At 40.6% G+C, this 1,136,968-nt stretch overlaps 15 protein-coding genes across 34 annotated transcripts; 9 read left to right on the top strand and 6 right to left on the bottom strand.

Annotated features, from left to right (window-relative positions):
• The first annotated feature begins 22,032 nt into the window (after positions 1–22,032).
• On the top strand, positions 22,033–207,655 carry atp8b4 (ATPase phospholipid transporting 8B4). Of its 8 annotated transcripts, none has more exons than XM_067971470.1 (30): positions 22,033–22,085; positions 26,919–27,002; positions 28,447–28,513; positions 86,802–86,867; positions 115,449–115,507; positions 124,237–124,350; positions 125,875–125,973; positions 127,075–127,136; positions 135,955–136,027; positions 137,837–137,907; positions 141,386–141,468; positions 158,582–158,740; positions 159,338–159,426; positions 160,110–160,306; positions 160,610–160,818; positions 162,033–162,076; positions 165,541–165,706; positions 167,352–167,540; positions 167,713–167,828; positions 174,133–174,297; positions 174,800–174,911; positions 183,953–184,058; positions 187,621–187,762; positions 190,245–190,428; positions 191,091–191,314; positions 192,219–192,302; positions 192,703–192,948; positions 201,566–201,704; positions 202,268–202,398; positions 204,109–207,655. In XM_067971470.1, the coding sequence occupies exons 4-30, from the start codon at positions 86,840–86,842 to the stop codon at positions 204,385–204,387; spliced, it is 3,570 nt and encodes a 1,189-aa protein (XP_067827571.1). In that variant the 5' UTR covers positions 22,033–22,085; positions 26,919–27,002; positions 28,447–28,513; positions 86,802–86,839; the 3' UTR covers positions 204,388–207,655. The 8 variants fall into 8 exon arrangements, with proteins under 8 accessions (XP_067827571.1, XP_067827569.1, XP_067827572.1 ...); XM_067971468.1 differs by lacking the exon at positions 22,033–22,085 and adding an exon at positions 22,282–22,668; XM_067971469.1 differs by lacking the exon at positions 22,033–22,085 and adding an exon at positions 22,827–23,070.
• A 5,217-nt stretch (positions 207,656–212,872) lies between these two features.
• LOC137301822 (NAD(P) transhydrogenase, mitochondrial-like) lies at positions 212,873–285,778 on the top strand. The gene is made up of 22 exons (XM_067971475.1): positions 212,873–213,079; positions 217,788–217,979; positions 228,651–228,880; positions 234,064–234,281; positions 237,898–237,985; positions 240,647–240,735; positions 241,207–241,394; positions 244,767–244,900; positions 245,027–245,218; positions 246,709–246,862; positions 247,581–247,742; positions 248,720–248,830; positions 249,888–250,033; positions 251,710–251,905; positions 264,892–265,125; positions 266,968–267,128; positions 268,299–268,478; positions 269,390–269,549; positions 270,930–271,011; positions 273,808–273,926; positions 280,237–280,352; positions 285,507–285,778. Exons 2-22 carry the CDS (start codon positions 217,841–217,843, stop codon positions 285,657–285,659), a joined length of 3,252 nt encoding a protein of 1,083 aa, XP_067827576.1. The 5' UTR covers positions 212,873–213,079; positions 217,788–217,840; the 3' UTR covers positions 285,660–285,778.
• A 15,763-nt stretch (positions 285,779–301,541) lies between these two features.
• Positions 301,542–309,623, bottom strand: dtwd1 (DTW domain containing 1). 3 transcript variants are annotated; one of them, XM_067971165.1, is made up of 5 exons: positions 309,528–309,623; positions 307,676–307,989; positions 305,610–305,753; positions 304,923–305,247; positions 301,542–302,047 (listed from the first exon to the last, which is right to left on the bottom strand). In XM_067971165.1, exons 2-5 carry the CDS (start codon positions 307,961–307,963, stop codon positions 301,815–301,817), a joined length of 990 nt encoding a protein of 329 aa, XP_067827266.1. In that variant the 5' UTR covers positions 307,964–307,989; positions 309,528–309,623; the 3' UTR covers positions 301,542–301,814. The 3 variants fall into 3 exon arrangements, with proteins under 3 accessions (XP_067827266.1, XP_067827265.1, XP_067827264.1); XM_067971164.1 differs by having other exon boundaries at positions 309,523–309,623; XM_067971163.1 differs by having other exon boundaries at positions 309,294–309,623.
• A 54-nt stretch (positions 309,624–309,677) lies between these two features.
• On the top strand, positions 309,678–487,676 carry LOC137301584 (protein FAM227B-like). Its single transcript, XM_067971137.1, has 18 exons — positions 309,678–309,745; positions 311,322–311,375; positions 314,667–314,919; positions 319,796–319,851; positions 324,801–324,854; positions 329,286–329,390; positions 330,762–330,860; positions 336,789–336,890; positions 341,607–341,733; positions 345,685–345,804; positions 471,612–471,724; positions 476,210–476,370; positions 480,877–480,954; positions 481,216–481,290; positions 483,778–483,847; positions 484,647–484,751; positions 485,451–485,552; positions 487,563–487,676. Exons 2-18 carry the CDS (start codon positions 311,325–311,327, stop codon positions 487,674–487,676), a joined length of 1,785 nt encoding a protein of 594 aa, XP_067827238.1. The 5' UTR covers positions 309,678–309,745; positions 311,322–311,324.
• Positions 378,985–432,446, bottom strand: fgf7 (fibroblast growth factor 7). Its single transcript, XM_067971166.1, has 3 exons — positions 431,961–432,446; positions 383,424–383,527; positions 378,985–379,871 (listed from the first exon to the last, which is right to left on the bottom strand). Exons 1-3 carry the CDS (start codon positions 432,247–432,249, stop codon positions 379,677–379,679), a joined length of 588 nt encoding a protein of 195 aa, XP_067827267.1. The 5' UTR covers positions 432,250–432,446; the 3' UTR covers positions 378,985–379,676.
• Positions 487,677–490,585: 2,909 nt separating the features above from the next.
• Positions 490,586–596,234, bottom strand: galk2 (galactokinase 2). Of its 3 annotated transcripts, XM_067971476.1 has the most exons (10): positions 595,867–596,233; positions 592,688–592,776; positions 580,763–580,886; positions 573,274–573,364; positions 560,428–560,574; positions 537,472–537,570; positions 533,859–534,011; positions 519,853–520,063; positions 502,912–503,113; positions 490,586–491,412 (listed from the first exon to the last, which is right to left on the bottom strand). In XM_067971476.1, exons 1-10 carry the CDS (start codon positions 595,920–595,922, stop codon positions 491,205–491,207), a joined length of 1,380 nt encoding a protein of 459 aa, XP_067827577.1. In that variant the 5' UTR covers positions 595,923–596,233; the 3' UTR covers positions 490,586–491,204. The 3 variants fall into 3 exon arrangements, with proteins under 3 accessions (XP_067827577.1, XP_067827578.1, XP_067827579.1); XM_067971477.1 differs by lacking the exon at positions 560,428–560,574 and having other exon boundaries at positions 595,867–596,234; XM_067971478.1 differs by lacking the exon at positions 592,688–592,776 and having other exon boundaries at positions 595,867–596,231.
• A 170-nt stretch (positions 596,235–596,404) lies between these two features.
• cops2 (COP9 signalosome subunit 2) lies at positions 596,405–623,768 on the top strand. 3 transcript variants are annotated; one of them, XM_067971479.1, is made up of 14 exons: positions 596,405–596,481; positions 599,170–599,283; positions 602,553–602,630; positions 602,941–603,066; positions 607,250–607,339; positions 608,541–608,630; positions 608,756–608,833; positions 612,538–612,712; positions 614,268–614,446; positions 614,530–614,582; positions 618,406–618,503; positions 621,305–621,387; positions 622,188–622,246; positions 622,556–623,768. In XM_067971479.1, exons 1-14 carry the CDS (start codon positions 596,428–596,430, stop codon positions 622,698–622,700), a joined length of 1,422 nt encoding a protein of 473 aa, XP_067827580.1. In that variant the 5' UTR covers positions 596,405–596,427; the 3' UTR covers positions 622,701–623,768. The 3 variants fall into 3 exon arrangements, with proteins under 3 accessions (XP_067827580.1, XP_067827581.1, XP_067827582.1); XM_067971480.1 differs by having other exon boundaries at positions 607,253–607,339; XM_067971481.1 differs by lacking the exon at positions 607,250–607,339.
• Positions 623,769–653,802: 30,034 nt separating this feature from the next.
• secisbp2l (SECIS binding protein 2-like) lies at positions 653,803–713,647 on the top strand. Of its 3 annotated transcripts, XM_067971484.1 has the most exons (19): positions 653,803–653,993; positions 668,538–668,631; positions 677,453–677,625; positions 681,415–681,733; positions 683,567–683,684; positions 685,505–685,734; positions 686,803–686,827; positions 691,963–692,075; positions 694,176–694,334; positions 694,930–695,052; positions 695,296–695,463; positions 696,939–697,080; positions 698,336–698,505; positions 699,222–699,360; positions 701,829–701,991; positions 705,077–705,297; positions 705,391–705,545; positions 708,399–708,615; positions 709,445–713,647. In XM_067971484.1, the coding sequence occupies exons 3-19, from the start codon at positions 677,522–677,524 to the stop codon at positions 710,071–710,073; spliced, it is 3,195 nt and encodes a 1,064-aa protein (XP_067827585.1). In that variant the 5' UTR covers positions 653,803–653,993; positions 668,538–668,631; positions 677,453–677,521; the 3' UTR covers positions 710,074–713,647. The 3 variants fall into 3 exon arrangements, with proteins under 3 accessions (XP_067827585.1, XP_067827583.1, XP_067827584.1); XM_067971482.1 differs by lacking the exon at positions 668,538–668,631; XM_067971483.1 differs by lacking the exon at positions 668,538–668,631 and having other exon boundaries at positions 696,942–697,080.
• Positions 713,648–718,849: 5,202 nt separating this feature from the next.
• On the bottom strand, positions 718,850–735,194 carry LOC137301621 (regulator of G-protein signaling 7-binding protein-like). The gene is made up of 6 exons (XM_067971167.1): positions 735,084–735,194; positions 734,625–734,791; positions 728,841–728,971; positions 724,667–724,826; positions 723,347–723,417; positions 718,850–719,256 (listed from the first exon to the last, which is right to left on the bottom strand). The coding sequence occupies exons 1-6, from the start codon at positions 735,114–735,116 to the stop codon at positions 719,171–719,173; spliced, it is 648 nt and encodes a 215-aa protein (XP_067827268.1). The 5' UTR covers positions 735,117–735,194; the 3' UTR covers positions 718,850–719,170.
• Positions 735,195–762,959: 27,765 nt separating this feature from the next.
• Positions 762,960–853,072, top strand: LOC137301828 (SHC-transforming protein 1-like). 4 transcript variants are annotated; one of them, XM_067971487.1, is made up of 13 exons: positions 762,960–763,046; positions 785,989–786,150; positions 804,143–804,213; positions 827,662–827,725; positions 829,049–829,168; positions 833,659–833,712; positions 837,199–837,250; positions 837,852–837,978; positions 838,186–838,357; positions 839,347–839,419; positions 841,685–841,873; positions 845,074–845,339; positions 851,561–853,072. In XM_067971487.1, exons 2-13 carry the CDS (start codon positions 786,019–786,021, stop codon positions 851,675–851,677), a joined length of 1,437 nt encoding a protein of 478 aa, XP_067827588.1. In that variant the 5' UTR covers positions 762,960–763,046; positions 785,989–786,018; the 3' UTR covers positions 851,678–853,072. The 4 variants fall into 4 exon arrangements, with proteins under 4 accessions (XP_067827588.1, XP_067827587.1, XP_067827589.1 ...); XM_067971486.1 differs by lacking the exon at positions 762,960–763,046 and adding an exon at positions 766,805–766,933; XM_067971488.1 differs by lacking the exons at positions 762,960–763,046; positions 785,989–786,150 and adding an exon at positions 766,805–766,933.
• Positions 853,073–859,824: 6,752 nt separating this feature from the next.
• Positions 859,825–922,734, top strand: cep152 (centrosomal protein 152). The gene is made up of 28 exons (XM_067971489.1): positions 859,825–859,980; positions 861,877–861,988; positions 866,694–866,797; positions 869,888–870,002; positions 871,853–872,251; positions 876,667–876,838; positions 881,022–881,162; positions 881,462–881,601; positions 885,224–885,424; positions 885,849–885,996; positions 886,390–886,481; positions 887,113–887,276; positions 888,342–888,552; positions 889,889–890,017; positions 890,133–890,263; positions 890,509–890,637; positions 893,335–893,470; positions 895,339–895,530; positions 897,431–897,721; positions 900,392–900,523; positions 902,731–903,378; positions 905,343–905,523; positions 907,229–907,408; positions 913,480–913,579; positions 915,649–915,752; positions 918,603–918,759; positions 919,841–919,947; positions 920,949–922,734. Exons 2-28 carry the CDS (start codon positions 861,902–861,904, stop codon positions 922,133–922,135), a joined length of 5,778 nt encoding a protein of 1,925 aa, XP_067827590.1. The 5' UTR covers positions 859,825–859,980; positions 861,877–861,901; the 3' UTR covers positions 922,136–922,734.
• Positions 922,735–931,098: 8,364 nt separating this feature from the next.
• LOC137301622 (probable G-protein coupled receptor 150) lies at positions 931,099–932,344 on the top strand. The gene has a single exon (XM_067971168.1). It carries the CDS (start codon positions 931,099–931,101, stop codon positions 932,275–932,277), a length of 1,179 nt encoding a protein of 392 aa, XP_067827269.1. The 3' UTR covers positions 932,278–932,344.
• Positions 932,345–958,079: 25,735 nt separating this feature from the next.
• Positions 958,080–994,362, bottom strand: LOC137301830 (protein FAM81A-like). The gene is made up of 9 exons (XM_067971490.1): positions 993,187–994,362; positions 989,924–989,985; positions 980,153–980,393; positions 969,983–970,101; positions 968,729–968,858; positions 961,007–961,113; positions 960,134–960,269; positions 959,214–959,409; positions 958,080–958,481 (listed from the first exon to the last, which is right to left on the bottom strand). The coding sequence occupies exons 2-9, from the start codon at positions 989,968–989,970 to the stop codon at positions 958,342–958,344; spliced, it is 1,116 nt and encodes a 371-aa protein (XP_067827591.1). The 5' UTR covers positions 989,971–989,985; positions 993,187–994,362; the 3' UTR covers positions 958,080–958,341.
• A 671-nt stretch (positions 994,363–995,033) lies between these two features.
• myo1ea (myosin IEa) lies at positions 995,034–1,108,415 on the top strand. Of its 2 annotated transcripts, XM_067971491.1 has the most exons (29): positions 995,034–995,350; positions 1,033,326–1,033,469; positions 1,039,559–1,039,648; positions 1,041,142–1,041,236; positions 1,045,405–1,045,492; positions 1,046,050–1,046,139; positions 1,054,465–1,054,596; positions 1,057,301–1,057,435; positions 1,057,988–1,058,120; positions 1,064,450–1,064,646; positions 1,067,323–1,067,403; positions 1,067,869–1,067,955; positions 1,069,146–1,069,232; positions 1,074,003–1,074,170; positions 1,076,574–1,076,659; positions 1,076,770–1,076,851; positions 1,078,106–1,078,212; positions 1,080,355–1,080,453; positions 1,084,728–1,084,872; positions 1,088,145–1,088,259; positions 1,092,079–1,092,248; positions 1,094,241–1,094,386; positions 1,096,519–1,096,665; positions 1,097,317–1,097,474; positions 1,098,476–1,098,571; positions 1,099,690–1,099,897; positions 1,101,284–1,101,319; positions 1,103,753–1,103,922; positions 1,107,335–1,108,415. In XM_067971491.1, exons 1-29 carry the CDS (start codon positions 995,348–995,350, stop codon positions 1,107,409–1,107,411), a joined length of 3,372 nt encoding a protein of 1,123 aa, XP_067827592.1. In that variant the 5' UTR covers positions 995,034–995,347; the 3' UTR covers positions 1,107,412–1,108,415. The 2 variants fall into 2 exon arrangements, with proteins under 2 accessions (XP_067827592.1, XP_067827593.1); XM_067971492.1 differs by lacking the exon at positions 1,101,284–1,101,319 and having other exon boundaries at positions 995,035–995,350.
• A 2,291-nt stretch (positions 1,108,416–1,110,706) lies between these two features.
• On the bottom strand, positions 1,110,707–1,120,412 carry ccnb2 (cyclin B2). The gene is made up of 9 exons (XM_067971493.1): positions 1,119,509–1,120,412; positions 1,116,113–1,116,232; positions 1,115,888–1,116,034; positions 1,115,610–1,115,780; positions 1,114,750–1,114,908; positions 1,113,205–1,113,441; positions 1,112,854–1,112,994; positions 1,112,189–1,112,299; positions 1,110,707–1,112,104 (listed from the first exon to the last, which is right to left on the bottom strand). Exons 1-9 carry the CDS (start codon positions 1,119,530–1,119,532, stop codon positions 1,112,003–1,112,005), a joined length of 1,212 nt encoding a protein of 403 aa, XP_067827594.1. The 5' UTR covers positions 1,119,533–1,120,412; the 3' UTR covers positions 1,110,707–1,112,002.
• Positions 1,120,413–1,136,968: the final 16,556 nt, after the last annotated feature.

Below are 1,136,968 nucleotides of genomic sequence, written 5' to 3' on the forward strand. Positions count from 1 at the left end.
CTACCTGCATCTGACTGGCTTAAAAGCACCAGCCTTCCCTCTCGGGGGAAATCGGTGAGGACGTGCAGCTATTAATGAACCCACTGACTCAGCTAACCCATGAGGATGCTCAGGTGGTTGGAGAGCTACTTGTCAATTGCCCTCAAGACATTTGGAAAGTCTTTAGTTACCAGAGGCAAACCATGTGAGATTGACACCTGATACCAGCTGTGCACTCTGTTGATGTCTAAAAAATACCAAAAGTAAAGAGCTTCCTTTCCGCTGGTGTCGTGTTTACATGAACAGGCTGCGTGTGAGTCCTAGCCGTCATAGGCAACTCAAGTTCTAAAAGGTTCAGCACCTGATCATTAAGTCAGTACCTCAATTGTCTTTTATATCAACAACAACTCAATTCATATCGAGACTATTATGTAAAAAATGCCCCAAAGTTCTTCACAGAGCAGAAATGGACACTGAGCAGTAATAAAAGAGAATGTTATGCTGTGAAAGTGAGCAAGAGGGAGTGGGGGTAATTTTAACTTTTGGCGACAGTGTAAACGGGGTGATATCAGATCAGCGGCCCGTTGTACACATCTCCTGATTTTCGTTTCCATTGAAATCGGGAGAGGTATAAAACGGGCGACCAATTCGATATCACCCATTTTACACTATAGCTAATAGTTAAAATGACCCCCAGTGAGTGAGAGAGAGTAAATGAGATGTGTAGAGAGGCCTCAGTATGACCAGCTGCTAGTACATCTTGGCCATTTTTAATACATTTTTTTGTGCAATCACACACTCACTGTTATAGTAAGGTGAAGATCCTCCATAATGGACACTTTGTGTAGCACTGCTGGTTTGGAACAGGCTTTATCAAAACCTTTAACTTCACACAAAAAGTACATGGAATTGAGTAAAATAAAACTCTATTTAAAACATAACTGTTGCCATTTGAATGGCAGTTGCGCTATGTTTCGGGAACATGGCAAGAAATTCAATCTTTATTAGCACAAGAAAATAAAAGTGTTTAGCCAGGTGGTGAAGTAACTTACTTGCAGGTTAATAACTTTTCATTGCCAAAACCACTAATTATTGTGACTGAGCGATCCTCTCCAACCATCCCCTCCTTCCATTCAATTACAAGCAATAGCTTGCCATGGAAAGTTCCTAAAGCTTTAAGAAGAGCTACCTGTTGATTACAAGCAGCAACACTATCTAATGTGGCCTTTATCGTGATGGTAAGATTGCATGGCTGATAACCTTTGGGCACTGTGGATTTGGGAGCATAGCAGAACTCTACACATCAAACGCATGTCTCAAGCATTATTTATTAGCCACATGTTTTATGGTGAATCTACGACTGATGAAGAAGAGCTGACAAGACGGCCAACTACTTTTAATCAATAGAAGATAGGAAGGTTAAAAGGCAGACTTTGCATCGAGTGCATTTATACTGTGGCTGCTGTGATGCAAAACAAACATGATATGGTCTCTGAGCTGTTTTCATTTACATCAGTAATACTCAGGTCAGACCAGCAGCACTACACTGCACACTTGGCACCAATACAATGAAAATCTCAGTGCAGAACCAGCATCGAAATGAAGTATTGTTTCAACCGACAGATCCCTTGAATGGCTGTCTTTCAGTTACAAGTAGTCACGGCTAAGTACCATCTGATTCAAACTCAAAAAGCACACACTAACTGAGGGTTACATTTTCTACCAACACTAAACTATAAGCAGCAAAAGATTGAGACTTGAATTTATATAACACCTTATCACCTCTCTCAGAAACATCTCAAAGCAAATACATTAAATCACTTTGAAGTGCAGTCACTATCGTAACAGCCATTTTGCACAGTGAGGACTAATAGACTGGGGAAGGAGGATAAGCAGAAGATGATCTGAGATATCTATTATGGGGGGGGGGGGTCACAAACAAGAACAACTCAGGGGATCACCAACACCCCATCATCACCACAAAGGACCCCAGCTCCCACTTTGTGCCACCCTTACCCTAAAAGCCTCTCCTGATTCAACCAAAGAGAATATAAAATTGTCTTGCACCAAACTACTTTCCAGAGCACCATACAAGAGAAAGAAATCACCTATCGACTGGGGAGAGTGAAAATAACATGTGAATGTCTATTGTTGGTGGCTATGGATTTAGGTATGTCATGTAGCAAGGAACAATGAGCAGATACATGAGGGATAGAGGCTGCATCAAGAATTGAGAACCACAAAAATGGTCCTAATCTCTTGTCAATATGATCACATTCCCCTTCCCCACCATCACTGCCTCATGGAACAGAGAGTTTTATCTCTTCATCTGTTCAGATGGGCACTCCTCTGGCTGTGTCGTGCAGCACACCATGATAAATCTGCCCATTGTAGGTAGTCCATTTTACAGAGCATACCACCCCCCACCTTGGTGCACCTGGTTAGTTTCACAAGATGAAAAGTGCCAAAATCATGACCCATAAAGTTGCATATGCATATGGTATTTGATAGTTGGCTAATCATGTTATTGGCTATAGTTTCAATGTATAGTGTCCTTGTCTCTCAAATCATAAATCATCTTACTTAAATAACCAAGGAGCCCTTGACTAGTTTTGAATGAACATATATATTAACCTGAAGAATTTGCCATTGATTGGGAGAAAATTTGCACATCATCGAAGAAGGGAAGCCCATATAGTTGATATGTGCCACCAGATTATCACTATGCCCATGCCTCCACATAGGAACAGCTTATCACACTCAGGAAACCTGGGAAAAACCTTACACTGTCTGGCTAGCTGTCTCACTGGAATCCTGACAAGATGGAATAGTAAGTCAATCACCTGCTGAATGTAAGTGGGCATGGAAGTCTCTCACAGATGGCAGTGAGATCAAACAGGAAATGGATTGTTGCAGTCAATGTCACAGTCACAGAGAACAGCAGGAGTCACTAAGGACCACTCCAAATCAGGTGAAGTCAGTTGATGCAATTCTCTTTGGTGGGACCGAAGTGTCTGGCACACTGCTGCTCTAGCACTTGCAAGTGATTGAGAGGGGTTTGTGGGTACCTTCTCCATGGTCCCGGCTCTGCTCCTCCAATGATCCACACCTCCTGAGACATATCCATTCCTGCAATGTGTGATATTGTTTCATCTATTTGCTCACTTTCCTCCTACATTAAACCTTGGTTCAGAATATGGTTCATTGCAGTCAAGGCATCCGTCTTTTATAAGAGACTTAAATGTTGCGTTACTTCAGTTATTTGGACCTATCCCTAATAATTGACTCAGTTGCTGCTTTTAGTCTAAAAGCTATCAAATTGTGGATTAAACCCATCTCAGAAAACAGGCATTAACAGCACTTTTACACCAAGCTAGTTTTCAAACGGTGCTAAATTGCTGGAAAGTTTACAGACATTAGCCCCTATAATTGCTGAATGCAGGCTGTTACGATTGTAAGTGATTTCTATAATTCTTTGTTGATTTTCCCATGTAACGCATGAACGATTTAGATTTACAAGAATAGCTCTTATCTATTAATTTACTTACCTCCTCAAAGCATTCCATCAGATACAGGAGGCATGAGTGATTGCTTCTAAAACCACACTGGTTAAGGTTGCTGTTTAGTGCAACATTAATAGCACACTATAAAATGCTCTGTGCATTATGCCCAATACCAGGGAATCTACAATTCAGTGATTCACATCTCACTCCTATTTTGAATATCTGCACTACATGAGCCAGTTCCAGAGTCGACAAACTCATGAGTTCCAAAGTATGCGGAAATCTTTTTAAATGCTTATCCTTCACGTGGGAAATTCAGACATAGTTTTCTACATGCTTTAATCTGTCATGAGGTGTAGGTATTCAAAAAACACCCACAAGTCATGCGACTCCCAAATGTTGGCAACCTTGCAGTTCTCAACGTTGGCCTTGTAATTGTGGAGTTCCTTTATTGACCAAAGGCTCTCCAAGTTCCTCACTTGGAGAGTTGGGATGTATCCTAAATGATCCAGGTACCACAGAACCATGGGAGTTTTCAGCACAGGCCTTTGGTCCATATTCATACCTAAGCGTTCTGATAGTTAAATTAAAGCCGATTAAATCTGATAATCACCCTTTGAAAAATAACTTACAAAATTAGGGTTAAACCTGAAAAAAATCCTGAAGTGTCAACTTGATGAATGCAGCTGCTGTCCATTTGATACCTGGAGCATTTCATCTTCTCTCCATGGTGAAGGGTCATACTGACGGGTGACTCGTGTTACCTACAGACAAATAAGTGAAGGTTCATGGGGGAAAAGATACTGAGCATACAATTAATGATACAATCGACTCCTTTATCCACATACTTTGTCAAGACTACTATTGGCATTTACCGAAAAATCTTTGCTCAGAGTTGACTTCGCATGATTTTTTGACCCGAATTGAGATGGAAGTAAAGACTAAAAAATCAGAATCACATACATATACTTTACGTGTGTTGATTAATCTGACGCCCACAATTTTAGATTTACAGCCTTGGCAGGAGATTACTGGAAAACAGATTAATTGATGTATGGCTGCTGGGAAACACTAAACTCTGGATATCCGCATCTGTCTGTTTATATCTATATCTATATATATATTTATATACGTAAACTCCTCATATGATAGAGGTTTAAAACTGTAGTTTGTGACTTCAGAGAATTACCCACACAAAATATTTGCTGTCACTGAAGTTTCACTATTATTACAAATTTAAATTTAACGTGGCTATCCATCAGTAAAATTAATTTTGCTGAAAAGTGCTGGCAGCACAGACTGCCTGAAATATTCTTTGCATTAATATTTCCCATTTTACAGGGACTCACATTGCACAGGGATAACAATAGACTGCACTCTCGGGATTTAAAGGACGAGATTCTAATATTCACAAGCGGACAATAAGGCCTTATGATTGTCTGTAGATATTTTATTGGATGTTGCATTCTCACAGCATGCCAACAGTTTGCAATACTACTGTGGTCTCAGCTGGATGACGGAGGCACTGTGCAGGGACAAGATAATTTGATCACCAAGCATCTCCGTAATCCCATGTTCCCGGACTACCTTTTTTGTAATGGATAAAAGTAAAAGGTACGTGTGCCGTTGTTTTGTAGATTTTGAGAGTGTCAGGAACAATTGAGACCTGCTTCTAAATGGAGTTGTGTAAGGTAGCTCTGTTGAAGTCCCAGTGAGTTTACCTGGTGAATAGCTGAGCCACGCAAACCGAGACTAGGAAAATTGTATAGCGAGGCCTACTACCTCATCCCTGCCCTGACCTTGGATTTTCTCTCCACTGCTGCTGGCTGTCCCTTCAATGCTTGCTGCACGTAAATGATGCTGGGGAAGCAGGGCCTGGCAAGTCACCTTGCTATCACTGATACTGCCAATCCCAGAGACTGCCTGGAGAGGGGTGGCAGTAGTCCCTGGAGTAGCGGTGGTGGCAAGTCCCCTATTTTGTTGGTTGAAGGGAAAGTGCCTAGTGGCCATCTCTCCTTCCATAATGGCCCCAAACACTAACCTGTTGAAGACTCCTTTAATCATGGCTCCCACCTCTTCTGGATATCCCGCTGCAGCACTGGCACATTTTCCTCTTTGGCTCCCTCTTAGTGGTGCAAACCCCATCAGGAGCACGCCTGTATATTTGATGAGCATAAAGTGGGGTGATCGCTTCTGGTGGGTGAAGGAAAATCCAGGCCATGCTTTTTTGTAGGCCAAGATTTCCCTCTCAAACTCATCTAGACAACCAGCTATTGTACATATCTTAACTTTGTAGTTTACAGATGTATAGTTAAACTGTTGAGTGACTTATACTGAGTACATGGGCCACAAAGCATATTATGGTCCTCCCCCTAATTGAACCCTTAGTGCCCTACTGTATTACTGAAGTAACAGGAACCCTCTCCCATCACACATCAATATACATGTTCAACAGTGATATACAACACTAGCTGGAGAGGCGGGCCCAAATTTACCACCGGCAATCTCGAGTACATGGGATATTTAATTGCAGTCATGTCGCCATTCACCCGCCTTCAGGCAGGAGAAGATTACTGTTCCCCTCCATTCAAATGGTGTGCAATCACCAGCAAAAAATGGTGCAAGTTTGTGCTTGTTTTCTGGGGAATGCTCACGATGCAGATGCAAAATCATCATATGTTCCAGCATGGAAACAAGCCATTTAGCATATCAAGTGTGAGCCAGTGTTTTTCTCCATATGAGCCACTCAGTCTAATCCCACTCTCCTGCTCATTTCCCCATACTTTTTGATATTCCTCTTTTTCAAGTAGTTCAATAAAACCAATCATAGCAACCCAACTGCCGTCACAAATTCGATCAGCTGATTTGGTTCAGGCCTGGAATCAATTCTGTGGTCTGTATCGCTCAAGTGCACTTTTACCCATTAGGCCATCAGGAGAGCTCAGGAAGAAGTTCCCTTGAGGGAATCTAGGGCTCTCCAGCTGTTCAAGGAAAAAACAAAATGAAAATTTGGCTCCTGGTACACTTGGGTTATCAGCCCAAATGTGACAATTAGTACTTCTATGGAATCCCCAGGCCACATTAGAAAAGCCTACAATCACATGTATTTGTGAGGCAGAAATATAATAGACCAGGATATGTGGGCTCATAAAATGTTTCCAACATTTGGTGGTACCTTGCAGTGTGACCCAGTGCGTTGGCAGAATAATTGTCCTGTAATGAATGCTGCACGTTATCGTATTGCTATTGAAACATTCATGCACTGCAGCAAGGCTGGCCCCAAGGAGAGAATGACAGAGAACATGGGCTCCCTACAGTCCACCTACTCAGCGGCACAAGTGCAATGCTCACTTCTTTTCCCTGAGGCCTGCACATGGAAACAGAAAGTCGGAAACCTTCTGAATACATTTGAGCTCAAATTGCTTTTAGGCTTATTTTTGGGCACAACACTAAGTACTTCTTTGTTTCCCATTGTTACGTGCAAGATAAATTTGTTTCACACAAGAAAAATACTGACTGCATCCTTTATAATATTCAACATTTACTTTTTATTAACGTATGACTGCCCAGCTCCATAGCACATTTCTCTTTTCTCTGACACCATCTACAATAACCTGAAGGGCCTCATCAGTGAGGCAGAAATGATCCCTCCCTCCATCAACACTCCATTTCTGCATTGTTCAGCTAGATTGACACGCTGGTCAGGGTTTATCACCTCCGCACTCAGCAGCCCACGATTTTCTGCCCGTTCGATTTAATGAGCAAAAAAATCACGAGCTAGCTAACCTGGCTTCTCGGTGTTATTTAAAGCACTTACGTGCCTATTAAGAAGGTTAACAGGTGATTTGGCATTGTTCTCGTAGGTATTTCCTGACTGCCTGCTCAGCTATGCATTAGTAACATCTCCTAGTTCTATGAATGAGCTCTGAGTAAGCCTGTGAGTGCACTAAAAATGGATTTTAAAAATAAGCCTTATTTAATGCCAAGCGCAAATCAAATCCTTTAAAGTGAGAGTTCCCATGTCTGAACCCCTCTTAAAATCAGTTAGCAGCTTACAATTCATCTGAACCCCCTTTGTTTATTTTGCTGTTGAAAAAATATTTCAACAGTGATTGCTGATAACATGTTCAGGCACATTGGTTTGGAAGTAGCTGAGCCCAATAATGTGAAGAAGCCAAATTAACAAGCACAACTCAAATTACACAATTGCGGAACTACCCAGGGTTAATTATTGTGTCTGACTAAGTTAATTCAGCTTTTTCATACTGTCAGACTCATGAACCCCTCCCAGCTAGTTCCCTGATTATGTCTTACTCATTCTCTATTGAAAACAAATTTAAAAATCCAAAATGGGAACAAGCTTAAAGGATATTGACTTTAACAATGATGCTTTCCAACTGATAGTGATACACGTTATCCATATCCCAAGCTTCATGGGTTCCCTTTGTAGACAATCCCAAATGAATGGATGAATCATTAAGAAAATGTTCATTACCAAGTCTTCAGGCAGAACTAACAATAAAGCTGGCTCTTGAGGGACAGCGTATGTCAAATCCTGTAAGGACCAAGCTGAGCATGTGTTCCTTCTGACTCTTCAATGACATAACTGATGGCAGGCAATGAGTTAGCACTCAGAGCAGCTATGCTTAAAAATAAATCATTTTATTTTTTTTCAAAAGCAGCAAGCCATAGCTCGCCTGGTGTAAGGCAAATGTGAGGCAGAACAAAATAGATTAATGAGTTGCTCATATTGTAGAACTGCTTGATGATCTCGAATATTGTCCCAGGCCCCTGATGCAATGGAAGTGCCCTGTTTACTTTGCAGAGTGCATTCCACAGCTCTGAAACAATTGATAAACAATTGTACTTACGCATGTTTGAACGAGTGTGGTTGTTTTGAAGTCACTGATTCAATCGCTAGCAGAGTTGGTGGTGGTAGGGACATTTCAATAGACATCCCTGGGCAAGGGAGGGGAAAGTCATCGAAGATTTGCCCCTTGATCGCTACGCAGTGACCCACACTGATGAAAGTGTGTCCATCAGGTGAGGGCTGGATTGGGCTCAGCTAGGATCCCCTCCCAGTCAAGTAACCTGCAATACTCAGTGCCTGGGTTCACACATGAAGAATGACCATTTAGACAAGAGCCTGGAGGTACCTCTCACAGAACTACATGTCACCATAAGTCAGCACTTTCAGGAGCAGGGCAGAAATTTAGGATGACAAAATGCAGTTTTAATTTCTGCTGGAGACTGTATAAGAAGTATTGCCACCCTTCACTGTGCTCTCTCTTGTTAAAACACATGCAAGGATCCAGATATGTGCAGACAATTGGGAATTGATCTTTGATGTATATATTGCCTCTTCCTTTTTGCCTGAGTAGAGAGTAAGCACTTCAGTCCAAATTATGTATAAGTACACATAAGTGGTTTCAAAGTTTGCTTTTTTAAAGTTTGCTGATTACTCCAACCTGCATTGGTATAATTGTCAAAGAATACTATAAAATGACTTCAGAGTTTTTAAATCTCAGAATGCATGCCAACTATTGGTGAAATATGTATGTACGGAATCAGAAAATACATATGCCCAATACATATGTAATTCTGGTATGAAGTAACTCAAGAAAATCCTGTGGCATATTAACTCATTCAATTGTTTTGCTGTGAGAATAAACAAGCAGCTGTGATCCAAAGAGAAAATATTTGCTATTGTTGATTTCCTCAATGACTTGGGTTTCATAGATTGCAGCTGCAAACCCATCCACACACTTGGTGACAATCGACACTTAACATGATGGGATAGAGTGTCATTCTACTTGATGTCAAGATGATCATCACAGATGTCTGTGCCAATATTGACAACTCAGTTATCCTGGCTAAATCTGGACAAGGCAGGAAAACATTTATAGTGATATTTGACTGGTGAATGAGAAAGAATGTTAACCTGTAGCCAATTCATGTTTGTGTCTTATTTATATGAAATATTTTATGAGCACCAGCAACTCCAGATGAACTGACTAAATAAAGTTACTGAGATTAACATTAAGAGGTCACAGAATTAATACAAATAGCTAAACAGAAATATCCTTGATTAATCATAGCTGGCCAGATTGTGCACTTGAATAAGGTGATTTGATTGTAATTCAGTATGATTACTCTGGCTTTATTGCCAATATGGTATTTCAATGCAGCAGTCGTATCATTGACAATACATGAGCAATCTATTCAAATAGAAGTTGCAACAAAACCAATCAATGAATTCACTGGATTGGAACTGAGCCACTTCACCTTCATAAATGAGTCAAGTGGTGTTAACATTGGTGGTAACATTTGTAAATCTGAAGGCTCCAAAAAGTCTACAAAACAGTGCCTCAGGGAAAGTGAAGTGGAGATAATTGTTGATGAAGTGAAACTGTATTGTATTTGGGATGAAGGCCAATCCACCAAATCTGCAATCCATTTGGGAACAATTTGAGAATTTGGCATCTGCAGACTTCCCTGTTTAAAGGAGCTGCGATAACCAAGGGATGTTTCAACAACATTAGAAGTTAGTGAAGGAAAAGATGGTATCTGGAGACAATTTCCAGGTCTGATGGGTCGTAACCCTTGCTGAGGAAAGGTTGATACAACTGTTCATCATAGATACCACTGAGAAGGTTGGAGAAGTGTAATTAGAGAGTGACACCTCTGATTCTGATACGTCTTGCTAGTTCGACATATGCACTGCATATTAAACACCTTGCAACCTTTGTAGAGCGTTCTATAATGCACTTTTCCACAATCCTACAATACTTTCAGTTTGAGGTTAAAATTATAAGCAATGCAGCTTTTTTTCTCAGTCCGCAGGATTTTCATCACAAATCCTATTAAAAATCCGTATTGATGCACTATGATCACTCAGGCTGTCAGCACCCTCACAGACTGTTCACACACGACGCCATTTCAAAGGGCATTGATGAGAACCAGCCACAGAATGCACCAGCATATTTGAACTCAGCTATTTCCAGGAAACAAATGCCAGCACTGCAGCTTGTTGATCTCACATCCACTATAGATATCTTAAATCTAGAATAAGTAGTGATCATGGAGGTTTCAGTCTGTTCAGTGTGTTACAGTTAGTAAGAACTCTGGGGTCGGTGTCCTGACCAATATATCAAGGAACCAAATGCATCTCTAACCCCCTTTACCTTAACTCCTCACTAAGGAACCGTCTGAGATTTCCTAGGAGTGAATGATGCCCAAGTTTGACGTGCCGAGCTGTCTCACATCACCCAGTTCGGTTTGAATTTGAGTTTTCTCACCAACCCTCGATTAGGATACTCAGAGGCTACTGGGTGAATGAATTAACCCTTTTGTGCCAAATCATCAAAGAAGATGTCAGACAACAAGTCAAGCACTAACAACTATTTATTAACTTCAAAATCATGATCATCACTACATGAATTTAAATATTCAGTATACAAATAATTAGAAGACATAAACAGTGGCAGATAGGGTCACCTAGCAATTTGAATAACAACTAGTTAAAAGATAGAGTTACTTCACAAAATGAATAACAGAGGTTATAAAGGCAGTTCAGTGTATCACTGCAATTAAGCAGGATTGCTGATTATTAAATTGTACTTGAAATCAATGTCTGAGATTACTGTAAATTAGTGAGATTAGTCCATGAATGAATCCTTGGATAGCTGACAATTTAACAGCATCAGATAGCCAGTCTGTTGGATAAATTAGAGTCTATGTGCTGGTGGGAAGCAATATTTCCAGAGCTTATACGATCTTGTCCTTATGAGCTTCATGGTTGAGCTGGTTGCTCGCATTTCCCTGGGACAAGGTTCTGGAACGTCAGGATGATATACCTCTTCCTGTTGAGTTATTATCTGTTCTTCCTGTATCCTTGGTCCCCTGGGTAAATCCACCTTATGCACTTGCAATGATATCCAGACTAACTGGCTCAATCTCACCTTCCCTGATCTCAAGCAAACTTGCACATTTAAGTGACACACTTATCTCTGCCCGTAATTGGCAGATACAGCCATATAATTTGACGTCTTTAGCCTCTTATTCTCTGTTCTGGATATATTTGGTAAGTATAAAGTTACCATTCTACATTTGCTAGGTAAAGATTATTTCAGAAAATGACTTGAGAAAGCGAAGAGTCTTCTTCTAACTAAACAAAGAGAATTTAATGAAAATAAAGTCTGAGCGAATCTACCAAAAAGTGTGCCAAGTACCCTCATATACCTTACATTCAAAGGAAAAACCATTTCCCATTCAATTGACCAATCTGAGCGACACGTGTCAGAACATTTAATCATCAATCTCAAACAGCCATGTTGCTGGCAACCTCAGGACCTGACATGTCAGGTGGTAATTCACCCCTTTAACCTCTATGTCTCCAACAGAACAAAGAACTGGTGTTCAAGAAAGGAGGGAGAGAGAAAACAGGGAACTACAGGCCAGTTAGCCTGACATCAGTTGTCAGGGAAATGTTGGAATCCAATGATTAAGGATGAGGTAACAGGGCAATTAGAAAATCATAATACGATTAGGCAGACAACATGGTTTTATGAATGGGAAATCGTGTTTGACAAATCTATTAGAGTTTTTTGAGGATGTAACTAGTAGGGTAGATAAAGGGGAACCAGTGGATGTAGTATATTTGGATTTTCAGAAGGCATTCGATAAGGTGCCACACAAAAGGTTGTTACACAAGGTAATAGCTCATGGGGTTGGGGGTAATATATTAGCATGGATAGAGGGTTGGTTAATGGACAGAAAACAGAGAGTAGGAATAAATGGGTCATTTTCAGGTTGGCAAGCTGTTACTAATGGGGTGCTGCCAGGATCAGTGCTGGGGCCTCAGCTATCTACAATCTACATTAATGACTTACATGAAGGGACCAAGTGTAATGTATCCAAGTTTGCTGATGATACAAAGCTTGGTGGGAAATTAAGCTGTGAGGAGGACACAAAGAGTCTGCAAAGGGATATAGACAGGATAAGTGAGAGGGCAAGAAGATGGCAGATGGAGTATAATGTGGGGAAATGTGAGGTTATTCACTTTGGTAGGAAGAATAGAAAAACAGAATATTTTTTAAATGGTAAGAAACAATTAAATGTTGGTGTTCAGAGGGATTTGGGTGTCCTTGTACATGAAACACAGAAAGTTAACATGCAGGTACAGCAAGCAATTAGGAAGGCAAATGATATGTTGGCCTTTACTGCAAGGGGGTTGGAGCACAAGAGTAAGCAAGTCTTGTTGCAATTGTACAGGGCTTTGGTGAGACCACACCTGGAGTACTGTGTACAGTTTTGGTCTCCTTACCTAAGGAAGGATATACTTGCCTTAGAGGCGGTGCAACGAAGGATCACTAGATTGATTGCTGGATGAGAGGGTTGCCATTTGAGGAGAGATTGAGTAGAATGGGCCTGTACTCTTTGGAGTTTAGAAGAATGAGAGGTGATCTCATTGAATCATATAAGATTTGTAAAAGGCAAATCGTGTTTAACTAACCTGATAGAGTTTTTTGATGAGGTAACAGAGAGAGTAGATGAGGGCAATATAGTTGATGTGGTGTATATGGACTTTCAAAAGGCATTTGATAAAGTGCTGCATGGTAGGCTCATCATCAAGATTGCAGCCCATGGAATAAAGGGGGCAGTAGCAACAAGGATACAGAATTGGCTAAGGGACAGGGATCACAGAGTAGTGGTGAACGGTTGTTTTTCGGACTGAAGGGAGGTGTACAGTGGTGTTCCCCAGAGGTCAGTGCTGGGACCACTGTTTTTCTTGATATATATTAATGACTTGGACTTGGATGTACAGGGCACAATTTCAAAATTTGCATATGACACAAAACTTGGAAGGGTAGTGAACAGTGAGGAGGATAGTGATAGACTTCAAGACAATATAGACAGGCTGGTGGAATGGGCGGACACGTGGCAGATGAAATTTAATGCAGAAAAATGCGAAGTGATACATTTCGGTAGGAAGAACGAGGAGAGGCAATATAAACTAGAGGGCACAACTCTAAAAGGGGTACAGGAACAGAGAGATCTGGGGGTATATGTACACAAATTGTTGAAGATGGCAGGGCAGGTTGAGAAAGCGGTTAAAAAAGCTTAAGGGATCCTGGGCTTTATAAGTAGAGGCATAGAGTATAAAAGAATGGAAGTCATGATGAACCTTTATAAAACACTGGTTTGGCCACAACTGGAGTATTGTGTCCAGTTCTGGGCACCACACTTTAGGAAAGATGTGAAGGCCTTCGAGAGGGTGCAGAAGAGATTTACTAGAATGTTTCCAGGGATGAGGGACTTTAGTTACGTGGATAGTCTGGAGAAGCTGGGGTTGTTCTCCTTGGAACAGAGACGGTTACGAGGAGATTTGATAGAGGTATTCAAAATCATGAAGGGTCTAGACAGAGTAGATAGAGAGAAACTGTTCCCATTGGCGGAAGGGCCAACGACCAGAGGACATAGATTTAAGGTGATTGGCAAAAGAACCAAAGGAACATGAGGAAAAACCTTTTTACACAGCGGTTAGGATCTGGAATGCAGGGGGTGGTGGAGGCAGATTCAATCATGGCCTTCAAAAGGGAACTGGATAAGTACTTGAAAGGAAAAAAATTGCAGGGCTACGGGGATAGGGCGGGGGAGTGGGACTAGCTGGATTGTTCTTGCATAGAGCCAGCGTGGACTCGATGGGCTGAATGGCCTCCTTCCGTGCTATAACCTTTCTATGATTCTATGATTCTGAGAGGCCTTGAGAGGGTAGATGCTCAGAGGCTGTTTCCCCTAGCTGTAAAGTCTAGAACTAGGGGGCATAGTCTCAGGATAAGGGGTCGACCATTTCGACTGAGATGAGGAGAAATTTCTTCACTCAGAGGGTTGTGAATCTTTGGAATTCTTCACCCAGAGGGCTGTGGACACTCAGTCATTGAGTATATTCAGGGCTGAAATCAATAGATTTTTGGACTTTAAGGGAATCAAGTGATATGGGGATCGGGCAGGAAAGTGGAGTTGAGGTCGAAGATCAGCCATGGTCTTATTGAATGGCGGAGTGGGCTCGAGGGGCCGTACAACCTACTCCTGCTCCTATTTCTCGTGTTCTTATATCCTTATTTGTCAGTTACGGAGTTATAAGTTTCATTCCTTCTACTGAGCTATCTCTGACTTGTATCCTTGATGTTGTGTTTCCCACTGATGTGTAAATAATGCCTCGTTCTCACAGGCATTGTTAGCCATTTAGTATCTCATAATTCAACCTGGCTTCAGACCCAATTTTATTGGACACCTTTAAGATGAGACTCCATCATAAAACATACTTTAGGTGAATTAGAGGGTAATTTCCTTACAAGTTTGCCAGGTAGTGCCAGGTAGACTGGCATGACAACCTAAATGGATCTTTGTAGACTAATATGGCAAAAGCATAGGATGACACAGAATGCTTAAAGGACAGCAAGTGAATTGGTATGTCTGAACTATAGGATGGCACCCAGGCTGACTACACTTAGATAGATAATAAACAGCAGTTATTACACAGTTATGCAAGCTGGTTTGAAACAATTTTTTTTTATTCGTTCATTTATTGCCCATCCCTAATTGCCCTTGAGAAGGTGGTGGTGAGCCGCCTTCTTGAACCGCTGCAGTCCGTGTGGTGAAGGTTCTCCCACAATGCTGTTAGGAAGGGAGTTTCAGGATTTCGACCTAGCGACGATGAAGGGACGGCGATATATTTCCAAGTTGGGATGGTGTGTGACTTGGAGGGGAACGTGCAGGTGGTTTTGTTCTCATGTGCCTGCTGCTCTTGTCCTTCTAGGTGGTAGAGGTCGCGGGTTTGGGAGGTGCTGTCGAAGAAGCCTTGGCGAATTGCTGCAGTGCATCCTGTGGATGGTACACACTGCAGCCACAGTATGCCGGTGGTGAAGGGAGTGAATGTATAGGGTGGTGGATGGAGTGCCAGTGAAGCGGGCTGCTTTGTCCTGGATGGTGTCGAGCTTCTTGAGTGTTGTTGGAGCTGCACTCATCCAGGCAAGTGGAGAGTATTCCATCACACTCCTGACTTGTGCCTTGTAGATGGTGGAAAGGCTTTGGGGAGTCAGGAGGTGCTTGATGTGGTCCAGCTAGATCTGGTGAATAGTGGTCAAGCCAGTTGTCCACCAAAACTCGCCACAGAATACCCAGCCTCTGACCTGCTCTTGTAGCCACAGTATTTATATGGCTGGTCCAGTTAAGTTTCTGGTCAATGGTGACCCCCAGGATGTTGATTGTGGAGGATTCGGTGATGGTAATGCCATTGAATGTCAAGGGGAGGTGGTTAGACTCTCTTGTTGGAGATGGTCATTGCATGGCACTTGTCTGGTGCGAATGTTACTTGCCACTTATCAGCCCAAGCCTGGACGTTGTCCAGGTCTTGCTGCTTGCTTCATTATTTGAGGGGTTGCAAATGGAACTGAACACTGTGCAATCATCAGCGAACATCCCCATTTCTGACCTTATGATGGAGGGAAGGTTATTGATGAAGCAGCTGAAGATGGTTGGGCCTAGGACACTGCCCTGAGGAACTCCTGCAGCAATGTCCTGGGGCTGAGATGATTGGCCTCCAACAACCACTGCCATCTTCCTTTGTGCTAGGTATGATTCCAGCCACTGGAGAGTTTTCCCCCTGATTCCCATTGACTTCAATTTTACTAGGGCTCCTTGGTGCCACACTCGGTCAAATGCTGCCTTGATGTCAAGGGCAGTCACTCTCACCTCACCTCTGGAATTCAGCTCTTTTGTCCATGTTTGGACCAAGGCTGTAATGAGGTCTGGAGCCAAATGTTCCTAGCAGAACCCAAACTGAGCATCGGTGAGCAGGTTATTGGTGAGTAAGTGCCGCTTAATAGCACTGTTGGCGACACCTTCCATCAATTTTGCTGATGATTGAGAGTAGGCTGATGGGGCGGTAATTGGCCGGATTGGATTTGTCCTGCTGTTTGTGGGCAGGACATACCTGGGCAATTTTCCACATTGTCGGGTAGATGCCAGTTTTGTAGCTGTACTGGAACAGCTTGGTTAGAGGCGTGGCTAGTTCTGGAGCACAAGTCTTCAGCACTACAGCCGGGATGCTGTTTGGGCCCGTAGCCTTTGCTGTATCCAGTGCACTCATCTGTTTCTTGATATCATGTGGAGTGAATCGAATTGGCTGAAGACTAGCTTCTGTGATGGTGGGGATATCGGGAGGAGGCCGAGATCGATCATTCACTTGGCACTTCTGGCTGAAGATGATTGCAAACGCTTCAGCCTTGTCTTTTGCACTCACGTGCTGGACTCTGCCATCATTGAGGATGGGGATGTTTACAGACCCTCCTGCGCCCGTTAGTTGTTTAATTTTCCAGCACCATTCATGACTGGATGTGGCAGGACTGCAGAGCTTTGATCAGATCCGTTGGTTGTGGAATCGCTTAGCTCTGTCTGTAGCATGTTGCTTCCACTGTTTAGCATGCATGTAGTCCTGAGTTGTAGCTTCACCAGGTTGGCACCTCATTTTTAGGTACGCCTGGTGCTGCTCCTGGCATGCTCTTCGACACTCCTCATTGAACCAGGGTTGAACCCCTGGCTTGTTGGTAATGGTAGAGTGAGGAATATACCGGGCCATGAGGTTACAGATTGTACTGGAATACAATTCTGCTGCTGCTGATGGCCCACAGCACCTCATGGATGCCCAGTTTTGAGCTGCTCGATCTGTCCTGAATCTATTCCATTTAGCACAGTGATAGTGCCACACAACACGTTGGATGGTGTCCTCAGTGCGAAGACAGGACTTCATCTCCATGAGGACTGATATGCGGTGGTCACTCCTACCAATACTGTCATGGACAGATGCATCTGCGACAGGTAGATTGGTGAGGACGAGGTCAAGTAGGTTTATCCCTCGTATTGGTTCGCTCACCACCTGCCACAGGCCCAGTCTGGCAGCTATGTCCTTCAGGACTCGGCCAGCAGTGGTGCTACCGAGCCACTCTTGGTGATGGACATTGAAGTCCCCCACCCAGAGTACATTCTGTGCCCTTGCTACCCTCAGTGCTTCCTCCAAGTGGTGCTCAACGTGAAGGAGGACTGATTCATCAGCTGAGGGAGGATGGTAGGTGGTAATCAGCAGGAGGTTTCCTTGCCCATGTTTGGCCTGATGCCATGAGATTTCATGGGGTCCAGAATCAATGTTGAGGAGTCCCAGGGCCACTCCCTCCTTACTGTATGTCACTGTACCGCCACCTCTGGTTGGTCTGTCCTGCCAGTGGGACAGGACATACCCAGGGATGGTGATTGCATTGGAGGCAGGCTTAATGAATAGGCTCCTTTGGAAAATGTTTCAAACTGTACAATCCCATTTACTCCATTCAGGAATGATACCAAACAGATCTCACCTAAGATGGAAGCTGGCTAAACTACAGAGAATATCATGTGTACTTCTAATCTTGTAGCAGTAAATCTAAAAGACACACAGGCAATCTGGTGAATGGGTTCCTCCTGTAATCACGACCCATAATCTAACATTACATAGCAGTGATTTTATTTTGTCGACAGTGGGGAAGTTCATGTTCTACAGTCTACTCTTGATGCAAAGTTGCTTCATTCAAATTATCTGATAATTCAATTTTTAGCATCATATTCCTATCCTCCTGTCTTATTTACATTTCTTAATTCAAATTAGTGTATAGTTCAAAATTTTTAGTGAAGCACCTTAGGACATTCTTCTATGTTAAAGGTACTTTTGATTTGTAAGTTGTTGTTCCTGTTAGCAGGCTAAATAAAACTTTTCTGACCAGTGATTTCTCTAAACTTGGCTGGTATTAATTTAAGGAGAACAGACCCGATGTGTAACTCCTTTACCAGCTCGTTCAAACTGACTCTAAACTGGGTGTTCCCATGTCCTTTGTTCCCAAGCTGGACAGAAAACCAATGCCTTGACCTCTGACCTTCTCCCAGCTCTCTGTGTCCAGAAATTGATCAATAGGGCTGCCAATTAAAGCAGCTACCATTGCATGGGTGGGTATTCCTAGAAACGACCTCCTGCTGTACACAAATGAATCAATCATTCTAACATAATGAGTTTGGATGGTCCACAAGAAAGTTAGATGACTTCCATTATCTCAAATTAAAGTGGTATACCAGAAGAACCATTTATCCAAACTGTTTTATCTCGTTCTAATACACACCTCTGAATACATGGCTACTCAGTGAATTTCATCCTTCGAGAGCTAAGTTTAACATAATAGTAACATTTTAATACAAATTAGGCCAAAATTATTCAACGGTATAAATAGTCAGTAATCCTGAATTGTGACATGGAACAAGTTTATTTTTAGAGGTTTAGAGAGCAGAAGGTTTCTGGTTCAGGGAGGAGGTTACTTGAGGTCACAGAAATGAGCATGACAGCTGTCATCAAACTGAAATGTGGGGTAAAGGGGGAGAAAAGCATGAGACTGTGTTAGGGACGAAGAAACATTAGAAGTGAGATTTATTACCAGCAAAAGTGTCGCAGTTTGTAAACCCATTTCAGCTGTGTTTTAAAGTAACGTACATTAGAATGGTCAAATGAGTGACAATTGGGGCAGTGTGCCAGTAGAACACAATGAAGGTAGAAACCCAGAGTGTGCAAAATGGAAATGTAAGAAGAAAAACTAATTCAGGGAGAAGGAATAAGATAACAGCATCAACAGGAGTTATAGGCAGAAATTGTACAAAACCATATATGGGCACACAGCACCTTGTGAAATAAAAGATTGAAAAACCTAGATCCAGAAAAAAAATGACCAAAAAAACACCTGCAGAATGAATCTGACCTACTGTTCAACAGATTGATGAAGTTTTCGCTTTTTTGAGATTTTATTCTAATCAGTAATCTCACAGATAATTGTGAAGGCCCCTGGATTATTTTAAATACTGAAAACTAACATAATGAACATATACGTACAATGAATGATAGCTGAACATTTTATTCAACTATAATAACGAATAAGTATATACAAAAACAGATAGGTGTAATTGCTCAATAGTGCAATCATGTGTCGTTGATTCATGTTAAATTTCTGATCTTAGCCTTTCTGCTAAAGGGAGATACTGAGTATCTTGAATGTTTGACACTATCATGGGGAATAAATAAATGAATGGGATGGGAAATAAATAAATGAATGGATGGTGAGTCATCCTGGACTGCTATTTTGTACCTCACAGAAGCCAGATCAAGAGTGACAAAGATAGTGGCTTGAGGACTGGTGAGCCTGCCTGATATCCTGAATGGTGCACAGTAAATTAGCAGCAGTAATCGAAAAGGCTATTGCAATATGTTAAAGGAATGCTGCTATGGCTGTAACCCTAAATAACACACATAATTTCGTACCAAAATCTTTTTCTCCTTGCTGCGGATATAAACAATCATTTTTATTTCTATACTGGTTGTTGTTATCATGCCCTGCTTTGTGCCATTTCACCACCCCATATTGATTTTCAGTGTGAGTGTGACATGTGATGGCATATTCGTGCTCAAATGCTGTACCCTTTGTTTTTGCAGATAGTGTCAAACATTCAAGAAAGAAATTAGATATTTAGCAGAAAAAGTGATTTTTGGGGTATAAGAACCAGCCCAATGGAATGTAATGGTCTCTTGCAGTCTTGTACATTCCTATATTGACCCTTTGTGAGGATCCTTGCTCAATATGAGGATTTTAGATAACCTAAAATACTGAATATGTTGGTCTTTAGGATTTTTTATGATGGTGGGAAGCCTCAGAGTATAATTCCCTTCCCCATGTTTATATTTTTAAAATCTGAAGGATGTTAATATTGGGGATTGGATACTTTTTCCACTTTTGTCACCCAGTGTAACGATCAAGCCTATAGCACAGTTATCTATAGAATAAAACTCTCTTTAACCTACCCCAACAATGTACCTTAATCCTATCAGAAAAGCTACCTCTACTCCACAATCCACATCAGCCATCCTTATGGTCTCTGACTGAGATTGCCAAATTTGTATCAACTAGAAGTCGTTTTATGCTACATTCTTATGCACATAAGGAGTTGAGGTTCATTTCAAGCTAACGGTAATGTAATGGTTATGGTTCTACGGTAGTCATGAACTCATGTCCCTCCATGGCAAATTGTGAAATTGAATTCAATAAATCTGGTAATTTGTTGGTTGGTATCAGGAAAGAAACATGACAATGAAAACTGCTGGACTGCCATAAATATCCAACTGGTTTATTAATGTCCTTCAGAAAACACAACTTCCCACCCCTATCTTGTCTGGCCTACGGGTGACTCAAATCCCACACGATGAGGTTGACTCTTAATTGCTCTGAAGTGACCAGCAAACAACCCAGTTATAAAACAATTGCTGTAACTATAGCTGGTCAATAAATGCAACTTTGCCCAAGACCAAATAAAAAAAAAGAGGACCTTACAGCAAGCAGAGAGGGGAGACTTTCATCTCATCAGATTTTCAGACCCACTTCCCAAAACTACAAAAGCAACGAGCTGACCCACAGCACAAAGAAATTTAAAAAAACTAGCATTTATATAGCACCTTTCACGACCTCATGATGCCCCAAAGCACTTCACAGTCAATGAGGTATTTTTGAAGTGTAGTCATTTTTGCTATGTGTAGCATCTAGCTAGCACATAGCAAGGTCCCATAACAACAATGAGGTAAATGACCAGATATTCTATTTTAGTAGTATTGGTTGAAAGATAAATGTTAGTCAGGTCACCAGGAGAATTCTCTTGCCCTTCTTTGAATAGTGCCATGGGATCTTTTACATCCAGCTGAACAGACAGATGGGGCTGTGATTTGATGTCTCATCCAAACGACAGCATCTCTGACACTGCAGCACTCCCTCAGTGCTTCATTGAAGTGTTAGCTTACATTATGGGCTTAAGTCACTGGAGTAAGTCTCAGAACCAACAACCTTCTAATTAAGAAGTGAGAGTGCTCCCACTGAGGTAAGGCGGACACACAAAGCCAATCACCCAGTTACCCCAATAAATGTTTCTTTTTAAAAAAGGATTTTTTTTTTTTAGTTAAAAATTCACTGTTATGGGCAAAGCTGCTACCCAACTCCAAAAAAAATTAGGGGATTTCACTAAACCTGCACATCTCGGTTTTGCCAGTGTTGTTTTCAAGATCACAAAACACAATGAGAAAAACCGTTCAACCCATCCAACTGACACTGCCATGACCACTGATATTCTAATTGTCTGGAGTGGGAAGGAGCATCCCTTCTAGTATTATTCAAGCATGTTTCCAATTAAGTTGATTAAGGAGGGGGGACTGATGGTGTCCATGGAGATATCCTGAGTTAAATAATTCCGCCTCGTCTCGAAAGGAGAATAACTGATTTTTGAAAAAGAAATTGGGCGAGAGGGAGAAACAAGAGTATAAAATGTCAAAAAATTGGAGGGGTGGGACTGAATGTCTAAATTTGGGCATGGTATCTATTCTTAGTCACAATATAAACCGCACCCACATTAAATGTGAACAGCGAATCGTAACACCACCAACATTTAGAAAGCCAGGAATAAACAAAACTGTACGATGGAATTGTGATGTGAACAAAGGTTTCAAAATATTTTACATGTCCGACTATATTATGCAGTGTTTTTATCTTTTGAGATCAAACCGACTTCCTATGGGTGTAATCACTAGTGTAACACGTCAGTGCTCTCCTCGGTGGTATATCAGACTGAGTGTCCGCGTGTAAATGGTTGTTGAAGTGTACTTTAAAAAACGAACGGTTCAAGCGCTAGAGTGCAACTTGTGGCCATGGTCGGTGTGCATTAGGAGGTGCGGGCAGCCTTTAGCGTGTCTCTAATCCTTTTATCGGCTAAAGTGTGTCTCTGCCTCCGTCCTCTCTTCCTGGCAGTGTCTATCTCCCTGTATGTCAGTGTTTCCATCTATCTCCCTGTATGTCAGTGTTTCCATCTATCTCCCTGTATGTCAGTGTTTCCATCTATCTCATCTTTTTTGTTCTCTCAGCCAGTCTCTGTCTTTCCAAACAATCTGTCTACCTCCACTGGTCTTCCTGTACCAGCCAGAGTTTCTCTCTCTCTCAACCCAGGGCTGAGCCCAGCCCACAGCAGTCAGATTCCGGCTTCATTTCTGCACCAAGTTGGTGTATGTGTGACAGGAGACGGGATCCCGGTGAGTAGTGAACCGAGGTGATGTAAGAGGAAGGAGGGCGCGGGTCTACCTCCAAACATTCCCTTCCTGAGGGTTTATAATGGGGGCGGGGGGCAGGAAATTCTTTTAACATAATTGGAAGCAGAGTACTGACTTCCTCATTCGAGTGGTTGTGTCTCTCAAAGTATCTTTTGCAATAAATGAACGACGGCGACTGGTTGGGGGGGTTTACTGGGATATTTAACCCGTAGGAAGCACTTGGTTGCTGTGTACCTCGGTGTAGAGTGGCAGGAGCCTGGAGCCAGGAGTCTGAAATAGGAGCATTTAATGTTTTCTATGAGTGGTTACTTAAGGGTGGAAGACCCTGAAGTTCAATAAGAACACAGACAAAAAGGTTTTCAGTGTTTGAACGGCAGCTTGCTGGTAAATATGTAAATAATTCTTAGAACTTGCTCATCTCTACTTATCTGTATCCGCTTACTGTTGTGGGTTATGATAGTTATACTTGTCACCTATAATCAACCAGTAAAATAACTATTCAGATCGCTTGGAGTTTTTTGGAACTTCAACGCATTGCCACTTTTTCAAATCCCAGTGTACACGTGACAACAGCCTTAGGGAAAGGTAAATACATCCTTAGAATGGTTAATAACAGGAATGTAGTCGTGTGCAGTGATGAGCACCTCCTTTGTATTGGAGCTGTAGAAAAGATGCAAGGTAGATTTACCAGTGGTGATAGTTTTGAGTGACTTGGAAAAGCTAGGGTTACACTCATTGGAGGAGTGAGGATTAGAAGGCTTTCAAATCGTGTATATCGTCAAAGATTATTTCCGTTGGCTGGTAACATGGTAAGAAAGGGGCATGAATTTAGGATTGGCAGATAGGGGCATATCAGAAGAAATTTTTGCAATCGATTATTAGAATACAAAATGCATTACTACAAGTGACTATTGAAGTCGAGTCAATCATGGCATTTAAAAGGGAGCTAGCTACATATTTGATGAGAAAATATATAAAGGTTGAGCGGAAAGAACAGATAAACTGGATTAGAGTAGCTGACACTGATATGGTTTTAGCATGAACACAATGGACTAATTGGTGTCTTTCTGTGCTGAAATTTCTATGTACTGAAATGTTTATGAACACAATCTATAATGTGTTACAAGACAGAATTTATAGAGGGGTTCAAATAGCAATATGAACAACATGAGTTGAGCTTGAATGCTCTGTCAATGTGATCTCAACTCCCAGATGGGTTACTGGCTTGCAATACACACCAGAGTAAATTGTTCTCTGTAACATACAAATCTTTGTTTCTCTCTTTTCCTGTGTGTTTTGGCAGACAGGGATATTGTGGGCATTGGCTCGAATGTTATCAAATTGTGCAGCTTGTTCAAAAGTGATACTATTGAGATTTATTTTTACTGCATGTTACAGGGAAGATTTTAGTTTTTATAGATTATAAATATGTGCATATATAGTGATCCAAATAAATATATGTGGAGAGGCTGCAATAGTATTCCAAGGCAGCAGTAGATCTCGGGGTTGAGATGACCCGAATAAACTGCTCTCGCTTAGCTCCTGTGGTTTTGTGATGTTACCACATCTCATACTGTGTGTTACCTCCTATGACCATACAGATAGGCATTGTTTGCCCAGACTCCCAGATGCTTGTAGGAGTCTGCGGCTATGAGTAATATGGGTGGGATTTTTCAGATGCTTTACGTCTGTTATTGGTTTGTTTTGCTGGTTGTTCACCGGTGGTGCTGCTGTTTGGCTGTGGGAAGTGCATCGTCTTCAAGCATTCGAAAGTTCAACTATTATTGGTGGTTTATACATGGTCTGAATTCTTTTACTGATGGAGATTCAGCTTAGGATCAAGGTAAAAGCCCATCTTAGCCGACTTCAGAATAAAGTGTTGTAAAGAGGTTGAGCTGCATAGCAGTACACAATGTATCACAAAATTTCTTGTCTTTTGTCCAGTGTATAGTTTATGAAAACATTCCCACTTACTGTTGCCTCACAGTAAAACACAGCTGCCAATTTTTCTTGGGTAGTGTTTTGAGTGGATTGTGAAAATTAAACTGAAAGCTGTGTGTAATTTATGTAGATTCATAAAGACTGTTGCATATTTCTTCAGTATTGTTGTGATCAGATGACTGAAAATCATGTTAACTTTGGTGTAATAGACACAGCTAATAGTTTATTACTTAAAAAATTGCCTTATTGTATCTCAGACATTCACTTCGTCGAATTTGACATTTACAGTAGAAATTGACACATAACTGAAGATTGCAACATGTTACAATCTTATTTGCATTGCACAATAAGTGATGAAATCTATCTTTCATTATACATTTTGTAAATATAATATGTGGATGTAGGGTATATTAGCACTGAATTGCAAATTGTCTATAAATACAAAATTACATACAAAATTCAGAAGGTGTAACAAGGCTTCTCAGACATTGCAGCCTCAAGGTGATGCCATAAATTGCAGGACCGCAGTTTCATTGGTTTATAAATGTCATCTCGGCCCTGGGATGTGTTATTGTCCGAGAACATTCTCCAGAGTGAGGGGTTAAATATACAGCAATTTCGTGCCATCTTTCCATCGTCAATTTATTGTATTTTTGCTGGAGGGATATTGTGACTAATTGGAACAGATGGTCAGCCTGTACACCTTGTGTTAGCGGTAGAAGTGATATTGAACTTTATTTTGCTGGGTGAAGTGAAATATGGTATAATCTTGTGTACCAGTTTGTAGAGTGAGTTTTAAAATATTTTTTCTACTCTGGCACCGACTGTCAGCATCGAGTGTAGCTCCGTCACTTGTAAAGTTCCTGTAGTCTGAACTAACGGGGAATCTTTCCTCTGCGCGTTGTGTGTCACAAACTGTAAATCTGTTTTTAAAAAGTAAACAGTTGGGTGGGAAATCTTCTCCCTCAGCACCTAAATGTGTAACCTTGCAAAAACATTGCTTTTGCTGTAGTCTGAAGAATTTCATTTCTCACTAGCCCCTTTTGGTCCCAGAGTGGTATTGCTAAGTTGTCAATTGTTTTGTCTGTTTAATTTGTGCCCATTAATAAAACGTCTCAACTGTTTTATTCTCACTGACCTTTATTCATAGGAACAGGAGTAGGCCATTCAGCCCCTTGAGCCTGTTCCATCATTGAATTAGATCATGGCTGATCTGTACCTCAACCCCCATTTACCCACCTTTGTTCTATATCCCTTGAAACCCTTTGCTAACAAAAATCTACCAATCTCAATCTGGAAAATTTCAATTGACCCAGCATCTATAGTCATTTGGGGGAGTATGTTCCAAATTTCCACTACCCTTTGTGTGGAAAAAGTGCCTCCTGATTTCATTCCTAAATAGCCTAGCTCTAATTTTAAGATTATGGCTACCTGTCCTCGTATATTTTAACCTTTTAAGCCCTGGTATCATTCTGGTGAATTTGCACAGAACCCCTTCCAAGGCCAATATATCTTTCGTGAGGTTCAGTGCACTTTTGAATTCCTTTGTTGAATTTTTGAATTCATCCTTGTACCATACTGTAAACCTTGGTCTTTTCACTTAAGTTTCTTATTGAAAGAGAGCTCATTTTGCATTAGGCTTGGATGAATTCTTACCCAGGTCAAAGTACAATGTGCTAACGGACAGTGCCAACTCATTTTCCCCCCCGCCCCCAGATGAAGGTTTTTAATTGTTAGCAGTACAGGTTACTTGAATACATGTGCTAAGTGGAATGAATCGTTTGCAATGTGTGCTGATTCCAGTATAAACATACTTGGGGTGATTCAGGGTCAATCAGTTCCTTAACACTGCACTGTAACAGCAGTGTCAGGTTTAAAAGACTGACTTATTCTGTTATACTAGATGTAATGCTGTAATGCGCCAAGGATGAACTCTCTGGTTGCTTATGGCTCTTTTAACTAATGTCTGATCTTTTTTTCCTTTTTTTCTTTAATAACTTTGAACAAAACAAAGGGAAACTTATTAAATGACAATATTATTTCCGGTGTCCTCAAGGACTGGAGTGTTTTTGTGATGCCTACCGGTCGTGGAAGGCCTCAAGTGTACCAGCGGACACTGCGTGCGCTCTCTCCAGGGCCACCAGACGTACTATTTAAGACATACTTTGAAGAGATACTATTTAAATCCAAACAATGCAGGCATATGGTTATCTCCAAAATATACATTTAAGTTCTTAGAAAAAAAAGACTGATTTCTGCTGTTTCACAGATTTACTTTTTCTCCCACGCAGCAACGAAGCTAGGAGCCACTTCTGTTCAGTGCCTTTCTGTGGCTATTGGCATGTCATCATTGCAAAGTTATATCCTCTATTCAGGTAAGTTCCAGAGCTTGGCATGTTTTCAACCCATTTAATAGTGATGGAAATCCCCAATATTTAAATACAATGATTCAAGCATGAAGGGCACACTTAGGGATTGTGCTGCATAAAGTTGCTGAATGTGGTTTTCACAACTTGTGAACATTTCTCTAAATTCAGATGATAGCTCTCATTAGTTGGACCACTTTTTATGGTGAAGATTATACACTGGTGTTCAGTGATGAAGGCTGAACAATTACCATAATCAGATATTTTCATGCAATTATGGAGAATAAAACTGTGGTCAGCCCACGTTTCAAGTGTAAATTTTTGGTCAGCGAGGCATGAGGGAAAACATTCATGCCGGAGGCAGAACAGAGAAGAGCCATAAGGAGGATTGGGTCACAAGTAAAGACTGGAGAAACTGGGACTCTTGAAGGAGGTAACTGAGGAGGGACTTTATAGAAGTATGCAAGAGTATAGATGGATGCAATAGATCGGGATCACAACTACAGGGTAGGCCAAGGGTGAGGGGGACAGCTAAAACGGGTAAAGAAAACAATTTAGGATAAAGGTTGTGCAAAAACATTTGGAATTGTTTACCAGTTATGTTAGTAGAATGAAAACCTTAGATTCATTCAAGGTATAGTTAGATGATATGATGGGCTTGTTTTTTGGATGCTAAGATGGGCCACATGAGATCCCGTATCTGTCTCTTTGACCTTTGTCTACTAGCCTGCAACCAGTAACTGAAAAGTGCAGTTGGCAAAACCACAGTTATGCTTTGGGCTGCAATTTGCCTCCTTGCATATTCGACTCAGTGAATCTAGTGTGAGACAACCTCCTGGAAGAAGTCTTGCACCACTTGACTTTAGTGTGCATAAGAGTCAGATTGTGACCTGACTCCTGAGTTATACTGTCACATTCACGTTGATATAAAAACTCCCTTCATCAAAGGGAAACATAAGAACATAAGAAAGTGGCAGTACAATTGTAGTCTAACTGACAATTCTGTTCAAGGCATAGTTTTGCAGTAATATACATTTTAAAGATTGTGTTGATTTTAATTTCATGCTTGAGACACACAGCTTTTATCACGTGGCAGTGAAAATCTGAGTTTGTAACTATCTGTATGTTAAAGTTACCTATTAAACCAGTATGCAGGCTGCATGGTTGAATCTATCTCAAGATGTCTTCATAATAAGTCATTGATTCAGACTTCGTTGTGCATTTTTAACTTCGCAAACATCGTCACTGATAGTGCATTGTAGGTTTGGAGCTGTTTAATGTAATTACATTAAGGCTTTGCCCTCTCAACTGATTAGTCATTTGGAAATGTTGTAGTGAAAGCAATAAACGAGCTGTGTGTCTGACTGGAAGAGCTAAAACAATCTTTTAGTTTACTGGATATCATGAACTGAGAGACTGGTAAACTCCAGCTGCAAACCAACTTGTTTTACAGTCTTCTGGTGGAACTCCCAGATATCTACTACTTAAACAAGAAATGCAAAGACTTTTATGTTAATGAGGTAAGAAAGGATCACCTAAGGTAACAAAGCTCATACTAAAAACATGAAATACTGATGTGGAAATTAAAATGTTGACTTTGTTGTTTACATAGGGTTAATACATGAGACTGAACTTCTATCATTGAAGTACAGTATTATGAATGCTTATCATTGGTAGCTGTATTATGGGATGGAGGCCAACCATTCAATGCATAACATGGAAATGTACATATTTTGTCACGAGTACAAAATTGTCACTTTAAAACCATTTAAAGCCGGTCATATTTGGCACATAGAATTAGATGAGATTAGTTCTTTTCCTTCAAACATGTACTGATTTAGACACTTAAGTTGACTGAGAAACCTGAACCTCTGCTTGTAGCCCCCGTGAGCAGGGGTAGCCAAATTGTGGCCCCAAGCTCTGGCAGTTCAGCCCTCTGAACCCGGATGACTCAGTCCTACTTGTGCATGTGTTTCTTACAAGCTGGTTTGTTTAGTTTTGAATTTCGTGGAGCTGGAGCTTTGTAATAGGCTGGTTTTAGTAATGTTGCCTCATTGGTGGATCAATCAAAACACACAAAATTGCTACTATCAGCAACTTGAGCCATATGGAAATTAATGGGAACATTGATTTAAACTTTTCATGTGCCCCCCCCAAGCCTCTATGGTATTCACCATGTTGCCCACAAGGGCAAAAAAGCTTAGACACCCTTACCCTCGTGTAGCTTTTTTTAACGTTTCTGTAGTTTCTCTTTTCACTGGGATGCCTTAACCACTAATTTACTGAGATTTTGCAGAACCCCCTCCACCCCCTCCGCCCATCCACCTACTGAAAGAAGTTTTGTGTAAATCTATCTTTTCTTTTTTTGCTGTTGAGTTCTAGAACTCCTCTAAACAGATATAAAGTGATTGATAGGATTTAAGTAGCTTCTTAAACATTTTTCAGCTCCAATAAACGAATCCTGGGAGAAATGGCTTTATGATCTGTAACAGTTTTTCTTTATTGAGTATGTAAAATTGCCCTCCATCTTGCTATTTAATTTGTCCTTCAGGATCATTTTATTACTATGCTGACAAAGCTGCATTATAAATTCTTTCAAATATGTTCTAGTTAAATGTTTGAATTACAAGATGCATGTGCTGAAAGATGTGGAGGACATGTTTTTAATGTACAGCTTGTGTGTATCAGCTGTCTGATTTTCTATTTGTTTTGAAGAGACCAATTAGTTGAAGTATTAAGATTTTTTGGGTTGTTTTGTGATGATTAAAATTATTCACAAGTGCGAGCTTTTCTTCCACCCCCACCCAACTGTCCTTATTTTCTATTGTCTCTACTGAAAATTGTCCAATTAGATGTTTTTCACTGAAGTTGAAAATTAAACAAATTTAAAATAAACTGGGAAAGTTGATGAGAATACTTCCAGTAGAAAATCATTTCAACCACGAGACAACGCAGTAATGGGGTATGGGTTTCCTTTTAATTGGGCAGAATATAATTATGGTTTTCACAGTCCATCTATTTTACCTCATTTTGTTGAGACTTTTTTTGTTTTAAATCTAATATTGGAAATAACCTCCACTCACTGAAGTCATTGGATTCCTCATATAAGGTTGTTGATCGCTTTGACATATTTCACAATTATCCTTTAATGGAGCAAACTTAAGACACAAACCTTAAAAAGAAAAAATGATCCAGATTTTCTTGTAGACTTGCGACATTGTAATGACGCATCTATGTCATAGGGACCCTTGAATGGCACAAAAGAAAGAGGAAATTGTGAAGTAAGTGACTTAAGCCATTAATTATTCCACTCCATATTTTCCTGGGATTTTTGTGCATCTCTGCAATGAGGCTAATGGAAAACAGGTGATTGAAAACAGTTAGACGGTCGTTATCACAGCTCTGCTTGCGTCCACGATGAGATCGGCATGCTAGACGGTGAGATTTATGGTGTACGTCACCATTCTTGTTGTGGGAAAATCTGGCCCAATGTTATAAGTACATAAGGGGCATTTTCGCTTAGTTTGGCAAGTTTTCAAGAAGATTGTGCTTGGTGTCTTTGAAAGCTCAGTAGTTTTGGAGACTGGGGAATGTACATGCTAATGGATATGTTTTTCTTTAGATCATGTAAAAGTTAAAATATTCATCAAGTATCATGTGTTATCTTGCCCATTTCCAGTTCGATAAACCTGTTGCTATTGTAAGAATCTTCCCAAATGCCAATCCCCTTTTAAAAGCATTATTATGAAATAGCTCACTGAATTTTGGAAATTACCATCTTATGCCAAAGTAATCCTAGTATTTTGGCTGTAGCTGGAGATCCATATAAGGATATAATCATTGTAAAGCCCCAGGGGAACTTTACATGTGGTTGTCTGACAGGAATATCTACGATGTGGAGATGCCGGTGATGGACTGGGGTTGACAATTGTAAACAATTTTACAACACCAAGTTATAGTCCAACAAATTTATTTTAAATTTCACAAGCTTTCGGAGGCTTCCTCCTTCCTCAGGTGAATGTTGTGGAAATGAAATCTTCGAATCCTACGCATTTATAAATCACAGAACAATGCCTGGTGATTACTGCCCGTTGCCAAGGCAATCACAGTGAGCAGACAGAGAGGTGTCACCTACTAGGCCACCGAATATACAAACCCCCTCCCCCAAAAAAGAGAGAGAGATAGGCAGAGACATAGAGACATCCGGAAGGAAGACAGCAAATGACCCGTTATATTAAAAACAGATAACATTTGTTCGCTGGTGGGGTTACGTGTAGCGTGACATGAACCCAAGATCCCGGTTGAGGCCGTCCTCATGGGTGCGGAACTTGGCTATCAATTTCTGCTCGATGATTTTGCGTTGTCGTGTATCTCGAAGGCCGCCTTGGAGTATGCTTACCCGAAGGTCGGTGGCTGAATGTCCTTGACTGCTGAAGTGTTCCCCGACTGGGAGGGAACCCTCCTGTCTGGCGATTGTTGCGCGGTGTCCGTTCATCCGTTGTCGCAGCATCTGCATGGTCTCGCCAATGTACCATGCTCTGGGGCATCCTTTTCTGCAACGTATGAGGTAGACAACGTTGGCCGAGTCACAGGAGTATGAACCGTGCACCTGGTGGGTGGTGTCCTCTCGTGTGATGGTGGTATCTGTGTCGATGATCTGGCATGTCTTGCAGAGGTTACCGTGGCAGGGTTGTGTGGTGTCGTGGACGCTGTTCTCCTGAAGGCTGGGTAATTTGCTGCGAACGATGGTTTGTTTGAGGTTGGGTGGCTGTTTAAAGGCGAGTAGTGGAGGTGTGGGGATGGCCATAGCGAGGTGTTCGTCGTCATTGATGACATGTTGAAGGCTGCGGAGAACATGGCATAGTTTCTCCGCTCCGGGGAAGTACTGGACGACGAAGGGTACTCTGTTGGTTGCGTCCCGTGTTAGTCTTCTGAGGAGGTCTACGCGATTTTTCACTGTGGCCCGTCGGAACTGTCGATCGATGAGTCGAGCGTCATATCCCATTCTTACTAGGGCGTCTTTCAGCGTCTGTAGGTGTCCATCGCGTTCCTCCTCGTCTGAGCAGACCCTGTGTATTCGCAGGGCCTGTCCATAGGGGATGGCCTCTTTGACGTGGTTAGGGTGGAAGCTGGAAAAGTGGAGCATCGTGAGCTTGCGGTAGAGTGAGGTGCTGAGGTGCCCGTCTTTGATGGAGATTCGTGTGTCCAAGAAAGAAACTGATTCTGAGGAGTTAGTCCATGGTGAGCTTGATGGTGGGATGGAACTTGTTGATGTTATCGTGTAGTCTCTTTAGTGATTCCTCACCGTGGGTCCATAGAAAGAAAATGTCGATGTATCTGGTGTATAGTGTTGGTTGGAGGTCCTGTGCAGTGAAGAAGTCCTGCTCGAACTTGTGCATGAAAATGTTGGCGTATTGGGGTGCGAATTTGGTACCCATGGCTGTTCCGTGTGTTTGGGTAAAGAACTGGTTGTCGAAGGTGAAGACATTGTGATCCAGGATGAAGCGGATGAGTTGTAGGATGGCGTCTGGAGATTGGCTGTTGGTGTTGAGTATTGATGCTGTCGCAGCGATGCCGTCATCGTGGGGGATACTGGTGTAGAGTGCCGAGACGTCCATCGTGGTGAGAAGTGTTCCTGGAATATCTACCCCATTATTGGTGCTACTTATACTATCTACTTTTGTAATTTTTTTTTAATGTAGCATAAATCATCCTTCTTTTAGATGCCGCCTCTTGTATACAAAAGATAGCGCAGAACCTCATCATTACAAATCTCATACTTTGCATGGTTACAGTGGAAATACCATTGCAATCAGTAAAGAGACTGTTTTTGAAGAAATAAACCATTTATTGTAACAACTAATTCTACTAATTTTTAAAAGTCTAATGAGTCTCAACAGAATTTGCTTTCTTAACACTTTGTGTTGGACATTGCATCACAGTACCAGTATATCATGGTTTTTGCTATATAGCAAGATCTGAAGCAATACAATGATAAGCAATGAGCATTTTCAATCAGTGTTGGTAAATGGCAAAATGTAATTTTCACTGCGCTAGAATGTTTTACCCAACTGTTCTTCTACAGAGTGCTAGGGTTATTTTATCATGATCACGCTGAATTTTAAGTACTGCACTTTTTCTCAAGTGTATATTAGACTGCCAAGGGAGGTAATGGGGGCTGATCTTATCAGCAAATTCCAGTGAGTTGGATAAGTACCTGTCAAAAAGTTTGATGAGCGGCATGCCTGGTATTATGCGATTACGGGATTTCCCAGACATTGTGACTAGCCAGATGGCAATAGTCTTTTTCAGTCCTGTATGTTCCTAATGTGTTTTTGATATTTACTAAATATTAACTTTGTTAATCTGACTCTTGACATGGAGGCTTTGGATTATTAAAATTATAAGACCTATTGACCTAAGTGAATGAACTCAGCCATAGAATCTTTTGGCTAACCAGGAGCAAATATAAAATTTCACAAACAACCCAGAGATGAGGGGGTCTCCAAACAACTGTATAACCTGTCGGGATTTTGACACTACAAAGTTACACATACAAGTGGACGTTATACAAGGTCAGATCAAATGTATTTCCACATCTAAAAGTCAAAAATATTCCAGTCCCAAGTACAGTTCTGTCACTCCCACTCTCCTAAGGTATCTCTGTACCATCATCACTAGCTGTACTGCCTTCTCACTTCTTCAAAACAAGCTGAAAGGAAATTACCCCACTTCAGAATTAATTTGCCTGGCTTTATTATTACTAGTATATTGTTAGTAATTAAGTCCTGCTGCTCCCCTTCCCTACCCATGTGACTTGGATCAAAGCAATTATGCAATCCTACCTGAACCATTTCAATTCCACTGCTATCTGCACCACTGTTACCATGATTAGCATTGTCCTTAGACCCCCCAACCAGTGCCTCAAAAGCCACTACAACTGCAATGCAATTAAAACAATGCTGAATGAAAGGAGAAATAATCACAACTCCTAATTTTACCATAGATTGTGATGAAAAAGCTGAATGTTCACATTGTGAAACCAGTATTCATAGAGGCTTTAGAAAACATTGAAAAACCAGTATGTTAATGCAGCACCTAGAACTTTCTGCAGTGTTGTGGTGCAACACTGATGAAAATGAATATAAAATGGCATAAAAAAGAGCAAGTGCTGGTCAGGTTGGCAGAAACACCCAGAGGTTATGTGTGGGAGGCAATTTTAATCTTCGCATGGGGGGAAATAGATGAAGGGTTCCAGAGGTTGATTACTTGTTTCAAACGTCAGAATTTCACTCCCAAGGCAGCAGAGATGGCTTAATGCACTTCACCACTGAACTAGCCTTGGGCCTAATGCACTAAAACAAAAAAGCAAGATACTGGAAATCTGAAATAAAAACAGAAAATGCTGGAAACACTCAGCAGGTCAGGCAGCATCTCTGGAGAGAGAAACAGAGTTAACGTTTCAGTTTGATGACCCTTCATCAGAACTGGATGAAGTTAGAGATTCAACCGTTTACAAGCAAGTACAAAGCCAGGGAAAAGTGGGGGTGGGGGGGGGGAAGGAGGAGGTGAATAAGGAAGAGGACAAAGGGGAAGGTCTGTGATCGGGTAGAGGGCAGGAGTGATTAAATGACTCCTATCCAAACCTACTTGGTCACTTTCAGTGGAGGTCGACAAGGTCTGTGGACAGATTGGAATATGTATGGCAAGGCCTTTTCCTTGTTCTCCTCATCCCTCATGTATGCAAATTACCCTGGCCAATGCTCCTCTGCAGAAGCTGTGAAGAGCAGCATGAGGTCATTTTCCCTAACTCCTAATGAGGTATCCACTCTTCTTATCAAAGCATAAAAGGCTTTGCAAATGAACTCAATTTAGTTCAACATAAAATTTGCACTAGGCATATGACCATCAAAAGCCAGCAAGTAATACCACTGGTATTAATATAATCTGTCTTCATTTTCACTTCTGTTAAAAAAAAAATCATGAGAAAAACTTACTTCACAAAGCACACCAAACTGAGAGGATAAGAAACGGGAGATTATTGTAGATAGAAATTCAAATTTCTATCATGCTGGTGAAGAGCTCAGACGGATAGTGCATGTTCGGTTAAGAAGTGGATTGTATGTTGATTGCAGTTAGTAAGTCTGGAGGAAAGAGATTTGATTATACAGCTGAACCTAAGGCTGTTGACCTGGGATGTTTCCAGTCAAGATTTGTTCATTTGACTCTGTTCCTGGTAAGAGTGCAAGTTAATTCACTTTATGTAAGCATATGTATAATCTGGGACAACTGCAAATCATCTTGTTGCGTCTAAAATTAGAGCCACTTGAAAATTATAGTAACATTAGACCATTCTATTTGAGATCTTGAAGGAACTTCAATAATTCCTGTGTGGTTTGTTACATTTTTCCTTGCCCTCTTGTTTTTTTTTCACCATCTGTCTTACAACTGGCTGTGTTGTTTATCTGCTGAGCTGACTCTGCTCTCCCCACCCTAATGCTTTTCAAGTGACTGCACGTAGAACCACTAATTAATGAAAGCACCTGAGAGCACTAGTCATGCGGATTGGTATTTTTTTATTCCAAACAGATTAACGTTTGAAAGTGGAGAGGTAATGTGTAAGGTTGCTGTTACACTGCAGGTACCTGTCTCTCAACAGTTCTACAGAGTAATGTGTAGCAACTGACCTGAGTTATACTGCTGGTTGTATGTCAGACTGAGCTTGATCAACGAGCCCCCTCTTTGTATTTGTAGACATTTGCAGAGGTCTGTTTAAAAGGTGATTTTTTAAAAAAAGTCTTATTTACTTTCTCCTAACGTTATAAATGCTGATTTTTAAAATTCCCAGCAGGCCCAGTGGCCCATCTGTGCACTTTTTAAAACCTGGCTTTGCACTGGGCTGGAGTTATAGTACACCCTGTGCGAATGCCAGGACACTTTCATAACTCTTGAGGGTAACGTGTTTGGGAGTCAGACTGCTAGCTTGACTCCTGAGCTATACTGAAATAAATACAGAAAATGCTGGAAATGCACAGCATCTGGAAGATAAAAGACAAGTTAATGTTTTGTGTGTACCAGCCATCAGAATTCCCAAGTTGTACTGCTGCTTTTGTATCAGAAACGGCCTTGCATCAATGTGACCAGATATAACGGCAGATTATAAAACACATTTGATATAAGGAGCTATTTCAGTCTTGTGCATTTTCATGCATGTCCAAATCCAAATAACACAAAATAGGTTTACTTAACTCATGTGAAATCAAAATATGTTAGATAGCAATTTGAAATATTTGCTTATAGAAAGCTGAAAAGCATTATAGTTCCTTAGCGTGCATTCTTTGGACTGACCAGAAACATTAACTAAAAGGTAAGTGATCATACAACTTTCTTCCAACAAAAGCAGTCATAGTAAACCTGTTCTGCTTTGAGCAGAATGTTTTTAGTGCTGACCTAGAGCTGGAGAATTGGCCATTACATTTCCATATCCAGGAGCGTAAACAATAGTCCTTTTCTCCAAGCAACCTTTTCTTGCCTGGATGTCTGCGATTACATTAATGAATGTTTGCCAGCAATGGAAATCACACATTACCCATACTCTGCTTGTCTTAAAAGAAGTATAACAGAACAATTTAATGGTTAGTTAAATACAATGTGTATCCATTGAATGAAGGGTGTCATTACATTTCAAATTAACAAGTTCAGGTAACTGTTACAAATCCCCTCTCCCAAAAAAAAATTCTTGGCCCTGTTTTCCATTCTACATGGCCGTTAGCTGGGTTGGAAATCCACATCACCAGATCCCTGTTTATTTTACATGACCTTTTAGGCCATTCTAAAGTGCACTCATGCAAAACGTGCAACAGCTTGCAAATGTCTGTATAATGAGCACAAGCACAATTCCCCAATCTCAGTGCACCGTGCCCTGCATGAAGTTCACCCACATTTAATGGGCAATGAGGGTCAGGCTAGTTCTAGGTAGATGGGAGGTAACTGATCAAAGGAGGACCAGCTGTATTTTTCCTATGATCATATGCTTGAATGGTAGATGCTGTTTGTTTTTGGACAATTTATATTTTGCATGTTTTTGGTTGGATTTTTAGTAGCGACATTTTTTCAATTCAGCACTTCAAAAATGGAATATAGGATTTTGTTTTGGGATTCCTTTTTTTGTGTTTTTTGAAGAAGGGACAAAGGGATGTAGAGGGTCATCAATTTGTGCTTGAGCTAGCTGCGGTTGGAGAGCTTTGTGAAATATTGGGCGGGTAGCCATCAGGTGGTGCTGGTTCTTGGCAGGGGGGGAAGAGTTACCTATAAAAACAAAAGTGTGACATAAGTTCGAATGCTGGGTTAAAAGAGCCAGTAAAATGTCCTAAGGCACTTCACAGAAGTATAATCAGACAAAAATTGACACCGAGCCAAAGAAGGAGACTTTAGGACAGGCGCTCAAGCTTGTTCAAAGGGGTAGGTTTTATGTAGCCTTTTAAAGGAGGAGAAAGATGCAGGGAGGTTTAGGGAGGGAATTCCAGAGCTTAAGTCCTAGATGGCTGAAGGCACGGCTGCCAATCGTGGGGAAATGGAAGTGAGGGATGCACAAGAGGCTAGAGTTGGAGGAACTCCGAGTTGTAGGGCTGGAGCAGGTTACTGAGATGGGGAGGAGCAAGGTCATGGAGGGATTTGAACACGATGAGAATTTTAAAATCGAGGCATTAGTAGACCGGGAGCCAATGCCAGTCAGTGAGCACAGGGCAGATGGGTCAATGGAACTTTGTGCGAGTTAGGATACGGGCAGCAGAGTTTTGGATGAACATGTGGAAGATAGGAGGCCGGTCAGGGGCGCATTAGAATAATCTAGTCTGGAGATAACAAAAGCGTGGATGAGTGTTTTAGCAGCAGATGGGCTGAAATGAAGATGGACAACATTACGGAGGTGGAAGTAGGTGGTCTTGGTGATGCAGAGAATATGTGGCTGGATGCTCGGCTCAAATAGGACACCAAGGTTGCAAGCAGTCTGGTTCAGCCTGAGACAGTGGCTGGGGATGGAGATGGAATCGGTAGCTAGGGAATGGAGTTTGTCGTGGGAACCGAAGACAATGGCTTCAGTCTTCCCAATGTTTAATTGGAGGAAATTTCGGCTCATCCAGGAATGGATATCTGACAAGAGGTAGTGGAGGGATCGAGAGTGGTGCTCGATTGAAGTAGAGCTGGGTGTCGTCAGCATATGTGACCTGACGTTGTGATTTTTTGATGATGTCGTCGAGGGGCGGCCTGTAGATGAGAAATAGTCCAAAGCTAAAGCCAGAGGTCCCATGGTAGGATGAAGTTGAGCTTGTAGAAAGGGTGGAATCAGCTTGGAGCACCGACTAACTGATGTCCAATTTGGAGACAGGTGTGGAGGGCGAGTGAGTCCAGGAGCTGTTTGAGGGGCAAGGTATCAGAGGGCACACTGCTAGTGGTATTTCTGTGGAAAATGGAGAGCCAAGGAGCTGAGGGGACTCAACCAGGGGTCCAGCATAGGTGCGTTGTGACCTCGGTGATGCACACCCAATGGATCCAGTATACCAGCAGAAGGATGAATAGAGTCGGCGATAATGGGAAGCAGATAAAATGCAAATAATAAACAACTGAGGTAGGAGTTTGGACCTGTGGGGTATTTTACAAAAGCATCACTCAAACCATTGTTTCTGCCCATAAAACCTGCACCACTCATAACTCTGTCTCTGACTTTATTGAATTCTGAATTAATAAGTAGTGTTGGTTGTAGCTGATGTATTGAGTCTTGCTGCTTCTTCCCCAGGGCTTGTGATTTATTACAGTATGGGTAAATTGAACATTTCACAGATTTCTTCTTCTTTCCCCTCTCTCCAGTAATATGCCAGATAAATTGGTTTGAAAATGTAATGGTTATTATTTATTCCTTAAACTCCCCAAATCTTCATTGTTCTTTTTATAGCAACTTTTCACTTCCGCAGAAATCCTTCCTTCAAATGTAAAGGTCGTGTAAACGACTAGCCAGCAGTAAGGTTCAGCACAGGACCAACCTGTTTCTCTCAAAAGGTGGGATGTCCTAAAAGCCTGAAAAGGGGAGATCCAATTTCGGAACAGCCTGCTGCACGAAGCTACCATTAACCATCCTGGAGAGTGGTTTAAGCTCTGCTGCCCAATAGATACTTTTTTTTTTAAATTGAATATTTGCAGTTAGTAATATAACATCATTTAGACCCCGATGATATCATCCCATAAACCTTCTTTGTAAACGGTAAATTGTTCTGCGAGACTTTAATGCAACATGGCAATTTGGATTTAGTCCAAATTACCAACTTTATCAAATCTTAAATGGTATAAGCAGACAGGTATTTACTAATTATGATAAATTACTGCTTATGTGGTTAAATAGCATGATTAATTTTGAAAATGTTGTATAATTTTTATCTTTTTCACATTTCTTTTTTTCTGATTAAAGATTAAAATCTTAATGGTTAACAGCTCAGATTAGTACAAAGTATCAAATATACCAGGTTCAGCTCAGTTGCACTCAATTTTATTTCTCTTGATATATTTAGAGAATCATTGATCAGGAGCAGGCCAATTCAAATAATGAAGCGTTGGAGCAACTGCAGCTTTCCCTGAAGTACAAGGGAATAAGAACACAGGCTCTACCAGCTGCAGTCTGAACTATCGGTGTTTAATCATTAATGGTTTTAAAATTCTCTTTGTTGTTTCATCTTCATTATTTTAGTGAGCTGGTGCTGCATTCCTGTATAATCATGATTCCTCCAGCGTTATAGATCATGATTTCCCTTCTGTTTCCTCCTCCTTTTCCTCGAATATGCTGGAAAATTTTATAAATTGCTTCAAGGGAATACTTAATTGTCTGCATTTTAAATGCACACTAGAATTTAACCATTATTGTACAAAAATAAAATTCCATGAGTGGCTAGCATTTAGAAGAGTAAAAAAAAATCTGGTAACTGGTACATTACTCTAATGCAATAATTATATGACAATTCCAATATCCTCCCAACTCTCTGGTTCTCTGCAAATTGATGTACCCTTTTCAAGTCTAAAATAAAAGATGTGGTTGATGCATTAGTTTTTTTAATTTATTAATCTGAACTTCAGATTGCCGGTTCACAAATGAAACAGAATGTTCTTCCAATTGTCATAAAGAAGTCATGATATGTTTCATTGGAAGGACACTATGCAGAGTAAACATTAGTTTCCTGAATCACATGGATTTTTGTTTTGTAGTCCAATTTTTATTTAAGTTTGCTCAACCAACGTTGAACAGGCAGAATGCACAATTTTGTTTGTGGTTAAATCTGAACACGCATATGTACCATGATCAAACATCTGATACAAAACCTAGTAAAGGGGGCTGGACCCCACTTCACCCCTTTTCTCCCCCTCCCCCAAAGATAAGCGCACACTCGTGACACAAACTTGCTCATCAATCAAAATGAGGGCAATCAAGTTTTCATGCTACACTTAAAGGCAATAAAAGAAAGAACTTGGATTTATTTAGCGCCTTTCATGATCGCCGTACGCCCCAAAGCACTTAACAGCCAATGAAGTACTTTTTGAAATGTTGTGATGTTGGAAACATGGCAGCCAATTTGCGCACAGCAAGGTCCCACAAACATCAATGTGATAATGACCAGATAATCTGTTTTACTGATGTCGATTGGGAGATAAATATTAGCCAGGGCACTGAGAGAACTCCCCTGCTCTTCGAATATCACCACGGGATATTTTACATCCACCTGAGGGCAGACGCAGCCTTGGTTTAACGTCTCATCTGAAAGATGGCACCTCCAACAGTGCCGCACTCCCTCAGTGCTGCACTGAAGTGTCGGCCTAGAATTTGTGCACAAGCCTCTGATGTGAGACTTGAACCCACAAATTTCTGACTCGGGCGCAAGTGCTACCAACTGAGTCACAGCTGATACTTGTGACTCCTGGGGAGAAGGAAAGCCTCTTGGCTCCCATCTCTGTCATCAGAGGCCATAACAAATAATAAAAGAATCGTGTGATTTTTATAAGAAAACAAATGATTTAATGTTGGTGAATACTGCTTGGAATTAAAAATGATCATTATTAATACATGTAGATTTATTGAGAACAACTGAAGCAAGCAGGATGTGAGTCAGTTTCCAGAAACTGCATTATGGTGCATCACGAGAAGAGGAAGTTCTCTGACATTGTTGAATTGTAAACAATTTTACAACACCAAGTTATAGTCCAGCAATTTTATTTTAAATTCACAAGCTTTCGGAGGCTACCTCCTTCGTCAGGTAAACGATGTGAAAATCGTTCACCTGACGAAGGAGGTAGCCTCCGAAAGCTTGTGAATTTAAAATAAAATTGCTGGACTATAACTTGGTGTTGTAAAATTGTTTACAATTGTCAACCCCAGTCCATCACCGGCATCTCCACATCATTGTTGAATTGATAGGAGTTAAAGGGATTTCAATGATTTTGCTTATTAAAGGAGAAGCAAGTGTTGGACTATTTTCCAGGGAAAGTGTTTCCAGTCCCCCTCCTCAACCTGCATTCAAAAGTCAAAGTATCTTTTACACGGTAGGAGGTATTTGTCTCTTCATATTGTATATTTTACCATTCTGCTTCCTCACTCTGCTAACCTGAGGTCTTCACATGCAGTGGGGATTTGGGCTACTGGCCCAGCAATATAACCCATTGGTTAGGAGCTCTATTGGAATTCTTGCAGATTGGCTCCCAGGCTGGTTATAGGTTTGGATGTTCTGCCACTAGTGACTCCTAACACCATCAGTGTGTACTCTGATCAGCAACAGAGGGCAAATAGAAAGATTAATTGTGGCATCCCAGTGGAGATCTATTTATTTTCTTAGCTGAAGTCAAAAGTACATAGTGCTCTTCTTTAATAAAAAAAAAATCACATCAGTCACCTTGTGTATGGGTGTCCATGCTTTAGTCCTCAAAACTTGTGTGTTGTATTATAAGTATATAATAAGGTGAAGTTTAAACTAATTTGGGAGAGGGAGGGGCACCAAGATGAAGCATTAGAGAGGTGATACAAGGTGCACAGAGGACTGAGAGACAAACAGCATTAGAATTAAAAAGTAGTTCAGAAATAGGAGGGATGAGGCAGACTAAGATGGGCTTGGAGTGCATGTGTATAAATGCACTGAGCGTGGTAAATAAGGTTGGTGAGCTGCAGACACCAGTAGCCACAGGCGATTATGATATAGTGGCAATATCGAAGACCTGACTCAAACAAGGGGAGGAATTGGCACTTAATTTTCCTGGCTACAATGTATTCAGGAACGATAGGGAAGAAAAAAAGGAGGGGTGGGGGGGGTGGCAGAATTGATGGAAGATACTGTTACAGCACTAAAAAGGGATGATGTTCTTGAGGGGTCAAAGTCAGAATCTATTTGGTTGGAATTAAGGAATAATAGAGGAGCTATTATGCTGCTGGGTGTATACTATAGACCACCAAATAGTGGGAAGGAGTTAGAGGAGCAAACTTAAGGCAACTTACAGAAAGATGCAAGAACTATAAGAGTAGTGATAATGGGGGACTTCAATTATCCTAATAGACTGGAAAAATAACAGTGTAAAGGGCAAAGAGGGGGAGGAATTCCTGAAATGTGTACAAGAGAACTTTATTGATCAGTATGCTTCCAGCCCAATGAGGAAGGAAGCACTGCTGGATCTAGTTCTGGGGAATGAAGTCGAGCGTGTTTCAGTAGGTGAGCATTTGGGAAACAGTAATCGCGATATCATTAGATTTAACGTAGTTATGGAAAAGGACAAGGAAAAATCGAATGTGAAAATACTCAACTGGAGGATGGCTAATTTCAGTGAGTTGAAAAGGGATCTGGCCCAGGAGGATTGAAATAAAAAAATTGGCAGGTAAACCAGTAAATGAGCAATTGGAGGCCTGCAAAGAGGAGATAGTTGAGGTACAGACTAGATACATTCCCAGGAGGTGGAAAGGAAGAGCATCCATAGCAGGAGCTCCTTGAATGACTAAAGATATAGAGATTCAAATGAAACAGAAAAAGGAGGTTTGTGATAAATGTCCAGTTCATAATTCAGTAGAGGACAAAGCTGAAGACAAAAAATAGAGGAGAACGGAAAAAGGAAATGAGGGGCGATGAGAGTGTACGAGAATAGATTAGTGGGTAACATAAAAGTGAACCCAAAAGTTTTTTTATAAACATGTCAAATGAAGGGTGGGGCCAATTAAGGACCAAAAAAATCATCTTGTAGATGCAGAGGGTATGGTTGAAGTATTAAATTAATACTTTGCATTTTTCTTCACTAGAGAAGAGGATGCTACCAATGTCACAGTAAAGGAAGAGGTAGTAGAGAAATTGGACAGGATAACAATAGTTAACGACGAGGTACTCAAAAGATTGGCAGTGTTCACTGTAGAAAAGTCACCCGGGCCGGATGGGATGCAACCGACATTGCTGAGGGAAGTAAGGAATGGAAATTCCTGAGGCTCTGGCCACAATCTTCCAATCCTCCTTAGATATGGGAGTGGTGCCAGAGGACTGGAGGATTGCAAATGTTGCATCCCTATTCAAAAAAGGGGAGCTCGATAAACCCGGAAACTACAGGCCAGTCAACCAAACATCAATGGTGGGGAAACCTTTAGAGACAATAATCAGGGACAAAATTAATTGGCACTTGGAAAAATATGGGTTAATAAATGAAAGCCAGCATGGATTTGTTAAATGCAAATCGTGATTGGCTAACTTGGTTGAGTTCTTTGATGAACTAACAGTGAGGGTTGATGAGGGTAGTGCGGTTGATGTGTGTGTATGAGGATTTTTAAAAGGCTTTTGGTAAAGTACCACATAATAGACTTGTTAGCAAAATTGAAGCCCATGGGATTAAAGGGGCAGTGGCTGCGTGGATACCAAATTGGCTAAGGGACAGAAAGCAGAGAGTAGTGATGAACAGTTGTTTTTCAGACTGGAGGGAAATGTGCAGTAATGTCTCCCAGCGATCAATGTTGGGACCACTGCTCTTTTTGATGTATATTAATGACCTGGACTTGGTAATACAGGGCACAACTTCAAAATTTGCAGATGACATGAAATGTTGTAAACTATGAGAAGGATAGTAACAAACTTAAGGAGGACATTGACAGACCGGGGAAATGGGCAGACACATGGCAGATGAAATTTAACACAAGTGTGAAGTGATTCATTTTGATAGTTTATATTGCCTCTCCTCATTCGTCCTAAGTGGTACAATTTTAAAGTGCAGGAACAAAGACCTGGGGTGTGTACGTACACTAGTCTTTGAAGGTGGTAGGATGAGTTGAGAAGGTTGTTAAAAAGGCATATGGGATCCTTGGCTTTATAAATAGAGGCATAGAGTACAAAAGCAAGGAAGTTATGCTAAATCTTTATAAAACACTGGTTAGGACCCAGCTGGAGTATTGTGGCCAATTCTGTGCACCCCACTTTAAAAAGGATGTCGAGGCCTTAGGGAAGATGAAGAGATGTACTAGAATGATATCAGGGATGTGAGACATCAGTTACATGGAGGTACTGGAGAAACTGGGGTTTCTCTCCTTGGAGCAGAGCAGGTCAAGGAGAGATTTGATCGAGATGTTCAAAATCATGAAGGGCATTCTGATAAAGTAAATAGGGAGAAACTGTTTCCAGTGGCAGTAACGTCGGTAACCAGAGAACACAGATTTAAGGATAATTGGCAAAAGACCCAGAGGCGACGTGAGGAGAAAAAAAAAAATTATGCAGCGAGTTATGGTCTGGAATGTACTGTCTGACTGGGTGGGCGAAGCAGATTCAATAATAACTTTTAAAAGGGAATTGGATAAATACTTGAAGGGGAAAAATTTGCAGGGCTATGGAGAAAGAGGAGTGGAGTGGGACAAATTGGATAGCTCCTTTAAAGAGGTGGCTAGTCACGATGAGCCGAATGGCCTCCTTCCTTGCTGTATCATTCTATGATTCTGTAATTTTTTTTTGTGCTGTTAGTTGAGGGATAGTTGTCGACCAGGACACAGAGTATTTCCTGCTCTTCTTTGAATAGTACCATGGGATGTTTTGCATCCAGCTGAGACGACAGATGGAGCCTCTGTTTAATGTCTCATTTGAAAGACAGCATCTCTGACAATACAGCACTCCCTCAGTACGGCACTGAAAATCATGTACAGATTATGTCCTGGAATGGGGCTTGGGGCTTGTACCCACAATCTTTGGAGCACAGCGTGAGTGCTACCACTGAGGGAAATTGAAATGGGGAACGGAGTTAAGTTGTAGAATAGTTACAGCACAGAAGGAGGCCGCTCGGCCCATGGAGCCTGTGCCGGCTCTTTGTAGGAGCAATCCCATTCCCCCACTTTTTCCCTGTAGCCCTGGAATTTTTTTCTCCAAGTTTTTATCCAATTCCTTTTTGAAAGCCACAATTGAACCTGCTTCCATCCCCCTTCGGCACGATGGGCCGAACGAGCAGGCAAGGTGGCCAATCGTTCTATGCGTCAATGATTCTAAAGACAATTATAGATTATACAAGTTTAGAGCAGCTGTAAAAATAAAATAGATAACAAAACACCAAGCTGGTTACTTCTGAAAATCTTTTTTTATCTCTACAATTTTTAGTTGCTAATATGGAAGAGGGTGCAGAATGAAACTGAAGTGAAGAACAAATCCTAACTAACCAGATACACTTCTTACTGTTCAGTAAGATTAATGGCAAAAGAAGTCATAACGGTCACAAGTGAACATCAGCAGACAATTATTCACGTCCCAGTTTCACATCTTGAAAAGGCTCTGTTGGTTGCTCAAGGAGTTGTGTTGGGCCAGGGACAGGAAATGACAATTATAATTCAACATGAGAACATTACAGGATATTGCCAAATATGAAAAGCAAATGTACTTTATTTAACTTCCATCCAAATTATTACGAATGATCTGGAATTCACTGCCTGAAAGGGTGGTGGGAGCAGATTCAATAGCAACTTTCAAAAGGGAATTGGATAAATACTTGTAGGGGAAAAAATTGCTGTGGGGAAAGAGCAGGGGAGTGGGACTAATTGGATAGCTCTTTTAAAGAGTTGGCACAGGCACAATGGGCCGAATGGCCACCTTCTATGCTGTATCATTCTATGAAGTAGGGTTTCTTTTTAAATGCTGTTTTTCATCAAATACTGTACTTTCAAAATTTCTGCTAATGTGTGTTTCGAAGATACTGAGACAGTATTTTATAGGAATCAACAGGGGAATTGATGTTTGCATTGTAATCTGGTCATTATCACATTGCTGTTTGCGGGAGCTTGCTGTGCGCAAATTGGCTGCCTACTTTCCTACATTATAACGATGACCGCACTTCAAAAGTATTTAATTGGCTGTTAGGCGCTTTGAGATGTCCTGAGATCGTGAAATGCACTCTATAAATGCAAGTCTTTTCTTTATTGAATTGTCAGCATTAAACTGGAAGATTATTAGTTCGATTGTGATGTAAACATGCATTTGTTGAAAGTTTTAACTTGTCATTTATTCACACTGGACTTTCTTTTGCTCAGTGTAATACTGATTTTAAAAGTTTATCTATTAGTCGTAATTTGGATGGAAGTTAAATAAAGTGCATTTGCTTTTTATATTTGGAAATATCCTATAACGTTGATGTAAATTGAAATTTCCTGACCCTCGCCCAACACAACTCCTTGAGCAACCAGCAGAGCTCTTTCAAGATGTGAAACTGGAACATGTGGATAATTGTTTGATGATGTTCACCTTGAGATTGTTATGACTACTTTAGCCATTTATGTTACTGGACAGGAAGATATGTATCGAGTTTGTTAGGATTTGTTCTTCACTTCAGATTCATTTTGCATCCTCTTCCATATTATCTCTACAATTTTTAGTTGCTTTAAAAAAAAGATTTTCGGAAGTAACCTTGTTGTTTTGTTACCTTGTTTATTTTTACAGCTGCTCCAACCTTGTATAATTTATAACAATGTCTTTAGAATCATTGAATCGTAGAATGATACAGCACAGAAGGAGGCCATTGAGCCCATCGTGCCCATGCCAGCTCTTTGAAAGAGCTATCCAATTAGTCCTACTCCCCTGCTCTTTCCCCATAGCCCTGCAAATATTTCCCCTTCAACTATTCATCCAATTCCATTTTTAAAAGCTACTATTGAATCTGCTTCCACCACCCTTTCAGACAGTGTATTCCAGATCATAAAAACTCGCTGCATAAATTTTTTGTTCCTTTTGTCGCCTCTGGTTCTTTTGCCAATTACCATAAATCTATGTCCTTCGGTTACCAATCCTACTGGAAACAGTTTTGCCTTATTTACTCTATCAGAACCCTTCATGATTCTGCACAACTCTATCAAACCTCCCCTTAACCTACCCTGCTCTAAGGAGAACAACCCCAGTTTCTCTAATCTCTCCATGAAACTGAAGCCTTTCATCCCTGGTACCATTCTAGTCAATCTCCTCTGCACCCTCTCTAAGGCCTTGACATCCTTCCTAAAGTGTGGTGCCCAGGATTAGCCACAGTACTCCAGCTGGGTCCTAACCAGTGTTTTATAAAGATTTAGCATAATGTCCTTGCTTTTGTACTCTATGCCCCTATTCATAAAGCCTAGGATCTTGCATGCCTTTTTAACAGCCTTCTCAACTTGTCCTGCCACCTTCAAAGACTTGTGTACATACACTCCCAGATCTCTGTTCCTGCACTTCCTTTGAAATTGTACCATTTAGTTTATATTGCCTCCTCAATCTTCCTACTAAAATGAATCACTTCACACTTCTCCGCATTAAATTTCATCTGCCACGTGTCTGCCCATTTCCCCAGTCTGGTACTACCCTCTTCACTGTTTACAACATTTCCCATTTTCGTCTCATCTGTAAACTTTGAAATAATGCCCTGTGTATCCAAGTCCAGGTCATTAATATACATCAAAAAGAGCAGTGGTCCCAACACTGACCTCTGGGGGACACCACTGCATACTTCCCTCCTGTCTGTAAAACAACCGTTCACTACTATTCTCTGCTTTCTGTCCCATAATCAATTTTGTACTGCCCCTTTAATCCCATGGGCATCAATTTTGCAAACAAGTCTATTATGTGGTACTTTCATCAAAATTACCTGCAAATTTTTCACCTTCAATTATTTATCCAATTCCCTTTTGAAAGTTGTTCTTGAATCTCCTTCCACCATATTTGAAAGATTAGCCAGTTGACTGTATTGTTGCTCACAAGGGCTGAGCATGGTGGTGATGTTCACTTGTGAATATGTAACTGTCCCTTTTTAAGGCCATCGTTCAAGAACTTGTGGAGAAGTGATCTAAATAATTACAACTGAAGTCGACCATAGGCTAGTTGCTGAGGGAAGTTTCTGTAGATTGGTCGCTGCTTGTAAATCCCTGATACTGCCCTTGGGGGAGGTAGGGAAAGGCCAGGTTATCAATATCAGTAAAACCAGCAGAAAATGACTGGCTTCCTCATATCTCTCTTTGAAGTTTTGAAGCATGACAGATGGGTGGCATATATTAGCTAATTTGTGTGCTTATCTGGCCTGTCCCTTTAAGAGCACAAAATCTAATTGCTAAAAGTCAACACAACCTGGAGTCAATTAGAGTTTAATTGCCACTTGGTGAGTGACATTGGTAAATTGGAAGGTGTTTGTATATTTCTGGCTCGAGGTCAAAGTAGCAGCATGAAATGACTGCCTCTTTTTTTTGAAGTGTGATACCTCAACTACAGGTCTATAGATATGCTGTTGGTGTAAAGTTTCACTTACTCAGTAGTGTAGGTTTTTAACTCTGTTTATAAACTCTACCTGTAGCAGAAGTAAACTGGACCTTTCTAATTCTGTGTTTGCTATTTAAACAGTTTGTACAATACTGTTGAGAATCCTGATTTAGTGTCGGAAACTTTAATTTCAGCCTGGTAACTCAAAACAATTAAGTTATAAAGGAGGGTTACAAAAGTAATTTTACCCTTGAGCCATAGAATCATGGTATAATTTCTGCGAGGAATGGGGCCTGTTAACACATGTGAAAAAATGATCCCCTCAGGATCCTGAATAAGATGCTTATTTAACCAAACCCAGATAACAAATTGTGATCCTTCAGCATTTTACAAACTGCAGCGAAGTACCATATTTACTCTCGTACAAGTCGTAATTTTTATAAAGAAAAATCACTAAGTTGAGCATGCAGCATACGAGTCCTTCCCTGTTTGGGAAGTGGCTCAAGTTTGGGATGTGGATTATATGCAAGGGAGGCTGATCTGTGCATGAACACATTAATGAACCTGCACAAGGTGACTAAGGTAGCCATGGAGTACTGCCATTAAGACTGTCTTATACATATGTCATACAGAAATGCTATAGCATTCTTGTAGTTTACAAATGTTCCTAATTTAGTAAAATAAATGTGTTTCCAACTTAAATCATGAAATCTTTTTTTTTAATCAACCCTAATACAGCATAGGCTATGGGGTCCCGACAACATCCTGGCTGTAGTGGCTGAAGACTTGTGCTCCAGAACTAGCCGTGTCTCTAGCCAAACTGTTCCGGTACAGCTACAACACGACAATGTGGAAAATTGCCCAGGTATGTCCTGTCCACAAAAAGCAGGACAAATCCAATCCAGCCAATTACCACCCCATCAGTCTACTCTCGATCATCAGCAAAGTGATGGAAGGTGTCGTTGGCAATGCTATCAAGCGGCACTTACTCACCAATAACCTGCTCACCGATGCATGGTTTGGGTTCCGCCTGGACCACTCGGCTCCAGACCTCATTACAGCCTTGGTCCAAACATGGACAAAAGAGCTGAATTCCAGAGGTGAGGTGAGAGTGACTGTCCTTGACATCAAGGCAGCATTTGACCGAGTGTGGCACCAAGGAGCCCTAGTAAAATTGAAGTCAATGGGAATCAGGGGGAAAACTCTCCAGTGGCTGGTGTCAGACCTAGCACAAAGGAAAATGGTAGTGGTTGTTGGAGCCCCAGGACATTGCTGCATGAGTTCCTCAGGGCAGTGTCCTAGGCCCAACCATCTTCAGCTGCTTCATCAATGACCTTCCCTCCGTCATAAGGTCAGAAATGGGGATGTTTGCTGATGACTGCACAGTGTTCAGTTCCATTCGCAACCCCTCAGATAATGAAGCAGTCTGTGCCCGCGTGCAGCAAGACCTGGACAACATCCAGGCTTGGGCTGATAAGTGGCAAGTAACATTTGTGCCACACAAGTGCCAGGCAATGACCATCTCCAGCAAGAGAGAGTCTAACCACCTCCCCTTGACATTCAATGGCATTACCATTGCCGAATCCCCCACCATCAACATCCTTGGGATCACCATTGACCAGAAACTTAACTGGACCAGCCATTATAAAAACTGTGGCTACAAGAGCAGGTCAGAGGCTTGGTATTCTGCAGCGAGCGACTGACCTACTGACTCCCCAAAGCCTTTCCACCATCTACAAGGCACAAGTCAGGAGTGTGATGGAATACTCTCCACTTGCCTGGATGACTGCAGTTCCAACAACACTCAAGAAGCTCGACACCATCCAGGACAAAGCAACCCGCTTGATTGGCACTCCATCCACCACCCTAAACATTCACTCCCTTCACCACCGGCGCACTGTGGCTCCAGTGTGTACCATCCACAAGATGCACTGCAGCAACTCGCCAAGGCTTCTTCGACAGCACCACAAAAACCTACGACCTCTACCACCTAGAAGGACAAGGGCAGCAGGCATATGGGAACAACACCACCTACACGTTACTCTCCAAGTCATACACCAATCCCGGCTTGGAAATATATTGCCGTTCCTTCATCATCGCTGGATCAAAATCCTGGAACTCCTTACCTAACAGCACTGTGGGAGAATCTTCACCACACGGACTACAGCGGTTCAAGAAAGCGGCTCACCACCACCTTCTCGAGGGCAATTAGGGGTGGGCAGATAATGCTGGCCTCGCCGGCGACGTCCACATGCCATGAACAAATTTTTAATAAAAACCTGCATTTATACCAGTGTTTAATGTGAATAATGTCCCAAGGCACTCCATAGGCATAGGAAATTAAAGGGGGAGGAGTTGGTGGGGGGGGGGTGGTGGTGACCCAAAGCTTGGTCAAAGAGATGGAGGTTTTTAAAGGAGGAGAAAAAGGTGGAGAGGGAAAGGGTTTAGGCAAGGAATTGCTGAGAATGAAGTTTCATGAACTATTGAACTGCTGCTCATCCCAGTAAATAAGTCACCTAGTCGAATATATTAAGTTGCACGTAGAACCAATATTTCTGGTTAAGTGGAGGGTGGCTGGTTGTTTGCCAAAATGTTCTGCCTTTTCTGAACGATTACTGGAAATTACTGACAATAGGAACATCGTACCACCCGTCTAAAAGTGAAGAATGGGGGACTTGCAAAGTCATAATACCGTGGTTTCTAATTAATCAACACACCCAAATTAACCTATTAATAGCAAAGTTTTTCCTTTTTTCCAGCTGTTCATATATTCCATGCATTTTTTAAAAATAGGAACAGCTTGATGTCATCAGTTTTTTTGAACATTCACGTATGTTCTGTGAACACACATGAATTAACTTATGTCTATACTGGTTGAAAAAACAATTATTTGATGCACAAGTGGAATATTTGTGTACATTGAATGTTTTCTAGATTTATCAAACTTTGAATCAATGTACGCAATCATAGGTTCAAATAGATGATTAAATTCTCAAACCTCAAAACAAAAGAGAAACAAGGACTACAAATGAAAGACTAATCTTAAAATGGACTTATATTAGTTTGTCTTCATGTTTACATCACTGGGATGCAGTGTCTCTTTTGCAGTGATTCAAAAAAATGGCAGTATAACTCTGAAATAGGTCAATAATCTGACTTTGTAGTGCACAAATGAAATAGGAATGGCCCTGGGAACTGTGGACTTTTTTCCAATTTGCAAGCAGCAGTGTAGAATCTTGATCTGCCAGCATTTCAGTGTATAACAGGGTGTAAAATGAATACACTGCATTGATATGTGGTGACATTTGGGCTGCAGTAAACAGTGCCCTGTAAAGTTTTTTTTTATTCGTTCATGGGATGTGGGCATCGCTGGCAAGGCCAGCATTTACTGCCCCTCCCTAATTGCCCTTGAGAAGGTGGTGGTGAGCCGCCTTCTTGAACCGCTGCAGTCTGTGTGGTGAAGGGTCTCCCACAGTGCTGTTAGGAAGGGAGTTCCAGGATTTTGACCCAGCGATGATGAAGGAACGACGATATATTTCCAAGTCGCATGGTTTGTGACTTGGAGGGGAACGTGCAGTTGGTGTTGTTCCCATGTGCCTGCTGCCCTTGTCCTTCTACATGGTAGAGGTCATGGGTTTTGGAGGTGCAGTCAAAGAAGCTTTGGAGAGTTGCTGCAGTGCATCCTGTAGATGGTACACCCTACAGCCACGGTGCGCCGGTGGTGAAGGGAGTGAATGTTTAGGGTGGTGAATGAGGTACCAATCAAGCGGGCTGCTTTGTCCTGGATGGTGTCGAGCTTCTCGAGTGTTGTTGGAGCTGCACTCATCCAGGCAAGTGGAGAGTATTCTATCACGCTCCTGACTTGTGCCTTGTGGATGGTGGAAAGGCTTTGGGGAGTCAGGAGGTGAGTCACTCACTGCAGAATACCCAGCCTCTGACTTGCTCTTGTAGCCACAGTATTTATGTGGCTGGTCCAATTAAGTTTCTGGTCAATGGTGATCCCCAGGATGTTGGTGGAGGATTCGGTGATGGTAATGCTGTTGAATGTCAAAGCGAGTGGTTAGATGCTCTTGTTGGAGATGGTCGTTGCCTGGCACTTGTGTGGCACAAATGTTACTTGCCACTTATCAGCCCAAGCCTGGATGTTGTCCAGGTCTTGCTGCATGTGGACACGGACTGCTTCATTATCTGAGGGGTTGCGAATGGAACTGAACACTGTGCAATCATCAGCGAACATCCCCATTTCTGACCTTATGATGGAGGGAAGGTCATTGATGCAGCAGCTGAAGATGGTTGGGCCTAGGACACTGCCCTGAGGAGCTCCTGCAGCCATGTCCTGGGGCTGAGATGATTGGCCTCCAACAACCACTACCATCTTCCTTTGTGCTAGGTATGACACCAGCCACTGGAGAGTTTTCCCCCTGATTCCCATTGACTTCAATTTTACTGGGGCTCCTTGGTGCCACACTCGGTCAAATGCTACCTTGATGTCAAGGGCAGTCACTCTCACCTCACCTCTGGAATTCAGCTCTTTTGTCCATGTTTGGACCAAGGCTGTAATGAGGTCTGGAGCCAAGTGTTCCTGGCGGAACCCAAACTGAGCATCGGTGAGCAGGTTATTGGTGAGTAAGTGCCGCTTGATAGCACTGTCGACGACACCTTCCATCACTTTGCTGATGATTGAGAGTAGACTGATGGGGCGGTAATTGGCCGGATTGGATTTGTCCTGCTTTTTGTGGACAGGACATACCTGGGCAATTTTTCACATTGTCATTTAGATGCCAGTGTTGTAGCTGTACTGGAACAGCTTGGCTAGAGGCGCGGCTAGTTCTTGGGCACAAGTCTTCAGCACTACAGCCAGGATGTTGTCGGGGCCCATAGTCTTTGCTGTATCCAGTGTACTCAGCTGTTTCTTGATATCACGTGGAGTGAATCGAATTGGCTGAAGACTGGCTCCTGTGATGGTGGGGATATCGGGAAGAGGCTGAGATGGATCATCCACTTGGCACTTTTGGCTGAAGAAGGTTGCAAACGCTTCAGCCTTGTCTTGCACTCACGTGCTGGACTCCGCCATTATTGAAGATGGGGATGTTTGCAGAGCCTCCTCCCTTTAGTTGTTTATTGTCCACCACCATTCACGACTGGATGTGGGAGGACTGCAGAGCTTTGATCTGATCCGTTGGTTGTGGAATTGCTTAGCTCTGTCTATAGCATGTTGCTTCTGCTGTTTAGCATGCATGTAGTCTTGTGTTGTAGCTTCACCTGGTTGGCACCTCATTTTTAGGTATGCATGGGGCTGCTCCTGGCGTGCTCTTCTACACTTCTCATTGAACCAGGGTTGATCCCTTGGCTTGTTGGTAATGGTAGAATGAGGAATATGCCGGGCCGTGAGGTTACAGTGCAGTTGTTTGAACTGATAGCTCTATATATATTCAACAAAAGATTGTTCCTTTAAGTTTTCACTTTCAATGCTTGTTTTAGTATGATTTTGTGTGTACTAAAAGCGAGTGTGATATCATGTTACATTCATAGTATATGCTATTGGGGATTGGCTTTGAAATCACTTAAAAATTCCAAAAATCATAGTGGCAGCTGAACTTGATTCTTTGCAAGCCCTGCACACTTGAAGGTGAACTGGTCTTTGATCAGGGTGCCATATAACTGCAGCCTTATATTTTCATAGCTTTGTTTAAATAGTTTGATTTCAAGCTATGGTTTGTAACCATATTGCCTCATATTTTCTGTTTATATACTTAATACATTTTGTTTGTAGTGTTAAAAAAAAAATAATAGGGCTCCCTCAGAATTTTAAGTCGTGATTAGGGAACACTTCAAAATTTGCAACGGAGTTTGGTTTGGGAATGCTGGCTATGAATTAATTATTGACTGGCGCCCAGAGATGACATGGTAACACCTTTTGTTGATTTGTTTCATTTATTTCAAAGCTGTCAAATTAAACTTGCCCAGTCTTGCATAGGCCTACTCAAAGTTTAGCATTCAAGTGAAGTCAATGGAGGTGCTCCAAAATCTCCCATTTTTTTAAATGTCTGATAGAATATTCCGAAGGAGACATGCTTCAGAACATTAAGCACAGTTAATTTTTCAATGTTTCACTGATTTACAAAATCCTGTATCTTTACTGCCCATTTCATATTTAGTCTACATGTGGAAGTGAGACCGTTTGAAGTAGATATTTTTGGGGTTGTATTCTCTGGAGTTTCGAAGGTTAAGGGGTGATCTGTTCGAAGTTTATAAGATATTAAGGGGAACGGATAGGGTGGATAGAGAGAATCTATTTCTGCTGGTTGGGGATATTAGGAGTAGGGGACAGAGTCCAAAAAATTAGAGCCAGACCTTTCAGGAACGAGATTAGAAAACGTTTCTACACACAAAGGGTGGTAGAAGTTTGGAACTCTCTTCCGCAAACGGCAATTGATACTAGCTCAATTGCTAAATTTAAATGAGATAGATAGCTTTTTGGCAACCAAAGTTATTAAGGGATATGGGCCAAAGGCAGGTATATGGAGTTAGATCACTGATCAGCCATGATCTTATCAAATGGCGGAGCAGGCATGAGGGGCTGAATGGCCTACTCCTGTTCCTATGTCCCTATATTCTGTATCCAGCTCAAATGGTGGTGATCGTTAGATATCCTGAAAGAGCGGGGTAAATCCTGTGTCCATTGTTGGTAATTTATATAGCTCCTTAGAAAATTGTCAGGGCACTTCACATACCATGAATTACTTTAAAGTGCAGTGCCTGTTTTTGTGGAGGCAGCCATTTTCATACAAATCACAAACCCAGGCAATGTGTACATGTGTTACAGCTGGAAATAATTTTACAACTGTAATACTCCACAGTTTGATTAATTTTAATAGCGTTTCTCAAAATAACCTTAATCTGGAAATGATTAGTATCCAGTTCCTGTACTGCCCTAGTAATGATACAGTTCTTAAAATGGCAACCTTATCATCATACATCATCCTGCTCACTTATCCAGACCTTACTATACAGTAAACTTTTACTCTCACTCAAATATGACCCTCATTATATTTGGGACCCTTAATCTCAAAGCCACAAATTAACAATTATGAACAAATGTGAGCAATGAACAAATTCTGAATTAGCTGAACTAAGCCAATTAGGGTTAGTTAAACTAGAATTGGGCCAATTCTGATCGTTAACTTTTGGTTTGATTTGTCCTTTATAAAACATAGTGAAGCTGTGCACAGGGATCAAAATGTTTCATTATGTATGTGGTCATACATTTTCATAGTGACAAAATTATGTTTTGTTTTTCTTTGTTATAAAAAAAAGCAGTTATTTTGCAGATGGTTGTGTAACTTGAGTGATGGATATGGACACCATCTCGGGTAATTGTGCATGATGAAAATATTGTTTGATTCCCTGGTGGTAGGTAACCATGTGATCTTGATGCTTCCCAGTGCCTGTATGAAACTACTTAATATGGTTTTCACCTCTGATGAGGATTTGGTGAAAGCTGCCTGGTCATTGATATAAACAAACAGCATAAAAATATTACATATAAAATTCCGTTGAAGATGCAGCAATGATATGACAATTGTGCCAGTTTACAGCATACTCACAATTATGAAGGTTATTTTAGCAACGGGCTAGTTCAGGGAAGCCTTTTGAAACTCAAGACTCTAATGTCAACAAACATTTAGAATTGGATTCTGTACTTTGGGGGCAGCTTGTGCACTTTGTTACTAGATAACATTGTAAGTCTGGAACAGATGTGCTCAATACCTTTTTCTGTATATTGAGCAGCATAATGGGTACAAGAGGAGATTATTATCATGAGGGCTGCAGTTAAATCTCAAAGTTGATTTTGATTCCTGTTGAGACCACTAAAGGACTTGGTGAATTTGTTTTGGTGCCAATATGGAAGTCCGGAGCACTTCAGTGGCTGAATAATACTAATCCTAGTCGACGATTGTTGAATTTCTCTATATCTGGGTCAGAGTTTCAGTGACCAGTACTGTCTGGGATAAGGTTAAGGAGGGAGAGAAAATTTGCCACTGATACTTGGATGCTTTAGAGACAAATATTGAAATGCAGCTGCAATAGTGATTCTGTTCTTGGTCCAGATAGGAGTTCAGACCTCCGTAGCATCTTTCACTGTTTGGTCATTGTCATCTTACTGGAATAATAACTTGGTCGTATGTGTTGAACATTGCAGAGGTTGGTTTATGGCATGCAGTTGACCATTAGTTCAGTGGTTTAAATGGATTTGGACACTATGCAGTCGAGCAGCAGGAGATGGGCTCTCTGTCCAGGCTGCCAAAATTCTATTGCTGGGTGCTCACAGGATTTGATGATTTTGCTAGCAGGGCTGAGCTTAGCTTTCTTGAGTGGTTATCCTTCCAGCAACTTTTCAAACAATTGTCACCATCTGTTTGCTCCACCATAGTTTAGGTGTAAGTACTCGGACAAACAGCTGGACCTTTTAAAGCAGAGACTCTGATACCCCTACAGGCAACATCAACATCTATCCAATAGCGATCATAACATGATCGAGTTCAATGTAGTGTTTGAAAGGGAAAAAAGTGGGTCAGCTGCTAAGATTCTAGACTTGGGTAAGGCCAACTTCAAAGGGATGAGACTGAGACTGTCCACAGTAAACTGGGCAAATCTGTTAATGGGTAAAACGACTGATGATCAGTGGGAAATGTTTAAAGAAACATTTAACGTGCTGCAGAATTGGTTTATACCTCTGAGGGGCAAGAACTCTACTTGCCAAAAAAAACAGCCATGGACAACTAAAGAGGTAAGGGACAGTATAAGATATATGGAAAGGGCATACAAAAAGGCAAAAAATGGCACAGATCCTGGCGAATGGGAAAGATACAAAGGGTCACAAAACAGATGGTAAGAGCTACAAAAAGAGAGTATGAAAAGAAACTTGCAAGGGATATCAAAACCAATACGAAGAACTTTTATAGTTACATTAGGAAAAAGAAGGTGGTCAGGAGCAGTGTTGGCCCCTTAAAAACTGAAAGTGGGGATATTGTCATTGACAATGGGGAAATGGCGGACATGTTGAACAATTACTTTGCGTCAGTATTTACAGTAGAAAAAGAGGATAGCATGTTGGAAATCCCAAGAAAACTAATATTGAATCGGGGACAGGGACTCGATAAAATTAACATAAGTAAAGCAACAGTAATGAAGAAAATAATAGCACTAAAGAGTGACAAATCCCCAGGACCAGATGGTTTCCATCCCAGGGTTTTAAAGGAAGTAGGTGAGCACATTGCAGATGTCCTAACTATAATCTTTCAAAGTTCTCTAGATTCAGGAACTGTCCCTCTGGATTGGAAAATTGCACATGTCACTCCGCTTTTTAAGAAAGGAGAGAGAGGGAAACCAGGGAATTATAGAGCAGTTAGCCTAACATCTGTTGTGGGGAAAATGCTGGAGTCTATAATTAAGGATAGGGTGACTGAACACCTCGAGAATTTCCAGTTAATGAGAGAGCCAGCATGGATTTGTGAAAGGCAGGTCGTGCCTGACAAACCTGATTGAATTTTTTAAAGGGATGACTAAAGTAGTGGACAGGGGAATGTCAATAGATGTTATTTATATGGACTTCCAGAAGGCATTTGATAAAGTCCCACATAAGAGACTGTTAGCTAAGATAGAAGCCCATGGAATCGAGGGAAAAGTACGGACTTGGTTAGGAAGTTGGCTGAGCGAAAGGCGACTGAGAGTAGGGTTAATGGGTAGGTACTCACATTGGCAGGATGTGACTAGTGGAGTCCCGCAGGGATCTGTCTTGGGGCCTCAATTATTCACAATATTTATTAATGACTTAGATGAAGGCATAGAAAGTCTCATATCTAAGTTTGCCAATGACTCAAAGATTGGTGGCATTGTAAACAGTGTAGATGAGAACATAAAACTACTAAGCGATATTGATAGATAAGGTGAATGGGCAAAACTGTGGCAAATGGAATTCAATGTAGACAAATGTGAGGTCATCCACTTTGGATCAAAAAAGGATAGAACAAGGTACTTTCTAAATGGTAAAAAGTTAAAAACAGTGGATGTCCAAAGGGACTTAAGGGTTCAGGTACATAGATCATTGAAGTGTCATGAACAGGTGCAAAAAATAATCAAGAAGGCTAATGGAATGCTGGCCTTTATATCGAGAGGACTAGAGTACAAGGGGGCAGAAGTTATGCTGCAGCTATACTAAACCCTGGTTAGACCGCACCTGGAGTACTGTGAGCAGTTCTGGGCACCGCACCTTCGGAAGGACATATTGGCTTTGGAGGGAGTGCAGCGTAGGTTTACTAGAATGATACCCGGACTCCCAGGGTTAAGTTACGAGGAGAGATTACACAAATTGGGGTTGTATTCTCTGGAGTTTCGAAGGTTAAGGGGTGATCTGATCGAAGTTTATAAGATATTAAGGGGAACGGATAGGGTGGATAGAGAGAAACTATTTCCGCTGGTTGGGGATTCTAGGAGTAGGGGGCAGTGTCTAAAAATTAGAGCCAGACCTTTCAGGAGCGAGATTAGGAAACATTTCTACACACAAAGGGTGGTAGAAGTTTGGAACTCTCTTCTGCAAATGGCAATTGATACGAGCTCAATTGCTAAATTTAAATCTGAGATAGATAGCTTTTTGGTAATCAAGGGTATTAAGGGATATGGGCCAAAGGCGGGTATATGGAGTTAGATCACAGATCAGCCATGATCTTATCAAATGGCGGAGCAGGCACGAGGGGCTGAATGGCCTACTCCTGTTCCTATGTTCCTATAATTCGCAACAGTTATTAATTTGGTTATTTTAGTGCTGAAGATGACTAGTTGCTTGTCAATCCTCTTTTGTTTCTGACCACATCGTGGCTGTTCTTTTAGATGGCGAATTAACCAAGCTGAAGAGAATAATTTTGTCAGCAAAATGATGATGGCCAGCAAGTCCTTAATGAGAATGAGAAACGAGTGGGGTCAATGGCACTTCTTTGATTCAAGGATGGTGTCGTTGATCACAACCCAATGTTTTGTCTTCTGTAGAAGTCGAATATGAAATTTAATAGTTGCTTAGATACATAAGCAGTGCTTAGTTTTACAGTAAGAACGGGATGCTTTTTTTTGGAAGGCTGCCACTTTGATTTAATGCTGAGCAGCCCAGAAATTTCTGTATTCCTGCATCATGACATTGAAATTATTGACTATTGCTAGTTAACCGGTTTGCTTTTAAACCAAATTGCTGACTGGGTTGCATTTGAGATGGTTGCAAAAGCTTCTCGATCTTTCATTCTGTATGCTTTCCATAACCATTGATGCATTCAGCAATGGGGACACTGGCCTAAGAGTATGTCAGGTTTTGATCCCTTTTGGTGGACAGGCATATTGTTTCCTTCCCACTTAAATGGGATGGTAAAACAGAAGAGCCAAGGGAGCAACTAGTTGTTCCATATTAGCTTCAAGAAACCAAGTTTTTATCCCAGCTTGGCCAGTAATTTTTCCAAGAAAGAAGCTTTTGATTAAGATGGTTCAGCTTTTGTGTGAATGAACTTGATTTGGCTGATTGGTGTGCCTCAAGATGGAATGTTTGTGCTGGCCTCAGATTTTAGCTGATATTTCATCAAATATGGTGTTCAATGTCTCTAATAAGCTATGGTGCATTACTCTGTCCTCCTTGTGACTGAAAGCAGAGTTGGGGCCAATATTGGGAGTAGATTTGACCAACTTCCACCAATCCTTGAATCTTGTCTTACAATTGTGCAAATTAAAGATTTTGGATTTATACTTCTGACCCCCAGTTTTCAGCTTTCCTTGTGACTGCTTGATCTCCCAAAATATTTCTGTTTGTAGGTTGTTAAAACCTGTTATGGACATTCTGCTATAAAACTGTGGTAACTTATGTTGGTTTTAAATGATCCAATCCACTTATTAAAAATCTTGCACAGCATGTGTACCTGCTCTCGCTGAACCTTATTTCCTGTTGTCATAAGTTTTGGTAATGCCTTTGGTCAACATTGAGCATTGTAAATGGAGTGAGGAATATTGATGCAGCAATTTTGTAATGTCAAATGCCACACTGTAAATGCAGGCTTTGGCCACTAGAAGGCTCTGTGGAATGAGTTTCTGAAGTTTTGCACCCGACTCAGGTGCCATCTTTGTGTGTATATTTAGTTGCCATCTTGTGCATGCGTGTGAGACAGCCAACAAGCCCTTGACGAAAGGGTTGAAACATTTTTATTTCAAGTTATACAAATAAATTGTTTGTGGCTTTGCCCACAGTCAGTTGATGGATACAAAATATATATATACTTTTAAAAATAATAAAACCACGCAACTTGGTTTTCTGAGAACTATGAATTTTGTTTTTAAAAAACTGACTGTGGGTAAAGCCACAAGCTATTTACTAGTATAATTTAAAATTTAAATGTTTCAACATTGTGTGTATCCAAGAGTGACAAAAGGGTCAATGATCAGTATCATCCCCAAAGAAATACTATACATCATAAAATGTTGTGACCATATATATATATATATATATATATATATATATATATATATATATATGTGTATATACACCTCTGAATGGAGAGAGAGGGAATTCTGTCAATTATGATGTGACATACCTAACTCTCTCCTTGACAATGGATTCAAAATTGTAGTTTGATAGCAAAGAAGGTTCATTAGTAAAATAAAAATTTGTTGTTTGCTAAAAGTAGAATTGCCATATTAATAATTCCAACAGGAAACCATTTTCACTGGCTTTATTTTTTTATGTACTTGTTGTGGTAATAAGGTATGCCCAATAACAACAACAACTTGCATTTATATAGCACCTTTAACATAGTAAAATGTCTCAAGGCACTTCACAGCCACGATATCAAACAAAATGTGACACCGAGCCACATAAGGAGATATTAGGACAGGTGACCAAAAGCGTGGTCAAAGAGGTAGGTTTTAAGGAGCGTCTTAAAGGAGGAGAGAGAGGTAGAGGCAGACAGGTTTAGGGAGGGAATTCCAGAGCTTAGGACCTCAGCAGCTGAAGGCACTGCGGCCAATGGTGGAGTGATTAAAATCGGGGATGCAAGAGAGGCCAGAATTGGAGGAGCTCAGAGATCTCGGAAGGTTGTAGGGCTGGAGGAGGTTACAGAAATAGGGAGGGGCAAGGTCATGGAGGGATTTGAAAACAAGGATGAGAATTTAAAAATCGAGGCGTTGCTGGACCGAGAACCAATGTAGGTCAGCGAGCACAGGGGTGATGGGTGAACGGGACTTGGTGTGAGTTAGGATACGGACAGCAGAGTTTCTATTGGGGGAGAGGGGAAGAACTGCAGGTCACGTTTTGTTGTGCACAAAAATTGCTGACGTTTTTGTAGTGACATGGAAGTTTGCCAAACACTTCTTATTAAAATCTCTTCAGACATAATACAAGTGTCAGCTTTTACTCAGCGGAGGCACACTCGCCTTTGGAGTGGGGCTTGAACCCACAACATTCTGACTCCGAGGTTTGAGCACATAATCAAGGCGTACACTTCAATGCAATTCTGAGGTCTTGCACTGGCAGAAGGTACCGTCTTTCAGATGAGATGTTAAAGTGAGGGGCTGTCTGCTCTCTAGGGTGGATGTAAAAGATCCCATGGCTTTTCAAATAAAAGCAGGGGAGTTGTCCTGGTGTCCTGCCCAGTATTTATCCCTCAAATGACATCACTAAAAGCAGATTATCTGGTCATTCATCTCGTTGCTGTTTTTAGGACCTTGCTGTGCGCAGATTGGCTGCCGAGTTTTCTGACATTACAGAAGTGACTACACTTCAAAAGTATTTAATTGGCTATGAAGTGCTTTGGAACATCATGAGACTGTGAAAGGCGCTATATAAATACAAATTATTTCTTTAAACCTACAAGACACTTGACCAGACAACAATATATCTTTTTTTAAAAATGAGTTCATGTTTCCATTACTTTAGACACAGCTGTCTGACTATTGACATTCCCATACAAAGTTTTCAGGAATAGTTGGGTGGAACAATGATGACTGTGCCATATTGCTGAAAGTTGTGGCTGCAAGTGAGACATCAAAATTCCTTTCCCAACAAAGCACTTTAACTTGTTTCAGGCATTGTACAAACTGCATTTGAACAATGCGACCTTCTGACTCGGACATCTGATTCCAAATCTTAAAACAACATTATGAAAGCTGCAATGTGCACTTGTTTCTTTTGATATGATATCAACAACAACTTGCATTTATATAGCAAATATTTAAAAGTAGTAAAACGTCCCAAGGCGCTTCACAGGAGTGTTATCGGACAATATTTGACACTGAGCTGAAGAAGTAGACATTAGGACAGGTGTCAGAGGTAGGTTTTTAAAGAGTGTCTTAGGGAGGGAATTTCATAACTTTGGGGCCTAGGCAGCTGAAGGCTGCACTTGTTTCCTAGAAGAGATTGATTTCCAAGAAGAAAATAAGTTTTCTTTCTCCCTGTCTTCCTATTGAAATCAGTGGGCAACTACATCTAATTTGCAATCCTATAATGGAATCAGTAAATTGTTAAAACTTTCGAAACATGCAGCCACTGCCTAAGCTGGTCTGTGCATTGATGTCAATGAATTAATGAACTGTCAACTGCTTCCTTCCGACAAGCATAATTTTCCCTTCAAGATGCTCTTTTTAAAAAAAAAAGCCCATCTGCAACCCTTCCTTTTGGCTTTTAACGACATGTACATCTCTAACTTCTCCATTGCTGAGGTCCTTAAACACGTCATTACTAAACTCCATTATCATTCTCATGAAATCCCTTCAGTCTGGCTTTTGCCTTGGCCACAACATTAAGATTACTCTGGTTAAAGGCACTAAAAATACTCTGTGTGACTGCAACCATGTTATGATATTCCTCCTTGTAGTTCTCATCCTCGACCGTTCCCTGGCCTTAGATATGGTTGCTCATTTACCCTCGTCCACCACTGCTTCTCCATGGTCCGCCTCTATAGTTATACTACGTGATGGTTTCCATTCCTGCCCATCCCAAGTTAACCACATTCACCTCGTGCCCCGACAGTCACCTCTGACTTGCTGACCCCCTCCTACTCTTCAACTACATGTTGCCCCTCAACAACGTTATCCTTGAACAGAGGGTCAGTTTCTATTAATGATACCCAGCCTTACCTATCTGTTGCCCACAGCTCCATGAATATTACCATTTGATGTGAAGTTGTGAAAAAATCTAGAATTTTTTTTTACACCTCAACACTGGCCAGATTAAAACCATTCTCTTTAACTCCTATCAGAGACTTTGCACCACAGCCTCCAATTCCATCTTCCTTCTCAGCTTCAGGGTAAACCCAACAGTGCACAACCTTGGGGTCCTGTTTGACCCTGAGCTGAGTTTCAAACTCCACATCCAATCCAACGCCAACATTATCTACTTCCCATCTTTGCAATATTAACCATCTCCATTCTAATCTCTCCTTCGCTGAAATGCTCATTGGTACCTTCTTCATTCCATTGCTTAACTGTCCATGCTGGCCTTCTGCGCTCCAAACTCCACACGTTCAGAGGTGTGCCATCTGCATCCTGTCCCATACCAAGTTCTGCTTGCCATTCACACCTGTCCTTCCTGACTTCCATTGGCTCCCTATTCCCCATGGCATTGGTTTCAAACTCTCTGTCCTTGTTTACCCATCCCTCGTCTGTCTGTGTTCTGCCCTATCTCTGCAACTTGATCCAACCCGACACCCTAGGTTACATCCCCTGTCTTCTGTCCCCTCCATATTCAGCCATCATCAAGCTTTACACTAGAATTCTTTCCCATACACTGCGACACCCCCTACTCATCATCAAAATCATCCCATCAAAAATTCCTTTGGTCACCCCTCCCTAATTCTATTGCCAAATCCTGCCCAGTGTTTCTTCCTTCTGTTTCTTCCCCTGCCTTCTGCCTAAGTGTGAAGCACCTTGGCATGCTTCTCCACATTAAAGGCACTATATAAGTTGCAGATGTACTACCAAGGGCTGTTAGTTCAGTCGGGCCAATTTGTGATTAAACATAAGACTTGACATGTTTCACATTGGTTATATTACCAGTAAATCTGATTTCTTCATAGAAATTGTAAAAATATTAGAATGTCTGAGGAGACACTTGTATGATGTGGCAGCAATTTTCTTAGATCTCAGTTGGAATCGAGCATGTGTTAATGCACTCTGGGCTTTAGGTTCGTCATGTTTTAATATTCTGGTTCAGTCTTTTCCTGCCATACGTGGGCAGAGTGCTGTGCTCATCCAAAACAACACTCACTTAGTAGATGTGGTGGTAGGGGGAGTGAGGGAGGGAGGAGGGAGATTGTTATCCATCCCTCTTCTCCCTTCCTTTAAAATAAAAGGTCAGGGAACCTCCACTGTAGATTGCTATACAGTGTTACATGATGCGTTTTATGCTAGGCCTCAATTTGCATGGGGGACGGGGACATTTGGGGCCATAGCAGCCTCCAGGTAATTCAGCGGAAAGTTAATGGGACGTAATAATAGTTTAGTTGCAATAAATTATTGACTTGCTCATTCCTTGTTTACAGTGAAAAATCTTAATTACCAAAAGCCTTTGGTCATGTTAATCATCAATGACGTCAGTTATACATTCAGTTCTCTTATCAGAAGAGACAACGTTTCATGCAGTTTCTCCAAAAATCCACATTCTGTCCATGGACTTTTATAAATGTTAAACATTTCCTTGAGAATGATTTGAAAATGTGAATTTCAATTAGGTGCTGATTTCCTCAGTTACAGAGAAACGACTCAGGTAGTGGCCCTATTGTACCATTTCCATACATGGGCTATAAATAGGAATTTGCCAAATGAGGGCACTGTGATCTGATACTGTATGGGCAGTGCTGCAATTTAATTCATAAGAAAGTAAGCACGAGAAGTTAAACGATGGCAGCACCCTTGCTATTGGAACTCAGCTGCTTCTAAATCGTCAAGTTTTAAAATTTGTAAGGAAGAATTTTGAATTTGAAATTTCCTCAGTTACGCATGACCCTGTAATCTACTTGATTCAATGAAAGCATTTCCTAAGCTCAACTGGGTGGGCTCAGTAACCCATCGTAACAGTGGCTATAACACCATACTACTGGACTGTGTGGGATACTCCTCCTATACCTCTATGACAGTATCTATACTAATGGATTTTTTGATTAAAAGTTAGCTAAAGAACTTCTTTATATATGAGTTCTGTCTTCTATGATCACCAGAGAGCTTCAGGTGAGAAATAGAATTCAGCCAACCCTTATCAATCCAGAAAAAATCAATAATCTTTCTCCTTGCCCTCCCCCCAACACTCTGCTCTGTCACAGCATCCGTCTCTTAAATTATGTGAGGTTTTGCTTTCATTCTAGATGCCGATTTGCATGAAGAAGATTTGAGCAGGTGGAATGTGGGTTTGGTCACTGGATAGTGATCAATAATAGGAAACCTGGCTGTAATTTTTTTTTTACTCTTAGCCTGATATTTTCCTTCGGCAGCACCTCCCAAACCCGTGAGCTCCACCACCTAGAAGGACAAGGGCAGCAGGTGCATGGGAACACCACCACCCAAGTTTTCCTCCAAATCACACACCATCCTGACTTGGACATACATCGCCGTTCCTTGATTGTCGCTGGGTCAAAATCCTGGAACTGCCTCCCTAACGGCACTGTAGGAATACGTTCACCACATGGACTGCAACAGTTCAAGAAGGTGGTCCTCCATCACTTTCTCAAGGAAAACTAGGGATGGGCAATGAATGCCAGCTTTGCCAGTTATTCCCATATCTCGAGAATAAATATATTTTTTAAATTGAGGCCAATTGTAGAATCATTACTGCTGACCTGGCTGAAATTAGTCAACATAATACAGACCAATTTTTTTTTTTTAAAAAGGATTAATGGCAGAAGTCTGATGTATGGGTCAGTGTTTTTTTTCTCTTTCATTTTAAGAGGAGGAATATTTTTTTTTCAAAACTGTGTGTTCCTCTACTGATGAAGGAAAGAAGTGATGCTTGGCACAAAATAATTCCTATACCCTTTTGGATCCAAGAATGACTGAAATATTTTGTGAGACGTGCATTGTGTTTTTGTTATGCCAACTTCTAAGTATTTGGCACTGATTGTCTAAGTCCTTGTAGAAATTTTTCTGAAGGGAAAATTTTTTAAAACAAAATCAAATTTTGAAAGGGAAAATATCAACAGCTCTGCAAAAACTTGTGGCGAAGGCTGAATGAGGTGTTGTTGCTAATTGTCATCAGTGTTGAGCTATCAACTATGGATCCTGCCATCCCAGTGCACAAATTCATACTTTTAAAGAAGATTAAATATACTTCCCATTGGAACTTATCAGGATCCAAAGAATGCTCTAAAAATAGCCCACTGCAAAGATCATGAGAAACTTCTATTCTACCACCATCTTGTATACTGGTGAGTGGGTGGATGCCAGAACGTTGCCAATAGCAACAACTTAGGCTGCTGTAAATTACCACAATCCTGTATCCTCCTTTATTCCCCAGATTGATGACACAAACTTTTTGTTTTAATGTAAGATTTCTGGTTGTAGAACTGTAGCCGATACTGGCTTTGAATTTGAAATTGTTGTAAGATGTTGAAAGATTTATTGTGTATTGATATACAAGAGCTCAATACTTCAGTGGCAAACTTCAAAATGACACTGTGTACTGCACTAGCATGGGTCATGTGATCTCTGTACAGTAAGGAAGTCATAATAGGTTGAGAGTGGGTTGGCAGTTGGCGTATTGTGCTCAGGCTGCTGGCAAATTGTGCAGCCTTCACAGTCAGTTCCTGTCTTAAGATCAGATTCTCTGCCACTATGTTTATGTTTTATGTGCTTAATGTGTATTATAAAGGTAGGAGTAGATACCGGAGAATGACTTCAAGGCAATAACATAATTAAGGGGCTGAGATTATATGAAATATGATAGCAAAGCTTCATAAAATTAATTAATTTGAACTCCAAGATCTTTAAATTGCTCCCTGCCATGGATTATATATTAATTAGTGTGTGTGTGTGTGTGTGTGTGTGTGTGTTGTGTGTGTGCGAGAGTGTGGGTGGGAAAGAGGAAAAAGAGAAATGACTTAAAGTTTTGATCCAGTATTGTCTATCATTGCAGATACTGATTGTCAGTGCACTCCATGTTTATGTGATAATGTGCACATTGGAAGATTAATAAGGTCACTTTACTACTGCAAGTCTATTAAGGTATCATTTGTAGATGATTATTGAGAAATGTTATGACCAGTATAAAATATATAAGAATCTGAGTGTAGCACAATTGGATGACATTCATGAACTGTTGGAGCTTTTTGTTGGTTTATCATTTAGAATTCTTTGAGCTATATCCTGTAGCATATTCATAAGTATTTATTATTGCTAATTTGTTAGTCATAGCCTCTGTTTCCTTGGAGCTAATTATTGGAAAACACATCATTGATATGGAGTAGGTCGAGTTCTCTGCACAATGGTGACTTAATGTTTTAAAATATATTTGATGTTTCTGCTTTATCACAATTTTTAAATAAAATGTTTAAGACACAGTTTAATGCTCTGCTGACTGTCATTTTTCAATCCAATTAAACCCCATTAATGTTCTCTAGAACCTCCTGTATTATTTTTTGTGTTTTCTCTTAACTTTGATTCTCTTTCCTCTTTGTGGATTATTTGCAAATCACCACGTGCAGCTCTTGAGGTGGAGCAGATAGTCCACGTTGTGGCCTTTCCCATATTGTTTTATAATGCTCCAAAATTGTGCAATAGGCTGCAAACTTTTGATATGGTATTTAGTGAATGGTATTTGGGTAACAGTTGTGTGAGGGCAAAAAAAACATAGGGTTAGAGAAAGTCATTTGCAACGAGTTATCGTGGTTCACATAGTTTAGATGATGGTGAGGTATTCATAATTTTTTTTATATATGAATTAATGATTGGATGCAGTTATTTATCATTTCAAAAGCTGATTTTTCATATTTTGCAAACAGATTTCTTTAGTTAAACTCATACTAAAGTTGCTTGCCCTTGTTTCCATCTGTGCTTTTGAGTCTTAAGCCATATCCCTAACTCACAGTCTGTGGGTTACCACAATGTAGGAAAGATAATGGAATCTTTATTCAAAGACATGGTAAGAAAAATAATGGAATCATTCCTCTAAGATATAATAGAAAAATATCTAGATTTCAAAAGGGAAAGTCATGCTTGACCAACCTTATGGAATTCTTTGACGAACTAACAAAGAGTAGACGAGGATAAGGCAGTAAATGTAATATAAGGTCCAGCGTAGTACACTCATGAATAAGGTCAGAGTATGTGGAGTCGGGACAGGTAGCAGAATGGATAGCAAGCTGACTACAAAACAGAAAACAGAGTTCCGATTAAGGGTAGCTACTCAGACTGGCAAAAGGTGGGAGGTGGTGTTCCACAGGGTTGGCGCTGAGAGCACTATTGTTCACAATTTATATTAACGATTTTGACCCTGGAATTGGAAGTACAATTTCAAAATTTGCGGACAACACCAAATTGGGGGGGGTGTAGTTAATACAAGGGAAGAATGTGACAAAATAAAAGATAATACGCTTGCAATTGGCAAATGAATTTCAATATAGATAAGTGTGAGGTGGTACATTTTGGTCGGAAGAATAAGGAGGCCACGTACTGCTTGGATAATAAGAGTCTAAATGGGGTGGAGGAGCAAAGGGATCTCGGAATACAGATACACAAATCACTAAAAGTAGTGATGCAGGTTAATAAGGCCATAAAAAAGGCAAACCAAGCACTGGGGTTCATTTTTGGAGGGATAGAATTGAAAAGCAAAGAAGTTAGACCACACTTGAAGTATTGTGCACAGTTCTGGTCTCCATATTATAAAAAGGATATATCATAGAATCATAGAAAATAGGAGGAAGAGTAGGCCATTCGGCCCCTCAGGCCTGCTCCGCCATTCAAAATGATCATGGCTGATCGTCTAACTCAGTTCCCGCTTTTTCCCCATATCCCTTGATCCCTTTAGCATTAAGAAATATATCTATCTCCTTCTTGAATATATTTAATGAGGCATTGGAAAAGGTACAAAAAAGATTCACAAAACTGAGAGGATATATTTATCAGGAAAGGCTGAACAGGCTGGGGCTCTTTTCTCTAGAAAAGAAATGTCTGAGGGGTGACCTGATAGAGGCCTTAAAGATAATGAAAGGGTTTGATAGAGTTGAGGAAGAGAAAATATTTCCACTTATCGGGGGAGTCCAAAACTAGAGGTCATAAATATAAGATAGGAACATGGGAACAGGTGTAGGCCATTCAGCCCCTTGTGCCTGCTCCGCCAGTTGATAAGATCATGGCTGATCTGTGATCTAACTCCATATACCTGCCTTTGGCCCATATCCCTTAATACCTTTGGTTGCCAAAAAGCTATCTATCTCAGATTTAAATTTAGCAATTGAGCTAGTATCAATTGCCGTTTGCGGAAGAGAGTTCCAAACTTCTACAACCCTTTGTGTGTAGAAATGTTTTCTAGTCTTGCTCCTGAAAGGTCTGGCTCTAATTTTTAGACATTGCCCCCTACTCCTAGAATCCCCAACCAGCGGAAATAGTTTCTCTCTATCCACCCGATCTGCTCCCCTTAATATCTTTTAAACTTCGATCCGATCACCCCTTAACCTTCTAAACTCTAGAGAATGCAACCCCAATTTGTGTAATCTCTCCTCGTAACTTAACCCTTGAAGTCACCAATAAATCCAATAGGGAATTCAGGAAAAACTTCTTCACCCAAAGAGTGGTAAGAATGTGGAACACACTACCACAAAGAGTAGTTGAGACAAATAGCATAAATGCATTTAAGCTAGATAAGCATAGAAGGGTATTCTGATAGGGTTAGATGAGGAGGCTCGTGTGGAGCATAAACGCCAGCATAGACCAGTTGGGTCGAATGGCCTGTTTTTGTGCTGTTGACTCAATGTAAATTATGTGACGTTAATATATCTGAATTGTTGTGAACATTGGAGAGAAATATCAGTGCAGGCCACACTGAATTATTAAGGGACAAAAAAACCCTCCATATTACTGTTACAAGTGGTGTCTTCAGAAGTAGCAAAAACTACTGCAGTGAACGGTTATATTACAACACAAAGCAGGGCTGGCAATGCAGCAACAGTTGGAATAGATTGCAAATTAAACCATTGCCTCGGGAATCTAGTTACCAGTCAGCGCTATTTAAGAATTAACTGTTGTGCAAGTTTTTACAGAGTCAGACATGAAATACCTGTTGGTTTTGGTTTAAGGATGAAAGTAACAGAAACTAAGAGCTAAAACGTAGCAAATAGGATTAGTATGGTGATTTCTATTGTGTAATTGTGAAGTACAATTTTATTTTACTGACTAGGACTTTCTTTGCGCCTAAGTATTTCAATTACTTCAGTGTCATTCTATGCTTTGATACTGTGATCCCTGACTTAAAATAAGGGCGGAATTCTGTTGGAGGCATCTGTCAACAAGGATGCTACTGCAGTATGTTTTGCAGTGCCTCGAGACACACTTAACTGTTCTATTTGTCGTGTAAAGCCGTACCACGACGCAAGTATAAATATCCCTTGAGGTGCATTGCCAGTGTATTTCTACATGGGCATGCCAAAGGCCCATCCTTTACTGGAAGAAGAAATAGCCTTGAATGGCAGAGCACAGATACTGAGACGATCTCCTCTGATGGATCGAGAATGGAACTGAATCACTGATAAAGCCATGTATATTATAATGTTGCTGCTGACGGCAATTCTACTGGAGGAGGCAAGTGTACCTCAGTGGCTGGTTTCCTGTGCCTTCTCCAGAGGCACTGCTGCTGGCATACGTCAACTTCCACAGCACACTGCCATTTTTTAAGGATGCTGCCTGTCAACCTATCCATATGTGCCAGCAATAAGGCTTTTATATTGCTGGCCCATATGAAACTTCCCTGACACTAAAGTCTGCAGCTGGAAGCTAAAACTTGGAAACATCTGCACATGTGCATTTGTGTATCCATACAGTTGTTTCTCCATTTCTGACTGTGCTGTGAATTCTGGCCTATAGTGTAAATGGTGTGAATTCAGAGCTCAGGGTGCCAACACATTATAGCAGTGTGGAGTCCCAATATAAATGGGGGAGAGAGAAAGTAAGATTTTGTGTGTAATGAAATTGTAAACCTTATAAAGAAAGGATTTATAATGGCGCACAGAGGACACTCAAATTCTGACAACTATGGATTTTGCAGTGTCTCGACAGACTTTGTGCTCACTCCTGCAGTTCGATGGCAATTTCTTCTTGAATTAATACCTCTGTTGTAGTGATGCCTGTACTGAAAAACTAATTAGTTCACCTTTACCCAGAGTGGAATCAAAAGCAAGGTTGTTAAGCTTAAGATGTATAGTGAAAAAACAAAAATGGGTTCCATCAGAGCACCCAAGTCAGATCTCCTCGTGGTTTGCTGTGGAGCAGTGGTGATGACAGCTGAGGGACAGGTCTACAGCCAGATCAACCTTGGCAAAGGTGCTTGATAAATATTTTGACTTTTTTTTAAATGTTGAAAGTAGAAGTATGGCATTGCCTAAGGAAGGTGTGGAATAGCCAAGATAAGTTACTACATAAGGGATTTGTTAAGAGATAAATATCCAAAAGAAAATTATATTAAATAAATTAATAGGACTAAAAGTAGAAAAAATAGTAGGCCAGATGGTTGGCACCCCTGTTAAAGAAACAGGAAATTCTGGACTAGCTAGTCTTACCCCAGTTATGGGTAAACTTTTATAACCTGAGATGAAATTGGCAAAGGCTAACCAGCAATAGTCAGTGTGGATTTGTAAGGGGTAGGTCATGATTGATTAATCAAAGTGAATTTTTTTGCAAAAAATCAGAGTTCACAAATCGAGAATGTGGTGAAATTGTTTGAAAACTAAGGCACGTGGTATGAAAAGAATGTCTCCACATGGATATGGGAGGCAGGCAGCAAAGAGTACGGTAAATGGATGTGTTTCTGATTGGCAGGACATGGATATTGATATCCCCTGGGATCTGTGCTTGGGCCTCTTTTCCATTTAATAATATTGGGCAAGGGCTACGATGAAGTTTTCTGATCGCAAATGAGGGGAGCATGATGAACTGAGAGAGAATGCATGAGGGCACAACTGGGTTAGAGTGGGGAGGTAAGTGACAGATACAGTTCAATATTGAGAAATATAAATGTTTTGGAATAAATAAGTGAAAGGAATTTGACTGTAAATGGAGGAAGGACAGCGGAATAGAATTACAGTAGAACCTGAAGTTCAAGAGCTAGTATCGATACTGATGATGGATTGAATTGAAACCTTCTCTGCTGCAATTTCTGATTCTTATGATCAGGAGTTCACATCTGTACAGTGTTCTTCCTTTCCGCAGCACAGCACATTGAAGCAGTAGTGGAAGAGCGTTCATTGCGGTTTCAACGTTTGTGGTAAGCAGAAATGTAGGTTATGTATCAGCAGCACAACATGAGAAAACTGCTAGTGTGTGGGTGTGAATCTGTGGATACTTGATCTGCACTACATGTTGCAGAAAATTCCGGAACATTTTAAGAGCTGCCCAGAGAACTTGAGGTGACATTATGGTCTGGCACAGTTTCTCCCCTCTCTTTAGGAAGTGGTTATGGGCAATCTGCATGAGGGGGAGGGACAATCTAATTTAGACCTACTCCTGTAAAATAGCTTTTAAGGTGCATGAAATTTTAGTTAATCTCACTCGCTTTTTGACACAAGTTTTTTGAGAACTATCTATCGCTTTGTTTTCATTAAGTGAAATAGTCTTTGTTTTAATTTTGTCCTCCGGATATGCCAGCATTTATTGCCTTTCCGTAGTTGATCTGAGAAGGTGGTGAGGCTCCCTTCTTAAAGCACTGCAGCCCTCATGTTGATAAGGTACTCCTGCAATTGGAAGTTTGTATAACCAACCACTTCAGAGAACATTAAGAATCAACCGCATTATATAGACTAAAGTTATTGTTGGCCAGGATGGGTAGGGAAGGCAGTTTCCCGTCCCTGAAGGACACACGAACCAGTTTAGTTTTTATAACAATCCGGCAGCTTTAATAGTCATTTTCTTCCCCTGGTACTAGCCCACAAATTACCAGATTTATTGAATTCATTTTCACAAAATGCCATGGTAGAATTTGAACTCTGTGGGCTGCTAGTGCAGCACCAAAATCCATTGTATTACCTACAGCGCATCTGACCTATGGAAGTGGACATTGCTTCAGAAATCCCATAGACTAGCCTTCAGACCACTTGATAATCCTCTGCGTTGCTACATCCAGGAGCTGTAATGAAGAGGATTGCTGTTTTATTGGCTGGTGTGGTGAGGAGATTATGTAGAAAGCCATCCTGTCCAGCAAACTGGTATTATCTGATGCAATATTGTCATGTCGTTTGGTTTCACCCATATACACAACAAAGCTTTGAAGATATTTAAACCCCTGCAGGATTGGCTCAATGATTTCTTCCCACGTACTGTGGATTTAGGAGGAGGAGTGATGAAGGGCTAGGAGCTATCGACTATAGCTGTTGAATTGCTATCTTTCACCAACAATGTCAGCTTGTGTGGCACAATCCAGAGGTGCCACAGTGTAGGATCTTTTTATAATGGTGTGAAGTGGCACTACTGGTTGATGACACAACCCCCATAGTGGCTCTAGGGTCTATGCGATGTATTCTGCCTTGCCAGCTGCACCATCAGTATGGTGGTCACCTTCCCTGCCTCTGAAATTTCACTGGGAAGTTTTCAGCAATAGAATTGGAAGATACGAATGTGGGAGGAACATCTGTGGAAATATGAAAGAAGGTTCATTATTTATTGACTTTGGACTGGATTAAGTTGAGAAGCTTTTTGCAGTTGGGTTGTCCAGAAGCCACCCAGTTACTTTATTCCCTCTAACTGGTTATAGACAATGAGCATCATATTTATGGTTTTGCTTTTTTTTTCTTAAATGTGCATTTTTCTGTTTTTCAGTGAGGGCTGTCAATAAAGAGAAACTAAACATTTTCCCACCTGTGTGTAAAGCCAGATAAAGAGTAAAGCTCCTTGTACTCTGCCCCAACAATGTACTTTAACCCAATCTCAGCATATTGTCAGCATATCACCAGGGTGATATTTTCATTCCCTGTCTTTCTGGTCCCGATGTGCAAAACCGCTCCTTTAGCTTGTTTGTGGTAAGTCGGGCATGGTTTTGTGCAGTAGGCCTGCACTCAATAGGAACTGGATGAAGTCTGTCCAAATTCACCTCACAAGGGGTGAGCCAGCAAGAGAGATCCTGATCCCAATCCTAACCCCAATCCAAGAAACCCAGGTCACAGAGGTCAAAGCACAGTGTGCTAATCTACATCAGCCATCCACCTTCATTAACAAGTTCCATGATAGCAGTATCAAAAGGCTACCATCGCTCTTGGTAACCAGTTACTGTGTGTGCTGCAAGTATGTGTGTGAGAGACAGAGGGGGACAGAAAATCAAATGGTAGCAAGAGGCTGATTTTTTTTTCTCTCTGCTAACAGCCTGCAGTGTCCAAGTACTATACAAACTCCCTACAGTCTCTTACTCTTCTATTCTCTCTTTCTCTTTCTCCAACCCCACCCCCCACCCCGGCAACACAAACATTCTAAGATTCCAGGACCCCTGACCCCCAGTCCATGCCCAGCCAACTGAGCAACGCAGCACTCATTATAAAAATAACAAAAATTATTTCCTGGTGCTTTAATGGGGTTTTATGTCACTAACCAGAATGTTGGATTAATTGTGGCAGGAAAACAAACCATGCTCTTTTGGGTGATATGTCATTGCCTTTATTGCTATTTTAAAAAAAATAGCAATGGACATATTCATACTTGCAGTATGTTTTAGGTCATTTTATATGCTTCCTGCGGTGTTCTGCATTATAAACAAGCTTGATTGATTTTATGGGCAATAACAGTTCTGACCTTTTGACAAGCCTCTATTATGAGCATTTTTGATGTTCAGCCAGCATAGAAGTGTTTTTGCTTAACGGTACAGGGTCTTCAACCTCTTTATATTAAAAAAATGTTTGGCAAACCATGTTGATTCACAAACAAAAGCAACACTCTAAATCATGTCAAAATATTTGGTGTGTTGCTTACACACAACATTTTGAGGAAAATGGGACATGTTCTTCCACAGCTTCAATCCAAGAAGGGATTTGCAAATTGTTTTTTTATGAAGGCTGTCCCTTTAACATATTCTCTCACTAGGTTTCAGATTCACTGGTCTGACTGGAGTGCCTTGTGGTCGCCATTTTGTATTTACCACCAGAGGATTATAAACCAGGCAGACTTTCAACGTTAAGTGACTCATTTTCAGTTGTCAAATAGAATCATTTCAACTAACTGGTCACGGTGTGGTTCAATCTCAGGTCAGCAATAAATTGGGACACAGTGGATTGGAAAATTGCCTTTTTTTTTTCTTCTTTGACAGTTGACGCCCAAAGTTTCTTAAAAGTGGTCAGTGTGAAAATAGTGCCCAGTATTGTAAAGTAAAATGCACAAAAAGTAACAATTTAAAAATACTGTTCCTAATTTCCTTTAACGTTTTGTGTTGCATTGAAGACTCTCTTTGTAGGGCATTCAGGAATCTGTTTTCAAGGTGTGAAGTGCTGTTCCACCTAATATTGGTTAAAATTGGTATGTGGCATCGTTGCGTGATTTTTACACTGCCGTGCTGTGCAGCACTGAAGTGTTTTATCAGAGAAAGCAATGATGTGACAAACTCCCTTTTGGTAAACCCTGTGCTGTCATCCCAATTTATTATTCATATGTTTTTTGCTGAGAAATCACTGACTCCCAGCATTAAGGAACTTCTGCACCTGGGACTCCTGGAGATTTGTGGGCTTTCTCAAAATATTTTGGCGGATGATGAAAGATGTACCTTAATTCTGATATAGGTGACTGTTTAGTTGGTGGCTCTGCTCACATTCTTTGTCCCTTCCTGTTGAGGGCAGTTCAGAAATAACTAGCAATCATATAATAGCTAACAACTGAGTTCAATTGTGAAGAAAAGAATAAGTACAATTGTGGGAAATGTGAAAAAATGTTAAAAATACACAGCAGGTTTGGCAGCATCTATACGAGGGTTATTAATCTATTCCCTTTCCAATGCTAACAGTCCCACTGTCCATTTCCAGCATTTTCTGCATGAGTCCTGAATTGGCCCAATGACTCAATGTGCTCCCCCTCACCCTCCAAAAAAAAGTACTGTTCCCCCCCCCCTAATAATTGTTGCCATCTGTTCTGTTGTGAAGTCAGTTTCTATGACAAGAACAGACAATTGCAACATTGAGCTGACATTGCAAGAAACAGGGAATTCTGTTCAGTTGTGTGCAGAGAGTTAGGTACTCACTGCAGTAGTGAATTATTACGATAGCTCTTTTCTTTAACAGTAAAGGATACCTTGTGATGAATTATGGTAGTTAGTGTCCCAGTGTGAAAGACACATAACTCAGTCATCCCTGCAGCACTTGAGAATTATGACGACCTTTCATGCATGTTACAGAATGGTAGCAACTTGCAGCCATTGCTGAGGAAAGTCTATGGATTTATGAGTCTTGGTACCAACTGAAGGGTGTCTTCAACTCTGGAAGTCCATATAATGCTGAATAGCCACTGAATGACATTTCACATGTATGAATAATTGCTTTTGATTTTGACTAAACAATTGATCTTTGTGGGGAGTGAAATTATCTATAACACATTTACTGTATGGTAATCTGCCGCACCAATGTTTGTGGACTGCATGCAGTTACATAAATATGTATGAAATGCGGTTTCATTGTTTTCTGTATTAAATATAACTTAGCTGACCAGAAAAACATAATGTAATTGATGCTAAAATTCAGGACTGCAAAAGCATGTGATTTTGGAGCTCATTATCTCAATTCCCTTTAGAACTGATGGAAAACAAGTTGGGGAAAATAAGTGGATGGGATCATTTTCACTGTGTGTATTGGAAGTTGTAGGAACATATGTCACTTTTTAAAAAAAAAATTGGTATCTTTGTATAATGAGAAGGTAAATAAGTTTTTGTCCCCTGAATTTTGCCTTGGGTTACATACTGGTGTTTATACTTTGCTTACATGTCTTTGCACTCATGCTTGCTCTCTCTCACACACACTCTCTTTCTCTCTCGTCTGGCTCACTCGCTCTGGGAGCCTACACAATAAGCAGGCTGCTTGTGTGGGAAGATCATAACCAAACCTAATCTGATCCTGTTTTTTGTCCAGTGCCCCCACATACATATTTTCCTGATTTTTTTTTTCTTCCTGCTCGGCACTCCCACCATCAATGCTAACAAACTTAGTACTGACATGGGGTTGAACTTGGAACCTTCCTGATCTTCGCATTTATGCACTGAAACATTATTGAATTTGCTAGTCATTGTTATAAATAAATGCTTTCCTCCCTACTCATGAGAACCAGATAACGAAGTTAAGATCACAGATGTGAAGTGGGTTCTAAATTGCAGAACTTTGTGGACATTCATGCAAAAAAAGTTCTGTGGGAATGTCTTAAATTCATCCTCATTTGATCAGCAACCACGTACAATTTAAAATAAAATTGCTGGACTATAACTTGGTGTTGTAAAATTGTTTACACACGTACAAATAGGTAGGCCATTTAGGTGGGGTGGGAACCACTGGATGGTAAGTAAAGGATACTGCAATATTTGTGTACTGTATGGTTTAATTCATGAGTGAAAAATCCACAATTCACTGATGGTTGCATGGAAAGAAGATAATTGAGATTTTATTTGAGAAACACTGGGCAGTATTTTTGGCGTGGCAGGGCTTTGTTACCAAGATTTGTTTTTGCACGTACTTGGGGTGATATTTCTTTTACTTCCTGTTCCCTATTAATGTCTGTGCTTGGAAACAAAACATTTTCATTTATGTGGGAAGGTGAGAGTTCACTTTTTGTTTTGGGTTATTCAAATAGCTCCAAATGAATGAAGGGTCAATATTAAAATGAGACCTGGTTTCAGTGCAATGCAGAAGTTGTGTAATTCACTTGTTCTGGTTCCTGAATAAAGGAGTGATTGAAGAATCAGTGTAGATTATTTTCCAATTCATGTGGCGTGTCTACTTTTTGCTGTGGGTCCAGCATCCAAACGTGGATCTGAGCCACAGAGGGCAGGAAGGTCTTAGTTCATCATCGGTCTATGCTGAGTTAACTGCTCTTGGCTGAGGTGGTAACCAGGGCTACCAGTAGTCTCCGTATCACTAAGCAAGGCAAGAGAACAACCAACCATGATTCCTGCTCATGAAAATGATCAAGTGACTCCTGCTGGAAAGTGTCAGTGTTGTCTGCAATACCCTTCATAGTCAAATATCACACAAGCATCTGTTGTCCAGGGATTGTTCTAGGGCAAGTCCTTGGAATGGAACCCCAAGTACTATTTTTAGAGCATTTGTTAATACTTTTATATCTAATTCCTGTGTATACTATTTTAATAAAGTTGTTATTCTATCTAAAATAAATGGGTTAACAGCTTTTGTTAAAATAGCACCCAAAAAAATTGACCCAAACACAATTACGTTACTTTCTAAATATTCTGGTTTAAAGTGGAGTTTCAACCCCAAGAATCAGTGCTTTCAGGAGGGAAAGAGGAAAAAGGTGGTAGCCAGCACTTTGCTGTGGACGAAGAAATAGTTTCTGAAGGCCAGCACAAATGCTGGGGAGTTGTATTGCATCGTATTGAAGTTGTTACTAATGTACATGAAGTGGAAAGTTGTGCCTAACATACAAGATTGGATTATGTCACCGGGACGCAAAACTGCTGCCCTGCCAAACCCTCTGTTCGAGCTGCAAATGTAAAAGCAGCTGGAAATTCTAGTTCAATTTAGAGCAGAAGCACCAACTGCAGTCTTGACTGGTTTAGTCCACACATATAGTAAATTCTAAAAGTCTGTGGAGAATACGAGCAGCAAGTGGCACTTACAAACCCCCAACTGCATTTAGCTGTGCAGCTGTGTCCACCCCGTTGTTGTCTGGAGCTCTCTCTTGGTGTGTGATTCACAGTTTTTCATCACTCGCTGAGCCAGATCTGTGGGAACGTGCATTAGGAGATAGGAAATCTCTGACTTGCCTGTTGACTGCCCAGCACAACCAGGGTCAAATCTGTGTTTGTTAGCTCACTGTGGCTGAAATCTACTGGCTTTTTAAAAAAAACAGTTGGAAAAATAGCTAGAAAGATTTAACAGATGTCTAGTGTGCCTCTGCTTCAGTTCACCTAATTGATTAATTTCTAGTTAATGCTTGAGAAATGAGGATCCCCCCCGCATCCTCTTGACTTGTTTACACCATTAGTGTCCCCTCACAATCCAGTGCTTCCAAATCCCATCTCCTTGTGATGTCCCTACCTGCTCCGTCCAACCTCCCACTCCTGCTGTTATTGTGTGCTGCTCACTCACTCTGGCTGCATACCAGGCAGGAGGGCATTGTGGTTGGCGGGAGCAAGATGTCAAATGGGAAATGGAAGCAGGAGGCAAGTGAGACCAGGTTTACTGGCAGTGGTAGTTTGTAATGTAAAAATGTCATTGATTGTTGCCAAGTTGGTGATTTTGTAGGAGGTCATTCAATATCTAAAGCAAATGTTTGAATAGTGCTTAAATAGCACTGATTCATTAGAGCTTGACTCTTACCTCTCAATGCATTGGAATGAGATGTATGTCCCTAGAATGCTACTTCTGCACAGGCGGAATTCTTGTGTAGACTATTTGGAAAGTGGCTTCTCTCACTGTCCTGTTTTGCCATAGTAAAACCTTTTTGGATCTGATTTTTCACTGATCAGAAAATGTTTGACCCAAAAAGGGAACTTGTGTACGTGTCCAAGCATCTGTTTGAAACTCAGAATAAAATGCTTCCCCATTTCAGCTGGATCTGTGAAACCACTTCAGTAATAGTGACTCAAGTAAAACACCTCCCTCTGCTCTATACAGAGATTAACAGTTCACTGCAAAGGCTATTGGCCTACTTAATTCCTAGGGGTTTAGAGCCAAGATGCAGTAGGCTCGCTCCATCATCAGATTTTCTTGTAATCTAAATTTAGAAGTTTCTTAAGCAGTTCACTTACCTCCAGTAGGTGAAAATTTCCATCAGATTTAATTGTCCGTTCTTTTGCAATATGACAGTGAGGATGGGCCGCTGAAAGTTGCCTTTTAGGCAGCGTGACATGTTTTGAATAAATGGAGGTATCATGGTAAATTTTTATTCTCCTTTTTTAGGTTTTATTTTGGCCATTCCTAAAATCTGAATTGACTGGTGCTCCGTCTCAATCGTCCTTTCATGCCTCACAGAGAATGTAAAGATAGACAAGGCTCCACTGTTACAAGTGAGACTGGACCCAACAAAAACTCTTCCCTTTTAATGAGGGGGAGGGGTAGGGAGGGAAAACCTGATTTTGTTTTTCTTTTTGCTGGAAAAGTTCAAATTGGAGGAAGTAGGAGAAAACCTCCATGGTAATTCCACAGTTTCAGCAAAATGTGATTGGAAGCAGATTTACCCTACTGCCTCTGGTATTCCTGTAGACTTGAGTAAAAAGAGCAGTAATGGGATTTGCATATTTTTCTAGTGTTCAGATGATGTATGCAGCTGTGACTGGAAATGGGTCAGGTAAAACCACCTTCAGTCACCACATTATTATTATTAAGAGAAAAGTATATTTAGACTCGCCCAGAGGAAATTTATCTCAATCATTCAGCAGTCAGCGTGGGACATTGTTCAGTTTGAAGTGGGCTGAAAGGTAATTGTTTGCAAATTGCACTAAATTTTAACTTAAATTTATTTCTGGTGATTTTTAAAATTTCTTATTTTTACAGTTCGCCACAATATTTCATTGGGGGAAGAAAACACTCCAGTCTTTGTAAAGATGTTGTGCTGATTAGACTGGAGTAAGCTGCATTATGGCCAATGTTAACGGCTGGACCCATTAAGTACCCGAGAAATTCACTTGCTCTGTGAGGGCATGGCATTTCATTTCACTGAAATTGACACATTGCAGTGTTGTTTGCAGATGAAACATACTTCATTTTGTATGTTTTTCCCACTTTGAAGCTACATCATTTAAGAGAAACCAAAAGAATTTATTTTATACATGATTGTTATGCATTACAATGTAAAATAAGCAAATCAATTGTCATTTGGGAATCAAAATTCTCTGGTTCCAAGGTATGTTATAAAATGGTTATGCAAGCAAGAGAATAGCAATGCGAGAAGCATGTAGTTGATTTCTGAAATTGTATGTGGTGTAATGATGCACAGTACAGAATGTGACCAAAACGTGACTTTGATTTAAGATGGAGGTTGCTCCTTCAATAAATATCAAAATAGAAGGAGGAAGGAACTCCGTGTGTGTAAATTGAGCAGGAATCTAGTTAAGGTACAAGTGCTTTGATCTGGGTGGTAATTGAAATGGATACTCAGGTTCTTGGCATCCACACAATGGAGGTGAAATTGATCAATGCTAGTAGTGCAAAACAGGCACATAGTGAATTAGCAGCTTGTTTTACACTGCCCCTGATTTACTTTTCCAATGAAATCAACTGGGCATGGTGTAAAACAGGCTGCCAATTCACTGAGCCCATTTTGCACTAAAGGCAAAGACCTATTTCACCCTCAGTTGTGCTTTACTTTTTATTACTATTCCATGGGATCATCTTCATCACTCGTGATAGTACGATTTGCAAAGGAATTAAACGGTATAAGATGGGAAATTTTGGTCGTCTTTTCTGGTGAATCACTGTCTGTGATTCCGTATTCTACACAGCTGCGCATCTACAAAGACTATGGACATTATAAGAAGGAAACATAGTTATCTCATCCCAAAGGAACTGTTACATTTCAAGGTATTGTAGAGTCGGCACTCTGAAAAAAAGTCCTATTGTGGACTAATTCCACTTCAAAATATTGAGCTGTTTAGTAATTTGCCTTTTATTTTGCTTTGATGTCTTTTACTTCAATTTTTTAAAATTCCCCAGCTTGTATTTAAATCCTTTCCTGGCCTCATCCCTCCCATCTCTGTAACCTCCTCCAGCCCTACAAACTCCCTCTCTCAAATTCTCCATTCCTTTGACTCGCCTCTTGTGCGGCTCCCCTCCCATTACCCCGCAAGTGGCAACCTTGCCTTAAGCCAACTGGGCCCCAGGCTCTGGAATTTCTTCGATAAACCACAACGCCTCTCCAGCACCTCCTTCTCCTGTCAGACCCTGCTTAAAACTCACCTCTTTGCCCAAGCTTTGGGTTGCCCCTGCTAATATCTCCTCCTTTGGCTCAATGTCCATTTTTTTTAATTACACCTCTGAAGTGCCAGGATATTTTTCTGCACTGAAGGCTCTATATAAATGTAAGTAGTTTGTAGTTTATGATGGTATTGGTTAAGTGGCCACTTTGTGACTAAACTACTGTTTCAAATAACATTTTGGGGTGCAGTAAATGAGTAATTTGAGATGTGACATATAGTAATTGTAGCATGCTTGGGAAGAACTGGTGACTTTGGACATATGGGTCCCAATTTTAGGAGGGAGGCGGGATGCCAGCGGGGGGTCGACTGGGTGCGTGGGTAACCCGCCCAGTAAAATCGGTGGGTTCCCCACACGATCGTAAGTAAATTGAAGCCACTTACCTTGGCTTCCGGGTTTCACGCTGGAAAGCTGCGCAGCAGGCGGACTGCGCACCCGCATCATAGGCTGTCAGCTGGAGGAGCCCTATGTAAAGGGGCAGTCCTCCACTGACTGATGCTGCAGAAAGGAGCCAAAATTACAGCATGGAGCGGCCCGGGGCAAGGCGGCCCCCAGGTTTAATGATGCCTCACTCCAGGTCCTACTGGATGGGGTGAGGAGGAGGGGGAGGACAGAGATCTTCTCCCCGGCAGACGGGAGGAAGTGGCCTACCTCTGCCACCACGAAGGCCTGGCTCGAGGTGGCAGAGGAAGTCACCAGCACCACCAACCTATCACGCAGCTGCATACAGTGCAGGAGGCGCTTCAATGACCTAAGTAGGTCAGCCGAAGTGAGTAAACTTACTTCTTCCCCTACACTCCATCTGCCACATCACCACCCCCACCCCACATCTCCTTCTGCACTGCCATCACTACTCTGTCACATCACTCCTCACACCCACTCAAAGCTCATCCTCATCTTACCTGCACTTACTCACCTTGCCAGTACTCATCCCGCCACTACCACTCAACCCAATCCTCATACAATTTCATGGCTCTATCTCATACTCACCCTCTCATGCATCTCTTTCATGGTCAGCCTCACCCAACCTGCTACTACCTGTGCTGCAAACACAGGGCATGCATCACATATGTGCAGTAGGAAGCGTAAGGCAAACGTGTCGTGAGCATGAAGGGGATGCACAGGGTGTTTGAGGGTTTGTCATAGTTTTTACTTATATTTGATTTCTGATCAACTCACATTACATATTACATTGTCACCACTACTGCCACGTCTTGTCCATTTGTAACTGGCTTGTGTAATAATTGCCTTTCATGAGGTTCTCCATCAATACCCTTGATGTCACCCATTGGGTCACCCTACAGTGGGTGTATGTGTAGTTGCACGACTACTTTGTGCAGGTGCCTGTGGCGCAGCACTGTGTTGTGTAGCTCCACGTGGTGGAGGTGGACGGCATGCCTGGCGAGGCTAGTGATGTTGGTTGTTCTCCAATGGAGTGATGAATGCAGCAATGGAACCACTTCCCCACCTCCCCCCCCCCCCCCCTCCCCGGCCATCCTGACGGTGTGAGTGTGAGGGGGTCCACAAAGCAGGTAAATGTGTTTGGACAGCAGAGTTTAGGGTATGATTTAATAATTTGGAGTGTGGAGACAACAGTGTGGCAGGCAAAACTTTGTCTGAGGTGACAGAGTGCCCTGCTGCAATGAATGAGGGTTCACCCTGCACCTGTTAAATGGACCTTTGCAGCTGCCACTGGCTGCTGGCTGCAACACATCTGCTTAAGCAGGGAGTGTTTCCCCCAGCATGGGAAACACGCTCTGGGCAGTCCAAAATCCAAAACCTCCTAAAAGCTCCAACTAACGAGGTCGCTCCGAAAATTGACCCCATGGTTCCCAAAACTCCACCACTGGGGTATTCCTCACATTAGGGTCTGTTGTAGACTGATTGATAGAGATTAATTGCGATGATTAGTCAACAACTTCATTATCATCGTATCATGCAATTACCATGATGGTAGAAGGTGAACTCGATGGACCTTGGTCTTTTTTCATCCAGCAATTTCTATGTTCCTTATGGTACTTTATCACCTGAGGTAATTGAAGACATAGTGAGCATCCTTAAGTATTTCATCGCAATTTATCATGCGTGTGCTAACTCTTTTTTCCTAGGCTTTACTAATCCAAACAAGGTTTCAGTTAATCTAGCCGTTGACATCAGCAAAATGTGTTTTTGGGGTGGCAATGTCTTCAAGTGCGGTGCTTAAGAAAATAAAAAAAAATGAAGAGTAGAATATACAGGAAGCTTCTTATACGGTTACTCTGTTGGTAAGAAAACAAGTGACATTTTTCTCCTGGACAGTCAAGTGCTGGAGGTGTTTTGTGTATTCTTGTGGCGTAATTACCACTGAAATAAGTGGCCACTCTCCCCTATCAATGCGCTGATCATAATGAATATTTTCACTTTCCATTTAATTCCAGCATCATTATACCCAACCTTTTGGGTGCTTCAGACATTCTATGCATGGGCAGTGTGTAACTAGTGTACCCAACAAGCAACTAACTATCTTCATTTGTTTGTATGTTGTGCATTAACTTGTTGTGGATTCTTGCCTTGCAGTGCACAGGAGTGTAGTTCTTGCAATTTACCCTCCTTGAGACCTTTTGTTCATTTGAAGTTTAAATCTGTCTAACTTTTCAAATTAGCTGAGAAAGAAGGTGGCTTAGTAGGTTTCTGATACCTTTAGCCTGGCTCATTGAGAGGTATTTTTCTGCTCCCCAGTGCTAACCCCGTTTTATCATTACTAAACGGGCAGATGGGGATTGCAAGATTGGTACAGATTTCAAATAATAGCCGTCAGAGTATTTCCTAGAAGTCTTCTCTTGCCTTGAGGACTTAACTGTACATTCTACATTAATATGAAGTATGTTTTCCATCTCACCAACGCAAGTGAAACAGTTTTGCCAAATGTTACCCATGTTGTATAGACTGGATGTGTGTCTCCTGCTGTGAGACCAGGTGGGGGAGGTGGTCTCTCACTTGGGGTTTTGCACTGGTCCTAGTTTAACTGTAACTGGTGTCCAACCAGATTCTGAAACTTTTCAGGTGGTCTTCTGACTGTCCTTCAAATGCCATTATTATGGGCTAGATTGTCTGCCCCCTCAAAGTCAATAGGCAGAAAAAGTTTATTAAGAAGTGTTCACAGTAAAAATTTCAGCAATAGTTGGAGGCTGGTGGGCTATTGTGCTCATAGATTTAAGTACGCTTGCACCAAGTGATGTATGTAGGCTGTAGAACAGCACGTTGTCTGCTCACATCACTGTAAAAATGGTACGACGCAGCATAACTGTGCTATCACTGTCAATAGGCAGTCATAAACATGGGAACTTAGGCCAATGGAAGCTTGGGTGAAACAAAATACTCAGCCTGTGACTTCCAAAAGTAAGCTTTTTATTGTTGGAATGTCAAAATTCCATTAAAAATCCTCTAATATATCAGCATAGAGGGGCTACTATTTTTTTTAAAATACTTTGTAAATGTAGAATTTAGGATTCATGTCTAAAAATTGATAAAAGCCAAGGAATTCTAATACATTTGTCTTGCAGTCCTATTATCAAATCAGGTGTTAGCTTAAATAACTTGACCAGTTTTATTTTAGTGTGAGGTAACTTTTAAATGTTCCTTCTGGAAAGTTGAAGTAAAGCTGTTGATACAATTGGTTATAATTAGACTCCACTTGTGAGCTGTATATTATCAAAGTTATTGTGTTACTTAATGTCATTGTGACTTGCTGACACTATCCCTTTTGCTGTTTTTCTCCATAGGCCATCATTTGGGCCCAAATCAAAGGTAACCTGATGCTATGAAGCTCTGTGGGAATAAATTAACAGGTGAGTAAATCTCCTCCTATTGAAATAAAAATAGCACGCTGGTCATGATGATCTGTTTCTCTCAATTGTTATGATAAGCATTTGCCTCTAGTAAACATTATTGTATGAACAAGAACACTGTGCGAGTGATAGAAGCTGTAACAACTTGCCAAGGCTTTTTATCTCTCTCGGACTGAGCACAGTGTGACTGAGGATCCATTATGGAGTAGACAGGCTGCTTTTAACTGCACAACATGCTGGTGGGGAGAGATAAAGTGGATCATACGTTTTGCTATAAAGATTATTGTTCCGTGGAGTAATTGGAGATGTGTGTAACTCTTTCCAGCTCATCGTCAGGTCTCTATACAACATTACGTCGCCCTGGCTGCCTTAATGTTTCACTTCAATGAACCGTAAAGCGACCTAAGACCAGTCTCCTTGAGGTTTCATAGCAACCTTTTTCATTTGTTGTTTGTAGTTGTAGAAATCTTCGGTAGAGACGCTTGCTTTTGAAAATACGGGGCTTTTGTTGTTTTACCTATGTGTATCCTAAGAGTTCGGGTGGAGCCTGCAGGTAGAATGCTTTTTCATTCAAATATGTTGTCTGCTGTTACTTGGTAGCAGAATTAATTTGCATGTTCAGTGGATTGTACAATTGTGCTTGTTTAAGACTTATCATATTGCTTGATGCGTTACACCTGACATAAAAAATGAAAACCTAGCTTGTGCAGAGCCAGTGATCTTGTTTTGCTGTAGAGCAGTCAGTTCTGTGCTCATGCCTAGAATTGTTTGGTGCACAAATAGTAAATAATTCGAGTGCTATGAATTGCACATTTTCGGTGTCGCTTTGCCTCAATAGTTTTAACAATTAAAACTGGATCCTTTCTTTTCATTGCTGTTTTTGTGTAACATTTGTTAACAAGGACTTTTGAGTATTGAAGCTAGTTTTAAAAATCAGTTTAGAAGAAGGCCATTTGTGCTGGCTCCCAGCTGTAACTATCTACTCTAATCCCATAGCTCAAAGTACCAAAGAAATGTATTAAAGTTGATCAGGAATTTAACAGTCTCGCTCTAAAATACTTTTAGCAGTGCGATCTTCAAAGCCTAGTGTTGTCCAACAATGATATTTATGAAATTGTGATGAGCTTGATCTGCTCTAGCTGCCAGATGGAATATTTCTTTTTGGCCTCTACGACATTATAGATCCCCATCAGCTCAGCCAGGAGAGGTACTAGCATCAAAAACTGACGATTTAAGGTGTAATTTGAATAAACTATAGCCCGAGGCTCAAATGCAGACTTTGTGAACCTTCCTTTTATGCGCCACTTCCTATCCTTTGTGTCAGCATAAAAAATACATGCCAACAAGCAACTGATGCCCTTGATTGACTTTCCCTACCACTGCCAACATGACAAATTAATTTTTTGTCCCATTGCATATATTATTGTATGCCTTGTTACACCCAATCTGAAGGAGATAAGCAGTCGTGTTCGGGAGGAAAATGTGTGAAAAAGAAAGCCATTTCCCATGCATTGGCACGCTACCTCGTGAGCTCAGAAACTAAATTTTATGGGGAAAAGAAAATTGAGAATGTGAGAGAAGGGGAAATTCAATTACTTTTTACTTTTGAATACTAAATGCTCTAGTTAAATAATGAAATACTTCAGGACGAAGTCCTATAATGGTGTTATGCCAGTGTATTCATCTGGAAAAAGTGTATTCTCCCCATAGGGTGGTTGCCCTGTTGATTGTGGCCCTCCATCACATTGATGGTTTTTTCTGAGACTCACCTCCAAATGTGGTTATAGTTAAAGATTTCTCGGTTCTTTTGCTTGTTAACAGTATTGGCTTAGCTTAGTTGCCTCAGTCCAGATCACTTTGAACAATAGACATATGATAGTGAGCTTAAAATATAGTCAGTGCTGTCTCAACCAAAATGGCCGTCAGTTCAATTAACCAGGTTACATTTTAGGTTGATTCTCTAGGGTAGAAATTCTGATTGGTAAAGAACACTTAGAAACCTTAATGCATGTGCAAGTGCTATTTTTACACCATTGAATGGGCTAGCTGCGAGTAAACAATAATGCATGCAGGAATCTAGTAAGGGTCATTAAGTATTCAAATATTGCTGAATGGAATTTCTTCGCTAGTTTCGCTGAACCACTAATCAACTGCATTTGAGAGGGAGGACATGTGATCTGCTTCTTGGTCACCATCGACATAGCCATTAGGTGGGAATGCACCTTGTGCCTTTGCACAACAAGGCAGCTGAGATTTGGAACTCGCTAGTTTGGGCAGATTAAAGCCGCAGACATTGATCCATCATTAATGATCGTTAAAGACATTGATGCCTAGATAAATCGTAGTCATACTGTCTGAAATAATTCACCATTTCCTGTCCCAGTTGTTCTTTAAGCGAGTTGCCTATTTAATGTATCCCATGCACTTCTTTAGAGATCTATGGGTTTTGCCCATTATTGACTCTTGCTGACGACCACTGTGGCCAGTAACAGCACTTAAGTAAGTCAGAGTATCTTGAGCAGTGACAATTAGAACTGTTTAGCATTTTTTATTACTGATAATTACTTCAGCTCTTTTTAATGAGGTGTCACTATTTCAAAACACCTTCTGAAAATTTGTACATGCTGTTAAATGATTTTAAAACATTCAAACTATTCATTTTGTAGGTTCCAAATTTTTCCTTGATTATAAGTGCTGCTTTCTGTACATGTAATTAAATTGATTTATTTTTCAGACTAGGGATTGTTGGATGCTTAATGCATTTGTGAAATTCCTTTGTCTGGTATTTTAAGAGGCCTTAACCTATTTAAAATATTCAGGAGTGGAGTTTATATTGGCAAATTGAAGTTTGATTTAAGTTCCTTTTTGTTTCTGAACTCCAGTTACTAATTAATATAAGTGGGCAACTGAAGTCCAAGCAGTAAGATTTTGAAAATGAAACACTGCTTGAGAAAATGAACTGTTGAATATTGTTAACTGGTGGATCTTTCCATTTACAATGCTATCCTATTTGTCTGCTCTTGGAATGATTTCTGTATCTCTCTTAATTGGGGATTATGTGTTTTTTTTTCCCTTGCCCATTATTTTTTAAATCAGTTTCTCTCCTTTTCTTCCTTCTTCTGCTTGTGCTGATGCTTGCTGAAATATGGCTCCATTGGGCACTCCCCAGTATCCTGCGAAAGTTGCAGACACTCACCCCACTGGAATTGATGAATAGTAGGAATCCACGCTAATTGTGTCCCAACAGTTAAGGCAGCACAGACTTGGAATCAAACCTTATGCTCCCTATGCCTCAGTACTACACTAGACAGTACCCTAAGCCATAGGGGGACTGTTTTCACCTAGCTTTACTCTTCTATAGAAATGATGTTTCTGTTGTAAAAGGTTTATATTATTTGATAGCTCAGGTGCAGCTCGACATAAATGCCGCGGAAAAATGTGTGTCCAACTGCAAAAGTGAAAGCAGATTTTTATACGAGACTCTGGACCTGACTCAACATAAGCAATATATAAAAGCAGAAAGGTGGTGAAAAAAGAAGTATTCAGAGCCTCAGTTGACTGGCAGGAGCGACAGGTGAGCTGCTCAGTAGAAACTCCCTGTTTAATTTTCCTTCTCTTTCCTCTCCCACTGCAAAAATAAAGCAACTCCGGCCTTCACTCAGCATCTTTCATAACAAAGCTGTGATCAGAAACTCAGTGGAGTGGAGGACAGAACCTGCATCCCTTCACACAACGGCCTCATGTAGCACAACTGTGCTGCTTATGATGGAGCCTGTTGTAATTCATCAGTGATTTTCACTTAAAGGAATACAAGATGCTTGTAATGGATACTGCTATTTTTTTTAAAAAGATTTGCATTTATATAGCGTCTTTCATAACCTCAGGAAGTCCCAAAGTGCTTTACAGCCAATAAAGTACTTTTGAAGTGTAGTCACTCTTGTAATGTCCCACATACAGCAATGTGACAATGATCAGATAATCTGTTTGTGATGTTGGTTGAGGGATAAATAGTGGCCAGGATATTTCTATTAAATAATAGAATTTCCATAATTTTTCTATCAACGTACAGATGTCGAAATCTAGAGGTCATTAATTTCGCTATTGGTAGCAATGTAACATTTACTCTGAGTAAAATTGGATTGGTTGATAGCTCTTGTAATGTATTTTGACCCATTCATTTTTTTTTAAAAGGTGTTTTGCAGTAATGTCTATTGTTTTCAAATTGATGCAGATCAAGATTGTGTGTGATAAATGAAATTTGCTGTAAATTCAAGTGATTGTGGTAAAAAGGAACCAATTTTGTTTTTCTTTTAAAAGAGCTCATTCCCCAACAATCTCCGCACCCCCCAGAGTTGATCTGTAGTAACAATTCCTTCCTGTGGATTTTAATAAATTTGCAATAATAATTAATCCTATAACAAGAAGCTGTGCGCATAATGAAATAAGTTAGCTTGGAAACATTTTCCCCTACTGGTTTAATGAATGAAGGAGCTATTTAATTAGAAGTGGATTTTGAAGAGTATTGACATGTATTGTGACAGAATATACTGTAAAGCAGGCATACTGCATTCAGATTAACAATAAAAGTCTGTAGCGCTGAAGTATCCAAGGAAATTTCGGACATTTATGGTTCATCAGCCTTAAGGTTCAACTTTTGTATTAAAAATTGCCCGTCACTTTGTGCTGAACATGTAGTTCTGTTTCCTGCCAATAACTAGTTGGAAAGAAAGTCTTTCTTTGACATAAGTACCCTACAGAGAGTACCATTTGAACTTGCTATAAGATCAGTACATTTGAAAATACATATTATGCAGGATTCTGTTGGGCCAATCATTTTATAAAGGTGCTAAATGTAGAGGAGCAAGGTCAAATGGTAAAATAACAAGATAAAACTGAAATAAATACTTTTTTTCTGCAACAATTTGCAAGTGCTGGTTTCCTGTACTTGACCCATAATGAATGTTGGAGCTTGGATGCTGACTGTCAACAGAATCATAGAATTGTTACAGCACAGAAGGAGACCATTCAGTCCATCGAGTCTGTGCCGGCTCTTTGTAGTCCATTTTCCCCGCTCTTTCCCCGTGGACCTGCAAATTTTTTCCCTTCAAATATTTTCCAATTCCTTTTTGAAAGCCACAATTGAATCAGTATCCACCAACCTTTCAGGCAGCTCATTCCAGATCATAACTACTCGCTGCGTAAAAAGGTTTTTCCTCACGTCGTCTTTGGCAGGTGGAGGGCCATGCAGTCAATTCCGATCCTAACCATACAGGCCCACAACATCCAATCATGAGTGCGAGTCCTGGCCAGTTGCTTTTTTCCCCTCCCTTTCCTTATTGAAGTGTGCCGAGGGCAACTGCCCAGTTCCCCCTGTTAGCATCGCATAGACATTGGGTCCTTAATCAGTTCTTGTAAGAACAGTTCAAAAGTCCATTTAACATCTATTTATGAATCACATCACTAAGGTATGGGTCCTTTCCAATTATTACAGGGTAACTTGTAGTTAATCAGGAATTCGGTAGCTAAATGAATCCAGATGATGAGTCTGGTTGATATATAGTTAATTGTCCACAAAACAAGAAAGTTGCCTCATATTCTTCCTCTTACTCCTGGGGTGGTACTGTGCTGGTTTCAAAATCTCTGGTCCCAGGAGTGCAATGGAATGAGATCACAATAATTGCTGTCTTTGATCATTGCCCACATGTTAGCTTCAATAGGACTGAACTCTGATGTTAATAAGTCACCTGGGAAATGGCTGAGCTGTTCCTCCATAATCAATTTGTGGAGGTAAGCTCAGCAGTGTTTGAATACTACTTACAGGTCACTGACTTGCCTTAAAACCTAGAACACGCCTGTATGAAGCAGGTGAAGCATTTCTTTAAGATACAGAAATGCTTAGCTTATATCCCATGAGAAGAAAGGCAATCTGAAGTAAATTGTGCAGCAGAAAGGATAAGCAAACATGTAGAAAGAGCAGTTGTGTTAGTCTGATCTAATAAATTAACCTATTTATAGAAGCAGTGTTCTAATGTCTGTCACCCTCAATGTTTCCTAATCTTAGCCAGTCCAGCTTTTCCTCATTTTATGGTATCCAGGTGCTGCATATGGTGAATGTCAACAACATTTCTGGTAAAGCTGTCTGCAGATGAGATGGGCGAAGTATTGGGATGTCTGCTGCTCAAATCTCCCAGCTCTCAAGCTAACAACTGAAGTTTCTATATCTATAAATGACATTAGCACTGTAACTACCATTACTGCTGGTCCTACTGATCTGTTTTGATTCCTTTTTAGCTTCGTTTTCATTGCGGTATTATAGATGAAAATGACAAAACTCAGATTTGCAATGAAAAGCAGCAGGAATTCCAGTACTAGCGAGTTATGATTCTAGTGCCAGCCTTTGTGGTATTGGTTGTGCATTGATGCCTGTAGCTCATGTTTCTCTGAAAGTTTCCTGCAAGGTTGTGTAGCTGGCTAGCTTGTGTATGAATGTCCACTGTCTTGCACATAAGGTAGGGCAGCAAACTATTTGAATCTCTGGAACAATCGTAGATACATAAGCACTCAACATCTAAGTACAGATATCATGTTCCAGTACTGCAAAGCATTTTTCTTCTCAATGTCCCAATGGATTCTTGATTCCACTTAATTTTTCAAAGGCAGTGTTAACTTGGAAAAACTCAAGTTTATCACAATGTACTTTTGACTGTAAATTGCAAACTTTTCCTACCTGCTGGTGATATCTGTAGTACAGATGAAAAGCTGCATTGTTGAGGTGAAATGCATAGTACTTGGAAGAAATTAGCACTCTTGAATGTTTTATATGCAAGAGACGCTGTGAGTTGCTATTGTGCAGGTTTTCAACTGTTCAGGAAGGAATACTTGGATTGTTTGTACATGCGCCAATAAGTAGGTGGCTGTTGGGAACTGTAGTTCTTGGCACATAGAATGGCACAGCAGAGCAAAAAACCTCTTCCATTGTTTCTTTCTCGGTTGCCTTAACTCCAGTTTCACTGTGTGACAGCTTCTCTACTAATTTTATTTCCAGCTGAGCATAATTCCATTCTCTAGCTTTAGTCCTCTAACATAACTCTATCTGGAAACTTTGATTGTACCTCCTTGTGTAGTGTTCCTACCTTTGTACCTGCTTTCACAGAACTTCAGATAATTTTGTTCTTCATCTCGTCCCTTTGATTCATTTGTGTAGCTTTCCAAACTCTTTTGGAAGTTTAATAAACTACATTTTAGTTTATTTTGTGTTGGTTTTTTTTCAGCTTTTTGAAGCCTGACTCCTTGTTAAACTTTGTACTTGTACCAGAGGAGGAAGCAGGAAATCTATGCCTGTCCCAGAATATTTTACATTTTCTGGACAGTCAGATGGGTAGTTATGTACATTTAAGTAATAGCTTAGAAACATTTCTAAAATGGATGAATTATTCCAGGCAAGATCAGAGTTATGTATCTTGCAGAGGATTTGTCCTCTGTATTGTTTCAGAAAGCCCTAATTACAGACAACACAAGTTTTTTTTTCTCCATATTCATTTAAATGTATATATGAGCATTCAGTTATTTTGTCTGGCTGTACTCAGAATTACTAAACTGTTTATAATAGTTCTAAGGCGCTTTCAGCAGCTGTGCATGAAGTTTACTATTGGGAAATTTTCTTGGAAGAGCTCAGCTTGAATATGTTGTATAGGATAATACTGGTTTGAGTGTGTTTCAAGGACTTGATGTATCTTGAGATGAGATAAAGTTGATAAACTGCTCAAGCTTTGATTAGGTGTCATTCCAACCCTTTGTGGAGCTGGCTTGTAATAAATTCCAGTCTGTACGCTATCTTTTATTTCTCCGTGGAAATTGTCAGTTCATTGAACAACCTAGTGGTTCTACATCAGCTGCAAAGGTATGGGATTAAAAGCACAGAGTTGATACCCCTGTAGGGTCTTGCAAACAGAATGCTAATCAAAGTAATTTATGTGCAGTGACCTTGTGTATTGTCCTGCTATTAATCAGTTTCTAGCAGAAGCTATGGGTTCTATATATTTGTATTTAATAATCAATGAGTTATTTACCTATTGCAGTATTAGTTATTTACCTATTGCAGTAAAGGCCATGTATGTCATTTGTCACATTTTTAGCATATCGGCATTTGTTTTTGTATGAGTCAGGAGACCATGCTGTGGGGAGCAACAAGAGAAGGGAGATCAATGTTTTAGGGGAAATGGAGGAATGTCTTATATTTTGGCTCTCCTTCCATAATGTTTCTTTCAAATTTTCTTATTGAGTTATTCTTGAGCCAACAGAAGAGTTGAGAAGAGAATTGAAGAAACATGTGTAAAGGGATGGGAGAGCACTGGGGGAGAAGGACCCGAGGGTCAGTGAGACGAGTGCGCTGATCGGGATGCCGAGGAACTTCTTGGATATTGCTCTCCTTACAGTTGATTTTACATCAAAGATGTTGTCCACTCAAAGAATAACTCCGCAACAATTTTGAAAAGAAACTGAATGTAAGGACAGCCATATACAAGAGGCCTTTGCAATCCCCTGACCAGCACTTCATTGCAGTGGGATCTTAATTATCCACTGAGAGGGGATGGATCCCCCATCTTACAGGAGACAATTAAGGTTCCACCCGAACTGTAATGAGTCCTTATTTTTTTCTCTCTAGTAATGCTATGTATCCTACATCCAATTAGCAGGACAGAACAGCTTATGAATTTATCACCAGAACATAAGTATGAAATGGGAAAACACCAGTTAGTCTGTGAAGCCCGCTATTTCCACAAACCATGTGCAGTTGGTTTTAACATAGTTACTCGTAAACGGTAAAGGGATCAGTTGATAAAGACAGACTCTTACTTAGAATATGATTGGGGAAACTGGGCATCAGCCTCTGAAATAAGACTTCTGATATTTTGAGAGACTCAAACACTTTAGAACAAGATCATCTTTTGACTTAGACTTAAATATTTCATGAATTAAAACTCAACTTAACACAGCTGATTTGAGGAGTGGTAGGACTGTGAACCGATCTTGTACATGTTGCACGACACAGCTGGGGTGAACTATAACATGTATGAAGAACACCACAGCAGAAAATGTGCAGGCCTAAATCTTGTTTCCAACTACATTTTCAAGAGTTTATATAGAGACACATTTTGTGAAACCATTGTGCATTTTGATAGCACAGCATGTGTGGAAGGATATATTGATGCATTAGATTTATTGGCGTGGCTGTTCAAACACTGGGAGCAATGAGTGTTTAACAGATGAGGCAGTTCATTTGGTTCTGGCTCCTGTGATTTGTTTGGGCTGATGGGACGGCTGGGTTGAGAACGATTAGGGGCCCTTAAGGGTGGAAAATTTCATGAAAAATTTGCAAAAGTTACAGGATATTGGGAGCGCAAACTGAATAGAACCACGACAAAGCTCAAATTGGTTGTTCAAAATGATTTGGCATATTCCAAGTTGAAATATTCTAGTGTTGGCTCCTAATAATATACATGCAAATTACTTCTGGGACTATTTTTCCAGCCAATTCCCCCAGCTGAAAATGAGCTTTTCAGTAGAAATGTGGGTTGTGGGAACTTTTTGACTGTTCTGAAGAATTACAACCATTTTTAGTTTAATTTAGTTTAGTTTATGCACATTGTTGAAAACAGTTAATGTAGCCTGTTACTAAAGGCTGAATCCAATCTCCTTTAGATTCTTATCGATCATTCTTCACTAATGTGGATTCATATCGCTCCTACTTTACAACATCATCACAGGCAGAATTTAGACTAGGTTTCAATCTTGTCTTCATTTTAAAATATGCTTTTATTTTGAATTCTGTTAATAATGGTGGGATCATCAGCTCATTTTCATTTTATGATTTGGATGTGCACAGAGGTAAATAATTTAGAGTGAATTAATAAGTTGCTGGCTGACTTCGATAAGTTGGGGAAACGAGTCTGCATGTAGCAGATGTCTTTCAACATGGACAAATGCATTGTCATACATTTGGGGAGGGGGAACTCCAAGTATGCTTCTACCACACGGTACCCATTAAAAGTTACTGATCAAGAGAGAGAGAGAGCTGGGTTAATAGTTGACAACTCTCACGCAGTGTGAGGTGGCCAAAGGGAAGGCTAATAGAGTTTTAGGGTGTATTGTGAGGGCTATCTGATTGTAATACAAACAGCACTACACTTGGGATATACAAGCTTTGGTACATCCACACTTGGAGTATTGTGTCCAGTTTTGGTCCCCCCAACATGGTGAAGGATATCAAGGCTCTGGGGAAAGTCAGCAGAGAGAGACTGATTTTCCTGGATGTCAGCAGTGTTGTGGCTTAATTGAAGTTACGTTCACTACATGCCCTTTCACCTTAAAACAAACCGATGGAGATCAATGAATTCCTTTTGTAAACTTTCAAAAGTACTGATACATAAATTAATCCATCACTTTGTAAATAAACTTTGTAATTAAATTGTGAAGTATGTCTTTTTGAGGTTTTTTTAAAATTTGGAAAGTTACTCTAATTTAATTGCATTAATATACCACCCATTTTTTGAAATGTTACACTCTGGAAAACAGTAACTGTTTTAATATTGGTAAACTTTTTTTGAATTCAATAAATCAGACCAGTTGTACTGAGATTTCTGCAAGGTCACAGGAGGGTCTTTTGCATTGCAGAACAGTTGCTGTTTGATAATGTCACGTGGTCCTGCTTGTTTAGTAAGACCATGAAACCCTATAAATGTTTATATTTACATTCTAGCAGAGAATTTCCATGTCCCGGGCCAAAAGTTTCTCTCAATGTTCACATGGGAAATTAAACTGACTGTACCCTACAATTAAGATGTACATAAACTTAAAAATAGTACATGTATCTTCAATTTGATTTTCAAAACAGCTGCTCTCTTGGGTGAATTTTGTGCTTTTTAATGCTGGGGAATGGAACATAATTCAATTTTGGACAGCCAGTGCCAGTATTAAGAATTTTTGGGTCAAGTCATAAGTGCTATGCAGAGTAAAGCTCTTTCTACTCTGCTTTAACCACAATCTCAGAAGAGCATCTTTCACTGTATACGTGACATTTCTTATTTCTCACATCTGCCATCCTTGTGCCCTTTCTAACTGATCACTCAATTTAGAGCCAGTTTTGTGCTATGCCCAGTAGAAAGTGGCTTGAGAATATCCAATCAAAACTGCTTTTCAAAAGAAATTCAACCAAGCCCATTTGCTTGGCCGTCTCCAATAGTGAATTGCCATTAAGCTCAGATTCTGTGCAATATTCAGTTGTATGGATAGAAAAAAAATGAATCTGCTCCTAACTCTTGTTCTGTGTTCGCCTGATGGGGAAATAAAGCAGCTTAACAATTCGTCTTGAGTCTCCTCTTACCCTGTGTTTGCTAGGTCCACCTACAGAGACTGGAGAAGCTCGTGTGAAAGACGAGGGTATCCAGTCCAAATCACAAGGGGCTGCTAATGCTATTCTATCAAATAAATATAGGGCAGTGTGAGTCAAATCCCAAAAAAGTAAGATACTTACTCCGCTTGAGGGAATGACCGGTGACACTGAACCCGAGGAGGTAGCTATGGCAGACTTGGTCTGTAATACAAGCTAAACAGCGTTAAGGGGACTTTTATTGGCCATCAAACACCAGAAAGGCTTTGGGAGAAAACAGTGTTTGGTATTATGTTTAAAATTGTTCGGCCAATTTTTTTTTTGTGTTTTAAGAAAGGGAAAAAAGTTATGGCCAAGAAGAAAGCTAATATTTCCATTATGAAATTTCAAATGAGGTTATATCAGACATTGGGACATCACGTAACTCGAGAGAATTCCAAGAGTTTATATAACAGTGGATGTTCAGTTAGGTCGCCAGTTTACCAAGATATTCACAGTCAAATAGCAAAGCAGAGAATGTTGCAAAGGCACTCCTAGAAAAAGCGCACAAGGCCAGCCAGCACTGACCCTTACCTTGCCCCTGTTGGCTGGAATAACATACCAAGTGAGATACTGAACAGCTCAAAGATTATTTGGCAGACAAACCAAGACATTCCTCCTTGCAGAAAGCCAATTTCTGAAACCGAGAATATTAAATCATGTAAAAGAGAAACTATATACCTACGATAGTCAAACTGGCTTGGCTTGGCTTTACAACAACTATCTAAAAACTTAAGCTTCAAGAAGGGAAAGTTATTAAAATTCTACCAACTGAGATGGGGGAATGGATACTAGCCAAGGTGCATCAGCAAGTGGATGTCAGATTCTGCCAAATAAAGTTGTTAAGGATTAATGTTGGACACTATTCTAACTACAATACAGTGATTTATATACCAGTCATTTTGTGATTGTTTGAACCATTATGACTTTATAATTTTTGGTATTCTTTGTGTAAAGTTTTTATTTGAGAAGGGAGATTTATCGATATTGAATTGAAATTTTTCATCAGTACTGAACAATACGGAGTTCCTTTTTCTATGACTTAACAACTGCAGTGTAGAATTAAGATGGCTGCAGAGCAAAGAGCACATTTATTTAAGCTCAAGTCTTTGTCATTTCTTACCAACTGACACGTAATAACAAGTGTTCTAATGCTGTAGTCCAGAGTTGTTGCTTTTGTCCTAATGCTCCACATCTTTTACTTTGTCCTGCACCATAAATATCTATTGCGCTTGGAGGAGGATGAGCATAACCGTGTATTGTCAGCCTTGGCTCAGTGAAAGCACTCCTGTCTGAGTCAGATAGTTTTGGGTTCAAGCCCCACGCCAGACACTTGAACACGTAATCTAGGCTGACACTTCAGTGCAATACTAACGGGATGCTGCACTGTCACAGGTGCTGCCTCTCAGATAAGAGGTCCTGTCTGCCCTCACATGGGAACGTAGGAACAGGAGTAGGCCATTCAGCCCCTTGAGCCTGTTCCGCCATTTAGTGAGATCATGGCTGATCTGTATCCTTACTCCATTACTGCCTTGGCTCCATGTTTCTTAATACCCTTGGTTAGCAAAAATCTATCTATCTCTGATTAAAAATTATTAATTGAGCAACAGCTACTGCTTTTTGTGGGAGAGTGTTCCACACTTCTACCACCCTTTGTGTGAAGAAGTGTTTCCTACCTTCTCTCCTGAATGGCCTGGCTCTGATTTTAAGGTTATGTCACCTTGTCCTGGACTCCCCAAAAGTTTCTCTCTATCTACCCTATCAATTCCTTTCAAAATCCTAAAAACCTCAATCAAATCACCCCAGAACCTTTCATATTCCAGGGAATGCGAGCATGGTTTATGTAATCGCTCCTCATAATTTAACCCTTGGAACCCTGGTAACATTCTGGTGAACACTCTCAATTGAACATAAAAGATCCCATGGTACTATTGAATGAAAAACAGGGCAGTTCTCCTGTTGTCCTAGTAAACATTTATTCTTCAATAAACATCACTTCAAAAAAAAATTGGTCATTATCTCACTGTTGTTGGTATGACCTTGCTCCATTTCTCTACGTTATAACAGTGACCACATTTCAAAAGTACTTCATTGGCTGCAAAGCACTTTGGGATGTCCTGAAGTCATGAAAAGCACTATATAAATGTAAGTATTTTCTTTTCTCCCCTTCTGTTCATCTTCCTCTCTTTTTAAAAAAAAATTCTAGCAAAAAGAGTGGCCTCCACTGCACCCAATGGAACTGGAGTAAAATGATGGATTTGAATTTAATTGGTGCAATTTGCCATTATGCAGAAGTGCTTTCCTTAATGTGTTTAATGTCCTCTGGTAGTGCATTGGTTAAAATGTGTGTATCAAATTCCCTTGCAGGGTATTCAAGCACAGTTTAAAATAATGCTCAAAGGAATTTAATGTGAACACATGAACCAATGTGCTACCAGGGGAAATTAAGCCCCCTAATTGTTAGGTTCCTGTAAAAGCCTACTACTGCAGCTCCATACCATCCATTTGGATCTTCAAAGCTGCCATCCTCCTCCTTCCTTTCCATTATCTGTAGCAGTGATGAGTACCTGGGGAATTGTGTCAAATCTGTACTGTCATTGCTTTGGATTTGTTGCACGCTACCTCAGTGCCCAGTGAACCAATTGCATATTCAAAAATTGCATGCTTCTCCATTCTTTCCATCATCTGTAGGATTGAGTGTACTTGAGGGTTTATACAAAAACTTGAATTGATTACATGCCTTTCCACAAGATTTCTTCCCTTGACTAGCTCCGCTTGTGGCCCTTACTTGCTCAAACCACTTGCATTTGCATCTCATCCAATTTACAATATTAAATTGAAGTGAGAGAAAGCATTGTACTTTTTTTTTGGAATTAAGATTTTTTTTTTAAATTACCACATTTTATATGCTTTATCTGAATTGACAAAATATGGGCTTGGTGGAAAGAAGAGGGAGAACTAAATAAAGACTTGATTGGAAATTATTTTTTTTCCCTCCTCATTTTGTCTCCTTCTCTCCTTAGGGTGTTGACCTCTTACTCTTGACCTGTAGCTAAGCCCAAATCTTGTACTTGTCCAATGGATATAAACACGAGTCACTTTTATGCTGTTGCTGTTTTATAATTGGGGTTCTGGCAAATTGGCATTAGTGAGCTGGCTCCTGGCACCGTGACTGTTAAATCTGACTCCCTTATCCCAGCCGCAGACCCTGTGTCTTGTGTGTCTGAGTCTTCTGTTGTGATAATGGGACTGGATTTATCAGTGTAAACCCTGGGAGCCAGCTCATGGTTGCCAGTCTCCCATAGTCCAAATGGCAGCAGTATGAAAGTGGCCATATACATATATGTCTATGTGTGTGTGTACATACATAAACACGCACACATTGCTGAATAGTGATAAAGAGCAAGATTCCTCTGTCACCTAAGATGCTAAGCCAAATTGAGCAACCTGCCACCACCCTGAATGAGATTAGCTAACTCAGCACAGACCAGAGATTGAACCTGGGACTTTCCTGATCCATGTGGCTGAACTATTCACTGTCTTCATCAGCTACGCAATTGGGCTAACCAAGTATGTTATGCCTCCTCATTTATCAGAAATGGCATGGTTTAAAGAATCATGATTATAGATAAATGATTCACTGAAATATTCTAACTACAGCAATCCGAATCTGTCTTTAATTATTTATAATAAAAAATCAACTTTGTAACTTCTACAGTACTGGCTGGGATGGTGGTCTATTTTTTAACACTACCTAATGCCAATGAAATACAGACATGCAATCCAGGAAAGATATGAAGAAAAGTAGTGATAGGTCTGGCCACTGCAGATGAAGAACTGGCAGTAATGAATGCCAATGAGACGGTGTGAGAGATATATATAAATATTAGAGAGAGAGAGAGAGATAGCGGCAGAAAGGAATCATAAAAGAGATAAGAGGCGGAAAAATAGGAGCAAAGAAATAATGTGGTGATAACTACATTTTTATCAAGTGGAGTCAGACTGCAGTATTCAAATTGAGCAGCAGATAAATGCTGCTGACTTTATTTCACTCCATATTTCCTGCCACAGTGTCGGAAATGAACTGTCAACGCAGACTTCAAGCTTTCTTTTATTCAGAATAATGAGCTACAGAGCTTGTGGCTAAGGAAAGGTATTAATGGTGAGTGCAGCTTAACCTTCCTTTTCCTCCCGCTCCCCCCCCCCCCCACCACCCCAGTCATTGCTGATAGGTGGTGAAATGACAAATTGATCCATTTTCCGCAGCTTCTGTGGGGTGGTGGTTGGGATCTGGGGAGAAGTGGAAAGGAGAGAGAAGGAAATGAAGACCAAGAAACAAGGGAACAAAAATTTGTATTTATGAGGACTGTTTCTTGACAAGTATGTGGTAATGAATGATGACATGTCCTTTATGAAAAGGAGGAAGCATGATAAATTGAGACATCCTAGATCACCTGACAACTATGACAACAACTTGCACTCTGAAAGTATCTTTTAACATCGCAAACTACCCAAGGCAGATCACAAAGCAAGTGGGAGCTGCGGAAAGAAGTAAGGGAGGTGACTTCGGGTGTGGTTAGGTTTTGAAGAGGATTTTGAAGATGGAGTGTGATGTTTCGAGATGTAATGGTTGATCAAGGCAATGTCAGAGGGCAGGGAAATGAGAGCTGAAGGCTTTGGCACCCATGAAGGAGGAGGGGGGACATGCAGTAGGCCAGGCTCTAGAGAGGGGAAGCGTGAACTGTGGTATAGGGCTGGAGGAGGTGTGGAGATAGTGGTGCAAGGCCTTGGAGGGGTTTATAGAATGAGGACCAGAATTTAGAAATCAACATGCTGGGGGACAGGGAAATCAGTGAGGACAGGGACCATAGGTAAACGGGCTGTAGTATGGGATAAGGTGCAAACAGAAGATTTCTGGATGAGCTGGTTTGTGTAGGATGGAGCTGGGAGGTTGAGGGCAGAGGTATTGGAGATGTCAAGCCTCGAGGTGATGAAGAGATGGATGAGGCAACAGTGGGATAAGGTAAGGATTGAGCCCAGGGCTTGAAGTTCATTTTAGGGTCGAATGGAACATCGAGGTTGTGTATTGTCCAATTCAGCCTGAGAATGCAGCTGGGAAGGGGAATGTAATGAGAAGTGGGAAGAGCTAATTTGGATAATTTCTGGCAAAAGCTGAACAAGATGGTTTCAGTCTTGTCAATGTTGAGCTGGAGAAAGTTCCATTCGGTTAATGATGGACAACACTATGACAGTCGAAGGTAGAAAGTTGAAAATTGATGTCATTATATAAAATAAAGCTAACCTTGCACTTACAGATATTGCTGAGAAACAGCATATAGACTGGGAAAACAAGGGGACATGGATGCAAACTTGGAGCACACTGGAATAGACCTTTTTGAGGACTGAAGAACCCTCCATGGTCACTCAGGGTGGAAAACAAAGTGCACTTTTTTTTCTAGTGCAGAGAGATTTAAAAAAATGTTTTACCTCCATACAGCTGCAAGTTGCATAGTGAAACACCGTGATTTACATTTGTGGTCTTTCACCTTTCCTTGAATGAGGTAAAGGTCCTCCAATATAATACCATATTTAAACAAAAATACAGTTAACAGTCTCTTTAAATCACTTGTGTAAAAAAAAATGCCTTTCCTTTTCTTGGGTGGTCACTGGCTTCCGGCCAAGCAGGACAGTTCTGGGAGTTTCTGCAGTTCTTCCTGTTGCGGTTTGCTTGTACAGTGCTGATGGAACTCGGCACTAAACTTAAATGAGGAACAACAGTCCATCGTGCCTTTGGTCTATCGAGCATTTTAAAACTAAACTATAATGAGGACAATAGTATTCGTGGTCAATTCCTTTTTCGATTAAGAAATGCACCAATATCTTGGAGCTTGATTTATTTTAACTGATGGGAATTAAATGAACTGATGCATGAAACATTCTGGAACTGTTTTAAAAGGTTGTATTGTCATTTTGGATAGTTTTCCTAGAAGGCTTTGTTCCTCATATAGCCAAGAACATTATGTGCTGTAAAGTCAGCATATTTGTCTCTTGGGACACCATTTACAGCAGCAAGTAAAATCTGCCATGCCAGTTGCTATGCTTCTCTCTGCAGTTTTGTAAAATTGACTTAATTCTATTAAAATTTCAGATGTTCTGAGCGTTGTGTTAAGTCTGTACCAGTGATAAATGATATGTATGGCTACATCTGTTTCATCTTTGTGTTAGACCTGTGTTTATAAATGAGCCTCGCCTTACAAGAAGACACAGCTGCCGTATCTCAAACATGTTGACATGGCTTTAAAGCACGCATATTATCCAAGTTTTTAAACTGGAGAAATATAATTTCTGATGTTTAAAAATGTATTTGAGCTCCCTGAATGGCTTAGTGGATTAATGTACTGTGTGGGGCTGCACCAAACCAAACGGAGCAGGAAATTCCCAGACTGGATGACTACAGACTTCGGATGGGGTACCGATGGAGGCATGACTATTGACTTCAGTGTCTTGAGACTAAGGATGGGAAAAATCAACTGGGATTCCTGCTCCAGACTGATTGATTCCTCAAAGGGGACAAGTGTAGATACTGGATGAGAAAAGGATCATGTTTGGGTGTGATGGCCTTATGAACAGATAACTTGCTGATGCCCAATGCATGAAGAATTAGTACATGAGGTAGCCAATGGCCGCTGCCCATATAGTCATACCTCCGGGTAGGCTCCTCAAGTCATGAGAGGAGGGGAAAGGAGAGAAAAATATAAATTACCTCTAATCCAATCTTAATGGTACTACAAAATATATTGTTTTGCATAACTTGTCCACAGCTAAGGCTTAGTATTAGTGTTTTCATCATGGTGACCAAATCAAAGTCAAAACAATACTAGAACTTACTTGTTAACCAGATCAATCTGGCATGTACTTGGGTACTAATTTGCCACACTCCATGTACCCAACAGGAAAGAAGCAGCCTTTTATGGACAGATTTCATGTTTGTCACTGGAGTGCAACAGTGGAATGCGAGCTGGTTTTGGTGTGAAACAGCTGTCGACATTGTGGTGTCTTTATGCTTTTTATAGGCCTATAAAAATATGAAATAATTACAAAATGATTCTCTTTCCCTTGCTCCAATTAAATGGATCATTTCAACTACAAATAATGAATTTGTACATATATTTATACCTTTCTCACTCTTGCTGCACTTCACTGACATGGTGGACTGTTACACAGATGAGATATAATCCTGTAGCTTCCTGGGCAGTAAAACTGATCGAGATTGGGATTTTCATTTTATTTGCAATTGTACTCGTCCCCCTCACCCAAATGTCCATATTCACACTAACAGGAGCGTGGGACAGGCCAACCTGCAGATATCTCGATGAAGCTGCTTAGTCAATCTCTCAGGATTCTAAGATAGGTAAACTGCAGGGAAAGCCTCGGTGTTTATTTCAGCGAAGGTTAACATTCGCCTTTTTTTCTCACTTTCCCAGTTTTCTGCCCTTTTCTATCCTTCTCTGAAAGTGGTGCCTTCTGCTGAGGTGCAGCTCCATAAGTGCTGGCTGCTCTCCAGCATCTCATCTAAATGGCCATTCTTAACATGGAAATCCATACAGAGTGTGTCACCCAAGCTATTTAGCTGTAGGGGATACCACAACCAAACATATTCCTGTCCTCCAACATGTCCACAAGTGCCTCTGCAGAAAAGGTCAATCAAAAGCACCATAGCTGGCTGTTTGGCCTAGTTTGATGATTGTGAAGACAATTGCAGCACACCCACCTAGGCCTCAGCTATCATTATGCAACTCTACATAGAATACAGATAGAACCTCTGACCCACCTGTGTAGTGCACGTAGCCTATGAGCCCTTGTGTGAGCTGAATATTTGGGAATCCACTGTTCTAGCATTATATTGAGATAACCCACTCACTGGGCCAGAAATTGCTCCTGAAATAACGGAGGTGCTCAACAGCGTGCTCAGTTTTTAGTGGTGAATTGAAGGAGCAAGTTTCCTGTGTTTGCACATGTGCAGTGAAACGCGGAAATCCGGAACATGCTCCTAGTGGTTCGCAGGTGATATGACAGCTTCGAATTAAAGGGCCACCGCACACTGCAATCAGAGAAATCATTGAAAAAAGCACCAACTTGCTTATCTGCCCAGCTGGAAAGTAACTAATTACGCCACTAAACAAGTATGCTTAAAAATACCAGGTCTAAACTAAATTTTAGCAGCGCAGTTAGTCTTAATGACTGCCAAACAACTAAAAATTAACTTTTAAAAATGTGGAGTCTCATATTACTCATTTTAATAGTTTTTTAGAATTAAAAAAAATAATTTTTTAATGCTTTTCCCTTCTGTCTCTTTAATTTAATGCAATTATTTCTTTGGCTTTTTATTAAAAAATTTAATTTTTTTTTACAATGACATACAGAATACTAACTTTAAATGAATGAAGTCTGCTTGTCTGCTAGAGCAATGCAGCCTGAATCTGTGGGCATGACTTCTCCTCACACACTTTTCCAGCCACGTGGTAACTCATGCTGCTCAGAGGATGGGTTGATAGCACACATTTTGTTTCAAGTTCAAGCAATTCGACGCCACAGAGCCCGCAATAAGTATTTTCGTTAATTTAGTTCCCAGGAGCTGCGGTGAGCGTTGCCTCTCTGCTCTGCGCGATTTCTGGCCCATTATCTTTTTCATGGTCTAGCCAGTGATTATTGTAAACTTAAGAGTAAAATGTCGACTAATAGTTTCTATATTTTAAAAAAATTGAAACTTTTTTTTCATCTCAGTGATATATTTACAGCCCGATTTCTGGACTGGCCATAAATGCCACACTGATGATTGGGTTGTGTCATGTAATCAAGAGTGAACCAGTGGAATTACCAGCCAGATAGCTCTCAATTTTTCCACTTCATGGATGTGATGGAATCCCTATCTATCACCTCCAAGCTATTTCTGTGTGTTTCCTTTTTCTTCTGATATGCTTTTCTACCTGGGTGGAGTCCTTCCTCAGTGGGCCACGATTCCAGCTCATTTTTTAAATTTTGATGGGGGTTGGGGGTGTGGGTGAGTAAGAAACAGCAACAAAGGGAGGGCACCAGTTGGCCAACCTTTTGAACTAAAATAAGCTATTTTCAATAAGGTGTGGGTTCCACGGCTGGGAAGGATGTGAGTCAGAAGATGAGCAGATCTCTGGACCATTGTTGCTGAACACTTTTATGTAGCCAAAATCTGGCTGACATTGCATGATACCATGGGGTTACCAGGAACCAATGGAGAGAGGTTCCAAAGCCAATGATGAGAGATTTCACGGTCATTTGGTTCCCACAGGCCAATTGTTCCTTTTAGAAAGTGGTCGGGAGAGTAGTATCAATCGGCTCTGTAGAAGGGAACACAGTCTTATGAACGTACAAAATAGACTGGCAGGAAAACAGCAGCAGGTCCATAAAGCCTGCCCCACACTTCATGATGGCTGGAGCATCGTGACCAGACACATCACCCACCTCCCCTGCAGCCATGTAATCTCCAGGGAGAAGCGAGGAAAAGCCCAAAGCCAATAAGGAAAAAAATACCCTGGAAAATGCCTCTCCGAACTCCTCAGCCGACCGAAACCAGGAGATCACATGGACCAAGTGTATCTCTAAAGACACTTGCCTTCTATATGATGCGATCCCTGCCCCAGTCAAGAACCGGTCCAGCTCCCTCTTGAAGGCAGAGAGTCAGCACCCACCACACCAGCTGGCAATGCATTCCAGAGGTTCACCAGTCTCTCGGAAAAGAGCTACCGAGCGTCCAATCTGTTCCTACTGTTACATAGTTTAAACTCATGTCCTCTGGTCCTCCCCAATCTGTTAAACTGGAATAATCGCTCAATAGGCATGCTGGTCAGCCCTGTATTTTATAGACCCCTAAAATATGAATGGAAAGATTTGGAGCAACTTTTGCATATTGTTTACTTCTCTAGTATTTTTGTTAAAACAATTAGTGCTGATTTTTTCCTTGGGGTGCTTTGGGCAATATTCTTCCTTTAACTAACAATAATAAAAACAGATTAGCTGGCTTTTTGTTTGCTATCTGCGGGACCTTGCTAGGTACAAATGGCTGTCATGTTTGTCTACATAAGTGACTGCACTTCAAAAGAAATCCATTGGCTGATCAAGTGCTTTGAGGCATCCTGAGGACCTGCTAAGGCATTACCTAAAGTCAATTTCTATTTCTTTCTTTTGAGGTGAGGAATAATTGAAGTTGACAATGAGAGACAAGCAAATTAACGTCGGTGGAGATGTGTAATTAAGCAGTGCTTCAGTGACTCTTTGAATAGTGGCTGTTAATTTCATTCCCAGATTATGTTCTCAACACCACCACTTCAACAAAAATATTTCCTCCTAGATCAGCCAAAAAAGTACTGTTGGAAGTCAATTATAATATTTCATTGATGTTGCATCTTATCAACAACAACAATAACTTGCATTTATATAGTGCCTTTACCGTGGTACAACATCCCAAGGCACTTCATAGGAGTGCTAGCAAACAAAATTTCACACCGAGCCACATGAGATACTAGGACAGGTGACCAAAAGCTTGGTCAAAAATGTAGGTTTTAAGGAGCGTCTTGAAGGAGGAGAGAGACGGAAAGGTTTAGGGAGGGAATTCCAGAGCTTAGGGCCTAGGCAGCTGAAGGCACGGCCACCAATGGTGGAGCGTTGAAAATCGAGGATGCGGAAGAGAACAGAATTGGAGAAGGGCAGAGATCTCAGAGGGTTGTGGGGCTGGAGAAGGTTACATATATAGGGAGGGGTGAGGCCATGAAAGCGTTTGAAACCAAGGATGAGAATTTTAAAATTGAGTTGTTGCTGGATCAGGTGCCAATGTCGGTTAGTGAAAACAGGGGTTGAAACCTCTTCAAAGTGCTTCATAATCGTGAAATATGTTGAAGTGTACTGACTGTTGTTATGTAGGCAATTATAATTCTTTGTTGTAGTATGATATATTTTTTAAAGGGAGAGTAATGGCAAGACTTCAACTTTAAATTTTCATCACGAGCTATCATCTCTGTTCTCTATTGCACTGCTGCGGTTACTCATGTCACCAGGCAATGAGCTGAATGTATAGAGCATGACAGATTTTGTTGGGTGACAGGAGATCAGGAGCCGCAAGAACATAGTCAACCGGATAATTACGTCGAACATCACTTTCATTTTGAGCTGCTTTTTTTTTTCGAACGATATTGTAGTGTTAATGCAAAGTGTCAATCAGCAGCATGAAACTTTAAATGCTTCTCAACAATCCAATATAGATGATAACAGCCCAGTGAAATATCTTAAGTTCTACAATAAAAACTTAAGTTTCCATTTTTGATTGAAATTGCTTATTATGGTTTTAATAAAGGTTCCATTAACTGTCATAACTTACCTTTTGCTTCTTAGCATGGTATTCACTGAACGGTTATATTTGGGCCTGACGTTGAAGATATTGACATGCCAATAAACACAACACTAAACTTAATCCAAAAATATATATAGAAATGCAATGAGCTGCTTTTCTTTCGACATTATTTTACACAAACTGAATACCTGCAATTCTGCACATCTCATTGTATTTCTTTTTAAGTGTCCCACCTATGGGAAAATATTCTGTTGTCCATAAATAAGCAGATTCATCCAGTTTGCATGTTCTGTGCTCCTTGGTTGGAGTTTGTAAGCCCCAAGTATCTGGTGTCACTCTGGGCATCTTTCTAAAATTCAGCCTGTATATTCAGTGACAACTGTTGAATAATCCCATGGTACTAGATATACCTGAGACACTAGCAGAAAACCTTTTTGATTTTTGAGGGTTTTTCCTTCAAACCTTGGCAGTTGTGTTTTTTATGATTTTCTTGCGGTTGCTCGAAGAAAAAGAATTTGCATTCATATAATGCTTTGCACGACCTCAACGCATCCCAAAGTGCTTCACAGCCAATGAAATACTTTTGAAGCCTAGTTACTGTTATAATGTGGCAGTCAATTTGCATACAGCAAGGTCCCACAGTCAACAATGAGATACTTGACCAGATATCTCTTTTTGGCCGTGTCAGTTGAGGGATGTTGGCCAGGACACTGGAAGATCTCCCTGTGCCTCTTTGAATAGTGCTATGGGATCTAGCCATCCTAAATGCTCCAATATTTTGTGCACACTTTGTATAATTGTATAGTAAATGTACCTGGTTATAAATGGGAGGAGTGAAACACCCTCCTTTTCAACTAGCACTAGCACTATGTATCTACTGATCTACATCAAACATGACTCAAACTGATTCTGTACATGTACAGAAATAAATAAAATTAACCACAGACTCTTGGGCCTATTCCAAACCCTCCCATCTCACATTTCTCATTTGATCATCAGAGGTCACCATCCTTTCCACCTGACCTCTTAAAAATACTTCAAAATCCCTCATGTTGCCTTAAATTGCTTGTATGACATTGAAGTCTGTTAGGCTTGCTGATTCATGCAATCAAGAATTGTTCTCCCACTTAAATCTTGGAAGTTTTCCAATTGTGAGGATAATATAAAACAAGTTTGAACTACCGGTGTGCCGAGACAACCAATTTCCCCCATTTTTAAATTTAGCTCTCTGATACAGACCAGTGCTACTCTCTGGAGGTTGAAGGAAGACGTAGAGGCATTGTTGTAGGGCAAGACATTTTGAAGAAAAATCAGCAAGTCATTTCTCAGAAGGGGAAATGAGTAATCGTCCAGTATGCCGAGGTGTGTGTATAGGTTTGCAGCAAAAATGTTGCTTGAGTTCTATGATTTTGTACTGAAGTCGTGGATCCAGTGATAGGAATCTAGTGTGTACACTAGTCTGTTGAAGTACATGATTAATACCATATTAATTTGCATTGGGTCTCACACACAAACACTTCGGTTTTGCTTTCATTCATGATTGGGAAATTTACATTCTGTAAGCCTCTTCTGATGGTATTTCTAGATCTTCTGTCCTAGGTGCATGTCCGTTGTTTTTAGCCCTAAGAAAATACCTGCCCTGGTCTCCAATATCGATATCTCTGGTAAAGAATTAGTGCTGAGATTATATTGACGCAGAGTTTCTACACTACGTAGCCTGCAGAATAAGCCCCATCAGAGCCTCACCTCCCCTGTGGGACCATGACAAGATTGTAAAGAGCGATCAGGCTTCCAAAAAAACTGTTTAGTTTCAACAATGACCCATCTGTTCTTTTCAAAAAGGTGTGTGCTTTGAAGTCTGCTTAAGATTACATGCCTCTTAACATTTCTGTGTTCAAGAGCCTAAAAAAGAAATTCAAAGATGGATGAGGCAAATGGCCTTTTCTCCTCTCCTACTCTGTCTCTCCCATTGCAGAATCCAGCAGCATTCTGAATATTCTTGATGGTTTCTCTTACTGCTGATTATTCCAAGCATTTATCACAGTTTGAGTAAAGCAGTTCCTCCTAATATCTTTTCACAAACTTAAATTGATGTCACGCAAGTAATAACTCCTCATCTCATCTAAATAACTTCAAAATATTATGTTAGATTTTCACCAAACATAATGACTTATTTCTTGTCTCTCCTTCCCGCTCCCCCCCGCCCCTGGCAAACTCACCAAGCCTGGTTCTGTCTCAGCCCAACAGAAACAGAATTGTGAGCAATTGTGCCAATTAATAAAAATCATCTCACACCGATGGATATTTTTCTTTTTGGTGACCAAACTGAAATTTCAGTTTATTTATAAATAAGTACCATGCACCTGTTGCCCTTCTCCTTCCAGGTGGCGGAGGTCACGGGTTTGGGAGGTGCTCGCAAAGAAGCCTTGACGCATTGCTGCAGAGCATGCTGTAATACACGCTGCAGCCATGGTACGCCAGTGGTAGAGTTGGTGGACGTTTAGGCTAGTAGACTAAGTGTTGATCAAGCGGATTGCTTTGTCCTGGATGGTGTTGAGCTGCTTGAGTGTTGTTGGAGCTACACCAATCCAGGCAAGTGGAGAGTATTTCATCGCACTCCTGACTTGTGCCTTGCAGGTGGTGGAGAGACATTGGGGAGTCTGGAGGTGAGCCACTCACCTCAGAATATCCAGCCCCTGACCTGCTCAAGTAGCTATGGCACTTATGTGGCTGGTCCAATTGAGTTTCTGGTCAATGGTGACCCCCCAGGATGTTGATGGTGGGGGAGTCAGCGGTGGTAATGCCACTAAACGTCATGGGGAGTTGGTTTGGCGCTCTCGTTGGAGATGGTCATTGCCTGGTACTCGTGTGGCACATGTATTATTTGCATTTAATCAGCTCAAGCCTGGATGTTGTCCAAGTTTTGCTGTATGCAGGCATGGACTGCTTCATTATCTGAGGAATTACAAATGGAGCTGAACACTGCAATCTCCAGCGAACAACCCCACTTCTGACCTTATGATGGAGGGAAGGTCGTTGATGGAGCAGCTGAAGTTAGTAGGACCTAGGATGCCACCTTGAGGAACTCCTACAGTAATGTCCTCGGGCCAAGATGATTGGCCTCTAGCAACCACTACCATCTTTCTTTGTGCCAGGCATGATTCCAGCCGCTGGAGAGTTTTCCCCCTGATTCCCATTGACTTCAGTTTGACTAGAGCTCCTTGGTACCACATTTGGTCAAATACTGCCTTGATGACCAGGATAGTCACTCTCATCTCACTTCTTAAATTAATCATCACTAAGGGTGTCCTTAGTGTGAGGACAGGCCTTAGTCTCCACAAGGATTAGATGGTCTTTGGCAATATTGTGTGTCCCAAGAATGAAATGACCCTTCAGAGCATCTCTATTCTGTGAAACTATTTCCTCTCCAGTGTTCCAACATAATCCCAATGTCCCAACGTAAGCATCTTTGAAATACATTTGAAATGTCTAATTATTGTCGACAGCTCTAACCTGCTCTTTACTCCAGAACTCTCCTGGAACGTTGACACAAAGTTTCTGCATTAGTGCTGGGTCCAAACAGTTCAAGTCCAATATAGGACTCCTAGTTAAGATTTTAAATATTGTTAAAGGGTGTGAAAACGATGAGACTTTCTGTCCAAGTGTCCATTTTATGCCAAAGCTATTGTCATTCTATAGAAACATCCAGTAATTGGTCTGAATTTTCTCAAAAAACTTTAGAAAATATGTTCATGTTATTGATGTCATAAACAGCACAACTGGAGAGATATGTCTTTATTATTATTGCTATTCATTGAACCCAGTCCCTTTTATGGGGTGGAGGACTTGTAATGTGTGCAGTCGTGTGTTTATTCTCAAGTCGAGGCTGCAGTGTCTGTTGAATTGGCCCCTCATTATCTCAGCAGCTGCAGCCATTGAAATCCCAGTAATATTCTGGCATTGATTTTTCCTTATCCTTCTAAGTAATTATTGTGATATTACCTCGATAGAGATACTTAAGGACAACTGAAAACTGGGCATTTTTCAGAAAAGCCTTTTATTGGTGTTAATTTGTGACTGAGTCTTTTGTTGTTGGACTAGATTTTTCCTGTACACACGTTAATGTTAAAGGAAATGGCCCGTAACTGTTTTCAGCTCTTATTGTCTTGGAACGGAAATGTGGCTCTTTCCAGTTTACAGCTGGAAAGAGCTAAGAGATAACCAGTGAGGCAACAGGATAAAACAGGAGGGACATGTTTTTAGAAGGTACAGCTGTTTCATTGTCAACAGGATGGTTTGTAGCTAAACATAGTTGTCACCATTTGCTTAGAAATCCTATTTTGTTGTGGCTTTATTTCTACCTAGACAATTCTTAAAAGACAATAGTTTTTCTCTAGTAAATCAAGCAAAATAGTAAATTTACAAGGTTTAAAATAGACTATCATAACTGCCCAAGTTAACTATCTGAAGGCAGATTTTTTGAATGTGCATAATTAACTAGGGATTTAATTCCTTTTTGTAGTGCATTGGTTAACGTATTGTAAAATTTCAGTGTATGCTATCTTAACTGTCATTAATCTCATTTTAAATAGTTTAACAATTGCTCATTTGAATTAAAATGTACAAAGAAATTTTATGCTACTCAAGAGAGTGCCCTATTATTAATTCCTAGGTGTCCTATTATTAATTCACATGTCAGCTTTACTTGACCATGTGTTTAATGTAAAAATTTTCTTTCTATGGTTTCTGCTTGTACAGAGGTGAACTCTCACTGTTACAAGCCTACATTTAGCTTTGAACAAAGTGCCTTCCTGATGACTCTTTGTTCAGAGCTATATTAGGAATATGGTTTTGGTTTTTTTTTGGCAGCTTTCTCATGACTTCACAATAAATTTTACATTGTTTCCATAAAGTTGGTACTAGTGAATGTTTGGCTAATGCTGCACTATTCCGGATGGTGGATAGCAAGGTAAAACTTTGTAAAATCCCTGGTGTGGATGCAAATGCTAACTTTGTGCTGCTACTAAATGGGAATGGCCTGTTCCTTCAGGTCAAATAGTATTTGTGCTGTGAGACCCAGAAGAAAAATCATCTCCTGGTCTAACAACAGACTAGAGGTGAGCCCTGAACCTGAAATCCTCACTTAAAGTGATCTAAAATTAACCGTATCTCATTAATTAGGAAAATCACAAATTTAGATTATTTTAGTTGGACTTCAGAGGCTAAATAAAACTGGAGCAGAATGTACGAAGTGGACAAATGTCCATCTGTAACTGTTGCTCCTACTCTTGAGTTATGAAGGCATTTTCGCATCAGTGTGTACCCAAAGCAACTTTGTGTCAACACAAAAATGGCAATGTAACTGCATTATTAATACTTCTATTTGGAATGAAAAAGTGGGTCCAATAGTAAAGCTGCCCTTCCGAACTATTAAATTGACTCATAGGTACATTGGTGCTCAGTTTCTGAACATTAATCATGCTATTTGCTTGAAGCAATTGTAGGCATATGGCAGCCAAGAATATATGTTTGTGCAGACACTTTGTGATGAATATCCCCACACGCAAATAAAAATGTCCTTTTCCAAACATGTTGAAAATATACTTTTGGCAATGAAGAACCTTTATTATGAGGATTCTAATGGAAGTGTCCCAAATTCTCTTCAACTGGATGATCTGATTGCAACACTTCTCCGCATGCTAACGCTGTACAGGCTACATTGAGTGACTGTGTAGTTTTGAATTAACTCATTTAATTTTTTTTTGTCTTTCAGAGGAGGAGCGGAGGGTGAAAGCAAACAACCGGGAATATAATGAAAAGTTTCAGTATGCCGTAAGTGACTATTTCATCTTTGTAAATATTACAAGGTCCATAATCTGCACATAATCATTTAGTGGCTGATATTGGTGATATAGCTATCTGATGAACTACGAAGATACCTTCTTTTGTATTGAACCACTTTTCTGCTGTGTACGTTTGTTAGGGAGTGGATGTTCTTATAAGTTATTCCACAAGATAATAGAGTTCAAAGGCATTTATCAGCTTTCATGGGAATTAAGCATACAATGATAACTATTATTACCAATAACCACACATATACTATGATAACTATTATTAATAATAATTACACGTATACTTGAGACACTTCTGGTAATTCGTTTTACCACAGAATTCAGATGTTACAGGTTTCGAGCTTGAGGGAAATGGTTGGCTAAGCCTTGAATTCTCTGAGTATTCTTGAAGTATCTATTTTAACACCCCTCTTTTTTTTATACCTTTCTTTCACACTGGCATTTGGTTGCCAAACCTCCAGAATTGCCCTGGAGTCTCCAGGACTTAAAGACTAATCCCCAGGTCACTGCTGCAACCAATCTATTGGAAAAATCATAGCATTAAAAAAATTGTGCTTTTAAAAAAAATTTTCTTCGAACACTTTTGTTCGCTAATTATAAAAATATCAGACATGGTGGTGGAGGGTGGGTGGGGAACAGCTGTTTGACTGACAGTCAAGAATCATCCAATCGGTTAATGAATCTATTCACATTCCGATTGGCGTACGAAGGTGGTGCACCATGAGAATGGACATGACAGATGACCAATGACAGGAGCGTGGGGGTGGGGCACTTGGAGGCAGGAGGTCATGTGATGATACCTCCAGGAATACGTCCAACCAGAGTTGACAACCCTACTCCGGCTATATGAGACTCCGTATGATTTTACGTTACTTCATCTAATTAGCTGCAATAACCAGTTTTAACAAGAATCACTCCCCAAGCCTTCATCTTGTCAATCAACTCATTCAACTGGAGGGACGTTACACAGCTGTCCTCTGAGGAGTCACTATCTAAAGCCATAGGTTCTCGACTTGATGGTCAAAACATGTCCGTGGATATCTCACTGCTGAGAGATCTATGGAAGCTCTCGAGTCCAAGCGAACAAATACAGTTTGTGACCTCTGCTGCCCTGTCTTTGTTTTTCATTTCACTGGAAATGCAACTGGAACCAACATTTCCAGCCCTCTAACAGAAGCTTGTTCAATAGTCAAAAACTAAAGTTAATATAAAGAATTAACCATCTCGTTACACTTTCTCGAAATAAGATGAGTGGCACAATGGGTTATTGTGTTATCCTTTCACCACTGGGACCTTTGTTGAAATCCAACCAAGACCGAAGGGGCAAATGCTTACCACCAGCTGAAAGGATTCCAGGTGATATTAGTTTGTGTTCCCAACTTAGTTTCTAATCTACTGGATAAAATTGCATGCAATTCGGTAAAGGTTGATGGTAAATGGGTAATATTGTAAAAACTCATATTGGGATCAATAGCCTTTTTTGCAGCCACAACTGGCAGTCCCAAATAGTTTATTGCCTTCTGAGTGGGTGGAGAAGATTCTGGGAAGAAAGGGTGAGCAGCCTGAACTCATGGTTCACCTTAGAACCAATAACATAGAGAAGAACAGATGGCGATCTTGCTAAAAGAGTTTGAAGTAATTAGGTGCTTAAAAGTCAGGACCTTTTGAGGTAGCAATCTTAGGATTACTTCTGGTCCCACATGCTAAACCAGCGAGAGACAAAGAGATTAGACACATCACCATGAGTCTTAAACACAATGTAGAAGGGAGGGCTTCAGATTTCTAGATTGTTGAGAGTTCTAGAGCAAGAGAGCTCAACAATGGGATGGGCCATTCTAACTGGTAATAATGCCCTCACACAGGGTAAACGGAGCAGTGAGAGAAGATATAAACTCTCAAGGCAAGGGAGATGGAGGAAGTGTTAAAGGGTATAGAAAATGGGGAAAGCAGTCTAAAATCGTAAGGAGAAGGAAGGTGAAGAAAAAATAAGGGGGCAAATGTTCCTGAGGAATACAAATGTGTCACAATTGCAGTGTTCATACACACATGTACAAACTGTTTTAAATAAAGTCAGGGAACTAGATACAATAATTAGAATTGAAGGACATGATCTAGCCTTGATGGAAATTTGCCTTTAGCTGAAATGGCACTGTGAACTAAGTATTCCTGGCTATAAAGTTTTCAGGAGAGATAAAGAAAAAGGAGTAGGAGGGATGGTAAAGGTGCAATTACACCCATCGAAAGGAAAGTGTTTGGTGCTTGGAAAGTGTCTGTAGAGTTCAGAAGTAATAAGGGAGCTGTTACGATGTTCAAAGTATATTAGACCACCTAATAGTGAGGAAGTTGAGGATGACATTTCTCGACAAATAGAGAGGTTTGAAGCGTAACGGTTATTTTGGTGGATTCATGGCTACGCTAAAGTAGACTGGGATAGTGGGGAGGGGGCCTTAGAATGCATCCAAGTCTGTTAATCAGCATGTTGCACATCTAACGATGAAGGATGCAGAGTTTAATCTGATTCTAGATACAAAGGTTGGTTATGTCAGTGACCTGAAAGTAATACAGCACTTGGGAAATACTGATCATAACCTAATAAACTGAGGTTGAAAATAGATAAAGATAAAGATGTGCGTCACATTTTGGTTAAGAAGCCAATTATAAGTGGTGTGCATTTCAACATAATTGGAACCAGTGATTTTATGTGAAATTATGAATCTCACAGAATTGTTACATGCCTGCTCACTTACCAGGGATAATAGTGGATAGAGCTGGAAACTTGAAAATGTGATGGTACCAAATGAAAATAGAAGACAATGGTTATTGCTGCAATCATTAAATTAAACATTTTGAAGTCGAGATTGTCAGCAAATTCAGCTCTAGTTTTCAGTCAGATTATGAATGTTTAATTGAAGGATTATAACACTTCTTAGCTCTGAGAAATTACATTGAGCCCTGTATCATGATTGCCTAAGGCTGAAATTATGCCGTTGATCATGTCTGCTGCTACTAATTTCTTTTTGCCTTTTTAATTAAATTAAGGCCAAAATATTTTTTTCTTTCCTGTCTACTTTCCTGAAGGCTACTTGCTGGGATCCAGTTCTACAGCAGCCAGTCACCTTCCCTTTTCTCTCTCAGAACTCCGTCTAAAGTAAAATGTACATAATAATTTAAATATGAAACTATACGCCCAGCACATTTTCAAATCATAGAATTTTACAGTACAGAAGGAGGCCATTTGGCCTATCAGCTCTGTGGCAGCTTGCTGAAAGAGCTTTCCATTTGGTCCCATGCACCTGGCCTTTTCCCATTTCCCCTTTAAGTTTTTCTTCAAATATTTATCCATTTCCCTTTTAAAAGCTATTATGGATTCAGTTAACACCCGAGTTTCTAGTAAGTCATTTCATATCCTAATGACCCATTGTGCAAAAATGTTACGCCAACCTTTCCCTTGGTGATGAGTGTAAATTTATCCTCTCATAGATCTGTGGAAATGATTTTTTTCCTGGAACGAAAATAGAAAATGTTGGAAACACAGAGCAGATCAGTCAGTATCTGTGGAGAGAAAAAAAGCTATGTTAATTGTATCTAGGTGGTTTATATCAATTAGTGTTAATTACATTCAATTGGGGACTTTTTAAATCCAATTATAGGAGGGAGCTTATCTAGGGGGTGCACAATGTGTAAGGGTGATCTCTGTCAATAAAGGATTGGAAGCAACTGAAGACCAGGCTCTAGTATTCTATCCTTTACCACCTGGCTATCTGACTTTTTACAGGCTGTATAGCCCAAATAGAGAAGCTGCAGTGCATCATGGAAGATAAATTACAACCAGGCTTCTCAGCGACAAAAGATTAATGAAGGCACTCAAAGACAGAATTTTTTTTTTAATATTGTGAAGTATGTTATTTTTTATTTTATTTTGAACCTGTAGTCAGAAGACTGAGGGGAGAAATGGCAGCCAAAGAATTTTATAAAAACTATTTGATTTAATTTGTTTACCTTCTCCTTGTTGATAAATTTTCATATAATTAGCCTATGCCAAGGTTGATGGCTAAATTGTGAAAGTCTATAAAATGACTAGTGGACTTCCATCGGCGTTGCTTATGTTGAGTCAGAGGATATGCTGTTTTATGTTCACAGGGGTAGTATTCCATGTAACTGGCAATACGTTATCAGGACTACTGATCAGGGTAACTAAATCAAGTTGTATTTTTATTATATGGCATAATGAAATTTTTTGTGGTATTTTCAGAATCAAATTCTGTCTGTTTTTCCATGAAAGGGATAAATCGGTGGCCTATATGATTTTATATTTTTGTTTACATACGTACTCAATTTGATTTTGCCTTTTTTTTAAGGCCACAAGCTGTATGCAACAAGATGGTATGCAACATGTACCAGACTGGAGGAAGGTACCTGGCATTCAGAAAGGGTGGAGAGTTGGGTTTAGCAGCAAGGAGGGCCTTGGTCCTTTTGGTGCGCTAAGGTAGGGGTTCTGAAATTGGCAGCACCAGATGGGAGTTCTGAGGTATTTTAGCATGGAGGGGATGTTCAAGGGGTGGGGTTCCTGGGGTTGGACTGCACTGAGAGCCAGACCCTTGGGTTTGAGGGGAAGGGTCCTGGCATTTTTCAGCACTGCAAGGTTTGGGAAAACTGAGGGGTAGAATATGAGGTTTCACTTACTGTGGAATCTGAAGATCTGTCAGCACGGGCAGGGGTCGGAGAGTGCCTGGGGTCTAACAGCACTGAATGGGGGTTCCAGGATCAGTCAGTACAGAGAGGAGAACAAAAAGGTCAAATAAGGTTATAGTCTCTCTCTCCCTCTGTGTTTCTGTCTCTGGAACAGTAAATAAACACATGACTACATAGTGAATAAATTTTAAAAATTCCTAATATCGCCACAGTTCGAAAGTTCATGCTTTACGATGTTTTCCTGTTTTGAAACAAGTGGTTTACTTTTAAGCCTTAAAAATGCATTGCTCTCAGCACTTTTGTGTCACTGAGCAAGTGAGTGGGGTGGGTCTTCCTCTGTGACTGAGCAGTCTTGCTGTGATTCATTTTTTAAAAAAATCTAAAATTTACCTCAGAAAAGATTATTTGTATGCCTGAAAAGTCCTGAAATTCATGTTTTAGTTGTTTAAGTTAATTTTTTTTAAAAATCAATTATCACACACTTGTATGCGTTTTCACTTGACTGCAATGGGGGAGATCTTATCAACATCAAGTCCTCTGATGACCAGTCTTGCTGTTAGTCATAAATTCCGCTATTTACTTCAAGAAAGATCATTTATGTCAGTGAAAAGCATATTGAAAATATACCATCCAGTGACATAAGGGCCAAGACTACTAACCTGACTTCCATAGGCTGCATCAGAGGTATTTCTCATATATTGCCCACTTCCCACTGTCTCCTTTTATATATCATGGCACAAATCCATTTTTAAAGTCCTAATTTCAAAATGTGTTTTTAAAAAATGCATTGACTCCATCTGGTGGGCATTGTGCATTAGTGGTTACATTTATTGGCATCATATTTGACCTCTTGAAACATTCTTTTCGAATTGTAACATATGTATGTATATTTCTTTAATTAAGTTCACGGCGCCATGTTATCATTTATCCATCTGTTGGGTAGAAGTTTTTTCCTGTACTAGGATGTAGGATTCTGCTTCTACATTTTAATATTTTTCTTTGCCTTTTAGTTGGTTAAGAATTCAATCATATTGTTGGAGTGATTGTTGTGATTATAAATGTTTATAAATTGGCACTGTTCTGAATAATGAACAACATACATCTGAGAGGAGGAGAGAGAGTTTAGTGCATTATTCTTATCTTCTATTGTCCATTGCAGTAAATTAAACTGCTTTTCTGCACATCTTTTCCTCTTTGGTATGATAAGCATTCAAAAACATTTATTTGCTGTTGTATTAACTGAATATGCAATAATTAGGTTTTGTTTTTACTGTTCTGACTTCAGTTTGCAGCACTTCACTGATACATCCTAAAAAAAATTGATCAAGTTCTTTTTTTAGTTGGAGTGAAATCAAAATTGGTATTTAAATTGGTCACATTTTCCAAAGCAAACAATATTTTTCTTGGGTTCAGTGATTTAGCCCTCTCTCCTTATGGCCTGGAGTGTGACTTACTTTCCCAATTTCTAGCGTGACCAGGGATTGAACAGAAAACCCTTGATATTGTATTTTGGCTTACTTGTTATAATATTTTTCTTAATTTTGGAAGGCACTTGATCATGGCTTCGGCGGATGTATTAACAGTAAATGGATGAGTGAACAGTAGCAATGACACACTGTGGATTATATAAAACAAAATACTACATGACACAAACAGCTTTCCATACTCCGTAGTTCACTGGGCTTTAGCAGGCATTCTACAACATGCTACAGCAAAGGGGAATGGGACTAACTAGATTGCTCTTACAAAGAACTGGTACAGGTACGATGGGCCAAATGGCCTCCTGTGTTGTAACCATTCTATGAACATGACCACCCAACTGGGAAGGGTGAGGGCACCAGGAACAGCTAGTTGGAGTGTCACCCACCAGACCCTGCATGTTGAGTCTTCCCCGAACCATTCCTTGCACGGTTGTTAGTAATTCACCTTGCAATCATCCGTGCTGCACTCTGTCCTCTCCCAAGTTCATAAAAGTGTCATATCAGGGATTCTGTTAGAGTGTAGTTTAATTCCAAGCTCAGCTAAAATTTAAAACTAGTCAAGCATTTGTGATGCAATCTGCACAACTTCATTACACTTATTCCTGGAAAGTATACCCTGTAACTATAGGAAAGTTCTAATTTGAACTTGTTAACATGAAATGAAAAGGAATAACTTTACATTGAAAAAAAAATTACATACAACAGCTCAGTCTTTGCTACCAGAATTCCATTTCCATTGTTTTGGTTAGGCCACCTGTATCAAACTGATTTGCCTAATTCACACATTGTTGCATATTGATTAAGGGAATGTCTCTGAATTGTATACACAAACGGCTGTGAAATACTGACACTTACTGCAATAAAGCAATATCTATAAATGCCCATTGTAACTCAGTACAGCGGTGATGCAATAAATGCACAGTGCAGTTAAATGTAAGTACAGTTAAAGCTTGACCTTTGCAATGTTCAGGTTTGATAAGAGTTTGACCCTAGTGCATAAAATTTGCCAAGTAGTAGTATAAGGGAGTAATATTAGCTATATCTTCAAAACAGATTCCAACGGTGGTAGACCTAATCTGAGTGGACAATGTTTCCTTTCAAAATAGAATAAACAAGATGAAAATTCGAATGTTCGTTACCTATTTCCCCCTCCTTATTACTTGGTGTGTTCCGTGCCCCCGAGAGTCCAACTGCCAGAACGGTGAAGAAGAAAAATATCTTAGTTCAGGTCAATGCAGCAGATGCACAAGATGATGGGATTTGTTTTTGCTGTGTGTTGAATTGGTGTGAAAGTATATAAAACAGTAACGGTTATCAGCACTTGCTGCCAGTAAAATAAAATGTATGTGACCATAGAAGTTACAATACATTGTAAGTAACAGTAATGAGAACTATAGCTGCCATTTGTAGGCTTCATAGTTAATGTGCTTGTAAGTATTTCCACTCTGCTCATGTTGTTACAGTAGTTATTCTTTGCTTGTCATCATATAGTTGCGATCGAAGCTTTGCGAATGACATATTGTTTGCAAGATTCATAGAGGGTGAAACTGGGCCTCTTTGCGCCCATTTTCCAGGTAGGAAAACAAGTGCAAAGAGGTCCAATTTAGAGGGCCAAACCTCCTGCGCCTGAACAGCATCAGGAGCATTTCTGACACTATATTGGCTCGGGCGCTATAGAGGTGACCCTGGCAGGTGTTAGGCCCCTTGAATATGCTAACAATGAGCCTAAAGCCTGTTTTAGAACTCAAACCCGAAATTGGTTTGCCCCGAGTCTGCTACATTCAGGATTACCTGTTGGCCTAAACAGCGGCCCTTAAAGGGATCACTGGAGGCCACCACCAAAAAGGTAAGTTTAAAAAAAATCTTGCCTTAATGTGGAGGCAAAAGGAGCAGGAGATTCCCTCCTGGTTCCACATTTAAACTGCGGGCCACAGCCATCCACCGCTTAATGCTCCCCTCCCCATGACCTGTATGGTATTAATTAGGACGACGGGCCCAGCCCACTATGGCCCAGAAATTGGAAACCGGGATGTAATCCGCGAGCAGACTGTGCTGCAAGAGCTTAACGAAGCCGGCAGCAGGACCCAGGCTTGTCGGCATACATGTGGAAACTGACGCCATGTCTTGAGATGATGTCACCAAGGGGCCAAGAATTGATCTTTGGGGGACTCGATAAATGGTGCAATGGCGGAAAGAGAAGCCATTGCCATTAGAAAAGACTTATCACAATGATCAACTACATTATTGATATTAAAATGTCCCCTGAGACATTTAAACTTGTAGATGCGATAAAGTCTGGAGCAAAATGTATTTTAGAAACGTCATGATGGAAGGCATTAACATTGGCATTAAAAGCTGAACCAGTGCATGCCAACCATTTATATTTTTAATGTTGTTATAGATGCCCTGTGGTCAAAGGGTGCTTATCGGCACTAACTTGCTATTCATTTACAATTTAATATTAATCAGAAAATTCTGCAGTAATTGTTAATTATGTTTGAATATCATGGAATAATTGTGTTTTATGTTCTTTCAGAATAACCGCATCAAAACCTCCAAATACAACGTTGTCACATTTTTGCCTATTAACTTGTTTGAGCAGTTCCAGCGGGTTGCCAATGCGTACTTTTTGTTCCTGTTGATTTTACAGGTATGTATTTTAAAATAAAGTACAAAAGAACAGGAGTGAAACACATTTGTGATTGGCATCAAGTGGCAGTAGTTACACACAACCTGGAGCTTACCCTACATTTCCTTGACAACGTGGGGGTGAAGTATTCAATAAAACTTTTATTAAATATCAGAAGTGAAATAATTCCATTTAATGGAGCAAGCTCTTGATTGTGTTAACATCAGTTTTAGTGATTTCTAGAGTTTATAGCGTGTTTGTGATTCCTACAGTTTATATATAGTGTGTTAAATTGAACTTGACAAATAATTACACTTTACCTTTTGGGATTAGCATGCCCACCATCCCTTGTGAAATAAGTGGCTTAGCATGTGAGGTGATTAATTATCATTGAGCCTGATCTTAGAGTCCATTTATATGTGCTCAGCCTTCAATGGGCACTTGACATGTGAGCAGTACTCTCTCCACTTTCGGCCAGTTTGCACTGAAGCTTAGTTTTTGAAGGTATATAGGAATGTAAATTATCCAGAATAAAGCAATTAAATTGGATTTTAAAAAAAGAACAGGGAACGCACCATTTTTATTCTCTACATTACAAATTACCCCCAATTTGTTTTCAGCGGTCCCTGTGCACCAACCTAGGGAGTGCAGAAACCAGGTGCTGAAAAGGGCAGAAATTGAAATGAAGGTGGGGGGGTAATAGTGACAGTTTTAACTGGCTGGATTTCAGGAGTGGAGCCTCCATGCACACTTAATATCTAGGACTCTGAATTGGTTTGAGTGGGCCTTGTTCTATTCAGAGTTCAAGGTCATCAGCATGTGAACTTGGTATGTTTTTCAAAGACTGAACGTGGCATCAATTTTAGGGAAATATTGAAGACAAAGTTGGAAAATATATATGTATATATATGAGTTAAAAGAACAAATTTAAGAAGATATATTTTTGCAACTTTGGATTAATAAGTGAAAAGTGTAATGTCATTTCTATTTGTTCATAAGAGTTTAAAAATTCACAAGCTGTAATTTTTTTCTAAGTTCAATTTTCATTTCACCAGTTTCAAGTTTCCCTTCTGTTACTTGATTGTAGTCACTTTTCGTTTGCTAAAATTACAGTCTAGTCTTAGTTTGGAGTCACTTCAAATTATTAGCTATTTTATTTTTTAAGCACAAAAAACCTTTGAATTATCTGGTGGGACTATATTTGGCATTGACTAAATTAACATTTTATATTCAGGATAATGATCTTGAGCGCTAACATTCAGGAGTAGTGAAAATGTACTGCTGTTCAAAATATGTGTTGTAAAAATATGTATGCACTACTGTTCAGTCACTTAATTCAGAATATTGGATAATTAATTTTTTAATACTTAACAAAAAAAATCTGTGCTGTTATTTGCATTGCTTAATTCAAATCACTAGATTTTTTTTTGTGTAAGAAATGACTGAATCATCAGGAGTAAGTTGAGCTAAATTTCCTAAGTATACGCTTGTGAATTGTTTAACTTAATTCTCATTGACGAAATCTTGAATTGTTTTTTGTTTCAGCTGATCCCTCATATCTCCTCCCTGTCCTGGTTTACCACTATAGTGCCTTTAGTGTTGGTGTTAACTATCACTGCAGTCAAAGATGCTACAGATGACTTTGTAAGTACTAAGTTAATTTTAGACCTGGTAATTGAACAGAATTAGGAGGTACAGTTACGCTAGTTTATATTTGCAGCTGGCGACACCCGAGGTTAGAGACACCCAGAGAAACACTCTCCAGGACGAGCTTTTTGCCCATTGGCACCAGCACCAGTTTGTTTACTTCACTTCTGCTCTGAGTTAATCTTATCAACTAAATGGGATATGAAATGATTTGATGATACAAGGGCATCATACACTCTTCTGTTTTATGAATGATATGAAACAGAAATGGCCAACCTTTCAGAGCATAAGAGCCAGGAAAAAAAATGAATGCGCCAAGAGCTCAAGTGTTTGAGCCCATTTAGGTTACAGCTCAGGTTCTGGGAGAGCCGACAGTGGGGTTTGCGAAGAGGCTGCTGCAATTTTGAGGCCCCAGCCTCAATTCAGCAGGCGAGCTGCGGAGCACCAAACAGGCATCCTGATGCAGCACGCTAGATTGTAGCCTGAAACACTTGCCTTTAACTGTCTTCCGTTCCATCGCCTGCACAGGCTTCAACCAGTTCTGGCCAAAAATGGCAATCGGGGTCCTATTTGCATCATAGGACCCTGATATCCATATTCAATGGGCCTATTGCCTGAAACAGGCAAGCGCTTCAGACACCTGGTGGTCGGCCCCTTTCAAATTAAGCTGGCCGCATTGCCGGTGTAAGGCTACTGACCCCATGTTGAGGCCGTTGACCCCAGACGAAGTCAGTGAAAATCAATCCCAATGAGTCTCCATTGCCACTGGATGTACAGATGGCACAGTAACCTAGTGGTTACAGTAGTGGACTAGCAGCTGAGAGTTCAGATCCATCTACAGCAAGTTGGGGAATTGAATTCAATAAATCTGCTAATTTGTAGGCTAATACGTTGACAACACTCACCGGCAGAAAGTGAGGTGATTGGACGGCTGCAAGAAAATAACTTACCTTAATTAGTAAACCATTCAACAAAGGCCTGGTAATGAAAATTTAGCAATGGGAAATTTTTAAAAAAGAAATCCCTGTTCTTATCAAAAAAAACTCTCACACAAAAGCTGTTAGTGGACATTTACAATTATTCTTTTTTACTTTTTAGTTTCGCTATAAGAGTGATAATCAGGTCAACAACCGACAGTCTCAGGTGCTCATCGGTGGCAAGTAAGTGCAATATAAATTTTCAACGTACGAAGCTCATTATGGGCTGAATGGCTTCCTCCTGTACTGAGGTTTCTATGATAGGTTGCTATTTGAAATTTCCAAAGCTAGTATTGTATATGCATTTTTAAAATATGGGAATGTAAAGTTAACTTGCTTTGCTTAAGGTTCTGTCTTTCCATTTGACTATTGTGACAGTTAATAATTTTGTTTGAAGATGTGAATGAAACAATGAGAAACCTTCAGCAAGGCTGAAACATTTTTTTCCTTCCCATCAAAAAATAATCAACATCACACTGATTAACTTTCAGATAGCCTTATGGTTAAACACATAACTTCCATGTTAATAGGATATATTTGATAAGGCTGTATATGATTATATCCTGTCATTAAAGCACTTAAAGGACAATATTGGCATATAGAGACCAATAAGTACACTAATTGCAGAAAACTGGGAACCAATGCCAAGTGACTAGATTCCAGAAGACACTCTGCCTGCTGTGTATACCACATTGCCCAGTGGCTTATGCTGTTTTTGACTAGTTTTGGATCAGGTCCCAAGCTGGGCCAAAATTCTAGCCCATATTGAATTGAAAGGAGCTGTTCCCTGATGCACATTGTGCCTCCCTATAATCTCACAATAATGGAGCAATTCACATGGGAATGAGTCTGGAATTGGCAGTTCTCCATTGAGAAGAAAACTGGACAATATATTTTAAAGAATAACAAGCAGATATGTTACCATCATTTTTCCATATGGACATTAGGGAAGTGCTACCCTTTCACTTACAAGCAAAAGAAAATGTAAGCTAATTTATTCACTGACCAAATAATATCACTGATGGGTCCCTACCCCTTGCATTCCTTTGTCTTTGGCATCTATGTACTTTTTCCATCAAAGTGCAGTTTTTAAGATAATTTACAAGGCTCCTGAGCCCAAGAAACATCTATATCTGGCAGTTGCTATAAACAAGACGTACAAGGGTGATGTGATAAAGGACAGCCCTCGTTTGACATCTGCTTCACACAAGTGGAATGGAATGGAATCTGTTTACTGGCCTTGTGGGCACTCTTTCGAACCAAGTTTTGTTTGTTTCTCAAGTGCCTGTTAAGTTTAGGTAAACATCAGTTGTATTAAATAGACATTTACCAAGTTATTTCCCATTCCCATTTTTGCTGCACTGGTGATTGTTTGCTTTCTATTTATGTATCATTGCAGTTTAATTATTTTTCCCCCAATGCATTTCAAGTAATTTTAACATAGGTGTTCTTGATTAAAGGAGGGCAGGTAATTGGAATATTTTCACCTACAATCATGGAATTTAGAGCACAGAGGGAGGCTGTTCAGCCCATTGTGCTATCTAGTCTAATCCCATTTCTCCTGCCTTTTCCCTATATACTTTCATATTTTTGCAAATACCTATTCAATTCCCTTTTAAATTATGTAGTCTCTGACTCAAAAGCCGCTTATGTTAAAGCATAACTCTGTTTGATTCTTCTAATTCCCCCATTTGTAATAATCGTGACTCTATGCCACAGTGTATTCACCCTCTTCTATCTTCTAATTAGAGCTTTATGTTTTTCAAATGCTGCATTTTTTCTTGCATGGTCCCCGATGGGCGATTTCTGAAACTGCTACTTAATTTGTACAGAAAGTGTTAGAAATACACAGCACTTCAGTCAATATCTCAGAAAAAGAGGGGTCAACATTTTGGTATAATCCCTCATCGGTGAGTTCTGATGAAAGGTCCCACCTGAACTTCTTTCAGACACTGGCTGACCCTCCCTGGTGTATTTCCTGTTACTAGTGTCACACAGCACTTCCCTGAATCATCACGGTAGCAACAGATTTACAGATTAGATACATTAGAAAACCATTGGAATCCAAAAAGGAACATTTGAGGTTGAGCCCCATTAAAAACACAACATTGATTGTAAATTTTGCAGCATTTTAGTTTTACCAAGGCAAATATTACGACACAGTCATCACAAAACAAATTCGTCAGTTGGAGGTTATAAATTAATACTGCCAAAAATTGATGGATCAAGATTGGAATCGAGGCCATTGCAGCTAAAAATATATATATGTCACAAATGCGATTGGCCGCCATGAGGGCAGGTTAAATTTGGTCTCTACTTGATCAAGCTTTCTCTACACAGAAATAAACTTTCCTTTCAGAGGCTTAGTATTGCAATAGTGGATTCAGTTGCTTTTGTGCACTGTTTTTAGCACACCAACTAACATTTCCTGTTTATCACAACTGGTGTAAAAGATAACACAACAGAAGATACAATCAAACATCTTAATAAAAACATGTAGCTGTAATAGAAATAATGCACTCGACAGATGTTCATTTATCACTGTGAAATCCCAGTTAATACTTGACTTTTCCTCTCTCAAAGTGTGCTCCAGTGCAGCAAAATCCACACTTAATGTTCACCACCTCGTTTGTCACAGATTATTTTTGACATCATTAGAGTTTCCAGCTACCTAGAAGAGATCTGTTCAATGGAAAATAAATTTGATTTAGCCACATATTATGACCTTTCAACCACACAAAGCTAGAAAGACAACAGTAAATTAATAGAAAATATTGCTGGAAGATGACAATTTGTCACTGTGACCAGCCCAGGATACAGTAAAATATATATCATACTGTATTTTTGTCCTTTGTGAGAAACTTCTTGTAGAGAAAGGTGAATTGTATGTTTTTTATATCAAGGACCATAATATGTTGTATTATTTTGTGTTCATGGGATGTGGGCAACACTGATATCCTTAGTTGCCCTGAGAGTATTAAGAATCAACCATGCAGTGTGGGACTGGAGTCACATGTAGATGAGACCAGATAGGGCAAATAAGTCTCTCCTTGAAGGACATTAGTGACACAGTTGTTTTTTTTTAAACAACCATCTGGCAACTTTCATGGTTACTTTTCTGGTGCTAAATTAGGAGATTTATTGAATTCTAATTCTCAATTTAGAATGGTGGGATTTGAAATCATGACCGCTGATCCAGTATCATAATCAATAGGCTGAGGTACTCCATAAAGGACAATACCACTGGAGAGTTTGCTTTATTTTCTGGTTTAAAAAAGTGAGTCACGAACACTCTTAATCTTTCATACAGAAAATGTTATGTTTTTATATTTCCATTAAACACCATGGGGGAAAAATTGGATAAGGGCCGTTTTTGGGCGTGAGTAGCGAGATGTGCTATCACCCCACGCCCAATGACCCCTGCGCAGGCAGAATGCAAGTTTCGGCCAGCAGGAGGACTCCCCTGCATTCAGCATTCCATTCTGGGCCTTGCATGTGGAATCAATGCAATTTGCAATTTGCACCACTAGGGGAGCTCAATCTCTTAAAGGAAGGCTGTTTCTTCGAAATCTCTTAAAGGTAGCTGGTATCTGTTATTTGCTGAAAATAACTGTCTGCATGGAATCTGAATGGAGATCAGACATCACACACATAAAACACAGTTGCAGGCCCCATTCTTATGTTTACACACTGAGTTATGTTAAAATATTGAATAAAGGTTGCACACTACTAAATTCCATATTCTCCAATCTGCACGCCAGACCTCACCAATCTGCTGTTCTGAGTTGGTACCAGGCCTGCGAGAGTGTGTACAGCAAGGTTCTCTGCTGATGCACTAGAGACCTTGGTGCAAGAGGTAGACAGAAGGAGGGACATCCTATATCTACAGCGGGAGGGGCGGGGTGGGGAAACAAGAGGCCCTCCAGACATATATCCAAAAGGCAGTGGGGGACAAAGTCAACGCCAGGCACACAGCATCACGAACATGGATGCAGCGCAGGAAGAAGTTCAATGTTTTGACATGAGTGGTCAAGTTGTGTGAGGTCAACTGTCAAATGGCGTCTCCTACCAACTGCACCACGCACTACACACCCCCCATCACCCACATACCAACAAACTCTTTCCATCTGTACTCAACTCTTCCAACCAGATGCTTCCTCTCACCCTTACACAGTACCACTGTTTCAAGCCGCCCACCAACAACTCAGGCCACACACACTAGCTATTCAACCATGACAGGCACATCACCCAGACACACGTCCCTCTTTCTTGCAGGAGAAGGTGGTGCATATCAGGAGGCAGCAAGTGGCAGTGGCATTTAGGCCCTCGAGCCTGTTCCACCATTCAGTGGTGGACCTGTGACCTAATTCAATGTACCTGACTTAGCCCCATATCCCTTAATACCCTTGGTTCACAGAAATCTATCCATCTCAGATTTAACATGCACAAGTGAGCTAGCATTAACTGCCATCTGCAGAAGAGCGTTCCAAATGTCTCCCACCCTTTGCGTGTAGAAGCATTTCCTAACTTCACTCCTGCACATCCTGGCTCTAAATGTTAGGCTATGTCCCCACATCCTAGTATTCAAGTCTAGGAGACCTCCAAAAACAGTTACAAATGTCTCGGCAGCCAGAGGCAATAATCCAGCCACTAACCTGTAAATCCTGCATGGTCCCTTTCAATAGCGCTGGTTGGGGTCCTCCAGGCACTCTAAGATATGTTCAGATGGTCAGGGTTAAGACTGTGTGTAGAGTTGAGTGTTAAGTCCCAAAATGGTGTCCATCACTTTAAATCAGCATTGCACACTGAAGCCATTTTCTCCCTACTTTACATGATTCCAGCACTCGTTATCTGCACCTGCGTTAACTCCTATACCAAGATGGTGTCCGGCGCATGTCGCACTGGAAACGTACGTGCACATCCAAGACACCATCTTGGATGTCAGAAAGGCCGTGTTGCGCCAAAACAACGGGCGCTACGCGGCCCAATTAACGTCCCATATTTTGTAAAGATGACATCATCTAAATTCTATCCTGGGTTATATAGGGACAACAGCGTAATGGTTATGGACTAGTTATCCAAAGGCCTAGACTAATAATCCAGACAACATGAGTTGAAATCCCACCATGGCAGTTTGAGAATTTGAGTTCAGTTTAAACAATCCGGAAATAAAAAGCTGTCGAATTGTCTTAAAAACCTAACTGGTTCATTAATGTCCTTTAGGGAAGGAAATCTGCTGTCCTTACCCAGTCTGGCCTACATGTGAGTCCCAGTCCCGCACCGATGTGGTTGATTCTTAACTGCCCTCTGAAGTGGCCTAGCAAGCAACTCTGTTGTATCACTACCTTCTCAGGGCAACTAGGGATGGGCAATAAATGCTGGCCTTGCTGGTGACACCCACATCCCAAGAATGACATTGACTGTAAATCATAAGTGACTGTTATCAGGTCAGAATATTTCTAGGTTGTGCACCTTGTTCTTTTTGTGTTGACTTTACGCTGCTTTCAAATTTAAGGTCAGCGGAATTCCACCAAAGGTTTAACCTTTGAAATTTGGTAGGTTGATTAGAACTCTTAGCAAAATGCAATCAGATATTTACAGGGTTAGTTCTGGGTAAACAAGAAAGACAGACTTGTATACTCCATGGGTGGAAACAGCTGAATAAATACTTAAATCTAATTGTTGAAAGTGCAGCTGTTGAGGGACTAGGGTTTGTGAAGCATAAGGATCCCAAAAGTACAGCAGAATTTCAGGTATGTTATAGTATTCAAAGTTATCATCCTAACCTCCAAGGATATGGTTTAATTGGGACTAGTTTGGGATACAGTTATACCAATGCTATGCATCTGCTATTCTGGTCCCATAGCTCTGGATAAAAGTTTAGCTATCTGGCAACTTTCAGAATTAGAGTGGTGGAATTGTAGGCCACTAGGAACCTTGAGTAGGTAATCTATGATACAATGATTAAGCAAACCTAATTCCACAGAGAGGGAGACTCAATTACAAATTTCATAGGAGTATTAATTGCGTTTCTGTGTGTCCACCCACATATTTGACAATGAATCTTAAAACGTTATAATATAGTGCAGAGTTATTATTTGTTTAATTATGTTGGACACTTGAGAGAGAATGTGCCTTTTCAGAATTGCACGTTAATTTGCTCTGACATTTCAAGCAGAGATTTGATTGCATCAGTTTGTGACCTTCTCATGAATTACACTGATGAAGAATCAATGAGATTATTAGGTTTGAGTGGTCTCGCTTCAACTGTAGTTGGTACAGGTTCAAGGCAAAGAACTGCCCATGTTTTAGCACTAATTGGCACTAAAATTGTCAGTGTCACTCAGGCCAAAACGATGACTTGTGTAGTAGGTAGAAATCCAGATTAAGGGACTGGGTGGCACAGTGGTTAGTGCACCGGCCTTTCATCTCTGGAATCTACGTTCAAATCCAGCCCACATTGTTGGGATGAAGTACCTTGTTTGTTTGCTGATTGTAAGGAAATGAGTTTGGACGTCTCAATCCATTTCCTACTGGGGATGATCCCACAGTACAAAACTGCTGCTAATTTGGCACTAACTTGGCAATCACACTCTGAGTGGGTACAGGATTGTTTGTGTTGGAAATAGAATAAATGTCACTGATCCAGCAGGGATTTTTTTTTTGGAGGTTTTGGGCCTGGGGTGTGCAGTTAGATCAGAGCATGGGGAGTTTTACCCAGTCTGGCTTGGCGCTGACATTGGATGTTTGAAATAGCAAGTATTCCATTTCCCAGTACTAATGAGCACAAATATGTACACAGTCATTTTTTAAAAAGAAGCAAAGGACAGACCAGTGCAGTAAGTGGTTCTCTTCAGAATGTAAAGCTGTATAGGCTCTATCACCAAGGCCGCCTACTTCCACGTCCATAACATCGCCCGTCTCCACCCTGCCTCAGCTCATCTGCTGCTGAAACCCTCATCCATGCCTTTGTTACCTCTGGACTTGACTATTCCATTGCTCTCCTGGCTGGCTTCCTATCTCCCTCCTCCCATCCTCCATAAACTTGAGCTCATCCAAAGCTCTGCTGCCTGTATCCAAACTTGCACCAAGTCCTGTTCACCCAACACCCCTGTGCTCACTGATCTACATTGGCTCCCGGTCCGGGAATGCCTCGATTTTAAAATTCTCATCCTTGTTTCCAAATCCCTCCAGGGCCTCGCCCCTCCCTATCTCTGTAACCTCCTCCAACCCCACAACCCTCCGAGATCTCTGTGCTCCTTCAGTTCTTGCCTCTTGCACATTGCTGATTTTAATCGCTCCACCAATGGCGGTTACGCCTTCAGCTGCCTAAGCCCTAAGCTCTGGAATTCCCTCTCTAAACTTCTCCGCCTCTCTACTGCTCTCTCTTCCTTTAAGACAGTCCTTAAACCTAGCTCTTTGACAAATCTTTTGGTCACCGGTCCTAATATCTCCTTATGTGACTCAGTGTCAAATTTTGTTTGATAACGGTGCTGTAAAATGCCTTGGGACGTTTTATGATGTTAAAGGTGCTATATAAATGCAAGTTGTTGTTATTGTGGAGCTTTACCCTGCATATGGGCTTGTTGAATTGGGACTGTTAGTTGTTGAAACTGGGTGCAAGAAATAGAAAAAAATCAGTTTCCTAGCACCCAACTTTCTTACTTTAATTAACATAAAACCAAGAGAATACATTTTATGTATAGGTGTGTGGAATGTGTACTTTCGAACACAGTTGGATACTTCCATGATTACAAAACTTGATATGAGACATAATTACTCTGCTCTCGTCCCGGTTCTTTGCTTGGGTTTAACTCAACAGCAGGGTCCATGCAAATACCACAAGCCACGATCTTTAAACTGGCATTGCTAACATCCTTGCCTGCATTGCTTCGAATGTCAAGCTGTGCAGTACACTCCCCTTTATAATGGCCTTTTCAGACCAGGCAAAAGATGTGGTATATGGGGGCCACAAAAAGAAAAAGAAAATGCCAGAAATAAAACCAGAATACACTGGAAATGCAGAACACACGCATCAGCATCTGAAGAGTAGGTTCAGCACCTGATGGGCCTGCTGTGTATTTCCATCACTTGCTGTTATGGCTTGAAGAGGATAATTTAGAAAGCTCTCTGTTTAAAGAGGGAGACACACTTAGTGTTGTAGTGAAGGCCACGGTATGCAAGAGAGCTTCTACTGTGTAAGTTTTCAAAGTGGCTTCATGGACCCTCAATGGTTGAAGAAGTGACGCCATTGAGTCTTCGGGGTTATCCGATTTCTGCCCTTCTGAGCCTGGCCATACCATAAGTGCGGGCTCTCGAATTCTGTGCACTGCATTTTTTGACTTGTTAACGTTATTTCTGTTGCTCCGTACAAATAAAAAAATCTTTTCTGTTATAAAATGATTTTCCTTTGGGCAACTGACACTGTGTTTTGGAAGTTTGGACAAGAGGTCCCAGCAGTGTGTTGATATTTGCAGTCACTCCCATAAACGGGTTCAAAATCACTACTGTAAAGGGATTACACAGAACTTCTAACATCCTGTCCATCAATGATCCCTAAACAATACAACTTTATAATTTACTCCAATCATCTGCAATGTTGCTGCTAACTACAACCAATATAAATTGTTTGTTCCCTTCTCTTCACACTCGAGTGATTCTGTACCCCGTTAGACTTCAGTACACCGACTACTTTGAAATCCAATAGGAAAGGAGAAAAAAATGCCAAAAAGTAATTAAAGGAATTTTAATTTTTTGCAGTGGTTTTTGCCTTTCAGAAGCATTCTTGTTGTGCCTGTTTGGTCCTTACTTCAGTAATGCTGTGCAATGGAAAACGGGTGACATTTATTTACATGACTGAATTGTTTGTATCTGTGTACGCTTAGAAAGGTCTAGTTTGTTTTTATTTTGAAGAACTACATTATCTGCATTATGATTGAAAGTGGGACAGGCCATCTATAATCACTGTGTCTCTAAAGAATTAATGATTATTCTTGCCCAGGCTACAGAATGAAAAATGGATGAATGTTCGAGTAGGAGACGTAATCAAATTGGAAAACAATCAGTTTGTGGCTGTAAGTACTTGTCGAGAACTTAATTATTTTTAAATTTGTTCTCCGGATGTGGGCAAGGCTGGCATTTATTGCCCATCTCTACTTGCACTGAGAAAGTGGTGGTGGGCCGTTCTCCATGAACCACTGCAGTCTAATTGATAGTTGTGCCCCTGATGATGATTTTAAAAAATATATTGGACCGGGAATTGCTCTGAGCAGCGAACCAGCAGTGCTCGCCGCTCATTAGATTTAAAGTCCCTGAAGATACAGGAATTAAACTCTGATTCAGCTCTGCCTCTTGTTTATTTAAATATTAGTTTATGATTTTAAATGGTGTTTAATTTAAGGCAGTCTAATCTAAAGCTAACCCAACCATTTCAGATCAATTGATCTTGTAGCCTTCAGTAGCAGAATTAAACTTTCTGTTCTGTATGGTATAATGACCCTGTCCTTATACTATTAGCAGATTGCCTTTATATTAAAAATGGTATATTCGTGCAGATGCCATGCTTTAACACTGATTAAAACAATCTTTAAAATGCTAGGTGTTTCTGAGCTGTAACCTGAAACGGATGAGCACATTCCAATTTTCAAAGTTCCTGATCAAATAACAACTAAACTCTTAAGTGGCCCATACAGCAATGAGACTTTCTGGCCTTAAAGGGACAGGCCAGCTTAAACAGAGCTCCACTCTAACAGAAGAGTAGAGTAATACATTGGTAAATATTCCTGTCATTATAAAACAGTGGATCATCAAATTCACTTGCTTTCTCTCGCACTTACCTAATGTGTATACAGTTTCTATGTTTAGCTGCATTTCTTCTACTTACCTCTGGCTTATCACTCCCATGGTCATCCTAGCACTATACTACACCTACTTTCTGTGTCTCTCCAGTCTAGCAAAGTAAATTTTAAAACAATTATTTTTGTACTGCATCCTGCTTGGCCTCTTCCAGCCCCATACTGCCTTCAGATTGTGCATCTTGCCTTCAGCCTTTTTGTCAGTCTCCTGGCACTATGACCTTCACCCCATTCTCTCAGTCCTCAAGACCACGCCCCCCACCCCCATATGCCAGAATTCCTTATCCCCTACTCAAAATCTTAATACTCTCACCACATTCCAACCAAGCTCCACCACTCTCTGCACTTCTAACAAACCTAGATACAAACCAGTCATTCCAAACTTCACAACCTCCCCATGTTCCCCTTCCGCAATAGAAGTACAGAACTGCTAATTAAATCAAGAAAGGAGAAATATTTTCATGAAAATAAACTCAATTAAATCTTTTAAGTAAATGGGATAAGCAGCTTAAAGATTTCTATATTTTATCAACGGTGAATTGAAGAGGAAAAAAGCATTTTCTTCCAATTACCTTCGTAGTTTCCTGTTTCAACATTCTCCCTCCATCTTGGATTATTGTCAGTAATTTTTTAATTATGTTTTGCCTTTGTCTGTAGTTCACACTCACTCGATCACTCAATTCAGGCCCTGCACCCACCCCCGCCTCCGTGGGTATAAACATCGGTAGAGCTCTCCGTTTTTGAGTTCAATCTTTGAAATACTTCCACGTTTTAAAGCTGCTCAGGTAATGCCTCACGCTTCCATGCAAGATTATACTCCCAAATGGCAGAGAGCTCCCTCAGCAGATGTTACAACTTTATATTCGTTGTTGCCACTCAGTCCCAGGAGTCCACTGTTCATTTTGATAGATGAACCCTAATTGTAGAAGAGCAGTGTTGCAGTTTCGGAATGCTAATCGACTTTTTTTTAATGAAATTTGATTTCAATTGATTTTTTTTTTAACCTTTGACTTTCATATTTACTTTCAGGCTGATCTGTTGTTACTGTCTAGCAGTGAACCTCATGGACTCAGTTATGTCGAGACAGCTGAACTTGATGGGTAAGAGTCGAAGGTGCTGTGTGTAAGCCTACAGAATCAAGTTAACTTACTAATAAATGGGGTGTTGAATTGAGGTGAAGCTTTTAAGTAGAGATGACAAGTAATTTAATGGCCAGTGGAATCAATAAAATTTGTTCCAGTCCTGTAACAGGTAAATATTCCAGAGCTTTTATGGTGGTACATTTTTATCCTTTAACAAACCAACTGGTCTAGTTGCAGGGTTAGGTGAGGGGAGGGGGGAGAGTTAACTCTCTCCCTTCCCAGAGCCCATCCTTCTTTATCACTTTGTGGCACTTGTCATGGGGGTATCGAGATTTCCTCAGTGCAGCAGTTATAGTAAAGTTGTAAACCCCTTTTTAAAAAAAGCATTTACAATTCTGTCACACCTGCACAGAGGAAATTCCACCCAATTTCCAACAAGTTCTCCTCCAGCTGGGACTTTGGTATGGTCTAGGCCTCAGGCTTGTTTGTGGTCAGCAATGAGTTATGAATGGCCATTAAGAAGTGCATTCGGGTGATATCGGGTCTGATCATTTTGTTTTTATTTCTTTCACGAAGTGCTTGCTCTATCTGGCATTGTATTTAGTGGCTCCACCACCAGCTGACAAATCCTACCCAATACGGGCAAGTGAGCAGAAATGACAGTCTGTGCTTCAAATTTGTGTTCTCCTGCTTTGTACCCAAATGTTCCTAGTGCCCTTGTTACCAAGCCCCAAATCACTTCTGTTAATGAATTTTCTCAGTCTATTTCTTTCTGCTCATCAGTCGCGTTCCCCCCAATCTCAACCCCACTTCCCCCCCGACACAGAGTATTTCTGGAATATCTACCAGTTACAGGACTGGATTAAATTTAATTGATTCCACTAGCCATTAAATTACTTAATGCCATCTCTACTTAAAAGGTTCACTTCAATTCAGGTGTCAGCTGTGGCTTAGTGGCAGCACTCTCGCTTCTGAGTCAGAGGGTTGTGGGTTCAAGTCCCACTCCAGAGCATTGAGCACAAAATCTAGTACTGAGGGAGTGCTGCACTGTCGGAGGTGTGCCGTCTTTCAAATGAGACCGGTTAAACCGAGGCCCTGTCTGCTTCTCAGGTGGACTAGAAGAGCAAGGGAGTTATCCCCGGAGTCCGACCAATATTTATCCTTCAACCAACATCACTAAAACAGATTAACTATCACATTGCTGTTTGTGAGACCTTGTGTGTAAATTGGTTGCCGCATTTCCTATATTACAACAGTAACAACACTTCAAAAGTACTTAATTGGCTGTAAGGTGCGATGGGACTTCTTGAGGTCATGGTAGGCGCTGTATAAATGCAAATTTTTTTTATACTTCACTGAGGAATTGAGAAAATTCTCAGGGTAAACTATAATTTAATTGGAAAATCAATGCAACAAAATGTACAATGAGACATTTACAATAAACTCTGTGTAAATGTTGCCTTTATGAATCATATGAATTATAATTAGGAGTTGATGAACGTGACAAAATATGTAACTAGGACTGGAACTAGTAATTTTGCAAAATTAATTGTATTCCGTGTATAAAGTGAGGATAGAGAGAAAGTAATTTGAATATTTAATTTCTCAATTAAAAGGGATAGTCTGATTTTTACTGCAGAGGGAAAAACTGCACCAACTTGTTGAATATGTGGAAAATTCCTACTCTGGGGTTTATTGCACAAGTTCATTTCTTATCCTTTCATTGATGCAATCTTCATAGTACATTAATATAGACTAAAATGCAGCTTTTTTTCCAGCACTAAATGTGTGATGGTTGCTCCTGCTGACTGGAATTGTCATTCCATATGTTGCAAGTCCCTTTCTCCAAAAAAAAATTAATTCTTCTTTTGCAATACTTGAAGACATCATTATTTTAAGTGCTTCAAGCTATGCAGAATTAATTTGATATTCCCCACCCTGTTTTGTAAAACTCCTCAGCCTGAACCACACCTTAATTTTTTTCTCTCTCATTACCAACAGTTTGCACTATTGCCTTTGTAACAATCATTATAGAAGATTGTTAGTGATCTGTCTTGACAAAGATCCCTAAATAACACTGGGCAGTTGCAGGGATAGTGGTTAGAATTGTTGGTAGTTGCAGGGAATACTTTTCTTGCAGGTCTTTCTCCCTTCAATGGCATTTCAGTTTTAATCAGCTGCATGTTTTAAAGTATCAGTGTTCTACCCTTTTTGCCCTGCTTAACAGCAAAGCCAAATGTACAACTGGCCATTGTAACAGCTGATCTTATTGTCTTTGAAAGTCACCAGCTCCATGGTCCAGACTCATATTTTAACAAGTACCAATCAGCTCAGCATCTGTAAAGTGCAGCTACCTGGCGACTGTAACCAGTTGTTAGTCATCAGGTAGAAATTTCCTTTACTGTTAGGTGGCTGAGAGAGAGTCAGATCGCTCACACTTCAAAACAAGCTGCTGATTAAAGCACTGATGGGGAAAGAAAGAAAACTTGCATTTATATAGCACCTATCATGTCCTCAAGACGTCCCAAAGCACCTTACAGCCAATGAAGTGCTTTTGAAGTGTAGTCTCTGTTGTAATGTAGGAAATGTGGCAGTCAGTTTGCGCACAGCAAGGTCCCACAAACAGCAATGAGATAATGACCAAATAATCTGTTTTCGTAATGATGTAGATTGAAGGATAAATATTGGCCAGGAGAGAACTCCCCTGCTTTTCGGAATAGTGCCATTGGATCTTTAGCGTCCACCTGAGAAGAGAGACGTGGCCTTGATTTTAACATCTCATCCGAAAGACCGCACCTCTGACAGTGCAGTACTCCCTCAGTACTGCACTTGTCAGCCTTGATTTTGTGCACAAGTCTTTGGAGTGGGACTTGAACCTATATCCTTCTGCCTCAGGCAAGAGTTCTACCACTAAGCTACAGCTGGCACTGGAGTCAGTTGGACACCTAATTAATCTCTGTAAAGCTTTCAGCTAAATGGAACTTGATCCAGTTTGAAGTATGCTCTTTATTGTGTTAAACTTTGATTTAGGAAGTCAGATTATGGAGGAGTTTTCTGCAGAATTGTGTAATCTGGAGTTTTCTTTCTGTAATTTTAATCTTTCATGGACAATGGTATTCTGTACTAAAATAAAAGTATCACTAGCAGCTGGTTTCGGAGTCTTTTCAATAAACGTGTCATAAATGAGGTATAATATAGTTCTTTATCTGTGTATAAAACTTTTAATGGCTATTAAAAATTGCTTGATTTGAAAGCAACAAAATTGACTCAATGCTTAGAAGAATTTAATATAGGAAGATAGAGCTTGCCTTTATATGGTGCCTTTCTCATCCTTGGGATGTCCCAAACCCTGCAATTCTGAATAAATATGTAACTTTTTTTGGAAGTATGAATTCTTTGCAACATGTGTACCTGATTCATTCGAACATTGAAATCAATTTAAGCTTCTGTTTTATGCAAGATAAAAATGCTATTTTTCTCTGACTTGTTCTAACAGAGAAACCAATTTAAAAGTTCGACAAGCACTGACAGTAACTTCAGAACTTGGTACAGATATGTGTAGATTGGCAGAATTTGATGGTAAGTCTAACTTAGTCTATTAAATTGATTGACTATATAAGGGGTAAGTTCAGAATTCCCAGCAGAGGATTGGGCTATGACACTGGGAGCACAAAATGCACCCTATGAAGTAAGTTCAAGAATAATGGTGGATCCAGACCAGAAATTAAGTCAAGTTCAATCAATTTCAACATAGACTGAACAACAACATTTTCTAGGTCCTGCTTCAACATGCCAAGTTCATCCCATAGTCTTCTCCATGTTTATACTTGCCACTTTGCACAGTTATGCACTTAAGTCATTAAATCATCATGAACATCATTATGCTCCCACACAAGACCTGCCAAATATGTATGTGTAGGCTTTGAAATAATGTAATAGGTGCCTGCAGTGAAACTGTACTGTAAATGAATGGGGAAGGTGGTGATGAAGTTAGAGAGTTGTGTTAATCTCATTCATTGCGAGGCCTCATTTATACTTAAAACGTGCAGCTCTGCCATTTTATTTTGCACCTGGCCTATAACAATATAGAACACAGTGCAATGGATGGTGAAGTCCAGGGATATTCAGATATGCACATGCAAAACAATGAATCAATTTGATACAGTGTATTCTTAGTGCCACTGATACAAATGCTGGTTTACACTGAGAATAGGGCCCTAAATTATATGAGTTTAGTAAGGTCTTGTTCGATTCAAAGTGGACTTTAGTCATTGGCAGAAAGCTGCCTATAATTTGGCATTAACTGCCACAAAACTAAGGATGGCTAATATAGGACATGGAAAGTTGATAGTGTCTCAGAATATCACCCCTTGAACACCACTGAGATTGGGATTGCTTCACTCTGAATTTACCTATGCTGCACTTAGTACGATGCTCCATACCCTAAAAGTGAGATCAGTCACTGAGCACAGAAATTCAGCAAGCACCCTTACATTATAGATTTAGATTCAATATTGTTCAGAATTTGCAAATAGATATTGCTCTTTATACTAAGCAAAAAGATCAATCAGGCAGTGTTCTACTCAAAGGAAAATGGTGAGTTGCTACTAAGCAGGTAAAAACAGGACTCGTTTTCCATGAAGGTATATGGGAAGTTAACAGGCCATAGTTCTCGAACTGTGAACACTGCATAAAAGATTGTTTCCACTAAAGTAAATCCCCAGTGTACCACATCTGCAAATTCACATCAGGTGCCTGTTTGCAAAGGATCTTCTTTTAATTTCTTTAGCATAAACACAGGACATAAAGCGAATCGATAGTTAACATGAGGCCCATTGCTGCAACAATGTTTAATTCAATGGTTTCAAACTTTTCTGTGACGGGGACCCCCTGCAAATATTGACCCTCGAGGACCCCTTGTCTTAACTGCCAAAAGACCATGTGAGCCACCTAAAGGAAACTATTATCACTGCAGAAAATGTTTTAGTGTACAGCAAAAGAAATAACTTGCTAGTAAGTCAGCAAATACAGAGAAGTGTAGGAAAAATATCGAATACCATATTCTTGAGACACTGCGCTCACAGCATTCAGTTGGATAGAAATCTGATGGCCTCATGAACTCCCCATGATCCATGGATCCCAGTTTGAAAAATGATGGTTTCATTCAGTCTCTGGCTGTATAAACTCTAAGCACACTCCCCAAATCAAATTGAAAATTTGCACACTAGAGACTAGAACTATCACATTGACATGTGGTATAATAATGTCAATATTTCTAGTAATGTAGCAATAGTGGTTGAATAAAACTGGGCCAATACCAGTCCAACTATTGCGTATTGTCTTGCCAGACTTGTACTGGCAGCACAGATAGAGCTCCGGTGTCCGACCATGTGGTTTAGACCCAAGACGTACAGATTCCCACAGTATTTCTAAGTTTTACAATAGATTTTTGTAGTTCTGGTACTGCATTGATAGGTTTCAATACTGGATTATCCTTTATAAACTAACTCTGAAATTTATGTCAGTGCAATTTGGATTTGTAACAAATGCAAATCAACATGCAACAGTCTTGACTGTTTCCAATCAGATACACATGTCTTTAGCCAATGTGCATTTGATTTTACAGCAGTCTTGATTTGGTTTGGGTTATCTTGAAAACCCAGTAATGTGGAAGTATGGAATTCAGAGTTACGTTGCCACTTTGCAAAATAGTCACTTAAATAAAGAAGAAACCACCACCGTGATCTGCAGGAACTGGGTGGGACAGACTGTTGTGTTCCCCATTAAAAGCAGGACACAGGAACAGCAGTTCTGGTTGGAAAGTCTAACTATTTCAGGCAAATGGAACTGTTCTGAATCCAAAAGGGGGGAAGTTGATTGTAAATTGAGATTAATGGTTCATTTATATTGCAAGTTTACTGTCTGTCCAAAATTTAGATTCTGCCATCCTTGGGAGCTCAAAATTTAAATTTCTAATTTTGGGGAGACAGCTATGTTCATGTGCAGAGCTCTCTCCCAAACAGGGCAGTTAAAGTTTCAGTCAGACAGGAGCTATGCCAGGTTTTACCTGACTGGAATATGAACTGCAGCTGTTGGCTGGTAGCTACAGTGTAAACGTGTCCCAACATAATCCTTATCAGAAGCCCAAGATTATATTAGTGCTTGAAATCACTCCCAGGTATCTGTTGTAACAATTTATTTTGGATTGGAAATGAAAGGTTTTGCTTGATTTTCTATGAGGAGGAAATGGTGTAAAGCAACTGTGTGTTGTCCATGTTCTTGATGAATCATGATGGTCACACAACTCTATTGATGATTTGTAACACCACTACCTCAATGGACCTAGGTTGGGCAAGTGAAGTGCAATTTGTGTAATGCTTCTTCACAACACAGTACTTTGGATCTTTTTTCCTTTTGCTCATCCCACCCCCTTCTCCCCCCACCATCAGAAGACTGAAGATAAGATGGGATTTAACCACAAGTAGTACTGTAACTGAGGAATAGGTAGTCAATATAGTACCTTAATGGATCTGTGAAACAGGCTATTTGTCATTTTGAACAGGGCTAATGGTATCAAGTGTACTGTACCTTGAATTTTGTTCTTATCAATTGCTCTGTAGCAACAGCCTTGAGTCTTAACATCTCTGCATCTCCAGACCCCCTCATCACCTCACCACATCTCACCTCTGCCAGACCATTTATTAATGGTGGAGTTGTTGGATACTGAAATTGAATTTTTGGAAGCTGGTACTAACATGACTGTGCGAAGGATGGTATTAAGCAGTTCTGTATTAGGACAGATTCAGAAGAACTGCCGTCTGTAAAAGTTATTGCTAATCTAGTTGAAAGTTGAGCAGTTGTTTGAATCGCTGGTGCGTTTTTTTAAAATGCCAAATGAAAAACCGTGCACTTTAAAGGATGGTGTGTGGTCACAGAGCCTTGCAGCAAGTAGACCAGAACTGTGAGTTGCCATGGGATCATTATTGAGCCAAGTTTAAAAGCTGCTGATCTTTTATTTCTTATAAATGAAGCATTTTACCCACAACATGAACAATTGGGTTGCAATAGCCTGTTTCCTGCAGTATTTTTTCATGCAATACTTGACTTTTTATGCAGCTTTTAAAGTCACACAAAGAATTGAATCACTTACTCTGTGAAAATAAATTTTGTAAATTATTTTGGTTTTGCTGTGAGGATACCATCTGGGGGAGATGGCTTCCTGTCATCATTTTATATATCAATTCATACTCTGCCTATAATATCTGTACAAGGAATCCTATTGGAATTGTTGAATCCAGTCGGTTTTGTAGCCATGAGAAAGGAAAGAGCTCATCTAAAATGTCCATACGCTTATGTTGGAACTTATCATCCCATAACAGCTGGCTTAAACGTTTTCTTGATAATACAAGTGGAGAACCAGGCTGAATATAGAAAGTTCAGAGGGTAAGTGAAAAAGGAAATCAGAGGGACAAAGAGAGAGTATGAGAACAGATTGGCAGCTAACATAAAAGGGAATCCAAAAGTCTTCTACAGGCATGTAAACAGTAAACGGGTAGAAAGAGGAGGGGTGGGACTGATTAGGGACCAAAAAGGAGATCTATGCATGGAGGCAGAGGGCATGGCTGAGGTACTAAATGAGTACTTTGCATCTGTTTTTACCAAGGAAGAAGATGCTGCCAAAGAAGAGGTAGTTAAGATACTTGATGGGCTAAAAATTGATAGAGGAGACACTAGAAAGGCTGGCTGTACTTAAAGTAGATAAATCACCCAGTCCGGATGGGATGCATGCCAGGTTGCTGAGGGAAGTAAGGGTGGAAATTGTAAAGGTACTGGCTATAATCTTCCAATCAGCCTTAGATACAGGGGTGGTGCCAGAGGACTGGAGAATTACAAATGTTTACACTCTTGTTCAAAAAAGGGTGTAAGGATAAACCCAGCAACTACAGGCCAGTCAGTTTAACCTCGGTGGTGGAGAAACTTTTAGAAACGATAATCCGGGACAAAATTAACAGTCGCTAGGACAAATGTGGATTAATTAAGGAAAGCCAGTGTGGATTTGTTAAAAGCAAATCGTGTTTAACTAACTTGATACAGTTTTTTTTTTAACAGAGAGGGTCGATGAGGGCAATGCGGTTGATGTGGTATATATGGACTTCCAAAAAGCATTTGATAAAGTGCCGCATAATAGGCATGTCAGCAAAGTTGAAGCCCATGGAATAAAAGGGGCAATGGCAGCATGGATATGAAATTGGCTAAGTGACAGGAAACAGAGAGTAGTGATGAACAGTTGTTTTTTGGACTGGAGGGAGGTGTACAGTAGTTGGTACTAGGACCACTGCTTTTCTTGATATATATTAATGACTTAGACTTGGGTGTACAGGGCACAATTTCAAAATTTGCAGATGACACAACACTTGGAAGTGTAGTGAACAGTGAGGAGGATAGTGATAGACTTCAAGAGGACATAGACAGGCTGGTGGCATGGGCGGACACATGGCAGATGAAATTTAACGCAGAGAAGTGCAAAGTGATGCATTTTGGTCGGAAGAATGAGGAGAGGCAATATAAATGGTACAATTCTAAAAGGGGTACAGGAACAGTGTGATCTGGGGGTATATGTGCACAAATCGTTGACGTTGGCAGGGCAGGTTGAGAAAATGGTTAAAAAAGCATATGGGATCCTGAGCTTTATAAATAGAGGTATGGGGTTTAAAAGCAAGTTATGATGAACCTTTATAAAACACTGGTTCGGCCACAGCTGAAGTATTGTGTCCAATTCTGGGCACCGCACTTTAGGAAGGATGTGAAGGCCTTCCTATCCAAGAGAGGTTGGAGAAGAGATTTATTAGAATGGTTCCAGGGATAAAGGACTTCAGTTATGTGGATAGACTGGAGTAGCTGAGCTTGTTCTCCTTAGAGCAGAGAAGGTTGAGAGAAGATTTGATAGAGGTATTCAAAATCATGAAGGGTCTAAACAGAGTAGATAGAGAGAAACTGTTCCCATTGGCAGAAGGGTCAAGAACCAGAGGACATCGATTTAAGGTGATTGGCAAAAGAACCAAAGGTGACACGAGGAAAAACTTTTTTACTCAGCTAGTGGTTAGAATCTGGAATGCACTGCCTGAGGGGATGGTGGAGGCAGATTCAATCGTGGCTTTCAAAAGGGAATTGCATAAGTACTTGAAGGGAAAAAATTTGCAGGGCTGCGAGGAAAGGGTGAGGGAATGGGACTAGCTGGATTGCTCTTGCAGAGAGCTGGCACAGACTTGACAGGCTGAATGGCCTCCTTCCATGCTGTAACCATTCTATGATGCACTCGGGACCCACTAATAAGGTACACGTTGTTTGATAACCATTAGGGTTGAAATACTGGCCAATTGCGGTTGTACCAGTTGTTAATACAATATCTTGTGGTTGTAAAGATGAATATAATTACAAAGTGTGGATTCCAGGTTCAGCATGATCTTCCTTACCCCACCATGATGCAATTTAAAATATTAATGGTTGATTTTACTGGAAAATAGTCAAATGCCTAGAGTTAGAGCAGCAGCCTCAGAAAGGAGGATGTAGGAAAACTGTCATTTACTATGAGCAGTGCGTAAAATAATTTACAAACAGAGCAATATAAGCTCGAAATGCTGGTGTTTTTGGTTCAGTCTCAGTCCAGTCTTGTCCTAGAGATGAAATCTATAAGTGATGAGGAGTCTATCATGATTTCATAAATTCTTCAATACACTGGGTCAGCTTGTGATGGATTTACCAGCATTGATGTCCTGATTTGATTTTTTTCTTTGCTTTTATGACATATTATGTGCTCAATGTTCAAATTGACTTGTACACACAGCTGATCAATGAGAAACTCCTACTTCTGTGTTAGCGAAAATGTCAAATGAAAGCAGAGCACTTTCATTTAACTAGCTCCTTATCACATTCTCAGTATACTAATGGATTACTTTTGAAGTACAGTCACTGTTGCTATGCAGGCAAATGTGCACAGAATGGTTCCACAGACAGCAAATAAATGAATGACTGGATAATCTGTTTCTGGTGATTTTGGTGGAGGGAAGAATGTTGATCAGGGCACCAGGAAAATTCCCTGCTTCTCTTCAAATAATGTCATGGTATTTTTTTATATCCACCTGGGCGGGCAGATGGGGCCTCTGTTTATAATGCCATCCAAAAGACCACACCTCCGACAATGCAACACCTCCTTTGAAGCCCTGTTGAGGTTTCAGCTGTAAATTGTGCTTTAAGCTGTATACTGCACTTTAATTATGCATGCGAGGTAATCAAAGGGCTGTAAGGTTGGAGGTGTACTGCCCTCAACAAGAGTGTATGTGGGCCTCAACCTCCCCAATGGGTTGACGGGTGCCAGAGTTTCTTGTGAGGATGGACAGGTGGTTCTGAGATGGTCCAGAGATGAACCAGAGGTGGCACTTGGGACTGCTTGACCTAGGCAAAATGAGATGTCCTCTCTTTAACTCCAGATAAACTGGTGGGCTGGAAGGCACAGTTGTAGCAATAACCACCAGGATCACAGCCCGAGCAATTTCAGGGTCTCTGTTCTTAAGTGCAAAATGCAAATAAATGATTTCAACCAATTAAAAGATGTTATATTGAGGCTCATTAAAATGCATAATGTTCAGTTCACTTGTGATTTGTCATTTTTTTAATATATGTAAACCTTGGGGATTGTTTGCTGCTTTGCACAGTTTTTATTCTCGTCTGTGGTCTGCCTGTTATTTTTTATTCTGCGAAGAATACATGCAGATTCTGAGTGCAGACTGCCACCAATAAGCATGAAGGTCCATCGGGCATCAAGTATTTTTAGTTCATAAGAAATAGGAGCAGGAGAATACGGCCCCTCTAACATGCTCTGCCATTCAATCAGGTCATGGTCGATCTTCGACCTCAACTCCACTTTCCCGCCCAATCCCCATATCCCTTGATTTCCCCAGAGTCCAAAAATCTATCTATCTATCTCAGCCTTGAATATATTCAATGACTCAGCATCCACAGCCCTCTGGGGTAGAGAATTCCAAAGATTCACAACCCTCTGCATGAAGAAATTCCTCCTCATCTCAGTCTTAAATGGCCGACCCCATATCCTGTGATTATGCCCCCTAGTTCTAGACTCCCTAACCAGGGGAAACAATCTCTCAGCATTTACCCTGTCAAGCCCCCTCATAATCTTATATGTTTCAATGAGATCACCTCTCATTCTTCTACACTCCAGAGAGTATAGGCCCATTCTACTCGATCTCTCCTCATAGGACAAGCCTATCATTCCAGGAATTAGTCTAGTGAACCTTTGTTGCACCACCTCTAAGGCAAGTATATCCTTCCTCAGATAAGGAGACCAAAACTATACACAGTTCTCCAGGTGTGGTGTCACCAAAGCCATGTATAACTGTGATGTGGAGATGCCGGTGATGGACTGGCGAAGGAGATAATCACCTGACGAAGGAGATAATCTCCGAAAGCTTGTGATTTTCAAATAAAACTGTTGGACTATAACCTGGTGTTGTAAGATTCCTTACATGTATAACTGTAGTAAGACTTCCTTACTCTTGTACTCTAACCCCCTTGCAATAAAGGCCAACATGCCATTTGCCTTCCTAATTGCCTGCTGTACTTACACTTTCTGTGCTTCTTGTGCGAGGACACCCAAGCCTCTCAACACCAACATTTAATAGTTTCTCACCATTCCAAAAATATTCTGCTTTTCTATTCTTCCTACCAAAGTAAGGAATCTTACAACACCAGGTTATAGTCCAACAAATTTATTTTAAAATCACAAGCTTTCGGAGATTATCTCCTTCGTCAGATGATTGAATGAAAAGGTTCTCAAATCGCATATCTTATACGATGTTGGGACAGCATCACACCAATCAAAAGGTGTCGTTGTTATTCAAACAGGCCAGTCACGGAGAACAGCACGTCCCAGTACACTCGATATACATTGTGTCTTTTACACAGGCAGGCAGAAAGAAACTTAAAATGGCAGAGAGAGAGAGAGAGAGAATTTTAAAAAACATATAAATTTTTTCCCCCTTTTTGCTGGTGGGGTTACGTGTAGCGTGACATGAACCCAAGATCCCGGTTGAGGCCGTCCTCATGGGTGCGGAACTTGGCTATCAACTTCTGCTCGACGATTTTGCGTTGTCGTGTGTCTCAAAGGCCGCCTTGGAGAACGCTTACCCGAAGATCGGTGGCTGAATGTCCTTGACTGCTAAAGTGTTCCCCGACTGGGAGGGAACCCTCCTGTTTGGCGATTGTTGCGCGGTGTCCGTTCATCCGTTGTCGCAGCGTCTGCATGGTCTCGCCAATGTACCATGCTCCGGGGCATCCTTTCCTGCAACGTATGAGGTAAACAACGTTGGCCGAGTCACAGGAGTATGAACCATGTACCTGGTGGGTGGTGTCCTCTCGTGTGATGGTGGTATCCGTGTCGATGATCTGGCATGTCTTGCAGAGGTTGCCGTGGCAGGGTTGTGTGGTGTCGTGGACGCTGTTCTCCTGAAAACTGGGTAACTTGCTGCGAACGATGGTCTGTTTGAGGTTGGGTGGCTGTTTAAAGGCGAGCAGTGGAGGCGTGGGGATGGCCTTAGCGAGGTGTTCGTCGTCATCGATGACATGTTGAAGGCTGCGGAGAACATGGTGTAGTTTCTCCGCTCCAGGGAAGTACTGGACGACGAAGGGTACTCTGTTGGTTGCGTCCCGTGTTTGTCTTCTGAGGAGGTCTATGCGATTCTTCGCTGTGGCCCGTCGGAACTGTCGATCGACAAGTCGAGCGTCATATCCCGTTCTTACGAGGGCGTCTTTCAGCGTCTGTAGGTGTCCATCGCGTTCCTCCTCGTCTGAGCAGATCCTGTGTATTCGTAGGGCCTGTCCATAGGGGATGGCCTCTTTGACGTGGTTGGGGTGGAAGCTGGAAAGGTGGAGCATCGTGAGGTTGTCCGTGGGCTTGCGGTAGAGTGAGGTGCTGAGGTGCCCGTCTTTGATGGAGATTTGTGTGTCCAAGAAAGAAACCGATTCTGAGGAGTAGTCCATGGTGAGTTTGATGGTGGGATGGAACTTGTTGATGTTATCGTGTAGTCTCTTCAGTGATTCTTCGCCGTGGGTCCATAGGAAGAAAATGTCGTCGATGTATCTGGTGTATAGTGTTGGTTGGAGGTCCTGTGCAGTGAAGAAGTCGTGCTCGAACTTGTGCATGAAAATGTTGGCGTATTGGGGTGCGAATTTGGTCCCCATGGCTGTTCCGTGTGTTTGGGTAAAGAACTGGTTATTGAAGGTGAAGACATTGTGATCCAGGATGAAGCGGATGAGTTGTAGGATGGCGTCTGGAGATTGGCTGTTGTTGGTGTTGAGTACTGAGGCTGTTGCAGCGATGCCGTCATCGTGGGGGATACTGGTGTATAGTGCCGAGACGTCCATCGTGGTGAGAAGTGTTCCTGGTTCAACTGGTCCGTGGGTGCTGAGTTTTTGTAGGAAGTCTGTAGTGTCGCAACGCCATCAACGCTCTCAAGACCAACCGAAACATCGTCATCAAACCAGCGGACAAAGGAGGAGCCATTGTCATACAGAACAGAACGGACTATTGCAAAGAAGCATACCGACAACTGGACAACCAGGAACACTACAGACGGTTACCCGCAGATCCGACCAAAGAACACACCCACCAGCTCAACAAACTGATCAAGACCTTCGATCCAGACCTTCAAAGCATCCTACGCACTCTCATCCCACGTACTCCCCGCGTGGGTGACTTCTACTGCCTCCCAAAGATACACAAAGCCAACACACCCGGACGTCCTATCGTATCAGGCAATGGAACCCTGTGTGAGAACCTCTCTGGATACGTCGAGGGCATCCTGAAACCCATTGTACAGGGAACCCCCAGCTTCTGTCGCGACACTACAGACTTCCTACAAAAACTCAGCACCCACGGACCAGTTGAACCAGGAACACTTCTCACCACGATGGACGTCTCGGCACTATACACCAGTATCCCCCACGATGACGGCATCGCTGCAACAGCCTCAGTACTCAACACCAACAACAGCCAATCTCCAGACGCCATCCTACAACTCATCCGCTTCATCCTGGATCACAATGTCTTCACCTTCAATAACCAGTTCTTTACCCAAACACACGGAACAGCCATGGGGACCAAATTCGCACCCCAATACGCCAACATTTTCATGCACAAGTTCGAGCACGACTTCTTCACTGCACAGGACCTCCAACCAACACTATACACCAGATACATCGACGACATTTTCTTCCTATGGACCCACGGCGAAGAATCACTGAAGAGACTACACGATATCATCAACAAGTTCCATCCCACCATCAAACTCACCATGGACTACTCCTCAGAATCGGTTTCTTTCTTGGACACACAAATCTCCATCAAAGACGGGCACCTCAGCACCTCACTCTACCGCAAGCCCACGGACAACCTCACGATGCTCCACTTTTCCAGCTTCCACCCCAACCACGTCAAAGAGGCCATCCCCTATGGACAGGCCCTACGAATACACAGGATCTGCTCAGACGAGGAGGAACGCGATGGACACCTACAGACGCTGAAAGACGCCCTCGTAAGAACGGGATATGACGCTCGACTTGTCGATCGACAGTTCCGACGGGCCACAGCGAAGAATCGCATAGACCTCCTCAGAAGACAAACACGGGACGCAACCAACAGAGTACCCTTCGTCGTCCAGTACTTCCCTGGAGCGGAGAAACTACACCATGTTCTCCGCAGCCTTCAACATGTCATCGATGACGACGAACACCTCGCTAAGGCCATCCCCACGCCTCCACTGCTCGCCTTTAAACAGCCACCCAACCTCAAACAGACCATCGTTCGCAGCAAGTTACCCAGTTTTCAGGAGAACAGCGTCCACGACACCACACAACCCTGCCACGGCAACCTCTGCAAGACATGCCAGATCATCGACACGGATACCACCATCACACGAGAGGACACCACCCACCAGGTACATGGTTCATACTCCTGTGACTCGGCCAACGTTGTTTACCTCATACGTTGCAGGAAAGGATGCCCCGGAGCATGGTACATTGGCGAGACCATGCAGACGCTGCGACAACGGATGAACGGACACCGCGCAACAATCGCCAAACAGGAGGGTTCCCTCCCAGTCGGGGAACACTTTAGCAGTCAAGGACATTCAGCCACCGATCTTCGGGTAAGCGTTCTCCAAGGCGGCCTTTGAGACACACGACAACGCAAAATCGTCGAGCAGAAGTTGATAGCCAAGTTCCGCACCCATGAGGATGGCCTCAACCGGGATCTTGGGTTCATGTCACGCTACACGTAACCCCACCAGCAAAAAGGGGGAAAAAATTTATATGTTTTTTAAAATTCTCTCTCTCTCTCTCTCTGCCATTTTAAGTTTCTTTCTGCCTGCCTGTGTAAAAGACACAATGTATATCGAGTGTACTGGGACGTGCTGTTCTCCGTGACTGGCCTGTTTGAATAACAACGACACCTTTTGATTGGTGTGATGCTGTCCCAACATCGTATAAGATATGCGATTTGAGAACCTTTTCATTCAATCATCTGACGAAGGAGATAATCTCCGAAAGCTTGTGATTTTAAAATAAATTTGTTGGACTATAACCTGGTGTTGTAAGATTCCTTACATTTGTCCACCCCAGTCCATCACCGGCATCTCCACATCATCCTACCAAAGTGAATAACCTCACATTTCCCCACATCATACTCCATCTCCCACCTTCTTGCCCACTCACTTAACCTGTCTATATCCCTTTGCAGACCTTTGTGTCCTCCTCACAGCTTGCTCTTCTCTTGACTATTGAACCTTAACCTGGTTACCATTGCAATTGCCTTGCTTTGGGTGGCTCAGTTTGGTACCAACAAATAAGCTAGGATTTGACAAACTAATTCAGCAAGTGAAACTTGCTTTGTAGCTACAGCCCTTTACATAGCTTCAGCAGCACATTGAAATTCTGTCTCTGCACTTGAGCACTCCCACTGGGTAACCAGGATATTGTCTTGCATATTTAATTAACCCCAAACCTAGGCATCCAGGTGCAATAAATTATGCAGGGGGCCTGCTGCCCACCATTCCTGTTGACATTGTGTCTATCCTTACAAGTGAAGAGATGGTTTGTGAAATGACTCCATGTTAAAATTTCAATATAGTCAGACTGGATAGAATTAACAAGGAGAACAGATAACAGACAGGCGTATTTAGCTCCCATCACTATAACAGGAGGATAAGTTGTAATTGTGAATTATTACTTGATTTGACAGCAATTCCTGCACAATAATAGTTTAATTCAACATGTCAGATTTGTTGATGGCACAAAAATCTTCTTTTGATTTGTACAGTTATATTTAATGTCCTTTGACAGGAAGCTCACACTGTGCAATTTAAAAGCAAAAATCAAGAGAATTTTCCTTTCATGGATATTCAAAGTAATTTTCAAGATGACTGTTGCTGAATGAGTAATGCATTGCATTTTTAACAAGTTTCATTTTTACTTGAAAATCAGAAATGGAAGATTGCCCATTTTTCTCCATAATTAATGATCCATTAACAAAATTGCAGGAACACACAGCTTTGAACAGTGCAATGTTTAAGATTTTATTAGCTGGCTGTTAAATGTGGATAAAATCCATGTTTCACCAAGAGGAATTCCACCCCATATGTTCCATTAGGTTAAATCTAATACCTATTTTCTGATCTTTTTCTAAGTTACTTATGGATTGACTTGTATGGGCACTTAGCTGCAATAAATCGAAGTGTTTTTTTGGTTTCTATTACTAAGTAAGTTAATGTTCTTTTAAACAATTTCTATATATGGTCGTTTGCACATCTACACGCATGTGTTAGACTTTTGTTTATTAGATTTTATAAACAAAGTGATTTTTTTTTTACGTCACTGTTGGCTTTTGGTTTACAAGGGGGCCAGATGTACATATCAGCTAATCCTCATTTTAAATACTCTAGTATCTCTTTTGAAAAATACCTAGGTTGTAATTTAGTACTGTTCCATAACAAATAAACAAATGTTGTTCTAAATAATCTAAGCTTCTGAAGAGGGAAAAGAAAATTTCCTAATTCAGTCATCAGTTTTTTTTTCTGGTTGTACTCGAAGCAGTTTGGCTTTGAATTGAAGTTGATTTTTCCCTCCTATAATGGCAGTGCAAATGTTGCCAAATAGATATCCAGAAAGGTGTGAAATTGGATTTATTCCTCCAGATTGGCTGTTCTTGTGCCAGCTAGGACTTGTATTGGTTCTCATAACAATAGTCCTGCCCAACTGTAACGTGGTTTAACTCATTTTTGATCTCATGGGTTTGACTCTGATAGCTGCTAGGCATGTAGATAGACTGAGATAAATTGTATTGGGTACCATTGGGCAAGTCCCAAATTTCTCATCGTTTAATGCTTTTTTTAATAACCTGCAAGTTATGGTTTAATATGCATTTTCATTTTTACCCATGGGGAACAGAGTTCTAACCTAGTACATTATTTTGTTCAGAATTCCACAGGTAGGGGAGAAAAGGAATAACAGTGTATGCTTGCAACATTTTGTGGAGTGTGGGCTGGTTAGGTATGACTGGTTTGGTTATGATGTTTGGTTGGTTGCCTAATGGACTCCATAGTCTTTCATGAAATCAGCTAGAGAGTTCTCCCTCTTTTTTTGCCTACCCAAGTGTTGGGGGAGGAGGGAGGCTAGTGCACAAGGTTGCATCTTCTAGTGGACAGAGGAAGCATTGATTTGCCTGACTGTCTTTTCTTGCTCCTCTTTTCGTATATGTGACTTTTTTTAATTGGCGTTTTACAGGACTGATGCAGGATGTTGAAGTGTAACTGCAACAGGTCTTCTGTTCCTGGCATAAATGTGGGCAGAATTATGTAGAGGCCTGGAAACAGACCACATCTCCGATGTCGACTCTGGCATGGATTAGGTCATCCTCATCCCACCACTAGTCTGTGCTACTTTGGGCTTTGAGGAGTCCAGAACCAAAAGATGGGTTTTGTCTGTGTTGAAATGGGTTGCAATAGGCCATTACTGGGTGAACATAAGCTTTGTAGAACATAGACGGTGATGAGCAGGGCTGAGTTTATCTCTGAATTCTTAACTGAAAATTGAGGACTTTCTTTGAATTTCTCAACACATGTAAGGAACTTTTAGAGAAGTCAAGTGAATGAGATGTAAATGATGTACTGATCTAATTTTAATGGCTCAGTACTCTTTGCTTCAGAGGGCACATTGCAGTATGATGTTGGGAACAGAAACAGGTGGCAGGCAGTATAAACAGTGTTTTCCACTTGCTGATTGAACAGTATGTTCACAATGACAAAGAATACTTGGGGACTACGTCAAATCCAGAAAATGGAGATGGAAAGACATTGTCTGATTTCTGAAATCTCTCGTTCAAAGGCTGTTGAAAATAGAAACATAGGAATTACAGTCCATGAGGCTCATCCTAAAATCTGGAAAATATCAAAAGCCACTCTGTCTCTCATACCCATCAATCAAGCATTTACATGGTTTGAGACAGACCAGATAAATGGTCTCTTAAATGTTTCATGAACATGTACAATTGACTCAACTGCTTACGGCGAGAACAATCTATTTGCCACAAGAGGGTGTGGACAGAGTCGAGTTGGATTTGTGGGCCCTAGTTTTAAATGCATTTATCCACTTACTCATTTGTGTCTGAAAGTCGGTGTTTGCAATGTCTTTGTTTGGGCACATTTCTATTGTGGTGGAAATGGATGATCTTGTTCCCACCCAGTTGTGGCTATCCCAAACAAAGGATGTAGTCAGTTGCTCCTGACATAGGAGAGCAACAACCAGCCATCCAATTTTGAAAAGTCTCTTGCATCTATCCAAAATTGACTTGCTCCTCAGCTGTTCATGAGCAAAAATTCAAACAAGCTTATGCAAAGAGAATTGAGCAAGTATATAGTTTGATTGAGTCAGCACATTTCTTATTTTTCACTTATTTGTTAATTCACCAAATGGCATCAGGATGCTTGCAAACCTTAACTGAAGAAATTCATGTATCTTGGGAAATTATAGAGCCTGGAAAGAAATTTGATCGTGCTCTCTAACAGTCTGTCTGATCAATTGAAAAATGAAGCCTCAATACATTGCACTGACTTTACTTGTCAAAATTCTACACTTCACTCCCAAACTGTCCCCTTGTACATTTGTTTTGACGAGTGCATGAATGCATTGTTTGTAAAAGCAAGAATAAAATATTACATCAGTCATTTCAAGTTGAAAATAAAATGCAGTTATTTGTATTTGAATTGACATTCTGGGCCTGTTAAATCAGAGGCACCTGATTATCATGGAATCATCTATCACAGAAGGAGGCCATTCAGCCCATCGTGCCTGTGCCGGCTGTTTGAAAGATTAATCCCACTCCCCTGATCTTTCCCCATAGCCCTGCAATTTTTTTTCCTTTTCAAGTATATATCCAGTTCCCTTTTTAAAAATTAGTATTGAATCTGCTTCCACCATTCTTTCAGGCAGTGCATTCCAGATCATAACAACTCGCTGCATTCAAAAAAATTCTCCTTATCTTTCCCCCCCCATCCCCCACTGTTTTTTTTTAGTTAATTATCTTAAATCTGTGTCCTTTGGTTACTGACCCTCTTGCCAATAGAAACTGTTTCTCCCTATCTACTCTATCAAAACCCTTGATAATTTTGAACACCTATTAAATCTAAATCTATTATATTAAAGGGGTAATAGTTCATGAATTCTGTATGTTCAGATGGTGGGAATTGTTGTTTTCATCTAGGCCTCTATTAAATTACAAACACCAACTCTGCTTAGGTGGGACTTTTCCAGATTTAAACTTCTGTCAGTCTAAACTCATGATAATTTGCATTGCCTATCCAGGTAGAAAATAATATTTGGATCAATTTTCAATTTAACAATTTTCAGATACCTACGTATCCAATGTGCATTTTTGGACCAGTGTGTGAATCATTAAAACAGAGTTTAAGCACAATTTGTAAAAAGAAAAAAAACGCAGCTTCCCATACAACTGGCGTCAGCTCACAGAACAAAACTGTCTGAAATTATTGGGCATCTCCAATTGAAATTATCCACTTTAAAAAGCCATAAAGATGGCTGGTACAGATAGTGAAAGAATCTATTGGTGCAGTAAGGGCCATTCTTCTGAGGTTAAGGCGCATTCCTCGGGCAGAGTAAGGGGAGTAGTTCGCAGCTGGCTGCATTATATTGGGCCTAAGAATGCATGATATTAACATTAGTTAGAGAGAAGTGCAAGAGTGCCCCATTTCACACTCATGGTATCGATCTTTAATATAAACTTAATCAAAAGATCTATGTTGTTGAGTTTGTGTATTTTATTCAGAAAATCTCTTGTAAAATTTTTATGCTTAAACTAGAAAATAAAGATCATGTTGCTAAGAGAATAGTTATGTTAATGACAGTTGAAATGCAATTGTGTGATGTGTAAACACTGAATGGGTTTGTGATGGTGAAATTGTTACCATTATTACTGAATTAGAAAAATATCAGTGAAATGAATGAAGCAAATAAAATTTCCAAGAATATGTTTGAATTGTTATAATTTTGACTGTCGTTGAGTGAATCTCCTGAGTTGTATTGATGCATTTACCTTCTTTTGCTGTGGCAGGGGAAATCATTTGTGAAACTCCAAATAATAAATTGGACAAATTCAAAGGGACGCTATTTTGGAAGGATAAGAAATATTCACTGGATAATGAAAAGATGCTGCTTCGAGGTTGTGTGCTGCGGAACACTGAGTGGTGCTTTGGAATGGTGATCTTTGCAGGTAATTCACAGATCAGCACAGACTGAATCATAAAGGAAGACTTGTGGTAGGCCTGGAAAGCTGCATAAATCTTTGATACAAAAGAATAAAGAAAGACTTGCATTAATATAGCATCTTTCACGACCTCAGGACGTCCCAAAGCACTTCACAGCCAATAAAGTACTTTTGAAGTGTAGTCAAAGTTGTAATGCAAACGTGGCAGCCAATTTGTGCACAGCAAGGTCCTACAAACAGCAATGTGATAATGACCAGTTAAGCTGTTCTAGTGATGTTGGTTGAGGGGTAAATATTGGTCAGGACACTGGGGAGAACTCCCCTGTTCTTTGAATAGAGGCATTAGGATCTTTTATGTCACCTCAGAGGGCAGATGGGGTCTCTGTTTAACATCTCATCTGAAAGGCAGACCCGCCAACAGTGCAGCACTCCCTCAGTACTGCACTGGAATGATAGCCTAGATTTTGTGTTCAAGTCTCTGAAGTGGGATTTGAACTCTCAACCTTCTGACTAATAGGCAAGAGTGCTATCACTGAGCCAAAGCTAGTACCTAATAATTTTATTCAATAATATAGAAAGCACATCCTTGCCTTTATATTCTAGGGCCTGATACCAAGCTAATGCAGAACAGTGGCCGCACCAAATTCAAACGAACGAGTATAGACCGACTGATGAATACTTTGGTGCTGTGGGTAAGTCATTAAATCCTTTAAAAGGTGTTTACCTGGTCACCCACAGGTATAAAGCACCTTTGCAGTTGCACACTAGAAATCTGATGTTGTATGGATCACTCAGATAGTATTGTTGAGTATCTACAATATCCATTATTGGGATCTCTGTTACTGAGATTGGATCACTAATAGAGTGATATTTCCTTACTTTACAGAAACTACAATTGCCTTCCAATTCTGTCAGTCCTATCATTACTAGAAGCTCTATCTATCATGACTGTGGAAACACAATCGAAATTGAGCACTGGAACATTTGCAATATCATGTAGATAGTTAATCAGTTTTCATTATGGTTAATAAGCCATTAGCTTTATTTAAATATAAAATAACTGCTACTAAACATTTGATATATTTTTGCTTTTTGGTTTATTACTTTACACACCTTTCCTTATTCGTTGCCTTCTTGGCTAGGGGAATGGGACAATCTTGGATGCATACCAGTGTGCAGCACTGCTAATGATGCTTGACTAAACAGTAGATAGGATAGTAGATAGTCTTCTGTGGAGCAGGACTGATGCGGCTACATTCAGAGTCCAGTGCTCTGCTGCAAAAAATGCTGGGCCACACACACAATGGTACTTCAAAAAAGGAAAGGCTGCTCTCATTGCTCTTCTCTTCTGTGGTAACAATAATTCTCTCTTCAGATCTTCGGCTTTCTTGTGTGTATGGGAACCATATTAGCGATTGGAAATTCCATTTGGGAAAATGAAGTTGGTTTTCATTTCCACATTTACCTGCCCTGGGACGAGTGGATGAAAAATGCTATTTTTTCTGGATTTCTAAGTTTTTGGTCATACATAATTATCCTGAACACAGTTGTGCCGATCTCGCTGTATGTCAGGTGAGCTATTGTTATCAGAGAATTTTCAATAGGGAAGTTTTACTGAGGTTTTCTCTCGTGCCATTGCTTTTCATATAAAAATTTGTCGTTTGATGTTGATGCCAGAGAACATTCATACACATTTGAACATTTCTTACTGCTGTTTTTATGGTGTTGATAATAGTTTAACATATTTAAATTCAAAAATATTGCATTTTCCTGTTTTGATGTACAGTTTTTGTTTTCAGTTGTTGCTTGTTGCAAATATTGTATTATTTTCTTTTTCTTGATATCAATTTCTTTTTGACTTTGTGTTCATTTAAGTGTTGAAGTAATTCGACTTGGACATAGCTACTTCATAAACTGGGACCGGAAGATGTTTTATGCTAAGAAAAACACATCTGCTGAGGCACGAACCACAACGCTCAATGAAGAGCTAGGGCAAATAGAGTATATATTTTCTGACAAAACAGGAACACTTACTCAAAACATAATGATTTTCAACAAATGCTCAATTAATGGAAAAGCCTACGGTAAGTACTATACAGTTCTTAAATAATTTGCACTTTATCCTCATGGTTATTGGTTGCATTTAAAGGGAACGACAAGTCCAGGGGAGCCTTACTTATTCAGAAATTCCACTCCAACTCCACCCCTCCCCCAAAAAAAACCCAGCCATAATATTTTTCATGACCAAATGGAGATCCTTGAGTTGCGCCATCTTCTCTGCAAGGCATACTGCCAGTAGGGGTCACTGTAGAGCAACCCAGAGCAGGAACCCTGGCTGAAGATTGCTGCTGCCAATTCAGATCAGCGAACTCAGCACAGACTGCGGATTGAACCTTGGTCCTTCCTGGTCTGTATGGTTCAGAGTTAGACTCTTTACCTCGAAGCCTCTGGGGAGCCATGTTAATTATGTACAGGATATCTGATGGGAAAGTTTCAAATAACTACTTCTGTGCTTCACTGGTGAGGATCATCTTGCAATATAAATAGTCATGGTCACATGTGGGTTGTTCTGGTCATTCAGATATGTGGGTATTTGCACATTTATCCAATCCTTGGATGTACCTGTGATGTCAGAAATAGTCAGCTGTGGGAACAAAGACTATTCTTGACTGTCAGGCATCACAAGTAAAATTTTGCCACTACAGGTCAATGTCAGATGCTGTAATAAATAGAAGTCTTAATCCCAAATATAACTTGACTTGATTAAGCACAAGCCATAGAGTTTAGCGAGTGTCTCTAAATCTGACTGAAATAGTAAAGTGCCCTCCAAACTCTCAATAGTTTTTATTAGCAATTGAATAAAATTCAATGTCAATTTATTTTTTTTAAATTGAATAAAATAATCGACTGTGACGCAATCTGATTAATGAATAGATTGACTATTTTTCCCTCTTGTGGATTATAATTTGCTCATGGGACTTTCCTATCACATAGCAAATTATTTACTATCAACCATACATTTCACTGCAAAAAATATTCCCATCTGGTATAAATCCTGACCCTTCCCCTCATGAGAACATCACCACAGCTAGACATACTTGTGGGATGCTGCTTACCACAGTTTAAATTTCCCAAACTCCAAACCATAACAGTTACTAAAACAAAACTGAAATTTTAGTTTATTCAATATCTGTTTCCTTTTTGAATAAAACTTCATTTACATCAAACATAAATTTTATTAAGCTGATTACATCAATGAGCAGAAATTTTAATGAAGATTTTTAAAATTCTTATTTAGGAGACGCTTATGATGAGCTGGGACATAAAACCGAAATATCTGAGGTAGGAGTACAATAAAGAAAATGCTTGAACTTGAGTGGAGTCATTTGGATGCAATGTTGAATAGAATTTTCCAGATGTTTGTAGACTGTGAAATGCAATAATGTCGTCATATCATTAATCATATCTGCTGAAAAATCATTTTCCCATTGCCCAGCCTTAGCCTAAACTGTGATCTGACCTGGAACCTTCTCCCTGTTGCCCCTTCATACCCTGACTTTCATACCCACATCCATCCCAACCAGACCTCAACCTAAAACTCTGCTTCAGCTTCGATGTCAGCCTTGACCTGCACTCTCCACCCCGAAATGCCATCCCTACATCAAGCCGAGGTATTCTCCCGTGGTTTGGGTTCATCCTGATCCACCATCCCATACCAACCGAGGGGATTTAACTTCACAGTTTATATATTTACATTTGTTGTAACAAATAATACAATATTTATACTCGTGTAGATTTATATTCCATATATTTATAATTATACAGACACTGGTTAGTGGATACTTCAAGCTGATTCCACCCTGTCCACAAGTCAACGTCTTCCCTCAACAGGACCGTAGACTTATAACTTTGGACGTTTTCATATTGTCTCCTCCCTGACCCTGTTTCTGACCAGGACATGCCTATATAACCTTTGTGTTCATTCGCATGTGCGTTGTGGCTGCTGCTTCAGACCCAAGCCCATTACTTCCATCTCCCTTTTTTTTTCCTTCTAGGGCCTTCCTGTCCTGACTCCACCCCTTCCGTTCATACCACCTTTTCTTTCTCACCTCTTGGGTACTTTGCTCACCTTCATCCCTATCTAATTCATTACTACTCCTCTGCCTTCCTATTCACCTGCCTCCAACATAGGCGCGGATCCCCTTTTAATAAGTCCACAGCTACGCTCCATACCTCACAGAAACTGCAACTGCCTCATTTTTCTCCCTCACCGACCACCTTGTCCAGTGTTAATCTCACCAACTTCCTTCCCATCCTGCTCACCCCACCCACGCAGTTGTTAACCCACTCAAAATAAACTGATTAACAACTATATTAAATTGGTGTGGACAGGAATGAGAATGTGTTAACTAAAAATAACTCCAAACATTAGACCCAGTTGTGTTTTAATGTTTACACTAACAATCCATTGTTAGAAAATGCTGATTGTAGTAAATAGACTTTCTTTGGCACTCTTGTATTGAATTTTTGTGTTCAGCAGTTGGGGAATGTTAGTTCATGAGAGTGTAAAACTTTTGATTTTGGGCACCCATTGTCAATATCAAACACTCCGAGTCAAGTATAGCATGATTAAAGCTCGCTCTGTTCTGCCCCAATAATGTATCTCCACCTCAGCCTCAGAAGAGTACTTCCGCCTGCACCAAGATGATGTTTTTCCATTTCGCACTCCAAGTCTCATGAGTGAGATTGCTCCAGTTCCTCACTAATTAGCAGTTTTGTGCTGTGGGTCTGTACAAACCAGGAACTGGACTCAGACAAGCTAAGAATTTCACATAGGATCCTTACAGCCACCAGACAGGAGGAGGTTTTATCATCTTATCAGTCTGGACTGGATTTGAACCCAGGTCACCTACTGTACTACCCAGTCTCCCAGTAGACCGTGTACCAATGTTACTAATGTGTATCAGCTATTTAAAAAATAAAGTAATATTACATGACTAATATTGTTGATGTAATATGTGGTGGTCGATATATCATTTAATTGATATGTTTTTAGATCAGAAGTTACTCAGTATCACATTACCAATGGTCACGCTTTGCTTCTGTGATTTGTGGAAGTTTTGTTAACATTCATAACTTGTGTAGGAAATATCAACGCTGCTTCCTATAGACTTAAATTTCCCAAGTGAAGCATTAAACAACTTCTACTAATTGCAGAACTTGTGAGTGAAGTTTAAGTGTTGGCAACTCTGATTAATGCAAGTACAATATAAAAGAAGGGTGCACAGATCCGTGTAATGTTTTGATACACAGAACACACCAAAACGGCCTGATGTTTGCTGACTGAGATTTGGTCACCTGTTCTGGTAACACAATAGAAATTTCAAATGAAAGTCAGCATTATTAAAACATACAAATATTAATAAATTGTAAAATGCTTTATTTACAAACTGGGATAAGTGTGTGAATAGGATAATTTAGTCATTGCTATAGTTTTGATTAATGTAAATTTTAACAGTCCATGTAACAGTGATGCATTATTAATGTTTGTTTATGTAATTATAGTGTATTAAATGCACAATTCTCAAGGTCAAAAACTGGTAATACAAATTCATCAAATAAAAGCCTCAAGGAACCTTAATACATTCACATGTACCTTGTGTAGTCCGAATGAATAACTAGCAGCAAATCCAGTTTATATTTAATTCAGGGATAGCCTGAGTGATCATAGTGCATGTAACCTAATCAAAATGTAATCTAAAATTTACCTTAATTCATTCTGTCCATATTATTGGTTAAATTGTTTTCTTTGATGCAAATGTCCCTTTGGGAATAATTGCCATAAGTTGTTTGAGCCCAATTCCGTGGGCTCAAAAGTTGATTTTAATGAATAAGGTTTTAATTTGAACTTTATTAGCAAAAAAACTGTGATTAAAACGTGTGTTTTCAATATTGAAGTTTTAATCATTTCTGTCCTGTAATAATGTTGGAATTTTTCATGTTATTGTAAATAACATGGAAGAATATTTGTCATAATAGTTTGGTTGATAAGTGAGCCATACAGACCAAGAAGAAAAAAATTGCATTTATATAGAGCTATTCACATCCTCAGAATGTCCCAAAGTGTGTCACAGCCAATAAATTACTTTTGAAGTGTAGTCACTTGTTAAGGCAAACACGGCAGCCAATTTGCGCACAGCACAGTCCCACAATGAGACAAATGACCAGTTAATCTGTTTTGGTGGTGGCGTTTGAAGGATAAATGTTGGTCAGGACACTAGGAGAACTCAGGAAGATTCCAAGTTCAATCTTTGGGCTATGATGAGTTAGCTGATGCCATTCAGATGGGATTATGTAAACTGGCTCATTTGGAGAAAAAGATCAGTGCAGACTTTATAGGCTAAATGGTCTTTTTCTGTGCTGTAACATATAAAGCACACAACCTTAACATATCCAATGTAAAGTTACCAGCACCATATTAAATGACTCTTCACTCTGATGTCTTTGCTGTTGATGGTCACATTTTTTATCATTTAAGATTAATGTTGTAGATAACAATTTTTGGAACATGTACTTTAGGTTTGTGATTAACTGAAACCCAAACAAGTTGAGAAATGCTAAGTTCAACTTTGGATATAAAGAGGAATGTCTCAGACCAACGACAAACTCAAAGTACAAACCCCTGACCAGCTTAAAATAAGATTTTAGGGACTTGCTGTCATTCAAAAATGTAGAGCAGGTGTGGTGATGTGTTAATTTTACTCTCTTATTTTTGTAGCCTCACTTGTTTTCTCTTTAATTTATAGAAAACTCTCCCTGTGGATTTTTCATTCAACACTTTAGCAGATAAGAAGTTCAAGTTTTACGATGCCAGTCTGGTGGAAGCTATAAAACTGGGTGATCCATCAGTGCACGAGTTTTTCAGGTTGCTTTCACTCTGCCATACGGTCATGTCAGAGGAAAAGAACGAAGGTAACATTAAAAACTGCAAGCAGGAAAACAAAGCCAGCTTTCCTTAGAGTGTGCAACATCTGTAAAAGATAGTTTTTGCTTTAATGGTCGTGCAACATCACCATAGCATGTGTAGTTTGAACTTCTTGGCATGAACAAAAAAAATTTTGAGATTCAGGCCCGAGGTAAACTAGGTGAGATTTGACAATAACCATTCTACAGCTAAAATGGAAAAATCTATTTAACTGCGTGTGCACAAAATTTATGCAGTTTTTTTTCACAGTATGAAATACTAAATTGTGGGATGACCTTTTATTTGAATATCTTCTACTGCTTTGCCAGAAATAAATGAATGTATATCTGACACAAGTCTGCAGTCATGGTTTTCATTAGCTGGCACTGTATGAGATTTAAGCTCAGGGGCCCAGATTTAATGAGGATGAGCTGTGTTGCATTACTGCAACTGATTCTGTTTTAATGGCTTTTGCCAATTTAAGACAGCTGAGCACTGATTACAATCCAGCCCCAGCGAGCTGTGCTGCTGGACTATTAGCATGCTGAATTTTGCAAAACTGTTTTAACTCCATGGTGACCCAGTGACACGAGACCATGCATCTCCTGACTGAAGGTCTAAGTCTCGAGACCCCCGGGCTGCTTCTCCCTCAGAAATGCTTAACTCACGTTTTCGGCCTGGCCATCGGATGGAAAGCTAATCTAGTTCTGTTCATGCTACTTGCTGTGCTTCCTGCTTACACATGGTGTATTACAAATGGTCACAGAGAGGGGCTCAGCCTGGACTGTCCTCCTTTTTATTAGGTATGTGGTGATACTAGGCCTGAGGGATAGGGGAAATCAAAGTTTTAAAAAAAAAATTGAAGTAGCCTATTTGCTCCATTTATCTTGCACTGGGTTTATCTTTGAACCACTTCATTATCACCAATGTGATTACAGTTTACGATATGAGAAGATTCTAAAGCTTGAGGATAATTGCTCATGATGTTATAATGATCATACTGATCACCTTTACATAAACCTCACATCATGGTTCAAAAATATAGTCCACCCAGAATTCTAGGTGACAGTAATAGCAAGTGAGCACTTAATGTATTCATAAGGCATTTGTCTGCCTGCTGTTTTATTACAGACTATAACCCCTTTATTTTAAATGGGTTAATGCCGCTGCTAAAATGGTGGACAAAGGATTGTTTTATGATTATGTGAAGCATTCATCTGATATTACCACCTAGAATTTTATGTGGTTTATTCTTTTAAAATGTGATAGGTTTATATAAAAATGAGCAGTATGAAGATTATAGAATCATAGAAAGTTACAGCACGGAAGGAGGTCATTCCGCCCATCGAGTTGGATAAACTGGTAGCACTATAAACAATTATTCACAATCTTTAGACCTCAACAATCTATTCATTCCACAACATCCATTCTACTCTTGCATCAAAGTTGCCATCTGATGATTCAATATTTTTAGCACGAAATTCCCATTTTGTATTATTGACTTCCTTAATTCAAATTATTGGATAATTTAATTTTGTGTTAACAATGACTTAAAATTCTCAGGAGTAGACTGTCTAAATAAACCATTGTTTTTTGTTTAAAATGACAGTCCAATGTGAAGCATAGATAACCAGCTCTTGATTTTGTTTCCAGGTGAACTTCTTTACCTAGCCCAGTCACCTGACGAAGGAGCGTTAGTCACAGCTGCAAGAAACTTTGGTTTTGTTTTTCGGTCCCGTACCCCAGAGACCATCACCGTGCATGAAATGGGCAAACCTGTCGTGTATCAATTGCTGGCCATTTTGGATTTTAACAATGTGCGAAAGAGGATGTCAGTGATAGGTGTGTTGAGCACATAAACAAATTATAATCTCTTGTACATTCATTTGTTCCGTTTCAATTTCATCTTTTAGAACAACAGAAGTGATTTGAATGAAATTTAAGTTTGCCTGTGTTTATTTTTTTTTAAACATTGAAATTTTTACTGGTGACTTGAAATTGTCTTGTGTTTTAGTTAGAAATCCTGAAGGACAAATAAGACTTTACTCAAAGGGAGCAGATACCATTTTGTTTGAAAGACTGCATCCATCTAATGAAGAGTTGATGTATGTGACCACAGACCAACTCAGTGTAAGTGCCTCTTTTGTTCTTTATATGTCTTTATTAGTTATCGGGTTAGGTTAATGAAAAACATGATTATGATCAACCATGACCTGATAAGACATTGTCGCAATAAAACCAATGTTGTTTAATGTTCTTGGATTCTGCATTCATTTATAGCCTACTTTTTTTTTAAACTAATAATTCTACGTAGAAACTCCTTTGTAATATACAGGATTTGGGAACGATAGGGCCTATGTTCGTTAGCGCCCTGTAGGGGGTGGTGGTGTGTGTCAGCTTCACCTCTGACTTCTGAGCGGTTCGAATCGCTCCCACTCCCTGGGTTCTAGACCTTGGACTTATTTGGGGGTTGTGACAAAGTGCAGCAGACAACCGGTTTTGGTGTAAGAAAAACTGGGTTTATTGAAGTCACAAATGAACTTATAACATTAGGATTACACTGAGATTATACAGACCTACAAAAGTACACTTAGTTAAGAATGGGGAACACACGGCATAACGAGGGAAAATCACACTACTAATCCCCTTACCCTTGTCCCACCCCCAAAACCTAACTAAATTGAACTAGGAGAGGTCAGGGATCATGCTCACCAACCAGGGTTCCTTGACAGTTCGAAATCCAGCCAGGTAAGCCGGTTGCAGTTTTGGGGTACGCTCTTTGTGTCCTTTGGGGCCTGCCGTCCCCACGTGGTCCTGGTCTGTGGAATCTGCGAAGGTTCTTCAGTTGGGTGGAGTCCGCTGATGCGGTAAGGCGCGGTTGTGGGTGGTCGATCTTCATGGAGGGCTGTGGTTGCTGCCTTGTTGTCTTCGGTTGAGACTGCCACACCATGCCCCTCGCCGTGATGTTGCCTGCGGGCCTGCAAACCTCCGGATCTCCTTCCTCCGCTTAGCTCAGCTATCTCTCCCTGCTTAAACTCTGCTTCAACTGCTTAAAACCTGCCCCCTTTGTAACTGGTGGCCCAGTTATACTGTTTTTTTCAAATTTCTTATATGAGCGCCAAATCAAGGTTAGTTCTTTGTCTGATTTAGGTGGGCTTCTTCAGCTGATTATAGTTTTTCGCCTTAACTGGTTTTGGGGTGGTTGTCTCGTTGTTTTTAATGGGCTTGCATAATTTTTATCTTTGCCTTCCTGCCCCTGTAACCAGTCTTGAACTGAAAGCCATTGTATATGTGAAGTCTTGATGGCTTGCATAATTACTTGATTGCTGCCTTCCTGCCTTAGTAGTGATTATTTATGCAAGGTTTTGATGGGCTTTAGTTTCATGTAAGATGAAGTCTTTCTCTGGGTTGATTGTTTTAAAGGGAAGAATGCGTATTCTGTCTCCTCTAGTTGTCTGATTTCAGGCAACAATCCACACTGCACCCAACAAGCCCGGGCATGTCAAGTCCCAGGCCCTCATGGGCCTAACCTCCTGTCTGCAGGGTTCTACATTTAACCCAGCAGTTGGGTCCTCTGCCATAAAAGTCCAAAAGTCATATGTCCTTGTTGATGATATGTAAAATGTGGGAATTTTGAGAACCCTTCAGCCCCAAACCGGGCACGATTCTGGCAGTGACACGTGCCAGAATGGAAAGGCCCAAGGATCGTACTAAATTTGTCCTCGGCCCTTTCCATTCTGGCACACCGTCGCTGCCAGAAATGCGCCCGGTTTGTGCCGCTAACGAATTTAGACCATGTCGGGGCCTAACAAATTTCGGACGGCGCAGAGGCCCACAGGTAAGTTCAGGGGGAGTGGAGGTAATTGGGAAGTGAGGGCATGCCAGCCAGAGAGTCAAACTCTCACGCAAAGCAGCTACCGTGAGTGTTTGGGTGAGTGTTTGACTTTATGGACAATCTTTACTTTGTTCTGAATTGCAGGACCTTATGGAAACAAAGGAGCAAATGTTACTGTTGAGTGGAACCATGGTAAATGGGTCTCCGAGCAATAACAAATCACGTCAACTAGCATTCTTAGTGTTGCTCCTTAGAATTGTTTTACTGATCACAACGCAGCATAGGATTCCTAAGGTTTTATTGCTGTTTTGTCCGTTATTATTATTGCTGCTGTGAGTTTGGAGGAAATGACCCTCATTAAAACTTTATGCCCCATTTGTTTCCTAGAGCCTATCATACTGTGTTCCGGAGATGAGCTTTTTAAAAATAAAAATATTAAAATGGCAGTACTAATCTTCATGTCATCACCGAAATAAAATATTTTGCACTAAGAATTTCACTGGGCATCAACCAGTAGAAATAATCCAAATAACATTTTGCAGGAGGAGTGATTGTGGGGGATGGTGGAGGGATTGGTGTTTCGATCATCCAACTCTTACCAGATGATCATGGAGTATCTTTTTTAAAAAAAAAATCTGAACAGCTTTAGTGATTCTTGTAAAATATGATTTTAGATTGTCTGGCAGCATTCTCGACAAGTAACCTGGAAGAGAATGCCATTCAATTTTTTTTTTAAATTGTTGAACTATTCACAACATTTGGTGTGTGAGGGGAGGGAGGCTGTATTATGAGGCCTGTCTGCACATCAGTTAATGCTAAATAAGGTTTAAGTTAATAATCATTTCATTAGGGTGGGTACCTAATAACCTTAGCCAAGGCCTGGGAATAAGCCAGTCTTTACACAATGCAAGGAGGATCAAAATCAGACCCCAATAACTACAAACCAGTACCTCTATCTCTATCTCCAATCATATCAGAGGTCACCACAGTGAATGAGAAACTGTTAGAACATGCTATCTGGCTTTGCAGCAAATTGATCAGCCTCTGTCTCTTACAGTATGGAACAAAGTGATCTTCTCAAGCCCCAACATGAAATCAGTCACCTTCGATATTTCTGGACTCTCTGATAGGGCACTGTCTTGGGTTATTAAGTTGGCCCCATCAGCATGTTTGATGAGCTGCTTAACTGGGCATATCACATACTCAAAGATTGCCACCATTCGGCTATTATGATTGGACATTTGTCATCTTATTGGAACACCTACATGGGTCATCAAGGAGATGTGTCTGACCAAACACCCTACTCTTCAAAATTTTCAATGAAATGCACCAGGTTGTTAATGCCTTTGCTGATAAAGTTGCTGTCTACAGATTGGCAGGAAGTGAATCAATGTAGGCAGATATAGACAGGCTGTAGGTATATGAATGGTGTGTTAGATTCAGTGCTGAGAAGACAAGTCAATAACTGTCAGGAAAGATTGACAGTGATGTTATCTACCCACCTCAACTCTACAAGCAGAACACATTCTCTTCAGTTACAAACTACTTTCTTGGTAATTGCATCTGAACTATACTCAGGTGAGGAAATGGAGATTACTAACTAGAAAAACTGGTAGCTAAGTGAGAATCGTTGACAAATTTTCTACTTTTTGTCACTTTTGATAACTTTATATGTTCTGCAAGACCTATACCCTTATTGGATAATATTGCACCGTTTTAGTGGGCTGCAGAGAAAACACATTACTTCTTGTCTGTGACTCAGTACAGTCCAAAGCTTCAGAGACCAGTGGATCTGATGAGATGATCTACTCCATGATGGAGTCAACCTTGCACAACATTGGCGAGAGATCCATCTTCTACAGAATCACAAGTGGAACAGAATACAAGAATTGTTTATGCTTATGCTTATCCCAGACCCCCAGTGTTTGTGGTAGCGAGACAAGAGATGCTGCAGCTGGACCTGAAGATTCTACATCAGAGGGTTGCGAATCTTTGGAATTCTCTACCCCAGAGGACTGTGGATGCTGAGTCATTGAGTATATTTAAGGCTGAGATTGATAGATTTTTGGAGTCTAGGGGAATCAAGGGATATGGGGATCAGGCAGAAAAGTGGAGTTGAGGCCAAAGATCATCCATGATTTTGTTGAATGGCGAAGCGGGCTCAGGGGGCCATATGGCCTACTCCTGCTCCTATTTCCTATGTTCTTATCAATTCAACAAGTTCCCACAGCAAGACGTTGAGAGACTTTGCAACCCATCACACCAGCCTATGGACCTCCCACACACTGTTACTTTGATCCAGAAGTTAGCTATTGCTTCTGGATTCAGGTTTATTGGGGCAAGTGTTATGCAATGGAAAATCTGCAACTTCCCAATTTGTACCTCGATATGATTCTCCAATTCATACAGCAGTGTGTGAATTGTCAATGCCTTCTCCTTGGTGCTTGTCTTAGCATTTTACTGAACAATGTTAGTGCCGTTCTCGTATCAGGAATTGCATATTTTTTCAAAGTTGAGTTTGTTTTGAACATCATAAAACAATATTAAACACTGTAGGTGATTTATAAATAGCTGCTGCAACATACACACATACATATATACACACCAAGATCCCCCAATTACTATAGTAAGTTCATAGCAGGCTTGATTTGCTACCGTGTTTTTAATATTAACACAAATGCAATATACGATCTGTTTGAAATTACTGTTTGCTCTGAGCAATGCAACTGCTTTAAGATATTTTGGTAATGTGGCATTCGCTGAGCAATGACTGTGCAATTGTTGATAATGGCTTTTGCTTTTCATGAACAAAATTGATTACAATATGTTCTAGCAGGTTGATAAGGTATGATTTGAGTATTAGACACTAAATAATCTTTACTTTCCTGCATTATTAGAACAAATATATTTATCCCTAAAGGCAATAAAAGTACTCCAAAGATGATTCACATGAACTAGTATAAAATGGCCCAAACAGAATTAGATTAATATTCTCTTTACATTGATTGAATTCACATTTTATGACGGATGTAATGTCATTTCCATTATATTCTCAAGATAATTTGTGATCTCTAATGTAATTGGAATCCAATACAGCAGTATATTTTACAAACTAATTAAAGGAAGCTTGAATTATACTGAATTACCTTGTAATCCTTAACTGATACAAAGACTGATTTCTGTGCAGTTACTGGTGTCTGTGTCACTTCTTCTGACCACGTGTTATGCTGTGGTAGTGCTGTTCAGAGGCACCCTGGGAGCAGTCTTTCTGTGCAGTTCACTCTCTGATGGGTCTCATGAAATGAATATTTTGACCCGCAGGCACAAATACATTTACTAGCTCCTTTAAACTGTGCTCTTGTTACTTCAATATGGCACCCATCCATCAGTACATAATATTTCTGACATTTTATTAGAAGGGACTTGAAATCTCATGGGATTTCACACTTTTGCATTGCCTCTGGTAGGGCAAAGCAGATGCTTAGGAGAAAAAGGGGTGACATCAGTGGTATATGTTTTTTCACAGTTTCGTGCTGTCATGAGGGAATCCTAATGTTATAAAACATGGAAGATCCATTCATTGCACTAACAAGTAACTTATTAAATTAGAACATGAATTTACTTATTATTCAGAATCCATCTTTGTGAAACATGAATGGTGTATCAGTTGCGTTAGTATGAGACTGTTCAAATCTCTAACACTCTCTTCCTTTGCTGATGCCAAAGGACCAGTTCATACATATTAATTTTCTGCCGGCGGTATTCATTTATTGCTGAGACCTAAATATGGTCTACTGCAGACAGGGGAGAGTTATCCATGCCAATATGAAGCAAGGGCCCAAGTGCAATTGCCAGTAATTTGGAGGACATCATTTAAACCAACCTCAAGGGAAGAATTTTAATTCACTGATGTGGTGAAAAGGGCTATTTTCTTTTCTATTGTTGATGCACTCCAAAGGTGTGCTCTGAGTTAACAAGTCATCCTTGATGGGCAGCAGGAAGTAGTTTGGCTGTTCCTTGGTTAATCTGTGATAAATCTTTTACAGCTCTATAGGAACTTCTCTCTCCTGTGCAATCATTTTCAGAGATGTCATCTTAGGACTGAGATATTAAACCAAGGCCCTATGTCCCTGTTCCAAATGGTTCTAGGTAGAAGTTAAAGGTCGGCATGCTTCAAAGTAAGGTAGAGAGTTCTCCCTGTGTACAAGCCAACATTCTCAACCAAAAGCAGATTAACTGGTCACTTATCCCTTGCTGTTTGTGGGATCTTGCTGTGGACAAAATGGTTTCTGTGTTTTCCTGCATAATGATAGTCATTGCACTTCATTGTATATGAAGCACTTGAAGCCTTTCCTGAAAGATGCAAAAGAGCATTACATAAATGTTTTCCTTTCCTTTCTCCTCTCTCCTCTCTGCTGTGCTTTCCCATCCCACCAATTCTCAACCCATTCCTCTCCCCTCCCTGGAATTCAAACTCAATTCTCCCAGTTGTAAATGCAGCAGTCTAAAATTAACTACCAGCTGCCCCATAAAGTATAATGAATTCATTCTGCTTTTAAGAGAATGCTGAATTAATTCTTAACGTGGTATTTTGCACAGGAATTTGCAGGGGAAGGGCTGCGAACATTAGTGCTTGCCTACAAAGATCTGGATGAAGCTTACTTTGATAAGTGGCAAAAGATGCACCATCATGCCAGCACTTCTCTTGATAACAGAGATGAACAACTTGCTGCAGTGTATGAAGAAATTGAACAGGACATGATGGTACGACCATGTAGAAGGTTAATTTGTCACATTCCAGTTAACTACAACACCTGAATTATGCATGATGATTGTGATTTACGAAATTTAAGCCAGACATTTTATATAAGTGACCACACTCATATCACAATACAGTGCTTATCACATTGTTTTGACAATTGTCTTCCACAATGATTCTGTTTACTACAATTTAAGTGACACTTTTGGGTAAAATTTTCAAAATTTTAAGAGCACTTGATCTTCAATTTTATGCTAGATTTCTTAAGAAAGCAAACAATATTTTACAATGCAGATAGTTTGAAGATACTTTATAATTAATTACAAAGTGTGAACCTTTCCATTCATTCATTTTGGAAAATAACATAGAAGAAACTTTGAAACTGCAAAACATCTAATCATCTTGAAGTCTGTAAAATACTAATCAGTATTCTCTCTGCAAAAGTTTCATAGAAATGCAATATTAATTTGTAACTTTTTCATTAATTGTGTACGTAACTCTGTTTAGTTATTAGGTGCCACTGCAATAGAAGACAAATTACAGGAAGGAGTTTCTGAAACAATTGCCAACCTGACCCTAGCCAATATTAAGATTTGGGTCCTTACTGGAGACAAGCAAGGTATCGTAAATGGTGAACTCTTCATTTTACGAAAGATTATTTTAATTTTTGCTTTCTACACAACGAAGCCTATTGCATTTAATCGGTTTTTATTCTCCAAGGTAATTACGGTTTACAAGAAGTATGTAAATCAGAAATGGATGGGGTAAAATGAAGTGGTTGGTTAAGCAAAGGCTTCTCCACTTGCATTTGATTTTTAGGACCCAACAAAATATCTTTTGCTGGTTGACTGATTATCAATTAACGTTTGGAAGACAGGTGCTTAGAATCCTTTCATCATTTGCAAATGCACTACTTCAGTTCAGAAAGCTCATATAAAAAAGCTGCTATTTTTTAATATTAAAATATTCAGTGGTCTTTGAAATGACACAAAATCCGCTTGAGCTATATTTACAATACGCAGGTTTTCAGTTTTACAAGATAGTTTGAGATTCTGCTATCAAGGACAAGACTGAATAACTGATTTTGCGTTACTTTACCCATATCCTTACGAACAAGTGAACAATAACGGAGAGGAAAAGACCCTCTGGGTCCATCCAGCCTGTCCCCCACAATCTTGATACCTTGTGTATCACAATAATATACACTCCCCACCCCACATCATGTGATCTGGGAGAGGCGAAAAACCAGATTAAAAACCCAGGCCAATTTTGGGGGGGAAAAGTCTGGGAAATTCCTCTTTGAGCCCTTTGACGATCAAAACTAATCCAGGAGATCACTCAGGCCCTGATAATTCTATGCATTACATTACATTACATTACCTACCTTTTGTAAGAGGTGATCTCCGCCCCAGGCAGAAACAGGTCCAGCTCTCACTTGAAGGAATTCAATGAATTGGTGTCCACCGCACGAGCCAGCAGTGTGTTCCAGAGGTCAACTATTCTCTGGGAAAAGAACCACCTCCTGACATCTAACCTTGATCTGGCCTTAGTCAACTTAAAATTGTGAACCCTGGTCCTCCCTAACATAATTAACTTATCCTCTAGTTTCTTCTCCTATCTCTCCTCATGCTGTCTCTGAGTTCATCTTGTCCATGAGACCCACTTCCTGCTCTCATGACCCAGTACCCACTAAACTTCCCTTCCTGGCTCTCGTGCTAGCTGACATTGTAAATGGTTTCCTCTCCTCAGATACTGTCCCCGTCTCTTTCAAAACAGCCGTCATCAACTCCCTCCTCGAAAGAACTCGCCCTCAACCCCTCTGCCCTTGCAAACTACTGCCCAATCTTCAACCCTCCCTTACTTCTCAAGCCCGTGAACATGTTATCGCCTCTCAAATCTGGACCCATCGTTCCTGCAGCTCCATGTTTGAACCTTTCCAATCAAATTTTCGCCCCACCACAGCATTGAAATGGCCCTAATCAAAGTCATTCTCTGTGACTATGACCATGGTGCACTTGTCCTTTTCCACCTCTCTGCAGCCTTTGGCATGGCCAACCTCACCATCCTTATCCAATGCCTCTCCTCCATAGTCCAGCTGAGTGGGACTGCCCTCGCCTAATTCCACTTTTACCAATCCAATCACAGCCAGAGCATCTCCAGCAATGGATTCTTTTCTCATCCCCATACCATTACCTCCTGGAGTCTCCCAAGGATCTATCCTTGGCCACTTCCTATTTCTCATATACGTGCTGCCCCTTGACGACATCATCCGCAGACCAGGCATCAGGTTCCACATGTACGCTGACAACACCCAGCTCTACGTCTCCACCATCTTTTCTCAGCCTCTCCGCTACCTCTGTGACGTCAGTTAGCTTGTCCTACGTGAGCTGCAATTTCCTTCAGTTAAGCATTGGGAAGATCAAAGCCATTATCTTTGCGCCCTACTTTAAATGGCCTATATAAATGCACATCATTGTTGTTGTACCTTATTTGTCAAAGAAATTATCATGCAAAACTTAAACTCAAGAATAGCAAATTAATGCAAATGAGAAGTAAAACAGAAATTGCTGGAAATGCACAGCAGGTCTGTCGAGATCTGAAAAGAGAAACAGCAGGTTAATATTTCCAGAGTAGACCCTTTGTCAGAACAGAAAATTGGAGGATAAGCCATTTAATAAGGCTGAACGAGAAAGATGGGGGGGGGAGGGGGGGAGAGCTAAACAAGTGGAAGATGATTTGGTAATGCTGACTCCTGCCACAGAGAGACGTTTAATGGCCAGCAAACAGATACTTGAAAAGACTAGTGAGGCAATGAAAAGTCATTAAATAATGAGCAGGAAAAGGGAGAGGAAATGAGCGAAATGTGCAAGAAAATGGAGGAGAGCACTAAGGTCTGAAGTTCCTGGTCTGTGTTCAAGCCAGTAGGCTAGAGTGTCCAGGACAAAGGTGAGGTTGTATTCTTGAAATTTGCCTGTGTCTGGTTGGAACAGTATTAGAGTCCTAAGAAAGTCAAGGTTTTAATGAATGAGCCACAAGGAGATCAGGAACACATCGCAGCATGGAATGGAGATGTTCAGCAAAGTGGTCCCTTCAATATGCACTTGTTCACCTCAATGTAGAGAAGATTGTATTGTACCAGAGAATATGGCATACCAGATGAGAGAAGTATAAGTTTGTGCCTCACATGAAAGGATTGTTTGGAGCCCTGGATAATGGCGTGGGAGGAGGTAAATGAACAAATGTTGTATTTGCTATGGTTGCTAGAAGTCAAGGTAATGGAAGAATCCACATGGAGGGAACAGTCTCTCTGGAAATCAGGAAGGCGGATGGGAAGGTGTTCTTGGTGATGGGATCATGATGATCTGGTGAATGCAGAGGCTAGTGAGAAGCGGTGAGTACAGGGGGACCTTGTCATTATGAGATGGATGAGAGTGGAGTCTTGGGAAATGGGGTTGGCACAGTCCCTCAGCTGAGGAAAGAAGGAATATGTTTGAGAAGCTCTGGTGTGGAAAGAGAAATCGTCAGAGAGATACAATGATGGCGTCTTTACATGAGGCGAGTGGGAAGAAGCATGATGAAAACATTTGAAAAGTGAGCCTCAGGCAAGGAGGGGGAAGGCTGAGTGGCTGGAATATGCCACTGTAAATTAAGTGATTGTAGAGCTGGCAGCTGGTATGAGTGATATGGGCTGGTGACCACTGTGACTTAATGACAGCAGCAGGAAAATGGGTAACTCAAAGCAGGACAAATACACAAGAACATCAGAGTAACCTAATCAGCTAATCAGTCTGCTGGGATATTGAAAACTGCTGCACTGATTTAAAGGCATAGGAAACAATGGCAAAATGTGAAGAAAATTCATCTGCTTCCTTAGAAAAATAGACCAAATAAATCAATATTTGGCAAGGAAATGTATAATTCAACTAAATGAATTCCAATATATTTTATATTTCACAGATACTGAGCTATTTTGTTCTTCTAACATCTCTATGGTGAGCAAAACTGATTTTTTTTTGCAGTTTATGCTTTCTATTGAAGCTAATTTTTCAAAAGTAATTCTTTGTTTAGCCTTCACCATGATTTATGAACCTATCTTATCCTCTTGTTTACTTTCTTCAAGCTCTGAAGTGCCCTGCACTATAGGCCTCAGACCTTGATCTTGGCTTATCAAAAAAAAAAGTTGCTCAAACAAATTGATGTAATAGGATTGTCAAGCCACTGCGATCATAAATGAGGTGTGAAAATCCCAGAATGGAGTGTCCAATTCCATACTGCTCCCAACTTTGTTGCTTCCACTGAAACTGCAGCTGGTGGTCTGGAGCGGGAGTAGTTTAGTTGGGCCCAGTATAATCCATCGTGCTTTGCGACTTAGTTAGTCACTTTGATGCTGCAGTTTGTCCACACCAGAATGAGCCTGACTCTGGTCGAGCAATGATGCATTGGTAAATCAATATAACATTTTCTGATCTGCTTATACTGCCAGCACACGGCGGGTGCTCTGGCATCTTCTGAATGCCCAGTTGCACAAGCCTTACATCATTGTCTGTCCTTGGGCAGTGGTGTTGGTAATATCGGAGGAAACTCAGTATGCGTGGTGTGGCCACTACAATTGAGTCACATTGAGTGATGTCACCCTGAGGACTCGGAGCTTGAAGCTTTAATGGGGCCATGAACTTGATGTAATCTTCCAATACGAACAATTGTTGAAGCACACATGCAATCTCGTAGTGAGAGTGTAATACAGTATTACCTTATGTAGATGGTTTATGTGTGAAATAAATTGGATTTACGACCATAATACAGCATATTGAAGTGTGACAGCTTTCTTAATATGTGTTAACCAAACTGGAAGATTGGATTGTCACTGTATGCACTTTTCAGGGTAGTACATGACTTTTGTGACCTAGAGGCTAGACACATTAGATTTATCACATGTTACATACAGAAGCAATACCTTTTCCCCTGACAATTGATGTATTGATTGTCCCTCAGGAAAATGACACTATTGTTGATTACCTAATTCTAGAAAAAGCTAAGTACAGTTAGATTCAGAATAAAACCTTGAAACATTATAAAATACATTTACCCTTTCCATGACCCCTCGAAAACCAATGTAACCAAACAGATCTTTTCTTTAAGCTTTCTTTGCCGTTATGTCGTACTACTTTTCAAAGAACTGGCCGTGTTCCCCTTTTTACAGCTAATACATGTCCAACGATGTAATATGAATCGAATAATGACGCTTGTTTGCTTTTGTTGATCAGTGAGAAAGGAACCAATCATTATAAAATTAGATTATTGAGGCAGGAGCTCCAATGCTCGTGGATTGACTGACATTTAAATTCGTTCACCTTCACTGGGAAGTTTCAGTTAGCGATTGGTGAGGCCTGTTTGATCAAACACTGCGTGAAAACAAGAATGTTAAAGGTTCATCCCAGTGGGAAAATTCTGTGAGTTCTTCATATAAACTCTTACCCTAAACAGATGGACAGGAAAGGTAAATAACTGCTACCCCCATGTTAGATGTAGAGATGGATTATTTGTTGAACTACAATGGGTAAAGAAAACAACTTTATTTTCCAGGAGTTGATTTAGAAATGCAGCACCAACTCTGAAGAGATCACTTAAAAACTTGGTTTCCCCCAAGTTTTTTCAGTTGAGATGTAATCTCCTCTCTAGCAACTCCTCCCGCCATACGTTTGAAACCTCTGACTCATCATGGGCAATGCCACAGGGATGTCTGCTTGTGTGGGTGAGCGGGCGTGACCGAAAATCTGCAGGTCACGATTGAGGTTGTTACGTCAAGACTTTGCCTGCCGAAGTTTGCAGGGTCAGTAGAACGAACGGGCCGGTTCAATCGGCATTTTGGACCATCTCTGACACGCACGTGCCAGTGGCAGCTGGAAATTCTGGCATCTGCCTGCCCTTGCAGGGGCGGAGGGAGTGTTGCCTTGGTCCCCTCACCCCGGTCATAGTCTCCTTGGCTCCCTGTGTTAGGGAACAAATTATCTTTTTTGTTAACATTAAGAAAAATAAATTTGGGGGCTTTTTCCCAGAGTTCAGGCCAATATCCTGGTTTGAACCCCACTGATAAGTCCCTGTCCTTATACAACAGTGTATAAACTGACTTATTTAAACTGGATCAGCAGATTCCTCACCTGTATGATGGTAATAATGAGATCCATCTTAATTGGGAAGTTCACACCAATAGTGATCTATAGGTGCGATGGACTTCTGGTAGGAAAGTGGAGGCAAAAACTCTGGAACCATAAAAAAAAAGTTACCTGCTGCAATTTGGGGGCTGTAGCTTCTTTCTGGATGGATGCACTAAGGTGGGCCGAATGGGTTTGCATTAATCTTGTGTTTATCTTCAACTGTTCTTGAGGTTTATACTGACAAGAAGGTGGATCCCTCTTGTAACTTGCCCTGCAGATTAGGAGTTAATCATTTGTAAATTCCTCAGTTTAGGTCAGTAGTTGATATTCTCCACAACTGTACACCTAGCTTTTATTTCAGTATTTTTGCAGGATGAAGAGATCAATCATTAAACCATTCCGCCGTACCCTAGCGTGATATTTTGTCTGTCTTAAATTCATTTTAGTAACATTTTCTCTTTTTCCCCTACTAAGTTAGTACTGCCACATCCACACTGCCTGGTCAGCTAGGTAATCCAGACATCAGTGAAGAGAAAATGGGTTTGTGGGTTATCCTATTGTACATCCCCAGGAGTGTGAGCTTTGAGAAACGTTCTTTAGTGAATGAAGGAAAATGGAATCACTAACATTTGTTCTGATTTATCATGATGTTCATTCCTGAGTGTAGATGGTTGAAGTAAGTGCTTAGAAAAGTAAAATTTACTCTCTCGACCAACGTGGTAGTGAGTAATCCAAAGCAGGAGGGTCCCAGGTTGGATGATCGCAGGCACTGCAGTAGTTGGGCTGCTGAAACTGGTGTTAACACCCCTGGGTTATTAAGGGCTAAAAACATTGAAGATTCCTGCTCCTGATCGTCCAGTGACCCATGCTGGAAAGTGTGAAAGGCTGGTTGTTGGATGAGAAACAGATTATGTTCAGCTGTGATGCCCTCCACTGTTGAACAGCCTGCTAACACTCACGATTTAGGGTCACAAGTGAAGGATAGTCACTTGGGTGAGGTATTGAGGAACCTAACCCCATTTAATACTTTCAGGAGGGAAAACTAGGAGTGGAAATAAAAATAAAAATATGGGAGTGGGGATGGGTGCAGCCATTTGCTGCTCAGTTCACATTTCAGAATTTAGAGATAAATAATATCCAGGGATAAGATTATTTTCAATATTAAATTTCCATTAAATACTGTAATGCTGTTTCTGAATTAGTGACTGATGTATTAGTTTTTCATTTCATTTTTGTGTTTCTAGCTTCCTGCAATATGTTCTGTACCCTCTTCATATTGTAACAAAAGCATATACTAGTAATTTCAGTTTTGTTTGCTTTCATACATATTTTTCCACAGTGGCTAAGATTGCCAAGGTAAAAAAAAAGTTTTCCCTTTCACTTACGGTGGTAGATAACGGCAAAGAAGCACGGTCTTTCATTAAAATGCTGAATCTTTTATGAAAAGAAATAAATTGAAATTGATGTTTTTTTTCCACAGAGCCACAACACATTTTATTTGTCTGCCTTGCAACCTTTTAAAATGGTGTGCAGGATGGTGGGAATTTATCAGCTTATTGATTTCTTATCCAACCTGTCATCAACCCTTCTCATTGCGACAACATTGTAACCTCACTCACATTGCTCAAATAAAAAGTATCCACTTCTAAGCAACATACAGTCAGAAAATTAACACTAGGTTTTTGTCTCCCATCATTATAATTTTGATGCCCATAATAATGAGCAATTTGATCCACTGCACCTGTACCGACAGTGCCACCAACAGGCAGGATTGTGGGGCTGGTCGGTAGCAGCACAGTAGGTGGGACTCGAGAATGAGCAAGAGTGGGGCAATGCTGGAGAGCACACATGAAATACTGGGAGAAGCTCTAATTGCTCGCTTAAACTTTTAATCAAGTATTGCAAAAAACCCAAAGGGTCAAATTGATAGACTCCTAATAACAAGAGCAACTGAGTCAGGTAAAATCCTTCGAGAGTTGGAACGTCAGACCAGTGCATTGCAGCTCACTTTAGCCACTGAATAAGCTGCACCACCCAATACCCTCTCCTGCCAATCAGTGACTGTTTTCCATTCTAGACAGAATGACAAATGACCGTTCTAGCCAAATATCTAGCTCCCCTGTAATTCTCTACCACTTACTTGCCTGTGTTCTGCATTTAGCATGTCTGTTGGTGAGAGGGTGTACAGGTCAGGTATAAAGCTATTTGTGTACACCTCCAAAATTTTTTTAAAAACGTGTTCATGTTGGGATTCAATTTATCAATGTGTTAATAAATTTCTCATACCGTAAATGGCTTTCCATTCTGATGTGTATTCTGTCATCACCTGTTGTCTGAAGTCTGGCAGAGGCTTCCACACACGTCTGTGGGAGAGTGATGCATTGTACAGGGTACCCAAGGTGCAGTGAAAAATAAGCTAGAGGACTTTTTTGTGGAAAATGTAAAAAGTCAAAACCAGATAATGCAGCTGAATCCTGGTGAAATGGATAATTGATTTGCTTTGCATGCTATTAGATGATTATTGTAGATTAGCTTGTCATTTATTAATTAACTGGCTTTTCATCAATTATTATAACAGATTCAGTGACCATTTGTTTTACTGCTGTTTGTAAGTTGTTGTGGTGTGCAAATCGGCTGCTGTGTTTGCCTACATAACATTGACTGCACTTCAAAAGTAATTTGTGTGAAATGCTTTGAGATGTTTCTCAGACATGATGGGGCGCAATTATAAATGCAAGTCTCTTGTTAGAAATATATTTAATTTAGATTCCTGCAGTTTTGGACTCCACATTATAGGAAAAGTGCTGAGGCAATAGAAAGGGTACTGTGCAGATTTACTAGGATGCTGCCTGATATGAGAAAATACAAAGAGCAAGAGAAACTTTTTTTATACATGGAGGGTTGTGAGGCTGTGTAATGCACTACTGGAGTTAATGATTTGAAGCAGACACCATATCAACATGGGTTAGATAGATGACTGATGGAAAAAGAGATGAAGGGATATGGAAAGAGGGCAGGCATAGAATTAGGGTTACTGCTCGTGTGGAGGACACTGGAGAGGTTCGGTCGAATGGCCTGTTTCCGTGTTGTAATTTCAATGTAATTCTACACTCCAAATAGACTGTCCTGCATGCTCTCTTTTGACTTACATCCCTACTGTGTTAAAATCAAGAATCATCGCACAGTCTGCTCTAATTAATTTCTTCTCAAGACTCAAAATTTGGAATAACTCGCCTCCTTCAGTCTTTCCTTCTTCTAAACACATTCTTCTATTTACCGATTTACCTTGTCTTTTTAAAAATTCATTCTGGGGATATGGGCGTCACTAGCAAGGGCAGCATTTATTGCCCATCCCTAGTCTTTACGACCTTGGTGGTGTCTTGGAATATGGGCCGTTTTTTTAATGGAGAAGCATTAGGAGGCTTGTAGATTGTTGAAAATAAGGCTGCAGAATTAATCTTGGCCTATCTGATTCTTCACATTTGACTTTCCTGTTTCCTCACAGAGACGGCAGTGAATATTGGTTACTCATGTAACATGCTGACAGATGACATGAATGAGATTTTCATAGTGGCTGGCCACACAGTTCTTGAAGTGCGTGAACAACTCAGGTAAACAACTCATTAACGTTTTTGCATGTCGTAAATCATTCAAATTTATTTATGTAGCCAATTTTTAAAAAGTTATGTAAAGGCATACTTCCATAGAATGTTGTCATGTTTCCGGTTTCCTTTTATCATTTTTCCACAAAAAGGATTACTTTTAATGTTTCTTCTAAGCAAAATGTATCCCCACAAGTTTTAAACAAAGGGCATTTAGACAAAAGATGGTTGATATGCTAAATGGAAATTGTTTTGCTCAGAATCTGAACAAGCAATTTGTTAGCTTGTCTAAGTAATCACACACCTCATATTCATTATGTGGAGATGCCGGTGATGGACTGGGGTTGACAATTGTAAACAATTTTACAACACCAAGTTATAGTCCAGCAATTTTATTTTAAATTCACAAGCTTTCGGAGATTTTCTCCTTCCTCAGGCAAATGTTTCAAGAGCTCCTTGAAGCCTACGCATTTATACATATTGAACAATACATGGTGTTTACAGACTGCCCCTGCAACTGCCCGTTGCCAAGGCAATCACCGTGTTCAGACAGAGAGGTGTCACCTGCAGAACCCCCGAATACACATTCAACAAAAAAACAAACAGGGAAAAAAAACAGAGAAAAAAAAACACAGAGAGAGGCAGAAACATCCGGAAGGCAGAGAGAGCCAGCAAATGACCCATTATATTAAAAACAGATAACATTTGTTCGCTGGTGGGGTAACGTGTAGCGTGACATGAACCCAAGATCCCGGTTGAGGCCGTCCTCATGGGTGCGGAACTTGGCTATCAATTTCTGCTCGACGATTTTGCGTTGTCGTGTGTCTCGAAGGCCGCCTTGGAGTACGCTTACCCGAAGGTCGGTGGATGAATGTCCATGACTGCTGAAGTGTTCCCCGACTGGGAGGGAACCCTCCTGTTTGGCGATTGTTGCGCGGTGTCCGTTCATCCGTTGTCGCAGCGTCTGCATGGTCTCGCCAATGTACCATGCTCTGGGGCATCCTTTCCTGCAACGTATGAGGTAGACAACGTTGGCCGAGTCACAGGAGTATGAACCATGCACCTGGTGGGTGGTGTCATCTCGTGTGATGGTGGTATCTGTGTCGATGATCTGGCATGTCTTGCAGAGGTTACCGTGGCAGGGTTGTGTGGCGTCGTGGACGCTGTTCTCTTGAAAGCTAGGTAGTTTGCTGCGAACGATGGTCTGTTTGAGGTTGGGTGGCTGTTTAAAGGCGAGTAGTGGAGGTGTGGGGATGGCCATAGCGAGGTGTTTGTCCTCATTGATGACATGTTGAAGGCTGCGGAGAACATGGCGTAGTTTCTCCGCTCCGGGGAAGTACTGGACGACAAAGGGTACTCTGTTGGTTGCGTCCCGTGTTAGTCTCCTGAGGAGGTCTATGCGATTTTTTGCTGTGGCCCGTCGGAACTGTCGATCGATGAGTCGAGCGTCATATCCCGTTCTTACTAGGGCGTCTTTCAGCGTCTGTAGGTGTCCATCGCGTTCCTCCTCGTCTGAGCAGACCCTGTGTATTCGCAGGGCCTGTCCATAGGGGATGGCCTCTTTGACGTGGTTAGGGTGGAAGCTGGAAAAGTGGAGCATCGTGAGGTTGTCCGTGGGCTTGCGGTAGAGTGAGGTGCTGAGGTGCCCGTCTTTGATGGAGATTCGTGTGTCCAAGAAAGAAACTGATTCTGAGGAGTAGTCCATGGTGAGCTTGATGGTGGGATGGAACTTGTTGATGTTATCGTGTAGTCTCTTTAGTGATTCCTTGCCGTGGGTCCATAGAAAGAAAATGTCGTCGATGTATCTGGTGTATAGTGTTGGTTGGAGGTCTTGTGCAGTGAAGAAGTCCTGCTCGAACTTGTGCATGAAAATGTTGGCGTATTGGGGTGCGAATTTGGTCCCCATGGCTGTTCCGTGTGTTTGGGTAATGATGAGGACCCATGAGGACGGCCTCAACCGGGATCTTGGGTTCATGTCACGCTACACGTTACCCCACCAGCGAACAAATGTTATCTGTTTTTAATATAATGGGTCATTTGCTGGCTCTCTCTGCCTTCCGGATGTTTCTGCCTCTCTCTGTGTTTTTTTTTCTCTGTTTTTTTTCCCTGTTTGTTTTTTTGTTGAATGTGTATTCGGGGGTTCTGCAGGTGACACCTCTCTGTCTGAACACGGTGATTGCCTTGGCAACGGGCAGTTGCAGGGGCAGTCTGTAAACACCATGTATTGTTCAATATGTATAAATGCGTAGGCTTCAAGGAGCTCTTGAAACATTTGCCTGAGGAAGGAGAAAATCTCCGAAAGCTCATATTCATTGTGTTGGAAAAACCTTTGATCTCTAAGGCAATGTGAGTCAACTCCCATAAAAAGTAAGATGCTCAGACCACTTATGGAAGCGACTGATGCCACTGAAGCCGAGAAGGTATCTACAGCAGAATTTGTAACAAATGTATTGTGTACGGAAGTGGTTTTCCACCCTAAACAGATGGTTAAAGAGGTAAACGGATTTGCACTTGCAACATACCAACTGTCTCTGACCCTGATGATGGATACTTTCTTTGTTGGCTGACCCTAGACCAAAGGTGTGTGAACTATAGTAGTTTACCACACTGAAGGAGGTCACATGGTCCATCATGTTTGTGTCAGCTTTTTGCTAAAGTGTTCCAAAACTAATCCCATTGCCCCACTCTCTCATAACTCTAACTTCCTCTGATCCAAATATTTATCTACTTTTCCCTTAAAAAATGCAATGGTCTCTGCATGAAAAAATTTTTTTTTAATCTCTTCCCCCCACTCACTCAATTAAAACTTTAAATTGACCTTTCATCACTTTTTCCCACTGAAAAAAAATCGTCTTTCCTACTTACCATATAAAAACACTATCATTTCCCCCCTCCCTCTACCTCTGGCACTCGTTACAGCCTGGCTCATGTGTAATTTACATATGCCTTCGCCTGAAATTTACTTGAAGTTCTAGAAATTACAGCCCACTTTTGCCTCATTTGGAAAGAAGGGGAAAAAATTGTACACAACAAATTCTCATTGTGCTCAGCTATCCTGATGGGAAGAGTTCTATATTATACAATCCAAATATTTGCAAAAGTTTTTTTTTAAAAACCAGAATAGACATGTACAGTGTGTAACAAGATAATGGCACTCCTAGAAATTCAGCTTATGTCACAAACACTGAGACCAACACCTTAATTGTTTACAGAGGTTCACTGAAATACATGGGTGGTAATAGTTGATTGACAGAGAAAGAAAACATGACTGTGTCAGTTGGCTCCTGTTGAAGTTATGTGAAGTTTTTTTTCCACAGTTTGTGAAGTTAGAAGAATGACAAACTCCCTTTCTTGAGGGAAAGAATCATTTCCCAGGAGGGTTCCTGTCTTGTTTTAAAAGTACTGGAGCTTAGAATTTCCAATTGACATTATTTTAATGCTGATAATCCATTCATTTTAAAGTGGTTAACGTTGGCACTAAAATAGCATTGATTGGAATATCTAGATCATTGTGTGCTTCGAGTTTTATGTAAAATTGCAAAGTCCTTAAAAGATTTGTTTTGTATTCTAGGAAAACAAAAGAGCGAATGATGGGGACAACTGTTTGCAATGGACACGTTTTCTCTGAAAAGAATGTGACTTCAATGTTAGACTCGGTGATTGAAGAAACTGTTATGGGAGACTATGCACTGGTTATTAATGGACACAGCTTAGTAAGTGTGAATATTAAAAGTGGTCATAAGGGTTTTTGTGCAAGTCCCTTTACAGCTCAGCAAATTATCCAGTGAGTAACTGAGCCAAGGAGACCAGGAAGGCGTTAGGGTCATTCCCCAATCACGTTGCGTTCATCTCAGCTGGGGTAACAGTAAGGATGCCATTGTTGGCCTCAGCTCTTTGATTAAGGAGGAGAAAACTGCCTAGGTTTCCCATTCCTGGTTGCTGTTCATTGCTGCCTGCTAGAAGTGCAGGTGTATGGATTTGAGTAACAGCAAGACCATGCTAGCTGTAATTAGCCCCATAACTTTTCCTGTGGTTTTATAGCATGCTGATGCCAACTGGCAAGGTGCACACAAGGGAAAGTGGGTATTTGGGCAAGGTACAGGAGGGTGAACGACACCTGAGACAGCTATAACCCTGTCAGATATCGACACCTTCAGGAGAGAAAGAAGAGAGAAATTTGGTTATGAAAAATACTAGTGTCCACAAACAAAAGAACTGCATTTAAAATACACTTTGGTCCACAATGTTGTCAATATGCATGAGGACAATTCTGTTTTAATTTGAATTGTACTATAAATCAAATTAGCGATGAGTTTAATTTAGGACCTGTTTGAGAAATTGTCTAAAACTATTGTGTGCAATATTGTAATTGCTTTCAAAGAAAGTAAAAGTTGTGGTTAATTTATCATCTAAGGTAAATTGAGCATTGAAAAGATATCAAAATTATGAATGGATATAAATGGGAATTGCACACATTAATAACACTTATTGAAAGTATTTTTTTAAAAAGAGGGCTGAATTTCTTCTATATGCAATTTGCTGTGTCATGGCCCAAAAATCTATTGGTGTGGTGCAATACCCAGTTCTAGTGAACTAAATTGCTCTCAGCTCATGTTTCTCCTCCATTTTTTACCCCTTTCCTCTTCTCGTCTGGTTGGTAATTCATGTAAGGGGTGTCAGCAGCCACCCTTAATCAATTGATTATTGTTCACGTATTAGCCTGGACTATTTGTGGATTATTCATCAGCCAAGGTTGAACCTGTCCTCCCCCAATATCCATATTTAGGCTCTTCTAGCAGGGGTTGCGAGTTATTAATTACTACTATGAAACTTAGCTGATTGCCCTTTCCTTAGCTTAGGAATGCTGAGAACAGGGTTAGGAGCTTCAATTTTTCCTGGTCAGTTTGACTCAGTACCACGAAGTATAGTGCATTTACCCACTGAGCTGAGGGACTAATAGCTCATTTCTGGACGACTTTCTTGTGCTGAATAAGTGAACTCAGATGTAGTGGAGTTCTTAAAGTGGCAAAATTAAGAGCTTCCCCAGTAGCTCAGCTAGCTCAGTCAGTGAATAGTTGATGTCAGTCAGGGCAGTGATGGGGGTGCTCCAATTGGCCTTAATACCCCCAGGATAGGGAAGTGAAAATTGGCTATGGTTCCTGTTCCTGACCGCTATCCAGCAAGCCCTATGTGAAGGCTTTATGTGTGGGTGTCTGGTGAGGACAGGATGGGGCTCAAATGTGATGCCTCCCTCCACCCCCCACCCCCCCAATATGGTCGCATAAACTGCTGATACTTAGAATGGGCACTTGGGTAAAATACTGCTGTATCTCTGTGATACTTCCTGAACCAGCAATCTTTGTGGCTGAAATTGCTGTTTTATTAAAATTAAGGTTTATTTTATTTGTGGAGCCAAAATGTGACTTGGGTACACGTCTCGTCCAGACTGATGGGATTGAAGTCTCCTGTGTCTGCTGGCTTCAAAGGTCCCATGTGAAATGATTTTGAGCATTCTGAATCATAGTTCCCATAGGCATTGGGCCTGCACAACTAAACTGTCCCTAATTTGGCATTATTGGCAGTCTCATTCGGAGACCACAGGATGACTGGTGTGGGCAATGGAAAAAGTGTCAGACTGGTGCAGTAGGGGGTGGTCTTCTATGTTGGCAATGAGACACATTGAGCAGAGGGAGTTCAGCTTTGCATCTGGCTGTCACATACCTGGCTTGCATGTTCTTGATGTTGACGTTGACATTGGAAGAGTTCCATTCTCCATCACTAACATCCCTCACCTAGATAAGAACAAAAGAATTAATAAGCAATAAAATAAATTGACTCTCGGTAAAGACACTGCATGTAAAAACTTTCTGGGTAGACATGTTACAGAACTTTACCTGCAGGGTTACCTGTGTTTGTTGACCGCCTTAAAAGTTTGAATGGTTGGGTGGGGTCCATGATTGAACAAATTGTACATGGCCTCTGGAGGGAATGTATCTTTCATAATATTTAAGTTTTCTTGTTGTGAAAACATATAGTACAGAGGAGTCCCTTCGGCCCATCGTGTCTATGCCAGCTCTTCGAAATGGAATTCCTCCAGCTATAGGGAACACTGTGATTTTGTGTATGTGTAGGATTATTTCTTTCTGGTTAAACATTGAATGGCTTATCTTCATTTCTTGTGTTTCTGTTATACAGGCCCATGCGCTAGAAGCAGACATGGAGCGAGAGTTCCTGGAATTGGCTAGCTTGTGCAGAACTGTTATTTGCTGTAGAGTCACACCATTACAGAAGGCCCAAGTGGTTGAGCTTATCAAAAATTACAAGAAAGCTGTCACGCTGGCTATAGGCGATGGAGCAAATGATGTCAGCATGATTAAAAGTAAGACAAGTCTCCAGCCAAATCGAAATGTTACATCAGAAATACTGAGAATTTTTTGTATACATTTCACGGCTGTGAGTTTTTTGGAATGCTTAAAAGTTATTTCCTCCAGTCAAATAACTAAGGTTGCGACACAAAGTAAAGCACACTAAGAGGACGTCACCTGACAGTTTGCTGTGCACAGCATGAATTTCTTAAATGGACAGTGTCCCTAGGCAAGACTCCCTCCTGTCCCTCATTACTATTCTTACTTGTATGTGGCAATTAAACCAAAGGATGAGGAGGACCAGGCCTTTTGTGGTAGGCAATCTAACAATTCCCCTACACTGACTTTCACCTGAGGTTAAAAAAAAAATCTGATCGAAGTAATTTTTTTATGTCGGATTAAATTGTGCCTACACCAAAATGTAAATGAGTATTTATTCAATATTCTTTATGGGTAACTTGGTGTGGTTTTCTTTCAATGGCAGGTTTGAAATATATTAAAATGTAATATGCTGATACTAAGGTGATAATGATCGAGTATCATGTTTAATAAGTTAGCTTGTCAATTTTGTACCAGAGCTTTTGTTTATCTTTTTCAACAAAGTTCAGTTTTGGAACAAATCTACTAGTCGATGCTTTAATGCACAAGGTACTTATTGTGGTTGCTTTACCCCCAGCTGCACACATAGGCGTTGGGATCAGTGGTCAGGAAGGCATGCAAGCAGTTCTGGCTAGTGACTATTCAATTGGACAATTCAGATACCTTCAGCGACTTATGTTAGTCCATGGGAGATGGTCCTATCTGAGGATGTGCAAGTTCCTCTATTACTTTTTCTACAAGAACTTTGCATTCACTCTTGTGCATTTCTGGTTTGGTTTCTTCTGTGGATTCTCTGCACAGGTTAGTAGTTTCTCTGAAGAAGAGATTATTTGTTTTGAATAGATCACAGAGTCAATGCATCAACACCTAATGAGATGCAGGAGCAGAGTCAATTGCTGGGGTGGAGTTCCAGGTTTTGGCATGTTCAGTTGATATGGTTAATTTTAGATGAGTTCTAAATTGTGTGAAGTTTATTGTGTCATTTTTAACTACAATCCACAGTTTTTCATGTGTAATATTGTGAACCATAAAGTGAGGCAATAATTTCCTGTCACATCACAATATAAATAAAATTAATATTCTTGACTCTGCATTTTACACTTTCCAATGTAACACCAAATGTACTTGCATCTAAAGTTAGACTTTTTTATTTGAATGAACTACCCTTAAAATCTGTAAGTCTTCACAATTTCAAAATACTGTAAAGGTTATTAATATTAAATAACTTTATTCTAAAACCAAAGCCCAATGGAATTTGCTTTAAAGACCTGGTACATTCAAATGGAAATTAAGTGCCGTTACATATTAGAAAGAAACCTGTCCGATAATGAAAAGTTATTTTAGAAATAATTCTGTTTACTTAAGAAAATTTGTTGCAATTTTTGAGCTTTATGAACCTGAGACTATAGAAATTAATCTCTAGTAAAATCTGTCTGACAATGTTGGAATTCAGTAGCTCTGAATATTGTGATATTTTCCCATTTACTGCATGCACGTTGGAATGATATTTATCAAGTATTGTAACTAACTTCCGATTTAGTATTTTTTAAACTCTTCTTTCTAGTTATATTGCACACTTCCAGTTCAGCAGCCTTTTTAATACTGTAAAATAGATATATTTATTTTGAAGATTATGAACTTGACTTGGCATAAATATGATACATTGATGGTTTCAGATGATTTTCACAACCCTTTGTTTTTGCAGACTGTTTATGACCAGTGGTTTATTACTTTATACAACATAGTTTACACTTCTCTTCCTGTTCTGGCTATGGGGATATTTGATCAGGTAAAGTAATCTTTGAATGAATTTAAATCTGTTAGGAATGATGATGTTTTATTTGCTTTTATTACTATGGAACTTTGCTGATAATAGGAACCTGTGTGTATACAAATTCTCCTAGTATAGCCTACCAGAAAATTCAGCTTTTTAAATATCCCAGCTTTATTGCAATTATAAGTATGTTCGTTGCTCATTAAGGTGAAGGATTTCTGTGTTAACCTCTCCCAGTTCAGCTGTAGCATGGGCCAGATGTGGATTAAAGCCCCCTTTACTCTGCTCCAAAGATGTGCTTCAACACTCAGCTTTAGATGAGCATTAATTATTTCACTAATGTGACATTTTCCAGAACAATTTTGTGGATGATTCGTTGCTGAGATTTTTTCCTAATTTTATTATTTCTCCGCAGGATGTCAATGAACAGAGAAGCATGGAATACACGAGATTATATGAACCTGGACAACTTAACCTGCTGTTCAATAAGCGAGAGTTCTTTATCTGCATAATACAAGGAGTCTACACCTCTGTGGTCCTTTTTTTTGTCCCATATGGTGCATTTTGTGACACTACAAGAGATGATGGGACACATCTTTCTGATTATCAGTCATTTGCTGTGACTGTGGCAACTTCTCTGGTGATTGTGGTCAGTGTGCAGGTAAGTTCTGATTTTAAAAAGTCTATGTAGGGTACAGTTTTCTTCAGGGTGACACCAATACTGGTATTTTGTTTGATAGAATTCACACTACTGGTCACAAATCATATTTGTTACAATTTTTATAAAATAAAACAATAACTTGCATTTATGTAGCGTCTTTAATAAATAAAATAACGCCCTTTCACACGGACGTGGTGAGAAACAGATGACAAGCCGAAGAAGGCACAGTTAGAAGAGGTGATCAAAGTCTTGGCTGGAAAGATGGGTCTTAAGGAGAACCTTGGTGGTGGGGAGGAGGAGAGGTGGTGAGGCAGAGGGGTTAGGGGAGGGAATTCCAGAGAAGAAGGCCCAGGCAACTGAAAGCTTGACAACCAGTGATGGGGTAGAGGGACAGGGGATGCTCAAGAGGCCAGAGTCAAAGGAACAGACAGCTCGGGGAATTAAATCTTCAAATCTCGGAGTCACATGCTGTATCTGGTTCTGAGAGCACATCAGTAATTCTAGAAATATAAACAGAAGATGCTGGAAACACTCGAGGTCAGGCAGCATCTGTGGAGAAGGAAATCGAGTTAACGTTTGAGGTCGATGACCTTCCAGTTCTGATGAAAGATGTTCGAGATGAACAACTTTTAAGCAAATATAGAGCCAGCGAAAAGGAGGGGGCAGGAAAATAATAAAGGGGAATGTCTGTGAGAGGGTGAAGGGCAGGAGTGATTAAATGGCAGAAGGGATGATGGCGCAAGGCGAATGGGACAAGTAAGATGGGTCCAGAGGAGGTGTAAATGGTTACAGCAGAATAGCAGAGGGGGAGGGAAGCATGGAAAATCTGGCAAAGAGGGAAGGCTCCCATGGCCCGGGAATGTGGCAGAAGGAAGGCAGCATTGTCGTCCTTCAGTGGCTGGAGTCCCAGGCTTCTGTCAGTGCTGCTTGGAGTGTGAGGAAATCACAAAGTCTAAAAGATCAACTGCTTAAGTTTGGACACAGAATTGGTGAAAACTACTCCCATTTACCTCCAACTCTAAAACTGTGGCCCAGGAAATGAATAGTTGTGTCATTATTGCCATTTTAAAAAAAAAGTAGTTGTACTTCAACAAAAGTCTGATGGCACCATAAGCATCTCCTTCATGAAATATAAAATCACAATTCAATTAATTCTGAATAAATGCATACCTGAATATAATTCTCAGAAGTTTAGGTTTTCAAATTAGCACGGCCTCGAGGCAGTTGATCTTCAATAAAGGAACAAAGTTATTCAATTAATTCTGAATAAATGCAAACATTTAATTCCCATCCACCATTCCAATTATGTCAGAGTGCCATACAATCCTGATCAAATTAATACTCGCCTGGAAAATTTGCTGTATGTTTCATATGTGCTAAAAAGTACTAATTTCCAGCTTTTTCCCCCTGTGAGCGAAACTAAAAGCTGAGAGGATGTAACGTAGTTGCGAGAATGTTCCGCGTGGAACAGTTCCGGCTACAAGGAGTTCATGTCATCCATTTGCTGGGTGTATATTTGAATGCCAACAGACAATTTATCCACTAGTTAGCCTTGAAGAGTGTTTATTCCTTTTAGAGCAATGTCATTTACTGACCAATTTAAGCAGGCCACATTGCCATTAAAGTTGGGCTGTATTGCATATTGTTTCTCAATTTGCTTCTGACAGGATGTTTATGGTAGTGGCAGTGGTAAGTAGAAAAAGAGATTGTAAAAGGAATTTATGATCCGTATGTAAATGATGTAATGTGCTGCTACTTTTTCAATCAGAAATGTAGTCCCCAGGGTTCAGTATTAGGACCACTGTTCTTTTTGAGATATTAACGACCTGGACATGAGTATAGAGGGTATAATTTCAAAGTTTGCAGATGACATGAAACTCGGAAATGTAGTAAACAATGTGAAGGATAGTAACAGACTTCAGGAAGACGTAGACAGACTGGTGAAATGGGCAGACACATGGCAGATGAAATTTAACGCGGGGAAGTGTGAAGTGATGCATTTTGGTAGGAAGAATGAGGAGAGGCAATATGAACTAAATGGTACAATTTTAAAGGGGGTGTAGGAACAGCAAGACCTGGGGGGTACACATACACAAATCTTTGAAGGTGGTAGGACAAGTTGAGAAGGCTGTTAAAAAAGCATATAGGATCCTGGGCTTTATTAATAGAGGCATAGAGTACAAAAGTAAGGAAGTTATGCCAGACCTTTATAAAACACTGGTTGGGTCTCAGCTGGAGTATTGTGTTCAATTCTGGGCACCACACTTTAGGAAGGAAGTCAAGGTCTTGGAGAAGGTGCAGAAGAGATTTACTAGAATGGTGCCAGAGATGAGGGAGTTCAGTTATGTGGAGACACTGGAGAAGCTGGGGTTGTTCTCCTTAGAACAGAGAAGGTTAAGGGGAGATTTGGTAGAGGTGTTCAAAATCATGAATGGTTTTGATAAAGTGAATAAGGAGAAACTATTTCCAGTGGCAGAAGGGTCGGTAACCAAAGGACCAGAGGACACAGAATTAAGGTGATTGGCAAAAGAGCCAGAGGCGACATGAGGAAACATTTTTTTACAGTGAGTTGTAATGATCTGGAATGCACTGCCTGAAAGGGTGGTGGAATCAGATTCAATAGTAACTTTCAAAAGGGAATTGGATAAATACATGAAGGGAAAAATTTACAGGGCTGTGGGAAAAGAGCTGGGAATGGGACTAATTGGAAAACTCTTTGAGAGCCGACACAGGCATGATGGACAGAATGGCGGCCTCCTGTGCTGTACCTACTATGATACTATGTGTATTGTGAGGTTAACAAACACACAGATTTGAATCTTGCAGAGGGAAAACTACTGCAAAAACAAGCATCTTCTGAGGGTATCATGTGATAGGGCTAACAGTCCTCAAATGAGTTTCAATATATTAGCATTCAGGTAGTTGGAGTATTGTATTATGAAAGGCAGTCATTAAGTTAGTCATAAGTGTATATTAAAACACAAATTGGGAATCAAGACTTGTAGAATGAAAACCTGCTGTCACCTGGCAGTAGGAGTCCTGGCTGAAGTGAGTTTGGGCCTTTTTTTTTCTAATTTGTCTGTTAATCCATTGTGAGAGATGCTGAAACATGGAATTTTTTGTCCAGATTTGTCAACCAGTATTTGCATTAAGCAGCACTTGGTCAGATATAGCATCAGCCAGTCAAAAGTACAAACTTGTGTTTTAATAGGATTACTCGACTGTGTTAAATGAATTGGATAAATTACAGATTCAGTCAAATTAGTTCAGGAATCTATAACCTGTACAAGTGATTAAATATGTATTGTGAAAGAAATTGAGAGATTAAATGTTTACAGAGCATCTGAACCAACAACAACTACTTGCATTTATATAGCACCTTTTAAAGTAGTAAAATGTCCCAAGGCACTTCACAGGAGTAATTTTCAACCAACTGGAATGCACTGTGCAATTTTAAAAGACATTGAAGCACCAGTTAATTTTAGGAGCCATTTATATAAAGGGGCTAAGGAATGATAGATTGCTTTTTAACAGCTAGCAGTGAAGTGCTAAATGGGCAACATAAAACATATAAATGAGAGGTCCTTCTTTGAAATGGGCCTATAAGGTTTGACATTTGGTCAAATACAGGGATGCATTTTGTAAACATTTCATTTTAAATTGAAGAATCTATGAAAGTAGCTGGGCTGGACTGAATAGTGTGGTATCTAAAGCTGAACAGATATCCTGGAATTGATTAACTTCATGGCAGGGGGGGGAGGTGCTCACTGAGATGTTTGGTCGAGTATTTATCTTCTTGGAGATCTTGCCTGTAATTCAGTCACTTCCTTCAGGAAACTGAGTGGACAAATCTATTTAATCCCCACTGTGCATGATCTGTAGGAGTAGTAGTTTTGTGGGGAGGGTAAATCCATACCCGTGTTCTTATGAAGTCATTAACATTATAAGTGGGACAATTTTGATATCTGTTGGTAAGCTGAATTCTGAGATTCAAGCATAACTGCAGTTCTGAGTATTGAGAATTTGTTCTGAGTGTTAATTAAATTGCTGTCTCTGGATAGGTTCACAAAGTGGTTCTAATGATAATCTGGGTACTTTGTGAGTCAACGAACTAACACCTCAGTTATAATGGCCCTAAACTGCAACACTAGAAGATTAACTTTGTTCATAAGTTACAGGAAACTCCTAGCAAGACAGTTGGTACAACTTTTCATGGGTTGGCTGCCAGTATTATATTATATGTATACAGTAGGATAATGGCCTTAAAGGGGAAGGCCCTCAATTTGCATGAATTTTCTAAGTAAGACAGATTTGGCCTAATATATTTTATAGTTAAAAGGCTATTAAAGGGTTAACAGAAATAGAACTGGAAGGACTTATAAATGCACAGCAATGTGTCTTGAAGAGGATAACAAAGGCTATTACCCTTGTAGGAAAGTGTGCTATTTTTACCACATATATACATAAGAACGTAAGAAATAGGAGCAGGAGTAGGCCACACGGCCCCTCAAGCCTGCTCCGCCATTCAATAAGACCATGGTTGATCTTCGACCTCAACTCCACTTTCCCGCCCGGTCCCCATAGCCCTTGATTCCCTTGAGTCCAAAAATCTATCGATCTCAGTCTTAAATATACTTAACGACTGAGCATCCACAGTCCTCTGGGGTAGAGAATTCCAAAGATTCACAACCCTCTGAGTGATGAAATTCCTCCTCATCTCAGTCCTAAATGGCCGACCCCTTATCCTGAGACTATGCCCCTAGTTCTAGGCTCTCCAGCTTTCATTGATGGTCCTTTTATTGTAACATTATCAAAAATTGGAAGGCCATTTTTAGCTATCGCCATTTATTTTACAATGTAAACAGAATTTAGTTTAACCTGCTTAAATGCTGTGAATCTCGTGGCCTTGAATTGAATTCCTTAGTGCAGAAATGAGACAGAAATATTCTATGTCAAAAGTGCAAGATTTTGAGAATTTCTAAATTTTCTGATTTTTATTATAAACTTACACCTATTTTTGAAAAGTAATTCTTGAATAATATAGAAAATGTTAGTTTTACACTGAGCCTAAAATAACATTTAGTTGTCGGTGTCCATACTCATTATGGCTGCCTCTGCGTGGCAGGTTTTGAACAGTATGGCAATGGAAAGAAACCCAAGTCAGTTAATATTAGAGCAGCACCTAGTGGTTCCTATAAAGTCCGACAGATCATGTGTAATCTTCATTTATTTTTTAGAGTTAGAAAAAAGTCCTTGTTGTCTTCCAAGTGTGTTAAAGTCAATAGTAAACCCTGGCACTGATACATTATACGCATGTTAACTATTGATGCAACAATTTCTTTTAGTTGGATTATGTAGGATTATCTCCTCCTCATCCCAGGCTGAGCTACTTTACGTATCACGGTATATATCAATATAAATACCTGCTAATTCCTGATCCTGTTATTCTTATAGCACTCCGTTGATACTATGTTTTATGCATGAAGAATTAACAGGGCATTGTCTTCGTGTACAAGTATTTGTCTCTGGTAGCAGTTTTAAGTGTACATCTCTATTAGTCCAGCATACACAACTGTACGTGTCATTATCCTACAACCCTCCCCATCTGATTTTACCTCCCATCTTACTTTTTGGAACACTGACAGTTTGTCCATCCTGCAATTAATTTATACAAAAATATATTTAAAAATCTCCTGTTATGTTGCTGATAATTTTAGAGGATTTAAGCCTCCATTTTAACCTAACCTGCCTAGCAGGAACTTCGGTGAAGCGTAAAATTGGGCAGGGTGTAAAACATGAACCCACCCGTTCCCAAGCGGGTTAGGTTAAAATCGTGGCTATAGTGATTGATTTTGTTCATGGTAAGTGATGAGATATGGAGGGCAAATTTCTGCTAGGATTCTCCTGTTCATCCACTGTAACTTGGGTGCTTGAATCGCGGAGACCCCGGAAAAACATTGTTAGCTCCATTTTCCCAGGTTTTCGCAGCTCTGCGGAAATTCAACGCTATGGTGTTTGGGAGGGGCTGTTGGTTTTGTGACCACATAGGAGTACTCTGGTAAGAACAGTATTGAGCGTTTGGGGTGTTAGCGTAGTTTGGAGTAGAGTAGTAATTAATGACGAGGTAATGAGTGGTTGAGGGGTAGGAGTTACTGGAGGTAGTGAGTATTCAGGGGATTGAGGTTGCTGGTCATTGAGGGGGAATGACAAGTTTAGGTCGTGGGTATTGGGAAATCGTGGGTAGGTTACAAGTTAGTGGGGGTGGTGGATAGTTTAGAGATGGCGGTACGTATCTGGGGTGGTCATGGGTATTGCGGAGTAAGGAACTTGTGAAGGTAGAGTGCAGATGGGTTCATTTTGAAATTAAAATAAATGAGAGTAAACTTAGATAGAGGAATAATATGGAGGGATAGCAGGACTTAAGAGGACAGGGAGAACCATGGTGGAGTGCAGAGGGAGGGGCTGAAACAGACAGGCAGCCATAGGGCAGTGGAGAGAGGGGACTGAAATGAGCAGAGGGAGCCATGGAGGAGCAAAAAGATAACAGGAATTAAGGGAACAGATGTGTGACAACTGGAATTGTGCATTGATGTAAGATTTAATATCCAGCAGATCTCCTGTGACATTACAGGAATTAAGGGAACAGATGTGTGACAACTGGAATTGTGCATTGATGTAAGATTTAATATCCAGCAGATCTCCTGTGACATTACTCAGTGACATTTACCTGAGGAAGGAGGAAGCCTCCGAAAGCTTGTGAATTTAAAATAAAATTGCTGGACTATAACTTGGTGTTGTAAAATTGTTTACAATTGTCAACCCCAGTCCATCACCGGCATCTCCACATCATTACTCAGTGAGGCAGAGGATATGCTGTTTTATAACAATGGGCGTGTTATCAACAAAGTGTGATGGAAAGGTGTTACAGGAAGTGTCATTAAAACAGACTGTCTGATCATTTATCTCATTGCTGTTTGTGGGACCTTGCTGTGTGCAAACTGGCTGCCGCGTTGCCTACATTACAACAGTGACACTTCAAAGGTACTTCATTGGTTGTAAAGTGCTTTGGGATGTCCTGAGATCGTGAAAGGTGCTATATAAATGCAAGTTTTTTTCTTCCTCTTTGGCATAGGAAATGTGCATTAAATGCAAGTCTTTAATATATTTCTTTTAAAATCACTGTTGTAGCAGAACTCTGATCTAAATGTGATTTCTATAAACTGATACTATAGTACAACCTGTATACTTCAACTCCACCTATTGGACAAATGGTGCCATTCTCTAATAGAATTTACAACAGAGGCTTGCAATTATATAGCACCTTTAAAGTACATTACATTAACAATCATGAATCCTTGTTTCACCAACAGGCATAATTCAGCTGAAGTTTAGAAAAACAATGAACATAATGTAGCTCAGTTATTTGTTCCCTTTCTCCCCTACACCGCCCCCCAGCCCAAAGACCTCCACTGCTCACTAATCCAATACTGCAGTGTGTTATGCATGACTGCACATTGGGACAGTGTGCAATATACTCAGTGTTGAATAGTGGTGGTAGAATATGAAAAGAAGAATAAATGCATGAAACAGTACTCATTTGTGCTTTTGAATTTGTCAATGAATGCACGTTGGTAAGAATTCAGTACAAAATGTTAAATAACACGGGAGAAATCCAATCAGGCGAGGTTTGTGACACTAATGGACAGCGCTTTATGTGGAGTACCGTGCAAGAGCACTGTATCAAATTAACAATCCACCAAATTGCCATGACGGCTAGATATTACTGCTCTTATTACACCTGAATTTCAAATACAGTGATTCATTCACAGACAAATGAACAAGGCCTTGTGCCAGTGAGTCTGTTTAGGACTTATTAAAACTAGTCATGTGGAGGAAATCCTATTTAAAAAAAACTTCATTTAATAACTCTGATGTAGAAATATCAAGCAATAATACTTCAATTATAAATGTGCATTACCATTATCTATTATTTGTAACAAATTATATGTTACCTTGTTTATACAGCAAGATTAACATATCCTACAATTGTTACTTTTCTAATAGACCTGCATTACTGATTCATTAACCCTTAGACTGATATTTTATAGATCTGCTAAATTTTCTAGTTTCTAATCCTTTAGTTTTCTGATGAGCCACACAGAGTGTATAATGAAAATGCTGCCAGTGCATAAAAGAAACTAACCAAGAACATGAGTTCAAATCCTACCATGGCAGTTTGAGAATTTGAATTCAGTATATAAACAAAAAGATGGAAATTTAAAAAAAGCTGATATCAGTAAAAGTGACCATGAAGCTTTTGGATTGTTGTAAAAACCTAACTGGTTCACCAATGTTCTTTAGGGAAAAAAACCTGCTGTCCTTACCCGTTCTGGCTTATATGTGACTCCAGTCACACACCAACATGGTAGACTCTTAACTACCCTCTGAAATGGCCTAGCAATCCACTTTCATCACACAGACTGCAGCGGCTCAAAAACAAGGCTTCTCAAGGCAACTCGGGATGCACAATAAATTCCAGCCTTGCCAGCGACACTCATATCCCTCGCATGAATATTTTTTTAAAAGCTTGATTTTTTTTTTCTGATTCTATTTACAGATTGGGCTTGACACCAGCTATTGGACAGCAGTCAATCACTTCTTCATATGGGGTAGTGTGGCCGTCTATTTCTCCATCTTGTTTGCAATGCACAGTAATGGCTTGTTTGCAATATTTCCAAGCCAATTTCCTTTTGTAGGTAAGTCTCTCGAATCTTAACTTAATGTGGCCTTGTTGCAGCAATGCATGAACCAGTTAATCTGACTAGGAGCTGTCTGACATATTTTGTCGTCATCTGTGCTTATTGAGCTCTGAAACTTAATGAATTAGACAACTCACTGCCTAAAACACCATCTCGAGATACACATTTTCCTACATTTGGATTTTGTAGTAAATAAAATCCCATTTAGTTCTGTAATTGATGTGTTTAGTTTGGAGCCAGTTTAGATAGTATTGTTAATCAGTTCAAAATTGAAATTGGTAACTTTAAATGATTTGGTTTTTAGGCATGGGTTCTATTAAACAGATCTTCTTTTATGCTCTTTTTCAAAGATGGAATATAAGAAACATTAAAATAGTGGCTAAATCTTCATGGAAATATATTTACATTGATGTGATGCCTTCAGATTGCTTCTGCTACTTACAACAAATTAATACGGAATAATTTTACAATTTTATTATAAATATCGAACAAAATTCAGATACAACACTTCAGATATTTAGGCATGTTGTAGAATATTTTAAAATATTTGTGCCTCCCAGGAAATGCTCGGAATTCCCTGATCCATCTTACGGTGTGGCTAGTCATAATTGTGACCACGGTGCTATGCATCATGCCGGTGGTGGCATTCAGGTTCCTGATGGTAGATTTGAAACCAACCTTGAGTGATAAGGTGCGTATTCAGTTCTTTATCTTGGCTTGTCTTTCATCTGTGCTGTAAAACACAGACCCTTGCTTGTCTGTTGTAACACCATCTAACTGAGCTTTTTCTAGCCTTGAGGCCTGACTCTCCTGTTATTACTCTAAGAACAGCTGTAATATTTTTGCCTTTGTTACCTCACTTGGCAGATTATTCCAAACATTTAACACTTTGAACAAAGAAATTCTTCCTAATAACTGTTGAAATTATTTCTCACCAATTCAAATTTTTGCCCTCTATTCCTACACTTTTGGTTTAATTTGGATTAATCTTCTGGGTTTACCATTTAATATTTTGTACAGTTCAATGATGTCCTCTCCCCACCCCATTAACTGCTTTCTTTCTAGACTTAAGAGCTTAAACTTCTCTAACTTTTCTCATAGCTCATCTCCTTTACATTTGTTGTCCTTTATATCCTATCCAATGCATGTAAACTTCATTTTTGTGTTGTATTGACCAAAGCTGAACTAAATACCCCAAAGTATTCACTAGTACATTGTAAAGGTTTAGCATAACTTCTGTAGACTTGTATTTGACTGTTCTGGCTACTTATCCTAGCATTCTATTACCTTTTTAAAAATTGCTTCATCACATCATCTACACGCTGAAAATGACATGTGTGCCATGACTCCCAGGTCCCTTTCTCTGTTAATTCAATTCCTTTCATTAGACCCTTTTCAAACAATATATATGAGTTTGTATTTATCAGTGTAAAATTTAATTTGCCATTTGTCTGCCCAATTGTACTGCCAATCTAAATCCTTCAGCAAATCTACCAATGAGGGAGCAGCACAGAAACCTGAAGCTTTGGAGGCAGTGGGGCCCACCAAACTCAATCAAATAAGAGTGCGATAGCACTGAAGTTTACATGCATTGGATAGGATATAAAGGACAACAAATGTAAAGGAGATGAGCTATGAGAAAAGTTAGAGAAGTTTAAGCTCTTAAGTCTAGAAAGAAAGCAGTTAATGGGGTGGGGAGAGGACATCATTGAACTGTACAAAATATTAAATGGTAAACCCAGAAGACTGTACAAACTCTCGGTTTGATTGTTCTGCTTGTTTATCAGGATTTGTGGAAAGCTGAAGACAAGTAATCTTGATGTATCAAAGTCTCCACTTTAAGTGACGAGCTGTGTCAATTTACTGATCCTTTACCATCTCACCATTTGAAGTGCAAATCCACATAACTACAGCACATATAGAGCTGACTTTTAAAACATGGTTTATAAAGTAGTCAAAAAGTATACAGTGCTGCCTTCAAATTTGTTCCGTTGATTTTTTTTTAATGTTTCAGATTTCACCAGTGATCATTGAATGATTAAAGCTGTGTGTATGCATTTTAGTATTCATGTGTGGAGCTTAACTTTCCCCCATTTGCAACTGGTGCAAATGGACAGTGCAATAGCAGCCTCTTGATTGTACCACTCTCAGTAGTGCCCCAAATGCTGCATTGTTTCATTGTGTACCAGAAGCATTATTCATGATGTATTTTTCTGGAAAATTTTCTTTCCAAATTTTAAGAAGTTCCATTTGAAAAAAAATCTTAAGCCAGCAGGTTTATTGACAATTACCCAGAAATTCACTCAAACTCATGAAAAGCCCTCATAAAAATGGTTTGAAAATGTAAAGCATCTTTTTTTAATTGTGTATTTCTAAGAATTATGATGTGTTTTGTTTTCAGGTACGATATGTGCAACGTGCCAGAAGAAAACATAAGCCAGTGCAGCACCGTATGCGACGTGTAAACCGCACCAGCTCAAGAAGATCAGGTTATGCGTTTGCTCATCAAGAGGGCTTTGGTGAGCTTATTACCTCTGGAAGGAACATGCGTGTCAACAATCCATCACCAGTGGTAACCGGGAAGTCGATGCTGAGCAGCACCAGTTGGATTGAAACTTTACGGAAGAAAACAACCGAGACAGTCAGTAGCTTTGGCAGTGAGAAAAATATTAAACTGTAGATCAACAGTTATTTGAAGGGAAAGATGCTTTTCCACACTTCAAACTTGGCCATAGTTTGCACTGTGCTGTACGTCCACAAAGCTTGAAATCACTACTTACTGAAGAGTCACAGAGTAATGAACTCTCGTTTCTGAGCTGTTGCATATCAATTTTGTAATGCTGGACATCCATTATGCCACATGGTGGACTCTTTGCTGCCAGGTAGCAAATGTTAACAAGAGAACGCCAACTTAGAATGTCTGTAAACTTGGCAAAGATGTCTGTTTAACCGGAGTTGAGCGTTTTGAGCAATTATCATTATAGCTCCTGACGTCCCTGTTAAAATACAAGTTTGTATTTCTGAGCTGTAAATATTTTTTAACCTTTGGAAACATTTTCATAATGCAAAAGTGCAACAGTCGCATTGTTTAATGCTGCTCATTTTAAATTGACATATTCAAACAAGATTACAGAACTACAGTGGCAGAGCTTTTAAATACAGAGGATTTACTTTCCAGCTGTATACAATATAGTTCATTTTTTTCACTTGAGGGACCCAATTATATTGTATTCTGTCTAAGAATGTTACATTGTGGTCCTGTAGCTATGACCTCATTCGAGGAATTAGTGCCTTTGAGTTTTCCTTTCACAAGGGAACAACCGATTTTTATTTGAATGTATGTTTTTGAAAACCATACTCCATATTTACAAATACTTTCTGCTTTAATGGTTCTGTGTAACTTCAATTTCTGATTGGCTTTCTCTGCTGAAATACAACAGCTAACCTTGTATGAATTGTTATGTGTGTAATATGTTTTCTCCAAAATAATTGCTCTTCATTCACTAATTCTTCATATAGCAGTAGATTAGGACCATTTTTCCATGGGGGAAATCAGGGGGACAAGGTCTGTTTTAAGACTTCTGGACACAGTAAACTCGTCACTTGATTTCTTCCCTGTTCGAATGTGTCTTTAGGACCATGCTACTAGGCACTTCTTGGTTCTTTTTTCCTGCTAACTGCCAGCGATGTTTCACTGTTTCTTTCTCATGAAAGAATATCTTGCTGAATACAAATGTTTTCTTTTGTTCTGTTCTCCGAATTCTATTTTTAAAATAATTTTTCTTGTAAGTTCTGTGTTTGGTACGTTGAGTCGCTGTTATATTTTCATGCATCAAATTTTGTCTTATTGTGGATTTGTTACTGGAATGGTTTGTCATTGTACTTCAGTCAATTTCACTACTATTTGGGTTGCTATCCCCATTTGATTTCACATTCCTTGATATTAATTAAATGACTTTTCCAGTAGCTGATGCCCACGACTGGTGCTTTGGCTGCTGGTCTACCAGGCATGAGCTCCAAGACTGTGAGAATGGTCTGAATTTTTCTTGAAGTGGGCTTGCTTTAAAGAACCAACTTGAAATGCTGGAAGAACATCTTCAATTTCAACAGCCCCGCACTATTCAATTTGAGAATCATACTGAGTGCCTTGGTGAGCTAATACCTTGGAATATAGGGGATAACTTCAACTCAAAGTGGGAAAAACCATACCAAAAGTAGGCAATCTAATGATTTCGTGATCTGATGTCAGAATGTGCACTAAGAAACAAAAACTAGCTTTGATCCTCAGATCTCTCCTGAGAGAGATCCAGGTGTAGTCAGTGTTGCAATGGATAGAAATATGGCAACCAATGGTACACAGCAAGATCCCAGTAATAGTAATGAGAGACTAGTCAGATAATCTGTTTTTGGTAGTATTGGTTGAGAGATAATTGTTGGCCAGGACACTGGAAGAAGTTCCTGCTCTTCTTTGAATAGGACCAAGGAATCTTTTATGTCCACCTGCAAGAGCAGACGAGACCTTGGTTCAACGTCTCATCTGAAAGATGGCATCTCACAGTGCAGCATTCCCTCAGTTCTGCACTCAAGTATCAGCCTAAATTCTGTGCTTAAATCTCTGGAGTGAGGCTTGAAGTCACAACCTTCTGACTCAAGTGTTGCTACTAAATCAAGGCTGACACCTGCTCATATGATAAGTAACTAAGTTTTTTCCCATGTATCCTGGACATTAGTATACATTCAGTTACATCATGGCTGCATAAATACAGGTCAGACTGCAATTTCAAACTGACTACAAAAGAGGCAGGAATGTCACATCCATGTCTAAAGGTAAATAATTGTGGGCAATTGAATAACATGGTGTCCTGTCAGCGCTCAATTGCCTGGGTTCTAACTTAGCACAATTAGAAAGGGACAAAAGTCTTCTCTCTTCAACAGAAGTTAAGGGCTCAAAATTAACTCAATCTCTCTTGTGCTCTCTCTCACTTGCACTGTCTCTCTCTCTCTCTAAAAGGCACAATAATTAGCACTAGTTTTACATAAATATTTAATGTTATCCATCTCTCTCGACAAGCACAAAATATTATTGCATTTAACTATTCATGTATAGAAATAATTCATATGTCAACATTCGCTGTTCATGTATCTGTCACGATTGTTACTGAAAAAAGCATGAGAATGTATACATTCTAATTTATAAAAAGATTAATTTTTATTTTCAATATTTAAGTAGATTGCTTTTGTCTTTCCTCTTGTAGCATGTACATCAGAAAAATACTTTTGATGTCAGGAATGCAGCTAATTAAGAAGCCAAAGTTTGACTTCTATTGTGAAAATCCATGCTTCTACAAAATATTAGATCTTAATCAAAGCAAATAGTTAAGAATTGTCTCTCTGCAATAATAAAGTGTACATTGTATAAAGGTGCATGTTTGAATACCAAAGAGTTTTAGCTCTTTATTTGTAAAAGGGGGAAAAATAGTGTTTACATCTGTAATGTATAATTCCATCATTATACATTTGTTTATTGGGAAAAAAATGAAGCATCAATGCAGTTTATAAACTTTTTTCTTGCCACTTGTGTCGTCTGCTGTAAATATATTTGACTATTTTTAAAAAATCAAATATGAAAGGGATGTACATTTTTGGATGGCTAAATAGTTGGTTGTCTGGTTTTGATAACAAACTGAACTTTCAAATTCTACAGCATATTTGAAATCTTATGGTTGTCCCCACCGCTCCTCATCTATATTAAAGAAGAAATTCCTTCCTCCTCCATCTGATTAATTTTAAGGTATTTTCCCCAAGCATTTCAGCTCCTTGAAACTCCAACATGCAGTATAATGTGTAGCAGAAGACAACAATTTGAAGCACGTACTTTTTGATGATTCCTTTGCAGCCAAATGATTTGTGAAGTTAATGTTTGTGAAATAAAGTTTCATTTTTAATTATTTGTTATTTTGGAATGCTATTATATACCAAATGTACTGAAGAAAAAAAACAGGGATAGGAAATGGCTATTTGGCATACCAAAGCTCAATATCCTGTCATAGCATCCAAATGTACTTTGAGTATCTCCAGAGTTGTTGTCTCCACTAGCTATCTGCTTGGATGAATATTACAAAACATTATTGCTCTTTCAGTTAAGAGATCCCACATTAACTGCTCTCTTTGGTGAAGCTTAAGCATTTGTAATCTTCCCTCCTAGTATTTTTATAGTTGTGGTCAATTTTGTTGCTCTTCTCTGTGACCTGTCTGCTGCATGTATTTGCTTCTCATGGCATACTGACCAAATCTGAAGGCACTAAGGTCCCTTTCTAAATCATCATATGTTCATTCTATTGCATTTGTTGTATACATATGACTCATATTTTAGACCTAATTGCATCATTTAATATTTATCATCTGCTATTTGCCTGTCCAATTGTATAACCGATATAAGTCTTTGCAAATCTTTAACTACATCCCTTATCTCTATTGCTCTTTTAATGTAGCTAGTATTTTGACAAGTTTATAGTTGACTTCAGTATCCAGATCATTTATGTAAATTCGACACAATGGGAGAACAACCACTGATCTCGGCAGCATTCCAATCAGTGCCATCCCTCAGTCTGAAATTACAACTGCCACAAGTGCTGTCTGTTTTATTTTTGTTACTTAGTTTCTTATCTAATCCTATGTTCTACCTTGAATTTCTGTGGCTTTTAGTTTGATTAAAAGTTTCTCATGTAAAATCTTGTCAGACCTTCTGTAAGTCTAAAACTATAATCATTGGAAAGGCATTAATTCCTATAAATATAAGTACAAGTACAGTCCAAAATAAAGAGATAAAAAGACCTTTTCAAGCTGTGCACAATGAAACGACGCTTCTGATGAATCGCTGAAGAAAAACTGACTGGCAGCAGCTCACACTCTGTCTTTACTGTGCTACTTTTTCCTTTATCTCAACTTAGATTCACTTAAGATTTGTTAAAAGGGTCAAGATTTCATGCAATGTAAACCAGCACCGTCTTTTTATTTTTAAAAAAAGTTTGTAATATTTCCCTCCTTCAGTTTTCTGCCCTGAAGGTACTGGCTCATGTTGGGATACAGTTCCCTCTACTAACATACATGCACACATACATCGACATATCCTTTCTAGCAAGAGATACGGGATAACATTTTTCTCCACCTGGTCCCAAGGCACTTTTTAGCACCCGAGAAGGTGGAAGGATGAGGTGATCAAGGTCTTCAAGATTATGAATTGTGATGGATCATTTCCACTGGTCAGTGAGAGGATAACAAAAGAGCACTCATTTAAGATAATCACAAAAAGAATTAAATGGGAGGTTAGAAAAAAAATTCCATACATAGAGGGTAGCTACAATGTGGAATGAAAAAGAGTCCATGAATTCTTTTTAAAGAGACTTGAATGCTTGAAAAAGAGGAATAATAGAGTACAGTGAGCAAGTGGGATTAGATTAGGTGGTTTGTAGAGAAAAACCAGTACAGACTTGATGCATCAAATAGCCTGTTTCTGTACTGTTACAGTCTATGATTCTATGACTCATAACCACATCTCAGTAGCTGTGTAAGAGTAGGCCAGTTGACCCACCTACTAATTTCTCAAAGCTGGAAAGATGTACAGAGTTCCAAAGTGAGCAAAGTGCTAGTTAAATGAGCAGTGAATTTGAGATAGCTATCCAATTTTAGCAAAAAAAAACTTTAGGAACTCTTAGCCCAGGTCTTGGTTGTTAAACTTCATCACAAAATTATCAGTCTCACTCAGAGCGGCCACAAAGGTGGCTTTTGTGGTGCGGTAAGCATTGCTCTTTTTGAGGTTGAGGTTCAAACACGTTGGGTCACTTCGCAATCGTACCTGAGCTGGGAGTGCCAGAAGCAGAAAGTGTTCCATTCACCAGCTCTCCCCATGATGTGCTTAAATTTAATCTGAACCAAAAATCTACAAGGGATGATTTATCTCGCTGCTGGACCTGGCGAGGATCTTGTGAATGGAGGTTGTGAAATCAGCCGAGTAGGCCTTAGACCTGGTTCTTTTTCTCTCATTGTCCAGCTGGCCGGATTGTTGGCTCAAGTGCGCAAGAGCCTCATTAGAACAAAGCATGTATTTTAAAAATATTTAAATCAGCAACTAATGCTATTTCATGGTTGTCTGCTGGGATCATTTTACAATATAAGTCTGGGTTACAATGCTTGCTTTCATCATTGGAAGCAAAAACTGTAACCTGGACTTAAATTGTTTCTATTTGTTTTTTTAAATGTAATGCTGTGAAAATGCCACCATTTCTAATCATGTCTAATCATGTTTGTCATATAAGCTGATCAGTAAAGAGATACTATTGTTACATTTTAAAAGCTGTGGGCCCACTTGTGTACTGCACTTATGAGCTTGTGCTCTGAGATAGACCACTGGGGTTTTATGGTGACTGAATAGTCCAAATTCATGGGCAATTTCAGTAATCAACTCATCAACCTTTATTTTAAAAATTTTACCTGTGATTTATGTTGAAATGCATGAAATAAGTAGACATTAATTGATCTGTCAGCTCATAGAGTCATAGAGTTATACAGCACGGATAGAGGCCCTTCGGCCCATTGTGTCCGTGCCGGCCATCAAGCCCTGTCTACTCTAATCCCATATTCCAGCATTTGGTCCGTAGCCTTGTATGCTATGGCATTTCAAGTGCTCATCCAAATGCTTCTTGAATGTTGTGAGGGTTCCTGCCTCTACAACCCTTTCAGGCAGTGAGTTCCAGACTCCAACCACCCTCTGGGTGAAAAAGTTCTTTCTCAAATCCCCTCTAAACCTCCCGCCTTTTACCTTGAATCTATGTCCCCTTGTTATAGAACCCTCAACGAAGGGAAAAAGCTCCTTCGTATCCATCCTATCTGTGCCCCTCATAATTTTGTACACCTCAATCATATCCCCCCTCAGCCTCCTCTGCTCCAAGGAAAACAAACCCAATCTTCCCAGTCTCTCTTCATAGCTGAAGCGCTCCAGCTCTGGTAACATCTTGGTGAATCTCCTCTGCACCCTCTCCAAAGCGATCACATCCTTCCTGTAGTGTGGCGACCAGAACTGCACACAGTACTCCAGCTGTGGCCTAACCAGTGTTTTATACAGCTCCATCATAACCTCCTTGCTCTTATATTCTATGCCTCGGCTAATAAAGGCAAGTATCCCATATGCCTTCTTTACCACCTTATCTACCTGTTCTGCCGCCTTCAGGGATCTGTGAACTTGCACACCAAGATCCCTCTGACCCTCTGTCTTGCCTAGGGTCCTCCCATTCATTGTGTATTCCCTTGCCTTGTTAGTCCCTCCAAAGTGCATCACCTCGCACTTTTCCGGGTTAAATTCCATTTGCCACTGTTCCGCCCATCTGACCAACCCATCTATATCGTCCTGCAGACTGAGGCTATCCTCCTCGCTATTTACCACCCTACCAATCTTTGTATCATCAGCGAACTTACTGATCATACCTTTTACATTCATATCCAAGTCATTAATGTAGACCACAAACAACAAGGGACCCAGAACCGATCCCTGTGGTACCCCACTGGCCACAGGCTTCCAGTCACAAAAACAACCTTCGACCATCACCCTCTGCCTTCTGCCACTAAGCCAGTTTTGTATCCAAAGTGCCAAGGCACCCTGGATTCCATGGGCTCGTACCTTCTTGACCAGTCTCCTGTGGGGGACTTTATCGAAGGCCTTACTGAAATCCATGTATACCACATCCACTGCGTTACCCTCATCCACACGCCTAGTCACCCCCTCAAAAAATTCAATCAAATTAGTCAGACATGATCTTCCCTTGACAAAGCCATGTTGACTATCCCTGATTAATCCTTGCTTCTCCAAGTGGAGACTAATTTTGTCCTTCAGAATTTTTTCCAATAATTTTCCTACCACTGATGTTAGGCTCACTGGCCTGTAGTTCCCCGGTTTTTCCCTACTCCCCTTCTTGAATAATGGTACTACATTAGTGGTTCTCCAGTCCTCTGGCACATCCCCTGTGGCCAGAGAGGTTCTGAATATATGTGTTATGTGTTATGAAAGAAAAATGCTGCAATGGCTCAGCTACTGTAAATTAATCAGCATGCATTTTAACATGATCAGAACATGATAATGAAATGATTAACCCACAGCAAAGCAGACTCTGCCATGCAGTAAGATGCAATTTAAAGCATGCATGGGGGGAGGAGGAGGAGGAGGATAAAAGAATTCCCATGACTACCTATTTCTATGGATTTTTCTAGGACTTAAGAATAGCAACAATGCTATTTTGAAGTCTTTCAGAGAAAATATGCAATTTTGCACATATTTTCTGAAAATCTCAATGGCCATTTTATGAATGTGCATAGTATGCACTCGATTAGTGATGGACAATGGAATTTAGCCATTAAGCCTGTAGTTATACCATGCTCGCAGGCTGAAACAAGTAGCTGCCATAAGTGATTTGCGGTTGGCATTATCCCTTTTATACGATGGGCTGCGAATCTGCACTTTTTTCCACCATTGAAAAGAATTCTGTGCTTACCAGCCATAGAATTCTAAATGGTTCAAGACTGCACGTGTTGGTGTGGCTTGCTCAAGCATTTTTTTAAAAAAAACTCCGCTTCACTTTGCAAAGTGTTTAAACGGTTGAAGGGAAACTTGGTCATATTTTAATACTGGCTTGACAGTACTCTTACCTGGTATCAGACCCAAGTGATATGAGCTAGCTACCTGGGGGAGGCAGCCTTGCATTGTTCGACTTTGGATCAGAATCTGGAGTTACAGTCACTTCTGCATTGCTACAGACTGACTCCTAAGAGGAAAATAAATACATACAAAGTGAGGATGTGAAAGAGAGCAAGCATACAGGGAAAAAAACCCCCACAAAACTAAAGAGAAAATAAGGGGCTCTCGTTTCACTGAATTACTGTCTTTCACTCATTCCCTCCTTCTGTCCAGCTTATTTTGACATTGAGAAGCAAGAACATTGCTGTGAAAGTAAATCAGAAAGCAGTTTAAGCATTTGGGAAACTGCACACCTTGAGTGCAGCCTGGCGAATATGTAAAGAGCAGGAGCCCAGATATGAGCGATTGAGCATGGGGACTGCAGTAACGGATTAGCTGCTTGGAGTCACTGGCTGAGGTCCCAGATTGCTGGCAGTGCCGGGTTCCGCCGCCAACTCCGATCCTTCTTCCTGCCGCGGAATCACATGAGGGTTATTTCTGGAAAGGAAAGGGGCGACCGGTGTCTGACGTGAGTGAAGGTCACAGACAGTGCGGTGGAAAACCTCTCTTTCGTACTGAGCTCGCTGGAGGCTTCGGGTTCCGCTTCCTACCTCTGCCCGGCCTAGTCACAGTCAGCTGCAAAATTCAGGTTTGCTTTTTTTTCTTAAAAAAAAATACAAAATAGATGAGGTGGGGCTGAGGGGGTGAGGGGACGTGTAGTTGGTGTGAGAGGCCGGACCGGCTGCAATTAGTGGTCCGATTACCAGGATCGATCTGAAAGGAAATGTGAAGGTTATTGAGTCCGATTGCAGAGGAGTTTTGCTTGAAGATCAGTTATAGTTTTGGTGTCTGTGGTTTGTCCAGTTGTCTTAGTTCTTTTTTTTAGCATATTGCAAAGCATGAGATTTGAATAATCAAAGTGATACTCCGTTTCTTTCGGCCTGTGTTGGCTCTTTGTTTTCCTTTAATGCGGCCCCTTTCATTTTCTTGTGTGTGTGTGTGTGGTGTGTGTAAATATATCTACCGCATAATGGTGACTTCAGCCCAAAACAACAGTTCCTGATCAGTGGAGATTGGGGTTGAAATGTTTTTTGACACGTGGAACGAGAATGAACCGTTACTGCCCTGGTTTTCTTTTCTCCATTTGCCCTTCCCTCTGTCCTTTGGTCACCTTGGTCTCTTGTTTGACCAGAACTGTGTATTGTGACCAAGTTATATCCTGTTCTAGTCAGGATAATTTAAACACTTGGCAATGCCTGAATTAGGGAATGATCATCTGCAAAGCAATGAAAAAAGCTCCTTTATTCATATATGACCTGACTAGATTTTCGTCCATATATTGCCCACAGCTGGAAAATCTAGCTGTATCTAAATTCTCTATTTATAAAAATAAAACGTTTTATTTTCCATAGGGATTGTGGCCCTGTGGAGCAGATTCCCAAAAAAGGGAGTTCATTTGGAATCAATTGACACCATTTGAAATGGAGCTGAATTGACATCTGTTGAGAAGAGGGTTTGGGGTTAATAGCACTGTCCCCCCCCCCCTCCCCTCCCCAGATTTTGTTATTTAGGTGCAAGAAAAAGGCCTTTAAAGAACATTATCAAGGGTGGTGGGATATAGTGTAAAGCCCACAATAGAATAATCACACATGGACTCTGGATAGAACATACTTGTTGGGCCAGATAATCATCTCACTGCAGACATTTTTATGTATTCTAGTGTATTGCAACAAAGCTTTCAAATCAATCACTTTTGTTTGTTTAGTATGTTTATAGGCTACAGCATCAGAATGAATAGTAATAAAATTCTACTTGTTTAAAAATGTGCACATACACTAATTTCTGTAAACTCTAGAAGCACATGGTATTAAAGGGATGGTGGTAACTTGGGTACGTAGTTGGCTAAGAGATAGGAGGCGTGAAGTAGTGGTGAATGGATGTTTTTCTGTCTGGAGATAAGTATGCAGTGGGGTCCCCCAGGGGTCAATATTAAGACCATTGCTTTTCTTGTTATATGTAACTGACCTGGACTTGGCTAAACATAAGAACATAAGAAATAGGAGCAGGAGTAGGCCAATCGACCCCTCGAGCCTGCTCCGCCATTCAATAAGATCATGGCTGATCTGATCCTAACCTCAAATCTAAATTCATGTCCAATTTCCTGCTCGCTCCCCGTAACCCTTAATTCCCTTTACTTCTAGGAAACTGTCTATTTCTGTTTTAAATTTCAAAGTTTGTGAATGATACAAAACTTGGCAACACAGAAAATAGTGAGCAGGATTGTAGCAGACTTCAGGAGGATATAGACAGACTGGTGAAATGGGTAGAAACATGGCAGATGCAATTTAATGTAGATAAGTGTGAAGTGATGCATTTTGGGAGGAACAACATGGAGAGCATCTAAATGGTACTATTTTGAGAGGGTGTGCAAGAGCAAAGGGACCTGGGGGTGCATATTCATAAATCTTCGAAGGTGGCAGGGCAAGTTGATAAGGCAGTTAAGAAAGCATATGGGGTATTGGCCTTGTAATAAGGGACATTGAATACAAAAACAAGGAAGTCATACTAAACCTTTTACAAATCGCTGGTAGGACCTCAACTGGAGTATTGTGTACAGTTCTGGGTTCCACACTTTAGAAAGGATGTCAAGGCCTTGGAGAGGGTACAGAGAAGGTTTACCAGGACAATATCAGGATTGAGGGACTTCAGTTATGTGGAGAGATTGGAGAAGCTGGAATTGTTCTCCTTGGAGCAGAGAAGGTTAAGGGGAGACCTAATAGAGGCATTCAGAATGATGAGGGGTTTTGATGGAGCAAGTAGGGAGAAACTGTTTCCTCTGGCAAGTGGGTCAGTAACCAGAGGTCATAGATTTAAAATAATTGGCAAAAGAACTACAGGGGAAATTAGAATTTTTTTCACACAGAGGGTTAAGATGTGGAACACACTACCTGAAAGGGTGGTGGAATCAGATTCCATAGGAACTTTCAAAAGGCAATTGGATGTGTACTTGAAGAGGACTAATTTGCAGGATTATGGGGAGAAAGCTGGGTGTGGGACTAAATTGGACAGCTCTTTTAAAGAGCTGGCACAGGCACAATGGGCCGAATGGCCGCCTTCTGTGCTGTAACATTCTATGATTCTATAATTCAAACTATTAATTTCAACTCTAAATTTTCAGATGTCCATTTTCTTCCACAAATCTTAGACACCTGGGTATTTTATGGTCACTCTGGTTTTTCTTGTTATGATTGTCAGAATTTGTTATAGATCCTTTCTGTGGTATTGTGCATTCTTACAATCAGCGTTACATGTGGAGTAACAATCAACTGATTTTTAATAACATGCAGATGAGACTGTTCTACTCCCAAGCAGTTCTATGCCTGGCTGCTCCTAACTCCCTGTTATTTGAAGCAAAGCAGTCCCTCTACTTTCTGGTGCCCCTAAAGCTGCAAAATATATCAGCATTGCCCTGGAACCTGAATAATCACCTCTGCACGCTGATCAACTGCTGTTCGTTCTTCCCTTTGACCTTCCCAAACTCTCGTACATCCCTGATCTTGTTTTTGCCTCAAAATGCTTGAAACTAAGACTTCCAAAGTGGGAAAGTGGGAAAATGGGAAAATGTTGCATTCTCTGGCACTGACATCTATCATATTGACGGACTTACTAAGAACTGAGCTGAGACTGCCCAAGCTCATTTCATGTAAAAGCATTATTGATATCAATAAGACTTATTTTTAAAACTTGTCTGAATTCAAACCCAGGCCCCAGAGATGAAAGAACCATGTTCTAAACATGTATAACAAAAACTGGGTCATATTTTCTCCCCCTTTTGCTAGCAGGTTTCATATTTTGTACTCCTAGATTTTTCACAGACATTAGCATTAGAGGATAATATATGCCAGTGAACTGTAAGTATATTTATATGTACAGTTTAGTTTGGTTGATCATTTTCTTCAGCCATTTATCTTATTACATTTCCACATTTATATTTGTCCAACAGCTGAAATGTAGAAATATATTTCATTAGCAATATTGTGACTTGGGCCACATTCATGTCCATTTTTCCTGTATGTTCTGTCCCTGATAAATTATAACTAAAATTGGCCTTTGAATTATTGTAATAATAAAACCCAGAATATATTAATGCAAGATAACAACATTGAATTGTCACAGCTTACATAATTAACTAGAAAAGATTTGCATACCGTAATAGATCCAGATTGGAGCATTTTTAAAAAACATTTATTCCATAGATGTGACTGGGGATGGAGTTAATAGTGTTGCAGTGTTTGGGGTGAAGTGGTAACCAGGATTGAATTGAGGAAGATAGTTAACAATGAGGAAAATGAAGGAATTCGAGATTCCAGAAGAGGCAATAGTGTATAATGGAAGAAGCTCTAACCGAAAAGAGCTGAAGCCTCAGTAAGGATGCAAGAATGAGTAGAGACAATTGGTGACAGCAACTTTGTAGTAACTGATATGTGGGAGGTTGGAGATAATAGTGACTACACAAGGCACTGAGTTGTATCCATTTTAACAATTATAGAGAAATTAGTTAACCAACAGAAATATTGTTTACACATATCACAAAATATTAAAACTCATTCTCATTCTCTCAACTATCTAAATATAATCAGTTCAATAAATCATATTTTTACTACAATATGTTTCTGGACAAGTTTCCCTTCTTTTGAACTCTTATCTTCCTTCCCCATGCACTAGTGTCAGAAAATCTTTTATTGCTTATGAATTGCACAGTCAGCCTCACAACTGACCAATATAAATTCCCTATTTTCCACATGCCAGTTATGCTTTAGCCTTTTAACTTACTGTATTTGGATCAGTTTTGTGAATTGTTCAATTGACTCCTTATAATATTAACTTGTGGACATAATGAATAAAGGGGTAAATTCATTGATCCTGCATTCCCAGCGAGAAGCTCTGCTTGAAGGGCACGTGGGTTAGATCATAGGTGCTATTCTGCCGTAGTCCTAGAGCTCCCATTGAGCATGGGATTGGTGACTTCATCCAGCAGCCTTTTAACTTAACAGTAGCAGAATGACAACCTTTAAGCTTCAGATGGTAGATTTGATCCACCTCATGTCAGAACTTGGCACCACATCTTTTCAGTCATGGATTCCTGAGTTTCACGTTAGCTAAAAGAAATGTTTGTGTTCACAACCAGTCCGTGCTTTAACAATCTGTGATGTCACAGGAGTCTTAATAGGAGCAGTGCTGTGATGCCAGGTCAAGATGAATACAGTGTCCTTTTAGCCATCTATAGGCGGCTTTTAGGGAAGGCTGGCTTTTCCTTTATCCTCATTTTAAGTTTTTTTTTCCCTCCTTCTCTCTAGGGTGGCTTGATTTAAAATAAGGGAAGAACAACAATCCTGGCTCACTATTCATCATGGCCAATTTATTCCGTGGTGCAATGTGCTGCTCTTTACCATTGCTCCACGGTATACCAGCTGTGACAGTGAAGCGAACACCTTGCAAACGTTATTTTAGAACTTACCAAGTTTTGTGGAACCAGCAAGCAGTTAAAGGTAAATATTTGTGTTTTTATTAGTTCGCCTGTAGTTTCTTACATAGCTCACACTCAGATAAACAATCGGAGTGAGTTGCTTACAAGTACCTATATGTTCTTATTTCAGATCTTTAAGATCGCTTGACTGTTTTCATATCTTTAACCATCTAGTCCTCACAATGTATAACGCAAATTCCAGTCCATTCTATCCTTGAAAGCTCAGGAAAAACATAGAGTTTTGCATATATTAAACAATTAATATAGGTGTTCTGATGGATATGGAAAATCGTGATTTGTGTACATTGCAATACTGACCTAACTGCTAAATCAGCTTGTACTTCATTTTAACTTCAGTGTACGAACAAGAATATACATATATGTTTTAACTTATTAACATGAAGTCTCAACATTGTTTTCCTTGTGCTAGTCATGTATAATCAATACTTCAGAAAAGGTCAAATAAAGGTGAATGTAATTTAGCGATCTTAAACTTCTTGTTTAGCTTTCTTCGTGTAAAAGAACAGCAGTATTCTTTAAGTTTGATTGTTATGTTGTTGTACATGTTACAATTTCTTTGGGGGGGGGTTATGCAGGTAAAAAGATTGAATCTTCCTTACTGCAGCTCTGACATTAACTGATCAACTTTCCCTCGGCCCATGTTGGGCAGGGTTCCAAGCAGCTGTTTATAACTAGAACTGAAACAGCGTCCCTGCCAATAAAGGAGTGATATATGAAACCAGCATATGTGCAGTAAAAAGGGGAACAGTTGAGAGCTGTACATTATGCTTATATAGAGCCTGTGTATTAAAGTACTGTATTTATTCCAGTACCTAGAGTAACTTCAATGTATTGATCAAATTGCATTAGACAGAGATATAACCTAGTTACTTGCTGTACTTTCCTTATTAATTCAATGGTCAAGAGGCAAAATAGAACCATAGAAATTTACAGCACATAAGTATTCGCCGCATCATGTCTGTGCCGGGTTTTTGGTAGAACCAAAATGAATACCCATAAATTTTTTAAATTCATTCTCGGGATGTGGCCGTCGCTGGCAAGACTGACATCTATTGCCCATCCCTAGTTACCCTGAGGAGGTGGTGGTGGGCCCTCTTTCTCCCCATTGCCCTGTATCTTCCTCTGCTTTGAACCAATTTTCCTTTAAAAAGATGCAATTGTCATTGTCTTAAAGCATTTCAACATCGACTCCAATGCGGCAGTGTAGCCTTCGGACGCCTGAGGATCAGAGTGCTCGAAGACCGAGACCTCAAATCCAGCACCAAGCTCATGGTCTACAGAGCAGCCATGGTCCCAGCCCTCCTGTACGCATCAGAAACATGGACAATGTACAGCAGATACCTTAAATCCCTGGAGAGATATCGCCAACGTTGCCTCTGCAAAATCCTGCAAATCCACTGGCAGGATTTTGCGGAGGCAACGTGAGCATTCTCTCCCAGGCTAATATCCCCAGTATCGAGGCACTGGTCACGCTCAACCAGCTGCGATGGGCGGGCCACATTGTCCGCATGCCCGACACAAGATTCCCTAAACAATTGCTCTACTCAGAGGAGGGCAGAGGAAACAATATAAGGACACTCTCAAAGCCTCCCTTAAAAAAAAATGTTACCCCCCACCGACACGTGGGAATCGCTTGCCCTAGAACGCCCAAACTGGAGAAGAAGCATCCGCGAAGGCACCAATCACCTCGAGCGTCACCGTGTGGAGCACGTGGAGGCCAATCGTAAGCAGCGGAAAGAGCGCGCAGAATCCAGAGCGTCTCACACACCCGCCTTATTAAACACTACCTGCCCCACCTGTGACAGAGTCTGCGGCTCCAGGATTGGACTATTCAGCCACCGCAGAACCCACCCTCCCAGAGTGGAAGCAAGTCGACCCTGAGGGACTGCCAAAGAAGAAAAAGCATTCCATGCTCCAACATAAAAGACATTTTCCTTAACCCTTCTCTTTACCCTTAGTGACAATTTTAAACAGGTACATTAATTCAATTCACAGAAATAATGTATAATTGCAGAGTATATTTTAAAGTTTTGTTGGAAACCCCAACACAATTCTTAACTTGCACTTGTGAGACTTAAAATAGTTGCATGCCATAAACATCAGTTGTGTTTTTTTTAAGAAGCTGTACTTATTGTACAGTTGTACATTTTTTTTCCATATGTTGTTCAGGCAGGCACCAGACATTAAATAAATTAAAGTTTTAGAAATTTTAATTATGGCCCACAGATCATTTAAAAGTCTTGTGTATCCCAAATAATAATGCTAAAAGCAACACTGTGTCAAACATTGACTGAAGCCGTTGTTTAACTCGAAAAATGACAATTGTTTTAAGAATTAATTCAAGCCTTCATCTATTAATTATGCATGAAAAATGGAGATGAAGATGGGGTTTCCTGTTTCTGCCCTTGTCAGCGCTTTTTAAAAAAAGGTTGAATTATCCATGAGTTTGAATTAAGAAATTGTAAATAGCACAGCAAAGTGGGAATTTACTTTTTATTTAAAAAATGGACACTTTGAATTAAGTCCCCATACCATCAAGAGAAAAACCTTAAATGTTAAAATCTGAAACAAAAATTGGCGGAATATAGAGCAGGTTAATGAACGTGGGGGAGGGGGGGGAAGGAGAATTTTTGGGCATTTACCCTCAACCAGAATCCATGTAATAAACCATGTTTATGAATATTTTGAATTATTAGTAATTTTCCTATCCTCTTTAATTCTTCTATTGCTGTCATCCTTTGTTTGTTTTTTGCCGCATCTGCCAGACCAGCATGGTATGTGCTATTGTCAGTATTACTCCAAAATCAACTTAAGGAAAACGTCATCCCGTATAAAAGGACTGGGTCTCCAGTCTTTCCTACCCTCTGTCATGGAGTACTATGCTGCTCCATGATAACTTGCAATCCTTGCCAAATGACAATAGGTGTGTTCAAACACCAGTCTGAGTGGAATTTGAACTCATAACTGTCTGGTTGGAAGTCCAACAATATAGAACTATCAATCCACTTCAGATTGCAGCATTTTCTGCAAGCTGGATCAAAAATCCAGGAAGTGAAAGGTACAACACTAAAATCATTTGTAAAAACAGTTATAGACAGTGAAAAAAAGAGGGTAAGAAATAATTGAATTAAATAAAAGAGACAGAAGGGAAAAGTTTTTTTTAAAAAATTTTAGTTTATAATTTTAAAAAAACTTCTTTTAATTACCACTATTAAAATAAGGAGTAATGAGACACCACATTTTTAAAAGTTAATTTTTAGTTGTTTGGCAGTCATTAAGGCTTAACTTAGTTTAGACCTGGTATTTTTAGGCGTCCCTCTTTCGTGGTGATATTAGTTATTTTCCAACTGGGCAGATGAGCAAGTTGGCACTGGTCCATTGTTTCCACTGATTCCAACCGATGATATCCCTTTAATTAGAAGCTGTCATATCGCCGGTGAACCAGGAGGAGCAAGTTCCGGATTTCCGCGTTTCAATGCGCATGTGTGAACGCCGGAACTTGCTCCTCGATTTTGCCACTAATAACGGTGAGCGCTGTTGAGCTCACCATTCTTTCTTAAGCAACTTCTGGGCTAATGTATTTGACTTTTGAATGCCCTCTGAAGTGACCGAGCAAGCCACTTAATTGTATCAAACCACTACACTGCAACAGTTGAAGTAGAAAATCTATCACCATTTTCTCAAGGGCAACAAGGACGGGCTTTGCCAGTTACTCCCACGTCCCGAGAATGAAGAAAATAAATAAATCTGGTAATTTATGGGCTAGCACCTGGACAAAAAGAACATAAAGGAACCTGCCATCCTTACCCATTCTGACCTGTATGTGACCCTAATCTATGTAGTTGACTCTTGATGACAACAACAACTTGCATTTATTTTTTTTTTATTCGTTCACGGGATGTGGGCGTCGCTGGCAAGGCCGACATTTATTGCCCATCCCTAATTGCCCTTTAACAAAGAAAAGCATCTCAAGGTGCTTCACAGGCAGAGTTAGATAAAAATGGGCACCAAGATATTAGGAGGTGTGACCTTGGTCAAAGAGGTGTGTTTTAAGGAGATGGAGAGACAGAGGGATTTAGGGAAGAAATTCCAGAGCATGGGGCCTGGATGGCTGCAGGCCAGTAGTGGAGTGAAGGGATAGGAGGATGCAGAAGAGGCTAAAATTAGAGAAATTGAGAGTTTGGGGAGCAGGGGTTGTAGGACTGGAGGAAGTTATAGAGATTGAGGGGGGTGATACTATGAAGGCCTATATCACGAGGATGAGAATTTTAAATTGGGGGATTGGAAGCCAATGTAGGTCAGTGCGCACAGCGATGATGAATGTATGGGTCTTGGTGTGGGATAGGATACATGCAGTAGAGTTTTGGAATGAGCTGAAGTTTACGGACGGTAGAGGATGGAAGGCGAGCCCTGAGAGCATCAGAATAGCTGAGTCTGAAGGTGACAGGCACGGATGAGGGTTCCAGCAGCAGATGGGTTGAGGTAGGGACAGAGGTGGGCGATGATATGGTCTTTGTGGTGGAGGGGATAATGGCATCGGAAGCTCAACTCAAGGTTGACTAGGATGTCGAGGTTGCAAGCAGTCTGTTCCAGCTTGAGAGAATGGCTGGGAGGGACATGGAATCTGTGGCTAGTGTACAGAATTTGTGGTGGGGGCTGAAGACAATGAATTTGGTCTTTCCATTGTTTAACTGGAGGGTCATCCAAGAATCATTGGTCAATCAGTCTGACAACACAGAGGTAGTGGAGGGGTCGCGATTGGTGGTGGAGAGATAGAGCTGGGTGTCATCAGCTTACATGTGGCCGTTGACCCCATGTCCATAGATGGTGCTGCCAAGGAGCAGCATGAGGAAGGGGACAAGGATAGATCCTTGGGAGACTCCGGAAGTAATGGTGTGGGAATGGGACAAGAAGCCATTTCTGGAGATGCTCTGATTACGTTTGGATTGGTGCGAATGGAACTAAGCGAGGACAGTCTCACTGAGTGGAGAGGCACTGCATAAGCATAGGGCGATTGACTGTGACATCCTACCACATCATGGAACAACTACAAGTATACTGCTGTTCTATGGGAAAAGAACGACTTTCTGATATTAAGATGTAATATTCAGGTTATAAGGAGATGTGAATGCTCTTATGTCACAGTGACCAGTATGCCATGGTGGCCAGAAGTGCATGCAGTATTCCAGATGTTACCTGACCAGGGCACCGCACAATTTCAGCATGACTTTTGAGGATTTGAACCTAACTGATTTGCCAATATAACCCATCATTGTATTTGCTGTCTCATATTATTTAGAAATAATGAGTAACAAGTTAGCTACCAGCAAATTGGATTGAAAATGGTAGGGACCACCTGATGCAGGGAAACCTAATCAAAAGGAAAGAATTACTAAAAGTTGATGGGAATAACGTAACTAAAAGTTTAAATATTGACTATGGTATAATAAATAATTTAAAAACTATGTATACTGACTATAGTTAAGAGTAGGTTAAAAATTGGGGATAATATTTTGTTAAGGTTTTTAGACATTTTGGGGTATAAATTGGTCATCGTTCCCGTTTTCTGGACGGGAAAATGGGGGCAAAAATGATCAATTTTGCAGGGTTATGCTGTGCGCCCCAAGGACCCCTGAAAAGCAGCCAATGCTATATCGGCTGATTTTCAGGCGTCTGAGGCAGCTGTCTAAAACAGGCATTAGCCAATTTGCATGTACTAGCGAGGGGCCTAACGCCTGTTTTAAGACCTCTCTGAGACGTGAGCGGAGCAGGCACAAGACTCAAGTTTTCCTGGTGTGGATGTGGCCAAGGAACCGGCTGCCACCGAACAGGTAAGTTTAAATTTTTATTCAAAAACTCATGTGGAGTCAGGAGAAGCAGGAGTGCTCCTCCCAGATGAACAGCACTCCTGACTCCCAGTTGAGGCATGTGCTGCCTGCACAGTGCCAATTCTGGCTCCAAAAACGGGCCCAGACAAATTTTAACTCTCTTGTATCCTTTTGTTATTCTGATGCAGAAAATAATAATGCACCTTGCAAGATGCCACAGGCTAAAATACTGATAAAAATGGAAATAAAAATGCACAAGCAAATGATTAAATCAAAAGCAAACTCATGAATTTGTGCTATTTTTGGGTTCAGATGATTAAAGATTGCTCAAGTTTGGCTCTTGCTCTTTTGTTTTCTAAATCTTTTGACTAGGTTACAGTCTCATTATTGTCTACATAGCAGGGTGTGCACTCTCTGAATTCAAAGTATATTGATAACAGTTGAAGTTATAGAATTTACTGTGAACCATTTACCTAACTTGGCCATGTTGGATCGTAACTGATGATGCACAATTATCTCTTCCGCCTTGAAGTTCTGCTCTCCAGGTTGCAAGCTTCAATGACTCTTGGATGCCAACACCTCTCCTGATCCCTCTTCCTCTTCCTCTTCATTTCTTCTGACCTCACCTCTCCATTCAATCTCACCCCTTGTCATATTTGCACCATCCCCTCTGACCTTCCCAACTCTGAACAATCCATCCTCAGCAAAGGCCCCAACTTCATTCCCTTCTGCCCTCACCTCAATGAATTTCGAGCTCCACATGATGCTGAGCTCTTCCGTTACCTTCGCTTCCGTGCCAATTTTCTGGCCAGGAGGCATACCCCCATCACAGTGAACCACTTCTCGTGTCTTCAGAATTCCCATTCCACTTGGACTCCTCCTCATCTCTTGATCTTTTCGTTGCAAACTGCCGGCGTAACATCAGCTGTTTCAGTTCTCCACTCCCCTCGCTCGTTCAAATCTATCTCCCTCTGAACTTGCAGCACTACGTTCTCTCGAGTCCAATCATGACATCATCATTTAACCTGCTGACAAGGAAGGCGCTGTTGTTGTTTGGCGAAAGGACCTCTAACTTGTGGAGGCTGAACGCCAACTCTCTGATAACTCCTCTGCCTCCCCTGGTCTCTGACCCCACTACTGAACATCAAGCCATCATCTCCCAGAGCGTCACTAACCTTATTTCCTCTGGAGATCTTCCCCTCACAGCCTCCAAACTCATAGTCCCCCAACTCCGCACAGCCACATCTACATCCTCCCCAAGGTTAGAAACCAGCAAAGGACGACCAAAAAATTGATAAAAAGGGAAACAATAGAATATGAAAGTAAACCAGCAAGAAATATAAAAACGGATTTGTAAGAGCTTCTACAAATATGTAAAAAGAAAGAGAATAGCAAAAGTAAATGTTGGTCTCCTAGAGGCTGAGACAGGAGAAATTATAATGGGGAATCAGGAAATGGCAGATTTGATAAACAAATATTTTGTATCTGTCTTCACAGTAGAAGACACAAAAAACATACCAGAAATAGTGGGGAACCAAGGGTCTAATGAGAGTGAGGAACTTAAAAGTAATTATTATCAGTAGAGAAAATGTACTTGAGAAACTAATAGGACTAAAAGCCAATAAATCCCCTGGACCTGATGGCCTACATCAGAGGGTTCTAAAAGAGGTGGCTGCAGAGATAGTGGATGTATTGATTATGATCTTCCAAAATTCCCTAGATTCTAAACAGTCCCAGCGGATTGAAAGGTAGCAAAGGTTTCAAGAAAGGAGGGAGAGAGAAAACAGGGAATTACAGGCCAATTAGCCTGACATCAGTTGTTGGAAAAATGCTGGAATCCATTATAAAGGAAGTGGTAACAGGGCACTTAGAACATCATATGATTAGGCAGAGTCAACATGGTTTTATTAAAGGGAAATCGTCTTTGACAAATCTATTAGAGTTTTTTGAGGATGTAACTAGCAGCGTAGATAAAGGGGAACGAGTGGATGCAGTATATTTGTATTTTCAAAAGGTGTTCGATAAGGTGTCATATAAAAGGTTGTTATGCAAGATAAGGGCTCATGGGGTTGGGGTAACATATTAGCATAGATAGAGGATTGGTTAATGGACAGAAAACAGAGAGTAGGGATGAACGGGTCATCTTCAGGCTGGCAGGCCTTTAAATAGCAGGGTACCTCAAGGATCAGTGCTTGGGCCTCAGCTATTTACAATCTATATTAATGACTTGGATGAAGGGACCGCGTGTAATGTATCCAAGTTTACTGACGATACAAAGCTTGGTGGGAAAGTAAGCTGTGAGGAGGACATAAAGAGTCTGCAAAGGGATATAGACAGATAAAGTGAGTGGGCAAGAAGGTGGCAGATGGAGTATAATGTAGGGAAATGTGAGGTTATTCATTTGGTAGGAAAAATAGAAAAACAGAATATTCTTTAAATGATGAGAAACTATTAAATGTTGTAAATAGAGAGACTTGGGTGTCCTGGTAAAAGAAACACAAAAAGTTAGCATGCAGGTACAGCAAGCAATTAGGAAGGCAAAAGGCATGTTGGCCTTTATTGCACAGGGGTTGGAGTACAAGAGTAAGGAAGTCTTACTACAATTGTACAGGGCTTTGGTGAGACCTCACCTGAAGTACCGTGTACAGGTTTGGCCTCCTTATTTAAGGAAGGATATACTTGCCTTAGAGGCGGTGCAACGAAGGTTCACTAGATTAATTCCTGGGATGAGAGGGTTGTCCTATGAGGAGAGGTTGAGTAGAATGGGCATATACTCTCTGGAGTTTAGAAGAATGAGAGGTGACCTCATTGAAACATACAAGATCCTGAGGGGGCTTGACAGGATGGAGGCTGAGAGATTGCTTCCCCTGGCTGGAGAATCTAGAACTAGAGGGCATAGTTGCAGGATAAGGGGTTGGCCATTTAAGATTGAGATGAGGAGGAATTTCTTCATGCAGAGGGTTGTGAATCTTTGGAATTCCCGACTCCAGAGGGCTGTGGATGCTGAGTCGTTGAGTATATTCAAGGCTGAGATAAATTATTGGATTCTAAGGAAAGCAAGGGATATGGGGATCGGGCAGAAAAGTGGAATTGAGGTTGAAGATCAGCCATGATCTGATTGAATGATGGAGCAGGTTCGAGAGGCTGTATGGCCTACTCCTGCTCCTATTTCTTATGTTCTTATCCACAAACAAGACTGTCCCGATCGACCTCTCGTTTCAGCTCGCTTCTGCCCCATGGAGCTTATCTCCTCTAATCTTGACTTTTTTTTCTCCACTTGTCATCTACATCTGCAACTCTTCTGACGCCCTCTGCTACTTTAACCATTTCCAGTTTCCTAGCCTTAACTGCCTTCTATGGTCGTACAATCTCTCTAAACCTCCATTCCCATCAGGACGGCCTGTGGGCCTTCCGTTTCTTCCTTGAACAGCAGCCCAACTAGTCGCCATCCACCACCACTCTCCTCTGGCTAAGCTTGTTCTCACATTGAAAAACTTTTCCTTTAACTTCATTCACTTCCTCCAAATAAAAGGTGTCGCAATGGGAACCTGCATGGGTCCTAGCCAAGCTTGCCTTTTGGTGAGATTTGTTGAACGTTCTTTTTTCCAGTCCTACTCAGGTCCCCACTCTGACCTCTTCTTCATGCACATAGGTGACTGTATTGGTGCTGCTTCCTGCTCTCTCCCTGAGTTGGACAATTCATTAATTTTGCTTCTAACTTCCACCCCACCATACCTTCATATGGTCCATTTTTGATTTTTCCCTTCTCGAATTCTCTATCTCCGTCTACATTTGGGGAGACCAAAAGCAGATTGGGTGATCGCTTTGCTGAACACTTCTGTTCCGTCTGAAAGTATGACTCTGAACTTCTGGTTGCTTCCCACTTTAATTCTCTGTTCCACTCCCACACTGACCTCTCTGTTCCAATGAAGCTCAACACAAGCTGGAGGAATAGCACCTCATCTACCAGGCACTTTACAGCCTTCTTGCCGCCACATATATTTTAACAACTTCAGACAGCAGGTGCTCATAATGTAGTACAGGTGCCCTAGGGCTACTTGGAATTGGGAAGGTATGGGCTGATGCTTGTGATGCAGATCCCCTATTGGTGCACGGCCAGGGGAGTGGACAACACCCCTGGGGTCACCCTGCCTTTCTTCTGCCTCATTTTTATGCCACAGGAGCCTTCCCTGCTTTACCAGATATGCCATGCTTCCCTCCCCCTCTGCTAGTCTGCTCTAATCATTCATGCATCCTCTGGACACATCGTTTGTTTCTGTAATTTCTCTCATCACCACCTATTTTTGCCTTGCACTCTCATCACTTCTGTCACTTAATCATCTCCTGCCAGCCACCAATTACAGACCTCTTCTTTTTTCTTTTCCCTCTCTCCATACCTGTTTATAAGCTGTTCTTCTGTCACATTTTCTAGTTCTGACAAAAGGTCGTCGACCTGAAACGCTAACCCTGCCTTTCTCCACAGATACTGCCTGACCCGCTGAATGCCACCAGCATTTTCTGTTTTTAATGCAAAATTATGGTTCATGTATCAATTTTTAAGATAAACACATCCACTGTTGTCTCAAAAATGCCTTAATGTCCCAGTTATGATTGCACTGTATGATGCATTATCCACCATAAATCCATAAAAGTGATGGAAAACTGACAAACTACCGATGGAAACATTCCAAAAAACTGATCATAAATTTTGACCGAATGACATGCAGCCAAATGGAAAGTTTCTGATTCATTATGGAAACACGTGCAGAGGTTGACCCTTTGTAACGTGTCTTGGATATTACGACAATGTTTTTACTGACATTTTTTCCATTACTTTTATATAGGTGTCCGTTACAAAGATTTGGTTGTTGGCATTCCTAAGGAAATTTATAAGAATGAGAAAAGGGTGGCAGTGTCCCCTGCAGGTGTCCAAGCCCTTGTCAAACAGGGATTTACTGTGAAAGTGGAGACAACAGCTGGCGAAGGTGCCAAATTCTCCGATGACCAATATAGAGAGGCTGGAGCCATTATTAATGAGACAAAAGATGTATTTGGATCAGATATTGTTCTAAAGGTATGTGCCCTACCTAGGAACTAGTGAAGAGTAAACATAATTAAAATATTTTGCACCAATAGTACTGAGAGAGAATGTACATATACTTCGCATGTTGTTTTCTTTACCATTATTTCTGAAATGTTTATTTGATATACCTTTAGCAGAATTTTAAAACTTGTATACTATTATTTTAGAAGAAAACTTGCTTAAAGGGGAACTTAATTTTATTTAACAGACAAGTTTTAAAAGTTCACTTCTTTACAAAATGCTCTGCATAATGACCTAAGCCATGTGATACTGTGTTGTGGAGAAGCCAAGTAAAGAGGAACCTATTATAGCCTGCACAAGGACCTTTTGGCCAATATGGAGTTGCATTGAGGTTTGCAGCACAGACACCCCAACACCCTAACTAAAAAATGGTACAACGTGAGCAGCAGAGGGGGAGTGAGTGGGGAAAAAAGTGATGCCTTGTGGAAAGCAATAGTGACGACTCCCTTTGCAACTCCTTTGTTGAGTAAATATGCTACTTTATACTTGAATCTGCCAAGTGTTTGTGATCAGTTTCATCACATCTCACGTGAGCTCTAAGGTATGAGTGATGGTGGGAATGGAGCATTCACCAGGAGATAGAAGGAGACCTCACACAGGCCATCTGATGGATGTGTCCCTTCTGCCAGCTGAGAGTGGCGTGATAATGGTACTACGGTAATATCCACTGCTGTGGAATGGCCTGTTGCTATTATGATGCTCCACCTTGCAGCACCTGAGAACTGGCCAAACTTAATGTAGGCAAGTCCAAATGTCAATCAAGGATAAATTTTGAACATTGTTGCTCTGGCTTTGTTTTCAGCTGAAGAAGGCAGTGTGGAGGTGACAATCCAAAAGGGAAAAATAAATCGGGGGAGGGAGTCAAAATGAAGTATACATCCATATTGAAAGTAACAAAAATCTTAAAGCGCAAAAGAGCATAAGTTTTGAAATTGTTCTAACTTTTTTCAGTCACCAAGGTAAGGTATGTCATTGTTGCGGAATGGAACACATTTGTACTTTTGACACTTAACATCAGATGCAGTCAGATATGGTACAATATAGTCAGATGCAGAGTAAATAATATGCTTTATTTCAACAAAAAGAAAGTTTAAGTGAGACTTTAAATTTTGTGCCAATTATGCTGAATTATGAGTTTTATATGTGAACACGTACTAAGTGGGCTGCCCAAATTAATTACCTTGAGGTACAGATGAAAGGCCCATAACTCACTTTTATTGCTTAGGGTAATAGATTCACATTACAAATTGCATGAAAAGTCAAATCCTAAATCTGTCAGTAAACCATTTCATGTTCTGATGAGATAGCTGGAATGGATGTGAGTAAAACAAATACCCAATTAAAATGTTTATCATGGGGGTCAAATATCTTTTATTCCTGCTGTAAGTCAACCTGTATTACTACAGGGTAATAATCTGCAGCCTGATGTACTTTGGCAAGTCCTACCTATGTGAAGGAACTGCCTTTCTAATGAATCATTTGTCAGGCAGTTAGTGTGACTACGGCCAGTTACCAACACAGTGGTCTCATCTGCAACAAAAAATCTTCAAAACTCCGATGTATGTTTTAAAATACTGGGAGTTCCATTTTGCTATTTCTTGTGTCTCTGCCTCACACCTAACTGTGTGGCTCTCCTATACTAGATGAATGGGATGTAAAAGAAGAAGCTGGCAAACCAGTATATATAAAATCACCTTTTTAAAATGAAGAATTGCTATGGTGCTAACGATGGCAAAACAGATGTGACAAGCTTCGTGGTTGTTGGTTATAACACCTCATTACATACCATCCTAAGGTGCTTCGTAGAGGCATAATCAGTCAAAAATGGATGCCAAAGTAAAGAAGGAGATATTATGAAGGGTGACCAAAAGCTTGGTCAAAGAGGTAGTTTTTAAGGTAGGTCTGCAAGAAGGAGAGGGAGACGGAGAGGCAAAGAGGGTTAGGGAAGGAATTCCAGAGGATGGGATCCAGATAGTTGAAAGCACAGCCACCAATGACTGGGAGGGGATGTATAAAAGGCCAGAGTCAAAAGATCGGAAAGGTTGGGCGGGGTGGGGGGTTGCAGTTGTAGGACTGGAGGAAGTTATAGAGATAGGGAGGGGTAAGGTCGACAAGTGAATTTAAAAAGTATGAGAATTTTACATTTGAGTCATTGGGATACTGAGAGCCAGTGTGTTTCAGCGAGGATAGAGGTGATGGGTTAACGGGATGTAGATATCCAATTTTGGTAACTTAAAATCATAGAATAGAATCATAGACTGGTTACAGCACAGAAAGAGGCCATTCGGCCTCTTGAGCCTGTGCCTGCTCTTTGTAAGAGCAATCCAGTTAATCCCATTCTCCCGCTTTTTCCGGGTAGCCCTGCAAATTTTTTCCCTTCAAGTATTTATCCAATTACTTTTTGAAAGCCATGATTGAATCTGCTTCCACCACCCTTTCAGGCAACGCATTCCAGATCATAACTACTCACTGTGTAAAAAAGCTTTTCCTCATGTCGCCTTTGGTTCTTTTGCTAATCACTTTAAATCTGTGTCTTCTGGTTCTCGACCCTTCCGTCAATGGGAACAGTTTCTCTTTATTTACTTTATCTAAACCCTTCATGATTTTGACCACTTCTATCAAATCTCCTTTCATCCTTCTCTGCTGTAAGGATAACAACCCAAGCTTCTCCAGCCTATCCATGTAACTGAAGTCCCTCATCCCAGGAACCATTCTAGTAAATCTTTTCTGCACCCTCTCTAAGGCATTCACATCCTTCCTAAAGTGTGGTGCCTAGAATTGGACACAATACTCCAAGTGTGGCCGAACCAGTGTTTTATAAAGGTTCAACATCACTTTCTTGCTTTTATTCTCTATGCCTCTATTAATAAAGCCAAGGATCCCGTATGCTTTTTTAACCGCTTTCTCAATCTTTCCTGCCACCTTCAAAGATTTGTGCACATATACCCCCGGGTCACGCTGTTCCTGCATCCACTTTAGAATTGTACCATTTAGGTTATATTGCCATTCCTCATTCTTCCTGCCAAAATGTATCACTTTGCATTTCTCTGCTTTAAATTTCATCTGCCATGTGTCTACCCATTCCACCAGCCTGTCTCTGTCCTCTCGAAGTCTATTACTATTCTCCTCACTCTTTACTGCACTTCCAAGTTTTGTGTCATCTGCAAATTTTGAAATTGTGCCCTGTATACCCAAGTCCAAGTCATTAATATATATCAAAAACAGCAGTAGTCCCGGTACCGACCCCTGGGGAACAACACTGTATACCTTCTTCCAGTCCGAAAAACAATCGTCCACCACTACTCTGTTTCCTATCACTTAACTAATTTTGTATCCATGCTGCCACTGCCCCTTTTATTCCATGGACTTCAATTTTGCTGACAAGCCTATTATGTGGCACTTTATCAAACGCCTTTTTGAAAATCCATATACAAAACATCAACCGCATTGCCCTCATCAACCCTTTCTTTTACCTCATTAACCCTTTCTGTTACCTCATCAAAAAACTCAATCAAGTTAGTTAAACATGATTTTCCTTTAACAAATCCATGCTGGCTTTCCTTTATTAATCCACACTTGTCCAAGTGACTATTCATTTTGTCCTGGATTATCATTTCTAAAAGCTTCCCCATCATGGAGGTTAAACTGACTGGCCTGTAGCTCTGGCTTTGGTTGCCCTACCTTTCCCCCTCGTGGGAATGTACCTAGACTGTACCCGAACCATCTCCTCTTTAAAGGCCGTCCATTGTTCAATTACAGTTTTGTCTGCCAATCTTTGATTCCAATTTACCTGCGCCAGATCGATTCTCAAGCCACTGAAATACAGGCTAAGGAGAACGACAGTGTTGGGAATGAAGATTTAAATTGTAGTTAGCAGAATATGTCTCCGTACAATAATAATTGATTGGAAATGACAAAGAGCATTTTCTTTGTTCATCTACAAAAGTATTGTTTACCAAAAAGAACTCCTTGTGGTCATTTTTAATAATTGCATGATACATCTTCAATTGAACCAAGAATTAGTGAATTACTTTGTATGGAAGCCAAGACCAGTATCCAAAATAGTTTGTATTGAATCCATGTGCAGTATTCAATTATTGTAATCAACTTGGTAAAGCATTCTAAAATGGCAACAAAAAATGTGTATTATTCTATACCCATCAAAGTTAACCATTTTAAGCAAAGCAAACCATTAAAATGTTTATAGCTCTAGGATTACATTTCTGAACAGGACAAAATTATTTAAAGGGAAGGAAAGTCAAGCAGAACTCGTTCAAGTTCTCCCCACTTTTTATAGAAGAAAGTAGTCCCAGAGGGGCTCCATTGCAAACATGAGGTTGCTCAACTTCAAGCTGGCCTGCTAGCTTCTTTCCCAACCCCCAGGACACCATGCTGTATGCTGGTAAATCTGTATTCCCAACCTGTAATGTGCTTTCTCAGGATCAGGTGGCGTTTGAAATGGTTCAGAAGCCAGTTGGAATTGGCCATCCATCCCTGCTGCTGGCAATGTTCTTGCTTTGTGATACTCCCCAGAATTGAACATAGCGGCAGGGAGGGAGGCTGACACTACTTAAGGTTAAAAAAAAATCAATTTTTTTTTAAAGTGAAAAGAAATTTCTGGTGAGATTATTATTTTCTTCTGTAAAAGTGGGGAGGATTTTCCTTCACCTTTAAACTTCTTGGCTGCATGCCACTTCTCAATTGAATACTTCAGAAAACAGCATTTGAAAAGGCCTTTTAAAGCAAAATACTGTACTTGGTTGTGCTGAACAGTCTGGCCAAACTAGATCTCAATGTGACAATTTAGATGCAGGCTCGCATACATGGGTGGAACTCAATTGTATTCAAATCCCAGTTGCACGCAAATGTTCTCAATATCCCAGTTCTTTGGACACTTCCCTCAATGTTTCCTCAATGCCTGCATTCCCTCACTCAAGAAGTGCCATGGATATTTCTTTACATTATACAACATATATAAATGCGAGTTGTAATTGTTCCCCCATAACACTTTTCAAACCTGCCCACCAAATTCAAATATGATATCAGTTTTGTTTCTTGTTTGCAGTGTTTCTGTCTGATGGAGCATATGTTACTTTGGTGCATTTTCAAGTATTTATAAGAATTCATTACATATTTTCTAAATCTTGTTGCAGGTCAGGGCTCCAACCTTCAACAACACCCTGGGAGCACATGAAGCAGACCTACTAAAGGAGAGAGCTACTCTTGTCAGTTTCATCTATCCGGCCCAAAATTCTGATCTCATGAATAAACTTGCTCAGCGCAAGACCTCTGTCCTGGCTATGGACCAGGTCCCTCGAGTTACGATAGCTCAGGGATATGATGCTCTTAGTTCCATGGCGAACATAGCAGGGTATAACAAACAATTTATTTTTTAAATGAAATTGGGTTTTAAACCAGTTTTACTAGCAGTTGGAATGCATTAACATTTATAATCGCATTAACATTTGTAATCACATTAACAAGTGCCCCAATGCTTGGGCCCCTTCTGTTTCTAATCTCTATGAATGAGCTGGATTTTGAAACTCAGTGCAAGTTGGTTAGATTTGCAGATGGTACTGAACTAAAGGGGAGGAGGGAGCATTTGGCCCCGATATTTTCAGGGTGTGAGGGTGCACGGTAGCTGGGGTGGGGGTGGTGGGTGGGGGGGGGGGGGGGGGGGAGATCCCGGCAAGGCTGTCCTGACGAATTTAATGGCAGAATCTCATTATAATTTCCTTTCATCTATTTCCCGCCCGGTAGCCAGCCAAATTGACAGCCTGGCCGGCTACTGGGCAGGAAAGCCAGCAGCAGGAGGCCGCAGCCAGGAAGGGAAGCAGGGACGGTCCCCAGCAATCAGGAGTGGGGGGCAGGCTTCAGTTGGGGGGGTGGGGGGCAGCCGTGATCACGGACTTAAGGTGGGGTGGGGTGTGGGGGGGAGAGCTAGAGACCATGGGGAGATGGGGTGGGATCGCCGGTCGGGACAGGGGCTAATGAGAGGCCGCGAACGACAGAAGTGAGGCTGAGTGTTTGCTTGAGGGGCCGAGGGTAGCACTCCTGCTCCTTCTGGCCCACAAGGAGTGATATTAAAAAGCACTTACCTTCGGGAGCTGGCAACTCCCGACTCCATTTCGCTGCAGGGTTTCCTGCGGCCTGGGAAACCCACGCGACTGTTAAATTTAAATCAGGCTCCCAATTGCACTGTGGGAGCTTGATTTAAATATGATAATGAGGTGTCCAACCTTCCAAGACGGGACGCGTGCACGGCTCGCAACCTGCCGTCGTAAAAACGGGAACGGGTGCCTTGGGCTGGGGACGCGTTCCCCGTTTTATAGGGTTTAACCCTCCGACCTCCCGCCTGTCATGGGTGGGGGGGGGTTAATATCAAGGCCTTTGAGTCTGATGAGGCAGCCAAGGAACTGCAGAAGGATCTAGAGGAAACCTGCAAGAGGGCAGAACAATGGCAGATGGAATTCAATAAAGATAAGTTCAAGGTATTGGACTTTGGAATAAAATATTGGAGATATATGTGCTCAGTGAGTGGTGGTGAACCAGCTTGGGGAAAGGCTGAAAGAGCTGAAGAGAGTGATAGAGGACATAGTAAGTGCTGAGTCAACTATGTGTGATCATTACAAGCAGCAGACAACAAAGCAAACAGAATGCTGAGCTACATTGCTAATTCAGTAGATTATAAATTTGAAGCCATCAAGCTGAAGCTCTATTTAGCTCTGGTGAATGTACCTTCAGGACTGTGTTCAGTTCTGGTTTCCAAGTCACAGGAGTTAATATCTAAGCCTTGGAAGCAGTGCAGAGAAGGACCACAAGGTTGATCACCAGTGTCAGAGGACTTCGTTATGAGAAAAAGTTAGAAAAACTTGTATTCTTCAGCTTTGAAAAGGGTGATTAAAGGGGACCTTACTGAGGTATATAACATACAAAGTAGAATGGAAAAGATGAATCTGGAACATTATTTAAAATTAAACCATGATTCTAGTAAAAGGGGACATAGGTTCAGATTAGTAAACAGCAAGTTTAGGGCTGAATCAGGAAGCACTTCTTCAAACAGTTGTCTTCTGGGTATGGAAGTGGGAGCAAAAACTCCTGGAATCACTCAAAATTAAGTTGGATACTGTTATGGGGGTGGGGGGAGGGATGAACCCTAGCCTTCTATGGAAGGATGAGTTAGATGGGCAGAATGATGTCCCGTATCTTTGTAAGGTGATTCTGGCTCTTGTTCTAATGGTGTGGTGGTGTAGTGGTTATGGTACTGCATTAGTAATTTAGAGGTCATGAGTTCAAATCCCATCATGACAAGTTGTGAAATTGAATTCAATAAATCTGATCATTTGTGGACTGACACCAGAAAAATAACCATAAAAGCTGCTGGATTGTTGTAAAAACCCAACTAGTTCATTAGTGTCCTTCAGGGAAGAGGACCTTCCCGCCTCCATCCCCCCCGCCCCCCCAACCTAACCTGGTCTGGCCTAAATGTGACCTCTATCCCACACAATATGGTTGACTCTTAATGTCCTCAGGGCAACTAAGGATGATCAATAAATGCTGCCTTGCCAGTGTCACTCACATCCCAAGAAAAAAATTAAAACAAACTTATTTAGGCATACATTTGAAGAATTACCAAACAAAAAATCTTGAACACACAAGGTAGAAGTAATTAATATAGTAGATTTACATTGGAATATAAAATTGTGTCTTTTTGATTGTGCTTTGTCTATGCCTGTGTATTCAAACAATGAGCATGACCAGAGAGTATGTTTACAGCTATCAATTGGGTTGTAGTCGTCAGGCAAAAATTTATCCTCCTTCAATACAATGTTACATTGAATACTTCAATATTTTTGAAATAATTAGTGTATTAGTCTGAGACATGTGTTTATAATATTAAGGGCAGATGTCTACTTGTACATGGAGTGACAGTACTGAAGCAAGTGAGTTTAGGCCCAAGATCCACAACCCTAGAGTCTTTTTGAGTGGAGTTCCAGGATGGACTACATTGTGTGTGTGTTCTGAGCAGTTAGGGAGCTAGGGAAAAGGAAAGAGAGAGATCACATTGCCATTTCACCAGATGAGACACCACGTGATGTTGAAAACAAATGGTACAGATCAAAATTGTACTCCAGTATAAATCAGGGTTCATATTTACTTTATGTCACAGTGTTGTGAAACCCTCAGATGCAGCAGTGACCTTTTGTGCTAAAATAACACTGGTTAGAGGGGTTTACATCACATTTCACTGCAGAGTCAAATCCATAAAGTACATTTACTGCAGAATCTTTATATACCATGCAATAATTGGACGGATGTTCCAGTAGAATATGCAGTTACAGCCTGAATTAATAACTAATATCACCACAGGAGGTATTTAAGTACAGCTGGACTTTAATTGTTCCCTCAGTTTTGCAGGGACTTATTATGGAAAGTGGCTGTGCTGTTGCTACTTACTGTCAAATGTTTACTTGAAGGGACGACTTTAGAAAATGTATTGAGAAAAATCTAAAATATTTTAAGAGTGACAAGCATTTAAAAAGAAGAAAATAATTTTGTAGATAAATAATGTCGAATAATGTTCTCATCTGTTTTACTTGAGCTGCTTTTTAGCTACAAGTTATTTTTCTCCCTTTTCCCTTTTGTAATTCTCTTCAATTCTGGCCTGTGCTTCCCCCATCTTTTTCCCCACCGTTGGTGGCAGAACCTTCAGTTATCTTGGCTCTGATCTCTGGTACTCTTTCCCTAAATGCCTGTGCCTCTCTGCTTCTCTCTTTCTCCTTTTAACAGCCTTTTCAACCAAACTTTTGGGTCACTTCTCCTAACTTTCCTACAGATGACTTTGGCACCTGTCCCTCTGTAAAGCATCTTGCAGTGGTTTTCTACTTTAAAGATGCTATATAAATGCGTTCTGTTGATGTCCTAATTTACAATAACTGTCTGTTCCTTACTAAAAATGTTCTCAAATGTATATTATCTTTTTTCAGGTACAAGTCTGTTGTCCTGGCAGCTAACCATTTCGGTAGATTTTTCACAGGTCAGATAACAGCTGCTGGGAAAGTACCTCCTGCAAAGGTAAAATTTGTTTACTAAACAGTGCTATGGAATTTATAATTCAGTACAACCATGATGTCGAAATGCAGAATTGTTGCGAAACTCTAGTCCCATTATACACTCTCCCTCGGCCTTGTAGAACCCATCATAATGCAATCATACATTCCTTCCCTAGAAAATGAATCCTCCTGAAGCACATTTTTAAATCTAAAATGATGGATCTCATTGGCTGCCATTTGTGCTGGAGACTGTTAGTGATGGTAAAATAGTACTGATTTCCTGCATGGATTAGACTTCAGTACTTCCAGCACATTCAGACTTTTTCTTTCCAGCTCTGGTTATCCTTGTGAATTAATTCAATGAAAGTTTGTGGCAAACTTCCCTGCTGAATAAAGAGAAACTGTAACCAGTTTTTATGCAAAATGTAACCAGCTCTTTTAGGGTTAAGTATTCTAGAAGCTAGACTCATGCTAGATGAGAGGGTTGTCCTATGAGAAAAGATTGAGTAGAATGGGCCTGTACACTCTGGAGTTTAGAAGAATGAGAGGTGATCTCATTGAAAAATATAAGATTCTGACAGGGGTTGACAGGGCTGATGCTGAGAGGTTGTTTCCCATGGCTGGAGAGTCTAGAACTAGGGGACATAGTCTCAGGATAAGTGGTGGGACATTTAGGACTGAGATGAAGAAGTATTTCTTCACTCAGTGGATCGTGAATCTTTGGAATTCTCTACCCCAGAGGGCTGTGGACGCTCAGTCGTTGAGTATATTCGAGGCTGAGATAGATAGATTTTCGCTCTCTCAGGGAATCAAGGGATATGGGGATCGGGCAGGAAAATGGAGTAGAGGTCGAAGATCAGCCATGATCTTATTGAATAGCGGAGCAGGCTCGAGGGGCCGTGTTGCCTACTCCTGCTCCTATTTCTTATGTTCTTGGCTAACATTAAAAATTCAAATGTTTATGCAGCTGTAAAGCCTTACTCACATAGCAACAACTTCGCAATAACCTTCAGCAGTGGAGCACTGTAACATATATTTTCTGAAGTTCAAAAGCTGAGAAAAGTGTCAGAAATGTCCTGACCTTTGTTAAGATGAAGGAAAATGCTGGAAATTCTCAGTGGATCAATCTACATCTAACAGAAAAAGAAAGGTCACGTGTCAGTCACCATTTCTGGTTATAAACCTGTACCCCAGGGCATCAACCTGTCTTTTCTCTTTCGGATGCTGACAGGCCTATTGTGCTTTTCCAACATTTTAGGTTTTGATTTCAGATTTCCAGCATTCATAATTTTCTTTTTTTTAATCCCTATTGAAGGCTCTTTTATATTTACGAGGCACTTTTTACTGCTTCTATTCTTTAGACTTCCCTGGGAGAGCTTATATTTAGATTGAAAGTTGAATTTGAATATCTAGCCAGCATTACGGAATGATAATTACTGAATTACCAGGAATCTGGTAACAACTGCTGTGGAAAAATTGTCCTTAAAGACTAATTCTCTTTTAGAAGATATGTACACGTTCCTTTTGTTTTCTCTGTGCGAGCCATGGACTTTCGCCTCTATAGTTAGATTATTGGGCAAAAACGTGTTGGGGGATGTGGGCAATGTCAGTTATCCTCCTTCTCTTACTGTGGAGGAATGCTTTCCCATTGAAAGCTCTTCTGGACTGGCTGAACACTGACAAAGCTCGTCAAAACTGGTCAGCAGTTTTCAATGATGGGCTGGTTTGCGATTGAAAACTGGGGCTTCAAGTTAGTTGGTGGGAACCGTGTTACCACTGTTTTTGTGATGAATGCTTTAGATTTTAATGTCCATTAATTCATGTATTGTGCATTTTTAAAATTGTTTTCTCCATATTAGAGGTTTTAAGGTTAAAATGTACAGTTAATATTTTTATCCTGTGGACATTTTTATAATTTCCATTCTTCCAGAAGTGATAATTCACTGTTAGTGAAACTAAGCTTAAATTATTATATGTTGGGCATCATGTTATAGTGCAATGCAGTGTTGAAAATTAAGCAAACCCTTAACAATTCAGCATCACACTGATGGTACATTGACCATTTGCACATAACACATTTGGCTGATTCAAAGAGCAGTCCAATTAATACTATTCTCCTGCCATTTTTCCATACTCTTACATTTTAATTTTTTCAAATATTTATCTGATTCCCTTTTAAAAACTATTATGAATACTATTTACACCACTGTTTCTAGTAGGGCATTCCATTTCCTAACAATCCTCTGCATAAAGAAAATTCTCCGAACCTATCCCTTTATTCTTTTGGCGATTACTTTAAATTTATGCCGCTGTACCGACTAGTAGATAGATTTTTTTTTCCCAATTTACCTTATCAATCCCCTTCATAATTTTGAACATCTCTATCAGATCTCCTCTTAACATTCTTTGCTCAAATGGAAAGAGCCTGAGTTTCTTCAGTCTCTTCTCCTAGGTAAAGCCTCCCATCTCTGATATCATCTTAGTGAATCTACATTGTACCTTCTCCATGGCCTTGGCATCTTTCCTAAAGTTGGACACACAAAAATGGACACACACTTTAACTGGCATAACCAACGATTTGTATTAACAGACGTTTGTCAGAAATATTAGTTATAACCACTGTAATTACCGATGGCTTTTCTGCAGTTTCTCCCTTTAAACCGTATAATGTGTTGTATACCAGATATTGGTTATTGGTGGTGGTGTTGCTGGTTTAGCTGCTGCTGGTGCTGCAAAATCGATGGGAGCCATCGTTCGTGGTTTTGACACTCGGTAAGGTTGCTTTTGTTAAATGCAAGTATGTTAAATATTTCTTTCCTCAATGTAAATAAAATACTATAATAATTTTCCCGAGTTCCCTTTCCCAATTTAATCAATGGTAAAAAATACATTCGTCGTTAAGTTTGAATTTCACCCTCTACAGGAAGATGTTCAATTAAAAGTACATGGATTAACTAAATGACATTATGCACTCAGACTAAAATTATTAGGATAAATTTTTGGAGACTCTACTCTCAACGTGGAGTCCCATTTAACAGCAGCATTGGTTGGAGAATTGAATGCAGAGGCCGGCACGCTCGATTCGCAGTGCTTTCTAAATTGGGGGCACCGAGTGTGGAGTCTTAGAAAAATTATTCCATTATACAGTGTTTCAAAATATTAATTTACTTTGGAAGAAAATGTTGATTTAAATTTATAAACAGTTGACCTAAGACACAGGGTCATTATATAATTCTTGTGTAGATCTGCAGCCTTGGAACAGTTTAAATCATTCGGAGCAGAACCTCTTCGTGTTGAGGTGGAGGAATCAGGAGAAGGGACCGGTGGATATGCTAAAGTGATGTCCAAAGAATTTATTGAAGCAGAAATGGAACTGTTTGCCAAACAATGTAAAGAGGTGGATATTCTCATTAGTACTGCCCTTATTCCAGGTGAGTGATGAAAGCTTTGAAACTCAAACATAAAAGATTGTATATGTAATTCACGAAAGGACTTGTCATTTTATTTACAAATTACTTCAAGAACTCGAGTTTTCCAAAAGATACACAACAGCCTTTTCAATGGTGAAAGGCCAAAGCCCATTATTATGCACAATATTTATCATCCCTTTGTGAAGCTGGTGCATATGTTTTAATTCCATTGGCTTCACAAAGACTAAGGTTTAGTAATACAACCCAGGTATCTTGTAGGAATGCGACTCTGATTATCATAGAAAGGTTACAGCACAGAAGGAGGCCATTCAGCCCATCGAGTCCGTGCCAGCTCTATGCAAGAGCAATCCAGCTAGTCCCACTCCCCCGCCCCATCCGTGTATTTTTTACTTTCAAGTACTTAGCCAGTTCTCTTTTGAAGGCTATGATTGAATCTGCCTCCACCACCCCCTCATGCAGTGCATTCCAGATCCTAACTACTTGCTGTGTAAATAAGTTTTTCTTCATGCCACCTTTGATTCTTTGTCTTTAAATCTATGTCCTCTGGTTTTTGACCCTTCCGCCAATGAGAACAGTTTCTCTCTATCTATTCTGTCCAGACCCTCGCTTTCATTGCTTTCTTTTTGGTACATATTTCTCTATTGTAGCAGTGATAAATTTCCATGACACTTGGTACCACCTGCTGAATATTACACCATCATACAACGTTTTCAAGATGACATGACCTAATATTTATTTTTATATGTAATGCACCCCACTTCCTACTAATACCTTTACTCTTACCTACTGGATCTTGAAAGATAATAAAGCTAAGATTTGGTTCTGCTAGATGGGCTGGACTGAAGATCACTGAATACACTTGAGATACTCCAGCCTGAGGGATAAGAGTTCTGGTTCACCAGAAGCTGCTAATGGTGGTCTGGAGTGTGCCTGAGACAAGGTGGTGCTTGGCTTACCCCTTGCCAGTGGCCAATCTTTGTTCGTTGCTGGCTACCTAAAGCTAATCACTAACCACATCAACAAAGTTGGCAGCTTCTCTCTTCCGGAATCTCAAGATAAAAAATTAACGGAAATCAGGGGATTTCTCAGGGGCACTTAATAGTTATAAGGCTATAGTAAGAGATAATTTATTACATTTTATGTGGATAATTCAGCATTTGATTTTAAAATTCTCATCCTTGTTTTCAAATCCTCCTATGGCCTCACCCACCCCAACCCCATCTCTGTAATCTCCTTCAGCCCCCTCCAACATCTCTGTTCCTCCTTCAATTCTTGCCTCTTGTGCAACCCCGATTTTCATCGCTTCACCATTGGCGGTTGTGCTTTCAGCTGCCTAGGCCCTAAGCTTTGGAATTCCCTCCCTAAACCCCGCCACCTCTCTACCTCTTCTCCTTTAAGACGCTCCTTAAAACCTACCTCTTTGACCAAGCTTTTGGTCACCTGTCCTAATACCTCCTTATGTGGCTTGGTGTCATATCTTTTTGAAAACACTCCTATGAAGTGCATTGGGACGTTTTACTTTGTTAAAGGCACTATATGAATGCAAGTTGTTGTAGTAGTAAAACTGGGTTAGATTTTCGTCTGCAGAGTCTGGGCATAAAGCAATTACCTGGGCGCAGCACAGGGAAGAAAACCAGGTGAGATGGATCATACGCCCTTAACGGAGCCCGCCTGAATTTCCTTCCACTCGAATAAATAGACTACTGAGATTGCCATTCTGCGTCATGTGGCCACAGTTTTTCTTGGCTATGGAGGGGGAAAAAAATCAAACTGGGTTCCCGCTCCTGATTGCCAACTAGTGACTCCCGCTGGAAAGTGAGTACGTGTACGTGCAAATGAGGACAGGATCAGGCTCAGCTTTGATGTTCCCATGTTTTGGGGGACAGTATATTTTGGGAATAAGACTAAAGAATGGAAATATACCTGAAATGGTAAATTCCTCAATTCATTGGAGGAGCACAGGGATCTAGGTGTGCGGATAGATAGATATTTGAAAGTGAGTGTACAGGATATTTATTACACTGTGAATGACGCACTCCATGGTATCTCTTCCTCTGTTTAAGATCCCAGGTATCTATTCTGTGTACAATGCAGTGCTGAGTAAATATTGCAATCTATTCTTAATTCAGTGTTGCTTAATTCAACTGATCTGCTAATTCACATTTTTAACACAAAATTCCCACGTTGCTGTATTATTTACATGGTTTAATTCAAATTATTGCAAAATTCAATTTTTTTAGTGCAAAAAAAATGACAATTATCAGAAGTGGACTGTATACTACAGAGTCTGGAAGGAAATGAGATTTTAGGGTTTAAATCAAGAGGGAGTGAATGCAAAAGTAAAGGCCATGATTACTGCGTATAAAACAATAATTAGGCCAAACTTGGAATACTGTGTCCAGTTTTACCATAGCTCTGAAGAAAATGCTGTATAAATTTATTCGAGTTGAGGGGCCTGAGCTATCGTAACTTGAACTGTATTCTCGAACTAAGTAGATTGAAGGGTGATTGAATCAAGGTGTTCAAAATGATAAAAGGGAATAGATGAAAAAAACATGGATAGATTACCTACATTGGTAGGTAAATCAAATATACCAGGCCACGATTTCAAATAAGCACTGGATACATATAGGAGGAAATAGAAGAAACGTTTTCATGAATGTGGAATGCTTTTCTAAGTCGATTACAACATTCAAAAAGATACTAGATAATTACTTAAAGAGGAATATAAAGGGAGAGAATGTAGGAAAATGGGGCTATGTAAAATCAACCTCCAAGAGCCCATGCCTCTGGCATGAGCTTGATGGGCCGAATGGCCACCTGTGCTGTAACCATTCTATGATGCTATGAAGAGGGACCTAAATTCAGTGCAACTAGATGGGGTAAACGGTGTCTGCTTGTGCCCTAATTTTATGCTTCATTGATCAAACACTCTTCCAACACCCATTGTCTAGGCTCATCCATAAAGAATGAGGTACCAGAGGGCTGCCTGAACCTGGGGATGATATCCCAGTATGGGGCTGCCCTTTGGAGATGAGGTATAAAGAGGGGGAGAAAGCAGATTAAATATTCAGAAAATAAGATTATGGTGCAGCATCCATTGCTTTAAATAGAGCAGAATATGTTATGGTTTGGCGCTGACATAACGCAGTGAGTGCAAACAGATGAGGAGGCTGTATATATGCAGCTGAATTTTAGGTAAAATGCTGTTGACTATTTCTCCTGATTTATAAAGAAGTAGAACAAAGACTCATTCTTTTACACAGTGCTATGTTTTGTCACGTTGAGAATAGGATATCAAGAAGAGAGGATGATACACTTACAGTATGTGTTAATACCATATAATATGCTTGTGTTTATGTGGGTTTACAGGAAAACAGGCACCAATTCTTATCACCAGGGATATGGTAGAAACAATGAAGGTTGGCTCAGTTATTGTTGATCTTGCAGCTGAAGCTGGTGGAAATATAGCAACAACAAAACCTGAAGAAGTTTATGTACATAAGGTTAGTAATTGAAAAGTCATTTTGAAGTGATATTTTTGTAGCCATTTTAGTGGGCTGACAAAGGTTACAGTCTCTTTTTTGTAAATTTCAGCTTGTCTTTGTTAACTCTATCCTCTGATCTGTTAGGGTGTGACCCACATAGGTTATACGGATCTGCCGAGCAGAATGGCCACACAGGCCAGTACCCTGTACTCAAACAATGTTTTAAAGCTGTTGAAGGCAATCAGCCCTGACCAGGAATACTTTTACTTTGAGCCCAAGGATCAGTTTGGCTATGGAACGGTTGATCATGTTATTCGAGGCACTTTGGTAATGCAGGTGGGTGCTCCTGATGCGTAGATCCCTGATTCAGATTGTTATAAAAGGCTCCGAACAGAATTCTAGTAAACAAATGAAAAATATTAAAACCCCTTGTTTTGTAACATGACTTGTACATTAACTTGTATTTTAATTTTGTAATTTTCATAAAAGTAGACAAGGTGGAATTGGGTTGTGTGATATTAGTGTACCATCGTTAAATGGATTATCCTATTAGCAGGCCATATTCTCCCCAAGGTTTCTCTGCTGACCAAACAACTTCTCCAAGGAGCAGCAACATGTCAGTGCAGTCCTGGCAACTGCTGTTCCATGCCTTCATATGTAAATGATGACGTTCCCTCCTGACTTCAGTCCAGGTTCCCACTGTTAACTTACAATTGGAGAGGAAATGTAAAGTCAGGAGGGGTAGTTACTAGTTAGTTGTCACAGTGCTGGTGAAATGAAAAAATGTGATGGTTAAAATGAGAAAGAAAATGTATTTGTGGGTGCTAGCCAACATGAGGGTGAGACTTTTGGTTAGTTGAACCTCATCTTAAGGCTTATGGATCTTTTTAACTTTTGGGTGAAATTTTGGCGAGGGTGATGTATGTAACAGGACCGTCCCCAAACTGTTCTGAACCTCGGCATCCTATTTGACCCCGAGCACAGCTTCTGACCCCATATCCTCTCCAACTCAAAGACCGCCTGCTTCCACCAAGTAACAGCACCTGTCTCTGCCCCTGCATCAGCCCATCTGCTGCTGAAATCCTCATCCATGCCGTAGTTACTTCCAGACTCGACTAATCCAATGCTCTCCTGGCCGCCTTCCCATCCTACCCTCCATAAACTTGAGCTCATCCAGAACTTTACTGCCTGTATCCTAACCCACACCAAGTCTTCCTCATCCATCACTCCTGTGCTCGCTGTCCTACATTGGCTCTCGGTCCACCAACACCTCGATTTTTAAAATTCTCATCTTTGTGTTCTAATCCTTTCATGGCCTCCCCTTCTATATCTCTGTAACCTCCTCCAGCCCCACAACCCTCCAAGAACTCTGTGTTCCTTAAACTCTTGCTGCTTGCACTTCCCACACTCCCTTTGCCCCACCATTGCCCCTTCATCTGTCTAAGCCCTAAACTCTGGAATTCCCTCCCTAAATCTCTCTGTCTCTCCTCTGCCTCATCCTTGAAGACCCTCCTTAAAATGTATCTCTCTGACAAAGCTTTAAGTTTCCCCTCCTAATAGCTCCAACTTAGGCTCAATTTTTGTCTGATTACGCTTCTGCGAGGCACTTGTGATATTATCCTGCGTTAAAGGCACTACATAAATGCAAGTTGTTGTATGCAAATATATACAGAGTTGAATCATTTTGTGTATTCCTTGACTAAAATAGACCTGATGTGGATTAAAAGTGAAAACACAGAGGCTAAATCAAGCCTCAATTAGAATGATAAATATTTGTAAAAGTGATGACATTGTGAAGACATAGCACTTTCCACCTTTGCACACAGGAAGGCAAGAATCTGTTTCCAGCACCTCAACCCTTAAATATTCCAGTAAGTGCACCTGTCCATCAAAAATCAGTGGCAGAACTTGAAGCAGAAAAGCAGACCACGGTTTCTCCCTTCACAAAGACCATGACCTCTGTTAGTATCTACACAGCAGGTAAGGCAAAAACACTTGTGCCTTGTTTTTTAATTGGACAGATAAAGGTAACACTGACTTTCCCCAGTGTCACTGGACAAAAATCAGTATTGCAAGGACCCCCTTTAAGAGGGCACCACTAAAAAAATAATCTGGCCGGGGTCCAATCGAACTAAAAGAAACTTAATGTGAACTAGATCAGTATTTTGTTATTTTGATTGAGTTTACAATGGATGTCCTGCGGTGCCCATTCCCTCTCCAAGACCACCCGGGAGCGGACAAAACCACGGAAGAGAGGCAGGCAGCCAGACCAACCTGCCCTGCGGGTTTTCTACTGCGCCTGGTATTCCAATGTGGTCTCCCATCCAAGTATTAACCAAGCTTGACTCTGCTTAGCTTCCAAGATCGGGCATTTTCAGAGCAGTGTGGCCTTAGGCAAAAGGTTCTGTAAACAGCAACTGACGTATTTGTTGCCCTTTAATCAATCATACCATATTGTGAAAACAAAATCACAGTTTCCTTAATTGGATCAAAGTAATGCAAATTATGATTGTTATAAGATAATGAGAATGTGTTAATCCTGTCACAGTACTTTTGTTTGTATATGATTGACTTATTGTTACTGCTGTTGTCCTGTTAGAAAACTCGAAATACATGCTTCATAGCAATAATAATTAACATGCAGTTTCACTGATTAAGATTTATTACTGAAGTAGCACTAACTAATGTTAATTCTCAGGTTTGGCTGGAGTTCTGGGGTTAGGAATAAGCTCCCCAAATGCTGCTTTCACTCAAATGGTTACAACCTTCGGCTTAGCGGGCCTGGTGGGTTATCACACCGTGTGGGGCATCACTCCAGCTCTGCATTCGCCACTAATGTCAGTCACGAATGCTATCTCAGGTGAGTATTTTGTAAAGTAACATTCAATATTATAATATATTGTAAGAATACTGGCATTAAACACTATGAAGTACAGGAAAATATCCTCCAGTCTGGATGTATTTATATCAGTTTTACATGTCCTGTTTTTAGAAATTGCTGTTCATAAGAAATAATCTGTAAATGTACAAATTCCCAGGAGTTTTTTTGATACAGGTGCATTTGTTTTAAAGTTATATCTCTGCTCTCTGTTCTAGTTTCACCAGGCTCTGCAGCATAAGAGTTAAGTGCCCTGTTCCTAGGCCTCCCTCAGTGACACTCTTAACCAGTTACCTGGATGTGCACTGTAAGGCTTTCTGCCTATGACTTGCCCTCTGATTTAATATCAGTGAAGTGTAGGATGGGACTTCAGTCCTGCCAGCCTTCAGGCATTTTCACATTGAATGAATGCAATCAGTGGCAGATGCATAGTGTTCCCACTGTTGATGGACTCTGTGTAATGACCAGACCTATGGAGATGTGATAGAATTGAAAACTGACATCTTTATCGGTCTAGTGAGTTGCCATTGGATCGCCACTTAAAAGTAAATGGATGGAGCCAAATTTCTATCCTTTCAGCTGTGGGAATTGTGGCTTCCAACAGGGCTTGATTAGGAGTAGTAGCACCTGCTAAAGTGGAGGGCATGGGTCTCTGAGCACTGCTCCCCTGGGCCCATTGAAGTAGGAATAAAATAAGTGCTTTGTAACACCCGGATATAAATAAAAATGTGTTGAAATGTGGTACCAACTTAAGAAATTGTAAATTTTGAATGTAAAAATCTAATGTAAATTATCATTGTCAAAAGTTTTGCAGAGATGTAATTAAAAGATCATGTGACCTTGGCACCCATGTTCAGTGAAGTAATTTCAATAAAAAGAAATGAAAACTGATTTTTTTTAAAAAGCCTATTTTCCTTCACAATTTGTAATTTGCTCTTGTGTTCCCATGTATTTTTCAGGCCTTACAGCTGTCGGAGGTCTAGTCCTCATGGGAGGTGGTTACTTACCATCATCTACTCCTCAAACACTTGCCCTACTGGCTGCATTTATATCATCGGTTAATATAGCAGGTAGGTTGTACAGCTGTGATAGGATGCCACTGTTACTTGCACAAGTGAATGTGAGCTACTGATTTGGGACTCAGCACTTCCATATTTACCTAGCTATATTAAATAGAGATTGGGTTTCCTCTCTATCACTATTATAGTTTTAATGTGGTCAGATCACATAGATGAGGCTAATGCCGTAGCCCATAAAACTGTTAGCATGTTTGGGGGAGAAAGACTAACAATGGAGTTGCTCCACAAATATATTTAAATGCTGAATGAGCAATGACTGCAGCTTGCTGTTTCAACAGCACTGGTTTTTGAAACCTGGAAACAGTTCAAGCCCGCCCCACCCTTTTAGTCCTGTGTTTCTAAGTGGGGCTGAGCGAACAGAATGTTGCACTTCTTGCTGAAACCCTAATATTCGTTAGTTATTTTTGAAGTTGTTCTAGAGTTCCTTTTTTATTAATTTTTTTACTTTTCAGGAGAGGGGGCCCTGGCTTTGCTCATGACCCACCAATAGGTGGTCTTAACCTAATCCCCCACTCTCCCCAGTATGTCATAATATCCTCTCATTTGATAAGGGAGCTTGTCAAGTCCCTCCTTAAAGGATTAATGTAATAAATTGGATAACCTGATGGTGAAGGATAAAATACTAGAGCCTGATCTTCAATTGCTTCCAAGCCTTTATTCAGAGATCCATATTACCCACTCCACACCCTAGATAAGCTCTCATATAAATGGATGCGAGAGAGTCCCCAATTGATACGCACCACCTAATTACAATTAACACTAATTGATATAAATCATATGGATACAATTAACATTAGTGTATCCATACTTGCCATCGGGTTGATTAGAAATACAGTACTGCCTTCTGTACAAATATTGACCGAATAATTTAATTCCGTCATGTTTGTGAGTTGCTTGTTTTAACAGTTTTGGGTGCAAATAGTTGCTTTAACTTATCAACTGCCGGGGATGTTTTTCATTCCTGTTGATCATACATTCTTGCTACATCAATTTGATTTAGTTGTTTGAGGTGAAATAATGCATGTTTGGATATGTACTTTTATTTCAGGTGGTTTCCTTATTACCCAGAGGATGCTGGATATGTTTAAGCGTTCCACAGATCCACCTGAATACAACTATCTGTACATGCTACCAGGAGTGGTGTTTGTTGGTGGCTACAGTGCTTCTTTGGCCGGTGGATACAACATAGAGCAGGTTGAGGCTGCTTGCTTTCTGTTTGCTTACAATTCCAACATGATTTTCTTATGAAGCGATTTACTCCATGCTTGTGTTACTGAGTTCAATTATTTTGTGTTTGCTGCCTTTGGGATTGCAGGCTGCAATTTCCTTATAATTTCACAATATTTGTTTTATCTTATGCACTAATTGAATTTAGGATTAAAAAGTACCAAAAGTGTCTTTTTTTAATGTATATTCCAGCAGTATAACGTAGAAATTCAAACATCACGATGTTTAATTTCATCTCCGTGCTGCATAATGCGTTTGTATAAAATTATTTTGTGTGTTGTTTTAAAACAGTCATTAACAGATTTGTTTTAACTAGTTTAACGGCTGAATTAAGAGAGCATTTAAAGGAATTTTACGTGAATACATTAAACAGAGCACTACCAGAGGAACTTTATCTTCCTCCAACACACTGACCCATTGTTTGGTATATTTGGATGAAATGGTTCATATTGGCTAACATTCTTGTGAATAATGACTTGATACATAAAACTGTTTTATTTGTTTCCATTAACTGTTCTAATGCTGTAAGTGAAGGGAGAAGTTATGCTGAAGGGGCAAGTTGACATAATTTAATATCGTTCAAAGGATTCTACACTAGTTTCCAATTACCAACAATAACTCACATGTAATAATACATTTGAATATTAAAAGATGGACCCAAAATTCAAGTTTTCAATTTACCAGGTAGCTGTCATAACTTTCACTGAGCACTTGTAAATGTTAAGCTTTTAAACTTTCTCAAAACCCATCTCTCTGACCAAGATTTTAGTCATGCCTTCTAATCTCTCTCTCGGGCTTGGCATTGGTTTTCCTTACACCTCTTTGAAGCACCTGGGCTCTCTTTTGTATACTTAAGTTGCTATATATTCACGATTTGTTGTTTGTGTTGAGCGCTACCCGGGGCGCTTTTTTTTAAAAGAGAAAGAGTACCGGATATGAACTCTGACAAAATTGACTTCTTGCATCAATGCTAAGATTTCTGGCATGTATTAGCAAAGTCCAGGCTTCCAGAGGTGGCTGTTTTTTTTTCATGATTCTGGCTTGCACGCAATATGAAGGGCTAATAAAATCCAGGATGGGTAAAAGTAACTCTCTACATGGCCAACCCTGAGAAGCATGTCAAAGCAGCTCATAAGTCTTCCTCTTTCCATGACGATAAGGGAAACCAAGCCAAAATATTTCTGGAGATCGTTAAATAATGATAGTGCTTAAGATGAATGGGAGCACTACTATATCAAGGCCATGGGACAGGTGAACCATTTTTGAAGCACTTAAAAGTCTTTTATAGGAACGTTTATTGTTTGTGATTTTCCTGTTAGAATTACTTGACTTACCCACAGTATGGGGAGAAAAAATGAATATCTTCATTTAAATAATGGTATAAAAATAGCTATACATAAAGGTGAGTGCCTATTTTATGGTACAAGCCATTCCTAAGTTTAGTTGGGAAACAAGATCAATTTTGGTGTACTTAATAATTTGAATTTTTTATTTACCTTTTTTATTAAAATTTAAAATTTAGTACTTGAATTATATAATTTAATATTTCTATGGCCATTAAATTGTAGCCAAGCCAAGACGGGGACAATGTTATTGACACGTTAAGAATTATTGTTACAAAGTAATAAATGTTGCTCTTGCAGATGATATACCTTGGATCAGGCCTGTGCTGTGTTGGAGCACTGGCTGGACTTTCTACGCAGAAATCGTCCAGATTGGGAAATGCACTGGGTATGATTGGTGTAGCTGGTGGTCTGGCTGCCACTCTGGGTGCAGTTAAGCCCTCACCAGAACTCTTGAGTCAGATGTCTGCTGTCATGGCAATGGGTGGAACTATAGGTGAGCAAACAAATCTGATTAATATGTCTGTCAAATGTCTCTACCATAAGTTAACTTTTATAATATCTTCAATATTGAATTCTTAACAAAAGGGCTGGAGGGTTCTTAAATCCCAAGACTTGTGATCGGCCTGTAACAGTTTGGCTCACAATTCTCCATGATTGTTTGATCTGTTGGGCGAGCAGGTTCGTGAAAGTGAATTTTCAGTTTTATAGCAAAGAAAGCACACAGTCATATAAGGGGAAAAAATGTACAAAGATGTAATTCCAGGACATTTTACAAATGAAAATGTCTGCATGTCAAGTACATCAGGCAAAGTTTATCCACTAGCAAAAGTTCAGCTTCAATATGTTGCCTGTTAAAATAGCTAATTCCATGCTAACTGATATTTGGTTTTTTAAAAAAAACAAAATGATTATTTGGTTAGGAACAGGATTGAGAGTTATAGGGACATGTTTGCATGGGGTAACTAAATGCTGTGTGAAACATAATGGATCTTGAGCTGCTGAGACTATGGCAGTGCTATGCTGGGGAAGGTGTCCAGTCTATGGTGAATCATGTGGGTTGCAAGATTAGATGTTCTAGAGCTTTGCTTGATTTCCTTTGAGGGACAGAGTGAAAACTTTCATCAAAAGATGAAGTGGGTTGAATAAAGTCTGTTGTAGACAATAAACACGCATCCAGTGATGGATAATATTATGCAAACTGTAAAACTGCTTCAACAACTTACTGTTAGTAGCCTCAAAGTAAGAGTGTGTTCAGCTGTCCAGGCAGTCCTGTTCTGCAGTCATGCCTGACAACTTGGGTGTTTCTGAACACTTCTGAAGATTGTTTGGTTCCCCTACATGTTTTTTTTTTAAAAGAAATTTTTTGAGGAATATATTGAAAAGATTTTGGGACCTTTTTCAAAAAAAATAAGAGTGAAAAGCCATTTCAATGAAGAGCCATCAAATTGCTGAAGCTATTTCATATTGCACTATAAAGGAAATTGTGGTATGCATGCGAGGTTATGATAAGGGGAGGTGCATAAAACAACGTAAAATTGGGTTGTTAGGGGGTGAGTTAGTGATCCATTTATTGTGAAAATGCTCAGCATTGACATTGTTTGACAAAGTGCAACAGCGTAGGACCAAAACAGTTTACATTTCAGTAATACCCCTCACATACAGAATGAAACTCCAAGAGCCTTACAGGGCAAAGGAAAACAGTGGACACTGAGCAGGAGGGAAAAGGCAAAATAAAAAAGTTAGACTATTGAAAAAAGGGAGGTGGTAAAGCAGAGGGATTTAGGAATCAATGGTTCAGAGAGTAAGGACATGGTGGTTGAAAGAAGGAATGAGGATAAACTGATATTAGAGGAGCAGAGAGCAGGTGAAGTGTAGAAGATCACTAAAGTAGGATGTGGTACGGCTGTGGAGAGATTGGAAAGCAAAAACAAGAATCTCAAAGTCAACTTGGGGCATGAGAAGTCAATGGAGCTTGCCAAAGTTGGGGGAAATGGAAGTCCAGAACTTTGTGCAGGTGTGGGATGTGTAGAGATTGACAGGAGCTAAAGAGATGGCGTTGATTTTTCCAGCATTGAGCTTGAAGAGATTTTGGCTTATCCAGGTCTAAATGACAAGACAGGTAATGGGATAATTTTGCAATAGCCTTGGAATCAATGGAGGAGGCGGAAAGGTATAGCTTGATGTTGTCAAATTAGATATGGAAACAGACTGTTGCTTTTTGGATGATATAGACGAGGGATAGCATGTAAATGTGAAGAGCAAGGCATGAAAGAAAGTGCGCTGTGGTACACCAGAATCATAGAAAGATTACAGCACGGAAGGAGGCCATTCGGCCCATCAAATCCGTGCCGGCTCTATGCAAGAGCCATCCAACTAGTCCCACTCCCCCGCCCTATCCCCGTAGCCCTGCAAATTTTTTCCTTTCAAGTACTTATCCAGTTCCCTTGTGAAAGCCACGATTGAATCTACCTCCACCACCCACCCCAACAATGCATTCCAGATCCTAACCACTCGCTGCATAAAAAAGTTTTTCCTCATGTTACCTTTGGTTCTTTTGCTAATCGCCTTAAATCTATGTCCTCTGGTTCTTGACGCTTCCGCTAATGGGAACAGTTTCTCGCTATTCTGCCTAGACCCTTCATGATTTTAAATACCTCTTTCAAATCTCCTCTCCACCTTCTCTGTTCCAAGGAGAACAACCCAAGCTTCTCCAGACTATCCACGTATCTAAAGTCCCTCATCCCTGGAATCATTTTGGTAAATCTTTTCTGCACCTTCTCTAAGGCATTCATATCTTTCCTAAAGTGCGATGCCCAGAATGGGACACAATACTCCTGTTGTGGTCGAGCCAGTGCTTTATAAAGGTTCATCATGACTTCCTTGCTTTTGTACTCTCTGCTTCTATTTATAAAGCCCAGGATCCTGTATGCTTTTTTAACCGCTTTCTGAACCTGCCCTGCCACTTTCAACGATTTGTGCACAAATACCCCCAGATCTCTTTGTTCCTATATCCCTTTTAGAGTTGTGCTCTCTAGTTTATATTTCCTCTCCTCATTCTTCCTACCGAAATGTATCACTTCCCAGTTCTCTGTGTTAAATTTCATCTGCCACGTGTCCGCCCATTCCACCAGCCTGTCTATATCCTCTTGAAGTCTATCACTATCCTCCTCACTGTTCACTACACTTCCAAGTTTTGTGTCCTGTACACCCAAATCCAAGTCATTAATATATATCAAGAAAAGTAGTGGCCCTAGTACTGACCCCTGGGGAACACCACTGTACTCCTCCCACCAATCCGAAAAACAACCGTTCACCACTACTCTCTGCATCCTGTTAGCTAATTCTGTATCCATGCTGCAACTGCCCCTTTTATTCCATGGGCTTCAATCTTGACGACAAGCCTATTATGAGGCACTTTATCCTTTTGAAAGGCCTTTTGAAAGTCCATATACTCCACATCAACCGTATTGCCCTCATTGACCCTCTCTGTTACTTCATCAAAAAACTCTATCAAGTTAGTTAAACACGATTTGCCTTTAACAATTCCACGCTGGCTTTCCCTAATCAATCCACTGTTGGCCAAGTGACTGCTAATTCTGTCCCACATTATTGTTTCTAAAAGTTTCCCCATCGCTGAGGTTAAACTGACTGGCCTTCAATTGCTGGGTTTATCCTTACACCCTTTTTTGAACAAGAGGTTCAATTGATTGTATGGGTACTTGTCAGAGGAGACAGACATAAGGGGTAATTTCCCAAATTTATATTCAATTAATTAAAATGAATGTTTGGAAGATCCTGTAAAATGACACCTATAACATCTATGTTATGGTAGGTATGAGTTGAACATATAAGAACATAAGAAATAGGAGCAGGAGTAGGCCACATGGCCCCTCGAGCCTGCTCCGCAATTGAATCAGATCATGGCTGATCTTTGACCTCAACTCCAATTTCCCTCGATTTCCCCTAGAGTCCAGAAATCTGCCTATCTCAGCCTTGAATATATTCAACGACTAATTATCCACAGCCATCTGGGGTAGACAATTCCAAAGATTCACAACCTTCTGCATGAAGAAATTTCTCCTCATCTCAGTCTTAAATGGCCAACCCCTTACCCTGTGACTGTGCCCTCTAGTTCTAGACCCTCCAGCCTCTCAGCATCTTCCCTGTCAAGCCCCCTCATAATCTTATATGTTTCAATTAGATCACCTCTCATTCTTCTAAACTCCAGAGAGTATAGGCCCATTCTACTCAACCTCGCCTCATAGGACAACCCTCTCATCCCAGGACTTAATCTAGTGAACCTTTGCTGCACCAACCTAAGGCAAGTATATCCTTCCTTAGGTAAGGAGACTGAAACTCTACACAGTATCCAGGTGAGGTCTCACCAAAGCCTTGTACAATTGTAGTAATATTTCCAACTCCCTTGCAATAAAGGCCAGCTTTCCTAATTGCTTGCTATATCTACGTGCTAAACTTTTTGTGTTTCTTGTACAAGGGCACCCAAGTCTCTCTCAACGCCAACATTTAATAGTTTCTCACAGTTTAAAAAATATTCTGATTTTCTATTCTTGCTACCAAAGTGAATAACCTCACATTTCCCCACATTGTACTCCATCTGTCACCTTCTTGCCCACTCACTTAACCTGTCTATATCCCTTTGCAGACTCTGTGTCCTCCTCACAGCTTACTTTCCCACCTAGCTTTGTATCGTCAGCAAACTTGGATACATTACACTCGGTCCCTTCATCTAAGTCATTAATGTAGATTGTAAATAGCTGAGGCCCAAGTACCGATGCTTGTGACACCCCACTAGTGACAGCCTGCCAGCCTGAAAATGACCCGTTTATCCCTACACCCTGTTTTCTGTCCGTTAGCCAATCCACTATGCATGTTAATATGTTACCCCCAACCCCATGAGTCCTTATCTTGTGTAACAACCTTTTATGTGGCACCTTATCGAATGTCTTTTGAAAATCCAAATATACGACATCCACCCCCCATTATCTACCCTGCTAGTTCCATCCTCAAAAAACTCTAATAGATTTGTCAAACACGATTTCCCTTTCATAAAACCATGTTGACTCTGCCTGATCATATTATGATGTTATAGGTGCTCTGTTACCACTTCCTTCATAATGGATTCCAGCATTTTCCTGACAACTGATGTCAGGCTAACTGGCCTGTAGCTCCCTGTTTTCTCTCTCGCTCCTTTCTTGAATAGCGGGGTCACATTTGCTACCTTCCAATCTGCTGGGACCATTCTAGAATCTAGGGAATTTTGGAAGATCATAACCAATGCATCCACTATCTCTGCAGCTACCTCTTTTGGAGCCCTCGGATATAGGCCATCAGGTCCAGGGGATTTATTGGCTTTTAGTCCCATTAGTTTCTCAAGTACTTTTTCTCTACTGATATTAATTATTTTAAGTTCCTCACTCTCATTGGACCCTTGGTTCCCCACTATTTCTGGTATGTTTTTATGTCTTCTACTCTGAAGACAGATACAAAATATTTGTTTAATGCATTTGCCATTTCCTGATTCCTCATTATAATTTCTCCTGTCTCAGCCTCTAAAGGACCAATGTTTACTTTTGCTGCTCTCTTCCTTTTTACATACATGTAGAAGCTCTTACAATCCGTTTTTATATTTCTTGCTAGTTTACTTTCATATTCTATTTTCTCTCTTATCAATTTTTTGGTCTTCCTTTGCTGGTTTCTAAAACTCTCCCAATCCTCAGACCCACTATTCTTCTTGGCCTCTTCTTTTAATCTAATACTATCCTTAACTTCTTTAGTTAGCCACGGGTGGATCACTTTTCCCGTGGAGTTTTTGTTTCTCAATAGAATGTATATTTGTTGAGAATATTGAACGATTTCTTTAAATGTTTGCCATTGCTTTTCAACCATCGTACCCTTTAATTTGGTTTTCCTATGTATCTTAGCCAACTCGCCCCTCATACCTATGTAATTGGCCAGGATAGTGCAGTGCCACAGAGTGTTAGTTAAGGCATTTGATTTTCATTCCTTTTTTATTAGCAGCAGAGGGTGCTGTTGGTCACAGAATCATGACACAAATCTTTAGCAATATTTGATGTGTATTTAGTGTTTCACGGTAAACCATAATGCAGTATTAATGGAAAATTATTTTCATTATCTGCAGCGTCCACCACAGATGGTTTACATGTATATCTTTAGACATGTCTTCTGTTGGAAAAAGAGGATGACAAAGAAATTCCAAAATTCATTATAACATCTGTCACCCTTTAATTCATGCATTCTCTCATGGTACTGAGATTGTTTAGTTTACGTTAGTGAAGGTGGAATATGAGTTACATCTAATGCAAACAGTCAGGACATTTAAAACTACTTCACTGATCAGGCATTATTTTCTGTTAAACTGTGACTTGGAAACAGGTGAGGCTATCAGAGTTGAACATGTTTTCATTGGTAAAAAATTGACGGGATCTAATCAATATCCTTAAAATACGAGATGGCTCCGATAATGTGGATTCAGGTGGTTTGTTTGAATTATACTGTTATTACAGAGCAAAAGGACATGAAGCAAAGTTGCACAAAATCAGAAAAAATTATTCTCCTCAGAGCCGTTTCCACGTACATACTACTCTTAGGTTTTTAAGTTTTACGCAAGATATTTTGCTTGGACTCGGCATCTATGGCTATTCCCATAAACAGCCCTCGTATCCGTACAAACTAGCATGTATCTTTACCTGCCCAATATCTAGGTATGTGTAGCAAATCCCAGTGATTGAACAAAGGACTGTTTGTCAGTGTACTTTGGTGTATTAGAATATATTCTGTGTTGTCATGTGATTTACTTGTTTTTAGTGGATGAAAGAATTCAGGCTATAAATCACCAGATTTACTTAACCTGTAAATGAACGGTACAAATACTTTATTTATAGTAATTGCAAACTTTATTAACTATAATATAAAAACACCAAAGACATTTCTCCTGCACTAATTCTCAACGTAAAACAAACCTTTGGAACATAGTTCCTTCTTACATATGACTGGAATGGACAAGCCCTAACTTTTTGTGGCGAGTTTAGTCTGAATCTACGATGTCAGTACAGGAACTTCACGCCGTTCAATACATTTGAATGTGGAGCCAGATGGCAAGATGCCATTTTCACGCAGCTTAGGGAGGGGCAGTGCATCTCAGTCAGCAACTTCGGGATTTTCGCGTTCAGCTGCGCATTTGCACTTGCCGGAAATTGCTGTCCGATTTTTCACATAAATAACAGTGAATGCTGTTAGCCTCACCGTTATTTTCACAGCAAAATCCAGTCCATCAACTGGCCATTAATCTCATTCTCCTTTATGACATCTTGACGTAACAGTCACTGCACTTCAAAGAAATTCAGTGCATGTGCAGTGTTTTGAGACATTTCTGAGAGACATAATAAGGTGCTGTATGAATGCATTTTTTTTCTTTTATGATTAGGTATCAGGATTATGCATCAGATTTATATGAACTGTGGATCCAAAGCTCCATCTGTTCTGGTGACTCCGATTATTTGGCTTTCCACAATGTACTGAGTGTGAGCCTTTGAATTGGGTTTCTATAAACTGCATTTACTTCAATGCAAGAAGTCTGATGGGCAAGGCAGATGAACTCAGGGCATGGATGGGTACATGGGACTCGGATGTTATAGCTATTAAATTGCGGGTCCCCTAGCAGAGATATTTAAATCATCGACAGCTACAGGTGAGGTGCCTGAAGGTTGGAGGGTAGCAAATGTTGTGCCTGTGTTTAAGAAGGGCGGCAGGGAAAAGCCTGGGAACTACAGACCGGTGAGCCTGACATCTGGGTAAGTTGTTAGAGCTGAGAGACAGGATCTACAGGCATTTGGAGAGGCAGGGACTGATTAGGAACAGTCAGCATGGTTTTGTGAGAGGAAAATCATGTCTCACAAATTTGATTGAGTTTTTTGAAGGGGTAACCAAGAACATAGATGAGGGCTGTGCAGTAGACGTGATCTACATGGACTTTAGCAAAGCCTTTGACAAGGTACCGCATGGTAGGTTGTTATATAAGGTTAAATCTCACGGGATCCAAGGTGAGGTAGCCAATTGGATACAAAATTGGCTTGACGACAGAAGACAGAGGGTGGTTGTAGAGGGTTGTTTTTCAAACTGGAGGCCTGTGACCAGCGGTGTGCCTCAGGGATCGGTGCTGGGTCTGCTGTTATTTGTTATTTATATTAATGATTTGGATGAGAATTTAGGAGGCATGGTTAGTAAGTTTGCAGATGACACCAAGATTGGTGGCATTGTGGACAGTGAAGAAGGTTATCTAGGATTGCAACGGGATCTTGATAAATTGGGCCAGTGGGCCGATGAATGGCAGATGGAGTTTAATTTAGATAAATGTGAGGTGATGCATTTTGGTAGATCGAATCGGGCCAGGACCTACTCCGTTAATGGTAGGGCATTGGGGAGAGTTATAGAACAAAGAGATCTGGGAGTACAGGTTCATAGCTCCTTGAAAGTGGAGTCACAGGTGGATAGGGTGGTGAAGAAGGCATTCAGCATGCTTGGTTTCATTGGTCAGAACATTGAATACAGGAGTTGGGATGTCTTGTTGAAGTTGTACAAGACATTAGTAAGGCCAGACTTGGAATACTGTGTACAGTTCTGGTCACCCTATTATAGAAAGGATATTATTAAACTAGAAAGAGTGCAGAAGAGTAGGAGGTTTAGGGGTGATCTTCTAGAAGTCTATAAAATAATGAGGGGCATAGATAAGGTAGATAGTCCAAATCTTTTCCCAAAGGTAGGGGAGTCTATAACGAGGGGGCATAGATTTAAGGTGAGAGGGGAGAGATACAAAAGGGTCCAGAGGGGCAATTTTTTCACTCAAAGGGTGGTGAGTGTCTGGAACGAGCTGCCAGAGGCAGTAGTAGAGGCGGGTACAATTTTGTCTTTTAAAAAGCATTTGGACAGTTACATGGGTAAGATGGGTATAGAGGGATATGGGCCAAGTGCAGGCAATTGGGACTAGCTTAGTGGTATAAACTGGGCGACATGGACATGTTGGGCCGAAGGGCCTGTTTCCATGTTGTAAACTTCTATGATTCTATGATTCTATAAAAGGTCAGGTCATACCAAGTCAGATTTAGAATCACCCTAGCTTTGAATAACATTGTAGTGAGTTTTGTAACAGATACATGAGCACCAAAGGAGTATACTCTGTACTTTCTTGTGTGGTTAGGGTAAAACCCAGCAGTATTTTTCCAACTCTCACTCGAAGGTATCAGCAGGCCCTGAGGCACCTTTAATAATGGAGTGGAGGAGCTTTACTTTGCACATGATTGGGCTATACCTCACCTGGGGGTGCTTGATGCTGAAACTGGGTGCCTAAAATGGAAAGTGTTCTATTTCCCAGGATTAACATCCTTCACCTGATCAGCACAAAAAATATATTGTGGTGTTGAGACAGTATTTTGAGGAGGGAACAAACAACATAATATCCATACACCAAAACTGAATTGTGGTTACTTCGTACAGTAATTTAGCAACAGAATAACCTTGTAATTCTCATTATGCATTATTAATATAGACTTTAAAATACCACTCATTATTTTAGAATGCAGAATAAGCATATTTAAATAATACTGCTAATTTGAAGAACAAAATTAGTTACATGAAAATAAATTTGAGGAGAAAGGATAATCTTTTTAGTTACACGATACCTGCCCATTAATGGACATTCTGATAATAGAAATATTTGTTTAAAGAGAATGTTTGTTCAGGTGCCAATTCTTCAATTCCTCCCAAAACGCTACAGTGTTTCTTTCGTAGGAACAAGTAGATAGACAGGCTGTTATTTGCAGCCAGGGTGTTCCATTAGGAAACTTTGCCCCTTTTACTGCTTGTTGTAATAGCATAATTGTTTTGAAACTCTCCATCATATTGATATTGACTAGCTGTAATGATTTCAAAGGTACCCAGAGCCCTGTAAAAGTTCAGTATCCAGACAGTTTATGTAACTATAATAACGATGACAGAAATACAACATACGCTTGCGTTCATTAGAAACCTAATACCTTAGCCTCAAGCTTTTTGGAAAATACCATACTGAAAATGTCACTTTGTATATTGATGTTATGAAATATATTTTTGGTGTTTTTGTTCATTTTGTGCAGGGCAACAATTTATTTCCCCACAGTTCCCAAACTTCCAGCCGTACAGATCGAAATTCAGTACAGCTGGCAGAAGCACTAGCACGATCCAGACGGTTACATTAAAACAGGTTAGCACAAGGTCACCAGTGTTAGAATTCAAAACCATTCACATATGAGTTCCATTACTGATTTACATTTCAACAGATTCTGAAAACAGTATTGAAGACATACTTGGACAGCTCAAGGTTCTACAGCTTACTTGAGAATCGGTGTCCAGGATACTAGTGATAGATGATCGACCAAGCTAAATTTGCACCTGTTTTGTTTCCCTACCTTCCGTCCTGCTCCTTCCTTAATAGTAATTTAGTTTTACTGGTTTGAAATTTTTCTTCCCCTCATTTCATTAATTTTCTTCCTCCCTCCCCCAACTTTTATGTTTGTTTCCGACCCCCCCACCCCCCCCTCCCACCCACATATCTCAAATTGAAATGAGTGGTATTCAGGATATCTAAGTAATAATTTACAACTGCTGTGTCAGAACACACAGGAAGATGATGAGATCTTTAGTTAAATAAGAAAAGCAGCAGGAAATTGTAATGTAATTTTGATACATCATGAGGTCAGGTGGACAAATCAGGAAATCATAAAGGCGGGCTGAATGTGTGAACAATTTTAAAGGTCATACAGTTTCTTCACACCGTGTTTGAAGCCAGACAGTCGTGTGCAGCAGTAAGTTGGAGTGATGAGATGTGAGTTGATGGCTGTAATCCCCCATGTGTTGAGTTGCTAACCTTAGCCACACTGCAGTAGGGAGGAACTCAGTTTAGGTCAAATGCTTCCCAACTGGGAAGGCGGAAGATCAGATAAAGAGAGTGATCCCGGCACGACTCACACATCTACTAATATCCAGTTGAAGAACACTATAGGTGGGGGCCTGGGATAAGATTTGTTTTGCAGTATAATGGGGACAAAACCGAAAAAAGAGAGTCCTGCATACACATATACTAACGAGCAGAGTACTAGTAACCTGAACCTGGGGATAATAGAATAGTTAGATTCGATATTTTAATTAAGGCAACAACCAAAATAATAACACTGACGTGCAAGACCTTAAAGGGCGTACTTTGAGGCTGTGGTCAGTGTGGATAAAGCAAGAGGTGGAATTAAAATGTAAAACAACAGCAGAGAAATGGGATTTTTAAGACTTTTCTAAGAAATGCAGAAATTAAATATCAGTTAAAGAAATAGCAAGATCTGCATTGTTGGGCTGAATGAGGACGTGAAGAAAACAAAAACTGAAAAAAGTGTTATAAGATAAAATGAATCCAAAAATAACTGGCTGAGAGTCACTCAAAAATCAGTTGAGTTTAACTGAAATGACTATATGAAGGGGTACGATGAACATGGAAAGATGGACCATGAATAGCACTAAAATACATTTTTGACGGTGTACACATTATAGACTATGTTGAAGATCAAATAAATCCTTTAAGACATAATGAGGTGAGAATTCCTCTGATCACTATGTGAAAGAAAATTGTAAATGTGTTTGTGAAGATTTATTTCTGGTTCTAGTTCTAAAAGAATATGTTGAACCATTTTCACTACAAGTACCAAACACAGGAAATGATGACCAGAGGACATGCAAAATTAGCATCTATGCTCCAATTAAAAGACCTGCTGTGCTAATGGGAATTTTCTTCATGGAAATTCAACTGATAAGGGTTGAATAATATACATTATGGAATAAGTTAGGATTAGCCTATAGCAAGAATGTGCTCAATGAGCCAAAGAAGTGGATATTCAGAGAGGTGAAAGGTGGGTTTTAAGGAGGATCTTAAAGGAGGAAATGCAGGTGGATAGGCAAATGGGCTATTGGAGGGAATTCTAGAGTGTGGGGCTGCAAGCACAGCCACCAATGGTGGGGCAAAGGAAGGCAGGATGTACAAGAGGCCAGTGTCAGTAGAACGGAGAGGGGATAGTGTAGAATTGGTGGAGTTTACAGAGATTGAGAGGGGTGAGGTCATGAAGGGATTTAAACACACGGATAAGAATTTTAAATTTGAAGCTTTCAGAGACTGGGAGCCAATCTAAGTCAGCGAGTACAGAGATGATGGGTGAGTGCAACTTGGTACAGGATAGGATAGGGGTAGCATAGTTTTGGATGAGCTGAAGTTTACGGAGGATGGAGATGAGAAGCCAGCTAGGAGAGCATTAGAATAGCTGAGTCTGGACATGCCACAGGCATAGATGAGGGTCTCGGCAGCTGATGGATTGAGATAAGAGTGGAAACGGGCAATTTAACTGAGGTGGAGGTAAGTGGTCTTTGTGATGGATAGGATATGGGGTTAGAAATTCAGTTCTGAATTGTACAGTCTGGCTTAACCTGCGACAGTAGCTGGGGAGAGGAATGAAAATGGTAGCAAAAGTATGTAGTTTGTGGTGAGGGCTGAAATTAATGGCTTTGATTGTTTAGCTGGACAAAGTTTGTGGCTTATCCAAGAATGGATGTTTGACTAGCAGTCAGACAAACATAGGGGCAGTGACACTGTTGAGAGAGTTGGTGGAAAAGTAGAGCTGGGTGTCATCAGTGTAGATGTGGAAGCTGACCCCATATCAGCAGATGATGTTGCAAAGGGGCAACATGTGGATGAGGAAGAGAGGGCCGACGATAAGCCCTTGGGGGACTCCGGGGGTGTTGGTGCTGTGGTGAGAAGAGAATGCTGGTTTGAGCTGCCAATCACAGATAATATGATGTATATATTTATTGATCTTCTAGATAGCTGAGAATTATCATTTTTATTTAAATCCAATTCTTATACTTACTACACATTTAATAAGAAAAAACATTTAATGGGTAAGTTAGTGGTGTGGTTATGGTACTTGGATTAGTAACTCAGAGATCTTGAGGCCAAATCCTCCTATGGCAAGTTGTGAAATTGAATTCAATAAAACTGGGAATTTGTGGGCTAGCATCCGAAAATTACCATCGGACAGCCGGATTATCATAAAAACCCTTGTGGTTCACTAATATCCTTCAGGGAAGTGAACTCTTCCTTGCCCAGTCTGGCCTACATGTGATTGTAATTGACTCTTAATGTCATCAAGGCAACTAGGGATGGGTAATAAATGCAACTTTGCCACACCCCAAAAATATATAAGTAAAGTCATTTACTTACAGACAAAAATAATTGGATCTAGTTGTCCCTCTGCTTGAGGTGGGTGGAGGAGGGAAATTAACATCACAGCATCCTGTTAGCTCGGAATCTGTATTGCAGTAAATCTAGATTATATTTTCTGTCTGACCCTAAATGCCATTCTTGTCTGCTAGGTCTCACCATCGCCAAACGCATTGAAATCTCTGATCTTCCTCAGCTGGTTGCTGCATTTCACAGTTTGGTTGGGTTGGCAGCAGTTTTCACCTGCGTTGCTGAGTACATGATTGAGTACCCACACCTTGATGCACATCCTGCAGCAAATCTGATTAAGACTGTAGCTTATCTGGGGACATATATCGGTGGTGTGACATTTAGTGGTTCTCTGGTTGCTTATGGCAAGTTACAAGGTAAGTGATTTTTTTTTACTTTTAGGAGTGGTTGGTCTAAACTACCTCATTGAAAAAGCTTTAGGTTCAACCTTCTTGAATTTTTTTTGAATTAAGACCAATTTTCAGTACTTAAGTATTGAAGTAAAATAATTTTGTTGCCAGTGAGGACTCATGAAAACTTTAGCTCCATAACTGACTGCTACTTGAAAAATGCACATGTTTGATCTTGAAAATAATACTTGCATTTGCAAGGTCAGCAAAGTATTTGGAAGTACAAGCGTGCTTTTTTGATTAAAGCATTGACACTTTTTGTAAGCTACTTTTCAGTGGTGGAGCTGCCATATTTCACAGACTGCATTGGAGATAGCTCATGCAGCTTAATCATAGGTCTTTTCAAAATAATTAAAAGCTTGGAGGGAATTGAAAAAGGATCCAATCATGTTGTTCTTTGGCTAACCATTGAGATTAAAAAGTAATATGTCTATGGTATAGACATTAACTTACCCTCACATCCTCGCAAAATATTAGTTATTATTTTAATTGGAGGTTCAGTTTTAAGTTAAAAAGATTTGTTCACTCAGGTAAGTATGATCCTGATAAAGTTCTTTCACTCTCTTTTGCTCTGAAGTACACCAGTGCTACAAAAAGCTGCTGAATACCTGCTCCCTCAGTGGAAATAAAGGGGAGGCCTGGCCCTCAGTGCACCAGAGCATGTTGCTCTTCTTTTCCCAGGCCCATACCTCATTGTGTAGGAGTAGATGACCTCTCCACTCTGAGATAGCACTGAATAATTTTGTAAAAAATACTTGCAACATCTGTTCTTTTTTTGCATATTGCAAGAGTCCTGTTTTAACAGTCCTATATGTTCAGAATAAAGATACTCTCTAGCTTGCTTGGCAGTATGATTTCAACACTGAGGTGCACGTTCTGGAAAGTTGGGGTGCATCTTTATTTTGTATTTTGTGTTGCTAAAATGACACCAGTTCTGCACTGTTTGTCATGATTATAAAACATTCATGCCTCCCAAAATTTGTCACGTCAACTCCATCCTAAAGTGAGCAGAGTGATAGTAAAAAGAAGTGAAGTTAATAGAAGTTCAGTATCAGACACCCCCACGAATATTTTCACAATTACTGGAGTTAATAGTTAACGCTACATATCCATCTACTAATGTGTTAAAAATATTATATCTGCGCAACTTCCTGTGACCTTTTTCCATTCTAAATTTCTATATTCACATAATGGAAACTGTACGTAAAACTAAATACATCCTCTCCCCAGTGAAGGCATTACGGTGCCACTTCTGGCAGGAAGGTGCAATTACAGTGTGACATGCTTACACAAGCAGTTTTCATTATAAATGTGAATATGGAAATTTATAATGACAATACAAAAATAAGGACAGGATATATAACTTTAAAATGGGTTGTGTCCACACACTCTGGTCCAATTATTCACAGCCCTCTAACCTACCATCACTTAAAAACTGTGCACGCCTTGACACCCCATGTGCAATGCCATGGAACATCGATTAGAACTTCAAAACAACATGAACCTCACTAACATTTTCCTGTAATGAAAGGTTAAACACTTACAGTAGTATTTCAAGTGTGTATGTGGTAGGGTGGTCATGGGAGAGATAAATGGCCGCTATCTACAAGCTGAAGGTTATTTACTGCCTGTGTTGTTTGTGAGCCATACATTGCTTTTTATTTTCAAAATTCACATTTTTCTAAATCAGAATCTCAAATGGTTCCAAATTGCTTTAAAACTGATAAGTTAGTTAAAAATCAATTTGATAACAGAATTCTTTTAAACAATTTACCTGATTGATAGCTAAAGTTTTGCTCTTACTTACAGGCATACTGAACTCATCTCCACTTATGTTACCTGGGCGGCATTATCTGAATGCTGGATTGTTAGCAGCCTCAGTAGGTGGAATAGTGCCATTTATGCTGGATCCCAGTTATACTACAGGCATGACCTGCCTATTGAGTGTCTCGGCTCTGTCAACAATCATGGTAGGAAGAACTCAAATCTGTTGTAGGTATTTGTTGAATGAACTAATATGATAAATTCTTGTTCTTCGATTGTTTTTCAAAAAATGTACTATAACTGATTTTACTCAAGACAAATATAATATGATAACATCACATGTAGAGGATATTTGATATTTCCACAAAAGTGTTAAATCATTGTAACAAGCTAGGAATTAAAATGGCATTTCAGTGGGTCTGGAAGGGCCTCAGTGCTTCCTTCGCCCAGGGTTTCTTGGGTTAAAAATGTACCGTCTTTTTAAACTGGAAAAATTGATGAAGCACTTAGATAATATTGTTCCATGGTGTTAATCAAAGGATAAGTCTAAAGCAACCTCAAGTTATCTGGAGCAGCAATCAACAAAGCATGCAGAATACTGAACTGCATGCCCAAATCAATAGAGTATAAGTCAGAGGAGGTTAGTTGAAAATGTATACTGTTCTATCAGACCTCATCTTTTGGCACTGTGTCAAGTTTTGGTCACAAGGGAAAGACTCAAGGCCTGGAAGAGGTCCACAGAAGAGTCAGAAAGCTGATCCTCACTGTCAGTGGCCAAATGATGAAGGAAGATTGGAGAAACTGGGATTCTTCAGCCTTGAAAATAAACAGGAAATCTAGAGAACTGCTTCAAGCCAGCCATGAAATAGAACAAGAGGCATAAGTTCAAATGGGTGAAAAGAAAGTTTAGAAATAGTGTCAGGAAGGATTTATTCACACAAAGAGCAATCAAAATTTGGACTAGACTTCTGGATAGGATAGTGGAGGCAAGAACCTTAAGAGACATTCAACAGCCAACTGTCATTGGGGCTGGTAGGATTATCTTTCAGGATAGATGAACAGAAATAGTCTAAATGGCCTTCCATGTCTGTATCATGTTATCTTGCTAACTGTGAAAATATGGAATATAGTTGTCAGCTGATAGGAGTATGAAAAATATTTAATAGGAATGAATGCTAAACTACAGTTTTTGAAATTCTAATTTAAGCAAATATTCAGCAAGTCGCAGTTTTGTTTTCTGACTTTATTCAATGCTAGTGTACCACTGTTCTAGTTATAAGTCAACAACAATATCCATTATATGTATTTATCAAAGAAATTTAGTAGTGAGATGTATCACTGCATTATAATACTGTTGTAACCTGTTTTGTATCCAGGGAGTGACTCTCACAGCTGCTATTGGTGGAGCTGACATGCCTGTTGTGATCACTGTGTTAAACAGTTATTCGGGTTGGGCCCTGTGTGCAGAAGGTTTTCTCTTGGACAACAATTTAATGACAATTGTTGGTGCTTTGATAGGATCTTCTGGTGCTATCCTCTCCTACATCATGTGTGTGGTAAGACCTTTTTTTAAAACCCTTGGGATTAGAATGCTGCCTTCCAAACTGGACCATTGTGGGTTTACGGTCTGGGGATATTTGTAAATTTATTATGTGGAAATAGTTTTAGGTCTCAACAAATTTTAATTTTGAATCAAAAATTATTCATTTATTAAGATTTAAAATAATTTTTTCAAACAGCAACATTTAATAGCTTCTGCTACCTTACGAACTCCATCTTGTAGACTGCTTGTTTTTGCAGTCTGTATCCAACCAGTTGTCCGATGGATACATTGCCATCGTTAAGGCAACATCTCTAAATTACATACTTAAACTGATATGAAATATTGGTGGTTACTGAAGTAAGGGAACATCAGTAAATGCTCATACTGTTTTTTAGATTTGTTTGCTACACTGTGCTGAATTTCAAGTTTGTTTTGAGCTGCTAATTTGGAAAAACCTAGCATGCTGTTCTGAAAGGCCATTACATAATGAAATGAAAAATGGGTTTATGTTTTTCACCTTGAGCACCAATTTATAAAAGGATGTTCATGATGTGATGGCTTGTTTATTTCTTCAAGATAGTGATTCGTGTTGCAAATATTCATCATACTTTTCATAAAAATATGCAAAAGAACTTGTGAGAAATCAGTGTATGTGCAGTAATGTTATTCTTACAAAATCCCTGAAATTTGTTCACTTGAACAAAACTATTGCAGCCTTCCAAGTGTCCTCAGTAGCTTTGTAGTGCCAACAGGGCAATTACAAACTATAGTTGAATTGAAAGTGTTACGCAAGAGTAAATTCAGTAGTGTACTTGTCAGTCACAAGAAACCACCAAGCCAGTAGGAAAATCTTTTGCCTTCTGCATACCTACCTTTCTTTCAGTACATTGAACATTTAAGCTACCTAGATGCTTTACATTTCAGGCCATGAATCGTTCACTACCCAATGTTATCTTGGGTGGATATGGAACAACATCTACTGGCACAGGCAAACCCATGGAAATTGTTGGAACTCACACTGAAGTTAATGTGGATCAGGCTATTGAAATAATCAGAGAGGCCAACTCAATCATCATTACTCCAGGTAAGAGTGTCTGGAATCAGTGGTTTGTAACTGATAGAAGTTTTAAACCACTAAAACTAGAAACATTATTTATTCTTGTTCATTAAAATGTAATTGCATCTGAAAATAAATATTTATAACATACAAATTTATCATTAAGAAAACAAAATAATACTTGCTTCCTCTGTTTTTAAAAATGAAATGGACTCTTTTCCTTTTAGCTTTACTACAGGCCAAATGTCCTTCACCTGTAGGGTTAATATTTCTCTAGTTAGAGATAACACATCACTAATAATATGTAGTGATTATGGATGAAAACAAAGGTGAATGATAAATAGTAATATAATCAATATTTTATAATCCATTAATTACCATAATACCATAATAATTCCCTTGATTCAGTGGAAAAGCAATAAACAAAAAGTTATTTGATCAGGTTCCAAAAATAAGGAGAAACTTCCCAATGGCAGGAGGGTCTACAAACAAAGGAGACAGATTTAAGATAATTGGCAAAAGAATTTTGCTGTTTATAACTAGTCCATTTGCTTTGATTACTCGACTGCACATCCCTCTTGCTAAATTGTTTGCTGCACAAATATATTCATTTATTTCTCCCATCACTATTAGTTGATCCTGGTTGGTTTTTTTCCCCAGCACGCTCTCCTTTCCGGTTCAAACACCTCATCACTTCCTATTTACATTAGCACCTTCCCTGTTCAAATGTAGCCCGTCCTTGTGGAATAGCTCCCATCTGTCGTAGAGCTGGTGCCACTGCCCAACAAATTGGAATCCGTCTGCCAGACATCCACCTTTAGCCTTGCATTGATTTCCCTAATCTTCCTGTCCTTCAGTATTCTAGTGCAGGGTTGGGGAAGTAATCCTGAGATTATCATCTGAGAAGTCCTACTCCTAAACTTGTTTCCTAATCTCCTAACTTCATTTTACAGGACTCCAGGTGTTTCTTTACCTATATTGTTGGCTCCCACATGGACCATGGTGTCTAGTTACTCTCCCTCCCCTTAGCACTGGGAGGAACAAAGCATCCGGGTCCATTGGTGTGGATCTGAGAAAGATCGCGCTAAACTTTAACTAGTGAATCCCTTATCACGCTGCATTTGTAGCAGTGGTACTAATCTCCCCCTCACCCCCGAGCCATTTCTTATTGGCAGGTGTCATTGATATTTATTTGATGGCCCTGCCCAGAGTCCTCTGAGCATTCATTCCTGAGCTCCTCACCCATTGGATAGTCTCATCTTTTTCTCCTAAACTGCCTGTTCCATATCTCTCATCATTGCAATGAAATTTACACAGATATGCTCTAAAACCCCATCAGTTTTCAAAACAAAAAATTGTGATAGTTTAATTTAGGAGTAAACATACATATCATGTTCTATAATACAGGTTGGGGCTTATGTGCTGCAAAAGCTCAGTATCCAATAGCTGACATGGTGAAGATGCTCATTGAACAGGGGAAGCAGGTCAGGTAAGCATTTGATTTTCTCTAGTATTGTATTTCAGGAGGTAAAAACAATTTTCATATGGACAGAAATTGATTTACTACAAAATTTTAAGTTAAACTTGAGTGCTGAGAATTTCCTTGGTGGTTCTCCCAATTGGCCGCCATACATTCAGCGGATGATCGTTGAAAACCCTGTTTAAGTGGCTATCGAGGGTGTCCGTTGATCTTCTGCCAATATTACGGCGGCTTATCGAGAGAATCTCTGAGGAATTTCCTGGCAAAGAAGCCTAAGTACATTTAAATTTTGTGAAAACTAAAAGACCCAGTAATACAATTCTTTGATACACCGTGGAAGTAAACAATAAGCACAGGTGGAGGGATAAAAGACAGTGATGAAGGAGTTACAATAAAACATTTAGTATCCAACATCTGGTAGAGGGACAAATGTACTGTAGTCTTAGGTATTTTCAGCAGGACTATCATCCTATTGTTACTGTGCTTTTCACAACATAATAGTTTTGTGATTTCTGACACAGAGAGAGGACCTCTAAGCCAACCTGTTTGACTTAAATGGAAACAGACAGTTAATACTGTACTGGTCAAAATTAGATACCAGTACTCCAGCAATTGATAGGCTTTCTCTGTCCTGGTAAAGGAAGTTACTTTCTGCCTTATTATTCCATCATATATCCAAAGTGTTATTGCAAATAGTGCAGACATTTCTTCATGATCCTTTGTTGCCTATTAAAAAAAAAAATTATAGGGTAAATTTCTGATCCCAGTGCTGCATTGGATTTAAACCAGGCACTGAAAGCTCACCAAATTGGGATGGAGAAGGGGGAACAGCACAGGAAATTTAAAGGGATGTGGTTACTTAATGGTAAGTAGCCACATATGGGATGAAATTGTTTCTACCTTTCCAAAGGCTACAAATATTTAAATATGTTTTTCAGCCTTTCCAAAGGCTGTGTGGGCGGGAAAGGAAATGGTTGGCAATAAGGAAAGGCAAAACAAATGTCAAAGCAGGAAACCGAGTCTTTGGGCAAGTGATGGAGTGGCGTAGCGCCTGAACCCCTTGTTTGTTGGATACTGAAGTTAAGGTGTTGCTCGATGATGGTGTGAAGAGGGTTACCTGTTTGATACCCTCCGCAGATGGGAGCAGTGCAGTATTCCTATCAGGAGGTGGTTGCCAAGCTTACTGCTGTGTACACTGCCCACATAATCTGGGAACAGAAGAAGGTAGCAGACCCTAACAAAGCTGCCAAGCAAAGATGACCCAACACTACCATTTACCAAGTGCATGCTCTACCACTAGGTTCTACTGAGTGGAGCATCCACAGCACATGCTCTGCCCAGTAGGCCTTTACAATTGCATCAGGATTCTAGAGACGTCATGAGACCCCAATTTGCATAGAATAATGAGGCTCTCGTCTGGTTTAGGCAGACACCTCAGTTGTCCAACAGTAGGCACAGGAAAAATTGGTGGCAGAGCGGGAATGGGACGGTAAGTTCACCACCTCCATTTTAATTCTCCTACCACCCATTTCTGCCGGGTGGAGGGGGTTAAAATCACCCCCCCACCCCCCAATGTGATTACTGAGATACTATAATCCAGTGATCTGTTGTGTTTACTTGTGCTTCTCTTTAGGCTCACTTATTAAACATAGCTCATAGTTTATAGCCTCAGAAATATTGTTGTTGGAGCATTATTTGTCATTCAAAGAAATCCGGAGAGTGTGAGGCAGCTAGCACTTTGAGCTTATCACCAACATCGGATTTATTGTTCACCACAGGCATGCTACCTGACAGGTTACTTCATGCGTAAAGTCATGTTTCAATTTATATGAAGCATGAGCTTGCTTATGGAAGTCCTGGACAAGAATAAAAGTATCTGGAGAGTGCTGAAATCATAAAAATGTACCTCCTTCTCTCAATGATCTGACTCTGGTTCCCACACGTCGGCCACGCCCCCTACAATTCAGAGAATCTTCTGTTTCTATATTATGTCCTTGCAGAGGTATGCATCCAAAGGGTAACATTTACCCCGTGTGCAGCAATCTACTTACTGAATTTAATATAGAACTATGTTATTCTACAAAGTTTTCCTTCAGTTGGTGGCTATTACAATATAAACCAGCCCTTAGAGATTCAAGCTAATATTTTTATTTTCAATTGAACAAAAATTGGCAAATACTAAAACTACAACATATGCAAACGTACATGCAATGAGCAGGCCTATAATGGATCAATAACCCTTTTAAGAACAGTTTCAGATCAAATCCATGATTCTATAAATTTGATGAGCAAAGTTCAGCTTCTAAACGCAAATTCAAATTGTTTTGACTTCTAGCAAGTTTTCTGTACAGGTTTATTAAGCAAGGTTTGAAAACCGAGTACTTCATTCTGGTCAAACAATAACTCTCAGATAGACTATCATACGACTCCCTATTTCTGCTTTTAACCCCTTAGATGTCAAAACTACTGTTAATTCCTTGATTTAAGGTTTACAGGTAATCTACACAATACTTCAATAGAATAGATATTACAAATAACGCAGCAAATATCCAAGAGGAAATGGAAATTTTTCAAGTCTGCCTCAAAGAAACAATCTTCATGATGGAACAAGCCAGTTCTTTTCACTCTGAAGAATAATGTTGCCAGTTAAGTCAAGGAAGCAAATCAATTTGGTCTCTTGACCAAAGACACAACTTGATCTTTGAAACAAGCCATGCAAATTTTGCCACAAATACAAAAGGTATATTGTTGTATTTTTCTAATTTCAACGTTGTTTTTAGTAATTGTTTGTATTATATTTTGTAGGTTTGGAGTACATCCTGTTGCTGGTCGAATGCCTGGTCAACTCAACGTACTTTTGGCTGAGGCTGGTGTACCTTATGACATTGTTTTAGAAATGGATGAGATAAACGCAGACTTCCCAGGTGAGAGCAGGAAAACATTAGTTCAGAAGGTGCTGCCAGAAACTTAGGAACTGTCTTCTCAGTACCATCTCTGGTTTTAATGATGTTTCTGAGGGGAGGGCAATTCACTTGTGTGAAAAACAGATATGTTTATAATTTAACATAAAATTAAATAAGTTCAGCTTCTATTTCTGTTGTTTGAACGTCTAATAAATTGGAGAGGTAAACAGAAAATCTGAGAATTCTGGAAATCAGAAATCCAAATAGAACATTCTGAAAATAAATAGCAGATCCATCAGCATCTGATAGGGAAAGAACGGTATTGTTTCAGGTGTAGCCTTTCATCAGGAATATAAATTGAACCATGTATTAAAAAATACATATCTGAATATTTTATAGGAACTGAAAATCAATGGACAATGGCTTATACGGTTTAGCAGTACATATAAGGCCTGATAATCAATGTGCAGCACCCAAAGTAATGAAATGCTGGAAAATGCAGAGGGGAATTGCCTGGGGCACTGGGACCCTGAATATAATGCTCCCCATAATATGGCTGCTGCAAGGGAGGGCTGCAAAATCTTTTCCTAAGTGTCCCTAATCTTCTACTAGGACCAACCAGCTTACATGCAACAGCACAATGGGACCTCAAACAGTCGATTTTGCTCAGGCACCATCTTGCTTGTCTTCCGCCCTATCCCCCCACCCCAAAAAAAAGCCTTGCCTACTTTAATATGCAAGTAGCTGCTATCAAACTTCTGCACCTGGGCCACATTGTCAGTCCCATATATACATAGATAGAAAATGTTCCAACAGTCTAGCATGGACTCAAAACTACAACATACATTGTACACACGTTGCAGCGTATGTATTTGAGATTGTTTCTAGTTTTAGGCTCCTGTAGGTTTAAATTTTGTTCGCATCACTGAGATTGAGTGATGCCAAAGATTAGTTCAAAAAGAAACTGTTTGAGCTTTCCTCAATCATCTAATCCCCTCTTCCTCTCACCCATTTGGCATACATTTGAGCTCCCCTCCTGCTCACTCTGCCTTCCGGCCCCTCTCCCATCTAGTCCCTGTTTTCTCGGCCCTCACAAACTGACTCCCTTTCCTCGTCAGCCCTCTCCCTCCCAATCTGGAGAAAATGTAAATCTCTTAAACGTGTTTCTATCAATTATTTTCAAGTTCATGATCACCTTTGCAGATACAGTGAAGTATTCAAGAATAAATGCTTTGTTAAAGGAGAATATTTGAGAGAGACTGTTTGATGTTTCTGTATCCTGGCTGCATATAATAGATGTCTGCAAAAAGCAGTGTGATTCTTTTTGAATCTCTGTCCATCTATAATTATCAGTGTATGTTGCGTGAATGCTGTTCAACCTGTATCAAAACTGTCACATGGTTACCTCAAAGTGGAAAAACAAAGTTAAATTAACTTTGCAGGGAGGTTATGCTGGAATTTAGGGAGGTTATGCTGGAACTGTATAAAACACTGGTTAGGACACAGTTTGAGTACTGTGTACATTTCTGGTCACCACATTACAGGAGGAATGTAATTGCACTAAAGAGGGTACAGAGGAGATTTACGAGGATGTTGCCAGGACTGGAGAATTTTAGCTATGAGGAAAGGTTGGATAGGCTGGGGTTGTTCTCTTTGGAACAGAGGAGGCTGAGGGGTGATTTTTAATTGAGGTGTACAAAATTATGAGGGGCCTAGATAGAGTGGATAGGAAGGACCTATTTCCCTTAGCAGAGAGGTCAATAACTAGGGGGCAGAGATTTAAATTGATTGGTAGCAGGGTTGGAGGGGAGCTGAGGAAAATTTTTTCACCCAGAGGGGTCTGGAATTCACTGCCTGTAAGGGTGGTAGAGGCAGAAACCCTCAACTCATTTAAAAAGTACCTGGATGTGCACCCGAAGTGCCGTAACCTACAAGGCTACGGACCAAGTGCTGGAAAGTGGAATTAGGCTGGGTGGCTCACTTTCAGCCAGCACAGACGCGATGGGTCGAATGGCCTCCTTTTGTGCCATAAATTTTCTATGATTCTATGATTTTATAAACTGTATCTGAACTCAGAACTAGTTTGTACTGCTTTACAGTCTGCATTTTGAAAACAAGAATGATCAGATACATTTATTCGTAAAGTACAGTTCAAGGTCTTTTAGTTTGGTGGCTCATTCAGACACAATATAAGTTACCGTAGATTTAGACATGAATTAACAAAATTATGTTTCTATCCTAAAACAGTTCAGCAGGCAGGGTAATATATATAAAAATTGCCTGCAGTCTCAGCGTTAACACTAAAATGAAATTTACATTTAAAATTATAGAAACCATACATGCACGGAGGTAACAAATAACATTTGTTTGGAAGTAAGTGCAAGGAATTATTTGTTCATGTGGCAACAGGCAGTGAAAAATAATGACCCCTCGTGCACTTGCAGGTTTAAAGAGAAACATATGTTCAACATTTATTACAGGATTTTTGTTTGCCTCTAATGTTTTGAATGCAGGAAAGCAGATCAAACAATATTGATAGCAGCCCCGGTGGTGCACTGACACATTGTGCCATGAACTAGTAGTACTTGTGTTTTACTCTTGATTCATCACCAAACAGTGAGTTTCCAATGTCATTCAAGGATATCTGGAGAGGTGCTGAGAGGAGGTGAATTGCTCCCCCGTGGTAAAGAGGAAGGGAAAATCAGAAAGCAAGTTAGCTTATGTCATTCTCAAGCATATCCTAGCAGCCAGTTCAGAGTGGCACTGACAAAAGCTTAGGAGCTAGCTGCCTGCCTGTCCTTTCAATTGGAGAATGGTACATCTACTTGTAGAGTGAGATATGCCACTTATGGGTCTGTGAGGAAAATAAACGTATTAAATGCGATGTGGATTTTTTTCATGTCGCAAAAGCCCTGAGGTGATGCTGCTTTATTTGAAATTAGCAATGAACAGGAAGAGTTAATTCAAATTGTTCACTATTGCGGACTCGATGGGCCGAATGGCCTCCTTTAGCGCTGTGACCTTTCTATGATTCTATAATGAGTTCAAATAAAAAAATCAGATAAAACTTTTTTTTAATACAAAGTTTAATAGATATGTTACCAGGCAAGGCCATTTAAGGAAATAGTATAAGTGAGTTTAAGAGATAGCTAGATGTGTTTCTTAAAAGAGATGGAGTCAAGGGATATGGTCGGAATGTGGGTAGGTGGGTCTGAGATGAATCAAATAGGATTGAGGGTGCTGGGGCTAACAATTGGTTCTACAAGTTGTTAATATTTTATTTTGGTAGTTCAGATAAAATAAAGTTAATTTTCACGTAATTCACTGATATTTAAAAGATTGCAGGGGAGAAATTGGATTATGTCATGCCCATTTTTTGGAGAATAGTGTTATTGATGCGTGAAAAATGACACTGGTGTGAGGGACGAGAGGGGAAATTTTGAGGGCAGGAGTAGATACAGAGTGTACCAGTAGCAGTAAAAGGAGGTTGAGTGAAGTGTGATGCTGTGATTGGAGGTGAGTGATGAGATGTAGGGGAGGTGGAAGAAAAGGCTTGAGTGCTGAGGCTACAGATAGTGCAGGGCTAAGCAGACAGTGAAAGAGATGTGAGTAGGAGTCTTATCTTAGCAGCTCTGGTGAGATCATTGGATTCTTTCTGTTATTGGAGCCAGCTCCTGGGAGCAGGGTTGGAAAATCGGGAAGTCCTCTTTCTGCCAATTCCACTGTTCAGTTGACAGCAGCCACAGTGCACTGCCCCTTTAAAGGGTGTAAGCTCCCCTTAAATGGCCCCGCGATTGGCGAGCTGCCAAAGAACAGCACAAACATCTCCCGCTCCAATTTTGTGTGTGTCCCTTGCTTACGTCATCAGGCACGTGTTTCAAACTTGAGGTCCAGTCCATGCTGGTTTCCAGAGCTACACCAATCTCTCCCCCAGAATTTGTATCACTGACATTCTTCCTCATTCACTCAGCCTCCATATATAACAATGCATTTATATAGTGCCATTAATGTAGTAAAATGTCCCGAGGTGCTTCACAGGTGCGTTATCAGACAAAACTTGACACTGAGCCACAAAAGGAGATATTAGGACAGGTGACCAAAGGCTTGGTCAAAGAGGTAGGTTTTAAGGAGCATATTAAAGGAAGAGAGAGAGAGCCGGAAAGGTTTATGGAGGGAATTCCAGAGCTTAGGGCCTGGACAGCTGCAGGCACGGCCGCCAGTGGTGGGGCAAAGGAAATCTGGGAAGCACAAGAGGCCAGAATTAGAAGAACGCAGAGTTCTCCAAGGGTTGTAGAGCTCGGGGAGCTACAAGAAATAGGGAGAGGCGAGACCATGGAGGGATTTGAACACAAGGATGAGAATTTTAAATTCAAGCTGTTGTTAGACCGGGAGCCATTGTAGATCAGTGAGCACAGGGGTGATGGGTGAATGGGACTTGGTGCGAGTCAGGAAACGGGCAGCAGAGTTTTGGATGAGCTGAAGTTTATGGAGGGTGGGAGATGGGAAGAGCATTGAAATAGTCGAGCCCGGAGGTATCAAAAGCATGGATGAGGGTTTCAGCAGCAGATGGGCTGAGGCAGGGGTGGAAATTGGCATATTACGGAGGTGGAAGTAGGCGGGCTTGGTGATGGAGAGGATATGGAGTCAGAAGCTCAACTCAGGGTCAAAAAGAACCCCAAGGTTGCGAACATTCCAGTTTAGCCTCTGACAGTGGCCAGGGAAGGGTATAGAATAGATGGCTGGGGAAACGGAATTTGTGGCAGGGGCCGAAGACAGTGGCTTCAGTCTTCCCAGTATTTAGTCGGAGGAAATTTCTGCTCATCCCATACTGGATGTCGGACAAGCAGCATGACAAATCAGAAGCAGTGGCGGGGTCAAGAGAGCTGGTGGCGAGGTAAAGCTGGGTGTCGTCAGCACACTTGTGAAATGTAAAAATAAAACATTATCATCGTTCCACATAGCAAATCAGCTGCAACACTCCCCCTTTTAGAAAATGTGCTCCTTGATGGTAGGTAATCTTTCCCAACTCTTTGATTTAAAGCTTCATTTTAGGTTGTGCCCTCGGCTCTTTTGTTCCTGTAGTTGGTAGCACATTATTGCTGCTTTCTCCCATGTCGGAAAGAGTTCTAGGTTTCATTTATTATTTCTTTGTTTCATACCAAACAGTCCAAATTCCCTTTACAGTCTTTGAACTTGGAGAAATGATTTCTATTCTAAGTTTATTGAATTTGTTCCGGTTTTCTTTTGTTGTGCAAACTGTACGGTTCTGGTGTTGATTTTCAATGAGAACATCTTGAGTTGCAGTTTACCTCAAATGGACTGAATCTAATCAACCGCCACTGCCAACTTCTGGCTTTCTTTTTCTGATCTGGCAATTCCTGGAGTTTTTTACAGTGCTCGAGGATGCTAGGGGGGCTTGGTGCTGCCTCTTCTGTGATAAGGATGAAGAGCATTTTTTGTTTATTTGTTCTCGGGATGTGGGTGACACTGGCAAGGCCACTTTATTGCCCACCCATAGTTGGTGATTGTCCTCTCCTTGAACCGCTGCAGACCTTGTAGTGATGGTGCTCACACAATGGTGTTAGATAGGAAATTCCAGGATATTGACCCAGCAACGACGTAGGATCGATGATATACGTCCAAGTCAGGATAGTGTATGACTTAAAAGGGTATGTTGGAGGTGATGGTGTTCCCAAGACGTTACTGCACTTGTCGTTCTCAGTGGTAGAGCTTGCAGGAGAAGGTGGTGCTGTCTAAATAACCTTAATGAGTTGTTGCTTTGTAACCTGTAGGTCATACATACTGCAGCCATAGTGTGTCCGTGATGGATATTGAGCCCAGTGGGAGGGGTACTGATCAAGTGAATACTCTCTCCTGGATGGTGACGAGCTGCTTGAGTGTTGTTGCAGCTGCATCCAATCAGGAGAGTGATGAACAAATTTTTCTTGAGATTTGGCAGTGTTCTGTACTCTTATATGGGCTTAATATTTAAAAGTAATAAAATATTACTGTATATCATAGAAACATAGAAAACAGGAGCAGGAGTAGGCCATTCGGCCCTTCGAGCCTGCTCCGCCATTCAATATGATTATGGCTGATCCTCCATCTCAATACCATATTCCTGCTCTCTCCCCATACCCCTTGATGCCTTTTGTGTCCAGAAATCTATCCAGCTCCTTAAATATATTCAGTGACTTGTCCTCCACAGCCTTCTGTGGTAGAGAATTCCACAGGTTCACTACCCTCAGGTATATGGTTTATGTATTTTATTTAAAAACTTTGTCTTCAACAGTCAAGGAATGATGTCAAGCTGTTGTTTCTGTATCCTTAGAAACTGATTTGGTTCTGGTTATTGGTGCCAACGACACTGTGAATTCAGCAGCACAAGAAGATCCTAATTCCATTATTGCTGGTATGCCTGTCCTGGAGGTCTGGAAATCCAAGCAGGTGAGAAGTGTAAAAGTACCTTTTGGGATAGGATAGTGGCTGAAACAGTATGAGATGGAATCACATTAGTTGTCAGTAATCTCATGCAAAATAATAACTTTTTATGTGAAAGATCACATTTATTATAATTTACTTTGGATCCAGGTTGGTTATGAGTAACTAATTGGAAAGACCTGTGTATATATAAAAAATTGGTCCCTTGTTTAATATGACATTTAGAATCCTGGGCCAACCATAATCTTGCTCCAAGTACAGTATTTCTTGGCAAATAGTAAATGTGATCATTAGCCATCAACAATAGAAATAATTTTTATGAAGGCGAAGGTTGGTTCTTGGGAATTTTGTACAAATTGTGTTTTTAATATTTCGCTGGGTTAGGGGGAGAACAAAGAATACAGATCCTGAATTAGATCATCTTAAATGGACCAACCAATTTCCATTGGATACAGACTAAGTTAGTGTCCCTAATCACTGTCATTTTGGGCTTGAGGCAGGAGGATTTGTACTCTCATCAGCCTGCCCCTTTATAGGGCTGTGTTCTGGGGTTTTAAAACAAGTCTTACTGTATAGCCTTTCAGGATGCAACCCAGACTGCTTGGCCAAACATCATAGTCCTGTTCATTTCCAACTCTTCATATTTTCACTGTCTTCCAGTAAGTGGGGAGGGGAGGGTGTTTGGGGGCGAGGGAGGAGTCTGTCACCGATGGTTCTGACAGTAAAGTAGATATGAGTACAAAGTCACTACTATGTTCTTGAGTATTTTTCACTGAAGTTCATCCACTCAGGATTCTCAGTTATCAGAGGTCTAGTCCTCTTTCTCTTGTATTTTCAAATTAGTTTTGTCAGAGTTGGCTAGATCCTTTCAATTTTTGCCAAAATCATACAAATTATGCCATTAACATGGGGAAACACATTCCCCCCCTCCCCCAACTTTCTGGCTCCTTCAGCATTGCCCTGAGTTCTCTCAGTTAGCATGGGAGTGTTGGTGGATATGCGTTCTGCATGCTCAGAGCTCTCTCTTGGGTGGATGAATTGGAGTTCGAGTCAGGCAGTGCAAGTCAGGGACGGCCTGGCTAGAATCCATATTACAGCTGCTAGTCAGAGATCTGTATCTGAAGTATAAATGTAACAAAATACACTCATGCTTCCCACCCTCCACCCCCATCTTCCTAAAACTCTCTGTGGTACATAATGTGGTCACTGAGGAAAAGAGCAGAAAGGCCAAGAACTCTCTGTTGCTGATCTCCATAGCTCAGCTTTGTAATGTGTGCAACATCACCCACTCAGACACTGATACCCCAAGCTATCCCAGTGGAAGAGTGAAACCCACAGCTCCAAAGAATAAACCAAAGAATCACAAAAAAATCCCCCAGACCAAGATAGAACAACAGATGCCAGGATGTTACCTCCCCTCCACCACCTCCAAGGAAAGTCCATTTCCCAACCCTCAGCACTGTGATGTACACCTAAATCGACAGCACTTCACCGCTATCTGGGCCCCACACAGACCCTGTATCAGAAATCAGGTCATGAATGGTTATCAATGTAATTTATTATTTTTAAACAAAAAAATGATGATTCTTGCCTCCAAGTGTCAAATCAACTAGTATTTAGTGGGGAGCAGGTGACACTTGTCCCTGTTTTTACCATTGCAGAATGTAGACACCCTGACCAATCCTTATTTACTCAAAGTTTGTTTGCATGACCGATCTGAAACCAGAACAGTCTTTTCATCTGGAAGGTCTTACTTTCTGGAAAAGACTCTCCTCTTCAAATCGCTACTGCCCAGTTTTCAAGAGCTTTTTAAGTTGACAGGCTTTGTTGAATATATCAAATTTATTTTCCACAACCTCTGTTGCCACTCACATCACTGGCCTGTCACATCTCCCCAGCATGGAAACATCATTACTGTTATAAATCTTGAACTTTGTCTTTGTCTTGCCATACTGCTATTGCTCAGCATGATAAGTATTGTTAATACGACAAAAACCCCTGTTTCAAACTTTTAAAACTAAGATTTACTTTCCGTTGCTGCACGTCATAAAATAGATCAGTTCTAAGAATAGTGGACTGGTGTTTAAAATAAGAGTTTAGCAGTTTTTATCCAAGCATAAGATTTCTTGGCAAAGTTTAAATCGTGACTTATACGAAGAAGCGTTATGACAGTTGAGGTGGCTTCTTGGAAATGATGTATACATTTTCCTTTCTTACTATGTTTTGACAAAATATCCAGTGGGATATAGTCAAACTCAAATATCTAAGAGACATCAGTACTGGGGAATGTAATTTTTTTTAACTTCTGGCACCCAGCATCAGCGCTAAGCATTCCGAGGCCAGTATAGCGCAGCCAAAGGCAACACTACCTCAAGTGTGCTCCAGCAATTCACTTTAACCCTAACCTCAGAAGAGCACCTCCCGCTGCATCCATGTGGATTTTCAGATTCCAACATAAACCATCCTTGTGACTTCCCGGAGACTGCCAATTTAATACCAATTAGTGTCATGTGATAGATATTGAAATCCTCACTCAAACACAATTTTGCTCCAATCTTGGCACTTTTGGCACTCCCCACGTCTTTAATAGGACACAACAGTATGAAGAATTTTTATGAAGGCTAAGTTGGTTATTGGGAATTTTGCATCAATCATAAAACAAAAATAAGGCATGAAAAGAATCAAGACTTGGCCCATCAAACCCAATCCTTCCACAGACTTACAATTTTCCCTCTTGTGAACTGTACCCAGGGAAATTGCTATAAAGTTTTCCCTGCTGTCCAAAGGTATTCAAGAGAAATTGTAGAATATTCAGAGGCATACACCGTATATCCACTTTTATTTTCAGGGGGAAAGTATATGCTGAGAAAAGTTGGTGAGAACAAAAGGGCTTGTCTCTCCTGGTGTTCTTATGCAACTTCCTCACATTGGAATGCCTCATGGGCCCATTTAGTTGGTGATGCAACTGAATGGCCGATGAGGCATTCCAAAGTGAGGCTTATCCTTCAGATTGGAACAATGTTAGATTCAATTCACTTCTCTGCAAGTAGGTTTTCTGTCTGGCCAATAAGCAATGCTCCAGGTCCTGTGTTTTCCTCCTTGCAACCCCCAGGTCCCAACATTCAAGTGTTTCTCCCAAGCCTATGCAGCTTCCTTCCTACAAGCCTCCTTTGGGACTAAAGCTCTCCTGCAGGTCTCCTCTAGACACCGAGCTCCTGTCCAGCTTCCACCATGTCTCGAGCTCTCTTCCAGATCCCGCGATTTCTTCCAGGTCTCATCTCAAGTCCTGAACTCTTTTTTTCCATATCCTGAGCTGTCTACCAGGCCTCCTCCAGCTCCTGAGATCTCTGATAGGTCAAGGTGGTGTTGGCAACCATGTCATGATGAAGATTGTACGGTGCTGTGGCAGATACTATAAAAAGACCATTTTTGTGTTACTTCCCATCTGAACTGGATTTTGTAGATAAATAGACAGTAGTTCTTTAACGAAAAGAACAAGGTGAATTTATTTAAGCATCAAATTGGTTTCATAAAGTGGACATTTGCATATAAACACACCTTCCTTATTCATTGAGAGGACCAGGTGATGCAGTAGGTTAGATAATGACTTTTCAACTCTAGGACCTGGATTCAAATTCAGCTCTTAATGAGGGGAGGTGTGTCAACTCTGTTCTCAAACTAAGATCCTTTCATTATGTGGACATTTTTTTTTGTTTCCTATTCCAGTGTAAACATTTATCTACATCATAATCCATCTGCCATTCCTGATTCCAGCTGTTTAATTGATCCAGATCTCTGAGTGCAATCAATCTTCTTTACACAAGTCACCTGACTAAATAAATAGGGCCTTCAGCAAATTCTGTAATATCGCTCAAAATACCCCATTGTGTATCATAGTTGTTTAATAATCATTAAAATCTTGTGTGACGAACTTTACGGAACGCTTTCTGAAAATCCAGGTAAATTATATCCACTAGTTCCCTATTGAAGAAGTTTTGATTTTGTGATTACAGTAACTGGCTTTTAATTCCCTGGGCTCATGTTTCATTCTTTTATTGAATATTCGGTGCCCTCCAGTACAGCTGTTGTGTTTATGCAGCTCGTCAAAAAAAAAAGTAGCAGAGCATCACCCATCTGACTTGTTTTCATTTCCTTGAAGATTCTAGAATATATTTGCCATCATTTACCACTACTTACTGAATTATCTTGTATTCTCTTTTACTGTTTTCAACTTTGGTGATCACCTGTACTACAAGCCTTGGCCTTTCACCATTGGTTTTCCCCATTTTCTTACTGAATTATTTTGTTTCTTCATAGTACATACTTAACTGATCTCTACGTATATCAAACTCTTCAAACAAAATCAATGATTATTGAATTTATCCACAGTCTGCCATTTCCTGATCGCTGATAATATTTATGTCTTGTTTATCTACCACTTGTGTAACTAAAGGTATCTTTTGGATCCCTTCTCCGACTATCTACACCTCACACATTTCTATTTTGCCACTTTTTAAAACACTGTGTGAACTTTGTAGTCAGCAAGGTGAGGGATATTATTTCTGGAGAATGTTAGAGGTTCCATTTTGGGCAGCATCATGCACAGGTCAAATACAGCATGGTTGAATGCAGAGTAAGCTACCTCTACTTGCCCTAACAATATGCCTGAGCTATGTACTCGGAAAAGCACCCTCCACTACACTAGTGTGACATTTTTCAACTTTTCACACTGTGGCAGCCATGAGATTATCAAGGCTAGTTTATAAATAAATCAAGAGAAGTTTTTGCACTCTTAAAAACCATAACATAATAGAGAGAGGTAAGAGAAGATTGAGATGCCAGAATAACATTAAGATATGTATTTATTTGCCAAAGTTGGAATTGATTTTCAGCAGGGTTCATTAATTCAAGTTGGTACAAATAGTATTAACTATACTTTTTTCAAAATTATGCTTTAAGTAATGTCACAATCCAGCTAAAGTACTTATGCTGGGGATTGTGACTTTACTTAAAACAAGTGGAAGCTGTACTAATGAAGTGACAAATGTTGGTAGCTGAAACTGAATGTTTATTTTAAATATTTGACTTAAGACCCAAGAAATTCCAACTTTGCACTTAATTATTTAATCAAGCCATTTATTTGGAACTTTCCTTCGTCAGGTCATTGTGATGAAGCGAACCCTCGGAGTTGGCTACGCTGCAGTTGACAATCCTATTTTCTACAAACCCAACTCTTCAATGCTGCTTGGTGATGCAAAGAAGACATGTGATGCTCTGCAGGGCAAGATTAGGGAGATGGAAAATAAACCTTGATACAGAAACGTTATACTGAATAATCCTGCTATTCTGTTCCAGCACTTCATGCTTTGAAGATTACAGAAACTAACAGAACACATAATCCAGGGGAAATTTGAAATAAATATTTTACTATATTATTTGCATTCAGATTATCTTTTATTACCCATATTGCTTTCATGGAAATTCCAGTCATAGCACTTGCATCAAATTACAGTAAATTAAATCCAGGTTAGTTCAGGAGAGACTAATACTTGCATCACAAATGGGGGTGTACCACTAAACTCCTGTTTGTTATTTATGGGTGGTTCTTTTTCAGTTTTCATTTTACATTAAATTTTTTGGTGAATTTTTCTGTTTTATTTAGAAAAATTAAATCCAGCTGAAAATTAGGGGCAAAAAATTAATTAAAATGAGGGAGAATTCTAGGGGAAGAAGGAATTTAATTTCACAAAAAGCTCAGCAGAAAGTTTTCCAATTCTGGTTTAGTTGTCTTCAAATGTTTTCCGATTTTATTTTATTTCGGACGGACGTTTTGTTTTAAAGATTTTATTTTAAATCTTTTCTTAAATTCCCCGAATAACAGAGAAGGGACTGAAACCCTTGTGGCTTCAGGAGCACTAGCTTTGGATTAGAAGCATCAGGTGTTGCAGGACCCAGCAGAAAGCAGGATGAAGGCGATATTGAAAGGGATAAGGGAGCCTGGAAAATGGAGAGAAAGGGAAGAAAGAGTAAAGATTATAGGCAGATCAGAAATTCTGGAATGGAAACCTGGCAGCTGGCAATCTCAGTCAGCAGAAAGAAATTGATAAAAATATTACAATCATCATTTTAGTGACTCGCCTTTTGATGGCGTGCTGGGAGGCAATAAAAAGAAACACATCTCACTAGGTGCCATCTCTAATAGCAGTGATATAAAAATTGCCATATTTTGGGAAAATCACATTAGTAGGTAAGTCTGTCAAAATAAAGAGCTATTATTATTAATATATTAAATACAAAAATATATTTAATGTTGAATCACAATGTGGCCAGCTGTGTTAGGGAGATTTTGGTATGAAACCTAAGTATACAAAAGTAGATTTTCATAGTTTCTTTTAAATCTTCCTGAAGGGTTTATATTACCAACTGTATGTGAGAATAGCTGATACCAGTTTCATGTGCTGGAAATATGATTTTAAAAATGGAAGATGTATGAAATAAACAGCAGCTTAGTCAGCATTTGAAGAAGAAAGATTGGTTATCATTTTGGGTGAAGCCTTTCATTAGAAGAGAGATGTGAAGATATAGTCCTTCATATTCTAGCAGAATTAGATCATTATGTGACTAGGTGAATGGGGAGATGATGTGCAGGTTAGAACAATGAGGACACAAATATTAAGTGAAAAAACTAAACTTATAAAGAATAAGAGTTTTTGTACTTAAAGTTGGCTTATGGAATGAGTAATTTGATCATTGTTGCAGCATTTTTAATTGTAAATGGATGTTTTGAACAAACTTTGAAAATGTGCTTCCATATTGTATTTTCTATGTGAATGACCAACAGCTAATTACAGAAAGTTCTGTATAAACTTTTTTTCAGTTGTCATTATTATGGACATAAACCAAAGGGAATTTATTGAGTACAGATTTTATTGATAAATAATATTTAAGCTCAAAGGGGCTTCATTTTATTAAAGGCTAAATGGGAAGATCAAAACATAACTAATTAACAACATAAACCAACAACTATTCAAAGCCAATCAGATGGTGCACATTGTTCATAATTACTCCTTAACTCCATGACTCGGTGCAGTTTTGCGCATAAGGGCACCATTGAAGATTATAATATTATAAATAGGGAGGGGGAGAGAATTGAGCTTAAAGCTACAGACAAGAAAAACAATACCAATTGGTAAGGAGGGAGAGGTTACATTTGGTTTGGTCCAATAGGCTGAGAGAGCATCTACTGTATAGTCTGCAACTATACAACGTTACAACATCATGATGGCACCGATCAGCAGGTTCCTTAAACACAATACAATCCTCAGTTCAGTGAGAAAAATATATAATAGGAAGAAACTATGTTGTTTACTTCTGCTTGAAGATGGCAAACAAAAATGTGACCATTAACCCATGTGTATTAAACTGTGTTGCAATAAAAACAGCAATTGCTGGAAACACATAGCAGAACTATCAGCATCTGAAAAAAGACAGGTTAATGTTTTGGGTAGAGACTTGAAACCTTTGGAGGGTCGGAAAATAGGTCTTGGCTATTTACATTTGGACCCAGATCCACCACTCATGCACTTCTAACCTCCCACATTCAAAAAAAACCCTCCAGTAATTTCTATGGAAAGTAGAGCTGTGGACACAATGGCTAATACAACTGAAATAACCAACTAAAAAGACATTTATAAACTGGAGTTGTCTATATCCTGCAACCATTTTGAACCCTGAGGAACTTTCTTGTTCTAAATGAATATATAGTGCCGAGCATTGAGTGCATCTGTAGTACACAACCAATAAATTTAGATAATAAACTTGGAAATCTAGTTCAACAATGGTATTCAAAAATCAGTAGTGCTAAAGGACAAAATAACCACTTTTCCTGTAACGCTTTTAGCAGTATGTCACTTCATCAGGTAATTAAGATAAACAGCCATACAAAACTACAAAGCAATAAGAATTAAGTGGTCAGCAAAAAAAATATATCTTACATTCTAATCTGTTTCAACCACTGATTAAAAACTGTAATGAAACAACTTCCTAAGAAACCCGGTGCTATGCCAGGCCAAGGAAAGCTGTCTATCCTATTTAACAGCATCATTATTTTTACCATGGAAGTGCCTTCATTATTAATGTCAACTAACCATACTAGTATGCACCAGTACTTGTATTACATCCAATTTTTAAAAAAGGCTTTTTAATACATGTCTAATTCTATTGAATTTGTCTAGATAAAACTTTCACCATGAAGCCAGATGAAAAACTGTTGTTGGTTTTTAATCGTTACCACTTGTATAGTTTTTGAAAGCTGCAGGGAAAAAAATTCTTCAGGCCCCAGTGGCCATAATCCAAGTTGGCAATCCTGAGTCGTTATGGCTCCAAATCCCTAAACTGAAGTACCGTCAGGCCTCTGGCCCCAATCCAAACTGCATATCTTCAGACAACAAGGTTCCAGATTTGATGAAGAGTATGTGCTGGCCCAGGTTGCCACAATCCTCCGAGATCCCGAATGGAAGCAAGAAGCATTCTTAGCATGACTACTTCCAGAAATCCCTTTTGCTTTGTTTCTGCTCCATTGCTGTTCCCTAATTGACTGACTCCATTGCCAACTCCAGCTTTGTGGTTCTTTTCATTTTGATTCAACCTCCATCTAAAACCTTAATTTATGTTTTCAGCCTTCTGATCTCTGCAGAAGATGTCATCACTAAAGTGTAATTTGGGGATAACCTGTATAAATCAGGCATAAAGCTGAGAATTTCCAATGATGTTTTCCTCTTTATATATTTGCAATGATGTCATATTGGTAATCGAATATTGGTTGAAATAAGTTGCCAGAGATAAACTTTCTGTTCATAATATTTTGTAACATTTAATCATCTGCTGTATTCTTCATTATATTGGACTGAATTTGATTGTAAAAGTAAGTAAAGCACTAGCTTAAAAGTTAAGAGTAAACATTTTCAGGTTTTTTTTATGTAGTGTTGTAAAAATCTTTAATTTCCAGCTGGAGAAAAAAATGGATCTAAGTGTGCTTTGTTATCGTTTAAAAGGGAAAAAGTTACTTTGATTTATTTATATATTCCTTCACCGTTGGTCAGTGCTGCATTTTTAGGGCTCACCAGATAGTCTCTCATGTTCTGTGCCCAAAAACCACTCCCGTAAGCGAGCACCCCCATTTTGTACAAACCAGACTGTGACTTTGTGCATATTATTTGGGAACATGGTAATACCCAGGGATTGAACAGAAGTCCTATTGCTGTAATTACTGAATGGACACAAATGGTGGACAATGGGCGGTTGCAAATTGGCCACCTGTTGTACAGCTGAAGTCCATAGAAAGGAAACTCAGATGGGGTGTATAACGGGTGAGCAATTCACAATAGCCCGTAAGTTAAAATCAGCCCTCTAGACTTTATGGGCCCGATATTAGGAGGGCAGCGGGTTGGTGGGGGGGGTTGACTGGGCGCGTGGGTAACGCGCCCAGTGAAATGGGGTGCTTCGCACGCGATTGCAGCTTGATTGAAGGTACTTACCTTCGCTTCCGGGTTTCGCGCTGGAAAGCTGCGCGGCGGGCGGACTGCGCATGCGCAGCAGAGGCTGTCAGCTGGAGGAGCCCTATTTAAACGGGCAGTCCTCCACTGACACATGCTGCAGGAAATAGGAAAAATTACTGCTCCCAGGTTTAATGATGTCTCACTCCAGGTCTTATTGGATGGGGTGAGGAGGAGGGGGAGGACAAATCTACTCCCCGGCGGGCGGGAGGAAGTGGCCTGCCTCTGCCACCAAGAAGGCCTGGCTCGAGGTGGCAGAGGAGGTCACCTGCACCACCAACATATCGCGCACCTGCATACAGTGCAGGAGGCGCTTCAATGACCTAAGTAGGTTAGCTTAAGTGAGTACACTTACTCATTCCCCTACACTCCGTCGGCCATATCACCGCCCCCACCCCACATCTCCTTCTGCACTGCCAACATTACTCTATCACATCACTCCTCACACCCACTCAAAGCTCATCCTCATCTTATCTGCAATTACTCACCTCGCCAGTACTCATCCCACCACTTCCACTCATACAATCTCATGGCTCTATCTCATACTCACCCTCTCATGCATCTCTTTCATGGTCAGCCTCACCCAATCTGCCACTACCTGTGCTGCAGCCACAGGGCATGCATCATGTATGTGCAGTAGGAAGCGTCAGGCAAACGTGTCGTGAGCATGAAGGGGACGCACAAGGGTGTTTGAGGGTTTGTCATGGTTTTTATTTATATTTGATTTCTGATCAACTCACATTACATATTATATTGGCACCACTACTGCCATGTCTTTGCGAATCTTGTCTGGTTTGTCCAATAATGCCCTTTCCTGAGGATCATTATGAAGACCCACAACTGATGCCACCCATTGTGTCACTGCAGAGTGGATAAAGGTGTATTTTCAGGGCTCTTTTGTGCAGACGACTGAGAGACGTCGGCGATGTCCCTGGTGGCACCCTGGAAAGATGCGAAGGAGAAGTTGTTGAGGGCAGTGGTGACTTTGACAGCGACAGGTCAGAAGATGGTGCTCGGGCCAGCCGGGAGCAGCTCGGCATGAAGGAGGCTGCAGATGTCCACGACTACATGTCGAGTGACTCTGAGCCTACGTGTGCACTGCTGCTCAGAGAGGTCCAGGAAGCTGAGCCTCGGTCTGTGGACCCTGTGGCAAGGGTACTGCCCTCTGCAACGCTTCTCTCTCTGCCGTTGCCCTCCCTCCTGCTGTGCAGGTGGATGTGTCACAGCACTGTATTGTGGAGCTCCACGTGTCAGAGGTGGCCGGCGAGGCTGGTGATGCTGTTCGTCCTCCGAGGAGGTCATGACTGCAGTTACGGTGGCCCCCGTCCGGAAGATGTATATTTGAGGGGGTCTGCAAGGTAGGTAAATGTGTCTGGACACCGGGATTGAGGTTGCAAGATTGTGAGTTTTATTGTTAGGAGGAGGGTGGTGGGGGCCAAATTTTGTCCAAAGTGACAGAGTGGCCTCCTGCAATGAGTGAGGGTCTCCCCCACCACCCCCCCCCCCCAAACCAGTCAAATGGACCTTTGCAGCTGCCACAGGCTGATGGCTGCAACACGTCCATTTGAACTAGGAGTGTTTCCCCCAGTACGGGAAACAGTCCCAGTTGATCTGAAAATCCCACCCCTCCTAAAATATCAGGTCTGTAAACGACCTGAAGTACCTGATTAATTACTTCAGTGGCATCCCGCCGGCTTTAATTGCCAGCGGGAGTCCCACATGCGGGGGCTGTGCGCATATGTGAGCGCGTCACTGGGGAACCCGGAAGTGGGCGGGTTGGAGCCGGGCTCCGGTCCCGCTCCGGGAATCCCCGATTTTCGCAGCCCCCCCCCCCCCCCCGCCACGAATGCACCCGCTCGGGGGTGTGAAAATCGAGCCCTGTGATTTGGAAAGTGACAGAGCTCCCTATCTATCATGATTTAATTAGATTTTTTACGCACTGTAGATTAAAATATGTAATTTATTATGCTGAGTGGAACAAAAAGTGATGAAAGTGTGAAACATTGCTGTCAAGTGATGGACTATACCAGCACTAATGATATGTGTAGATCAAGGGTGGAAAATTATCCTGATGCTGGGCACGTTGATAGCTACAATACTACAATGGTAGTCTCCTAAGTTTATCATCCAAGTTTGTTTAGCAGATTTAATTGACATTCATAATTACCATTCTTCCACAGGGGTGCCTTTCAGCGCTGTCAGGTCATTTATGGTGGGAAACAAAACTGGTTGGGGGTGCTTCTTCATTCCGTTGAGGTACGGCTCCTGATTGTTTATCTAAAGCGTGGTATTGAATGTGCTTGTAGAAATGTATATGGACTTTCCTGATCAAACCGGATAACATGAATGGGAAAAGAAAAATAAGGGAGAAAACCAAAAAGGATATTTAACCCGTGGGACGTTGCTAAGAGTTACCTCATTGCAGCATAAATGTGCTACAGTACTAAGCTTGTCAGTGAGATAACATAGTTAACACTAGAAAATCACCTCAAAAACTGATCCGACCATTTTATCCTCTATCTCAAAGATATTTAACATATACCTTTGCTCCAAAAAAGATAAATGTCTGCAGGTACACCTTTTCCTGTACATGCTAATGCTCAAAATGACTGTGGTCACATATGTGTCTAACTATTTATTAAAGATCCCATGAAAAGTGAGGAGTTCTCCCGGTAAAACCAACACCACAAAAAAAAACCCAGATGAACTGTTTTTTGTGGAATCTAAATGTATGCAAGATGGCTGCCAAATTTGCCTGCATAACAAGTCACTGGCCTTTAAAGCAATTCGATGTATGTAAAACAGTTTCAGAAATTTCAGAGAGTTGGTAGGTCTTTCAAACAGCATCTGCAAAGGTAGACAAGTTCTATCAGTTTCCCTTAGGGACAGCCCTCTAACATCAAACTGCACAAATGATGCTGTTGACAAAAGCCTGAGAGTGTTGAGCACACATTTGGATTGCCAATTTTCTTGGAATCATTAGTCAAGGCAGGAGAGAGAACATCTCATCAATTATGGATCTTTGTTCATGGTTTGTGGAACGTGTTTAAGCTTTGAACACAAACTTCTTTTACAAAACTGTCAGAATAAAGGTGAACAGTACAACCATGTTTTGCCAGAGGAAAATCTTCAGTTTGACATTACAATTGTAACCAGTTGACTACAGGAAAAAAAAACACTCTGATGCAATTCCTCAGTAAGAAGAAAGTGCCTTCTCAGGGTGTCCTAAAATGCTTCACAATCCATGAATTACTTTTGAAGAGTAATTGTTGTAATGTAGGCAAATGCCGTAGAGAATTTGCATACAGCAAGGTCCCACAAACAGGATTAAGATAAATAACCAGATAATCTGTTTTGGTGGAGAACACCAGGAGAACTACCCCTGTTCTTCCTTGAATAGCGCCATGAAATCTTTTGAGTCCACCTGAGCAAGATGTTTAGTTATTGGGACAATGCTGATGAGTTACCTCATTGAGGCATAATTGTGCTCCTAAAGTTGTCAGTGAGATAACTTGAAAAGGGATAGTGCTTCATTTGTAACATTGGAAAATCAGTTTAATGTCACATCAGAGAGGACTGCGATGAAGTAGCAACCTAGTTTATGTGCTCAAGTCTCTGGAATGTGGCTTGAACCCACAACCTTGTGCCTCAGGGACAAAAGTGCCACCACTGACCCATGACTGACTTGGTGGTAGATAAAAGTGTAGATTTTCTAATTGAGTGTAAGCCTGCGATTGGGAGCTTGCCCACAGCGAGCAGGAAATAATGTGCTGCCATAGCATTTAAAGACTTGCAGCAGCTTAGAGAGGTAAGCAGAGGATAGTCTGGAGCAGACAATTTTAGGCATCGTATTAAAAAAATCCCTAGAGATAAAATAGTAGATCCTGATCTAACTTTCGGAAGCATATATATTGGTGAAAAGGGAGGCGGGGGGGGGAAGGTGGTGGAGATTCATCTGACATGCTTTCCCCTAATGTAGGTTGCATATTGCAATTTCCAAAACAATATTTCTTATACATTGTGTGAGATTTAGTGATCATTTATTCTATAAATCAAAAGAATCCTTGCATATAATGTAGCTGAACCTTTTATGTACATGTCACCACACCTATTATGGGTTATTATATTGACATTTGGATATTACAGCATGTCATCTTGATAATTGGAACTTGTCACTTTCACTCTGAAGGAGAAAAAACCCCCAAGGATACTTTCAGGAGGAAGACCCCCTAACTTCAGGTCACAAACCCTGTATGAGGAATAAGCCCTTGAAATCTTGGAAGGCAAGTCAAAAAGGGTGCCAAAGATCAGGAAGTAGGAGGTTTGTCATCAACTCAGGCTTCATTACAAATTGCTTTTGCTTTTCTTTCTCATCCTATTCTTTAATTTACTTGTGGCAACCTTGGCTCAGTAATAGCACACTCGCCTCTGAGTCAGAAGATTGTGATTTCAGACCACACTCCAGAGACTTGAGCACATAAGCACTTCACTGCAGTACTGAGAGAGTGCTACACAATCGGAAGTGCCACTTTCGGATGAAATTTTAAACCGAGGCACTGCTTGCCCTCTCAGATGGACGTAAAAGATCCCTTGGCACTATTTGAAGAAAAGCAGGGGCATTCTCCCGGTGTCAAGATTTATCTCTCAACCAACATCACGAAAACAGATTATCTATTAATTTATTTTAGTGCTGTTTGTGGGAGCTTGCTGTGCACAAATTGGCTACCATGTCTCCTACATTACAACAGTGACTACACTTCAAAAAATATTTCATTGGCTGTAAAGTGCTTTGGGACATCCTGAGGTCATGAAAGGTGCTATATAAATGTAAGATCATTCTTTGCCAGCAAATCAGATAGTTCAGTTCCTCAGATAATGATGCTCGATTTGAATAACATCCAGGCTGATTTTGCTTTCCTGCTCCTCTATCATCTAACTTTTAAAAGAAATTGTAAGATAAAGTTTAGTCCTTTGAGAACTGCTTGGATCTAATACAATTATGACATTTTTGTGCAGGTTTGAAATCCCTCCACTTTTGCAATGCTCTCCCAGGACTTTGGTTACCTGAAGCTGAAAGCAAAGTGGGTGAGTTACCTGCTCCTTGATTTATACCAATAGTGTTTTAAGCCAGCCAACCGAAGATGTACAACTGTGTTTGAGAGGCAATTCTTTCTATGATTTTCCCTTCCCTTGCGGGGGATAGCTGCCCTTTGCTTATCAACCCTACAGCAGTTGAGATTGGAAACTCAGGCTTGAGAGATTAAACCTCATCACCAACAGCCGTGTTCCTCCGTCCCCTCACACAAATCTTTGCATCAGGGTTCTGCAACACAGTGTCACTCTTTTTAAAAAAAATTCAAAGAAAGCAGTAAAATTGTGACTACATCCATCTCCCTTTCCACAAAGATTGAAGTATATAATAGGTCTCTGACAGAATAGCATAGTCAAGAAGATAAATTTCAGATGCCCACATGAAAGTGTAGCAGTGTGCATGAAGTCTGCGAACAGATCTTGGCAGAGAGTGCAGTACCGAGAGTAATTAATCTTGTACTTGGCTTCTGTTCCAACCATTCTACCAGCAAGCGGTATAATTTTGGAAATTCAAGATAAACATCTAGTATGGAATCGTTCAAAATACCCCAGCAAAACATATCAGTCTTTAGCTCTGGCTCATCTTAAATTTGTACTGCACTTGTAATAACAATGCTTTTTATAAAGTAAATACTCCAGAAAGAAAAAAATGAGAGACCTTTAGGCGTAAATTATAACATGCAAATAATTCTGAGCATTGCAAAGTGAGTGTGGGTGGTCTTAGCACAAAGCAGATCAATGAAGAATGTTACTTTATGTCTGGATCCTGCTCTAGTAAGATTGATTTAACATAAAAATAACAATAGCCTTTCCATGAGTTTGACAAAATTAGTAATATAATCTGCTGTGTCATACCATCCCACATGAAGTTATTTAGATTCTGGGAACAAAGTTAGCATGCAGGTACAGCAAGCAATTAGGAAGGCAAGTGGTATGTTAGCCTTTATTGCAAGGGGGTTGGAGTGCAAGAGTAGGGAGGTCTTGCTGTAACTGTACAGGGCTTTGGTGAGACCACACCTGGAGTACTGTGCACAGTTTTGGTCTCCTTATCTAAGAAAGGATATACTTGCTTTAGAGGCGGTGCAACGAAGGTTCACTAGATTGATTCCTGGGATGAGAGGGTTGTCCTGTGAGGAGAGATTGAATAGAATGGGTCTATACTCTCTGGAGTTTAGAAGAATGAGAGGTGATCTCATTGAAACATATAAGATTTTGAGAGGGCTTGACAGGGTAGATGCTGAGAAGCTGTTTCCTCTGGCTGGTGGGTCCAGAACTAGGGGGCATAGTCTCAGGATAATGGGTTGGCCATTTGGGGTTCTTCCACTTGTCCGCCATAACTTTAGTAGAAGAGCCATGCAAACCGTGGAAAAACAGCATAAACAAGGTTCTTTGTTCAAATTTATGGTGGATAAGTGGGAGAACCTCTGCAGAAATTTATCTCTAATGGTACTAATGAGATCAGCGAAAACCTGCCTTGTGTTCTTTCTAACTGATTTCCAAACCTGTTGAAGCCAGACGAAATAGCCTGTTCCAATATGGCAGCGGTCTGAGCATCTATCGGAGAAATACCGACTAACCTTTGGGCCCTAGCAGGATAACACAGCTCCACTGCAGATGTCCCTGGAGTTGCCACACACTCCGTCGTGGGCTGTAGTGTTGTAAAATCATCATACAAGGTTGTACACATGTGGGTAGTGGACTCCTGCACCCAAGTTGCCATCTGCAGCATGCTGCTTGGGAGAGCCCACAATGTCTGCACCAATCTTGATGCTCAGAAGCATCATTCCTATAAGGACAGGTCCCGTAGAGTCTAAATTCCCAGGCTCAGCAGCCAAGGCAGGACTCAAGTTGGCCTTATGGACAGGCTGTCCTTCTTCCACCTCTACCATCACTACCATATGCTCCAGCTTAATCATGCTTTGTGTTCATGCCATGTCCAAATCCCCAGGAATGGCTAAATCTGTGCTAGTGCTTGGGAGGAACAGTGACTGATGTGAAGTGCATTATGGACGGATGCAGAAGAGGAACACAGATTACAATGATGTATGAATGAGCAACCTGCATGTATAGATTTCAGTAGAAGGAATGACATTGACTTATCTATAACTATACATAATAATTCATTCTCAGGATGTGGGCATCGGTGGCAAGGCCGGCATTTATTGTCAACCCCGGCATTTATTGTCAATCCCTATTTGCCTTTGAGAAGGTGGTGTTGAGCTGCCTTCTTGAAGGTGGTAGAGGCTATGGGGAGTCGAGAGTTGAGCCACTCGCTGTAGAATACCCAGTCTTTGACCTGCTCTAGCACCCGCGGCATTTATGTGGCTGGTCCAATTGAGTTTCTGGTCAATGGTGGCCCCCAGGATGTTGATGGTGAGGGACTCGGCGATTCCAACGTCATTGAATGTCAAGGGGAGGTGGTTATGCTCTCTCTTGTTGGAGATGATGTGGAGATGCCGGTGATGGACTGGGGTTGACAATTGTAAACAATTTTACAACACCAAGTTATAGTCCAGCAATTTTATTTTAAATTCACAAGCTTTCGGAGATTTTCTCCTTCCTCAGGCAAATGTTTCAAGATCTCCTTGAAGCCTACGCATTTATACATATTGAACAATAATACATGGTGTTTACAGACTGCCCCTGCAACTGCCCGTTGCCAAGGCAATCACCGTGTTCAGACAGAGAGGTGTTACCTGCAGAACCTCCGAATACACATTCAACAAAAAAACAAACAGGGAAAAAAAACAGAGAAAAAAAAAACAGAGAGAGGCAGAAACATCCGGAAGGCAGAGAGAGCCAGCAAATGACCCATTATATTAAAAACAGATAACATTTGTTCGCTGGTGGGGTAACGTGTAGCGTGACATGAACCCAAGATCCCGGTTGAGGCCGTCCTCATGGGTGCGGAACTTGGCTATCAATTTCTGCTCGACAATTTTGCGTTGTCGTGTGTCTCGAAGGCCGCCTTGGAGTACGCTTACCCGAAGGTCGGTGGATGAATGTCCATGACTGCTGAAGTGTTCCCCGACTGGGAGGGAACCCTCCTGTTTGGCGATTGTTGCGCGGTGTCCGTTCATCCGTTGTCGCAGCGTCTGCATGGTCTCGCCAATGTACCATGCTCTGGGGCATCCTTTCCTGCAACGTATGAGGTAGACAACGTTGGCTGAGTCACAGGAGTATGAACCATGCACCTGGTGGGTGGTGTCATCTCGTGTGATGGTGGTATCTGTGTCGATGATCTGGCATGTCTTGCAGAGGTTACCGTGGCAGGGTTGTGTGGCGTCGTGGACGCTGTTCTCTTGAAAGCTAGGTAGTTTGCTGCGAACGATGGTCTGTTTGAGGTTGGGTGGCTGTTTAAAGGCGAGTAGTGGAGGTGTGGGGATGGCCATAGCGAGGTGTTTGTCCTCATTGATGACATGTTGAAGGCTGCGGAGAACATGGCGTAGTTTCTCCGCTCCGGGGAAGTACTGGACGACAAAGGGTACTCTGTTGGTTGCGTCCCGTGTTAGTCTCCTGAGGAGGTCTATGCGATTTTTTGCTGTGGCCCGTCGGAACTGTCGATCGATGAGTCGAGCGTCATATCCCGTTCTTACTAGGGCGTCTTTCAGCGTCTGTAGGTGTCCATCGCGTTCCTCCTCGTCTGAGCAGACCCTGTGTATTCGCAGGGCCTGTCCATAGGGGATGGCCTCTTTGACGTGGTTAGGGTGGAAGCTGGAAAAGTGGAGCATCGTGAGGTTGTCCGTGGGCTTGCGGTAGAGTGAGGTGCTGAGGTGCCCGTCTTTGATGGAGATTCGTGTGTCCAAGAAAGAAACTGATTCTGAGGAGTAGTCCATGGTGAGCTTGATGGTGGGATGGAACTTGTTGATGTTATCGTGTAGTCTCTTTAGTGATTCCTTGCCGTGGGTCCATAGAAAGAAAATGTCGTCGATGTATCTGGTGTATAGTGTTGGTTGGAGGTCTTGTGCAGTGAAGATGTCACGCTACACGTTACCCCACCAGCGAACAAATGTTATCTGTTTTTAATATAATGGGTCATTTGCTGGCTCTCTCTGCCTTCCGGATGTTTCTGCCTCTCTCTGTGTTTTTTTTTTCTCTGTTTTTTTTCCCTGTTTGTTTTTTTGTTGAATGTGTATTCGGAGGTTCTGCAGGTAACACCTCTCTGTCTGAACACGGTGATTGCCTTGGCAACGGGCAGTTGCAGGGGCAGTCTGTAAACACCATGTATTATTGTTCAATATGTATAAATGCGTAGGCTTCAAGGAGATCTTGAAACATTTGCCTGAGGAAGGAGAAAATCTCCGAAAGCTTGTGAATTTAAAATAAAATTGCTGGACTATAACTTGGTGTTGTAAAATTGTTTACAATTGTTGGAGATGGTCACTGTCTGACACTTTTGTGGCACAAATATTAGTTGCCACTTATCAGCCGAAACTTGGATGTTATCCAGGTCTTGCTGCATACAGTCACGGACTGCTTCATTATCTGAAGAATTGCGAATGGAGCTGAACATTGTGCAATCATCAACGACCAGCCACATTTCTGACCCTATGATGGAAGGAAGGTCATTAATGAAGCAGCTGAAGATAGTTGGGCCTAGGAGATTGCCCAGAGGAACGGCTGCAGCAATGTCCTGAGGCTGAGATGATTGGCCTCCAACAAATCATAACCATCTTCCTTTGTGCCAGGTATGACTGCAGCCACGGTAGAATTTTCCCCCTGATCCCCATTAACTTCAGTTTTACTCGGGTTCCTGGGTGCCTCGGTCAAATGCTGCCGTGATGTCACGGTGCATGTTTGGACCAAGGATGTAATGAGGTCTGGAGCTGAATGGATCTGGCAGAACCCAAACTGAGCATCGGTGAGCAGGTTATTGGTATGTATCATTTGATAACACTGTTGATGACTCCTTCCATCATTTTGCTGATGATTAGGAGTAGGCTGATGGGGTGGTAATTGACCGAATTGGGTTTGTCCTGATTTTCATAGACAGGACATACTTGGGCAATTTTCCACATTGTTGGGTAGCTGCCAGTGTTATAGCTGTACTGGAACAGCTTAGCTAAGAACGCGGCCAGTTCTGGAGCACAGGTTTTCAGCACCACAGCTGGGATGTTGTCAGTGCCCGTAACCTTTGCTGTGCCCAATGCACAAAGTCATTTCTTGATATCATCTGGAGTGAATCAAATTAGCTGAAGACTGGCATCTATGATGGTGGGGACCTCAGGAGGAGGCCGAAAACGATCATCCACTCTGGACTTCTGGCTGAAGATGGTTGTGAATATTCAGCCTTGTATATATTATATAATACATTATATATTATCAAATGTTTAAATGCTAGGTCTTGAAAATTTACTCTTCTCCCAAACGGTTAGTTCCAGTTGGCAGTTACTGGTTAGGGTTTACTGGGTACATGAATGCGTTGATAATACTGACCTTTTATAATGTTTATTCTTGTACATACATTTATTCCCTTTGTAGGGTCAGAACCTTACCAGTAATTTACATATTCAGCCAATGTTTAGTCAAAGGTCAGCCATAGAGAAAATACCCATTTCTCTTCAGGCTAAGTCCAGGATTATGCAGTTCTTGCAGACGGGGCACTCTCATCACACAGGACTCCTGATGATTTCTCAGCAGTACTAGTACCCATTAAAAGCTGGCTAGACTTGAGCCTACTTATGCTTTGTTTAGTAGGAAGGGAATTCAAACTAGGTTTTCTACCTTTGGGATTCCGAACCCTCAACCACTGGATCACCGAAGCCCCTCGATTAATATATTGACACTTGTATTTTGTTTGTAATAAGTTTGTGAACGTGTAATTGTTTCATTGTCGCTAACCGCTTCTATTGTGGTGGGGCCATACCTTCCTCACTCTTGTCTTAGATAAGGTCTGACAGGCTAGCAATAGCAAAACCTCCATTGAAGTATGGAGGCAGTATGAAGCATGGTCAATGCTTAGCCCTTCAGTGACCAAAATACAGATACCTCGACTGGAAAGCTGCTTGGCATTTACACAGCTGTTTAAGGCACAGGCCTGAGCCATCTATTTTGGTTGTGCTTGCTACCTTTGATGACACATGCACTAGTTTGTTTATATTCAGTTTAGCACAACTGCTGATGGTAAATTGAATATAAATACACTGTCTGGACTGTGATTAGAACCAGCAGGGCTGTTCCTTCATATGATCACTACTGATTTTTTTCTCAGATTGTTGGTATCAACTGTTTGTGCTTTATTAACTGCACCCTTTTTAACCTTATAGATTTCAAAATGTCTTTCATATTGCTCAGTAGTTCAGACTTGGTACTTTTTAACCAATCCTGAATTTATACCAAATTCTGATCTAAAAACCCATGTCAACTGTAGAAAGACCATTTCTATAACCAAATCCTGCTAGCTAGTTTTAAGAAGCCAAGTTTTTACAAACAAGGGTGTTTTTAGTTTCGCAGGAAATTAAAACAAAGAATTCAAGTGATGTCATCTGCATTCCATGTTACTTTCTGCTTTAGGAAAGAAGACATTTATTTGAAAAAAGTACAGGGTATTGTACCTATATAAGACCTTGACTGATATGACTAAACATATTTAAACAATTGATTCTCATTTTTCATTTTCTTTCACTGAAAAAAGCACTTTCTAAATGTCTTTATTAATAAAGATTCAGAGCACAATATATATACAAACTGTACAAGTTTTAATCATTACTAGATAGCAAAAGACAGAATTTACTAAGACCTTATCGTACTAGCCCACAAATTATAGTGTCTCTATGAAATGTCAATCTGTAGAAGAATCACCAGTGACTTTCCACAAAACAGTTCAGTTCAGTTTGCCGGCTGCATGTTTAGCCTTGTTGATTAATCTGTACATGAATGAATAGAAAAAAAACAGATTGTCATATTCCCCATTGTAGTTTTCTTTTAAAAGCAGTCTATGATAGTCAACTAGAAAATAGTAAATGGCCTCAATTGTTGCGAGATACGTGTCTGGTTTTCCTTTCTGACAACGCCAAAAACGTGTCTTTTGTGTTCTTAGTTCGACATGAAGTAATTCTGCAAAGAAAAGGATACAGGAAAACATTTAAATTGTCTGAAAACAGTGCACACTAAGTATGCATTCCTGTCATTACTATGTTACACATATAAATCAACACAACTAACTTTTTAAAAAAATTATTTATGACATAAATTTTAAGCCTTGGTGGTCCCATTATGCTGATGCTATAATTTTCTCCCCTTCCTTCCTATCCTGAAGATGTCAACTCCATTACTGGGAGTGGCTATTTTTCATATATGAACCTACACTGAGTGTTAGAGGACTGGAGAATTGCAAACGTTACACCCTTGTTCAAAAAAAGGTGTAAGGATAAACCCAGCAACTACAGGCTAGTCAGTTTAACCTTGGTGGTGGGGAAACTTTTAGAAATGATAATCCAGGACAAAGTTAATAGTCACTTGGACAAGTGTGGATTAATAAAGGAAAGCCGGCACGGATTTGTTGAAGGCAAATTGTGTTTAACTAACTTGATTGAGTTTTTAGACGAGGTAACAGAGAGGGTTGATGAGGGCAATGTAGTTGATGTGTATATGGACTTCCAAAAGGCATTTGATATAGTGCCGCATAATAGGCTTGTCATCAAAGTTGAAGTCCATGGAATAAAAGGGGCAGTGGCAGCATGGATAAGAAATTGGCAAGTGACAGGAAACAGAGTAATAGTGAATGGTTGTTTTTCAGACTGGAGGGAGCTATACAGTGGTGGTCCCCAGGGGTCGGTACTAGGACCACTGCTTTTCTTGATATATGTTAATGACTTAGACTTGGGTGTACAGGGCACAATTTTAAAATTTGCAGATGACACAACACTTGGAAGTGTAGTGAACAGTGAGGAGGATAGTGATAGACTTGAAGAGATAATGGACAGGCTGGTGGAATGGACGGACACATGGCAGATGAAATTTAACGCAGAAAAGTGCGAAGTGATACATTTTGGTAGGAAGAATGAGGAGAGGCAATATAAACTAAAGGGTACAATTCTAAAAGGGGTGCAGGGTATATATACGCACAAATCTTTGAAGGTGGCAGGGCAGGTTGAGAAAGCGGTTAAAAAAGCATATGGGATCCTGGATTTATAAATAGAGGCACAGAGTACAAAAGCAAGGAAGTTATGATGAACCTTTATAAAACACTGGTTCAGCCACAACTGGAGTATTATGTCCAGTTCTGGGCACCGCACTTTTGGAAGGATGTGAAGGCCTTAGAGAGGGTGCAGAAGAGATTTACTAGAATGGTTCCAGGGATAAGGGACTTCAATTACATGGATAGAATGGAGAAGCTTAGGTTGTTCTCCTTACAGCAGGGAAGGTTGCGAGGAGATTTGATAGAGGTATTCAAATTCAGGAAGGGTCTAGACAGAGTAGATAGCGAGAAACTGTTCCTGTTGAAGGAAGGGTCAAGAACCAGAGGACAAAGATTTAAGGTGATTGGCAAAAGAACCAAAGGTGACATGAGGAAAAACTTTTTTACACAGCGAGTAGTTAAGATCTGGAATTCACTGTCTGACGGGGTGGTGGAGGCAGATTCAATCATGGCTTTCAAAAGGGAATTGGATAAAAGCCTTTTTGAAGGGAACCCTACGGTCAACTTTAGTTGGTCCGGCTGAGATCACCTAATCAGCACAGACTGGGGATCAAACCAGAGATCTTACTGATTTGCGTGGTGCAGGGTCAATGATTTTACTTCTCAAGTCATTAAGGGGAGACATTCTGAACGCTTTTGTTCACTATAACCCACATTAACTCTGTATAGCCAATATAGCAATGCCATCTGATGCATTAACTTTAGTACAAATCTTCTAAAGGATTGTTATTAATGGAGTTATTGCAGAGAGATGAACACAGCTGAACATAATTTCCATTTTTGAGATGGATATTACATTGACTTGTGAATGTAAATGCACAAGATCAGCTTAAGCAAACCTCTTGAAAATGTAAAACAATAGTATTCTCAGATCAGATCTAATTTTTCCGATCATTTTAATTTTCTATAAAGACCAGCAAAGACATTTAAATATAATTAAGGAAATAACATGAACCAAGGTCGTAGGACTCAATCAGATCGTGATTAGATGATCATGATATCAATCTGGAAACAACTGAACAACTGACATCCATTTTCAAAACAAAACTTTGTTCCCATCTCTCTTTGCTTTCCTCCCTCCTTATGCCCTACTTTGGGCTCCTTTGTGCAGCACGAGTATGGGGTCAAGCATATATCAATCTTGTTAACACAGGCTTCACGGCAAGAAAATGTTAACCAAAGCCACATACCATATCTTCTATGACTGTGGTGCACTATGCTCCACATCCGTTATGCCTATTTGTGAAGTGCCTGGGACAATTTTTTTTACATTAAAGTGGTTTTATAAATGCAAGTTGTTGGGGTTGATTTTAACTGTTCCCGCCAGGCAGCAATGGATCAGTTGCCCATTTTACACCCCGCCCAATTTTCCTTCCCGTTTGCAAAGCAGCTCTTTAAGCAGGAAAATCAGAAGCACAAAATCAAATACTCTAAAGATCTCAAAGGCACCTTAGAGCATGAAAGCAAATGGAGCAAAGTTCTGCGACCAGAATGTACATAGAGTGGGATGGTGGAGAGGTATACAAAACAACAGTCAGTAAAGGCAAGAGAGCATAGGGTTCGAGAGAGGGCAACCAGATCATTTAAGTACAATTTATCTGAAGATGCATTGAAGCAGCTGTGAAAGATACAAATTGACTAGTTTAAAAAAAGCTGGTGGTAATGATTTTATCTAATCAAATGTTTGTTAAGTTAAATCAGGATATTTAGTGATTCTGCATCAGTGGCAGTGCAGGAAACATCTTTAAATGAACAAGCTTCGTCCACCACTGTTCTAAGTTAACACAGTACCTTGAAGACGTTCATCAGTAATTATTTTGTTAGTTTGATTCCAGGTGCTGTCGATAAATATCACTCTTTTTAATGGGGTCATTTTTGTCTCCTTCTCTCCAGTATCCTGCTCTTCTGTTGGATTTTCAGCATCCAAACTGCGTTGGTCTTTCTGGTCATGTTTTGCACGTTTAAGTTCTGGCCCTTCCCATGTATAGCTCTCATCATGACTGCGCACATTCTTAGAAGATGTTGCAGGAACGGATTTCTTTTTAGCAATATTAGGTAAGTACTTTGGAATATCTTCAAGAGAAACTGACTTTGGACCAGGGAACACCACTACAACCTAAACAGGAAAGTTAAGTATCAAAAAAGATGGATTAAAACTACACGCTGAGATTACAAAGCAACACAAAATGATAAAACAGAATGTTTCTTTAAAAACTCTTCAGTTCTCTAGTTGCTCCTATCAAGCAACTTCCTACACCTAGGAAGGTGTGATGTTTGAGCCAAGACTACATTATCTTACCTTGATCTGACCGTACACATCTCCTACTATCTTGTTGCAGAATGACACTAATGGGGGGTGGGGTTCAAAATAAGTCATCTAAATAAATGATACATGGTACCAAGCTAAAAAGATTCAGAAAAGTAATTAAATGTACCATGTGGTCTTAAGATAAAAAAAAGTGTTTTCTGATAACTTACTTCATGTTTTTCATCCTCATACTCTGGCATGCAAGGGTATGTGTAAATATTAACATCATCTCGGGCCAACAGTTTTGCATGTACAGCAGTACTTTTGCCATCAGTCTCATTGGGATGTTTGATAATATCAATCTTCAGAGGGAGCTGGAAATGGAAAATATATTTTAACCTTTTTAACAAGGTGGATATGAATAGACACAACATAATTGGTAAGAAAGAACAAACTTGCATTTTTATACAGCATTTTTCATAGGACATCTGAAAGTGCAGCCTCTGTTGCTTTTCAGGCAAACCCGGCAGCCAATTTACACACAGAAAGATCCCATAAAGCAGCAAAAGAGATAAATGACAACGTAATTTTTTTTTAAATTTGCTCCTGGGATGCAGGCAAGGCTGTAACCCTTGTTGCTTTGAGAAGGTGATTATTTGTAACTGGGAGTCTTGTAAGGCCACTTCAGAGGGCATTAAGAGTGTAATGTGAGATAGGAGTCATGTGTACTAGGCTAGTTTTAGTTGGTGCTAGTGATGAATGAATGATGCCTATCGGAAACACCTTGGGCCAGAAATCGGCAGAACGCAGAACAATGCTCACCGCAGCTCCTGCGTCGAATTGCTTGAATTTGAACTTTAAAAAAATGTGCACTATCAACCCAGCCTCTGAGCAGTGTGAGTTGCCGCACGACTGGAAACGTGTGTGAGGAGAAGATACGCCCACAAAATCTGTCAGGAAGAGAAGTCATGGCCACAGATTCAGGCTGCATTGCTCAAGCAAACAAGCAGACTTCATTCATTTAAAGTTAGTATTCTGTATGTCATTGTAAATAAAAATTTTAATTTTTTTAAATAAAAAGCCAAAGAAATAAATGAATTAATTTAAAGAGACAGAGGGAAAAGTAAAAAAAAAATTTAAGACCAAAAACTATTAAAATAAGGAGTAATGAGACTCCACATTTGTAAAAGTTAATTTTTAGTTGTTTGGCAGTCAGTAAGACTAACTGCGCTATTAAAACTTAGTTTAGACCTGATATTTTTAAGCGTACTTGTTTGGTGGTATAATTAGTTACTTTCCAGCTGGGCAGATAAGCAAGTTGGCGCTTTTTTCAAATGATTTCTCTGATTGCAGCGTGCTGTGGCCCTTTAATTCGAAGCTGTCATATCGCCAGCGAACCACTAGAATCAAGTTCTGGATTTCCGCGTTTCACTGCACATGTGCAAACGCAGGAAACGTGCTCCTTCAATTTGCCACTAAAAACGGAGAGCGCTGTTGAGCTCCTCCGTTATTTTGGGAGCAATTTCTGGCCCCTTGTGTGTGGGTATCGTGAATGCACAGGACCAGGTTCAGCTGTGACCGTGGGCGAATTACCAGAGGGCTATCTGCAACCATGGAACAACACACAGCATGAGTCACCACTTTCAGGAAAGGAAAGTTCAGGAAAAAATGATATAATCAAATTCATGATGAATCACAGACTTTCCCTTTTCCAGCATTGGAAATATGATTTTGCAATCAAGTGGCAGGTAGGTCATGATCATATGAAAGTAAAGGGTTTATCCAGAATCATCAATGCAAGATGGTGTGAATGTACATACTTATGATTTATAAGAAATAGAAATAAATAAAACACAAAATAACAGTATGATCATAGTCATCAATATTAAACTGGTGATAAGTTACAGAGTATATGGTCAGGGCTCCGTTCAAATAGAAACAAAAAACGGCATTATGGGCTATCGGTTTCTCAGTTTTTAGCCAGACTGCTCGACAGGGGTTGGGGGTGGGGGATGAGAGAAGAAACACTGCCATTTTACTGTAACTCCTTAAGTCTTCTGAATGCCAATATACAAATAACCCTTTTTAAAGAGTGGGGCAAAAGTTTACAGTTCCTTTTCATTTACTCTGAGAACCATTAAAACTATTAACATTTTACATGCAGGTGAAATGTCAGGATTGGGTGGTTAACTAAAGGAAAATTAATATGCTCATCGAGATTATGAACATTTTAAATGGTACAGTAACTTCTGTATTATAGAACTCCAACCGATACTAATGATCTTTGGTTACTAACCTTGACCTTAGGTATCTCATCAGAATTCACACCATCGACCAGAAGGAAACACGAGTAACAGTAAAACATCCTTGAACTCTGGCACTTTGGACATTTAGATCTACCATTTTGTTGGAGTGTTTCTAGTATTGTCTGGGAAGCCAGTTTCAAATCCTTAAAAGAATCAGAAACTTGTTCTTTGTCAGCTTCACTTAATTGAGTGCACAGTCTTTCAGAATTTTCACATTTATTTGCATCAGTGCGAAGTGCTCCTTTAACTGTCACAGCATTTTTCATGCTTACTGACATCCTGGGGAGTGGTTACTGATTAATCTCTAGAATTGAAAAAAAAACATACAATTGGCTCATGTGCTGGTTAATTTCAATCTTGAGTATTTCACTGTCCATTTGAACAGTGTCCTAGGTTATCTCCTTTTGTGGAACTCAGAAACATTAGGGGCAAAAATTGGCAACATGGCTTGAGTTCATCAAAAACTTTAATCTCAATAATTAATGTTTCCACATCAATGGACACAGAATAGAAAAATAGTTTACAATTTAGAAATGTCAGAAAAGCCCACTCACAAACTAAACTGGTTCAAAGCCCCTGGATAGGTAACAATCATACAGTGCCCACTTTAGGAAGTCCTGTGCCTCCTACCCAGTCTATATGTGTCGATTTCTTAGAACATAGACAAAATTCAATTGTGGTAATTTACCTATCCAATCATAAGCAAAGCTTCTCCAGAAATGACTTCTATGTCTGTCCTTGCACCATTACGTTTGAAGTTCCCCAAGGATCCATCCTTTTACCTATCTACATGCTACCCCTTGGCTACATCGTCCAGATGCATGGGGTCAGCTTCCACATATACACTGCCAACAACCACCACCAATCTTGCCCTCTCCACTGCCTCTATGTTATCAGACTTCTCATCTGACATTTAGTCTTGGATGACTACAATTTCCTCCAGTTAAACATAGGGAAGGTCAAAGCTACTGCCTTCAGTCCCCACCACAAACTCCGCATCCTTGCCACTAATTCCGTCCTCCTCGGCCCCTGGTTGAACCAGACTTTTTGAAACTTGAGTGCTATTCCACCCCGAGTTAAGCTTCCGATGCCATATCCTCTTCATCACAAACATAACATACTTCTACCTCCATAAGATCGCCCAGCTCCATCTGCTGCTGAAACCCTCATCCATACAGTTGTCACCTTCAGACTCAACTATTCCAATGCTCTCCTTGCCAGACTCCCATCCTCCACCCTCCGTAAACTTCAGCTCACCCAAAACTCTGTGCCCGTATCCTGTCCTGCATCAAGTCCCACTCACCCATTACCTTTGTCTTCAACTTCCTACATTGTATCCTGATCCAGTGTAAGTGATATATTGATTTTAAAGCTGCAATGTATGTTTGTTTAACTATAAAGGAGGAACAATTGTGTATTGGAGTCTCGCATATAAACACTCAGTAGAAAGGGTGAAGAATTTAAATATATATGAAAAATAAGAAACATTGCTGTTTATTTTAAACAGCAACACACATGCCCAATATCTTGGCATGAAACAATGATCATTTCCGAGTACACCGGGATTGCAGATAATTCTAATCTAAATTGGAAACTAAGCTTTCTTACATTATACGGTATCTACTGATGTTTTATTCCCAGTAGTCTATGTTGACAAGGTATTGATTGCAGTGAAAGCTACAAGTAAAATTAAAATAAAATAAAATAAACCAAACGTGAATCTGCTCCCGTGGCACATGCGCCAGACTCGGGCCTTCACTCAGGCGTTGCTTTTTCCAGTTCTAGAACCAAAACATGCTTTGTTCCAAATAAAGCTCCGGCAATTTCGACTCTTTACCGCACTTTTCGTCACACAAGATGTACATCAGCCACAATAAAGCTGAACGATTGTTGCTCCAGTTCAACCCTCGTACATATTTCCTTCATTGGATCGGAACGATTATTTCGGGGAATACTTGGGGCGGTCAAGGAACGCGATACACCCTCCGTACCGGAAGCGTCTTGTTGTTAGGGTTACATAGCAACAGAGCGGCAGTAAACTATGACATCGTGTCTCCCCTGTGAGTTTATGTTCTAAGTTTCTTCTACTTTAAACACTGCAGCACATAAGTACATTGTAACTTTCAGCTGACTTTAACGTGGGTAAGAAAGGATTTCTCCACATCATTTCTGAAAGTAGTTTAAGGACTTGCGGGATATTTAAACTGTGGTCACACTTGTTTCAGTTTAACCCACAACCTTTCTGAATCTGAAGGTCCTGGGATCAAACCCCATGAGCATATAATCTAGTCTGACACTTCAGTGCAGTACTGAGGGAGTGCTGCATTAATGGAGGTCCAGTCTTTCAGTTAAACGTTAAACTGAGCTCCTGTCTACCCATTCCATTGTGGTTCTTGGTGGTTAACAATTCCGGGGCACGATTTGAAGGAAGGGAATTCTACTGTGTTCTGGCCAACATGTCTCCCTCAACATTACCATATATATTCACCTCATTGCTGAGAGTGGATTTTGGCTGCTGCGTTTGCCTACATAACAACTATCATTATGGGTGAAGTCCTTTGAGACATTTATGGGAGACATGATTAGGTGCTATATAAGTGCATTTTTTTCCTGAAACTAGTTTATAGGGCATGTGTGCTATCAAGTTGTACTTATTTGGACTGAGACTTGCTTGTTTGGTTTAATAATATAGCCTATTTTGGTAAATTTTAGTCAACAATGAACAGCATTTGTTTGAATGGGTTTACAGTTGGTGTCAATTTTTTTGATCATAATCTCCTAATATGTTTCTTGTATTCTGAAATGTAGATGCAAAATTAATCAATCATTTGCTCAGTCAAAATCTGTTAGAGCTTGCATTAGGCTCTGGGAAATAACTGGGATCTTGTTTGCATCACAGTAATAATTCTCCAGGTCTCAGGTACTGAGAAACAACTGGACTCAATTTATACCTCTTGCTCCATGCACCCAGTTGTTATGCTATTCAATTTATTTTAAAAGAAAGCAACATAAAGAAGGACAATAAAAGCAGACCCACAGTAATGAAAATTAAAGAATTACTTTAAAAAAAAAGAAAATAAAAAAGGCAGACCAGAAGTAAAAGGATGACTTAAGGATGATTGTAAAGCAGAGATGGTTTGGAGTGGGGAGGTGGGGGAAGTCTGCTGATGCTTATCTTCATAATTCATTGTGATAAGTATTTAATGGGGGAGGGGTTGGTTTTCATTTGTTGATGAGTCTTTAACGTTTTGTCTTAAGATTTGCATTTCCTAATTCTGTATGTAGTGCGCTCTGTAGAGTAGTGATCTGGGAATTTTATTCACAAACTAATATCTGGTGCATACTTGATCCATTTTAAAATATGGGGAGAAATTTAAACACTTTGTAATCTAAGTAGAGATCTATGTAACTTATGATTAAAGAGTACCAGTCATGCAATAGAAGTTATGATAAGTTTAATTTTGTTTTCACTTTCTTAGTGCACTGAAAAACTGAAAAATCAACCAAACTCGATCAAATTTATACCAATTTAATGTAAACGATTTAAAGTGTTTTTTATTTGCTATAGCACTAGATGTTCCAACTGCTTCAATAAAACTGTAAAATTTTACATCTGCGCATTGTAAATATTTATAGAAAATGGCAAAACTACCTAAAACCTATGAAGAATATTTGCAGTTTCAAGATCTGGTAAGTGACTTTGTTTCTTACTCATAGTACACTGCTATTCCAGTTATACTATAGAATCTGAGAAGTTTAAGCACAGAAAAAGTCCAATTTAGCCTATTATATCTGTCACTTCCAGCTTCACACCATAGCTATCAATTCCAGACCCATTTTCCTGCTCTTTACGAGTACCTTGTAATATTTTTCTTGTTCAAGTCTTGATTGAATTGGCTTCAAAAGCCACTTGCTGTAATAATTTCCTGCCTGACCCTATAATCTCATCTGCCTCAGCCTGCACCAGGTTCAATTCTTCTACTGCTTGTGCCCTCAATCCCCACCTCATCCAACTCCTGACTATACATTGCTCACCAACGCTGTAAATAGCTCTCTTGGCATAGGCACCATTCCCCCCTTCAGAACTGTTTTTATTCTGTATCTGCTCCCCAGATCCCTTCCACTCCACTGAGAATTTTACTATTTAGTGTACATTTCTACTCTCTGTTCTTTTTCCAAAAATGTACCACTTCACATTTATCTTTGCTGAACTGTATTTGTGACACACCTACCCATCCCCCAAACCTGTCTTGGTCCTCATGTCATCTGCTGCATTTTTCCTTATAATTTACCATGCCCTCTTATTTGGTATCATTGCCAAGGGGGAACATTATAGAATGTGTTTTTTAAAAATCTTCTTCAAAAGGATTTATCATGATACTGTACCCGTATGTCACTTTATAAATTATTATAAAGTATGTTGATAAAAATATAATTGGAAAATACTTTTGCTTAGCTAGAATTATGTTTTATGTTTCAAAATTTCTGTGTGTGCAGAATGTGATCAAATAAACTGAAAATGTTGTTTCTGATGTGATTGGTTCAGAAAGTTGACTGTCTAACTCCTGAAATCATCGTCATTCTTGTCTGAATTCTCGCCAGTGTATCAATGTCCTTTTGAAAGTAAACCGATGATTATCACTGTAGCCAGGTTGGCTTCTGACCTTTGCACTGCACAAACGACAACTAAACTGTAATCCTGATGATGCGCTCACAGAAAATAAAGTTGGTCAAACACCCTCTAGTAATTAAGCATCATTTCATCAGCTTTACTGTGCCCTGTACATGTCAGTTAGCAGCCACTACTGATAAAATCAGTGCTTATCTTAATTTGTTGTTACCAAGTTTGGAGGCCAAATATATGGCTTGATTGGATGCCCCTAAATCTTCCTTTATTTACTTTTATTGAACCAATGGCATATATGATTTTGGTTCAGTAGAAACAAACAAAGCCTTTAGCCAGATAGCTTCCTTCAGACTTCCATAAAAAGCTCAGTCCTGCACAGCTTACTTTACTTCCTACCACTATTAGCAAAATAAGTGCCAAAGAATCCATCATGGACATGTAGAGGGAAACAGTGAGTTCTTTAATTATTAATACAGGCACAGTTCTTGTATGTTGTAGTTCTTGTAGGCCAATCGCCCTTTAAATTGTGACTCTAAAATTCTAGTCATGGTTCTGGCTATTTGCTTGAGTAAATTAGTGTCTCAACTTGCCCACATTGATCAAAGCAATTTCATTTTTGTGAGGCGTTCAATTGAGTGATGTCCACTAGCTTTACGCATCAACCATCTTACGCTACATTGCAATGTGTCTTCTCTGGTGCCCTAGATGCTGAAAAAAACATTCAATAGAATTGAAGGGAGCTTCCTCTGAGGCATTTTGGAGAGACTTTGTGGATGGAAAATATCTTAACATGCCTCTGGCTACAGCAACCACCTACTCAGATAGTACATGTTCTAGCATTTGAAAGCAAATGGAAAGATTTTTTGACATACTAAGAAAATACATCTAAGAACCCATGAACCAGAAATTACCGGATTGACAAGTTTCCCATCAAATTCCAAATACAGTAGCAGAGAAAAGTGATAAATTGTAGAAAAAATATCTGAAATTGTTGAATTTACTGATATGCACAAACCATGTTTAGAGATCTATTACAGGTTTTTTACCAATTAATAGATGTCTCTAAATTGTGGACATGTGTATTGTGACATTTAGTAGCAATATATTGGTATTGCGTAAACTTTATCTTTCTACTTAGTTTTTCCTTGCTTTCTCTTAAGTCCTATGCAGAACTGTCTGACATAGAGGGTGGATAAGAGTTCTGCTGCTAGGCTTCTGACAGTACCATTTAAAGTTGCTGCCAGAAAGGGCATAAGAGTCAGCCAGTTTGACTTGCCTTCCAGTTTCTTTCTTGTGGTGAAACACCTTGCCTCTGCTTGGTGGCTTCCCTTGAAGACTCCTTGAGATCAAGATCATATTTTGTAGAAGTAATGCAGAAGACTACCAGTTCAATACACTTTCCGTTTAATTAAAAACTAGTGGACTTCCCCTGATGTTGCCCTTGGGCCGAGAGGTTGGAGGTTAAATTATGAACATGTGTCCTATGACATTTAGGGGCCAATCATTTGAGTGAGTGCCTCATGCTCAATCTTGCACCATCAGAGTTGGATCATAATTTACATAAATTAACTGCAGTTTGTCCTGTGCATCCCATTTCCATTCAATGTCATGTTCTGATACGGTGGTCTCCTGTTACAGTATCCTCAAATGCAAGCATTTTCAGTAGATTTCTGGCTCTTGAACGGACATCATAACCAGATAGTGTAGCTGCTGGCCCCACAGCTGGGAAGTGGAACTGAAGTTAGTTAAAGCTAGTCAAAGATGCTGCACTAAAATCAATTAATTGTCACATTCTTTACACATACATGAAGCTGGATTCTGCAGTGGCAGTGGCTGGAAGGGTGCTAGCTGCCATTATTGTAAAAACTGAAAGGTGGTGAATCCCTACTCCTGCCCTGCCAATCTTTACCTGCATTGACTGAGAGCCCTGTAAATCATACATAGGGCAATCAAGTCAGTTACAAGCATACAATGAGACAGCTAGAAAGTAACACAAATGGAACAATCATGTGATTACTAATAGTCAGTGAGATTGCTTAAAAGCATCACTGGCATTTGAGGGCCATATGATCACCATTACCTTTGAGAGTGCTAAAAGCAACATGAAGAATTGGAAAGATCATGTAATTACTATTGAGAACTACTCAACAGAAAAACACACCAAATTTGAATAATTAGAAATAGTTTAATAATTGGGAAAATATTTTCTGAGTCAAAATCTCCCAAAAATCAAAACCTGTTTATTCCCGATTTAACTTGACCCTTTATATAAAAATTATTAAATTGTGCAATTGAAAATGTTGAATTTAAGATATATGTTTTAGTTTGTGACATTTATCTTTCTTATGTTACAGACTGATTGGCCACAGATTTTCCCTGATGGAGATGAGTTTAATATGAGTATTCAGCCTGACATGTTTAGTTCATATGAATCAATGTCACAATATTTTCGTGAACATGCACCTTTCCAGATGGAGGTTCTCGATAACATGGGGCAAAGAATCGATCAGTTTGTATCCAAATTGGAAAAATACTCCTCAAAGATCCTGTCGGATGAGCCCAGGCAATCCAAGATCAAAGACTGTCTTTTCTATGCACCATCAGAGAGTAATTAGTTTGTGTCTATTTTAGTTTTGTATTTACAACAACAGCAACTTGCATTTATATTGCGCCCTTAATGTAGAAAAACTGCCCAAGGTGCTTCACAGAGGCATGAAGAGAAAAAGAGACACCGAGCCGAAGAAGGAGAGATTAGGAGGGGTGACCAAAAACTTGGTCAGAGAGGTAGATTTTAGGAGGAAAGGGAGGTGGAGGGCTTTAGGGAAAGAATTCCAGAGAATGGGAATTAGGTGGCTGAAGATACAGCCACTAACAGTAGGGTAAAGGGGAGGGTTCACAAGAAGCTGGGGCAGAGGAATAGTCTGGTTCAGTCTGAAACAACAGTCAGGTAGGGCGGCGGAGTCAGTGGCGAGGGAGCGAAGTTTTTGGTGGGGGACAAAGCCGATGGCTTCTGTCTTTCCAGTGTTTAGCTGGAGGAAGTTGCGGCTCAACCCAGACTAGATGTGACAGCACAGAGGTAGTGAAGGTGTCGAGAGAGATGGTAGAGATAGGTTTCATCAGCGTACATGAGCTGGAGGAGTTAACAGAGATAAGGAGGGGCAAGCCCATGGAGGGTTTTAAACTTAGGATGATAATTTTAAATTTCATGCATGGGGGGAGAAGGAGCCAATGTGGATCAGCAAGGATGCAAGTGATGATTGAGCAGGATTGGTGAAGGATGGGATACAAGGAGCAAGGTGCTGAAGTTTACAGAAGATGGGAGGACAACCAGGAAAGCATTGGAGTAATCAAGTTTGGAGGTGACAAAGACATGCATGAGAGAATCAGCAACAGAGGTAGAGTGGAGACAGGTAAAGTTGTAGAGGCGATCAGTGTGCATGTGGTACCTGACCTCAAATCTGTGGGTGATGTCACCAATGGGCAGCACGTAGAGAAAGAAGCCAAGGATGGATCCTTCGAGAACTCCAGAGTGATGGTGTGGGGGTGGGAAGAGAAGCTATTGCTAGAGATGCTTCGGCTATGATCTGATAGCCAGCAAGCAAGGGCAGTCCCATGGAGCTGGACAATGGCGGAGGGGTGTTGTTGCATAATGTTGAGATCTACTGTATTGCAGGCTGCAGAGGATGGTTAGGAGGAACAATTCCCCCTGGTCAAAATCACAGAGAATGTTGTTTGCCACTTGGGTTAGGGCTTTTTCAGTGCTGTGGAAGAGGCAGAAATTGGATTGAAGGGATTCCAACACGGAGTTGTGGGAGGGATGGGCATGGATCCGTGAGGCATCAACATGTTCAAGAACCATGGGGAGAAAAGGGGTGGTTGTTAACGCGGACAGAAGGATCCAGGATGGATTATTTGAAGAAGGGGGGGATAATGAAAGAGCTATTTACAATATCAGTTAGTATGGTAGCCAGATAGGGAAGTTGGGTGCTCAGGAGCTAGTGGAAATGGTGTTGAGTGAGCAAGAGCTAGGTCAAATGGATGAGATGAGCTTGGAGAAGACCGGGAAGTGGGTAGATGGGAGAGAATCTAGAGCAGGACTGGAGTTCAGGGCTTGAGTGGGGGCAGGACTAGTGGGAGGTTTGGCTTAGTGAAGGAAGGGGGCAAGGGGGCAAAGGAGCAGAAGCGTCTGAGCAGATTGGTATCTGTCTTGGTGCTGAAGAAATCCATGAACTCCTGGCTTGTTGGAGGTGAGGGCAGAAGGAACAGGGAAGAGGGGTTTAAGGAGGCAGTTGGTAGTGGAGAAAAAGATCCTGGGGTTACTGTTGCTCTATCGTGGCGTGTCCCAAACTGTGGGGCCTGTCACAAAAAGTTCCAAAGGGGGCGGGGGGGGCGTCGCAAAGAGGTCGGAAAAATAAAATATTTTCAGAAAAAACGATGTTGAGGTGTGTCCCAAAGTGAAAAATTTTGCCGTGTTCCCTACACCTTACACGTAGCGGTTTGGGACACTGCCTTAGATTACGATAATCCACTCACTTGACCGGGGATGCCCCACGAAATGGCCATGACGTCGCTCCGGCAAATGACCAATGGGCTGTGTTTGTGGGAGGCACTCTGCCGGGGGGCACGCCCCACAGTTTGGGAAATGCTGCTTTACAGTAAAGACCTGTCGGGTGAGAGCCAGTACCATTAGGAAAACAGTATGTTTTATTTTTATACTCGTGATATATTGAACTTTGTTTTATGTTTTGTAAGTTATCAACAAATATCTAATGTTTACGTTTATAGGGGGGGCGTGAGAGTGCTCGCCTTCACTACTGTGGGGCAGGAGCTAAAATAGTTTGGGAAACGCTGCTCTATAGGATAATCCAAGAGTATTGGGTCAGAGCGCAAGGCCTAGTAGAGCTAATATGGTCAAGCCAGATCTGGCATTGGATGATTAAGCTATTTGTGCACCACATATACTCATGTTTGCATACCATTGCAACCACTGTAAGGAACTCATAATTTTACAAATTGTCATAAAGCAAGTAAAGTTAGCCAGAAACTAACTTGAAACAATATAGTTAAACATTTGATTTACATTTTAACATTTTTAAAAATCGCAGAAGATAAAAGCTCAATTTGAAGTTTCCTTAAGTGGGGAGTGAAGTTTAGTTGCATTAGAAATTTGAGAGTATGAACTGTGGTTATGGGGGATATACTTAATGAATGCTGTTGAACTCGGAAGGAGGAATGCTAAGAAAGATCTAGGAGTGGCAGTAGATTCAACACTTAACTTGTCCAATCATTGAAAGGAGGCAAAATGAGTGTGGACCTAATAGAGCTACATTAGGTACTAAGTAGAATATAAAATGTTCATCCTACTTCAAGTTAGAGCGCAATTGCTGGACAAGGAGATATTGGTACAAAGTTAAGGACCGATGTCCGGAAGCACTTCTTCACGGAGAATGATTAACATGTGAAATTATCATTTGGGTAAGGTAGTGGAGGCAAAAGCTTGGAGCCATGTAAGAGGCAGTTAGATGCTGTGATGGGATGACCCATAGGTTTCTATGGAAGGACAAGCTAAATGGGCTCTCTCATCTGTACTTATTTTTTTGATTTTTGTTATTCTCTTCGATATGGCATTTGCGTGAAGTACTTAATTTCTAACCATCTGTGTTTTGCATCCAGTGTTCACGCATGCAGGTAAAAATCAGTGGGGATTTAAACTTCCCATGCTGCACTAAGGTCACCCCGTGAAGTCTGACTCCTATCTGATGCTTCTGAGGTAGAGGACAGAGCTTTGCTATATGCTGAAAGAAACAAAGATGGTGACTGGAAGTGACATCAAACAAAAGCGTTATATCTACCTGTATTAAATTGTAACAAATTTAATTGATGACTGAGGAGAATGGGTAGGAATTCCTGATCTGACAATAGTTATGTGAGATCAGGAATTCCCACCACAGCATGCAGCTGGATCACTGAGCAAAACAGCAGCAGCAGCAAGTATTTGTTGGGAGTGTTTTGCCTCCACGAACTGAGCAGAGGTCAGAAAGAAGGCCATGAACTAGAGGGGGGAAGGTGGAAGATGGAAGAACAGTTGCTCTCTAAATTGAGCGTAGGGTGAGAACAGTGTCTCTGTGCCACTGACAACTGTATAAATAATGTTAAAATAATTTAACAATTAGATTTAGCAGCAGAAAGTACCAATATATATATCCACAATAACCTGCAATTTTTCTGAGAGAAAATGCTGCAATTCTTGCCGCAATCTTCCATTATACCAATGACGGAATGTTAGATATTCAGCTCATGTTATGTCAAGCCAGTACCCCACTGCGTTTTCAATGTAATAGGCCTTTATTGATGGCTGTCAGCTTTTTTGGGGTTTGTGTCACCTTTTTTGAAGCTGTTACTCGGCTTTTGCCAGTATTCTAGGTTGGCATGGAAGTATTGTTGAGAGGTCATACAATATCTCAGGAATATGACAGTTGATTATGCATATATGGACTTCAGACACCTGTACCAGGAATCGCATCGGATGTCTGCAGTAGGATTTGCATCCAGCATGGGCTGGTTGTGGGATGGAGGAGAGGGAGGAAGACTGTGAGCCAGTGTGGGTTATATAACATATATACATTTTCAGTAATGATTTTGTAGTTTAGGTGTAAATATAATGAGGGATGAGTTATTTAGTGAATGCATGATATGTGTAGGGCTTCTAAGAAACATGTCTGCTGCAGACAGTAGTTATATTTGGTGAAGAGAAAACTTAAAAAAAATGGAAAACATTTAAATTGAAAATTGAAAGGGACAAAATGTTCTCAATATAACAAGACGTGGACTACAATAATAAATGTAAATTATTTGCTCGCAACAAGAAGTTTTGCTCCAATGGACCGTGGGTTGAAGAATCAGTGTTACCTTGTTGCAGCTCTATATGTGATCCACGCTCCTGCCAAGAATGGCTCCTTTCTGGGAGCATGCAATTGGTGAAATTACCCTTAAGTGTCAGTTTGGCTCAGACATTAGCACTCTCACCTCTAAGTCACAGCTTGTATGTTCAAGCCCATAGACTGACATTTCAGTGCAACACTGAAGAAGTTCTGCTTCATAGGTTGAGACCAGTTGAGACATTAAACCAACGCCCCATCTTCCTGTTCAGATGGATGTAAAAGATTCAAAGAAGTGCAAGAGGTTCTCCTGGTGTCCTGGACAACATTCGTCCTTCAACCTGCACCACTGAAAACAGTTCAACTGGCCATTCAACTCATTTGCTCTTTATGGGACCTTGCTGCTGCATTTCCTACACAACAGTGACTACACTTCAAAAAGTAATTAATTAGACGTGAAGCACTTTGGGATGTCCTGGAAATGTGATTAGGTGCCATATAAATGCAAGATTTTTCTTTCTAAATCTTGTCAAAATATTTTGTAGTTTGTGAAAGTTTGTTTATTTGAACATTATTTTAAAAATCACACTCATTTTTTGTTCCAGCTGTTCTTACACAAATGAGGGCTTCTGATGCATTACTAACGCATCCCAGCAGAAAGGTAAAAACATTGCAGGGGTGTTTTCTATTACAATAGTGAAATGTCTTACCAGTCAGCTATAATGTTTACAATCAACATATGTCAGCATGAAAAAAAAGTCAAGGGCAGATATTTGGAGTGTTGGGGTGAATTTCCTCGGGGCATCTCCTGTCAGCTGCCGTAACTTTGGTGAAATCCCTGTTATGTGGTAAATGGTGTTTCTACCGAACTTCTACCGAAGTCACAGCAGTAGAGCAGGAGAAGCCCTGAGGAAACTCTCGGCATTAATAATTTTATTGCCCAATTAACATCACATAAAAATGTGATATTTAGACATCTGAGTTACTTCAGACTAATGTTTATACCACTCCACACATTATAAATGTTGGTTTAATAGTGATAAATGTTTGTTCCCAGTAAACTTAATAATCAATTATTTGGAGCAAGACCAATTAATTTAAATATGGAAGCCACTTTCTGATCTGGTTGTGGAGAATTTGGGATTCCTGTGATCCTACTCTATCTTGGTCATTTGGTGCTCTGATGCTCAATTTGGTCAAAGCTTACAAAATTAGTATTTCAGGTCCTTATGTCTCAGTACAAAGCAGTCCAATAGCATTTATTCCATGCCATCACTGATGATTCTTGTTTAGGAATGAACCTTTATATCTAACTTCTATTGTTTAACTGTATTGGATTCCAGTATACCTTACTATGTTGTACATCATTATTTAGTATATACACTACAAACAACGCCTGTAAGTTTTTCTTTCCTTTTATTGTCGTCCCTTCACTCTACCAAGTCTGGGTATTTTAAAATTAATGGAATTAAGTGCTTTTTCAGGTAAATGGCATAGCACAAAGTACCATGTATTACTTAATTCAGCTGCATTCCTTATCTGAAGCAGCAGCTTGAATATTGTTTAACTTAGAAAAACAGGCAACTGACCTGTCACAAGAAAGAAGATATAGAGTAACAACAGCTAAAGGGAATATGAAGAGTATAAAAAATCAGTAGAAAACATTGCATTTAGATTGAGGTTTCCAGCAGCACAGAGTAAAGGTAAGTTTTCTATTGCCTGTTCTGCTACTCAGCCCATTAGGACGTTGGCTTGCAGGGTTATCTGGAGCTGAAAGGAGGACTGACCCTTCAGGTCCCATGAATGAGTCAGCCTGGCTGGTCAATCGTCAACAGTACCCTGCAGTATGGCGTACCTTCCTGGCTCAGGCACCAGATTACTGATTCTCCCACAGAGGGTTGATCTTCTGTCACCGTGCTTGCCATCTTGGAACCAACTCAACCCCAAAGAGACTCCTTGCCTGCCCACTCTTGAAAGAGGGTAGAAACTAGCTGGTTATTAAACAACTGACAAGTGTGAGTTTGAGTCCTCACTAGGCAGACAGCAGATATCAGGATCCCCTCATGAGTGCTATGGCAAGTAGCACAAATCAGCACAATACGCATGATTGAATTTCCACCATTCTCCTGACCGCAACTTGTACACACACCCTTTGGAACAGTGTTTCCGCTTCCATAGTGAGTGCAGAGCATCAGGCATAACAGTTTCCTTCTTTACAACCAATCATGGTCAAACTCTGGGTACATGAACACGTATTCTCATAACCAGCCTCCAGGTAATGCCTTCCAGTAACTAATGCCAAGCCTTTGAGTTTCTTCATCAGTTATATGATGAACATCTGGCTTCAACAAGATAGAATGATCTAAACAGGACAGCTTGCATTGTGCCAACCACCTTGATGTTCTAGACACCCAAGTCCAATGTTGCATACAGGATTATTCATCAACTGCTTAATCCAAATCCTTGTGAGGGGTGTTGTCAAAGGAACATTCCTGCTATGAGGGTGACTTCCTCTTCAAGGTGATGATTGATAAATTGGTATAGGCCAGAGCCCTTCCCTCTCTACTACCTTGGTGTTAGCCTTGGCTCAGTGATAGCACTCTTGCCTTTGAGTCTGAAGGCCATGCATTCAAGCCCCACTCCAGAGACGTGAGCACATAATGAGGCAGTACTGCACTGAAGGAGGTGTCTCTTTCAGATGAAACCGAGTCCCTATCTGTCCTCTTGTGGACATAAAAGAGTCCATGACGTTATTCAAAGAAGAGCAGGGTAGTTCTTCTTATGTCCTGGCCAATATTTATCCCTCAATCAACATCAAAAAACAGATTATCTGGTTATTTATCTCATTGCACTTTGTGAAACCTTGCTGTTGGCAAATTGGCTGCTGCATTTCCATTACAACAATGATTCCACTTCAAAAAGTACTTAATTGGCTGTAAAGCACTTTGGGATACCCTGAAGTCATGGAAGGCGCTATATAAATGCAAGTTCTTTCTTTTTCAAAGGGGTTCTGAATTATCAGAACTATTGATCAGGCCAGTGCACCTAGTCTAAATCAATAGAGTTCCTTTTCATTCAAGAAGGTTAGGAACATCGTTGAAGGTGCTAAATATGAATTGATAAGATTAGCCATTTATTCACAAGTGGATGATTGTTAATGATTTTACTCAGTTTTTGGTTAGGCAGAAGAATTTGCATGCAATGCTTAAGAAGCTGTTCTAGCTCTAGACTTAACACGATGACACCCTAAAAAAATATTATTCAACACACTTAATTATTTATTTAAATAAAAACAAGTTAATAGCTGGCTAGAAGTGAGTAACAAGACGTTAATTTTGTTAAGCAGTCTAGATTCAGCATTAATCCTGAGATTTTATGACTGAAACCACAAGATTGAAACTCAATATTTGTCTTTTTTTTTGTCAGCTTTTCCCTTCCTCTCCTGAAGACATTGACTGCTTGTCGGGGTATACACCTCTGGCACCTCGCCCAACTTGCTGTTATTCGAGTGTGAGACTTGACTTTGAGTCTTGACAGGCAAATTGACTGTGGGAGGCATCACGCCAAAACTAATCTAGCCCTCACCTGACATTCACACATGCCGATTTCCAGCATAGGTTGCTGGATAGAGACAATCAGGAGCAGGAACAATGGTTGATTTTCTCCATTCTACCCCAGAGACACTGAGGCCTTTTGTAGCGTCCCTAAAGACATTCCTGCTAAGATCAACTAACTAAGCACAGAATGGAGACTAAACCTGGGACTTCCTTGTTCCTTGTGGCTCTGTTACTTCTGAATAAACTCAATCATCGGAGGAGCTTATATTTTTATATAATGTATAGACCGGGAATTTCCTCAGGGCTTCAACCACTCCGCTGCCTTAAGTTATGCATGTAAATGGGATTTCTGCCAATGTTACCTGATGGAGCGGGAGGAGCTCCGAGGAGATTCCCGGCTATGGTCTCTAGGGGCAAAATTTTCCTTACTTTCTTTCTTTGCTAATTTTTGCAAAGTAATAGATGTCAGTGAGAAGGGATGTAATGTCAATAGAAAGCAGCAGTGTACTACTTATTGGTGTTTATCTGATCTGAGGATTCATATCTCTCCAAAAATTCTTTAACAAGCATTGGCAAAAATGAATAAAAATTCAGCTTTTTGCTTGTTAAGACCTTATCAAAGTTATTAATTAGTAACTCGAGCAGCATTTGCAGCTGTACAGTCAAATTAAAAAGTGAATATTTTATTCCAGGTCAGACTTGGCAGTAATGAATTTAGCGAGGGGAAAGATTTTGAAGTATCACCGCATTAATCATAGAATCATAGAAGATTACAGCGCGGAAGGAAGCCACTCGGCCCATCGAGTCCGCGCCAGCTCTATGCATGCGCAATCCAGCTAGTCCCACTGCCCCGCCCTATCCCTGTGGCCCTGCACATTAATGACAGAAGTGAGTGGTAAGGGACAAGGGAGTAACTCAAATGGTTTAAACAAATACCCTAATCTGGCACGCATTTCAAAAGGCAGTAGTTGCCGATATTAGATCACTTTCTGTATAATAGATTGAGGCTGAGTTGCAAGTCGTATTGCTTCAGTGTTAGATATATTATTGCTAAATTTATGCTGGAAACAATTATATAATTTTGTACAATGCATTGTTGCTTAAAACAACACTCCAAACCCTAATAAATTTGCATTTTAAGATTGAAAACAGGTCATGAAATGCACTAAATTGTGATTTTGTTGAGTACGGGCAGGATTCATATGTATGTTAGTTTTGTGATAGTTGGATGCAACCATATAATCTTTCATAATATGTATCCACATGATGTCTGGTCAAAAGCAAATTCTATAATTTGCATTCTCAGGATATGCATTTTTCAAAGCCACTCATACCCACAATTTCATTTGTGGACCATAAGTTAAATGGAGAATAATCATGGCCCAGGTTTTTTTTTTGCTTTTCAAAAATTTGGTTTTGATTTGCTGAAAGTTAATCCATTGGGTGCATTGAACACAGTAATGGTTTATGGTATATGATACAATCTATGTCGGAGCGAAACTATCGTGCCGTATACCTTCATCTCCAAATCTCTTTGGATTAAGAGGTGGTAAGCTGTACAAAGTATATTATTTGTGTGTTAATCAGCAACCAGTTTTTATATTTTTCACTCCTTTGTGATTAAAAATTAATATTAACACAAGTTGTCCCAGGTAGAGCACACATTTTAATTATCTTAAGTTACAAAAGCACAGAACTGAGCATGTTCTTTGAATAAAGTATTGATATTTGTATTCTTAATAAAGAATTTCTATATGCTTTGTTCTTTATTGATTATACTTTTTCTAATCAAGGGGTAGAACGCAAATTACAATTCACAACATGCAGTTACTTTCTGTGACTTTAAACCGTATATGGCACAAGCCTGTATAAGGAGACATAGTCTGCACAAATCCAATGTCTTGTTCAATGGGTTGTATCTTACTTTTTGTAAAAACTTTAATCTGAACAAGTTTAACATTAAAGATTTTTTGGCTCAAGTATTTTTATATATTATTTGGTTGTTTGCATAATTATGGAAATATGATTGCTAAAATTGTTTTCTTTTTAACAGCTATCAGAACATGTGTTTGCACAAAACAGGCCTGTCAAGGTTACGACTGTCGAGGTAGGGTTTTCATTGTGATACTGAACTTTACACTACAGCTAAATATTTCTTAACTGAATAAACTTTAAAGAGTAGCTACAAAGAAACTAGGTTTGTGGCAAAACTTTTGTGAATATTACAAACTACACATATGGTGGGGTACAGATATCATTTTGATTAGGAAATTATGTTTTGAAATTCATAAAAGTATGTGTAGAACGAGGAAAGATCATTCTCCCTATTAAGCCCATTTCATTTAACAAAACACATAGGGGCTGAAACTTTATGCTGGTTTTGACGAGATAGGTGTGCAATGCCAGCACAACAATTTTTAAGGATTGGATTTTTGGACAGGACCCATTTCCACTAATGTTATGCTCATTTTTTTTCCCACAGAAATGTCTGGTCTTGGTGGGAGGGTCCATGTCTTACATCCACCCCTTCAATGGCGTGCATATGCAAATGATATGCGTGATATATATGGTCAGAATTCCCAGCATTTACATCCTCATTAGACATTATTTCCATCAGTGTAACTTAGACACAGATAAATGATGCATAGACTTCTCAAGAGCTAACCCATTCAGCAAAATGATCCATTTAAAGGTGCTTACTATCTGGAAAACCTTTACCCATTTCTCAGATCTGCCTGCATATTTATTTTTTTGCTTTGGAGAGCTGCTGAGTTGCACTTTAAACTGCCAGAGTGACGGGCTCTCTGGCCACCAGCATATTTTCGGCCACACCAGAGCAAGGGTTACCATAGAGCAGCGTTGGTTTCTCCATGGGGATTCCCTCTGCTACTTTGATAGAGAAGAAGGAGGTGAACAGAAGGAAGCAAAAGAGACTGAGCTACCAACAAAGAAGGATTAGGCCAATCCCTTATTACCCCCCCCCCCCCCACAGCGATTATATAGACCCTGCAGATCTTGTGGACAGCTGAGAATGGAGTTCTGCCTTCAGTGATTTTGCTTTGCAAAGAAAGCCATGGATGAGCTCTGATACCTTCTACACAATGACCTGCAATCCCAATCATGTAACAGAACAAATTTGTTTGTGGCTGTCAACGTCAGCACAGCGCTTATCTTTTAAGCTACAGACACCTTTCAAACTGTGAGCATGGACATATGCAACATCCAGGGAGCCATCCAAGCCTGCATATTCCAGGTCACCAATACCATCTTCAGGGAATTCATCCATTTTGGGATGACTCATAGGCTACAGCAATAAAGGATTATTCAGTTCTATCCGGTTGCTGGATTCTCCAGAGATCAAGATGCTATAGATGGCACCCACATTGCCCCTCCCACTACTGTGGAGGAATGGAATTTCCTGAATCCATTCTCTCAGCATTCAAATGTGAGTCACAAGGTGTAATATCCTCATCCCTATCATCTAGACACCCCTGCGTGAACGTCTCTGAGCTGGTATTTGAGACAGATAGGATGGACGACAAAGGTGGAGTAATAGAAGGAGGAGGGGCAGGGGTGCCAGAGGTACAATGGGTCATAAGATGATAATAATTAACGTCATTGTCGTCATGATAATCTTCTAGCAACACACAAGGGCTTCCTTTCAACTTTTCCTCATCATCATCTTTTTCCTCTGCCGCCTCTTCTGCACCCCCCCCCTACTTTGCTGTGGGAGATCAGTTGAAGAGGAAATGAGATAAGTATGGGTATGCAGCCTAGACTTTTATGTCAGCTTGGTCCTTTAAAATGCTGTAGCAGGAACAGATACCGTATAGCTCCACTCACTTGCAGGTGGCACTGATCCACCAACGTCATCATCACTGACTTGTCAAAGCCACGACTCCTCTGGAGCTCGATAGTCTGTCCCTTGAGATCTCTCAGTTCCCTTATGTCTAAGAAGTGGCCTGCCTTTCCCGGGCATCGTGTGGATGAATATTAACAGCATTAGGTGAAGGTAAGCATTTGAAGAGTATCTACCAGGTGGCGGCAGACAACTGATGAAACCAGAAAGACAAATGCTAGAATGACCTTGTAACATGAGAAGTTGGATTGTAAGGGGCAACATGTAAGAAGGCCTGTGAAGGGAGTTCCAAACATTTGTTTCAGATGGAAAAGTTAGAGAGGCATAAAGACTTGTCATTCCATATAAGAAGTTAGGGTGATCACTGGAGGGTTTTTAATTTTTTCTTGGGATGTGGGTGGCACTGGTAAAGCCACATTTATTGCCCATCCCTAATTGGCCTGAGTAGGTGGTGATGAGCCTTCTCCATGAATCGCTGTAGTCCTTGTGTTGATTGCATTCCCATGACAATGTTAGGGAGGAAATTCCTGGATTTTGACCCAGCAATGAAGAAAGAGCGGCAATATTTGTCCAAGTCAGGACGGTGTGTGACTTAGAGGTGTTGATGTTCACACGGTCTTGCTGTTCTTGTCGTCCTCAGTGGTAAAGGTCACAGGGCTGGGAAGTGCATTTGACGTAAGCCTGATGAGTTGCTGCAGTGCATCCTGTAGATAGTACACACTGCAGCCACTGTGCATTGGTGATGAAGGAGGTGACACAGTGGTCCAGTGTTGAGTCCAGTGATGGGGATGCTGATCAAGCTGACTCTTCTGTCCAGGATGGGTCCCGTGGGCCAAAGTGAAAAGATGAAGTTGTCCTACCTTAATTTCCCAGGTCAGGTCATTAACCATTTGCGGCACTCTTCCTGGGGGTGGCATTCAGTGCCTCTCCTGCCTCTTTCCACATAGCTCTGGTGAATGCTTTTATCTTGCAAGCCAAGTAGGTGATCTCTCCTGCAGTGGATCTCACCCAGAAGGATATGAAGGACGATACCTGCCAAGTTTTGGGCTTGCCTCCTTCTGCCCAGCTTGCCTGTGGCCTTCTTTGTGAACCACCAGTGTGTGAAGTCAAAGCCATGATAAAGTCTTGAGAAATCACAAAGGAATCCTTTGGTGATAAATCACTATAGATGAACGTTCTGACTAAAGCCAGAGGAGAAAACACACGTCACTTACTACCTATCGTGCCTCTAAGAATCTACTGCCACCTTAAGTTGCTGCAGCCTTTTAAATCCTGCAACAAAAAAGTTCCTCCCCTCCAGCAATTTACTTCCATACATAGGAGTTGTGCTTCTTGCCCACCATTTAATATTTAAATGAGCTAACCACACAAATTCTCTCAGGGTCAGCAGTGCATTTCAGCAAGGGGCAAAAGTCCTGCCCTGCTAGTGTTACTGCAGAACAAATGGCATTGCGGATTTTGAGGCCATATCATTTAAACTGTTGTAGACTTTTTCCATACTACTGAGGATAAAGCTTCTAACAAGATAAAACAGAAATTTCTGCCTGGTCCTTTAATGAGCTAATCTCCAGGTTATTAATCAACATTGAAATTTATATTGCTGAACTCTAAGTAATTCCATTTGACAGACGACATTCTCTTTTTTCATCAGGATTGGGCTGATAGTGTTCCACAGCATATTTGATTTTCTTATGTAATATATAACCTTATAACCTTCAACTTTTCTCTTCACTAGATACCTGTCAATCTTCCCTTTCATATGAATCAATTGACAAAGCATTAACTGCTTTGGTATTCTGTTCCACTTAACTATTTTTGTCTGATTACACTTCTGCGAAACGTCTTGGGATGTTTTTCTAGGTTAAAGGTGCTATATGAATGCAAGTTGTTGTTCTTGTTAACTAATATATGATACGCAAGGATATTTCCCAATTTTGTATCCAGTTCCTCTTTTTTTGTAATGCTAAACACCCTGGGCCTTGAAATTAAGCTGTGCGCTATTATCATACAAATGATTGATGGAGCCCCATAATATATGTTGAGTATTTCTCCACCATTGATGGTAGACTAACTAGTCTATCATTTTCTGATTCTTATTTCAATATGTCTTGAATATTTTGATCTATATTTTATTTTTCAGCCAAAGCTTCTACAAATATTAGTCAGAGCATCATATAATTCATTACTCATTTCCTTGAAGATTGCATGGCTACATCATACGGCCCCTATATACATTAATGCTTTGAGTTTTATATTTCATACATCATGTTGTGCATTTCATGCTTTACTGACCTCAACATATGTTGTAGGCTCCTAAGCCAATTTGACAGTGAGTAGAATTTGTTAATATCCATTGGAACTTGAATTTGGGCACTGCTGAGCCTTGTCCTGTGTTTGAGCAATTAGATCAGTATCTTGGAGTGGGAAGGATGCCAGTTCCACGATGAGAGGAATGGCAGATGGCTGGGGAATGATCTGCTGCGTATGTCATAAAAGTGTTTCTTTTCTGTTCAGGAAGCCCAAATTACTGACTGCAATAATTAAAATATTTTCTTTTAGTTAGGAAATATATAAAATATAAAATATATAAAGTAGTTTACATCAAAAGTACTCCCCTCCACTATAAAAAAGAGTCACATTCCCCTTTCAGATTTAATTTCACTATTGTTTTTTATTTAGTCTCAGAGTTTCCCAGGCTTCAAACCAATGGAGTTTACAGAACTTCCTGCACTTATTGAGGCTATTCAGCTGCTAAACTGGATTAGGAAGGCTCAGAATTTTACAGTAAGTAATTATTACTGAAATTTGATTAAACTTTTGTTGAATAACTGTTCCAGAATTCTATTTGCTTAGCATCCATCCTTGTATTTTAGAGCTTTTCTCATATTTTATATTTTTTTGTGAAATTTGAAACATGCTAGCATACCAACAATTATTAAGCCAACAATTAATGATTTTGTTGTTATGATAAAGATAAAGTTTTGGGAATTGGATTCCTTGAGGATGTGGCAAAGGAGAAAAACAATTTTTCTAACCATTACAATAGGTCAACAGGTGTTTTAAATAAAATATAGGAAATAACAATGTGACAATTTGATTACATCATCACATAATTTGTATCTATTTTAATAGCTACCTAAATTTTCTATCCTGATTTCAATGTATACATGGATGTTATATTTCATTCTGTTCTGTCCATCTCTTCCAACATTGTACATATGTGTTATAAAATGTGGTTTGCTATTTTAGTTTTAATTAGGTTTCTTAAAAATAGTATTATCCAAGTTTATTTTGTGGTACATAACAATATTGTAAATTAAACTAGTATACTTGTAGAGACGAGGACAGACTAAAGTCTAATAGATGTGTGGTTGGCCTTGGCCTTTGCCAATGCTACTCTATAGCCAATCACTAGAAAAATGTACAAGAATGCCACCAGTTGAAGCAAAAACGAAAAAAACTGGAAATGCTCAGCAGGTAAGATAGTGTCTGTGGAGAGAACAAACAAGTTAATTTTTCAATCTTGCTCCCTTTGTCACAACTGGAAGATATTACAGATGGACAGCATTTTAAAAATTACAGAACACGGGGAAAGGGAAGGGAAAAAACATAAGCATACATAGAGGAAAAGAATTGAATGAATGATCTATAATGTGTTTAAGTGGAAAAGAGGAGATGGTTAAATGGCAGAAGTGAAATAAGCATGAGACAGTAGGAGGCGCAATGAGAAAAATAAAAGACAAGTATGAGACACAGAAAGTGTGTGAATAGCTAAAGGGATGGGGTTAGGCAGGTGAAAGGGAAAGCATGAAAAACTGGCAAGGCAGGGCTGGCCCTAGAGGCCCAGGTACTGCCTCCTTTGCTGAGTGTGCCAAGCGTTTTCTGTTTTTGTTTCAGATTTCCAGCACTTGCAGTATTTTGCTTTTTGTTCAATGCCACAGGTTGATTTGCTCTCAGATTTCCCCTGCCCTCTCAGTGGGGAAGGGCCTAGCTGCCACATGGAGCCTAACCTCTGGCAGGATTCCTTAGTCGAAACTTGCCATGTGAGGTGGTGGTTGGTACAAAAATGTCTCCTATCGTCCAGGTACTTATCCTTTTTGGTAGTGAACTTATAATAGAGTAATTAATACTAAATCAACATCAACTTCTTAACAGCTTGGATTTCAAAATACCTGGAAGAAGCTGATTCTCTCGGATGCATCTGCTGCCATTCTTCACGATGCTTTTTGGTGGGTCTTCCTTTTCAAATTTAAGGTACAGTTATGTCAGCCATATTTTTTGAAATATTTGTCTGGGTGTTTTATTTGTAATGTTCTGTAAAACATTGGGGGTAAATTTTCATCTTTAGAGCTCTCACTAAAGACCTTTGCCAGGATGGAATTTGTGCGTAATGCATCCATAATGGATGGAACATCATGGGTCATGATCTCCAAATTCTCAACATGTACATCTGATGTTGAAAACTGGAAGTATTGAAGATGTAACTGTGCCCCAATTTCTCCATTCACAATCTCAGTAATGTCTTAAACATAAGAACATAAGAAATAGGAGCAGGAGTAGGCCAATCGGCCCTTTGAGCCTGCTCCGCCATTTAATAAGATCATGGCTGATCTGATCCCAACCACAAATCTAAATTCATGTCCAATTTCCTGCCCGCTCCCCGTAACCCCTAATTCCCTTTACTTCTAGGAAACTGTCTATTTCTGTTTTAAATTTATTTAATGATGTAGCTTCCACAGCTTCCTGGGGCAGCAAATTCCACAGACCTACCACCCTCTGAGTGAAGAAGTTTCCCCTCATCTCAGTTTTGAAGGAGCAGCCCCTTATTCTAAGATTATGCCCCCTAGTTCTAGTTTCACCCATCCTTGGGAACATCCTTACCGCATCCACCCGATCAAGCCCCTTCACAATCTTATATGTTTCAATAAGATCGCCTCTCATTCTTCTGAACTCCAATGAGTAGAGTCCCAATCTACTCAACCTCTCCTCATATGTCCGCCCCCTCATCCCCGGGATTAACTGAGTGAACCTTCTTTGTACTGCCTCGAGAGCAAGTATGTCTTTTCTTAAGTATGGAGGCCAGAACTGTATGCAGTATTCCAGGTGCGGTCTCACCAAAACCTTATATAACTGCAGCAATACCTCCCTGTTTTTATATTCTATCCCTCTAGCCATAAACGCCAACGTTCCGTTGGCCTTCTTGATCACCTGCTGCACCTGCATACTAACTTTTTGATTTTCTTGCACTAGGACCCCCAGATCCCTATGTACTGCAGTACTTTCAAGTCTCTTGCTATCAAGATAATAACTTGCTCTCTGGTTTTTCCTGCCAAAGTGCATAACCTCACATTTTCCAATATTGTATTGCATCTGCCAAATCTCCGCCCACTCACCCAGCCTGTCTATATCCCCCTGCAGGTTTTTTATGTCCTCCTCAGTCTCTACTTTCCCTCCCATCTTTGTATCATCTGCAAACTTTGATATGTTACACTCGGTCCCCTCCTCCAAATCGTTAATATTGATTGTAAAGAGTTGGGGACCCAGCACCGACCCCTGCGGAACACCACTGGCTACTGGTTGCCAGTCTGAGAATGAACCATTTATCCCAACTCTCTGCTTCCTGTTAGATAACCAATCCTCCACCCATGCCAGAATATTACCCCCAATCCAGTGATTCTTTATCTTGAGCAATAATCTTTTATGTGGCACCTTGTCGAATGCCTTCTGGAAGTCTAAATACACTACGTCCACTAGTTCCCCTTTATCCACCCTGTACGTTATGTCCTCAAAGAACTCAAGCAAGTTTGTCAGACATGACTTCCCCTTCGTAAAGCCATGCTGACTTTGTCCTATTAAATTATGTTTATCCAAATGTTCTGCTACTGTCTCCTTAATAATAGACTCCAAAATTTTACCCACCACAGATGTCTTCATGAAACACCAGTAGGTTAGTTAATATAACCTCAACTTCCACAATCTATACTGACTGGTTCACACGTCAGGGTCTATATTTTTTGTTGCTCAATAATTGCAACAAAAAAGAAGTGGGTAAAAGTAGTGTAATGTAGGTAGAAAACGCTAATGGACTATTCAGCCTTGTTTAGCACTGCTGTGATTCCTACCCCTCCAAAATGGATCAGTGAAAAGTGCAAGGACAAAGTTGATTTACTTGTCAAGACCTTGTTAACACTAACTCATGCATTATTCCACAGTTGCATAATTGAATATAAAACTGACTATTTTGCTCCAGATCAAATGTTAGAGAACAAATGGGAACATTATAAAGTATCACCACAGTAGTGAAGAAATGAATAGCACACAGGAGTTTTTTTTTGCCAGAGAGCATGGAAAGAACAGTTATTGGTGGGTATTCACAAAAGAGCAGTAGAGGGCATAGGAATCGCAAGACTCACAGTAGATACACACCCAGGCAGAGTGTGGGCAACAGAGTCGGTTATCTGGGAATGGCAGAGGAGCACTGCATGATGAAGCTCAGCTCAATGGAGAAGGGATGTCACCTGATTCATGAAGATATTGAGGGGAAGTCAGTTATCTATATTGCACTTGTGGTAATGAAGGCCGTCACTGCCTTCAATATTGAAGGTCTTCCAGCCATCCACTGAGGACAACTCAAGAGTCAGCCACTTTCTTTGTTAGCCTTGCGAATAACCAGTGCTTTATTTTCTACACAAAAAGAATTACAAAGCAGATGATTAGTTAAAATTAAATTAATTTTCTTCAATTGCACAGTAATAATGATGATCATATTAAGATAATTGGCAAAAAAGTCAGAGGATGAGATGAGAAATGTTTTCACTCAGCAAGTTGTTATGATCTGCAATGCACTGCCTGAAAGTGTGGTGGAAGCAGATTAAATAGTAACTTTCAAAAAGGAATTGGATATACACTTTAAAAAGGAAAAATTTGCAGAGCTACAGGGAAAGAGCAGGGGAGTAGGAGTAATTGGATAGCTCTTTCAAAGAGCCGCCACAGGCACAATAGGCCAAATGGCCTCCTTCTGTGCTTAATGATTCTGTGTATATTGTGTTTTCCTGGTGTATTCACCTTTTGTGTTGCATGTGTCTTACTACTAAGGACTCCCCTAGTTGAAGTAGTAGTAATGGTGGGTGGCCATATAGCCAATTAGTAAGCTACAGAAATACCCAGTATCCGTATCTAATCCACCTGCATTAGTTTTCGGGGTTGCCTTTGCTAGAGTTGCTGTCAGTTCATTGCTTTCAGAGGGGATGTCTACTATTACCTGTGCAAGGTTACATGATACCACAGAGCTGCCACTTACATGAATGTTAACCGGCTGTCCTGTTGTACTACAAGAATGCTGTGATTGCAGAGCATCGCCTCATGATGCCCACCAGTTTGTCTGAGCATGTAACAGGGCACAATTCTGAGATCTTAGAATCCTCCCTCATGATTGCCTTATGTGGAAGATGGCACTGTATTCTTGGGTGTTGGACTCTTCCAATTTACAAGAATGTCTTGCACTATTGTCTGCAAGGAGACAATTCACTGCTCGCTGCAGATCTTGTGCTATACTAGCCTCCGTGTGAAATCAAGCCCATTAAGGTCTGTACCTCCATACAGAGGTACTTTGCTTGCTGGATAGCTGTCAGGAGCAGAAACCATGGCCACTTTCTCCTCCCTCCCAACCCATTGAGGCCAATTCACCATCATGAGCTAATATAGATTGGAGATCAAATTTACAACCTCCTGATCTGTTGACTCAGCCAGATAAATTCATTAAGCCATCATTAACAACAACAACAGCTTGCATTATGGTATATAGCACCTTTGACATTGAAAGGGTGCTTCTCAGAGGCATAATCCGACAAAAATGGATACCAAGCCAAAGAAAGAAATATTAGGAAGGGTGACCAAAACCTTACTCAAAGAGGTAGATTTTAAGGTGGACCTTAAAGGAGGATAGGGAGGTGGAGAGGTTTAGGGAGGGAATTCCAGAACATAGGGCCTAGATGGCTGACGTGACAGCTGCCAATGGAGGGGTGAAGGGTGTGAGGGGGGGGTGCACAAGAGGCCAGAGACTAAGGGACATAGGGGGGAAAAAAAATTGGATAAGGACCGTTTTTGGGCGCGGGTAGCATGATGCGCTATTACCCCGCGCCCAATGACCCCTGCACAGACAGGATGCGAGTTTCTGCTGGCCTGAGTACTAACCTGCAATTAGCGTTCCATTCCGGGCCGTGCACGTAGACTCAATGCTATTCGCACTTTCCACCAGCAGAGGGAGCCCAATCTCTTAAAGGGAGGATGTTTCTTAGAAATCTCTTAAAGGTAGCTGGTACCTGTTATTTGCTGAAAATAACAATCTACTGCCTGCACGAAGTCTGAACGGAGATCAGACATCGCTCACGTAAAACACAGATGCAGGTCCCATCCCTATGTTTACACACTGATGAGTTATGTTAAAACATTGAAGAAAGGTTGCACACTACTAAATCCCACATCCTCCAATCTGCAAGCCAGACCTCACCAATCTGCCGATCTGTGTTGGTACCAGGCCTGCGAGAGTGCGTGCACCAAGGTTCTCTGCTGATGCACTAGAGACCTTGTGCAAGAGGTGGACAGAAGGAGGGACATCCTACATCTGCAGGAAGGGGAGGCGGGGGTGGGGGATGGGTGTAAGAGGCCCTCCAGACATTGGGAGGTGGGAGGCAGCGGGGGACGAAGTCAATGCCAGGCGCACAGCATCATGAACATGGATACAGTGCAGGAAGAAGTTCAATGCTTCGACATGAGTGGTCAAGGTGAGCGAGGTCAACGGTCAAGTGGCATCTCCTACTAAGTGCACCCCCCCCATCACCCACATACCCCCCCCATCACCCGCATACCAACAAACTCTTTCCATCAGTACTCAACTCTTCCAACCAGATGCTTCCTCTCACCCTTACACATTACCAATGTTGCAAGCCACCCACCCACAACTCACAGGCCACATACACTGGCAGCTATTCCACCATGACAGGCATATCACATCAGAAACACGTCCCGCTTTCTTGCAGGAGAAGATGGCGCATATCAGGAGGCAACAAGTGGCAGTGGCATTTAGCCCCTCAAGCCTGTTCCATCATTCAGTGAGATCCTGCTGGACCTGTGACCTAACTCCTTATACCCACCTTAGCCCCATATCCCTTAATACCCTTGGTACACAGAAATCTATCAATCTCAGATTTAGAATTCACAATTGAGCTAGCGTCAACTGCCGTTTGCAGAAGGACGTTCCAAACTTTTCCCACCTTTTGCATGTAGAAGCATTTCCTAACTTCACTCCTGCACGTCCTGGCTCGAAATGTTAGGCTATGTCCCCTGGTCCTAGTATTCAAGTATAGGAGAACTCCAAAAACAGTTACAAATGTCTCAGCAGTCAGAAACAATAATCCAGCCACTAACCTGTAAATCCTGCATGGTGCCTTTTAATAGCACTGATGGGGGTCCTCCAGGCACTCTAAGACACGTTCAGATGGTCGGGGTTAAGACTGTGCATTGAGTTGAGCATTAAGTCCCAAAATGGAGTCTATCGGCGTTGTACACTGATTGAAGCCATTTTCTCCTAATTTGCACGCTTCCAGCATTTGTTATCTGCACCTGCGCTAACTCCTATACCAAGATGGCGTCCGGCGCACGACACACTGGAAACATGCGTGCGCAGCCAAGACGCCATCTTGGATGTCGGCGAGGCCGTGTAGCCCTGAAACAACGGGCGCTACAAGGCCCAATTTAGTGCCCATAGAATTCTGGGGAGTCATAGGGATTTAAACATGAGGATGAGAATTTTAAATGCGAGGTGTTGGGGCACTAGGAACCAGGGTCAGCAGGGACAGGGTAATGGGTATGCCATCAAGGAGCTGCTTCTCAGAAATCTTATGTTCAGTGTTTCTCTTAGCTTGTTTAATTATTTTTTACCTTCATTTGCTTATCTTTATAATTCATCCAATCCTCTTGCTTATCCAATTTATTGTAAGTTTTGAAAGCCTTGCACTTACTTGCTATACTTCTTATTACATTACTATTTAATCATGGTCTCTGTTACCCTTTAATCTATTTTGACTAAGCCAGAATTCATTTCAGTTGTATTTGGTATATATAGCTGAAGTCATTAACACAATTGTGATTTTAACAATTTATTTTATTCTTAATCATTACAAGCCTTCCAAAGAAGATCAAGATAACCTGTTTAACAGAATTGCTGATAGTTTTGTGACACTCTTCATGATTGCCCCCTATGAGGTTCGAGATAAGTTCTTGGAGGTAATGTCAACAGAATTATGTATTTTTACACAAGTATAATATTGTATTTTCTACTCACTACAGACTTTTTGACACCTATGATGATTCATTTAAAAAAAACATTGCTCTTCTTCATTGGCAACTCCTACTTACCATTAAGACATATGTAGACTCTGCACTATTTCTATTAGTTTGTGGGGAATGCTTCCGTTAGAAGAATGTGTGTCAGCTTGGGTCAGTTGGTAGCACTCCAGGATTTAAGCATGTAATCCAGGCTGACACTTCACTGCAGTACTGATGAAATGCCACATTGCCGAAGGTTTCATCTTTTGGATGAGATGCTTGTTCAATTGGAAACTAAAGATCGAAAGGCATTATTCGAGGAACAACAAGGAATTCTCCCAAGACCATAAGTCAAATTAAATCTGTTTTGCTTGAAATTCACAGCTACACTAACAACATAAAATTTCAACTCCTAACTGTGGAGGAATTGCCATAAAAATAGAATGTTAATATTTCGCATTTCAAAGGTTTTAAAATAGTTCTGTTTCCATATTTAAATAATCATGTACAAATTATGCATTTTATTTCATTCACAAGAAATTCATCCCAATTATGAGTGTTTCTTACATGTGAAATAAACTGGTGAATAAGTTAAACCCAACGCAGCATCCTCTTTTTCTTGAGGGTAACTTTGGCCCAAAAATCTGTAGGTCCAACATTCTGGGCTAGGCGCTGGGATGCGCCCACTAGAAACCCCCACCTAATTTGCAGGCCTTCCGCTGCAGTCCCAATGGTTTTCCACCAGGAGTGCACCGTTCAGAGGTGCGCAAATTCAGAGCCCTTCAAATTTTTCAGTTTCTGACCTTGCTTGGCTATGAACATTCTGTTTACAAGCCTATGCCAATGCTGTTTTTGATCTAACCACTGGGCAGTGTACACAAGTGGTTTAGGCATAATTCTTGCCTTGCTTGAACCCACCCCACATTTGGAAAGTTAAATTTGGGATCTCAGCAAGGCAGGGAACGGTTTGATGTCTGACCAATCCACGATGGTGTGTATCGGTGTTGCAATGTGCTGTGCCACTTTCTGCTTATGCAGGATCTTCTATAATTAACCCCAAGACTCAAGGACTAACTAAACTGTGGAAGGATAGAAATATCGGTTGTGCAGGATTCTGCAGGGCTGTAATTGGACACCGTTACTATAAATGTTTGACACAAGTACAGATTCAAAACTCACATCACACCTCACATCAACACTTCTGTCCCAATTACAAATAACAGATGCTTATCATTGCTCAGCAACAAAGGTACTTTTTTTTCATTTTATATCACTTCAACAGCTTCCAAATATGTAGCTAGGTGAAACTTTTCTGGATTTTGTTTTTCTAACACATACTGCAATTTATGGTTGATAGCCTAGTCTCGTGGGTTTCAGTGCAGAAACACAGTTTTGCTATGTGCAAGCTCAACACACTGAATCTATCTGTTATTTTAATCTCAATAAGATTTAATGACTGTGATGATTATCCATGAAATGTACTTACCAGAATGGAATAAAAAGTAATTGAACTTGCAACTTTTCCAGCTAGAATTTGTGACATTTAATCATAAGTTGCACGGATCAAGGAAAGGAAACAGGCTATGAGTCAGAGTGAATGCTAGTACATAAAAGAAAGGAGTGAGTGAAAAACATTCTGCTTCCTTGTCATGTGGATACCAATTTATTCTTTTAAAAAATCCCAAACACTCTAGCAACAACAACAACTTGGATTTATATAGCGCCTTTAACGTAGTAAAACGTCCCAAGGCGCTTCACAGTACCGTTTTCAAACAAAATTTGTCACCGAGCCACATAAGGAGATATTAGGACAGGTGACCAAAAGATTGGTCAAAGAGATAGGCTTTAAGAAATGTCTTAAAGGAAGAGAGAGCGGTAAGAGAAGTGGAGAAGTTTAGAGAGGGAATTCTAGAGCTTAGGGCCTAGGCAGCTGAAGGCACGGTTGCCAGTGGTGGAGCGATTAAAATCGGCAATGGGCAAGAGGCAAGAACTGGAGGAGCGCAGAGATTCGGATGGTTCTACGGCTGGAGGAGATTACAGAGATAGGGATGGGCGAGGCCATGGAGGGATTTGAAAACAAGGATAAGAGTTTTAAAATCGAGGTGTTCCCGGACCGGGAGTGAATGTAGGACAGTGTGCACAGGGGTGATGGGTGAACGGAACTTGGTGCAAGTTAGGATACGAGCAGCAGAGTTTTGGATTTGCTTAAGTTTATGGAGGGTGGAAGATGGGAGGTCTGCCAGGAGAGCATTGGAAAAGTGTAGAAGTGACAAAGGCATGGATGAGGGTTTCAGCAGCAGATGAGCTGAGGCAGGGACAGAGACGGGCGATGTTACGGAGGTGGAAGTAGGCGGTCTTGGTGATGGAGTGGATATGTGGTCAGAAACTCATCTCAGGGTCAGATAAGATGCCAGGGTTGCAAACGGTCTGGTTTAGCCTCAGACAGTGGCCAGGGAGAGGGATGGAATAGGTGGCTAGAGAACGGAGTTTGTGGCATGGACCGAAGACAGTGGCATCGGTCTTCCCCAATATTTAGTTGGAGGAAATTTTTGCTCATCTAGCACTGGATGTCGGACAAGCAGTGTGACAAATCAGAGACAGTGGAGGGATCAAGAGAGATGGTGGTGAGGTAGAGCTGGGTGTCGTCAACATACATGTGGAACCTGACGTCGTGTTTTACAATACTAAACTTGTGGCCAAACAGAAAATTAATGTTCTGATTAAGACCAGGCTAGTGATTCCCAATGCATTCCATCAAATGTTATCTGACCCTCATGCCACAACCAACATTTTTTTGGGGGGGTAGATAGGGGCTTGTTCTATTCTTCTGTATATTCTTCTATTCTGTTCTATAGGGGCCTCTTCTATTCTTTCATATAAATATGACAAAAATCAAAATTTATCTGTAGCTGCCAACAAGCTGATAATTTCAGAGTCATGTATATACAAAACGATATGAAACATGTTTTTGTAAAGTCACTTTCAAAGCCCTGTTTTTTCTCTTTGCTATGCTGGAAATTTTCTCTTTCTCATCTCTTATCATGCTGCAGTTTTCTTCCACTGCTACACAGTTGGTAGGAGACCTCCCTCGTAGAAAGTGTGCTTATTTCCTTTTGTCATCTTCTTCGATGGCACTAGATGAGATCTGGAACTCACTGTTTTGGGGAATCATGGGGCTAGAACCCACTGATAACCTGTGATCTGTAATAAATCGTTAACATTTGTCACAAAGAAATGTGAATGCTACTCAGATTTATGGTTTAAATAGTACAAAATTCCACTATGAAATATATTGATTAAAAATTATGTGAAGCTAAAGCCAAGTAAATCTGTCAATGATTTGTATTGGTAGTAATTTCAATAATAAGCCTAGATGTTTGGATCCTGGTGAGGTTTAATTTAAAATTTCAAAGTTCTAGTACAAATCCAGCCAGAAGTGTAATATGCCGGCTGAACCCAATTTTCCTGGGTCAGCTCATTTCCATAATTATTCAGAGCTCCCAATGCAGCTTTAGCCTTATGCAGGAAGGGATATGGGAGGGGGAGTGGAAAAATCATGCTGTAGGTAGAATTTAAAGGGATGTGTCCACTTAGAGGTAAGCGGTCACGTAGAGTGGCAAAAATTCTTACGGCTTTTACCAAGGTTCAAAAAGCATTCCAGCCTCTTGGTCCCTTTTACTAAGGCTGAAGGGGGAAAGGGTGAAAAGAAACCTATTAGAGGTAAGTGATGAAATGCACAAAACCCAACTCCTTGTTTTGTGGCAGACAGAGTGGATGTTATGCTGCATGAGGTGGATCTGAGGAGGGGGTTGCCCTTTTAGGCACTCTAAGGTGCCCTCCTCCTAGGTTAACAGTACAGAATAAGCCTGAGGCATAGATGTTAAGGACTGAAGTAACCTTCATGGTTTATAGCAGTGCCATGCCTATGCTATAAGTTGACAGCAGGCGTCCTTGCGGCAGACAACAAAGCTCTCCAAATGGGTCCTTGCTGATCCAGAGCCTGCAGGTACTATTGTCCTTGGTTATTGACAGATAGGTATGCCAAGCCTCTAGATTGGCTTAATAATAGGTGAGGCAAGTATGACTTAAATGTCTCCTCATTTCCCTGCCATATATTCTATCATCTTGTACTATTTCCATCATGAAATACCCCCAACATAAATTAAAATTTAAAACTTACCAAAATGAATAAATAAAAATTGTCTCCCCCAAAAATTACTGAGTTATTAATTAATTCAGAAATATTGAAAAAAATCTCTGCTAAAAGTAACACCATACTAAAAAGGTAAGTGTAAATATTGCAACAACAAAATAAAATTAAGGTTGTATTGCTCAAACAAAGCATGTTCCCATTAAGTGCTCCTTTGCACATGGAGCTACCATTCAAAATGGACTTTGTAAGGAGAAAGGGCAAAAACTGGAAAATGCATCAAGTATTCATTTCAATATTTTTGCATTCATTCTGCGGCCTTAACATGCAATGCATGCAAGCACTCTGGCACACAAAATGAAGCTGAACAAAAAATTGTGAACAGGAATTAGGCAAAAATCATGTCTAGAGCCTTTTCCCCCAATTTTCTAGTCTCCGTTCAGCACCTGTGTGATCAAGCTAGATCAAGCATGACCCAAAAATCTACCTTATTCTATCAACATTTCTGATTTTTTTTAAATTAGGTATATCCTGACTGCATAGCTCAAGCTATCTTTGCAATTTTCTACAAGTCTTTCCCAGATTCACATAACAAGCTTGATGATGAATTTAAGAAGGAGCTAACTGAACTCATCACACTTTGGATGACAGGTATGAATTCTTTCACTGTTATTTCTAGTCTGCAGTCTGTACTTTCACTATTTCTAAATTTATAAATAATAGCGGATCTCTCATGATATTGCTAGCAATAAATCACAGCGTATGCTGTTTTATAAGGACAGGAGCATTCGACCTTGTAATACACAATTGTTCTGCTACTGAGGTGTAGCTGCGTGACTCACCGCAAGATGGAGTTGCTGTAAAATAGACATATCCTGAGGATAGTTAAATGCCAATTCCTTGTAAGGAATTCTTGAGGTCAATTAGAGGGTAATTGTTTTTCTGTAGAATTATAGCTATTTGTAAAACCAAGGTTCCTTTTCAAATTGAGAAACAACAGCAGGACATTACTAGTTTTCTTTCTTTTTGACTTGTACCTTTCTTTAAGATTGTTTTGTATCTATCTGGTTATGAAAGTGAATGAAAACGCCAGTGCAAGTTATAAATTGTTCATACTTGTATTGATCTATTTGCCCATATCAGCAACCAGAAGAAAATATACCTGAAGTGTCTTAATTAAAGGATTGAATAGTGAAATAACACAAATGTTGTATAGGACTATCCTGGATTATCTGTAGCTTTAAATTAGAATATTTAGCTCAATCAATAATTTAAGGAACCTTTAAATGTCACACATTGTATGCATGTGTAATTTTCTTTTTATGCATTTGTTCCAAAATGGTAAGATGAAAAGTGGAGTGTGCGAGTGTTTTTTGAATGTTGTATATGCTTTACTTCCTCGGTTACTGCCCAATGATTATCTGCTAAAATGGTGTGTAACATGGGTGAAAATGCAGGGCTTCAGCACTATGGAAACACCAGCAACATTGTATGGAGAAGGGAGCTGTCATCGTGGTCAGCTCGATCAACTGGGATAACTACTCCAGGCCAACAAAAGAAATCAAGCTCAACTAATAACGAGCAGCTCCATCAGAGCACGTCATGATAAAGGGCAAGCAGCATCCAACTGTGTTCTGGATGGAGAGCAGGGGCAGGCCTGGTGTGTCTCATTGTGCAAGTCAACATTCTCAGCAATCACTCTGATGAAGTCAAAGTACTGCTCACAACTGCTGGACACACACCTCAAGCTGCACTAAGATGTGCTGTGTCTGATAAATTCTTGCCAGAATTCCAAACTTTGATGAAGAAAAAAGACTGCAAAGTTTCACACTGAATGATGGTAGATGTTTGTTAAGTAAATACACATGTGAAGCACATTTACCTGCATGGTGTGTAAGGTGTTTTCTACTAAAATTAGTACATGTGGTTAAAATTGTGTCGCTGTAGCAATGCCTGCAATTAGTCAATGATTTTTATTGGACTACACTGTGTTAGATATGGGGCAGGAAGAATACTGAGTGGGGTGTCCCAGGGATTGGTATTGAATTCACTAAAGTTACTAATTGACATCAATGATTTGGACTCAGATATCCACTGCAAACTGGTCAAATTTATAGATGATACCAAACAAATACAATCGTAGGAGGCAGTTGAGATATTACAGAATGAGCTGGATAAATTATGTAAATGGAGAGACAACGATAGATGAAGTTTAGTGTAGACAAATGTAAAGTACTGCATGTTAGAACGAAAAATGGGCAATACCCGTACTCTATGAATTCCATTGAAATTGCCACGGATAAAGTTGAAAAACATCTTGGCGTCTCAGTAGACTCAATGCTCAAAATGTCCAACTAATGCACAGCAGCAATCAACAATCAATAGAATGCAGAACTAGAATGATGATCACCAGTCTTAGAGATCTCAGTTAGGAGGAAAAACTGGAGAATTTGGACTCTTCACCCTTGAAAGGAGTCATTTAAGTGTACTCTTAGAGAGGTATATAAAATTGTAAACCGTTTGGAAAAGGTACATCTGGTAAATTATGTTAAATTAAATGGTGAGAGTTGTTCAAAGGGTCATAAGTTTAAGGTAGTAAAAGGCAAATTTACTGATATTGGAATTTTTTTTTCACACAATGAGTGATCAATATTTGGAATGGGCTCCCAGATAGAGTAGTGAAAATGAAAACTCCGGAATCATTTAAGAACCAATTGGGTGCTGCAGTGGGGGACTTTAGGGTCATTTCTGGATGGATGAGGTAAGGTGGCCTTCCTAATCCATAATTGTCATGTGAGTACTTTTAGTGATTCTACTGCTATGCCACATATGTGGATTTAACACAGTGGTAATTTATTAGGTAAATAATAAGATCAATTTAGTCAATTATTAGGGACCAGTTTGCATTAAATTAAGCCTGCCTAATGGCTCAGTGGGTAATTGCACCTCAATTGGTATGGTGCCATATGGACCATGAATGACCCAAGTTTCATCCCAGGTCTGCACTGAGTTACCTGAAGATGTCCAAGATGATGATAACGTCGCTGCATTTAGGCTCAACACCCTTGGGACAGGGAGGGAGAAAATCAGCCAAGATCCATGCTTTCGACCACTATCCCATCACCTGTGCTACGAAGAGTGTGTGTGTGTGTTTGGACATTGAGTGAGCACAGCGTCATGCTTAACTAGGATGTCCCCTAAAGTCAGTTAGCCTGTTGACACAATCTAGGCTCACACATGTAGAATGGCAACTTGGATGAGGTACCAAGGTCTACAGGCACCTGTGGAACTATACTTCAGCGTAAGCCACCACCTGCAAAAAAGAAAAGAAAAAACTGGGAGGGAAGAATTTTAGTCTGCCACTTTTTTGATGCTATAAATTGTTCTCATAATCTGGCTGCTCCGGACTGCATGAGGACTTCCACATATTTTCTCTCATTGTAAAGAAATTTCTGACCAACATTCGTTGCCTTTTTCTAATCCTGTACCTAAAATCAGGAACCAAGTATGTTTGGAATCATGGGTGCAAAGTTAATACCACACTGCCTTGAAGACATTGTGGCTTTAAATCTAGAAACATTAATATTATTGTTGATAAACACGCGAGAGCCGATGGATAATTTTTAAAAAAGTACTGCAGCTGCCACAGAATATGTGTAAATATGAGCTGAGGCATGAATGAGTTAATATGTTATATCACTGCTAATTATCTTGTAAATTATTTTAAACAGAAATGCCAGCAGAATTTTAATGTCACCGCCCTTTAAAAAAATACTCTTTCTTAAATTCTGTCCTTCGTGCTAGGAGTTGCAGTCCGATTACAGATCCGGAGGCATATAATCAGGCTACAGTTGCTGGCACGGATAGCAGAGCATCCGTAGTCATTGTTTATAGTAGGAAATTATTTTTTGTTGCATGGGTTAATTTCATAAAAGTGGTATTTCACTTCATAACCATTCCCAAAAGGCATATATAGACCTCAAACCCAACTTCATGTGAAATGTTGAATATAATGGTTCAGCAGTTTTCAGTTGTGTGAGTTTGCCAGTTAATCATACCCAACAAAAAAAGCAGTGTGCATGTAGGGGAAGAGGGTTATTAACTTATAAAATCAACTTTGCACGTTATTGAAATTCAGCACGACTCCAGATCTTAAATAGCAAACACAACCTGCAAAGTTTTGTGCTCTTACTTCCCATTGTTTGTAATTTCTGAGTAGTCAATTTGGTATTTTTATATTGAGGCTTCCAGCCATCCTAGCTTCTATATAATGCAAAATAAATATGGTCAGCGGATGAATTACAGATGTGTATGGAGTCTCTTGTTGGATTTATCTATGTTTGCGCATGTGTTGGCCCAAAACCAAGTTGCAAACGGCACCTTCAGCACCCATTATTTTGTGTGTGTGTGTGACCATTTTATTTAAAAATATATAATCAAATAATATTTTTTCTTGCCTTATTTATAGTTTTATTTAAAAATGATAACTAATAATTATTAAATGTTTAATAGCAAGCAATTTTTTACAAAAACAAAGTACAAAGTGTGTTTTCTTACTCCATCTTACAGTTCGCACTTTTAATTTTTTGTTATAATTTATAGGGCTACGGCCAGAACCTTTTTCTTGGAGAAAATGGAATCTGGAATGGCTAGAAAAGTTAATCAGCAAGAGAGGTCCTGGCAGAAAAGAAACATTGCTGGCCGCATTAAAGCTCCAGTCAAGTAAGTTACCATTCTTCCAATATATAGTATTTCACTGCCTATTGTCACCTCATTCTATGTAGTTATATATATTGCATAAAAAGAAGGGGTGAGGGAGTCCTTGGGAACTTAGGTGTTCTGACTCTCAAGGAAAATACTGACTCCCTAACCATGTTCAGGTGGATCACTGCACATAGTCGGATAAAATGAGAATGGTTTATTGCGGCACAGAAAATCAGGCTGTGTGCCATCTTGAAATCAAGCTTGACAAGACACATAATACCACCATTCGTCATACAGCTGAGTCAGGCGAATATTCTTCTATGTACTGTAGCATATTGCTTGCAGGCATTCTAATTTGCACTGAATCTGGTCTGTAGACAAACACTCAAACAATTAATTTTTCAATCCCTGATGTAGGGAGGTGCTCTGTTTTCTTTATTCTGAGTCATTAAAGCCTAGAAATTATTTTCTGCAATATTAGCGGATGAACACCTAACATGTTTTATGACTTTCTTCTGTCCATCATTTTATTTTAAATGGGTTAACGACTCTACAAGAATAACAGATAGAGAAATGTCATATGAATGCATTAAATATTTGGCTCCAGACATCACCCACCAACCGTCATTTCTAACTCTTTCAAGTTTTGCATGCTCACAAAATGAGCAGTAGGTCAATCACATGGCTTCTCACCTGTTCACGCAATAATACATAGTCAGTAGAAACAATTTAAAGTAATACAAGTCATCTGTCTTCTGAAAGGATAAACCTTGACCCTTTAGTACAAGTTTTCACAAGGTAAGTTCAAATAAAGGTAGCCTTCGGCCCATTTGATCTCCTATTTTCAGAACCACGCCTTCTTCCCATTACAACTTGTCCACCTGAATTGTGGAGTTTGATTTAACATCTCACCCAAAAGATATCGGGTAGAAATTGCTTTGGGCCCCTTTTCGGAGCGTGCTCCTGAGCCTGCCCAGACCTGGGCCTCGTACCTCATTTACATTATCTGGGTGAGCTGCCAACACCTGGCAGGTCTCCACAGGCAGCTTGCCCATTTTAAAAAGATAAATTTTGGGCTGCTTGCCAGGAGTGGGAATGGAGCACCAACGTTGGCAGGGGGTTGGGGGTGATGGTGCTCGGGATACTGTGGAGATGAGGAAGCACTCCTGCTCCTCCTGACTCCACAGGAAGGTTTTTTAAAATCTAAAAACTATCTTTTTGATCGGCTGTTGCTTAGGCTGCAGTATCCGCTGAATCATCTGGAGTGGAGCAGGCCTCACTCCTGCTCTGCTCTGTGATACCAGTTTCTCAACAGGGCCTAAAGCAGGCATCAAGCCACTCATTTCCATATGTAAGGGGCATAATGCCTGTTTTTTTGCGACTGCCAGGGACGCCTGAAAAATGGCCTGCCCTAATATCGAGTCGGATGTCTTTCAGATGCACCTTGGGCACAGGGCGTTGGTCCTCAAAATTGGCCCTTGTTACTTCCATTTAGCTGCATAAATGGGCGCAATTAGATCCAATTTCTATCCTATCGTCTCTGGCAATGCAGCACTCCTTTAGTACTGCTTTAGAGTGTCAGCCTATATCCTAAATGTCCTATTTCTTTGAACTTCAAAAAATTGCCATTCCCTCCCCTCTTCCAGGGCATCACACATATACCTCCAGTACCATTCGTCTAGTTCTATGTAACAGAGAATATTTTTATGTGTAAATTTTCATAAGCATAGCATTAACACGAATATGATTTTCAACTGAGGCAAGCTGTGTGCTTTACAGACAGTGCTCTGATGTATGGAACTGCTATTTTTATTTTAATTATTTTTCTCAGAAAATTGAATTAGTTATTATTATCAGTGGTATATCTGATCATTATTTTTTAGAAATAAATTGCAGTGTTGCTTTGTCGCCAATTGGGCATGACATCTGCCGATACAAAATACAGGTTAAGGGTATAACAAAGGAAAGGTGCAGTGTAGATTCACTAGGTTGTTACCAGGGATTTGGGGTAATGGTTATGAAGAGAGATTTGAGAAGTTTGGGCTTTTTTCATTTAAGGTTAAGGGATGACCTGATTGAGGTCTTCAGGATTATGAAGAGTTTTTATAAGGTAAATAGTGGAAGATTATTTCCTTTGATCGGCAAGACTATAATAAAAGGGCACAAATTTAAGATAATTGTAGACAGAATCAAAAGAGAGATTAGGAAAAAATGCTATACTCAGGGTAGTAAGAAAATTGAAAACCACTGTTGAAGCAGAGTTCATAAATTCTTTTAAAGTGGAATTGGGTATTTGCTTGAGAGAGAGGAATATTAAAGGATATGGGGATTGAGCAGGAAAGTGGGGTGAGATCGTGTAACTCATGGAGTAAACACTGGCAGATATTTGATCAGCCAAGTAGTCCGTTTCATTCTACTATTCAATATTCCTGGCCAGAAATCATTGAGACCTGTTTCTCTGAATCCACATGGACCACAAACAATATACAGCCTTTATGCCATTGGCTGGTATGGCTTAGTAACCTGCAGTTGTCATCTCAACAACTTGAAGGTCAAAATGGCTCCCTTTTCTGGTAAAGAAAATGAATTCATTTGCTTCGGCTGGTGATAATGGGGAATTTTAACATCTTTAAATCTAGAATAGAATCATAGAATCTTAGAATCGTTACAGCACCGAAGGAGGCCATTCGACCCATCGAGCCTGTGCCGGCTCTTTGTAAGAGCAATCCAGTTAGTACCATTCCCCCCCTCTTTCGCCGTGGTCCTGCAAATCTTTGGACTGTGGATGAAGAAGATTCTCTTTTTTAATATAAAAAATGAAAAACCTCGTAGCATTTCAAAAGGGTGTACCTTGCTTGCAGAAAGAATAGCCAGTGAACTTTTTCATGCTGCAAAGCTAGTTGAATGATGGTTTACAGTGTCGTAGTTTGTGAGGAAATCTGGAGCTACAAAAAGCAATGAAAAAGAAGGGAATTATAAAATGAATGCAGTTCAACAACTTTGACTAAGATTGGCAAAAAAACCTAAATGTTCACTTTCCTTTAAAATCATCAAATGTTTACGGATTTTTTTTGGCAGAAACAGTATTAATTTCTTTTTTTGCTTCAACTGTAGACTAAAATAATGCAACTTCTACTCAAAATAACATAAAACTTTGTGAAAATTACATAAGTCTAGGTTTTAAAAACAAGTCTATTGCTACATCCCTTAAAAGGGAGAGAAACCCTAGATTGTTTTGCTCATTATTTACTTCTAATATCACCGCAAAATGATGAAATATATATCCACAGGATGGACATAAGTTTTCATAAACCAAAATCTTGCTAGTGCCGATGTTTTCATTACAGTGGCAGATATTCAGACTACATTGGGTTCTCACTTTGATAAATCAGCACCATTGAATTCCAATCCATTGTCAGTCTATTTTCCATGACAATTTTGTTGCTAGCAAAACATTTCTTTCAGGAAATTACAATAGCCATTTGCTAATGTAACAGCATACCTCAGGTAATATAATATTTGTGTTGACATAAGGCATCACAAATACTAATTGAAATGAAAAATAAAATGAAGTATTTATTTTATAACTTTTTTGTGGGTACGAGTTGTATAGATTGACTAGTTCATTTTTTAATGTAGCAGTTTTCTATAGGACATAGTGATTAGATTTTCAGGTCACCACTGTACCATTGAAGTCAGCACTATTATTGAAACTGGAACACATTATATAAGATCTGGGGAGTATCAAAGAAACTGCATTTAGGCATCTAGAGATAATTACAATCAACTTATATTTGTTTCATTCTTTTTGATTTGACCACATTAATTGCTGGATTTCCAAGACTTTTTTGTGGTCATTTTAGAGCCATTGGAGAAGTGTAGCTGAATATAACAAAAATGCCATTCACAGAGATGTAACCTTTTTAATGTAAGTTTCTGTATTGATGAATCTCAGTAATGTTCCTTTTTAGGCATTTATTTAACTTCAGTAATGTTGTGTTCAAGTTCCTCTCTGCGTTTTAAAATTATACTCAAAACTGCAAACTCAATATGATTCAGGTAAAACTTTTTAACAATTTTGAAATGGTTAATTCTCTTGTTTTGAAATGACAATATGATAGCTAATGGACAGGTAATCCTTTGATAAAATTAGATTGATCCTATGTACATCTTATTAAAATTAAATTTCTGTAAATAAGTCTTTTATCTGAACAGCTGTGACTCTATTCAGCAAGTGGCATTTTTTTGGAAACGGTCAAGATGTTTGAACTCAATGGTGTTAACTGGTCTTAAATAAGTTATCATAAATGTTGCTGCCCCCAAAAATAGAGTGATCTAAAAGAAAAGTCAATGTTTCAGAGATCTTTGGCTAATTTTGAAAATTTTGACAGTATCTTGAGAGAAGCTTTGCATGCATTAAACCGTAGCTTCACTTTGCCCAGATATAGAGTGGTAAAGTGCTTATAGTATTACTCAGGGCTGCCAGCTTGCACCATTCTAAAACAGGTACAAGTATCAAACCAACACCAGCAGTATAAACAAACCAGTTAAATGTTTAGTGGCATGAAATGGCCCACCGTGGAATTATCAAATAGGCAAAATATATGATACACATTGTGGCATAATTGAATTATCAACAATGATAAAAGGGAAAGTTTTCCTTATCAGTAGATGTCACTGACTCCAAAGGAGTGGGGTGTGATGGGGGGGGGGGTCGGAGAGGAATTTCCCAGATTTTTTTTCCCCCTGATTGACCTTCGTGTTTTTTGTCTCTCCCAGGAAATTGCATGGATGCCTAATTGTAATGCTTCAGGCATCGCAGTTCTGTGGAGTATGTTCGTAAAGCTACTAAAACTGTCTTATTTATTCTAAAATAGTTTGTGAAAGGTGCGATATTTTCAGAATATTTTTGCTACTCTTCATTTCCTTCCCCAAAATATCACTGCAAACATTAATATTAACAGGTGATGGCGCTGCTTCACATCTGCTGAGCAGTGTAAGAAATTACATCTAAAGGCATCTTATGTTATTAACCACAGTTAATCTTTTATGCCTCATTGAAATATTTCTTTCATTGATATGTAGGATAAAGATTAAATAAAGTATTCAAATACTTTATCGTCCCTATAAAATGTTCCGGCTTCATTCATTCTACAAAAAAATCACCTGTGAATTTCTTGCAAAAGTGATGTTATATTGCTCATTTTCTCATATTGATGCAATATATTACAATTTTACCAGTTTATATTTTACCAGATATATTTTCATTATGTTATTCAAATAGTATAGAAGGAGTGTTAAAGGAGTATTAATATAATATTAGCAGATGTCCCATGGCATTGCTAAAATTGAGTCATAAATTTTTTAAGAATAGGAGCAGTATTACCAGCACTGGGGCTGGCTCAGGGATCTGTGAGTACTGGGAAGGGATCCTGGATTCACGCAGTACAGAATGGGATCTTGCAAGATATTACAAATTTGGAGTCTCTATAGATTCCTTCTTGGGTTCAGTGGTATCAATTGTTCCTGTAAGCAGATCCCATGTCCTTTATGTTGACTGACTCTGCTCACTATGGCACAGTACTTGAAGGAGTCCTGGTGTCTGGGATCAATGAAGGGGAGGTCCCAGGGTTGGGAAAAATCTGGAGAAGGTTTCTTCAAATTTTCAAGATTAGCCAAAGATCCCTCTGAATCACTGGGAGAGAGGTCATAGGAGCTGGCAGCATTAGAGAGAAATGGTCCTAGGATCAGGGAGAACTGGGAGGACTTGGTTTGCACCGTGGATGTTCTTGGGAGTCTATAAGCATTGGGAGAGTGGTCAAGGAAGGGATCCCAGAATCTCGAAGCAGGAGGCAGGGGGGTGGGGGGGGTGAGGAGAATCCTGGGGAAGTCAGCCTGTGATCTTGGACAAAATGGTCTGGGAACATTAGGAAGGTCTAGAGCCTGTGAGTGTTGGGAGGTTGCCAGGGTCTGGCAGTATTGGGAGCAGGTGGAGGGGAGGTGAAGAAGAAAGAGGTCCCTTTTGGACTATTAGGCAACCCCAGCTACCATGTTCACACCTGGTGTCCCCTTTTGGTATCAGACACCCACGACAGCTTTGCCCATTAGCAGTCAGTTCCTGCCTTTATGTTCCTGCCTTAATGCACTTAGTGCATTATTTTTGTGTTTGCTGACTTATTCAACCTTTAATGAGACAAAAGAATTACCTCACAAAATGCTCAAAGCTCGTTGTTTATGCAGTTTCCAATTTTTTTATGCAAAAAATATTTTTAAGCCCCAAAAATAGTTTGCTATCTTTCTCAGAGAAGATAATTTATCCCTCAACCAACATCACTAAAACAGATTATCTGGTCATTATCACCTTGCTTTTTGTGAGACCTTGACATGTGCAATTTGACTGCTATGCTTCCTGCATTAATACAGTGATTACAATTTAAAAGTATTTCATTGACTGTGAAGCGCTTTGGGATGTCCTGAGATTGTGAAAACTGCTATCTATATAAATGTAAGTTCTTTCTTTGTTCTTGGATGTTTAGTAAATTCACTTATATATAGATTCTAAAATGTTATGAATTCCTGTGTCCATAAATAATGAGTTTTTCCTGTGAATGCTCCTTACCTTGATTATGCAACGTGGTTTCCACAAATTGCTCAAAATGCTTCCTGAAAAACATTTTCATGTGCTGTTTTTTTCTCAGTAATTGAAATTTATAATGTCCAAGATAAGACTAAACAAAAAATTCAAAAAAGTTATTTATTTAGTAATAACATGATTAAATTCACCTGTTGAATTCTCTCTTGTACCTTCATTAAAGTTTTTACTTGAGTGCCTCAGCTTATCCCAAAAGCTTGGGTTTGGACTTGATATTTTTGCCCAGAGCTATGACTCTTGTGAGCTGAATTTAGATTGTGCAGTCTGTGCAGTATTTCTAATTCCCCTGGATGCATCAGCGCTATTCAATCAGCTGTACCGATGGAATGTTTTTCTTTAGATTCAGTGTTTTATCTTAGTAGCTTTTCTTCAAATAATTTTGAAAAAGAGGATAAACTTCCAAGTATTTTACTGAGGTAAAATTTATATTCTGTTTTCCTCTGTATTTTTGTATCTCAATAAAATTCCAGTGTTCTGATTATGCACCAGTTACACTTTTTGTTTTGTGTTCTATAAACTTTAGAAAGCGTATTAAATGGAGAGAGACTGAGGTGAGAGAGTGGGGTCAGAGGGAGGGAGGTGAGGGGGATAGAGTTTATTTTTGTGTTAATGTTAGTTCATGAACAACAGCAAAGCACAGATACAGTGAAGCCCCGGAACAATATTAAATACTCTATAGGCTTCTTGAAGCAGTACTTTAGGTGCTTAGACAGATTGGGGTTATCTTACAATATAGCTCCATTGGGCTCTTCAAGGTCATCATAGTCTGCTGTGTGCTGACAAACTTTGCCATCAAAAGATCTGTACGCCTGCAGCAGATAGAGGAGGAGGATATCCACTCACAGTCAGAGCGGCACAAAACAAAGACAAGGAGACAATGACACTTTTGCTGAACCATCTGGTGCAGGACACCCTGTAATGGCGCGATAAAACTTTGGTATTATCATAGAATCACTACAGCACAGAAGGAGGCCATTCGGCCCATCAAGCCCAAGCTGGCTCTTTGTAAGAGCAATACAGTTAGTCCCATTTTCCCGCTTTTTCCCCATAGCCATGCAAATTTTTCCCCTTCAAGTATTTATCCAATTCCTTTTTGAAAGCCATGATTGAGTCTGCTTCCACCACTCTTTCAGGCAGCGCATTCCAGATCATAACTACTCGCTGCGTAAATAGTTTTTCCTCATGTCGCTTTGGTTCTTTTGCCAATCACCTTAAATCTGTGTCCTCTGGTTCTCAACCCTTCCACCAATGGGAACAGTTTCTCTTTATTTACTTAAATCCTTCATGATTTTGAATTCTTCTATCAAATCTCCTCTTAACCTTTTCTGCTCTAAAGAGAACAACCCCAGCTTCTCCAGTCTATCCACGTAACTGAAATCCCTCATTCCTGAAACCATTCTAGTAATCTTTTCTGCACCCTCTCTTAAGGCCTTCACATCCTTCCTAAAGTGCGATGCCGAGAATTGGACACAATACTCCAGTTCGGTTGTGGCCGAACAAGTGTTCTTTGCTTTTGTACTCTATGCCTCTATTTATAAAGCCCAGGATCCCGTATGCTTTTTTAACTGCTTTCTCAACCCGTCCTGCCACCTTCAAAGATTTGTGCATATATACCCCCAGGTCTCTCTGTTCCTGCGCCCCCTTTTGAATTATACCATTTAGTTTATATTGCCTCTCCTCATTCTTCCTGCCAAAATGTATCACTTCGCACTTCTGTGTTAAATTTCATCTGCCATGTGTCTGCCCATTCCACCAACCTGTCTGTGTCTTCTTGAAGTCTATTACTATCCTCCTCACTGTTTACTACACTTCCAAGTTTTATGTCATCTGCAAATTTTGAAATTGTGCCCTGTACACCCAAGTCCAAGTCATTAATATATATTAAAAAAAAGCATGGTCCTAGTACCGACCCCTGGGGAACACCACTGTATACATTCCTCCAGTCTGAAAAACAACTGTCCACAACTATTCTCGGTTTCCTGTCACTTAACCAATTTTGTATCCTTGCTGCCACTGCCCCTTTTATTCCATGGGCTTCAATTTTGCCAACAAGCCTATTATGTGGCACTTTATCAAACACCATTTGAAAGTCCACATACACATTAACCGCATTGCCTTCACCTCATCAAAAAACTCAGTTAAGTTAGTTAAACACGATTTGCTTTAGCAAATCTGTTCAGGCTCTCCTTTATTAATCCACCCTTGTCCAGGTGACTATTAATTTTGCCCCGGATTATCGTTTCTAAAAGCTTCCTCACCACCAAGGTTAAACTGACTGGCCTGTAGCTGCCGGGTTTATCCTTACACCCTTTTTTGAACAAGGGTGTAACATTTGCAGTGCTCCAGTCCTCTGGCACCACTCCCATATCCAAGGAGGATTGGAAGATTATGGCCAGGACCTCTGAAATTTCCACCCTCACTTCCCTCAGCAACCTAGGATGCATCCCATCCGGACCGGGTGACTTATCTACTTTAAGTACTGCCAGCCTTTCTAGTATCTCCTCTTTATCAATTTTTAGCTCATCCAGTACCTCAACTACCTCTTTTACTGTGACTTTGGCAGTATCTTCTTCCTTGGTAAAGACAGATATAAAGTACACATTTAGTACCCCAGCCATGCGTAGATCTCCTTTTTGGTCCCTAATTGGCCCCACCACTCCTCATACTATCCGTCTACTACTTACATGCCTATGGAAGTCTTTTGGATTCCATTTTATGTTAGCTGCCAGTCTATTCTCATACTCTCTCTTTACCCCTCTTATTTCCTTTATCATTTCTTCTCTGAACTTTCTATATTCAGCCTGGTTCTCACCTGTATTATCAACCTGACATCTGTCATACGCCCCCTTTTTCTGCTTCATCTTAGTCTCTATCTCTTTCGTCATCCAGGGAGCTCTGGCTTTGGTTGCCCTACCTTTCCCCCTTGTGGGAATGTACCTAGACTGTACCGAACATCTCCATCGATTGCAGTTTTGCCTGCCAATTTTTGATTCCGATTTACTCGGGCCAGATCTATTCTAATCCCACTGAAATTGGCCCTTCTCCAATTAAGTATTTTTACTCTAGATTGTTCCTTGTCCTTTTCCATAACTAATCTAAACCTGATGATACTATGATCACTGTTCCTTAAATGTTCCCCTACTGACACTTGCTCCACTTGACCCACTTCATTCCCCAGAACTAGATCCAGTAGTGCCTCCTTCGTCATTGGGTCGGAAACATGCCGATCAATAAAGTTCTCAACACACTTCAGAAATTCCTCCCCCCCTTTGCCCTTTATACTATTACCATCCCCGTAGGATAGTTGAAGTCCCCCATTATCACTACTCTATATTTCTTGCACCTCTCTGAAATTTCCCTGCAAATTTGCTCCTCTATATTCTTCCCACTAGTAGGTGGCCTATAGAATACACCCAGTAGTGTAATGACACCTCTATTGTTTCTTAACTCTAACCAAATAAATTATGTCCTTGACCCCAGCACTGTAATAGTCTCCTTAATCAATACTGCCAACCCCCCCCCACTCCTTTTTTTCCTTCTCTATCTTTCCTGAACACCTTGTATCCAGGAATATTTAGTACCCAATCCTGCCCTTTTTTGAGCCAGGTCTCCGTTATCGCCACAACATCATATTCCCATGTGGCTATTTGTGCCTGCAGCTCACCAATCTTATTTACCACGCTTCGTGCATTTACACACATGCACTCTAAACCTATTTTAGACCTTCTCGTATTCTCTCTTAGTCTGATCCCACCTAATACTGTACTATTTCTTACTCTAGTGCTATCTGTCTCTCCCAATCCTTTGTGCACCTTGTTTCTCCTTTCTATTGCTACAAGTTGGTGCTCATCCCTCTGCCAAATTAGTTTAAACCCTCCTCCACACAATTCTAGTGAACCTCCACACGAGGACTTCGGTCCCAGCTCTGGTGTGGTGCAACCCGTCCGTCTTGAACAGGTCCCTCCTGCTACAGAACCACTTGTCCCAATACCCCAAGAATCTGAAGCCCTCCCTCTTGGACCATGTCTCTAGCCACGCATTAACCAGCTTTATCTTCCTATTTCTGTACTCGGCACTGGCACTGGGAGTAATCCAGAGATTACTCCCTTTCCTTTGAGGTCCTGCTTATAACTTCCTCCCTAGCTCCTGAAACTCATCCTTTTTCTTTCCTATGTCGTTGGTACCCACATGGATCATGATTTCTGGCTGTTTCCTTTCCCCCCGCAGAATGTTCTGCGCCCTCTCCGTGATGTCCTTTACTCTGGCACCAAGGAGGCAACACACCATGCAGGACTCACGTCGTCAGTCACAGAAATGCCTATTTGTCCCCCTGACTATCGAATCCCCTATGACTATTACATTTCTACACTTCACTGTGCAGTCCTTTGCCCCACGGTGCCATGCTCAGGACTGCACTCCTTTGAGGTGTCGTCACTCTCACTGGTATTCAATGCTGAATACCGGTTTGAGAGTGCCACACACCCAGATGATTCCTGCACTGCTTACCTCTTTCTACCCTTTCAGATGGCCACCCACTTGCTATCCTGAACTCTGTGTGGCTGCAGGGTGACCACCTCCTGGAACACATGATCCAGGAAACCTTCAGCCTCCCTTTTTCCCTGCAGTGACTCTAGCTGCTCCTCAAGCTCAGAAACTCTCAGCTTGAGCTCAAGGAACTGGAGGCATTTCCTGCAGCATCCTGAAGTTCCCACAAAGCACAGAAATTGCAGGTAATGGGTCTCAGCTGCCGTCCATTATATTTAGAAACTTTTTTTTCTAGACTCCCTTAATTAATTATTATTAATTTAATTACTGTTTACTTACCCTGTTAACCTACCCTTTTATTCACATGGAATTGGGGGTAATATACTGGCATGGATTGAGAATTGTTTAACAGACAGAAAACAGAGAGTAGGAATAAACGGGTCTTTTTCAGGTTGGCAGGCTGTGACTAGTGGGGTACCGTAGGGATCGGTGCTTGGGCCCCAGCTATTCACAATCTATATCAATGATTTGGATGAGGGGACCAAATGTAATATTTCCAAGTTGGCTGATGACACAAAACTAGGTGGGAATGTGAGTTGTGAGGAGGATGCAAAGAGGCTTCAAGGGGATATAGACAGGCTAAGTGAGTGGGCAAGAACATGGCAGATGGAATATAATGTGGAAAAATGTGAAGTTTTCCACTTTGGTAAGAAAAACAGAAATGCAGGGTATTTCTTAAATGGTGAGAGATTGGGACATGTTGATGTTCAAAGGGACCTGGGTGTCCTTGTACGTGAGTCACTGAAAGCTAACATGCAGGTGCAGCAAGCAATTAGGAAGGCAAATTGTATGTTGGCCTTTATTACAAGAGGATTTGAGTCCAGGAGTAAAGATGTCTTACTGCAATTATATAGGGCCTTGGTGAGACCGCACCTGGAGTATTGTGTACAATTTTGGTCTCCTTACCTAAGGAAGGATATACTTGCCATAGAAGGAGTGCAACAAAGGTTCACCAGACTGATTCCTGGGATAGCGGATTTGTCGTATGAGGAGAGATTGAGTAGACTAGTCCTGTACTCCATAGAGTTGAGAAGAATGAGAGGTGATCTCGTTGAAACATACAAAATTCTTACAGGGCTCAACAGGGTAGATGCAAGGAGGATGTTTCCCCTGGCTGGGGAGTCTAGAACCAGGGCTCATAGTTTTAGAATAAGGGGTAGGCCATTTAGGACTGAGATGAGGAGAAATTTCTTCACTCAGAGGGTGGTGAATCTTTGGAATTCTCTACCCCAGAGGACTGTGGAGGGTCAGTTATTGAGTACATTCAAAACAAAGATTGATAGATTTCTAGATATTAAAGGCATCGAGGGATATGGGGATGGTGCAGGAAAATGGCGCTGAGATAGAAGGTCAGCCATGATCTTTTTGAATGGCAGAGCAGGCTCGAGGGGCCGGTTGGCCTACTCCTGCTCCTATTTCTTATGTTCTTATTCCAGGTCTCTCAGATCTCCTGTCTGTTCACTGTGATGTCATTCTCTCTGTTCTTAGTGAATGGGGAAAGGGCTCTTCCCCCGGTGCTCAGCACCCCTTCTCTCGACTCCGCTCCACTCCTGCTTTTGTACTCATACCTGGGGCTCCTCCCCTGGTGCTCAGCACCCCTTCTCTAAGATGGCATCTTTATTTAAATGCAGAGCAGCAATGAAGTCGCCCCTTTAAATAGCAGTTGCAACTGTGTGCTATTTTCTGCCCTTCTTTAACAGTGAATTCCTGCAGGAAGGCCCAGTCTGTGCTTTTAATAAATTTAACCTCTACAAAAACGTGAGAGCTTAGTCCAGTGCAATATTGCAAGCATTAAGCTTACTACTTTGTGATCTCACTACTTAAACATCTAAATTTGAAAATTCACCCTAATATGTCTTTTCTCTCCACATTAGGTATGGCTGGTCTAAAGTTATAAATGTCAGTTTTCAAAGTTATGATGAATTGACAACTATTTCTCTAGATCAGTCATTGGGAGAGGATTGACATATACAGCAATTAAGTTGGAAGTTTCAACTTATGCCATTCTGAATCAAACATTTCCTGTGAACCGAACAAAGGAAAAGACCACAGCTCAGACAAGCAGTACTATTATGCTATGTGAGATTTATCTTTACATTCTAACAATGAAAGCCTTTTATTGGCTTTATAAAGGCATATTTTGCAAACTGTTAAAAGCCCAATATTTGGCAGAACAGTTTACTGTCAATATGTGCGTTTACTTTGTAAATGTTACTTCTTCTTATGCTGAAGGCAGACAAGTGGGCTTTAGAATTAATTATATACAATACGTGATGCTTTTCAGATTCCATAGGAGTCCAGCTTGCAGTGCAGCAATGTAAGATTAGCAATGTCATTGGTAGCAGGCCCCACATCATCCCAAAATCTACCACTACTGTCGATTTTCATGGGCTGTCCACTCAGCCCAGAAAACTCACCTGCCTTTTAAATAATGGAGACAAATGGAAATGCAAATGGCAGTTCAGTGACAACAACTTGAATTTATATAGTACCTTTAGAAAAATGTCTCAAGCTCTTCACAAAAGCATAATCAGACAAAAATGGACATCGAGCCAAAGAAGAAGATATTAGGAGGGGTAAGTAAAAGCTTGGTCAAAGAGGTGGGTTTTAAGGAGGGTCTTAATGGAGGAGAGGGAGTGGAGAGGCAAAAAGATTTAGGGAGGGAATTCCAGAGGCTAGGACCTAGACAGTCAAAGGCACAGCTGTCAATGGTGGGTGAAGAGAGTGGAAGATGAACAAGAGGCCAGAGTTGACCCACATTTCCAATCCAATTCAGCATAGCATTACATTTCTGTTTCCCACTCTGGCTTCACAGCTTTTGTCATTATTTTTCCCAGTTAAGCCGCTTGAGAATTGTGGAACCACCATTACCATTGCTGTCTGTGGATTGGGCAGATTTCTGGTGCTAACAATATTACCAACATGTTTAAAGGATGCTCCCAATGAAAAATATGGGTAATTTCCTATGCAGCATCAGTTACATTAATACCTAGAAGGACATTTCACACATCCGTTACCAAAAACTGAAAATATACATGGAGATCCCCTAATAATAGTATTTATAATTGTGCCAATTTGACTGATTTTTGTCTGTTTCCAGATTCTATTTATCATTTTCCCTATTCCATCAGTCCTGTCCCAGCCTTGTCTCTCCCTCCCCTCCCTTTGTTTCTCACTCTATCAGTACTTCATATGGTAAATGGTGACTTGGATTATTTCCATATATCTTAGTTCTCTTTGACCTCTTCTTTTTTGTTATGAATTTCTTTTGTTTTGTGTTTGTACACAGTTTTTGGAAATTTGGGGCTCATTTTGTGAGCTGCCTAAGTGTGGATTTTTTCTAGTTGGAAGGGTTTCCTTGTTTTTCAGTTTCTGATGTGGGCAATCAGGTAATTCAGCCTGGAGCAGAAGTGAAAAGAAAATAATTACATTTATGAAAATTATAATGAAAAACTTCCCTTGCTTGCTTTGCATTTTGACCATTGTGTAGTTTATGGCCTCTTTCTGGCTGCTGAAGGAGCTTGGCTGTACTTGTCATCACACAACTTGACCTATGTTAGTCAATAACTTGTGCATTCTCTTCTATGGCTCTTTGCAGAGTTACTCATGCCCTCTTTAAATTCTTCTGTATTATAGTCTTTTGCTCTGGGCAAATTTTTATCTGTTATTCATTTACAATATGTTTTAGGCAGTGTGGTCCACTAAATAAACTTGGCTGCTATACAAACTAGCTAGCTTGATACAGTTGGGAAAAAGTTAGTTTAATAGACTACTACTAGACGCGATGATTCAAACAGTTTGTTGAACTAACTTTGCACGACAGGATGTGAAACGGAGCTGTGATTTATGGTATATGTGTTTTCCCTGTTTAAAATTACTCCTTCGTGTCACGGATCCCTTGCTTGTTGTGGCAGATTTTACAATGTGTTCCAGCAGTGCATGTTGGATTAAAATTGTGAACTTAGTCATGAATCCTGAAATGAGAAAGCCACATCTGGATTTGATTGATGATGCAGCCAAGTCTAACAATCAAATTGAGCTTATGACTTTCAGTTCTTTTAGCTGTGGATTTCTCATGTTAAGATTTTGATGGTATAAAGAAAGCTGTCTTTTGTTCTTGCTGCTTTTGGCAGTCTGCGATGATGCACCCTGTAAAGATAAAATTGCAAATACAAAAAGGAAAAGATTGCAACGTAACTTCATCACACACCTGAGGTCTCTTTATTTCTTCTGAATTATTATTCAAGTATTGTTTTTCTGACTTATTAATTATATTGCACAAAGTGTAATTTTAGATGATACGTAAGTATAATTGCTATAGAAAATCTGTTTAAATAAATACTATAAAAAACAGAATTTAGAATCATGTTACATTTTGTTACTTTGCGCAAATAGACTCTATAAGTTACCTTTTTAAAAATCTTGCCTTGCAGAAAATGTAAACATGTTTAATGCCACTAGCTAAAACGTTCGATGAAATGTTAGGTTTTTTTCCCCACTGCCTTTACTATCTCACTGTCATGCAGATGTATTTTAGCTATTAATTATGCCAGATATATGGCATTTCCACCAGATCGTTTGCAGGTCTGGGGCACGACTGCTGTTTCAGAGCATTTGTGCACGCTATCTGCTCCACTCTACAGTAATCAGTAGTCTAAAATACGCTTACAAGCCAACTTTTAATATCACCTTTTCTGTCACACTTTTTCCGTGTTGTTTTAATTTACCTAATCCATATTGTTATTCCTTTCTACAAATCTTTTGCCCACTTGTCACTAATTGCTGCTAGGCAAGTTTATGCTAGGCTTTCTTACTTTTATTTCCAGATTGTTGATTTTTCTACCAAATTGAATGACTTCTATCTTATTACTTGGTGCTTTTTCTCATTATTGCTATTGTGTCATTCCTCTCCTAACCCATCTGCCTGTCTCCCTGTTTCTCAACTTTTTCTCTCCGTCTCTTTATCGTATCTCTCTCTCTGTCAGTGCTGCAGAAAATGAACAGCGACCAACCCAAAAGCACACTGAGAGCGTAATGTTCTACAGAGTCCTAAGGCACAGCATCTCTAATGTGTTAAACTTCACAAAAGGCTAAAAATAGGACTTGATGTTAATAGGCACCTGAATCCCTTCGGCACTCTGATACTGTTCGTGAGCAGATTCAGAGCTCGAAGCACTTGACTAATAGGCTTTTGAACTTTGGAAGTACAGGACCAGAAAAGACTGCAGTTCATCTATTCAGTCCCAAAAACAAATACCCACCTCCTCAAGTATCTATCCAATTCTCCAGTCGATTTTTCTACATTGCCTGCCTCCACTGCCTCCCTGGACACTCAATTCCACATAATCCAGATAAAGTAATTAAATCTAAACTATCTATGCACCTCCCCGTTTTACGATTGAGCTTGTGCTCCCTAATTGTGGCAATTTTGAACATATTATCAGGGTTTTCAATGTATCTGTTTTCTTAAGGATCTTGAATATAGGAATAATATCTCCCTTCAGTGTTCTCTTCTCCAGAGCAAACACTGCCAGGCTATTTAATATCTCCTCGATAGTCAGATATTTTAAGCTAGGTTTCAGCTTAGATGCCTGTTTTTACATTGTCTTCAATGCCTGAATCTCTTTTTATAATACAGAATTGTGCACTGCTGCAGGTGTAGCCATACCTATGTCTTATACAAAACTAATCATCATGTCTTAGGATTTATCCTCTAATCTTCTGGCTGTACATTTCAAGATCCCAATCTCATTACCTTGCATTGGTCTACAATAAATGCCATTTAGTATCAGCTTCATTCAGTTGGTAGGACTCTAGCTTCTGAACTGGTGATAGGCCTTTTTTTTGGTAGTGATTGTTCACTTCAGAGAATATAGTAAACCACATAGTGTGAACAAGAGTCACGTGTAGATGATTTTCCATCCCTGGATTTTTACGACAATCCGGCAGTTTTCATGATCATTTTTTTTGGGTGTTTTTTTTAACTGACTACTTTACCAAAAACAGATGTTAGAGCCACTGGCCTGTAGTTCCCTGGGTTACCCCTATGCCCCTTTTTAAAGATTGGTATTATGTTAACTACTTTGCAGTCCTCCACACACTTATATGCTGTATCAGTATCAGCACTTGAACTGTAATCTACCAGCCCCTGCTCTGTTCTGTAACATCTAGCTTCTATATCTTTTGCACCTCTATCACGCTATACCTTCCCTTGTTCTAGGTCTACTCTTTTTGTTCCGCCCCCATCTTTTAAGTTTAACCCCCACCCCGCTGTCTTATTTGTCTTATTTACCCTCTTTGCAGGGATATTGGTATTGGTCCAATTCAGGTGAAGCCTGCTCCATCATAAACTTTCCTGTTGTCCCAAAATTTGTTGCAACAGCCCAGAAATCTGAAACCCTCCTTTCTGCACCATGTTGGCATAATGAATATGTTCTTCCTTAACTTGTCCAGCACATGGCACCAGCAGAATACTACCCTCAAGGTCTTGCACTCTAATCTAGCACTTAATTTCTCAAACCCTTTCTGCAAAACCTCCATGTTACTTTTTCTTGTGACATCATTTCTGATGTTAACCATATCAGGCTGCTTTCCCTCCCTTTTCAGAAGTTTTTCCACCTATTCCGTAATATCCTTTACCCAGATGCCTGAAGACAACAAACCATTCGGGATGCCCAGTCACATTGTAAAACAGGTTGACTAACCCTTAATTATAGAACTCTCCTACAACTACTACATGCCTGTTCTCATAGCTAGTATCTCCCTTTTCCACATAGGTAATCCCTCGCTGCACAGTGCCGTGGTGTTGCTCTTGATTAACCTTCTCTGTGCCTCTGTCCTTGACCTCATCATAGGTGCCAATAACTGTATAGCTATTGAACAAGTTCAGACCCTTCAGTACTTACTGTATTGGTTCCTTCTGTTTCCTCCTCCTCTCACTGCCAGAAGTCACTCATTTCCCTTCCCTGCTTTACTATGTCTCTCTTTGTGGGGTGACCACCTTCTGTTATCTTCCAGAAAACTTTCCTCCCCATGTATGATGCAGAGCAGAGCCAGCTGTTTCTCAAGTGCAACATTCCTCTGCTTGAGCAACACAAGTCTCTGATAATTAATGTATTTGTACTACAGGATAACTTGCAGATCCAGGATATCCCACACCATGCATCATGCCACATACATCACTAACCTAGCCTCTGACACTGCCATTGCTATACTCTTTACTTCTTTTCTATTCTAGACATAATTAATTAGAACTAATTCTCACTTACCTGCATGATGTTAAAGATTCAAGCCAACTCTGTCTCTGCACCAAACTCTCACTTCCTTACTGTGTCTCAGTAAAAACTCACTCTGCCAGTATTTCACTCAGTCAGCCTTCTGAGGGCAATTATTTCTCCTTCATAGAATTCCCACATTTAACATAGGTTCTTTTCAACATACATGGTGTGTTATAAGTTAAAATAACAGACAAAATAATTTTATAGGTATGTGTTAAGTATTTGTATGCAAATGTTGCAAAGCATAACTTGAAGTTCACAGCAGATATGTGTAACAGTAACCAAATACATATTCTATAAACTGAATACATGTCAGGATGGGGTGGTTAATGCAAAATAGTATATTCTGTGACGTTGTGATCTTGTACTACTTAACAGTTTGTTGTACATAAACCTCTATGCCTTCTCATGCACCCCTATATGTATTACCGAGCAACTATGTGAATTATGCTTAAAAGTTCACCAGTTTTTGGATTTTTGCAAAAAGATGCGTGTGTTGACACATGTGTCAGAACAAATCAAGAATGAAAACTGAAGAATGTAGCTGGTCTGGTAGCTTTAGTACAATGTTAGTGCTGGAATCTTGACTGAAAGATTCAATTCCAATTCCAGTTTTGATTGGCATCCCAGAAGGTGAATTTTGCTGTTCTTTTGTGATCTGTAAAAGTGAATGAGGAAAGTTACCTGGCTGGGGGAGTCCTTTGCCACATTGTTTCATTGGTTAAGCAAACCATTGTGAGGCCAACTAATGAGCAACATTGGTGGCATCTACAGTGATGTATGCAGGCTGGGCAGCCCCTCCCTTCTGAGTTGATGCTTTGGTTGGTCAGTGTGACTGATGCTGCATGTTATGAGGTGCTGGCATGCTCGGTGTCACTGAGCCCTAACTATGCTACTTGGGGCACATCTAATGAAAGAGAATAGGAACATAAGTTAAAATGCTGTCCTGATTAGAGCTCCTCAGATGTAGTTGTCAGCAAAATGAGTGACATGTATTGGTGCTGCAATTTATGCTTTGGTGTCAGACAATCAGTAAGTGAATACGATGAGAAGAAAAAGCAGAAGGCTATAATTAACCTTAAGCTGGGGCAGACCTCCTACTTCCCCATACCCTACTCCCTTACTGGATTTCCAGCCTAAAACCTGCACAGTGGCTTCTTTATACACCTGGAAGGCGGTGGTTGGCCCAGGGTAGTGGCCTCAAGGTGAAGGAATGAAGGGAGAGGGCCTAGTAGAGACATCCTCTTCCGCCATATAAGCCGCCAGACATTTACCTGCGTAGCCCACAGTCTCTGCTTCTTCTGATGCTGGGCCAGCAGTCCTATTGCTAAATCGCCGGGATTTTGCAGCAAGGGAGCCTGTCGTCCTTATTCAGTCACCCCTGACCCAGGGAAATAGGTTGGGGTCTGACTGGAATCAGCTGCTCGAGTGGAAGTCCCGCCCACTGCTACTTCACTCCAAAGAGGAAAATCTAGCTCCATGGGGGAGAAATGCGAGTTGTGCTAGTGCTCCTCCTGGCTCTACAGAAATTAAACTCTAAAAAAAAATGTTTGTACCTTTTTGAGGGTGGCCTCCACTGATCCCTTTAAGGACCCATGGTTAGGTCACTGAAGACCTAGAACAGCTGGACAGAGCATGCACGGCCCAACTCCGTCCAGTTTCAATTGGGGTCCTACAACTGGCGTTATGACCCTGATTTGCATATGCAGAGCACATAATGCCTGTTTCAGGCAGGCACTTTGCACAACTGGAAGTCACCGGCTTCCAATTTCGCGACCTGAAACTCGTCTCACTAACATCAATTTTTTGCCCAAAAAACGGGCGAAGCGAGGTTGAATTTCTTCCTTTATATCTTTTATTCCACTAGTAGTTAATTTTATGTTGTTAAAATTGAAATATAAAACACAACCTCTTCTCAACACAACCTGTGCATCCTCAAACAACCATGCTTTGTAGACTGATCACTTATCTAACTGATTACATCTCTATAAGAGAGTAATCACTTCAACCAAATGATCAATGAAAAATCAAACCAGAGCTCCCTAGAAAGAACTCCACAACAGAAGCATCATGCTACTCTGCTAACAGTTACCTCAGAGCAGGGTTTAGCAAAGCAGAACACTTGACTTTGATGTGTGTGTCAAATTCAATTCCTTTCCACTGTAAAATTGTGTTTTAAAAAAAATTAATGACCTATATAACCTCAAAATTTTCATCGGATTTCATTCCCTTTGAATTCTTACTTATTCTATCTAAGTTAAAATATCCCTATGATATTTTGTCCATTCTTCATCTTACTGTCTCATGCATGAATTTCTACTCAGACTCTCCATCTCTTATTTCTCTTCTCTCCCCAAACTGTAATCTAGAAAATTGAGGGAATAAAGATACATTGTTATGGGTGAGCACTCACAGACAGAGCGCACAAGTCAGCGTGCCTCATATGATTTTCTGTCCATTATAAAATGGCCAAACTGCCTTTCATGGCCAAATCTCACTAGGCATTCCAGTGGCACATAACTGTTCCAGAAGCGCCAACTCATAAAATCTTACCCCAATCCCTCAGTTTAACCAAGAAACTGGGAAAAATATGAACACACAAAAAAAGGACAATAAAGATCACCTCGTCCATGAAGCCCGCCCTATCCAGACATGGTGCAGACTATGTGCACCATCACCCACACCCCTCAGTCACTCAATATCCTGGGAGAAGCAATAATAAAAGAGAAAAATCCTTTGGCCATTTTAGGAAAAAATTCGGGGAAGATTCCTCTCCAACTCCTAAAGGCAATCAAACAAACTCCAGGAGACTGCAGTAACAGATATCAATAATTACAGCTATGCCTCACCCACCTGCTCTAATTTGAGATGCCCTCAGCTCTCAGGAACTTTTCCAGTTCCCTTTTGAAGGATTACAGTGAACCCATACTGGAGCTGTTTTTCTCCAGGTATGCAATCTTCCCTTTCTTTCTGACTGCTGCAATGTTTGCCTTCTTTTATCTTCATAGCATAAACAGTGAAAATATGAAAAGCCTAGAAATTGCAATATTTGCAATATTAGTGTACAAATGCTTAATGAATTCCTGTCATGTACATCCCCTTTTTTAACAAGGCAATTAACTAATTTAAAATAAACAGGTTAATGCTTCATAGGAGACAGAGGAATATCATATGAATGTGTTAAGCATTTGTAATTAATTAATTTCTAGGCTAAAGCTTTTTGATGGAATTTATTAGGAGTATGTTTAGAGTGATCCAGTCATTCCAATTCTATTACATTTATCATTAAAAGTGAAATTTTGCCCAGAAATTTCAGCGCGCTCCTATTTTAAAAATTTTCATCTTAATGTTTTTAGTGCGATTATGATTTATACAATTATCTAGTTTCATTTGCTGGAATCTGACATTTTTGCAGCACTTCCATGCAGTTCTCTGTTTCAGTTTTCTAATTCTCTGTGTTAAATCATTGTTTCTCAATGTTAATTAATATTCCAAACAGAATCCTGAAGTATTAGATATCAAAGTTACATCAGAATGTCAGGAATTCTCCACTCACATTGTGAAAGTGGAATATTTTCATCTATCCTATTTTACAGTCCAGATGTCATTCCGTTGTACACTGATTTTTATTTCTAACATTATTCCTATTGTTTTCACTACCAAATACTTTCTTTTTTAAATTAATACTTCTTAGAGATTTTCTTTATATTCCTTTTCCTTTTTCTCTCTCTTGCCTGTCAGATTCATTGTAATGCTTAATGTAATATTTAAGTACATTTTCTTTATCAGTCCAAAAAATCTTGCAGAATATTAGTGAAGGTGCTACACTTTGTTCCTCCTTCCTGTGCTCACTTTCCTAAATACTTGATTAACTGGGACTATGTCTCTTGTATCCAGAAGGTTCTGGGATTGCTCGTTGGCACCTCAGTGCAAATTCTTTGTGTTTTGTACAACCACTCAAACTTAATTTTTTGAAACACCTGCCCATGTTGGACATCTACTCCCTCCACCTCCAGTGCATTGTGTACTACCTACAGGATGCACTGCTGTAACTTGCCAAGACTTCTTTGACAGCACCTCCCAAACCCATGACCTCCACCATCTAGAAGGACAAGGGCAGCAGATGCATGGGAACACCATCACCTCCAAATTCCCCTCTAAGACACACGCCATCCAGATTTGGACATATATTGCAGTTCCTTCATCATTGCTGGGTCAAAATCCTGGAACTCCCTACCTAAAAGCACCATGGGAGTACCTTTACCACATGGACTCACAGTGATTTAAGAAAAAGGCTTACCACCACCTGTTCAAGGGCAACTAGGAATGGGAAATAAATGCTGGCCTAGCTAGCGATGCCCATATCCCCAGGATGCATTAAAAAAATTGGCTCTATCAGCGCCCTGTAGTTATACCACCTAATGTATAAGCATATAGTTAGATATTCTTTTATCAGCTGGTGAAATTCATCCCTGTACTTTGTAATTATGGACCTGAATCCATGACCATCTGATTGGGTGATATGTTACCTTGATTGTCTAAATATAAGGATTAAAATGTGTATGACCATCCTACTGGTGAGTGAATCTCCTATCTCACTATACGATAAATGCGGTATCATTTTTAACCAGCACTCTAAAATGGTATGTAGAAATATTAGTACCATATGCCTCATGTTGTTGTATGCCACTTCAGTAGTGGCTGTGTAAATCATTAATAATTTCTTCCTGAAAAGCTGTAAAACCCCAAAAATGTGCGCTTAGCATTTTCAGGTCACAGGTGTTTCACTTTGTGTGATAATAAATGCGGCATATTGCAGGTCATGCAGCCAGCTGCAGCAATAATGAATTTAGATTTCGTGCTAAGAAATGCTTAGCGTGACTTGGCGCTGTGGCAACACGTTCATGCGGATAGTATTTATAACAGGTAACTTGAAAGTTCATGCTCCTGTGTTTGGCTTTATCTCTGGTGCTTTATTCTGATCCAGATGTGAGCAGCATCATCTAGTACAAGGTCTAGTTTCATCAATAATTCCATCTGCTAGGCACTCTGCCAACTGTTCTACTACAGGTTTGCATTTGTCAGGTGTAACATTACACTGAAAGCCTTTATCGTATACTTCTATTTAAAGGAGATGCACTGTGTCAATGAAACCTAAGGCAGACGTCTATAGACTTTAATCCTTATATTCAGCCTATCAAGGTAATATATCATTCACTTGGGGGGGTGGGGGGATTCAAAATACTGTACCTGGGAGAAAGGGGGAGGGATTAATCCTTCATATGTACATCTACCATATATAAAAATTATCAAATTTCATCACTCATTACAGCATGCATTGGGGAGTAAACAAGCAGAAACAACTATTACAAATGGTTCCTGACAATGAATCAAGGAATTTACAAAAATCAGATGTAGTATTCTGCTTCACAACACAATGAGGCTCCACCAGGGGCGAATGCAACATGTGGCATTATGACCTTTAATATGATTCTTAGTAAGTCCTCATGTACCCTGATGTCTTCACAACTAGCAGATTCAGTAAATGTAAAATCAAGAATTTTATTGAGATATTCCATTTGAAAATATACTTGTTGAATTCCCAACAGCCCAATGAATTCAATTATGTATTATACTTCAAAACCTTCTTTGGAATACATTATTAAAAATAACAATAGCATTTACACATTTTCTGTACTGTGTTACAGGAAGATTTTAACGACCAAGATGGGTATCAGCAAAGGGCCAGTTGGACGATTGTACGAGGCCCTCTTTCCTCCAACACATTTGTAAAGAAAATGGGAGTATCACCATCCTAAATTTGTATGTGAATGTCACAAATAACATTGTGCAAAGCAATGATTGTGGATACAATTGTGAGGGGGAGGTGAAACAAACAAATTCCTGTCCATGATATCACTTGTACCTATGTGAAGGGCAACCACTGTTCCAGCTTTCTCACCTTTCATAAGAAAAGCACTAAACAAGCTTTCTATATTATATTGTTCACCCTGTCCTGGTAATCTTTTGCCGTTGCACCTGGAAAACAAAGAACTGCACGGGACAATACATTACCTTTATTTAGCTTGCTGTCCATGTGCCGAACGATGGAGTCTCCGATAACAAGAGCACATACCTGTTGGTCTTAGCCTTGGCCTTCTTCCCAGTTTTCTTACCCTTTTTTTGAGTTGGTTCCTTCTTGGGTAGTTGGGTTGAGATGCAGGGTATGGCTTATTCAGCTGTGGCTGCTTCAGGCATGCAGTTGTTCATGCAGATTTGTCATACAGATCACTTAACGCTGAAAACCTGTTGGCTGAGCAGAAGGTGAAATCTAGGGTAAAAAAAAAGAACGAGACATTTCATTTGTGTCTCAGACTTATCTGTATTCTGGTTAAGGAAGTCACTGAAGTTCACACGGTATGATTTTTCAAACTGGAAATTTCCTGTTTAAGAGACACAACCATTAGATATTTAGTGAAGGAATCAATATAACTCAGCTCAGTTCCCTTACTACCCCAAGGAACCTTAAAAGTGTACATGCAGCACACGTTGCACTGGAGTCGTTCTCCTGCCTTCAGGTTCCTGGGGGTGGCCATTGTGAATCTAGTAGTGTTCTTGTGAAGAGATAAGAACCACAAAAAGAGAAAGAGAAACACACAAACCTACAAGCAGTGCAAAGCACGTTAGCTTCTGAAGGGATGGTTTTGAAATAAGGTGAATATAAATATAAAAATATAAAAATTAAAGGGAGATGGCTGTAACTCCCTCCAGTCCAAACTCCCTCGATCTCAACTCCCACTGTAAGAGACCTTCACGCTCTGCTCGTGTCACGCTCCGCTCGATAAGGCCCAGTCCTTTTATTACCTTCCTTGACTAATCAGCAAATGAGTTCTCGTGCCAATCTTATATTATATTTGTTTTATTCTTAGTATGAATATTTTTCCAGGCTTAGATATTGTTGGTAAATCTGGCCTTAGGCCACAGCCTATTCTCCTGCTATAGATAAAGGATTAATCACTCATCTCTGATATAGATGCAGCCTCCACTTACAACACACCACAGTGGCCTCCTTAGGACCACCCTCTTGCCTAAATTAAATTTATTGGAATGCAGTTTTATTTTCAGATGGACATAAAATGTTTGTAAGCACAATATGTCATCTGCCCCTACCAGTAACAGACTGCAGTTGATGTAAAGTCCCTTACAATCATTTTCCTGATGAATTCTGAAATGCTTCCAGACAACAGATGTTCATGTGCATGTTTTTAATCCTGCAGGAACATATTAAGAATTGGGGGAAAGATTGGGATGGATTGTATGCAGTCTGACGTCTGTAACAGTTGGGGATTCCTTGATCGTAGCAATAGTCATTGAAAGGGCAGTAGCATGGTATTTATTGAGGAATCCTGAGGATAAGTTTGACTCAGACAAGGAAGCAATAGGATTTTGACTCACTATGTCAATGGTGCGCATAGTTGGAGGTCAGAGAGAGCTCAAGGAAATGTGACATTTTGGATATTTTAGCTAGTTTGTGTGGAAATGAGCATCCTTTTCACTGGATCTGCATAGTTCTAAGTTGTAGGCATTCTAACTGAGAGGGCCCGTCAGTCACATTTGTAAAAGTTCATGAACTGTAGTTTTGGCAGCAGTTTTAGATAAGTAGGAGGAGCTTTTAGAGCTTCGCATGCAAACAAGTGTTCCCGACTTTGGCATTCACAGTTATTAATCACTGACTTTTTCTTTGTGAACTTAATTGGACAGAAGTAGAACTTGTTTCTCATGCTGTTGCTGAGATTGGTATCAATGATGCTGAGAATTTTTACAAGCGACGAAAGCATTTGAGGCTGAATTTTCTGAGTTATAATGCCCAATTTTGGGCATGAAGGATGGGAAATGGGACAGTTCTCCATTCTGCAGGATTCCCACTTACTTTTGTGTCTGCCTGATTTTCCACCACATTTTTGCTGGAGACATGTCCAGCTTAAACTGGATAGGGATTTAAATGAGGTAGGAATGATGTAGTAATGTCATACGTCCCATTTTCTGTCATTGCTGCCTCAATTCCACCCAGACTTAATCACACCTGTATAAGACAGGTATCCAGTGTTGCAAGTTGCTACCAAAAAGGCAAAAAAAGATTTAAAGAGCCCAGAAGTTATAGTGGAAGGCTGTCGAAAAACCTTATTTCTTGAGTGAATTCTTTTATTTTATTAGGTTTTTTTGGCCTCTTCCTACTGCTTGTTCATTTATCTTAGTACATGTGGTTGTGGAGCTGCCATCCCCCACCCCTCCCTAGTTCTCTTGTATCTTTATATTTTGCAGGAAAAACAAAAGGAGGAGCAGAGAAATGTTAGGCTTCTCAGGCACCACCGGAGGCATATCACACCCACTCACCGGAATATACAGACGAGGCGGTCCTACCTCCTGTTGCTCCAGGAGCAAGAGGCTGTACTTTCTAAAGGAAGCCATTGCAGAATTATGCCACATATTCCAATCTGACCTACAGAGCTCCTCCACCGCAGGTATCACTCTGTTAGTGGTTGTAAAGATCACAAGATCGTTACTGAGGAGGAAAGTAATTCGCCCCATCTTAATTCATCCACCCAGAAAGATCTTAAAGCCCCTCCATTTCAGCATCCAATTGTTTCTTAAAAGATTCCAGGGGTTTTGACAGCTGTATATTTCCTGAAAGTCTATTCCATATTGTGATCACTCTTTGTATAAAGAATAAGTTCCTGATACCAGCTTTGTCAAACTCTTGCTATTTAACTTCAAGTAATATTCTGGGTTTACCTAGCCATGCTCTTAACCTCTAGAACATCACTTTTCAGATGCCTCCTTTTCAGGTTAAAATGCCCAAGTTAGAATCATAGAATGGTTATAGCACAGAAGGAGGCCATTTGGCCCATCGAACCCATGTTGGCTCTTTGGAAGAGCAATCCAGTTAGCCCCTTTCTCCTGCTCTTTCCCCATAGGCCTGCAAATTTCTCCAGTTTTTCCTCATAACTCAGATCCTTGATATTTGGGATCATCCTGTTGCTCTTCTTTGTACTGCCCCCAGCACTTGAATATCTTCCTGGTGTCACGACAACCAGAACTGAATGCAGTCCGATCTGACCAGAGCACTATACAGTTTGGTCGCAACTTCCTTTTACTTGTATTCTGCTGTTTTGGCTATTTAACATTTTATTGTAAACATAAGAACATAAGAAATAGGAGCAGAAGTAGGCCATCCCACCCCTCGAGCCTGCTCTGCCATTCAACAAGATCATGGCTGATCCTCTACTTCAACACCATTTTTCTGCACCATCCCCATATCTCCTGATGCCTTTAATACCTAGAAATCTAGCGATCTCTGTTTTGAATGTACTCAATGCCTGAGCCTCCAGAGCTCTCTGGGGTAGAGAATTCCAAAGATTCACCATCCACTGAGTGACGAAATTCTCAGTCCTAAATGGCCTACCCCTTATTCTGAGACTGTGACCCCTCGTTCTGGACTCCCCAGCCAGGGGAAACAACCTCCTTGCATCTATCCTGTCGAGCCCTGTAAGAATTTTGTATGTTTCAATGAGATCACCTCTCATTCTTCTAAACTCTAGAGAATACAGGACTCGTCTACTCAATCTCTCCTCATACGACAATCCCGCCATCCCAGGAATCAGTCTGGTGAACCTTTGTTGCACTCCCTCTATGGCAAGTATAACCCTCCTTAGGTAAGGGGACCAAAATTGTACACAATACTCCACGTGTGGTCTCACCAAGGCCCTATACTCCTGTACTCAAATCCTCTTGTAATAAAGGCCAACATACAATTTGCCTTCCTAATTGCTTGCTGCACCTGCATGTTAGCTTTCAGTGACTCATGTACAAGGACACCCAGGTCCCTTTGAACAATCAACATTTCCCAATATCTTACCATTTAAAAAATACTCTGCATTTCTGTTTTTCCTACCAATGTGGATAACATCACATTTTTCCACATTATATTCCATCTGTCCATTTTGTCTTGAACAAAAAGCACAATACCAATACTGCTGATGCTGGAAATCTGAAACAAAAACAGAAAATGCTAGATACGCTCAGCAGGCTTTGTTCATCGTTGCTGTGCATTGGTCGACATTGATTGTTAAGTTTACTAAAAGTCCTAGGTCTCTTTTGGCTTCCTCCTTAGCTACTTCAAATCTATTCATGGAGCCATGTGTTGTTTATTTTTATTTCAACGGCATTAATGATGTAATTCAAATGCTTTAACACAGTATGAGGAAGGTGATTGTGAGCAGCCGACATGCTTGCCACGGTACATTCTTGAAAGATGTGGCTTCTTTGTCTTAGATTGTCTCTCCTGCTAACATTATTAAACTTTTTGCAACATTGAGTTGATGTGCATAGGATGGTGGAATTGGCACTGACTGTGCTAGACTCTTATCAGCTACAACTCTCCTTGATGCCCTTCTTTTGTCCATTCAGTGAGGGCCTCCCTTCCGAATCTAACCTCTTAAAGCAGCACTTCACCATCAGCAACTACAAAGCAGGAGGCTCTGTGCCTCTGCAGCAGTCCTCTGACATTTTTAATTGAAGAAATTCCTTAGCTGCAATTAACAAAGTTTTGCATTGTGGCCCTTTAGAGCTGCTGCAGCTCTTTAAGTCCTGCAGCAACATACTATTTCCCACACACATATGGGCAAGCTCCCAATGACGCAACCTGGAAACTATGGTTGCGGCGCTTGGATTATTGGGCATCAGAAATCCTGCTCAACCACACTTGTGATAGGGAATCACACCTTCATGGAAAATACAGTCCCTTGTGTCACTAATAATAATTTTTTGGGCATTACAGAAACATATTCCTCACCTCTGCTGCCATCTTCACTGTTTTGCTGTTGCCATGTTCCTTCCTCTTGCTCATCCATTTTTGGAAACATTTTATTTTGGATTTACAAAATAAACCCTTATTTAAAGGCAATGAGCAGACAGGGTGCAAGATTCTAAACTAATAACACAGCTTGAACTCAACAATTATTATATTACCACAGGGAAAATATACTTTATGTGAAATATAAAACTAGTGAAAGTTTCTTAACAGTCGGCATTCAATAAACTTGACTTTCCCGATATGTTTTTTTTTCTTTTTTTTATTCTTTCATGGGATGTGGGCGTCGCTGGCAAGGCCAGCATTTATTGCCCATCCCTAATTGCCCTTGAGAAGGTGGTGGTGAGCTGCCGCCTTGAACCGCTGCAGTCCGTGTGGTGAAGGTTCTCCCTTGGTGCTGTAAGGTAGGGAGTTCCAGGATTTTGACCCAGCAACGATGAAGGAACGGCAATATATTTCCAAGTCGGGATGGTGTGTGACTTGGAGGGGGACGTGCAGGTGGTGTTGTTCCCATGTGCCTGCTGAACTTGTCCTTCTAGGTGGTAGAGGTCGCGGGTCTGGGAGGTGCTGTCAAAGAAGCCTTGGCGAGTTGCTGCAATGCATCCTGTATATGGTACACACTGCAGCGACGGTGCGCCAGTGGTGAAGGGAGTAAATGTTTATGGTGGTGGATGGGATGCCAATCAAGTGGGCTGCTTTGTCCTGGATGGTGTCGAGCTTCTTGAGTGTTGTTGGAGCTGCATTCATCCAGGCAAGTGGAGAGTATTCCATCACATTCCTGACTTGCGCCTTGTAGATGGTGGAAAGACTTTGGGGAGTCAGGGGGTCATTCACTCGCCACAGAATACCCAGTCTCTGACCTGCTCTTGTAGCCACAGTATTTACATGACTGGTCCAGTTAATTTTCTGATCAGTGGTGACCCCCAGGATGTTGATGGTGGGGGATTCGGCGATGGTAATGCCGTTGAATGTCAAGGGGAGGTGGTTAGACTCTTTCTTGTTGGAGATGGTCATTGCCTGGCACTTGTCTGGCCATGAATGTTACTTTCCACTTATCAGCCCAAGCCTGGATGTTGTCCAGGTCTTGCTGCATGCGGGCACGGACTGCTTCATTATCTGAGGGGTCGCGAATGGAACTCAACACTGTGCAATCATCAGCGAACATCCCCATTTCTGACCTTATGATGGAGGGAAGGTCATTGATGAAGCAGCTGAAGATGGTTGGGCCTAGGACACTGCCCTGAGGAACTCCTGCAGCAATGTCCTGGGGCTGAGATGATTGGCTTCCAGCAACCACTACCATCTTCCTTTGTGCTAGGTATGACTCCAGCCACTGGAGAGTTTTCCCCTTGATTCCCATTGGCTTCAATTTTACGAGGGCTCCTTGGTGCCACACTCTGTCAAATGCTGCCTTAATGTCAAGGGCAGTCACTCTCACCTCACCTCTGGAATTCAGCTCTTTTGTCCATGTTTGGACCAAGGCTGTAATGAGGTCTGGAGCCGAGTGGTCCTGGCGGAACCCAAACTGTTTTGATGACACTGTTGCAAAAGACGATTGAGAACTCGCAACCTATGCATCTGTCTTTGAGCCAGAATTCCTAACTAAATAAATGTTGCCCAAACAATTTTTCAAACTCCTTCTATTCAAAATGGGATTGTTCCATTGAAGTTCATGATGATTGTTCTCGAAGCTATTCGTGTACCCAAGTTCATTTTATTTATTGACTTGATAGGTTCATGTTAAGGTTAACTGTAGAGCCTGGGAACAAAGCGTCCTTGCTGTGGTATTGGTGAGTGACAAAGGCAGCAGATTAGAACAAAAGGAGGTTGGTTTTGCTGGATTCAAGGATGTATTTGTGGTTGAATGTTAGTGTGAGAGGTTTGCATTAGCGGCTGTAGTTTGCTCATATGCTTCAATCCGTTATATTGATCACTTGGAATCATTTTTGTGCTGCTTGACAAAATGCCAGAATATGTAACAAATGATATACTAGGAAGAATGCATACTTATTATAAAATTACAGAATTTATTTACTGATGATTCCAAGTTATGTGATTAGGTGATTAGTGAAATTCAGATTGATGATACTCAGGGATCTGAACAAATTAAGCAGTTGAGTTATGGTGTGGCAAATGGATTTTCAATATAGTCAAACGTATGGCAATATATACCACTATAGGAAGTATAAAAATTCACCACATTGAATGGGTCCTATTTTGACATGAGCCAATGTGGGAATGGGCACAACCTAAATCTGCAAACTTGGGCAACAAGTCAGAGATCCCTACCTGCTGTTCCTATACATCCTTAACCACAACGAATAGGTGTCAATTAGCAAAGGGAGGATTTTGAATGTGATTGTCAACCATCACTGAAAGTATCTAGTCAATGTGAAGCTATTGTTAATGAGGTTATCATGCTTCTGTTAAATTATCAGGTGTCATTTCTTAACCAGATGACTCCACTAAAAAACGAGGAGGATTGGCCCAACCAAAAACAGAAAGGCCAGCGACAATTATACAAAATATGCCATATGGTGCTCACCAGACACGGAGGCATTCAGTGAGTCATCAGACACTGAATGGACAACAACCTGCTTCTGTATTTTTGGGTGCAGAGGCCTAAGCCATACAATGTATCCGGGATGCTCTGTCATGTCAATGCATGTAAGTCAGTGCAAAGGCTTTGGGAGCCTGCATAAAAGTTGTGTGCAAAGCTCATTAGGCATCTGACTTCTGTTCAGATGCCTAATTAGGAGCCCCCTCCCCACCCCACCCCCCATAATCTGGCTGGAGGACCGAGAGGTCAAGGATGGACTTTTGGAGGAGGGGAGTGTTGTTAGCAGTGATGAAGGGGTGGAGTCCTACTTGTGCAAAGGAGCTAGTAATGATGTAAGTGAGTACTGAGGCAAAGAAAGGTGGTTATGCAGCCAGTAGTTGGGTCAGGATGAAATCGAAGGAGCAGAAGGTAGGCCTGATTGAGGAGATCAGCCCAAGAGGGCTAGGGAGAGAAGGGGGAGAAGCTTTGATCTGGTGTATCGCTAGGATGAAGGGAAAGACTTGGATAGTCATAAATAGAAGAGAAGGAGGAAACTCAGGCAACCAAACAGGTAGTCTCAATCTTTGAGACAAAAAAGCGCGTAAACTCCCCATACTTGATGTTTGAGGTGAGAATAGTTTGGCATTGCTCACTGTACAGACTCATATAAAGAATGGGTATGTGCATGAGGTACTGAATCTCCTGAAACACAAAAGACTATTTTAGTTGAGAAATCTTTAACCACACTGCAAGCACCAAGTTTATTGGTTCCAATCAGTTTATTTTCTGACTACAGTGTAGCTGGATCTATTAAACAACCTTTTTCTCATCTCACTTTTCAGCTGAGATTGGAATTGTATTGAAAGCAAATGTAAGCTATCTACAGGTATGTGTGAACAGATGCTTTCACTATTTGTAGGATTAGACTTGACAAATCCCACCCATGCAATGATATGTGTTGAAGGTGTAAATGTACTATGTAGCACACATCTTCCAAAAGAAACACTAGTGTATTAAACACTTTTGAAAAAGTGTTATTTTTGTTGGATCCCTGACAGAAACCCATAGGTAAGCAGCCGATGAGTTATAATGGTTTGTCAGGATCTGCAGTCAGTAAATTGTACTCTACTTTAAACCCAGAGCCACTTGGTTTAAATTGAGAACATGGTGTATTTTGTTTACCAAATGTCAAATGGTTCTGTAGTTCTTTTATGTAGAGAGAATCTACTCCTATCATGCTGATCCATATATTTCATGACCTTAAAATAAGTGATCTTGAAAAACCCATGTACAAAGCATTAACTTTTATTGAGCTGAGCAGCACTGCTGATACTGTAGAATCATTATTTTCACAAGTCATTTACAACATGGCAAAATTAGTGATTGTTCATAAGATATTTAAACACCCTCCATCATGTGAAAATCAAAAATACTACAGTAACTACATTTTTTTCTCTTTAAAAATACTGAATTACAAAAATTAAATGCTGTATGGAAAGCTACACATTCATCACTAGATTCATATATTATATGATATTTCATTCATCAATAGTCCACAGTGCTTTCTCAAGGAATAAATGTATCAATTTGAATGCAAGGTGTCTTAATGTAACAAGGATTATCTAGAAAATGTATATAGTACTGTTTAAGTATGAAGTACCATTATACCACAAAAGTATTATTTAAGGAAAGGTTCTATTTACAAGTTACTTGCACCTCTTTACACATTTGATTAGATGATCAGTCATACTACTTTCATTCAAATGTTTCTTAGATATAAGTTCGGAATAAATTTACAGACTTCACCTTTTACATCTGTTGTGACATTGGGTTGCATAGAATACAATCGTGCAAAATTATAGGTACGTTTTTATAGCAAAGCGCAAGCCCAGCTTGTTCCAGATGTCAGTAGTATTTTAGCTTGTGTGGTTAGGGTTTCAGTGATACATGTGCAGAGATGGAACATCTTTTATTACTGGGATTGATGTTCTTATTGTGTGTACTTCATTATGATACTGCCATAGGAAGGAAATGAGATGATTTATTTTCTTTCTTTGTCCTTTTGCCTCTAATGGTTACTCCTTTTTGGTTCAAGGCAACAAACATTTTCTGGCCATTGTGTGTCCACTTTGCAGAAGCGTACGTATTGTAATTATTTTCCTCTATAAGCTCTCTAAAATTGCAATCTTCATTGCAGTTTTTCTGTGAAAATATTGAAAATATAGTTAAATTATTACTGTGGAAGCATTAGTTAGCATTATTTGCAATTGATGACCATATTCACAAGTTATCCTTCAATCATGTATTGATTCCATTACTTTGATAATGCAAGTGACTCCAGCTAAATTCTGGGGGTGATTTTAACCCTACCTGTCCGACGGAAACCGAGTGGGTAGATAGTTAAAGTGCCCTGAATTACTTACCTGTCCTGAGGCTGCCAGGCTCCTGCTGTTTTAACCTGCTTTCCTAAATGGGCGGCAAGGATACCCACCCAAAGCTGGTGAGGTCCTTCTTTACATATGCCTGTCAAGTCCCGATGACGTTCATTGGGACCCAATTGCAATTTTAACTCTGGCCTGCGTGGGGAAACCTCCACGGCTTTCCCACCGGGCCAACCTGGGACAGAAGAGGTTCAACACCTGAAGTGGCCGAAAAAGTTAAGTGGTTTTCTTTTGTGGATCCAGGAGGAGCATTAACACTCCTCTGGGTCCCACAAGGAAAGCTTAGGCCTCCCGTGACTGTAGCTTTGAATAAAAGGAGGCGTTTGCGTGCCTTGGTCACCCGTACCATGATGTTAATGCATTGTTTAGACTGCTTACACAATTCCTGGCAACTGATCTCTGTGTTCCATCTAGCATAAGAAATTGTAATACTGTGTTTCTTCCCTGCTGTATATAAATCCAGAATTATATTAATCATGTGGTTGCCATGATGCAAAAGGGTAAAAGCACTTACTGAATGGTTTGTATACACAGAAGCAACTTGTGTTTGATGACAGGAATGTTCAAACCTTGATCAGCTCCCCCAACCAAAATCAATGTCACTACAAGAGCACTAAACAATAGTTTGAAGCATGTTGTACCAGAAAGACATCTGTGGACCAGCTACACAGAGTAATCTTCATACTTCCACCAAACGTAACTGTTTAGTTTGGTTGCTAAGAGAGATTGCAGTGTTTCAGGACTATACTTGCCTCTGCACTAGATTCTCAGAACACATTACCTCTTTTCTCTTAAAAAAGCATAATTTTGAGAGTATTACTCATGACATAAGTAATAAGACAATAAATGAGAAAGATGAATAGATTTATTAGATTTTAGTATTTCTTGATCAAAAGATTAAGTTATTAAACACAAACTAAATTTCCCATCTTCTTCCATTCTGACTGGATTTCTCAATTTGAGTTTGTTGTCCAAAACCTATGTTGTCACATTTACCTCTTTGATATGAATTATGTAAAGATTAATATTATCAATAAGCTAGTGAGCATTTGTTAAGTTGTTTACGTCTACAAAAACATTTGGATCCTGTACTGTTGTTCTCAATTAGCTGTATCGTGTCTTGTCTCCTCTGATGAAAATGAATTAAAGATGTCCATGCTGGAATGCAAAAGAACTGCCTTGTATATGGAATGGAAAAGGTAATCTGGTTCTGGTTGGAAAAAGATTTAAAGATACAGACATCCCAAGTGGTTCTTCAATTAATAGGCAGATTTTATCTTGCTCCTTGGTGTATGGTGGGTAGTTTCATTCAAATAATAATTCTATTTGAATTACTAATTCTAAAGCTAAAAGTCACTGATTTTAATATGCCGAAATTGGCATCAATGTGGTGGTAATGTCCTTGAAGGACAGTCAATTGACTTACTGCTCGTTAACACCAACGCTCTGGCTGCCGCCATTTTTACAGGGCCTACCACTGTGCGGCCTTTGTGCCGACCTATTTCAGTCGCTCGGACCCTTTTAATATCCAAATTGGGGACCAATGATGTGTATTGAACTCCGATTCCATTTTAGGACAGAACTGGTCTGAGCGTGCGCTGTGCACTCTCCTTTAAGAGAGTGCTCCTTTAAGCCCCCCAAAAATTATGTGGGCTGCTGCCACCTCAGGCTCTCCCTCCCCCCTCTTCCCTCCAGCAGTCGTGATAACCCCCGCCCAGGACTTACCCTGCTGCCAGCCGGGCGGTCTGGAGGCCTCCCGATATTGCACTGGCCCGAATCCGGCAAGCTGCATCGGCACGTCTGTTTGGGGCGAGCATCCCGTCGGTTCTATTTAAATGAGGCCCGAGCCTCAAAATGGCTCGGGTCTCTTCACTTCCCAAACAGACGGGTGTCCAGTGTCGTCCGCCAGTCTGCCGCCCAAAAGTTAAAAGCAACCCCACTAATCGATCTTTACAGCAGATTAGTGCTATAGACAAATGCTACACGCTGTTAATTGATCTGTTCATGTCATTAAGAATGATTGAAATTAATATATGTTTATTTCAGTTTTCATGGCATACTGTACACTTATTTCACTGAAATAAATTGGAAGAATTAATGCTGAAGATTATATTTCATTTTAGAATTTTGGGGGGTTACTTTAATCTAACCATCCGGTGGAAAACTGATGGGATCAGATTGACCGCCCATTTTACACACCGCCTGATTTTCCTTAAAGTAAAATTGAGCGGGGTGTAAAATAGGCAGCCAATTCAATCTTGTCTGTTTCATGCCAGATGGGTTAGGTTAAAATTAACCTTTTAGTCTTAATATTTACAATGTAGTGGCAACTTAACATGTGTTCTGTGTCAAAATGAGCACAACTGTCAGCTAGGTATTTAGTGTTGTGTGTTAAACCAATGAAGATTTCTTATTTGCCTTTACCTAGAGATCAAAGACCAATAGCACAATGTAGCTCTTGCGAGTGTCAGTGCTATTAACAATGCCACTTTCTCATCATTAATAGAGAGAGATAATTTTGTCACTGGGGTTGATGATGATTTACCATTCTGTAAAACAAGAACTGTAAACGATTACTCCAAGCCCAGGGAGGGTTCAAAAATGCATTTATTAGATCCAACATCAACTGATGGCAATTCATTAGTAGCATTAAAAGAATACACCATTAAAAGCTGGCAAAAGTTGTTTTTATGTGCCTTACCCCAGTACCTGCTGCCTAAAAATGTTTTTAATGAATCTTATTCCAGTATCTCACTGATTATCAACAAAAACATAAATTTCAAGTCCTTCGTGTTGGCATGATTGTAGTCATTAACTCATTCTCACGTTCAATTTAGAGTGCTGCGAAGCTAGAAAATAACATGGGATGCAAAATGAATGTTGTTTACTGAGTGCATGTTCATCACTGAGGGGTTTGGTTCAAAAATTGGGAACATGGAGTCAATGATCAGCACTCCTACATTGTCCCACTTCATTTTTGAACCTTGTACTACAAAAGTGAGAACAGAAATTGATGAGTGCAGTGAGCCCAATAGAAGGGACAGTTATTTGAGACCTGAAAAATAACACAGGGTGGTTTTACTTTCATTTTTTAGGCAGCAGATACCAGGGTAAGGCACATAAGAACAACTTTTGTCAGCTTTTAATGGTGCATTCCTTTAGAGCTACTAATGAACTGTTGTTGGATTTAATAAATTAATACTGTCTCTCCACGACTAGGAATTTTTGTTTAAGGAAATTGATACATAAGAATCATAAAAAACTTTGCATAACTAACAACTAAATAAGCACCATATTCTGTGTATGTACTTACCTTGCTATATAATTTTCCAGATTTGTTCATTGCTAGGAAATAATCACTTTCTACACCTCTGATAGCAACCACTCCAACGGCCACAGTTCTGATTTCCAGAATACCTGAAATAGATTACAATGCCATCTTTAACCAAGTCACACACATCACTATGAATTATTAATTATTGAAGCAAGAAATTTCTAGTGGCTGTTAATCAGCATCAGCTTGTAAGTTTTGTTTGAGAGTTATTACATAGTTAAAATATCTTATTAAAAAACCTTCAACAGACACAATTTCACATATGTGTGGCAGATTTTGTATTTCCAGATCAAAACACAATTATGGCCTCTACACCCACATTTGTTTCTGGAATATATTTTTGTAGTATGGTCAATTAAATATAGTTTGAACCATAAGCCTTCTACAGTTAGTCACTGAAGAACTCTAATAAGCATATCGTATTAGACACCTCTGACCTGACCGTGTCACATAAAGTTCCATGGGAAATGTTAGCAGCTTCACCCAATACAACCAGAAATTATGATGTGTTATGGACATGGTGCAGGCAGCCACAAACGTATTTTTAAAACTGAACTGTTTGTACCCAATTTAAAACACACATGCTGTAAATATTGTGATTCAACTTAGTCATAAAATTTATAACATGAATTACTGAAATAAATTAGTCGAATAATTTGTGCCGTGAATGTGAAGGATGTGTTGTAATTGGTATTGAAATGTAATCCCGTACAGTCATTTAAAGAATATGCTTTGGAAAAATTTGGTAAGAAATTAATGTACTAAAAAAAAATTATCTACAGGTCAGCATGTGGGCTTACAATCGTAGGCTTTAAAAAAAAACTTGAAATAATACACAACTAATTAACTAACTAATTTAAAACAAAGTTGCATCAAAATTTTCATTGTTGTAAATGACATTAGTACATTAATTTGACATGATTTCAGTGTGGCATGTGAGGTAAACATGGACAAATTCTATAGGTAAATTATTGCAAATATTTTTCTAAAAAATCAGATTATGAATTAAAAATAGCACTCTGACTACATGAGATGCATTTTATATAGTCTACAGCTTGTCATACTTAAAATATTTAATATCATTACAGTTAAAAGGGTAAGATGTTAAATTGCAGTAACCTTAGAGTCAGTAGTATTCAATATCAACAGTACTTACTATAACATTGATTGCTACAGTGACTAAGTTACAGGACACATTTTCCTTTTTTTTATTACTTAGATGGTATCAGTGTCAAATTATTAGTTTATTACATAATTTATGTTTTTCTTAGTATTATTATCAACTTCATGTCAATGGTGGAAAGTGAAAGCTTTTTTCAACTAGCTAATGTTGGAATCAAATTCTCCCAAGTTATGTATGGTATGAGCTAAATGAAGAGCTAATGTCCCTCTGCTCTTCCCCATATCTTAACCCAACTTCAGAAAGCACCTCTGTGCTCCTGTGTGAATGTTCCATTTACGTGACCATTCATCTTTGTCACCTTTATTAATGATGTGGAGATGCCGGTGATGGACTGGGGTTGACAATTGTAAACAATTTTACAACACCAAGTTATAGTCCAGCAATTTTATTTTAAATTCACAAGCTTTCGGAGGCTTCCTCCTTCCTCAGGTAAATGTTCAGGAGCTCCTCGAAGCCTACGCATTTATACATATAGAACAATACATGGTGTTTACAGAATGCCCCTGCAACTGCCCGTTGCCAAGGCAATCACCGTGTTCAGACAGAGAGGTGTCACCTGCAGAACCCCCGAATACACATTCAACAAAAAAACAAACAGGAAAAAAACCAGAGAGAGGCAGAAACATCCGGAAGGCAGAGAAAGCCAGCAAATGACCCATTTGACCCACATGACCCAAAAGTCATTTGCTGGCTTTCTCTGCCTTCCGGATGTTTCTGCCTCTCTCTGTTTTTTTTTCCTGTTTGTTTTTTTGTTGAATGTGTATTCGGGGGTTCTGCAGGTGACACCTCTCTGTCTGAACACGGTGATTGCCTTGGCAACGGGCAGTTGCAGGGGCATTCTGTAAACACCATGTATTGTTCTATATGTATAAATGCGTAGGCTTCGAGGAGCTCCTGAACATTTACCTGAGGAAGGAGGAAGCCTCCGAAAGCTTGTGAATTTAAAATAAAATTGCTGGACTATAACTTGGTGTTGTAAAATTGTTTACCTTTATTAATGAGATTTCCTGCTCCTCTTGGCTCTTCACGTAGAACCAAGAGGAGCAGGAATGCTTCTCCTGACTCCACAGCAATACTGCTGCCAGACCGGACTCGCCCCTCCTCCCGTTTGCCTCCCACCCTCCCCCCAAGGCCCTACCTGAGCACCATTGCCGGTGTTACAGCTCGCCCAAATTGGTTTCCAGCAAGCCAGCGAAGTGCCTCTGAATGCCCGATTGGTCTGCAACTCATTGGAATTATTCGGATGAGCCTTGGGCCTTCGGCTTCTGGTGCGCTCTCCGAGTACGCCAACCATTTCACGCCTGAAAACGGGCGTACGCGAATTTCTCCCCCAATATTATTAGAAAAATATAGTTCTAAGAATGATTTCAATGAAATGAAGATTGGATGGGTTCTATAACAGGTGGGCCATCTGCTCACCAGATTACTGCCCAGGAAGTGAAGATGCAAATTTACCTCATGATGTTTACAGCCCCTATCAAGGTGGCCTCAGAAGAACCAGTGAGCTAAGAGAATCATTCTTGGAATATACTCCGATACCCAGGAAAAAAATAAATCAATAATCTCTCAAAATCAAATAAAGCTGCCAAACACTCTTCTACTTAAGGACATGGAGGGTGTCTATCTAATAGGTGTCACACCAAGTCCAGTTGACCCCTAACTGCAAATTCTTTTAAAGTATCAATGGATACTTCTGGATAAGGAAGGTCATTTGCTCCATCTTAATTCATCCATTCAGAAAGACACTACAGTCCCCCAATTGCTGCATCTAATTGGTTCTTAACTGACACCAGAGTTTTCGCCTCCACAACTCTTATTTGGAGGTCCATTCCAAGTTTGATCACTCTCTGCGTGAAGAAGTTTCTGCTATTCACCCTAAAATTTGCTTTTGCCAATTTAAATCTGAATCCCCATGTTCCATTACCATAGTTTAATTTGAAGTGATATTCCAGATTAACATGTTTCATGCCTGTTACTATCTTCTATAAGATCAGCTTTCAGATGCCTCTTTTCCAGGCTTAAAAGCCCAAGTCTTTCCTCACAACTCAGACCCCTGCAATTTGTGATCAGCCTTGTGGTTCTTTTCTGCACTGCCTCCAGGACTTGAATATCTCCCTTGTCTCTCAGCAACCAGAACTTGCCACAGAAGGGGTCTAATCAGAGCTCTATACAGTTTGGTTATGACTTCATCTGAGTGTTTTGGCTTTGCACTGGTTTCTTTCAACTTCATCCTTAGTTATTTCAACACCTTTCATGTGACCCAATTTTTCCTTTCTACTTGCAGTATTTTACATTTGTTTGCATTAAATTTTATCTGCCATTGTTCAACCCGCTTACATATTTTATCCAACTGATTTTGTAATTTCTGAGTTGCCTCCTCTGATTCCACTGCACCTTCCAGTTTGGTATTGACTGCAAATTTGACCAATTTGCATTGAGTTTCTGAATCCAAATCATTGATGTAAATTAGAAACAATAGTTCTCCCAGCACTGAGCCTTGGGACACCCTATTAGGTAAACTTCCATTATGACTTCTTTAATAGTGCCTGTTGTTTTTAACTCTTCAACCAATTTCTTTGCCATTTCCAAGGTTTACCCTGAATCACCACAGCTATGAGCATAACTAGTAGCCTTTTGTGTGGAACTTTATCAAATGCCTTTTGGAAATCTTAAGTACACAATGTTGCAGGGAAGTCTTAATAAACCATCTACAGAACAAAGCAAGCTGTTGTGCGAAATAGTTCTTAATTGAAGAACATCTACTCTTAATGAGTTTTGTAATTGAAATGTATTTGCATGGGAAGAGTATCCTATCTATTCAATTGAATATGAAATTGAATTATGGAATGGAAGTACAGATTAATCATGATGAGGCTAAAAGTTGTATATAAAGTACACCAAAACCTATATACCTTAGTATTTCACAGTTTTGACTTTTCTATTTAAACTAAACTCATCTTATCTCATGAATCTATTAACAGAGCTTGACAGCTGAATGGAGATTCTTGTACTTTATGATTGACATATTTTCTGCTAACCCGATATATGTGCTCAGACCCATTTACGTGAATATTTGTTATGTATACTAATAAATTCAGATTCACCTTTTATCAAATTAATTTGACTTCACAAACAATTACTTTTTATTCTAACGAGCAAGAGAAATGTAGACAAATTCAGATTTAACATAACATTGGCACTGATTTAATAGAAAGTAGTAGGGTGCAATTTTGAAATGTCTACATTCAAATGCAGTGTTTCTAACGAAGTGTCAATACAAACGCTTCAGAATTTTAATAATTTTCATAAGACTCAGTTATTCAAAACCAGTAAATCCTGAGAAATAACTGCTTTACTCGTGTGGAAAGTTCTACAAATAAATATATAAACAAATGTTAACCATCCAGTTCCAGACTAATTGTAGAATGTTTCATTCATTACAGAATTTGTAATTAACTACTTTCATATTCTGTTATTGATTGGATAATCACTACATACCTCTCAGCAACATTCTAGGCAGATTGCTAAGTCTTTAATAGATGCTGCATTAAAGATTTCACATTCTAAATTAGCCTTCACATTTAATTAACTGCATCTTTGTGCTTTAAGTTTCGTAGCCTTAAGACAATATGACTTGACTGTTGCCCATACACCCCTTGTAGAAGATTATTAACTGAACCTTTGGTCTCCCTTCCGTCTGCTACCATACTTCCACTCTGGTCTCTGTGTGTGTTTTCACCATCTGTGAGTATCTCTCTCATTTTGCCAGACACAGCATAAGATAATTTCTCTCATCCATCCTCCATCTTAACAATGTAAGAATGTACAGGACCGGAAGAAATCGTTGTGATGCACCTGGCTGATCCCAAAGTTCAAAAAATCTCGTACCACAGTTTTTAATTTCTATAAAACCTCAACAGTTTCAACTGGGTCATTATAATAGATGTCATAATCAAAATATTCCAATATAGTCTTAATGATCAAGTACAGAAATAATTTACCAGAAGTATAAGGAAGGTATAACTTCTAATGGATGCCTAATAAAATGTGGGTGATGACCAATGTGGGGCTACGAAACTGTGATCAAAAATATGTCTGATTCTGTAATAAATTTGGAATATTGTGTTAGAATAAAGTGCCCTTATGGATGCTTACTGTACTAAAATTATTAATGACCCTCCTTATCTGCCTGAAGCATCGGCTCAAAAACTTCATTGCCTCGAGTTCTCCATGTCAGTTGTATTCGACACCAGAGATTAAAAACATAATGCATTACATGGTAGTGCAGCTAACTACGCTAAAAGTTTATACCAATTTTGGTCTCCATATGCTTGTTGCACATGAAAAGAATAAAGCAAATAATTTCCTTATTTACTGGCTTGTTAAACTTCAGAATCTCAGATATCATGGACTGCTTCCAGTCAATTAGAGGCTGTAAAATCCAAGTAAAACTTAATGTAGTAATGTTCATTTGCAGTCCGGAATTTTAAGAGAATGGGATATCTGCTATGGAATACCAGAAATGTTTTACTACTATCAGAATAATATACTGAAAGACAAAAAATAAGTTTCATATTTCAATGTTTGGGAAAATACTAAAGCAACTTAGGAACATAGGAACAGGAGTAGGCCATTCAGCCCCTCGTGCCTTCTCCGCCATTTGATAAGATCATGGCTGATCTATAATCTAACTCCATATACCCGCCTTTGGCCCATATCCCTTAATACCTTTGGTTACCAAAAAGCTATCTATCTCAGATTTAAATTTAGCAATTGAGCTAGTATCAATTGCCATTTGCGGAAGAGAGTTCCAAACTTCTACCACCCTTTGTGTGTAGAAATGTTTTCTAATCTCGTTCCTGAAAGGTCTGGCTCTAATTTTTAGACTGTGCCCCCTACTCCAAGAATCCCCAACCAGAGGAAATAGTTTCTCTCTATCCACCCTATCTGTTCCCCTTAACATCTTATAAACTTCGATCAGATCACCCCTTAATCTTCGAAACTCTAGAGAATACAACCCCAATTTGTGTGATCTCTCCTCGTAACTTAACCCTTGAAGTCCGGGTATCATTCTAATAAACCTACGCTGCACTCCCTCCAAGGCCAGTATGTCCTTCCGAAGGTGCGGTGCCCAGAACTGCTCACAGTACTCCAGGTGCGGTCTAACCAGGGTTTTGTACAGCTGCAGCATAACTTCTGCCCCCTTGTACTCTAGTCCTCTCGATATAAAGGCCAGCTTGCATTAGCCTTATTGATTATTTTCTGCGCCTGTTCATGACACTTCAATGATCTATGTACCTGAACCCCTAAGTCCCTTTGGACATCCACTGTTTTTAACTTTTTACCATTTAACTGAAATGGCAGTGAAGATCGATTTTAATGCAAGGATCATTTGTTGTTCTAGCTCAATTATTTTAATTATGTAAGAAATACATAATTTGTATTATGTATTAACACATTATAATTTTAAAGTATTTGCCAATAATTTGTTAGGTTTAAAATAAACTGGAAATGTACGCTGGATACTTCAGAATACACAAATAAACCAGAACTCATAATTTTACTGAACAAATCTATGATGTTTGGTCAATTAGTTCAAATGATCAGATTAGGTACCAAATAACCTTAAAAGTAAGGTTGCATTCTTTGGAGTGTTAAGCTTGAAAAATATGACATTATGCAACTAAGTGATTCCTGAACTATTGATACTCCCAGAAAAAAAACAGAAAGGTCTGCAACAAATCAGAAGTACATCCTAAAAATTAACTGGTTCGAATTCAAATTCAAAAAAACAAAATACATTAGTTTTGCCTATGGAGGTGTGTGGCGTTATTGTTTAGTTTATTGAGGATCATTTAAGTATTCTATAGCAGTTAGAACATACCTTTATTAGTTTTAAAATGTGGTCAAGGTCAGAAAGGAAAAGGAAGATAATCCGGAGGGGCAATAGTACAGTCGAAGACCATGGTCTTGAAGACAGCAGGAGAGGTAGCAAGGTAGTGATGCTGAGCGAGAGAGTCCCAAATGGGAGCAAGGTGGCTGAATAAATAGTCAGAGCGGAGGGGGCAGAAAATGAGAAGTAGCATGGTGTTGGAAGACTGGAGGGAGGGGAGGGTTGAGGCCTTAGGTGGATTTGAAAGTGAGGACAAGAATTGTAAAATTGATTCCTGGGGCACAGGAAGATAGTGGAGAGCTTGACGAGGACAAGAGTAATGAGGGTGCAGGCCTTAGTGTGGATGAGGACATGGGCCACAACATGACTTGTAATTTATCAATGGTAGAAGTGGGGAGAAAACATTTGAAAAATCCATATGCAAGGTGATAAAAGTATGGATTCGGGTTTTGATGTGACCACAGTTGTCATCAAACAGGACATATAATGGAGTTCCCTTTTTAACAATACCAGGTTTAAAACATCCATTGATATTGTTGACCATATATTGAAATCTGATTAGGCTTCACTCTTTACAGAGAACAGAATCAGATTGTTGCAAACTAATTATTGTGAAGGACCGAATATTTCCATAGGGATCCAAATAAATTGCTTTTAATATTTATCTTTAAACTGACGTTGATCTACAGTGATTTAAGGGAAATTGAATTAGAGGAACATGTTTTAAAAATTTTGGACAAGTACACTGAAGTACTCACTGGCTATTTTAAATAACACTTGATCCTACATAGATTTCTGGCTTATTGTGTTTGAGGAATATGATTATAAAAGTGGAATTATACATTCAGGAGATCAGTGATCTCAAACATTTTTGTGGCATTCTGCAAACAAATTTTTATAGCTTCTTGCGTACACTAGTTGATTAAGTGATAGACTTGGATTAGAGATCCAGGAATTGAAGCCTAACAGGGTCAACTCAGGTTTTCATCCTTCTGAAGTGAATAAAGTTAGTACAGTATCTTACAATCTAGAAAGAAAACAGGAGACTTTGTGCATTGCTTGTTGCACTGTCACAGTATCTGACCTTGGCCACTCCTGGCCATTCGCCAGTGGGAAATGGTAGTTGGTATAGCACCCAATAGAATTTTGTATCTAATGGAGACTGACTTCTGTCAGTATTCTTTCTCTTGTGCAAATAACAACAATGTTGTACTTTCACTGAATCTTCTTCCTGCAGTTAGATATTAACACAATCCTGTTCTTGGATACAAAGTCAAGGCACTGATGGCTGGAGTTCATCCCACATCATACACTGATTGATTTCTCCAAACTACTTTGCCTCCTCATTTGACACACTAATTGGATCATTGCTTCTCCAGCTCCTGATTTTTTTATTGTATGGTTTGGTTATTTTTCCTGTCCTTTAGGCAGGTTAACCAATCAACGGAAGTGTTGAAGCTTCACTTTTCATGGCAACTTGCAGATCCAGCTGGTGGCAATTAATCCGATTGTTTACAATTTTAAAATGCATTTTGAAGCTATTACCAATGCACCCCTCGTCACACCCACCTGGAGAGACCATACACCCCAGGATTTGAGAACCATGCAGCAGATTCTAGGGTAGATATTCCTCTTTGAACACCTGCTGGGTGCCCAACAGGTGCAGGTGATTGCTGCACCCATGAGGAAAGAGGTACATCCAAGGTTCCTGTACCAGACCATTTGCATGGCCCTTCATCTGCCTAAGCCAATGCTGGAAAGCAGGACAGGAAAGCCAAAGAACGGCAGCCAGGGGCCCCTAGGCCTTAATATTGTCCTGAGGTGGAGGGAGGGAGGGAGGTGAGAGGTGTGAAAGGGAAAAGATCCACTTGCCTGCAAAATTTTCGGGGTTGTCCTGGGACCCCTCCAGTCAATGGAAGTCCTGACCCAAGCCCTAATACCTGGTTTATTTGGATGCCCATCCATCTGGGTGGTCAAAGGTCCAACAATGAGGAAAGTGAGGTGGGAGGCCATGAACGCTCCCTTGCACCTCACTTTGTTGGTAACATTGGGAACAGGCCCAGAATCACCCATCTAGGAAGCCTCAGAAAATCACAGTAATGCATAGTGGTAACGGAGACCTGACATAATGAGTCCCTACCCTCTTTTCCTCTTCATTAAGCGTTCCCCAGGTGCTGCGAGGAGAAAAATCACCCCTTATACCTTTTCAACAAAACCAAGAGCTAGATATTGGCTCATAATTTCTTGGATCGCACCTACACAGAAATTTACACTGGTTTCTGTGCTAATCTTGCTGACAGGAACTTGTACCCAAATTTCCTTAGGAGCTCATTTGCTTACTCCGGGACGTAAAACAAATGCTAATACGGTAGTATTATCTTGCATTCTAATTTATATATTCTAAATGGCTGGTCAGAGGTTTACATTTATGGTTGTTTTAGTCATGTCCTATTAAAGTTGATTAGAACTATACAGCTGTATGCTAACCTTTTTACTTCATTGTGTATATCTCTAAATAATCAAACTTGCTAATAAATTCAACTTTGTTCTTCACTAATCCATATGTTAGTTCTTGATAAGTGCAGCTAATTCTGGAAGCCCAAATGATAACTTTTAGAAAACCAGATTTGAATAGTAGCAACAACTGGATCACATGTTTCGAAGAACCACCTTTATAACTGTATTGCTGAAATAGACCAATTTCTATTTATTTTGAGATATGCTTGCAAAATCTCTCCTACCCAATGCATCAATCTCTTTTTCAGCAAATCAATTAATAACAAAGAAGTAAGCGATACTAAGAACTCTGCAGTTGTGCTTTAGTTATTCACAAAACATAAGTGGTAGGTTGAAACTTTGTGAGCGCAGTTCTTTAGAAATTACACATATGCACTATTACAGATTTATGGAGAGCACTCTGGAACTTGCAATGTATGTATTCAGGTTAAATGTTCATTTAAATAAGTTGATGGTGCACTGGAGGGGAACTTGAGACGTTATTTGAATCTCTAGGACAGACACAACAGTTTCTATTTAACAGTTAAAATTATTTATATAGAAGGAAATAAAGATGATATTTTTTAAGAAGAAAGTGTCAATAGTTATAAAAGCGTCTCTTTCCTAAAGAAATTAAAGCTTCAGACCTGAGAAATGCAGTCACCCTTCCAGTTACGCCGATATCAAGTGACTTTGGGTCCAACGGTGCTGAAATTTTTGGGCATAAATCTACACCAGCGCATTACTGGTGTAAATGCAGGAAACTCTTGCGAGCTGGTCTTTTGCATGGCAATGGGGATATGTAAATGAGTGGCAGAGGATTTCAGCACAGTGCATCGTACAGTGTATCTTGGAAGTGCCGCAAACAATCGAGGAAATTTGCGCGTTGTGATGTTTCGGTGTAAATCCGGCATAAATCAGTTATGCGCAAATTTCCTCAGAGTAAATGGCGCAACTCCGCTCTTCTGCCAAAAAGTTCCAGGAAATTTCAGGACATTATTTCTACTGAGACTGAGCACATTTCTGAACACGATGCCAGAAAAAATCAATTTAATAAAGTGCTACAGGGTGAGCTAGCAACAACATAAAACTAAAATGTAAATTAAAACAGACTTCCAACATGCACAGCTACAATTTTGAAAATTACCTACTATAAACCAGACTTATTTTAAATTTAACACAATTGTCTTGAAATTAGGGAAATGTTCTTTTATAAAAAGATTAAAACATTTTAAAAGTTCTTCTTTGTCAGGCAAGTTTAACATTGGAAGACATGAAACTAACTGAAAATTTAATAATTTAAGAATGTAATTTATGTAATTCTATCCCTCGTGCTTTATTACAATTTTGTACAGTCATAAGGTTTGGCTACAACACCACTGTTTAGATATATATCACAATGAAGTAATATTTTTTATGGGGGAGATGCTGGAAAGATATTCTCTTTACATTTTGAATGAAATCCACTTTTAATGGGATGCACTGTGCAATTGTGAAAGACAAAGGGAATCAAATTTAGACTACAGTATGAGTAATTTGAGACATGACATGTGGTAGGGTCTGTTGTAGACTGATTGATAGAGATTGATTACTATAATTAGTCAAGAACTCCATTATCATTGTATCATGCGACTACCAGGATTGTAGAAAGCGAACTAGACGGACCTTGGTCTTTTTTCGTCTAGCTGTTTCTGTGTTCCTACAGCTTTCTGAAGTTCTAGAGAGCCCCCAAACTGATTGTAGTAATACTGAGAGTTATTTGGGGGACCTATAATTAAAAAGAAACTCCTTTTTATCGTGTTATTTGAAATTTTTAATTTGAATTTAACTTAATTCCTATTAATCCAAAGGTCAATGACATAAATGTTAATTGAAAAGTTTTCATGCTATAAGCACTTACAATGGGAGACTATCGTGATAGGAAGAGAGGATGAAGTAACAATTTGTTCCATTCTGTTACCAGGAAATTGCTTATCTTCTGTATATTACAAACTGAAAAACAGATGGCAGTATTTTTGTTTTGTATATCAGGTGGCAAACAGCTGGATGACAGATGGCTCAACAGTTTAATGCTAGTGGTTGCCAGGAGTTTGGAAGAAATAATATTAGGGGACCAATGGGCAACTGATTTCCCATAGCCTGATCCAGGATTCAATAACCTGGGTTCAAAAGGGGATTTTCAATTCTATTTGAACCACTACATGCAAGAGGTAAATTTTTAAATGATGACAGAATGTTGTGATATACCTGCAATAGCTCTTCTGTTCCTTGCATAAATATAATTGTCTGGCTTAAACACTAGCCACTTGTATGGTAGATTCCTTGGGGGAAAAAATTGGATCGGGCCTGTTTGTGGGTGGGGGTAGCGCGATCTGCTATTACCCTGCGCCCAATGGCCCTTGCTTAGGCAGGACAACACTTTCATCAGGCCTGAGGATTTACCTGCAATCTGCATTGGAAATCAGCGTTGAACGAGGATTCCATGCAATTCACACTTTCCACCAGCAGGGGGAGCTCCAATCTCTTAAAGGCAGGCTCTCTGTTAGGACTCTCTTAAAGGTAGCTGGTACCAGTTATTTGCTGAAAATAACAGTCTGCTGTCTGCACGGATTCTGAACGGAGATCAGACATCGCACATGTAAAACACAGAAGCACGTCCTGTCCCCATGTTTACACACTGATGAGTTATGTTAAAACATTGAATAAAGGTTGCGCACCACTAAATCCCACATCCTCCAATCTGCATGCGAGACCTCACCAATCTGCCAATCTGAGTTTGTTCCAGGCCTGCAAGAGAGCGTGCACCACGGTTCTCTGCTGATGCACTAGAGGCCTTGGTGCAAGAGGTGGACAGAAGGAGGGACATCCTATATCCACAGGGCGGAGGGGGGAGGAGGGGGCTAGAGGCCCTCCAGCCAAATACCCAAAAGGCAGTGGGAAGCAGCAGGGGACAAAGTAAATGCCAGGCGCACAGCATCATGAACATGGATGCAGTGCAGCGAAGAAGTTCAGTGCTTTGACATGATTGGTCAAGATGAGTGACAAGTGGCATCTCCTACCAACTGCACTATTAGCCACACCCACTGCTCCATGCACTGCACCCCCACATACCAACAAACTCTTTCCATCAGTGCTCAACTCTTCCAATCAGATACTTCCACTCACCCTTACACATTACCACTGTTGCAAGCCATCCACCCACGACTCACAGGCTACACACACTGGCAGCTATTCAACCTTGACAGGCACATCACCCAGACACATGTCCCGCTTTCTTGCAGGAGATGGTGGCGCATATGAGGAGGCAGCAAGTGGCAGTGGCATTTGGCCCCTCGAGCCTGTTCCGCCATTCAATGAGATCATGGTGGACCTGTGACCTAACTCCAAATATCTGCCTTAGCCCCATATCCATTAATACCCTCGGTTCACAGAAATCTATCAATCTCAGATTTAGAGTTCACAATTGAGCTAGCATCAACTGCTGTTTGCAGAAGAGCGTTCCAAACTTTTCCCGTCCTTTGTGTGTAGAAGCATTTCCTAACCTCACTTCTGCACGTCCTGGCTCTAAATGTTCGGCTATGTCCCCTAGTCTTAGTATTCAAGTGTAGGAGACCTCCAAAAACGGTTACAAATGTCTTGGCAGCCAGAAGCAATAATCCAGCCATTAACCTGTAAATCCTGCATGGTCCCTTTGAATAACGCAAGTGGGGGTCCTCCAGGCACTCTAAGACACGCTCAAATGGTCGGGGTTAAGACTGTGCATTGAGTTGAGCGTTAAGTCCCAAAATGGCGTCTATCGCTCTAAATCAGCGTTGCACACTTATTGTATCCATTTTTTCCTTACTTTACATGCTTCCGGCGTTCAGTATCTGCACCTGTGCTAACTCCTATACCAAGATGGAGTCCGGAGCATGTCACGCTGGAAACGTGCGTGCGCAGCTACGACTCCATTTGGCACTTCGAGAGGCCGCTTAGTGCTGAAACAACAGGTGCTACAAGGCCCAATTTAGCACCCCTTTAGTCTTATAGAAGGATGTCTCTAGAATGAATATCTCTCCACAGCTTTTCAACTGGTCTGCAGAAAAAAAAATCAATTGCCCCTTTCTAGGCTATCTTGCACTGTGTTGCCAGCAGCAATGATTAGCAACCCAGACATCATATAAGATTAGCCAGACAGAACATAAACTAGCCCATGAAGAATCTCTGCCATGACAGCAACAGCTACCTTGACTTCATGGCAGTGCCCGATAGGCTCAGGCTCACATGGCTGGTTGTGACTGAGTTATGCCATCTGCTGCATCAAGACTTGTAAAACCAATCAATCATTTACACAGCATATTCTGTGTTAAACATTGCTCTCAATCTCTAAGCCACAGATAGTTTCCAGGGGACCTATAGAGGACATGAAAGTTCATTGTTGCATTAGTGGCAATGTGGAAAATTGCCCAGGTATGTCCTGTCCACAAAAAGCAGGACAAATCCAATCCGGCCAATTACCGCCCCATCAGTCTACTCGCAATCATCTGCAAAGTGATGGAAGGTGTCGTCGACAGTGCTATCAAGTGGCACTTACTTACCAATAACCTGCTTACCGATGCTCAGTTTGGGTTCCGCCAGGAACACTTGGTTCCAGACCTTATTACAGCCTTGGTCCAAACATGGACAAAAGAGCTGAATTCCAGAGGTGAAGTGAGAGTGACTGCCCTTGACACCAAAGCAGCATTTGACCGAGTGTGGCACCAAGGAGCCCTAGTAAAATTGAAGTCAATGGGAATCAGGGGGAAAACTCTCCAGTGGCTGGAGTCATACCTAGCACAAAGGAAGATGGTAGTGGTTGTTGGAGGCCAATCATCTCAGCCCTAGGACATTGCTGCAGGAGTTCCTCAGGGCAGTGTCCTAGGCCCAACCATCTTCAGCTGCTTCATCAATGACCTTCCCTCCATCATAAGGTCAGAAATGGGGATGTTCGCTGATGATTGCACAGTGTTGAGTTCCATTCGCAACCCCTCAGATAATGAAGCAGTCCGTACCCGCATGCAGCAAGACCTGGACAACATCCAGGCTTGGGCTCATAAGTGGCAAGTAACATTTGCGCCAGACAAATGCCAGGCAATGACCATCTCCAACAAGAGAGAGTCTAACCACCTTCCCTTGACATTCAACGGCATTACCATTGCCGAATCCCCCACCATCAACATCTTGGGGGTCACCATTGACCAGAAACTTAACTGGACCAGCCATATAAATACTGTAGCTACAAGAGCAGGTCAGAGGCTGGGTATTCTGCGGTGAGTGACTCACCTCCTGACTCCCCAAAGCCTTTCCACCATCTACAAGGCACAAGTCAGGAGTGTGATGGAATACTCTCCACTTGCCTGGATGAGTGCAGCTCCCACAACACTCAAGAAGCTCGACACCATCCAGGACAAAGCAGCTCGCTTGATTGGCACCCCATCCACCACCCTAAACATTCACTCCCTTCACCACCGGCGCACTGTGGCTGCAGTGCGTATCATCCACAGGATGCACTGCAGCAACTCGCCAAGGCTTCTTCGACAGCACCTCCCAAACCCGTGACCTCTACCACCTAGAAGGACACGGGCAGCAGGCACATGGGAACAACACCACCTGCACGTTCCCCTCCAAGTCACACACCATCCCGACTTGGAAATATATCGCCATTCCTTCATCGTTGCTGGGTCAAAATCCCGGAACTCCCTACCTAACAGCACTGTGGGAGAACTTTGGGAGAACTTTCACCACACGGACTGCAGCGGTTCAAGAAGGGCAATTAGGGATGGGCAGTAAATGCCGGCCTTGCCAGCGACGCCCACATCCCATGAACGAATAAAAAAAAAATTAGTAATGTCACTGATCGCCTCTTTTTCCATACACACAAGGATATCAAGTTTCACAGTGACCAGCAGCATTCAGTTGAAAGGCAGCACAGTATTTTTAAAATTGCCAGTTTTCTCAATGGACAGTGCGTCACTGACGCCATAGCTGTCCACATATCCATAACAGCATCTCGGGCACTACCAGGCTTTATGTCTATAATGGTTACATATCACCGGTGAAATGTGTGTCAGTAATTGTTTGAGTGTCTGAATTTATAAGGAACCCAAAAAGTGCCAAAGTGCCACAAAGTGAACAGGTCTTTGAAGCAAATGGATGCACTATTTTTATTGATTAGATCTGCTTAGCCATGCTACTATGATTCACTTTTCTCAACGTCTACCTTCATTGGCCTCCCTCAATATGCTCCCCTAGGGGAATGAAGCAGAGGTGGTGAGCATAAAGAGCTCTCAGTAATATCACGAGATGCAGAAGGACCTCTGCCTTTATCAACAAAAGACCTTGAAGAGCCAGCATCAATGCCAGGAATCTCCTAAAATGTTGGCCCAAGCACTATGATTTCCTGCTTATGCATAGTTTTGTGATGACCTGAGTATCAACTGCTACATTCCTCACTACTCAGCACTGCCGGTGGGTCTGTCCTCATTACCAAGTGATCTCTGTGAGCAAAGCCTACTTGACAGCAATAATTTCTGTGAATCCCTCCCTCATTGTTCTCTGCAGGTTTTCCACAAGAGTCAGATCCAACCTCTTGGATTTATGAGCACTCTGTGGTCAGGTCAATACTTACAGCAGACCAATTTCCAAAGCTAGCAAATAATACTTTAGCACCTGCCATATATTGCCTTACTATTTCTTTAAAAGCAGCTTCTCCAAGATCTGCCTCCCTTTGACACGGAAGAGAGTCTGCACACAGACAGGGGATATGGCTCTCCAAAGTTTACTTCCTGTTACTCCCCTTCCCCGTAGTAGTTGGATCTACACCTAGTACATCACTACACAGCTGGTGAATGCTTCTGTACATTCCTACTACTTTGTGCTGGTGCTGGGTGACAGTTGAAAGTGTGGATGTGGTGATTGGTCTTCTGGGCATTGCTCATGCTCAGTTTCCCATCACCTGTTGAGAGAGTTGAGGGGACATTATAAATAAGCCACGGGCATGTTCCACCAGTCGGCTGCCCAATAATTAATAATTAATATCTCTCCCACTCAGTGGCAAACACAGGTGAGCCACCTTTTCATTGAGTAACTTAGCACTCTTATTTTACAGCAGAAAATACTGCCATCCAACTTCTCAGCACTGAATATAAAGCACCATTTGTCTGACCTTGCACAATTCAGTCTGTATCTACCTGCAATGATTGTTTTCTATTGTCTTTCGGATGGAACAATTAACCACTGTGTAGAGGGTTGTGTCATCAACCAAGACATCACCACCACTTTTCATAACATCCGTGTTACAAATTTCAGATCTTCTGTAGATACTTTCTCAGGTTCAGTGGCACTGATCACTCCCATAAGTGGACCTCGTGTCTCTGGTGTTCTGGAGTTAACTGACACTGTCCCATATCTACTTATATGATAACATAATCCAGGGGAGGATCATAACAATAGTCCCTGCTTGTGATTTGAACTGAATATCATCTCTTTCACACGTCTTCACTTGAGCTTCTACAATATTTCGAAAGGTGGACTCTTATTGTCTCGGTTCAAAGTGATGTGTGAGTAGCAACATTCCACAAACTGATGCATCTAGCTTTAATGCACATCTCCCCTCTTCCCCCCATCTTTTGGCTGTAGCAATTTTAATCCTTTGAGAGCTGGATTTAAACTTAAAGTTAACATTTTTAATATACCAAGACCTTTTTCATGGTAAAATGCTAAAAATAATCCTAAAATTTGAAAATCCAGTAGGTCCTTGGTGAGAAAGATGAGAAATATAGCATCCCACTAAATATGTCACAAATGAAGAATGAGACTTTTGATATTTGAGCATTGCTTTAAGATGACATTTCAACAGATATGGTATTTGACAACACCGTTTTATCCAGAAGTGTGGGATGTAACCCATCCTCTGGAAGATTTTGAAAACCGGAAACAGATTTCAACAATTTCCACTAGGGTCCTTATAGCCTGCCTGACAATCTTATAGTTTGTTGCTGATCTTGGACTTGTATACCAGATGAGCTAACAATGATTTTTAAAATTTTTGGACATGCTGTAAAAATAGGCTGCTCTCTACCCATTGTCCTGATTAGTGATGCATGTTTTTTAAATATGTCTAATATTGTGGCACATCTTCATTAAACGAATGCTGTGAACCGATGCCAGTGTTTAGCTGCTTGGTTGGAAATGACTCTCGGCAGCACTGAATATGATCTCCGTCAGAATCTTTTGACTGGTAAATGAAATGCTAGTCTACAGATCTAGCTGCTTGAAACTATTCCAGTTGGCTTTCATATGGTATTCCTTTCAGATATTGATGAAGGCTTCTTGGACGCAGATGAAGTGGTCTTCAGACATGCCAACTAGTTTGTTTTTGAGTGCTTTCAAGTGATCACGACATCTGTGAATACAAAATCTAAGTAGGTATTACTCGGAGAATAAGCCATCTGAATGAGGCCTTTAGCAATTGTAAGTGACTACTGTGTTGTTGTTCTGCTTTATCTTCCTGTCACACACTACCGTCCCATTGTGAGTGCTTACTGCAGTAATCAGTGATGTTTTTTTTATTCATTCATGGGATGTGGGCGTCGCTGGCGAGGCCGGCATTTATTGCTCATCCCTAATTGCCCTTGAGAAGGTGGTGGTGAGCCCCCTTCTTGAACCGCTGCAGTCCGTGTGGTGACGGTTCTCCCACATTGCTGTTATGTAGGGAGTTCCAGGATTTTGACCCAGCGACGATGAAGGAACGGCGATATATTTCCAAGTCGGGATGGTGTGTGACTTGGAGGGGATGTGACAGTAAATGTTTTCATGCAAGACTTTTACCCTTCTCTACAAAACCCCATCACTTTTAATATATACATCTACATAGTGGTTGTCCAGACAAGCTTTATGATTCATTGAAGATATCCCTACAACACCCAATTTCTTCAGCTCAGTGAAAGTTCATTTGAACCAATGTATTGAGATTGACTCCCAAAACAGCGACGCCCACATCCCATTTCATTCATTTCTTGCCCTGCCTGTTTTTCTTTCTTCCTTCAATTGTTCCTAAGAATACATGCAGGAAAAATGGCAAGATCCTTTATCCACCTTTATTGAGACTACTTTTTATTTTTTTCCTTCTGGCAAGATGTAATTTGATAGCTTTCCCATATAGCAAAGGCCAGCACTTCCATACTGCATAGAATGATTATTTTTAGGGAGCTTTAACAAATACATACTACCCTGGACATTTTATATCCAGGGCTTCCCAAATGGGAAATGATGGTTCTTTAAAATGTTCATGACCAAATGTGCACACTTGATAGCGGCTAAATTGGCTGTTGAAAAACTCTTTTCTGTTTATAAACCAAAGAAGTGGTGCTTTAAAAAAGCCACCTTTTTGAAAAGTATAGATATTTCAAACCCATAACATTCCATATTATGTGTCTTCCATTCGAATAGTCTTTTTTCCACCTTGTGATGCAGAATTGGTTACTTCTCTCTCCTTGAGGCATAGTTCTAATGCGTACCTCTCAAAAAGCTTGTCTTTATTGCTTAAATAACTTCATATAGCTTGAATAAACATGTAAATTGAAACCTTTATTAATGTTATACTTCCTTTGGGCAATTGTATATTGCTGCCAGTGTCACTCACATATACATTTTTGTTCCATGTTGCACACAGAGGAAAATATACCTCCTTATCTCTGATTTACAAGAGAAGTAGACGATACAGTGATTTTCCTTTGGAGTGAGTTCACTGGTCCACTCCGAGTACAAAATGGTTGTGAAATTTATGGCCAAATGACTAGAGAAGATCCTTCCTACTATTTATAGAACAGTGACCAAATACTGTGCTCTGCTAACAAGTTATACAGACTGTTCAATGTCAAACATCATTGCTCCCCAGATAGCTTGTCTTTCTTGATAGTCTCCTGGGTGGGAGAAACTTTTCACAGTTCTGAGCAGAGCAGACTTGAGTGACATTTTTATTAACTTAGTTTTGGCTCCATAAAGCCCTCCAAATTATATACAGTAGTCAGACCAAGACCAGTGTCTCCCTTCTTTACTTTAGAATCCTTTCTAAATGGGCACCATGCATTAGATATGTTTAAAATGAGGAATTGTGCCTTCATCCTTCCAGAGAGCTTTGAAAATCTTAATTGTTTATTTATCCTCCCACCAGCCCCACGACCATTGACAGTTGTTGTACCTCTATCCAAATCAGTTGGAATAACTTAATCGTAATGATATACATATGTAAATGACAGGCTTAACGCCTGTTTTAGGCCCCCTCTGCCAAAATGAGCAGCTCAGGAGCCAGGCCTGCTCCGCTGCAGATTCTTCTGTGGCCTAAGCAGTGGCTGCCACTAGAAGGTTAGGTTTTAAAAATCGCTGTTGTGGAACCAGGAGGAGTAGGAATGCTCCCCCAACTCCACATTCTCCCGATTTCCCCTCCGCTCCCCTCCCCTTTGTAATAGTCCTTTCAATATAAATTTGGGACTGGAAAGAAAGAAAGACTTGCATTTATATAGTGCCTTTCATGACCTCAGGATGTCCCAAAGCGCTTTACAGCCAATGAAGTACTTTTGAAGTGTAGTCACTGTAGTAATGTATAAAACGCTGCAGTCAATTTGCACACAGCAAGCTCCCACAAATAGCAATGTGATGATGACCAGATAATCTGTTGAGGGCTAAATATTGGTAAGGACACTGGGGGATACTCGCCTGCTCTTCTTCAAAATAGTCCCATGGGATCTTTTACATTCACCTGAGAGGGCATACAGGGCCTTGGTTTAATACCTCATCCAAAAGACAGCACCATCAACAGTGCAGCACTCCTTCAGTACTGCACTTGAGTGTCAACCTAGATTTTGTGTTCAAGTCTTTGGGGTGAGACTTGAACCCACAACCTTCTGTTTCAGACGCAAGAGTGCTACCACTGAGCCACAGCTGACGCTCTAAGAAGGTATACCAATGTGTATTATTTCTAGAGTTGTTCATCACTGAGTCTAATAGCTGGTGTCTCCTGAGAAGCTGGAGGTCAGACTTGTGAGTCTCCATGCGGAGTGGAAATTACACTAAATTTAAAAATATTTACTGCAATCTAGGTAAAAATGTTCTTTAGTTATATTTCTAGTCCTGAAGGAAGCATCTAAGCTGGGAAAATGCAGTACTGGCAGGAAGCCACAGAATTTGTCTGGGAGCACAAACATCAAAGATTGTCTGAAGGCACCCCCCAATCCACTGTAAACTGTCTTTGTTGGGTATAACCCACCAGACAAATACTAGGTTAGCAGCAATCCACCATGATGGCAGATCATTTGTGGGAAAATAATTACAACATAACAAGTAACAGCAACAAAACATCAGTTTTACACAAGCCATTTTGCAGGATCATCTCATAGTGAGTTCACACATTGAAGTTATAAGATTTATATTTCTCAAAGATATTAATCTCATCCTTTTCTTCTCCACCTTCCTGTTGGATAATTTAAAGCTATTTTTGCCTGTAGTCAGTTCATGTTCTGACCCATTTTTGTTCTTAAACTTCTCATCTGCTTACACAATCATTGTACCTGCATATGTTTTTTGTTACAGTTGGCACTACTTAACCAAATACCTGATAAATAAACAATTCAATTGGGTAGCAACTTTTGAAACCAAACCCGAGCTCTTCTGTACATAGAAACAGTGGCCTCGAAATTCGAGCACATCCATTATTGGGCGCATGCGGGCGCATGCAGGCGCAGAGGCCTGAATGGTGAGGCCCGAGGCACACCCAGTACTGGGCCTCGGGTCTCATACCACCGAGCTGGCGAGCTGCCAACAGTAACAGACAACACCTAGTTGAGGTTTGTAGGACCCTAACCTTTTATCCTTTTATGTAGGCAGGACAAATGAGTCCTGTCAGTTCACGCAATTGTCTGTTTCTTTTGAGAACAAGAGTTTATATAAATTTCTAATGAGATAGAAGTTAGCAAATTAGATAGTCCTTGTGTTATTCCCTGGCAGGGTGGTAAAATTAAAGCTCATTTTATTGACAACCTTCTTGGGACAACATATGGATGGTTCCTGTAGAGATCATCTGCAAGGCCATGTTCTGGTGCAGCCTACACGATTTTACTGAATATTACTGATTTGAGTTGATGGCTCAGGAATGACAAGCACACGTGGAAGTGAATGAATGAAAAAAATAGGTGTAATCTTCTTTCTTTGAAAGAAATTCAGCCTCCACATACGAAGCTCTGCACTGGTCTCCCTTCCTCTTTCTGATTTGGCAATGCATGGAGACTTCTGTTCACGGTCATGCTTCAATACTTCTGCTATTAGCTGTTACAAGGCTGCTTCTTCCAAGCAGAGAACTAGAGGTGTGCCTCAGAATCACTCCTTATGTATAGAAGAGCAGGACAATACCAGATGCTTGGTCAGGGCGTGATTTTTTTTTAAACGGTCAATGATTCAAGTGGTCCCTTCCTGGGATGAGAGCAATTTCCTATTCGTATAAAGTTTGAACTTTCAAAGAATGTAGAATACCTACAGTGGATAATCTAATATTAGATTCTCATCACCTAAGCAAAGCACCTTATTGGGCCGAAGGCCTCTAGACCAGATACCCCAGAAATTATCCCAGAAACAGTTAGATTCCAGTCAACTTTCCATTAAAAGATTTATAGCGTTGAGATTGGCGTTCTCCTTTAAAGAGTTAATGCCAATTCTGTAAGATTCATAAATTAAATCATTCAACTATTGACATACATTCGATAACCCCAAAATCCAGGCTGCCTGCACATTTACCTGATTCCAGCGCAAGCAGCCAGGCCTAGCTGCGTTATTCAGTGACTTCTCACCAGCTGGGGGCCCCGATATCACGTTGAGTGGCCCGCATTTCTTAAAGGCAGCCTGCACCTCTTAAAGGCAGCCTGCAACTCTTATGTGCAAAAAATAAGATACAAGTCCGCATGGAGTCAGAACGGAGATCAGACATCACACACGTAACGCACAGATGCAGGCCCCATCCTTTTGTTTACAAACTGTTGAGTTATGTTAAAACATTGAATAAAGGTTGCACACTACTAAATCCCACATCCTCCAATCTGCACGCCAGACCTCACCAATCTGCCGATCTGAGTTGGTACCAGGCCTGCGAGAGAGCGTGCACCAAGGTTCTCTGCTGATGCACTAGCGGCCTAGATGCAAGAGGTGGACAGAAGGAGGGACATCCTATATCCGCAGGGGGGCAAGAGGCCCTCCAGACATATGCTCAGGAGGCAGCAGGGGATGAAGTCAATGCCAGACGCATTTTTTTTAAATTCATTCATGGGATGTGGGCGTCGCTGGCAAGGCCAGCATTTATTGCCCATCCCTAATTGCCCTTGAGAAGGTGGTGGTGAGCCACCTTCTTGAACTGCTGCAGACCATGTGGTGAACGTTCTTCCACAGTGCTGTTAGGTGGGGATTTCCATGATTTTGACCCGTAGCACCACAAACACAGATGCAGTGCAGGAAGAAGTTCAATGCTTTGACACGAGTGGTCAAGGTGAGCGAGGTGAACTGTCGAGTGGCATCTCCTACCAACTGCACCACTAGCCGCATCCACTGCTCCATGCACTACACCCCCCATCACCCCCATACCAACAAACTCTTTCCATCAGCACTCAACTCTTCCAATGATGCTTCATCTCATCTTCATACATTACCACTGTGGCAAGCCGCACACCCACAACTCACAGGTCACACACACTGGCAGCTATTCAACCATAACAGACGCATCAACAAACATCCTGCAGGACACTCACCAATACACGTCCCGCTTTCTTGCAGGCAAAGGTGGTGCATAACAGGAGGCAGCAAGTGGCAGTGGCATTTAACCCCTCGAGCCTGTTCTGCCATTCAGTGAGATCATAGTTGATCTGTGACCTAACTCCATATACCCGCCTTAGCCCCATATCCCTTAATACCTTTCGTTAACAAAAATCTATCCATCTCAGATTTAAAATGATCAGTTGAGTTAACATCAACCATCGTTTGCAGAAGAGCGTTCTAAACTCCTACCACTCTTTGCGTGTAGAAGTGTTTCCTAACTTCACTCCTGCAAGTCCTGGCTCTAAACTTTAGGCTATGTCCCCTAGTCCTAGTATTCAAGTATAGGAGACCTCCCAAAACAGGTACAAATGCAATAGCAACCAGAAGCTATAATCCAGCAACTAACCTGTAAATCCTGCATGGTCCCTTTAAATAGCACTAGTGGGGGGGTCCTCCAGGCCGTCTGTGACATGTTCAGCTGTTCGTGGTTAAGACAGTGCGTTGGTTGGAGCGTTGAATGCCAAAATGGTATCTATCCCTTTAAATCAGCATTGCACACTGATCTAATGCATATTCTCCTTTCTTTACATGGCACCGGCGTTCGTTACCTGTGCATGCACAAACGCCTTTACCAAGATGGTGTCTGGCGCACGTCACACAAGAAGTGTGCTTGCGCAGTCCGGACACCATTTTGGGTCCTTAGGAGGCTGCGTAGTGCCTACAAAACAGGCACCACACGACCCAATTTATAGTCCAACAGTCTTTAACTCACAAATAATGAAGAACTGACTTAGGTCTTCACTAAACTTGGTTTCCAAATTTGTCATTTAATTGTTTCCTTTGTTACAACAACAACTTGCATTTATATAGCGCCCTTAACGAGGAAATTTGTGGTAAGTTTGTGGCGATCTGTAGACATGGTCAGAAATAACTAATTTAGCTACCAGGCAAACAATATTTTGCAATCCTATTTTTCATGCTCCATACTAGCACAGACTATTAGGGCCTTAGAAATTTTCTGGTAATTAAAACTTTGAAGCAAAGGATGGACTTTTTCATGGGCACTGCCGAACATGTACTTTATTAACATTTTACGTAACTGCGACCGCAGATGTTTACAGATTGTCAGGAGATCCCAGAGCTCACATATGGAGTGCAAATGTTTCTTTATAGACCATTGCAGTTTAGGGCACTTTTATGAGGTTTTCCTTCAGCTTGAACAAATCTATCTAGTTATTTAGGACAGCCTCTGGCAAAATAATCTAATTTGTGACTGTTCTGTACTTCTATTAATATTGATAAGAACTAAAATGTTCCCTTAGTGTTTTGCTTTGATTTCCTTTTTTTATTTTTTTATGCACAGTATTCATAAAAAAGTCATAAAACCCGATTTTCTCTTAGCTTCAAAGCTCAGGTTTGTCCATTGAATTGTCAGTAATTCGACAAATGTGTAACTCTGTAATTATGCCTTGTACAAATCATTAGCATTGGCGTACACAAATTATATTGCGTGTGGAGCACAGTCATCCCCTCTTAAAGGGTCACACTATTGCTTGACAGAGATGCAGCAAGATTGCTGTGTTCCCAAAGTCACCTGCTGGTTTGTTTCTTTAGTCTCCTTAATTTATCCTAACTTGCGTATAATTCAGTTTACCCTTCCATAGCGTGCACGTAAAACGTCAACTTCAAATACCATAGCTGTAGGATAGAATGCAGAATAAACCTTTATTATAAAAAAAAACTGAAAGCAAACCAAGATGAGTCTGAAGAAGACATTACTGCTGCAGGTTGTATTTTTAAACAGGATGCAGGTGGAAATAACTTTAACAAGTACACAGGTATCAAGAAATTGACCTATTAATTGTTGCCAGTACAAGGATACCTGGAAAATTGTAATGGGGCATCAATGGGCATTAGATTTTTCATAGCCTAATACATGCTTCATTAACCCTGGTTCAGCAAGTGATTAAACTTCTGCGTACAAAGAACAGAATTCCAAGAAACAACAGCAAAAGAGTTAAAATCTATGTCTGAAAGCATCACCTAATTTACTGGCAAATTGGAAACTTCTTAATCCAATTTAGAGAACCTTACATCTGGTATATCAGAAGTGAAGTCTGAACACCTGGAGAATTATGATAAGGTCAAACTTTTAATGGGTTGGAACTCACAGCCAAACTGAAAAAATGTTAGACTAAAAAAGGAAAGCAGATCCTGCTGTCATAATGTTAATATGAACAGGTTGTCAGAGTTAGTCGAGGAATTATGGGACTGATTTATTAAATTAGTTCTAAGTAGGAAGTGTCTGATTGCCAAGCCTGATAGAGCTCTTTGAGTAGGATGGGGGAAATGCAGTGGATGTGGTATACATGGACTTTCAGAAAGCCTTTGATAAGGATACTATTGGAGAAGATTAAAGGGTACAGAATTAGGGAAAGGGTAGCAAATTGGATTAAAAACTGGTTAGAAAAGAGGAAACAGAGAGTAGAAGTTAAGGACAGTTTCTGAGTGGTTGGATGTGGGTACCCGAGTTCCACAGGATTCTGTTCTGGACTCTGTTCACTATGTATATCAATAATTTTGATATAGGGCTCGGGAGGATGGTGTCCAAAGTTGTAGATGATACTGAAGTAGGAAGCATAGTAAAAAAAAATTACTGACCAAAGGAAGTTGCGTGGAGATATTAATAAGATGGTAGAATGGGCAAAAAGTGGTAGATGTAAGTGTGAAGTGATTTAAAAGAAAGTAGTAATTACACTTTGAAAGGGAGAAGGTTGAGTGATGTGGAACAGCAGATTGATTTGGGGGTTCAGGTTCACAAGACATTAAAAGCATCACCTCAAGTGGATGAGGCCATAAGAAAGCTAATACAATAGTGGGTTTTATAACAAGAGGTATAGAATATAAACGTTGAAAGGTAATGGGGGTAAATCTCATAAAACCTTAGTAAGACCACACTTGGAGTACTGTGTGCTGTTTTGGGCTCCACACTATAGGAATGATGTTGAGGCAATAGAAAGGGTACAACATAGATTCACAAGGATATTGCCTGCAATGAGGAAATGCAAATATGAAGAGAAACTTGAAAAATGGGGCTGTTTTCATTAGAGCAGAGGAGATTATGGGATGATTTAATAAGAGTGTTTAAAATTATGAAGGGATAGGACAGAGTAAATAGAAACAGACTGTTTCCAGTGATTGGGGAGCTTAGAACAAAGGGACATAGATATAAGATTAAATGTAAGAAAAACTTTTTTACTCACAGAGCTGTGGAATGCATTACTGTAGTTTGTGATTGAAGCAGAGTCCATGGCCAGAATTTTTTTATAGCTGCTCCCACTCCACCGCAGTAACTTCACCAGATGTGCGGTGGAAACCCCATTTAATCACGTGACTGGAGTATCCCCTGCACTTCCAATGAAGTAACCACGGCACAGTGGGAGCAGTTAGGAAGAAATTCCCAGCCCATGTCAACTTTTCAGAATAGGTTAGATAGGCAGTTGAAAGAAAGGGAATAAGAGGATCTGGGACTAGGGCAGGCACATGCAATTAGGACTGCTGTTTGTATGGAGGATAAACACCAATACGAACTGGTTGGGCTGAACAACCTATTTCTGTATTGTAATTTTCTATGTAAAGAGCTGATGCTAATCTTGTCAGAATAGTAATTTGTAGATCAACCATTTGCATAATTATTCTCAAATCCAGGTACATGTTTGGGCTGTTATAGGAAGCACCTTTTGTAAGAGTGGAATATTAAATGTAAGTTAAATTTAAACAGATGGGACAATTAGAAGGAAGTACCACAATAGGGTGGCAAAAATTCTGAAAGCCTTTAGAAAGACTCAAAAGACATTTCAACTCATTGACAGCCTTTGCCAAGGCTAAAGGGCAGGAGGTTCACAGGCAAACAGTAAGGGAAAGGAAACCCAAAGTGCAAGTATGAATCTACAGATGAGTGACGGAGCAACCCAGTTCCCAACCTCTTTTTGATGGCAGCTAAAGTGGAGATGGTACTGCATGAAGTACTAACGAGAACATTTGCAATGTGTGTCACTCCATGGCACTGTCCAACAAGTCAGCATTGCAGCATATCTGGGAGGAGGTGGAGGCAGGCTTGGCTGATAGTGCCACTAGCTTTGCCAGCCCTATGGTGCATGCTGCCATCAGGTGCTCTTACAACAGATGTCACGTACATGTTACTTTGGAAAGAAACGAGTTGGCTGTTCCCATTAAAGGAACTGATACCTTCCTTATGGAGGTAATGTTTGTCTCAGATTTACCAGGCTCCCTGGATAGAGGATGATGAAGTTAATGCTGTTAATGCAAGGATTGATCCTGCAATCCACAATACATTAAGACCTCAATTGATAACAGTTTCTTATCAGATCATGTATCACTTAAAATGAAGTTGTCAGTGGAGCAAAATCCAGAGATGGTTTAATACTTTCCTGATTCAAGAGTGGAAAAATTAGGACCTCTCTTTTCAGGGAGATGGAGCACTTTCTCTCCCTCAGTAAATCTCCAGAGGTTAAAGCAACCTTGTTGAGTAAAATGATCAACATAGTCTTCTGGAGAAGAATAATCTTTTCTGTTTCCTCAAGACAAAATGAAAGATTAATGTAGACAGACGAAAAAAAATTCTTAAATATTTGCTCGGCTCAGTAGTAGCACTGTCACCTCTGAGTTAGAAGATCATGGGTTCATGTACCACTCTGGCTTCTTCCAGCTCATAATGAGCGTGTGCTTCCTGCCCGCCACATTGGAGGTTTCGGTGTCCATTCATCCCCCAAAAAACAGGCACATACGATCGAATTTCTAGGCTACATATATTAAATTTAACGAGTTCCACTTGTCAGCTAATAGAGTTGTATCTTTAAGGAACTGTGAAGCTATGTTGATTTTTTGTTGCATTACTAATGCAATCAAAATCTAAATTTAATTTACCACAAGAATTTAATAACTCTATATGGGATCAAAGAAGGACATATATTATATCTTCCTTCAATCTACTATAAACAATCTAGAATTATTGTAAACAATTTTACAACACCAAGTTATAGTCCAGCAATTTTATTTTAAATTCACAAGCTTTCGGAGGCTACCTCCTTCCTCAGGTGAACGATGTGGAAATCGTTCACCTGAGGAAGGAGGTAGCCTCCGAAAGCTTGTGAATTTAAAATAAAATTGCTGGACTATAACTTGGTGTTGTAAAATTGTTTACAATTGTCAACCCCAGTCCATCACCGGCATCTCCACATCATAGAATTATTGTGTGAACATTCCAGAATTATTATGTTTCAAAAAATTTCACTCTCTGGTGGTGAAAGAACAATACAGCCAAGAAAATGTGAACACTCCCTAGGATGGATTATAGAGAACAAAATAAAACATCTAGAAGGACTATATGACAATAAGTGAATCTTAGGTTTCTGAAAAAACTTCTGAAAGAAAGAAATAACTTGCATTTGTATAGTACCTCTCATGTCCTCATGGTGCCTTAAATGCATTAATTTTGAAGTGCAGTTGTTACGTAGTCAATCAAACAGCACACACAATTTGTGCATAGCAAGGTCCCACTAATATCAAATGCAGAATTGACCATATAGTCTGTCTTTGGTGATGTTGATTGAGGGAGGAAAGGTGGCCAGGACATGAGAACTCCTTGATTTTCTTTGAATAGTGCCTTGGGATCTTTTCAGTCCCACTGAACAGGCAGACTCATCCGAAAGGTGGCAGTTCTGACAATGTAGTAGTCTCTCAGTACTGCACTGTCAGCCTTGGCTCAGTGGTAGCATGCTTGCCTCTGAGTCAGAATGTTGTGAGTTCAAGTCCCACTCCAAAGACTTGAGCACATAATCTAGGTTGACATAATCAGCGCAGTAGTGAGGGAGTGCTGCACTGTTGGAGTTGCCGTCTTTCACATGAGGCGTTAAACCATGGGCCTGTCTGCCTTCTCAGGTGGACGTAAAAGATCCAATGGTACTATTCGAAGAAGAGCAGCGGAGTTCTCCCCTATATCCTGGCCAATATTTATCCCTCAACCAACATCACTAGAACAAATTATCTGGTCATTATCTCATTGCTATTTGTGGGTGCTTGCCGTGTGCAAATTGGCTGCTGCATTTCTTACATTGCAACAGTGACTACACTTCAAACGTCCTTCATTAGCTGTAAAGCACTTTGGGACATCCTAAGATCATGAAAGGTGCTATATAAATGCAAGTTCGTTCTTTCCTTCACTGAAGTGTCAGCCTAGTATAGGTGTTCAAGACTGTGGTAGGTTTTGAACCAAGAAACTTCTAACTGAGAGGCACGTGAGGCTCGAAATTAGTTTCTGACAACATCAGAACCTTTTGATTCATTTACTATGTTGTATCTCACTATTAGGCACCTGTTATCTAAAATAAAAGCACAATAAAAAAAAAGCTACAAGAGTAAAATTCTAATGTGTCATTTGAATAATGGATACGTTTATTTGCAAATTTCTATCCAAACAGTAACACGAAGTATTCTTCAGTAGACATGAAATTTGCTTGAGATTGAGTTTTAAGTCAGCGCAAGTTATTAAAAGCAGGCAATGTGATGCAGTGTGGTGGAGCATTGCGATGAGCACCCAATGGAGTCCAGGCACCTTCCCACTGCATTGTATTTATACACTTTCTCATGACTGGCTCAAGAGTCGCATTGGCAGAGGTTTGATATGGGACATGTGCCAGCTTCCTTGGCCATGGGGGACATGTGACCCAGAAAGAAAAGAAAATTGTGGTAATTTCACTTGAAAAAGAAAAAAACAGAAAATAAGCACACAGATGCTCTAAACAATCAAAAAAAGCATGAAACAAATTTACAAATAACTCTGTAGCTAGGGAGTCTCCTAGTCATGACATGAGGAATGTGAGAGAATTAATGTGCAGCTGGCATGCTATGTTGTTCCTAATCATTATAGTGTGAAACATGTGTGAGCTTATTGAAAATACAATTTGCAGCTAGAATTTTTTTTTCTCTTGTGTTCCTGTTCTTCTTCACTAAAGGAAAATGCTAAGCGCCAAGGATAGAATTTCCACAGCTGAATTTCCCAATCACCCACCTTAATTTTGGGAAGATCAGTGGAAATCCTGAAGCCACCTTATATTAAAATTTTCCAGTTAATACTAAACTTTGAAAATTCAGTTTTTGATGTGAACAATGACATACAAGCAGAGGACTTTCTAAAACTTGATTTAATAACTAATGGACTAGGTAATATAAGTTTGGATAATAATCCCCCAATTTTTATTAAAATTGCCTCATTCTGGTCAGCCCAATTCTTATGTGAGCGTAAGTTTTGGCATGACACTCAACAAGTGGGGAGAGGGAGCAGGAATGAACAGGCCCAGTCCTCACACATGAACTTTCCAGCAGGGGTCACTGCATCAGGAGTGGAAATCTTGGGGGAGACATTCAACTCAAAGCTACCTGTTTTACGCCTGAGAAACAGATGGCCAGCTGTTGAAGTTCAGAGGGGCACCTCAGCCGCCCCATTGAGGCCCAAGGCCCGCGTGATGCCATATTCAGGCAGGGCTGTAAATGGGCGAGCAGCGCTCCCAAGCATAAGGCACAAGGCTGCTTAAATAAGCAAATTGGGGTCCTACGCTAATTGCAAAATTCAGGTACAAATGTGTGCACTCCACCCAGAACAGAATACAAACTGGAGGATCCATTTCCTGAGTTCACATTGCTGGAGGGGAGCTTCGGCCGCCAGCCCCACATACCAGGAAGTAACGGGCAGCCCAAACTCATTCCAAGTCACATGGCATCTACTTCCTTCCATGTTTGAGGACTTCTGAGTGTTTAAACCAATTTTTCAAATTAGATTTTGTATCATTCAAATCGGGGAGGCATCTAAATGAGCAGAATTTGAAATTCGTATGTTACATTGAAAGGAAGTTAATTTTCAGAACTCTTATTCTTCCCATTTGTGAAACTGGGATCAAGAACCAACAATTGAAATTGCATTTAATTCCTTATGTTATTTGGGGATAATTATCTCAATATAAAAAAAGAAAATGCCTGTGGGTCTAATTCCCTATTTGTTCACACAAATTCCTGTCTGCCTAATTTTAACACAGATTTTCCGATAACTTAATCCTCAGTTGATACCTGTAAATGGTAAATGGCTTTCTAGCATGACCTCCACTTGAACGCTTTTACTTTCATAGCCTGGAATTTAGCAATAAGTATAAATTGCCCTTAACTATATGGCGGAAGGAGTTTATGTGACAAATATATAGTCGAACATAATATGAATAAAATAATGAGAGTGGAGTTTCCGAGTTTGCACTGCCTTTGACTATCCGATACGTGGGGCTGAGAGCTCAGGTTCTCCGACAGCAGTGTGAACTCAGGAAATGGGCCCTCCCAGTCAGCCTACTCAGTCTTCATCTATAACAAAATAAAGGACATGTAGATTAAACGAATGCACTGTATATTTTATATGTCCTCCAAAAGTTTACTGACTATTGGCATAGTGCAAGAGATCAGCAAATGTTATATTTTTATATCGGTATATCTTGTTCTAATTGCTCCATTTTATCAGAATTCTAAAAATGCATTTTAAAGGAAATACCCACAATGTTAGAGGTTGATACATCCATAGACCAGATCATTTGTTTACTGATCTTCTACAAGTACCACTTGACACTCAGAGGGAAAAACTCCTTAAAATATTTTTTGCAATTTAAAAATGCATTAAGCTAAAATGGAAAGTTGATAAAAACACAAAATAGTTGACACTTCATCAGTTGACATTTTCAGCCTTGACAGACAAGGCTTCTTCTCACCAGCAACTTGATATCATCAATAGATATTTTCAATAACGTTCCCCATTCGCACTTATAAAATTGGAGGATAAAATTATTGAAAGGGACCATTAATACTGAAGAATCTGAAGCATGAGTAGTGGATCTGTGAATCAATAAAAGCAGTCAAGGCTTTGTCGCTTAACTGATTCAAAGAGGAACTGGATATATATCTATTTAGGAATAGCATTAGAGGTTAAAGAGATAGGCATAGAATGAGGCCAAATAATTGAGGATTTAGTGGCGGTGATGGGGGAGGTATATTGTCTGTAGAGGGCAGCAAATCAGTGCATAATACTAGACATGTGAGTATGGATGAATATTCTACAATTTTGCTTGATTATTTTTGGGTAAGGTGGAGTCCAAGGTAAATTGTAAATGGTCCGTGAAAGAAGCAATCTTTCTACACTGAACAGTTTTCACATTCCATGCCACTTTACATCCTTAGCTTAAGGAATTACCACCCTATCCTTCATGACTAATTAATAGTTTGACTTCATTAATAATTTGACTTATTCTCCTCGTGTTCATCTCAAACAACAGCTTTTATTTATATTGTGCCTTTAACGTAGAAAATGCCCCAAGGCACTTCACAGATGTGTAAGGAAAAAATGGACACAGCCAGCATTGATGCGGCATAGAGAAAGACAAGAGGCCAGAGTCAGAGAAATGGAGAGTTTGTGGGGCTTGTAGGGCTAAAGCAGGCTACAGCGATAGGAAGGGGTGAGGCCATGAAGGGATTTAAAACACAAGGATAACAATTTTAAATTTGAGGCATTAGGGGATCAGGGCTAATGTAGGTCATCAAGCACAGGAGTGATGGGTGAGCAGGATTTGGTGAGGGATAGAATGTGGGCAGCAGATCTTAGGATCAGCTGAAGTTTATGGAGAATGGAAGGCCAGCCATGAGAGCATGACAAAGGCGTAGATGAGGGATTCAACAGCAGATGGGCTGAGGTAGGGGCGGAGGTGGGCAATGTCACAATCTTAAATTTGATGAGGTAGTTCTTTCCACTTCCTAAAGCACCAAATTGAATTTCATGTTAATAGCTTATAAAATTTCCACCTTTAGTGGAATACATAGCATTTAGTAGATTGTCCTTATTGGACACAATTAATGAGGCTCTTAAGGGTGGTTCTCGTTCTAGTTTTCCATCTCCTCTATGGGCACATACTGCTTAATTTTTGAGCAGGTTCATTCAACCATAAAGAGTGCAATGTTATCTATGTCTGTGCTTATATCAGAGACATTAATCCTAGGACTTTTGCAAAACCTAGATTATATGTGACTTTTAGCCTGGGTGGGATAAGGTTTAGAAATATCAGAATATGGTACCTTACTTAAGCTAATTAAAATCCTTTTTCAGTCAGTGTTCTTCTCTCAATTGCTCCTTTCTGAATTACAATGACCTTGTTTGAGTGGACATTTTTCACGTGTGACTTTAGATAGCATGTATCAGCGGGCTAGTTGACCACAGGATCAACACAACTGAGCCCTAACTTGTGCTCACTTGATGTCCACACCCATGCATTTCCAGCAGGGGCACCTGAATAATGATCAGGAACAGGAAACCTTGCTTATTTCCCCCTCCCTAACCAGTGGCATTGAAGCCAATTGTAATGCACCCCCAGTCAGCTTGCCTGAGATCAAGTAAATCAGCACAGCTTGGGGACCTTCCTGCTCTGTTCAGCTGAGCTGTTCACTGCTTTAATCAGCTGGGCCATCGGGGAGCTATCATTGTGATTTTATTCTGTCTAAATTAGAGGCTGCAGTTTAGAAGGACAGTCTGTCATTAACTGTCCTTCCATTCATTGGTAAGGACAATGTGTTATTCTGAGAAGCTAACAGATGGCACTATTATTGCAGCTATGCAGAAGTAGCCGAGCTGTGACATATAAAGTTACGAGCGACAGTGAATAGTGAATGAGTTTCTTATGGGGATGGTGTGATTTTTGTTGACAAGTTAAGAAATAAATGTATTTTCTACAAATCCTTAGTGTAATATGAATCTGATTTATAAATGGATTAAAAACACTTAACAACAAACTTCTCTTTGATAATACTGTTGAGTAAGTGACCAGGGTATAGAAGGTTTTTTGTCCTGTTATGCTTTATGAATGGCATGTAGCCTACAGTACTTGTTAGTTATAGGCCATTTACATTTGTGGAAGACCTGCTATTACTCATTGTCAACAGAGAGATAACCTCTTTCAGAGCTCATCTCAAATACAATATGTTACTTTACTTTTAGAAGCTATTGAATTGAGGTAATATAAAATAATCACAGGGTGAATTCAGCACTTCCACACTCCCAGGTGGGAGCAACGCTTTTAGGGTGAGAGTGGACCAGAGAATCATTAATATAGTTTTGTAACTCTTTCTCCGATCTGTACTCCCTCTGAGCGCAGTTCCCCACTGGGAGCGCAGGATTGCTCAATTTACCCTCCCGATTATTTGAAAGAATATTAATGTAGCTCTAATGACTTCCAACCACAGGATCACAAGCTTGGCTCATTTTGCTAGATATTTGGGCCCCGATATTAGCGGGGAGGCGGGATGGCACGAGGCGGGGGTGGTTTTGGGCGCCTGGCAAACCCGCATGAACCAAACTTACCGCTTCCAATGCGATCGCACTATGATAGTGGTTAGCGTCCTCTGCGGGTTTCGCGCCCGGCAGCTAGCCTGATTGACTCACATACATTACCACTGTTGCAAGTCGCACACCCACAACTCAGGTCATACACACTGGCATTTATTCAACCATGACAGGCACATCACCCAAACATCCTACAGGACACTCACCAACACATGTCCCACTTTCTTGCAGGAGAAGGTGGCGCATAACAGGAGGCAGCAACTGGCAGTGGCATTTAGCTTCTCGAGCCTGTTCCGCCATTCAATCAGATCATGATCGACTCGGCCTGTATTCACTCGAGTTTAGAAGAATGAGAGTGGATCTCATTGATACATATAAAAATTCTGACAGGGCTAGACAGACTGGATGCAGGGAGGATGTTTCCCCTGGCTGGGGGGGGTTCAGAATGAGGGGTCACAGTCTCAGGATATGGGGTAGGGACATTTAGGACTGAGATGAGGAGAAATTTCTTCACTCAGAGGGTGAAGAGGGGGACACCGGGGGGACATCAGGAGGGTGAAGAGGGGGATAGCGGGGGAGATTGGGAGGGTGAAGAGGGGAACATCGGAAGGGTGAAGAGGGGACATCGGAGCAGGTTTCAAAAGTAAGTGCATTTAGTGTTTTCACTTCCTTGCATGGTTTTTTATTTAATTTATTTAGTTTCTTTTTCCCTGGTTTCACTGGGCGTGAATCAGAAGCGGTGGGTAAGACGCCCAGATAAGTTAAAAATCTTTCTAATCACTTACTCTGCACAGGTAAAGTGCCTTAAGTACCTCAATGAGGAACATTTGGCTCTTTAACTGCATTCCACCGGCTTTAATTGCTGGTGGGACTTCCGGGCTTGAGTCGCCTGCGGCACACAGGTGGGTCCCTGGGAAACTCGGAAGTCGGAGCCGGCTTCTGAACCCAAACGGGATTTCTATAAGTTTCAGAGCCCCCAACGTACCCGCATTTGCCTCCTAAAATCACCCCCTTGAACTTGCTCGCCTTCATGGGAAAATTTCACTCAAATAGAATGTCATTATCTTATGTGGAGGCAAAACTGTCAGGGATGAGCCTTTGCTCAAGAAAACATAATGCTTCTTAGCAGAATATACTGAAGCACTGAGAACAGGTAATCTAAGATGAAGAAAGTAACATGGCACTGGAAATCAGCGTGAAAAGGAAAATATGGGGAAAATATAATAAATAAATAGGGCTATAAATTCGGCCACGTAGTGCCCGTTTTGTAGGCACTACGCGGCCTCCTAAGGTCCAAAAACGCATCCGGAATGCTCGCACACGACGTGCGCCAGACGCCATCTTGGTAAAAGCATTTGCGCACGCGCAGATAACGAACGCCGGTACCATAAGGAAAATATGCGTTTGATTGCTGTGCAGCGCTGATTTAAAGGGACAGATACGATTTTGGAACTCAACGCTCCAGCTAATGCACTGTCTTAACCACACGCAGCTGAACGTGTCGTAGATGGTCAGGAGGAACCTCCTCCAGCGCTATTTAAAGGGACCATGCAGGATTTACGGGTTAGTTGCTGGATTATTGCTTCTGGCTGCTGATGCATTTGTGCCTGTTTTTGGAGGTCTCCTTTACTTGAATAGTAAGACTAGGGGACATAACCTAAAACTTAGAGACAGGACTTGCAGGGGTGAAGTTATGAAATGCTTCTACACGCAAAGGTGGTAGAAGTTTGGTTCGTACTTCTGCAAACAGCAGTTGGTGCTAGCTCAATTGTTCATTTTAAATCTGAGAATTTTGTTAACCAAGGGTACTAAGGGATATGGGACTAAGGCAGGTATATGAAGTTAGATCACAAATCAACCATGATCTCACTGAATGGCGGAAGAGGCTTGAGGGGCTAAATGCCACTGCCGGTTGCTGCCTCAAATTATGCGCCACCTTCTCTTGCACGAAAGCGGGATGTGTGTCGGTAAGTTCCTGAAGGATGTTTGGGTGATGTGCTTGTCAAGGTTGAATAGCTGCCAGTGTGTGTGAGACCTGTGAGTTGTGGGTGTGGGGCTTGCAACAGTTTTAATGTGTGAGGGTGAGAGGAAGCACCTGGTTGGAAGAGTTGAGTACTGATTGAAAGAGCTTGTTGGTCGATGGGTGATGGGGGGTGTAGTGCGTGGAGCAGTGGATGTGGCTAGTGGTGCAGTTGGTAGGAGATGCCACTTGACAGTTGACCTCACTCACCTTGACCACTCGTGTCAAAGCATTGAACTTCTTCCTGCACTGCATCCATGTTCATGGTGCTATGTGCCTGGCATTGACTTCATCCCCTATTGCCTCCCGCTGACTCTTGAACATATGTCTGGAGGGCCTCTTGCCACCCCCCTTCTCCAAATATAGGATGTCCATCCTTCTGTCCACCTCTGGCACCAAGACCTCTAGTGCATCAGCAGAAAACCTTGGTGCACGCACTCTCGCAGGCCTGATACAAACTCAGATCGGCAGATTGGTGAGGTCTGGCGTGCAGATTGGAGGATGTGGGATTTAATAGTGCGCAACCTTTATTCAATGTTTTAACATAACTCAACAATTTGTGAGATTCGTGCTGCCTGCTCATTTACCTGATTACAGTGCGAGCAGCCAGGCCTGGTTGCGCTGTTCAGTGACTTCTGACCAGCAGGGGGGGCTCAATATCATGTGCGTGGCTCGCACCTCTGGGCAGCCTGCACCTCTAAAAGGCAGCCTGCACCTCCTATTTCCAAAAAATAAGATACGGGTCCACATGGAGTCTGAACGGAGATCAGACATCACACACGCAAAACACAGGTTCAGGCCCTGTCCCTATGTTTACAAACTATTGAGTTATGTTAAAACATTGAATAAAGGTTGCGTATTACTAAATCCCACATCCTCCAATCTACACGCCAGACCTCACCAATCTGCCGATCTGAGTTTATACCAGGCCTGCGAGAGAGCATGCACCAAGGTTCTCTACTGATGCACTAGAGGCTTTGGTGCAAGACGTGGTCAGAAGGAGGGGCATCCTACACCCGCAAGGGAACAAGAGGCCCTCCAGACATATGCTCAAGAGGCAGTGGGAGGCAATAAGGGATGAAGCCAGGCACGTAGCACCACGAATATGGATGCAGTGCAAGGAGAAGTTCAGTGCTTTGACACGAGTGGTCAAGGTAAGTGAGGTCAACTGTCAAGTGGCATTCCCTACCAACTGCACCACTAGCCGCATGCACTGCTCCACGCACTACACCCCCAGACACCCACATAACAACAAACTCTTTCGATCAGTACTCAACTCTTCCAATCAGATGCGTCCTCTCACTCTCACACATTACCACTGTTGCAAGTCGCACACCCACAACTCAGGTCATACACACTGGCATTTATTCAACCATGACAGGCACATCACCCAAACATCCTACAGGACACTCACCAACACACATCCCGCTTTCTTGTAGGAGAAGATGGCGTATAACAGGAGGCAGCAACTGGAAGTGGCATTTAGCTCCTCGAGCCTGTTCCGCCATTCAATCAGATCATGGTTGACTCGGCCTGTATTCACTGGAGTTTAGAAGAATGAGAGGGGATCTCATTGAAACATATAAAATTCTGACAGGGCTAGACAGACTGGATGCAGGGAGGATGTTTCCCCTGGCTGGGGGGGTTCAGAATGAGGGGTCACAGTCTCAGGATACGGGGTAGGACATTTAGGACTGAGATGAGGAGAACCTGTGGAATTCTCTACCACAGAAGGCTGTGGAGGCCAAGTCACTGAATATATTGGAGAAGGAGCTAGATAGATTTCTAGACTCAAAAAGCGTCAAGGGGTATGGGGAGAGGGCGGGAATATGGTATTGAGATAGAGGATCAGCCATGATCATATTGAATGGCAGAGCAGGCTCGAAGGGCCGAATGGCCTATTCCTGCTCCTATTTTCTATGTTTCTATGATCTGTGACCTTACTCCATATACTCGCCTTAGCCCCATATTCCTTAATACCCACGGTGAACAAAAATCTATCAATCTCAGATTTAAAATTCACAATTGAGCAAGCATCAACTACTGCTTGTAGAACAGCGTTCCAAACTTCTACCACCATTTGCGTGTAGAAATATTTCCTAGGTGTCCTAGGCCCAACCATCTTCAGCTGCTTCATCAATGACCTTCCCTCCATCATAAGGTCAGAAATGGGGATGTTCGCAGATGACTGCACAGTGTTCAGTTCCATTCGCAACCCCTCAAATAATGAAGCAGTCTGAGCCCACATGCAGCAAGACCTGGACAACATCCAGGCTTGGGCTCATAAATGGCAAGTAACATTCGCGCCAGCCAAGTGCCAGGCAATGACCATCTCCAACAAGAGAGGGTCTAACCACCTCCCCTTGACATTCAATGGCATTACCATCGCCGAATCCCCCACCATCAACATCCTGGGGGTCACCATTGACCAGAAATTTAACTGGACCAGCCATGTAAATACTGTGGCTACAAGAGCAGGTCAGAGGCTGGGTATTCTGCGGCGAGTGACTCACCTCCTGACTCCCCAAAGCCTTTCCACCATCTACAAGGCACAAGTCAGGAGTGTGATGGAATACTCTCCACTTACCTGGATGAGTGCAGCTCCAACAACACTCAAGAAGCTCGACACCATCCAGGACAAAGCAACCCACTTGATTGGCACCCCATCCACCACCCTAAACGTTCACTCCCTTCATCACCTGCGCACTGTGGCTGCAGTGTGTACCATCCACAGGATGCACTGCAGCAACTCGCCAAGGCTTCTTCAACAGCACCTCCCAGACCCGCGACGTCTACCACCTAGAAGGACAAGGGCAGCAGGCACATGGGAACAACACCACCTGCACGTCCCCCTCCAAGTCACACACCATCCCAACTTGGAAATATATCGCCGTTCCTTCATCGTCGCTGGGTCAAAATCCTGGAACTCCCTTCCTAACAGCACTGTGGGAGAACCTTCACCACACGGACTGCAGCGGTTCAAGAAGGCGGCTCACCACCACCTTCTCAAGGGCAATTAGGGATGGGCAATAAATGCCGCCTTGCCAGCGACGCCCACATCCCATGAACGAATAAAAAAAAAACTTCACTCCTGTAAGTTCTGGCTGTAAGTTTTAGGCTATGTCCCCTAGTCCTAGTATTCAAGTATGGGAGACCTCCAAAAACAGGTACAATTGCATCAGCAGCCAGAAGCAATAATCCAGCAACTAATCTGTAAAGCCTGCATGGTCCCTTTAAATATCACTGGTGGGGGGCACTCCAAGCCATCTATGACATGTTCAGCTGTTCGTGGTTAAGACAGTGCATTGGCTGGAGCATTGAGTGCCAAAATGGTATCTATCCCATTAAATTAGCTTTTCTCACTGATCTAATGCACATTCTGTTTACTTTACATGGTACCGGCGTCCGTTATCTGCACATGCGCAAACGCCTTTACCTAGGTGGCGTCCGCCGCGTGTCACACTAGAAGCGTGTGCGTGCATTCCGGACGCCATTTTGGGACCTTAGGGGGCCACGTAGCACCTAAAAAAACGGGCGCTATGCAGCCGAATTTATAGCCCAACAGTCTTTGAAGGTTGAGACAGAAACGACTTGCATTTATATAGCACCTTATCATGTTTTCACATACAATGAATTAGTTTGAAATGCAGTGACTGCTACATAGGGAAACATGGCAGCCACTTTGCACATAGCAAGATCCCACAAATTGCAGTAAAATGAATGACCAGTTAATCTGTTTTTGATGGTGTTGGTTGGGGGAGGAATTTGGCCAAGACACTGGAAGAGCTGCATGCTCTTCTTTGAATAGTGCCATGGATTCTTTAACAGGCACACCGGGCCTCGGTTGAACATCTCATCCAAAGAATGGTACCACACCACTGGTAACACCAATAACACCACACTCCTTCAGTACTGGAATGTCAGCCTAAATTATATGCTGTCATCTGGAAGTCGGGCTTGACCCCACAACCTCCTGATTCAGAAAACATTGAACTTGCAGTAGAAGCACAGTTTATATTTGTGTTATTGTAGATGACAAAAATTTCAAAGAAAATGTACAATTTTGAGGTTGTACTAAATTGAAATGTACAATTATAATATTGCAATTGAGATTTACAACATGCAATTTATCTGGAATCAAGTGATCAGGATTGACTTTGAAGAAGGGAGAAAGGATGGTTCCTGTTTTAGTATTTTCAGCACCTTTGCAACATATTTGTGATGACTATCTTGTTGCAAGAATATTTTGTCCTGTAATATAAATTACAGACATAACAGTTTGAACCCTATGCAGATCTCCCTGAATGTTCTGGTGTCTATCTGGTAAACAAAGATTTGAACATTCCTTTTTTTAAGTCTAAAAATACAGTTTTTGCATCTAATGACCTTGAATTGTGTCTCACCAACTAATAGAAAGTAAAACTGCAAATATTGATATTCAAATGATCTTATTAGTATATCCACCATATAAATTTTATAACAAATTTGCAAATTAGTATCCACCAGGCAAATTATAGTAAATGCACAAGGATACACACTTGCAAATTTCAGAACAGTTGTGAGCTGTGCTTTCAATGCAACTTTAGAGGCACTAACATCACCAAAACAGACTATCTGGTCATTTATCTCATTGTTGCTTGGGGCACCTTGCTGTACGCAAATTGGCTGCTACTTTTTCCTGTACTGCAACAGTGACTACACTTAAAAAGTACTTAATTGACAGTCAAGCTTTTGGAATGTCCCGAGATCATGAAAGGCACTGCTATATAGAAATGCAATTTTTTTTCCGATGTTTTGAGGTACTTTTGGAAAGAATAGCCCAACCTTAGAATAAGTAGTATGTGTGAGAACATAGAATCACACAGCACAGGAGGAGGGCACTCGGCCCATCGTGCCTGCGCCGGCTCTTTGAAAGAGCTATTGAATTTGTCCCACTCACCTGCTCTGCTTCCACAGCCCTGCAATTTTTTCCTTTTCAAGTATATATCCAATTCCCCTTTGAAAGTTACTATTGTATCTCCTTCCACCACCCTTTCAGGCAGTGCAATCGAGTCCATTGATTAATGCACATATAGCAAAGACAAAGCTAACAGAGTGCCTAAACTAAAAAGGAACAGTTGTGGAAAGCTTTTTTGTGATACTTTAATATTTAGGCATAGAAAATGGTACAAAATACTGCAGCTTATGTGTATGTAAGCCCTGCTATTCCTGGATAATATGCTTGAATGCATTAATTTCAGGCTGTCTGTTTCCAATATGTTGCACTTACATATCTAAAGCATCGTTTACTAAGTTTTAGCTGTAAGCTTTGTTTAGTTAGAGGAGTTCAATGTGGACAGAAATCACTGTCTGAAGCAGCCCTGAATCTGGTTAGTTTACTGTTGCTGCTCACCCTCTCTGTCAAACTTTAGTTTCTCTTTGAGGGTATGAATTATCTCTACTTTCTTTCCCGTCTCCTGCTCTCCCTGAGCCACACACTCTCTATGGCTAAAGAGAATAGTTGACCTTATCCGGGGCCTTCCCTGATGGTACTCTGAGCCAGAAGCTAAGAGGGATAGGCTTTCCTGTAGGGAGGTGTCAGGCTCTGCTCATTGTGTCCGCACAACAGTGCTGAAAGATTGGAGCTCGATGGACTGGGGGTCAGAACTATTACCCATTATTTTGTAATGCCACCATTTGTGTTTATATATCTTGTCCTAAGATATACTTTTATACATGAAAGCCTTCTCTAGAACAGTGATGCAGTGTGATTGTGCAGTGTGATATTAATGTACTTATATGAGATTTAATTGTCCATTATTTTAATATACCTGTTAATCCTTTTATTTTAAATGTTAAGTGCTCATACTCCAATATCCAACATTGCAAATTCAACCTATGAGATTTATTTAACCTTAGTGCTTGTAAACTACTATTTTTATTTTTTTAAGAATAAACATTCTCACCTTTTTAAATTGTTTGAATGAAAGCAACTCTACAGAAAAAATATTACATATAAAATCACAAGGGAAAAGATTCCCAATAATAGATGTACAAGAGCAGCCCCAGATGCATCCGACAGCAGCCTGGAAATCTAATCAATCACATCAAATTAGGCAGATGAAAGGAATGTTTTAAGCTGCCGTTTGATTTGAGAAAGTTAACAGGTAATTAATTACTCATTCTTTTACTGAGGTTAACATTTTCATTTGCATGAATACAAACATCAGAGTAAATAACATAATAAAGGCAAATGGGAAGTATAGATTTTTACTACTAATATAAACTGGAGGTTGTTAGCATCCCTTCAAGCCAAAAAGAAAGTGCCAGAAATCAGTATTCAATTGTAAAATGTAAATTTGTTTGGATAGGAAGTAGTATTTATTCAACTCAGCAGACTTTTGCAAACCAGTACATTATTTGCAATTATCTATCTCACTCTCCACCAGAGGAGGCATTAATGTAGGATAAAAGTCTGCAATCTTAAAATTAATCTGGCAGATTAAACACAAAATTGGGTGAATACTTGAAGTGCCACGAAAGGCTTTCCTTTGCTTATATCAGCCCTGGCTCAGTGGTAGCACTCTCACCTCTGAGTCAGAATTTTGTGGCTTCAAGTCCCAATCCAGAAACTTGACCATGGAATCTGGGCTGACAGTCCAGTGCAGTACTGAGGGAGTGCTGCACTGTCGGAGGTGCTGTCTTTCGGATGAGACATTAAACCCAGGCCCCGTCTGCTCTCTCAGGTGGACGTAAAAGATCCCGTGCACTATTTCGAAGAAGAGCACGGGAGTTCTCCCCAGTGTCCAGGCCAATATTTATCTGGTCATTATCACATTGCTGTTTATGTGACTTTATGTCGTGTTTATTACATTGCAACAGTGACTATACTTTAAAAGTACTTCATTGGTTGTTGTCTCCATTTCCACTCCAAAACATCATGGAATGTTCACTACAGCCACCGTGGTAAGCATGTTAATTTAGTTCGGGCTCATTGTTGTAATTTTCAGTGTTCCTGACACAGTAAATCATTCAATAAAACCAACAGTCATCATAAGTAAATTAGTACTTATGTAATGGTCCTGAATGTACATAACGTCCCTGTGGATCCCCTCTATGCCATCCGCCATTCCCCATTGAAAGGCAACCAGTGCCTGTTCCCGGGTCTGTACCAATACCACCCTTGAATCAGGAACTGGGTAATGATCAAGAGCTATATGAGTGGACTCAGCATGGGTTTCTTTCTCTCCCCAGCTTTTGGATAGTACATCTATATTGCATCACATTAGTACAGCATTAGAACACCTTATATACTGATACCTTGTACACCTTGTATGAATTATAATCCAAGTTTAGTTTTGGCAGGTCATTTCTAAATCAATATAAAATATTGAATACTTTTCTTCAGCTCTTTACTTATAAAATACAAAGAATGTTGTGAGTGTTTCTTGCATGACCCAAGTGCCATGAACTCAACATTGGGGGAATTGTAATGGAGAACTATATTGTATGTTCCATGATGACTCTCACTGGTGCACCAATATGTAGCATAACTGAGCCATACTGTTTGGAATCTTCTGTATCCAATACAAACAGTGGCCACACAGTAAAACAGTACCATAATAATAATGAAATATTATGGACTTCTAATGCTTAGGAAAACCTTTATAGCTCAATTGCACCTGGAGTGTTCACCAGCACAAAATTCTATGCACTGTAGGGCTGTTTCATTCAATGGTTCTGTTGCAGAACCTACAGTAGCGCACTTCACAAGATATGTGAACACGTACAATGAGTTGTGTTTGCAACAATGCCAATGTGTTCTCTAATTGAGTAAACTATTAGCTTCATTTATTATTGAACTGCTATAATAGATAAGAAGGTGCTGTAATGCCTCTATCACAACACCTGCAACCTGGTCACCAATTTGACTTTAGAGCAAATTGGGTGACGTGACTCTCAATCTCACCATCCAGAGAGCAACACAAAATGAGAGCAGTACCCCTCAGCATTTCTACAGTCCTTATTATAGGGTATGGAATCTTGTCCTGACTGACAAGCTGACCTTGTAAAATATCGGCTGAGTGGCTGAACTTAATACGTAAATTCCTTAAAGGACTCAAATATCATGACAAATTGAAGGTGTCTTCTTATCGCAACACCTGTTCAGGGGTTCCTCAGGGAAAAGTGAATAGCCCAATTCTGTTTATCACCTTCAACAACAACCTGATAGATGTCAGCAAAAGTAGTGTTTTATTTGCTGATGATATCACCCTCTACACAGTGGTTAATTCCCCACCTGAAAGACAAGTGGCAACCGAATCACTGTAGGTAGATATTCACAGAATTGGACAGTGGATGGACAAATGATGTAATATCTTCAGAGCCAGGAACAATAAATTGAGAAAAATGGTCCATGATGTTGCCTACCTACCTCCATTTTATAAGTACTGCAAACTTCCTTTAAGTAGAAAAATAATTAGCATCTTAGCTTGATATGCACATCTTACCCATTTTGGGGCAAACAAGTAGAAGTTATGACTGCAAAAGCTGTTAAAAGAGTATGAATCCTCAAAAAGCTTAGCCTACTTGTCACTGTTAGCAACTTCAATATTGTCCATGTCTAATCTGTATAGTGCACCGAAACACCATTTTGGCAGGCTGCAAAGAAGTCACCTCTCTTGCTTCTGAGCTCAGTACAGTCCAAAGCTATGCTGAACAGTTGACTGGATGAAGATGGCCCACACTATTTTGGAGCGATTTAACCAGGTTGTTCATCATCCATTCGATTATGACTGAAGCAGCAGAAGTTGCTTGCCAGATCTTTATGCTTAAGCCAAAAACACAAGAGATGCTACTGCAGCACTTTTGCATTCTGTACCAATCCAGAATCCAGAATGTCTACGCTAAATGCCACTGGGAAATCATTACACACACTGCCTCTCCTGTTGCTGGGTCTCTCGCCAAAACAGTGCTGACACCTGGAACTCCATTATATGCAGAAGCTCAAATACAGTGTTAACCATTCCTTCCTACACAGGTTATTGGAGCACAAATTAGGCTACGGGAAATCTATGACTTGTGTATTGGTAACCCAGCACAATTTTTCCTTACTGCAATTACTGCTGGCTACATCCTTTTGTTATTTACTTAATATGCAGAACAAAATTTATATAAAGACCTGCAAATCTGAATAGGGACCTAAATTGTGGTGTTCACTTCATACATTCTCTTTTTAAAGTATAACAAATGCTGCCGTTTTTGTTTGTTTGCTTGTGCTGTCAGTTACATACTGATAGTGGACAGTTAAAGTTTCACTCAGAAATGCTACAACATTGAAAGTATTTGGCAAATGTACTTTTTTAAATCCAGAAACTCAGACAGATAATATTTATTTTTCTAAATCAAAGACACCTGCATTGGTGAATATACTTTTTTAAGTTTGATCATTTGATATGATTATATCTTGTATTCATTGTTGACATGTCTGTTGCTTGATGGATATCTCACTGCACTGAAAATAATAATAATTTCAGGGGGCCTAGTAAGTACAATAATATTAACCTTTTAACCACCAGATGTACTTTACTAAACAGTGCAAATTTAAATCTTTTTTTGCCAATTCCCCCCCCCCCCCAGTTAATAGCACAGGCATTTTCTGGGGTATAGTTGCATGGGCACAATAAGGCCGCTAGTACCTTGCCCAAGCAACCATCCTTCGAAAAGTCCAGACAGTTGGTGTAACCAGATTGTTTTACCACAGGGGACATCAAAGCCAATCCAGTCCTCATACAATGCCAGAAATGTATACTTTCCAGAAGAAGTCACAGGATAGCAATCAGAAGGGGGATCTCTGGCTGATTTTCTCCCTGCTTAGCACGAGCGCTGAAGCCAACCCAATCACTGACCTGGTTGAGATCAGTTCACTCAGAACAGACTACTGATCTAACCTAGGACCTCCTGGTGTGTGTGGCATAGTGCTACACTAAATGATGGCTCTACCTAGTAGGCTTTGAGGGAGGGGGTGCCTGCAATGAATGTGAAAGAGGTACAATGCCTACTTTCATCACAGTTGAATGCAAGAAAAGCAGAGTGAATATATAATGAAACCACATACATGGACAGCTCACCAGTCTCTAACTGCTGATGACATTTCTAATCACAGAAAATTGCTGATGAGATAGCAGTTACAGTTACAATGCAGCCAGTGCACAGTGTTTGTGGTGCACTATTTTATTTCAAGTGGACTCACTGCCGGTGCTAAACCATCAATTTCTACAAAATTAGCAGCCTTACTTCTGCCATTGGTGCAGTGCAAAATAAAAAATCATTTCCGCTGACACTAAATATACATCATAACTTGGACAGTAGTTTTGGCAGAGCTATCTATTCTCGGTTGAGGTTTGTTGGACTTTCAGCTAAGAGACACAAATTGGAATATTTGCAAGTCTTTTCAGGTTTGACATTTTGTGTTTTTTCTATTTTGAGATGGACATGGGGAACTTGAGCTGTTATTTTCTTTTTCTTTTTTATATTTTATTTTTCTAGGTCAGCATTCCACAGTTTTGCTTTATTTTCTCACTATCCAATCTTGTTTCTTTTCTGTTAGTATTTCTTATTATTAGTAGTATAGTATTTTAATATACATTAAAAGGTTAATGGGAAAACATGCAACATTTCATTTAACTATCACATTATTTTTCATTTTTTGTTAAGTAATGTATTAGATGCAGTGTTGTATTGACAATTATGACAAGGGGGTAATGCTCCTTTGTCATGAGTTACTGTGTGGGAGCTCGTGAGCTGCTGCATTCTGCTTGTGATCCATTGCAAAATCTACAGCTGTTCGAGACTTAACTACGTTTTCATATAACCACACCTCTTCCTGGATAGTACTGCATATATTGTAATAGCGAGCTCGGTTTGCCTTGTATGACATAGTTTTAAAACACTGTAAAATTAAAAAGAATGGAAATCCCTGTCATCACTCGTACGTTTTTAATTTAAAAATTTCTGACGCAGTTGAGACCTGGTACCCTTGTGACCACCTCAGAAATCGGACTTTGCTAACCATCCATTAATAGTGTCAGAATAATGTTTAGGAATAAACATGTTGTTATTTAATGCTTATTGCCAGTTCGGACAGCCACCTCTGGACTCCGATTTAACTTGAGTAAAAGAAAGAAAATTATAACAGAATGTATTCAGAATGCCAAATATGCCACATAGGTACAATGCTTTGTTGTACAAATCATTTTAAATTTCCCGCTAAGGAAATCTAGCATTCAAAGCTGTACAAGCTGAAGCATAAGGAAATGTCATAGTCCCATATTCCCAGTATTCTACTTTTCAAACGTCAACTTACATGAAAAACAGATAACACTAATGATTTTTACTTTGGTCTAAAGTGTTATCTGATATCTCTGTTCCTTGTCAGTTTAAATAAAAGAGACCATTTTTGCAAACGTTTACCAGCTGTCAACTAATACATTAGCAGAACTAAAATATGCTGGTTATGTATCGCTAAGAGCTACACATTTAAAAAATGAGCACCAGATGTTTCGAACTCACATAAATGATTTTGGATAGATTCTCAGTTTGCTGTATAAAACCCAGTAAACCTGAAATTATGCACTCATTTAGTTTGCAAAAGCCTTTAATATGTAACATTCCAAACTAATTAAAGTGTTACTTACAGTAATTGCAGTTGGGATTAGCTGTGCCTTTGATTTTGCCCTTTTTATCAATCCTCAGATAAAACTGTGTTCGACAGAAAAGTTTCCTTATTCTTACATCTCCGCCTTCCATGTAGTCGTAACTTCTGGTGTGCCGCTCAGGACTGGAGGAACAGTTCACACTTGCAGCTAGTTGGTCTGGAGTCATGTCATTGCAAGCAAAAGACACACTCCCTGCTAGAAGGATACAATGAAAGTATAGTCTGTACAACAGAGTTGGCAGGATCCATGTTTGCATCCATTTGCGCATTATAGTGCACTGCTCTGGGTTCTCATGAACAACATACTGCAATTTAAAGTACGAATCAGACGGATGCTGCTAGTTTGGGGTCTCAGCTTCTGCCTGGACCCCGTGACCTTGGGTCTCTTTTATTTGTGGCACTAGCAGTTTAGAATGTGTGTAAGCTTTCCTGAGAAAGTTTATGGTGCTGAGCCAGGGTTTCTTCAGAGAACTGATGCACTGTCAATTTCCACTATAAACAAATCAGTTTGCAGTGGTCTTGAATGTCTTGATCTTCTTCGCTATTAGAATTTTCCTTTTGTACAGAGAGCTTTGACGATAATAAAGCTGCAAGCAGAAGTATCACTTAACTTTAACAAGCCATTACAGTCAGCTGTTACAAATAAATTTACAACCATAGCAACAAGCTTGGAGGTGTATACCCAAGTTTTTTTTTAAAGTTCTAGTTGGTTGCCAGTTTCTAGTTAAAAAAAATTTAAAGCCAAAAATTACAGTAGGTAGGTTGCCTTTCCAATGACTGCTGCATGCTGCAGTTTCAGTGTTTTACTCTATGATTAAAAAGTGTGAAGTTTGTAGCGTGGTGTGTGTTCCATGCTAGTACTCTACTGCTATTTTAACTACTCTGCTAAACTCTGTTGCATAATCAATTCCCCAAGCTTCTGTACACTTGTCATCTTGTATACATTCATTCATTAGTAATCACGACATTTTTTATGCGGTAAACCAAATGCTTTCCATGGAACTTCCCATGTTTCCCACACAGAATTCTTGTTTCGCTGTCTAGACCGGCTGGAAACATTCAGAACTACCTCAATGTCAACTACACATGTTTAATCCTAGCCAGTTTAATTCAAAAAAAAATTATGGCAAAATATTTTCAGATAAATAAAATAATAACAGACAATTTTTGTATAAAACTTACTTTTGTTTTTGTTGAAGACAAACTGTGCATAAAAGAAATCCATTGTTTTTCCCCTCACATCATCAGCCTGTGCGTCGCTGTGGACTATTTCCCAGTCCAGGAAGATTCCAACAGAATCATAATTGTTTCCATAAATCAAGTGTTAACACGAGAGGGATTTTCTGGGCATCTTGAGCCTGTTGTTGTGCAGTTCTGGTCGATAAATGCCTTTCCCTGACCTCACTTGGAAGTAATTAGATCTTAGCCAGTCAGCTGTCAGTTGGATACACGAACAAAGAAAAAGTGAGGTTCCCTTTGTCAGATGTCCACATGGTCATCAGAGGGAGCTCTGAACTCAGAGAGGGCTTTCTTATTTCAACACAATATCACAATTCTTTATTCTCTGCTCAGTAATTCTGATCTGCTCGAATCATGGTGGAAAAATGTGCTCTGTTCCTCCAGATATATTCCCATCTGGGGAAGAAACAAGATTCAAGAATGAATCTACATAGAAACACAAGTCTTCCTTCATACTCAGTGTGCTTTTGGGAAATATATATTATCCAGGCAGTAAGGGTAATTAGATGCCAGGTTACAGTATGTTGAAAAAGTGTAAAATTTAACTTCCGTGTTAAAACAATTGAAAATCTTTAATTGGCCTGTTGCTGTTTGCCTTGCCACATTAATTTGGAAATATTTTGCTCTGTCATGTGAAATTGCAGCTGAGGAGATTATACCACCTGGCTATTTCTTGCAATCAGCGGTATGAAACTAGTTTATATAATACCTAATGACAAATTTCAGTGGGGAGGTTTCTAGTACTTACAGGCTGATGAATTGCAGGAAAAAGTTTTGCTTGTTTTTCTGAGTTCAAAACTTTTTAAAGGTGCACAGTTATTACCACTTGGATTAATCAAGGGACAGATCATTTTGAGTGACCACCAACAATCTGAAATATTGATTACAGAGACTACCTCAGTGGTAATAGTAAGTTAGGCAGTTTTTTCATGCTACAGGCATAAATGAGTTATAGGCTTTCATACAAAGGAAAGAATGCCTGGAACTATTCATTGCATTGAAATATTTTGTTCATTTGATGGATATATAGCTCCTGGTAAGATCAAAAGTATCTATAAATTAACTCTAAAACATTGCATGTTACTCCTAATAAGTGCTATTTTATACACATGAAACCTGTAAAATTACCAATCATGCTTATAGAATGAACAGTCTTCTCTGCATCTTGCACATTTAATCTAATTAGTACAATGTTTTAAAAACAGACTAAATTATTGATAATCAGAAAAACAGATTGGAAAGCATATAGTACTTGACAATAAAAGTACCTATTTTATGTAGTTGTGAAAAAATACAGGAGAGTTCCCAACAGAGTAACAGAATTCAGGCATAATTATAGACTGTGCTCATTCATATCTCTTGTAGCCGCACATTCACATTCGCTGTAATGAAAGTAGTAACAGTGAGCACCAGACTTAATTATTATTGTTAATATTATCATTCATTTGAGATCACAGTTTAGTTGCTAGCTGTTACACAGTCATAACTATGTAATTGGCACAATTTTTTATCTCCATTATATTTTATTACTTGACATCATGCAAAACTTTCCCCATTATAAATTTATTTTCCTATCTCTCCCCTTGGGGAAGAGCTCTGAACTGAGAGGTTGTCATGCACCAGACCATAAGCATCTCCAGGACACCATCATGTCCTACTAGAAAGTAGTACTGAGCAATGTGGTAAGCGATCCCTTTCCATAACATTTTGCCTCCTTTCTCTAGACAACCCCACCCAGCAAACTTGCCCTCAAAGGGAAACCTGAGTGTGATTTTCTTTGTCAATACTGGGAATAAAATTCATGGCTCCTGATCAATTGTCTAACACTCTGGTGTTGTAGCTTCAGAATCTACTAGACTCTTTGTTTAACTTCTAACATATCACATAGCTTTATTTCCTTTGATAGCTTCACACTCAACCCATTATTTCTCTTTTATATGAAGATGGCACCTCAAAACCTGTGGTTGTAAATACTATATAATTATATGTTGCAATGACTTAAAAGATCTAAAGTTTTTAAATATCTAAATCTTTACTGTAATTAACAGAAGGATTAAGTGGAAGAACAGTTAGAAATCTGTAACATAACCTTTATTATGAACTGGCTTTGGATTCCCAAAACCTCTTGAAAGATTGCAAGTAACCTTGAACCTACTTACTTACAATTAATCAGTCTAGTAGTACAAATAGTTGAATATTGGACTATGCTCAGAGAGCTCAAGCTTCAACTCCAGCCATGACAGACGTTCATACTCAGCTATTGTCAACAGGCGAATTTTGGAAGTTCTTCACTGGGCTACCTCACCAAACACTGCAGAGTGCCTGAGTGCTTTTATGTTGGGTGAGGAAAAAGATCACAATCGCAAATTTTTTTTAAAATCCTTTTTCTTGACCTAAGACATGTGTCTTGACATGATTTTTTTTCTGTACGAGGAGTTTGAGAAATTTTTAATGCAATTTTATTTTATTTTTGTCATATCACGGGGCTATTTCTGCACTCCCAATGGGGAAGCTCTACTCAAAGGGTGCTCAGGTCGGAAATAGGGCTATAACATGGTAACTCTGTTTCTCCAGACAGGGCTCCTATAAGCAAAGTTTCTGATGGTAGTTTGGAATTAGCCTTCATGTACTTTCCCATGCCGATAGAATGGGTGGAGTTCTGCTCCTAAAGACACTCTGAAGCCAGGGCTAAGAACTGCATGAAAGTTGCCCAAACGAACTCACCCTCAGATTTCCCCATTCTCTTTAGGGGATCAGGTGTTTCCCAACCTCAGAATAGAAAATATAGGCATGAAGCCAAATCATATCACTTCATAATACATAGCATTAAAGTTACATCATACTGTACCATCATAGTGCCTAACAAGATTGAGTTCTGCCTCATTATTCAGAAGTATTTTTATCTTAATATTTATTTATGTCAAGCCCTGGCTTCAAAATCAGTGAATTATGGAAATTATTTTCCTGCAGCTGACAGGTTAGAACCAGTGTCTTCCCATGGATTATAACCGTATATTATCCTAAATGTGTCAGAAATTTAGGGAAATCTCACAGGAAAAGAGGCTTTGGTGGACTGACGCAATGATAAAGCTCAGAATGAGTGAGGCAGCAACCTTCTTTGTGACCAAGTCCAAGAAACACACTAAATCAAAAAGTAATGCAGCCTAAAACATCACAAAGGAGAGTTATTGGATTTTACGCATCGGCCTAAATTATTGTTCTTGAGGTCTTAAATCTTTCATCCACACTGCTGTTACATTCAGCACCAAATATATTATTGGGAAAATATATGTATATAACTAAACAATATGATGAAGGAACCTATTATCTATCAAGATTAGCAGTCCTCCTTCAGTGTAAGGATTACTCAAATAAGCATTTTTCCAACTGACCATTAATCAGCAGGATTAAAAGAAGAGAGGGAAGGATCAGTACTAGATATTGAAATGGTTCTGAATGGCTGGACACAATACAAATTTGCTCTACTAAGTTTAATGCTAAAGTAAGTAATGCTTAAAGGCTCAATGCCTAAATGTTCCTGAAAAGAAGATGAAGCGATGTCTAATGTCCTAGAGAAATCACTTAGCCAGTATTTTGCTGTGTTTTGAATGGCACCATCCATAAGCAACAAAGATCACTTGCATCAGCCAATAGGCAATTTTCAATATATTGCTGAAGTACGAGACACCCTCTTCTCCTATACACCAGCAAAAATCAAAATCAAATTCAACAATGGCTGATCTGGCAGAATTAAATGTGAAGTACCTTGCTAGCTGAAGATAGAAAGCAGAGTTATTATTTTTGTATTGTCATTTCTATCTGTGCTTAAGGATAGTTGATGAACAATCTTGCTCAGATGCTAGTAACCAGTTTTGCCTTTTCTAATCTGTTGTAATGATTCAGAAATATCCTCACCAGCTCTCTTTATGCGCCACTTACAGTAAGGTACCAACTAAATTCATGTTATGTATGAAAGTATTTACGCAAATATGGATGATACCCGGAACCTGTTTGGATAGACCTTTCTATCAATGTAAGCTAATTGACATTCATACACATATATCTATATAATTAAATATTAGCATCTGGTGCATATCTATTATGCCCATAAGGCATGAAAAAGTGTCCAATGGTCTGGAGAGCATGGGAAGGCATTTGATATCTACATAAGGCATGAAACATGCTGATTGACTCGAACTTCACATTCACTAAAAATAATCAAAAACACTTAAAACACTCACAAACACAAACAGTGCACTTAGCTGAGCCTTAAAAAATTCCCATTCACAAAAAATGGAACCAATCCATCAAAAAAAATGAGAAAGCCATTGAACTCTAAGAGAGTTTTTAGGTGACTCCTCATTTCAATTCTTCCCTTTGCCATGTTATGGATTCCTGTTATGTAAAAGTTGATTCTCCTGCCTGCCCTTTTGTTCTCCTGTCCCCTACTCCCAGTCAATGCCTTCCTTCTCTTACAGCCTCAACCTTGCGTCTTGTATTCATCCTGCAAATCCTGTTGTTGATTTAGGCTTTTTTCATTGTTTTTGGGGCCACTGAACATGAATAATCTTTCTGTGTTGCATGCACGATTTTTCTAAACATTCATCGCTTCTCAGTGTTGGTGTTTGCCTCTTAATGACATGAACAGTGCTTCCAGTCACGCATTTGAAGTTGCAGGAGAAGAGAAGGCAACCAGGTTACAAATGGAACTGAGCTAAAGAGCAAAAGAAAAAAGGTAGAGGAGTTAATAAAAGTAAGAAAGATGAAATTCTGATAACAAAATTGAAGGTTGAAAAAGAATTGAAAGTAAAAGTAATGACTAGAAAGAAAGAAAACTAAGAAATACAGTATTGAGAATACAGAGCCAAAAGTCAACAGAGTAGGAAACAAAAGGGGAAGGAAGTATAAGTAAGGGTAACAAGTAGTAGACTGTGAAGACAAATATAAGACCGTACTTAACATTGGGCTAGAAATTGCTGCAATGGCGAGTTTCATGGTGAACGATGTTAATTGGACTTTTACCTCACCGTTCACCGCATTATTTTTGCGCAGCAAATTGTTGGAACGTTGATCCGATATCGGTGCAATGATGTCAATATCACATCTGGGACCTTATGAATGTTGTGCCCAATGGTTTATCTCCTTGACCAATGAAAGAAAAGGATAAAGAAACAGAGTGAACGACAGAGAAGGAAATAGGATGAATTAGAGTCAAACGAAATATATAAAAACAGAAAGAGGGAAAGAAAGAGAGTGGATTAAGTGAGAGAAAAAAAAGAGACAGAAAGGAAAAGTCAGAAAAAAAATTAAAAAGAACAAGAAGAGGAATAGGATATAGTAACCCAGTTATGTTTGTGAATTGCTGTATTGGTCCTTGAGAAGCTGATGAGTGAATGACAGGGTAGGTGTGTGAAATGTACAAACATTCTTGACCCATGAAGCATAGAACCAGCCATTCCATCCATCATGATCAGGGACAGTGGAATACCCAGTGGGTACTTGGAGCAGTGCTTTCATAGGAACATAGGAATTGCTAGACGAAAAAAACAAAGGTCCATCTAGTTCGCCTTCTACCATCCTGGTAGTCACGTGATACAATGATAATGGAGTTGTTGACTAATCATAGCAGAAAATCCCAGTGGTGGAGAGCTTTGGGAACCAAAGGTCTAAAGTCACCTTTTCCCTCTCAAGCATGCTACACTTACCACATGTCATATCTCAAATTACTCATATACTGTATCCCAAAATGTTATTTTCTAAAAGAAATCTATTAATTTGCATTTGAATGAGTGACCCTCTTCTGAATATCAAAACAGCTTTGCACCCTTAAAATTATTGCCTTCTGATGCTAACAGGTGTGTGGATGGCAAGACTGGCACAAAAATACTACCAAGAAACATAAAAAGTTTTAAAAGCCTCTAGGAGCAATTCACTACCTGCTGGAGTGAGACTCCACAGCTTCAATGTTCCCTTTCTGGGCATCCTTAGGTTGAGTGTCATGTCAGGACCATAAATCATGCCATTATCAGGGTCCTCTACAACATTAATTACCAGCCCCAAATGACTGCAGCGGGAATAATGTCGTAAATCCAGCAATTTCACGATTGCCATTAAGTTCAATGGGGAAGCTCACGGCGAGAAGGGACTTTTATCGGCTTTGGCAAGGCTAATGGCGGAGCAAATTGTCCAGCAATTTGTGGAGAATCGGAACTCATGGCCTATCTCTTTTACTCAAATTCCTGCATTTGTTACAAATTAATAACGGCGAGCACTGTTGATGCATCATTACCATGACGCGACTTCCCAACAATTTCTGGCCCATTACTTTCATGTCAGTGTCAAGCGGTGTCAAGTGCAGATTGACACACATGTGCCAGTATAAGTTCAGAGTCAAATCCCCATGTGATTCCAGAATACATTAAAGCTCAAAGGTTTGACAGGAGCTTCAGGAGCTTTTCTCAAGCCACTTGGGCTTAGCACCTGGTGGTGTATAACTCCTGTCCTTGACTGCAATGCCTGTCATCAGTTCTTCTTTGAATGTTGTCAGTTTTCTTTCTTCTCATGGTTAAGGGTCTTTTCTTCCTCATTGGTAGAATTAATTTAGGATCTTCATTTTTCTCATTGTTTATATGACTTCTTCCTCATTGGTTAAAAATCCAGAAAATTAACCCAGTTGGTTTAAGTGGTGAATAAGACCTTTTCTGCAGGTCCACAATTACAATTATCAAGTTCAATGGTGGCTCCAAGTTCCATACAACTAACTTAGAATTAGATGAGACCAATTAGATGAGCCAGAGGCAAAAGTCAATGGAAGAAACTTTTCATGGCCAGTTTATTTTTTACTAAAAGCAGGTCATTTTTAGAGCAGTGTTAAATTCATCTACAATCCAGTATGTCTTGAAGAATATTTGGGGCTAGGAATGCAATTGCGAGATTCAACCAGTATGCTCTGCTCAAAGCTAGTCCTACTGCAGGAGGGTAAGAATTCAGTGGGATTTGTTTTTTTGGAAACACATAACAATAAAATGAAAGTTATTTTTTAAATGTTCATGACGTTTCAATAAAATATAAAAGAATATTAATGGTGATACAGGTGTGGGGCACCTTACCTTTCAGATAATAAATTTGTCTTTTGAGAAATGCATACTCTCACAATGTGGAGATGCCGGTGATGGACTGGGGTTGACAATTGTAAACAATTTTACAACACCAAGTTATAGTCCAGCAATTTTATTTTAAATTCACAAGCTTTCGGAGGCTTCCCCCTTCCTCAGGTGAGGAAGGGGGAAGCCTCCGAAAGCTTGTGAATTTAAAATAAAATTGCTGGACTATAACTTGGTGTTGTAAAATTGTTTACAACTACTCTCACAATGGCCTAAATGCAGTTCCCATGAATGGACCTAAAGATTCAGAATCTGTACCTTTTCTATACTCTGCTCTTGGAGAGATGCACACCTGTGTGCCTATCAAATGCTCCACTTGTAGTAATCTGCTTACTAGATTTAATGCATCTTTCTGCTAAGCTATCAAACTTTTTTTTGAAGTGGTAGGTATTACTGTACAAAGCAAAGGTTTACAGGCTAAAGCAACTAATATTTTGATTTTTAATTAAATGGCAATACAAAGCCCAAATGTTGTCAATGCAAAAGTACTTACATTAAAAATCTTATATTTGTGCTCGTTTCCTGTTTACAAAGGCTTATTTTCTGTGTCACCTTTTTCTATTATAAAATCCTCTGCCCTCACATATAATGTGGAGATGCCGGTGATGGACTGGGGTTGACAATTGTAAACAATTTTACAACACCAAGTTATAGTCCAGCAATTTTATTTTAAATTCACAAGCTTTCGGAGGCTTCCTCCTTCGTCAGGTGAACGATGTGAAAATGAAATCCTCGAGATGAAATCGCATTTATAATTCACAGAACAATGCTTGGTGAGTACAGACAGTTTTTTCAACTGCCCGTTGCCAAGGCAATCAGTGTGCAGACAGACAGGTGTTACCTGCCAGGTCTCACAGAATATACAAATCACCAAAAAAAAACAACAAACAAAAAAAAACAGAGATAGAGAGGTAGAAACATAGAAAAGACAGCAACTGACCCGTTATATTAAAAATATAATGCAGATAATGCAGATTGCTTATGTAAACTTGTCACATGTAATTACACCTTCCCTCCAATGCTAGCAGTATAGCATCTCAGTTTTCTGTCTGCCAACATCTCAGCCTGTACTGCATACACATTCCTATGCTCCAACCAATTCTACTTCTCTGCTTTCCAAAATGTTGTACACTTTTGCTATTTAACAATAAATAATATAAAATTAAAGTATTATTTAAAAATAAGGACATAAAATAGTGCATCCGGGATGCCTAAAAAAAGGGAACCGTCCCACTGCTAAATTGATGTCCATTGTGCCCATTTTGTGCTCAGAAAATTGGCACAATGCATACTAATTTCTACCCCCTCATGACTGGTGCAATGTTCTTAATGTATTTTATAGTAATTAAGTTTTTACTCAGTTTCTTAGAAAGTTTACATTGATTCTGTGATTTTCTAAGTTGTCTTTCTCCCTCATTTGAGGAATTGCTTAGTAATATTTAGTTGTGTTTACTTTTGAATACTGGCTAATCCATCGTTTAATTACCAAAGATGTTTTTAATGAAGCCATTCCTTAACCTAGTATTATGAAAAGAGAGCAGTGTTGCAGAGGACAGCATCTGTTTGTGTTTTTTCAGTTCTATCGTTTTCAAGTTCATTTATTAATTATTACAGTACATAATATAGCTCATTTAATTTTAAAATTCATATCAGTAATCTAAACAATTTAATTCTTAGCTGGATTTTTAAATTGCCTTTTCTTACTTTTAGATCTTTTGGTCAGTGTCATATACATTGTTTACTTTAAATGTTTAATAGTTTTTAAGTATGCCATGTGTTGGCACATCAAAGACTTTTCTTAGGGAGAAAAAGCTAAATTATAAGTGATTAAAGTTTACAGTAGCAGAGGAATTTTAGAGCCTAAAGGCACAATGACCCCCTTGTGTGAGTAAACCTCATTAATTTTCCGCAGACCTCCTGTTTGTATCATAAATTAGTTATTGATAAGAGCATAGAAACAGCATAAATTATTTGCACATTTGAAAATGCTTCAATCAATAAAAAATTGTTTCGTTCAATGAACTGCTCAGTGTTGTACTTGCTCTAAAATTCATAAACTCTGACTAAATCTGCCTAGTTTATTGCAAGGTGGCATGCTACCCTACAGCCACTAATGTAGCTAAAATATATGACTTTTTTGGTTGAATCCAAAGTCTTAATGTAATATTTTCAATGTAAGATTCCATTGCAGTTTCCAATATACACAAGTGCCTTTTCCTAGGATTGGAGCATTAAACATGTCTAATTCTCAATGTTTGAAATAATTTTGAATATTAAAACACAGGGAATAGTAACAACGTTATAAAACACATAAAAAGAGTTCTGAAATTATTTTAACTTTAGAAGTGGTAGCAAAGTACTTTAATATGTACTAAAGCTGCACATTAAAGACCACAATACATATTTAGGCAAAGAAATGAAAGCTATAATTTTAACATTTAAAAGGAATTTTAGGCCGTGCCTGTATTTGCTTTTCAGAACCTTATTGAGTTATTTTTGAAGTTTTATGCACATAAACTGTAATTGGCTAAAATGTTTGTTATTTATGTGCATTTTAATTAAAGAAAAAAGCTGCGGTCTGTCATGTTGGGTTGTTTAAATAGATGTTATCCCTCAGTCTGAAAAGTATCCCAGTCTGAAAAGTATCTCACTGATATATTTAGTGACTTGATTTCACTGTTACAATACATAGCATAACCTCTCAATTGAATTATAATTTGCTTTAAAGAATTACTTTTTGGTAAATCCTGCAATTGGTGGATTATATTTCCTCCTGGATAGCGTGTTTGTTTAAATCCTAACTATTTTGTATAATTTTTTTTTCTTACCTTCTTGGTGTGCTATCAAAAATCAACTGTAGTGTTCACTGTTCATGCTATTTACTTATCAAAAATGAAGTCAAGCATGACATCTGTGGCAGGCTCTTTGTTAGTTGAAAAAAATCTCTCTGCAAGAGCACTATAACTTTTTGGGCAAGAATAAAGCACTGTGTCCTAGACAGCTAAAATGCCTGTCATTAGCTTGTCTATTTGCTAGGCTTTTCATCTAAGTAAACTATTTAGATCCTTTTAATTGTAACCTGTCTAATCTCACCAGGGAGATAGATATTTGTGGGACCATTTTGGCACAGAACTTAAGACTGGTGCTTTGATGATATATTTCAATGATGAACTCAGTTCTTAAACCCCAAATGACTGAACAATGGTTGATTCAAACAGGAATATTATAAAATGTCCTTAAATTATCAATATCTCTTTATATTCCTAATTAAAAACTAAGCCAACTGTAGAACTTGACATTTAATAATGTATTCTTACCAATGTAAATGGTTAGTATAGCCCTTTGATTTAAAACTGGATAAATTCCAAGGTCAAGGTATCAGACCTTATGCTTTAAAGCAGCTTGCAATTATTGGTATTCAGAGACCTATACCACATTATTTGGTGTACAGTACAACTTTAAAGCATCTAAACATAAAAGTGAAAAATATTAACTTTTAATGAGATTTCAAGTATGTATTTGTATTCTATGGGTAATTGCTAAGAATCACTTACAGTAAATGGTAGTATGTGCTTCACACAATGTTTAAAACTAAGACATTTGTTTTCATCATCCCATGTAGGTTGCATTTTAAAGATAAAATTTCCACAACATGCCCTTTCCAGTGCCAAATTAAGGTTTTAAATATCTTTTTTCACTTTACCAACCTGCCAGGAATTTGATAAAACCCAGTAACTAATAGGTCAAGGACATCATTTTCAATTATAAATAAAGATAAATTATCTAATTAACACGATGAGGGATTTGCAGTGTTATTGAAATACAATACCTTGTAAAGCTCTAATGAACAGCTGTAATACGTTTAACATTAGCTACAATATTTTACTGCATTGGGAATTTAGGGTTTGGCATTTTACATGAAGTAAAATTTAAGCAAGCTGTCTCTGATCAGTTTGATCTAAATTAGCAGATGCCCATCAACCCGAAATGAATTGCTAAAACATTACTTCTTCATAGAAATGGCAAGGTAAAAAAATAACTCCAACTGACTTTAAATTGCACATTTCCACGATTTTACAATCAGTTCAAACCTGTAGTCCAATTTGGCTGGGCAATCAACTTAGCTCAGATTTCTGTCCCTATTTTCCAAAAGCTCAAAAGTGCCAGGAAGACATGCAAAAATGGTTGCTTCTTTTGTTGAAAGATATACAAATGTATAATTTATACCACAAATCTGACTTGTTGGTGCCCCCCATTTCATTTTCTGGTGATTAGACAGGGAAAGGCCAAATTTTCTCGAGTTCAGATGAAATTTAAAAATGGATTCAATGCAGAAAATGTTACGATATTTTAGAAGTCAACTCACTGGAACTGTAGCCATAAGTAACCACTGACGGAAATCATCGACTCATTTTTAGAAGTGTTACACTTCCCAAATTCCATTGTCTTAACCGTGTTCATCAGATGCATCCTAATTCTTGATAACACAGAAAGGGGATGCAATTCTTCGTATTGTTCTGTATTGTGGTATAGAGGAACCTGTGAGACTGACCTTAAATATCTTGGGAAGTCTGGTTTGCCAGCTATAAGTTCACTCCTGGCAGACAATAGATTGTAAGAATATTTGCATTAACTGGACCATTAAAGGAATTCATCAGAAAAGAAGAGAGTTGCCAAATTAGATGATAAAAATGTAATTATAATGAAGTTGTCCTCTTTATAACGTGCAAGTTTTCTATTTTAAACCCTGTGTAACTATTACCATAACTTCTACACAAGTTTAAAAAAAATGGTTTGTGCAAAAAATTGACATAGCTAATTTATAATCATGAAATAATATTGCTGGTGCCTTTGGAGAAAATTCATGGCTATTATGATTCTTCTGCCAAAAGCAGGATTGCCAAACAGACCGTTGGGGCTCTGGGAAAAAGAAATTAAACTGGACTCTACTCATAATTTGAGGAATTATAAATGCTGTGGATGCCAAATTCCCAGAAAAAAAAACGTTTTTAAAAAAAATTTAAACCCTTTGCATTCTTAGATTAGATATTGACGGACTGAATAATTTCAGCAGGACATACATTATGTACTTTTATTATACATGCATGATTTATTGTTATATTTTAAAAAGCTTAAGGTTAAAATATTGGAATATTGTGATCGATATAAAATGATTCAGAAACTATAATCCAAATTTAGGAGATTAAAAACTACAAATGCTGGAAATCTGAAATAAAAACAGAAGATTATGAAACTGCACAGCAGGCCTGTCAGCATCTAAAAAGAGAAAAGATAGGTTAACATTTAATCGTAAACTCCTTAACAGAACTGGCAGATTTCTGATGAAGCCCCACACCTGAAATGTTAACGTACCTTTTTATCAGATACTGTATATTTCCAATAATTTCTGTTCTTATTTTAAACCAAATTTATATTTTCTTAACATAGAACCAATCATATGACATGAATTTTACAAAATCACCATCAAGTCACTGAGTAATCTGGATCCATTTCAAGAATTCCAAACCCAATTTGAAACAAAATGTAAGAAATTTCGAGTCATTTAGTCAGCTCATCTACTTTCCAATTACACAGGAAAAAGCTACAAGGAAGTGATCATTTTGATATTACTTAAATTTGTGTGGAAAAAGTGGGGCTACCTCATTCAGTAATTCTATTATACATAATATGTTGTAAATTGTACATTTACAATTATAGGGTGACTGGACACAATAGAATTATCTATAACATGCTATAATTTTGTGAAGTGTGACGTTTACTTCAGTTCAAAAAAACATTAGCCGTGCTGATTAAAAAATTACTCTGAGTTCCTACATACAAAAAAACTTTTATTGAACACAGTCAAAGATGTCTCCGCACAATTTAAACGGATGCTAGCAGGTCTCCCATGGCATTACTTATAGTGTTGTGGGAGGATACTGGGGTGTGTGGAAGTGGGGGAGGGGTGCACTGCTCCGGTGAAAGCATTTGGAATGAATTCAAAAGAGATCTTGCCAAAGATAGTGGAGTAAGTATTTTTTGATTAGTTCCCGAAAAATAGTGTTTCCTTACTGCAGATAAATACCACAGTTACTTAAATAAATCTATGAATGCAACGTAATGGAAGCATTCTAACTGTCTGTTTAGGTTGTGGGTTTTTTAAGCAAAAGCTAAGAAATTTATAAAACACACGCATGCAGCCCCAATTTATTGAGTTGTCAGATTCCCTGTATACGGGCACAATTTATTACATTCATGATGCATTCGGACAGTATTATGTCCTTCATCAACAGAAAGGATAGCTGGACTCTGAACATACTGATGGTATGTGACCACCAACAAAGAATTATGTAAGTGAATATTTGTTTTTCAGGGAGTGCTGATGATGCACGTTGTTTGAATGGCAAACAGAATTCAATGCTAGTTCCTGGCAGAGATAAGTTACCTGCTCCAAACATAGCTGATGGCAGCCTCATGAACAACCATACACTTAAAAGCCAGCATGGATTTGTTAAAGGCAAATCGTTTTTAGCTAACTTGATTGAGTTTTTTGATGAGGTAACAGAGAGGGTCGATGAGGGCAATGCAGTTGATGTTGCGCATATGGACTTTCAAAAACCATTTGATAAAGTGCCACCTAATGGGCTTGCCGGCAAAGTTGAAGCCCGTGGAATAAAAGAGGCAGTGGCAGCATGGACATGAAAGTGGCTAAGTAACAGGAAACAGAGAGTAGTGGTGAACGGTTGTTTTTCGGATTGGAGGGAGGTATACAGTGGTGTTCCCCAGGGGTCAGTAACGTAAGAAACATAAGAATTAGTAGCAGGAGTAGGCTAGACGGCCCCTCGAGCCAGCTCACCTGTTCAATAGGATCATGATCTTCAACCTGAACTCCACTTTCCCCGCCCAATTCCCAAATCCCTTGACTCCCTTAGAGTCCAAAAATCTATCGATCTCAGTTTTGAATACACTCCACAACCCTCTGGGGTAGAGAATTCCAAAGATTCACAACCCTCTGAGTGAAGAAATTCCTCCTCATCTCAGTCCTAAATGGCCGACCCCTTATCCTGCGACTGTGCCTCTTAGTTCTAGACTCTCCAGCCTCTCAGCATCTACCTTGTCAAGCCCTCTCAGAATCTTATATGTTTCAATTAGATCACCTCTCATTCTTCTGAACTCCAGAGAGTATAGGCCCATTCTACTCAAACTCTCCTCGTAGGACAACCCTCTCATCCCAGGAATCAATCTAGTGAACCTTCATTGCACCACCTCTAAGGCAAGTATACCGTTCCTTAGATAAGGAGACCAAAATTGCACACAGTACTCCAGGTGTGGTCTCACCAAAGCCCTGTACAATTGCAGCAATGCTTCCTTACTCTTGTACTCCAACCCCCTTGTTATAAAGGCCAACATACCATTTGCCTTCCTAATTGCTTTCAGTACCTTCATGTCAACTTTCTGTGCGTTGTGTATAAGGACACCCAAATCTCTCACTATTTAAAAAATATTTTGCTTTTCTATTCTTCCTACCAAAGTGAATAACCTCACATTTCCGAACATTATACTCCATCTCCCACCTTCTACTCACTCATTTAACCTGTGTATATCCCTTTGCAGATTCTTTGTGTCCTCCTCCCAGCTTACTTTCCCAGCTAGCTTTGCATCGGCAGCAAACTTGGATACATTACACTTGGTCCCATCATCTAACTCATTAATATAGATTGTAAATAGCTGAGGTCCAAGCACTGATCCTTGTGGCACCCCATTAGTTACAGCCTGCCAATCTGAAAATGAACCGTTTATTCCTACTCTCTATTTATTGTCCGATAACCAATCCTCTATCCATGCTAATATGTTACCCCCAACCCCATGAGCCCTTCTCTTGTGTAACAACTTTTTGTGTGGCACATTATCGAATGCCTTTTGAAAATCCAAATATATTACATCCACTGGTTCCCTAGGTCCTGATCCACTAGGAACACTGCTTTTTTGATGTATATTAATGACTTGGACTTGGGTGTACAGGGCACAACTTAAAAATTTGCAGATGACACAAAACTTGGAAGTGTAGTGAACAGTGAGGAGGATAGTAATAGACTTCAAGAGAACCCAGACAAGCTGTGGAATGGGCGAACACATAGCAGATGAAATTTAACGCAGAGAAGTGCAAAGTGATACATTTTGGCAGAAAGAATGAGGAGAGGCAACATAAACTAAATGGTACAATTCTAAATGGGATGCAGGAGCAGAGAGACTTGGGGGTGCATGTTCACAAATCTTTGAAGGTGGCGGGACAGGTTGAGAAAGCGGTTAAAAAAGCAATTGGGATCCTGGGTTTTATAAATAGAAGCATAGAGTACAAAAGCAAGGAAGTTATGTTGAACCTTTATAAAACACTGGTTCGGCCACAGCTGGAGTATTGTGTCCAATTCTGGGCACCGCACTTTAGGAAGGATGTGAAGGCCTTCCAGAGGGTGCAGAAAAGATTTCCTTGGATGAGGGACTTCAGTTCTCTGGATAGACTGGAGAAGCTGGGGTTGTTCTCCTTAGAGCAGAGAAGGTTAAGAGAAGATTTGATAGAAGTGTTCAAAATCATGATCGGTTTAGATAAAGTAAATAAATAGAAACTGTTCCCATTGGCGGAAGGGTCGAGAACCAGAGGACAGAGATTTAAGGTGATTGGCAGAAGAACCAAAGGCGACATGAGGAAAAACTTTTTTACGCAGCAAGTAGTTATAATCTAGAATGCGCTGCCTGAATGGATGGTGGAAGCAGATTCAATTGAGGCTTTCAAAAAGGAATCGAATAAATACTTGAATGGAAAAAACTTGCAGAGTTACAGGGAAAGAACGGGGGAATGAGACTAACTGGATTGCTCTTACAAAGAGCTAGCACAGGCTTGATGGGCCGAATGGTCTCCTTCTGTGCTGCAACCATTCTATGATTCAGTAATTCTAAAGAAAGAGCCTACAATATTGTACATTCATGAGATGAAAATATCATAGAGCAAATTTTTGGTGTGCTAGCGCAATGTTTCCAATGCTTGGGCCACTCTTGTGGTGTGCTTGCATTATGACCCATATTGAGTTGGCAGAATAATTGTATATGTAGCATGCTGTAGAATATTGCCATTGAAAGAGGCATATGGTGCTCACCTAACAGGAACAGCAATAAGACACATTATAAAAGGACAAAGAGAATTTGAACCCACAGTAACATAGAAACCAGTATAGGCTCCGATCAATGATTTTTTTCCTCTTACAGACTGAAAATAGGACAGAATTCTGAATGTTATAAATATATTTTAGCTAAAGCTACCTGGCAGTTATTTTTTGTACAAGTCTAAGTTCTTTTTTCTTGGATGCATCAAAAATGGGAGTCAAAGTTTAACTTTCATTTAATGCACGTTCAGTGCACATAGAGAAAATGTTACACTTTTTATGTTCAATGTTGGTCATTGGCCTATATCATTACTTCCAATGATTTTCTAGGTTTAGATCTATGAGAAAAAGTATTGAACTTAATGTACCAAGCCCCAAAATGTGTTTGTTGTGAGAAATAAACAAGGCTGGTATTATTATTTATACTACAAATTAATGTATAAGTGTAAATAGAATGAGACCTGTTTTTATTACCTAGCACACATTCAATTAGCAAAAAAAAAAAATAATGTTTAGTAGACACTTTGGAGGAGAAATTGTGCCTGTTTTTTGGGTGAAAACTTAGTGTTGAGGGACCAATTTCCGGGCGCAATCTCGTACACCTGCTCTCCCCGGAAGCAGCCGGCGACTTCCAAATGTCCAAGGTGCTTGTCTGAAACAGGCATTAGGCCCTTTGAATATGCTGATCATGGTTCTAACGCCTGTTATAGGATCCCACTCCCAAATTCGGGATGCTCTGCTCAGTTTTTCCCAGTCTACAGCAGCCTAACCAGCGGTCCTCAAAGGAAGCCTGCGCCAAAACTAAGCAATTTTTTTTTATTTATGTGGCGCCAAAAGGAGCAGGAGTGCTCTGCCTGGCTCCACAACAATCCTGCAGGCTGCTGCCTGCCCCGGCCATGCTCCCCTCCCGTTTGCCTCCCCCCACCGTTCCCAGGACCTACCTGCAGGCCAGATCGCCGCGGAGATAGCGGATTGTTCTGAGGCCCTGACCAGTGATCTGCCTCAGGATACCCAAGAGGCATCCACAACTCGCCGGTTTTATGCAGATGAGGCCTGAGGCCCAATTTGTAGAGATCCTCAGACAATCTCTTCAGGCGCGGGTTCCAGGCCCGAAGACTATTTTTGTGCCGATTTCCAGTGCTAAACAAATTTCTCTGCCCTTATCTTCAAAAAGACATTGAAGGTGATTTTCCTCGGGCCTTCTCCTGCTCTGCCACTGTAACTTCGGCAGAGTTTCGGCGTAAACAGGGTTTCTGCCGATCTTTTGCCAAAGTTAATGGCGGCAAAGTGGAAGAAACGCCAAGGAGATTCTCTCCGTTGATGATTTAGAGGCCTTAAGGATGCTTATTTCCACTAAAAAATAATTTCTTCAGGTTTCACAGACACAGGGCACTCCATTTAGACTTGCATTACACAAAATGTTTCATAAAACATCTATTTGTGGTTGCTGACCCCGTGACAGTTCAACAACTAGATATCGTAGATGATGGAGTTGCAAATCTCCAACAAAATAGTCTGCAAAGATTGATGTACTCAATCTTTAACCCATGCTAGTCGAAAGAATATTGGGCCAGAAATCGCACAGAGCAGCAAGGCAACGCTCACCGCAGCTCCTGCAAGTTAAATTAACGAAAATACTTACTGCGGGCTCTGAGGAGTCGAATTGTATGAATTTGAACTTAAAACAAAATGTGCGCTACCAACCCAGCCTCTGAGCAGTGTGAGTTGCCGTGCGGCTGGAAAAGTGTGTGAGGAGAAGATACACCCACAAAATCTGTCAGGAAGAGAAGTCACGCCCACAGATTCAGGCTGCATTGCTCAAGCAGGCTAGCAGACTTCATTCATTTAAATTTAGTATTCTGTATGTCATTGTAAATAAAAATTTTAATTTTTTTAATATAATAAGCCAAAAAAACAATTGAATCAAAGAGATAGAAGGGAAAAGTTAAAATCAAATTTAATTTTTTAATTAAAAAAAATTAATGACCAAAAACTATTAAAATTAGGAGTAATATCAGACTCCACATTTTGGCGCAAATTGGCACTTTTCAATGATTTCTCTGATTGCAGTGTGCGGTGGCCCTTTAATTCGAAGCTGTCATATCACCGGCGAACCACTAGGAGCAAGTTCCGGATTTCCGCGTTTCATTGCGCATGTGCAAACACGGGAACTTGCTCCTTCAATTCACCACTAAAAACGTAGAGTGCTGTTGAGCTCCTCCGTTATTTCGGGAGAGATTTCTGGCCCAACGATTCACAGGTCTCATATTGGATGGATAGGTAGTGTCTTAATCCTCACGCATAAGGAATCACAACTGTATGGGACAGGCTAGATACACCAGCTGCTCTTTTCCTGTCCGACATTTTCATATGTTGGTACACGTATGTAGAAATGTTCCGTAGAGCTAATATTACTTTTTCACTAGATGGCCATTTTCTCCCAATTGGAAGGGCAAATCTTACATCCCTCACCTGAAAGCTTGACATATGAATTGTCAAGACCCCTAGTACAAGACTTTGCACCGTCAATAGCTGAAGCTGTTACTTAAATGACCTCTAGAAAGTTTTCTACCAATAAAGCTTACAAATGCTTAATGGAAGAAATTTGTCCATGCTTTCAGGTACAATTGAAAGATCCTATTTCCTGTGAGACCCTGTCAATTTTGGACTACCTACAACTCCTCCAAAATCCTACCTTAAGATAAGTTCCATGGGCTCGAATTTAGCAGGCCTGCGGGTTCCCAGCGGGTGGTCCTCCGGGAGCGTCGAAAACGCGAACGGCGAAATTAGTGGGTTGCCCACGCGATCGTAGCAGGCAACCCACTAATAGGAATCAATTACCTGCTCCTCCGGGGTCCACGGCGCTGGCCTGCGCGTCGGTCGGGCTGCGCATGCGCAGTACGATCTGTCAGCTGGAGGCTCTCTAGTTAAAGGGGCAGTCCTCCACTGACAGATGCTGCAACCAATAGAACAAATTGCAGCATGGAGCAGCCCAGGGGGAAGGCTGCTCCCAGTTTAATGATGCCTCACCCCAGGTATCATCAGATGGGGTGAGGAGGAGGGGGAGGACACAGATCTTCCCCCCGGCGGGCGGGAGGAAGCGGCCTGCCTCTGCCACCAAGAAGGCCTGGCTCGAGGTGGCAGAGGGGGTCACCTGCGCCACCAACATATGGCCCACCTGCATACAGTGCAGGAGGCGCTGCAATGACCGCAGTAGGTCCGCCACAGTGAGAACACGAAGTCTTTCCCCTACACTCCGTCTGCCACAACACTGCCCCCACCCCAAATCTCCTTCGGCACCGCCAACACTATTCTGTCACATCACCCTTCATGCCCACTCACACCCCATCCTCATCTTACCTCCACCTACTCACCTCGCCAGTACTCATCCTGCCACTAACACGCGACCCAATCCTCATACAATCTCATGGCTCCATCCCATACTCACCCTCTCGTGCATCTCCCTCACGGCCAGCCTCACTCAACTTGCCCGCTCCTGGGTATCAGTATGAGGACCCACCACTGATGCCACCCATCGTGTTACTGCAGAGTAGGTGCAGGTGTATTTGCAGGGCTCGTCCGCGCAGACGACTGAGAGACATCGGCGGTGTAGCCGGCTGCACCCTGGAAGGATGCGGAGGAGAAGGTGTGGAGGGCAGTGGTGACTTTGCCAGCGACAGGTAAGCAGTTGGTGCTGGGGCCAGCCAGGAGCAGCTCGGCATGAAAGAGGCTGCAGATCTCCACGACTACATGTCGAGCGAATCTGCGCCTCCCTGTGCACTGCTGCTCGGAGAGGTCCGGGGAGCTGCGCCTCGGTCTGTGGACCCTGTGGCGAGGGTAGTGCCCTCTGCGACGCGTCTCTCTCTGCGGTAGCCCTCCCTCCTGCTGTGCAGGTGGGCGTGCAACAACACCGTGTTGGGGGGATCCACGTCTCTGCGGCGGACGGCGTGGACTGCGAGGCTGCTGGTGCTGGTCATGCTCTTTGTCCTCCGAGGGTGTCCACACACCACCCAACTGGCAGGTGTTGGTCTGAGGGGTTGTGCAGGGTAGGTGTGTGGGTCCTCGGACTGGGGCTGCGGTTTCGTGTCGGTCTGTCCTCTGGCTTGGCGGGGGGTGGTGGGGGGCAGGGGTTGCCCTATGTGACGCGGTGGCCTCCTGCGTGGGTGAGGGCTCTCCCCCGTGGAGCGCACCTTGGCACCTGCCACAGGCTGCTGGCTTCAACACGCCTGGTTTGAATGGTACTGTTTCCCCCAGTGTGGGAAACTGACTGCCTTGAACGTAAAATCCCACACTTCCTCTTTTGACAGCTGCTTCAGCTCATTAACTGACCACAACGAGCAAGTTAAGTACACTCAAGTGGAACCCCGCTAGCTTTAATTGCCTGCGGGATTCCCACCAGCGGGGCTTGCGCGCGCAGCCCCGCACGTCAGCGCGGTACCCGGAAGTGGCCGGGATTTCGTCGCGATCCAGTCACGTGACCGGAGATCGGGATTTTCGGGGCCACCCCGCTGGTAACCCGCCGGAAACCCGACCCTAAAATCGAGCCCCATATGTTTATTGTGAGGGTAGAGATAATGCAACATATTTTTTCTCATACTTTCAATTAAGAAATAAAATATGGTCCACAAAGCACCTTGGCAACCTTCTACCTTCCATTGTCAGATAGCCTAAGAAAAATCCGAACAAGGAAAATTTACTTATTTTCCTGCTTTATAAAGGATAAACCAGCAGTCATCTCTTGGTATCTGTGTATAACTCCAGTTTAGCTATTCACATGCGTGTGTCCCTACCCTGCAATCACTACATTCATCTGACCTAAAATCTCAAACTGCTAGTTTTTGGTTTCACTTGATGTTTTTATTTAAGATTTACTAGTGTGCTACTGTGATGTATGATGAGGATCACTGGCCTGTGTGTGATGGTTATGTTCTGTAACTTGGAAAGTGGTTTTCAGTTTGTTTAGCTGCTCATGGTGGAGGTTACTTTGTTACCATGTATTAACCAGGAAGAGAGCCCTTACCATGGCCCCGATATTACCAGCAAGGCGGGGTGGCAGCGGGGGGGACGACTGGGCGTGTGGGTAACCCGCCCAGTAAAATCCGTCCGTTCCCCACGCAATAGCGGGTAAATTGAAGACACTTACCGTGGCTTCCGGGTTTCCCGTCGTCAACTTGCGCAGCAGGCGGACTGCACACCCGCATCACAGGCTGTCAGCTGGAGGAGCCCTATTTAAAGGGGCAGTCCTCCAATGCTGCTCCTGCAGCAAACAACCAGAAGTACAGCATGGAGCAGACCCGGGGAAAGGCTGCTCCCAGATTTAACGATGCCTCACTCCAGGCCCTACTTGCTGGGGTGAGGAGGAAGAGGGATATTTTCTACCCAGCAGACGGGAGGAAGTGGCCTGTCTCTGCCACCAAGAAGGCCTGGCTCGAGGTGGCAGAGGAGGTCACCAGCAGCAACAACGTCTCCCGCAAATGGATCCAGTGCAGGAAGCGCTTTAATGACCTAACTAGGTCAGCCAAAGTGAGTACACTTACTCATTCTCCTACACTCCGTCTTCCACATCACCGTCCCCACTCCACAACTCCTTCGGCACTGCCAACACTACTCTATCACATCACTCCTCACACTCACTCAAACCTCATCCTCAACTTACCTGCACTTACTCGCCTCCCCAGTACTAAACCCACCACTACCACTCAACCCAATCCCCATACAGTGTCATGGCTCTTCTCATACTCACCCTCTGATGCATCTCTTTCACGGTCAGCCTCACCCAAACCAATGTATTCAGCGGTTGGCCACATCACCATCCCTTACTCACGCCTCTCTAATTTCTCCCCTTACAGGAGAAGAGAGCCCAGAATGCACGGGAGAGGGCGAAGACCGGAGGGGGGCCACAACATCAGGTTGTCCTCATGGACACGGAGCAGGAGGCTCTTGAACTGAGCTGCACCCTCGAGTGCCTGTCCGTCTGGGACGCCAAGACTGCCACCTGACAAAAGGCTGGTGACAGAACTTTAACATTCAGCACTCACAATAGCAAATGATGTTAACATGCCTTGCCATCTTCAGCACCTCAACATCAGTCTTCATGCTTAATATTGCCTTCCATTCTCTTACAGGGCCTTCAGCAACTGCTGTGACGGTGGAGGGCAATTCCTCAGAGGACCTGCCGGCCTCTGAGGGGGCACCGTCACATCTGAGCGAGCCATCCACCAGCGCAGATACACACACTTCGGTGGGTCCCCGTCCTCAGTTAGTTGGGGTCGCACATGGTGAGTCACTACACACATGTGAGCACGAGCAGACACTGGTAGCAGGGGCAGCATCAGTGGGAGCACTCTTCTCCAGGCTCTGCTCAGCTGGACACAGATGCTGAACCCTGGGAGCCATCCATTAAAAGGAGAATGATCGAGAGGCAGCAGCACATTTGCGAGGTGCTGGAACAACTACCACACGCACTCTCACAATCGCGCAGAGGATGGAGGAGTCCAACTCCTGCATGAGTGGAATGGTGGCACAGGTACAGGAGGGCATCTCTGAGATAGTGTCGCAGGTAAGTGCGGGAATGTCTGCGATGGAGGGAAGGCTAGCCTCCATCGAGCTTCAGGCATGGCTCACCAATGAGTCCATTAAGGCCCTGACAATGGCCCTTCGGACTCGGTGAGCAACTTTCTACCGCCTTAAACAGGCAGGCAGATACACTAGCACTGGCCTTACAAGGCTTCACATATGTCCTCCAAACTGTCGTCCAGCAGGGTGGTAGGAGTGATGTGGGTCTGGCCCAGGAGAGGGATGATGGCGAAAGGGGACATGGAAGTGGGGACGCCACTCAAAGCTCTCCCATGTCTCACCCATTGCCCCCCTCTCAACCAGTACCCACAATGCTGCCTCCTCTCCAGGTGGTCGAGTGTGCCCCTGCACAGGTGCAGGTGGAGCAGTCTTTGGAGGGGCCCTCACAGGCATTGAAACCCAGAGGGCATGGGCCCAAAGCATCTAATCGGTCAGGGCATGAACAAGAGCAACCTGCCACTACCTCTGCTGCAGCCACAGGAGAAGGACCACGTAGGAGTACTCGTAAGCGTAAGACAAAGGTTTTGTGAGCAGAAAGGGAATGCACAAGGGAATTTGACGGTTTGTCATGTTTTTTATTCATTTTTGATTTTTGTTAATGGCACATTAAATATTATTATTGTCACCACTACTGCCATGTCGTGGCCATTCTTGACTGGCTTGTGTAATAAGTCCCTTTCATGAGGTTCACCGTGAACAACCATACTTGATGCCACCCATTGGGTCACTCTACAGTGGGTGTATGTGTAGTTGCATGACTATTTTGTGCAGGTGCCTGTGGCGCAGCACTGTGTTGTGGAGCTCCACGTGGCGGAGGTGGACAGCGTGCCTGGCGAGGCTGGTGATGTTGCTCGTCCTCGGATGAAGTGATGAATTCAGCTATGGCACCCCCCATCCTGACAGTGTGAGTTTGAGGGGGTCCACAAAGTAGGTAAATGTGTTTGCACAGCAGAGTTTAGGGTATAAATTAATAAATTTGAGTGGAAAGACAAAGGTGTTGCAGCCAAAACTTTGTCTGAAGTGACAGAGTGCCTTGCTGCAATAAATGAGGTTTTCCCCCCCCACCTGTCAAATAATCCTTTGCATCTCCCACTGGTTGCTGGCTGAAACACGTCTGCTCCAACAGGGAGTGTTTCCCACAGCATGGGAAGCACGCTGAGGATCCTTCAAAATTGCACCCCTGCCAAAATCTCCAGTCAATGAGGTCTGTCAAGTACCTCAACTATCTAAATAACTATCTATAACAGCGTCCCACCGGCTTTAACTGCCGGTGGGAGTCACGTATGTGGGAGCTGCGCATGCACCCAAATGCGTCATTGGAGAACCCGGAAGCCAGGCTCTGAACCCACTCCGGGATTTTAGGAGCCTCCCGCGCCCCCAACGTGCCCGCTCGGCCATCCGAAATTCGGCCCCCACCTGTATGACAATGCTTAATACTGATGGGGAAATGTGAGGAGTGACAAGATGAGAAAAGATTGTAAACCCCAGACTGCAGACAGGCTGTTAGTCAGGCCCACCTGTGAGTACTGAACCTCCATTCCTGCAAACTAGTTTTTGTGCATTTTAGTTATTTTTAATGATTATAATATGTATATGTTTTTTATAGTTTCACAACTAGAGCTTTGAGTCAAAAGAGCAATATGGGCCAGAAATGATTGGGCTGATAAATCAGTTGAATGTTGACTTTTTTCTGTCCACTATTTTAATGAAGGAAATTAACCTATTTATTTTAAATAGGTTAACCACACAGTTAAATTTTTAGAAATTTATTCTTGGGATTTGGATGATGTGAGCAACGCCGTATTTATTGCCAAGCTCTAGTTGCCCTGAGAAGTTAGATGTGGACCTTCTCCTTGAACCACTATTGACCTTGTGGTGTTGGTGCTCCTACAATGGTGTTAAGTTGGGAATTCTAGGATTCTGACCCGATGATGAAGGAAGAAGAAGAACAACAACAACTTGCATTTATATAGCACCTTTAACGTAGTAAAACGTCCCAAGGTGCTTCACAGGAGCGTTATCAAACAAAATTTGACACCGAGCTACATAAGGAAGTATTAGGACAGGTGACCAATAGCTTGGTCAAAGAGGTAGGTTTTAAGGAGCGTCTTAAAGGAGGAGAGAGGTTGAGAGGCAGAGAGGTTTAGGGAGGGAATTGCAGAGCTTAGGGCCTAGGCAGCAGAAGGCACGTCCGCCAATAGTGGAGCTATTAAAATCGGGGATGCACAAGAGGCAAGAATTGGAGGAGCGCAAAGATCTCAGAGGGTTATAGGGCTGGAGGAGGTTATAGAGATAGGATGGAAAGAAGCCATGGAGGGATTTGAAAACAAGGATGAGAATTTTAAAATCAAGGCCAATCGGGAGCCAATGTAGGTCAGCGAACACAGGGGTGATGGGTGAACAGGACTTGGTACGGGCAGCAGAATTTTGGATGAGCTCAAGTTTATGGAGGGTGGAAGATGAAAGGCCAGCCAGGAGAGCATTGGAATAGTCGATTCTAGAGGTAACAAAGGCATGGATGAGGGATTCAGCAGCAGATGAGCTGAGGCAGGGGCAGAGATGGGCAATGTTACGGAGGTGGAAGTAGGCGGTCTTGGTGATGGAACAGATATGTGGTCAGAAGCTCATCTCACGTTCAAATAGGTTGCCCAGGTTGCAAACGGTCTGGTTCAGTCTCAGACAGTGGCCAGGGAGAGGGATGAAGTCAGTAGCTAGGGATCGGAGTTTGCAGCGGTGACCAAAGATAATGGCTTCAGTCTTCCCAATATTTAGTTGGAGGAAATTTTTGCTCATCCAGATGCCGGATAAGCAGTTTGACAAACGAGAGACAGTGGAAGGGTCGAGAGAGGTGGTGGTGAGGTAAAGCTGGGTGTCGTCAGCGTGCAGGTGGAATCTGATGTGTTTTTGGATGATGTCGCCGAGGTGCAGCATGTAAATGAGAAATACGTGGGGCCCAAGCATAAATACTTGGGTGACGCCAAGGGTTAACGGTACGGGAGCGGGAAGAGAAGCTTCTCTGGCTACGACTGAGTAGATAAGAATGAAACCACGTGAGCGCAGTCCCACCCAGCTGGACGACGGAGGAGAGGCGTTGTAGGAGGATGGTGTGGTCAACCATGTCAAAGGCTGCAGACAGGTCGAGAAGGATGAGGGGTGATAGTTTACCACGGTCACAGTCACATAGGATGTCATAGAATGACAATACATGTTCAGTCAGGATTGTGTGTGACTTGGAGGGGAACTTAAAGATGATGATGTTCCCACAACATTGCTGCTCTTGTTCCTCTTGGTGGTAATAATATCCTGTGTTAATGGCATGCAATATGCTGGACTCCAGACAGATGGAAATCTCATGACCTCATCGTTTAAAAACCAATGATCCAACGATACAATGCAAACTTCTTGAGATTCTATAAACATGTCATCACTAAGTCCACCTTTAGGCAAGGATTTTACAAATGTTAGGTATTCAAAAATAATAGATAATTCAAATTAATTATAATTATTACTACATGGTGCTTTTCTAGTTTTCAGACTATCCGCCTAAATCCCATGAAATGAAATTGAAAAAAAATCTGCATCTGGAGCAGATTTCCCTAATTGTTCTTAAACCTTTTAGCAAACATTGATATGTTAGATCATATGTTTATCTTTCATATTTAGCAAGTGTAAGGAAAATAAATGAGAAGAATGATATTAAACAGATCACTATAAATATACAATGGGCACTGCAGACTTGTCTAAAGCTAGACTTTTGGGATATGAGAATTCATTTCTGTTTTAATTTTCTGCTCTATAAGTAATACTGAAGGATCATAGAATCACAGAAAGGTTACAACAATGGAGGACATTCGGCCCATCGAGTCTGTGCCAGCTCTATGCAAGAGCAATCCAGCTAGTCCCACTCCCTCGCCCTATCCCCGTAGCCCTGCAAATTTTTTCCTTTCAAGTACTTATCCAGTTCCTTTTTGAAGGCCATGATTGAATTTGCTTCCACCACCCCCTTGGGCAGTGCATTCCAGATCCTAACCACTCGCTGTGTAAAAAAAGTTTTTCCTCATGTCACCTTTGGTTCTTTTGCCAGTCACCTTAAATCTATGCCCTTTGCTTCTTGACCCTTCCACCAACAGGAACAGTTTCTCCCTATCTACTCTGTCTAGACCCTTCATGATTTTGAATACCTCCATCAAATCTCCTCGCAACCTTTTCTGTTTCAAGAATAACCCCAGCTTGTCCAGTCTGTCCACGTAACTGGACACAATACTCCAGTTGTGGCCAAACCAGTGTTTTATAAAGGTTCATCATGACTTCTTTACTTTTGTACGCCGTGCCTCTACTTATAAAGCCCAGGATCCCTTATGCTTTTTTAACTGCTTTCTCAACCTGCCCTGCCACCTTCAACAATTTGTGTACATATACCCCCAGATCTCTCTGTTCCTTTACCGCTTTTAGAATTGTGCCCTTTAGTTTATATTGCCTCTCCTCATTTTTCCAACCGAAAGGCATCACCTCGCATTTTTCTGCATTAAACTTCATCTGCCACGTGTCCGCCCATGCCACCAGCCTATTTATATCCTCTTGAAGTCTATCACTATCCTCCTCACTGTTGACTGCCCTTCCAAGAGCATGAGTATAAATACATTTTCTTTCAATTTAATAAAATTTAATTTAATTTTTTGGTATAAAAATGGAATGAGTCCTTGATTTCCAGTCTCTTCATATATTGTAGTTAAGATTCTGCACTTTGACAGACCATAAAAAGGCAGTATGAGTTTTCCCTTTAAAATCTTATGAGACATTACCTAAGTGATGTTACAGTACAAATATGAATCTCCCTTACACTATCAAGTAAGTATGTCCACACTGGTCCTTCCCATTTTAATTTTAGTTCTGCTTTCAATTATGGTTATGTGGTCATTCTATTGATTGTGGTAGCTGAAATAAATTATTGCTAAAAAGAAAAATCACTGTATATGGGCACCATTGGTTAAAGAAATTACTTAAAAAGTCCTTTAAAGCTGTATTATCAAAAATGGTTTCTCCAACAAAGTAATGAGTCACAGAGTAGTAGGACATAGCTTTCACATGATCAGTTCCTAATCTCAATCAACTCAACTAGCAGAGTTGGCAAGTGTCAGTAGAAAAGATGCTTTCCCAGAAGACAGGCAAGAAAAATGGATAGCAACTCAATCTGCAGAATTCTGGCCCACCTCTCAGTGACTTGTTCCTGAAAGATGTTGGCAGAGTCCTGGAAACAGACTGTCCTTTTGGCTAGACAATGGTACCTGGATCTGTGTGGGTCAGGTTATAGAATTAAATAAGATAGTTTTAGAATTTTAAAAAGAAAACATATTGGGGTAGATTTCTGCATGTTTACGCTAGTTATTTCAGCGCAATCCGGGAGGAATCGGCCGAACCAGCGCAAAAGAATTTTAATCATAAGTGAGTTACACTCAAAACCAATTACCCTCGAATTTTCCACTATCTTTTACGCTGGTTTATTGCAGAGGGATCAGGCCCTACCCACAACAATGACCACAACCCCAGGTAAACATTGCAAATCCGCCAATTATGCTGGTTAGGGAAGGCTTTTCAAATTGTGCTCATTTTCTTAGGTGCACCGGCATTAGTAGGCAGATTTAAAAGTTTTTTCATATCAAAAAATATTTAATTTACTAAGAAACTGACTAGTATACAACACTGAAACTATAAATGGTTCAGTATAGTTTTTTAAAGTAATTTTCAGTGATTTTAAATCAGGTTACTCACAGGCAGAAGACTGGACACTTATTAAAAATGCTTATTTTTGGTGATAAACACATTTTCAACTGTATTAATAAAAGTGCACCAGGTTACTGCTCTTAAATACATCAAGGAATACTTTTTAATGGAAAGAAAAACAAAGAAACGATTACGTTCTATCACGTTGCCTGATTGCGCTGGTTCATTGAATATTTTATGTTTGTGATTATGCAAATGAATTCATGCAAATGAATTTTATTGGCAACTTGAACTGTAACCTAACCAGTGCAATTTCAAGCATATTTTGGGCGCAATTTTCCGATTGCGCCCAAAGCGGAAACTCTATTTTCTACCATAGTGTCATAACTATTATAAAATCCATAATGAGCTTAACTTAATATGCTGCCTTTCTATTGAAATTACAAGAGAAAAGCATTTAGAAAGAAAAAAACAATATAATGCTGGGAATAAAGTGATCTTTTATTTCTATTTTTATTTTTGGAGAGAAGTGCTTTCTTTCAAATGGGTGAACCCTTTAGGACCTTTTCTTTGGCCTGAAACTGGCTTTGCACTCCTTTGGCTAAAGTTTTGAGTGGAAATTGTCATTGCCACCTGTGAAAACCCCTACATTTTTGGAGGCATGGGGGAGAAATGAACCATGGTCTAACGTTTTCTAGAATCATATCAGGAGCCGTTTGATTTACCATGGTGTCTTAAACAACAAGGAGCATCAAATATTCCACAGCACCTCTCTAAAGTCTTGAATTTGTAAGATCGCCGGTCACTCCTTGTATTTTTCTAGAGCTTCTTGTTGAATTCTGGCTAGATCAGCAAAATGGTTTTGATTTGAGCAGACAAGTTTCACAAGTCATAATAGATGATACAGATTTGATCCCTATGGAACTGCAGTAATTTTGAAGTAATTGCCTCCATTTACTCCTAGCTTGACTGTATTGTTTGGCTGCTTATTATTGCTTTGGATGCCATAACTCCACTTGATCTATCAGACAAGTTGGTATCCAAATCTAGCAACTTTCATCAACCTCTTCCACGTTGGTATGAATTCTACCTATTAATTTTACACCAGGTTCCATTGATCTTGAACAGATTTCAGTCAAGACCACAGGAGTTGTCCTATCCTTGAATAGAGAAATTGTTAATGGAGGTATAAAAAAGAAATTTACAATCTTGCTCTAAGTAACAAACAACAATAATCTTCCCCTAGATCTTTTATTGTTGTGCTCTTCTCAATCTTCCTTACATTGTGAATGGAAGACTTTAAAACTGTGAATGACTGCTGTTTTTTTTTCTGTTATCCCTGGTTTTAACAACATGAAAATTATGCATAAGCAATGGTGTGCACATAGACACTTAGCACTTTAAGATATATCGGAACATTTTTAAACCGGTATACATTACTTAGTGTAATGTCATAGATTTGTGTAAGCACAAAGTGCATTATCATTAAATCGTGCATAGGAATTGCACTGGTCCTCACTGTATACAATGGAATACAATGCAATAGACATATCAACCCAAAATGTGGATAGCTTTATACTATGAGTCAATAGGATGTCTACTAGACCATAATTTCATTGTATGTTTTCCTAATATCTCCTCCAATCAAATTTTTTTTGGTGTAATTGGTGTATTTCTCCTCCTATATTGATATTGTCCTCCTCATTAAGTTGAAGGGAAGGAGCATCCTGCAGACATCTCTGTGGGATCTGTAATTTCCACTCCCCAAATGAAGCACCAGAAGGCAAGCAGTGTGAGAAAGGACTGTTCTCCCACTTCCTCCCCTGACATCCTGGCTGAGACTGGAAAAATTCACCCCCTAGGGGAAGCACAAATGACAATAGAGACCAGTTACGAGTCCTACACACTTGTTCCATGTGTATGGGACCAACAGGAAAAATTTGTTCACTGGAAAAGTCAACTCACTTTTTGTAGAACAAACGCACACAAAGTACAGTCCACAAAGATCCACGCATTATTGTGAGGGGATAGAATGTATTGATCTTAATCTGAAAGGATCTGTCAGCTTTCAAGATATTCACATCCTCAGCATCTGCCAAAATGACTCTGCAAGAGTCCAATGTTCAGTGTTTTAAAATGTGATAAAAGTAAGGAACAGAATGAAAAATCATTTTGTGTTTCATAAGTGAAAAAGGCTACCGACATTAAGGTACATATTTAAAAATTTCAATTTGCTGCCAGTGATACTTGATCATTTTTATGCCTGAAATATGAACAGATGGGGAGGAAAAGACATTGAGCCAACAATGACATATGGGTAGTACAGAGAGAGAGCCAAACTGTCATGGTTGCTGTCTTTCAGATGAGACGTTAAACTAAGGCTCTGTCTGCCCATTCAGGTAGACTTAGACAATTCTGTGGCACTATTCGAAGAAGAGCAGGGGAATTCTTCAGTGAGCCTGCCAGTATTAATTCCTCAATCAACATCACGAAAACAGATTCTCTGGATTATTTATCTCATTGTTGTTTGTGGGATCTTGCTGTGCACAAACTGGCTGCCACATTTCACTGCACACAAGGAGACTACACTTCAAAAGTATTTAATTGGCTATGAAGTGCTTTGGGACATCCTGAGGTTATGAAAGGCACTTTAAATTTATACAACCATAGTTCTGCTCCACAGAAATCATGACTACAACCATGCTGAGGAAGAAAGACATTGTCACTTGGTAGGGTAGTGATAAGGACTGAGGGTTTTTGGTCCTTTTCATTCCATCTATTTTTAAACAAAATCGAGAGAAAATGGCGATTTCCACCCTTTTACCCCGATTAATATAAACTGCCACATGAGTTCCCAAATGGAAATAAGCTCACCAAGCAGATGCTAAATAAACCTACTGAAAATCAAGCCATACCAAAGTCACCCACTGGAAATTTCTGTCAGTATTTCAGTCTAATTATTAAAGTATTAGAACAATAAGAGTGGATCTGAAAGTGCCTTCTCGTTGTGTTTCAAGTAACAGCCTAGTCCCACTTCCCATTCTGACCCTCAAAAAGTGTAGTTCTCCATCTGTACCACCATCCAATGATGCCAGCACTCTATAATGAGTGCCCCATTGGAGTGGGTCCTCTTGTGAGTCAGTACATAAGAGAAAAAATATTAAATTAGTAGTCTCATCCACAGAGGTTGCAATCAGTGGTGGTATAGGAAATAAAGAAGGCATGAGGTGCTGGATGTCAGCACTAGGTGCAAAAAATGAAATAATATTTACTCTTCCTGCTTGCAGTAAATTTCAGTATTTATATTTTCTTCAATTTTAGCCTGCTAAAAATGGTTTAATCATGCGAGGGGAGTTCCAACAAGTACCAACAGACCTCCAGGCATGCTCGAATGGCCATGTTTCAGGTGTAAGCCTTGAAAGTGAGTGTCAGCAGTCTATTTGACTGTGGGAGGGGGGTATGCTGATGAACCTGAACCTGATCTCATCCAATCTCCGTGAAGGCACACTTTTCTAGCAGCGATTAATCGATAGCAATTAAGACAAGGGTCACTTCCTAGCCCATAGACACTGAGGTTAACTGTAAGATCCCCATGGCTGCCCTGCTGTGATCGGTCAACTCACCACAGGCCAGAGAACTTGTGCGGCTCAGTGCCGCACCACATAAGGAACTCACTGAATCACACGTAAGCTGTTGAGGGAGCTGAAAGGTCAACAATAAAGGTACCTTATAATGAAGCAGCAATACTCATGCTAATATACCAACTCAATAATATCCAAATATATTATAAGAATGAAAAGTTTGCTTTTGTTGTACGTTATTGGCTAGTAAGCAGTTCCTGGATTTTAATTTGATCCTGGATTTAATTGGTGTATATTTCAAGTTGGTCATTTCCCGCTGTCTCCTAGTGGTCAGCCAAAGGTGGCTGTCTGCCCATCATCTTATCTGCAGAGACATGTGTCCAGTTGGACTTAAAGACATGAGGAAAAATTACAATAAAATAATTTGAGTTGGCAATGGCCTATATGAAGTCAATCAATGGTGTGTTCTTATTATGGCTAGATTTACATTTGAGAAGGGGGAGTTAGACCCTAGAACATGCTCAAGCAGCCAATAATATGACAAGTTCAATGAAGGAGGGCTCATAAGAGTTACTTTCAAGATCAACTTTTTCTTCTCATATGTGTCAAATTTTACAGTGTAATACCAACTATTATGGACTAAGGCAGTGCAATAAATAACATTGAGTGGATAACGAATTCATTTGGAAACAGATTCTGTGTGAAGCGAGGAGTGAGCTGGAGTCTAATTAGAAATTTATTACACGTGTTTTTTTTTAAGTCTGTGGTTTAAAACAAAATCGGTCAACTTGCAAAATGTTCTGAGGCTTTATTTAAAAGCTTTACAATCATGTAGAAAACCAAAACTAAGATCCATGCCTATCTGAATTGGGCCTTGATCAGACATATTTAATTAGAACCAAGCCTTTAAATCCAAAAGCTTAGATCTAGCTCAGCTTTAATAGGAAAGGCAGAAAACAGATGTGACAACCCCTTGTGATCCAGAAATTTTGTGCAAATTAGACTTTTTTTCATAGAAGTGATGTAATATGCCATGTATGTTCATCTTACATATGGTGTCACTTCTTTTGTTGTTTTCTGGCCTGCTTTTGGAATTAGATTTGGTGGGTTTACTCTGATTTCTGTTGACCTCAATCTGAGTCAGTCTGCACGCCCATAATTAAGTAATAATGATGTGCATATAAACTGTCTAATCAAATTGAGGACAGGCTGCGTGACAAGGACAAGACCAAGGGTTGATTCTATCAGTCTTCCAGTCTGTCCTTAATTCAGCAAGAATGTACATGTGAAGTCCATTTTTAGATATTCAAATTCTACCTTCAATTTCTTTAGAACTCACCTCTTTATCTCCAGTATTACTTTACATGCATCTGTTACAGTCGTTTCAGGCTTGTAACACAAGCTAAGTTTGTTATTGCCCTTTCATTGTGCTAATCTGAATAGTTAAACAGTTAATAGTAAAGATTTTGTTCAGACAACCACAAAGTGGTTCAGGATGTGTGTTGCTCTAATTGGAGTTTGTTAACGGAACATAACTGTAACTACAATCAAACTTTGATCCTTTTTTGTTTCAAGGATGAGCTGCTACTAAAAATATTCAACTTAGTTACTCTTAGCTGCACTTCAGCTATTGTTCCTTGTGGTAAACCTCATAGGACATTTTCCTCTGAGTCTTTCCCACTTGCATCATGGCAAATCTAGAAATTGCTGCTCAATTCCTAAATTCGATATATTTCTATTTGCTTTCTAGATTGGAAATCCGTTAAAATTCAAGGGCAAAAATCTTAAAAGCCCAAACAATTAATAGAAATGGCAGCTGGGACTCCAAAATCCATTCCAAACATTTTTGTAATGGCAGCAAAGTCTGTAGTTTCTTCAAAAAAAATTAAATATTCTTAAATTTCATCTGCCTTTTTTTTCCTTTCAGGGGTTAGATTGGGCCAAAAACTTTCTGAAATTGTCACCTTCTGATAAATAATTTTCTTGGTTTTGTTTTATTAATCTAAATGTTTCTCTACTACCGCCCTAGTATATTGATACTATCTTCTTTGACAGGAACAATCTATAAGCATCTTCAGTGACACTAACAATTCAACTGCTCGGTTAACCTACCACCAGACACACCTGAGTTACATGCCAACTTTCCTTTCCACCCCTTGACAACTTGGCCAACAAATGACCTTGGTTCTGTTTTTAATATTATTTTAACTTATTAAAATGGAAAATATATATGCCATTTAGATTTGTTTGTCACATTAAAACAAAATAATCCCACCAGATTGACCTGATATGTATGTACAGTACATTTCTGTAGTATTAATGATTTAAGTGACCTATGTCAACTAACAATGTAAGTTCAGGAATTCAAGAATTTAGGAAAAAATAATTTAACGCCATCTGACTGAACATATTTTACATTTCTATCCACCAGGCTGCACAGCTGAAACTGTGTGAATTGAAAAAATAGTAAATGATAAAGATAATTAGTGAAGTAGTTTCCTAATTATGTGGAAATGTTGTTATCTTTTGTTGATATTGTATTATCCAACAGCCTCCGGGTACTCTGGAGAAGATACCAGGCTTTAGGAAGTAACCTCCTTTTAGCATTCGGTTGATTATCACTGCCAAAGATTAACAGGCCACTTAAGATTATAAATGATAACATTTATTGAGCATAAGAACCTTTAGAATTATCCTATTTTACAAAGTGTTCAAGGCAAATATTTGTTATCTTTTGTAAAGTTGTGGAATCTCAGGAACCATGGAAAAATACGCCTTAATAACTTTGGCAAATTTTCAAGTAAAAGTAGAAAGGTTTTTTGGTGGGCGTCACCCCTTCTAAGCCCTTAGCCAAATTTGGGTTTCCAGGCAGTTTGCAGCAGCCATATGCACAGGAAGGGTGTCTGCATCCAATGAATCTAGATACAAAATCTAGTAGAGTGGAACCTGCTTCCATTCAGACATTATACCAGAATCCATTTATTTTTGCAAAATTTTTTGTCTTATCCATATAATCTCCCTCCAACATCAAGTGCAAGCTCATGGATTATTTTGTCTCGGAGACTATCCACTTGCTCACCTGAGTCATCTCCTCCTCCTTAGCCTCCTGCTTCTTTCTTGCCCCAAACTCTCCAGCCTCTTTGTATCTGTGTCCTGACATATCACTTTGTAGCTTATCCTTCATCTCTCCCATTCAGCCTCACCCAGCTCATCGCCTCTGTGAGACCTATCCCTTGCACCCTTGATACCCTCCCAACCCACTTCTTAACTACAAAATTATCTCTCCATGACCCAATGCTTCTTGGCATAGTGCATGACTCCCTGTCCTCGGGCTCCATCACCCCGCTGTTCAAGAGTGCTGTCATTATTCCTCTCTTCAAAAAGCATACCCTTTATCTCTCCATCCTCTCAAGCTATCAACCTGTCTCCAACCTCCCTTTTCTTTCCAACATCCTCAAATTTGCTGTTGTCGTCTCTGTGTTTGAATCCCTTCAATACGATTTTTACTATGTGCAATGCATCAAGGCTGCCCTGCTCAAAGTCACCAAGGACATCCTTTGTGATTGTGATCGTGGTGCGCTATCCTTCCTTGTTCTTCTTGACCTCTCTGCGGAATTCGATAGTTGACATCTCCATTATTTCTCTTCAGCGGTCCATTTCTATGACACTACTATAGACGCTTCTTGTTGCTACCGTTCTCCCCTCCTTCAAAAGCCTCCTTAAAGCTTACCGCTTTGATTTTGCCTTTAGTCCCCTCCCCTACCTCTTCTCCCATTGGTGTATTTTGACCATTTTTACATCTGTGTCAACTTAAAGGCTCTATATAATTGCAAGTTGTCATTATATTCCAACTTGAAAGCAACAGAATATTACATAGGATATAAAAGGAAAGGAATAATCAATGAAATTGTGCACCTATTTTAGGTGAAATTTTTAAAAATATATTCTTCAGATGTGGGCTCAAGCATTTATTGCCCACCCCTGTTTAACTGAGGGAATTAAGAGTCAACCAAATAGTGTGGGTCTGGAGCCACATGTTGGCCAAACTAGATTCCTTTTCCTGAAGGGCATTAGTGAACCAATTGGGTTTTTGCAACAAGTCAGCAACTTTTTAAATGGCCATTTTCTGGTGCCAACCCACAAATTACCAAATTTATAGAATTCAATTTCACATCCTGCTATGGTGAGATTTGAGCTCACACCTCTAGGGGTGTTAGTCTAGTACCATAACCTTTAGGCTATTGTACTCTGCTATCCCTTTTTTGATCTGCGTGTCCCTCACTGACATTGATACTTCATTCTTTCATGTCAAAAACTATTGTTGTCATTATCCTCTGTTCTGCAACTTTTAAGCAACTCGTTTCTGTTTTTCTCAATGGTTTATCGTCTTACGAAGTCTAAGGGTGACAAAGCTTTGTACATGCACACTCAAGGACATGCGTGGGCCTCACGTACCAACCTCCAGTTGGGGTCAGTTTCTAGTGATTGGGGAGAACTGATAGGACAAGTTCTTCTCCATTGATAGAAATTAAAATAGGAGGTGAAATGATTCCAGAGTTTAAAGAATTTTTTAATGTAAAAAGCAGGTTTTAAACCAGTGATTGTTTTACATGCACAAGCAGCTGTATAACTATTATCTCGTCAAGGTTTTTCTCATTGCAGTACTACTTATACCTGCAGCTTGGTAGTGTTCATTTAGTAACAGCACACTGAAAATCTTTGAATGGCATTAGTACCAAAGAAATGCACCACCAGTTTCAGTAAAAGTGGCCATGAAGCTATCGCATTGTCGTAAAACACCAACTGGTTCACTAATGTCCTTTAGGGAAGGAAACCTGCCGTCCTTACCCAGACTGGCCTATATGTGACTCCAGTCCCACCCCAACGTGGTTGACTCTTAACAGCTCTGTGATGTGTCCTAGCAAGCCATTCAGTAGTATCAAACCGGGAATGGGCAACCAATGCCAGTGACACACACATGCTGAGAATGATAAGGTAAGTTGACACATTTGGGCAAGGTGGTGAGGTTGGCATTTGGAAAGATTTACAGTTCTAACCGGTTTGATATTATGATTGATAAGACCAAGTTTGAATGCTCTGTTTTCAAATATTAAAGGATATGGGGAGTGAGCAGGAGAGTGAGATTAGAATAGATGGCTCAAGAGGAGAAAAATATTGACACAGACTGATTCTATGTTAAATGGTCTGTTTCTACATTGTAACATTCTACAATTATGTGATCAGTGCAGTATAAAGACATTGCTAAAAGACCAGGTTTAATGTGCCAATTTCAGAATTAAAATAGCATCCAGGATTTAACATCCATTGAGCTACTAATTTTACAGATGAGCACATGTAACAGGTCTTATAACAGTGTTAATTAGAATATTCCGGATCCTCAAATCACAAAATTTGCACGGAGTGCCTCAAGCTTTAAGATTCGATTGTAGTATACTCACAGACATACTCAGAATGCTACAATCAAATCTAGATCTCATGGTATAAGATTACAAACCAAAGAGTTCTTCTAAAAGAGATTAACCAGAATGCTATATTTCTTAGTGATGCAACATTGAGGAAAGCAGTTTGTTGATTCCTACAGTCTACATGCCTGCTACCTCTCCTAATCAACCTTTTTGTCTCTCACTTAAGTCAGCCACTCACCCATGCACACAGACTTCTATATTTTTATTACCCCTCCACCCTCACTCCCGTGCGTCCTGGTGTTCTTAGTTCCCGTTCATCATTAAATCAAATCTCTGTATAGGAAATCGATTGATAGTCCTGTTTCTTGGTCTTGCTGTTAGAGATCATGGCTGTCCACCTTCGACTATTAAGAGCAGCTGTTCAGAATAGGAAAAATATTTCTTAATAGGTTTTTCCCAGGAATGACCAGATTGAGTGATTTTTACTTTTAGCCACCATATAAATTTGCAGTATAGTACTCATTCTGTATAATTAATTGAGAATCTGGTGGGGAGATGCCAAGTGCCAACCCTGTGTTGGTGATAGAAGATCTAAAATCTGTTGAGTGACTCTCTTTGGAGTAAACAGAATTAAAGCAAAAGAGACAGAACAGCAAAATGAAACCGTAAACAGCTTGTTATTTCTGATGTAGTCTCGTAGAGGAAATAACTAATCTTCTAAATTAAGGAATCGCTATATTCACTGATCAACTTTTTCTCTTTTCCAGCCGGAATTAATTTGGACTTTGACCTTGATGAGCTAATAAAATATGAGAGGACTCCAGACATAAAAGATATGTCACCTCCAAAAACCACAGCAGGACTTGATGCTAAGATGGAGGTACATTTATCAGTGACTTTTCTTTGAAAACATTAGGGCTCTAAAGTTTTGGGGCCAGTAAGGTAGGTCAGCATTGTGGTGGCTGCGGGGGAGCTGCAGCCCACCAATGTCCGAGCATAAATTGAATCCGGCAGAGTACCGTCCCTTCTTGATCCCATCACGTCCTGGCACTTTCAGGGGGGGCTGCCTCGTAGTATGCTCGCCCATAAATAGTCAGGCGTATTGTAATAGAATGTAAATGAGGGAAATACGTCACATAGCGCATTTCCCTCAATTGTGCCCTTAGCAATGCTGAACACCAGAGACACCTGTGAGTCCCTACCATGTTGTGTTGCTACAGCTGTGGGTGGAGTTTAAAGGCCGGTTTTAGCAATGCAGTTGATTGTCGAGCGTTTTAACTACTTTGGCCCTTCCTCCGAGGAACCCTTATACTACAGCATGATAGGAGCTAAGCAAAATACTTAAGGTTGTTAGCTTGGCTCAGTGTCAGCACTCTCAGCTCTAAGTCAGAAATTTGGGGTTTCAAGCCCCATAACAGGATTTGTGCACATTATCTAGGCTGACACTTCAATGCAGTACTGAAGGAGTGCTGTTCTTGTTCAGATGAGACGGTAACCTGTTCAAGTGGATGTAAAAGATCCCATGACACTTTTCCCAAGGGCAGGGGAGTTCTTTAGTGTCCTAACCAACATTCATCCCTCAAACACTACTACCAAGACAGGTCATTCATCTCATTGCCATTTGTGGAACCTTTCCATGTCCACATTGGTCTACAAAAGAACACATTAAAAGGCACCATAAAAATGCAAATTCTTTCTTACAATAATATGTGTTTATAAAGTGTCTTTAACATAAAAAATTTCCAAGTCACTTCACAAATAGAAAGCCATGTTCAGTACAGTACAATTATAGCCTGGGAGGGCTTTCACACCTCGTTCAGCAGTTCATTATCATTTTAATAGTAAGCATTTTGTACTTCATTCATTGGCAGAGTTCTGGCTGTAGGAAAAATAGTATCAGTTAATTAATTCCACTGGAACTGCAAACTGGCATACATTCTGTGAATACATGAAACCTCATGCTGGTGTATTTGCAAAGCATTTTTTCCTAAACAGCCACTGCAAAACAGAGAACCCACTGAAAAAATAGACTGGCCAAAAACTGGACAGGCTTTAGACCCCTCATTTACATATTCAAGGGGCCTAGCATCTGTCTTAGGCATTCGCACGGGACGCCTAAAAAATTGGCCCCACAAATTTAGCAGTGGGACCAACGCCTGTGCAGATTGGGCGCAGACCATTCCGCTGCTAAATTGGTCTGCCTTGTGCCCCAGTTTCTCCACGTCCACCCTACTGAACTCCTTCATAATTCATAATTTTAAAGACCTCTGTTAAGTCTCCTCTTAGTCTTCTCTTTTCCAGAGAAAATAGTCTGCTCAATCTTTCTGGATTGTTGCATCCTCTCAATTCTGGTAACATTATTGTAAATCTTTTCTGCACTTTCTCCAGTGCTCCAATATCCTTTTTGTAGAATGGACACAGTACTTCAAATATGGACTAACCAAGGTTCTTTATACGTTTAACATTACCTCCCTGATTTTGTGTTCTAGTCCTCTAGAAATTAATCCTCGTACTTTGCTTACACTCTTTATTACCTTATCAGCTTGTGTTGCTGCTGATTGCAGCCATAGAATAGTTAAGTTTTATATGATCTGGGACTCAGTATTGCAAAGGACCAAGAAGATTTCATACATCAATAACAGGTAAAATAAAGCAACTGATTATTATGATCAATCTTGAGGACTATCTGTATGATAATAGAACAGTAAATAACAGCCAACATAGCTTCAAAATTCTGGATGAACAACCTCTGACTTTTTTGAGAAGGTGACACATCAAGTGAACTGTGGTAACCTTATAGCATGGCGTATCTGGACCTGCAAAAAGCCTTTGGTAAGGTTGCTCGTGAAAGGCTGCTGCATAAGCTCAAAGCAATGTGAGTTCAAGGAAGACTTGCTTTTGTATAGCACCTGTCATCATCAAAATGTCTCAAAGTTCTTCACATACAGTTAATTATTCTTGAAGTATAATGACTGCTGTTATGTGGGCAAAACCTAGAAATAGATAAGAAACTGGCTGAAAGAAAGGAGCAGAGGGTACATTTTAGAGGAATGATGCTGGAGTGGTGCAAAGGAAAGAGTGGAGTACCTCAATGATCAATACTAGGACTCCTACTATTTACAACAACCTGCATTTATATAGTGTCTTTAACGTGGTAAAACGTCCCAAGGAGAGCAATCAGAAAAAAATTCACACTGAGCCAAAGAAGGAGACATTGGGACAGGTGATCAAATGCTTGGTCAAAGACATAGGTTTTAAGCAGCGTCTTGAAGGAGGGAGAGGTGGAGAGCTGAAGAGGTTTGGGGAGGGAATTCCAAATCTTAGGGTCTAGATAGCTGAAGGCACGGCCACCAATGGTGGGGCAAAGGAAGTGGGGGATGCACAAGAGGCCAGAGTGGAGGAACACAGAATTCTTGGAGGGTTGTACGGCTGGATGAGGTTACAGAGATATGGAAGAGCCCTAGTAGCCACCCAGCCAGTCTGCTTTTTTAAATAATGGCAGCACGGTGTACTGGTGCAAAATGAAGGCATTGTGGCTGCTACCAGGGTATCATGCATTCACTTGCATGGTTCGATTCTTGAGACCACTGGAAATGGAAGTTTTCCCTACTCATAGAAGCTGTAACTAGGGGCCTAGATGGCTAAATATGTACTGTGGGATCTTCTGAATCTACCTGAACAGGTAGTTAGGGCATTGGTTTAGCATTTTGTCTGAAAGACAGATCTTCAAACAATGTAATGTTCTTTCAGTACTACATTGAAGCATCAGCCTAGATTATGTGCTCAAGTCCTGGAGTGTGAATTGAATCCACCATCTTTTGACTCAGATGACAGTGTTACCACAGGGCCAAACAGCAATGTAGTCCTGAGATTTCTTTTCAGAAGAGGTATATTAATATAGTCGGCAATGGGTTGAAGGGGAGGTATGGTAGTTGAAAGAAGGTTGGTTGCAATGAAGGGTAAGGTGTTCATTGGGTCATTATATCGTGCTCAATAGGATAGGACTGTTCATGCAGGGGCCAAATTACAGACTTCGATGAAAGTCCTGTCAGTTAGTGATTGATGCACAATTCTCCTTGGCTGCACATTCACCACAACTTTGCCTTTATTTAGTGAACATTTTTCCAGTTGAATTCATGACTTTATTTACAGTGGCATCAGGTATTTTTTTATTGGTGGGTGGGGGATTATTTTTTATTTTCTGCTCATTCTCATTCTTTCCCTGTATAACAGACCATTCCGCATTCAAGGGGGTCTGGCAGGAAACCTAATTTCAAACCACTGCTAATGGTACACCAGAGTGTCCTGTTGCAGGGGAGGCATGGTAGTTGAAAGAAGGTTGGTTGCAATGAAGGGTATGGTGTTCATTGGGGCATTGTATCATGCTCAGTAGGATAGGACATGCAGGGGCCAAATTACAGACTCCCTGTGAATTTTCCTCTCTGTTCTGGACCCCCACTGACACCACAGTTCTGATCACGAACTCAACTTAGAGAATTGTCAATGTAAAAGTTTGTCCTACTACTTTGTTATTGCATTAGGCCATCGTTGGCAGGACTTTTGAATTGAAATATACCTTTTTTATGAAAGGTGATTTGCACAGTATGGCTGTGATGTATATCAGTGTACTATTGCACTGTAACAAGAGATGATAGGACCTTGGCCAAATGCCCACGGTTGCATTTGGAAAACGGTGAATTACAAGATCACAAGTTAGGTTCAAATGAAGAGAGTCTTTTTTGTCTCATCTTTTCAGAATGCCAGCCCTACTGCTTTCCCATTGCAGCATCTAGCTGTTTCTTAAATGAATCCAGTGTTCTGGCCTTCTGGTAACCCCTTCCAGCTATTAATCATTGTCTAGAATTAAAAAATTGTTCTTGATGTCTGTCCTAAGTTTTCCCTTTATCATCCTGAACCTGTGCACTTTTGTTATGCTGCCCTGAAAGTTGTTACTTTATCCCATTTATTTTTTTTCTTTAAGATCTCCTCTCAGACATCTCTTTCTGAGGGTGAAGAGCCTTAGCTTATCAAGTCATTTTCAACAGCCTTTCATTCTGATACTGGGGTGTACTAGGGCTTGGATGGCCCACTTTTGCCATGGGAAGCAGAATTGTACACAGTATCCAACTGTGGTCTGATGCAGAAGGACCTAAAAGGGGGAGGGGAGGGAAATGGGGCACTTTTTTAAAGAGAAAATACGTACATAATTTACTTGTATGGTCATACATATATTTTTTGATTAACTATTTGAACTAAAAAACTATCATTGAATGCGTAAATCGGTGAAGAAATACAAAAATCTCTGTGCTATATTTCATTATATTTTTAATCAATTAGTAGTGATCTTAACTTTATCTTTTTGCAGTCATCTTACGCTGGCCCAGGCCCAGAATTCCAACATATATTTTTCAGACTTTCTGGTCGAAGCCCTCTGGTAGCACACTTCCTCAATATGAAAAAGATAATGGGTAGAAGCTTGGGCACTGTGGGACCAAAACTGAAACACAGTGAAATTTCCAAAGCTCCATATCCTTTAGTGGTCAGTTTTTGGTGTGGTATCAAATCAGTCTATCTTTCTAACAAAATATTATTTTATACCCTGTCAGTGGTGGAATGTTAAAGTTTGCATATTAGCAATAATATTAGTGTTGTTCTGTACAGTATAAGTGTAGATTTAGTGCTTTTGAACTAGACCTGACAGCCTCACATAAAAGCTGCTGATTGACGCTGGTAAACTAATCTTAATGCAGTTATAAAGAATTATCTTATGCCACTTGGGTCTGTTAAAGCAATGGAGCTTAAAAGGTGGGAAACTAAAATATCTATGACAACAATTTAGTACTTAAATGTAAATTGAGAAGTTCGAAAGACTGAATATGTTCACAGTTTTCATAGTGTATTAATAGTGGGGCCATAACTATTGCCACCAGGCAATGAGGTTAACAAGGGACATAGAATGTAATAATAAAGGTCCTAAAAGTTAAATTAGTCACACCACAAGACATGAATTTGACAACATAGCTTTATTTGAGACTCATTTCGGTCTTAAAACTGTAAAAGCAGAAGCACTCACAAGGCAGATAAAAAAATAGTTCATCGGATTAGGGTTGTTTCTAATAATTGCATTTTTAAAAAAACACTTTCCTTCAGTAAATTAAGCTTTTCTAGAGTAACCTGATATGCAAACTACTACAGTAATAAGGGCTTTGCCCTGTACTTAACTGACATTTCTTAATGTAATTTTCAACTAAATCTTGTCACATTCTGAGATTTTCATATATAATTTTCAGTAACACCATCATTATATATCTCTTTGGAGGAAATGTCAAAAGTACGATGTAGTCATGTTGTCTTACACCAAATTACATCTGTTGTCCCCTGGTACAACGTAGGCACATTGTTTACATATTAAACTAATGTCTTTCGGAACTAAATATCATCATCTTAATTAGTTCTATCCTTCCTAAATGTGTAATTGCTTCCAGCAGGCAGGTTTGGCAGATAGTCACATCAAATCAAGATTTATCTGTGTTTCCCCAAGGCAGTGTCTTCATTCAGATCATCTTTGTTGTTATCCTCATAGCTATCGCCTTCCTTTGTACGGCAGAATACTCCCAGTAGATAGTTTACAACTTGGATATCTGCTTCTCATATTGGCTTGTTACATGAACTTTAGCCCTAGCATAGCCATAATCTAAAATCTACAAGACTATATGTTAGAGTTTTTTTTACTGCAAGAGACCTATAGAATATCCAAGAGAGAGTGGCTTAATGAAAATTAAAGCACATAGTACTTCCACGAGTAAAAGGTCAAAGTTGTTAACTTTCTCTTTTAGTAAACCACTGTAGTATTACATACGGTATCTGTTTTTTACCATCCAGTTATTAAAATTGTTTGTGCCTTCTGGCATTTTTGTAGTTTTATAAGCAAACTTCACTCACCTTTAAGCAAGGTTGATCGTGGAAAAGCCGAGTAGCTGATGCAAGACATGTCCCAATACCATACAGTAAGGTCAGCTATGCAGATTAAATGTGCCATTTCTGTGGATTGTTTGAGAGTGGCCTGGAAGTTAATTTCAAAAAATGAATGACAAGTCACTGTTCCAGATTTCCATCTTTTTTCAAGTTTATAGTTTTTATGTTTGTAAATCAGATTCAGTCAGTTTATGTTGCTTTCTACAGCAATATCTTTTGGATGTGCAATGAGTGCATTGTCAATGTTTATATGCTTGGGTGGCAGTGTGCATGAGAAAGTTGAAGTAGCTTCTTGGCTGTGACTCTTGTGGGGAGGATAGGCAAACAGGGTGGGCATCCTTAGGTTAGGCAACTTCACATTGTTGGAGTGAGGTGCTGCTGTCTGACACTCTTCAGGTTGTGTGAGTCATGTGGGACACATGTGTATCCTTAGAGTAATCAGACCAAGTTGGTCTCCCTAATAGATTCCCTGGCAGTTCCCCAGTTCCAAGCAGAAAATGTCTATCATCCTTTCTGATCGGCTAAACCATCTGTGGAATAAATACCACATACTTCTTTGTAGGAATGGATGTAATTTGTCATATTGCCAGAATATGTCTTCTTTGTGCCAACATGAGAGTCATGCTATCTGCAAAAAGACGAAAACCTATCTTTAAGGTGATCGGCCAAAGAGCCAGAGGCGACATGAGGAAACATTTTTTTTTACGCAGTGAGTTGTAAAGATCTGGAATGCACTGTTTGACAGGATGGTGGAAGCAGATTTAATAGCAACTTTCAAAAGAGAATTGGATAAATACTTGAAGGGAAAAAATTTACAGGGCTATGGGGAAAGAGCAGGGGAGTGGGACTAAAAACAGAAAATGCTGGAAATACTCAGCAAGTCAGGCAGCATCTGTGGAGAAAGAAACAGAGTTAATGTTTCAGGTCAATGACCTTTCGTCAGATCTGGAAGAAGTTAAAGATTTAACAGTTTTTAAGCAAATACATAGCCAGGCAAGGTGGGGGGAGGGAAAGAACAAAAGGGAAGGTCTGTCATAGAGTGGGGTGCAGGAGTGATTAAATGACAAAAGGGATGATGGTGCAAGGCAGGGAGAGTGGTAATGGGACAAGTAAAGAAACAAAAGATGGGTCTAGAGGAGCTGTAAATGGCAACAGTAGAACCAGCACCTGCTGTCCGAAAAAATGGGAACAGTGGTTATGATCTGAAGTTATTGAAATCAGTGTGGAGTCCGGAAGGTTGTAAAGTGCCTAATCAAAAGATGAAGTGCTGTTCCTCGAGCTTCCGTTGAGCTTCATCGGAACAGTGTAGGAGGCCGAGGACAGAGAGATCGGAGTGGGACGGAGAATTAAAATGGCAAATGACCAGAAGCTTGTGTTTAATTCACTGCCACTTCTCTTCCAGGAATGCCCACCTTGAAGAAGTTCTGCCCTTCTCTCAGACGGGATTTCCGTTTGTCTCTTTTACCTTGTTAAAACAGGCCCTCCACTTCGTCCTTGAATGGAAGCCCAACCTTTAACTTCTTCCAGTTCTGACAAATAGTCGTTGACCTGAAATGTTAACTGTTTCTTTGTCCACAGATGCTGCCTGACTTTCTGCTTATTTCCAGCATTTTCTGTTTTTATTTCAGATTTCCAGCATCCGAGGGGAATGGGACTAATTGGATAGCTCTTTCAAAGAGCTGGCACAGGCACGATGGGCTGAATGGCACAGGCACGATGGGTTGTTAATGACCACTGTGCTTGAGTGTAACCAAACCATGTGTATAAGTGCATCACTTTAGTCACAGTTCTGGCGTATACTAATAAGATTGGGAGGATAATTGGGCATTACTTGACATTGGCAAAACGGGTGCGACATTGAGCACATTTTCAGGTCTAACTTCCAAGTTGCGGCCAAGGAGGAAACTCAAGGCATTTTCTCAGACCTCAGTGGTCAGTGGTCATTAACAACCCACAGAAATCCATTCCTATATTCAATTTTGACATAGGAAATTCAATGAGATCCTTGGGGAAAAAACCTTAGAGTGGGGGAAACTCTTTATACCGTACCCAAATCCAGTACTATAATGAAGTAGTGGCTAATAGACGATTACCAACTATTTGGAACTGGCCAGGAACCAATTTTAATCCCATTTCCTAACACTGGGGTACTACGAACTTATAAGTGTTTACAGCCTTCCGTAATGAGCATGCTACCTTCAGAAAGACAATGAATTGACTAAAATAAGCTACTTGGAATCTAGATTTCTTCACTAAAAACAAAAATACCAAGGAAAGAATGTAAGATCCACATATTTTACATGGATAATGCAACAAAATTCTAAGAAATACTGACCAACAAATGTTTTAAAATAGTTGTTTTCTTCTTTTGTAAAAACTATTTCTAGAACAATATTGTGAACAGTATATTTCTATGAAAAATTAAACTTCCATAGAATTGAAAGTGGCCCAGTGTCATATTGGGGTTTGTACTCGGGCAGTTTGTCGTAGTTCACAAGTTCAGTAATCAAATTAGAATGTTACAATAATGATTAAATTATTTTAAAAGTAAATACTCAGCAGTAATTTTGTTGCCATACCAATTTGTCCTAAAGTTAAAGAATTATCCATTTTGCTTTACCTTTCCATCAACCTGAACCATTAAATCACAATTTGCTGGGTGGGCTAACATGGTGGTATGAATCTGTTAGAAAGGAGTATTCAGCCAAATGTAACCCTGCAGCACAAGAGTCTAATTTAGGTCTGGATTTAAGTTTTGAATTAATTTGTTGGTGATTAAACTTTCAATGCTAAGCCTTGACCTTTAACGAAGCCTACGGTTGTGTTCGTTGTCCCAGGAGACTTCAAAATTATGTTGACTTGCACAGAACTGATTTGGACCCCATTTTTAAAAAATTGCTAATGTTGTTTTTGGCTCTGTTTTGTTAACTTGTCCTCTATCTTTAAGCATGAAATTGCAAGATTAATGAGAAAAAAATAATGAGGCTAATTATCATCTTAGGATACCAAATAGTCCTCAAATAGTTATCGTTTTAACTTTAACTGAAACCAATGCACGCCACTTGCTCCAACTTACCAAGATGTTATCAAAGAAACTCAGAAGATCAGCAAAGAACTCCACCGGAAATATAATGAGTAAGTTAAAAGTCTCCACTTACTTTGGTTTTAGACCACACTATCACCTGAAAATTGTACTGATCCTTATTTAAAAAAATACTTGAACAAAATTTGTGGTTTCACAGTAAACTTTACATTTATATTATGCTATAGTGCTAATTGAATACATATCTTCTACAGCATGTAATATGCAATTAATGCAGTTGTGCATATAGAAAACAGTGATTGCTAAATAATCCACCTATACTTATTTGTTTTGCCTTTTCTCTTTTCCTTTAGTTTACATGAGCAAACCCGAAAGGTGGTTGCAAAAATAAAGTGGGACCAGATCCAGTTTAACAAAAAAGTTGACAGGTTTGTACTACTTTTGTACAAAATGCTATTGATAAGCATGGGATCTTTATATTGCCTGAAGTAATGACATGGCAATTGCTGACTGTATTACCAAAACTATGACACTGCTTTTGTGAGCACATTAATGGTGAGATGAGAGAAATGCATACTATTGATGTAGCCCCTGGGTTCTGTCAGTACAGCATTTGGCATACCATATTCACATTAAAAACCATGACATGTCATATTGTGACCGGTACTGTTCCTTTTTAAATATATGATGGCTGCAAAGACACAGCAAGAGCAGTAACAGCAATACAGTACACCAATTTTTGGATGATAGCATATGGTTCATTTAAGTTTTTTAAATGGTTTACAGGTGGGATAGTGAAGGTAAAAACCCTGGAATTATTTGCCATATCATTACTTCATCACATGCAATTGAGGGAGACAAAAACAGCCATAAGAGTAGCCAAGTGATCTCTGGAAAAGAAGATGGTGGGCAAAAGCTTTTTCAGCTACGTCAGAAGTCTATTAAGGATCATATAGGGCCATTAAATGATACTAGAGGGCAAATTCAAGCTGATTCTTGGGTAATGGCAGAACTGCTAAATGGCTATTTTGCATCAGTTTATACTCCTGTAGATGATGCTTATATTTCAGATGGGGGGTGCTCTGAATTGAATAGCATTATTAATAATAAAATAGATAATGTCATCTTGGATAGTATAGGAAAGCTCAAAATTGATAGGACCCCACGTGCGGATAATAGCCATCCAAGGGTGATTAAAGAGATGGGACAAGTGCTTTGGGAGATATCTTCAATAGCTCAATAAAGTCAGGGTTAGTTCTTTTAGACAAAAGCTGGCTCATGTAGTTCCTATTTTCAAAAAAGGGGACAAATCAGAGCCAGGGAAGTACAGGTCTATCAGCCTGACATCTATTATTGGGATGATGCTGGAAGGGATCATAAGAGATGGCTTTATGATCACTGGGAAAGGGGAGAGACCATTAGAAATACCCAACACAGCTTCCAGAAAAATAGGTTACGTCTTACAAATTTTATAGAGATTTTTGAGGAAGTCACTAGGGTAGTGGATGAGGGAAATCGGGAAGACATTGTCTACCTAGACTTTCAGAAAGCCTTTGATAAGGTACCTCACACTAGGTTACTTCACAAGATAGAATCTTGTGGTATCAGTAGGAATTTGATACGGAATATGTAATAGGAATTGGCTCCAATCCCGCAGCCAAAACGTTGTAGTTAACGGATGTGGTTCAGCCTGGAGACATGTTACTAATGGCATCCCCCAGGGATTGGTCCTAGGCCCGCTACAGTTTATTGTCTTTATTAATGACCTGGACAGTAGTTTTGGTAGTATGGTAAGTAAGTTTGCAGATGACACCAAAATCTGTGCAAGGGTTAATACAGTAGAGGAGTGCAATCAAATGTAAAAAGATTTAGATGCGCTAGGGGAGTGGACCACACAATGGCAAATGGCATTTAACTTCGATAAATGTAGTGTTATGCATGTTGGTGGGGTCAACAGTGAATACACATCATTTGCAGGGAACAATACTGAAAGAGGTTGAAAAAGATCTTGGTGTTATTGGGCACAGATCATTGAAGGTTCATGACCAATGTAGAGAAGCAATAGCTAAAGCAAACAGGGTATTGGGTTGTATTAATAGAACCATTGGGTTGTATTAATAGAACCAAATCAAAGGACACCATTTTGTCACTATGCAGGTCACATCTGGAGTACTGTGCCCAGTTTTGGTCCCCCACATGGTGGGTGATATAGTGGTCTTGGAAAAGGTCCAGAGGAGAGCTGCAAGAATGATTCCTAACTTAAAGAACTTCACCTACTTAGATAGGCTTAAGGACCATGGTCTGTTTACTTTAGAACAGCCTCATCCACATTCACCTTTTCGTGCTGTCTATGCAGCAATGCTCAGTAAGTGTCCTTTACAGTACTAGCTAACAAAAAACTGCTAGCACAACAGGAAACAGGCTGAAAACTCTGATGTGAAGGTATTCTGCGGGCACTGGCCTTGTATCAGACATGTAATGTAAAAAAACAGCATAAAGATTAGCATTCTAATCTTTATGCTGTAAACTTTCAGCAAAAAGCCAGGATCCTGTTTCTGAACATGATCCCGTAACCTCCACTGAAAAGTGTAGGTTGTGTGAATGTCGGGTGTGGACAGATTATGGCTTGCTGTGATGCTGTCCACAGTTGATAGCCTGACACACTCTAGACTCAAATAGGAAAATTGGCATTTTGGTACCACTAGACTGCCAACACCTTTAGAACCATGCTGCAGCCTATGTCAGTGCCTTTAGGAGAGGTGGGAAGAAAATGAAATTATAGACTTCTATCTTTACAATAGTTATATAAAAACCTGTTACAGTCATAAAGTTAAAAGTGACAATTCATTACAGGATTCAAATTCTTTTCCCCTCAAGGGAAGAAACTATAACCTTTTTTTTGTCTGCATCACAAGGTTGAAAAACAAACTCTCTAATAACGCAGATGAGTTCAAACATGAGAATGAGTTAATCCCCAGCAAGCCGGTAAGTTTGTATTATATGAAGGTTAACAATTGAACTCCTCCATTCATTGATGCTATTTATGACTTCTATTATTCATCCTATGAAACTGATACTATAATTACAGAATGCTGCTAAATGTATGAAAAGAACTGTTATCATTCAGTGTTAATAACGTTAAAAAAAAACATTTGGCAAAAAAAAATTTCATTAGTCGCAAAAGCACATGGGAATAGATCTGTTAACAGTTTGTTAACAATTATGTTTCCTAAACTTAAAAAAAAGCTAATGCATTTGATGCATTAGATTTTACTTTTGTTCAGTTCCCATAGGACGAGGGAGTTCAAGTTACAAAATGTCAATCAGCGATATAAATAGTAAACATAATACATCCCATGACGGTTTCAAAATGTTATTATAAAATTAATTACTGTTGTGGATTGTATAAAAATGTCTTCACAAGCAGTCATCTTTGTTTTACAGTAGGAATGAGCACCAGCCAATATATGTATTGATAATTTACCGATGCTTTTATTGGTTACTGAACAAGATCAACAAATTTTGGAACCTAGGTCCAAGATCACTTTGGCACAAGAACCAGCCTCAAATTAACAATTTGAATTCATGCACATCTTTTGAACACCCATCTTATCTGTCTTCCCACATCCACATAGGCAAACACTCAGGTATAAACTCGCCTCGGAGTCAGGTGGTCATGAATTCAAGACCCACTCCAAAATTTGAGTGTATAATCTAGGCTGTAATGAGGAAGTGCTATCATCTGGATGAGACATTAAACTCAGGCCCCCATCTTCCTGTCCAGGTAGATATTAAAGAGCACAAGCTCAGTAACGCACAGAGTGAGGGAGCACGGAGTAGCAGCGATCAAGAGAGTCTGGATTCGACAGAGTCTATACTTGAGAATTTGGTGAGTGAGGGGATTTTTAAGGGTTCATCTTTATGTAAAATTTGACTAAGTTTGGCATCAAGAATTTAACTTAAATTTAATCTGAACTTGCAGTTTTCAGTTAGTGGTAAATAAGCAGCCTGAAGTGGCAGTTGGTCACCTTGTTAATTAGGTGACTGGTTAGAACTGGTAATCTGTCAGCTGGGGTTGACTCAGGTGATTGGCATTCGAGCTGGCATAAATTCGGAAGGGTTTTGCTAACGCACGGAGTAGCAGCTATTGACGGAGTCTGGTTTCGACAGAGTCTATAATTGGAAAATTGATGGGTGAGGGGATTGTATAAAAATGTCTTCACAAGCAGTCATCTTTGTTTTACAGTAGGAATGAGCACCAGCCAATATATGTATTGATAATTTACCGATGCTTTTATTGGTTACTGAACAAGATCAACAAATTTTGGAACCTAGGTCCAAGATCACTTTGGCACAAGAACCAGCCTCAAATTAACAATTTGAATTCATGCACATCTTTTGAACACCCATCTTATCTGTCTTCCCACATCCACATAGGCAAACACTCAAAGGTATAAACTCGCCTCGGAGTCAGGTGGTCATGAATTCAAGACCCACTCCAAAATTTGAGTGTATAATCTAGGCTGTAATGAGGAAGTGCTATCATCTGGATGAGACATTAAACTCAGGCCCCCATCTTCCTGTCCAGGATATTAAAGAGCACAAGCTCAGTAACGCACAGAGTGAGGGAGCACGGAGTAGCAGCGATCGAGAGAGTCTGGATTCGACAGAGTCTATACTTGAGAATTTGGTGAGTGAGGGGATTTTTAAGGGTTCATCTTTATGTAAAATTTGACTAAGTTTGGCATCAAGAATTTAACTTAAATTTAATCTGAACTTGCAGTTTTCAGTTAGTGGTAAATAAGCAGCCTGAAGTGGCAGTTGGTCACCTTGTTAATTAGGTGACTGGTTAGAACTGGTAATCGGTCAGCTGGGGTTGACTCAGGTGATTGGCATTCGAGCTGGCATAAATTCGGAAGGGTTTTGCTAACGCACGGAGTAGCAGCTATTGACGGAGTCTGGTTTCGACAGAGTCTATAATTGGAAAATTGATGGGTGAGGGGATTCAGTGCAGTAAGAGGTGAGGTGCATTTGTTTAGACAGCAGAGGGGAGTGCACAGAGAGCGGGTCACAGCAACAACAAAACCAAACTGCAGTGTGACGTCACAGGTAAGGCAGGTAGGTGGTTGCTGGTGAGTATCTCTTCTGTTTTCTTCTTTCTTAGGACTGTGGACTAAGTAATTTATAGCATAAAACTATTTTTTTTTAAAAACTAAACTTAATTTAATAATTAAACAAGGCCAGTACTTGGTTCAACCTAAAAATAATTTGATTGGCATTGTAGTAATCAACTTAATAAATAAAATAGTTATGACAGGGCAGGAGATGCACTGCAGCTGCAATATGTGGGAGCTACTGGACAATTTTGTCCAGGGCAACTACATCTGCGGTAAGTATCTGCAGCTCGAGGAACTTCGGCTCTGAGTTGAGGAACTGGAGTCCGAGCTGCAGACATTGTGAGGCATCAGGGAGGGAGAAAGTTACCTGGATACTTTGATCCAGAAGGCAGTCACGCCCCTTAGACTAAATACTGTAGAATTGGCACGTGGTCAGGGACAGGAGGGTGTGACTGCGAGTGAGGCAGGTACGAGGATCCAGGAGGTAACATTGCAGGAGCCTCAGCCTCTGCACTTGTCCAGTAGATACGAGGTTCTTGCAGCCCTTGTGGACGAGTGCAGGGACTGCAGGGAGGATGAGCAAACTGGCCATGGCACCGTCGTTCAGGGGGCCATTCAAGTTGGGGGAGTAAAAAGGAATGTGGTTGTAGTAGGCGACAGTATAGTTAGAGGGATAGATACTATTCTCTGCAGCCAAGAGCGAGAGTCCCGATGGCTGTGTTGCCTACCCGGTGCCAGGGTTAAGGACATCTCCTCAGGGCTGGAGAGAAACTTGGAGTGGGAGGGGGAGGATCCAGTTGTTGTGGTCCACATTGGTACCAACGACATAGGTAGGACTAAGAAAGAGGGTCTGCTGAGGGAGTTTGAGCAGCTAAGGACCAAATTAAAAAGCAGAACCACAAAGGTGATAATCTCCAGATTATTACCTGAGCCACGAGCAAATTGGCACAGGGTAAATCAGATCAGAGAGATGAATGCGTGGCTCAAAGATTGGTGTGGGAGAAGTGGGTTTTGATTCATGGGGCACTGGCACCAGTACTGGGGAAAGAGGAAGCTGTTCCGTTGGGATGGGCTTCACCTGAACCATGCTGGGACCAGTGTTCTGGCAAACCGAATAACTAGGGCGGTAGAGAAGGCTTTAAATTAAATGGGGGGGGGGGGGGGGGGGGGGAGGGGAGAGGGCTTAGGTAGGGCGAAGTTTAGATTGATAAAGAGAAAAGACAAGGAAGTAGTACAGGAACGTGATGGGGTAATGATAAACAGAGTCTGTCAGGAAGGGACAGAGCATACAAACATAAGAGTGCACTGGCAAAGAAGGCGGCTCACCACCACCTTCTCAAGGGCAATTAGGGATGCCGGCCTCGCCAGCGACGCCCACATCCCATGAACGAATAATTTTAAAAAATGGGGCTGGGGTAGGAAAGAATGGTAAAAAGACAAAATTAAAGGTTCTTTATCTGAATGTGCGCAGCACTCGTAACAAAATAGAAACAAATGGGTATGATCTCGTGGCCATTACAGAGACATGGTTGCAAGGTGACCAAGGTTGAGAGCTAAATTTTCAGGGTTATTTAACATTTCAGAAGGATAGGAAAAAAGGTAAAGATGGTGGGGTAGCTCTGTTAATAAAGGATGAAATTAGTATAATCATGAGAAGTGATCTTGGCTCAGAAGATCAAGATGTCGAATCAATTTGAGTGGAGGTAAGAAATAGCAAGGGAAAGGAATCACTGGTGGGAGTAGTATATAGGCCCCCTAACAGTAGCTACACTGTCGGGCAAAATATTAATCAGGAAATAAGGGGGGCTTGTAAAAAAGGTAATGCAATAATCATGGGCGATTTTAACTTTCACATAGATTGGACAAATCAAATTGGCAAAAATAGCCCTGAGGAGGAGTTCATAGAGTGTATTAAGGACTGTTTCTTAGACCAAAATGTCAGGGAACCAACCAGGGAACAGGCCATTTTGGATCTGGTAATGGGTAACGAAACAGGATTAATTAATGATCTCAAAGTAAAGGATCCCTTGGGAAGCAGTGATCATAACATGATAGAATTTCACATCCCGTTTGAGAGCGAGGATCTTGGGTCTGAAACTACTGTATTAAACTTAAATAAGGGCAATTATAAAGGAATGAGGGCGGAATTGGCTAAAGTGGACTGGGTAAACAGATTAGATGGTATGATGGTAGATAAGCAGTGGCAAACATTTAAAAAGATATTTTATGACTCGCAACAAAAATATATCCCTGTGAGAAGGAAAGACTCTACAAAAAGGGTGAACCAACCATGGCTAACTAAGGAAGTAAAGGATGGTATCAGGTTAAAAGAAAAAACATACAACATGGCAAAGATTACTGGTAAGCTTGAAGATTGGGAAAACTTTAAAAACCAAAGGATGACTAAAAGAATAATAAAGAGGGAGAAAATAAATTATGAGAGTAAACTAGCAAGGAATATAAAAACTGACAGTAAAAGCTTCTACAAGTATATAAAAAGAGGGTAGCTGAAGTAAATATTGGTCCCTTAGAGGATGAGACTGGGGAAATAATAATGGAAAACAAGGAAATGGCAGAGGAATTGAACAGATATTTTGTTTCTGTCTTCACAGTATAAGACACTAATAATATACCAATAATAGTAGAAAATCAAGGGGCAAAGGGGAGGGTGGAACTAAAAACTATCACTATCACTAGAGAAAAATGTACTAGGTAAACAAATGGGTCTAAAGGCTGACAAGTCCCCTGGACCTGATGGCTTGCATCCGAGGGTCTTAAAGGAAGTGGCTGCAGAGATAGTGGATGCATTGGTTGCAATCTTCCAGAATTCACTAGATTCTAGAAAGGTCCCAGCGGATTGGAAAACCGCAAACATAACACCCCTATTCAAGAAGGGAGTGAGACAGAAAGCAGGTAACTATAGACCAGTTAGCCTAACATCTGTCATTGGGAAAATGCTAGAATCCATTATTAAGGAAGTAGTAGCAGGACATTTGGAGACTCATAATACAATCAAGGAGAGTCAACATGGTTTTATGAAGGGAAAATCGTGTCTGACAAATTTATTAGAGTTCTTTGAGGAAGTAACGGCAGGGTGGATAAAAGGGGAACCAATGGATGCAGTATATTTGGATTTCCAAAAGGCATTCGATAAGATGCCACATAAAAGATTACTGCACAAGATAAGAGCTTATGCTGTAAGGGGTGATATACTGGCATGTATAGAGGATTGGCTAACTAACAGAAAACAAAGAGTCGGGATAAAAGGGTCATTTTCAAAATGGCAATCTGTAACTAGTGGGGTGCCGCAGGGCTCAGTGCTGGGGCCTCAACTATTTACAATATATATCAATGACTTGTGGTCAAATTTGCTGATGATACAAAGATAGGTGGAAAAGCAAGTTGCGATGAGGACACAAAGTGTCTGCAAAGGGATATTGACAGGTTAAGCGAATGGACAAAAATTTGGCAGATGGAATATAATGTGGGAAAATGTGAAGTCATCCACTTTGGGAGGAAAAATAAAAAAGCAAAATATTATTTGAATGGAGAAATACTACAAAATGCTGCGGTACAGAGGGATCTGGGTGACCTCGTACATGAAACACAAAAAGTCAACATACAGGTGTGCAGCAGGTAATCTGGAAGACAAACGGAATATTGGCCTTTATTTCCAGGGGGATGGAGTATAAAAGCAGGGAAGTCATGCTACACCTGGAGTACTGCGTACAGTTCTGGTGCCCTTATTTAAGGAATGACATACTTGCATTGAAGGCATTTCAGAGAAGGTTCACAAGGTTGATTCTGGGTATGGAAGGGTTGTCTTATGAGGAAAGATTGAACAGGTTGGGTCTATACTCATTGGAGTTTAGAAGAATGAGAGGAGATCTTATTGAAACATACAAGATTCTGAGGGGACTCAATAGGGTAGATGCTGAGAGGATGTTACCCCTCATGGGGGAATCTAAAACGAGGGGGCATAGTCTCAGAATAAGGGGTTGCCCGTTTAAGATGGAAATGAGGAGGAATTTCTTCTCCCAGAGGGTCGTGAATCTTTGGAATTCTTTACCCCAAAAAGCTGTGGAGGCTGAGTCATTGAATACATTCAAGGGAGTCAAAGGATATGGGGAAAGGGCAGGAAAATGGAGTTGAGGTAAAAATCAGATCAGCCATGATCTCATTGAATGACGGAGCAGGCTCGAGGAGCCGAATGGCCTACTCCTGCTCCTATCGCTTATGGTCTAAGTTGTCTCAGTGTGCTGGCAATATTCCTACCTCACTGAACATCACTAAAAAAACATTAACTGGTTGTTCATCTCATTGCTGTTTATGGGCTCTTATGTGCTTTTGCTTACGTAACAACTGTTACTTCAAAGAAATTCATTGGATGTGCTTAGAAATGTTTCTAAGAGGTGATAAGGCACTTTATAAGTGCAAGTCTTTTTTCCTTTGGCTTTGTATTAATCTGCCAATCCCAATCTACGTACCTCCCAAGCAAGGGTACTCAAATCATGATGTACATTAATTAGTCGCCAGGTTGAACCACCATTCTGCAGTTTTGCGTGCAGGCTAGCCGGATTTCAATGATAATTGAGTCAGTCTGAACTTGAGTGTTCCTAGTGGGTAATATGTTTTATTAATAGATCTACCATCCTGTAACTAATGTATGGGTAGAAAAATATTATCTAACAAAGTATTCTAGTCTTAAGGTACAAAGGGGGGAAAATGGAAGTTATCTGGCATAGTATACAAATGTTTAACAGCAACATCAATGTTGTTCTTTCATCATTATCTTCATCTCCATTAGAACAATACAACTGAATCCAGTGACGAGCATCAGGAATTACATTCACCTGAGTCAGATGAAGGACATATTCAGATTTCAGCATAATCTGTACAGATTGGAATCTTCACATTAATTGCTACTGAGTATAATTTGTTAAATCCTCTAAGCAAAGCATTAAAAGTTACAATTACAGTCTTTTAACACAAAAAAGAGCATTTTCAGTAATGGTCTCAGACAAATTAAACAGTGAGGAAATAATATTTTGTGATCAACTTTACTTTCTTGCAAGAATATAAATGTTTCTTTTTAACAACTTTGAACAAATGCATCTTAATAACTACTTAAAGCAACAAACAATACGTGGATCAGCTTACTGGTTTAATTTGGGGAAAAAGAAAGGAAAAAGACCACCTAATTCCCACATATCCTGGCACCTTATTTAGGCCTCATGATAAACTGCAGCTCCTCCTCCAGGCTGGGTGGCAAACAGGCTTTGTGTTTGCATAGCTGCTCTTTGAGCATCAGCTTTGTAATAGACTTCTTGCACCTTTGCCAGGAAGCTATCCAACTTGTCAGTGGGCACCATTGACACTGTGCAGCCTCCCCATCCTGCACCAGTTAGTCGTGAACCAACAGCACCAGATTGCCTGAAAAAGACAATAACAATTAACGTAAGTACTGTCAGGCAGAAAATGAATGAATGTCTATAAACACCAACTCTTTGTTCTGGATTCTAAATGTGTAAGAATTGCCTGTCTTATTGCAATCACTTTACAGATACTATATACCATTAAAATGCTGGTTTCACATGGCAGGCATCATTTTTTCCCCTCTTTAAAATATTTGTGCTCAAAGAAAGGGATATTAGCACTGGGGAATGGAACTTTTCCCAGGTCAGTTAGAGAGCAGCCAGATACAACCTAAGAATACCTCCTAATGCACTAGAATAATACTTTTGATATTCCCCACACCAGCCATCATGTGGACTCTCTGAGGAAGATTGCCAATTAATGCCAAATTAAGGACATTTTGTGCTGTAGGCCTATGCCTACTAAGAATTGGATTAAGACTGCCCAAACTCATTTCACATAGGACCCTTACAGCCAGCAGTTCAGAGGAGACTTTCATCCCATCAATCTAGGATGGATTTGAATCCAGGTCACAAAGGCGATAGGGCAATGTCTTACCCACAGTTGCCCCCCAGTACAACAACAACTTGTATTTATATAGCGCCTTTAATGTAGTAAAACATCTCAGGCGCTTCACAGGAGCATTATCAAACAAAATCTGACACTGAGCCACGTAAGGAATATTAGATCAGGTGACCAAAAGCTTGATCAAAGAGGTGGGTTTAAAGAAGAGTTTTAAAGGAGGTGAGAGGGGTAGAGAGGGAGAGAGTTTAGGAAGGGAATTCCAGAGCTTAGGCCTAGGCAGCAGAAGGCACGGTCGCCAATGGTGGAGCGATTAAAATCGGGGTTGCGCAAGAGGCAAGAATTGAAGATGCGCAGAGATCTCGGAGGATTGTAGGGCTGGAGGAAGTTACAGAGATAAGGAGGGGTGAGGCCATGGAGGGATTTGAAAAGGATGAGAATTTTAAAATCGAGGCGTTACTGGACCAGGAGCCAATATAGGTCAGCAAGCATTGGGGTGATGGGTGAACGGGACTTGGTGCGAGTTAGGATTCGGGCAGCAGAGTTTTGGATGAGCTCAGGTTTATGGGGGGTGGAAGATGGGAGGCCGGCCAGGAGAACATTGGAATAGTCAAGTCTAGAGGTAACAAAGGCATGGATGAGGATTTCAGCAGATGAGCTGAGGCAGGGGCGGAGATAAGTGATGTTATGGAGAGATTCACAGTATCACTGAAGAGTGGTGTTTAAAAACCACCAGCAGCATCTGATTACGTCATGGACTCAGAACTGAATGTTCCTTTTACTCTCAGTGCCCATATCCTTAAATTAGAGCAAGCCAAAAAATCTGTGCAGCAGAATGCATGTCACAAGAGCTTCCATACATTGTTCCAAAACAATTAAGTTTAAAAAGCATTGCATCTGTTCTTTAATTGGTGCTTTATTGCACATAAAGACCGATAGAAAGAGCAAGAATTCGAAAAGACTTCAACTCTCCTTCACATAAGAAAAGTTTGCCCCCAGGATAGGTGAGCAGGAAATTCTGCCTGCAGCTCCTCAAGGTCAGGTGCTGGTGTAGCACCCATTAAATCTAATAAAATATATATTTTAATAGGTGCATTTGAGGAAAGTATTACTGGTGCTTAAGATCAGAGCAGACAGAACAATAAGGTTGCATCTGTGCTAGCTCTGAGTACTGCCACTTTCTTGATCGCTGTTAAAATCAAATGTTGGTTTCAAAAATGGTCCAACAGATATCCAACTTCCTATCAGGGAGAGGTGGGGATTAAATTATATTTAGGAGATTCTGAGCTGGCAGCAGACACAGATCAGAAAATTAGGCTTCCGCCCTTGTGCAACTGAATCGTGTTGCAGCTGAATTTTCCATTCACTGAGAGGGTGTAGCAGATATTACTGGAAACCCAGTAGTAGTACTCAAGGAGTTCACCCTAAGCATCAGAGTATAACTCAGAATTTAAGGTTTTTATAGGCCGTGGCTTTGCAAACCCAAAGAAGGATACTACAGATTCCACAGATCATTTACAATCTATTTCTATTATGCCTCAAATGAGACCATGCAGTGATCCCACCATTTGTCTACTAGATAAGAAACCATAGGAGACAATACCTAAGCATGACAAAGTAAGGAGCAAAGTCCTGAACTGAGAGAAGAAGAATAAGACGATGCCAGAAATTATATTTACTCTATGTCATAATGTGCTTATTGTAACTTTAGTGAGCTCAATGCCAACTTCATGTTCCAGAGGACTGAATAACACAATGGGATTAGTATGCTGTTCTTCCACCTTTGGACCTGGGTTCAATTCCAGCCCAAACTGTTGGGAAGAAAACTTCCTCTGTTTTCTGTAAGGGCCTTACGTGAAGTTTAAATCTAGGAACTACTGTGCCCCTAAATGGGCTTCAATGGCTACTAATTGGAAGTCTCATTCATAGAATACAGGCAGTGTGAAAAATGATGAAATATTTCATTGGTCCAATAAGAGGTGCTTGTTTGAGGTTGGATTAAGATACATTAGTCCCAGTTTTCCAAGGCTCCACTGGTGGCAGGAAGCCTCACTGGTTGCGTGTGCAGGTCATAAAATCAGATCTGCGTCCTCATGTACCTGAATTGCATCACGCTCAACTTTCCACTGCGATTTGACAGAGAAAATGAGGCGGCACTATAGTCATGGGTGGGCCTTACTTAAATAGAATAATTTGGTAAAACCAGCCCTGTGCTGAATCTCCCTAGTTCAATTGAAGCTCTTCTCACACCATGTACCTCACCCATATAAAATAGAAACAAGGGTTTTCCTTGGACCTGACATGTTCAAGTAAGCTTTTCAAAGAGAGATATGTAATTTCAGTTGTTTGTATTTGTCATATTTTCAATTACATTTTACTTCATGCATTACTTCTTTTATCTGCTGCTGGGCAATCTGTCAGTTTTGCATTTTTCTGTTCCCCCAATAGTACTTTTCTTCATTATTCTTGGTTGCTGATGATACTTAAGTTGCACCTTAAAGCGGTGAGCTTTGGCATTCTTCCGCTTCACAAAACAGGCAGTTACAGAATTCTACTGTCTGCTGCAGGAAAACCGTCAGACAACATCTGGAACAAGGCTGTCTCTTCCAATAGAAGTGACTGTTACCACAGCACCCCAGCGTAACTCCAGCAGCAGGGCTGGGAAATCGGACAAGGAACCAACTGTGCTGGCTCCACACACTCTTCACCCCAATTTAGGTGGGCACATTCTAATGACAAGAATTCATCATCTGACATACTTGCTATAATTTACACCCTAGCAATGGCAAATGCGTATCTGCCGGTAGGGTCTTTTACAATTTAAAGGGCCACCTTAGCTATACTGCATAGTCTAAGGCAGGATTGAGGGAGAGTTTTAAAAAATATATATATTTTGGGGCAAGTATGGAGGCGGCCAGTTGCGCTTTGTGCAGCAGGTGCCCAAGGCCTGCTACAGCGATTTTCCTCGCCCCTAGGTGGGTTACATGACAGAAGCAGGAATCCCGTTGGCAATGTTTAAATTAGTCCAACCCTATGAAATCGGTTAATGTTAGGAGTGCAATGCCCATCCACCGGAATAGAAAATTTTGGCCAACATGCCAATAGCACTGCAGCAGCAATGGGAACATTACTTTAACCCCTTCAAGCTCTTTTTACTGTTTTCCAATAATCTAGGTGGTACATTTCATTTCAAAATATATACATACATACAAAATATTTATGCATTGATCTAGCACTAGCAACTTATAAAGATACCCAATAATTTAGATACATTTGTCCCATTAGTGATCCATCTCAGCTTTCTTCTAAGGGCAGTACTGTCTTTTACTTAGATCATGTAGTAAATGACTCTGCCAGATAGCTGAGGAGGCTTTATAATGTAGAATGACACATATATATGGAATGCTACTTTTTAGGTTTTGTAGTCCCATGAAACAAAAGCTTCAAAAAAGATTACTTTTCAATAGTGTAATGTTCCTCATTCTTTGAGTCAAGTAATAATCCGCAGGCATTCAAGCCCGTGGGAGAGGTTTTCAAGACACCTGACCCTCTAAGAGTAAATTGCATCTCCTGTTAATATAACCTTTTCCTTTTGACAGCCCATATTTTCTCTCAGTTTTTCTGACGGAGAGATACTAAATTAGTATTGCTCAGAAATGAAACAAGAGGAACAATACTTCTTCCTGTCCATGGCTGTTAGTTATTGCATTTTTGTTTGACATTTACTTTTTGACTTTGTGTGTGTGTGTGAGACAAAAAATATTTATGACAAAAAGATAGTTTTTTAAAAAAAAAGTAGCAGAGCTGACTTTGTGACTGCTTTCTTTCCTAAACAATGCTTTTGTCTGAAACAAAAACATCAAGGAAGGAGGGAAAGAAACTCAATATATGGAGGAGTAACTGATTCCAAAAAATGAGGACTTCAGGGATGGGAAGAATTCCTCAGGTTATTATGTGTTAGTGACATTGTATTTTTAGTGGGATATTTTCCTTTCATTGCTATTTCCAGCAAAACTGTAAACACTTTTACAGTTTTTCTAGAAATAGCAAAGGTTGCCGCATTCCAAAAGCAATTCTACAAGACTAGAATTTAGGAGGGTGATAGAAAGTGTCTGACTACAAACCACAGTGGCCCTGTCAAGCTGCATGAGGCTGGCAGGCTGGCACACTGATTTGACAGATGTTTTCTCTTGCCAGACAATACTAGGGCTGAGTTTACAGACCCGGCTAAGTTTAGGCTTTTTTCCTAGCTGCTGGTGCAAAGCTAGACAAAGAGCATTGAGCTAACTGCCTGTAATAGATTGATCAGCTCATTTGAATAATTATTTGTAGCTGCCAGTACAGCTATGGCCTTGTACAGGAAGCTAGTACTGGGAGATATACAAAATCAGGCCATCAGATCAAATTTAAAGGGATGTGCACACTTAAAGGCTGCATGAGAGCAAATATTGTTTCAGCCTTTATAAAGCTGCAAAATTGAATTTAAAATATGTCAGCCTTTGCCAAGGTTATGGGGAGCAGGGGAGGAGTGTCAGTCAAAAATGAAGTGAAAGGAATTACAGCATAGAGGCACAAAGTGAGTTCTGTGGGCAAGTGATGGAGTGGTACAGCACTCGACTCCTTTTTTGATAGCTGACAAAATGGATATGCTATTGCACAAGGTGGATGCAAGGAGGGTTGCCCTGTTTGGCACTTCAGGGCACCCTGCTCAGAGGACAACAATGCAAAATTTCTGGCAGCAGGTGGTGTCTAGGGTCAGTGACGTGTACACTACAAGCAGAATCTGGGAGCAGAAGCAGGAGAAGACAACACACTATAAGAAATCTGGAAAGGTAAGAGTACTGATAGTGCCATGTATTAGGTAAACAGCCCAAGTCTGCATGCACAAAGTGTTCCCTATCAATCTGTTTCACATTTACTGCTCACCCAGGCCAAGCCCTCACAAACTTACAGCTCTTTCACTGCATCTCATGCACACCCATATCTCAGTAGGGTACATGTTCAAGTTGCAACATACAATTGAAAGCCTTGCCAAAATCACATCCTCCAAGTCACTATAACACAACCTTGCTTTATGATGCACAGTCACTTACTAACACCCAGGTTTCCTGCAGGTTCTACACATTTCAGTCAATATGCATGCGCTTCTTCAGCTTCCAACAACTCAAGACTGCTTTTCTGCTTTTACAACAACATGGCACAGAGGGCACATACCAACCTGGAGAATGGCATCCCTGTTAAAGCGTAGGCAAAAAAAGGCACATCTGTTGAAATGGCAGCTCGATGGCCAATCCCCGAACATAAGGAGCTTTACCCCACATTAAATTTCATCTGACATCTGCTCAATCTACTAACCTGTCCATGTCCTCTTGAAGTCACTTACCGTCCTCTTTAGAATTAACCAAGCTCCCTATTTTTCTGCCATCTGCATATGTTGATATTGTGCCTCCTATTCACAAGTCCAGATCATTTCTATATATTGAGAAAAGTGATGCTCCCAACACTGACCCCTTGTGGAATACCACTGTTTACATCCTTGCCATCTAAAAAACACATTAACCACTTTGTTCAGCGTCCTGTTCTTTAACCAACTTCCTATCCGCGCTGCCACAGGCCGTTTATTACCTTGTACCTTGATGTTATCAACAAGCATCCTATGCAGAACCTTTTAAAAATCCATATACATAACATCCACAGCATTTCTTTTATTAATACACTCAATTATTTCCTTAAAGAACTCTATTAAATTTATCAGATCCTGTTTGTAGTGTACACAGCACTGACCCTGGTCACCATCTGCTGCCAGAAATTTTGCATTGCTGTCCTCTGAGCAGGGTACCCTGAAGTGCCTTTTAAAAATCCACACTAGCTGTCCTTAATTAACCCACGTCCTTTTAGGGGAGTATTAATTTTATCCCATATTACGGCCTCTAGAAGCTTACGGACTACCAGTGTTAGGCTGACTGATATGCAGTTACTTGGTTTACCCTTTCTCCCTTCTTGAACAGAGGTGCTACACTGGCAATCCTCCAGTCCTCTGGCACAAGTTCCATATCCAAGGATGTTTGAAAAATTGTAGTCAGAGTCTCTGCCATTTCCTCATTGACTCTTCTGAGCATTCACAGGAGACAGGGGCCGGTGCCTTTTCCACTTTGAGTTCCATCAATTTTTTCAGTACTACTACTTTATCAAGTTATCCTATCCAATTGTTCCACCTCCTCCTCTTGTACCCTTTCATTCCCATTAGCACACTCTTCTGCGAGGTAAAGTACTTATTTAGTATGACACATAAATGCTTCAGAGAAATTGAACTGATCACATTTATGATATAACCATGTCAATCTTAATTCTTCCGACTTTTGATTAGCTATAAAACAGCACTTGGAGCCTGTTTTAGCCCATTAAAACCTTTTTTAAAGTTACTCCAATGTTGAATGGGAGCAAGGGCAAGGCAGGTGAGAATTTTTTTTTTTATAAATAGGGTATAGTAAAAATAGATTATATTAGAGATAATTAACGTTAAAAATAAAACACAGAATGGGTAAGAAAAGAGAATGAAAGAATAAGGGTCCACAAGGGGAGCAGAATTATTGTAGTGTTAAAATATATTTTTTTAAAAAGTGTTCACTTTTCTAGCTTAGGGTTAATATTGCAGTAATAAAGCTATGCCTGGCATCTGAGTATGATATTATGATATGAGTGTTTATGTTGATTGTGGTATGTGAGTTGAAAATTTACAAAATTGCTGGGCCTGGGAGACAGTCTTTTCTCTGGACATGCTGGAAGTCTAGTATTCATGCCATTATCTTCAGTATTTCTGTATACCTATGCTGAACTAATAGCTGGGAGAAAACCAAGTTCAACTTGCACAAATAGAGATATCTGTCTCTGCATTACTATAATACTTGCAGTACTGTTAACAACATTCTTCATTGCGGCCGATAGCACCAGGAGTTGAGTCATTCTATGTTTACTAGAAGTTAACCTTCCTCTGAAGTTAAATTGATATTTATTGAAGCCCGTGGTGTTTGATTTTAGAATTTAGCACTGTCAGATAATTGTCAGAACTATCAATGCTAAGAGAGGATGTAATGCCCCCACACAAACTCCTGAATTGTCCGACCTTATAAACATATATAAATGCCAAAATATGTAAATATGTCCTATTCGGGTTTTCTATATTGCTTAATAATCCAATATCACCAAAGTTAACCTATGTTATGCACTGTATCTTTTTAAACACCAGATGGCTGCAGGCTCCACACAGCCTTACTGTCAGTCAGTTGCCTTTGATCAGTTGTGAAAAACAGGTTTGTTTGCTTCACATCTAGTCAACACCATTTAGAAGGAAGAAAGAAAGACTTTGTAACAGCATGGATCTGTCTATGGCATGTAGCTGATGTTTAGGTAGTATAGTTGTATTTTAAGATTTTCATATAATTCTGTTTAAAGTATCCTGTCAGATGTCTGACAAATTGTATTTTAATAATTCACTTGCTTGGCATTGTGTGAGCTCCATCCGAAAAATAATTGGATGAATTGGAATTGAATCAACCACATGTTTGGTTGTGGGCAGTATCATTAAGATTTGCTTGGAAGTCCACTTGAAAAGAAAAACAACTGTAGGCTGCAGATCCTCACTTAATTGTGAATTCAGTCAGACCAAGGAACTCCTTAACATAAGGAGTTAACTGGTGAAGCTACAACTCAGGACTACATGCATGCTGAACAGCGGAAGCAACATGCTATAGACAGAGCTAAGCGATTCCACAACCAACGGATCAGATCAAAGCTCTGCAGTCCTGCCACATCCAGTCGTGAATGGTGGTGGACAATTAAACAACTAACGGGAGGAGGAGGCTCTGCAAACATCCCCATCCTCAATGATGGCGGAGTCCAGCACGTGAGTGCAAAAGACAAGGCTGAAGCGTTTGCAACCATCTTCAGCCAGAAGTGCCGAGTGGATGATCCATCTCAGCCTCCTCCCGATATCCCCACCATCACGGAAGCCAGTCTTCGGCCAATTTGATTCACTCCACGTGATAACAAGAAACGGCTGAGTGCACTGGATACAGCAACGGTTATGGGCCCCGACAAGATCCCAGCTGTAGTGCTGAAGACTTGTGCTCCAGAACTAGCTGCGCCTCTAGCCAAGCTGTTCCAGTACAGCTACAACACTGGCATCTACCCGACAATGTGGAAAATTGCCCAGGTATGTCCTGTCCACAAAAAGCAGGACAAATCCAATCCGGCCAACTACCGCCCCATCAGTCTACTCTCAATCATCAGCAAAGTGATGGAAGGTGTCGTCGACAGTGCTATCAAGCGGCACTTACTCACCAATAACCTGCTCACCGATGCTCAGTTTGGGTTCCGCCAGGACCACTCGGCTCCGGACCTCATTACAGCCTTGGTCCAAACATGGACAAAAGAGCTGAATTCCAGAGGTGAGGTGAGAGTGACTGCCCTCGACATCAAGGCAGCATTTGACCGAGTGTGGCACCAAGGAGCCCTAGTAAAATTGAAGTCAATGGGAATCAGGGGAAAAACTCTCCAGTGGCTGGAGTCATACCTAGCACAAAGGAAGATGGTAGTGGTTGTTGGAGGCCAATCATCTCAGCCCCAGGACATTGCTGCAGGAGTTCCTCAGGGCAGTGTCCTAGGCCCAACCATCTTCAGCTGCTTCATCAATGACCTTCCCTCCATCATAAGGTCAGAAATGGGGATGTTCGCTGATGACTGCACAGTGTTCAGTTCCATTCGCAACCCCTCAAATAATGAAGCAGTCCGAGCCCGCATGCAGCAAGACCTGGACAACATCCAGGCTTGGGCTCACAAGTGGCAAGTAACATTCGCGACAGATAAGTGCCAGGCAATGACCATCTCCAACAAGAGAGTGTCTAACCACCTCCCCCTGACATTCAACGGCATTACCATCGCCAAATCCCCCACCATCAACATCCTGGGGGTCACCATTGATCAGAAACTTAACTGGACCAGCCATATAAATACTGTGGCTACTAGAGCAGGTCAGAGGCTGGGTATTCTGCGGCGAGTGACTCACCTCCTGACTCCCCAAAGCCTTTCCACCATCTACAAGGCACAAGTCAGGAGTGTGATGGAATACTCTCCACTTGCCTGGATGAGTGCAACTCCAACAACACTCAAGAAGCTCGACACCATCCAAGATAAAGCAGCCCGCTTGATTGGCACCCCATCCACCACCCTGAACATTCACTCCCTTCACCACCGGCGCACCGTGGCTCCAGTGTGTACCATCCACAGGATGCACTGCAGCAACTCGCCAAGGCTTCTTCGACAGCACCTCCCAAACCCGCGACCTCTACCACCTAGAAGGACAAGAGCAGCAGGCACATGGGAACAACACCACCTGCACGTTCCCCTCCAAGTCACACACCATCCCGACTTGGAAATATATCGCCGTTCCTTCATTGTCGCTGGGTCAAAATCCTGGAACTCCCTTCCTAACAGCACTGTGGGAGAACCGTCACCACACGGACTGCAGCAGTTCAAGAAGGCGGCTCACCACCACCTTCTCAAGGGCAATTAGGGATGGGCAATAAATGCTGGCCTCGCCAGCGACGCCCACATCCCGTGAACGAATAAAAAATAAATAAACTGGCATTTCGCACACCACAAGAGGAGTCCTCAAAAACACAAAATATATTGCTGGAGGAGCATTTGTTGGACAGTTTGTATTGTAATTCTACAAAAGTCTCTATACCCAGTTTGGCAGCAGCAACAAAACCTTTGGAGAGGGTAAATTTGTTTGATAACATTCCTGGAAAGCTCCTTGGGACGTTTTACTACGTTAAAGGCACTATATAAATGCAAGTTGTTGTTGTTGTAAATTAACCCCGTGAAATGTCAGCAGAAAGACATTTATAATTGATCACTGTTCTTAATAATGACTTGCGTAAGCTTAATTCCTTTCCTTATATTTTGTGTTTAATTTATATAGATATTGTAATTATTACAACTCTGGTTCTCTGATATTTTCACGTTATGAATGAGATTGGGTACCCTACGAAGTTCAGTGTACGATTTATTACAATTTACAGTTAATTATTAATCCTGAACTGTGCCTCTTCTGCAAGAGCAGAGATCACGGGAAGCACATTTCCCTATAGTCTGCATTTCCAGCCTGTAGCATAGTTTCTCAGGAACAGGTGGCTTCGAAACGGTTGATCTGAAGTGACAGTCCCTACAGTCTGCAACAGAGCCACTCTGGGTCGCATGTGGTGGTTCTCTGTAACTTACGTCACCCAATTGGCCTAGCCAGAAGAGAAACACCGAGGATCTTCATGTCAGTGATTAAACTAGCAATTTTTTAAAACATTGATAAAATGTGATTATGCTTTTGTGTGTAAAGATGGAGTACTTTGAGCAAAAACTACTCCCCTATACTTTCTTTCCCCTTTAGGTATTTTTCTACAAATATATCCCAATTAGATCATCAAGGGCAATTAGGGATGGGCAATAAATGCTGGCCTCGCCAGCGACGCCCACATCCCATGAACGAATAAAAAAAAATTAAAGCAGAAGTTCTTCCTGATAAATATTCTGAATATTTAGGGAATTGGTGAAATGTTACCTAATCTAAGCAAATGGGTTAAAGTGAGACACAGCCCTAATATACAAACTCATTACCTTCAATCTGAGCTGCTTATGTTTCTGGGCTCTCTTTTTATTCCAAGAGTAGTTTACATGCTGACTTCATAATTGAAGTATTGTGATTGCATTGACATTAAACAGACAAATTCCAAGATCATGCTATGAATCTTGTGCCTAAATTACTTCTTTAACAAACGGAGATAACATGAGTCTTTATTTGTGGTTTCTCTAATTGTTGGATATAAACAAAATTCTGATTTTGTGTCATTTATATTATATGGAAAATGTGAAACAAAACATTCCTATGTATAATTAACATATAACCAAACCAGTCAAGTCTTATTTTTTTGGATAACTTACATACAGATGTCCACCAGCTGATCAAGTTCGGGACAGCTGCACTCATACATATCCCTACAGCTAACATGGCTTTGATTCATCAGTTCTCCTAACAGTTGTAATGCATTGGCAGGTGTCTCGTCACAAACTTTCTTGAACTGTAGAACTCGTCCGGCTTCACTGTAAACATGCTTAGCACGTTGGTAAAGTTTAAATGATGTCACTGGGTAGAACAGAATAGAAAAGAAATACATTGTTAATAAACAGCGTGGAAAAATTCATTCAAGCAACAATTTGCTCATTAAATAACCTGTGATTTCAACCAATTGAAAACATTACCGTGATTGTCCAAATGGCAATTGAAACTAAATATGGTGACCATACAAATAAAAAGAAGCAGTCCTTTACAACTTGATTGCCTCACAGACTGACCAGGGTTCTAAACCGGCTGTGCATCACTATTATGAAAAAAATGGTTTGTGCTGGTCCATTGATTTCTGCCTGCAATATCTCTAACACAAAGCTGTCAGATCAGCAAGGAATCAGGAAGAGCAAATTCTGGACTTCCATGTTTGACTGTGCATGTGCGGTCGCTATAAATTGCTCCTCGATTTGCCCATTAATAAAGTTGAGCGTGGTTAGGCTCACCATTATTATACGAGCAATTTCCAACCCAATATATCCAAGAAAAATGTCTGTTGTCCATCTCTGTGCGACTGCCCCCACCGTTCCATTCCTACTTAGCTGATTATAGCCAAGCACCTCTAGCAATACTTCTCTGCCCACCCCTTGTAATTTGGTAATTGGTGGACAAGCATCAGAAATGACCGAGAAAGCTACAGGATTGTTGTAGAAACTGGTTCATTAATGTCCTTCAGGGAAGGGAACCTGCCACTCCTGCCCAGTCTGACCTAAACGCGGTTGACTCAATGTTTTCAGGGATGGGCAAATGTGACCTTGCCCACATCATCCACATCCCGAGAACAAATTCAAAAAAAGTAAATCCTGGCAAATAAACAAATGTAAACGTCCAGAAATTCTGCTGCCGATATTAGCGAATGGGCATTTAACATGATCATATGACATTCCTCTGTCTGCTATTTTAAAATAAACTGGTTAACACCTGTATTAAGTGTGATAAACATCTCACTAAAATAAGAGACAGGAATGTCATACAAAACCATTAATCATTCATCTGCTGATACTGTCAACAGTAATTTCCAGGCTAAGGAGACGAAACAATGTAAGAAAAAAGTAGACTACAATTAAATGCTATACCTAAATGCCAGGAGCATTCAAAATAAGATGGTTGAGCTAGTAGCAAAAAATAGCAGCAGAAATTTATGATGTTATAAGTACAAAAGAAACATGGCTCATCCAGAAAATGGGTATGAATTCAATATGTAGTGGCAGAGATGTTCTGGAAGGATAGAAAAAAACAGGAGAGGAGGGATAGTCTTATATATTCAGGAAGATGAATTGATATCCCTGGGGAAGATTTGAAATGAAATATTCTGGCTTGAATTGACAAACGGGCAAAGGGCAGGATTAATAATAAAGGTCTTTTACAGACCCCCTGGCAGGATAAGGATGATGACAATAAATATGATGACATAAGGCAGCCATATGCAGATAATAATATAATTACCGGCGACTTTCATGAACCTAGTATAAACTAGAAAATTCCTAAATAGAAATGAGAACACATAACCAAACCAGTGAATGTGGTACAAGATTGCTTTTTGACCCAATGTGTCAAGGATCCCATAAAGGACATCTAAGCCTGGTTTTTACAAATGGTTAGGATAGCATGCATATTACAGAAGTAATGGAATCTCTAAGATCTAGTGATCACAAGTATGTTTAAGTTTAAAGGCTGTTTAACAATCAGCATGATTAAGACAAAGACACACCCAGTCCGGTCACCCCTGCAAAGTCTCCACACTAACATCTGGGGACTGGTGCCAAAGTTGGAAAAGCTGTCCCACAGTCCAGTCAACCAACAGCCTGACATAGTCATACTCACGGAATCATACCAATCAGCAAATGTCTCAGGCTGTTTGATCACCATCCCTGGGTATGTCCTGTCTCACTGACAGGGCAGTGCCACCAAAGGTGGGGGCACAGTGATATACAGTCAGGTGAAGGGTGGGGGGGGGGGGGGGGGGAGGGCGGGGAGTGGCCCTCAGAGTCCTCAACATTGACACCAGACCCCATGAAGTCTCATGGCTTCAGGTTGAACATGGGCACCGACCACTTTCCCTCAGCTAATGAATCAGTACTCTACCACATTGAACACCATTTGGAGGAAGCATTGATTGAAAATTCTTTTCAAATAACAGCAGAAAGATAAATCATTTAACTTACAAAATGTCTCGAAACTTCTCAAAGTCCTATAACTTGGAACATAGCTTTTCCTTATAAACCTTACACATGAAATCAGATATTTTCAGCACATTTCCCACACACAAACTCATCAACTGCCTGGCAAAGCAAATATTCACCAAAGAAATTTTGAATCAGAGCCTTCGATTATACCCCCTCATGGTTCTGAAGGGTGAATCGGAAGCCCAAAAGGAATACCTTCACCATAAACAAATGTCAATTAAAAACAGGGCTCAAAGGCAACAGTGGGACTGCCAGACAGGTGGCTTGCCTTAGTGAATCCAGCAGGGTTATTTGGGCTGCCACTGGCTACATAAGACCAACATGCTAGCTACATAGGATTGCTGCACTGGGGTCGGCAGTCACAGCACTCCATGCGCAATGTAAACGTGTCAGCTTAGTGATAGCACTCTTGCCTCGGAGTCAGGAGATTATGGATTAAAGTCCCACTCGAGATTTCAGCACAAAATCTAGGCTGACACTCGAATGCAGAACGGAAGAAGTGCTGCATTGTCGGAAGTGCCATCTTTCGGATGAGACGTTAAACCGTGGCTCTGTCTGCCCTCTCATGTGGATGTAAAAGATCCCATGGCACTATTTTGAAAAAGAGCAATGAAGTTCTCCCCAGTGTCCTGGCCAATATTTATCCCTCAACTAATATCACATTATCTCATTGCTGTTTTGGGGGCCTTGCGGCACAAATTGGCTGCCGCGTTTCCTACATTAAACAGTGACTACACTCCAAAGTACTTAATTGGCTGTAAAATACTATGGGACATTTTGAAGTTGTGAAAGGTGCTATATAAATGCAAGTCTTTATTTTCTAAAGGCACTTGTGTGTAATAGTAGACGCATCACTTTCAGTGCCTAATGTGGTGAAACAATTGAAAAAGCTAACAGATCCAGCCCACCCCCCGCCCTCAACAAAGTCAGAAGCTCACGGCTGAGAGCTTGTTCTCTACAGACATGATTTGCTCTGAGCATAAATCAGAGGGTAAATAACAGAAAATAGGACAAATTAAGTCACCACATCATTACTGCATCATTTGAGGCAGGCACTTCCACCATCACCAGAAAATTGGGTGGGCACACTAACATGGACAGAGATCTGAAAATCAGGTGTATCCATTGGGAAATTTAGGCTAAAGGGTCATACAAGTTTCAAATAATCTACCAGGCAACACTGCAGAGGCAAAAAATGGTGTTGTTCAAAGTGCAGTTGGAAGGAAGGAGTACACATCTCTAAGGAAGCTGTCTGATTTTTCATCCTTCAATCTAATGGGATTTTATATATAATGTGCAACCACATTCTGCTAATTCCACATTTGGAGCAATAAATTGTTGGTGTATTATTTGAGGGGGGAGTGGTAGGGGCACAAGGCTACTTCAATTCTTTTTTTTAATTCTGTTAACATTGTGACCCAAGAAACTATGAAAAATATTTGATAGGGCCGGTCCTAAAAAGATCAAAAAGCGCTGCTCTTGTTCATTAGTATTTTGGTCACAAAAATGATTAAACTACCTAAACAGTAGCTCATATAACAAGACACAAAAGAATATCTATATAAAAGATCAAATGAGTTTTTGTATTGTAGCACGAAGGAAAAACCTACTTGACCTCATCCTCACCAATCTACCTGTCGCAGATGCATCTGTCCATGACGGTATTGGTAGGAGTGACCATCGCACAGTCCTCGTGGAGATGAAGTCCCGTCTTCGCACTGAGGACACCATCCAACGTGGTGTGTGGCACTATCACCGTGCTAAACGGGATAGATTCAGAACAGATCTAGCAGCTCAAAACCGGACATCCATGAGGCGCTATGGGCCATCAGCAGCAGCAGAATTGTATTCCACCATAATCTGTAACCTCATGACCCGACATATTCCTCACTCTACCATTACCAACAAGTCAGGGGATCAACCCTGGTTCAATGAGGAATGTAGAAGAGCATGCCAGGAGCAGCACCAGGCATACCTAAAAATGAGGTGCCAACCTGGTGAAGCTACAACACAGGACTACATGCATGCTAAACAGCAGAAGCAACATGCTATAGACAGAGCTAAGCGATTCCACAACCAACAGATCAGATTTAAGCTCTGCAGTCCTGCCACAGTCGTGAATGGTAAATTAAACAACTAACTGGAGGAGGAGGCTCTGTAAACATCCCCATCCTCAATGATGGCAGAGTCCAGCACGTGAGTGCAAAAGACAAGGCTGAAGCATTTGCAACCATCTTCAGCCAGAAGTGCCGAGTGGATGATCCATCTCGGCCTCCTCCCAATATCCCCACCATCACAGAAGCCAGTCTTCAGCCAATTTGGTTCACTCCACATGATATCAAGAAACGGCTAAATGCACTGGATACAGCAAAGGCTATGGGCCCTGACAACATCCCAGCTGTAGTGATGAAGACTTGTGCTCCAGAACTAGCCAAACTGTTCCAGCACAGCTACGACACTGGCATCTATCCGACAATGTGGAAAATTGCCCAGGTATGTCCAGTCCACAAAAATCAGGCAAAACCAATCTGGCCAATTACCGCCCCATCAGTCTACTCTCAATCATCAGCAAAGTGATGGAAGGAGTCATCGACAGTGCTATCAAGCGGCACTTACTCATCAATAACCTGCTCACCAATGCACAGTGTGGGTTCCGCCAGGACCACTCGGCTCCAGACCTCATTACAGCCTTGGTCCAAACATGGACACAGAGCTGAATTCCAGAGGTAAGGTGAGAGTGACTGCCCTTGACATCAAGGCAGCATTTGACCGAGTGTGGCACCAAGGAGCCCTAGAAAGTTGAAGTCAATGGGAATCAGGGGGAAAACTCTCCAGTGGCTGGAGTCATACTTAGCACAAAGGAAGGTGGTAGTGGTTGTTGGAGGCCAATCATCTCAGCCTCAGGATATTGCTGCAGGAGTTCCTCAGGGCAGTGTCCTAGGCCCAACCATCTTCAGCTGCTTCATCAATGACCTTCCCTCCATCATAAGGTCAGAAATGGGGATGTTCGCTGATGATTGCACTGTGTTCAGTTCCATTCGCAACCCCTTAGATAATAAAGCAGTCCGTGCTCACATGCAGCAAGACCTGGACAACATCCAGGCTTTGGCTGATAAGTGGCAAGTAACATTCGCATCAGATAACTGCCAGGCAATGACCATCTCCAACAAGAGAGAGTCTAACCACCTCCCCTTGACATTCAACGGCACTACCATCAGTGAATCCCCCACTATCAACATCCTGGAGTCACCATTGACCAGAAACTCAACTGGACCAGCCACATAAATACTGTGGCTACAACAGCAGGTCAGAGGCTGGGTATTCTGCGGTGAGTGACTCACCTGCTAACTCCCCAAAGCCTTTCCACCATCGACAAGGCACAAGTCAGGAGTGTGATGGAATACTCTCCACTTGCCTGGATGAGTGCAGCTCCAACAATACTCAAGAAGCTCGACACCATCCAGGACAAAGCAGCCCGCTTGATTGGCACCCCACCCACCACCCTAAATATTCACTCCCTTCACCGCTGGCGCACAGTGGCTGCAGTGTGTACCATCCACAGGATGCACTACACCAACTCGCCAAGGCTTCTTCAACAGCACCTCCCAAACCCGCGACCTCTACCACCTAGAAGGACAAGGGCAGCAGGCGCGTGGGAACAACACCACCTGCACGTTCCCCTCCAAGTCACACACCATCCTGACTTGAAAATATATCGCCGTTCCTTCATCGTCGCTGGATCAAAATCCTGGAACTTCCTACCGTGGGAGAACCTTCAGCACACGGACTGCAGCGGTTCAAGGTGGCGGCTCACCACCACCTTCTCAAGGGCAGTTAGGGATGGGCAATAAATGCTGGCCTTGCCAGCAATGCCCACATCTCATGAACGAATAAAAAAAACCTCATGTTTGTACTTTTACCAGAATATGCCATCAATGTCTGGAAGATGTTCCATCTGTCTGGACACCCCAAATAACTAAGATATGCACCGTGCACAACAGGTCCTGTGATGGTGACTTTGGCAGACTAAAAGGACAGCTGGGAGCTCAGAGCGTAAGATATGGAGGTACTGTACGCAAACAATGGCATGGATTTTCTTCTGAGCGGCAAACGAACAGTACACGCCGCTCATTAGACTTGCACTTACCCATAAACTTTTCTTGTTTTTTTTCCCATGGCAAGTTCCTCTCGTGGGATGCTGAATCCAAAACGCTGCCCTCTACAGGGCACCTGAGACCTGTGTGAATGGAGCAAGCAACTGTCTATCCCCTTAACCAATCAGATTGAAGCACGTTAATAAGCAGCGCAGAGTCAGAACCAGGAAGTGTAAGTTAGAAAAGTGAATTCAATGTCAAATCAGGTAGAGAAAGCGAAATAAAGAGAGGGTAAGCATTATTGAATTAAAAGAAAGAGATAAAAGACAGAATGAATACGTAAAAACATTTTTTTTTTAAATTAAAAAATGACCAACATCAAGTAAAATCTGAAGGAATGAGACCCACACTTGTAAAAGTTAATTTTCAGTGCCAGAGAGGTTGTTTGGCAGTAATTAAGGATTACCACGCCATTAAAAGTGTGCTTAGACTTGAAAAACTTGACATACCTTTTTTTGGTGCGATTAGTTCGTATCCATTAGATCAATGCAGGAACTTCACGCTGTTCCATTCATTTGAACGGTGGGTCAGCCGGCGAGATGCAGTTCTCGCGAAGCTTACGGAGGAACAGGGCATCTGGTACAGCAACTTCCGGATTTCTGTGTTTGACTGCACATGGGCGGTGGCCGGAACTTGCTTTACCAGGTGCACTGAAATAATGGTGAGCTCTGTTAGCCTCACTGTTATTTTCAGAGCAAAATCCGGCCCAATGTTGTTACAGGGTAATTAGAAAGAAAAGGAAATAACTTTTGTAATTAATTTTGTTCCAGACTCCTCTTTATGACACTGAAATGCATGCTGACATAAATGTATAAAAACATCAGCTTTTGGAAGAAAAAGTTACAGCTGTTTCAATTTACTACTTAACTACTTTCTCTTCTGGGAATATATGCATACCCAAAATGCCAATAACTTAAAACTTTTTTTTTAAATTAGCTATTTAAGAAAGATTTCTCTAGAATTATTAAAACTTTTACCAATGATGATAGTATTACTTAAATTGTAATTATAAAAACAAAACGTCTTTAACTTTTCTGAAAATAACTGCAAATTAGTTAGCAGACAAGCAAACTAAATGGCATGGGGCTAGCATGAATCCTGCAGTGCATATTTACAGATGGATGGTTTTTCTTTAAATATATTTCTCAATCGCAAGGCTGTTATTATGAGGCAAGCTGATTTCACAGTGCGCGCTCATTCAAGGCATATCAGAGTTGCGTGAGAGATTTCCATATCTCACACACTCTTGTAAATCACAATTGAACAGTAGTAACCCAAAGAATGAAGTAAACCATGGCTGGTTTTAATTTTAATGCTCAACCTTGCCAATGACTGGGACTGATTCAGAGACTGCCCTTTGGTAAAGCAAGGCTTTATTAGCCAGATCACCTTAAAATACTTTATGATTCTGGTGCTCTCGTCACGTTATGCATTACTAGCCAGAATGGTGTTCCAACTACTGGCTGCATGTCAAAAATTACTCAAGTTCAAGCAAGCTGTGTGACTTGATCAAAAAGCTTTAAAATTTGGGATAAACAAAGTACATCCACTATAAACCATACTTGTTAGGGACATTCCTCTAAGTATCATTGAAGTTAATAATGTGAACATTATTTATAATTCTTTATTCTTGAATTTTTGTAGGAAGAGCTGGAATATAAGTTTTCTTGCTCACAAGTCCAGAGTTACCATTTTTCCCAAGCCCAGACCGTTGAGTAAATCTACCCTTTGATTTTTCAAAATATATTTAAAATCACACAGAAGTATTCAGAATAAGCACAGAGGAAGTCAGCAATAGATCAGCCCACATAAAACTACTTGGGGTGCTTCGGAACAAACCGACCTCAAACTCAGGTGTCTTAGTCATCAAGTTATAGGATGTAGGTTCACACGCATGGTTCCCCACACAGCAAGTTCCAATTCTTAGCCAGGTTGTCTGGGGGAGGTGCTATGTAGAAACAGAGCATTTCTCCAAAGGAAAGAAAGAAGAATGGCAGGCATGTCACCCTGGGTCACTCTAGGTCCTAAAGGCAACTAATGTAGCAACATGTGCAAGGCCCTGAGGGTAGTTTTTCTGTCAAAACTTCTGGCAAGAGCATAGTGTGTGGAAAGAGGACAATTTACATTGAATTTAGGGACGGGGATATAATTAAAGCGATCAAAGGGCAGCAATTAAAAAGAAACATGCCTATTAGACTTATATACAGAACAAAATAAGTACAGAATTTGGGATTAACAATGTTAATTCCTACTAGAAGGCCTGTATAGTTCCATGGTTGATTGTATACTTTTCAGCCAGAGGGTTCCTGGTTCAAATTTATCCCCACCGCCAAGGTTTTTACATAAGTATTTCTTCCACACAAGGGACTAGCCGTAACTGGGCTCCATTCTACCTAGCTGCTAAATGAGTACCATCATCTGGTGGGAAATGAACGCGCATTCTGCAGAAAAGACAAGTCCCTATCCAGAGAAATTGCACACTCCTGACATTGGGCCTACAAACAAGAAGTGAGCATTCTTCGGCAGGCCCTTGAATAAGAATTTGCTGCAGAAAAAAAATTGACTTTGCAGTCTCTGAATCAGTTCCAGTCAATAAGACAGAGCACTGAAATATAAATCCTTGCACATTTGAAGGTTTTTACTCATCTCTGGTTTTCATCATTCTTTCTATGCAAAATAAGATACTGCAAATTATATTAGGTACACTGGACTGTAATTAAAGTAATTGCAGTAAACATAATGTTTGAGATATAAATCAAGCTATTGCCACACTGAAAATTTCAATAAATGTTTAACAAAAGTAAAGATGAGGAGACAAAAGGAACTATCTGACCAAATATATTTATCTGTTGTGTTATAGGTAGACTTTAATGTAAATAGAATTCCATGCTGTTTTTTTCCCCACACTAAACAATGTGTCATTAGATCTAGGCGATATTGCTCACTTAGCAACATGAACCAGTGGTGTTTCCACTCTACATTACAGTGACACAGACACATTTAACACTTCATATCGAAGTAAAGGCATTGCTATCATAGGGGAAGATTTACTCTGTGCAGCCAAATTGTCCTATATCAAAGTTAATTATTTTGCTTCATAGTACACAGAAGAAATGTTCCACTCCATGTCGTCTAACTCCAATCCGTTTAGATATAATGGCTTTTTACTGCTCTTTTGCTGTTCCTACAAATAAGCATCCGAATGAGTTCGTTTATGTAGCTCTCTTATGTAAACATTTACCAACTTTGCAAAATATTGCACCAAATCAGTGAGAGACTCAGCTTCTTAAACGCTAAAAGCTGAGTATGAATAATATGAAGATTACAAGACTGCAATTTTTTTTAAACTTGCTATACGTAAAAACATACATACAAAAAGTTTCCTTGACAAGATTTTAATTCAAGATGCGTTATTCCTCAACATGTATAAAGGCAAATAAACTCATTAAAGATGAGGAATTCTTTTACATTGCAGTACTAGAACATATATATCAGTAGAACATGCAAAATGTGTCTTATGACTGATTTATGAACCGTTGTCAAATTGGTCCAAATTTTCCAGATGAAAATTCAACGGCTACATGCTCTATATACATTTTTGTGCATAATTCGATAATATATTATTTCTACAAGCAGTTCACTAATCACCATGCCTAATATTGTATGTATCTTTAGAAGATTTTTTGGAAACACATTCTATACCGTTTTACTGTAGCTAACACATGGATATATCCTACATATAAAACAGTTCAGCTGAAAGATAGATTTATGAAATTTATAAAGTAACTTTGTTTTCAATGGCATGCACATTTTCCTTCAAGCTGCTATATGTTAAAAGCATTAGCCTCATGAGTTTCAGCTCCAACAGCATTAAATCATGTGGTTACCTTCAGTTTTTAGCAATTTCCATTCAAGCCTGAATCTAACCAGTTGCTTAAGGCAGGTGGCTGTTGAATCTAGGTGACACTTAATGGCATTTTGTATCTGGTATTCCATTTATTCTAGTAAACTGAAAGTCTCTGAGGCCAACATTCATTTGCCATTATAAAATCTGTGAATTATACAATCTGAATCAGATTCCCCTTCAAATAAAAATGACGACATAATGGCCCAAATTTTCTTCTGAAATTACCATAGTTTCGGAGTAGACAGGTGTGGGGAACTGTTCCACTGGCTCCACGATGTCTGTTGCTACTCTGGGATTTTTCCGCCCAAAGTGATGGCAGACGTTAAATACGTCTGCCCATATTTGGACTGGTATATGCAAATTATAGGGAAATGGTGGGAAAATATCTCCAAATGCATTGTCCGTCATTAACGCCTTATTATTGCTGGGTGTCATAAATAGTATTACATTCCAGGTCCCCAAGAGGTGGAGGTTGGGTCACAAAGTGAAAGAGCTGCCTGGCCTAATGCAATTAATTACAAAGTGGTTAATTGCACATGGGAGATATAGAATAAAAAGTTTCTTAAAAAAATGTCTTCAGCTAGCAGCGCTGGCCACGCTATGCTGCAGCAGGAGCCATAAATATTTGCCTTCCCCCACCCCCCACCTCACAGCCAACCACCCAAAAGAGAGATCTAGTCGTGCTGGGAGCCTTCCATAAATATTTAAATCAAACAAAACCCTGGGAATTTGCTGCAGTCAAGCTGATTTAATCCCCGCTCCTCCAAGGCTCAGTGGGTTAAATGCACTCCATGGTGCGATTTGTGGTACACACCCAAAAAAGTCCTGGGTTCTATTCCTAGTTGGTTGTGAGTTAGCTGATCTCAGACAGGCCCTACAATTGACAACAAAATTCTGGGGCCAGGAGGGTGGAAGGTAAAAATCAGCCACTCCCGACCATTATCCAGTGAATCCTACTGGAAGGTGGAAGGTGGACATGGATTTCAGGTGATGCCGCATCATTTGGCTGACAATCTATGTTGATACATGAAGAATGGCCACTTAGGTGAGGTAATAGGGAGCAGCTGGTACCTGTAGAACTGCAGGCCAGCAAAAGTTACCAATGTCATAAGAGGGAGAAAATTGGAAATTTAACGACTTAGATCATGTCTCCCCATAATCTTCCTTTCTCCCATAAAAACAAGTCCAGCCTCAGAAGTCCCTCCTTGTAACTTGTGGTCTTAAGTTTTATTATTATTGTTGTTGCTCTTTGAACCCTCATTTTGTAAATAGGATGCCCAAAACAGCAGATATTATCCAAATTATGGCCTCACCAATGATCTATACAAAATTTAAATAACTTGTTTTGACTCAAGAGTTTTTGATCTTTTTTTAAAAAAACAACTCACTGTCATATACTTTTGCTGGGAGTTGACTATACATATCCACTATTGTGTTGGGGGGGGGGTGAGAAAATTCTAATTTCTAGCATTGTTGCTTGTAAGTTACTAATTTTCTGTTTGCATCCCTTAATTAAGCACTTAGAGTCCAAATTAAACAGCCTGCATTATCCATTATCACAGCATTTTAAAGATATGGATCCTGTCTCCTTTTAATCTGCTTTTCACAGTATTACAATGCATTAGTACTCAGTGACACTTGTAGATTCAAATACTGAGTGCTGGCTACATTATAGGGTCAAAACAAAAACATTTCTTTGGATTGAAGCACATATAAACAATGATTGAGAGTCTGTTCAAGGGCAATTTCATTCATGTATTTAAGCAAGAACAGACAGCTACTATACTGGGGAGTTAAGAGCAGAAAGGTCAACTGATTTTACCACCCTCCTTCCAAAGAATGACCATGCTTTTGCTCAGCACTTCCATGTAGTAACATGGCTGAAATCAGAAACTCAGTAAGTGAAGGTTTGGGGATTCTAACCCACAATTGATGATACCATGTTCTGATGCTGCCGCAGCCCTCATCAGTGCTGTTCCTGAGCTGTCCACTTTGAACTGGCTATTTGTCTCCTAGGTTTGTCTTTCTTCCATTGGAAAATCTGATTTGCCTTTACTGTCTGCCTGGCTTAGATGGTGAACTGACAATGTCCTGTCTAGTCTTACTTTTTCCCCTCATTGTTCTTTTTAAGCATCAGTCTTTATAAAATGTTTTCTTTCTTACCCTTTATTTTTTATTATTCCTATTTTTCTGTCCATGCTCTCACTGTAATTTAGAAGAATCTAACTCATTTAGATTAAGCTGAGAAAGAAGCTTTCATGGGCCCAATGTCTTTTTCTCACCATTGACTCATAATTTCTTTTGAGAAAATGCAGCAACTGTATAACAAGGCTGGTGAAGACATAGCAGCAACAGCACAAAAGCTATGTTGTGAAAGAATAGGCTGCAGCTGTCAAGAGTCTGTAATATATACTATGGGAAGGCAACAAGACTCTTTTGCTAAAAATCACAAAGATATCACTAGGACCTAGGTTGAAAGTAACAACTGTGCTATTAAAATTGAAAGGGATTTGATGGAAGAACATTCCTTCAGCACCAGCATCTAGGTTTGAATCTAGCACAGGCTGATGGCGTGAAAATCTCTCCGATGACTGAAAATAAAATGACTTTGGACAGTCAAAACTCAGATCTACTGAGATATGAACCGATGGCACAAAGTACTTATAATGCAGCATTAAACTGTCAATGTTACCAAAAGAGGCAACAGGAGTGTTAAATAAAAATGTGACACTAATATAGTAATGAATGCTCTTCTAAAGTTGCACTTTAGGCACATTGTTCAGTAGAGTAGAGCTAGTTTTATTTGGCCTTCACCGTATGCTATAACTGAGCTGAAAGCACTTGACATTAACATTAGATCCAAAAATTCTCCAGTACAAAAATTCAGCCAGTTGTGTTTTTCTAAAGAAAAAGGCATCCTCCCATTTGGAGGTATTTAAAAAGATACGTTTACATTTTTTGGCCTGATGCAAATACATGGAGATCATTATAAAGACAACAGCAATATTCTCTTAGTAAACCCATCACTGTAACTATGTGACACCATTTTATTATGCACAACGGAGTTGTTATGATCAATTCATTTTTTAGCTTACCCATAGCCATGACTACTTCAGGTATAGGTGATTCAAATATCCACTATATTATTACATATTGCACCTAGTCAACATCCTTACACCCATCAGTCTGTGCTAGATTCAAACCTAGATGCTGGTGCTAAAGGAATGTTGTTCTATCAAATCCCTTTCATTTTTTTTTAGAAGAAAGGCATTTTGCCAGAAAGCTATTACTGGGTTCTTCCGACCAGGAGCCAGAAATTTACAAGAAGATACAATTAACCTCTAAGTGACCCCAGGAATTTACAAACAGTTAAAATCATTTACTTTTGTCTATTTAGACCACTTTGCCACAGGGATGATTTAAACAATTGCCTTAAAAGAATAACCAAGTTTAAACACTCTCTTTTTTCCTCTCTCTCTCAATCCAATCTTTCCTTCCCTCTCTTTATTTCTCTTTCTGTACCTGATTCACTCACCAAGGTCCCAGATGCCGCGTTGCCCTCCGTTATCAGCTCGCACTTCCAGCAACTTACAGGGCAAAACATTTTCGAGCTGAAGGGTGCTGGAAAAAGTCTAACTAACGACGTATGCCGCAAGATGTCCTGCTCCAGCAAGATTTGGGCCAAGGTCAGAGGCTGGGTATTCTGCGGCGAGTGACTCACCTCCTGACTCCCCAAAGCCTTTCCACCATCTACAAGGCACAAGTCAGGAGTGTGATGGAATACTCTCCACTTGCTTGGATGAGTGCAGCTCCAACAACACTCAAGAAGCTCAACACCATCCAAGATAAAGCAGCCCGCTTGATTGGCACCCCATCCACCACCCTAAACATTCACTCCCTTCATCACCGGCGCACAGTTTGCTGCAGTGTGTACCATCCACAGGATGCACTGCAGCAACTCGCCAAGGCTTCTTCGACAGCACCTCCCAAAACCACGACCTCTACCACCTAGAAGGACAAGGGCAGCAGGCACATGGGAACAACACCACCTGCACGTTCCCCTCCAAGTCACACACCATTCCGACTTGGAAATATATCGCCGTTCTTTCATCGTCGCTGGATCAAAATCCTAACAGCACTGTGGAAGAACAGTCACCACACGGACTGCAGCGGTTCAAGAAGGCGGCTCACCACCACCTTCTCAAGGGCAATTAGGGATGGGCAATAAATGCCGGCCTCGCCAGCGACGCCCACATCCCATGAATGAATAAAAAAAAATGTCTCTCATTCATTAAGGAACATTTTGTACCTTAAACAACGATCACTTCAGGAAATGAACCACAACAAAAATGACTGCACTACTGCACAGCAAACAACTACTTATATGTAATCAGCAAGCAAATGTAACATAATATTATTTGAAGAAAAGCAGGGAGTTCTCCATGCATACTGGAAAACATTCCTCTCTCAATTGATGCCACCAAAAAAAGAAATGAACTTCTCATTTATAAGTCCTTTATCTCATTGCTGTTAGTGGGCCCTGCTGGCACAGTATGGTTGTGCTATCTGCCTACGTAACAAGTCTTGCATTTCAAAAAGTAATTTATCATGTGAAGCCCTTTGAGATGTTTCAATTACATGATAAGCTGCTATTTAAATGGAAGCATACAACAGATTTGTAAGAAAGTCGCAAATGAACACTGCCTGGTGGACTTTTAAATACATTATAGTTGACAGTTTTAATAGGGTGGAGAGCTATCCTCAGCTTGAATGAAATTTAAGGTTAGCAGTTCACAGATAATTACAGATGAGGAAGGTCATTTGGTCTATCTTCGTTCATCTATCCATAAGGACCTAAACGATTGCACATTACAGCATCCAACTGGTTCTTGAATGATTCCAGGGTTTTTGCCCCCATTACCAGGAGTCCTTTCCATGTACTGATCACACTGAGTGAAGAACTTCCTGATGTCAGTCCTCAATTTTCTTTTAACTAGTTTGAACCTGTAGAAATTTTAAGTAGCTTTCTGAATTTAGCTTTTCCATACCATTTACGATCATATACTTCCATAAGATCACCTCTCAGATGCCTCCTTTCAAGGTCCAAGTCTCTCTTCATAACTCAAACCTCTAACACTAGGGATTGTAAAAGAATGGATTGGATTATTAAATACTAAATATGTATCTCCAATACTAAAGACTGGAGGGCTACATCAAGACTTCCCCTAAACAATTTTAAAATTTGGTTTCCAGTGGCTTCAGCATGTACAAGTTCAGGTTTACGATTCGACTGATTCCTCAAACTTATTAGACATGAAGTTAACTCATTTTGCAGCTGTTATATGACAAAAATAATGCAAATTTTGAAAGCTGCTAAGGACTCCTAAAACTCAGTTCAAAGAAGAAATGTGATTTTGCAAATATACAACATTTTACCTCCCCCTTAGTTGTCTACTCAGAGAAAAGCAACATAGTTATGGGCACCATCACCCAGAATGTACATTTAGCAGTACAAGAGATAATCCCTTCATCCATCTGTCCCTCAATGAACAGACCATTTGGCCAATAGTGATATTATTACTTTAGTTTCAAAGTCAGAAACTGTAATTCATGTTAAAATGAAGGGAAAAGAAAACAGAAAATGATGGCCTGGAAACTGCTGTTTTTGATACGAGTACCATCTGATCAATGAATGATGTTTCTGCTGGCATTGTTGTTGACAGTAACTGCTTACTATATAAGGATTAAGACACAGGAACTAGAGACTAATAGATAGAACTTATCACCTGCCCTCCAATTTTCAAGTTGCAAGAGATAAACTGGCTTTATTTCTGCACTGTAGAGTTTTTTCTAATGGCCTGTAAGCTCTCTGACATATACTGTCCTTCAGTTGTGCATTCAAATGGCATTGGGGGCAGGATACTCACTATTTGGCCTCAACTTATCCACTCAGCCAAACTACCCAATCTCCTTTCGTCTAAAAACTGCCTAGCGGTCATTTAAATATTCCAATTTTGTTGGTGCAGCGAAATGCACTAGTCAACACTTGGGTAACATTATCACTGAAGATAACCCACTGTCACTTGCCAAGAAGAATATCCAGGCTATTATAGCAATTAATAATTCCATGCTAATCCACAATGGTAATTCATAGAAGTGGCAATAAAATGATAAATATCTGAGTTATCAGTGTAGGGACAAAAAGTCATGCTTTTGGAAGAGTTGCGTTGAAACCTTGGCATGATAGTATTTTACACTTGTTTTTTTGCTGTGACAAATTATGAGTAGTATGTTCTTCATGCTTGTGAAATAATTGGAATGCAACCGCATTGGTGTGATATCTTTTCTCATGACTCTCCCCGCCCAAAAAACCTAGAATGTAAATTTCCCAAATTGTTTCTCAAAAGTACTGTTTTAATGTTATTAAGCAAAACCATACGTTGGCCTAGAAACAAAGTTCAAGAAGGCATAAAGTGATTACAATACTAGTCAGAGTTTTGACTAGGGACTCACCATTGTGTGTGTTCTGGCTGAGAATGCTGCTGAATAGCTCCCCTTGGCTGATCCCAAGACGTTGACAAACTTCCTCTCTGCTGTAAGGTTCTGGGTGCAGCATTTGCTCCACAGTTGAAAGCATTGTCTCCAGACTGACTCCCAACTCAGTATGCAAGTCTCCCAATTTTAACAATTTTTGCCACTCAAGACCCTTTGCTTTTGCTAGAATCTAAATATCAAAAGGAGTCACATATTTAGCATTACTTGAAAGATTATATAAACAGGTCTCCTGCGACATCACAAATAGCTTCACGACAACAACAACTTGCATTTACATAGCGCCTTTAACATAGTAAAATGTCCCAAGGCGCTTCACAGGAGCGTTATCAAACAAAATTTGATACCAAGCCACATAAGGAGGTACTGGGACAGGTGACCAAAAGTTTGGTCAAAGAGGTAGGTTTAAAGGAGCATCTTAAAGGAGGAGAGAGGTGGAGAGGCAGAGAGGTTTAGGGAGGGAATTCCAGAGATTAGGGCCTAGGCAGCTGAAGGCACAGCCACCAATGGTGGAGCGATTAAAATCAGGGATGCGTAATAGGCAAGAATTGGAGGAGTGCAGAGATCTCGGAGGGTTGTAGGGCTGGAGGAGGTTACAGAGATAGGGAGGGGCGAGACCATGGTGGGATTTGAAAACAAGGATGAGAATCGAGGCGTTCCTGGACTGGGAGCTAATGTAGGTCAGCGAGTACAGGAATGATGGGAGAACGGGACTTGGTGCGAGTTAGCATATAAGCAGCAGAGTTTTGGATGAGCTCAAGTTCATGGAGGGTGGAAGATGGGAGGCCAGCCAGGAGAGCGTTGGAATAGTCCAGTCTGGAGGTAACAACGGCATGGATGAGGGTTTCAGTGGCAGATGAACTGAGGCAGGGGCGGAGACGGGCGATGTTACGGAGGTGGAAGTAGGCGGTCTTGGTGATGGAGATTCACAAGACAATTAGTTCAGTCGGGGCGTTCTCTAGTACAATACCATACAATATCTTTGATGATATAGTAACCATATGATCTCAGAAATCATGGGATCTGAAAAAATCATCATCAAATTTAGAAGAGTTTCTTATCTGCTGATAACATCTCAGAATTCAGCATACCTGAAATCTTACAAAGTTTGTATTTTTCTTCAGCTTGCAGCCCACTTTCACATCATGTGTCAGGCAAAGAAAATCATGAATTATGGGCAACCTATAATCATCCCTTTGCACATATATCACGCACACTAGAAAATAACTCAAGCCATAACTATTCCTTGAGAAATGTGCTGATCCATCCATACACTTTCCAGCCAACATTGAAATTAAAATCTCAAAAAAAGAACTTTTAGCGCAGAATATTTTGGCTTTATGCGTTAAGTTTCTAGCCCAATATGAAAGCTAATGATGTCTTTACATATACTACTATGGAAAACAAAGCCATTAAGATGTGCTTCAGTGGAACACTGGGAATTGTTATGAAGGTTTGACAAGCTGAATTAAATTTTTAATTCCATAAGAATGTCCAATTTCACCACTTATGTAGTCAGAGACATGGTGATTTATTCACAATAGGTTATTTTCCTGTCAGGATCTGATCAAACCTTGCGCTATCACAAGTTACACACTTACATGCTTCCATCACTTCACAGGCCACATCTACTTTCATGTATCTCACCTGAGCACCAGCCTGTTACTCTCCACTTCTCCTCTTACTCCCATTCTATCTCACAACCTCAGCATCTCCCCATTTGCTCTTTTCAGCTGCTATGTTGGTCTGCTGTCAACTTGACCACATTTCCATTATAAATATAAAGATCTAAATGTGACACAAAAACAACCGCACTGCAGATCATTTATAGAATGACAGAATTTTACAACATAAAAGGAAGCCATTCAGCCCATCACACCAATGCTGGCTCTCTGAAAAAGCCATCCACTTAATTCCAGTTCCTTGCCCTTGCCCTAAAGCGGTTAAATTTTTTCTTTTTCAAATATTTATCCATTTCCCTTTTAAAAGCTATTATGGATTCTGCTCCCACCACTATTTATGGTAAGATGTTCCAAATTCTAATAACACTGCATAAAAACTTGCTTCTAGCTTCTCCCTTCTCCCTTTGGTCTTTTGGTGATTATTTTAAATTTATGCCTTCTAATTACCGATTCACTGGCCAATGGAAACAGTATTTCCCTATTTATCTTTTCAAAACCCTTCATAGCTTTGAACACCTCAATCAGACCTACCCTTAACCTTCTCTGTTCTACTTAAAAAGAGTCGGAGTTCCTCCACATAACTAAGCCTCTATTCCTTGTATCATCCTAGTGAATTTCTTCTGCACCCTCTCCATAGCCTTGATACTCTGTAAAATAGAGCACTCAAAACTGGACACAACTTTCTAACTGCAGCTTAACTGATGATTTGTAGAGGTTTAGAATTAACTCTCTGCTTTTTTACTCCATGCCCCTATTTAAAAAACATCTAGGAAACATTTTTTAAAATAAAAACAGCTTTATCAACTTGTCCTCCCACTTTTAAATTGTGTATTTCATCCCCCAGGTTTTGCTGCTCCTCTACTCTTTTTTAAAGTTTTACTATTTAGTGTACATTTCCTCTCCTTATTCTTCCTCCCAAAATATATCACATTCTCCACATTAACTTTTATCTGACATCCACCTGCCCAATTTATTAAACTTATCAATGTCCTCCTGAAATCACAATCCTCTTCACAGTTATCCATGTTTCCTATTTTTGTGTTATCAACAAATGTTCATATTGCACCCCTTATACCCAAGCTATAACTTTTCTATATACTGAGAGCAAAGGACCCAATACTGACCTCTGTTTCCATCCCTCCAATCTGAAAACATCTATTAACCACTACTCTGTTTTCTGATCTTCAACCAACTTCCTATCCATGCTGCCACAGTTCCTTTAATATGACGTGCCTTCATTTTATCAACAAGCCTCCTATGCAGCAACATAACAGAGGCCTTTTGAAGATCCATATATATATATATATATATATATATAAAATCTACTAAATATCCTTTATCAATATACTCAAAGAAATTGATTAAACATGCCAGACACAACTTTTACAAATCCATGCTGGATGTCTTTAATTAATCCATGTCTTTTTAAGTGAATATTAATGTTATCCCACATTATGTCCCCTGTAAGCTACCACTACAAGTGTTAGGCCGATTGGTCAAAGTTACCTGATTTATTCCGTTCCCTTTTGAATGGGGGCATTACACTGGCAAACCTCCAGTCCTCTGGAACGACGTTCAAGGATAATTGAGAGATTGCGGTCAGAGCCTTTTCCATTCTTTAACGTTCTAGAGCATCCTGGGATGCGTGCCATTTTAAACAGAACTGCCAGTACTACTTTTAATTAAATTTCTTTATGAATAAATAATCTGACATCTTAAAATTGTTTTCCACAAAGTTCTAACTGTTCATAATTTTTCTGAATTGAGCATAACATTTTGTAATTCTACATTTTCACCAGTAAATTATGTCAGGTACAGCAGCAAAGAAAACCATGTGTCTGAATTTACTAATCTCAGCGCAATGGTAATGAGATTTTGCAAGGTGCACTTATTTAAATAATTATTCAGCATTCCCAGCACGGACTGGGCCAAGCACTGAGAATACGCAGGTCACGGGGGCAGGATATCTGTCACAGCAGCAGATCTAAAGAGCAATGTCAGGGCTATTCTGTTGACGCCTGCAGGACAAAGAAGCCCATGACAAAACAGTGTAGTAAACAGTGAGGTGGATAGTAATAGACTTCAAGAGGACATAGACAGGCTGGTGGAATGGGCAGACACATGGCAGATGAAATTTAAAGCAAAAAGTGCAAAGTGATACATTTTGGCAGTATAAACTAAATGATACAATTCTAAAGGGGGTGCAGGAACAGAGAGATCTGGGGGTATACGTGCACAAATCTTTGAAGGTGGCGGGACAGGTTGAGAAAGTGATTAAAAAAGCATACGGGATCCTGGGCTTTATAAATAGAGGTATAGAGTACAAAAGCAAGGATATTGAACCTTTATAAAACATTGGTTTGGCCACAACTGGAGTATTGTGTCCAATTCTGGGCACTGCACTTTAGGAAGTATGTGAAGGCCTTAGAGGGGTGCAGAAAAGATTTACTAGAATGGTTCCAGGGACGAGGGATTTCAGTTACATGAACAGACTGGAGAAACTGGGGTTGTTCTCCTTAGAGCAGAGAAGGTTAAGAGGAGATTTGATAGAAGTGTCCAAAATCATGAAAGGTTTAGATAAAGTAAATAAAGAGAAGCTGTTCCCATCGGCGGAAGGGTCGAGAATCAGAGGACACAAATTTAACGTGATTGGCAAAAGAACCAAAGGCAACATGAGGAAAAACTTTTTTTTTTACACCGCGAGTAGTTATGATCTGGAATGCACTGCCTGAAAGGGTGGTGGAAGCAGATTCAATCGTGGCTTTCAAAAAGGAATGGGATAAATACTTGAAGGGAAAAAAATTGCAGGGCTGTGGGGAAAGAGCGGGGGAATGGGACTAACTGGTTTCCTCTTACAGAGAGCCGGCACGGGCTCAACGGGCTGAATGGCCACCTTCTGTGTTGTAACGATTCTATGATTCTAACTAAAGGGAGAGGCTACCAATTGGCAAGCATTGCACAATCTGGAATCCCTAACCTACCTTGAGAAAACAACCTGCAAATCGCTGACTTGGAATCAAAAGGGGGTCATGTGGTAGGGCATCCTTAGGGATCCACAAGGAACCACAACGAACCACAACGTGCAGGTCCAGAGCACACTGAGCCTAGCACTTCGCAGCATACTGCGGCATTCAATCCATCTGCAGTAAGCACCGGCATAGAATATCCACTCTGGGAATTTCAGATTTAGATGGAGCAGGGAGCATCAGGTGAAACACACAGTACGAGTGATGAGGAACAAATACAGGAAGCAGCAGAGGAACAAGAGAAGTTGGCTGGAGGGCTAGCTCAAGGTCACCCAACTGCTGAGGGTGCGTCCAGGGTCTACATACAAAAGAATGATTTTTTCTGAGCACCGTCAATTCATACAGTCATTTAAGAGTATACAAAGCACCCTACAAAGTGTTTCCACTAGTATGGAGGAGTCCAATAGTTGTACCTGTGTAGTGGTATTTGATGCTTCATAGAATTAACGTCAATCTTTGAGTGCACAGCACCTCCAGGACAATTTGTTGTGGTGCCTCCAATTCACAGAGGTCCTAAGTTCTGCTGTAGTCCCCCTCGGGAATGTACTAGCTAATGCCACAGAAGCACTAAACTCCAATGTTAATAATCTCAATTGACCTTGCTAGGGAATGGGCTGGACAGTACTTTGACACAGGGCTTAAACATTTCAGCCTTGCGGTCTGCTCCCAACCCCACCCCAAGCTCAGGGTGTACATGTATGATCAGCACATGAGCAGAACATTTAGCCTCATGTTACAAGAAAATGAAGTGCAATGATAATATCAGCATCCTTTGGGTGCAGCTCAGCAGATACATTGTTGATGGTTTCAACAATGCACCTGGCTTTTCATTTCAGGGCAAACTATTGATTTGGATTCCATGTCCCTCTTATTTTTTTAGGAATTCCCTCAAGAACAATATTTCTGTATTAGCATGGTTTCATGAAAAATTTCACTGTTCTTTACTTGTAACTATGCTATGCACGTATTTTTTTTTCAATGTATTTTTACTTCCTTTCTTTTAGGTACCCTTGCAACACTCACCACTCCCTAACCTGCTCGCAGACTCTAGTATTTTGACTACTAGTAGGTGCATGAGAGTGCCCTGGAATGACTTGCTCTTTTAATTTTCCTTCCCTCCACTTGAGGAATTACATAATTTACATTCACCGTCTGTCAGCATTGCAAAGGTCAAAACCTCCCTTTATTGGGAATCACAGGCCTCAAACCACATCCTACCAACTGCCACCACAATGCTGTCACGGGGTCACTAATTCACATGAGTGGTTTTGGCATTATTATATGCTTATGAATGTCAGGAGATCCCAGAGATTGACTCACAGCACTAAATTCACTAGTAGTTATTTAAGTAATGGCATTCTTCAGTCGTCCTTCCAGCCCAGCACTGTGCCCCAGTTCCTGACCTGGACCTAGCTCTGACATCTCCTTTTCTTCCATGCTTCCTAGCACTAGGCTACAACCAGCGATTATTTCAAAGGTCCCATAGCACTATCATCATTTGTTTATAGTGCTGTAACCATTTTTAAAACAAATTGCTGATTCCCAGTTCAGTGCTAGGAACCAGCTTTAAAAATTTGATATGGGTGAAATAGGACTCTGAGTCTCAGCCTCAGTTTCTTCAGTTGGGCTTCTACCCCAGCATCTACTCACACATCTGTCCAGACACTGCCCTGTTCCTTCTTACAATTTCCCAACTACAAGCTCACTGCCTCCCACCCTCAGCATCTCTCCTCGCCCTATACCTCCTTTTATGTACCACCCCAAGTACCCTAACTACCCATTTCCTTCCCACCCCTCACCCATTTCCTCTTTCTACCACCATTTCCTGCTCTAGCCATCCATTCCTTCCCACTCTCCTTTTCACATCTGGTGATACACCTCTTCTCCTTCAAAGTGGTTTCCATAGTTCATCAAAATCACTTCCATCCTCCTTTACTGAGAATTAATTAATTTCAGATCAGCCAGCCTATGGATAAGCTGACTGAACAACAAGGTCACATAGGCCTGAATTCAAACATTTGCAACTCAGGCAGAATATTGGTTTAGTGGCAGTTAGTGAGCATACAACTTTGCTGGTAAATTAAAAAAAGCTTGCATTTATATAACTGATCACATCTGAATTATACATATAGTCAATGTTATGTAGGCAAACACAGCTGTTATTTTTCACACCATAAATTCTCACAAACAGCAATGCAATAAATGATCAGGTAATCAATTTTTTTTGGTGGTGTTGGTTGAGGGAAGAATGTTGGTCAGGACATTGGGAGATTTTTCTGCTTTTTTCTTCCCCCCACATAGTGTCATAGTGTCCTTAATGTCCACTGGAACAAACATCTCAGTTTAATGTCATGAATGTCACTGAGCAGCTGCAGAACATTCTGGGGGGGCGGGGGTGGTGGGGAGGGTGAACAGCCAGAGGTCGTGGTCCATATCGGGACCAACGACATAGGTAGAAAGAGGGATGAGGTCCTGCAGGCAGAGTTTAAGGAGTTAGGAAAAAGATTAAAAAGCAGAACCTCAAAAGGTAGTAATCTCCAGATTACTCCCAGTGCCATGCGCTAGTAAGAATAGAAATAGGAGGATAGAGCAGATGAATACGTGGCTGTAAAGGTGGGAGGTGGGACCTGTACAAGCTGGATGGGTTGCACCTCAACAGGGCCGAGACCAATATCCTTGCGGGGAGGTTTGCTGGTGCTGTTGGGGAGGGTTTAAACTACCTTGGCAGGGGGATGGGAACCGGAGTGTGGATTCAGATGGGATAAAGTCAGAACTGGAAATGGAAAGCAGAAAATTAGTGAGTGAGTCTGGAAGGCAGAGGGAACGAAGGTTAGAAAATAAACAACAGGAGAAGTTTGGCAGTCCTTAAATGTATTTACCTCAATGCAAGGAGTATAGGAGCTGAGGGCACAGATAGACACGTGGCAGTATGATATCTTAACTATTACAGAAACATGGCTTAAAGAGGGGCAGGACTGGTTACAGGGTTTTCAGACGCGATAGAGGGGGGATAAAAAAGGAGGGGGCGGTGGCAATTTTGGTTAAGGAAACAGTTACAGTTGTGAGGAGGGATGATATTTTAGAAGGAGCATCAAATGAGGCCTTATGGGTTGAGCTAAAGAACAAAAAGGGGCAGTCACACTACTGGGCGTGTACTATAGACCCCCAAACAGTCAGAGAGAGATAGATGAGCAAATATGTGGGCAAATTTCTGAGAAGCGTAAAAACAAAAGGGCAGTAATAGTAGGGGATTTCAACTATCCTAATATTAACTGGGATACAAACAGTGTGAATGGTATAGAGGGCGCAGAATTCTTAAATTACACGCAGGAGAATTTTTTTTAGCCAATATATAGCAAGCCCAACAAGAATGGGGGGCAGTTCTGTATTTAGTTCTAGGAAATGAAGAGGGGCAGGTGGAAGTAGCAGCAGTGGCAGAGCATTTTGGTGGTAGTGATCATAATACAGTTAGTTTTAGCATAGTTATGGAAAAGGACAAAGACAGAGCAGGAGTTAAAGTTTTCAATTGGGGAAATGCCAATTTTATTAAACTGAGAAGTGATTTAGCAGAAGTAAACTGGAAACAGCTACTTGAAGGTAAATCAGTGTCAGAGCAGTGGGAGACATTCAAAGGGATGATTCAAGGGGTTCAGGGTAAACATGTTTCCACAAAGAAAAAGGGAGGGGCTGCCAAATCTAGAGCCCCCTGGATGTCAAGAAGCATTCAGGCAGAAAAAGAAAGCCTATGATAGACACCAGGATCTCAATACTATGGAAATCTTAGAGGAGTATACAAAGTGCAGGGGTGAAGTTAAAAAGGAAATTAGGAAAGCAAAGAGAGGGCATGAAAAAATATTAGCAGGTAAAATCAAAGAAAACCCAAAGATGTTTTATAAATACATTAAGAGCAAGAGGATAACTAAGGAAAGAGTAGGGCCTATTAGAGACTAAAAAGGTAAACTATGTATGGAGGCGGAAGATGTGGGTATAGTTCTTAATGAATACTTTGCATCTGTCTTCACAAAGGAGAGGGATGATGCAGAGATTGAAGTTAAGGAGGAGGAGTGTGAAATATTGGATGGGATAAACATAGTGAGAGAGGAAGTATTAAGGGGATTAGCATTTTTGAAAGTGGAAAAATCACCAGGGCCAGATGTAATGTATCTCAGGCTGTTAATAGAAGCCAGGGAGGAAATAGCGGAGGCTTTAACAATCATTTTCCAAACTTCACTGGATACAGGCGTAGTGCCAGAGGATTGGAGGACTGCTAACATTGTACCGTTGTTTGAAAAGGGAGCGAAGGATAGATTGAGTAATTACAGACCAGTCAGCCTAAACCTCGGTGGTGGGCAAATTATTGGAATCAATTCTGAGGGACAGGATAAACTGTCACTTAGAAAGGCACGGACTAATCAAGGACAGTCAGCACGGATTTGTCAAGGGGAGGTCGTGTCAGACTAACTTGATTGAATTTTTCGAGGAGGTAACAAGGAGGATTGATGAGGATAGCGCAATTGATGTAGCCTAGATGGATTTTAGCAAGGCTTTTGACAAGGTCCCACATGTCAGATTGGTCAAAAAAGTAAAGGCCCATGGGATCCAGGGGAATGTGACAAATTGGATCCAAAATTGGCTCAGTGGCAGGAAACAAAGGGTAATGGTTGACGGGTGTTTTTGCAACTGGAAGGCTGTTTCCAGTGGGGTGCCGCAGGGCTACGTACTATGTCCTTTACTTTTTGTGGTATACATTAACGATTTGGACTTAAACGTAGGGGGTATGATTAAGAAATTTGCGGATGACACAAAGATAGTGAGGAGGAAAGTTGTAGACTGCAGGAAGATTTTAATGGACTGGTCAGATGGGCAGAAAAGTGGCAAATGGAGTTTAATCCAGAGAAGTGTGAGGTAATGCATTTGGGGAGAGCAAAGAAGGCAAGGGAATACATAATAAATGAGAGGATACTGAAAGGTGTAGAGGAAGTGAGGGACCTTGGAGTGTATGTCCACAGATCCCTGAAGGTAGCAGGACAGGTAGTTAAGAAGGCCTATGGAATGCTTTCCTTTATTAGCCGAGGCATAGAATATAAAAGCAGGGATATTATGCTGTAACTGTATAAAACACTAGTTAGGCCACAGCTTGAGTACTGCACATGGTTCTGGTCACCACATTACAGGAAGGATGTAATTGCACTAGAGAGGGTGCAGAGGACATTTAACCAGGATGTTGCCAGGACTGGAGAATTTTAGCTATGATCACAGATTGGATAGGCTGGGGTTGTTATCCTTGGAACAGAGGAGGCTGGGGGGTGATTTAATTGTGGTGTGCAAAATTATGAGGGGCCCAGATAGAGTGGATAGGAAGGACTTATTTCCCTTAACGAAGGGGTCAATAAGCAGGGGACATAGATTTAAAGTGATTGGGAGAAGGATTAGAGCGGAAATGGGGATTTTTTTTTTAACCCAGAGGGTGGTGGGAGTCTGGAACTCACTGCCTGAGAGGGTGGTAGAGACAGAAACCCTCAACTCATTTAAAAAATACCTGGATGTGTACCTGAAGAGCCGTGACCTGCAGGGCTACGGACCAAATGTGGTAAAGTGGGATTAGGCTAGCTGGCTTGTTTCTTTTTTTTATTATTCGTTCATGGGATGTGGGTGTCGCCGGCGAGGCCAGCACTTATTGCCCATCCCTAATTGCCTTTGAGAAGGTGGTGGTGAGCCGCCTTCTTGAACTGCTGCAGTCCGTGTGATGAAGGTTCTCCCACAGTGCTGTTCGGAAGGGAGTTCCAGGATTTTGACCCAGTGACGATGAAGGAACGGCGATATATTTCCAAGTCAGGATGGTGTGTGACCTGGAGGGGAATGTGCAGGTGGTGGTGTTCCCATGTGCCTGCTGCCCTTGTCCTTCTAGTTGGTAGAGGTCGAGGGTTTGGGAGGTGCTGTCGAAGAAGCCTTGGCGAGTTGCTGCAGTGCATCCTGTGGATGGTACACACTACAGCCACAGTGCACCAGTGGCGAAGGGAGTAAATGTTTAGGGTGGTGGATGGGGTGTCAATCAAGTGGGCTGCTTTGTCCTGGATGGTGTCGAGCTTCTTGAGTGTTGTTGGAGCTGCACTCATCCAGGCAAGTGGAGAGTATTCCATCACACTCCTGACTTGTGCTTTGCAGATGGTGGAAAGACTTTGGGGAGTCAGGTGGTGAGTCAGTTGCCACAGAATACCCAGCCTCTGACCTGTTCTTGCAACCACAGTATTTATATGGCTGGTCCAGTTAAGGTTCTGGTCAATGGTGACCCCCAGGATGTTGATGGTGGGGGATTCAGCGATGGTAATGCCGTTGAATGTCAAGGGGAGGTGGTTAGACTCTCTCTTGTTGGAGATGGTCATTGCCTGACACTTGTCTGGCGCGAATGTTACTTGCCACTTATCAGCCCAAGCCTGGATGTTGTCCAGGTCTTGCTGCATGCAGGCTCGTACTGCTTCATTATTTGAGGGGTTGCGAATGGAACTGAACACTGTGCAGTCATCAGCGAACATCCCAATTTCTGACCTTATGATGGAGGGAAGGTCATTGATGAAGCAGCTGAAGATGGTTGGGCCTAGGACACTGCCCTGAGGAACTCCTGCAGCAATGTCCTGGGGCTGAGATGACTGGCCTCCAACAACCACTACCATCTTCCTTTGTGCTAGATATGACTTCAGCCACTGGAGAGTTTTCCCCCTGATTCCCACTGACTTCAATTTTACTAGGGCTCCTTGGTGCCACACTCGGTCAAATGCTGCCTTGATGTCAAGGGCAGTCACTCTCACCTCACCTCTGGAATTCAGCTCATGTCCATGTTTGGACCAAGGCTGTAATGAGGTCTGGAGCTGAGTGGTCCTGGCGGAACCCAAACTGAGCATCGGTGAGCAGGTTATTGGTGAGTAAGTGCCGCTTGACAGCACTGTCGACGACACCTTCCATCACTTTGCTGATAATTGAGAGTAGACTGATGGGGCGGTAATTGGCCAGATTGGATTTGCCTGCTTTTTGTGGACAGGACATACCTGGGCAATTTTCCACATTGTCGGGTAGATGCCAGTGTTGTAGCTTTACTAGAACAGGTTTGCTAGAGGCGCAGCTAGTTCTGGAGCACAAGTCTTCAGCACTACAGCCAGGATGTTGTCAGGGCCCATAGCCTTTGCTATATCCAGTGCACTCAGCCATTTCTTGATATCACGTGGAGTGAATCGAATTGGCTGAAGACTGGCTTTTGTGATGGTGGGGATATCGGGAGGAGGCCGAGATGGATCATCCACTTGGCACTTCTGGCTGAAGATGGTTGCAAAAGCTTCAGCCTTGTCTTTTGCACTCACGTGCTGGACTCCGCCATCATTGAGGATGGGGATGTTTATAGACCGTTAGTTGTTTAATTTTCCTCCACCATTCACGACTGGATGTAGCAGGACTGCAGAGCTTTGATCTGATCCATTGGTTGTGGAATCGCTTAGCTCTGTCTATAGCATGTTGCTTCCACTGTTTAGCATGCATGTAGTCCTGAGTTGTAGCTTCACCAGGTTGGCACCTCATTTTTAGGTATGCCTGGTGCTGCTCCTGGCATGCTCTTCTACATTCCTCATTGAACCAGGGTTGATCCCCTGGCTTGTTGGTAATGGTAGAGTGAGGAATATGCTGAGCCATGAGGTTACAGATTGTGGTGGAATACAATTCTGCTGCTGCTGATGGCCCACAGCACCTCATGGATGCCCAGTTTTGAGCTGCTGGATCTGTTCTGAATCTATCCCATTTAGCACGGTGATAGTGCCACACAACAAATTGGGACTTCGTCTCCACAAGGACTGTGCGGTGGTCACTCCTACCAATACTGTCATGGACAGATGCATTTGCGACAGGTAGAATGGTGAGGACGAGGTCAAGTAAGCTTTTCTCTCGTGTTGGTTCGCTCACCACCTGCCGCAGGCCCAGTCTGGCAGCTATGTCCTTCAGGACTCGGCCAGCACGGTCAGTAGTGGTGCTACCGAGCCACTCTTGGTAATGGACGTTGAAGTCACCCCCTAGGGTACATTCTGTGCCCTTGCTACTCTCAGTGCTTCCTCCAAGTGGTATTCAACATGGAGGAGAACTGATTCATCAGCTGAGGGAGGGCGGTAGGTAGTAATCATAGGAGGTTCCCTTGCCCATATTTGACCTGATGCCATGAGATTTCATATGGTCCAGAGTCAATGTTGAGGTCTCCCAGGGCCACTCCCTCCTGACTGTATATCACTGTACCGCCACCTCTGGTCGGTCTGTCCTGCCGGTGGGACAGGACATACCCAGGGATGGTGATGGAACAGTGTGGGACGTTGGCTGAAAGGTATGATTCTGTGAGTATGGCTATGTCAGGCTGTTGCTTGACTGGTCTGTGGGACAGCTCTCCCAATTTTGGCACAAGTCCCCAGATGTTAGTGAAGAGGACTTTGCAGGGTCGACTGGGCTTGGTTTGCCTTTGTGTCCGGTGCCTAGTGGTCCGATGCCGGGTGGTCCGTCCGGTTTTATTCTTATGATGACTTATTTTAGTGAGATTTTACAACTGAGTGGCTTGCTAGGCCATTTCAGACGACAATTAAGAAACAACCACATTGCTGTGGGTCTGGAGTCACATATAGGCCAGACCGGGTAAAGACGGCAGGTTTCCTTCCCTAAAGGACATTAGTGAACCAGATGGGTTTTTACTGATACTAGTGTTTTAATTCCAGATTTTATTTAATTAATTGAATTTAAATTCCCCAGCTGCCGTGGCGGGATTTGAACTCATGACTCCAGATTATTAGTCCAGGCCTCTGGATTACTAATCCAGTAACATAACCACAACGCTACCGTACCCTAGCTGGCTCGGACACGATGGGCCGAATGGCCTCCTTCTGTGCCGTAAATTTTCTATGATTCTATGATGTCTCATCCAAAGGATAACACTACCAACAATATCGCACTCCTTCAGTGCTGAACTGAAGGGAAGGTGGATGATTTTAAAGACTTATGATATTAACTGGTCTTATCAGGTTTGACTATGTAACTTTATAGTATTCATTATTTTAATCTTAATTTACTTTGCTTTAAATAAAAATGCAATAAATAGATTCCTATATAGCTGGTACTACAGGTACAGTGCTGTTCTTAATTTAGGATTTTTGAGGGATAATTGTTATGTACCATACAACCGCAGTAACCATACATTGTATATTGTGTACCGTACATCAGGAAAAGCAAAAATGAGTTATACCTTTGCTGCAAGTCGACACTCCATAACTCTGGTATTGAAATGAGCTGTTGCAGCTTTATTCATTTCTTTGCAACTGTTTGCAATCACAAAAACCGCTCCGCTTGGAAGCTTTACTTTGGTGGCTCGGAGTGGGTTGAATTCAATCAACTTGGCCTATGAAAGATAAAATGACAGTTTATACAAATGAAATTTGGGCACCGTTTAACACATACTTTCAGAGCAACCAGCATTAAAAATCCAAACTTATGGAGTCTGTGATTACATAAAAACAAGGTTGCATACACCTATAATATAAACATTTGCAAGTTGATTGCTGTATTGACAGTTAATGGCAATAATCTCCTTCAATTAAAGGTGTTTTAACCCCCGGTTACTCTGTTGGCAATTCTAGTGCAAAGTAAGGAAAGGAGTCCTCTTCAGTTAGCTGATCACAAATTGGGTGGCAGTAAGGCTACTAGTGGGCCTGTTTTCATTAGGGAAAAAAGGAAATTATAGGGTGATTTGACAGAGGTGTTTAAAATTATGAAGGGGTGTGACAGAGTAGATAGAAACAGACTGCTTTCAGTGATTGCGAGGTCTAGAACAAGGGGACATAGAAACAAGATTAAACATAAGCAATTTATTACAGAGAGCAGGAGAAGCTTGTTTTTACACAGAGGATTGTGAGGTTGTGGAGTCAGAGATTGAAGCAGAGACCGTGTCAACTTTTAAGACTAGGTTAGATAGGTGGTTGAAGGAAAAGGGAATAAAGGAATATGGAAACAGGGCAGGCACATGGAATCAGGATTATTGCTTGTGTGGATGATAAACATCAACATGGACTAGCTGGGTAGACCTGTTTCTGCATTGCAATTTCTATGTACTTTCATGTAATACAATTGGCATCTGCATCTATGAGCTAGAGCAGCATTCCCACGCCTGTTTGCTTTCCAGTAATTCTTGCTGGAAATTGTGCATATGCGGATGTGAAGTGAGAGCAGGATTGGGCTCAGCTGCAATGCCCTCTACAGTCAAATAGCCTGTCGAAACTCTCTAAGCTCACATATGAAGAATAAACACTCGAGTTTGGTACTGGAAGGAACCAGGACCACAGCACGAGCATTTTCAGTAGAGGGAGAACACTGGATGAAAAGAATAAAGATGTTTGTCAAATTTTGGGCAGAACTAGGGAAAAATATGTTTATCTTTTCATAATGTCCCTGTTCTTCTGAATCTGAGAGTGAAAATACCAGCAAAGGACAGATGTATTATGAGTAACTTGGCATTCATGGGTGTTAAGAACAGTGCAGGATTTTCAATTGACCCAGGGTTCCACTCCATGAGATTTAAATTGTATTTTGAAAATCACACACTGCCTGAATCTCAATTATAAATGTGAACTAAATATATTATGATTGTTCGGGTTGCACAACAGAGATGTTTTCAGCTACTATTGTTGCCAAACCTTGTATAACTTGCCAACCTTTGTGCAACAGAGTATTGTGACAGCAGTAGCATTCCTATTGTACACCTACTGAGTGTAATATTATACATCTTGCAAGCACTGCTAGAATAGTGATAAATAACTGCGATTAATATCTCAGTTTATACCAGAATAACATTGCCTATTCCAGCGTAAAGGTTGTTCATACAATAATTGGACTCCACTTGTGATCTCTGCAAGCTACAAAAGGCAAATTAAAAACTAGATGTAGTTAAACTACAATTTAATACAAACTAATGTGGACTTTTATGGAGTTCTTAAAAATATAGTTTTAAAATAAAATTTTGCTCACCAAGAGTTTAAGAGAAAGAGTTTTATCAGTTGGTGTGAAATTCATGAACATGGTCCAAAGACTATGTGCAACCTGTCCTATCTGCGTAAGTACTGCCTACCCTCCAAAGGTAATCAAGCAAAACTTGAGAATATCTATCCATCTCAGTATCTCCACTGTTAAACCCTGACTGACTGCTCTCAATAGATGTCATTCCCTGCCCGAGCCTAACAGCACATGAATCACTGTGTCTCATGGAATATTTTGGTACCTATTCCTCTTTAATAACTTCCACTTAATTATTTTATGAAACAAATTCAAATGCACAAAAAGTAATTACTGATTATACTATGAAACATTCAAAAATAATGGAAGTGGGTCTGTAACATAAAACCAGCAATTCAGTGATTAACTCCCTTGTGCTTGTTACTTGGACACATATTAGAAAATTTGCTGATGGTTCTGTTATATTACAAGTGCTCACTTACAAATCATTTACAAATACTGTGAACAGCATTAGACCTAGAATGGACTCCTGCAGAAACCTACTCATCATTGCTCCAGGCAAAGCTTTTTCCATTTATCACCACCTTTGCTTCATACGATCAAGCCATGTTTCAACCCAGTTGGCTAAGCAATTATTAACTTCATGAGCTTTAACCTTCTATGAAAGTCTCACATGCAGAACTTTATCAATTACCTTCTGAAAATCCAAGTCAATCATTTCCGCTATGTAGTCCTAATTCACTAGTTCCGTTACCTTCCAACAGAATAACGAAGCAAGACCTATTGCTCTACTTAAAGCCCTTATGTTCTTTAGATGAGCACTGATAGCATGCCACATAATGCTCTCAAACATTATCCCCACTACAGTTCTTGGAGTAATTAGTCTATAACTTGCCAGATTCATGTCTCATTCCTTTTTTCAATATAGTGAAAACATTCTTCATGCTACAATCCCAAGATGCAATTCTTGCATTACAAATGTGGCCTATTTCCTCTTTCATTTCCTTGAGGATTCTAGGAGGCATTGGGGGAGAAATTGGTTACTGCAACTGCAATACACGTCTAAAGAGGTTGGCCCAAGGACCTCCAGAAATTGGTTCTTGGGTCTCATTTCAACATTACTGGTGAGCAAACGCCTGTTGCACCTCGAGGCAAATTGGCGGTTTGAAGATTTCCAATTTGGGCTGGTTGGTGGATCATTGTGGGGGGGGGGGGGGGGGGGGTGGAGAACGGGAGGGGCCAGCAGTGGCCCTCATGAGTGCTGTGGTCGAAGAACAATTTTTTTTTTTTTAAACTTACCTGTTTGTTGGCGGCTGTTGGATAGGCCACAGCAAACACTGTAAAGTCTGAGGAGGCCCAGCGCCTGGTCTACTCAGCATTGTCCAATTCTTGAAGGGGTCCTTAAACAGGCAACATATTCAACATTAACATATGCAAGGGGCCTAACACCTGTTTACGGTGGCTGACTGGGAATCCTGAATATTGTCCAAAGCCAGTTTGGCATCAAACCTATTTCAAGCATAAGACATAGCCCTGTGAGATTGATCCATTCCAATCCTTGAAAATACAACAGTTCTTTTCACCAACTGATGATATTCCATAATTTGTGGTTCAAATTTAGAAAAGCTTTATCTATTTAAAGGTGCATTTGCCTCTTTGATGACTTCCATTTAATGTACTTGGAGAATCTTGATAATACTATTGAGTTTCTGGTTTTAAAAATTATGTTTAGTTTCTTCTTAATGTGAGACAAAACTAATATCTGGAACAAAATAAGTATCAAACACAAAGCACTGTAGCCACTTCATGCAAGTGATGATATGTCCCAAAACTTGAATTTAAAAATCACGCACCGTTCCCTTTTCTGCCAGGAATGAAATGGACTGGTCCATTCCCCCACCCTCAGTGCCAATGTAGTGCTCACACTTTGCACAGATCTCTGCAAGCTCCACCTGTAAATAAATTGTGAAGAATTATTAAACAAATTTGGTCTACAAATCATCTAACAGAAGAGATACAACAAGAATCACTGGTTTAATTTAAAAAATTAAACTATTGATTAATGTCAGACCCAGCTCAGTGGTTACTTATTTTTCAGTAAACTACTAAGTCCTGCATCTGTTTTTTTCACAAGTTGACTAATTTCCATTGCTTATTTAAAAAAAGAATTGTAAGAGAGAACACAATGATCTTATTGTTAGGGATTAACCAAAGTGGAAAGCTGCAACATGCACAATGATAGAGTTGCTGCAATGTGACAGTTAGCCCGTTCAATGTGAAAAGCGAGCTGACTGGCATATACGTTATGGAGTTGCTGAAAATAAATCAAAATTTTGGTTGTTTTTAATATGTAAACAATGTTTTCAATAAACAGATACATTGTACCAAAGATTACACAACTGAAAGGAGGAAGAATTTAACAGGGTGGCATGTTTGGGTGTGCACACTTCTAAGTCAAATAAAAACCCAGTTTCAAAAATAATCCACCACAAATAAACCATTGATTCTCAGTCTGTACGTATAGTGTGAAGGTTAACGATAACGATATGGCGACTTGGTGGCACAATGGGTTACCACACTGTCGCTTCTCCAAACTATATCAAATCCAGGTCAAACTGATGCAGTGAAAGCCTTCCGTCTCTACTGGATGTAAGAATCTTATATGAAATGGATGTGGGCACTCTCAATCCACTTCCTAATGGGTTTGGACCCACAGCTCAAATACTGACAATTTGGCAATCTCAATCAAAGGGACCACAAAAATGCCAGTGTCGGGAGTAGTGGGAGTTTTATCTGTATCGGGCAGTGCTATTACTGGCATGGAAGCGTTTGATGCTGAAAATCGATGTCCAAAGTGGAAAAGTCCTTCTTTATTTCCCAATACTGACATACCTCACTTTCAGCAAGAGACTAATTTAAAACAAAAAAATGTTTTTAAAAATGAGTTATAAATCATATTTACTTCAGAGAAGACTGGAAATCTCTAGGGCCGGTGACAAATGGAAGCTTGCATATCTTGGAAATCAATGATTTGGAAATAGGAATAGGGACAAAACTGTCAAAATTTGCCAATGACACTAAGATGAGGAGAGGGAGAGTTGCAAGCAATCAAGAGCAGGCCGATCAAGTTTAAAGAAACCAAGGCAGATTTGGAAATTGGGCTGAGAAATGGCAAATTAAATTCAATGTTGACAAGTGCAATGTGCCAAGGCTAGGGAAGGAGAGTAAACATTGAAACTATAAACTAAATGGTGTTAGTCTACAGGATACAACATAGGAAAAGGATTTAGGGATGTTGGTGGATAGATTGTTGAAACTGTCTATACAATGAGAAGTAGCGGTAAGTAAGGCAAATAGGAGCACGTAGCATAGAACACAAATCACAGAATTGTCTCATCCGCACCTGGGGTGCTGTGTACATTTCTAGTCACCATATTACAGGAAGGATATCATAGCATACGAAAAGGTGCATGAGACACCTGAGCTACAAAAGTTGAGTTTGCTAACATGACAGAAGAGGAGACTTAGAGAGGAACTTCTTGAGATATCCAAAATCCTAAGGGTATTGACAAGTTGAATCCTGAGAAACTGTTTACCATGGCCCTGAGAACGATAATAAGGGGACATGGGATGAAGCTCAGAAGAAGTAAGGGAAATGGGCAGAACAGATATAACTACTTCATTGCATGTACCCTAGATGTTATAAAGTACCTGTACTTACAAACGCAGTCAGCTCTTGTTGCCTCATTCTATTCTTTAGAATTGATGGTTAGAGGTAGCCACCTTCTATAGAACGCTCTGTTCTGTTATCATAAAGTTCTTTCCCAATGACACCAAATAAGAAATTCTACCCACAATCAATTGTCTCCATTTAGAACTACGGGGCAGTTCTGTAGAATGCATTTCCACTTTAAAGCATGATTTTTTCTGCTTCATCTAACAAATAGTTTACCAGAAACTATTAGCTATGTTCCTTTCCCTAATTCCACAGGTGGCTAATTCTGCAGAAACCCCTCAATTTTGTGATAAGTTCCATAGCTGCTAAATTTGGGGAATTGTGTCTGTGATTCTTGCTGGATACAAACGCCTAAATCTGCAGTCACAGATATTTTCTATCACTAGTCAGCATTTATTACCATTATGTTACCCTCACAACAATGTATTCTTTGATCAATTAATCAACATGTGTAATACATTCAACAATGGAAGTACACAGGTAAGAGATCCAGTTCAATTAAGATTTTAATGTTGCTTTAAACCAGTTCGTGAAATAATAAAAAAAATAAGTTCACATTCAACAGCCAGAACCTGGTGCCTTAACACATTTTTTTTATATTCGTTCATGGGATGTGGGCGTCACTGGCGAGGCAAGCATTTATTGCCCATCCCTTAAGAAGGTGATGGTGAGCCACCTTCTTGAACCGCTGAAGGCTGGTGAAGGGACTCACCTATTTAGTTCTAAGAATGAGAGAAATTCCCATTATTTACAAAGGATTCTGGCTCGCCAATTTTAGTCTAATTCATATGAAATACTACAATGACTAGTCTAACTGAATAGTGTAAAATGCATTTCTATGTTGTTTTCAATACTACAGATCTATTTAAGTACAGTTTTTGTTGTCCTCCAGCCAAGACTCTGTTTCCCCAGTGAGAATGACCACCGACTACAGGGAGATGAACTGCACTCCTACTGCAGTAGATTCCTTAGATCATTTCCAAAACAAAAAGGCCACCCACTGTTTGGATTTAGTTGCTGTGTAATTGACTGCTACCATTGCATTACCCTTATGATTCTGCTCCCACACACACACAATCTAAATGTAACTAATGCTGATGATATTATAATAGGAGCAGTTAAAGGGGACAATTGTCTATGGCACAGTTTTACATTTTGAAGCTAGGGGCAAACATTTTGCATGTATAGATTTTATAAAACTCTCTACATAGAATAATTAAAACAAAAAACAAAAGTGATACAATTTTATATTAAAGAGCACTAAGGATTAAGAGGTCAGCACTAACATAGAAATCACAGAGCTTGTAAACCCATAGAATACAGCTGCAATACATTTAAATTGAATGGTTCCCTTTACTGCACAGATTTAAAGCAACCACTTAACTACAACAGACCTCAGTTTTAGAAGCTGATATTATGTAATTAACTTAAATACACATAAGATTTAATTATTTGTTTGCTTTCAAATGAAATACTGTCTTATGAACTGTAAAATAATGTATGGCTTTTTTATGCCTAGCTTTATACTCAAGTTAACACACTATTTTTCTCCAAGTTTTAGCAGTTTCATGTTAATTAAGTAATTGCAAAAAGATAACTCCTTTAAACCTACTCCATATGCAATCCTGGGATCCAAGAGAAGATAATGGCCCAGATTTTGATGGCGCGGGGCATCTCGCAGCGTGCACCGTTAGTCACACTTTTTCTCACACCCAGCAGCTCAAAATATTTTCATCCTGTAAGTTGCTGGAAGTGCAGGAGCAACAGGGCATCTGGGACTTTAGTGAATGGTGGGACCAACAGTCTATCTCCTTAACCCATGAGATTTAAGGATTGAGAAAGAAACAGGAACGACAGAGGAGGATGAATTATAGTCAAATCAGGTACAGAATCAGAAATAAGAGGAATTGGATTACAAAAAGAGAGAAAAGAGACAGAAAGGAAAAGTAAGAAAAAAAAATTTAAAATTTTAATAATCTAAAATTTTAAAGTTTTAAACTTCCTAACAAAAATTTACTACCTGTAAGAATCAGACTCCACAGTTTAAACTGTTCCATTCCTGGGATGGAGAGATTGATTGGCATTGTAGGAACATAAATCGAATTAAGATACTTTGTTAATTACCAGCCCTAATTTTATGAGGCAAGTTTAATGAGCAATTAATGCGCAAATGATGCAACATCACAAAACTCACAGGTGGTCGAGCTGCCATTTTCACGATGCTAACAGCAGAGTAGCGCAAATCGTGTAGCAACTTATGGCGATTCGCAATTCATGGGGTATCTCTTTCTCATCACAAGTTGCTGGACAATTTACACATTAATAACGGCGAGCGCCATTAAACTCACCGTCATTTTGGCAGCAAATTCTGGGCCATTGTTCTCAGCAATGATTTTTAAGAGTCAGATGTCAAATATGTTGTTGGAACAATGGCACAATTTTAATGAACTCAGTCACATTACCTTATGGCCACATAAGAGCCACAGCTTCTGCTGACTTTTATACCTCAGGCTTTCTCTGGATTGAGTTTCTCATCTTTAAGTATCACTGATTAAAGGAAAAGGAAAAAAAAAGCTTCCATTGTGTCTACACATAGTCAATTCAAGACGAGCACTGAAATCATCCATGTAACTGGCCTAAACTGTCCAACCCTCTTAATTTAAGAAGATTACCTATGTACAGGAAACACAGAGGGAAGGTAGGAAGGAAAAAAAGAGACAAATAACAAGAACTGTTTTAGAAACTGTTATTTAAGCGTTGTAGCACCACAGACAAGCTTAATTGTCCTTGCATTATCAAGCTCTGAAGTCCATTGACGAGCTTACTCATTAGCAGAGCCTCTTCCTGTTTTGACCTGATTGCATCAGAGATACGACAATGTCCATCTTCAATGTGTGGGCTCTCAAATGGCTGAAAGAATACCCTTTAAAGCTAATTTTCAGCCAATAAAAATGTTGCTTCTACTTCCAAAATGCCTGACAGCATTATATGGGATGAAGGTACTTAAAAGATTTTTAAAACATTTTTCATAGGGGAAAAAGGATTATAAAAGATAATTTAGGTTAGAAAAAAACAGAAAAGTTCAAAAATGGCTTATAGAAAGAATGACATAAGGCAAAAATAGGGTTAACTAGGTAATCAGAATTGAAATGTTTACCTTTTTTTAAAACTAAACTTGTATTTTTGGGGGACCCAGATGGCTTAGTAGGTAAAAATCAGCATGTTAACTGAGCCCTAGAGACCAAAAGGTCACAGGTTCAACTCCTAGGTTATGATGAGTTAGCAGTTCTTAGCTGTCTACCAGCAGAGCTACTATTGGCCTCAGTGCCCTGGGCTAAAAAGGAGAAAATCAGCATTCCCACTCCTGATCTTGATCCAGTGATTTCTGCTGAAAAGTGCACATGTGGCAGTCTCCTGAAGAAAGCACTAGGCTGGGCTAAAATGCAGTGTTATTGAATATTCTACCCACACTCACTGCTTAGACTCAAACATTAAGAATGAAATAGAAGAGGGTGATCAACACCCATAAAAGCATGCTCCAAAAAGAGTCACTACTTCAGGAGAGAACAACATTGGCAAATAAATAAAATAAAAAATAAAATTGTGGTGTGAGTGTTTTTTTTAGTTTCATAGAGTTAATATTACTATAACAAAGCTAATCCTGACACTGGAGCAGCTTTATTACTGTAATGTGTGTTTTTATTTCATTGTGTGAACTAAAAACTTATAACATTGTCTGGCCCAGCAATACAGTAATTTTCCTGGATCTGGCAATAATCTAAGAGTTAAGAGGCTGACTTCACAACCCTGTGATCACAGATTCAAGCTACAGATGTCTTAAATCCACCAGCCAGAGTTAGCACAAGTTCTAGGCTTTCTTTCCAGACCCACTTGGTTTTTCACCTCACAGAAGTAGAGTGTTTCAAAACCAGAATTTTAAAAAAATGGCACAATAGGGTTCATTTTCTGGCTCCATTACTGAGGTCACAGGACGTGCACTGTCAGTCAGCTTTATGCTCATTCAGCTTAGGAATGGCCAATCCTACCAAATATTCTGGATCAGTCTCATTTTACATTCACTGCAAGGCCTAAACAGGATTGGGCCTCTATTGGGAACTTGCTAAGTGGGGGGTGGGAGAGGAAATCCAGCACAGCTGCAGTTCTTAAAGGGGCTGCAGCTACCATCAAAAGGGGGGTTAATTTTGTTGGGAGCACTGAAGCACGAACAAAACCACTTAAGGAGGAATTGAGACTGTCGTGAAACTGGTCCGGAGTGACCACCTGCATGATTAACTACGGGTGGTCCAGTTAAACAGGTGGATCTCCTAATACTGGTTCAATTATTAATTTCCTGTTGGGACTGACACGAAGTGTCTTAATATATGTTACCACACACAAAGCAGAAAATGTTTTAACATTTGGTATCAGACTGATCATAAATAAACAGAAATATGAAATTCAAAAGCTTTTACTCCCTGTTACGCTTGCAACAAGTAGCTGGATATTTATAGCTGTACAATACTAAATTAAGAAGTAGTTTTGCTAAATGGACCATGGATTATGGATGTTAATTCAAATATTTAATTTTGACCTTAAATAGTAAAATACAATAGAAACCTTCTGACAACCAGCTTTGTGTATTCTCTAACACCTGGTATGATTTCAGTTGAATAAGTTCAGGCTTTACCCTGAATGAGAGCCAAGTTTTTTTTTAAATCAGGTTTTGACCCTGCTTAAATTGTCCAATATAAGTCTGGTTTCTCAGGCATATTAAACTGGAGACTCTTTACTGTCAGACAGGCAGCTATAATCAACTAGAGCAATTTAGCTTGAAATTGACTAAATTATCTCAATAGCTGATGTACAAAAATCTTGCCAAAGATAGTTAAAATGATCTGAGGTAACCTTAGTGGAAATTATAGTATTCTCATGAGTGTAGAAAATTTTTATCTTACATGATTGTACTAAATTAACAGAATAAAAACCTGCTGACATCAAGACTAAACATTCATGAGATAAACAGCAGAAAATGTCAAAATCAAAGCAGGTTTAACTGTGTGTTACTTCAGTACTATAATCACGAAGAGTAATATGGAAAGTCACATGACAAAATACTGTGGCTCCATTACCATTTTCTTTATAGAGTTATCAATTTATAAAAGATTGCAAAAAAAATACATCTGCACATGTACTGAACAATAGAGTTTTAAAAAAATCTTGAGAACTGAGGCCTCACCTGCCAATTTGTGGAATAAACATTTATCTAATTTATGACTAACGAAGAGGATCTATGTCAGGAAGTGGTGATTTTTGCAAATTAAAACACAAAGTGCCTCTGATTAACTCAATCACAGGTGCTACAAGCACATGTTTTATATTTGGAATACGTGAGGTTTTTTTTTTAAGTGATTTAATTAATTTTTGTTTTTCACCTATTTTGGGCAAACTTACTGTTGCAAGGTGAAAGGCTCTGGAGTTAAATGCACAATATCATGTGAAGAGGCTCAACATTAGCAAAAAAAAGAGAAAATTAACCCTTCCCACATCATGACTAGTTATCTTATCCAGGCTTGATTGCACTGTCAATGAGATAATTCAACCTACTTTAACAAGTTTCTCATGCTTTAAAATGCAGCATAGATTGACTTGCTTACATCTGTCACATGACAATATTAATCTTCAGAGTTACAGGCCTTGACTATCTGATAAAACAACTTGCTTTTCAACCAGAGGCCAATTCACCCAAAATTACTCCTAACTCAAAACTAGTTGTTAGGACCCGGGAGAAAAAAAAGGTACATGACGTGTTTGAAACTTTTTAAAAAGTAGAAAATCGAGAGAAACTAATGTTAGAGAAAAAAAAATAGTAAATTTAAATTAGTAGTAAATAAAGGACCAAAGAAAGGGAGGAAAGTGGGAAACAGGGCAAGCAGAAAAAGTGATTTTTTTTTTATTTATTGGGATTAAAATTTTTGTTCTAACATTTTGAACTGTGAGACACTAAGAATATTTTTTAAAGTTCATCACTGCTAAAGGTGCTGATATTCTATAAATGTGTGTGTGTTCCAAGAGTTACTATGAATGAAGACATTCTTTACTGAGAGAAAATTACCAGCACAACTCCACGAAAATAAATCTATCTGGATAGTAAAAATCTGTGAATCTGTAGTAAATGTTGTGACTGTGGTGTTTGTTGTTAACGGACTGTATTGTTAATGTTTTGAAAAATGTCAATTTTTTTTTTCTTTCTCATTTTTTTTCTTTTTTAACTGGTTATTTCATATTTTTCTTGTTCATCAATCCACATTATTTTCCAGTAAACATTTATCCCCAAGATAATTTCTATCTAATCACATTACAGCAAAAAAAAATCTCAGATGCAGCTTCCATGACAGTTCCTTACCCAGCCTGTTAAAATACTCCTAAAAGGAAACTTTAAAATCACTAAATTAATGTACAAAAAAATTAATAATCCACAAAAAAAATTCACAAACTTACCCATTCCAACAACCAACCACTATATTGTATCTTCCCCAACACAAAGTCAACATCCTCAATCACAAGTACATCCTTCCATGCTAATGGACAGCACCACACCCCTTTACTTCAGGGCCCACCAAACTCAGGTCCAATGTGCTAAAGACAGGAGATGCAAGTGCAGGAGATGAAATGCTGAGGCATGCATCCCTCCGCACCATCCTGTGCCAGCTGGTCAGTTGTGTTCTCCCATAACTCTCCACTTGGTACCAGCTCCAACTGTGCCCCATTTGCTCTCTTGTATGAATTTGGCCCTGAAAAAGGTAGCAAAGATAGAACAGAAGGGGAAAAAATGAGGAAGCAAGTAAGACAATGAGAAACAGAGAGGGAAAGGTTAAGAGTGGCAAAAAAAAGTCAGAGGGGGAAAAAAAAAGAAATAACAGAGAGAGAGAGAGTGGCAACAAAGCACCTCCTGCAGGAGGCCCCCAACCCTTTTTGAATTGGTGCTGCATTCTGGTGCCACCAAGTAACAAGGAAATTATTGTCATCCAGAGAGCACAAAGCAATCCACAAAGAGCTTCAATGGAATCAGTCCAACCTCAGCCTCACAGGCCCAAAGGCAAGCCCCAAGTGCTTCTGTCCCCTTCCCACCCCGAGGATAAACAAAGCCCTCCACACTTGTGTAAGGCTTCAATGAGGAACAAAGCAAAGACATCAACTCAGAACAAATAAATGTCCTGTACTACCCATGAGATCTACTAGTCTTAAAAATATTCCAATCAAAGCTGCTGCTACAAATTATTTACTATTCATTAAAGAAAGACCTTTAATGAAAACTCAAGATTGTAATAGATTTTAGTATAATTCCTGCTATTGGTCTTACACATGCAACAAAATAGTGTGCCATACAAGTATAAATCAGGAAAACTACTTCTGGGTAATGCTAAAAACAGTAAGTCCTTATTATATGCGAGACTAATTAAAGTTACCATCTGCTTCAACTTTGCATGCTAAGTTCCAATTTGCTGTTATTTCACATATGTTTTGCATGGTAATGGCACTTATTTTCATCAGGAGCTGGGACATGTTTGTCAGACATTATCTGGTTGTCATCATAACCACCAGAATTAAGCAGTGATGTTATCTGTTCTATTAACTTTTGCTCTCATGTCTTTTGCTCTCATGCCTGTACAATGCATGGCTCAGTGTTTAACACAGCTTTGCCACCAAGTGTGGTTTCAACATGCTCCGCTTCTCATTTGTGTTTTGGAATAAACAAGTCTGACACAAAGACTGCTTTTAAACAACAGAATTCTACAAACGGTGGGAAGTTTGCCCATAATGTTTCGTAAGACCATTTCTCAGATTCTTTACAAATTCTCAACAGATTGAAAAACTTAATGTTTAATTTGCAGAACAATGATGTATGCCTTTATTTCTATTCAATAATCTGTCTGCAATTTATAATGCAATTCATCGTACTGTTGAAAACATATTTGACCAATTTTACTAATAAGAATGGAAATATAGTTTTCTGTTGCTTTCGGTGTAAGGGCCCTATTTTTTTGTGATGGCATAAATGAAGTTTACCACAAAGCACAATTAAAAATGACACTTCTATAATGTTTTTCACTGATGCAGGGTAGACAGGAGGAAATCTAAGCCAGATAAGGAACAGTACAGTGCAAGGATGTAGGTAGAAAACTTTAAATTGCGCACTCCTTTTCTAAAAATCCTGTCTCCCTACACACACATATGGAATGTGGGGGCACTCCAACTCTGAATGGCCCACAGCCCAATACTGAAATTTATATTAAAAATGGCATGTTACATTTAGAACAGGTTTTGCTGTTGATAGATCAAATAAGAAACAAGATCTATTATTTAAATTAAAATAATGAAGATACCAAGACACCTGTTTATTCCTGGCTCAGGATTGGTGCCTTTTGCTCCAATTACTTACTGCAACAGCTGACAAAATCTTCCATTATCTTTAATTAACACATCTATGTCATATATTAGATCTGTTTTGAACCAAATCTGTAATATTTTCTAGTTTTAAGTATTTTAATACATTTTGCAAGAATACACAGTCTGATGAGAAACACTTTCTCGCCTGACCTTCAATGTCACAGTCAAAGCACAAATCAATAGTTTAACTTCATATGTACAATATTTTTCATTACAGTCATTGTTTTTGCTTTTAATATTTTTGCACAAACTACAGTATCCCTTCATCCATCTCCTCACCTCAGTTGAATGCTTTTTCTCCTGTGTCTATTTAACAATTTTAGGCTGTGGGTTTGGCATTTCCAACAGGAGTTATATTCCCCACACCAAAAAATAAGTGAATATATGCGAGACTGAGCTAAATATCACAATCTGTTCCCGTTAAAAAATCAAATCTTGCCTTGCTAAACTTCCTGGATGCAGACTAAGTTTTCTTACCAAACAAAAAGTACTTCCTTCTTGTAAACTGCATGTAATAAAGAAGGATGAGAATAAACATCTAAAAAAATGTTGACTGGCAGTGATTTCCTGTTTGCTAGTCAACCTGTTCGCACTGTAAGACAACTTTTTTTTTGTGACTGCAATATATAGAGATGACAATGTGCAGAAGTTTCCTAATTTCCTCATGCCAAACACCATGCCGAGCCAAGACAATAGGCTTATGTGCTTCTTGCCATTCTTCCAATGCTGCTCTGAAACGAGCCCCTAGGACATGTTAGAGAATGACCTTGATCATTCTTCCTCTGATTTTCTCTTCCTTCTTGTCAGGAAACACCAGGCTTCCACTCAACACCGTCCTATAATGGGATAGCTGAGATTAGGAAGTTACATGGATTCATCTGATTTAAATTAATTTCACATAATGGTCAAGCCATTAATACAACGTAAGCGTAATACAGAAGCCAATCCTAGTAAATAATAATCGATCATTTATAAATTTTTGTGATTGCAGCACTTTGTGTTGTTAAACTTACTTCCTATCCTGTGACACTTAGTAATTCCTGCTTATGTTGCTTTTGATAGCCAATGCTGTACCGTTTCCTTCATCATAATATCAACCTTTGAATCCTCCAACACCACCCCTTCTAACTTGCACTTCCCAGCTGCTACGAGACTCCTGCAACTGCCCCTTTATTTTACTTAAAGCTGTTTCACTCCTCCCCACCCCCTTCCTACCTTCCCCCCCATTCCAAGCTGCAAATTACTTCTCCCCCCTGCCACCGACCTACCACCCTATCTTCTCCCCCCTGCCACAGACGTTACACCCTATCTTCTCCCACTTGCCACGGACCTACCACCCTATCTACTCCAGCACCGCCTTCTTTTTCTGCCCCTCTTATCTTCCTACTTATAGGAACTGCTCCCACTACCCTTTTCCTACTGCTACTTACTGTACCCACCACCTGTATTGTGCTGCACTGACTGCTTTCCCCACTCACACCACCAAATCACTGCACCCTGGCCCCGCGCCAGTTACTCCTACTTCAGGTGCGGCCGGGCTGCTTCCTTCTGTTCCCACGGCCGCTGACTTAACTTTGCCAGTTTTACTGGCACTTTACTATTGTACTTTATTATTGTATGTTTTTTCAAGATGAACTGGATAGCTTGATTGTTCCCCATTTATCAAATAGAGACCTCTTCCCTGTGGAGAGTCTAATAATAGAGCTGGATGCTTTCCTGCTGAGAACATCTGCCATTACGCTGCCATGCTGGGCACACTTCCCTGCTGTTCTGACACCAACATCCCACCTCCAAATCAAACAGCTAACCTTTAAACATCCTTCAGCATCTTTATATAATGGACTATCATGGTGCTATGTACTGAAAAAATAAGTTGTTTTTATATAGCACATCATTACATCCCAAAACACTTCATTACTGATAAATTACATTAGTAGAATTGAAATGCATTGTTGCAGTGTCAGTTCTGCTGAACTAGGTTCCAACCTGTTGATGGTCCACCTGTCCTGCAGATGACTCCCCAGCCCATGATTAAGGATGGAGTATGTAGTTGTTGAAGCTATCATATTAGAACACTGTTTTGAGTGAAATACCATCAAGCAGGATTGACTCTTATAATTAATGTAAATAAGTGTTTGGGGAAACACAGCAGCAAGCTAACTGCACAAATCTGACAATCTGTCTTGAATTTCCTATGATGGACCAGATTGGCATGTGCATGTATCCCATATAGATATACAAGTGCCTTTATTTTAAAAAAAGGCTGTGTCTAAGTTTGGCCAGAAGGCAATAATTTCTACTGGTAACACTTCCCCACTATTTGAAACTGCAGAAAATTACTGTGGCTTTCATTGGCTTTCTATGTGAAAATATGTTTCCTTGAAATTGATGGCTACTTGCCAATCTCTAGGTCACAATGCTTGGATGGTAGTTGGCAAGGTGACCACCTTTCTTCAATATTTCCTTTTTAGGGATTTGTTCCTAAATGAAGATGGAGCAGAACCCTCCCCAACCTTTTTGGAACTATAAAGTAGCTGGAATAAAATCATCTTGTCTCCTGGTCACTCGGTTCCTCCTCTTTCAACTGTGTGTATAACAAATTTGTCCTTTCATTCAACACATTTTCTTGGAGGAACCCCAAAAAATAGTAACCACAGCCCTTGAATGGGAATGTGGGAATGTCTTTACAAATCTAGAAAGCAATTTGCAATAAAACACTGAAGGTTCCACATTAGTTGGCACTTTTATCTATATGGGGAATGCAGTGGCAATATTATCATACATTTAGTTGCAGATCATTCACTACACTGCCTTTGGAAATAAATCAGTGTGAAAAATGGTAATCCAGATGCTAAAACATTTTTTGAGGTCAGGTTTAAATCCAATCACACTTCTTGTGCAAGTGTTCCTCTGATACACTGCTTCAACAAAAAATAAACTTAATGATATTCATTTTGGAAAATGATGGAAAAGATATATTGAAATAAAATAAATGAAAAAAAATCACAGAATTGTAAGTAATGCAGGCACCGCCTAACAAGTTTCATTTTTTGAGAGTTAGGTTACTCTAAGTTTAAAGTTTAAAATTCTCATCCTCGTGTTTAAATCCCTTCATGGCCTCGCCTCTCCCTATCTCTAACCTTCTCCAGCCCTACAACCCCCATCCGAACTCTCCGTTCCTCTGACCCTGGCCACTTGTGCATCTCCCCTTCCTTTGTCCCACCATTGACAGCCATGCCTTCAACTGCCTAGGCCCCATGCTCTGGAAATCCCTCCCTAAATCACCAAGGCCTGTCCACTTCCCTCTCCTCCTTTAAGGCCCTCCTTAAAACCCACCTCTTTGACCAAGCTTATGGTCTCCCCTCCCAATATCTGCTTCTTGAGCTCAATGTCCATTTTTTCTGATTATACTTCTGTGAAGTGCCTTGGGACATTTTTCAAAATTAAAGGCGCTATGTAATTGCAAGTTGTTGTTCTTGTTAAGTGTACTTCCTCTTGAACACTACTGCTTTATGTCTTTCCAAATAGCCTTTGGTTTGGTGTCTTGATATAGCCAGCAATTTATCTTAACCATTGTCCATGCAGTTTCATAATAAATGTAATCCTCAACTAATGTAGAAACTTGTTCCCATTCTGAAATCTGTAAACCATGTTATTGTACTAACAGCAAGTTTCTCCATTCCAGCTGCTGCATATTTCAGATTTTCTTGCTCTCCACAAAAAACTCATGAAATGAAGATACGATCCTATAACACCTCTTTGGACTATCACCATTTTCTCAATGTCAAGGAAAGTGCTGCTAAAGTCTCTTCCTTGGAGTACTCCACAGAGACAATCTGAATGACCAAGTGATGAGAAAATTGCACACATCCACATACTGTATTGCTGGAGTTAGTCATATGCACATCATTCCTTTTGTCCTTTAAATAATGTGCCAATCCCTTTATATTGCCCACAAGCAATTGAGGGCAACAGCTGCTGTTATACCTGAGGAAATCAGCTAAATGCCAAGGAGACAGAATGTACTTTTCCATGCTGGAGATAGAAACTTGATGTTAGAAAGTTCATCAGCTTTGCAACTGTAGCAAACCTTGAGTGACAAATATGGATGGTTCATATAGAATGCAGTGGCAGTCAATAAGCTTGGGATTGATTTCTTCATCTGCTGACCAGGTCATGTTCACATTCAGCTCTGGATGGTCCACCAAAAGTTTAAATGATCTCAAGAAACAAACATTTTCTACATCTGTGCATTTGTGAAGGAGGACAAGGGCCTGCAGACAAAAGTTTGCATAGTACAAGTATGCCAAAGTTGTGTTTCACTAAACTGGAACAAACATTGAAAATGCTCTTTCTTCCTGTTCAGCTATACATTGGAAACGGCACAGCAAAAAAAAAATCAATGAATTACTCACCACTAGAGAATCATACAATTTGTATGACATCATTTGTATCAGCCAATTCATCAACTGACCCTCCTTTATCTGTGACAGCAACTTGTCAAATATATTCTCAAAAAGGACTTCTCACTGTTTGTTTGATGAAAATATTCCATTAGAACAAACCTATCTCCCATGGTATTGCTTATAGATAAAAGTAAACAATAATTCTCCCCCTTTCCCCCCACCCCCCTCCAAACTGACACAATATTGGTCTCCCTCTGTCTTTTCTTTTACCCCTCCTTCTCTGACTGACTCTCACACATCTGTGAGGACTGGGAACCCTGGCTGAGTTTTCCACCCAACACAGAGGTGCTGAGGCCAATTTTAGTGTCATTTCATCAAATAAATGAACACATCAGCGATAAATCTTTTGAAAGGTTACAAGAAAGTGAAACTATTCTCACTCCTGCAGTTTCTGATTGGATTAATTCACCTTCCCTATTTTTTTGAAGTTTGTGGTCTACTTCAATGTGTAACTTTTTTAAAAATTCGTATCACAGTTTTGTTTATTACTTGCATCAATTGCCTGAGTCAGAATAGAAAGTCTAGTCATCCCCAGAGGACCAAAATCACCATCTTTTTCATTACAGCTATGTCGGCAGCAGGGCTTTCTCTCAGCTCAGGTGGTTAGAGGAGGTCCATGCCAATGCCTGGGAAGTGGAGTAGAAGTAGCCCTACGACTAAGACACAGGAACCGGGGGAAGACCAGTGAAGCCCTGGCACTGCGGAGAGCTGAAAGAGGGAGTGTAGGGTGCCGCCAAGTTGCCTATGAGCAGGAAAATGGGGAGCAGCCAGATTCGGCAACAGAGGGCGGGAGGTTGTACATGGAGTCAAGCCTGGAAGGTGAAATGGTGACGTTCAATTCTTTTCTGTGAATTATTGACTGCATTTTATATTTCATTGATTATTTTTAAGGGCACATCTAGTAGGATTAGTGGAGCTGTCGCAGCAACTGTATGCCACAAAACATTGTTGCAGTGGAATTGTGTTATTTTTGGTACTGAGTCAATCATAAATGACATTACTTAGATGGTTCTGGGAACTGATTGGTCCCTGGTGACATGGGCTCTGGGATTTGATTTGTTGGATGCTTCCTTTTCTCTTATCCTGCCAACTGACTTGTGAAATGTTCACTATAAATCTACAACACTATAGCCACAAAAATCTATAGACGACTAGCAGAACCCATCAGAAAACAGCAGGAACCTAGTTACAGCAGGTCTTCACCGTTTTCAGGATTTTCCAGCATGCTATGTCATCAGAGGGAAAGTCAAGGGTGGGTACTCCCCATGCTAGAACCCCCAAAGAATGCCCATATAATTTTTTAAAAAAAACAACAGCCCCATAACACAGAAGACCGATGGAAGTCTGCATGGGGTGTTGGGGGAATGGGAAGGGGCCTGCACAACCCCCTCCGTCCCGAAAGGCAGCCAGATGTCAGATTTTATGCCTAAATGAGGCAGATGATTGCTGGAGATGCGCAATCTCCAGTGGAGTCAGCGCTGGAGGCCACCGGTGAGCACAATCTCAGCATGATCGTTAGGATTGTGTTGTGCAAATTTGAGACCTTTGGTTTCAATAAAATGAATATACATCTAAATTTTCAGCTATCCCCTTCTCATTGCAACCATTTTGTATCTTTCACAGGATTAGTTTTTGAATTCCATACGTTGTTAGTAATGGAGAAAATTAAACAAAGCATTGCTTTCTGGTTAATAACACACTACAGCCGTTACCAAACAGGTAGACTTTCATTATTACCCAGAATGTTCTTCACTTCATGCTGATAGAGACTCAAAGGAAGAGGCTCCTATAGGGAAATAAAGTATAGAAACTAAATGCAGCTCTATCTGAATTTCCTACCAAATATTAGTTTAATAGCACATATATATATATATAAGGTAAAGTGAAAAAACTGCACATGACTCACCATCACCTAAGTTTCCAGTTTTCCCTATTAAGTTGCAGACAACTGGGCATTAAAAATGATAAAATCAATCCCTTGTTACCAGTTTTTGTGAGATTTAGATGTGAAAGTATGTTTAATTTTTTTAAAGCACGCATGATTTAAATATTTTCAGAGCTGCGATAATTGTCTTAATATTTTTTGCTACATTACCAAAATCTCTCAAGTTCTGCCTCAATAATCCAATCATTTTTCCACATGGTTTATCTCAAGAAGTACATAGATATATTTATTATTTTAAATTGGAACTATTTAGCACATAACATTTGTGGGATGGCTTTTAACATTTGGAAAAATGACATCCTCTGCAAAGTCCTGTTAACTTCTCAACTACTTACCTTTTCCATTAAATATTAAAATATCTGCAATATAGAGACCAGATACTGGAGTGTACGTTATCAGGGTTTTAAATGGCTGCTATATACTGGTTAAGCTTCACTCTCAACATTTACAATGTCAACAATATCCCTCAATTAAATTAATCTGAGCTTTCTTTGATCAACAAAATTGATCATTTTGTTTTATAAAATGCACCATTCTGTTTGTTGCATTTTATTAAAGTAGCTTTTATCCCAAAAACTATTTATCTTGTAAAACTGAAGAGGTTTTACAAGATTTAGTACAATAATTGACCATCTCTCTGGATGTTATTCTGCAAATTTAAGGTACTAATTATTATGGAAAGGGAAGTACAATACATTAACTGGATAAGCAAGAACAAGGCTAAAATTTAACCTATAAGTTTTGAAGTAGGGAAGGTTTATAATTTATAGAATATATATTAGTTTCTAAAGTCAGAAGCAGACCATCAGCCAATGTAAATTAAATAACTTCACTCTCAAATGTGTTTTCTGTAGCAAAATTTTCTTCTTATTTTGAGCCAGACAGTAAGACAAATTAAGCTTTTGAAACCAATGTTTGATCTAAGCCAGATTTTGATCTTCTAGTGTTTGGTTTTCAATATTTACTTTAGATATTGAAAATCTGTCTTCCTAACAACCAATTATATATAAAATCAGATGGATACATATAAGCAGATGGTGATAAAGATGGATAATAAAATAAAAATAATAATAAAACATGCAATTAATTTATTCACTGTCAAATGATTCCAGTAGATTCTGTGGAAATCCCATCTAAATATTTACAAAAGGCACAGCACAATATGAATACAAGCATAAAATAACCATGAACAGTTAACTTATTAGGTAAAAATGAGTACTCTGTTTATTGCATTTTTCAGCCTTTTTTTGTTGTGACTAAATTACAGTAAATTGTGCACTAAATTACAGTAAATTGTGCAGACAAAAAAGCATACCATCCTGATGCAGTCACTCTTATGTAGATCAATGCAGCAGCTGTATTGCACACAGCAAGATCCCACAGACAGCAATTAGATAAATGACCAGTCAATCTATTTTTGGTGGTGTTGGTTGAGGGAAGAACTCTGTGCTCTTCTTCAAATAGAACCATAAAATCTGAACAGGTAGATAGGAAATCAGTTGAACATTGCATTCAAAGACAATGCAGCATTCCCTAAGCACTGCACTGAAGTTTCAGCCGAGATTTTGTGCTTAAGTTCTAGAATGGGGCTTGGACCCACAACGTCCTGACTCAGAGGCAAGAATGCAATCCAAAGAGCAAGCACACATTTAGTAGTGTAAAGTGATTGGTTATGCCAGACACATCACCAAGAAAGAAAATTACAGACACTAGAAACCCAGACAGTACAGGCAAAAAAAATCTAAACAGTGCATTGAATACATTTCTTGAAAGCAACTGCTTTCCACTGTTCGGAGCGGTTTGCCCTCTGATCTGATGATTTCTGGTTTAAATTCCTTCAATGGACTGAAGTTTATACCAAATGTAGACACCTATTGTGTCAAGGAGCACTGCAATATGGAGATGGTTGTCATAATACAATAGAATAAGGTTTTTACCAGTGAATAATTAACAACCCACACAACCAATTTCCCCAAAAACAGAGGACAAGTTGTTTTTTTTTATTCACACACACACTTTCTATCATTTTTGTCTGTATGGAATAGATTTTTCTGGTCCTGCACCAGGGCATATTGTGTAGACTCCTTTACAAATGTGCTCTCCTCCTTTGCCCAATTTTCCTATATTTGCTGCACCCAGGTGATTCAGTAACCCAGGCACAAGACCAGGAAAATCTACCCCATACCTATTTTTTTTTTACTTTCACATTCTTTCTTTCCCTCTCTCTTTTATCTCTTCCTTTCTTTTGGAAAAACAGGCAGACATCCCCTTTTAAATAACCATACTGTGGTCAGTTCCAATCGCTATTGTAGCACTTTTATTTTGCAAAATATACACAAGTATTACTTAACTGATCTAATTTCATGGATATTTTCCCTACAATACAAGCAGGAGAGTTTAGTACAAACTGAGCCATCGGGGGGTGCTGTTTTTTTTTTAAAAATCATTTGATCTTCTTTGGGAAAGAAATGTCCTGAGGCACAGTCTAAAGGGTTGTGCATACTCATTGTAGATCAAGATAAACAGTCTGAACTGGTGCCAACACCCATGATTTAATCAGTTTATCTCATATCCCATGGGCCAATCTCCCTCTACAAACTCATCCCATCCTACAACCCAGCATCGTGCCCTGCTGTCTTCCAACTCTGGTCTCCATGCATCCCTCTTTTCTTCGCTCCAAAGATGGGGCCTTCAGCCATTCTAACCATACTCTCCAGTATTCTTTCGCTATATTCCTCCACCTTTCTCTCCCCAATTTCAAAAATCTCTTTTTGACTAAACTTTCAGTCATCTCCATTAACTCTATAGGATCAAACAGATCAGAGAGTTAAATGCATGGCTCAAAGAGTGGTGTGGGAGACTGGGGATTTGATTCATGGGGCACTGGCACCAGTACTGGAAAAAGAGGGAGCTGTTCCGTTGGGACAGGCTCCACTTAAACTGGGCTGGCTCCAGTGTTCTGGTGAATCAAATAACTAGGGCTGTAGATAGGGCTTTAAACTAAAAAGTGGGGATGGGCACAGGGAGGATTCAGGTGAGAGGAAATTTATAAATCTAAAGAAAAAAGTTAAGGCCATAGAGCAGTGTAGTGATTTGGGTAAGGATAAGCAGAATGTGACAGGAAGGGACAGAGAGTTTAACGGTAATAGCGCATCAGTCAATAAGGTCAAATTAGGGAAAAATAGTAAAAAGTTAAAATTAAAGGCACTTTATCTGAATGCACGAAGCATTCATAACAAGGTAGACGAATTAATGGCAAAAATACAGATAAATGGGTTTGATTTAGTAGCCATTACTGAGATGTGATTGCAAGGTAATCAAGGTTGGGAACTAAATATTCCAGGGTACTTGACTTTTTGAAAAGACAGACAAAATGGAAAAGGAGGGGGAGTAGCCCTGATAAAGGATGACATAAGGACAGTAGTGAGAAAGGATCTTGGCTCGGAAGATCAGGAAGTAGAATCAGTATGGGTGGAGATAAGAAATAACAAGGCGCGGAAAATACTGGTGGGAGTACTTTATAGGCCCCCTAACAGTAGTTACACTGTTTGACAGAGTATTAATCAAGCTTGTAACAAAGGTAATGCAATAATCGTGGATGACTTTAATCTTCTTATAGACTGGGCAAATCAAGTTGGCAAAAGTAGTTTGGAGGACAAGTTCATGGAATGCATGCAAGACAGTTTTCTAGAAAAATACGTCGTGGAACCAACCAGGGAAAAGGCTATTTTAGACCTTGTCTTGTGTAATGAGACAGGGTTAATTAGTAATCTGATCGTAAGGGATCCTCTGGGGATGAGTGATCATAATATGATAGCATTTCACATTGAGTTCAAGAGTGACGTACTTAAGTCCGAAACTAGTCTTAAACGTAAACAAAGCCAATTAAATTGGTATGAGAGGCAAGTTGGCTAAGGTAGATTCGGAAATTAGATTAAAAGATATGATGGTAGATAAGCAATGGCAAACATTTAAGGAAATATTTCATAATTCTCAACAAATATACATTCCATTGAGAAATAAAAACTCCACAGGAAAAGTGATCCATCCATGGCTAACTGAAGAAGTTAAGGTTAGTAATAGATTAAAAGAAGAGGCTTATAATGTTGCCAAGAGTAGTACTAAACCTGAGGATTGGGAGAATTTTAGAAACCAGCAAAGGATGACCAAAAAATTGATTAAGAGGAAGAAAATAGAACATGAGTGTAAACAAGGAATAAAAAAACAGATTGCAAGTGCTTCTACAAGTATGTAAAAAGGAAGAAAGTAGCAAAAGTAAACATGGGTCCTTTAGAAACTGAGACAAGAGAAATTATAATGGGGAATAAGGAAATGGCAGAGATGTTAAACAAATATTTTGTATCTGTCTTCACAGTAGAAGACACAAAAAACATATCAGAAATAGCGGGGAAACAAGGGTCTAATGAGAGTGAGGAACTTAAAGTAATTAAGATTAATAAAGCAAAAGTACTGAAGTAATGAATGGGACTAAAAGCCAAATCTCCTGGACCTGATGGCCTACATCCTAGGGTTCTAAAAGAGGTGGCTGCAGTAATAGTGGATGCATTGGCTGTGATCTTCCAAAATTCCCTAGATTCTAGAACAGTCCCAGTGGATTGGAAGGTACCAAATGTAACCCCGCTATTCAAGAAAGGAGGGAGAGAGAAAACATGGAACTACAGGTCAGTTAGCCTGACATCAGTCGTCGGGAAAATGCTGGAATCCATTATTAAGGACGTTGTAACAGGGCACTTAGAAAATCATAATATGATTAGGCAGACAACATGGTTTCATGAAAGGGAAATCGTGTTTGACAAATCCATTAGAGTTTTTTGAAGATGTAACTAGCAGGGTAAATAAGGGGCAACCATGGATGTAGTATATTTGGATTTTCAAAAGGCATTCAATAAGGTGCCATGCAAAAGATTGTTACACAAGATAAGGGCTCATGGGGTTGGGGTAATATTAGCATGGATAGAGGATTGGTTAACGGACAGAAAGGAGAGTAGGAATAAATGGGTCATTTTCAAGTTGGCAGGCTGTTACTGGAGAGGAAGCCGCAAGGATCAGTGCTCAGGCCTCAGCTATTTACAGTCTAAATTAATGACTTAGATGAAGGGACCGAGTGTAATGTATCCAAGTTTGCTGACAATACAAAGCTAGGTGAGAAAGTAAGCTGTTAGGAGGACACAGAATCTGCAAAGGGATATAGACAGGTTACGTGAGTGGGCAAGAAGGTGGCAGATGGAGTATAATGTGGGGAATTGTGAGGTTATTCACTTTGGTAGGAAGAATAGAAAAACAGAATTTTTTAAAAATGTTGAGAAACTATTCAATGTTGGTGTTCAGAGGGATTTGGGTGTCCTTGTACATGAATCACAAAGTTAATATGCAGGTAAAGCAAGCAATTAGAAAGGCAAATGGTATGTTGGCCTTTATTGCAAGGGGGATGGAGTACAAGAGTAAGGACGTTTTGCTGCAATTGTATAGGGCGCTGGTGAGACCTCACCTGGAGTACTGTGTACAGTTTTGGTCTCCTTACCTAAGGAAGGATATACTTGCCTTGGAGGCGGAGCAACAAAGGTTCACTACATTGATTCCTGGGATGAGAGGGTTGTCCTATGAGGAGATTGAATAGAATGGGCCTATACTCTCTGGAGTTTAGAAGAATGAGGGGTGATCTCATTGAAACATATAAAGATTCTGAGAGGGCTTGACAGAGTAGATGCTAAGAGGCTGTTTCCCCTGGCTAGAGAGTCTCGAACTAGAGGGCATAGTCTCAGGATAAGGGGTCGGCCATTTAAGATTAGGAGAAATTTCTTCACTGACGGTTGTGAATCTTTGGAATTCTCTACCACAGAGGGCTGTGGATGCTCAATCGTTGAGTATATTCAAGGCTAAGATTGATAGATTTTTGGACTCTAAGGGAAACCAGGGATATGGGGATTGGGCGGGAAAGTGGAGTTGAGGTAGAAGATCAGCCATGATCTTATTGAATGGTGGAGCAGGCTCGAGCAGCCTTATGGCCTATTCCTGCTCCTATTTCTTACATTCTTAGTTGTTACTGCTTGCTGTCTTCTATGAAGTGCCTTTGGATACTCACTATGTCAAAGGCACTATATAAATGCAAGCTGCTGACCAACCAGCTCGCTCAAAAACAACATTTGCAGTGACACTCATTTTTGTTACATAAAATAGTATAGATAGATTGTACCTTTGATAGGACCTTCTGATTGGCAAATGTAGTGATGAGACCTGCACAACAAACCAGTGCACTGGAGCTAGAGAGTCCTGAGCTGGCTGGGATTGTACCATCAACCATACAGTTTATTCCACTGGGAAAAGGAAGGTTGAAATGTTCCTGATAAAGAGACAAGAATTTTTCATAGAATAAGTTTATGCATCTGTGCAGGTAAATCAGTAATACCTATTTCGTACATTGAGTTTTTATGTATTTCTTTGAAAAATATTCAAACAATCTACAACAGCAGAGAGAATATAACATTAAAGACTATTATACATTTCGAAGAGAAAGGGAGACCGAGAAAGGAGAAAGACATGAAAAAACAAGCAAAAAAGAGGATGAAAAAGAGAGAATAGAATAAATGGGATTTATAGATAGTCCTTACTATAGTGCGTGTTGGTCTACCTCATTATAAATTTATTTACAGATAATGTTGATGTCACTTAAAATTCTAGCCAAAAAAAGTCTTTAAAATGCAAGAAAATACAATTAAATCATCTGACCAGCGAAATTATAGTGGAATACTACTGCAGTGATATTCCAAAATACAGGTTTTAAGGCACTTTCAACTGTTATGCAACAGTGAGTGCTTCACTTGCTTTCCAAGTGGGTACGTCCTGAATCCTGATACACATGTTAATTTATCACTCATGGTTAAGTTGAAACATCCAATAAAAGTTTGTGGAAATTATGTAAATCTACCACCTCAACAAATAATCCATATACTCAAATGTGAAATGGCATGCTGGTGACAGTAATGGTCGCAAAAGAGAGGCCAAGACTAGAATGCAACACTACATTTTACAGAAGCTGAACTGTTTATTTTGAAGGAACAATTCATCAAATCAAAAAATACTTTCTTTGGAACTAAATCAACTAACCACAGAATTCAAAGACAAGCATGGAGCAAGATATTTTATAAAGTCAACAAGTTATCAAAAATTCAAGCATTGCCATCTATAGTCGGTTGCATGTTTCCCAAGGTCAGGTGGCACTTGATTACCTTCTAAACCTGTCTAAAATTGTAGCACCCTTTAATATGGAGTTTCTTGGGGAAGCACAAGGTTCCTTGCTGTCCTTATATCACTGGTGATTTGGAGGCAAAGAGGAATTTGATTTTTACTTTTTAAAAAAAAAATCAAGGAATATGTATTTCTATAAATATAATACTCAATGGGGATGGAGGGGGGGGGGGGAAGAGAGGGGGAAAAAGGCAAGAGGAGAGGTTGAGCAGGTAGTTCAGAGGGGATAAGAGATTAAAGAGATAAGTTATTCCATGGTCTAACAATACTTCAAAAAAAATCCTTCCAACCTCAGCCTTTATGCTTGTAGAGCTTTCATAATTTTAAAACACTTTTATTGTGATGTATTTATATGCAGCTGCAGGTCTCAAACTCCATTTACACTGCCTAGCTGAAACTGCTATACTACTGTCAAGAAGGTCTGTGTGTGTGTGTGAAACTATGCATATGAAGAGGTCTGCCTCCTGATCACATTTTAACACTGATTTGATATCACACTAGAGTTATACACTAAAGGTGTCAAACAAAACTGCTTCAGGGAGCCTCACACCACTTCTCTCTGAAGTTTGGCTCTAACTCCAGATATGTATCACAAACTTAGCATCACTGGACAGCAGAAATGGCTTCACAGTAATGTTGAAGCTGCAATATAAATATACTTAGATTCCTCTCCTTGATCTTCTTTGCTTTAGTGAATACAGTGCTAGTTTTATTGTTTATTTAAGTTTCTCATCATAACTATGTCCTCTTATGCCTGATATCATCATGGTGAATCTATGTTGCCCTTCATGGCTTTGATGTTTTTTGTAAAATGAAATGCCAAAACAGCACACAATATGCTGAGGTCTGACCAATGTCTTATCCAGATTGATCATCACATCTTGCTTTTGCATTAAATGCTCCTACAAATAAAACCAAGAATCCCGCTTGCCTATTTTATAATGTTATCTACCCGCAATCCTGCTTTAAAGGATCTATTTGTCTGTATGCCTAGATTTTTCTATTCCTCTGCTCTATTGAAGATTTTACCATTTAGAATATATTTCCATCCTCTGGTCTTTTCCCCCAAAATGTACATGTGCCAGATATCTGCTCACTTCTTGAACCAATGAGTTTTCTCCTCCGGTCTCTTGCATTCTTCCTCACAGTTTTCCATGCTCCCTCATTTGATATCAGCAAATTTTGATGCAATTACCTCTTCATCTATCTTCAAATCATTTATTTACATGAAGACCAAGAGGTTCCAACACGATCATTGAGGCATGCCACGAGCTACATCTTGTCGATTGAAGAAACATTTAGTTATCCCTACTCTCTGCCTTCTGTAAAACAATTCCATTATTCATGCTGCCACTTTACCTTTAAATACTAGAGACCTTAATCTTTGCACTTTATGAAAGGCTTCTTAGAAATTCAAATATACCACATCTACTGCATTTCTTTTGTCTACAAGCTTGATAATGTTCTCAAATTCAATTAAATTACTCAAGTGCAACCTGCCCCAAACAAATCAATGCACACAGTCCTCAATTAGCCCATACCTTTCCAAGTGTTCACTGATGAGACTAACTGGTCAATAGTTATTTGGCTTATCCCTGTCCCCTTTTATGAACAGAGGTGTAACATGCTCTACCCTCCAGTCCTTGGTACAATTCCTGTTTTCAAAGAATTTTAGAAAATTATGGTTAGCACTTCTATTTGATCACTAACCTCCTTCAGTATTCCAGAGTGTGGACCATCCAGATCCAGTGACTTATCAACTTTAAGTCTCATTAACCCGTTTAATATAGTTTTCTTTTTAATATTGGTATGTTAATTGCTCTATGTCCTGTGGTTCTTCTTTTACCTTTCTTGGAAATATAGTGGTAAAATGTTCAGCACCTATCATTCTTTCATTCTCTACTATAAGATTGCTTTCTTTGTATCTTAGTGGTCACCTCTGAAGTTTGCAAGTTTCCTTTGATTTTTTTTTTCTTTACCTACTCTATAACTTCAAACTTAATTATGTTACGATCACTGGCTCTTAAATGTTCTCCTACCTTCAGGTCACTACTTGCCCCAGTTCATTCCCATGCCAACTTTAGTACTATATATTTCCTTAAAGAACAATCCTAAATGCATTTTATGAATCCCTCCCCATATTGATCACTATTGCTATTGTTACCTCAATTTAACTCTGGATAATTAAAGGTTTTTTGTTTTAAAAAAAAGGTAGACAAGGGTAATGCAGTAGATTGATATATTTGGATTTTGAAAAGGCCTTCGATAAGGTACCGCATAGTAGACTCATGACTAAGATCAGAGCATGTGGAGTCAGGGGACAAGTAGCAGAATGGATAGCAAGCTGGCTACACAACAGAAAACAGAGACTAGGGGTTAAAGGTAGTTACTCAGACTGGCAAAAGGTGGGAAGTGGTGTTCCATAAGGATCGGTGCTGGGACCAGTGTTTTTCACTATTTACATAAACGATTTGGACTCATGAATCGGAAGTACAATTTCAAAATTTGCAGACGACACCAAAATGGGGGGTATAGTTAATACTGAGGAGGACTGCAACAAAATACAGGAAAACATTAATAAACTTGCAGAAAGGACATGTAATTGGCAAATTAATTTCAATATAGACAAGTGAGAGGTGATACATTTTGGTAAGAATAGGGTGGCCATATACTCCAAGGCCACATACTCCTTGGAAAATCAGAGTCTAAATGGGATGGAGGAGCAGAGGGATCTGGGGAGTACAGATACAAAAATCATTAAAAGTAGCAATACAGGTTAATAAGGCCATAAAAAAAGCAAACAAAGCACTGGGGTTCATTTCTAGAGGGATAGAATTGAAAAGCAGGGAAGTTATGTTAAACTTGTACAGACCACACTTGGAGTATTGTGAATAGTTCTGGTCTCCATATTATAAAAAGGATATAGAGGCACTAAAGAAAGTGCAAAAAAGATTTACTAGGATGATGACAGAACTGAGAGGTTATACCTATCAGGAAAGATTGAACAGACTGGGGCTCTTTTCTCTAGAAAAAAGACTGAGGGGTGACCTGATAGTGGTCTTTAAGATTATGAAAGGGTTTGATAGGGTAGACATAGAGAAGATGTTTCTACTTGCAGGGGAGACCAGAACTAGGGGCTATAATTGTAAGATAGTCACTAATAAATCCAACAGGGAATCAAGATAAATTTCTTTACCCAAAGAGTGGCTAGAATGTGGAACTCGCTGCCACAAGGAGTAGTTGAGGCGACTAGCATAGATGCATTTAAGGGGAAACTAGATAAACACGAGGGAGAAAGGAATAGAAGGATATGTTGATGGGGTTAGATGAAGAAGGGTGGGAGGAGGCTTGTGTGGAACATAAACACTGGCATGGACCTGTTGGACCAAAAGAATGTACAGCACAGAAACAGCCAATGTAATTCTATGCAATAAAAAAAATATGCTCCAAGTGAGGGATGTCAAGAATGGGAACAAGTTAAAGATTTTAATAAGATTTGAAGAGAGAAAATGTTTCTGTAGATAGGGTGTAATCCTGTACAAACTTTATCAAAAATCATATGGCTATACTTGCATTGAGTGGTGTGTGTAGAGTCTCAGAAAATGTTTGGACAATATGTATGTTCTCCCAAACATTTCTTTTCAAATTAGAAATCTAGTTATTTTTTGAGAAAGCCTAAATTGATGGAGGTGAGGCAATGACCTCTTTAAGTTTCCCCTTAAAGACAATACTTTTGCCATTAGGCAATATTAATACTTTAAATTTGTCCCAGTTGATATGTACAAAATAAATACAGCTATACTTATAATAATATCTTTTTCTACAATGTAGTCTGGCTACTCAAAATACTGAATTTTATACTTTTCACCTTCATTGCAAAGATTCCGTGACAGAGCTATTTTCCCATAACTCAGCTAACCTCCTTAAACTGGCTGAATCTTACAGTACTTGGGGTGGAAAATACAATTATGAGTAATATATTTTACTCCAGAGTAAACTGGGTACTTAAGTCTTAAGATCAGTTGCTTGGGTCAGGACAGTTGCACAAATAATAATACGGAAATGCCTCAAGTGACCAAAAATGTTGCCCTTTGCCAACATACATACGCACACAAATTCCTTGGAACTAGTTCTTTTTGACAAATATAGGCAGAAAATAAAACAAATTCTTGAAATTTTAAGTAGAAGGTGAATGAGGCTATCTTATAGAACTTTACCATAGCGAAATGTGAGTATAAAGTTTTAAATTACTTACATAAAATGTGAAACTGACTGAAAGCAAACTTTTTGTAATAAAAATTAGTGTTATGTCTACAATTCCCTTGCCAGCAATATAAGCAAATTATGAGCTAAAATATAAATGCCAGTTGTTTTGTCCTACAAAACTGTAGCCAAACCCATATGAAAAAAAAGGTTTAAGTAATATATCTAAGCAGGGCTGATCCACAGGGTTCGTCTCTTGCATGAATCTAGTTTATAAAGCTATCACGCAATGTTTCACAAAGTGCTTTGGTTTCAGAAGAAAATACACACTGCCAAGTATTGCTTTACTCATATCCCAGTGGAGTTGGAAATTCAAATTAATATAAACAGGCTATACCCTTAGAACCTTTTAACACTCTTTGTTTAAATTGCTTATTTTAGTGTGTAGCATTTCAAAATGACTTCTGGGACCTGCCATTGTAGTGTAAAAATCTGCACTGTGTGGCCCCAAGCACAATGTACTGATATTCTGCACTGAGGGGGTTTAGGGAGGAGTTTGAGGGTTATACCCTGCAATTTCCCCCATTATGAATTCCTAATCTCAGCTAAGCAGTTGCCAAGTAGAAGAAAAATGCTTACCCCAAGGGTGGGAGAAATTCTGACAGAATTAAACCCATGCAGGTCTTAAACAATTCCTAGCAGCTGGTTCAATAATGTCACAGAGAGGCACCTAGGAACAAGTCATGATGAATATTAAAAGTGCCACCATATGGTTGTTGGAGCACATGAAAGTGTAGAGTCCCAACCCTCCTTTTTTTGCCCCCATTACAAATGTTGATCTTTGTCTGGACAGGAAACTGGTTTCTAGAGATATTAGCAATCAGTATGGTTGTGTTTGTTTGGGGCTCAGCTTTCCCACACATTATTCATTACCATCTTTCGGGTCTTTTTTCCTGCAGGGATCAAATGTATAATAACCATGTCCTCCCAACATAGTAAAATTAAGATGCCAAGGCAAATTTAAAGGAATCTTTATCGAATAATTTGCCAGCTGTCCCCAAGCTCTCAATATGCCACCCTTCTAATGCCCAAAAGATGTTAATTTGACACCCCAGATACAACTTTGTCCAGCACCTGACATCCATACACTCAGTGGAGAGCCAAGGAAGATATGCAGATGAATCTGACTGACTATCACAATTGAATGGAATGATCAGAAAAATGGAAAGAGACCAACTATATGTACTAATATTTAGTATTTAGACTGGAGCTCTCCTCTGAAATTTGTTCAACCATATTGGAATTGAGTTTGATTGTACCAAGAGAGGAGACAGGAAGAAAAGTGTGTTTTTTGTGAATGGAAGAGGGTGTTGACACTTCTTTGTTGTCCTGGCATATATTCTTTTTTCCTTTTTCACACATCCCACACTATTAGGGTTTGGTGTGTGATGTTGGAATGCACCCTTAGTTACCTCAGCAATAATGTGTGGACACCTCTGTTGCTATGCTAGGCCGACTCTGTATGCTATTGTGTCTTTTCCAAATACTGCAGTTTAATATTCTAATGGCCACTTTAAAGGAGTTGGACTGATAGTTCATCCACTTTGTTTAGAAAGACTGGTGCCCAAAAATAGTCTTGCAATATCTTCAGCTCCTTCAGGAGAAGAAAAGTGTTCAGGTACTGAATTGTTTATTTTATCATTGAGCTGCCCAGCTCTGCCTTATGCTGAAGTGGATTTATTTTTAGGACAATCATGGGTTGTGCTGGAATAAGTTCACTGTGTCAGTGTTCCCACATTACTTATTTTTTTAAATGTGGTCTTATGTTCTAGATATACTTTTGACCTGCCCATTACAGACAGATCAAGTTGTGGATTTGGAGAGAAATCAGTTAATTCTTCCACATTCTGTTTGGTCTTTCTGACAATTCACCCCTCTAGCACAACTCTGATATTCCTCCAACAGTGGGAGAGACAGGCTTCTGGGCAGAATAAGGGCTGGTGGTGCCAATCCCAGCTACAAGATCAAAGGAATTCCAGACTGATCCAGCATTACAATGACAATATCTCCTCAAAGATTTTTCAAGTACGTCATTTTGTAACCAATGATTTTGTCATAGTATTCCACTTTCATTTCCATGAACTCAGTGAACATCCGACAGATTAAAGTATCGGTATATCTGATGAACTGTGTGAGCTATCTGTCTCGCTCCATATAAACTGGTCACCTGTAACCATTTGGGGGAACAGTTTAAAAAAAAAATTCCTTCCTCAAACTTAACATACCCTGGCATCTACCAGGCAAATTGAAAATTGCCCAGGTATGTCCTATGCACAAAAACAGAATAAATCTAACCCAGCCAATTACTGCCCTATCACTCTCTCAATCATTAGTTAAGTGATGGAAGGAGTCATCAATAGTGCCAGCAAGTGATACCCACTCACCAATAACCTGCTCACCGATGTTCTGGGTTCTGTCAGAACAACTCCACACCAGAACTCATCACAGCCTTTATCTAGTCATGGATGCAAGAGCTACATGCCAGAGATGAAATGAGAGTAGCTGCCGTCAACCAATTATGGCATGAAGGAGCTCTAGCAAAACTGAAGTCAAGGGCGATTAAAGGAAAAACCCTCCAGTGGCTGGAGTCATACCTGATGCAAAGGAAAATAACTGTCATTATTAGAGACCAGTCATCACAGCAGGAGTTCCTCAGGGAAGCATCTCAATGAACTTCCCTCATCATAAGATCAGGAGTAGGGCTGTTTGCTGATGACTGCACAATGTTTAGCTCTATTTGCAACTCCTCCGATAATTAAGCAACCAACGCCAGGATACACAAGGTCCTGGATAACATCCAAGCTTAGGCTGACTAGTGGCAGCTAGTATTCATATCACATATGTGCTAGGTCATCATCATCATCTCAAACAAGAAAAAGCCCAGTTATCTCCCCTTAAACTTAACAACACTACCTTGTCAAGTCCACCACCATTGCCAAGTCCCCCACCAAGTCCTTCCAACATCTTGGGAGTCATCATTGATCAGAAGCTGAACTGGACCAGACATATCAACGTCATGGCTGGTCCAGTTCAGTGCAAATCCTGACCCCTCAAACCTCCTCCACCACCATCTACAAGCCTCAGGTCAGGAGTGCGATGGAATACTCACCATTGGCCTGGATGGGTGCATCCACACAACATTCAAGAAGCTCAACAACATCCAGGACAGAGCGGTTTGTTGCCCACATCCCAAGAACAAATATTTTTTTTAAAGTTTCATCTTCACAAATGGAATTGCTCAATTCCAAACTGATGTTGGAAAGACTGCAGGGGATTCAATAGCTTCTTCCATATTTACTGGAAATGTCCATGTGTCTAGGCCTACTGATAATCATCATCAAATCAAGCACGGAATTGTGGTCACATTAGACTCCCTCCATTGTCTGCTAATCTCCCATCTGATCCAAGAATGAGTCACTTAATTGGTCCTTGACACACCATTGCTGTCTTGTGCCACAATTCTACTTCAATGAATACTACCATAGTAATCAGAGTATGTTTGTTTTGTGTTCAGTTGGCAGTACTGGTAGGTTTGATGTTGGATTCAGGGTTCTGTGCCCTCACCTTTCCCTTTTCCCTGGGAATGATCCCTGTGTACCCATTCTGATCATCAGCACCCCTATTCCCATGTTCTTACTAATTAACCTGCTAATCTAAGAAGGTAGGTTTAAAAGTCTTACATAGAATGTACAGCAAGAAACAGGCCATTCGGCCCAACAGGTCCATGCCAGTGTTTATGCTCCACATTAGCATCCACCCTCCTTACTTCATCTACTGTAGCCACAGTTTAGCTTATGCTCCCAATCATGTTACTCAGGTAGGGTTTACCACACATACCAGAACAGTCATCTCCTAAATGAAGAAAGGATAGAAAGAACTTGATGTATGTAGGCTGTCTGTAGATTGTAACCTAATTGTCTAGCCTTACAACCATGCTGCAGAATCAATTCACCATTATTGTACAGAATTGACTGTTAAATGCTATCGATTGCATTTTGTCTTTCTTTTGAGTTTCACTGGTCAAAAACAATATGTTACATAATTAGTTTTACAAACTTGAAATAGAAAGCATTTTAAAAACCTCATTTATTTTTAGCAACATTAGCAGCACATGTAATTCTTCAATTAAACAAGAGAGTTGAAGCAATTATAATTCGATGGCTTAAATCAGAGTTTAAGATTTGTACAAATTTACAATGTATTCTTTAAATAAATTAATATTCCTATCTACAGTTTTTTTTCTAAAAATGTACACTGTGCTGCATACAAATGTGATTCTACTAAAAAAAAAATTGACAAACTATTATTGCTTTGTACATCTTTAAATGGAAACAAATATTCTAGTATGTGTTCTTGAAATTCTGTTTTAATTCAGACCAAGAACCACTTAGTGCAAATGAACAGATACAATCTTCAGAAAGCAAGTTCACCTAATGCACAGAAGAGACATGCATTTGTTACAATGTCTAATGACTAAACATACATTGTGTGTATCACTCGGCAGTACTACGTACAGGTTTTATAACATAAATTGACTAAACTATGCAAAGTAAGCTTTGCCTGGAATCCAGGCCTCACTTTTGAGAATGTACATCTTCTGCTTTGAGACATCATTCCTGATAAGTCAGCAGTTTTTAAAATAATGGTACCATCCCTCTATTTTTTCCCCAGACCATCTCTAGGATAACACTCTTGCAAATCTTCCCTCCCTCAAAACAAATGAGCCAAGATCTCAGTAATTTAGGGAATCAAACATTTGACCTACCATTCGGTGAAACAGCACATTGGTGCCCTAAAACATCACCGTGATATTTAAAATATAGATGGGAAAGCGCAATCCTCGGATTTTAAGTGGCCTTTAAATATATATGTTAGAATTCTGCAGTACTGACAACTGTCAAGTGGTCATTCAACATACGTATTTTAAGTTTTATTTTTCATTGCTGTGATTTCTCATTTCACTGCACACTGAAAGTGTCCATTATTTCTCCACAACAAACTGTTTTAAGACCAAACAAGAATAAAATGTTTCCATCAAACCCCATGATGAGGCAATTCATGAATATAGTGGTCATGGATTCTGAACTGATTAGTTTGTGGAAATAGCTGTTAAATTTAATTGAACCATGAAGGATAAGCAGACTGAGTGGCTCAAAGCTCAAGGCACAATGGTGCTGATGAGCCTATTTTCATAGAATCATAGCAAACAGAAACAGGCCATTTGGTCCATCAAGTGATTTTCTCCCCATAAACCCAACCAGTCTATTCCCACTTTTCTGTTTACTTACTCTTTCTCAACCAACCAACCCAGACTCTTCTTCAACAATTATTTGTAGCAGATAATTCCACATTCTAACTACCCTCTGTGAAAAGACATTTTTCTAACCTTTCCTTTAATTCTTTTTACGGTTATCTTAAATTGGTGCCTTATTGTTACTATCCCACTGACAAATGGAAATAATCACTATTTACCCTATTGTAACTTCATAACATTGAGGACCTTTATCAGTCACCCCTCAACTTTCTCAGCTATAGTGAAAAGAAAACTAACTTCTTAAGTGTCTCTTCACAACTGAAACCCTTCATCCCTGGTAATATACTAATGAGTCTATGCGGCACCTATTCTATTGTTTTTATATAGTTCCAAAAATTATATGCCCAAAACAGTGCACAGTATTCCATCTGCAGCCTAATTAAGATCTTGTGCAACATCACCTCCGTACTTAAAAAAAAGAAAATATTTGCTGCCTTTTTTATGATCTTACCTACTTACATTGCCACCTTTAATAACCTGTGTATCTCTCTACCCCTCTATTCCATTTAAAAATCTTACAACTTAAGATATACTTCCTTCCCCTATTGCTACTTCCAAAATGTATTACTTAACATTTCTCTACATTAACCTCAAACGTCCACCCATTTACCCATTCTCTTAGCCTTTCTATGTCTTCCTACAGTCTTCAAAGTCCACGTCAAAATTTGCCATACCTCACAATTTGGTGTTATCAGCAAATTTCAATGTTGTTCCCTCAATGCCCAAGTCCAGAATATTCATGTATATAGACGAAATAAGAGCAGCCCCAGCACAGACCCCTATGGAATACCATTCACCACATCTTCTCCTTTGCTTTCTACCCTCCAACCAACTAAACATATAGCCACATTGTCTTTAATTCCATGTGCCATTATCTTTGCAACAACTCTCTTATAATAAAGGTTCCCAAACTTTTTTTGCTGAGCTCCCCTTCAGAGGTTCACGTCTCATATGCACCCCCTCCCTCCCCTCCCCACCACAACCCAACTGCTGCTGAAACCCACAACCCTGGTCACCTCCAGACTCGACTATTCCAATGCTCTTCTGGCTTGCCTCCCATCTTCCACCCTCCGTAAACTTCAACTCATCCAAAATTCTACTGCCGTATCCTATCTCACACCAAGTCCCACTCACCCATCATTCCTATCCTTGTTAAATTACATTGGCTCATGGTTCCCCAGAGCCTCGTGTCCTTCTTGACCTTCCTTCTCTCTATCCCTCTAACCTCACCCAGCTCTATCCCACTCCTCCCCACGCCCCAGATCCCAGATCTTTGTTCCTCTTATTCTAGTCTCTTGTGTATCTCCTCCTCACTTTGCCCCACCATTGATGGCTGTGCCTTCAGCCATCTAGGTTCCATGTGCTGGAATTCTCCCCCCTCCCTCTTCATCTCCCTCTCCTCCTTTAAGACCTTCCTTAAAACCCACCTCTTTGACCAAGCTTTTGTTCCCTCCACCCATTATCTTCTTCTTTGGCCCAACATCCATTTTGTCTGATTACACCTCTGCGAAATGCCTTGGGACTTTATAAATGCAAGTAATTGCAGTTGTATCACTATTATCTAATTAGAAAGAAAGAAAGGCTTGCATTTATATAGCATCTTTCATAAACTCCAGATGTCCCAAAGTGCTTCACAGCCAATGAAGTACTTTTGAAGTGTAGTCACTGTTATAATGTAGGAAACACGACCGCCAATTTGTGCACAGCAAAGTCCCTCAGACAGCAATGTGATAAAGACCAGATAGTCTGTTTTAGTGATGTTAGTTGAGGAATAAATATTGGCCAGGACTCTGGGGAGAACTCCCTTGTTCTTCTTCAAAATAGTGCCATGGGATCTTTTACCACCCACCTGAGGGAGCAGAAGTGGCCTTGATTTAATGTCTCATCTAAAAGACAGCACCTTCGCCAGTGCAGCACTCCCTCAGTACTGCACTGATTGTGTCAGCTTAGATTTTGTGCTCAAGTCTCTGGAGTCTGACTCAGAGGTGAGTGTGCTACACAGAGCCACGGCTGACACGTTAGTCACCAATTAGTAACTACCATATAGATTTTGACCTCTATATCCAAATATAATCAAAAGTGCACAAACTATTTGCTTTGATAAACACCTGTGAGTATAAATGCTGGTATTTGTTTGTCTTGTATTCAAAAACTGTAACTCCTTTTTTAAAAAAATGTATACATGGCTATACAGAAAAATAATTCTGTTAACCTTACCTGAATTCCTTTAAATCCACAAAGAAAGTAGTATTGCCATAGAGGTTTAGCTGTGTCAATGTGGATCTTGTTTATATGAACATTAAAATCCCTGTAGAAATAAAGATCAGTGTTGGAGTAACTGTGTTCTAAAGAATAGTTAACTGCTGCCACCTACTGGTTAGCAGCAAAGGTCACAAATGAATTTCCAAAATAAAAATCCACCAAGACATTTAGTGAACTATAAGCTTATTAAGCTATAACTATTAACAATTTAAAAGCTATGGCATGTTTTAAAATAGATCCCTGGTGGCTGTGACAGGCAGTGGTGTGAGCCTTAAGTTATCAACTTGATAAACATTTTACAGCTAATATTTCATTTTTAATATCTCAATGGATTTTGAAAAAATGCAGTAAAGCAGAAATGCAGCGAACATTCCATTTTAATTTTTCCAAGAGTAAAATCTACACTTGCAAGCAATTATAAAACTAGATTCATTTCTGACATCTATGTACCACCAATTTTCTTATGTTCCCCCTCTTCCCTACCGCCCAAAGGGCCCCCTGCATCACATACCTTCCCAGTTACCAGTATAGACTGGAGGCACACACCCAGGCCAATCCTTCTATACAATCTAAAAAGGTCCATATCTGTGTCCCAGAAAAAGTAGACCATAAAATCACATCGGGATGCAACTTCCCACAACAGCATCAGAACTCACTGTGAGAGGAATCTCTAAGGCACAGTACATTTGGCTCTAATAAGCTGTACCACTTATCGTTCTGTCACTATCCATATAATCAAAAGCCTGCCATCTAGTGCATATCCATAGAGTCACCTCTTTTAAAGAGATCATGTCTGTAGGACCAAAAATCATGATTGGCTCAAATAGGCACTCATCGCAAGTTAACAATCAAATATCCAATTGACTAAATGTGAACAAATCAAAAGGTAACAAAAAGTACAAAGGAAGAAGAACTACTTCCATTTATATAGCATCTTATGTCTCAGAAATATCCCAAAGCACTTCACATACAATTAATTAGTCACTGCTGTTACATTAGCAAATGTTGTAGTCTTGTGTGCACAACAAGATCCCACAAAGAGCAACGCCATTAATTACTAGTCAATCTGCCCTTTTTTCCCCCATGATGGTGATTAAGGGAGGAATAGTGCCATGGCATCTTTAACATTGACCTCAATGATCAGAACAGGCAGCCAGGCACTTGGTTTAACACATTTCCTGAAGGACAACACCTCAGACAATGCAGAAACCTCTCAGTATTGTACTCAAGTCTCAGCCTAGATTACAAGTGGGGCTTTAACCAACAACCTTCTGAGTCAGAAGTGAAAGTCTTACAAGCTAAGCCAAGCTAATACACCAAGGCCTCACTTGATAGAAATTAGACAAACAATATTCATTTGAAAAACATTTTTCAAACAAGTAATCAGCAGAAAAGCATTAATTCCTCAATTCATTTTCCAAAACCACCATTGTTTAACAAGCGATTACTACAAACTGACCAATCACATTGATCAACTAATTTCTTGACACTACCTTGTTGATATTTCCTTTCTTTATTCAGGTCAGTAAAAAAACATTTAGAATATATAAAAAAATACAATTCTGGAAAAAGAAAATCACCAACCTCACCCATGAAATTGGTTGTTTAATATAAGGAATTCTAAAAGAAGTTCCCCCACCCCACATAGGCCCGCCCTTCCGAATGGGGCTTCATTAAAAATTTTCACCTGGGCCTTGAGGTTGGGCAGCTGGAATTGTTGTGGACATAGTCTGTGTGTATTGTGGAGTTGCATCATGGGAGTTATAGTTTTCACTTTGCGCCAAAGGAATTACAATATCCAGAGTGACAACCAGGCACTACATTTACAAATAACTGAGGTATGAGCAGAGGGAACAAAATTAAAAGATTACATTTTTTCAGTGTTTTATACAATTTAAACCATTCAATAAAAATCTTGAGCAAATAGTGTTGCTTGGAGTAAGGTTTTTATTACCTTGCAGAGATGTCTGATGTTTCACCAGGGCCAGAGATGGGTATTTATGAGGAGCTTTCATGCTGACCTTAGAAACTGCAGCTGGACTCAGCCAATCAGGCCCATACCAAGGAAGATGGCCACCTGCTCAGGTGTTAGACACTGTAGACTCAGCAATGGGTAAAACCTCCCTGGGCAATGCTACATCAACAATAGCTTCAGTATAAATTACAAATCCATCATGTGGAGTAATGAAAGAAAAAATATTTTATATCTAATTTTTAAATTATTTTTGACAGTAAAAATATTGTTGTAAATAACCGATAAAATACAGTGGTCTTGGGAAGAAGGAAGGAATAATAAAGTACTTTAATCATAAGCAAATAATGGAAATTCACCCTAAAATATTTATCTTATGTAAATAACTAGGATTACAAGGCTTTGAGGAAGGAAGAACAAAAAGCTATTTGCATTTGAAGCAACTTTTTAAAATGGTAGGTAAATAGTCTTACAAATATTGTATCTTTCAATGTCAGAGGAAGGTGTATAATATTTTTAATTTGTGTCAGTGATATATTGTTTCAGTAAATTTGCGAAACTACAGCAATGAGCAAACTGCTGTAGCACTTAGGTTACAGCAGGACCAAGATAAGTACCAGAAACAGCACTCCAGGTCTTTGACTACCCATGAGCAATGCCACATGAGATTTACTACCTATTATAAACAAACACCCAGGAAGAAACTTCTATCTTAGAAATATTTATTTATGTTTGCTTTTATAAAAAATAAAATTCAACAATCTCCAAGAATCTTGCAAGAACAAGCGTTATATAGAACTTTAAAGGACCAGGCAGTACTGCAGAAAAGTGAAACCATTTTTTATTCGTACACTCACTTGTCATTAACAAGCACTAACTCGGAAAGCCACTGGCTGAGAAACCTGCCATTTAATAGACTTCATTTAAAGTCATCTGACCGTTTCTTCCTACACAAGATATAGGTGTTCCAAGGATAAGGGGCCAGTTCTTTTCTCCTACTATCAACATCAAACACTCTGTTTGCTGGCACTCTGTCATGTGCAAATCCTTTTCTCAACAAGCACTATAAGCCCTGATTTTAAGTTGGGCTGGGAGTGCGGCGTGCAGGAGCTGGAGCGGGAGAGAAACGTCCATGACAGCCCCAGCGGGAGGGCCAGGCAATTTTATACTCCCGGCTACATTTAAATGTCCCGGTGCTGACTCCTGCTTGATGCTGCTGCCAGCGACCCCAAGAAAATGGGTCCCCAGTAAGGTGGGGCAGGGGGGGTAGGGGGTGGGGGGGGTGGGGGGGTAGGGGGTGAGGGGGTAGGGGGTGGGGGGGTAGGGGGTAGGTAGGGGGGTCCTGAAGACTGTGTTTGGGGAAGTGGGGGAAATTCCAGGACAAACGGGTCCGCTCAAGGGACAAGCTGCTCCTCCTGGCCCACAAGGAAATCTTAAAAAAAAATTAAAAATTGAACTTACCTGGGCCTCTTCTGGCCCTGATCCTGCTTGCTGCCAGCTTTCACTGGCAGCTCCAGGAGTATGCACAATTTGCGCATTTCATAGTTAATAGTGTTGGGATCTGACTAAAATCATCGAACTTAAATATTTATGATTGCCCCTGCCTGCCTGCATCGGCACTCCTGAAAACCCAAGAGTTAAAATGGCGAATGCAGTGGGTAGAGCCCAACCACGATTTTAACCCCTGGCCGTATCAATCCCGCTGGGCGGGCAGGATTAAAATCGGGGCAACAGTGTGTATTCTTGGTCTCAGTGATTTTAGTTTTCATCACTTTGAACTTAGGTGGAAGCCAAACTTCAAAATATGCGTAAAGTGCAGAAAACCATTCTCCACTACCAATGTCAATGCCCCACTGTGACTGCTGTTTATTCCTGAACCACTTTACCTCATAAAATTTTATCAGGAGTGACTGTGTTGCTTCCCTTTAATCAAAGACTGAAATGTTAGATACTTAGCCTGAGAAGGACTAATTTTTAAAACCTGAAAGTGACTAAACTTATTCAAACTCAGTACAACAAGCTTTCAATCGGTTCCTAATTTGGCTTTGTTATTGGACCAGGCACTTAATGTGAATATGCCCCACAGGTGGCAGGCTTCCCTTCAAGAGTCTCAATAGACCCAGTCACTAGTTGCAGCCACAGAAATCATCAACAAATTTAGTGCCCAAAATGGAATTCTCACCTAACGAGTTTCTGCAAAGACACTCGAAATCCAGTTCAGCACGTAAGTGTGCAATGTGTAAAATGCAAGTAGATGGAATCAATGGGAAGACTGGTGTCTGTGGACACTCTTTTGATTCAAAACAGGTATACCACATTTTGTTACCTATGCTACTTATCACCTGGACAGGTGAAACATCAGGTGAGATAACTAGATGTTAAGTGGCAACTATTACGGTAAACAGCAAAAGCAGGACACGGGGACTCAGGCCAAGCACAGTAAACTGCATTTAAACACAGTTTAAAATACACATTTGTTCTAAACAAAAGGCCCAAGTTAAGCACTGTTTTCTACTGTGTACTTAGGAAAAAATTCTGAGATTGAAATTATATTGAGACAGACTTGCAAAATCTACATTCTCACTGCAGAATCTGATCTTGAGATGCCAGAGAACCCTTGGGGACATGCCTATAAACAACACATTTCAACAAAATAGCTCTTAAATAACATAAGCCTATATTATTATGTTTTTTTTTTAATTTGTTCATGGGATGTGGGCGTCGCTGGTGAGGCCAGCATTTATTGCCCATCCCTAATTGCCCTAGAGAAGGTGGTGGTGAGCCGCCTTCTTGAACCGCTGCAGTCCGTGTGGTGAAGGTTCTCCCACAGTGCTGTTAGGAAGGGAGTTCCAGGATTTTGACCCAGTGACGATGAAGGTACGGCAATATATTTCCAATTCGGGATGGTGCGTGACTTGGAGGGGAATGTGCAGGTGGTATTGTTCCCATGTGCCTGCTGCTCTTGTCCTTCTAGGTGGTAGAGGTCGCGGGTTTGGGTGCTGTCGAAGAAGCCTTTGCGAGTTGCTGCGGTGCATCCTGTGGATGGTACACACTGCAGCCACGATATGCCGATGGTGAAGGGAGTGAATGTTTAGGGTGGTGGATGGGGTGTCAATCAAGCGGGCTGCTTTGTCCTGGATGGTGTCGAGCTTCTTGAGTGTTGTTGGAGTTGCACTCATCCAGGCAAGTGGAGAGTATTCCATCACACTCCTGACTTGTGCCTTGTAGATGGTGGAAAGGCTTTGGGGAGTCAGGAGGTGAGTCACTCGCCGCAGAATACCCAGCCTCTGACCTGCTCTCGTAGCCACAGTATTTATATGGCTGGTCCAGTTAAGTTTCTGGTCAATGGTGACCCCCAGGATGTTGATGGTGGGGGATTCGGCGATGGTAATGACATTGAATGTCAAGGGGGGGGTGGTTAGACTCTCTCTTGTTGGAGATGGTCATTGCCTGGCGCGAATGTTACTTGCCACTTATGAGCCCAAGCCTGGATGTTGTCCAGGTCTTGCTGCATGCGGGCTCAGACTGCTTCATTATTTGAGGGGTTGCGAATGGAACTGAACACTGTGCAATCATCAGCGAACATCCCCATTTCTGACCTTATGATGGAGGGAAGGTCATTGACGAAGCAGCTGAAGATGGTTGGGCCTAGGACACTGCCCTAAGGAACTCCTGTAGCAATGACCTGGGGCTGAGATGATTAGCCTCCAACAACCACTACCATCTTCCTTTGTGCTAGGTATGACTCCAGCCACTGGAGAGTTTTCCCCCTGATTCCCATTGACTTTAATTTTACAGGGGCTCCTTGGTGCCACACTCGGTCAAATCCTGCCTTAATGTCAAGGGCAGTCACTCTCACCTCACCTCTGGAATTCAGCTCTTTTGTCCATGTTTGGACCAAGGCTGTATGGTCCAGGCGGAACCCAAACTGAGCATCGGTGAGCAGGTTATTGGTGAGTAAGTGCCGCTTGATAGCACTGTTGACGACACCTTCCATCACTTTGCAGCTGATAGAGTGTCGACTGATGGCGGTAATTGGCCGGATTGGATTTGTCCTGCTTTTTGTGGACAGGACATACCTGGGCAATTTTCCACATTGTCGGGTAGATGCCAGTGTTGTAGCTGTACTGGAACAGCTTGGCTAGAGGCGCAGCTAGTTCTGGAGCACAAGTCTTCAGCACTACAGCTGGGATGTTGTCGGGGCCCATATCCTTTGCTGTATCCGGTACACTCAGCCGTTTCTTGATATCACGTGGAGTGAATAGAATTGGCTGAAGACTGGCTTCCGTGATGGTGGGGATATCGGGAGGAGCCCGAGATGGATCATCCACTCGGCACTTCTGGCTGAACATGGTTGCAAACGCTTCAGCCTTGTCTTTTGCACTCACGTGCTGGACTCCGCCATTATTGAGGATGGCGATGTTTGCAGAGCGTCCTCCTCCCATTAGTTGTTTAATTGTCCACCACCATTCACGACTGGATGTGGCAGGACTGCAGAGCTTTGATCTGATCCGTTGGTTGTGGAATCGCTTAGCTCTGTCTATAGCATGTTGCTTCCGCTGTTTAGCATGCATGTAGTCCTGAGTTGTAGCTTCACCAGGTTGGCACCTCATTTTTAGGTACGCCTAGTGCTGCTCCTGGCATGCTCTTCTACACTCCTCATTGAACCAGGGTTGATCCCCTGGCTTGTTGGTAATGGTAGAGTGAGGAATATGCCGGGCCATGAGGTTACAGATTGTGGTGGAATACAATTCTGCTGCTGCTGATGGCCCACACTTTAAAGAAATTGATCCATAAATAACATGTAATTATACATGTAATTATATGTATTGCATTAGAGGGTATGAATGTAAATAATTCTTGAAATATATCAATCTAAATTAGGACTTTACCAAAACATTTCATGTAAAACACAAGGTCTGTGACTCCTTCCTTAACCAGAAACTATATAACCACCCCTTTTACATCATTCCAAAGACTGCTTTTAGAAAGTATCTATCACATTATTGAATTTATTTTATTTTATTTTCCCTTAACATACACCATTTCCTTTAAAAGGTGCCAGGTGACTTATGCCTAGGCATCTGTCAATTGCTCTCTTCTAACTGGCTAAGAGATGTACGACAGCAACCCAAGGTAGTCTGTCTCCAATATTTCTTTCTCCCTCTGTGGGTAATTCCCTGGCCTCCTTTTGGCACTTCTTCCAATAGCATGGCTTTGATCAGCAATACACTTCTTGAAAAAATTACAGATTCAAACCCAGATCTTACAACTCTGTGGTGCAACTGATGGCCTACTGTACTTTAAAAGACTTAAAATTAAAAAAATCAAAACTTAACTTCAAACATTACTTTACAGCATTTAGAATTTAGCACCACCAGGACTTTTCAGTAAACATAATGCCCCATTAAGAAAGTGGAATGTAAACTGCTACGGTTCTCTTTTACTCCCGTTTCAAATTAAATTGCTTACAGGTACACAGGGTTAGTGTTTGCCAGCTGGATGATTTTTGTTTGCGTTGGTGTGACAGCTGCCAAGATATCTTGTTCTAAAGCCATTGGAAGCACAGCATAGCCACAGTAATCAATGTGTTCACCTGCAACAGATTTAAATGATTAAAGTTATTTTCATACATGCATGCCTCTTAAGTGGATAAGTACATTTCAATTTTTTATACACTTACTAAAGTAAATATTTCAGAGAAGTTCATATATAAAATATGATTTCACACGCACAATCATGAAAAACTTAGAGGTGTTCCAAATCATGAACTGTTTTGATAGAGTAAATAAGAAACTGTTTCCAGTGGAAGAAGGATCGGTAACCAGAGGACACAGATTTAAGGTGATTGGATAAAGAACGAGAAGCGACATGAGGAAACTTTTTTTTTAAAAATGTAGTGAGTTGTTATGATCTGGAATGCATTGCCTGAAAGGGTGGTGGAAGCAGATTCAATAATGAATTTCAAAAGGGAATTGGATAAATACTTGAAGGGAAAAAATTTACAGGGCTATGGGGAAAGAGCAGGGAGTGGGACTAATTGGATAGCTCTACCGAAGAGCCAGCACAGGCACGACAGGCACAGGCTCCTTCTGTACTGTATCATGCTATGATACTATGAAGTATGACATTTAGACTGGCCAGACTCAATTATTTAATGAATAATATTGAAAAAGAATATCTTCTTCCCTCAGTTTGCTCTATTTCCTGACCGTACTGAGCCACAATGGGTTATGAGGTTGCACATATGTCAGCATCCTTCTGGTACTATGTCTTCAAGTATACTCGCCAATGAGTGTCATTAGGCAATTAAAACACAGCCTAATCCTGTCCTCACACACACATTTTCCAGCAGTGGTTGTTGGATGTTCAGGAGGAGCAAAACCCTGGTGGATTTATACCCTCCCTAGCATAGGAATGCTGATGCCAATTGCGGACCTATAATGGCACTTAGACTGAGATCATCTAACACACCACAAACCAAGGGTCAAATCTGGGATCTTTATGATGTGTATGAAACAACAATGGGTGCATTTGCCCATTAGACCATCGTGGGAGTAGAAAAGGGAATTCTACTCTAACAACTTTGACCAACAGCATTTGGATCATAGACAAAGCATTCCACATTTAGTATCTATTTTTGTAGTTTGAAGTATTGGTCTTACAGGGGGCTTTATATGCATAGTCCCACATGCTAAAGATAATGGTGTTTGAATCATCTCCTCTCAACTGCCTTTGCTGTTCAAAGTTGTTCGACCATCTGATTCTCATCTTTTTCAAGAAATGGAATGTAATGCAGATTTTATTTTCTCAGAATTTGGATGATTGTACTATAGCCTTTATAATAATCCAGAACAGTTCAAAATGTATCTCATGAAGAATCAATAGTATGCCTACTTAAAGTTGACGTCGACACAAATTTGTTTAATTCGGATTTGCAATGTTATCAGCCTTAGCTCAATGATAGTACTCTTGCCTTGGAGTCAAAGAGTTTAAACCCCACTCCAGTACCTGAGCATATAATCTAAGCTGTCACTTCAGTGCAGTAATGAGGGAGTGCTGCATGGTCAGAGGTGCTGTCTTTCAGATGAGTTATCCCGGTATCCCGGCCAACATTTATCCTTCAATGAACACCACTAAAATAATTTATCTGGTCATTTCTCTCATTGCTGTTTGTGGAACGTTGCTGTGTGCAAACTGCCTGCCGTGTTTTCCCTACATTACAACAATGACTACACTTCAAAAATATTTAATCGGCTGCAAAACGCTTTGAGGCACCTAAGGTTGTGAAAGGAACTATATTAATGCAGATTCTTTCTTTTCGCCTATAACTATTTCACGAGCACCGTTCATCAGTGAATTGATGAACATTTAATTACATATCTCACATATAAAAGTTATAATTTTACTGAAAATATATACTGGTCATAAAAGCTACTGACATCAATACCCTCTTTAAAAACCATTTACAACAATTCTCATTAACTTTTGTTTACTTTGGCTTTCCAGGTCTTTCAAAATATTTCCCTTTAAACAGCATGTGTTGTGAATTGACTTGGAGGAGTTGCTGAGTCTGACAGTGCTGGCACAAACTGTAAAGTACAGTCCTGCCAATTCTAGCTAATATTAGGGTAAACGAGACTACCTCCAGTAGGTGGTCTTACATTATTTAACTTTGCATTGATAGCAAATGCAAAGTTTTGAAATATTTAAAGCTGTTTCTATATACTCCTATCTACTATTTATGGTTCCAAGCTAGTTTCCTGTTTCAAGTTTATTGCCTTGTTTTTCTTGCACTTGTTACAATTCTAAATAATTTGTTTTCATGAAAAAAATCAAGAAGCCTGCCCTTTCATCTGGGCTCAAGCAGCATCTTGTTCTGTCCTGTCATCTCTTCTTAATCTGTAGAAATCTCATCATCAATGGAGGTCATAAGCAGTCATCTTGCACATACATCTGAGTGAGATGACATCTCCATATGATGACTGCTCAATGGTGATGCTACTCCACCATCAGATGCAGTTCAACAACTGTTTAAAGGAAACTAAATTAACACACAGAGTTGAAACTGAAACATCTGAAGAGCAAAAAACTGCAAATGCTGGAAATCTGAAACAAAAACAGAAATTGCTGTAAACACTTGGGAGGTCCATCAGCATCTGTGCAGAGGGCAGGTTCATGTTTTGGAAGTGATCCTTCATCAGTACTAAAAAAATGAACAGCTTTTAAATTATAACCGAACAAAGGGAAAGGGAGGAAAATAAACAAGAAACAACACAGGAAAGAGGAAGTATAGGTAGAATGACCTGTAATGTGCTTAAAAGAGAAACAGAAGATGATTAAATGGTAACGTAAATATTAAAAATGAGGCAATAGGAAAAAGCATAAGAGATTAGAGACATCTAGAACATGTAGATACCTGAGGCAGTGGGGACGTAAGTCAGGTCTGAAAACAGGATAAGCGAGGAGAGCAGAGTGGGATGCAGTGCTCTGAAGAGAAGGCAGGCAGGCCAACACAGAGGGTGCAGATTATCAAAATGGTGATCAGACAGAAGATGCCCACCCTGAGGGCCAACCCATCTCCCTGACCAACACACCCATCCCACAACACCAGCAACCCCTGCCCCGGCATTAAAAAAATATGAAAACTATTGTTAAGGTATGAAATGATTAAAATTGATGTTAAAGCCAGAGGGCTGAAGAGTGCCTGAGAGAAAGGTCCTACCACCTCATGTTAGTACCTGCTCTGCCATCTCCTTTCTTTTATTTTAAGCATATTAAAAGGTCATTCTTCCCATACTTCCTCCATCACGAGTTTGTGTTTCCTTTTCCTCCCCCTTCCCTTTGTGAGTTCCTATTTAAAAGCTGTTTATGTTTTCAATTTCGATGATGCATCACAACCACAACATTGGGCCAGATTTTGCTGTGAGCAGCACCATTCGTTAGACTTTCTATGGAGTTTTGCACGACAAGTTGCTGTTATCTAAACAGTGCAGTGCCCTCTACAGGGCATCTGGGACCTGTATGAACAGGGCAAGCAACTGTGTGTCTCCTTAACCAATCAGATTGAAGAATCGTTAATGAGCAGCACAGAGTCTGAATCAGGAAGTGTAAATTAGAATAGTGAATATAAATGTCAAAGCAGGTACAGTATTACATAAAGAGAGGGAAGGAAAAAAATGGATTAAGAGACAGATAAAAGAGACAAAGTAAAAAAAAAAGTTTACATTCTTTATTAAATGTCCAACAATAATTAAAAGCTGAAGGAATGAGACTCCATACTTGTAAAAGTTAATTTTCAGTGCCAGAGAGGTTGTTTGGCAATAATTAAGACTTATCACGCCCCTAAGAGTACTTCCACTGGAATGGATAAGCCCTAACTTTTTGTGGCGAGTTTAGTCCATATCTACCACATCAGTACAGGAACTTCACTCCGTTCAATACATTTGAATGGTGAGTCAGACAGCAAGATGCAGTTTTCGTGCAGCTTACGGAGGAGCAGCGCATCTCGGACAGCAATTTCCAGATTTTCGTGTTTAACTGCACGTGCGCTCGCCGGAAGTTACTGTCCGATTTGCGCATAAATAATGGTGAGTGCCGTTAGCTCACCGTTACTTTCACTACAAAATCCAGCCTGATAACGTGTCTGTTCTCGCCACAGATTTTATTTATGAAGTTGAAGCAATGTTGGATTAATGATTCCATCTCTGATTGATAAGTCACTTCACTTAACTGTCAAGCAAATACTCCAATGATGTCTTCAGCACTCACTGTTTAAAACTAGAAGACAATTGATCTTTGTCATAAAAGGCTGTATATGTTCGAAGGAGGACGTTTACATTATTTTTAAAATATTCTTGTTTTTGTTTTGAGTTTCTGGTAACTTTACAGAATGTTGGGACCTCATAACCAGTAAAAGCTGTTTGTTTTGAAGACCTGATCGATTTTTCTTTGGTAAAAATATCATAGTAAAGTCCCTTATGCTTCTTTGCTTGCTTTCCAATTTTTTCCCCTTATCCCTTCTCTCTGAAAGCAGCAACTGGGATATGGTTCTACACATGACCACGGTCCATTATCTCGCCCAAGAGGCTTTTCTTTACATGTGAGCCAAAACAATGTCTGCCAGCAAAGTCTTCAATCATGAGGACACACAAAACCCAGCCCAATTCTGGTATCACTCAGCATCCACACGTACTCACTTCCAGCAAGTAGGTGAATGCTGGACGCTGATATGGAGCAGGAGCCCAAGGGTCTGCAGGTCATTATAGCATTCTCCATTATAATGATCAATTATCACAGATCAAGGATCCACCCTGGGGCCTTATTTTAAAAAAGAATTCGCAAGATGTGGGCATTGCTAGCAAGGTAATGGGTAATGCCCATTCCTAGTGCCCTGAGAAGGTGGTAAACTGCTGCATTCCACGTGCTGAATGTGCTCTCACAATGTTGTTAGGTAGGGAGTTCCAGGATTTTGACAGTGGCGTCAACATGGTGTGTGACTTGGAGGTGACGATGTTCCCATGCACCTGCTGCCCTTGTCCTTCTAGATGGTGGAGGTCATGGTTTCGGAGGTACTGTTGAAAAAACCTCGGCATGTTGGTGCAGTGCATCCTGTAGATAGTACACACTGCAACCATTATATGCCAGTGTTAGAGAAAGTGGTGTTGAGCTTCCTGAGTGTTGTTGCAGCTGCACCCATCCAAGCAAGTGGAGAGTATCCCATCACACTCCTAACTTGTGCCTTGTAGGTGGTAGAGAGTCTTTGGGGTGTCAAGAGGTGATCCACTCACTAGAAAATACCCAGCCTCTGACCTGCTCTAATGTCCACAGCATTTGTGTGACTGGTCAATGGGGACTCCCCAGGATGTTGATGGTGGGGGACTGGCTGATGGTAATGCCATTGAACGGTAAGGGGAGATAATTAGGCTCTCTCGAGTTGGAGATAGTCATTCTCTGACACTGGTGTGGTGGGAATGTTACTTGCCACTTGCTAGCCCAAACTGGATGTTATCCAGGTCTTTCCTGCATGCAGGCATTCATTATCTGAGGAATTCTAAATGGAACTGAACACTATGCAATCATCAGCGAACAGCCCCACTTCTGACCTTATGATAGAGGGAAGATCATTGATGAAGCACCCGAAGATAGTTAGGCCAAGGACACTGCCCTGAGGAACTCCTGCAGAGATATCCTGGGGCTGAGATGATTGGCCCCCAACCACCGCAACCATCATCCTTAATTTCCAGCCACTGGAGAAATTTCCCCCAGATCCCCATTGACTTTACTTTTTCTAGGGCTCTTTGGTGCCATAGTCGATCAAATGCTGCCCTGATGTTAAGGGCAGTCACTCTCAGCTCACCTCTGGAATTCAGCTTGTGCTCATGTTTGGACCAAGGCTGTAATGAGATCTGGAGCCAAGTGATCCTGGAGGAATCAAAACCGAGCATCAGTGAGCAGGTTATTGGTGAGTAAGTGCTGCTTGCATTTGTGTAAGCTTTTCTTTTAGCTTGGTACTTTCTCTTACCTCTTTTGGTTTGTTGACCATGGTTGCTTAACTGCACGTGTGGAGCTTTTGCCTTTAAGGGGTATGTACTGGTTTTGTATTGTACCAAAAACATATTTGATTACTTTCCACTGTTTGTCTGTAGGTTTATCTATTAACACTTCAGCCCAGTTTACTGTGGTCAATTTATTTCTCATCCTTACTTAAATTTAAACCTTGATATGTGACTCTTCCTTTCCTTCTCAAACCTAATATCAAATTCTATCATATTATGGTCACTACTCACAAGACATTCCCTTACGGTCTGATTGAGTAACTAACCAGAATTAGTTAACATCGCTAAATCTAGTATGGCCTTATCCTTTGTCAGTTCTAAAACAAATTGTTCCAGAAAATTTTCCTGAATACACTAAAAATTCATTGCCTTTACCACTTGAGTTATTGTGCTTCTCCCAGTCCATGTGAAAATTAAAATCTCCCATTATAATCTCGTCGTTTCGGCTATATGCTTCCCTGTTCTCAGTATTTATACATCCCTCCCACTACCTCACTACTGTCAGGAGGTCTGCAGACAATTCCCACCAGAGACTTCCATCCTTTACTGCTCTTGAGTTCTACCCAGTCCGTTTCAACTGCTTGTTCACCCTTACTCGAGTCCTTTCTTTCCACTGCTGTAATTTTGTCTTTATCGATATTATACTCCTCCTTTCCGAATTTCCCTGTCCTTTCTCAAGATCCTACAGCCTGGAATACTTAGCTCACAATCATGCCCAGGTCTCTGTAATGGCTACTATATCATACCTTTTAAGCTGAATTTGTGCTTCTAACTCATTTCTTTTATTTCTTACACTACATGCATTCGTACCGGGTATGGTAGCATAGTGGTTATGTTACTGGACTAGTAATCCAGAAGCCTGGACTAATAATCCGGAGTCATGAGTTCAAATCCCGCCACGGCAGCTGGGGAATTTAAATTCAATTAATTAAATAAAATCTGGAATTAAAAAAAACTAGTATCAGTAATAGTGGCCATAAAACTACCAGATTGTCGTAAAAACCCATCTGGTTCACTAATGTCCTTTAGGGAAGGAAACCTGCCGTCCTTACCCAGTCTGGCCTATATGTGACTCCAGACCCACAGCAATGTGGTTGATTCTTAATTGTCCTCTGAAATGGCCTAGCAAGCCACTCAGTTGTACAATCTCGCTAAAAAAAAGTCATAATAAGAATAAAACCCGACGGACCACTCGGCACCGGACACGACAAAGACAAACCAAGCCCGGTCGCCCCGGCAAAGTCCTCCTCACGAACATCTGGGGACTTGTGCTAAAATTGGGAGAGCTGTCCCACAGGCTAGTCAAGCAACAGCCTAACATAGCCATACTCACAGAATCATACCTTTCAGCCAACGTCCCACACTCTTCCATCACCATCCCTGGGTATGTCCTGTGCCACCGACAGGACAGACCGACCAGAGGTGGCGGTACAGTGATATGCAGTCAGGAGGGAGTGGCCCTGGGAGTCCTCAACATTGACTCTGGACCCCATGAAATCTCACGGCATCAGGCCAAACATGGGCAAGGAAACCTCCTGCTGATTACCACCAACTATCCTCCCTCGGCAGATGAATCAGTCCTCCTCCATGTTGAGCACCACTTGGAGGAGGCACCAAGGGCACAGAATGTACTCTGGGTGGGGGAACTTCAATGTCCAACCTCAAGAGTGGCTCGGTAGCACCACTACTGACCGAGCTGACTGAGTCCTGAAGGACATAGCTGCCAGACTGGGCCTGCGGCAGGTGGTGAGCAAACCAACACGAGGGAAAAACCTACTCGACCTTGTCCTCAGCGATGCATCTGTCCATGACAGTATTGGTAGGAGTGACCACCGCACAGTCCTCGTGGAGACGAAGTCCCGTCTTCGCACTGAGGACACCATCCAACGTGTGATATGGCACTATCACTGTGCTAAATGGGATAGATTCAGAACAGATCGAGCAGCTCAAAACTGGGCATCCATGAGGCGCTGTGGGCCATCAGCAGCAGCAGAATTGTATTCCACCACAATCTGTAGCCTCGTGGCCCGGCATATTGCTCATTCTACCATTACCAACAAGCCAGGGGATCAACCCTGGTTCATTGAGGAGTGTAGAAGAGCATGCCAGGAGCAGCACTAGGCATACCTAAAAATGAGGTGCCAACCTGGTGAAGCTACAACTCAGGACTACATGCATGCTAAACAGCGGAAGCAACATGCTATAGACAGAGCTAAGCGATTCCACAACCAACGGATCAGATCAAAGCTCTGCAGTCCTGCCACATCCAGTCGTAAATGGTGGTGGACAATTATACAACTAATGGGAGGAGGAGGCTCTGTAGACATCCCCATCCACAATGATGGCGGAGTCCAGCACAAGTGCAAAAGACAAGGCTGAAGCGTTTGCAACCATCTTCAGCCAGAAGTGCCGAGTGGATGATCCATCTCGGCCTCCTCCCGATATCACCACCATCACAGAAGCCAGTCTTTTGCCAAATCGATTCATTCCACGTGATATCAAAAAACGGCTGAGTGCACTGGATACAGCAAAGGCTACGGACCCAAACAACATCCCGGCTGTAGTGCTGAAGACTTGCGCTCCAGAACTAGCTGCGCCTCTAGCCAAACAGCTACAACACCTGAAAATTGCCCAGGTATGTCCTGTCCACAAAAGTAGGACAAATCCAATCCGGCCAATTACCGCCATCAGTCGACACTCAATCAGCAGCAAAGTGATGGAAGGTGTCGTCAACAGTGCTATCAAGTGGCACTTACTCACCAATAACCTGCTCATCGATGCTCAGTTTGAGTTCCGCCAGGACCACTCAGCCCCAGACTTCATTAAAGCCTTGGTCCAAACATGGACAAAAGAGCTGAATTCCAGAGGTGAGGAGGGAGTGACTGCCTTTGACATCAAGGCAGCATATGACCGAGTGTGGCACCAAGGAGCCCTAGTAAAATTGAAGTCAATGGGAATCAGGGGGAAAACTCTCCAGTGGCTGGAGTCATACCTAGCACAAAGGAAGATGGTAGTGGTTGTTGGAGGCCAATCATCTCAGCCCTAGGACATTGCTGCAGGAGTTCCTCAGGGCAGTGTCCTAGGCCCAACCATCTTCAGCTGCTTCATCAATGACCTTCCCTCCATCATAAGGTCAGAAATGGGGATGTTCGCTGATGATTGCACAGCGTTCAGTTCCATTCGCAACCCCTCAAATAATGAAGCAGTCCGAGCCCGCATGCAGCAAGACCTGGACAACATCCAGGCTTGGGCTCATAAGTGGCAAGTAACATTCGCGCCAGATAAGTGCCAGGCAATGACCATCTCCAACAAGAGAGAGTCTAACCACCTCCCCTTGACATTCAACGGCATTACCATCGCCGAATCCCCTACCATCACCATTGACCAGAAACTTAACTGGACCAGCCATATAAATACTGTGGCTACAAGAGCAGGTCAGAGGCTGGGTATTCTGCGGCGAGTGACTCACCTCCTGACTCCCCAAAGCCTTTCCACCATCGACAAGGCACAAGTCAGGAGTGTGATGGAATACTCTCCACTTGCTTGGATGAGTGCAGCTCCAACAACACTCAAGAAGCTCGACACCATCCAGGTCAAAGCAGCCCGCTTGATTGGCACCCCATCCACCACCCTAAACATTCACTCCCTTCACCACCGGCGCACAGTGGCTGCAGTGTGTACCATCCACAGGATGCACTGCAGCAACTCGCCAAGGCTTCTTTGACAGCACCTCCCAAACCCGCGACCTCTACCACCTAGAAGGACAAGAGCAGCAGGTACATGGGAACAACACCACCTGCACGTTCCCCTCCAAGTCACACACCATCCCGACTTGGAAATATATCGCCGTTTCTTCATCGTCGCTGGGTCAAAATCCTGGAACTCCCTTCCTAACAGCACTGTGGGAGAACCGTCACCACACGGACTGCAACGGTTCAAGAAGGCGGCTCACCACCACCTTCTCAAGGGCAATTAGGGATGGGCAATAAATGCTGGCCTTGCCAGCGACGCCCACATCCCGTGAACGAATAAAAAAAAAAATTTGCAACCCCTTAGATAATGAAGCAGTCCATGCCCGCATGCAGCAAGACCTGGACAACATCCAGGCTTGGGCTCATAAGTGGCAAGTAACATTCGCGCCAGACAAGTGCCAGGCAATGACCATCTCCAACAAGAGAGAGTCTAATAACCTCCCCTTGACATTCAACGGTATTACCATCGCCGAATCCCCCACCATCAACATCCTGGGGGTCACCATTGACCAGAAACTTAACTGGACCAGCCATATAAATACTGTGGCTACAAGAGCAGGTCAGAGGCTGGGTATTCTGCGGCGAGTGACTCACCTCCTGACTCCCCAAAGCCTTTCCACCATCTACAAGGCACAAGTCAGGAGCGTGATGGAATACTCTCCACTTGCCTGGATGAGTGTAACTCCAACAACACTCAAGAAGCTCGACACCATCCAGGACAAAGCAGCCCGCTTGATTGGCACCCCATCCACCACCACTGGCACATCGTGGCTGCAGCGTGTACCATCCACAGGATGCACCGCAGCAACTCGCAAAGGCTTCTTCGACAGCACCTCCCAAACCCGCGACCTCTACCACCTAGAAGGACAAGCGCAGCACGCACATGAGAACAATACCACCTGCACATTCCCCTCCAAGTCACACACCATCCCGAATTGGAAATATATTGCCGTACCTTCATCGTCACTGGGTCAAAATCCTGGAACTCCCTTCCTAACAGCACTGTGGGAGAACCTTCACCACACGGACTGCAGCGGTTCAAGAAGGCAGCTCACCACCACCTTCTCAAGGGCAATTAGGGATGGACAATAAATTCTGGCCTCACCAGCGACGCCCACATCCCATGAACAAATTTTTAAAAAAACAGAACTCTTACTTAGGTAACTGTCCCCACCCTGCCTATACGCCCCAATGGTGTATTTTTTACTTTTTGACCCATCACACTTTCGGTTGCTGATGCTCTGTACATTGCTGTGCACGCAATTTAATACCTCTTTAGTTTTCATCACTCGTGCATTTTTAAACAGATATTTTATTACTTCCTATAGTATTTTCTACTCCTGGAGTATAGATAAGCACATGAGGGAGAAGGGAATAGAAGGATATGTTGATAGGCTTAGATGAAGAAGGGTGGGACGAGGCTCAAGTGGAGCATAAACACCAGCATAGACCCACTGGGCCAAATGGCCTGTTTCTGTGCTGTACATTCTTTGTAATTCTTTATATTATCATCTTTTTGTATACTGACCTTTGCTCTTATCCCCTCTTTCTCTTATCTTTTAGGTTATTAGTGTCACAAAGTGTACATCCACCCACTCATTCACTGCCCAGGCTTATGTAAAGGCCTCTCTGCAAACAGCCACAGACAGGTGTTTTGAAAGAAGTTAAGGTCATTCAGCCTCTGATTTTCACTCATCGTACCTCCCTCTGTCTTAAATAAATCTAATCATGCTGCTGACAGAATGCATGTGCGTAACTGAGACATGTCATGAAGATGTATGCCAAAGTCACAAAGTAGCCTATTTATTTTAATGTTTACAATCTCCATATTATTATGACATTGTAGACTGGTGTTACTGATGATAGCTTAGCTGTGGCAAAATTGTCCCTCAAATTTCATTTAACAATCTGTACAGAAGCTGATTGAAGTGCATTGTTATATAATACAGAAGTTGAAGTATTCAGTTTTACTTTAAAACAAGTGGCAAAATTGGCTAAAGGTAATCCTACTGCAATTAAATGCCAACTATTAAAGAAATGCCTTTATAGAAAATAGTCCACAGTGCATTCAAAAATCATTAACATACCAATTAAATTGACTCGTCCAGGAGCTCGAGCATAAAATGCAGGTGGCAAGCCATATTTAGATATAAATGCATCTTTTAGTTTCATAAACCTGAAGAAACAAAACCAAATGCCAAAGTGTAAATGTTTTGTGCGGTACACGGAAGACAGTAAATCACCTACCTGAATTTTAGAGGATTCTATTGGCCTCCTACCTGCTTTCACTTAAAATTTTTTACAAAGTGCCAGGGGAACAAAGTTTTGCACATGCATGTAATTCCTTAAATGGTGCCAGTTCTACTACCTGTTCTGCAGGTACACCTCTCAGTGCAGTATAATTGCACAATAACATTCTAAAAACAATATGCCCTTACGCTAAGCTCAAGAGATCCACCAACTACCCCAGTGTAATGATCTATACCCTAAACATTGTCTGATGGCCTCTTAGTGACGGGCAGTTTTGTACTATAAACTTGCACCAATTAGGAACTGACTTAAGACCACTCAAGTTTACTTCTCCAAACTCCCCAGTTAACTGCATTTCTGTGGCAGAAGACACACTGCAATTTTTCTTAAGCCAGCTATACAAGTACAATATAATGTTGGTTTGACTTAGATTTTAGGGAAATATTTTCCCTTTGTACTGCAGACATACATTGGCATTCCTTCACCATCTCTGGGTCAAAATCCTGCCTAAAAGCACCACATGGACTGCAGCGGTTCAAGGCGGCGGTTCACACCACTTTCTCCAAGAGCAACGAGAGATGGGCAATAAATGCTGGCCTTGCCAGCAATGTCCCTGTCCCGAGAATTAATTACTTTAAATCGCCATCTCACCATTGATTTTAATGGGGGCGGAGCCATGATAATTAGCTGTTCAACTTTTTTGGCAAGGGTCTCTGTGGCACAAAAATCTCAGCAAATTATGGTGTGGCATATGTAATGGTGAGATCCCATAATTTCCTGGAATTTCTGCACCATAATAATGGTGCATTTCAGCAAATTCAGGCTCAAACATCTTGGGCTTGCACCATTCCTCAAAACACATTGGCCCAGCGTTTCTGATATGCGCGGGGCATCTCATGGTGCGACCAGACTTTTTCCCCTCATCCTTCAGATCGAAATTTTTTTATTGTGCAAGTTGCTGGAAATGCGAGCTGATACCAGGGACATCTGGGACCTTGGTGAACAACGGGAATACAGTCCGTGTCTTTATCCAATGAGATTTAAGGATTGAGAAAGAAACAATGGAATGACGGAGATGGAGGATGAATTAGAGTGGGTGATTTACAGTCAAATCAGGTACAGAAAGAGAAATAAAGAGAGGAAAAGAAAGATTGGATTGAGAGAGGAAAAAAAGACACTAGAAAAGAAAAAATTTCAAGTTTTTAAATTTTAAAAATCTAACAATTTACTACTTGTAGGAATGAGACTCCACAGTTTAAATTGTTCCCTTTCTGGGCTGGACAGGTTGATTGGCATTGCAGGAATATAAATCTAATTAAAAAGGTACTTACACTGTTCAGTACTAGCCCTAAATTTCTGCGACTAGTTTAATGGCCAATTAATGCGCAAATGCAGCAACTTCACAAAACTCACGGGCAGGTTGAGGGTGAGCTGCCGTTTTCACGAGGCTAACGGCACAAATAGAATCATAGAAGGTTACAGCACGGAAGGAGGCCATTTGGCCCATCGAGTCCGCACCAACTCTATGCATAAGCAATCCAGCTAGTCCCACTAGCCCGCCCTATCCCCGTAGCCCTTCACATTTTTTCGTTTCAAGTACTTATCCAGTTCCCTTTTGAAGGCTATGATTAAATCTGCCTCCACCACTCCCTCGGGCAGTGCATTCCAGATCCTAACCACTCGCTGTGTAAAAAAGTTTTTCCTCATATCACCTTTGGTTCTTTTGCCAATCACCTTAAATCTATGCCCTCTGGCTCTTGACCCTTCCACCAATGGGAACAGTTTCTTCATCTACTCTGTCTAGACCCTTCATGATTTTGAATACCTCTATCAAATCTATGTCTTAAATGATTTAGTAGTGAAAGTGTAGTTTCTGCTATTGTAAATATAAATACTCCGTTGGTTTTTGTACCAAATGTTATATTTTTTGTTTTTGTTTAACCCCACCCGCTTAAATTTACTTAAGGTAATTTTCAACTGGCAGTTTTGTCATCCACGTCACTGGCAAAATTCTTATGTCAACTTTAAAGACACCGCATGTCAAGCAAGCCTACCAATGAGCTGATAGTTCACCTTCCCCCTCCACGCAATAGAGACGAACACATTAAAACAAATCGAACACAATTTTGTAATAGGAGGCGAATTTATCAATCGCATTCTTCCCTTTTGTGTACGTACAATAACCAAGCGCATTGAACAGCCACGAGAAGCGGCAGTTCTGAAGAAAATCTATTTTCAACAGGACAACATTTTGAATTAAACGTGACCATATACTTCAAGTACGAGAGCGAACTCTACAGTCAAGCCAAACCCGTGTATATTATGGGATAAGCCTCTACCGGCCAGCGTGAAGACATGCTAACTACTCTGCTTTTACTTTGGTACCCATTCGCCCTGCACTCGTCCATTATATGTAACAGGAAGAATCATGACGAAACTGTAAACATGTTAGGCTTGTCTCGTGACAGCTCTGCGCATTCTCGTGACAGATATCCAATTTTCGTATCAAAAAAACACTTTCACACTCTGATTAGCAATTGAAAAGTGTGGCTCGTTTAGAATAGTTTGCGTCCAACACTACTTGAGAATGAGTACGCGGTCTAATCAAATAAACCCCACCTGATTTTTTTAAGGTAAAATAAACTAATCAAAACGTTTGAACTAACCCGATTATTATGACCGCCTAATACTGTTGTATAACTTTAAAAATGTGTTTTCTTGTTAATGTCTATTTAAAAGCGGCAACTGATCACATCCCACATAGCAATTTCGCCTCAGATCGTTAACCCGTAAAAGTAAGCTCAACGCGAAAGGGACAACTTGACACTTTATTACTGTGGGCTCCAGTTTCATATTAACGAAAGAAAAAAAAGTGAAATTAAAAAGTGACCTCCACCTCGTGACTCGTATCAAAAAAAAAGGCTGAAATTATCAGTCCATCCCGGAGCCTCCGGATCTATTACTAAACACCGACCAACTCTCCGTAAAACTATGGTAAAAGTGCAAGGGCTGCTACCTCTCACTCTCTGACACCTGCACGGACTGTTGCGGCGGAGTCGCGCGATCTGCCATCCTTCCTCGGGCGCAGCTCTATAGGAAATATTCTTTCACGGGATCCCCAGCTACCTCTTTCGGTTGGAAATAAACAGGACACCGCGCATTCAGCGGCTGTACCTTCTCAGTTCCGCTCATCGCGGATATCCTGCCAACGAGTTGCCGGCATCTCCTACATTACCGCGCGCAGAAAAATAATTGCTAACTAACTCTTAATAGGAAAAGGAGGGGGATAATATTGAAACAAACACGTCCATTGCCCAAAGTGATATAAGTTTAGGAGGTAAATGATGTCCTGCTGCAGCTTTTTGTTTCCTTATAGCACCTTCACAACCAAAAATCGCACACGATCACCCCCTTCCGCTCCGTTGCTAGGACGTGTGCATTATCCACTATCTTCCCCGACCGCTCCGTTGCTAGGGTGTGTGTCACACCCAATATCTTCCCCGTCCGCTCAAGGGTCCAAATTGGAAACCGCGCGGAATTGTGGGAAAGGTACACACAAAAAAAAACTACTTCCAAGATGTCTGACATGGAGGATGACTTTATGTGCGATGATGAGGAAGACTATGACTTGGTATGGGTTCCAACGTCGAGATTTCTGAAATGGAATTGGCCTTTTTTTTTTGGAATGCGTTTCTCCATCATTAGGTTTTGTTTATCCGTTGTTGGTGGGATTTAGGTGTGGTTTAGGCCGGAGTCTCCCTCCTGGAGCAGGAGCATTGGCTGCTGTGTGTGACCGATTTGTAGCGCCCCAGCCTTAGTAGTCAGAAGAGGAATTCCCGTACAGACTCCGCTAGTTTTATAAGGATTATTTTTTTAAAAGAAACAACTACGCTCCGGGTTGTATTTTAACTGATAAGTCCTGGAGATCTGGAAACTTAGCGAGGCGGGCCTAGTCCTTTTGGTCAGGCCGAAACAGATCGGGCCTGTTCTCACTCTAGAGATCCTACATTTACAAATCATTGTCTGGTGTCTATTATGCAAGTCCTATTAAAGATTTACCAAAAGTAATATGTTTCCAATTATGTAGTCCCTAGTACGAAAATTGAGTCTCTAAATGTGATATGGTTTAGCTTTATAATTTGCCTTAATATAGTTTGTTAAAGCAATACAATAACCTCTGAACACGGATATGTTAATTGTGACATTAGTCAAGTATTTCTACTGATAATATTGGAACGATACTGTGGTTTTTATCTGCCCTGTATATAGTGAAATGTTTGATTGTATTACATTGTGTTTGTGTGTGTGTGTGTTTATAGATTATATATGTGTGTGTGTGTATATATATGAGAGAGAGAGCATTATTTTGAAATTAAAATTAAGCACACAATGTTAAAAAGCTCTTACCCCTGAACTATGATTGCATGTATAATTTTGATTTAAATTGATCTTTAGAACCAATTTTAGAAATTATTGTGGTTGGAGGGATTCAGTACATCTGTTTCTATTTACTCTATGTAAAAATAAATTGGGTCTGAATATAGTTGAACCACAGCCAGTAACATTTTTAGTGTTGTCACTAGGCTTTAGGGAAAATGTACTGAAGCAAGTATTGTGCAAAATTGTTAATTGTGAATTACTTCCATCGCTACAGCCACAATGACAGTCATGTAATCATTAATATTTCACCCTAGTGTTATATAACTCAAAATGCTCTCCAAACACAATCCAATTTGGAAGGACATAATCTGTAATTGGATGATTTTCATAGTTTGGGTAGATATAGCATGAAAACTTCATACATCCACTATTAAGCTCTACTAAAATCTTAGAAATATTTACCAGTATTGTCACTAGCATGTCTTTGTTTACTTTCAAACCTAACCTGCCTGTTTTTCTGAATGGCGTGCAGCTATGATGAGGAATAATTTACTGAAGCAGTAGTTTACAATACTTTGGAAAATGTTATCACCTGGGATCATTTTAAAAGGCATACATGTCGATATTAACCTGGCAGTTCTGTTTTGAGAGTTAATCTATTGATGGTGATCAATGTTTTTAAATGGACTTCCTTTTTTAATCTGCATTGATTTTTCATTTCATGACACAAACTGTGGGGATCACAGCTGTCATATTTTGAATCGTGGTATAAAAGTTTGCCAGTAGTGTGTCCTGATGCATTAAGCTATCATGGTGTATTTTTGTAGCTTTGGGAGGTGGAAAACTTACCAAGTTAGTGACACAAAATGTCATATGACTCAGATGAATCAAATACTTATTGCATATTTGGTAACCACATACTGACATAGCTGAAGCATTCCAGATATTGAGTTTGTTACATATGTGCATAACTAATACTCATTTGTCACTGAGGTACTTTTAATGCTTGGGTTGCATAATGGGCCTTAGTATCAAAGCCTGTGTGTTTCTTAACTCTAAAGATGGGGCAGTTTAAATGAGGTTCAAATTTTGAGTTTTATTAGCTCGTACATGAATATGTAGATCAGGCCTAGGATAGAAGATAATGAATGTATTCTCGTGTTTACTACTTAATGTTACAAGCAACATCACACGCAACTTTCAATCTACAGTAATGGGTAATCTGGCTGTACTGGGTAAAATTGTTGGTTATAGAGTTTATTGTCATATAAGAGTGCATGTTCAAGCTATATTAATGTCTTAGTAATTGAAATGATGTGTTTTGAACTGGATGCCTTTTTACAAATATTTTACATACAAGTTATTTGTCAAAATATTGATAATCTTCATGAAGAAACTTTTAAGATGCAAAATTGATTGTTGCTAATCATTTTAAAAGCTGTTAAAATAAGAGATCTCAACAGTAAAAGTCCTTTCTAAAACTCTGTTACAAAGAGATATCATGAACATCCTTTTGTCTGGTTTTCAGTTGGTTTGAATATTCTTTGCTTAATGGTTGAAAGTAGTATCGTCGGGGGAATCGCCTGGGAGAAATTAATGGATGGACAGTGTGAGGAAGTTTGAATTATCAGTAAAGATATAATTATTAATCCAGGGTGGTTCCGTAATCTCGTACTAATTCAGCAGTACTTTTTTCTCGCTAGTACCCCTGAAGTCAATCTGCACGTGCTATTTATACATATATACTCAAAAAATGTCAACAGACAAATAAATAAGATGTTTGTGATAACTTTTCACAATGTTGGTGCAGGGTACTATTAATCATAACACTAACAGTCATGTAGGACCATCAAAGATATTAGCGAATGATTATCTCACAACAGCTGTGACTCAATAAGTTTTCCATTGGTTGCTTATGGATTATTGTTTTAACCAACAGGAATATTCTGAAGACAGCAACTCTGAGCCAAATGTGGATTTGGAAAATCAGTACTACAATTCCAAAGCATTGAAGGAGGATGATCCTAAAGCAGCACTTAGCAGCTTCCAGAAGGTTCTATATTCCATTTTATCTACTGGAATGCAGATTGTGATAGATGAAAAGTGAAAAGATGATGTCTGAAAGGGTGGTAGAAGCAGATTCAATAGTAACTTTCAAAAGGGAATTGGATATACACTTAAAAAGGAAAAATGTGCAGTGCTATAGGGAAAGAGCAGGGGGGGGTGGGACTAATTGGTAACTCTTTCAGAGAGCCAACACCGACATGATGGGCTGAATAGCCTCCTTCTGTGCTGCATGATTCTAAGTGCATCTGTTTCATAGCTGTTTTTTTTTATCAAATGCTGAGGATGGCTTTTTTATGCACCTACTGAAAGAATCTGGTTCTTTTAGCCTAGAACCATAGAACATTATAGCACAGAAATGGGTTATTCGGGCCATCAAGTCTGCATTGGTCTTTTTCTCTGCATGAGACACCTGGTTTAACCCTAATCACTGCTCTCTTCCAATGCCTTTATTACTCCTCTTTATCAATCAACTATCTAATTCTCTTCAAAGGAATTTATGGACACTGCTTCAACAACAGTTTATGGCAGATAATTCCACATTTTTTGCTAACTTTCCTTTAATTCTTTCTGTGGTTATCTTGAATTTGTGTCCTCTCGTTACCATTTCACTGACCAGTGGACACAATCTGTCATTATTTAGTTTATTGTAACCCTCCATAATCTTGGAGCCCTCTATCAGGTCACTCCTTAACTTTCTTTGCGCTAGTGAAAAAAGCCTTAACTTCTCAATCCTGGTAACATCCTTATGAATCCAAGCTGAATCTTTTTGATTGCTTTTATGTCCTTCATATAATGGGATGCCCACAACTTACACAGTACTCTAAGTGCAGCTCAACTAAGTTTTTGTACAAAGTCAAAGTTGTATTCTGTGCCTCCAGATACAAAACCAAGTAATCTGTTTGCCTTTTTTATGGCCTTATCTGTGCGTCCTGCCAACTTTAATGATCTGGGTATCTGCACGCCGAGATCCCTCTACCCCTCTATTCCATTTAAAATGTTACCATTTGTTGTGCTTTTCCTATTATTACTTTGAAAATGTATTACATCACATTTTTCTACATTAAACTGCATCTATCACCGATCTGCCCATCTTACTAGTCTATCCATGTCCTCCTGCAGTCTTTCACAGTCCTCGTCATGATTGTCATCCCCCCCCCCCCACCCCGATTTGGTGTTATTTAGTATCTCTGCTAGCCCCACTCTCTGCTAGATGTTTGCCTTTGAGACGCATATAGTCAAGTAAGTGGGAGTTGGAGTTATTACTTTGGCCTTATTTTGAAAAGCAATATAGAGCAGGGAGGGAAAAATGGATGTCTAAATTTTTATCTATTTTGCTACTCTTAATTTACACATTTTAATGGGGTCATGCCAATTAACAGAAAAACAGATGGATTCTGAAGCAGACAACACAATTGACCATCCAAAGTATAATTTAGTAACTTAAGTAGGATTATCTCATTATCCTTGTTTGCTTGCTTTTCCACAGTCATTTTTGTTAATTTTCCTAGACTTGTGGTTTCTAATTTATGGTCAACCAGTATCAAATTTTGTTTGTGGTTTGGTTGAGGCCTAATTCAAGGAAACTGTTAGTTGTGCAGTATAATAATGTGGTACTAGTCTTTTAGACTAGTTTATAATCCTCTTCAGATCAAAGAGTTTTATTCATAAATCACAAAGCTGTTTTTTTTAATGAAGATGTGTAATTGCAATTTCTTCTGTTGAAGATTTCTTAAATCATTCCCTCTTCCATTAAGTTGATGAGATTCATCTTATCCTAAATTTTTACTTGTCATCAGCAATTTTCTTAAAATGCATTGAGAATAATCTGCAGGTTGCTAAGTCTAGGACAAGGGAACATAACTTTAAAATCAGAACCAGGCCATTCAGGAGAGAAGTTAGGAAACACTTCTTCATGCAAAGGGTGGTAGAAGTGTGGAACTCTCTCCTACAAAAAGCAGTGGATGCTAGCTCAATTAATAATAATAAAACTGAGATCATTAGATTTTTGCTAACCAAGGGCATTAAGGGATATGGAGCCAAGGCAGGTAAATGGAGTTAGGATACAGATCAACCATGATCTCATTGAATGGCGGAACAGGCTCGAGGGGCTGGAATGGCCTATTCCTGTTCCATTGTCCCTTAGTCAAATAATAACTGGTCGTATTTAAATAACCCTGGGATGGAGCTCTTACTTAGCAATCACATTTTCAAAACTCTGAAGCATTTCAACTGATGAGCTTCTTGCTTGACTCCCCAGTAGTGGCAAATGTGTTGTAATTGGTTGAGGTGATGTAATTTTGTACAATTAAAAGTGTAGATAAGTTATTTCATAACTGAGGTTTTTTTTTAAGTGTCTTTGTTCTTTTTTGGTATCAAAGTACTGTGAATGAATAGACAATTCACATAAACCTCCCTATATACTGATGTTAGTCTTCATTTGAATGAATAGACACAGGAAATGTTATCTACTTCCGTTTAATACCTTTTACAGCTGAAATGAGATTTTTTTTCCAATAATTAAAAGCTGCATTTCATTACAAATGGTAATGCAAAAATCAAGTGCTTACCAAAATACAAAGAATCTCCACAAATCATTATCTAAACCTACACAGCTTAGGACATATATCCCAATGTTCATCTTTTATCAGAAAATAATCACTGTTAACAGCAGTTGTCTAGGATGTATCATTGTTGACTAGATTGAGTGATGATAGCATACGATACATTCACACTAAAAGTGTTGTGTTGGTGCAAAACAGTTATAATGTAAAAGCAGCCGGAATCTGAACTCGGGGCCTGACCTGACACTGTAACGAAGTGGAGGGAGTCTCTCTCACTACTTTGCTTCGGCGTCAGTTCGTGCCATGATGCTTGATTTACACTATAACAATTCAGCGTCAGTGCAGGGCCACAATTGCTTCGTTCCAGTGCGAAACTTATGGTGTAAATGCACCCATAGTGCCGTTGAAAGGAGATTACAGATAAAGTAGCATGTTCAACATTTTGTACATGGAAACAAAATGTTGAACATTAATTCACCATGGCTGCACTTTGAACATTCAGCTCTACGTTTTGTTGAGATGAATAAAGCTCAGATACAAATAAATAACTTCCTAAAATAATACATTAAAACAGCTGGTAATTTTCTAGTTCAGGTAATTTTGAACTGTAAGAATTGAGGAATAACAATTTAAGGAATACATGGCTGTCTTTGACAAATGTATGAAATAGAAATATCTAAAAATTTTTCCACAGGTATTGGAACTGGAAGGTGAAAAGGGAGAATGGGGATTTAAAGCACTCAAACAGATGATTAAAATCAACTTTAAGCTGGTAAGAGCACCCATAGTTTATAATGTTGCATAGAACCTTAATAGAAATGCCCAGTAATCGTATAAATTGCATATGTATCTTAAAACAAAAACATTTCTGTTTGAATGTCAAGGTGATAAAATTATGATAGATGCACTCACTAAATTGCGTCATTTATTACTTTTTTTGGTGAAAAACTCTTCTCCAAAGCTTTTGAACTTAATAAAGTTCTTTAGGTGGCCTGTTTTCTTGTGTGTGTTTGATTGCTAAACTCTAATTGTGATGTTCAATTAAAGACACAAGCAGAAGATAACTGAGGCTTGTCCCACAGGGTAACTATCCAGAAATGATGAACAGATATAAGCAGCTGCTAACATATATCCGGAGTGCAGTCACAAGGAATTATTCAGAAAAATCTATCAACTCCATCCTTGATTATATATCCACTTCTAAACAGGTATGCATTTAAAACTGATTTGGTAGAACTTTGTTATTGGGTATTGATATCTAATTTACTGTTTTGTGTTGTTAATTTAAGCCAACTCTGCCACAATTGTGGGGAGGTGGAAGAAATTATGAAAAATCAACAGAATTTAAATATGATGCTGCTTATCAAATACAAATCTTAAATCCATTCTCCTTTCAAGCAATTAAATAAAATTTAAACATTCACAAATGCACTCACCGTCTTTTTACATTGGATCTGTAAGGTTGACAATCAATTTTGTGGATGACTCAGTATGGCTAGACAATGAGAAATGGAGAATGGCCTTAATGTGAAGTTATTTGAATCAAGGAGACGAGCTTGTGGGATTCCCCATATATGATTTACACAATCTGCATAAACTACCAATAAAGGGATTAAATTCAGAATTCAACAACTTGCAGTTAAAAATGTCTTTTGATATAGAAAAACATCCCAAGGCACTTCATGAACATATAATAAGACAAAAAAATCAACACCAAGTCAAAGAAGGAGTTGTCATCAAAAGCTTTGTCAAACAGATTGATCTTAATGGAGGAGAGGGAAGAGGAGAGGAGACGGTTTAGGGTGTAGATGGTTGAAGGCATGGCCACTAATGGTGGATCAGTAATGCACAAGAGGCCAAAGTTGGAGGAATGCAGGATTCTTGAAGGGTTGTAGGGCTGGAGAAGGTTATAGAGACAGGATGGGGCGAGGCCATGAAGGGATTTAAATGCGAAGAAAATAATTTTAAGTTGGAGGCAATGAGGTACTGGGAGCCAATGTAGATCAGCGAGCACAAGGGTGATTGGTGAGTAGGATAGGATACGGGGGAGCAGAGTTTTGGATGAGCTGAAGTTTATGGAGGATGAGAGGCTAGCCAGGAGAGCATTGGAATAGTCGTGACTGTAGGTAATAAAAGCATGGATGAGGGTTTCTACAGCAAGTGGGATGGCGTGGGGATGGAGGTCGAAGTAAGTGGCCTTTCTGATGAAGAGGAAATTCAGGTCAAGGTTGCAGAGGACGCCAAGGTTGTGAACAATGTAGTTCAGCCTGATACAGTGACTGGAGAAGGTGAATGGAATCGGTGGCAAGGGTATGGAGTTTGAGGCAGTCGCCAAAGACAATGGCTTCTGTCTTACCAATGTTTTGTTGGAGAAGGTTGTGGCTCATCCGAGGCTAGATGCCGGACAAGCTGTCTGACAACACTACGAAACAATTTATTAAAAAATGGTATCATGCACTGCCAACTGCAAGGATGTAGAATGGATTAGGGAGATGAAACTTTACATTAAACCAAACAGGTGGATGCATTACAAAAATTGATTTTGTTTTTTTGCTGTATGGTGTACTTTTTTCTAAATTTAGGAAAAAGAATAGTGAAATCAGATGTAGGAAAATATGTACTTTTTCAAGTCAAAAATAAATTGTTTGTAATCAGAAAACTTTGGATTTAATCAGCAAATAATACTTGCACCTGTCTCAAAAGTATATGTCTAAAGGAGTTGACTTGCTTCTTTCCCCCATGGAACATCTATCCATCGTGCAGGCAGCTGAAGATGAGTTATATCAATGTTACTTATCAGAATAGATAGAAAATAAAGTGTTCCCTGTGCAAATAGGGAAAGTGGCTGTGTTGACATTTGCAGATTTTTCTCTGTTTAATCCTAATTTTAGAATTAATCTTTTGGATGTAATTAATAGGTTTAACCTAAATTCAGAATGCTCAAGTATAAATAGATAGCTAAAGGGACTGAGTTTATTTTTGTAACAACATGAATGGAATCAGGGGTTTTGCCAGGATTTCAGGCCCTGATTGCTATCCAGTGATGCCTGCTGGAAAATGTGCACATATATGCAGGGTCAGCTGTGACGTCTTCCACTGTTGAACAGCCTGCCAGCACTTAGCTCATCAGTTCTCACATAGAGTATTTGGATGAAGCTCTGGAGGACTGTTGGCACCTGGGGAACATTATGCCAGCACAAGTCACCATCTTCACAAGACGAGGAATGTAAATTCGATTTTCACACACTTTTAAAACAGAATGACAACTTAGATAAATTATGCAAATACCATAAATGTATCTGATGTACTTGTGCAGTGTTCATGTATGTCCCTACTTTTAGTATGCTTTACATTTTGTGAACTTCATATGTGTCCAATTATGTTTATTTTAATCTTCTGCACTATGTCGGTGGTAAAGGTATATGTGAGGATCTAGGATTAATCAAGCACTTCAGCTTGTCAGTGGAATACCAACTTTTCTGTGATCTTCTGCCTCTTTTAAAACTTATTCTTCACTATGATAAATGTTTTAGTACTTTATGAAACTTGTCCTTTTTCTATAATACTTTTCACTTGAAGGTCAAAGAGGGAAACTTAATTTCTTTGAAAGAGGTCATTTCAAGGATCTCGTCAGCAATCCTTGAGTTTGAGATGCACTTCCAGCTTTGTAATCCCTTATGTCACAGAAGTAATGCACTACGTAGCAAGCAAATTTTATGTAAGGGAAAGAAAGAACTTGCATTTATATAGTGCCTTTCATGACCTCGGGACATCCCTAAATGCTTTGCAGCCGATGAAGTACTTTTGAGTGTAGTCACTGTTGTAATGTAGGAAAACGTGGCAGCCAATTTCACAAAATCATTGCTGTTTGTGTGAAATTGGCTGCCATGTTTTTGTACATTACAACAGTGACTACACTCAAAAGTACTTCATTGGCTGCAAAGCATTTAGGGATGTTGGTAGAGGGATAAATATTGGCCAGGACACCTGCTCTTCTTCGAATAGTGCAATGGAATCTTGTACGTACGCTTGGAAGGGCAGAAGGCCTTTAAATGTCTTATCCGCAAAATATCACCTCCAACAATACTATACTTAAAATTTCAACCTGGAATATCTGCTCACGTCCTGGAATGGGGCTTAAACCCACAAACTTTCTGACTCTGGTGAGAGTGCTACCGCTGAGTCAAGACTGGTAGAATTCAGGTCTCCTAGGCAGTGCTGCAGCTCCTGGTCAGTCATTTTCCAAAAAGTTTCTTGGTGGCCTTCTCCTGTACATTGTGAAACTAAACAGACAAAGAAGCATGGAAACAGTGATGGATGCTGGATTAGTAAATAAATCAAATTTGCTGAAGTGTTTCATAAGCATTAGTTCAGTTAAGTTACATTGCAAAATTCCAGAATATAACACAGCCCAGTACAAACGAGCTGAAACAGTAAATGTGTTAATATTCCCTGTTAATTCCTTACCCCTCCCCCTTTTTGAAAATAAATTAATGTAAGTTGAGTTATTTTAACCATGAATAGTGGTGGACAGTATTTGGGCTCCCAGACTGCACTGGACACTGTGTGAGGGGAGCCTGATTTTTGAAAATTTGCTCTCCGTTGTGACTCAAAAAAAATTTGAAAACAGGGCTTTTTATATAGCCACTGGGAAAAGAAAATAATTGCTTATCCACAATGTTCCACGGTATGGCCTTAGTTGTATCTTCTATTCAATGCAGAATTTCCTCCACTGCACTCGGCTCTTTTCCTTAGTACACACACTCACGTTTAACAGCAGGCTACAAGGATGTAGGACAAGGAAATGTTACTCTTGTTTGGTTTGAGGAGCATTGTGGAGCCAGAGTAGAGAGACTTTAACCTGCATCTATATTCTATGTCTTGTGAGAATGTTTGATATTCCTGGCCTTGATAGCATAAATGTTCACTACCATTCCATTCACTTCTGCCCCCATCCCCACCAAAAGTTCCAAGTGCCATAACTTGCTGTGACCAGGATACTGACAATTTCTCATCACAAGTCAGAAGCATTCATACATTCTCTCTCCGAAACAAGAATAGGAGGGAGAGTGTAGAGAAGGGAAGCAATTTAGGAGACTTTAATCTACTTTATTCCAGTCTTATTATTTCTTTTTCAATTTTGTTTTGCCTACTTTTTTATGCTTTGTTTGCTTTTCATTTTTGTTTCTGAACTTGTGTTTTTTGTGGTGTCCTCCTTTCCTGAACCTATTTTCTTTTAACTTTTTCTCTTTTTGTCACATTACTTTTTCTTCCCATTTTAACATCTTTCTGTCCTTTTCACATTTTTATTTCTATCTCCTCCTTCCCCTTCCCTTTTTTTTTCTCCCTTACCTGCCCTCTCCGGAACCTGTTACATCTACCTTGGTCAAGCAGCAGAAGTCGATGAAGAGGCAGGGTAGCAGCGGGGGAATCGCAGAAACGGACCTGAAAGCTTGCTTTGGCGGGGAAGCTGAATCAAAGGTCAGAAAAAGATTTGCATAATGTCAGGAGACAAAGATATGGACCGGAATCTAACTTCAGTGCTTGCTATTTGCTTTTTCTTGGTGTTGGTGATGGTGGTGGTGGGGTTACGTAAATCAGAGCCAATTTTAATTTCAAGTCAATCATATAATTGGCTTGGTAGTGTGTATAGGTACAAATATCTAGGAATTGTGGAAATACCAAGAGAGTAAGCATTTGAACTTTCCACAGTTTCAAGATTATGTAAAATATTCATAATTCCCAAGATTTATGTACCCATGGAGGACTGGTAGTGAGCCAAGACACCTTGACCCTATTGCGTTCTGCTTATAGAAATGGTGGGGGTGGGGGGTGGGGAGTGGAAGAGCTCAATATATTTTCCTGCCGTCAGAAGGCAGGATAATTCTCTGATTGGCCTACACATTAATTAAACTCGACAGAAAGTTTCATGAGAATAGTGTGTAGTGTTTATGAATGGGAACAAATTGAGTAAGTTGAAATGCTGCAGTACTTGTTTTCTGCCTCTCGCGTGACCCATTATATTCTCATGGTGCAATATATGTTAAATGTAAACATTAGATCCTCACAAAATGCCTTAGGATCTGAACATTTTGACATTGCGTCTATCTGAGTATAACTACAAACATTTTTCTACTCTTAAGGAAGCTGTTTTTTTTTAAATTACAAGAAAAGGAAATGTAAAAAAAATAATTAATTTTAGCACTCTTCCCTCCCTCCCCCCCACCTCCTCAGAAATGTGAAGAAATTCTTCTGATTTGCAGAGTATGCTGTCACTGAGTGTAGGATTTTTTTAAACGTAAGAATGAAATTGAATAGATTTGTCACTGAAGGCTGCTAATGGGTGTAAGATTACATCTTGGGCAGGATGGTGATAGATTATATGGTTTTCGGAATGAGGGAGTCTGAGGGTAGGAGCTATTTGCAGCACCAGTGCACAAGATTGAATGGGTTTGATGAAAAAATGACCTTTTCTCACTTTACTCTTCTATACTTAATAAGAATCAGTTTTACAGACCCAATGTAAACATTTGGTCCATGCTTACAGTTACAAACATTAGCATTTCAACTTGTAATCCAAATCTGATCACTTACTATTTTAATTTAGATAGTGATCCATACTTAATTTTAACATTGCAATTGTTGGGGGGAATGCAACTCTATTTGCACATTTCTTTTTCAGATGGATTTGTTGCAAGAATTTTATGAAACTACTCTTGAAGCTTTAAAAGATGCAAAGAATGACAGGTTATGGTTTAAGACAAACACAAAGGTAATTATGCTCTTTCTGTTGTAGTTAAAATTCTATGTGTTGCTTTGGACTCTGTAATCATTTTAATATCCTGGGCCTAGCAACTATTTGTGAAACTCAATTGAATATGATATATTTATTTTCAGCTTGGCAAACTGTATTTGGAAAGAGAAGAGTTTGGGAAACTACAGAAAATATTACGCCAACTGCACCAGTCATGTCAGGTAGTCTGATTTCTCTTGAAAAAATATTGTTTTTGCGTCAAGAATAGAACATTTCCAGAGAACAGTAAAGAAGATCTGGATTAAGTATCAGAGTTTTGATATCAGTAGCTTTTTGACCTGGTGCATTTGGTACCTGAGTTACCTTATGACTGGTAACTAAGATATGCAATATTGACTTCAGGTGACTCACTCTCCAAGGCTTCTCTTGATAGTACATCCAAGACAGGGAACTAGCCAAATTGAGAATCTTAGGTGGAAACCTGCACATGGTTGCAGATGTTATGTAGGTAAAAATATAAGTGTGATTTCTAGCTGTGTACACTGCTAGAATGAAGACATTTTTAACGGTTTATTTTAATTCCCTTGTTTCACAAGAAGTGAGGATGGGAATTGTTAGTATTTTTCTGCTTCTCATATGTAATTTACCACCTCAAGAAAATGTTTTCCACTCCTTTGACACAAGGAATTCCTGCTTAAAAAAAATGAACAGGGTGAGAATTGTTCATGTGCCTAATAAATAGTGTCATCCCAGTAGCCAAATTTAATTTGCAAATTTTACTAATCTACATAATTAAAAGTTTCGCTTTTTAAACTTCATCTGTTGCATCATGCCTTTCAAAGATGTTGCACCTCAAAAGTTAGTGATGGACTGAATAAGCACTTAGCTGTTAAAAGAAAGAACAAAGAACTTGCATTTATATATTGCTTTTTACAACCTTCGGATGCCCCAAAGCACTTCACAGCCAATGAAGTACCTTTGAAGTGTAGTCACTGTTGTAAAATAACATGGTAGCCAATTTGCACACGGCAAGGTGCCAGAAACAGCAATGAGATAAATGGCCAGATAATCTGTTTTCCTGCTGATGTTTGAAGGATGAATGTTAGTCAGGAAACTGGGAGAACTCGCCTCCCATTCTTCAGATATTGCCATTGGGTCTTTTGCGTTCACCAAAACACAGTTTAAAGTTCCATCCAAAAGTCAGCACCTCTAAAAGTGTAGCACTCCAGTTAGTACTTCACTGAGGTGTCAGTCTAGATTATGTGCTGAAGTCTTTGGAGCAAGGCTTGAACCCATGACCTTCTGACAGAGGCAAAAGTGCTACACTGAGCCAAGACTAGCACCTAGTTAAATTATTAATCAAATATCCAATCGACTAAATGTGAAGGAATGAATAAGTAACCAGTAGAAAATTAGTAATCCAGTCCCCAATAATTTTTTAAGTCACCATCACAAACTAACAATTACCACAAAAGCAACCAATCAAATTGCTCAAATTTCTTAACAGTTTTCAGCTGCCATATTTCTTCATTCAGACAATGTTAACAGCTGGAATTACAATTATATTTTTATCTGCATAACAGTAGTGGCTGCACTTCAAATCAATTCATTGTATGTAAAGTACTTTGGGCTTTCCTGAGAGATATGATATAAGGCTATTTAAATACTAGTTCTTTGTTATGACACAAAAATCCATAAAAAATACACAATTCTGGGGAAAAAAATAATGACTGACCTTTCAGGAGCGAGATTAGAAAACATTTCTACACACAAAGGGTGGTAGAAGTTTGGAACTCTCTTCCGCAAACGGCAATTGATACTAGCTCAATTGCTAAATTTAAAGCTGAGATAGATAGCTTTTTGGCAACCAAAGGTATTAAGGGATATGGGCCAAAGGCAGGTATATGGAGTTAGATCACAGATCAGCCATGATCTTATCAAATGGCGGAGCAGGCATGAGGGGCTGAATGGCCTACTCCTGTTCCTATGTACCTTACCCATGAAGTTGTTTGTTCAATGTTAGAAATACCTGCTTGAGTCAAAAATTTCATTTGGACGTTTGTGCAGAAATGAAATAGATAACCAGATCATCTGTTTTAGTTGTTGATTGAAGGATAAATGTTGACCAGGACACTGGGAGAACTCACTTCCCCTGCTGTTCTTCGAGTAGTGTTGTGGGATCTTTTACGTCACCTGAAAGGGCAGACAGAACCTCATTTTAACGTCTCATCTGAAAGACTGCACTTCCAACAGTACTATGCAGAAGTGCCAGCCTAGATTATGTGCTCAAGTCTCTGGAGTGGGGCTTGAACCCACAACCTTCTGACTCAGATGAGAATGCTACCACTAAGCCAAGGCTGACACCTTGTCACCTTGAAAACTTAGTTGTACCTTGAACCAAATTCTGTAAAGTGGCATGTAATGTTACAAATATATGTGAGGCCTTGTATCTTTCACTAACTTTTTTAAGTTATAAAATATTTTTACTTTGTATTAGTTGTGATATATTTCATCAGTAAATTTGCTGCATTTTAGCAATGGGCAAAGCTCTGTTGTATTTAGGCTGCAATAAACATCAAACTGCTCTCCAGGTCCTGGACTACCAGAGATTTATTCTTGTCCACTGTGTTCCTTTTTACCATAAAAGTTGATAGCACAGTAAGGAGCTCTGTCACTTCCTCATGTCATTGTTAGCTCTTTACTAGAGCAATCCAAAATTAATCCCACTGCCTCGCCCTCTCTCCATAGTCATGTATCTTCCTCTGCTTCAAATATTTATCCAATTTTGTCTTAAAAGATACACTGGTTTATGCTTCATTCACTCTCTGTGACAAGGCATTCCATTTAACTTTGTGTTTTAAAAAAAAATCTCTTAACCATTCTAAGTGACAATTTTAAATTGATGACTTCTTCATCATTGACTCCTCTCTGAGGAAATAATCTTTCTATATTCAACCTATCAAAACCATAATTTTGAAAACTTCAATTAAATCTCCTTTGCTTTCTCTGCTCCAGTGGAAATAGTCCAACTATCTCAAGTTTCTTTTCGTAACTATAGTTTCCCACCCCTGATATAATTCTGCTGAATCTACACTGTACAGTCTCTCTATGGATTTAATCTCCGTTCTATAATGGGATGCCTAACACTGCACGTAGTACTACAGTATGGCCCAACCTACGCTTTGTACAAATTTATAATTACTTCTTAACTCTAGTACTCAATGCTCCAATTTATAAAACTCAAAATGCTATTGGCCTTTTTTATGGCTTCATGCACCTGTACTGACATTTTCTGGGAATTATGTTCCCAACGCTGTAGTCCCAAACCCTGCTTCCCCCACACCCCATTACTACAAAACCCAAGGATCCAGGGCCCCATACTTCCACATCCCAATACCTCTCCATTCCTCCTACATCCCACGCCCACCCTCCTAACACAATTAAAACCAAAACACTGCTTTCCTCGCCGCCCCCCCCCACTCCTATAGTTCTGCACACTTCCTACCTACCTGCATTCATCAACTTATTTTTTTAATAAATATTAATTTTATCCCCAAACAAACCAAAATACAGTTGCTCTCTAGTTCTCGTCAACATTTCCTTTTTTGCCATGATTACATCTTTTACCCTCCAAAGCCATAATCCATCTTATACACACCTTCCACTTATCAATGCGATAATGTATTCGGCATCACATTGTAGAATTCTCCTCTTATAAAGCAACCTATCTTCCAATTTAGTGAGCAATGCCAGGGGAGATCCATTAGTAATTAATAAATGAAAATGAGCATGATGCACATTATTAGAAAAGTCCATTCCACCTGGGATTTTCACCCTATTTTGTATAATCAGTTAAATCTCTGTTGATTAATTCTACGCACTAAATTCTTAAGTATTGTCCAAGATTGTTTTTGTTATTTTATAGACTGATGATGGTGAGGATGATTTGAAGAAAGGAACACAACTATTAGAAATTTATGCTCTGGAGATCCAGATGTATACTGCACAAAAGAACAACAAGAAATTAAAAGCGCTATATGAGCAGTCCTTACACATCAAATCTGCTATCCCTCATCCACTTATCATGGGTGTCATCAGAGGTGAGAATTGAAATAACAAAAGTTATTGGAATTAATCATTGCTGTTTTTGATATTGAGTACATGTTGTTAATCTGTGATTTCCTGAACACGTGCACATGGGGTTTGTGGTTTTCTTTTGGTCTTTGATGAAATGTTGTACAAGATGTACATACAGGAAACAGTAATAAAAAAAATTAAACTAATAGCACTACTAGCTCCTTGGCAAAGATTTTAGTTTTTATTCAAATTTAATATACTAGCAGATCTCATGTGGCATTGTTCACGCTAAGTCAGATATTGTGCTGTTTTACAATGACTGGAGCATTATACCAAGTGAGATGTTGTGTCTTATTTTGCTGCTAAGGTGGAACTATGTTTACATTGACATATCGTTTTTAAGTCTAATTGCTGTAAATAAGCAGAAGCCTTACATCGCTTAAAATTTAAATGCGGGAGGAAATTTTCAGATTTCCAAATACTTGTAAATTTCCCGTTCCAGGTCACTGTGCAGACTTCGCTGTGAACAGCAAATAACCTGTAATTTAACTGAATATGTACTTTTTTTTTCAAGTACATAATTTTTTGATGTTTTACGCAGAATGAGATGGACGCATTCAAAAGTTTTGTTAAAAAAGCTGATCTCCAATGATATGTTACTCACGGGTAGTCTAAAAACATGGTTGTAATGGTTAGCTACTAATCTGGCCTGCCCCTTTTAAGGCCATTGTTCAGGTATTTCCTGTGGGCAAGTGGCCTACGTAGGTCCTGAGAACAATTGGAGTGGATTCAGTATTTGGTAAGGGAAATGTTCACATTGCCAGGCACTTTGAAATTTCCAACTTCAGGTCAGAAAAAAACAGCATTGCCCTTCCTTGTACTACTTCCATGTACTTTGGTGTCTGTCTAATCTCAAAACTTTGATACCAAAAACTTGTCATTCCTCACCCAAGAGAGCATGCAATCTGATCCCAGAGTTTCTACCAATGTGCCCTAAATCTGGCAGCTCTGGGTGTGCAAGAGTGACCAGGGTTAGTTCTGTCCCTTACTAGAACCCCATTGTGCTGCACAACTGGCCTATTAATTTCAGTTTTTAACTTCAGTGATGCATTGGAGATTTTCCAATGTCTGTTTGTGTGTCAATGTACATTTTACTTGCTGCGAATTGTTAAGATTTGTAGTTAAAGCATGTATGCACGTCAGTGTAACTACAACAAAGCACAAAATCTAGTAGGTGGCAACGAAGGCATCGACTGGAGTGGATGCTGATAAGCTGTGAAAATTTAATCTTGAGAATCAAAGAGCAAACTTCCAACCGGGAATCAGTCTCGTGCTCTTTTAAATATGTGTTTTATTTGAATGCTTTGAACTTATATGGCCTGTGTAAATCCAAATAAAGTGAGCATCATGTCAAGAGCACACAATGGATATATTTCAGTGCTTTCGCCAAGGGAGTTGGGTGGGTCATTCAGTTACATACTGATTTTCACCAGTGAGACCTGAATTTAAATCTAGCCCAGGATGACGAGATGAAAATTTCCATCTGTTGGCATTAAAACTGTCTCTAATTTGTTGCAGAATGTGGAGGTAAGATGCACTTAAGAGAAGGAGAGTTTGAAAAGGCACATACTGATTTCTTTGAAGCATTCAAGAATTATGATGAATCAGGAAGCCCCAGACGCACCACTTGCCTGAAATACTTGGTATTGGCTAACATGTTGATGAAGTCAGGAATTAATCCTTTTGACTCTCAGGAGGTAAAGTTACAAATACAATTTTAATGTTATTGAATTTTGTTACAGCATTTTATTACAACCCTCACTAATTCTTTTCTGTTTAGGCCAAACCATACAAGAATGATCCAGAGATTCTTGCAATGACAAATTTAGTAAGGTAAGTCACTCTGTGTATAAGAGTGTACAGTACAGCACTGTAAAAATATGACACTTTTACCTGTGTGCTGTGTAATTTACAGACCATTTTTAAAAAATAATTTTAGATACAAGGTCTGGTTTACGGTTTAGAATGTGCTCTTTTTCTCCTAATTTGAGGTAACATTTTTCATAAGGCTAGTAACTATTAAGTTAATGCTTTCATTACTATTGTAGTCTGCAATTGAAGACTTTATTGGAAGAGTTGGGTGAAAATGAAATTATTGCAATTAAGCAAAGCCAATCAAGACTGAATAACACATTAGGAATAAACTAATGCCTGAGAAAATATCATGAAGCATCTGATCGCAAGATAAATACAGATAAGGAAGGCCATTTGACTAATCTTACCTCATTTATTTGAAAAGACCTTGCTTCCTCCCCCCAGTCATGGCATCCAACTGTTTCTTAATTGATAAGAGGTGGTGAGGGACCAAAAAGGAGATCTACGCATTGAGGCAGTGGGCATGACTGATGTAATAAATGAGTACTTTGCATCTGTCTGTACCAAGGAAGAAGATGCTGCCAAAGCCACAGTAAAAGAGGAGGTAGTTGAGATACTGGATGGGCTAAAAATTGATAAAGAGCAGGTATTAAAAAGGCTAGCTTTACATAAAGTAGATAAGTCACCCGGTCCGGATGGGATGCTTCCGAGGTTGCTGAGGGAAGTACAGGTGGAAATTGTGGAGCTACTAGCCATAATTTTCCAATCATCCTTAGATATGGGGGTGGTGCCAGAGGACTGGAGAATTGCAAATGTTACACCCTTGTTCAAAAAAGGGTGTAAGGATAAACCCAGTAACTACAGGCCAGTCAGTTTAACCTTGGTGGTGGGCAACTTTTAGAAACGACATTCTGGGACAAAGTTAACAGTCACTTGGACAAATGTGGATTAATTAAGGAAAGCCAGTACGGATTTGTCAAAGGCAAGTTGTGTTTAACTAACTTGATTGAATTTTTTGATGAGGTAACAGAGAGGGTCGATGAGGGCAATGCGGTTGATGATGTGTATATGGACTTCCAAAAGGCATTTGGTAAAGTACCGCGTAATAGGTTTGTCATCAGAGTTGAAGCCCATGGAATAAAAGGGGCAATGGTAGCACGGATACGAAATTGGCGAAGTGACAGGAAACAGAGATTAGTGGTGAATGGTTGTTTTTCGGACTGGAGGGAGATATACAGTGGTGGTCCCCAGGGGTCGGTACTAGGACCACTGCTTTTCTTGATGTATATTAATGACTTGGACTTGGGTGTACAGGGCACAATTTCAAAATTTGAAGATGGCACAAATCTTGGAAGTGTAGTGAACAATGAGGAGGATAGTGATAGACAAGAGGACATAGACAAGCTGGTGGAATAGGTGGACACATGGCAGATGAAATTTAACGCAGAAAAGTGTGAAGTGGTACATTTTGGTTGGAAGAATGAGGAAAGGCAATATAAACTAAATGGTACAATTCTAAAAGGGGTGCAGGAACAGAGAGATCTGGGGGATTACGTGCACAAATCTTTGAAGGTGGCAGGGCAGGTTGAGAAAGCAGTCAAAAAAGCATACAGGATCTTGGGCTTTATAAATAGAGGCATAGAGGACAAAAGCAAGCAAGCAAGTTATGATGAATCTTTATAAAATACTGGTTCAGCCACATCTGGAGTATTGTTTCCAGTTCTGGGCACCGCACTTTTGGAAGGATGTAAAGGCCTTAGAGAGGTTGCAGAAGAGATTCACTAGAATGGTTCCAGGGATGAAGGACTTCAGTTACGTGGATAGACTGGAGAGGCTGGGTTTGTTCTCCTTAGAGCAGAGAAGGTTGAGAGGAGATTTGATAGAGGTATTCAAAATCACGAAGGGTCTAGATAGAGAGAAACTGTTCCCATTGGCGGAAGGGTCAAGAATCGGAGGACATAGATTTAAGGTGATTGGCAAAAAAACCAATGGTGACATGAGGAGAAATTTCTTTACACTGTTGGTGGTTAGGATCTGGAATGCAAAGCCTGAGGGGGTGGTGGAGGCAGATTCAATCATGGCTTTCAAAAGGGAATTGGGTAAGTACTTGAAGGGAGAAAATTTACAGGGCTACAGGGAACGGGCGGGGGAGTGGGACTAGCTGGATTGCTCTTGCAGAGACTGGGCACAGACTTGACTGGCCGAATGGCCTCCTTCCGTGCTGTAATCATTCTATGATTAGAGTTTTTGGCCTCCACTACCATACCCAGAAGCCCATTCTATGCATGAAGAAGAACTTCCTGGCATTATTCTTAAATTTACCTTTGTGGTTTGAACCTTTGTCTCCTTGGCCTCAATGTATTGACCTGAATTGTAGCAGCACAATGATATTTGAACTTTTGACAATATTTTACTGAAGTACTTTGTTATTCAATCTTTTCTAATAGGGTTGAGGTTTGACTGTTTCACTCTAGAGGTTGTTCAGAAGGCATTTGAGATTCTTTTAAAAACAAAGTAACTGGTGGCTGTTAGAAATTGGGCAGACTAAATGTTTCAACAAGTGGCAAATTATATAATTCTAATCAACTGGATCTTCTCTAGAATGCTCCATAAGCTATATAAAAATTACCATTTACTGATTAAGTGAAAAGCAGAATAGTAAATCTTACATATCAAAATGTGAAATTGAATGCCTGCAGTTAGAGTTCTGGTTGAATAAAATGTGATGTGCTATACTTGATCTTAAATAGGAATTGCAATTTAACTTGCATTTGAAGAAAAAGGTTCCAATAAAAACCTATTATTCCTATGTTTTTTAAAAAAAGCCAGAATATTTAGTAGAAAACACAAATGTCATAGTTTTACTTAAAACTATAATTCAGAAAATCTGACATTTTGCATGGTGTAATTGCATCTGTTTCAGTTTAGTGAACTATGGCTGACTTTTACATAAAACTAAAAGCAGGTTTTAAATGGGCTTAAAGTCATAATTGAGATCAGAATATTTACCAAAAAATAAATTTGAGTCCTTGCCTTCAGTTTGATGAAGTTACTTAAGTAATCCTGTTAATGAACACTGAAGAATAGTTTAGTCATTTAGAAGTGAAGATAAATTGGCAGTTTTTGATGGAGTGTGTTGATTTACAGTGTAAGCCACTTTTAATGGGCCGATCCTTGCTGACCCAATTTAATCTGCTTAACTAAGGTCCATTATAACCAGGGAAGTCACTGTCACTGACTATCTAATGGCTGCTATTCTAAATCCTTAAAATTGTATTAATGTACGTACTCATCAGTTCTTTGATACATGAGCTAAATAACTTATGTAAGTGAATACTGTGTTCAGACTGTTTAAGAGCTCAAACTCTGGTAGATACAACTTCTGTTTTATCAGCAAAATAGAGCAGAATGATTCCAGATACTATCAATTTCTGGCTAATTTATATTTTCTACAACCATAATTAATTTAAGTAAACAAATAGGTGCTCAAACCAATATATCTGTCCGCTATAATGAAATATGTATTACTTTTAATGCATTTGATTTGGGAAATGATCTTGTTCATCTAATTATCTAGAAAAACTGCAACCGTTATAAATGGGGCACAATGTATTAATAGTTGTACTACAAACTGGCAGGGAAACAGATTCTCTGCATAGTGTTCCTGGTCTGAGTCAATCTGCCCTACATGAGGAAGAGATACAAAGTGAAGATGAGCTACTTTCTTAATTGGTACAGGCCCTAACTTGGGATATCTTCCTGGCACCTCCACTTGTAAAAAGAGTAGAAAAACAAAGTTCTGAAGAGGGAAAATTGAAGTTAAAGTATGCTGTTTTCACAGTGCCTATCAAAATAATGACATCACTGAATTTGAGAAGATTCTGAAAACCAATCACAGTAACATCATGGATGACCCCTTCATAAGGGAACACATAGAAGGTATGGCTCAAATAAAGATGTAACTTATTAATTAAGTGTTTATATGCGTGCATTTTAAAAATCCATGCTGTGAACTGTTTGTCGTCCAATATTACTTATGGGAAATGTTAACAGTACGATAACTGCAGTGGCACTATTTCACATTGTTGCAAAGAATTTAACGTGCTGAGGGAATTTCTGAAAGCAAGACCTCCCTTTGGTATATTATTGTCTAATGCACTTATGAAAAATCTTTCTCCTAGTATTTCATTGGCATTCTTCCCTGCAAATTACTATTACATACATTTTGCACACATATAATGTAACTGGTCAACTGTAGTGGTGATCAAATAGAGCTGCAAAGATTAGGAATACTGTCAATATGATTGGACTTTCATTACTACAGGTACAGTATAAAAACTGTGGCCGAGGAGAGGATGGGAACAGGATTTGTAGGGGGGTTGAAGACAATGTCTTCAGTCCTCCCCATGTTTAATTGGAGAAAAGTGTGGCTCATCCAGGACTGGATGTCGACAAGCAGTCTGACAACAGAGAGGAGGTAGAGCTGGGTGTCGCCGTTGCACATGTAGAAGCTGACCCCATGTCTTTGGATGTGGTTGCCAAGGGGCTGCATGTAGATGAAGAGGAGTATGCAGCCAAGGATAGATCCTTGGGTGATTCCAGATGTAATGTTGTCGGGCCAGAAGAGAAGCCATTGCTAGAGATGCTCTGGCATTGGATTGGATAGGTTTGGTGGAACTAACCGAGGACAGTCACACTGAGTTGGACAATAGAGGAAAGGTATTGGAGGAGGATAATGTGATTGACCATATCAAAGGCTGCAGAGAGGTTGACAACAAGGAGGGATAATGCACCACAGTCACAGAGGGTGTCATTTTTGACTTTAATTAGGGCTGTTTCAGTGTTGTGGCGGGGCAGAAACCTGATTGGAGAGATTCAAACATGGAGTGGCAGGAAAGATGGGCACAGATTTGGGAGGTGACAACATGTTGCCAATAATTTTGGAGAGGAATGGGAGGTTGGAGATTGGACCATGGTTTGTAAGGACAGAGTGGTCTAGGGAGGATTTTTTGAGGGGGGGGGTGGTGGAATTGATGGTGGTTTTGAAAGGAAGGAGGACAGTACCTGAGGAGAGGGAACCGTTTACAATGTTAGCCTGCATGAGGGCCAAAAAAGGAAGTTGGGTGGTCAGCTGTTTAGTGAGAATGGGGTCAGTAGCCGGAGGTGTGTCTTATGGACAAGACGAACTCTAGGACATCCGGGATGATAGGAGATAAACCAGAGAAAGATGTGGGTTCAGGGTTAGGTCGGGTTGAACCATGCAGGGGGTTTGGCTTCATGTGCAAGGGGAAGGCGGGGATGCGGCAGAGGCAGCTGAACAGATGGTCTCAGTCAAAGGAACAAAGATGTCCATGAGCTCTTGACACTTGCTGTTGGAGGTGAGGGTGGAGGGGGCATTGGAGAGGGGAGGTCTAAGGAGATGGTTGGTACTGCAGAAAAGAAGCCTGGGGTTATCTTTACTCCAGGATTATCTTAAAGCAATGAGAGGTTTTGGCAGAGGAGAGCAAGGCCCAATAGTGGTTGATGTGATCCAGCCAAACCTGGTGATGAATGACTAAACCAATTGTGTGCCAGATTTACTCAAATCTGCATCCCTTGGACTTGAGGGAGTCATGGTGGATTTTCTTGAGTTTCACATAACTTTTTGGACCCATATTTCATGGTGTGTTACAAGCACAGATCTGCAAAGGCATTTTCCATAATTGTTTGATCCCATTTGCAGCTATACTTTTGGAAGGGAGGTGCATATCCTAGCATAATAATGACATCCTTTCTTGCTCACCGTCAAAAAAAAAAGTATGTTCCCTGTGAAAATCTTATAAAGAAGCAGTAAATGACCATCCTGGAAAATGGAAAATTGTTCTATCGCAGCTAGGCCAGTCTCCACTTCATGCCCAAGTGACTGGAGCTTATGATCACAGTTTTTGCTGATCACACCAGGAATTGAGTATCCAGACACTTGAGAAGTAAACTGAAATTTTCTTCAAAATTATTATCCCCAGAACTCTGAATAAAAAAAATTAAAACACGCATCATGAAAAATTAGTGTTTCATTATTCTGTGTTTTGGATTTAAGGTTTTCTAACTCTTCTATAGCTAAATTGGTAAATGCACTGCTGTGTGGAACTGAGCCACACAGACTAAGATGATCCAATGTTTGATCCTAATCTTTGCTCAACCAGGTCAGCAATAGGGTTGTTATAATTAATCTCGATATCACAGGAATAAAAGTAGAAAATGCTGGAAACACAGAACTAACGAAGGGTCATCGACCTGAAACGTTAACTCTATGGGCCGGATTTTGCTGTGAAAATAACGGTGAGGCTAACAGTACTCACTGTTATTTCTGTGCAAATGGTACAACATCTTCTGGCGACTGCACACGCGCAGTTAAATGTGGAAATCCGGAAGTTGCTGCACCAAATGCCTGGTAAAATCCAAATCGTTTTGTATTAAAATCTTGCATATAGAGGACTTCCTCTTAATCGTGGTGGAGAATATAGTCCACCATGTGTATTATGCAGAACAAAGGTATATGATAAAATACAGCCACTTTGTATGCTATAGTAAATCATAATACTATACAATGTAACATGAAACTCAAGAGCCAAAGTCCAGTAGCCTGTTAAAGGACTGTTAAAGGTGAGAATGTACTGCCCGAGTGAGTGTGTTGTTTACGATTTTTCTTTCTTTTAACAATTAGGACATTTCCGTGATAATGGATTCATTTTTTTTCACAGAGCTATTGAGGAACATCAGAACCCAAGTCCTGATAAAATTAATAAAGCCTTACACTAGGATACATATACCATTTATTTCGAAGGTGAGATCACATTTTACTATTAATATTTACAAGAAGAATAGAAATCCAAAGTTGATTATCTTCAGGATTCAGATCCCAAATTCAGGTTTGATATTCAATCATCCAAATTTCAACACCAAGCATTGCCAAACAATAACCTAATCACCCCTGGTAACAGGTAATTGAACTATAGCCTTTTATTAGACCAATATAATTTTTTTTGCATGTCAATTTAAAATAAGTTGGTGATAACCAAAATATAAAGCACCTATATATATAGACTGGAAATTTGATGTTCAATTTTATAGTTACTATGGAATGTAGCTGCTGAATAATCTGTCAACTGGGCCTTAGAGCGATGGAGAAGAGATGACAAAGATCAGCCTTGCTACTTAGAATGTGCTGGCTGATCATGGAGCACCATTAATGGCAGCAATGGAAAGTATTTGGATCATCTCTTACTCTCTGGTCATAGAGTGTGTGGAAGAGTGTTTTGGAAATGTTTGCATGTTCTCTGAAATGGAGTCCAGGAGGCTATTAACAAGATAAAATTAGTTGAATTAGCATCTATCTATTTTCACTCTATATTGCCCTGTTTGACTTTTTACACACTTCACTTCTTATAGTCACCTCCAGTGTTGGTGCTTTCAATTAGTTTGCAGTCCTTGTGTGTTTTCCATCTGCTCGCATATGAATCAAATTTAGATGGATCAGAAAATTAAGCATTACATTTTTAGTGACGTCCAATTTATTTTCATTGGCAGGTTTTAAAATTTTCTGTAATCCCTTATTCCCTTTTATCAATCCTGTTTTTGCCCCAGGAGTTGAACATAGATGTAGCTGATGTAGAAAGCTTGTTGGTGCAGTGCATATTGGACAAGTAAGTACTATTTTTGAAGATAATGTGCATTTTATTTGAATTTTCTTGAGCTAGTTAGTGAAAGATTGCTGTAACCTATCAGTTACAGCAAGAGAACAGTATTGTTTTCTCTGTTTTCAAATTGGTAACATTTTATTACACCTACCTTAAGCATTGATTGCCTGGAGTATAAACTGTTCATTGAATGACACATATTTGTTCAATTTAATTTATTAACTTGGAATTTTAACATTCTACATACTACAGTCATCAGTAATCTTGAAAATTTCCAATTCAATCTACTAAAAAAGTGTTCAACTTTTTTTATAGCACTATTCATGGCCGGATCGATCAAGTCAACCAACTGCTTGAATTGGATCATCAGAAAAGAGGCGGGGCTCGGTATACTGCATTAGATAAATGGACCAATCAGCTTAATACGCTCAACCAAGCAGTTGTCAGCAAATTGGCTTGATGCAATTTAGGCTTCTACAATAATACAATAAGGAAAAGATGCAGTGATGTAAACCTTAAAAACTGAGTGGCTGAACTGCTGTTGGTTGGCCCTGAAAACTACCAGAGCTATGGCAGAAGTGCTTTTTGATCAACTGGTTTGTGTTTTGTTGCTGCATTTGTCCCAAGACACAGCTTTAATCTGAAGAAAACCAAACTGCTACAGGATTTGTGGTATATTGACATCGTGCCCTCCATCATAAGGGAAATGACGGTCAGAGAGCTGTTTGTGTCAAAATTTAAAAACACAGACTCTTCACTTTGGTGACATCTAAATATTTTAGCAGTAGAAAACCTCTCACCGAAATGTTAAACCAACCCTGCAATAATTTGAAATGTGTACCAGTTTTTGAAGATACATTCTTTCATGTACGAATTGGCATGTTTGCGTCATTCTGCAAAATGTCTTGTCAACTTCCAAATTATGTGGCCCATGAGTTCTCTGTACCTGCAGTGTAGTAAAACTTTAGACAGGAACCTTCATCTGTGGCATACTGCCACATTAGGTTTGAAGCAGCAAAATAAAATACAGCTCAGAAATTGGAAATGCTGTAATTTTGGAGTGCTTCCATTTGTTTTTTTTTCTTTCTCAACAATTCATATGAAAACCATGCACATGTTCCATCTCTTTGGCCCCAGTAGATCTGCACATACTGTGAAATATGGCATTTATTCAAACAAGTCAGGAATTTAATTGGTTTCTCAACAGAATTTTTTTTTAAGTTTACATTTTTTGACTAGTTTCAAAGTAGTATTATTAACTAGCCTAGTACACAGAACTGAAAGCACATCATTTGATAGTTTATTTTCTGACAATGCGGGACATATGGGTGTTGTGTGCCATAGTACAAGTTCAACCTTTGCTTAGCTTTAATTGGCTGAAGCTATTTAACTGCAATTATTCTCGAGGGTGCTGCCTGTGTGAATAGTCAAAATACAGCACTTTGATTTTGGAATTTGAGTATGGCTTTGTTTTTTTTTAATATGTCTTATTACTGATAAATCAGAAAAATAAACTAGTTATCACAAACTTCCAGTACTCCAACATGTTGTTACCCCTGAATTTAATGGACAGACCTTTTAATTCTTCTACGTTTCTTAGTTAACATTGTTGCCTGTGTTGTCAGGTTAAAAAATAATTTTTATTAATCTTAACATGCCCATTTGTTCCCTGGTTGTGTGTCTTGGATGAAGAATTACATTGATTTTTTATATTCACATTTGAGGCTTTCATTTTTAAGTTTTTTCCTAAACATTTCACTATTTCCATTGCATGCTTTGACCTATTTAAAGTTTGGGGTCCTTTTCAAAAGCAAAGTTTTAACTTTTATGTTGAACAGTGCTAAGCATGATGTATGCTGCTGCTGTTGATTTTATTTATGCAATTGGCATTCCTGTTCTAATTATTTGACAGAAGATAAATGTACATGATTACAAATTCAGATAGTTTATATATGATGTAGTAAAGTTGCAAATGAATTTATTATACTTAATGTATTTTGGAACATGCTTGAAAGTGAACTTTCTATAAAGACAGCAGAGTACTGATCTAAGCATTCCAGATGTAGGTCACTACATTTATATTTTGTATTTAAAAGTTTTAATTTATAGTTTGCAACAAAAAGAATATGCCCAAGCTGAAAGTTTTTCTAGTATTTTCAGCAACATTAAAATTTATAATTTTAAATTGAATGTTTAGCTTTGCATTAATAGTATTTCAGCTAAATGACAAGTTTATTTTTTTATATAAATTGTAAGGGTAGGGTTGTGCTGTGGACTCAACCACAAGAAACTGAATTTAATCTCCCAAGATTTAATTCATTTAAAAATCTTGATTTTCATTAAATCAAAGCCACACATGGTTTTGGTACTTTATGCCTTTTGCAAGTTTTACTTATATTTTGAGGTGAGAAAGCTCTCACCTCAAAATATAAGCAAAACTTACAAAAGCAAAAAAAAAAGCTACAGCATCTGGCATCTTTGAAGTAGGAGTGATGGGCATGCAGTCAAGAACTTCCAAATCAGGAAAAAATCAGTCAACCTATCATTTACCCCAGAAGAAAGACTGAAATGGTTGATCATGCCTTCATGAGCATCCCAATTCTCTTTGAACAAAGTGCTTATCTATATGATCTCATGAACAAGTTTTGGGTAAAAAGCCTCAAGACCTACACCAGATGATCTTGCTCCACACATAGAAGAGCAGCAGACGTGATCAGTCAATCATCACCCTTCATGCTGGATCGTGGCGTGACAGTTTTCTTTATGGGAGGCCCTTTCTGTGGCTTTGATGAGTTAAATACCCATTACTGGATGTATCACAGTTCCAGTGGAGGCCATCTGCCTCCTGTGTTGCTCCTGATACTTTTGGGGTCCAAGTTTAAGATCAGGTAGTAAGCACCAGTAATTCCAGTTTCCAGGTTTAAGACTTGGCCCTCACAATCTATGCTGTAAGGGTATAACCCTTTGGGAAAACCTCTCATTGCCTCCAAGCACCTGGAGTCCATAATTTAGAAGATGATACAGGTACATTGTACCACCTTTCAGATTTATGTCTCTTTTCAGCTATTGCTGCTGCCTTCCTATCATTTGTTCCCTGTAAACCCCCGGCCACATTAGTAATGTCTTTTGAGGAAAATAACCAGGTAGCACAGCTGTTGCAGTAATTCACATGAAAAATTGATGTTCACAATGCTGTCAAGGTATTCTGTTTAGGTTTGAAAAACCCGATTTAAAATTTCATGGAAATTTGATGTACAGGATTTCATAATACACTTGATAGCAAGAATCATTTTGATATGATTGAAGAATGTCTTAAGTTAAGTGGCCGATAACTGGTCACAATGTAGTACTGGGTTTTTGATTACATTAAATGGGTTTGCCCATGAGAAACCTTGAGGTCTGAAGTTTAAACTTTCAGGCTGTTGGAAGTACCTTAAGGCTAGTTAGAATAACCTCCGCTTTAGATCCTAAGGGTTCCATTGCCAATAACAGACCCACCTTCAATCTTAACTTAAAAGTTACTCAAGTAAAAAATGGTAACCCTGCCCATAATTTTACAGGGAGTATGTCTCCAAGTTGCTTGCAGCAGTCAATCCCAAAGATCCCTACTTTCACATCACTATCAAAAGATACATTATAAAACACTTTACTTTCAGACTGTGGGCAGTGCTAGCTGTACAAGGTCTTTTGCTTCACCCTTTGCACAAAGTCATTTACTGAGCTTTGGGGTGTGAATATCCTTTCCTCATCCTACATTTCTCTTGTGCTATATAAAATAAAAACAGAAAATGCAGCATCCGTGGAGAGAGAAGCAGAGTTAACATTTCAGTTCTGATGCTAGGTCATGGACCGGAAACGTTATCTCTGTTTCTCTCTCTACAAATGTTGCCTGACCTGCTGAGTATTTTCAGCGTTTTCTGCTTTTGTTTCAGATTTTCAGCAACCACGGTCAGTTTTTTGCTTGTTTTTTTTTCTCTTCGGCTTGTTGGATATCGTTTGACTCTCAAGAACTATTCATAAATCCAGCCCTTTTTGTGTAAAAGTATAACATTTCTCTTGCAATATACTCATCTTTTGATACTTCACCATCCTCTGCTCATAGAGAAATGACCAGAAAAAATACAGGTTTTGTTAAATGCCTTTTTGGGAAGCTTGCAGAGTAAACATATGGCTGATTCAGCAAGTAACCCCTTCGCCCTTGTCCTGGAAAGAAAGAGAAAATATTTTTGAGAATCCGGCTATGAAAAATGACACAAAGCTTTGGATTGGGATGTAATACTGCATAGGACTTCCTTTGTATAGTTTAAATGCAATGAACTTGAAACAAAGATTTTTTTTTTTGTTCTTTAAATAAGTAGTACTTCTCGTCAATTTAAAAAAAAATGAAGGAAAAGAGAGGGCTCTAGTTTGTAATACTTAGATCAGATTTGTGCGTATCAACTTGTTACAGTTGGAGGATGATTTTTATTTATGATTAAATGCTCTAGCCCTCAAAATCAATAAGATTCTTGAAACTACTTTAGAATTGCTGTATACTTGTAACTATTTTAAGATATTACAATTTAAGATTCATACTTACCTACTCAACAAAGAACAGCTAAAAGCTAACATTATTACAATATAAAGAATAAAATAGCAGTATTACATTAGCACACTTCAAGTCAGTTTGAGTAACCCTTTCCTTACATTACCTCCATTGGTTTTAAAAAAAAAGCTACATCAGCTTTCATAAGTCTCTTCCTTTCAAATACCAAGCTTGTTTAAAAAATGGGGATGCACTGATCCTACCCGTGTTTTATAAGTGCATCCCTATTAGTGTTGCCTCTAATATTTCACCAGATTTTAGACGAACTTCATCAGTATTTAACTCTCATTGGGCACTGAGCTTCTGAAAAAGGAGAGAGATGTAACTACTCAAATCTTTGAAACTTATGCAAATAATTTAAGCGGAGAATATTGCTGTGTGCCAAGAGTTTATTACGTTATTACAAAGACTGATGTATTAGAATATTATTCAAAATTCTTTTAGCATTTCATACATCGTGATATATGTAATACTTCAGGAAAATGGTCTTCAATTCACAACTGTTTTTATGCATATTTCATTGATACTTTAAATTAATTAAATTTATATCTGTGTACACAGTCATCATCATTTTAGGGCTTATTTTCTTTTTTTATAAATAGGTAATGAAATGTGAAAGAACACATGAAACAACACTGACCTCTTTAAAATCAAGCATGCCTCATAAACCAATACGTGTACGATTTGATATTCAGATGAAAGATCAGTAATCCAACTGTGTACTTTATGAACGTATAGTCGGAAATGTAAAAAGGCATAGAAGAATTGGAAATAGTTTACAGTTAAAAGAAAGAAAGATGGATGTATTTGCCCATATTGAACAGAAGAAAAGTGAGGAACATGTATATTTAGGAATTCTTTCTGCTAGCTGTAAAGGTTCTATATGAAACATGTTTGGGCAGTTTCAATTCAGTTCAAAACTCATTTAGAAAGGCCCCACAGATGGGAAATGAAGTTTGACACGGTGGGTCGGTGGTGCTCTTTTGAAGTTGGGATGAAGGTATGTTGTGGTAATGTGGAGCCTTATCCTGCACCAATGCCATAGTATAACTGACCTATAAGTATTTGTTGCAGACAGAGGGAGCCTGAAATGACAATGTTCTAGACCAGGTCGTATCATCCTTCAGCCTGATAACTCAAAAATTAAACATTTTATTTTGATTGAAACAGTCAAAAAAATTCTGGTTGTAGAGGATACAACAATAGTGTTTTTCAAAAGTGAGTGATGCAGACAGCGTGCAAGAGGAAATAATGTTAAAGCTGTTTATTTTCTGGGACATGTAGTCGGAAATGTAAAAAGGCATAGAAGAATTGGAAAGAGCAGATGAACCAATGACCAGAAATAATATAAACCACAAACAGTATTAGTTATTACATATAGCAGAGGTTCCCAAACTATTTTTGCTGAACCCCACTTTGAAGATTCACTCCTCATATGCACCACCACCACCCCTTCACCCCCAGCCTATTTTTAAGAAACAGAATCTTTGCCAGTTGTATGAAATGGGCAATAGCGAATTAACAGCCCATTTTACACCGTGTATGACTTTCTTTTCCATTGAAGTCAGTGGACACGGTGTGAAACGGGCTGGCGATTTGCAATGAGCCTGTTTTGCACTACTGGTCAAGATCAATTTCACGCCTCTGTATTTTTTCGAAGAACAAAAGGATTTAATTTTCTCGCTTACATACATATTGCTTAAGACATAAAACAACAATAATAGCACAGTATCAGTACTATACAATTGAATAAACATAACAAAACAAAAGAACATTTGATGACTCACCATTACCTCAGTGAGTAGGGGGAGCCTGTTTGCTAGTACACAATTTGTGGAATCTTGGTTTGATTTTAGAGTTTCAAATGCAAATCAGTCCCTACATTGAAGATGCTTCTATCCTTGTTTTTGATACAAATGAGTGAAGAAAATCCCACTTCACACAGATACGTTGAGACAAAGTGGATATGTATTTCAACGGCGCTTTGGGACAACTCAGGGAACACTTCTTGAATTGAGAGCCAGAACTGAGTGAGAGGCATAACTTTAAAATTGTCTCTCACAATAGTCACCAGCATCATCGATCAAGTTCTCTTTTCCTTTGATACGAAATCCTCTGAAAACTGATTTCGAACCCAAGCAATTCATTTGCTTCTCTTCCAGGAAAATAGTCACTGAATTTTGTGCAAAGCTGAAACAAGTGCTCAAGAATTACATCTTTAAATTCTAGGACCGCCATTTCACAGTCCATAATAAAAGACAATGTCGGGAATGTAGTTACATAGTTTTGCAGCACATAGTGACTCTATAGCAAAGGCTTTTGGCAAAGCTCTGTACCTTTTTGTGCATGATGAAAATGTTACAGTTCTTACCTTGCAAAGAAAGGTTCAGTGAGCCTGTCAAATATGTTGGTCAAATAGCCCAGTAAAACCTGGAAGTGTTGGTTGAGGAAATGGTGATGTAGAGTCGATCGAAAACATGCTGTAGTCCTCCCTGAGTTTTTAGATTCTTGCCAAAACGTTACCACAAGTCAGCAGTTGACCTTCAATTACCTTCATCTGTCCTTTCAATTGAAAGAGCTTTTGTTTGAAAAAATCTCATGGTTTATCGTGAGGGCAGAATGTTTGATCTCCAAGTAGTGTTTTCATTTGCTTGGTTTCATGCTATCCTAACCAAGGACCTCAGCACAAACAACACAGTGCAGTCGACGAGTTTCGCCAGAACCAGTAACTGTAAATCCCAAGTCCAAGTATCAAGGATCGTATTTCCTATTTTTCTTTTTGTCCGACTCTCCTTGTTCCTTACACGGAATCAACATCCTCACCTTTACACTTCAAAAAGTGCTCCATCCCTTCACAATTATCGAACGTCAAATGTCACAGTCATGTCACTTATATAGCACGTGGGCGCCAGGAGGCGATGGGGTGTTCGGAACACTTTAATTTGAAATGGCATATCAGTGCAGATATCAATTCAGGCAAGGATCATCTGGACTGGTGGCAAACTATGATATTGTGAAAAGACACTGCCTACCTGGTGGGTGCCTGCAGCCTTACCCCACTGTCCTGCTTTACCATGGTAGACTGGCAATCAAAAATCTGAATTTATTTAAATTTTAAACTTAAATTTGTTCAGTTTCTTTAACTTCAGAGAAAAAGTATAGCGATGTAGCCTTGCATATAGTGATCTCAGCACAGATACCGATTACTATGCACCAGAAACAGCTCTGATTGGCTCAACATTTGCTTCTAGAAATCTGTGGGAAATATACCACACTGTGCTGAGATTGCACTATGTGGGGCTGCATCAGTGTATACTTTTTATTTGAATTTAAACTTAAAATTTAAAGAGAATCAGACTTTTGATGCACTTTCTCCAGTTATGTGAGGTTGTATCGGTGGCTCTGCTTCTCAGCCAGCCTGTACTCCACACACACCCCCCCCCCTGCCCCCTCCCCCCCCCCCCCCCCGCCCCGATACCCTTGCCGCGTCCCCAGTTTGGACACCTTTGACATAAGGGATTCAATAGAAACATGGGCAAAATTTTAGATGGACCTTTTTTTCTTTATAAGCTCCATGGTTATTGGCATTGTTTATTCATTTTGAGATTTTACAGTTTCAGTAGCCTCCTTGCACCTCATCCTGTGATTATCCAGTTAATGACCATAATAATAAACAGGAGTGGGAATTCTGAGCTGTGTGTTTTGTTCTCTTCCCCAGTACCCTTCTACTTTGACAGAGTAGCCATCTATGTGTAAACACAGAGGGGTGGAATTTCCTGTGTATTTGCACCCAGAGAAATGCGTAATCAGGGAGTAAAGCGAATACCTGGCGTAAAAGATTGAGGAAACTTGGGTCCAATTGTGTTAAGCACGTTATTACGCTACACTCAAATTTTCTCACTCTTTTACACCTGTCTGTCGATCCCTGCGTCAGAACGCATCTCAGCTCGTTATAATGGCTCTGCTCCAGGCTAAAAAGCTGTACACGCAAAATTCCTGCAATTACACTAGTTCAAAATGGGTGCAAAACTAAGCCTAGAATTTTAAGTGCAACAGGAAACAAAGCCATTTGTCTGATTTTTTACTGTGATTCTTTTTGAGCAATTTTTTTTAACCTTGCTGAGGCCTACACTGTATTTGTTGTTTCTTGAAAGCATTTGCATGGCATTAGTATAAGTTGCATTAAAAATTGAAAAGCTTCCATGATAGCAGGTGCCTAATGTGCATGAATGATAGTTAGATGGCTTGAAGCTTTAATTTTCATACTTAAAGAAGAAATATATGTGGTGGGTTCGGCGCTTTCCTCGGACCTCGATTGTTTACGTTGATTTTCGCTTGGTTACATGCAATTTTACGTTCCAGCATATGTTAATGAGATTGGCAGGAAATTTGGGTGTAAATAGACATCAATAAAATGGCTGCACGAATGGGCGTAATTTCAGGTGCAACTTCCGATTACGCCCCCCCCCCCCCCCCCCCGCCCCCCCTGCAGGAGATCCCACACCAGACAGTGAGTTTTAACAATTTATTTCACCATGGACATAACAGCTGAGTTTGAATCTGAGTCCTCACCCAAGATTCATACGTGCATTTTCCAACAGGATTCACCAGACAATATTAAAGAGCAGGATTGATGATTGATTCTCTCCCCTAGCACCAACCCCTGCTCACTCATCTTGTTCTTTTACTGCTTACAGTGATAGTTGTGGTCCCAGTAATATAAAAAGCTGTATCTAAATTCCAGATGTTTATTCCTAATGCATTAGCATAAAAACATGCTGTCTTATCTTTCAACTTTTTCTTATTCTTAACTGAATCTTTTATCAACTTTTTGATGATCATAAAGTAAGGATGATTGGACTATAACCTGGTGTTGTAAGATTCCTTACATAAAGTAAGGATGGAAAATGGAACATTTCAAGCACCCAGTGTAAAGCACTCCCAGGTGGGTACTGAAACCAATTATAGCAACACAATTACTGCATCAAGTAAGATAAGCTAACTTAGCACCCGGCCCAGGAAACAAAACTGGGACCTTTTTATTCTGTATGGTTTTATATCACACTACACAGTGCACTTACACACTAAAGCCATTGGGAGGAGCTCCAAAGAAAGCAAACTTAAAAATACAGGAAATCACAGAAAGTTTTGAGGAATTGAACAAAAGTTAATTAAGGATTACTAAAATGAGTGATATAAAGTACATTCTCAGTGGTCAAGTTTTCCAACTGGAGCAAATGTTCCTGAGCTTGTATCATCTTTCAAGGATACGTACATTTAACTTAAAATTCAAAACTTCATGCACCCCAAATGAAAATTGGACTTGAAGTCAAGGTCCCAGAAGTAAAAGGATTGTGGTAAACCTTCACCGAATCACCCAGCTAACGCCCCCTCCCAATCAACCAATTGATTTATGCAAATAACAATAGGACAATTCTTATTATTCATCTGGAAATATTGTCATAATGATAAATGTAAGGAGTGTTACAACACCAGGTTATAGTCCACCAGGTTATAGTCCAACAGCTTTATTTAAAATCACAAGCTTTCGGAGGCTTCCTCCTTCGTCACCTGACGAAGGAGAAAGCCTCCGAAAGCTTGTGATTTTAAATAAAGCTGTTGGACTATAACCTGGTGTTGTAACACTCCTTACATTTGTCCACCCCAGTCCATCACTGGCATCTCCACATCATGTCATAATGATAAACATATTTGTCATTTTTTGTTTATATTTACAATAATGTCGTAACTTATTCACACAATTTCAATCAATAGCAACCTTAAGATGCTATTGTATAAATATTGAACAGAAACAAAAGTGTTTTACCTTTTAGTATCACTTATTTAGAAGGACAGTTGCTCAAAAATTGTATTAGATCTAACTTATTCTTCTGAAGTTTTGTTATAATACCAAAAATAAGGAATAGTTTGGGTGCATAATTAATTTCTGCCTTTTGGTGTGTTATCCCTTTTATAATGTTCTTAATGTCAACATCCCGTGGGAATAAAGTAAGAATGTTCTGAGGGGTATATTCTCAAACACATTTCACCAGATTCCACATACTTTCATTTTTTTGTGCTCTCGGCAAGCTCTCCACATCCATACAAATGCACACATACATATGTGCACAAATACATTAACAGAAGGGTCTGTAGTCATCACAAGACTTGCTTTCAGGCATGAAAAAAAGGAGATTGGCTTATTCACGCCACTACATCTGTTAAAATGGGAAATTAAATATCAAGTGTGAAGGAAATGGAATACAATGTTTGTGAGTGGGTTGAAACATTTGGTATAATTACATTCTACCATTATGCAAGACATAATGGACCCTTCATTCAGCTGTGGCCTATGACACTGGAATTTATTCCTTCTTTGATTACCAGTTATTCCACATTACCGTGATGCAAATTCATAACTCATCTTTTTAATGTGTCCAACAAGCATGCAACATATATTGCATAATCCAAACATATATTTCAAATCGTTACAGCAGTACATTACTCCAGGGAGCAGCTCAAATACAAAGTGCAGACACTTGAAGAGGAAAGAGGTTGCAAAGTAATCGTGGATTTATGTAATAACAAAATATTTAGGATTCTTGCAAGAAATAAAGTAAATTGATTATTTAGAGTAATTGAACCTTTCCTAGTATATCGCCTTGATTACAACCTAAATGTTAGGAAATTGTCTCCAATTAGTTGAACTCTAATCAATTAGATTTCTAACTGAGAAGATTGTTATATTGTTTCAAGTACATTTACTGTACGTAGAAACTCTTAATAGGTCAATCGCTCTCACTGACAATGCAAAAATTGTATTAGAATTTGGATACGACTGTTAAAAGATTCTGGGTAATATCTTGTCCCTTAATTCCACTTAGGCTACCATTTCTCCTTTCAGTTTTTTTTTCCCTTTACTGATGCTGCTGACTCTGGCTGGTTCCACCAGGACCAAGTCCCCTCGCCCACCTGGTCAGTAATTCTTCCATGTGTGAGGTCAGATAATTAATATTGGCAGGCCCCAGGAGGGCCTCAGAGCAAAAGGCCAAGCCTGTTCTCACTCAACATCCACAAATGCACACTTTCCAGTCCACTAGGAGTCACCTAGATAGCAATCAGAATTGGGAACATTGGCTGATTTTTCCCTTCCTAGCCGAGGGCACTGAAGCAAATAATAACACTAACTTTTACCAATAAATTAACTCAGCAGAACTGTAAATTGAACCTGGGATCTTCTCATCTGCACAGCTTCCTAATTTGTTTCAACCAAAAAGTAGCATATGCCACAAAAACTGCCCCCTTTTATAAGAAGGGCATCACTAAAACAATTAAGCTCACAACAAACTAAAAGTGTGTGCGAGTTTAAAATATTATTCTATTTTGACAATGAAAACCAGTATGTGCAACGGTGCTCACCAATTCCTGATAGGTTGAATAAGGAACGAAAACAAGGGCATCTTTAGAGATTTTGTGGGCCATTCCATCCTCCAAACAAGCACTATTAACGTAAAGAACTCCTTCAGAAGAATAATTTATGAATGTATGAAAAATCCATTATTTTTATAAATACATTGACAACATAAAAGACATTTTGAAAACTGAAATTACTTTAAATGTGCAAAATTTAAGGTATTTCTCTCTATAAATTTTGTACTGAAATACGAGCTGTTTTATACAGAGCTCAATTACTTCATATAAACATGAATTTAGCCAGGAATGTGAACTGTATGCAAATCTGTCCACTTTTTATCCCTGGGCTGCAAGTTGATGAGCCTACAATGTAACAGCGGATCGAGCAACATAGGAGCAGGAGTAGGCCATTCAGCCCCTCCAGCCTGAACTGCCATTCAATTATATCATGGCTGATGTGTATCTTAACTCCGTCTACCATCTTGGTTCCTAAGTTTTGTTAGGCAAGGGTATCAGGGGCACCTGTTTAACTTAATTAAGTTAGTTAAACAGGTGCCCCAAATACCCTTGCCTAACAAAAACCTATCAATCTCAGTTTTGAAATTTTCATTTGGCCTAGCCTCAGCAACTTTTTGGGGGAGAGAGTTCCAGATTTCCAGTACTCTTTGTGTGAAGAAGTGCTTTCTGATATCATTCTTGAACAGCCCAGCTCTAATTTTAAGGTTATGCTCCCTTGTTCTGGATTCTGTGGAAGTGCATGAAGGGATACTTGACCATATTAATATGGAAGTGCATGAAGGGATACTTGACCATATTAACTCTTTATTAACTCACTTAACTCACATAATAGGTTTAGCCACAACATACATAGAAGCACAATTGTGTAATTACATTTAATTAAGTTAGTTGTTGATAATTAAGTTAGTTAAACACGTGCTTAGTTCAGCCTGGCCTCTCTGAAGATAAGAGTGTAGCTGACGACAAGAATATAATAAGAATACAGTTTCTTGAACGGCCATGTGGCCTTGAGACTAGCTTCAGCCCTACTGATAACAAGGACAGGAATGTAGGGAGGAAGGGAATGCTCAGGCCTATGTGCAAAAGTAATAGATGGCTATGGATGTTTGGGGGGCAGGCTCACTACTTGATTGACCAACTACCTGAGCCAATAAAGAATGTATGTGTACGCCCATATTCTGTAACAGATGGGCGTTCTTTACTGAACTGTATAAACATGAGCTGTTTCACTGACTCGGGGAAGCTGTACCTTTAACCATTGTTTTGAGGTGCTCTTCCACTTGTATAAAAGTTGGGCTCAATAAAGTTTCTCTTTGTACTACTTGTTTGGGTGTTAATGCATTGGTATAGTGTAAATTTCGACAGTTTCTTGGCGATTCCACCGAGATCGCTTGTGATCCCCGGTAAGTACGGACGCAGGTTGTTATTACAACTAGGTGTTCTGTGCAAGCCGCGGACGCACTGCGATTAGTAAATATATGCATTAACTGACGTGACTAATTCTTCTGTTTGCCTTTAGGAATTGGAAGGCGATCATAGGAAATGTGTTTCGTATAGACAAGGAGAAAACGAAGGGGAAAAGGAACTTGTCAGATTACTCGATATTGTCAGCTGCAGTGTTGTAGTAATGGGCTGAGAGAGAACAATAGCGAAGTAGATCTGTGAAACCGGTAAAGTAACTCGAGTGACGTTGAGGCTGCTGTATAGAGCCGACAGACAGTCACTGCTAGAAAGGCGCCAGAGAAAAGGTAACAAAGTTACAGACTCTTAGAGTAAAATTAATATTCGGAACTGAGTGAAATTGTAATTTGAACAAGTCTGTAGTGGCGACAAACGCAGACTGGTGTTAATGTCGCGTAGTGTTAAAGTATACAAGAATCTGGTGTAAGTCAGCTGATCCAAACAATTGCAGACGTTTCTCTCACGCACCTAGCCTGAGCTGGTTATTAAGAGGGTTTTAACCCCACGTGAAGGCCAGGACCCTAAAGTAGGTGTAGAGAATACAGGACGTCTTGTCCGATCAGCTGAATTATCCAGTATAGAATTGCGATAGAGTTAAGATAGGCCTTGATTATTGTGTTATTACAGTGTGAAGGATTGTATAGACTATAAGACATGAGCACCAACGCAAGCAAAGTCCCTCCAAAGGGAACACCTGCTGCTTACATGTACAAAAACTTTGGGAAAGAAACAACTGACGAGTTGATAGTTTGGTCAAAATGGACCAAGACTAGGAAATATCCCTTTCCCGAAGACGGTACATTTAATATGGACAGAATCAAATGTTTAGAGGAATGTTTAGAGAACAGAGACCCGAGAAGGATAGGTTAAAAAAGGGGATAAGTGGGCGGCATTCTCAGATTGGAAGAAGGAAGCCGAATCAAGGCACGAACAAAGTAAGGCGGCCAGTAAAGCCAATATTAATCAAGATATAAAAATTAAACAAATGTTAATAAAGAAACAGCCGCCATTAGCTGTGCCATTATATCCTGCCATACCCACTGCCCCAGACGAAGATGATGATTATTTCATAGGACAGGTGCGAGCCCCACGAAACCCTCCAGCTTATCAGGAGCAGGCACCCGCACTGCCTGAGAACGAAGGGGACCCCGTTAATCCTTCAAATCCCCCACCTCCACTTAATCCTGAGGGTGGTGCTACTGGTGGGACAGCTGCTCAGACACCCTCCCAGACTGCGGGCCCAAGCCAGGGTACCCGGGGTGCCAAAAGTCGCAGAGAGGCGAAGGAGGGAGATGAAGGGGAACCTATGCCCATCCCAGCCGTAACACAACTGCCCTTAAGACGTTTCCCCAATGTCCATGCTGCAGACGGAGACCCAGTTTCCATCCACCGTCCATGGACAGCCACTGAATTGAGAGGGGTCATTCAGGACTTACCGGACCCCTCCAAAGACTTAGAAAAATCTATTGACCAATTGAAAACGATAGTCATTTGTCACCAACCAACCATAGTAGATATGGATCAGTTATTGCGCGCATGGTTGAAAGATAATAAATATGTGAGGGCGATGAAAGTTTTGCCCTTATCCGAGAACATAGGGCAGCTAACCGATCGGACGAGACGGTGGCAGATGATGCATTCTGCCAAAGTTTGTATGGTGTAATGCACGTAAAATTCCCAAAGAAAACAAATTGGACTAAGATTACAGAAACCAGTCAAAGGAAAGATGAGGATGTTGAGGATTATATAGAAAGAATGGAGAATATTTTTGACCAGTGTTCTGGTATGGCTAAAGATGCATACCAAGTGCCACTCGTTAACGCCCTCGTTAACGGACTCAGACCAGAATTAAAAGACCCACTGACTTTGATGTGCCTAGATTGGAGACACAAAACTATGCCCCAATTGACGTCCATTCTGAAGAATGTCCAGGATCGTAGTAGAGAAAGCAAAGAGAATAAAAGTAAAACTTCAATGTACGCAGAAACAAAAATGACTCCAAATGACCCGCTCACCTTGTTTTATATGGGACATAATAGAGGGAGGGGACGCCCACATTGCGGACGTGGATCGGGCCCACCTCAACCAGGAGGTTTTGGGCATCCCGGTGCTGGAAATCCTCAAAAACCTTTTTATGGTCTGTGTTTTAATTGTGGGAAAAGTGGACATTGGCGATCGAATTGTCCTCAGCCCAACAGAAGGTCTGCCAATGGTCCACCGCAAAATTATGCTGATCAACCCACCACTCGACCCCAAGCTCAATTTTCGACTGGGAATCCATGGGGTAATTCAAATCGTAATGATCTCGGAAATTATCCCGCATGACGCCCTCGAACCCCCCTGTGTCAGAAACCTGATTGTCAAATGCCGATAGTCTCTGTGAACGCTGGTCAAGAACCATGCCTCTATCTACACATGGGGGGAAAACAAGTGCCCTTCCTTGTTGATACGGGTGCTACTAACTCTTTATTTTCCAAAGAAATGGCAAAAGAAGCCCCCAAAACGGATAAAAGTGTACAATGTGTTGGCCTGTCAGGAGTTACACAAACCATGAAATGGTCAGAACCATTAGACATAAAATCAGAAGTATTCCACGGACAACATGCATTCCTACTATCAGAAGACGCACCCATTAATTTACTCGGACGTGATCTCTTATGCAAAATGAGAGCCACCATCATATGTACGGATAGGGGATTAGAAGTGTCTATCCCCGAAGAAACTTATGGAATGTATTCCCTTCGAATCTGTTGGAAAGGGTCCCGGAGCAATTCTGGTCCCAACATTCGAATGAAGTGGGGAAAAATGCTAACTGCTCAGCCATACAGGGTTACTATGACACCTGGAGTGCCCTTCCCTAGAGTGTCTCAATACCCCATGTCAGCAGAGGCAGAAGAAGGCATCTCCATGGTGGTCTCAGACTTGTTAAATCAGGGAATCATTATACCAACTAAAAGTCCTTGCAACACTCCTATTTTGCCTGTTCAGAAGTGGCAAACAGGCAAATGGCGGCTCATACAAGATTTACGGGAAGTGAATGCCTCTGTTCTCCCTCTTGTGCCCAACCCTGCTGTAATTCTCACCAGTATACCTTGCGGCTCCACCCATTACGCAGTGATTGACTTATGTTCAGCATTTTTCAGTGTCCCAATTCATCACGACTCCCAATTTCTTTTCACTTTCACGTTTAAGGGAAGACAATATACATGGACACGATTGCCTCAAGGCTACACTGAGAGCCCAATCATATTTTCACAATGTTTAAAGGCAGACTTGCAGGACATCGTCTTAGAAGCAGGTTCCACTCTGATCCAGTATGTAGACGATCTGTTAATAGCCTCACCTAATTCTTCTGCCTGTCAGGCTGACTCTATTACCATGTTATGTGCCCTCGCTAAAAAAGGACACAAGGTCTCTAGGTCTAAACTCCAGTTTGTTTTGGAAACAGTAGAGTATTTGGGACACGAATTATATAAAGACACTCGACGATTATCGAAGCGAAGAGTCACAGCTATTTGTGAGGTTCCCGTCCCACAGACCCAGCAACAATTGAAACATTTTCTTGGAATGACAGGATACTGTAGGCAACGGATAATGGGTTATTCTGAAATAACAAGACCTTTACTGGACATGATAGGTGGATTAAATGGAGTGATAAAACACAAGACCACTTCGAGCAGATGAAACAGGCATTAATATCTGCACCTGCGCTTGGACTCCCCAATTATGAACTACCATTCCACCTGTATGTCCATCATAAAGCTGGGTTTGCACAAGCAGTCCTCACCTAATCTCACGGTGACCATGAGAGACCGTTAACATACTATAGTGTCCAGCTGGACCCAGTCGCTAGGGGACTACTTGGCTGCCTACCGGCATTGGCTGCTGCCTCATATGCGGTGCAGAAAGCACAGACCATTATACTTAACCATCGAACCACCTTGTATATGCCCCATTCGGTGGAAATCCTGCTGACACGATGTGCTACCCAATACATCACTACTGCTAGAAGCAGCAGGTACGAAGTGGAACTGTTGTCAAATCCTAATCTTACTATACAACGCTGTACTACCCTGAATCCAGCTGCTCTGCTGCCTACTGAAGAAGATGGCTCACCACACTGCTGCGAGGCAGTAACTCAGATAGTAACCAAGCCATGAATTGACCTTTCCGAACAACCTATTTCGAACTGTGAATTAAACCTCTATGTCGATGGGTCAGCATTGTGAGACGAAGAAGGGTCCCCTCGTGCAGGCTACGCGATTGTTGATGACCATTTTGCTATAGAAGCCTATTCACTACCACCCACCTTTTCAGCACAACAGGCAGAACTATTCCCCCTCACACGAGCCTGTATTGTTGTTACTGGGAAAACAGCCACCATTTACACCGACTCACTATATGCATTCGGCGTTGCACATGATTATGGACAGATTTGGAAATTGCGAGGATTCCTGACATCAAATGGAACAACCATTAAAAATGCTGAACAGATCAACCATCTCTTGCTAGCACTAATGGAACCTGTTTTGGTGGCTGTGGTAAAATGTAAAGCCCATACCGGAGGACGAGACCAAGTCTCTCTGGGCAATGAAAGAGCTGATCTAGCAGCAAAACAAGCAGCACTTTCTGACACAGGACCTCTGGTCTCCCTTATGGTTTCCAGAGAGAAAGATCCAGAATCGGTACCCCCATCATTAAAAGATGTCATTGAACATCAGTCCAGGGCGGGGAAAAACGAAGTGGTGGAATGGGTTAATCATAACTGTACAAAGAACCAGGAAGGTTTGTGGGCCCACCACGACAGCCACGTGGTGGCCCCTCGCCAACTTTTACCCTGGCTCGCTAGATATGTTCACACCTTTACGCATGCTGGTAAGACCGGAATGACCAACTATGTGAATCAAACATGGTTTGCGCCAGGTCTAACCAAGGCTCTCGCACAAATTAGTGACCAATGTACCATCTGTCACCGAACGAATCCTGGTAAAACTGAAAAGACAGTACGTTCTGTGCATCCGGGTCCTGAAAGACCCTTTACAGATTTGCAAATGGATTTTATTGAATTATCCCCATGTATGGGATATAAATATGTATTAGTAATAATTGACATGTTTTCTAGATGGATTGAAGCTTTTCCTTGTAGAAAGAATGATACTACAGCTGTTGCTAAATGTCTGCTTAGAGAAGTTATACCGCGCTTCGGTATACCCCATAAATTGTCGAGCGACAACGGGGCACATTTTACAGGGATTGTTGTAAAGGAACTGTGTAAGGGACTACAGATTGATCAACACTTTCACTGTCGTTATCACCCACAGTCATCAGGTACAGTTGAGCGACACAACGGCATGTTGAAAAACAAATTGTCTAAACTTTGTGAGGAAACGGGGCTTTAGTGGGTAGATGCACTACCTTTAGCCCTCATGGTCATGAGGTCCTCAACCAGCAGGGTGACAGGATTGTCACCACATGAGATCGTGATGGGACGGCCACAACATCTGCCGTTCTCAGCACCCCTGTCTGTAAAACAGATGGATATACACACAATGGAGGAGGACATGCTACAGTATTGTGTCACGTTAACTAACTGTATTTCTAGTTTTCACCGACAGGTCAAACAAGCACAGCTTGAACCCACAGGAGAGAAGTGTCACAGTATCGAGCCAGGAGATACTGTCTACATAAAGATCTTTAAGCGAAAGAACGGACTCCAGCCCCGGTTTGAAGGACCCTATCAGGTACTCCTCACAACAAACACCGCCATGAAAGTGAAGGAACGACCTACGTGGATACACGCGTCCCACTGTAAGAAGTCCACATACAAGGACCCCGGCAGCGGCAAACCAGCTGAACTGAAGGAAAAGACTGATTAATTAAACCATCATAAGAGACTGTTGCACCATGGCATGTCCTAAACTGTTAAATCATTTGGGAATGATTGGCTTTGCATGCCTGATCCTATGGGTGGGAATTAACATAGGACCTGCTACAACCCCCGCTGCAAGTAGGACCAGTCGCGCTTCAAGGGAATTACACGTAAATGCTTTCCTATATATGTCCTATATTTATGCAAAACGCCTAAATATCTGTAGTTGCTGGGTGTGCTCCCATATCCCCATCCATTCCAAGGGAGGCATTCCCCTCAAACCAGTCCCCTTAACTTCCCCAGAAATGCCAGATTGGGTATTAAATCAAAATGGAACTGACAAGGATGGATACAGGAAGGGGGGCGAGCACTACCGGAGGATCATATCAGGTACATACGAGAGGAAAGTGGAAGGAGTATACAAACAAAACAAAATGTGAAACCCAATTTCAGGGGTGGTACCAACCCAATTTTAACCGGATCCATAAACCCCCGTTTTTAATCCTCACAAATATATCAAGACCTAATGGAACAATATGTTTGAGTAAGAACTCTAAAGAAGGAGATACAGTAGGATGGAGTAATTGCACTCAGTATGTGAATATGATCACAAACAACGACGGTAGCCGCATCACATGGGAACATTGCACAGGCAGCCAAAATTCCATGGACCTTATACATGAAGAAGGTTTTCCTGCAATGACTGCGTACAATGGCACTTACTTTATTTGTGGCCACAAGGCATATCCATGGTTGCCCCAAAATTGGTCAGGATCATTTTACTTGGGATATGTAATACCATATGTCCGACACTCATTGTCCCTGCCTCAACGTCCTGCCTGGCAACGAGTAAAAAGGGTAATTACTGACACCGACCGGTTCTGGGCCATTGCTTTCCCTTGGTGGGGAATGGGTAAGGTCACCAGAGAAATCATTAATATGGCCAAAATCTTGGAAGAGATTGCTAACGATACGGCAGAAGCCTTAAAGAAAATGAGTGCAGAGATGATAGCCATTCGAACGGTCACTTTACAGAACCGTATGGCCCTTGATTACCTATTGGCAGAAAAGGGGGGGACATGCGCACTAATTGGATCTGAATGTTGTACCTACATACCTGATAGTTCAGAAGAGATTACTAATTTGGCCGATCACATCCAAAAGCAAATTGAGAAACTTAAGCAGCCCCCTTCGTTCACTCTTTGGGGCTGGGCGACAGGTTGGCTGGGTTCTATTGGGACTTCTCTAGTTCAAGGTTTAGTCATATTTGTTGTTATAATTCTTATAGCTTATTGCTTACTTAAATGTTGCTGTGCTATGATGTCTAATTTGGGTACAAATATAGTGCTCATTAATTCAATGGTACAAGTAGAGACGGGAGGAGATGAGGTGCAGGAAGAATTTGAACGCCTAGCTAAGGTAATGCTCTACTAGGATATTGTCCTTTATGAAGGACAAAAGGGGGGAATGTGGAAGTGCATGAAGGGAAACTTGACCATATTAACTCTTTATTAACTCACTTAACTCACATAATAGGTTTAGCCACAACATACAAAGAAGCACAATTGTGTAATTACGTTTAAGCCTTGGTATGTTGATAATTAAGTTAGTTGAACAGGTGCTTAGTTCAGCCTGGCCTCTCTTAAAGATAAGGGTGTAGCTGACTACAAGAATATAATAAGAATACAGTTTCTTGAACGGCCATGTGGCCTTGAGACTAGCTTCAGCCCTACTGATAACAAGGACAGGAATGTAGGGAGAAAGGGAATGCTCAGGCCTACATGCAAATGTAATAGATGGCTATGGATGTTCGGGGGGCAGGCTCACTACTTGATTGACCAACTACCTGAGCCAATAAAGAATGTATGCGTATGCCCATATTCCATAACAGATGGGCGTTCTTTACTGAACTGTATAAACATGAGCTGTTTCACTGACTCGGGGAAGCTGTACCTTCAACCATTGTTTTGAGGTGCTCTTCCACTTGTATACAAGTTGGGCTCAATAAAGTTTCTCTTTGTACTACTTGTTTGGGTGTTAATGCATAGGTATAGTGTAAGTTTCAACAACTCCCTTACCAGAGGAAATAGTTTGTCCCTATCTACGCTATCAAATCCTTTAATTATCTAAACACCTCAATTAGATCACCCTTTGATCTTCTATATTCAAGGGAATACAAACCTAGTTTATGCAACCTGTCCTCATAATTTAACCTATTTAGCCCCGGTATCATATTGGTGACTCTGCGCTGCACCCACTCCAAGGTCAATATATCCTTCTTGAGGTGCGGTTCCCAGAACTGAATGCAGTACTCCAGATGGGTTCTAACCATAGTTCTGTACAACTGCTCCAAGGGACATGGCCAGGAAATCGTTGCTGCTCCTTGATAAAATTCTCACTGCTGGTACATCTGCAGTTCATACCTGATGCAGCAGCTTTGCTCCAGAGCGGACTCTGTGCTGCAGGCTTAGGAACTTCTGGACTTCCAATAGAATTCCCACAAAATCATAACCTGTGGGTCCACAATTTTCCAATTAACATTCCTTACAGGTGCTGGGAATGCCCAATCAAGGACTCAGCCCTTCCGTTCCTGAGGTTTGATTTGAACTTGGTACAATGTGAGAGACCAACAACATAAAGTTCAGAGTGAGAAAGGAGGGGGGAATTGAAATGCTCAGTATCATACATTGGAGGCATTCATCAAAACACTCACCTAATCTGGCAGGGACAGAGCTAAAGTCAAAGGATCGGGGGTCGAAGTCCAGATTTGTTCAAATTGGCCCAGTACAGCCACGACGACATCCTCCAATGCCGCGTTGCCATTTGCGTCAGACTCAAAATGGCAACGCAATTGGGAATTTAAAAGTTAAGTGAGTAAATTACTTGAAGTCAGTTTTGGCTGAGTCCTGACATACAAAATTGGCCGACCTCAAAGTGACTGGGGATTCTTGAGCCCTTCTGACCCTTCACTGGCCAGGACCTACTCCGTTAATGGTAGGGCGTTGGGGAGAGTTATAGAACAAAGAGATCTCGGAGTACAGGTTCATAGCTCCTTGAAAGTGGAGTCACAGGTGGATAGGATGGTGAAGAAGGCATTCAGCATGCTTGGTTTCATTGGTCAGAACATTGAATACAGGAGTTGGGATGTCTTGTTGAAGTTGTACAAGACTTGTATTCCAAGTGTAAGGCCACACTTGGAATACTGTGTACAGTTCTGGTCACCCTATTATAGAAAGGATATTATTAAACTAGAAAGAGTGCAGAAAAGATTTACTAGGATGCTACCGGGACTTGATGGTTTGACTTATAGGGAGAGGTTAGACAGACTGGGACTTTTTTCCCTGGAGAGTAGGAGGTTAAGGGGTGATCTTATAGAAGTCTATAAAATAATGAGAGGCATAGATAAGGTAGATAGTCAAAATCTTTTCCCAAAGGTAGGGGAGTCTATAACGAGGGGGCATAGATTTAAGGTGAGGGGGGAGAGATACAAAAGGGTCCAGAGGGGCAATTTTTTCACTCAAAGGGTGGTGAGTGTCTGGAACGAGCTGCCAGAGGCAGTAGTAGAGGCGGGTACAATTTTGTCTTTTAAAAAGCATTTGGACAGTTACATGGGTAAGATGGGTCTCGAGGGATATGGGCCAAGTGCAGGCAATTGGGACTAGCTTAGTGATATAAACTGGGTGCCATGGACATGTTGGGCCGAAGGGCCTGTTTCCATGTTGTAAACTTCTATGATTCTATGATTCTACTGTAATCTGGCTTTGGTCTCCCCAAAGTAGGGGAGACTCCCCCATGAGTAGCCAAAACTGTATACTAGACTGGAGGGAATATATGTAATATCTTACATCAAAGGACAATTGGGGCCTCTGGATAATCTTATGGGCAGCTGGAATTGTGGATAAGGATATCATAGAGGGTACCATTTCTCCAGAAATGGAAAGAGGAGAAGCAGGAAAGATGTTCTTTGGGTGGGTGCTACAGTTGGTACTTTCAACACTTTTTTTTGTGTTCACTGCAAAAAGGCAGCTTTCATAAGCAGACTAGCAATGGGACCATGTTCCAGGGAGGAATCAGAATCAAATAGAGTCTTCTCTTGATTACTCTCGGTTGGAATTTTCCACCAAAAAAATTGAATTATCCAATAATTTGAATAAAGCAACTGCAATAAAACAGCACTGGAGGATTTTTTAATATAATTCAAATTTGAATTATCCAGCAATTCAAACTAAGCCACTTTGAATTATCCATAGTAGACAGTAACTGTCATTTGCTTTTAGCCAAGTCAAGATCCTTAAACCATGCAACAGTGCCACTATTGCAGGTTTGATGATAATATTGTGGTTAGAACTAGGAGAATGGAGGGCCAGAAGTTTAAGGGGAGATATATTGGAGTGAGTAAGGGTAGTGGACAAATTCAGACCAGGCAGCGGTTCTCAATTTGATGAAAAGGAAAGAGACTAGAGGGAGGATCAGAAAGGCTGGAGACAAAAGTGTCCAGAATCACAAAGGGAGATTTCTCAAAAAACAAAGCATGGCAGAGAAGGCACAGAAGAACGATGTTGAGGGTGGAATTCATTGAGGTGGGGGTGATGGGGAACGAAGCTAAGACTATGGCTGAAGATAGATCATTCAGAGTCAGAAAGGAGAAAGTTAGAGGAGATGGTGAAAGCCCTCAAAACAGATATCTGGATTGGAGTGGTTTTCAAAGTAAAGAAGGAGTCGGAAGAAAAATAAAGTGGATCATGGGATTGACTGGCATCCAGGAGCTGCCTGAGCTTCCTGTCCTTGCTATCAGAAAGGAAGGCAAAAATTTGTTTGTTGGAGTGACAGTCGAAATTAAGGATGATATGAAACTGGGGACAAGGACATCTGGGAAATAAATTCAAGTGATGTTACTGGAGAGAGAAGTTGAGATAATGCATGCAACTAAATATGTTAGAAGGACTGAGGTGCATAAAATGACAAGAGCACTGATCAGGGAGGTGTTAAATGTCAGAGATATCAATGATTACCAATAGCCCCAAGTGATTTGGAAGGTATAACATCTCTAGACAAACTCTGCAAATTTCTATACTTACTGTATGAAGTAAAATTTGCTACCTGAGTACCATGGTATTTCATAAAAGGTTTTGGAGACAATGAAAATATTGGTATCTGGATGGATCGCAGTGATAGCAAATTACTTGATCTAATCATGAGGAGACCCAAAGAAGAAAGGGTGAATTTTCAGCTGGAACCCATGGGCACTGGGTCAAAGCTGGAGCCAGGCGATGGGAAAAGAAATATGGATGGTATTGGGTGTTGGCAAATACACAGTGACAAACAAGGATAGAAAGTGACAACAATGAGAGTGAATGGGACAAAGAAATAAACAGAAATAATGACAAAGAGAGAAATAGGACTTCTTCAAGGCTGGCATTCCTGGAAGAGAAGAGGCTATGAATCAAATGTCAAGGATAGAAAGACAAAAGCTGCAAATGTTGGAAATCTGAAATAACAACAGAAAATGCTGTAATTGCATAGCTTATCTATCAGCAACTGAAAAGAGAGAGTATAAGCTTAACATTTTGGTGTATAATAACATTTGCATAACAAGAAATACAGTTCATTTTAGTTCTTACAGTGTTAATGATTAAAAGGAGATTGGGAGTGCTACTCAGACATTTGCAGTTGAGTCAGGATTCCCCTGCGGGAATGCATAAAACACTGAAGCTATTTTTGAAGTACCATTCCTTTTGTAAATGCATCTTTTGTGAACAATTGGGCGTGTACCCTCATTTGCAACAAAGCTTGTTGTGTCTAATAGAATAAAACATTAGCACAGACTCTGTTATGGTTTAATCTGAATGTTTGGGACAAATATGCCTATTGTATTTTGGTTTGGCTTCTTTGGAAGCAGGGCGATTAATATTTAAGGGAACATTCATTTTTTTGCCAAATTTCTCCTCTTTTGGCACCTTCTTTCCTGCTGAAGTACAGTTCTACAGGTATCGGATGTTTTTATCCAAGTGGACATTCTTCACATGTGAGTCCAGATGGTGAGTGCTGGCAAACCATTTGAGTAAAGGTGAGGGAGGCATTACAGCCAAACTCAATCGTGTCATCACCTTAAATCTATAGCTGATGGCTGATTTTCACTAAGGTGTAGCACCCTGACTGCCATTCCATGTGAGATCAGTTAACACAGCACAGAACAAAAACTGAATCTGGGAATCTCTGGTCTATATGGAGCAGCTACATGCTGTTTTTACCAGTTGAGTTATCGTGGAAGTTATTTTGTCTATTTAAGAGTATCTGACAATTTTATACCCATATATCAGTTGTTGTTTGCATTCAGTCTATATCTTCCTCTTCATTTCTGGAAATCTGATATTTGCCTTTAACAACTTTCCATCCTCTCCCTGAGTAAAGCTAACATCATTAACTTGCAATTATATATTGCTTTTAATGTCGTAAATGTTCCAAGGTGCTTTGCAAAGGTGAAAACGAACACCAAGCAGTAGTAAGAGGAAGTGACCGAAGATATGGCAGGAAAGGTTGGAGGCCTTTGAAGGATGGTAAAAAGATATAAAGACAGAGGGGATTAGGGAGAGATTTCCAGAGTGTAGGACCAAGGCTACTAAAGGATCTATCACTGAAAATGGAGTGGAGGGTGGGAGGAATGCAAAAGAATTCTGCGTCAGAGCAGTGGAGGCATGCAGTGTCACATAGAGAGGTAGGATGGGTTGAGGCGTTGGAAGGAACTGAAAATGAGGATCTCGTTTTGAATTCAATACATTGGAGGATGGGATGTCAATGGAGGTTGGCGAGGATAAGGGCAGGACTTTAGTGCATGATAGGATTCAGGCAGCGAACTTTTGAACCCAATGTAGGTGGAGCTCAAAAGGCCAGGAAGAAGGGTATTGGAAAAATTGAGCATGATGGTCACAAAGGCATGGATGAGGGTTTCAGCAGTAGTGGAAATGAGACTAGGCCAGAGGCAGGCATATTGCAGAGGTGAAAATAGGCAGTAAATAATAACTGTTCTATTAAATATCTTCAGGACAAAGGAATGAATCAAAAAGTTATAGTTGCTCCTAATTTCTAATTGGATTTTCAAGCTGAAGGACAAAGTTCTTTGCAGAAAGGTGGAAATTGCCTGAGATGAAGCCATGGGATGTGTTAAAGCAGTCTCCAAAACTTTTTAATATCTCTAGAGCAGAGTTTCCCAAAGTGAGGGAAAAGGAGAACCACCGATGCAACCTTGCCTAACCAGAGGAGGTGCATCAAAAGTCTAATTTCCTTTAAATTTTAAAGGAACTGAGCAAATTTAAGTTTAAATTCAAAGAAAAAGCATACACCGATGCAGCCCTGCATAGTGCGACCTGTTTGAATTCTCGCTAACTTCTAGAAGCTGAAATCGGACCAATCAGATCTGCATTTGGTGCACAGTAATCTGTTACTCTGCTGAGATCATTGTATTCCAGGCTACATAGGTTTATATACTTTTTCTACCATAGTCTACCATGGTAAAGCAGGAAGGTGGGGTGAGGCTGCAGGCACCCACCAGGTATGCAGTATCTCTTCACAATATTATAGTTTGCCACCAGTCCAGATGATCCTTGCCTGAATTGATATCTGCACTAATCTGCCATTTTAAATTGAAGTGTTCCGAACACCCCATCACCTCCTAGCTCCTGCATGCTATATAACTGATATTTGAAGATCCATAATTGTGAAGGAATAAAGCGTTTTTTGAAGTGTAAAGATAAGGATGTTGATCCCGTGTGATGAACAAGGAGAGTCCGGCAAAAGAAAAATAGGAAATTCGATCCTCAATACTTGGAGTTAGAATTTACATTTACTGGTTCTGGCGAAACTCATCGACTGCAATGTATTGTTTGTGCTGAAGTTCTTGGTTAGGATAGCATGAAACCAAATTAGTCAAAACACTACTTGGAAACCAAACATTCTGCCCTCAAGATAAACCACGAGATTTTTTGATACGAAAACTCTTTCAACTGAAAGGACAGAGGTAATCGAAAAGGTTTGATGGCTATCTTGTAGTAAAGTTTTGGCAAGAATCTGAAACCTCAGGGAGGACTGCTGTATGTTTTTGATAGACTCTAAATCATTACTTCAGCAACATTTCCTCAAACTTCAGGGTTCTACTGGGCCATTTGGCTGACATATTTGACAGGCTCTTTGCAAGTTCAGAACAGTAACATTTTCATAATGCACTAAAAAGTGCAGAGCTTTGCCAAAAACCTTTACTATAGAGTCACTAAGTGCTGCAAGTCACTGTCAATACGTTCCTGACATTGTCTTTTGTTATTATGGACTGCGAAATGTCGGTCCTAGAAGTTAAAGATGTAATTCTGAAGCATTTGTCTCAGCTTTGCAGAAAATTCAACGAATGTTTTCCTGAAAGAGAGGCAAATGAATTGCAGGATTTCGCCTGGGTTTGAAATCTGTTTTCATAGAAAAAGTCAAGATTGCCATGAATCAAAAAGAGAATTTGATCGATGGTGCTGGTGACTTTATTTTGAGAGACAATTTTAAAGTCATGCCGCTTACTCAATTCTAGCTCTGAATTCAAAAAGTGTTCCTTGAGTTGTCCCAAAGAACCATTGAAATACTTGCCTACTTTGCCTCAACGTATCTGTGTGAAGTGGGATTTTCTTCACTCATTTACATCAGAAACAAATATAGAAGCATCTTCAATGTAGAGATTGATTTGCATTTGAAACCCTCTAAAATCAAACCGAGATTCTACAAATTGTACCGTAGCAAGCAGGCTCATCCCACTCACTGAGATAGGGTTATCAAGTGTTCTTTTGTGTTCAAGTTTGTTCAGTTCTGTAATACTGTTACTGTGCTATTAATGTTGTTTTCTGTCTTAAGCAATATGTTATGCTAGCCAAGAAAATGAAATCATCTTTTTCTATGCATAAATCCAGAAAATGAAATTAGGCTTCTCCAATAGCGCAAAATGCGCTCGTAGTGAACTAGCAGCCCGATTTACACAGCACACGATTTTCTTTTCCACTCACTTCGCTGTTTCCTAAAAAGAGAGGGGTGCACATGGGGCATGAATCTCCGAAGGGGGGGCTCAGCAAAAAAAAGTTTGGGAACCTCTGCTCGAGAGAAAGTAAAATCAAGTATAATTTTATTTTAGAGGAATGTTGGTGATAGAATAATTTTAAGAAGAATTACAAGTGGAGTGGCACCAGCACTACATTGTACACTGGCATATATACAATGGATTCATTATCGCACAATTTCTGCACATGACCCATGCACAGGGTGATATGAGGTATGATCAATCCAGATAAGGATGTTCAAGTGAAATTGTTGAGACATAAAAGTAATAATAAAACAGTGCCTTCCAAAAAATGAGGGCATATTGAGCTTTCATTTGAAAATGTTTTTTAAAATATATAATCAAATAAAGCATTATTATATTTATAGTAAGCTTGTAGTATAAGCAGAATTCTGGATGACTATGGAGTTTATCCTAGAAGTTAACTTAGTTGTGGTTTACATCATGTGTTATTCAGCTAATGGGTGAATTTCTCTCATGTTGCAATCTACAACTTCTCATTCAATATCCTTTAATATATATATATATATGTATATGTGTGCATGTGTGGATCTGCTGTAGCATTGCTCATGGTTAGTCTGGGGTTTGGAACATGACTATAATGTTTATGCTGCTAACTTGGCCTGTTCCTTTAAGACCAGTGCTCAAATACTCGGTGTAAGAATTCAAGTAATTGTAGGTGTTTGTACATTTCCTACATCAGTAATTAAAGTTCAGCAAATTGCTTGTAAATTTCAGGTTCCAGGATGAAATACTTGTCCTTCTTTCTGTTTTTTTGAAATTTTGTTCTGTACCTGTGGAAAAGTGTCATGTCCAGAGGGTAATATCTGGAGTGACAACTTTGCACTAGATGCAAGACTTTTAACATACACAAGCAAATCGCCTATGCCACTGCTCACAGTTAGTCAGAGTATGCACTTTATACCATGTAAAAAGCCATGTATTATTATTGAGCAGGTGTGTGTCACTTTAAGGCCAGAAAGTCTAATTACTGTTAAGTAAAAACAGTGTGAGTTTATAGAGATCAATTAAGCAGCTGTAGGCATTCTGGCTCCAGTGTTTTCTGTGCCTGGAAAGATTCTTTGTTGTTTTATATGTTTTATTGAAGTGTGATGGACAGGAAATATGTTCTAGATATAATGTTTTCATAATATAATCACAAATTGCCAGCGTCAATGCTCACATTAGATCAGATGATGCACTGTTAAAGACATGAACTTTATAAAATGTAAAAATCTTCTCATAAAGCATATGTGTGTTCCTTATGGTCAGGGGTGTAATTGTTCTGAATTCTTGAAAGGAATCCTCTGGTCAGGTAGAGAGAAATGGCTTTTTCTTTTTAAGCGTTTACATTCATTTAAGCTCAGATTATTCAAAGTGACATTCTGGCACCACTGCCTTTATTTACACCTTTTAAGTGTGATACAGAAATTTGAGTGTGACAGGAATTGTGACAGATGGGAAATACATGCTAGACATACCACTCTTTATAACACAGATTAATAAATGTGTATGTGTGCAAAATATAAAACAAATAAAGTACCAGTAGGAACAGGTCACTCAATTCAAATACTAAAAACAAAAAATGCTGGCAAACACTCAGCAGGTCAGGCAGCAGAGAACCAAAGTTAATATTTCACGTCGACCTGAAGCATTGGGTCAGATTTTGCTGGAGCGGGACATCTCGCAGCATGCCCCATAAGTTAGACTTGTTTATGCATGTTTAGGTTTTAAAATGTTTTGCCCAGAATGTTGCTGGACGTGCAAACTGATAATGGCACAGTGAGGGTAACGGGGCATCTGGTACCTTGGTGAACAATGGGAGAGTGTATCTTCTTAATCATTGACATTAAAGGATTGAGAAATAAACAAAGGAAGAACTTGGAAGTGTAAATTAGAGTGGATCAATTCATTTTCAGAGAGGGAAAGGAAGATTGAATTAAGAGAGAAAAAAGACAGAAAGGAAAAGCAAGAAAATTAAAAATTAACATTTTTAAAATCTCCTAAAACAACTCACAACCTGAAGGAATGAGACTCCACACTTATAATTGTTTACTTTCTGAGCAAGAAAGTTTGATTGGCTGTCATTAATAATTATCATGTCATTAAAAGAGTACTTATGCTGTTAATTACAAGACTTAACTTTCTGTGGTGAGTTTAATAAGCAATTAAAGTGCAAATACAGCAACTTCATGAAAATCACAGGGAGGTTAACTGCGAGATGCAGTTTTCGCGAAGCTAACAGTGGAACGGCGCAAATCGTCTAGCAACTTGTGGCAATTTGCAAATCACGGGGTATATCTCCCTCGCTGGCTGATTTGCGCATTGATAACAGCGTGAGTTGTTCGAACACTGTTACTTTTTCAGTAAAATTTGGCCATTAACTCTGTTTCTCTGTCCACAGTTGCTGCCTGACCTGCTGAGTGTTTTCCAACATTTTCTGTTTTTATTTCAGGTTTCCAACATCTGCATATTTTGCTTTTGTAAATTCTAAAGTTATGCAGGGTACCTACTGAAAGTATAAATAATGCTCCAGATTAACCCTTTGAGAATAGAAACCTCACAAAGGGAGAGGTTAGGAGAAATTTTTTAGACAGGGTTGTTGGGACATGGAATGCCCTACCAGAAATAGTGAAGGGAGCAGAATCCACTTTAGCTTTTAAAAGGAAAGTGGATAAATACCGTACTTAATAAAAAAGGCATAGGGAAATGGCACATGAGCTGTAAAATTCTACATGAGCCTGTGCCATGAATCTTCTGGCCTGTTAAATCGCACTTTCACCCATTTTGGTTTAATATGTGTGATCCATTTGATGCACCTAACACCAAAAAACCACAGAACCGCTTAAATGCTGATGGAATGTGTTTTTTTTTTACTCTTTGTGATCATAAATCTCAACTCCTGGCGTCTCTTTGATGCTGACAACTCTGTAAATGCACCGATATCAAAAACCATGACACTTCCTGGTTCCACCCTGTGTTTACGTGTATCGAGTTGCGCTGCCATTGTCAACGGCGGACTGTGTTTCGGGTGCGGGGATGGGAGAGGCGGTCGCGTTTGGTGTGTGTTGATCGGCTCGGCTTCCCGTCTTCTGATGACGTCGGGAGGGTTCAGGCCATAGAGACGGCGGAGGCTGTGGGTGGAAGGAAGGCGCGGGGGAGGGGGGACGTGTAGCGCGACGCGGAGAGAGAGAGAGAGAGCGCCCAACCCTGCCCGACAACATGAAGCGCGCACTTCGACCGCCGGCTGCGAGCGGCTCCGTCTGACACTCACGGGACAGCCTCGTTGGCGTAGCCGGGGATGGAGAAGAACGAGGCGGCGAAGGTAAACCCGATAAATCGGCGTATGTTTGGTTTTTAATCTCGGGCCCGGCCTGGGGAGGCGACACTCGGCTTGTTATCGGTCGGATTTGTTTGTGTTAGGGAGGAGGCCGGGCCTTGTAGCGGCCCTGAGTGGAAAATTTCACTCGGATCTGAGGTTGCAGTGCAGCCGACTCCCAACTCCTCCCAGCAGGCGGCTGGATTTACAGGGCTCCTGCGGACAGGGACACCAGGCTGATGAGTCGTTTGTACTTTGGTGGACTTCAGTAAGAGTTTGCTCATCTGTCACTTTGATTCTTCCACTGCTGTTTTTTTTTTAAAAATCAGCCATTTGTTTCATTAAGAAATGTTGGTGGCATTTTTGCAAAACGCAAAATATAAAGATTTTCAAAAATGAAACGCAACATATAAAGGGACATTAAAAAATATCACTCAATTTGTATCCTATTGGGCTTCAATCACTGTACAGTATGCTGCAGGTGTTAAAAACTAGGGCAAGTACAATTTAGATACTTGGTGGGGATAGTAATAATTGCCTTTCTGAGACAAGTGTATTTTCAGGAAAGTCACTTGTCTGGTAAATTTTCAGTTCCGGATGCAACAAAAATAGAACTGTTTTGTAAATTATCAGGTCATAGTCCAGTTGTTATAGTGTTAGTTTTCCCCTTGCATCATCTAATCATATGTATCTGTCACAAATGATAAGCCAACAAGTTTAAGGTATCGTATCAGCAGTACTCTTGTTAGGAATGTGGCATAACTGGTGCAGCAGGAGTTAGATCATGAGGAAAAGGGTGACTAAATAAAGAATGAGAACTATTTTGCCTTGTAATGTGGTGGGACCTGATTAAAGTCTTAGATATAATGGTTATTTTGTAGTGAAACAAATTTCACTAACTTAAATTGTAAACATTGTTAGAATTGAAACTCTTGTGTGCTATTAAAAATCAGAATTTTCAATTGTTTAATCTGAGATTTTAAAAAGCACAGAGATTCAATTAAAAAATTGGTACCTCTAGGAGAGTTGCTTAATTTCTGTGCTTGCATTCAACCACTTGATTACTCTGTATCTCAGTGCTACAGAAGAGCTGCTTACACAATTGACTGTCCCAGTTTAAAATGTTAAAACAACCTCTACATATTGTATCTTGTTAGAATTGGGAGATTTTAATTTCTTGCACGTAAGGGTTTTGTTTTTTTAAAAATAAATAATGGAGTTAATTAGCTAAAGTTGAAGTTATTCTTGAGTAACTGCTGGGCTTGTATCCAAGTTAATGTAGCAGAGACATTGGATTCACATACTAATTGTACTGAATAATGTGATGTTTGTTTGAAGTAGTAAATGCTTTGAATTCAGCATTTCTGCTTGGACTCTTGAGTTGGCTGAGATTGGATCCAGCTTGAGTCCTGATGTATTAATTAAGCACCTGGGCTGCACCCTAGGTCTAAAAGCTATTTGCCTCATTTCTTCTCCTGTCCCTGTCCCCGAAGCTGGTGGTAATCTACCACTCTCCTTGTCTGCTGTGCAGGGATTGGTTGAAGATATTTTTTTTAAATCCCCATGCTTTCTTCCCTCCTCTCCTGAAGTTACTAACTTGATTTGAGGCACAGTTCCATGTGTGGCAGTAGCAAGGCAGCATCTTACCCATGTGGACTTTCTTTGTGTTCGAGCCAAGTTATTGGGAGTTGATAGTTGTGGAGAGCAACATTGGCACCCAGATACTAATGTCACTTGAGCTCTCCACATGCACTTTTCAGCAAGGGTTGGTAGTTAGCAATCAGGAATTGGCTGATTTCTGTTCCTCCCCCCAGCCAGGTACCGAGGCTAATTATACCACTTAAACTGCTGCTGAGCTCAGATCAACTATTAAGAAAAATTGAGTATTGAACAGAGAACCTTTTTAAAAAACTTTTTGCAGTAAACATACCCTTCCTAAATATTCCACTAAAACAAAATGCCAGTAACTGCATAGAATTCAGTACCAAGGCTTCCATTATATTTTTGGTTTAAAATTGTGCAGCAGCTATCATGATTACAGTGTCTATCTGTGTTCTGTATTTATAGATTGTAATGTTGATTGTTCTTGCTTAGTTTTTATTAATGGTCTATAACATTTTCATTACTCTGATCTTTTCCTTACATTCTGTTTATATTATCAAACTACTTTTTGTGTGTGGTGACCAGAGAATCTGGAAGAAAATACCATGCATTTTTAAACTGAATAATGAAATAGTAAGTAGAATATTGTTCAGCCTTTGCAGAATAAAATTCCAAACCAGTTTAAACTAGCATTTTACATTGGTATTGGTACTAAAAGTAGTACTTTGACAAAATTGAAATGGCCCATATTTGTAAATATACTTATTAAAGCAGCAAGGAAGGTTAAATGGAGAATAGAACATGATTATAGAGTTAGTGACATGTGAATTGTAATACTAAATATAGTAATGTAATAACCCTTTGAAATAAGTTTTCATGCATATTCCAAACTACATAATAGTATGGGTGTTTCCTATAGCTTCTGGATTAATTTTCAAGTTGTAAATATGAATGTTGCAGCAATGACTGAGTATTCACCTTTTAAAGTGCTGCAGGTGTATGATCTCATCTGGGTGCAATTGGGCTGCTGGTGCCACGGACAAGGTAACTTGTCCAGTGGTTGCACTTCTGGTTTGATCTTTTAAATGATGAGAAATTTACTTGGTTGCATCGATGACTGACTGACTGATTGTGCTCACAGCACCAACACTGCCGTGGTCAAACATTGTTCCTCCATGTCCCGCACAATCTCTCCATAGTGTTTGATATAGTTGATCATGATATGCTTCTGCACCACAGTCCAGCTACGTGAGATTGCCCTTGCATGGTTCCACTCCTGCCTATCCCCATGCAGCCAGTGCATCTCCAGCAATAGCTTCTCCTCCTGCCCCATGCATAGAATATTTTTTAAATGGTGAGCAACTTTTTCAGACAGATCTGTCTGTTCTCGTACAAGAAACACAAAGTTTGTATGCAGGTACAGCAAGCAATTAAGAAGGCAAATAGCGTGTTTGCCTTTATTGCAAAGGGGTTGGAGTACAAGAGTAAGAAAGTCTTGCTGCAATTATACAGCACTTTGGTGAGACCACACCTGGACTACTGTGTATAGTTTTGGTCTCCTTATCTAAGGAAGGATATATTTGCCTTGGAGGTGGTGCAATGAAGGTTCACTAGATTAATCCCTGGGATGAGAGGGTTGTCCTATGAGGAGAGATTAAATGGAATGGGCCTGTATTCTCTGGAGTTTAGAAGAATGAGAGGTGATCTCATTGAAACATATAAGATCATGAGGGGGCTTGACAGGGTAGATACTGAGAGACTGTTTCCCCGGCTGGTGAGTCAAGAACTAAGGGGTTTAGTCTCACGATAAGGAGTTGACCTGAGATGAGGAGGAATTTCTTCACTGAGGGTTGTGAATCTTTGGAATTCTCTACCCTAGAGGGCTGTGGATGCTGAGTCATTGAGTATATTTGACTGAGAGATTTTTGGAATCTGGATCTGGGGATTGGACAGGAAAGTGGAGTTGAGACCAAAGATCAACCATGATCTTATTGAATGGCGGAGTAGGCTCGAGGGGACGTACGGCCTACTCCTGTTCTTTGGAGTGCACAAGGATCCACCTTTAGCTCCTTTGTCTTCCTTACCTATGTGCTGATCTTCAATTATGTTTCTCATAGGCATTGGGTCACCTTCCATTTATGCCGTAAACAACACCCAGCTGTATCTCTCTGTAGTTCCCTAGAGCGCCTCTATTGTCAATGAGCTAGAATTTCCTCCAACTGAGTATTGGGGAAACCAAAGCCATTGCTTTTGGCACCCGTTCTTCTTGCCACGGATATATTTCTATCGTGTAGAAATAGTTGTCACATCTCCACACATGGTATAAAGAGATGATACTCAATGCTAAACTCTTGTATCTGATCTTGTATTGGTTGGGATAGTAGAAGGAGCTTTACTCTTGATGCTGTGTTTTTAGTGTTTTAACCAATTTCTATTTGCTCCCCCTGCCCCCTTAATCCTAATGAGTTTTGCAAGGGGTACCCAATTTAGAATTCACAGAAACCTTCCGATTGTGATTCTTGCAAGATTTGGTTCTGAGGGGCTCTTTTCAGCTGTATGTGAGGTTGGGTCTGCTGTGGTATTTGTCCCCCTCCCTGTTTTCTCTTGTCATTATCTCTTAATTATCCCTCGCATGAGCAATTCTTATGTATTGATTTACACCAGTGAGATGGCTAGCCACCAGGGTTCCCAACCTCCTCCACTGGAATTTCTGTTTTTTCCATGGACTCTTTCTCCTGTCTCCTCAATTTTTGCAGATTGTTTTATGTCCCTGACGTATCCTTGACCCCTCTCTATCCAATTGGTCTGTTGGCTTGATTTAATTCAAAAGTGCTACCAGGGTTCAGATCCCCTATTACAATGGGAATTTCTTCAAAATGAAATACAATGATTGAACAGAAACTGTTCGCTTAAAATAGAAGAAAATGTTTTTTTTTGAGTTTTTTATTTTTTTGTTTAAATTGCAGTATTAAAGATAACTGAAACCAGTAACAAATTTAATTTGTACGGCTGAAATGCCAACTTCACCCACAATGTAATCTTAATTTTTACTTGGATTTTATTTTTAAATTTAAAAAGTAAGTTTAGAAAAAATTGAGAACACCAGCTTAAACCCTATTTGCTGTACTGTGCTCGAGTTGAGCTGGAAGACTTAATGCAGGGTGTCAGTAGAAATGTGAATTCTTTCTCTAGCACTAATCTTGCTGAGTATCAAATTTCTTTTTTTTTCCCTGCACACCTCCCCCCCCCCCACCACCACCCCAAACCCCCAAAAAAGTGCATCAGCATTTCTCACCGGAAATTATTTTGATTTGGCCCGACTTCCACAGTTACAAATAAAATTTCCAGACAGCACAATGCTTGTTCATGGCAGAGAGAAATGTGATCCTTGCACCCATGTAAGCTGGTATGCACTCTGAGTGAGTAGAGCCACATTGGGAGGTGGCCACCATAATATTCCAGAAGCAAAGCTTCATCCACCATTTGAAAATACATAACTGAGAATCTGTGTGAGCAGAGGTCACAGGTCATATCACCTGATGTTCTACAACCTAGAAAATAAGATTCCTGTGTGATTTCCCACCTGATCATGAAAGTGTGGGCTTGAGCCAGAATGATTAATTTCTCTATACTGGCCATGAAAGCTAGTTATCTATATAATGCTGTACCTGGTTTTAAGAGATAACAATGTTTTTCTTCATTAAAATCTACTGTTGAGCACTAGTTTAAAACTTGTTACTTCTTTAAAAAAAATAATGAATCCTGTTCTGATTAAGTCCTCAGTCCATTCTGTACTTTTTTTTTGTGATTGGCTAATGCCCTGCAGGTATCCTCACTGCTGTTTATTGCCATTCCTTGATTGGCCCACCAAGAAGTATGCTTGAATAATGCAGGGAGGGACCCCCTCCCAGTCAATCTGACTATGTTGTGCAAACTCACATCCAAGGGGAAAAGTATGAATCACTCCAGCCCTGGTTACATAGCTTCAGTCTTCCAAGTTGGGAATTCTCCTGTTGTAGCTACCACCTTCCCTTCTCTGCCCCAAGCCCCAAAGTTTATACATTTTTTTTTAAAAAGCCTTTGCCGTCAGTACTGAGATGTAGATGCAATCATTTTTATTTCTAATATTGTAATCAGGTATGTTTGGATATGTTTTTGTAAATTGAAATATTTTCAGGTTTCTAAATCAGTGTTGTCCAATTGAAATTGCTGACTAGCCATAGGTATGGCTATGGCAATGCTGTTTCAGGCACATTTTAGTAAAAACATTCCTTTCATACATTCGCACAATACAGGTAAATGTACCACACGTGTGTATTTGCTTAACAAACATCTAATGTCATTCAGTAACCAAGGAAATGAAGTACTCGCAATGATCAAAAAATGCACATTTTGATTTTTGTCTTAGCATTTTCACCAACAAATGCACAAAGAAGCTTAAAGTACACATGCATACGCCTTCCAAATAGGAGTATTAAGATCACGTGCCCAACGACAGTATCTATTATTCACTTTTTATTTACTGATCAGAAATGCAATTAGCCACATTGATTTCCAATTGGCCACAATGGTTAGTGGCTAACATATTGGATAACATTGTTTTTAAATGACTCATTCTTGATTCAAATTCCGAGAATCGTACAGGGGCTCCTTTACCAACACTGAAAGGAGTGATTTGTTTGTAAATATTTCAGTTTTGTTTGGGAAAATGCATCATAATATTTTAATATACACACACTGCTTCTCTTGTGCAACTGCCTTTAAGATGGTGTTGCTGCCCAAAAGCTTTTCCTTATTTGCAAAAGTTCAGAATGAATGATCACTTGCTCAACCAGGGCTGTTGGGACATACATGATTAGACTACGGTGATTTGTGACTGCATGTTAATACTTTCCTAGTGCAATTTCTGCAAGTTCTTTTTGTGCTCTAGCAATAATCAAGCCAGTTCTTGTTACACTTCTGGCAGCACCTGTTATGACACTTGATAGCCATATAAAATACTTCCTTTTCTGGGCAATTGAACAAACAACATGGATTTAGCAGTGTATCAATTGAAGGGATAAAGATGAACTATTGGACGTTTAAAAAAAAAAGTTTTACTACAGTACTTCGCATCAGTACTTACCTTGCATCAAACAACTGTGCATATGTATGTTTTTTAAAGAAAGTAAATTATCCTGGGTGGGGACCGTCCCAGGATACTCTGTTGTAGTCCTTTTGAGGAACGAGATGCACTCAGTAAATTTATTTCACTTTGACCTCAGTGTAGAGGTGCTGTATGTACTGTAATTTTAGATGGCTTTCAGTTGGCAAAACAGACCTGTTAATGCATGGATGTGTATGTTCAGTACTTTATAATTGAAGGTTCAGCTCGAAAGTTCATTCTCCAAGCCATTTCTGGCATGTGACTACTTTATGAACTTATAATGTCTGAAGAAAAGTTACTGCACAATCTATGGTTTTAAAAAGAAAACTTGCCCGGGAATGCTTCTTGCCATTGATGTTGCTTTCTTCCCCCTCCCTCAGTAAAACCTGGGAAAGAAGGTTCTTAACCAATACTACAAAAACAGACTATCTGGTCATTTATCTCATTGCTGTTTGTTGGACCGTACTCTGTGCCAATTGGCTGCTGCGTTTCCCTACTTTACCACAATAACCATACTTCAAAATTACTTAACTGGTTGTGAAGTATTTTGGTTTGTTCTGAAACCTTGAAAGGTGTTATATAAATGTATAATCTTTTTTCTTTCTTCGGGTAAAAGCCGTTTTTTAAAAAAAACCTCTCTAGCAGCAGGGAGCTGAGGCTTATTGTAGTGCCATTTGCTGTTCCCGTTAAGCTAACTCAGCACAGAGATGGGGCAGGGGGACGGAGGGGGTGGCAAGTACATAAAACTGCAAGATTGGCTTGCTTTTGAAGGCAATAAGGGACACTCTAGAATATTTGGAATAGTATTTAAAATGTTATTTATCATCCATAAATATAAAATGTTTTTGGTGTGTATTTTCTAATTACATTTTGGAATATGAATGTAAATGTTTCTTGTTGAGGGGATATACCATACAGCTCTAATTATCTCCCTATTGTTAGGTCCCACATCTCTGCTGCCAAGAGGGAATGCAATCTTATCGCTCTATCCAGACCATTGCCAGTAGCTGTTTGTAGGCTGCTGGTAGTAACATTTCTGTCCATAATTTTCCAACCTCTGCTGACTGCAGGAAGATGCTATGGTTTCTTCCTTTTCAGTGCAGCACAAGTTGAGCACTGGGAAATCAAACCTACATTCTTTCACAAGTTATTGTGGTGCCACTGCATCGCCCTAACATAGCCCATATTTCTGTTGTTTATATTAATGCAAAGGTCTCAATATTTCAGTTTAGTATCTTGGATCTTGTGGAAACATGTTTTTGTTTTCAGTTTAAAAATTAAGGTTATAGTTGTACTGTAACATATGATCTGACTTATGAAAGAATTGTATCTGGTGACTTTTTGCAACCATGTGAAATGACATCACTGGCAGTGTCTCAGTGTACAAAAATTAGAAATGGCTGTTTCCTTGCCAAGTTCAAGGTTAACATAACCTTTATCTGTAAGAATGTAAGTGAAATCTACGTGGTTTTAATCTAGTGTAATTTGTATGCCTGCAGATAAATAATTCCACTTGGCTATGCTAATTTAAACTGTGTACAACTGACTTGAATGTAGATCACATCGATACAATATACTGAATTTTGACCTGTACATTTAAGCTACAAATATAGATAATGCAACAACTTGCATTTCTGTAACACTCCCTTTCATACAGAAAGATGTCTGAGCACTTTACAGGGCAGAGGATACTAATGGACATCCGAGCAAGGGGAAGAAGAAAGTTTGGACAGGGCAGATGCATTGTGTTAGCAGGTTGAAAGAATGCAGGACTGCGGTCAAGTCATTTCGTCAGCACACCCGTAAAGTTAGCTATTCTTCTGTCTTGCATGTCTCATTTCTGAGCATAGAAACATAGAAAATTGGAGCAGAAGTAGGCCATTCGGCCCTTCAGTATATTCAGTATGATCATGGCTGATCCTCTATCTCAATACCATATTCCCGCTCTCTCCCCTTACCCCTTGATTCCTTTTGTGTCTAGAAATCTGTCTAGCTCCTTCTTAAATATATTCAGTGACTTGGCCTCCACAGCCTTCTGTGGTAGAGAATTCTACAGGTTCACCACCCTCTGAGTGAAGAAATTTCTCCTCATCTCAGTCCTAAATATCCTACCCCGTGTCCTGAGACTGTGACCCCTCGTTCTGGACCCCCCAACCAGGGGAAACATCCTCCCTGCATCCAGTCTGTCTAGCCCTGTCAGAATTTTATGTTTCAATGATATCCCCTCTAATTCTTCTAAACTTGAGTGAATTCAGGCCGAATCGGCCCAATCTCTCCTCATACCATAGTCCTGCCATCCCAGGAATCAGTCTGGTGAACCTTCGCTGCGCTCCCTCTATGGCAAATATATCCTTTCTTCGGTAAGGAGACCAAAACTACACAATACTCCAGGTGTGGTCTCACCAAGGCCCTGTATAACTGCAGTAAGACACCCTTGCTCCTATACTCAAATCCTCTTGCAATGAAGGCCAATATACCATTTGCCTTCCTAACTGCTTGCTGCATCTTCATAATTTATTATGGATTTTTATTTGCAGCCATAAAGTTTGTTCATGTGTTACAGCCAAGTTGTTTGATAGGGCTGTTTTTAAAGTTAGAAAACTTGAAAGTTTCACAATTCAAGGTACTTGAGAAACTAATGGGACTAAAAGCTGATAAATCCCCTGGACCTGATGGCTGACATCTGAGGGTTCTAAAAGAGGTGGCTACAGAGATAGTGGTTGCATTGGTTATGATCTTCCAAAATTCCCTAGGTTCTGGAACGGTCCTAGTGGAATGGAAGGTAGCAAATGTGACCCCGCTATTCAAGAAAGGAGGGAAGAGAAAACAGGGAACTGCAGGCCAGTTAGCCTGACGTCTGTCGTCGGGAAAATGCTGGAATCCATTTTTAAGGAAATGGTAACAGGGCACTTAGAACATCATAATATGATTAGGCAGAGTCAACGTGGTTTTATGAAAGGGAAATCGTGATTGACAAATCTATTAGTTTTTTGAGGATGTAACTAGCAGGGTAGATAAAGGGGAACCAGTGCATGTAATATATTTGGATTTTCAAAAGGCATTCGATAAGGTGCCACATAAAAAGTTGTTACGCAAGATAAGGACTCATGGGGTTGGGGGTAATATATTAGCATGGATAGAGGATTGGTTAACAGACAAAAAACAGAACAGGATAAACGGGTCATTTTCAGGTTGGCAGGCTGTAACTAGTGGGCTACCGCAAGGATCGGTGCTTGGGCCTCAGTTATTTACAATCTATGTTAATAACTTAAATGAAGGGACTGAATGTAAAGTTTGCTGACGATACAGAGCTAGGTGGGGAAGTAAGCTGTGAGGAGGATACAGAGTCTGCAAAGGGATATAGACAGGTTAAGTGAGTGGGCAAGAAGGTGGTAGATGGAAGTCATGATGTGGAGATGCCGGTGATGGACTGGGGTTGACAATTGTAAACAATTTTACAACACCAAGTTATAGTCCAGCAATTTTATTTTAAATTCACAAGCTTTTGGAGATTTTCTCCTTCCTCATTTACCTGAGGAAGGAGAAAATCTCCAAAAGCTTGTGAATTTAAAATAAAATTGCTGGACTATAACTTGGTGTTGTAAAATTGTTTACAAGTGGTAGATGGAGTATAATGTGGGGAAATGTGAGGTTATTCACTTTGGTAGGAAGAATAGAAAAACAGAGAATTTTTAAAATGGTGAGTAACTATTAAACTTTGGTGTCCTGGTACAAGAACCGCAAAAAGTTAGCATGCAGGTACAGCAGGCAATTAGGAAAGCAAATGGCATGTTGGCCTTTATTGCAAGGGGGTTGGAGTACAAGAGTAAGGAAGTCTTACTATTGTACAGGGCTTTGGTGAGATCTCACTGGCATACTGCATACAGTTTTGGTCTCTTTATCTAAGGAAGGACATACTTGCCTTAGAGGGGGTGCAACGAAGGTTCACTAGATTAATTCCTGGGATGAGAGGGTTGTCCCATGAAGAGAGGTTGAGTAGAATGGGCCTATACTCTCTGGCGTTTAGAAGAATGAGAGGTGATCTCATTGAAACATACAAGATTCTTAGGAGGCTTGACAGGGAAGATGCTGAAAGGTTGTTTTCCCCTGGCTGGAGAGTCTAAAACTAGATAGCATAGTCGCAGGATAAGGGGTCGGCCATTTAGGACTGAGATGAGGAGGAATGTCTTCACTTGGAGAGTTGTGAATCTTTGGAATTCTCTACCCCATAGGACTGTGGATGTTGAGTACATTCAAAGCTGAGATAGATAGATTTTTGGACTCTAGGGGAATTAAGGGGTATGGGGATCGGGCAGGAAAGTGGAGTTGAGGTTGAAGATCAACCATGATCTGATTGAATGGTGAAGCAGGCTCGAGGGGCCGTATGGCCTACTTCTCTTATTTCTTATGTTCAAACATCTTTGCTAATATTAAGGACCTTGCTCAATTGGTCAGTACACCAACTCTGCTATTCATGAGTCCTGCATGACTCATTTGAGCATCGTCATGATTTATTCTGAACTTTGATTTAAAGCTGTAAAGTGAAGTTTGTAATAGCAGAGCTCTTAGAAAATGTGAAAGTTTCACAGTTCAAACACTTTTTTGGTAATATCTTGTGTGTGACCTAAAATAATAATGAAATGGTTTTGATATATGCAAGATTCTTATTGAAGGGATGTTTTGTTGATGGGGAGAGTAAAGAGCTACAGGTCATATTCATGGTGCCATGCATAGGCAGTGGGATTTCAACTACATGCATTGCTGTGATTTTTGTTGTAAGTTTTTGTAATGAACAGAGCTGTCTTACCTTGGCAACAGACCAGTTTGACCACCTACATCCTTAAGTAAATTCTTCTACATTATGCTAAGTAAGCAAGGTTCAACATTGTCACCCTCCCTCTGCTGGTGCAGCATTTCTTCCTGCTTTGTTCTCACAATTACTGAGAACCAAATGTACTGTTGTTTCATGATGGTGCTTGGTCCATCGTTGCACTCTTCTGTTCCTGTATCTGATTTGTCCCGCCATCCCCATAGGTCCTACAATGACCATGTCAGTGTGGCACAAGCATGCCTTTCTTTAACAATGTGCCCATTAATAAACATTACTTAAAGGAATTTTCACGAAATGAACAGGCCTGTCTTCACCAATTGTGTTCTTTTTCTTTTATATATTTTTGTTGTTCTGTGCATCTGCTAATGACTTCAGTATTTTAAAATCTTCCAGTACAATGGTGCCTTTTTAAGTTCTGTTTTGGCATCAAAACAGGTGCTGTAAAATGAATGCTTGAGAATCTTGTATAAAGTTAAGCATGTACAGGTAATGATGAGCCTCCTGTTGAAATGGTTTCAACAGTTGGTATATAAGGTTGCAATATTTTATGTGTGATAAAATAAATGTTTTAAACATGTTAGAATTTGCTATTTTGTACATTAATTTTAATGACTGAAAAAACATGGGCATTATGTTCAATGAGAAGTGTTGTATCTGTACAGTTTATTAGCTATTTAGTTTTAAAACTAGATCTTTGATTACAAAATAATTGAGATTTTAGTTCTTAGTGTCTAAAGATGAACAGAAACTTATTTTAAATGTCTTCCACCTTTCTTGGATCAGCCTCTTGTGGGAATCACATTTGAACCTAAACGTTGATAGAGTTTGCATTAATTTATTCCAAAGAATCCAAATGCTTGAAATTTTCTGAAGTTGCAGCATGTGGGTGGTGAGTGGTAGTCCATTAATCATGGAATTTATTCCATGGTGGGGAGTGAAAAGTGGCAAAGTAACACATGGGCATTAGTTGTGTAGATCCTACTCACAAGTGGGCTGAATGCCACATTCGTTAGATTGCAGTAAAACATTCATTCTGCATTGCAAATGTGGTAGAAAATATTAAAATTAAATATTTTAATGTTTGGTTTTAATTACGGTAAGTGTGAAAGACATTTCAAATATCTTCCGGTGAAATGGTTTTCATTGTAGTGAAAGTATCAATCTTGAGTTGCTGGCCTTCCCTCGACTTTTTTGAGCAAGATACATTTGTTAGCTTATGTTAATTTTAAAGTAAAAGATGCTGAATCTTACTAACATCCCTCAAGCAAGAAGTGCATTAAAGATGAGCCCTGTAATATGCAAAAACATTTTTAAACGGGTTAAGCTGTCCTCACAGCTTCACATCCTTTGAAGTTCCTTGTAACTGTTCAAGTATCTGTTGTTTTTGTGACTATAGGCCTTTTCACAGATTTGCTTTGTTACAAAGCTAAAAATGCATGTTTTTCTCTTTCACCAGCTTACAAAAGGTTACTCTGATTTTTTTCTAGTAAAAATGACATGTAGAATATTAGGAAATGTGTTAATGAGCATTGTTAAATTGAGACATTTCATACCATTTTGTGATTTTAATAATTTGAAACACTCCTGACTTGAAAATATTTCACTTTTCAAACCTGATATGATCTTTGCTGCTACAAAGAGGCAGCTTGGCTTAGTTAGTAGTGCACTTGCCTCCTGAGTCAGCATGAAACTCAGTAAGCTTGCCTTAGTGATGCTCCTTAATTGAAGTTTTTACAAAAGTGCTGACTTCCTGTGGAAGCATGCTGATTACCAGTTATCGAGATGCTAAAAGGGTTCTCAGTTTTAATTATTGCTAAAACATTTTGAAGTTTCTATTGACCTTAAAGTGTGATACGCTTTTTAAAAAAAAATTAGAACATACCTTGAATGGATTGTCGGACAGTAGTTTTTAGCAGGTTCTCTTTCCCTAATCTTGCTTCCACCCTTTGAAACAGGAGTTACTTTTTACATCGTTTGCAAGTTTTACATGATATTAAAGTCATTAAAAGAAGGAACTTGCATTGATGTAGTGCCTTATTAAGCCACTCAGGTGTCCCAAAGCACTTCACGTACACAAGGATAGAGAGCCGGAGAGGTTTAGAGAGGAAATTCCAGAGCCTAGCGCCTAGGCAGCTGAAGTCACGGTCACCAATGGTGGAGTGAAAATCAGGGATGTGTAAGAGGCCAGAATTGGAGGAGCGCAGAGATCTCGGCGGGTTGTAGGGCTGGAGGAGGTTACAGAGAAGCTACCAAGCTGCATCAGTGTACCAGTTGTTAGCATGTTTTAATTTTTGACTTCTACCTGTTGCTATTTTCACCCTCTTTGTTTTAGATTGTCCTTTTTAAGGGGTTTTCGCACTCTCGCTGTGCTATTTCTGACTTTTTTTTCTTTGTGGAGGGCACCCTTCAAATATTGATTCACTCCCAGGATCTCTCTCCTAACTTCTGAAAGACAGTGTCAGCTACCCAAAGGAAAATTATGCCAGCAATGCTGAAAATGTTCGGACACGGCAATGGAAATAACATTCTAGAAAGTCAATGAATTTTTAAAAAATGCAAAATTCTCCATTCAGAAATCTGATGATGGGCTTGGGAATCACCTGGGATTCCCTCTTTGATTCTCTAGATTTTGTGACTCCAGTTTGAAAATCTGTGGTTTATACAATATTAAGTAAGTTGAGATAGCAATTCTAACTTCAAATTGGAAACTAAATTAATGTGTCGATTTTGGTGCAGTTTACAATGCCCCGTTCTTGCATGTGACATCTCCATAAAATGTAAAACATTTTCCAAAAGATATGTAACATGAATATTCATTAATTGGCAGGATTACAAAGAGAGGTTGTATCAGGGAAGCCAGTTCTGAAAACAATGAGTGCAGTTTTAAAGAAACTTGAAATTACAGATTACTTTGTAACAGTGGAAAAACTAGTGTCTCAAAACATTAATGTTTTGTTTTTTTTATTTACAGAAACTAGTAATCCAGTGTGCCAACATGTGCTAATATATAGTGAATTAGCCAACTTGATAATAGGAAGCTGGAAGGATTGTTTTGTAAATTACAGGTAAAAGATTTAGTTCCCCTAGATTATGCCACTGATCTCATTCCTTATATTTGGTTTGCTGCCAAGCAATAGATGTGTATGGAAAAAATAGTTAGAAATTTGGTTACATTTGTCGCTAATGAAAATTTGTGCATTTCACATTAGCTGGGAAGTATATAATTTGTCTGTAGCAAGTGTTGTCATGTTAATTGACCTGATGTATTCAGTTGTATTTTTGTTATGTTGTAAAATAAAAACTGATGCATAATAGCGTGACTGCAGGAAATCATTTTTTGCAACTTATTTTTTGTGTTATGCATAATATTGTAATACAGCTTGTCAATTTGAAATTTTTGCTGTAAAAAATCTGTACTTGATGGTTGTTCACTAAATTTTTGCTACAAAAATTCTGGCTCCATAATTTGGTAGTTTCCTGGACTGCAGGATTCTTCCACCTACTAAAAGTATTTCTACAGGACATGTGCTGTTAACTATGCCTCAAACAATTTCTGCTGTAATGGTGTTAAACATTTTAGCTTAATTATACAGTGAGTAAATTCTGCACTGTGCAGCAATATGCACCCATTATGCTGCAGACTTGAAATTTTTCTGCATTTTCTGTTGATTGCAGCATCCTAAGTTACGATGGTTTCTCTAGAACTGTACACCAGATGTCAATCACTAACTTTTGCTGTTGCTTTTAAACTTTAAAAACGATACTGATAATACCTTTTTAAAATCCCAGATTGGTAAAATTTCAGTCCGGTTTTATCAGGAACATAAGTTTTTCAAGTGTAAACCTATTAATTCTTGAATAATTTTTCTTGGAAGAAAAAAGAATACCTTTGTGAAAATGTAATATTCATTAGAAATTGCAATGCATCGCTGTTCTTCACTGAGTCGTCAATTTATGGAATAGATTGTTATTTAATGTAGTAAATACTAACGTGAAATATATTCATAAGGGGGTTGGATCAATTCCAGTTCCGCAGGGTAAGGTAAAAATGGTTAGAGTGGATTGTTAAGCAGCACCCGGGTGATGGCCCGAGTTGAACAGCTGATGGACCACACTGTTAAAATGTCCTGGGTTCAATTTTACATGGTGCACTGATAACCCATACAGAAGCTGCGCTTTTCTACAACATAGCCAGAGGCGACATGAGGAAATACTTTTTTAGGCAGCAAGTTGTGTTGACCTGGAATGCACTGCCTGAATGGGTGGTGGAAGTAGATTCAATAGTAACTTTCAAAAGGAAATTGGATATATAATTGGAGAGAAAATTTACAGGACTGTGGGGAAACAGCAGGGGAATGGGACTAATTGGATAGCTCTTTCAAAGAGCTGGTGCTGGCATGATGGGCCGAATAGCCTCTTCCTGTGCTGCACCTACTATGATTTCCCTAATTCACCAGCTAGTCTTGTCTTTCAGCCCATAATTAAATATTCCCCATTAAGATGATGATTAGTGATCGGTTTTCTTTCTGTGATCCATCACTGTTTGTACACCATTTGATGTTTTCCTTGAATGCCCTTTTGTTACAGATGATGCAGTGATGCAACAAGAATCGATTGTAGCTGTTCCACTAGAACATTCAAGGGATTCTTTTATCTTCTCCCACTTGTAATCAGCTTTTTAACTTTGTTCTCGGGGAGTGGGCGACACTGGCAAGACTGCATTTATCACCTATCATTGATTGTCCTAAGTAGTTGGTAGGCCTTCTTCTTGAACCATTGCAGTCTTTGAGGCTTATTAGGCCATTTCAGAGGGTGTTAAGAATCAATTACATTTCAATTACATATTGTGGGGCTGAAGTCACATCTAGGCCAGACTATGTAAGGATAGAGGTTTCCTTCCAGTTGGGTTTTTATGACAATTTGGCAATTTTTGTTATAATTTTCCTAGTGCTAGCCCACAATTACTAGATTTATTGAACTCAGTTACACAATTTGTGGGATTTAAAATTGCAGTCTCTGGTTTGCTAGACCAATACCATAACCCCTAAACCACCCTTGAACTTATTGTTCCCCCTCCAATATAACTTTAAAAAATGACATAAAACACCCTATGCAACATGTGACCCAAAAGCATTTGCTTCCGGTGGATTTTGCTCAATTTCAGTTGTGTTCAATATACCAGCCGGTGGGATCCCAATGTCTACCATGTTAATGGATATGTTAATTCAGTAACGTCAAAGTAAACTTGCTGTCTATTTAGAGAGGTGTCTTGAAAATGTAACCTTCACAATCTTCAATGTGCTTATTTATTGACAGGGATCTTATTATCTTTATTTGTCTCCTTGTTTAAAAACAATAACTGTTTTATGATCTTAGTTGTGATGAATTTTTGCTGTCTTGCTTGCAAATGTAGCAGCCTATAGCAGATAATTGCATTTCTTATTCATCAACTGTTTCTAGAAATACATTATTTTGAGTTATACATGTGTCTGGGAATACTAAGAATAAAAAACTATAGTTACAAAGAGAGGCTTCATGTACAGTGACTATTAACACTGAAACACAGAAGGCCAAGAGGAACATTAATAGCAGTTTTAAAAATTATGAAAGGTTTTGACTGAATAGGGAATGACTGTTTGTTTCCTCTGGGAAGTCAGCAGTACAGCGTCAATTTAAAAAAAAGTCACTAGCTGAGTAAGGAGAGGGGGTTTACGAGATGTCTTTTTGCATTGAATGCTGTGCCACAAGGAATAGTTGAGGCAGAGATGATTGCATCTTTTAAGGGAAAAGTAAATAGGCATTTGAAGCAGAGGAAAATACAGAGCTATGGGGGAAAGGGGGAAATTAGTTTTGGATTGCTGTAGTAAAGACCCAGCATAGACAAAATAGGCCAAATAGCTTCATTCTTGCAGTAAACTTAATGGTGTAGTGTCATGTTTGCCTTGACAGTCATGACTTGAAGCCATTTTGTGAGCATGGCTGCTTGGACAGTTAATGTTTGGCCAAGTACATCCTTTTTTTTAAGCTAAATATGTAACTAGGTTCAGACCCTGCAAAGCTCAGTATTGGAACTATAAATATTAAATTACAAGTAATACAGTTTTAATTATATTGTGGAAACCAATCTTAAATTGTAACCTGAGCCTATTTGTACTGAAATTCTCAACATCAGATTTGCGTTATCACACAGAATTAAATTCAATTAATTGCTCTACTACAAGTTGGGAAGTAGCTATGTCTCAATTTGTACTTTATATAATCAGTTTTAGTAGCTTCTCCAACAAAATATGGATGCTAGCAATCTAATTGTCATCTTTATTATTTTAAATTAACTGATGTCACCAAACATAACCTAGGTTGTCCACGTGGAACATTTCAAAAATTTTGTTAGTGCTGGGAAATTGAACATTTTAGGCACCCAGGTCGGACACATTAGACCTCACTCTGCCCCAACAATGTGCCTCAGCCCCAGATTCAGATGAGTGCCCTTAACTGCATCAGTGTGACTTTTTTTCCAAGCCTCACACCTGTGAGTGAGATTGCCGTTCTGTGAGTGAGATTGCCGTTCTGTGAGTGAGATTGCCGTTCTGTGAGTGAGATTGCCGTTCTGTGAGTGAGATTGCCGTTCTGTGAGTGAGATTGCCGTTCTGTGAGTGAGATTGCCGTTCTGTGAGTGAGATTGCCGTTCTGTGAGTGAGATTGCCGTTCTGTGAGTGAGATTGCCGTTCTGTGAGTGAGATTGCCGTTCTGTGAGTGAGATTGCCGTTCTGTGAGTGAGATTGCCGTTCTGTGAGTGAGATTGCCGTTCTGTGAGTGAGATTGCCGTTCTGTGAGTGAGATTGCCGTTCTGTGAGTGAGATTGCCGTTCTGTGAGTGAGATTGCCGTTCTGTGAGTGAGATTGCCGTTCTGTGAGTGAGATTGCCGTTCTGTGAGTGAGATTGCCGTTCTGTGAGTGAGATTGCCGTTCTGTGAGTGAGATTGCCGTTCTGTGAGTGAGATTGCCGTTCTGTGAGTGAGATTGCCGACAGTTTTGTGCTGTAAGCACTAGGAATCTTACAGGCAGCAGACTAATTTTCGTCCCATCAATCCAGATTTGAACACGAGACTCAGGTGAAAGCTTATTGTCTAATCCACTGTGCTACCCATTTCATCCCTCCACACAGATTTCATTGGGCTGCTTCTCAGTGTTTTGCACAGTCTGCAAATATGGAAATACATTTCTGATGGGTACTAGAAAGTAAATATGCTCAGATTGTTACGAATGCTGAAAGTCAGTTGTGTTTAATTTGTTTCGTCTTTTAGGATTGAGCAGTTGAGATTTAGGATAGAAAGAAATTGGAAATGATAGCAGACATTCAGTGCAGGAAAACTGTAAATGCCCACACTGGTGGAAGAAAATTTCTGTCGCCCAAGTGAGAGTTGATAACTGTCTTTTTTGGATGGACAGCATGGGGAGATGCCTGGCCACATGCACCAGGCTTTAACTTTTCTTTCTTGTCCAGTGCTGTACTTCAATTGTAATTGTTGCTACCTTCATTTTTTTTTAAATAACTATATATGTAGCTTGGTGAGTTTGTCCTAATATTTCCTATTTGTTCCTACACTGTTCATATTTTTTGTATATGAACAAATATGTTCATAAATCAAAAAATACTCTAATATGGAACGATTACAACTGTGGTTCTGTTTCACTGTCTAGTAAATAGCTCGTGTTTTGAAACTAGGTATTTAACCTTGTGACATCTGAGCTCAACAAAGCAATAATTACCTGCTTTGCCTTGTTTTGGACATTGAAATTGAGTGAATATGCTGTGTGTAGATTGATGAGGTTGTGCATGATGTCATGGTTGGAAGTTTAATAACAGGAGGGATTTGGTTCTGTGCCACTTGTGCTTTGCAAACACAATTTTTGAACAAAATTTGTTACAAACAGTATTTAGTTTTAGTACTTAATATAAATTCATGTTATTGATCAGTTGATTTTAGGAATATATTTGGGTAACTACTGGAAACAGTGGTGTATGTTTTGAGTTTAGCAGATTGTTTGGACGCAGGGTGCTTAGTAAACTTTAGCATGGTAAACAGGTAGAAGTATACATTTTTTTTAAGAGCTCATTTTTCATTATTAGATTTACTTGGTAACCAATAAAACCTAGCACCCAAGGTAAACAATTTGGGGTCTCAAAACCACCACAACATGTTTTCTCTTGCATCCAACACATACTTTCAATTTGTCACCTGTTTCATGTTTGGGCATTTTAACTATAGAGTATGTACACTTGACTTTCATTCCTTCCAGTGCAATGCGCTGATGCTTCTCCAACCTCCATTGCTTTAAGTAGCTGCAAACTTTTTCTTTCAAATTTATTAAACTTTTATTTGCCATTGGGTAAGGTTTATTCAAATTTTAACTAACCTTTTTAAAGTTTATTCGAACTGTACTTTCAGCCACCTTCAAGACTGTCCATTCCTATCATAAAGCCTTGGGACTCAGGTTGCCTGCCCATTCTCCTCCCTGATCATTAGACTTGGTGCCTACTTTCTATCCAGTCACACGTCATCCAGCTACTGCCCAGCTTTCACATTGCAGCTGGGCAATCAGGCATGGGATCACCTGGCTTCCTCTTTATAGCTGCTGACTCACCTGTACATTGGGCTGCCCTACCTGTTCCACATGCAGTCCCATGTGACTGCCCCTCATTCCTGATTGATTTAACAGCTTCATAGTCAGTTTCCCAACAGCAAGCTTGGAAACTAGCAACTTTTTTTTTAAGGCAGTCATTATGCTATGTTCTGTTTATAATGCTATAATTTTAATGTCTTAAACTGCCTTTGCACTGAGTTTAATTTGGGGGGGGGGGGAGGGTATAGTGGTGATGGGAAGGTCAGGCACATGGGGAAATATAGGGGATCAGGCGGAGTGGCAAATACAGGGTCAGTAGAAAGTTGATGGGGCTGTCATCATGATTTTGGAGGGAGAACAGGGGTTGCTACAATAGGATGGGGATGGGAGCAGGAAATGGAGGGAAGGCGGTTGGGATTGAGATGGTGAAGAGTGAATGGAGGAGGGAGAGGTAGAGGGTGTGCAATGAATAATGTGTAGGGAAGATGATAAGGTGGAAAGATGATGGAACAAAATTGGAGGGGGGGGGTGGTGGAGAAGGAAAGAGGCTTTGGCAACCACACTTGATGTCTACTATGCAGCCTGAAGGAAAGTAGTACCACAACAGGATGACCAGACAGATAAGGCACCATATGCTCTGACTTACCATGAGCACCATCATGGAAGATCCATTAGTTTTTTTTAAACACACAGAAGAACAGATTGTAAGCTGGCCCAAGCTGCTACTCTTGCTTTACAGCTTTTCGCTATGCTACTGACTGAATTGTCTCTGGCACTTAGGAAAGCATCTTTTTCATCCCTCTCCACCTGCCTTGCCAAACTGCACAACTGAAATTGAGATCTCCCATGTGGAAGAAAGCTAATTGACCCAAGTTATAATTTCTCAATTGAACTGCAATGTTTGGTGACATAATAGGGAGGAAATTGTCAAACTAAACTAAAATTTCTATAATGTCAGTTTCCCATAAAGGAGCATTGGTCTCAATAGGTTTAGTATCTGTGACGTACTGCACAGTACCCTAACTGGGGTAGCTACATAATTACTTGAGTGAAATAAAAAGTATTGCGATAGTAAGTTTAATATTGGAAGTCCTTTTAAAGGAGTACAACCTTTCTAAATTATATCTTAGAATTGTTTTATATTGATTCTTTTGCTTCCTGCTCAAAAATTAAGCTTTGAATTCCGAGATATAAGATAACATCTGTTTTACATTTGGGAGTGAAAAACGGCAGTTCTTTAAACTAATCTCCCTAGTGTCAGGATAGGAGCAGCAGCTCTATTAAATTTAGGTTGTATTAGAATGATCCTAAAGTAGTATACCCATATCTTGGCAGAAGTTGGACACATCATGCTTGTATATCCTTGTAGGGAGAGTTTCTGCTCTCAATGGGACTATTTGGGAGAGGAACTGAATGGTTCTAGACCTCACAATCTATAAGGTGGATTTGTAGCAACTGGGGAAGTGCTGCAGGGAGGAAGGGCTCCAGCTTATCGCTCCCTTGGAGGGGAATTCATTCTCTCGAGCCTGGATTAAGCAGTTGGTGATGAGTAAACGTGGTGTGCAGTATCGGACTTCGACATCTGTGCATGCAGGTGATTGGCACAGCACAAGTTGTCTTACCTAGGTCCTTGCACCACGCTGAAGAATACTGCTAGAAGGCATTACCATATTAGAACATATGCTCATGTCTTCAGTGCTCACCCCTATTTACCATAAGAGGTTTCAGAGAGGCAAGCAGCTGCTGCTGAAGCTCTGCATCTCCAAATGATGGAACCATTACATGAAGTATGATTTGTGTTCATGCTGTGGTCAGGAGGTTGGTGGCTTTGCACTCGCATATTTTCTGGTTAGTTGTGCTATTTGCTACATCACTTGAACTCCTGGTATCTGCTGTCCATATAGCAAAAGCTCAAACCATGCTTTTTGGTTGTGTAACAACCAACTAATGACCATCCATGCTGGGGGAGTTGAGGGAAGGGGATAAGAGAAGCAGGGTCTTTTTGGGGTTGAAATGGCTCCAAGATGGCACACCTGGAGGTGGAAATTCAGAATTAAGTCAAGCTTCAATGGCAAGCCTGATAATCTGGTAACTGAACCAGGCAGGTCTTCAGTACTCTTGGGCACTGTCGATAATTGACTGGTCAGCCTGTCTTGCTGCTAGAATGTTGAGGGCCAGACTTGTCACTGGATGCTGGGATTCTTCCCAGTTGGCTTGAGATAACCCTGTAAGCCAATGCCCTTTATGTGTAGGGTGGTTCCAGATGGACAAGCAGCAAGAAACTTACCAGTGCTTTCTGCTCAATACCCCTGCACCCACTCGGGAGTCCCTAAGCCTAAACTCTCGAGTTGGTTAAGTGGGATGTGTGCCTATGAATAGAATGTGTGTCCTCTTTATTGGACAAATAAAAATTCTGTATATGTAGGTAGGTTGGTTGAGATTTTTCAGCGTGGTGATAGGTATCTGACAAGTACAGAAATCCATCTGAATTTGATAGTTTAAATGACCAGTTTATTTCTACTCTTAATGATCCTGGCCCACTTACAGCTTTATTGCTTGCCAGTTCACTTAACTTATGGGAATGGAAATTGGATCCGAGACATCAATGAAGTAATTTTGATGGTCATTTAGTATACAAAAAAAATTCCTTTTTGCAGAACTGTATCTAAATGTTGCATTTTCCTTAAACAGTATTAAGTTCTGATGTGGAGATGCCGGTGATGGACTGGGGTTGACAATTGTAAACAATTTTACAACACCAAGTTATAATCCAGCAATTTTATTTTAAATTCACAAGCTTTCGGAGGCTTCCCCCTTCGTCAGGTGAACGATGTGAACGGGTCAGTTGCTGTCTTTTCTATGTTCACATCGTTCACCTGACGAAGGGGGAAGCCTCCGAAAGCTTGTGAATTTAAAATAAAATTGCTGGACTATAACTTGGTGTTGTAAAATTGTTTACAAGTATTAAGTTCAACCTTTAATTGAGTACTCATTTATAGTTAATGTGCAAATGTTTTTTAAGCCATACTAATCTTATCAGTTGGTATAGTTAACATGCCTCTATAGAATACAGATAGGGTTGAATGCCAGCCTTTGTTTCCTTCCTACTGTTAACCTTGACATGAAGGCTACTGTGAGAGAGGGATGTTCAAGCCTGCAGTTTTGTGGAATAAACTCAATGTGGTTGTGTATGATTTTTGTGATTTTTTTTCGGCTGATAATTTATTTTAAGAGTAATGGGTTTCCTCACCCTTTTATTCAGGATATCCAGCTTTCAGCAGAGGTAGAGCCATTTATACCCCAGAAGAAGGGTCCTGAGACACTTGTTCCTATGGCTCTTCCTAATGATGGAAATGGTAGTGGTGTCGAAGCTCCTCCTATTCCTAGCTACTTGATAACCTGTTATCCCTTTGTACAAGAAAATCAAGCTAACAGGTGAGTACAGAGGCACAAGAGCCAACATGTGTACCTGTGCATAATTTTACTAAGCTGTTGATAATATGCTCAGGTTTTAAAAAGTCAATTTTTCAGCGATATACCTATTTCAGTTAATTGTGGTACATTGTCATATGGTAAACCTTGGATAACAGCTGGAATGCGTCGGTTTCAGTAAGAGACTGTTATAGTCTAAGGTAGCTGAAAGGATGTGTTTCCACAAAATTATGTACAAAATCACACTCTGATCATCACTTTTTCCTCTCCGACCCTCCCAAAAGGTAAAACCTAACAACAAACATCAGAAAGTACTGGTACCTGACCTATTTCTATTTTGGTGGGAGGAAGAGCACCAGTCTGTTTGAAGCTAAGACAGGACTTGAGGGTTGAGAGGAATGTCCTACGAATGTACAGTTGCAAAGATTCCAGAAGCAAGATGTTCACAGGCTCCTGGTGGCATAGTTTCTTTGAAACATACTAGTATTTTATAAAGGCTGAAGTTTACCAGTAGTCCTTAAGACAACTAACATTATTTTCTGTTGTGGCATTGAAAAACAGTATCGATGAATTTGGTATGAAATCAATCAAAGATTGGCAAGTGTTGTAGCACAAAATGCAAAATGTTCTCACCCCGAAATGGAATGCAAGTGACTGAGATGTCGTATCACCCTTCAGGCCTGCATAGGTGAGCACGCTTTCTCTGCTGGCAAATAGGCCACTTGAACAACACAATGAAAGACTGTACACCACAGGTTTGCAAGTCATTTGGAGCAGTGAGCCAGATCAGTATGTTGCAACTAGTGAGTTGGCTATCTATGATTAAATTTCTTTTTAAGTCAGAAAAATCATCTTTAAATGCCACACTCAACTACCAGTCTATTTTGCTGCTCTTGCAGTGGTTTCACCTCCTCATTTCCACCTTCTTCACATCTATCTCTTTCATCTTCAACATACGTCAAGTAGGTGGCAGAGCAATCACAACACCCACCTGATGTTGCCAGCTGGAGGTCCAAACCATTTTGATGGTCAGGGCTCATTTACATTCAACTGGCGAGCTGCCAGTGTGTTCTGAGTGTTGATGGGCAGTACGCTGTTTTAGGGTGAGGGGGAAACTGGCAGGCCATTGGCAGAGCATGGGCCTACAGCAAGGGTCTAAAGGGAAAAGTTGGTTTGAATGGGGGGTTGGGGAGGGTGTGCTGACAGTATTGGGGGCGAAAGATTAGCAGCGAGGTGCAGGAGAGTAATTATGCCCACCCTGCTCCCCAAAAACTGCCAAATAAATGAATTTTTATGTTCCCAGAGCTACTTCCAGCGATCCCTTTTTAAGGGGCACTGGTTCTGGCCATTTACTGTTCTGTGTATTGGCAGGCACTGTGCTTAACTGCACCAAAATGGCATCGGGGTCAGAACAACGTCATATGAACCCGATTTGCATTAATATTGAGGCTCCCATCTGATTCCAGCAGGAGTGCTGGCCTCCTAAATAGAGGCTTACTCAAAAATGGCAGTAGGTGGGCCTCTGGTGGAAAGATGGCAGTATGTTTATTGTAATTTTGGTCTCTCTGCCTTCCCCCTCCCTAGAACTAATTCTTTAATTGCACCATTGTGAGATGTAACTCTTGCACAAGCTAAAGCATATTGTCTTGAGCCTGTAGCTACACCTAAATGTGGTAAATAGCTTTCTGACACTAACCAGGTTGCATGTTTCAATTTGGCTCAAAGAGCAGTTTGTAGACATATCTAAAATTCCTGCCTAAGCAGCATCTGAATTCCTCCCACCCCCAAAATCACATTACCCAAATACTGCCCTCTTCTATTTAATCAAACATGGTCACATTCTGTGGTTGTTAGGACGGCTTTCCTACATACAGAACTGGAAGCGTCAATTCACACCTTCAGAAGTAAAACTTTGAGTAAACTGGGAAGAAGATAGCATGTGAAGTGTTTTCTTCCATATTTCTCTCCTTCCTGTTGGTGATCTTATTCATATTGTTGTATAGAAGATAAAGGTGTTTGAAGAAAGAGTAAATAGCCATACAAAAAACCTTGGTAGATTCGTGCAGATCCTGTTGGAACTGTTATTAGGCAGTTGTTGACTAAAACCCAGACTGTAACTTCAGCAGCCCAAGATAACTGGTCTAATACTTTTAACATGCTTGTATTATAAATCTTTGAAATGTCTTGTCTATCATATACATTGAGCCCTCTGTAAATTTTCTTCCTGCTTTTTGGTTAAGTGTCCTTTTTTCCCTACTTTCTAATTAGTTATTTCTAACAGCATTTCATTATTCCCCCAATTTTAATTTTCTGCCAGATCATGTTCCACCAAAAATATCTATGTAATCGCATTCTATCAGAAACAATTCTTGAACACTGCCTCCTCACCCACCCACTATATGTCCCATACAAATAAAGTTTCGCACACAACCACAACAAACAAAAAAATCTTGCCAATAAGGTTGGCTCCAACAATTTCCTTTTTCTTCCTCTCTCCACTGCCCTCCCAAAAAAAAACTGCACCATGTGGACCTCTGGATATCTTGAATGGTCAGTAGACTCTCAACCCATACTTCACAATCTCCTCTAGCAAGTTGACTTCCTGCATTACAAGACTGCCTGATATGCATTGCCCAGTGAAACAATTCCCAGGAATTGCCACGAGGACGGGGCTGCAACACATGCACAATCCATGAGTTGACTCCTGATATTCGGGGACCTGACAGCAGACCATAGATGCAATATTCTGATAGGCATTCCCCAGTGAGACTACAATTCCCAGGAGCCACCATGCAGCTGTGGTTCCATTGGATGCATAAAAGAACTAATTACAGTAGGGTAATGCGAGTGTTGACTTGTTGGCTGGGACTTTCCTGATCAACATTATTGTTCTTAAATTTGTCCCTTTTTTTGTAGTTTGCTTTTAAACTGTTCTAAATGTACACTTGTTTTAAAAAGTGGTTATTGAATAAATGGTTATTTTAAATACAACCATTGGCTATCCATGTTTAATGGAGGTGGTACTCACTGCACCAGCTTGGTGCCAGTGGGCAGGCAGCGCCACTTGCTCTTCACAATAGGCTCATGACAAACAAAAGTGTACCCCAGTGTATTCATAGTGCATTATTTTTAAACCTTGACTGCACCTGTATTCTTGACTTCGCCATGTTATATCAGCAACTGTGACACTCGTTTTTTTTCATGGAAACCGATTAATCTTTACTTCAACCTGTTAACTACTTTTGTTTTAAGAGATTTTTGGAGTATTTTACTTAATATTAGTGGCACCTTCTGGCGTGAAAAAAATATCAGAGAAAATTGTCATATCCAACTTCCTCGACCTAAAACACAGATACAAATGTGACAGACCAGGAGGAGAGAAGGCAGGGTGCAGTGTGGCACCAAACCCTTGGAGACTTGCATGCATCAGCAATCCGTGTTCCACACTGGCTGTGCAAATATGTTCAAGTAATTGTGGTTCACCATTGCCAAATACTGCCTAAATATACGCATGTTGCTATGGAAGAAGGAACAACTTGGGTGTTGAACTTGTTACTGAATGAGGAGAGAAACCTTGTAAGAATGAATCTCCAGTTCTGGGGCCAGAAGGGATGATTGATGAACAGGCTTAATGGCGTCATGTTAGAAAACGGCATGCCTTCCAACTCACTGCAGCAATGCCATGGGAGATCCAGTAATATAAGAAAAGTCTGACCAGATATGCTGTAGCTTATGTATATATAGTTTTTAAAGTAGATGTTTACTATTTTTTTCTTTTGTATCTTATTACAGGCAGTTGCCTGTATATAACGGTGATATTCGATGGCAGCAAACGAATCCAAACTCAACAGGACCATACCTTGCCTATCCCATATTGCCAACTCCACAACCTCCTGTTTCTACAGATTATGCTTACTACCAGCTCATGCCAGCACCATGCACACCAATGGTGGGATTTTATTCTCCTTTTCCTACACCATACACTGCACCCTTCCAGCCAGCCAATGTGGTGAATGCAGTTTCTGAATGTAGTGAAAGACCTGTTCCTGCTGGACAAGTCTGTCAAACTGCAGCTCAGAGAAGCAGAGTCAACCGAGGTCCAGTGCAAAAGGTAAGGATTTGCAGCTTTGACGGCTCTTGATGCTTGTACTGAAATTTAAAAGTTTAATGACCCTCCTTCTCTTCCTCTCTCCAATTAAAAATCAGTCTTTTGGTTTAATTCTAAAGCCTGTGGATCTTTTTTTAAAATCGAAAGACCTTTAACGAGGCATTGGATTGAACAGTTTGTTGCTAATAGCACCTTTTAATAGCAGTACAGCTACATCTGGAGTAAAGCCAGTTTGTTTTGTATATCATGCATGACATAATGTGGAGATGCCAGTGATGGACTCGGGTGGACAAATGTAAGGAGTCACACAACACCAGGTTATAGTCCAACAGCTTTATTTGAAAATCACAAGCTTTCGGAGCTTTGCTCCTTCGTCAGGTGAAGTCTTCAATGACGAAGGAGCAAAGCTCCGAAAGCTTGTGATTTCAAATAAAGCTGTTGGACTATAACCTGGTGTTGTGCGACTCCTTGCATGCATGACATAGGTTGGGGTAAACTTAGCATAAAGATCGTAGTTATATTTCCTTTTATTCTTTCCCTCCTCCTTCCCCTTCTTTCCTGTAAGATGTTGACTTTTTGGAGGTTTTAGGCACCACTTACCTTTTGGATACCTTGCCCAAGTGACCCTTATTCGTGTATAAGTCTGGATGATAGTCAGCAAGCTATTAAATCATGAATGGAAGTCACCAAACATCCTCTCTCAGCCTTCCAGCAGGGATCACTGGATAATGACCAGAAGCAGGCGATCTGGGCTTTTTTTGTTCTCTCTTCCCTAACCCAGACTGCTGGTGCCAAATCTAATGTTCCTGATATAATTTGACATAATTGATTTTATGTTTGTGGTGACCTAGTTAATAGTGGGCTAGAACTTTGGACTCAACAAGTAGGTAATCATGACCGACACATGCAGTTGCTTTTCCTGTCATACTAAAGGATGAGCAGTAATGCCAGCTATCTTCATTAAGGAGATATCTCAAAGTTCCTTCATTTTGGTGAAAAGTCGTTTCCTTATGGCACGTAAACAAGTCCAGTGTGTGTGAATAACTTGATTGTCGGCTCATGCCACTAGTTTGTCTGTCACTGCTAGAATCTTGGTTGAGTTTTTTTAGCTTTTGAGTGGGAAAACTGGGAGGGTTCCTTCCCTCGTTTTTAGCTAGTTTCTTGTGATTGATTGAGCAGAGATGTTCATAGCTTCCATAATTACATGTATAGAATGTCAGAGGTGGACACTGTTTAGATATTAATTTGAGATTGTTGCCACCTAACTTTGCACCATGCTAATGTGGTTGAGGTTCGAGTGATCTTGTGAACACTTTTTTTATTTTAAAAAAAATCTTTTTCTCCACCAATTTTCTCTCCTTTCCTCCCTTCTGAACATATAGACTGCTTACTATAGTATGATTCCACTGGTGCTGGGCACCATCCAGTACCTGCCCAAATGCCCTTTAATCATGTGTAAGGCTCAGTGATTGTTTGTTTATTCAACTATGGGGGTATCACAGCCAAGTCTGAACTGAACCTATCTCCACCACATGTTCCACACATCTACACTTTTTGAGCAAGAATGGCTGGAACCCCCAGCCAATTTTTTTCTCCTCCCTAACTGAAGAGCACTAAGGTCACTTGTGGCACCCGACTGTTGACCCAACTGAGAGCACCTAACCCTGCACGGATTTAAGATTGAACTGAGGACCTTCCTAATCTGTATAACTACAGCTACTCAATGGGTAAATTTGCTGAGCCATTGGGGTAACTTATAGTTCACTTCCTATTTACACAAATACCAACTGCTAGAATTTATTTGAACAGTGAGTCACATTTCTTATATTTGTGCAGATTTTGAGAACCAGCAGGCCTCTGGTGAGAAGTGTGGCTGTTCAGAAGGAAAGCAGTGCCTCAGGTCCTGAAAATAGATCAAAGATTGTAGTGCTAGTGGATGCTAGTCAGCAAACAGGTGAGACATCTGATGAAGTGATATTCATTCAAAAGTTTAATTTGGAAAAATCTTACGTGTCTAGAACACCAGGTTCTGATCAAATTTAGCCAAATCAAGAAGTTTCCATCAAATTTGGTTGTCTTGAACCCTAATAATAAATTTGCTAAAAATTTTATTTAGAAGTAAAAATCATTCTGATGTATTTCCTCATTTACCTAGCCAGTATTAAAACACCTTTTGTCTCAATATTAGTGAGCTTTTGGCACTGATAAATCCCAAACTAGCATTTCATTATTATTCTGACTGATTTAAAACTGACCACCATGATTTAGACTGACTATAAAGTTTAGTATTTTTTAATGCTTGTGGTACAGGAACATGGTTTTTTATCTAGCAAAACATGGAAGGCAGAGAGAAGAGCAAAGACAGAAATTGTTGAGCTCTTTATTATGGAAGGACTGCAAAAATGTTAGCTTTTAAAAAAGCTTTGCAGTTAAGTGGTGTTTTGAGTACCTTGTAGAGTGGTAGGAAGCGGATTTGATTCCGTACTGTGAGCTCCGATACAAGCTGTGATGTTGGGGATGGAATCAAAGCCGCTTCCCACAACAAATGTGAAATCTGAGGTGGTCACCCATGCTCCCCACTGTTCAGATACAGATATAATGGTAAATGGGGTTGGAGGATCAAACATTGTAATTTTTTTCAAAATGGGAGAAGATCCTTAGCATTTCAAAATGTCAAATGTAGTTTTTTTTTTAAAGTGTTCTTTGCAAACCAGTTATTGCATGACATTCTCAAATCCACCAGCAGAACCTGTCACACATAAGAACATAAGAACATAAGAAATTGGAGCAGGAGTAGGCCAATCGGCCCCTCGAGCCTGCTCCGCCATTCAATAAGATCATGGCTGATCTGATCCCAACCACAAATCTAAAGAACACAAGAAGTCGGAGCAGGACCCGGCCACATAGCCCCTGGGCCCTCTCCGCCACCCACAGGGCATTGACCGATCCGAACTCAGCTTCATGTCCAATTTCCTGCCCGCTCCCCATAACCCCTAATTCCCTTTACTTCTAGGAAACTGTCTATTTCTGTTTTAAATTTATCTAATGATGTAGCTTCCACAGCTTCCTGGGGCAGCAAATTCCACAGACCTACCACCCTCTGAGTGAAGAAGTTTCTCCTCATCTCAGTTTTGAAAGAGCAGCCCCTTATTCTAAGATTATGCCCCCTAGTTCTAGTTTCACCCATCTTTGGGAACATCCTTACTGCATCCACCCGATCAAGACCCTTCACAATCTTATATGTTTCAATAAGATCGCCTCTCATTCTTCTGAACTCCAATGAGTAGAGTCCCAATCTACAGGATGCATCCTGGTAATAATTGTTACACTATCTATGAATTTATGCATATATATATTTGATTACATTATCTTACTGTTTTTCAGATGTAATGTCATAAATTAATTCTGCTACCTAATGCCAACGCATCAGATTCTTAAGTCATTAAGTGAATGAAGTTTTGCATATTATCAATTTCTTAGTTATGAAAATCTGAAACATATTCAGTGGCTTAAGATAGTTCAGTGAGGAAGTTTGGAAACACTTTATTGTGGAAGCCTCAACAGAAGTATTTTTTTTGAACAGACCTGGTTGTTGATCCCACTTTATGACTAATGTGCCATTATCTTTCCCAAACCGTAGTTTTGTTTTCGTAATCTGAAATTGTAGTGTGTATAGAATAAATGGACAGTACTAAAATGTATGTAGGATGTGAAGCTATTTGAAAGCTGTGTTTTAATTTGTATCTTTAATTGTAAATATGATTGTCCCTAAAGACTTTCCTGGAGATGTAGCTAATAAATCACTCTCGGAGAGGACCAGCCCCTTGCTGTGGAAATCGAAAGTCAGGAGAAGAAGAGCATCTCACCCTGCTGCTGAGTCTTCTAGTGAACAAGGAGCTAGTGAAGCTGATATTGACAGTGATAGTGGCTACTGCAGTCCCAAGCACAGTCACAGTCAGACCACATCAGTTACCACAAGGAGTACAGAATGCAGTAATGCTAAAGTATGTAAATCTCGATAATGTAATCAAAATAAACTGTGATATTGAAGTGTGCCAGAATAGAAAGTACTGATAATAGATTGAATCATAGTCTTTATGGTTTAATATGTCCGAGATTTAAATAATTATTTAGGGAATTCCTATTACGATGTAGCTTGAAACAGTTTCTTTTTGCTAATTATATAACCCAGCGTGACTAGTAGCTACAATTTCATTATGGATTTGCAATAAAATAAATGCTGAATGTTTAAAAGGAAGAGTGGATGGTTTTATTTAGAAAAGCTTTGAGTGTCCGATAGACTGCCATTAAATTTTAATCTGAAAAGCTTTCAAAAGTTTCTTGAAGAAAGCAGTCCAAGATTGAGAAAAATAATCAGTAAACCCATAGAGCGTTCTTAGTTTTATAATTGGGTTCAAAAGTGCTATCTTGATTGAGTTGGTAACATTCTCCCGTCTAGATCAGAAGGTTATGTGGTTCTGCATCCAGTACATTATTGGAGCTGCTGTCCTTCAAATGACAATAAACTGCTATCCAGGAAGGATACGATTGATGTGCCAAAGAGCTGACTTCCATGAATCAATCATGGAGGGAAGAATTCAGCTGTGCATTGTGTGTAATGAAATCAAAGATCAGTTCACAAAGAACTAGTTTACAAATTTGTTGCACATAGCACACAGGAAATGTTCCCTTTTTTGAGAGTATTATAAAATCATAAAACTGAAGCCCACCTCAAAACTATTTGGTGCATTAATCAAAGTTTAAACTTTCAAACAGTGAAAAAGTACCTTTTCTTCTAAATCATTAAATAAATGAATGGTGCAAATATTAGTACTTCCATCCAGCCATTGAAAATTAGACTTGTTTCTTCTGAATGCAATGAAATACCTCATGTATTTAAATAGTCTGCATAAAACTGACAAAATCCAGATAATAGAACCTGGCTTGGGTTCCTTTCTAGAATAAATATTCTATGTGGTAATTGTCAATTTATGACCATTTTAGAACTCGTTTATTTTCTAATGAAATATTGTGAATATAGAGTTTGGTTGAATTGTTTGTTTTTATTTCAGGTAGAAGATTTAACAGGGATCACAGGTAATTAAAAAATGATTAAAATTTTCACGGCAGTGATGAGAATATGGAACTTGCTATCACATGGGAGTGGTTGAAGCATAGCATTGATGCATTTACTGGAAGGCTTGGTGCATATGAGGGAGAAGAGAATAGTGGATATGGGGGCAGGGTGTGACGAGGTAATTTGAGGAGGTGGCTCGTGTAGAGAATAAACATCAGCATAGACCAGTTGGGCCAAAGGGCCTGTTTCTGTGCTGTTAGATTCTATGTAATTCTAGTTATGTAAGGACGATTACAAATTTCTTGAGCCCAAAAGTAATGCATTATCTCTTACTGTGAGATGAAAGTCTAGGATTTTTTTTTAATATCTCAAACATTCCTCAAAAAATACAGGACCATCGCTTTTAGACTTATTGACACCCTGCCTGTGCCATATATATCCTCTTGTTCTCAGTTTCCTCTTTTTTGCCTCCCATTAGTAGCAATCCATTCCACATTAAGGAAAGAGTTCTACATTGTTTTGCAGTCTACAGTTGAGATGTTTTAAAGTTTTACACTTTTTTTTTAAAGAAGCTTTTGTTTGAATCTATCCCACAGATCTTCATGTCCATTTTCTGGTTTCAATGTGTATTTTGTTTTTCGTCATTTGAATTCTTTGGTTTGAGACACAATTTGGTCAGTTCAGTCAGCATCAAGATCATGTTACTCTCCTTTTGATTGTGTTGGTTTATTGTCAGGTGTTACACTGGTGATGGTCTCTTGCTGGTATCAGTGATATGTCCTCATCACATAACTTCTTGTAACAGGTGGCATGATCAAGCTTTCAAGAGGGCTTAGTAAAAAAAATTGGAAATGATTGGCTCTACAAGAGCCTCCTCCCATCCTCCTTCATCTAACCTTGTCAACATATCTATTTCCTTCTCCTTCATGTGTTTATCTAGCTTTCCCTTAAATGCATCTATACTGGTCGCCTCAATTACTCCTTGTGGTAGCAAGATCCACATTGAGTGAAGAAGTTTCTCATGAATTCCCTATTGGATTTGTTAGTGACTCTTATATTTATGGCCCCTAGTTCTGGTCTCCCCCGCAAGTGGGAACATTTTCTCTAAGTCTACCCTTTCATAATCTTAAAGACCTCTATCACGTCACCCCTCAGTCTCTTTGTCAGAGAAAAAGCCCCAGCCTATTCAATCTTTCTGCCAGGTATAACCCCTCATTTCTGGTGGTATCCTAGTAAATCTTTTTTTGTACCTTCTCCAGTGCCTCTATATCCTTTCTTCTAGTGTGGAGACCAGAACTGTTCGCACTCCTCCAAGTGTGGTCTAACCAACATTCTGTACAAGTTTAGTATAACTTCTCTGCTTTTCAATTCTATCCCTCTCGAAATGAACCACAGTGCTTGGTTTGGTTTTTTTACTAGTCTTATTAACCTGCGTTGCTACTTAGTGATTTGTGTATCTGTACCCCTAAATCCTTCTGCTCCTCTACCCCATGTAGACTGTTATTTTCCAAGGAGTATGTGGCCTCCTTATTATTCCCACCAAAATGTACCACCTCACTTATCTATATTGAAATTCATTTGCCACTTGCATGCCCATTCTGCAAGTTTATTAATGTCTTCCTGTATTTTGTCACCATCCTCCTCTGTATTAACTCTATCCCCCAAATTTGGTGTCTGCAAATTTTGAAATTGTATTTCCGATTCCCAAGTCCAAAACTTTTGTGTATGGTGAACAACAGTGGTCCCAGCACCAATCCTTATGGAATACCACTTCCCACCTTTTGCCAGTTTGAGTAACTACCTTTAGCCCCTACTCTCTTCCGTTTTGTAGCCAGCTTGCTATCCATTCTGCTACCTGTCCCCTGACTCCACATGCTCTGACCGTAGTCATGTGTCTGCTATGGCCTTTTGAAAATCCAAATATTACATCTACTGCATTGCCCTTTTCTACACTTTCTGTTACTACTTCAAAGAATTCAATGAGTTTGGTTAAGCAGGACCTTCCCCTTTGAAGTCCGTGTTGACTTCTTTATTATATTTTCATTTTCTAGTTGTTTCTCTATTACATCTGTGTGGATTCCATTATCTTTCCTACCATTGACATTAAGCTAATTGGTTTATAGTTCCTGGACTTGTTCTATCTCCCTTTTTTAAATATAGGAATCACATTAGCTGTTTGCCAGTCCTCTGACACTATGCCCTTCTCTAATTAATTTTTACATATATGTAACAATGCCTCTATCATCTCTTCCCTAACGTCTTTTAGTATGCGTGGGTGCAATCCATCCAGACCTGGGGTTTTATCCTCTAAGTTTGATTAGTTTATAAACTAATCTCCTTTCCCCCCCCCCCCCCCCACATTCTATCTTCAGTGTCTTTTTTGATCTCTTCCTCTAATGTCATGCCCACCATATTAGTCTCCCTGGTAAATACTGAGGCTAAATAATTATTTAATATTTCTGTCATTGCCTGTAAGTTTATCATGTGTATCCCATATCGCTATCCCTCTCCCGATTTTTCTTTTGTTATGTCTGTAGAATACTTTTTTTGATGTTTTGATTTTAATTTCGTGGTTTCTTTTTGCCTTCCTAATTTCTTTTTGACTTCTTTCCTAACCTTCTCGTGTTCCCTTTTGTCATCCTCTCCTTTGTTGTCTATATACTTAGTGTCTGCCTTTTTCATTAGTTTCAATTTTCCCCTTATTTATTCATCCATGGTGTGTCATTACTGGATAGTTCTTGCTTTTTAGTGGGATATATTTCTCCTGGATTTTCTTGATCATTTTAAATGTTTCCCACTGCTGTTCCTTTTTTGTGTTGCTCTTGCAACACTTGTAAAAAAAAAAAAGTTCATTCATGGGTTGTGGGCGTTGCTGGCAAGAGCAACATTTATTGCCCATCCCTAATTGCCCTTGAAAAGATGGTGAGCCTCCTTGAACTGCTGCAGTCCATGTGGTGAAGGTACTCCCACAGTGCTGTTAGGGAGATCCAGGATTTTGACCCATGGCGATATAGTTCCAGTGTGTGACTTGGAAGGGAACGTGGTGGTGTTTCCATGCACCTGCTGCCCTTGTCCTTCTAGGTGGTAGAGGTCGCGGTGCTGTCGAAGAAGCCTTGGCGAATTGCTGCAGTGCATCTTGTAGATGGTACACACTGCAGCCACGGTATGCCGGTGATGGAGGGAGTGAATGTTTAGGGTGGTGGATGGGGTGCCAATCAAGCAGGCTGCTTTGTCCTGGATGGCGTCTAGCTTCTTGAGTATTGTTGGAGCTGCACTCATCCAAGCAAGTGGAGAGTATTCCATCACACTCCTGACTTGTGCCTTGTAGATGGTGGAAAGGCTTTGGGGAGTCAGGAGGTGAGTCACTCGCTGCAGAATACCCAGCCTCTGACCTGCTCTTGTAGCCACAGTATTTATGTGGCTGGTCCAGTTAAGTTTCTGGTCAATGGTGACCCCCAGGATGTTGATGGGGGATTCGACGATGGTAATACTGTTGAATGTCAAGGGAGGTGGTCAGATTCTCTCATTGGAGATAGTTATCGTCTGGTGTGAATGATTCCGTGTTCCATTCTCCATGTTATCAGTAGGACCTTGAAGTAGTAGCTTGAAGCACAAGCATTACAAGAGGAGGAGGGAATTAGGTGAAGGCACTGTAGCTACAAAAAAAATAATTGTAAAGTTTCTGTCCAGGGTTCAGCAAAGACTCTCTTTAAGGAATATGAGCACTGGTGTTGAGTTCTAGGGTTTTTGCCTCCACTACAGGGAACTCCATTCCAATACTGAAGAACTACTTACTAACATCAGTCCTAAATTTGCCTTTATCTATTTTGAATCTGATGTCCTCTTGTCATACTCTTGCAATTTAGTTTTTTAAAATTTTACGCTCTACCTTATTAGTACTATTTACTATCTTGTATGCCTTTCATAAGATCATTTGTCACCGTTTGATGACAAAAAGCCCATATTACTTCCCTATTTTCTTGTAGATTTAAAAAAAAGAATGATTATACAGCATGTTTCATGATCTCAGGATGTTCCAAAGCACTTCACAGCTAGTGAAGTACTTTTGAAGTATAGTTACTATTGGAAATGTAGGCAAATGCGCACAGTAAGGTCCCACAAACATCAATAAAATCAATGGCTAGATAGTCTATTTTTTGGTATTGTTCGAGGGATAAATGTTGGCCAGGACACCAGGAGAACATTCTTGCTCTTTGAATAGTCCACTTAAACTGTGGCCCTGTCTGCCCTCTCAACATCTAGTCTTATAGGCAGCACCTCCAGCGTGGTACTGGGGGAGTGTCGCAGTGTCAGCTTAGATTTTGCTTGGCTCCAGAGTGGGGCTTGAACCTGTGACCTTCTGACTCTAAAGTGAGAGTGCTGCCACTGAGCCAAGGCTAACATTTGAGTTCTCCGATATTGGGGATTAGCCTTGGCTCTTCTCTAAACCACATCGAGAGCTTGAATGTCTCCCTTGTGTCTATGCGACCCGAACTGGACACATTACTTAAGGTGTGATCTGAACAGAGCATGACTTCCTCTGATTTGTTGCTCATCCTTAGCTGCCCTGAGGTGGTGATGGTGGACTGCCGCCCTGAACCAGTTGATTTTTATATTTGAGTGGCCCTATGCTTTGTTGTTTGTGCTCTGCTTTGGCTGGACCTGTTGAGGGTCGAATTTCATCCTTAGTTGTTTCAACACCATTCATAGAGTTTACATTTTTTTTCTTCCTGTATGCAGTACTTTACATTTGCCCACATGAAATTTCATTTGTCAGTTAGGAAAAGAGTGTTCGGAGAGATGTTGCAGTATCGTACGATTAGATTTTGTTTTTTTTCTTCCAATTTTTGGCAGTTGCATCTATCATTAGGAGTCCAAGAATTCTTTTGCATTTTATGATTTATTTATGTTTATATGTAAAATTAAGATAGAATATTCAAATTTTATAACCTAAAATTTTAATTTGTGAGCGTACCTGTAAATGTAAATTGATAATTTAATAGTTATAATCATTGCAGGTTTATGAAAGTTTGTATCAGGTGATTCTACATGTTTGGTATGTTTTTAATATGCAAATTTTATGTTAGACGTCATCCTTTAATTGAAGTGTTAGCTATAGCTATTTTTAACAGAGGTGAAATGGTCTTTTTGTCAGGAGGCCCTAGCTGGGCGAATATAGCTTCCCAAGCGCACAGATTTGGGATGGACAGAATCCAGACATTTTCTTGTGGTCGAGGTGGCAGGCCAGCAGAGCTACGAAACGCTCAAGTACGTGTATAAACCTGCTATGATAGTTTTGAGTTTGGACTATCCAAGGTAAAATTGTTTTGTTAAGATCTAGAAAATCACTTGCCTTCCAGTTAATATACTGAATCCATTTCTGCACTAACGTTGGTGCTGCTGCCAACAACCGAAGGTCTCCAGCACTGCGTCACAAGAAGAAAATTGTTTCATGTGACTCGATCAAGAATTTTGTTCTGTTTATATAAATTGAATATTTGCATGCATTTATTTTTCTGATGGATAAGATGAGGATAAAAACTTTTTCACAAACAAAGAAACTGGAAATCTGAACTATAAACAGAAAATGCTGGAGGTACACAGCAGTTTCATTAGCACAGTGATGGTAGACGGCTAGCCTCGGCTTCGATACAATCAGAAACTCTAGGCTGTTGTGTATTTCCAGCATTTTCTGATGCGATTTAAAAACTTTGTATTTGAGACAGAGAATATGAAATGTCTCAAGGCATTGTATTTCTTGCCATTGCTTGGTAATGGTTTCAATTACTGGCTTCACTTTCTGCAAACCAAATGTTGATATGTCTTAGTTAAATGCAATGCCTTTGTAACTATTTTTAAAATTAATTTCTCCATGCTCACCTTTTAGTTTCTCTTTTGTAAGATGCACCATTTTCTGACTGAGAAGGCTGGCAAGCAGACATGCTGCTCTCCTGCATGTGTATCATTGCCAGTGTTGCTCAGTATTTGGCTGTATAATGTATACAAAGGATGGTGCAACTTCCTGCCTATCCGCCCCCCTCCATATTTTCCTAACTGTGGAGCAACATGTTGCTTTGTGTGGTGGCCCTAGCCAAGATCGAGTTGAACGTGTAGGGAATTATTTATGCAAACCTGTGTCTGTTGTTTAGGGGCATAGCAACCTGGTATACTATGTTCTGTTACCATGCCATGGTGCACCTTAATCAATGGCCCAGATTTTCTGGCAACAGCAAGATCAGCCATATACAAGGTACATTTTGAGCTCTAGTTTGCCAATCGCACCATGGATAACTTCCTCCATATTTTTCTAACGTTCTAATTTGAATACACTGCAGTGAGCATGGCGGCAAATTGGAAGCAGAGCAGCAAATGGCCAATGTTGCTGCAATTCAATCACTGTACTAAATCTTTCTAGTTTTACGTAAAACTGACCAAATTAAAGTCCCCACTTCTTCCTTCATGTCGATCCATGTTAGTGAGAGAATTTTAAATCACCGTATGCGAATTTGATTAAGCAATAAACTGGAAATAAAAGGCAATGAAACTAACAAAAGTTGTCAGTTGAATTAGATTGCAAGATTGTGCTTTCAAATTTTAGCTCTTTGTCCTGTGAACACCTTGCAGATCCTGTAATCTGTGATAAATGACCTTAACTGGACGAATTATGATTTATAGCTATTTATTAGGCTAGCGTGACTCATGTCTCTGCAGCTTTATCTGCTACAATTCATTATGTCGCCTCAAAACCGTGCAGGAGTTATTTTCCTCATGCATTGGTGATTCCTTACGGATGTATGGTTCGGGATAGTGCCCAGTTCAATTGAATTCTGACTATTTCTGGGACCTTGGTCGAGATTTCAGAGTTTTAATTCATCAAATTCAAGGAGCTTTATGTACAATAGATAACCATGATGTCAAAACTATAATTCTAACATTTGGGAAAGTGCTAGAGATAATTCTACAGGTATGTCTCTTATGAGTGTAAATGAATGGTTCTCTGTTTTACATACCGATCTTGGAGAAATCATGCCGCTGCCAGGGCACCAGCATCATTACTTTCAAGTCTAAGTGGCAGCAGCAAGAAAACAGGCATCCATTCAGGAAAGTCACGATCATTGGATTTTAATGGGGAACAGAACTATGAAAATGAACTTAAATACTGTTTTGGTGAGGGTAATGATAGAACAGTGCAAACGGCACAGGAAATTTTGGTATAGCACAAGTCGTTTATGCTATAATTTTCTAGAAAATCTGCACTCGAATAATAGCATTCACCATAAATGCACCATTACTGTGGTGCAAGTTTTCAGGACAATCTGGGCTGTTTACAAACTTCAGTTTTTATTGCATGACCTTCTTGATGTGCAGGATAGCTTCAGAGGGAGGATGCAGAGTTTGTCTTCAGAGAGAATGCCAAGCCAGCAGAAGAACCGTGATTGGACTGCCAGACAGTCTTCTGAAACACTACAGTTTGTCTGTGGGCGGACGACTGGAGCTGATCAAAAGCCTGATTCCTTATATTTTGAGGTATTCATGGTTTTATATAATCACATTTGAAAAATATTTAATCATTGTCAGTTGCATCTTAAGTTGTCGCTGCTTCTCTGATGCCTCTGAGTGAAATGCACCATGTGGTGTGGCTCTGTGCAAACCAGGAAGGTCTTAAGTTCAATCCCTAGCCTGGGCCAAGTTGGCTGATTTAAGGCAGGTTGAATGAAAAATATCAATTACTCCTAATTGCATTGGTGTAAAGAAAGGGACTAATTCCTACTTCCTATTAACTTTTGAAGAAGCCAGTCTATTTACAAACCAACTTTTTTTAATGCACAGTTGAAACCAAAGGAATGTTATTGCAGTATTGCATTAAATTCACACTTTCAAAATCCTGGGTATGTTCTGCTGTGTGCAAATAATGCCATTTGATTTGCTGTGAAAGTTTTATATTATATAGTACCACATCAGATGAATTTACCATTAGCAAAACAATGTCCAGTTCACTTACCTTCATATAATACCAGATGGCTGTCAGGTCATGGCCTTCAGTGACCTGTAAATATATATAAAAATTTGGAAGTGTCTTATGTTCTTGTATTTCAACAATGTAAAAATCTGTTATATACAGGATGACAGTGAGTTTCCAGAATTGATTATTGGAGCTGGGGCTTCTAAGAGCAAAGCTGTAGGCCATGATAATGCTCAGAATAAAAATTCTTCCATTTGTCAACTCACTAAAAAACAACTGGGGGTGAGTATTGTATTTGACCTCGTTTATACTGTGTATGTTTAGCAAAATGTTAACTTTTTAAAGATTTGTGTGTTTTCACTAAAATATAATTTGGTACATTTTGTAGAAGATAACTGAAAATATAATCTGGCTCTACCAAATCTTTGGTATTTAAAGAAATTGCCTTTTGTTTTATAAGATTGATGAATAATGATAAAGAATCTTGTAAATTATTTTCACCAGTAATTTATTATTTGCCTTTAGCTGGGCGATCTGCCAGAAATTTCTCCAATCAATATAGTGCAGACGCCGATTCCAATAACCACAGCTATTCCAAAACGTGCTAAAAGTCAAAGGAAAAAAGCATTGGCTGCAGCTCTTGCTACTGCCCAGGAGTATTCAGAGATTAGCATGGAGCAGAAAAAACTCCAGGTCAGTTTCTTTTTAGAAATTCCTTTTATGATTTAAAAATCGAAACTTTTTTTTCTCCATTTTGGATATTGTAAATGATGCAACAGGCAAACCAAACTTTATGATGAGTTAAAGTTATTAGCATGTAATGTAGTTTCTGATTTACTTAGTTTTGATGATTTTTGATATCTAATCTTAAATAATTTCATAGAATCATAGGTTACAGCATGGAAGGAGGCCGTTCGGCCCATTGAGTCCGCACTGACTCTATGCAAGAGCAATCCAGCTAGTCCCGCTCCTCCACCCTATCCCCGTAGCCCTGCAATTTTTTTCCTTTCAAGTACTTATCCAGTTCCCTTTTTTGAAGGCCATGATTCAATCTGCCTCCACCACCCCCTTGATGTGGAGATGCCGGTGATGGACTGGGGTTGACAATTGTAAACAATTTTACAACACCAAGTTGGAGAAAACTTGTAGATTTCATATAAAAATCATTGGACTATAACTTGGTGTTGTAAAATTGTTTACAACCACCCCCTTGGGCAGTGCATTCTAGATCCTAACCACTCGCTGTGTTTTTAAAAAATAATAATTTTTCCTCGTCACCTTTTTTGGTTCTTTTGCCAATCACTTTAAATCTATGTTCTCTGGTCCTTGACCCTCCTGCCAATGAGGACAGTTTCTCTCTGTCTACTCTGTCTAGACCCTTCATGATTTTGAATACCTCTATCAAATCTCCTCTTAACCTTCTCTATTCCGAGGCGAACAACCTCAGCTTCTCCAGTCTATCCACGTAACTAAAGTCCCTCATCCCTGGAATCATTGTAGTAAATCTCTTCTGCACCCTCTCTAAGACCTTCACACCTTTCCTAAAGTGCAGTGCCCAGAACGGGACACAATACCCCAGTTGTGGCCGAACCAGTGTTTTATAAAGGTTCATCATGACTTCCATACTTTTATGTTCTATGCCTCCATTTATAAAATCCAGGATCCCATAAGCTTTTTTAATTGCTTTCTCAACCTGTCCTGCCACCTTCAACGATTTGTGCACATATACCCCCAGATCTCTCTGTTCTGCCCTTTGAGTTGTGCCCTCTAGTTTATATTGCCTCTCCTCGTTCTTCCTACCAAAATGTGTCACTTTGCAATTTAATGTTTGGTTTGTTATTTAGCAGGGACAAGGGCAGATCAGGCAAGTTTGATTGACTGTTAGGAATTTAATGGCTTTTCACATGCCTGCCTGTGTTCCTTCTTCCTCACTCCTTCATGTTTGATAATATGGAGAGCAATAAACTCTGGCCCTAAATAACTCGCTGCTCCATATAATATACTGTGACAGGTCTAAGTTTAGTTTGTACAAAATCTTGTGCAGTATAGTAAAAGGTGACATTTATTATCTGCTGTAAAATGTAGAGAAATGTATTAAACAGTTGTTTAGAGTGTATTGTACATTGGCTCTTTGTGCCTGGACTCGTTATGTTTTGTATTTTCTCAAGGAGGCTCTGAATAAGGCAGCAGGGAGGAAGAGTAAAACCCCTGTGCAACTGGATCTTGGTGACATGTTAGCTGCACTAGAGAAACAGCAACAAGCAATGAAAGCAAGGCAACTGACTAACACAAAACCGCTATCATACTCTGGTATGGTAAATTCTACTGTTGTACTGAAGAGTTTAATTTTGTTTACTCGGACAATTTTATCCCTATAATTTTTCTGTAATTGAAGTATTACAAATGTTTATGGACTCATTAAAGTAAGTGCACAGAGGGAACTGTGGGACTAGTCCTTTTGTTTGAAAGTTGAAATTATATTTATACTCATCAATTTCTTCAGTTTTGTTTCCTCTATCACTGGTTTTTAAATCTGTGGTTTGATTTTTTTTTTTCCCCCTCCCCCACCTCACCTGCCATACCAAAACAAAACCTTTCCTCGCATGCTTTTGTACCCGTTAATGCTACCTTTTGGAGGAGTGGGAGAACAAATTGACGTTTGTATAATATAAGGAACACATTGCCTTGCATGTCTGCTTTACAGTCCAGATTCTCCTATTATGATTGGATATGTCTCTTGTACGTAAACTATTTCCATTGATTGACAGAATGGTGTACCTGTATACGTGAACCAGCCAGTATGGGGCTTCGTTATTCTAGACTAATCTGAATCACTGTCTATATTTTTAAATGATGTTACGGTGCTGTCAATACATTTTGAGCTGTGCAGTAGTTATTTTGAAAAGTCGTATAGAAAAGCCAGACACATCTCACATTGTCATTTTACCTGTTCTAAAAGGCATGTTTTTCTGTAACAATTTAAAATAATTTTATACTAATCCATGTGAGATGTCAGTTGAGGAATGGAACATTTTGCCACTTTTGGCCATTGTTTGCATGAAGCATACCCAGGTCTGGTCTGCAGAATAAACCTCCAGCAATGTTCCTTAGCCCTATCAAAAAAAGCACCTGTATTGAACCTGTGTAAATCTCTTCTAATATCAATTTATGCTGAAATATGTGCCTTTTTTTGAGCTATGTAACTGGGTTGACTCCTCAAATAATTTTTATATAGAACCTTTACAACTAGCAGAAAGACGAGTCGTTCATTCTGTCAATTTGGACTAGATTCAAGCCCAAGTCTCAGACAAAAAGGACCCTATGCTAACAGGTCACATCGCCAAGTATCCCAAGTTCCTATATGTGTTCCTCTTCGGTATTAATAAAAACTTCACCGTTTTGAAGTTAACATTTTCTGTATATAATCTCATTTGATTTCTTGTGGTCATTTTGCAGAAATTGTTCTTTTGATTAATCCTCCAATGAGGCACTTTTGCAGTATGATAGGCTGGCCCTTATGATTTAAATATTCTACTAATCGAAATTTTCTTGCTCCTTTTGCCAGTTGGTACAGCTACTCTTTTTTCTGTCAAAGACTGTGGGAGCATGAAAACTTTACATAAAAGTCAGCAGTTTATTGGATTTCATAATCCATTGGATTCTGGTGCCCCAAGGGTGAAGAGAGGAAAGGAAAGGGAGATACCAAAAGCAAAACGTCCAACTGCACTTAAAAAGGTAAAAACTTGGTTGAGTAGCAGCTGTACATTGAGAAAATTATCACTCTAAATGTGTGTGTGCATCTGGTCTAAGAAAAGTGTTTTTAGCAGAACAGAGCATAAATACAATCTCACAGATTTTTAATCTTGTTATATCATGAGCTTGAGGATGAAAAATTAGTTTATAAACTTCTGTCAATAGCTTTAGTATTACCTAAAAATGCTTGCTTTTAATGGAATTTAGTTGTAAATGAAAGACAAATATTTTTGTTGACTAGGAATGGTTGTATCAGAGTGGAAATTAGTTGAATTCTGTTTTATTTTTTATATATATTTTTATTTTTCCCTTTTTGAACATGGTTGTTCCTAATAAGTGAATTTTGTTGGGATAGTAACTAAGTAACCCATCTTCATGAGGGGGGGTAGAGTCAAGGAAAAAGTTGGCATGAGGATTCCATTCTTCAGCTGTGCGCTGTAGCTTCTAACATTGGCCAGCCTTTATCCCTCTAACTAAAAGGAAAGTGTTCAAGCAGAGAAGACTGCAACTGACCTCTGGTTGGGTGGGATTTGAAAGGTGAATAAGAGTTTTGATTGTTGCACAGGAGATACATTTTTTGTTTTAGGCTGACCTATATAGGTGAACTGATATTCTCTCAGATGGGGGAAATTATGATATTGTACCCTAGTTACCTGTTCCAATCAGTACATTAAAGCTTTTGTCCTTCTTGCGTACAGATTATCCTGAAGGAGAGAGAGGAAAAGAAAAATAGATTTTCAATAGAGCCAACAATTGTGGGATCAGAGGAACAAGGTGATGTACAACTGAGTTTTCCGGAGGAGCAGACTATAACCCAGGAAGTGGTTTCTCAGGAAGGCAAGTTCTCTGGAGGGGGGTGGAGATTAATATTTTCTTTACACCTGCATTTGGACTCTGTATTTTTTACAAATGACACAGGCATGTTTCTATGTACTTATGACGTTTTGAATGCTGTCCACAATTTATTGTGTATGGCGATTGTTTGACTCGTCTCTTGAAAATATATGGGTGGAACACACTGGGTTTTGAGCTGCTTAATGGTGGGGTGTCATTGAGGCTTCATGACTAGCCAGTAGGAAATTAGGGCGTTGAGTAATATTGATTTTCCTCTTCCAAAAGGCCTCAAAGTAAAACACCTCACATAGTGTTCCGTCCAGCAGCCCAGCTGACAACTGAGAAACTTGTTTACAAGTAATGCTGGACTTACCTAAATGCTACATAGCTGTGATGACTTGCCTTTAGATGTGAGGCAGGCATGTTTTAGCTGCTACCACCACTTAAATTTCATTATTTTCTTTTTAAAGTTTTGAGAGTTAGTGTTCGATTTTAGTATTTTTAAATGAGCACAAAATGTAAGTTTGTTAAGAATCCTCTCTGCCTCACTTATCCATCTAGTCTAGGCTTTAAAGACATATCCATTTTGCTGATTTTTATAGGGACAGTAATGTGTGCAGCTTAACTCCATTAATAAATTGAGCATAATTCACCTTTTCTTTGTCCTTAAACAGTTGATTGCCAAAATATGCAACCATTTCAGTAAGGTGATCTTGCCTCATTGCGATGCATATATATAAGGCTCCATTCTGGGTTCTTTCCCCCCCCAGAAAGCCAGGAAGGTCCCAAGTTCACTCCCTGGTCTGTGCTGAGTTAACCAATAACAAATGGGGTGATAATAGGGATGCTACAGTTGGCTTCAGCTTCCAAGTTAGAGCGGGAAGAACTGGCCAGTGTTCTTGCTCAATTGCTACCCAGCTGAGAGTGTTTGTCTATGGACATTGGCTAAGGATCAGGTTCAACTGTGACGCCCATCACTATCAAATAGCTGACACTGTTGCAGCTCACATTTGTTGAATAACCACCAGGGTAATGTAGCACTGGCTGCCCAGCATCCTTGGAAACATCCCTCAGCAGGAAATCAATGAGTTTGGGAATGGAACAAAAAAGTTGATAAAGAAAACAGAAAACATGCTTTCCACTAACCCAAGAAGTGACGGTCAGCTGGTTTTGGGGGTGGCAGTCTGAAGAAGCAAATGTACTGTACACATTATGGTTGCAGTTTCAATACCCCCTTCATGGCTAATGCTTTTATTTATAGAGCGAGGGCATACCTAGCCACACAATGTGCTTAAGCTGCAAGTAGTTTATTTAATCCTATTCATCAAAGAGCAAATCTGCAAGAAATCAGTAAGGGTCTAGATAGACTGCATACTGCTTCAGGTACATAAACAAGGAGGGACTTCCTATCTCAATATCAAGCAGATCTGGCATGGTGTCATCAAAACCTCAGTCGTGTCTATCTCCTGAGGCAAAAATTCCTCTGTGCCTTTTCTTTGTATCCTTGATCATTTCTAAGATTGGGTCAGGAAATTCTAGTACCTAAGTACTAACCAAAGAAAGCCAATTCTTGGACCTTAAGCATCAATCAACTTTTTTTGCACACATTATTGGGGGGTGGTCAAATATACCATGATTAAGTTTGGAGTCTCCAATTGAAAACTTGGCTGTCGAAGACCAATCTGAGGGGGGGGGGCGGGGGAAAGACCTGAGGCAAATCTCAGTAAATGCAGATTAACAAATTGGGTAGTAAAATGTTCTTGTTTCTATCCTCCCAGGAAATAACAGTTTGAAAAGGTTGCAGCTTTTTGACTTTGGCTGTGGTTACTTCATGGCCAATATGTATCTGCAAGGCATGTTTCCACCAAGCATGATGTCTTAATCTGACATCTAAGGAAGACAGTTGCTTTGGAAATGCATTGCTCCAAGGTAGTCTGAATATTTAAGTATTCAGAGTTCCATTGCCAGTTTCTAAATTGCTTTGGTATTTTATTTAGAGATTGAGCCAAAGAGAGAGAATGCTGTTTTTTGTATAATCCTCATTCTTTGAAAAGAAGTTTACATGCTGAGCTTTAGCCCAACTCACCCTTCAATTCCTCTTTTCACCTCCTGCTACTTGAGCTATTAGTTTGAAGTTTTATGTTGTATTTCTTATTTTATCATGCGAGGCTTCTGCTGACTTCTGTGGTGAATTAATCAAGGGTATAATCCAGAATGAAACCTTGAGTAAAATGAAGTGGGGAAGATGACAACCAAAATGGCTGCATAAGTGCTTTCAAGGGAATTTTTCTCTAGTTTATTTTCTTCCACTGCATTGCATGCCCTCGGGTGGATGGAGGTTGAACATCTTTAAAGATTGAAGAAGACCATGCCTACAGTAGGTAATTTTAACATAACAGCAGACTGATGAATGAAGTAGCTGTAATGAAAAACATGGAGAAAAGTAACTTAGCTAGTCTTCTTATTTTCAGACATTGGATTGAGCGTTCCCAGTGACACATCTCTGTCTCCTGCAAGCCAGAATTCCCCCTACAGTATGACACCAGTTTCACAAGGGTCTCCAGTCAGCTCAGGTGTTGGCAGTCCAATGGCTTCTTCTACCATCACAAAAATTCATAGCAGACGCTTCAGAGAGTAAGCTCTTTTAGGAGAATTTATAACAACTGTCTCTCTCAGTTGAAGTATTGTGACTTTTTTTTAATAATGAGGGGAAAGTAAAAATCTTCAGTTTGGATATAAAGCTATATTGAACATCTTTGCTGTTTTTATTCCTTGTTTCACCTTCAATATTGTCTGGTATTGACGGATTACATATTTTGAAGTTGAGACGACACCTCAGAATTTAACTAAAGGGGAGGCTAGTTCTATTGAATTGCCTTGCAATCCTAAATGTTATAAAGGGTGATATCTGTATTGCTAGTGTTTTCCAGTTGCCTTTTGCATTCGAACTGCTAGCTAGAAGCCGTCTGGCAACAGATATTGTGAATAGTACTCTGCCTAGCCATCTTATCCCAGCCATCTCCCCACCCACGTGAAATAGCATTCCATTCCATCCCATTATGAATAGAAGCACTGGGTTGAGAACAGTATTCACAATTTGTAATGCCATGTAAGATAGTTCTATATAAATTGTCTACTTCCAGACTGCCTCTAATATATAGATGTATAGATAATTCTGTTTGATACTGAGGGATTATGGAACAATTTAGTAGCAGATACTAATACTATAAGACTGAAAATTGATCTTGTATTTAAAGCTCTGAAATGTAATTGTATGCAGGTGGAGAATTAAATACAAGTTGAAGATTGACATTAAACGACATTTTCAATACAAATTAGCTGACCAAATTGATATAGGAAAGAGTTAAAATGATGCTACAGTCATATGAAAATAATCGTGGTGCATTCCATTATGTACTTTTAAATATTCCAGCAAGCTATTGCTTTATGTAGGGTTGAATCGTTCTACATTTGAGCAGTAGGTTAAAGAATTTTTAAACTCCCCCCTTTTCATATCTCGAACACTTAAGCTTCTATATGATTGGATAACAGTTACAGGGTCATTTAGCAACTACAAAGAATGGCATTCTAAGAATTTTATATATTGATGTGCAAAATCTTAGCACTAAAATGTGTGTGTGTGTAAATACAAAAGACTTTTGTTTCAGTAGTCTAAAGATTCTGTATAAATCTGCCTTTTGCTATTAAAAACTAAAATCGTTAGAATTTTAAGCTACGTGCTGTTGCTCAAGTAGCTGTACAGTGAGGGCTGAGTAAAGACCCTTTGATATAGTCAAAATATATGACAAATGTTGGTTTTTATTTCCTGACTAGCCAGGACAAACTTGCAGCGCTATGGGGAAAGAGCAGGGGAGTGGAACTAATTGGTAGCTCTTACCGAGAGCTGGCACAGGCTCGATGGCCGAATGGCTGCCTTCTGTGTTCTGTGATTCTATTACAGCGTTGTCAACTTGCTTCCAGTTTTGAGAAGGAATATAAACTTTTAGCAGAGTATTTTTGATAACATTAGTTACACGATTGTGAAGGTAAACCCTTGAATAATGGAGGGGGGGGTGGGATTTGTTCAAAATAGATCGTAATCAAATCTAAGTGATTTCTCATCAAACACTGGTTCCATCATAAAATGGGCGTATTTGAAGCCATTTGTTTATCCATTCACATATCGAACTAAAGGATGGAGCATAGTGCCAGAAGCACTGGCATTGGATGGAAGACATTACAGAATTTTTTAAGTCTGTGCTATGAAAAAAAAACTCGACCAATTTTTTAAAAAAACAAATGCTCAAAGATTGAATAACCAACTCACTAGATTAGTACTGGCATTCAACATGCTGCAAGAAGACAGCATTGTACCAAGAATGGACCACATTAAGTTTTATAGCAACTGACTGGCTACATTCTTGGCAGCTGTTACTGTGCCATGTAAGTGTACATATACAGTGCAATCCTGCACAATGTGGTTTAGTATCTTCAATTTTTTTCCTGTTGATCCATAGTCATTGCAGATAGTTGATCCCAGCCCAGGTTGTGCTTTTGTGAGATTGTGGTGTCTTGATGTCATTGATGATGCTGTAACAGGAGATTTAAATCTATGGGGGCTAATCTATTTGCGGGGGCGGGGGGGGAGGAAATCAAAACTAAAGTTTTTGTTTTTGACTCTTGTTGTTTCCTTTACCATCAGTGTGACAGTTTGCTTACCATTGGGCAAATGCTGCAAGTACTGTACCCTAGTTATACTGCACATTTGACATTGGTATAATGCAATCATTTGCACCCTACAGATGCAAACCATAAAATATGCTCCCTATTTCTTAGAAATGGGCAGTTAGCATCAATAGGGAGATCGCCATGAAGGAATATCTAGTTCTGCATATAAATTGCACTATAACTTAAAGCAGCATTCTGCCAAATTGGTAAACTTTCAAATGAGCCTTTAAATTTCTAATGTAGAAAAGAGCTGATCTTGGACACTTCGCTGGCAGAACAGAGCTCCACACATATATACACAGAGCTGTGCGTTTCCATTTGAGAGCATTGTGAATGGGCAGTATTAACCATGGCTGCCTGCTATCAGAAATGCTTCAGATATTTTACAGCTTGATGAGGCTAAACTGGGACATTTGGCTACACACTGCCAGTTAATGATGAGTCTCGTTTAGTTGATGAGCATTTTGTTAATGGGAAACATGACTTAAGAATATTTGGGCTGAGGCAGTTTCCTTTTCACAGTATTTGTTTAATAGGAATGATTAAATTGCGGGAACATTTTACTTACCATGGAAACGTTTCAACTAAGTGACGAGTGTAGTAGGATAGAATGAAGATGTTTGTGTAAATTTTTTCAGCAAGAAACCTAGTCCTTTGATTAGTAATTTGTAATAGAGGATAAATAGTTATGGCAAAGAAGGGCTACTTAATGGCCATTGAAACATCAGAAGACTTCTTATGATTGACAGCTAATTCCAAATATTTGTGTGCTGATACAGCCTCCTAGAAGTTCAATTGTTTGTGAATGGCCCACAAATTTAAATGTCTCTAGCTTTAACGTAACAGAATGAACAGTTGTAAGTCATCAGAATAATCTTGCAATTGTTTATTCATGGTAATTTTGTTAACAGCATTGTTGCTAACACTTACAAAAAAAATCTATTTAGAAATAATTTAGTTTTCATGTCTCTTTAATTTTCCCCCTGACCAGATACTGTAATCAAGTGCTCAGTAAAGATATTGATGAATGTGTGACACTGTTGCTGCAAGAACTTGTTCACTTTCAAGAACGAATTTACCAGAAAGATCCAATCAAAGCTAAAATGAAGAGAAGACTTGTCATGGGTCTGCGTGAGGTGACCAAGCATATGAAATTAAAAAAGATCAAATGTGTGATCATCTCTCCAAACTGTGAGAAAATTCAGTCAAAAGGTACAGTGGTCAGTGTTTTCTTATTTAAAATATTGTAGGCATGCAAAGCTGAAATATTTTGTCTAATTCATTCTTACTTCACTCTTCTCTAAGGTGGACTAGATGAAGCTTTGTACAATGTGATTGCTATGGCTCGGGAGCAAGAAATTCCTTTTGTTTTTGCTCTTGGACGTAAAGCTCTTGGTCGTTGTGTGAATAAACTTGTTCCTGTAAGTGTTGTGGGGATCTTCAACTATAGCGGTGCTGAGGTATGTTTTTGGATTTTCAGCTATGCCGTTACCATTATAATAGCACAAAAGCTATACAGTGGAATTCACCAATAATGATTGGCAGCCCTTTCCTTGGTAAATGTGAATCCATGTGGCAGTATGCTTTTGCTAATCAGACAATCAAATGGAACTATTTACTAGGAAACCGCAGTAGAATGCTACAAAAACTAGATACAAGACAAATATATCAGACATGAAATAAAAACATTTTTCTAAAGTGTTCATGTCTGAAGTGACGAGCTATGTCCAGCATAGCAGTGTGTTCTTAACATTTGACTCTTTACCATTATGTCTGGATTCTGATTGATCAGCCAGTTGTTCATGATTTTATTCTTATTAGATTAAATAGTATGCACTGGGATTTTCAAATTTTTGACATTATCTCAACGCCCTCAAAATTCCATCCTTCACTTTGTGAAGCCCAGGGCGAGTTGTACCAGGCATTTTAAATCAGTAAGCAAAGCATGATCAGAAATAAAAGAAAAAAAAATGCATTTCCCAAAAATTGGAAGAGCCAATTTTATTGGCAAGACCAGCCACTGCAGTTCTAATCAGCAGTCCCACAAGTTGTTGAGTTCTTTACCCTCAGCCGAATTGTACTCAATTAGCTGCCAAATTCTTTCCTGCCCTTGAAACATCAAAGAAGGTCACTTGATCTGATCCTTACAACCAAAGGGCTATGGATCATTATGAGCAAGTGAAAAAGCCCCAGCACAAATGGGAAATGGTTTTGGAAAGTAACATTTGATCTGTATCACCTAATGAACAGTACAAGCATTAAAACTGAATTCCACTGTATTTAGCTTTTCTTGAATTTTTAATATGATCGGAAGGATTTAAATTAATAGTTTTAATTTAACTATCAACAAATCCATTTCTTGAATTTTTATGCAAACTAAAGCTCTTTCTGTTGAGTCAACTTAAAAAAAAAAAAAAATGGTGCTCAATTTGGCTAAAAACCAATTCCAGAGGCTGACTTCATAATTAGTCAGGGTCCTTGATATTAAAGGTTGACCTGCCCATGTCACTGGAGTCACCTGATTAAACTTTGACATCTCTTTCAGGGCAGCATTTAGAGGCCTGAAAAGGCTGAAATAGTTGTCTGTAGAATGCCACTGGAACAAATTTTCATTGGCAGTGCTGGAAGGGTTAATAATCTGGCATATAAATCATTGTGAACAGCAGAGGTCATAGAACTGACTCGTAGCATATTCCATTGGTCACAGTTGTCCAATTTGAGCAACTAACATTTGTTGCTATACTTTGTTTCCTAATTATTTAGCCAATTTATTGTTCAGTTTATTACTTCCTTTATCCCAAGACCTTTGACTGTAGCTTCAAGACAGTTGCGGGAGACACCTTATTGGATATTTTCTTCATATCTATCATATTACACTCATCCAACAAAATCCTTAAACTTCCAAATAATTCACATTTATTTGGATGACCTATCTTTTATAAACCTCTGTTGGCTTGGAATGATTGCCTTTGTTTTTGTGCTTGAAATACTTTTTTAATACACTGTTTTTCATGGTCTATTAGCTTGTAAGTTATACTAATAATTCTCAGGATGTTTCTGACCTGTTTTCTTAAAAATTGGAAAATGGCTAATCTTGTGGGTAGGAAATTTTGCAATTCATTACAACAACCCAACCTGCCCTAATTTCCTACCTCTGATGTCTGACTGCTTGGCTGGCAAACAGTTTTGGATGAGACCCAATTTCCTCCCGTTAAACATTGGAAACACCAAAGCCATTATCATAATATCACCCGCCTCCACCCCGCCTTAGCCCATGTTTTTCTGAAACGCTCATCCATGCCTTTGTCGCCTCTGGACTCAAACTATTCTAACGTTCTCCTGGCCAGTCTTCCACCCTCCACATTATCTAAACTTCACCTCATTCATAACTCTGCTGCCTGTATCCTATGCCGCACCAAGTCCCGTTCACCCATCACTCCTATCCTGGCTGACCTACATTGACTCCCGGTCCTTCAACGCCTCCAATTTAAAATTCTCATTCTCTTGTTTAATTCCCTTCATGCCCTAGCCACTCCCTATCTCTGTATCCTCCTCTAGCCCTAACCCCCCCCTGCCAAAATTCCTTTATTCCTTGCAATCTGGCCTCTAGTGCATCCATCCCTCCCTCCCTTATCCCACTATGGGATGCCAGGTCTTCAGCCACCCAGGTCCCATGCTCTGCAATTCCTTCCTAAACTCCTCCACCACCCTCTGCTCTTTAAAGACCCTTCTTAAAACCCTGCATGGTGTAGTGATTCAGAGATGAATGTAGGCTGTGTGCACTGTGCTTTCTGGTCATTGGGATGGCTATTACTTGAAGAACCCTTCATACTTTGCTGGATATTATTCCTAACATTTAATGATTAATGGCAACCTAGATTTTGCAGGTTTGTTCCAGCTGCAGATAATTTGTCTGGATCCCCCTTAGATACCACTGAATTGGTCTTTTGTGGTACATGAAAGATACTTAAATGCAGAGGAAAATTTAGTTAACCAGCTAACAGGGTCAACTTTATTCTGGAAGAAGCATCTTTCAAATACAAGGTCCCAGTCCCCTAGTCCACTTCGCAAGGAAATATTGTAATTAGTTACATTGTAGTGGTGTGTTGCCAATATTAGCCCAGGAAAGTTAACTTTATATGTCATGGAAAGGAAAGATCATTGGCTGTTAAAATATCTTGAATGAACTATGTCCTTGATGATTTTTCCCATTAGCAACCTGGCTTACTGCTATACGTGCAGGCCCCTTTTCCAGACTCTTCCGGATAGATAATGTAAGTTCAACTAAACAGTTGTTGAATTTCCATATTTAGAGCTTGTTTAATAAGCTGGTGGCATTAACTGAAGAGGCCCGTAAGGCATACCGTGATATGGTGACAGCTTTGGAGCAAGAACAAGCTGAGGAGGCCTTGAAGCACACCAGAAAGGTTCCGCACATGGGCCATTCTCGCAACCCTTCTGCAGCAAGTGCAATTTCATTCTGCAGCGTGATATCCGAACCCATTTCTGAAGTGAATGAAAAGGAATATGGTAAGCAACCAATTTTTAGATCATTTTTGCCACTAACGGTAACATAGTATAAGTACTATTTTTAAAAAAACCTCATGTAAAGCACTTCTGATCATAATAAACAATGACAGATTTACGTAATATGCAGACACAACTGATTAAATGTTAATCCCAAATTTTAAAAAGGTATTAAATAGCTGTGCTGAGAAATGCTAAGTGCCTTCATTAGCAAGTGTGTGCTTTGTCTTGGGAGATTTTTAATATTGTACTAGATGATTGACAGTTCTACTTTTATAACATTTGAAATGCTTGAGTTTTCTTGGAACAAATCTGCACATTGCATTTGTTTTCCCAAATGCAATGTGTAAAATAGTGATTGTAATGTACAGTTGAATTTGGATAATGGTAACATTTTGTACAGATTCATTTACAAGTACATCCATGTATTTGATTGCACTTCTTTACATTGGACTATAGGGAAAGCATTAAAGTAGTGGATATCTTCTGGCAATATTTACCATGCTTCTGGTTTATCCCTATCTTTATGATTAGTGCCTTAGGATCTTTATTGCCCACATGGAAAGGCAATTTGGATTTGCTACGATTTTGCCCTAAGGATTGGGCTTCCTTGTATTGTGTGATATATATAATATTGATAAGAAATTTGTGCATACTGAAATTACCTCATTTATTGTCTTGCTATCCATTTTTGTGATGTATAGATAGAAAGTCTTTGAGAATTGAACTGAAACTAATTGTAGAATACTACTGTTCTCAAGAAATTTCTTGCCATTTTTGACTTATGTAATTCAAAAATGTCAATTCTTAATAAAATGCATTTTTAATTTAGAAACAAACTGGCGAAATATGGTAGAGGCCACTGATGCACCGGAATGTTCTGAGAGTGAGAAACCCACACCAAGTGGGACTACTGTTCTGGAGAAGTGTACTAGTTTACCAGCAGTCACAGGCAGTGCCAACAAACCTAGTTTGGGAATAACCACTAGCTCTTCTGTGGGCCAGACAAGCCATGCAGCAAAGTCCTCTGGTTCAGACAAGGAAGAAGGAAAAACTGATGATATGTTAGAATGGGCTTCTCAGCAAAGCACTGAGACAGGATCACTTGATGGTAGCTGCAGGGATGTGCTCAATTCCTCCATGATAAGCACCACCAGCACTCTAGTACCAGACATGCTTGAGGAGGAGGAGGAAGATGATGATGATGAAGAGGAGGAGGAAGATGATTATGTCCCTGAGCCTGTTGCCATAGAGGTAACATTTAGCAGCAGAATTGATGATTGGGTATCAGAAGCACAAAAAACACTGGCAACATTACAGCTTGGCAAAAATATTGATAGTACAGAGGAAGATCACGATGGGCAAAGTGACCTAGAAGAGCAGGATACAGTGGAGCAGATAGACACGACCACAGAGAGGGAAGGCTCTCAACCTGCAGAATCAGAGAGCCAAACTTGCTAATTATTATAGACCCCGGACCAGCAGCTCTTTTACAGAGCACAATTTATTTTTAGGTAGACTCGTGGGATTACAAAAATAGTTTTGTCAATTTTTGCGTTGAAACACAAACAATAGTTACAAGCATTGTGACCCCATTTAAGATTACACTTTATTTGAAACGGGTTAAATATCTGGTTTAGTATATATTTTTTCCACGTCTGTAGCAAAAAATGTGCAGACTTGAAAGTTATTAAACAGCTAACTATACAAAACCTTTTTGTGAGCAATCATTCGAGTCTACCTAGAGGGTTACTGTAAACAAAACAATACATCAACGACCTCAGGAACACTTAAAACATATATAGGAACAATTAATTTAAGAACCTGCTGTTTATAACCTTGTCATCTCAATCTTTCACTGATTTGTGATCCAAATTAATAGTTGTATAGGTAAATCATAAAATCACATGTTAGCAAGTTTTGTGTCATCTCAATCTGTCCTCCATTGACCCAAATTTTTTGGTGTATTTGTGAATCATAAAATAAATGTTTTTCTAGATGGTTAATGAAAGTCCTTTCTGAATCTTTGGAGAAAATGTAAAAATTGTTGATGGAAAAAAGCCAGCAGTTTTGTTTACAAGAAATTCAGTCTCTAAGTGGTAGTAGTTTTAGAACAGAATTTAAATTGACTGATTTAAAAAGTTCTATCTGTTCGAAGTTTAAACAGCAATGATGGTGTTTTTAAGAGATCTACTCCTTGTACAAACTACTTCTTTTCATCTTCAAAATCCAGTGATATCCAGTTTATGTGCAATAGATTGAAACTGAAAAAGATGCATGTAACCAGACTTGTATATAATAAAACTATCTACCATTACTGGCTGTAAAAAGAGCATTACTGGGACCTGTTAGACATTACCAGGAATTTGCTTATATATCAGGGTTACGTAAGTGTAGATCTGACTTGTATTTAGAAAGTTGATCAAATGGATAAACTGATGTTACACAGCTCTTTATTCTCAAGTTCTATATTCCTATTTTCTTCCTTTCTCCCCCCCCCCCCCCCCCCCAAAAAAAAAGGTTGGGATTTAACCTGAAACAATGTGAAACATTTATATATTTATTAAATATATAAGTATGTCCTTTTGCATGCTTGGGACAGAACAAGAAAATACTACTCTTAATTTTAACTGAGATGAACTTGCAAAATTTTTAATATCTTCCTCAACAGCATTGTGCAGGTTTACAGAAACATGAAGGGTAACAATAGTGATTATATAGTTAATCAACCAATGGTTCCTGTTTATTTTATCAAGCTTGCATTTCTTGAGGATGCAAGTTAGGTGTTTTTTCTATAAAACTTCAATTTTGGAACCCTTTACTTATATGGTTATACACTGTACCTGTGGTGCTGTCACTTAAGAGAGCAATGACAGCAGTAAATAAATAATATACTCCAATTGAATATCTTTGTGAAACTAGTAATTTGAAGTAATAAGATACTTTTGTGTCTTAACTAATTGCATTTAAAAAATTGACCCTACATTCAAAGTTAATGAGTAGCCTAGATCCATTTAAGCTGAAATTTATTTAGCAGAATTCATATACACTTGATTGGGCAGATCATACCTGTGACTTAATTGCATCATGACCATTGTGCAAATTTATTTTACATTGAATTGATTGCAGCAGTTTCAATAAATCCACATTTCTGCATTATACCATCATAAAATACATATGATAGGAAAGGGGAAGCATAGTTTTAATAAGTCATTAAAATTTCAGATCAGATCTTCAGCTCTGTTTGAATATTTACTAAGAGAAAATATTGCTAATTGCAGTACTGAGTGAAGAAATTATGCTTACATTTATTACTATTTTAAGTTTCAGGGCTTAAGTGTAACCAACTGTAGGTTTTCTCTATTGACATTTCAAATGTGGGTTGCTCATTTAATGTAAGCCGAATAAGTTGCACGTCTGTCTGAGCTCGCTTTTCAGATGGCTTATGATGGAAACCAAATTGGATTGAATGATGCTTCTCATTCAAAATGGCACCGAACCCTTGATTGGTGGATCTTTCAGCCATTCGCTTATGCAAAGAAGAAAACATTTTCTCTATGAAAACTTTGTTGCTTCATGGAAATGATGGGAGAAAACTACTGGTGCATGACTGTCTTACAGATGGTGTTTGCTGATTCCACAGTAATGCATTATTTGGTTGTGCTGGGACGTCTGTTTCCTGGTAGTACCAGTAGGTGGTGTAAAACTTGATCTATAGCAACATCTGGTGCTATTAAGACTTTTAAGAAAATATTTTTAACTTTTGTAGAGGAAACTTCCTTTATAATTTGTTTTTGTTTGGAGAAAGTTAATTGCATTTGTAAATTTATACCTAAAATAAAACTCTTGGTATACAAAATGGTGGAGGCTTTTGAACAATCTCCAGAATATAATACTTGCTGATAAAGAACTAATATATTATGCAAAACAACTTTCAAAATGACTTCCTTACCTTAGTTCTTCAGTAATTTGGCTCCTTTCTAATGTAAGCAGAGGTCCTGAACAAATATAAATCTTACATTGTATTAATACTGTTCAAAAGGGAGAAAATATATTCCATCAAGGTGGTGGTTATAAAGATAATTTAGCAAAATAGCATCCAAGTTAAATGTCAGATGGTTGTTATCTGCAGTTTATACAGTACTAAGTGTGTGGATAACCTGGTGGATCTTCCTCATATCAAAGTTAATAGGAACCAGGTTTTTTCATGTACATTGATGCTCTTGTTTTGAATAGCAAAGGATTGTGAGACATAACCATTTCTGTTTGAACACATTCCCAGGATGGTTTCCATCCCGGTGAATACAGGATTTGTTAGGCTTCTAATGCTCAATGCTAAAGGAATTGCAAACTTGTGCAACTGAGAAGTGACCTGAACAAGAATTGTACTGTATGGAAATGTTAACCATACTTGCTTAACCAATCCTGTAAGCTAAGTTGTGCGATTGTGTTTCCTTTTAGGAGGCAGAGAAAACTGAGGTTAACACTCCATAATGTGCCTCTTGCTATATATTATAAGAAGAAATACAATGATATCCTTGTATTTTATTGTCTCATGTTCTTGTTTTAAAATCTAATTCAAAACAGAAAAACATGCAACATGAAGGTTTAAAAAAGTTATATGAAGGGTGATGTGTTTTGTGCTTGAAATGTCTAGCATATTTCATTGTATTGTAATGTACATAATTCAGTAAATAAAAAGGCATAATTTGCACTATGTAAATATCAGTAAATTTTCCCTTCTGTAACTAATAAAGTGTGCAGATTATAAAAAAAAGTTTTCCTTGCATTGTTTAATTCATTAATAGAAATCTTAGTGTAACCAGCTTTCCTACTTGGGTTTATCAATGCTCTCAGCATTGAAAGAGGGGTTCAGATGTTTAAGATTAACTCCGAAATACTTTGGTTCCACAACTTTTACTTGGCTGTACAAATCTTTTTAGTAGGTAGACAAATTTTGTCTAATGCTGAAGCATTGCAATGAAATATTGCAGAATCATGGTAAATAAGTACAGTTCTGTGGTATTGTCTCGTATATTATACATTGCCATCCCTTTTTTGTTGGAAATAACCAGTATTGTAACTTGACTTTCAGTTAATTATCAAAAATAAAGTATCAGCCATACTGTTATTAGTAAAAATGAGAACATGAGTATTTTATCAATTGTTTGTTATACACATGTTCAGATCCAACATTTACCAAATGTAATTAGAAAATGTAAAAGAACAGTTCCTGCAAACTAGTTATAAAATAAAAATCAAATTGAGTTTTTTTATGCACATAATTTAATTTTATAATCCTTTTATTTTCCCTTTGTCTCAGTCTCCACGCTCTGATAACTGTCTTCAACCAAGAAGCCAAAGGACTTCTGCAGAAACTGTTGTTGATAGAATGCTATCAACATACAACAATTTGCAATTTATATAGCGCCTTTAATGTAGTAAAACATCCCAAGGTGCTTTACAGGAGTGTTATCAAACAGAATTTGACACCGAGCCACATGAGATTACAACAGGTAACGAAAAGCTTGGTCAAAGAGGTAGGTTTTAAGGAGAGAGAAGCGGAGGGAATTTGAGCTTTGGGCCTAGGCAGCTGAAGGCACAGTCACCAATAGTGGAGCGATTTAAAATCAGGGACGCACAAGGCGCCAGAATTGGAGGCGCGCAGTGATCTCGGAGGGTTGTACATCTGGAGGAGGTTACAGAGATAGGGAGGGGTGAGGCCATGAAGGGACTTGCAAACATAGCCTTGTTTTGAAGTTTGGATGGTTGCCCCTAATGCCTGTGGTGGTTTTCATCATTTTTTTTTTGTTGTCTCGCACCATATAAACAGACTTTCCTGGCCTTTTTGTCTATTTTCTCATGATTTGTTGCTGGGGTATGGTCCCTTGCACTAATCCGCTGAATTTTTTTTGCCAAAGTGGCTATTCATGTGAGTGCCTTGATGGTATCAGGTTATATGACAGCAGGGAGTATCACGGGTAAACCTAAACTAATTCTTGCATGAAGTTGACACACATGCACCTCCTGCAGGAGCACTAAACCTACCACTAAATCTGCTGGAATCTGTTAAACCAGCACACTCTGGATTAAATGTAGGGCTACCTTAGTCTGTATGGCTTAGCTACTCACTGACAAAACCCAGTCACTGACAGCCTAGACTGTCCAGTTGCTTAAGATTTTTAAAAATCGGCAAAGCTCATTTAAATAATTCAGTGCTCTACTTTTATAATTTCCACACTCCTTATCTTTACCGATAACATTTTAATGGCACCTTGCATAAAATGTTGAAAATGTACTATGTGGCAGTTGTTTGAAATGATAAATACATTTTTAAATTTAAATTCACAATAAAATGCAAGTGCAGGTTGAATTATTTTAAAATAAATTTATTTTACAATAATTTGAATGTAATTGGTGCTTCCAGAAAGATTTCAAATACAAATATTTCCCTTCTGTGTTCTGTTACAGAAGGGAGTGGGATGATTTAAAGCTTTGATGCCACTGACATTTTTCCTTCCAAATACTTTTTTTTAAACCAAGGAAACACTGGCATGCGCAAGATCATGCACCACAGAATCACACTTGTGTTGGCAAGTCAGTAGTAGTGAGTCAGAGGGCAGGCTGTTGTACAACCCACTCACCCAGTATTATGGTTGCACCAGTAGGAGCCTAACTCGGGTGGAAAGAACGGATAAACTAATCTACATAGTTCCACATTTTTTATTGGGTGGGGAGGAAAACAGTTATTGGGATTCAAATTATCTCCGCTTGGCAGTGAATTCTGTATTCCTCCAATTCTTCTAGTGCATCCTAAATTTCCGGTGCCCCACCATTGGCAGCTGTGATTTTAGCTGTCTAGGCCCTAACCTCTGGAATTCCCTCCCTAAACCCCTCTGGCTCTCTAACTCAAGCTCCTCCTTTTTTAAGATACTCCTTTAAAAATTACCTTTTTGACCAAGCTGTTACAATATCTCCTTATGTGGCTCGGTGTCAAATTTTGTTTGATTAACGCTCGTGTAGAGCCTTGGGACGTTTTACTATGTTAAAGGCGCTATATATTGCTACTGATATGTAATTGCATAATTTACCCATACCTAAGCAGAGTGGTGATATCTTTGCTGTGTCGTCTGTAATAGAATCATAGAAGTTTACAACATGGAAACAGGCCCTTCGGCCCAATATGTCCATGTCTCCCAGTTTATACCACTAAGCTAGTCCCAATTGCCTGCACTTGGCCCATATCCCTCTATACCCATCTTACCCATGTAACTGTCCAAATGCTTTTTAAAAGACATATAGAAATGGGCAGTAACATTTGTGAAAAATAAATTGTTTTGAAACATCTTGCTGTCACTATCCAGATCATGTAATATAGTGAAAGATCACCCAACATTTTAAGTAAAGCACGATCCTGGAGATGTTGCAAGCAAATTACTCTTAATTCCTGCATCTAGGATGGGGACCTCACACAAGCCTTTTAAGTATTCACCTTGCTAATTGGGCTAGCAATTTGATGACTATTTCCCCTATCCATCCTTACCTTCTCCCTCTCTCCATGCTGTCTTTCTCTCTTCTTTCCCCCCCCCCCCCCAAACCAACTGATGAACAGTATGGAGATCCAATTTGACAATGTAATGGAAAATTATGAGAACATAAGTTTTAATTTTTTTTAAAATGTGCCACTATTATATGAAGTTCATGGCTTCTGTGTGACTTGATCTCACTTGGTGCATTTTGCCACAAACCACTGCACACCCAGAGAGTTCTATTGCATGCTCAAGAAGAACTAACATTCTTGGACCGTCTGGTATGCTTACTCAAGTAACACAGGAGCAATAACATAAAAGCAAATGTAAATTCTTAGTTTTTCCACTACATCTCTCATCTATTTTGCATAGCCTAGTTAGATTAGGCTTCAGGTGTCAGAATTACTGACTCAAAATACTAATGGTCTAGATGCTTTTTTATGTCTGCTAAATAAAAATGTTGCTGTTGTGAATATTTAATTCAGCAATTTGATGAAATATAGTACAAAACATGTACAACTCTGCAAATTAGCACCAAAGGATCTAAGCAACTATCTCCTAGATCCTGTAAAAGAAATGCAGAATGACAAGTTTTCAAAATTGCTTTGAAGAAAGTAAAAGTAAATATAACCAAGACAAAATATTGATCAAATTGCAATTAACTAGATGACACACCATTGCTCAATGTGGTAATTGAAAAAAACTACAATTGACAGAACCAAAATGTATCTGAGCATCATAAATCAGCAGTCCATTGTTGCTGTTAAAGCAGCTCTGCATTTGCTGTAGTTCAACAGGTTACCTCAATAGTTTTTTGTTGCTTCTGAAAACACCACCTGCAAAAGCAGTATAGTGTCAAGTTTTAGCTTTTCTAGTTTTTTCAAATAAATCTGTAACCACCTCTGTTCAACTTTCTAATGTCTCTCACGTGCTAATCTCTGCTTAGAAATCTTTAAGAATTACAATGACAAAATTATAAACAAATCAGATGATGCATCCATAAAACGTGATCTATTGCCCCTTGTGTATTGGTTTCACCAGTTGTACGTGCAGAGCTTCAGCAGCACTAATTGGGATTGATTGACTCACTATGCTGGAGAGGTTCCTGATATCTGCTGTGTTAAGTGAAAGATAACTCTCTTCCATAGGTGGATACACTAGAAAACCTTCCCCATTAAGAGATATCACCAAGAGGAAGAGACTTGTTTCATGGTCAGGTGATTTTTATTTTACAACCATAAATTGATAATCCAACAGTCTTGCTTTATTTGCACAAGTTGTTGACTGAGCCTCAAACATAGCCCCAGCAAAGTTTATGCAGTCTTCTAATGCCTTGCACATGGAAAATTCCAAGTGTCTAGGTTCATGAGAGGCGAGGCAGAAAACACATTTTGTCTGATTCCTAACACTATTGTGTAATCTTAATCTTATGATAAATGTTTCAATCTACAATTATATTGTGACCTAAATTAATGTTTCAATAGTCACATTCCTGCCTTTTGATATGTTGTTGTAAGGGCTTGAGGCTCTGTGGATTGGCTATTTCAACACTTAAATTTGACAATTTAGATTTTTTTTATGATACTTAAAATTGTCAGTTATATTGTTGAAATTATACCAATATTCTTTCCACCATAGTGTTCCTCAAAAATTTAACTGATTTCACTGCATATGTGCAGTTGCAGCTTTCAGATGCACCCAATAGCACTTGAGATTTGTATGAATATGATCTAATGTAGCCCCATCGTCAATGTATTTCTAACTGGGTTAGAATCTACATCTTTGTTACAAGGTGGTAAAGTGAAAGCTCAAACCATTTAAGCTATGATCACTTTCTGGAAGCAATGTTGAGAATCACCCAAGGGATTAGGTGGTACTGTGGGTTCACTTATTATCCTTTCACTTCTGGGACATGGATTTGAATCCAGCTCAGTGCAATTGGAAGAAAAAGCCTTCTCTCTAATATATGAGTTTGGACACTCAATCTACTTTCCAACAGAAACAGGCCCTCAGCCAAATATTTTCCAAACTTTGGCCTAAAAGTGATTTGCCACTTGGACTAGACACAAGGATGGCTTGAGTCTGAAATCAAAAAAATTGCATTTGTGCAGTAGAGGTATTCTTTTGAGTTTCAAGTAGTCAGCGCACCAATGCTTAAGGTACCTCTTAATGTTAAGCCAGGGTTGTCCACTCCCATTTTTGGCACTGCAGTAACATAGTCTAAAGCATATGGTGAATAAACAAATGAGGAAGAAAGTTCTTATCTTTTGCTATTTTTTCACTCTTGTAACTTATCTCACCCTACCTTATTTCTAATTGTGTTTTGGAGACTTTGGACATGGTTTAATTTTTTTAAATGTTTTGCTTTGCTGTGCACTCATTACACCTATTGCAAAGTGCCTCCGTTGGAAACTGGTCTGGAGCTTTTAAGCAGTATGTGAGTGGAAGAAAGTCATATGACTCATGACTTCAGAGAATAAAACATTTCTGAAGGAGTGCTCAATAATTGTAATTGAAGAGTAAAGTGCTTGCTCTGTTCTTCACATGCTTCCTTAAAACTTACAATCTTTTACATGTTTTAAAATGTATACTATGCATTGACCAAAAAAAAACTCACTTTAGAAGGAATTATTGAAGCATGCAATTTATTTTTCCATACTTGGTTTTGTAGCTTCCTGAAGCTTCATTGCACAAAAACTCTTTTTAACCATACCCCACCAACAAAATGGCTCTGCTGTATTGCAGGTATATTCTGAAAAGTTTATACCTTTACTAAAATCTTAAAATTAAAAACAAATCTAGTCCTCGCGTAGTAAGAAAATGAATGCTTTTACATTTCATATCTCAACAGAGGGGAGAAGATTTTTTTCTAAGAACGACAAGCCACAAATCAAGCCAGCACTACATTAAATAGCATTTTAACAACCAGAAATAAAATATTCAACAAATTTAAACATACATCTGCTATAAGATTCCATTTCTCCTCTTCTATGACTTTTAGTAAGAATGGGTGGGCACAACAAATGGCTTCATTTCTTTATACAACATAGTCCACACTTTCTCCTCTTCCGAATTTTTGGATGTGTGGGAGATGGGGTCAACAAACAGGTTTCATCTGTGAAAAAGAATATAAAGGAATAATTTCTTGGTTTTAGTAAGAGTTTTAAAAAATGATTGTGCCATTGAAGACGCTTTCAGATAATTTAGCCAGGCATATGGCTGAGTAGATTTGTGGATGTGGCTGTTTCAAAAATATGTTGCCAGCCTACAGGTTTAAGAGAGCATAAACCAAGGATGAAACCTCTCAAATATTAGTTCATTGTCTGCACTTGGATAACATATTCTGAAATATTTAATTTCAGTATTGGACAGAAATTACTGCTATGGAGAAATCAAGTTAATGCTTCAATGTATTATGTCATTAATTGATAGGATCTTAGGAACTGATTTTGGGCCACTCTTGTACATTTCCTAATGATTACGCTGTACTAGGCAGTATTGCAGAGTCATGGGACTAGGTCACCTGCCTGATATAGGCTGCAAAATGTTATGTAGCATAGGGATGTACAGAAATGTAACTAATATAGTGCCCAGTTGCCATCAACCTGATGCTTATTAATTTAAATTCTTTCCATGCCATCTTATTTCCTCTTGAAGTCTGCAGTATTATTGCTGCATATTATTAAAAAGAATAACTTATTTTGTTGGGTCAAAATGACCTTTGTACCATTATTTGTGGCTAATCATGACTCTAATGAGTAATATTTAGCAGTATTGCCTGTATGTTTAGACAGAATAAAAGAGGTATTGTGCTGGGCTTTTTTCCTTCCCCACCAACCACACCCCATTGGGAATGTTCATATGGATTGAGTAAGAATCTGCAGCCCTCAAATGAACTGTCTCACTTAACGACTGGCACAAAGGAATGTCAAGATAGTCATCAAAAATGTGCCCACCCATCTGAGGCCAGTAATTAGCTCAGGGCTAACATGCATAATGTATAAATCACAGAGAAATTGGCATTCCAAACACTTTGCAGATATATAGCCTAAGGCATATTAAGAAACAGGTAATTATGGAACGACAAAACTCACCCAATACAATACTGCCACCTAGAGGTGCTGTACAGGAGCCCAAGTGACCATCTGCTTTGTTGACACTGCCTTCTTGCTTTTAGCTCTAATGCTGAAGACCAGCATCTTAAACACTCACTTTAGTACTCTCTACCTGGCTCTATGGTTTGGTTGTACTGCAGCTTCCTGAGCAGCACAAGACAACCAAGTCTTCGGTCTGGTTAACAGCATAATCTCATGATTGGACAACACAACCTGCTATGCCAAATGCCTGCTCACAAATTTTCAACATCGCAGCTTTTTCTAACTATACGTTGTAGATTTTGTGTTTATACAATTATACAGCACAGAAGGAGGCAATTCGGCCCATCGCGTCTGTGCTGGCACTTTGAAAGAGCTATCCAATTAATCCCCCTTCCCTGCTCTTTGCCCACAGCCCGATAAATTTGTCCTTTTCAAGTATGTATCCAATTCCCTTTTGAAAGTTACTACTGAATCTGCTTCTATCATCTTTTCAGGTAGTACATTCAGATCATAACGGTGTAAAAAAAATTCTCCTCATTTCCCCCCTGGGTTTTTTGCCAATTATCTTAAATCTGTGGTTGCCGACCCTTCTGCCAGTGGATACTCTTTCTCCACATCTACTCTATCAAAACCCCTGATAATTTTGAACACCCCTATCAATTAATCTCCCCTTAACTTTCCCAGCTCTAAGGAGAACAATCCCAGCTTCTCTAGTCTCTCCACATAACTGAAGTCCCTCATCCCTGGTACCATTCTAGTAAATCTCCTCTGCTACCCTGTTGTAGTTCTTGAATTTATATAATTGAAAAATATCTACATACAAAAACCCTGCAGGCTTTTTGTTTTAAAAGGTCAAGTGATACAAAAAAAATGGAGAGAAGTCACCTTTGAATTACAAGTATTGAATGTTTTTGTGTAATGTAATGTGCTTAATGTTACACATAACTATGCTGGAGCTCAAGATGAGTAAGACACCTGTATTGTACACCTGTTTCTTATATATTTAACAGGAATAGATTGCATAGTTCGGTATCATAATTCTGCTCCATGGACTCTATACAAACAAATAATATATTCTGCCAAAGATGGTAAATAGCACTTCACTGTTCGCAGGAATAAGTTTCCAAGTGAAATATAGTGATTTTTACATCAAAAAACTTTAACAAAAAAAAGAAAATTAAGTTCTAAGCTTATGATTTTTATACAGTTGTTACTTTGTCCAGCATACTTTCCCTCCTCATTTTATCACTCAGAAATGATGTAGTTGAGTCTTTTGGTGCTATAATATTGTATTGCTGAGTTGTGACATATGTCGTCTGTTTGGATTCAAAAATGTAACTATCTTCTGCAAAGTAGACACATAAGTGATATCCATTTAATAGAACTAGTATGTTGCTTTCCATCCCACTTATCATTCAATTCTCTTTTTAACATTAGTCATTTTAAGCAGATATATCTGCAGAACATTTTGTATCAATAGAAACAAAATACAATATGCATTTTAATTGAGCTTGCATTTCATTTAATTGGGGAGATAGTTTTGTGCTCATCGAGGTGAGATGTATTACTGCTGGGAAATAGAACACTTCTACATCTTTTGCAGTCAGAGTCAGCATCAAGCTGGCTTATAGAATAGCCAGACACAGAGCAAAGTTCCTTATCCTCAGTCTGAGAAACATTGGCATAACCACTGCTCAGGATGATTTCATCTAGCAGAAGCTGCCTTGCCAATTTTTATTTTGGGAGCCCATTTCCCAGGTTCCTTTAAAGTCCTGCCCCTTGGATCTTTTGAATTCCTACGACCTGTGTCTTTGAGGTGCTACTCCCCAGTTTTATCATCCTCCTCATGCTGCTTCCTGCAGTCTCCTCATGTGAGCAGCTCCAAAGCTGTCAGAAGCAAAGGTGAGCCGGTGGGGGGGGGGATTGTTGCAGAGGCAAAGAAGGGAAAGTGAAGAGAGAGACGAAAGAGAGAGAGGAGAGAAACAAAAGTGGAGGAGAAATGTAAGTGAGGTGAAAAAGTGGAGGAAAGCGAAACAAGTGAGAGACACAAGTAGAGGAGGAGAGAGTAAGAAAAAAAACATGGAGAAGGCGAGGAAAGGGAAAAAGGAGGAAGGAAAACTGAAGTGGAGGAGTAAATCATCGAATCAGAAAATGTTGTTTAAATTTATTGTCTTGAATAAATTTTCTGTATGGAGGAACCCTTGCAAATATTAACAAACTGCTGGGGATATATGAATCAGAATTCCTGATTTACATCAGGTAAAATGTTGATGCACTCCTGGGGACATGCTCTCCTACACTGCTTTTTCTTTCTCTCCCTCCTCATGTTCTATTTCCCAGCAGTAATATATCTCACCTCATTCACTTCTATTTCTCCTCCTCCATTTCTGATTCTCCCACTTTTAGACCCACTCCCAGAGCCACACTGCCCTAAATAGAGTGTCATATGCTCAAATCAAAACTCTTCTTTCATTGTGGAAAACATGCTTTATTAGCATATCACAACAAAAATAACATGTTTGTAAGTCATCAAATGCAGAAAAGTTCAGAAATCTAGCGACTTCAGGATTCTCCAGGATTCCTTCATGGATCCTCTGGGTGCTGAGGAGCCCAGTTTGAAAATCTATGCCTTATTGCACCATTGTGGTTTTTCCATTTCCCACACCAGTCGTCCTTATGGCCTAATAGTGCCAAATTCTTTTTTGTTTCGTGTTGTGAGCTTGCAATCCCTATGAACCAGGTTGAGATTCCCAAAACAACATTTCACTTTAAACCCCTATAATGAGAGATGCAACTTTATTATCATTAGATTCAAACCCAGGGCCAAAGGTGTTATAACCCACCGTGCCACCTAATTCATGTTTCTTGTCTTCCTAAAGGTGCTGTTAAAGTCTGATCACCATTATTAAGAGTTGTGCTTGTAATGGGAATGTAAGCATTTCATGGTTATTATATAAGCATTATCCTTTGCCTGTGTGGATCTGAACACCTTTTAGATGGCATGCAAATATATATTGAGCGTATTGCTCCAAAGAAACTTTTCAAACATGCAGTACAGTTTTTTTCATGTTTACACTTATAAAAGTCACTTGTATGTCAAATACATACCATGTATTTTAAGATATTGTGGTATAGATTCCCTGAGATTTCTCAGAAGGTACCTCATTTCCTGAACGTCACTGAAATAAGCAACAAGTACAAAAAAGTGCTTAGATGTTTGTTATTTAAAGTGTTTTTTTTAAATACAGTGCTCACAAGTTATGGGCTCTTTACACTATTACTGGTGAGGTACTGTGTTTAGTGGGTGTCTGACTACTATTACACCATATAAAGTATTAAATGAATTGTGAAACAGGTAAATGATTTGGACACGTGAATTAGAATTCCTGATTTTCACTCAAGTAGTTTGATCCTCTGGAGTAAAAAATTACAGTTTCTAACCATAGAATAAATGTTGATATATTCAAACATAATTACTGTGATGAACAACAAAGTAGGATGTTCACAGACACTGTGCTTTTATATCAGCTAAATTTAATCAGGGCACTAGTTTTATCTTTGACTGCTGATACCAGATATCAGCTTTTAATGCACACACCGTTAACTCATAAAGAGCTATTTGTTATACACTCAATCTACACTGGGGAAACCTAACACAGATTGGCTGAATGCAGGACCACTTGTCTGTAAGCATGATTCTGACCTCTCTGCAACTCATCAATTCAATCCCCCTGCCCTCTCAGTCTGCCCTTTTTGTCTTTAGTCTCTTACCTGCTCCCAACAAGCTCAATGGAAACGTTAAAAAAGGTACCTCATCTTACTCCTGCCTATCTGCAGTCCTCTGATCTGAATTTTGACCGACAACTTCGGACCTTAGCTGTTCCCACAGATGTTTCCTGCAGGACTGTCCCATTCACATTCCACTGCTTTCCCTTCATTTGGGAGCCATTTTACTCATCTTTTTGCCTTTTTAATGCCTTGTCACAGGCCTGATTGAGCTAAACTCCAGAAAGTACCCTGTCCTGCATTTTAAAAATCTCTTTCCTCCACTTTAAAAATGTGTTTACTGGCTATTAAATGCATTTGCTTATACTTTGTGAAAACAGTTAGCATATCTGTACTCATGAGCTTCATCTGTTATTGTCTCACCCTCTCTTTGTTTTGTTTCGTCCCAGAAGGGGAATCTTGTTCTATCCAAGACAGTTCTGATGATGGTTTCGACCCAGAAAGTTAACCTGATGCTATTTCCAGCATTTCCTGCTTTTATTTCAGATTTTCTGTATTTGATTTCAATCTCTCCCATTTGGTAGGATGAAGGTTGCATTTTATTTAACTGTCCTCATCTGTTCCTGTATGAAAAATAATTAATATTGCTAGATATATAAATAATTGTAATATCTTTGCAAAACTATAGCCCAAGGAGTTTACCTTTCTGTAGATTCAATTTCCAGTGCTGCATCTAAGTGACATCCCAACAAGTCCAGCTCTTGTGAAGATGATGAACAGGTGACATCTTCTAGGAATGGGGCCTGTGAATGTTCTTCTTCTCTTTCATATGGGATTCCAGGAACAGGACAAATATTTTTTTCTGAAGAGGAAAAATACTTTGAAGAATTACAGGCTTAAAAAAAAAATCAAGAAGTATTATTTTGTATTCTTGTTATTCATGTATGAGAATTTTTTAAAAACCATTTTCTAATGTCTTCACATACTCATTTTGGTTTTCTTCTCCATTAATAACACTTAAACTTATATTTATTCACTATATCTAACTATATTTTTCCTAGCAGTAGTTGCTGTGTGTGTGTATACATTCATCTGTCTAAATGTATGAGCTGTACTTATCATTGCTCTATCATTATTCCAAAAAATGTCAATTGATCTGTTCAATCACTCCGCCTTTTCCAATCCTGGGTGAAGATGATAACGGCAGTGGTTAAACTGTAATTTCTTAAGATGGGATAATGATCCCCTAATATCTCTGAGCTCACCCTGAAACTTTTGACTCTGCCCACAACTTTGATTCTGCCCTTCCACTTTTGACCCTACTCCCATAACCTTTAGGATTTCATAAGTACTTGGTCATACTCAAATAAGGTCAAAAAACATATTAATTTTTCCATAAATACAATGTTTGTGTATACACAAAGCATTTTAAATGGAATTAACTTAAAACTGACACTTACACTAATGGCTATGGCCACAATCTCTGACTTGTTTCCTGTTCCATTTAAGGTGGTCTTTCGTTCATGCCTCTCCTGTGCCAGGTTTTCTCTTCATCCCAATATCTTATTCCAGGTCTGTTCTCGTTTGCCTAAATAATGTGCTTCACCAATTTATGACAATTCCTTTCGGTTTTGGCCATTTTCACACATCATGTCCTGCTTTATTCCTTCCATTCTATACTGGTTCAGTAATTCAGGACCCAGTAGATGCAGTGATTATTGGGAAATATGAGTTTTGTGAAACCAAAACTCTGTCATTTTTTTCAACAAATAGACAGATTTCTGTTCTAAATAGGTCACTAAACACCTGTCTGTTTCTAAGGATTATTCCTCACTCCTCTCTATTCTTTCTTGACTTTTTGATTATGAAACCTAAACTTTTCCATCCCATTTCATGTTGCCTCCCTGTGAGCTCTTTGCTCCAAGCCTGCATTTTTGGACTAAATGGATTCAATTTTCTTCCCTCAATGTCAATTCATCCATTAATATTATCAGCTTCTCAATGACTGTAAAATAATAACTTATGGACAGTTGCATACTATTAATTTATGAATTTGGACCATTATTGCAGATAGTAGCCTTTTACTTATTTTATACACGTAGTGAATTTCAGGCAAATACTTCTTCCTGTGGATCAGTGCTGTACATCAGGGATGCCCAATGTTTTGCAGCTGAAAGTTCGATGCATGGGCCATATACGATTACACTGTAATCAGAGTTCCCCATACATACAAATTCCAAATAGCCCCACACACACAAAAAATCCAAGCTCCCTATATTAAAAAAATACAAGCCCTCATACACCAAAAATCCTTGGAAGCCTCAGCTCTTTAAAGTTCCCAGGCCTGGATTCCTGGCTGTTGCCCGATTGGTGCAAAATGGCTACTCCCTCATTGGTCTAAATCCACCAATCAAGGCAGCCTTTTACAGTTCACCAAACCTGGGAAGTTTAAGGAGATGAAGTCTAAATTAGCTTTTGTACAAAGATGAAAAGTGGCTGTACATAACTAGGTGATTATGTGCTCTTTCCTATTCAGATAGAGAAATGGAATTGAAACTGGCATACAAAAGACTTGACTATGTTCAAAAGGCTAACTTCAACCCCAGGCAATAAGACCAATTCTAATAATTACAGTAAGAAATGTATTGCAGTGCTTTCTCTTTTGCAAGTTCATATTCTTATTCAATACATATTGAAGGATTTTGGTTTATTTTTGATTTCACTGTAATGAGCTTCACTCACAACATAGTACTTTCCTGCTCCAACCTATTTTGTTAACTAATTTCTCTCCTCTTTAAGTTTCGTATGCCACAAAAGAAACTCTGCAACTGGGCAGATGATATGATCTCTGGCCTCTTGTCAATAACACTCCTGAGCTGATTGCTAGCATCGTATAATTTGTCAAATACCTTCCAATAACAAAGAAATTAAAAGGATGGTGTACAAATGTTTTAACTGGACAGCAAAAAGAAAAAACTTTGGTGCACTCTCCTTTGCTGACCTCTCTAATGGTCTCACTTAGGTAATTTGATTTCCACCTGGAGATAATGCCCAATAACATCTATCATTGACTAAATTCCCAATTAACTGAAGGAACTCAGCAAAGCACCAATTGGAAAATGTGTACACCAACTTTTCTGCACTGAAGCAACCATTGATTGGTATCTGGAAAGGAACATCAAGCATAAGATTTGACTGAATGGCCGAACTAATCCTAAAGTATCTAAGTGGGAAGTTATTACCCGGAACTGATATCCCAAGTCGCAGTTTAAAAAAAAGCATTTGGTTGAAACCATGAAGATCACATTCAGTGCAGCAACTCAACTAACCAGCTATGCACTGGAATTGACCTATACCAACTGCAAGCTATCATATAAATGGACATTCATTATCTTATCACAGCACTTATGTAGAAGTCCATCAGGGTCAAGTGATTAGCTTCATTTTATTTCTCCTCTTCATCAATGACCTTGTGAATGGCACTGGAAATGATGTTTGTTGATGACACCATCCTCCACAGATTGGTTAATTCTCCATCTTAAAGGTGAGCTCTGATTAAATCATTGCAGGTAAATATGAACAAAATTGGAGGGTAGACAGACAAATGATGTGCTACCTTCAATAGTTAGTAAGAACAAGATCAAGTGGATAGTTGGGCAAGAGGCTTGAATGTGAACTATTCATCGATAAGTACACTTGGGTTTCTTCAGACAAAAAGGGGGTAATTTTAACCCCCAAGAGCAGGTGGGAAGTTAAAATAACAGCTTTTTAGAGCAGGACCACATCCCGGCTCCATAAAAAATTCTGAAAAATTCCTCTCTGACCTCCTCGGGCGATATCATTGTACCATGTCATTTTCATTACTGGAATTGACCATTGCATGTAGACAAGTCACTGATGTTAAATGTCACAAGTGAAGCAGTGTTATTGGAGCAAACTAAAAAATCTTTGGCTTGTCCACTGGCATCTTAGTAGAACTTCTATCAGTTGTTTTGTGCTCCTACCAATTACCAGGGTCAAATTCATTAAATATCTTTACAGCCCTGTTTGCTGTTATGCCACTTAATGTACCCAAAATAAATAAAATCAACTTGTGAAACAAATTTCACTCAAGATTACAATATTTCTAGGTGTAAAATTATTTTCAGTCAAATAAAGTATCATTGTGATTATCTTTTTTTAAGATCAAATATTACTTAATTAGTTCACTATTTTAATTGGTAGTAATTTAAAATTTTATTTCTTCCCATGTTGCAATAACTTGTTAAATCAAATCACAATAGTTTGCATGAATGCAAGTAAATTCTATGATAAATATTGGTGTAGTAACGCTATCTGCTACTAAATGTCTGGCATCTTATGAAGATGCTCTATTCTATACACGGTGAGTCTATCTACACTTTACAAACTGAAATAGCAACATCTAATGGCAGATTCTGTGCTAATTTTTTTTATCAAGTCTACTGCAATCTGCTTAGATCCAATCCCCGTTGAAATTAATTCTTCCCTTGGATCTGAGGAGAGTTCCAGTGTAGCAATAATTGATAGAGAGAGTCCAAAGCTGCTGTAATTTTTTCAGTAGTCACACTTTTAAAGGTAAGTTGTGGTGTGATACCCTTGGTCTGCATACAGATATGAATAACAGAATAAATACAGATAGTCAGTTGCTCTCCTTATGTGCAATGATCTAGCTGGGAGAGCACCTTTGCAAAGACTATATTGTTTTTCTAGCATATCAAAGTCTCTGTTTCCAAACGGTAGTTAAATATTTTTCTGCATATGTTCAGTTCTTCACAATCAATTCCCAAATTGTTTTTTAAAAAAGGGTTACGTCAGATTGTCTATTGGTAAGAATGTCAATAAATTCAAAAAATACCTGATTTTCGAAGTTGAAAAGATTCCATTAAGTATGCTGATTTAAGCATTTCAGTTATAAACATCTCCAAACAGCCATAAAACAGTATATGAAGTCTGCAGATACCAGGCTGCAAATCTTCATCTTCAAGGCTATAGAAATTCCAGCACAAAAAAAATCAGGAACCATTAAATCAAAAATGCATGTTTTTTTGGTCAGTTCTTTTCATGTTTCTTTCCCCAAAAGTGTTTTTCAAAGAATATATATTGTACATAAATATTATTATTTATTGATAATTACCAAAATAGAAATGCAGAAACTTGATTTTCTAGGCATACAGGGCTTGAACGTATAGTCGCTATTAGCACAGGAACCAACTTCTACAGCACAAAACGTGGGGGGGGAGATTGTCAACCTGCGCTCAAAATAGACGCAAAGTGAGCGTGGCATCGGTGGCAATTATTCAAAGCCACGGTCACGAGGCCAAAGCCATTTTTAGGTTTGGGCCTCAGTTGAATCAAGCCGGTGAGCTGTGGGCATTAAACGGGTGCTCCACTGCAGCATGCTGATTTTGGAAGGATGTAAATTGTCTGGCTTCCACACAGAGCAGCCCAGCAGGTCAGGCCTGTTGCGGGGGAGGGGGAGCAAGAACGCGCCAGCAGAAGGCCGGAAGATTTTTGTGGGACCAGGAGGACCATGAATGCTCCGCTCAATTGTACATGAAAATTGCAGTCTGAGTCCTATAACTGGCGTAGAACCCCTGTTTTGGGCGGGAGTGCTCACTGCCCATTCGAAGGCCTGCCTGAAAATTGAATCAAGCGGGCCTTGGGCATCAGAGATGTCCGAGTTTCCCACCCAATTTTCCTTTGCCAGTTGCCCTTTTTTCAGGCAAGAAACAGGTGACCATCAGTTGAAAATCATCCCTGTATATTTAATATTTTCTTTTACGTGGATCACTTAAACAGAAAACAGAGAATTGGGGTAAATGGGTCATTCTCGGGTTGGCAGGCTGTAACTAATGGGGTGCCGCAAGGATCGGTGCTGGGGCCTCAGCTATATACAATCTAAATTGATGACTTAGATGAAGGGACCGAATGTAATGTATCCAAGTTTGCTGACGATACAAAGCTAGGTGGGAAAGTAAGCTGTGAGAAGGATACAAAGAGTCTGTAAAGGGATATAAGCAGGTTGAGTGAGTGAGCAAGATGGTGGCAGATGGAGTATAATGTGGGGAAATGTGAGGTTATTCACTTTGGTAGGAAGAATAGAAAAACAGAATTTTTTAAAAAATGGTGCAAAACTATTAAATGTTGGTGTTCAGAGAGACTTGGGTGTCCTCGTACAAGAAACACAAAAAGTCAGTATGCAGGTACAGCAGGCAATCAACTGGCATGTTGGCCCTTATTGCAAGGGGATTGGAGTACAAGAGTAAGGAAGTCTTACTACAGTTGTACAGGGCATTAGTGAGACCTGACCCGGAGTACCGCGTACAGTTTTGGTCTCTTTATCTAAGGAAGGATATACTTGCCATAGAGGCAGTGCAACTAAGGTTCAGTAGATTATTTCCTGGGATGAGAGGATTGACCTATGAGGAGAGGTTGAGTAGAATGGGCCTATACTCTCTGGAGTTTAGAAGAATGAGAAGTGATCTCATTGAAACATATAAGATTATGAGGGGGCTTGACAGGGTAGATGCTGAGAGATTGTTTCCTCTGGCTAGAGAGTCTAGAACTAGGGGGCATAATCACAGGATATGGGGTTGGCCATTCAAGACTGAGATGAGGAGGAATTTCTTCATTGAGGATTGTGAATCTTTGGAATTCTCTACCCTAGAGGGCTGTGGATGCTGAGATATTGATTATATTCAAGGCTGAGAGGGATAGATTTTTGGACTGTAGGTGAATCAAGGGATATGGGGATCGGGCGGGAAAGTGGAGTTGAGGTCGAAGATCAGCCCTGATTTTATTGACTGGCGGAGCAGGCTCGAGGGGCTGTATGGCCTACTCCTGCTCTTATTTCTTATGAACATGGGTTCGGATAAGAGATTTTTCATATCCACGATATTTTAAAATTTTTGATTGAAACTAGGTAGGATAGTGTCCTCATTGTGCCGCCAGTTCTGTGGTTTACTGTGCAGCTTTGTGGAAGTTCATTAGTGATGGCAACAGAAATATAAAATTGAGACACAGCAGTGACAAGTGGAATCAATGAGGTCCTCAACAATTATTTCCTTTATTCCTGGGTGAAATTAGCCTAAGCTTGTGAGAAAAGTAGTAACTTACAATTATAAAATAATATGGGCTTTCATCCATAAGTGCACTAGTTTGAAGATGTATTTTTTGTGGAATTGACTGACTCCACAACACCTATCTCATCGACCATGCATTCGGTCTCCACACTCCACCACCAATTCCTTTACTTCCTGCTCAGTATCCATTTCTCCACCTTGCAGAGTGCTCAGAGACATTCTTTTATGTGAGCTCTATATAAATATAAGCTGATGTTTTAAAAATGAGATATTTCAGGTCTTGTTTAGAATGCATTATTCTTCTTCAAACTATTTTATTTGGAAAATGTGGTTTTAATATTGTAGGGTTTGCTTGCTTCCATAGTAACGCCCTTGAGACAAGAGCTTACCTTCATGTCTCAGTGACATTCACTCCTTTGCCTCGTTTCCTACTTTTTCATTTTCTAACACGCTAGCTGATTAGCAAGTTAACACCTCCGCACATCTTTGTAATGGTTCTTTATTTATAATTTCCCTTTGTTATTGCACATCTTCTTTCTAAAATTGGCTATTCAGTATATCTAACTGGTTGTGCAGTATGTACAGTAATAAGTCTTTCCAGCTAAATGAAAATCTACCTTAGATCCTAGTGCATGTCCATAAATCAATAAGGTTTAATTTTTAAGTCATGATTTTTATCAAAATTATTTACTGCTAACAAAGTTTGTATAAATTAAGTGTTATATAATTAATATTGGCTATATTTGTATTATATTTTAATATATACTCAAAATATTTATTTCTATTTGATGGTATTTTTGAAATAAGCTGACCTGATTTTTAAAAAGATAATTTCCATTTTCTAACCAATCAGCATCAACAAATTTAGAAACACTGATGTTTGTTTGTCCACATTTTGTGCTACTTTTTATTTTATTTACCATAAGACCATAAAAGAGAGGAGCAGGAGTAGGCCATTCGGCCCCTCGAGCCTGCTCCGCCATTTAATAAGATCTTGGCTGATCTGATTTTTACCTCAACTCCACTTCCCCGCCCTTTCCCCATATCCTTTGACTCCCTTGCTGATCAAAAATTTGTCTAACTCGGCCTTGAATGTATTCAATGACTCAGCCTCCACAGCTTTTTGGGGTAAAGAATTCCAAAAATTCACGACACTCTGGGAGAAGAAATTCCTCCTCATTTCTGTCTTAAACGGGCGACCCCTTATTCTGAGACTATGCCCCCTAGTTTTAGATTCCCCCATGAGGGGTAACATCCTCTCAGCATCTTACCGAAGATCTTTCTTCAGAACTAGCAGCACGTTGATTGCAATGTTTGCACTAGCAGTGGACAAAAAGGTATGTGCTTTTTTACTCTGTGTTTGGCTTTGAGAGTACAGAGGATGCATATGCAGAAAGATGGTTAAAGCTAAATAGAAGCACACAGTGGGAAGAGGTACAACCATGTATAACCAGTTAGGGAGGACATGAGGGATAATTCCAGGATTTAGATCAGGAAAGAAAGGGGATAAATAACACATGCTCCAAAGATTTGAGAGACACCCATCCCCCTCATTATGCCTGTGCATTTGTGTAAAACACTACCCAGGACCTGGAAGTGTCAAAAAAAAAATTGAATTTTTAACCCAAACCATTATAGAGGACTATTTTCTACTGAAAGCATTAATCCATTGCTTCACCTCTCCACAAACCCACACAAAGTACTGTTCCTCTTTGAAGTGAGCTTTGGAAGTAACATATAAGTAGGGTGGAGAAAAGAACCCCCTTTTTTTCAGGTCTTGTTTGTAATACTGAGTGACTGTGAAATTGCAGGATAACCTAATATTTACAGTTGGATGTTTCAGCTGAGGACTATAGTTTATAGAGATCAGCACTGCTTCAATGATAGGGGACAGTCGTTTGTCTGTCATGCCTGCAGAGGTGTTCGTAGCAGGGTAGGAGAAATTGTAGCAAGTGCTTTTTTTAAGCAGAACAAACTAACTAGAATGCTTATGCTGGCCTATATTTGATTAGGGACATCAAGGCCAAATGCTGTGGTAGACAATCCAGTGTTAAAGTGATTCTGTTCTAATATGTGGTCTTGTGTTGGTTGGATTGGACAATGCTAATAAATGAAAGGATTGGTTGTATAACTGAACCTTAAGGTTGCTGGAATCAAGATTGTTTTTTTACTGTGAAAGGTTTGTCCTATTGATTCTGTTGCTCCTCTGTTCTTCCTTCCAGCATTTTATTGAGCGGCTGTCAGGAATTATACCTTTATTAATCTGCTTAAACAGTCTTCTTTGTAGAAGTCTAGACATTCAGCTCAAGTGAATTCATCTCTATGTCAATAAACTAAGAATCTAGGCTATTCTTACATTTCAATTACCCAACACCAACAAAAACAGACTAACTGGTCATTTATCTCATTTACTGTTTATGGGACATTTTGCACACAACAGTGATTACACTTCAAAAGCTATTCAATGGCCGTGATGCACTTTGCGACACCCCGGGGACGTGACAGGCGCTATATAAATGAAAGTTCATTCTTTTCATTAACAATAATACATATCACCCACACTTTTCTAATCTCTTTTGGAGGTATTGTCACCCAGTTGATTAAAAAGCACTTGTGTGTACTCAAAGACCTTGGTAGAACATTACAAATAAGTCCATCAGCACAGAATGGCCTTTGGATACCGCTTCTGATATGATATATAATGAGATGTGCACAAGAATGCTGCCTGCAATAACTGGAGCCTGCCAGGCAATTTATGTCAACAAGCCTTGTTATTGAAGATTTTACACTAAAATCACTAATACCATGAGGGCTTAGATACTTTTGGTAGTAAATACAATAGTTACATTTGGACAAATTACACAGCAATCAAAACATTTCTGCATTCAAAACAGTCAAAATCATCTCCAGTTCATTCAGTTAATATAATCCAATGTATGGTTCTTGTTTGTGACAGTATAGCACGGTGTAGAAGGAAACCTTCAACCTGTTGTGTGCAACTCAGAACTTTTCCTTGGCTCGGAAAAGAGCTTTCAAGGACGCTGAGTGACGCATTTCACTCATAAATCACTATTTGTGTCTGGAAGACAGAAGTCTGACTGACCGTTTGAAGAGAATGGCCAATTTGGCAAAAACAAATCATTTTCACACTGAATAAAACTTCAGACAACGAGAACCTAGTAATTTGTTTGAACTGAAACCCTTAACTAAAATGATATAAGCCTGGTGCCCCCATCTCCTGGAGCTAGGCTGCAGTTTCTCTATTGATTGACTCAGAATCTAGTGACCACATTTATCCTACCTAAGTGATGTGCATCAACCACTGATTCGATAAGCCAGACACCTCAAACGTTTTATATTGGACTTTACACTCAGAATAATCAAATCAAACCAATGAAGCATGTTTGCAATTTCTTGTAAATGGCAACAAGGAAGTGGTTTAGGATGTGGAGTATTGGCCATTCAAGGGGAGTGGATCTGGCACCCTGCTGAAGGTCTCGGGGGTAAGACAGGGGGCTTTTGCCACTCTATAGGTGTTAGGCACGCATTGTACTTACCTGTATAGAGGCGAACAGACTTGCTCAGATTTTCTGGCTAGATCTTTGCAGCTGGACCTGACGGTTCTAATCTCCTTGCGGACGGCCGGAGAGTCACAGGAGCTACTCCCAATGGAGATGACCAGTTCTCTAAAGAGAGCCACCTGAATATTGAGCTCCTGCACTACCTGCGGGGGAGAAAGGAATCAAGAGTTGACCAAAAGAGGAACTACATGGAACAATACAAAATAAGGATGTTCCAGGTCGGTTTCGAATCCCAAACTCCTGAATTAGGAAATGGGGGGGGGGGGCGGAAATCCATTTGACGCTTCCCAATATTGTTTTATTTTTAAAGGGATGGGGTTGCACTATTCCAGCTAGACACTGATCGGTATATTCAATGAGCAGTAATGATTTATTATATGTTGTGGCACCGTTCGATGAGAAGATTAAATAAAACCAGTAAAAAGATCAGCCTACCAGGTTACATTCTTCGATCTGTCCTTTGGTCATATTACGCCGCTTCTCCCCGCCACTGCTCTCCCATCCCGACGCTTACAACCAGAAAGCAGACCCGTCCCCTCTCGGTTCTCTTCCTGCATCCATTCAGCAGTCAAGACATCTCAGTCCCACGCCAGCCGGCCCAGATCGCACACGTTAACTTATTTTTTATGATGGAAATCCGATTTCGTGTCAATTGCCCCGCGTTTACCAGGTCTAATGAGGCGTCCACATCAGGCAGGGAGAGTGCATCTTAACCTCGCACACTCCTCTTGGCTACAATGTGCTGATCACGTTGCGCCTGATACCGTGAAACACGGACCCAGTCGGAGTGAATTACCTGTAGATTGGATCACTCTCACCGCGAATCCCAACAGTGCGAACAACGTCCAGCGTTTATCAAGGTCGGAGCCACTCTAATGGGACGCTCTCCTGTAGTGAAAAAAAATCAGTTGCCCCTAATATCATCACCTTCCTGCTACCTACCAAACGCTGTACATAAAACAACTGAAAAGCTCTTTGATCCTATTGCACAATTTAAGTTTAATCATTTATTTTATAAAATACTTCCTAATATAACGCCGTAGAGGGGGGCAGGTGAATCTACACAGTCAATCTGGGACTTCTGATATCCTATAATTGTCCCTGATTCGGAGATTCTGTGTTGAGAGATTATATAATAAATGACAATTCATTCAGAGCATCCCCCAATCTTCACCCAGCCAAAATCCCCCCCCCCCCCCCTTCCATCACCCTGTCCTTTCCAAGGTCCACTGGCTCCAAGATTCTTGTCCTTCTTCTCAAATCCCCCCATGCCCTTGCCCTTCCCTACCTTAGCAATCTCCTCCAGCCCCATGATTCTGCACCTACCCGCTAATCTTTTGGGCTACTCCTTGGTTCCTGCTTCCTCCACTTCAATATTGCTCTTTCAGCCATAACACCCATGTCCTCTGAAAAATTTCCTAGCTGAGTCCCTCCATCATGCTGCCTCACTCCCTGTTTTTGGTACCTTCTCAAAGGCCTCTTATGCATTTTTTTTGGTTTCCCCTTCTTTCCCTCCTATTTGACATCCATTGTTTTTCATGCACCCTGCAAAGTGCTTGACATGCCTTTCTATACTCGAGGGATACTACAGAAATGTAAATTGTAGGAGAGATTGTAATTTTCAAACCTGGACTCGGAAATTGCCCAGTGGTTGATCTAACAAGTGACCTGCGTGTAAGAACACGAGGCCTGCCTATAAGAGCATCATTGAAAGTTATCAGACTTATTTGTCTGAGATAATTATATTGGCTCACATCTTCAAGAGCACACAATGTACTGGTTTTCAGAATTTGAGTTTTATGTAACACATTGGATTACTTCACTCTTACCAGAGCCACACAGCTGATGATGTTTCCAGATCATATAATTGAGATTTATGGATATCTATCTACATTAAATACATAATGGATAGCAAGCTGACTTCAAAACAGAGAATAAGGGTTAAAGGTAGTTACTTAGACTGGTGGAAGGAGGGAAGTGGTGTTCTACAGGGATCGGTGCTGGGACTGCTGTTATTCACCATTTACATAAACAATTTGGACTCAGGAATCGGAAGTACAATTTCAAAATTTGCAGATGACACCAGATTGGGGGGTATAGTAAACACTGAGGAAGACTGCAACAAAATACAAGAAGACGTTAACAAACTTGTAAGATGGGCATGTAAATGGCAAATGAATTTCAAGATAGATAAGTGCGAGGTGGTGCATTTTGGTAGGAGCAATTAGGAGGCCACATACTCCTTGGAATATAGGAGTCTAAATGGGGTAGAGGAACAAAGAGATCTGGGGGTACAGATACTCCAATCAATAAAAGTAACAATGCCGGTTAACAAGGCCATAAAAGATGGAAACAAAGCACTGGGGTTCATTTCTAGAGGAATAGAATTGAAAAGCAGAGAAATGTTAAACTTGTATAGAACCTTGGTTAGTCAACACTTGGAGTACTGTGCAAAGTTCAGGTCTCCGTATCACTAGAAGGATATAGAGGCACTGGAGAAGGTGCAAAAAAAAATTTTCAAGGATGATACCAGAACTGAGAGGTTATAACGATCAGGCAAGACTGAACAGGCTGGGGCTCTTTTCTCTACAAAAAAGAAGGCTGAGGGGTGACATAATAGAGGTCTTTAAAATTATTAAGAGGTTTGATAGCGTATACATAGAGAAAATGTTTCCGCTTGTGGGGGAACCCAAAACTGGAGATCATAAATATAAGATAGTAAATATTAAATCCAATAAGGAATTCAGGAGAAATTTCTTTACCCGGAGAGTGGTTAGAATGTGGAACTTGCTATCACATGGAGTAATTGAGGCAAATAGCCATAGATGCATGCAAAGTGAAGCTCGAAAAGTACGAGGGAGAAAGGAATAGAAGATTATTCTGATAGGATTAGATGAAGTAGGGTGGGAGGAGGCTCGTGTGGAGCATAAACACCGGCACAGACCAGTTAGGCCGAATGGCCTCTTTCTGTGCTGTACTTTCTATATAATTCTATGTAATTATGTAATAATATAGATTGACAAATATTACTGACATTACCAAGCTTTGTCTTTGGATATTGACTCACATAATGTGCATTTGTGGTTGTAATAGACTTTGTAGTATTTTAAACTAGTTAAGTCTGTGTGGGAACCAGCTCAGTCTTTTTCTTTGGCGCCCTCTCTGTAAATATCTCTGCCTTTCCTCCTCTCTCTCCACCTTTAACAATGTCCTCAAACCCATCTCTTCAACCACCCTTTCAGTCACACCTCCGGATCTCTCCCTGGCTCAGTATCTGTTTTTCTTATACTTGTGAAACAACTTGGGATGTTTCTTAGCATTAAAGCTGTTGTGTGTATATATGGGTTGTTGCTTTTTTGTAGGCATTCTGGAAGATCTCTTGTATAAAATGTAGACAACCGTGTTTTACAGAAGCTGAACTAGTTATTTTGGTGGATCAATTCATTGGATTCAAAGATACTTTCTTTGGAACTCAATGAACTCTACCAACCACAATAAACAGTCATACCTTATCACATTGTAAAGTCTGAAAATGCTTTGTACAATGAATTACTTTTGGAGTGTAAGTGACTGTTATGTGTACACATATCTCATAAATTCAACAAAATATCAAAATCCCCACAGGATTCCATAAATATTTTAATGACCTCAAAGATGTGACAATGAGAGTAACATTTTATAAAGAGATCCACAGCACAATTAAATACAGTGGATATGGATTAGCCTCCATGTATGCATGATTGTCAAATATTGCCAAAACTTTACAGTAAGAGAAATAATTGACTGAATTTCCCAAGACCCCCATGCCATAGGCAGAGCCTCACATGCAGCAAATGGCTTATTGGAAAAATGTCAGTGCATTGTCTGGGATTTTCTGTCCATTGATATTAATGGATGGAAAATGATGGACAGCATACCCTTGATTTTCTGATAAGTATCTGGTTACATGTGTTGACCTGTCCTTGGCAAATGACCTCTAGGAATTACACCCAATATGTTCTCTGAATGTTAACATTCTAGTAAGTATGGAAGATGTTTTTGTGAACACCCCCACCATGCCCCCCCCCGCCCCAGTACAGTATAAGTAGTTTAAAGCATGGTTTATAATATCTTCCTTAATATCCTGCTAATATTGGTTTGTAAAGTGTGTAATTCACATAGAATCATAGAAAGGTTACAGCATGAATAAAGTCCTCTGTTCATATTCTTCAGCTGCATTCAAACTGTATAAATTATTTTGTGCCTCTCTGATGTCTTCAGCAGCTACCTCTTGCATTTTAGGCTGAGTTATTAAGGGAGCTGAATTCTTCAGGTATTGACTAACGAGTCACCTCCTGTCATGAGCTCCTGGTGTGCAAAGTAAACTGCGATGTAACAGACATTGCACAGAAGCACATCTTGCTATCTTCTTGTTCTTTTATAATTTCTACCTCAAGGTATAAGCCCAGTGATTAGTTTATAGTAGAAGTGGATGTTTATTTATCCATTTTCTTGAAGTAAAGGACAATATAATTTTCTCACTTACATCTTCAGTGTCATCTTTTGTCCTCCATGTCAGTTTTTCCATTCTATTTCATGCATGGAGTAGAAACCATTACCATGTTGGTTGTCCATACATTCGGTTGAAACAGCAACAGTTTCTGGAATTTTCAGTCACATGTGGCACTATTTTATCGTGGGTATCCTGCTGTCATGTATGCATGCACAGGGCATCTTAGTCTGTGCCAGTTGCAAGAGAAAAATTATTTCTTTCATGCCAATGTTGCATCCATGGTAATGTGTCCAGTCAGAATGATATACTCACCTAATGATGCAAGGAAGGTTTGTTATACACATTGATGTGCATCAGTATGGGCAAAACTGATCAGTATTAGCGCATGATATAATAATATGGTGTGCACACTGATTTTATATGATGTATTCTGACAGATCTTAATTATATTGAAAATCTTGTGTATGTGCACATTTTCTGTCCACAACCTTCATTTCCTATTGTCACAATTTTTGGTCATGCCTTTTATGCCAACATTTGACACTGAAACTGTTTATTAATCTGTTCTAGTGGAAATTCCATATGTAAACAACCCCGGTGATGCAACAATTGCACACTGCGGCCACTAGGTGATGCTGTAGCTCCATTATATCCTGTACCACTGTACCTTCACTGTGAGCAACACCATGGGAGATCTACTAGTATTTTTTTAAATACTTGAATCATATTGACTCTAGTCTGTTGGTGAATTATAAGACCTGGTTTGAGTGTGATTTATAAATTGGTACTGCATACCACATAATGAGTCAGAATACGTTAAACGACCTAAGGCAATTGCATCCAACCCTCCACCACCTAACAACTAGCTCAGTTTATATTTCACTTTACTGGTATAAGGTACTGTGATAAACCTTCATTGGAATCTGCAAAATGGTTTTAATACTACCCAAAATAGCTTTAATGCTCTGACCAACATTTTCAGCATTGTAAAAAGAAAAAAACTGCAAATGCCAGAAATCTGAACTAAAAAAGAATGTTCTGGAAATACACAGGATATATTTGGCAAACAGTCATCAAATCTGCTTTTGGTCTCCCCGAGGTAAAGGAGACCACACTGTGAGCAGCAAATACAATATACCGGATTAGGTAAACCAGTCAGCCTTGGTTCAGTGGTAGCACTCTCACCTCTGAGTCAGAAGGTCATGGATTCAAGCCCCCACTCCAGAGCACATAATCTAGGCTGACATTTTCTTGCTGTACTGAGGGAGTGCTGCACTGTTGAAGGTGCCATCTTTTGGATGTGATGTCAGGTGGATATAAAAGATCACATAGCATCATTCAAAGAAGAGCAGGGAAGTTCACCTCAATCAACATCACTAAAACAGATTATCTGACCATTTATTTAATTGCTGTTTGTGGAACCTTGCTCTGCGTAAATTGGCTGCTGCATTTTCCTACATTACAACAATGACTACACTTCAAAAGTAATTAATTGTCTTTAAAGCACTTTGAGATGTCCTGAGGTTGTGAAAAGCATTATATAAATGGAAGTTATTTTAACTTCCCTTAGAGGAAGTGCACATAAATTGCTTTCTTACATGGAAGGAGTATTTGGGGCTCTGGACAGTGGTGAATGACGAGGTATTGTATTTGCTGTGGTTGCATGTGAAAGTGCGAAGGAAAGAGCAGCTGGAAGTTAGGACGATGGGAAAATGAACAAGGGTATCCAGGAGGGAATGCTCACTTCGGAAAGTAGAGAAGGGAGGGGGTGGAAAGGAGAAGACATGCTTGGTGGTGGGATCTTATTGTAGGTAGCATAAATATTGGAAGATGATTTAGTGGGTGGAAGGTGAGGACACTGTCACAGTTGTGAAAGGAAAGCAGGGGGTGAAAGCAGAGGTGTGAGAAATGGGGCAGACACAATTAAGGGCCCTATTAACCATTGTCAAGAGGAAATCTTAGTTGAGGAAAAAAGATGATTGAAACTCATAATCGTAGAGGCTAGGTGAAATTTTTGTATGTATTTTTCTAAAATCCATATATTGTCAGAGCTAGAATATCGATGTCCAAATCATTCAGCCATTTCAGAACAGCGTTCCCTAATTGAAAAGTCACGGGCAGGCAGAAGCCTTCAGCTTCTCCAATGATTGGCATGTCTCTCATGGAATTCGATGTGCCCAGTCTCAAAATATATCTGATTCGGAGTAGTTCAAAGTTCCGGATTTTGCCAGATGGTAGAGTTCAGCATCTACAAAGACACAAGTAATTTTTTTTAATTAGGCAATTGCTGCTGAACTATGTACACTGAGTAAGTTTAATTTAATTTTCTGGAACCTTCTTTCTGTGGAATAGCCCCTAAGATATTTACTGCATATATTCTTTGAGTTCTCAAGGTCATGTGCTTTTCTTTGAAATCCTAATTATTAACGTCAATTTTATCAGTTGATTTCAAATGCTTACTTTTCCCCTCAGTCTGTTCTGTTCTTTAACCTTTTTCTAACTGATGCATTAACATTATAATTTGCAAAGTAAAAGCTTCCTGAGCCCCTCACGTGGAATGCGGGCAACAGTCTGCTGTTTTTTTAATTGTGCAGCACTGGTATCAAAAGCAGCAGGTTGGGTGACTGTCACAGCTCCTGCTGTGCTCCTATTACAGCATGGTAGAAAATCTAACTCTTTAAGCTGTGTGGAAACATTACTGTGATGTTTATCCCAGAAGCCCAACCTGTTTTGCAAAAACTGCATTGTCTCTGCTGTTCTGATATATGTTACAACGTGGAACCATCATAAAACAAAATCAGATTTTATTATTTTCTGCCTGTACAGTGGGATTTAAGTGGCACTGTTTCCATGCCGGATGATGAGAATTTTGCAATGAGATGCCAACATAAACACAAGATGGTTGTTGTCAAGGGTAATCTGTAGATGAATTAATCTAGACAGCATGAGGAGGAAATGAATCACATCCTTGCTTCACACCTCTCACTGTGAACCATTCAGAGAGTGTTGATGTAATTCCTAACCTGTAACAAGTAATAACACTATTCAGTAAGAGTAATCAACGGTCAAGATCAAAAATGATTTCTGAATATAACTTCTATTATCAAAATAATTATGTTTTTTCACATTAGTAATGTTTTCCTGAACCAGCATCAAACTGGATGATTAAACACCCCCTTTATTGTGCTGTTAGTTTCTGTGATTAATCCCAGCATCTTGGTGCTGTGATAGTTTTCTGTGTAAATTAAAGATTACACAAGTAACAATGGTATCTAACAATGTTTGGCTTTGTTACACAGGATTTTTTCACAGTATAAAGAAGTGTTTTCTGATTCATGCACTTTCTGTTATTGCATGTGTAGTTTTAACTTTCTCAGGCCACCTGTCATTCAAGCTCACTTGAATTGATTGGGTGAATCAGTTCTAAATCAACCAGAAATAAGGTTTCCAAGTCGGGGTAGGGAAAAAGCTCACACTGACTGTCTTGGCCTACTTGAATTGTGTCACCTACAGCATCATTACAGTGTGGCATTGACGATCATGGAATGTCATGCATTCCAGCTGAAAAAGGACATGAGAAGCCTGCAAGATGAGAAAATGAAAAATAGGTTTCAGTACGATGCAGGTTAGTTTTAAAATGGTAAGAGACCAGGTTCCAGTAGTTAGTGTATAGCCCTCTGGTACCACTGATTTATATATATATATATATAAAATATGGAGATACTGCAGCAACTTAGAACTGAAACTGATATCGAACAGAAATGTAAAAGGCGTTTGATATAGGAAAGCTTTGTAAGACAGTCTATCTGTATGATGCATGTTCATTTAATGTCAAACAGGATGGGTTGAAGGATGGACAACTGTATGTGCTTCCTAGACTTGCAACATTTTAAGACTACTCTGCTTGCAGGATAGGATGACAGGAAGCAAGACTAGAGGGGGTCCCAGGAATTTTCAAGCCCTTGACACTTTTGAGGAGACCATCCTGGACATCACTAGGCATGAGAACATTGAGGGAGGAGGAAGGATGAAGCCTCCCCCAAGCTCAAGGCTAACACTGTCCTTCCCTTGATGTATTTTGTCCCTCTATTCAGCAAGTGAAGCACAAGTGTACACTCAACGACAATAATATCAGGTGCAATGCAAGCACAGATTGAAGATACTTCTTGGAGGCTGTATTTGACATATGTTCCTCTTCACTATTTGTACACCTGGAAGAAGAGAATGCCAGCATAGCCAGTGGTCCTGAACTAGACAGAACCTCAAAGCACCCTGCGTCATTCTCACCTACTTTGGCACATTCACACACACACTGGAGAATGTATGTAGTCAGCTTGAGGAGTTAGCACCAGGTGAGTCACAGTGCATGGGTGAGGAGCAGCAAATGGTGGTGACAGATGATGAGATCGAACTCAGCTGCAAGGTCTAGGCATTGTGACTTCACAGGTTAAATGGAGATTGCTGTCTGAGCACAGATTCATAGAATCTTACGACACAAAAGGAGGCCATTCGATCCGGCGTGCCTGTGAAAAAGCTGTCCAATTTAGTCCCACACCCCAGCTTTTTCCCCATAACACTGCTGGATTGGATTGAGAGAAGCTTGAGGCAGGAATTCAATTGGGCCATGTCTGGAAGAAGAAAAGATGAGGTTACAGATGACTGCCACAATCGGGCCATCCAGCATCCCCTGTTCAAGTGCCAGTGGAAGTGAAAATGGCTAGGGCCAGTCAGCCACAGCAGCAGACAAGGCTGAATCAGGAATCAGCACAAGGAGGTACAGGGCCACCAGAACTAACTCGCTCCCACTGAAACTCTGCAGCCAGCCATTCTCTGAAAAAAAAGTCACAAGTCATTGACAGTGGACAGAGCATACCATCATTAAGGGGAAGCACTGTGGTACAGCTCACTGACATTACCCATGTATGACACAAAGTATCGTAATAAACTGGTTACACTATATCCAGAGGGTTGTTCCTGATTGATTCAGTAATAGTAAACGTTTTTCCAACTGCATTGTCAAGTTTAGTAGATCATAAAGCCATGCCACTTTGGGACTTTTTCTTCTTATATCGGGAAGGCACCCAATAAGGTCAATGGTAATGGGATAAGTTTATTCTCTAGTGTTGTAGCACAGCAATCAATGGGCACTGATGTTAGTTGAGGAACTGCAGAGGACAGTGTTGCAGAAGATAATTTGAGCCAGTTTATTGGTTACATGTGGACAGAAGGGTTCCTTAAATGGGCAACTCAGGACTTAGCTAAATGTGTCTTAGATGAGCACCTGCACACAAGTCTTATTGGGTGCACTGGTGTTTCTAGAGCATGTCCCCATGGTCAGTGTGTTTTATTATTTGTTTATGTGATGTTGGTGACACTGGTAAGGCTGCCTTTATTATTCATCCTTAGTTACCTTGAGAAGGTAGTGATGATTCTTCAAACACTGCTGTCCTTGTGGTGATGGTGCATCCATGATAGTGTTAGGGAGGGAATTCCAGGATTTCACGGGTTTCAGAGTTTGTATGATTCCTGTCTGCGGTATGCCAGTTATGAAAATGCTTTAGAGCTGGTGGTGTGCTCTAGCTCACAAGCAACGACGAAGGAATGGTGAAATATGTCCAAGTCAAAATGGTTTGTGATTTGAAGGGAAACTTGGAGGTGATGGTGTTCCCACGATATTGCTGTTCTTATTCACATTGGTGGTAGAGGTTGCAGGGCTGGGTGGCGTTGAATGCATCCTGCTTTGGTCTTGATTCCAGATTGCATTCTTCCTCTCTCATGGTTGGACCTTTGTGTAGCAAAGTCATGAAGCATGAAGATGATAGTATTGTTGGATACCCTAGCAGGCTGTACTGTGAGGTACAGTGGTATAGTGGTTATGTTACTGCACTAGTAAGCTAGAGGCCTGTACTAATAATTCAGAGAATGTGAGTTCAAATCCCACCATGGTAGTTTGAGAATTTTGAATTGCACTTCTCTACTCCTGCTGGTTTTCCTCTATTAATTCAAGTGACAGGGAATGCTGAAAGTAATCCCCATTGCTGTGGACATCCTGGCCATGAAAGCTGAATGGCGATGCTGCAATTACTTTCCGACTTCCGAACCTGCCTGAGCTCTAATGTCTATGCTGTGAGCTAGAGCACACCACCAGCTCAAAAGCATTTTCATAAGGTATACTGCAGACAGGAATCACACAAACTCTGACACCCATGAAATGTTTGGTCAGTATCGCACAATTGGCCCCAGCACTCAACACTTTACACTGATAGCAATTTCCAGGCTATACTTTTGAATCTGCAGAGAACTGCATGAGATATAATGAGCTTCGGCTAGTTTGACACATCAGATGTGCTACAGTAATCCCCTGACAAAATCTCAAAAGTATTGTTGTTATGGTTCTGTGTCATATCGAGAGCCGTTTATTTAAATAAACATTTTCATTCTCTGCAGGTGTAAAGAAATCTTGGTGAACACTTCAATAGTCCAATTTGAATTTAAATTGCGATTTTCATTTTCTGTTAGGCTGTGCTGAGCTTTGGCTAACCCTACCTTGTAATGCAGTGTTTTAGGCTTAAAGGGGTATTCTCTTCCTGAAAAGATATTTGCCAGACATTTTATATTTGGGGAGGGAGAAGGCCATTCTCGGGATGACATCTTATATAATTGACACGATGATGTGTGTTGGTGAAGTTTACATCGTTGTGTTGTGTGTTTAAAAAAAGGGTTGCAATTTGTTTTCATGAAGGCAGTGCCCTTTTAAATGATTATTTTTCAGGACATGTTTTGTACATAAGGCATGCAAAGTGATGTGGAACCAGTTGGCCTTGGTGATAGCAGCTGCACTTACAGCAGCAGCAGTGTTATTGTCAGCACCAGCAGTGAATTGTTTACACCATCCCTCAGCAAGAAAGAAACCAATTGTTACTGCGGTCACAAACATGTTGAGAAATGTGCACCACTGGTACTTTAAATAAGATTTATTGGCATGTGCAAATGAATTTAAATACAATGTAATAAATGTAGTCATACCCAAGGAAAGCATCTAATTTCTTTACTAAGTTTACCAAATATCACTACATATAGCAGCAAATTTTTAAATATAAAGTTATACAAAGTGCAAAGATAGAGCCAGTAATTTAGGGTGGGGAAGTAGTGAAGATTCACTGCAGAGAGAGAGAGCAGTAAAGGGTTATCTAATGTATTGTGTTAAGTGAACTATTGCTCACCCCCACACCTCTCGGCTCAGCCTGGACCCCCTCATGATTGTTCATGATTGTCCCAACCAGCTGTTGTAACTTCAGCAGAAGATTGGCGGAAACCATGTTTGTGCATCTATCCAGGGTTTCTGCCAATTTTCCACTGAAGTTACGGCGGCCGATCAGGACAAACCCCCCACCACTGAGGAAATTCCTGCCATGACAATCTCACTGAGAGAGGTTGCAGTGGAAAATTGAAAATTGCCACAATGGTGAGTCAGGGGGTGATGTTTTGAGGCTGGGGGCTGAAATTGGCAAGCAATATGCTTAAATAATGCTTCATCTTTCATCCCTTATGTTACTAAATACGAAGAAATCTGTTTCACAGCAGGAAGAGCTGGCACTGAGATCACAGTTGGCAATGAGGCCAATTAGTTATTGCAGCACATGAATACAGAGTCAACAATTGACATAACCTGGAATTAGTTCTAAGGAAGCTGACTGTACTATCTTTTGATTTATTCCTGCACATAGGTTTAATAATATAAAGGAAGGTGATTTTATTCTTGACTAACCACTAGTCATGTCAATAATAATAAAAACAGAAAATGCTGGAGAAGCTCAGCAAGTCAGGCAGCATCTGTGGAGAAAGAAACAGAGTTAACATTTCAGGTCGAAGACCTATTGTCAGAACCTTTCGTTGCCATGTCAATATGTTGTTGAATCAGATATTGGGGCTGTGTAAGTTTGAATAACTCTGAAAGGAGTTGGCTTCACTTTACAGTTGTGCCTTGTGTTCTCCTCAGCTTGGAAGTGGTAATGATTACAGAGAAGCTTACAACATAAACTCTCCTGTGGCTCCTGCCCTCTTATTGCATTTGACACATGTTTGAATTGAACTTGAGATATTTGCAGGTGAAATACATCTCACTCTTCCAACTCAAACAGCATGGATATGTCAGCAGAGACTTCATTGCTGTCTGATTTTTTTTTCAAAATGGCATGATTGGAGTTATCATTTTATTTATTTCTTTAGTACAAACATGACTCATTTGAGTCATGTAATATTACGGCTTTGCCAGTCTAAAGTTCTTGCAGAAAAATGAACAGAATCAAAGTGCCTTATTAGGATAACTGGAGGGAAAAAAAATCAATATTGCTGAATTCTGCCACTGTTCATGTACAAAATTCTCATTTGACGTTCCCTGCTGTACATTACATCCATCAGCAGCTAATGTGGGTAGGCTTTCAAAAATTAAATAAGACAAAACCATTTTGTTACTTCAAAAAAGTAATTAAAGAGTAAATTTAAACCAGGCTATAGAATATTATCTTTTAAACCTCAAGCCCTATTAACATATGATGGCCTTTAAAAAATACTAAAATTGCAGAAAGACTCTTCTATTAAATGACATTTATTACACCTCATGTCCAACCCTTTTAAAATTTGTTCTCAACCTTTGTAATGGATTGTTACCATCTACAATGTTGAATGAAAAAAAAACAAGCAGTGAAAATGTACTGTAAAAAGTTTTATTTCATTTGTGGGCTGATAAAAGCCTAAGTTTATCAAATACTGAGTAAATTATATAATTCAGGCAGGAATCTTAGTAAAATATCCTTGGGTTACATTCTTACCCCCTCCTAAAAACATTAGATACTCACTTCCAAACTGTTTTGCTGACCAGGTGCATGCTGAATTAAGAAAACCACTTTCAAGTGATCATGGGCCCATTACACAAAAGTACTTAGAATTTGACACTAACACTGCAAATTTCCTTGGCAGTTTCTCCAATTGCACACCGTAACTTCAGCAGAAGATCATCAGAGACCATATTTACACGTCTACTCGGGGTTTTTGCCGATCTCCTTCCGAAGTCACCTTGGCCAATCTGGACAGCATCCAAGGAAATTCCTGGCCTAACTGGCAATCTCAGTGAGCGAGGCTGGAGTGGTAAATTGATAACTGTCACAGTGGTTGTGAGGTGGTGTTGTGAGGTTGGGGGGCTGAGGCACATTAGTGGAACAGAATAGAGGGAGCTTCACTCTACATCTATACCTCAGGGCTGTCTGGTTGTGGCACAGAAATTTGACCCCCGGCTCACAAAGACCATTGAGTAGGCTGCATATGATTTAACAATGAACAGTGGAATAACCTGGCAATTCATACTTTCTAATTCAAACCACAGAATTATTAAACATGACTTAGTGTTGCCAGCACTCGGAATTCATGTGAGTCATGTAATTTTTAATTTTTGTTTTATTAACATTCATACTTAACACAAGAAACTTAAAAAAACTTAGAAAACTAAATTTAAAATTTCCTGTTTACCTCAAATATTTAAACAAAGTACTTCCAATAGTTACAGGTTTTGTGAGTGTTGGCAACACTGAGTGCATTGTTCAATTATGAGCCTCACAAAACAAATCAATCTGCTGTATGTAAACATTCAAGTTATCCCACTCACAAAATATTCAAGCCTCCATTCGCAAAACCTCAAAACCTCCGACACAAGATTTCAAAGCCCCCAACACAAGACTCCAAAGCTTCCTCCTACACAAATTCTCAAGGGCAATTAAGGATGGGCAATAAATGCTGGCCTTGCCAGCGACACCCACATCCCATGAACGAATAATATATTAAAAAAATCTCCAAAGCCATTCCCATGCACAAAACTTTAAAGCCTCCACACACAAAAATTCAAACCTCATTTGCTAAATCCATTAGCTGGCAGTCTTTTTGCTGCTAATTTCTTCACCCAGCTTGTCCTGGTCCATCACTCTCCGTTGTCGCTTGCTTCCTGTTGTGATTTCTGCCACTGCTGTTACCCATTTTACCTCTGCCCCTGCCTATTCCCAGCACTGCTCACTGCCTCCATATTCCAATCTCCCTGAATACTAACACTGGGAAGCTTATTGAAGCTCTCACCCTGGAGAACTGGTTTAAAAAAAAGCTTCTCCATGATTGATGATAAAATGCCTACACCACCAACCTTTTCTCATGCTCCCAAACTGGGGAAGTTTAAACAGGTTGAAGGTTATGCACTCAAAGAAAGAAAAAGTGAACTTGCATTTACGTAGTGCCTTTTCATGCCTCCCAGGACATCTCAAAGCACTTCACATCCAATGAGTTGCTTTTGATGTGCAATCACTGTTGTTACATGGGTAAACATGACAGCAAATTGCCACAAACAACAACAATATTCCCACAAACAATGTTAATCTGTTTTTTTTGTGTGGTGTTGATTAAGGGGGGTTTGTTGGTCAGGATACTGGAAGAATTTCCTGCTCTTCAAATAGTCAATGGGATCTTTTGCATCCACCCCAACCACCAGAACAGGTAAACGGGAGCCTTTTGGTTTAATGTCTCATGCGATGGACAGTGCAGCACTCCCTCATTAATATACTGAAGTTTCCTTGAACTCACAACCTTCTGAGTAAGAGGCAGGAGTGCTGCCAACTGAGTCAAGCCTGCACAAAGAAGCTAGAAGATCTTAGGCCATAGCTAGCTTGCTGGCTGCCTCTTTGACACCAGTGGGATATCTGAATCGGGAATGTATGAAACTGAGACTGAGCACCTGAATTGGGGAAGGCCCCGGTATTATCTGTCACCTTGGTAAGCACAAACATTCATTAAAAAAAGGTTGAAGAAAACCATCAGTTTATTGGCGTTGACAGCAGATGGGCTGAGCACATTTGATTGACAGGTGCTTAATATGAAGTCAAATATGGAGTCAACATGGCAGCTGTGATAACAACAATTTGCAGCAGAAACCATTTACAAGTATTCGAGTGACAATTTTTTTAAAGACGTTCTTAGGTTATGCAGGAGTGCAAGTGATTGCCACTGCCGTCATAGCAACTTGATCTGAGCTCACAAATTCCCCATTACACAAAATAATCTTATTTTTAGCCACCAGGTATTTTAGTTCACAAAGCTAATGGTGGTGAATGTCAGCGTGCAATTACGCGGGGGCTTTATATGTTGATTCCTGCACCAGCACAAACTTATATTTAGGTTTGAACAAAATAGCAGCATTAACCTGTAGTTCTGTGTGCATCAATGTTTTTATCTGGCAATATGACAGGCAATAACATTTTTTATTCATTCTAGGAATGAAATGCAGATAAAAACATTGTAGTTCAGTACAAATATATATATATATATATATATACTTATAAAAGCAGAATTCAAAGAAAAGTGCACAAAAACTGGTTAAAAAGGCCTAAAACCCTATTGTTTCCAAGCTTTGAAGTTTTATTATTATCATTAAATCAGCTGCCACTTAGAAAACTGAATGAAGGCCTGAATGTCCTGCCATGTAGATTAGCAAAGCAATAACCATGATTATTAGGTATTGGGCATTGCTGATTAGTGCAGATTAAATACACAAATACTTTATTGAGGGAGGGAGATGGCAATGGTAACAAATGGTGCAAAAGCAGCAGCTAATTTGTACATAACAAGGTCCCACAAACAGCAATGGGCTAAATGAACAGATAATGTGTTTTTGGTGATGTTGGCTGAGGGGTAAATGTTGACCAGGACACCAAGAGAACTTCCATGATCTTCTTCGAATAGTTCCATGGGATCTTTTATATTCACCTGAGAGGGCAGATGGCACCATGGTTTAACATCTCATCCAAAAGACGGCAAATCTGACTCCTTTAATACTGCACTGAATTGTCATGAAAAAAAGTAGGACTTTGATTTTTCAAAAAAAATTCTTACAAAATTAATCTTGTCAGTATACTTCACTGAAATAATAGTTTATTGATTATTGGAATGATTAAGCAAATATTCAGGATGATATCACTGTGCATAGTTCTCTACCCACACTTACTAGGAAGCCTGAGCAGAAGGGAGTTGGAGCTACTTCAGGCTCTAGATTTTAACTTGTATTCAAACTAAGTATTAAAATTCAAAAGGGTAGATTTCCTAATCAGTTACAGACATAAAGTAAGCGTAACTGATCGGAAAAATAAATGGAGGGTGTGCGGGTGGAGAGAGGGCGTTGTAGGGCTGGAGGGGGCAAGGCCATGAAGGGATTTAAACACAAGGATGAGAATTTTAAACTTGTGGCATTGGGGGACCAGGAGCTGTTTGCTGACTTTTCTGTTCAGTTGATTGAAAATGTGCAGTTCCTAATTCCATTTAGTTGAGTGCTGTGTCTTGAAATCTGTGTTAAGTAAATGATCTTGCCTTGAAGGACCCAATTCATAAAGGCCCAAAGGAAGGATTTCACTGTAGTAATAGCCCTTAATTTTTAATTTTCATGTCTTCATTGTATGCAGTTGGTGCACTAATCAATGTGAGCATCACCTTGCTGCAATGGAATCCTGTTAACCTGTGTCTTTAAATATATCTATCTGGGGGCTCAGAAAGATTTTCAAGGTTGAAACTCAATGACCTTATCAGTTATGCTCCCACTTGAAATGAATCTTTACTGTGATGTTATTTTTCTCCCCTATTGAATTAATTTGAACTTTAACATTTGGAGGTTTCCACTCCACTGCTTCTTCTTACCCATTTAACGATTCTGCCCACAAAAGGCATGCAGCTTTACTGGTCTTCCCTCGAGAAATGAGAACATTGTTAAAATTTAATCATATGAAAATTAATTGCATCGTTCTTGTTGCTGCTATGAGATTAGTCCCTGGTGTAACTCCTTGGGATGCCAATAGACCATGGTACTGCTCCACTTTTTGATGTCAAAAATATCACTGCTGTGGATATAGAAATCTTAAGAGTTCAGCTGTGGCTGCCTTTTTTCCACAGAACTTCACAATTCCACTGATGAAATGAGTCCCTTTTATCATTTATCTCTGTAGAACTAGAAAGCTATAGCAATGATGTACTTTTGGTCCATTTTTGGAAGGACCTGAAACAACCGCAGACCAAAAATACATGGGCTTAAAAATATATACAACAGCATCATGAGAGCTTTGTGATTTTTAGATCACATTTATAAAATAGAAACTGGATTGTAGCACAGGAAGATCACTTGGGTGAGTATCGAGCTTGACTATTTATTTTGAAATGCTTGATTTTAAAAAAACAAGGAAGATTGAATTAAATATTTCTGTTAAATCACTAGCAAACTGAAAAAATAGGATGCACTTCTTGTCAGGGATTGATTGCATCAAGGAATAACCCCCTCTTACAGCTTAAATGGAGGCTCACGTTTAGGCCAGAGAAATATGTTACAAGGGTTTTGTAAATGTAGTCATGATGTAATAATAATTGAATTTTGTGGTTGAGAAATTGCCAGTAGTGTTATTTGTGCTCAACATTGCACTACACTCCTTACTTAATTCTGATGGTACTTTTCAACTTTGAGGACTGCTGTGCTTGTTGAGAAGTGTCGTCAAATACTACTTTGCTATTTTTCAATAGGAACAATTATCTATTGCACACCTCACCATCTATCCTGGTGAGACTCGGAGCACACTGTAAGAGAAAGGGTTCATTCCTCACTACCTTGGAACTAGTGATTTGAGTGAAATGAGAAAAATTGACAATCTCAATGGCTGACGTACAAACAAATGTTATCTGTTTTACAGACCCATTTAAAATAAAAGCATTAATGCCTCCATTGAAATAGCAGACAGAGGAATGTTATACAAGTTTGGTAATGGTTGTTCACTGTTATCACCAACAGTCATTTCTAGCCCATGTTACTCTTTTGACCCTTTCAAAAAGATTTATTTTCTAATAGAAATCATTACAAGCTATAATCATTTAAAAAAAACATGCAAATGTGAATTGCAGAAACAGGAACAGGCGGCAATGATTTTCGGCACTGAAGTTCTCCAATTCGGTAACTCAGACCCAGTGTGAAGGAATTAAGTGGTTTGCCAACAGGTAGAGAATGGACAAGTGGGCTGCTGGTTGTCATTGAGCTCTCCCATAACCAGTCATCTCAGATTGGTTGCATTGTACCCGCAATATTAACAATGGGGGAGCAGTTGTGTGCCTTAACTTAATGCCTAAGGCTGAGGGATCTGTTCTCATTGTGCGACAAGGTTCAGCAAGGGCACGAGTCAAATTTTCATGGTCATGAAGGCAATTGATAGTGTGACTGTCGATCTGTGTAATCTCTAGGAGGACAAATTTGCCATCAGCATGTTTTGTCCAAGTTCTGCTGGCAGTAAATCTACCAAGGTGATAATTGCCAGCAAAACCTGGACAAAGCGTGTTGATGCCAAAATTAGCAGTGTGTTTTGCACTCCGCCCGATTTTTCTTTTCCACTGATAGCGGGAAGTCGATTTGCTATTGCCCGCTTTGCGCCACCGCGCAAGACAAATTTATACCCCATGGTCTCGGGATCACCAATTCTCTTGATTGAAACAGCTTCAAGGATGTTTTATTCTGCTGTAAAATCTAAGTTTTTTTTAAAGTATGTCAGAAAGTTCACTATCGTAACTTCATCCTGAATACCCCGAACACTTACCATCAGATTTAAAGTTAAGATCAGTAATTAGCATAATAATGCTTAGGCAGAACAAGTAGATTTGAACATTTTTCATTACAATTTTAATGAGGTAACTGACATTGCCAACCTTTAAAGTAATTGCAGGAGTTATTTTTAGAAATACTTGTTCAGTCTGTCCTCAAAACACAAAGTCTTACAGCTCACATCAGTCTGAAAAAATTTGCAGCGTTAAAAAAAAATTTGCAAATCATTGTCACATATGCTGCACTATAAGATATAAAGCTGTGAAGAGGCTCTTCTCAACACTAGGTTATGTACAGTAACAGGGGGACTCTTTGTCTGGGGAAGCATCACATTTTTCTCTCATACTTGCTATAAGGGCCTTCTCACCCCACATCCCACCTTTTTTAAGGTGCATTGACATGCAGGTCACAATTGTAATAGAAGCAACTGCATCTTACTGACATACAAGGAAAGTCAGAGAGGGTGATTTTAAACCACAAGAACGGGTGGGTTGGGGGCGGGTGGGAGTTGGAAATAGTTGTTTTTTTTGGGTCGCAACCGCAAAATTTTCGGACTTTGCATTCCCAGTGGGAAGCCTGTGCTTTTCCGCACCGACGTTAAACCCAGAAATAAAGCCGGGTTGCGGTCGAGACCCAAAAAACAACTATTTCCAACTCCAACCTGCCCCCAACCCACTCGTTCTTGGGGTTTAAAATCAGCCCCAGAGTCTCTGTGTGGTTTGTAGCTCAGCTCATGAAGTATGATTTTATACAGAGCCCAAATGCTACATATTCTCAGTGCCCTCTAACTAGGTCCTGTTTGGGTGTGTGCAATCAAGTAAATATTTTTCCTTCAAATGCAGATCCTTGCTATTTTGTAGGCCAACGTCATTTACATATTGAAATAACAGAACCAGATTCCGAGATAAGGGGGTGGCTTGACTAATAGCACTGAAAATATAAGTTGGAGTGTAGCAAGCTATAAATTAGCTTCATGCCCCGGGAATGTATATCAGGAATTTGGGTGCGAAAGTCAGTGCAAACCAATTCTGGACTGGAAAGGGCATAAGTAGCAGTTATACCTTTGGGGTGGGATGGGGGTGGGGGGAGGTCTGAAAATGGGGCAGATCCCGGCTCCTCCAGGATTCTGCCACATTTCGACCAGACCCTGAAACTCCGGCCTGGGCAGATCCTCTTCTTGCCCCCGCCCCCATCAAAGTAGCATGTCAGGGGAGTTCCCTGGCTTCCCCACGAAATTCCTCCCTTTTCACCTTTGAAAGACTTCAGCAAAACTCACACCAGTGGAGAGCTGGCGTGAGTCCCTTTTGAGGCCTTCTAAAGGCCCCAAAACTTGGGCAAGAGCAGGCGGGAGTTCCACTCTGCAGCACTTACACCAGTGGAGCAAGGCTCCTGGAAATTCAAGACCAGTATGTGCACGGTCTCCTCATGCACTACATGGTGGCCCATCACATGGTAATTCATAGTAGGTCTCAGACCTCCATGCCTTATATTCCAGGGCTCCCACACCTGAAGTTCTGAATTGCCTTGGGCATTTAACATCAGATTATTGGCTCCAATATTTCTTGAATTTTTTTTCAAGTGCTCAAAACACAAATTCTTTAACTGAATCTCACGATCATTAGGTCCATTTACCCTTGGGCAGGACCAACTTTTTTAATGCAGAACAGAGGAATGTAAGATTCCATATAGATATAATTATTGGGACACAGGTACTCTGATTCAAATTTGTTGTGAGGTAGGTGGCGATTACTTTTTTTTTGATTATGATCAATTTTATTTTATTTTTTACTTCTGGATTGATTTTCTACATTGGAAGAGCAAAGCGAGTTAAGCAGTGAACATATGCTAGCTCTGAAAGCATCGACAGCTATTGCAGCATGCTCCCACACTCCCGCAGACTGTCCGTCTTGTGTGCATGGTGTGTCTCAATAGCTCTGACCACTATCCCGATTTATTTGTATATAATTTGATCACTTCAGATTTTACTGTGTGTAAAGGAAGCCTGGATGCTATGAGAGAGGTAAAAGATGAAGGTTATAGAGAAAGCCATACACACACAAACAGCAGGAACATTGTCACAGGGATACGCCCACACATAAGGAGTCATTTTGACTTTGGGCAACAGTGTGAAACGGGCATTATCGATTCAGCCGCCTGTTTTACATCTCTCCTGGTTTTCATTTCCATTGCTGTCTGATAACCAATTCACTGTGATCAGGGTTAAGCATTAGTCCTGGGCTACACTAACTTAGTGCAGCAGAGAGTAAAAGATGCAGGTTTCGGTTCATTAGTAACATGGTCTGCTTATAGAAACTGCCATGAAGCTGTATACACGAGAGAAAGATATTGGTAAAAGCCCGAAGTCTGACATGCTGATAAATAGCCAGGGCCTCCCCCTATTTTACCCAGATAGCAACTACTATACATAGAAGTGCTAATCTCATAACAGAACTCTGCTCAAAGTTTGTCAGCATGATCTAATGGTTAAGCTGAGGCCAGCCATCTACTTATTTTTTTTTCAATTTTGCAAAGCAACCTTGATTGAAGTTTGCAAGTTAAATATGAGTGAGGAAGGTTGGTTAGCCTTTCATAGTTCATTCGTCTAAAAAGAAACCTCTGTCCCTCTATCACAGTATCCAACTGTTAGGGTTTTTTTCCCCCTGCACTAGCCTACCAAGAAGTCCATTCCACATGTCGATCACTGTGTGAAGAAGAATTTCCTGACATCGGACCCGTTTCCTTCCATTAGTTTGAACTGTGCCCTCTTGTTCTACGGTCATGGTTTAATTTGAAACAGTGTTCCAGAATAATCTTTTCTATGCCATTTACTAACAGTTCGTGCAGATCAACAACAAATTGATCACGCACATGTACAAGACATCTCTTTATGCTCTCAATCTGACTTTCCGCAGATAGTACACAGTAATTATTTCTAGGAAATGTTAATAGTGTAGGCACGCAATAATCATATGCCAGTATTTAATACATAATGCACATGTAAGCCTGGATTTTGCTCATTGGCACAATTCACCGCCCCCCTCAGCCTGTGCGCACTTGCAGTCACCCCACCATAATTTTTTGGGTCAGTTTAATTAGAATATTGTGGGTGAGCTCCAGGCATTAGAAATTATTTATCACTGGGAGCTCATCCATGATGCTTAGAATCATAGAATCATAGAAGTTTACAACATGGAAACAGGCCCTTCGGCCCAACATGTCCATGGCGCCCAGTTTATACCACTAAGCTAGTCCCAATTGCCTGCACTTGGCCCATAACCCTCTATACCCATCTTACCCATGTAACTGTCCAAATGCTTTTTAAAAGACAAAATTGTACCCGCCTCTACTACTGCCTCTGGCAGCTCGTTCCAGACACTCACCACCCTTTGAGTGAAAAAATTGCCCCTCTGGACCCTTTTGTATCTCTCCCCTCTCACCTTAAATCTATGCCCCCTCGTTATAGACTCCCCTACCTTTGGGAAAAGATTTTGACTATCTACCTTATCTATGCCCCTCATTATTTTATAGACTTCTAGAAGATCACCCCTAAACCTTCTACTCTCCAGGGAAAAAAGTCTGTCTATCCAACCTCTCCCTATAAGTCAAACCATCAAGTCCCAGTAGCATCCTAGTAAATCTTTTCTGCACTCTTTCTAGTTTAATAATATCCTTTCTATAATAGGGTGACCAGAACTGTACACAGTATTCCAAGTGTGGCCTTACTAATGTCTTGTACAACTTCAACAAGACATCCCAACTCCTGTATTCAATGTTCTGACCAATGAAACCAAGCATGCCGAATGCCTTCTTCACCACCCTATCCACCTGTGACTCCACTTTCAAGGAGCTATGAACCTGTACTCCTAGATCTCTTTGTTCTATAACTCTCCCCAACGCCCTACCATTAACGGAGTAGGTCCTGGCCCGATTCGATCTACCAAAATGCATCACCTCACATTTATCTAAATTAAACTCCATCTGCCATTCATCGGCCCACTGGCCCAATTTATCAAGATCCCATTGCAATCCTAGATAACCTTCTTCACTGTCCACAATGCCACCAATCTTGGTGTCATCTGCAAACTTACTAACCATGCCTCCTAAATTCTCATCCAAATCATTAATATAAATAACAGTGGACCCAGCACCGATCCCTAAGGCACACCGCTGGTCACAGGCCTCCAGTTTGAAAAACAACCCTCTACAACCACCCTCTGTCTTCTGCCGTCAATCCAATTTTGTATCCAATTGACTACCTCACCTTGGATCCCGTGAGATCTAACCTTATGTAACAACCTACCATGCGGTACCTTGTCAAAGGACCAGACATCATTAAAAGACTTTTTGCTACAAACAGGAGGTTCAAGGGCCACCTCAGTCGGAGGCACATACTGAAACACAGCAGCCAGCCACCTCACGCCCTCTTGCCATTCAGATGGTGCCTCGGAGAAGCACTAAATTGGTGTAAGAGTTCACACTTCACATGTTGGCACCAGGGGGAAACATGGTGGTCAGAAGCACTAGACATGTACACGCACCATTAGTTTTCATTAAAAAGCTGTTGTGCATATAGACATTGTTTTTGGTGAGATTTGGAAGTGGCTTATTTCAGGTGGTTTGAATGGAACTGTGTGATTGATATGTAGACAGAAGGGCTTGTGGATGATGGCATATTTGTGTTGGGAGAGGGGAAGATGTTGACAGGACTGTTAATGCACCGACCAGATGTGATAATCAAGAGAAGGCAAGTTTCTGGATGGATCCCTGGAGATCAAGTCTACCATTTGCAGCCATGGTCTGAAAATAACAATGATTCTCATAGCCACTTCCAGCTGTGACCCCTCTTTGTGATCCCCACGCTGCCCTTGGGGGCTTTTCTCCTTTGGGGCCTCCATTGGCTTCTTTGTAAGGAAAATTTGTGCAACAGGCACCATACAATCATAATACTAGAGACCCTAGCCAGACACCTGAAGTATACCTTCAGCATATCGATTGTGTGCTCTATGATGACTCTAATGGATGAAAGGACCTGGTTAGAACAGTGCTCAGTTGATGGTCTAGAAAAATGCACAGGTGTCCTCAACCATGGCTGTAAATGGTAGCCTTGATCTCCAGGGATCCATTCAGAAACTTGCCTTTCTGGGTCAAAAAGGGTTGGCAGGATGCAGTGCTTTAAAATGGAGGCATCATGGCAGTCCCCAGGAATGTGAGCAGTCACATGCACGATGCAGTGCTGCTGGTCGCAAACGAACTGTACATTCAGAGAGTAGAATCATTTCCTGTTGCCGTATGTAGTGGCTTTGCTCAATGAAGTTCATGTGGCCACATGAATGTAATGTATGATTCCTTGGAGAATCCCGCCACTGTGTACAATTGCAGTTCCCTGTCATGCTGCTAACAGTTGTCCATGGAGAGGTGCATGGACTGGCTGGCTCTAGTGAGTATTACATCTGTAACTTGCTCGATGCATTTGTGCCCAGCTAATTGGCTAATGTTAGCAATGTTTCCAGTGCCATCCTGGAATGCCTCTGTTGTATAAACGTTCGGGGTAGTTGGGACATTCGCAGCAACTGGCAGTGCGATGCTCATGGTGGAAAACAGCTGTAGGTTGGGTTGGCTCCTTTTGTGAAGCACAGCTCCTGGGACAACTGGAGGTAGAAGCCCCTTGGTCTCTATATTCTGGTGTGGGGATACCAATGGGTGCCAGGCATTTCCAGTAGTGTCTGACCATCCTGGGCTCCCACCATTGTTCCTCATCAACAACAACAACTTGCATCTTAATAGCACCATTCATAACCTCAGGAATGCCCAAAGCACTTTACAGCCAATGAAGTATTTTTTGAAGTGTAGTCACTGTTGTAATGTAGCGCCTTTACGTACTAAATATCCCCTATGTTCCTCCAACAAAGATATAGGAGAATTCCCAATAGGAAACTCACTGTGGCCTCATGGGACAAGGGGTTAGGGGTAGGGAATGTCAACCTCACAGCAAAAGGTACAAACATAGATGGTAAAATAGTTGTCAGCAGTGAAAAAACAACTAAACTATTGCCTGAGAATCTTTTGAAAGTATCTCCGGGGCCATTTAAACCACTTCTGCTTTTTCTTAGTGTCTCGCAATACTAGACAGCCATTTTACATGGGTGTGATTGCAAACATGGCGCAAATGCTGGAAAATGTGACTTATAACATCACCACTCATTAAAGACTCCGGCCCATTTTCAGACGGGCGCTTGCACCGTCTGCTGGAAATTATGGCAGAAAAGTGAGGGCAGAGATTGGGCAGTATTCATAGGAAAATATAGTTATAATTTATGCCAACCCCTCATTAGTAGAGAACACCCTCACTAGGGCCAATCATATAGCTGGGACTGATGCTTGCAGTTGTGATGCTCTTGTTGACCTCATGCTAAAATGAAAGGTCAGTTCATTATAATATTCAGTACTGCTGGGTGCTCAGTGTGAATATGTTGGGACTTCGAATTTTAAAAAAATATATAAGCATCTCACACATGAACTTTGTTTCACAATATTGATGAGTGTTTATTTTGTGTGGTGTAATGTTAAGTAAAAGCAGCTTTTTACATCATTTTGCATAACTTTTTAGCCATTAATTATAATGAATTGAATCTAGGAAACTGCTGGTAAAAAGGGAATTTGGGGCTAAATCACTACTTTTAAGCACCAAGAAAGGAAGAAAGAAATTTCATTTATATAACACCTTAATAAGTCCTCGGGACATCTCAAGTCACTTCACAACCAATGAATTACTTCTGAAGTGCACTCATTTTGTTAGGTAGGCAAACACGACAGCACATTTGCACATGGCAGCAAATAAGATGAATGAGCAGTTGTTTTTTTGGTGGTAATCATAAAAAGAAAAAAAAATGAAATGCTGGCAATATGAAATGAAAAGAGAAAAGGCTGGAAATACATAGCATCTGTAAAGCGAAAGAAGGAACTTGCATTTATATAGCACCATTCACAACCTCCGAACATCTCAAAGTGCTTTATAGCTAATGAAGCACTCTTGAAGTGTAGTCACCATTGTACTGAAGGGAAACATGACAGCCAATTTGCACACAGCAAGATCCCACAAACAGTAATGAAATAAATGGTCAGATAATCTGTTTTAGTGATGTTGGTTGCGGGATAAATATTGGCTAGGACACTGGGGAGAATTCCCCAGCTCTTCTTCAAATAGTGTCATGGGATCTTTTACCTGAGGGGGCAGATGGGACCTCGGTTTAACGTCTCATCGAAAAGACAGCACCTCAGTATTGCACTGGAGCATCAGCCTAGATCATGTAATCATACCTCTGGAGAGGGGTTTGAACCCACAACCTTCTGCCATCAGAAGCAAGAGTTTTACAACTGATCCAAGGTTAACACCAGAACAGTCATGTTAATGTTTCAAGTGTACTCCCTTCATCAGAACCAAAAACTAAAAGATAAGCAAACTTCTTAGGAAGGCTGGAAAAATAAATTTACGAAGGGAGGAGGAGAGAAAACAGATATGCCTATCACAGAGAGGGAGCTAACCTGTCTTTCTCTTTGAGGTATTGAGTGACGGGAAGGATATTTATAGCATTTTCTGTTTTTTTTAAGTTGTTTACAAAATCTGGCCCATGAAGTGTAATGATTCATGCACTCCGATCCAGATAACTGTAAGTGAGGGTGGAGCGTCCGAGTCTTCAGCCATTGTGAGTTATCTCACCACCCACCAATGCATATCGGAAAATTGTACACTGTGGGTAAGGATTTGGAAAATCTACGCCGTGATGCCTGATGAGCAGAGGAAACTAATTTGCTGTGATTCTGTCTTGTCTCTGTTGCCCCTATATGTACATTTTAACTCGTAAGAATTCATGCTTTCAGACACTTTTAATTATAATATATTAACTGATAACATCCGGAGTTAAATTTCCCCCTTGCCGGGTGTTAATGTTTGCTTGTAGTAAGTACACAGCCCAGTGTTGTACTGATCTGTACAGGAGGTTCCCAGGTTTGATTCCTGGACTGTATTCAGTTAGCTAGTCACAATGACAACAACAATTTATATAGTGCCTTTAACATAGTAAAACGTCCCAAGGCATTTCACAGGAGCGTTATCAATCAAATTTTGACATCGAGCCATATAAGGAGATATTAGGACAGGTCAAAGAGGTAGGCTTTAAAGAAGGAGAAAGAGGTAGAGTGGTTTAGGGAGGGAATTCCAGAGCTTAGGGCCTAGGGAGCTGAAGGCACGGCCATCAATGGTGGATCGATGAAAACCGGAGACGCGCAGGAGACCAGAATTGGAGGAGTGCAGAGATCTTGGAGGCTTGTAGGGCTGGAGGAGGTTACAGAGATGGGGAGGGGGCGAGGCTATGGAGGGATTTGAAAACAAGGATGAGAATTTTAAAAATTGAGGCTTTCCCAGACCAGGAGCCAACTAACTGAACACACACCACTGGCCCGAACCTGGAAATCCAGGTTTGATCAGAACATGTTCAGCAGAGCAGAGTGATCAGTTCAACCCCCCAGTCCCAGCGATGTAAAACATTTCTTGAAAAATTCCTCCTCTCTCTTTGGCTGCCTGGGGGGGTCACTGTCCATGCCTCACTGCGGCAGGCAGGAGCCTAAGGCCCGCCTCTATGCTCATCCTCTTCCTCCCCTTTCCCAAGACAAGCTTCCCGATGATGGCGGGAATCCCACTGGGAGTCCACCAAATAACACTATCTGGTCTGCCCAGCAAATTGGCCAGAGTGAGGAGCTCAGGCATGGGGTGAGCACAAAGCACAAGTATGGGGTGAGCAGCAAACACAGGCATGGGATGAGCACAAAGTCCACCTCCCAAAGTTGTACCACTTGGTGTAGGGAAGACAATCACCTCTGAGAAAATCTAACTGGAATATTCAGACTTGTCCTATTGGAGTTTATTATGGCTTTACTGTTACACAATAAAGGATTCTTGGTCAATTTGTAAAAGGAAATTCATACATTTTAGAACTGATATAAATTAATGGACAGCCTGGGTAGTTAGTATTTCAGGTATTCATGAGTGGTTGCACAGGAAAAAATTATATCTAGTAAAAAGTTATAGTTAGAGCAGCAATTGTTTAAAAATGAATTTATAGTCACTACTTCCTTACTCTCTGCTTACAACCCACTAAATAGTTAGTGAACTACAGTTGAGGTTCCCTTTTTCTTTCACGGGTTACATGTTGCAGTCGTTTGGTCTCGCTGGAAACTCAAATGATCATTTTTGCGTGTAAGTAAAGCTTTCTTTTGAATAAGGGTCTGAGCTGTAGACTGAGGTTTTGGATTTTTACAGTTAATTTACTTGATTGGGAAGCAATTAGCGTTCTACCAGTGGCTCCTCCCTTACAGCACACTGTAGGTGCCAATTCCATTTCATAAGGCATTTTGCGGTGGTTACTTTTCGTAATTACCCACCAGCTCCTGCAACTTTTTCTGGGTCTGATTTGCTAATGTAAGAGGGAAGTTGCTAGCTTTACTGAAGCTAGCTAAATCGGGCATTGAAGCTGCCTGTGATTCCTATTATTTAACTTTTTTTTGGCCTCAAGCACACTGAAGGGCCACTTTAGCGATCTCAGCAATAAAAAACCACCAGGGTCGGCAGAGTGATGAGTGGATGCTTAGGGTGCAAAATGAATCGGGCCTCACAATACTGCTGCTGCAAAGAACTAAAGGGATGGTCCATTAAAAGCTAAGGGAAGCTTCCTTTGCTTCTAGTCCAAATGGCCACACGAGCAAAAATAAAAGCAAATACCTCTGAATTGTGCTAAGTGTTCATTAAATTACTTTTGCATCAAATATGAAGCGTTAATAAGGCTATTGCATGAAATGTGCACATGCTCCAGCTTGAATGTAGAACAGCTCTGAACTACAACTCAAATCGAGATGGGGGCAGGGCATGTTCTCCCAATTTCTGAAGTGCCTCTCTGCATCCCTGACGCGCAGGACTGCAGAACCAACCTTTTTAGTTTCATCTCTCGCGTTTGCTCGGTGAGGTATTTAGAGCTTTCATATTCCTGGTAACTTGAAGCTTGCCTGTGGTCGCAGTTAGAGTACACCGCCCCCCCACCCCCCGCAATTGTTTTCTTTCAAGACTATAATTTGAGGAACCTCTACCCGATAACGTAGCTGAGGTCTGGAATTCACCATGTGGGAAGTCACAGTGGTAGATCTGTGTGCCCCAGCATTCCCTGGGGCAGTTATCAGCATGCTGATGCATCGCACTGTGGCTGATGGAAGCACTTAAGAGTTGGTATGAAGCACATAACAAGGGCTTTGCAACGAGAAAAGTGAGCTGAACGCAAAGAGCAACATACTCTGTACCTACAATACTTCAAAAATTGGAACTTTTTCTGAACTGTCTAGTATGTTAATCATTTGGGCGATTTATTCTCTTGTAATCATCAAGATGAGGGCATTGGACACCAGCGCCGTGAAACAGAACACTTCTTTTGTGTTGCCCGAGGGCTTATATGTTCCGAGAACCTGCTTCCTATAGGCAGCCTCAAATTGATGGGTGAGAAATCACAGGCGATTGCAGGATATGAGCAGCCAGCGGACAAGGCTCCATGCCAGGGTCGGAAAATCAGCCCTCCGTGGTCAGCATCAAACATTCCCAGGTCAGGAGTGGCACAGCCAGCGGCAGGGTGAAGTTCCCTTTGCATTGCCCCAACAGTTGACTTTGAAAATAGATAGGACATCACACGCCCTCAATCCATGAGTGAGACAATGGGCTAGTTAAGTGTATCCAGGAAATTGGTACATACTGCAGATGAATGGTAATGTGCAGCTGCAGACATGTCAGCCCACTCGCATGGAAAATGAGAGCTATTCCACTTTTAGTTAATAAAAAAAAATCGATGGAATGTTAGAAGGAGAATTACATTACTAGTGATTTTATTACTAACAGATCCTGGCTAAGGTGCCATTCCTATACTAGGCTCCATTCAGTGTGTTATATTAAATCCAACATTTCAGAATAATACATCCTCTCACAATGAAAGTGATATTGCTCGAGTAATCATTGATTCTGTCAATCATATTCTCGAGAACTGGTGTGACTGCATCTAAACCCAAGTGTCTTTATTAGTAACTGATAGTTTCACAATGCTAACTCCTAAATATAAATGGCATTTGGGGCTCAACATTAAGGCTTATTTAATTGCAAGACTATAGTGTTTAGAAGTGATAAATGATCAGCGGTTGTATGATCACTAAGTGTTGAGCTCAATCTCGGAACAACTTCTGCCACAAGAATACATATTTCCGATTTGCCCCTCCCCTCCCGTAGGCCTTGACTCAGGCTGGGACTCCATGCTAACAGGCAACAAACAGCAGCCCTCTGGTACCCCGCCCATGTGGCCAATCTTCATGTCTGAGCCCAGACAGTCTGTATTGGCAGGCTATTTGACTGTGGAGGGCATCACAGCTGAGATCAGTCCTGTCCTCGTCCAGTATCCACACAACAGATTTTCCAATAGGGCTCACTGGATAACGGTCAGGAAACAGAACCCTGGCTGACTTTTCATCCTTCCACTGAAGGTAGATCCATGACTGCAATCAGATAATTCAACTCAGACCAGTGATCAAACCTGGATTGTGTTCAGTTCCATAGGAACAGGAGTAGGCCATTCAGCCCCTCGAGCCTATTCTGCCATTCAATTAGATCACGGCTGATCTTTATCTTAACTCCATCTACTCGCCTTGGTTTCGTAACCCTTAATACCCTCTCCTAACAAAAATCTATCAATCTCAGTTTTGAAATTTTCAATTGACCACTAGTCTTGACAGCTTTTTGGGGGTGAGAGTTTTAGATTTCTACTGCCCTTTGTGTGAAGAAGTGCTTCCTGACATCACTCCTGAATAGCCTAGCTCTAACTTTAAGGTCCCTTGCTCTGGATGCTTCCACCAGAGGAAATAGTTTCTCTCTATCTACCCGAGCAAATCCTTTAATCATCTTAAACACCACAATTAGATCACCCTTTAATCTTCTATATTCAAGGGAATACAAGTCTAGTTTATGCAGTCCTCATAATTTAACCCTTTTAGCCCTTGTATCATTCTGGTAAATCTACACTGTACCTCTTCCAAGGAAAATATATCCTTCCTGAGGTGCAATGCCCAGAACTGAACGCAGTAGTCTAAATGTGGTCTAACTAGAGCTTTATACAACTGTAACATAACTTCCACCCCTTTGTATTCCAGCCCCCTTGTGATAAAGGCTAACATTCAATTAGCAATTTTAATTATTTTTTTACCTGTCCACTAGCTTTTAGTGATTTCTGTATTTGGATGCCTAAATCACTCTGCTCCTCCCCAGTTCCTAGCTTCTCGCCATTTAGAAAATACTCTGATCTATCTTAGTCCAAAGTGGATGGCCTCACATTTCCCCACATTGAACTCCATCTGCCACAGTTTTGCCCACTCAATATCAACATCCCTTTATAACTTTCTACTCCCATCTACACTATTTACTGTGCCACTTAACTTGGTGTCAGCAAACTTGGATTCAGAGCTCTCTATTCCTTCATCTAAGTCATTTATAAATATAGTGAAAAGCTAAGGCCCCAGTGCAGATCCCTGGGGAATATCACTAATCACATCCTGCCAATTGGAGTACAATCTACAGTGGGGGACAAACTTATCAACTAAGCCATTTAGGAGCTCAAAAGAATACATATTTGTCAAATCTGAGGTGTTTTCTCAGCTGCAGCATGTGAAAAGTTTGCAAAACACACTTGATAAACAAGGACCCCACAGCTGATGTTAATGCCTGATATATTTTGTACAACCTGTGAACATTACACTTGATTTACTTTGGCAAAACCTGTATTTTTTTAATAGATTGCAGAGCTTCTGAAGGAACTTACATATTATTTCCTGTGCTTTTAGTACAGCTCGATGTGTCTTATTTTGCAAAAATAGCATTTCCACATGGTTTCCTGATCTGTTACGGTATACTGCATGCAGCTGTATTGCTGCTAATAAAAGTGGGCTACAATTTGTTCAGTTACTCTTCTTTTGAACGTGATAAAAGTAAATATCTGCGATTTATTGAACATCCCAGCATGGGCTAACTCATCATCTTATTCTCTTAACGTCGCAACTGATATTTGTGAAGTAAGTAAGCCATAAAAGTAACTTTTGAATTTGATTTGAAACAGTTGTGCAATATTTATCCATACAGTCACACTGTAGAAGTAAAGCATCTTTCTTTATACAGAAATCCAGTCAATGATCATGGCCTTTGGATACATTTTTCTGACTTAGGTCTCATCTCTGAAAGATTTGTATTTTTGCTACTCTTTGTGTTTTGCAAACTAGCTTTAAAATATAATATAATAGTTGCCAATTTATTTTTGTTATGCAGCAAAGTGTGAATGCAATTCCCGTGTGTATATAGCTTTAGTCTATATGTGACATAGAATACAATGAATGGACTAGAATTAGCACAAAGAGATTTAGAAAGGGACCTCAAAGTAATAATGAACACCTCACTTTCAATGTGCGGAGAATGTGACAAAGTTAATAGAATGTTGGATATTTAACTGGAACAGTAGAGCACATGTCAAAAGAGATTTTGTTAAGGCCTTAAGAAGTGCAATGATATCTGGAATATTGCATTCAGTTGTGCTCACTATTGCTGCAAAAAGGACGCGCGTGTATTGGAGAGGATGCAGAATAGAACGATCCCAATTGTAAAGGGGATGAGTTGTGGGGAATCTCAAGTCTAGAGAGGAGACAGTAGATTTTACAAACTGGCAGTGCTGGCGGGGAGCTTGACATGCTCAGTGTGCTCCATTCCACCAGCCTGAATTTGTAAAATCTACGCCTAAGAAGGGGGCGACTTCATTCAGGTAAATAAAATAAATGGTATAGTCCCCACCATTTACACTGCCTACGCTTATCATGGGCAGTCGCCTATATTGGGCAAATGGCACTAACTATTTTCCATTATCATAGGAGTCAATTACAAAGGCACCGCTTATAACATATTTAGCGCGCCGATTATTTCGGGCATATTTTGTCATGGAATCCTTCTTTTAACAGATTTTCCTGCTTCAACAGCTGCAAGTTTTCGTCCCTCGTCTATTTCTCGTGTTCCGGCAACTACATGAGAATTTGTTTTTCTTCTTGCGCTTTCCTTTCTTGCTGTGCCACTTCGGTACTCTCCCATTGGGTTGGATAAAAGGTCAGTGCCGCAAAGTCGCACGGCCTCTTCCTGCTACTTGTTACACCGTCCACCGCTGATAGCAGGCAAATTACGTTAACACCAACACGCCTGTTGCAAGCGGTGGGGACTGTATTGATAAAATCAAATGACAATATTACTTGAAAGTAAGTCAGGCCAGTAGAGGACTAAAATTTAAATTGATGAAAAGTAGATTCTTTACTTGCAAGTTCTTTACAAGTTCATAAATGTTTGGGATCATTTGCCAGGTAAGGTTTTAGAGACAAAAGCATTAGGGGAATTCAAAATGCATGCGGTTACTAGGCTGGGAGAATTGGGATACCTGCAGGATACACTCTGATGTGCCGAATGGCCTTTTCTTATCCGTGACTGCTCTTAGGTTTTAAAGCTGCTTCCCTCCCTTAGACTGCAGCCACATAATGTAATTATTATGGGTATAGACATTTGTGTAGACCTAATGGCAATCACTGGGATTTGGTGCACAAAAATGTGAACATTTAAAAAAAATAACCCTCCAAGCTGTTAAATCTCCAAACATATGAATACCCAGTGTACTAGAAGACTAGCCAGTATCCCGAAACTGACCGGAGCAGAAGTGAGTATTTTTGTACGGGAATGTAACAGTCCAGTGATACACTGGTCAAAAAATCAGCAATTGAAACTACAAACGTTTGAGTTTGTGGCACTGTCTCCCATGTACAAGGTAAAATCTGCTTCTTTTTATTTTGCTGCAGCTTCACACCAGTCAATCCTACAATGTTTGCAGAAATCTAAATTTACACCTCGCAATTGTCACAGATTTTTTAAAAAGCAGCCAATAATCCAACCAGTGATATTCTGGGAACTGACCCTTACACTAGAAAAGCTTAGAAGGGAATATATTGTGAGCACACAAACGTGTCTCACTTGAGTTTCATTTTGAGATGTTTCCTTTGGTAATGCTAGGGTCACTTCTCTCTGACCGCTGTTGAATGTGTCAGCTCTACCGATGCATCTGTTCTGGAACGGTTCCTGGTTCAGTGTCTTGACTGCTATTGCTGAATATAAAGAGCAAATAGAGAAAGATATGCATCTTAAAATCAATGGGAGTAGAAAGTTCCAGAACATATCAGATGGACTGATTTGATATGTCTTTTCTTTCCTTCCTGCCATGATTAGGTAGGATGGAGAGTTATTTTGAGTTCCCCAGCCTGTGCTGGTCTGTGCTTATGGAAGGCAAGTTGAATCTAAAGTGGAATAGCTGTCAGCTTTCCTTACTTTGAGGTTTGATTGAGAAATATTAAAGCGTATGTGAGCTGCTGCGACATAGGATGTGGTAATGTCCTCTCCAAGGACATGAAGCTAGAAATACATAGGGGCAATGCCAGTGGTGATGAGCTGTATTAGAGTGTGCCTGTTACAGAGGCATTCCTGCAGCTTGAATACCAGATACTTATGTGGTGAAAATTGTGTTGTGTGATATTAGCATGAAAATGAGTTACTGGGTTTGTATAAAATCACACTGGTGATTAACAAAAGGCTTAATCCATTTTGATAAAAATATTTGTATGCTAATATTGCACATTGCAATTTCACCCCGTTGCTCCTCCTTTCCTTCTATATGTGTCCCACTCAGTGTCTTAAAGGCATAGTCCACTGGTGTGCACTCCACGTTTGGTATAAATGTAATGTACCCAAAAATTTCTATTTAACTTTGAGGATCAGTAATTGTGTTCTTTTGGCTAGATGGAGGCAACATAAAAAATGGAAAAGACACCTAATCAATATTTTAAAATATTGTTCCGGACTTCCTCTTTTCCTGAAGGTGTGGACCAGTTCTGGGCTACTGTTCCATGGACATTGGCCACACCCTGCTCATTTGCCCAGTCTTCATTTTTGAGCCCTGTGATCATCAGCAGACTATTTGAACATGGAGGGCATCACAGCCAAGCCTGATCCTGTCCGCACCTCGTGCACACACACGGCCACCTTCCAGCAGAGGTCACTGGGGAGCGATTAGGAGACAGGGACACTGCCGAATTTTCCCCCTTTTAGCCCAGAGACACTGTTCTCGATTTGTGGAATCGGTATCATCAACCCAGCTGAGGTTAGTGCGGATCAATGTGGGGCCATCCAGGCCTGTAAGACTCAGTTCAATACAGAACAGTCCAGACTGAGTAATCAAAGGAACTTACAAGCAATCAAATAAATATTCAAATCATTTTTACATCTATACTTTTTTTCACTTATTGGGTAGTTTATACTTTATCTCATAGTATGGTACTATGTGCTGTTTTTACATATTAAAATAGAAATTGCACTGTTTGTAAACATATCAGCAATCATGTATCCATTTAAAATATGAACACAAGAAGAGATTTAATCTTGAGGACTGCAATAATGGAATACGAAAGAAATACTATACAATCGGAAATTAGCATAAAATATTCATGAATAGCTAAGGGTCTTTTTTTAAAATTCGTTCATGGGATGTGGGCATCGCTGGCAAGGCCGGCATTTATTGCCCATCCCTAATTGCCCTTGAGAAGGTGGTAATGAGCCGTCTTCTTGAACCGCTGCTGTCCGTGTGGTGAAGGTTCTCCCACAGTGCTGTTAGGTAGGGAGTTCCAGGATTTTGACCCAGCGACGATGAAGGAACGGCGATATATTTCCAAGTTGGGATGGTGTGTGACTTAGAGGGGAACGTGCAGGTGGTGTTGTTCCCATGTGCCTGCTGCCCTTGTCCTTCTAGGTGGTAGAGATCGTGGGTAAGGGAGATGCTGTCGAAGAAGCCTTGGCGAGTTGCTGAGGTGCATCCTGTGGATGGTACACACTGCAGCCACAGTGCACCAATGGTGGAGGGAATGAATGTTTAGGGTGGTGGATGGGGTGCCAATCAAGCGGGCTGCTTTGTCCTGGAGCCCTTTTTTTTGATAATGACTATTAATGTTAGTTCTAACTGCTATAACAACCTTTATGGCTATTAACATATTTAGGCTGGAATACTAGTAAAATTATGCAGTCAGTTAAATATTTAAGAGGTAAAAGAAAATTGTTTTAAAGAAATGAATGATATATATGGCCTAAAAAATTGCTATTTGCAATATTAGTCTTAATGAATGTATAGGACATCGCTCTGTTTGCCTTTTTAGCAGAGCTGCTACCTCATTTATTTTAAATGGGTTGATACCAACCTTTAAAGTAGCAGATAGAGGAATGTCATATGAATGCACTCAGTATCCATACACTATACCACAAACAAAAGTAGAGAGGTAACGCTGAATCTGTACAGATCATTGTTTAGGCCGCAGTTAGAACATTGTGTCAAGTTTTGGGCACCTTACTTTAGGAAGCATCTCAAGGCCATGGAAATGGTTCAGAAGATATTTACTAAAAGGAGTATAAGGAATTAAAGGCTTTAGTTATGATAGAAACTGGGGCTCTTTTCTTTGGAACAGGGAAGGTTAAAAAGATCTGATAGAGATGTTCAAAGTTATGATAGGTTTTGATGAGGTAAATAGGGTAAAATATGTTTCCACTGGTCAATAACTCTAACTTGAGGACATAAATTTAAGATCATCACCAAAAGAATGAAGAGAGAGGTTAGATGAATTGTTTTTTATGCAGAGGGCTGTTAGGACATGGAAATAATGATGGAAGCAGAATCCATAATAGCTTTAAAAGGGAAGTGAATTAATATCTCAAAGAAAAATTTTAAAAGATATGGGGAAAGGCTGCAGTCTGCTGAATCATGAATGTAGGTTTTAGGCCAGTGAAAGGGTTAATTCAGACGAGCAGGAAATGCCTTTATTATAAACGACTGCCATGCAATGTGGTGAACAGGCAGAGGTCAATACACGCACGGATGTGTTCAGATTACCATTTACAGCGAGCAGCCCACTGTCACCACGACCCACAGCATCGTGTCAGGGAGTTACACTAAACTCACTAATTGGTTACTTACTGGCTGTTCAGGAAGCCACCAGAAAGTTGTACAAAAGTTGAAGTTGCTAAAAATACACCATGGCAAGTTTGCAATTCTGCTTTAGGAGATTATTTTCCATACAGAGAGAAGCAGAAGTCTACTGATTTGGAGTTGGAGTATTATGACTGTCAAATTAGGACTTCGGTAGAATCAATGCAATTTTTAAAAAATGTTGTCTTTTTATCCATTTTGCTCTTTATGGCCCCTTTCTCCCCTCTTTCCTTCCTTCCTCAATTGATTAAATGCAGTACGAATTTAAAGTTACTCGTCATCATTAAAATATGAAAGCAGATTTTCAGTGATGTCCATATAGACAATTTAGAACTGTATCCTACTGAATCAAATTAGATTATACCAATATTAAATTATTAAATTATAAAATTGACATGAATAACTCCATTTATAAGAAACTAAAGCAGCTTTAATAAAATGCCATCTCTGCTTAAAGTCTCAATCTTTTACAAATAAAAAGATTAGCTACGGTTAGTGCAGTTCCCCAAAGTAAAATTAACTAGATAATCAGTTCTGCATATGTATTTTGCCTGAGAATTGGGAAGATTTGCCTAACTGAAAAGGAATAAGTCAGAATGATGGGCAGCCCAAGAGTCTCAAACCCCCAGTAACTTGAGCTGTGCTCTGCCTAACGCAGTTATTTTCCAACTTTCTGTGGAAGGATCCCGTACAAACGTTAACAGGCAGACTTAAATGTTGGCGGCATGATTAAGAAGTTTGCAGATGATACAAAAATTGGCTGTGTGGTTGAAAGTGAGGAGGAAAACTGTAGCCTGCAGGAAGATATCAATGGACTGGTCAGGTGGGCAGAAAAGTGGCAAATGGAATTCAATCTGGAGAAGTGAGATAATGCATTTGGGGAAGGCAAACAAGGCAAGGGAATACACAATAAATGGGAGGATACTGAAAGGTGTAGTGGAAGTGAGGGACCTGGGAGTGCATGTCCACAGATCCTTGAAGGAAGCTGGACAGGTAGATAAGGTGGTTAAGAAGGCATATGGAATACTTTCCTTTATTAGCCCAGGCATAGAATATAAGAGCAGGGAGGTTATGCTGGAACTGCATAAAACACTGGTTAGGCCACAGCTTGAGTACTGTGTACTGTTCTGGTCACCACATTACAGGAAGATTGTAATTGCACTAGAGAGGGTACAGAGGAGATTTACGAGGATGTTGCCAGGACTGAAGAATTTTAGCTATGAGGAAAGATTGGATAGGCTGGGATTGTTTCCTTTGGAACAAAGGAGGCTGAGGGGTTATTTAATTGAGGCGTACAAAATTATGAGGGGCCTAGATAGAGTGGCTAGGAAGGACCTATTTCCCTTAGCAGAGAGGTCAATAACCAGGGGGCATAGATTTAAAGTGATTGGTAGAAGGATCGGAGGGGAGCTGAGGAAAATTGTTTTCACCCAAAAGGGTGGCAGGGTTCTGGAACTCACTGCCTGAAAGGGTGGTAGAGGCAGAAACCCTCAACTCATTTAATAAGTACCTGGATATACACCTGAAGTGCTGTGACCTTCAAGGCTATGGACCAAGTGCTGGAAAGTGGGATTAGGCTGGGTAGCTCATTTTTGGCCGGCACGGACATGATGGGCTGAATGGCCTCCTTCTGTGCCATAAATTTTCTATGATTCTATGATTAACAGGCAGCTGTGGCTCCCCTGCAAATATTAATAGGCAGCTATGGCTACCAACCCCTTGAGGTTGTTACCACCCTGTTAAAGCTAGTCGAAGGCAGTGAAAATCGACCCCATTAACTTTTAACTGTGTATTGACTTTTTCTCATCTTATGTTTGAATTCATGTCCCTTTGTCCTGGAGATTGTGTTCATACTGAGCATCATCCTGGGGTCCAGTTTATTTATTCATTTGAAAATCTTAAATACCATAATAGGTTCACATGTAAGCCGCCCTTTTCCAATGTAAATATCCTTAGTACTCTTAGTCTCTCCGCATAGTTCAGGTGCCCAAACCCATTTATCAACTTAATTACCTAATGTTATTTACACTTTAGTAGATATCCTCCAAAAAAAGTGTTTTAATTACATTACATTAAAAAAAATAATTTTGTTTAACCTTAGTGAGAATAAATCACTAAGTAATATGGTTGTTACCTCCAGACTCAACTATTCCAATACTCTTCTGACCAGCCTCCCATCGTCCACCCTCTGTAAACTTCAGTTCATTCAAAACTGATACCCATATCCTAACTCGCACCAAGTCCCGTTCACTCATCACTCTTATGCTCGCTGACCTACTTTGGCTCCCGGTCCAGCAATGCCTTGAATTTAAAATTCTCACCCTTGTGTTTAAATCTGTTCATGGCCTCACCCCTCCCTATCTCTGTAATCTCCTCCAGCCCTACAACCCTTCGAGAACTCTGCGTTCCTTCAATTCTGACTCTTGCTCATCCCCGATTTCCTTCGCTCCATCATTGGCGGTTGTTCCGTCAACTTTTTAGGCCCCTAAATTCTAGAATTCCCTCCCTAAACCTCTTCACCTCTCTACCGCTCTCTCCTCTTTTAAGACTGAATATTAAATTTCTTTGCTGACTGGGAAATCTAGACTAATAAAAGGCATTTCCATATATAACCACAAGGTGGCATTTTAAGCTGCCTGAAAATATTCAGCTCAGCAAATTTTAAGCATGTTAAGAAAATGGCAGTGTAAATACAGTTCAAAACCTAATTCTGAAAAAAGATAGAAGTTGGTCACTTACACGTTCTAAAGGCATCAATGCCAAAAATATTCATTTCTCAATAATAAAATACATATCTTGGTGCAATAGAAATTAAAATTATATTTGAAAATTGTAAGCATGAAAATGTTACATAGGCTTTAGTGAGTCACAAATTGTAAAAATTGAAATCGGAAAAGTAAAATTGTAAAAGCAAATTGCCAACATTCTTGCTAACCCATGCTGTCTGATTTCCACTGAGACCAGACCTTGACCTGTGACATGGGCTCGGTTTCAAACTCACTTTGTGTTTGATCTACTTTATAGGGGTCATTTTCTGACTTTGCACTTCCCATGGGGAACTTTGTCCATTGGAGCACATATTGGAAATTTGGGCTCATACTGTGCACGATTATCTGACTATTCAATTTAAATGTTCAGAAAATTGTGTGTAGCACTCGCCTGAATTTCCGATTTGGGCTAGGAGCCAGTTGGAATTTCCATGTGGACAACAAACTTAATGGGATCTAAAGCAGTGTTTGTGTTTGTGTTGTTGCGATACAACACCAACATGGCCAACAGTAATACATGTGAAGACATTTTACTCTTAAACTGTTTCCATTGGCCTGATACAAGTCTCTGATGTTCCATCCCCTGACGCCAAGAGTTGGGAGATTTTGTTTTGATGTGCCGCTAGAAGGATAAAGATCCCCTAACCATTTGGCTTGGATTTTCTAAAGCACATCAGCTTGAAATTTACAACTAATTTGAGAAATTGTAACTATAGTAAAACAAGGGTGTAAAGTGGTTTTGGGTCCTTATCAATGCAAATATGGCCATATAACTCACAAGACAACCAAGTGTACTGAAACATTGGGATGTTAGATCCCCTCTAGGAGGCCATCTCACCTGTTTCAGTTTGCGGGAGTGAAGTATATGTAACTCCAGCCTAAGAAGTATCTGTGAGAAAAGTTGTGTCACAATAGAGACACAGAAGCCAATTAAACAAAGTGATTTGCTTGGCCCTCAACTAGACCACTGTCAGTCCCCTATTCTCCAACAATCTGTGCAAGGAAGTTTCAGATAGACTGTAGTGATCTGGGCCGGAGCCAGGGGATAACTGCATGCAGTTGATGGGGCCCCTGGGTGTTAGAAAATTCTGGAATGTGGCATAGTTTCAGTTTACTTTTGTGTTAATACTGGAGAGTCCTAGGAAAGCAGATGAAGTCACCTTGTCAATTGACCAGAGCACCGGGAGATGCGTTTTGACATTGATGACTGCCTCACATGTTGCTGGAAATTCTGAAACAAACTATTGTCATAAATAGTGAGGATAGTGGATACCTCAAGTGTTATGGGCATTGCAGAATCCAAATTGCCTGACACTCCAAATCCTCCTTAAACTCCTCACAAAGACATTATATCAATTGTTTGCTTAAATGAAATCTAGTGATGTGATTACGTTTTCTTTATTAAGTGACACAATGTGAGCTTAATAAACTATGTCTAGAGACGCTTAAAATTGTTTTTATCAATTTCTACAGATAAATTCCTGGGTTGGTAAAAATTAATTTGTGGCCATTTTTTGCCTTCAAAAACCAGAATTTTCCCTGCTCCTAGGGACAGCATCACACGTATTGTGCACACAATGTCCACGGTGATGTACACACATCCTGGTATCCAACTTTCAGCAGGAAATTCTGGAAGGGAAACAATCTGAGCTAAGATATTTGGTAATGCTGCTCATTGGCCTTGTAACAATAGGAAGAAAAATTAAGGTGTTGCTCTGAATCCTGAATAAATATGAATGCTTAGGTTTATCTCCGGTATGGTTGGTGACTATTTAATGATTCATTCAATTTAAGAACATAAGAACATAAGAAATAGGAGCAGGAGTAGGCCAATCGGCCCTTCGAGCCTGCTCCGCCATTTAATAAGATCATGGCTGATCTGATCCTAACCTCAAATCTAAATTCATGTCCAATTTCCTGCCCGCTCCCCGTAACCCCTAATTCCCTTTACTTCTAGGAAACTGTCTATTTCGGTTTTAAATTTATTCAATGATGTAGCTTCCACAGCTTCCTGGGGCAGCAAATTCCACAGACCTACCACCCTCTGAGTGAAGAAGTTTCCCCTCATCTCAGTTTTGAAAGAGCAGCCCCTTATTCTAAGATTATGCCCCCTAGTTCTAGTTTCACCCATCCTTGGGAACATCCTTACTGCATCCACCCGATCAAGCCCCCTCACAATCTTATATGTTTCAATAAGATCGCCTCTCATTCTTCTGAACTCCAATGAGTAGAGTCCCAATCTACCCAACCTCTCCTCATATGTCCGCCCCCTCATCCCCGGGATTAATCGAGATTAACCGTGCCTTGTTAGTCTCTTGCTTGTTTTCTTGAGGTTTAATAATGTCCAAAGTAAAAACTGATTTTTACTGGGTTTCTCTGAACTTACCCTGGTTTTTTGACCTCTAATTGTTTTCCCTTGATTTTCTTCTGGTTTTAGTTCTTAAAATTGAAAGCTGAAAAACACCCAAAAAATCCATTTAAAAACTGATTAGAAAAGACCTCAACTGGACCTAAGTGATGTGTTTTTTGCCTCTGCCGTCATCAGCATTTGTTAGTGGGTCTGGGCTCATCCGTATTTTTATGCTGATCTTGCTATGAGAGCCCTGGAAATATGATTTTAATATTCAATATTTGAAAAGACCTGGCTGTGCTTCCCCAGTTGGATATTAAGTTGTACATACAGTGCAATTAATAGCAACAGATGTCTCTTGTATGCACTCAATATATACATTGCAGCAAGGTCACAAACAAATAATAGCGCATAAAAGAATAAAATGGGAAACAACACTTGTTGGAGACTGCAGATATATTTTGCATTATAACATTGTGAGGGGGGGACTTTTGTGACTTTGCAAATAATGTAATATATAGTCCTGTGATTTCCGCTTCCTGCTGTGCAGTGGGACTGGGCCCTGAAAAGGCACACCCTCACCAGCAGAGCCACACAGAGCTGTCAGTAATTTTCCTGAGTTGTGATACTCCCATCTAGTGGACCAACTAAAATATAAATTCATTCATTGGCCCAGAATTTGCTGGGGAAATAACAGCGAGTTCACGGCACTAACATTATCAATGGTTTAAAAAAAAACAGCAATTTGTGTCGAGGAAGAGATACACCGTGAGTTGCAAATAGCCACAAATTGCTGGACCATTTGCTCCTCTCTGCCGTTAGCCTCGCAAAAATGGGAGCTCACAGTCAACCTCCTCGTGAGTGTCAAGAAATTGCTGGATTTGCACCGTAAATATGAATTAAACTCGTCGTAGAAAGTTAACGCTGCTATTTCACAATGTAAGGACCCTGTTAATGGGGTGATTTATGGTCCTGACATGAAACTCAACCTTGGAGGCCCAGAAAGGGAACAGTTGAAACAGTGGAGTCTTACTCCTTCCTGCAGGTAGTAAATTGTTCCTAGAGGCTTTTTAAATTTTAAAATGAAAACATTTTTTCTTACTTTTCTGTCTTTTTTTTCTCTCTCTCTCACTCTTAATCCAATCTTTCTTTCCCTCTCTCTATTTCTCTTCCTGTAGCTAATTTGACTCTAATTCACCATACATCGTTTGCTCTGTTTCTCTATCCTTAAATTTCATTTGTTAAGGAGATAGACTATTGGTCCCATCATTCACCAATGTCCCATTATCAATTCGCAACACAAAAATAATTGGAGCTGAAGGGAATGGAAAAAGATCAATCTCATAGAGCTCACCACAGGATGCCCCACTCCAGCAAATTCTGGTCCATTATATTTAGAACTACAAGGGAGCACTGATGGAATATATAAAGCACTTCTGACCGTAGAATGTCAACCACTTTTTATACTTTAGCCCTGCATTTTTAACCTGTTCTAATTACTTTAATGTCATAACATAAAACTGAATATAAACCATCTACAAGAGACTCTTATAGGAACAGGAGTAGGCCATTCTGCCCCTCGAACCTGTACTACCATTCAATTAGATGATGGGTGATCTGTATTTTAACTCCATCTACCCGCCTTGGTTCCATAACCCTTAATACCCTTGCCTAACAAAAATCTATCAATTTTTGAATTTTCAATTGACCTAGCCTCAACAATTTTTGGGGGAGAGAGTTCCACATTTCCACTAGCCTTCGTGCGAAGAAATGCTTTCTGACACCATCCCTGAATGGCCTAGCTCTAATTTTAAAGTTATGCCCGCTTGTTCTGGATTCTCCCACCTGAAGAAATAGTTTCTCTCTATCAAACCTATCAAATCCTTTAATCATCTCAAACACCTCAATTAGATCACCCTTTTATCTTCTACATTCAAGAGAATACAAGCCTAGTCTATGCAACCTGTCCTCATAATTTAACTCTTTTAGTCCTGGTATTATTCTGATGAATCTGTGCTGCACCCCCTCCAAGACCAATATATCCTTCCTGAGGTGCGGCGCCCAGAACTGAATGCAGTACTCCAGATGGGGTGTAACCAGAGTTCTGTAGAACTGTAACATACCTTCCACCCTTTTATATTCCAGCCCTCTTGAGATAAAGGCCAACATTCTATTAGCCATTTTAATTATTCTTCCCCCCCCCACCCCCAACATACTTGAGCAATCCTCAAATCTAGACAGGACCAGCATACTAGGATTTTTTACTGGAGACTATTCGAGGGGAAAAAAACCTACATTTATCAGCACGCCAGCAAACTCCAAAAGTAGCTGGAAAACTATGTGTTTTGTATATAACAGTAGCCAGGTATTGCTGAGTAATACAGCCCTTCATCTTCAGTAGAGACACAAAATGGCCTAGTAACAAATATTTACCAGTTATTATGGGAAACCTTAAATTTGATTGGCAAACAAATCCACCCTTGGCTATTCTACCTTGTCTTCAGTGTTTATTCGCTGATAGTTTGGAGTAACACAGTTGAAAGGCTCAGTTGTCCTCCAAAACCAGCCCATGCCTTTCATCAGCTCAACCTGTTGTCTTTAATTCTTTCCCAGGAATCCATTCTTTTGTCATAATTAGAATTTTAAAAACAGTTTCAACTTATTAGTTAATTCCTGATCTTTACATCTGCGAGAAAAAAATACAATTTGAGTGAAATCAGTGAGTGTGTACTAATTTATTTCATAGTTATATTTGCAACTTATTTCCTAATATATAGGCTGTATATACTATACCTGAGGATTAGTTTGTTAGTCCCTGTTGATTTTCAAAGGCAGGATGGAACTACTCCAGTTTGAGATGCACTAATTATTGCCACTCACAATGAAATGGTCTCAAAAATTCGTCAATGTTCTAGTGGGTAAAGGCATCGACCAGTGGTGCAGTAATTCATACAGGCCAGAAAATCCCAGGTTCATTTCCCTGCCTGTGTTGAGTTTGCTGGTCTCAACTGTGACAGGAGTAGGGGCATTACAATTGGCCTGTACTGGGTTAGGAAACAGCAAAGTTTAGCAGGGTTTCTGCCTCTGTTCACTACCAGTGATTTCTGCTGGAAAATGTACAGAAACCGGATGAGGACAAGAGTCGACTTGGCACTGATGTTCTTCACAGTTAAATATTTTGTCAACAGTCAATGTCTGCGCTCACACATGAAAAATAGAGACTTCAGCAAGGTACTGGAGAACTGCCAGATGCCATAGAACTGTATCCAGGCATGAGTCAGCGCCTTCAAGGGAGCAGAGGAGAAAATTGGAGGGGGGTTACTGGAGCACATATATTGGGGAGTGGGGAGAAGGCAAGGGGACTGTGCACATTGTATGTCACACAGTTATAGTATCTGTCTTCAGGCACTCTAGTTGTTCAGCACTGAAAACTGGGTCAGCACCATACCCAAAGAAGACCAAACGAGTGATGGAAGGAGACCAAATTTCATGGGTTTGCTTTTCTCTCTCAACACAAAAAAGTCATAGGGGCGACATATTTGCATGTCCTAATTGGCCTTGTGGCACTACATCTTTTTAATTTATTTTTTTCCACAAATTTTTCTTCAGACTTTCTCCACTCCTCTCTCAATATGCTGATTCATGCTGGGATATCGTTACATCCACAGCAACAATCCTGTCACCTCATCCTACTGGCCATCCTTCATGCATGACTAGTCAGTGAGTGTTGCCAGACTATTCACCCATGGGGCCATCACAGCTGAGCGTGACCCTCGCCCAATGTCCATGCATATATTGATACAGGCATATAAGACTAGTCAAATTGTAACATGTTAATCTTGTAAGCACCAGAAGGATCCTTGCCAGGTGCTCTTGAACAGGCTCCTCACTACAGTCTCAGCAGATGTTGTGTCCTTGAGTCAGTGTGGGTTCTGTGCTAACTAAGGTGATCTTCACATTTTGTCAAGTGGAGGAGAAGGTTTCAGAGCAGAAGCAAGACCTGTTCATGTTGTTTGTTGACTGAACAAAAGTGAATGTCAGCAAGGACAAAGAGGTTATGAACTATATGAGGAAAGCTAATGCTGCAGTTGAAAGCCTGGAGGACAGAGTAATTGAAGAGCATGACCTGAAACTGGGAACAAAGATCAAGGTGCACCAAGCCATGTTGGTACCATTCTTCCATACAGCTGTGAGAAATGGATTGTTTACAGACATCACCTGAAAGAACCGAGAAAAGTTCATATGCACCATCTTAGGTTATTAAAGATTCCATGGCACTATTCGAAGAAGAGTAGGAATATCTTCCTGGTAACTTGACCAATATTTATCCCTCAACCAACAGTCCCAAAACAGTTTAACGAGTCATTTATCTCATTGCTGTCTGTGGGACACTGCTGTGTGGAAATTGGCTGCTACATTACAACAGTGATTACACTTCAAAGTAATTCATTGCTTGTGAAGTGTTTAGGATGCTCTGGGGATGTGAAAGGTACTATATAAATGCAAGTTTGTTCTTTCTTTCATTACTGCTACTCTTAGGGCAAAATTATGTAAGAGATAGGCAGAAATAACCAATATAGGGGTGATGGTAATGAGGGCACAACTTCATTGGTCAGGACATGTCGTCTGAATGGATGATACAAGGTTACCAACATGCATTTTCTATAATGAATTACACACTGTTAGTGTGTACAACCACAGCGCTCAACATAAACACTACAAAGAATGTTCTGAAATCAAAGCTGAAAGTCTGCTTAAGATCAAGAGACAAATATGAGGAAGTAAAAGCAGATCACCCAAGATGGCGGAGCACAGTTGTCATTGCCAACTTTGAAACCAGTGAGAGCACAATACATGAGACTAAGTGGATGGAATGAAAATTTTGACTGCTGGACCAGGGACCATTTGTGCATGGCCAAATGCAGCAACGTAGATTAACAATTTTGGTGTGATTTTTACAAAGTACTGAAAATCCGAGTATTTGTTGCAAGATACAACCTTGTAATTAGTGTTACTCATGTGAAGGTACTTGCTTTCATCTAAGTCTTAGTCATCTTAATTTCTTGCATCTGAATGTCACTAATAATACTGTAATCACCTGTGTGCTGCCAGCAATGAAAGGGACAGCAACATACTCACAGGGAGAGTCATGCAATTAAATTGAGCTTTTCAAACGTCTCAAGGAGAATGGAAGTACGTACATTATATAAAACTGCAGATGTTTGAGTGTCCTCTGAAGCTGATCAGAGAACTTAATGAACCACGTCAGTTTCACACTCACAATTAATGGCATCATCTGGACCCTCTGATTGTGTTACATCCTTGGAAACACATTTTCAGGCATCTGTTGTTCTATATGTAACACAGGTGTGGTGACTGGATGATAGTATAAACCATAATTAGCATAATTTTAACCCAGCGGTTGAGTTACAGCTTCACATTACATTCTAAGGCATCTTATATGTTTTCTATAATTCAAAAGTTTGAAGGTAAATTTTACAAACTAATAGGAAATGAAAGAACAGGGAGAGGCCACTCACCCCCATCAAGGCTGCTTTCTCCATAGACGTGTACAATTACTATTCATCAACTCCACTGCATCTACTTAATATCCTGAAAGTTCTGCATAAATATTTCCTGATCCCTAAACATAATCAGGGGTAATTCCAGAATATAGTCCATCCACCAAATCTTCTGATTCCATCTTGCCACCTGCCCTTCTATATGATTCTCCACTCCCTACCCCTTGGTCTCTGCAACATAGGAACTATCATGTCTTGTAGAGTATTTGATCACCTCAATCTACGCATACTAATGTATAAAATATATAATGCATGAAAATATAAATATGATTAATCATTATAAATGCTGTCTTGGCACCAAACGTCTCTCATATCATCATAACCCAGCTAGTAAGGGACTCTCTCCTCGCCCCCACCTATCCCCTGCTGACTTAAAAGAATTCCAAAAAAAAAGTGAATGGGGAGACTGTATGGACAGTGAGTTATTCAGTCCAGGCTGGTGAGATGAAATTCTTTTCCTTTTGTCAACTATAAGTTGGGTCTTACATGAGCTTGGACAGTCTGAACAAAGATCCCAGTGAGTACAGGCTCATAGTACAAAACCGCACAGCTCAGTACAAATTGAAAATCTGACTTCTAGAGCCCATAAAGATGGCTGGTGTGGGAAAGGGAAAATTTACACTGGTACGGTAGAGGGTGTTCTTCTTAGGTGGAAGGATAAAAATGCATTGTCAAGGCAAATGTAAGGAATCTTACAACACCAGGTTATAGTCCAACAGTTTTATTTGAAAATCACAAGCTTTCGGAGGCTTTCTCCTTCGTCAGGTGAGTGTGGGATTCCATGGAAGGTACCGCATATATAGTCTGTTGGACTGTAACCTGGTTGGACTGTTGGACTATAACCTGGTGTTGTAAGATTCCTTACATTTGTCCACCCCAGTCCATCACCGGCATCTCCACATCATTGTCAAGGCAAGGTAGAGGAAGCTTTATTCTGCATCCAATCTGTGCCAGAGCTGACATGGCCTGGGGGTATGTGACACCAACACTGGATGGGTGACAAAATAGAAAAGCTTTACATTCCCTGATTGACAGAAGCACTCAAGTGGCTCATTAATTGCTTGAAGAACATTAAAGGATCATTACTGGAGGCACTTTTTATTGACTGTTGTTTCAATCTCTGGTCTAATGCAACTTCCTGAGCCTAGTTTTTGATTGACTCCTAGTTTTTCATGAAATTGCATTCTCGTGAAGCATGGGTTGTAAAGGTGCAACTTCATCAGCAATTAATTAATTAGCATAAAAACATTCATTTCTCCCATTTTTGATAGAGGAATGTCAGGGGCCCAAAGTGAGAATCTATCCCCTTCCTCTCACTGGGAAGGCATCTCACCTTTGCTCGCCACCTTCCAGAAGGCTCGGCTGAGGTCGTTTTAATTCTTCTCTAATTAATTGCGTGGCAGCACGACATAATTACTCACACTGCACGTCATTTTTGTGATTCACATCAGGAAGAGTCAGGTCTGAGTGAAATATTCTTCTGATGGTTTAGCTATCAATATTTTACTAAATTTGAAAGTTAAATGAACAAAACCAGATTAATTTTTTTCCTGTCTGCCCACTCAGATCCTGGCTTCCTGTGTGCTTGGCCGCCTTGCAGTTTTCATTATGTCTTCAGAGTAAATTTGATAGGCGCAGGAAGTTGCAGTAGACCGGAGATTGAACCAACAGTCAATAAAAAGAACTCCAAGCTCCGTGAAAGATGCATCATGACTTCCCACGGGATTAGTACCATATTTCCACGCGTCAGCTCAACGCCAGATTTGATCTTTGCCTCTTGGAAATGTCTCAAGATTTTAATCCTAACTTTCAATGTTAATATTTATAATGCAAATTCCTAGCTGTCACATTTTCTAAAATGTATGTTTCTAGAAGGACTTTTTTTAAAAAAAAGTGCAGATGGGTAAATGTCCAGTGCTGGTCGTTTAGTACATTTGTGGTGTATGAGTCAGAAAGCTTTCTGCTGATTGGATGAGAGGAAACCACCCCAGGGATTGTCAGTCAATTACAGCAATCTACACTTCATTCACAGATTTATTAGCATGTGCACTGAGAGGAAAAAAACTCATTCATAAAAGTTCATTCATAAAAATTGCAACAGCTCCCTATATCCTCTCCTCCCACAGACCGTACTGCTGTGACTCCGGCTTGTAACTATTGCGTGAAGCTGGCTGCATTGTGTGTGGAGGAACATAGTGCGGTTGGAGAATGTTGTCTAGGACATTAAACCATTCGCTCGTATAGAGTTGTCAGCATTTTCTAGGAGGAATCTTTGCAGTGCAATTGAAGAGGAGCATTTTGGAAGACAGGTTGACAGAATCCTCCACCGCTTGCGTCGTTCAGTTTATTAAAGACATCTTGAGAAGCAGAATGGGGGCGAGGTGCAGAACGCGTTCACCGCGATAGTTAAAACCATTTTTTGGGGTAATTTCGCTACGCTGGCGCTTTGCACTATGAAGTGCAAGCCTATTAAACCAATTTGCGTCGCCAAGGTTCCTGCATCTTTAGCTCTCGGCTGGATTTAGGGGTGATGAAGAGAAAAGTCAGTCGGGTTTGCAATCGGGCTACAGGCATTTAAAGCTGACTCCGTTGCAGCAGCTTCGAAGACAGACGCCAATCATTTCCTGAAGAGCCCTCACATTTAAAGCAATGTGATACAAACTTGCTTCATTGCAGTTTGGTCTTTTATGTAGGTCCAGGGAACAGCTGATGATGCATAAACCCAGCGTATTTATTTTTTCATTTTTACTTTACTGTGCTAACATTAGAAACAGGATATTATCGACACGTCGCTGAAATCATCTCGATTTTTGACCAAATCCAATATATTTGAATTCGAAGGGATTGTAGCAGGATCCGGTTACAGCAGTAGGCTATGAGAGAACGTATTCGTTGTAGTTTCACTGGACACACATCATATGTAGGAGGACTTTTCAGACAGCCGGGCATGCTTCACAGGGCAAAATACAGTCGTTTCAGAAACGATTCTTTAACATCATTAGACGAAGCAACGTCCAGTGCTTCTCTGAGGATCAAGAATTCAGCCACCTCCTCGTCTCCATGCTCTTCGCTAACGCCCGGCTCCCCAGCTGATGAACTTTCATCTGAAGCGGAGGACATTTCAACCACTCTGTCCACCTTTATCCCTAAAATGGCAAATCTGAAACTGTCCAACCCGGCTAGCTTGCTCGGTCTCAAGAGCTTTTCACTGGGCGCAAAAGAAATACCGAGAATGAAACTGACCAACACCGTTAGTGCTCAGAGCCTCTCCTCTTCCCCAGCCCTTGACTTAACAAACTGCCTTTCTGCATCCTCTCATCCCAAACAGGACCTGAACAAGGTGACCACAAGCACAACAATGCAGATTGGAGGGGGGCAACCGGTGAGCGAGGAGTGGGCCCGTAACATTGATTCGGCAAACCGACCGGTGAAAGGGTCGCTGCAACTCCGGGACGATGTTTTGGGCTCTGGCACTCTTTACACTGTGAGAGTAAGTTTAAGTTTTCTTTTAAATTTTTTTTTTAAGTTTTGAAAACTAATTGTTATCATTTTTATTGGGGGAGGGGTGATGTGAGACTTTACCCAGTGAGAACAATTGGCTCTACGAACTAGTGACTCAAAATGGATTCATTGTAATGGAAACGGATTTAAACGACCTTAAAAGGAATACATGAGTCCTTTGCACTCTGTGCAAATCCAGATAGTTGATCTGTACAACCAGTTCTCCCTATTGAATAAGTCATGCAAAGTGGTTAAAACTGAATTTATATTTTCCAGTTTTGTGTTTTTTAAAGAATTATGCCACAATTCACATTTATCATCAATGCACTGTCATATAGTATGTCTGCCTACTAATAGCTGCACAATTTACTTTAATCTGATTAGCAACTAAAATTGCCTCATTTTTATAGGAATATTTTCAAACGACCAGTTGTCTGCAATCAGTGCAGTCAAGCAGTATGCTGAACTCTGAAATGTTCTTTTGTAATCTCACTCCAAATAGCATTGCCATGGTTTCAAAAAAAATCAGCAGGAAAGCAATTAGTAAACAAATATAATGCACAGATCATGCAGTGTATTGCATTTATTCTCTCTCTCTTGAAACAGACCTCTTGATAGGACATTCCAAGCCACAGTATTGATTTGTTTTAGACTTTAGAAGCTGCATCTTGTTTATCCATTTGTTTCCTGACAACAGTGCTGCTGGGGAGTCTCAGTAGATCAAGTATGTGTCATTTAAATATGAGATGAAAGAAGAGTTTATTTTTTGATTTCTATATTTGTCCCAAGTTTTTTTTTCTTTCCATTTCTTAGTGTTGGAGCAGTGATTAATTGATATTTAGTGGTAAGGACATGGTACAGTTGACCTGGTTTATCAGGACAACTCTCGATTGTGGAACAAAAGCAAAAAAAAAAAGTTTTTGTTAATTAGCTGGGTAGTTAATATATGTGCAGACTGAAAGTATAGTCTGCAGTTGTGGCTAGTGTAGCAGCATGTTGACCAGTATTTATAGAACGTACTAAAATCTATCTACGTATTATAGAAAAAAACAGTAGGTGTGTGTACATTTTCTGACAGCCCATCATACTTTCTATATCGCTCTTCTGTGTCACACTTGTAGGCACATTTCTTGCAGTTGATCAAATTTCTTGCAACAATTTTAAAACTAATACAGCAGTCAGAATGTCTGTCTGTAATCTGACTTCAAAATCAAAAACAGAGACAGAAAGTCAGAGCCGGACATTTCTTCATGAATTCTGAGCATAAAAGGCAATTAAATTCTGGCTGCCCTCGCTTTGCACATTTTATTCACCAATCTCTAATTGACCCAAGGCTTTATTTTCTAAACATCAATTGGACATAGTGGCCTTAAAAGGACACATCCGCCTTAGCATTGTACGTTACATGATATAACACACCTGTTCTTATAAAACAGCATATCATCTGACTTGTCATGAGCAATGCCAAGTGCACTACTGTACAGTCTACTCCAGATAATTCAAAGTTGTTTTTTTGAACTAAAAAAAATGAATTGAGCAACATTAACAATGTATGGTAGGAATTTAGGGCTAGAAAATGTTAATTATCATATAATTTTGAATTCATTAACTTTGAATTAAGTGGAGTAGATTGTAAAAGTCCTACATCGAGCACACATTTTGTCCATCACACTTTCTGTGTCACAGTCTGGCATCACACTGTGTAACTCGTGCAAATTTCTGTATCACCCTTACATTTGATTGGCTGAAATTTCATATTCATAACACTGACACTCACAATTGAGCAGGTAAACAACATCCTTTATCACAAGCAAGTGAAACCTGTACATGAGCTTCCAATGAATGATGATAATATCCGAGCAATCGGCAGTCAGCAAATTCTACCACTTAAAAAAAGGCAAACCAATGAAATTGCTCCAAATATTTGTTGCTCCATTCAGCTGCAATTTTGGATGCTTTCTAAACTTAGATACTACCTTGTAACATAATAAAAAGATTAATAGGACAAGAAACATGTCAAATAATGCCTCTGCTTCTGAGATGCCTTCAGTTCATGGGTTTCCCAGAACCATTGCTGTTAGCTGAAGATAAGATAGTCGGCTACAATTCCCAGCATGTATCTATGTCTACAGCTCCTGGAACTTTTTATTGGGCTGGATTCTGCTCTGAGTGGCGAACGAACGCCGCCTGCCTCTCGTTAGACTTGGACTTGCCCGTAGACTTTTCATGGGCTTTTGCACTGCAAGTTCCCCTCATTGGCTCCTCAATCCAACGCGCACGGTACCCTCTCCCAGTCATCTGGGACCTGTGTGAACGGGGTAAGCGGCTGTGTATCCCCATAACCAATCAGACTGAAGCATGTTAATAAGCAACGCAGACACAGAACCAGGAAGTGGCTCACCACCACCTTCTCGAGGGCAATTAGGGATGGGCAATAAATGCTGGCCTCGTCAGCGACGCCCACATCCCGTGAACGAATTTTTAAAAAGTGCAACCTAGGTTAGTAAATTCAATGTCAAATCAGTTACAGAAAGCGAAATAAAGAGAGAGTAAGAAATATTGAATTAAAAGACAGAGATAAAAGAGACATTTTTTAAATGTTCAACAACAACAATTGAAATGTGCAGGAATGAGATTCCACACTTGTAAAAGTAATTTTTCAGTGCCACAAAGGTTGTTTGGAAGTCATTAAGACTTACCACGCCGTTTAAAATTTTGATTACACTTAAAAAAAAATTGACGTATCTTTTTCTGGCAAGATTACTGCGTTTCCATCAGGGCAGTGCAGGGCAGTAGAATTAGGCATATGGCATTGAATCATCATTTTCCCCCTAAGTACCTGTTTTTCCCGTGCTACGTGCAGATTTATTTATATATTTGCATAGCTGTGATATGTGAGGACAGAGGACGGGAGAAAAGCTGCTGAATGAATGCTCACCAAGGATGGAATAGAATGAGCAGGGGACAAGATGTATCTTAATATCCGAGGAGCAGAGGGTGCATGAAGGTAGTTGAAACCAGAGGGTAAGGTGGGATGAAGCCAAGGAGTGATTTAAAAGTGAGGCCCAGAATGTTCAAGTCGATTTGCTGCAGCGCGAGGAGTCAGTGGAGCTTGGAAGCAGACAGGGTGATGGGAGTGTGGAGATAGCTTTCAAACTAGGCGTCCCACCTTGACACATCTCCGGTAGGAATACTTGCCATGGCAAAAAATGTAGGCCAACATTTCTCTGCCACTAAATCTGCATATATCAAGATCTTGGACTGTATTACAAGTACATTGAACAGATCTGTAATTCCGATCCCATTGTCACCCTTTAAATGATACCTTTCAGCATTCAGTGCATATTTAATCTATAGTTCAGTCAACAGATATTACATTCTGGTCTTATTCCAGTGTTTGTGTCTAATGTAGGTTTAGAAAGTAAGATTTACCCTTGTCATTTGGAAGTATGATTCATTCTGAAGCTGTATGAACACAAAGATATTTTTGGCATTGCGCCCAACCTGTCAGAAAAATCTACAAAGGTTCATAGGAAGTAGATTAGCTCCAGTGAGTCACTACTTCTGCCACTTCATCCATCATTCATGATACTGAATATATATTTAGCACTTTAGCCGTTCTTTCAAGCTGACATGCAGTAGTTTCTTTTTCATTAGCATATTAAGAATGAGCTACTACAAGGCGTCTGTTTTATTTTGAACACCATGGACCACATTTTTGTCTTTTGTGTGCAGAGAATTGAACACATTTGCACAACACTTAAGTACATGTGTACATAATCATTACCTACGTATTGCAGCATGTGCAAAATACAATGAAGGATTATGTATATATCTGGCCAAAATGGAGGTGCATCACCCATGTTAATGGTATAGTAGTTGTGGTCTGGGATCTACTTAAGACTGATCATGTACATGTGCAAGTGCAGTCAAGTGAAAATGCTGACTGAGGAATAGTAGGGAGGTAAATGGCCAGGAAAGAGGAAGTGGGGTTGATTTTCATCTGTCATTTAAAAAAAAAAAAAATCTTTTGGATCATAGAGACCTCTTGGTCCCGCCCAATCTCCAATCAGGTCACAAATGAAAACTTATTGCAAATGCCACCTTCTGGATGGACCAGACCAAGGACCGCAGAAAATGGTACAGTAGCTGATAATGGGTCCACGATCCAATCTAGTAGACCTGAATGAAGTCCCTTTCCTCTTACCTTGGCAGTGCATGACAGAACTAAGTAGGCAATTAATCTGAAGCTCATGTGGGTACTTGGAGGGATATACAGAGCTGGGAGCTTGGAGGTGAGTAGCATTTGATATTAAAATGAAGACTGCTAGCTTTTGGCTTTCACAGAAAAATTGATAGATTACAAGAATATAATCCACAAAACACCAGTAAAATACCACACAATTTAAATTAAAGTGACTTGTTCAGTTACTGTAAACCAATGGCCTTGATTTATAATGGATAGCAATGCTTTAGAAACATTTTGAAAATATGTTGTTGACACATAAACAATGATTAGAGCTGAACTAAACAGTTCTGAACCATTTTAAATTGAGGTTCATCTGGCTATTTTAAAAACAGTGTGACATTCATGTGCAGAGGAACAAATTATAGTTCTATAAATATTACCACTTTCTGAGTCATGCAATGCTGACGATGCCTATAGCCATAGCAACATTTTTATTAATAAATGCCATGATCTCTTTGCCAGGGCTCAAAAGCCCTCCTCCTATGTTGAGGGATGGGGTGCATCTGTACTTATTGGCAATCATACGGAGGAGATCAGCCTGTAGGGTGTCTCCATCTGATTCCTGATGCACTAGGATTGATTCTTCAACCTCATCTTTACAAATGGCCACATTTTATGGTCTCTAAAGCCCAAAATGAACCTGATTATTCTTCTCTAGCATTAAACTCTCATCCCTCTTAATATCTGATGTCCAAAGGAACAATCCAACGAGCTGGAGACAGTTGATTGTAGTCTATCATTCTCCAGGCTTTGATCCAACTCCCTTGATTGCTTTGTTTGAAATCCTCAGGTTACACTCTGAAGGCAACGCTACAGAACTCCCAGCTGGTATCCTGAAGTGTTAGTGGAAATCTTACAGGATCCCAAAGCCTGAGACAAATAGGGTTGCAATAATGCTATGGGGGTGACTTTTGCTGTTGAGGTCAATGGGAGCTGGTAGATTCGGAGAGATGCGCACTTCCATAAAGGGTTATAGTTGATGGAGGAGAATGGCTCATGTCTTAATGTGTTGTACACGTGCAGCCGATTCTTTGCTACTTGCATTCTTTTATATTAAAGTTCTTGTCCACCTGGTTTAAGCAATTGGAGCTATCTCAGTCAGAAACTAGGCAACCCCCACACCATGAATTTGGTAATGCGCTTGTCTAGTTTCCCAAACATAGAATCTGGTATCATCTGTAACATTTTGCAGGAAGTATATTAGTCTTGTAAGAAGATTCAGTTCCAGAACTGTGGCTGTTCCAATTTGGGTAAATTTGGATTAATCAACATAAATCCTAATTCACCTCAATTTCTCTTTGAGAACAATTTTGAGCCTGATTGTAATAATAGTGGGTTGGATTCTTTCAAAATAAGAAGTGGTGCATAGGTAACTTCTGAGCCAAGCTTTAAACTCCAAATTAAAAACAAAACTGTACTAAAACCCTAAAAAAGAAGAAAGTGACCTTTTGTTCACTCACAATTAGGATAGAGATGGCGTCCTGTTTTTCTTGTGGGTATTTTTATTGGCCGTTTCCTGCAATTTCCTCCTGATTTTTTTTTTTTGTTCCCTTGTCCTACAGTGCCTGCTGAGCAGACTGCAAAACTCAAACTTGTATCTGTTCCCAATGTAAGGCATTGATTGTTAGAATGGAATTGGATTTTTCAAAGTCAGACATGCCAGTTTTATTAACTGTACATGTACTTACCATTGCACCAGCCCAAAGTCATTTCCTGAGTCCTTTGTTGGTCTTATCTAATTTGTTCTCTAACTGGGCCAATTTTAATCTCATTTAAAAACAAGAGGAGGATTTCAACATTTTTACATACTTGAATTTATATAGCACCTTTTTAATAGATAAACGTCTCCAGAGGCATAATCAAAAATAATTGGACCCTGAGTCAAAGAAGGAGATATTAGGAGGGACGATCAAAGGCTTGGTCTTGGGAAGACAGGCAGATGGACTTAAGATGATTATTTCAGAGCGTGGAGCCTAAATGGCCAATAGAGAGATAAAGTGGCTGGGGTGGATGCACAAAATGCCAGAGTCAGATGAACAGAGTTTGGGGAGGAGTGGGGGGAGAATTAGAGATAGAGAGGAGCAAAGCATAAAGGGATTCAAACACAAGGATTTTAAATTAGAGGGTGTTGGGGGACAAGGGGCCAATGTAGGTCAGTGAGCAGAAGAGTGATAGTTGAGTGGGAGTTGATGCGGGATAGGATACAGACAACAGAACTTTGATGAGCTGACGTTTGTGAAGGGTGGGAAGTTGGTCAGGAAAGCTGGTACAGCTGAGTCTGAAGGTGACAAAAGCATAGAAGACAGTTTCAGCAGCACATAGGCTGAGGCATAGCCAGGAGATGTTATGGAGGTGGATGTAGGTATCCTTTGTGCTGGTGAGGATATGGGGTCGGAAGCTCAGTTCGGGGTCGAATCAGATGCCGAGATTGCAAACCGTCTGGTTCAGCCTGAGATAATGGCTGGGTGGGGGACAGAATCGGTGGTGAGGGTACAGATTTGTGACTGGGGATGCAGATGACTACTTCAGTCTTCCCAGTGTTAAACTGGATGAAATTGCATCTCATTCAAGACTGGATATCAGACAGGAAGGCTGACAACACTGAGGCAGTGGATGGGCAAGCGAGGTAGAGCTGGGTGTTATCAGCATCCACGTGAACACTGATAACATGTCTGTGGATAACATTACCAAGGGGCAACGTGCAGATGAGGAATAGGAGGGAGCTAAGGATCGATCCTTGCGGGACACTGGAAGTAACGTTGCCAGAGTGGAAAGAAAATACATTTCTGGGCGTGCCCTGGGTACGATCGGAGAGGTAAGAGTGGAAGCAAGTGCGGGCAGTCCCACTGAGCTGGACAATGGAGGAGAGGTGTTGGAAAAGGATGTTGTAGTTGACCAGAAATGTTGAGGTGGGATAATGCACCACAGTCAGTTACAGAGAATGTCATTTGTGACATTGATTAGGGCTGCTTTGGCACTGTGGCAGGAACGGAAACCTGATTGGAGAAACTCAAATGTGGAGTGGTGGAAGATAGGTATAGATTTGGAAAGCGACAACACTTTCAAGGACTTTGGAGAGGAAAGGGATGTTGGGGATAAGGGGATAGTTTGCAAGGACAAGGGTGGTTTTTTTGAGGAGAGGGTGATGAAAGTGATTTTTGAAAAAAAAGTGGACGGTACCTGAGGAGATGGAACCATTTACAATGTCAGCTAACATAGGGGCCAGGATGGGAAGTTGGGTGGTCAGACATTTAGTGAGAATGGAGTCAAGGGAGTAGGAGGTGGGTCTGAGATCCTATGACGGGTTGAAGTTGACTTGTAAACAGCATGTAACATCCACAAAGCAGTGTCCAGGTTTGGAGACAGTCGTGAGAGGGAATGGATCCAAGAGCCTTTTGAGGTGCAGTATATCAGAGGTCACGCTGCTGGAGGTTGTCCACTGGAATCAGAGGGCTGAGGAGGAGTGGAGGTTGCAATAATGAAGTGAAGTGGCTGGGGTGGATGCAAAATAGCCAGCAGAGGTTGATCCAGGGGTCCAGTGGAGAAACGTATTGGCTTCAGATGTTAGAAGTCCGCATCAGTGGGTCCGATGTACCAGCAGAGGAGCGAGGAGCAGCATTCATTTAAATTGTCCTGTGTTCTTACAGCAAAATAAGTGTCTTTGAAAAATTGTTTGTTTTTATAAATAATATAATTTTGTGCAATCTCTCCAATTTTGAGTCCTTGTGGGTTTTTTTTCTGAATTGTGTAGGTAGTGTATAATGGTAATATACCACAGCAGTGGCAGTGTAGATAGATTACAAATATAGACTAGAGTGATTCACTCTTATAATTATTGCCTATTAGCTACACAGGAAAATGCTAAATGTAGGATTTATTTTTTAAAAACAGGAGTATTTGACAAGATTTTTAAAAAATCGGAAAACATTTCCAAGCTTTTCAATTATAATTAACTTTGTTATATACCTTTTTTAAAGTTTCAACATTGTTTTTATATTAAGACAGTTTAATGTAAAACAAATAAAAGTTCATTCTGTACCTGTAATATAGGTAATTGTATCCACAAAGTCTGCCATATTGGTAGGTCTTTGAATTCTGTTGGACACCTGGTATATGCAGTTGTCTGGTGCACAGAATGTTGAAAGACTCCTAATGTATTTTCCTTCCACAAATTGATAAATCTCCAAGACTTCTCGAAGTCTTGGGCAGCTCCATATTTTCCACCAATCCAGCACTTCCTCTGTTGGGTACAAGTATTTAGGCTAGATCTTGCAAACTCATTTCTTATTGTAGACAGTCAACCATCAGTGTGTCAATTTTATTAAGGAAAACGTGGAGTTGCCCATGGCAATGACCAACTGCTTCACTCGACATCACTGTATGCCGCATGGGACCTGTGACTGAGGCTGACAAGATTAACACTGAAGTGGAAGAAAATGATGAGGATTATGATTGTCTGTCATGCCACCAAGACTTTGAGAAGTCTATAGCTGTCTTTTACCAATCAAAGAGAGTAATCTTGTTTGGCCAGTTATGATACTTTGCACTTCCATTGTCAATGGCATGTCATTTTCAGTCCACTGTTCTACTCCAATAAAACTGTTTCAAGTTTTTGATTACCTTGATGCACTTTCCGTATGTGTTTTGAAGGCAGAACAATTAGTTTGACATTTTTTGAGATAAGATGTGGATGTGCTGCGCAGTTTTGTCGATGACTGCTGTTTTCAACACCCGTGTCTGCACTGGTCACTGGCTGAGACATTTAATCAGAAATTGGAGCTGAGGTCATCTGGGGCCTTCCCCTTCCCATATGGGCATCACCGGAAGAGGAGCAACTGGCAGCATAACATCATCTGCCAGAATTCCTTGCAGTTCTCTTTTCATGAGACCCCACAGTAAGTGTGCCTCCATGATGCAGGCATGCCAGAATCAGATCTGGGCAGAAATAGGACCTACAAGTGTTTGTTTTTGTCAATTTTAGGACATCTTTGGCCAGCATAGCCCCCTTAATGTTGCAGCAAGATGCAGCTCCAACATTCTGTCTTCCCCACTGAGGAAGGTGCCCCAGGTGCACCCAAAATGGCAGGTCCCTCCAACTTTTATGCAAATCCCCGACTCTGGGATTTGGGACTGAGTTAAGGACGCTCCAAACAGGTGGCTGTAATTCCCGTCATACATCTTGTGGCAGAGCGGAGCGCTATAAATTTCAACCACACTGTTTCCTACAACCTCATTGTTTCCAGTGCTCTGACCTAGTCCCACTGAAAACTATTAGTGTGCTTTACTTCCATCACCCTCTGCTGTGGGGAATGGATAAACCACATGTACATTTGGTCATGCTGATGTTCAGCAGGGTTCAAACTGCAAATTTGTGCTACAAAGCTGTGCGATGAAGACCTTGCTCCTTCCTCATAGTGATTCCAGATTAGGTTAGAAGATCCTGACATTTTTGATGTTTGTAGGCCTCTATTAAATTGACCTCTTAAAACAACACTTGAGCAATAGTCACCAGTTGGTCTGATTAACCTCTCAGTTCACGTCCAGCTGATACCTGCTACTTCACGAGATTGTTCCTTTCAGCAGTGTTGGCATTACTGTTCTTAAAGAATTATAGACACTAATCTGAAGCTAAAAATAACTGCTCTTAGAAGAAGGACTTAATTTTATGAATATAGTATTTCTCTTTGATTGTAGAGATGATTCTTTAAATATTGAACATGTGAAAGAATATCCTTTGGTATGACTCAAAGTTTAGAAAACCAGCAGCAAAGGCAAAGTAGTAAGAGGCTCTTGCTCGTTCTCTCTTCAAATTCCATCACAGGGAAGAAACTTTGGGGCAATTTTAACCTAACTCACCCCTCTGGACGCTGATGAGATCGGGTGCAACGCTGGTTTAACACCTCGCCCGATTTTATTCTCCATTGAAGTCAGTGTAGGGTAATATTGGGCAAGGTGTAAAACTGGCGTTCCATACGATCCCGTGGCTTTCCTGCCCGGCAAGTTGGGTTAAAATGACCAGCTTTGAGCCAGAAAGTGCTTTTTTTAAAAAAAAAGTATTTTAGGTACCTCCTAAGTAATGAATACAATGCATTCAAGGAATACAATTTTGCCTACTGTTGTACCATGCTACCAGTCTGTTAGCAGTAACTGTAAAGTGGGAAATGCAGTCAGCGAGACCTGAGTTACACTTCAGGCTGCAACTTGCACTCTGTCTTCCAAGGGCATACACAAGCAGAGATTGGCTCTCCCAGTGGCTATTCTTTCAGGTTAGGAAAGAAGCCCCTGTTGCATCTGTTTTATCATAACATGAAGAAGGCTCAATACTAGGTTTTTGAAATGTTCAGGAGGATCAATAAACTTTTTATAAAATCCAGCTTCACATCACACTTGAGGTTCCCCAGACTCTATACAGTGTCAACTATTCAGTGCTGGCATACGGCTTAGTGCTTAGAGTTATATCATCCGAAACCCCTTAGCATTGACAAGCATGGCAGTATAACTGCAGCCTGTGAGAGTGAATTCGACAGACAGATTACTTGAAGACAGTTTATATATTTTAAATCATAAATGCAAAAGGCATTAACCATGTAGCTATGGAGTGACTTCTAGTTGAGTTTATTTCAAACAGATATTTTATTTTTCAGCGACTTCAAAACAATAGCATTATGGAAAAAATAACAGTAAAGAGGAGAACTCCCCAATGGGTAAATGACCATCCCACTATGTTGCTGAACTACTTGCCCAGGAATTTCCCAAGCTGTTTTTATGCGGCTTTAGAAGGACATTTGTACTGCCACTTCCCAATGCTTGGATCTTGCGCACCTGATAGCAAGCCCAGTGTAAACTTGCTAAATTTGCTAAGATCAATGGCTGGGAAGACTTTTTTTTAACTCTCTTCCTGGCAGCCGGTCTTAGCGAATTCTGACTCAGCGGTACCAGGACTGCTGCTCACTAGATGCTGGGCATGCCTGTAATGCAAGGTCAGCTTTTGAATATTTTTTGGCACATTATGCATGACACATGGGAATTAGGTCAGGTACCAATAGTTGGTGGTAGGCCTGTCATCTCACTGTACTTATCATCTCATTATTGTCCCCAGTGTTTATATTTGTCAAAACAAACTACTTTCATGAAAATGAATCCTAGAGTTGAAAGTTCCCATTTCTTTGATTTTTCACCTGTATGTTTGCTCATGTATAAAAAAAAAATGCAGATTTCAGTCTTACAGTCCAAATTTTTCACACCTTTATTCCACTAGTAGACATACTTTTTTAACTAAGAGTCACATAATTTGTGTAACACTCCTCAAATTCTGAATTTTTTTTCAAAAAATATACTTTATTCACAAAATTTGCAGCAATACATACAATACAGTTGTCATATCACATTCCAAACGTACACAATACAGATTATACAATTTGCAGGTCACATCAAATACAGTTCAATGAACGCATTGTACATAATTACAGTTCATGACAGTCTAGGGTGTCTCATTGCATTATACTCAAGACAGATTATTGATTACAGATTCATTACAGGTACATTACATCAATTTGAATTTTACATTCTGCCCGAGGGCTTTTTCCCTGATTGCAACCCCTCGATATAACAATGACGGGAAGGCTCTAAACGGTTGCCTTTCCCCACAGAGCCTTTGCGGGGTGGCTGCACCCAACCTGAGCACGTAGTCCTGGACCTTGGAATGTGCCAGTCTGCAACACTCAGTCGAGGACAGCTCCTTGCACTGGAAGACCAGCAAGTTTCGGGCAGACCAAAGGGCGTCTTTCACCGAGTTGATAGTCTTCCAGCAGGAGTTGATGTCTGTCTCGGTGTGCGTCCCCGGGAACAGAGTCCTGTGTTACGGAACTGCTCAGGATGAACCTGGACAGATACCACTGCATCTCTCTCCAGACCTTCTTTGCAAAGGCACGTTCCAGAAGGAGGTGGGTGACGGTCTCGTCTCCACCGCAGCCTCCTCGGGGACATCGCACAGTGGTGCTGAGACTCCGTGAGTGCGTGAAGGATCTGACGGGAAGGGCCCTTCTCACCACCAGCCAAGCTAAGTCTTGGTGCTTGATTGACAGCTCTGGCGATGAGGCGTTCTGCCAAATGACATCGACAGTCTGCTCAGGGAAACAACCGACAGGATCCACCATCTCCTTTTCCCTCAGGGTCTCAAGGACGTTACGTGCAGACCACTTGCTGATCGCTTTGTGGGACAGCAAATGCAGTAGTGGCAATCAAAAAGAATGTTTGCTATGAATGGTCTATCTAAGGGAGTCATGCAACCATGACTCTCCTTTCACAGGAAGTAGCGCAGAGAAGACGAATTTTACATCAATTCTGGTCCTACAGGCCATGACTATTTAGCCCTGTTTGCTGCTAAGATTCCTAACCAAATAATTCACTGCACTCCAATGTAGTGCTTGATGTTTAAACATTCAAATCCTTCACAGCTTTGGAAAGCTTCTTTTGTTTAGTCTAGATAAGTTTTCTGAATTGATCGACAGGGGAAAAAAGTGGCTGCTACGTTCCTCAGCTGGCTCACGTTGTACCTTGGCCACTGTACAAGAATTGTTTGGAGAAATGTGGTTGAATTTACTTTGCACGTGCACCTGCATAAGTAGTGCTTTGCACAAGTGCAATATCTTCCTCCTCTTTCAAAATCACCAGCGCTGCTGGTTGGAAGGAGAATGAGATAAACTTTTACTGTGAGTCAGTACTGAGTGAGAAAGTTCCGGAATCAACATCAGATACTGCTTCGTCATCATACATTATCTCAGATCATTAAGCACGCCAAGCATCAGTGAAGGGAAATGGAGGAATGGCTGCAATTGTCCTGATGTGGCCAATAAAATACTCGTGTACAGAATGAGAGGTGCACTTACATCGTGTTGCATTGTATTATCTGTCAATTCATCAAACAAGGCTCATGCACAAATGTTGAGTCTTTCCTGCAGTAATGTTAATGTAGGCCTGATATTATTTGGCAATTGTTTGTCAATTGCTCTAACTTAATTTTATAAAGCTGTAATAACGCCTATGAAAAGATGTTTAAATCCGCACACAATAGTCTGGATAATTTTTCTTCATCTCAGGATATGGATGACGAAGTTTGCATTTGTTGCCCCTGAGTAGCCATTATATTTACAACCAAGTGGCTGTCAACTTCACAGTGTGGGACTGGAGTCATGTGTAGACTATACTGGCCATGATGTGGAGATGCTGGTGATGGACTGGGGTGGACAAATGTAAGGAGTCTTACAACACCAGGTTATAGTCCAACAGCTTTATTTGAAATCACAAGTTTTCAGAGGCTTCCTCCTTCGTCACCTGGTGTTGTAAGACTCCTTACATTAGACCATACTGGGCATGGGTAGTATTTTTATGCATTTCTAGGATTCTTCAGAGAACATTCTCTGCAAGCATTAAACCTTCCAACATTTCATACACAATGTAATTGACTTTCTTAAACTAGACACTTCCATAGCAGTGCTGTGAAAAAGTGATAATTGAGTCATTTCTCACCTCTCCTAAGTCCTACTGAAGACCAACTGTCAAATTCTTTCAAGACTACGCCAGTTTTTTTTTAACAACAATCTGGAAGCTTCCATAGTCATTTTCTTTCCCCCTGATGCCAACCTGCACAATTAGAAATTTAAAAAAAAAAATTTAATTTCAGAATTTGACCTATTTGGGAATTGACCTCCCAACCTCTGAATTGCTAGACCTGTACAACAACCACCACACTACTGTACCCCTGGAGAGTGAGCCTGACTGCTAACTGTGAATGTGTAGACACCTTCTAATGTCAGAAAGGTGCTTGGTGTAAATATTCTACGATTATGCCGCTGTGACCACTATGAGTCAGAGATGAGATCAGCTTTCTTTCAGGATAATTTATTATCAAAACAATATATTGATTTTTTAAAGCTTTGCTTTAGGTTGCTTCCTAGAATTAAAGCTCAAGAAACAAGGGTGGACTTACTCATCATCGTATAACCTCAAAAGAATGAGTCACCTACTGAATGTTTTATTCCTGCAAGGATGGAAAAGTAATAGTAATCAGTTTGTAGGGCTGACCATGTTCTTCAGCGCCTTCTTCAAGAATAGTTTGTTAGTAATGACTTTTTAAAAATAATCTGAAGTTCACTCTTTACATGCAGAAATCTTTGTTTGGATTGTAACAACATTCTGCCAGTTTTTGAATAAATTTCATGTCCTTTTGTTTGTAATCTGCCACGAGGAAACTGTATGGTAGGTAGAAATGATAATTGAATGATCTGGGCTGTTACTGTTGTGTTCAGATTGCTCACTGCAACTCACCTTTGGGTGAAGACTGAGTCTCGAAGTGGCTTGTCTGAAAGCTTCTGCTATTTGCTGGTGTGTTGGTTTCAACAGCTTGTGGCCTGTACTCAATTCATACCAAGTAAATGGACTATTTTTAACATTAATGCAAACATATCCTGTTAAACCCCTGTTATGGTATCCAGAGAATTTGATGGTTGGTCTTCAGTGGAACTTGAGCGAGGTGAGAAATTACAGGATTATTACTCTTTCACAGTACAGCTATGGAAATGCCTAGTTTGAGTCATTTCCGTTGTGCGTGGAATATGGAAGGTTAATGCTTGCAGAGAATATTTTCTGAAGAATCCTAGCAATGCATAAAAAAAATTCCAATGCAGTACTAGAGAAGTAAATCACACCACCATGATCACGATGGACTCATTCTTAAGAGCTCTTTTCCTTGTCGTAACAGAGATGATATAATCGGAGGTAAGTACAGTATGTGCAGTGATCAAACTTCCACCCCAAATGGCTCACATTGCCATTAGGGATTGACAAACTAATGAATTCCTGGTAGACAGTTCCTGTGGATCTCTTGATCTGCAAGTGAAGTGAGTCTATTGGTTTGTGCCAGATCCAATCTCCAACTACAGAATTCTCATGGGGCTCAGTGCCTCCTTCAAAAACAATCCAAAAATATGGATTCAGCTGAAGATAGATTCCACCTTGAAGGTATTGTCATATTTTATCTTACTAACCCTTCCCAAAAGACAGCCGCCCATGGGGCCTTTCCTGGAGGAAATTGTAAATCACAAGTGCAACTCTTCCAGAACATTACACTATTGAAAATTATGTTTAAAATATGGCTGAGGGTTTCTTTTTGCCAGAATCAAGAGAACTTCGTAATCTTCAAGCAGCAGAATTTCCTACCAGAATGAATATCAATTTCTGGGACTGATGGCCACCACCTTTTCAGCCCCTGATGCCACTCTGCATGCAATCCCTTCAGCTAAATGTCTTGGCACTATAATTAACCCAGTGTTCTTCCTTGCCAGCAGGTGATGCAAGTGACCTGGCTGCAGTAAAAAGCTCCATATGGTAGAGCCAACACAGTAGAATGTTCAGATGTTTACACCCTGGCAATCTCTGTGAAACTCTCATTAGAGACAAAGTCAAGATGATGATTTATCTAGGAAGCTCTGGGGCGGAAATTGGTTATGGTGTGTTTTCGTGTCCATAATCTACAGCACGCCCGTTGCGTATGCCCCAATTAGGAGGCGGAAGGCTGGCCTGCAATTGAGCCACTGGCCTCATTTCAATAATTTGGGCAAGCTGCCGGTGCCTGTCACACCTCCAAAGGCAGCTCGCCTGTTTAAAGCAGGTGGATTTTGGGCCACTTGCCTCGCTGGCAACAGCCCACGGGTAAGTCCCGGAAAGGGAGGTGGTCACGGGTTGGCAGCAGCCCACTGGAGTGCTGTTGAGCTGGGAGGAACACTCCTGCTTCTCCCGGTTCCACATCGAACGTAAAAAAAAAAAATTTGCCACCTTTTTGGTGGTGACCGCTACTAGGCTGTATCCACCCCCGGAAAACCTGAGCAGAGCAGGCCTGACACCTGCTCCATTCAGTGGGGTCCAATTTCTACCCCGCTTGTGTTTCCTTTATTCTTCCCAGAGAGTAAATTTCCTACTTATGAAAGGGGGGGGGGGGACGACTTATTTGACTTCACAAGGAACAAATCCTTCAGCCTTTCAGACTACTACAGCTTCTCATAAATCTACTACACAGAAGCTTTACGATTATAAGTGCTTCTGCTGTTACATCCAGACTTGGTCAGAGGGAGTCAGTGAACTTCACATGTAAGTAGCTGAGCATCTTATTCCATGAGGACATGGTGACTACCCTACGTTTGGTATAAAGAAGAAAGAACTTGCATTTATATAAAGCTTTTCATGACCTTGGGATGTCACCAAGCACTCGGGAATAAACGGGTCACTTTTGGGTTGGCAGGTTGTAACAAGCGGGGTGAAGGATCAGTGCTTGGACCTCAGCTATTTACAATCTATATTAATGACTTGGATAAAGGGACCGAGTGTAATGTATCCAAGTTTGCTGACAATACAAAGCTAGGTGGGAAAGTAAGCTGTGAGGAGGACGCAGAGTCTGCAAAGGGACATACAGGTTAACTGGGCGACAAGGTGATAGATGGAGTATAATGTGGGGAAATGTGAAATTATCCATTTTGATAGGAAGAATAGAAAAGCAGAATTTTTTAAAAGACTAAGAAATATTAGTAGAGGGATTTGGGTGTCCTTGTACATGAATCACAAAGTTAACATGCAGGTACAGCAAGCAATTAGGAAATCAAATAGTATGTTAGCCTTTATTGCAAGGGGGTTCGAGTATAAGAGTAAGGAGGTCTTGCTGCAATTGTATAGGGCTTTGGTGAGACCACACCTGGAGTACTGTGTACAGCTTTGGTCACCTTACCTAAGGAAGGATATACATGCAATGAAGGTACACTAGATTGATTTCCTGGATTGAGAGGGTTGTCCTATAAGGAGAGATTAAGTAGAATGGGCCTATACACTCTGGAGTTTAGAAGAATGAGAGGTGATCTCGTTGAAAGGTATAAAATTCTTAGAGGGCTTGACAGGGTAGATGCTAAGAGGCTATTTCCCCTGGCTAGAGTCTAGAACTAGGGGTCATAGTCTCCAGATAAGGGGTCAGCCATTTAGGACCAAGAAGAGGAAAAATCTCTTCACTCGAGGGTTGTGAATCTTTGGAATTCTCTATCCCAGAGGGTTGTGGATACTCAGTCATTGAATATATTCAGGACTGAGATCAATTTTAGCTTTTTGGACACTAAGGGAATCAAGGGACGTGCGATCGGGCTGGAAAGTGGAGTTGAGGTAGAAGATCAGCCATGATCTTATTGAATGGTGGAGCAGGCTCGAGGGGTTGTGTGGCCTACTGCTGCTCCTATTTCTTATGTTCATATGCTTTACAGCCAATGAAGTACTTTTGAGTACTACTTTACCTAAATGCGCACAAGTTTTCCTGCTTTACAGTATTTTCTTCCCTGTTTAAGGTCCACTATAGTATACACTCAATTCTACCAATCCTGTGTGCACATCAGTTAAGTGAGTTGTTTCTCCCTTTCGGTTTCTCTTCCCTCATTTAGGGGAAGCATAGTGCCTCAACTTGTGCCGTTACCAGAGAGCTCCAGGAACTCCCTGGTTAGGAGTCCTATCACTGTGGCACAGCATGTGAGCATGCAAACTTGGTGTGTTGCCTATCTCTCTAATAAATATTTCAGTGAATAAAATATACCAATTATGTAATAATTTAATCTTGTTTCCATATTTCTTTTTAAAAATATTTTCATAATTTTGTGTATTAAGAATTTTACATTTTTTTGCTGATTGTCCTATTTCTTTGTTTCAGTATATGGGCTGTGTGGAAGTATTGCAGTCCATGAGGTCACTTGATTTTAATACAAGAACCCAAGTCACAAGGTAAGCATCAATGGAAAAATGTAATGCCAGAAAAATGAGATCTGCATCGTTAAAATGTGTATCTTCACTAATATTGTTTCTGTATTTTTGTGTTGTGGTAATTACAAATCAACAAATTTTTGGATGTGTCAGAGTATCAAAAATCTTCTCAACTTTGTAAGAAAGTGTGAAAGGTTGAATTTAGTACTAGAAACATGTAATTCTATGTGCTGATTTACTCACTTATTTTATTTATTGGGTTGGGAGAATGAGGTGGCCCAACCTACGGATTTCTCTATGGACGCTACTAGTGCCATTTGTGAGCTAACATTATGCCAGGATTTGTGTGGCGAATGATTTTTTATTGCAATGATCTGCTCAGAAATTTGCCCTGACTAGTATTTTTTTAATGCTAAATTGTTGTACTTAGGCAGCAAATCATGCTGATCATGGCAAGAAATTGGTAGGTGTACCACAGCAAATCACTTGCCCTACATGTCATAGCATATACCCACAAAGGGAGCTTTTATACTTAGCTTTCCCTTCTTCCACAAATGTCTCTGGTGGCATCACTCCGTAGCTCTCTAAGGCTTGGTCAATAAAAGTGCTTCATAGGGTGGTGTATGTTAATTGTATCCATGTGATTAATATCAATTAGTGTTAATTGTATTCAGGTGGTGTGTATCAATTGGGGCGCTCGTATCCATAAATGAGAGCTTATATAGGGTGCGGGGTGTGTAATGTGGAGTTCTGTGAATAAAGGCTTAGAAGCAACTGAAGACCAGGCTCTAGTGTTCTATCCTTCACCACCAAGCTATCCAACTTATGAGTGCTGAGCCATGTGGATCAGCAGGAACCCAGGTTCAGTCCCTTAGCTTAGCTGAGCTGATCTCAGTTGGGCTTGTGGTCTGAGTCTTAAAATTGGCCTCAGCAGACTTGGGCTACAGAAAGGGGAAGCTCAGCAAGAATTCCTACTCCTGATACACACACACACACACACACACACACACACACACAAAGTCTTGGCAATTTTATATATCACAACAGTACATCTTTCCCATTGAGATAAACTAGGAGGCTTTTAAATACTTCCTCACCGATTGATTGTAGGATCCTAACTTGTTCTACCATTGCTACGGTAGAGTTAAAAGCTATCCATCAAAAAACAAACCCCTGTATATGTGATATCTCTCCATTCCTCTGAGGATTTATCAGTGCAATACATTGACCAATGAGGAGCTTTGATTCACAATGTCAGAATGCGATACAGTTGCCTAAAATGTACTTTCCCAAACAGTGTTTCCACAGCAACCAGAACATTTGCACACATCATTATGATGAAGCATATTAAAATACCATGATCTTTTTATAACCACAAATTTAACAAGCACATTTTGCAAAGTTGCTCTTTGTGCATAATGCAGTGATATAACAACAATAAGTTTTATGATGTTGAATTTTAGCATTCAGCAATGTATGCAAGAGATATTGGTTTATGAATATAACATTTTCTAACCTGGTCTGAATATGTTTAAGTTCCACCCAAAGACTTTGGTTGCACTGGATGTTTCAGATTAGATTGGATTCTTCCCTGATAATCGGCTACATTGATAGATATCAGCAATGTGCAATAAATATATAATGGACAGCTCAGACTTGCAGAAAAACCAGAAGGTTTCCCCCTCCCCCCAAAATTTAAAATATGCTGCTCAGGAAAGGGAGAAATTTATTCTTTGATTTAGGTGAAAAATCATGTTGCTGGGAGATGTAAAACAAATTAACTGGCTTCCTTAATGTGACAGTGGATCAAACACTAATGTACAGTCACAATAATTCAGTGGAAATTACATTTGGCCAATTTCCTGCTTAAAATTTTATGCAGATCTTGACAGGACCTTGGTCGCTCAGATTTAATTTGTTTCCTAAGGAAGTTGGCAGTTATTGTTTTTGATGTAATTTTTTGCAGTCATGTTTTTTTTTTATTCGTTCATGGGATGTGGACTTTGCTGGCGAGGCCAGCATTTATTGCCCATCCCTAATTGCCCTTGAGAAGGTGGTGGTGAGCCGCCGCCTTGAACTGCAGCCGTCTGTGTGGTGAAGGTTCTCCCACAGTGCTGTTAGGTAGGGAGTTCCAGGATTTTGACCCAGCAACGATGAAGGAATGACGATATATTTCCAAGTCAGGATGGTGTGTGACTTGGAGGGGAACGTGCAGATGGTGTTGTTCCCATGTGCCTGCTGCCCTTGTCCTTCTAGGTGGTAGAGGTCATGGGTTTGGGAGGTGTTGTCGAAGAAGCATTGGCGAGTTCCTGCAGTGCATCCCATAGATGGAACACACTGCAGCCACAGTGCGCCGGTGGTGAAGGGAGTGAATGTTTAGGGTGGTGGATGGGGTGCCAATCAAGTGGGCTGCTTTGTCCTGGATGGTGTCGAGCTTCTTGAGTGTTGTTAGAGCTGCACTCATCCAGGCAAGTGGAGAGTATTCCATCACACTCCTGACTTGTGCCTTGTAGATGGTGGAAAGGCTTTGGGGAGTCAGGAGGTGAGTCACTCGCCACAGAATACCCAGCCTCTGATCTGCTCTGCTCTTGTAGCCACAGTATTTATATGGCTGGTCCAGTTAAGTTTCTGGTCAATGGTGACCCCCAGGATGTTGATGGTGGGGGATTCGGTGATGGTAATGCCATTGAATTTCATGGGGAGGTGGTTAGACTCTCTTGTTGGAGATGGTCGTTGCCTGGCACTTGTCTGGCGCGAATGTTACTTGCCACTTATCAGCCCAAGCCTGGATGTTGTCCAGGTCTTACTGCATGCGGGCACGGACTGCTTCATTATCTGAGAGGTTGCGAATGGAACTGAACTCTGTGCAATCATCAGCGAACATCCCTATTTCTGACCTTATGATGGAGAGAAGGTCATTGATGAAGCAGCTGAAGATGGTTGGGCCTAGGACACTGCCCTGAGGAACTCCTGCAGCAATATCCTGGGGATGAGATGATTGGCCTCCAACAACCACTACCATCTTCCTTTGTGCTAGGTATGACTCCATCCACTGGAGAGATTTCCCCCTGATTCCCATTGTCTTCAATTTTACTGGGGCTGCTTGGTGCCACACTCGGTCAAATGCTCCCTTGAGTCAAGGGCAGTCACTCCCTCCTCACGTCTGGAATTCAGCTCTTTTGTCCATGTTTGGACCAAGGCTGTAATGAGGTCTTGAGCGGAGTGGTCCTGGCGGAACCCAAACTGAGCATCGGTGAGCAGGTTATTGGTAAGTGCCGCTTGATAGCACTGTCGACTACACCTTCCATTACTTTGCCACATATTCGACATAAAGATGTATTTGCCAAAGACTGTTTATAAAATCACCAATAAACTAAATATTTCATTTACAGTGAAGTAAGCTATTGTGCTCACACAAGCACAAATGTTGAAACACAGTAAATTATTATTAGAATCAAACTTTTGACTGTAATAGAAATGTTTGAGGAAGGAAATCCTCATTGCCATTGGAAATTTGACATGGAGTGTGGGATCGTAATTATTTCAGAGAACATCCGTTTTCAGCATCAAGCACGTGCAGGCCAGGTGTACCTTGAAACAGATGCAGAATAAAACTCTCTCCTGTGTGCTCTAACCTTCTGCCTTAATCATAGCCTCAGATGAGTGCTCCTACTGCACCAGTGTGAATTTTACATTTTGTACACCAGCCATTCTCTAGCCTTTTCTGAATGACATTTGTTATATAATGCCAATTGTTTCAAATTGTGGGCAGTTATGTTTGGTGAGCTTACACCAGCTAGGAGCTTGAGCTGAGACTGATGAGCATAATTCATGTATAACCCCTAATGGCCAGTGGAAAGATATAACCCCATCACTCTGGACTGGATTTAAATTTGGATTTGAGTATAGGAGCAAGGATGTCTTACTGCAGTTATACAGGGCCTTGGTGAGACCACACCTGGAGTGTTGTGTGCAGTTTTGGTCTCCTTACCTAAGAGAGGATACACTTGCCATAGAGGAAGTGCAGCGAAGGTTCACCAGACTGATTCCTGGGATGGCAGGACTGTCGTATGAGGAGAGATCGGGTCGACTCGGCCTGTATTCACTCGAGTTTAGAAGAATGAGAGAGGATCTCATTGAAACATAAAATTCTGACAGGGCTAGACAGACTAGATGCTGGGAGGATGTTTCCCCTGGCTGGGGGTCCAGAACGAGGGGTCACAGTTTCAGGATACGGGGTAGGACATTTAGGACTGAGATGAGGAGAAATTTCTTCACTCAGAGAGTGGTGAACCTGTGGAATTCTCTACCACAGAAGGCTGTGGAGGCCAAGTCACTGAATATATTTAAGAAGGAGCTAAATAGATTTCTAGACACTAAAGGCATCAAGGGGTATGGGGAGAGAGCGGGAATATGGTATTGAGATAGAGGATCAGCCATGATCATATTGAATGGCGGAGCAGGCTCGAAGGGCTGTATGACCTACTCCTGCTCCTATTTTCTATGTTTCGAAATCAGGTCCCAGAGGTGGAAAGACACTGTACTAACTAGGCTAATAAAGTTCAAAATCCCAGTTTCAGCAAACAAATGGCAATTTGTAGCATTTGGCGGTAACCAGCAGAATGTCTGGCATTCTACTTAAGTATTCATGGTGATCACCCACGCTACTTATTGTGCTTGAGGAGAATTTTTAAAATACTATTTTTTTTAAAAAACTTACTTCTTGCTATATCTTTAGGTTGTGCATTTTTTTTTTTATGTACTCTGGACTCGAGAAAGCGAAATGCGATGAATCTGACTGGACGCCATCTTTGTGTGCATCTATTAAAGAACCACAAAATCCCAAACGATTCACAAAAATTGTATGTTTTGGGGGAAAAATAACAGGTCGCCAAGCCTGTCAGCTTTGGCGAAAAATCACCAAAACCTGAAAATGAACTTATTTATTGACTTGTTTATTGTTCTGTAGTTTTTTAGTCCATATCCCTACACCCCATGTTGCAAAAGCAATCATTGTAAATTTAAAGTGCCATTTTTGATCCCCAGTCTGTACTAAGTTAACTGATCTAAGCCAAGGTGGTGGTAGGGTGAGCCTAATTTGAGCACAGTTTGTATGGACTAAGGTGAAGGAAAATCAAACAGGATTCTTGATCACTATTCACTGATTCCTTCCGGCTGAGCATTTGTGGAAAGGATCGGTCTTGGCTCTCACGATTCCCACAGTAGAACACGTGTTGTCTAGGCCTACACATGTTGTCTAGGACATTTGGATGAGGTATTGGGGGCTGATGGCACCAGTGGAACCATACCAGAGTTTAATTCGGTGCTTTCAGGAGGGGAATATTGGGGACTTTTTAATGTATTTTTTTCTACCTTATTTTCTGTGTACTGTATACCCTATTGTAATTAGAATTGTATTGGATGCTGTAGAAAGTCGGTTCTGCAGATATTGTGAAAAGCCTTCCACTGCAATAAATCCTTTGTCCCTTTCACGGTACAGAAAGTTGGAAATGGTAGAGGATGCAGTAATCCACTTTTCCTGAGTTTAGCATCGAGTACAGCTATTTTTTTTCAAAAAATATACTTTATTCATAAAATTTGCAGCAGTATATACAATACAGTTGTCATATCACATTCCAAACTTACACAATACAGATTATACAATTTGCAGGTTACATCAAGTACAGTTCAATGAACACATTGTACATAATTACAGTTCATGATACTCCAGGGTGCCTCATTGCAATACACTCAATACATATGATTGATTACAGATTCATTACAGGTGTAAATTACATCAGTTTGAATTTTACATTCTGCCCGAGGGGGTTTTTCCCTGATTGCAGCCCCTCGGTATACAATGGCAGGAAGGCTCTAAACTATTGCCTTTCCTCACAGAGTCTTTGCAGCAGCCGCACCCAGTTTCAGTGCGTCCCGGAGCTCGTAGTCCTGAACCTTGGAATGTGCCAGTCTGCAACACTCTGTCGAGGACAGCTCCTTGCACTGGAAGACCAGCAAGTTTCGGGCAGACCAAAGGGCGTCTTTCACCGAGTTGATGGTCTTCCAGCAACAGTTGATGTCTGTCTCGGTGTGCATTCCCGGGAACAGCCCGTAGAGCAGAATCCTGTGTTACGGAACTGCTCGGGATGAACCCGGACAGATATCACTGCATCCCTCTCCAGACCTTCTTTGCAAAGGCACATTCCAGAAGGAGATGGGTGACGGTCTCGTCTCCACCGCAGCCTCGGGTCAGCGCGCGGTGGCACTGAGACTCCAGGAGTGCGTGAAGGATCTGACGGGAAGGGCCCTTCTCACCACCAGCCAAGCTAGGTCTTGGTGCTTGATTGATAGCTCTGGTGATGAGACGTTCTGCCAAATGACATTGATAGTCTGCTCGGGGTACCAACTGACAGGATCCACCATTTCCTTTTCCCATGGACCACTTGCTGATTGCCTTGTGGTCAAAGGTGTTTTTCTGCATCAAGTACAGCTCTTGGCATACTGTGCATACCATACTGTGTTCCATCTGAGAAATGAGGCCAGAATGAAAGTGAAGGGTTGTCCTTCCTTATATCATGTCTTCAGGTTGTGCTGCATTGAGATTGTCGCCTTAGTAGAGGATGATTAATTCTCTTGCTATTTTGTTTAAAAATAGCACCCATTTCACAAAATTATAGCTCATTAATATTGCTAACATTACTATATTCTACAACCATATACTTTGCGTATTACCTTAGATTAAAATTTTTCAGGAATATTGAATGAAGTCCCGAGTAGTGCTATCCTCATTCCAGTGTCTCATAAACAGCCTCAAGTGTGCAATAAGAAACAGTGCCGACTGTTCTGATTAACTGTTTACTAAGAAGACAGTGGCATAGATCGACTTTGCTGTTCTCTACAGAACAATGTTTATGCTTGTGTGTCCCTGCTTCAGGCAGTGCATCTTCAGACTAGGGGTCTGAATTCTTGGTGATTACAAATATAGCTGAACCAAGTTAACAGTGTGACTTCAATCAGGCTATTAAAAAAAAGCCAAATCAAGCACTGGGGTTCATTTCTAGAGGGATAAAATTGAAAAGCAGAGAAGTTACGTTAAACTTGTATAGAACTTACGGAGAAAGGGCAGGGGAGTGGGACTAGCTGGATTGTTCTTGCATTGAGCCAGCGCAGACTCGATGGGCCAAATGGCCTCCTTCCGTGCTGTAACCTTTCTATGATTCTATGAACTGTGGTTAGACCACACTTGGAGTACTGTGAACAGTTCTGGTCTCCATATTATAGAAAGGATATAGAGGCATTGGAGAGGGTGCAAAAAAAATTCACAAGGATGATACTAGAACTGAAAGGATATACATATCAGGAAAGGCTGAATAGGCTGGGGGCTCTTTTTTCTCTAGAAAAGAGAAGGCTGAGAGGTCTTTAAGATAACAAAAGAGTTTGACAGGGTAGACTGAGATAAAATGTTTCCACTTGTGGGGGAGTCCAAAACTAGAGGTCATAAATATAAAATAGTCACTAATAAATCCAATAGGCAATTCAGGAGAAACCTCTTTACACACAGAGAGAGTGGTAAGAATGTGGAACGTGATACCACAAGGAGTAGTTGAGGCAAATAGCATAGATGCATTTAAGGGGAAGCTAGATAAACACATGAGGGAAAAAGGAATAGAAGGGTATGCTAATAGCATTAGAGGAAGTAGGGAGGGAGGAGGCTCGTGTGGAGCATAAACGTCGGTATAGTTGGGCCGAATGGCCTGTTCCTGTGCTGTAGTTTCGATGTAACTTTTACTTCAACTCAGTTTTATTTTTTTCTATAGACAGAATAAGATTGCAGCTAAAGATTGCAATGTTAATTGCATTCAGTATTGATTAGTGAAGTGCATAAAAATGATTTGCAAAATGCACTTTCTAGAATATCTCCTTTTTAAGAGAGGAAATAGAGGAGTGGAGACTTTAGCACGACAAAGTAAAACTTTACTGTCTGTTTAGCTATTTCTGTGATTATGGGGTGATTTCCTCTGTGCTAAGTATAGCAAAATTGAAAATGTGTCTTGATAAACATGTTTCTAATTTCATTAAGCTAGCACACAGGAAATCTTCCTCATTTTCAGTAGAAGTCTAAAATATTAATCTACTTTTGAAATTGCATTTTTATAATGTGCATTGGAGAATAATATATTTGGTATTAAAATCTTTCAGTTATCTTTTACTGAAGTTTTTGTTGATACTATTAAGAGTTACTACTCAAAAGTGCAGAAGAATCTTTTTGACTTTTCTAAAGCTCGGAGTAAAGGATTGAAAGGATTAGTTTTACAGCCTTTCATAGCAGGCAAACAATCCAGCACTTTATTACCGTACAATGATTTCATTGGATTAGATTTAAGGAAATTACTGGAAACCTTGTCAAAAAAAAAATGGGAAATCGGCAAAGGGTTTGTTGTTGAGATATGATTTTCAACAGGATTTAACTATAGTCTGTGCAGGCAAACAAAAGGGAAATTGTCTGTCTGATCTAATGCTCGGCAACGCTTGGCTTCAGTTTGAGATTCACATGGGTTCAACCACATGTGCTGTCCAATATGTACTAGACAGGCCTGGCACATTTCTATTGGTACATATACAGATAGCCAACTGACTAAAGTTAAGTATATTCCTAAAAACGAAATTCTAATCACAATGGGATGTGTTATATGTGCTCATTGAAAGGAGGGAGACATTACAGAATATGATTGGAGGGTGATCTGCCTTCAAACCTGTCATGTATCTAACTGAAGGAAATTCGATTTATAGTAATACATGGATACAATTACATCCCATTATAATTAATGCAATGAGTCATTCTCAACCTTTTTGAGTTGTTGAAAGTGTAGCCAGAAGAAAAGTACTTACTATTCCCCATACTGAATATATCCCAAAATTGTATTGATCGGTCTTTTTTACTCAAAACTGCCCCATTTCAGTTGAGCCCAAAGCCCCTAGTGTGACTTCGGGTTCCATAATCTTCATGTGTGGTGTATGTCCTTAGGGGACATAGTTCAAGTGGTTATGAAGATAAATGAGGAATGCTACTGGGCTCATCACCCCTCATTCATCCTCCAACTCAGCATCCAGTTGTTTATCAATTGATTCCAAGGTTTTGTCTCAAAGATTATGCCAATCCATAAGTTCAATCCCTCATGTTGATTTTTTTGCATGAAGAATTTTCTGATATCAGTCCTAAATTTGCCTTTCGCATGTTTGAACGAATGCATGTTTGTCCTACAATTATGGTTTAAATTGAAATAGTGTTCATGATCTATCTTTTCTATACCTTTTACTGTCTTGTAACTTTGAGTTTTCCGCTCAGTCACATCCTTTCACGGCTGATGAGTCCAAGCTTCTCCAATTTTTCCTGTTAACTCAGTCTCATGACTCCTTGAATGTTTCCCTTGTGCCTCAGTGACTAGAACTGGACACAGTACTCAAGATGTGGTCTGAATAGAGTGCCGTACAGTTTAAGCATGACTTCCTCTCACTTGTACTCTGTTATGATTTTGCAATGCAGTAAGCATTCTGCATGACTTATTGGCTGCTGTTCCATAGTGATTGGGCATAAGTACCAATTTACAAATGCCCCAAGATCTCTTGACTTCACTCTTAGCTATTTTGACACCATTCATGATGTAGGTATGACATCCATTTTTCATTCCTGTGTTCAATAATTTACCCTCATCTATATTAAATTTTATGTGCCATTGTTTCATTCGAGTGCATATTTTATTGAACTCATTTTGTAGGTCCTGATCTGCCCTCAAATTCAACTATTTCTCCTCACCGCTCTATTTTTGTATCATAAATAACTAAAACTGTGTTGCTTACACACACAAACAAATAAATAAATCCATGTAATTTACCCTTGTCTCAGTTGTCAGCACTATTGCCTCTGAGTAAGAAGCTTATGGGTACAAGCCCCACTCCAGAGACCTGAGCACATAATCTAAGCTGACATTTCAGTCAAGTATTGATGGAGTGCTGCACTGTTGGAGGTGCCATCTTTAGGATTAGACATTAATCACAGGCCCCATCTGTCACCTCGGGTGGATGTAAAAAAATTTCGAGGCACTATTTGAAGAAGAGCAAGGAGTTCTCCAGGTGTGGTGAATCTTTAAATATGATTTTTTAATATTTATATTTTACACTATATTTTCCACATGGACATCCTAAGAGGCTGATGCCATTATGAATACATTCCAAGCTAACAGAACAAATACATTACTGGAAACAGATCACTGAAAGTGTGCCGATGCCTCTGTTACATGATTTCCACAAATCAAAACAGATACTTTGGGGTCGATTTTAGGATGGCTGAGCGGGTGCGTTCGTGGCGGGGGGGGGCTCCGAAAATTTGGGATTCCCGGGACGGGTCCAGAGCCCGGCTCCAACCCACCCACTTCTGGGTTCCTCAGCTTAGATGCGCGCGCAGCGCCCGCATGCGGGACTCCCACCGGCAATTAAAGCCGACAGGATCCCACTTAAGGCAGTTATTTTGATAGTTCAGGTCGTTTGCAGACCTGATTGGGAGGATATTTTAGGAGGGGTGGGATTTTCAGGTCAACTGAGCGTGTTTCCGGTACTGGGGGAAGCACTTCCAGTTGAAACAGACATGTTGCAGTCACCAGCCTGTGGGAGCTGCAAAGGTCCATTTGACGGGTGGGGGGTGGGGTAGGGGGGGGAGACCCTCACTCATTGCAGGAGGCCACTCTGTCACTTTGGACAAAGTTTGGCCTCCACCACCCTCCTCCTAACACTAAAATTCACAAACGTGGAACCTCAACCCCGGTGTGCAGACACATTTACCTAGTGGACCCCCTCAAACGTACATCTTCCAGATGGGGGCTGCCATAGCTGCAGTCATGACCTCCTCGGAGGACGAACAGCATCACCAGCCACACCATCCACCTCAGACATGTGGAGCTCCACAACACAGTGCTGTGACACATCCACCTGCACAGCAGGAGGGAGGGCAATTGCAGAGAGAGATGCGTCACAGAAGGCACTACCCTCGCCACAGGGTCTACCGACCGAGGCTCAGCTTCCTGGACCTCTCTGAGGAGCAGTGCATACGGAGGTTCAGAGTCAGTCGCCAGGTAGTCGCGGACATCTGCAGCCTCCTTAATGACGAGCTGCTCCTGGATGGACCAAGCAGGATCTTCTTACCTGTCGCTGTCAAAGTCACCACTGCCCTCAACTTCTTCTCCTCCGGATCCTTCCAGGGTGCCACCGGGGTGTCTCAGTCGTTTGCACACAAGTGCATAAGTCAGATCACCGACGGCTTGTTCTGCAGGGCCTCGCACTATATCAACTTCCCCATAGATGACCTCAGCCAGACGGAGAGGGCAGTGGGATTCCATGCTGTGGCTGGCTTCCCACGGGTGCAGGGTGTAATCGATTGCACCCGTGCAGCAATATGAGCACCTTCACACGAGCCAGGACTATTCATCCACGGGATGCTCTATCAGTCCATGAACACTCGGCTCATCTGTGACCACCGCAAGAGATTCCTTCACGTGTGCGCCAGATACCCTGGCAGCTGCCATGATTCTTCATCCTCAGGGAGTCCAACGTCCCGCCCCTCTTCCATGCACCCAACACACCCAAGGGCTGCCTCCTCAGGGACAAGGGAATACCCCCTGCACACGTGGCTAATGACACCTCTGAGGAACCCCACCACCGAGCCACAGCGTCGATATAACGACAGCCACATCGCTACCAGATCTACAGTTGAGCAGGCTATAGGCTGGGGGAGTGCCTCAATACGTGCCACACAGAGTGGGACGCATTATAGTCAGTCGCCTGTTGTGCCACTGGAGGAGGCCCCATCTACATCTGCCACCCATATTGAGAAGGAGGAGCAACCCATGGGCAGAACAGTGGCTCACCTGGCTGCTCGTGAGGCCAGGGAGTCACTGATATGTAAACGGTTCTCCTAACATCGGACAGTATGAAGAGTCCAGTCCTCATCACCTGGACAGAGGAGCGGCCACACCAGCCCCCTCCCCCGCCCCCTGCACAAAACAGCGGTGCAACTACACCTACACCCTCTGTAGAATGACCCAATGGGTGGCATCAAGTGTGCGTGTTCATGGTGAACCTCATGAAAGGGACTTATTGCACAAGCCAATCAAGATTGGGCAAGACGTGGCAGTAGTGGTGATGATAATAAGATTTATTGTGAATGTGAAAGAAAACAAATATAAATTTAAAAAACATGACAAATCGTCAAACACCTTTGTGCATCCCCTTTGTGCTCACAAAACCTGTTGGCTTACGCTTCCTACTACTCCTACGTGGTGCTTCCCCTGTGGCTGGAGCAGAGGTAGTGGCAGGTTGCTCTTATTTATGCCCTGACCGATTAGATGATTTGCACGGACGCCCTCTGGGTTTCGGTGCTCGTGAGGACCCCTTCAAAGACTGCTCCACCTGCACCTATGCAGGGCAGATTCAACTACCTGGAGAGGAGGCAGCATTGTGGGTACTGGTTGAGGGGGGCAACGGGTGAGACGTGAAAGCGCTTTGAGTGTCGTCCCCACTTCCATGTCCCCTTTCGCCATCATCCCTCTCCTGGGCCTTCTGGCATCTCTTCTCCTATCAAGGCAAAACACAGAGAGGTGTGATTGAGTGATGGTTGCATAGTGACCCGCTGCATTCATTGGTGAGGTTGGGGGTGACCGTGAGGGAGATGCATGGGAGAGTGCGTGTGAGACATAGCCATGAGATTGTATGAGGATTGGATTGTGTGGTAGTGTTTGAATGGGAACTGGGGCGGTGAGTAAGTGCAGGCAAGGTGAGGATGATGGTTGAGTGGATGTGAGGAGTGATGCGAGAGCGTTGTGGTGGCAGTGCAGAAGGGGTTGTGTGGTGGTGGAGGTGATGTGGAAGACGGAGTGTGGGAGAATGCGTAAGTATACTCATTTTGGCTGATCTGGTTAGGTCATTAAAGCGCTTCCTACACTGGACCCAGGTTCGGGAGATGTTACTGCTGCTGCTGACCTCCTCTGCCACCTCGAGCCAGACCTTCTCGGTGGCAGAGGTAGGCCACTTCCTCCCATCTACTGGGAAAAACATTTCCCTCTTCCTCCTGACCCCATCGAGCAGCACCTGGATTGAGGAGTCTGAGAACCTTGGAGCAGCCTTGCCTCTGGGCTGCTCCATGCTGCCAATTTGGTTATTTGCTGCAGGAGGAGCATTGGAGGACTGCCCCTTTAAATCGGACTCCTCCTACTGACAGCCTGTGATGTGGGTGCACAGTGCGCCCGCTGCGCAGGTCTGGAATGGGAAACCCGGATGCACGTGTAAGTGCCTTATATTAGGCTGCGATCGCGTGCGGAGCACCCCGATTTCACTGGGTGCATTACCCACGTGCCAACCCGCCTCCCTCCTAATATCGGGCCCTTTATCTCATTTTTCTCTGTGAGCAATGCCATGGGCGATCAATTATAAAACAACCACCACGAGCCCAATGATGAGAATAAATACAATATGTAACAGTACAAGTAGGTTAGTTCTTTAAAATAGTTTACTCACCAGTTCTTAGTGACTTTGGGAATACCTGGTTGGGCATGGGGCCTTGGAGCTCTGAGGGCAGACTTCAGGGCTGGGAGCACTAGAGGTGATCTTGTGACCTGGGAGCACTCTGTTTTCATGTTACTTACTCACCAGTGCAGAAGGCAGTAGCACAATGAGGTTTCTGCATGCATGAGCTTTTCTTGTGTTGCTCAGCTCGGGGTTCAGTGGAGTGAGGTGGCCCAGTCTGGGCAATGCAGTATTGCAGAAGAGTTACCCTGAAAATGAGTGGCACAAGGCCCTGTAGGATTCACCCAAAAGTTTCTGGGGTAATTTTTAAAACGAGATGGGCAAGTTTGTAACCTATTTTTCCTGAATTTAAAAAAATATATATATTAAATGCGTGTTTATGACCTTTTTTTAAAAGAGTATATAAATGAGGAACTACCATGCCATCTATATCAGTATCTTTTACTGCAATGTGATTTGGGGAGTTTTTTTTGATAGAACTTTTATGAAGAGAATTCTTTTGGAAGGAAAGCTTTTACTCAGGATGATTGGCGAGATAATAATAGAAGTTGACCAATTACAAAGCAGGAAAGTGTGGAGACTATGCATACTTTGCTAATCAGAAGGAGAACATTGTCAGATTCATAACTGATACCATGCTCACTACAGCCACTAAGCTTTGTTATATGGATATATGCTCTGTGCATTAAATCCTTGTAACCGGCTGCAAAAAAAGGTTCTGGTGCAACAGTGTAAGTCACATTCAGTTCAAACAATTTCTGTAGCTTTGCACTCTGCAAATCATTGTGATGGTGTGCTCAGCACCCTTACATTATTGGAGCATAACCCACTACAAAAGAAATGGACATTAACCATAAAATAGCACTTTAGGAATATTTGTTTAATTCAACAAAATGTGCAATAATGTTATTTCATCCACTAAGCCCAATATTTTTTCAAGTCATCCATTCCAGTGTCAGCCAAGATGGTCATCCCATGCTGTCTTGGCAAGGCACCCCTAGAGGACTGGGCTATCCATTTTTAAGTAGGTTATAAAGATGATTTGTTTTAACAAACAGCCCACTGTTTGGTAAACTGATAGAAGCTGGACTTGTATGTTAGAGTTTTCACCCAATAGTGATATTACACTTCAGAGCTGTGAAAGCTACAATGTGTGGAAGCCATTTGAAAAGTGACCGTTTTATCTCTTTCCATCAGTGAAAGTGAACAGTCAATGATTGAAGTTCGGAGTGAGCTAAACTTGCCACAGTAGAACTCCAGCAATAGGTATTCAGACTTAGGTTATGTTTGCAGCCAGGAACCTTTCATTTGTTTTCCTTTAGCATACTTCAATTTCTTTTTTTAATTGAGATATACAAAATTTGAACACTCTCTCAATTTATAGTAGGATGAAACTTACATTATTAATTGCATGGTACTTGGATATATTTCAAAGATCTTAAACCGTTCTGTGCATTTAGTTGACATGGGTGAGGTTGGGGCAGAAAGATCAGCTGGGAGACTTGTTGGCCATTTGGTTGGATGGCACATGCTCCCTGTGAATGTTTAGGGAGGTAGTAAGATGCATTGTTGGCTAATGTGTAATACTGCAAATTTTTATGATTTTCTGTTGAACTCTACTCGAAATCTCTCTTTCATGGTTACCTGTGAAGTTGGCCATGACTACATCTTGGAGTTTGGACTCTAGTCTGCATAGCAGCAGTGGGAGCATTGATGCTCCTAAAGTGCCTATGGCCTGTACAACTGATGTAATCACTGCCGACACCATTGGTGTTGCCACATGCCTAATACTAGACTGCAGTGACGATCGTGTATCACTCATGTATGGGATGGCAGTACATATCTGGGTACTAGACTCCCCACATTTCAATGCAGTGTGCAAGAAGGCAGAACTGTGTTCCGTCCCTTTTATGAGGTCCTGTAGGAGCTCAGGTCCTAGGCTGGGACCTGAGGTATTCGGGTTCTGATGGAGATTGCAACCATTTGGCTGGAATTGCAGAGAGAGTCTGCTAGATTGGCCGTTTTCTTTTGACCCAAGTTTCTCTAACCTTTGATCCTTCTCTTAACAAAATCCTGATTCTTTCTTTGTACCTATCTGAGTTTTGCTGCTTAAAACCTCCACATTATCATCCAGCTAGCTAGGGAAGAAAATATAATTCAGATATAGACTTGTACACAACTATGGAACTAAAACTGAATCTACCCTGGGCTCCCTCATCAACATCACAAGCAAGTTCTCCTGCAGTGTGTGCATCTGTGATGGTGCCTGCTTCAAGTGGGAGTAGTGATGGCTGGGAGAGTTGGCTTTGCTCACATTTTGAGGTGCCATTTTCAACAAATGGTGCACACTCCACAGTTGGATTAACAAACGTTTTGACATTCATACTGGTTAGGTTAGTTGCTTAAGAAGCAAAAAAAGATAATTATTAAATGTACATCATTTTTTTTGTTACTATTAACAAAATTGCATTCTCGGGAATCACAAGTTTCAAACTGTATATTACTGTGTTTATTGAGTGGGTTGTAAATCATGAAGAATAAATACATTTCTTCCACATTTTTGAAAACAGCAAAATACAGGGGGAAATTGTTATGATTCAGTGCTCCTGCCGCAGAACTTCACACAACAGGAGCGCAGAGCGGGAATTCGAGCCCAAGAGGTCAGCACGCCTGATTTCAGGCTGCACGATTTTCTATCCATTAAAGGTGCGATTCTCTGCGCTGGGAAGGCTAAATTGTAGAAATTATCCCATAGTCACTACTGTTGGTTCAGTTTTATTTCCATAATTGTGTACAAGTTTATATCTGAATTATATTTTCTTCTCCAGTTAGCTGGATGATAATGTGGAGGTTTTAAGCAGCAAAAATCAGATAGGTACAAAGAAATGGGTCAGACCAGGAAATGATCAGCACCTGCCACACTCCACTCTGCAGTGTTGATGCTCTCCATGTACAACACCAATCCATCACTGGCCTTGACTTGGCTCGATATGTCAGTGCTTGTGATTCTTAACTTGTAATTTTATCTGCATCAATAGAATTAATTTCTTTCCCATAAATTTAGCCTGTCTCCAGAGCAAATGGACTATTTCTTTAGAACAATGATCCCATGCATTAAAAAATCAATTCATTCATTTTATACTTTAGTAACATATTACGAACTGAAATGATACACAAATATGGTTAAACTAGTTGAAGGAACACTTGTAAATATTAAATAAAGAACAATATTAATTTATAAAATAGTCACCATATTGATGCCTTGCCATACAACATGTACAGAAATGTTTTTATTTTTAATGCCTGTGAAGTTGGTGTGTTCGTGTTTTATTGTGAAGAAAAACAATTGATATCAGTATTACATATCTACAGAAGAAGCAACTGATATAACCGGAACAGAGCACAATAGGCACATAGAGAATTGCTTCCGTTCTGCAATAGATGCTCAGGGTCATGACTGGGTGGCTATTAGTTATGGCAGAGTTTCAAGAAGATTGAGAGCGGGCGTGGGAGTGCTGCAATCTACTTTCATCAGCTTCCATTAATGAGCTGTTGCTGAATCAGTAGCTATGACCCAGAGTGGGTGATGTACGGAAGAGAACTGAAGTAGGGAGGAAATTTGTTATTGATTTTTTTTTTCTTTGTTTCCAATTTACATGAAGGTACAATAGCCATCATGTCAACTTAGTCAATCGAAGCCTTTTTATGATCACAAAAGGTACCGAGGGCAACCCTTTGGTAATGTCTTAATTTTAATTTACTGCTCAGTATTTGGTTCCTTTTAAGAATTAATAGCAATTGATGGAAAATGAGGGATGTCTGAAATTAATACATATTTCACTATTTATCCAGACAAAACGAGCATGGATATAGCTACGTAGTTTAGATTACATTGTACTGTAGATGAATGATATTATCAGATAATACTGCATCACTGTGAAGGGTCGTCTGTTTTATTAATGTCGACACTTCACTTTTATTAGTAAAGGTTTATTTTCTCACTGTTCGTACTGCCTGTCTGTTTCTCTGCTGCTCATTTGACTAGACATGATTATATGCAAAGAAAGAAATTGAATAATCATACTTTAATCTTTGGTTTCAATGACAAATAAAATAAGAGAATCATTATTTGGACAATGAAACATGATTTATTGACGTGCTTTCTTTTAAAATTTATTGAGCGATTCAGTCAGTGTTGATGGCACCACCCTCTGCAGAGTGACTAACTCCCAACCTGAAGGACAATTAGTGACCAAATTACTGCAGCAGAGAGACAAACTGCATGTTGGACAGACAAATAGGGGCTGACGGCCTGCTCCACTGCCGGAAGTGCAGCAGGGCAGGACTTCTGGCCGCCAGTTTGTCCTAGCCGTGACCCCTACCCCAAATCCTGGGAGTGAGGCTTTTTACATAAAGGAGCAGGGACCATACATGCCGCTACCAGGAGTTTTGGTGAGGTGCTTTTGTTGGGGGTGGTTTAGGAGTCATTCTGGTTAAAGACAGTCGGAAATTTAAAAAAAAAATAGATTTCAAACTTATCTTTAGGAAACCAACGCTATGGGCCTTTAACTTTCACGTCTGCCTGCATAATGCTCCTATGTTCATGCATTTCCCCCCCCAATGGAATTGCTCATTTATTGGGAGAAAGGGGCAAAGACCTAGTGGAACCTAGTCCCGCCCTAAATGCCAGGCATTTTGGGGCCTCGGCTTGCTCTCTTCACAGTAAAGACCGTTAGTGAGTCTGTTGAGAAAGATTGACTGTGATATTGCCCACACACCTCCGCTCTTTAAAAGTCTCAAACTCTTTTAGATTTTGGTTGCATTATAACTTTTGTGAAACAGTTTCTGCTTTGCAGCAACTTCAAAGTGACAGCATTACTCTGGAGTTGAGTCCTGACTTGACTCCAGAGGGAGACATTGTGAGATTCAATTGAAAGGGGTCAGCTCATATTCTGTAACTCGAATGAAGTGTCATGGCGAGTTTTAAAAAATGCCCCAGGATTTTACAGGGTCCCCTGGGGACTTTGCTACCAAAAGTCAAGATTACATACATTTTTTTCGCAACCCCTCAGATAATGAAGCAGTCCTTGCCCGCATGCAACAAGACCTGGACAACATCCAGGCTTGGGCTGATAAGTGGCAAGTAACATTCGCGCCAAACAAGTGCCAGGCAATGACCATCTCCAACAAGAGAGAGTCTAACCATCTCCCCTTGACATTCAACGGCATTACCATCGCCGAATCCCCCACCATCAACATCCTGGGGGTCACCATTGACCAGAAACTTAACTGGACCAGCCATATAAATACTGTGGCGACGAGAGCAGGTCAGAGGCTGGGTATTCTGCGGCGAGTAACTCACCTCCTGACTCCCCAAAGCCTTTCCACCATCTACAAGGCACAAGTCAGAAGTGTGATGGAATACTCTCCACTTGCCTGGATGAGTGCAGCGCCAACAACATTCAAGAAGCTTGACACCATTCAGGACAAAGCAGCTCGCTTGATTGGCACCTCATTCCACCACCCTAAACACTCACTCCCTTCACCACCGGCGCACTGTGGCTGCAGTGTGTACCATCCACAGGATGCACTGCAACAACTCACCAAGGCTTCTTGGACAGCACCTCCCAAACCCGCAATCTCTAACACCTAGAAGGACAAGGGCAGCAGGCACGTGGGAACAACACCACCTGCACGTTCCCCTCCAAGTCACACACCATTCAGACTTGGAAATATATTACCGTTCCTTCATTGTTGCTGGGTCAAAATCCTGGAACTCCCTTCCTAACAGCACTGTGGGAGAACCTTCACCACACTGACTGCGGCGGCTCACCACCACCTTCTCAAGGATAATTAGGGATGGGCAATAAATGCCGGCCTCGCCAGTGACGCCCACATCCCATGAACGAATAAAAAAAAATACATTTTTTGAGACTGTGCACTTCTATCTGGTATACAAAAGAAAAATGGCTTAGGATCATGATCTCAATCACTGCACACAGATTTTGAGTTTACATGTTGAATGCAACTGTGTCAATTAGCCCTTTTATATATAAGACTTGTCAATTAAAACCAGAAGAATTCAATAGCATTAAAATTGAACCCCAGATACTGACATGATGTAATGATTTTCAATGGTTAAAATCATTAAAGATTTGTTCAGATTTAAATAGGCTACACGCTTGCAAAAGAAATATGTTAATAAGAAAATAATCATAAACACAATCTTTGGCGGATGTTTAATGGACAACAAAAGTGTACACAAAATATTGCATGTGGCAATAACCTCATAGCCCTTGAACAGTAGAGTGACAGTGGATTAGTCATTGCCAGGTAATCATGGAATGTTTGCCACATTTCACTGACTCTTGCATATTCTACTGAAACATTTTGCACCCTTTACAGTGTTTAGTCATTTTTTTCTCTGGATACCTGCTTGGAATTGTAGTTGAAAACTCTAGGTGATTTTGCACTCCATATGTGTCATTTTGAGAACCCAGTCCCCCATGAGTCACTGTGTTCAGTAAAATCTTATTCATTTGCAGGGTCATCTTCAAGGCATGGGTATCACATAACTGTAAAACATGTTTCTTTATACGTCCTGTACGAAATATATACTAAATATATTTCCAATATATCTGAAGGATGTAATATGCTCGGCTTGTATTGCAGGACTTCTGATGTGTATATACGGAATATCTTTGCCAAACATCACCTTTGATCTATTCATAAAATATTTGGCATGTATATTTACAGTATATGAATATGGATGTATACATGGAAATAGTCAATTCCAGTTATTGTTACGTGTGGTCTGACAGCCAGAAATTTTCAATAAACATAAGGCGACAGTGATAGGATTTCTCACCAGTATGTTATGTCTGTCAGAGAAACATTCAAGATGAACTTGTATATTTTGTATATAGTGAGTAGCCTCAAGATGCCAACAGTATTGCACCAGTAGGTGATGCTGTAAATGTAACATTATTTAACGGATTGAAAATAATGGTTTCCACGTGATGTTACATGAGAGACCCAAACAGAAATCTAATAATCTTTAAGTATCAGTCTCAAAAAAAAACATTTTGTTGTGGCTTCCCACAAGCTGTCAAATGGAGCAGAGAATACTGCAAAAAGTAATTCCATTCAGAATGTCCTTCAAGCAGCTTGGAAAGTGAAAGCAACAGATTGGCCGTTAAGAGAGCAACGAAATACAAGTGCATTGGTAAAGTAGCAACCAAGCTCACAAATTTCCTACTCCCTAAACATAAACGATAAACACCCCAAGAGCAAGAATCCCTCTCCCCACCACCATTCTACTGAGGGAAAAATGTCCAGCCAGGAATTCCCCCCCCCCCCCCCCGCTGCCAACAACAGACATCTATGCACTATGCCACTTGACTTGAATCCTAAGCAGAGAAAGTAGGCGAGCTTATAATAGGGGAACATTTGGGAAACAGTAACCACAATGTAATTAGATTCAGTGTAAAAACAGAAATGAAAAAAGAAGCCAAGGCCTAGGGTACTTGACTGGAAAAAAGCAAATTATAATGAAATAAGAAAACTATGCCTTGCCCAGATTAATTGGAAAGAAAAATTGGCAAATAGAACCATAAATCAGCAATGGAAAATATTTCAACAGCAGTTTGGAAAAGGTACAATCCAGTACCTTCCAGTAAGTCAAAGGAATGCATGGAACAATGGAAAAACTAAATCATATTTCAAACAAAATAAAGAAGCATTTAGTGCTTACAGGGAAGATAATAAAAATGAAAGCCAGGGCAAATATAAAGAATGAAAAGTAGTTACAAAAATTGAAGCTGAGATGAAATATGAGAGAACATTTGTAACAAAAGGGCTTTTTATAGACGTGTTAGTAGTAGAAGTTAATTAAGCACATTTTTCAGACTTCAAAGATGTGGCAAGTGGTGTTCCATAGGGGTCTGTGTTTGGGCTGTTTTATTTACTAAATATGCATAAATGATCTGGACTTCAAATTGATGAACAATATAAAAATTTGCTGATGACACCAAATTGAGAGTATGGTAAATTATGGTGAGAACTGTGGAAAAACTTAGGAGGACTTACAGGACGGACAGAATTGGCAGATGCTGTTCATTGTTGAGAAATGTGCATTAATACATTGTGGAAGTAAGACTAGGGAAGGAGTTGCACTTTAAATAGTAAGATTTTAAATGGAGAAGGACCTAGATATGTAGATGCATTGGTCATTAAAAGTGGCAGTATATGTAGATAAGGCCATAAAGGCAACAGACTCCTTGGTATTTAGAAGTATAGAACACAAAAATGAGGAGGTAAGGTTGAACTTGTACAAGACTGTAATTAGGCCACAGTTGAGTTAGAGTATTGTATATAGTATTGGGCACACCATTATAGGAAGAATACAAAAACTATGAAAAAGTTGCATAGGTTCACTCGGTGTTACTAGGTGGTTATGAAGGGAAACTTGAGAAGTTAAGTAGAGCTAAGAGGATAATGTGTGACCTGATCGAGGTGTTTTAGATTATGAAAGGACATAATAGGGTATGTAATAGATTGTTGCTATTGTTGGTGAGATGGTACAAATTTAAGACAGCAACAAAAACATTATAGTGCCTTTAATGTAGAAAATGTCCCAAAGTGTTTCACAGAGGCATAAACAAAATAATAGATGCCAAAACAAAGGAGATATTAGGAGGAGTGATCAAAAGCTTGGTCAAAGGGGTGAGTTTTAAGGAGGGTCTTAAAGGAGGACAGGGAGGTAGAGAGGCAGATGGATTTAGGAAAAGAATTCCAGAGCATGGGATAGGTGGCTGAAGGCATGGCTGCCAATGGTGGGGGGGGGGGAAGGAAAGGGAAGAGGAATGCACAAGAGGCCAAAGTCTCAGGAATGGGGAGTTTGAAGGTTGGATCGTAAAGCTGGAGGAAACTATAAAGATAGGGAGGATGAGGTCATGAAGGGATTTAAACTGGAAGATTAGAATTTTAAATCTGAGGCACTGGGGTACCAGGAGGCAATGTACATCACTAAGGACAAGGGTGATGGGTGAGCAGAACTTGGTGCAGGACAGGATATGGGCAGCTGAAGTTTACAGTGCTTGGAGGATGGAAGTCTGTCCAGGAATTTTTTTTTTAAGAAGGGAATGTCAGAAAAAAAAATCAATTTATTTGTAGTGCACTTTGCATTCATTAGAACGTGGGAATAAACCCAGCCCACAAAGAATATGAAGGTTACTTCTCTTCAAAGGCGAATTAAAGGTTACAGGTGAAGTGAGACTTAACAGTTTTGGTGAAGATCCAAGGATCATGTGTCCACTGCAACCAAATCTCTCCACATTCAATACTAATGGGATAGTCTCCATCTAATAGGTCATAGGGATAGAGCTTGGTTTGGAAAGAGAAGTCCTCCATTAAAATTGTTATTAAGTTGTACTGTCTTTGCCGTTGTAGGGAATTTGATGCTGCCAGGAAGCATAAACTGGAAAACCTTTTTATACTTCATCCCCTTCCTCTCCCACCTTGAAGGTGCTCTAATACACAAATAAATAACTTTTTTTTGTTGAGGACATAGATGAAGAAGCAAGACCTATTGTGTAGGGCACCTCCAAACTTGTGGGGAAAGAAGAGGTTAATCAAGAATCCTTGATTGGATGATGTCAAGCTGATTATTCAGATTTTTGAAACTCAGGCTTGACATCATCCAATCAAGGATTCTTGATTGACCTCGTTAGTTACCAGTATGAATAAATTGCCTGAGGTGCCGTGATTTTATTATTGGTGTCCTGAAGCAATCTCTATTATTCCTGTAACTTCACAGCACTGAAAATCTCAGATACTTTGTTTTTAGTGTTTTTTTTAAGCCCCTTGTCAATAAATGTAACCATTTCCATTCCACAGAGAAGCAATAAGCAGAGTGTGTGAGGCCGTACCAGGTGCAAAAGGGGCTATGAGAAGAAGAAAGGTAAATATGGTCTTTGCATGAGATATGTAAGTTAATTTCATAAATGGCATGTCCAATAGGTACTTTTTAATTATAGTCTTTGTACAAAAACAATCAATGTTAAATGTAGCATGTACTACAGTGGGCCTGTTTGTGTTATGGTGTGTTTGTATGTAGCTCTGTTCATTGTATTATTTTTTAAATTACAAATCAATGCTTCATATGAACTCTAATCTAGAAAATCAATTGTGAAACAAATAATATAAAACCCTGTAATTCATAATTTACTCTTTAAAAATGGGGGTACTTCCCTTTTTCTTCTGGTGAATGCGTCAATTGAAACCATTCGCTGTCCTCCTAGGTTGTTCTGGTATTTAAACTTCTCCATACCCATTAGCAATACTGCTCCCTTATCTGCCAACAAGGTAAGGTGTTCACTCTGGGGTTTGCCGGTCTATGTCACCATATCTGCCCCCAGGTTAGAAAGTCCAGGCTTCACAGGATTCTCCTTTGAACAGTTTGGCCAAAAACGGGCGCAATTCTCCAAACCAAAGCTGGAGTGGCCAAGAGTGCTAGAACTGAAGCTCACTTCTTTCTGATTAGGAGATGAGCACCATCACCTCTTCATCTGCCGGGCTAACACGTACCATCTGCTCTTTTACTATCTACCATCATCCACATTAAAAAGAAACTTTTTTAAACATGTGATAAACTATGTGATGGGCCAAAGCCAAAGTGCAGACCAGGACATGATCAAAATTAAAAAGAGTAGGAGAGAAGACTTTGTAAATCAAGAAGTAGTTGTTGAGAGACACCAAGCATGAATTTTAAAAACCTGTAGATTGTAGGAGAGATGAAAGGCTGCAGAAATAAGGAATTTCACAGTTGGAACCTGTCTCTCTTTGAGGAACTTTTAGTGTGTGAAATTGGTATGATTGTATATTATTCAGGTGGTTTAGTCAAATATTGATAGCTTATTAATTTTTTTTCATCTTTTTATAAGGTATTTGCTTTGCTTTCCTTGGGTAGCATTCCCGGTTGAGAGGATTGGTGACTTGCTTCCAGGCTTTGACCACTGCCATTTCAAAACCCAACACAAGGAGGGGGCTGGGATAATGAACGTAATTGTCCCTCCTGCCCTCCTGAGGAAATGCCTGGCTTCACTCAGCATCTCCTCATGGTGACCTAGCTAACATTAGGAATAAAAGATCATGGATGTGAACCCACATCTTACCTTACCATAGGCACCATTCATTTTGAGACGGTTTACTTTTCTGCATTTTATTTAAATTAAGAAATGCATATTTAGGAAACTAATTACTATGGCTATGTTTGTACTTACAGCCTCCCAGTAAAGGGCTGTCTACTATCTTAGGGAAGAGTAACCTACAGTTTGCAGGAATGAACATAATAATGAACATATCTATTAGCAGCCTCAGCTTGATGATCCCAGACTCCAAACAGGTAAGAATTCGTCATGTACTAAGATTGCCCCAACATTTTATGGGGGTACTTTTAACATTTGGCAATGGTGTAAAAAGGGTGATATTGAATCAGTCATCCATGAAACACAGCACCTGATTTCCTTTCCGTTGAAGTCAATAGAAAGGAAAATTGGCCTGGCCTGAAAGTTAAAATTGACCCCACAAAAGTTATAAGTTCCCTTGTGACAAAATTACTGGAAGACCAGCTAGTACAATCATTAACCCCTTACACAGCACATCGTTGCTGTGAATTATTAGAGTAAAAATTCCAGGCCGGGGTCTGCACTGCCCGAAATGTGGAGGGTCATCTGGACAGTCTGCCCTGTCCCAAAATCCCAGGAGCCATTTGCAAAAAAGTGGTCATCGCCCACTCCATTTACAGTGCAACTGGGGTGCATGCCCTGAACGTCGGAACTACACCGTACCGCTCTGTCAGGGGGAATGGGCCTGTCTGGAAAAGTGTCCCAAGAGAAGAATTTTTGTCCTGATCTGCTCTGTCGATGATATGCTGCCTTCCTAATGGCAATTGATTTACCTGAAACAGGTCCTGCCCCAAATTCCTCCCCCCCCACCCTGGATTAGATTGCGTTAGTTCCACACCCAAAATGGCCAGGATTCCTCGCCAATGAAATTTAACTTTGTTGCACAGTAACTTAAAACTTCTTTCACAAGTTTTCCATTATTTCTATCTTTCACTCATGTAGGTCTATTTATTTATGGTATGTAGAAGCTAATTGGCATCAATTGAAAATATTGTTTTACAGTTCCACAATTCTGTATTGATCCACTAAAATGGCAAAAAGAAAGGATACAGAACAGATTAACAATCATGCCTCATGTTTGTTACAGCCACTTGGCAAGAAAAAAATAAGTAAAATGTATCAGATATTATGATTTAATTAGCTGCCAATTGGATTGCCTCTATTATGGGCATGAGGTAATGTCCAATCCATTGTATAGTTAGAAATGATCACCTATCTCTTCCAGCAACACGACAAAATAAGCAACTTATTTTTCTTCTTAACATACCCCTTCCTCTGTCTTTTAAATCAAGACACCAGCTTGTGACTTGTTTCTAGGCCTGTCCCAATGCTGCACTTGAGCTTTGATGGTGTGGAGAGTAGCTGGGGGTAACTCTGGCTCTGAGTACACCCTGAAATTATGGAATGGGCTAAAACACTCTTGTACCGCACTGTAAAGTGGAGGAGAAGGATACGAGCACATTAGAGCCATAACTGTGACCAAAATATAATTTTTAAAAGTATGGAACAGACTCCTTATTTACCCATCAAAGAATGTAAAGAACATGAAGCAAGCTTTCGTTTCCTTGGTTGGTTATGATGTATGAGGTGACTGTTATGCAAGACAAAACAGATGACTCATCCTTCACTTTGTAATTCATTACGTGTGCCAGCATTTACGCTGGTTGTACATGTCAGATGAAATGCAAAATGCCAGTTTGATCCTCAAAGAACATGTGAAAGAAAAGAGCTTTCGTATATTGGAGATAAAATCACAGAATTAGGTGCAAGACGCCTGTAAATTGGGGGAAAAATGTAATCCTATGACATCTGGTGAACTGTTCACAATCTGACGTTTTGTTTTGGAAAACTAAATTTATAAATCTGTGGAAATTAGATGTAATTCTGAATTATTATAAATCAAGTTCAAATCTTTTGTAGAAGCAAATTTCTAAATAAGGTTGGTCAATAAAAAAATATTCCCATATATATCTTGGACTGCTACTATTACCACTCTCAGATTACATCATTAGTCTTTAACTCCACCTCGCACTATTTCATCTGAGTCAGAAAATGTATTGAGGTCTCTATTACAGTCTTATAGCTTACCAATTGTAAATTACTGTATAACAATACTGATTATGCCTTTACTGTGTACAGGCAAAACCACCAGTCCGTTACTCAGCTAAGACTATATTTAATTATAAGCAAAGAGATACTAAATACTGAATCAAAATCCATGGGCTACAGTGTGCAATGTTAACATATCATTTATCATCAGTCAGTTGATGAACTCTATGCCTTTAAATAAAAGCAGGTCCTTACTTAAAGGGATGGGAAGGCTGCCACATTTTTAGCTTGATAAGGCAGCCTATAGAAATAACATTGAGCATGATGGAATGCCAGGCACTTTCTTCACTCCACAACATCCCTGTCTGGCAAAATCAGGCATTTTATTAGGAGCAAAGCTGTTCAATGGCTGTTTTGGTGCAACAAGGGATTTGAGATGGATATGTTCAGGGTGGGGGATTCTGTTGCATTCTTTCCTTCCCCTTATTATCAAATTCTAGATTCTGATTACACGAGATGAAGATTAATAATGGAACTTTATCCAGCTAGGTCCTGCCTTGCTGAATTTGAGGGGGAGATACGTTAGGCCTCATCTTGGATGGTCTCTGCTCTGATTGAGATGTTGACATTTCAGTGGAAAGAGGACATAACATTTGTCTGAATGCATAAGCCTCTCTCTAATATCAGAAGATGACTAATCCAGATCAAAGTATTTGACACAGTTCTACTCAATTTCTGTTAATCCTACTAAATGGGCTCTGGTATCTGTTGGAGATTTGAAGATTTGAAGTAGTATAAGTCCCTGTTCAACTTAATTAGGAATGTCTTATGGTACTCTCTTCTCAAATTACATTCTCAAACAGGAAATAGAGACGTATACCTCATGTGCATCTGGTTTCACTCACCACGAGATTAAACTTCAGCCTACTGGGTTACTGGTAGAGAACAGATTTATTTGATGCAGATGTATGACAGTTGAAGATCAAATTCTTGGATTGGTGTAACAAAATGATTGTTATGACAGTCTTGCAATAAATAACATGCAGAACCCAGTGAAAAGAAATGGATGAGCTTCCTAACTTTACACATTTAAAACAAAAACAGAAAATGCTGGAAAAATAAAGTAGGTCCATCAGCTTCTGTAAAGAGAAAAGAGAGGTTAATGTTTTGGGTGTAACCTTTCATCAGAACTAAAAATCTGAAAGGTAAGCATGTTTTTCACTAGGATTGCCCAAAGGAAAAGGGAGAAACAATAGATATTTCAATCACAGAGAGGAAGATAATGGGTTAGATGACTCAGAAGCTGCTTAATAGTTAGATGATATAAAATGTTATCTCAGTAAGGCAATGAAAAGTCAGTAAAAGAACAAAAGAATATGCAAATCATCAAGATGATGAAAGGACAAGAAAATGACAAAATTGGAAAGAAAGGGAGAAATAACCTGCAGATGCAGGAAGTCTGACATGAAAACAGAAAATACTTGAAACACACATTGGGTCCTGAGAAGAGAACAAAAAATACAGGACAACACTCCAGGCACAGACTCAATGCCCAGACCCTGATTGTGTTCTGATGAAGGGTCTACACCTGAAACATTAACACACTTTCTCACCCCACTGACCTATTCCACATCCCCTCCCCCAATGCTGTAAAGAAAATAAGGGATTAAAGTCTAAAGTTACTAAAGTCAAAGTTCAGATTAGAAGGCCTAGGAGAAAGATTAGACACTGTTCCTAAAGTATTACTGGGTTACAAGTTGTTTTTAAATTGCTACCCAATGTTGTTCTCCCCCCCCCCCCCCCCCCCCCCCACTTAGCTTGGTAATAAAACTTCAATTGCCTCATTTACTCTGTTCCTATGGTTTTTTTTCCTCTCCATTTTTCTCATTTCCCATCATTGTTCTTGATGGGCAGTGAAACTCTGATAGCTCTTTTTTTATATGCTGAAAGAAGCATACTTGCTTATATACTGACTGCATCATTAACTAATCATGCAGAAATACTATACTTACAGCTCTTTTTAAAAAATTTGTTCACAAGATGTGGGCGACACTGGCAAGGCCGCATCTATTGGCTGTCCCTAATTGTCTTAAGAAGGTGATGGGGGGCCTTCTCCTTGAATCTCTGTTGTGTTGATGGTACTTCCATTAGGTAGGGAATTCCAGGATTTGACCAGTGATAATGAAGGAATAGCAAATATATGTCTATGTTGAGTTGATGTGTGACTTGAAGGGAAACATGGATGGCGTTTCATGATGCTGCTCTTGTCCTTCTCTATGGTAGAGGTCATGGGGCTCAGAAGAGCTGTCGAAGAATGCTTGGTGAGTTGCTCTAGTGGATCCTGTAGATATACTGCAGGCGCAATCCTCCGATGATGGAGGGGGTGAATATTGAAGCTTTATTGGTTTATGCAACTCCTGCGATAGTTCAAAACTGGATCAGTTCAAATGCATACACCATGCAAACATGAGGAGGGATCAAAGTGCTAGCCTAACAAAATATAATCAAAATCCTTACATATTTCTGTGTCTCATTCTAGCTTGAATGTGCATGTTAGATTTAGGGATCGTTTAAAATTTTAAAAAAATTAAAACTAAATCTGAGCAGTTACCATTTCAGAAATCTAATTCCAGATTAGCAAATGCTTTTTGTTTTACAGATCATTGCCAACCACCACATGCAGTCAATCTCATTTGCCTCTGGAGGAGATCCAGTGAGTACATCTCATCAGATTATAATATTTCATTACATTTGCAGAAGGAGCTGTATTTCTTGACTGGGCATTGTTGGTAGTGGAATATTGTGATAAACAATCAGAAATATATTATGTACATTATTCACAAATTAATTAGAATTGGACTTGCTCTTTTATTACCCTGCTATTTGATGGGGTGAGCAGACTAGGGTTGTATGTTGCTACCCTTTATCCCCTCCCCCCAGCTGCCTGACACATCTCCGAGACTACATGATACAGTAATGGGCGCGAGTCGCTCACTGCCATATCTGTCACTGCAACTGAATTAGAGCCAGACAGAATCCATTGGATTAGAGAATCAACTTCCTAATTTTTAATTTAAAATATTTTAAGGAGCATTTTTAAAACATTGTACCCCAATGATGAATTAGGTTACACTAAAATATTTTCAAAAATATATATATTCAAAAAAGCACACAGTTTCTTTTAGTTCAGTGAACACATAGTTGGCAGTGATCAGGTACGGCTAATTTTGCAGGAAAACAGAATTGTTTCTGATATTTGGAAATGTGCACAAGAAGTTCAGGCATCAGGATCATGGTGGTGGTTTGGAATTCTGCCATTAACTCCATAAAAGAGCTACTAACAAACATCAGTAGAATAAAATGGAAGGAACATTTCTGAACACATCTTTTCACAAAAAACTCTTGTTCCCTCTCTCTCCCCCGGTGCTATCACTTCATCAAAATAGTTTTGTTTATTGTACATAGTGGCTGCACATCCAAATTGTACTGTGAGTAAAATATAAATGGGAAATACTTTTTTTAATAAACATTACTTTTCAGCGTTTTAGGACCTTGGACTAAGCAGGGGAGGACTTTATTGTGCTCAGCTCTAAATGGATGTCTAGGAATCAATTCCTGTACTTGTACATCGATTGTCCTGGATGAGATTTTGACGAACCTCCTAGCTATGGTCTAGCTAGCGTTCTGCGGTTAATTTACCCAAATTTGAAAGATTTTTTACAATATTCATCGAGTATTTTTAATGGTCCCATTATCAAGGTCTATAATGATGTGCCATTGCCACTATATTTAGAAGCTGGAGAGGGGGTTGTTTCAGTCTCTCTCTTAACCTGCTTTGAAAACTCTCTTCAGAAACCATCGTATAGCTGAGGGTACATTTACACTGTGACAAGCTGCGTATCTGCAGCACAAACTTTCCAGTGCAGCTTTGAGGCTGCTTCAGCTATATTAAAAATGTAAAATCTGTAAAAGTAATCATGAATAGAGATTTGATATCATTCTGTCATCAATTACACCATTGAGCATACCTCTGCTAACCGAGCTGATGATGTACCCTCTACCACCCCCTGACTACCGCAACAACTTGCATTTATATAGCGCCTTTAACATAGTAAAATGTCCCAAGGTGCTTGATAGGAGCATTATCAGACAAAAAAAAACAAGAGGAATATTGCTGTGGTGCACTGAACACTGAAGAGCTTTTGTCAAAATAAAATTGCAGTTCAAATGTCCATCGCCAACAACTAAAATGAAGAATTGCTAATTATCCTGAATCCAAGCTCAAGGTTCAAAATCTTGTCTGTAGATAATATGCATTTCTTGTGTTTACTTGCTGCTGTAAGTTATGCTTCGTCAATACTTATCTCCTTTATATTTTGTTATTAAAAGTTGGGTTGTATAGCACATTCAGTCTATTGAAATGTGTACTAGTGAGATTTGACCATAGCCTTTTTGGGATAAATTTATTTTAAATAATATTGGCATGATGGGCTCTAGAATTCTATTGAAAACAAGGCAAAAGTGAAGAGACGTGTTGGGCTCTCAGCTCAGACACCTGAGCTCAATCTCCAGTCTCAAATGACATTCTCATCTCCGTGTTCTCAAGGGGGTGCATCTGTTAGGTCCCGGCTCAGTCAAAGTTTAGGACAAAAAACTGGCTAGAGAGGTGAACCTTTCCAACGTCTTTTTAAAATAAAATACACACAATGGGTCACCTAAGCAACAGTAATAATGGTATCCATGGAGATGTCTGCTGAATAGATTACCGCACTCTCCCAACAAATGCAAAGTAAGAAATTAGATATTAGTAAGACACATTTTGAATAATCCCAGGGACAGTGTATGAGATTGGAATGAATTTGATGAAATAGAAATGATACAAAAGTGAATTTCCATTTCCCAGACTACTGTAGTGAAAGTTGCAATCTCTACAGTTAGCCTAGTGCAGGTATTTCCAATGCCAAATGAAAGATTTTATTAATGCAGTTTGTTAGAGCAATTCAGACTCACTTTAAGGAACATTCATTCCAGTATTTTTATTTCAACCTATTGGATTGACACAGAAGAGAAAAGAAATGATAAAAGAATCCACTTATACTGATTGAAGAGCTGTAAACATTAAACATCACCAGGAAGTGCCAGAGCCACATCTCAGATTTACTGAGGCATCACTTTCACAGTTCTGAACAAGCACTCCTGTCCCTAAGTGCCACTTCTTTCATGATTCATTGTTGATTAGTCAGTGATTATCTTTGCTAGCATTGCAGACATAGATATTTACTTCCTGTCAATTGATTAATATTACTTTACTTGTTAGTCATTGTTTTTAATTGCAAATGGTTGGAATTAATTTTAGACACTTTCAGAAGCTGTGGCTTTGTGGTTATCTGAAGGAAGCTTCTGTGATTTGTCGAATATTTACTTGGCAGTGGAGTCTTGTTTATTTTTAATTTTATTTCCTCGTGATTGTTTTGTATTGGCAGGATCTGCAACTGTAAATATGAAGATCTACAGATTGCATAATTCATTTATTTATCAGCACACAAGAATCCTTGGAAAAATTATTTTGTTTAACTTTGCTAACTAAAACGTTTGCAGTGATCATTCTGTTACTGGAACAAAAGCAAAATGCTGCTGATGCTGGAAATCTGAAATAAAAACAGACCTGCTGAGAGTTTCCGGCATTTTCTATTTTAATTCTGTCACTGGATTTGTGCTAAAAATAAAAATGGAAAACACTGGAAATGCACAGCAGGTCAGTCAGCAACTGAAAAAGAATTACATTAATGTTTCGGGTAAAAATCCTTCATCAGAATTGGCATGGTCAGGCAGGAGAGCCCTTTTTAAAGCTATACTGTCCTGCCAGACACACCAAGTCTGATAGAGGCTCTCATGTGAAACATGAAGCTAACTTTCTCTTTCAGGCATCTGCTGTCTATTTCCAATATATTTGTTTTTATTTCAGATTTCCAGCAGATGTGGTCTTTTTAATCATTATGGGGTTTGTGTTTCTCTGTATATAGCCCCCCCCCCAACTCTGTTTCCTCTATGCCCAAATACTATACACTTTCACACTAGTTTCTAATGGAATATTCAGCTTCTGTATTTTCATATTAAGTTTCGGATGTATTACTGCACTGAAGCTGAACTCATTTTTGGCACAAGTTATAAATGTTATATCTCAAACTCTTTTTTTTAGGACACAACCGATTATGTTGCTTATGTTGCCAAAGACCCAGTGAATCAAAGGGGTAGGTAATAGCTCTTTGGATTGTCAGCAATTTCATTTACATGTTGCATTCCAACAATAAATCAAATGGTACTCATTATGGCTATTGCACTCTATTCATGTCCTTGGAGTATAAACTGTCTAATTCTGCAATTTTCAAACATGTTATGTTTGGTTTTTTTAAATCAGTGCTTGTGAAAAAATGCATCACTAGAATAATTAGAAAGGCAGACAATGATTTGAGTGATGCTACTATTGTTCGCAGTGATGAGTTGCTTACAACACTGATCATTGGGAATATGTATAATTCTATACCGAACTATTTCAGAAAATGTTTATCAATTATCTATTTTTAATGCCAAGTGCAGAAATAAATACTATCAGCTAAATATTAATACTTGTATTCCAGTACTAGATTATTAGTGTGTTAATGCTGTTTAGCAATAATATAAAATACAACAATGATTTCACAGTAGTGATAAGTGTATAGCTTATTTAAAATGAAAGTGTCAGAATTTATGTAACTTTCTACACAAAGCCTTTCTACAAAGTCTGTTCAATGTACAATCATTTCACATGCAACGTGAAGGAAATATCTAACGCGACTTGCTTGCTTTTTTTAGCGTGCCATATTTTGGAGTGCTCTGATGACTTGGCCCAAGATGTTATAAACACCATAGGACAAGCATTTGAACTTCGCTTTAAACAATATTTGAAGAACCCACCCGTGGTTATCACACCTAATGATAGGTCAGTTCACTCTTAAAGTCTCAGTTACAACTTAAACAAAACTCAAAAACTTGAATATATTTATTAAGAATATCCAAACCATTAATAAGCACAACAAACTAATAATTTGCAAGATCTTTTTATGTTGGCCACTGACAATTTCAGAAACAGCATGAAGTGGTTTACAAACACTGTTCTAATGTTTTTGTTGCTATTCTCATGCTACAGAAGACCAGGCTTTGCAATATGGAATGTGGAGAGTGAAGATGATCAGAACCATGGGTACTATAATGACATCCCAGGTAAACAGGCACCTCCTGGAGGTCTGCAGAATGCAAGAGCAAAAGAGAACTCAGCGGCCTACAGTAATAACAGCCAAATGAAAAAGGACTTTTCACAGGTTAGCGTATTAGAAATGGTTTATGCTAATATTTCAACGCCAGAAATAGCAAGAGCCTGAGATTCTCTAAATAATCTCTCTTTTGAATTGAGAATGTTTATCATTTACAGGTGAATATAAACTTCTGGAGATCATTTGAAAGATTTTGCATCTTCTGTGTATACGTTATTTATATATTGGGGAAACCCAATAGGCCCATAGTGCAAGACATCATCAACGTTAAACAGAGTAAAAGAAAAAGAAAGGTTAGATGAGACAAGCTTGGGCTCTAAACACTATAGGAAGAAAGGAAAACTGAGTTCGGTAAAGAGCAACATCACCAGCACCAGTGATTTCATTAACTATTTATTGATTTTGTATTATTGTTTGAAGCTGGTACTGTTCATGTGCACAATGAAGCTAGCAAGACTAGAGTTATAGGCCCAGGTTCTGCTCCAGGTGACTGTGTTCCAGCAGGATAGGACTTCCATCTGCCCCTCTTGACGCCACTGGAACCCTGATCCAGTTTCCTGGGTTGGGATCATCTCGTATGTAGGGAGGATCACCTCCACCAAGAGGGGGCCGCCTTGCAGAAGAGGGAAATTCTGTCAATGTTGCAGCAAGACCGCCACTAAAGCACCAGAAGAACTGGGAGCAGCTTTGTGGACTCAAGTACCCTGGAAATAGGACTAGATGTCCCACTGAAGGCCTCGACTGAGACCTTCAGCAGGTAAGTGCTGGGGGCAGAGCAGAGGGAGAGGAGGCCACAACAATATGCTCCCTTCAAAACTATCTTAAAATACCCATCTCCTTGACTGGTTTCAATCCACCCTTTTTCCTTGCATTGATACTTTCAGTCTCCTGCTTCATTCCTCATGAGACGCACTATAAAAAGTAATGGTGTTTCTGCTGCCTGACTGAGGTATGGCTTACATATAAGGCACTTTATATATCATACTTGTGTTGAAACGGTTTGCTGTTTCCTTGATGTTGAATACATTGCTTTACAGACCACTAGCCCATCATCTGTCACCATTTATGAAAACTATTCAGATCCACACAAAGAAACTTTCATTATGGCAGGTATGTCATCTACCTCACAGATTACAATTCCATTAAAATTACTAATTTTAGGCCTATAATGATTTCAGAATGTTCTCCATGCTTTTGTACCACATAAGTTGCAGGATTGCATATTTTTTTCTGCAACTTTCTATGGATTGAATGAAAAATAACCAACTATTCAATAATAGAAATACTGTTTATTTACATAACTCTTTTAGTGCCTCAAGTCTAATGTTTCAGCTTTCTGATTAGTTCAATGTAGTGTCATATCTGAGCTTTCTGATTGGTTGCTTTAGCTTAGTGTTTCTACTTTTTCTAATTGGTTCTGAATTTCTCAAACAACCAGATACCATCAAAAAAAAAATCACACCTGAGCTTTCTGATTGGTTCAGTGTTATTAGTGTTTTTGAATCAGATACTATGGAGGAACATTGCAGCACCTTTTAGCTGTCCTGATGGATCCCCATCCCTCACCCCAACTCTCGAGTCAACCGCCATGCTACTGCCTCCTGCGTTCCTACGCTCTTGTTCCTGAGCCTCACTTCTGCATCTCCCTCTCCATTGAGTCTTTGCTTTCCCTGCTGCCTAGAACCTCCCACCCTCTGGGCCTTGGCCTTTCCCTGCCACTTACTACTTACCCCACTGTCCCTCCTGCTGTCTCAGTCAAACCTATGTGTTCCCTGTCATTCAACCGTCTCATTCTCTGATATCCTGACATGTTTTAGTCCTTGTCTGCCACTCTCTGCCCACTTTGTTTTCCCTCCTCCGCACCCTTCTCCTCCTTTGCAGCACTCCGTCTTACTGCTGTACCACCTTCTCTGTTGACCCTCTGCATTCCCTACCAACAGCAGCCTTCCACTCTATCTGCTGCCTTCACCTCAATCTCAGCTCCCTACAGCCCACCCTCCTTTGAACATCTGCTTTCCCTGTTGCCTAGGACCTCTTACTCTCCTGTAGGTATTGGCCCTTCCCTTCTGCTCACTCCTCACCCTACCCTCCCGCTCACTCCTCACCCTACCCTCCCCTCTCTTCCAGAGCTCAGACTTCCTACATTTCTCCCTCTGTCCAGCCTTTGCCTTCCATGCTGCCTAGGGTTCCAGCACACTGACGTGCCACATGGCAGTCTGCCTTCAGTCCATCCTCCCCCTCAAACTTGAAACAAACTATCATTTAAAATATATTACAAAGTATTTATTAAAAGTTTCATTTGTCACACATATAGTATGCTTCATTTGAATATAGTAATTTTCACTGTTAACTCATGAAAGTTACCTCGGATAAAGTTCCAAAGTACATGCTTTCTGCTGTTTTGACATTTTTACACAAAAAGCACAATTCCAGTTACCTCCACAGCTTCTAATAATGACTTCCCTAGAGGTTTTGGGCCCGAGTTTTGAGAACATTTCCGTCGATGGACAGAAGGGAAGGAGGCAGCAGGACTTGCAAGCAACAAATCCTGGCATGCAGTCCTGGCATGTTTTATGAATGGATGGTGTTGCTGCCGATCATATACAAAATCCTGGGGCTGTTAGTCTGCTACTTTGCTGAGTCTCTTTAGCTGATAGTGATAGCTCTGGAAAACACCATGAACTCGTACACTAAGCTTCTGAGAGAGGAACAGGGCTCCAATGGAGAATGTTGTTGGAAACATTTCAAACACACTAAATGCTACAGAATAGCTAAATTGAATCATTCATTTTGTACTTTTTTAGCCTTTTATTATTTCCAATACTAAGCTTCTCGCAAAAACCAAGATGAGAGCAAATTGGATTTCCAAAATGTTTTTGGAGCCATTTCAATGGTTCCTCTTCTGCTCCTTGCTATTGATAGCTGTTTGCCCACTACCCTGTTCTTAATTTTGACCTTTTGTGATTGGTAGTTTTCATTTCTGTTGGCTATTTATTCATTGGTATGTTCCAGACTCCTAAATTGTGATTTGTTGCTGTTTCACAAACATGACATTTGAGCCAATTGGATGCAACTGTGATGTAACCGTGTAATGCTAGACATAAAACTTTTTTATATATAAAATAAATATACTGGTAGATCTCCTGTGGCATTGCTCATGGTCAGTCAGAGGTTTTATAAGAACAGAGATGTTATATCAAGTGGATTTATCAGACACTGATTTGTCAGCAAGTAGATATAAATAGCTGTCTTAAAATCTGAATTGCTTTAACCTTATTGTTTGGAACTCAAATACAGTAACCAAATTTACATTTTTGTCCAGGCATAACATTAATGATTTTACAATGACAAGATCCTACATAATTAATATTTCAGGCAATTCATGGAATAGATTTCCACAAAGTAATGGAAACATTCTTCCAATCAAAGCCACCAGCAGATCTGATCTTTTTGATGATCCATCTTACATGAACACACAGAATGTGGAGAATCCCACCTCTTCCACCAGGAATGGGGCATCAGGACAGGTCTCTGCCAACATGCACAGAGATGTATGTAACACAAGTAAGTTTATTCAAGGACAGAGATCCTGCATCCAAAATTGAAGTTCAGAAAGCCTTGTTCACGCAAAAAGCTTATATTGTGCTTTTCCTAACAAGGTTAGCAATATTAGAGAAAGCTTGTATAATGCTTCTCTTACCGATAGTTTCAGTTTAAAAGGGAGGTTTTCCACTACCCCGTTAATCTATCACGATGTGTAGACAAGGACTGACCCCTGCAGTATTTTCAGATAGCTGCAAAGCTCCACAGCTCCTGATAAAATCCTAACGCACAACACAAAAACACGTACAATTGCAACATAACACTTGGGTTGCAGTGTTACACTTAAGACAGGATATGAACCATAAAGGAAGAATGATGCATTATCCAGCTTACTTTTCTCACTGTCCTTCATGTGGTGATTTAATGAGCAGGGCATTGTCCCACAAGGAGGGAGAAATCTGACTGAAATGTTTAATCAGTATTTTGCCCCAGTTATTACAGAGGAAGATGAAAGTAAGACTATAGGAGTACCTGGGGAGGATGATAGCCATCTATGTGTCTTTGACATCCTCTTGTCCTCTCCATCGCTCTGAGATCCTACTGCTGCCTCCGTGTCTCCCAGAACTCCTCTGCCTTCTAATCTCTTCTCCCCTAAGTCATCTTAATGTCTAAGATTTGTAACTCTATCTATGTCTCTAAAGCCCTTCTCAATATAGATAACATTTCTTGTCCACCTTCATGCCCCCATCCTATCCCTACACACCAGACACCCCCCCCCCCCCCAACACTTATTTATTGACTGTTTCCATTCCCTCTTGTTCTTGCTCTCCTAAGAGAGTGCTAAGGCAGCGGGACTATGGCAGCATTCTGAACGCCAGTGAATATAGTGTACTTCTTTCACTGATGCTCAGAATACTACAAGAGATCCCCCCGCCCCCGCTCCGCCCCCCCAGCCAATGCTCAGTGTCTCATTGCAAGTATAAGGCTGATGAGCAGCAGCATAGGTGATGGAAGGAAAGGTAAGGACAGGTCATGAGCATTTTGTGGGGGAGCAATTTGAGGTGAATATTGGGGTGGACAAGTGTGTATGTGTGCGTGTGACAGAGGGATAATGCTCCTAATGAGTGGGTTTCAGAAGCAGCTGATAATTCTTGATATCTATATAAACCATAACAATGTTAGAGAAATTATTCATCTATGACCAGGATGACTTGCTATTGATGATCGTGTCATAGATGTTCAATTAAGTATCCTCCAAATTCTAATTTTCTACCTGGTGCATAAGTATCAGAACGTAATAAATTGATGTCGTATTTTTTGACTTCTTCACAGTATTTGAAAAACCCATTGACTTTTACAATAAAAATAATGCAGTTAACGACCAAATGAACATTTCTATGAAGGAGAATACAATTTGAAAGTGCAGCAGTTTTGTTACATAGTGGCTCATCTGCGGTTTGTTCTTGTGATGTATGGCTATCCCCACAGGAAGTGGCTATCACATTTCTAATAAACTGTATGTTAATAGAACCCTTGCTCTCCAGGGTCCAGATGGAAATTAAGACATTAAATTAGATCATCTGCTCAGTGCAGATGAAGCATCTCATTTAAGGCGCGGGTTTACTGAAGCCCCCGAACTGGAAAGCAGCCATTCCTGATTTAAACCATTAGCACTGCAGGGTTTTTGTTTTATTTGCAAGAATAAAATACAAAAAAAAGTGAAACAACCATTTTGACATCCTGAAGCAGCACTGTACTGTGTAAACAAGCAATATGATCGCTTTTTTCTGAAAGATGGGCTTACCTGTAATATGATTTTATGTCTATTGTGCTCTGTTAATTTGCAGCAAATTAACCTGACATATGGTTCTAACAGATGATCATTTTACATATCTGTGCCTCTGCCATCAGGAGCCCACTGGTTTGACTTAAGTGATGAAATGCAACTCTAGGCATATAGTCTGTGATGGTCTGCAAGTAAAATCAAAGCATAAAGGAACACTACCATTAAGAAGCAGCAAAATGACATATTTATAGCACTTACCACTGTCATTCAGTACCAGTGGTCCTTGAAATCACAAAGGAAAAAGTCCCAAACTTAAGAAAATTACAGCAACATGCATACAGAATTATTTTCGTATCGGTGTACTTCTATTTTATCTTGAAGCTTCAGTTTCTGATTTAGTACAGATGACTAGACAACTGTCTTTGAGGGGGGAAAAAAGGTTATCAATGTAATTAATGCATTCCTTAAGGTCAAGATCATGAAGGGCAAGCTATTTACATTGGCATTGAATTACTAAAGTAATAAGTAACGTAACCCTCAAGCGACAGCTAAATGTATTTCTGAACTCTGTGTGGCAATAATTATCTGAACAGTCTTAAGGAAGAGACATTGGGTAGCTGCCACAGTTTTTAAACACATTGCATTGTGCAGTAGTCACGTTAAACATAAAAATGGTTTTCTTGAGTTGGACAATGCTTTAACATAAAATTAACAACACCTCAAGATTGTTATGTTCAAAACTGTACAAAAACAATTCCTTCATTATTAATTTTTGATTACAAATCTTTGAGTGCTGACCTGATGGCTAAATGGGTATCTGCACCACATAGTGTGGTACTGAGCCATAAAGTTCAGAAAGGTTCCAGATTCACTTACTGGCCTGTCCTGAGTTAGCACAAACGAGGCATTAGTGGAGGCACTTTAGTTGATGTCAGCATCCTCTGGTTGGGGAGGGGACAATCAGCCGTAGTTTTCATTCCTGATCACTGTCCAGTTACTTTCTCGTATGAACATCAGATGAGTACACAATTGGGTTTGGCTGTGATGCCCTCCCCTTCCCACCACTGTTAAAAATCCTACCAAATGTCACTGCCCAGGCTTACACCTGGAGAATGGCCGTATTATTGGGGTTTTAGAGAGTTTCCAGCATCTGAGGAATCATGCGCCACCATGAGAAATCACCTTTTAGAAAAGGACAGAAAATTGGAAAAGGAACATCAAAAGTACTGCATTGATGTAAAGTAGCTGTATCTGGAATTATATTGTAAGAATAAAATTTGGTTTGATGCACTGTATGTGATGCTTGTTACTTGTCCTCTGCTTGTGTTTATTTTTATATCAAATCTTTTTTGTAGTCCTCTGTTTTAGTCTTTTGCAGCAAATAAGTATGATCGCACAATATAATTTTCCAAAAACTGTGATTATGTGACTGTAGAACAGGCTGAAGTTGCTCAGAATAGTGCAACGGCCAACAGCCCTACAGCTGTCCCACTGCCCACTACCCTGTCTTCCATGAGAGAGCAGCTGATGAAGGAAGTCTGGTACCGTGGAAGGATGAGCAGACAGGAAGCCGAGGCGCTGCTGATAAAGGATGGTGACTTTCTGGTGCGGGAAAGCATGACCACACCAGGACAATATGTACTGACTGGGCTACAGGGAGGACAAGCCAAGCACTTGCTATTGGTGGACCCTGAAGGCATGGTAAGGTTTAAGAAAATGTTTTTAAAAACAATTACAAGCTTCAAGACAATTAAAATATCTAAACATACATATCCATTTCATTTTGGCAAACTAACAACTGCTGGGGTTTTATTAAGTAAACAAATATGTCAAACCCTTTTTTAAAGAAAACACAATGTTCTGTATTGTGAATTTTAATAAATCCAAGTTAGTTTATGTCATTGTGGATATTCTAGGAATAAGCCGGAAACCCAAAATTCATTACAAATTTCATATTCCTCCCAAAATCTTAGAAATTTGTTAGTATTAAAAATGCTTATCCAGCATTGTTGAGAGAAATCCCATTAGCCACATACGTTACTGCAGCAAAAAGACAATCGAAAGAGTGTGTGTATTTTCAATAATAGGTTAATTCCTGTTCCTGGAACTATTATAATCTCAATCCAGACTCTCTCATCTTCATTTTTTAAACTTTTAATCAAAGTTTGCTTTCTTTTTCTTGCTACTGTTTTATTTTTTAATATATTTTCTAGACTATCTGTTTTCATTGGCCTCAAAAATAAACACAGCTGAATATTAATGCTGTAAAACTTGACTGGGAGAAAAGTTCACTTCCTACTTTACTGTAGTTTTATATGAACTAAGGATTGCTATCAAGCTAAAACCTTGGGATTTATGTATACCTAAACCAGCTACAGTCCACAAGCTTTTAATACCCCATCATGTCACCTACCCACTACTTCTTGATGGTTGCATCATCTTCTTGATGTCCTGCAGTATAAGCCTTGAGCTTCACCTAGGGATCTCTATGAAACAAAAGGATAACAAACACAAGTTTTGCCGTTCCTTTTTTTTCTTCTCTTCCTCTAGTACATTTCCCTCCCCCATCACAGGTGCCATTCCCTATTTGAAAGACAGAGCTGTTGACATTGGGTAATAAGTTAGCCATAAGTTCATTCATGTGAGTGTGAGTATTTAATTTAAAAAAAAACATGGATTTATTCTCCATATATGTCCATAGCGAGTCGGCATATTGACGGGGGCAGTGTCCTTGTGAAATGCTTTATTACCTCAGAGTGCTCTATGGCTCACAATCATCTGGAAGAACCCCCAAGCATCCACTGTAGCAGCAGACGGAAACTATGGGGTACATCTTCCTTACTTCACTAATTTTAGTGAAAAAGTAGATGGGAATATAAAGCAGGAAACATCACTATATACTTTCGTCTATGTATTTCACTAAAATTAGTGAACACAATAAAATATATCTATATAATTACTCACATCTTTATTCCTTACAGGCCGTATAAAATTACCAAGCAGCATCAGTGTTTCAATGCTCTCGCTGTTGTTTGCAACAGAATTTTGAGGAATAACTTGTTGCAATGTTTTCCATCTATCCATAGATATGACATGATCAGATGTCAAAACAGGGCCTTTGCTTTGCTAGATAGTCCCCCCCCCCCCCCCTCACTCCACCCCACCCTACCAAGCACACACACTCCTTATCAATGCTATAATTGCGATAATTTATTACTGAGGGAATTTTCAAACTGATGGTCAATCACTTCTGGAAGACCAGATACAATTCACATGGCATGATTATTAAAGGGCCTTCCACCCTCGTCATTAAAAATATAACTAATTTAAAAATCTCCCGAAACTCTTGTTAAAAAAATAGAATACTCTATCAGAGGAGAGAAATATGGAAAACAAAATTCAGTTGGTAGTGTCCATCACTCATTCAAGAAACATGTCTTGCAAATTTTCAGGTTAACCTACTCATGTAATTATTTATTATTCCATGTTCACCCATTCCTGCACAGGATATCCTCTATATATTCTCCTTGCTATGGCTTTGGTTATTGGTACTAAAAAATGTGTACTGCATTATAAAATAATTTCCTTTATTGCACTTTTATTTTTTAACTTATTTGTTTATCTCCATTCACTGTTATAAAAATGTTTTCTTTTCCTTTTTATCTATAATCTCGTCTTTCTTGACAGCTTGATGGTTAACTGCAGTAGCCGATCAAGCATTAAGTCATACAGACCAGAAGGTCCTAGATTTGGTCCTATGACTGTGCTGAGTTAGCTGATCTAAGCTGGGGCTGTCACTGGGGCACTGTAATTGACCTCAGCACCCTGGCTCAAGAAGGAAAAATTCATCCATGGTTCCCACTCCCAATCGTTACCTGGTGACTCCTGATGGAAAGTCTATCTGTGCAGAGATTGGGCGAGAACAGGTTAGGGCTAAACCATCGTACCCTCCATTGACAAATAGTCAGATTTGGCCAATTGGCAAGTTAGCAAGCGGCTTAAGCCCATGAGACTCTACCCAAGCATTAATCAGTGCCTTGAGGGGAGAAAGCTGTAGGACAAAAAAAAACTAGCAGTTTTTCGATTTCTTCAGTTCAATTTTGAACAATTTTCTTTCTTCCTTTTATTATTATGCGTTCTTATAAGCACATGACAGAGCTCAAGGCAAAATATTTGAGGTAGTGTGAACTGCATTCTGCAATTTATTAAACGCATCAGTGAATAGGTCAGATGCAACGAGAAAATTATTATAGGATGAGACAGAAATGATTGCCAAATGCAGACAGAGATCATAAGGGCTGGAGAAATGATTGCAGGTAGCAAAGAAATATCTCTGAACACAGAAATAATTTAAGGCAATAGGAACTGAGGCACTTATTAAGCTCTCTTGCACCCTCCTGTGTGTGTGCGCAGTAGGTGCGCAACAGTAAATGTGCACACTGTTTCCTTCACAGATACTTCCCAAAATGTCCGCTTCCAATTGCATTTAATTATTGTGTTGAATATTGTTCACACTGAAGCTGTCAGTCATGGATGTGACTAGTATCCCATGTTCCAGTCCAATGTTTACCAGCATCGATCTTATTGTTTTAAGAACTTAAGAACATAAGAACTAGGAGCTGAAGGAGGCCATACGGTCCCTCGAGCCTGCTCCTCCATTCAATCAGATCATGGCTGATCTTTGACCTCAACTCCACTTTCCTGCCCGATCCCCATATCCCTTAATTTACAAAAATCTATCTACCTTAGCCTTGAATATACTCAACGACTGAGTATCCACAGCCCTTTGGGGTAAAGAATTCCAAAGATTCACAACCCTCTGAGTGAAGATATTTCTCCTCATCTCAGTCCTAAATGGCCGATCCCTTATTCTGAGACTGTGCCCTCTAGTTCTAGACTCTCCAGCCAGTGGAAACAACCTCTCAGCATTTACCCTGTCAAGCCCTCTCAGAATCTTGTATGTTTCAATGAGATCACCTCTCAGTCTTCTAAACTCCGAAGCAGATAGGCCCATTCTACTCAATCTCTCCTCATGTCTGACAAATTTGCTTGAGTTCTTCGAGGATATAACGTATAGGGTGGATAAAGGGGAACCAGTGGACATAGTGTATTTAGACTTCCAGAAGGCATTCGACAAGGTGCCACATAAAAGATTATTACTTAAGATAAAAAATCACGGGATTGGGGGTAATATTCTGGCATGGGTGGAGGATTGGTTATCGAACAGGAAGCAGAGAGTTGGGATAAATGGTTCATTTTCGGACTGGCAACCAGTAACCAGTGGTGTTCCACAGGGGTCGGTGCTGGGTCCCCAACTCTTTACAATCTATATTAACGATTTGGAGGAGGGGACCGAGTGCAACATATCAAAATTTGCAGATGATACAAAGATGGGAGGGAAAGTAGAGAGTGAGGAGGACATAAAAAACCTGCAAGGGGATATAGACAGGCTGGGTGAGTGGGCGGAGATTTGGCAGATGCAATATAATATTGGAAAATGTGAGGTTATGCACTTTGGCAGGAAAAATCAGAGAGCAAGTTATTTTCTTAATGGCGAGAGACTGGAAAGTACTGCAGTACAAAGGGATCTGGGGGTCTTAGTGCAAGAAAATCAAAAAGTTGGTATGCAGGTGCAGCAGGTGATCAAGAAAGCCAACGGAATGTTGGCTTTTATTGCTAGGGGGATAGAATATAAAAACAAGGAGGTATTGCTGCAGTTATATAAGGTATTGGTGAGACCGCACCTGGAATACTGCATACAGTTTTGGTCTCCATACTTAAGAAAAGACATACTTGCTCTCGAGGCAGTACAAAGAAGGTTCACTCGGTTAATCCCGGGGATGAGGGGGCGGACATATGAGGAGAGGTTGAGTAGATTGGGACTCTACTCATTGGAGTTCAGAAGAATGAGAGGCGATCTTATTGAAACATATAAGATTGTGAAGGGTCTTGATCGGGTGGATGCAGTAAGGATGTTCCCAAAGATGGGTGAAACTAGAACTAGGGGGCATAATCTTAGAATAAGGGGCTGCTCTTTCAAAACTGAGATGAGGAGAAACTTCTTCACTCAGAGGGTGGTAGGTCTGTGGAATTTGCTGCCCCAGGAAGCTGTGGAAGCTACATCATTAGATAAATTTAAAACAGAAATAGACAGTTTCCTAGAAGTAAAGGGAATTAGGGGTTATGGGGAGCGGGCAGGAAATTGGACATGAAGCTGAGTTCGGATCGGTCAATGCCCTGTGGGTGGCGGAGAGGGCCCAGGGGCTATGTGGCCGGGTCCTGCTCCGACTTCTTGTGTTCTTTAGATTTGTGGTTGGGATCAGATCAGCCATGATCTTATTGAATGGCGGAGCAGGCTCGAGGGGCCGATTGGCCTACTCCTGCTCCAATTTCTTATGTTCTTATGTTCTTATGTAAAAGGCAACCCTTTCATCCCAGGAATCAATCTAGTGAACCTTCATTGCACCACCTCTAAGGCAAGTATATCCTCCCTTCCTTTGGTAAAGAGGCCAAAATTGTACGTAGTGCTCCAGGTGTGGTCTCACCAAAGCACTGCACAATTGCAATAAGACATCCTTACTCTGTACTCCAACCCCCTTGCAATAAAGGCCAACATACTATTTGCCTGCCTAATTGCTTGCTGTACCTGCATGTTAACTTTCTGTGCTTCGTGTACAAGGATACCAAAATCCCTCTGAACACCAACATTTAATAGTTTCTCACCATTTAAAAAATATTCTGTTTTTCTATTCTTCCTACCAAAGTGAATAACCTCATATTTCCCCACATTATACTCCATCTGCCACCTTCTTGCCCACTCACTTAACCTGTCCATATCCCTTTGCAGACTCTTTGCGTCCTCCTCACAGCTTACTTCCCACCTAGCTTTGTATCATCAGCGAACTTGGATACGTTATACTCGGTCCCTTCATCTAAGTCATTAATATAGATTGTAAACAGCTGAGGCCCCAGCACTGATCCTTGTGGTACCCCACAAGTAATAGCCTGCCAAACTGAATTTTTTTTTTATTTGTTCATGGGATGTGGTCGTCGCTGGCAAGGCCAGCATTTATTGCCCTTGAGAAGGTGGTGTTGAGCCGCCGCCTTGAACCTGCAGTTCGTGTGGTTAAGGTTCTCCCACAGTGCTGTTAGGTAGGGAGTTCCAGGATTTTGACCCAGCAACGATGAAGGAACGGCGATATATTTCCAAGTCAGGATGGTGTGTGAGTTGGAGGGGAATGTGCAGGTGGTGGTGTTCCCATGTGCCTGCTGCCCTTGTCCTTCTAGGTGGTAGAGGTCGCAGGTTTGGGAGGTGCTGATGAAGAAGCCTTGGCGAGTTGATGCAGTGCATCCTGTGGATGGTACACACTGCAGCCACAGTGCGCTGGTGGTGAAGGGAGTGAATGTTTAGGGTGGTGGATGGGGTGCCAGTCAAGCGGGCTGCTTTGTCCTGGATGGTGTCGAGTTTCTTGAGTGTTGTTGGAGCTGCACTCATCCAGGCAAGTGGAGAGTATTCCATCACACTCCTGACTTGTGCCTTGTAGATGGTGGAAAGGCTTTGGGGAGTCAGGAGGTAAGTCACTCGCCGCAGAATACTCAGCCTCTGACCTTCTCTTGTAGCCACAGAATTTATGTGGCTGATCAAGTTAAGTTTCTGGTCAATGGTGACCCCCAGATGTTGGTGGTGGGGGATTCAGCGATGGTAATGCCGTTGAATGTCAAGGGGAGGTGTTTAGACTGTCTCTTGTTGGAGATGGTCATTTGTCTGGTGCAAATGTTACTTGCCACTTATCAGTCCAAGCCTGGATGTTGTCCAGGTGCACTGCAGAATTTGGCATTTTAATGAACAATAAAATGTATCCTCCACATAAAATTCATTTAGTTTATTTTAAAATGTTTTGCCTCCTTTTTTTTCTATGAAGGTGAGAACAAAGGACCACGTATTTGACAGTGTCAGTCATTTGATCAGCTATCATGTGGACAACCAGCTGCCAATAATCTCATCAGGAAATGAACTGTTTCTTAAAAAATCTGTCTAAAACAAACAGTAGGAAAAGGAACTTCAGACAAAAAGAGTTTGCTTCTGATATAGCCATTTGCACCTGCCAGGATATTTCAGAAAGCCGTTTTATCAGTGGAAATCCATGGACTGACTGCTTAGTTTCTTTCAAGAAATAAAAATGTAAAAACATTGTAGGCTGCAATGGTCACAAAATCACTTTGCACTTCTGACTTAAGAAAAGTGTTTGCTATAAGAAAATAATACATTTAATGTAGTGTGTCAGTGTATATAATAGATGATATTTTAGGAACATAAATCAAGAAACAGCAACAAAGTGTAACCAGATATACTGTGCAAATGTTTGTTTTCTTTATTTCTAAGCACAACTGGCATTGAGAACATGCAAAAGCCAATCCTAATGAACTGCAGACCATAAAAATGTGCCTTGATTCTAACTAGATGTTACAGCATATATACATGCTTTTTATGAAAAACCTTTTTTTTCTCCAAATATACTATGGTTTAATCTGCTGTATGCAGGTCCAGTGTTTGTTTGAAACCTGTTTCACTGCCTTTACACCAGAATTCTAGGAAGCAAAAACCTTTAGAAAATGGAATGGAGTGTAATAATGCTTTGCTCTGTGCCAATGCAGTTTGCATTTTGAGTACCGATTCCCTTATTGCTTTGAAAAGCACTTTACTAATGCAGGGCTTTACTTTTTTTCTTTAAGATGTTATTAAAAGATTTATCACATATATATAATATATACACGTACATATAAGTGTGTGTGTATGTATGCATATAAAACAAATCAAAGTCAAATATTTCTAATGGAAAGCTGATTTTTCACATTCAAGTTATGTTATTTACTAGTGTACTGAAGTTGATAGGAAAGTAAAACAAACTGCTTCAGAAACTGTGCAGGATCAAACAAATCATTTTGTAAATGATAAAAATATATATATATATATATCTTAGTGGATAATTTTGGATATGGCTTGTTAATTCTATGTGTAACCGTTTGCTGTATGCCGTGAAGGGTAACCGAGAAAATTAGAATTTCAGAAGGAGAATAATATTTTTAATGTTTCTCGGCTGGGTTTCAACACTGGAGTACAATATAAATGTGACTCTTATTTTCATCCTTGTATCAAAGCATGGCACGATTGAGATTTCTATTATTGCTCTTCTCCCATGTCTGCCACAGTTTGACTTTATGCCAGACTTCAAAGAACGGATACGAAATATTTCCGTTGCATGATAACTCCATCTAATTGAAAACTGTTTATTAAAGAAGTTCAGTTAATAAAGTATTTTTAAATGCTGAAAAATTTTAAATGGTGCATGTCATCTATTGCAATGTGTCATTTGTAAATACTAATTTTGTGCAGCTCTGCTGCGCACTTTTGTGAAGAATAAAAGGTTATTTTATTCACTGCTACCTAATAATGCTTTGTGGGTTTTTTTTACAATGAGAGATGTGCTAAACAGTATTTAATTATTCAAACGCTCTGAAGTGTCTATTATATATTTTACTTAATTGTAAATAGAGCAATACAATGAATATATTAAAATGACGCCATCAATCACATTCCAGTTTTTGTGACCGATTTGACGGTGTAATTTGACAAGTATTGTGTGCAGTTTTGGTCTCCTTACCTAAGAGAGGATATACTTGCCATAGAGGGAGTGCAGCGAAGGTTCACCAGACTGATTCCTGGGATGGCAGGACTGTGGTATGAGGAGAGATTGGGTCGACTCGGCCTGTATTCACTCGTGTTTAGAAGAATGAGAGGGGATCTCATTGAAACATATAAAGTTCTGACAGGGCTAGACAGACTGATGCATGGAGGATGTTTCCCCTGGCTGTGGGGTCCAGAACGAGGGGTCACAGTCTCAGGATACGGGGTAGGATATTTAGGACTGAGATGAAGAGAAATTTCTTCGCTCAGAGGGTGGTGAACCTGTGGAATTCTCTACCACAGAAGGTTGTGGAGGTCAAATCACTGAATATATTTAAGAAGGAGCTAGATAGATTTCGAGACACAAAAGGCATCAAGGGGTAAGGGGAGAGAGCGGGAATATGGTATTGAGATAGAGGATCAGCCATGATCATATTGAATGGTGGAGCAGGCTCGAAGGGCCGAATGACCTACTCCTGCTCCTATTTTCTGTTTCTGTGTAATAAATTATATGCTGAAACACTGACTGTTGTTCTTCTGAAATAATCCCAAATGATGTCCATGAATACAGTTAGTATAAAATACTGCTTTGACTCATTAATGTTGATATGAGTTACCATCCGAAACTACAGAAAGCTGTCTCCACACCAAGAAAGCTACTCTTTATTTTTGAAAATAGTGATTTCTGGTGATTTTTCCACCCCCCCCCCCCCCCCCACTTTCTCATCAAGGTATCTCACTCTAGTGAAAAATATAAATCATTGCATCCTTCATTGCAGTATAAGTTATGCAACTCCAAACATGCTTTGCTGAAGAATTATTGTGCTGCATATCAACTCTGGAAGGATGTACAACACCTTGCACAATTTCCTATGTTCTGTGTAAATGAGGTTTCCATAGAGGTTGATAATCAAGAAATTGAAATTTCATCGTGACAATGCAAACATGATTTAAATCAGTGCAAACCCATTTTCCTATTGGTACTCATTGTTTTGTGTGCTGTGCTGTATTCTCCATTCTTAAGTTTACTCTTGTGTTCAAGCCTTTGATGTTATTGCATTTGGAAGGGAAAATGACATTGACAAGTGGCAGGTCAATACAAAATGTTCCATTCCCCCCACTTTATTGGCTGGACCACATGATGAGATTGGCAGTGGAGGGTGGTCTTGATGCATACAGTACATTTAATAAAAAAGGAATAAGCAGTTCAAAGCCATAACACGTAGATTAGGAAGACCTCTGACTATGTAGTAACGCTGTGGATAAAGAAGCAGATATGGCAATAGCGATACAGGGATATCACCTCAGAAGGAACTTCCTGACCATGTTCAATTACTATAAGCTGACTCTTAAGATCAATGAAAATTATGCATATAGATCTAATCATTCAACATTTCCCTATCCTTTACTAAAACAATACAGGTAAAACAGAGATGTTGCTAATGTGCATCCTTACTGACAAGTAGCCAACTGCCAGATCAAACAACAAATGTCTGTAAGATCTTCCATTTTGAGGGCCTGCCAATGTTTTACAACAACTTACATTGATACATCTCTAAGCAAATTACAAATGGGGAGAGGTGGACACAGAGCAGCAAAGGAAGGAAATTTTGAGCACATTTGATGAGGTAAGCCTTCCAGAGATTTTGAAGTGGTTTTAGGAACTGATTTCAGAGGGCAGGGGGTAGTGCCTGAAAGATCAGCATGTGTTAGTGGAGTAGGAGCAGGTAGCGAGCAGTAAACCAGAGTTGGGGATTGGAGTGTGAAGGGTTAGGCGTGTCAAAATATGGAATTAAAAGGGAGACCTGGACTCTTCAGCTTTGAAAGGAGGCATATGAGAGGGAAGCTTACAAAAGTATACAACAACTTGCATTTATATAGCACTCCTCATGTGGAGGAAGTCATCCCAGAGAGCATTTTACAATGGGAAGGAAAGGGATACAGTGTGTACCAAGCATGAGGAAAGAGAAATGGAATGGACAGGGTGAGAAGTGGCAAGGCAGAGAGAACTGGGTTAAAAAATGCTAGAGAGTTGGAGAGTAATGGTTGAACTAGCAGTCATTGATAGTGAAGTGGAGGGAGGAGAATTTTAATTTTAGAGGAGCAAAGAGTGTGTGTAGGATGTAAATCAGGTGGAGATCCCCAAGGTAGGCTGAGGTAATGCCGTGGAGAAATTTGAAACCAGAATGAGAATTTTGAAAACGACATGCTGAGGTATGGGGAGCCAGTGATCCTTGGACAGGATGGAAGTGCTAGGGATGTGAAACCTGGTGCATATTAGGATGTGGGCTGCATTGTTTTGGATGGGTTGAAGGTTGTGCACGGTTGATGCAGGGATCCCAGCTAGAAGGATATTGAGAAATCGAGCCTTGAGCTGATGAAGGCATAACTAGGGTTTCAGAGGCAGAAGGGGATTGCACAAGATACCTGACTCAGCTTGAGATGGCAGCCATGGAAGTTGATGGACTCAAGGTCAAAGGCTTGCAAGTGCTAGCAGGCTTGTGTTTTGTTGACTTTCAGCTAAAGGAAGCTTTGGCTCATCTTGGTCTTAATTTCAGAATGTAGCAACAACTTTGGTCAATAGAGGAGGCTGCTAGGTAAAGTTGGGTGTCATTAGCATAGAAGTGGAAGCTGACTCCTGCTTCTGAATAATGTTGCCAAAGAGTAGCATTTAAACAGTGATGAGGAGGAGGCTAAAGATGGTACACTGAAGATGATTGTGTGAAAAGCCATTGGCAGAATCATAGGGGGTGGAATTGGTCTTGGACAGTAGTGCAAAACAGACAATGGCAAATCAGTTTTACACTGCACCTGATTTTCTTTTCCAAGACCAATTTCATCCCCTGTAGTGTCTGCACTGAGTCAGATAAGAACAGAACCATGAGAAAATTGTCCCCAAGGTGGGCTGCAGAGGAAAGACTTTGGAGGAGGATGGAATCAATTGTGTTGGGTGCAGCAGAGAGGTCAAGGAGGAAGAGAAAAGGTAGATGTAGCTGTCAAATTAATTGCACAGGATTTAGTTTGTGACTTTGTCAGTCTCTGTACTGCAAGTGAGGCTGAAGCCAGAGGGTCTTGAATAAGGAGTAATGAGAGAGATGGGAACGTAGTTAAAAGGGAATAATGCATTCTGGGCTTTTAAGAGGAAGGAAAGGTTTATGGTAGAATGATTTCATTGGAAACACTAGAGGGTCTGGGAAATAATGATTCTATTGAAGGAGATGGGAATAGTGCTGGATGATAGAGCGAGACCGATTGATGATGTTGGAGGTGAGGAGATGAAGTTGGGTGGTCAAGAGCTGGGTTTGGAGGAGATTGAGGATGCAGGTTATAGGGTTCATGGATGAAATAAGTGAGTGAAAGGGGAGTTGGGGGAGAAACTGCAAACAACAGGAAGGATGAGAGCACAATTAGGTGGAGGACAGATGGGGAGCTGGGACTGAGGTTCAGTGGCTGCAATATAGCGGCCTCAATTTCGGACATAAAAATCTCCATGAATTCCTCACATTCTGTGTGTGAGATGAAAGTGGGGGAGACCTCAGAAGACCATAGTAGTGGAGAAAAAGAGTTTGAAATTGTTTCTTGTCTCCAGAATATTATCCTGCTGAAAAGAATACATGTGTGGCCACCAGAGATGACAGAATTAAGCTCAGCTATAATGTCTCCCATGATTGAATAGCCAACTAATACTCATTGTCTAGTTGACATGTGAAGAATGCCATTTGGTTGAGGTATCAGTGACTTGCTGGTGATTCTGAAACAATACCCCAATAGGAATTGGCATCTTCAGAAGTGGAGAAGATGGGAGAGGGGGGTTGGATGAAACCATAACCTTGTCTTAATTTTCAACAATTCATCAGTGAATTGGGCCTACTCACCCTTAATATAACTGTCAACATTAGGAAAATATTAGAGGTGGCATTTATGATGAGTAACAGTGACATTGATCACAAACTCAGTTTGATGTATAGATTTGCGATTATTTTTGAGTCACATACACCAAAATAGCCCTGGAGAAGAAGCGTGCTGTGTCCGCCCGTATGATTGAGGCCATCCACAACCATGGGCACCATAGGGATTGGAGTGTGTACTGGACACGGGTGAAAACATTATTATTTAAATTGTTAAGTTTCCTTTGTCTCTTTTATGATTTGGATTTTATTAGTTGTGCCCCACTAAGAAGGGGGCACTTTTGTTAGATCTTTTGATTGATGACACTGGGGCAACCCAGTATCTCCTTAAGGGTTTGATTAAAAGAGGCATACATCAAAATAAATCACATTTAAAGTCAAAATGAGTGACACTTGATGGAACTGCATTCAGGCTTAAACCTAATGTTACTCAATAATTGATTTTTCACTAAGTTTTTCAGTCCTACCGTGTATCCTCATCATAAATAGAAACAGGACTTTGGGATAACAAATTATTATGGTCTAAATACACAAATTATGTTTCTAAAGCTGGTCTCTCTGTAACTTTTTTTCTTGATCAATATTCCATGAGAATTTCCAGCTCCTCGATAGGAACCCAGATCCGGATCTCTTTTTCCGTCATTCAGTCCACGATTTCTTGGAGCTGCCCAGGTAAGTGGCCAACTGCATCCAGGTACAGGACCTTAGCCTGCAGTGCTCTGTAAAACACACCCTTACTTCTCTCAATATCTGAGGCTGCCATTGCCTTCCACCCAGGTAAAGCCATATCTGGAGCAAGATAAGATTAGTGCAAAAGATAAGATCATACCTTGATTTCTGATGTTTCCGTCTGATGGTGAAAGTGCATCAATGACCCTAACATATATGTCATCCATCCACGTATGATGTGGTCAGAGTTTTGGGAGCATTGTCTGCAGATGAAAATCTGTGAAGTACAAAATTGTTTAAAATTACTACTTTTAATGTAAAAGTTTCAGAATTTCCCAGAGGAGCATGCCTTAGGATCTCCCTATAAATGCACCACCAATTAGGAGGGAGAGGGAACGCAGCATTTGTGATGAGACAGCAAAATGTTCTGGATACGGTCCTGATTGGAATGATTTTATTGTCAATGGAACCAGGTTCAAAACCATTAGATATTTTTTTAAAAGAAAATTAAATATTTTTCTCTGAGTACTAGATTATATGCTACTAGGTAAAAGAAGTTTCAAAATAATTCTAAATTGCTAAAGGGGCATTTGCTCAATAAAGATGCCCCTTTCTTTTTAGATGAAGAAAAAATACAATTGTCCTTGTTCATTTTATATTCCAAAACACTGGAAGATGTGGAAAATTAAAATGCCAAAAATAAAAATGTTGTGGGTCGATATACCTCCAGACCCCCTTAACTAAGATAATAAATCTTTCATCATCAAAACCTATACCCATTTAGGCTCTCATGTACTTATGTTTATTTTCCCCTCATAAGTGAAATAATGTTGAGTATCCCTGCCGCTTAAGTTAGAAGCCCGTGTTCCAATCTACATTCAGTGTAATTACTTGCTTTCACGTGTAAAAAGCTTAGGGCTGCTTTTTGAGTTATCAGCACTTTACGTGCATTCACATCATAAAACAGGGAAATAAGAGTTCTCTTAAAGATTTTGGTATCCTATTTCTGATCCATTTACTCAAAAACTAACAGCACTGTGCACTGGCTGGGTATGGGAGTATAGTGGTTATATTTGTGGACTAATATTCCCATGCGAGTTCCAATCCCACCATGGCAGAATAAAAAAATTGGTATCAGTAAAAGTGACCATGAAGCTGTGGGACTGTTGTAAATACTCAACTGGGTCCACTAATGTCCTTAATGACTCCAGTCCCAAATCAATGTGATTGCCTTCAGTGGCCTAACAAGCAACTAGTTGGGCCATAACTGCTGGCCTTGCCAGTAATACCCTCATATCAAGAATGAATTTTAAAAAGTTGCAGTAGGAAGTACTGCAGGTGGTGTTTTTGTAAAATAAACGGAATAACTTCTTCAGCTCCTAACTACAAGTTGCAAAGCTGCGGCTGCTGCTATTGCAACCTCACCAGTTGCTAAGGCAACCTTAAAATCCTTTTTTTAAATTCCAAAATATACTTTATTCATAACATTTGTAAAGGCACAATCAATACAGTTATGCACCATACAACGTGTATACACTTCGTGGTGTGGTATAGTATACCGAACCTTAGAGCCATTCACCACCTCCTCGGTCTGTCATCAACTGCTGCGGCCGTTACCTATTTATAGTAAGCGGCAAGACCACGTGACCACGCCCCAACCAATGAGCGGCCGCACTCTTCCCGCTTCGCTTCGCGGCGCTCGAGCGCCAGGTTTGTAAAATAATTCCTGGGCCAGTAACGGAGGGGCGCTGCGGCGCAACCCAGCCTGCTACCGGATGTCCCGCCTTCCACGCTCTGATTGGAGGGTCGTCCCATTCAAATCTTAGTTCTGAATTATCTATGGTTGTCGAGGATGTCAATCAGAAATACGTCACTCGAGTAATGCAATCGGGTTAGGTTGAGGCGGAGGCGGAGGCGGCTGTTACTATGGTGGTCGCTGATGGAGAAGAAATGGGACTGAAGAATAATGCTGTCAGTGGAGCCCATTATAGTTACTGATATATAATCTGGTCACCCGGACAGCTATTTAAATACCAGCATGAAAAGGCCGCAAGTTCCGGTGTTGACCCTTTAACATTTGGTAAGTTTCGGTTATTTCATGTTTTGGTGGATTTGAAGCTGATGGGACCGAAACTGACGCCTGGGACCGGCTTCCAACCTCTCAATGAACCAACTAAAAATAAGTGGTTATTATTTGAGGCTGTGAACATCATCAATCTGGTTGTTATTTCACTGCATAGAGATTTATTCTGTTTTATCTACTGATATTAAAAATCCAATAATGATCCAAAATATCCAAAAATCCATATGCTATTAAGAGGCAAGGTTCTGATTTGCTTGTTCACTGGGTTCAAATTTAAAGTTATCCTGGTAACCAACCGTCATTTGATGCACTTGCAGTGGTTAATGGCATAGCTGTGGACAGACCCACAAGGTGTCATTCATTTGCAGCGACCGTCTCTCATATTTTTCTTTAAAAATGTAACCTATTTAGATGTATGTCACTCTTAAAAATAAAATTGCTCTGTATGTTTGTGAGTTTGTTATGATTCTCATTATGAACTCATTTAAGTATAAAACAAAATAGGTTACATTTTAAACCAAGTGTTAGAAGTGGCATTTGTGATGGTCACTTCTGACTGATAGTCAGTCCTGAGTATCATAAATCCAAGTCTAATATTTTCATAATGCTTACAGCTCTCATTTTAGATGTCATTCCTCATCATCAACCACAAGTCTATTGATGTTTCAACAAAGACCATTGCTGGTGCAAAAAAAGATTCTATTGTTATGAGCCAAATAGTGGTCAGTGAGTGGAATAGCACAGCAGCTGGAACTGGTGTCCTGTCAGGCAGATACTGTTCTGGCAGCAATGCACTATGCAGGTTATAGTCAGCTGTATGATTATGGTTTGCCATGATTTGAATTGTTTAAGTGGTAGACGTTCAGAAAATTAAGGGAAGGGATATGGATTCATGGGTATTATAACTCTGTGAGCGCCTCTGGGACAAGAGAGGCATCAACCTGCAGACCAAGCCCAAAGTATACAGGGCTGCTGTTCTGACGACCCTGTTTTATGCATGTGAAACTTGACAACATATGGGACTGAATTACTTTCACCTAAGCTGCCTGAGATGACTAATGAAGAACAAATTACAGGACACAATCCCTGACACCAAAGTCCTTAAAAAAGCTGACCTGCCAAGCATAGATGCTCTAATCATGAAGGCACGGCCACGATGGTCAGGTCATGTGGTGCGAATGTCTGATGAACAAATCCCGAAGTAGATCTTTTATGGCGCGTTGACAACTGGGAAGCGATTCTGTGATGGCCAGCAAAAGAAATATAAAGGTTAAAAGCTATCTGCAACAGTGCAAAATGGATACCCATTTTAAACTCATCTTGCAGTTCTGATGATAATTATAAAACTTGTGGTGTATGATTTTTCAACTACTTAATGAAATCACTACTTTGGGAACAATTATTTCTTAGAAATTTTTATGAAGAAGTAAATTAGGCTTGAAACAATCTATCATATGCTTCTGGCAGTGCAATAATGAATGAAAAAGGCTTGCATATATTTGAAAAGGCTACAGGTGATTGTGCTACTGATCATTGTGTTTAGCGTTTTGGCACAAACTGAAGCCTTTGTACCCTATTCTAAATAAAAATGGATCATGTTTTAAAACAAATCAAAAACCTTTTAACCACAGAAATAAATACAGTTTAAACTTGGAGTGATAGTTATACCTGGGGTGTTAGAATCTATGTATGTAGTTATACTGTAACTAACCCATCAGTGTGAAGCAGTTTGATTTTGCACCGACACTGCAGCTGCGCTATAAATGCAGCTTAATATTATTAACATAGTTTTAAAATTTGAAATTGTTTCTTGGATATCTGTAGGTCAGTGATGTAATTTATGGTTTGAATTTTTAACAAAGGAATTGCATGTTTATTATATTTCTCTGTTAGGTTTGATTCTCTAAATCTTCTGAAGATGTCCATAGACTTTGACAGCGGGGCTTTGCCAACCCAACATGAGGAGGAGGAATATGATAGAGAAGATTATGAACGAGAACAAGAGGTAAAAGCAAACCACTTCCCTCTCTTCCACCTTTCCTATTTTTACCAGATCCAAATGGCTGGCTGGATCAACTTGCTTAAATTCAAATTCATACTTGTACAGCCCTTCCCATTCTTATTGTGCTGTACTTATTTCAAATAGGGAAATAGAAAAATGTTAGGCTTCAATGTTATTTTGTAATAAAATGCATCAAATTTGTTTTTTAGAAAATCAAATTTTAAACTTTAACTGTGGAAGTATGCCCTTCCATACTAAATGGCAAAAAACAATGATAATGATTTGGCAAATTGTAACTTGTAAATTGTAACCATTTCAGTGGGAGACCCCTTTATTAACCCAACATATGTCAATGTTGTTATGAAGGCTCTTGATTGGGAATTGAAGTGATAACTATTATTGCATTTGCCCCCCAAGCTTGAATTTTTCACTAAAGGTGCTTTAGTGCACCTGGGTGTAGTGGAGTTTCTGTTTATCAGTGGCTGTGTACCATGTGCTAATGTTAGTCAATGATTACCAACCCTTTAAAAAAGATGGTGTTTGATGCCAGCAAATCAGGCAGTACCACTTTATCGTAAACATTGACATTTTTTCCCTAAGTTCTGGGGCAGCACCCATTTTGGATTGACTATTCAGATTAGATGACAAAAGTTTGAAATCTGAAGTCCATTATTTCCTTCTGCATAAGTTATTTGAACTAGATTGTCGTTAGAACAGGGTGTAGTGCTACAACTGTTGTGGGTGTGGAGTAGGCTTCTTTTTTGTGCTGTGGCAAAAGTCTCTTGTTTGTAATTAATTGAGATTCTTACTTTATACACTTGAGAGAATAGAATTCTGAGGTCAGTCTTAATGTGCTCAAGTGCATCATGTTGTACAGATTCTAGCTGTAAGAACAATAGATGCAATCTGTTTGAATAATCTGTTATTATAACAGTGTAGATCACAGAAAATACTGTATGTAGTCCAGCACTTGCATTACAAGAATATATTTTGTTTGGAGGAAGAGCAGGAAATTAATTTTCACATGCTTCAGAAATGGGACTAATAATTGTGAATTTCATCTGTGAATGAATTGTGCTTAAAGGACTATTGGCAGAGTCACAGTAACTTGGTGCAGATTGTTGTGGTTGTTTATTAACCTCTGATCTTGCTTTGCAAGCAGGCTTTTCTTGTTTCATTTTGGAAGTAATCATACACTCCATTTGCAGATCTTCACACTGCATTTTTCATGTTTAATATAGCAATGGGTTAACGAGATGAAGTTTCTCCTGTTCATAATAGGGCAAATGTTTTTGAGACTTCTCCTTCTCGCACTCATCTTTTTCGCTGTTTTACATTTTCTTCTCTCATTTTCCTTTTTCTCTGTTTTACTAAAAATAAATCAGGATTTTTACTGTACTGCTGATTGAAAAGAGGAAAGAAAGAATGAAAAATCGATTTCAGTTGATAGATGAAACTTGGTGATAAGGGAACCTTTGCTTTCTAGGCTTATGGCCTTTTCATTTTACCGTGTTTCTCAGTAGCTGATATATTGGTAAACAAACACCAACTCAGAGCACTTACCAAATTTATAGAGACCAAACTAAAGAACTAGAAGAAAATGCACAGTGTATGCATCACCTATTATTCAAAAAAAGTACTGTCCTTTAAGATATTCGTAATGATATGCTAAGTTCAGGTGCTAAAATAACTATAATGTTACATCATTTTTTAAAGTGATTTAACACTCCTGTTCAGACACAATGGGCTCGATTTTACACATAAATTGCGGGTGGGTTGGGGATGGGGGGGCTGCGAAAATTGCAGAAATGCAGAGTGGGTTCGGAAGCCAGCTCCAAACCGCCGACTTCCGAGTTCCCCACGGACGCACCTGCATGCGCACGGGTGTCCTGAATCCAGAAGTCCCGCCGGCAATTAAAGCTGGCAGGATGACAGTTAAAGAGCCAAATGTACCTCATTGAGGTACTTAAGGCACTTTACTTGTGATATGTTAGGTAGTTAGAACGATTTTTAACTTACCTGGGCGGCTTTTCCTTGGCTTCTGATTCACACCTGTTGAAATCAGGTGTGAAGGGCTGGATCAGGCAAAAAGAAACAAAATAAATTAAATAAAAAACCATTGCTCAAAGTTAAAACACAAAATCAACCTTCCTTTCCACCGATGTCCAATGTCTCCCTCTCCGATCTCCCCCTCGTCATCCCCCCCTCCGATGTCCCCCCGATCTTCCCCTCTTCCCCCCCCCCCCCCACTCCGATCTTCCCCCCCCCCCCCCCCCCACCGGTCTTCCTTTCCAGCGTGGGTGACATCTTGCTCTCGTGGGCGTAAAACCCGGAAAGAACTTTAAATCACTGTCAAATATGATGCGATCGCATTGGAAACGGTAAGTTTTGTTTATTCGGGTTTGCCACGCGCACCTTCACCCCCCCCCCCCCCCCCCGCCAATCCATCACCATTTCAAAATTGAGCATAATGTTTCTTGAAGTTGAAAGAGAAGGAGTCGAGAGACGTGATGGATTTCAGTTTTCTTGTTCAGCATTTGTATTTCAGCGCTTATACTTTTCAAAATTGCAAACTTCTATTTCTTCCCTCCTGTGGGGGAGAAAAGATTTTAAAATCTTTTAAAAATGATTGATGGCGTTTACTATTTCTGAACTCCTTCCTGCAATCTACAGCTTACAAATCTAGAGTGCTTGAAGTCACAAAGGCGCACTCAATGTAGAGTTAATTGCTTCTTGTACTGTACCATCACAGAATCGTGTTGTCTGATAGTAATAGTTGTTGTATTTTACCATTTAGTTGAGCACATTTAAGGGGAGATTGTCCATTTTGGTGTTCCCAGCATTTGACTGAGTGTGGCACCAAGGAGCCCTAGTACAATTGAAGTCAATGGGAATCGGGGAAAACTCTCCATTGGCTGGAGTCATACCAGCACAAAGGAAGATGGTAGTGGTTGTTGGAGGCCAATCATCTCAGCCCTAGGACATTGCTGCAGGAGTTCCTCAGGGCAGTGTCCTAGGCCCAACCATCTTCAGCTGCTTCATCAATGACCTTCCCACCATCATAAGGTCCAAAATGGGGATGTTCGCTGATGATTGCACAGTGTTCAGTTCCATTCGCAACCCCTCAGATAATGAAGCAGTCCGTGCCTGCATGCAGCAAGACCTGGACAACATCCAGGCTTGGGCTGATAAGTGGCAAGTAACATTCGCTCCAGACAAGTGCCAGGCAATGACCATCTCCAACAAGAAAGAGTCTAACTACCTCCCCTTGACATTCAACGGCATTACCATCGCCGAATCCCCCACTATCAACGTCCTGGGGGTCACCATTGACCAGAAACTTAACTGGACCAGCCACATAAATACTGTGGCTACAAGAGCAGGTCAGAGGCTGGGTATTCTGCAGCGAGTGACTCACCTCCTGACTCCCCAAAGCCTTTCTACCATCTACAGGGGAAAGTCAGGAGTGTGATGGAATACTCTCCACTTGCCCGGATGAGTGCAGCTCCAACACTCAAGAAGCTCGACAACATCCAAGACAAAGCAGCTCGGTTGATTGGCACCCCATCCACCACCCTAAACATTTAATCTCTTCACCACCGGCGCACTGTGGCTTCAGGGTGTACCATCCACAGGATGCACTGCAGCATCTCGCTAAGGCTTCTTCGACAGCACCTCCCAAACCCGTGACCTCTACCACCTAGAAGGACAAGGACAGCAGGCACATGGGAACAACACCACCTGCAAGTTCCCCTCCAAGTCACACACCATCCCGACTTGGAAATATATTGCCGTTCCTTCATCGTCGCTGGGTCAAAATCCTGGAACTCTCTACCTAACAGCACTGTGGGAGAACCTTCACCACACGGACTGCAGCGGTTCAAGAAGGCGGCTCACCACCACCTTCTCAAGGGCAATTAGGGATGGGCAATAAATGCTGGCCTCGCCAGCTTCACCCACATCCCATGAATGAATAAAAAAAATTGGAAAATTATGTACCACCAACCTGTGATTTTCTGTCCACCATGGAGAAAATTCCCTTTAATGCCCATTTCAAAGCTGCCTCTTAGTTTTCTCCTTGAGAACCTATGGGGTAAGGAGAAAATGGTTTACAAAATGGGAAGCAGGAGCTTTTAATAATTTTTTTCTAAAAGAATAAATTCCTATTTAGTGCTAATTTATGCCAAACTGTGTGTAGGTTTAGTGTGGGCCTGTGCTTTCCAGGAACTAGATTGTGAACACTAGGATTCCTTTCATGTATGACCTTTACAGTCAGGAGAAAGAGACTCCAGTCCAGGCTAGATTTGAACCTTGACACCAGAGGTGAAGAGAGATTATGCTAGTTTACTGCACCATCCTATCTTGAAGAATTAGCAATCTCAGCCAACAAACTAAGCATAGCTGGTGTGGAAAATGCACAAACTCCACACCAATGCAGTAGTGGGGCTTTTCTGAAGTTGGAGTTAAGACATTATTGGCTGTGCCATGTTTGGGAATGTTTTATGCCAACAATGGGTGCAAAGTAGAAAAATATTCCATTCTAAACACTGACATTGCTTACCTTTTATTATAGGTTAAAGGAACAAGGTTGAAGTCTTAGTATTATTTGGGAGGAATTGATAGCGTGATCTTTGGAGGTAAACTAGAAATGGTGCCTGTTTGATTGATGTACTAACATTTTATTATTTGGTGATGCTCATATTCTCAGCTACACCAGCTACTGATGACAGGTCTTCCAGATGACATGCTGGAGGATAGCAGAGACATTTCTTCTCCAGAACTGAATTACTCTGGCTGTAGTGCCAATAACGGGTAAGAAAGTTTTGCTTTTTATGACTCCACATGCAACATATTGCATCCAGCTGCAAAGTTAGTGTGAAAATATAATTGTGTATTTGGTGGGAAAAAGTGGTACAATAGACAATATTTCACATAACTATGAAATGGAGGGGGAGAAAAGAAATGGTAATTGTCAGGGAACATAATGACAAAAGAATAAAAGCCTAATAAAATGCAGCCTAATGAAATTAATTCTGCCATCAACAACAACTTGCATTTATATGGCACCTTTAACCTGGTAAAACGGAGCGATTTTCAAACAAAATTGAACAAATATCAGGGTAAATATTGATTCCAGTTTTTTATAGCCTGAACATTTTATGAAAAGATGGGTGGGGGTACTTGGCCAATCTATTAGACAGTGCAATGTCATACAGTGGGGATGCAGAAAAAAACACGTGGTCAATTTCAGGAAAAAGGCAATTACCCCTATGCTGCAATGTCCTCTTCACTCAGGAATTTGTCAAATCCCTTCAATGTCTGCTCTTCTAAAATCCACTTCTTGATTGTTTTTATTACAGTATTATGTAATACATATGCATGCATACCTGACCGATACAATTGTGAACCAGTGAAACAATGAATGAAACCAATGAAGTGAGAAATAGTTTAAAAGCACCCAGCCGGTATCCTCACCAAATTAAATTGCAAACCGATACCCCACCTTTGCTGTCTCTTAGCCCTTTTAATTTTATAATCTAATTTCTGCAGAGCATGGCCCAAACCAGATCTGTGCATTGCTCTCCCAGATTTATGCTGTCATTTACCACCACAGTCTGAAGATCCGTTGGAGGCTTATTCAGAACTCAGACCTCTTCTTGAGTGAACTTGTAAGCATCTCTTTTCTGTGCATGCATGATCATACCACTCTGAGATTGTGAATCATGCAGCTGGCCTGGGAATTGACACTGATCCAGCTCATTATATTAGTGTGTCTCCACCATTACACTATTTGTATCATGACATAAGCACACTAATCCACAAGCCATTTTATGGTCTCGGTAGTTTCAAACAGATTTCAATAGATCAGTTAAATGCACATTTTTAGCTAGCAAAAATGATGTGCTTCACTGCAGTATCAGTCACCATTTTTAAGTTTTTCATAAAATACAGTGAAGAGAAGTTTCTGTCACTTTTTTAAGACTTGTGCACTCCTGGAAAGTAAATATCCCTTTTTAATACTGCTGCTCTTGCAGTATCACTTTTATGCCACCATATGTTGCTGTTGTACTGTGTGAATGCTGCACTACAAAATAGTGGCGATATAGATTTATTTAGATTTCTGCAGGTGCAGCATTCCAACATCCAAGCTGTTCGTATCAACGTGTTTGTCATCTCACTGCTTCGGAAAATGTTATTTTACCTACTTCAATCAGCTTATTTCACAATTGTAATTTGTTATTCCTCTTGTTTTAAAAATTCTAAGTTTGGACATGCTGCCAATTTTCTAAAGTGTTACTGTAAGGAAGACAACTATTGATGATCACAGTGGGAGTAGGCTTCACCCAAAACCCACGTATTATCAATCTTTAGAATTCTGCACTATTTGTTTGAATGGATTGTTAACTTTTTTCCTGCAATACATGGCGGTTTTCCCACACTGAGAAGTGAGAATGTGGTTTACATAAGAGGGCAAAAATTGGGGGCACGTATAATGTCTGTCTTGTTTACTATTTCTATGCAGCTAGGCAATGGAAATTTTTTGTTTATAATTTTGCAATCCATGTAAATTTGAATCAATGGATTTACAGTACTCAGGCTATTGGAGGGGCTGTAGAGGTAACAGAAATAACCTTAGAAACGAAAAAAGAAAAGAAATAACTTTCAATTATAAGGTCTTTCATGATCTCAGAACATCCCAAAGTAGTTTACAGCCAATGAAGTACTTTTCAAGTGTAATCATTGGCTGCCTCATTTCCTACATGACAACAATTTGCACACAGCAAGGTCCCAGAAACAGCTGTGAAATAAATGACCAGATCACCTGTTTTTCCGGTGTTGATTGGGGGATAAATGTTGGCCAGAAGAACTCTCATGCTATTCTTTGGATCTTTTACGTCCACCCAAGAGGGCAGACAGGACCTCTGTTCAACGTCTCATCCGAAGGACGGCACCTCTGATAGCGTAGCACTCCCTCAGTACTGCACTGAGATGCCAGCCTAAATTATGTGTCGCAGCACTGCCACCTCTAGCAAAAGTTGTTTTGAGTTGGTTCAGTAATACTTGATTGCTACTTCCATTGCTCCAGAAATATTGGTGGTTAAGTAGGCATGTGTGTATTTTGTATTTTTTTTCCTCCTTCTACTTCCTCTTGGAGTGATATAAACTGAAAATGTAGCTATTTCCTCAGTACAATAATCTTTGATAATGTTTCTGAAAGGCATATTCTATCCTTATTAGAATGGGGCAATGAATTGTTTGAAGTACAGGGGCTGGTATATAATTTACCGTGGGGATTTCCAAATGCCTAAAACAACACTTATGTCTTATGTACAGCTTCATTATGTCATTCTAGTATTACTCGATTGTGTTTTTGTCTGTAGAATGTATATATATTGCTGAGAAAATGAATAAAAATCGAGGGGGGCAGAAATGACTTGTGTAACTGCTTTACCAGCAGTTAGGAACTTCTAATTCGGCACATTTTTAAGGTCACTTGGGAAGCTGACAGAAACTGCTTTCTACCTATATATTAGTAGTAGTTTTTATAAAATTATACTTTTTATACAATAAATCTTAAATTTGCAGATTAGCATATTTAAGCAACAAAACCACAACATGGAAAAGTTTCACTATCTACCACTTCGTGATTTTCGCAAGTATGTAATGTTACCAAATTTTGTAATATTGTTGTTGAATGTGTCACGTCTGTTTCAACAAACCTAGAAACTGATTTGTGATTTGTTACTTACACATTTCAAAGTGACCATCTCGTGTTGCTGCAGTTTTAAAGTAAAAATGTCTTTTCAAAGAGCATTGAAGAGCAAACTAAATTGACAATATGTATTAGCGGAAAATATCAGTTAAACTTGTTATATTTAACTACTGATCATTTTCTCCTAGAGGTCAACAAACCTGGGAACAGAAGGGAGATTGGAATGATCAGGAAGTAAGCAACACTCCAAGAGATAAAGATAGTTATTCTACAGAATATCCAGTACACAATGGACATAATGGAGTAAGTTGTATATTTTCAGTGGATTTGTATATATTTTAATGTACTGAATTTTACATTTTTGGATCTAGTTACAAACAGCCTTCTGTTTATTCTTCATATATGCTGTTTATAGGTGCTACACAAACATAGAACATATAATGTATGGCAACCAATGGGCTGACAAATTTCCTTCTTGTGTTAGAGAATGTGAATATTTTCCTGGTGTGACTTGCCCTGCCAAGGAAAAATGCAGAGATGGTTCTGCTACCCAATCTGATAACTCTTTGTTTGTGATGGGTTTATTCAGGGTTTGTTCCTGTAACAAACAATTACTGTGGAATCTAGGTTCTTGTGGTCAATTTGGTCACATCCCCAAATGATCACTAAATCAAAATATATCCCTTGATGTCCTGCAGGGCAACTCTCAGACATTGAGTAGAGTGCTCAGCTGTTTGAAATGCTGGTGAGCAGTGCGATGAATAGCTGAACAGTGCTGGCTGACAGTTTAAATTGATCAGCAAACTATGTAGAAGTCTTGATGTGCTGATCGGCTGTTCTGACATTTAGATATAGTTGGAAGGCTTAAAGTGCCAATAGCTGAACAGCAATTTAACATCTGAGCAGTGCATCAGAGCTTTTACACTGTTTAACTTATCAGTCAGTGCTGCTGAGATGTTCAACAATGCTGCTCACCAACATTAGAAACTGCTCAGCTGCATTCTGCTCAGAATGCCTGTTTTGAGCTAAGGTTGGAGACTTCCCCTGTGTATACAAATCTTTCAGATCTGAATGGCACATCAGTTGATAGATCAGGTGTGCAGGAGATGAGCAGGAACAGCAAGAGGACAAAAGCTGGATTAAGATGAATTGCAGAGCTGCTAATCGCATGAGGTGAAATGTGAAAACTTTTCTGATGCCTGAACAGCACTAAACTGTTCCATATAACCGACTTGTACTGTTCACATGGCAGGAAAAGGGTGCCTAGTAGAGACTTAATGCAGTTTGGTTTTGGAAATTGCATCGAGTATTTTATTTAAGTGATCACTAAAGCCAGTTCGACTGTACTTGCTATATCTACATAGAAAGCTAAAGCTCTGTGCAGAACAACTAAATGTACTTCCTTTCAATGGAAAAAAAAATGAGTGGTGATAAAACTAGCACAATGATTTACTGAGACAACAACAACATGCATTTATATAGCGCCTTTAAAGTAGTAAAACATCCCAAGGCACTTCACAGGAGCGTCATCCAACAAAATTTGACACCGAACCACATGAGATATTAGGGCAGGTAAAGAGGTAGGTTTTAAGGAACATCTTAAGACCCTTAAGGAGAGACAGTTAAAGCTTGGATACAATTTTTGATAAAAGTGAGTGACTGTGTCTAAGAATTGTTCCATCTACTTTCCATACAAGATGCACTTGGTCCACCCTCAAAGCATGGGTAACTGATCCTTAGTTGTGAGATAAGGCTAGAAAAGTAACTTCTTTTAATTATAGGAAACTTGGGATCACACAAACCCCGTATGTTCAAACAATCAGAATATAAAGTTGTGTGTTTAACAACTGATAAACTTGTGGGGGGAGAAGCATGCACACAAAGTACATGCACAGATCATTGTTGTATTTTCATAAAAATCCTTTGTTTGTTTTTATTCTTATAGTTTGAGAAACTTTCCTGTCTTTCTAATTCAGTTTCGTTACTACAAGTGAAAATGCTTTATATGGTTTACAAGTGATTTCATCTGTGTATGTTCAGGGCTTACCAGTTTGTGGTTCAACTCATAATGATTGGCATTTGTTTAAACTGTAGTAGAAATTCTGTGCTTAAATGCAAGTACTAGATCATGCTAAAACTTATTTTTTGGCTAGGGCTACAATGAAGATTATGAACGTGATCAATACCAGAGGGACCACATGTACAAATCTGAAGACGAACAAGTGAACGATCATGGATGTCAGGCTGAGAGTGAATCACATCTCAATGGATGGAATCAAAACCACAAAGAAGATGAACGTCAGTACATGTATGAAAACAAAGGTTACAGTTTCCCTTGTGTGGAGGCTAATGAGAGTACTGTTGAGCACTATGTTAATGAGAAAAGATATGATTCAGACAATTATCAACTGCCTAATTCATACCCTCAGTCTGGAGGCTATCATGGCTACATTAATGGTAATAGTAATGGACAAAATGAGGAGTTCCATGATCAACTGGGAAAAATGCCAGATTACCCACAAAGTCAAAGGGACCAACTGGAACATTTACAGGTAGACCATCTCTTAGACTTCTTGTTCATTAACTTAATTGGTAGTTTTTAAGATTAGTTCACATTTCATTTATAACTTAAGATCTAGTCACATCTCATAATGCACTTGATTATTTTATTACAACTCATTTGTTCTCATTGTTTCCAAATAAAGTGGAGCAGTGAGTAAGAGCATTGTCCTAACTCTTCCATGACGTGGATATGAATCAAGCCCAGAATGATGGTTGAAACAGTCATCCTTAGCCACCCTCTGAAATTAGTTTGGGCATTCTAAGATCAAGTTCCTAGTGCGTATAAGACTTCATCAAAAAAAAATACCCTTGCCTCAGCACCAGTAGTCAGTCTCATTTCAGGCCAAGAATGACTGATTTGGGAAATGGAATTGATGCACTGGTGCAGAAGGAAGTTGTTCCTCAAAGGTTGCAATTACATTGTTACAGCAGCATAAATCATATTTGACCCCACATCTGATGATGACACAGTGCTAATGGATAGAATATATTACAATCCACGCATTGACATACCTTAAATGAGCATGAATAGAACTCAAAAAATCTAAAGCAATGGAAAAAAGATTCTACAAGTTAAATTGCAAAGGAGGATTTTGCTTCTTTAAAGAAATAAAAGTGTAGCATGCTGTCATTTGCAATTAATTGTTAGTCCTGTTGTAATAAACTGCACAACTGTGAAAGTTTTTGGCCCTCCAGGAAATTCCAGGGTTCACCATTTCCTGGACATAGTTTCAATATGTATACAATAATTAAAAACTCTGAGTACATTTCCATCCCCATATATTTACTGGTCTGTAATGAAGATGTAAAGTTGGGATAGGAAATTAAACTTCAGCATTTACCAATTTTGGGGCACTGAAATAGGTAAGAAGATTTGACTTGTAATTTGGTTTATAAATTATAATTAAATCTTGGTGTACAAAAATTGTTGCTTTCTGATTCAAAAGCTCTTCAGTAGTATTGCCTAGAATTTTCAAATAAAAAACGTATTCAAAGTTCTTAAAGCTGAACAAAACAGTAAATGAAATGTTTTCCAGTACACCTTTAATCCCTGGTGAAAATTTATGCAGATGGTTACAACATAGAATCATAGAATGTTACAATGCAGAAATTCGCAATTCAGCCCATCAAGACTCCACATTAGCCATCTAGCCTAAACCCACTCTTATTCACTTCCCATGCCATTTAATATTCCTCTTTTGCAAGCAACTATCTAATTCCCCTTTCAAAGACTCTGCTTCAACAACAGTTTATGGCAGTTTAACCAACCAAACTGGAAAGATGTTTTCCTAACCTCCCCTTTAAATCTTGTGATTATCTTAAATTCATGTTAAAAGTTTCTCCTACCAGCAATCTATCACATAACCTTATCATAATGCTTTATAACCTTTAAAACTTCTACCAAGTCATGCCTTAACCTTCTCGGCTTTTAATATTTATGGAAACTATACCAGAAACATGTTGAATTATTGAATTGCAACTTCTGAAAGATTCCAGTCAAATGGGGAATCTGGCTGAGTTATAAGGGTTGTATCATAATCTAATGAATTATCTTTAATGTTTGCTAAATATCAGTTTTGTTTTTAGCATAGAGCCCATTGAATCCAATTAATAAACTTAATGTTGTTTTTAGGTAAATTGAATTTCAGTTGAGGAAGGGGTAATATATGGATAGCAAGTATATTAACACAGTGGATATATTTCTTTCCTAATAGTTAAGTTGCGTAAATCCTATTAAGCATCTTCTTTACCTACAAGTATAGTTCAAATATCCTCAGCTAAATTAATCAGACATTTTTGCTGATTTTATTTTCAATATATCTATAGCAATTGTGGAAACGACGTTTTTATAGCAACATAATATATTAACAAGCTTCTTTATATGTTTATTTAAACTTCCAACTGCAGTAATTTTGAACAAAGTAAACTGACGTAATGTAATTGGTTGTCATAGCAATGCAGCAAAATAAAATTGGCTGAGCCTGTACTGGAAAAGCAGTGCGGAATCTTAAATGAGACAAATGCAGTAGACTCTTGATGCTACAGCTATATATAATTGTAATTCTAATTCAGTTACATTAATTTGAGGAGGTTCTTGCATTTAAGAATGCATTATTATATATATATAAAAAAAAGTTGTGTATGTGTCTTTGCAAGAGAGATGGCCACACTTGCAGGGCTACTATTTGGTAAATTCTTGACTGGTGTGTGAATCAACAATGTTAGGAGATGTGCTGATAAAGCAGAGATCCACATTTCATAAACTGACATAAGCCTAACTGACATAACATTCCTAAAGCTTAATTATACTTCAGGCAGTCTTCATAACCAACCTGACCATAGATACAACAAGATGGCGGGGCGGGGCAGGGCCTTCACTGTTCTACACTAACCCTAACACAGTGGCAGCAGTCACCCTTAGGCAGGTAGGACTGATACCTGAATTACTGCCTGGTTTGAGCATCTGCAGGGAGGTCCACCCACATTACCTCTCTGTCTCTCCAAACCAAATCATATGCCTGCTTAAAGTCTCCAAAACGCACCATAAATCTTTTCCATGCTCCCAACACTTTTCAATCATCTACCTCAGCATAGAAATCTACCGAGTACATCCATGTCTGCCAGAATGACTTCCTCATTGCCTTCCCACCAGCTGTCCCTGCATTCTAGTAAGCAACACTCCAGCAATCACCTTCCCTTGCACACCAAGAAAATTAATGCCGTTGGAATTTCTGCACTGCTTCCGGTCCTCCTTGTGTGAAGGAATTATTGCTACAAACCCAATATCAAAAATCAGGAATAATAAATGCTGCTGGAATAAGGATTTTGCTGCAAAAAGAAACTATTGTTTATGTTCATTTTCAGGCGAAGAAAAGCCCAAGAAAGTATTTTGTAAAGTGTATACACTAATATATATCTTATATTTATTGAATCACTTTCCCTCCCATTAGAGACCTGCTATTTGGGTCTCCAAGAGGGATGGTCTACATGATTCTTGGAACAGCCACATTTATTACATAGATCTAGACGTTAGTATCAGATGTGTAGTTTATATCCTCTCCATCACAAAAACTGCCTGCCTCCACCTCTATATCATCGCCCATCTCCGGCTGAAATCCTCATCCATGCTTTTGTTACCTCCAGACTCGACTATTCCAATTTTCCCCTGCCGGCCTCCCATCTTCCACCCTTTATAAACTTGAGCTCATCCAAAACTCTGTTGTTCATATCCTACCCTGCACTAAGTCCCACTCACCAATCGCCCCGTGCTCGCTGACCTACATTGGCTCACAGTCTACTAATGCCTCAAATTTAAAATTCCCATCCTATTTTCAAATCCCTCCATGGCCTCGTCCCTCCCTATCTCTGTAACCCACGAGAACTCTGCATTCCTCTGATTCTGGCCTCTTGCACATCTCCGATTCCCACTCCCTTTGCCTCACCATTCAGATGTTTAGGTCCTATGTTTTGGAATTCTCTCCTTAAACCTCTCCGCCTTTCCATTTCTCCTCCTTTAAGACCTTCCTTTAAAAACTTCCTCTTTGACCAAGGTTTTAGTCACCAATCCTAACGTCTTTGACTCGATGTCAGTTTTTGTCTGATTATGCTCCTGTGAACTACATAGGGATCTTTTCTTGTGTTAAAGGCACTATATATTACTGCACGTTGTTGCTTTCCGCAGTTAAATAGTTTGCCAACATTCTCATTCCCTAGACCGCACGGGTAATGGAGGGTATCTAACATCCATAGAACTACTCCAGCATAAGTCAACTAATTAAGGAGAGGCATGGGGGAGAAACATACAATAAAATATAAAAAGTGTCCTACATATGCCTGTCTGAAAATTGTGAAGAAGCAAACGGGTTTAAAAATCCTGAGCTAATGGCCTTTAATGTATACTGATATATTTTGCTGATCAATTGCAGATTATCACTTCTTTAAATTTGCGGTGATCACATTACAGTTGTATCGAGCATTAACAATATTGAGTGTCTCGGCCATGCTGCCAGCAAAGGAGTAAAAATTAAGAGAAACTGCTCCCAGCACCTCTTGCTGCATATGTTATGAAAAATAATGATTATGTGTGGGCCTATGAACTGGAATTTCACCTTGGGGTTCAGACGACAACTGTAAGCCAAAGATTTGGTTTTATTGTTTAATATCATTTGAATTATTGCTTGTTTGTTTCACTTGTTCTCTCTTTGATGATCCCAAACCACTCGAGCTGCAGTTCTTGTTCATGGCATTCTCTAAACACTTCCATGGAATTCAGTTTTGTTCAAAATGGGGTAACTATTATTGATCAACAATGTGGCCTAAGTTTGCAAAGTGGTATTTGTATAACCAGTTTTTATAATGTAAATGTGTTGGGTACTTCATTATTTTCCATCTTTTTCTCCTGCAGCATTTTATTGCAAATGAACATATTTCTAATGAAACTGTGGAGCTATACAAAGTGAAGTATAACCCTTATGCTGCTGCTCATCTACCGAGAGGGGCTATTAATCCTGATGAAACAAAAGATGCAGACAACAGATTTGAACAAATGCAGAGCAAGTTCCTGGATAGTGGAGAAAGTAAGAAAAGGCTACTTCTAATTTCACATGCTCTTTGCAGTTTAAATAATGATTGTAGAGGTTAGCAAATTGTGTATACCCTTTGATCTGTGATCCAATGTTGTTGGCAGTTAAGTGCTCATGAGTTATAGGAAGGATGCAGTTCATATATATGATTTAAATCCATCTTTGGCCTAAGTTGAAGATATGAATTACTTAATGTAGATAATTCTCTTCTCTAAAGCAGATGGCCTATTTGATATCATGGCGGGGTGGGGGGGCGGTGCAGGGAGCTGCTTATCCTTCGAGAGATGTAGAGATGTATTTATTTTATGTAACTATTTTTGTTATGTACCTGAAGTAAGTAAGGAGAATACATTTTTCCAGGAAGCAATCAAAAATTTATTTCCATTTCCTTTCAGTGGAGATGTGCATTTGTAACAGTGTAACCTTCAACTCATCAGCAGGGAAATCTGCTTGTGTGTAATAGAATTTTAAAAATGGTGTTTAGGTTCGCATCTAGGGTTTTTGTTGTGATACTTTGAGTCATCCTACATAAACCAACTCAAATACGAAGACCAATATAACTCTTCTCACCCATAGATATCTGGGATCAAGTAGGACATAATTTGGTGTAAATCTAATAACTACTTTTTCACAATACTATGTAGCCAAGGATAAGACATTTGCCACTTTAACACAAATGAACAACAATTTGGTTTTGGAATTACCAATATACAGCATCAACTGTGTTCAACTTCACATGGCATAACTCCATTCAGAATTGAAGTGTCACAGCTTTAGCTAAAATCAACTTAATTCTAGCACATCAGTATTCAATTTTGAGGATTACAGTACATGCTTTAAGTTTATTCAGCAAATAACAAGCTTGCTCTTTTTTTAAGTCTGCATCTTGGGCATTAATATAAATACATATGACCTCTGATCAGATAACAATTTAACTGCTTTATTGAAACAGTTCTATCTTCCTCTGTAAAGTGCAGTTTTTGGCCTCTGTGGTATGTCTTCATTCCTAGTTTGTTGGCAGTCTTCTAATTTAGCTTGCACCTACATGTACTGTTATACTATATAGTGCCTTAAACTGTCCCAATAATTGTTAAACTCCTCTCTCAGTTGTATCTGGACATAATCTAACACCTCTTTCTCCTTCAAATTTCTCCTGTTCAAAATTCTTAAATCTAAGCAAAAACCTTTCTTTTAAGTACCTTTTGTTTATCAAGATTAATCGTTAGTTCAGGCAACCTAACTAATCAATTACTCCTCACCAATCTTTGAATTTTCACTTAAAATTATAGAAAAAGGCTTATCCAAATTACTATTCCCAAAATTTTTCATTTTTGCACCAATGAAAATGAACAAACACTTAATATGTTAATAAATGTGCTTCAAAACTTGGGAACCTCTGTTATTAATGACAACGGAGCATAACAAAGGGGATTCCTTATTTCATGGAACCTTTGCTTATCAGGCCTTTTTAGGTTTGCTCAAGCTTAGACTTTTTAAAACTTGTCAAAATTGTTAGATCTTTACACACAGAATCCTACTTTCTCCATACAGTGTCTACATTTTTATATTGAGCTTGAGCTGAAAGTATCACATGGAGTATCCTATTACCAAAATTTATGGTTTTCTTCATAGTTATGCATTTACGTTGTCATGAAAGTTGCAGCACCTGCACTGTGTATTCAAGCTGTTGTTTAATATTTATTTTAAACTAAGAATTAAACAAAAATTTTCTTTTCATTTCACAATCGTCAAAGAACCCCTATTCTTTACGTATTTTGCACCTGTTACAAATTAACATTGCAGTACTACTTGTGTGCCAAATACAGTGAAAGTATTTTTTTTGTAAAATCACCCCATTTACTGAATTATCATAATATGAAATATAGAAAATTGAATTAATTGACTACATTAGAAAGAACTCTAATTGGATACCTATCCTTATTGATAAGCAACTACTGGAGGAGGAGATGTCATCTTCAATGATGGCTGAAGTGTTAGCAGCCATCTTCAGCCAGAAGTGCTGAGTGGATGATCCTTCTCAGCCTCCTCCTGAGGTTCCCACCATCACAGATGCCAGTCTTCAGCCAATTTGATTCACTCCATGTGATAACAAGAAATGGCAGAGGGCATTAGACACGACAAAGGCTATGGGTCCCGACAACATCCCAGCTGTAGTGCTGGAGGTCTGTGCTCCAGACCTAGCCACGCCTCTAGCCAAGCTGTTCCAGTACAACTACAACACTGGCAACTACCCGACAATGTGGAAAATTGCCCAGGTGTGTCCTATCCACAAAAACAGGACAAATTCAACCTGGCCAATTACCGTCCTATCAGCCTACTCTCAATCGTCAGCAAAATGATGGAAGAAGTCATCAACAGTGCTATCAAGCGGTACTTACTCACCAATAACCTGCTCACCGATGCTCAGATTGGGTTCCACCAGGACTGCTCCGTTCCAGACCTTATTACAGCCTTGGTCCAAACATGGACAAAAGAGCTGAATTCCAGAAGTGAGGTGAGAATGACTGCTCTTGACATCAAGACAGCATTCAATCGAGCATGGCACCAAGGGGCCCTAATAAAACTGAAGTCAGTGGAGATCGGGGGGAAAACTCTCCAATGGCTGGGGTCATACCTAGCACAAAGGAAGGTGGTTGTGCTTGCTGGAGGCCAATCATCTCAGCCTCAGGACATCGCTGCAGGTGTTTCTCAGGGCAGCGTCCTAGGCCCGATTATCTTCAACTGCTTCATCAATCACCTTTCCTCCATCATAAGGTCAGAAGTGGTGCCGCTCGCTGGTGATTGCATAGTGTTCAGCTCCATTTGGAATTACTCAGATATTGAAGCAATCCATGACCGTATGCAGCGAGACCTGGACAAATCTAGGCTTGGGCTGATAATTAGCAAGTAACATTTGCGCCACACAAGTGTCATGCAATGACTATCTCCAACAAGAGAGTCCAGCTACTTCCCCTTGACATTCAATGGCATCACCATCGCCAAATCCTCCACCATCAACATCCTGGTGGTTGCCATTGACCAAAAACTCAACTGGACCAGCCACATAAATGCCGTGGCTACTAGAGCAGGTCAGAGGCTGGGTATTCTGTGGTGAGTGACTCGCCTCCTGACTTCCCAAAGCCTCTCCACCACCTACAAGACACAAGTCAAGAGTGTGATGGAATGCTCCACTTACCTGGATGGGTGCAGCTGCAACAACACTCAAGAAGCTCGACACCATCTAGGACAAAGCAGTCCACTTAATCGGCAGCCCAACCACCACCTCAACGTCCACTCTCTCCACCACTGGTGCACCGTGGCTGCAGTGTGTAGTACCTATAGGATGCACTGGTGCAACTCACCAAGGCTTCTTCGACAGCACCTCCTAAACCCGCGACCTCCACTACCTAGAGTGACGAGGGCAGCGAGTGCATGGGAACACCATCACCTCCAGGTTCCCCTCCAAGTCACACACCATCCCAACTTGGACATACATCACCCTTCCTTCATCATCGCTTGGTTAAAATCCTGAAATTCCCTACCTAACAGCATAGTGGGAGTACCTTCACCACATGAACTGCAGCGGTTCAAGAAGAAGGCTCACCTAGGGATGGGCAATAAATGTTGGCCTTACCAGCAACGCTCACATCCCGAGAATAATTTTTTTTTAAAATTATGTCCTTTTGCCATTCGACTTTCTTCCTGAAAAATGTAATTTAATTTTCAGTGATGATAGTTTCATGTTTGAATGATCACCTATTTGATTGTACCTATCTTTGGCAGGAGAGGGTAAGAAGCATTCAGTCAGATTTACAAATTTTAGTTGGACAATTTAACTATATAACTAATAAAATCTGGTGTTTATTTATACCCATTTTTTTTGATCCTTGGGTTGTTCTTGATTCCATTTAAGTTCTATTTGTGTTGTTTTGGGTGGTAATCTCAGCTAAGATCTGTCTTGTAGTCCTACAAATATTTGTACCTGCACAGCAACTTGCATTTAATATGAAAGTAAAATTTCCAAAAAAAAATCACATTATTGATTAAAATGTAGCTTTTTGCAATTGTTGACAAATAAGCCTTAATGTAATATGTGAATTTGCAAAAAGCTAACAAAGCCATTCAACTTATTTGTTGCATTTCTTTTAATAGTTAAAGCAATATCTGTGTTCTACAGGTTCTACAGAAGCCCATCAGTTTGCACAGTTACAGATACTTTACAATGCACGGGGAAGGCAGCTAGAAGAAATGCAACACAAACAGGAGGAGTGTGCCCGTGAGATCAGATATTTGAATCACCAGCTTGCCATGACCAAAGGTAATAGAACAACCTTAAGTTTCAGCAGGTGTAAGTTATGAGTATTACTCTTTTTTTTAATAAAAAAGGTATGGCCTCCGTTGAACATCCCATCCAAAAGACAGCACATCAATGCAGGACTTCCACATTACTGCACTGAAGTGTCAGCCTATATTATGTACTCAAGTCCTGGAGTGGGGCTTGAGCCGGCAATCTAACTCAGTGCTACCACTGAGCTATGCTTGACACGTGTACGCCCAGATTTTAATGTAAATAGCTAGTAAGTAAACTGTTTTTCACTAAGCTATATTGTTTTACAGGAGAAAAAAATGGCTTGGCTATTAGTTGTCAGGAGTTGCAGAAGTTACTTCAAGATGCAAAAGAGCATGAAGTTCAGCTGGAAGGCCAAATTAAAGCATTGGAGTCTAGAGTTCAAGGCCTGAGTGCCAGTGAAGAAGAGGCAAGCATAAAGAATATTGCTTTTCCAGGTTTATGTACTCTATGCATTTCCATATCTATACACCATTGGGCTTTCAAAATTAAACTAAGCACTTACTTCAGATCTCAAATCAGTTTAACTGAATAATGATTGACCTTTCATATTTTGGCAATTTTACCTTTGTTACTGAATAAAAGCTGTATTTTTGATATGTGGATAAATTCTTTTCCTCAAGACAATGGAACTCGGTTGTCAAACAATTCAGCATAAAGACATGCCCCTTGCAGCTTAATCTTTATCCCAGAAAATAGTTTCAAAGATGGAGGAGAATTTCCTGGTACACTGGATGCCTGGACACAGCGAATATTGGAAAATCGAGCAGCTCGGCACATGCCTATAAAGGAATCTGCTAGATTTTTCCTTCTATTAAATCAGATAGTTCCTTTACGGGTGTGCGCAGTAACTCACCTGACTTTGATATTTGCTTCACCAGGCAATCTAGTACACCTGGGCACAGAACCAGGAACATCTCCCCTGATGTTTAAAGGAATACAATATTAATAATTTTAGTTTGCGGTGTTGATATATGTAATGGTGGAATCATGCAGTTTGTCACAAGTTGAATTATAAAATGGAGTAAATAGAACATAGGAACAGGAGTAGGCCTTTCAGCCCCTCGAGCCCGCTCCGCCAATTGATAAGATCATAGCTGATCTGTGATCTAACTCCATATACCTGCCTTTAGTCCATATCCCTTAATACCTTTGGTTGGCAAAAAGCTATCTATCTCAGATTTAAAATGAGCAATTCAGCTAGGATCAATTGCCGTTTGCGGAAGAAAGTTGCAAACTTCTACCACCCTTTTTGTGTAGAAGTGTTTTCTAATCTCACTCCTGAAAGGTCTGGCTCTAATTTTTAGACTGTGCCCCCCCCCCCCACCCCCAGTCCTAGAATCCCCAACCAGCAGAAATAGTTTCTCTCTATCCATCCTATCTGTTCCCCTTAATATCTTATAAACTTCGATCAGATCACCGCTTAACCTTCTAAACTCTAGAGAATACAACCCCAATTTGTGTAATCTCTCCTTGTAACTTAACCCTTGAAGTCCGGGTATCGTTCTAGTAAACCTACGCTGCACTCCCTCCAAGGCCAGTATGTCCTTCCGAAGGTGCGGTGCCCAGAACTGCTCACAGTACTCCAGGTGCGGTCTAACCAGGGTTTTGTACAGCTGCAGCATAACTTCTGCCCCCTTGTACTCTAGTCCTCTAGATATAAAGGCCAGCATTCCATTAGCCTTATTGATTATTTTCTGCACCTGTTCATGACACTTCAATGATCTATGTACCTGAACCCCCAAGTCCCTTTGGACATCCACTGTTTTTAACTTTTTACCATTTAGGAAGTACCCTGTTCTATCCTTTTTTGATCCAAAGTGGATGACCTCACATTTGCCTACATTGAATTCCATTTGCCACAGTTTTTCCCATTCACCTAATCTATCAATATTGCTTTGTAATTTTATGTTTTCATCTACACTGCTTACAATGCCACCAATCTTCGTGTCATCGGCAAACTTAGATATGAGACTTTCTATGCCTTCATCTAAGGATCTGTGCCATTTTTTTGCCTTTTTGTATGCCCTTTCCTTATGTCTTATACTGTCCCTTACCTCTTTAGTTGTCCATGGCTGTTCTTTTTGGCAAGTAGAGTTCCTGCCCCTTGGGTATAAATCGGTTCTGTAGCACGTTAAATGTTTCTTTAAACATTTCCCACTGATCATCAGTCGTTTTACCCATTAACAGATTTGCCCAGTTTACTGTGGACAGTCTCTGTCTCATCCCATTGAAGTCAGCCTTACCCAAGTCTAGAATCTTAGCAGCTGATTGATTTTTTTCCCCTTTCAAACACTACCTTGAATTCGATCATGTCATGATCGCTATTGGATAGATGTTCACGCACAGTTAAGCTGTTAACTAAATCTGGCTCATTACTCATTACTAAATCTAGTATGGCTTGCCCCCTTGTTGCCTCTAACGGGATTGCTTATTTTGTCCTGCGTGTTGTGTGAGCTACCTGTACAGTTGCAATGTGCAAAATGGTGATTAAATTATATAGTATAAGTGTCAGCTTGGCTCAGTTGAAAGCATTGTCATTTGTGGGTTCAAGTCTCACTACAGAACTTGAGCAAATAATGAGGGAGTGCTATATTGTCTGAAATGTTGCCCTTCAGATGTGACATTAAACTGAGGCTCTGCCTTGTTCAGGTAGATGTTAAAAATCCCGTGGCACTTGAAGGAGCAGGCAGTTTTCCTAGTATCTTAACCAACATTCCTCCCTCAACCAACTCTTTTTTTAAAAAAAATCAGACTAACTGGACATTAATTTCATTGCAGTTTGTGGGACTTTGTGGTGGCAAAATGGTTGCTGCTTTCACCTACATAGCAACAGTGACTGCACTTCAAACATAATTAATAGTATGTGAGGCACAATGTAAATGTAAATTTTCTCTCTTTTGTCTTTGTCCATAGAATTCTCAGAATCATCATAAAATAGTGTTCGCAAGACTTCTTTTGTATTTTTCTTATTTTATTGGTGAGGGTTGTTAGTGATGGGAAGTGGAACATTTTCCATTTCAGGCACCCAATGTCAGTGTAGCACTTTAGGTAAGTATAGCACTGCAAGATTCAGAGGAAAGCCCCCTTTCCTCTACCCATCATGTGCACCAGCCCAACCTCACAACACTAGCCAATACTGCACCAGAGTCATTTCGTTCCATTTTCCATGCCAACACGCCATCCTCAGACCTGATTGAATGAGATAGCTAACTAATGCCAAATTAGGGGCAGTTTTATGCTGTATGCCCATGCCCACTAAGAACTGGATTGAGATTGCCCAAACGCATTTCACATAGGACCCTTACAGCTGGCAGGTAGACGAGACTGACTGGTCTGGGCTGGATTTGAGCCAAGGTTCCAGAGGTGAAAATGCTAACCCATTGCACTTTTAAAAAAATTAACATGCTATATACACTATTTTGGAAGCATTTTGACTTTATAAGCTTATAAATATTTGCTGATATTTCTAGTACTGATCTCTTATTGCATGCAAAAAAAATCATCTTGTGGACTGTTACTTGAGTAACCAATTTGTAGTTGTGCATTTTGCTTGAAATAACTCTAGGTATGGGCATAGACCCTTGTGTATGTTTTCTGTGATTCAGCAATAAAATTAAAGTAATTATGAATTGGAACTAGATTATCTCTTTGAGTTTAATGTATTTTATAGCAGCTATTATAAGTTGACAACTTCATAACTAATGGGTGTTCAAGCATCAGTCTTGAGTAACTTCCACGCTTGATTGCCTTTATTAGAAGATTTCATCAGTTTTTGACTGGCTACATTTATGGTGAGGGCATCTTTGAAAGGGGCTAGAGGAAGAGTTGGAACTTGTACTGCCCCACAGGAGCACATCTATGCTATTCTTGAGTGGTGATGATCAGTCAAATAACAGGAACCATGCTCAAAATCTTCTGGCTGTATTACATTAACTGAATTTAGCTTGGTTTCTATGAATCTGAATTATGATTGTATTCTCAGTTTTAATTATGCATGTTAAGGGCATATTCCTTGGCTCTCTGTGCAGACCCTGAAGAACCAGAAGATTGCTGAGGCAGCCATGGACAGTATGCAACAGCAACTATCGGAGCTACGTCGCTCAGAATCTCTCACTCGTACCAGAGAGCAGCATGAGAATGTCATTAGTGCACTTAAACAAAAAAATGAGGAATCTATCTTAGCAATGCAGCAGACACTTGATGCAACTAGTATTGCTTTGGAAGAACAGGTTAGAATCTGGCATATTTGATTGTGAATAGTGTTCGTTTTTATACTGCACTGATGTTACACTTATTGTATAGGTCTACCTATAGATATAGCTGTCAACTGCTCAAAAAATGCATTTTAAAAAGCTATGAATACATAGAAGCTAGGGTGGCAACAAGCATAATTGAAGGGAATATTTTCCAGTGAAGGGGCTCCAAAAAAAAGGGCAGTAACATCAAACCTGAATGATGTCAACTAGAACATAGTGACATGCTTGTATTGAATTCCTAAACATTGCATTATTTTGAAAAGTTTAATAAAGGGGATTAAATTGTATGTGTGTTGTGCTGTGCTGAGTATTGTGTGCTCTACAGTTTAAAATACAAAATGTGAATAAACATTTTTTTTTTCCCTTTTCTTTCTCCTCGTCCTCCTCCTTCTGACAGAAAGAGAATTCTAAGCGACTTGAGGAACTAGTTAAACAATTGCAACAACAACAGGAAGAAGCCAAGTTGGAGAAAGCAGAAATAATTAATGGCCTGACTAAAAGTTTAGAAGCAAGTCAGCAGCAGTGCAGAGATTTACTGCAAACAGGTTAGGAACCCATCAATCAACTTACTTAAGTAAATACAGTATCAAAACTGCAATCTAATATTTTTTGTGGAGGAGTTTATCTCCTTTTCTGTCAGTCACCATTTTTGATGATTTTTCTCACTTGTAGCCAGACCACATTTCCCAGGAAGTATGAACTACAGGGATAAAAGTGATGGCCTATTGTCACAACTGTTGCCATACCTGACTCAGAGATGGTATGGAGTTTGTTTGGGACAATGAAGCCTCATGAAACTCTGACACATTTGCTAGGTGCCACAACAATCTTGTGGAACACAGCCTCCAACCCATGATACATTCTTAAACCAGTGACAGAGTAAGTATTATTTTAAATGTTAAGTTCCAGCACCGTAAACTATATTGTGTGTGTTTCAGGTTCAATGCAGGAGATCACTCAACTTCGGATCCAACTTCAGCAAGTTCAGTCTGCCAAGAACATCAGTGACAACATGAACAAGGCTTTACAGGTCAGCATGATATCATTACTTATACTTCAGAGAGTAATATCTTCTAGAACTCTGAATTAATGTTTTTGATTACTAATGTATCTGGGTAAGCTTTTATATCCGTAGTGTGGATTTGATATTCTATATATTTGAATGTTCAGATGGAATTAAATTTCTGGAGATGGGGAAAAAAGATCAAGAATAGTTGAAAGAATTGATAAAGAAAAGGATGATACAAATGAACAAAAATGTAAAGAAAGAAATAATTTAAGAAAAATCATATAAGGCAATTGTACTTTGTTTCTTTAGACTTTAGCACTTATTCGAAGAGCCCACTGGACTCTACTTTTGGTTTGAAAGCGGGGCACTGCTCTCGTTTGATGGACTGTATGTGGAACCGTAATTTATTGAAACACGACTTGTTGATATGAAATTTGTGCTTTTTTGTTTATTTTGTATTTTTCATGTTCTTGGGTACTTTGGCGTTCTAATGCTGAAAATGTGCCAAATTGAATTAACTATTTGCTTTCCTCTACTTTGGATTTACATCCTTCCACTGTTTCCAAATTAACCCCTTGAATGCAAAATGTTTTCTCTCTCCCCTCAAATTCTGTGTAAAATGAATTAGTAATAACTTATTTATCCTTTTTAGGAAGAGCTGGCTGACTTGAAGGAACAGATTACTCTTTATGAATCTGCTGCTAAGATTGATGTTCTTATTAAGCAAGCACCAGGAGAATCAGAACTTCCATTATCAGATTCCTACATGGACCTCGGTATCAAGAATGGGAACTGGAAAATGCCCAGGTTCCAGAGGTAGAAACTGAACTGGCCTTAAATTGGTAGTACTTATAAAGTGACAAAAAAAAGTTTGGCATGTATTTTTTCATATTCCAGTACATACGAATTATGAGTAAGAACTATAACAACAAGCAGTTCAATTCAGTCAGATATGAGAATCTCTTGTAGCCTTATTTGTTGTGGAAAGTTCATTGAAAATGTAATTCAAAAGAATTTCTCTTCAAATTTTATTGATTTTACAGTTCATTGATCAAAATGCAGAATTGTCAGTAGCAGTAGTGTAGAACTCTCATATCTTTAAGTACACTAATATGAAGATTTATGATTAGGGTTTATGATTAGGATTTGTTGGCAGCTGATGAATGGGAGTGAACCGAATAAGGAGCATTGCAAAATCAACTTCTTCTCCCTTCAGTTTATATGGGATAGGGCCCAGAACTTCATTAGTCAGCCAGCTACAGTCTTTGTATTTTATTGCATATCATATTATCCAATTTTTAAAATCCTTTTCCACAAAGAATCTTGCAGCATCCATATTTATATTTTTTCTCTTTTAAAGATTCATCATTGTGCTATGGAGTTTTGGGATGTAAATGATGTAATTATGTTTATTGAACTTGGCTGTTTTACTATTAAGATGGTGCATTCATCAATAATCATATTTGAAGTTTTAACTTATGTTTTGAAGTGGACATGTTGCCATCTTTACAATGAACAAAAAATTATGATTAATGCTCTTTTTTCTGACTTGCAATAAATAGAGAATAATGACTCTCTGGAAGTCAACACTAGGCAGGAGTCTCATTTGTGATTTCTGTTAACATAACTTGCAGGAACAAAGATCAAATTGTTTAAAACAGATGTTCCACCTAGAAGTGGGTAACCATTTGGGTTCCAGTAGTTTTTGTTTAGGTAGATTTTGTTTCTGTAATGGCTAAGGACAAAATTGTGCAAATGTTCCAGTCTTTAGACTAGAAAACTTTAGCTATGAGGAGAGTTTTGGGGAGGGCTAAGCAAGATACCTGGGAGGTGATGATTTTTATTTACCTTTTCTTCCGTGCTCTCTACCCCCTCTCTAAGCACAATGCGTCAGGGAGGTGCGGATAAGACGTTGTCTAAAGATGAGATGATACTAGACCTGAAGGCTGAACTGGAACGTTCATTGAGCAGCATCAGAACAAAACGTCATCAAGTGGCTCAGCTACAGAATGAAACTAAAGAAAGTCAAAGGCAAATAGCTCAACTAAAGGAGCTATTAGAAAATACTGAAAAAATGGCAAGAAGTCATGAGGTCAGTTGTCAGGTTGATTCTATTTTAAATGTGTAATATTTGATAACTAAGAAATGGTTATGCACTTAGTTTAGTTGACCCACTAACAAAATTATACAAGAGGAAAATGTAATTGCTTCAATTCACTGGCCATTTAACTGAGTGCAGTAATGCTTTCGTAACTAAATTCATGCCTAATTTATAAAGTTTGATTATTTTTCTGCCATTAGTTCATAAAGAGGATTGGAAGTCTCCAATTGGCTGAATCCCTTTTTTGCCTCATTTGGAACTAAATTTTCTAAGGAGTCCATTTGAGCTTGCATTTCTACTTTAACTGCCCCTTTTCCCCCAAGCTATTTTCATCTGTTGCTATATACTATTCTTTTTATTTGTCAGACTTTTACATTGGTTTACGCATTGTCGTAGCATTGCCTTTTTTTGCCCCTAAAGCCTTTATACATACCTTCATCACCTCCAGACTCATCTTCTACCCTCCATAAACTCCAACTTGTCCAAAATTCTTCTGCCTATATCCTGTCTCACAATAATCCTACTCATCCTCACTGATCTGTATTGGCTCTCTGTTCCCCAGTGTATTAAATTTAAAATGCTTGTCCACAAATTCCTCCATTACCTTGCCCCACCATTTCTCTGCAATTCCCTTGAGCCCTAAATCCTATCCAGAATGCGCCTTTCCGTGCAGTCCCTTCATGCCACCATTGGTGACAGAACCTTCAGCCACCTTGGTCCTACATGCCAGAACTCCCTCTTTAAATCCCTCTGCCTTCCAACTTTAGAAAAGCCATCCTAACCTGGCTTGACGTCCATTTATCTTAGTTAAGTTTGTTTGTGAAGTGTCTTGGTACATTTTTTTACATTAAAGGCATGTTGGATTCTCTACACTTTGCTTGGTATGATAGTAGGAACACACATTGTTACTGTGAGTCAGATGACGTGGCTATATATACTGCCCTTGTGTTGCACACTTAGAAAACTGATTTCTTTTGATTGATTGATTGATTTATTTATTTGTCGTCATTTTGCTCTTCCCTTCAGCATTCTTGAGTAGCAGGGCTTCTTTTCCATAAATTTCAATCCAGCTCTGTTCTTGGATTTTTTTTTTGGTAGTTTTCAATAATCAAGCTCTCTCCAACCTTCTCCTTCTCATACTTATGTGCAATCAGCAAGTCATTGATAGTGAAAGTTTGTTTGGAAACACGACTTAACTGTGAAAGAAACTAATTAACATTGGATCATCAGATTTTTTTTCACTTGTCATAATATTGTATTCACCAAATCAGCTATTGTTAGAAGACCACGTGAAGCTACATAACTGAATTTGATTGTGTGCATTCAGGTGAGGGCCAGCACATTAGAAAAACAGCTGGAAGCAGTAGGACCCTGCTCATCTGCATCTGAAAAGGCTCTTCGAGAAGAAGTTGAAAGACTTCAATGCAAGCCTCAGGTTCTACTCAAAGAAATTGAGGTGAAAATTGAATTCCTGCTCAAAATGTAACTCTTAAATGGGTGCACAATCAGATTAATGTGCTTCTTGATTTCATCCCTATTTTAAAAGCAAAAACTTCTGCTTTCTTATTTAGGAAAAACAACAGCAGATTGAAAAACTTACTGGTAGTGAGAAGCAATTTAAAGAAGCAAACCAGGAATTATATAATGAGATGCGTCAGATGATCCAGGACTTTGATCAGGATAAGCAAGAGGCAATTGACAGGTACAATGTGAAACTATTAATTGAATGACTTGGTCAATGGCATATAAGACAAAAGAGATCTTGCGTTTTAATGGAGTACAATTACTCAGCTTTTAATGGTTCGTGTACTTCAGTTCAATTACAACATGTGTAGTTAAGAGAATTTGCGCATCAGTCTTAATGCATTTGGACCTTTACTTTGATGTGAGTGGTACAAAAAAAGCAACTTGTTCTTATGTTTTTTTTTGTGTGATGTATTACTGAAGATGCGAGAGAATACATCAGCAACATCATGAGGATTCCAAATGTCGACTCCAGCAGGAGCTTCTGGAGCAGCATGAATTGGAGAAAGCTCAACTGACTCAGTTTTATAAACAGCAGATCACACAATTGGAGTGAGTTTGTGATAGAATTAACTCTGTAAAGCTTTTCTGTCTAATTAATTTGAATTAAGACTCGGGGTCAAAATTCTGTTGAGTTTTATAAACCAATGTTGTCCAATAGAAATCACTAACCAACCGCAGGTGTGGCTCTGGCAACACTATTTTAGTCACATGCACTAATTTTAGTGGAAAACTTTACCTATACTTACACAATACAGGTAAATGTACTTCACGTATATATTTATTTAACAAGCATCTCGCACCATTCAGCAATCAAGGAAGCAAAGCACTCAACGATCAAAAGACACTCGCTCGTTCTGCTTTTCATTTTACCAATAAATGTACAAAAAAGCTTAAAGCACACATGCATACGCTGTCTAAAAAGGAGTATTGACATCACGGGCTCGAATTTAGCAGGCCTGCGGGTTCCCAGCGGGTGGTCCTCCGGGAGCGTCGAAAACGCGAACGGCGAAATTAGTGGGTTGCCCACGCGATCGTAGCAGGCAATCCACTAATAGGATCCAATTACCTGCTCCTCCGGGGTCCACGGCGCTGGCCTGCGCGTCGGTCGGGCTGCGCATGCGCAGTACGATCTGTCAGCTGGAGGCTCTCTAGTTAAAGGGGCAGTCCTCCACTGACAGATGCTGCAACCAATGGGACAAATTGCAGCATGGAGCAGCCCAGGGGGAAAGCTGCTCCCAGTTTAATGATGCCTCACCCCAGCTATCATCAGATGGGGTGAGGAGGAGGGGGAGGACACAGATCTTCCCCCCGGCGGGCGGGAGGAAGCGGCCTGCCTCTGCCACCAAGAAGGCCTGGCTCGAGGTGGCAGAGGGGGTCACCTGCGCCACCAACATATGGCCCACCTGCATACAGTGCAGGAGGCGCTGCAATGACCGCAGTAGGTCCGCCACAGTGAGAACACGAAGTCTTTCCCCTACACTCCGTCTGCCACAACACTGCCCCCACCCCAAATCTCCTTCGGCACCGCCAACACTATTCTGTCACATCACCCTTCATGCCCACTCACACCCCATCCTCATCTTACCTCCACCTACTCACCTCGCCAGTACTCATCCTGCCACTAACACGCGACCCAATCCTCATACAATCTCATGGCTCCATCCCATACTCACCCTCTCGTGCATCTCCCTCACGGCCAGCCTCACTCAACCTGCCACCACCTGTGCTGCAGCCACAGGGCATGCATCACATATGTGCAGTAGGCAGGGTAAGGCAAACGTCTCGTCAGCATGAAGGGGGTGCACAAGGGTGTCTGAGGGTTTTTTCATGGGTGTTACCCATATTGAATTTCAGAGCCACAAACAGCACACATTATATTGACACCACCACTGCCATGTCTCCGCGAATCCTGTCCATTGTGTCCAATTACGCCCGCTCCTGGGTATCACTATGAGGACCCACCACTGATGCCACCCATCGTGTTACTGCAGAGTAGGTGCAGGTGTATTTGCAGGGCTCGTCCGCGCAGACGACTGAGAGACATCGGCGATGTAGCCGGCTGCACCCTGGAAGGATGCGGAGGAGAAGGTGTGGAGGACAGTGGTGACTTTGCCAGCGACAGGTAAGCAGTTGGTGCTGGGGCCAGCCAGGAGCAGCTCGGCATGAAAGAGGCTGCAGATCTCCACGACTACATGTCGACCGAATCTGCGCCTCCGTGTGCACTTCTGCTCGGAGAGTTCCGGGGAGCTGCGCCTCGGTCTGTGGACCCTGTGGCGAGGGTAGTGCCCTCTGCGACACGTCTCTCTCTGCGGTAGCCCTCCCTCCTGCTGTGCAGGTGGGCGTGCAACCACACCGTGTTGGGGGGATCCACGTCTCTGCGGCGGACGGCGTGGACTGCGAGGCTGCTGGTGCTGGTCATGCTCTTCGTCCTCCGAGGGTGTCCACACACCACCCAACTGGCAGGTGTTGGTCTGAGGGGTTGTGCAGGGTAGGTGTGTGGGTCCTCGGACTGGGGCTGCGGTTTCGTGTCGGTCTGTCCTCTGGCTTGGCCGGGGGGTGGTGGGGGGCAGGGGTTGCCCTATGTGACGCGGTGGCCTCCTGCGTGGGTGAGGGCTCTCCCCCGTGGAGCGCACCTTGGCACCTGCCACAGGCTGCTGGCTGCAACACGCCTGGTTTGAAGGGTCCTGTTTCCCCCAGTGTGGGAAACTGACTGCTTTGAACGTAAAATCCCACACTTCCTCTTTTGACAGCTGCTTCAGCTCATTAACTGACCACAACGAGCAAGTTAAGTGCTCTCAAGTGGAACCCCGCTGGCTTTAATTGCCTGCGGGATTCCCACCAGCGGGGCTTTCGCGCGCAGCCCCGCACGTCAGCGCGGTACCCGGAAGTGGCCGGGATTTCGTCCGAATCCGGTCACGTGATCGGAGATCGCGATTTTCGGGGCCCCCCCGCTGGAAACCCGCAGGTAACCCGACCCTAAAATCGAGCCCCACGTGTCCAATGACAAGTGCCTTCATTTTTTTTATTTACTAATCAGAAATGCAATTCATCACATATACAAAAAAGTACAAAAATGGACATAAACTAAATCTCCCAGCATTCAAAATAAGTCAGTATGAATGTGTACATGCAATATAACAAACCCTGAACCAGGTGCATACAGGTTTGCAACCGATGAAACGCTATCTTTCTCTACGCGTATTTTCACTGGACCAATTTGCTATTTTTTCCTTTTTCGTGCATTAGAAATCACCTGGATCAACTGAATCACGAGATGTCTGGAGTGCAGGAGTGCTACATTACCATCTGTAAGGAAAAGGACTCCTTGGAGAGCAGATTAAGAGAGGAAATGTCCCTCAAATTAAAAACAACAGAACAGGAAGTTAGTACTTAACATGAAAAAACATTTTTCATTCATGTTCAATGGATTTGTTGCATGTCCCCACTTGGGGTGGGAAATCATAAGGTGCCTGTTCATTTTGAGACTTGAGAGACAACCTTGCATGGTATTCCCCATCCTACACTATAACTACGTTTACACTGCACAAGCCTCATGCTAGTGCCACTAGTTCTCAAAGTCCAGATCTCATACCACTGGCTGAATGTTGAATGTAAAATTCCAGGCTCACTAAAACCAGCTGTTGGGAGGACACATTTTAGCAGGTCTTCTGGCTGATGGTTTTAATGGGCCCCATCAGTTTTACCTTTGACTTGCATACATTGCACAAGACCCATGCTTTGGGAGCCAGCGGCACTAGTGTGGTCTTGTACAATGTAAAAGCAGTTTGCACGCTTGGTCAGGTGACTATCTTTTAATTCTTTTTCTCCTACCATTAATACCAGTTAGAATGTGCCTGGTCCATCAGAAAAGAAAGATGTCCTAAGTTCTGCATGTTTTCAAATCCCTGTTACTACTTTGTACTTGTGCTTTATTGAAGGGGAAGGCACATGAAGCAAAGTTAGATGCAGAGTAGAGTTCCAGTAATGACCATAATCCAAAAAAAATCTGGTGGTATAAATAGAATTACCAGAGTGACTAGTTATTGCAGTCAGTTACAACACTGTCCTTTTACCTCTAAAATCTGGGTTCAAATTTAGCCCTATTTGATGGGTTAAAAATCTTTCTGAATAAAGATCCTGAATTAAACCAATTTGGGGAGGTATCATTCCAGCTTCTATTGGTTTCTTATCTACTGCACCAACTGTCAATCCTCAGATCGGTGACGTCTGCTGTGAGAAATAGAAATGCCCCACTGGAGCAATAGAGCAGTGTTTTGCAAACTTAACTGTGTGGGGTACCCCTGCAAATATTTCCATGCACATGGGAATCCCTGAAGACATTGGCACACTCCTAGGGACTCTCTTTTTCTTAACTTTAAAAAGACAGTGTCAGCCATCCAAAGGACAACAATGCTGTCACTGCATTAAAACGTTTTAGTATACAACAACAGAAATAATGTACTAAATACAAAAAAATGTAGCATTCTTGAGTCACAATGCTCATAACATACAGTATGCCCAGCTCCAAACATACAGAAAATTAATGAGCTTCTAGCCCCCTGAGATTGCCTCATGGACCCCAGTTTGAAAATCTAGCTCCTGATCGATATCAAAAATCTTGAAATCGTTGATTTTGCACAAGAGGCAGAAGCATAAAGTTACTAAAGTGGTGATTCATCTAAGTGGAAATAGCCGAATTATATCATTCGAAGATGCTGTTATGTCACACTGGTTGAACCAATTATGTCTCCTCCTTCCCACACTTCTGGTAATAACAAGAAGATTGATATTGAGGAATGTGACCGTAGTACTGTGTTAAACGCCATTTGTGCAAAGCGGCATGCTAAAATCATAAGCAAAATATACTGGTGTGTGGAACAGATCAGATGTTTTCAGAAGGCAACCCTGAAGACTCATCCAAACACAACAGAATTAGTCCCTGTTTTGTCTTTGAGGATATTTATTGCAATGTTAAGGGTTGAACATTGTGTTTTTAAAATGTTGTCTTCTTTAAATTAAAAACTTAAATATATTTATTGTTGATAGATTGATTCAGTTACACTATTGGTCAGGATCAGAGCATGCTCATCATTTTCTATTTGTATGAAATTCTAGCCCATTGATGGGGGGCCTTTTTTTTGAGTCTCAAATACATTACTGCTTAGAGAAAAATTAATATTTGCTCCTCAGTAATGTAAATGTAATTGCACTGTAGGTACAGTACAGGAAGTGTAAATTTTCATTTTTCAGATGAAAAAGACATTTTTAGAAGAAATGAAGGAGTGTTTGATTGGGCTACAGGCTGAGCTGGAAGAAAAGCACAAGGTTGCGACTGTAGCTGCAAAGGACCAATGGATGAGGGAAAAAGAAACTGATATCAAGCTGCAAGTTGAGAGGCGTGTTGTGCTGGCCAGAACACAGTGGCAAGAAGAACAACAAAAGGTGATAATATATCTTGGCGATAATATAAAAATGGTAAAAATGTAGTGCTCTGCTGAACCTTCACTGTCGCCACCATCTTAGTAATGAAGAGCTTTTAAATTTATTCTCTGCTTCATAAAATAAATCCCATGTGTGCTCAGATGTGTCTGGTGGTATTTCCTGAAGTAAAGGGTTACAAAGAAAATTATTTTTAAAAATGTGTTTTTTTTGTTTTACATTGATTGATTTATATTCTAGTAGTTGTACATTTTGCCTTCAGTATTTGCAGTTTTCTTTTTGCTCTATCTCTCTTTAGGAACATAGGAACAGGAGTAGGCCATTCAGCCCCTCGTGCCTGCTCCGCCATTTGATAAGATCATGGCTGATCTGTGATCTAACTCCATATACCTGCGTTTGGCCCATATCCCTTAATACCTTTGGTTGCCAAAAAGCTATCTATCTCAGATTTAAATTTAGCAATTGAGCTAGTATCAATTGCCGTTTGCGGAAGAGAGTTGCAAACTTCTACCACCCTTTGTGTGTAGAAATGTTTTCTAATCTCTCTCCTGAAAAGTCTGGCTCTAATTTTTAGACAGTGCCTCCTACTCCTAAAATCCCCAACCAGCGGAAATAGTTTCTCTCTATCCACCCTATCTGTTCCCCTTAATATCTTATAAACTTCGACCAGATCACCCCATAACCTTCTAAACTCTAGAAGGAAATGTTATTTCCAAACGCAGTAGATTTTTTTAAACTCAACCACAAACATTAATGGTAAAGCTTCACTAGAGTGTTACATAATTACCATCTAATCTTTTTATATTTTCTCTGAATCACTGAATTATGTAAATAATGCACCACCTTCCATTAAATGTGAGGTTGGAACGGTCTGGGTCCTAGAAGGAAAGAACTTGTATTATATAGCGCCATTCACGACCTCAGGATGTCCCAAAGCGCTTTGCAGCCAGTGAAGTACTTTTGAAGTGTATAGTCATTGTTGTAATGTAGGGAAACGCGGCAGCCAGTTTGCACACAGCAAGGTCCCACAAAGAGCAGTGAGATAATGACCAGATAAATCTGTTTTTATTGTTTTAGTGATGTTGGTTGAATAATCAATATTGGCCAAGGCACCGGGAGAACCCTCCTGCTCTTCTTCCAATAGTGCCTTGGGATCTTTTACATCCACCTGAGGGCAAACAGTGCTTCACACAATTCATTACTTTTGAAGTACAGTGACTGTTATGTAAGCAGTGGTTGTTAAAGTGTGAATTACACCTCCCCCCTCCCCCACCCAATGCAAAGAACAGAATTCCCAGTCCTGGAAATATAACTTGTGGTTTGATTTTGTCCACCAATCAACAAGCAGAAAGTTTAGTAACTCGATCACTAATTCTCTCATCCCCTGCAGCAGAACACTTCTGGTGTGTAACAGAACTCTGAGCCCAAAGAGTTAGAGTAATTCGTACTTGTAAGATGTAGCTTTTAGGAAAAGTGTCCTTCTCTGACGATGGGATAACCCAGAACAAGGAACATCTGACTGAAGCCTGACCACTTTTAGGCACTGTAACTACGAAGTTTCATATCTCCTGTTTCTTTGTCCCATCTTGAAAACAAAAAATTATTGGAGAGTGTACTTTCTAGTCAACTGTACTTTGTTAATGTTGAAATGAACTGTGCATCTTTTTGTGAATTTTATAAGTAGTGGGCTACATTGTGATGCACATGCTTCTGCCAACACAGGTTATAGGGTTACTATTCCCAGGGCTAATGTGAGGCTGAAAATCTATTTGATGCATGAAGACCAGTCTAGTCGGTTATTTAGCATAGTAGAAAGAAAATTTACCAATCTACCACTAGATGCAGGGCTGAGGACTTTTTAATTTCAAGCATTGTCGTTGCTTATTGGATTTTTTTTTGTTAGCTTAAAGACCAAGCACTACTTGCAATTGAGACAGAATGGCAGCTTCGTCTCCATAAGACCATGGAAGCTATCGAGCAAAAGACTTCATCTAAGAAAGAGCAAATTTGTCAAACTGAGCAGGCCTTTGACCGGGAAGTTTATATGTGCCAAGAATTAGAAACTCGGCTTGCTTGTCAAAATGTGACATTGAAGCAACAAGCTAAGGAGCAAAAAATAATGGCAATTGGAGAGACCTTAAAACAACTTGAACTAGAACTGCAGAAAAAGCATGAGGATAATGTGGCCAAACAGGTAAGATATAGAACAATGATGCTAGTACAGAATGTGAAAAACAATGACTTGTAGTGCTTTGGAAAGGTCAACATTTACATAATACAAGCTTTCATATAATGCTTCAACATCACTAAGTGCTCATGTAAAATTGATTACTTTGAAGTGGAGTAACTGTTCTTATACAGGCAAATGTGGCAGCCAGTTTTGTGCAGCACAATATCCCATAAACAGCAATTGGATGAATGACTGGTTATTCTGTTTTTGGTGGTGTTGGACTGAGGGGTGAATGTTGGCCAGGGCACTGAAAACAATGCCCTTTTTCCAGTAGTGGCATGGGATCTTTAACATCAGCCTGACATCCTTTCGACTCAAGCGCAAACTTACTAAACCAAGCTGACATTCTTTAGTACTTTAATTAATAAAATACTAATGAGTGCGGCTTTACAGCTACCTTCTTGCCTTTCCCTAATAACGTGTTGGTTGCAAATGTTGGTGTTGCTTTCTAGCAATCTTACAGCATTCACAAGGCCACTTTCTAACAATCTTATTGGCTGGCTGTTTGACAAAGCTCTGGGCTATTGCCAGTAAAGGCAGAATTTAACTTATACCATAATGGTTCATTGGTCGCTGATAACTATGTGACTGTATTAATGGTAACTGTTGCTCATCAATTTTGAGCACTCTGATTGTCCCTTTCCAACATTTGTAACTGAAAAATCTGTCATTCGTCCAAGGTATCCCCTATTAATTATCTTTTCTATAATAAGGAATGACAACTCAATGGCAGTGGCAACAGAATTTTGAGTTTCCTTGGGCTACAAAAAGATTTCTTCAAAAATAGAATATAAATTGGAAGAAAAGGATTCAATATTTTCTCCCCATTTATTTTAAAATTAATAGTGGTGCATAGTACAGGCAGGTGAACAATGGAATATCAGAATCTATCTATCTATCTACCTAAATAAAATAGGTCTTGCGTCTAGCAGGTTGGCCACATCTGATGGTGTCGCACATGCAAAGTGTATGTCACAAATGCACCTGATTGGCTCATATCATATTCATAAATAAGTATAAAATAAAGATTGTAATTCCCTGCAGGTTTCTACTGACCTTGCAAGCAGCTGCCAATCCAGAGAAACTTCCATGAGCAGCAGCAGTTTGCTTTTAATTGACTTCAAGATGCCATACCCTGAGTTTCTCAGATATCCTCCCTTAACCTCTGCACAGACTGATTCCTTATCCTCGGTGACTTCAATCTCCATCTCAGCTTCCCTCCCCCTCTGCTCAGAATTAACTGCCCCCCTCTCTTTCCTAAACACATCTCTCTCCACGTAAACTTTCCTGCCCATATTCACGACCAGCCCATCAACCTTGCCATCTCCCACAGCCTCTGTATTGCTATGGTCTCCATTACTGATGAGGACATCTCTGACCTCTTCCTTGTATCCTACACCACCCACATCCCCCACCCCCATCCAACGCCACTTCCTCCTGCATCCGTCCTTAGAAAATTCACTCCCTCAAGTCATTTACAACTGCAATTTGAAACTCCCAGCAGCCTAGATTAGGCCTTCCTTTCACCACATTCCTATTAAAGCTGTCAAATTTCTCAACCACTCTATCACCTCCAGCTTTTGATGCCCTCGTCCCCAACAATACCTTTCACTCTCTCTCATCCGAATTATTCCCCCACAGAACGCCCCCAATCTTCATCCACCACATCCAAGGGGCGCAGACTTGAGCGTATCTGGCTCACAACTGGTTTAGCCATACATCACCAGATCTGGCTGGACCACATCAAGCACTGTTGAGCCTCACTCTCCTCTGCAAAGCTACCCAGTATTCTAGGATTGTCCTGGACAGCAATGATGAAGCCCAGCTTTTCTCTGCTACCCGCCAATTCCTTAAACTCCTTTCCCCACCCCTCTCTATCCTCACCTCCAACAATGAGTGTGAAGAGCTCATGGACTTCTTTATCACTAAGATTGAGATCATCCATTCAACTGCCTCTGCTGCTTCTCCCTCCTCTTGCCTACCAAGCCAAGCTTCCCCCTGGCCCTAGCCCTGAACCCCCATATCTCTCTCTCTCTCTCTCTCTCTCTTTTTCTCCCATCTCTGCTTATGCCCTCTCCAAGCTCATCTCGTCCATGAAACCCTTGGCCTTAAAGATATAGTTGGATTAATACCTGCTTCTGAATATCATAACTCTGCTCCACACCACAGACTACCTCTGAGCAACGCCACAGAAGATCAGCTAGTACATATCACAAAGGCAATGACATTTTCATATCATTTGCTTTTGCTCCCTCATTTACATTGGTTGAAGGCAGCCTTTCTCTGGATTAACACCAGCACAGTTCAAGAAAGCAGGAGGGAATGCACATCATTTGTGGAGATGCTTCAGACATTGAAATTGGTGCAGGGAGCACAAGGTATTCCTAACAGCTGGTAACCAGGATTCTGGTGGAAACGGCTTATATGATAGGTCAGTCATAGCTTAGTTGTGAAGAATAATGTGTTAAACTGTGACAGTTGTACTTTTTTCGAAATTTGCAACAATATTATTTTATGGATACTTTAATTTGGTTTGACGGAAAAATAAAGACCTTTTGGTTTGCTTTTAATCGTAATCTTTTGAGAAAAAGTGTTGAGTTTATTGTGATGAAGTAACAAGTCTTGGTCTTTCAGGTTGAAATCGCGTTAACAAAAGCGCGTGGTCGTTGGTTGGAAGAATTGACTGGTCTACCTGAATACAGAGCTAATTTACAGATTGCGGAGAAGAAATGGGAAAGAAAGCATGAACAAGATGTGGCAAAGCAGGTAAAATGTTGGAGTAAGGGGTAGCCATTTTGTATAAAACATTGGACTGTCAGTGTCTAGTTATAAATGCATTGTTTTCAATTCTAGAGCTACTAAAAAATAACACTGAAACTAAGGCAAAAGCAGAATACTGTGGATGCTGGAAATCTGAAATAAAAGCAGAAAATGCTGGAAACTAAAATGCAGTTTTTAATCCTTTGTGTGCTTATTTTGTGCAGAGGCAATAGTTTTATTTTATGCAACATCTGCAAAAAGTGATTTTTCTTATTCTGGGTGATATACATTTAAATTTAGAGATGCATCTAGAATAGTACCGACACATTAAATCACATTATTTAAAGGCTATACAAGCCCAAACCATTCTAATTGGATCTGGTAATATGTTAGTGATTAAAGGCTGTAATATTTGTGTGCCAAATTCACAACTGCCAGATAGTGGTTTATGGGTCAAAGGCAGCTACTTTGCTATGTAGTGCCTCTCATCTTCAGTAAGGGCATGCGTTCGGTGCTTTTTTGTCAGTAATGAATATATTCTTCTAATGCTAGTTCACTGTTTAGTAGACTATTCGTGAATTGTCATTAGTTCATAGAATCATAGAAGTTTACAACATGGAAACAGGCCCTTCGGCCCAACATGTCCATGTCGCCCAGTTTATACCACTAAGCTAGTCCCAATTGCCTGCACTTGGCCCATATCCCTCTATACCCATCTTACCCATGTAACTGTCCAAATGCTTTTTAAAAGACAAAATTGTACCCGCCTCTATTACTGCCTCTGGCAGCTCGTTCCAGACACTCACCACCCTTTGAGTGAAAAAATTGCCCCTCTGGACCCTTTTGTATCTCTCCCCTCTCACCTTAAATCTATGTCCCCTCGTTATAGACTCCCCTACCTTTGGGAAAAGATTTTGACTATCTACCTCATCTATGCCCCTCATTATTTTATAGACTTGTATAAGATCACCCCTCAACCTCCTACTCTCCAGGTTGGTACTGAGTGATGCCCTGACATAACAAGAGCAATAGTTCTGTGTCTATCAGTTTGGCACAGTTGGTACACACTCACCTCCGGCTCACAAGATTGTGCTTTAGATCTTTATACTGGGGTTTGAGCTCATATGCTGACACTCAAGTGCAGTACTGAGGGACTGTGCCAGAAGTGCAATCCTTTAGATGAGGTTTTAATTCAAAGCCCTATCGGCCGGTTCTGGTGGCTCAGTTGGATGTTAAAGATCCCATGTACTATTAAGTGCAGGGAATTCTCTTGTTGTCCTGGCCAACATTCCTCCCTCATCAATACAGCTACAAACAGATTAATTAGTCATTCATTTTATTGCTTTTTGTGGAATATTGTTAGCAGACAGAATGGCTGCCTTGTTTGCATAACACGTCAGACCATTTCAAAAGAAATTCATTGTGAAATACTTTTGAGATGTTTGGATGTGATGAGATAGTAGATAAATGCAAATATTATGTAACCTAGTTTCAAATGTATATCTTTGTCATATGTTGGTTTGCTTGCATAGTCAACTATTCTGTAATTTGGTGAGCAGATGATTCTATTTCTACCAAGATGGGCGCAAGATGAGAAAAGGTCAGGAGCAGAAAATATGGAATGTTGGAAATTCATTAAAACAACTCAAGATAGAATTGGAAAAAAACATATTTGACGATGATCTGTTTCTGCTGTTAATCACCCGAAGTATTTTTAAAGGCTGTAATGTGAAGTCCCATTCATTTGCATGGTTACCAAACCTTATGTCTGAATGTTTTCCCAAATCCAGAGCAAAAGCTACGGTAGTACTTGGGGAATTTCAAGAGACCTGTCAAACCTAGAATGGCACATTCGTCCCTTCAGTAATATGTATTTGCATTATACTAAATATGCAATGTACACAGCAAATTTGTTAATGGTGTTTATGAAGTCAGTAGAACCTTAATTAGTTCACTGATTGATTTGTAGGGCCTGTGAAATAATGCCTTGTAACTTTAAATGCATTTTCCAATGGAAAATGCTTTACAATAACAGTTTAGTCTTAGGATTATGTTTTTTTTTAATGTGAGGGAGGGTGGTGGATGAGAGAGTGCATCTTTGCTTTGAAACATGCCATTGCTGCATACGTTGCTTTAATGGGGTCAAATTGGTCCAAGAAATGACTTTTCTTTAAAATGCATTTGTTAATTTGATCTGTACTTGTTATTTACAGATAGCAACAGTACTCAAAGCAAATGAGGAAAAATGGAAGAAACATGCTTTGAAAGAAATTGAGAAAGCTGGATCCGGTGTTAAAACTGCAGATCTGCAGGAAAAAATACTTGTTCTTGAACGTGAAGTTGAACTTCAGAAAGAAGAAGCAGCAGCAGTTACTAAAGCTGAATTGGCCAAAGTTCGAGCTCAGTGGAATAAAGAAAAACAAGAAGAGATCAATAGAATTCATGAACTAAATGAAAACGATTATCGAGCCTTCTTAGATGAACATAGAAATAAACTCAATGAAGTTCTTAAAGCAGCTAAAGAGGACTTTACCCGGCAGAAAAAAGAACTGCTTGCACAAAAGGAAGCAGAATTAAACCAGCGTCTCCTGGAGAAGCAAAAAGTATGGTCAGCTCACCAAGAAGAACAGGTTAATCTTGAAAGACAGCAGTATGAATCTGAGCTTGTTGCTGAACTTGAACATTTTCTGACTGAGATCTCAAAACGCTTTGTTGAAAAGTCTGAGATTGCATGTTCCAGAATAGAGAAATATTCTAACCTCGCCAAGCCCACTCATGCACCGATCGATAAAGTGAAGGACCGGCTCCAGATAGTTTGTACGAAAATGGTTGAAGAGATCCTAGAGACCATCCAGAAAGAGGTAATGGAAAGTAACTGGTAACAATTCAAAAAATGATGTCGCACCTTACATAAGCGTTCTTAAAATGATCCCCGTGCTTGCATCAGCTGTATCTCTCCAATCTTTTTCCTGCCAAAGGGTCTTGCTGCATTTGTGTGCCTTGGTGCAGTGGCTTTTAAATCTGAGAATTTGGATGTTGTGGGTCTTGATTTCAATTCCAGTGTCCATTCTTATTTAGAAAACCTTATTGGCTTGTCCTGTGTAGATAGCACTGCAGTCAGCAAATGTATCTACATATTTGGGGCAGAATCTGTCTTTAGTTTGCCAGATGCATCGTGTAAGTTGGTCTCTTTATTGTATGTACTTCTTAAAAATCCCATTTTCCTCTTTCTCTTAGCTTTAGTGCTAAATGTTTGGATGCTCCAGGAAGAGGCCCCACATATAGCCTTATTCTGGATTATTCATATGGGAAATATGCTGTCACTCCTTATCTAATTTAGAATGAAACAAATTAGAAACTTGGGATAAAGTGGCTAGGCCTTTATTTCATAGGTACCACGTTTGAGGCAAGGCACAATAACATACAGTTTTGTCACTAACTTCTGCTCCCAGCACTCCTGGCTGTCCATTTCTCTAGCTGGAAACCAGCATCAAAGACTAGTTATTTAACTCGGAGCTTTAAGTGTGAAACCAGCAAGCAATATTGCTTGGCAAGTTATCTTGCCAATGGGCCCAGCAGTCTGATTGTGCCAAGACAAGTTAACTCATCAGTGCCCCAAAGTTTCATGGGTTATATTTTTCACATCCATACCAAGCAATTGGCTAAATTTGTGACGGCAAAATTTCCTGAGCACTTAGTAATATTGTTGTACTTTTACTTTAAAAACACACACACCTACACTTCGCAATAATAGTAAGAATGCAGTGATACTACAAGGTATTAGTTTGAGAGCAGTAGCTGCTTAAAATGACATGGGGTTAGGTTATATTACTGGTTTTGCTTCACACCCTGACCAAGAAAATTAGAACTCTGTCCATGCATGACTGCTCCTTGCCATCTGCATGCCTGTTGAGCATTAATGTTAACAAAGACGCAGTAGCAGAGTCAGTTCTTCATTCACGTTAAAAAGAAGAACCCTTAAGTTTGAAGGTTTTTGAACTTCCAAGTGGCTCAGTTGCTTAAAGGCAAAATGTTTAACTGGGTCGTGCAGATTAGAAAATCCCATTTTCAATCCTCTGTCAGGCCAGCGTTAGCTCAACTCGGCCAGAGTGTCATGAGGAGCACGACAGTAGACCTTAGCAGCCTGGAACTGGTGGAGGGGGACAAAATCGGCCAGGATTCCTGATCCTGATCGTCACCCGGTGACTGTTCTTGGAAAAGTGCATGTGTGCACATGAGCTGAGGACAGAATTGGGCCCAGCTGTGATACCTAACACACAACTAAAGAAGAACAGGTGAAGAATAGCCACTTGGGTCAGGTACTAGAGGGCAGCTGTGGAAGTGTCGCCCAACATGAATCTGCCTCAGAGAGAAAATTGAAAAAACTGGCAACAAAAGTAAATTTTTTAAAAATCCAAATGGCTCACTTTTTAAACTTTGCTTCTCAGTTTGCTGTAGCAATGAAAGATCATCTGTTGCTCATAGTCATCCCTAAACTTAACTGACAGCTTCACACCTGAATTGCACAGTGGATTTTGTGCAGGTGTGAAACTGAAGCTGATTCACATCAATGTAAGGTACATAGTGTAATGGAAAACACATATTCGTACTTACGGAATTAGTCATATGAAGTAGCATTTGTGCTCTTGTATACTAAGTGAATTTTGGATGACGTTTTATTTTAATGTCCAGCTCAAATTTCTCCATCAGCACTTTGATAGTAAGGAAAGGATTATGTGTGTTGCTCATTCTATTTTGAAGTTTGGTAAATTATTTTGAGTGACTTGCCTTGTACATTGAGTGCCTAGTTTCTTTTTCTTTGCAGGACAATAAATTGGATCTGCAGAATGCATTAAGAGAATCAGAAAGGCAACATGAAGAATATAAAACTGAAAAGGACGCACAGATTAGGAAACTTGAATTGTCTGAACTTCAGCTCAAACAAGAACTGGAACATTTACAGCATAAACTGAGCAATTTTACACAGCAAAGAGAAACCGAATACGGTATTTTAGATTTTGTTTCTAAAATAAATTCATAGACCAAAAATGATCAATTTTTAACGTAACTGTTCATAGTGGCAAAGTAGAACCTGCCTCGACCCTTTCACCAGACAATTCTGTCTATGTAGATGTTGCCAGCAGTACTAAGTTCAGGTTGTTAGCTTTTGTCTGACAATTTCTTCATTGTTTTGATGTTCTGCTCAACTTCTTGAATTTTATTTAAGAAAATTGCACATGGCTATGAATTTTCTTAGCTTGATATCAGCTGATGTACTGGTCATTCCAACCATTAATTATAGGTGAATAGCCAGTGAAGGAGTTAGAAATGGAACTTCTTCTGTTCTACCAAGGTTATATAAACTATTAGAAACTAGCAGTTGTTTTGCCATTTTTTGTTAAATGCTCCATTTTTAAACCATCAAAAATCCATCTTGAATGTTGTCAATTTATTTTGAATAAATATATTTGCACCTCATTACATGCAAATTATCTTGTTTTTATTGAAACCGTTTCAACTTAAATTGTTCAACATTGAATTTTTCTCATTGTTTCCTTGAATAAACTATTTTAAAAAGCTGACCCTTTAATAAATATTTTAAGTTATACTAAATCCACTTTGCAGCTGCATTAGCTGAACAGAAAAAAGTCATTAGCTTTTACCATTTTATTTAACAAAATGTATATCTGGTTTTACCAGATTCTTTTTATCTATACATATTATTAATTACATATTTTATTGAATTTACAAGTCAAATTTAATTACCTTTCTTTGGTCCATATGTTCAGAAAATATGAGTAAGAAAATGAGGGGTGGTAGGAATAGCCTCGGGCATCATCCACCCAAACTGTAAAATGGCTGCTGTTTGTTTATTTAGAGTGCAGGTACACAATTGGTATCTGCTTTCTTTCTGTTTACCCTGGTGTTCCCTTGCTCATTCTTTAACCCTCTGGGCTGCTTCCTATTTGTTCTTAAATAGGGTTTACACCATTTGCCATATCTAAAACAAGTGCAAGAAAATAATCCAGGCAATGGAAAAATGATGGTCTTGAGGATTCGTCAGAACCAAACTGATGCCAGACTTTTCAGCCAGCCTCCATTTTTAGTAACCCATTAAATATTTTAAAGTTACATCTATTTCTCCGGCTAATTGGCTTCATTGCTTTATTAAGAACTGGGGAAAAAACACGCAATTCTGAGATAATCCCTTCTTTTCCCCCAACCACCCAAAAAAAGTGTCTGGAATTAACAGTCAAATGCAATATTGTTTATTCTCCAAGCTGCAGCCACTAGATATTTGCATCTTTTCCACTATTCTCCAAGCAAGGGACGGTTTAATTTGCATCGCATGAGGCAAAGATTATCCATGCTTCCCACTGTAAATTAAAAGGTCTTATGATCCCCATAATCTTTGAGTGTCTGACGAGCAAAGGGAAAGTTCTACCATTTCAAGTATAAATCTATTCCTCCCTCACCTTGAGAATAAATATTTAGGGCCTACTTAAAGAAGCTAAATTACACTACTGAGCTATCAATTTTAATATTGCTGCCATGCTTTGTTCCTTGTTATGACTTTGCTTATATACCTGTACAGGAAAGTGATCCAAAGTCTTGCAAAGAAAATATAGAAAAGTGATGTAATTGCATTTCTATAACATTTATAATATTGAAAACTCTAATTAATATCACTTTTTTAAATATGTTTTACAGGCCTGGTTTCTGGAAAGGAAAACTTAACTCCCGAATACTGGCAATGTGGGGAACAATGCAGCCAGCAAGTACAGAAATTTCAACAGGAGGGTCAGCAGCTCAAGAAAAAGCTAGATAGAATGTGTAGGCAGCTTCAGCTCACTGTTCAGGAACACAAAACCAAAGTACAGTATCTTAAAGGTCAGTAATAGGACAATAATTCAAATGGGACTACAGTTGCTGATACTGAAGTAACCTAACCTCTTGTTGCATTGGTCCTTCATAAATGATGTCAATCATGTTGGCTTCTTTGATTTTTTTTACATTTAGGTTTAATCCAGATACAATGTTCTCACTGCCCTGTTTGCAGTTGAAGATATAAATTGTGTGTTGACAAATCTCATCATACCATCAACCATTTTGTAAATTCCACCCCTCTCTTCCCCCCCACCCCTCTCAGTTGATTCAACCTTTACATTTAAGTAAGAATTACCATCATCTGATGGGGAGGTGAAAGAAACATGTACAACCATTTGAGCTATCAGCTTCTCTTTACCCTGTTTTTTCTGCACTCGTTGAGAACCACATCCTTAGTTATTTTTCTCTTGTGGCAAGACTGTTGATTGTCTACACCAGGAGTTACCGTTTCATGATTTATTGGTATTTTTCACTACAAGTCTGTGCAATTTAGTTTCCTGTATGTCAGGGGTAGTCTGAGTAAGCTACTGAAAGTTCAATTTTTGCACCTAGTCATTTCCCTATACCTGATTATTTATTATTGCTGCACCTGAATGTTAGCACATGTAGGTCTACATTGCTTGGTTCTGATTCAGTTAACACATCTTCAGTCTCCAATCAATGTGAGTTGCAAGTTTCAAAATTATGTCATGACTTCTTTGCAGTGACCAACATATACCACTCTTGTTTACACTATGTCTAGTTTTGCCTCATAATCTGGATCCTTCACAAGACTCTGATGGAAAAAACAATAGTCATGTTTATAATTCTTCCCCTCCCCATTTGCTGAATTCCTGATGCCCAGGGTGGATCAGCCCATCAAAATTCCATATCAGCGGGACCAACTGATCCAACTGACAGCATAGCTCTTGAGCAGGCCTGTCCAGAGAACCATTATTTTCATCAATTCAGAGTGGATACACTGCTAGCATATTGGAAAAGTTCAAGAAGGGAGTGAGACAGAAAGCAGGTAACTATAGACCAGTTAGCCTAACATCTGTCATTGGGAAAATGCTAGAATCCATTATTAAGGAAGTAGTAGCAGGACATTTGGAGACTCCTAATACAATCAAGGAGAGTCAACATGGTTTTATGAAGGGGAAATCGTATCAGACAAATTTATTAGAGTTCTTTGAGGAAGTAATGGGCAGGGTGGATAAAGGGGAACCAATGGATGCAGTATATTTGGATTTCCAAAGGGCATTCGATAAGATGCCACATAAAAGATTACTGCACAAGATAAAAGCTCATGGTGTTGGGGGTAATATACTGGCACGGATAGAGGATTGGCTAACTAACAGAAAACAAAGATTCGGGATAAAAGGGTCATTTTCAAAATGGCAATCTGTAACTAGTGGGGTGCCGCAGGGCTCAGTGCTGGGGCCTCAACTATTTACAATATATATCAATGACTTGGATGAAGGAACAGAGTGTCTTGTGGCCAGATTTGCTGATGATACAAAGATAGGTGGAAAAGCAAGTTGCGATGAGGACACAAAGTGTCTGCAAAGGGATATTGACAAGTTAAGCGAATGGACAAAAATTTGGCAGATGGAATATAATGTGAGAAAATGTAAAGTCATCCACTTTATGAGGAAAAATGAAAAAGCAAAATATTATTTGAAGGGAGAAATATTACAAAATGCTGCGGTACAGAGGGATCTGGGTGTCCTCGTACATGAAACACAAAAAGTCAACATACAGGTGCAGCAGGTAATCCAGAAGGCAAACGGAATATTGGCCTTTATTTCTAGGGGGATGGAGTATAAAAGCAGGGAATTCATGCTACAACTGTACAGGGTGCTGGTGAGACCACACCTGGAGTAGTGCGTACAGTTCTGGTGCCCTTATTTAAGGAAGGACATACTTGCATTGGAGGCAGTTCAGAGAAGGTTCACAAGGTTGATTTCGGGTAAGGAAGGGTTGTCTTATGAGGAAAGATTGAACAGGTTGGGTCTATACTCATTGGAGTTTAGAAGAATGAGAGGAGATCTTATTGAAACATACAAGATTCTGAGGGGACTCGATAGGGTAGGTGCTGAGAGGATGTTACCCCTCATGGGGGAATCTAAAACTAGGGGGCATAGTCTCAGTATAAGGGGTCGCCCGTTTAAGACGGAAATGAGGAGGAATTTCTTCTCCCAGAGGGTCGTGAATCTTTGGAATTCTTTACCCCAAAAAGCTGTGGAGGCTGAGTCATTGAATACATTCAAGGCTAATTTAGACAAATTTTTGATCAGCACGGGAGTCAAAGGATATGGGGAAAAGGCGGGAAAGTGGAGTTGAGGTAAAAATCAGATCAGCCATGATCTCATTGAATGGCGGAGCAGGCTCGAGGGGCCGAATGGCCTACTCCTGCTCCTATTTCTTATGGTCATGCAAAACCATGACTGCAACCCGTTGGAATATATATCCCAGCCGTTTTATTGTACCTGCAAATACTACTTGGAGCTACAAGTTGATGCTATCTCTGCCTGTCCTGTCTTTGGCAGAGACAGTAGTTGAAAAATACCCATGGTATCCATGGGAAACTACTTTGAAAATAAGTTCCCACTGGGAGTTTGAATCTTGTGAGCAACTTGATCTGTTGAGCCTATGGATTTGTGTGATCTTGTATTTGTTCCTCTATTTGCTCTTATTTTAGTCCAAATGTTTACTTGAACTGAAAGCTTTCATGATTAACCCACTGTACGCTGTCTGGCATGGAGTCAGGGCAGTTCTTAGCCAAAAAGAAATCTGAGTTTTATTTGTCTCAGTAAATCGTCAACAACAACAACTTGCATTTATATTGTGCCTTTAATGTAGTAAAATGTCCCAAGTTGCTGAAATTGTGTCACTCACCTCTTTTACTGAAAGGATATGCCATTTAATTAATATGCACAAATGATGCTATTGTCTGTACCAGTCTAGGCAATTGATATTTCAAACAGAAGTAAATTTGTAGATAAGCCTAGTGTTAAATAGTAGTTAAGAAATTGTAAAGTGAGTTATATTTACTTGTGCAGTAGACACTTCCTGCCCCAAAATGCTGATGACCCTTTGAAGCAATCTGTCAGACAGTTGGTCCAGTTTATATGCTTTTACCAAGCATTATTGTTTTATGCTGATAGCTCCAAGCCAGCCCAAACTTGTAGGCCCCACTGCCAGTTTTTGTATTACTTCACTGTGGTCCTGCTTGTAAGTGGAGGTTGAACGAATGAGGAAGAATGTTAGATTACCTACCCTAGGTAATGAGGATTTTCTTTTTTTGAAAGAATTTGGACCTCCATAGATACATAGCATCCACTCAGGCTGTCCCTCAGTTTTCTTTCTGGCTTGTTGCTATGGGGACAGCTTTAGTTTGTAGGTGTTACATTGCTGCTATAGTATTCAAGGCCTCTTTGCTGCCTCCTCTAGTCAAAGAACTAAAGGCATAGTTGAGAACAAGCCCTACTATTAAGGAAGTAGAAGGGTGGGGGGAAGAGGTCACCTGGCTAAAATAGCCATATAATAATGCAATTTTCTGAAAGAGGTATTTATGCCTGTGGAATGGCAGAAATTCACAGAATGAGGAGTGCTATGGTTATGGTGGGGAATAACATTTTCACGACACCTGGTGCTTGCAGGAAGCCAGAAAGCTTAACAAATGCTTGCCATGTAGAAATTTGTCAACTAATTTCCATGATTTATCACCTAGGTTTCAGATTTTTTTTACATAAACAAATTCCGCACTCTTGGGGCTCGATGTTACCAGGCCTGCGGGTTTCCGGCGGGTTGGGTTTCGGGAGCGTGGCCAACAAGCTTGGTGAAATTAGTGGGTTGCCCGCGCGATCGTAGCAGGCAACACACTAATAGGAATCAATTACCTGCTCCTCCGGGGTCCACGCTGCTGGTCTGCTCGTCGGGCGGGCTGCGCATGCGCAGTACGATCTGTCAGCTGGAGGCGCTCTATTTAAAGGGGCAGTCCTCCACTGACAGATGCTGCAACCAATGGAACAAATTTCAGCATTGAGCAGCCCAGTGGGAAGGCTGCTCCCAGTTTAATGATGCCTCACCCCAGGTATCATCAGATGGGGTGAGGAGGAGGGCGAAGACAGAGATCTTCCACCCGGCGGGCGGGAGGAAGCGGCCAGCCTCTGCCACCAAGAAGGCCTGGCTCGAGGTGGCAGAGGGGGTCACCTGCGCAACCAACATACTGCCCACCTGCATACATTGCAGGAGGCACTGCAATGACCTCAGTAGGTCAGCCACAGTGAGAACACGAAGTCTTTCCCCTACACTCCATCTGCCACAACACTGCCCCAACCCCACATCTCCTTTGGCACCGCCAACACTACTCTGTCACATCACCCCTCATACCCACTCAAACCCCATCCTCATCTTACCTCCACCTACTCACCTCGCCAGTACTCATCCTGCCACTAACACGCGACCCAATCCTCATACAATCTCATGGCTCTATCCCATACTCACCCTCTCATGCATCTCCCTCACAGCCAGCCTCACTCAACCTGCCACCACCTGTGCTGCAGCCACAGGGCATGCATCACATATGTGCAGTAGGCAGCGTAAGGCAAATGTTTCGTGAGCATGAAGGGGGTGCACAAGGGTGTCGGAGGGTTTGCCATGGGTGTTACCTATATTGAATTTCAGAGCTACAAACAGCACACATTATATTGGCACCACCACTGCCATGTCTCCGCGCATCCTGTCCGTTGTGTCCAATAATGCCCGCTCCTGGGTATCACTATGAGGACCCACCACTGATTCCACCCATCGTGTTACTGCAGAGTAGGTGCAGGTGTATTTGCAGGGCTCTTCCGCGCAGACCACTGAGAGACATCGGCGGTGTAGCCGGCTGCGCCCTGGAAGGATGCGGAGAAGTTGTGGAGGGCAGTGGTGACTTTGGCAGCGACAGGTAAGCACTTGGTGCTGGGGCCAGCCAGGAGCAGCTCGGCATGAAAGAGGCTGCAGATCTCCACGACTACATGTCGACCGAATCTGCGCCTCCGTGTGCACTGCTGCTCGGAGAGGTCCGGGGAGCTTCGCCTCGGTCTGTGGACCATGTGGCGAGGGTAGTGCCCTCTGCGATGCGTCTCTCTCTGCGGTAGCCCTCCCTCCTGCTGTGCAGGTGGGCGTGCAACAACACCGTGTTGGGGGGCTCCACGTCTCTGCGGCGGACCGCGTGGACTGCGAGGCTGCTGGGGCTGGTCATGCTGTTCGTCCTCCGAGGGTGTCCACGCACCACCCATCTGGCAGGTGTCGGTCTGAGGGGTTGTGCAGGGTAGGTGGGTGGTTCCTTGGACTGCGGCTGCGGTTTCATGTCGGTCTGTCCTCTGGCTTGGCGGGGGGTGGTGGGGGGCAGGGGTTGCCCTATGTGACGCGGTGGCCTCCTGCGTGGGTGAGGGCTCTTCCCCCGTGGGGTGCACCTTGGCACCTGCCACAGGCTGCTGGCTGCAACACGCCTGGTTGGAGAGAGACTGTTTCCCCCAGTGTGTGAAACAGTCTGCGATGCAGGTAAAATCCCACACTTCCTCTTTTGACAGCTGATTCAGCTCATTAACTGACCTCAACAAGCAAGGTAAGTACTCTCAAGTGGAACCCCGCTGGCTTTAATTGCCTGCGGGATTCCCACCAGCGGGGGCCACGCACGCAGCCCCGCACGTCATCGGGGAACCCGGAAGTGGTCGGGATCGCGGCGCAATCCGGTCACGTGACCTCATATCGGGATTTTCGGGGCCCCCCCCCCCGCTGGAAACCCGCAGGTAACCCGACCCTAAAATCGAGCCCTTGGTGTCAAAATATTGGTTAATCCACCCTGTGCACTGCATTGTGTAATTCAAAAATGCCTGAAACATGAATTCTGGTCTGTAAAGTACTCAGCAGCAAATCTGTCACTACATAGTAGCTTTATGCAACTATCGTGTGTAGTATGATTTTCTGAGGTAAATTTTACATTTTATATATCCTTATTAAGAAATCGAACAAGAAATCTTTCCACCTTGTCTGTTGATCAGAAACGAGTTTTGAAATTCTTCTATTACAATATTTCACAGAAGAACATGAAAGAACAGTAAAGATTATGCAAAATGAAAAGGATGATCTTGTAAGAAGACTGAAAGAAGCTGAAGCAACCACCAGTAAAACAAATGCTTGGTATGTTCATATTCTTACACAGTATGGTATCTCTGAAAACATTGCAGTGTTAATGCTGCCACAGGTTTGTTTTGTTTCTTTTGTTATAATAATTAAGTGCAATTAAAGCTCATTTATGCGTCCACATACAATTAAATGAAGTTTGAGATCCAGCAGATGAATTTCCAGGAGACTGTTTCTTTAATGGTTTTCATCATAAGAGCCACACGGTACATAAGGCAGGTTCTGAATCCACCCTTGGGTGTTTTTCTCTCATTGCAGAATCTTGCTGTTTTCCTCTCAGAAAAAATATAAATCCTTATTTATGTATTCTGTGGATTTTGCTTTTTCCGTTTCTTAATGTATTCTTGCGTTTTTGCCTCCTCGTTCAAGGTGATTTAGCATTGATTTGCTGCAGAACAGAATATTTTATTTATCCTGCAGGTATTTCCAATATCAGACACAACATATCTTAGGAAGACAGCATAGATACTAGGTATAATTCTGCAGCCCTAATTTTCCCCCATGTGCTTTCTTTGAGCATAACTCCCTTCTTGGACTGTGGGGCTGCAGAATTATACCTAGTATCTATGCTGTCTTCCTAAGATATGTTGCGTGTGATATTTTTGTGTTTGAGTGTACATCTGTATGTCAGTGAGTGAGTAGGGAGCAAGGCATGATGAGAGCAGATGGTACTGGCCCTGAGCTTGGCGCAAGCCTCCAGCATCACCCTCTACTATTCCTTCGACACAGTGATGTCTATTGAGTGGCCTTCTGAAAGGGAGTCGAGGGCTTGTAGTTCCTGGATGTTCCACCAGTTTGGTTCTGTTCCTTTTTTATTATGTGCCATCTTGTCTGGTAAACAGAAAAGCAGTCTTGACATTTTGCAAGTTTACAGCATACATACAGTGATGGACATCTTCCCAACCTGCAGCCCATCCGATGTGTCAGTAAATAAGCTTGCATCATGCACATAGGTTGAATTAGAAAGATTTGCTGTGTGAAGCCTCTTTTTATGAGCTCACTGTGCCGGGAGTTTTAGTTCTATGTTTGCTGATTGTACTTGTGCCGCTCTGCAATATGGCAAGATTTCACTGGGCAGTTTATCTCCTGGCAGGACCGCATAGGATAAAGTTGTATGAATATATTGGATAGGGAAGCGAAACATGAATGATAGGATATCAAGTAAAAGCTTATAGCATGCATTCTTGAAGCTGCTAATTAGCATAGAAAGCTGCTTTGTAGCCTTACCTTGGTAGCTTTTTCAGGTTTGAAATCTCGCAGATTTAGATACAGGCCCTTTTTGTTGTGCAGATAGCATTGAGTCTGTCACCTTTCTTGCACTTCCTGGATCTCTGCAGTGTAGCATCATTGGATTAGGCAGTACGCCGTTTTATGGTGCAAACCCCTTCCCTTATCTCCCAGATGAGAATGCGGCGGTTTCAATGGCTGCTCAAGCCATTTTAATGAATGTCTGCCAAAGTAGTGTAACCACCACTCCCCCACCCCCCCCACCTCAACTAGCCAGCCCAATATGCGGGTGGGAGCTCCCATGCATGGAATCCCAATTGGAAACATCCAAGTTTAACTGTTAGGTGATATTACTGTCGGGCAAAATTGCAGTACACTGTTATCCCCCCAATTTGCATACCAATAGTAACTTCCAGACATATTTCATTCTAGCCAGTTTTGGTGCTAAAATTTGTGTAATCCTATTCCAAGCAATATGTTGTGCGATAGGTAGTAGGACTAATGTTGCGTACGACAAAAAAAAAACTCATTTAGGCAATGTCAAGTGTCTGCCTAGACTGTACCTGTCACAAATCACAGAATTGTTTACTTCCAACAGAATATGAAAAATAAGTGAATGAGAATCTTTATGTTCCATCAGAGCCTAATTTTAGACAAGTAAATCTTGCGTTTCAAATTTAGTTAGTTCCAGTAGATACGAGTCCAAAAAATAGATCTTCAATTATGGAGAATTTGCTAATTATCTGACCAAGATCTATAGTTTTAGTGCTTTGCTATTTTATCTAATATCAATTGAGGATAGAATGAGTTGTGTTCAATTTTTTTTTTCTCTATTTCAGTTTACAGGAAAATTGGAGCTCCAAAAATCCATGCAAGTCGATCTCTACAAAAGGATTAGAAGAAATTCGGCATCAGTATTTGAGAGCTGTGGACAAAATTAGAGGTACTTATTACCGATAGTCTAAATTTGTGTGTGCATATCTTGAATGGAACATAGGAATTACTAGTCGAAAAAAGATCACGGTCCATCTAGTTTGCCTTCTACCATCCTGGTAGTCGCATGATACAGCGATAATGGAGTAGTTGACTGATCATGGTAGTCAAATGAATTGAAATTGATATTACATAAATTGATCTTTGAGTATGATCTTAAATTGCAACTTATTGATTCACATTTTCCATAGCTATTTCAAAGAAACTATTCACTTGATCATCCTCCTCTGTATTTGGCACAATAGACTGTTCTTCAACTTTGTGTGTATCCTTCTGATGGGTTTGTAATACATTCTGAGTATAAAAGGGTACCATGCAACAAATTCCAAATGATACCAGTTCAATCGATGAACTGTTTCTAAATATATTTTATTGATCTTGATTTGGAATTCGGAGAAGGGTATGTTCAGATGTGTTCCCATATATACAATGGTATAAATTTTGAGTGAGCAGTGATTAGTCAATCAAAATGCTTGCATTTTAAATATAATTTATCTCCCAATTTTTATTTTGCTCATCCTTTCCAGCCAATTGGCTGAGAGAGAGGGGTGGTGGGGGGGTGACTTGGAGGAGAACTGATTCAAATACATCAACTTGTTGAGGTGTGTGATATATTGGAGGGATGTAAGGAATCTTACAACACCAGGTTATAGTCCAACAGTTTTATTTGAAAATCACAAGCTTTCGGAGGCTTTCCCCTTTGTCAGGTGAGTGTCGGATTCCTTGAAAATTACCGCATTTTTAGTCACAGAACAATGCCTGGTGATTACATATAATCTTTCCAACTTCCCGTTATCAAGGCAATCAAAGGAATTGAATAGTGTTCAGACAGACAAACATTAGATACCAGACTACTGAATATACAAACGGCCAGAACCAAAGACTCTCTCTCCCTCCCTGTCTATAACCTGGTGTTGTAAGATTCCTTACATTTGTACACCCCAGTCCATCACCGGCATCTCCACATATTGGAGGGATGTTCATGATGCTGCTAAATAAACAAATTGTGTTTTTTTTTATTCGTTCATGGGATGTGGGCGTCGCTGGCGAGGCCAGCATTTATTGCCCATCCCTAATTGCCCTTGAGAAGGTGGTGGTGAGCCGCCTTCTTGAACCGCTGCAGTAATGAAAGAATGTAGCACTATTGGAGGTGCTGTTAAACGAAGGCCCTTTCTGTACCCTCAGTGGGCGTAAAAGATTCCGTTGCACTATTCAAAGAAGAGCACGGGAGTTCTCCCGGTGTCCTGGCCCACCCTCAACCAAAACTATCAAACCAGATTATCTGGTCAATTATTTTATTGCTGTTCATGGGACCTTTCCCATTGCAAACTAATTGTCACTTTGTTTACATTACAACAGTGACTATACTTCAAAAAGTACTCAGGGATGTCCTGAGGACATGAAATGCACTATAAATATGCAAGTTCTTTCTTTATTCTTTCTGTGCTAGCTAAATTTCTGTCATGCTCGCCTGAACCATTGGAATCTTCTTTACCAGACTATTCAAAGGACAGCACTTTCTGAAGTGCATTAACAAGTAAACTGGAACTGAATTTTTTCAAAATTTCAAAACCAGATTGGTATGTCAGTTTACCTCCATTGGTAACACACTCTTATCTAGGTCAGAAAGTTGAGTTCAAGCCCCATATCCAAGCTTGAGCTCATTATCTAGGCTGACATTCTAGTGCAGTTCTAAGGAGGTACATCATTGGAGGTGCTGTCCTTTGGAAGATTTGTTACAGTAAGGTCTAGTGGCTCAGGTGGATGCTAAAGATCCCAGGGCACTATTCAAAGAGCAGAGGCTTCTCCTGATGTCCTGGCCAATATTCCTCCTTCAACCAATACCACCAAAAAATAATGGTTATTTATCTAATGCTATTTGTGGAACATTGTTATTGTAGAATGACTGCCACATTTACCCACATAACACATCACACTACTTCAAAAATAATTCTTTACATGAAGTACATGAGACAATCTGTCTGCACACTGATTGCCTTGGCAACGGGCAGTTGAAAAAACTGTCTGTACTCACCAAGCATTGTTCTGTGAATTATAAATGCGACTTCATTCCGAGGATTTCATTTCCACATCGTTCACCTGAGGAAGGAGGTAGCCTCCGAAAGCTTGTGAATTTAAAATAAAATTGCTGGACTATAACTTGGTGTTGTAAAATTGTTTACATTAGAAAATCAAGTATTAGATTTTATCTAATAGGTGATGGACTTGATTTACTGCGATTACCAATATATTAAAGTGGTAGTACTCTAGTTCGAGTCAGGTTGTGGGTTCAAGCCCCACTCCGGAGAGTTGAGCACATAATCTAGGCTGACATTTCAGTGCAGTACTGATCAATTACTGCACTGTCAGAGGTGCTGTCTTTTCAATGAGACATTAAACTGAGGCCCTGACTGCCTTCTCAGTTGGACGTAAAAGATCCCATGGCACTATTCAAAGAAGAGCAAGAGAGTACTCCAAGTATCCTGACCCACATTTATCTCTCAACCAACACCACCAAAAAACAGATTATCTCATTGCTGTTTGTGGACCTTACTGTTTGCAAATTGGCTGCCATGTTGCTTATATTACAGCAGTGACTACACTTCAAAAGTACTTAATTTGCTGTGAAGCATTTTGGAATGTCTTGAGGCTGTGAAAGGCCCTATATAAATGCAAATTCTTTCTATCTGTGAGGTATACTTCTTTACCTCCTACCAGAGAGAAAAATGTTTTGTGCTGCATTTATAGACTTTGACATGATTTAGCTCTGTGTCTTGAGAGTTTTTCTTGCTTTGTGCAGGAGACATGCTGTGTTACATTCAAGAGAGCAAAGAGCGAGCAGCTGAAATGATTCGTGCAGAAGTACTGAGGGAACGTCAACAAACTGCACGAAAAATGCGAAAATATTACTTGAACTGCCTCCACCAACTCCTCGCAGACAGTGGAAAGAATGAAGGGTAAAAATCTTCATGTTGCAGTTTCTGTTAGAACATTGTTTACTGCAGTTACCAATATATTAAAGATTGCAACATTCATTTGTAGCACTTTAGGGGATTTGAGACAATACAAATAAAGCCTTCTTAAAGGAACAATGTCCCTTTGATGCACAGGCTCTTAAAGCTGTCTGTCTGAAATCAAAGATTCAATAGTGTCCCAGACTAGAAGGTCACAGCTATGAGTCCCAGGACTCAATCCCTTTTAAATCTGCCATCCTCAGCTTTTTGGGAGATCATGAAATGGGTACCTTGAACTAGAATAGAGCTTTCCCGTTCAGGGAAGGGGAACAACTGATACAGGTTTCCTACTGATTAACTACGGAGCAGCATAGGTCAGAGAAGTGCACAACATGAATGACTTTGCTGTGTAGGTTGAAGGTAGCCATATGTAGATGGTTGCCTGTGATGGGCAAAGAAATGGAAGTACTAGCAATCCTGGACATTCCATATTTATTTTTTCAACCCATCTGTATTTGGTTAAGCGCTACATTTTCTTGTCTTTGCCATTTTTTCTCCTGTTCCTTTACCTTCCTCTTCTGAAGGCAACAAGCTGTGTAGGGACATCCTTCCACAGACACCAGCAACCCTATGTACCTCATAGCTGACTAATCAACTGTGGAGACTATCATGGTTGAGCTTGACCTTGTTCACTCGTGCAGTTTTTAAAAGTACACTCATGCTCTTTTAAAATGGACTGCTTAAAAATGTATTTAGTTTAAGATATGACATTATAAAATAAAATTCACGCACGATGAACCCTTTTTAGAGTACAGTGACTTATGTAGACAAATTGACTATACTTGTCATTACAAGAAAGGGATCATTTCTTAGTACAGAATTACTGCTTTGGGATTTTTATAAACGTAAAACATTACTTTGTTACTGACCTCTACACTCATCAGTAATAATAATCTGCTACTTGTGAAAAGCCCAGTTACTTAAACAGGAGTTTGTGATCATTTAGAATTTATGGGCTGAAGAGTCTAGTTAATTATTCAGGCAATATAGATTGATTTTAAAATGTCCTTGTAATTTTTTACAGTGCTGAAAAGAGGATCATGAATGCTGCTAGCAAGTTGGCTGCAATGGCCAAAGTTTTAGAAACTCCTCTTCTGAATAGAAACCGTAATAAAGCTGAAACCCTGACTGGTATGTATGGTATTTTGTAACATTACATTTTTCTTACTTTGATTTTTAAATATGAATAGTTTATTTATAATTTTGCTTTTGTTAGTGATAAATGTTTTATGTTTTGACTTTATTTCAAAGTGTAATATGATGTTAGGGAGTCAACTTTGCTGGAGAGAATAAATATATTTTTGCTAAACTTCAGTAGTATAGCATGTTGGTCCTGTCACACAATGTACCAAGAAGTAGTAGGGTATGTCTATTTTCCCAAGAGAGATAGAAAATGGAGTTGCCTCAAGCACTGCTTATAGTTACTAATGAGCAGCATTTACAGAGACCAGAAAGCAAAATGATTGCTTGCCCTCATAGCTAGAGAATAGTATATGTAATTGATGGGCCTAAAAGGAGAAAAGGGGACATTTTTAATAAACATAAATGCCTGTTTTATGCTGTAAATTGTTACGTCTGGTACCGGCACTGATCAATATACTATATTGGACTCGTGGGTCACTGCCATCATTATGGGAGTTTTATCCTTTTAACTTTGGAGGCAGGAATGTGTTTTTGCTAGCAGAGCCCTCATGTCAGTGCATTTTAATGCATTTTATATAATTGCTATGCGAATGGATAATGTTAAATGGAATGACAGTTAGGTATGATTAAGTAAAGTGTGTGCATAAGAATGTGGGAAGATTAAATCTTAGAGCCAGCTTTGGTGTAACCCTAGTTTTTTATAGCTTGAACATGTCTGGCTAATTGTTTTCACCGTTACTGTGACCTATATGATAAAGAACTATTGTTGTGAAAGAGTTGCTATTTAGCAGTTACAGTTCAGGCATGTTGCAGATAATTTTCTGTGCAAACTTTGTATTGCATCTGGCTTCTACTTGTATCTGATGAGATTACTCCCCTTTTTATTCAGTGCCAGCATTGATACGTAATTCCTTACAACCTACATTTTTCACATGGATGAGATTTTATGTATATGTGTGTTTTTATTACTTGTCTCCTTCTACCTAAAGCACATCCAAATAAGAAAAGTTCAGGACAAACTCAAATAATTTCTGAGAATAATCGAGAGACCACTGGATCCGTGCACAAGCAGACAAACCACATTGAGAAACCGTCTTCTAGTGAAGTCCGAGTCAGAAAATTCAAAAAACACAGAGCGGGCCATGAACTTCATAAAGTATGTGTGCCACACAGTTTGAACAAAGTATTATATGATGCAACTGTGGAGAATGGCACTTCAGATGAAGAATTGATTACAAATAGTAAACAAGTTAACGTTCGTAAAATTGAGGGAAAGTCTGGCATTTTACAAAAGGATACTACTTCCATGTTGCATGAGTCTAAGGATGGGCATCAAATGAATGGTGCTGTGCCTAAAGCAAAGATTCACAAAGCTGCTAGTGTTGCACATTTTCAGAATTCAGCCAAGCACCTTTCCCAAATATCTCTCAGCAAAGCACGTGCATTTAGCTCTATTGATAGTCTTTCAGACAGAGCACCATTGCAAATGACACACGATCAGGATGGTGTGCCACCATCAAAAGGTTTTATGCATTATTCAGAAGAATATGTCTGCTCAAAAACTCTGCCCAGGACATCATCTGACGTCCAAGAAACCCCTAAAAGAGATGAAGGTGATTGTGTTACCAACCTTGAAGCTAGGACATCCTGTAAACTGGACACTTTCAATTTGAGGCAGACTGATGGAAAAACGTGCCATCTAGATGATTGTAGTACACCGATTATATGCACAGGGTCACGTGGCATTTCTATGCCACTGTCAGCTACAAACTTGCCACATAAAACAGTTTCCATGGCAAATGGTATTGCACAAGTGCCATCCTCCATTTCCTCTGTAGCTTCTGAAATTAGCTCTCTTTCTGATGATGAAAATGTTTGCTTTTCAAGCAAAACAACCCCAGTTGTGTCAACGATACACACTGAACAAATACAAAAGGTTGCAGAAAGCGACCTTTCAGCCTTTAACAAGGACCAGTTGAGTACAAGAACAAAGTCTCATAAACATATTAACCGCACTGAAACTGAACTGGCATTGAATGATGGGACGGCAAAGGCAAGTAAACCATACCATGCGAAAGAATATCTCCATAAAAAGTATCCATCACACATGATCTCCAATATGGGGGTAATTCAGCAGGACAGTGGATTTGACAGTCCGTTCCTTAATTTTCATTAGTTGAGAAGTGTTACCTTACACAATAAATCCATAAGCCTTTAAGATATATTTTATGCCACTGAGCTAATAGTACAGGTTTTTTGAGTAACCTGTCACTGTTCATAGTGATTTGTGATATAAAAAGTTTGTAATTTAAGTAATTGATATGTTGTAATATATTTGCACATATTTATATGTTTCTAAAATCTATTTTTATACCACAAACTATGATTTATGTTTTGCTGTTTGGTTTGTATGTTCAGGTGATTTTTGGGACAAAATGTTTCTTTTAAGATACCATGCTAATAAAGTGTTCTTGGATTTTTTTTTTTAAATAGACTGTCGGTATGAAAGTAGTTTAAAAACGTGAAACGGTCAATCGGTGTCTGTCTAATTCAGTAGCAGCTGCGTTTGTGTTGTCTTTAATTCTCTTTAATGTTCTTGTAGCATCTTTCATCCAACAGCACTAATGCCTGAATTGGAGTTTTCCACACCCTCTTAGTTGTATTTTTTTTATTTCAAAATATACTTTATTCTATAAAATGTAAAGATGCACACGGTTTACACACAGTTCAAATAAAGGACATAAAATGCAGCTCAGCAGTTCAAAGCAATACAGTGCCGATCGTATACACTATTATCTCATTATTACAATTTTAAAACACCATACATATTTTCTAATACATTCTGTACAATACAGAATACAAGGAAGTACAATACAAGGTGGGGTGGCTTTACACGGTGGCTTTTCCCCATAGGGCCTTTGCGTAGTTCGCACCTCGCTTCAGTGCATCCCGTAGCACTTACTCCTGGACTTTGGAGTGTGCCAGTCGACAACACTCTGTCGTGGACAGCTCCGTCAGCTGGAAGACCAGCAGGTTTCAGGCGGACCAAAGGGCCTCCTTCACCGAGTTGATGGTCTTCCAGCCGCAGGTGCTATGTGCCTCGGTGTGCGTCCCGGGGAACAGCCTATAGAGAACAGCGACCTGTGTTACCAAACTGGTGGGGATGAATTGGGATAGATACCAACACATCTTTCTCCACACCCTCTGCGCAAAGGGGCAGCCCATCAGGAGGTGGACAACAGTCTCCTCCCCACCGCAGCCTTGAGGGTAGCTCGCAGTGGCGCTGAGATTCCGTGCGTGTTGGAAAGACCGCACTGGGAGGGCCTTTCTCACCATCATCCAGGCTATATCCTGATGCCTGTTTGTCAGTTCTGGGGATGAGATGTTCTGCCAAATGACATCGACCGTCTGGTCGGGAAAAAGCCCGATCGAATCCACCCTCTCCATTCCTTGCAGGACTCTCAACATTTTGTGTCGACCACTGTCTGACGGCCTTGTGGTCGAAAGGGTTCCTCCTCAGGAACTTCTCCACCTGGGACAGGTGGGGGGAGGGACGGCCCAGCTGGAGTGACATTTGGTGTTTGCGTATTGGGGCTCTACACGCATCGAGGCAGCCACACACAAAGGTGGCCATCAGGATCAGAGCAGCATTGGGGACCCTCTTTCCTCACCCCCCCCCCCCTTTGTCTGAGGGCTTGTACGTGGTGACCCTGTGGCCGCGTTCTACCTTGGACCTCCATACAAAGTGGAAGATAGCTCAGATGACTGTGACGGTGGTGTTGTGGGGAATGGGCCAGACCCTGACCATGTAGAGCAACACCGCAAGTACCTCACACCTTACCACCAAGTTCCTGCCGGTTCTAGAGAGTGATTGCCCCACCCACATACTAAGCTTCTGTTTGGTCTTGGCGATCCGCTTCTCCCAGTTTTTCATGCAGGCCTGGGCACCCCCCCCCCCCCCCCCCTTGAACCAGACACCCAGCACCTTCAGGTAGTCAGACCTGATGGTAAAGGAGACAAAGGATCGGGTCTCCCACCTGCCAAAGAACGTGGCCTCGCTCTTTGGTTCACTATGGCCCCCGAAGCCAGATCGAAATGGACGCAGATGCCCATCAGTTTGTGTACCGACTGCTGATCGGAGCAGAAGACGGTGACGTCGTCCATATATAGGGATGCCTTAACCGGAGAGCCTCCGCTGCCTGGGATCGTCACCCCCACCCCCCTGATACCTGCGTCCTTCCTGATGGACGTGGCAAAGGGCTCAATACAACATACGAACAAGACCATGGAGAGGACAGCCCTGCCTGACTCCAGATCTGATCGGAAAGCTCTCCGACTCCCACCCCTTGATTAGGACTGCGCTACGGATGTCCACGTAGAGCAGTCGGATCCAATTGCGGATTTCCTGCCCAAACCCCATTTTGGAGAGCACATCCATCGTGTACGTGTGGGATATTCTGTCGAAGGCCTTCCCGTGGTCCAGGCTGATGAGGCAGGTGTTCACCCCCCACCCTCTCCTGCACATAGCCTTGCGCTGCTAAGGGATACGATTGCCTATCAGAGATCTTTCTGCCGGGTACAGTACAGGTTTAATCCGGGTGGATCACCCATTCCAGAGCAGACTTGAGCCTGTTGGCGATAGCCTTAGACAGAATTTTGTAGTCGACATTTAGCAAGGAAATGGGTCGCCAATTTCTGATTTCTTCCCTCTTCCTCCTTCCACATGTAGATGAGGGTGATGATGCCTTTCCTCGTGGACTTTGAAATGCTGCCTGCCGCTTGCGTACCCCCATACACTTCCAGTAGGTCTGGGCCTATCCAGCCCCACGGAGCCGAGTACAACTCGACCGGTAAACCGTCACTTCTCGAACGATATGGGGCATAGATAAGGTAGATAGTCAAAATCTTTGAGTTTTTTGAAGGGGTAACCAAGAAGATAGATGAGGGCTGTGCAGTAGACGTGGTCTACATGGACTTTAGCAAAGCCTTTGACAAGGTACAGCATGGTAGGTTGTTACATAAGGTTAAATCTCATGGGATCCAAGGTGAGGTAGCCAATTGGATACAAAATTGGATTGATGACAGAAGACAGAGGGTGGTTGTAGAGGGTTGTTTTTCAAACTGGATGCCTGTGTCCAGCGGTGTGCCTCAGGGATCGGTGCTGGGTCCGCTGTTATTTGTTATTTATATTAATGATTTGGATGAGAATTTAGGAGGCATGGTTACTAAGTTTGCAGATGACACCAAGATTGGTGGCATTCTGGACAGTGATGAAGGATATCTAGGATTGCAACGGGATCTTGATAAATTGGGCCAGTGGGCCGATGAATGGCAGATGGAGTTTAATTTAGATAAATGTGAGGTGATGCATTTTGGTAGATCGAATCGGGCCAGGACCTACTCCGTTAATGGTAGGGCGTTGGGGAGAGTTATAGAACAAAGAGATCTAGGAGTACAGATTCATAGCTCCTTGAAAGTGGAGTCACAGGTGGATAGGGTGGTGAAGAAGGCATTCGGCATGCTTGGTTTCATTGGTCAGAACATTGAATGCAGGAGTTGGGATGTCTTGTTGAAGTTGTACAGGGCATCGGTGAGGCCACACTTGGAATACTGTGTACAGTTCTGGTCACCCTATTATAGAAAGGATATTATTAAACTAGAAAGAGTGCAGAAAAGATTTACTAGGATGCTACCAGGACTTGATGGTTTGACTTATAGGGAGAGGTTCGACAGACTGGGACTTTTTTCCCTGGAGAGTAGGAGGTTAAGGGGTGATCTTATAGAAGTCTATAAAATAATGAGGGGCATAGATAAGGTAGTCAAAATCTTTTCCCAAAGGTAGGGGAGTCTATAACGAGGGGGCATAGATTTAAGGTGAGAGGGGAGAGATACAAAAGGGTCCAGAGGGGCAATTTTTTCACTCAAAGGGTGGTGAGTGTCTGGAACGAGCTGCCAGAGGCAGTAGTAGAGGCGGGTACAATTTTGTCTTTTAAAAAGCATTTGGACAGTTACATGGGTAAGATGGGTATAGAGGGTTATGGGCCAAGTGCAGGAAATTGGGACTAGCTTAGTGGTATAAACTGGGCGACATGGACATGTTGGGCCGAAGGGCCTGTTTCCATGTTGTAACTTCTATGATTCTATGACCAGACAGCCTTTGTCAGTTCATCCAATGTCAGTGGCCAATCCATGCTCTCCCGCTCGCTGTCCTCTAAGACTTCCGTGATAGAGGACAGGAAGGACTGGGAGGCCGTGCTATCTGTGGGCTTCGCGTCGTACAGCCCGGCATAAAAGGATTTGCTGATCCTCAGTATGTCGGCCTGCGACGACGTCACCGAGCTGTCTTCCATCTTCAGGCTGCTGATCACAGAGGTCTCTCTGTGCAGCTTCTGGAAGAAAAAGCGCGAACACTTCTCGCCCTGCTCCATGGAGCGGACTCTGGACCGGAAGATGATCTTTGAGGCCTTGGAGGCGGAGGTGAGGCTAGTTGGCCTTTCACCTCTCTGAGTTCCTCCCTGACATCAACCCCTATCGACTGCAGCTGCAGCAGATCCTGCATGCTTTTCTGGTGCTCTGACATTTCCTTCTGTCTCTGTCTCGCCTTCTGAACATCTTTGAGGATGAAGAACCTCTTGATGTTGGCCTTGATTGCTTCCCACCAGTCTACCCTGGAACAGCTGGACCTGTCTGGCCTGGCCTGGCCCAGGTGTGTCTCTGCAGTGCTCCATCTGCAGGGTTGCTGAAGACATTGCGAAGCTTTGCGTCTTTCACCACCTCCATCAGGAGTTCGGACTTGGTTTCCAGTATTCTGCCGTCCCTGCTGAATCGGCCAGCTGCATCGATGATCCAGTTGGAGTCTCCGGCAACCACGACTGGCCTGGAGGTCGCCAGCAGCATCAGGAGATGCTGGAAGACCTCCATCTGCTCGCTCCTGAGGGTCGGGGCATAAACGTTGATCAATCTGAGCAGGGCATTCTTGTACTGAACGTCTGCAACGAGCAGGCGGCCCCCCACCACCTCCCTTAATCTCGGTGATGGTGAATTGGCCGGCTCGCAGCAGAATCCCCAGACCTGAGGAACGACTATCGTTGCCTCCCGACCGGATCGACTGCCCCTGGGTCTACGTGCGTGACCACTGCTGGTAGTTGCTGGTGGATCCCGCACTCCTGCAAGAGCAGCAGGTCCCTCTTGACCCTGGATAGGTAGTTCAGGGTCGCGGCACATCACATAGCCAATTTAATACTACGCACGTTGATGGATGCAATTTTTTAATTCGTTTCAAAGATACAAAAGGACAAACCATTAAGGTCTTACAATTGTATCAGTCCAGGTTCTACGTTACTGTCCATTTGGAACCCTCAGTCCAGATTCTGCATTTCTGGATAGTCCTTGCGCTGAGGAAGGACGTCTTCTCTGTTGGGGGAGGGTCCACGCTCAGTGGTCAACGGCAGGGTCTCGTGGGGTGGTGTGTCCGTGAGATCCACGACCAGGTCCGACTCCTCCGCTGTCGCCGGTGGTTTGCTCAAAGCGAACGTCGTGCTGCTCCCGGTTTCTCGGAGTTGGGGGACCTTGCTCTCCTGGTTGCTACTCCCGGCGTTCCAGTGTTGGGGTGCACTGGGCATGTTGCTGCTCCTGGTGCCCTGGAGCTGAGTGTTGCTGCTCCCAGGTTCCTGGAGCTGGAGCGCGTTGTCGGCGTGGCTGGTCACCGTCGCATTTTGCCTCTTTCTTTGATAAAGGTAGGGTTCCCTCCCCCCCTTTCCTTGTTCATCAGCCTAGGAGTGGTCACTGTTGTCTGTTGGGACTCTACGCTCCTCTTGCTGCTGGCCGCACCTTTGGTGTTCATGCCTCTGGTCCTACGAGACTTCCTCTTTTTCTTTCCTTGTGTCATCCATCCTTCATCCATCCCTGGTTGGACTTCCATCGACTCTGCATTCTCAGTGGTAGTCTCGGGGCTGGGCGTCGGGGTTTGGTTGCTTTCCTCGACTCTCCCTTCCTGCTCTTTGTCCTCCTCCTGGTCTTTGGCCCTTTCATGTGGGACCACAGCGGGGGGGAGGGATCTGGCCTCCTTTGGGGCAGCCACGACTGGTGCTCTCTTCTGTGTCACCTCGCCTCTCGCTGCCCGTGCATAGCTGTGTCTGCGGTTTGGACAGGTTTTCTACAAGTGACCAGCCTCTCTGCACTTGGCCTCCTGACAGTCCGGGGTTTGCCGCAGAATCGGCACATTCTGGGCTGCCCCTGGTACACCACGAGTGAGAAACTTGATGGGAGATGGATGATGTTTCTGTCTGCATCCGTCCTCAGCTTCGCCTGGATGTTCCTCTTACTGGTCCAGATCCCATGCATGTCCTGGATATCAATGCTCTGGTCCACTCCATGCACGTATCTTTTGAGGAACATCAGCACATCCACGACAGGCACTTGTGGGTTAAACATGTGGACCGTTAGCATCCGTTCCTTGTCCTGCGGGAGCGCGAAGAGCGCTTCCGTGGTGAGGAGCTACAATGGTGCTTCCTTCCCCTTCTTGAAAGCCTGGAACATCTTCAGGCATCCTTCAACGTTCTTGAAAGTCACGTCGAAGTATCCGCTCCTCGGGAAGTCCTGCAGGCAGAAGATGTCCAGTGGCACGAATCCACAGGCTCCCAGCAGAACCTTCCTCACAAAGACGTCCCGCTGCCACTACGAGGGTCCTTCACCCGTCCTTGCGGTCAGCCTGATGGTGTTGCGCACCCCCTGCCCAGGTGCTCAGGAAGCTCTGGTCGCCATGCCCGCTGCGAAGAAAAACCATCTTCAGCTTACTGGAAAAAGGCGTTAAACCGGTCCCCGGCCAGCATTGAGATCCACCTCTACGTCAGCAAAGCTACAAACAGATTATAGCTGTTTCTACTTATCCTGGGAGATCTGCCTGCTGGATCACAGACTCTCCCCTGCCAGGTACACCCTTTTAGTTGTAACCACTGGGAGACTATCCAAACGTGTAAGCTCTTCATTATGATGCATAGAGTAAAACTAAAGTAGTTGGAATGTGCTTCCTCTTTCATTTGGAGGTGGAAAAATTATTGAACACTGCGTCTGTAAAACTTTTACTTTTCTATAATACCCATTTAAATCTATCCTATGCTACACTACATGCAAGGCCTCATTCTCAATTCACAACTTGTTCTTTATCTTCTTTTGTTGAAAGCCCTCCATTTTTGGCTTCTTTTCTATAATTAATAATGCTAATTAGGTTAGCAACTTTGTGGCCTTTTTTAAAACTAGTTTTTATAGGCCACCTTAACAGTGTTTGGTATTCTCAGAGAATGGTATTTTAAATTTTCCACTTTGTCTTTTGGTCAAGCCATGATTGTGTTATTGCCCTGACTCAAGTCCTGTAACTGTTACCTTGGCATCTGTTGGTGCCAGTAGCTGGAATTCTAAAATTCCACATCCTGCCACTGACTCCTACCCACACAAGGTGCCCACTAATGGTACTTGCACTGTTTTCACATATTGCAAGCCTCTTGCAGTGTGCCAAGTTTTCAACAAAGGCTCATGAGCACTGAAGCTTGATTCTGGAAGAAAAGATGTGGGGCTTATTGTATTCCATTGCAGTACTGGCAGATCACTGCTCCTTGGACGAATTTACAGGTCAGGACATTTTAATTATTGGAACACACTCCCTGTGAACATTAGCCCAGGTGCAGAGAGGGGACGGGATGTCCAGTGCTATCATGCAAAACTTAAAGGCTGCTGGAAAATTTAACGGGATGTGGCCACTTACCACATCATGCATGTTTGAGCAGCACATTAGCTGATATTGCAGGGCTAGTTGGGAATGAACCACAGGCATAACAGTTGAAGGACAGTGATAACCTTGCCAACCACTGGCGGTGGAATTCCTATGTTGCAATTTGACTGCTGTAGATTGCAAAACTCTGCAACTGGTTCCATGCTGAGCCTGACCAAGCTGGGAAAGTTATCCCTGATCATTGATGTATGGGTGTACCAAGGCCTTCAGATATGGTCTGGTGCCTGCTGATCTTTACATCTGAAACCACCTCAACAGTGAAATATGGTATTTGAGGCATTTTAAAAATGGGCTTATCTTAAGGAGTAAAAAAAATGGCCCTCCAAAAATTTAGTTTCAACAATATGGAAGAAGTTTAATAAAAACAGTACTAAAAATGTACTGTAGACATTGGGAAAAAACACACATGAAACTTGTTCCAAATGGGTTGATGAGGAAAAAGGCAAACCTGGGACAAATCCTGCAGAATTGTGCAAGGTGTTGATTAACTGTGTGTCAAAGACAACATTTATAAAGCACCGTTAATGTAGAAAAAATCCCAAGCATTTTTCAGAGACAGAAAAGAAACTGAGGCTGTGGCATGGAGAGTTGGGAAAAGGTGACCAAAAAGATATGTTTTAAGGAAGGAGGGAGAAGGAGAGAGGCAGAGGGTATGACAGATGGTTTAAGGCTTTGCCACCAGTGGTGGAATGAAGGGACAGAGGCATGCACAGAAGGATGGGCCAAATGGCCACCTGTTCTGTCAATGTCTGACTGATCTGCTGCGTGATTCCAGCACTTACAGTTCTTTGCTTTTGACCAATACATAACTTGCTATACCCTTAATATTATCTAGTGCTGCTTTTATAGTGCAATATCTAATTAACTTTACATGTTCGTGGGAAGATTGCTATCCGAATACACCTTCCCTAAATCTATAATGAGAAATTAATATTCATTTATTTTAATTTATATTTCGTTGATACATTATTTCGGATAGTTGATAGATAATTATATCTAGTGCTGTATGTAACAACAACTTGCATTTATATAGCGCCTTTAAGGCGCATCACAGGAGCGATTATCGAACAAAATTTGACAGAGTATTCAATCGGTTTATATTTCCGTCCCCTTCGGATAGGCTGAGATATTTCCTACACTGTTTACGAGCTCCTTATGTTTTCCTATATTTGGTTCACTTTAGTCACATGTTCCACTATTTGTCGTTTTATCTCGGTAATTTGTAGCTTGAACTCCCCATCCCTGCAGTTTTATAAGGTTTTGAGACATTCCCGAGTAACGAACGGAACATTTTTTTTAAAAAAAACGGGAGGCACCAGGAGAAAGCCAAACTTTGAAAGTGCAGCCGGAGGATGGATCCCTCTGGATCTCCCGCCACCGTCTCGGATTCCGCTGGGTGGGTGTCCGGGGAGCTGGAGGTCGGCGCAACTGGATTACCATACAACAGGAGGAGCCGCCTCACCGCCCTGCTGCTGCTGTTCCTGTTCGCACTGATGGGGAACGCGGTGGTGATCAGGAACATCTACTGCAGTTGGCTCAGGAGGAGGAGAAAGAGCCGCCGGATTGACCAGCTCTTCCTGAACCTGGCCGTGGCTGACCTGTGTGTGGCGTTACTCACTCTCCTCTCTCAGTTGGTCTGGGAGGGACTGGACAACGTCTGGCTGGCCGGAGACGCGGGCTGCAAGTTGGTCAAAGTGGCTCAAATATTCGGCCTGGCCGCTTCATCCAACATGATTGTCGCGGTTGCGCTGGAGAGGCAGCGAATCATCACCAAACCGCTGGCTTCTCCCATGTCCATTAAGAAACTTAGCGCTTCAGCCTGGGTCTGTGCCCTCGTTCTCTCCATTCCACAGGCTTTCGTGTTCAGAGAGACCATGGTCCACTCCACCACTCGGTGCCTGAACGTTTTCCACAATCTGCCCCAATGGCATCTCCAGATGTACATCATGTACGGGGCGACGGTGGTGTTTTTCCTGCCCTTTTGTGCACTGTGTTGTGCCTATACCCTGATCCTGTGCACCATTTGGAATAAGGAGCGCACAGTGCACGGCTCCGGCGGGGAGCCCACCCCGGGCTGCACTCGCGTCCGTCTCAACGCCACCAACAGCGTGCTGCCCAGGGCCAAGATGAAGATCATGAAGATGACCCTGGTCATCATCCTGCTCTTCATCGTCTGCGGCTTGCCTTACTTTGTGGTCGAGATGAAGGTAGCCTTTGGGGATGTCACTGAGCTGGATGAGGAGGTGACCGCCGTCCTCGGCGTTTTCGTCGTCTCCAACAGCGCGGTCAACCCGTTCGTGTATCTTTTCTTCAGCTCGAAGAACAGGTACCTGAAGAGACTGGGGCAGGCGGTCTGCTTCTGCTCCACCAAGGAGCAGAGGGTCAACAGCGAGTCCCTCCAAGTATCCCAAACCCCTCAACTGAGAAAAGCAGAAGGTAAAGACTGTGAAGAAGAGATAACACTCGACATAAATACCACTGTAGTCAGCCCGATGGTTAGGGAAAGTGCCATGAAACTTTACACAGAATGAACAGTAGTTAGATTTGGTAGTAATTAACTATGAGGGAAATTAGAAAATTCCCTGTGATAGAATCGCCCTGTCCGTTTAGAGTGTTGAAATCGTTAAAAAAATTAAAATATTTTTGCTATCTGAAGTTCATACAGTAACGCACTGATGCAGTGTACTTGGCTAACTTTCTGTTCTGTTTTAAAATGTGTTTACATGATGTACAAATCATACTCATTTTGTGAGATGTTTATTTCTGCTGCTGTGGGGACATATCCGAATCCACACAAATTAACTAACACTGTTCCTATGCGTTCTTCTTGGCGATCAGCATGTTGGAACTTTACCTGCAGAATCGGTAGCACTTTTCTGTTGAATTTCTTTACCCATTGGGATGTTTTATGATTCCCTAGATCTAGCGCAGAGGAAATCTTTCCCCTTTATTCCACAAGCCTCCCATCCCATCTTGGTCACCGAAAATTTCTACAAAACCAACCCTTTTCAATCGGGTGTCAGGTTGTGCAGATTAACATCAGTACATTGCACAGAGATTTACCTTAGTTTCACATTTTTATTGTGTGCGGTATTTGGACACCAGATTTTTCCATTGCCGTTTCCGTAACTCATATGCAAACGAGTTGTGAAAACGGTGATGGAAGAATGTTGCTCTTCAAACACAACACACAATTTTTTAAAAAACAGATATGGTTTACTGATGTCAGTTTCACACCCGGACACCATTTGAACAGTGTGCATGTCTTTAGATGAAATACGCAAGTCACTTCAGTGATAAATGGTTAGTTTTGGAAAGTTGTTCCTGCAGGAACAAATGCTGTTTTGTGCATTCTGATAAAACAGCATAGCTTTATGTGGGTTAGGTTATTTTTAAACCAGCAATGGATGTAATGAAAGAACGAACTTTCATTTATATAGCACTTGCTCTGAACTTTCCAAAGCACTTTACAATGATTGGATTAATTTTGAAGTGTAGTTACTGTCATATACGGAGATGTGATTGCCAATTTGTGCACTAACAACAAACGAATGAATGACCAGTTTATCTGTTTTGGTGGTGTTGGTTGAGGAAGGAATGTTGGCCAGGACACTGGGAGAAGTCTCTGCTCTTTGAATATGTTTTGGGATATGTTATGTCATTTCATCCAATAGTCAGCACGTCTGACAATGCAGCACTCCCCCAATACTATATGGAAGTATTGTCTAAATTGTGCTCCCAAGACCATAAATGGGGTCTAAATCCACAGACTCAAAGGCAAGAGTAATATAAATTGAGCCAGATAAGACATTTCTCTCATGTCCGTTACCATCTATATTTTTGTATAGGACCATGTATCTGCTGTTGCAAGTGTAATAAATGTTTGTTTCAACTAAAATATCGTTATGGTATTTTTTTGTTTGCTAGGTGGCAATTGGACAGGACTACAACAACACTATATGTTTCAGGAAATTGACCCCATGATTGGTGAAAGAACAGACATTCTTAAATTGTGCTAGGGCTTCAACAGGCAAGTCTGGCTTCCCTTGGCCTAATCCATGCTCCAGCAACCCAATTTAGGAAGTGGTGATTAATTCTGCATTTGAACTTCTGGATACAAAAGACCTACCAGTTTTAGGTGACACAAAGTTCTACGGGTGTTCTTACGAGTTTTGAAATTGGTTATTTAAGATCATTTGTGTAATTGGCCCTTGAAATATCCCACCTTTTTCAAGTAACATACAAGAAATGTAGTGTTAGGCTGCAGTTACATGACCACTTCTGTATCAATGTGAAGCAGTTTTCAATGTACAGTGATGCAAAAGTGGTAATATAAATCAAAATGGCAATCTGACTCCTGAGCTCACTAAAGCAAGAACTGTGAGATTACCTCAAATAGATAATCCCATCTGCTCTGTCTTTATAATAGAATTAGCTGTCTGCTGGGTGGATCCTTGAACATGCATCCAAGCATGCATGCACGGAACTCAATTGTCACTGAATTAAATGAGAGGTGCAGCTGGCGGTATAACTCAGGTCAGAGTTACATCACATCATCCAGTCTGAATCCAGTATATGTGATCTAACTACAGTCTTGCATAGACTACACAAATGCAGAATATTAGTCTTAACATTTTGTCACATGCCATTCCTGTTTTGCCATTATTGCTTGAGGTGGACAGCCAGGTCAGGCATACTCAAGTCTGAGGGTATGGAGATGGGACTCTCATCTCTATTTTCTCCTTGCCTTTCTGATCAATTCTACAAATTTAGATTGTCTTGATTTTGTCACCTGTAAATAAGGTGCAACACATTCTGTAATATTTTTAATTCTGTTACGGAAGTAAGAATAACTTAAGAAATAAATATTCTTTTGCCAATCGCCTTCTAACTGATATCTATAAGCACTATTATCCTCATGCCACTGCAGTAGTAAGTCACAAAACAAAATTATAGTCTACACAAAATAAATTATTAACATTTTCCTGTTTAAAATGAATTTAGTTCAAGGCAATATCAAAATTTTATTGTGGATTACAATTTGCGGATTTAATTGAGAAACCATTGTAGCTGATTACAGGAGTGAGCCTGAGGTTAATAGCTCACGGGTTTACACTGCTGCTTTATGTCCAAAGAGATGTTTCTGTGAAAAGTTATTGCATTGTAGAGATGCTGGATAATATAAGTTCTCAGGTTCCCTTGGACTGAATAAAATACCATAACGGGAAAGTACATTTTATTATTACAGTACCAGCTATTTGACATCAGTGGGCTACGGTTATGAGAGCTTTAACAAGAGTATTGGCCATTGATGCCAAATCACAGTAGAACCTTTATGCGTAACATTTAATAGTATAATAAAATGAATACTGACCAACATCTTTGTGTCTTTAAGGTACTTTGATCATCAGAGTGTCCTTGTGTCTAATATCCTCAGGTTTCCAAAGGAAAATTGTAGTATTGGCCTTCAATTTTTTTTTTGGTAAGCCATTTTAATGTTTGCTCCTCACTCACTCTACAGCCTGACTGAGAAGGTGGGTAAGGTAACCTTCTTCTCTACCTCTGCCAGTGCCTCTCAGGGACCAACTGCAAGGAGGTGTGGAAGATTGGCCCAGATTAAGTTTGTCAGGAAATGCCTGGCCTCTGTTTGGCACTTCCCTCTGATGGGCTGGCTGAGATCAGAACCATTATACAGAACGCATGAATATGATACTTTCTGATCATGTTTGGTTCAAAACTTTATTACTGGACTCAATATCTGTTTTCCCTGCATTTCATGGTAGTCCCTGGCCTTACCCTTGTTTCTATCTCATCCTCCAATAGATAGCACAGTTTGTGTTGATATCTGATATAACCAACAATTTAATTCTCTTTTCCCTGCCTCTTGCTCCATTTTCCAACAAGATCTACAACCATCCACACTGCATCCAGAATCCAGCCCTATTTGCAATGATGTACACAGGTTTTATTGGGTGGGGGGGAGGAAATGCGGATTTTTTGTCATCGTCCTTTCATCTCTATGGGTTAACATTTCCTCTGTGCACTATTCAGCAAAATTAATCCTCTATCATTTCGCAGCAGATAAATGGATGCTTCCGTGCTTATTTCCCTCTGAAATGTGTGTAGAATGTGGAACAGGCAGATCATTAATTTAGTTTTCAACAACACTATTAAAACATCTTTCACTGAAGACCTTCTCACCATTTGATTTGCTCAGTGGTTGCTTTCATTGTCTTAAAAGCTTGTAATAATTGTCTCTGTTTCTCGCTGCTGCGTAACCCAAAGCCACACTATATTGCTTCTATCACTGGGTATAGGCACAAGAACCTACTGAGGGAGTCAAAGGTCATTCAATTCACATGTAACATCTAACAATGCTATTACTGGAAATCTGATTTATTTTTATTTTTTTGCTGTTGCCCTGAAAACGTGTTACCTGATACATGGTCTTTATTGATTGCAAGTTCGATAGTTGCTTTTGGAAATATAAAATGTGCGCAAGTAATTCATGTTTGAAGTACAAGTGAAATAGAACATTTAATTTAAAGCTGTTTGATACAGCACATACCTTTTTGGCTGTAGAAGTTTAAAAAAAAGTTTTAGGTCATTTTGAGACGTTCCATAGATATCCTTCTTGCTATTACTTGATCTATTTAATTTTGCTGGTGCTCTTTATTGAACATTTTATTACTTTTGACTGGCAAATAAGAAACTGTCCCCCTCTTTTTTGTTGTTGTGGGGGATATTCAAGATCGTCTTCAAATAGGGAGGGATTTCTTTTAAAGGAAGTCACAACCCACACTCTAATTATTCAATAACCGTAAAAGTTGACATTGACAAAATGACAAACCCGGTTAGTGATCAACAAATACACTTTCCTAATATCCATCATGTGAATATTTCATCCAAGAATTTGCTCCTTTGAGGGTCAAGTAACCAATAGTTGGCCACCACTCCATAGTGGCTAGTGGGATGAGATCAAAAAGAAACAAAGAAATATAACCAGCCACACAGCACCCAAGTGACCTTCATTGTGTGCAGTGTGAAATTAAGATGAAACACAGGACAATGCACTTCAAATATTTAAAAGCACACATGACTGTCTGGAAGTAGAGAGTCTGGTCATCAATGTGAGCTGAGTACCTGGGTAAAATGAAAATGTGGAAAATTGAAACCATACTTGCGAGCAGGGGTGTCCAAGCTGCGCCTTGAGACCACATGTATCAGAATATCAGAATGGTTACAGCACAGAAGGAGGCCATTCGGCCCATCGAGCCCAGGCCAGCTCTTTGTAAGAGCAATCCAGTTAGTCCCATTCCCCCGCTCTTTCCCCTGAGCCCTCCAAATTTTTTCTCTTCAAGTATTTGTCCAATTCCTTTTTGAAAGCAATGATTGAATCTGCTTCCACCTGCGTAAAAAAGTTTTTCCTCATGTCACCTTTGGTTCTTTTGCCAATCACCTTATATCTGTGTCCTCTGGTTCCCAACCCTTCTGCCAATGGGAACAGTTTCTCTTTATTTACTTTATCTAAACCCTTCATGATTTTGAACACTTCTATCAAATCTCCTCTCAACTTTCTTTGTTCTAAGGAGAACAACCCCAGCTTCTCCAGTCTATCCACGTAACTGAAATCCCTCATCCCTGAAACCATTCTAGTAAATCTTTTCTGCACCCTCTCTAAGGCCTTCACAATCTTCCTACAGTGCGGTGCCCAGAATTGGACACAATACTCCAGTTGTGGCAGAACCAGTCTCCCCCTAGCCCTGGCCATAGACCCCATTGAACCCAGTCCTATTTACACTATTGTTTACCTGCTAGTTTGGTATATTTGAATTTTGTCGGCCTGGAGGTTTAGAAAGGGCTGATTTTGGGGCTGTTGCCTTGTTGGTGGATAAATTTGAACATCAAGACCTGTTAGTATCAGCAACTTGAGATATATGCAAATGAATGGGAACATGAACTTACAAACTTTTTAATGTGGCCATGGAGGTTCCGTAATATGCACCTATACAGCCCTTGAAGGCAGAAAACTTGGATCCCTGCCGTAGAATATCAATCTTGATGTCTTTAATTTAGAGAATATGTATCGGCATGAGGAAGATTTATACTGCATTGTTTTATTTTTACCTGAGATTTCCCAATTAATGTTGTATTCTTTTCCATCTGGAGTTAGAGGAACATTTATAGCAGTGGCATTCCAACTTAAACTCTGAAATGGATAACCTACTCCACTGTGTAATGAGTAGGAAACTCAACTTCTACCTCGCCTTATTGTCTAGCATGTGCCCAGAGAAATCAAAATTCCTGACATATTTTCACTCTTTCCCTAAAGCTGATATTACCAAGGATCCTAAGAACAATCTTTACCTTATGCAGGCTTCATATTATTTTGAACATTAACCATTGGCTTTACTCCATATCCTGGAATTCAGTTCAGTCAGTTTACATGTCAGTAAGACACATTTGTTGTCGCAATTCCACTTCATGGTACTTATAACTCACTATTTAGCACATTCACAAAAACTCCTCTGTGTAGAGTGTAGATATGTGAACCATAGGCAATACTACACTCCGTCAGTACCACACTGAAGTGTCAGCCTAGATTAAGTGTTTGAAATGGGACTTGAACCCACAACCTTCTGACTTGGAGGCGAGAGTGCTACCACTGAGCCAAGGCTGACACCTTTAATAATATAACAAATAATGATTTGAACAGTAACAGACTGATGGATGGGCTCCTGATTTCAGTTAAGCAAGGTGCATTTCTTAACCTTCTCCAGTGTGGGTGCATTCCCATACCAGCTCAGTGGGGAGGTACAGGAAAAGAACCACAAAACTAAATCTGAGCAAGTGGCATCCTGAATGTTATATTTGTTGCTCTCCCATAACCTGCTGAAGAATTTACTATTTCATTATGATGGTATGTTCCCAAATGTTTATGAGAAAATGCTTTATAGAACCTATAGTAGAAATATTACGCAGAACTGAAATGTACATGCAATGCAGTGGGTTAGTGAACAGTCCTTTTACTTCAGGAATCTGGGGTCAAATCCAAGCCGGAGTAATGAGATAAAAACCTCTTCTCCATACCAACTGTAAGTCCTATTTGAAATAATTTTGGGTAGTTTCCATTTTTCTTTTATAAGGTGTGTGTCCATAGTGCAAAACTTTCCACAAGTTGCAAGAGGTGAAAAGCAGAAACAATCACCCTGGTGTAGTAGCTGTTGGAGGTCTGACCTGGAGACTGAGTAGTGTAAGCATCCGAGGGAGACTCCATATTGGTTGTGTGTTGACTTTATTGATATGGAATAAGTAAAGTAAATACAATCACTTTTAGGAATAGTACAGAGGAATAAGCAAAACAGTATTACCCACTCCTCTGGGTAGTCGTAACTCCGCCTCTGCTTGGCGTTCTTCCTTCTTCCCTCCACCACAAGCTGTCTCTTCCAGTTTATATCCTGTCTCCTTCCGGCCACTGTGATCAAATGGTCAGTACCCCACATACCATAATCAAATCAAAAGCAAAATACTGCAAATGCTGGGAATCTGAAATAATAACAGAAAATGCTGGACACACTCAGCAGGTCAGGCAGCATCCGTGCAGTGATCAAATGGTCAGCTTATCAGTAGCCTACACAATGTGATCAAATAGGTTTTAGCTTAGCAATTCCAGCTTACTGTTGCATTTCCTGAAACTTATTAACCCCATGTTTTTTCTAAGCTAATACTTTCTATAATATAGTTCTACCATTTACCCTTCTTACTTACAGTAGAAGGAAGTTTACAGTGCATCTGCTCAGACCTTACCTGATCTGGGAATAACCCTAACACTAGGGGTAAATTTTAACCCCCAAGAACGGGTGGGTTGAGGGTGGGTGGGAGGTTAAAATAACAGGCTTTTGGAGTGGGACCGCATCCCAGCTCCAACTTGCCCACTTCTGGGTTTAACCCAGACAAGTTTGTCTGTGTGTGCACAGCAGATACCAGGAAATCCCATCCCCACTTAAAGCTGGCGGGCCGATACTCGAAAGGGCAAAATACCTCATTGAAATACTTGAGGTACTTAATTCTTTGTGTATTGGAAAATTAAAATTAATTTAACCTTACCTGTTCGGGTTTCCCACCGCTTCCGATTCACATCAGATGAAAGCAGGCGGGAAGGGCCTTGAGGTTAATGCCTTTATCACACTGCTTGTGGGCCTGGAGGAGCAGGAGTCCTTCATCCAGGCTCAACAAGCTCTCCTCGCCAACAGGAACCCTGTGATTGGCTGTCGCCCCCCCCTGATGAAGGACCCCCTCCTGCCTCCGACTCTTCACCTGACCTCCAGCGACCTCCGATCTCCAAGTCCCAGCCCATCAGATTGTCTCCCTGGTCCCTCAATTTTCTTCCCGGCCCCTCGATTTTCTTCCCAGCCCCTCGATTTTCTTCCTGGCCCCTCGATTTTCCTCCTGGCTCTCCCTGATTTACTTCCCGGCCCCCCCGATTTACTTCCCAGCACCCCCCCCCCATCTTCTTCCCGGCCCCCCCGATCTTTTCCTGGCTCCCCGATCTTCCCAGCCTCCCGATCTCCTCCCCGGCTCTCCAATCTCCAAGTCTCGGCCCGTCCAATCTCCTCCCCAGCCCCGTGACTTCTCCCTGGCCCCCTCCGATCTCCTCCCCGGCCCTCCAATCTTCACCCGGCCCCCCAATCTTCTCCCCGGCCCTCTGATCTTCTCCCCGGCCCTCTGATCTTCTCCCCGGCCCTCTGATCTTCTCTCCGGCCCTCCAATCTCCCCTCTGGCTCTCCAATCTTCTTCCCGCCCCCTCCAATCTTCTTCCTGCCCCCTACGATCTTCTTCCCACCCCCTATGATCTTCTTCCCAGCCTCCCAATCTCCTCACGGCCCATGATCCCTCTGCTCCCCCCGACTCCCACTCCGATCCCCGGCTGTGGCCTGTTACCACAGGCTTTCCTGCCCGACAGGCAGCCAGCTGAAAATCAGGCTGGCTGCTGGGCATGAAGCCCGGAAGTAAAATTTATTGGCCTCATTTTGCAGTCGCGACCCGCCAACTCACCTTTCAGGTTTCGCACTCCCATCCCGGCTCGAAGTGAAAATTCTGCCCGAGGTGTCCAGAATGGATAAATATTCCATTCCCTGAGCATTGATGTCTCTCAACTTTTTGACAAGAAGAAATAGCACCCTGCAAACAAAGCAATGAAGATGTTTTCTTCACAATATTATGGTTTTGGACACCACTGATGTCTACACTTCTACATTTCAACTGATAGAAGCATGTGCAGTAGTTGGGGGACAGAGTGACCTCGTTAGCAATGCCTTGTAATACCAATGCGTTATGTTACTAATCATCCAACTCCTGGAAAAAGGCTTGGAGACATTTGAGGCTGGTTTAATCTTCTTGCCATTGAAGAAAACAGTGTTTATGCACCAAGTTCTTGTACAAGTAGAAAGGGAGGGCAGAAGAGAGAGGAAAGCAGACAAAGGATATTAGCGGTACCACTAAGAGACCAGATCCAGTTCAAAAATAGATCAGTGCAGCTAAAATTTGTTTGTCACATCGTATGACTAATTTACGTCCACAAGCAAAACAAACCACTTGTACAGTGCTCGAGCTGTAACAGGCTAATTTTTTTAAAAATTACTCTGATCTCAAACTTTCTAAAAAATGGATCTAATATTAATTAAGACCCTTTGCAGTGAGTTAATGTGATCTACTGGGCCATACTCACAATAGATGCATGTAACATACTTCATCTCGGTCTGGTGGATTGTTTTATTCACATATGTGGCAACTGCCAAGCGTTTCATGCTTGATAATCAGTGTTTTGGGGTCCCAGTCATCATTTGCTGGCAACATTAGAGCAGTTGGTTCCCACTTTCCCCCTCACTCCTCTTGAGTGATCATTCAGCTGATTTCAGCTCAAGGAGCTATGGGATGATACAATCAGTGCGCCTGGGATAAGCAGAATAAAATTGGTCAGGACTCTCATTCCTGATCATTATCCAGTGATTCCAGATGGCAGGTACACATGTGTGAATGTCTTGCCACAGTTGAAAAACCTGCCAATGCTTAGTTGCTGGGCTGACATATGAAGAATGGCCACTTGCGTTGAGGTGAGAGTGACTGCCGTTGACGTCAAGGCAACATTTGACCAAGTGTGGCACCAAGGAGCCCTAGTAAAATTGAAGTCAATGGGAATCAGGGGGAAAACTCTCCAGTGGCTGGATCATACCTACTACAAAGGAAGATGATAGTGGTTGTTGGAGGCCAATCATCTCAGCCCCAGGACATTGCGCAGGAATTCCTCAGGGCAGTGTCCTAGGCCCGACCATCTTCAGCTGCTTCATCAATGACTTTCCCTCCACCATAAGGTCAGAAATGGGGATGTTTGCTGATGATTGCACAGTGTTCAGTTCTATTCGCAACCCCTCAGATAATGAAGCAGTGCATGCCCGCATAGAGCAAGACCTGGACAACATCCAGGCTTGGGCTGATAAGTGGCAAGTAACATTTGCTCCAGACAAGTGCCAGGCAATGACCATCTCCAACAAGAGAGAGTCTAACCACTTCCCCTTGACATTCAACAGCATTACCATTGCCGAATCCTCCACCATCAACATCCTGGGGGTCACCATTGACCAGAAACTTAACTGGACCAGCCACATAAATACTGTGGCTACAAGACCAGTTCAGAGGCTGGGTATTCTGTGGCGAGTTACTCACCTCCTGACTCCCCAAAGCCTTTCCACCATCTACAAGGCACAAGTTAGGAGTGTGATGGAATACTCTCCACTTGCCTGAATGAGTACAGCTCCAACAACACTCAAGAAGCTCAACACCATTCAGGACAAAGCAGCCCACTTGAATGGCACCCGATCCACCACCCTAAACATTCATTCCCTTCACCACCGGCACACCGTGGCTGCAGTGTGTATCATCCATAGGATGCACTGTAACAACTCGCCAAGGCTTCTTCAACAGCACCTCCCAAACCCGTGTCCTCTACCACCTAGAAGAACAAGGACAGCAGGCATATGGGAACAACACCACCTGCACGTTCCCCTCCAAGTCACACAGCATCCTGACTTGGAAATATATCGCCATTCCTTCATCGTCGCTGGGTCAAAATTCTGGAACTCCCTACCTAACAGCACTGTGGGAGAACCTTCACCACATGGACTGCAGCGGTTCAAGAAGGCGGCTCACCACCACCTACTCTAGGGCAATTAGGGATGGGCAATAAATACTGGCCTTGCCAGTGAAGCCCACATCCCATGAACGAATAAAAAAATTTAAAAAGAACTTGAACAAGCTACTTGGCTGCTGGGGCCCACTGAACTGACCCTGAGAGCAGGTATACATAAAATAATCATTGATGAATGATTTACCTGGTGACGGTGTTTTGCTCCTAAAAAATGCACTAAAACCAAATCAAGAGACTCTAAATCTGTACACGTCAAATAGCCAATTTTCAGTGGATCTGACTTGAAAACTAATCAGGAGTAACTTTAAAATCTAGGAATTTATCAGTAAAACAGAGCACAAAGAACTTTATTCATTACTGTGACCTATTGTACTCAGACCCTTCATCACAGTTGTCCTCATGTTAACTTTATCAAGTTTCTAGTCTATTGCTTTAGATCATTCTAATTTCTTAACTTCCACTAATTAGCAACAATTGGAAATCTGCATAAATTCTCTATTGCAAAATCCTAGAAATGCTATTATTTGTCCTACAAAAACGTCCAATTATTTTTTCTTGTGATTTCCCTTGACTTTTTACTCACTTAATTTCTTTATTCCTACATTAAATGTAAAAATGCCAATTTGTTTTCAAACCTAAATATAAATAGCAGATTAATTCCAATGTTTTACAGGTCTTTTTACCTCCTGTCCCACTCAGAATTCATTCTAGAGTGCATGCACTATAGACTGCTCTTGAGAACAATCTTCCCTCATCATAGAAAACATCAGTAGTTATTGAATAAAATCTTCTGCCTGTGCATTTTATAATATACCATCATTGTTGGAAGAAAGTACAAATGCAAGCTTGATCTAACTCTGGATGGAGTCTTTGATCTTCCCTCATCTCTAAGCAACAAAATATGTTATTGTGATGAATTAAATGCAGAAAACCTCCAAACTCACCAGAATTACTTCAGATACCAATGTAAATGCAGAATAAAATAATTTGTGTCTGTGTACAACTGTTAAATCTATCCAATGTGCTTACTTATTATGGATAAATACTGTGAACTGGTTACAGTGCACTAGAGCAGGGTCCATGCTAGATTGAAGCTCCATAATTTGCAAAAGTAATAATGGGAATAATAGGGGGAAAGATCAAAAGGTTTGTGAGATCTGCAGATATAGAAAGCTTCTAACATGTAGGATCTGAAAAACAATATGCTGCTCTAAATGAAAGACAGGAAAACCATAAAACTCCCACTTTAAAATTTTAACTTCCATGAATAATATCACAGACAACTAAAAAATTTTGAATGAAAATTATACAAATGTAAGCAATTAACTTAGATTCTTATCTATAACATGTATCACACCTTAAATACACGTTACAGCCAGTGTGTTATGCAGCAAGTCGCGGATAGCATTCATTTCGCCCATGCGCCTCATCCCACTGGCTCAAATTCCCATTCGTCACTGCTGGCTGCATCCCCCCTTCCAAACCCCTCCCTTGCTGGCTGTATTTCTTGTTCCAACTCAACCACTGACTGCAAATCCCTCTTTACCTTCTCCCATTGGATACAGTTCCTACCCTACTTCATTTCCCTTTTACAGTAACCACCCCATCCCAAAATGCATTTCCCTATCCATAGCAACCCCCTCCCCATTTGGCTGTATTTCTCCCCTGATAACTGGCTGTCATATGACTCGGTCCCCCCATCCCCACTGATTTGAATTCCCCTTTCTCAGCACTCTTCCCCTTCTCTTGCCCCCTTCCTTCCCGTTGCCTTATCCTTCCCCTGCTTTCCTCTCCTGCCTCTCACCTCCCCTTCTCATATTTGTCACTGCCTCCTCCTCCTTCCCTCTAACCCTCCACCCCACTCTTCCATATTGGGATTCCATTTTCCCACATCCTCTAGCCCTGTTTGACCTGAAAAATTCAAATTGGTCTTGACTGCCAGTGTGCAACGCCACGGGAGATCAACTAGTATATAATTTAATTCTGGAAAAAATCCTCAAACTTCCCCATGAAGTTGGCTGTTAGTATGTTAAAAATGACACCTTGAGATACCTGCCCCCCCCCCCCCCCAAGGCCTTTTGCTGGGTTCTAGGGCTTGCATTGTCTAACATTTTGCCTGGCTGGAGTGAAGAGGCCCAGCTGAACAGGAAGCTCTTAGAATGCACTGCTGTTACTCTGCATATTACACAGTTGGACGACATCTCTTAGAACAGATGGGCTACAACTCCAAGAATCCTCCCTGGCCCTTGCTACGTTATTATGCCCCTTCCCCAATTCAGAATGGGACTATGTCTAGAGTCAAGACTACACAGTTTGGCTAATATGGGGTATGATTATCTGGTTGGAAATGTTTTGCATTCTTGTTATTAAAATTGCCATAACTGTGGAATATTTATGGATTCAAATTAGGACATGCATTTTTGATTGACACCTCAAGATACCTAAGCCTGGAAATGCTTTGTCATTGCTAGTAACCCAAATGGTACTTGTGTACTGTACAGCACACATTTTATTCAGCTTTGACACGTGACAAAATTACTTTTAAGCAAGAAGTTCTAGTACTGAATACACATGGTACCACTGCTTAGTTTGTTAATGCCAGCATAACTGCTTTTTAAATTTAGTACTCAATTTTGCAATAATCATCATGCATACAATACTATAATGACTGTTATAAATTTGCAGCAGATGCACACTGCTTTGTTTTAGCATGTCAGCGTACATATGGAACATGACCCCATGTCTGCAGAAGATGTCGCCAAAGGGAAATTCATGAAAATGCAGTCAATTAGCCAGGGTTCCAAGTGAATAATGCCAATGCTCCATTTTCTTTAAATGCCATTAGAAGAACAATGGAGGAAGTTAAAAGAACTTTTGTTTCAAAGAGTTATTAGAACTGGAATCCCTTACCACAAGTGGCCATTAAGCCAGAGACTGTAACATCTTTGAAAAGGAATTGGGTAAGTATAGTCGAAGGAAGAATATAAAATAATACAGGGGAATGGGATTACATGGCTCTAGTTGAAAAAGTAGCACCAGCACAGATACTATGGATCAATTAGACTCCATTATTCTGTAACTTCTATAATTTTAAAGTGGTAACACTGAAATTAGCTCACCAAAACATTTGGTCACTCTCTCTAGTCATCATTTACACTTCTATCTCAATTCTTTTGGTGTTAAGGGGTGTTTTCAGGGATTTGTGCTGTTGCTGACAATAAAATCCCAAAGATTCAAGAGAATGATGTTCTCGGCATCAGCATGAGAGTAAGAATTCAACTTTCTCCTATTCTGGCCATTTCAGCTGTTTCCAATTATTGTGCAAATAACCAAAAGTAATACAAAAATTTAAATCTCCTCCACAGGTAATGAAGTCCACAGAGCAGTGTTGCAGCCACATAAATATGTGCACCAGTGCTAATTCCTTGTAGCATCAGGTGATCTAAACCTCTCTTCAGTTTGAATTGCACGAGTTAACCTAACGTCAGCTGCAATTTAATGTCAGCTAAATAACATATCAACACAGTCAGTGACACAACTTTGCTGTCACTGTTCCCAATGTACTGTAAATCCTTGTTGTACTGGCTTTTGCTGTGATGGGTTTTACTGCTCAGCTATTAGTGTTTTCCCTTGAAGTACCTTAACCTAAAGTATATCACATGCTGTGATAATTGGGTTATTAATTTGATGTTAACCATTCAAATGTCACAGTTGAAGGCCTCAATAAACTTACAAAGGTTTACAGACAAAACAAGTCTGTACAATTTAGAATGAACATTAGCTGCTTGTGTTGTTAAATACACAATAGATAATATAATCACAAAATAGGCTTGGAATCTTGAATTGAGAACTGAATTATCCAAGTCTCTGTTGACCCTGTTTCCTTTCTGTTTTTCTTTTTTCTTTTCAGGGAACTTTGGGTTTTTGATAGGTTTGCCTTAACCAGTGTCTCTTATGCAATCTTTCACTGCCCAGTACTCAGTTCTTCCAGCTCCTTGGTTTTCTTGCTAACTTATCTTTTCTTTCTCCTTATTTTATTGATGACCATCATGCATGTTGAAACAGTGGCCAAGACATACTGTGGCAGCCCAGCCTCTTTAGATGTTATGTAAGGAGTCGCACAAAAGCTCCGAAAGCTTGTGATTTCAAATAAAGCTGTTGGACTATAACCTGGTGTTGTGCGACTCCTTATATTTGTCTACCCCAGTCCATCACCGGCATCTCCACATCTTTAGATATTAGAGAGAGTAGTGTATGTTTTGCACCCCCTTGAGTGGACAAAATCTCATAACTATGCTGAACCTTATCAAATAACTTTCAAATGTACAGTGTTTCTTCCTCTTTTAAACTGGTGGGTTATTTCAAAGAATCTTCACGTTGACTCCTCAACTTAAACTCAGCACTTTTTAAAAAATATCTTGGTAGAGAGTTACTGGCACCTGGATTTTGAATATCTGGCCATTCAAATTTTAAAAAAGAGACTGTCAGTCATACACAAACCCAAACCAACCACACAGGGTTGTTAAGTTTAAATTATTCCTGTATCCAGCCTGCAATCGATGAATAAACATTTTATAGGCTTGGTATAAGAATCTGAGCTGCAGATGGTTTGTAACATGTGACTGGATTTAAAGGATCAGCTCACAAACTAAAATTAGACAAAAATACTTCATTTTTCTTACACTGGTATTAGCAGATGAATGTGTTTATGACATTCCTCTGCCCATTATTATAATATAGGTGCTAACCTCTTTAAAATTAACAAGTTAATGCCTTGGCTGAAATAATGGACAGGTGAAGGTCATTAAATCTTCATCTGCTAATGTTGCCAAAAACATGAATAAGGCATGGCGTATATCAGATTTTAAAGTATTTAGCAAATACTGAAACAAGTTAGCACTGACACTTGACTTTTCAATTAATGCATGTCAAAAGCCTAGTTAATTAACTAGAGAGTTAAAGAGTTAAAATCAATTTCTGTTTTGGTAGAATGGTAACAAGCAGTCAATGGCTGTAATGTTGATCAGAAGGTTGTGTATTTGATTGCCATGGTTGCCTTTTTTCATGTTGTTTGTTTCAAATGGGATTGCTAGTAAAAAGTAACAATATGCCACTTTGTATAAGTGGGAGAAGCCGGACATTATTCAGTCTGTCAGCAAGTCCTTGCTGCTCCTGCCTGATAACGGAGAAGTAATCGATGGCAATCGTGAATGGAGAAATCCATAGAACAATCTGCCTGGCTTGGTGAAGATTGTTATATGTTTTAAAAAGGACATTTCAGAACAAACTTTGGATTCTATTGTGAACAATTCTTGCAAAATCATTAACATGTTAAGTGAACAAGATTCTTACAATCATGATTTAATACAGACGTATGTATTTGTGTGTAAAACGTTGTTTACTTTGCACTATTGCCATCTGCTCCATTTCAACAGAGACCATAGAAGCTTCCTCATTTCATTTGATATTCATCAAAGTGGATTTGATGACCTTCAGTTATGGTTATAGCCTTTCTACTGTGAGAAATCATTATGATTAATCAAAGTGCTCATTTCTTGTGTCCATTTTTCTCTGTACATTAAAGTACAATCTGGTTTGATTACCATATCACAAAAAATAATAAGTGGAAATGTTGTAATAGATAGAATGTAAATTTTAAGACTGTGTAAAATGCAGTATTTTAGAATGGTTTGTCAAATCAACCCTTTCCTGCCATTCATTGATCCCTTGTGTATTCTGAGAGGCCCAGAGCTAAGGACCAGGAAAAGTCGGAGTTAATCTCACCTGAAGAGGCTTTATATCACACAAACTAGTATCTCAGTAAAATTAATTAAAGACACCCTTGAAGGGGAGTAGTGAACCCGCCTCCATTCATTTATTTCAAGGGAAAGCTCTAATTACTTTTTAACCAAACTTATGATGGTAACTATGGTGATGGACAGTGGTCAACTTGCAAATCATTAGAATGGCTTCTCTTGCAAAGTTTGAGGGCTGAATTCTCTTCAGGTGGGTCCTTCTGTAGAAAAGCCAGCAATAATCTAATTTAGCTGGAATTTCTTTCTACAGCTGGAGAGTGAAGTTTGCCCCAGCACCCTGTGGACTAAAGCCTGTGACCTACCATTTGGAACTCTGGCCCGAAAAACGAGTGACTATAATCCCAAACCTTACGTAACTTGCATAAACTGGATGTGATAAGACTGTTATTTTGAAACAACAGAGTAGTAGTTTCACTATGTAAGATGTATTGTTGTATCAGAATAATGCCCAATCATATGTGAATAGAACGTGATGTTGAGTTCTATCTTGTGGCCTAGTAAGGATGTTTCTACTTTTGATACCTTATGTCACAGAAACAAAACCTATTTTGTTCTGATTTGGTTTGAGAATGTCAGCTGACACGGGAGTAAGTCTACAACAAATATTATATTAGTGTTTTTTGAACATTTTTCCTTGATATTCTGTGGGTTCAATGTTTCATACCACGCCTGCAGGTGAGTCTTCACTCCGAATGTTCCAGTGCTTTCACTTGCCTGAACATCTAGATATGTGTGTGTATATTAGTAGTGTGCCCAGGGATTGAACAGAGAACACTCTCACCTTACCTTGGCTCAACGGTAACACTCTTGCCTCTGAGTAAGAGTGTTTGGGGTTCATAGTCCCACTCCAGAGACTCGAGCATATAACCTAAGTTGACACTTCAGTGAGGTACTGAGCAAGTGCTGCACTGTCTTTTGGATGAGATGTTAAACCAAGGCCCTGTCTGCCCTCTTAGGCAGATGTAAAAGATCCCATGACACTATTCGAAGAAGAGCAGGGTAATTCTCCCCGGTGTCCTGGCCAATATTTATCATCCCTCGACCAACATCACTAGAACAGATCACCTGGTCATTAATTCATTGCTGTTTGTGGGACTGTGCTGTGTGTAATTTGGGTGCCGTGTTTCCCTACATTACAACGGTGACTCGACTTCTGGCTGTAAGATGCTTTGTGACGTCCTGAGGTTGTGAAAGGTGTTATATAAATGCAAGTTCTTTCTTTTACTGATTTTATAATTTAAAGAATAAGTGAATATTGGTGATGACACAAGATTTGCAGTAATTATTAAACTTAACCATCTCATTAAATAAAAAATAATAGTCATGAATAGTGCATTAAAACTGTGATCTCTCATGCCAGTTATTTCCCTTCTCTCACTGTCCAATGATACAATCTGACCTGAAGATCACTCTCTGAAAGCTTTGGACAGATTCCCCAATTCCAATCAGCCAGACTGAGAAACAATTTCCAGAAAATCACCGAGACCAAACCTAATAATGCCTGTTCAATTTTTAAAAATCAAACATGTATTTGAACAAACCCCACATGTGCTTGTAATTAATTGAAAGGCTTGGCTCTTCCCTTGGACACCTGAATGGGACTAATACCTGTAATATTTGTAGAAATAAACTTAGGTGTGTTTTTTCTATATGAGAAGCTGTTTTTTTAACCCATTGTGTACTGTGACAGGATTAAGGAAGGCGTAACCATGCTAAATCTATTATCTTAAGCAGCTGTATCAAAGCTAAGCCCGAGGATGCATATTGTTAAGATATTAATAAGTGTACAGGTTTTCCAGTGTTATATCTATGTAAATTAAAATTATATGTCTAGCATGCATTATGCCCATCACATTTCAGGTATCATATTGTCTATAAGCAAATTTCTGTCATATTTTCATCTGATTGGTTGGTAACAAATTACAATTCAATGAATAGGCATCATGCCAAAAACTTTGAATCAAAACCGAGAAGCTAGCAACAGCTACAAATAAAAGAAAGATTAAATATTCAAATCATTCTGAAAATTCTTTTGTTTGCCATTTTTATTTTCTCAGTAACAATTATTTAACATTGAAGGTAAGGTTTGTAACAGTGGTTATCCTTAAGGTCTAAGTATAAACAACAGCACATTCTGGAAGGACTGTATCATTATTTAAGTTTAGAGGGAGTTTATGAGTAAAAGTCCTAAATTCAAGTGTAAGTTTATTTTAATAACACTAAGTACTGTTACAGAGATATTGGATAAAAGAAAGGTCCAAATTAGTTTAATATTTTCTTAAGTTTTATTTTTGTTCTTTTTAAAAAAAAAATCCATGTTCAATGGTGATAAACAGTAAAGAGCTTATGTATGTAGAGATGTATTTATTTATTCATGTCAGATGTGAGGCATATATTTAACTGTATTGTATAAGGAAAATTCAATTTATTTTCCAGGAACCACTAAAAAACCGCATTATTCACTATTTCTGGGGGTCTCTTACAAATTTATTTCCAAATTCTTTTGGTGAAGGTGTGCACCCCACCATCCTCTCTTTCTCCTCTCCTCTTGCAACAGTGTAACCTCGGACTCACATGAGCAGTGTCACAGGTTATCCATCCTGCTTCAAAGTGTCACACTTGTTACAGTTGCAAAACAATCTCTTAAAAAAAGAAAAAGCCAGCCATTTTCTCCTGGCTTTTCTGACCTTGAAAGGAAGCTAATTTACCTCAGGAATATGCAGAATAAATAGGCCTTATGGCCTTAAAATGGTACAGTTCTGCTGTGGCTGCAAGATAATACTTTATGCACTACACAGTATAATACTTGTCCAACTTATTCATTTCCCTACATTACAATAGTGACTGAACCTCAAAAGTACTTCATTGGCTTTTGGACGTCCTGAGGTGGTGAAAAGCATGATTTAAATGCAAATTCTGTCTATCTTCAGAGCAACACCACTGGAGATCTGCTAATACTAAGTGAAATATCTGCTTCTGTTTGATTTTGTGTTCATTTAGGGTAAGATTAAACCTCCTGCTCTCCCAATAGCTCATCTGCTTAATGCAAAAAGCAGCTGATCCTAAAGAGCAGGAAGAACCTGTCAATGGTGAATTAAATGAACTCAGATGGGTTACGGGGGGAGGACTCTAACTGGTATCCACACCTGAGTTAGGAAGGGAAAAATCAGAGCCAGTTCTTATTCCTGCTCACTATCAAGGAATCTGTGCATAAATATAGGGCATCATTTTAGCATCCGTTATCGGGTGCGATCCTGGCGGGGGGGGGCTCCGAAAATTGGAGAATCCCGGAGTGGGTCGGGAGCCCGACTCCAACCCGCCCACTTCCGGGTTCCCCACTGACGCGCCGGCGTGCGCGCGCAGCCCCCGCTGGTGGGAATCCCGCAGGCAATTAAAGCCAGCGGGGTTCCACTTGAAGCCATTAACTGACCTGAATAAGGGATTATGTGAGGAGGGGTGGGATTTTATAGCAAACTGGGACCGTTTCCCGTACTGGGGGAAACACTCTCAGTTCAGATGGACCTGTTGCAGCCATCAGCCTGTGGCAGCTGCAAAGGTCCATTTGACAGGTGGTGGGGGGAGACCCTCACTCATTGCAGGAGGCCACTCTGTCACTTGGGACAAAGTTTGGCCTCCACCACCCTCCTCCTGACAATCAAAGTCACCAACTTGCACACTTACCCCGGGGTCCAGAGACATGTACCTACCTTGCGGACCCCCTCAGATGCACATCTTCCGGATGGGGGCCGCCGTAGCTGCAGTCATGACCTCCTCGGAGGGCGAACAGCATCACCAGCCTCGCCATCCACGCCGTCCACCTCTGACACGTGGAGCTCCACAACAGCGTGCTGTGACACAGCCACCTGTACAGCAGGAGGGAGGGCTACCACAGAGAGAGATGCGTTGCAGAGGGCACTACCCTCGCCACAGGGTCCACAGACCGAGGCTCAGCTTCCTGGACCTCTCTGAGCAGCAGTGCACACGGAGGCTCAGAGTCACTCGACATGTAGTCGTGGACATCTGCAGCCTCCTTCATGCCAAGCTGCTCCTGGCTGGCCCGAGCACCATCTTCCTACCTGTCGCTGTCAAAGTCACCACTGCCCTCAACAACTTCTCCTCCGCATCCTTCCAGGGTGCCACCAGGGACATCGCCGACGTCTCTCAGCCGTCTGCACAAAAGAGCCCTGCAAATACACCTACACCCACTCTGCAGTGACACAATGGGTGGCATCAGTTGTGGGGCTTCATAGTGATCCTCAGGAAAGGGCATTATTGCACAAACCAGACAAGATTCGCAAAGACATGGCAGTAGTGGTGCCAATATAATATGTAATGTGAGTTGGTCAGAAATTCAATATAAGTAACAACCATGACGAACCCTCAAACACCCTTGTGCATCCCCTTCATGCTCACGACTCGTTTGCCTTACGCTGCCTACTGCACATATCTGATGCATGCCCTGTGGCTGCAGCACAGGTAGTGGCAGGTTAAGTGAGGCTGACGGTGAAAGAGATGCACGAGAGGGTGAGTATGAGATAGAGCCATGAGATTGTATGAGGATTGGGTTGAGTGGTAGTGGCGGGATGAGTACTGGCGAGGTGAGTAAGTGCAGGTAAGATGAGGATGAGGTTTGAGTGGGTATGAGGGGTGATATGACAGAGTAGTGTTGGCAGTGCAGAAGGAGGTGTGGGGTGGGGGCGGTGATGTGGCAGATGGAGTGTAGGGGAATGAGTAAGTGTACTCACTTTGGCTGACCTACTGAGGTGGTGCAGGTGACCTCCTCTGCCACCTCGAGCCAGGCCTTCTTGGTGGCAGAGGCAGGCCGCTTCCTCCCGCCCGCCGGGGGGATGATCTCTGTCTTCCCCCTCCTCCTCACCCCATGTATTGATACCTGGAGTGAGGCATCATTAAACTGGGAGCAGCCTTCCCCCTGGGCTGCACCATGCTGTAATTATTTCTATTTGTTGCAGCATCTGTTAGTGGAGGACTGCCCCTTTAAATAGAGCTCCTCCAGCTGACAGATCTTACTGCGCATGCGCAGCCCGCCCGACGCGCAGATCAGCAGTGGGGAACCCGGAGGACCAGGTAAGTGGATCCAATTGGGCTATGATCGCGCGGGTGGCTGACTGATTTCACCGGGCGCGTTACCCACGCACCCGATAGCCCCCCCGCTGAGAACCCGCAGCCCTGGTAACATCGGGCCCATAGCCACTAACATATTAAATAAAGAATTTAGGAGAAATTTCTTTACAAAGAGAGTACTGAGAATGTGCAACTTGTTGCCACATGGAGTAATTGAAGGAGACAGTATTGGCACATTTAAGGGGAGGATTGATCATACATGACGGAGAAGGGAATAGAGGAAAGTGGGGCAGGGTGGGAAGAGGTAATTGGAGTGGGAGGAGGCTCGTGTGGAGTATAAACACCTCAAAAGGCCTGTTTTTGTACTGTAGATTCTATGTAATTCTATCTTCAATCAAGTCTCATAAAAGTGGAAACGGTGTTTCAAATGCAATAAACTTTTTAAAAATCTTCTTAACCATTACATGTGAAAACTGCTTCTTTAGCAAAATACTAAACTCTAAAAAGAGGCTCTGATACTTATAAATAGGAATTTGGAAATTGAATACTAATTGGCAGATGGTTCAGTAAGCTCCAAGATTCTAAAACTTACATTAATAATTACTGATTCAGAGCAACAAAATTTCATCTAAGAATAAATATAACAATGGAAAAAGTGGAACAAAAGTGTTTATTTAAAACTAATGCTTAAAAAGCTTACTGAAACTATAGGGGCGATTTTAACCCTACGAGCCTAGGGTAGACCGGGCGTGCGGGCAGTTAAAATCAGCCGGGAGACTTACCTGCTGGTGTCCGCGCCGTGCCTTCTATTTTAAACTGCTTTTCTAAGCAGACGGCAAGGATACCCGCCTGAAGCCAGCGGGGTTCGTCTTTAAATATGCAGATCAGGGTCCGTTTACCACCAGCATGCACCTCCCCACTGTCTCCGTGCCTAACCAACTCCCAGAACCCTAGAGCAAGCACTCCCAGCGCCAAGAAGTCCGGATGTGTTGATGATTTCCTCCTATAGGCACGTGCTGGCGGGATGTGCAGTGACTTTGTAAACTATGTATGTGTGAATGTACAACCAAATATAAAATTAACTCACAAAATATATATGTGTTAATTGTTCAATGGCTTGATGAAATATTTGAGTGTACACCTATATGCTTAATGGCATAAAATAAAATGTATTTTCTTCAGAATCCAGTAAAAAAGAAATGTATTGAAAAACTACAAAGGTATGAATTGAGAACTGCTTGCAGTTCTAATCGGAGTGGGTGTGTTCCCACCTTCCCTGTGGAACTATCTCTCCTCCATTCACTGCCTCCTCTTGCAGCAAGTCCAAGACCAGGAACTCAGAGCTGGGAAATTGCAAGAACAAGCTGCTAGTCCCAACAATCCACAACACACTACAATAAAGTAGCAGGTTACTATGCTGCTGCCTTCAATATTTTAATCAATTTTTAATAAGGTTTCTGCAAACACAAAGAGCACTTAAAATGCCACAAATGGATGCTCTCATTTTGCAGACTCTTTTCCTGAGGGCTACTGACAGGGTAACGTATTTTGTGAGTTTGTCTTAATATGGTCGTGGTAATGTTGCTAAAAACAACTGTCAACTAGACTGAGAGGCAGCAAATTTTAACAATGAGATTTAGCAGTCAGCCTCTAAAAACAAAAATGAAACCAAACACATGTAAGTAGCGTATTACAAATATATAAATGATGAATGAGTGAATCTGGGTGTGTACTAATGTATGACTCATTACATGCATTTTATAATAAAGGCAGTGCTTGTGTGATGTGTGGGGAAGGTTGAGAATGTGTGGGGATGATTGGGGATGTGTGGGGAAGGTTAGGGATGTGTGGGGATGGTTGGGAATGTGTGGGGATGGTTGGGAATGTGTGGGGAAGGGTGGGAATGTATGGGGAAGTTTGGGACTGTGTGGGGATGGTTGGGAATGTGTGGGGATGGTTAGAGATATGTGGGGATGGTTGGGGATGGTTGGGAATGTGCGGGGGTGGTTGGGAATGTGCGGGGAAGGTTGGGAATGTGCGGGGGTGGTTGGGAATGTGCGGGGAAGGTTGGGGATGTGCGGGGGTGGTTGGGAATGTGCGGGGGTGGTTGGGAATGTGCGGGGGTGGTTGGGAATGTGCGGGGAAGGTTGGGGATGTGCGGGGGTGGTTGGGAATGTGCGGGGGTGGTTGGGGATGTGCGGGGAAGGTTGGGGATGTGCGGGGAAGGTTGGGGATGTGCGGGGGTGGTTAGAGATATGTGGGGATGGTTGGGGAAGGTTGGGGATGTGCGGGGAAGGTTGGGGATGTGCGGGGATGGTTGGGACTGTGCGGGGGTGGTTGGGAATGTGCGGGGGTGGTTGGGGATGTGCGGGGAAGGTTGGGGATGTGCGGGGAAGGTTGGGGATGTGCGGGGAAGGTTGGGGATGTGCGGGGGTGGTTGGGAATGTGCGGGGAAGGTTGGGGATGTGCGGGGGTGGTTGGGAATGTGCGGGGGTGGTTGGGAATGTGCGGGGGTGGTTGGGGATGTGCGGGGGTGGTTGGGGATGTGCGGGGGTGGTTGGGAATGTGCGGGGGTGGTTGGGGATGTGCGGGGAAGGTTGGGGATGTGCGGGGAAGGTTGGGAATGTGCGGGGGTGGTTGGGGATGTGCGGGGGTGGTTGGGGATGTGCGGGGGTGGTTGGGGATGTGCGGGGGTGGTTGGGGATGTGCGGGGAAGGTTGGGGATGTGCGGGGAAGGTTGGGAATGTGCGGGGGTGGTTGGGGATGTGCGGGGAAGGTTGGGGATGTGCGGGGGTGGTTGGGGATGTGCGGGGAAGGTTGGGAATGTGCGGGGGTGGTTGGGGATGTGCGGGGGTGGTTGGGGATGTGCGGGGGTGGTTGGGGATGTGCGGGGGTGGTTGGGGATGTGCGGGGGTGGTTGGGGATGTGCGGGGGTGGTTGGGGATGTGCGGGGAAGGTTGGGGATGTGCGGGGAAGGTTGGGGATGTGCGGGGGTGGTTGGGGATGTGCGGGGAAGGTTGGGGATGTGCGGGGAAGGTTGGGGATGTGCGGGGATGGTTGGGGATGTGCGGGGAAGGTTGGGGATGAGTGCGGATGGTTGGGGATGTGCGGGGGTGGTTGGGAATGTGCGGGGAAGGTTGGGGATGTGCGGGGGTGGTTGGGAATGTGCGGGGAAGGTTGGGGATGTGCGGGGGTGGTTGGGAATGTGCGGGGAAGGTTGGGGATGAGTGCGGATGGTTGGGGATGTGTGGGGAAGGTTGAAGATGTGTGGGAATGATTGGGAATGTTTGGTGATCTATATAGTTTACTGTACTTGTACATAAAAATGAACTGTTTTTTCATTATTGTACAACCCATTACAATTGTACCCATTATTTTAAATTCTGATCATTTAAAATCTCTAAGACAAACTTAGCTCATAATATTAAAAATATTTAGGTTTATTGTAACACTTTCCAAAATAAATGGTGATCTAAGACGGATTTAGTGGATTTTCAAAGTCTAGACGGGCTCAGGACAAGGAATATTGCGAAGATGCCAGCTCTCAGTATTACCCATTATGTCATATAGCCAGCTGCCCTCAGCTGTCTCCAGCCACTGATTTGAAAATCCCCTAAATAGAGAATAAATATATTAAGTTCACTAACCTGTCTATTTCTTGTGCCAGTTTGTCTGAATATTAAGTTCCATAACTCACATTACAACAAAAATCTAAAATGTACTTCACGTTCACTGTTGAGGTATATAACAGATAGAAAGGCCACAACTAGTGTTTCAGTTCCATGCAGAAGGCCATAAAGTGTATAATACTGTACTGCTGGAATAAAATTTATAGTACTGCAGTAATAAGGTGTGTAGTACTGCTTTAAAAGACCCAAGCATTTCCAATTTCCAGTAACAGTTGAGAGAAGGGATAGAAACTGCTCTGGTCACAATGTTATCATGGATGGTGATCTTATTCCAATGTTCACCACACTTCCAAATTACAGATAGTGTGTTGGTAAATGTTGCTAACTTTGATTAAACTTATTTACTGTACAATTTTCACAGAATTCATCTTGTAGTTTTCAATAATTGAGGTTCTGGAGCTATGTAACATTGTAAACCCAGATTATGCACCTATAGAAGAAATGGGTGAACAGCCCTGTTCACACTGATTGTGTTACACTGGTTTAATTTTAAAAACTCAGTCATTTATACGCCCCATTATAGCATCTTATGTATCAGATAATTCACTCACTGTTACTTTATTTGGATAAACACTGAGTTTGATGTATAATAATCAAAACAGTACAATTCGCTGACTTCCTTGGTTAAACTTACACTCATGGATAATGGTGTTTAAACTGTTTTACTGAGGCCCCTTCTTAATAAACAAAGGCTATATGAAGTAGCTTCAAGCATCTTCTGATATAAAGGTGAATGTAGTTTTAGTTTATGATTATTGGGCAGTGTCTAAAGAATGTCGTACACCATGGACAGTGATTCTGTCATTAACCAGGGTCCAGGGGAATGGGATCCATCATTTGCTTTGCCTGAAGAATCTGCTTCTGCAACTGGTCTTTATCCAGCTTCATTTTTGCTTCAAGTATTTGTCTTAAGGATCCAATGCTTTCATAAATAGCTGAAAAGCCTTAATAACAAAACACAAAATCATCAGAAGTGTAAAGCTGAGGCACTGCATCAATTGTAGTGGATACAAACAAAATCTGAAAAAATTCTAAAATATACATTCGCTTTAATAGAGCCGATTGTAATAATCCATATGAACAGTAATATGATCCAATGACTAAAATGGGAATGCATCACAAATACAAAGTAGCCAAGTTTTCAATTTGAACAACACCATCCTATGGCCCAGAGGATAAAGGCACATCCTGTACTATCCAGGCACACAGACCGAGAGATCCCAAGTCTGATCCTTAGTGTGAGCTGAATTAGCTGATCTCAGTAGCATGGCAATCAACGCATCACAATTGACCTTTGCCCCCCCTGCCTAGGGAGTGGAAAAATCACCCAGGTTTCTCACTCCTAACAGCTATTCAGAGACCCTCTGCTGGAAAGCACCTGTGAGTGGCTATTAGGTGAGGCCAGGATTGGGCTCGGCTGCGATGCCTCACATGGTCAAGTAGCATTTCTACACCCTTTGTTTAGGTTCCCACAATGAAGAATTTGAGCAAAATACCAAAGGGCTGCTTATGCCTGAGGAAATGTAACCTGATAATTCAATAGTATAGGAGTGGAGAGGGGGGAAAGCTTTCAATTTTGAAACATGTCCTTATTCTTAATGCCAAGCTGGGACATAAGGAAACGTCCTTAAGGATGTCTAAATTATAGAACCATGTAAACACTGATATTTTCTCACCAACATTAGTTTTAGCTTTGATGTCCTCTATTTCGTTCCATATTTTCTTTTCTCTCTTAACGATGAGCACATTTAGTTTCTCCTCAATATGTTTTACGTTGTAAAACTCCAAGTTCATTTTCTGTATCACATTTATTTTGTCAAATTTCATGGACAGCTGGTTAAACCTCTCTTCCATTCTTGTTTCACTGCTTTCCTAACACAAACAAAAGAGCACACATCCATTACAGCTAGCAAACTGACAGTCAAGAGAATACTTCCACTATTAAGCCTTACTAGCTGGACAGGAAAGTACTGTACAATGGTAGCAACACGGCAGCACTGGCCTATACACATTAACCTTTAGGCTGCTAGGCAGATTAGATATGGTGAAGCCCCCTGATGTTTTTTCAAATGAATGACTTCTGGATCACTTTAAAATAAGATCATAATTTTGCTAAATCGTATATAATCTAATAATTCTTCACTGTAACATTATTATTGTTTACAAAGTACTTGAAAGCTTCTGGTGTATAGCGAACTAGCCACAATATTAACGCACACATAGAGACAGTGACTAATTACTGTTGACCTTTTATAACATCTATTATTAAACCTGATTGATCACTCACATATACAGTACTCCTCGTGAAATGTTCTGTTCATTAACATGCCAACCATTTTACTTTCTCCCCCAATATTTCCCACTTTCACTCCTTGCCAGCTTCTTCCCAACTCTCTCTAGATGAGAGCGTATTACAGTCTAAACCACAACTTTCTCCATTAATGCTCTCAATAGCACAGCGTCACCAGCTAGCATATCTAATATAACCCAGGCACCTGTGACAACTTTGCATTGTAACCATTACATTATACAGCTACTGTCTTTGAAACAGATTGATGCTGATTACCTTATTTTTGTTTTTTAATGTAATACTTACAGTTTTATCTTTAATGGCTAAGGAGAGCAGTTCTATTTGATATAACAATTCCTGCTCCTTTCTAGCGAGTTCCCGTTCCAATCGGGAACAATTGGACAAAACCTGGCCCTTCATGGCTTCGGTTATGCTCTTCATCCTAAAAGTTAATTTGCAACATCTTGTGGTTATTTAGGATGGAAGAGGAAACAAAAATAAAATCACAGATGTAGGTGGGTTTTATCTGTCAAGGCCTGAGATGTGACTTACTCATGGCCATTCTCACAAACCTACTGAAAAGGGACGTCTTGCTTGGAAAGTACAGCGGTTATGTTACTGGACTAATAATCCAGAGAATGTGAGTTCAAATATCACGATGGCAGTTTGAGAATTTGAATTCAGTTTATAAAATATGGAAATAAGAAGCTGATATCAGTAAAAGTGATCACAAAGCTGTCGGATTGTTGTAAAAACCCAACTGGTTCACTTATGCTGGTACAGGTACAATGCACCGAATAGCCTCCTTCTGTGCTGTATAATTCTATGATAAAGCAACACTGCGTACCTATTTTGTTCTAAACTCTGAACATTTTTTTCTTTCGTGAAATCTCTCCCAATCTCATGCCCACACAAGCAGAGCCAGCAAGGTCTGAAGTGAGATCCATAGACACAAGAAGTGCATCTCTAACCACAGGTGAGGGGGAGCAGGGGCAGACTGGCTCCCCTGAAAAGGCGCAGGACTCTTGGGGATTCCCATGGAAAAAGGGCGGGGGGACGCTCGGAAAATCTCCCGGTTTCCCATACGGCCAGTCCACTCCAGAGGGGGAAGGTGCCTGTAAATCGTCCCTGAGCTTTAATCGGGGTGCCACTGGATTAGAGTGTGAATTGTGCACTCACCTAACATCCAGCAGGTGGGGCTGTTCGCTGCTCTGTCCCTTAGTAAGCTTGATCTTTCCTTCTTGCTCTCTTATAGACTCCTCAATTCTCTTTAAGAGTTGTGAAATCTGTTGGAAGATTGGTGTAATGCAAAATAAACATAATGGGGGTAGAAATTGGTCCACGCCCATTTTCAGGCATCAAATCATAGAATCATAGAAGTTTACAACATGGAAACAGGCCCTTCGGCCCAACATGTCCATGTCACCCAGTTTATATCACTAAGCTAGTCCCAATTGCCTGCACTTGGCCCATATCCCTCTATACCCATCTTACCCATGTAACTGTCCAAATGCTTTTTAAAAGACAAAATTGTACCCGCCTCTACTACTGCCTCTGGCAGCTCGTTCCAGACACTCACCACCCTTTGAGTGAAAAAATTGCCCCTCTGGACCCTTTTGTATCTCTCCCCTCTCACCTTAAATCTATGCCCCCTCGTTATAGACTCCCCTACCTTTGGGAAAAGATTTTGACTATCTACCTTATCTATGCCCCTCATTATTTTATAGACTTCTATAAGATCACCCCTAAACCTCCTACTCTCCAGAGAAAAAAGTCTCAGTCTATCCAACCTCTCCCAGAAGTCAAACCATCAAGTCCCGGTAGCATCCTAGTAAATCTTTTCTGCACTCTTTCTAGTTTAATAATATCCTTTCTATAATAGGGTGACCAGAACTGCGCATACAGCCTGGACACATGGGCGCTATCAAGTTGGGAAATTGTTCCCCATGCCTCATTAACATTGAACATTAACATTCAAGGCCCTGATTAGGCTGCCGGTGCTACTGTTCACTGGCAGTTCGCCTAATCAGGGCCTTGAAAATGGCATGACCGTGATGCTACTTAAAGGCAGCCTGTTTAAAGGGAAGGTGCACTTTGGCTGTTGAACACTGGAGTCAGCAGTGGGCACTTCAGACTTGCCTGAAACAGCTGCTGTGAGGGCCCCCAGGTTCCCAGATACTGCACTGGGGTTCCTGGTGGAGGCGATCAACTCCGGAGGAGGGAGGTGCTGTTCCCGCTGGGGTTACCGAAGAGTTTCCAGACAAGTGGCCAGGCAGTAATGGCAAGAGGTGGCAGAGGAGGTCGATGCCAGAAGCATTGCACCCATGTTTGCAATGGGCAAGAAGTTTAAAGAACTCAGCAGGGTTGCTAAGGTAGGACTCCTAACTCAAAGCCTGCATTACTCTCTCCTTACCCCTGCACCACCTGTAGCCCCACTACTCACAAGCCTTCCCTCCCCGTTTGCCTTCACTCGCTTGCAATCACTGCACTACACTTCCTTCTGCTATTACTCACACACCCTGTATCTCCTACTCTATTGCAACCCTCACTTCCCCACAGTTCTGCCGCCATTCCCACTTCATCCACACTATTTGACCAAAACATGCACATCCTCAAAACATCTCATTAGGCTACCACTAACACACTCCCTTCTATTGTGCAGGACAAGCTGGCACATAATACATGGAAGCAGGCGGGCACAGCCTATATCCTGTCCCTGCTTGAGGAGGAGGTCCTGGACATTGTAGGCAGGGGATGTCAGGCCCATAGCCTCAAGTCCCACAGGGGTTTTGTGCATTTTACCCTCTTTTTCCCTTCCCACTCCAATATTGCCCTGCACATTCTGCATTACCAACTGCAGCTGCTTTCGGCAGCCATTCATCTTGTTCTCTGCTTACCCGTGACACTAACTGTCCCTCTCTCCCCAGTTTAGGATCAGGAGCTGTACAGAGCCCTGGGTGAGCAGAGGAAGAGGGCAGCATTATGAAAGAAGAGGGCAGCATTATGAAAGAAGCATCATTTGACCTCATCCTTGCAGACACCGGCATAGATACCAGCACCCCGCATAGTTCAGAGGGTAGGTTAGATGGGTCTGTACCGAGATAAACCCAGCGCTGGAGCAAGGGCAGGCGGATCGAACAGCGCAGAAAGCAACTGGCCCGAGGTAGAGCTCGCAACCGAGCCCTGCTGCAAACTTCAACAGCCCAGACTATAGAAGAAGAATGAAAGCATTATGAGCTTCTATGTCCCGGGTCAGGGAGGGGAAAATCAGCCACAGTTCCTGCTTCTGATTGCCACCCTGCAGCGCAGGAAATGTTCATTTGAGGACAGTATTGGGTTTGGCTGCGGTGTAATTCATTGTTGCATAGCTTTCTGACACTCACTGTTGAGATTCACACATGAATAATAGCCCTTAGACAAGATACCAGAGAACAGCCTGTGGCACAATACCTCAGCAAGGATTCAAAGTAATCAAGAGCGGGAGAAAAGTGGAGGAGAAAATTGATGAGGAAAAAAAAATCACCAGTGAGCTAATTCCTCTCTATAACATCGAATGATTATGGGTAATTCAATTGAATAAGCCTCCCCATTAATGCAGATATTTTAAGCAGCTGTCAATATTGTAATAAATTGATTTGCAATCTCTCCTTTCACTGGTTATTACTCTATAGCATTGACATGGCACCATGCAGATACTGGGATAGAATTTTCACTGGAGTTTCCACCAATTCCACAGGAGTCAGTTGTGGCTCAGTGGGTAGCATTCTTGCCTCTGAGTCAGAAGGTTGTGGGTTCAAGAGACTCCAGAGACTTAAGCACGTAATTCAGGCTGACACTCCAGTGCAGTACCGAGGGAGTGCTGCACTGTTGGAGGTGTTGTCTTTCCGCTGAGATGTTAAACCAAGGCTCCACCAGCCCTTTCAGGTGGACATAAAAGATCCCATGGCACTAGTTCGAAGAAGAGCAGGGGAGTTCTCCCTGGTGTCATGGCCAATATTTATACTAAACAAGATTATCTGGTCACTATCACATTGCTGTTGTGGGAGCTTGCTGTGCACAAATTGGCTGCCGCGTTTACTCTATTACAACAGTGACAGTACTTCATTGGCTGTAATGGGATGTGAAAGGCACTATACGAATGTAAGTCTTTCTTTTCCTCCTGCTGAAGTTACGATGGAAGATCGGGAGAACCCCTGTGGGAATCACTGGCGATGGTGTTGGCTCCTGATCCTTGTTTCTCGTCACCATCAGTAGTAGAGCAGTGCCACTATTAAAGTAATGCTTTTTATTCCCCGGCATCACACAGATTTCTACAATTTGCACAAACTTGTGCTTTGGAATAAGAATCCAACCTGAAGACGTCCTCTGTGCTCATTAAAAAAATAGCAATAATAATCCATTGGAAACTTTCATGAACTGTAATGTAATCATTTCCTTGTGTTAAATATTTACACAGAGTGGTTGAACAATGCACCATTCTCAGAAATTGTAAATCTATATGAACATATTCAAAACAGCGCTGTCTATAAAGTTAAATGGTGCTAAAGTTCTCGAAGGGTTAGTTAGCACTAGTTAGCAGAGTTAGCACTATGGCACTGAGTACAAGAGACTGGGGAGACTTCAGCGCTTAAAAGTGAAAGAGAAATCCAGTTTCAGGTAGACTTGTGAGTTTGACTGGGCATAGTCTCACTATGATTCACATACTATTAGAGACAGGTAATTCTGAAAGAGAAAATTAAGAAAAAGTATTGTTCTCAATGTGAGATAATGGCGATGATCTCTTGATTCTGTTTAAAGATTTTGTGAACCATGAAGTATTTATGTTTCATAGCACATTTTCAGAACCATTACTGTAGATTTTTATTAACGGCTGGAGGAAGGGTCATAATTCTGTTCCTTAGGAAAAGTGGGTTAAAACATTGATTTTAAAAGTAATTCTTTTGGGGATGCATCACAACCCCCATATATTCCAAAAAAGTTTACACCTATGTTTAAGAACTAATCAAAGTTATAATCTAAATGTTGTTTAAAACATAAATGGGGCAGATTTCACTCTCATTGCACTTGGCATAAAGCAACGTCTATGTGCAATTCATAGACGAAAATCGGGAAAGAACTTCCATTTATATAGCACACTTCACATCCTCAGCTGATGAATTATTTTGAACTGTAGTCACTGTTGCAATGTAATGAATTTCATATTGAAAGTCATGCCTAATAATGGGGCATTAACTGAATTTTTCTAATATAAAATAAAACAGCAATGCATAACTAGGACAAGAGGATTAGTTACATAGTCAACATTACCTGTAAAAGGTGAGGAACCAGTTAGTCCCATGCGATACCACTGATGATAAATAGCATTAATGGCACGAAACAGCCATTTATCAAGTGAATGAAATACTGTTTTAATATGAGATCCTATTTGGAAAAGCAATTGAAAAATGGAATCTTTATGGCTAACAGCTACCAAATTGGCACAGTGCAAGAGGGAGGGAACCTGGCTTTTAATTAGCAATATAGTGGCACTTTCACTGAGATTGCTATTGAGGTGCAAAAAAGGCAAAGAGACATTAGTCGTGAAATTCCTGGAGCTGGGAAGGGTGGTTTTGTGGCAGACTGCCAGCGTTGAGGTGGAAGCCTGGTGGATTTGGGCTCTGCCCCATTACAGTCCTGTCGTAAATCCTGGCGCATGATATGAGCCCCAAAATTGGGCTGGTGCAATACAGTGGAATGTAAATGAGGAAAATACCTCAGAAATTCAAAGGCTGGGTTTCTGAAATGTAATCGATCGCAGAGTTCAGGTGAGCACCCACTAAGATATTTAAAACAGCCTGACTCTGGGGTTTCCGATGGGGTCAGGGTTGTCAATTGTGAGTGGGTGTAAGTTGCGCTGCCCTCCCAGCTCTGCGCCCCTTAAGGCCTTCCCAAGAATTTCAGAACCAATGTCTATATGAATATGTGTTATGTCATCCCAAAAAATAGAGAATCTTGTTTTATCAATGCTAGTGCTATCAGCTGCCAACACACAAGTCTCGTTCAGCCAATGGTAATCCCAAAGATTTGCTAAGGTCAGTTCCAGGGGAGTCCTATTTTATACTGGATCTTCCCAGTGCCCAGCCTTAGTAAATCTGGCATGTTTGCTCTGGGAGCGCAGCCAGCTGTGTCAGACCTACGACACTGAAACCTAACATAAAGCAGCTAAGCAACATGCAAATAAAAAACTGCAGATGCTGGAAATCTGAATGAAAAGCAGAAAATGCTGAAAATACTCAGCAGGTCAGCAAGCATCTGTGGAGAGAACAGACTAGTCAAAGTTTCAGGGGTGAACCCTTTGTCAGTGCAGGGTGCACACCTGAAATGTTAACTTATCTGTTCTCTCCACGGATGCTGACTGACCTGCCAAGTGTTTCCAGCATTATCTGTTCTTGGTTTAAAATCAGCTAATGCCACTTTTTAAGAACAGGTTTACTAGTGTTCAGTAATCTACTTTTTTGGGGAGGGATAGGCTTTAATGTGCTGTTAAGTTCCAGTATTTATATCATTTGAATATTATCTGGTCTGTATTTGGATTATTAGTTGAAGAATTCTGCATGTCAGCAGAACAAATAATATAACCATAAAAAGACCAACAAAAAAAAACTGCAAATTCTGTAAATCAGCAAATCAGAAATACTCAGCAGGTCAGGGAACATCTGTGGAGAGAACATAAAAGTTAATATTTCAGACATACCCTTTGTCAGAACTGGAAAACTGAAAGACGAACAAACACTTTAATTGAATCGGAATAATTGAATTGAATTGAGAGGAGAGAAAACCTAAAATAGGAAATATTGGTGGGATGGCCTATAACCTGCTTAAAAGAGTGTTTGATGACAGATGATCTCCATATCAGGCAATGGAAAGAGGCATTAAAGAAATTAAATACATAAACAAACAGTTCTGGTAACACTCAGCAGGTCAGGCAGCATCTGTGGAATGAACAGATAGTTAACTCTTTAGGTGTGTGGCTCCTTCGTCAGAACTGATGAAGAGTCAGGACACCCAAAAGGTTAAATTATCTGTTCTCTCCATTGTTTCTGCCTGACCTGCTGAATGTTTCCAGCATTTTCTGTTTTTGTTTCAGATTTTCAGCATCTGCAGTATTTTTCTTTTTATTCAAAGAAATGAAAGACATCACAGAAACCAGGAATGTGTGAATAGCCGATGCAGTGGGAGAAAACCAAGGAAGAGATAAGATGATGGGTTCGATCTACTCTGAACTTAAAACAAGAGAAGCAGGCAAAATAAAGTAACCAATTTGTCTAGTGTCTTTAAAATATAATACCTGACCTTAACTAAGTTACATTTACCATTTAGCAATTTCAAGATTTATCTTGGAGCTTGTTCGGCTAAGTTTTGACTTTAAAGTTGGATATGCAAAATCATTTCCATTCGCTAATGTTGAACACACCGCTTTAGATTAAACCTTTCTTGAAGTTTCATTTATTTTGTACTGTAGTTTTGAAATTTGGTTTGTAAAGTCGAAGGCTGAATTTCTGCACATGCTATGAAAGCATTTAATTTATTTATCTTTACTAAATGAGACAAACACCAGCTGGTCTGTTTTTTGTTGACTGCATTATTGTGAATATCCACAGTGTTGCATGAATTCCACAGGAGCAATTGTCCCGTCATCACCAAGAAAGGGAGTGTAAAGGTAGAAGGCGGTGCCAATGATAAATATTTCAAAGGGTGTGTCTTTGGGAGGCCTGCTGTGCAGGTTGAGCAAAGGTTGCCTCCTTGGATGTATGAACTGTCAACATTATGTGGGTCTTAGGAGTGACATTTAATAATCAGTAAGATGGCATTGATTGCAAATTTAATTAAATACATGGAGTAATGTTTGCTATTAAGGCTGGTTTTACATTACAACTGTAGTGTTGGTGCAAAGCAGTTTTACTTTGCACTGGTGTTAAGTAGTTATACTGTAAGCCCTAAGTCAGGGCCTAAGCCAATTCTGGAGTGAAGCAAAGTGAGACTCTCAGGAATAAGGAATCTCAGTCCATTTCACTCCAGGATCCGGTCAGGCCTTGACTCCAGGTTTCGGGATAAAAATTCGTCGGTGTCCAGTTTCAGGTGCAAAGCCGGCGATACAGTTGCAATGCGGCCCGAACCGGAAGGCCCAAGACCAGCCCGATATTGGGCCTCGGGCCTAATTACTATAAATTGGGCGAGCTGCCGGTGTCTGTCGCGCCTCCACAGGCAGTTCACCCAATTGAGGAAATGAATATTGGGCAGCTTGCCTTGTTCGTCCATTTTACGCCCACCCACAGTGAGGTCTAATTTCTACCCCGTGCACTACAACATTGGTGCAAAGTGAAAGTGCTTCATACCAACTCTACAGTTGGTGGAAGTGCAGCCTACAAGTAACGTACATCAAAATAAATCACCTTTTTTTAAACCAGAATGAGTAATTGTCCCTCTGATAATGATGCTTGGCAGATCAGGTGCTATATACATCAGGTCAGAATTTGTTGGAAATGAGGATACAGCCAACAGATTTCACATACAGTATGCTTGTTCAGGTCAGTGACTACTTAAGGCATTCATTGAAAGATGTTACATCTTCTACCATTTGTATAAGTTTTTAGAAAAAGGTCTCATAAAACCCAATACAACAAGAAATGTAAGGGAATATTCCTGTAAGAGATAAATTAAGTTAACAGAAAATATTTGGATTATTAAATTTTAGCCATACAGTTTCCATTTTCAATTGTTTTTCCAAATAGGAGCCTGCCTTCTATTATTTTATACATTTAGGTAAATACATGATTACTGAGAAACCCTGGCCCTAATGGTGCTTTCTTTTTATTTAGTGTGTGTTGTACATTAAATGTTATGCACTATATTTTGTTTAACCTGCCCTTCAACATCCTTTATTTTTGCTTCCAAGGTCACTTTTGCTCTTTGTTGCTCTTCGCTGAGGTTCTGAATTCCTTTGTATATTGTCATCAGGTCAGCTGACAGTCTGGCAATGCTTGCATCACACCTATGGGAGGAAGCAGGGATAGAATCGTAAGAGATCCCTCATCATCTGTTAAACGTTTGAAACAAGTATTTACAGGGAAACGGCTAATACCACTGTCAGGATATTTTTCCAAGTATGGGATGGTGGCAGTATAGCGCGTACTTAGAAAATTTAGGCTTAGGTCAGCACGCTGTGCTTTAATCTCTGAGATCTGGGTTTAAATCCAGCCCAGAAAGGCAGGATGAAATTTTCAACTCTATGATGGCTAGTAGGGCTCATAGTAAGTGGAACAAGTTTGAACTAGATCAATACTGTTATATCAATCATTTAATTCTGATACAGCATTGTAATAATAAACCCAGCTCTTTAGTTGTTAATCATTCCACAGTATTATTAAATCAGTAATTTAAAATGTTATCTTAGTAAAATAATAGCGTACTAGGTTGGCACTCCAATGTGGACTGTGTGTTTATGCCTAGTTTACTATATTGTGAGTTCCTGATCTCGGCTATACCAGCCAAGCTGATGTCAGACACCTTTGTATGAGGGAGAGCCAAAGGCCCAAGCAGCCTGACCACTCTCCTACACTTATTAGCATGTGTCACAAGCCAGGGGGCAGTTTACCTGCTTAACCATTCGCTCCCACATGGAGTCAGTGACACTTAGTTGGAAGGGGATAATCACCTACCCTTCACAGAGGGCAGGATCAGAGAGAGCCCGCTGACTCAGAGCATTGGTGAGGGTCTAGGAGTGGGTTAACCACCTGCTCTCCCAGCTGCAGATGAGAAACTAAAACGGATTAAAAAATGAGAGGGAAATACTCAAAACTATCCTGTTGCTCTGTATATTTCTCAGACTCGGTCTTCAGAATGTTTTGAAATTAATTATTCAGCCATGAAAATAAGAGGCGAAGATTTTTAAAGTAAAAATAATTTCCGGGCAAAATGAGTTGAGTTCCGAGCATCAGTTATAAATAGTTTGTTACATTTGAAAACCAAAAAGAATGTAAAACATTACATTTACGCCCAGCAAATTCCCCTTCACAAAAAATAGTACTACTGGATTCAGTGCACAATATATCAGTGCACGCTCTGCTTGAAGCAGGGAGGTGCTGTAAGTCAGTGAACCTGTTTTTCCAGTCTTACCTTGCCACCCTGCCCCGAAGGTCCCCAATGCCATTAAGATGACGCATTTCAAGACTCTTCACAACAGAATTGGTTCCATGGCTTGCATTATCTTGTGTCCGAATTTGTTCTTGCAGAACCTAATGTAGATCCAAAAAACTTCTTTTGGACGAAGAATGAAAGTATACAATATACGTGTGGGTATATCCTAAGAAATACTACCTCAAGCATGTATGGTTTGTGAATTTCAAAGTGAACAGCTGTCCAGATGTGTCAGATTGGCTCAGTGGGTAGCACTTTCACCTCTGAGTCATAAGGTTGTGGGTTCAAACCCAACTCCAGGACTTAAGAACATAATTTAGGTAATCACCTGCCTGTGTTAATGTAGTATTGTGGGATTACTGCATTGATGGAAGTGCTGCATTTCAGCTGAGGTGTTAAACCAAGGCCTGCTCAGGTGTAAGTAAAAGGTTCCAAGACACAGGGGGTGAGATTGGTCTTTGACTATAGCACAAAAGTGAATCAGCAGCCCATTTTACACCACGCCCAATTTTCAATGGAATAGACAATCGGGCATGGTGTAAGACAGGATGCCAATTTGCTATCACCCATTTTGCACCACCATCGAAGGCAATTTCACCCCCACTTTTGAAGAAGAGCATCTCCTGGTGTCCTGGCCAACATTCATCCAAAAACAAACATTACCAAAACAGACTAACTGGTATTTCATCTTATTACTTTTTATGGAGCCCCATCATGTGCAATTTGTGCGTCATGTCTGCCTACAAAACAGTGAATTCAACTAAAAAGTAATTCACTGGCTGTGAAGCACTTTGGAATGATCTGAGGACATGAAAGGCACTATATAAATTAAGGTACTTTATTTCCATCAATAGTCTTTTTTTTATTAATTTAAAGGGACTACAGAATGGGTTTCCCACTTGTATGAGTGCGAGCTGACCATAATGGACTAGAAGTGGAGGGATGGAAATCATGCACACCATAATTTATACCCATAATTTATATTGTGCACCTTTCTGGTCAGGCAGGATTTGGTGCAGACAGGTCTCACTGAAAATGTGAGGCAGCTTCATTATAATATTACAATAGACTGGAAATGAAATCACATAGGAGCGTATATCATTTTCCAGATTGGACTCAGGGAATGCGCTCAGTATTAATTTTGCCCCTATAAAATCAGCGTCTAGTATTGCTAGTTTATGTGTTGGAAGTGTTTAAAGGGACACACTGCAGGTAGCTTTTAATGTTTTTTAGCCTGTATTTCAAGTGAATCTGTGGAGGCTTTTTTATGGGCATTGCTTTGGCCTCTCAGTACCTTAGAAGTTTTTGTGCCAAGTATTTTTGGCAGTGCAATTTTTAATTATTTGTATAATATTTGCAGCCATGAGATTCTCTCTGAGAATCCCTCTATTTTTGGAGGAAGAAAAGGAGGAGCAATAAAAGCAGGTGAGGTTTCACTGGACCAGGACTTTGCACACCCATTACCCTCTGACCCCACTCCCCCACAGAGGCAAAGGAACTTTGCTTAGAAGGAACTGTGCCAAGGTTAAGATTCACCAGGGAGTCAGTGATGAGAGTTGTGTCACATGCTAGAATCTGATCTTGAGCCAAACTCCACCATGATCATAGCACTGACAGTGGCTGTCAAGGTCACTTTTGCTTTAAACCTTTATGCCTCAGGCTCATTCCAGGCTGTACTTTCATTAACTGCAAGTGATATCTATGTGTGGCTTATCTGTGGCCATTAGCACAGGATCATGCAGGTAAATGCTTGTTTCCCAAGCAGCAGTCACGCTATCTTTATTTTAAAGTAATCCACCACTTGTCAATGTTGCCGAAAATGCCTGAGGATTGGGAGGATTTTAGAAATCAGCAAAAGATGACCAAGAAATTGATAAAGAGGGAGGAAATAGAATAAGAGAGTAAACTAGCAAGTAATATAACAACAGCTTGTATGAGCTTTGAAAAGTATGTAAGAAGGAAGAGATTAGCAAAAGTAAATGTGGATCCCTTAGAGGCAGAGACAGGAGAAATTATAATGGGGAATAAGGAAATGGCAGAGATGTTAAACAAATATTTTGTATCTGTCTTCACAGTAGAGAACACAAAAACAATAGTGGGAAATCAAGGGTCTAATGAGAGTGATGAACTTAAAGTAATCAATATTAGTAAAGAAATTAATGGGACTAAAAGCCAACAAATCCCCTGGACCTGATGGCCTACATCCTAGGGTTCTAAAAGAGGTGGCTGCAGAGATAGTGGATGCATTGGTTTTGACCTTCCAGAATTCCCTAGATTCTAGAACGGTCCCTGTGGATTGGAAGGTAGCAAATGTAACCCCGCTATTCAAGAAAGGAGGGAGAGAGAAAACAGGGAACTATAGGCCAGTATAGTAGTAGGGAAAATACTATAATCTATTATTAGGGATATGGTAACAGAGCACTTAGAAAATCATAATATGAATAGGCAGAGTCAAGACGGTCTTATGAAAGGGAAATTGTGTTTGACAAACCAATAGAGTTTTTTGAGGGTGTAACTAGCAGGGTAGATAAGGGGGAACCAGTGGATGTGGAATATCTGGATTTTCAAAAGGCATTCGATAAGGTGTCACACAAGAGGTTGTTACACAAGATTAGGGCTCATGGGATTGGGGCTAATATATTAGCATGGATTGAGGATTAATTGACAGACAGAAAACAGAGAACAGGAATAAACGGGTCATTTTCAGGTTGGCAGTTTGTAAATAGTGGGCTGCCGCAAGGATCAGTACTTGGGCCTCAGCTGTTTATAATATATCAATGATCTAGATGAGGGGGCTGAGTGTAATGTATCCACGTTTGCTGACGATACAAAGCTAGGTGAGACAGTAAGCTGTGAGGAGGACGCAAAGAGGCTACAAAGGGATATAGATAGGTTAAGTGATTGGGCAAGAAGGTGGCAGATGGAGTATAATGTGAGGAAATGTGAAATTATCCACTTTGGTGGGAAGAATAGAAAGGCAGAATTTTTTTAAAAGGACAGAAACTAAGAAATGTTGGTAGTCAGAGGGATTTGGGTGTCCTTGTACGTGAATCACAGAAAGTTAACCTGCAGGTACAACAAGCAATTAGGAAAGCAAATGGTATGTTAGCTTTTATTGCAAAGGGGTTGGAGTATAAGAATAAGGAAGTCTTGTTACAATCATATAGGGCTTTGGTGAGACCATACCTGGAGTACTATATACAGTGTGGTTTCCTTACCTAAGGAAGGATATACTTGCCTTAGAGGGGGTGCAACGAAGATTCACTAGATTGATTCCTGGGATGAGAGAGTTGTCCTATGAGAAGAGATTGAGTAGAATGGGCCTATACTCTCTGGAGTTTAGAAGAATGAGAGGTGATCTCATTGAAACGTATAAAATTCTTAGAGGGCTTGACAGGGTAGATGCTGAGAGTCTAGAACGAGGGGTCATAGTCTTAGGATAAGGGGTTGGCCATTTAGGACTGAGATGAGGAAAAATTTCTTCACTCAGAGGGCTGTGAATCTTTGGAATTCTCTACCTCGGAGGGTTGTGGGTGCTCAGTCGTTGAGTATATTCAAAACTGAGCTTGATAGATTTTTGGACACTAAGGGAATCAAGGTTTATGGGGATAGGGTGGGAAAGTGGAGTTGAGGTAGAAGATCAGCCATGATCTTATTGACTGGTGGAGCAGGCTCGAGGGGCCATATGGCCTACTCCTGCTCTTATTTCTTATATTCTTATGTGTCCTTCAAAGAAAACTGCAAGTGTGGCTTCTTGAAGACCACATTGCCTTTTCAGCCCTGGCCATCAATAACTCGATGACTGTTGCCTACAGCTGTTGAGATGAGCAGGAACAGGCATTAGATGTTGTTGCTGAAGTAGACATGGAGGTATTGTAAGCCAGGGCTGCAGAGGGTGAAATTATCTACTATGATGCCATCCACTATATCCTGCCACATCTACCTGCAATGACTACGAGAAACCAGCTCTACAGGCTCTGAGTCAACAAGGAGCCATTAGCAGAGCTGTGCCATCTGCTGCAAGAATACCTGCAGCCAACCTGGTTCAGCAGTGCGAGCGGCAGTCAAGGTCACCAGAACCCCGAACTTCTCCTCCTCCATCTCCTTTAAGGCTTACTGTGCTGCCTTCTTCTGGGGAGGAAGGCCACAAAGGGCAAACAGAACAATCCTATTTGCAACCACCTCATGCAGCAGCACTTCTACTTCACCAGCCATCAAACAGGGGTACAAATGCTGTGCCGCTGCATTGGTTGTTCACAAGCTCCGTTTCCTGCCTCCACATTAATTGTGCCAGACTCTGAGTTTTGCTTTTTTTTTTGCTTTTAGAAAGGCTTAAATCACCATTTTGAATACTTACAGCCTTTTTAAAGGCTAACAACATTTTTGCTCCCGTATGCTACCAATTATCTTTAAGTGACTGCATCCCTTTAAATAGTCTCAGCGACCCTTGTCAGCAGTCCTTTAAGGGCATGTGATTTCCCCAGGCTATTCTGGAAAGCTCCCAACATCAGGCCCAAGATGTGCTGGGATCTTGCTCTAACTATTCACACGAGGCTGCCCCACAAGTTATGGCAGGGTCTGCCCTCCCCTGCTCGGGTGTGCACCAAGCCCATCACGCCTGCCTCCTGCTCAGTCCTTGCACGGATCACAAAATCTACAAACGTGCAGGTTCTTTTTCATACCTAATCTAACTCAATCTATTGATTCTAATGCTTTTCTAACTTTTTAATTAGTTTTAGAGCTTGGTGACGGCAATGCCTGGAGTAGCACTAAGGCATACTGAGAAGAAACTTCCAAGTTTAATTACCAGAAGGCGTTTCTGCAGGAACTGGAACGCTTTATTTGGCCTCAAAGTCCTAGGTTAGGGAGGGAAAAAATCAGCAATGGTTGATGCTCCTGATTGTTATCCAGTGACCCTTGTTGGAACGTTAGTGTGGAGGTCAAGTGAGGACAATATCGAGCCCAACTATGATGCAACACCCAAAAAGGTGCGTACAAGTCATGATAAACTTGAGACTGGCTCCAGGGATTGAACTGCATATGTAAGGACGAGATGGTCTGATTAAAGGAGAGGAATCACCTTTGTGAGATTATAGTGTAAAAGGAGCAGAGAGTGCAAAATATTTTCAGGGCAGGTGGGTAATATAAATAGGGTAAATTCAGGAGCCCTAGAGCCTCTCAGCAATAGAAAGAAAGAAAAAAAAAGTGAAAAGAAAAAGAACTTGCATTTATATAGTGCCTTTCACAACCTCAGGATGTTTCACTGCGAATGAAGTACTTTTGAGTGCAGTCACTGTTGTAATGTAGGGAAATGCAGCAGCCAATTTGTGTACAGCAAGGTCCCACAAACAGCAATGAGAATAATGACCAGAAAATCTGTTTTAGTGATGTTGGTTGAGGGATAAATGTTGGCCAGGAGAACACTGGGAGAACTCCCCTGCTCTTATTCAAATAGTGCCATAGGGTCTTTTATGTCCACCTGAGAGGGCAGATGGGTTTAACATCTCATTCAACAACATTCAAACACGGGCACTGCTGAAGCCAGTTATTGCACTGTCCCATTCCTCCTCGTAGAGGTCAAACAAGGAGTGTTGAAAATATAGACAGAAGAAGTAATGAAAATAGCTGACTGCTGAACATATTACTTCTACTTTATTCAGCACTTTGTGTTGGCAAGACTCTAGCATGTGAGGTTTCAAAATGGGTTGTTTTCATGTAGAAACTATTAGTTATTGTTATGGAACAACTTGGAAGCAGTGCAGAGTTTCTCCACACTGTTGTCACAGAGTGCCTCAATTGTATCCTTAGAAAATGTCCTGGTGTGACACATCATTTGGCTCATTCTGTCCATGCACGTGGTTTTTCAGGTCCAGCTTGCCAGATTGATGTCATATGCTGATGCAGGTTTGGACTGTGAACTGTAATACTGTTCCCACTCGATGCACCTGCCACTAACACTTACTTGTGAGAGTTCTGCCTTCAATCTTCGCTTTTGAGCTGGATCTGATTCAAGGTCTCGCAACAACATGCTTATTGTACTAAAACACAGCGTTACAGTTCTTTTTTTGTTAGCTATTACATACTCCATTACTCAACACAAAAAATGTGAATTTATCTATAATTCTCAAAAGGATGTGAATTTTTCAAGTTAAACCTCAGGTTCATAATCTTTTCTCCTTTAAAATATTTTTAAAAGATCAGATTAATCCTGGTCAAATGTAGTTTGAAGCCTCCCTACAATTATTGTAATTGAATTGGAATCTATTGGATGAAAATGTTCTGCTTTTGTGTCCAGACTAATTTGAAAGTGCTACTGGAATTGGTTATGCCAACAGTTTCAATATTGTTTAAGTGGCGTAAGTACAAAAAAGCAGCAAGCATGACGTCAGAATCAATACTGAATTCAATTAAGAAAACTCTTAACAGCTTCTGAAATATAGAAGAGCACATCAGTCATTTTAACAGTAAAGTAAGTGAATAAATGGTTTGCTCTACATGTCATTTCCTGAATATCACAAACCAAGACAATACTGATAGGTAGTCCATTTGGTCTCAACTTTGATCACTCAATAGTCCCTTAGTGGCACATGTACTAGAACACCAATGGACCATGGGTTGGCTATGGGTTCACCACACACGATCCCCCATGTAGTGAGCTCTTGATCTGAGCTGTGCCAGTATGGAAAGGCATAGTAAGGAGGCCAGGTGCTTCTGAAAATAGGGGCAGGCAAAATCTAAGAGGGCGTCATCCAGGCCGCTCTCACACACCTCCCAGTCAATGGCTATAGGTTACCACTCCTGCAGGTCTGGCCTCTGTCAGAATATTGTGTGACGCAAGAGACTACAAAGGCAAAGGGAGAAAAAAAAAACAAAGTACAATAATTTTGTTACATTTGTAGCAATAAGTTATGAACCTAATTAATCTGTACTTGCTCATAATTTGTTTGTGTACCACAATATAATACCTTTAACAATTTTTTAATTAATTCTCAGGATGTGAGCATCGCTGGCAAGGCTGGCATTTATTGTGCATCTCTAGTTGCCCTGGGCCTTCTATTCTTGTTGTGATTGTGATACAGCTGAGTGGCTTGCTAGGCCACTTCAGACAGCAGTTAAGAGTCAACCATGTTGACAAGTCACATATAGGCCAGACCTAAAGGACATTAGTGAACCAGTTGGGTTTTTACGACAACCTGAAAGCTTCATGCTCGCTTTTACTGATAGCAGTTTTTAAAAAATTTATTTTTTAAATAGAATTTAAATTCTCAAACTGTCATAGTGGGTTTTGAATTCACATTCTCTGGATTATTAGTCCAGGCCTCTAGATTAATAATACAGTAACATAACCACTATGCTACCATACCCGCTCACTTTTGAACTTTGCACAAATCAGGTGTCTGAAAGCAGTAGCGTTCAGTTCAATCTGTGAGAATGGTGCCTGGCCATATAAATCCAAGAACTGCATGTATTTGCTTGGAAGTTACCAGAAGCTGAACTGGACCAACCATATGTGAACTCTGCACTATATCATATAACTACTGGTGGGGCAGCAAGCATAGATAGTATTTATCCAGGATCTGTACTCTAGCTCCAATATCTATGTAAGGATAGATGGGAGTCTTACTGATCCTTTCTCTCTCAAAAGAAGAACAAGACAAGATTGTCAATTGTCACAAGTCATATTTAATATCTTCATCAATGATGTGTTAGATGGCATTGTAAGGAAAAGTTTTGGAGAGTGTGTTCTAGGCATTTCACAGACAAGCATGCAGCTAACCTTAGAATGAGTGACAGCTCCAAGGACATTGGCAGTGCAGCCCCTCATGGAAAAGGCCATTATGTCAGACTTTACTTCTGTCATGACAACTCATATAACCACTACTATATAGGCCTTGGGCTGCAATTTCACCTCCTCCTTGAACAGCATGGCTAATTCAACGCTGACAGCCATTGACAGGGGCTTCAATTATATTGCCATGGGGTTTGCTGGCCTACAGATGAGTGGACACAGTGGGACAGATTTTCAACTGACCACACAGATGTAAAACCGATGTTGAGGATCAGCCGCAATCAGTGGAAATGAAAAGTGGGCGGTTTCTGTAACAAGTGACTGATCCACAATGGCCAGTTTTATACCTGGGCCAGAAAATCTACCCCCGTGACACGGAGCCTGGGAACGGAGGCAGGACAGACTTTTACCCAGAGAATGGTTAGAATGTGGAACTAGCTTTCACAAGGAATAGTTGAGGCAACTAGCATAGATGCATTTAAGGGGAAGCTAGATAAACATGAGGGATGAAGGAATAGAAGGATATGCTGATAGGGTGAGATGAAGTAGGCAGGGAGGAGGCTCGTGTGAATCATAAACACCGACGTGGACCAGTTGGGCCGAATTGCCTGTTTCTGTGCCGTACATTCTATGTAATTCTATGTAATATCAACACGGTGGCCACATGAGCAGGGCAGAGGCTGTGTACTCTGCGACTAGTAGCTCACCTCCTGATCGCTGAAAGTTTTTCCACTATCTACAAGAATCAAGTCAGAAGTGTGCTGGAATACTTACCGCTCATCTGGGTGGGTTCAGTCACAACAATGCTCAAAAAGCTTAACATCATCCAGGACAGAGCAGTTCACTTGATCGGTGCCCCTGCCACTGGAGTCAATATCCACACTCTCTACCACCAGCGCACAGCGACTGCAGCATGTACAATCTACACGATGCACTAAAGCAACCCACCAAAGTTACTTCGATAGCATTTCTATCCTCTGTGACCTCTACCATGAAGAAGAACAAGAATAGCAATGTCGTGGGAACAACATTACTTCCAAGTTCCCCTCCAAGTCACACACCAACCTGATTTGGACCTATATCACCATTCCTTCATCACCATTATTCTGGAATTCACTAGCCAACACTATTGTGGTAACGCCATCACCACAAGGGCCTCAGTGGTTCAAGGAGAAGGCCCACCACCTTCTGGAGAATAAATTTTAAAAAACATAAGGGATATATTTTATACACATAACTTGTCCTGGAATATGTTCATTTAAAAGACTGAAGAGGCTTGTTTCTGAATGAATTAAACTGTTCTTTTTTAATATTATTGTGGTATTTCTTACACAAGGAAGCAGTTTAGAAGTTCAGGATTGCATTTTTGCGGATTACTGATTAACAGAGTTTCATTTGCAACATAATGGAGGCCTTTTCTCACAGGAGGCTGCTGTGGTGACACAAGGAGAGAAAAGCAGGACCAAAATTAAGTAGGAAAGAAAGAAGAAAATCTAAACTGGAAGAGAGGAAGTGACAAATAAAGAACTGCAAAAATGTTATAGCACAGATTAGAAAGGATTATACTCCAGCTTCACCACTATTTTATTTACATTTGTGTTAAATCAATGGTCATTTGCACCAGGCTACCTATCTGATTACCTATAGCTAGCAGAGTTGCTTTTTAACTTTGAGTCATGACATTAAACAGACTCTATTATGACATGAATCTAGAAGATAATATAAGAGTCCAAACCAGTTTATAGTTCTCTGCTAATTACAGAATGTCAAACTGCACATCAATAAACTGGCTGCAGTTTACATAAAATGATTTCTCAGTTTCTAACATCTGGTATCAGTTAATTTGTCATTCTATCTTTATGGATTTTACAAAATCAATAAATAGAATAAAGCTGAAGACTATACTACAGCTAATAAGGAGATGTAGAATTTATACTAAAAAACAACCAATCAGCATAAAAATTCAAATGCAAACAATATCTAATTTAATCTGAACAACAATTAGTGAGCACCAGATTTCTTAGTAAAGTGAGGAAGCTTTCAGTTCATTGTTTATTGCTTTCTAGCACAGCTACATTTGCATTGTTTGCATCGAAGACTGAGGCCCTGTTTATTCGACAGGGTTGCCGACAACATCAAGAGTGCTGTCCTAGACGACCCTGGAACGTAATATAAATAATAGGAATCAAAACTCAACGCAGACTAAGGATCAAACCGATGGCTTTCCTGGTCCACACGGCTCAGTACCACACTGGGCAATGTATTTATTGAGTGAGCCATCGGGGTAGCCCAGGCTGCCAAAATTTGAAAAGGTTTATATTTAAACATTTAAATCTGTAGTAACATGAGTTAAATCTCACCTCTATGTCCTTGTTTAATTGTTTCACAATGACAGTGATGTATCTTATATGTTCCTCCAAGAGTTGCCGAGCACCATATTCTTCTTCACCTCTGCTTTGCAGTGCCCGTGAATTTGAATCAATGGCATCCTTGATATACCAGGTCTGATCCATGCTGGCATTCATGGTTTTCTCAGGATGGGTGATATGACTTTCTAATTGGCCCACCTGCCTGGTAGATGTCCTGGGACGATCTCGCGGCCTTCGCGTCCATCAGGAATAGAAATGAGAAGAAAATATTATTAGCAATTAGAAACTTGAATCTGAACAAGTGGGGCTCACGTAGTAACAATCTGGAATGTGTTCAGACACGTCATTATGTAATTGATATTTGCAGTAGTTGAGAATTTTCTAAGGAATGAAATATCTGAGTAGTGAGCTCTATGGTTGAAAGCGCTATAACTTCAGAAGAAACATTAATGAAAAAGTGTACCTAACAACTTAGTATTTTCTTCTTTCAAATTATAATGAGCTGCACTGACAAATCCCTGTAAGCACCTTGCTGGCTTGCCTTGTTTGATGCGGAATGCTGTCTGACAGAGGACGATGAAAGATGAGTAAAATAGTATAGAAAATAAGAGGGAGGGAAGGAAAAAAGGAACAGTGTCATAATTATTTGTCTGATCATTTTTTTCACAAAAAGTAATTTTCTTGGGAAAATAATAAAATCAAAATCAATTTTTAAAAGAACTAAAAAAACAGATCCTGGCAAACAAATCCATTCTGTTGAAGATCTGTGAATGTGCTTCTCAGCTGGAGGCAAATCTGAGAATGATACAGTCGAATATAGAAACCAAGGATGCAGGAAACGGTATTACACACGTTTGCTAGACATGTCTGCGTAAAACTCAAAGGAGGAACCAAAAAGTGGAGAAAACTGAGAGACAGCAAACTTTAATATGATGCTTTGAAGCATCAGATTAAACCTGAAAATTCTAATTTGAATGAAAGTTCCTTTAAGTTACTGAAACCATACTCTGATATGTCCACATTTCACTAGCAGCTGTTTTAGGTGGTGGGGGGAGATGAAATAACTTGTCTGTCCATCAAATAATAATTTTCCGGTATCTGAACTATTCCTGTCTGGAGTGTCAGTTTTGTGAGTCCGAAGTGCATTCTTATTGGCTGTCAGATTTCACTACCTATCAAAATTTAACCAATCAACAACTATTTAAGCACACCAATTCCAATTTAAAAAAAACAACCAATTGCATAAATTTCAAGGGTGAGGGCTTCAATTAACAACAACTTGTATTACATAGTGCCTTTAATGTAGAAAAACATCTGACAGAGGCATGATTAGATTAAACATGAACACTGAGCCGAAGAAGAAAACATTAGCAGGGGTGACCAAAAAGCATGGTCAAAGAGGTGCATTTTAAGGAGGGTCTTAAAGGAGACAAGGGAGGTAGAGAGGCAGAGTGGGGTTAGGGAGGGAATTCCAGAGCTTGTGGCCTAGATGGCCATCGATGGTGGGGCGAAGGTAGGGGGGGATGCACAAGAGGCAAGAGTTGGAAGAATGGAGAGTTCTGGGAGGGGGTTGTAGAGCTGGAGGAGGTTACAGAGATGGGGAGGGGCAGGGCCATGAAAAGATTTAAGAAAGGTGTTGGGGCACTGGGAGCCAATGTAGGTCAGCAAGGACAGGAGTGATTAGCAAGCGGGGCTTGATAAGGGATAGAATATGAGCAGAAGAGTTTCGGATGAGCTGAAGTTTACAGAGCATGGAGCACAGGAGGTCAGTTAGGTAAGCATTGGAATAGTCCAATCCGGAAGTGCTGAAGGCATGGATGAGAGTTTCAGCAGCAGGTGGTCTGAGGCAGGGGCGGAGATGGGTGATGTTCGGAGTAGGAAGTAGGCGGTCTTTGGGACGGAGAGGTTTTGGGGACGGAAGCTCAGCTCAGGGTCAAATAGGATGCCGAGGTTGTGAACAGTATGGTTCCATTGCAGACAGTGGAGAGCGGAGTGGAATCGGTGACAAGGGTACAGAGTTAGTGGAAGGGGCTGATGACGATTGCTTCTGTCTTCCCAATGCCTAACTGGAAGAAATTGCGACTCAACCAAGACTAGATATAGGACAAGCAATTTGACAGCAGAGAGACAGTGGAGGGGTCGAGTGATGTGTTAGAGAGGTAGAGCTGGGTGTCATCAGCATACATATGGAACGTGACCCCATGTCTTAGAATGATGTCGCCAAGGGGTAGCATGTGGATGAGGAAGAGAAAGAGGACAAGGATAGGTCCTTGAGGTAACAGTGCGGGAACAGGGAGAGAAGCCATTGCTGGAGGTTTTCTGGCTATAATTGGATTGATGAGAGTGGAACCAAGCAAGGACAGTCCCACTGAGCTGGATAATGAAGGAGGATGGTGTGGTCGACCGTATCAAAGGCTGCAGAGAGATTGAGGAGAGGGGTTTGACTTGGTGGGAGGTTTGGATTGGTGGGGAAGGACAGCTGAATGGAAGGTCTCAATCTTAGTGACAAAGAACTCCATGAGCTCCTCAGACTTGTTGTTGGAGTGTGGCTGGAGAGGGCAGGGGAGGGGGATTTAAGGGGACGGTTGGTAGTGGAGAAAAGAAGCTGAGGGTTATCTTTGCTCTCCAGGATGATCCTAGAGTAGTCGGTAGTTTTGACAGAGGAGAGTGAGGCCCAATTCCAGTTGATATGGTCCAGCCAGAGGTGGTGATAATTGGCTAATCCAGCTGTACGCCACACATGTCTGCGGCCCTTGGACTTGAGGGAGTGAATATGGGGGCCATACCAGGGAGAATGAACAGGATGGGAGTGCGTAAAGGTTTTACAGGGGACAAAGGTATTAAAAGTGGAGGTGAGAGAGTGGTTGAGCAGATCAGCAGCTGTAGAAGTTTAGTGAAGAATGGCAGGCCAAATGCTGGGCAGTTGGTAGTTTGAAAGTGCAGCTGTAAGTCAGTTGGGAATGAGATTTTTCCAGGGCAGATGCAGAAGGAAGTGGGGTTGGAAGGGGGTAGGGGGATGTGGATGGTGAGGGAAAAATCAATGAAAGAACAAAACAAACAATCAGGTTGTTGGAAAAGAAATTTCAACGTGTTTTCAGCTGCATTAATTCTCCACCCCAGATACTTCACTGATTGTGATCAGTCTCTGCTCCCTCATGATCCTACTCTGGAGGGTCTCCTCCACTTCCAGGCCACTATTCCTGTCCCAAGCCACTGCTCTGCTCCCAGCCTTCTGGGCTTCCCACTTCCATCTTTCAGTGCTGCACCTGCCACTCCCCAGTCTCAGCACTACCTTTAGAGGGTTTAATTTAATCCAGAACAGTGTAGTACAGTAATTCTAAATAAGCAGAATGATATATCTAAAAAATAACAGAATCAAAAGATAATTAAAACTGTAGGAAAATGTAAAACCTAAAGCTCAACTACAGTGGAATAGGTGGAAAGAAATGGCTGAGAAAAGTCTGGAGAAAAAGAAAATCGGAAACTTTTAACTTGATAAATACCAAGTGCCAAACCCAAAGTGAGAAACTTTTATCAAACCCCTTCACCAGGGTTACTTTGGCTGCAGTTTCTGCAAATATGAAATGTTATGAAAACATGATTTGCACTGGGTAATGAGTGGAAATGATTTGACACATCAAGATTGTGCTGGTGTTTTTCACCATCTGTGCCACCCAGTCTAATCCCACTTTCCTGTCCATTCCCCATACCCTTTAATATTATTTTTTTCAAGTAATTATCTAATTCCCTTTTAGAAGAATTTATGGGCTCTGCTTCAACAATGGTTTATGGCAAGAGAATTCCAAACGTTAACCACCCTCTGTTTAAAGAATCTGTTCTAACCTCCCCTTTTAATTTTTTTGCGATTAGCTTAAATTTGTGTCCTCTCACTACTATCTGGCTGACAAATGGCAATAATCTATCTACCCTGTCATAACCTCGGAATCTGTATCAGGTCACCTCTTAAGCTTCTTTGCTCCAGTGAAAAAAACGCATTAACTTCCCTAATCACTCTTCAGAACTATAATCCTCATCCCTTGGTAATACCTTTGTGAATCTAGGCTGAACTTTTTCCATTCGGCAGCCTTTCTATAATGGAGTAACTACTAATGGGAGGTATGTAAGAGCAGCCCAGAGTAGATCGACTCATGATGTGGTCCTCTACCACAATGCAAAAAGAAAACCTGACCCTCACCATTCCCCCTCCATTTCCTTTAGTAAATATCCTCACAGCACAGGAGACATCAGAAACTCAGTGGAGTTGCACCCAGAGGAAATCGAACCCCTGGCCCGCCAATCTATAGTGTTCCAAAATGAAGAGACATTGCACCCTGCTGACTATATTTTATTTTATTGGCAGTCACATGTATTCATTAAAGATAAATCTCTTGTAATTATAATCTGGGTTTAAATTAATATCTCTATTTTCTCTGTATATTTAAAACTGCAGGTGTTGGGAAAGCCAATGATGACAGTAGCCATAGAAACAATATGCAAAAGAAAAATAGGAAGGACTGTAAACAACACAGGGTGCAATAAACAACATGAGCTAAATGTCTGACAAAGCAACAGTACCTACCCCAAGTCTTTAAAGCTCATACTGTTGTTTTTTTAAATGATTGAAAACTATTTCACCAATCTAATTTGTAAAATCATCCTTTAATACTGTTGAATGACCTGGGCATGTAATGTAATGCTTATTGTATTTGTTTAGCTTTCAGAGCAGTCAGTTGACCTTGCCAGCATAAATCCAAATTCTATACTGTCTACTGGTCTCACAAAATATATTTAGGTACAATGACTACATGTGAATGCTACTTTGCTTTTCTGTTTGCTTTTTTAAAAAAAAGTAAATAAAAAGACATCAGTCAAGCAATGCGAGTGCACCCCCAATATCCTTACTCCAAAATCACATTTCTTGGCCAAACATAATGCCTGAACGATTTTGTGTCACAGTATCTTATCCCCATAAGTCTGCAATTCCAAAAGCCAGTCATTGGATATCATGGCCTGTTTTTGTTTTACTTTAGACACCAGGATTTTCTGAAAGAGCCTTGTCTTATGACCCATCTAAACAATTTACATTTTTAAAAATTCATTGTTAGGGTGTGGGTGTCACTGGCAAGGCTGGCATTTATTGCCCTTCTTGAAAAGGTGGCTGTGGGCCTTCTTTATGATACAACTGATTGACTTGCTAGGCCACTTCAGAGGGCAGTTAAGAGTAAACCACATTGGTGTGGGACTGGAGTCACATATAGACCAGACCGGGTAAGGACGGCAGGTTTCCTTCCCTAAAGGGCATTAGTGAACAATGTGGCCTCAGACGAAGCCTGGCAAAGTCATCAGATAGAAGATGGTATACCCTAATCTTTAGATCACCTTGCATCAATGTTTTAGTTGCACAAGCTGAATTCTGTAGATTCTACAGAGAAGACACTTTGTTATGTGACTTAAAGGTACCTTACATTATAGGAGTGCAGCTGATGGAAGATACACAGATCTCCTGCCGTCAGCTGTATTTGTAAACATAAGCATCCCGACTTGCACAGAACAGCCGCATTGTCAGTCTATGATTCTGCTGTCAGGTTAAGTGTCTCCTATTGCAGCAAACTAAGGGCCAGAAACCAGTGCCATGCACCTGCATGCTTGCATCATCACAAGCAATACAGTGTGATGGTGCGAGGGTGCAAATGCATAGGACTGTTTTGTTGATTCTCAGGTCCTGCTAAATCAATAGTGTTAAAATTGTTTATGTCCACTGCCGAGTGCAGCTAAATTATATAATTATCTTTTTCTCAACTGGTCAGTTTAGGGTTGCTATTCATAGATGAGGTGCTGTGAGAATCAGACATGTACAAAGCGTGGATTCAAGTTAAAGAAAACACATCTCAATGGGCCTTGATTAGGAACAACAGCATATAAGATAAACAGGAGGGGGCGGCACACACAGGTTGCAGGCCTCCATTTAAGCATTGCTCTCACAGGACCCTAACCTATAACGTAAAAGTGCCTTAAGTCTGGTAGTTTTGATCTACCCATGACTGAATAGTTAAAATGCTTTCTACAGCGGGAAACCATACAGACCAGGAAGGTTGTACGTTTGATCCCTAGTCTGTGTTGAGTTAGCTGATCTCAACCAAGGCAGCAGATGGTGAACCACAATTGACCTAAATGTTTCTAGACGAGGGAGGGTTCACTATCCAGTGACTGCTGCTGGAAAGTGCACATGTGGATTAGAATAGGTTCAGAATTAAGTGTGATGCTCTATATGATGGAAAATCCTGGCAACGCTCAGTGCCCAATATCACACACAAAGAATGGGCACCTGAGTAAGATACTGGGAGCACATCCAGCAGGAGTCAGCTCTTTCAGAAGAGAATGGAAGGAAATAATTTGACAGGATCTCCTTACACAAAACCACAAACATATATCACATGAAATATATCACATGAAACCATTCCGACTCAAGTCACATCAAATAAATACAGTTTACTGATCAATAGGAACAAAGATTCAGTCCACAATATACAGAAGGAGCAGGAAAAAGATTTTGCCATGGCTCTCTGCAAGGTTCGTGAAAGGAAATACAAATAGAAACCCACTGCATCTTAATGTGTAACAGAGGGAAGGAGAGTCAGTTAAGAATAGTTCACAGATGTTATGCCCCTCACATATTTCAGAAAGTGGGATCTCAGCCATCCTGCCACATGTTGCTACAATACTCCACACCTTTTTGGCCCTGGCAGAGGATTAGACAGCTCAGGGGAGGGTTCCTGCTGCCACAGAGGAGCTTATTTGTGTTGACAATCCTGGGTTTCCAATATATTTTCCGGTCATGGCTCCAGAAAGAGTCTCCCACAATCAAAACTTGGTTGAGGTTACTGAGAATACAGTCCTGATGGAAGATATCACTTCGGCTCTGCACTTGCGGCAAGAAACTTTGACAAAATATGGCAGCCGTTTACTGTTTTCGTCCAGCATCCTGACTTTAAACAGATAGAGGCTCAAAAGAGAAGAGATGCTCCTAACAAACAGCAGGAACTGGAAGTGCTAATGGCAGATCTTCTTCTAAATGTATCAGAATGTGCTGCCACAGCTGTTACCATTGTGGCTGATTCCTGGTCTTGAATAGAAATATGCGGGTATCATCTTCTCTTAGTGAGTGTGCGTTAAGCAAGAGTTAACCTTTTCTCCCCTTCTGAGTGTATTTACAGGAAGGCTCAAGTTTATTGAGTACACTTTATTAGGCATTAGGTGCGTAACAACTAATACACAACTGAGCAGCTAATTAGAGCAAACCTGCGATAATGCCATTCACTATCCTAATGGGCACACTAACACTGAGTAATTCTCAGTGTGGGAATCCAACTGAAATAAAAACATATCTTACTCATTAGTCCCGATTTTAACTCGGGACGGGAGTCGGACGGCAAAACGTCTGGGAGATTTTAACTCCCGGGCCTCATCTCCATTGCCTCAATCGGTGTCCTGCCCAAAACCAGAGGGAAGCGGTAGCTGGCTGGCAATAGGAAGCACAATGTCGGGCGGCAGGAAGCCTCAGCCGGGGACTGAAGAAACGGTCTCCAGCACTCAGGTAAGTCACAGAGAGGGGTTCAGAAGGGCCTCGTAATCGGGAGGGGAGGGAAAGCCCAGGGCAGGGAAGGCCTAAACATTCCTTGTGGAGGATCACTCCTGCATCTCCTGGCCCCACAACAAAAATATTTTTTAAAAGTAAAAGGAATTATCACTTTAGGCCTCTTCTGGCCTCGACTCCTCTTCCCACTAGGTTGGCCTGGTGGGAAAGCTACAACAGGATTCCCCAAGCAGACCTCTGGTTAAAATATTAGTCAAGCCCCAATGACATCATTGGAGCCCGATCTTTTTTTTAATTATTCGTTCATGGGATGTGGGCGTCGCTGGTGAGGCTGGCATTTATTGCCCATCCCTAATTGCCCTTGAGAAGGTGGTGGTGAGCCGCCTTCTTGAACCGCTGCAGTCCGTATGGTGATGATTCTCCCACTGTGCTGTTAGGAAGGGAGTTCCAGGATTTTGAACCAGCGACGATGAAGGAACGGCGATATATTTCCAAGTCGGGATGGTGTGTGACTTGGAGGGGAACGTGCAGGTGGTGTTGTTCCCATGTGCCTGCTGCTCTTGTCTTTCTAGGTGGTAGAGGTCGCAGGTTTGGGAGGTGCTGTCGAAGAAGCCATGGCGAGTTGCTGCAGTGCATCCTGTGGATGGTACACACTGCAGCCACAGTGCGCCGGTGGTGAAGAGAGTGCATGTTTAAAGAATGACCTCTTTTCGGCGGGTGTCCCTCTCACCTGCTTGGAAGAGGTTAAAATCAGAACCCACGGGATTGGTGTGGGACATTGGTGGGTGAGTTCCATGGATGATTTTAACTGCCCGCCCACCCAGTTTCTGACGAGCGGGCAGGGTTAATATCGCTCCACTAAACACATTCTATAGCACTTGCAAAGATTTCAGTCGATAGAGAAGATAAAGCTCTTTCCTACTTGATTAATTCCGGCAAGGTATGATTTATTATAAATATAGAATTTATTCAAGATTTGTCCACATTAATAATAGGACCTATTCCCTCAGCAGTGTAAACGTTTGGATAGGGTGGTGTGGTCTTATCAATGTGTCATGGGCAAATCAGGCCCTCTCTGTGCTTAGGGCAAATGGCCACACACCAAATCTCTCCTTTATATAAACATGTTAGAGCTCAGGGTACTAAACTTAAGATATGCTCCATTTCTACTGCTTGGTTATGACAAAATGCAACTTAAAAAATAACTGTGTCAACTGCCATTACAGATGGCTGTTTTCTTTCTCTGATAACCATGTAGGCAGAGCAGCATGTTTTGTTCCTATTGTCCATTAACTTTTTGAGCACACCAGTTCTCATGTGGAGTTACATGAGAGGGGAAATCCAGCAGTGGCTTCGATCCAGGGATTCTAGCCCATGGCATACTCCAGCTTGGCTTCCCCGACCTATTTATATCCAAATCAAAAGTTGGCCAAACTCCTAGCTGTATACTTCTTTTGCTAGTCAAAGTTCTGCAGAAAGCCATTAAGGACAGGGTCCAGGTAGTCAAATGGCCAATGTGCCCTGCTTCTCTGATGTGCTCAAGCTCTACATAATCAATCCTTCTCAAGGAGATTAGCAAAACTTCTTTCCTCAAGTCTTGCCAGTTCTTGTCCAGGCTACTGGATAGAGTGGTCTGTGATGTGAGAGTGCTCCATGTCAGGAGCAAGAAGAACCTTCAGGTTTAGTGCACCACTTGTTAGATGAGCACCGACTGCAGATGTGGAAAGTCCACAGCTTGACCGCCCACCTTCTATACTGGGTATAGCAATGGGGATCTAAAAGGAGGAAATGTGAAAAACAAATCGTCCGTTTCTAAAGCGGTCTTCAAATGAAATAGTAACCCAGGGTGTTGAAGCTTACATATAGTCTTTTAATCTTTGGGGAGATCATATCATTATCCTGCCTACCATATGCTTGTTTCCTCTTTAAATGAAGTGGGGGGTTATTCCCAACTGGGGAAAAACATATTTCAAGGATCTGTTGTATCAGCCTATGCCATTCAGTTCTCCTACTGGCCAATTTAAAATATGGAAAATGAGTATGAAACCTAAATAAATCAACATAACACATTTGCAGCTTTCAGTAGTGTTATTCACTGCACAGTTAGATTAGATATGATTATGAGTTTGTTATTCAGAATTAACTTTTTCACTACACCTAATTCATACCTTTCAGTAACTGTGAGTTTTGGCAGTGTGGTACCTCGATGCAACATCTCTTTATTTGCTTGCTGGAATAGATACAAATTTCAAAATCAACATTAATTCATCTGTCTTTCGTACATCATTAAATTGTACCAAGGTGTTCTTTGAAAGAACACCGTGTTTTCTCACTGATAAAATAGGTTGTTTTTGACTTTTATGTCAATGGGCTATAGTTTAAATCATCAATAGTAGAGTGTATGTATATGTACAGAGAGACAACAGCTAAATAAAAACCAGCATACAAAGGACGGGAGCTGATAGTTCAAATAAGGCTATATTATACTAATACATTAATACATCGCATCTCAATTTTGCCCACTCTTGATTTTGCTGTTTAGAATATCATAGATAATTGACAGAAATTATCTCAATCTAACTAAGTTATAGTAAATCACTGCAGAATTATACCTTGGGAGCAGTGGCACTGAGGGCTAAATGCACTCTTTGTTCCTTCTAAAAGGCTTCATCTTATGTTGCCTGAAAAAGCAATACTGTATGTGCGTGTAACTACATTTGGGAATTGAGATTAATGTGTTTCACTAATGCATTAATGCTAGGATAATTTAATATATATATTAAATAGAAGAACATTGAAAAGCATGATACATTTTGCTTCTTTTCATTGATTTCCCCCCCTTTTTGTTATGTTATATATTAAATAATATTCTGTTGTTTTGAGGCTTTTTCCATTTTTGCAAAACCAATCAGTACTCACCTCTTGATGGAAAATTGGATAAATAATTTTTTTAATGACTAAGTGATTTATGTATTTTTGGTTCCTATCCAACTAATCTTAATTAAAATTGCACTTTAATTTGCCATAAACTCACCAGTAACAGAGAACCCATCGCAATAATGATGTATTACTCATGCCATTCAAACCTATCAACTGCTACTGCTTAACTACATTTTCAAGTTAGCAGTGAATTACAGTAAGGATCTCTTCAGGCAAGTAAAAACTCATACATTCTACCTTTTCCTTGAAAAATATCTGTTGACGGCAGTTTTTGTTAACTGTTCAGTTACTCGAAGTAATGCCTTAATGTATGTAATGCAGACTTATGTAAGATCCAATATGTGTAACTTGCAATATGGAAGGCAACTCTTTTCCAGTGATATATTTTTACATGTGCCTTATTCTAGCTACAGATTAGCCTATTAATGTATGTTTTGCTGTTTCAAAGAGTTAAAGAAAGCAAAGAACAATTGGCTGGGGAAGTAATTACTTGCAAACATTTTGGAAATCTTTGGGCATTATGTAACATTCATAATTGTACAAAGTTGTTTTGTGCAGATTTTAATGTAATCATTTGGTATATAATTTTGCAGTGTCTGAAAAGAATAATTCAAAGTTTCAGTTCACACACACCACCAAAGCAAACCCCATTTCACAGGAATTTACAAGAGCCTTGAAGCCCTTCAGTAAGGGATGGTCTAGTCCCTCACCACCAAGCTAAGTTTCTTTTATAGTAGTTATATTGCCATGTATTGTTTTCATACCACCACCATTTTAAGAGTGGTGTGAGCACACTGCATGGGATTATACTGCATGGCCTCACCAATCTCTAATTAGGTAAAGTTAAGATCCAACTGCCAGTGAAATTTTTCAGGTTATGTAAGAGACAAATATCATGTCAGCTCTTTTCTAAAACTTAGAATATTAACACTGGACTTTAAGTTGGTTCTAAAATGTTTCAAATTTGTTATGTTAAACTTGTATAGAACCTTGGTTAGACCACACTTGAAGTACTGTGCACAGTTCTGGTTTCCATATTGTGAAAAGGATATAGCGGCATTGGAGAAGGTGCAAAAAAGGTTCACAAGATTGATACCAGAACTGAGAGGATATGCTCATCAGGAAAGACTGAACAGGCTGCAGCTCTTTTCTCTAGAAGAGAAGACTGAGGGGTGACCTGATACAGATCTTTAAGATAATGAAAGGGTTTATAGGGTAGACATAGAGGAAATGTTTCCACTTGTGGGGGAGTCCAAAACTAGAGCTCATAAATATAAGATAGTCACTAGTAAATCCAATTGGGAATTCAGGAAAAACTTCTTTACCCAAAGAGTGGTAAGAACATGGAACACGCTACCACAGCAATAGTTGAGGCAAATAGCATAGATGCATTTAAAGGGAAGCTAGATAAGCACATCAGGGAGAAGGGAATAGAAGGATATGCTGATAAGGTTAGATGAAGTATGGAGAGAGGAGGGTTGTGTGGAGCATAAACGCTGGCATAGACCAGTTGGGCCAAATGGCCTGTTTCTGTACTGTAGCCTCAATGTAACTCAATGTAAATTCAGCTTCATATTGTTTTCAGTCATACTGCAGTTGGTGTGAAGCCAAAGGAGTGCGAGAATACCTTTTCCAGGTGGTCTTACACCAGTACAGAAACTAGCTCACAGCTTGTTGGTGGGAAACTGCGCTTCTTGACCTGGTGCATTTCAAAAACTGAGCCCCGCCAAGGCAGGATGTGCAGCTTAACTACCCAGTACTTAGTTTTATTTTGCTACCAATAAACTTCTTGGCCTTGAAATTACATTGTGGCATGTTAGTATAGAACACTCATTGCATTTGTATGAAAATTTCTTCTGCTATTTTAATGGAGGCATTTAATAATGGAGGCATATAAAATAAATTGGTTAATCCCTCTGTTAAAGGAGGAAGGAATTTCATACAAACAGATAAAAGCAGTCCCACGTTGCTACCTTACAATGTAACTTCAAGCCCTCTTATGCGGATTTACTTGAAATTGTGCTGTAGTTAATGCCACTTTTATCAAATTTCATTCATTACGAGTTATAATCACTCAGTTTATATTAGGCCTAACTTGGTTTGATTCTGAAAAATAAACAGTTTATCTATCACAATCTTTTGGGATCACAATTCCGATCATTTCCGTGACATTTCCTCCCTGATAACGGTTTTGCTTCAAACGTCTATTCAGCTTTGAAAATGTGGATTATTTAATTTGATTAAAGCTATTATAACAGTGCCTTTCTCCTGAGTTTTCTTACTTGACATAATCAACATCTGTTTTACATCCACAGGTCTGCAAAACCTTTCTGTCTGTTTTTGCAAAATGTTATTCTAATAATTTAAACAGGAAGCTGCACGGTATGACAGAGTAAGGTGTAGCCCTGAGTGCACGGTATCCACTTTTAAGTTGCAAAACGACATCACGACCACTGTAATCAGTGCGCCTCATTGATCCGACAGTCCTCACCGTTAGACTGGGGTAAACATTGACACAAGGGCGGCCTGGGACAACCAGCTCCTTCCTGCAGCAGCCGCAGACTCCAGGGCCCCCTGATATTGTCCTTCACATCTTCAGGCGGCTCCGACCCGCTCCTTAGTCTTGCTCTTCGCCGGAATGTAGCGTGTCCGCTGCCAGAGGCGGCGCAGTGTGGCGGCCGCGCTTCGCTCCGCCTATTGTTGCTTTTTTTTTTGTCTCCGCCGCAGTGTCTGCGCGGACGCTGTTACCATAGCAGCCAGGAATTGTCACGTTTTAATCGTCCCTGTCTTTTGTGTAAGGAGGCGGGTCCTCGCCACCAGCTTTGGCCTCCCTCCCCCCCCCCACCCACCGGATTCCCACTGAATGAGCCGCTCGACACGTTGTGGGGGACGAGGAGCCCCGCCAATGTCCAACATACAAACCAGTGACGGACGGCACTAGATCGCCTTAAAGACAATGTCAAGGAAAAGAGCCGCTGTCTAATCCGGTGTTACCTTGAGGGTAGCTGCTGGGCTCTTGGCAAAACACACACCAGCATACAGGCGGCTTGTAATAAAACCCTGCGTGTGGTTTGAAGAGTTAAAGAACTTCAAATGTTTGGACAGAATTCAGAACTGAAGGATCCCGGTGAGATACATTGTACATGAATCATGTACTTCCTGGGAGGAGGAGTAAGGCTAACGGTATCTCCAGAAGATTTGATCCCATCTTGTTCTAGAGTTCAGTCAAATGTAACCACATATTTATGTTATAACCCCCCACATAGGGTCATCCGTTTGCATTTCTGTTGCCAATTAAGCTATTCTCTAGCAAGTAATGAAACTACTGGAAAAATAAGAATGCTGGTCAGCATCTGGAAAGAGAGAGGCAGGTTACATTTCCAGGGTAAACCCATCTCACAGTTTCCAGTTCTACACACCAAAGATTAACCCTGTTAATGGTGAGGGAATGAGTCAAATTCTGTTTGTTATTACAAGGGGCTACTGGGGATTGCATTGCTCAATTCTCTCTTTATAATTAAACTCACTGTCCCTACCGTGGCTGACTAAATCAAGTTCTATTTATTTCCTGGGATTACTGGACTTTCTGGGGGCGGTTTGGAAGATTGTTAGCCTTGCCCATTCCAGATACTAACAGACCTGCCGTGCACTGCCAGCATTTCTGCTTTTTATTCTCGCAGTTTTTTATATACCTGTAAAGTAAATCTGCTGGGTTGCCTAGTACGGGTCATGCTGGGATGCCCCAGTGCCACTAACAGAAAGGCAACTGCACAAGTGCCCCCTCCAACTGAGGAGGCAACACCTAATATAATTAAGCATTTGTAAACAATTTTACAACACCAAGTTATAGTCCAGCAATTTTATTTTAAATTCACAAGCTTTCGGAGGCTTCCTCCTTCGTCAGGTGAACGATGTGAATTTAAAATAAAATTGCTGGACTATAACTTGGTGTTGTAAAATTGTTTACAATTGTCAACCCCAGTCCATCACCGGCATCTCCACATCATAATTAAGCATAACATCTAACTAAACTAAAATAAACTCACACTTTAAATCACAACGTTATTATCGGTATAGATAAGACACATGCAGTGCGTTGCCCACCGTTCGCAGTTGGGTTGCACTATGCAAGTTGCAGTGGTATTTTTGTTTGGGGAGGGGGATTGTTTTGAATGGCATTTTATCAGAGACAGGGCTGAGTACATTGCTGTGTGTGTGTGTCGGCTCAGACTCGCTCCACCTCGATCCCTCTCCCTGTCCGCATTCCCAATGGTGTGACGAGCTACACTGGGAACCCGATTGGCTGCTGGATTAAGCCACATTTCTCCATTTATGGACTGATTGGCAGAATTACCGCTTTCACCAGACAACCATTCAAAACCCTCTCTGACTGCGAAGTGGCCGGAGGCACCCGCTGATTCACCAGAAACTTGACATTGAAGATTTTTTTTTCTCTCCCCCCTCCTCACTCTCTGAAACATGGATCAATCGCCAGCCTGTTGATGCCTCCATTGCACACTCCAGCTTCGACTGTAGATGGAGTTCCGTTCTCTCTCAGAGTCTGGGGATCGCCGGTAAGGAACACAGAGTAGCAAGCACCGCATCGAGTAGGGTAATCCTCCCCGGACACGGCTTAACCTCAAGAAAACAAAATGGTAAGTTTTAAAAAACAAACATTTCTAGCAGTAATGTATAGGAAAGTGCTTAAAGATGTTTTCCCTGTTGGGGCAATTGCTCTGAATGCAAATCCTCGGAAAAGCGGCACCGATTCCAGTTCATAGTCCCGGGACATGTTTCCTTTAGAACAAAAAGACTGTTCCAAAGCTGGTTTAAAAATCCGCCGCAGTCCAGCGCTCCGCTCCGCACTTTCTTCTAATTTGTTTGGAAGTGGCCGCCTTGTGATCGACAAGAGCGCCCCCTGGATAATCACCGAACAAAAAGGGGCATCCACAGGTTGGAATGGCTCAATACCGAACAGGTCCAGGGTTTAATAAACAGAATCAGTCTGAAACAAGCATTCAAACTGGCCAAAAGTTTTCCAATATCTCATTCTGTATATTGGCTGATGAAGGTTTCGAGTATGAGGGTGCAAGCACTGCAACGTTGTGTGATAGTAGTCCAGTATTTGGTTTGATTCTTGTTTACAATTACTATTTCCACTGAAGCAAACAAAAAACTAGCAGGCCAAATCGATGGTGGAATTATTTGCAGTGCAATACATGCATTTTTTAAAAAAACATATTTTAAAGATTCTTGATTGTTTTTCCAAATGCGTTGCTTTTGTAAATGTCGTTATTGAAATTACTGTTTGGAAACAAAGTTTCAATTTGCATTACGTTGTTTAGACTTGGAGTAAGGATCGACTGTTATTAAAAATGTATAGGTGAAAGTCTAAACCTAATGACAGTAAATAATGAGCGAGTGAGTCATTTCCGAAGAGGGATGTGTTTGGTTGAAAGCATCAACCTAAGCTGTCACTGAACAGAAAGTATAAATCTACCCAGTATTGAAAAGGGAGGTGGCAAATGATGCATTATCAAAATGTAGACCAAAATTGGCCAAATCCTATATTACATATTGTAGATTTTCCTCGATTTTTTTTCCAGGTATTTATCTTAGTCCTACTATGTGTGATCATATGTAAAATAGTGGTGTGTAGCAGGTATGTTGGGTAAGCCGGGCCATTGTTTTTGTTCATCAATGACTTAACTTTGTGATTGTCACGTGTGGGAGCAGCAATTGAATCTACTCACGTTGACTGTTTCTGACAGTCATCTATAGATTGTCTAAAAATGTAAATCAGTTTTGTTTAATTCCCCCAGTTCTTTCAATATATAGCTGATCAAAGTGGACAAACTTTATCACAATTGCATTTGTATAGCTTGTGCATTCGGGAAATAAATTCAGTATTCTTTTAGTTAAAATGGCATATAGTTTCTGGTTAATATAATGGTTTTGCATTTTTCTAAGACTGTCACCAGTTTTAACAGATTATAATTTATTTTTTGTATTCCCCATTCACCATCATCAAATTTCTCATCTTTAATGTTGCAACAATTTTAATAGGAATTGTAAACAAATGCTCTTGTTTACAGCCATCAGATGGACTGCAGTGGCCCCTGTGTACTGTGCCTATGTCCCAAATTTCAGTGTGTTTGGGCAATGCTTGTATGTCTTAGATGCATTTAAGGGGAGTCTAGATAGGTACATGAGGGAGAAAGGAATAGAAGGATATGCTGATAGTGTTGGATGAAGTAGGGTGGGAGGAGGCTTGTGTGGAGCAAAAACACTGCATGGGCCGAATGGCCTGTTTCTGTGCTGTAAATTCTGTGTAATTCTTGTGTCGAACTAAAAGAACGCCTTTTAGATTTAGTTTTCAGAGGTGCTTTTTTACTTCCTCTTTACTGAATTGTTCTACCTATCTATAAAGACAAGTGGTTACAATTAAATTTAAAGACAGTCTGTCAGAACTGCATTATCTGTGTTTTGAGCCCATGCACTAAGATTCCTAAAGGTAATTGTTTTTGGCCCATGCAACAAGACATAGAAAGTAGCCCAGTGACAGTTCAGTGTTTTTTTCAAAAAAAAACCTTGAGTACACGTTAATTCAGTTTAAAATGGAGCTCTTACACTCACTGTTTTTGTAAGACTGATAGTGTATGTGGCGTCATGGTTAGCTAAAGTAACCAATCATCCAAACAGTTTTAGTTAGAAGTCAAATGACTATGGTGATGCAGTGCTTTAGTGCTCCATCATGCTGTACCACAGAGCAGCTGGACATGAGTGTGCAACTGTATTTCCAGACATTGTTGATTCCTGAAATCAGCTATGCTGACAAATAGACAGCACTTGATAAGCACTTTCTTACAGTGTGGGAGAGAAAAATTGCTGGGGAGGGGTAGGCCAAAAGATTCAGACTATCTAGACAGACAGCCGCATCATTTGAGAACTGGAAGTAGTCACTTGTCCATCCTTATTTACAAGGAATAGTATAAGGTGTAGAGTGACCTATGCATAGTAACTTAAAAATAGAGACAACATTGCTTCCTCTTTGGCTCGGCAAATTTAAGCAGTGAGTTGCTGATGTATGCAAGATCACAGTTACCATATCCAGTCTGTGCTGAGTTGATCTCATTTGGCGTGCTGGAAGCAGTGCTATTAGGTGATTCCTGCTCCTGATTGATATAGAGTGACCTGTGCTGGAAGTGCCAATGTATGGACATTGGGTGAGGTACATTCCTATGGTTGAAGAGCTTGCCAGTGCTCACTGTCAAGGTTCATGTTTGAATAATACTACTTGGGTGAGGTACTGGAGGGCATCTAGTGGCTGTGGAATTATACCCCAGCAAAGAATGGTTGCCTTCAATAGAGGAGGTGGGGGGATTGTTTAACAAAAGAACAAAATTATCGGAAATACTTCTGTCATCACTTTTTAATGTAAAGTAAAATGAATGTGTGCTGTTGGAGATCTTGTCCTGAAATTCCTCATGTTTACTGCAGGTGGGCCATAAAGTTTCTTTAAGACTGTTTAAGGGACAACATCTGACTTCTCGGGACTTTTATCCTCTCAACCTTATTCCTATTTTATACTATGGAATATAATTAGTTTCTAGAAAGATAGTCCACACTTTGGTTTTAAAAACCTGCAAACTATTTTGCCATCACAAACTGCTCTAACCAATATTAAACAACAGATGACCTCCCAAGTAGAAATCTGGTGGTTATTGTATTTTTAAATGGTTTTGGGGGGGAAAAAAGTCCAAGTTATTTAGTGCAGCACTGAACATGGCTCAGGTGGAAAAAAAGAATGAAGTAACAATTTCCAGAGGTTAAGGGATTTCTGCTCACTAATTTCAAAGATAGATTCACTAGTCATTCGTCACACTCCACATTGCTGTGCACAGTAAGGCTGCTGCGTTCACCTACATAAAGAAAGAAAAAAGAATTTGCATTTATATAGAGCCTTGCACGACCTCGGGATGTCCCAAAGCGCTTGAAGTATTTTGAAGTGTAGTCACTGTTGTGATGTGGGGAAACATTACAACAGTGTCATTACATAACAGCAGTGACTGTACTTCAGAGTAAATTCATTGTATGTAAAGCACCTTGGGACACTGCTGATTGATATAATAAGGTGCTATGTAAATGATAGCTCACTCACTCTTTTCATTTTCTTTCCTCCTTTACTTCTTCACTTGCTTTCATCATTCTTTCTTACACATCAAGGAAATTCACCATTAAAGAAAAATGATAATATTTGCATTTATTTAACATCTTTCATATCAAAATGTCTCAAAGTGCTTTATGCTTTTTGAAGTGCACTGACCGTTATGTCTGCAAATGAAACAGCCATTCTTCACTAGCAAGATCCCAAAAGTGGCCCTGAAATGAATGACCTGTCGATTCTATGTTTTTAGTAGTTTTGGATGAAGGTGCAAAATCGGCCAAAACACCAGGAGAACTCCTTGTTCTTCTTCAAATAGTGGCATGGGATTTTTTAAGTCCACCTGCATTAACTGAAAGAGTTTAACATATCATCTGAAGGACAGAACCTTTGACAATGTAGCAGTCCCCCAGTACTACACTGGAGTGTCAGCCTAGATTATTAGCTCAAGCTGTGATGTGCAACAGAAACTCACAACCTTCTGACCTGGAGGGAAGAGAACTACCAGCTGAGCTAAACTGACACAAATTAACTTCAATTTAAATTAAAACCTGTGTTTCTTTTTTCCACATAAGGCACCAACACTGAAAATTTAGCTAAATTGGTGCCCTTTTCTTCTGTCTGGAAAAACAGACAATGGCATCAGTCATAGGCCTCATCCACCAGATGCAAAGTAATGGGTCAGTATAACAGCATCTGTTTCATATTAAGAACAGGCTTTTCCAAGGTGCATGTGCAGCAGTCTCACAGTGGAAGAGTCTGCTCTTCATTTGCTGTCTGTGCAGTAGGCTGGGTCCTCCAATAAGGATGAAAGTAGCAGACTGTACAGTCTCATCACTAAGAACAGAAGAGGAGCTGCATTGGCTCACTTTGAATGACTTCAGCTGCAGTTATTACAGTTTTCTTTTGCTGCTGTAATCATTTTGGTGCTTATCCATGTATATGTGGTCAGGGCAGCATTCAGCCTGTGAACAAAAATAACTTACCTACTGTTTAGCACATTATGGCCTCACATTATTGGCAGTGTTCACTTGAGAACGTTTGAACAGGCTGCATTCACTATTTTTTATTATTTGTGAGGATAATACATTGAACTAAGTGTTAGATCAGAGTCTTCAATGTTTTACTCAATGACTGTGAGTCACATTTTCATTACTGTTAACTCTATGATGCATTAATAAAATGTGACCTACACAATACAGTTATAATTTTATGACTTTATTAAATTTCCACCATTGCAGAAAGCATTTTCTTGTTGTTAATTGCCAATAATTAAATTTTAGTTATTAAAAATATACATTTTTTAAAAAAATGAGCCAAGGTGTCAGTGAGAGACTTGAGCACATAATCTTGGCTGATATGACAGATAAGTTTTACTTTTATAGACATTCCTTCTGGGGGGCAGGAGAACTCCTCTGGGCCCCACAAGGAAAGTTTAGGCATCCTCTGCACCGGCACTTCCCCCTCCTGATTGAGAGGCCCTCCTGAATCCCTCGCATCGTGACTTACCCGGTTGCCAGGGACCGTACCTTCAGGCCCTGGCAGTGGCCTCCTGCCGCCTGACATTGTGCTTCCGCTCATCGGCCAGCTGCTGCTTCCTGTTGCTTTCAGGTGGGAGACTGACTGAGGCTGTGCAGGTGAGGCTCGGGATTTAAAATCTCCCGGGCCTCACGTTGCTGAGATCGGAACGGTTTGCCGCTTGCATTGGCCCTCACCTACCTGACTCCCACCCCGAGTTAAAATTGGCTCTACAGTTTCTTAAATTACAGCACTTTGTACATTTTTACTGAACTGTAATAACCCATAATTCAGGAAAGGTTCTTTCTCCTTGTGGTCTTATTTAGAAATGTTTTAATGCTGGTAATAAACATTATCTAAGTTTATTTGTAAACTATGCTGTCAACATGTGCTGACATTTTAGAACTATTTGTGGGATAGCTCATTTTGAATTATATGTGGAAACCAATTGTTAATTTATCTTTTTTAAAAAAAGGTTGAATTTTGCAGGCATCAATGTGAAGGGAGTTCATGTTGGAGAGCGTATTTTGTTAACTTGTCTCAGCATCATACGTTACCTGGTCATGTACAGCATAGCTTGCTGCAGAGTGAAACTTTTTTTATAGAATGATAGAGTCTTGCTCAGCAGGCACAATTGTTTGCCTAGCAGTACCAGAGCAAACACTACAGCAATTTATTTATATCGTGCCTTTAATATAGGGAATGCCCCAATGCACTTCACATAGGAAAAAAAGTTGTGAAGCAATATAAAAAGACTTTGGGGAGGTGACTAAAGACATGGTCAAAGAGATAGGTTTTGAGTGGGCTTGTAAAGGTAGGGATAGAGATAGCAAAGCAGAAAGTTGGGAAGAGAGTTTTAGAGTAGGGTTGAGATGGCTGAAGGCTCTGCCATTGGTGGTGGAAAAAGGGGGATGACTGTTGGCCTAGACTGGAGGACATGAGCTGGGATATGAGGCTGGAGGTAAAGTGGAGCAAGGCCATGAAGGGATTTATGAACAAAGGCACAGATTTTGAATTCAGTAGGTTGGAGTTGGGGAGCACCGCGGTGGAGGTTAGCAAGGATAGGGGGATGGGTGAGTGGGACAGGATGTGGGCAGCAGGATTTTGAACAAATTAGTGTTTAATTAGGGTGGATTAGATATTAATGAGCTGGAAGCTCTTGATACTGATACTTGATGCCAAAATTGGAACGAGTTCCTTTCACTGCCCTAACATCCCTCACTAGGACAAGTGAAATTCACCAAATCATTTTTTAAAAATAAAATTGTGTTGAAACTACAGTGACCCGTAAATGATAATTTAGTGATTTTATTGATGGAACATTATAATAAAATATTCAATATTTTATTTGAGCTTTTCTTTTTCTTATGGATCTTTGATGTGAAAATCTATTTTGAGTGTTTATTTCTCTATTAAAAGAGAGTGTTACACAAGTTATAAACCAAGGGACCTGATTGCTTACTCATCTGTGGAACTTACTGGACCCACCTCATGATAGTGTCATCACATCACTAACTGCCAAATCTTTTATTAATATGTAATGTGTGCAGTTATAAATAGTGTATGGTCCAATCCCATTTACCATCACTTAACTTCCTACTTTCACATCTTTATTTTGCTTGCAAAATTACAAATAGCAACAGATGGGCTGGGGCCACAGCTGGCTTGGTGAATGAAAGCCCTGCCTGCTGTCATACTGAGCCATACAGGTAGGCCCTAGCTTTGATCCCTGGTCTGTGCTGATCTCAGTTAGGATGGCGGTGGAGTGCTACAGGTGTCCCCAGTGTTCATGTTGGGGATGGGGGAGATTGGAGTTTGGGGGCGGGGGAGGAATCCGCCGTATAGAATCATACAGCACAGAAGGAAACCATTCGGCCCATTGTGCCTGTGCTGGCTCTCTGAAAGAGCTACAAATTAGCCTCGCTCCCCTGCTGTTTCCCCATAGCCCTGCAGATTTTTCCTTTTTAGGTATATATTCAATTCCTTTTTGAAAATTACTATTGAATCCGCTTCCCCCACCCTTTCAGGCAATGCATCATAACAACTTGCTGAGTAAAAAAATTTCAGTGATCAGAAAGCGTATGCGTCGACTTTGGAGGAAGTCGGGATTGGGCTCAACTCTGATGCCCTGCTGGCACTGTCTGTTTAGACTCTTAAAATAATGTTGGCACCTATAATACTGTGCCTAGCATTGAACGACTGACTAGTAGATAGGAGGAAAAAAAATTGGGTGAGGGTGTGAGAAGTAATAAATAGTGACATCAATGGCTAAGGCAGTGAATTCACTATTGCCTCCAATTCCAGTGGCTTGGAGGGCTTCATACAAAAATCCATCAGGTGGTGGTTTATTGCAAAGTGCGTTAGCAGTATAACAGGATCTCTAGTCGATACCCTGATCTAATTCCGAAGGCAACAATGATGCGGGAGATCGTTAATATGTTCCTTTAACTGCAAGAAGGTGTTGAAGCTTTTACAGAAAACCCACCAGCAGCAACAACTGGATATGTACAACAAAATTGCAAACCAATCATAGTTAGCAGTAAAAGTGCTAGTAAAATATCTATTTATTGACATCTTATGCTTAGTGCGTATTAATCACACTGCAGATGTCACACTCCTAAATGTTAAAAATGAAGATTTAAAACAGGCAGTCATTTCCTGCTGGTTTTTCTCTCCTCGCCTCTCCCTAAGAAAAGAAACCAGAGAGATACAAGTAGCTGACAATCTACAGAAGGTTCCCTCCATAATTAGCCACTAATAGACATCAGAATTTGCCTATTTAGACCATTTCTCCATAGGCAGTACCTGACGAGTGGCCTTTAAGGGACAAGATGTGCTTTGGTGCATTCATATTACAAGTTTAGCATCTCCAATACTCAACTTGTGGAGTGTAAATTGGGTATCAAGGCCTGAACTGACTCTGAAGCAAAGAAAAGCGAGACTCCCTCCTCCAGGTGCTCTCACTTCCTCCAATCTGAAGCTAAGTCATACCCTGAATCCAGATTCAACCTGCATTTACACAATAACTGCAGTGTGGGTGCAAAAATGAAACCACTTCACACTTTTGTATCCTTAAACAGAGCTTAATCTTAGCAGTGAAACATCACGACCAAACGCCAGAAAATTACGTGAGCAATGCCACGGGAGATCAGTTATTATTGTTGCTTACATTTATGATTTTAAAAATGTAACTGCAAAGGCACTTTAAATGTAATGTGATACATTTATTTTCATTTTTTTAAATCTAGTTTTATAAAAAATGTAGCTCAGTATCTTTGTACAAGGCCATCATTACTGTGTTGCTGTCCAAACAATTATGTCTGCTCAGCAGAGACACGGGGATGGGAACTTCAACTACTGGCTATGGGCACACCACTAACTTTGCAAAATTGCTCGCCCATATTGTCTCGCTTTCAGCCATATAAGTAATTCATGGGGGTAATGAACAGGTGAATGAAGGTATTCTCACATGGGGGCCAGCTCCTGTATTCAATATGTACAATTGGAGCATGTTGACTTGTATGATTTTGAGCACTAATTATTTCATCAGTGAAACTTTAATATTGTTCAATTATTAAACTATTTGATTATCTTTTCAGAATAATATTTACAGGCTTTGAGTTCTTTATTGCCATGAATCTGTCAGTTATGATAAGTTTTAGAAATGTATATATTCACAGATTCTGGATAAATATGATGCAGTATATATATGAGAGAAAGAACTTTTGATCTTATTATGTTAGTCTTTTGTAAACAATTTTACAACACCAAGTTATAGTGCAGCAATTTTATTTTAAATTCACAAGCTTTCGGAGACTTCCTCCTTCCTCAGGAGGAAGTCTCCGAAAGCTTGTGAATTTAAAATAAAATTGCTGGACTATAACTTGGTGTTGTAAAATTGTTTACAATTGTCAACCCCAGTCCATCACCGGCATCTCCACACTATGTTAGTCTTGGGGAACATTTTTCTACATTTTGGGCCTAGTGTCAGCATCAGATGTTTTCAGGTCAGGTACGATATGAGTTAGATGCAGAGTAATGAGGGTGCTTTACTTCATCAATATGACTTATTTTTATTGTGCACACCAAGCATCATTCATCGGTGTCAGCCTTGGCTCAGTGGTAGCACGCTCACCTCTTAGTCAGAAGGTTGTGGGTTCAAGTCCAACTCCAGAGACTTGAGCACATAATCTAGGCTAACACTTCACTGTGGTACTGTGGGAATGCTGCACTGTCGAAGGAGTCGACTTTCAGATGAGATGTTAAACCCCGTCTGCCCTCTTGGGTGGATGTAAAAGATCCCATGACACTATTCAAAGCAAGGCAGGAGTGTTCTCTCCAGTGTTCTGGCCAATATTAATTTCTCAATCAACATCACTAAAACAGATTATCTGGTCATTATCTCATTGCTGTTTGTGGGACCTTGCTGTGCGTAAATTGGCTGTCACGTTTCTCTACATCGCAACAGTGACTACACTTCAAAAAGTACTTGATTGGCTGTAAATCACTTTGAGACTTCCTGAGGTTGTGAATGGTGCTATATAAATGTAAGTTTTTTTTCTTTTTCTGGACTCTGTGTAAGACTCAAATTCCAGATAATTTTGGGCAGTGGACTTGCAACCACTAGGATGAGACAGCCAAAACTCCTCTGTACTAGAGACTTTGAACCCTTCTAGCCGGCAGACAGAGATGGTTTTAATCCTATCTGTTGGGCTGTATTCAAGAGCAGGTCCCTGAGGTGAGAGTATAGTGTTCTATTTTACTGCAATTCACAATAGCATGAAAATAAGATTTTAATCATTACTTTTTATGAGACTTTCCAGCTTTAATGGAATCCTTGACATATTGAGAAGTGCACATTTATGTCTGACTGCTTAATCCCCCACCATGATGCACAGACTATATTTTTGGGAGGAGGGGTTGAGATTGCTATTTGTGCTGCAGTAATCAGCCACTCCCTGTAAATCATAATTGAAATGTCTCTTCGTGGCTATTATCTCCTTGTTTTAGTAACTATGTTTTACAGAGATTATTGCAAATGTAAAACAAATGTGTTTTTATTTGTGGCTGTGCAGAAGATGCTACAATCACCAGCTGAAATACTGGAGAGACCATCCTTGGGAATTATTAGCGTTTACTTGTCTGGAGCCTGGAGGAAAGTTCTATAAATAGAAAGCTAAGAGTGATAGAAGCAGTGTGAAGGAAGATGAAGAGGTTCTTGGCAAAAGATATTGACATTTCAGTGCAGTACTGAGGGAGTGCTACATTGTCAGAGGCCCTATCTTTCGGGTGAGATGTTAAACCAAGGCCCTGTCTGTCTATTGAAAGATACCGTGTGTGTGTGTATATATATATATATATATGCAAATTCTTCCCTTCTTTCTTTTGTAGCTAGAGCTAGGAAAGATGAATATACAAACTCCTGGCTGTGGTTACCTTGAATGAAAGCATAGATTGTAGTAGGAAAGAAAGCTTTCACATTCTTATGTCATCCCAAAGTGCTCCATAACCAATTAATTACTTTTGAAGCTTATTCACTGTTGTTGCACAGGCAAATGCAGTAGCCAATTTGCGTACAGCAATGGTCAACAGACAATAATGAGATAAAAGACCAGTTAATATGTCTTGATGATGTTAACTGAAGGATAAATGTTGGCCAGGGGCACTGGGAGAACTCCCCTGCTCTTCTTCGAATACTGTTATGGGATCTTTTACATTCAGCTGAGCAGTCAGAGCCTCCGTTTAATGTTTCCTCTGACTGAAACCATACTGAAAGAGCAGGCCCCTGGTTCAATTCCCGGTCAGTGTTAAGTTAGCTGATCTCAACCAGGGCAGCATTACACATGCTGGCATTTGCCTAAACGCCCCTGGGTTAAAGAGGGAAAATTCAGCCAGAGTTGCCACTCATTGTTATACAGTAACACCCTCCGCTAGAAAATGTGCATGTGTGGGTATTGAATGAGGACAGAATCAGGCCTGACTGTAATTCCTCTTCGCCGGGTTCAAATAGGCTGCCAATACCCACCACTAAACCTCACCCAAGAACAATGGCTACTTGAGCAAGGTACAAGAGGGCTGACGGTAATCTTGGATTAGTACCCCTGCAAGGATCAGCACCTTCAGGAGAGAAAGGAAGGAAGAAAATTGGTGAAAATAAATAGATATTTAGGGAAGAAAACCAAAAATTTTAAGGCAGAGAATTCATAAGTCACCTCTGGATTCCTTAAGCCATTTTGTTAACAGAAAATAGTGAGAATTGTTGCTAAGTGTTTTCATTTGTAAAATATATTGTGTTGAGCTAATCATTTTGGCTTTGGTTGCCTTCTTATTTTAATAAAACATGTGGATGAGATCATTGAGTTCTGGACATTGGTGACTATGCAGTATGAGTAACTATCTGGGAAATAGTGCGATTTCTGCCTATTTTTACTAGTTGGAGGGGGTGGGAATTGTGATAAATGTACACTATCAGCAATCCTGAGGGGTTTGCTGCACTTTATCCTTCATCTAATACTGTGGAAGTTCTGACGCGGCAACATTGCTTACTTTAGTATATTTTTCATAAATCCATTTCTATGTGGTTATTAATGCTGCCTTTGGGTCTAACTGAATGCATATTGTGCTAACTTGGATAACAAATATTGTAGATTTAACACTTTAACATTTTCCAGAGGGTCACTGGATAGCAATCAAGAGCAGGATCGTTTGACTGATTATTCCACACCATAGCTCATGGCACTGGGGACAATTGCTATGGAAAAAAAGAAAGACTTGCATTTATATAGCACCTTTCATGACCTCAGGACATCCCAAAGCCCTTTACAGCCAATTAAGTACTTTTGTAGTGTAGTTACTGTTGTAATGTAGGAAATGCGGCAGCCAATTTGCGCACAGCAAGATCCCACAAACGGCAATGTGATATGCCAGATAATTTCTTTTAGTGATGTTGGTTGAGGGATAAATATTGGGCAGGACACCAGGGAGAACTCCCCTGCTCTTCTTCGAAATAGTTCCATGGGATCTTTTACATTCGCCTGAGAGGGCAGACAGGGCCTCGGTTTAACGCTTCATCCAAAAGACGGCACCTCCGACCGTGCAGCGCTGGAGTGTCAGCCTAGATTTTGTATACCCTGTTATACTCAATATGGACTAGGAAATGAACATGGCCCCTCCTGGTCTGTATGGCTAAATGCTACACCACGCAGTATCTTTACACACTAGGTCATTAGGGGAGCTGTCCATGCATCTTAAAAATGATTCACATCACTTCTTAAAGTTCTTGAAACAGAATAAGACTTTAACCTGACTTTGAGTTTCTTTCCCTCCAGTTGATAATGGCCAGTGTTTGAAAATCCAATCTTAACACTTCTGGTCATTTCCTTGTGTATCTTATCAAATGCTTTTGCATCTCACTGGTACAAAAACTGCAGTATAATTACAGAATGAAGTCACTGAAAAATGGCATAATGCATTTTGGCCGCCTTGAGCAGGTGATCTCACCGATTGGATCCAGTATAATCGTAACCAGTACAAAGCCAACTTTTAAAAAATTTCAATTAATCCATTGCAAACTTTTTAAACTTAATTTTTAAACTTAATAATGTTAACCAAGAGATACCCGTGCCATTGTAACCAGCATTTGGACATTGATGAGTAGAGCTCTGTATGTGTATGTACACAAGCAAGTGAAGCACTGCATGCAAGTACACAGGCCACAGGCACAGAGCTCCACTTGTTTAATTAGAGAGCAATTTGAAGCTAGCAACATGACTCGAGTCTGCCAGCTCTGCATCACTGCAAGCAGGAAGCAGTACCTGCAATATAACGACACCAAGGAACAGTGATTGATGATGACTGTTTTTCTGTTCGAAAGAGAATGGTGCTGCTGAATGGAATTTCAAAGGACCCTCCTGTATTATGCAGCAGTAAATATGCTGCTGTAATGCAATTGGCCTGGATGACTAGCTTTTGGATTCAAAGATCAACTAAAGGCCTATGATGTGGGCTACAGTTAAATAGAGCCTCCTGAATAGAGTGAGGAGATGCTCTGGTTCCAGGTATAATAGGAAATGTAAAATGTTAATATGGAAACAGAATGGGGTCTGTTGAACCCAAAAACTTTACAGGGGAAAGCTTTGAAAAAATACCATCAATCTAAATTAAATATGGAGTTGTGTACAGCAATTGTAAAAGAACAATTTGCATATGTATTCCAGAAGATGAAATGGAGTCCTATTCAGTCTGCTTCATGGCTTTGCCCTGTGCTGTAGCATTAATCTCTTGCCTGCTGGAAATGTGCAAGCCTGTTTGAACATACAGTCGAAATCCACACGCAGCAGGGTAAAGGTTAAGGAAGTGATGAAGGAAACTTGTACCTAAGCTCCACAACTGATTATTTTTTTCCTTAGGACTGGAGTATGGCTCTGAGTGTTTAAAACAGCATGAATTTCGGCTTCCTGCATGGAGCAGTAGACTGCAGTAACTAACCAAATAAGGAACTGATTACATTGCTTTAAGTGAAAAAGTGCACTGAGGGGCTAGTCATATCCCTGTGAGGTGAAACAAGCCTGTCTTTCATTACAGAGCTGTATGTCCAGCATTGCAAGCGCATTCGTGGCTGTACATCTGCTTCGCAAGACCTTACAAGGAAGCACTTGTTAATTTTTATCGGTGAGCAGAGAATTTCAAAGGGAAAGAACAGAACCACAATGTTTTGTCTAAGTTGCAAGAATAGAATCTCTTATTTCCAGCAGTTGGGTACATATAGCAGCACGTGGGACTGTTTATCCATAGGGCAACTTGCAAATGAATTTTAAGAAATGTAATAAATCTTGTATGGATCACTCTGCAAAAATAAAGAAAACCTATTTATTTACAAAAAAAAGTTCTTTTAAGAGTATTAATCATTTTCTTGTGTCTGTGCCTGAGGTTATTGGATCGTCTGGGTGCAGCAAATGGAGGAGTATTAGGTGAAGAGAATTGCAGCCAGCCAGACCAATTTTGTCCCCCCCTCCCCCGTCTATTCACTGTGCCCAGGCAATCCAATATGCCTAGGTACCAACATAGGAAAATTTGTCCCCTTTAATTTTTGTGTTTTTCATCTCCTCTTCACTTCATTGGATCTCTTACTTTGACTACTCCTTTGGTCACCTCCACTAACTCTTTTCTCCCAGTCTTGGGAGATTTTGCAAATATTGTTGGATCTAACTCTGCTTCAAAGTATATGTGTGCAGACATTAGGTGGGAACAAGAATGGGTTCATCCCTAATGCCCACCACAGTCAAACAGCCTCCAACACTCGCCAGCTAAACTCACGCGAGAACAAAGTACTGGAAGGCTGCCGACAGCAATGAAGCTACCCCACCATGAATGACCACATTCAGGAAAGGAAAGGAGAAAATTGGGATGGAGGGTATTATCCCTTTCCATGGATGCAACATAAAGAGAATGTGGTAATAGGCAACTAATGAATGAATTCCATTTGGTATGAAAAGTATTAAAGGGCTGTGTCTAAACTGCCTTCCCTTGAGCTGTGCTTGTGGTAGTATAGTTGTAGAGTGCACCAAGTCCCATTCACCCATCACCCCTGTGCTTGCTGACCTACATTGGCTCCCAGTCCGAGAACGCCTCGATTTTAAAATTCTCATCCTTGTTTTCAAATCCCTCCAGGGCCTCACCCCTCCCTATCGAACCTCTTCCAGACCTACAACCCTCTGAAATCTTTGCGCTTCTCCAATTCTTGCCTTTTGCGCATCCCCGATTTTAATCGCTCCATCATTGGCGGCTGTGCCTTCAGTTGCCTAGGCCCTAAGCTCTAGAATTCCCTCCCTAAACTGCTTTGCTTCTCTCTCCTCCTTTAAGACCCTCCTAAAACCTACCTCTTTGACCAAGCTTTTGGTCCCCTGTCCTAGTATCTCCTTATGTGGCTCAGTGTCAAATTTTGTTTGATTACGCTCCTGTGAAGTGCCTTGGGGCATTTGACCACGTTAAAGGCACTATATAAATGCAAGTTGTTGTTGTTATGTAGAGTGCATTTAGTTAACCTTCTGGAGTTGGGTGGAGTGAGGTTATTGCTAGTAATCTGGAGAAACTTGTGTTGCCTCAAATTTACTATGGTGTGAAACAGGACTTAATACTCCATATAACATTTCCTAGCTTCTTATTCTTCACATCCGGTATCTCACCATGAATATCAGCTCCCCCGCCCCATTCATAACTAATGTAGTGCATGTGCCACAAGAAATGTCAAACATTCAGTGGGTGGGTTTCTTTCTGCTGGTCATCCATGCAGTGGCTACCTGAGCAACTCTTTAGTAGACGCAAAGTTGCTATCAGCAGAATGAGTTGGAGCTTCAAGGGTTGGGAATGAAGAGTGAGCAATATTTGAAACATCATTAGCTAAATCATCAGCAGCAAACCCTTGAGCAGAGCCACCTCTGGAATAAAATCAGAAATGACGTCTTTGTTTACATAGTATATTGACTAAAGTACCAGACAGTACAATAAAAGATACTGTTACAGATTTTTGGCAAATGTTGTGAAAAGCAATGAATCTGGTGTTCCAAAGAAATCTGCAGAGGCACTGGCCTCTGCTGACTGTGGAACAGCTGCTGATTTAGGCAGACCACATGTCCCATGGTGTGGTAAATGCATTGGCAGTGCAATGACGGTAAACATTTTAAGCAGCTTCAGAAAAGAAGCTGTTTGGGAATCTGCTTCTAGGCGAGGAGTGAAATTCTCCTTGTACATAATTGTACATTAAAAGTCGATGTTGGTACAGCACAGGATATTCCATTTTGTGCTTATGGCACTTTCCTGGTTAAACTTATCAACAGGAGCAATTTCACAGATTTCAGGTTTCTCATTTTTGGTCCATTTGTAGCCCATCTTGGAGCTGAGTAGCAACGTACATAACAGCTCCCATCTCTGAGTGGTAAAAATGTATATTTAGGAATGTTTTATGGATGAAAAACAGTTGTGAGTTGGGATGGCAAATGCAATTATTTATAACACACGGGAATACTGTCATGTACTTTGTTTTAGTAAATGATTCTGTTCCTGTTGCAAGAGAAGATGACTCATTTTTGTATTCCAATAGATCTGGGCTTGTGTCAATCTTGTAAACTTATTGGTTTCTATGGCAGCAGTGATGAAAGAATTGGTAACAGAGGGGATCAAAGTCCAAAGGTAAAGCTTGTGAATAGGGAAGTTTGGAAATTGATCTCCAAATACTCAAGTCTTTGTTTATTTTCCAGCAAATCTCTATCAAGTGACCTCAACTCAGTAGTTTGAAGGGTGAGTGACCTATATAGGTCTTGCTCACTTGACAGTTTACTCTTTAAACCACAGAGGCCCACTATATTTTTTAACCACATAATTACTGATTTTTTTTTACCATTATGTTTGAGTTAGTTTTTTTTCAATAAAAACAAGGTAATTGTTTTACTGTGTTGGGATTTGCCACAGCTGCTATTTGATTTTGTTACACAGTTGCTATACTTGAGATGCAGTTACCTGGTTGATAAACTCATCATTGAAGACACAACATGGTGCAGTGGGGAAAAAACAGGCAAAGTTTTTATTGCCACTCTTTTTTTACTCCATTTATATTCTAGTATGACCATGTGGATCTTATTCACTTGTTCTGGCTGCTGAAGGCAATTGAATTTCTGCTTTTTTTCCCCTCACTGAAATAGTGCCCCTTAATTGTGTTACAGTGATGCTATCTTAAATAATACAATACCTGTATTCAGTACAAGGGAGGACAGTATAAAATGCTTGCTGTTATTGCATATGAATGCATGTTTATCTCATGAAATGTTGTCATTCCCAAACCCTGAAATAATGCACTGCAAATAAACCATCCACCACACTCCATCTCGAACTCCATCACCGATTTTTTTCATTGTTGCTATCACTGAACCTTTTAAGTTTACAGGATTGACACCAAATCAGATTTATTGGAATTTTCTAAACATGGTCAGCATTACCTCATGGGGTTTGAATGACCATGTAAGCCATTACAACATCCTCCAAGTCCTTACAGTCTTGTAACATACTCCAGCCATCTCTTATTCTCCCTTTATGCAGATTGTCACACAATGCTGTTACTCATCTGTTCCTGTCACATGATGCTGTTGCTCTTCTCCCTGTCACATGACACAGAGGATACAAGCAGCAAAATGTACCACTGATGCAACAGAAACCAAAAAAAAACTGAGCTGTGAGCTTTTATATACTGAAGGGTAAAACTCTTCTTTCCAGTGGGGAGGTATCCTCAAAAGGAGCACCTACTGCAATACTGCCTGCAGTGAGAATTTTCCAAGTATGAAAGTTAAAGAACATTGTGTCAGCTGTGGCTCAGTGGGTAGCACTCTCGCCCTATCTTCAACTACACTAACTGTAAATGGAATTCCTCATTGGGAGCATAGGTTCAATGAATTTACTCTATAATCCCAGGATTTGGGATGGTACTTGTATACACTGTCCTGTGAAGTTCTCAGTTGTGGGCTGGAGTAGAATATATTGAAACTAGCTATTGTTCTTGTGTTAGCCCAAAAGCATTTTAAAACTCGACATTATTTGGACACTGTAGCTCTGAGTCAAAGTTGCCCTAGTAGTAAAACCTGGATTCTGAATGTTTCATTATACATTTTGTAATTTAATTTATATTAAAAAAAAGAAAGTTTGCTTGGTGCTCCTTGATACTTTAGTTGGTAATGGCAGCATGCAACAGAACCAGAAGGTCCCTGGTTCATTTTCTGGCCTGTGTTAAGTTAGTTAACCTCGGGTAGCAGGGCGGCCACAAGTGGTCTTAGTACAAGGGGAATATCAGACATGGTTCTCAATTATGATCGCTATTAGGTAATCAATCTCCCTTTCCGGTTGGAAAATATGCATGTATGGTCACTAGGCGAGGACAGATTTGGGCTCGTCCATGATGCCCCCCCATTACCAAATAACTTGCCAACAATTGCTACTTGGACTTGCAAACGAAGGGTGGCTGCTTCGGCTAGGAAGTGGAGGATGAGCAGCATCCATGGACTTGCACCCCAGCAGGAGTCAATTCTTCAGGTGAACAAAGAGAGAATTATACTTCTACTTTATTGCTTTAGAACAACCTCCAACATCTATGCAGAAAACACAAGTTGGTGATGGCTGAGACCTACTGCAATACTGCCTGCAGTGAGAATTTTCCAAGTATGAAAGTTAAAGAACATTGTGTCAGCTGTGGCTCAGTGGGTAGCACTCTCGCTCCCTGAGTCAGAAGATTGTGGGTTCAAGTCCCACTCCAGAGACATGAGCACATAATCTAAGTTGATATTTCAGTGCAGTTCTGAGGGAGTGCTTCACTGTCGGAGGTGACGTCTTTCAGATGAGACATTAAACCGAGGCCCTGTCTGTCCCCTAAGGCGGATGCAAAAGATCCCATGGCACTGTTTTGAAGATGAGCAGGGGAGGTATCTCTGCTGTCCTGGCCAATATTTATCCCTTAATCAACATCACTAAAACAGATGATCTGGTCATTTTCACATTGCTGTTTGTGGGAGCTTGCTGTGCGCAAATTGGCTGCCGTGTTTCCTATATGACAACAGTAATTACACTTCAAAAGTACTCCATTGGCTGTAAAGCGCTCTGGGATGTCCTGAGGTCATGAAAGATGCTATATAAATGTAAGTTCTTTCTTAACACAGCTTCTGTCTTCCACTAATGTGTGTTAACTGAAACTAGTAATGTACACACATACCTCTATGAAACTAATAAGCCTGGTGCTGTGAATGTTTACAGTAGGCCTGGTTATGTTGTTGATAAATTTGGGGATCCAGCAACATTCTGTTTCAGGACTGTCTGCTGTGCTTCTGTGTACACATTACACTGGACTCGGATGTAGCTGCACCCCCAGAATTAGCAATATGCCATTTTCTACAGTGCTGTTGTTGAGCTTAAAATAGAAGATGATGTTAGCAATTTTTTTTTTTAAGTAATTGCCTGGGTGGAGTTGGGGTGACACCCAGCTGTTGCACACTAGCTCTTCAGTTTAACCTATCTCGGTACAGACTGAAGCAAACAAGCCACTGTTTGACTAGTAGATGAGCTGAAACCTCACTGTGTTTAAAAATTCTACCTAATACAGTACTTGTCTGAAAAGAATGCATTAACTGTTCACAGTATCAACTCCTTCACTGTTAACGCCTGGTTTAATATTCCCCACTTCTACACAACCTAACTTTTCAACCATTGCCCAAATTCGTGCAGTGGATTTTTTTTTGGTGGGTGAGGCTCCTTTCAAGTATCCACCTTCCCCCAGTTTTCTCCTGCACTGCCTGGAGAGGGCTGACTGGTGTTCAAATGAGGATGATAGCAACCTCAGCAAGTGGCCATTTTTGAAATGTGAGCCTAGACTTTGAGATGGGGATTTCCTGCTACTGCGGAATCCCGGCACATCTGTGGCAGAGCAGGACTTTTACCCATCAAAAGGATGCAGTCATTACCCCGGCTAGTATTCTGGTGCCTTTAAGGGGCAGTTAGATAAGTACACGAGGAAGAAAGGTATAGAAGGATATACTGATGGGGTGAAATGAAGTAGGGTTGGAGGAGGCTCGTGTGGAGCATAAACACATAGACCAGTTGGGCCGAATGGCTTGTTTCTGTGCTATAAATTATATAGAAGGCTATTCCGCAGAATTGAGTTAGGCCAGAGACTGGCTGTGGCAGATCTCGAGGGCTGCAATGTTGTAAGCGGCTGGTGCTCTCCGTAGAAACGGAAAATATATTTTTTAAATTTTCAATTGCGGGACTGGGCAGTTGAGTTGATTGTCATGCAATTGATTCAACTCCCTTCAGGGCATTAAAAAATGGAAATAGCATTTTAATGATATATTGATATAGGGCATTCTACCTAGTGGCAATTCTATGCAGTTCCCTCTGGTGTTGCTTTTGTTTCTAAATCAAAATGGACTCAAATTAAGCAAACCTTAACATGATGCTGTGATGTCAGAATATCGCATTCCTACAAGTGGACTGTGACTGCTGGTTCATTAGTAAACAGGCTGGCAATGACGATATGCCAGTTGCTATCCTTCCCCACTGCTGGCTTATTTATGTAAATGGGACAATCAAAAGGGGTGCCAGTTTTAGCAAATCTGGTAAGTTTACTTTGGTATTGGCTATGGGAGATTCGTGCTTCAGGAGGCAGATGTGCTAGACCAGCACAGTACTAGCGCAATATCGAAGCAGGTTTTCTTTACCAGATCCCAGCAATAGCTTCTAGAACTGGCCCTGACAAGACTTAGAGAATTTGAAGCTTCTTCTCAGAATGTTCTTTGAGCCAATCTCACTCATTGATCCAAAATCAGACCACTTATGCTGTTTAAGTTCTTTAATAGTGCTTCACACCCTTTTTTAAAATCCCACATTCTGCCTACACTTTCCAGATTAAAGGCAATTAGTGAAAGTGATGGATCACCTTCAGGAAATTGTGAAAGTTTTTTAGTGCTTGGTTAGCTATTGATGGTTACATGAAGTTTGTAGCAAGGTTGGTTTCTTAAGTTTTCACCTTTTGGAAAGACTTACACGTACATATATCAACTGGGACATTCTGAGGATGTGACAACGCACTTTACAGCCAATTAATTACTTTCGAAGTGTTGTCCCTATTATGTAGGCAAATGTGACAGTCAATCTGCGCACAGCAAAGTCCCATAAACAGCAGTGAGATGAATGACCCATCTATTTCAGTGGTGATGGTTGAGGGACGTGCGTGTTGGGCAGCACACCAGGTGAACTCCATTTTTCTTTGAATAAGTGCCATGGAATCTTTTGGATCCACTTGAACAGGCAAATGGTGTCTTGGTTTGACATCTCATCTAAAGGACAATATCTCTGACGATGCAACACTCCCTCAGTGTTGCACCAACGTGTTAGCCCAAACTATATGCTCAAGGACTGGAATGGGGTTTGAACCAAGAATCTTGGTAGTCAGAGGCGAGTGCTACCACTGAGCCAAGTTGACACTTGTGTAGTTAATAGTGAGCTTTGTGATGTTAATTGAGCAGGCTTGTCAAATACTCTCTATTGTTTGTCTGGTGAAGCTCTTGTGACGACCATTTCTTTTTTGGAGCAGCACAGTTTGGGAATGAGTTGTGTAACTACACCGGCTGCAGTTTCTTTCATGGCAATGAGTAAGGGTACAATTCCACTCATTATGATTGGATGAGGAATGGCTGGTGGTTTTTAATGAGGTTAGGAAGTCCTCTGTTTCCCCTTTTACTGTCTAGCTACATTCCCCTTGTGGCAAAAGGGCAGTGACTTGCTTCTTTCCCTTGATCAATCGAGCCAGCCACGAAAAGGCGTGGGACAGAGATTTGATGACGTATGTGAATCATGGAAAAGCACAAGGCCTCGTCAGAGCAGCACAGCTAAAATCGAGAACTCTGATAAGGGTGAACCTGTATCTCTGAATTCTGTTACAGCGTGCACTGGTATGTTAGACCAGCCTGATCATTGGTACTATTCCAATGTTTCATAAAACAGTTGTAGTTGGTAATTAGCTGAATACATCAGTAATATTTCTGGAAAGAGTTTTGTGAAGATGTCATCTAGACTGACAATATATCTTTGTCAGTATCTCTAGTCTACACTGCGACTTAGCAATGAGAGTCAGCAGTCCTCATTATTTTTTATTGCCACTGTTTGTTTACATTGTTACAGCTGAGTGAATCTATTCCTATCTACACGTCCTCCTTAAGATCACTTTGTCTGAGAGTGTACTTACTGTTCTGGCCGTGTTGTGCAAGACTGCGGTTCTTTCTTGAATGATAAGAACACAAGAACATGAGAAATAGGAGCAGGAGTAGGCCATTTGGCCCCTTGAGTCTGCTCCGCCATTCAATCAGATCACGGCTGAGCTTCAACCTCAACTCCACTTTCCTGCCCGATCCCCATACCCCTTGACTCCCCTAGAGTCCAAAAATCTATCTATCTATCTCAGCCTTGAATATACTCAACGACTCAGCATCCACAGCCCTCTGGGTTAGAGAATTCCAAAGATTTACAACCCACTGAGTGAAGACATTCCTCCTCATCTCAGTCTTAAATGGCTGACCCCTTATCTTGCGACTATGCCTTCTAGCCCTAGACTCTCCATCCAGGGGAAACAATCTCTCAGCATCTACCCTGTCAAGCCCCCTCAGAATCTTATATGTTACAATGAGATCTCCTCTCATTCTAAACTCGAGAGTAGAGGCCCATTCTACTCAACTCTTCTCAAAGAACAACCCTCTCATCCCAGGAATTAATCTAGTGAACCTTCGTTGCACCGCCTCTAAGGCAAGTATATTGTTCCTTAGATAAGGAGACCAAAACTGTGCGCAGTACTCCAGGTGAGGTCTCACCAAAGCACTGTACAATTGTACTCCAACCCCTTTGCAATAAAGACCAACATGCCATTTGCTTTCCTAATTGCCTGCTGTACCTGCATGCTAAGTTTTTGTGTTTCTTGTTCCAGGATGCGTAGGTCTCTTAGGGCACCAACATTTAATAGTTTCTCACCATTTAAAAAATATTCCTACCAAAGTGAATAACTCACAGTTCCCCACATTATACTCCATCTGCCACCTTCTTGCCCACTCCCTTAACTTGTCTACATCCCTTTGCAGACTCTTTGTGTCCTCCTCACAGCTTATTTTCCCACCTAGCTTTGTATCATGAGCAAACTTGGATACATTACACTCAGTCATTAGTATAGATTGTAAATAGTTAAGGCCCAAGCACCGATCCTTGCAGTACCCCACTAGTTACAGCCTGCCAACCTGAAAATGACCCATTTATCCCTACTCTCTGTTTGCTGTCAGTTGACCAATCCTCTATTCATGCTAATATGTTACCCCCCCAACCTCATGAGCCCTTATCTTGTGTAGCAACCTTTTATGTGGCACCTTATCGAATGCTTTTTGAAAATCCAAATATAATACATCCACTGGTAGCCCTTTATCTACCCTGCTAGTTACAGCCTCAAAAAACTCTAATAAATTTGTCAAACACGATTTCCCTTTCATAAAACCATTATAATTTCTCCTGTCTCAGCCTCTAGGGGACCAATGTTTACTTTTGCTATTCTCTTCCTTTTTTACATACTTATTGAAGCTCTTACAATCCATTTTTATATTTCTTGCTAGTTTACTTTCATATTCTATTTTCTCCCTTTTTTATAATTTTGTTGTCGTCCTTTGTGGTTTCCAAAGCTCTCCCAATGCTTAAGCTTACTACTCTTCTTGGCAACATTATAGGCCTTTTTTTAAATCTAATACTATCCTTAACTTATTTAGTTAGCCACAGATGGATCACTTTTCCTGGGGGGTTTTTATTTCTCAATGGAATATACATTTGTTGAGAATATTGAAATATTTCTTTAAATGTTTGCCATTGCTTTTGAACCGTCGTACCCTTTAATTTAATTTCCCAATCTACCTTATCCAACTCGCCCCTCATACCTATGTAATCGCCTTTATTTAAGTTTAAGACTCTAGTTTCAGACTTATGTACGTCACTCTCAAACTCAATGTGAAATTCTATCATGTAATGATCACTCTCTTCCCCAGAGGATCCTTTAGAGTGAGATTACTAATTAACCCTGTCTCATTACACAATACAAGATCTAAAATAGCCTGTTCCCTGGTTGGTTCTATGACGTATTGCTCTAGGAAACCATCTCAAATGCATTCCATGAACTCGTCCTCCAAACTATCTTTGCCAATTTGATTTGCCCAGTCTATATGAACATAAGAGCATAAGAAATAAGAGCAGGAGTAGGCCATACGGCCCCTTGAGCCAGCTTCGCCATTCAATCAGATCATGGTTGATCTTTGACCTCAACTCCACTTTCCAGCTCGATCCACATATCCCTTGATTCCCCTAGAATCCAAAAATCTATCCATCTCAGCCTTGAATATATTCAATGACTTAGTATCCAAAGCTCTCTGGGGTAGAGAATTCCAAAGACTCACAACCCTCTGCATGAAGAAATTCCTCCTCATCTCAGTCTTGAATGGCCGACCCCTTATCCTGTGACTATGCCTCCTAGTTCTAGACTCTCTAGCCAGGGGAAACAATCTCTCAGCATCTACCCTGTCAAGGCCCCTCATAATCTTACATGTTTCAATGAGATCACCTCTCATTCTTCTAAACTCGAGACAGTATAGGTCCATTCTACTCAACCTCTCGTCATAGGACAACCCTCTCATCCCAGGAATTAATCTAGTGAACCTTCGTTGCACCGCCTCCAAGGTAAGTAAGTATATCCTTCCTTAGATAAGGAGGCCAAAACTGTACGCAGTACTCCAGGTGAGGTCTCACTAAAGCCCTGTACTACTGTAGTAAGACTTCCTTACTCTTGTACACCAACCCCCTTGCAATAAAGGCCAGCCTGCCATTTGCTTTCCTAATTGCCTGCTGTACCTGCATACTAACTTTTTGTGTTTCTTGTACGAGGACACCCAAGTTTCTCTGAACACCAACATTTAATAGTTTCTCACCATTTCAAAAATATTCTGTTTTTCTATTCTTCCTAACAAAGTGAATAACCTCACATTTCCCCACATTATACTCCATCTGCCACCCTCTTGCCCACTCACTTAACCTGTCTATATCCCTTTGCAGACTCTGTGTCCTCATCACAGATTACTTTCTCACCTAGCTTTGTATCATCAGCAAACTTGGATACATTACACTCGGTCCCTTCATCTAAGTCATTAATATAGATTGTAAATAACTGAGGCCCAAGCACCGATCCTTGCGGTACTCCACTAGTTACAGCCTGCCAACCTGAAAATGACCCGTTTATCCCTATTCTCTCTTTTCTGTCCATTAACCAATCCTCTCTCCATGCTAATATATTACCCCCAACCCCATGAACCCTTACTTTGTGTAACAACCTTTTCGAATGCCTTTTGAAAATCCAAATATACTACATCCACTGCTTTCCCTTTATCTACCCTGCTAGTTACATCCTCAAAAAACACTAATAAATTTGTCAAAAACTATTTCCCTTTCATAAAACCATGTTGACTCTGCCTAATCATACTGTGATTTTCTAAGTGCCCTGTTACCACTTCCTTAATAATGGATTCCACTATTTTCCTGACGACCAACATCAGGCTAACTGGCGTAGTTCCCTGTTTTCTCTCTCTGAAGATTAAAGTCCCCCATGATTACTGCATTACCTTTGTTACAAGCTCCTATTATTTCATGATACAAACAGTCTAATATTACCTCCTCAAAAGACTGTCGTATTAGTATTGCAAAGGAATTTGTAATGCAAAAACTGTCTTCCTGTGCTTCAGTTTGGAAGCCTCTCAAATATCAATTGTAATTTTATTAGTTTTCTTTCAGGGGTCTTCCACCTCCTCTCCTGAAGGTGCTGACTCCTTGAAGTACGGTTGCAAGTGCATGGGATGTCTTCTGCTACCTCAGCCTAGTGCCCTTTATCAACTGTGAGCCTTAATGCTGAGTGACAGCAGGTTATTCGGTCATGGGAGCATCACAGCGGAGCCTGAACCAATCCTTCCCTCAACGTTCACACAGGTGCGTTTTCAGCAGAGGTCACTGGATGCTGATCAGTAGTAAGAACCCAGAGCATCAACCTAGAATGCTGCCCTGGCTGAGATCAGCTGTCTCAACAAAGACCAGGGACAAAACTTGGGAAAGTCCTGGTCTATATGGCTCGGCTACTCACTGGATGAACTCAATTGGCAATTGTATTTATAAATTCTGCAACTTTGGATCTCAGTAGCCTGTATATCAAACTGCTACATAAACCTTAACTGCTGCAGTTTTCAGAATTCTGACATGGATATGGAAGAATCAATTGCATTCTATTGCCTTGGATTCTCTTGGTCTGTGTTTGCTTTTCTGCACTGTAGACGAGCCATATTCTCACACCATTTATTTTGTGTTTGCTGAACCTATCCCTCTCTTGAAGTCTGCACGCATGCACTTCCAGCAGAGAAGGCTGGAATGAAAGTATGAACCATTAGTTTGATCTTCTCTTTTTATTCCAATCCGGTAAACGCATCATGTCCCAAAATCAAAGCTAATTACAGTAGCTTTCGCATTGTATTCCTCAACTGGATTCACCTAGATCCTTTCCTGATCTCATTAGCAGTTCACGGCCCTTTTGTAATGTTATCTTTTCCGTTAATTTCAGGCTTTTAGCACGGGTTGTTTGTGGACATGGTGGTGCATGCTGTATAATGCATTGCAGCTAGTTTAGTAGCAGTGTGAAAGTGGATATTGTAGTGTTATGCTGTATAACGCATTGCAGCTAGTTTAGTAGCAGTGTGAAAGTGGACATTGTAGTGTTATGCTGTATAATGCATTACTGCCAGTTCAGTAGCAGTGTGAAAGTGGACATTGTAGTGTTATGCTGTATAATGCATTACTGCCAGTTCAGTAGCAATGTGACAGCGGTGTTGGTGCATATCCAAATTTCCACTTTCACTTCCATTTTCTCTTATCATCTATCCATCTTTATGGTGACAATCTTTTGGTTTCCTGGTGCACACTTTGGAATTATACTGTGACTTTAGCTGGCTATAGAGATACATATTTTACTCTTTCCTCCATGTACCATTCACCTGCAAATCTACTTATTCGAGTGTCTGTATTGGGGAAGGTTGCATGGTTCCCCTTTTGGGTGTTGTAAGCTATTAAGCACCCCAGTATTATCATAGCAAAATATTGTCAGACATGTTGAATTTGCAATGCTTATTGTCATATGATTTGAAAATCTCTAGTACTTAATCACCAGCCCATCTCTTGTGGCATTGCTTCTGATGAAAGAATGAGAGTAAGCAAAATTTTTGTGCGATCATGCCAAATTTGACAGGCAACAAAAAAAATGGGAAATATTTCGGGATAAGAGGAAAACCTGCACCGTTATTGAGATCACTCCACAGTTTGCGTTGTTTAACTCAATGCGATAAACAAACTGGATGCAAATCACAAGCTAACCCCTTGAGGGTAGAGGTGGCATTGAGCTGTATGTATGTTGCTTTTCCTGTCTGATAATTACCCTTCCCTTTCAAAATGAGAGTAGCTGGACATATGGGGGAGGACTGCTGATGCCCTTGTGCACTTTTAACTAAGGGCTTTCTGGCAAGGGGGTGAGGGCGGTGAAGGCTATCGATCTAGAATAAAAACAGAAAATGCTGGAAAGGCTCAGCAAGTGAGGCAGCATCTGTGGAGAAAGAAACAGAGTTCACGTTTCAGGTCGAAGACCTTACGTCTGACGAACAGAGTTAACGTTTCAGGTCAATGACCTTTCATCAGACGAAGAGTCTTCGACCTGAAACGTAAACTCTGTTTCTTTCTCCACAGATGCTGCCTGACTTGCTGAGCTTTTTCAGCATTTTCTGTTCTTACTTCAGATTTCCAGCATCTGCAGTATTTTGCTATTGATCTAATCTGGTTTTAAAGACCATTCTCTTCCTACATTTCTACAACAAAAGGTAAATGATAGAAATGGAATAATTCTGGACAGTTTTACAATAAAGTGTTTTCCACACAATAAATTGTATATTTCCTGTCACTACTGGTTTTGGTCTTTAATTTGCCGTGTGAAGGAAAGTTAGCACCACTTTGGATAGGAAATCCGTTCGGTCTGGAAGACCCACACACCTTTTCTCTCACAAGTGCATCATTATGGTGTTATGTGCAGAGAGGGCCATTTTGTGACAAAAATGAAGCATTTTTTAATCTGGTAGCATCTTTAATACTATCATGGCACATAAAAGGGTTAAAAAACCAGCTTCACTCACCGAAGAATATTCCAGCTCATCTTTGATAAGTTTGTTGTCGAACCTGTGGTTCTTGTTGGGCAAATGCCCAAGGAAAGGAGTCAAACCATTCAATTCAAAACGAAACAACCCATGCGATTTGTTCAAATATATTTTAAATTGGCAACTCTTCAATTTTAAAAAAAAGTTATTTAAATTCACTGTATCGAAGGGATTTATCAACCTAGTTTCTTTTTCAAATCAGTGTGACTGTCTGAAGCCTTCAAAGAGAGATAGTCAGGCCAGATAGCAAGCGTATGAGTTCAGGATCTGCGCTCAACTGGGATTCTGCTCATGATTGCATAACCTGCAACCACTCTCTATCTAGGCTAACATACAAATAATTGCCATTTGGGCCAGAAACTGAAAGGCAATATCCATGGAACTGTATTCAAGCAGTAGTCCGTGTCTTCAGGAGAGGAGGGGAGACAATTGTGGGGGGGGGGGGAAATTAATAAATAATTGTGCTATGGTTCCTCTTTCCATTAAGTCAGTGATTCACTTCTCACCGCCATTCTGTGCTTTTTCATCTGGGGTTTGGAATAGTCCTGGGTTACTGACTTTTCTGTGGCCTGAGAGCATGTTGACCGATAGTGGAGTATTTAGTAGAGCAAGATCGGTCTCCCTTGCAATTTGGTTTAAATTGTGGGCAATAAAAGTCAAATGTCAGGTAAGTAAAACTTCATGGCTATTTGCTGATGATGAGTTAGCAGTGCTGCTTGGTATTTGTGAAAAATGTAAACAAGTGATTTTGAAGCCTATCTCATGGATGAAAGAGCTGCTGGACTCCCTTGTCAGCAAGAAGATATTCTGTTCATTGTATGGGTTTGAGATATAGAAAGAGAGGCCTTGGAATTCTGGTTTGGTTAAAATTCAGTCTAGAGCCATGGGGGAAGGGCATTGTTGTTTGAGTTCTATTTATTAATAGATGCTTTGGTTAGAATCCACCTGTTTGTTTATCCTGGTGTGTTCTTCCTGTACACATTCCTAATGATTGGCACTGGCTCAGCATTCATCACTCTGTTCTAACATTGCACGTAACTGATGACTTCTAACCTTGTACCATAATTATACAACGTTACAGGCAGCTCCTGTTACCCTCCCCCTCCCTTACTCTGCAGGATACCATGATATATACTGGCATGCATTTTATATGAACAACACGTTGTTTTTCCCCGGGACATTGTGCACCTCGTGCCTTGCCTTGTTGTTTCTGCTACGGAGAGCGTGGAGGACAACCAGCCCTCAGATGATGGCCCCTGGAGCCAGACAACTCGAGCACGAGGCACAGCCCAGGCATAGCTCTCCCGTCTGATTTTTTTTCCTCTCACCTGCAAGTTTGATGCTGTAGCTTCCACACTCAACAAGGCTCTGAGCTACTGAGCAGAGTAGGCATTGAACCAATGTTCATCCCTCACTCTACAACTCTGAGTTAGTGCTTTAATATTAACCACCATCTTGTCATCCCAAAAGAAGGAAGAAAGAACTTGCATTTATATAGCATTCATGACCTTGGGGCATCCCAAAGTGGTTTACAGCCAGTGTGGTACTTTTGAAGTGCAATCAGTAATGTAGGGAAGCACAGCGCAGTGACTCACAAACAGCAATGAGATAAATGACTGGATAATCTGTTTTTAATGATGTTGGTTGAGGGATAAATGTTGGCCAGGACACCAGGGAGAAGTCCCTTGCTCTTTTTCATATAGTGCCATGGGATCTTTTACATCCACCTAAGAGGGCAAACGGGGGCCTCGGTTTTACGTCCCATCCGAAAGGTGGCACCTCTGACAATACAATACTCCAGTGTCAGCCTAGCCACGACCTCCTGACTCCGAGGTGAGAGTGCTACCACTGAGCAAAGGCTGCCACCAAAAATAATATGCTGACACAAACAAAATAAAGGAGATGACATTCTATAAACATCACTGGAAAGTATCCTAGCTCACACCGAGCCCCACTCACCCATCACCCCTGTGCTCGCTGACCTACCTTGGCTCCCAGTCCGGCAACGCATCGATTTTAAAATTTTCATCTTTGTTTAAAAATCCCTCCATGGCCTCGCTGCTCCCTATCTCTGTAACCTTCTCCAGCCCTACAATCCTCCGAGATCTCTGCACTCCTCCAATTCTGGCCTTTTGCACATCCCCGATTTTAATCGCTCCACCATTGGCAGCTGTGCCTTCATTTGCCCAGGCCCTAAGCTCTGGAATTCTCTCCCTAAACCTCTCTGCCTCTCTACAGTAACACAGTGACTACACTTCAAAAGTACTTGGCTATAAAGTGCTTGAGGACGTCCTGAGGTCGTGAAAGGCGCTATATAAATGCAAGTTCTTTCTTTACCTCTTTCTCCTCCTTTTAAGACGTTCCTTAAAACCTACCTCTTTGACCAAGCTTTTGGTCGCCTGTCGCCTCTCAAAATTTGACATCAAGCCAAATAAAAGTTTGATAAAGCTCCTGTGAAGCACCTTAGGACATAATACTACATTTGAGATGCTATATAAATGCCAGTTGTTCTTATAGATATTCCACTCAGTAGGAATGGTTCCCTTAGCAATAACTGGGCAAGTGCGAATTGAATTCACCTGTCCCCTGCTCATGGATTTGCACCTTGGTTTCTGCTGTTATTATTATGTACAAAGCCTTCATTACATATTAAAACTTGACTGTAAATAATGATATTATGATGCAGCCCTCAATTTCTCACATTTAGTGCAATGGGCCTGTCCAGTGCAGATTCCACCTATTTAAAGCAGTTGTTAAAGTTCCAGCAAGGTTATTGCTCATCAGGGAGGGAGCTCTTAAAGATGCACTGTCATTCTTTAACTGTCCCTTTATTTTACAAAATATGCCGATTGTTTTCAAAGTATCAGTAGAGGGCTGTAGTTGGGCTCGGGGATCGAACCTCTGACCACTATACAATGAAGGAAGCTCCTTGTGTGTGGATGGAGGAGGACAGGAACAGGCTCGGCTATCACGGCCACTTGGTCAGAGCTACTCACTGTTTAGGTTCACCCATGAAGAGTGCCCACTTGAGCAAAGAGTTTCCAGCACCCATGGAGCCATGTCCCCAACCTGACTAGGAGAGGGGAATAAAAGAGAGAAAAGAAGAGAAAATAGCTTTGACATTGGGATAAAACGGCAAACTGTTATGAGCTGAACTCTTTTTACACCTCAGGACTTTTAAGTGAAAGTGGCTTTTCTCTTTCAAAGTTCCTTTGTTTTCTGATAGGTTCTTTTAGGTTCAGCTGCTTTGCAGGAAACTTCCCCCATTGTGGCTGCTGCTTTGTTGCATTAAACTCAACATCTGCTGCAGTTTGAACTTTCACAAAAGCCTTTTTCATTCATTTTAATGGTTGTAGAAGTCTGTTTGGTGGGGGGGAGCATAGGATTGGTGACTAAATAGTGTAATCGAACATGTATGTAATCGCAAGACGCCCCATCTAGAATACAGGGCCCTGTTAAATCGGATACTAGTTATTTTATTTTTTTCTCTCCTATGTGAACACTCCCCTCCCCAAAGAGAAAAGCGATGCCTTTGCCCACCAATCGCCCCCAACCTTATGGCAGTGATGGTGACATTGTAGTTTGGCAAATTGATTATAGTGTATAGGAGAGACCTAAAGAACACTTTAAAAGTGAATGCCAGTGAGGTTTACCCGTGTGTTTGAACAAAGGCCGCTGGTTTAATTAATTTCATTCTAGGGAGTTTTTGTAACTGCCTTCCTCTGTTAGTTTATTAAGGGGGAAAAGGTCAGTGATATAAAGAAACTGCATGTTCATTAGCACTTTGTAGGAGCATTACTCATCATCTGCTGAGAGTTTTCACCGAACTTGATGAAGGAAGTGCTGTGCCCAAACAGACAGCGTTTTGCATTGGTTAAACTAGAAAATGCAGGCTCTGTGATTAAATCAAGAACATGACTACTTCCTTTGCCACGGCATTGGCTCCCTATTCTCCTTATATGGGAAAGGAATTTTCAAAAGCAGCTGACCGACTGTGGATCTAGGGTTGTGCTGAAAATTCCTTGGATATTGCAAATTTAAGGATTGGGAAAAGGAGGTCCCAGAGAATAGCAGTGTCTGTAAACCCTACAAAAAGTTGCTTATTTTGCAAAATAAGGGAGATTTTGATTAAATACTGCAGCAGTGCTTGCATACAGTGCTGTATTATGCTCTTGGTGACCCTGATTAACTATATATAACTGTATTTAATCATCATCAAACTTGACATTTACTGTAAGTAACTCACCAGAATAAAAACACTGAAATTATGGTTGTCGGCACACTTGCTTTTAGACCAGGATGTTTCCTGAAGACCTTAGCTACCCTCCTTGTGAGCTGTTTGTACAGTGTTGCTGCCCCTGTTAATGATGTTTCACTGCCCGCGTAGGTGAAGCCAAGTTCCATCACCTGTTAAGTTTCTGGTCTCCTGAAGTTGTTCACTTCTGATGTTGTCATCTAGTTGAGCAAGTAAAATGCAGGGCTTCTACAGCCTGCCATTGACTGGCATGTTTTCCTACATTTGTTGAGCTGGAAAGGGTACCATGTAGTGTGAAGGGGTATCCAGCAGTGGCACTAAACTGCTGTCCTGCTACCCGAGGAGAAACCATTAAAATTGCTCCATTGAGTAGATATATAAAAAAATAATAATTGCGTTTATAAAGCACTTTTTCAGGTTGAAGTATCTCAAAGTGCTTTACACATAGAGTTATTCATGAAGTGCCATGACTATTGTTATGAAGGCACATCACTTGACCACCCACCAGTTTGGGAATATATTTGAATGGATAAAAGAGAAGGGGTTCTTCCACAACATATATTGCAGGCAGCACAGTGAGGATTGTTGGCATGTAAGAAAAATAGACTGGGGAGGAAGGAGAATCTCATTTATTGAGTGTATTTGCATAACTCTGCAGAAACTGTCCTCAAAAACGAAGGGCTAATGTGGAATCCACTGTGAAATAACTAAGTGGTTAAATGTTTATAGATTAAAGTTTGTATATTGAATGTCATTAGGAATCTGTGGGTGATTCCTTTGCTAGTTTCGACCAATTGTGAAAGAACTAAAGAAAAGAACTTGCCTTTATATGGTGCCTGTCATGACCACAGGATGTCCCAAATCACTTAACAGCTAATGAAGTACTTCTGAAGTGTATTCACTGTTGTTATGTAGGAAATGCAGCAGCCAATTTGCACACAGCAAGGTCCCACAAACAGCAATGTGATAATGACCAGATAATCTGTTTTAATGATGTTGCTGAGGGATAAACATTGGCCAGGACACGGGGAGAACTCCCCCATTCTTCTTCGAAATAGTGCCATGAGATCTTTTACATCCACCTGAGAGGGCAGATGGAGCCGCAGTTCAATGTCTCATCGGACAGTACAACACTCCCTCAGTACTGTACTGGAGAGTCAGCCTAGATTTTATGCTCAAGTATCTGGAGTGGGACTTGATCCCACAACTTTCCGACTCCGAGGTGAGGGTGCGATCACTGTGCTACGGCTGACACCTCCTTATCAAGAGGTCAATTCTATTCATGCTTCCATAACACGGCAGCAGTTGGGAAAACCCACCCAATAGGAATGGCATGAAATATATAGGGGTATATTTTCCAACTGGCATCATTCCGATATGAGCATTTAATGTTATCTTTGCATTAAATGCCGCATAATCTTCTAGGTAATGAGAAATATTCATCTGGACAATAGGTGACCTTTTTGACTGCCGTTATTCCTACAAGAAACTAAAGCTTGGAAATGACTGTCTGTGATGTCAGCGTATAAACCCTTAATGCACCAGTATGCAACAATTAATCCATACTTTGATGTGGCATTTTCCTGTTTATTGTAGACTGGTTAACATTTACCTTAAAATAATGGACAGAGAATATCTCACAAATGTCAGGCATTGTCACAAATCATTTCTAGGCTTATATATGAAGCAACACCACTTAAAATATTTTAGTCATAATGGGGCTGCACAAAAAACCATTGTTCATTGGCACCGCTCACCTTGTATTAATTTTATAATTCATTATCATTCCATAACACAATGTTATAGTGCAGCAGAGATCCATATTTGCTCATTTTTAGTGCATAATATATTTTGAGTGAAAACATATTTATGAGGCTAGATTTGCTCTCAGTAGCGACATTTCTAATGATTGCTGTCATGACATTTCCGACTTTTGTGTGGTCTAATTGAGAAAAGGTACAATTTAAAGTACAAGTTTCTTCCATTGTCTGTCATGCACAGTACTTTTAATATGTCCTTGGGCAAATGGGAGGTACCTGGTTTGCTGTACGAGGCATAGTTTACATTTTTAAACGCCTTGTACATTTCCACAAAGTTGGCCAGTGTGAATATAAGTGGGATGTATGGGGGTGGTGCCAGAGGACTGGAGAATTGCAAATGTTACACCCTTGTTCAAAAAAGGTGTAAGGATAAACCCAGCAACCATAAGCCAGTCAGTTTAACCTCAGTGGTCGGGCAACTTTTAGAAACGATAATCTGGGACAGAATTAACAGTCACTTGGACGAGTGTGGATTGATTAAGGAAAGCCAGCATGGATTTGGTAAAGGAAAATTGTGTTTAACTAACTTGTTAGAGTTTTTTGATGAGATAACAGAGAGGGTAGATGAGGACAATGCAGTTGATGTGGTGTATATGGACTTTCAAAAGTTTGATAAAGTGCCGCATGGTAGGCTTATCATCAAGATTGTGGCCCAAGGAATAAAGGGGGCAGTAGTAACATGGATACAGAATTGGCTAAGTAACAGGAAACAGAGAGTAGTGGTGAACGGGTGTTCCCCAGGGGTCATTGCTAGGACCACTGCTTTTCTTGATATATATTAATGACTTGGACTTGAGTGTACAGGGCACAATTTCAAAATTTGCTGATGACACAAAACTTGGAGGGGAAGTAAACAGTGAGGAGGATAGTGATAGACTTAAAGAGGATATAGACAGGCTGATGGCATGGGTGGACACGTGGCAGATGAAATTTAACGCAGAAAAATGCAAAGTGATATATCTCAGTAGGAAGAACGAGGAGAGGCAATCTAAACTAGAGGGCACAACTCTAAAAGGGGTACAGGAACAGAGCGATCTTTATAAATAGAGGCATAGAGTACAAAAGTTGTGTCTCCAATTCTGGGCCCTGCACTTTAGGAAAGATGTGACGGCCTTAGAGAGGGTGCAGAAGAAATTTACTAGAATGATTCCAGGGATGAGGGACTTTAATTACATGGATAGACTGGAGAAGCTGAGGTTGTTCTCCTTGGAACAAAGAAGGTTGCGAGGAGATTTGATAGAGGTATTCAAAATCATGAAGGGTCTAGACAGAGTAGATAGAGAGAGAAACTGTTCCCATTGGTGGAAGGGTCAAGAACCAGAGAACATAGATTTAAGGTGATTGGCAGAATAACAAAAGTGACATGAGGAAAAGCTTTTTTACAGTGTGATTGGTTAGGATCTGGAATGCACTGCCAGAGGGGGTGGTGGAGGCAGATTCAATCATGGCCTTCAAAAGGGAACGGGATAAGTACTTGAAAGGAAAAAATTTGCAGGGCTACGTGGATAGGGCTGGGGAGTGGGACTAGCTGGATTGCTCTTGCATAGAGCCGGCGCAGACTTGATGGGCCGAATGGCCTCCTTCCGTGCTGTAACCTTTCTATGATTCTATGTACGCCTGCCTCTGTAGAATAAACAAGAAATCCTGAACAATGAACATCCAAAACAAAAATCGCTGAACTGGTTTCAGTTACTTTGGGTAAGGATACTACCATTGGTCTCAGTGTCCGCTATGCAATGGAAATATGTATGAGTGAGTGTTCACAGGCTAGTTAATTGGGGGGGGGGGGGGGGGGGTTGCTTAACCCATAAATGGAGTCTTTCAGAATCTGGAAGCCTGGTTGATATTTCCTCACCCTAGCAGGGACATTGAGGCCAATTGTAACAATCCCACCAGCGCCCCAGCTGAGTTTGACTAACTGAGCACAGAGCAAGCATCAAACCAGGGACCTTCCTGGTCCATCTGGGTCAGTTCCACACTAGCTGATGCGATTACCTGCTGAGCCATTGGGTGAGCATACTGAGGTTTTATTTTGCCCGAGTAAGCTAAATGCATGCTGGCCTGTGTTATAACTGTAGCTCCTTCCCAATACTTTTTACCTGTGCTCAACACAAGTCAGCTTCCATAGATTCCATAGCTTACAGGTCAAACATTGAGCTGTTCTGCTGTTGGGGTCTAATACGGCCTACTCAGTTCGTACTCCAAATCTCTCCGAACCAGCGGAAAATACCATGCTGACAGACCATATAGTGCGGGCTAAAAACTATTTAAAATCAAACAAAAGCAAGTATAAATCAAAACATTTAAAAAAGACAGAACCGATTTTAACTCTCACCGTTACTTTAAAGCTGTTTTTCTTGTACAGAAAAAACTAAGACCTTCAGAGGTACTATTACGTAAATGCATACCATTTGACTTACTGAATCCTGCCTCTGCGAGACCTGTACATGTACTGGAACCAGGTGAATTGAACCAAAGAAAGCTTTCCACATTTATCCCCGGATTCTGGCTTCAAAACATCAGGATTTAGTAAGATTTTATGGTTCCTTTCAAAGAGCCGGCACAGGTACAATGGGCCAAATGGCCTCTTTCTGTGCTATATGATTCAATGGGAGCTGCCAATTAAAAATCAGAATGAAGGCACAATGCAAGGAACTGGATTGCATATTATGTTCATTGGCAATAACACCCTGCATCTGCTTTAACCAGCTGATGCTAATTCTGACAGTGTGTATCTGGCTAGCCTTTGAAAGATGAAGTATATTTTTGTTAGTTTAACCATCAGGGGTAATAGCAGAGTAACAATCTCTATATATTAACATATCACTAGTCTAAGGCATTTGGCCAGTCTGGACCTGATGAGGGGCTATTTATAGAGTGTCAAACTCAGATTGTATATTCTACCCTTTACAAAGACAACAGAAATCTCTCGCAGAAAGCTGTCACAGAAGTCATTTTTACATTGTTATAATGCTAGGCTTGGCTACAAACTCTGATTTAAAATATAGAGATTCTTAAGAGCTGAAACCAAATTGATCTTCAGTTCCATCATAGCCACCGCCCCCCCCCCCCAGAGGAATATTGAAGGTTGTGCTTACCAACATTGTATTCACTCTGATCTGATAGATGAAAGTTCCTCTCCTTTTGCTATCAGGGTTCTGCATGAGATAAGTTTGAGTATCATCAATCCAATTTCTAGAAATAACATAATATAGGCCAGCACAAAAAATTATTTCTAATTTAGTGGTCATCCTCAGATTTATATTCCAGGGCTCTTTGTTTGGATCCAATCATCCCCACCTCTATTATAGCTGATGAGCGATGATCTTCAATCCAAAAGCAGCACTGCCTTTACAATGCTGATGTGTGGATGTCAGCACTTATTGTCGCACCAGTTCAGTCTCCTGCACAGAATGTGGAACTGCAGCTATTTTCAGCCATTTACGAGTGACTCCAATAAAACTCACGATATAGTTGAGGAAAATTTGACTAACATGGACATGGGCATCTTTCACTGAAATATATTTATGATTTGTAAAGGATGTTTTTAAAAAGCGCTCTCTGCCATATATGAACATTTTTGGTATTTTTGTCTAATTATTTACATTTTATAATTATCATTAATTATAAGAAAGTTATTTAAATTAAAATCAGGAAAGTAAGACTAGAGGACATATATTTAAACTGGTGAGAAAGAGCTACTAGGAAGAACTTTATTTATTCGAGTGATAAATGTTCAGAACAATTTGCCAGGGATTTAGTAGCAACAAAAAAATTTCTGTTGTTCAAAATGAGGTTTTATATGTGGAGACTTAGAGTACTAGAGGGAAAAACTTCAATGGGCCAAATGATCGTTTATCAGCCTTGACTTCCCTGGTGTTCTTATAGAATTGAATGTTCAAGTTCCCACAACAAAAGTTACAGTGGGGACACTGTGTGCATCATTACTGCTGGAAAGTTAAAGCAAATGAGTTGTGAGAACTGCACTTTAAATTCTCTGCTGTTCATAAATTTCTTTCCATCCTTTTCTTTTTGGAGGGGAGCAAAGGTCACTATCGGTATCACTGGCAGAGCCACAATGTCAAGCATAGTGGAGTGGATGATATGGTGCTTCTCTCGAAAATCACAGAAGATGGCATTGTTGAGAATCTGAAGAAACGATACATGGATGACTATATTTTTGTATCCTTTCAAAGCCTGACATAAAATCCAGGCAGAGAGTGAACTTAGAAAGGGCGACCTAACAATATAGGGAAGTGATTGATCTTCTTACATTTTGTACGTTCTAGAACTAATTAAAAACGACTCCAGGCATCTCCAAGCCATTGCTGCCCATCGATGACCTTTAATAACACTGACTATGTAGCACTCCCTTCCTGCCTGTGACAGGCCTCCAAAATAAAATGCTAAACAGAGAAGACTCAATTCCTTTGGCAACACAAAAATAACTGCACCGCGTAAATTAATAATCACATAACCTGACGTTCCAGCTCTTCCATAAATATTTGCCCTGAATCTGTGCCTAGACCAAATGTTTTCTTCCTCAAATAAAACCATAAAAGCAAAGGGTTTTGGGGGATTTCTGTGACTTGCAGTTCACAAAAAGTCCTTGGTGTGATTGTCTGTGTTTCTCTTTTGAATATGTTCAATATCGAGCTTGCATAACAATAAAGTGGCACTTGGGCATTGAACAGAGCATCAACACTACAAAAGCTTTGACTATTGTCCTACACTGTCATTCTTAAAAGTAACTCTGACTAATTAGGCGTAGATTTTTTTGACTCATTCAGAAAATAGATTTTGACACAAAATTGCTGACTAGCTCTTGCATGTTATGCTTTTTGATTTTCTTAAATGTTGGCTTTATTATATTCATTCAGACCAGCATTTGAATTATATCCTCAGGAGAGCAAGTTCCACTTGGCAGCATTTTTGCTCTGTGTGTGGATTTTTCCCCATTCATTTTAGTGCAGCTCAAATCCTGATAAAAGGAAATGATTTCTGCTCATGAGCTCCACTGTACGTATTGTAATGGTAAGAAAGCTGGGAACATCTGGCTCATGTGACTAACTGCTAACAAAGGGTTTTTTCTCTGTAAGTTTAGCCAGTGAGTAGCTGAGCTATACAGAACAGCATTTCCAAGACCTAATCCTTATGTACTGAGTTAAACTTTCTCGGCTGGGATTTGCAGTAGTGTTGTTCCAATTGGCTTCAACATCCCCGGATTAGGAGGAGAAAATCACCCAGGATTCCCACTCCTTGCCATTATCCAGCAACTTGTGCTGGACCTGTGGACATTGGGTGGGGACAGGATCGGGCTTGGCTGTGATACCCTCTGTGGACGAATAGCTTAGTAACACTCACTGTCAAGTCTCCACACACTTGGGCGAGCTACCAGAAAGCACTCGGTGTTCAGGGAACCATACCCAATTACGGAGTCAACATGTTCAGGAGAAAATCAATGGAGAAAATCAATGTGAAAAAAAACATATAGTCAGTACCAGTTCCTCATTCTGTAATCCATCATAACTGTAAAACATTCAATTCCTAATCAACAAGGTAATTGTAGATGAGGAAGGCCATTTGGTCTGTCCTAATTTATCCATCCAGAACTTCAACAGTCTCCCAACTGGCTTTTAAATGATTCCATGGCCTTTGTTTTCTTGCTGTAAATTCGAATCAACTCTACAGGTACAAAATTGGCATTTGCTGACAAGGGATGGTATCTGGATTATGGAGCTCACAGCTCACTAGACTATGGACTGTGATGATGCTCCCTGCCATTTTGAATTTGTTTTTCTCCCCTCGTTTTTCATCCCCACATCACAAACCAATCCCTGGCTTAAAAATGCAGGCAGATGATCCACAACATTGACAATGTTCCTGAGATGGTTGTTAGGAGTTGGTGTGAGGTGTATACTCCGGGACGACTCAATCTGCAATTTTCACATTCTGCTTGTAGGAATCACTTCTGTACAATGGGTGCAGGAGGATGTCTGCAACGTACACAATTGCATACAAATTTAGTTTTATGTTTTGACAGTGGGGGGAAGGGGAAATCAATCCGAGGGATTTAAAGGATGCTCAGTCGTTTTTTAACGCTCATTCAGTGGATAGAAAATGGCACATATGGCAATATCTGCAAGGCTGATGTCTGCCCGAGTTCAAGAGAGGGTAGGCCAAGGATGGAGCAACAGCCAGGGTGGGGACGGAAGGCCACAGTATTGAGGTGGGGTGCAGATTTTCTGGTATGTGTACTAACTTGAATTTGCAAACTAAACTTCTGCCTCTGTATCTCTATCATTTTCAACAGTATAAGTGTAAGATAAAGATATTTACAGGAATTCCTGACTGACGGCCGATGACTCTCTTTCAGTTAAAAGTGACCGTGGTTATTAAAGGCAGAGCATGCAGCCTGTGAATGGAACGGAACAATGCAAACTTGTGGGTGGGCTTGTATCAATTTTAAAACATTTCTCCCCTTGTGAAACTTCTCAAGTTATTTGCTTCAAATGCTTCCATTCAGCAAAATTAAAAAGTGTTATTCTAACTGGCTTAAAGAATTTAATTCTTTCAAAGACCCAGAGATTAAGAAGCATTACTCTTTTGCTGAGTTGAATTAACTGAGCGCATCTATGGTCTACTTGTTTGCTGACTGTCTGTTAAATAACCCCGTGTTGGCTATTATTTGATTGGTTTATTTATTTGCGATAAGCATTCAAAAGCTCACCCGTTGAATGGACTGGCAGACTGTGAGAATAAAAGCAGAGGCATGTGACGCTGCTGCCAGGGATTACAGCAGATGTCACTGAAAGTGAGTATTGTTTGCGAGGTGGCTGAGACCAAACACAGAAAGGGACCTGGGATTGTTTGTATCTAAACAAATTTTAAGTAAACATTCTGGGAATTTCACTGACCCTCCCAAATTATATCATTCATTGCATGACATTGCTTCCTGTTTTGTGCAAGACTTTTCACAACATTAATGTGTGTTCACAATCTATGGCTTTCCCCTCACTTCCTCCCCACCTCTCCTCTCCACTCCTGAAGGTGCTGACTTGCTGGATACAGCTTCACAGGTCACAGCAGCATTGCGGGGCCTTGCTATTCCTCATGCGCGAGTCTAGACAGTGATTGATGCTAGACTATTTAACCGTGGAAGTCATCGCCTCTGAGTGCTGAGTCTGTTCTAACCCAACGTCCATGTCGTGTGAACTTTGGATAGCGAGCGGGAATAGGAACCCCCCCCCACCCCAACTAATTTTTTTTCCCTTCCCTCATCCGGCGGATCCAAGGCTTAACTGCTGCCCCAGCCCAAGATCAACTAACTCAGCACAGAGCAGGGATCAAGCTTGGGAATGTCAGGACTATATGCCTTGTGAACTCACTCCGACTGTATCTCCACAGCTGTATTTGAAAACCCCCTGGGCGCTGCTAGAATACTTCTTGCCCGCAGGCATCTTCAGCAACTCGCTGGGGAGAAAAAGGACCTCCCCTTTAAAAGCTGCTCCAGACTCTTTAAGAATCTGTAGCAGCAGCCGATTTCCTGCCTCCTAATCGGCAAACTGCCAGTAGAGAACACGTTTTGTGCCAGCAGTTTGCTTCAACGGTGCAAATGAGAGGGGCGACCTGAAAGCTGGGACAGTGCCCCAGCTGACTCCTCCTGAAAGCGATCGCTCTTCCCATCCATCTCCCTTCTGTTTCCCACTGGGAGACGAAAATTGCCTCCATCGTTTTTATTTTTTCTTGTTGCCTCGCTCTCCTCCTTTAAGATGCTCCTTAAAACCACTTTGTCCAACCTGTGCTAATATTTCATTATGTGGCTCGGTGTCAGATTTTGTTTGATAATCGCTCTTGTGAAGCACCTCGGGACATTTTACTATGTTAAAGGCGCTATATAAATGCAAGTCATTGTTGTAGTACCGCAGACTGCAGTGCAAACACTGAGCCAAACAAAGGGTTCAAATAATTTTTTTTTAGACAGTTTTCTTTTGTTGGTACAAATTGGTGTCCGTACCATTGTGTGGTACAGTGTAGTGTCAGACCCACAACTGCCCTCACAACTCTTTCCCACACTGTGCACCTCCTGGTGGCCAGTATCGAATGGCATGGGCAAAAGTGTGACTCTCTCACAGGTTTATGGATCAAGGCTGTAATCATTTACAGAAGTATTGGACTTTAAAAACATAGGAGCTTTTTTAATGAAACTGATTTGTATTGAATTAGTCTGCAGACTAGTTTTGAGACTATTTATATAAAAAAAAAGCTGTTTCCTCTAAATTGCAGTTTAGTCATTTCAGAGGTAGAGTTCCTGGTCGGCAGAATGGTTACATTGGAATAGAATCCACTTAAACTGTGTTATTTCACTATTTTAGAAACAAGAGTCTGTCTTCTTGGATATGGTTTTTAATATCACTTTGACTTCTTATTTTGCTCTAAATGTCTTTTCCCTAATTGCCAGGGGCTCAGTAAACTGATGCCAACTTTGAAGTTCCTTTGTAGGAAATGACACTGAAATTATGTTTATTCCATGCACTCTAATAAGCTTTGGATTCGCATTCCTAAGCACATAGCTTTTGGATGCTGCATTGTAACCATTATTAACTCTTAACAAGATCAGTTAGAACACTGTGTGCAGTATTTGGCTTCACACTATAAGTAGGATATGGAGGCTTTAGAGAGGGTACAAAATAGATTCACTAGGATGTTGCCAGGTATGATGAAGTACAAATATAAAGAAACACTTGGAAAAATTATGTCTTTTTTTCGTTAGAACAATGCAGATTATGGGGCGATATGATAGAAGTGTTTTATAATTATGAAACGATGGAACTGGGAGGATAGAAGCAGACTTTTCCAGTAGTCGAGGGGTCAAGAACGAAGGGCCTTAGATACAAGATGAAATGTAAGAGAATTAGAACGGAGGGCAGGGAAAACTTGTTTACACAGAGAGCCGTGAGGCTGCTGAATTCACCTCCAGGATTATTGGTTGAGGCAGAAACTACGTCAACATTAAAGATTAGATTGAATAGGTGGATGAAGGAAAAGGGGTTGAAGGGATATGAAAATAGGGCAGCTAAATGTGATTAGAAATGTTTACTCATGTGGAGGGTGAACGACAACACGGATTGTTGGGCCAAATGGCCTGTTTCTGTGTTGTAACTTCTATGTATTTCTGCCAGAGGTGGCAGTTCTTTGACAATGCTTTATTAACCCTCACTGGGGGTTTGTGTTTACTGGTCAAAATAATGATTCTCTTCAATTAAAGTTTTTACTTTTATGTTTGGAGGAAATGTTACTGGTCTCATTGAATAGAGTAAGTTGTACTGGTATTAAGATAACATTCCAAATAAAAATAGTTTAGAAATCATGCAAATCCTAAAATTAGATTACAGCGTTTAACTCCTTCCCTGGTATGTTTTCTCGAGCATATACTGTGTATTTAGTTTAATTGTTAATGGTAATAGTCAGAAAGTGTTATAAATCTCCTTTTAAATGGTAGGGGTCATAACCAATTAATATAATTGTTGTTTGAACCTGACCAACAAGGAGACTCCTGCAGCACCTAGCACTGACCCTGCACATCATCTACTGCCAACCAGCTTCATATTTGAATTGTTGCCAAGTGAGCTCCCAAAGTGGATGATAGAACCCCTCTTTACAGGGCCATAATCACTACATAAAATAGTCAGCCTATATCGAAGGGAAGAAAACACTTTAATCTAGGAGACAAAGAGAATTCCAGTTTCTGAGGTTTCTCTGTAGGAATTTCCTCTCTGTAATGTAAACACCGTGCTCCTCCCTCATCTGCCCCCCTTGATTCTTCTATTCGGTGCCTGAGTATGACCACCTTGTACAGGTCACAATAAACACAGCCGATAGTGGATGTGGAACAGACTTCTGGCAAAATCATTTAATGCAGAGGCGATTTAATTCCTTCAAAAAAGAATTGGATAAGTATTTGGTTAGGAATGGAATTGAGGTTGTAGAGAAGCATGACCTTTCCAGGGCGGATTTATAGCTCCAGTTCAGCACCTTGATTGTACAAAAGGTTATTTTGTTGTCTCCTAAATACTAAATGTTGAACTAAGCATTTGTCATAAACTTTAGGCTTTCCAAGGTGATCCCTTTCATTCCCAGGCTTGGAAAAGATTTTTGTTTCCCCTCTGTCTTGCTGACATGTGCCTGACATTATGCATGGAGGCTATTTCCACATTGATTTAATATCTTGTTCGACGCCAATAAATGGAACCTTAACCAGGATTCTGCAGACATATATTGGGCCTGTGCTGATCTCTGTGAACCCATTCAAACAAATGCCATACTTTGGAGAAAAGGAAATCGAAATGTATCAAGGAGCAGTGAGTATACTACACTTTAGTATTGTAAAAGTGTTGAGATTTCTGAAAAGATTAAACATAACATGAGCTGATCTCCCCCGACTGCTCAGTTGGTATATGTACCACCCGTTCTGGTACTGAACCACACAGGGCAGAAAGATCTCAGGATCAGTGCCTAGCCAGGGCAATAGGTGTTAGCCGTGGCTCACTGAGTCTTGGCCCTCGCCTCTGAGTCAGCATGTTGTAGGTTCAAGTCCCACTCCAGAGACTTGAGCACAAGATCTAGGCTGATACCCCAGAGCAGTACTGAGGGAGTGCTGCACTGTCAGATGTGCCATCTTTTGGATAAGATGTTAAACCGAGGCCCCGTCTGTCCTCTCAGGTGGACGTAGAAGATCCCATGGCACTATTTCGATGAAGACCTGGGGAGTTCTCCCCGGTGTTCTGGTCAACATCTATCCCTCAACACTAAACCAGATTATCTGGTCATTATCACATTACTGTTTGTGGGAATTAAGCTATGGTTCCATCTCCGGATTGCTCTCCAGTGACCTGTGTTGAGAAGTGGATACATGTGGACATGGGTTGGGGAGATTTCTGCAGTTCATAGTGAAATTGTTAACACGTTCTTTATACGTGTTTATGATTTTGTTATTAATAGTGGAAATCTTACAGCCAGCTGCGAGGGTCGGATCAGCCTCAACTGTGCGCCCCACTTGATTGAATAGTCACCGACATTTTCTGTTTAGCCTCACCCATGAATAATAGTCACTTGAGTGAGATAAGGGAGAGGGCTGTCAATACCAATCAAATAATATTCCAACACAAGGAGAGGAAATGAGGACCGGGGGAAAATAAACAAATTAAGCAGGATGCATTAAAAAGAACATTTTAAAGACTGTCGAGGAAGGGGGTAACAATTGTTCCACCCCAAATATAGCTCACCAACTTGCACTATATTTTGGGCTGGGTTTGTTAATGAAAGAACATCTCAGACTACGTTAAGTAGTTTCTTTCGTGACTCTTGAAAGTAAATAAGGAGTATTGTAGTCTAGTACGTTATATATGTGGTATAATAATCTGTTGCTTATTTCAGAGGCAGACAAATAAATGGGCATTCGAGTCTTGAATTACGCTGTGGGATATTAATGTGCCAGCGTTTACCAGATCCATATGAAGTTTCCTCTCTCCACTATTTTAGTGGAGGCATTAAAATGAATGGGTTGTTTGCCTTGTTAAAATAATGGAGAGAGGAACTTCAGATGAATGCATGAAGAGCCTGTGCCTCATTATGCCATAGTGCAATTTCAAAGCATTGGTGTTCCTGTCTTACTGGATCTGCTTTAAGTAAAATCTGCTTGTTTCTGGATCTCACTTTCCCACAACCCTGATAGTATTTGACCCACTCTCCCCAAGGTTGGTCACCTGATGCCATACAGATAGTTTCTTATTTGGATTTATGCCTCAAGGTTATCTCCATTCTCCCACTAACATTATCTTGTTTCTTCATCCAGGCTCCATATGAAAATCCACCTCACGTCTATGCTCTGACAGATAACATGTATCGGAACATGATTATTGATGGGGAAAATCAATGTGTCATCATCAGGTAATCAAATTTGTATATTTTTGAAGCTGAGTAAAACATAATGAGGAGAAATTTCCCCCATTTCCTTTTTGTGGCCCTCCACTTTAAATGACCCATTGATACTGCTATAACCCAGTTGAAATTGTTACTTCAAAAAAGCTTGGTTTCTTCACAGTCGGGTTTATTGCAGGAACATAATTGCTGTGTGCTGCGAGCTGTGGAGAATGAGTTTGCACTTTAAATTACACAGGAAATCAATAGTAATGAATAATCAATTAAAATGCTTACACCTTAGTGCCTTCCTGGTTACTTTGTTACCATCACTAATACAAGAGAGCTATTTCAGTCCTTTGTATTTTCCTTTTCATGGGATTTGATTAATTATTCAAAGCATTAATTGCTGTGCTACCTCAGTGGGTTCAACAGTTTGCATGTGAATAGAACACCTCCCAAGTCTGCATTCTGGTTGAATCAAGTTGCTTTTATACTACAGCTGTTTTAGTACAGATGCTACATCTGGCTCCATTATACCAGCGGTAAAATTGCAGCCCCAGTGTGTGAGTGTGCATGTCTACACTGCTATTCTCAAAACTCTGCAAGATTCAGTCAGTGATGGGAGGTGCGTTCAATTCTAAACCAGACTGCTCTGTTTTGCAAATGTTGACGGTCATTAATGAATGACACACTTGGGTCTGATTCCGCACATCTGTGCAAAATGGCACTGTATGACACCGGAGAAATTGTGTGCTTCTTAATTATAATAACAATGTGTGCATTGTTCTGAGTTTTCAGAGAAGCTCATCCGCTGTAAGATCACTTGAAATTGGAGCCACCAACGTTTTTAATTAGTTCTCAATGGAAATTTCTCTTCTTAAAAAAAACACATACACTCACTCGCTCACTCAGTCATGGCTGGGAACATTTTCCCTTACTTTTAAGTACTCCTTTTCATGACCGTATGAAATCAGTTTCACTGGGGTCGATTTTGCAATGTTGGCGGTTTGGCAGCGGGGGGGAAGGGTTGAAGGTGCGCGCGGCAAACCCGCATGAACAAAACTTGCCGTTTCCGACGCGATCACATGGTGATTGCTGATGATTAATGTCCTCTCTGGGTATCGCGCCTGATTGACAGGCTGGCTGCTGTCAGGAGCTGCAACGTGATTGGGGGGGGGGGGGAACGAGAAAGAGAGAGAGCGAGACGTCATCCGGCGCTGGAATGGAAGATCGAAGATCGGGGGGGGGTGGGTAGAGTGGAAGAATAGGGGGTGGGGAGTGGAGAGGGGAAGATCGAGGGGGGGTGGAGAGGGGAAGATCGAGGGGGGGTGGAGAGGGGAAGATCGGGAGGGGGGCGGAAAGGAGAAGATCGAGGGGGGCGCGGAAAGGAGAAGATCAGGGGGGGGGCGGAGAGGGGAAGATCCGGGGGAGATGGGAAGATCAGGGGGAGAGGGGGAGAGGGGAAGATTGGGGGGTGAAGAGGGGGACATCGGGAGGACATTGGGGGGGGTCAAGGGGGACATCGGAGGGGTGAAGAGTGGGACGTCGGGAGGACATCGGGGGGTGAAGAGGGAGACGTCGGAGAGGGAGACATCGGACATCAGAGCAGGGTGCAAAGGTAGATTCATTTTGTGTTTTAACTTCCTTGTATGGTTTTTTATGTAATTTATTTAGTTTCTTTTTCCCTGATCCGGCCCTTCATGCATGGTTTCACCGGAGGTGAATCAGAAGCAGTGGGCAAGCCACCCAGGTAAGTTTAAAAATCGTTACAATTAATCTATCACAGATAAAGTGCCTTAAGTACCGAGGTACATTTGGCTCTTTGACTGTCATCCCGCCGGCTTTAATTGCCGGCGGGACTTCCGTTTGCGGGTCGCCTGCGCACACACAGGTGGGTCCCTGGGAAACTCGGAAGTCGGCGGGTTGGAGCCGCCTTCCGAACCCGAACAGGATTTCCGTGATTTTCGGAGACCCCCCCCATCCCCAACGCACCCGCAATTGCCCCCTAAAATTGAGCCCACTGTTTCATATCTGTTGCCTGCGTTCTCATGGAACTATGCCAAACAATAAGAATGTAACTGAATGAGCTGTAAAATTCCACATTGCTGACTAGAGATGGAAGGGAAGTTGTGTGAGACAGTCACTGAAGAACTGAATGATGCCCATTAATGATGTGTGGGCCGTAGGTATAAACTGTTTTGGAATTTAACCCTTTACAAATCAAACTTTTTTGAAGCTCCCTTTGTCCTCTCTTTCAGACTTAAATATTCAATAACATGAAAGACTGCACTAGCATTAATTAAATGCTTTGAGGTTTAAAGGCATCACGTCAGCTCTTCTCAAACATCAACAACGTGCACTTATACAGCACCGGTAACAGAAAAATGTCCCAAGGTGCTTCATAGAGGTGTAATCAGTCAAAAATGGACACTGAGCCAAAGAAGGAGATATTAGGAGGGGTGACTAAAAGGGAGGGGGACAGAACCTGATGAGAGGGAACCATTTACAGTGTCAGCTAGCACAAGGATCAGGAAGGGAAGGTAGGTGGTCAGCAGTAACACAAGTGTACATCAAGTTCGGAGAGCACGTTTTAAAAAAAAGGCTATTGTTTTGCTAAAATGAAAGTCTGATAGAGCTCACATTGGTGACACTGCTGCTATTGCTGTAAGCATTGGGTTTCATATACACTGAAATCAGGTGCTACTTATTGTTAAATGACCCAAAAAATAGGGTGGTCACCACTATCATTCCGCCTGATTCTCCCTTCCAACCTCCAAGATAATAGCATTCCAGCACTTTCCATTTACACTAATCTTCCCATACATTTGTGCTTTTTTAATGTTTGTTTTAAAACATAAATTAGTGATGCACAATTAATTTTCTGTCTTACTTGTTTTTCTGTTCTGTAAATTCCTGGTTGCTCTACTCGAAAACCAACAAGTTTGTGCTATTTTACGTAGTATTTCTTAACTCATTCTGCAGATACCGTAGGTGCTGTGATCATGTTTTTCTTGCAGATGCAATAAGGGACTGGTTGAAATGGAAACCATTTGTCAGGGATCTGATTGCTGCACTGGGAAAGTTCTTTGGGGGTATTAGCGGAGGAGCGGTGAGAACAGGAAGTAGTGTTCTGAAGTTCAGGATGTGATTAGTAGTGTTGAACCATCTCATTCAGGAACTCTTATTATGCATGAGTTCTGAGCAGTTTTCAATGGAAGAATTTTTTAATTTATTGTTTTATTTTTGTAAGAAACTTCAAAACATGAAAAAGAAATTACAATCAGCATTTTGAGGAATTGCCCAATATTTAGGGCCAGTTTCTAAGTGTTGTCCATTAGGCCCTAAACAAAAGCATTGTTTGTGCAAACCATACAATTTCCAAACTTGGCAGCGTCCACAGGAATAGAAACCATCTAATCAAAGCCCAGCTGTTTATCAGATAATTAACCAACCGAGAAGCAAAGAGCATGCATTTATATAGGGCTTTATCGCGTCACTATACAACAAATTATGTTTTGAGGTATGTTATTATTTCGGCAAACACAAGTTTTTCTTTTCTGTTGTGCTGGTCAGAAACTTGAGAACACACCATGCAAAGGCCCATTTCAAGGACACAAAAATGGCCCATTTTCACAGCACCTATGGTATCTGTAGAATGAAGTAAGAAATGCTATATAAAAGGTCAATGAAATGGGCCTTTTCTGTGGTTTAGTTCCTATAATTCTTTGTACTAGTAAGGAGGGCGACAATTTTCAGCTCAGAAACACTACCTCCCTCCCCAATCCACACGTTGCAAATAGTATTAATGCCACCTGATGATGGGCTTACACTAGAGTGAGCTGTCTATGATCGTTTGACATCACCATCTAAATAAATGCCCACCTACCACAAGGCATTGAATTGGCATCTATTTCTTTCCCCTCCCTCCCCTAATGTGGCCGATTCAAATGACGTACAACCATGGTACACAAACTCTTTATTTCTGTTTGGAGTGTTGGAGTCTGCTCTCTATCTTACAACAGATGTCAAGGACTCCACAATACTGCATCATCAAGCATAATCAGTGATAAGTTTTACTTCAGAAGCAATGACGGATTCTGTTGCCCAACACAGACAGAGGTCAGCACAGGAGTATGTTCCAGCAGGTGGTGTGTAAACACGGAAAGATTTACCTTTTACGTTTCTTCTCTTCCAGTGGTGAAAGTGGGGCTGGAAAGACAGTGGCTGCAAAATACATCATGGGTTACGTTTCCAGAGTGTCTGGAGGTGGGCCCAAAGTGCAGGTAAGATCATAAGGTTTCGGAGCGAGACCTGCATTATTAAAATGTTTTTAAATGTTTTATGGGTGTGGAGAAAATAAGAGCTAGCCCAGTATGCGACTGTGCTGTAGAATGGAGTACATCCCGTTGTTGATCTGGTTCATGTTGATTTCCCCCCTGCCCCTCTCCCTTCCACCATCAATGTAGCTTTGGCGGGAGGCCAGATGATGGTAACTTGTTTAGATGTTCACGGTGTTTGAATCCATAAAAGACATTGGCGATGTCCAAGGTAACAATTGATAATTCCAAAATGTTCAAGAACAGAATTCCAGAGGTTCCCAGCTGTACCTAGTGTGTATGGTTCAGTAGTGCATGTGTATGGGTTAGTCCTTTTCCTACTGTACTGTCATGACGGCTGATCAAAGTAAAGTTTATGTCAAGATAATGAGGAAGAACTTCAGACAGACTGATACCTTTGTAGAGAGAAATATTTAGTTATTGACCAACTCAGCAGACTTCCACTTTATCGTAATGCAGTCATTTGTCATTCCTTTAAGGAGAGTTTTTTCTCTCTATTGCAGCATATAAAAGACATCATTCTTCAATCAAATCCACTCCTAGAAGCATTTGGAAATGCTAAGACAGTGAGAAACAACAATTCCAGCAGATTTGTGAGTTCTAGTGGCAATGTCCTGTTTTGACTATAATATCCTGTGGGTTTGGCTGGGGGAATTCTTACGGAAAGTTTTCATTTCGAGTGGTATTTGGTGATGGTTATTTTTGGTTTGAAGTTTTTTTTAAAAAAACCTTCAAGTATTAAATTTCCTTTGTAATGAAGGTGGTTCTTGTTATGCCTCATCTTCAAATATTACTCACTGTAAATTCTAAGCCAAACCAGCTTTCTGTGTACCTCTGCATTGCAGCCTGACTTTGTGTGTCCTATACCCTATGAGGAGCGGCATTTTTATTTTAAGGTGCATTTGACCATAATTCCAGAACACACATGAGGGTAGAAATGGCTGTCAAAGTTGTACAATAACATCACTGATTGTAATTTCTCCCACAAAATATCTTTTTCTAAATCCTAATATATTTTGCTACAAATCTATTGTGCGATTCCTACATTTTCCCCTGAATATAAAAACCAACATTGTTCATGTTTAATAATGTCTCTCACTAATGATCTGTCTCTTTGTTCACTGAGAGTACTGGAAACTAATACAATGCTCTAAAATTAACTAGGTCTTGATTAAATATTTAGGCAGTAGTCAGTAAAAAAAAAGGCTGACAGTAGACTATATAATGTCTGTTTTAGACCATTGCCTTTGAACCTTTACCAGTTCTAGTTATGTTTGTACTTGACTATGCAGTTTAAAATTTCTTGCAAATATTGCTATTGCAGTGCTTAGGGAGTAACTGCGCATGTGAACAATGTAAAGCAAAGCAACCTTTGTGTGGGTAAAATAAAAAGGAAACAATACTTTTGCAACCCTGTCAGGTGCTGTACTTAACTTTGTTTGCAATTCAGCACCAAATCATCATCCAGGTCCAACATGAATGCTGAGTCTTGCTCAAATGAAAGGCCTCAGCTAGTTGCCAAACACATCTGAGCAGATCACTTTATGGCTGGTTCATCAAGACGTATCTCCAGATGATTGCATTTTCTCTCTTTTTTAACATATATATTTTCTCCCCTCCCATGCTAAAGGCACAATTCTTGCTGGGGTCTGATTCTACAGTCACTGATACCAATCATTGCTCATTGTAGAAGTGTTGGCAGGCTGTGGGGGCGTCGCTGCTGCACCTGAACCTGTTGCCACCTGTTCAGTAGCAGAATTCACCTGGATCGTGCTCAGGAGGAGCAGGAACTGACATTATATAGTCTACTCTCAGCCTTTTGTTTTTACTGACTACTGCCTAAATATTTAATCAAGACCTAGTTAATTTTAAGGCATTGTATTAGTTTCCAATACTCTGTGAACAAAGACAGACCATTAGTGAGAGGCATTACTAAACATGAACAATGTTGGTTTTTATATTCAGGGGAAAATGTAGGAATCATACAATAGATTTGTAGCAAAATATGTTAGGATTTAGGAAAAGGTATTTTGTGGGAGAAATTACAATCATTGATATTATTGTAACACACTGACAGTCATTTCTGTCGTCATTTGCTCTCCCTCCCAGCCCAGGTGCATTAGCCAACCTTACTGTTTCATTGGCCAAAATAAGTTAACTCAGCACAGTCCAAAAGCTGAACCTGGGACCTTTCGGGTCAGAATGGCCAAGTGGTTTATCCACTTATACCAGGCAAACACTTCATCCAATTACACTGTAGCTTTTTTTGTTCCTTCTTACTCTTTTGCTCTTGAGGGAACAAACTAAACTGTTGGTCTCGTTCAGCATCAGCCCCTCAACCCTTACTCCCTTATTGGTACTACAGTGTGAATGGTTTTTACCAGTCCTTAGTTGCACTCTTTGTTTAAGTGTGTCTCAGTAGCCTTTTGGGGGAAGGGGCAAACTTTACCATCAGTCTCTTTCCATCTTGTGCTCTCTTCCATGGACTGGAATCGCATTGAGGCCAGAGCAGGTAGGGGTGGCAGGGACCTCCCTGAAGGACATTAGTGAACCAGTTGGGTTTTTACAACAATCCAGCAATGGTTATTTTTCTGGTGCCAGCCCACAAATTGCCAGATCTATTGAATTCAAGTTTCACAACTTGCTGTAGTGGTTATGAAGCTGGACTAGCAATCCAGAGCTTAATATGAGACTCCAGTTCCGCACTTTGTATTTGACTGTTAACTGCCCTCAGGGCAACAGGGATGGGCAATAAGTGCTGCCTTATTAGTGTCGCCCACTTCCTGAGAACAAATAAAAATTACACAAAAGATACAGGACAGCAAGCCCAGTGAATCTGCAGGGTTGCATTTGTATCTGAGCAACAAGGTGAGGGGCTATTAGCACCAGGAATGAAATGAAAAGGCCTGGAGCAGAGGGTCTCTTGCACTAAAGGGTTTCTGAATTATAACCTGCTTCTTTTTAAGTGCCGGTTTGAGCAGGCTCGCTGACACCATGTTAAAATATGTGTTATACAATGGATACAGGAAGTACAGGAACAACAGAAGTTAGAGAATACTTCAGAAAAGGAAATAAATTTGAAAAGCAAACATCGTTTTTGGCAGATCTCTCTCTGTGCTGGCTGCTCTCTGTGTTCGTGCAGCCAAAGATCAAGCAAATGCAGTCAAAGGTCAAGCATGTACTGAGCATGTCTTGTGTAACTCGAGCACCTGCATCATGAATTGGGAAATGGCAGGTCTGGCTGGTATTATTGGAGACCTCACCCAGCCTTAAATATCAGAAACTGAAGAAAGAAAGTCAAAAAGAGTAGGTTTCAATATGTGGGTGATTGATGATTACATTGCTAGGAATGCTATAATTTTATTACACAGTACTCTTTAATTAATGGAAGCCTAAGTAAAAGGACAGAACCTGAAAGAAGGAATACAGCAAGTAAAAATACAGGATAGAAAGAGGAATGGAAAGGAGGAGTAAAAACTTGAATTTTTAAAAAAGTAGCAAGATTGAAAAAAGAGGCAAATTTGAACTAAGTGTGAAATTGGAGAGCTAGCAACATTAAACACAAAAGTAGCCAACTCACCTTGTTATTTGGAAAAGGGAGAAAAGTAATTCTGCTTGCAATGCAATGAGATTGGCTGTACTAAAATGTCCTTTGCAGTTCATATTTTCATTTTTATAGGATGTGGTTTACTTGATGTTGAGATTGCACCAAATTGAGCCATTTTAAACTTGGATTATCAAAAGGTTCCCCAGGATGGTCATTCCATGCTTTTTATTAGTAGTTTGTACGATTAAGTTAACATTGGGAAAAGAAGTTAGAGACACAGAGAGTCTCACACCAGACACACCACAACCCACTTTGTAACTCCTGAGAAAACTGTAATAAGAAGCAAGATGAGAAATAAAGAGGAAAGAATTAACAGAAATACAACATGCAGTTTACATTACGTTGGAGCCTTGCTTCACTGAATGTAGGACACAGCCTCATTCCCAAAATCCTCCACATCCAATATTCCAGATCTCACTGGGGTTGCTGTGAGGAGATGCCGAGACGAGGAGACATTAGGTGCTTCCCTAGATGAAGGAAGGGATAGATAGGAATCCCAGTCCTCTCTCATACACTTCCCAATAGCCAGCTTCAGAGCTCCACTAGCAGAGATCTAGGAGGAGATTATGCATGTTCTTAGTCAGGGTTGGTGCATGAAGGAAAAAATGCAGCTAGTTGTTTTTTGAACTTGTGTGACTTCCTTCTGGAGGATAGTTTGTGTCCAACCAGAAGAGTTGGTGGGATTACAGATTCTCAACCCCAATGTGAATCAAACCAATCTATTAATAGCTCTATGACTCTCAGTGCCTTTTTTTGAAATATATTGAAATAGGCCCTTTTAAAGCTTTCAACTAAACTGACTGTCACTAATTGTTCTGGTAATCTGATCCAGTGTCCTATGGAGAAGTAAAAGTCTTCTCATCTTTGATCTAGCCGAAGTGAGTGAATTTAAAATTGCAGTCGGCCAGATCAAGACAGGAAAAGAGTGACTAAGTCCCCCCCGCCCCGGCCCGGTTTTCAGTAGGCAGGGGGGAGTTAAAACTCCCCCCAATAAGTTAATCTGTTCACCCAATGGGCACTATCCCAGATTACAGGGTTGCGTACAAGGCTTTGCTTCAGTTTAGTTTGACTATAAGCTTGAGGTAAATGGGATGGGTTTACGCATCCCATTTCTGTGGGAGAACAATGAATTTACTCATGTTGTGTAATTGTATTTGAGTCCTTGAGTTCTGTGCTTGCTGTCCAAGCTAAATTGCCTGCTTACCTCAACCTTATCTATATAGAACCATAGAAAAGATACAGCACAGAAGGGGGCCATCGTGTCCACGCCGTGCCGAGAATCTTTCATAATTCTAAAACTCTGTAACATTCCTCCTCTCAATCTTCTTTTCTCTAGTGAAAATAAGATTCTTCATGATTGTACATACACAGTTGCCCAATGGGTGCTGGGCAACACAGACTCTGTGTGGACCAATCTAAGACAAGACTTGCCTCATTATTAGTGGACTTTTGCTTGGCCGCTGAGATATCCTTTATCACTGGAAAAGTTCTGATCGGATCAAATACGGTTGTGGAAAGGGAATACACTTTATTAGCAACTATGGGGCAAATTGCCAGGAAGGAAAGGAAAGCTCTATTAAAAATAAAAAAAGATCATGAAGGTAGAGACTCTGCTCCAGTTTAACTTTGGCCAAGTGTCAAGAGTTATGATTTGGGCATCTCCAGATTCTTTTTCTTATGCCTAACACCTCAGGCTTATTGTCAAACTAAACTGAAGCAAAGCCTTGTACGCAACCCTGTCATCTGGGATAGCACCCCTTGGGTGAACAGATTAACTTATTGGGGGGAATTTTAACTCCCCCTTGCCTGCTGAAAACCGGGTTGGGGAGGGCAGTTAAAATGGAGCGGGGAGACTTATCCACTTGTTTCCCGTCCTGATCTAGCCGACTGCAATTTTAAATTGGGTGGCAAGGACACTTGACCCAAGCCAGCAAGGTCCTCCTTAAATACGCAGATTACCCAAATACCTTCGGACAATAATTGGGTCATTCAGTTGTGTTTTGGGTGATGTGTATTGTTAATGATTTAAATGCTTTACTCATGAACGACTGTGGATGGGTTTACACATCCCGTTTCTGTGGGAGAACAACGAATTTACTCATTCATTGAACATCAGAGATTGACTTTGGGTTGCACCTGTGACATAGCCCTATCAATCTTAATGTTTGGGTTTTTGACTGGCTTTGCCAAGTTCTTTTGGGACTTGCTCCCAACTCCAGAATTTGAATAGTAGGAACCAAGAGAAAGAATAAACAAAGTAAGCAAATTGTTCTTTTATTAAAAAAAATGTTTTTGGGGGTTGGCATAGGTATAAAAAAAAATGAAATTAAAGTTTAAGATATTAAAATAGGTTCAAAAAAGAATGAGAAAGGGGGAATATTTGGAGGAGGTGAATGTTTACATATTTTATTTTTAATTAAAATAAACACTTAAAAAACTATTCTAGTTGTATAGGGTTTACATTACTGCTCATATTGGAGTAGCTTTATTACTGTAATAATAGTGTTTGTTTTCAGTGTCACTGTGTGTTAACCAGGGTTCAGTGTAAGCACATTCCTTATAAAGTGAAGGGCAAGGCTGGTAGAAGTAGGGAACCTTGGATGACTCGGGAGATTGAGGCACTAGTCAAAAAGAAGAAGGAGGCATATGACATGCATAGGCAGCTGGGATCAAGTGGATCCCTTGAAGAGTATAGAGATTGCCGGAGTAGAGTTAAGAGAGAAATCAGGAGGGCAAAAAGGGGATATGAGATTGCTTTGGCAGATCAGGCAAAGGTGAATCCAAAGAGCTTCTACAAATACATAAAGGGCAAAAGGGTAACAAGGGAGAGAGTAGGGCCTCTTAAGGATCAACAAGGTCATCTATGTGCGGAACCACAAGAGATGGGTGAGATCCTGAATGAATATTTCACATCGGTATTTACGGTTGAGAAAGGCATGGATGTTAGGGAACTTGGGGAAATAAATAGTGATGTCTTGAGGAGTGTACATATTACAGAGAGGGAGGTGCTGGAAGTCTTAACGCGCATCAAGGTAGATAAATCTCCGGGACCTGATGAAATGTATCCCAGGACGTTATGGGAGGTTAGGGAGGAAATTGCGGGTCCCCTAGCAGAGATATTTGAATCATCCACCGCTACAGGTGAGGTGCCTGAAGATTGGAGGGTAGCAAATGTTGTGCCTTTGTTTAAGAAGGGCGGCAGGGAAAAGCCTGGGAACTACAGACCAGTGAGCCTGACATCTGTAGTGGGTAAGTTGTTAGAGGGTATTCTGAGGGACAGAATCTACAGGCATTTGGAGAGGCAGGGACTAATTAGGAACAGTCAGCATGGTTTTGTGAGAGGAAAATCATGTCTCACGAATTTGATTGAGTTTTTTGAAGGGGTAACCAAGAAGATAGATGAGGGCTGTGCAGTAGACGTGGTCTACATGGACTTCAGCAAAGCATTTGACAAGGTACCGCATGGTAGGTTGTTACATAAGGTTAAATCTCATGGGATCCAAGGTGAGGTAGCCAATTGGATACAAAATTGGCTTGACGACAGAAGACAGAGGGTGGTTGTCGAGGGTTGTTTTTCAAACTGGATGCCTGTGTCCAGCGGTGTGCCTCAGGGATCGGTGCTGGGTCCGCTGTTATTTGTTATTTATATTAATGATTTGGATGAGAATTTAGGAGGCATGGTTAGTAAGTTTGCAGATGACACCAAGATTGGTGGCATTGTGGACAGTGAAGAAGGTTATCTAGGATTGCAACGGGATCTTGATAAATTGGGCCAGTGGGCCGATGAATGGCAGATGGAGTTTAATTTAGATAAATGTGAGGTGATGCATTTTGGTAGATCGAATCGGGCCAGGACCTACTCCGTTAATGGTAGGGCGTTGGGGAGAGTTATAGAACAAAGAGATCTAGGAGTACAGATTCATAGCTCCTTGAAAGTGGAGTCACAGGTGGATAGGGTGGTGAAGAAGGCATTCAGCATGCTTGGTTTCATTGGTCAGAACATTGAATGCAGGAGTTGGGATGTCTTGTTGAAGTTGTACAGGGCATTGGTGAGGCCACACTTGGAGTACTGTGTACAGTTCTGGTCACCCTATTATAGAAAGGATATTATTAAACTAGAAAGAGTGCAGAAAAGATTTACTAGGATGCTACCGGGACTTGATGGTTTGACTTACAGGGAGAGGTTAGACAGACTGGGACTTTATTCCCTGGAGAGTAGGAGGTTAAGGGGTGATCTTATAGAAGTCTATAAAATAATGAGGGGCATAGATAAGGTCGATAGTCAAAATCTTTTCCCAAAGGTAGGGGAGTCTATAACGAGGGGGCACAGATTTAAGGTGAGAGGGGAGAGATACAAAAGGGTCCAGAGGGGCAATTTTTTCACTCAAAGGGTGGTGAGTGTCTGGAACGAGCTGCCAGAGGCAGTAGTAGAGGCGGGTACAATTTTGTCTTTTAAAAAGCATTTGGACAGTTACATGGGGAAGATGGGTATCGAGGGATATGGGCCAAGTGCAGGCAATTGGGACTAGCTTAGTGGTATAAACTGGGCGACATGGACATGTTGGGCCGAAGGGCCTGTTTCCATGTTGTAACTTCTATGATTCTATGATTCTATGATTCCAGGAAGAAGGTTGGTTTTGCAGACCTGATGGCGAACTAAGGAATAATGGTCTGATTCCACGATCAGGTGCTCTCAGCAGGGAGCTCTGGGTGGGAAATCATGGGCCCACTTGATTTACCATCTCTTTTAAATGAATAGATGGAAAATCAGGAGCTGTGAGCCGGAATTTCCCAAGCAGTGCTTGGGAATCGGCCTGTAAATCTAGAGCATTCCTCAACTCCATTCCTTTCATTAAACGGTTAAACCATTGCAATGCTGAAACATTTGACTGCACTGTAAATTATAAACTCAAATGCAAAATCCAATTTTAGTTGAAGTATAAACTCTAATTTTTAAAAAGACGAGTTGGGAGGGATCCCTGGAAAATTGCTGCTGATTAAGTGTGGTGATATGCATTAACCTATTCCCTCCTCAGACATACAGACATTATTCCATACCCTGTAGCTAGGGAGGGAGCCTTAAGTGAGCTATTTAAATTTGACTTTCTATATTAAGCTGGTCCAATAAAAGGTTCAAAATATATGTGGTGATTGTTGGTAAAACACAGTGTAACCAAGTAGTGATATTAAAAGACTGCTTGGAGTTCCATAGCCCTGATGCATCAATTCAATTCTTTGCTGTGTAATTCATGGCTGCTGCTTGTTCTGTGTCTGTGGTTTTCCATGTTAAAAGTATGATTGATCTGTGCAGGGGAAATACTTTGAAATCCAGTTTAGCCCAGGTGGGGAGCCAGATGGTGGAAAAATCTCCAATTTCCTACTGGAAAAATCTAGGGTTGTTGCACGGAATCCTGGAGAACGAAGCTTCCACATCTTTTACCAGGTTAGTAGTAAAGCTTTAGTTTCCTTTCACGAGAGAGGAAGCATCTGACTGAAACTGTGGGTGGTCCAGGGAGAGACAGGAGCTGGCTTCTCCTTCCCATCTGCAGTGCAGGAGCTGGCAGTACTAATGGTGGGAAGTGTGGGTGTACAGCCATTCTTCTCTCTAAGATGTGTTAGTAGAAAGTGCTTAATGACACTACTACAAAAACCCCACAACTAGTGAATGATGTGACTCAAATTCACTCAATTTACAGGTATTAAAGTATTTAATACAAATACAGCTGAAACATTTTTAAAAATAAAGTTGACCTATTTTAATTGCTAATTAATTATGTCTGCTGCATCACAGATATTCCTGGCTTTCTGTTCTCCAGTTTGTCATATGAAGACATCTGGCAATCTGAAGCAATGGGCTGAAATAACAGTTTATTTCATGGACTTTGTTAGCATTTCCTATTTCCAATTGATTTGTATCAATATTCCATTTGTACACATGCAAAAAAAGTTTAACAACCACTTTTTTATGACTATAGTGCCCTTTTAAGTGAGTATATCTTAAATGCAGAATAAAGCAATTGACAGGAGCCTGTCTAAAGTGGTGCGACACTAATTGATAGACATGGCCCTCAGTGCTTTGAAGTGTTTACATGCACTCCAGATAATGCAGAGGACCCCACACTGACCATGTGCTGTAAAGCTGGTGTGTTTGAATGGACTGTTATCAGAATATCAGTGTGCAATATCGTCACTCCTTATTAACAAATGGATTAGTAGAAGCATCAGGCTCTTCAAAACTTGACATGTTTAAGTGATGATGTACTGTCTCCCAAATTGAATATCCACTGTCTTTCAAACAAGACACAATCAGTCAGTTCACATCTTTCCTGATTTTATTCACTTTCAACTTGTTTACTGGATACTGTTGAGCTTTTTTTTATTACCCTGGAACTAGCAACCTAATAGAATTGAAAATGTTGGAAATACACAGCAAGTTCATCAGTATCTGAAAAGACCGTTTAATATTTTAGATGTGAAGGCTTTGTCAGAGATACCAATTTTTTCTTTTTCAGGTACTGAGTGACCTGCTGTGCATTTCGAACATTTTTTATATTTATTTCAGATTTCCAGCATTTAAGGTTTTTTTTTGTTTTTATTTACCTGTTAGAATTGTTTGCTTATCTAACATTACGTTATCAATTCTCCTTGATTGAACTCGAGTATGGACAGTGGGTGTGACTGAGTTAGGTTATATTCCATTTATAGTATACCTGCTCCTTGAAGCAGTTGTTCATTTGTGGTGTTATTTTCCACCCTGAAATCGTTTGTGTGCATCATCCAAGACTGGTCACTCAGGGTTGCACGGCAACCAGCATCACCGTGTCAACTGTCTTCATTTTCTTCAATCTTTTCTTCATGTGTGCGACTTTTCTTGGTATAACGTGACATTTACCAGAAAATAAATTCATTGTTGGCAGTTGTGGAAGTCCATTTCCCTTTGAACCTGACTCCTGACTTTACCTGGTGGTTTCTTTATGGCAAACCACTGCTCCCTTTCCATTTCTCTTGCATGCAAAGTGTTGTACCTGGACTTTCTAATTGAGAAGAACAGCTGGTGTCTGTCAGGGTAGCTTCACTGGGTGTGACAAACTAATGATCACTATCCATTCGTACTTTTTAACAAAAGATTTCTATTTTTATGTTTGCTGCCATCTGGGAAATATTAGTGTCCCTTCTAGGCGAACAGAAACAAGGTGCCAGTAAAATGAATGAGTAAATGAATGTCCTTCAGTCAACCAACTCATCTCCAATCCTACCCTCACACCAGGACAAGAGCGCAGATTAATGATCCTTTAATTGATCGGTTTATCACCAATTTTCCACCACAGTACACACACTGCTATGCTACTATTCATGTGTGCCTTTTTCATATTTTGAAGACAAGTGTTTATTAGCACAGGTATTTTGCCACCAGTAGAATAGGTCAAATTGAGGAACATCACTATTAAGAAAGTAACAAACAGGTATCACTGTGTTAGGTATCACCTGGGTGGAACACAGAGAGGATAATCAGGTAGGGAGGATCGCACGCCTGCAATGGAGCCTGCCTGATTTTCCTCTCTGTTCTCTGCCCAGGCAGTACGTTATGCCCAGATGAAAATCTACCCCAGTGACTTCTCCAGGGAGGGACTCAATTGTGATCTTACGCTTCTCGTTTACTTGGTCAGGCCACCCTTTATGAAAACAAAAGTATACCCCATCTGCCAGGTGCACTTTCCTTGATTTAAAGACTTAAGCAGATAATAATTGTAAAATATAATGGAAAACAACCCATTTCTATATACTCCTGAGTTAAATGGGTAGATTACTTCATGGTTTTTATTTTCTTTCTCATTTTCTTCCCTCCCTTCTTCTCCTAATAGCAATAACACTCACTGGGGTTTTACAGGTACTGGAGCCTTCTACGATCTCTCCCATGAGTTCATTTTGTCATGTGTGTCCCCTAATCATATCAGCAGGCTGTTGAACTGGGGAGGCATCGCAAATGAGTCCGATCATGATCCAATGCCAGCTCACTGTTCAAATTCAAACGGCTGCCTAGTTATTTAATTATGTAATTACAGTTGATGCACACATTGACTTTTGTTAAAATGTGGCCTCTTCTGCACATTTGGTGAACTATTAACCTGATTTTTCTCTCTCTCCAGCTTATTGAAGGTGCATCTGCAGACCAAAAGTCCAACCTAGGGATCACTAATATGGATTATTATTTTTACCTCAACCAATCTGGTTCCTACAAAGTGGATGACATTCACGACAGAAAGGATTTTCAAGAAACTCTGGTGAGATTTTTTATTATTCTGTACTTCACATAACTAGTCATCTCGCTTTGTACCGACTTAATGCATCTCTCTGGTTAGATCTGCGTAACCCACGGGCTCAGTGGGTAAATGCACCCTATGGTGTGGCACTGAGCCGTGCAGACTGGGCATGTGCCAGGTTCCATCAGAGTTGATTTTTGATGATATGGCCCCTGTTATTTGCAAAGCCTTCTCCCTTTTTTTTATTTGAAGGGCCAGTCAAACAAAGCATGCAATATCCTCGCAGGTTTTACAAAGTCAACTGCTGAATCTCTTGGTTCTTCTACAACATCCCGAGATATTTATACTATTCAGTCTCCTTTCAGAAAGCAATGACTGTTCAGAATTCTTCACTTGAGTGTGTTTCTGTAAATACTCGTATTTTATAAATTATAAACCAGCGCTGAGCCCAAGGATTCTCTGCATCACTCGCCTCATCAGATATTAATAAGCTACATTATCAACTTCAGGAGTCAATCAGTCTGTTCTGCATGTATGGACATCGCTTAATTTTAAATAATTATTTGTTTGCAGCATGCTATGAATGTGATTGGAATCTTTGCTGATGAGCAGGCTATGGTTCTACAGATTGTGGCTGGAGTGCTTCACCTGGGAAATCTCACTTTTAAAGAGGTTGCCAACTATGCTGCTGTGGAAAGTGAAGAATGTAAGTACTTCATTTCTGAATTGTACTGGAGCCTACACCGTGTTACAAGTCGAGATGTGATGGTGAATCTATGTAAGATCACAGTTGGAGGACCGTGTGCAGTTTTGTGCTGGATCCTATAGTAAGGGTGATGAGGCAATAAAGAGGGTGCTGGGCAGAGTCACTTGGATGCTGCCTGTTAACAGGAAACACAAATATGAAGAAAGACCTGGAAAAATTGGGGCTGTTTTCGTTCGAACTGAGTGGATTACTGGGGATTTGATGGGGGTGCTTTAAAAAAAATTATGAGTGGATGGGACAAGATGGATAGAAACAGACTGTTTCCAGTGGTTGAGGGGTTCAGAAAAAAAGGACATGGATGTAAGAGATTTAGGGCAGAGCAAGAGAAACCTTTTTGTACAGAGGGTTGTGAGGAATGTACCATCGGAGTTAGCGACTCTTAGCAGAAACCATGCCAACATTTAAGAATAGTTTAGATAGGTTGTTCAAGGAAAGGGGATAAAGGGATATGGGAACAGGGCAGGATTAGGACTACTGCTTGTGTGGAGGATATCCAGCAACATGGAATTAGTGAGGCCAAACAGCCCGTTTCTGCGTTGTAATTTCTATGGAAGTCCTATGTAAACATTAGCAAAATCAGCAAAATATAGACTTCAAGATTTAAGTACAGTTAAGGAAGGAAAATAGTGTAACACATTGGGCTCGATTTTAAAATGCAAGTGCGGGTGCGTTGGGGGCGGAGGGGGCAAAGAAAATCTCGTTTTCCAGGAGTGGGCAGAAATCCTGGCTCCAACACGCCTAAGAACGCACGACCCTGAGTCACCTGGGTGCGCACGCCGTTCCCCGCACCCAGAAGTCCCGCCGGCAATTAAAGTCGGCGGGCCGATATTTAAAGCATCAATTGAAGTATTTAACCTAGTTTAAAAATCCAAAAATGCAATTAGCTATGAAGGCGATTTCAACACTGCCTCAGCGTGTTTCCCGTGCTGTGTGAAACACGCCATGGGAAATGAGTCATGTTTCAGCCGGCAGCCATTTGGACATTTAAATCCCTGTTTGACAGATGGGGATAAAAGGTGAGTTATTGTAGCAGGGCACTCAGTTCTCTCAGACAAACTTTTGGCTGCGAGATCTTTGTGTTTAGACTGAAAATTCTTGGTTTCCGCTCAGAATTGTTATGTTTGCGCATATTTACCAACTTTTTGGACCCCTCAAACTGACACCATCAGGATGGGGGTCGCAATGGCTGCATTCACCAGTATATCCGAGGACGAGGAACATCTCCATCCTCGCCAGGCACAGCGTGCACTTCCACCACTTGGAGCTCCACGTCAGTGTGCTGCGCCACAGGCACCTACACAAGAGCACAGAGGGCAACAACAGGGAGCGACGTCGCAGGAGGCACTACCCTTGTCAGAGTGTCTGCAGACCGAGGTTCAGCTTCCTGGACCTCTCTGAGGAGTAGTGCATATGGAGGCTGAGAGCGAGTTGCCTGGTGGTCACAGATATCTGCAGCCTCCCTTCATGCCGAGCTGCTCCCGGCTGGGCCTGGCGACATCTCATTACCCTTCGCAGTTAAAGTGACCACTGCTGTCATTCCAGGGTGTCACCAGTGACATCGCCAGGATCTCTCAGTCATCTGCACACAAGTGCCATAAGGCATTAGAATCAGTAAGTGTACTTCATTTTGCTGACCTAGTTAGGTCATTGAAATGCTTCCTGCACTGGGCTCAAGTGCAGCAGATATTGCTACTGCTGGTGCCCTGCCTCTGCCACCTCAAGTCAGGCCTTCTTGGTGGCAGAGGCAGGGCACTTCCTCCTGTCGGCCGGGTAAAATAGCTCTCTCCTCCTCCTCACCCCGGCCAGTAGCAGCTGAAGTGAGGCATCGCTGAATCTTGGAGCAGCCTTGCCCCTGTGCTGCTCCATTGGGTCTTCTTGCTCTTCCAGCAAAATCCAGTGGAGCAATGGCCCTTTAAATCTAGACGCTGCAGCTGACAGCAGGTCACGCGGGTGCGCAGTCCGCCCACTGCGCAGCTTTCGGACGGCAAACCTGGAAACAAGGTTAAGGGACACCAATTAAGTTGCGATCGCTTGGGGAACGGTAAGTTTTTATTATTCGGGTTTGCAGCTCGCCCAATGACCCCCACCCCCCCCCCCCGGCTGCCTTCACGCTGCCCTTTTAAAAACGAGACCTTTGTAACTACATTCTTGGAAGTGTTCATACATAGTTTTCCTGCTGTGTTCATTGCTACTTTCCATGGTAATGGTATTCAGAATCTGCAGTCCATTCCCTCTCACCAATGACACGCTGGTCTGTGCACCTCTGGTCATCCATCCACTGCCTGCGATGTTGTTGGAGTGGTCGTTTATACGTGTGCATAAAAATATAGGGGAAGATCTTGACTTTGTGCCATTGTGTAAATGGATGTTAGCAAATCAGCAGCCTGTTTTACATCTCTCCCGATTTTTATTTCCATTAACCTCCACCAGGAGAGACGTAAAATGGGCCCGTTTTGCACTATCACACAAAGTCAAAATTGACCCCATAGAGTGAGAGGTGGGTATTAAGATCGTGGCCCTCAATAATACTTTGCAGTCAAGAAAAGGGGCAGGTTTGTGGGACTGAGCTGGGTTTTTCTGTTGTTAAATTGTTCTTTTCTCAATGCTGGAGGTGATTGAAACAGTTCTCCCATTGAGGTTTGAAGTCACATCTAGCCTTTGTTAAATCTGTTTTTGAAACCGTGCGGTAAATTTTCATCTTGATGGAATGAAAATGGAGCGAGTTCTACAATGGACGGGCAATCTGCTCCGCCCGATTACTGCCCAGGCAGTGTAGAGGAAAATTTACCCCAGTATCTCTTAAGTTGGATTTGGAGTCCCTCCTGAAGATGCGGAGAAGCTGGTGTTTCATTTTACTGTTTGATTTACTGTACTATACAGTACTAAAAATAAATAGAGCCCTTGCAACAATAAACAGGAGTTCAGATGGCTACTGTTGGATTTCTGCACTGAACATTCTTTCTTTCCTGAGGAAGTATTTTATTTCCTGTTCCTTTCTCTACTGCGCAGTTTTCCCTCGTTTCTGCACATGACCATATTCTGTTCCACTTGGACAGTTTTGCAGCATTCCCTAAATGTGGAGGATTTTTTATTTCCCGGGATTTTAGCGCCTGCCTGTAGTAGTCTGCATCCTGTTCTACAACATCTGTGCCTGCCACAGCTGCCAAAACCCACCAACTTCACTTTAATTGAGAACAGGTCTCCTTCAGTTCACCACAACCATCTTACAACCGTTTTGTGACCAAAATTCAAAAATCTTATGAAAAATTTCCATTTGAATTCCCATTGACATGAATTCCCAGAGCTCCCGACAGATTCCCAGAATCTCAATGCCTCTGGTTGGTCTATAATTGTAATTTCAGGAGGATAAAAGTGATTAGGCTTTTGAATGTTCTTCAAGGGTACAAGAAGGATATGATTTCCCTATGGGGTTTTCTCCCTTCAGGTTACATCTCTCCTCTCTTGAAGCCACTGTGTCTGAGCTAAATGTCAGCAGGTCTCCAGGGGATGTTTGTTTCCTCAAAACTTCCCTGAGTCCCCCTGAGAGGGCAAGCATGCTCTCAGGCGGCTAATGCCATTCTTAAGTGACTCTTCTGGTTCTTTACTTTATTGCTGGAGGGGAAGTTCCCCTCACTGTAGAGAAGAGCCCATCTCTAATCGGTACCTCTCCTGATGACATGGCCAACTTTGGGAGCACATCACGTGGGATAGCAGGAGCTTAATTCTGCCTCCTACCCGGACGGTAATGTGGCAGAGCAGATTGCCAGCCCACTGTAGAACCAGCCCAGTTTTCGAGCGGATTCTGCTACCGGCAGGTGATCCGATCTGCCAGATTATCACCCAGGTGGTGAAAGTAAAAATTATTCCCATTGTGTGGAGCATCAACATACATCGTCACCAAACCTTTTCAGTGCGTTTACTGTGTCAGCCATAGCTCAGTGGTAGCTATCTCACTGTTGTGGGTTCAAGTCGCACTCCAGAGACTTGAGCACAAAATCTAGGTTTATACTCCAGTGCAGTACTGAAGGACAGTACAAGGGAGTTCTCCTAACCAATATTTATCCTTCAGCCAATATCACTAAAGAGATTATCTGGTTGTTATCACATTGTTGTTTATGGGATCTTGCTGTGTACAAAGTGGCTGCCGCATTTCCGACATTACAGCAGTGATTACACTTCAAAAGTACTTCATTGCCTCTAATACGCTGTGGGACGTCCTGAGGTTGTGAAGGCGTTATAGAAATGCAAATTTGTTCATTTTTTTACTGTCCATTAAAAAGTTTCCTTTGACACAGAACACCAGTATAGATCTCCCTGCACACCTATATGTTCACTCTAATACAACTGCATTTCATTCTTAAGTGGCTTCAATCCAAATTGAAAGCCTGTAAATCATTTAATGAGCAGCATGTGAACTGCTCCTTTTATAGTAAGAGTGGTATGGTCCAGAGCAATGAGCATGACGCCCTGGCAGTGTGAATGCTAATCACTCTCCGGTAATTAAGTTCATCTGTGCCTGAAAGTCAGGAACTGTGTAAAATGAAGGATTATCATTCCTGTTCTAATTGTTGTGGGCAGGAGTTGCCAGAACTCTAGCGCCTCGGGTTTGCCAAATAACAATGACTGCCAGTAATTGCAGTTCTGGCAGGATGGGGTCAATGGGAATGTGAATGTCCAGCTTGGGTAAGAGTAGATATGATTTCCTCCAACTTTCTGCTTGCTTCTCTGGATGGCACTGGCTCATATAGGCACCAGTGGCCCTTCAGTACCTCACCCAAGCTTCATTCTTCATGTGTGAGCCTTTCCAGTGAGTGTCAGTCTGCTATTTGGCCAAGGGATGCGTCGTAGCTGAGCCCAATTCTATCCTCACCCAAAGTCCATACATAGCCACTGTCTAGACTGGAGCCATTGGCTAGATCACTTCAGAGCAAAGAGGCCAAATGCACCTACCACAGCCTCACCTAAGTTCAGCTGACTTAGATCAAGGATTAAATGTGGGACCATGTGCTCTATATTGCTCACTTCCACACAAGACACTGCACATAGAACACTGAGCCGACACAGAGCTATTTTCTCATAGTTTACATTACATTTTAGGGCTAATTCTTTATAAATCACTGGTTAGTTCTCAGCTGGAGTAAGCATTATGTCCAATTCTGGGCACTACACTTTAAGAAGGATGTCAAGGCCTTGGAGAGAGTGCAGAGGAGATTAACCAGAATGGTACCAGGCTTCAGTTATGTGGAGAGACTAGAGAAGCTGGGATTGTTCTCATTAGAGCAGAGAAGGTTAAGGGGAGATTTAATAGAGGTGTTCAAAATTATATGGGGTTTTGTTAGAGTAAATAAGGAGAAACTGTTTCCACTGGCAGGAGGGTCGATAACCAGAGGACACAGATTTAAGGTAATTGGCAAAAGAACCAGAGGGGAAATGAGAATTTTTTTTTTAACGCAGCGAGTTGTTATGATCAGGAATGCACTGCCTGAAAGGGTGATGGAAGCAGATTCAAAAGTAACTTTCAAAAGGGAGCTGGATATATACTTGAAAAGGAGAATTTTGCAGGGCTATGGAGAAAAAGCAGGGGAGTGGGACTCATTGGATAGCTCTTTCAAAGAGCCGGCACAGGAATGATGGGCCGAATGGCTTCCTTCTGTACCGTATGATTCTATGAATTCCTGAGATATCTGATGTTGTTGGTGCCTGATAATTTTTTAAAATTTCATTCATATATAATTATATTTTTAGAAAAGGCTGCCAATTTGGCCTGCAAAATTAATCTAAGGGATATTAGCTTTCAAGTGCGTAAATTGTTCATTTGAAAGTCCTCTCTATTCCAGTGGAAGTGTGAACCTATTCATTTTGAACAAGGTAATGCCTCCATTAAAATAGTGCAGGGAGGAATTTCAGAGATATGCTAGCATGCCACAGTGTCATTTCAGGGTCTATATTTATCTTATCTGCAGTCTAGAGTTTTTCAAGAAAACTTGCTAAATTATATCATTGTAAATCAAGCAACTGTAATGTATTTCTGTGTAAAGAAGATTGTCAGTCTTGCAGCCTTCTTTATAATTATGGTCACTGAATAAACCAATATGAAAATTATGTATAAACTCATAAAATGTATTTTTGCATTCAGTTTATCGATGCTGATTTTTAGTGCATCAATCTATTGAAACATGAGTTTGCCGAGGAGCCAAGATTCCCGTATACATCAGGTGAAAGAAACTCCTTAATTGAGCGAATAAATAACTGTTATATTTATTCCACAGTCCTGGCATTCCCAGCTTTCCTGCTTGGTATTAATCAAGAGCGACTGAAGGAAAAATTGACCAGCAGAAAAATGGACAGCAAATGGGGAGGAAAGTCTGAATCCATAAATGTGACGTTAAATGTGGAGCAGGCATGTTACACAAGGGATGCACTTTCCAAGGCTCTTCATTCTCGCATCTTTGACTATTTGGTAGATGTAAGTACATCCGGGCACTTTGTCACACACAGAGATTACTGTGGTTTCTAATGATCACAAAACAAGGTTAAATATTTAAAGGGGCAGCACCCAGCCAGTAGTGTGTTGGCATGGTTCTGAATTGCTTCCCAGGTGGGCCTAAAGTTACGACCCCCCACCACCACCCCTATGAAATGAATGGAGCTGCTTCAGGACTTCTTTGCTGCCATCACATCAGCAGATAGGTTGTGAAGGGAAGGGTGCTTGAAGTGGTGGGTCAGCATTGAATGGTAAACATGACTGCAGTTTTTTTTAAAAGATTACTAATGCATTTGTGAGTATATTTGTTTCACATGGTCCCTGAGGAAGTACTTTGAACAAAGAGCACTCCCCCAGACTGTCCTTCCTCTTTAATGAATCCTATAGACTAATTGAAATGCTTTTTACTGTACAGCATTGTTTTGTTTTATTCCCCCCAGCAACTGCAGATGTTTTTTGCCACATGTGCTCTGTTGTTGCTGTCACAAAAGTGACCTTGTTCGACAGTGGTATGGAGAGAACAATACCTCCTTCATTAAATTATCCCATGTACCACGTACCTCATTGATACAGTATTTTTTAAAAAAACTTGGTGGAAGCAACAAAAGTAACATACTGCTACTGAACAGTGAACTATCAGGACACCTGCAATTAAACATTTTATATTTAATTCTGAATCTAAAATTTTGGGGCATTGAGCCGATCAGTTATCCAGTAGTTTTGTAGCTTTACTGTTGTTGGTATAAACAGATAAAATACAGAGTATTGCTTGAAAGTGAGCAAAAGCTTCATGTAAGTATGGAGTTAACCATTTGGTTGAGGGAAAATTTCACAATTAAAATCCCATTTTAATTTAATTTTTTTTGTCAGGTTTTCCACTCTTCAAGATGAGGGATGCGAGTTCTTAAGAAATAGATTTTAGCTTCTCTGTCAGTTACAAGGTGCAACAGTTGGATGTAGGGTACTGCTCGTCTTTCTTCAATGTTTTCACCTTTTCTCCTGAAAGCGCGGACTCTTGTTGGTTATACGGGCGCCAATATCTTGTCCAAATGGTCGTTCTTCATGTGTGAGCCTAGACCATAAGTGGCAGCAGGCTATTCAGCCACGAAAGGTATCACAGCCGACCTCGATTCAGTCCTTACCCGATGTCCAAAATGCTCACTTTCCAGCATACGTCACAGGGGAACCATCAGGACTGCAATTCCATCTGATCTGTTTTTCTCTCTAGCTCAGGGGCATTGTGTCAACTGCAGCATTCGTGTAACCACCGCTGGTGAGATCAGGTAACTCGGGGCAGACCTCAGACCTCCCAGTTTGTATGGCCAAGTGTCACACCAGATGATGCCTTTACTCAATAGGCCACTGGGGGGAGCTTCCCCTTATTCTGATGCTGCCGAATGATTTCTTGGAAGATATTTGGCAGATTTTCTTTGTGGAGGGAGAGTTTGCAGGAATTAGCCTGTCAGTCTTATTGACCAACCTTCCCATTTATTTTATTTTGTACTTCTTGTGATCTGTGAGTATGCGGATTTGTGTGCAGCGAAGGAGTCAAATGAAGGCAGAAACTTAGTGTTTGCTGAGGGGATAGTATCATAGTATGGTACAGCACAGAAGGAGGCCATTCGGCCCACCGTGCCTGTGCCGACTCTTTGAAAGAGCTATCCAATTAGTCCCACTTCCCTGCTCTTTCCCCATAACCCTGTAAATTTTTTACTTCGTGGATGTTCGTGTCTCCAGTACTTTGATCTAATCTCCACCGAAGTCGATACATTGCAATGCTCTGTACCCATTCGTACCCCCTTTTAAAAGCAGTGATTGCTCAGTGGGTAAACACACTGCTGAATGTGGTACTGTGTCACATAGACTAGAAAGGTTTCAGGTTTGATTCCAGGCCTTTGTGAGTTAGCTGATCTCGACTAGGTTGACAGTAGGGACACAGCATTTCCCCCTAGGAAACTGAAAACAATCAGTGAGGGAGCAGGCTCCTGATTACTGTCCAGTGCCCCCACCTGCAAAGTGCGTGTTCTTGAATTTCAGGAGAGGACAAGATTGTGATCGGCTGTGATGCCCCTTACAGTTGAATAGCCTACTGTTGCTCTCTGCATTGGCTGAGACTCACGCATGAATGTAGCCACATGGGTTACCTTAGGGCTTCTTGTGCCTGTGGAACTCACAGCAAGAGGGGAGAAAATATGGGGGGAAAGGAAACCAAATTACTTGTACTAATTGATTTTAATATTCTTCATCTAAAGCCTTTTGCTTGTATTAATGGCTGATGTTAACTCAGTTCCCTGTCGCTGTGGAACAAGATTCCATTATGATGGCATCAACATTGACTGTTTCAAACAAAAATATTCAAATCAGTAGAAGATTGACAAAAGGATGTCAGTTATTTATTTAAAGTTTTAACGGCTCCTGGTGGTTAGATTATTTAAACTCTTTTATTATGATGTATAAAGGGATTGAAATCGCACTGTTTGATATCAGTATATTTACATGAAGTTCCTTTGTCTGCTATATTATTGAAGGTGATATTTTTATTAACATTGGACAGAAGAATTTCATACCAAAGTGGTAACTAAGACTGCACAGCTCGATTTCAACTCCAAAATATTTTTGCACTTCATGTGTAATCACAGTTGTTTGTCTTTTTTCCAGTCCATTAACAAGGCCATGGAGAAAGACTATGAGGAGTACAACATCGGCGTACTAGACATCTACGGCTTCGAGATTTTCCAAGTATGTCTTTAGGTTACAGGCTGCAATTTGCTTCAGTGTTATTTTTTCATATTTCTCTGTTAATTTAAATGTCAAATACAGTATTTAGAATAAAATCACCCCAAATGATGATTTTTAAATCTTCCTAAGTGTTTCAATGCACCTTAGTGCTCGATGTGTTCAGTAAGTACCTGTTTCCAGCTAGTGGTTGAATGTCAGTAAATGTTGGCGCTCTCTCTTAAGAAACTATTAGTGATACTAGCAGATGAACACTTAATGTATTTGTATCATATCCCTTCTATCTGCTTTTTAACGCAGGTGTTAACCAGTTTATTTTAAATGGGCTAACGCTGCCGCTAAAATGGCAGACAGAGTAATGTCACCCAGCTGTGCTGTTTGTCCTGCTAATATCACTAATACTAATTTCTAGGCTTTACTGAAAGCCACTGTCTCAACTTTTAAGATTTTCTGCCTATCTATTTGTAGAAAAATGGCTTTGAGCAGTTCTGTATCAACTTTGTGAATGAAAAACTCCAGCAGATATTTATTGAGCTCACACTGAAAGCGGAACAGGTATGTCCAACTGTTCTTATTTATTTATAATGTTAAGTAGCCCATCCACTTAGATGGACCCATTATTTTAAATGAATTCATTACAACGTCACGCAGTGTTTCCATATAATTTATTCATGCTGCCTGTAACTCTCCAGAGATGTATCCAAGATATTTGCATTTTTATAATGAAAGTACAATAGCTAAATATGGAGATAAGCCCTTAAATGATGTGGCATTATTTAATCTATAATTATATTTAATGTAAGAGTCCTGTCATTGAAATAGATTTTTGTTTTACTTGGAGTATTGTTGAAGTGTGATTGATATCTGAAACTGGGAGTGTGAAGTTTGATGTATTTATAAACATCACCTGAACCAGGAGATTATATTACAGCCTTAACTAGTTGGCAGAGGCCTGTTACTTTCCATAAATCAGGTAGCCCTAATTGTCTGCACATCAGTTATGTAAAACTTTAAAGAAAATCCATTTTTTTCAATTTAATTCTTGCCCCTGATTCAATTTAATTCTGATCCATTTTCTATGCAAGGAAGATCAGCATGAATTTTCATCTCCACCTCCCCCCGCCATTTTAAATCTGATTGACCTTGGGCCAAAACCAAACTTTAATTCTGAAATCTTTCTAACAAAAAAAAAGGCTGGGAATGACTGTGGGGATACCAACAGACATTATAGATGATGGATTTGCTCTGTTTCAATTAACATTTACAAAGAGTAAGGCCAAGACGTCAAGTTTGACACAATTAACTTTTGAATATAGGCAACAATATCGGACAAAGGACTTTGAAAGAAACTATCGCTATTCTCCGGACAGTTCTGTGTATTGGCAAGTCAAAAGAGTTCTCTTAAAAATACAGTTAACTATAGCCAACTTTTAATTCGCATTACTTTATCTAAAATCATATAAAAAGATATAATACAGAAATGTTCCCTATTTGACTCAAGAAGAAGCTTTGCTTCTGTTACACTTAACACCAGCATGTTTTACCTTAATAAGCAGAAAATTTACAAACATACTCTGAGAATGAACAAATAGCAGAGATCGTTAGAGAGCAACTGTGGCAGATGAGGACAGTGCTGTAGTGAATTCTGTTACTATTCAATGTCTTTTGTTCCAGCTCTACTGCAACCAAAAGTCTTTTTAGGTCTGAATGAGCTAATCAGTTATTGTGTATTTTTTATCCCCTAGGAAGAATATGTGCAAGAGGGAATTAAATGGACCCCAATCGACTATTTCAATAATAAAATAGTCTGTGATCTTATAGAAAACAAAGTTGTAAGTATCAGAACTAATTCTTGTATGTACTTAGAATAATGCCCAAATATATGTTACTTTATCCTCAATGCTTTATTGATCATCAACAAAGTCCATAGTCCTGTTTTTTAAAAAAAATTAAGTCTAATGCTTTTTCCTTCATTTACTTGTTGATTTTTCTTAAAAGAATTCCCATAAAGTATTTTCCTACTACTTTGATATAATTGTACGGTTACTCCTGTGTAAGATGCCAAAATTCAAAAAGAATTCCTTTATCTATTTTATAAATATAAAAACAATTGGTGTGTAACCTTTCCAATTGTTAGTGTCACTTTTGAGGAATTTCATTGGCTAATAGTGATTACTTGACCTTTTCAAATGTAGTCCCCGGTAACCATATGACAATTTCTGTGGTAACCACTGCTCTTTATTTTTGAGTACTGTTATTGATCCATAGGACCAATGTGACTGGAAAACAAATCGGTCATTAGTTTGTGGTAACCACCTGACTGTAAGAAGGCAGGACATTGCAATGATTAAAGTGATAGCGCAGAGCATTTCCAACTGATTTTTCTTGGGTTACAGAACAAATCGTTCAAAAATGTGTTTCCAGGATCATAAATAGAATGTAAATTCAGAGGGAAAGTTTCAATATTTGCTTCTCATTATTTAAAAAAATAGTTATATGTAATACAGACAGGTGAGCAATGGAACAGTAGAAATATATACATTTATAGTATAGTATAATGTATTTATCTTGCTAAGCAACACCGCAGATAAACTATTTCATCTAAATATTTAGCACATGACCTGAAACCCTTGGGCTACAGATGTGTTTTATATATTTCCTTTCTAATTAGTACTTAACATGGGCTGAAATTTTTACTTGGGCCAATCAGTAAAATGACAACGATTATTCACTTTTGCTATTTTTCAATCTTTCTCAACTTTGGATAGTTAAGAAGGGCAAAATTTTCCATGGAGATGGTTATTTAGGTTCATTACTATGTTGTAGAGACAAAAGAAGCTGATGTCATTAACTCTGCCTTTTTAATGTATTTCTCAATAACCTTATGGCTATTTAAATAGTGATCATTTTAATAAGATGGAATAACAGTGTGACCCAATTATTAGGGAGGACAAGAAATGAACTGAAATTCATTTATATAAATGTCAGGAGCATAAAAAATAAATTGGATGAGTTAGAAGTGATGGTAAATAGGCAACTAATAGATACCACAGGATTTACTGAAACCTGGCCAAGAAAGAGAATGAGTGGGGAACAAATCTGCAAGGCTCTGTGTACTTCAGGAAGGGAAGAGAAAGAAAGAAAGGGGAGAGGTGGCATGCTTTATCTCGATGAGAGGAAGGAACTGGAAATTGGGCACAGAGCCTATTTGGGTGGATCTGGAAGATCGAAAAGGGACAAAGTTAGTGGTAGGAACATGTTGCAGGTCACCACATAGCACAACGGAGGTGGATGTACAGCTGTGGGAGGTTGAAACAATTAGTACTAAGGCCTCCGTTGTAATCACAGAGGATTTTATTCTTCCTGACATAGACTGGGATTTACAGAGGTGACAATCTGTATACACAAGGGAGTTTTTTTGGAGTCCTTCAAGAATCTTTTCTTAAAGAGCAGATGAGGGAACCCACAAGGGGGAAAGCAATGTTAGCTCCTGACTAATGAAGAACTAATAAGCCAAGTTGAAGTAAGGGAACATTTGGGTCTAGTGATCATAAAGTTGTAAATTTTCATGTTGGAATGAAGACAGAGCAGATAATAAAACAATTAAGACATGGGAGGGAAAAATTGGATAAGGGTCCATTCTGGGCAATAGTAGCTTGATGTGCGAACACCCCACGCCCGATGGACCCTGGGCAGGCAAGACGCGTTTGGACCCAAGGGAGCACTTACCTCCATTCGGCGTTCCTTTCCAGGCCTTGCATGTGGAATCAATGCAATTTGCACTTTCCACCACCAGAGGGAGCTCAATCTCTTAAAGGGAGGATGTTTCTTAGAAATCTCTTAAAGGTAGCTGGTACCTGTTATTTGCTGAAAATAACAGTCTACTGTCTGCATGGAGTCTGAATAGAGATCAGACATTGTACATGTAAAACACAGATGCAGATCCCATCCCTATGTTTACACACTGATGAGTTATATTAAAACATTGAATAAAGGTTGCACACTACTAAATCCCACATCCTCCAATCTGCACGCTAGACCTCACCAATCTGCCGATCTGAGTTGGTACCAGGCCTGGGAGAGCGCGTGCACCAAGGTTCTCTGCTGATGCACTAGAGACCTTGAGTGCAAGAGGCAGACAGAAGGAGAGACATCCTATATCTGTGGGGGGGGGCAAGAGGCTCTCCAGACATATACTCAAAAGGCAGTGGGAGGCAGAGGGGGATGAAGTCAATGCCAGGCGCACAGCATCATGAACATGGATGCAGTACAGGAAGAAGTTCAATGCTTTGACATGAGTGAGGTCAACTGTCAAGTGGCGTCTCCTACCAACTGCACCATGCACTACACCCCCCATCACCCACATAGCAATAAACTCTTTCCATCAGTACTCAACTCTTCCAATCAGATGCTTCCTCTCACCCTTACACATTACCACTGTTTCAGTCCGCACACCCACAACTCACAGGCCACACACACTGGCAGCTATTCAACCATGACCGGCACATCGCCCAGGCACACGTCCCGCTTTCTTGCAGGAGAAGGTGGTGCATATCAAGAGGCAGCAAGTGGCCGTGGCATTTAGCCCCTCGAGCCTGTTCCACCATTCAATGAGATCATGGTGGACCTGTGACCTAACTCCATATACCCGAGTAGGCCCCATATCCCTTAATAACCTTGGTTCACAGACATCTATCAATCACAGATTTAACATTCACAAGTGAGCTAGCATCAACTGCATTTGCAGAAGAGCGTTCCAAACATCTCCCACCCTTTGCTAACTTCACTCCTGCACGTCCTGCTCTAAATGTTAGGCTATGTCCCCGTGTCCTAGTATTCAAGTGTAGGAGACCTCCAAAAACAGTTACAAATGTCTCGGCAGCCAGAGGCAATAATCCAGCCACTAACCTATAAATCCTGCATGGTCCCTTTAAATAGTGCCGGTGGGGGGGTCCTCCAGGCACTCTAAGACACGTTCAGATGGTCGGGATTAAGACTGTGCGTTAAGTTGAGCGTTAAGTCCCAAAATGGTGTCTATCACTTTAAATCAGCGTTGCACTCTGATTGAAGCCATTTTCTCCCTACTTTACATGATTCCAGCATTCGTTATCTGCGCCTGCGCAAACTCCTATACCAAGATGGCGTCTGGCGCACATCATGCAGGAAACATGCATGCGCATCCAGGACGCCATCTTCGATGTCTGAGAGGCCGTGTATCACCGAAACAACGGGCGCTACATGGCCCAATTTAGCGCCCATTGAATTTCAGGAGTGCAGACATAGAGGCAATTGAATGCTGTATGAAAGGAATAGAAGAAGAACTATTTAAAGGGACAGGCATGAAGGGCAAATGGGAATGTTTTAAGAAGTTTTTTTTTCACATTGCAGAAGCATTTTATAGCAAAAACAAATAAAGGACTAAACAAGAAAATAAAACCGATGAGGATGAAAAGGGAAGTCAAGGAAGATATCAGGGAGAAAGAAAGGCATTTAAAGTTCTGAAATGTACGGGGGAGGGACCAAATAAGGAAAACCAGAAAATCAAATAAAGGCAGGCCAAGAAACTCACATGAGTTGCTAAGAGGAAAACATGAGAAGAATTTAGTGGAAAATATAAAAGATAATAACGAAGTGTTGTTCAGTATATCAGGAGCCAGAGAAGGGAACTGAGGGACATTGGATGGTTTACCAGTAGCAGTGGGGAGGTGGTGCGTGAGGAAAGTTAGTGACAGAATTACAAAATCTTTGTTTTGTGGCCGTTTTTCCCTTGGGGCCGGGGGGATAGAGAGAGAAGAGATTCCTGAGTTAAGGGAGGGAGCAGACTGGAAATCCTTACCATCACAAGGGAAGGCACAGTAGAAAGGTTTAGGAAGCTGAAGGTAAATAAGGCGACAGGATCCACTGGTGGAGTCTCTGCACGACAATGCATGCAACGGGAGAAGGGGCAGATCAGACATTGTTACAGAAACTGCAGATGTAAATCGCAACCCATGAGCACTGCAACAGCTGGAACCAGGGTCTCAAGGTATCCACAATACCTTTCAAAGCTCATTGGAATCAGGTAACATGCCAAAGAGGCAAATATGTCCCCCACCTTTAAAAGAGAGGCACAGGATGAGTCCTCAAATTACATTCTGTGAGCCTTACCTCAAATGTGGGTAAAGTGTTTGAGGTTTTGGTGAGGGATAACATAAGGACAGGGACTGATTGGAGAGAGCCAGCAATCTTTAAGATTTTCATGAATTTGGAGAAGTTGGATGCAGGAAAGATCTTCTATTGGGCACATGATTCGAAGACTAAAGGGCACAGATTAAAGCTAATGTATCAAAAGAAAATAGGAAACAGATTATCAAGAGAACAGAAAACTGTAGCAGGTTTGAAAAAACAACTGAATGAATTCCTATTAGGAAAGGGAATACAGGGCTATCAGTTCCTGAACTGATGGATCTGTGGTCTTCTCCTGCCCAAAACATTACTACGTCACTATGAGCTGTAGATAATGTTTAATATTTTATATATATAATGCAAGGAAACCACTGACCACTAAACCACATCATCATTCTCTTATTCTATGGTCTATAATAATATGTATTGATTCACAGAATCCGCCAGGCATTTTGAGTATTTTGGATGATGTCTGTGCGACAATGCATGCAACGGGAGAAGGGGCAGATCAGACATTGTTACAGAAACTGCAGATGCAAATCGGAACCCATGAGCACTTCAACAGCTGGAACCAGGGTTTCATCATTCATCACTATGCAGGCAAGGTAACCAAACTTGATGGAAATGGAATTACTCTCCAAGATTTTCTTCCAAGTCTTTAGAAAGGTGCTACTTGAGAGTTTCTGTGTTGCTATGACCAGAATTAGAAACACTGCACTGGTATTGTGTCAAGATATTGAGAAGCCTGGGTGAAGGCCTAAATCCATAGGTCAGAACACCATCAGGGTTGAAAAGAGTAGAAGAGAAGATGGGGTTAAACAGGAAGTAGTGCTTAGGTGACATCAAGTTTGGGTTTTCAAACCAGTAAGAACTCTCAATTAGTGCCAAGTGATGATATGTTTTTTGCTATGGACTTAAACCCATATCAGAACTAGATTGAGACTGCCCATACTCTGCTCTAAATTCATTGAGGGATGTCATACTGTTCTGCAAATTCATTCTCATCATTGGTTATTTTATATACAATATATAACATCTATGTGCAAGTGTTTTCTCTCTCTCCCCATGTTTTCATGTGAAAATGGCATCTTCTGAAGGTGAGCTGACCTACCAATGAAGCAGTTAACAGTAGTAAAGTACATTGGCAAAACCTCCCATGATCTGCCATATACAGACTACATAGAATTGGCATTTCTGAGTAAATTCCAGACACCTGTATTCCTAAGAAAGCTTCCATCCTGCACGAGTGGCTAAGCACTTGGAAACCTAAACCAATGAAAAATCCCATATTCTTTCTTAATAACTTGCTGTTTGCAGCACCTCAAAATTGTGGAACTCCTTACCTTCCTTAGCTATCTTCTGCTCCCACCTAAACCCAAGCTAGCCATTACCTAAACATTACTTCCTTACTTACTTTGTCTTTGCTCCAGCTGCTTTTAACCTCAGTGGTATGCTGCACCAAGCCTTGACCCTTCACCTGGGTTTGTAAGTTATAAAACAAAATACATCTGAAATTGTACCTCCTGACCTTATCCCTTATGTTGTATTGTATTTATTAGAAGGTTTCCTTTTAGCCACTCATAGTAAATGGCTGTTGCCTTAACAAGTTGAGCAGATGATACAGTCACTGGCTAGTGAATTTATTGAGTTTATAAACTGCAATCAATATATACCAGGGAAAGTTTTAGAAATTGTTGAGTGAGGACAACAGGTCTTACAAATGCTCTGAAACTTAGTGGCAGAATTCCAGACCCATTGTGCATTCAGTTTTACAGCTGACAGACTGATGCCATGTCTACTTATTAATGCAGCCCAATCCTGATAACCATGTAATGTTGTTCATCAAGAAATTTTCTGCTTGGATCAGGAGATCTATAAACTGCAGATAAAAACAGCCAATCTGTAAAGTTCTGTACCAGAGCCCATTTCTCACTTATTCAGCAACTCCCATCTAAACAAAAACAGGAAGGACTGCTTCCAAATGAACCTCAACAGTTGAGTATTTAGCATGCAGCCCATTAATCACTGGGAGAACTTTTCAGATAGGCAAACATAAGCCTTTACTATCTACAGGAATAATCCAGGGTCTTCATCCTAGCTCTTTTACTTCTTAATTTACCCCTTCATTCCTCCTTTCTCCACCCCAACATCAGTGGTATTCTGATGTTTGATACCCGAAAAAACTAATACCGCCAGCATGATTTGTGGCCCAGTAGTAACATATGGTTTGGAATACTGGGTCAAGATATAAGTGGGGCCCTTCTCCTCCTGTCACTGTGCTTAGACATGCCTGGAGAGTAAGAGTGCAGCTGCCTATAAGGGCAAGATGGTATTGAGAAGAACTTGAAGCTGCTTCTCCTTCCATATCAGAAAATCCAAAGTAGGTGGCAATTACCTCTCGAGTCACCCTGATACACATAAAATCTGCATGCTGAACCAGTAGTCAAACTGCAGAGCAAAAGCTTTATACTTGGCTGGGTGATTGTGTACAGTAGGAGCGTATAAGAAATGAAATAAAAACAGAAAATATTGGAAACACTCAGCAGGCCAGGCAGCATCTGTGGAGAGAGAATCAGAGTTAACGTTTCAGGTCGATGACCTTTCGTCAGAACTGGATGGCAATTACCTCTTGAGTCACCTGGATACGGTGACATGGTTTGGTACATTGCAATTCTATAGAATAGGAGTGATTGAGTACATTGAAATTCCATTGAGTAGGAGTGAGAGGGAGGCAGCTTGATGCATTGCAATTCTATACTGAAGGCGTGAATGTGAAGTGATTTGCTATCATATATAGTAGTAGTAAATGGGAGGAGGTTACTTATTCTGTAAGTTTCATTATTCTAGAGTAAAGAGATGTTGGGTACATTTTGTACTTTATACTTTGATCAGTACGTGTTCATCTGGCATCAACTGTATTGTGACGGTCAACTGAGAGCTTTTTCAAAAAAAAAATTAGTGGGATGGAAAGTAGAGTTCAAATCTTTCAAATTTCCCTTCCTGACCAGGTGTCCTATAATGTGGAGGGGTTCTGCGAGCGGAATCGGGACGTCCTTTTCACGGATCTGATCGAACTCATGCAGAGCAGTGAGCTGTAAGTGGAACAACAGAAGCTACTTGTAAATGCGCATGGATCGTTTTGAGCTGATTGTGTAAAACATTCGCTTTGCTCGCATGTTAATTTTATTTGTTGCTGCTTCACAGCCCTTTCATTCGTGCACTTTTTCCTGAAAATCTACAAGCAGAAAAGAAAGGCCGGCCCACAACTGCAGGCAGCAAAATTAAGGTACTTTCAGCAACCAGTGTTCCTCACTAACCTTTTGTTGAGGGCCACCATCCCAACCATTGTCTAGCTTTAGCAACAGAATGATGAGAAATCAGGTCTGCTCCTGCAATTCAATTATACCATCGTCAGCAATTGGCAAATGGAGGCAAGACAGTTCCCCACAGGAAGGAAAAAAGCCCCAGAGGATATAGCAAATGATAGTTCTATTTTAACAAGGCCCCTTTACTTGCTCTGTGAAAGCTGGGACAGCTCTACCTCCCAATTACATTCCCTTATTGCCTTTTGCTGGGGAGCAGGAAAAGGAGAGGGAACAGGACTGTTTCCCAGCGTGGTTGACATCCTACAATTGGGCAGGCCATGAAAGCAAATTGAACAGCAAGTCAGCTGAGGGCCACAGATGAAAAGGAGCCTGGCCACAAATTTCCTTATATGATGAGTCCCATTAGCCGTCTGAAACAAAAACCACAACAACCAAATAATAGAGCAGTGCATAGTATAGATGGAATAATTAAGAGTTCCTTGTCAAGTGAACTCTGGATGCGGTTAGAATCTCACCAGCTTTGGAAAACACTGTTTGCTTGCACTTTCATTCCACCTGGGTTCGTGACATTGTCGTCAGTTTCATTTGTTGTCAGTTTCATTAATATTTTTGGAATAGTTACCCACTTGGCAACAATGCCCCCTGTGTGAGTTGGCATACTGTATACCACAAAGGAATGCACCCATTTTTGACATACTGGCTGATCTCCTGTGGCATTGTTCGTGGGCAGGCTGGCGCACTGTTGTGATTACTTGCTAAGAGAGAGCTGTGTTTAACCTGGTATGTCTCTTCGAGGTCAATGTTCAGGTACTCCCTGTAAGGAAATGATCTAAACAGGCGAATCCAGCGGCCTTTTAGAGTTAATTGTTGAGGGAAGTTTCTATAGATTGGCAGTTGCTTGTAAATCCTTGGCTCTTGCCCTTCCAGATACTCAACCGGAAAGAGGCAGGAAATTATGAGCTTCCTTTTTTATGCACTTCTGACATTTTGAAGTGTAACATCTGATGTGTGATAGGCATGTGCAAGACTTTTATATTTATGATAAATCACCAAAACATTTCACTGCATTGGCCAGTATCTACCCCATGCGTCAATGTTTAAGATCAGTAGCACTGATGCATTCCTCACAGACACCTTGACAGATCTCTTGATTCTCAGATACGTCATTGAACTGTTGTAGCATTTTCTTACCAATTTTTTTTTTGCCTTTTCAGAAACAAGCCAATGACCTTGTGGGTACTCTGATGAAGTGTACGCCACACTATATCCGCTGCATCAAACCTAACGAAACCAAAAAGCCCAGGGACTGGGAAGAGAGCAGGTAACATTATCTAAAGGGAGGCTAAATGGCTAAACAGGTCATCCTATCAGTCTCCCAATCAGAATTCCCTTCAGAATATCTTAAATATTTTTTATTTTATTTTCTCTCCTGAAGACCCTGACCTGTGCTAGGGTACGAGTCTACAATTGCTGGGTCCTTCATCCTAAATGCCACACTTAATGTTTCAGTGTAGACAATGAGTGTCGGCAGATTACTTGACCATGGGGGCTTCATAGCTGATCCTGATCCTTGCCCAACATCAACGCACGCACACACACACACACACACACACACACACACGTTCCAGTATGGGTCACTGGATAGTGATCAGGAGGAGCAGGAACCCTAGTTAATTTTACGTCTCTAGCCCATGCGCACTGAGACTATTTGTAAAAACCCTACTGCCATCTCAGCGGAGAACAGCAAACATGAGCCCAGATTGTGGCTTAGAGTTGAGTGTTAATGGTACAAATACTACTCACTACTTTCAGTCAGCATGAGTGGCAGCTGTGACTGAGCAAAGATGCATGAAATTTCCACTGTCAGCCATGGATGTTGCTGTAATATGGTGGGAGTATGATTCCCAAATACTTAAGAGTGGAACTGCTTAGTCTAGATACAGCCTTGAAAAGCTTAGACTTCTCTGCATGAGATTGCCTTGGTAGTTGTAAGTAGCTTGCATCCAAATGACCAACCAACCTCCATACTTCTCTGGAGTCAGGTATCAGGAGGTGTATGAGGGTGATCTATTGCACATGTACCTGTCTAGCATATGACCAGGCAGAATCGGATCAACCTTGGAGGCAAGAGAGGAGGGGGTGGGGGGAGGTTGTCAGGATGTGGCTGTAGCTGTTTACATTGACTCAATTCAGAAATGGTGGATCTATCACAAGTTCTGCCCCACTGTCCTACAAGAGATTGTTTAAAAGGGAGATAATTCTAAAAGTTTTGATTATTATCACAATTTTTTTTTCACTTTGTTGAATGCAATGGCGTTGTATAGATAGGTTGGCTCCTTTTAAGGTGTGTAGAATGCTACACACATTCAATGGTTTATAATTGTCACAAGAAATGAGGCAACAATGCAGAGCAAAATCCAGCTCACATCGCTAGCCATTGAATGTATTCTAGTCATTTGGGCCTTGAAATGATACTTGGGATACTGTGCAAGGTCACTTTACATGTTTGGAATTTCTCTCTCTGCTACTTTTAGCCCATTATTTTAAATAACAAATTACATTTATATAGCGCCTTTAAAATGTCCCAAGGCGCTTCACGTGAGTGATTTTCAAACAGAATTTGACACCGAGCCACATAAGGAAATATTAGGACAGGTGACCAAAAGCTTGGTCTAAGAGGTAGGTTTTAAGCAGCGTCTTGAAGGAGGAGAGAGAGGTGGAGAGGCTGAGGGATTGAATTCCAAAGCTCAGGGCCTAGGCAGCTGAAGGCAAACAGGTTAACACCGTCACTCTAATAGCAGAGAGAACATTTCAGATAAACTTGATAAGCATTCGTACACGAAGAAAGAAAGAACTTGTATTCATATAGCATCTTCCTCAGGGCATCCCAAAGCTCTTTACACCCAATGGAGTACTTTTGAACTGTAGTCACTGTTGTATGTCAATAAAGCAGCCACTTTGTGCACAGCAGAGCCCCACAAAAGATAGATAACCAGATAGCCTTTTTTTTAGTGGTGTTAGTTGAAAGATAAATATTGGTCAGGACAACTCCCCTGCTCTTCAAATAGCACTATTTGATTTCTTGGGTACACTGGAGTAGGTAGACAGGGCCTCAGTTAATGTCACACCTGAAAGACAGCACGTCCAACAGTGCAGCACTCCCTCAGATTATGTGCTCAAGTCATTGGACTAGTGCTTAAACCCACAACCTTCCGACTCAGAAGCAAGATTGCTACCACTGAGCCAAGGCTGCATCTATTAGTATTCCATGGTGTAATTTCAAGGCCCTGGAGTTTGTTCAGGAGGGTCAGTAATAAGCTAGGATTTATGATCATAAAAGGAGTACATTTAAAACTAAGCAAAGATTTGATTTGAATTTAGAGTGTTGGCCACATTTTGCCAAAATAAAAAAAATTGCTTTCTAGGCCATGTCATACAGTTAATGTTTGTCGTTTCTTTTTAGAGTTAAGCATCAAGTGGAGTATCTGGGTTTAAAAGAAAACATCAGAGTGCGACGAGCAGGCTATGCTTACAGACGAGTTTTTAAGAAATTCTTACAAAGGTGAGGCTTACCAAGGAAGTCTAATATCACTTGCTGTTCCCCATCTGCTAGCATTATTTTAGACAATCGTCTCCCTTTTTCCTTTCTCTCTAGAAAACACCAACTCTTGATGGGGTATGGCCCTGCGGGCATTAGTCGTCTTGCAGTACCTCTCCCAAGTGGCCAGTCTTCATTTGTGAGCTTAAACAGTGAGTCCACTATGGGGAAGCATCAGAGCTGAGCCAATTCTGTCCTCACCTAATAGCCACTCAAGTGTACTTTCCAATGATCAGGAAAGAACAAACTGGCTTTTATATTGCACCTTCCACATCCTTGGGGTGGGCCAAAGTGCTTTACAACCAATGGATTACTTTTGAAGTGCAGTCACTGTTGTTATGTCGGCAAATGTCGCAGACCCTTTGCACACAGCCAGGTCCAAAAAGAGCAAATGAATGACTGGCCAGAAAATCTGCCTTTGGTGGTGCTGGTTGAGGGAAGAATATTAACCAGGAGAACATTCAAAGAGCCATTTCCTGTTCTTCTTCAAATAGTGCTCTTTTACATCCACCTGCCAGCAGACTTAGCCTCGCTTAACTATCTCATCCGAAAGATGGCACTTCCAACAATGCAGCACTCCCTCAATACTGTACTAATGTTATGTGTTGAAGTCTGTAGTGGGGCTTGAACCCACAACCTTCTGACCCAGAGGTGAAAATCCTACCAACTGAGCTAAGTTGATGAGAAGCAGGAGCTCCATGACTTTTTTTTCATTCCTTGGGCCAAGGTGCTGAGGCCAACTGTAATACAGTCCCTTGTGACATCAGCTAACTAAGCCCAGATTATTAAACCTGGAAATTTCTTGGTCTATATGACTCAGTTTCAACTGAGCGGCCAGAAGAGCCTCTTTGGGTCCATTGTCTAAAGAACAGGCTGATATGTCACTTGCCTACATTAAACTGGCAAACCCCAGCCCACAGATAGGAGCTGTTATCAATAAATCAATAATTCTTTTTTACCAGGGATTAATTTTACTGGTGAATGCAATACAATATAAAGGAGTTTTAGCGACATCCTTGCACAGCTGTCCACACTACTTACCTGGTGTCTGCTGTGTTTTATACATGTTCAGCCATCCTGAGGAGAGTGTGGACAGTCTGAGATGGGCACAAATTATGCGCTATATACTTATTATTGGCACTTCTTCAGGTACTCCACATTTGGAGTATTTTGCCTTGAATAAACCTGTTTTAGAAAGTAAGTGAAAATCTGAGTTTAGATCTGATTGTCTTGTTCTGTGACGTAAATTCCCCGAGTCTGCCTGCTGTTTAATGACCTCGATTTCAATCAATCGTTTTCTAATGCGAGCTGATGGCGGGCAAGGCGCTTTGCCATTGGCCCAGACTCTGAAAAATTACATTGTAATTATGTGGAAATTTGAACTTTGCATTTTACATCTAGTAATTAGCTTCAGGATAAAGCCTCAAAGCTGCTGTTCAGTGTAAATAGCCTCCTGACAGGGTGGTTGAGAATTGTACTAAAGTCTCCAGTGAATGCTGCTTGGACCCCTTCTTAACTTTCCTCTGTCCTCCGAGCCACTGTTTTTAAAATAACCACCGGTTTTGTGTTGTGTAAAAACAGTGTTCCTGATTTATTTTAATTCATTGCACTTGGATAATGAGGCTGTGCTCTGGACACTAATCATGAAAGTCCACTCCCACTGATTTCACTCTGCCAACTGTGTGTGTGTGTGTGTGTGTGTGTGTGCATGAGTGTGAGTGTGTACATTTATATTACTACCTGAGCCATGTGCAATTGGCATATGGACAAACAGATCAGAGAGTTGAATGCGTGGCTCAACGAGTGGTGTGGGAGGAAGGGGTTTCGATTCATGGGACCAGTACTGGGGAAAGAGGGAGCTGTTCCGACGGGACGAGCTCCACTTTAAACCGGGTTGGGACCAGCGTCTTGGCGAACCAAATAACTAGGGATGTAGATAGGGCTTTAAACTAAAAAGGGGGTGGAGGGGTCAGGTGAGGTGAAATTTAGAAATCTAATGAGAAAAGTTAAGGCAATAGAACAGTGTAGTGACTTGGGTAAAGATAAGCAGAGTGTGGCAGGAAGGGATAGAGAGTTTACCAATAATAGTGCAACAACAAGTAAGGACAAAGCAGGAAAAAATGGTTAAAAAGTCAAAATTAAAGGCTCTTTATCTGAATGCGTGGAGCATTCATAACAAGATAGATAAATTAATTGCACAAGTAAAGATGAATGGGTTTGACCTAATAGCCGTTACAGAGACATGGTTGCTAAATGACCGCGGTTGGGAACTAAATATTCCAGAGTATATGACATTTAGAAAAGACAGGCAGAATGGAAAAGGAAGGAGTGTAGCCCTAATAATAAGGGATGACTTAAGGACGGTGGTCAGAAAGGATCTTGGCTCGGAAGATCAGGAAGTAGAATAAATATGGGTGGAAATTAGAAATAACAAGGGACAGAAAATACCGGTGGGAGTAGTTTATAGGCCCCCTAATAGTAGCAATACCGTTGGACAGAGTATTAATCATGAAATAATGGGGACAACGGGAGGGTGAAGGGGGGAACATCGGGAGGGTGAAGAGAGGGACATCGGAGTGGGGGACGTCGGAGCAGGTTTCAAATGTAGGTTCATTTAGTGTTTACACTTCCTTGCATAGTTTTTCATTTAATTTATTTAGTTTCTTTTTCTCTGATCCGGCCCTTCACGCCTGGTTTGACCAGGCGTGAATCAGAAGTGGTGGGCAAACCGCCCAGGTAAGTTAAAAAATCTTTCTAATCTCTTCATCTGTCACAGGTAAAGTGCCTTAAGTACCTCAATGTTGAACAAGAGAAAGGTGTAAAACAACTTGAAATGATAACAGATACAAATTATACAGTACAAGTGATTGTGACCACATAATCAAACAAAAAAGTTCCCAGTTAATCAACCAGATCACATTATGAATGGAATATTTAATTTATCTCACAGCCTTTCATTGGATATGCTGTTTAATTCAATTTTTTGTTTAATTCAATTTTTAAGACAGACTATGTATGGATTTCACTTTTTTTTGTTTTATTTGCTGGAGAAATTATAACGATAAAACCTAAATATACAGCCACTATTTGGGTATGAGTAGGACCAGCCATGCATACGGCTAGAAATTCCTCAATATGATACATTTATCCCATGGCCAAAGTGATAATGACTTTGCCTGTAGGATAAATGCAAAGCATGGAGCAATATCTAGCCAATTACATTCTGAGAAACCCAGGGGAATTGAGTAACCAGAGTGATGTGTGAAGTGTCAAGCTTCTGGGAAGAGAAAAGCTAGTTCTTGGTATGAGAGCAGGGTGTGGTGAGGAACCAGACTTTGGTATGAAGGGAATGTATGGGGAAGGCAGCTTTTGGCATGACAGAAGGGAATGAAGAGAACCCAGGCTTTGGCATAAAGGTTGGAGGGGAAGAACCCCTGTCTAACAGGGGATGAATGTAGGACAACAAGACATTGCTTTGAAAGAAGGGGGAAAGGAGGAAAGAGTTGTAAATTTGTTTGTGAAGCTGTGGGTACAGAGGTCTGTGTGAGTAATTCAGACTATTTCTATATTGGAGTCTTGAGTGGAATCTATAACTGGGATATTATTAAAGTGAGATATTCCTTGGCTCCAGGACACATGTATGAGTTATTTACACTGCTGTCATTTTATTTAGAACATGGTTATTTAGTGCTAAAATGACCTATGAATGACTTGAAAACCACATTTGAAAGTTTGCCAACTAAAGTTATTGTTAATAATGCCATGTGTGTGGGCTCCAGATTTGTCCTAGAGGGTTAATGGACTATTTGCCATTTATACCTAGCTGCTATACTGGGATTAATGGAATTTTCAGTAAATAAAAAATTCCAACCTTAACCATGAAAGAAAAGTTTATGGACTGCTAAATTTTCAAACCATTTATCCATATATTGTACATGGTATATAAAACATCTGTTACCATTTATTTTATTTTGACAAAAACATGAAATTAAAATTGAAAATTGCATGAAACCCCAAATTGACCTTTTGGGACATTGAATATTCAGGGTATAGGATCACTTACACCATAGGATTGCTCCCATGACACTCTTTCTCTGGAACCTGAGAGGGCATGGTATCAGAGAGATCACCAGTAGACCATTGGGGAACTGCAGGAGTTTGGCTGTAGCAATAATATTTTTCTAAATTCATGCCATTCTCCGAAGAACATCTTCACTAACCCGCCTTTTTCATTGCAGGTATGCCATTCTGACTAAAGAGACGTGGCCTTCCTGGAGAGGAGATGAGAAACAAGGAGTTATCCACCTCCTCAGGTCTGTCAACATGGACCCGGATCAGCACCAGCTGGGGAAAACCAAAATCTTCATCAAAGCCCCTGAGTCTGTATGTGTGCTTGTTGTACTCTATCTGATCTCTATCCACTGTCTCTGGTCAGTGATATGGTTGCTGTGCAGAAGGAATTCATTTGAAAGGTCAGCTCCACCCATGTTATGATTGTGGTTTAGCTACAAGTCAATAAACCTTTCAAATTGGTTTCTACTTTGTTCCAGTTAAGCAATTGTGCTGTTCTCCTAATTGTACTGTCTTGCTTGAGCTTGTGGTCTCTACAGTGTTGCTTCACTGGGCTTGCCTTTTTCATTCAGTGTGGCACCCAGTAAATTGCATTATTCTTTCCTTATTTTCTATTTGTTTGTCTTTAAATGGAACAAATTGTCGTGACCGAACTCTTGCATAGAACAAGAAAGGGATTTTGTGGGAACCTTCCGGAAAGAGAAGCACCAAATTTGGGCAAGTTTATTCACAGAAACTCCTACAAAGCTGCCTTCTGTTTTCTCTGTTGGAGAAAGACAAAACTCAGCTCTGATGGTGACTGATCTTTTAGTTTGTCCAGAATGTGGGTGGAATTTTTCCTCCAGAGTGACTGAGGTGGGCAAACTGGAGCTCTGCAGCTGCAACTTTGGCTTGGAGTTAAATTTTTCTTGGCTCCAGACTGAAAAACCAAGGATAGTCGAATTGGCCAAAAGACAATAAAATATGATTGCTACAGTCAAACTCCTGCAGTTCCCCAATGGTCTACTGGTGATCTCTCTGATACCATGCCCTCTCAGGATCCAGAGAAAGAGTATCATGGGAGTGAGCCTATAGTGTATCCTATACCCTGAACATTCAGTGTCCCAAAAGGTCAATTTTAAAGGTTGGATGTTGAGGTGGCCTCTGTTAGTTGCTTGTCAGCAGGCCTGAGTATACTGACTATGTGTGAATGTGTGGATTATTTTTTAAGAAGTAGTTAAATGATTTTTGGAGGGTTTTCTTACAATTTTGTGCTACTTCATGAGCTTGTGTGCTTTAAAACTTTCTATAGGTAATGTACCCTATCAAGGACCCTACCACGATTAATTTCCTCCTGAGGGGGCTAAATAAATACTCCCTGATCACCAAAGGCAACCTCGCAAAAGTCCAGGATATTTATCCATCCCCACATTTCTATTATTCAGCCCTGTCCTACTGTATGCCAGATAAAATATTTGTGCCTCCATCTTCCTGCCTCCTGGCCCCAGCAGTACAGGAACCATTGTTCCCCGAGGAGTATTTGACCATCCCACACCTACAACCACTAATCCCATTCCCAAGCAGATATCAATGACTCATTCACACACCAGTAACAGAACCTTGAGCGAATTGCTCCTAAGTTTGCTTCAGATTTGGAGGGTCGATTCATACTTGCACCTCTAAAAGCCGATCTTTGTTCAGTAGGATTTATTGGTGTGATGGCATCATAACACATGCACACAAAATAGGTTAATGTTGGGGGAATTAAAAACTAATACTAACCCCAGGAGTGTCCAACAATTGAATTCAACTTTGCCCTTCGGGACCTGATCCTCTGAGGACTGAGTTCAGACTGCAGTCTGCAATTCAGGCCTGAAGCCCACCTGGTGCTGGGAGTTCAACCTTTGGGTCTGCAGATCAAATTGATTTGACCTTGACCATGTTTACACACCATTTTTAGTGTCCACTTCTCAGTAAAGATAGTGTGTGAGTACACTCTTACTCTGCTCCTGTTTTAAAAGAAGCGCGTTGCCTCGATCTCCACCACTTTCACTGGGATTGCGTTCCACATTTCTATGAGGAAGAAAAGTTTCTTCTGATTTGACAATGCGCGAAACTTGTCAACTTTCAACCTGGAGGCCTGTGGTCCCAGAATAGCTGAGTCTTCTTGACAATTGTCTCAATGTTACACATTTCATTCGCTAATTAGTCACGACGGACGTTTTGTAATTTTTCAAAGGAGTGCTAAAAATCGGACAGGATGTTTAGTCTTTTTGAAACAACAAGTGAAACTGGTCACAAGTTGACACAGGAAATGACAGGATGCTGAGAAATGCCAGCAGGGTCTGTTCATACATCAGCACTGAAAGCTCAAGGCAAACGTTGTGGCTAAGTCAGCCTGGGCAGTGGACCAAAACTGTCGAGGCTGACTGCTGTAAAATGGTTTTCTTGGGGCGTCATCCATTACTGAAATGCACTTTGTCGACTCTCAGGAGTTTCTAAGCTCCAATCATGCATATTTTTATAAAATGAAAGTCTTGTTTGAGGCTTTCAATACACACTGCTGCCTCCGTGCACCAAAGAGAAAATCAGAACATTCTCTTCGTTTCTTGATTTTGTTTTGAGCTTCGAGTTTGAAAAGCAGCACCCGCTTCTCCGATAGCTCTGTGTGTTAAAGCTCTGCCCAATGTGGTCCTGAGCCATACAGACTTGGAAGATCCCAGGATTGAATCCGAGCCTATGCTGATCTGAGCCAGGGTGACAGTAGGTGTGGTACGACTAGCCTCGCCTCCCCAGGTCTAGGGAGGGGAAATACCATCCAGCATTCCCACTCCTTTGATTATTGCTCCCTAGGTGAGGAAGAGTTTGGGGTCAGCTGTGATGCAGCACTCTCCCATGGTCGAATAACCCGCTGACACTTGCTGTCTAGGTTTACACATAAAGAATGATCACTTGGGCAAGATACCAAAGGATAATCAGTATTTGTGGAACTGTGCCTTAGCACAAGTCAGTGCCTTCAAGAGAGAAGGGGAGAAAGTTGGGAGAAATATTTTTTTAATATCCGAATCAAGATGTGCACCTACTTAGTGCCACCTTTCTTAATGAAGTTAGACTACTTCAATATCTGTTGATACCAGTAGGCAGATTTAAAAGTCGCATTACTTGATGTCAGCCCTTCCTACCACAGAGACTCACCAAGGTGGCCTAATATGTTTCCATATTGCATGACTACTTGTAATGCACATGCTCTACCAAACTTTCCCGAGAGAGCTCGTTATAAATACTCGAAACACTGGAATATCATCTTGGAAGAAAGAATAGTATCACTCTGTCCTGGGTTTAGCACCAGTCAGACCTCCAAACCCAGGTCATTTTCAAAACCTGAGAGTCACGGTGTCAGCTGATCAGACAGAGAATGTGCTGGAGAGAAGCCTGAGGCTCAAACAAGCTCCTCCACACAATCGCCAACAATTGTCACCAAAAGTCTTGTTTTCCCTCTCCAATTTTTGTCACAGCCTCACAAACCCTGGGTGGATAATGTGAAGAATTAAATCTGAATGGGTCTATTAAGCTTTTTACTCTTTTTTTTTTTGTTTGTTTCACAGCTGTTTTTGCTCGAGGAGATGAGGGAAAGAAAATATGACACGTATGCTCGAGCGATTCAGAAAGCGTGGAGGAAGTATGCTGCAAGAAAGAAATATGTAAAAATGAGAGAGGAAGGTACAGCAACTCAATCTTGTAATGCACAGGGCTCGACAGGGTAGATGCAGGGAGGATGTTTCCCCTGGCTGGGGAGTCTAGACCCAGGGGTCACAGTCTCAGAATAAGGGGTAGGCCATTTAGGACTGAGATGAGGAGAAACTTCTTCACTCAGAGGGCGGTGAATCGTTGGAATTCTCCATCCCAGAGGGCTGCAGAGGCTCAGTCATTGAGTACATTCAAAACAGAGATCGATGGATTTTGAGATATTAAAGGCATCAAGGGGATAGTGCAGGAAAATGGCGTTGAGGTAGAAGATCAGCCATGATCTTGTTGAATGGCAGAGCAGGGTAGACATCGGGTGTGGACTAAGTCGGGCTAGTCTGTGATCTCGTCTTTGGTTGAATAGCCTGTCGAGGCTCACTCATGAATAATGGTCGTTTGGGGTACTGACATCTTCATGAGAAGAGAAATATCGGCACAGAAAACTGGCAAGAAAAAATATCTCGGTACCTGCTTCAGTTATTGTTGTTTTATTACTTAAGAAGAAAAAGAGTTTTAAAAAATTATTACATAAGAACATAAGAACATAAGAAATTGGAGCAGGAGTAGGCCAATCGGCCCCTCGAGCCTGCTCCGCCATTCAATAAGATCATGGCTGATCTGATCCCAACCACAAATCTAAAGAACACAAGAAGTCGGAGCAGGACCCGGCCACATAGCCCCTGGGCCCTCTCCGCCACCCACAGGGCATTGACCGATCCGAACTCAGCTTCATGTCCAATTTCCTGCCCGCTCCCCATAACCCCTAATTCCCTTTACTTCTAGGAAACTGTCTATTTCTGTTTTAAATTTATCTAATGATGTAGCTTCCACAGCTTCCTGGGGCAGCAAATTCCACAGACCTACCACCCTCTGAGTGAAGAAGTTTCTCCTCATCTCAGTTTTGAAAGAGCAGCCCCTTATTCTAAGATTATGCCCCCTAGTTCTAGTTTCACCCATCTTTGGGAACATCCTTACTGCATCCACCCGATCAAGACCCTTCACAATCTTATATGTTTCAATAAGATCGCCTCTCATTCTTCTGAACTCCAATGAGTAGAGTCCCAATCTACTCAACCTCTCCTCATATGTCCGCCCCCTCATCCCCGGGATTAACCAAGTGAACCTTCTTTGTACTGCCTCGAGAGCAAGTATGTCTTTTCTTAAGTATGGAGACCAAAACTGTATGCAGTATTCCAGGTGCGGTCTCACCAATACCTTATATAACTGCAGCAATACCTCCTTGTTTTTATATTCTATCCCCCTAGCAATAAAAGCCAACATTCCGTTGGCTTTCTTGATCACCTGCTGCACCTGCATACCAACTTTTTGATTTTCTTGCACTAGGACCCCCAGATCCCTTTGTACTGCAGTACTTTCCAGTCTATCGCCATTAAGAAAATAACTTGCTCTCTGATTTTTTCCTGCCAAAGTGCATAACCTCACATTTTCCAATATTATATTGCATCTGCCAAATCTCCGCCCACTCACCCAGCCTGTCTATATCCCCTTGCAGGTTTTTTATGTCCTCCTCACTCTCTACTTTCCCTCCCATCTTTGTATCATCTGCAAATTTTGATATGTTGCACTCGGTCCCCTCCTCCAAATCGTTAATATAGATTGTAAAGAGTTGGGGACCCAGCACCGACCCCTGTGGAACACTACTGGTTACTGGTTGCCAGTCCGAAAATGAACCATTTATCCCAACTCTCTGCTTCCTGTTCGATAACCAATCCTCCACCCATGCCAGAATATTACCCCCAATCCAGTGATTTTTTATCTTAAGTAATAATCTTTTATGTGGCACCTTGTCGAATGCCTTCTGGAAGTCTAAATACACTATGTCCACTGGTTCCCCTTTATCCACCCTATACGTTATATCCTCGAAGAACTCAAGCAAATTTGTCAGACATGACTTCCCCTTCATAAAGCCATGCTGACTTTGTCCTATTAAATTATGCTTATCTAAATGTTCCGTTACTGTCTCCTTAATAATAGACTCCAAAATTTTACCCACCACAGATGTTAAGCTAACTGGCCTATAATTTCCAGCCTTCTGCCGACTACCCTTTTTAAATAACGGTGTTACATTAGCAGTTTTCCAATCTGCCGGGACCTCTCCTGAGTCCAGGGAATTTTGGAAAACTATCACCAAAGCATCCACAATCCCTACTGCCACTTCCCTCAAGACCCTAGGATGGAAGCCATCAGGTCCAGGGGATTTATCCGCCTTGAGTCCCATTATTTTACTGAGTACCATCTCCTGAGTGATTTTAATCGTATTTAGCTCCTCCCCCCCGAGAGTCCCCTGTTTGTCCAGTGTTGGGATATTCTTAGTGTCCTCTACTGTAAAGACTGAAACAAAATATTTGTTCAGCATTTTTGCCATCTCCATGTTTCCCACCATTAATTTCCCGGTCTCATCCTCTAAGGGACCTATGTTTGCCTTAGCCACCCTTTTTCTTTTTATATAACTATAGAAACTCTTGCTATCTGTTTTTATATTTTTTGCTAATTTCTTTTCATAATCTAACTTCCCTTTCTTAATCAATCCTTTAGTTACTTTTTGCTGTCTTTTGAAGAATTCCCAATCTTCTATCCTCCCACTAAGTTTGGCTACCTTATATGTCCTTGTTTTTAGTCGGATACTATCCTTGATTTCTTTACTTAGCCACGGATGGCTGTCATTTCTTTTACACCCTTTTTTCCTCAGTGGAATATATTTATTTTGAAAGTTGTAAAATAACTCCCTAAATGAACACCACTGCTCATGTACCGTCTTACCCTTTAATCTATTTTCCCAGTCCACTTTAATCAATTCCGCTCTCATACCATCATAGTCTCCTTTATTCAAGCTCAGTACGCTTGTTTGAGAATCAACCTTCTCACCCTCTAATTGGATATGGAATTCAACCATGTTGTGGTCGCTCGTTCCAAGGGGATCCTTAACTAGGACATTATTAATTAATCCTGACTCATTACACAGGACCAGGTCCAAGGTTGCCTGCCCCCTTGTAGGATCAGTTACATACTGCTCAAGAAATCCATCCCTGATGCACTCAATGAACTCGTCCTCAAGGCTGCTCTGCCCAATTTGATTTGTCCAGTTAATATGATAATTAAAATCCCCCATAATTATGGCTGTTCCCTTATTACATGCCCCGACTATTTCCTGATTAATACTTCTTCCAGCAGAGTTGCAACTATTAGGAGGCCTATATACTACGCCCACTAATGTTATTTCCCTTATTATTCCTTATCTCCACCCAAACTGTTTCATTATCTTGATGCTTTGTCCCAATATCATTTCTCTGTATTACAGTGATTCCTTCCTTTATTAACATAGCCACCCCACCTCCCCTTCCTTCCTGCCTGTCCTTCCTGATTGTTAAATACCCTGGCATATTTAATTCCCAGTCGTTGTCACCTTGCAGCCATGTTTCTGTAATGGCCACAAGATCAAACCCATACGTAGTTATTTGTGCCGTTAACTCGTCCATTTTATTACGAATGCTACGTGCATTCAGATAAAGAACTTTCAAATCTGTTTTGTGACGCTTAGTTCCTGCTTTTTCCTTTTTTAACACTTTACCTATTACTCCATACCTTCTGTCCCTTCCTGTTACGCTTTCCTCTCTCTCCCTGCTCAGGTTCCCAACCCCCTGCCACTTTAGTTTAAACCCTCCCCAACAGCACTAGCAAACACTCCTCCTAGGACAGCGGTCCCGGCCCTGCCCAGGTACATTCCAGAACACTTTAAAAGGATTGATCTGTTCTAATTGACTGTTTTATGCTCAGCATCTGATCTGCTGCTCAATAAAAAGGAGAGACGGAGGAACAGCATCAACAGGAACTTTGTCGGTGATTACATTGGAATGGAAGACCTACCTGAGCTGCGGCAGTTTATAGGAAAAAGAGAGAAGGTTGAATTTGCAGACACTGTTACTAAATATGACCGAAGGTTTAAGGTATGTGTGGTGATTGCAATTAGTTCTGTCCATTGATTTATAAATTGACTCGTAGAAGCTGGGTTTGGTTCTTTATCAATACGGGGATGCACTTCAGGTCGGATGGAGATAATGCTGCTGTGATCCTCGATTATCCGCCAAATTTGATTTTCCATTGACTAGTTGGTCTGCATTATGTTGGATAATTGAGGTTCAACTCTTTAATATTTAGAATTGATACATCCAGTGAGTTGCTCATGAGTAAGAATCAACAGGTAGGAATGTTCAAAATTGCTCTATTAGTACATCACCATCACGATAAAGATGTCCTATCTGGAGAGGTCTGATTCGCTCAGACAGCACTGTCCTGTTACTGAATGAGTGACCTTCGCTAAAGCATCCCCTGCTGTCCAGTCCAGGCACTGCAGTATATAGAGGCAGTACAGTATTGCACAGTGTGTTCCAGAGGGATATTAATGTGACCCTGAATTTTTTTTATCACAAGAAGCAGATCAATAAATTATTGAAAGTTCCTAGTAACTGAAATCTTACTCCAAAGAATGTACATGGGAGTTTTGATCACACAATATTAATTATTGAAGTCTCATTTTTTTCCCCCTGCCAATTTTCTCTCCTCCACTGGCTCCTTACTTGGGTACAGTTACACAGGCACCAGGCATCACCTGGTACCTTGCCCAAATGATTATTATTCACATATAAGGCATAAAAGTGAGTGTCAGCAGGCCGTTCCGCCATGTGGGCATCACAGTTGAGCTTAATCCATCCACAAGGGTACTTCTAGCGGGGGTCACTGGACATCGATCAGAGGCATGAACCCTGGATAACATTCCCCTTCTTAACCTGGGGTGTTGAGGCCAATTGTAGCACACACTGGGCATTGAACCAGTGATTAATGGGTCATTGGGGTCACTGGATAAAATCAGTGATCCATCAGAAGTCCTGCATGTCTCAATTTAAAAAAAATACCTAATCTGTAGATTGCCTCTTTTATCAACTATGGTCATTCAAAAATTAGTCACGGTAGGAAACGGACCTGGGAAGAAGTCACAGTCTTTAAGAATGATTGATTCACTGCGCTATCTGCAAAATAAACCCTTCAAGATTCAGCCATCATTAGATGAATCCCATTAATACTGACAGGCTTTATCCCCAGTCTCTGCTGCATTTACTGATATCAGCTGGGATGGCTGTAGGGACATTGCCCTCAGCAACCGTGGGTTATGGGGGATCAATCAGAGCCCCCCCCTCCTGATGGCCATCTAGTGACTGCTGCTAGAAAGAGCACAGTGATGAATTCCCTCTGCTTTGCGCCTTGGGGAAAATTTCTATCCCCTAAATACTAAGCAGAGGAAAAGGGCTGTAGGCCTGTGATGCTGTGTCTCTGCCTCCTTTGTACTTCACATGCACTACCAGGAGTTTTCCCTGGCGGTGGGGGTGGAGCCCTGACCTCCTCTAGGAAGGTCAAGCGTTCAAATGTAATTGGGATGAGGAGGGAGTGTCAGAAACACAGCACCTGCTTGAATTTCCTGGGTCCCCACCTGCAGATCAAGCGTGCTCCACCTGACATACATTAAGGTGAGGTGAAGAGAAGTCAGGCCCCGTGTGTATCGATGTCAGATGAGGGCAATGTTTGGCTTGGCTGCAGTTCCCCTTGTGGTCAAATAGCCAGCCAGCATTCACCATTCAGACTCAAAGAATGACCTTTTGGACGAGGTATGAAGGACCATTAGCACTTGTTGAACTGCTGCCCAGGAAGGATCAAAGGGAAGCAATAAAGAAAACTCCAGCGTCCAAAAAAACAGTTTATGAGGTGGTTATTCCACAATGGGGCATTTATGTTCAAAGAGCTTTTTGCCTCCACTCCTAACCTGATAAATGTTCTCAAACTCAATAAGGCTCACACAACAAATGCAGCAAGTACTTTGAAACATTTTTAATATGTTTATTTCATTTACCACGATGAAATCCTAAAATGAGGTGTTTTCTTTTCAGAGTGTGAAGCGTGACCTTGTCCTCACCCCTAAGTTTGTGTACCTCATTGGACGCGAAAAAGTAAAGGATGGCCCTGTGAAAGGCCAAGTGAAAGAAGTGCTAAAGAGAAGGATTGAGTTAGAACGGATCCTAACTGTTTCACTGAGGTAAACCAGTGTCACTGAGCACGCAGCAGCAGTTACTGGAAATATTTTTGTTTTTCAGATTTCACAGTTATTTGCGCACAAACTTTCACACAGTGTTGCCTCTCCGTTCTGTATGGAGTCTGCCGTTCAGACTATGGACTTCTCTGTTACCATCACAGACACAAGACTTCAACTTGTGTTAAAATCTGTGGTTGTAGCTTGGCTCAGTTGAAAGCACTCTTGCCTCTTGAGTATGAAGTTTGAGGACATAATCTAGCCTGGCACTCCATTGCAGCTCTGAGGGAGTGCTGCATTGTTGGAGGTGCTGACCATTGAATTAAACTTGGATCCCATCAGCCAGTTCAGGTCCCATGACACTATTCGAAGAAGAGTTCATCTGCTGTCATTGGCAACTTCCTTCCCTCAACCAACATTACTGAAAGCGGGACCTAACTGGTCATTCTGCTTATTTGCTGTTTGTGGGCTTTTGCTGTGTGGAAAATGTCTGCCTACATAACAACAGTATCTGTACCACAATGTGATTCATTCTGAAGCACCTGGAGATGTTTGAGGGATGCGATACGGTTCTATAGATTTACAAGTGTTTCTTTTTTTTCTCTTTCTTACACCAGCTAGGGTGATAGTGAACCAACTAGATCCCACATGCAAACCAGTCTGTTACTTAGTTAACTGATCACAGACAGGGCGGGAATAATTGCCCCCAGTATTCTCAGACGAGGGAGGGGGGGGCGGAGGGGGGGTGGAATTCAGTCAGAGGATCTGCTCTTTATTGCTGTCCAGTGACCCTCAGCTGGAAAATGGAACTCAGGAGTTCAACAGGGTCAGGCTTTGTGATGTTCCCATGACAATAGTCGGCCAAAGCTCATTTCCAGGTTCACACGTGAAGAATGACCACTTGGTTTGGCTTTTGGCACCTGTGGAATCACACCCCAGCATAAGTCCCCAGCTTTAGATGAAGAAGGGTAAGGAGAGAAAATTCGAGAGACAAATATTATTCTGATGTGAGTGTTAAACCAATATCTCACCAGAAAGGCCACTTTTTCCATTTTCCCCTGTATGTTATGAAATTCCAACAAAATTAAATTTGTGTGGCTTTAAATGTTTGGAAATCTGAAGCATTAGACACAAAGGTTCTGATATTTAAAGTTTGAGTTGCTGGTGGAGTTTTATGCAAATATTTCTGTATTTAGTGGTGCTCCTGATAGTTTCTGCACTCCAACCTGCTCATTTATTTTGGATGCACAAAAGACCCTCCTGAGCTTTTCTGCAATTCCAGGAGGCATCTCCTTGCAACTTCAGGAATATGGGTTATTTTCAAAACAGTTACTTTGTCATAACGGACAAATAATGAAATTTCAAGTCCCGCTCCAGAGACATGAGCACATAGTCTAGACTGGCACTCCATTGCAGTACTGAAGGAGTGCTGCTCTCTTGGAGGTGTCATCTTTCAGATGAGACGTTAATCCGAGGCCCCGTCTGTCCTCTTAGGTGGACTTAAAAGATCCTAAGACACTATTCGAAGAAGAGCAAGGGAGTTCTCCCTGGTTTCCTGGCCAATACTTACCCCTCTGGTCATTATCTTATTGCTGTTTGTAGGACCTTGCTGTACGCAAATTAGTTGCTGGGTTTCCTACATTATAACAGTGACCACACTTCAAAAATATTTCATTTTGCTGTAAGGCACTTTGGGACATCCAAGGTTGTGAAAGGTGGTCGACAAATGCAAGTTTTTCCTTTTTTTCTTTTGGTCTAGGCTCAGTTAACTGATCTCAGCCAGGAGTGCTGAACCTGCTGGGTTAGGATACGGAAAATCAGCCTAGGTTACCTCTCCTGATTGTGATGTAGCGACTGGAATTGTGCCTTTGTGGATGGCGGATGAGACCATGTTCAGGCTTAGCTGTAATATCCACCACAGTCAAATAGCCTACTAGCCTTGAATGCTCAGATATGAATAATGCCCATATGGATGAGGCAGTGGAGGGTGACTGGTGCAGATGAGAACTGCACCTCAGTGAAGGAGCAGGGGGAAGAAAATTGAAGAGAATAAAGTCAAGTTAAAGAAATTGTTATTGATATTTAGTATCCAGTATTTTATTTTGACAATAACAACACAACTTCTTTTCATTGTGCAGCACAATGCAAGATGACTTCTTCATCCTTCACGAGCAGGAATATGACAGTCTGCTGGAGTCCGTCTTTAAAACTGAATTCATCAGCCTCTTATCTAAGCGCTATGAAGATAGAATGCAAAAGAAGCTACCTCTGAGGTTCAGTAATACGTAAGTATCTTTGCAGTCTGGTGTATTGCTCTACATACGCACAACTCTAAAACACAATGAATTATAGAATCTGTCAGTGCTTGTAACAGAAACTGTACTTCATTCTGGAAGACTGATTTCTATGTGCATTTCTCCATTTTGTTCATCATTGTGGTCCTTTTAGGGTGTCAGCCTTGGCTCGGTTGGTAGCACTCTCGCCGCTGAGTGAAAAGATTGTGGATTCAAGCCCTACTCCAGAGACTTTAGCACATGATCCCAGATGACACTTCTGTGCAGTTCTGAGGGAGTGCTGCACTGGTCTGAGGTGCTGTCTTTCGGATGGGACATTAAACCGAGGCCTCGTCTGCCCTCTCAAGTGGACATAAAAGATCCCATGGCATTATTTCGAAGAAGAGCTTGGGCGTTCTGGCCAACATTTATCCCTCAATCAACACCATTAAAACAGATGATCCGGCCATTATCTCATTGCTGTTTGTGGGACCTTGCTGTGTGCAAATTGGCTACCACATTTCCTACATTACAACAGTGACTATACTTCAAAAAGTACTTCATCGGCTGTAAAGCACTTTGGAGCGTCCTGAGGTCATGAAAGTTGCTGTATAAATGCAAGTTTGTTCTTTTAGTTTAACATTTGTGTTTACTGTTACTTAGACTTGAAATGAAAGTAAGGAAGGACAACTGGGGTCCTTGGAGTGCCGGTGGCTCTCGACAAGTTCAGTTCATCCAAGGCAATGGACAAGTTCCAGTGCTCAAACCCAGCAGCAAAACCTTGCAGGTCAGCATTGGCCCCGGGTTGCCGAAGAACTCACGTAAGTGTCACACTCACTTCACACAGCTGTGTGTGAGGGCCCAGTCATTATATTTGTGTGTACCTGCCGGGGGGAAATGCTGTACAAGAACTTTGCACAAAAATGCTAATATTATAAATCTAATTTTAATTTTTGGTGGGGTACATTAAAAGTATAAATTTTCATAGACCATGAATATAATAATCGTGAAGTACCCTAAGAACTTACTGATTTTTGCTGAATTAAAATTTTAACCTCCCCCCAAGGGTTAGTTGGTGTCACAGAATAGAGGCCTTAATTTCAATTCCTGATCTGTGGTGAGTTAACCAGGAATGATTGTGTGAACGAAAGGGATGGACACGTATCCTGCTAATGTCTTGTTGAAGAATTGTTAGTTTTCTAAAAACTTTCCAAGTCTGCTACCTGATGGTATTCAGTCTCCACACCAAGAGTGCACTGCCGTACTAAAACAATTTAAAGGAGTAACCAAACCATTATCAGCAGCTGGATCGAGAGGGGGTCGGTTCCTTTTTGCTTGTCAGAATGGTGTGAATAAAATAGTAACGGATAGATTCACAAGAGTGTAAATAACAAACTCTCTATATTGTATTAATGTAAAGAACTCAGTTGATGTCTGATTAATATCAAAGTACATGAAAACAATACGGCACTGCCTCACTGTGCCAGCAGAGGGGGGTGCGCGCGCATGTGTGTGCACGTACAGACCAGGGAACAGTCGTGGGGCTCAGTACCACACTGGGCAGTGTATCTACCAGTTGCGCTATTGGAGGGAGTGGGTTATTTATGTTTATACTACATGAGATGATGTATCTTCTACTAAATACTCATGGGATTAAAATCTTTTTTTTAGCAACCCCATCTGTTGCTAAGAATTTTTTAAGCCCACATTCATGACCTGCTGATTAACCTTCATTTGGACCCTTTCTCCATATGTTGACAATCATGTGATGCTCATTAATATTTGCTTAATGAATTTCTATTACTTTGTACCTTTATTCTAGGGCCCACAAGGAGGGACTTAACACAAGTGAGACAACAAATTACTAGGCCACAAACTACAGCTTACCCAACTCGTGCTGCCCCCCCTCCTCCAGCAGGTAAATCTCTTGAGGTTTAAGATTGAGGGAACCTAAGAAAACAATTGGAAGGCGAAATGACCGGTCGACCTGTCCCTTCCAATGGGCCGATACACAGACTGAACTCTCCCTGATCTGGTCATTATCCAGCAACCCCTGCTGAAAGTGAGCACATATTCACATGAGGACAGAATTGGGCCTCCTTATCATGCCCCATGTAGTTGAATAGCCGGGTGATAATTTGCTGTCTTGGTTCACACATAAAGAATGGTCCCTTGGGTGAAGTAACCAAGGGCAGTTGGACCCCTGGAACTGTTCACTAAAATAATGTAACACCTTCAGGAGGGAAAGGGGAGATATTAATGGGGGAAAAAGAGATAAAGAAATTCCAGGTGGTTTATAAAATGGGGCTGTACTTTTTTTAATAAATCATAGCTTTTTTTACATTAAACATTTTGTACCACTTTTTAAAAAAACTCTCAAGGTTTCTACACAACAAACTAATAGAGGTGCTCTCACAGAGTAAAATGTGGCCTCAAGAGTAGAGTCCAATACTTTATCAATAGTCCTAGAAAATGTTGAAACAGTCACTAGGTTCAAACCAGAGCTGTCCATGGTGGGAAGTGAGATTTGATTTTGTTCGACCAATTTCCTCCACTCCCTTCCCTCGTCTCCAGAATGTGTAGAATTCTTGTTGGGGATGGGGTCCATGGGTGCTGGTTACTTGGCCACCTAACCATTAAACACATCTGAGCCTCAGCAGTGTGTGTTGGTGGGCTATTCTACCCTGGAGGAATCACAACCAAGATCTGTACATTTCAGGTGGTTGACTGTTCATCAGAACTGGAAGATGTTAGAGATGAACAGCTTTTAAGAAAGTGCAGAGCCAGGGAAAAGGGGGCAGGGATAAAACAAAAGAGCTGTGATAGGGTGGAGAGCAGGAGTGATTAAATGACAAAAGTGATACTAAAAATGTTGTTTTGTAGAATTGTTGGCAGTGAAGTTGCAGCAGTTCTCTGGCAAGTTTGTCTCAAAAGAGAACAAAATATTATCTCATAAATTACTACTGTCAACGTACTTATTCTTTGGTATTTTTTGGAATAACTAAAATGGATTCCTCTCCCAATTTATTGTTCAAGGTTCCCACCAGAACGGAGTCATTAAAGGTTTCCATAACACTTCTCCATGGCCACCTTTAAATTCACGACCCAATCAGAGAATACCTTACCAGGGTACCACTACAGACCGCCCGTCACTGCCAAGGCCAGGCACCAAGTTCGCAGACAAGAATACCCGCGTTCAACATAATCTGGATTTCTTGAAAGTGCCAGAGCAGGGTGCTGCAGGGTAAGAGGAGCTCCAAGGGGCCTGGCTGTTCTTAGCTTCTGTTGCGTTGTTGCATCTCTGAGGATAATCACTGGCCTCCGATTGATTGAGAAACTGTAATTCAGCTCATTGGAAGTGTGCTGGAATCCCACTCAGAGAGGAAAGACTGTTGACTTAATTGAAAGCCCACAAACACCAAACATTGAATAAATCTCAGGTGCTAGGGCTTTGTTCATCTTTAAGGGATAATAGATTATCTAACGACTGTGGCTGGGTACGTTAATGGTGCCTTTTGCCAGGGGGCAGTATATTAGTATATTAGTGAACTAATCCTGCACACTGATGTGTACCTTGCCTAGAAATCTCTACCTCGAGGTCCAGATAGTCATGTTACACTTTGTTGAGATGTGCAGGTGTACTGGAGACAATATCTCACCTCTCAGATGAGAGCCTGTTCAAGGGAGAAATATGAAATGGTACTATAAAAAAGTGACCAAAAGTGGATAACTACTGTTCTTCCCCCGCACACAGCTCCTAAAATTCTTTTGTGAAGGGAATAACCCATGCATCGGTGAGCTATTTCACCATGGGAGGCGTCACGACCAGGCCTAAGCCTGTCTTCACTTGACATCTACACATGTACCTTCTAGCAAAAGTCACTAGATGGGTATCAGGAATGGAAACCCTGGCAGATTTTTTTTTTCCTTCCCTATTCTGTGGACTCTTAAGTTCGGTTATATCAATATCACTGCAGCTGAAATCAGCTAACTCAGTACAGACTAGGGATCTAAAGATTGGAATTTGCAAATAAATTTGCCAGTTTTCTGTGGTGGAGTTGAAGCAGTTTAGCAATTGAACAACAATCAAACTGTTGTGAGCTTTGTGTCGCAGAGAATCTGTCACTCGGAACAGCATCCCTCAGTTGTGTAACTTCTGTCAATGTTTAGCCCAGACTCCTTGACTGAGGAGCACATTCCTGTGAAGCCCAGCAGAAGGAAAGAACTGCCCCTCATACCAAGACACAAATGAAAGAAATATGCCCTCTGCTGGCAAGTCATAGCTGCAATGATACCTGTCCTATCTGAAGGATAGTAGCCATGATGTGGAGATGCCGGTGATGGACTGGGGTGGACAAATGTAAGGAATCTTACAACACCAGGTTATAGTCCAACAGTTTTATTTGAAATTACATCTATCTGAAGGAGGATGAGAATCCAAAAGTGGTGAAAGTAAATCAGACATAAAGACATTATAGAAACCTCTGCATTAAATTAATCCAACCAGTAATTGTGTCGAGAGAGATTCTTTAACGAAAAGAAACGTTGCCTCACCTGTTTTGCTGTATTCACTTACAGTATTTATAGTAGGTGTATATAAATTATTTTTAAAATCTCTTCCTTTTTATAGTAACCATACTGGAATGACACGACCAAGTGGAGGAAAGTGAGTCAAGAATGATGCTGTGGGGTGGTGGTTTGGGTGCTGTTGCTTCTGGATTTAGTGCAGCTGGTTTATTTTAAATTAGTATTTAGAAGCATGTAGTAGGTTTGATGGCTTATCACTGGTTTCGATTCTAATGGTGATATAGGAGGTCATCGTGCTAACCTAGTTGTCTCTTTAGTCAGTCGTGGCTGTGGTGGCGGGAGAGTGATATTTCTGACTGTTAATGAGACCTCATTAAGTACTAATGTCACTAAAAACAATCATCATCAATACCATCACTTCAAGCAGTTATAATGGAGGTGGTATATGCGTTGAAAGATTTAGCTGGTGCACAGATCTGACTGTTAAATTGTACTGCACCTTTTCTGTTCTACATTGCTATTGCATAGTCTTTTTTTAAAAAATGATCAGTTTTAAATATTAAAAAGATGCAGGCTTTGGGTGCAGCCAGTGTATATACGTCAGTATGCACAACACCAGACCAATGCATGTGTAAGTAGAAACTAAGACTAAAATCTAGTCTTAAAACTGAGGGGTTTTGATTGAGTAAATAGAAAGAAACTGTTTCCGCTGTCAGGAGGATCAATAACCAGAGGACACAGATTGAAGATAATTGGCCAGGATGGAGATGAGGAGAATTTTTTTTTACGCAGCGAGTTGTTATGATCTGGAAGCTAGACAGACTGGATGCAGGGAGGATGTTTCCCCTGGCTGAGGGGGTCCAGAACGAGGGGTCACAGTCTCAGGACACGGGGTAGGACATTTAGGACTGAGATGAGGAGAAATTTCTTCACTCAGAGGGTGGTGAACCTGTGGAATTCTCTACCACAGAAGGCTGTGGAAGCCAAGTCACTGAATATACTTAAGGAGCTAGATAGATTTCTAGACACAAAAGGCCTCAAGGGGTATGGGGAGAGAGCGGCAATATGGTATTGAGATAGAAAATCAGCCATGATCATATTGAATGGCGGAGCAGGCTCAAAGGGCCGAATGGCCTACTCCTGCCCCTATTTTCTATGTTTCTATGGAATGCACTGCCTGAAAGGATGGTGGAAGCAGATTCAGTAGTGACTTTCAAAAGGGAATCAGATATATGGTTGAAAAGGCAACATTTTCAGCGCTATGGGGAAAGAGCTGGGAAGTTGGACAGCTCTTCATTGAGCCGGCACAGACACGATGGACCGAATGGCTTCCTTCTGTGCTGTATGATTCTATGTAAACTCCATTCACATTCAGGCTTACCTGGGAGCTTGGGGGATAGAATGGGGAGGAAGAGTTTACGTATCTTTACTGGGTCATTGGAGGAAGGGAACTGTTTCCCCTGAAAGATTTCAGGGCACCCCCTTTTGGTCAATCAAGAACTTGCATGCATGTGTCTGAAAATGTTGGCTGTGTGAATTTACTCCAAGTCAAGGAAATGGGTGTGGATGTATGAGAATGAGTGGGGTAACAAAATACAGAAACGGATAGAAATTTGCAGAAAAGATCTGGGCAGTGGAATATCCAAACTAGTCAGTAGAATAACTATATCTTGATTTATTTTGTTCCATTGTAAAATTTTAAGCTTCCAAGATTATGTTGGGGATTAACAAAACAAATTCCAGCCAAATCAGTGGTGAAGGATTCAGCTACCAGGGGGCACAAGTTAATAATTAGGAAGTTAGGACTAAGAAAACGGAAGTCATTGGGGGAAGTTTTAAAATAAAGGTATGTTAGACTGGGAGAACACGTCATCAGGGAAGGGCATTGAAGTGAAGAGCATAAATAAGTACAAGATGTGTTCCTGGAAAAAGGATTTAGTGGTTTAAAGAGGTGACGAGTAGGTGGGGTTGAGATCAATCAAAAAGATACAGGCATATCTGGCCTAAAGGCCATTCCCTGTTCCTAAAATTTCTTCTGTTCTAATGTTTCAAGGCTTGGGACTTTGTTGTTACTTCGGAAACTTGCTCTGTGTGCATTGATGTTGATTGCCTACAACAGGGGTGTCCAAACTACTTCCCATGATCATATGTAACCCATGATCCCTGGCAATTCGACCTACAAAGGCACTATTTATGGATCTATATCTCACTCGCTGGTTCATCCTGATTGAATTTCGTGTATCCTGGAGGTCTCTTAAAAAGGCTGTCCTTAGCTCTGCCTCATCGATGGATAACTCCTAAATCACAACACTGTTGGTATCAGCAGCTCAAGATATATGCAAATTAATGGGCACATTGATTTCAACCTCAGACGTGGCCCGCAAAGCTCCATGGAACCTGGGTGGTCCTCAAAGACGGAGAGCTTGGACACTCCTGATCTACAACTTTTCATTCTCTGGTCTTTCCCTGCACAAAAATGTTAGAAGTAAGACACGAGTGCAATATAAACTAGAAGTGATGGTGGGTTAATGTCTAGGGCAGCGAGTTCCACTAATTCTTTCTTTTGCTTTAGTGCGCACAGACAGATGACAAGTCGGCCACCCCCAGCAGGAGGGCGACCTAAGCCACAACCCAAACCCAAGCCTCAAGTACCACAGTGCAAAGCGCTGTACGCGTACGATGCTCAGGACACAGATGAACTTAGCTTTAATGCTGATGACGTTATAGAAATAGTTAAGGAAGGTAAGTGGTGGTTTCATTTAAACACAATCAATGCTCCCATTTACTTTGCATGTTCCATGGGATTTAAATATAACAGCAAAGTTCAAAATGCACTCAATTTCCCCAGTTAAATAACTTATATTATCTTCAGACTGCACCTTAGTGACAGTGCAGTGCTTTCACTGTACCAGGGCCAAAGACACGTTGTAACTCCTTGATCTTGACAATGGTAGCAATCAGCTTCAAGCTGTGGTTTTATGTCATAGGTGCTACAATATAATTAGGATTTTTTGTTAATTTTTAATACACTACATTAAATGTGTTGGAGTAGTGATATGCAGATAGGTGCTGCAGTGCAATGAATGGAACTCCAAGTATTGCACAATTTCTACCTCGACCTGCATGTGTAGACAAAAACTGTGAGCTGACAATCTTTTTCCCCATCACTTTTCTTCATTGCAATCATTTTTTTTGCCTCTTTTTCTCGCTGCCTTTCATTGACACCACCAGGACCATTGTTCCTCTGAACTTTCCTTCCTGTTCTTCCCCTCGCTTGGCTTTCTGTAATAATATGCAGTCTCTACTGTAATAAAAACCACTAAAAGTATAAAGGTTTTTTTTAATTTCAAAAAGTATAAAGGTGGCATAAGTGGAAACGTCATATATTCTGAGATCTCTTAGCTATAAAATGTTAAAAATCCCAGATGTCTATGTAGAGGCTTCATTTTTACACAATACTTGAGCAAGATGCATTCAATAGGCATTGAATAATTGACATTCAATAAATCAATTCCAGTGGGTCCCTTGCATGGTTGCTGCCCGTACCTTGCATATATTACTGGGTTAACGGGCTGCTGTTAAAGTCTTAATGCCTGTGATTGACCCTGCGTATTAGTTCTATAATAGTCATTATTTGAATTTCCAATAAAGAAATACAGAGGGCCACGTCACTGAAACCAATTTACTTGCCATAGTGTTTCTCTGGATCTTGTATCAATACTATTGTTGTCCAGTCCAAGCTTGCTCCTTATTTGATCCAGTGATACAGCTTCCTAACCATGTCTTGAGGCTATCCCCATTTCTATATGTCTCAATTGTAACTAAAAGTGTCTTGTGTGGAACCTTATCAAATGCTTTCTAAAAACTCATGTATACAATAACCACTGATACTCCTCTGTCCACCTCCTCAGAGTTCTTTAACAGCCTCTATCACGTTAGTTAGGCATGACCTGCTGAGGAAAGCGATATTGATGTGGCCTATTACAAAGGGAAATGAGCTCGAGATGAGCTATCATTCAACAAGGCACAGGAATACTAAGAAAGATCTTACACTTGTACTGTGCTTTTCTGTACCTCAGGATGTCCCAAAGCACTTTGCAGCCAATTAAGTACTTTTGAAGTGCAGTCACTGTTGTAATGTAGGGAAAAGCAGCAGCCAAATTGCACACAGCAAGATCCCACAGATAGCAGAGATAGATGATCAATCTATTTTAATGATAAATGTTGGCCAGGACACCAGGAGAACTCCCCTGCTCTTCAGATAGTGCTATGGGATCTTTTATGTCCACCACAGAGGGAAGATGGGACCTAGGTTTGATGTTTTATGCAACATTAATTAAGGTTAACTTTATGGATCATCCCACTTGCCATTTGAAGGAGTGTAAATACAATTGCTGGGGATCATGACTTACTTCTGTTCCCCATTTCAATTACCCTCAGTGGTAGCACTCATACCTGTGATCCAAAGATTGTGGATACAAGCCCCGCTCCAGGACATAATCTGTACATAATCTTCAGTGCAGTATTGAGGGAGTGCCGTATTGTCGGAGATACTGTCTTTCGAATGGGACGTTAAACAGAGGCTTCATCTGTCCTCTGAGCTGGACGTAAAACATCCCATGGTACTATACAAAGAAGAGCAGGAAATGCTCTCGGTGTCCTGTTCAACAATTACCCCTCAACTAACAGCACGAGAAACAGATCATAGAATCATAGAATATTATCACACAGAAGGAGGCCATTTGGCCCATTGTGCTTGTGCTGGCTGTTTGACAGAGCTATCCTATTAGGCCATTCCCCTGCCCTTTCCCCATAGCCCTGCAATTTTTTCCCTTTCAAGTATTTATCCAATTCCCTTTTGAAAGTTATTATTGAATCTGCTTCCACCACTCTTTCAAGCAGTGCATTCCAGATTATAACAACTTGCTGCATTAAAAAATTTCTCCTCATCTCGCCTCTGGTTCTTGCCTTAAATCTGTGTCCTCTGGTTACCGACCCATCTGCCACTGGAAACAGTTTCTCCTTATTTACTCTCTCAAAACCAATCATGATTTTGAACACCTCAATTAAATCTCCCCTTAACCTCCTCTGCTATAAGGAGAACAAACCCCTCCTCTAGTCTCGCCACATAACTGAAGCCCCTTATCCCTGGTACCATTGTAGTAAATCTGCTCTGCACCCTCTCTATGGCCTCAACATCCTTCCTAAAGAGTGGTACCCAGAATTGGACACAATATTCCTGCTAGGGCCTAATCAGTTTTATATAGGTTGAGCATAACTGCCTTGCTTTTGTATCTTATGTCTGTTTATAAAGCCAAGGATCCCAAATGCTTTGTTAACAGCCTTCTCAACTTGTCCTGCCACCTTCAAAGATTTGTGTACGTACACCCCCAGGTCTCTTTGTTCCTGCACCCCCTTTAAAATTGTACCATTTAGTTTATAGTGCCTCTCCTCATTCTTCCTACCAAAATGCATCACTTCACACTTCTCTGCCACGTGTCTGCCCATTTCACCAGTCTGACCAGCTTAACAGGTCATTCAACTCATTGTGCACAGCAAGGTCCCACAAACAGCAATTTTGGCTGCTGCAGTTGCCCACAAAAGTGATTATACTTCAAAAGTGATTATACTTCAAAAGTAATTCATTGGCTGTAAAGTGCTATGGAACATTCTATGGATGTGAAAAGTGCTATATAGATGCAAGTTCTTGCTTTCTTTCTATCACTTGCACCTAGCAATATCCTGTCTATCACCAAGTGCAATATGGCATAGAGTGTAGACTTCAAGGAACTTGGCCATATTTAACCAGAAGTATACTCTCCACTCTAGATAGACAATAGTGGTGGCAATGTTTGGCACCACTCAATTGGAGTGCAACCTTATGCAGCACACAAAAAGTTAATGAGTTATCCTGTCAGGCTCAGGTGAGTCTCCACAGGAGTCCCAGAAAACTTCAAGAAATAACATTGTGATAAATGCTCTGCTTCTGTAATACACAAAACCTTACCTTATAGAAGGACTACAATATTTTCATTGATTGCATATAATTTAATTTAATTGATATGCACAACCTTTTAATGAAGGTGACAATCTACGAGTGAATGTTGTCAAAAAGTTTCTGATGATCTGTCCCAATGCTCTCTTTCCATCGTAGATCCCTCAGGATGGTGGATAGGTAGACTGCGAGGGAAACAAGGATTATTTCCCAACAACTATGTTGCCAAGATATGAAGCTCTGTTACTATCAAAATACACGGACAAACAAAATGGAAGTATAGTGAGCAGACAGTGATGCTACCTGCGACGCTACAGTGACTGGAGGACATACTGAATAGTATGTGTTTGTAAATGTATAAATCTACAAATACCTGTAGTCTGAAGCTGCACAACAGTTATGATAGTACTGAAGGAATTGTAATTTATTGTATTTATACTTTTGTTTTCCCTTGAATAAAGGTGTATAACTGGTAGTTTAGAAAGAATATTGCATTTAACTTGGATCATAAAATACCTGTATAAGGGTTTATCATTATTTTTGCTTTAAGTGCCTTTTGTCAATTAAAGCTTATTAGTCTTTTATATAATTTTTCTTAGTCATCTGCTATTTCTTCAGGAATAATAGTGATGAAAGGTAAAATCTCCCTTTTGAAGTACGTTCTGCATCGGGAAAAACACTGAACTTTGCTGCTGAGTCACATATGAAGAATGTTTGCTGCACATGATACCCAAAGGAAATGGTGTGTTCTGTTTTTAAAATAATTTAAAGTATCAAACTTTCTACCAAGTACCAGAGGGGTGATGTAGACTTCATTGGTGAGCAGTATGAAGGTTTAAAAGAGAAAGCATTCTGCTCAGTACTGTATAAATGTAACATTTGCATTTTATAGTGCCTTTTAATTAAATGCATAAATGTGGCTGGTCCATATTTTTAAGTGCTGTATCTGATGTAAAGTTGAGGTAATAGAAAAAATGTGTTTTGGTCTTTTTCCTTTACTGTACATTATGAAACTCTGAATAATTCTACAAACTAATGCCTAACATGTATATTGATGTACTCTACTGCACTTACTCTGCAAGTTTTAGGTTATTCAGTTAGAATGTAGAATCATTGTTGAATCCTTATTCCTCTGCATTTTCTTTTTTGCCAATGTGTTGAATTTTATAAATTTATATATAAACAAACTTTTAAAATGTATTAGAAGGATTCCTGGATTGACTATAATAAACTTATTCAATAGATCTGGAACAATTGTGCTTAATTCTTAATTGATCTACCCTAGGTTGTAGATTAGATATTTATAATATGTTTGAGTCATACCATGTTTATTGAAAATTACTCAGGTTCTGAAAGTTATCTCTTTAGTGTTTATTTGCCCCTTTTCTATGTGATTTGAGTAAATTAAGAATTAGAAACAGTGGATTACGCTAGCACAAAACTGGTGAGTGGATCGACAGCCCATTTTGTACTCCACCAGGGCAAAGGACCACAGTGCCACTTCCCCCCCTCATGTGGTATCAGCTGTAAATTTTACCACTTTGCATCGAGTTGCTGAATCCAGGTCATTTATATAAATTAGAAAAACAGTAGTGGTCCCAGGACTAAGCCCCGAGATGCCCCACTCAGTGCTTTTCCTCTACTCCAATGTAATCATGTACTTGTTTCCTATCCTTCAACCATTTCTTGTCAATGTCCAGTGATTAGCCTGAATCCCTACAGCTTTGATTTTAGTAGCATTTCATGCAGAATTTTGACACAGGCCGATTGAAGTCCAGCTCCACATTGACCACAATCTACTTGGGATGTCATTCCTCAACGACATTGATGTTTGCCAGGTAGGATCTTCTAAACCTATGCTGCTGATCATGGAAATTTATGGCACAGACAGAGGCCATTCAGCTTATGTCTGTAGCTATCTTACCTAATTCCACTTTCCAGCTCTTGGTCCGTAGCCTCGTTGGTAACAGCACTTCAAGTGCACATCCAAGTACTTTTTAAATGCAATGAGGGTTTCTGCCTCTATCACCCTTTCAGGCAGTGAGTTCCAAACCCCACCACACTTTGGGTGGAAAAAAAACTCAACTCCCCTCTAATCCTACTACCAATTATTTCAAATTGGCCTCTGCCAAGGGAAACAAGCCTTCCTATCCACTATTTAAGCCTCTCAATTTTATACACAATTAAATCTCCTCTCAGCCACCTCTGTTTCAAAGAAAACAACCCCACACCCAATCTAATCCTTCCTCCTAGCTAAAATTCTCATGTCCTGGCACCATCCTCAAATCTCCACTGTATCCACTCTAGTACAATCACATTTTTTCCTGTAATGTGGTGACCAGAACTGTATGCAGTATTCTAGCTGTGGCCTAACTAGTGTTTTATACAGTTCTAGCATAACCTCCCTACTCTAATATTCTATGCCTTGGCTAAGTATGCCTTATCTACCTTCAGGGATCTGTATTGCAAGGTCCCTGTTTCTCTACGCTTCTCCGTATCCTCCCATTTATTGTATTCCCTTGCCTTGTTGCCCTCCCCAAATGTATTACCTCATGTCTCCAGATTAAATTCTTTGTCACTTTTCTACCCACCTGACCAGTCCATTGCTATCTTCCTGCAGTCTAGAGTCTTATGGCTGTTAGAAAGGTTATTGTAAGATGGTCCTCAACTTTACTTATGAAAGTCAATGCCATTATTTTACATGGAATGGAGGTAGAACTAATGAGTAATTGCCTGTTTGGCCATTCTTTCTGACTACAAACATCACATTAGCCTGTTTCCAATCTTCTGGTACCTCTCCAGTGGCTGTTGATACCCTTATAATGGGAAGTGGTTTGCAATCTCCTTCCTGGTCTCCGTATGCAAAGCAAATATTACCTAAGCCCTAGAGATTTTTGTTTGAGACTGTCTAGGACTTACATCCCATTTATAACAGTCACTGCTTTTACTTGGTATAATGCTTATGTCTTCACAAGGGAAGACTGTCACTCAGAACAGTTTTCAAGACTATTTGCATCTTATGGTTTTCACTACTTTTCACTGCCCCATTGGTGTGATACTGAAAACATTTTTTTAATGTTATGCTTAGCTTCAGCTACTGTACTTTTCTGCTCTCCTCTTTCTCCCCCCCCCCCCCAAAAAAAAATGCCTAATTTTATTCAATTAATTGTTCCATTTGTTTATCTATTGGAACAAGTTTGGCAAGGAGCAAACAATTGAATGCTAACTAGATTGCAATTACAGTACTGTAAAAATAACTGCATTTGCTTCATTAAATTACAATATTGTGTAACAAAACTTAAGACCATTAAAATCAGATTAAATCACATCTAGTATTTAAGAATCACAAGACTTCAGCATTAGCATGAGATTCATACCTAAACAAAAGCACTTAATTGCCAAGTGTTCTAGCCCTTGCAGCTGAGAAAAGACAAATGCTGAAATGGTTACTGGTGATTTTTTTTACACTAACAAATCTCACTTGGCTTTTATAGTGAGGTGGCAAAAAATAATAAATCCAGATGGTCACAATTCATTTAAACATTTTTATTCATTTCAGAAATTATAGAAAAGCCATTTGGGCAAGATTTTATTCTCAAACATTTTACTCTATAATGCAATCAAGCCCACTTAAATGAATAAGCTTTTTCTTCCTTCTACTAACATCCTCTCAAAACTGCCCTCATACTTACCCAACTACACACTTATGGTAGTCTACTTGGCATTGAGCAGGGCCTGCTGAACTATTTCCATGTTCATCTTGTGATTACATCAGAAATAGCCAGTTAGGTAACAATGTAATCAACAATTCAGATCATAATCTGGAAGGTATGCAAGATTTTAATTTTCATTCTTGCACTCAATAGAATTAATTTTAGTTACACTTACTCTGAATTCAAGGAGATTTGATCAAAAAAAGATAGTGTACTTGCATGGTCAGGAATCCCTTTAGTTTGGGACTATAATGGTGGACCCAGGAACCTTGGCCAATTCTCTTCCTCCCCCACCCCCCAGCAACTCTAATCTAGAGGTGTTGAGGCCAAATGCACAGCCAAGAAGGATCAATTAACTAGCAGGCTGCAGAAACAAAAGCCAGCATCTTTCTGGCCCATTGCAGCTCAGTTACTTGCTATCTAAACTAGCTGAGCTATTGTTGAAGCCCAAGTAAAAATGAGGTTGAAAAAACAATTTTAAAAAAGTATAGGGTTTAAGAAAGCTATTGATCCAATCCCATGACAGTTGTTTGTCTTAACAGACGTTTTAGTTATTCCAGGGACAAAGTGAAGAACGAATAAACAGCTGTCCCTTCATGTATTCTAACCTGGAAAAGTGATCCTGTATGGTACAAGAAAGTCACTCCAAGGACAAGAATCAGTGGATTTTTTTAAAAATTGAAAAACTTAGAATCCATTTACATTGCAACAAAATGGCACAATTCTAGATTAGACATCAAAAACTAAAATTTACATTAAAACCTAAAAAGCATTAGACTATGGCCAGCCATTAGTGACTGTCTCCACAAAAGTGCCCATAACCTGGGGTCAGCCTCAGACCAGACTGGACCACACACTCTCCAAGCAGAGAAAGTCTTAAGTTATAAGAGCTGAAATTGCAGACAGGAACGATGCTGGAGTGACTCAGTAAATCAAAGTTCAGTAGGGTTTTAAATATGGTCATGCTCCCATCTGGTGCAACTTATGGGTTCTGGATTATGCAGCACTCTAAACAAAGTTAGGCCTTTGAAAAGTCAAGTGTAATATAGCAGCAATTTTCCCATTTTAAAAAATCTGCAAAAGTGCAAAAATGTCCATGTTACTTTTGGGAAGGTTACAGTAGGGAAGCAGCCAGTTCTTTGATAATTGTTGACTTTAGTTGAGGAATGGTGCTTATTTTCAGTAGTTTTGGACTTGCATATTTGTTTTTTATAGCCTATGAAAGAAAGAAAGTTCATTAAACTGATGGAACAAGATCCTTTTAAGCCAAAATAAATTGCAAAATTGGGTATTTACTTACAACATGCTTAGTGAGTCCTTCATTAATTTTCACTACATTCTTTGCTATGTGTTGCATAGTTGGATGCAATGATTCTTCAGTGTAGCCAGTATAATATTGTTGAACTGGTGTCTAGAGACAAATGGCAAGACTTTCAGGGTAACACAGTATCCACATTCAACAAACAGCAAGGCCATTCTATTCCCCATCCTGATGTTCTACACTGATGGCAATATCTTGCTTGAGGTACAGCTCAAATTATCCATGCGACCCTGGAGACTGATAACCTTAGAGTGGGGTGGGGTGGGGGGGGGGGTGACAGTTAAAGGGGCAAAAAGGGCATTAGTAGCATCATTCTAGCTAGCTATGCAGAGAACAATCAAACATCATTTGTCTGGCTCATTAAAGAAAAAATTCCATCATTTATTCAAAAAGTCGTATATAAAAAAGGAAATTTCACTTCTATCCCCATTGCTCAGTCTTAGTGCCACATTGGGGGGGGGGGCGGGGGGGAAGAATTGCCATGAGTAGGTCTTGTGAGCAAGTTACTAATTCACCTAGTGTTTGTTTTTGTACTTTTTTAAAAAAAAAGTCAACTCTACACTGTCAATCTTAGTAAATCTTGTAATACCCCTAGAGATCAGGACTTGAAGAAAAATCCCAAATCCAAGTGCAGCTCTACTTACCCATTTGCTTTGATCCAAGACTTTGAGAGACAGGCAAAGTGCAGCTGATGCAATTTCAGAAGGGTGGATGTGCACCATGCTATAATCTATAACTGTTAGCTCCATTAGATACTTTGCAAGAGTGTGTTTCTCAGCATCAACCTGATTGTTTTAAAGTAGAGGCAAAAAGTACAAATTAGCATTTGACATTTAAAAGTTTGATGAGACTAGTGAATTAAAAATTGCAGACTAAGGTCAAGCCAAGTGAGTTTTTCAATATATTGGGAGTCTGTAAATGTGGAAAGCTATTTTTAAATTGCCCTGGATGATTGTCTTGCCAGTGATTTTACAGGTCTCAGATTCCATACTTACATTACCAGCCTTTGAAGCCCGCCTCAGGAAGTGCAGTGGAAGTGGACGGCCCAATTTAAAGTCAAGCTCTCTAAGAATAAGCATTTCCATTTGTTTGATTTGGGTCTTGGTATAAGCGTTGTCTGTGATGTAAACAAAGTCTCCTATAGCAGGTGGATACATTTCTTCATACTTGGAAGCTAGCAGCATGGCAGTCACAGCAACTAATTGGAGCTTTTTGCGAGAAACTGGCTGGTTCTGGAAAAAAAAATAATTCAATTCCTTGAATGATAAAATTAATCTACATTGGTCTTGGGAAGAGCAGTCAAGATCTAAATTTTATGATTTATTTAATGAGTGATTTCACAGGTCGATTTTTTAAAATGAGAAAAGGTGTGAGATTCCTCGACTGCAAGATCTTTATTCCAGGACAAACAAGAGCAACTTGTCCTAACTAGAGTCCCCTTCAGCAATATGGAAAAGGGATCAAGAGGACACATATCCTGCCAATTTCTCCAAAAGGGCATTGGACTCTCCACTGGGAGACAGTTCTACTGCTACCCTCTAATACCTCACCTAGTGAGGATTACGCATATCTAGGCTTCAAATTTCAGCCAGCCATTTCAACTTTTAGGGGCCACAACAGCAAACCCCAATCATGTCCTCATCAGATAGCCATGAGTGCACACAATATACCAGGACTAGATAGATAACAGTGGTGACCCTGGCCTACTCCCCTCTAACTTAGTAGTTGTCAAACTGCATCACCATCTTGCCATAAGCATTTAAAAAAAATCCCACATATTCAATATACAGGGTGGTTACAGGTCACCTAAATGTAGACGTTCAAGCCAGACTCACATTAATGCCTCCAACTCTGCTTAAATTCAAGACTAGAGATTGTGCTTTTAAGTGGAGTTGGACAACCCACCAGAAGGAGCTAGTGCTCACACATTCTTTGAGACGGTACACAAACAGAAGTTGTACTAATTGTATTAAGTGACTATCCACCTCAGGTTTGGTATATTTGGCCCACTGTGGAATAAAGCAGATTACAATTCAAACCAAAACTTTGCCTTACCGTGTTAACTCAGTCTGCCTTCAGAGATTGAGCAAATATTCCAAAGATATGGAGAGCTGATCGATCCAAGAGCTTCACTTATACTCTTTGGTCCTACCACTGCACAAGTAGATGTGAGGTAGCAGGACATAGAAGGCATTGGAGTCAACTTTCATACAAAGTAAGTACTTAGTGACTCTCACCACTGTACTTGATACAGTATCTCCAGATTTGTAAGAAGGAATGGTGCATAAAGAGACCTACTTCTAGGCAATAAGTGCACTTGATCCCAGCTTCCTAGGTCTTTAGAAATCTTGAATTGTGTGCTATACCATCTTTCCAGTTTGTGATGAAAAAAGGTAACTACTGAAGCTTTTCAATTGGAAATGCAACAAACTTGCCCTCAAGCCCATGTCTGGTATAAGTACAGTTTAGGCTACAGATCCCAAAGACAGACATTCTACCTTACCTATTAATGAGTTTAGAGGAAAAAAAAAAAAACTTACTTGCAGAAAACGATCCATTATAGCCAAGGTCATATAGAGAGTTTCTTGGAGGAGGTGGAATCTTGAATGAACTTGAATTAGCCAGTCAACCAGGATTGCGCGCATGCGTTCATTTATTTCTTGCCCCTCAAGGTAATGAGGCCTGATTGTTTGCTGCATCTGCCATGGAGTAAAATGGTTAAATATTATGTTTGGCTCAAGTGTTTGAAATAGTGGAGGACAAATTTTAGCCTGATTAGTAGAATGTTACATGCAATACATGAAAATCTTCCCCTCCTTTACCAGAGATGGAAAACAATGTTTGTTTTGCAGTTTATGCTGAACATATGTAGGACTATTACTTGCCACACAGTACAAGGGACAGTAAATTGAGTAGCAGAATTGGAGGTTTTTTTAAAATGCATTCTGCTTCTCAAAATAAACTGCAGCAACTTGAACAAAAACTCCAGAGAAAAGTTTAAAAACATGTCTTGATCCAATATTTATTTTTAATAACCTGAATGAATGTTGAAATCTAAAACTTATTCAGCCTCTAGTTTGCTGTTGCAATCACCACTTAATGACAAGCAGACTCCTCCATTAAAACAATGCCATTTCTACAGTTGCAGGTTGAAAGGTAGGAGTGAACAGATACAGAATGTACTTTAGAAACCAAAATGTCAAATTTAGGATTAATCTATTCTTTATAGAAGTCCATTATGGTCAGAGACACTAAAAATATAATCACAATACAATTTTCATTAATAACACTTCCATGGAACTGTCACAGGAAATAAAAATCTGAACCGAGAGCAAGTGATCATTTAACACTTAATACAACAAAAAGTCTTTAACTACAAGCCTGATCAGAGTCTACACACCTCCAGTTGCCGCAAGTATTTGTAAATGTCTTTTATATATTGACTGCACAGCTGAGGATTACCACCATCTTGAGCATCAATATCTTCTACCTCCAATAAGGTACCAGAAAAAGCTTGGCATAGGTCTTCCTCTTTCATAGACACATCCATAGGAATTGGAGACAGGGGGGCCTTTTTCCAAAAGGAAAGGGGGGGCAGGGAAGAAAAAAAGCAAAAATAGTGAAGTTTTTCATTTAAAAAAAGTGACAGAAATGAAAACTCTGGATTATAAAACATACCGTAGGAATGGGGGCCTGAACCAGTGGTTTTACCATCTGAACTGATGGCTTTAACTCTTGGACCACTGGTTTTAAGACTTTTTTCTGCAAAGCTTTTCCTTTTGGTTTGGACACCACTGGTTTAATCACATTAGCTGTTTCTTTTTTCTGCAGAAAAGAAAAGCAGTGTTAATGTCATTGACAAATTGTAGTCAACAAGATGTTCAATTGAAGGACTGCCATTACCTGCTCTGCTCCTCTGGTCACAACTCGATTCGCCAGGTCTCCTAAAGCCGGCCTTCGGGTGGGTACAGTCACCTTGGCGGATGGTTTGATTGGATCCATATTTTCCAAGTTTCGAAGAGCCTAAACAAGGGAAGTAAAGAGTTTAATTAATGTGTTACTTTATGTTGGCAATACTTGCTGATCTGGTACAGATATGGATTCTCAGGTTAGGATATTTATCCTCTGGCCAGAATAAAGGAATTGACTCAATCTCACATGCCTTGTCAGTTTCTCACCCCACCCCATTACAATCCATCGTTCAGATCAATATGGACATCAAATAGGGTCTTGGTACAATATTGAAGTGTCATTGGATAACTTGATAAGACTAATAAGCAACCTAGTTGAATCCAATGAAAGTTTCCAATTAAAAGCCACTTTGACATTCAGTGATCTGAGAATGTAAGCACCCAGCTCAATGCAAAAGCTCAACCGTGTTGATTGATACCAAATGGAACATTAGACAATTAGTGAGTTCAAGTTGGGGGAGGAAAAAGTTAAACAATTCATTACTAGATCTGGATTCAACATTAAAAAGGTAACAAATGCACCAAGTGTAATGACTTCTACTCCACCTGATGGGTGGGGGTGGGGGAAAAGACCCTCTTACAACCAGAAAATATCTCTTCTAATTGCTGCTATGCCCAATCAAGATTCCCCTGTCCACATTTTGCTGCAGCTCTGGGCCCAAAGCCAAAGCCATTACCTTCAGTCTCCTCTCCTTCCTTTAATTATGCCACCTGTCATTTCTCCCCTCTTGGGTCTTTCCCAACCCATCACTACTTCTCTGCCTTCTTACTCTTCTGCCAGTGTTCCAGGCTTAATACCCCACCCCAAATAAGGCAACAGCTACCCTCTGCCACTTGCATTCTTCAAAGCCCTGCCCCCCTCCATCAAGGCACCCATTGCTGCCCCCATTCTCTGATTTTCCCACCCAGCACACTTGCTGGAGGCTAACCTCACCAACCTCCTTCACATCCTGTTCACGCCACCCACTAATACCCCCTTGGACTCTCCAAAATGTCTGCGCACTATGGAACAAGGCTCTTGCAATCCACAACCTTATGGATGATTGCATTGACATGTCGGACTAAAACTTGATTCAGTCAGCAACATCTTGCCCAACTATTCTTTCCACCACCTTGCACGGCCCAAACTGCTGCAGTGTGGCCTTTATCACCAAGTCACATCTTGGGTCTCCTGTGGAGCCTTCAAGGACCATGCCTCATTCCATCCCTCAATTAAAATACTCCTGGTATACCACCTTCCAAGGTCCACCCCAAGGAACTCAACTCAATCTCTACACTTAAAAAATCCTTACCCTTGGTAATCAATCTCAACTGCCCTTGCCTTCACTCTGAATTCACTGCCCTCCTATCCTCCCTAAACCCACCTGCCCATATTGAAAGCCACCCCCTCAACCTTGCTTTCTCTACAGCCTCAATCACTGACAAGGCCATCTCCAACCACTTCCTTGTATCCCTCACCACCCACATACCCTCTTTCAAGCTCAGTTCCTTCTGCATGCATCCATCCATCCTTGGTGAGGGAAATACTCCTTGTTCATTTACAATTGCACAACCTTTGGTCCTCCATTCACAATACTTCTGCAACTGTTAATTTGCTTAACCACTCCCTCACCTCCACCTTTGATGCCCTTGGCCCCAACAAAACCATCACTATCCTGGAAGTTCCTCACCCATCTGTGGTCCCTCATGTCCAAGGTGTATAGATTTGAGCATATCTGGTACCCAACTGGTTTAGCCATCCATCACCAAATCCAGCTGGACCACATCAAAGTGCAATCAGGTCTCTCTCCTCCACCAAAAACACTACTCCAGGCTTATCCCAGAAATCCAAAGGATAACCACCAGACTCAACTACCAATTGTCTCCTTAAACCCTTCCAACAAGTGTTAGGAGCTCGTGGACTGGTTTGTCCTAAGATTAAGATCATTCAGTTGCCACCTCCTCCCTTTTCTCATTGCCCAAGCCAAATAGTTAAGAGTGCAACCTAGCAAGGGTCATCCTACTGAGCTGTGCAATGGAGGAAGATAGCATAGTCGACCACAAAGGATGCAGTAGGGGTCGAAGAGGAATAATGCTCTATGGTCGGAAGACATCATTTACAATTTTGGTTAGGGCCATTTTGATGCTGTGGCATGGCAGAAACCCAATTCGAGAAATTTAAACAGAGTTGCAGGAAAGACGGGCACAGATTTGGGAGTTAAAGGACTTGATAGGGAAGGGTTTCCTGTGGAGACATTTATCTGGTAAAGAGGCTGGTGGTTATCTTTGCTCTCCAAGATGACCCTGGTGTAGTGGGCAGCTTTGGTGTAGGAGAGTGAGGCCCAAGAACACTTGATGTGGTCCAGCTAGATCTAATGATGGGTGGCTAAAACAGTTGTGTGCCAGATATGCTTAAGTCTGCAACCCTTGGGCTTGAGTGTAAAAATGGAGGCCATGCTAGGGATCAGAAAGTGTAAGTGTTCTGCTGGGGACAAGGGCATCAAAAGGTAGAGATGGAGTGGTGGAGCAAATTGATGGCTGCAGAAATATCATGGTAAATGGAAGGCCAAAGACTAGGCAGCTGAGAGTTTGAAAGTACAGTTGTAAGTAACTGGGGAAAGGGAAGACAGTCACTCCCTCCCCAGGGGCAAGTGAATACAAGGAAGTGGCCTTGTCTGTGGTAGAAACTGGGAGATGGCCAGGAGTGTGGTAGCAAATATGGCTAGAAGAATCATCAATGGAGAGAGGTTTAGGCAAGACAGGAGGGCAGTGAATTTAGAGTGCAAGGAGAGCCAAGAGATTAAGGACAAGGACTTAATCACACTCTAGTTTCTCTGACTATCCTTTCCTGCCTCTGCAGTGACTAAGAGGTCGAACAAGAAAAATAGTGTGTGGGAGGGAGGGAGGAAAAAATACAAAAAAGATTTGGTGATAAAGACCAGCTGGTGGTGGAAAGAATAGTTAAATCGCGAGGCTTCAGCATGAAACCCCAATGTTTCAAACAGGAGTTTGAGCTAGTCAAGAGTTTCGTACTTAAGTTACAAGTCGTCATCTCAGGCTTATAAAATCACGTGAAGTGCTTAGCTTCCTGGGAAATTAACTTACTTTAGTATTCAGATAGAGTCGAATAGCCCAAGAGTGACCCAAGCCTTGGACTACAGCAAACTCAATTTGTGATCCTACCAAAAATGTTTCCACTACAAGTGGTTAAGTTTCTGCACATTATTACTGTATTGTTGATAAACTTCATAACCCTGAATTGTGAGAAACAGACTGAGCGATGCCGTGTGTCGGCTTCTCACAGCGCGATAGCGATCTCACTGAAAAACAGGAACCGATTGCGACTTACGGTAGCACGGCGAGTGAGAGCCATTGCGAGCCGGCAGCACTGGGGATTGTCACTGGTTGATGGGGGGCCACCTCCAGGCTCCAGTTACTGGTCGGCGGAAGGCGCTCGTCTGATAGTTTAGTCTCCTGCTCCGTTGCTGAGGTTGAACCGCGTCTCTTGTCGATATCCCGCTGAAGCCGGAAGGCGAGCCCGGTTCAAGGGGCTGGCGGTGGGGACTCGGGCGCTGGTGGTCGGGTCTCTGGTGACTCCACTGGTGACCTGGTCCGTTGCTGGTGGTCTGGTCTCTGGGCCGGGGCTGGTGCCGGTGATCTGGTCTCTCGGGGCCGGGTCTGGTGATCCGCTCTTCTCTCTCGGGGCCGGGCCTGGTGATCGGGGCCGGGGCCGGTGATCTGGGCTGGGCCGGTGATCTGCTCTTCTCTCTCGGGGCCGGGGCTGGGGCCGGTGATCTGGTCTCTCTGGGCCGGGGCCGGGGCCGGTGATCCGCTCTCTCGGGGCCGGGGCCGGGGCCGGTGATCCGCTCTCTCGGGGCCGGGGCCGGGGCCGGTGATCCGCTCTCTCGGGGCCGGGGCCGGGGCCGGTGATCCGCTCTCTCGGGGCCGGGGCCGGGGCCGGTGATCCGCTCTCTCGGGGCCGGGGCCGGGGCCGGTGATCCGCTCTCTCGGGGCCGGGTCTGGTGATCCGCTCTCTCTGGGCCGGGTCTGGTGATCCGCTCTCTCTGGGCCGGGTCTGGTGATCCGCTCTCTCGGGGCCGGGGCCGGTGATCCGCTCTCTCTGGGCCGGGTCTGGTGATCCGCTCTCTCGGGGCCGGGGCCGGGTCTGGTGATCCGCTCTCTCGGGGCCGGGGCCGGGTCTGGTGATCCGCTCTCTGTCTCTGTCTCTGTCTCTGGTCCAGTCGCGGCTCCACTTCCTCCCCCACCAATGTTTCAAATGCCGCTCCTTTCCCTCTCATTGGCCAGAACTTTATAGGATGCACTCTCCTTATTGGCTGCTGGTCGGCGCTCTGGAATGCGTTGCTATGGAGATGCCTCGTTTGGAATCAGAACCTTTAATAAAAGCTCCATAAAAGTCGGCAGGACCCGGTGTGAAAAGCAAATGTGGCAAAATACAAGTGTAACGGGATTTGTGGGAGTATCTGCCTGGATGACTGAATGAATATAAAGGGTTTAGATCATCAACAGACATCTTCATCACATCTGTAATTAGGAGAGTTGGCAACAAGGATTTATTACACTTTCACATTCTTTATACATTGGATGGTCTAAAATTAGAAGCAGTCAATTCATTCTGACTGGTGTATGGATTTCAGGGTCACTCAGTTGACCCCCTGTACCATAATGTTCCCAATAATAGTAATAACATGATTATTTAAATTTTATACGTTTCATTTGTCTTTTTTATGATTTGGGTTGTATTAGTTGTGCCCCTCTAAAAAGGGGGCACTTTTGTTAGATTTTTTTGATGATACTGGGACAACCCAGTGTCTCCTAACTGGTGTTTTAGAAAAGGTATAATGTTCCCAAGGTCTGCCACCTACTGCAGGCCCACAGACAGCGCAGTGTTGCAAATGTACCAGGGTAAGTTCTCTCATTCTTTTATCAGCAGTAATGATGAAGAGTTAGTCCTTGGCTTGTGTGGGTACATTTGCTAGAGACTCAGTCTTTTGCAGTTTGGAGCTCACTGATGTTGTGCAGCTAGGTAATGCAGATAAGGTGTGGTAAGTCATATGCTGCCTTTATTTCTCAATTCTGGATTGTTTATAGGCCCTTACTCTGTGACTGATATTTGCTGTACACCAAGATGGATGGCTATATTCCAGAACTGGATGAATGTAGGGTTTGTATAGTCTGAGGAAGGTTCTGGCCATTTTTGATTGGACCTATAAGGGTGACACTGAGTTGCCGCAGTGTCACCAAACTAATATGCTTAAAATAAAGGAAAAAAAAGTAAGCTTACTAATTAAATTAGTATGTCATTACTGAAGTTTATAAAGTACTCTGTGCCTTGCGGTGCCCACCGGTCGTGGAAGGCCTCAAGCGTACCGGTGGGAAAATTCTGGGTCTCACTCCATGCTTCTCAGCACAGAAGACTTGTAATTGGTCCAGCTTGGCTGATGCCTTGACAGTGATCTTGTCAGTGTGCCATGACTAAGCTATATTCGACTGGAAACTTATGCCCAGGAACAACTTCTATCTTCTGGTCTTAATTACAAGAATAGGTTTTACTTTTATCCCTTCCCAGAAATTTACTGTAAGACTGTAATAACTATTATAGCTCCACCCACCCCAGTACTCCACATTATTGTGGCTTGATGATAATTAAGCATAATCCCTAAATAATTTCAGAAATAATTTTCCCATATATAATCTTAAAATCTATATTCATTCATTTATTAAACTTTATTAGGAGTGCAATTTATATAAGAGACGTACGCAAAATAATTATAATAGCCATATTCTTAAAACACTATTTAAAAAAAGTTATAAGAAAAAAATTACCTAGGTATTTTGAAGGAAGTAATTCAATACATGATATCATATCGGCGGTTGTGTATTTATTGGGTTTATTTCATGAGCGTGAGAGAGACCTACTTCACAAATACCTTTTTGGTGCAATATTCTATTAATTTCTGACACTGCAAAAGGTGAAAACTAGAAGGGTAAGAGCACAGGAAAAAATCTGTTGAGAATAAAGATATTCTGCAATCTCTATGTTTACTCCAATATTTTATGTCATATATGTCAAGAAACACCTATTAAGGAGTAGCTGACAATTTCTAGTCAGCTGCAATTAGCTTGACTCAGCTTGCCTCTGGACCAGAAGATTGTGAATTTAAGCCTAATATCAGGACTTGATGTGTGATCTAGGAATGATTAGTGCAGTAGTGATGGAGTGCTGCATTATAGGAGATACTGTCATTACGATGCGATCACAAGATACATAAATATGAGGAAGGTGATTCAGTCCATCTTAGTTCTCCAACCAGGCACCAAGGATCAGTCATGGTTCTTCTCTGCAGGGCTTGAATATACTGCATCTGCTGCACACAATATGGTCTCCTCTACATTGGGGAGACCAAATGCAGACTGGATGATCACTTTGCTGAACACCTCCACTCTGTCCGCAAGCGTGGCCCTGACCTGCCGGCCGCTTGTCTTTTTAATTCCCCTTCCCAACCCTACTCTGAGCTCTCTGTCCTTGGCCTCTTACACTGTTCCAATAAAGCTCAACGTAAGCTCGAGGAACAGCACCTCATCTTTCGTTTATCTTTTCAACCTTTCAGACTCAATGTTAATTTCAATAACTTCAGATCATAACCACTGCTCCCATTTTTTCGATCAGTTAGTGCTGGTAATGGTTCTGCTGCTGCCATTTACAGCTACTCCTGGTCAATCATTTGTTTCTTAACCTGTCCCATTACCACCTTCCCTGCCTTGCACCATCATCCCTTTTGTCATTTAATCACTCGTGCCGTCTACCTTCCCTTTCGTCCTTTCTACCCACCCCCCACTCCCTCCCCCCTTTCCCTGGCTCTGTACTTGCTCAAAAACTCTAACTCTTTTAACATCTTCCAGTTCTGATGAAAGGTCTTTGACTTGAAATATTAACTCTGTTTCTTTCTCCACAGATGCTGCCTGACTTGCTGAGCTTCTCCAGCATTTTCTATTTTTATTATTGAATATCTCCCTTCTGTCTTGTTGACTAGAATTGGACACAATACGTAAAGTGTGGTCTGACTGGAGCACTGTACAGTGTAAGCGGGACTTTGTCTAACTTGTGCTTTACTGAGTCAAATCTGGCATCATCACCCCCCCCACCAAAAATCCACCCTTTATCCCTCTGTCCTGCACACTACCGCCCCATCTCCAAGCTCCCTTTTTTCTTCAAAGTCCTTGAACATGTTGTCGCATCCCAATTCCATGCACATTTTTCCTGCAACTCCACGTTTGAATCCCTCCAATCAGGTTTTCACCCCTGCCACAGTACTGAAACGGCCCTTAACAAAGTCACAAATGACATCCTATGTGACTGCGACGATGGTAAACCATCCCTCCTCATCCTTCTCGACCTGTCTGCAGCCTTTGACATGGTTGACCACACCATCCTCCTCCAATGCCTCTCCTCCATCATCCAGCTGTGTGGGACTGCACTCGTCTGGTTCCATTCCTATCTATCCAGTCATAGCCGGAGAATCACCTGCAATGGCTTCACTTCCTGCTCCCGTACCGTTACCTCTGGAGTCCCCCTAGGATCTATCCTTGGCTCCCTCCTATTTCTCATTTAAATGCTGCCCTCGGGGACATCATCCAAAAACACGTCAGGTTCCACATGTATGCTGACGACACCCAACTCTACCTCACCATCACTCCACTGCTTCACTGTCTCTGATTTGTCACACTGCTTGTCCAACTGGATGAGCAAAAATTTCCTCCAACTAAATATTGGGAAGACTGAAGCCATTGCCTTCAGTCCTCGCCACAAACTCCGATCCTTAGTTACCGAGTCCATCTCTCTCCCTGGCCACTGTCTGAGGCTGAACCACACCATTTGCAACCTTGACATCCTATTTGTCCCTGAGATGAGTTTCCAACATATCCGCTCGATCACCAAGACATCCTACTTCTACCTCCATAACATTGCCCGTCTCTGCCCCTGCCTCAGCTCATCTGCTGCTGAAACCCTCATCCATGCCTTTATTACCTCTAGACTTGACAATTCCAATGCTCTCCTGGCCGGCCTCCCATTTTCCACCCTCCATAAACTTGAGCTCATCCAAAACTCTGCTGCCTGTGTCCTAACTCACATCAAGTCCTGTTCACCCATTACCCCTATGCTCACTGACCTACATTGGCTCCCAGTCTGGCAACGCCTCGATTTTAAAATTCTCATCCTTATTTTCAAATCCCTCCATGGCCTCACCCGTCCCTATCCCTGTCACCTCCTCCAGCCCTATAATCCGCCGAGATCTCTGCGCTCTCTTGCGTATCCCCGATTTTAATCGCTCCACCATTGGCAGCTGTGCCTTTAGCTGCCTAGGCCCTCAGCTCTGAAATTTCCTCCTGAAACCTCTCCGCCTCTCTACTTCTCCTGCTTTTAGATGCTCCTTAAAACTTACCTCTTTGACCAAGCTTTTGGTCACATGTCCTAATATCTCCTTATGTAGCTTGGTGTCAAATTTTGTTTGATAACACTCCTTGTTTTACTACATTAAAGGTGATATATTTGTTGTTGTCATAGTTCAGCATTCCGTTTGCTTTGCTAATTGGACATTGACTGTCAAGTCTACTGAAACCCCATGATCTCTATGAACTTCATCCTTAGTTATTTGAACACCATTCATAGAGTATTTATGTCATCTATTTTTTTCTATCTATGATGTGGAGATGCCGGTGATGGACTGGGGTTGACAAATGTAAGGAATTTTACAACACCAGGTTATAGTCCAACTGTTTTATTTAAAAATCACAAGCTTGCGGAGGCTTTCTCCTTCGTCAGGTGAGCGAGTGTGGGATTCCATGGAAGGTTACTGCATTTATATTCAGAGAACAATACCTGGTGATTAAAGATAATCTTTCCAACTACCCGTTGTCAAGGCAATCAAAGTGTTCAGACAGAGTGATGTTACCTACAGGACCACCGAATACACAAACGGCCAGAACACAAAACAAAGAGAGAGAGGGAGAGAAACATCCGAAAGGAAGAGAAAGACAGAGAATGACCCGTTGTGTTAAAAACAGCTAACGTTTTTTCGCTGGTGGGGTTACGTTTAGCGTGACATGAACCCAAGATCCCGGTTGAGGCCGTCCTCATGGGTGCGGAACTTGGCTATCAATTTCTGTTCGACGATTTTGCGTTGTCGTGTGTCTCAAAGGCCACCTTGGAGAATGCTTACCCGAAGATCGGTAGCTGAATGTCCTTGACTGCTGAAGTGTTCCCCGACTGGGAGGGAACCCTCCTGTCTGGCGATTGTTGCGCGGTGTCCGTTCATCCGTTGTCGCAGTGTCTGCATGGTCTCGCCAATGTACCATACTCCGGGGCATCCTTTCCTGCAACGTATGAGGTAGACAACGTTGGCCGAGTCACAGGAGTATGAACCATGCACCTGGTGGGTGGTGTCCTCTCGTGTGATGGTGGCATGTCTTGCAGAGGTTGCCGTGGCAGGGTTGTGTGGTGTCGTGGACGCTGTTCTCCTGAAAGCTGGGTAATTTGCTGCGAACGATGGTCTGTTTGAGGTTGGGTGGCTGTTTGAAGGCGAGTAGTGGAGGTGTGGGGATGGCCTTAGCGAGGTGTTCGTCGTCATCGATGACATGTTGAAGGCTGCGGAGAACATGGCGTAGTTTCTCCGCTCTGGGGAAGTACTGGACGACGAAGGGTACTCTGTTGGTTGCGTCCAGTGTTAGTCTTCTGAGGAGGTCTATGCGATTTTTCGCTGTGGCCCGTCGGAACTGTTAATCGACGAGTCGAGCGTCATATTTGATAGGATTGTACTACAGACCCCCAAATAGTCAACGGGAAATTGAGGAGCAAATATGTAAGGAGATTACAGACTACTGCAAGAAAAATAGGGTGGTAATAGTAGGGGACTTTAACTTTCCCAACATTGACTGGGACAGCCATAGCATTAGGGGCTTGGATGGAGAGAAATTTGTTGAGTGTATTCAGGAGGAATTTCTCATTCAGTATGTGGATGGCCCGACTAGAGAGGGGGCAAAACTTGACCTCCTCTTGGGAAATAAGGAAGGGCAGGTGACAGAAGTGTTGGTGAGGGATCACTTTGGGACAAGTGATCATAATTCCATTAGTTTTAAGATAGCTATGGAGAAGGATAGGTCTGGCCCAAAAGTTAAAATTCTAAATTGGGGAAAGGCCAATTTTGATGGTATTAGACAGGAACTTTCAGAAGTTGATTGGGAGAGTCTGTTGGCAGGCAAAGGGACGTCTGGTAAGTGGGAGGCTTTCAAAAGTGTGTTAACCAGGGTTCAGGGTAAGCACATTCCTTATAAAGTGAAGGGCAAGGCTGGTAGAAGTAGGGAACCTTGGATGACTCGGGAGATTGAGCAACTTTTCAAAAAGAAGAAGGAGGCATATGACATGCATAGGCAGCTGGGATCAAGTGGATCCCTTGAAGAGTATAGAGATTGCCGGAGTAGAGTTAAGAGAGAAATCAGGAGGGCAAAAAGGGGATATGAGATTGCTTTGGCAGATCAGGCAAAGGTGAATCCAAAGAGCTTCTACAAATACATAAAGGGCAAAAGGGTAACTAGGGAGAGAGTAGGGCCTCTTAAGGATCAACAAGGTCATCTATGTGCGGAACCACAAGAAATGGGTGAGATCCTGAATGAATATTTCACATCGGTATTTACGGTTGAGAAAGGCATGGATGTTAGGGAACTTGGGGAAATAAATAGTGATGTCTTGAGGAGTGTACATATTACAGAGAGGGAGGTGCTGGAAGTCTTAACGCGCATCAAGGTAGATAAATCTCCGGGACCTGATGAAATGTATCCCAGGACGTTATGGGAGGTTAGGGAGGAAATTGCGGGTCCCCTAGCAGAGATATTTGAATCATCCACCGCTACAGGTGAGGTGCCTGAAGATTGGAGGGTAGCAAATGTTGTGCCTTTGTTTAAGAAGGGCGGCAGGGAAAAGCCTGGGAACTACAGACCAGTGAGCCTGACATCTGTAGTGGGTAAGTTGTTAGAGGGTATTCTGAGGGACAGGATCTACAGGCATTTGGAGAGGCAGGGACTAATTAGGAACAGTCAGCATGGTTTTGTGAGAGGAAAATCATGTCTCACGAATTTGATTGAGTTTTTTGAAGGGGTAACCAAGAAGATAGATGAGGGCTGTGCAGTAGACGTGGTCTACATGGACTTCAGCAAAGCATTTGACAAGGTACCGCATGGTAGGTTGTTACATAAGGTTAAATCTCATGGGATCCAAGGTGAGGTAGCCAATTGGATACAAAATTGGCTTGACAACAGAAGACAGAGGGTGGTTGTAGAGGGTTGTTTTTCAAACTGGATGCCTGTGTCCAGCGGTGTGCCTCAGGGATCGGTGCTGGGTCCGCTGTTATTTGTTATTTATATTAATGATTTGGATGAGAATTTAGGAGGCATGGTTAGTAAGTTTGCAGATGACACCAAGATTGGTGGCATTGTGGACAGTGAAGAAGGTTATCTGGGATTGCAACGGGATCTTGATCAATTGTGCCAGTGGGCCGATGAATGGCAGATGGAGTTTAATTTAGATAAATGTGAGGTGATGCATTTTGGTAGATCGAATCGGGCCAGGACCTACTCCGTTAATGGTAGGGCGTTGGGGAGAGTTATAGAACAAAGAGATCTAGGAGTACAGATTCATAGCTCCTTGAAAGTGGAGTCACAGGTGGATAGGGTGGTGAAGAAGGCATTCGGCATGCTTGGTTTCATTGGTCAGAACATTGAATGCAGGAGTTGGGATGTCTTGTTGAAGTTGTACAGGGCATTGGTGAGGCCACACTTGGAGTACTGTGTACAGTTCTGGTCACCCTATTATAGAAAGGATATTATTAAACTAGAAAGAGTGCAGAAAAGATTTACTAGGATGCTACCGGTACTTGATGGTTTGACTTACAGGGAGAGGTTAGGCAGACTGGGACTTTTTTCCCTGGAGAGTAGGAGGTTAAGGGGTGATCTTATAGAAGTCTATAAAATAATGAGGGGCATAGATAAGGTCGATAGTCAAAATCTTTTCCCAAAGGTAGGGGAGTCTATAACGAGGGGGCATAGATTTAAGGTGAGAGGGGAGAGATACAAAAGGGTCCAGAGGGGCAATTTTTTCACTCAAAGGGTGGTGAGTGTCTGGAACGAGCTGCCAGAGGCAGTAGTAGAGGCGGGTACAATTTTGTCTTTTAAAAAGCATTTTGACAGTTACATGGGTAAGATGGGTATAGAGGGATATGGGCCAAGTGCAGGCAATTGGGACTAGCTTAGTGGTATAAACTGGGCGACATGGACATGTTGGGCCGAAGGGCCTGTTTCCATGTTGTAACTTCTATGATTCTATGATTCTATATCCCGTTCTTACGAGGGCGTCTTTCAGCGTCTGTTGGTGTCCATCACGTTCCTCCTCGTCTGAGCAGATCCTGTGTATTCGCAGAGCTTGTCCATAGGGGATGGCCTCTTTGACGTGGTTAGGGTGGGAGCTGGAAAAGTGGAGCATCGTGAGGTTGTCCGTGGGCTTGCGGTAGAGTGAGATGCTGAGGTGCCCGTCTTTGATGGAGATTCGTGTGTCCAAGAAAGAAACCGATTCTGAGGAGTAGTCCATGGTGAGCTTGATGGTGGGATGGAACTTGTTGATGTTATCGTGTAGTCTCTTCAGTGATTCTTCGCCATGGGTCCATAGGAAGAAAATGTCGTCGATGTATCTGGTGTATAGCGTTGGTTGGAGGTCCTGTGCAGTGAAGAAGTCCTGCTCGAACTTGTGCATGAAAATGTTGGCGTATTGGGGTGCGAATTTGGTCCCCATGGCTGTTCCGTGTGTTTGGGTAAAGAACTGGTTGTCGAAGGTCAACATGTCATCGATGACGACGAACACCTCGCTAAGGCCATCCCCACACCTCCACTACTCGCCTTCAAACAGCCACCCAACCTCAAACAGACCATCGTTCGCAGCAAATTACCCATCTTTCAGGAGAACAGCGTCCACGACACCACACAACCCTGCCACGGCAACCTCTGCAAGACATGCCAGATCATCGACACAGACACCACCATCACACGAGAGGACACCACCCACCAGGTACATGGTTCATACTCCTGTGACTCGGCCAACGTTGTCTGCCTCATACGTTGCAGGAAAGGATGCCCCGGAGCATGGTACATTGGCGAGACCATGCAGACACTGCGACAACGGATGAACAGACACCACGCAACAATCGCCAGACAGGAGGGCTCCCTCCCAGTCGGGGAACACTTCAGCAGTCGAGGACATTCAGCCACCGATCTTCGGGTAAGCGTTCTCCAAGGCGGCCTTTGAGACACACGACATGGAATCCCACACTCGCTCACCTGACGAAGGAGAAAGCCTCCGAAAGCTTGTGATTTTTAAATAAAACAGTTGGACTATAACCTGGTGTTGTAAGATTCCTTTACATTTTTCTATCTAGGCAGTACTTTACACTTGTTATATATTAAACTCCATCTGCCATTGTTCTGGCTATTTATCTAGCTGATTTTGTAGTTCCTGAGCTGCCTCCTTTGATTCAGCTGTCCCTCTTGGTTTGCTTTCATCTATGACTTTGATCAGTTTGCATTGAGCTTTTGAATCCATGTCATTAAACTGAGGTCCTGTCCACCTATTTCAGTGGATGCACTATTCAAAGAAGAGCAATGTGTTCTCCCATTGCGATGGCCAACAAAGCTTCCTTAACCCTTTTTTTAATTCATTCATGGGATGTGGGTGTCGCTGGCAAAGCCAGCATTTATTGCCCATCCCTAATTGCCCTTGAGAAGGTGGTGGTGAGCTGCCTTCTTGAACCGCTACAGTCATTATCAACTTAAATACACAGACCATTTATCTAATGGCTGTCGTGGGATATTGCTGGTGCAGAACTATATGAATAAAATTCATTGCATTTCAAAAGCAATTCACTGTGTAAAGCGCTTTAAGATGTTTTGATAAGAAAGGCACTGCAAAAATGCAATTATTATAAACCTGTCAATCCTTTTGAAAGGATAATGTGCCATGACAAAGATTGCTTAATACGTATAATTTTACAGACTTTTCCTGTACTTCTATGTATTTGTGAGAGAAAATGAGACAAACGGGAGAGACAGATATACACAGGAAGATACCAGCCTAGACTAATTAGGGTCAGTTGTTCATGTCTTGTTATGTATCAAAAGACAAGTAGAAATTATCTTTTATCTTTTTACACACATAATGATATAAATACTGATTCACATGATTATGTGTCTTCGGGCCTGTTCTTGCACTCAGCTTTGCAGGATGTTAGAGCCCCATTATATTGTAGAATTACTTGAGGAAGTGGCTCAGAGCCCAGGTGCTATAGAAACTATCCTTTTTATATCGCAGGGTAACTTCTCATCAGCTGGCTTTGGGGGGTAAAACAACAGTGCATGCTCATACTTGTACATGCATAGTTTTAAAGTTAAAATTTTGGATTAGATTGTCGCAGTCTGCCCAATATCGGGGGAGATCCATGCAGGCCAGCGAGTACAAAACCACTTCGCCAGCCTGCACAAACCAGTGACCAAACAACGACAGGGAACCTGCATTTTACACTTGTTGCCACTAGGGGTAGTGCTGTTGCTGGAGATTCTGTGAAAACCACCTCTGAATAATGTACACGTACATGGCCAGCAACTGCAACAGCGCCATCTCATTTATATTGGTTGTTAGGCAGCAAACACAAAGGCAACATTAGTCAGCCTGTGTCTTCAATAGACTCATACATCAGATGGAGAATGGAGTGAATCTTAAGGGCTCTCAGTGTTATTTTTATGAGTTAATTATGAAATATATTAGGGTAAATACAGTGATTCTGCCCTCAAAGCGAGTGTGGATTAGAGATCAGATTACAATACTGTGGCACAGAATCTGTACTCCCCTCAAGTATGGCTCCCTGCTGAACTATTGGATTGGTGAACTTACCCGACTGACGGTGATGCAAAATAAAGCTAGTGACTGTGAAAATAACACTAAGTGTTGCATAAAATGTACTGGTGGTATTGTTTTGCAGTTATCAAGTGCTGATTGTCGTTCAGTAAATTTTCCAGTGTTTATAGCAAAACCTTCGTGCTTCTGTATAAGGAGCTCCTCCAATGACTCATCTGGTTAAGACAGTAAGCAGCTGAATCGTATAGACCAGGAAAGTTCCAAGTTTCATTCCCACCCCCTTTGCTGAAGCAACTGACTTCAGCCTGGGCAGCAGTCAGGATGCTACAATTCAGTGCTCCTAGATTATGGAGGGAAAAATCAGACAACGTTTGTGTTGCTTATTCTCATCAGTGATCCCAGATCATCAACAACTTGCATTTATATAGCGCCTTTAACGTAGTAAAACGTCCCAAGGCACTTCACAGGAGCGTTATCAGACCAAATAAAATCAAACGATGACAGGATGTTGCCGTTACCTCCTAGAAGGGCCGTTCTTATCGATTGGTTGTAACCCATTTTTCAGTGTGTTGATTGGTGCCTGTGACGTTGTCAAGGCAACACGTCTTCTTTCGTGCTCAGTTCTCTGCTGTGCATGGTTTGCTTTGGAACAGCTGTTGGACTGAATTTGCAGCATAACCTTATATGGCAAATAAAGAGTGCCGTGAGAACTCATACATCAGCGAGCTATCCCGTGGACAGAATACACCTCTTGCATTGGATGTGTCTGGAGAATTAAAAATCAAATGTAGAATCATGATGTTTTTATTAATCTGCTAAACTATTTTAAAAAAATTCTACAGAATTAGTTCACTTTTTTTACAAGTAACAAATTTGATTTTTTTTCTCAATTATTTAGTTAGTTTCAGTTTATTAAAAGTGCAATGTTTCCATTTAAAAAAAAACAAAGTTCTCTAAAGTGATTTAACCTATGTGAAGTCATTTTTTCCTCCAAAAAGTACAACCTTTAATAGTTTGCTGTAATGTGTTGGGAATATTAACCTAGTGTTAGAAACCCTACAGCTTTATTATTTGGTGTAAGTTTGAATTCATATCACTCAACTATTGCAAGCGTCCCAGTATGATAAGAAAAATATATAGAACCAACCTATACTGACCTCTCACTATCAGCATTATAGCAGGCACATTTTGTCCCAAGCTCCTAATTGGGAACCTGGATTAAGCAGAAGTTGATCACTAAGCCTGGTTGGAGCTAGGTGTCTAGAATATCAAGGTGGCTGGCAAGTTGCAAGCTATTCTACCACATGCTATAGGTGGATACCTATTTTATAGCTGAGGAGGAAATTCAAGACTTTGGATGATACTTACCGGGGGCCCAGTCTGAGACTATGCCCTCATATCTAGAGTTCAGTGCTTACCATGCTTGGGTTGCAAAGAAGCAACAGGTGCTGCTGAACTGTGCATCTCCAACAGGTAGATGCTGAGAGGCTGTTTTCCCTGACTGGAGAGTCTAGAAGTAGAGGTCATAGTCTCAGGATACAGGGTCGGCCATTTAGGACAGAGATGAGGAAAAATTTCTTCACTCTTACCCGAGGGCTGCGGATGCTCAATCGTCGAGTATATTCAAAATTGAGATCGATTAGATTCTTGGACACCAAGGGAATCAATGGATATGGGGATAGGGTGGGAAAGTGGAGTTGAAGTAGAAGATCAACCATGATCTTAGTGAATGGCGGAGCAAGCTTGAGGGGCCATTTGGCCTACTCCTGATCCAATTTCTTATGTTCTTATGGTGGATCCACTAGTCAATGGGGTATGGTGTGTGTCTATGCTGTGGTCAGGATAATGGCAATGCACTCAAACAACATATGTTGAGTTGTGCTGCTCACCAAATCACTTGTGAGAAGTTCCTGGTACCTGCTGTTGGCCTAGAATGGGCTTAAATCCACATATCTATTGACCATCTAAAGAAATAACTAAGAACAAACATTTACATAGCGCTTTTCAGGAACACAGGACGTCCCAAAGTACTTTACAGCCAATTAAGTACTTTTTTTTTTAGTGTAGTCACTGTTGTAATGTAGGAATTGCATTTGTATGGTGCCTTTCATGGGATCCCAAAGTGCTTCACATCCAGTTAAGTATCTTTGAAGTATAGTCACTGTTGTAATGCAGGGAAACATGGCAATCAATTTGCACACAGCAAGGTCCCACAATCAACAGTGAGATAATGACCTGATCATCTGTTTCAGTGACATTGGCTGAGGGATAAATATTGGCCAGGACACCAGCAGATGGGGCCTCAGTTTAATGTCTCATTCGAAAGGCTGCACCCACTGACAGTGCAGCATTCCATCAGTACTGCACTAAAGTGCCAGCCTGGATTATGTGCTCAAGTGCTGTAATCCATGGCCTTCTGTCTCAGAGGAGAGAGTGCTATTACTGAGCCAAAACTGACACTATTGACCATTGTCCTGCAGGAGAGGGGGTGGGGCAGGGTGGACTGGCTTCTCCGAAAGGGGGCAGAATTCTTTGGGATTCTCACAGAAAAAGGGGGTGCTGAGAATGTAGTGCTAGAGAACAATTTACGGGCATATGCGGGGAAAACTCCCAATTTCTCATACGGCCAGTCCACCCCTGCTGTGGGGTCAAGGTAGTTACAGGATGACACGCCTGGTGATGAAAGATTGAAAGAAGTCAACCTTCTGTGGCAGACTTTGTAATCCGATACCTGAACCAGGCACGTTCGCAGTATTTAATAGCACTGTTGATGACTGATCACCCAGTCTTACTCACTATAGGTGCTGGAGAGGTAGTCCGATCACTGGAAGCTAGAATTCTTCCCACTACTGAGTAGGTGGTTATGGCTGAACAAGAAGCAAGAAGCTAGCCAGTCAGTGCTGTGTGTATGTGGTAGTTTATGTGGTTGTTTATGTGGTTTCAGCTCGTTAAACTCCAGCAACACCATCATCCTTGGCATCCTGCCCCTAAGTGGTGTTTATTACCTGTGTGGAATCCTCAGTATCTTGATTTGAAAACCAAACATAGTAATAGGTGGACAAAATATTTCTCCTTCTCAAAAGTTCTTCTAAAAAAAAAATTATAGTTCATATTATTGTCACTTTTTTTGGCAATTTTTTTTTTACAAGGAATGGAATGAAGTGCTTTCCCACATGTTGCTCCCAACATGAGAATTAAGCACTCCCAGATAAAGTATAATACAGCCAGATATAGAGTGAAGATCTGTCCAGAGTAGTCCCCAGATCTAACTCAACCACAACGTCAGAGGAGTGATCTTACTGCACCGATCATGCTGCTCTGATTGAGACTACTAATTTAGTGCCAAATTGGAGAACTGGGTTGACACTGTCTGAACTCATTTCATATAGAACCATTACAGCCAGCAGAGAGAGACTTTTATCTTACATGGGTGAATTGGATTCAAACCCAGGTCCCAATGCTGACAAGACAGTACATTAACTCAGTGCATCAATCTAGTCTCCCTAACGATTTGTTTCAAAATACCATAATATTAATATCACTAGCTTTCAGATTGCTATTAATAAATGCTTATGAACTAGAAATGTTCTTGATATTTTTGATAGCGGAAGTCCTGTTAACTGATTAATGAGTGTCCAAAGAGAATAATGACTCAAAAGCATCTAATGGTAGCAGTCCCAGCTCGTTTTTGCACTTTATTACTAATGTGTCAGCTTTGGTTCATTGGTAGCACTCTCGCCTGAGTCAGAAGGATGAGAGTTCAAGCCTCACTCCAAAGGTAGTGAGCTCCAGAGACTTGAGCACATAATCTAGGCTGACACTTCAGTGCAACACTGAGGAAGTGCTGCACTGTCAAAGTTGCTGTTTTTTGGATGAGAGATTAAAGTGAGGCCCTGTCTTCCCTCTCTCGTGGATGTAAAAGATCTCATGAAGGGCAGGAGAGTTCTCCTGGGCAGTATTTATCCCTCAATCAATATCACTAAAAACAGATTATCTGGTCATTATCTCATTGCTGTTTGTGGGACCTTGCTGTGCACAAGTTGGCTGCTGTATTTCCCATTGTTACAACAGTGACTGCACTTCAAAAGTATTTTATTGGCTGTAAAGCACTTTGGGACATCCTGAGGTAGTAAAAGGCAAAGGCAAATAAATGCAAGTTCTTTCTTTTCTTTTTTACTCACTCATACCATTATTATGCAGCTTGGAAGGTAGATTATTATATTAGAATTATACCATGCTGTTACCACTTATAAGTTGGGAAAGATTAGCACAAAGTAATCAACACTTCTGCACAAAATAATTTAATTGAGCGAAGTTCGAGACATATTTTATTCACCATACAGGCAATTGCTGTAGTATAGCATTTATGACCCCCATGTACCGCAGTCAGATCAGTTTTTTGGATCTGCGAGTGTCTGACATGCATGGCTTAAGAGCTTTGTAACCAAAGTTAGCAAAATCCAATAAAGTTATAGGAATCTCAACTGATTCTTTTGGGAGTTTAACTGGCTAAAACTGTGCAGCTTATCAGCAGGCAGTACTGGTAAGTTTCCGACTGCTTGTCCAGTTACCACACTATCCATTAAGGCATTGACTTGCAAATTTGCACTTTGTACAGTGATCTGGTAAGTTTACACTTCATATTGGGTGGATAATGTTTAAAATTTAAATGCAGTAAGTTTAAATTTATAGGAAACCTATCATAAAAATGTAGCAAAATTTAAATTGAGAGTGAAAATTGCTTGGTTTATAGCAATGCCAATATAACACTTTTCTTTCAAAATATTTTCTTATTCACTCAAGAACATGTCAGGGATTGTATTTCAAGAAAAACATTTTTTTCTTCATAGACATCTTTACAGCAAGTATAAAATAAAACTGATTGCACTCACTGTCCATCTTAAAAATTAAAACCAAGATCACCACTTGTCATATGTGAAAATGGTAATATTTCAGTTAACAAAACATCTAATACTTCTGATAGGTAAAAGCTACTGCTATATTAAACAGGTACCACACCATCCATTAGCCAATAATCCAGTGTGTAGAAAAAGAAAACTGTACTTAATTAGGATGGTGCAGTACAGGAAAAAAGCTGTGGGGCTTGTCATGAATGTTTGCTATAGCTTCAGTGTGTTTATGAAGACTTGTTCGTGTTTGTAACAGAGAAGCCAACATTATCCCAGCTATAACTACTTCTTTCAAGCTCAAGGTTTAAAGAGAAAAGGAACCATTGGATCAAATAACAACCAGAAAATAGTACTTGTCATGTGCATTTCAACAAGCCATCAGCAAAATGTTTACCTTGTGTACTTTCTCAGAGATGCAAATTTTGGTAAGAGTCATTTATTAGTGCCATTAGTGCCATCTTCTTGATGAGCAAAAAATGCATTATATGCAAAACTTCAATGCAGTGTAGGAAAGTGAGAATAGAGAATAGAAAATGTTGGTAAATAAAAGTGTCCTAGCACTTCACTACCTTTGAATATAGAACAATTTTGCTCCCCTCAATTTTCTCTCCCTTCTCCTGAAGGTAGTGACTTGCCGGGATATGGTTTCACAGATATTGGGAGCCTTCCTATACCTCACTACATGGGCACTTTTCTATGTGTGATTCAACACAGTGAATGTCAGTGGGCTATTTTACCATGGAGAGAATCACAATTGAGCTCAATCCTCTACTCTCATATTATCCACTTGTGTGCACTTTCCAGCAAAGGCTACTGGATCACCATCAGAAGCAGAGATCCTTGGTAATTTTCTTTCATTCCCTAGTCCAGGGTGTTGTAGCCAACTGTAGCAGCTCAAATGCTGCCCTAGGTAAGATCAACTAGCTCAACA

This window comes from Heptranchias perlo, chromosome 34 (genome assembly GCF_035084215.1).
Source record: "Heptranchias perlo isolate sHepPer1 chromosome 34, sHepPer1.hap1, whole genome shotgun sequence".
Taxonomy (NCBI): Eukaryota; Metazoa; Chordata; class Chondrichthyes; order Hexanchiformes; family Hexanchidae; genus Heptranchias; species Heptranchias perlo.

What these genes read in the sequence shown, in the direction of transcription:
- atp8b4 (XM_067971467.1), top strand. Translation starts at nt 87,387, where the DNA reads ATGTGTATCCTAAGAGTTCGGGTGGAGCCTGCAG. An exon ending in CCGATCTCGCTGTATGTCAG is followed by an intron (nt 160,307 to 160,609) that starts GTGAGCTATTGT and finishes TGTTCATTTAAG; the next exon opens with TGTTGAAGTAATTCGACTTG. An exon ending in AATTAATGGAAAAGCCTACG is followed by an intron (nt 160,819 to 162,032) that starts GTAAGTACTATA and finishes ATTCTTATTTAG; the next exon opens with GAGACGCTTATGATGAGCTG.
- LOC137301822 (XM_067971475.1), top strand. Translation starts at nt 217,841, where the DNA reads ATGGCCAATTTATTCCGTGGTGCAATGTGCTGCTCTTTACCATTGCTC. An exon ending in GGCAATGGGTGGAACTATAG is followed by an intron (nt 251,906 to 264,891) that starts GTGAGCAAACAA and finishes CTTGTCTGCTAG; the next exon opens with GTCTCACCATCGCCAAACGC. An exon ending in TGCTTATGGCAAGTTACAAG is followed by an intron (nt 265,126 to 266,967) that starts GTAAGTGATTTT and finishes TCTTACTTACAG; the next exon opens with GCATACTGAACTCATCTCCA.
- dtwd1 (XM_067971165.1), bottom strand. Translation starts at nt 307,963, where the DNA reads ATGTCAGTAAGCATGAAAAATGCTGTGACAGTTAAAGGAGCACTTCGC. An exon ending in ATGAGATACCTAAGGTCAAG is followed by an intron (nt 305,754 to 307,675) that starts GTTAGTAACCAA and finishes TTCCATTTCCAG; the next exon opens with CTCCCTCTGAAGATTGATAT. An exon ending in ATGAGGATGAAAAACATGAA is followed by an intron (nt 305,248 to 305,609) that starts GTAAGTTATCAG and finishes TTTCCTGTTTAG; the next exon opens with GTTGTAGTGGTGTTCCCTGG.
- LOC137301584 (XM_067971137.1), top strand. Translation starts at nt 311,325, where the DNA reads ATGGCAAAACTACCTAAAACCTATGAAGAATATTTGCAGTTTCAAGAT. An exon ending in TTTAACAAAAAAGTTGACAG is followed by an intron (nt 481,291 to 483,777) that starts GTTTGTACTACT and finishes CTGCATCACAAG; the next exon opens with GTTGAAAAACAAACTCTCTA. An exon ending in AGTCTATACTTGAGAATTTG is followed by an intron (nt 485,553 to 487,562) that starts GTGAGTGAGGGG and finishes TTAACATTTCAG; the next exon opens with AAGGATAGGAAAAAAGGTAA.
- fgf7 (XM_067971166.1), bottom strand. Translation starts at nt 432,249, where the DNA reads ATGCGCAAATGGATGCAAACATGGATCCTGCCAACTCTGTTGTACAGA. An exon ending in TAATCCCAACTGCAATTACT is followed by an intron (nt 383,528 to 431,960) that starts GTAAGTAACACT and finishes AATCTATTTCAG; the next exon opens with GTATTCTGGAAATCAGAACT. An exon ending in CTGGAAAATTATATAGCAAG is followed by an intron (nt 379,872 to 383,423) that starts GTAAGTACATAC and finishes ATATTTTCACAG; the next exon opens with AAAAACTGCAATGAAGATTG.
- galk2 (XM_067971476.1), bottom strand. Translation starts at nt 595,922, where the DNA reads ATGGCAGATCGCGCGACTCCGCCGCAACAGTCCGTGCAGGTGTCAGAG. An exon ending in ATCAGAAGGTCCTATCAAAG is followed by an intron (nt 537,571 to 560,427) that starts GTACAATCTATC and finishes ATTTATTTACAG; the next exon opens with GTGGAGCTTGCAGAGATCTG. An exon ending in TCCTGGCAGAAAAGGGAACG is followed by an intron (nt 534,012 to 537,471) that starts GTGCGTGATTTT and finishes TATCTTTCATAG; the next exon opens with GCCAAGTTGATTGAATTCAA.
- cops2 (XM_067971479.1), top strand. Translation starts at nt 596,428, where the DNA reads ATGTCTGACATGGAGGATGACTTTATGTGCGATGATGAGGAAGACTAT. An exon ending in GGTTTAAGACAAACACAAAG is followed by an intron (nt 608,631 to 608,755) that starts GTAATTATGCTC and finishes ATTTATTTTCAG; the next exon opens with CTTGGCAAACTGTATTTGGA. An exon ending in AACTGCACCAGTCATGTCAG is followed by an intron (nt 608,834 to 612,537) that starts GTAGTCTGATTT and finishes GTTATTTTATAG; the next exon opens with ACTGATGATGGTGAGGATGA.
- secisbp2l (XM_067971482.1), top strand. Translation starts at nt 653,970, where the DNA reads ATGGAGAAGAACGAGGCGGCGAAG. An exon ending in AGAAGAACGAGGCGGCGAAG is followed by an intron (nt 653,994 to 677,452) that starts GTAAACCCGATA and finishes CCTTTTATTCAG; the next exon opens with GATATCCAGCTTTCAGCAGA. An exon ending in AAAACCGCTATCATACTCTG is followed by an intron (nt 697,081 to 698,335) that starts GTATGGTAAATT and finishes TCCTTTTGCCAG; the next exon opens with TTGGTACAGCTACTCTTTTT.
- LOC137301621 (XM_067971167.1), bottom strand. Translation starts at nt 735,116, where the DNA reads ATGACCAAAGGACAGATCGAAGAATGTAACCTG. An exon ending in GTCTGTTCGCCTCTATACAG is followed by an intron (nt 728,972 to 734,624) that starts GTAAGTACAATG and finishes GAATTTCTATAG; the next exon opens with CCTTGAAGATGAAGATTTGC. An exon ending in TTTTCAACTTCGAAAATCAG is followed by an intron (nt 724,827 to 728,840) that starts GTATTTTTTGAA and finishes TTTCCTCTTCAG; the next exon opens with AAAAAAATATTTGTCCTGTT.
- LOC137301828 (XM_067971485.1), top strand. Translation starts at nt 785,536, where the DNA reads ATGAGAGAACGTATTCGTTGTAGTTTCACTGGACACACATCATATGTA. An exon ending in CAGAGATGTATGTAACACAA is followed by an intron (nt 841,874 to 845,073) that starts GTAAGTTTATTC and finishes ATGTGACTGTAG; the next exon opens with AACAGGCTGAAGTTGCTCAG. An exon ending in TGGTGGACCCTGAAGGCATG is followed by an intron (nt 845,340 to 851,560) that starts GTAAGGTTTAAG and finishes TTTTCTATGAAG; the next exon opens with GTGAGAACAAAGGACCACGT.
- cep152 (XM_067971489.1), top strand. Translation starts at nt 861,902, where the DNA reads ATGTCCATAGACTTTGACAGCGGGGCTTTGCCAACCCAACATGAGGAG. An exon ending in TTCTACTCAAAGAAATTGAG is followed by an intron (nt 890,018 to 890,132) that starts GTGAAAATTGAA and finishes TTTCTTATTTAG; the next exon opens with GAAAAACAACAGCAGATTGA. An exon ending in GCAAAGAGAAACCGAATACG is followed by an intron (nt 905,524 to 907,228) that starts GTATTTTAGATT and finishes TATGTTTTACAG; the next exon opens with GCCTGGTTTCTGGAAAGGAA.
- LOC137301622 (XM_067971168.1), top strand. Translation starts at nt 931,099, where the DNA reads ATGGATCCCTCTGGATCTCCCGCCACCGTCTCGGATTCCGCTGGGTGG.
- LOC137301830 (XM_067971490.1), bottom strand. Translation starts at nt 989,970, where the DNA reads ATGTTGCATCGAGGTACCACACTGCCAAAACTCACAGTTACTGAAAG. An exon ending in AATTAAACAAGGACATAGAG is followed by an intron (nt 970,102 to 980,152) that starts GTGAGATTTAAC and finishes GATCTACATTAG; the next exon opens with GTTCTGCAAGAACAAATTCG. An exon ending in CTTCGGGGCAGGGTGGCAAG is followed by an intron (nt 968,859 to 969,982) that starts GTAAGACTGGAA and finishes TTCCTCCCATAG; the next exon opens with GTGTGATGCAAGCATTGCCA.
- myo1ea (XM_067971491.1), top strand. An exon ending in AATCAATGTGTCATCATCAG is followed by an intron (nt 1,041,237 to 1,045,404) that starts GTAATCAAATTT and finishes CTTCTCTTCCAG; the next exon opens with TGGTGAAAGTGGGGCTGGAA. An exon ending in CCTCTGAGGTTCAGTAATAC is followed by an intron (nt 1,096,666 to 1,097,316) that starts GTAAGTATCTTT and finishes ACTGTTACTTAG; the next exon opens with ACTTGAAATGAAAGTAAGGA.
- ccnb2 (XM_067971493.1), bottom strand. Translation starts at nt 1,119,532, where the DNA reads ATGGCTCTCACTCGCCGTGCTACC. An exon ending in TTCAGGCCCCCATTCCTACG is followed by an intron (nt 1,115,781 to 1,115,887) that starts GTATGTTTTATA and finishes TTTTGGAAAAAG; the next exon opens with GCCCCCCTGTCTCCAATTCC. An exon ending in GGGCTTCAAAGGCTGGTAAT is followed by an intron (nt 1,112,995 to 1,113,204) that starts GTAAGTATGGAA and finishes TAAAACAATCAG; the next exon opens with GTTGATGCTGAGAAACACAC.